Raw genomic sequence first — 1,153,433 nt, forward strand, 5'->3', positions numbered from 1 at the left:
GGTGGTGGGTCCCTCTCTCTCCCTTTCTCCTTCCTGCTGGCTGGAATGTGGATTTAATCTTTGGTGTAAAGCATAGCAGACAGCAGGCTAGCAGGAGCCATGAAATGCCACACAAGGACGTGGACTGACAAGCTCATGCACTAAAATGACTTCAGAAATCTGACAAACTTCTACCTCAGTTAAGCACCTACTGTCTGGAATATAATTGTCACTTGCAGGCAAACACCCTAATGATTCCCCTCTTTGTCCTATTGAACTGCAGGACTTGTGGCTTTGCTGACATATTCTTTCTGTGTTACAGGACCGAATGAGCTGACCCCTCCCAACTCAGCCCACAATACAAAAAAGGGGGAAAGGAACCTGGAAAAGTCCTCTCTTCAGATAAAACCTCAGCTTCCAAGGCTACTGACATGCATAATGCTACTTCGCTCTCAGAAGCTAACTGTCAGCCTTTTCTTTCTGCACCCATTCCAGCTCAAATCCTAACTTCTCACTTCTGCTAACTAGATCAACGCCTCTGCCAACTAGAGCAGAGATTGTATTCTGGGAAAAGCAAAAGGGTAAGTCACAGATGGGTTTTCAAAATGCCACCTCTTTACAATGACCTGAAGGAAAAGAGCTGAGTCATTCCTTTGCAATCTCTTAAACCAGTGGTGGGGAACCTATGGCACATGGCTGCAGCAGGCTGTTTGTTATCATTGAAAACTCTAACAGGTTTGACATCATTGCTTTAAGCTATTTCGAATCCACTCAGCCACCAACTTCATCTTTTAGTAAAGACAAGCTGGATGTCATGGCACACACCTATAATCCCAGCACTCAAGAGGCTGAGGCAAGAGGATCCCATGAGTCTGAGGCCAGCCTGACTATATAACAAGACCTTGCCTCAAAAAAACCTAAATAAATAAAAAATAAAATAAAATATAAATAAATAAATATAAATGACAGACAAGCTGGATGCAATGGCACATACTTGTAATCCCAGCTACTCAAGAGGCTGAGGCAGGAGGATCACAAGTTTGAGGCCAGCCCAGACAACTTATTGAGACTCTGTCTCAAAAAGCAAAAAGAGGCAGGATGTAGTTCAGGAAGAGCACCCTTGAGTTCCATCTTCAGTACCACAAAAAAGTAAATAAGTAAATAAAATTTTAATGATGGACAAAATCCTAAAGACAGATTAGATTAGAGGCCACTGGGGCTTCGAGGAGGTGAGCTACAATAGTGTTTAGTGAGTGCCAGGGTTCTTTTTGTGCTGCTGAAAAAGTTTTGGTGAATGATACACTGAAAAATGTTTAAAGTGGCATATTTAATGTTACATATATTTTGTCACACTGTAAGTTGGGGGGGGGGTGCGGGGAAAATATCTATTAAACAGTCAGGAGAGGAGTGCTTGAGCTTCTATTCCCTGGCACCACCACAGCTGCATCAAGAAGCCCAGGGCAGCTCAGGCAGATGGCTTCCCCTCCAGCAAGTGTCAGGCACGGACCTGTCCCGGGCAACCAAGGTGGCCAGTAGCTGCCAGCTCCTAGCGACAAGGAGGTATGATGGCATTAAAAGAGCTGGCAGCCACTGGCATTCAGAGCCCAGTGCTGTTAACACTGAAAGAGCTACACTTGGGGAATTCGTGATTTCTATGCAAGTTGAGCAAGAACCCCCAGCTGAATGGTGACATCTTGGAAGCCACTGTGGGGCGCCTCCTCTGGAGAGCTGTGAAGAAGAAGGTGGCAGTAGTGACAGTCATCAGCAGGCTCAAGCACGAGCTCACATCTGATTCTCACCTTATATGCAGCTGACATAGCCAGTGACATTAAGAGAACAGAGGAAATGATGCCCACCCTGACGTCTGTTGATCTGTTGATTCCCACAACTCCTTCTTTTGATTCTATTTTCTAATTTTAATGTAAGCACAGCTTTGAAGTAAAAAGGAGCCTGTGCTGGAAAAAGACTCCACGTAACCAAGTGGAGAGGGAAGACCTGAGTTCATTGTAAGCCTGCTAAACCTAGATCCTTGGTTATATTGTCCTCGAAGAGGTGTATATGTTTATATAGTACCTATGGCTAACAGGGCCCCTTCATATTTGGTCTTCAGAAAAGATGAACTAAAAAAAGAAATCCCCAACCTCCTTGTTTAGGAAAACTAAAGTAGCCAGACATGGTGACACATACCTGTAATCCCAGCACGGGGGAGGAAATCCGAAGTATTTTTCAAAAGGGGGGCGTTTCCTGATGGGAGGAAAAATACCATATGCCAGGAAACAATAGCAGAAAGACCAGATCAATGAGAAGAAAGGAAAATATAAAGACATCAAAATCAACAAATAAAGTGAAAGTACTCTAAAGTCTGAGTGGGGAATCTAAATAGAATTAAAAGGGGCGGAGGGCCAGGAATGTAGCTCAGTGATGCCACCACCTGCCTTGCAAATGCAAGGTCCAGAGTTCCATCCACGGTACCAAAAAAAAGGGGGGGGGGGAAGACTGGGAAGCTATTGAAAAGAATGGCTATCTTAAACACCTTTTGCTTTTTTTTTGGTACTGGGGATCAAACTCAGGTCCTTGAGCTTGCGCAGCAGGCAGCGAAACCACTGAGCTAAATCCCCGGCCCCCCTTTTGCTTTTTTTAAGCCATCACAGAGTGTTTCATTTTTGTTTTTTGAGACAGGGTCTTGCTATGTAGTCTAGGCTAGCTTCGAACTCCTGGCCATCTGCCTACCTCAGTCTCCTAAATGCTGAGATCATAAGTGTGTACTACCATGGCTGGCACAGAGTGTTATTTAAAACATCAAATATCCCTACCATTACCGTGCAGTATTCACAGCAATATGAAAGCAGTTGTCCTTGCTTCTTGCTTCAACATGAAAGGAGATTTCAGAACTGCCACCAGGGTAATTCAATCTCTACTTTCTAATCATTCCTAGCCACAGAGCTGAAGGACTGCAGCCGGAGGCAGAGCTCTGTCCAGCAGGTAGAAAGTAGCTCTGATGAGTGACTTGTTGAAAGATCATCTGACCTAAACCAAATTCATCTACTGATTTGCCTCACTGACCCACATTCCCACCATTTGAAAATGTTTGCTCCGAGTTCTCCTTGGGACCACCACAGTCACCCGCAGCCCTGGGATGCCTTTGTCACTGCAAGCTGAGAAGGACAGCTGGGCCCTCGGTGGAGGGCCCTGTGGGTGGGATCCTCCTGTATCTCAGCCCCAAGCCCCACATCATTGCATATACTAACCTGCAGTCTTCATTACTTTTCTCTTTGCTGAGACAAAATACCTGACACCCAAAGTTAAATGGGAAAAGAGTTTATTTAGCTCACAGTTTGTAGAGGTTTCAGTCTGTAATTGGCTGGCTCTGAGGCAGGGTAGCAGGTGACAGAGGGGCAACAGTTCATAGTGGCAGAAGTTAGCAAAACCAACAAGGGAATTTGACGGCATCTTTCTGCCCCTTTAATCTTATCCAGACTACTGGGATTAGGGCGGTGGCAAAGCAATCAGTGTTCTGATTTAGTAATCACACACTCTAGATCCAGCCACCTCTGAAAAAGCCCTATAACTACTGCAAGAGGGACATCTGGATGCAAACCATAACACCTGCTTTCCTCACTTAATATCCCTATTGCTACTGGTCACTATTTCCCTTTAATTCACTCTATTTTGGTCATGTATAGCTTCACTTTTACACCTCTCAGCAGTGGTTCTTAACTTACAAGCAAGTCACACATTCATGATGTAATTTGTTCCCTCGCTGCCAATAAATTTGAAAAACAATGGAGCTTCTGGTGAGTTTGGGACCCAGATGTGAAAGAAGAGTCCCCAGGTCAAGGGAGGCCCAGGCGGGCTGCTTGCCAAGGCCAAGCTCCCCAGCAACCATGGCCTCCCCATAGAAAGGCTACTCTCTCCCTTCCCTCAGCTGTAGAGCTCTTCCATTTACTGCTTAAAATTCTACCATCGAGAGTTTGCTTTGATTAATAAAGTTAATAAAGTTCCAATGCACCTGAAAACCCAAAAGGACATAGAAGCTAAATTTGGGGCAGTTGGGGGGGCAATTTAAATATCAAAAGGAATAATGACTGCAGTTGATTATAAAGTGCTGAATAAATAAAAATCCAGGAGGTCCGGGGATTTAGCTCAGTGGTTCCACCACCTGCCTTGCAAGTGCAAGGACCTGAGTTCGATTCTTGGTACCAAAAAATAAATAAATAAATAAAAATCCAAGAATCCACAGTGGGGAGAGGGGCTGAGGTGAGGAGGCTAATTGGCGCTTTTTTTTTTTTTTGATACAGGGTCTCACCATATAGTCTAGGCTAGTCTTGAACTATGTAGCCCAGGCTAGCCCCGAATTTGAGGAGTTCCTCCTGCCTCAGCCCCCCAAGTGCTGGAATTACAGGCCCAGCCTAATTGGCTATCATCTATTATATTAACTACTTCTTACTCTAAAAATTAATAATTAAAGCATTTACCCAAACTCCGAAGGAGAAATTGCAGTTCATTCCCAGTTGATGAGGGAAAGTTTATTGACTTCCATTTTTTGCTTTTTACTGGTTAATAAATATAGAAGGATAACACAGTTAAGTCACCATTCTGCCACCCTCACCTCATTAATAATTTACTCAAGAATGATCAAGCATGATGACACATAAAGAGAAAGGTTATTTTGAGATTAAATTTTTATTTACTGATTTTTTTGGTACGGGGCTCAAACTCAGGTCCTTGTGCTTGCGAGGCAGGCGGCAGAACCACCAAGCTAAATCCCGGGCCCTGAGATTGTATTTTTAGATGGGACCAAAGTACCACCCACCCCATAAACTGCTTGCTTATTACAAAGCAGAAGTTCATCAAGAGATCTGGTCCTCACATCGTAACTAAGTGATTAAATTTAACATAATACATATCAAAATAATTTGATAAGTGACAATATGAAGTATATATCACCTCTGATGTTTTTTGTTTTTGTTTGTTTTTTGTTTGTTTGTTTTTTGGTAACAAGGTCTAGCTATGTAGTTCAGGCTGGCCTTGAATTCACTGTGTAGTCTAGGCTGGCCTTGAGTGCTGCGATTACAGGTGTGTGCCACCACGCCCAGCCCTTCTGATGTATTTTTGACAAACACGTTTAATCTGAATCTAATGAAGTTTTTGGCTTTATCTTCCAATTTATAACAAATGCAGATTGCAAAGAACCCAGTTAAATGGAGCCAGGAAAAAACAATTTATAAAAAAACAAAAGTTGGGATGTAGGGCCACCAATCTGTGGTCCAGCTACTAGGGAGGCTGAGGCAGGAGGGTCCCTTGAGCTCAGGAGTCCAAGACCAGCCAGGGCAACATAGAAAGACACCCTCTCAAAACCAGATAAAAACAGCAGGGTATGGTACCCCAGGCCTGTGATCCCAGCACTCGGGGGCCTCAGGCAGGAGAATCACTGCAAGTTTGAGGCCAGCTTGGACTACAGTGAGTTCAAGGCCAGCCTGAACTACATAGGGAGACCCTGTCTCAAACAAAACAAAACAACAAAACAAACAAAAAATCCTTAAGATTCTAAACCAATTCAGATTTTAGTTCCCTTTTTCCTCACCATGGCTGCAGTCAACTGTCCTGAAAGCGATCCCTGTTAAGGTTCTCCTCCACGTCCTACACTGTGTGCTTTTTTCGTAGTGTGTTCACAAGGCCCAGGGATTTAGCTCAGTGCTTCCGCTGCCTGCCCTGCAAGCACAAGGACCCGAGTTCAATCCCCGGTACCAAAAAAAAAAAAAAAAAAACCTGTTATACATAGTGTGTTCACTAAGCTGCAGGACAGCACCCCCAATGCAAAAGTAAATCAAAAGAAGGGGGCCGGGGATTTAGCTCAGTGGCACCACACCTGCCTCGTAAGTGCAGGGTCCTGAGTTTGATCCCCAGTATCAAAAGAAAACAAAAATTTTAAAAAATAAATAAATCTGTATATCTCTTGGAAAGTTGGCCATTAAAAAAAAAAAAAAAGGAAGGATGCTGGTTTCTAAGAAAATCTGAGTCCAATTCGTAGAAGAAAACTAGGCCGGGCAGGCAAAACTCACAGAAACCCACTCCAAAAGGTGTGATGAGGGAAATTCAGGGATGTCATTGACGAAACCAAGTGGGGACTTGTGACTGAGACTGAGTCACCAATATCCCGAGCGTGACATCACCTCCGCCCTCTCGGTCACCCCCACGGCCTGTGAGGTGTAGAGGAGGCCGCATCCCACCCAATCTCCCCATCTCTCCAGCCCGGGGGAGGCAGCACATGTTCCTGAGGGCTCCCCGGTGTGCACGCTGCTTTCCTGGGAACAGCAGCCCTTCCAGAGAACAATGGATACACTTGGCAAACCCCTCGCTAGGTTCTGTGCTTCAGTGTTACAAAACCTCAGGGAGCCGGGGATTTAGCTCAGTGTGCCTGCCTCTTGAGCACAAGGTCCTGAGTTCGATCCCGAGTACCAAAAAAACAAAAACAAAAACAAAAAACACCTCAGGGAAACCCAGCAGGGAGGAAATGAAAGACTGGGTGGAAACAAAAGAGAAAAGGATCCCAAAGAGACAGCACTGAGTCCATGTCCTCAATAAAGAAAATGGAGGAAAATACCACAAATGAGACAACCAGTAATATTAATCTCTGGAGCGGGGCCCATGCCTGTAGTCCTAGCACTCTGGGAGGCTGAGGCAGGGGGGACTGAAAGTTCAAGTCTAGCCCCGGGAGCATAGCAACTTGGTGAGACCCCATCTCAAAAGAAGAAAATAAAAGATGAGCAAGAGGCAGGAGGATCACCTCAGGTTCACCATGGGCTATATAGTGAGTTTAAGGCCAGCCTGAACTACATGGTGAGACCCTATCTCAAAAAAACCAAAAAGAAAAAAAATTTTTAGAAAGGGGTGGCTGTGGATGTAGCTCAGGGTATAGGCTCTCCCCATTACTGCAAAGAAAAAAAGAAAAATTTTTAAATCCTAGGATAAGAAGGATTAACATTGAGAGCAGAGAAATCTGACAGATAATCATTTACAACCTTGGGGAAAGAATTTCTGTAGCCTGGGGCAGAAACTGGATTATGAACACTTAAGAAATGAGTGGCTTTAGCTCAGTGGTTCCGCTGCCTGCTGCGCAAGTGCAAGGACCGGAGTTTGATCCCCGGTACCAAAAAAAAAAAAAAAGAAAGAAAGAAAAAGAAATGAGTGGCTGAGGAGGAAGTGGAGGTAAAGCACACAATGGCAGCAAAGGAACAAACTGCTCAAAGAGGGAGGAGAGCCTGCTCTGGACCGGGGACCACACTAGAATGTCCCGAGTGAGGGAACTTTGCAGCCACACGGAGCCCTGAATTCAGAACAGTCCAGGCTGGGCTGAATGTTCTGATGTCACTCTCTTGAAAGTCTCAACTTTTGTTTTTTTTTTTCTTGGTACCGGAGATCGGACTCGGGTCCTTGGGCTTGCGCAGCAGGCGGCGAAACCACTGAGCTAAATCCCCGGCCCTAAAGTCTCAACTTTTGAACATGGGGCCCTGCATTTTCATTTTGCACTAAGCCCACACAATATGCAGCAGATCCTCTAGGACTCTATAGGAGACTAGAAATATTTCATTCATCATTCATTTGTTTATTTATCTAATAATAAGTGAATTGCAGACTATGGAGTCAGACATGGTTGCTGTCTCTGGAAACAAAAAAAAGGAAGTGAAGCTGAATGCTGCAGTACACACCTGTGATCCCAGTGACTCTGGAGGTTGAAGCAGAATAACAAGGTTTTCTTTGTTGTTGTTGTTTTACATTTTAAAGAATTTATTTATTTTACAGAGAATAACAAGTTTAAGGCCAGCCTGGATGATTCAGTGAGGTCCCATCTCATAATAAAATAAAAAGGGCTACGTGTGTAGCTTGTAAAATGCTTGCCCAGCACGTGTGAGATCCTAGGTTCAATTCCCAGCAACCCCCCAACAATGAGTCATGACAAGATAATTGCATGAAAGAAAGCTTTTAAAGGAAAGGTTGTGACCTTCAGGAATATTAAAATGACATGACACTACACTTGAGCACCTTGGTCAATTTACTCACCTTCCCTAAGTCCTAATTTTCTTACCTAAATTAAACTAGGACCCACCTACCTGGTAAAATTGTTAGGAGTGTAAATGAGATCAGGAATACAAGGTGAGCAGCGCAGTACAGAGTACACGGAAAGCATTCAATAATGTGAGACTATAATGAATTTCCAGCACCTAGCATGGCTTGGACATAGTTTGATAAATGACTTGTTACATCAATCTGTATTTTTTACTTTTTTTGAGACAGGGTCTCATTGTGTAGGTTAGACTGGTTTTGAACAGTGTAGCCCAGGCTGGCCTCAAATCACAGCAGTCCTCCTGCCTCAGCCTCCCGAGTGCTGAGATTACAGGCCTGCATCACCATGCCTGGCTTTAGATTTTTATTTTTGTAAAAGTGAAATGTTTCATATATATTCAAAGTACTGATCAGGCCATGAAAATATAAAAGGATATACACTAAGGCAAGTTGTTGACAGTGGTCATGCTGTGTAATAGAATTTATTGGGTTTTTTTGGTACCAGGGATAGAACTCTGGATCTTGCACTTTCGAGGCAGGTGGTGGAGCCACTAGAAGTTGTTATTTTTTCACTCCACAAACTTCTTTCCTCATGATACCTGCCCTGTTTTCTCCAGGGTATGTTTTATCTTACTTTTTCCTTTTATTCGGCTCAAGCTTGCTGTGCAGAGCTAGGTTCTCTCTCACTCTTCACTTTCACTTTTTCAAATAAACTTTACCACTGTTTTTTACTCATTTTGTCCAATTCTTTGTTTGAGACAAGAAGAACTGGAAACTAGCTCCAGAAGGAGACACGAGCAAAAAAAAACACCAAACACCCCTTCCCCATACTTCTCTTCTTTTGGTACTGGGGATCGAACTAGGGTCCTTGTGCTTGCAAGGCAGGTGGCAGAACCACTGAGCTAAATCCCCAGGGCCACCCCCCCCCCCCCGCCATACTTCTTTTCAAGAACCAAGATTTTGTTTTGTTCTGTTTCTGAGACAGGGTTTCACTACTGTAGCCCAGACTGGCCTTGAACTCTCTGTGACCCTCCTGCCTCAGCTTTCCAAATGCTAGGATTTAGGCCTGTGCTACCATGCAGAGCAAGAAGTAAGATTTTTAAAAACAAAACTATTGGTATATTCTGAATATAGATAACTTTCTGATTATAGATAACAGAGCTTATAATTTATTACAATTCTTCCCTTCTAAGAATTACCTTCTTGCTGTCCAAAATATTTTCATTTGGGCTGGGGTTCAATCCCCGATACCAAAAAACAAACAAACAAAATATTTTCATTCTTCCAGGTCTGACTCTGGCATAATTTGCTGTTAGTCTTGGAACAATCAACTCCTTCTTTATCCTGAATAACAGCTTCCTCATTCAGAAAATGAAGCACAAAATCCAGACAGTACTTCCCGACTGGCAGACCTCGGCATGCTAGTGCCCTGCATGGCAGTGAGAAATTAACCCTCCTTGCAATGGAGCTGGTAAGAGAGGTCGGAAGAAGCCAGCAACCTTGAGCCAGGACTTCTGGTCATGAATAGTGTTATCTAGTGCTCCCTGGGGTATCACAGGCAAAGTGGTTCAGGTTGTGCACCAAGCAAGTAGTGAGCACTGTGGCCAACAACCAGTATGTGTAGTTGTGTTAGTCTTCAGGCAGCATCTGCCATATGGGCAATTACATGCAAAGTCCCCCGCTGCCCGGCAGGGACTGGAGAATGGAGCCAATGCACCAGTTTGTAATCTGGGTGCCCAAAATACAGCACATAGCCAGAGCCCCAAGGTCGCCTGTCGAGTGAGAGAGGAGCTCAGCCCCCTTCATGGCTGTCTTCAGCCTACAGTGGCTGTTTCACCCTTCGCAGCTAGTGCCTTTTCTCTTTTTAAAATTTTTTTTATTTTTGAGACAAGGTCTTGCTGGCCTCAAACTCACAGCAAACTTCCTGTCTCAGCCTCCCCAGTGCTGGGATCTTAGGCGTGCGCCACCTCACTGCTACAGTTGGTGATTTTTATAGTTGTATCCAAGCTAGCTGTGTCAATGTATGCATGTTCTGAAAGCTGGAATTTCAATGTGGACTGGGGACTGAGTCCAGGGAGAACTGAGCTACATCTTCAGCCTGTTTTAAATTTCATTTTGAGACAGGATCTTGTTGAATTGCTCAGGCTGGCCTTGAACTTACGACCCTCCTGCCTCCCCGCTTAACAACTAGTCAGGATTATAGGGTTTCAGCAGGACCCTCAGCCTAAAGTAAAAACCTTCATACTAAAATGCACTCTTGGGTTTGAAACCCATTTACATTATCATGTGAAATTACGTTTGTCAATAAAAGAAAAGGAAGAGTTAGATTCGTTAAATACAACTATAATTATAATTATAAATTTTGAATGGATGTTTAAAATGGTTTTAAATATTTTATCACCCACTTATGTGATCAGAGGCCCTCAATGATAATGACTGTTCAGAGTATGAGGAGGTCATCATTAAAAAGTCTGGATCAAAAACTGTGCAAAGCCATTTCACTACTAAAACCTAGTAAACAAACATATTCACAGAAATAAGTTAAAATCGATCATTTAAAAACATGGACATTTTTATTTGAAAGTTTTATTTGAAAGTAAATTCCATGTTTAGTATCATCCCTAATATTCTGTACTTCCTTTTTAAATCAAAATTGTATAGATGGAAGAAAATGTTAGGAATATTTTTGAATTTTTTTTTTTTTTTTTGGTACTAGGGATCAAACTTGGGTCCTTGCCCTTACGCAGCAGGCGGTGAAACCACTGATCTAAATCCCCGGCCTAATATTTTTAACCAACTATCATCCAGATGGCTCCAAATCTCTTCTAGTTTACCCTAGTGTGCTGTACAAAATTATTTTCTGTCCGTCATGATATGAAAGAAGTTGACAGGCATTGAAATAAACAGATTATAAAGACTGTCTGCCACGGTCCCAGCCCATAACCCCCATTCCCTACTATCATATACTCTCTCACTTCTAAGAGAGTTAGGGCTGCAAGGGGGGATAGCAGTCAAGGGTCGAAGTTCAAGCCTATGTCCCACAGGGTCAAGAATTGGAGCAGGAATTCTTTGTTTTGTTTTGTTTTTTTGAGATGGTCTCATTTTGTAGTTCAGGCTGGCCTTAAACTCACTATATAGCCCAGGTTGGCCTCGAATTTGAGGCAATCCTGCCTCAGCCTCCTGAGTGCTGGGATTACAGGTGTGCACCACCACACCCTTTTTAGATAGATATTAATATGCAGTCAGGGAGGGACTGGGTGGGTCCTGGAGGAAGTCCGAACAAAAAGACCTCAGAGCCAGGTGTGGTGGAGCACTTGGAATCCTAGCACTTGGGAGGCTGAGGCAGGACTGCTTTGAGTTCAAAACCAGGTTGGGCTACACAGCAAAACCTACCTCCCCCCCCCAAAAAAAAAAAATATCAGAATTGGGGCTGGTGGCAAATCTGAAGGGCCAGGCCTGAGGATGGAGACACAATGGCCAGACCTGGGAGATAAGCAGCAACTTGAGACTATGCTGTAATGAGCATCACCTGGTTCAGGGGGCCCAAAGAGGCACCAGATAGGTGGGAACCAGAGCACCTGGATCCATACTCCTCTCCCTTCCCCAAAATGCCTTTGTTCATCCCACACACCCTTGCGTTGTGCCTTTCCCTATCGGATCAGTATTATATTAGCTAAGCGTCCATACTTGCTATTCTAGAGGTTGACATAGTTTGACCCACACTGTACCCACGTTGTGATTTTGCTGTACAAATTACCCCTAAGGGCCTCGGCCCCCGCCTGGAAATTCAGGAGATAGTCTTCTCTTTACTCCCAATGAAACTCTGCAAACTTCCTAACGTCACTTTGCAATGTCACTCCTCCTTGTTGTGAGACCACAAACTCCCACGTTTGAGCCAGGAGTTGTATTTTTCCTTTCCAGTTATGATGGAAGCATAGCAACCACAGGAAGCTATTTGGGGGTTTATTCATCCAAGTTACTTTAAAACCTGATGACTGGGTTCTGTGCCACCACACAGTACCTTACATTCACCCTGCACAAATACAAGGATTGTCCTTAGGAAATGCTAAACATCAAATTCTTACCCTTTTCAAACGCCAGGGTGACCACTCCCATTTAAACTCTCAATTTACAACGTAACTGATTAGATTTCTAATCTTTCCACGGGAGGACCAGAGCTACTCCGAAGGAGTTGGTCACATGCACTGCTAAATTAACACAAGGTATTTTCCTTCGGGGAAGGGAGGCATGTCAATTGTCATTTTACTAGTAATTTTGCTTCATAATTAATTTGTGGCTCTCACAGATCTTGTGAAGTCACATAATCCTATACCCATTTTCATTTAAAAAAAAAAAAAAAAAAGCTCAATAGGGTCAAATGCTTTAAAACTCCATGCTGGGCCCTGTGGCCCACGCCTGATCCTAGCACTTGAGAGGCTGAGGCAGGTAGATCGCCTTGAATGAGGTCAGCCTGGGCTCCATAATGAGTTCAAGGCCAGTCTGAACTTCATAGCAAGGCCTTGTCTCAAAAAAAAAAAAAAAATTAAAACTCCTTGACTATGCAGAGAAATGATTAAAGTTCTAGTTTTTTAACTCCTTAATTCACTCTGCTCAATATACCTCACAAGAGTTGGAAAAAAGGCGATCACATCAAGGTAAAGATCATTGGCGAATGGGTACCCTGCCTGGCGACTGTGCCTTTTTAGAAATGTTCTAAATCACTCCTAGTCCCTAAAACTTGTCCTCTAGAACAATGCTTGAGCTTTGCCCACGCTAAGCAGGGCTCTAGGAAACACCCGGACAGGGTCCTGAGCTCCATGCGCACTGAATGAACTGCCTTCCAGCCGCCCCGCCTGGGCGCGAAGGCAGCTCAGGGTCGGTGGCGCCGAGGCCCGGCCCGGCCCGCGATCCCCGCTCTCGGGGTCGCAGGGACTTCCAGGGCGGCCAGCTCCGGTGGGCGTCGCAGACCAGACACTGGTGTCTGGCACTAGGGAACGCGGGGCGGGGGTCCGAGAGGCCGAGAAGGCATTCCACAGCCTTCAGTTACAAGATAAGAAAGCGGGATTTTATTTCGGGCACAGGAGCGGAGTGAAATCGAAATGGAGACCCAGAGGCCTGCGTGGGGGAGGGGAAAGGGAAAGGAGAAGAAAGGGAAAGGCCATTATCCTAGTGACGCGCGGTCACGAGGCGTTCTCCCGACGTGGGCTCTCGCCATTGGTCGAGCCCGAGGTGACATAACGGCAGCCAGCGGGGCGCGAACAGCGGCAAAGGCAGCGCCGCATTGGAAGTTGGCGAGGCGCGCGCGCTCCCCGGCCCGCCGAGCCTCCGCCCTCGGCCTTCGACCAGCCAATCCCCTCGTCCAGTCCCCGTACGCTCCCATTTGGCCCCACCCCTTTCCTCCATCGCTCCGCCCTCAAGCCGGCGGCGCGCGGTAAGCGCGTCACGTGACGGCTGGCCCCGCCTCTTCCTCTCGGTCCCATATTGAACTCGAGTTGGAAGAGGCGAGTCCGGTCTCAAAATGGAGGTAAAACCGCCGCCCGGTCGCCCCCAGCCCGACTCCGGCCGTCGCCGCCGCCGCCGGGGGGAGGAGGTATTAGGGGGAGCGCGGGGGGTTGATGGGCAGTGGCCGGCATGGGGGGCCTGGCTCGACGGGAGCGGGGAGGCCGGGTGGACTTGGTCGACCGTCCCGCGCTCTGCGTTGAGACGGGCGGTGGGAGGGGGAGGGGAGCGGGGCTCGAAGGCCTCTCCAGGGCCCCGCTCCCCGCCGCTGCCGCCTCGCCACCGGCCGCACCGCCGGCCCTGAGAGGCGCGGCGCGGCTGGATGGAAGGCTCGGGCGGGCGAGAGGCCCGCCGGCTGCGCGGCCTCGTCTGCGAGGCGGAGAGCGGCATGGCGGGCCTCGGCGGGAGCGGTTGGAGGCGGTGGGGGAGGGGAAGGGACGGGCAGGCACATCCGGGCGAGCGAGCAGGCGGGCGGCGGCCACATTGACATTGATCGGCAGCCGCGTTACGAAATGGCGCATTGGCCCGCAATGGCCGCCGCCTCGCTGCGCCGCGGGAAGGAGCGCGGGATTGGAGGGAACAGGCAGGAGGCGCCCGGCAGAAAAAATTGCTGCAAATGGCCTCGGAGCTCGGCGCAGCGCGCTCGCTTAAGTTCTGCCCGCACAATTTCTAGGCCTTTACCGCCAAGCCTCTCTCGGAACGAGGATTCATTGATTCTTGGGCCTGTTTTTTGCTCCACCCAATTGGAAATAGGTTTCTGAGAATTTTGGTGTTTTAAAATAATTACCAATCTGCTATTCTTGCTCGAGTGTTCTTACTAGAGTAGATCGATATTACCAAAATTGCCATGTAGCTGAAATAATCTTCCGGAATTTAAGTGTAGAACTTGGAAAAATATTTTTAAAATCTGTTTTCCCATTCTTTGGATAGGCTTTGGTTGTAGTTTTATGGACTTTTTTGTTTCAGAGGACTACAGCCAGTTAAAATGTTCATGTGATGGGGGAATTTCATGTGCTTTTTTTTTTTTTTGATTTTTGTGTTATCAAGTTAATTTATCCAAGACTTGAAAAAAATGAGACTAAATCAATGGCTTTGGGCTATTAACCATTTTTTTAGCATGTGACAATCTCTTCCACATTAAATGCCTTAACATCTACTTGTAGAGGACACATGGTGTGAGCCTGTTTCAGGACTTTAGATGATCAAAATCTTAATGCCTGAATTAAAAGGCAATTCACATAATTTAAAATAAAACAATTTCAAGCTACATCTTTTATTTTTAAAAAAATAAATTTCTGTTTGTGCTCCATTCTGTGCAGACAGTAAATGCCAGACCTAATGTAAGTTCGGCTTGATAATTTGTCGTGATTCCAAACATGTTTTGTATTTTGAAACGTTTATGAAAGCGCAGGTAAGGTAGTTTTTGTGCTACCTAACAGATTAGTTGCAGAAAGCTCATTGGTGGCCTATTTGTCTTAGGTTTGGGGGGAGAAATGCCGGTTTAGCCTAGGAATGTGCATTTTAATTTGTCGTTCAGAATTTAAGTATCGCGAAGTTTTGTGGTTTAAAATGCTTGTTGGAGTATAGATTGAGAGTACTTAAGATGGCATGGGTGGAACACTGCTTTTCTAAAACTTCAGTTTCTCAGAAAATGATTTATCAATAGCAACTTCTAAACTAATTTGCCTGAGGTACTTTTAGTAGGTTAAAAAAAATGGAGGGATTTTGATTCTGGAATTCTTTTGGACTTCATTTTGGATACAGTGTTGGCAGTTGAAAGGCTGGTAGTAGGTTTTCTTGGCACCATGTCAAATTTTTAACAGGACAAAATGTTTATGTTACGTGTATTTGATATTTTTATGGGTTGGTGCAACTTTTTAGATATTTCATCTACTACAGGAATTTAAATGTATTGATTTTTCCCCCCCCTTCTCAGGGCCATGATCCAAAGGAACCAGAGCAGTTGAGGAAGCTGTTTATTGGTGGTCTGAGCTTCGAAACTACAGATGATAGCTTAAGAGAACATTTTGAGAAATGGGGCACACTCACAGATTGTGTGGTAAGTTACTAAGGGGGCAAAAGGGGTCTTAGGAAAAGATGATCTGTGCAGGTGTATTTCAAAGCTTTAAACGTTTCATATTGCAGGTAATGAGAGATCCCCAAACAAAACGCTCCAGGGGCTTTGGTTTTGTGACTTACTCTTGTGTTGAAGAGGTGGATGCAGCAATGTGTGCTCGACCACACAAAGTTGATGGGCGTGTAGTGGAACCAAAGAGAGCTGTTTCTAGAGAGGTATTTTATTAGTATGTTGTATAATATGTGAAACTATGAGTGTCTGGTTTTTTTGACTTAACATTATTTTATCTGTAGGATTCAGTAAAGCCTGGTGCCCATCTAACAGTGAAGAAAATCTTTGTTGGCGGTATTAAAGAAGATACAGAAGAATATAATTTGAGAGACTACTTTGAAAAGTATGGCAAGATTGAAACCATAGAAGTTATGGAAGATAGACAGAGTGGGAAAAAGAGAGGATTTGCTTTTGTAACTTTTGATGATCACGACACAGTTGATAAAATTGTTGGTAAGTAAACAGACAGTTCCTAGGAACTTGAAACAAATGGCTTTTGTTTTGAACAAAATTTGCTCAGTTACTCATGATTTTATTATGTTTGATATTCTATACTGTGTAGTTTCATTTTCAAAGCATCTACACTTGGGTAACCAGTATCTGGATCAAGAAATAGACACTTGTGGCCATTCAGAGTCAGCTACCTTCTTGACAGTGTTTAAATGAGTTTTGTAATGACAGGATATTATTTATGTATGCTTTCCCAAACGTAAAATAACTTTTTTGTTTGTTTGATTAAAAAAATGTAGTTCAGAAATACCACACTATTAATGGGCATAATTGTGAAGTGAAAAAGGCCCTTTCTAAACAAGAGATGCAGTCTGCTGGATCACAAAGAGGTGAGTAGGATTGTATGCACATATATAGTAGATGAGAGTGGTTTTGGTAAGCTTCTTAAAGATTTTCTTGCCCGTATTTAAAGGTCGTGGAGGTGGATCTGGCAACTTTATGGGTCGTGGAGGAAACTTTGGAGGTGGTGGAGGGAATTTTGGCCGTGGTGGAAACTTTGGTGGAAGAGGTAAGATGTACTTACTGATTCTAAGTACATGTGTATCTGATGTTTCATGGCAAGCTGAAAATGTAGTTTTAACTCATCTCTTGGATTTCCTCAGGAGGCTATGGTGGTGGAGGTGGTGGCAGCAGAGGTAGTTACGGAGGAGGTGATGGTGGATATAATGGATTCGGAGGTGATGGTAAGTTTGCTCATTAAGTGATGATTGGTGTTTGACTTTCTATACCTTACTGAAATTTGACTATGTTACACTTTGTAATTTTACTCAACTTGAATGTGTGATGGTAAAAGTACGCTTAAACTAGTACCACAAAAGAAGGAGCCTGCCTTGGAGATGGAACAAAACTAGCACTTTTTGGCCAATAAGATTTGATGTATTAAGTAAAGCTAGAGGTGTTCTAATTTTCCTTGGTGGTATTTTTGAAAATGACAGTGAATTTTACTTTCAAGAAATAGTCATCTTAATTCTTACTAGCCCAGAGTCTCTGCTCTATTAATGATCCGTTACGACGTTTTAAAGTGTTAAATCATTTCATTGGTTTGTTGGGTGGTATCTTAAGTGTAAACCTCCAAACAAAATTCAGTATCTTGATCATCTGTACATTGCTAATTTATTATTTGGTCTTTATCTTTCTAGGTGGAAACTATGGCGGTGGTCCTGGTTACAGTAGTAGAGGAGGCTATGGTGGTGGTGGACCAGGATATGGAAATCAGGGTGGTGGATATGGTGGAGGAGGAGGATATGATGGTTACAATGAAGGAGGAAATTTTGGTGGTGGTAAGCTTGCTTTACTTAAATGTTAAATATTCAGCACTTAATAGATTTATTACAGATGTTTGAAAATGATGAATTAACATTTACGGGTTTTTTTCTGTATTTTTTTTTTTTTGGTACCGGGGATCGAACTCTGGATCTTGTACTTGCGAGGCAGGCACTGGAACCACTGAGCTAAATCCCCGGCCCCTTTTTCTGTAATTTTTTTTTTGGTTCCGGGGATCAAGCACAGGACCTTGCACTTGCGAGGCAGGCAGTGGAACCACTGAGCTAAATCCCCAGCTTTCTGTAATATTAAAAAATGTTCAAATGGAGATAGAACTTTGCTGGCTGTTTAGTAAATTAATAAAATGTAAATTCTTTGGGTGGTAGGGAAAGGGGTATTTACATTTTTTAAATTGTGTTTGTCAGCAGAATTTTACTTAACTGTTAAGTACTTTTAAATGACGAGATTTGCAAATTGAATACTCAAGACTTGTTGAATTTGATGCCATCTGGGGTCTAGATTAACAATCTGTCAGTTGCAGACTATAAATCTGACCCATTACTCTGTGGTATTATGGAATCCGTGAATTGAACACTACCAGTTTTGATGGTGTTAGTGGAATGAAACAACATGCCTTTATGCATCACATAAAGAAACTGGTGTACTTATAATACCCTGATGTCTTAACAGTCATCTAGAAAATGGTTTTGGCAATCTTCCACTTTTGTTCCTTCTCTGCCTATGTCTTAGGGCTGCTAGGCTTCTGTGTTCAGTAGAGGCAGTTTAGTAGCACTAAGGTCTCTCTTCAAAGTCACATGGAAGTATTACAGAATATGATGCCATGATTGTCAACAGATTAGTAGTTACACAAATGAAAAGTGAAAAATAACTGCAGTTAAACCACAAAATCTTTGATTTCAGGTAACTATGGTGGTGGTGGAAACTATAATGACTTTGGAAATTATAGTGGTCAACAGCAATCAAATTACGGACCCATGAAAGGGGGCAGTTTTGGTGGAAGAAGCTCTGGTAGTCCTTATGGTGGTAAGTAATTTCTTGAATCAAAATTTTTCATAGCTATTTTACTTTAAAATTCTATATATATTTGAAAATTCTGCATGTATATTTCCAGGTGGTTATGGATCTGGTGGTGGAAGTGGTGGATATGGTAGCAGAAGGTTTTAAAAAACAACAGAAAAGGGTAGGTATCTTTAAATTTTTATCATGATGATAAAGAATATGTGGAACTGTTCACTGAGTGTAATAATTTTTTTATCCTGTATTATTCAACAGGCTACAGTTCTTAGCAGGAGAGAGAGCGAGGAGTTGTCAGGAAAGCTGCAGGTTACTTTGAGACAGTCGTCCCAAATGCATTAGCGGAACTGTAAAAATCTGCCACAGAAGGAACGATGATCCATAGTCAGAAAAGTTACTGCAGCTTAAACAGGAAACCCTTCTGGTTCAGGACTGTCATAGCCACAGTTTGCAAAAAGTGCAGCTATTGATTAATGCAATGTAGTGTCAATTAGATGTACATTCCTGAGGTCTTTTATCTGTTGTAGCTTTGTCTTTTTCTTTTTCTTTTCATTACATCAGGTATATTGCCCTGTAAATTGTGGTAGTGGTACCAGGAATAAAAAATTAAGGAATTTTTAACTTTTCAATATTTGTGTAGTTCAGTTTTTCTACACTTTAGTACAGAAACTTTAACAAAATGCAGTTTTGAAGGTGTTTCCTTGTGAGTTAACAAGTAAAGAAGATCATTGTTAATTACTATTTTGTATGAATTTTGCTAAAGTTAACTGTAAAGAAACACCTACTCACTTGCAGATAAAGGGGAATAAATCTATTCTCCCCATTTCAAACCATGATACAAATGGGCACTGACATGTGGAGAGAATAGATATTTGTATGTTTGCAATGTGTGTTTTAGATAAAATAGGATTGGGTATTTAAATTAGCATATTTGTGAATTTAATAGCATTAAGATTACTTTCAAATGAAAAATCTCAAAATTCTCACTGGTTTTTGTGCATTTTCTTTCAATATGTAATCATGATTTTAGTGTGTTAGATTTGCTGAGTCCTAGCTTTGTTTAAAACATCTCCATTCTGCATTTACTTTGGTCACATTTAAACTGCTGCCATAATTTTTGGGTGTAAAGAAATGTCTACTGCCCTGTATTTAAATTCTGGAAAAGGGTAGTAGATGTTTTCCCTCTCCCACATTAAAAACCATTAACATTTTTGAGATACAGGACCACTAAGCCTGCTATGTCTGAGCAAATTAGTGGATACTTGGTTTTGTTTATTTTTTAAAAGCACACAAGAGGCCCTGTTTTAAAATCTTGAGTTATTTACCTTTTTTTCTTCCCCCCAATACAAGCTTTCAGAGCAAGAGAATAAAAATCATACATTGTTGAACCCCTAACTGGCTGGCATGCTTTCTCCTGTTTTTACCCTATAGGTTTTGCTAAATGAAACCAAGGATAGTTTTAGATGTAATTTTTCAAGTCAATTTAATGCAGCCGAAATGTAGCACAGTTGCTTAGTTACAAGCATCTCACTTCCCAAAGACCTGAATTCAAATCTGGATAATCTTCAAGTTCTTAAAATTCCCAAAGAACACATTGTGTTATTCCTTGTGTATATTTTAACCTAAATCATGTTGGTGTGAGTTGTCAATTTGTTTGGAAGACCCTGCTTGAGAAGAGTTAGATTTTAAGGTCATATATAAAAATCAATGTCTACTGTTCTGCGCCAGCTAGTGCTTACAATTTCATTCAAGCCCTAAGTATGTGCCCTGCTGTTACTTTTTCTTTGGCAGTTGAACATTGAATTCAAGATTTTTATTTGGTTTTAAAAGTACTAAGCAAAACAAGCAATAAAAAGGGGAATGGGGTGTGCTAGTGTTTGAATATGCTCTCTTGTTGCTCTAATTCTGTGCCTCTGTGCATTATTAATACTTGGATGCATGCAATGCCAGCATGGAAATCGGTCTTCACAGATACTGCAGTTTTCCAGAAAACACTCACAAACCAATAAATGTAACAGACAACATTCCATTTGTCAATGGGCATATGTGAATAAGCAGTATAGAAAATAGGCTAATATTAGAAAATGGTTAAGTCCTTAATAACTAAAAGTGTGGTTATATAAATGGACACTGTCAATGTTCATAATTTAAACCTTGGGTACCTGGTCAAAATACTGCTTGGGAAACATTAAAATTGAGCTAAATTGTCTCAAGTTCTTTTATTCATATAATAAAGGTTGAAGGGGAATGGGGGGGAAATTAACATTTTTTGTTTCTGTTTGTGAAATTGTCTGACACAACCTTGACAGTATCCTTTAATGGCATATGAGGTTAATTGTACTGTTATAACCAACTTTCTATGTTCTGGAACTAATAGTAAAAATATTTTCAGTAAGTTGATGTTTGCAACCTATAAGCAGGTGAAACCTGTGTATGTAACCTGTTTATAAGTTGTATTAGCTTAGTTTGTGTGAACAGTGTGGAAAAGTAAGCCATGAGGAGAGCGATTTAACCAGCTTTAAAGGACCTAAGATGTGCTTTTTAAAGCACAGTGTGGATCAAAGGAAACTCACTAAGACAGGACTTCAGCAGCCTTTTGAGTATGGACAAGTCAGCATAAAAAAGAATGACAAGGCAGCAGCAAGAGCTTCAACTACAGAGAAAAAGCATAAGATACTATGATGATAGTGAGCAACTTGTCAAAAGCTAGTTAAATCTGCTTATTACAACTGAAATATCGAAGAAAGTAGCAGGAAGGAGCTCTTCGCCTTTTGGAACATCAATGAGAGATAGTTGCCACAGTTGCTAGGTCTAGCATTTAGACCTGCAAGGAAGGGCAATAAGCATTAGGTAAGGCTTGAATTTGAATTTTTTCTCTAATTAAAGAGTAATTTTTTGTAAAGCAAGGTAAGAGTAATCTTTTTGATTTGCAGGTTGAATGAGAACCCTACTTGCCTAAATGAGGAATGTCTTTCCTACCATCTTAAATACGAAGGTTTCTGGCTGGGTAAGGTTTGTAGCTCACAGTAAAACTTGACGCCATTTATTTCCATATAAATCTATATTACATACTTTAAAACATGAGTCCCTCTCCAGTAGGTACATTGGGAAAATTACCAAGCTGAAAACCACAGTGGTACCGTGTTTGATGCAATTTTTTTAAATCCCCAAGAATGGCCATCCCTGAGTGTTCTACTTGAGTCACATGTAGTCCATTTTCTTCATGTATAGAATTCAGTGTTTTTAGGGTAGAGTCGATTTTTGGTAAGGGAAAGTAACCTCAACTTTGTGAACAGTTTTTGTCATAAACGTGACTTAGAACATGTTACGCTGCCAGTTGTACTAGGAAAAACATCTTCAGATGAACTTAACATAATAACTACATCTTACAGATACAAACGTGTCTTCATTCACGTGGCCTCATAAGCTTTCACAAATTCAGGGAATTTGGACTGATGGGATGAATTTTGGTTTTGTTCATTTTGGTTAATCTTAACCAGAAGCAGTAGGGGCCTGATTACACTAATGGTCCTTTATAAAAGGGTATCTTTCCCAAAGAATTACTTGGTTACTATTCATATCAGTTGCTGATTGTTAATAAGGGCTATTTTTGCTGCCCCAAAAGGGCATATTAAAATTGAGGTTTAATTCACTTTTTAAATAAAATAACATTTAAGGGGCAAAGTACTAGTTTCTGTAAAACAGGTTGACTAAATCACAGTTTCTACACAGAATTATTAGTAAGGCAACAGCCTTTAAAACATCAAGGTTTTAATGAATTTTCCTAGGACAGGAAACATTTTTTCTTTTAAGGGCGTTCTATTTCATTTCACTTGTGAAATAAAGTTATTTTATTTGAATGTAGTTTTGTTGTCATTTCTGGAAAATGTTCTCTTCAGTGGTAGCACCAATAAGGAAAGTTGGAAATGCTTGAGGAAAATTTAAGCTGGTTTTAAACTTGTAGGTCACACTGCTTCCAGTTAATACATTTAAAAAAGTTGACTTTACACTTGTGTTCTAAAGGAGAGAATATGTGTGGTAAAATAAACTGCATTTGTCAGGGGACTAATAGAAATAGGTATGGTTATTAAGAGTTCAGTATAAGTCAAAATTTGAAATATTTCTCTTGGGAGTTTGAGTAATGTCACAAAGTAGTGAATAAAGCATGCTAATGTGCAGGGGTAATGCAAGGATTGTTAGCCTGTCTGAATAATCAAAATTTTAAAGCTTCAATGTTTTCTGATTTTCAGAGGTGATCTGTAATGGATTCGAATGTTTCATTTGTGGTATAATGAAATGTTTACAGAAAGATGACTTTTTCATTAAAATATTTTTAGAAATGTGTGTGTTGTTTTGTCACTCAACAATGTTATCATTTAAGTCCTATACTTGAATGTTACAACTTTAGTAAGGAAACAGGAAATTTGGAGTGAGCATTTATAGTTACTTTAAAATATGTAGGATCTATTAAGTGGAAAACAAAACTCGGAAGTAGGTATATAAAGTATTTTTCAAAGTTAAATCTATTGCCACTTAGTATTTGAAAGGACACTGGTCCCGAGGACAGAAATACATGAAAATAGTTGGGTGGTACATGTGTGGAGTTAGCTGTTTTCTGGGGGAGAAGGGAAAAACAAAAGAGGGAAGCTTCATATAGTGATTTCTTGAGAGCCAGTGCATTGGTTGAAAATGTTTTACAGTGAGGGTGAATTAAAAGAAGGTTCTGAGATTAGTGTGCCCAAGGATTATGCCAAGTGAGAAGACCTGATAGTCATCTGGTAAGTTACAACTAATTAAGGCATTGCATGTTTGTATTTCTAGCTTTAATAGCTCTTCCACATATAAATGGGGAGGGGGACCCTGTCTAGCTGTGTAATTCAGGCTGGCCTCAAGCTGCAATCCTGTCTTTGCCTCCTGAGTCTTGAGAGTTACAGTGCACCAGCAAGCCTGGTTATTTCTAAGTGATGTGCTTGAGGAGGATTGATAACAGGGTGGTGAGACATTTTGTGTGTTCATAACGGGTTTCTCAGTCCAAAGGTTTCATCCTGAGCAGTTTTAAGTAATTGTGTACCTTATAATTTCAGTTTACTATTGTCCTGAGAAAGGTTCGTTTCCAACAAATGTATTTACCTTTATTTTCTCAGGTTGAAAATAAGTTGTTAAACTGCAAAATTTCAGGAATCAAGATAAAATTTGAATCTTCTGTGTGTGCATCACAGCCATTAAGTTTTCTGGAAAATTTGAACCTTCTATGTACCCATCACAACCATTAAGTTTTCTGAAGATCACTTTTGCAAAAATGAGACCATTATACATTGGGTTGATTTAAGTTGGGATTAAATACACAATGCTGACGTTTGGAGGAAGTAATATTCCATATCTGCTTATCACAGTTTCAGACTTTTAACAGCAGATGGATGGCAAGGGTGCGTGGAGCTGCCCATTAACAAAAAGAAATGGGCACAGGTCTGAAAGCTGCCCAGGAATTAGAAATTTGCCCATGTGATCAAAGTTACAGAATTTAGTGGTAAATAGCAAATCAAGTTATCCAGGGTGTTGACTGCTTTAAAAGGAAATGACTTAAACTACATTAAATGGCCCTTAACATTTACTGTAATAGTTGAAGGACTTGTATTGAGATAAAAGGAATTCCCTATTGTGTTAATTTGCTATATGTGGAAGTTGTAGGAGAGGTAGTTTTCACTTATGGATACACTGTATTCTATGTCCTTTGTCAAAGTGTGAAAGCTTTCATCCTTTAAGACGTCAACATTCTGATGGGTTTACTTGAACATCTAAGCTGTCCGCCATTTCATAAGGCCTGAAAAATGGCTTTGATTGAAAATTTGCCTATCAAATTGAAATTCAGAGTAGTAGTGAGCTTGGTGTGAGTTGGATGGGGGTCTATAATCTTGTGCTCCTTTATGCAGTTTGAGAATTCCAACGAACCCTTTAAAATGTTTATGTGTATAAATACATTGAATACTAAGTGTCACAGTAATACGTGCTACATACAATAAAAGGTCTTTTTGAAGTTTCTCACAAATGCTGTTTTGAACTAATAAAAAGAATACTATTGTGGTTTGTTACCAAGAATACTGAAGGAAGTGCTGTGTTTCATTTAACGGAAGGAAAAACTCCAAAATCCTAGGATCTAAGTTTGTCCAGGCTAAGAACTTTTTGAAAACCGTTTCCTTTTTTTTTTTTTTTTGGTACCGGGGATCAAACTCGGATCCTTGCGCTTGGGAGGCAGGCGGCGGAACCACTGAGCTAAATTCCTGGCCCATCCATTTCCTTTTATATAAAGTGGAGACAATAGCCACTTTAAAATTTGAAGGTTTAGTGTGAAAATGCACTTAAAGAGCTTTTGGTAATTGTCACTGTACCTAAAAGTTTTTTATTGGATGACTAGATTTGGGATTTTTTTCCTTTTTTTTTTTAATACCGGGGATTGAACTTGGGTCCTTGCACTTAGGGGGCCAGGCGGTGGAATCATTGAGCTAAACCTCCCACCTCAATTTGAGATTTTTATAGACTTTTTTTTTAATAGTCATTTTTTTATTCCGTTCTCCAGTAGTAGTAAATCATATGTACTGGAAACGACTGACAGCTTTTCTTTTAATTTTGTGAGACAGGGTCTTGCTGTGTAGTTCAGCCTGGCCTTAAACTCAATATGCAGCCCAGGCTGGCCTCAACTCATGGCAGTCGTGCCTCAGCCTCCCCAGTGCTGAGGTTAGAGGCATGCACCCACACCCGACTGATGTATTTCTTAAATAGGAAGGATAGTTGAATGTGTTCTGAGGCCTGGTCACATGGATAAAGGGGTGGCAGATAGCATTTGAGAACCCCTACTCCAAAAAGGGCTTGAGAAAGCCAGAAAGTAGGCTTTATACTCAGTATTAATGCAATTAAGCTTTCTCATAATGCTTGGCATTGATAGGTCAGGTTATACATTGTTAGACTGCAGAACTAAACTCTGTTCAAGTAAAATTAAAAGTTGAACGGTCAGGTTGGCCTGAGGACACAGTCAGCTATAAAGCTAAATCGAAATGTAGATCAAATTGGTTTTGGGCCATTTGGGCTGGGAATTTAGCTCAGTGGTTCTGCTGCGTGCCTCATGAGTACAAGGACCCGAGTTTGATTCCCAGTACCAAAAAAAAAAAGATTTTTGGCTAAGATCAAGTGTTGAAATGTCGATCAAGGAAGGTGAAACTGCTTTTGTTATGAGTATGCTAGAGGTTTTTGTTTAAAAATTTAAGTGTACACAGTGCTGAAAAGTTGAGCTTCTGCAAGATTCAGATGAATAAAGAATATACTGCACCCCAACGGTGCTCTTCCTCTACCACTTCCAGTTCCTCTGGGTGGGGCAGCACCCTCAATTTTGACTAAGGATTTATACTTAAAACGTGAGATTATGTTTTGAGGTTGCAAAAATGATGTCTCCTCCAGGGACACTTTCATCAGTCATCACTACCACTGTTACTGGAAAATTCCTTGACAGCATGAGATAGTCCAGATACAAAGCATTTTCACATTTGAATCCCAGGCTCTGGTCCTTGAAGTAATTTTCAACCCTGAGCTTTTCAGCCATCTGAGTCAAATTTTCTTACTGACCTAGGTTGATTTTACTTAAAAGCATCAATATAAGACCAAAGAAAATAGGGGGCATTTATAATGAGCTCACTGAACTAGCACTTAACTCCACTTTACAGTCAGGAAATGAGACTGAATGCTGAAGTCAATTGATGAAAGGCATTCTAGGAATTGACAGCAGCAAATTCAGTCTGCTTCCAGGGCTGGTGGACAGACCACTATATACTATATTGCATCTAGTGGATGGACGGAGCCCTTGAAAGTGAATTACTTGTATGTGGTACCTATTTTGGCTTTTTTTTTTTTTCTTTTTTTAATTACCTGGGATTGAACTCAGGACCTTGCACTGGCCAGGCAGGCGTGGTGCCACTGAGCTGCGTCCCCAGCCCTGACCGACCCTGGCCCCGTGGTACCTATTTTAAACATAGTCAAATGAATCTCCACTTTCCAATTCAAAAGGCTAAACACTACAGTTGCTTAGATGAAAGTGAATGCGTGGTTTGTTAGCACATTTTCAAAAGGTTTTTTTGAGGGGCCTTGTTTTGGTTCCCCTCAACATGTCTACATTTTCAACATGTCCAAATATGAACTGATTTTCACACCACTTCTTGTCTTTTCCATTCCTGGCAATTCAATTCTTCTGTGTCCTTTTAGCTACTTTTAAGATGTCGAATCCAGATACTTTCCATCATTGCTGTAGTCCAAACCACTATCATAAACACATCAAACTCCCACTTTCCCTACTCCCCACCCTTGCTCTCTAAACTCAACATTCAAACTATAGGGACCTTTCTAAAACTGGTGGCCCTCCTATTTAACGTGACAAGGAGTGAATTCCTGAAAGCTTACATGGTTTTGTGCTGTGCCTCACCCCACCATTCCCTCCCTGGCTTTGTTCTTCCCCTATTGTCTCCAACCACATTGTCCTTTTCATCAAAAACAGGCTCCTTTGGCCTTCTGTGTCCTGTCTGTGGGGCTCTTAGTTTTCGCAAAGGCTCGCTGTCCCACACCTTCAAATGCAGCAATGCCAATATGGCTTCCTGTTTATAACTCTTACTTTGTTACAGTGCTGCTTAAGGTCTTCCCTGTCTTTTTTTTTTTTTTTAATCATGGGGCATGCACACACTAGGTCAGTACTCTTATCACTAAGCTACCTTCCCAGCCTTAAGGCCATGTTGACCCTGATCCCCTTGCCTCAGCCTTCTGAGCCGCTGGGATTATAGGAATATTTGACTAGGGCCAGCACCCATCCCTTCACTGCAATGCAAGTTCTGGGTGGACAGAGATCTTTTTGGTTTTTATAATTGAAAAAGAAATGCCTGGCATATAGTATATCCCCTTCTGTTGATCTAAATGAACCAATGTTTTCATGTCAATGTGCAAACATTTTCTTTGGTTGAGATGTACTATACTTGCTGAAGAAGTTACTTCTTTTTTTTTTTTTTGGTACCAGGGATTGAACTCGGGACCTTGCGCCCCAAGAAGTTATTTCTTGATAACATTTTTCTAGGACCCTAGGACCTTATATTTAGTATAAAATGCTTTTAAAATTTGAAACTGAAAATACAAAAATGGATGACTGTCTGAAAATACTGTCATGAATAAACTCAATCTGAAGAAATGTGTCATAATATTCCTTTATTAGTACCAGCTCTTACATTTTTTCCCAGAACTAAGCAATTTAATATAAAAAATGCAATTTTTTGTTCATACAGTATTTATAAAAAAAGTACATAGTGGTTAGTTTTCCATCAATTTGTTTCTAGCCAGATGTTGTTATCATCATATAAATCTATGAATGTAACAAATGAGATAAGAACAGTATAAATAAGAAACTTTGTAGTATTTACACTTACACAGAAACAAGCCCAAATACCTTAAACTACTGATTCAACGTACTGATATTTTAATGCTTTTTAATGTTTCTTATTTTCTATACTAGTTTTGGCTATAATTTTTGCATAGAATTACTTATGCATTATTTATGCATACTTTCTTGCATTTCACATCATAGTAGGAGCTTTTAGTATAACAGTACAAAAAACAAAAATAGCTCAGAAAAGGCAAATCTTCCCAAATCTAGTTTTTCTTAACATCTGCCCTCTTACTTTTGGGAACAAGGAATACATTCCCATCTCTCGTTTGCTGCAGGGAGTATTCACTAGGAGAATAAGGTTGTCCATCTTCATCACGTAGCATGCTGAAGACTTCGAGATACAAGGTGCTGAGTTGTTTTTTCAGTTGATGGAGGCTTTTGTCATTTTCTCCTTTTTCTCTGAGTAATTTTTCTTTTTCATCTTTTAAGTGACCTAAATCTTGCTCAAGTTCTACTATATTTTCCAGTTTTCTTTTTCTGCAATTCTGAGCTGCTACTTTATTCTTACCCCTCCTACGTATATCTCGAATTAGTGCAACTTGAGCTTCACTGAATTGCTCCTTGGACATCATTTCATTGAAGTCATCAACAGGGAGGTTAATGATTTTTTCTACAGGGAATGGGATATGGAGAGCTTTTGCCCTAAGCTCATCTCTGGTGAGATGAGCCTCCAGGCGGCTTGAATGTTTGTCTTTTGTGAATGGGGTTTTTCGATGACCAGGACTTACAGGCAATTCTTTCTTTGGTGTGTCTTCACACTGAGCATCATGCACGGGAGCACTGTGCCCTCGAGATGGTGACAGAGGTTGCACGGTATCCCCAGAAGAATATACTGGCTGTGTTTTGGGACCATTAGGTTCAACACTTCCAGGTGCACTATCTAGCTCTTCCATTTCCGAATCACTGAAGCCAGGTGGTGGGTCTCCATAGATGGAAGAAGCTACTGAGTGTTCTGGTGATGCTATGCTGGGACTTGTGTTCAGTGAAATGCCAGAATCAGAGTCATTGAATTCTGCTGTGCTTTCAGAGTGGTTTTTGTTGAAAGCTTTACAAAGTGATAGATCAGAAACATCAATGGGCCCATATAAAAGTTCAGAGAAGGACTGGCTTACAGTAGCAGAGGAGGGCATGCTGTTGCTGATACTAGGTTCTGCTATGAAAGCAGAATAAAATTCATCACCAAAATCTGTGCTTAATGTGGAATTTGAATTTAATGAGTTCACTGTCAATTGGTTGGGATCTTCTGTGGAGAGGATGCTGCTGAAAGAATCCTCAAAAGCATTAAGAAACTCTGGACTGCAGCTTCCTACTACTTTTTCCAGTGAGGGGACTGACGAGTAGAAGTAACTGTTGTCAATTTCTGTCAGTTTGGATTCTGGGCTTGGAACCATGGTAGTCTCCACCAGCTTGTCATTTTCAATATTAAGACACTGTGTGGAAAAGAAGTTTATACTGTATGAATCAAGGTTAAGTATTTTTAATAGCTGATAATCCATTATCTATTGGAAACTTTCCCCACCCCACTCTCTTCGAGGGTATTCTATGGTTCAGAGATAATTTCCATTACTAAGCACCTGTATTATTTTCAGAGGTCCTAGTTCAGACCTGAAGTTTATAATAGGTCTATCCTCAAATATCTAGCCCAGTTTACTCATAAAAGTGCATGTTAGCAAGCCCCGGGTGCTCTCATGACTAATTTAAAAGCACCCTTAAATCCTTCTTATAAGTAGATGGCATATAAATAATAAATAATCAGAATGACTAATTTAAAGCCACTGAATATAAAATGGCACTGGAGTACTGTGTTAGATCTTACCTGTAATTCTGGAATGGAAAACAGCTCCTGCCAAATCTCCTCAATGTCTTGCTGTGTATTGTCTATGTCACCCATGGCTATCTCAAGAGGAGTTTCAGGTGACTGACTCTGATTAGGAGCAGTGAAGACTGGGCTTTCGATGTGGTTGGGAATATCGGGAACAAGAGACTGAAATGTTGGTGAAGAAACCTAAAATTGACACAGCATAAATCAACAGTGGATAAGGATGCTCCAAAACACAATCATTACACTTAAGTAGAATTGGGAGCAAGTTCTGTATTTCTCCACTTATTTGAAGATGGATAAGAGCAATCCTTAGGAGTTAATTTATACCCATAATATCTAGGACAGTACTTCAAATACAACAGATTCATTTAAATTGTTAACAAGTCTTGGCTTCTTACTCAGATTGCTCTTACCAGAAATTTTTACATACCCATAACAAACAAGTTATTTCCAGCTGTGCTAATCCACAGCTATGTAATAGGAAAGGTGTGTGATTTTATATCGTGAAGGTTTAAAAAAAAATTGTAAAGTATTACCTAAGGTGGCCTTGAGAGAATATTTCCTTGATAAAAATTTTCCTTCTAAAATGTTTTATTCTTTGTTTTAAATGGAGACACATTAAAGCGATTTATATAGGATATGTTCAGTGTAGTTAAGAAGTTTGGCTATTAGCCAAATGTTTTATACCTCATCGTCATCTACCAATGGGAATGTCTCTGCCAAAAGCTGCATGCAGTCATCAAAGTACAAGGCATCTGGTTTGGGAATGTGGGCAACCTGGATTAAAGGGGAAAGGCATAAAGGAAGAAAAAATTGTTAAATGTTCCAGTGCCAAGCTAATGATTCATGATTGAGGTAAGATTTATGATTAATGTTCACAGAATAATATATTATTTTTCTTATTTCAGAAATCAAGTTTGAGTTGCTCAGACTCAAACCAGGCTGCCTCCAATGTGTTTTTTTTTCCTTTTCCTTGCAGTGCTAGGAATTAAACTTGGGACCTCATACATTAGGCAGGTGCTGTACCACTGAGCTACACTCCCTGCCCTCCCCAGTTATCTGGGCAAATTAACATTGAGTGATCAGTTGCCCATCTGTGGATAAAAGAGGAATAATGGTGCCTAACTTACACAGCAATGCTGACTAAATCAGTTAATATATATAATTAGAACAGTGCCGAAAACAATATTGTAAGCAGTGCCCACTACTAGTTTTACTACTACCAGTACTTCTGTTTGATCCTAACTGTATGTTTCTGTAATTTACAAGGCCTTTTAAAGTGATTTATGTCCTAATCTTTATAATAATCCTGAAAGGTAAGTAGGTTGGGTATAGAAGTTACCAGGAGGCTGAGGTTGGGAAGCTAACTTGGACACAGTAAAAGGCAGAGCTGGAACTTTAGATATTCTAATTCTTGGTTAGTGTCTCCTTAAACCCTGCCATACACTTTCTAAAGAACTAAGGATTCCATACCTGGGAGTAGTCGGCAGATCCACTGGTTTCTGGCTGGATATGCTGGGCTGGCTGAATTGGGAGGAATTCACCTGTCTCTTCATCTAGTTGCAACTGAGCAAAAAAGGCTTTCTCTTGCTCCTTTTGGAGTTGTTCTTGTCTTTCCTTTTCAAGTTTTTTCTGTTTCTCCAGCTCATACTCCTTCTGTCGCTGACTGAAGTCAAATACTTCTCGACTTGCCCCAAGATCAATATCTTGCCTCCAGAGTATGTCAATCAAATCCATGTCCTGTATTTAAAACAAAAAAGGAAGGTCGTGGTTAAGATAGTCCAGGATAGTTTAATTCACAGTATGCCATTGTTGACGACTGAGGAGATTACAAAGCAAATCTGACAGAGAACACAGGTCCAATGTTACAAAGAGCACCATTAATGCCATTCCGTGAATCTACTCACTAAAGGAAAATCTCTAATGGGATTGATTAAAGTTATCAGTGGCAATTTCAGCAAGAGTTGACTTGTTATTTTCCCCCCTTTCCCTTCCTACCAAATGACATCGGAGAGCTTAAGATGGTTTTAGCTATACATTTTAATGATTCCAGCCTACCCCAGTTTACAGCTGATGATCAAATGAGACATGAAAAAGATCTCACCATACATATAAAATATGCAAATGTTTTATATGTTGACAGAAGTGGGCTACTTACTATGGGTGAGACCAAACTCCAGACCACTGGACAATAAAGCTGTGAATCTAACTAGTAGGAAGCCTAAAATAACACTGGAATTATCTAGACAGAAAGAATGGACTAATCAACTTTTCCCCAAATCACTGTGTCATTGAAGCAGTGAAGCTGCTTGGTCCTTCCTCAGGGTAGATCTGAAATTTTTAAATTTATTAGCCATGGGCAATGTGTTGTTAAAAAAAAAAAAAGACTCAGACACCTTAATAAAAAGCAAATTTACGGACCTAATTTTGGTGAATAATCTTGGTGGCCATGGTGTTGAGAGCAGTGGGTACCCCGTATACATTTACATACACTTTCCACACACAGTACTCATTCGGTAGCCACTCGGCTCCTGCTGTGACTACCTTTCAGTGCACTCTCCAAGCCAGTGTTGTTTTAAACTTCGCATAACAAGACCAGGAAAGGACAGCTTGTGAATCCTTATCAACAAACAGGAAAAAATAAAAGAAAGGACTCTTAGGTCAGCTCTAGAGCACCCTCAATCTGAACCAATGCTAGGCCCTTGGAGATGTGAGTGGCTCCCACAACTCTAGCTTTCCATTTCCACTAGGAAGGCCACCAAAAAGTATTTCAAAAGTGACAACGTCTAATTGTTCTTCATCAGGCTGGAAGCATTCCATGTAATCAAAATGACACCAACATAGGTTTCAAAATGTCTTTGAATTCTTTTTTTTTTTTTTGGTACCGGGGATCGAACTTGGGTCCTTGCGCTTGCACAGCAGGCAGCGAAACCACTGAGCTAAATCCCTGGCCCTTGTTCTTTGAATTCTTAAAAACACCTTTTAATCAAATTTAGAATACAGCAACAATAGTTTTCTTGTCGTGGCCTTAATATATCATACTGTGTCACTTAAGATTTTCTCACATTTCAAAAGGCAAATGCTAGCAGAGATTTGATGTTGTATGAAATATTCAAAGCATCATGTTAAAAAAGAATAGCAGAAGCCTCTAACACCAGATGCTGACTGGGAGGCCACAGGCAAACTGCTGTGTTCTGTGCTGACCAAACAGGCAGTGAGCACTTCCTGTGAGCAGCATGTGACTGAGCGCATGACTTACTCCACACATCATCTCTCTGCAAAGCTGCACACCATCTCAGAGGAAGTAGTAACAGGGGAGAACCCATAACAAACAAGAACATGACACCAGACAGCAGGGAAGAGAAGTGCCTTAGCAAACTGCTCCTCTGCGTAGAAATCTCAGGCTTTGAAGAAAAGCAGCTGTCTGGATGCCTCCAAGTCCCCCAGGAAAACAGCCACAGTGCACAACGTGGCTGAATTTGGGGAATTACAAGAAAGCAGGGGATGGTTTCCAACATGCCAACAGGTATTTCCTGTCAACTAGTGAAACAGTTTCCTAAGGACACACAAGTGTTGGCAGTGAGCCTTCTTGCAGCATATGGAACAAATGTTGTTTGGCACTTAGGGTCTGAATTTTTTGTTTGTTTTCGGCCTTTAATAATTTCAAGTGTGTTCCAAATTATGTTACAAGCTTGGCTTACACAAAAGAAGACAATTTAGTAAGAAACACAAATGTTGGACAATTCATGTTCAATAACCATCTGGTCTAATGGAAATGTTCATGTTTTAAAATGTATAGATCATCATTTGCCATCTGGGTAATCTGTCACAGGTTTTGTGGGAAATCTGAGGTTGGACAATTAACTCATGCTACTTTAAAACAAACATCTTTGTACTGGAATAAACAAGAAAGGCCGTGAACACAGAATCCATAATAAATACGTTTTTTGCAAGCCAATTTTAGTACTTTGAACAAACCAGTATTTATTTTGCTGAGATGATCCTAAACAATCAGAAAAAAATAAAGATCTACAGGTTTTTTGGGGTTTTTTTGGTACCGGGGATCAAACTCGGGTCCTTAAGCTTGCGCAGCAGGTGGCGAAACCACTGAGCTAAATCCCCGGGCCCCCAGAAAAAAATAAAGATAACATGGTTCCTGCTTTAAATTAAAGCTAGTCAATAAATGGAGATTTTATATTGTATTTGAAATGAAAAATAAAATGGTATCTTTTACATATGTGTGTAAATGAGGCTTGCACCTCCCAAACCCCTTTCCTTCTGAGAATGGACAGAAAGGTGGTAGGTTTTCCTCCAAGAATAAATTACCGGGGCTGGGGATTTAGCTCAGTGGTTCCACTGCCTGCCTCGCAAGCACAAGGACCCAAGTTTGATCCCCAGTAACCCCCCCAAAATAAATAAATAAATAAAGCTAATAAACCTCTTTAATAAGTTGTACATATTACTTAGCAAAATCAAAACTGTTGCTTCCAATAGGATGAGACAGCATCTTAAGTTATTCTTTCTTAACTCATACATTTCCATTAAGAAAAAAATGAATCTTCAAGATTATCCCAAGATCGCTCTTTCATCCAACTATTAGTTACTAAAAAATTCAGAATTTAAGTTATATCTCATGTTTTTCTTTCATTTCGTTCTTTATACTATTCCCAGGTTGTTATTCGCCTGAAACTTAAATCTGATTCAGTATTTTATTTCATAAACACTGCCAAATATTTCTGAACAAAACCAGACAGAACATGAATCGTATTCTACTGTCCAGATGATATCAATTAAGAGCTATAGGAAGATATTAATTAAGACAGTGAGGACTATATGCAGCTACAAAAATAACTGAGGGCATGCCTGAATTTTGAAGAATTCATTAGACAGCAAACAAGATTTCCTTGATTTACAATGTTCTACTTTGCAGTCAGAATGTTTACTAAATGAGACCAAGCAGGTGTTTTTAAAATACATTTTGCTGATAACTATTGTACTTTATAAATATTTACCTAATCACTCCTCTACAACACATGCTGACATTGGCAGCATAAGGTACACAATGCAATGTCAACTTTTCTCACAGAGAATTCTTACGAAGGTGTATGACAGATCATTCTTTATAGTCTGCCCACCCTCATATACTTCTGGTGTTAATGGACTGATTTGCTAACTTTTTGGGGGGGGGGGGGTTACCGGGGATCGAGCTCAGGTCCTTGTGCTTGCGCAGCAGGCAGTGAAACCACTGAGCTAAATCCCCGGTCCTGCTAACTCTTAATTGTGAAGTAGCTGATTAAAAATACAGAATGAACCACCAGGGGTGATGGCACCTACCTGTAATCCCTGCCCTCGGGAGGCTGAGGCAGGAGGATCACCATGAGTTCAAGGCCAGCCTGAGCCACATAGTGAGTTCAAGGCCAGCCTGAACTGCATAGCAAGCCCAGAAAACCACCACCAACAACAAAAACTCCCCCAGAATGATTAAAAATACAGAATAACTATTGGAGACAAAAGGGATCTTACAGCCATCTAAGCCAACTGGAATGTTGCTAGATTTTTATCTGTGTTAACTATCAAACTGTTTAAAAATTAAATGGTCTAGCAACCATTTGTATGAATCATCAGAGACTCTTAAGTATTAATAGTTACAGTATCACTAATTCAAGTTTACCTTCTAGAGAAACCCTACTAAGGGTTATGTTCTCCATCTTCAACAACTACAATTTTTTAAACTACATAAAAATTCCCAAATAGACACCAACAGAAAAATGATTCAGCAGCTTAAAAACTGAAATTACCAATGTACCATTCCCAGGGGCAAAGAATCACACACCTCGTTCCCTAGCCTTGACCACTGTCCCATGCTAGCCAGGTACTCTATCACCAAACCACATACACAGCCCCCATCCAGCCCTTTTGTCTTTCAAGTAGAAAGTGGTCCAGTTTCCTCACAGCCTGGCAGGTTACTTGGTACAGGTATTTTCATAAGCTGCTTCCTGTTCACAAACAAGTTTCTCAGTAATGACTCAATCTAAGAAATATGATCCGGCAAGCTTACTGGAAATCTCCCCCGTTGCGCCTGTCTACACACTGCAAAGCATGATGCAAAGATAAAGCAAAACTGGAAAGTGAAGACTGTAAGAACTCGCACTTTCTCAAAAGACAAATATGTAGTTTTGTCTAAAAGAAAGCAGAGAGGAGAGTTAAATTTCCCAAACAGTAGGTAATCCACCTCCTGTGAAATCCAGGAGGCTCTGATTTTCCATAAGTGGCTTCACACCCGGTCCCAACAGTTATTTTTTGGTTGTCTGCAATGGAGCACGGTGCTGCTGCTAGGCTCCACAGGGGTTATGCAAAGTGATTGTTACTTTACCAAGAGAATGGTTCGATCTGACAACCTTTAGAACATGGTTTTCTAATCTCTTCCCCACTTACATGTGAGCCATGTGTACTTGGTTCTGAATGCAGCCCTCCACACGGCAAAGCCAGTTCTCTCCTTTATGACCGTCACGGGGATCCTATAGGAAACACATTTGCACACCCACGTGACCAACAGAACCCTGGAAGACGCTGGGTCCATCTCCCTAGCCTACTGCACCTAACCTACAAGTAAATTACCTGGTTATGGACTAACCAAGTGGCTCAGATAACCACCTTGAGGTCAAATCGCCTGCTGCGGGTCCTTGTGGACTTCCTCCTACCAGGGTAACCCCTTGAAGGAGGACTCAAACCACAAAGGTTCTTTACAGAAACCCTAACGACTTCTAAACTTCCCTGAGTTACCCTCTGCCCTCTTTGTTCAGGTTAGTTCGATATTCAAGCTCCTTTTCAGATTTAACTACTTACACGTACCCCCAGGCTTCGGGGCTGAGTACCAACTGTTATTGCTGCCAGTCAAGAGACCTTGCATGACATGGTGGAGAGTATCTGGTGGTGATGAGTTTTAGATACATATACAATGAATCACATAACATATTATTAAACATAGATTTGCCAGGTGTGGTGGTGCACACCTGTATCCCAGCACTTGGGAGGCTGAAGCAGGAAGATTGCCACAAATTTGAGGCCAGCCTGGGACACACAGTGAGTTGAAGGCCAGCCTAAACTATACAGTGAGACTGCCTGTAAATAAATAGACTACATATCATATAGTGTGTTAGTTACTTTTCTCTTGTTGCGGAGACAAAATACCCATCATCCAAAGTTAGGGGGGAAAGGGTTTTTTTTAGCTCAGTTTGTAGAGGTTTCAGTCCATAATCGGCTGGTTCCAAGGCAGAGTGGCACATGGCAGAGGGGCAACAGTTCAGAGGCACAAGACAGCCCAAGCAAGTAAGCAAGGGGCCTTAACAGCGTCTTTCTGCCCGTTTTATCTTATCCAGACTACTTAGGGCAGGCAGCACTCACAACCTCAATCCTAGTGCCCTTGAGCCTAGCACCACACCCTGAATCAGTTCCAGTGTCACACACTCTAGATCCAGCCACCTCTGAAAACGCCCCACTCATTCACAAGGCTGTGGGGGGACATATAAACAAAAGCCATAACACATAACTTATTTTTAATTGCGGATGCCATTAAAAGACTTTGCTTTTTCTAGCGTGGGCTTTTTGGGATATATTAGCTACTACTGTCTAAAATTTTATGTTGCCAGAATGGTGGCCGTTACAAACTCAGCAGTCCTGATCGAAAAGACCGGTGTACATGCTACTCTAAGGGGATCATCAGTCCATTCACAGCTGAGACACAGCTACTGACTGCTTCCAAGGTGTCGGGAACCATGCCAGGTGCCAGCCTCTGACCTTGGGGGAAATACATCTCTACTCCCATTATATGTCCTTAGTGGTGGCAATGTTTTCCCTCATTTCCCTCCCCCAGAGGTTCAGATTCTTCAGCGTATGGAAAATTCTCATATGCAGACTTCCTCCTTGCATGTGGACTTTCTGTGTGGCATGACTCATCTCAGCCGGCATGGGAATTACTGTTTATGCCACACAGTCACGGAATGCTACTACTGGAAGGGGCCATGGGATCACCTAGACAGCCCCTCTCACTTTGCAAATAGGGAAGCAGGTCTAGAGGGTGAAATAATTTCCACAAGGTCAGAGGTCAAAGGATTCTAAATACCCCCAGGCCTACTTCTCTAATTTTGCAACTCTTACCAATTTATTTATCAGGGAGAAAAAGACACACCTTTGCTTCCCTTTCATTTTTTTTTCTTGGTACCAGGGATCGAACTTAGGACCTTGAACTTGCCAGGCAGGCGAGGCACCACTGAGCTAATCCCTGGCCCTTCACTTTCCCTTTTTCACTTGGCTTCATAATTTACAGGAGTGTTCCCATCTGAGCCTCACTGCAGTAGGGTGAGGGAGGAAGGCCAGCTGTGGTCATCTTCAATTCCAGATGAGCTGTTGGAGGCTTTGGGGATGATGCTCGCTGCTCCAAATCACATATCTGGCAAGCGGCAGAGCAGGACTCTCAGAGCCTGGGAGGTTCTTCCCTATACTCTGGGTGCCTTGGCATTTATACTCTAGCAGGACAAGGTCTAGAAACTGAGGAAATCCCGCACCTCTCCCCAGACAGGAAACCAAAACTTGGAAGTCTGCCCTCTGAACATTCAGACCTGTTCAACCCAGGCAACTTACAGATCTGACCGACTCACCTGTCCAAGAAAGTCCAGCACTGAAATGCACTGTCCATGAAGTCAACAGTTAACCCACAACACTCATGTCTAATGGGGTTTTCTTACAATGGTCTGACTACACTGTGAATTCCTTCTGGGCCTGACAATATCTTCTTTTAAAATAGGTAACACAACAAGAACAAAAAAAGGTAACACATATAAGGTACAAAATTTAGAAATTAATAATATAACTAGTTTATCAGTCCCTGTTCAATTTTTGTTTGTAATCTTTTGTTATTACAAATAATACAAGAATGAATATCCTTGTATATGAATCACTTTATAAATGTGTAAGGATACCTGTGGGATATATACTTATAGCAGACCTGCTGGGTCAAAGAATGTCTGCATTTTTAATTATCAGATACTGTCACGCAAAGGTTATGCCTTTTATACTCCCACCAGCAATGTGTACAGTGACCATTTCCTTATTCCTTCATTTCTCTGACATCCCAAACTTCTGTTTCCTTGCATCATATGGGCTCATGGTACCCACATGCTTAGCATGCATGATGCCTTGGGTTTGATCCCCAATGCAAAACAAAACAAAACACATTAACTGTGCAAAGCCTCCTATATTAATTTCACAGTCATTTCAAAATTGGGAGCATCTCACTATCTTTTTTTTCCCCAGTACTGGGGATTGAACTCAGAACCTTGCACTTGCCAGGCAGGAACATCACTATCTTTTAACAATAAAATTGAGGCCAAAGATGAGCATAAACTCTTTTTCCAGAAGTATGATCCAGCAAATGGCAATTCTTTAATCACCAGTTTGTCCAGCTGTGCTGCAGCCAGCTACCCTTGGTTTGTGCCTTCTGAGTTGGCAATGCATTTGCAGGGCAAGAAACCCAGAAGCCAAGGTGCGCACAGATAAAACAGGTGGGGCGGTCTAACCAAGCAGAGCACTAAGGCTGATAGGCAAAATCAGCAACCTCAGCCTTTCTAATAGACAAGATAAATTTAGGGGAAAGAAAAGGTCTGTCTAAGGCCGACATGGTGGCACACACCTGTGACTGCACTAGATCTTAGCCAAAAGGCCGAGAAGCGATTTTTTTTTTTTTTGGTACCGGGGATCAAACTCGGGTCCTTGTGCTTGCGCAGCAGGCGGCGAAACCACTGAGCTAAATCCCTGGCCCAACACCTGTGACTGTAGCAGTCTCACTCGGGAGGCTGAGGCAGAAGGACTGCCATTAGTTCAAGGCCAACCTGGCCTACACAGTGAGATTGATGCTAACCTGAACTACATAGAGCCTGTCTCAAAAAACCAAAGTAAATACATAAGTAAAATAAAGGACTAGATTAACTGGTTCCAAAGAGAAGGAAAAGGTATTTCTTCTAAGGATGTGTCTCAGGAACATTAAATTAATCTTGAGGCCAAATCACGCCCCACCATCTGTCTGTCCTGCACTCTGTCATAGACCTTTCTTTCCCCACCCGCAGGCTCTGAATTCTGTGTGGTTTTCTAAGACTGCCCTTACTAAACTCAGCAGGAGGAAAATGCCTTCCAGCCCCAGGGCCTAAAGGTAGATCATCTCTGTTGCCTAACCTCCAGGGTTATCCTCCGAAGAGCAAACAGAGTCTGAACCGAGTGTGGACCCCTGAGAACTCCCGGATCATACAGTCAAGACCAGGTACGCACTAAACGCACAATCCACACCTGACTGATCATCCGAGCTCCCCAAGACCTGGGAGCCAAGCAATAGTTCTCTGCCACCTTGAAGACAGCCTCTGACCTGCCAGCCCTGACACCGAGAGTGCTTTTAGGTCACAAAACACTGCCTGCCGCTTGATCTTCACAGGAGTCTCTGCGGAGATAAGGAAAGTGACAAAAAAAGTGCCTCAGGGGGCAGCTCCGCAGCTGCATTTGTGGCAGAAGCAGCCCACTCCAAACCTGAGAAACTATCCACAGAAATTAAGTCACTGTAATAAATCCTAATGCCCTCTTCCTTCCCTGCACCTCAAAAAATAAATAAACTTCCGTTTTGCTCTAATGCTTGTTCACTGTAGTCGTAGATGGCTTCTTTTAAGTCAGTTTTGCCAAAAATACCATAAAAACAGGCTTAAACTTTTAAATAAATTCATACAACCCTAACAAATAGCAAACATATGGAGTCAAATTCTCAGATGTTCCCCCTCAAGGAAAAAAGCTATGGGTCTGGTTAAAAATCACTGGCTTTGGGAAAAGCAGTTATTATGTTAAAATATTAAAACCAGCTGTATGGAAATGTTCACACGAAGTGTGGCAATTTTTACCTTATTACTGTTCCCCATGAAAGTATCATTATATTCTCTCCCCTACCCCTAGATACGTCAGACATCACTGGTCACACTGTCCCTCCATTGGGAGGGCAAGGACACCATCTATAACTATTCCTTGCCACCAACAATTTCTTTTTAAAGGCATTTTCTTCAATTCAGGCTTGACAGAAGTTTTAGTTATTTGCAGCTCTGTTATCTTCTATGGTCCCAATGCCAAGTATATCCAATAAATCCAAAGCAACAGGCTATAATAAACACCAAGTTCCAGTCCCTATCTGGGACTAAACCACATCATTTTAAGTAACTTTTGGACTAGGTTTCACCAGGTTGAGGATGGGCTAGCTGATCCCTAACATCCGTTCCTCTAAGTGCCTCTGATTCTATGGATGCCCAAAATATAAATCTGAAAGTTAGCTTCAGCTACTTCTAAGATGTTCTAAAGCAACTGTCTAATGGAAATATAATGTGAACCACTATGTAATTTTATGCTTTTAGTAGCCTAAACTCACTTTAAAAAAAAAGAAACAGGTAAATGTAATTTTAACCATTTAACACAGTATATTAAAAAATTATTTTAATATGTAACCAAAATTTAAAAACTATTGAGATTTTAGAAATGACACACAACACATACAAGTCTTACCCAAAATGACATGAAATGTAGTTCTACTAAAACAATAAAGGCATATTACAGAAAATGTATTTTATACTTGTTTTTAAATTTACAAAATACAGTTCTGGGGTGCACTAAAATCACGTTAGGTGCTCTAAGGTGACTAATGGCTCATGGTTGAGCAGGACAGCTCAGGAGCAGCCCACAGAGTGAACCTCCCACGCTCCCCAGGAATTACTTCTAGTGAACCAAACTCTTCTGGTTAGCAGATTCCAAGTATACCCAGCATACACTGGGGACATGAGGCCGTCTAAACTACAGTAGGTGGTATTCATATGGTTTGCAATTTGAAAAAAGCTACCTCACTGACCTAAATGAGCTACTGTGAGTCTGAATTATTAAAAGGGATCATAATGATTAAATGGATCATTTTTATGTTATTCAGCAATCCTATGATTTGGATGTCACACAATTATCGTGATTATTACAAAGGTCACCTGAATGGATGGAAATAAGGGGCTTTTGGTACTATTTTATTCCAATTAAGGATGTAAATTAACTGTAAGTTTGGAGTCAACTGCTTCCAAAAAATACATTTGAAAATGAAAAGTATACACTGTTATTCCTCATCTCCAAGCAGCAAACTGGACCTCTGAAAAAGGAGACTCTCAGGCTGGGGATACAGCTCAGTGGTAGAGTGCATGCCTAGCATTTTCAAGGCCTGGATCATGTCTAGCACCCAACAGGGACAAAAAAAGGAAATGACCATTAATGTATATATATATTTAATTCTCTTAAAATTAAGGTAGGAAAAAAATAAGGTAGGAATCTTTTCCTTAATGCAAATCTTTTCAATTAACCCACTAAATAATTACATAGACACAGCGATTACCTGGTAAGCCTTCACATTGAAATCTGAAAATGAAAAATCAGTGTCAAGATTCTAAGTCCAGATAAAGATAGGAAAAAAAAAAAAAGTTTACAGCAACAATAACGGCCACCATTTATCACATACTTTCTATGTGTCCAACATTATTCCAAAAACGTGTATCCAAAAAAGAGAAACTGTACCCACCAACCAACCCAGGTGGGCAGTGCCATCCTCTTTCTCATTCTGGATCAGAGAAAATGGGAGCAGAGATTAAAGACCTCCATCTAAAAAGGGAGCCAGTGAGCTCCAACAAAGGCATGTTTACTTTTCAGAACTGGAGTTCTGACCCACTCACATAACACAGGCTCTTCAGAACTGCCTAGGCTGCTTCAGCGAAGCTGCGTGCGGCAGTGGAGACACAGAGGTGCCACCTGGGATGTCTGCTGCTAACTAGCTGAATCTCATGAGCTGTCACTGTTCAAGATGACACCAGGCCCCATAGGATGATTTCAAACATGAAAAAAGTAGGTTAATGCCCCTTAAAAAATAGAAAGGAGCAGCCCAGGGAGGGGGTGGTAATGCTAATAACAAATCTAGCTCCTACTGCAAATGCCAAATGACTGTGAGAAATAGCTGCTTTTTAGGTTTCTGGTTCTAGATGGTGAGGCCATAACTTGTGTATGAAACGTGTATTTGGAAATGTAAAAAACCTTCAGTGGTGTTATCTCTCTCAAGAATCTTACAAGGTTTTCTTTTACTTCACTGCTCTGCCTTTTTTCTAAAGCCCATATTCATTTAGAGATAGTTATTACAAAAAATATTTTAAAGTCTTTCAAACGGGGTGGGCGCTGGGAGAGGTCAAAGAGATAGGTGGCTCCAATGTGTTTGAGTTTAGCTGTCCACTAATGGCACTGGCACAGCCCAAACTCCTTCTGGCCTTGTAACTTGCCCACTGGACACTGGGCTTGTAGGCCTGGAACCTCAGAGGAAGAAATTCTGCCACAAGGGAAGGAATTCTGAGATGGTTGAACCGTTCTTGCAGGGACAGTTGAGTCTAGGAGGCAGGGAGGGGGGCCCCTGGGCAGTGTGTGGGCTCTGCCAGCCTGGGCGCATGGTGAGGCCTGGCCAGGGGTTAGTCTTTCTGTCTCAGGAGCCTTCAGTCTCTACAACAGCCTGGTGCCCACATACGGCCAGGATGTGCATAGGGAAGACCACAGGAGAATAGGACGTTTATAGCCAATAGCACAACAGGGAATGGGTGTTTATGCTATTACGCAGCTAGAATTTGGGCAGTTTTTTCCAGTGGGCCAAGAAAACCTCATATCTACACACATTTGAACATCCCTGACAAAGAAGCAATATAATGATGATAATTACAGCCACCATTCAGTTGCATGTGCACATATCCTAGATTCCAGGCCCAATTCTTTATCTTGCTGAATTTGAAGAACATTGTAACACAGGTATGATGGAGTCTAAAACTCATGAAACAGAAGCACAGCCCATCATACAGTCTCTCCAGGCTTTTCACTGAGCAAACAGGGAGAAGGCTGTTCACCTCACTGGGTGTAACAGAACAAACGTCCAGCACTGGGGAAGAGCCTGGGACTGTGGCTGCCCCATCACCACTGCTGGAGGCCCACACCTGTTTGCTTGGGGCTCAGGCGAGAGGACAGAGGATGCTGTTCGTTGTTTTTGTTGTTGTTGCTGTTGTTTTTCTTTTTGTGTGTGAATAATGATAATCATTGTGACTGGAAGCCAAGAAAAAGACTGTTACAGTTGATTGAAGACTTCAATCTTAACAGCAAAGAAACAGTCCCTCCATGTCAGTTTGGGGAAGACAAGAATCTATTCTGAAAGAAAATGGCAACGTCTGCCTGGCTTTTCTTCTCCCTCCATCAATGGAATGAATACATCAGTGGAGGAGTTTCTGAAAAAAAACAAAGCAAGAGTGGAGCTGGCACAGTTGAGCAGAAGCAATTTTGTGGTGGGATCAACAAGGGAAAATCCACACCCCTCCTTTAAAAAATTATTTTCAAATGGCCAGCAAAGGAGCCATTTAAAAGAGCTGCACTGGGCTGGGGATTTAGCTCAGTGGTTCCAGTGCCTGCCTTGCAAGCACAATGTCGAGTTCGATCCCCAGAACCAAAACCAAAACAAAATAAAAGAGCCTCACTACCATTGCTGACGCTCCACCAACTCAGCCAAGGTGAGCATGCTCACACATACAGGGCTCAAAGCAGGAGACCCATGCTCTCACTTCCTCCAGCCTTTCGGTCTTCCACATCTAGCTCAGGTGCTTTCCCCTTTCCAAAACTTTCCATGATTCCCATGGGCCTTACACAGACTCCAAACTCACAAGGGCACCAAATAGGCACCTTCAAGTTAATCTTTTCAGCCCTAAGGACATAATACTCTGCCACAGTCAGCCTCCTGCTGCCCCATTCCTGGGACTTCAGTTGGCCTACAAGCTTGAGCCAGATAAAATCTACTAGCTGGAAAAAAATGTCTAGTGAAAAATGCTACCTTTTCCAGGATGTCTTCTCTGAACATCTCAGGCAGAAGTGACATTTTCTCATGTGGCACTGTCATGGCCTTGTCATATAGCACAACCTAGTTGTATAAACCCCTAAGGTCCTAGGGGCCAATTAAACAGACTCAGTCATTTATTGAGCAACTATTAAATAAACACCAGGGATAGTGACAGACATTAGAGTTACCAAAAAGAATAAAATATATTTGGGAACTTAATTCCTAAGGCAGAGGAAACACGTTAATTTATACTCTTTATGATATAAAACACACCCTATAATTCAGGTATACACAGGGCCAAAGAGATGGATTAATTAGGAGGGGCAATCTGAAAAGTAAATGTCCTTGAAAGAGAACAGCTGCTGCATTATCTTGGAAGATTAAAACAACTCAGGCCCTGAAATCTCCCTAGGGTGTGTAGATACTTAATAAATATTTGTGGAATGAATAAGTGTATATTATTTAAGTTCAAAATCCAATATTTTCATTGTAGTTCAGCATTTATTTATTTATTTTTGGTACCGGGGATCGAACTTGGGATCTTGCACTTGCACAGCAGGTGCCAGAACCACTGAGCTAAATCCCTGGCCCAGTATTCAGACTTCTTTAAAGAAAAATTGTGTCCAGAAAGTCAGAAAGACCCAGAGAAATAAGGCATGATTTTTAACTTCATCTCCTTGGAAATGAAGGGGAACACTTAGTTTATCTTTTTAGCACCAACTCCTTGCACATCAGAGTAAAAACTACCAAATCAAATAACATGGCTATGCAGCAATGGATCTGGACAAGTCACTAACTGCACCTAATCCCTCTGGTCTCTGAGCTTTCTTTGCTCTCTCTGCCATTACCTTTCACCTGGGGAGCTAATAGCTGAGATTTCCATCGAGCAGTAACATCCTGGCCTCACATGGTCTCTAGAAGTTTGTGCTACACTGAGGTTCCACTGGAGCTGATAACCACTGCCTAGCTTTTGGAATTGTATGGAGGCAGGGCTGGGTGCTTCCTGCTAGTCACAATGATGTTAAGTATCCTGTGATGTGGAGCAGCCTTCCCCACTGAGAATCCGGCCATGTTCAACAAAGCCCCTTTTGGTAAACACTGACAGACCCTGGAAGAAGGGATATTGCTTTACAAATCTTTTAAAGGAGCCCCTTTCTTCAGTATCAAACAAAATGCCTGTAGTCCTTAGACCAGGAGGGAAGGAGTAAAACAGGAATAAACAGCAAGGAAGAGAAGGGATTGTAGATATTCACAATCCCTGTTCTGCCACCTGCAAGAGGTAGCCCTGGACAACTGACTTAAACCTTTTCGATAGGTTTTGTCATCCATAAAAATGGAGAGATCTCCACAAACTTATTGTCAAGATCCAGTGAGAAAAAATGCCTAAGGGCTGGCAGGTTGTCAATAACATTATTCCCCATGAACTGCCAGTTCTGCTATATGATCGTACCTCCATAACCACGGGTTCCACATCTGCAGATTCAAGCAATCCCACACTGAAAATGTTTTTAATCCAAAAAATTTCCCCCGTACTGAATATATTATACACTTTTGGTTTTCAAATACACATACTCTTTCCCCTAAACAACACTGTACAACAACTATGTACATCACATTCACACTGTATTCGGTATTATATGTAATCTAGAGATTATTTAAAGTATGCAGGAGGATGCACATGGGTTATGTGAAAATATTACGCCCCTTTATATAAAGGACTGGAACACCATGGGTTCGGGTATTTGCAGGGGGATCAGGATCCAAAGCCCCTGGACGCTGAGGGATGACCGTCCAAATGAAACACCAGAGGCAGCCTCTCCAAAACACAGGAAGTGAGTTGGTCACAGGACCCTAAATGAAAGAGTAATTGTTTCCTCGGTTCCAGTTATTATCTCCTGGTCCACACAATCTCTGAGGCTTTAGCGTGTATTGTTATCAGGTGAACTTTGGAAACCTGAAGCACACAAGTGCCTGGAGGCCTAGGCTTTCTCGAGTCTTGCAGTGGTGGAATAGCACATTTCTCCAGGATAGACTTTACTCATCAGGAATCACTGTACTTGTCAGGGGTCACTGAGAAGAGATAGGAGGTTGCCCGGCTCTCTTAAGATCCCTCCCTCCAGGCCGCGGATTTAGCTCAGTGGTTCTGCCACTTGCCTCGAAAGCACAAGGTCCCAAGTTCAATCCCTGGTACCAAAAAAATAAATAAATAAATAAAAAGATGCCTCCCTCCACCCCTCATATAAGGGGGTAGCCACAGTTTGGAAGCCACTGCTCCAAGAGGTCCCCCAAACATGCGCCTTGGTATAGCACTTTCTGGCAAGGCATGAAAGTCTGTCCCTGGAGAAGAACTTGGATTCACAGGCCTGGTCCCTGTCTGTGAACGAGCCAAACACGTGTGGGCTGGTAGAGGCCCAAGCCAGCAGCACAACATAGCCCAGCCCTGTCCCAGCCCTTTGGGGTTGGTTTTACAATGTACATCTCATTATGTTTTGTTGAGAATTACCAAGGACAAAAACTACTTCTTAAAAAATTGGCAATATTTCTTATTTCAAGTAAAACAGAATGGTGAGTTTAAATTTTTGGTGGTTTTCATTTCTGGGATTTTAATGGTTTAAAAAAAATCATTTTTCATAGGTCAAAAAATTCATGGCTCTTCAACATTCTCTAGTCATGGTAACAAGGTTCCCTGGCTCGAGTACTGTAAAACAAACCAACAGAGTCCAGGTCCTTGGTCAACCCTCAGAACCTGATGCAGCAGTGTTATTCCATCACATATCCATGCCGTTCCACTTGCCAGAGACAACAAAGCACCACGATCATTTGCCCTGCTAGCCCAAGCCCTTGGGCTAGGAATATGTAGAGTCCTGCATCCACGTGCAGTATTATAAGTTTTGCTTAAGTAGAGCAGAAAAAGACTGCCAGGTATGAAATAAGGGAGCCAGCCACCGACATATACAATCAATAGCCCCCAAATTCTGGTCACTTCTCTCACACCAACCATGTCAGCTACATTCCTACCAAGAAAGGGAAGGGCACTTAATGCACCAAATGACTGAAGGAAATACAAGTATGCAATGCTTACAGCCTAACTGTTGTTAACACTGAAATCCTTCTGTTTTGTGGTCCTTTACACACATATCATGTATAGTGCTTGGCACAAAATTCATAATAACAAATAAAAGATCTTTATAAAAATTTTTTTAAAAATATTTTTTCAAAATCTTAAAACAACAGGTGGGATATGTTACATGAATTTCAAACTCCTGCCGATTAGAATTTTTAAAATATGCTGCTTTCCAAGAGGTAACTAAATACCAAAGGGGCAAAAGACAAGGCCAAAGACAAATATGTGAATCGGAAAACCATTCAGGGAAGTACATGTGGTAGTCACCTTGTCAAAATATGAAGTTGGTCTTTATACTATCCAAAAATGGTGCTGCTCAAAGTTGCCTGGGAGATGTGGGGGTTTTCTTTGTAATGGAGAAAGATAAGGAGGCCCATGAATGAAAAGCCTCCTAGAATAAGGCAGCATTCCACGCTGGCCTCCTGACTCCCAACACCTAACCCCAGTTTGGGGGCCTTTCATCCTCACTGTCTTTTCTACATGTTGTCCCCAAATCTAGACTGCAGGTTATCTGCACTGCACATTTCCGGAAAAAAAAAAAAAAGGAAAAATTCTACTAAGTCACTTGGGAAAAGTCTACTAAGTCACTTGGGATAAATCTTTTGATAACAGGAAACTCCCTCAAACTTCACAAGGGATTTAAAGACATCTAGTTCTATTTACTGAGTTTTAAACATTCACCAGGCTCCAGGAAACACAGTTCCCAGATTTAGGCATTAATTGTAATTCTGTGCAGTTCAGTGATCAGATACAAAAACATGTCATCATTTAAAGGCAGAGAACCTAACCAGCTTTTCTAAATCACTATATCGGTAACTTCAGAGGGCACCGGCACTGAGATAGGTGTGCTAGGGCACTGGCTCTCAAACCTGACTCACACTGGAATCCCATGGGAAGCTTAAAAACACTGGACCACCTCAACTCACCCTAGAGAGTCTGACTGCATGAGGAATATGGCCTGGACATCATTATTTTAATACTGATGGTAAGTCTAATGCATGACAAACTTTGAGAACCAATGTAGGAAACAAATATAAACATAAAAAGTAGAGATAATTCTAATGCCCATCAACTGATGATGGGTAAATAAAATACAGCTTATCCATATAGTGGAATACTTTTCAGCAATTAATAAGATTTTTAAAAGTCATTAAAGTGAACTGCCCTAGTAATAAGGGAAATAAAAGACATGACAAAATGATCTGATGTCCTTTTCCTACCCAATCATTTTTCTTTTTCAGAGGCTAGATCTGTCAGTGTTGTGCTGATACTATAGGACCCAAAGTCGAGATCTCTACGCTTTTGAAAAGGAATGACTACTCAGTATTGCCAAGGAATTTCTAAGTTTTCAGAACGCAGGCTGTTGATGATGGATTGTAATGACACTTGAGCGTCAACAGGGTCTGATAGATGGACTTGGTGCTCTCAGTCCTACCTAGGTCCTGGCCTTGCCTTCACCACGACCACAGTCCAGGGCAAATAAATGTACAAGCTAACATACATAAAAAGACTTTCAAATAGGAGGCTTTCAATACACAAGCGTTATTTGGGAATATAAATATTATATATTTGATATATATATTTTTGCTTTCATTTCCAGAAAATCAATTGAAGAAGTCTTGGTCTATACCAGTGGTGGTGAACCTATGGCACTCATGTTATTATGTTTCTCTTTAAGACAAGTGCTCAGGTTTAATTGCAATATTGGCACTTTGCAAATAAGTAAGTGGTTCTGGGTTGCAGTTTGGGCACTTGATCTCTTAAAGGTTTACCATCACTGCTCTATATCTGAAAGCCCTTTTAATAAGTATTGGTACTTATTTAAAAGCAAAAGGCAATGAAATTTCAGTCACCTCTAAAAACCAGACTATCGAAATATTAACTGTATTCTCCATTTTACAATGAACTTAAACTTTCTGGCAAACATACCTCCTCTACCCTAGTGTTCAACAGATTTTGGTCAACTTTCAGAAGTGGCTGGGCCAGATATTTAAATGCCAACTTTAGGCAAATCATCCATCAGATCCTAAAAGTTCTGCAGCATGCTGAATTCAGACAAATCATACAGTAATTCTGAAAATAATTTAACAGTAAGAACTAAGAAATAAAGGTTTTTAAAATTATACTATTCTCAAAGCTCCTAGTAAACTTCATAGACTTGAAGACTTACGCTTGCTTCAATTCAGAAGTGCCAAAACAGAGGATTAGTGTTAAATTTGAACCAAGAGATTTCTGCTGTTTTCAACTCAAACCCTTTCCCTTTCTACCCACTTTCCTTTAACCTGGTTTAACCCTGTTCATCATATTCCTTCTTCACTTCTCCTCACTACCAAGCTTATTTTTGATCACTGCTTGAAAAATAAAGAGAGCCAATGGAACAAGAGAATGTACCAGCTGTCAAGGCAAACCAAGGCAGATTCCAGTAGCTAAGAGATTTAATTAAGAAAAAAGCCCAACAGGGAAAATGTGAGGCAAATATCTGGAACACTGCTGAGAAGCAGTCCTAGCTCCCTAACTTGAAACTCACAGCGGCCTTTTTCGGGGGAGGTGGGGAGACAGCAATTCCATGGTCTACACTCAGCCTCCTGTTGTTCAAGGTCCTCCTCCCCTCACACTAACAGGTTAGTCAACACCCCAGTAAGTGAAAAAGGTGCAGACACTCATCTTTTTCATTTCTGGTCTCCTTCTCCCAGTTTTTCTCATTTTATCCACTTGTTAAAAGTGAGCTTTCCCACCTGCTTAAAGATTAACTTGTCCAGATTGGAAGTGGTAATTCTTGAGTCCTCAGGGTCAGGTTACTTAGGTTTGAATCCTACCTCTGCCACTCAACAGCTGGGTCACCTTGGAGGGCTTTCGGTTTCTCTTTGCCTCTTTCCTAACCTGCAAACAGCAGACAATAGCATCTCACAGGTGTTACTGTGAAATTATACATGTGAGGCAATTATCATATTGCCTAGCAGCCCAGAGAAGTACCCAATAATTTATCTTTTGTCACCTTAGGGCTAAATTCTTCCTGCACACTGAAAAGTTAGCCCAAGTTCAAGGAAAAATTAAAGAGGAAATATTATTTATACAAATGTATTCTGTAAGGACAGAGAAAATAAAATGGGCCTATAGTGCACAAGGCTTCTTTTCTCATGCAGCTTTGTCAAGGATAAATTATTCAGGGTAAAAATAAATATTAAGAAAAATGATGCATTTGGCTCCCAGCTCTTCCTGGTAACCCTAAGGACAGAGGTTTTGTTTCCCCAGTATTGTTGTTTTTTTTTTTCCCCAGCATTGTTTTTAAAGACCCAAGTTAACAAGGAGAAATTTCAAAATGGCCCGTTATTTTTAATACAGAGACTGATGTGAGTTGTTCATTTACCCTTCTTTTTTTTTTTTTCTTTTTTTGGTACTGGGGATCGAACTCAGGTCCTTGCGCTTGCAAGGCAGGCGGTGGAACCACTGAGCTAAATCCCTGGCCCTCATTTACCCTTCTACATGCTGCTTCCACAATGCCTCAGGAAATTTTCCATATATCTAAAAAATCTAAAAAGTCAGGTTGTTCTTGCTACACATTCACTCAGGAGATGAGAGCGGTCCTATTTTTTCTTTGGGTTCGGCTTTTAAAATTAAATTTATCAGTCTAGTCCAAGATCAATTTCATCCCTCATCCAATAAAGTACTGCACTTTATCTCTCCAAGACACCCTTGAAAAGAGTAATAACAGATGGTGCCTTCCACTGAAGGGAGACACAGAATCTGAGGCTCTCCTTACTATTCTGCTTCCAACACATCCTTTGCACAGAGTGAAAACCTGTACCCTAACACCACTTCATACCTGGAGAGTTTATTTTGACCTTTTGTTCACATCTTTGACTCTGTTCAAATCTTCCTGGACAACAGATCATGATTTTAACATGAATCACAGCTAAAGACATAAAACTGATTCTAAGTTTTACTCCATTTTTTAGTCTTCAAATATGGAAACTGATGTCTAATTAGAAAGGTGGAAAATCTGTTATATTTATCAAACATAACTGAAAAACGCAACATTTAAGGAGAAAGCAGTTCATACCTTTTAATGCATTTTTGTATAAGGAATGCTGTATTACATAGTAAAGAAAAAAAAAAACCCTAAAAACTAAAGTTCATTTATATCATATATCCTTTGGTTAAACAAGCATTCCTATAGATTACTAATGAACAGCAGACAATCAAAAAATACAATTTATGTTTTCATCCTAATGAAAACCAGAAGACAATTCCAGTTATTTCTGGGGGAATGTTCAAGAAAAAATAACTTTAAGGGGGGAAAGTATAAGTAATATATTATCACTTAAAACCTTACATTAGATCTTTAGGATCAGCCTAAAACATTACATTTAAGAGCAGAAACATATTTACTGTCATATTAAATTACACGTTTCCTTGAACTACATGTTTTTTCCTTAAAACCCAGGTACAAAATAAAATTGGTAATATAAATATCTACTTTAAAAGTTCCTACAAAGTAGTAACAGAAACTTCGGTTTTATAACATTTTACAAAACGTATTAGCAAAGTGTTATGAAACTCAAGCGTCCCACCCCCTGCCCTTACAAGGAGGGGTACATGCTAAGAAACTGAGGCAAATTTTCAAACAGAAAAGGAAAAGTATAAAAAGGACACAAGGGAAAATAGCTAAAAGCAAAAAAATTCAGTAATACCCTAAAAGCAATAAAAATTCTAATCTACTCTCGAAACTCTTACCCTTGACAGCACAGAACAGAATATCCTGCCTTATACATTTTGGACTTGCAATTCTGAAATGCTAAATCCAAACACAAAGCCGCCCAGGGGAAAATAACAATTGCGCAACAGATCAACAGCTCCAACTTGTCCCTTGGCCCCAGCGCGGCGAGGTTTGCACGCTATAAGCAGGAAAGGGCCAACTGAGGGCCGCCGTGACAGCCAACCGGCCGCTGTCACCGAGGCCAAGGCCACGCACGCGGCGTGCGCCACCGAGAGGCACAGTGCCTGGAACCCGAAGCTCCGGGCGCGGCCGACTCGGACCTCGAAGTCCTAAGCCTCTTTCGCATCCCCACCGCGGAGCGAGGGGCCGACGCGGGGAGCGCGCGGGGCTCGGCCGGCCGCCGCACGTCGGGGCTCTGGAGCGCACAGGGCACTCGGTGACTTTCTCTCCTGCCCCCGGAGCGCTGAGTCTCCTCGATCAGTGCCGCCGGAGCGTGATCCGAGGGATTCACCGGTCTCCGCAAAGCGCGCCCCTCGACGGCCGGCGGGGCCAGCGCACCACCCCGCAGCCTGCGCCGGCGGAGGTCGTGGGACCAAGGGCGCAGAGCAGGGGCTCGGAGCGCAGGGGACCTCAACTCCCCCGAGAGCGCCCCCGTGACTAGGCACATTTTTGCCAGCTCCGAGTCTGGGGTGCCGCGCAGCCCCGGAAAGGGCCGGCCCGCGCCGGCTCAGACAGCCGCTCCCCGCCCCACGCGCGGCGCCGCGCCGAGCCCTCCCCGCATCCCCGCTGGGACGCACTCGGGGGCCGCGCACTCGCCGACGGTCGGGCCCGCGCCGTGCCGAGTCCCCGGCGCTCCCCGATCTCAGCCTGGGGCAAGCGCGGCGGCCTCAGGGCCCGCCCGCCCGCCACAGCCCTGCTCCGGCTGTCCCTGGCGGGCCGCGGCCCCTCACAGCTCTGTCCGCGTCCTGGCCCACCGCGGGGCCCTCGGGCCGGCCAGCACCTGCTGGGACGGCAGTCCCGGCGGCGACAGCTCCAAGTCCATCATGCTGAGCTGGTGGCTCCCCGACGGCGACCCTGCCCTGGCTGCCGTGGCGCGGGGCGCGCTGAGCGGGGCTGGGCCGGCGGCTCCTCCCGGTTCCCGGGCTCGAGCACTTCAGCTACCCGGGCCGACTCGCCGGCCAGCCCGGGCTGCCCCGCCCCTTCCCCGAGGGCGTGGTCGGGCCTGGGCCCCGCCTTCCCGGGTGGCCCGCGGCCCAGCTTCCAGAACCCCTTGCCGCCGCCGCCGCCGCCGCGCCGGGCTGCCTGACGCGAGGACCCCGTGGTTTTGGGGTGCGGGCGCCGCGGGCTGGGGTCCTGGGGGCGGGCGGGGCCCCGAGAGCAGACCCTTGGCTCCCGGTCCTCGCGCGCGGTTCGCCGTCCTCCGCCCACAAGGGCGAGATTAGGAGTTGTTTGCCGAAGGTCGCTCGGCCGGGCGCTTTGCAGCAGTCTAAACAGTTGGACCAAACACGCCCGCCGAGCCAGCGGAGGCGCGGGTTCGGGAGCTGCGCCTCCAGATTTGGGGCTGTAGAGCCGTGGCCGCTCTGTCGCGCCCCTCTGGCCCAGAGTGGCGCCAGACCGGGGGGGGGGGGCGGCCGGGCGGAGGCCCGGGACCGAGGCGGCGAGCGCCACCAGCTGCCCTCTGGCCCTCGGTCCCCTCCGGAGTTGGAGCCAGAGGGCGCCGCCGGGGCACCGGGCTATGCCGGGAGCTCGTGCTCGCCGTCACCCGGAACGCGCTCCAGCCCCTGCGCCAGCCGGCGGCGGGCGACCTTCCCGGGCCATAGTCCTCGTGACATGAAGGTTCCCATGTTCACGTACTCGAGATACGGTAGAAAAGAACAGGTTACAAAGTGGTTTGTATAGTATGGGCCCGCTTTGTAAAGACGTCGAGGAAAAAAAAACACCCCAGTGTCATCTGATGTATGAATAGTTATAAAATGGTGAATGATTTTTCTTTTTGTTGCTTTATGTTTTAAACCTACAGTGAATATTTCATCTTTTAGAACATTGTTTACAAATCATTTCTCCCAGTTGCTGGGGCGGGGGTGTGGAGTGGTGAAGAATGGGAGGTGGGAAAACATACAAATAAAAAAATCATTGCCCACAGACAACTTCAAGTATTTGAAAGCAGGAATATTTTGAACTCTTACAAATATTTTTAAAAGAATAGATACATGTTTTTTTAATGGATTAACAATTTCTCTAACTTTAACAAACCTAAGGTGCATTTTCAAACTTCTTCAAATTTATTCAAAACCAGGTGAGGAAGATATCCCCCAGGCAGTGGCTTTACTCTTTCATTCAAAAACCAGAGGGGGAAGGGTGCCTGGCCAGAGCAGATTACCCCTCCCCCCAACACACAAGAGAAAACTGCCAGGAATTTATTTTCTCTTTGTTGCATAATTTGACACTCCTGGGATTTACATGTAAATTTATATGTTCAAGTATTCTTTGAGATAAGTAAAGCCTAAATCACTTGTAATCGAAGCAAGCTTATTCAACTTGCATTAAACCTTTTCATCTGTTCAGGGAGACCTGCAGAATGATTTGCACACTGAAAACAAGACTGGGACAAATTTATAAGGACCCTAACACCAAAGAGGCAGAGAGACCTATGAAATGACATATCCCTGTCAAAGGAAACAGGAATTTAATGTTAGCAATTCAGGTTACGTATTAAAAGTATTAGTTTAGAGTAGGTAGACAATGATCCCAAAGTCCTTCCTGAACAGCACAGTTAATGCCCCGAAGGAGTTTGTAAGCCATTTGGTATTTCCTTGTTAAGCAACAGTTTCTAGAGGGTTTAAATTGAATGAAATAACCATTACTTTTACAAAACTACAATTTTCTAGGAGTAATATTATTTCAGACACCGCGGAGTGCACATTTCCGGAGGGAGGAGAGCAATATGATGAGAGTTTGAACGTGTTAAAAATAAGCACTAAAGAAAAGCTGTTTGGCCATGAATGGTGGTTCTGGACAAGAAAAGAGGACACCTGCCTCAGACCACCCGTGTCAAGGAAACTTTGCACCCCCGGAAGTGGGACTGGCTTTCAGTAAGAGCCCACACCCTCTACACTTGCACATCGTGTTATGGGGGTGCGGGTACTGTATGTTATGAAGTGGCAGAGGAGTGGTAAATAGATGCTGTTTTTCCGTCCTCTTTTAGTGCCAGGGGAGCCCATTTACTGCCAAGCTCTCTTAGCTATTATCCGCTTCCCCCGCCCCCGTCCTGTTGGTTTCACATTCTACTGACCCTTGCGGATTTTCATTGATGTTTGCAGTCTTTGCTCTCTTTAATAAGACAGCATGGCCAGGCGTGGTGGTGCACGCCTGTGATCCCAGCACTTCGGAGGCAGAGGCAGGAGGATTGCCTCGAGTTTGAGCAGTATACTGGGCTACATAGTGAGTTCAGGGCCAGCCTGACTACAAAGTAAGACCCTGTCTAAAAAAACCCACAACAATTAAAAAACTAATAATAAAAAGACAGCATATTATGTGCTTGAGGTGTGTTAAAATTCTGATACTTGTCTCCAGTGTTTCACAAAAACAGGCATCCACCAGGAAGGCCTATGAGTGCACAAAATTTAGGGAAATGCATTGATTCATTGTTCCACCTTTTCTTGCACTAATCTGTCAAGCTGCAAGACCTAAGAAAGTACCGACTATTTCAACATCCTCCATCTCCAAGGCTTCTTCCTCTTACTATCACTTCCTCTCAGTTATACTCCATGCTGGAGCTAGAAAATATTCATACTCTTTTGGAATTTGTCCAGCATATGAGGGAGCAAGTTTCCAAAGATAAACCACCCTTCAGATCCTGAAGCCCATGTGTAGTCCCCTCATGTTGAGCCAAGGCTGGCCCTGAGATTTGTTTAACTCACAGAAGGAGGACAGAAATGCCACTGCGCCAGGTCTCAGCCTAAGCCTGAAAAAGTCCTGGCTTTCAGTCACATAATCTCAGAAGTCAGTTATCATGTTAGAAGTCTGACTACCTTGGTGGAAAGAGAAGCCATATTCGAAGAAATGAGAGAGGGGCTGTGTGAACCCGGGCACCAGACATGTGAATGATGAGACCATCTTGGATGGTCAAGCCCCAGAAGACTTCAGCCCCAGAAGACTTCAGTCCCAGCTGCCATCAGCCTGCCACCATGTAAGAGACAAACAAGACAGTCTAAAACTGCCTAGCAGAGCTCAGCTACCCAAAGAACTGTGAGAGATTATGACTAATAAAAATTATGTTTATAATTTAGGGGTGATTTATTTCACAGCAGTAGATAACCAAAATATCATTGATTGAATAGCAAAAGTGGGGTGTCTCCTGACTGCTTTTTGTTAACCTCCACTGGGAGCACATATAAGGACAGTACTTTGTGATTTAATAGTCTCAGACCCTCTGAGTCAATTCTTTTTTTAGACGAGATCTGGCGTGTTTAGGGTGGTGTGGCCATAGACAATTCTTTTTTCAAAGGGAGGGGAGCAAATATAAGATATGAGGAAGTATTTTTCCCATAATATATATAGTACTTCTTTCTACATAAAATGTAAATGATGTCCTTACACCTTGCATCAGTTTTATACCATTAGATAAATTATGGTGAGATATTTTCCTAATTAAAAGAACCTAAGAGACACAGACATTTCATCAGTTGAGTAGATGGTAGTATAAATGCATACTGAGGTTCTGACCCTGACTTGACCTCATTTGTAACAGTTATATAAGAGGCTTGCTGAATAGCCGCAGAAGGAATTCAAACTTAAACAGCAGCCTGCCCAGTGGATAAACAACTCCAGTACAACAGTGTTCAAAATATTTTGTGTGTTAAGTTCGAAACATACCCATAACCTTGGTTTCCTGATCTGCATACCTTGCTATGCAAACTAGGGGTACAGAGAGCTGGGTAGATGTACAAAGCCAGCTTTAGCTCATAGAAGTTTCCTGTTCATGACCGACACAGTGCCCTGAAGGAACAGTAGTGCAGAGAGTAAAGAAACAGGTTTGGAAGAGTTCTTTTGTATTATATGTATTGATATCAATAAAAATATATATGCATAGGAAAATGCTAAATGTATAGACTCCAAAAGTTAACTATTATTAATTATTTGGAGACTGGTGATTTTGTTTTTCTCACTTTTGCCTGTCTGTATTTTATAAATAAACATACATTACTTTTGGAAGGAGGAGCAGGAAGAGGAGGAAAAGAAAAGGAGGAGGAAAAAGTTGGGGTGAAGTGTGAGATGAGGGGAGCACTTACTTTTTTCCCAAGCCTCTGGGTTGATTTTATTTTCAAACTGAATTTGAACCACAAATTGTTGGGGTTTTTTGGTACCGGGGATCGAACTCAGGTCCTTGCGCTTATGCAGCAGGCAGCAAAACCACTGAGCTAAATCCCCAGCCCTGAACCACAAGTTTTGCAAATCTTCCCATCTGTATTTACTTGAGTGGAGCCTGGAGAATTCTACCACATCTTTAACCGTGGTTGTGGGAAGGGTCTAAAGATCCTTTTCTCTTTCAATTTGTTGCTTTATTTGCAAAGATTCACTCAGCAGAATAGGAGTTTGCAGACAAAGATGGAATTTTATGAACTGAGACTAAGAACTACAGCTTTGGAGGATATGCAAAGTTGCCCATATATGTATAACACTGCTGGGCAGGAAAAATAAACAAAATACAGAAAAACACTTAGGCCTAGAACTATGTCTGCGAGGCTGATTTGTAATATTAATTATAGGGGTAGGATATCAAATACTTTCACTTCATCTTTGTATTTTTCTGTGTTGTTCAAATCCTTATAGAAACTTTAGAATTATGGGGAAAATAAACTTTTTTTTTTTTTTTTTTGGTACCGGGGATGGAACTCGGGACCTTGGGCTTGTGAGGCAGGCGCCGGAACCACTGAGCTAAATCCCCCACCCTAAACTTTTTATTAGACAAGCAGGATGCAATGAATGGAAGAGAAGAACCCTTCTCTTCAAGGCCTTGAAGAGGGCTTTGCAGATGAAGTATGTAACATCCTAGGAGGGTGGAAAGTGAAAAGGGGAAGTCAGGTTTGCTAAGGTATTTGTCTTCTGGAATTTTTAAATTTTTTATTACATGGACTCTCACTTTGCCCTTGGAGTAATATTAGAAGCAAAAGAAACCTTAACCATTGTCTGGCCCAGAGATTCGGGAAGTAATTGTCCCTTTGATTATCAACTCTGATCTATACATAGTGGCTGTCTACATTGCTTTGCTGGGGAGTATACAAAGTCAGCTTCCCAGTTTGATAGAAAAAGTTCAGCGGCGCCTGCCTCCCAAGCTCAAGGTCCCGAGTTCGATCCCTGGTACCAAAAAAAAAAAAAGAAAAAGTTCAGTGGTTGATGAACAATGACTGCCACAGGCACAGAATTACCTAGACTGGGGAAACTCACCAGATAGTTTCCTCCTGATCTAGTTCAATCTTCTATTTTTACATTTGAAGGAACCAAGGGGTCAATTGGTTACCAGTGATCACAGAGCTGGCTATTAATAGGGCCAGAAATAGAGTAACATTTCCTGACTCCTGGTATTATGTTCTTCCCACACAACAACATGAGTTCCACTTTTGAAGTCAAAATCTTGTCCTGACCTCTAAAGGGTCAGGTATAAATTTTATTTACATATTATCACAATATTTTTGGAAGGGGATTAATAAGCCAGTTTATTAATGATAATTATTGTATATTTTATAGATATTTCATACAAATCAAAGATACATGATTGTACTTAATGTTATAAATTAGAAAGTTTAAGACCAGGCATGGTGGCACATGCCTATAGTCCCACCATTCTCGAGGCTGAGGCAGGAGGATTGCCATGAATTTGAGTCTAGCCTGTGTTACATAGTGAGTTTGAGACCAGCCTGAACTACATAGCAAAGCTCTGTCTTAAAAAACCAAAAAAAAAAAAAAAATAGAAAAGAAAGTTCAAGAAAATTACTACTTGAAAATGGCTTGAGCCAGGGATTTAGCTCAGTGGTTCCGCCGCCTGCCTCCCAAGCTCCCAAGCGCAAGGTCCCAAGTTCAATCTCTGCCCCTCCTCCCAAAAAAGGAAAGAAAATGGCTGGTTTTAAAGCCCAGGCTTAGTCCACACCAGGTCAGGTCTCTGTAGAATCTCTTAGTTTGTGGAGTCTCTTGGCTTGTGTTGTATTTACTGAGACTACTTATGACAGAACTCCCTCAAGATGACATTTTTCCACTTTCTATTTAATTAATTCCCTAAGGACAGAAAAGTACTTTTCACTAGAGGGAAAACTTGCAAACAAATATGACCACAGGACTTCTACATTAAGAACTGAAAAGGGAAAGGCAGGGAGAAAGTGATTTTTTTCTTGCAACTTTAGCCTCTTCACTTACTGGCAGAGTTTATATTTTTCTCTTTTAATAAAAGGTCTAGAGCAGGGTAAAAAATATACTGATGAGACTATAAGCTATTGCAACCCTTGTATTGCTTCCAATAAATTAAATTCCTTTAGTTGTAGGCTTCCAAAAAGCCTAAACTGCAGGTAAACTTTAATGGTCTAGATCTAGCCCTCCTTTCTGGTAAGATTCAGGTAACTGTTCATTACATTTTTTTCTCATAATCAAATATGGAATATTTCAGTCTCAGGCTCAAAAACTAAAAAATTTTATGTTGGCAGACTTACTAATTCACTTCCCTTTTTTTTTGCTTGCTAACATTTATTGTGTGTGTACTGTGTATCCTAACCATAATTTTTAGATCCTTTATTTTTCTGTAATACATATGAGGGCTATGAATACCAACAACAACCTGAAACAAAAACAACAAATATTTATTGATTGCTAGGGATCCTGTACTTTATATGAATTGCTTCATTTAATTCCCTCAGAAACCCAAAGGCATATTATTACCCCCACTTTAGAAATGAAACTGAGAGCTGAAGAGGCTAGATAATTTTTTTTTGGTACCAAGGGATCGAACTTGGGAGCTTTCGAGGCAGGCAGTGGAACCACTGAGTTAAATCCCCAGCCCCAGGCTAGATAATTCTATCTATGGTGAAACAGTAAGTCGCTGAGTAAGCCACTAACTTTAAAGTTCTTAACCATAAACATAAGCTATGTCCCATGGTGTTTTAAACAATCACAAAGGTTAGATTTGAGTAGAAATGATTAGCAATGTTTGACCAAAAATCATCCGAGCAATTTATTGTTCATTTAAAAAACAACAGTTGAATACTTGGTGAAGATCACCACGCTTGGGGTTTGAGGGAAGACAAAGTTGAGTTAAATATGGGTTCTGCTTTTAAGTCCTTATAGTGCAGTAATAAAACATCACTGTTGCCTAGAGCGAGCAAGTACTGAAGAAGCAGGACATTGACCAATTCAGTCTAATGGCAGGAGACCAGGCTTTTCTCTTTTCATTTCATGCAAAGTCAACACAATTTTTTATTTTGTGTGGGGGGGGCGGGAGGGGGTTTAGGGATAAAACCCAGGGCCTCATACATTCTAGGCAAACTATTTTCTTTAAGGAAAATCCCCCAGCTTTATTGAGGTATAAGTGACCATAAATGAGACACATTTAAAGTATACAATTTGATAAGCTCATCACCACAAGATAATGAACATATTCACCACTCCCAGAAGTTTATTTCTGTCTCAATTTTAATGCTGCTGCTTCCACCTCACTTTCCATCCTTTGGCAACGACCGATCTACTTGCTGTAACTATGGATTAGTTTGCATATTCTAGAATACGATAAATGGAATCATATAGTACACAGTTTTTAAAAGTCTGGCTTCAGCATAATTGAGATTCATCTACATTGTTGCATGTATCTATAACTAATTCCTTCTCATAGTTAAGTAGTACTCCATTGTGTGACTATATCAGAATTTGTTTATTCATTCACATGTCATTAGACATTGGGTTCTTTCTATTTTTAGCTATTACAAACAAAGCTTTTGGGGGCCGGGGATTTAGCTCAGTGGTTCCGCTGCCTGCTTCGCAAGCACAAGGACCCGAGTTCGATCCCCGGTACCAAAAACCCCCCAAAAAACAAAAAAAAATAAAGCTTTTAAGCATTCATGTACAACTCTTTATTATATTCCCATCAACAATCTTTTGAGTTCAGGTTCCTCCCCAACCTTGTAAAGGGCAGTCATTTCAAATATAGTTAAAATATAAATATATAGATAGAGTTTTAATTTGCCTTTTAATGACTAAAGATACTGACTTTCTTTTCATTGCATGATAGTTTTAATGTATAATGTAACATTTTCTATAGGAGGATATATATTCTATATATATTTTTTTCTTTTTGGTACCAGGGATCGAACTTGGGTCCTTGTGCTTGCGAGGCAGGCGGTAGAACCACTGAACTAAATCCCTGGCCCTATATTCTATATTGAGAGGAGGGCTTATAGCCCTATAATAAGCTTGATTGTTAGCAACTTGCCTTGTAGATAATAAAAGAAGAGTTATGGTAAGAAAATATCATTAACTATTGATAAGAGGACATAAAAATTTCAGAAAGTATGAAATCCACACCTTATTTTTTTAAGAGTTTTTTTGTTTGTTTGTTTGAGACAAGGTCTTGCTGGCCTTGATCTCACTATGTAGCCAAGGCTGGCCTCAAACTCTCAGTGATCCTTCTGCCTCAGCCTTCTGAGTGGTGGGCTTATAGAGCACCCGCCACTAAATATTGCACCTTAATGAAAATTTGAGTTTTTAAAAACCAACACCACAAAATACTAAGCTTATATTTTCAAGTGGTGCCTCAGAATTTCTTCCGCAGCTGAGGGTGTAGATGAGTGGTAGTGGGTATGGTTAACATTAGTGAAGTCTTGGGTTCAATCCTCAGCATTAAAAAAAAAAATTCCCCTTACTACAATGTGTTGCTAGGCCTGCTCTGTTTTCTCAGCTGTACCAACAAGCAACAACTATTACCTGTTTCTTTTTCCTTTTTTTTTTAGTATGGGAGATTGAACTCAGGACCTTGGACTTGCTAGGCAGGTGGGGTGCCACTGAGCTACGTCCCTGGCCCTCTTTTTCCTTTGTGACTATTGTCCCTTTGAAATTATAGTTGTCACAATAAGTCATTTTAGTGTAATTGGATAAGATCATCTACTAACTACCCTGACAAGGTCACTGCAGTTGTTTTTTTATTAAAGGCACTAAATGCAGAAGAGATAGATGTTTTATCACAATACAAAGTCATAAGATAGAAGTAGACTTGTTGTGGTACACTATAGACTTTTTCATTAAGGAACATTACGGAGACATTTCCTGCCGAAGTTTACCCAACCCAGCTTCCTGGGGACTGAAGTACCACATTGTTAGTAGCAGTAAATATGTATTTTCAATTGCCCACTGTAGGTGGAAGGTCAGATAATACTACTAATTGATCTTTTTACAATCAATTCAATTTAATAATAAAATAAGTTGTGTGTAGTGTGTGAAGTTTGAGTCTATTGAACACTTACTACATACAAAACTCTACTTCCAGATACCTTATATACATCATTACTAATCTTCACAATAACCATTTTATAGATGATAACACTACTTCAACCTGATCCAGGAATTTGGCCAAGGCCACATAGCTCCACTATTGGAGCTATGTTAGTGAATCCACCGATTCACTAACATAGTTAAGGTTCCACATAGCAGAGCTCATCTGAAATCCTGGGTTTAGCTTACACCAAAAACCTCTGCTCTTTTCCCTGGGTCAAGGTAAGCCACAAAACACCTCCCAACACTTTGTGAATCATGATCTACACTATAATTTTTGTCACTGACTTCATTTATTTATTTCATTTTCCAGAAAAAAGGTTTCCCCGGGCTGGTCTTGAACTTGAAATCCTCACACTTCTGCCTTCTCAGTCTCAGGGATTACAAGCATGCACCACCACACCCCTCACTGACTTCATTTAAGTGTATGGTATAATTTGAAGAGCAAAGCATAATTTTGTGCTATTGGGATATAATAAAGCTATATAAAGTATGCTATAATTTTCATGTTGAAATTCAATTTTTAAGATTTCCATATTTTTTTTATTTTTTTTCTTTTTGTGGTGTTATCTGTTCTGACCACAGTAAGGGAAGGCCTACCAGAAGACCAGTAGAAATTATATTGGGAGCGTTCAGGGAACATAGTTTTCTCTCCTTGGTTGCTGCTTAGTAACCTTCTAGTATTAATTCAAATGTATAAATACAGAAAAGAAATTATAAGGGGCCCTAGAAACCTGTATCTGTTTGCTAGTGATTCACGGGTGAATTTGAAGAGTATTCTCTAAGGTATTCTCTAAGGGAGATGATTCAGATTTTTTTTTTTTTTTTGTGGTACCGGGGATTGAACTGAGGACCCTGTGCTTGCAAGGCAGGCATGGCACCACTGAACTAAATCCCCGGCCCGATGATTCAGATTTTATGATTCCATGGTCCAAGGTCTTCAAAATTAACTGCCAATCAATGCCAGATTCAATTGTGGGACTTTACTCAAGTTATCTCCTTTACTACAGGTCACATTCATAATTTGAAATGTTTGTACTTTGCTCTCAGTAAGCTATGCATTGATCATTTACTAAAGAGTAGATGTCTTGCTTCTCAAAAGGCTTAAATAGAAGACAATGTGCTACAAGGAGTCGTACCAATGGACTAAAAGAAGAAATATCAGATACCTTTAAAAACAAAATCACAGAGTATAAAACCACATATTATATTTAAAGATATGATAGTCTTGGAATGGATAGTTAAAAGACATAGAACAAAGCTGTTCAAATAAATAAGGTTATAGGAAAGTGGGCCAGGGATGTAGCTCAGTGGTGCTGCGCCTGCCTGACAAATACAAGATCCTGAGTTTGATTCCTGGTACCAGGAAAAAAAAAAAGGTTACAGACAAGTTCAAAGGTAAAAGGCAAAGAAATACAAAGGGGGGAAAAATAACTTCACTTATCACTTTGACACAAGGCATTGTAATGACCAAAACTAACCGTTACCCAGTATTAATTCACAGTCTTCATGGACCTACATTGTTTACAGAAATACATTTACATAGTATGATTATCTCTAACAAATTCTCTGTGAAACAACTGAGGTTTTAACTATTCAATGACAATCACGTATTCTTCCAGTATTAATGCAAATTAAAATTTCTCTATCCTACAATTTGACAGATTCTGCTGGGTACTATGGGGTAGAAAAGGGAAGTGCTAGAGACACAGATCTGGGTTTAGTTGCATACGGACCTGGGAAAGTTGTTTAGTCTCATTGACAGCCCTTCCCAAGTCTGTAAAATGATGGTTGTTGAGAGCCTAAGTGCCGTGATGTATTTTAGTTACTTATGAAGATGCGGAACAGTTAAATCCTCTGAAATGATCATCTGAAAACAAAACCTTACTATGTGAAAAACACTGATGTACCCACAGGCTACTGCCAATCCACAACTACAGAATATTTAGTTTCTTGTAAAAATGCACGATACTTGACATAATGAAAAGAAATACTGGTCTGACCTCAAGATACCCTGGAGATTCTTCAAGTTAGAAAGAAAGAAGAAAAAAGTTGGCTTAGACATCAACTGCTCAAGAGCTAGGGATTGTTATTCATCTTCTTAGCCCTATTATTTTTTTACTTTACCTGCCATGCAGAGACACTCGATAAACAATGCATATTAGTTATTTGAATGACTGATTACATGAGTAAACGAGCTGATTTCTAAGGTTTCCTCTAACATCACACTTGATCTTAACCAAAAGACCGAGAAGCGATGGTTTCTTCTAACATCAACACACTGCTTTTATAAGACAACAGGAGAGTGTACTGTATAAACACTGTTTGGTTGTGTTTTATTAGGGCACATACATTAAAATATCAACTGCTGGTTTGGCAAGAGACCTCGGTATTTATGTTGAAATGGAGAAGCTGTATATTTTATCCTGTTAATAAATATTTATAACATTCATTTTCTACCCTTTAAGGAATTTTCTAACATGAAGGAACATGATCTTGAGTAAGTCTCTGTAATGTGAGGTCTGCTTCGTTGCACTAGTAGAATATCAAGCTCTATTTAGAAAATATAATATTGGCAGTGGAAAATGAAGAATAATTTTTTGCAACTTTTTATGTTTGTAACTTAGGAGCCCTCGTGGCTGAATTTTGTGGTACTGCTTGCCAAGAATTTGTAGAAGGCATAAAAGTTTTAAATTGTTAAAAGGTAATGTCTTAATTTCAAATTTAAAAAATACTTAACTTATTAAAAGCTAATGGCCTCTACTATTCACTTTTTAATTACTACCTAATTCAGGGTTATTTTCCACTTTCAACTTAAATATAACTGAACTCATACAGGACTGGGAGTGCTGGGTAAGCCCAGCGGAGTCACTGTAAGCCCACAGAAGGTCATTTATATTTGGCCTAAGTAGATTTGGCAGCACCAAAACATAATTTCAGGAACCCAAATAACAGTGCTTTCTTTGCCGAATAATTTTAAGTCTCTTACCTGCTTCTCAGTGACAAATTGCTGATGCTGATTTTTCTTGAGCAGTAGTTTAAGGTATAGGAACATTACTTCCTACCTTATATATGTATGTGTTATTTGATTTCCAAATACAACTTTTTATATATTGAATATTTGAGTGAGTAATACATACTCATGACTCAAACACTTTAAAAATATAGCCAGGTATAATCTCAGCACTCTGTAAACCTGATGCAGGAGGATTGCAAGTTCCAGCCCAGCCTGGGCAATTTAGTGAGATCTTGACTCAAATTTTTTAAAAAAATAAGGAGTTGGGGGGGCCGGGGTTTAGCTCAGTGGTTTCGTCGCCTGTTGCGCAAGCTCAAGGACCTGAGTCTGATCCCCGGTACCAAAAAATTTTAAAAATTAAAAAAATAAAGAGTTGGGGATGTAGTTCAGTGTGAAGGCCTTGGATTCAATCCACAGCACCACAAAATTCATTAATTTTTTTAAAAGTTTAAGAAAATGTAAGGGAATGAAAATGCTGACTACCCTGATGTGGTTATTACATATTGTATACCTATATCAAATTATCACCCTGTGCCCTATAAATATATTCAATTAAAACATTAATTAATTTAAATAGTACATTAAAAAGTAATAAAAAATAAATACATTTGAAAGGTTAAACAGTCTCTCCTGCCAGGTGTGGTGGCATACAGCTGGATCCCAGCTCTTGCAAGATTGAGGCAGGAGAATCGCTGCGAGCGTGAGGCCAGCCTGGCCTACATAGTGAGTTCAAGGCCAGACCATCCTATAAAGTGAGACCATGTCTCAAAGAAAACAAACAAACAAAGTCTCTCCTTACCCTATTTTTCACTCAACATCTCTCTTCCCTTTATCCTAATTCACTATTACTAGGTCTTTGCAATCATATCAGAGAAATGTCTTTACAAGCACATACAAATATACTATTTTTTTCTTTTTCACACAGTAACAGTGGATTTTGCTACGCATCTTGTGTTTTTCATTTAAAATATCTGAGATTTTTCAATATCAACACAGTACATAGAACATTCTCATTTTCTTTGCATTTTTCCTTTATGGCTGCATAGTATTTTATTACATGGATAAATCATGATCCATGTAACTAATTTCATATTAATAAACAGTAGATCATTTCCAATCATGGTATTGCAAGTAAAGTTAAAGTGAAAATCCCTTCAATCTAAGTCATTTTAAACTTATTAATTTAATTTTTGATTGATAGATAATAATTGCATGTACTTATGGGTATGGAATGATGTTATGATACATGTATACATTGTGGAATAATTAAAACAAGTGAATTACTGGATCATTTTACATGTCAAATACATTCATAGGATATTTTTCTTTTGGTCTGGGGATCGAACTCAGGACCTTGCTCTTTCGAGGCAGGTGGCAGAACCACTGAGCTAAACCCCTGGCCCTCATAGAATAAATTTATTTAAAAGGAATTGTTGGATCAAGGATATGTGCCTTATTAGATTGAAGATCTTACTAAATTGCCCTCCACGGAATTGTACCAATTTATAATCCCAAAGATAGATTATAAAACTTTTAGATTTTTGAAAATATAAATAAATATGTTCATATTTATTACACATTTTTCTATTGGGTTGTTGGGTTTTTAATCTTATATATTTCTAATAGTGCTTTGTATATAGAGTATTCTGCCAGTATTTAATTCACACTTTGGCGCAAATTAAAAATACTTTTCCTATTTTGTCATTTGTCTTTTAACATTGATCATGGTGTTTTATTTATTTTATTTATTTATTTTTTTACTTAAATTCTTTTATTAGTACATTTTAGGTATACAATACATTTACATTTATTTTTGGTTGCTTGTACCTGTACATGATGTATCTTGGGTCTTATTTTTTCCCCATTACCTGTGTGCCCTTCACCCCTCCACCCTTCCCTATTTACATACTTCATTTCCATTTTTTTTCTTTTCTCATAATTTTTTCTTTCCCCATCCCCTCCCATGATCATGGTGTTTTATTTATTTATTTTGCCACATACAGAAATTGTTTATTTTTACATATTTGAATTATTTTAATGGCTTCTAGATTTTATTTTATTCTTTTCAGTACTAGGGACCAAGCCCAGGACCTTGTCCCTGAGCTTCATTCTTTTTTTTGTCCCCCGTACTGGGGATTGAACTCAGGACCTTGAGCTTGTGAGGCAGGTGCAGTGCCACTGAGCTAAATCCCCAGCCCCCATGAGCTTCATTCTTAGCTACTGTTTAGGTCTCGCCATGTAATTTAGGCTGGCCTCAAACTCACTGTGTAACCCAGGCTGGCCTCCAATTTGTAATCCTCTTGCCTCAGCCCCCTGAGTACTGGGATTACAGGTGTGTGCCTCTATGCCCAGCTCTTTTTTCAGTATTTGAGAGAGGGTTTCATTAAGTCACTAAATTGCCCAGGCTGGGTTCAAATTCATAATCCTGCCTCAGCCTCTCAGAGTGGTGGGATTACAGGGATGTGGCACCACACCTGGCTTGGCTCCTAAATCTTGAGTTATATTTACAAGGGTCTTTCAGATTATGAAAAAATTTTCTCATAGTTTTATTGTAATAATGTTACTTTGAATTTTTGCATTTAAAGATATGTTTTTGGGGCCAGGGATTTAGCTCAGTGGTTCCACTGCCTGCCTCATAAGCACAAGGTCCTGAGTTCAATCTCTAGCACCAAAGAAAAAAAATTTTTTTCGTAGCTTAGTAAACAGAATGAAGTTTGAACCCAGTTTTATTCCTGATAGCTACCCAGTTACACATATACCACTTATTGAATAGTCTCTCTTACACCTGTTGATTTATAATTTCATCTTTGTCACACATTACTTGTAATTCCTGCATGCATATAGTTTTATTAGAATATTTTCATCTGTTCTATTGACTTTTGTGGTCATTTATAGGTCATTCCATATTGTTTTAATTACTGAACTTTATAATGTATATCTGTTAGAGCTAATCATTTCTCCATCTCCCATACAGACATAGGTATTTAACTTCTTTTCAGAATTTTCCTAGCTATTCCACCCCTGACCCTAGTATATATTTGAGAATTAACTTGCCAAGTTCAAAAGGAAAATAAGTTGGTATTTTTACTGGGATCATGTTAAAATATTAAGTTAGCTAAGCAAGGTGTAGCATTTTAATAATTTTTAATTTTCCTACCCAGATATGTTTTCCTATTTATTTAAAGCTTTTTTTGGTGGTGGTGGGGGGTCCTTTGGTTTTTGCTTTAAAGTTTTCTACATATAGGGCTTGTACATTTCTTGTTAAATTTGTTCCTAGGTATTTTCCTCAGTTTTGCTGCTACTTTAAATAAGATCCTTCATCCTTATATCATATATATATACACACCATATATTGTGTGTGTGTATATATATATATATATATATATACACACACACACAGAGAGAGAGATTGGTTTCTGCACATTAATTTTGCATCTTTTTCCTGACTTGTCTTATTGTTCATGACTACTTTTTAGTTGAGTCTCAAGTTTGGAAACATACAGATTTATCATCTGTAAAAAATAAAAACATTTTTCCTTCTTTTCCATTCTTATACTTGAAGGTTTTGTGTGGTTATTGTTACTATTTCAGGTGCTGGGAATTGAACCCAGGGCCTCATGCATACTACACTTGATCTTAGCCAAAAGGCCGAGAAGCGATGCCTCATGCATACTAAACACACAATCAAAGATTGAGCTACACCTCCATCCCTCTTGAAGTCTTTGTCATGTCTAATCAGATTGCCAGTACCTTCGGGAAGATTTTGAACTAATGCTCATAATAGTGAGCACTCCTGTCTTATTCCTAACTTCAGTGGAGCTCCCTGTAGCATTTCCCTGTTAAGTGGAATGATGGCTAGATACATTTTATCATGTTCATATTTTACTGGGTGCTTTTCATCGGGTTGTTGAAATCATGAGCATTTTATTAAATACTGTACACCAACAATATTCTATCCTGACCTTTCTGTTTTCCCATTCTCCAGTCTCTTGCTCCTGCTTCCCATCGGCAGAATCCAGATGGGAAGATAATCCCTAACTCAGCTTCCTAAAGCACTAAGCAGGGGAGGAAAGGACCAATAATAGATTTGAAAGTGCAGACAGGGTGTATCCAGTGCAGATGCCAATAACATAACAAAACAGTCTCTCTTTATTAGTTGAGAACAAAAAGATTGGTATGGGTGGCAAAGTCAATCTTCTTGAAGCTAGTTACCATTACCTTTATTTTTTTTAAAAGCGAAAGAAAAGCATAAGGTCTTGGGTATTTTTGCATGAAAGCCTGCTGCTGTCTTACCCTTTTCCAGACCTGATGTTAGCAGGTCCATAAATTGGGTCTCCTGATCTTGAAGTCACTTTCAGGATTGAGCTTGAATGTAATTTCCCCTGTATCTGTAACCTTATTTTTGAAACCTTGGCACCCCTTCCTCAGACCTAAAAATAATGTTCTAGCATGGAAGATATCAGACAGCCCAATTGTCAGCACTGGAACCAGGCACTGTATCTGCTGGGAGGAATCCAGCAGAACACGCCCGCTTTCTTGGCACCTTAGCCAGTCTGAAGGAGTGTTCTGTTCAGAACTGCCTCGGGTGCCCCTTGCTTCCCTGTGCCTGGGTTTGGGGGCAGTGATTTCACCTGACCGTGCCACATGATTACTCTGCCCCCAGGCCCCTCCACAGACTCCTTGTTCTGCCAGACATTTGGGAACTGCTCCAAACGCCACAACAATCCTGGCTCTCCTGTGTACAGGCTGCACATTCGGGAGACATCATGGGTCACAGACAGGGTTACCAGATATCATACAAGACCCTCAGTTAAATTTGAGTTTCAAATAAACATCAGATGATTTGGTTATAAGTATGTTTCGCGGATATGCTTATATCAAAAATCTTTTGTTATTTAGCTGAAATTCAAATTCAACTGGCTGTTCTATATTTCTCATTGCTAAATCTGGCAATCCCCATCATAGAGCTCTTCCCAAAATAATCCTCTGCTGTGCTTCCTGCCACCACCACCCTTCCCTTCAACTCCAAAATCCCTCCCCCAAAATTAGGTTCATTAAAATGTTAAGATATGTAGTCTAGGAAGGGTAGTAACTTTACAGGTCACAGTTGAGGTTCACTTCTGAGGCCTTTGGCTCTGATTTTTAACTCCCATTAGCAGAGATTAGCTTGTCCCTAAATACATGTCAGTAGTGGTTGACAACAAGGGTAAATTATTGAAAAAATTAGATTTTGGCAGGTGTGTACAGGGGAGGGATGGAGGTGGGGGATTTGGAGTGGCTTAAAGGAATCCATGCAGGAAAGAGAATATTGAAAAGAACTTAATCTGACAGTTTTGCCTGGAGGGGACCTTGGCATTATTTCTTCCTTTCTTGCCTCTTTCCTTCCCTTTATTTAACCTCACAGGTGTAGGGCATGAGTTACAAGCTAGATTTCCTTACTACAGAAAGCAGGAGAGGCCATGGAAACAGGAAACAACAGCCAAACAACCAAGAGCCAGGGGCAAAGTTAATCCGGAGGGGAAGTAAAACCAAGAAAAAAACATTCAATTAGGTGCTTGACATTTTAGGGAAAAAGTCCAAAGTTGGCCAAGGATGATTGCTTATTGCGAGCTTCAAAACCTCTGAATGACAAAACTTCTGAAAAGGGAAGCGACAGGAGCACGGGGCATCCTGCTGATGCACCTCCCTGCCCAATACTTCTCCATTCCCAGTCTCTTGCAGCCACACACACCAGAGACAATCAGCAGCAGCACTCTCTCCAAAGGCTTCATCGCTGTGAAGTGAACACACCAGACCACAGCCTTCTTTTCTTTTCCGTTTCTTTATTAGCACACGTTTGCAGGACCTAATGATTACATTTATCATGGTGGTGTTGGTATATGTACATGTACATCTTAATTTTTTTTCTTTCCATCCCCTGCTCCTCCTCTCCCTCCCTGCTCTTTCCATCAGCCTTATTTTCTAGACCAACTCTCACCCTGAACTCTGCCAAATGCTGTGGCCTGGGAGGCTAAGAATTCCTCAGTTGTAAGTCAGACACAATGTAGCTACTTGTAGGTGCCATCCAAGACTATGCTGGAAGACTGGCCATTCAGGGAAGCCAGCTTGGTTAATCGTGTTTGCGATCACTTCTCATCCAGCATTCTTGAGCTGTACCCAGCAGCTTGGGGTCCTCCAAGAAAGGCCCTCTTCCAGCTCTACCTGCGTGGAGAAGCAGGAGAGTTCTGGGGTCCCGACTGAGTAGGGTGGCCCACTTGTCCTGGTCTGCCTGGGGCTTTCCTGGTTTGAACTCTGAAAGTCCCACACCCCAGGAACCTCCCTAGTACCAGGCAAACTAGGATAGCTGATCATCCTAAATTCAAGATACTTACGTTTTGGCCCCTGAATATCAGTTTCCTAATCTGTAAAATGCGTGATTGGCCACTAAAGCTTCTAGTGTTACTGCCGCATCTCTGAGTTGATGATTCATCCTCAGGCTTCTGACCTTACCCATCTGCAGACCAACTCTCAAAGAAAACTCACCTGATCCTACTCCCGAGCCTATGTAATCTGATAAACTAATCATCAGGGCGCTAACAGGAGAGGCTGACAGAGTTCATGGCTCAACAGTGGCTTTGGGAGGAAGGCATGTGTCTCAGTGGGGGGACTCTCACGGAGGGATGTTCTACTGAGGATGGGTGCATGGCTCTGTGGCATGCTGAGAGGATGATAATTCAGGCAGGCTAGTTTGGGGACCGCCAGCCTGAGAGAGTTGACTTGATGAGATGGATTTAGCTGCAGGGTGGGAAGAAGCCACAAGCAGGGAAGTCTTATCTGACTCGAGCCAACTTTCCCGCTATGACCCAAGTAAAATCAGCAGTTACAATTGCAGAAGAAAGGATGGTACTGATAGAACGTATTCTTGTGGGGGGGGGGGCGCGTACTGGGAATTAAACCTAGGGCCTTTGCTCAGAGCTGCATCTCCGGCCCACTCCTTTTTTTTTTTTTTTAAGACAGGAGCTTGCTAAGTCTCCAAGTTTCCCAGTCTGGGCTCAACCTTTGATTCTGCTGCGTCTAGCACCCAGAGTGCTGGGATTACAGGTGTGTACCACCATGCCCTGCACTTTTCTTTCTTTCTTTCTTTCTTTCTTTTCTTTTTCTGTATGGGGAATCGATCTCAGGACCTTGTGCTTGCCAGGCAGGTGCAGCGCCACTGAACTACATCTCTGGTCTTCTCTTTTCTATTTTTCTAATGCATTTGCTCCAAGCCTGTGACTGTCATCTAAAATACAAACCTATGCAACTATCATTTTGGGGAAGTTGAGAGTTCATACTCTGATGTCAATGCATGGTAACTCTGGGATACAGGGCAAGCTGTAGGTTAAATCAATATTTGCCGCTATTTGACTTTTGTATGTATAAAAGTAGGGATTCCACATGGTTAATAACCTGCCTTCTGTGAGAGGTATGCAGGCACCAGCCTTGTGAGGACAGCAGGGGGACCAGATGAGAGAAGGTGGTCAGAGCTGTCCCTGACTCACGGTCCATGCTTAGGTTTATCAGCTCTATGACCACCACCAGCCTCACTGGTAAGAAGCACCCAGGGCCATAGATACCCAGATAAAACTAGGGCATCCAGTCTCTTCCTAGGACACAGAATATGGACAAAGAAGGCAATCTGGTCACGTTAGCCCAACAGTGGAACTGCGTTCTAATCCCAGGGTGAGGAGAGAATAGCTTCTTACTGCAGATTTTTTAGGTCATTTGGAGAACTGAAGGTATGTTCCTCCTTCCAATGAAAACAATCAGTTGCAGAGCACAGCAAAGGGGTTTTATTATGGGCTTTTACCCTAACATTGGACCTCACATTCAGCTTTGCATCTGTTTGTAGCAACCACACAATACTACCAACTTATTCAATTTAATGATAATCACACATGCAACACACAGACATTGTGAAGCACCCACAAAACAAATGTTATGGCCTCGTTGTCATCAGAGCACAAAAACTAGCGCATTGAATTTCTTCTCTCAATAACTAACAGGAAGCAATAAAACAGGAAATATAAAAGATTGGCTGTAGTTTTATCATCATAATGAAATAGAATGTATTAACTTAAGCAAATTCCCTTAGCCTTTTATAGCCCAAGGATTCTAGGAAATAGCTTCGTTAGCTATAATGAGGAAGTGCATCTTTAGGTCTCTTTATATTTTTTTCTTCCCTATGGTTCTCCTGTGTTTTGTCTTTTCTCTTCAGTTCATTGCCTTGAATATAAAGTAATTTGTCAGGAAAGAATAGGGAATGCTACAATCCTTAAGTCAAATGATGGTCGGGGAACCATCTGACTTCAGTACTTTCTCCTGTGCAAATCCCACAGATAAAATGGCAGAAATCTAAAAGAGAAAATTTTTTTTTTTTGGTACCAGGGATCGAACTCGGGTCTTTGAGCTTGCGCAGCAGGTAGCAAAACCACTGAGCTAAATCCCTGGCATGCAAGAGAAAACAATCTTGAACCTAGTTTGGTTTAAACATTCTCTCAAGCAGGCTTCTTTCAAATGTGAGAAAGTTCAGTTCTTAACATGCATTAACAAAAGGTGTTTACAACAGAATGCCTGTTTGTTCCTAATAACTGGCTTTGCTTTTGAATTAATTCCTCCCTCCTGACAAAGGCAGAGCATTTAACTTTTGAGTAGGGCGAGGCAGGGCATTTTTACTTAGCTTGGCTCTCTTACATGGGTAGAAAAGGCTTGGTTGGGCACCTGGTATTTTTGTGGCCATTAATTATAGTACAATTGTTACTGTGCATTACCGAAACTACATTTTTAAAAAATTAAAGCTAACTGTCCTCTTTAAAACAAACATCTTTTGAAAGCCTAGCATGCTTTGAAATGATCTTAAAATCCATTTCATAAATAGGCTTTAATGCTAGTCAGATTTCTAAAGACAATGATTTGCTTTAACTCAGCACTTCTTTTTTTTTTTTTTTTTTGGTACCTGGGATCAAACTCGGATCCTTCCGCTTGCAAGGCAGGCGGTGGAACCACTGAGCTAAATCCCCGGCCCCAACTCAGCACTTCTTTTGCCTGTCACTTGGTGTGAATTCCTTAGGCTCTTTCCACTGAAGCTGTCTTAATGCTTCCTTTCCCCTTTGTTGGTGTGGATGACTGCACATGCCCACCCTCTACAGACTGACTGTAGGGCATGTGCCATAACTGAGGCAGGGTAGTGGTAAACACTTAAATAGCCAGAGAAACAACCATTTTCTTCACATTTTTAGGAGTCTTAGTCATCCATGGACAGGCTTTCACAGCTTTGGGTCTTCTAAAAAGACCAGTCTCTTAGCTGAAAATTTGATCACCAAGACTGTAGGATCAAGCCATCAAGGATGGAGCCATAGGGTTCAGGTGAGTGTGTAGGGAAGATATATTTAGGCCCATCAGGTTGGGGGTTGGCTATCCTGGTAGTTTTGGGTTTTTTTGGTACCGGGAATCGAACTTGGGTCCTTGTGCTTGCACAGCAGGTAGCAAAACCACTGAGCTAAATCCCCAGCTCTATTCTGGTAGTTTTCAAATGGAAGGACTCCTATCAATGCCCCTTTCCCTCACTGTTAGCTTTCAAACAATGACACAGATACTTCACAAGAACCTGATGAACCTAAATGTGATACACATGTGATCAAGAAGTGGGTTTTCCTCATGGTATTCGCCTCCCTACTTTCCTGTCCATCCAGGCCCTGGTCCTTGTCACATTGTCTCAGGGTAGGGAAATGTGATAGGATAAAAAACGAAACAAGCACAGCATGTTTGTGAGTTTCATTTTGTGTTATAAAAACTCTCTGAGGACTAGAGAAGACTGGAAGTGCAGCCCAAGTATTGGAAAAGAAAGGTGTGAGGACAGTGGGGCTTCCCTTGGAGACTAGAAACACTTCTCTCTGCTCATGGGAGGAAAGATGGCTGACAAGTGACAGGGCAAGGGGCCTTCCCTGCTACCTCAGTCCTCTCCCTTAGAGAGGGAGCAAGCCTTGGGAGAAGAATGGCTTTGTGCTCTGGGCCTGCAGACTTGCCCAGAACGTGCAATTGCCCCACAGTACCAGACCATTGCTGGAAACAATTGGGAAAGTTGAATAGGAAGTAAGCACAGACTAATCCATCGGTGTCAGCAAAGGAGGACTAGAAGAAACCATAGACATCTTGGTTGGTGCCCATCCAAGAGCTAACTTGAGGAACAAATGGATCTCCCAATAACTTGGCACTGCCTAACTACCCTGTCCACTCCTCCTCCTGCCATCCCACCTCAAACTTAGACACCTCCTTAAAGGTGGGAAAGTATTGAAATGATGGACGTCATTGATGACACTTTCTAACATAGAGTGGGAGCTTGCAATATAAAATAAGTTGATTTAGAGAGGAATAAATATATCTTTCTTGCCTGCTTGAGGTTTTATACTGAGGTCAATGTATTTAGTTTGAGCTTCTGGGGAAAAGTGTGGTGTAGTGGAAAGACCGCTAACTTGAGAATGAGAGAAGCAGAGATCCATCACTTAGCGCATGACTTCGGATAAATCATGCAACTGCTCTGGGTCTCGAGATCCTCACCCATGAAATATGGGCAATGAGAAAGCTGTCCTGACAACTCACAGTCCTGATCTGCAGGTGGGATGTCACAGAATTCAGCTTGAGGCAACAAGGCAGCCTACCCAGCACCAAAACCAAAGCGTAATTAGAAGAACAATGTTAGATAATAAATACAGCCTGTACCAAAGACTGAGCATATACCCATCAATTTCATCTCCTCTTGCTGGCACACAGAACAGAACATTTCCCAGACTCCTTTGCAGTGAGGATGGGGCTGTGTGATTGGGTTCTGGTGAACGGGATTATGGCTGGAGTAATGGATGGCACTTGCAAACCAAGTCACAAATACTGTACTCTCTTCTTCCTCACGGGTGATAGTTGAGGCCCAATGCTGAAGATGACAGCATTTAGAGGAACCTGAATCTTCAGATCTCTACTTGGAGGAGTTCCCAGACAGCCCCCTATCTGAAGTAGATTGTGATGCACAAAATATACTTTCATACTGTTAAGTCAGTAATATTTGGAAGCTATGTGTTGATGTAGCCTCCCTAACCCATCCTACACTAATAATAAATGATAATAATGTAATATAACAAAATATATATATACATACTATATATATATATATATACATATATATATATACATGCATGTATATGAGAGGTGTCTTGAAGTATGAAGTAGTGGCTCAGTCAATATCTTTCCTTCTATAATGTGAAGAATGGGGCCCAGGATGTAGCTCAGCAGCAATGCACCTGCCTGGCAAGTGCAAAGTCTTGAGTTCGATCCCTAGTACAAAAAAAAAAAAAAAGAAAAGAAAAAAGAGAAACATAATATAATGTGAAGAACATAAAAGTTCACCTTCGTGTCACAAGCCACAATGCCTGTCTGGCTTGCGGAGTGGAACAGATTCACCTAGGAAGCCAGGGGAAACCTCTCATCTGGAGTTCACAGGCACACAGGCCCTCTGTGCTCCTCCATCTCAGAGGCTGAGGTTTTCCTTGTGCAATTCATTGCAGCAGTCCCTTCTGATCTCAAACTCTCCATGGATGCTCATCATTCTAACAGGGAGGCCTAGGGGATACTCTGAGTTAGGGAGAAGAGAAAAGCCTATTCTGTAGGGAGCACAGCTGATACAAAACATCTTGAAGCACTAGGTTTTGCCTGCTTGGCTATTGCTCTGTGCATTCTCCAAATGGTTCACACATGCACACATTTGCTGCTTGCTTGTCTGCTGAAGCCACCAAAGCAGCTGAACCAGTGGCTGTACTCAGAGCCTGAAACCTCACCACAGCCCTCCCTGGAGGTTGCCCTACTGCAGGCAGCAGGACAGCAGTGCTTTCCCCAGGAACTACACTACCTTTGTCCAGAGCTGGCAACAGAGCACAGTTATCTTTAAGACCTTGGGCTTCAAATTACCTCTACTACAAGGCTGGTCACCACATCTCCCTAGATAAGGCTTTATTCTAATGCCTTTAGACTTGTGGGAAGGATCTCTAGAGAGGGCCACACACTTCATTTCTCTATTAACGAAAAGACTCTTCTTTGGACAGTTAGCTGGCTTTGATCCATGGCAAAGGATCTTGCTCAGTGGGCATGCAGACTTGGGCTATTGGCCATGCAGAGTGAAAGAGAAACTATGAATGCAGCAGGAAATCTGGCAGCACAACTGAATGGAATCTCAAGGCTCTCACCCTACTGAAGGGAGGTAAGTGCAATTGTTACATCATTTTAAATAAAAGGTACTGTCAGAAAAAGAAGGCATTAGTATTCTTTCTATAATCATCATTGGAATGAGAATTGGGAACCTAAAGATAGAGATACTTTAGTTGTTCATAATTGTTGTTTTATAATACTGTATAAAGGCTTTTAAAATCATAAAGCTAGAGTGCTTCTTGTAATAAATTTGCAAAGTAGAGAAAGGTATATAAAATATTTTAATAGTACTTAGATCTGCCTTGTTATACAGTTAGTCATATACATTTCTATCTCCTCTTTATATGTGCTTAGGGGAAGAAATCGTAGCATTTTTTCATCTTTGTGTAACTCCTAACACCAGTGAGTAGCTAGAGTTTGTGCCACTCGGGGCGGTCCTTCAATATGCGCCCAAAAACTGTGCAACCCAGGGCGAATCCCCCCCCACCCCCCAGCTATGCCACTGCCTAACACCCAGGACAAACACTGAATTAAGAAAGTTGTTGTTCTCACTGGCTGTGTGTATCAGTTTCCAAAACTGAAACAAAATCAGAAAGATATTTGTGCCCAAAATAATGTGCAACAAAACAGCCTATAATAAACCCTACTAATTAATTCCCAGGTGGAATGGAACATTAAAAAATGAACTTTAAAGTTGGACAGATGTGGCCTGAAACTGCTTAGTAGCAGTATGTCCACCGGTAATTTAAGAGGTTCCGAGCCTCAGGTTCAACAGGGGCTTTTTTTCCTATTACCCTTACCCTGGACCCAAGTTGATGGAGTGATCGACATCTAAAGTGTTGCTAAAAGAGATGCCCTGATAGGGGTGACTAAATGTCCAGTCTGTCTGAAACTGTCTCAGTTTTAGCCTGAAAACCCCGTGCTGTGATCTGAGGTAAACCTGGGTGGTGTGTCACCTAGCAGAAAAGTTGGACATACCCCACCTGGCTCTTAAAGCTTTTTTTTTTTTTTTTTTTTTCTTTCTTTCTTCCTTTTTTTGGTACTGGGGATTGAACGCAGGACCTTGCACTTGCAAGGCAGGCACAGTGCCGCTGAGCCAAATCCCCAGCTCATCTTAAAGCTTTTTGTGTAGAAGTAAACCACAGTACTTTTCTCATTTTCTCAGTTCAGTGACCTCAGTGAGTCATGTGGTCATAGAGCCCTTCAACAGTAGGGAAATGAGACCCTTTTATAACCTGAGGAGGAATCATGGAAATATTTGGTCACGGAGTCTAATGTCCAGCACAGACACTTTCTCCTTCCTGCATCCATCTGTGTTTATAATTTCTCTTGGGTGACATTCAGCTCTAACACCTGATCCTAGCACATTTATTGTCAAAGGATCAGCATTCTCCATACTCCACTCCAAGAATGTACTTGGAAGTAAGTTGAGTAGTGGATGCTGATAGCAGAATTAACTTCTCCCTCGGTGATATACATTGGCTGATTGATTAGTGGATTCATTTATTAGAAAAATGTTGATTGAGCCTCTTAATGTTGGAGATGTGCTATGTGAGATGACATGACTTTCAGTATAAAATATATAAATCCAGGAAAAAGTGAGTTGGTAATTTAAAGCTTTTACTATGCCGTTTACAGGTCTCATTTCCTCTATTAAATTATTTTGTGGGCGATTTGGTAGTTTTCCTCCTACTTCTTCTCAAAACTCAGTAAAGACTAAATTTATGGGCTTAAAACAAGTAACATTACTAAAATGCTCAAACTAAGGTCCATACCTCCTCAGCCCAAGGGCATTGCCCAGCTATGCCTGCTGGGTCACACGCTGGAGTCAGGAAGGGGATAGGACTTCAGATTGGGAAGTTGTGATGTGCTCACATATTTGCTAGTCTCTGCATCTTGACTTTATGTCGTAAGTGTGCCATTAGCCATTCCCAAACAAAGTGGCTGCTTCAGAAAGTCTAGGCTGCTCGGTTTCCATCACACCGGGCCCATTCCAAACAAATTCAATCAGGATCTTTGGGGTGAGACTCAGGCATTTTTACATGTTTGCTGGGTGAAGCCATTGGCCTGGGACCAACTTTCTCAAAGTTTTTTTTCAGGGCCAACCCACTTTCCAGTCCCCCTTCTGTTTCTCTTAGACAGAAGCTTTCTTTCTCTCAATAAATTTTTCTTATTCTTAACCCCTGTTGTTCCTAGAATTCATTCTTCAATTTTAGGGAACACGGACTCGTGTTTTGGATATCTAGTAGGTTTGGGATTTACATCTCTTCCCCCTGTATCATTTTGGAGGTCCCACTGAGATTACTGGTCAGAAGTAAATTTTCTTTCATAGGTTTTAACTAGGTCTTTTTGCTTCATAGATTGTAACTTTTCCTTCATAGGCTCTCAAAAAAACAACAAAACAACAACCCTTTTTTTTCAGTACTGGAGACTGGGTTCTCCTTTTTCTAGAAAAACAGCAACCAAGCCAAACCAAAACCCCTGTGAATCCACTACTGGCTACCGTTTTTTTTTTCCAGGCCTGAGGATTAAACCCGGGCCTTGAACATGTAACTAGGTAATTGCTCTACCATTGAGCCACATCCCAAGCCCAGCAACCATAAAACAAGTAACTATGTGAGAGGACAGATGGAATCTTCATCACTAGAGGACCATTTTACCCTTTGTGGAGATCTCATAACAGCATGCTGTTAATCTCAAATATACACAATAAATTTATTTTAAAAATAAAAATAAAGTATTTGAAAAGGTAAACATTTATGATTTAAATATGCAATTGTACAAAAGGGTTTGATGTAATTTTGTTTCCCCTGCATGACTCCAGTCCTTCAGTTCTGCTCATCAGAGACAACCACAAGCTCTAGTTTCATGTCTATAACACTAGAGATATTTGTTGTAGATGACAAGTGCAAGTGTGTCTGCCCATCTCTTTTTAAAAAGTACTAATGTGGGCCGGGGATTTAGCTCAGTGGTGCTGCCACCTGCCTCGAAAGCAGAAGGTCCTTAGTTCTATCCCCCTTACTGAAAAAAAAAGTAGTAATGATGGTATGCTACATATACTACTTTAACTATTTTACAAATAGTTTTGGGAATATCACTTTGGGGAGTGATTGGGAACAGAACACGGGCTTCGTGTATGCTAGGCAAGTGCTCTATCACTGAGAGCTACACCCTCAGCAGCTTTTTACAAAAATATATACAGCTTTACTAGTGCATCTGTTATTTTTTTCCAAATGTAAGAACATATCTTGGGCCAGGGTATAGTTTAGTAGTAGAGCACTTACATAGCATGTGTAAGGCTCTGGGTTCAATTCCCAGAACTGGACACACATACACACAAGGATATATTTTGAGGACAGTTTTACATTAATGCTTGTAGATCTGCATTATTCTCTTCCATCATATTGGAACAATGTAGCACAAATTATTTAGATAGATGTATGTTTACATATTTTCTTTTGCCATTAAAGAATAATTCAAGCAGCAAGTCAAAAAAATTTATCAGATACATTCACTAGGTGAAATTATTAGGTCAAAGATTACATCCAATTTTCATTTTGACCCAAATTGCCATAATCCTGAGGCAATGGTATTATGTTTAGACTTAGATGTTCCCCCAATGCCTCGTATGCTCAGAGACGGGACTTTTAAAAGGCGATTGAATCATGGGGTACTGTATCTAAATGTGATGTTAGGAGGTGGGTCCAGGGACATGACTCGGCAGGGGTCTCTCTCTCCCTTTCCCTTTCCTTTCTCTCTGCCTCCTGGCTGCTATAGTGTGAGCAGCTTTCCTTCACTCAAGCCCTTCTGCCCTGCAGTTGGTATGTCTGAGCCTGTGAAAATGGACTGATCCTTCTGAAACCTGAGCCCAAATAAGCCTTTCTTCCTTCCTTCCTTTATTTATTTATTTATTTATTTATTTATTTATTTATTTTTGTAGCAGGGATCAAACTCCAGACCTTGTGCTTGTGAGGCAGGCGGTAGAACCACTGAGCTAAATCCCCAGCCCTCCTCCTTTAACATGTTGGTGTCGGGGATTGAGTTCCAGAGATGAGGAAAATGACTAAGACAGTGAGTGACCCAGACTATCTCATCTTGTTTAGCTGGACCTCTGCTCCCACACAGCCTTGATGGCTCCCAAAGACCCCACACTGGGGCTACACAAACAGGCTGCCCTGATGGGGCAGTACAGGATATGTAATGCCCAGGGGGCCTGGCATTTCACCGGGATCAGGGCAACTTCCCTGAGCCTCCAGCTCCTTGCCCTTGCTTTGGATCCTGCCATAATAACTAATACACAGTAAACATAGGGTCCAACACCACAGCCTCCAAAGGAGTGATGTGCAAGAGTGAGATTCAGTGCTGATGACAGGTCTAGAAGACTTATCTGGGGGAAAATAAAGCTGAAAGAAGTTTAATGGTTGGCCTAAGATCACACCCAAAAAATGATGAAAATGGGATTAGAATAGGAGAAAGCATTGTCTTTCCACTGTACAAAACTATCTCTAGCTGTCTTTCCATGAGTGATTAAAGGGTTAGGGTTAGGGTTAGGGTTAGGGATTGGCCATGTAAACAAGTGATTGTTATGACAATGATAACTATGACAGCAGCCAGCAAACTAACCTCTACTGAACACTGTGGACCAGGCATTGTGTTAAGCATTTCACATGTATTATTTCACTTAGTTCTCACAATGACCCTCTGGCCTAGTATTTACTATGTGCCAGGTGCCCTTCTGGGGATGCCATACAGTTCAGACTCATTGAATTCTCACAACAATCCCATGACGGGGGTACTAACATTACCTCCATTTTACAGGTGATGAGCTGTAGGATAGTGACATTTGCTAATTTATAAAAAGCTAGCAAGTGAATTTAGGATGTGGCTCACTGGTTGAGAAATTTCCTAACATGTGCAAGGCCTTGGGTTTAATCCTCAGCACTGGAAAAAAAAAACAACCTAGTGTATAGTGGATACAGTTTTTTTCCCCCTAGAAAAAAGAACACACAAAATTTATTGGATGCTTAGATTCACTTGATCTTGGCCAAAAGGCCAAGAAGCGATTGCATGCTTAGATTGAAAAAGGGGCAAGATAGCTGACCCTTCAACAGAGCTTGAAGGGATGGGGCTTGGGCTTTTGGGTCAAAGGTTAGAGGCCTGGTGTCCCTAACTTCCATGAGCTCCCCAAAGTCTAGGTAATCCCAAATAGTGACAAACCATGTAAATATAATGAGCTTTGCATAAAATATAAGTCCCTTGGCCTCTCATTTCTGACCAGATTAGCACCCAAAGCCTCTGCAGAGGATGGGGCCTGTCCACACTGACCACTAATAAAGCACCTATCTCACATAGCCGGATCATCTCCTGAAGGTTAAAAAGCATAGTCTTAAGCTAGAGGCACAATTAATCTGCATGAACCAATAGAGTCACCCTGCACCCCCTGACACTGACCAGACCCTATTCCTCTTCCTCTCCCCCTACTTCACTCCACTCTCTTTTCCGCCATCAGGACTATGATAGGTTGAATTGTGCCCCGTGTCTATCAAATCAATACGGTAGGCTCAAGTTCTAACCCCCAGGACCTTAGAATGTGACCTTATTGGGAAATAGTGTCATTGCAGATGCAATTATTTGAGATGAGGTCTTACCAGAGTGGGATGGACCCAACATGACTAGTGTCCATACAAGTAGAAGGCTGTGTGAAGACACAGAGCCTTGGGAGGACATTGTGTGAAGATGGAGGCAGACATTGGAGTGGTTCATCAACAAACCAAGGAACACCAACAATTGCCAGCCATCACCAGATGATAAGATAGAGGGATGGAAGAGATTTTTCCTCAGAGACCTCAGAAGAAGTCAGCCCTGCTAATACTTTGGTAATGGACTTCTAACCTCCAGACTGTGAGACTATAAATTACTTTGTTATGGCAGCCCAGAAAGCTAATATAAGGCTGGACAGACCTGAGGCTGGACTCCAGAGGGAAGCTGCATGACTTCATTTTCTATTTTTACAATAAAATACCTGAGGCTGGACATTTATAAGGGGAAGTTTATGTAGCTCACAGTTTTGGAGGCTAGAAGTCCAAAGGCTATGGTGCCGATTCTGGTCCTGTTAGGGTTTGTATCTAGATGGCCCCCAAAGCCTCACGCGGTCATAGGGGAGGCTTTTTGGAGGTGGCTGGATCTAGAGTGTGATGCTAGGATCAAGCATGTGATGCTGGGATTGATTCATGGTGCAGTGCTAGGATTGAGGGTGCCCCACCCTCACTGTGAGAGCTACCCACCCTAAGGGCAGAGAGCCTGGATAGGATATAAAGGACAGGGGCTGGGGATTTAGCTCAGTGGTTCCAGCCCCTGCCTTGCAAGCACAAGGTCTGAAATATATATATATATATGGCAGAAAGAGGGCTGCCATCCTCACTCGCCTCTTGCCACTTTGCTGCTTTGCTGCCTTCTTGCCTGCCATAATGGTTTCTCCTTTTTGATGCCCCTCTGCCATGCCATCCTGCCTTGGAACCAGCCAACTATGAACTGACACCTCTACAAACTGTGAGCCAAAGTAAACTTGTTCTCCTTGAACTTTGAATGTTGGGTATTTTGTCTCAGCAACAAAAAAAGTAACTAAGACAGGCCCCTTGTTTGCATCACCTCCTGGCAGATGCTGTCACGATGGCACCACTGAAGAAGGGAAAATCACTTGGCCAGAAAAGAAGCTAGAGTGCAGGGAGGGCCAGTAACGACCCATTACTAAGCTCCACTCTTCAAGTCCACCACCTAAACACCTCCACACAGAGACCACACTTCCAATGAAGGAACCCCGGGGAACAAACCATGTCCGCATCACAGCAGAGACTTGAAGAAGGCTTTGAACATGGGTTCCACCACCCGTGACCCCTGCAGACAGTCTTGCCAATCCAGCTCTGGATATGATGCACCATCTAGGGCTTTTTTTTTTTTTTTGGTACCGGGGATTGAACGCGGACCCTTGCACTTCCGCAGCAGGCTGTGAAACCACTGAGCTAAATCCCCGGCCCCAACACCATCTAGTTTTTCTGCCCCTGACCTCAGGCTGTCCAGGTAATAGTGAACTGAGATGAACTGGTTTTGCTGTGATGTCATTGTCGCCAACTGCAATTTACCCTTTGCTGAGCCCGAGGAATATTTCATCACATCGAACTAAGTATTGCAGAGACTCTCAGCTGGTGGGGTGAGAAGGGCTCATGGTTTGAAATCAACACTTTGCCTCATTGCTGTACTTCATTGAAAATGTATTTTGAACCTTTAAAAACAGTAGGGGATCATAGGGAATTTTTATGTTTTATAGAGGAGTGTAAGGACAGGGCTTAGTACACAGAAAAAAGGGGTCGAATCCAGGTTTGCTGGACCCTACTCCTCATTGCGCCTTCCATCTTGTTCTAGGTCAGCTTCTTGTTTCCTTAGTTCATTAGAATTGCTCTTTGAATGATCATCAATGGCCATTTAGTTGCTAAATGTAATAATTTTCTTTGGTACTGGAGCTCGAACTCGGGACCTTGTGCTTGCAAGGCAGGCAGCGGAACCATTGAGCTAAATCCCCCTGCTCTAAATGTAATAATTTTTTGCTCATCCTTTATTCTTCTCTCCTCCATAGTATTTGAAACTGAGTACTTCCTCCTTTGTCTTGATGTTGTCTCTTTCTCCTCCATCTGCTGCTCTTTTGAGTCTTCCCTCTCATGGACTATTTCTCCTCTGGCTCCACTTCCTTCTGCCCTTCCCCAAGGGTGTGCCCCAAGGTCATCGCTGGTCATCTTTTTATCTCTGCTTTCTCAGTCACTTCATCCAAATTCCTACTTTGCCATCTACTGGCATTATCTTGCAGGGCATCTGAATATATTTCTAGCCCTGAGGTGTTCTCTCCAGGTCTTTATTTCTAGCTGCTGAATGGCCTAATTACATTACTGCTGAATGGCCTAACTGCTTTTCAAGTTCATATGTCAACAAATGAATTCAAGTTCTCCCCAGAGACCTGCTAGGTCCTTACTTTTATCTTCCTATCTGCCCAAGCCCGAAATTCCTCCCTTTGTCTTGTCTTCCACCTTCGACCTATGTCAAGTTCAGTCATTTCCAAAGACTCCAATGTCTTATTTCTTTTCTCTATTTCAGTTCTCACCACTACCTTTGCTTTTATTACTCTCACCCCAAAATGAGTCAATGCAGGGCTGGGTACCAGGTGGGAACTCAGCAAAATGGTGGCTATCACCGTGACATTCCTTTCTTCTAAGGCATGTAACACAAGGGTGCCAACACAGTTCCGAAAGCATGGCTGTGCACATGCCACTTCATTGCTCAAAACCTTCAATGGTGTCCTATTACCCAGACTGTGAAGTTCAAACTCCATCACCTGATTCATGCCTTGTACCTAGCCCTACAACCTACCTTCCTCCCTCCCTTTCTTCCTCCTTCCCTCCCCCTCTCTCTCTCCTTTCTTCCTCCCTCCCTCCCTCCCATGCTTCCTCCTCCCTCTCTCTCTCCTTCCTTCCTTCCTTTCTCTCTCTCTCTCTTTCTTTCTTTCTTTCTTTCTTTCTTTCTTTCTTTCTTTCTTTCTTTCTTTCTTTCTTTCTTCTCTCTCTGTACCGGGCAATTGAACCCAGGCCTTATGCAAGCTAGGCAAGTGCTCTACCACTGAGCTACATCCCTAGCCTTTTAAAAATTTTTCTTTTTTTTTTTTTTTTGGTACCGGGGATCAAACTCAGATCCTTGTGCTTGCACAGCAGGCAGCGAAACCACTGAGCTAAATCCCCGGCCCTAAAAATTTTTTCTTTTGAGACAGAGTCTTGCTAAGATGGCCAGGTTAGCCTTGAACTTGTGACCTTACTGTCTCAGCTTCTGAAGTAGCTGGAATTACAGCCATGCAGCACCATACCTGGCTCCTGATCTATCTTCACAGCTAAATTTTTTTGGGGGCGAGGGGACTGAACTCAGGACCTTGTGCTTATGAGGCAGGTAGCAGCCCTGGCCGCCACAGCTAAATCCCTGGCCCTTCACAGCTAAATGTTTCACCATTCATGTCTCTTCCTGTGCCTTCACAGCAGTTGACCTGAACTATTTCTGTAACAAGCACTCCACCCCTTCTCACCTCTTCTCTCACCACTGTTTTTTATAGTCTATCTCCCTGGGGCTCCCCCGGCCCGCCAATCTCTACACTTCTGAATCCTAATTATCCTTCAAAGCTCAGTTCCAAAGCCACTTTCATAGGCGTGAAGGACTAATCTGTTCTGTCCCCCCTAACTAGAATTCACTGCTCTAACCTCCTTTTCCCATAGCTTTTTATCTAAACTCTCTTATGAACCTAAACTGCTCTGTGTAGTAGAGTTATTTGTATTAATAACAATAGGCCCCCTTTATTAACACTGCTGCATTACTACGGACAGGACCCAGGGCCTTGGGCATCCTAGGCAAGTGCTCTACTCTACCCCTAAACTACATCACAAACCTCTTTGTTAAAATCTTAATGTATTATGTTTAATCCTCTCAGTGATTTGTGAGTTATACTACATCTCCATTTTGCAAATTAGCAAACTGAGGTGTGCAGAGGTTAAGTAACTTACCCAAGGGAGCATAAGTACGTTCAAATAACAGAAGCAGTCTGCCTGCAAAGCTCATGCTAATCACCAGTGCACACGACACTGTTGTATGTTCCATCTTTGTCTCTCCCCAAATCCCTAATGTCATTCATTAGGTTTCAGAGAAGGCCTGAAAAGAGGCACACATTTGGTCAGAGGTCCCCTCTTCCTCATCACTAAATGAGTAAGTCAGGGACTATTAGATAGTATTTGATGCAAATACTATAATTCCATTTCCCCATCACTCTCCTTCCCTTTTTCCTCTCCTCTCCTCTCCTCTTTCTTTCTCTCTTTCTCTCTTTCTTCCCTTTTTCTGTCCTCAACCCATGGAAAAGGCAATGTCATGAAGAAAGGCAGAGGGCCCCGTCCTACTCCAAGAGAGCTTGGAGTTGGGCAGTGCAGGCTTTATGAGTGGCACCCACGCGGCTGTCCTCTTCGGCTGCAGATGCAACCTTAGGCCTTCCAGAGAGTGAACCTCTGAAGCAGACACTGAGGAACGGGACCTTTAATTCACTCCAGACGGGACTATGTGGGCTTAGAAGCTGTTGAAATAATTCTATTATGTGGGGATTGCATTTCTGTTATCTTCCCAAAGGAAAGAAATTTCCTTTCAGTGAGAAGTGGTAAATTGTGTTAACTAGAAAGCCAGCTTCAATTAAATTCTGCTGATTGACCCCCAAAATTCAGATTTTTCTTATTTGCATTTTATTTGACTTTGCATTTCTCTTTCTCGTTTGAAATAAAATTTTAGGCTAGGTTGTTACACCTGTATGCATATGGGCACACACAGTTACATAGAAAATTATCTTGAAATTGCTTTTGAATCACAGTCCAAGGTTTAGATGTCATTTTTTAAAATGGGGATTAATCTGAAAGTCTGTCCTTTAGGGTATTACTGGAAAAGGAAGTATGATAAAACATATAAAAAAATTTAAAATTTTTAAATTTTTTTTTTTTTTTGGTACCGGGGATCAAACTTGGGTCCTTGTGCTTGCGCAGCAGGCGGCGAAACCACTGAGCTAAATCCCCGGCCCAGAAAATTTAATTTTACTCTGTTAGAAGTGGCCAGGTGAGCTGGTTCCACATAGAAGAAACCTAATAAACATCTATTGAATGAACACCGTAAATACTTAAAATTTAGGGTTATAACAATATAAGTATAATTTTAAAATTAATGGTGCCTCTATTGGTAATGATTTAAAATGTGAAATGGTCACATACGTAGTAAGTTATGTTTTTTAATCATTTGTTATTTATTCTCACAGAGACTCTTAAGAGTAACTAAGGAGCTAGAAGGAAGATATGGTCTATGCTAGTAATGGCAAACCTTTTAGAGAATGAGTGCCCAAACTGCAACCCAAAACCCACTTATTTACCACAAGGTGCCAAAACCGCAATTAAACCTGAATACTGAGGTTTTCGGTTAGAAAAAACAACTCACACTTTAACATCTTTTGTCTTAAAAGAAAAACACAGTAACAGAGCTTTCAGTGACACAAACAGCTTTTCACTGAAAGGTAAAAGTTTGCATTAGGTGTGCTTTTATGCGCTTTTATCTGAGGCTCGGCTGCTGGGGCAATGCTGGGGTGACTTGGCTTGTGTGCCAACACACGTGCCATAGGTTCGCCACCATTGACACAAGCCACTGACTAGTATTTTCATTTTGATTTCTCTGCCCTGAGTGCCTATTAAGTGCTCAGAGAAGACATAGCTCCTGCCCTCAAGGAGCACCTTATCCAGTTGGGAAGAAGCCTACCTACTAAGATATATCAACCAAAACAACAAAACAATAAATAGCCTGATAAATAGTTGAAATATATGGTGTTTATTGCACAAAGACAGGTACATTTTATATGAAAACCATTCTTTCTGACCCCACAGGGCAGAAGCAAGACTGTTCTGCTTATCACTTACCCCAGTCCATATTATTTAGTAAGCAGTTGAAAATATTACCTGAATAAGTCAGGTGTCAGGGTGGGATACTGTGGCTAATAAGATATTTTACATCAAAACTGGGGAAACAGATCATAAAGTACACGTAAACACAAAAAGTCTCACGGAGAACGTGAGACTTGAGTTGGGTCCTGGAAAATTCTTTTTTTTTTTTTTTTTCCGATACTGGGAATCAAACTCAGGACCCTGCACTTACCAGGCAGCCAGGGCGCCACTGAGTTAACTCCCTGGCCCTGGAAAATTCTTTAAGGGATTAATAATCTAATACAGATCGAAGCCTTCAGGACTAGGAGACCCTGGATTTGGTTTGAGCTTCAGATTATTGTGCTTTGGTGTGCCCACACATGACTTTCCTCAAGCAAGGAGAGGGCTTTTGCTCAAAGTCCAAAAGCAAAGCAAGCAAAGAGGGCCAGGGATTTAGCTCAGTGGTTCTGCCGCCTGCCTCAAAAGTGCAAGGTCCTGAGTTTGATCCCCGGTGCCAAAAACAAAAACAAAAACAATTCTTAAAATCTGTACTCAACATAAAAACAATTGTTTCATTATTTATTTATTTATTTTCTGGTACCGGAGATCGAACTCAGGACCTTGCACTTGCAAGGCAGGCGCAGCGCCACTGAGCTAAATCCCCAACCAATTAAGTTTTATTTAAAAAATTTTAGATAGGTAAGTTTGGTTACAGCTATAAAAATTCTTACATGATATTCAAAAAATGTGGTACAAAATTGTGTTTATATCTGTTGTCCCTGAATAAAACAATTACAGGTTGTTTTTCTTTTATTCTTTTGTAAAAAAAATTATAAAAGTGAAGGTCTGAAGATGTAGCTCTGTAGTAGAGTGATCCCCAGCACCACAAAACAAAAACAAAAACAAAAACATCTGAAATTTAGTGGATACCCTGACTAATATCCATCCTGTTGATTTCCTGTTTTCATTGTCTTTGACTAGAAGTAGTCCGATTAGACTATGTTGCAACTCTGTAGAGAAAAAGATTAATATGTAGAAAATTGATAATAATGCAAATGTTTCATGTCCATATTTATGAAAACTATTCCTGTTCACGTCAGTGCAAATGACTTTTGTATGGTAGATAATATAAATTTCAATAAATCAAATCCCCTTCTGAACCAGCTTTCACGTCCTGTTGTTTACCTTATTTATTAATGTGGTAAATAAAATCTTTCATATGTATTCATTTTATATTTATATGTAGTTATAATCTTGCTTTTTTTTGGTACTGCAGATCGAACTTGGGTCCTTGCACTTATGAGGCAGGCAGTGGAACCGCTGAGCTAAATCCCCGGCCCCAATCTTGCCTTTTTAAAAAAATAATCCTTTAATACTATGTATTTTCTAAATTCTAGGAAATATCTATTGTTATCTGTAATAAATATGTGTCACTAATTTCAGTAAACTTTTAAACTATAATATTCATGCAGAAAAGTATATGTTAAAAGCTCCAAGTTTTTTCAGGAGATCAGCAGGCCCATATAACCAGGAACAGAGCATTATTGCCATCCCAAAGCTGTCTGTGCACCTCCTTCCTACACACTCTCATGCTCCCATCGGCAGATACTGTCCTGACTTTCAGCACCCTGGATTCATTTTGTCTGATTTTGAACTTTATGTCAATGGAATCACATGATGTGTTCTCCTATGGCTTCCTAGATGCGTCATCACGACTGTGAGACTCATTCATGTCATCACATAAAGATTAGTTCCTCCATCCCCCCTAGTATGTGGCATTCCACCATGTGAAGACACCACTCACTTTATCCAGTCTGTTGCTGAGGCATTCAGATTGTTTCTGGCTCAGGCCATTCTGAATAATGCACCTATAAGCATTTTTGTAAATTTTTTTTGTGAAAATATGACACATTTCTATGGACTCTAACAAGCATTCATTTAAAATAGGAAAAAAAATCCTAAAATAAAAAATCATTTTTTTCTTTCTCTCTATACCTCATTCCATCAATATAAAATTCTTTGACTAACTCTTAAAATATAGATATGTTCTAGAAGAAGTGATCATCATCCATGCTTTATTGTGCATTTCTATGTTTGTTTAATGAGATCAAAGCTAATCAAGAAGGCTCCACTGAGGGCATGAGGACACCCAGGTGAGGAAGTACCAGCGGGAGATTTGAGTCTGTTAGAAGGCAGTAAGCTTTGAGCGTGGTGTGGCAGTGCTGGAGGAGAAGGAATCAGGGCTAGGAAGTTACTGACTTTTCCATTTACCCAAGTTTTGGGCTATTGTATCCCTTTGAAAAGAATCACTGCCGTGACTAAGTCATGTTATTAACATGACTTATTTGTTTTAAATACATAGCTTACAATTGGCAAAGTGCTTTTGTACCCATTACCTTGTTTAATCTCACTCTCAGAAGAAAAAGGCTGGTATTTTTATACCTGTCCCTGTTTCAGATGCTTCACATTTAAAGTTGAACATCACAGTTGAACTGGTAGGTTAGGATTCCAGTGCCTCTCCACTGTGTCCATACCTATGCACATCTAATTAAACCTCTCCAGATCAGTTTACTAACTCTCTAGTAAATCCTCTCTTGGAAGGAGAGAAAGAAAGAAGAATTAAGAGGCAGGAGGAGCAGAAAATATACCCATCCTTCCTCTTTATTATGAAATACAGACTCTGACAGACTTATCAAAGTACTATCATATTTGACTAAAGGCCAAAAAGACTGGTACAGACCAGCAGAGTTTATACTGTGACCTTCTGCATGTGGGCAGTGATCTAACGAAGAAGATACTGGGGTGGGATGGGGTGGAGGGTTAGACATTTATTATGTACAGTGGGATGTGCCCTGCTGGGACTTACTCCATGTTGTATAGAACAGTATCTTTCAGGCTGTGCCCTGCCCCCGGTTAATCCATTTTATAAAGTAACAGTTTGCTCCTTTTTGAGTGCAAATGCTGAGGCAAAATGATAACAATCAGTGCAAAGAGATAACCACCACAGTTTTGGCCACTAAACTTTTCAAAAAGGACAACCATTAGCCATACAGCATAATTATAGAGCACAAACTAATAAGTAAAGATGCGAATGAAAAATTACCATATATAAACTTGTCAAATTAAATCCAGGGTACCTAGATACATGACAAATCAAGGCCATATCTGAAAGAACCTGGCCTGCCTGTGAACTTATCAGATCAACAAATGGTGCAGCCCTCTTACCTGGATCATATAAAAAAGAGGGGCATGGGGCCCGGGATTTAGCTCAGTGGTTTCACTGCCTGCTGCGCAAGGACAAGGACCTGAGTTCGATCCCCAGTACCAAAAAATAAATAAATAAATAAAAATAAAAAAGAGGGGCACACAACACCAGGATACATTGGTGACACACACTGTGGAAAGACACACATGTGTCTGCTCTATGTTAATGGTATAGCTTTCTCGGGACTTTTGGGACAGGCCCTAGTCAGCAGGCTTGGTGGGGTGGAGCATGGGGCTAATCAGGAGGAGGGGACACTGGAATTGCTAAGCACAACTCAAGCTGCAAGGAAATTTCAGTGTATCCAAGAGTTTATGTAAAATGGTACAATGGACAGAGTATCCTAGAGAAGTTGTGTTGCATTTGTGGGTGTGACATCAGCGAAGGAGGCTGCTGCAGTAGCTTAGCAGCTAGACTGAGATCTTGGAAGTGGTGAACAAAGAGGCCCAGGTTGGGGTATTGTTAGGCATCTCCGTTGATCTGAGAAGGAAGACTTTTGTCCCCAGAAGGATTTTTTCAGAACTTCTATCTGGACTAGTGCTATTTGATATTGTCTGAATTTGGTTCACCAGGGCACCTCAGGAATCACCATGGAGGTGGCTGCGGTCTTGTGGATGGCCAGGCAGCACCTGCTCTCTTGTGTACTTTGCTGCAGGGCCCTGAGAAAGGATTAAGGCTGATCTGTGCCAGCATTGTCAGTGGGCTCACTCTAACTAGGCAGGGTTATTGTTGTTGATTTCTTCCAAGTGTGTGTTTTCTTAGAGATGGATTTCACACATGAAAAATTCTGTTCCTATTGCCAAGGTATTAACAAATGAATATATTACAAAATGGTAAAGGAGAAAATGAAGATGTTCCCAACTGTCTGCCATTTCCACAATAAAAAGGACCAACCACTATGCTATGGATGTTTTATCCTTTTTTTCTTAATAGATGTTTTAAAGCCTGTTCATACAATAGGATGCTAGCACTGAATGCCCATAGGGAACCTCTCCATTAATTTTCAGGATAAAAAAAAATAAATAAAATTAAAAAAAATTTTTTCAGAATAAACAGCATTATTTCCATTTCTTTTTTTTTTTCCTTTTGGTACCGGGGATCAAACTCGGGACCTTGCGCTTGCGAGGCAGGTGGCGGAACCACTGAACTAAATCCCCGGCCCTTTCCATTTCAAATCTATAAAATTGAAAGAGTCTGTGAGACTAACGGTATTAACACTGGGTACCTTGCTGGTAACTATGCATCTATCCAAGTTTCTATCTTCCATAGAGAACATGTGCAGTGTTAACCTTTCACCTTCTACTGATTGGGACCATTAACACCACAACCAGGTTAAGCTACTATGCTGGACAGATTTCCACAGCGATCAGCCACCCTAAAAGTAGGAAAGCCTCAGCTGCTTCTTACTGCTTCTCTTCAAAAGGATCCAAAAGTCTTGGTTACCTCATAATCCTACAGGATTGCAAAGTTGTTCTTTGAGGGCAGCCCAACCCCGATTGCTCAATTTTGCAAGTAGAAGTACAGATTAATCATCAGTGTGTGGGTTCCTCTTCTACACTGCCTGAAGTTTCTTGGATGACTTCTTAATTTATATAGTAAAGTGGTAACCTGTTCAATATTTTCTACGCATGGCATTATCTCAGTATATTTCAAATTCTGAAAAAAAATTCTTATTGATGACTATAAATTTGAGTTTTGTATAATTTCCAGAAGCACTTTACACAAAGAAAAAGAAAAAACAATCGAGGGGCTAGGTACAGATGGTGTTTGACACAGCTTGGGATGAAGCAAGCTCTGTACCTGGGTGGATGGCTGGTGCAAAATTGTGATGCTGCACTGTCTGACCACTAAAAAGTGCTCCATTGGGGCAGCAGTAGGAAATGAGATGGTTGTAAGACTAGAGCTGTCATGAAATTTGTTGTCTTGGGAAAGAGAATCACTGATACTGTTTGAATATGTTATCTTTTTTTTTTTTTTTTAAGACAATACTGTTTGAACATGCCTAATTCAAAAATCTAAAACCTGAAATGTTCCCAAATCCAAATTTTGCTTTTCAGATTTTGGATTAGGAATGATTAATTGATAAAGTCTAGGTAAATAGTCCAAAGTCTGAAAAACTCTGGTCTCATTTTGAATAAGGCAAACTCAACTTGTCTATAGTTTTCTTATTATAAAAGCAATACTTTTTCACTGCCCAAATAGAAAATGTGATGAAAGGGAATTTTTAAAACACTCCAATTCCACACAGGATTGCTAATTTCTGTACCAGCTTTCCATCTTCTTGGGAGTTGGAAATGAAGACAGGAATAAGAATTACCTTTGAAGCTGGGCCTGAGGGTGCATGGCGGTAATCCCAGCCCTCTGAGAAGCGGAGGAGGAAGATCCAAAGTTTGGGCCCAGCCTGGACAATTCAGCAGCTTTGCAAAGCCTGAGAGTACAGCTCAATGTGAAGGTCCTGGTTTCAAACCCCAGTACTGAAAAAAATAAAATAAAAAAATAAAAACAATTGTCTTTGAAATACATCAGATCATTCAGTGTTAGAATGATGCTCGGTAATCTGAGCAAGTGATGAAGTATTCTACTAAGCCATGTTATTTATTTGTTTTTGTTTTTTTTTTTGGTACCGGGGATTGAACTCGGGTCCTTAGCTTGCGAGGCAGGCGGTGGAACCACTGAGCTAAATCCCCAGCCCTAAGCCATGTTATTTAAATGTTAACAAACAAAAATATAATTTTCTAGTAACATTAAAATCACAAGTATGACTAGATATTGAGAATATGAAAAGCACATCAGATCAGACGTAGATCGAATTTACATCTCTTTCAGATTTACTCTGGGTTAAATTAATGGGAATTGAGAGGAAGGTCAGGTGGAAATCGCCACGTCATTTAAAGTGTGTTCTCTTGCTCTCCCCTCTTCCTCTCTTTCCCTTTTTCTCTCTTTCTTTTATTCTTTCTCATTTGCCCTCCACTCTTCTCAAGTTTAGGTGAATCCTAGTTAAGCTAAATGCAAAATGATGTGATGCTACTGTAATACTATTTTTGTATCTAGCCGTCAATCATTTAAAGTTACAAGAATTCATAATACTAATGGAAAAATTCAGAACAGTAGTCCTCCCTTATCTGGAGTTCCACTGGCTAAGGTTTCAGTTACCCACGGTTACTAGAGGTCCAAAAATATTAAACGGAGAAGTCCAGAAATAAATAACTCAGAAGTGTTAAGTAATTTTTATTATAGTATATTGCTATAATTATTCCATAAAATAATCCTTTAATCTCTTACTGTGTCTAATTTATAAATTAAGCTATCATAAATAGTTAAGATAGAAAAAGCAGGGCCAGGCATTTAGCTCAGCAGTTCTGCCACCTGCCTCACAAGCACAAGGTCCTGAGTTTGACCCCTGGTACTGGAAAAAAAAAAATAGAAAAAGCATTAAATTTGTGAATATATGTATACAAATAAACACTGTATTCTATACAATGTTGGGGGCTAGCTGAGGTCTCAGGGGTCCACTAGGGATCTCAGGACATATCTTCTTTGATAAGAAGGCACTATTATAGTACCCAAAGCATAAAGTAAAGAGTAAAAATCTCCTTTCTCATTCCCTTGTCTTTCCCTTCCACAGATGGAGGCAAAACCCAGAGATAGGCTAGAGACAAAGTTGGGGAATTTCTTCTTGGGCTTTTATAAATTATGCTCTTTTGTGATTGTGTATGTGTTTTAAATCATTTTTTAATGACTTGGAGAGTAAGGGGAGATTAAAAGCATGAATCCAACCTACCTGTCTTGAACCAGAAGCCCTTTAAGAGATTTTTGCAAGCAAGCACACACATTTATACATTTATTTACTTTATCAAAATAGAATCCTTCAGTACATATTGATTTGCACCCATGTTTGCCCTTGACATAGTTTAGACATTTTATCACATTAGTATTTATCTATAAAATTATTTTAAATCCAAAGAGTATATCATTATATGGATTCATTTATTTAATTAAGCTCTTACATTAGATGTTTAGGTTGCTTTTACTGTGTCAATATGATGATTATAGCTTGAATGATCTGCCTAGTAGCTGTTTTTGCATACATGCTTAACTACCTAAGGATGAAGTTATAAAATTGAAACAATATGTGCATTTTTTTTCTCCAGTAGTGGGGATCAGGACCCAGGCCTCATGATGTACAGTAAGCACTGTAACACTGAACCACTGAGCTACTTCCCCAGCCCAATGTGTACTTTTTTTTTTGCTTTGAGCTACTGGGATTGAACCCAGGACTTTGCGTATGGAAGCCAAGTAGTCTACCACTGAGTTCATCCTCGGCTCTTTTCAAAATTTTCAGGTTTTTTCTTTTGTACCAGGGATCAAACTTGGGACCTTGTGCTTGCGAGGCAGGCAGTGGAACCACTGAGCTAAATCCCCAGCCCTCTTTTTAAAATTTTATTTTAAGGCAGACTCTCACTCAGTTGGCCAGGGTGGCCTTGAACTTTAAATCATCCTGCCTCAGCTCCCCAACAGCTGGTTTTATAGCTCTGTGCCGCCATTTCCAGCCTGGTATGTTCATTTGTAAGGACTGTGAGTATACTGGATGCTTGGTGTTCTTACATTTTATTTAATATTTTATTTTATTTCAATTAACATATAAATTGTATATATTATGGAGTTTAATGTGATATATCAACTCATGCATACTGCATGCAGTAATCAAATCCAGCCTCCTTTGTTTTTTAGTACCCGGGATCAAACTCAGGATCTTGCGCTTGTGAGGCAGGTGTAGCACCAGTGAGCTAAATCCCTGGCCCAAATCCAGCCTCCTTTTATCCACTGTCCCCTTCTACTTTTCCCAAACTGTAGTAATGACTATTCTACATTCAGTCCCAGTGATTTTAGCTTTCATAGATGACAGAGAACATGTGGTACTTGTCTGTATCTGGCTCATTTCACTTAACATAATGTCTTCAAGTTCCATTTTGCTATAAACAACAGGATTTCATCCTTCTTTATGGCCAGATAATATTCCATTGGGCATATACACATTTTCTTTATCCAGTCATCCATTGATGGCACATAGGTTGGTTATATATCTTAGGTATTGTTAATAATGCCTCAGGAAACATAACGAGCTCGTTCTTACATTTTTAACTGTGCAATCTAGAAGCTAACAATGAATTTAGCTTCTTTTCTGGGTTGGGACACTCTAAACTGCTTTTATGTCAAGATCTGTTTCAACTTCCAGAGTGGGAGTTCCCAGCAGCAGGCTTGTGGGGGTGGAAGTTTAATCCTTTTAACCATCCCAGTGAGTCACTCTCAGCTTCCTTTCTCCACCCTTCCTGAGCTCATACACATCCCTGCCTTTTTTTTTTTTTTTTTCAAGAGGCAGAATTTAACCTTCTCTTGGAGTGGAACTGGAAAGGGGCATTCATCTCTTCTAGATCAGCATTATTTCCAGATTGGGATTCACTGTGTCATTTAAGATAAAGCTATCTTTAGTTCTTAAGATCTAATTTAAGGCATCTTCACTGATTTCACAAAAGTGAGTAAAATTTCTAAGTCTTTAAAAAATATTAGCAATGAAAAAAATTATTATTTAAGGGACAGGGATGTAGCTCAGTGGCACCGTGCCTGCCTGGCAAGCGCGAGGTCCTGAGTTCAATCCCCGGTACCAAAAAAAAATTTTTTTGAGAGGTTTTTCTTGAGGGGCATTAGGAAGGTCTGGGGGTGTAGTTCAGTGGTAGAAGGCTTCCATAGCACTTACAAGGGCCAGGCTCCTGGTTTGATCCCAAACAAACAAAAAAGATGGTACCAGCATAGCACCCACTCTACAAGTGAGCTGTATATGCCCAGCCCTTGTCTTTTTTAAAATCTTATTTTATTTTATTTCTTTCTTTTTTAATGGTCTTTTGAAACAGGGTCTCTCTATTGTAGTTCAAGCTTGCCTTGAACTCACTACTCACGATGTAGCCCAAGCTGGCCTCAAATTCGAAACAATCCTGCCTCAGTCTCCCGAGTGCAGGGATTATAGGTGTCCACCACCACGCCCAGTTTATGGTCTTTGTTTTTTAAAAAGTTATGACATGAACTTGGGATGGACAGCTATTTGGGCAGTAAAATTACCACGGATTCTCCAACACCTAGGTAGATTTCCCATCTGATCTGTGCTTCTTCCCATTTGACTACTGGATGGCTTTCCCGAGCCTCTTGAGGGGCACAGACATGCACAACCCCCTACACCACATTCAGTTTTTTGTCTTCCTTCCATACCACTACCACTGAGATCTAACCATGGTTTAAAAATGTAATGTGGTCATTATGGCTGGTCGGGCAAAGGAAACATCAAAACAAATTTTGAAAATCTGTAGTGTTAACATAGCTGTAAAGTTGATAAAGGACTTTCACCCATCTTAATCTCATGTGCTCTTACAATGACTCTGTTCAGTAGGTACTATGACCCCATTTTACAGATAACCAAACTGGTGGTTGGAAGTTTAAACATTGCTCAGGCCAAAGTGTAGAGTTATCTTTCATTTCAGTATTCTCCCTTTCCCTATGTGCTCTGCCCAGGGAATGCACCCTGCTGAGACTGCTCTTAGCTGGAAGGGGAAGCAAGAAGATGAAGCAACCACTCTCCAGAGTTAGGGATTTTACAAGTTTTCTTATGAAGCCCTGAAATTCTCCTTTCCATCAGAATCAGACCAGACCTAGCCAACAGAGCAGAGAAAATGGATCTGGTTTTCCCTTCTCTGGGACTAAACTTATAGTCATCAAAATCTAGGATGAAATGTTTCAGTAAAAGAGACTCCACAGTAGGTTATCTTACCTACACCCAATTTGTGGTTCATTTTCAGGATAATTTACACACACAAAAGAAAAGGATAATTAGAACTTAGTAAAACACTGCTAGGGCCGGGGATTTAGCTCAGTGGTTTCACCGCCTGCTGCGCAAGTGCAAGGACCCAAGTTCGATCCCCAGTACCAAAAAAAACACTGCTATAAAGTCTTACACAATCCCTAATGGAGAGCTCTTTCTGCCCTGGTGTGGCTAAAGGCACATACTTGCTCAAGTTCAGAGCCAGTGTCAGGACAGAAATATCTACTTCAGTCCGGAAGAGTAAACAGAGAAAATGTAAGAAGTTCTGCCTCAAAGTGGCCTGGTTTACAATGATTAAGTTACCCAAGAAATGCACAAATGTGGCATTTCTTAATCAAGGTTCTCAATCAAGAAATATATGCAGATTGTGTTCCAAAGCTGAGATGTGAACAATTTTTTCTGTACAAACCTTGTACTTAGTGATTAAGTGCTAGAGTCCTCTCTAAAACATAGTAAAGCTACATTTATGCTGAAATGCAGTTTTCAAGTTCCCTAAGATTCCATCCTCAGTGAGTTTGGTAGCTCTCAACTGAGCATAAGAGGAGACTTAGGCCACTTCTGGCAGATGACCCAGAAGTATTCTGAGTCCCAAGTGTCAAATCAATGGGTTAGTGACTGAAGGACTTAGTTTCTTAGTTAAATTAAATTCCAATAGAATGAGATTTATATTTTGGCCAAAATGTATTTTCACGTTTCCTACGGAAGGGGCTCTTGTAGTTCTTTTGCTCCTTATGCCACTGGAACTTGTGTTGGACACAGAGCCAAGGCCTAGAAATACTTGCATCATGCAGTGAATAAGGAGGTTAACTAAGATGACTGGCATGCCTTGGTGTGATGGTTTTTTGCCAAGATGAATTCATTTCGATGAAATGAGAAGTTTGTCTAAGATCTGAGAGGAAGAGTGAGAGGTGGAACAATGGATTATTAATGAGGTCATACAAAAGGGTAAAGAGTCAACTCACAGCAAAAGATATGCAGGCTTCAGTGTCCTTATGATAAAATGTGGATGATAACAACTATAATACAGTTATTATATGGATTAAATAAGAAAATGCACATAGAGTCATTAGTAAAGTGTCTGGCAAATAATAATTGGCAGGATTCTAGGGTGGTCAGACCTAGGAGGTATAAAAAATGGAAGTTCCTACTTATAAGGGGGCCAAGTGACCTCTACAATCTTTGCCAGTGTAGGCTGTGTCACTGTAAACTAATTAAGGACCAACTATGATACTTGCCCCATCCCAGAAGCCTTATCACTGGGTAAGACCTAAAGCTATGTGATATGACTTAGAAAAACACCTGAAATGGTTTCCTACTAGCCCAGAGGTATGGGATCATGAAATAGAAATTGAATTAAATGATAATAGTCATATTTCACAACCCATTTCAGCTATTATTATTAGGGAATCCAAAGATATATTTAAATATCAAAGGAAAGAGCAGGGATTCAGGCACAAAGTAGTTAAGAGAAATTTTACTCCAGATACATTTTATCATATTAGTAGCCACCTTGTAATATCTACAGCAGTGGTGGCGAACCTATGGCACACGAGCCACAGTGGACTGTTTGTATCATTGAAAGCTCTAAAAGGTTCACCATCACTATCTAGAGGATCCCCTTGGGGAAGATCTGGTGGGAAGAAAGCTAGGGAACTCATTTTAAAACCTCTGTAGTCAGGCATGGTGCCCCACACCTGTGATCCTAGTACTTGGGAGGCTGAGGCAGGAGGATCCCCATGAGTTCAAGGCCAGCCTGGGCTATGTAGTAAGTTCAGAGCCAGCCTGAACTACAAAGGGAGACCCTACCTCAAAACAAAACAAAACGGGCTGGGGATTTAGCTCAGTGGTGCCACTGCCTGCCCTGCAAGCGCAAAGACCTGAGTTTGATCCCCCGTACCAACAAACAAACAAACAAACAAACCTCCTTTGTATAACTCCTTGTATAAGATTGAGAAAACATCCATTGTTTTACATGAAAAAATTAATAAATTGCAGGGGATGGTTATTCTTATAAGTGGGGAGAGGCAGGATGATGAGCTTGTTTAACTCATCTATGCAAATCAACCTTTCCTCAGTCTTTCAAAAACAATACCTTATAAAAAAAATACCTTGTACTTATTTTCTTAGATTAGATCAGAAAACTACCTGCCAACCTTCTCTCCTCCCTTTCTTTCTGTAGCACTGAGTATCAAATCCAGGGCCTCGTACACGTCAGGCAAGGTCTCTAGCACTGAACTACACCCCTCGCCCAAACCTACATTTTCTTAAATGTATTCTAACATTTACATTTTCCCACCAAGTCTAACCTTATTCTTCTTATTTATTTGAAAGCAGATTGATTCTAGCAACTTCTGAAAGAGAACATGGTGGTCTGGGTAAATGATGGTATTCCAAGAGGCAGGGTAGGAAAGAAGAGAAAGAAGAGGCAAAGCAGCTGCTGGAAGTGACTGTTGCCATTAGGGAAGTGTGGAATGTGGAAAATTGCCATCACAGATCATAGGTGAAGATTTCAGGGGCCTGGGAGTGTGGTACAATATTTGCCTGGCACACATTGAGGCTCTGAATTTGATCTGCAGCACTGCAAAAAGACAAAAAAGACAGAGTATGGAGCTATCTGGTGTTTGCTTGTTTGTTATTGCCAGGCGGAGGACTGAGCCCAGGGCCGTGGACATGCTAGGCAAATGCTTTAACACTGAGCTATTTCCCTTCCCTGGAGCTATCTGTTAAGTATGATAAAAACTCACCCAGGTTAACCAGGCTGGATATAGTCATTTGCATTCATTTTTACCACCTTCTATAGTCACCTCATGTTTACTTCACATTACTGCAGGAATTAAAGAGCTCAAAACTATATTTCCTTTTTTTTTTGGTACCAGGGATCAAACTTGGGTCCTTGCACTTGCGCAGCAGGCGGTGAAACCACTGAGCTAAATCCCTGGCCCTATATTTCCTATTTTTCACCATCCATAAAACTCAATACCAGAAGAACTGTAAATCTAAATGTGAACAATAAAGATTTCCCAAGAAAACACAAAATACTCCTATAATCTTGGAATTGGCAAAGATTTTTTTAAAAGACACACAGAAAATAAATGAACCATAATGGAAAACATCTGATAAACTTAACTACCTAAAAGAATGAAAAAACAAGCCACAGAGTGGCAAAAGACATTCTCAACACATACATCCAACAAAGGACTGATATTCAGGGTAAATAACTACAAAGAACAAGAAAAAGTCAGACAAGTCAATAGAAAATAAGGTGGAAGACTTGAACAGGCATTCATGGAAAAGGTTATTCAAATGGCCAAGAAGCATATGAAAAGTGCTTAACTTTTTAGACATCAGGAAAATGAAAACTAAATGTGATTTAGGGAAATCACCATAATGTGATTTCAATACATTGTACTAGCTTTTCAAATGAATGACTAAAATCTAAAAGGTAGAAAATACTAAGGGCTTTGTTTGTTTGTGATACTAGGGATTGAACCAAGGCCTCACACTGAGCTATATCCCAAAAGCCCAGCCTTTTAAAATTTTTATCTTGTGATAGGGTCTTGCTAAGTTGCCCAGGCTAGCCTTGAACTTGCAATCTTCCTGCTTCAGCCTCCTGTGTATTATAGACCTGGAAAAGAGCATGATAGATGAGGGTGGTTTGGTATGCTAACAATTTCTCTTGAGTTGGATGGATGCTGTCTAAATGTGTATGTTCACTTTATTCACCAAGTTCTATCATGATGGTTTGTGCATTCTTCTGTATATGTTATACTTTAACGCAATTGATTTCTACTTAACAACAGCTATAGTTTTTATGTTGCCCTGCTAGTAGGATTCTGCATAGAATTGAGATTTTGCCAGCTGGATGTAATGAGGTAGGATTTGGAAGATAAAAGGAAGATGGAAGCGGGCCAGGGATTTAGCTCAGTGGTGCCTCGCTTGCCTTACAAGTGCAAGGTCCTGGGTTTGATCCCTGATACTGCAAAAAAAAAAAAAAAAAAGATGGAAGCTATCTTCCCTTGTAGATTTCACTGTGGCCTTTGATAGACATGCTACATTAAATGTGATTTGTAGTGACCAGACTTGTGTCCACCAACTCTACTGGTGAGAAATGATGATGGCAGTGGTGTCTACAGCTTCCTGACTTCTAGAGGGTAGCTGTGTGACCCAATCAGAAAGCTGACAGTTTCTGAGTTCTGTTCTTCTAGCCCTTCTAATGGTTGTGTAAGCATAGGATTCCTCTTCCACACCAAGAAGGGGTCTGCATCAAATCCTGACTGATCAGTCAACTAATAGCACAACTGGAAGGCAACCAAGTAGTACAGGACAGTTGTGGATGATCTTAAGAATCTTTGGAAAAGGCCATCACCATTGCAATCCTATCACTTAGGTTGTCATTGTCATGAGAAAGTTCTGCATTGGACCTAACCTAAATCTATTCTGACATGGTGAAACTATTGACTTCAGGATGTGCTGGTTTCTGCTGCCATTCTACAATGATTCTTAAGATATCCTTTGTCTTCTCTTCACAGTAGTGCCAATGCTTTTAACTTTTCTTTACATGTTCTTCAGCTCTTCCAAGTTGTGAACATTTGAATAAAGAATCCATATAAGGACTCCATTCTGGCAGGATTAGCTGTTCTTCTCTTTTGGTTACACTACCAAGTTCACACTTGCTTATCTTACCAAAGCCCTACACTGCTGACTCAAGTTTAGCTGACGATACCAACCCAGTATCATGTTATTATTAGCCAGGATTTCCCATGGATTGAGGTAGATCTGCAGAGGATTGAAAAATAAAACGTCAGCCATGAGAGTTTTTACCTGTTTTGCCAATACAGAATAATACCTAAAATAATAGATTTAAATAATGAAGATCGGAAGCCAGGAGAAAATTTACTTAATAGGCAAAGAGGGATCACTGAATTGTGGAACTGTACAATCAGAAGGAATCTTAGGAATAGCCTAGGTATACCAGGAACCTTAGCTCAGGTTTGTTTCCAGGCTCCCAATACCTTCCAGTGCCCAATACCTTGTGGTCTGTAAACTCTTCCTCCTCAAGAAGGGACTCAGGTAGCAGCATCAGCACTACCTGAGGGCTTGTTAGTATTACATAATCATGGGCTCCAAGACTCATCAAATTAGAATTTGCATTTTAACAGGATCCCTGGTGATTTGTATGCATGTTAAAATTTGAGGACTATGGGTAAAAGTACCACAAGTACTTGTTTCACTACTTAAAAGTCTTGTTATGTTTCATAAAAAACCCAATCTCTTTTAGGTAAGGTCCGTATTATTGTAAGTCTTGTAATAACAGACTATTTCAGTAGCAAGATTAAAGAAAAAGAAAAATTCTTTCTAATGATCTCTGGAAAAAGAGTATCTATTTGAGCTGTGTTAGTTTTTTTTTTGTTTTTTTTTTTGGTACCGGGGATTAAACTGGGGACCTTCCGCTTGTGAGGCAGGCGACGGAACCACTGAGCTAAATTCCCCGCCCTGTGCTAGTTTTTAATGTACCCGTTCAGATTTTAATCCACTAGAAAAATAGTCTATTTGGTAGTAGCATGTCCTGAAAAAATAAGCACAATAGAATTTAACGTATTTAAATGGATATTTAACTATGAAGCCCTCAGTGATTTAGTTTTCAATTACACAAAGGTAATTACACTAGAATCTACCTCATTCGCCCTTCCGTGAGAAAGTGTGGGAGTGTTGTAATAAGCTAATGCTTTCAGGCAATGACTGATCTCCACTCGTGTTTGGCCAGGACCCAGATTCATTTGCTTTGAGCAGTTTAGGTTGTTTGCCAGGAATATAAATGATGGAAATGCCTTTCCTTACCCTTCTCACAAATGAAGTCACATCGCTGTTCAGGGTGCTGGTGAGGCTACAGACCCAGGCTCTCAGACTCAGGAGGACTAACCCACCAGGAGGCTTGGGCCCTAGAGGGAAAGATGGGACCCCAGAGAAGGACAGTGTCACAACTGGATTCTTCCTAGTGTAGAGGTTCCTAAAATTTGCATGCTGAAGAGGTTTCTGGAGAGCCGGCTTTTAGTGTAGGTTGTTTTTAGATGAGAAGTTTGAGAAGTTTGAATAGCACAAAAATGGACTTTGCAAAATTTAAAGAGACAGTATTGTAAAGTTAGCAAGTTTAATAAGGGCACCTTCTCTCCACTCCCACTAACTGGAAGAGATTTATCCTAGATTTAAACTATGCCCTTGAACAACTTAGATGTCCATTTGCCCTGGTGTTCACTAGTGAAAGTACACAGATGATAACATATGGTCAATAACTTTCCTATCTTATCTGTCAAGTAGAATAAATAAGTTGATAAAGTGCTTTTTTAATTGGAGAGTTAATAACTTACTCAAAAGTAGACTTTAATTACTGGACCTTGCTAACAACTCACTTATGAATTAATTACATAAAATCATTGCCAACTTTAATCTCTGTATAAGGTTGAAGGTGAACTTCACAGCACTCAAACCTAAAATTAATGTTAATGACATACAAGATAGAATATTATTAAGTCTGTTATTCATCAGTATAAATAGAAGCAAAATACAGTAGGTAGCAGTGTAAGTCTAGATTTAGAATCCATTTGGGTTTACAAAAGCCATCTCCATCCAAAACATGTTCCTGTCTGGGCTGGATGTGTAGCTCAGCAGTAAAGCACTTCCCTAGCATGCTCAAGGCCCTGGGTTTGAGTCCAGCACCTCAAGGTCAAAAACATGTTCTTATTCTAAGCCTTATCTCATTTGAGGAAACAACCCTTGTACCGGATTTGTGAGAGTAGAGCCCTAAATTTTCTTTCTTTCCACATGTGGAAGGTACAGTAAAGAGATATTTTAGTCAAGAAATACATTCTAGGCTCAAATCCTAGAAAGATGGTGATTTTCATAAATTTTATAAAGTTAAGAGGGGGGCTAGGGGTTTAGCCTGGGGTAGAGTGCAGGCTCAGCATGCTCAAGAGCCTGGTTTCAATCCCTAGTGCTTGCACACACACACAAGGCTATTCTTCCTGACAAAAGGAAAAATGAGCAATAGGGGACAAAAAAGGAGAAATCTGAGTACCTTCAGATATTAGGAGACTCTGTCTTCAGTCCTCAGGTTAAGTTTCTGTTTCCCTTCTAAAGCTTACAAAAGGAAAGAATGCTTCCAGCTGCAAGTAGAAAACAGTAAGCTGCTCTGGGGGAGACAATTGTTTTTGTTTCGTTTTGTTTGTTTTGCTTTGTTTTTTGAGACAGGGTCTCACTAGTAGTTCAGGCTGGCCTCGAACTCACTGTGTAGCCCAGGCTGGCCTCGAACTCACCGTGATCCTCCTGCCTCTGCCTCCCAAGTGCTGGGAGTATAGGTGTGTGTCACTAAGCCCAGATAATTTATTCCTTTTTGTTGTGTTTTTGTTTCAGTGCTGGAAATTAAACTCTGTGCCCTGTGCATGCTACACAAGTGCTCATCACGGAGCTATATACTTCTCCCCAACCCTAAATTGTTCCTTTAGAAAAGAAATTATAGATATCACAGAAGTGTTTTTAAAAATATTCACACACTCTCACATTTAGTTTTTATGGTCAACTGACTATTGACCAGGGCGCTAAAATAATTCAATGAGGAAAGATTAGTTTTTTCAACCAATGGTTCTAAGACAACTGGATAATACATGCAAAAAAATGAGTGTAGACCATTACTTCCCACCAAAAACATAGAAGAAATCATAGGCATAAATCGTTGTCAAAAAAGCACAAGAAACAAAAGCACAGATAAAGTTGACTACATTTCAAGGGATAGCATCAGGAAACCTATAGAATGGGAGAAAATGGTTTCAAATCATATATTTGATATGGGATTTTTATCCAGAATACATAAAGAACTCTTACTACTCGATAAGGAAAAGTCAGCCCATTGGGCAAAGGATCTGAACAGACATTTGTGTAAATAACATATACTGTGAACTTTTTAAAAAGCTCAATCTCCAAAAAAGGTCCCGAGTGGCCAGCAAGGCTTAAATGAGAGGAGCCTGGTGTCCATCCGCCGATGGGGGTGTTAAACATACTCTGTGTTTCTGGAACATCCGCAAACTAAACTTTGAGGCTCTTGCCCGGGCATGTTCCTGTTTCAGCTGCTAAATAAACAGCCTTGGGGAAAGTCCTACTTTGCTCCCCCGTCTGACCCGCGAGCTGATCGGCAGTCAGCTCCTCAGCACTGAGGGCCTCCCTCCCGCAGCCGCCGCTGGCGTCATCACTGCTATTTACATAAGCAGAGCCCCACAGCTTCAGCGGGAGCTTTCTACACGGAAGCCAATCCCTTTCTTTGTTTCTTGGAGCACACTTTTCTTTTGTACCCAAGTCTGAGTCTCCCTGGTTTGTAAACTGCTTTTTTCTTTTTCTAAATAAAACTACCTTTTTTTTTTAGTCTTGAGTTCTTTCCTATTGAAAAAAATGTTTACCATGATTAGCCTTGGGGAAAATGCAAATCAAAACCACAGTGAGATACCACTTCCAGCACCGCTAGGAAGGTTAGATTTTAAAAAGACAGGTAATAACATGTGTTGGTGAGCGTGTGGAGGCATCGAAACCGTCATATATTGTTGGTGGTAATGAAAAATGGTACAGAACTATGGAAAATAGTCCGGTAGTTTCTCAAAAGATTGCACATAACGCTACCCTATGAACCAACCATTCCTCTTAGGTATATAATCCAGAGAAATAAAAACATGTCCATGAAAAAACATATATATAAATGTTCATAGAAATGTTGCTCACAACATCAATGTCTATCAACTGATTAACAGAGAAATAAAATATGTTATTTTCATATAAGGGAATATTATTCAGCAATAAAAAGGAAAAGTGGGCACATGTGACAATGGATGGACCTTGAAAACATTATGTTAAGTGAAGGAAGCACCACATATTGTATGATACCACATATTATATGATTATTCGTAAGGTACAGGATAGGCAAATACATAGAGATAGAAAATAGATTAGTGGTTGCCGGGTGATAGGGTAGGGTGTTGGGTAAAAATCAGGACAGGATGTTAGCAATGGGTACAGAGTTTCTTTTGGGGGTGATGAAAATGCTCTAAAATTGATTCAAGATGATGATCACAGATCTCTGTGAATATTCTAAAAACTACTTAATTTTATACTTTACATGGGCAAATTATATGGTACATGAAGTCTTTTTTTTTTTTTTAAGCAAAAGAGACGTTTGTCATATCCAGGTAGAAGCATTTAAAACCCAGCACATAATTCTCTATGCTTTCTTTTTCTTTGCTAAGGCAATCATAGACATGCATGTTGATAGGAAGCTGCCTTAAAAGTCAAAGCAACTAAACACAGCGCCAACATAAGGAAAAAAACTGGTCTGGAGACACACTCAGACCTAAAGCTGACGCTAAGTGAACAAGAAATAAAACCTTGAGTGTTAAAAAAAAAAAAACATCAAAAAACAAAACACACTTCATTCAAATTTTAGTGTTGAAAGAGGATTTAGAAATAGCTCACCTACTCCAGAGTTTCTCAGCCCCTTAGAACTAGTGACATTTTGGGTTGGTTCATGTTTGCTATGGAGGGCTGTCCTGGGGATTGCAGGATACCTAGCAGCAGGATTCTTAGCGGAATGCATGCGCCGTATGTGTTAGGAACCACTGGTCTAGCCTAACAGTTCCTGTGCTGCGAAAGAATAGGGTTCCACACTTTGGTAAATGTGGAAAACAGTAAGCTAAATAAACTCTCCCTTGCCTGCCCCTCAACCCACATTTTACAGCAACTAAAGCTGGGAATAGAAAGGTGAAATGTCCTTCCCTTGTGTCCCTCAATCGACAATCTGGTCATAGTTCTGGGGCAAGAACCTGGGTCTTCTCAAGCTTAGATAATGCTTTTTCATTCTTTAGAAACTAAGCCTTCTACTTCTTCATTTGCTGTCACCCAACTAAGGTGTTGAGATTTGTCAGCAGATTCTGCTGAAGGGTCCCAGTTTAGTTCTCCCATGAGGTCTTCCCTCATTTTGAGATTTAGATATAGAACTGTGGCCTCTGTGAGGTGATCCAACCTCTCTTAACGAGGTTGGTGACACCAAGTTTGAAGAGCAATGGGATAACGTCACAAAGGCACCTGCAGTTAATTCTACTCCTTAAGATGTAACAAGGAACGGGGCTGGGAATTTAGCTCAGTGGTTCTGCCGCCTGCCTCGAAAGTGCAAGTTCCCGAGTTCTGTCCTGAGTTCAATCCCCGGTACCCGGCCCCCCCTCAAAAGATGTAACAAGGAAGGACTGAAGATCTACTGCGTGGATTTGCAAGACAGGACTCAAATACAGCACAGATTAGACTGAATGCACCAGGAGGCATCAGGAACTATGGACAAATGTGATAAACTATCCTCAAGAGCAAAAGAGATGTAGATATATTCTGAGGTTTATTCAGCTGATAGGGCTTGTACTCAAGGTTCATATTGAACCTTCAATGCCACACAAAATAAAAAACATATTTAAAAAATTATGCCTAAATATTAACATTGATAAAACAGGAAAATATACTCTATCAAGTAATACCAATTGATATCAAAAACTGGGTAAAGATTTTAGACTACCAAATCTTTTTAGAAATCCAAACAGGATTTTTAAAAGATTTCTCTCTCTCTTTCTCTCTGTCTCTCTGTCTGTCTCTCTCTCTCTGAATACATTTTGGACCTATTATGTCAAATACACATTAGGATGATTTTTTTTTTCTTTTTTGAGACAGCATCTCACTATGGAGTTCAGGCTAGACTTGAACTCACTATGTAGCCCAGGCTGGCCTCAAACTCGCAGTGATCCTCCTGCCCCAACTTCCTGAATGCTGGGATTACAAACAGAATGATAATTTTGACGGGCTATTACTCACATCAGCCAAATAATACGTTGCAAGAGCTGGGTTTCTTCCTAACATTTGGGGGCCAAGGGCGATGAATACAAAGGTAGGTCCATACTCCAGATGTCTACCTACAAAATGTTGTGAGTCAAATTGTTAAATAAAACATGTTCTAGGGCCAGGGATTTAGCTCAGTGGTTTCACCGCCTGCTGCGAAAGCTCAAGGACCCGAGTTTGAGCCCCGGTACCAAAAAAAAACCAAAAAAAAAACCCCACACAAAAACCAAAAAAAACCATGTTCTATTATCCTATTCTGATAATTGCCTTTTTAAAAACCTGAAGGCCAGGGTTGATTGAATAATTCTTGGGAACCTTGGAAGACTTGGAGGGGTGGGAGGACTGGACCCCAATTGCAACCTGAAACTCCCGCTTCTCTTCCCGGGCCCCTCGGACGGAGCCGGGCCTGCTGTGGGCGCCCTCATCCCCTTCGCTTGTGCTCCGTGCACCTCGGCACACAGTTCTAGGTGCCCCTAGGCTGACGCCACATCCTGGTAGCCTGGTCTGCCCTGGGCCGGCGGAGGAAGTCCAGGCGGCCCTGGAAGTCGTCTGGGGGCCTTTGAACAAGGAATTCCAGGAGGTCGGAGATATCCCGGGTGTGGGCTAGAAGGGCGCAGAGGAGTTTGCCCCCACTCCCCACCCTGTGGTTAGGGAACGGCAGGGAGGGTCGGAAACCAAGCTGGGAAGGCCTGGGGCAGTCCCAGGAGCCGCGCACTCCGGGAAGTACTAATTAGCGTGGGACACGCGATCCTGGTCCGCTGCGCAGGCCTGCGTCGGCAAGGGGAGGAGGCCGGGCGGGCAGGCGAGTCCGGACAGGGAGGCCGGTGCGCGCCCCGCTCGCCCTGCGCGGGGCACAGAAGCGCATCAAACCTTGGCAAAGCGGAGCCGGCCAGTTTGGGAGAGCCTGGCCAGAATCAAGAGCCTGTTTAGTTAATGATTTAAAGGGGCATTCACCTTTTCACTTTATGGAGAAAGAGCCTAGAAGACTTTTTGTTTTGTTTTGTTTTTTGTTTTTCCCACTACTGGGGGTTGAACGCAGGGCTTTGTGCATGCTAGGCAAGTGAGCTACACCTTTAGCCCCTTAAAAAAACTTAGGTTCCGGTCAGGGATTTAGCTTAGTGGTCCCGCCACCTGCCTTGCAAGCGCAAGGTCCCGGTTCGATTGATGGTACCACAAAACAAAACAAAACAAAAAAACCAACTTAGGTTCTTTTAGATTTTGAGACAAGAGCTCTCTAAGTTGGCCAAGCTGGCCTTGAACTTGTGAACGTCCTACCTTGGCCTCTTGAGTAGGTAGGATTACAGGCATGTGTCACCTTGCCCAAAGATTCTAGTGTTATTTCTATCAGGGCCACTGAACTTTCTATCTTCCTTTTTTTTTTGGTACTGGGGATCAAACTCATGACCTTGAGCTTGTGAGGCAGGAGCAATGCCACTGAGCTAAATCTCTGGCCCCCACTGAACTTTCTGTTTGTCCTGTTCACTGTGATCCCGTCCCCTCTCCCTGCACCATTATCACAGTGCTAATGACACATCTGTCCTTGCCTACCTTTCCCTCAGCCTGTTACCCACGCCGACAGTTTCACTAAGATCCCCACAGGTGCTTCCTCCTGTTGGTCCTTCACTCATTCCTGTGTTCCGGCACTGAGTGAAGTCCAGGACATACTGCTTCTGCTCCCAAGCAGAAGATAATGCTACAGAAAATGTAAAACTCAGGTGCAAGCTGATATCAGCTGGTTGGCACTAGCTGAGCCCTCATTACTACCAGATAATTCGTATTTTTCGAAATTGTCTTCCTACCACATTCTCCCGTCACTGTCCCTTTTCTACATCTTTCTTATTTCCCTCAAGCTCCAATCCCAGTTCTGCATATAACTTTCCCCTCTTGCTTAGGGGAAGAAGCCCACTGAGAAATATTTAAAGGTGATCCCCCCTCTTCTTCTGCCTCACTTCAGAGGAAGAAGAAAGAAGGGAGCCTGCTCCTTCCCAGAATGGTTTTACTCTTGTGTTCTGAATCCTGTGGACTCACATTCCCTGTATACATGGAGTCAGGCGTGGGCTTTGCTCTGTTCTGCACTTCTGCTTCTTATTTTGCTAGTTTCCTTCCTTATTCTTTTTTCCCCCCTTGAGACAGTGTCTCACTGTGTAGCCTAGGCTGGCCTTGAACTCATGATCCTGCCTCAGCCTCCCAAGTGCTGGGATTATACTACCATGTCCCCCTCTCCCTTAATCTTCATTTCATCAAAACATATAGGTCCACCCTTCCCTTCCTCTCCCTCCTTCCCTGCCTCCCTCTCTTCCTTCCTTCTTCCCCTTCCTTTCTCTTCCCTTTCTTTGTGTTCTGGGTATTGAACCCAGGACCTCCCACCTGCTAAGCAAATGCTGTACCACTGAGCTAAATCCCCAACCCAACATCCAGTGTTTTGACCCCTCTTCTACTGCCCCCACCAATCAGCAATACAGTATTCTGGTTCACTTCTATTTCCACTGAACCGAGATATATCTCACATCACTTTGCACATGTTTTTCATTGCCTTGTCAATCTCCTTGCCCTCTGGTCCTTCTGTCCCATCTTCTCAGCAAATTCAAATCTTAGATCAACCCTGCTATGCATTTTCTCAGCTCTTATCATTAGCAGTGTAAATTACTAGAGAAAAACCACCCAATTGCTCGGTCTAGTGCCCATGCCAATTTTGGTGTCTAACTCAGATGCTCAGTAGGTAGTAATCCTCATATTTGGGCTTTCTTCCTCTCTCCTGCCCTTGGTAACAATTCTAACCCTATGGCACTCTCAGTTCCTTCCCTCTCGCCATCTTTCAGCCACCATCCTTTTCGTACTTGCCAGAACTTGGAAGAAATCCTCTTTCCTTTCTCTTCTACCTAATCCACTTGGTAATCATCCTTTCGATCTTCCTTCCTAAGCATCCTCTACACCCACCCTCTTCTCTTCATGTTGTCATTTTCTCAATTCAAGCCACCATTTCTGTCTGGTATTAGCTTCATCTCTCTCCAGCCCATCCTCCATAGTCCTCCCAGAGTGATATTTGTTTAGGGAAGGGAAGTAGATGCTGAGTTGGAGGTGGAGGAGCAGGAGACAGAGTCAAAAGAGAAGATCCAATGTCTAAAAGCAAAGGGTTTCATTGAGTGGAAAATGGATATGTGTGCCATTGAAACCCTCTTCTCTGTCTCTTCGTGAAATCTTCTTTCTTTCTTTCTTTCTTTTTTTTTTTTTTGGTACCAGGATTGAACTTAGGACCTTGTGCCAGGTGTGGTGCCACTGAGCTAAATCCCTGGCCCTCTTTGTGAAATCTTTAGTCAAACAAACCTACATTGCCTATCTAGGACCTTGAATTCATGACCAATTGCCTACATTGCCTATTGGTTTGTGGACTTGATTAGCTTTTAGGGAAACAATAATGTACTGAGTCTTTCTATAAGACAATAAGAGTGACAGTGAAGGTGACTAATATCAGGCTTGCCCATTTTGTGTGCGTATGTATGTGTGTATTTATAACAAATACTTATCACACACCTATCAGGTACCAGGCACATGCTAGTTGCTAGAGAGTGAACACAGACACAGACAGACATGGTCCTGCCTTAAAAAGCATTCTTAGTTTAGTGGGAGAGCAAACAAATTAAAGAATCACATTGTGCCAAGTGCTCTGACACCAGGAGTTTATGGATATGCACATAACCAGGGCACTTTTTGTCAGGGGGCCGAGGAAGACTTCCTGGGGAAATGACATTTAACCTGAGAGCCAAGGAATGTGTGGGAACTAGCGAGGTGTAGAGAAAGCTGGAGAGAATCTTCTAGGAATGTGGAAACGTCCCGAAAGAAGAGCAAGTATAGAAGTGAGAGAGGAAATTGTGGGGAGTGAGATGGATGAAGTAATCTGTGGGCAGATCTGAATTTTTATGTTAAGTTTAAAAATTTAAACTTTATTTTAAAGGCCCTAGGAAGCTACAGATGGTTTTAAGCCAGTGAATAACCTGTTTAGACTTGTGATTTGGAAAGAGCATGTGACAGGACAATTTGTGAAGTATTAGTGGAATATTCACATCTCACACATCTTTCTCCTCAGCTGTGGACAGCTAACCTGCACCCTGCTTCCCACCCTGCCTGCATAGGTGCATGTGCACCTGTGTGTTCAGTGAATAGAACGCACACATCCTCTCTCTCTCTCTGTCTCTGTCTCTCTCCCTCCCTCATCAGTTTCTTTTGCCAGTAGAGTGGAAAGCCAATTAATTTTTGTGGAATTGGTCTGCTATTGAGAAAGACCCAGACTCTATGTTACAAAGGGCTTTGCACTCAGAGATTAAACCAAGGAGATGGCACCAGTGTGTAAGAGCGAACTGGATTTTCTCCTCTGTGCTATGAGGGGAGAAGAGACGGCCTGTTACAGAAGGGAATACACTAAGCAAAAGGAAGGAACATTGCTGCACTGCTTGCTGGGGTTGTGGGGAACATGGCTGCTCCTCTGAGGTGAAGGCTACAGCATTTGTAACCTATTGGGGACACAACCAGCTCATCACCACTCATCAAAGCCAGCAGGCTCTAATATCTAATGTCCTGCAGGACACACTGGACCCTGCTTGTATTGACAGAATAAAAATCCATTGCATTAGGACCACCACATGTGAGACTAGATGGACACACACCCCCAATCACAACATGCAGTCAGTCACAAATGGATCTCTATACTCTTCCTCACTTCCTTTGAGCAGCCATCTCCAAGAGCCCCAAGAATAAGAAGCAAGAACAGGGGAAGGAAGCTCTGCAATTGAATCCTTACCTGGGATCAAACACAGGACCTTGCACTTTCGAGGCAGGCATGGTGCCACTGAGCTATATCCCCAGCACCTTCTGCAATTGAATTCTGAACAGACATATTTATAGGATGTGATGGAAAACTATAGTGAATGCTTAAATTTAAAAACTTATTACAGTAAAAGACACACTGCCATTAACTCCCCTGAAAATATCCCCCCACCCACACACACACACACACACACTTCCAACACACTTATCCAATCATTCTTGCCACTTTCTGATGCTGTTCTGGAAGTCCTCTTTCACTAGTGTCTTTAGCTGTGCTCTTGTGGCTGCCTTAGAATCCTGAATTGATTCAAATGTTCACCTTTCATGGTCATTTTGACATTGGGAAAGAGCCAAAAGGTACATGGTGCCAGATCCAGTGAATAAGGTGAATGAGGACACAGCTTAATGCTTTTATGAGCCTGTCTTCTTGTTGGATGACACTCATCAACATTCTCTATATTTTTATCACACTTTGAGAAGGGACTTCCGCAATGGCTTTAGAAAGTGGCAAGTATGATGGGATAAGTATGTGGGATTAGTAGCAATGCATTTTTTACTGTAATAAGTTTTTTTAAAAATGTAAACATTCGGGGGGAATGTAAACATTCATTGTAAATTGTATATTTTGATCACCCATTGTATGTACTTTCTTTTTTGGGGGGGAGTACTGGGGATCAAGCTCGGATCCTTGCACTTGAGAGGCAGGCAGCAGAACCACTGAGCTAAATCCCTAGCCCTGTATGTACTTTCTTTTAAAAAAATTTTTTTTCCATTAAGTTTATTGGTATATTTTAGGTATAAAATAGTTACATTCACCATTGGGATCTTGTACCATTACATGAGTATCTTGGTTCTTATTTTGTTCCCCTTCCCCTGCCCTCCCTTCACCCCCTCCATCCTTCCCTATTTGCAAAGACTTTGTTTCCATTTTTTTCCTCTTCTCATATTTTTTCTTTTTTCTTCTTTCCTTTCCCCTACCCCTCCCACTTCCCCTGCTCCTTTAGACCCTTACTTCCTATTACACAATATCAATTATACATTTTTCAAATTACAATATCAAGATCTAGGAGACATTACCACAGATTTTATGGAATTTAAAAGGATATAGAAAGCATATTACAAAAACCTTTTTTGAAGTAAATTTGATAATTTCTTTTTTTTTTAAATTTGATAATTTCTAAGAAGTACCTTGGAAGACAAATTAATGAAACTAACTCTGGAGGAAATATAAAATTTGAATAGCACCTATTAAAGAAAGGATATTCCTAGCTTGAAAACCTACCTATATGAATGACAACAGCAGGCTCATAAACATTTTAACTGATAAATTATATCAAACAATTACAGCAGAAAAAAGAAGGAACACTTCTCCACTCATTTTAGGAACTGAACATTGTGCTAATCCTAAAACTGGATAAAGATAATAGAAGAAAAAAGTATGAACACAGATAGAAATTTGTTTAACAAAACAAACTATTAGAAGTCAGATCTGGCAGGATGTAGAAAGTGGTTTTGTTATAGGGATGGCAGTGTTGGTTCAGCATTGGAAGATCCACCCCGCAAAATCATCATTTTAACAGAGGAAAGGAGAAAGCCATATGATCCTGTCACTAGTTGGAGAAAAACTCGTATGTACTTTCTTTTTTTTTTTGGTAAGGGTGATCGAACCCGGGTCCTTGCGCTTGCGCAGCAGGCTGTGAAACCACTGAGCTAAATCCCCAGCCCTGCCTCCCCCCACCCTGTACTTTCAATGGGCAGAAATATCACCAGCTTCACTTGAGAGCGTCTAGATTAAGTCGTCTGGTAGGAAGAAGGTTGGAGGTTTAAATCCAGAAGTCAAATCAACTTCAGGGGGAAAAAAAAACCACTCCATTTTTGCATACTTGAGTGTTGTGGAATCTGTTATCTGGGAGATTCCTTGTGCATTACAATCACATGGCTACTGTGAGGAGGAATGGTTTGAAAGGCAAACTGAAAACAGAGTGATAGGTTGTAGGTGACGTATGATGGAGGCAAAGGAAAGGCACTAAGCAGGTAACAGGAACAAGAATTTGGGGTGATGCAACTCAACAGTGAGGTGATGAAGAGAGAGCAGTCAGAGATGGCGTATGAGTTTCTGGCTGTCGCAATGAGTCCATAGAAGTGCTCATCACTTATGGTAAACTCAGGAAGATGAATGGATTAAAGAGAAATGAGTTTAGTTTAAGGTGCCTGTGGAACCAACTAATACAGTCTTATGTTCAAGAGAAGGGTTGGGCTAGAAAGAGACATGTGGGAGCACGTAGATGGTGTCTCAGATGCTCAGGCACAAGAACGCATCAAGGAGGGATATGTCAAATGGTCACACGAGGACAGAAACAAAAAGTGGCCCTGGACTTTAGCTACAGGAAGATCATGGGTTATCCGGAGATGGCAATTTTGGGGAGTGAGTGGGAGATGAGGAAGTTGAAACAGCAAATGAAGACAACTTTTCCAAGAAGTTTAGCTAGCGAGGGGAGAGAGGACTGTGGGTAGAGGGGGATGTGGCTTTATTTTTTCATGTCAGAAGGAAGGAACCAGTAGAGGGGAAGAGGTTGAAGATACAGATAAGAGTAAGAAAGAATAACTGAGAGAGAATGGATCCAAAAAGTAAGGGCCATGAGCAGGCAGCCCATGGATGACAGCTGGAGGAGAGTGTGGTAGAATGACTCTGTAGCCAGACATTTTAGAAAATGTATTGTATCTTATTGTGAGAAAAGGGAAAATCAATTTGCTTTTTTCCTATATCTCTTACAATTTTTTTCCTCACAGGGCTTGGGATTTAGCTCAGTGGCACCGCGCCTGCCTAGCAAATGCATGGTCCTGAGTTTGATTTCCAGTTCAAAAAAATTCTTTCCTCACAAGCTTTTCCTTCATGGCCCCAGGAATCACATTCTATCAGCAAACTCCCTGTGACCTCTAGCCTCTTCACTGAACATTCTTTACCCTTCTAGCCCTAAGAAACCTACTACCCCTACCTCAGACACATTGCTTTCTCTACAGCCCTCATAAGTGGAGGCTGTAGGCTCAGGTCACACACTGCCATTTCCATGGGTTTCAATTCTCTGCCCACTGAGACCCAGGCTACAGAATGAGTCCTCTCCTGAGGCTACCTAAGGGTCCCCAGCCACCAATCATTTCTTCAGCACAGAAAAGACACTCAGCATTTTGGACGCTCCAAGGTTTTAGGAGTCGTGTGCAAGGAATGAAGGGTAAAAACCGAGTGTCTACTTCTTGTAAGATCGCCACATTACAGAGGGGAGCAGGAAATTTAGTCAAACGAGAGGATATCCGTTGTCCATTTATAAGAAGATAACTCATTGGAAGGGCCTCTCTTCTCCTGAGCACACAGCAAGGATGGCAAGGTCTGAGGGATAGTGGTTTGGGCAGGCTTCGTGGACATAGGAAAATAGCCAGGCCTCTCAGGATTCCCCTTTGTCCTGAGTGTACCATTCCTCCAAGACTCCTGGGCCTCTGGAAGAATGAACTGAACAATGACGCTGGGGTTAGCCTGAGAGCACAGAGCTGGCCTGCAGCTCTGGATAGTGTGGCCCTTGAGATGGGCACAGGCTGGTGGCTGTGTGATACTTAACACACCACCTTCCTTCCCTCCCCATGTACAGTGTCTTTCTGCCTGTTCATTTTAGGCCTCGATTTTATCTCTAAACGCAAGAGTCCAGGGAAAAGCATCCAGGAGTTGACAGATAGGCTGACCCACCATAGCATTAACAAATTTCAACTCACATAATTATTAAAGTTCTCATTCAAGGGAAGATGTGACATTTAAAGTAATTTCCTGGAATGATCACTTTCATTAAAAAGGGGAGAGAAACAGAATTTAAAAATTCTCTAGTATATTGTAAGTTGATTTTCCCCCCCCCTTGAATATGAACCAAGATCTATTTAGTTTCTTATTTTGGACTCAGGTTGGTTTATTTATGGACATATTTATTTTTACTTCCCATAGTGATTTTTTGTTTTACTGCCTAAAAGGCACAGGTCACCTTTTAGCTGCTGTCCAATTCATTACACATGAACAATTTAGTGTTCTTTGGAGCACTCTTGAGGCCTTGAAATGCCATGTGCTTCAGGGCCCAGCTTCCTTATATTTTTCCCTGTCAGCAGATTTTGTTAAGACCATCTTGCCGGTAGACCCCATTTTATTGTTTAATGAAGAGATTCAGCGAACCACTGAAAGGTAAGCTTTTAAAAAAAAATCCTTAATGGGGCTTTGAAGTAAAGTATAAAGGTCTCCTCTCCAAGTCTGTCCCACTCCTTTTCTCTTGCATTATTAATTCAACCATAAATTGTGGACTTTTAATGAAGTTAGCTTATGCTAACTTCCTAAGCCTCAGTATAGCATCTGGTGACACAGGGATCACTTTACAGCAGGTTCAAAGCATCAGTTGACAAGGGGGTCAGGAAAAAGCATTGTTATATGTATATCTTAAATGAATCCAGTATTTATAGCAAACCAGGTGGCTTGGAGTTTGGCTGGATCAGATGCCCAGTATAATGGTCAAATGATCATACTTATATGGTGCTCTGCATGACATGGGGATATTGCCGATATTATTTTTAAAATACAGAAAATACAAGCAGCATGTTAGAGATGCCAGTAAGGGTAAATTCCCTTACTCACTGCTATTAGTTTGTCATTAATTGTTTACATCCCTAGATAACTGATTAAATCTATTTGGGCAAAAATAAGTGTCTGCTATCATGGCTTATGTTCCGTTTCTTTAAAAAATAAAATTAATAAAGGCTGTTGATGGCAGTTGGCTGCAGCTGAAGCCAGCCTGCTCTTCTGGCATTTTTTCATCTGTGCTGCCATCTAGAGAGAAGAATTAGAAATACCTAATATAAACTACAAGTTCCCAGATGGAATTAAGGGAAAATGGATACTTTAGATTTATTTGTAGAAAACTTTAACAAACATCAGTGGCTACAGTGTTATGTTTTGCTCCTCTCCATCGTGCCCGATTATAATACATGATTTGGGTATCTGTTTATTGGTTTTTATGACAATATTCTAGGCATTGCAGGGAAGCTATTTCCTGGATTCAAACTGTCCTCTTCTTATGTATAACATTTGTATTATATTCTTAGTCTTATATATGAAATTCAGTTATGTAAATTTTCTGGATGTTGTAAATTATCAGACCATGGCCTAAATTTTCTATAGCTAAATATTAGAAAAATGCTCACATTCCCAGTTCTCTAGGGCTTGGAGATGGAATGGAGACCTTTGAGTGTGTGTGTGTGTGTGTGTGTGTGTGTGTGTGTGAATTAATAAGAGAAAGAAGCTTTTTCAATACAATGTGACAGTTTCCTGAAGTCTGTTTCACAGAACCTGCTAGTTTTACAAGATGTTTACAGGTAAAATATTGGTCAAATAAATTTGGGATCTGCTAGGAAAATCAGGGTTAGACAGTTTTCTCACTCTCACTAGCCTTTACTACTGTGGACTGTGAACTTGTAAGAGAGAAAATTCCTGAGCAAGCTTCCCCAAACATACTTGACCCTGAAACCCTGGGCTTTTCATAGGACTGGTGTTAGGTGGAGCATACTTTAGGAAACATTAGAACAGGGGACGAAAGTTGGCCTGCTGCATGCACTCCACGTGCAAACATACCAGCACCTTTTCCCTTTGTCTAAACATTTTAAAGCTTGTTTTGGGTTGAATGGGTTAAGGAGTTTAACTGCAGACAGTGGGACTAGGTCCTCATGAGAACATCTTGGGGTGTGCTTGTGCACACCTAGATGGATATGTTAAATGCTCCTGTACAACCAAGAGAGGTGGTAATCATGATGGAGAAGGCTCCTGCTGGCTTAACACGGCACACTGTTTTACAGTACACTTTATTTGCTTATGGTAGGTCTACACTGTAATGATACAATGATAGTCTAGAAATCACATGACAGATAATACAGTCCTTTGCTCTCATCAAGAATTCTGCACTATTTCATGTGCTATACTTTTGTATGTATGGCAGCATGATAGGTTTATTTGCATCAGTGTCCTCACAAACAAGTGAGCAATGTCTTGCACTATGACAGCTACAGTGGTACACATTTTTCAGCTCCATTACAAACTTACAGGACCACTGGTCAAATATGAGGTCTATTGTTGACCTAAGTATTAGTATGCAGCACCTGACTGTACTTTTTTTCTAGCAGGAATGTAATAGAGGTGGGATTTTTTTTTGATAGTTGCTATTTCCAGGTAAAACAAAATGTTTGCCTACAGCATAGGTGAGGTTTTCTCTAAGTTTCAATGTCAAGCAGCAGGCAAAATGGCTTCTTTACTTAGTACACATTTAATGTGCTCTAATTCTGTGTGAGGTACCAATGGGCAGGGAAGACAGACTGAGGAAAATATGGTCCTTGTCTTTGTCTAGCCATTAATTAAGTGGAGTGATAAGCTTACATACACATTACTGAAAGATCCCTTGTATAGATAAATAATGGTCATACCAGATTTTTTCATCATAACCAAAATAATACGGCTTTGTTTCTGTGGAGCAAGCCACATTTGTCCAAGGAGAAAGAAATCTGCCTTACAGAAAGACTGTTGTAGAAGCACCATGGTTACAACATTTCACCCTATTTAAAAAAACTTAAATGTCAATGGTCATGAATATTTTTATGTCTTCATCCTAGAAAATGCCTTTCTTGATGAAACTAAGTGAATAATGTTAATGTTTCTCTTTTGATAAGTTTTTTACATTTTAGAAAAGGGAATATATAATTCATGTTTTTGACCCAAGAAGTTGTCTCTGGTTAGATGTTAATAAAGGTGATGAAAAACACACCTTACAAGGGAAATCTTTTGTTGGTGGAGTTGTTTTTTTTTTCTTCTTCTTCTTCTTTTTTTTTTTTTTTTTTGACAGAGTCTCGCTATGTAATTTAGACTGGCCTTGAACTCACTATGTAGCCTAGGCTGGCCTTGAACTCACAGTGATTGTCCTGGTTCAGCCTTCTGAGTAGTGGAATTACAGGCATGTGCCACCACACCTGGCTCACATAATTTGGGGGAATAAGGAAAGGTTATGCATGAAAACTTTCAATATCTTATTGCCATTTTTTGCAAGATAATTTCACAGGAAAAAAAAAAGGTAATTTCACAGTTCTGAACCTATAAAAGGGAAATAACATAAAGGTTAATGCATGCCATTTCAAAATAAATCTTTTCTTTTCATGAAATGATTTGAATCTGGTCAAGGGAAGTTTCCAGATTTGCAAACATATTTTGTAATTAAATCTAAACAATTAGTCACACTGTGAGTCAATTTGTGAATGACTGAGGACCTTCCCCTACATAGCTGTCTGATCCTTCCCCAACAAATTTTTCCTGACACTGTCTAAGAAACCTGGGATTGAACTAAAAGTCACGTTGAAGAGAAAGACTAAATATTTTTTATATTTGTACTCTTAGCACTTTGCTTCAATAGTAAGTACACAACACATGTTGTAAAAGAAGGCAGAAGAAAGAAACAAAGATGGGGAGGGTAAGAGTTAGGGGTCTTAGATTTTAGCCTTGGGCTGGCTATGTGAATTTGAGCCAGTCACTTCTCCATTTTGTCCCTCACTTTCGTTATTTGGAAGACAGAGATGTTGACCTAGTTATCCACTAAGGCATCTTCAGAGTCCAAAGGCCAGTGGAAGAGCCTGGGGTCATTCTTGGTATAACAAATCTGTGCTTCTTTGTGTCCACTAGGGGGTATTGTAGTACTAGTGCAGTGCCCTCTGTCTTTCGATTTATCAAATTCTTTGGGATAAATTTTTTCCTGAACTTATTCCCCTGGGAAATATTCCTTACCTTGGACATTCAAATTCAAGTCTATATTATAAAGTCTAAAATTTAATTCTGTAATGGAAGTTGAATAAACCTAGGAAGAATTCAGCTCAATGATTTATATAGATTAATAAGGCAGTTAAAATCATAGGGCTACAAACATAGTAATTAGCACCTTGGGATTTTGCTTGAACTAAAAGAAGGGCTTCGAAACTCTTTTAAAGGAAAATAAAGTGAAACAAATTCCAGTTCTCATAATAAAAACAGAAATTTAAGAAGTTTACCAAATCGATGTGAAGACAACTATAAAACTACTTAAGAGTAAAAAAATAAAAGGTTTAAATGGAGATATACCATGTTCTTGGATAGAAGACTCAGAGTTGTAAAGTTTTTAAATTATTTCCTAAATGTATTCCTAAATATAATATGACTAGTCAAAATCTCAATGGGATGTTTTTGGAAACTTGACAAAATTCACTGAGGAAAAATTAAGCTGAAAAAAGTCAAGAAAAGAAAAAAGATTAAATTTTTTGAGGGGGAAGAGGATTTGAACCACCACCAGATTTTAAAGAAATGATAAAACAGCTGAAATTAAACCAGTGTTATAGTAATTATACTAGCAGCAAAACAAACAGGCCAATAAAACAATTGCAAATCCAGGAACAAAACCAAGCATGGCGACTTGGATGTGTGTGTGTGTGTGTGTGTGTGTGTGTGTGTGTGTGTGTGTGTGTTGGCTGCCTAGTCTCTCAATACTGTTCTAAGTATGATAGCTGGAAGAGGACAATTCTTTCTCCTTCCAGACAGCCAGGGCTTGAACACATAACTGAAGTTTGTTCAGTAGGATCCTGACATTGGATCTGGAAGGTGATGCAAAGGTGCTGGGCACAGGAGGTTATTTACAGTACAGACAATGACATTAATAATCCAGGAGAAGAGACTGTCTCCAGGTAGCAGTGTGAGTAGAAGCATTCTACTTAGACTTTTCCTGTAACAATTCTTGGCCAAATTTGGGCAGCATTCTAACCAGACTGTTCTATGTTTTCTCTAGCCAGCCCTGTTTGGCTTCTGTCTATATCCTGAACCTGGTTTTTAACTTCCTCATAGATTTTGTGAGCTACTTGGTGTCCCTCCAATAAATTCCTTTCTTTTAAAACTAGCTAGAATAGGTTACTAATGCTTGCAAGTAGGAATCCCAACTTGTATAGAAACTACTAACGAGGAGTTACAAACCATAGATCCTTAGGACAATGTGGAGATCTGTTTTCCCCAATTCATTATTTGTAAAGATAATAAAAACTAATTATTGGGCTGAGGATTTAGCTTAGTGGTTTCACCACCTGGTGCACAAGTGCAAGGACCCAAGTTCGATCCCTGGTACCAAAAAACCCTAAAAAACAAAACAAAACCAAAAACTAATTATTATTCAGAGATGAGACTCCGGAAGCCCATGCCTATGGCAGTGGAATTTAATGCCTTTCAATATGAAGACAAGACCATTTGGGACCTGACTGCAGTTGTCATAGAATAATATGGAGAGTATGGGGAATTTGGGAGCTGTATTTTGAGGTTGGCTACTTCGGTTCACTGATCAACAAGTGAAAATCTTTAGATTCTCATTTTAAAACACAAACTAAAACCTGAAGTATGAATTTGTTATAAGAAACTATCAAGTCTCTGGAACTGGGATAGCTATAAACCAGTGTTTGTTCTTGTTGATTGCTGACTTGCAAGTTAAATGAATTTTTCCTTAGCACTAGCAATTGAACCCATGGGTACACTACCACTGATTTACGCTCTTATTTTTTATTTTAAGATGGGTTTCTCTAAGTTGTACAGGCTGATCTGAAGCTTGCAACCTATCTGCCTCAGTCTCTAATGTACCACTGCACCCTGACTTACCTGGGGTCTTATTTAAGGTGCTGATAAGGAACATATTTAAGATGAAGATAAGAACAATTACCTCTAAAATTAAAATGCTATACAAGGGAGGTTTTGGACAACTCTGAGAACATTGCCCCTGAATTGTGAGCCTTCTTGGCAGCTAAAGCTTTTGCTTATGAAGTTATTTATCCTTCGTTTAAAGATACTGAAACTCCCTAATGTGAGGAGGTTGCCTGATAACAGTAAGCTGGTTCTCTTATGCCCTACTTTCACTCTGCAGTATCTCTAGATACACAATTAGAATCAAATTCTAGTATGACCTACCAGACAACTACAGGGGCAAGGATTATGGTAGAGCACTGATGCAGAGTACTGCAGGGGCAGGAGACAATTACAAAGTGAAACTGAGAAAGATGTGGCTCCAGAAAGATATGCTCCTACACAAAAGGAATTGGAGAGCTTTGTTAATTGACTTGTGGGCCATGGGTTAAAATAGATTTTAAGAATGTTCAATGAAGATAGGGACACATTTGAGTCTAGGTTGAAATTACTAATAGGGCATACAAGAGATTCTGGATTAATTGTTGTACCTTGAGAACTTGGTAATAATTGTTTGCTCTGCTAAAGGTTGATTTGAATGTGGACTCAATGGTGACTTATGCAAAATTAAACAGAAGAAAATCTCTTAGGCAAAATATAAAGGAACAGGGCCAGGGATTTAGCTTAGTTGTTCTTCCACCTTGCTTGCCTCGCAAGTACAAGGTCCTGAGTTCAATCCCCGGTACCAAAAAAGAAAAAAAATATATATATATATATACACACACACACACACACAAATTTTTAAATTTCAGAAGACAAGAATGCTAGAGTACATTTACTTATTTATTTATTTATTTATTTTGGTACCAGGGATCAAACTCAGGACCTTGCACTTGTGAAGCAGACAGTGGAACCACTGAGCTAAATCTCTGGCTCTAGAGTAGATTTATATCTGACTCAATCATCCCCCTCAAATGTATCTTTCAAAAAAGGTTCAGAAGACACTATTCACAAAGTCCTTGAGCAACAAATCTATTAGAGAATGGTCAGTATATCTGATTTTTGTTTTGAGACAGGGTCTCGCTATGTAGTTCAGGCTGACCTTGAATTCACTGTGTAGCCCAGGCTGGCCTCAAACTTGTGGTCATCTCCCTGCCTCAGCCTCTTGAGTGCTTGGATTACAGTGTGTGCCAACACACCCAGCAGGGTCAATTTATTTGAAAGAACATTTCCTGTAGCCAGTAATGTGGGTGAAAGAGGCCACGGTTGAATTTGGCTTACTAAATTTCATAGAGATAGGAGGATCCCAGAGCAGCATGGTCTAAGTAGCAGCCCTTGACACCTGCATGTGGCTAACTTGCAAAGTTGTAAGGTTGGTATGAAAATTAGAATGATCTGACCTATAGATTCTTGGGAGAAGACTAGCTAGCTAATTACAAATCCTTGGAGCAAAATAGATGGAGAGTCCAGTAAGATTCTACTTGATTTGCATAACAAACAAACTTACTTTAATGTCTTGAAAAGAGATATTATCCAATTCCCAGGCACAGTTTCAGGCAATCTGAGGAAGTTTCTACTTAACATTTCCTTCTGGCATGTGGTCATTTACTAGGATAACTGTGAACAAGGAGGCAAAAATAGTTGCTTTTTTCTGGTTAGCTTTACCTTGTTGCCACAGGATCCTATCACCTTTCAGGCTCTGGGGCACAGGTAGGTCTGCGGAAAGCTCCTTATGTCCTCATCTTACAAGATAGCGCATTGGATGACGAGATTATTAATGCAGAAGGGGACAAAAGTATTGAAAATAGTAAATATCTCTGAAACAGAACACATGAGAACTAGAGAGAAGGAATTTTTTAATGGTCTAGTAGTAGTACACAGAATGTGTTTGGTTATGATTCTAAAGTGAGAGATAAGCTGTTGTACCTGAGGTCTTTACTAAAACGAAGAGGTCCTATTTCAGTGAACTATTTTTTTTTTTTTCCTGGTACGAGGGATCGAACTTGGTCCTTGTGCTTGTGATGGCGAAACCACTGAGCTAAATTCCCAGCCCCTTGAACTTCTAACTTTTTTTTTTTTTGGTACCGGGGATCGAACTCGGGTCCTTGTGTTTTTGAGGCAGGTGGCGGAACCACTGAGCTAAATCCCCAGCCCTGAACTTCTAACTTTAATGGCACATTGATCATATTCTCCTGTTGCCTACTCCTGTCATGCCATTTCTCTCCCAATTACACTGTAACTGCTTTCTGGGTATTTGCTATGGCCAGTTGACTTGGGAGCTAAAAATGAACATCTTGAGAAAAGGACAAGCTTTGGAATGAGCAGAACTTGAAACAATATACATCTCATCATTCAATTTGCCTAATATGAACAATGACTATGGTTTGGTAACTAGACTAGTGATTTGGAAGGAGTACGATTGGTGATAAGGAAGTTTAAGAATGTTTACCGGGTGGGGGTTGGGGATTTAGCTCAGTGGTTCTGCCACCTGCCTCGAAAGCGCAAGGACCCAAGTCCGATCCCTGGTACTAAAAAAAAATCTTTACAGGGCCGGGGATATAGCTCAGTGGCACAGTGCCTGCCTGGCAAGTGTGAGGCCCTGAGTTGGATTCCTGGAACCAAAACAAAACAAAAGAATGTTTACATGTAAGGACCTCTAAGAATGGGCCAGAAAGGGGCCGGAGATATGGTTCAGTGGTAGAGCACTCACATAACATAGCGTGTGAGAAATTCTGGATTCCATCCCCAGCACCCCCCTCCCCACGACCAGAAGATGCAAATATTACCAATTTCATTTTATCATTAAAAGAAAAAGCAGAGATGATCAAATTCCCTGGTTATGTTTGAAATTTTAATTAGCTTTGGAGCCTACAGTGAAGATTAATAACTAAAAGAAACTTAATCTTTCAGTGGTTGAATCTAATTGTGTGTGTGTGTGTGTGTGTGTGTGAGAGAGAGAGAAAAATCCCATCTATTTCTTTCCTCACTCTTCCCTTCTAAAGCCCAAGGCTCCTCAGAGTATGGTTTGAAAGCCACTGATCTGGTCCAATCTCTTTTTAGAGAATGAAATAATGTCCAAAGACTTGACTTACTGTGTCTCAAGCTCTACAGTTAGTGAAAACATCCAGCAGAAAAATTCAAATCTGCCTCTTAAACTAGAGATTTCTCTAAAACAGCACATTACTTCTATAACTGGAATGAATTTGATTTAGCAGCCATTCTACTCTTTCCTATTTTCTAGTCCATAACTCATCATGACAGAAAACTATCACAATTTTCTATTCTTCAAAACATGACAAACTGAAAGTAGACACTTGAATAAAAAAGGTTAAATATGTGAATGCATATTTGTAATTACATCACAAAACCTTACCCCCTCAGAACTGGAGTGGCCTTTCATCTAAGTGGCAAAATACTATGCTAAGCATACTGTTCTCGCTGTCAGTTTAAGGGACAGGTAGCGTACATTTCTGAAAGAGACTGCTCTAGCTGTGAGTCTTCTTGTACGTAGGATCTCTGTGTCTAGAATGGTAGCCAGTAGCCCCAGGCGACTACCCAACACCGAACACATGGCATCTGCTATTCTGAGATATACTGTCAGTGTAAAATGCATGCCAGATTTTGAAGATTTAGAAAAAAGCATGTAACATATTTCATTAGTAACTTTTAAAGTATTAATTACATGTTAAAATGCTAGTATTTTAGAAATTTTTGATTAAATAAACTATAGTACTCAAATAAATTTTAGGAAGAAGCTAGTCCGAGAAGGCTAAACAGTGTGATTCCAATTGTATGACATTCTGGAAAAGGTAAAATTATGGAGACAATAAAAAGATCCATGGTTTTGGGGGTTAGGGTAAAGGAGGGATAAATAGGTAGAGAGCAGAGGATTTTTAGGGTAGTGAAAGTACTCTGTATGCTGCGATAGTAGTGGATGTACTATGTCATTATATATTTCTTCAAACCCATAGAACGCACAACAGCAACAGTGAAGCTTAATGTAAATTATGGGCTTTGGATGATAGGAATGTGTCCTGTGTTTTAGGAAATGTAACCCTCTAGTGGAAGATGCTGATAATTGTGTAGATTATGTGTGTGTGGGGACAAGAGATATGTGGGAAATCTCAGTACCTTCCACTTCATTTTGTTGTGAACTTAAACTGCTGTAAAAAAATAAAGTCTTCAAAAAAGTCTATGAAAAATTAATTTTAAGTTACTTTTTACTTTTAAAAAAATATGACTAGGGCCGGGGATTTAGCTCAGTGGCTCCAGCGCCTGCCTCGAAAGTGCAAGGTCCCGAGTTCAATCCCTGGTACCAAAAAAATATGACTATTAGAAAATTTAAAACTAAACACATGGCTTGCTGTTGCCATTCATTGATCAGTGCTGCTGCAAGGGATTTAGTAAAGGAATGTAAACCACACCAAGCAGAATTTGGCCAGTGTTTCTTATAACTCATCAGTCAGTATTGTCACAATTATAAAGATGTCAATTTCTGGGGCTGTGGATATAGTTCAGTGATAGAGCACACGCTTAGCATGTGTGAGGCCCTGACATTAATCAAACAAAAACAAAAACAAACCACAAACAAGCGAAAAGAGGTCAGGTTTTTTTTTGTTTTGTTTTGTTTTGTTTTGGTTTGGTTTGGTTTTTTTTTGCAAGTGTATGCTTTCATTTTTGGCAAAGTCACCATCCACAAATTTGAATTTCATGCTTCCCAAAAAGCACTGGCATGACAACGAGCTTACAAGTATAAAGACTATGCCTAGTTCTGCCTTTAACACAGAACAAATTATGTTGGTGATGTGGTAATTTCACCTTAGAAATCTGATAGATAAGAGCTCTTTGGTTAGTTCCTCAGGGAAGGTACAAATGGGCCTTCTGGTAAATTGCTTTGAATATAGAAATATTTGCTTTAAAAATGTGAGCTTCACATCACTTTATCAGGTCCTTTCCAATTTCATTTCATCATCAACTTTTAATCCCTCTACGTCTAACTATAACCATAAAAGTAGAACATGGGAGAATAGAAAATAAGTTGAAGGTTTTCTCTGCATGTGATGTATACAACTTCTTGTTGGCTATAATTTCTTTTCACAGCATCCATTTAATCAAAAGCTTCTACTGGACCAATATACACCAGCATGACAAAAATCACAATTAATGCCTTCCTCATTAGAGACCAAGTAGGCATCCTAAGTGTCTAGTCTTCAAAAATTTCCTTGGCATCCTAGGTTGTAGGGGAATTCCAATAAAGTAAAGCCTGCCAAGATGTAATCACATTATGCCTGGCTTTGAAATGCCAGAGAATGCGAGTGACCCATAAGGCACCATACCTGTTAGCACCATACCTGCTAAAATACACCATAAAGGAAATGCTGCTCAGTTGAATCAATGTCTTCTCGAATCTGTTCCTCCATCTCCTGTGTTGATGACAATCCTGTCTGCTCACAATCTTTCTGTATTTTCTCACTTTCCTTCTCTGTGTCCAAGTGGTAATTTAGTAGTCACTTACCATTTTAGAAACATCTCTTGAATCCTTCTGCTTCCCAACCATTTTCAGGATATCTTTCCTAGGTGAGTCCCTCATCCACTCTGCCTCTGACACCTGGAATTGTCCTTAATTTATTAGATTGTCAAGATAAACATCTATTGAGCTGTTTTCAAAATTTCTCCCACTTTAATGTTGCTTCACATTGCTACAAGAATCACCTATGTAAGGGCCGGGGATTTAGCTCAGTGGTTTCGCCACCTGCTGCGCAACTGCAAGGACCCGAGTTTGATCCCCGGTACCAAAAAAAAAAGAATTATCTATTTAAATATCTAAGTGAATCATTCCCCTGTGTGAAGTCTTTCCAAATGAATTCCCATCACCTACAGGATAAAGTACAACATTCTTAACATGACATTTAACACCCTAACTATTCTAACCTTAATTTACCTTCCCAGACTTATCTCATGCCTCTCCTACCACACCCTACATCATAGATAGCCAAGTTAAAAAAAAAATCACCTAAATAAAAATCCATCTACATTCCAATTTTTTTTATTTTATTTTGGTGCAGGGGATCAAACTCTGGACCTTGCTCTTATGAGGCAGGCGACAGAACCACTGAGCTAAATCCCTGGCCCACATTCTAAATTTTTAAAATTGATAATAGTGAGGGAATTGAAAAGATTTGTGTATAATATAATAAAATGTACATTACTCGGAGCCGGTGATTTAGCTCAGTGGTTCTGCTGCCTACCTCGCAAGTGTAAGGTCCAGAGTTTTATCCCTGGTACCAAAAAAAAAAAAAGTACATTACTCAAATACAAATTTATTATTTATGGAAAAGTCATTCTATGTATTTCCTTTTGTGATGAAGTGGAAATTATTTTGGTATAAGTGACAGAAAACTGATTTGAATTAGCTCTGGCAAAAAATTAAAATTATTGCCTCATGGCTACTATGGAAGGGTTAAAAAGCCAAACCAAGAGATGGGGAGGCTATATCTTGACCTCAGGAGAAACTAGAGGAAGCCACTGCCACCAAATTTCCCTTTGTCAATTGGCTTGGCTCCTTCCTATTTGTGACCTCTGTCTTCTGATCCTACTACAGACAGAATTTCCTCACGAGGCAGAAACAGCTCTTTGGGTCAGTGTCCTTTAACAACCATGTGGCTAGCACTTTTTTCATTGTTGTCTGAAAAACTTGGATGAAGGCTTCTGGTGTTACAGGCTTAGGTTAAGTGCCTGTCCCTGGACTATCAGGTGTGACCAGGGAAGGAGGCCCAGGTTAGCAGAGAGCAGCTCTGGCTGCAGCCGTGTGGCTGGTGGCGAGAGAGGCGCCACCAGTTCTTAGAAAAGAGAGCCTTGGGGAAGTCAAGACCAGACAGTTGCTGTAGTAACTAATTCTTTTATTTTGGTACCGGGTGGAACTTGGGTCCTTGCGCTTTCGAGACAGGCAGCGGAAACACTGAGCTAAATCCCCGGCCCTGTAGTAACTAATTCTTAAGAATTTTAGTGGGATTACATTAAAACAGCTGGAATTTATATAGCTAATTATATTTAACTTCATTTATAATTTGTAATTCATCCAAGGGGGCTAGCATTGTAGATGGCTCCATCATAGATTTTTAGGTGTGTTTGGCCTATGAGTTTGTGCTCATAATTTGCTTACTGTATTTAATTTTTGTTTGGTTTGGTTTGAAGTGTCTAATTGTATTGGCTTAAAACACTAATAAGTTTGTTTCCTAATAATCATAGCTTGTATTTATTTTGTTGCTTATTTTATTGGCTAGAACATAGAGAAGTATAAAATAATCATTTGTGGGCCAGGGATTTAGCTCAGTGGTTCCGTTGCCTGCTTCACAAGCACAAGGACCCGAGTTTGATCCCCGGTACCAAAAAAAAAAAAATCATTTGTGGCATTGTAAAGTGTATAGATATAAGTAAAGCCTAGTAGGATAATCAATCAGGAAAACAGTATCTCTCAATAGAGTGACTATATAGGTTCCTGTTGGAGCAAGAAGAAAACTTAGACACCAGGGGTTATAATAAACCAGTATGTAGAGTGTGGCTTTCCAGTTTTTATAATGTTGAGACAATTCCATGTAAGTTGGTGAGCTGCTGCTCCCCTGAGGTTTTTTTTTGGGGGGTGGGGGTGGGACCTTGTGCTTGTGAAGCAGGCAGTGGAACCACTGAGCTAAATCCCCAGCCTTGCTCCCCTGTGGTATTGATAAAGGGGGAAGAGATGTAACTCCCAAACCTACTAGATATCTGAAATGTGAGTTTGTGTTCTCTAAAATCGAAGAATGAATTCTAGGGACAATGGAGGTTAAGAGCAGGAAAAATTTATTCGGAGAAAGAAAGCTTCTGCCTAAGAGAGACAGAAGGGTGACCGGAAAGTGGGTTGCCCTCCCACCCCACTTTTCAAGGATGTTTTATACAGCAAAGCCATAGGGGGAGCAAGCCAGGTAGCAAGCGGACAAGGATTTTCAGTAAGGGTGGGTCAGGGTTATTTCCTGGAGAGGCTGGGTTAAGACCCTGGCCCCCCACCCAGGTGATTGATACCTACTGCTATTCATCCTAATGGGTGTGGTAGTTTCCTTTCCTTTTACAATGTTGGTCTTCAGTGAATGTGTCTTCACTGTCCTCCATGATGGCTCCTTGACTGTCCTGCATGTTGGCTCCTCCTGGGCTGGCCCTGTCTAAGTGCCTACAAGATATCTAATTAACTTACCCATCTGCAATAGTACTACCCTTTACCACCCTCCCCCAGGCCAATGACTAGAGGATTAGATCATGGTTTAGCAGGAGACTGTCCCTTCTGGTTGATCCCAACTGCTTGTCTAATATTTTGTGTATCAGTGATATTTAAACACAACGATGTGAATGTATACTCTTATTGATATATATCTGCAGGACAAAACAACAACAACAAAACACTTCCCCCAAAATTTCAAAGTATCTTTAATAAGCAAATTGTCCATAGAAATTCTGAAAGTGTTAATGATGGAAATAATGGAACTAGGCATTATCATCAAGTACTCCTAACTTCATAAAAACAGACAACCAGACATTACTACCTCCTGACGGAAGTATTTATCATCACTTAGGAGGTGTTCTTGCCAAAAAATTTTTAAAAATTCAACCTAAATAAAATTGAACTTCTAGTCCTAGCTAATAGTTAGCAGTGAGAAAGGGAAGAAACATGTTAACTGACTTCAAGGGAAGGCAATCAGCAACATCTAGAAGAGAGAAACTCTAAAATGAATGATCTGGTTTCGACAACAAATATTTTACAAGGAAATCAAACATGGAGGAGATAAGGAACACACTGATTAAAAGAGGCTTTATAAGATATCAGCCAAACACAAGGTGAGGGTATTGTTTGCATTCTGATTCAAACAAAACAATTGGGGGTGAGGAGAGAGGCAGAGACAGAGACAGAGAGACAGAGACTCTAGCTCCATGAACTCCAGCCAAAGGAGGAGGTAAGTTAGGAAGTCTCAGTACCATTGTTCCAACAGATGAGATTGCCCCAAGATTCACCAGTACTGAAAAACTCAGGGTATAAATAACTGGAGAGAGGTGAAAAAATCTTATGGTTATAGGCCTCTGGCCTGGTATTATGCCATTATGTGAAATTAAATGTTATCAGAAGTCCACTGGATTTATGGTTGCCAAACTTCTAAGGATTGCTCTGAGCTTTAAAACAGATTGTGCACCCAAAGCTCAGCTACTGGGGCTTTGCAGAAGCAAGGGGATTGAACTTGGGACCTTGTGCTTGCAAGGCAGGCACTGAAACCACTGAGCTAAATCCCCAGCCCTTCTTGGCCTTTTTGAAGGCACCCGCCTAAAGGATATTCATGCTAAACGTGTAACAATTGTGTCAAAAGACATCCGGCTAGCACACCACACACTTGGAGAACATTCCTAAGAAATAGGATTTAGTTCAGTGGCACTGCGCAAGGTCCTGAGTTCAATTCCCCCGTATCAAAAAAAAAAGTAGAATTAATCAGAATGGCAAAATTTCATTAAAAAATTATTTTCTTGTTATTAGTTGTTTGAATGTTAGATATTTTCCCCCATGGGATAAAATGTTACCTAAGTGTATGATTATGAGTGGAAAAATAGAGGATAGCATTTTATTCCATTTAATTAAAGTGATTTAACACATTTATTTAAAGTCCAAAAACAGTAAAAATTAATCTCTGATGATAAAGATCAGAGTTGTGTTTACTTTTGTACAGGGGTATGAGTGAAGAAAGGGTATGAAGATTTCTGAACTGCTTCTTTAGAGTAGGGAACTAGAGATGTCACTGTAAAATCTGACACTGCATGCTAGCATCAGTCATGATATACAGATGACCTAGTCTCATACCTGCCTTTCAGAATCCATGGAAGTGGGTAAAACATATATTTAGCCAGAACCCTGGCTGCAAAGGAGTCCAGAATATCTAGAGTTCTTCCTCTTTTAGTTTTTACAGGTGACAGGCAAAAGTCAATGTGGCTCACGGTAATAGATTCTGTACCTCTTGATGGGTGAACTGAAGTTTGAATAATAACCTTCATTCTGGGAGGCAACCCTTTCAGTGGCTCTGGCTTTTTAAATGTTTGATGATCTTTGCTTTTGTGCTCTATTTCCTCCTTCAAACTCAAAAACTGTAGCTGGCACTTGGAACATGGAAAGACTCTCTTCTTGCTCCACTGTCTCCAACAATGATTCATATGTGAATTGGCAGTTTTGAAAATTTTAAAATGAAACAGACAAACCAAATCCTTAGTGTTTTCATGGCACGTTCTAAAATGTATTTCCATATCACCAAAGTCCAACGATCTATAATTGCAAACCTGGTACACCTAGGGCATTTCCCCAGGCTTATGATTGTTCTTCATGTGTTGTAAGAGAACCTGATCTGTTTCAAATGACAACTCACAGATTTTACAGATAGCAGAGGGCTCCTGGGTAGTGTGCACCCTGTCGATGTGACACTGCAGCTGGAAGGGAGTAGGAAACTGCCAATGGCAGTGTTGGCAGGTGGTGTGGTTTTCCTAGCTGTCACTCCTCTGCTTCTCACATTCCAAATGGTGCTTCATGTGATTCATAAACTTAACATTTTTCAGAACTTTCAAGCAGCTGAGGCATTTAAAGGTTGAGTGAGTCTTTGGTTCTGGCTGCCCATCTCCTTTATGTTGTCCATAGTAAAAGCCACTAAGTAACAGGATCAGACTTCCTGTCTTGGGATCAAAGTTCTTGTTTTGGGCTGTTAGACCTGATAAGCCTGTTTTTACCAAACCTTCAGAGCTATTTTCTGGGTCTGAATCCCTGAGATCAAAAGGTGCCTTGTCATTAGCATGAGTCTAAGGAAAGGATGTTCCATTCTGAACATTGCTTGACAAGCAGATGCTTTTTGATGTTGTACATGTGTCCATTATAGGAGAGATACCAGGAGGGGTCATAGTTGAAGAATGTACACTTGGGATTTCATTCCTGAGTTTAGATCTTTTGGGATTTCTACTGATTTTATTAGCAGTGAAAAGTTGCTTTGAATCATGAGGAGGAATGACTTTTGGTGAGCTCATTTTATAAGCAAGTTTGGATGAAGATCCAGTAGTAATGGGACTATCTGTTGATCTCCATTCAGACTGAGAATTTGGCATGGCAGCCATTGCTTTGGCTATTGGGTGTCACATGAATTCCAGGTTGAGAAACATGAGCACGGTCTTGACTAAGGTGGCCTTTCATTCTTTTTGAATATGAACCTGGGTTGACTGTTCAAATGTTTGAAATAACTGTTTTTGAATTTGAAATCACCTTGACAAAGAGAATTTCAGAATCTTCTTTCACATGTTCCATCCCAACAAAGATCAGCTCATCATCTTTATCATGCTTGTCCCTCTGATCGGATTCTCTCATGCTCCTTCAGTAGTTCTGGCTTTTGTTCTTCAGTTAAGGAGAAGTGATCGGCCATTTTAAAATTACTTTTGATTGAAGCAGTGGTCCCTTCAGCTTCCACAGCTATTTTTTCATAAATTGGCACCAGTTCCTTAAATTGAGTCTCCAGATGTTTCAGTGCGGCTCAATATTTCCTACTCTGGGCCACAAGGGATATCACAGCTGTAGCGTCTGTGCTTCTAGCTCCTGGAAAAGTCAGTCCAAAGCTCATCAGCCGGGCTTCCTGTGGTCTTACATCTTGCAGCTTGCTCTTCCACGTTCTTTCTGAGGACAGCATTAATGTAAGTGAAAAAGTTTCAGTGCATAAGTTTCAATAATTCAACTTTAAAACAATTATAAATAAACTTGTTATTTTTTTCTGGACAATGCCAGCATTTAGTTTCTTTCTTTTTGTTTGAGACAGGGTCTCACTATGTAATTCAGGCTGGCTTGGACTCACTAGGTAGCCCAGGATGGCCTTGAACTCACACCTTATCCTCCTGCCTCAGCCTTTTGAGTGCTGGGATTGCTGGTGTGCACCACCATGCCCTGCTTAGATTTTTAAAAACAAGTACATTTAGGGCTGGGGATTTAGCTTGCTGTTTTTGCCGTCTGCTGTGCAAGTGCAAGGACCCGAGTTTGATCCCTGGTACCAAAAACCCAAAAAATAAAAAAACAAGTACATTTCTGGGGCTAGGGATTTAGCTTAGTGGTTCTGGCGCCTGCCTGGTAAATGCAAGGTCCTGAGTTTGATCCCTGGTACTAAAAAAACCCCACAAAAAACTTATTTATCAATAGCAACTAAATGGTGTTAGTGGCATTTTTTCCCATAAAGTAGATAGACTCCATGCATGACCCTTCTCTGAACTGTCTTATGTGCAAGCACATGATTTTTGAAAACATTTTTATTTTTATTGGTACATGTTTGCAGTACATAATGATTATATTCATTATGGGGAGTTGATACATGTATTTACATGTCTTGAATCTTTTTACATCCCAACATCTTTAAGGCAGACATAGTGGCACATGCCTACCATCCCAGCAGTCAGGGAGACTGAGGCAGGAGAATTACAAATTCAAGCCCACTTCAGGCAACTTAGTGGCTCAGTGAGAGGTGATTTCAAATAAAAAACAAACAAACAAAAATAAAGGGCTGGAGATGTAGCTCAGTGCACAGACACTGGACTCAATCCCAGGTGCCACAAAATATCATTTTAAAATTCTACATATAAGTAAAATCAAACAGTATTCCGCTCTCTGAGTCAGTCTTATTTTGCTTAATGTAAATGTCCTCCAGTTCCATCTAGGTTGTTGCTAATGGTGGAATTTCCTTTTTCAAGGCTGAGTAGCATTTTACTGTAGTAAGTACGTGATTTTTATTTTTTTTAATTTAATTTAATTTTTTTGGTACTAGGGATCAAAAGTACATGATTTTTAGTGTTGTCTGTCTTCTACACTTTTCCTGTAAAATTTCTATTAAAAAATATTAAGAGATTTTTAAAAAGAGAATCAGATTTAAATGTTGAATATTTGATGATATTAAGAAATTACTGTTAATTTTTTAGGTATGCTAATGATGCTATGGTTTTGTTTTTTTTTTAAGTCTTTTCCTTTTCATGATAAATAGAATTTCTTTTTTTTTTTCTTTTTTCTGGTAATGGGGATTGAACTCAGGACCTGGTGCTTGCGAGGCAGGCACAGAACCACTGAGCTAAATCCCTGGCCCCTTTCATGATAAATAGTGAAAGACAAGCACCCAGTGTGGGCTGAGAAGCAAAGTGGGTGGATACGGACGGAACAAAGGTGGCCATGGGGTGATGCACATCAGGGCTGGGGATGGCTCAGTGGACTAGTCCCTCTACTCTTTCTATGTTTAAAAAAAAGTCAACAAACAAGTTACACTTAATAATACTTCTTCTCCAGGTCACATAATTAAATTCCCTAATTTTACAGTTGGAGAGAAATGGCAGACTAAAGGATTCAGTCAGTGGAAAACACAAGGAGGTTGGACTCTCACGAGTGGTTGTGTGACTGGGGCAAGTTACTTACCTTCTCTGAGCCTTGCTGTAGTCATCTGTAGACCGGGAATGATAGCACTCCTCATGGCAGGTTTATGAGAAGTAGAGGAAGCACTGTAGTATCTATGAAGTGCCCAGCTTTGTGAGCAGAGAGCTGATCTCAGTAAGCAGCAATTGTCACTATTACTAAGATCACACAGTTTGTAATGGCACAGTCAGATCTACAGCACAGGCTTCTGGTGAACAGTCCTCCCATATTATTTCTTTTCAGTAAAAGTCTTCTAATTAATATCAGTTGAACTGAAAAGCAAAGAAACACCTAAATGGAGATTATTTGGCAACCAGTAAGAAGTGGTTTTATCTGAAAATTGTTTCCTGAGACATGATAGCATGTCTTCAATGATAGCGTCAGTCTAGTTTCCCACGTGGCAGTCATAGCCTGTGTCCTTCCCCGTGTCCACGGGTGTTCCTAAGAGGACTGGTTTAAATAGAAGGAAATTCCTTTAGGAGCCTATTTAAAAGTCTGTAACAAGAGGGCTTATATCAGGGTTGGTGAACCTATAGCACCTGCTTGGCCCCATGCCGTTTGTATCATTGAAAACTTTAAAAGGTTCACCATCACTGTACCATAGCTAACTATTGATAGTGGTCTGACTTGCCCAAGGTCATTCTGCTAGTTAGAAATTTCCAGGTCTATATGTTTGGTTTCAGAGAATATATTACTTTTAGATATTTATGTATCAAGGTAGGTGATTTCCACTACAAAGTACACAATAAACAGGATTGTCCTTCTTTTAGAATCAATGCATGGTTAATTTATCATCACATGAATCATTGCCTTTATTTTATCTTTATTTTTTTTCAGATGTCAGTTTCAGCAGAAGCCCTTTGCTAGATGCTGATATTTTAAGCTTTTTATCTAATTTGAGGAAGCCATGAGTCTTTAAACATACACCATATCCAGTGTTTGTACCTATTGGCATTATTCAGTTTGTTCTCCATTTTTTTTTTTTTTTTTTTTTTTTGGTACCGGGGATCGAACTCGGGTCCTTGTGCTTGCGCAGCAGGCAGCAAAACTTTTCTCCATTTTTATAAGCCTTTTTCTTCTTTCTCAGAAATTTTGGGAACCTTTTATAGGAAGGGCAAAGAAGATAGGTGTGCCTGTTTTCTGTACTTCCTAGTGGAAGTGAGGGAGAGCATAGGATGGATGGAAATGGTAAGACTAAAGAACTTCACGAGAAAATGAAAAATGAAAAATGAAAAAAGTTGATTTTGTTTAATAAATACTTAACATTATGGCAGATGTAGAGGATATAAAGATAATTTAGAGGGCTGGGGATTTAGCTCAGCGGTTTTGCTGCCTCCTGTGTAAGCACAAGGACCTGAGTTCGATCCCTGGTACCAAAAAAAAAAAAAAAGATAATTTAGATAACATATCAGTTCAGCATAGCTGCTCTCAGAGATAGTTTAGTAAGTTCTGCAGATAAGTATCAAATTAATTACAATAAAAAGCCAGAATATAACTGCTTACTGGGTTAAAAACAAAATGCTTTGGGAAAGAGAGCAGCTCGGAGGAGACTAGGCAGGCTTTCAGAAAGTGGCATGTTTCGGGGCCGAGAGGGATCTTACTTCAGCAGACTGAGAGCCAGAATCTGACTTGTCACTGCAAGGCTGTTGGTGGCTGCAGAATATAAAGGAAATGTGAGAGGACAGGGTGTATTCGGAGAATATCAGTGTGGCTTCAACCGCCAGCTGCAATTCCACCTGCGAATTAATTTTCTCACATTTTGGAAATGAAACTTACAAACAGAGGGCAAAAATACACAAACCAAATGAATGTTAAAAGAATAACAATACAGAGGATACAATATAGAACAGGAATTGTTCCGCTTCAGAATCCCTGTCTCAAGGAAGAGGCTACAACATGAATGAGTCTAACCCCTTGTGCTGAGCACTGGAATAGATGCTGAGGATAAAGCAAGACAACTATGATCCAGAGTTTATATCTGACTAGGGAAACTGTCTTTAAACAAAAATTAATTATGTATTATTGTAACTGCAATCAGTGATGTGAGGAGGAGAAGACGCTAGGGGAGCATCTAACAGTCTGGGGTTTATGGAAGTGCTCCTCTAAGAAGTGACATTTGAACTGAACAGTGAAGGGAAAGTAGGGGAGCAGGGGCTGGGGGAGGGCTGGGGGAGGGTGAGTGCTGCCAGCAGGAGGAGATAAGGGGGTGGGGCGCCGGTGTGGGTGGTCCAGGAAGAACAAAAAGCCAAGGAGGTGAGTGAGAGCCTCTTTGTGTGGGGGCTGTAGGCCCATTTGTGATCTGGGTCATTACACTCCCGCACACCAGGAAGCAACACATTTTTGAAAGGTTGTGGGAGGACACAATGGAGACAGGATAAAGTGAGACAAGAACAGGCATAGAAAGGACAGTCAGAAGGCTATTGAGACCTGTCAAGATGCCAGGCAAGCAAATGAGTGTCTTATACTAGGGTGGAGATCCTGGGGGATCGAAAGAAAGTTGGGAGGAGAAGGACAAGATCTGAAGAGAAAGTATGGCTTGACAAAAATAATCAGATCAGTTACAGTGGGGTGTATGTGTGTGTGTGTGTTTCACAGCAGTAAGGGGAATCAGATTTTCTCTAAGTAGAACCAGATTTTACACGAACAATTCTGTACCACTTTTAGTTACACTCTTTTCCTTCACATCAGAATCCTCACTCTCCAAACCAGACCCAAAATCAGACCAGAATTTAAGAATCAGTCATCTTTTCTAATCTGGATAAACTGAAGCTGTGCAAGATTTGGCATGTGAGCAGTCACACCCAGGCATTCTCTGTGCTCTCTCAGAACCTTCTTCTCAATTTTGAGCAGAGCCACAGGAAAGGATTCCAGAAAGACGTAAAAGAAAAATTTTAAAAAGTGTAATCAGCTAGAAAGAAAAGGAAGATGAATAAATATATGTTAATAGTACTGAGTTAGAAAAATACATTGTTCAACTTGCCCCAGCCTGGATATGAGGGCGATCTGGCTGTGACGTCTGTCACCCTACTGATGCCAGGGTTGATTAGGCTGATCTGGCTAGCGAGGCGGTGTTTCCTTCCTCCCTCACCGCTCCCTGTGCTCTCTGTGAAAAGGACGACCAACCCGTTTGAGGACCATTTCCCTGGTCAGGGGTATACGAGGAGCTGCTCTGCCCTGCTAGGACCTCCAAACAAGCTCTCAAGTTCCCCCAGCCTTCCTTTTTGGGTGGAGATGAAATAACCCTTTAGAGAGAAACTTAGCTACAACTATGTTTGAGGTTCTTATCTGTGGGAGCAACACCTATTACATTGGTCATTGAAGTCCCTTAGTAAATATTCATTTAAGTATAAGTTCAACAAAGTATTCCAAAGTCCTAAGGGCTACACAGTCTCAGCACAAATTATTTAGCCTCAAACTTCCATCATTTCATTGCAAAAAAGTAGAAGGAAATAGGCAACAGATAGGGGCTTAGCTTCTGTTGTGGAAGAAAGAACTTTGTGCTATATGAGGTAAGTGCTGGGCCAGGAATTGTAGTGGTAGCTGGTTGATCCCTTGAAAAGTCTGTCTTTGTTTTCCCAGTTTCAAAGTAAGGAGATTATATATGATGGAAGCTAAGTGCAGTTTATGGAAAGCAAGACCCAAAAGCTTACATAGATTTGAGCAAGAAAAGAAAGCAAGCCAATTACTGAAGACAACAGAGAGCTTTATCTGCTACCTTCCAAAGAATCTGAAACTAAGACAGGATCAAAATGTGGATTCCTTTCTCTGGGCTTCCAACTAGGAAGTGATTCCTACCATCTCTGCTTATTCATATCAGCATTTCTTACTGTCTAAAACAAGTATTCTCTCTTCAGTACAGTTCTCAGTTTCCGAACAACTTTCCTAAAAATGCAGGAAACTAAGTACTCTTCCAGGGGCTTGCGTTTATTTGAGTTTCTTTAACCCCAGCCTCCTAGGACCATTCCCTGGGCAGCCAAACCTCAGGCTTCTTTTCTAGGTTCCTCAGTCTTCTGTAACAAATGAAAAATACTTTCTAAACTCTAGAAATAAGTATAATTTAAAAAATGTTTGATGAATGTTACACATTCCCATCACATAGCAGCAGATGTACACATGGGGAGAGAGTTGGGGTCTTCGTGGAAATCTGCTCCTGCAAACAGTGGCCTCCACAAGCTAGTAGAGTTCACTGGGCTTTGGGCTAGAAGAAATAAGCTGAGGTCCTGGCAATTGTAACTATTTCAAAAAGGATGGAAGTGATGGTTGGATCCTCTTGCTGTTTCAATCAGGGCAGAAGTTAAGAGTCAAAGATAACATCTAATCATAATCATCTTATTTGAAACAGATGGGAAAGCTTTACATAATGTTTTCTTTTTTAGAGATAGAAATATATCAAAAGACCCAGAAAGTATAATCTCTAAGAGAGGTTTACACAAAGAGCCTATGATAAAAACATACTACCAAAAGCAATTTTTTAACAAAGAGCCTTTAGACATTGTATCTCTTTCCTTGTAACAGATATACAAGCTACTTCTTGGAAGGGCTCCAAAGGCCTTGTTAAAGAATAATGGGCTGCAGTCACAGTCTCCTAATCCTACTTGTGAGGAAAAAAATGGTTTAGGAAATCTTTGGTCATAGGTGATTTTTTGGAGGTATCCTATAGTAAGGGTTAACTTAGAGACCTGAAAAACTCCCTGTAGGCACCAATTTAGGGAAGCATAACAAACATTAAGTTGAATTTATTTGGATCACTTTGAGGGATAGGCTCAGGCCTATTTGAATCTTGTTAAACAACAAAACATTGGTTTGTCCCATATGTGTCCAATAGAGTTCCCATGGCAATTCTATAGATTTTGTGATTTGCCAATAGCAGTAGCCTTTGTGTTGGTAACTCATATAATTACAGTAGACCTGGGATGAAGACATAGTCGCTCTTGGGTGAGTTTTCCCTGCTAGGGTAGGTATAGTATATTTGGAACTCAACCAGCTTCCACAAAGAATCATCTAGAACTGTGCCGTCTAACATGATATCCATCATCCACATTGGCTATTCAAACTTAAGTAAAATTAATAAAGATATAAAATTCAGCTTCTGAAGTTTCAGTGCCACATTTCTAGGGGTTTTTCCCTACCCTTCCCTTCCCTTCCCCTACCTTCCCTTCCCCTGCCTCCCTTTTCTCTTTCTCTCCCCCTTCCTTCTTTTTCTTTTCTTTTCTTTCTTCCTTTCTTCTCTTCTTTCCTTTCTTCCTTTCCTTCCTCTCTCCTTCCCTCCCTCCCTTCTCTCAAGTGCCATATTTTAGGTCCTCAATATCCACATGGAGCTTGTAGTTATTTATAGGACAGTACAGTTATAGAATATTTCCATCATCATAGATAGCATTGATCTGGAAGAATTATTTGTAAATGTATAAATTACTAATTGAATTTATAATTCATTCAACTTGAGAGACCCTCCCTGAATCTTTTAGCCTCACAAAGAAGAAAAAACAAAAACATAACCCCCTCTCTCAACCCTTACAAAGATTATTTGATATTATATTTTATTCAGAGCTCATGGTTCTTGGGATAGCTTTTCCACAGTTGTTCAAAAGTAAAATCTGGGCTGGGGATTTAGCTCAGTGGTTCTGCTGCCTCCCTTGCAAGCGCAGGGATCCGAATTCAATCCCTGGTACCAAAAAACAAAAGTAAAATCTATGCTCCAGTGTATCCCAAGTAGGTGGAGGAAGAGGTCCTTATGAATGAAATTTGAGGGATGATTAATATTAGAAACATAAGCCTCATTGTTTCTGAACTTGAAAAGAATCTTGGTCAAAGGCTCCCTATATCTGCTATGAATTTAGGAAACCCAAGAAAGTTCTTTTGTCTTGTCCCCAAATAGATCTTCTCTTTGTACTCATTGATACATGAAATTCCTTCAACAGGAAAAAAGAACTTTTAAGCATTTATATATAAAACTTTAGTACATCTAACCTTGGGAGAAACACACTAAGCTATAAATTATTTTATCAACCATTTTCCAATAGGTTTTCATACGAGATGGAAGAAAAAGTTCAAAGGCTCTGAATTTCTGGATTAAAGCAGAATTGCTTGGGAAGAGAAGGATTAGAAGTTTTGGAGTGAGGATAGATCTTTTAACTGGCCAATTTTGCCAAAGATCAACATTAAGTATTTAGGGAATATAAAGTAACTATTGACTTGTCAGAATGTCCAACTCTGGTTTACCTTTGCTCGAAACTGTCGTTCTCTAGATTCCGAATAAATTTACTCTCAGTTGAAGAATGATCAATACTGTTTTAGGATAGTATCCTAAAGAACATGTGATTCTTGGTGACAGTAAATTACAGAATTTCAGAGTCTGAGGAAATTTGGGTAGCATCTTGTCTATTCCACTAACAAGCATTTGAAAATTATCTTCATCTGAACTTTAGGGAACATTTCAGGGATATTACAAAATTTTACCTGAATTTTCATTTCTAAGTTGTAAGACTCACTAGATTAGACTGAAACAATCCTGTCTTCTGTACAGGGCAAACATACCTTATAATGTTTGTGGAGCTATGATTTCCTGTTTTAAAGCTGATGAAAATGAAGTCCAGAGAAGGACAAAGACTTTCCAAAGGTCATGGAGTGAGGTAACTGCGAAAACACAAGGACAGTCCCCTGTTGTGTTCTTCCCACCGCATTCTGCCGACTTCTCACAACTGCTGTCTTTATCTGAGTACTTACTTGTGGAGGCTGATACAGCTTCCCACAGTTCAGCTGGGTACAATTATTCTTTCTCTGTCTTTTACTTTTGTGTGCTTTTATTCATTTTCTGTCTAACAGTGCTAAAAGCATCATATCAAGCAGAGTTTAGTACGGTATTAAAGAAAAATAAAAGGAAAAATGACAACAATTACCAGCATGTCTCTCCTTGTGGTGGAATTATACTAAAATGAGTGAAAGAAGGGTGGTATTTCTGCTATTTGAAAGGAGCTTGCCTTCATTTGCATAGTGGGGCACCCTGCTTCTAGTAAGCAGGATGAAGGATTCATTAGTTATCCTGTAGATATTTGAGACAGTCAAGGAGGACTCTATTTATGCCATTCCATTTCCAGTATTTTCAGCTGAAAGAGAAGACTGTTTTTTGAAATGTTTACTGGTCTTACTCCTGAAGCCAGCTCTGTCCCCTTCTCATTCTTGGGCCAATGTCTTTGGCTCCATGTAAATGTATGAAGTCTTGTTTCATTGTCATCAACCTATTGACTTCCATCTGTGTACATGTATGTGTATGTGTGTGTGTGTGTGTGTGTCTGTGTGTACATATATATCTTTTTTTTTTTTAAAAGCCCTCACATAACATAACACAGGAAAAAAAAAAAGTATAAACTATTAATTGTAATGGTAGGTTTTTATTTCATTTGGCAGGTAAAAATGTCATTAAATTAACATCCCTAACATTACACATAACCTCCTTCCTATCACATAAAAAGGAGTATAGTCCTAAGCTTTTATATATGAGAAAAATAAATTTAAAACAAACCTAAGAAATTATTCAACAGTTTACTTTTTTGGGTGGGGGTTGGTACAGATGATCAAACTCAGGACCTTGTATTTGTGAGGCAGGCATGGCACCACTGAGCTAAATTCCCCGCCCTGCCTAAGAAACTATTAATGATGAGAGAGAGAGAGAGAGAGAGAGAGAGAGAGAGAGAGAGAGAGAGAGAGAGAGAGAGAGAGAAGAAGAAGAAGAAGAAGAAGAAGAAGAAGAAGAAGAAGAAGAAGAAGAAGAAGAAGAAGAAGAAGAAGAAGAAGAAGAAGAAAAGGAGGAGGAGGAGGAAGAAATGGGCTTTCCTCCTTTTGGGTCAGCCTGGATATGTTTAAGATGTTTTTCTGCATTTAACCCCAACCCCCAAATTTCCAATGAAACCACATAAAAGTGAAACTGTATTTCTTCCAGAAGAAGAGAGAAAGAAAATTTGAATTTCTTAATTGCTATTCGATGCACCTATGTCTCCTCCTTGACCCTTTGGCTTCCTTTTTCGTCTCTAAACCCCACTTTTACCATGCCATTAACTGATACTGTTGCTAACAATTAAAATCCCCTCAATTGCAGATGCTTTTTTTTTTTTGGTACTGGGAATGGAACTCAGGACCTTGCACTTTCAAGGCAGGCGGCAGAACCACTGAGCTAAATCCCCAGCCCCACAGCTGCTTTTCTACTTTTCAGCTGTGTCTAGTTATTAACAACTAGGCACATTAGAAGTTGTGCCATTTTGCACATTGACTTTTTTCTTTCTTTTGGTACCGGGGATGGGACTTGGGTCCTTCAGCTTGCGAGGCAGGCGGCGGAACCACTGAACTAAATCACCGGCCCCACATTGACATTTTTATCTTCAACAGCATAGATAATATACAGCGTGAAATATATTTAGTTCCTCCATAGGACTTCATTAAACATGCTGTACAGTATTTCATTGAGAGTTTTACAAATGCAGCCATAAACATTTCCCCCAAAGTTGGCTGTCATGCAAAACAGTGGTTCACCACTGAGCCAGATACTTTCTTTCTCTTTTTCTTTTTTAAATTTTAATCTGTTCACTATCAAAGCTGCTTTCTTTTGTATCTAATCCTCTAGGGGCCATGCATGAAGATCAAAACATATCCAAAACACAATGAAACAGTAGCGTATCCAGTTTAGTTAATGATTTCGGTGATCTCTAGGGAGAAATCCCTTCTGGAACTCCACATTAGTTACTCTAATAAAGCAGGTGTCAGGAGTACAAAGGCAACCAGTAAGAGGCCTTTCCTTTCCCTTTGCTTCTTGCTCTCCATCTGCTCTCTTTCTCCTTTTCCTTCTTCCTCCTCTTCCTTTCCTTCTTCTCTTCCTCCTTAAACAACCCTCTTCCCCTCACACTCCCTTGCCTGCCTGTTGCTGAACATAGCAATGTACTGGACAGATGATTTTTAATGGTCACTAAGATCCTGGAATGCAAACTTCAGGGGATCATGCCATAAGACTGTGAAAATAAACTTCTGAAAATTTCTGCTGTTTTAAATAATATTTCTTATTGCTATACTGAATTATTATAACTTTGTTTTATGGTTAATATTATACTTTTGGTTATTATATTTATGGTTATTATTATTACTTTTGAATCATGACAGTCATCTTATAAAAGAATGTTCCCAAACAATACCCATCTGGTTTGATTCTCAGTGCCTATGTGAAGTTGGGCACAGCTGTTCACTTCTATTTTTCTGAAGAAGAAATAAAGTTCTCAAAATTGATCTAACTAGATAACGACGAGTTCATGAGTGAAAACTAGAAGTTTGGGTAGCTAAGCTCTTTCAGAGTTTAAATCACATCCCCATACTTTATTGCATTATGACACATAATTCCACTAAAAAAGATCTGCCTTCATGAGTAGCCAGTGTCGCTAAAAGAAGTGGTGTCCAACCAGCAGTTCTTGGTACACTTGGCAGATGTGATTACAGTGGCTTCTGCCTAGTCTGAATTCCGGGGCTAGCACCATAGCACTCTTTGGTTGTCTCCTCACATCTGAATTATGACATATAAACCCAGGGTTGAATCAGACACAAATATACACAAGGTTTGGGATTGGACAACAAAATAGCGAAGAAATTTTCTCTTATACGTTTATAACTTTTGGGGTTACATTACATTTAAAATGGATTTTCAGGGCCAGGGATTTAGCTCAGTGGTTCTGCCGCCTGCCTTGCAAGTACAAGGTCCCAAGTTTGATCCCCCATACCAAAAAAAAAAAAAAAAGGGATTTTAATGGCAAAGAGGGATATGTGAGGCAGTGGGGCTTGAAGGGAGTGAGCACGGCGCAGTAAAATACATTGAAGACAGCAGTCAGGTTAGGCAAAAGTGAGAAGTTCATATTGGTTCCTCAGGGCCTTGTCCAGACACCTTCACCTGGCTATTGAATCCAGAATATTTTTGCTACAATTTCCTGCAAGGCTGGATGTAGGCCAGCCTATGAAATGAAATAACAAAGGTGAGCTTTGGTTTTGAAATTCCTCCAAGTGCCACTTGTCTTGCTTAATCTTAAAGTCTTCCTTAATCCCATGTCCTGTCTTCTAATCACTCCTACATCTACACACCTCATTACTCACTCTGTCTCCTAAAAGAACCTCAGGCTTTTCTTTCTCTCTTGCTTTGGTTTCATCACCAGAGAACTCTGCTGTGGCACTTAATGGGTATCACAGCACGATGCTGATCAGGTGTATCAGGTGGCCATATTCTTTCTATATTTATTTGTAATAAACTCTGAGATTGGTTCTGTATATCTTTTACTCTTGGTATGTAGAGCTTGGTGTGTGGAGCTTGAACTATTGCTGTTAGATGGTAACTTCCAAGTCTGAACATTTCTATGATATAGCTGTAATCATCTCAAAGTCAACATATCTAAAAAGTGACACAGTTCCCTCCAAATGTGCCCCTTTTTTGTGTGCTATTAATTTATCTCTCCACAGATTAAGCTTAAAAACTATTCAAATGTTATATTCCAAGGCCTAGTTTAAACTTATATAGTTTAAACCTATACCCTTAGATTTCTCCAATTCTGTTAGAACGAGTCTCTCCCTGTCCTCTAAATCATGACAGGCATTTCTTTATATCTCCCTTGGGAGCAAACAACCATCTTGTAATAATGGCCACCACTTCTGAGGACATATGTCCTTCTTTTCAGAGACTGCAAATCTCAAACTATCTTTTCCCTGTCTTCCTATCCAGATCTTGGCATAGAAGATGGAGATAGCAGGGATAAAGTATCACAAAGTATAAGAATTAAAGTCTCTGCTAAGGACATACGTCAAGTTCAGCCAGGCTACCGGGTGTCTTTAGTTAGCACTCCAGCTCATGTTCCTCTGCAGCTATTTGGCTGTCAGCACTCTAGTCCTCAGACACCCTTCTTTTGGCTACCTCCTTGATTCACTCTCAGGAAATATTCTTTCTTCTTCAGTCACAAAAGAGAGGACACCAAGGAAGAACTCATGAGGTATCAGAGTTTTCATCCTGACTTCATTAAACCTACTGTTTTTTTTTCTTCATCTGCAAAAGTAGGGTAATATTAGCGTCTACCCTAAAAGGTTACCATAAGGTTTAAATAAGATAACATTACGTCTTGGTATATGGTAGCAGTCATCACAACACAACAGAGCAATTCTTTAACAATTCGTTATTTACATCGAGAAGGGATAGAGCAAGATCAGCTTGAAGAGTGTGCCTCAGTCTCCCATAGCTAGTGGTCTCTCCTGGAAGGCCACACAGGGCCACTTGTCTACACGTCACCCCTCACCCCCATCCTCTGCTACAGAGAAAAAACTATTTCCTCTCCTCTGAGGAGTGTGAAATACTGAAGCAGGGGTGTCTGAAGGCCACTGACACAACGTTCATCAGAACCCAGCAACACTCACTGAGGCTGAAGTAGGGAAAGATATTCCTACTTCCTACTGGCGTATGCCTGGCTAGGGCTGTGTGGACTCCTCAGCTCTTGGTAGGAATGTGTTCCAGGCCCAAGGCTCACCTGCAGCTGAGCAGGGGTCTTGAGACTGTACACAGGATTGCCCTTCCCAAAACTATGGAAACTACTTAGCACAGTGTCTGGCATAGAGTAAATCCTTAGGGAATATGAATTAATGTTATTACTAATAACTTTCTTACCACCTACAACTTTCTCTCTTATATTCTTTTTCTTCTCTTTTCATGGCCACCAGAAAAGGTTTTCTTTTTCTTCTCTTTTCCTATCTGGATAATTGCATTTCACCATGATCTATCTCAATTTTCTCCCTGTTGTTGGAGCTATCTAGCCTTATCAAGCACCTTTCTTCTAAATTCCTCTTTGTCTTAACCATTCATATCTACTTGGCTCTTTTCCATCAGCATATAAAGAGCTTTAAACCTCTTTATTGTAAAACAATCCTCTTTCGACACCTCATCTCTCTATCCTTTCCCATTTACTTCATAACTAAATTTCTCTAAACCAGTCTCACTGTTTTTACTGCATCATAATCTACCTACTGTAATCCCCTTCCATCCCAACATTCTCCTGATAACCCTCTTACTCATGTTCCTAATAACTTCTTGAATGCTGAATATGACGGATACACTAATATCCAATCTGATTTCAAGCGTCTCCAATGGGTGCCTATAAGCAAACCTGGGTATCTTTCTTTCCTTTCCTCACCATGCTGTATTTGTCTGACTTTCCTACAAGCTTCCTGAAGGCAAGGCTTACCTCTCTTTGTATCTACTTCCAGACACAGTCTCTGTCATACAAAGGTTGCTTGACAATGTCTGATGAGTGAATGAAAACTGGAATGAATGGTACCTACCTTTTGTTGGCACTCTCCAGACATTCTATGACACATTTAAAGTAGTCCTAACTGGGAATTACTTGAATTTCAGAGTTGATCTTGAACAAGTCTTGTGTTAGGGGCTGTAGCAGCTGCAAAGAACTATCTCTCTTCAAAGAAGACAAAATGTACTTAAGTGAAACTATCTAAGAATACTTAAGTTGTATGGCTGCAACTGTAAGTACTTTGGGTACTCTTTATTTGCATAGATCACCAAGGCCTGGAGTAGTTGCATAGATCACCAAGGTCTGGATTTGCCAGAGGATATTATAAATTATGCTTTAGTAAGTGTTATAGTTTATGTTTGGACGTCCTCCCAAAGCCTCATGTGGTCATAGGTGGGGCTTTTCAGAGTTGGCTGGATCTAGAGTGTGTGATGCTGGGATTAAGGATGTGAAGCTGAGATTGATTCATGGTGCAATGCTAGGATGAAGGGTGTTCCACCCTGAGTGTGAGTGTAACCTGGATAGAATACAAAAAACAGAAAGAGGGCTGCTATTGTTGCTGCTTGTTGCTTGCTGCTTCACTACTTTGAGGCTTGCTGCCTTGCTGCCTTGCTGCCTTCTGCCTGCTATGAACTGTTTCTCCTCTGCCATGCCACCCGGCCTTGGAGCCAGCCAACTATGAACTGAAACCTCTCTAAACTGTGAGCTACAATAAGCCTTTCCTCCTTTAACTTTGGGTGTTGGTTATTTTGTCTCAGCAACAAGAAAAGTAACTAAGACTGATTATTCCAACAGAAACATGTGCAAGAGTAATTTGAAAGAGGGAACCTGGTAAAGGCCAGGAGGGAAGAGATGTGGCCTGGCATAGGCTAGAGAAGTGGGAAAGTTGAGGAAGAGACAATTCCATTTCTAATGACACTTGGTGATGGTTGGAATCAAAATGGAAGGACAGAGGACAAATTAAGGATGGCCTTCAGATTTCTATCTGAGACTAGAAGAACAGTGATAGGATTAATAGATTTGGGGAAAATTAGTTATTGTAGATGCAGCCAATCTGAGCTCATGGAAATCACAATTCTAGAATACATTGAGAGGCATATATAACTAATTACTGAGTAAGTTATAGACTACACAAAAACTCTGACTGTAAAATATATTCTACAAATGAGATAACACCATTGACTTGATAAGGCTAGTAGATAATGACTAATACTGTTACACGCTGCAGGCCAAGCTTTCTAAAAATGTTATGGTTGGCAAGTCATAAAAACAGTAATGAAAAATTTATGACTTCACATGAGTAGTAATCTGTTTTGCAATCCACTGAATCTGCTATTTGTAGCAAGACTTCTTTTTCCCTAACCAAGAGAGAGCAAATAGAGCAAACATGCTCTTAAAAATATTTTGTGTTTTCATAGTAATTCTGGACAATGAAACTTGCAGGCATTGCATGCTAGCATTGCAAGCCAATGCTTAAGAGAATTACTTGATTAAATAATTTCAAGGGAACAGAAAGCAATACATTTAAAAGAACAGATGTGATTTAAAGTGATGTATGTGAGATCTGGCTTTGCTGGAAACTCGGCTGTTAAGAATCCCGAGTTGGAACTTACTGTCTAACTTTGTTCTTTTCATCCAAGCTTCTTTCTCATTTATTCCATCATTTACATGCCCAGTATGCTTACACCCATCCATAACATGCCGAAGATGTGGTCCTAGATGGTCATTTTCTAAAAAGCAATGGACAAATACATAGGATCATTGTTTTCTTTTTCTGGATTAGAAAAGCTATAAAGAGAGAATGAGGGTGCAATTCTCAAATTGGAAATTAATGGAATTTAGGGTAGGAAATAATCTGTCCATTTTATATATACATGACACAACTTTATCTGTCCATTTTAGTACATCTATAATGCTGTTGTCAATTCAAATTAAACGTCAAATATAGCCACTAAGCTTCACATCTTCTACTATCTACAATTTGCCTATCACAGCAAGCATTATCCTCTCAAATTAAAACACAGGAATACATTTGGAAGCATCATGATTCTTTCTCTGGGTTGACAGTGTTAAGCTCTCTCCTTTCCTTTCTACAACATTCTTCTAAATCTGCACATGTCCCTTCCCTTAATCTTAAAACGTGCTAACACCTTGCTTCTGATACTTTTTCACTTGTTGAATGTTTAAGTATCATTTGGAATCTTTATTTTTTGTCCAGCAAGCTCATAAACTTGATTAACTTTTCAACTATGGTTTCCATCTACAGAAACACTAAATTTATATGTGTATTTATATGTGTATTAAAATTGTATTAAAATGTATTGCATTAAAATTATATTAAAATGTGTATTTATATGTGTATATAAATTTATATGTGTATTATTATATGTATTTGTGTGTGTAATTAGCTTTCTAGGTCTTTAAGAAAGGCCCAGTTCTGGCCAATTGGATATACTTATTTTATAGCTAAGACAAAAAGATACAAAGATTTAGCTTAATATCATCTTCAAATATTAAGAACAAGCTTCCACGACCTTTATTTAGGACCTTAAAAAAGACAGTAACTTAGTTTTCAGATTGACCACTTTTGTTCACCATTTACAAAATAACTCATCAATGATTACTAATCACTGTGAGTGCCAGCCTCGGTGATTCATTTTACCCTGCATACTGCTCTGTAGCACCTAATAATTTAAGTCAATGTACCCCAAAGGAACAGAAATAGGGGGAAATCATTCTGTGGGTAAACCTATTATATAAGGTTGTGAGAATTTTCAGAACTTCTAAGAAGCTAATGGGAAATATATGTTTGTTTTTTTTTTGGTACCAGGGATCGAACTCGGGTCCTTCCGCTTGCGAGGCAGGTGGTGGAACCACTGAGCTAAATCCCCAGCCCCTAAATGTATGAGTTTTTTTTTTTTTTTTTTGTACCAGGGATCGAACTCGGGTCCTTGTGCTTGCGCAGCAGGCAGTGAAACCACTGAACTAAATCCCCGGCCCATAAATGTATGAGTTTTTAAGGGGACAGGGTAATGTTGGCAACTGTTTTCCAAAATCATTTGACAGCAAGAACCACAGAAATATGTGCTGTCCCCAGAAAAACTAGTATCCTCCAGAATTTTATTTGGGAAACTGCAACCTAATCAAATTTCCAAAGTGGCAGATTCCTGCAGTACTCATTGTTCTTTTTTCTTCTCCCCATGGGAAAAGTGCAGAAAGTTCAGGGCATTACACAGGCCTATGGGAAATGCCAACTTGTTGTTTGGGATTAGACTTAACTCTCAGTAGGGTACCAGGACCAGATGTACAACTACCAAAAACTAAATTTTCGGGCTGAAGATGTAGTTCAGTGATAAAGCCTGCTGGACAAAAAAATAAAGATTCAGTAAAGATTGCATACACTGTAGGTGCAATCTCCAGCACTTTAATAAATAAATAAAGGACAATTTTACATTTAATTTCCCATTTATCACTCTAGATACCCTAACACTCTATCTTAAGACCAGAATAAAGCCAAAAGCTTTGCTTAAACCAATAAACAATTATTAATTGTATATTGAGAAGGGGAATGTGAAATAGTGTGTAAAGTTTTATTAGCTTTTTCTAATCATATTAAATATTTGTGAGCATTTGAACTTTGGCTGAAGCAAACTTACCTGTTATTTTCCCCTTCGTGAATAACATGCTATCATGTCAATGAGATGAATTTTTTTGGTGTCACTTTTATTCAAACAGCCATTCTTAACTGCTATGAGCTATGAGTTATTACTTTCCTGAAGGATTATTATTTTATTGATTTTAATATTTTATGTATATAAAAATTAAGTTAAATGAGGTTTTTCTTTTCCATTCTTCCTGGTATTACATATTAGATTTGTCTTTTTGCTATTGTTAGGACATTTTGTTCATTTTTCAAAGTCTAAAATAGAATGACAAGTGACAACATATATTTAAGAACACTGACCACCGCCTGCCTCACAAGCACAAGGTCCTGAGTTCAATCCCTGTTATCAAAAAAACAAAAACAAAAACAAAAAAACCACTTATAAGGAAAAGAATATTACCAAGTTGACCGTAGTTTTGAACTCATAAGATGGAGTATCTGAAAACGTTCACTTTATGTTTCTTTGAATGTCATTATGGAAGGTCTGCCTTTAGGGAGAACTTAGCCTTCCTTAATTCCCTTTTAGGATCCTGTGTTCTGATGGTTTCTCCATTTCTAGCCTACCGAAACTTGCTCTTAGGAAAAGATCTGCTATCAGTCATTCACTTTTTGATAAGACAGTGCTCAGAGTGTCTGAGGTTTCTCTTACATGCTTGTATAAGCAAGAGATATTTTCCAGTCTCCCATCAATGCCTCCTACCATACATACACACACAGCATACAGAACAAAATTCTATCCATGGTTAAGGTCAAGCTAGTCTGTGGGAAGATAAACATATGAGAAAAACACTGGAACTACTGCTATGATCAACAACAATGTCTTTCCCTGGGAAAGTGTTTGATGAAGCGAACTTAAAAAGAAAGCCTACATAATATGGTAAGTAAACATAACTCATAAAGAATGAGCCAGAGAGGACATTCTCTTCACCCTCAAGTATTTAATTCTTTCTTTTTTTAAATTTTTTAATTTTTTTTTATTTAATTCTTTCTTAAAGGATAAAGAAACTTAATTTTATTATTTGAGGGGTATTGTATTGGTGCTTTATTCTTTAGAGTGGTATCAAAAAGAAAGTCTCCTTTGAAGAACTACCAATGAATTATCCTGACAGGGAGAAAACACCTGACAACACTAATTCCACTTGTTCTGATAGCATCAATAGAAGACTCAAAAAAAAAAAAAATCTGTGCTTCAGAATTGCAGTATATTAAAAGTGCTGCTCAGCTGGGAGGAAGTAATGATTGATAGTGACTATTAGACTCAGAATGAATGTCATATGCATCAAACTCTCACCACTGAAGAAAGTTAATTTATTATCTCACTGTAAAAAATGAATAAGTTTCTCTTTTACTAATATGTAAAATTATTATAAAGGCTATTTCTTTTCACTACAGCTCTAATGAAAGTAAAGTCAAGGCATTTATTTTTCCCTTTATCAATAATCATTCTTTAGTTTGCACAGTTTTCCGTGTTTTGGGCTACTTTTGGATCTGTTATTAATCTCCATTTTCAATGAGATGATATTTACTTATCAAAAGATTGCACTTTATTAAAGTCTGATAAATATAACTACTGAATAAATATGATGGTTTATCTACATCATTTTTTTTAATTTAAAAAAAATTATTTTTTTGTGTGTTTTGAGACAAGCTCTCACTACGTAATTCAGGCTGTTCCTGAACTCACTATGTAGCCCAGGCTGACCTCAAACTCATAGCACTCCTCCTGCCTCAGCCTCCCCAGTGTTAGGACTACATGCATGTGCCACTACACCCTACATCAATTAAGCTATGGGATCAAGAATGTGAGCAAAGTCAGATTGCATTGATGTCATACATTCTCAAAGCATAATAGGAAACCTAAAAATGTCTTTCAAAATCACCAGTAGTCATACATAAATGTGGTTTTAGAAATGAATATGGAGAAAGATAGTGAGGCATATTGTTAAATTTTTTCTGTATAAATTGAGGCCTAGGAATACCTAGTGTCTGTCAGTGTATTTAATGTTTCTCATGTTTTTTTTTTTCCTCCAGGGCCTCCAGGTGTGGTTATGGGAGATTATTTTTTTCTTGAGTGGAGATTTTAAATTTGCCAAAGACAAAAACCCTAAGCTGTGCTTTATCTTCTACCATGATTCTTTGGTTAATGTGGTCAAAATTATGAATCAAGAAAAAAAGCTAGGCTTTTTGGCAGAGGACATATAACCCCACTTGAAAATGGTGAGGATGACACAAAATTTAGCAGTCATTGCTATTGCTATTCTCTGCAGCTATGAATACAGTATAATAAAGTCCAGTAAGCCCCTGGCTTGAGTGCTTGACCTTGGTGATCTACTTTTGTCCAGAGAGATTAATAGCAAAGTTTTAAGTGACTGGAAGTCATTGGCTCCCTTTTTGAACTTAGTAATAAAGCCATCCCAGAAAGATTGGGTCCAGTTGTATTCCTTGCAAAGACAATTTTTGCAAGTCCAATTTCATGTATTTTATCTCTAGTTCTTAGGAGTTCACTTCTTTTGTAGTTGTCAGCCTCCAAATTGGACTCCAATGATCCATGCCTCTTGGTATTCACATCTTTGTGTCATTTCTTTCTACAATGTATAATCAACAGGATAAGACAGAACTGAAGGTAAATCACATCCAGGACTAGATTTAAAAAATGACTTCAAACTCAATCATGAGCACTCTCATTCACTTGCTGTCTTAATTCTCTCTCTCTTACTTCTCTCTGTCTGATCACTTATGTATGGGGAACCAGTGACTATGTTATGAGAACACTCAGGTAGCCAATGGAGAGGGTGAGAGTAGGGAACTGGTGTTGGCCACAACCTTGTGGCTGAACTTGAAAGTGGGATATCCAGGCCCAGTTAAGCCTTGAGATGACTTGTAGCCTTGGAAGTGGTATAAGATAATGTTTGCTGTTCTAACCTGCTAAGTTTTATGGTGATTTGTTATATAACAATAGTTAAATAATATACTACAACTGTATTGAAATGTAAACTGCTGGTTTTATAGTTAGGTTGAAGAAATGACCTCTCTTGCTTTTTCTGCAAGTGGCAGTTGCTCATCAATGCTTTATCAAGATGTTCTCCAAAACTACTGCAGATAATAATTACCTGATAATGTCTGACAAAGTTCATTCAACTTGTAGTGGGTGAACACGTTACTCCAAGGCATTTATTTACTCACAATGTGACCGGACCTTGTAATTCTCACAAGTGCTGGTGGTTAAATAGTACAATGTGTTTCATAACGGATTTGCTCATCTCAAAAACATGGGGTAGTATGAATATTCATCACTACTGAGGAAGAATGCATGCCATTCAAGTTAACTAGTTGAGTCTACTAGGACTGACCAATATATATTATCCAGTGGTATTATTAGCATATTTGGTATGGGAGTGTTGGGAAAGGTCATGTATGCTACCGTGTGTGTGTGCCCGAGTGCATGCGTGTATGTGTTTCTTTGTGGTGCTGGGGACTGAACCCATGGCCTCACATGTGATAGGCAAATACTCTATCAGTGAACTACACCCTCAGCCTCATCCTTCTTCACACTTTATTTTCTAGACTTTAAAAAAAAATAAGCAGTTTTTGAAATAGTAATAAAAAATACAGATTGAGCTAACATTTTAAATATAATTTTACACTTTTTATTATGAAAAATTTGAATCATATATATAATTAGAGAGTATATAAACCTTTGTACTCATCCTCTAGCTTTTACATGACCAATCTTTTTCATCAATTCTCTAATCCACTTGCTTTATTCCTGCTTACCTCCTGCACAGGATTAATTGGATAAAAATCTAAAATATCATATTCTTCCAAAAGACTAGGTAATTTTATTAATCTTATTTCAAAGTTGGGAAGCAGGGGTATGGCCTTACCTGTTTTTCTCACTGGTTTTAAGAAAAAGGTGATTTAGCTCAAATATGTTTATATTTTAGGCAAGTCACACAATTGCTTATCAGTATATATTTCATCATTTCTTCTAAGGTAAAACTGAATTTTTACACATTTTTATGGGGATGTTATAAATTTCTATTTTGAAATTTGGGTTTTAAGGTAAGTGATTTTGATATTTTGTGATTCTGATATTTTGAGATCCAGGGACTGGTTGTAATAAACAAAACCCCTCAATGAAGGTGTGGTCTTCAGAAGTTGCGTTAAGAACCTGAGATGGTGGTCCCCATGACTACCAATGTGCTTGGAGCTTAGGTACAGAATGGTAGGTCACTGGATAGCCACAGAAGGCCAATTTTCCTGACCCCTAGTGTATAAGTGCCACTCAGAACTAGCATAAAATGTACTTTGTTTATTCAAATATCTCCCTTCCCATTTACAAAAATCCCTGGTTGCAATGCATCCTAGATTTCTTCATGGTTATTGTTGCATCTGGTATGATGTTTTCCCAGCTGGTGCACTGCTTGCCTGTTGGAAGCTTCTTGATGTTCACCTCTCACCAAGCCTCCCTCCTCTTTTCAGAAGGTCCATCTTGTGACTGACTGCTCTCTACACAGGCATCTTCTAACCTGAGCTGTGATTAAATGGATGGGTTTTAAAGCTTTTTTAAAAATGGATCATATGGGTCATCTTGAAAAAAGAGTTAGAAATGATTGTAATTAAAATTTTTTTTTGGTACCAGGGATCAAACTTGGGACCTTGTGCTTTCGAGGCAGGCGGCGGAACCACTGAGCTAAATTCCTGGCCCTGTAATTAAAATTTTACTTATGCACATTTCAATTCTCAACACATATACAAATCAGAACATTACTTTTGATCCAGTAGCTTTAGCAGTTTAAGAAAAAATAAATAAATGTGCTTATAGTCTTTGATATTTGAATGCCTTCAAAACAGAAATGAAAAATGAACACCCAATACTTTCAAACATATATGTGGTATGATCAAATATACACTGAATTTAAAATTTTAAAAATGTGTTACAGTAAAAGACACATTGCCAGTAATTGCCTCAAAATACTTACCTTTGCTTGGAATGGACTTATCCCACTATTCCTGCCACTTTCTGAGGCAGTTCTGGAGGTCTGCTTTGGTGCTGCCTTTAGCTGTGCTGTCACAGCTGTCTCTATGTTCTGAATCAGTTCAAAACATTTACCTTTTATGGTCATTTTGACTTTGGGGAAAAGACAGAATTAGAATGGTGCCAGAAGCCAGTGAGTAAGGTGAATAAGGACACACTGTAATCTTTTTACAGTTCTGCCTTTCCATTGGATGGCATGTGGCAGCAGCATTCACCTAATTCTGATCACATCTCCTAAAGACATGAAAGCAGATTTCAGAACTGCTTCAGAAAGTTTCAAGAACAATGGAATAAATGTGTTTTAGAGGAGGAGTATTTTGAGGGGAATTAATGGTAATGTCTTTTACTATAATACATTTTTAATTTTAAATTTAAACATTCACCATATATTTTCATTACCCCTTGTAATTATTTTAAATACAAACTTGAAACATGCTAGATCTAGGATATATCTGCAGGACTATATTCTGAGAATCAGACAATGTTCTCTTTTTTGTTTTGTTTTAGAGCCTATTCAAAAAAGAACTCCTTTTTGCAGAATTTGTTTGCCTCCTAGTGACTACCTTCATATTCCTGCCTTGCAGTATGGCTATTGGTGGTTATCCACAGGGCTTTATTTTGGGGACATGTTCCCTAGGTTTATCTCTCCTAGGGAGACCTTCTGGCATTAGCTTTGGCTATCTTCTCATGACTTTGGCTCTCAGTTCATGAACTTATTTTATTATTCTTTTTACTGACCCTAAATACTTCCTGTTTTTCTCTAGCCTGCATCACATTGACCCAAATTAAAAAAAAATAAAAAAGAATAAAGACGGGTGTAAAATAAAGGAAAAAAAAACAGGAAAAGGCAGGTGTTTGAAAAAGGAAAGAAATTAAGAAGATTAGGAAGAAACTACCATATACAGTACCACTGCTTAAAAATTTAATGTATTATGTCAACATTTTAAATGATTGATTTGAAAAACAGACATTCCTTGCAGTAGCAGAGTTAGGAGTACAGTGGGAACACTGCATGGGTGACTGATAGGTCATTTTAAACATTTGATTTAAAGTAGCTTTCCTGTCTCTGCAGGCTTCAAGGAGATATGTCTGCTTGTAGTGGGAGGTGGTGCCATGGTTCAGTTACACCAGACTGAAAGGGTAAGGATGGAAGAACTCTTAGACGTGTGTGTACTCCTAATACACTCAACAGTGGCTTTCTCACAGCATAACCTAAGCCACTGGGGGCAAAGTCAGTTTCCTCTCTCAGAAAAGAAAATAATAGGAAATGGGTGGGAAAAGGGCTGAGGGCCATGTGAGGGAATTAATCAGGCAGGTAACTTCTCTGTAAATTTTCCTGAATATAGAATAAAAATTCCTAGAAGAGTCTACAGCCCTGAAGTGGCCAAAAGCAGTTAGCTAGAGCTAATTACAGGAGACCACTGAATTTTGTCACAACAGTCTTAATCCCAGCTCTCTCTCTGGGGCTCTGGAGGAATCTTAGTGCATATAATGATTCACCTCAAATTTTTGCCCAGAAGAATAGTTTTAATCAATGACAAAAAACAATTTGTATCTGAAATAAGACAGAAAAGGTCTATCTTTGAGAATAGCATTTGCTCTTGTGTGTTGAATGGTGTTGGCCATAATTCATAAAGATGACCAGATAAATGGAACTAAGAAACCTGGAGGGGGTCCGGGGATTTAGCTCAGTGGTTCTGCCGCCTGCTGTGCAAGCGCAAGGACCAGAGTTTGATCACCGATACCAAAAAAAAAAAAAAAAAAAAAAGAAACCTGGAGGTATGAAAAGCCCAAATGCTCGGATTTGAAGTAAACAATTTCCAGGCCATGACTTCCATAGCATTAAAAAAAATCATCTTGGGAATAACTGGCACAGAACATCCTTTAACTATTTACCACTGATCTAAATGCAATGACAAAAGTAACTTGATGAGGAGAAAATGGGAATGAGGTTGATCTTACAAAGTCACTTAAGTCATGTTATATCACAAATTCAGTGATCTCATCTATCTGTTTATTCATGGATTCGGTCTGGAAATTTGACTTTTAAGTGTAAGAATGATGTTCAAAATATGATTGTATGAAATTGAAAAACTATTTCACATAGAATGTATCAAAGCATGAAATTATGCCTTAAATATTTCTGACACATTTGTCTTATAAATGATGGCATTGCATATTTTTTTTAAATGGGAAAAGAACACACAAAGCACAGAGGTATGGGGCCCCTACATACTAATTCTTGTGGGAATGTCATTAACCGTGTTTGGCATGCAATTGTCTATAGGGTGTCCTAAGTAAACATTTTAGTGGGCATCTACAGAAATATTTTAGAGCTGCAATTCTAAAGAGGCTGCCTAGAAACCTGTTTGGATCCCTGAGACTCTTTCAGAGGTCAGCAAGGTCAAAACTAATTTCATAAGCCAGATGTTATTTGCCTTTTTCACTCTCATTCACTTCACTCATAAGTATAAAATGAAATCATCCAGAGGTTATATAGCATTTGATATCTCAACAGACAGAATTCAGAAGCAGATACAAAATTCCAACTGTCTTCTATCAAGCCAGGCATTAAAGAGATTTGCAAGAATGTAAAAGAATAGCATTTTTTTATGCATTCTTTTCAAAGAGGAAGTATAGTTATTTTAAATTTAAATATGTTACCTATAATATACTTTGGCTTATCATTATTATTTTAAATAAATTGATAAATGTTTTAAATATTTTTCAATTTTAATTTCTAATATGATAAATAGGGAGATATGAACATAAGTAGAATCTCTTTGGGAGTCTCAGTTTTTAAGATTGCAACAAAACCTTAGAGGCCAAAAAGTTTTAATAATACATGTCCATCAGAGTAGCTAAATAAAATAATAATACACAACCAACATAGTAGCTAAAACTAACCAGACTGACAATGATACAGAGCAATGAGAACTTTCACATACTGCTGGGGTAGTAGAAGTTGGAAAAAATCTACTTTGGAAAAAAAATTGGCACTTCATTATCATTAAAATTAAACATACACATACTTTATGACTTAGCAGTTCTATTCTTTTTTTTTTTTTTTTTTGGTACCAGGGATCGAACTCCGGTCCTTGCGCTTGCAAGGCAAGCGACGGAACCACTGAGCTAAATCCCCGGCCCAGCAGTTCTATTCTTACATGAATATTCAACAGAAATTCATATATTCCACCTAAGGAGCTATACAAGAATTGCCATTTTATTCATAATAGTACCAAACTGGAAACATCTCAATGTTTATTAATTGTAAAATAGATCAACTCTGGAATATGCATTCAGTAGACTACTATATGGCAAAGAAAATGAAATGCTATATCAATATACCAATCCTCGAAAATGATGTAGCGCAAACATATACTAATAAAAAAATAAAAAATATGGATAAGTCTCATAAAGATAACATTGAGAGAAAGAAAAAACACACAGAAGTTTCCCCTTACATAAGTACAAAAACAAAACAAGCAAAACTAGGTAAAAGATGCTTGCCTAGTAAAACCATAAAGAAAAACAACAAAATGTTTATCATAAAACAGTGGTTACCTCAGCAAGTAGGAAGTGTGAAGAGCATAATGGGGACTTTTAGTTGCTGGCAGTGTTTCTTAACCTAGATGGTAGTTGCATGGATGCCTGCTTTGTGACAATTAATGCTTTATCCTTATCTGTGTTAAAGTGTACAATATAAAGGTATAAAGTGCAAAAATTCTTATATTTAGGGATCACTGAGCAGCTGTGAAGTCATGAAAATCAGGGCATAAAGAAATTTGGTATATGTTTCATGTTTTAGGAGTTATCTTTCTGTCTTCTTTTTTTAATGCTGGTGGGGATCAACCCCAGGCTCTTCTGCATGCTCAGCAAGAGCTCTACTGCTGAGCTCCATCTCCAGGCTCAGCTGATCCATCTTATTCAGACTTTTTTTGTGTCTCAAATTAGAAGAGACATCGTAAGTGCAAAAAAAGCCACTCCATTTATTTCACGTCATGTGTTCACCCTTTGTTTCTGAGATGTGCTTTGCTCTCCATTGGGATCCAGGTTATTACCAAGGGCCAGGTGTTCCAGGACTCAGAAGGTTCAGTTTCACTGAGATGGCTCTGCTAACTGTGAGGTTTTGATTTTTTTGTGGGAATCGTAAGTATCTCAACTGACCAGGGTTTGTCTGAGACAAAAGTCATTAGGATAATGTATGAGACATTGGAAGGCAGAGTCAGTTTTAAATTTTTGTGATGAGACAACTTCTTTAATTGATGGTGAAGTACAGAAGAGAGAGAGCTAGGCTCTCTCTTATTATCAAATGTTCTGGTTATCAGAAAATGCCAAGCAGGAGCAGATTTGCTGTTGTGACAGTGTGCACAAAAACAAGACCCATACATGTAAAAGTCAGGAATTAGTGGCTTCCAGCCTTCAATATTTAATTATGCAAACCAATTAAAGATTCTCTTTTTCAGCTATAAAAACCTAGGAAAAGGCTACATGTGCCTCATGTTCTCGTATGCATGAATAAGGTCCTGAAAGCTGTGGTAGCAGTCCCTGAAATTCTTCCCAAAACTCAAACCCTAAGAACTGGGAGTACAGTTCATACCTAGGGCAAAAATTTGTTTTAGGAAGTTCAACTTTAGAATTTGTAAATGAACAAACAAAACCAAATGTATCTTTGTTTGTTTATTGTTTATTTGGTTCTGGGGACTGAACCCAGGTCTTTACACAGTCTGGGCAAGTGACTGAACAACTGAACTACACCTCTAACCCCCCACGTAAGTAAGTTTTAACATACAATGTTAGTGCTCCAGAACTCTACTGGTGGAATAAAACAATAGCATGAAAACTATACCAGTGATAACACAGATTATTTCAAATAAGCCTCTTAACTGTCTCCTTTATCCTTTACTATAAAGAAACCAGTGCCACTGGGTTGCTGCAAAGATTACGAAAAGGTCATACATTCCCTGTGTTCCTTCTTCCCCTCCAAAAACACCTTTTCAGATATAAAAAGCATTATCGTGACAGTTATATAAAAACAGGCTGCAGGCTGGAGTTGGCATTTCAATAGTAATTAGCCTAACCCTAATTGGTAGTTTTAAACCAGTCTGGGGCTCTTTGGAAGTTCACTGTAAAGACATAATCTCAGGGCCAGGGATTTAGCTCAGTGGTTCCAGTAACCCCCTCGAAAGCTCAAGGTCCCAAGTTCTATCCCGGTACCAAAAAAAAAAAAAAAAAAAAAAAAAGAAATAATCTCAGTCTTGGAAGCTGGCAAGACCCTAGAGGTCAGCTGTCAATATCTAGTACTAGGTATGAGGCGTTGTTCAGATTCTTCTGTCCTCTGTTAATATTTTTCTTTTCACTATAATAAAGGCATAACGAAGGCGGTGTCACGACAGAGAATGACACAGGCCAATGCAGTTGAGGATTTTTGTTTGAATTAAGTATTAAGCAAGACACTGGCTGAAAAGAGTTGTAAAGCACTAATTCACCAAGTATTATCTTCTAGAAATGAAGACAATTTGTAAATAATAGAATCAAGAACAGTTCTTGGCTAATTTTATCTTTAATAATAAAAAACTGCCTCCGTTAGGGCGAGGAAAAGCAGAGAACACAGTAATGACCGGAAAGAGGAACTGCAACTCAGTTTTAAGCATTTACTAGCGTTATGCTTTCGCACAACCTAGACATGTCTGGAGCTTCAGTTCTCGCACTTCTCAAACCGAGCTTACTTGAGACCTAGCATTAAGCACAATGCCAGGCACGAAGCAGATGACGAGAAAATGACAGAGCTATGTGGTCTAAGAGCTAGAGGCAATGAGGATCAGTTCTGAGTGTGTGGAAGCAGAGGTGGAAGAGTAACTGGATCACTTCCAGGAAAGGAAGGCGCTGGCTCCATGGTCAGATCCACCAGAACCGCGCACTTCTCCAGGTCCCAGGCGTCTAGCCTCGAAAGCACTTCCCGAGGCCTTGGACACACCCTAGGGCCCCACCCAGGTCACACCCCGCGGTACTGCAAGAGCGCTCGCGGTTTGGCTCCCGGACCTGCCCAGCCCGGGCTGGGCCAATCCCGGTGGGCTGGAACTCACCTGCGGGGCAGGTGCGCGCTGCGGAGGAGGGGCCGCGGCGGGCGGGCGGGCGGACGCGGTGGGCGGGCGCAGAGAAAGTGAAGATTCCGGCGCATGGCACCCACCGCCCAGTTGCCGCGGTGGCTGCCGGGATGCGCCGCAGCGAATGGTCGCGCCGGGCGCCGCTCTGAGTGACCTTTCACCCGCGCCCAGCGGTCCGGGCGGCGGCACAAGACGGAAGCCATGGCGGAGGCGGCGGCTGCAGCGGGAGAGACAGGTGCGAGCTCCGGCTCTGCGGCGGCCCGGGACCCGGACCGGGCCCGCGCTGGGCGGAGGCTGCGCGTTCTCTCGGGCCATCTACTGGGCCGGCCCCAGGAGTCTCTGAGTACCAATGAGTGCAAGGCGCGGAGATCCGCGTCGGTGGCCACGGTGGCGCCCACGGCCGCTCCCGTCGCGCCGGAGTCGGGACTCATCCCCAAGAAGCGGTGAGTAGCGGTCTGTGGAAGGTGCTGGCGGCGAGGTACCGGGCCGGGCCTGTGTTGCGGAAAGGCACGGGGAGGTGGGAAGGGAGTTGACGCGGGCGGGCGGAAGGCATTCGGGTCCCTGAAACTCCGAACTCATCTCTCGAGAGTGAGTGGACGACACTCTGGACTCTGTCAGGAAGGGGACAGGATGGAGCGATGGATTTTGGTCTTCTATTTGCAGGTAACCGAACTGATGCCGGGAATTCATTCTCTCTCATGAATGAGTATTTTGGGGGCCAAGATCTTTGAACTGGTAGTAGGGACTCTATTATGCTTCTCCGAGGAGATTTAAATTTGTGCTAGATAATCACAAGGATTCTAATGCGCAAAAAAATTGGGTGTTGGGGTGGGAGGGGGTAGGAATGGGGCCAGTGATGCTCTGGAAAAAGGTGCTGACTGCTTCTGTAGGGTAGGCTTCAGCTTCCTTAGGGGGATGGTTTTCTACTTTGAGGGAGGAAACTAATGAGTTGGTAAGGAAGCGATAAACTGCAAACACTAGATAATGATTCAGAGCGTGATGTTATCTGCTGAGCTCTGTATAGCCAGAAGCTAAAAGATAGGGTTCTATGAATGAAAAGTGTTTGTAAGAGATCTTAAATTTTCGACATTTTGGGAAAAACTTCTCTGATGAAAGCTGTTGGAAGAAGCTGTTTTCTGAGGTGTAGCGTTGTCAGCATGGGTTAACTGGGAATGAAAAAGGATGCTGCGAATGTTAATTTGTATTTTCAAAGTGTCAGGGATTGTGCTAAATCCATTATTTCTTGTACAGTTTCCCAAGCTATGAGGTAGGTGCAGTTTTCTCCTATTTAACAGATGAAGAAATGTAAAAATAGTAACAAGTCCGCTGCAGGGTTTTCATGTGTGTTGTGTGGCGGGCTTAGAATTAAAAAACACACCAAGTTGACCTCAGTGCCCAGTGACAAATCATTAATTCAACATGTATGAGTCCTATGCCACATACATACAGTACTAGCAGCACTTGAGATTTTGAAATGCAGTATTTACTTTTAAGGAAGTAATAGCTGATTAAGTAAAGTTACAGTACAGTGTGATAAGAATTTTTTTTTTTTTTTTTTGGTACCAGGGATCGAACTCCGGTCCTTGAGCTTGCTAGGCAGGCGGCGAAACCACTGAGCTAAATCCCCAGCCCAAGAATCTTAACTGACAGTTGTAGCACATAGGCATTTACCCAGTTTTGGGTATGGTTTAGGGAAAAGACGTTCCTGAATAAAGATTGTCTAAGTAAATCTTGAAATTTGTATTGGAAATAGTCTGTCAAAGAGGAAAAATGTCCTGAGTAGACAGACATACTGACATACTGTTGTATGTTCATAGTGAGAGACAAGATGAGAAAACTGCTGTGAGTTTAGTGAAGCAGGAGGGCATCAGCGACAAGGGAGGAGGAGTTGAAAGGTGAAGCTTGTTTACAGGTTTTCTATGTAGGGCAAACCATGATTAGATTTATCTTTCAGAATGGTCACAATGGGACTAAATTGAAGAAGGTTGAGTAGTATAGCAATATAATGGCCAGGAATGTAGACCTGGGTTTGAATTCCACTAAGCAATTTTACCTCTATGACTTTGGGCAAGTCACCTTGTCTCAGAGCTTCTGTCCTCTCATTTTAAAAAATGAGTATCATAATTTCTGATTTGCAGTGTTACTGTGAGAATAGAAAAATGCCAAGATAAAAGACCAAATGCTAAGTGCAATGCCTGTTACATAACCCCTCAACAAATAGTAACAGTGATTTTCGTAGTGTCCGAAGACAAGAGAGACCAATTAGGAATCTATTATTCCAGTGAGGAATGTTGGGATTCTGAACTAAGGCATACTATTGGGAATTGGAAAAAAAATTGGGAGGTACATTTTCTAGAATCTGGTCACTTAATGGTAAGAGAGAAAAATCAAGGATCACATTCCACCCTCTATCTACACTAATGTTATATTTGCTGATATATTAGCTGTTATTACATTTACGACTTCTCACTTTTCTTTTCTTTTTTTTGTATATCCTTTTATTGGTACATTTTAGGTGTACAACATAATGACATTCATCACTGGAAATTTGCACCTTTACATAATCTCTCTTGGTTCTTATTTTTCCCCATTCCTCTACCCTCCCTTCAACCCCTCCACCCCTCCCTATTTACAAAGATTTTGTTTCCATTTTTTCATTTTCTCATAATAATTCCATTCCCCTCTTTCCTTTCCCCTACCCCTCCTACTTCCCCCTCCCCTTTACCCCTTTTCTTCCTATTTCACCTTATCTATTATACCTTTTAGTCCTTATTTACACTTTCAGTTTCTCACACTAGAGAAACTATTCGGTATTTACACATGTGTGTCCTGTTTATTTCACTTAAGAGTATCATCTCGATGTGCATCCATTTAGCAATAAATGTCTCTAATTTCTCATTTTTGATGGCTGAGTAGTACTCCATTTTATTTAAAAAAACCACATTTTCTTGATCCAGTCTCCAGTTGATGGGCATTGGGGCTGTTTCCAAGTTTTAGCTATTACAAACTGTGCTGCTATGAACATGAGTGCACATATATCACTGTGGTATGATTCTTTTAATTCTTTGGGGAAGATCCCCAGCAGGGGAATAGCTGGGTCAAATGGGACTTCCAGTCCTAGCTCTTTGACTTCTCACTTTTCTTCATGGCTTCATGTTTGTTTATGTTTATTCATTTGTATACATCTGTGTGTGATTGTACATTTATATGCGGGTTCACACTATTAGAACTAAATAAGAAAGAAACATTTTCCTTATGGTTGGAATTAGTGGCTTTGGCTTGTGGGAGTAAAAATAGTAATGTTTATATTGGGGAAATAGATGAGGTTTCTTATGGCTGAAGGTGACTGGTCTAGGGTTCCCTGTCTGGTTGCTCTAGGGTTCCCTCTGTGGCTACTCCAAGGACTGAAGACATCAGGAGTGCAGGTGGCAACTATAGCCCATCTATGACAATATGTCACAGCTGGTGGGAAGCTCTGGTCTTTGGTTTAAAAGTTAGATGGCTATGGTAAAATCTAATCCTGCACAAATACTTTGAAGTTTAATCAGAATACTAATATTTTCACTAAACATAAATTACAACACTAACTTGTATTGGATGAACATCAAAAATTTCCTCGGAGAGGGAGAGTGATTACTTGATTATTCATGGGAAACCTAGGTCTGTGTTTTACTTCTTTTTTTTGTTTGGTTGATTTTTTTTTTTTTGGTACCGGGGATCGAACTTGGGTCCTTGTGCTTGTGCAGCAAGCGGCGAAAGCACTGAGCTAAATCCCTGGCCCTGTGTTTTACTTCTTACTGCTTAGCTGGGCCTCAGATTGCCAGCAACAGAACTGACCCTATATGGAAGACAAATGAGGAACAAGATAGACCAATAGATGTGATTACAACCGAATGTCTTTGAAATCATTTGGTGATATGTGTATTACTCCTTCTCTTTTGAGCGATGGTTTTGGTTGTAATTGTTTTATCTTATCACTGATTATTCTTAAATTCATCATGGACTTGGATTGGTGACTTTTTGAAACTTGATGCTTTCATTCCTCTTATAAAAATAGTCATGCATATATTAGTGAACATTTACAGAGTGGTTGCATTATAACAGACAATGTGCTGAGCACCAAAGATAAAGAGATGAATAGTCCTTGCCCTCAAAGAATTCACAACCTAGGAAAAACAAAGTAACATGTTCCAGTAGTTTAATTAGAACCACTGTAGATAAAGAACAAAGAAAAGAAAGTGATATAAATATTGTATGTGATATTAAGGGAAACTTTCTGGAGTTCTAAAATACTGGTGATAGAGATGGGTATTTAGCCCCATGGTGGAGTGCTTACCTAGCCTATGTGAAGTCCCAGTGCTGTAAATTTAAAGGTAAATAAATCAATAAAATATTGGTGATAGTTTGGTAGGTTGATCGAATGGATGGTGAGGAGAGTTTATATTCCACACACAGGGAATAGCAAATGGCAAAACAAGAGAATGTGAAAGTGTATGTTGTATTTAGATAATTCAGTATTCAATATAGACAGTATTCAATATTGATCACTATCAAGTCAGTATTGATTACTAGACAATTCAATATTGGAGGTGGGACTAAAGAGAAGAGGCCAGTGGCAGGTTGTAGAGGTCTTTGGCCTGTGGGTCATACATCCATTTATTCATTCGTGCATTCATGCAGGTAACATATTGCAGTGAGTAAAAACTGCCTGTATGGAACTTATTTACTAATTGGAGTGGAGACAGTGAACAGACAGTATAGTATGTCAGATAGTAATGAATGTATCTGAAGAAAAATGAGGGAGGGGCGAGTGGATAGGTGATGGAGAACACTTCAAAGAATTAAGCTGGTCAGAGACACGAACAGATTGAGTTTGAGTTTGAGAGAAGTCACCCAAGCTGCAGTGTTAAGAGTGGATAGAGGAAGGGTTAGGATGGACGTATGGAGATCATTTGGTCAGGGGTGGGGCGGGGGTGCTGTTGTAGCACAATGGGTGATAAATAATGAAGGATTAAACTGAGCATGGCAGTGAGAATGGGAAGGCAAGGATGTATTTCAGAATTTTGGAAGTTAGGGCTTTAGATAATACTTTAATATTATGTCACTAAATGGCTAAGGAGTTTGGAAACCAAATGAAAATAGAAAATAGATGAGAGAATCCTGAGGGGATGTGGACCTTTAATAAGAATGATCAACCAAAACCTGTAGCTTACTTGTCATATGGTCTCCTGTGAGTTGGTCCAGTGACTTCTAGCCAGGAATATATTCTCATTTGAGCTGCTGAGCAGTTTTAGGGCAACAGTTTACTTTTGGACCCCAACACTTTTAAGTGCATGCTCCTCCATGTATAATTTTCTTTTTTTTAAACTTGATTCTAGATGCAATTTTAGATTCTTAAATCATAGTAAATGTCAGCTACATATGTGACATTTTTATGCCTTAATTTTATATTTTTTTCAGCTTTAAAAAAGAGCTACTAAGGGCTGGGAATTTAGCTTGGTGATGCCGTGCCTGCCTGGCAAGCACAAGGTCCTGAGTTTGATCGTTGGTACCCCCTCAAAAAGCTATTAAAATGTTATGATTAAAAAGAAAGAGAAAAAATTAGTTGTTGACTTCTGTCACTCTACATTGTTAACCACTTTCCCAGTTATGACTTTGGTTTCAACTTCACTGTGGTTTGCATTTGTGGGAACTGCTCTTTGGCAAATTTTGCAGAGGCTATAAATTCTTCTGGTTCAGGTTAAAAGACTATTATGTTTAAGTATGCTGCTAATTAATTTACTTGCTTATACTTCATTTACATAAAATACATTGTTTAACGTTAACCACAGCTTTGATAAATGTTTTCCAGATGGAATACAGCTGAGTTAAGCTCTTGTAAATGTTTCCCAGAGTGCGTCCTCAAGCCTTAAGGGTGATGTATTTCTGTGGTAAAGATTATCTGCACAAATGACTTGACTTACGACTTAAAACCAGTTAACAAAATTAGAGCCTATTTTGGTAGTAATGTTGAGTGAAATAGCATACTATGAATTCTTAGCCAGGAATTTTAGTGATGGTAGTAATAGAAGTTTTAATTTGAATAAGTCAACATGGCACCACTCTATAAAGGTTACTGTGTGCATTATCTCATTTAATTCTGGCAGCAACTCTGAAAAGTAGATGATACTTACATGTAGATTTTCTTGTGGAAAACCCTCAGAGGTAAAAAGAAGAGGTCATGGAGAATTGATTTACTGCTTGGCTTTAGGCTGTCTTTGCACTGCAAATGAACAAAAACTCTGAAGACTCTAGGAGTATTTGGTACTGTTCTCCTCTAGAGTGGGTTTTGAGATGAACCAGACCTCTAAATAGACTTCTTTATGTCAAGAAGTTACTGGAGAGCCATCTACTCAGTTGTCAGTTAATAGAAATATCTGGGAATAAATGAAGTCATCTGTTTTTAGTCAGCAAAGAAAGAAAATGCTGTTGCAGTCAGATGAGATACTTTATAGAGGATTTAAGTATTTCTTTTGATTTTATTTTGTATATTAAGATAACTTCAAATATCTGGGAATAAATGAAGTCATCTGTTTTTAGTCAGCAAAGAAAGAAAATGCTGTTGCAGTCAGATGAGATACTTTATAGAGGATTTAAGTATTATTTCTTTTGATTTTATTTTGTATATTAAGATAACTTCTGCTGATCATCAGATTAATATGTTAATTTCAACCCTAAACTAAATCAAAGGATCCTGAGTAGAGTCTACCCTCTTGGCATAAAGTAGTAATTGTCTTGCAATAGTGATGTCTTTATTTGTTGAGTTTTAGGGGTAATATTGCATGGCATCTCTGTCCAAACATCTGAATTCAGAATCAGTTGAGAGGTAGTATACAGGATACAGACAAAAATAACAGCCGTTAAAGCTGTTTTGTTTGGAGAGTATTGCTTAGATCTGGATGGACTACCAGGTACCCTGAATCAGATAGACTCAGTGCTGGACCACAGAAGGCCTCCTCTGCAGGAGCAGAGCCAGCTTCCGTTAGCCTAATACATACCTCTGAGACACTAGATGGTACCCTTCATGGAAGGGATAGATTCTAAAGACAGAAAGGGCTGACCTCATGTGCTTGGTGCCTTCTCTCAGAATTCACTGATTAGCCAGATCACTCCTTCCATGAGAAAGTGAGTGTCTGAGAGTTGGGGAGAGGCCAGGAACATTACTCTTACTGAAGTCTTCTCACATTAGAAACTGGAGCCAGAGAATAGAAGTATTGCTGGAATATTTTTGGAGAAATTAGGGGAATGGGCTGAAACTTGGTGGTGGCTAAACAATATTGTATGTGCTTCATAAGTATGTCTTATCACCATTGGCTACTAAATACTTTACCTACTTTTCTTGGTAGGGCAGTTAATGTCCTCCAGGAGAAACTGTCCTAATTAGCTTTTAAAGTTTATTTCTTATTTCCTTGATAACCTACTACATACTTTAGCTGCACATCAGAATTATTGTTATTCCAGCTATTCATGATCTGCCTTTCTCTTCCCTTCTCTTTTTTGATATGTTAGTTTTTCTCAAAATGTAATGCATATAGTTTGATAGTCCTGAGATAGTTTGGGGAGGGGGATACATGGATTAAAATCTTACTTGAATAGTTCTAAATGTGTATATTATATATATATATATATACACACACACACATTTATTACTTTAGAAACTGTTGAGCTACTTATTATACTACATAATGTATTTAAAAAATAAATGTACACACAGATCTTAAGTTTACAGTTTATTTTTTGCAAATGAACACATATTCTTTGTCAGTATTTAAAGAAACAGCATTACCATTCCCCTTGAAACTTCCTTCCTGCTCCTTCCTATGGTTTCTCCTACCCTAATAACTACTTTGACTTCTAGCACCACAGTTGTTTGGTTTGGTTTTTTTTTTTTGAGACAGGGTCTCACTATGTAGTCCAGGCTGGCCTTAAACTCACTAGGTAGCCCAGGCTGGCCTGGAACCTGTGGCAGTCCTCCAGCCTCAGCCTCCCAAGTGCTAGGATTACAGGTCTGTGCTATTACGCCTGGCTTGGCACCATAATTTAGATTTGCCTATTTGAACTTTATATAAATGAAGTCATGAAATAGAATCATAACGTGTATATACTCTCGACTTTGGCTTCTTTCCCTCAGTATTATTTTTGAATATTTTTGCCTATTGTTGGGTATAGTTGTTAATTTTGTCATTATTGCTGAGTTGAATTCCATTGGTTAAATATGTACCACAATTTATCCATTCTGTTATTGGTTTGAAAATTTGAAAAATTTTTAATATGAAGTGCACATCAATTAGTGTTTTTAAAGATATTGCTGCATAGAAAGAGGCTAATATCATTAAGATAGTATTTAGTGTATTCAATTTCTTGAGTACATCAGTTTTCTGAGGTAATAAAATGTTCCCAAATACTAAATAATTCTTATAAATATATGAGATTGGATATTTAAACACATTGACCATGAAATTCTTGCAGTGTTCAGATATTATTTATGAGCTTGTAAAATTTCAGCTTAAAATCATAAGTCTAAGTCTTTTATCAGGCATACATTTTAATTTTGAATTATAAGTCAGTCATTCTTACTGTTTATATTCTCAGGTTTTACAAGTATATAAAAGATTAGTGTTTGAATAGTTAACGTTTTTTTTTTTTTGGTACCGGGGATCGAACTCAGGACCTTGCGCTTGCCAGGCAGCCGGTCGATGGTTGAATAGTTTTCTTAAAACAAGAACATTAACATGTCTTTGATTCTATTAAGTATCTGTATATTTAATTCTGGATCTTTTAGTAGTGGGAATATGGTTACTTACTCAGGAAGATTATTGCCATTCCAGTAAGTGCAGCAACTTTTATTTATTTAGTACTGTGGAGTGAACCCGTGGAGAGCTGAGCTGTATCTCCAGCTATTTTTCAGACAAGATCGTGCTAAGGCTGGCCTTGAACTTGAAATTCTTCCACTTTGGCCACCTCAGGTAGCTAGAATTGCAGTTGTGCACTGGCTTCTGCAGTTACTTTGTTTTCATGTGTGTGTGGGGAGGCACATTGAACTCAGTGTGCTACCTATATCACCAACCCTCCTGCGATTACTTTTCCCTTCTAGCTGAGATTTGGAGGTGTAGTTAACATCTTGTTACTCAGCTTGGAAAACAGTTGTATGATTGCATGTAATATTTGGTCTGGCCAGCAAGTTTGAAGTTGCTAATCAGAGGTTTCAGCCAATATGCCGATGAGGTTCTTGCCAGCCTCCTCACCAGGAGTCTCCAAATTCTATTTATAGTTACCCTGTCAGAAACTTGATATCCTCAAGTGGGGGAGTGTTCATGTTTCTGAGATCTAGGAATCAAGTAATAGGAATTATTCATCATATTCACAGAAGTTTGCATTTCCCATTCAGATTGATTACCTGGTTGGATTTTGTATTTCTTCTAAAGGTACTTGAACTGTACTGGAAACCAGCTTTAGGGATATTAAAATAATAGTTACTTGAGTTCTGTCATGCTTTTAACATGTCACACATTCTACTAACCAAATATTTTGTTGTCAACACAAATTTTGTAGATCAGCACTGTCCGGTAGAGCTTTCTGTGATGATAGAAATGTTCTGCCCTGTGTGGTATGGTATCCACTAACCACATGTGGCTGTTAAGCACTTGAAATATGGCTAATGTGATGGAGGAGCTGGATTAAAAATTTTAATTTTAATTAAGTGTAAGTAAACACATGTGGCTAGTGATACCATGTGGGACAATACAGCTGTCAATTAGAATATAATTCATTTTCTGTCCTTTCTCTTTCCCAAATGAAGTTAATGCTAGTCACATCTTTCAATCCCTAATCTTGAACTTCTTTTTATTCTTTTAAGATCCCTCATGTTGCTGCTCTTATGTATGATTATTTTATCTGGTCCTCACAACCACCCATTTCATAAGTCAGAATCTGAAATTTGTAGACGTTTGTCAGAAAATGGTCACTTTTGAGCTAGTGAGTGGTAGAGCTTAGATTTGAATCTAGATTTCAAGTCTAGACCTTTTTCTTGATATTATACTGATTATCATCAAGCCCTATTCATCTCCCCTTTACAAGGTATCATATCCATTTTGTGTCTTAAAAAGTATCTATTGATCATTTGAGTTCTCTTCCCTCATTGAGCTTACATTCTAATGAGTGGAATGGATAACTAACTAAACAAAATAAACAAGTAAATTATTGAATTAGAAAGTGATGAATGCTATGGAAAAAGAGTAGAGAGAATAAGGAGGTAGGATGTTACTGTTCAATTTTTAAATAGGATGTTACTGAGAATATGACATTATAACAAATATTTGAAGATGACAAAGTTAAGCTGTATGGATATCTAGGGAGAGGAGTATTCTAGACCAAGGAAGAGTATAAAAATACCCAAAGGGTAAATGAATGTATGGCCTGTTAGGAAAGTAGCAAGGAGGCTAGTTGAGGAGTCATTTCACATCCACTTGCCCGTTTGTTATTATTATTTTTTTTTGGTACTGGGGTCCTTAGCTTGCGAGGCAGGCGGTGGAACCACTGAGCTAAATCCCCGGCCCCCCTGTTTGTTATTTAAAGTCTGTGCCTTTTAAACCTGAGCTTTTAATTTACTTGTCTTGTTTATTTTTGGGGGCAAGGTCTCTTATTTGTGCCATAATGTCCAGCTTTTACACTTTTCCTTGTGCTGTTCTTTGCAAGACCTTTGCTTGGTGGTTATGAGGTTTATTGTTTTGGGGATCTTTTTAATTTTGAGAATTGGGGAGCATTGCCTGTCCATTTTCTGTTACCATTTTCTCGTGATTTCTTAGATTTGAACAGTAACTCTAAAATTATACTGTTAAGTGCTAAGGGTCATGGGAAATAACTTCTAGGTTCATTTAAATCAGATAGGTGCTCTCCTGCCATTTCTTCACTTGTTTGAAACTTCATCTACCCAGGTTTGTTGGCAGTTCATTCAGTGTCTTTGATGTGCTAATCACAGGGGAGGATCAACACATAGTTTTTGCCTTCTAAGGGGCATCTGAGTACTAAGGAAGACTTTGTTTTCTATTACTGCAAGATGCTAAGTTCCATAACAAAGATAGGGGAAGGGAATGGTGATTGATACAGCAACTTTATTTCAAAGAAGTATAGACAGGAAAGTTTGGGAGAGTACTAGTCTATGTCAGAATGTTTTGCAAAATTTTTTAAATGTGAGACTGAAAACATTGATGAGAACATGTAGATGAGAACAGAATTAGAAGAATTATGGTAGGAGAATGTAGACAGTAGAATAACATTTATAAAACCGATATGGCTATAATGATAGGGGCCTTTAACATTTTATAGCCTTATTCTACAACAGAATGTCCAGCACTTACTTTGTAATTATAAAGAAAGTGGAAGGATAATTTTGTTACTCTGAAATGTTATGCATTTTGTGAAAAACAAAATAATCAGTAGTCAAAATGAAGATGGACATCTGCACTAATTAGGGGATAACCACTGTAGCGCCTTGGCAACAATCCTTTCAGACTGAAGCATATATATGTAAAATCATCCTGTAAAAATGTCTTCAAACTATTGTTTCTATCTTGTGTTTACTTTTTTTTTGTTACCAGGGATTGAACTCAGGTCCCTGTGCTTGCGCAGCAGGCAGCGAAATCACTAAGCTAAATCCCCAGGCCTTGTGTTTAAGTTTTGATGCCAAGAAATAGTAATGTGCAACATTATTATTAGAGACTCAAAAAGTATGGTATTATAAAAAGTATTGCGGTTATTATAATTTATTTAACTAGGATAATATTGCATTTAATTGTTTCCAGTTTTTTTTTTCTCAATTACAAAGGATGCTGTAATAAGCTTTTTAGGATTAAATCCTTAACAATTTCCTTTAAAAGAGCCTTATTGGATTAGATAGCATTGGACTACATCATTGGTTTATTTCACTGGATAGAGACAAATTCATGACATCTGGCTGTTTAGACTTAATTCTGAACAAAAATAAAAGACTGAAAATGTTTGGAGAAAGATGGCATCATATTATATCTTACAGTTTAGGAAGGCAGCCTTAAGGATAGAAATTAGATGCCGGATAGAAATGAGACGTTTTGGCATGAGTCTCTAATGGGAAATGACCATGACCACAGGGAGTCTATGGAACAGTGCTTAACTGTGCCTGAGTCTTTGGGGTGATGAGAAGGAGGGAGAGCTGAGGAAACTTAGATGTACTAATTTATATTGCTGTCAGTAAATACACGCCATGCTTATGCAGATGGGTCCTACTGTCTATTCAGGCAAATCTTGTTGTATGAGGTGATGTACTTTAAGGACTATGGTGTCAGTAGTTTTCATCTCGGACCAACATTTTTGAAAATATTTAAACATAGTGCACAGTTGAACTTTGCAATAAACATTTGTATACTAACCACCTAAATTCCACCTTTGTATTTAATTGTGTGTGTGTGTGTCACATGTCTCTCCACCAGTTCATTCTTTTCTCTAATATTAATGTTGTTTCTGGTGCATTTAATGTAAATTGGTAGCTTCATTCTCTTTAATAATAATTGATGTTATTTCTGGTGTATTTTAAAGTAATTTTGTGGCTTTTTTTTTTGTACCAGGGATTGAACTCAGGACCTTGTACTTGCGAGGCAGGCACCACACCACTGAGCTAAATCCCTGGCCCTGGTGGCTCCATTTTTGAAATGTTCTGCCTTTTGTTTTTTTAGATTAGTTGGCCTTGATTTCCGTTTGTCTGCTTCGTTTTCACAAAGTATTTGTAACTTCAAAGCTATTAGACTGCTTGTTTAAATTTGGTTTTATTTCCAAGTAGTTTTAAGATTTTTAATTAAGTTTATTGGTACAGTTTAGATATACATAATGATCACCTTTATCATATGGAATTTGTACCTCTTCATGATCTATCGTAATTTTTATTTTTTTCCCCATTCTCCCCTCTTCCCTTCAACCCTTCTTCCCCTCCTTATTTATAAAAGCTTTGTTTCTAGTCTATCTTTTCTTCTTTTTTCCCTTTTCCCTTTTTTCTTCCCCCTCCCCCCTCCCTAGTGTCCCTTACATTTGAACTTTTTCTTCCTATTTCACATTATCTATTACACATTTTGATCCTTTTTTATCCTTTGTTTCTCACACCAGAGAAAAAATGTGTTATATACACGTGTGTGTCTGATTTATTTCACTGAAGAGTGTGGTCTCTGGGTGCATCCATTTAGCTTTAAATGCCTTAAGTTTGTCCTTTATGGCCGAGTAGTACTCCATTGTAGAAAAAAACCACATCTTCATCCATCAGTTGATGGGTGTTTGGGTTGTTCCAAGATTTAGCTATTGCAGACTGTGCTGGTATGAACATAGATGTGCATATATCACTGGTATGATGCTTTTAATTCTTTTGGGAAAATACCCAGAAGGAGTATAGCTGGGTCAAATGGAACCTTTAGTTCTAGTTTTATGAGGAATCTCCACACTGATTTCCATAGTGGTTGTACCAGTCTACACTCTCACCAACAGTGGAGAATGGTTCCCCACAGCCCCACCAATATTTGTTATTGGTTGATTTCTTGATAATAGCCATTCTTTCTGGAGTGAGATCGAATCTTAGCATTGGTTTTTTGTTTTTTTTTTTCTTTTTGGTACTGGGGACCGAACTCAGGACCTTACACTTGCCAAGGCAGGTGTACGGCACTGCTGAGCTACATCCCCAGGCCTCAGTGTTGTTTTAATTTGCATCTCTCGAATGACCAGTGATGTTGAACATTTTTTTCACGTATTTATTTGCCATTTGTACTTCTTCATCTGAGAAGTGTGCATTCATCTCAGATGCCCATTTTTATATTGGGTCTTTAAATTTGAGGGGTTTAATTTTTTTCAGTTCTTTATATATTCTAGATATCAGTCTTTTGTCTGAGGAACAGTTGGCACAAGTTTTTTCTTACTCTGTAGGTTGTCCATTTCTTCTGTGTTTTCCATCTTATTAGAATAAAGGTCCTTAATAGATACTGATGTTCTTCTGGGTTTTTGCAAAGTATGTTGTAATTTCACCCTTTTCATTCCTAATTGCATGTATTTGAGTCTTCTTTTGATATTCGGGTAAGGGTTTATCAGTTTTAATTAATCTTTCAAAGAACCAGCTCTTTGACTCATTAATTCTTTGTCATATTGTTTTCTTAGTCTCAGTTGCATGAATTTCTGCTCTGATCTTTAATTTCTTCCCTTGTACGGCCTTGACTTGTTCTTCTTTTTCTAGAAGTTTGAGGTTCAACATTAGTTTATTTGAACTTGCTCGGTTTTCCTGATGTGAGAGTTCACTGCTATAAATTTCCCTTGTACGACTGCCTTCATTGCATCCCATATGCTCTGGTGTGTTGTGTCAGTATTATCATTCATTTGTAGAAACTGTCTAATTTCTTCTTTAATTTCATCTGTGACCCATTGGTTGTTCAGAAGGGTGTTATTAAATTTCCATGCGTTTATGTAGTTTTTTGTGGGTTCTTTTGCTATTGATTTCCAATTTCATTGCACTATGGTCTGATAATGTACATGGGATAATTTCAATTCATTTGCATTTACTTAAGCATGTTCTATGAGCTAGTATGTAGTCTTATTTTGGAGAATGTGCTATGTGTACCTCAGAAGTATGTGTATTCTGATGTGGGGTGGAACACTAGACATCTACTAAGTCCATTTGTTCACAGGTTTGGTTCAGATCTGATATTTCTTTGTTGTTTTTTTGTCTCCTTATTCTGTCTTATTTGTAACAATGGAGTATAGAGATCCTCCATTACAATTGTATTAGTGCTTATTTGATTTTTCATGTCCATTAATATTTGTTTTATATAGTTGGGTGCACCAATATTTGGTGCATATATGTTTATGATTGCTATCTCTTCCTCTTAGAGTTTTCCATTTACAAATATGTAGTGACTTTCTTAGTCTCTCTCGATCAGTCTGGGCTTGAAGTTCACTTTGTCTGCAAATAGAATAGCTACCCTTGCTTTTTTTCTGGGACCCTGTCACCTGAAGTATTGTTTTCCATCCTTCCTTTGACTTTCAGTCTATGAATTTCTTTTTGAGTTAAATGTGTTTCCTGTGTGCAGCAAATTGTTGGATCTTGTTTCTTGATCCATTCTGCCAGTCTGTTTCTTTTGATTGATGAATTGTGACCATTTACATTGATGGTTATAACTGATATATGTTGGCTTCTTCTTGTCATATTGCTTTCTGGTTGTTGGTTCTCTGTCTTTTCCCTCTGTTTAATTGCTTGCTTTGCCTGGTGGCTTCTTTCTATTGGTGTTCTTGGAATTGTGGTCTTTGTTATCTCTTTCTAAAATATCCTTCAGAGCATTTTGAAGAGCTGGTTTGGTAGCCATGAATTTCTTCATTTGTTTTTTGTCATGGAAGTATCTTATATCTTCATTGATTTTAAAAGATATTTTTGCAGGATACATCAATCTGGGTTGAATGTTGTTTTCTTTCAAGACTTGAAATACTTCACTCCAAGCTCTCCTTGACTTGAGAGTTTGTGTTAGGAAGTCTGCTGTGATTCTGATGGACTTTCCTTTGTAGGTAATTTGCTTTTTTTCTCTAACAGCTTTTAACACTCTGCTTATGTGCTGAGTTTCTGGAACCTTGAATATTATATGCCTTGGTGTAGATTTATTTTTGTCATGGCTAAGTGGAGTTCTGTATATCTCATTTATTTGTATGTCATATTCTCTTTCCATGTTTGGGAAGTTTTCTGTCATTACTTTTGTGAACACGTTTTTTAATGGCATTTGCATTGTCCCCTGCTTTCTCATTGACTCAAACCATTCTTAATGTTGTTCATCTTTGCATCATCTCTCAGCTGTTGGATTGATTTTTCAAGGACCATTGCTATTTTTAAGAAATCTTTCCTTTTGCGGTCATTATCTGCAATCCCGTCTTCTATTCTGATGTTCTTTCTTCTCCTTGATTCAGACAATTGCATATGCATTCAATGGCATTTTTAATCTCCTGTATATCTGTTTGAATCTGTTTCATGGATTCTATTTCTTTCCTATGTTGGGCGTTCATGGTTTCCATTGTTTTCCTAAGCTCCTCTGTTTTTTTTTAAATCTGTGTCTACTCTCTATTCACTGAGCAAGTCCTTTGTTTTCATCATCATCTTTTTTTTTTTAACCTGAGAAATTATTTCTGATCTCATTTTCTCTATATCCTTATGCATCTGACATTTTACTTCTGCTGCTATCATTTCAGAAAATTCAGGTAGGTGGCTTCAGATTTCCTCTGTCTTGTTCCCTGGACTTATTATAGGTGGACTGGAGATCTGGGGTTATGATTTGTTTCTGTGTCTTGTCATTTTCTATTTTTTGAATTTTAATTTGTTTTCTGTTTCAATGCTTATAGATTTCCTATGGTAGACAGCTTTAGCACTAGTATCAAGGCTTCCCTAGGAAATGTCTATTCCTCAGAGATGTCTTCTAGGTGTAGCTGGCTCTTGGTCTTTGTGTCTGTCCCAAGATTCTACCTTACCTATTTATTAGAGATGAGAAGTTGCTCTTTGGCTCAGCATCCAGTCCTTTGGTACTAGACTACGGTAATGGTTATGACCCCAGACAATCACTGTGTTGTCATATAAGGGAGAATAACTGATTTCAACAGGTATGACATCCTGGTTAAAGTAGTGCAATTAGCAATAACATTACCATCAAGCAAAGCCTAGAAACTGACAAACTGTGGTATCTATTATTTTGGTACCTTTAACTGTAGGAACAAGCTCTATAGTTATATACAAAATCCAACATAAACCAGGAACTTGTATGCATTGTTTCCCCTTAGTAGAGTAATTTTACCCTGTGTGTGTGGGGCGGGGGGATGTAAGAGATACAGAGGAAAAAACAGATAAATGAAGAGGACTATAGTAGAAGCAAGGTTGAACAACAAAGGATGATCACTCAAGCTTTGGGAAACAGGAAAAGAGGACAGGAGAGAAAGAATGAAGGAGAAGGCAAAAGACTATTGAAGCAAAGCAGAAAGACTAGAGACAGTGTTCACTCACATGAAAGTATCAAAAAAATCAAGAAAGAGAAAGCAAATAGAGAAGCAAGACGAACAAAATGAAAAAGCAATAAAAGTAAAAATCTAAACAACCAATCAACAAACAAAAACCCCCACCAAACCACATACATAAATGAAAATGAAACAAACAAGCAGAGAAAGAAAGAAAAAACAAAATTCCCTCCTGCCCATAGTTCTGTGATAGTGTTCTAGTTAGAGCCCAAATCTGTTCCACCAAGTCTGCAACAGGATTAGTGCTGGGTATGGGCCTGGTTTTGGCCTCTGGATGTGGGGCTAGGGGCAGTCTTCTGTCAGTAGCTTTCTGGATGTCCCATGTCCCATGGGTGCACCCATGTCTCCTTTCCCTGTTTGTCTCTGAGTGGCTCTCCCAGTTGCTGTGGTGCCTTCAGCCCGAGGCTGCTCCCCGTCCTGTGTACAGTTGGCCTCTCCTGGACCTTGCACAGTCTCCTCTCTTCCACTTTGTTGGCTTTTTTCGTGTTGCTTACTGCAGTGCTCTCTTTTCACTTGTTGCCCCGAGAGTGACCCAAGGCTACTTGACTCCTGCTTCCATGGTCCACATCCTTCTCTTGGGCTGGTGGTCACAGAGTAGGAGTGGTATACTCTGCCACTTACTATTCACTGTAGTCCCTAACCTTGTTGTAGCTAGAGGTTCCTGTTAGCTGCTATGGCACATGACCCAAACAACAAAACAAAACAAAACAAACAAAAACTGGTAGGTCAGTGAGGGAGTAGCTTCCTGGTCACTCGCCCCTGTGTGCGGGTGGAATTTGTTGCCAGGGTGCAGAGTCTTATTTGCAGGAAGACAAAAGGGGTGAGGGGCCTTATATCCCAGATCTATCCTGTGTGGGTTAAGTTTTCCAGACTTCTGCAGTTTTTTGGAAACATCCCAGAATGGCTAGTTCCATTCCCTGCACTGCGTGGGGGGTGGCAGCACCACTAACAGACTTGGCCCCATGGGCTGCTATGTTGTTTTATGAAGTCCTGCTCCTGTGTCTTGTTTGATCCACAAGTCTCTCATTTCAGGTTGATTTTTGGCACCAAGATGCATGTCCCTCCCTTTCTTCCAATTACCTCTATTTCCAAGTTCTTACTTGGCCATTTTGCCGTTATTTTCAGAAAGCACATATTTTTTAGTTTGCCATGGTGAATCCTAGATTTTATACAACTGGTAACTGTGAAAAAGAAATTATTGTGTTTTGGTATGTGTATTAATAGGAGCTATGTATTAATTTAAGCTAGGTTGAAGCAGAAAGGGGGAATTAATTAATTGTGCTGGGAATTGAACCTAGAGCTTTGTACATGCTAAGCACATACTCTACCACAGAGCTACACTCCTATCCTTAGGAGAATTTGTTTTAAGAGTACAGAGGCACCAAGGAACCCAAGAATGCCGCTTGTCTGTCTCAACCAGAGCTCAGAACCAGAAAGCCATTAGGTTTTTTGGTAGCATTTCTTCTTGTTATCATTTCTGCTACATGGTTATCTAAATAGAATAGCTTTATTTTGCCCCTCTGTCTAAATGGTAACACATGGCCCTCCACTCCGGGCCATTCATGCAACAGCAGAAAGTAATTGACTTTCCTTGTTCTCAATACATGGGTTGCCAAATCAGCTAGGTTCTATTAGCTGTGATTCTCAAGACACTTTTCCTCCATTGCCACACACCTAAATGAAATTTTAATTATCTCACATCTACCTTAGTCTTCCTTTCTTTTCTGTTCGCTTTTTCAAAGTATTTTCTATTCCATTATCAGACCAGTGTTTGTTCAAGGTAAGTGTAAGTACTCGGTACCTGCGGGTGCTATGCTGCATTCTAACATAGCAAAAGTGACTGACAGTCCATGTAGCTATATAGACAGATATGTAGAAGATATGATACAGTAAATACTATGATCAATGTGTACAGAAGGAGGAGTCATAAATTCTTGGAAAATAAGGAAATCTTTGTAGAAGTGACTTGGACTGGTTCTTCAAGGCTAAATGTGAGTTCGGGGGGGGCGGTGTTTCAGACAAATGGAAAGACAGGAAGACATAAAAAGTTAGGGTGTGTATAAGGAATTGTGATAACTTTTCATGTGGCTGGGAATAACTCTTAAGGAAAGTGAAAAAGTAGATTGGTGCTGTGTGAAAGAATTGGGATTTCATCCATGCTAGCGAGTGGACACTGTTAGGTTTTTATTTTTGTTGGCAACATGGAACCTGGAAAATACTGTTTTGATCCTGTTGTCCCATACTGTTTTCCTGTGCTTTCTTGCATATGCTTTATGCTTCATTTAATTTTGGGCTGTTTATTAAGTGGAAAAATGTCCTGTGCTTTTCTGCTTCTACTAGATTTTGAGTTTCTACCATATCACAAACAATTGTAAGTTTAAATGCCACAATGAAGCCTCCTCTCAGCTAGAGATGAACATTACTTTGCCTGAACTCTTATAATGCTTTATACTCTTTGTATAACAGTTAGTGATTATTGTGAAATCATAGCGTGGTAGTTAAGAGTGTTTGAGTCAGCAACCATCCTAGCCATGTTATCCCTTATTTGTTTGACCAAGGACAGATTACTGAGTGTTTTTAGACCTGTTTTCTTGTGTTTTAAATGTGTATAATGACAGCTATATCGCAGGATTATTGTGTGAAGGAAATGGAATAATGATTATAAAACCCTTATAGCTTTGCAATATTGTACCATTGCAGTTGAACTATTGCAGTGAACTGTTTAGAAAGGAGTAGTAGGAATCCAATGCTGAAATAGTTTCTAAATGTAAGGACTACATGTAGGGATGTACTCAGTGGCAGCAATAACATCTTAATAGTGAAAACAAATTGCTAGTAAATATTACTTCCTTCCTTTGGGAGGAGAGGATGAATCCAAGAATGAAGAGCATCAACAGTTTCTCTGCATTGTAGGCTAAGGGTATCACTCACACATGATGGGATGGTCACTGTTGTGTTAGTTCTCATTTGAAATTCGCCTTAGTGACTCTTAGGAGTCTTAGCTCACTGTTGCACTATATTAAATATATTAATATGGCTTTGGTGACCACACATATTTGAATTTGAATAAAAATATTCTTATGTTATAGGCAAATTAATTGATAATTGTTTTAGCTTTATGCTTTACAAGACTAACATATAAACTTGGAAAAGTCCTGTAACAGATGAAACTTTCTAAAAATTACATAAAAATATCATCTCTAGATCGCCCTCATTCCCCCTTCCAGAACAGTGTTTGTAAAATTTGAGTATAGATCTGTACTACCTCCACATCTCCATTTTTTGTTATCTCCTTTCTCCTGCATGTACAGTGCCCCCACTTTGCCCTGTTGCCCATTGTTTTTTTCCTTTCAAACTCTAGACAGCCATCCTCTTCTATAGTGTTGTAAGTTTAAAATTTCTCCTTTTTGTTTCTTTCAATTCCAGCATCTCGATTTTGGGAAGCTTTTGATGAGAGTAACTGGATTTTAAACCACTTGTGAGTCTTAAGGCTTGATACCCCTTTGTGGCTATAGGATGGATGAGTCTTTTGTTCTTCCCTTTTCCTCATGCCTTAAGGTGGTGCTTACATATTGTATTCGTAGATGGCCCTCATCAGAATTTCCAGGGAGTACTTATTCATAATATGGATTCTGAGACTCCCACTGCTAAAGATTCTAATGATAAACTAGGTCTAGGATGGTATTCAGGATTCTGCTTTTTAAAATTTTTTTAAATTAATTAATTAATCGTTTTTTGTTCCCGGGGATCAAATTCAGGACCTTGTGCTTACGAGGCAGAATTTAACCACTGAGCTAAATCCCCAGGCCCAAGATTCTGCTTTTAAAGTAAGTATCCAAGAAGTTTGAGACCTCTGTGGTGATTCGTCCCAATTTTCATAGTTGTTCTCTCCAAACTTTGTGGGGTAACAATCCCAACTCCCTGTCACTTAAAGTAGAAGGGCTACTGCTAATAATAATAATAATTATTATTTTTAAAGTAAAAAAGGATACTTTCTGCAGTAACAATACTGTGTGTATCAAGTAGGTATGAATTTCAGTCATGGTCTTTTTGGGATCACGCTGGTATTGGTCTAATCCTAAAGGACAGATAGGAAAGGGAACTCAGATTTGGTTTCTATAGTAAAATGACATACAGATTTTCGGTAACACTCATTTTCTTTGGGTTCAGTTTTATAGTTTCCACAAGCCTGTACCAGAAATGGCCCTTGGCCACTTACAGAGTGGTCAGTTCAATAAATTTGTGATTCGGTTCTTTTTTTAATTACTAGCAAGTAGGGTGGGAGTAATGAAAGTGAACTGTCATTTTCTACTTGTTAGAGAAAGTCTGAGATAGTGGCCAAAAATCATCTTGTTAATTAGGTCACAAGTAGACCGTGAAGGGAATAAAATCATGATATTTAAAGTGCTGTCCAGGGAACACAAGTGGTAAAGGGAAGGTAAAGAGTTATCTTTTGCTGAACCTGCTCTCTCTCTTATGCTGATTTGGTTTGTGTTCCTTGTTATGCAGAGGAACACATGAGGGTAGAGAATAGGAGAGTAGTACCTTTCCCAGCCTTTTCAGTGGTGAGTGCCTGAGTGTGTGTGCGCACACACATACCGGTCGCAGCCCAAAATATTTGTAACATGTTATTCCAGGTGTGCATGACTGATAGTCTGTATTTCCAAAGACATTTTTCAAGCAGTAAGAAATTCCAATTGGTAGAATTTGGAGTAGTGTGTAAGAGAAGTTTGGGGATAAAGGAAGGTGAACCAAGAGCCTCAAGTGAGTAGTGACTGCCAGATTATTCTGCCGTTGTGTAAGGCTGGCCTTGTTTTGCCTGTCTTCCATTCTTTGACCCTCTTCCTATCCCTCTGTCTACAAGGTTGTTCCCCCCAGGCCTGTATACTCTTTTTATTCATTTAGCCATAACAAATATAATAGGAGTTGGACCTTTGAGACACAATTTTTGACCCTTGAATTCAATTTTGAAAGTTTTTTTAAAGCCCAAGTTTCTTGCAGATTATAAAAATTTAACTGTAGGAAGCTCAGTGTATATTTGATTTGTTGAATGTTTGAAGCTGACTCAGTTATAATGGATTTCTGTCATTAAAAAAAAAAACTTGTAGCAGTTGCTAAGAAGCCCAACAATGGGTTTTATAGCAAACTCTTATTGAATTCTTGCATATAGATGAAAGAAAGAATTGTTTTCGCACAACACAGAAACTGCCAAGGTTGGAGGGCTGAGCAGCACATTTGTGTCAGGTTCAAAGAGTAGTTAATTATATTTTTTAGTTCATGGCTTTGTTTTTGTGGGGTGTCTTATTTTCCTCAGTCTCTGATTCCTAATCTCACCTGCCCCTCCCACAAGCATCTATGAGTGTTTTTGTATATGTGTTTCATAAAATATGTAGTATTATTTAGTGTATATTTTTAATTTGCTTGTTTCTCTTTTTCTTTGTATTCACTGTTATTCCAAAAGTCTCTGTATATATATCTATCTACCTCGGTGGTTCTGATTGCTACATAATATTTTACAGAATGCATTTTTTACTTTATGTATTCATTCCTTTAGTGATGCTTCCAGCTACTCTTAAAAAAAGTGCTAGGGCCTATATCATATATGTTCCCTTATGGAGCAGTGTGTGAAATTTTCTGTAGTTTATATCTAGGAATTATATTGGTGGGCCATAGAATTGGAATTACCTATGAAAGCTTACTTAGTACATGATTTCTCTATGCATGTGAGTTCCTCTTTTCATGTTCTTAGTAACACCTTTCTATATTCTTAAATCTCTTATTTAGGCCACTTTATACTGTCACAGTGGCAAAAATTAGAAAATTAATAATTTTTTTCTTTTTTAAAGGTTTTTTTGAGACAAGATCTCACTGGCCTTGAACTTACGTATAGCTCAGGCTGGAAAATTAATAATTTGCTGTATCAAAGATTAAATTTTTATTGTAACTACAGCTGAAACACAGTGCAAGTATTGAGAGAAATTTGAAATAGCGGTCAAAGTGTGACATTAGGTTCTGGGGATTTAGCTCAGTGGTTCTCCCGGCTGCCTCATAAGTACAAAGTCCTGAGTTCGATCCCCCAGTACCAAAAAAAACAAAAAACAAAGTGTGACATTATACTGTGCAAGTTTTGGAAGGAGAAGGCTCATTGTCCAGAGGGTTGGAATCCCATCTAGAAACTTGACCTTGTCAGAGTTCTTCTAGTCAATTATTCTAGTTATTTTCCCCTTTCTTGGACAAAATATCTGATTCCCATAAGTTAAAGAGGAAAGGTTCATTGTAAATCACAGTTTGTAGAGGTTTCAGTCCATAGGTCTGCTGGTTCCAAGGTAGGGCAGTGTTGCAGAGGGGCATGGCAGAGGGAAACAGTTCATGGCAGGGTAGGCTTCAGAAAGCAGCCAATGCAAACCTTCTTTTCCCTTTATCCCATCTAGGCTACAAGCCTATTGCTGGTGCCACTCACACCCAGAGTGAGGCTTCCCGTTATCCACGCCAAAACCATGCTAAACCAGTGGACAAATTTAGTTGTCACACACCCTTAATCCCATATCCATACACTCTAGATCTAGCCACCTCCCAAAAGTCCACCTACGAGTGCATGAGGCTTTTGAGGGAACATCTAGATACAAGCCATAACACAAATCATATTTAGGTAGTTGGATTTGTGCTATCTACTCTCACCAGTGACCAAAGTTAACTAGCAAGCCAGTAGACTATTCATGATGAAAGATAAAATTGTTTTACCTCATGGTCATTTTAGTTCGCCTGTTTTTCTTTGTAGAAAATAAAAGTATAATCAGATGAAAGTAGCTTGGTAAGTTTTATATTAGGCAAAAGGAAATATTGCAGGTTTTAGGTATTGATGGTTGTTACACTAGCAAAGCCTGACAGCATTCATTAATTTTCTAAGTCAGATGTAGCAATCTTGGAGCCATAAGATATGTAGCAGCATTAATTTTTAAAAATATTTTTTGGTGAGGATTTTTTTCCCTAAAAGAATACATAAATGATTGCCCTTGTAACAAGCTCTTTAAATTAGTTTACCTATTTGGAAAGGAATTATTTGCACCCTCAGATTGAGATAGTGCTATACCTTGTAAATTTAAGTTTTACTGGTTGAGTTAAAAAAATTTGTAGTACCTGTAGGCTAGACATATGATCTTTAGTATTTTTAAAAGCATTTACGTTTTAAATTGAGTTTAGAATAAAAAAGGGGTCACAGATTTAGCTCGGTGCTGTGCCTGCCTCACAAGCGCAAGGTCCTGAGTTCGATCTCTGGTACCAAAAAAAATAATTTTAGAATTAAAAAATTGCAAAGCCCTCCTCTTCCAATCAGGCTTTTATATAATAAGGCTATATCAGGCTTTTATGTAATATCAGGCTTTTATATAATATCAGGCTTTTATATAATAACTCAGCTTAAAATATTTTTTAAAATAAAGAATTTAGTAAGAACAGTATTGTATTTGTACGTTGTTTTGGTAGTACGACTTTTCAAGAATATATGTTTTATTAATCAAGTCTTGATATCTGTCATTTTTTATTTCTTCACTTTCATATTTTCTTTTAGGTTATCCTGGTTTTGAAGTAAAAAAGTGTATGACTGATTTTAATTGGCATGAAAATTCTTTTAAGAATTTTTTAAACTTCTGTATATTGAACTACCTATAGGATTAATTTGGATTTAATTGATACTGAGGTTGGTTAGCTAGAAAACCACCATAGAGGTTTAAGTTTCATATGTTTGTTTTTACTTTTCAAAATCTCTGAGATCATATCATCTTGTAAAAATGTTTTTAAACCGGGAAAGATAGGCAAAAATTTAGTTGTCATCTGAACTAAGTTGCAGTTTCTTTAAAATAGAATTGTGATTATTGAAAATTTATTTTTTAAAAGTTATTAGCTAGTTGAACTTTTAAAAAATTGTTAACAGAATGAAAGTAGGCTGAATCATTTTTATTTTTCCTTTTTATAATGTGACAAATTTCCAAAATGATTGGAAGTAGTGATGGTAAAAACTGCATTTATACCCAGATGCTTGCTAGTAGAGGAGTAGGCTGATAATTAATCTATATGTAAATAGACTTAAAAGTGAAGTCTCCTGTTGTAAGACTAAAACAAGAAATCTTAATGGTCTTAGTAATAATAAGGCTAAATCTAAATATTTGACTTAAAGACTATGCAAATAGCTCTGGGAAATACAAAAAAACTAAATATGCACACCACGTATATCATAGGAGAATACTGCCACCTTGTGTATATGAGATGCTATTTTATAAGTCTCCATTTTGTTACACCAGCTAATACAGTGCTTTAGCACCATTTCGTACCATGATCAGATGTGTAAATGTATGTCTTTATGCATAAAGACAAGTCAACTTTTTTTTGTTTTGCAGTAGGAAGGGCCTTGTATTTTGAAGATATTAAATTTGGTGTAGTTAACTCCAAGAATTAGAATGGCTGAGAGATCATACTTGTTAGTTGACTGCTGGGAATTGGATCCTTTTATTTGAATCTTATCTATAGTTGGAGATTCTTTTCTCATTCTTCATTTCAGTGCTTGCAGTGCTTTCGGATTATTCTGAATGGCAGAATTCATTACACTATAGGGAGGTATAGGGCATCTGGCTTATTGACACAGCCATATTCCTTCTTTTATTTATTTATTTTTTTGGTACCAGGGATCGAACTCGGGACCTTGCGCTTGTGATTCAGGCACCGGAACCACTGAGCTAAATCCCCGGCTCCTTCATTTTTAAATGTTTTTCTTCAGGTCAAGTGCAGGATGACCACAATAATACCATTAATGGTGTTTTGGAAAATATTGATGTGGTGAAAAAAAGTCTCAAAATTATTTTGGTTACCTGAGGGGATGACTTAGTAGGGGTTTCAGATATTACTTCTTAGGAAATGAAGATTCAGCCTTGTATGCTCATAGCTACTTTAGTCATGTGACCAGGATTCTTCCCAGAGTGGTTTCTTTTTTTAATAAAGCAGCAGTTGAACTGGGTGATAAGGATCTTTTCACCTTTTGAATTCTATAATGTATAAAGCATTACTTCACTTTAAAAAATGTTAACACGAGGGGCTGGGGATGAAGTTCAGTAGTAGAGTGCTTGCTAGTGTATGTGAGACCCTGGATTTGATTCCCAACACCACCACCAAAAAAAGATGTTAATGTAATGACTTGCAGTGTACTCATTATACTATTCTATATAGGAAGTTATTTTAAAATTTAGTGTAATGGTTGTGATTAACTATGATAGCATAAGTAATTTGAAAGGATACATGTGTATAAAAGTTTAAAACCAGAAGCCTAGGAAATTTACCCACTTTCATCTAATAATACCTGAGGTACTTGAAGGCACCAGAAAATTGGTTTGGGGGTAATTTACATTTTAATTATATACCTTTAATTATATATATTTTAATTATATACTGTGTTGGGCCCAAATACATTTCAAATACCTTTCATCCTCTAGGATGAGTCTAAAAGTTGGTATAGATATGTTAGGGCCTGTACATGAGTGTGTTAGCTTTCTGTTACTCTAATAAATACCCGAGAGGTAAATCAACTCAATAAGGGGAAAGGTTTATTTTAATCCACAGTTTTGGAAGTTTCAGTGCATGATTGATTGGCCCTGTTGCTTTGGGTCTGTGGTGAGTCTGTATATCATGGCAGAAAGTGTATGGTGGCCTGAACTTTTACCTCATGGCTGGGACAAAGAGAGAAAGGAAGAGACCAGAGTCCCACAGTTCCCATTCCAGGGCATACCCTGGGTGACCTGAGACCTCCCCCTAGGCTCTGTCTCATAAAGGAGCCACAGCCTCCTGATAACAACACAGCTTGGGGGCCCAAGCCTTAACATATGGGCCTATGGGGAATTTCCAGGTCCTGAGTGTGGCAATAAAGAAGAATTTTCTCATTCGGGTAAAAAAGAGGAAAAGGTGCATTAGCCTACACTTGAACGGTTTGGAAATTCTTTCTGATACTACTCAATTTGCAAATTTAAGATCGAAGATTCTTCACTGTGAAATCTCTTCATTTCATAGTGTATAGCAGCAGATATTTCGTGCTCATTTGATTCATTTCCTCATGGTGTGCCAAGAGTGAGCCCTTGTGACTAGGTTTAGCTTTTTACTTTGGAGACATCTAGGAATAATTTTTTGAAATTCTAGGAATAATTTTAAGGCAAACATTCTTCATTGTTAAGCTATTTGCACATGCCAAATTTAATATCTAATGAAATGATTTCCCAGTGCTTGATTGTTGTAATACAAATGCAAAATGGCTACTTTGGTAATTTTGCATTTATTTTGTTGTTGTTGTTATTGTTGTTGTTGTTGTTTTTGGTGCCGGGGATTGAACTCTGGTCTTTGCACTTGAGAGGCAGGTGGCTGAACCACTGAGTTAAATCCCCAGCCCTTTTGCATTTATTTTGTATAATGCCAAACTACTATTTTGTAAAATAAAAAAAATCCCCTCATGATGCATGTTTAAACTCACTAATTAATAAATGCATTCATATGTAAAAATACTTGCACATATTAGAAAACGTTAAGATGTTAATTTATTAAAATGTACGTTATCCTAATGTAAATCATTATGGAAATGTAATAAATTAAATTACATTTCATAAATGTGGAGAGCATTTAGTCATGAAAGAACTCGAAATAAAAGATAACCTAATCTGCTTTTAGAACTGTAATTTTTTTTTATTGGTGTGGTAGCACACTCTGGAAGGTTGAGGCACGAAGATCACACACGTTTTAGCAATTTAAAAATAGGGCTGCGGATTTAGCTCAGTGGTTCTGGCGCCTGCCTTGCAAGCTCAAGTTCCCAAGTTTGATTCCCGGTACCAAAAAAAAAGTTTTAGTAATTTAACAAGACCCTGTCTCAAAAAATGAAACCAAAAAGGGCTAGGAATATAGCTCAGTGTTAAGGCCCTGAGTTCAACTTCCAGTAACACACACACACTGTCTATCTATGAAGATAAATATGTCAGTGGTGACATTAGTCATAAGATTTTTCTGTAGAGATTTTCCCCAAAGTTTTCTTCCAAAACCTCCTTCTGCTGTGAGGTAGGAACGTTTTGAGATTAGAAGAAAATACTGGGCATTAGTTCATAACTAACTCATCTACAGTCTAGTCTCTGGATTGATTTTCTTGAAATATTTTGAACAGTTTGATTTTATATGAGGACTGTATTTATTTATTTATTTATTTTTTTCCCCATAACTTTATTGGTACATTTTAGGTATAAAATACAGTTACATTCATCATTGGGATCTTGTACCATTACATGAGTCTCTTGGTTCTTATTTTTTTTCCCCTTCCCTTGCCCTCCCTTCACCCCCTCCCCCCTCCCCTATTTGCAAAGCCCTTGTTTCCACTTGTTTTCCTCTTCTCATATTTTTTCCTCTCCCTTTTTTCCCTTCCCCAACCCCTCCCAATTCCCCTGCTCTTTTAGACCTTTTCTTCCTGTTACACAATATCAGTTATACATTTTTAAAATTACAGTATTAAGATTTAGGAGACATTACCACAGATTTTACAGAATTTAAAAGGATATAGAAAGCATATTACAAAAATCTTTTTTGAAATAAATGGGACAACTTCTAAGAAGTAACTTAGAAGACAAATTAATAAAACTAACTCTGGAGGAAATACAAAATTTGAATAGCACCTATTAAAGAAAGTATATTCCTAGCTTGAAAACCTACCTATATGACAACAACAGGCTCATAAACATTTTAACTGATAAATTAGATCAAACAATTAAAGCAGAAAAAAGAAGGAACACTTCTCCCCTCATTTTAGGAACTCAACATTGTGCTAATCCTAAAATTGGATAAACATAATAGAAGAAAAAAGTATGAACATAGATAGAAATTTATTTAACAAAAAAAACTATTAGAAGTCAGATCTGGCAGGATGTAGAAAGTGGTTTTGTTGTAGGGATGGCAGTGTTGGTTCAGCATTGGAAGATCCACCCCCAAAAGTCATCATTTTAAGAGAGGAAAGGAAAAAGCCATATGATCCTGTCACTAGTTGGAGAAAGAGTATTGGACTAAATTCTACAGCTCTTCATGGTAAAAGCTATCAGGAGACTAGAAGTAGAACAGAACCTTCTCAACAGATTAAAGACATGTACTCCATACTTCCAGCGAGAATGCCTTATATAAATGGAGAAGATACAATGCTTTCTTCTTAAGGTGGGGAACAAGGGCAGATATGCTTACTCTTCATCTGTCCATTAAACTTTAAAACCTAGTCCCCACCAAAATAGTCTGGCAATAAAAGGACACAACTGGGATAGGATTGGCACAGTGGAAGCAAAATCTTTATATGTAGATGAAATGATCATCTACAGAGAAAATACTAAGAAAGCTCTAGGAGCCCCTAGAACTTGTACTTGAATTTATCAGGATTAGAAAACACAAGGTATATATAAAAATTCAGGTCTGTGTATACTTGCTATAAATGAAGATTTGGATATTGAAATTTAAAAGTTATGTAGGAGTACAAAGGACCAAGAAAAGCCAAAAACAAAAAAAAAACAGTGCTGGAAGACGTTTAGTACCTAATTTTAAGACTTCTTCTAAAGCTACAGTAATCAAGGCCGTGTCGGTGTAAGGAAAGCCATATAGATCATTTGAATAAAACAGAGAATCTAGAATAGAACCACACATATATGGTCCACTGAGTTTTGAAAGATTATTTAACATTAGCATTTTATAGAATATAAACTCGATTTAAGAGCCGAGGAAGAGATAGTGTCTTCAGCAAACGGCACTAGAACACCTGGTATCTGTATATAAAAAATTAACGTCAACCCTTTTTTTCCATACATGAAAATAACTTGAAGGGATCTGTGAACCTAAATAAGAAAGCCTAAAAGTATAAAACTTTAAGAAGAAATTATAAGGGAAAATATTTATGAATTCAGGGTAGGCAAGAACTACCTAGGATACAAAAGCATGATGTATAAAAGAAAAAAATTGATAAATGAGATTCCATCAAAATTTAGAACTTTAAATGACATCATTAAAATGAAAAGTAGTCCTTAAACAGACCATATTTCCAATGCATATAACCTATGAGCAGAATATATAAAGAATTCTTAGAGCTCATTAATAGACAACCCAATTAAAAAGTAGACATAAGAAGATGATAAATAGCCAGTATAGCACAAGGAATGGTGTGCAACTCTAGAATCAGAAAAATACTAATCAGTACAATAACAAGATTAAATTGTACACTCATTAGGGAGATGAAGTCAAAAGTTTTAAAAGCCTTGTCATGACTTTTTCTTTTTGTTGTATTCTCCCCCTTTGCATTTAATTTGTCAGGGCCAATGGATTCATTCTGCTGGGTTTCCTGGGGTTGTGATCCTCATTGTCTTTTCCTAGGGTATTGTCTAAAATTTTTTGGAGTGCCGGTCGATTTGGTGTTCATGAAGTTCCTGAGGTGCTCTTTGTCATGAAAGTATCTTATTTGTCCATCAGTTTTGAAAGATAGTTTTGCAGGGTACATCAATCTGGGTTGGAGGCTGTTTTCCTTTAGGGCTTGAAATACATCACTCCAAGCTCTTCTTGCCTTGAGGGTTTGCATTGAGAAGTCTGCTGTGATTCTGATGGGCTTTCCTTTGTATGTGATTTGTTTCTTTTCTCTCACTGCTTGTAGAATTTTGTTCTTCTGCTGAATTTCTGGAATCCTAACTATTATATGCCTATGTGTAGTTTTTTTTGATTAAGGCTAGCTGGAGTCCTATATGCCTCACTTATCTGTATGTCAAGTTCTTTCCCCCTCCTTGGGAAGTTTTCTGCCATCACTTCTGTGAAGAGTTTTTTTATGTCATCTGCATTCTCTCCTGTTTCTTCATTGATTCCAGTCAGTCTTATGTTATTCTTCTTTGCATCGTCTGGCAGCTGGTGGATTGATTTCTCATGTTCCCTTACAATTTTAAAACAAGTTTTCTTTTCCTCCTCACTAATTGCAATCTTATCTTCTATATGTGAAATTCTATCCTCACATTGGTTCATTCTGCAGTGCAGACTTTCGATGGAGTTTTTAATCTCTTGGAAATCTGTTTGTATCTGTTTTATGGATTCCATTTGTTTCCTATGTTGGGATTCCATCATATTCCTCAGATCCTCTATTTTTTTTCTCTGTGTCCTCTCTAGATTTATTAATCATGTCTTGCACCATGAGCAAAATCTTTGTTGTTACCTGAGTAATTATTTCTGATTTCATTTTTCCCAGATCCTCTTTTGTTGCCAGTTGAGAGAGTCCAAGTGGTTGAGTATCAGAATGTTCCATCTCATTTCCCTTTGGGGTTGCTGTAGGTGATCCAGAAGTCTGTTTTTGAGGCTTGTTTGTGTGTCTTCTCATTTCCACTGCTTTGGGGGGGGGGATGGTGCTCCTGGTGCCCACGCAGCTCACCTTCTCTGCCCTAGGATCTTGGGATGGCAGTGGGGGAGCTTCCTTCCAGGTGCTGGGACTGGCTGAGCTTCACTGCCCTAGGAGCCTGGGATGGAGGTGGGGAGCTTTCTTCTGGGTGCTGGAGGACTGTGTTTATTGTATGGGGATATAGCTTTACAGAACATCCTAGTTTCTTTGTCTTAGTTTTATGTATAGATGAGATTTTAGTACAAATTTAATTACCTATATCCGGTTCAGTTTTATGTTAATGTTCCACTTCTTTGAAAAGCCTTTGAACTAGAACAAGAATTACGATTACAATAAATTTGCTTGTCAGTTACTATTTTCTTCTTCCTTGAGAATTATGAAAATTGGAAGAACACTTTCTTTTTTTTTTGGTATGTGGGATAGAAGCCGGCAGAAGAACACTTTCTAATGAGTGAATCTCTGTTTGTTTTGAATTTTCTTTTAAGAGTTGAAGTGTCTAGCCAGGTTTGATGGCAGTACTGCTGCACCTGCTGTTTTTAAGTGTTAATGCATCAAATGACTTTATGGATAGAGAGCAGTTTTCATCGAGTTATTTTCATCACAAACTGCATAGCTGAATTTGCAGTGAGAAAATTTACCACCAGTTTGTTTCAGTAGCCAGAATCACACTAGAGTATGATGGGAAAACCTGTGATAAAGATGGACACCATAGTTCAGTGTGGTTTCTTGCTGTGTTTTTTTTTTTTTTGGTACAGGGGATCGAACTCAGGACATTGCTCTTGCGAGGCAGGTGGCGGCACCACTGAGCTGAATCCCTGGCCCTTGCTTGCTGTGTTTTGCACAGGCCCAGACCTTTCTGTTCTTATATAATGTGCAAAATTGAATGATTTTTAAAAACTTGAATGATTTTAATCAATGACTGAGTCATTGATTTTGATGAAAATGATTTTTAAAACTATGAAGTATTGGTACTTTAGAAATTAAAAATAGCATGTTGTTTTGGAACGCTGAAAATTGGTATAGTCTTTAACTGTTATATAGGTCAAGGTAGAGATTGGTGCTTACATAGAAGTTGAAGAATTTGGGACGTTTATAAACTCATCACTGAGATTTTTAATCTCCTTTACTAAATGTGTCTACTACTAGCGAACCTACCTTGTAAATTGACTGTCATTATAGCAGATGGTTAACAACTTCTTTTTCTTCTAACATGTGCAAAATTTTGTTTCCTGTTCAAGTGAATTCTTAGTTTTAATTGCAAAATTTTAGGGGGACATCCTGAAATTTAAATTTACTAATGTATACAAAATGAAACATTTGAATTCTAAGGATATCATCTTTATTTTTAATACTTTTCTTTCCTTTCCTTTTGAGTGCATTAAATCTGTTGGTTGTAGCCCTCACTGATGCATGTGTAGCTCATCAGAATGATCCTATATTAAGAAATATTAATATGTTAGATATTTTAGTATGTGTTCATTTTATTCAAGTGGTACTGTATTAGTGGGCATAAGGCCTTTTAAATAATTGGGAAAGTTAATATTCAATAATGTACTATTTAATTTTGAAATTTTCAGCATAGGTCTTATTTATATATTTTCTTCTCATCAGGCAAGAAGTCATGAAATGGAATGGATGGGGATATAATGATTCCAGGTTCTTCTTAAATAAAAAGGGCCAAGTTGAGTTGACTGGGAAAAGGTAACTCTGGTTTGCTTATTCCTTTTATTCTTTCCTCTTTCTATAGAAAAATTTTTAAACATAAAAATAGGATAATAAGAATAATGCCAATATTTTGACATAATTTCTTCTTTTCTGTAATATTTTAAATTCTGGCATTATCATGATCCCTGTAAATATGTTTCTTAAAAAATAAACCCCCAGTGTAACCAATCATATAACACTATTATCATACTTCCTGAACATTTTATAATATCTAACTATTCAAAGCATATTCACATTTTGCTAATTCTCTCACAAATGCCTTTTATAGGTAGGTAGCTTATTTGATTTTTTTTTAATTTTTAAAAAATTAATTTTATTGGTACATTTAAGGTATACAATATAATGACGTTCATCATTGGAAATCTGCACCTTTACATAATCCATCTTGGTTCTTATTTTTTTCCCCATTCCCCTGCTCTCCCTTCAACCACTCCACCCCTCCCTATCTACAAAGACTTTGCTTCCATTTTTTCTTTTTCTCATATTAATTCCATTCCCTTCTTTCTTTGCCCCTACTCCTCCCACTTCCCCTTCCCCTTTGGACCTTTTCTTCTTATTTCACATTATAGGTACTTTATTTGAATCAGTATAGAAGCAAAGTCTATAGCCCCTTCACTGCTCAATCTCTGTGCATCTGATTTATTGAAAGTAGCTTCATATTTAAGTCTGCTAATTTATGTCTCAGTGTGGGTTAAGTTCTTATGAATATAAATAGTATTTTAAAAATTAGTTTCTGAGATATATTAAGGAAGAAATGATGAAGAAAGATGTCATTTGATAGTTTTCACATTTCTGAAATATTTTTGGTAGTATGTTGATAAAATTATAAAGGCTATGTAACTTTTGAGAGGGCAGTGAGTACAAATATGTGATGCTTGAATATTGGCTTTAAAAATAAAGAATTGAGACTTAAGTGAAAAATTAGATCAGATGAATTATGAGTCTATTTTAGTATTACACTTTGATTTAATACCTTTTGGGCATTAATATGCTTAGGTTGTGTGTTAGTATGTTAAAATGTCAGCAGGGAAATTTTTTTTGAGAAATTTATTTCCTTTTATTTGCAATATAACTCTTTCTTTTTTCTGACTTACATGTATTATTTTTGTACCTGAAGTAAAACATCAGGAGTATAATTAGAAGCTAATTTTAATGAAAGTATGAAGATGTATCTTGACATTTATTTTATTTTTTATTTTTTATTTGGTACTGGGGATCGAACTTAGGACCTTGTGCCTGCGAGGCAGGGGCGGTGCCACTGAGCTAAATCCCTGGCCCAACATTTATTTTTAATAGAAAAGATAGATATCTATGTTCTGTTTTTAATCCTTATAAATACCTGGGCAGCATGCAGATAGAGGCTTATTTGAGAAATTTTGTAGAAGAAAGGGATTTTTGGTTAAACTTAAATTTGCCAGTGGTCTAAATCTTAAGTCTTTTATGTTTTAAATAGAATTATGTCCAAAACATTAGACACTTATCTATGTGAAACATGGCTTTTCACAATCTTTTGGAGAAAAAAAAAATTCTGAACTTATAAAATCAGCTGTCTCTTTTTTTAGAAGTTACCCATTTCTCTTTCTTAGGATCTTGAAGGTATAGTATTTCTACTATTTGAAAGGAAACAGTCACTTGAATTTTATTTATCACAGTATCATTGAAAACATAAGATGCCTGTAGTCCTCTGTGGAATACTCTAGGTAATCTACTGGTTTAGAGTAGAAGTATATTGCAGTGAGTGATTAGCCGCAGATAGCTACACCTTAATGAGTTCCACAGTCTCATAATCTAGTTCTTATTTTAGATGTTCTGGCACTTGATTTATCAGTTTTTCTAGAGGAGATCAGGCTGTTGAGAACTGACACATGGGCTAGCTACACTTTTGAAAACTGTCTCATAGGCCACACTTCTGAGAATGATTTTACAAATTAGAGTCCCAGTATATTCATTTATGATTAGATTGTCCCTATTTCAGGACTGTCCTTATTATAAGAGAACAAAATTTGCATTCACATATTGTTTGGAGAGTATAAATTCAGAGCAGAAGGAATTTGATGGTCCCAATAGAGATTTTTATCCAGGCAGTAGTAGAACTGGAGAATTTATCTATTGATTTTAGACATTAGAAGATCACTGCCTCTGCCACTCTTACCAGAATGGGTTCCTTAGAAGGCTTCATTTCTTTTTTTTTTTTTTTTGGTACTGGGGATTGAACTCGGGTCCTTGCGCTTGCGCAGCAGGCAGCGAAACCACTGAGCTAAATCCCCGGCCCTAGGCTTCATTTCTTTGCAACTTGATTCAAGTCGAATCAGTGAGAAAGAAGAATTTGGGTGCTTCTGCAGAGGTTACTTTTCTGTCACTCACTGGGAGAATATTTTTTTCCTTAGGTCTTTTGCCTAGTTATTATAGCTGCTTTAAAGTCCTTGTGTGCTGTTTGCACTATCTTGGGTCATCTTTGGGTCAGTTGTCATTAATTGCCCTTCTTCTGAATTATGGATCCCATTTTCTTGTTTATTCATGTGTAATAATTTTGGAGTGTCCTGGATGTTGTGATTATTATGTTGCAGAAACTGAACTGTTATATTGTTCTGAAGAAGCTTTTCTTTTTTTAAAATCAAATAATTAACTTGGTTGACCTCAGACTTGATACTCCCTTTGTAGTGATGAGCAGCTGAATTGTTGGTTCAGTTCTTTTAGCTGGGCTGTTTGGAAGTCTCCAATACATACAGTATTTCATACATGTGTAATTCAGAATCAGCCGGATATTTGGACAAAATTGATACCTAGGTCCCTCTCTGACTCTCTGATTTCCTTGTATCCTTTCCAGATGCTGTTGTTGATATCAAACACTCTCCTGGTTTTTCAACCCAGGAAAATTTGATTTTCAGTATTTTTATTACCTTTTTTGGCACCAGCTGGGACTTTCCGTCAGGCTAACAGCTGTTTACAAAACAGAACAAAACTGGAAACTCATATAATGCCTTTTCCTTTTTCCAAAAGTAGGACATCCCATTCCTCCTATTTTTGCCTGCTTTTGGTCTGTCTATGCTGTCTTTAGATAGCTGGGTTTTGTTTGTTGTTTTATTTTTGTACAGAGTTTATAGTTATATTTGAGATGGTTGCTTCAACAGGAGCTTTTTGGCCATAATGGGAAGCAGAAGCTAAATTTCAAATTTAAATGAGAATACTTTGCTCTTTTTTGTTCCTTAGGTACCCTCTTAGTGGTATGGTTTTACCAACTCTTAAAGATTGGATCCAGAATACCTTTGGAGCAAGTCTGGACCATAAAACTACCTCTAAAGTAAGCAAATGAGAATAATTACTAACAAGCTTACCTGTGTTTTTTATCCCAAATTAATTAGGTTTATCTTTGTGATTGGTTGTATTTGCTTTAATACGATTGTCATGGGCTTTTGTTATGAAACTAATAATTTATGTGGGCCTTTTTAGGTTTTCTGGGTGTAGTTTTTTAGTGTTGCAGATCTATATTCTAATTTCAGAATTTTTATGAGATTTGGCATAATTTTTTTATCTTCTTTGATCTTTGGCTATAATAATTTCAGAAGTGGGAATAATAACTGTTCTACCTCTCCCAGGGTAGTAGTAAAGTACAAATTAGTTTATTTGTGAGAGAACTTTGTTGCAAAAAGTTACTATTTAAATGATAACATTTTAAAATAATAGATTGACAGTAATCTAGGTTTAAAATAAAAATATGTTACATTTACTGTATTAGAACACGTAGAATATTTGAAGATTTAAAAATGTAAAAAGTTGATTAAGATATGAATGATAAGACAATTTTAGTTTGGTCATATGGCTGCACTTTTCTGAAAGTGGGATTAAAAAACTAAATTGTATACATATCATACCAGTGAAATATTTAGTTTTTTTTTTTTTTTTTTTTTTGGTACTAGGCATCAAACTCGGATCCTTCCGTTTGCAAGGCAGGCGGCGGAACCACTGAGCTTAATTCCTGGCCCCATAGTATTTTTTTTATATTGTTCTTTTTATTGTTTTGTTATCCATGATGTATTTTACCCATCTCTTAAACGGGATACAAGTTTCATGACTGCAGGGGCTGTGTCTTACATGATAGTCTCCACTGTATCCAGCATGGTATTAAGAGGTACTGGTGGTCAAAGAATACTTGTTAGATTTGCTTTTTTTTTTGGTACCCGTGATCGAACTCGGGTCCTTCCGCTTGCACAGCAGGCATTGAAACCACTGAGCTAAATCCCTGGGCCTAGATTTGCTTTTAAATCTACAATTATTATTATTATTTTTTTGAAACTAAATACATTTTAATAGAAAACAAACTACAAAATAACTTCAGAAAACAGAAATATTTAATCCTTTTAAATCTACAATTATTTTAGTCTATTAATGAAATGAAACTGAATGACTAATTCCTATCCCCTCAGAGTAAATTCTTGTAACTTTTCTTTTCTTTTTTCATCTTGTAAATTCTTTTTCTCTTTCATTTATTTGTTACTACTTTTTTGGGGGAGGGGTACTGGGAATCAAACTTGGGACCTTGCACTTGCAAGGCAGGCAGAGGCACCACTGAGCTAAATTCCCAGCCCTGTGATTACTTGTTTTTGACATTGATACAATTGACATAGTGTATTCACACTTTTTACTACTTTTAGCTTTGGAGTCCTTTTCGGTTTTTTTAATAACTTAAGATATTAATTGATATACTTTGTTGGAGTTCTTTTGGTCATTTCTTTCTACTACAGGATAAATTCTATGAGGTCAAGATTTCTTTTTTTCTTTTTTTAGCTAATTTCTGTATCCCTAGGCCCTCAAACAGTACCTAGTTTATAGAAAGTACTCAATAAATATTTATTATATGAATGATTGCAGTAACAGTGAGAATCTAAGATATTATAGAAATATTATATATTTTTTCTTATATATACTTTTTTTGGTACTGGGGATTGAACTCGGTTCCTTGCGCTTGCGAGGCAGGCTGCAGAACCACTGAGCTACATCTCCGGCTCTTATATATACTTTTGCTTTCTTTTTTACAAATATTGTATCATAGCTTTTTTCCGCCATAGATTTGATATGCTAGAGATGCTGTTAGGTGCCTTTCATACACACACACAGACACACACAATGGCATATATTTATTACCTGCTTTCCTTATAGTAACCCTACATATTTGGTGGTGATAATTGTATTTAACAATGAAGATACCAAGGCTCACAGAAGTTGAATGACATGCCCAGTGTCGCATAGTTTTAATTTTTTTTGGTACCGAGGATTGAACTTGGGACCTTGGCGCTTGTGAGGCAGGTTGTGGAACCACTGAGGTTAAATCCTCGGCCCACATGGTTTTAATTTTGAGATTTAGATTTCCAGATACCTATTAGATGAAATTAAGTGTCAAATTTAAAATGATGTCATGAGTTTTAAAGCCTGTAAAAATGGTTTTATGACTTAGTATAAAACTTTCTATTAATCATTTTAAAATGGTTATTGAAAAATAGGAAATGATAAATTTTGTCTATAAGTAAAAAAGTAGATAATGTAAATCACAGGTAGGTTTTCCCCAGTCTCCTTAATCTGAAATTGAAGATTTGAGACTTTGCTGTTTTACCTATTCTTTTTGTTTGTTTGTTTGTTTATTTGTTTTTTGAGACAGGGTGTTGCTATGTAGTTCAGGCTGGCCTTGAGCTCCTGGAGATCCTCCTGGCTCAGGCTTCTGAGTGCTGGAATTACAGGCTGTGCCACTACACCTGGCTTTAACTGACCTGTTCTTGATTGCAGTTTTGATTGCAAAATAATTAAAATGTGGACCATAGAGACAAAGAGAAAACTTAGGGCCTCTTTAACTTATGTTATAGGATATGATTAACCAGGCGTTTTATAATTTGCAACTGTGAGAAAGTTGATTTCTGTATGTATTACTTGATATTTTCTTGTTCTTGTCTTTGAATATAAGAAAGAAATCTACATTTTATATTAATTTTCCTTAAGATATTCAAAATTTATTTTCTAGAAATAAAAGAAACTACCTTTATTTTTTAGGCATCCTTAAATCCTAGTGATACACCTCCTTCTATTGTAAATGAAGATTTTCTTCATGAACTTAAAGAAACTAATATTTCATACTCACAAGAGGCAGATGATCGAGTATTTAGAGCTCATGGTAAGCTGTTTTATATTACATTATATTTACTTTTAATTAAAAAATTTTCTCTAAGATGTTTTTGCATTTTTCTTTTTCAAACCACAAAACAGGTCATTGTCTTCATGAGATATTTTTGCTCAGGGAAGGAATGTTTCAGAGAATTCCCGATATAGTTTTATGGCCAAGTAAGTTGCTTTTCCTTTTTGTATCATTAAATTAGTATTGTTAAATCTTAGGTAAAGGCAGTATTGGAAATACATATTTTGTAACATATACTGTAAAAATATTGGTAGCTATATTTTTCAGAGTTTATCAAAATTCATGAAGCCATTTCTTTTAAAATTCTTATTAGTGCATATTTATTATACAGAATATAGGTTTCCTTGTGATATTGTCACACATTTATATAATAATCTTCGATCATAGCTTTCCCCAGTGGAGCCCTTTCTTAATCTGATAGTCCTGAACTCTTAGTTTTAAGGATTGACTTTGTTGTTGATGATTAAGTCTTCATTTTGTAAGTAATTGTATTTGGAGGTCAGTAGAAAAATATATTTTTGGTTAATTTTGAAGCTTAATGGAATTATCAAATATATGATATATTCAGATATAGAAAATTAACCTAATTGGGTTTCTATAAACAAATAGTAATTTGTTAATATTAGCTTGGGCTTAAAGGCGTGGTTAAAGGGTAAAACAAGTTGTTGAAAATAAATATATATTTATATACTTAATGCCTTTGGAATGAGTAAGTTTTGAGAAATTTGGATTTGGCTTGAGATAGAACATGGATGAGCTTTCTGTTTTTTTTGTTTTCTTTTTTTGAGACAGAGTCTCACTATGCAGTTTAGGCTGACCTTGAACTTACTACGTAGCTGAGGCTGGCCTCGAACTTGCAGTAATCCTTCTGCCTTAGCCTCCCGAGTGCTGGGATTACAGGAATGCACCACATGCCCAGCCTCTGTTATTTTGGTCTTTCTAGGATTAGGCACTACATATTTTTTTAAAAATTCATCTTTTTTGGCAGGTAATTTAAAACAGGACAAGTATACTATTCCTTACTGTCCATGATTGCATTTTTTAAAAGTTTCATTGGTTTTCTGATTTTTTTTCTCTTCACATCTTCTTCAGAGTACATAGAATATTTAATTTTCAAAAATACTGGGTCATTCATGGACTCTCAGATCTTAGATAAGATCCTTCAACTTTGTAGGGACTACTTGAAGGAAAAAATGTATTTTAATATGGTGATTCAGGAGAGGTAAGATAACAGGAGGTAGATCCAAGAGCATATGCAAGAGATGAAATTGAGTTTGCTTATACTTGGGATATATATTCTCCTGTGCACTTGGATAGTTAGAAAATAAATCTTTTGTCTCTGTTTAGTATGGAAATTTAGTTATTCATAAGATAAAATACCATGAAATAGAAGAAATCCAAGTTTTCCTTTGCATGAAGGCAATATATTGAGGCAATATATTGAGGCAATATATTTTGAGGCAGTGTGGTAATTTAAAGCAGTTCCATTGAGTGGAGGTGGCTGTCCCATCTTACATTTGCATACACACATACCACTCACACCCCTAAGGAAATTCTCTGATTTGAGGTCACCATAAAGCAGGATTTTCACCTTTATGACATTTATCCAGCATAGATATCTGTCTTACTTTTCTTTTCACTGAGACACAATACTTGACACCCACAAGTTAAAGGAAGAAAGGTTTATTTTAGCTCACAGTTTATAGAGGTTTCATCCCATAGTCGACTGGCTCCAAGGCAGGGTGGCATACAAAGAGGCATTGCAGAGGAGAACAGTTCATAGCATAGCAGGTAGGAGGGAGCAGAAAGCACAGCAGCAAGCCTTCCTTTCCTTTTTATCCCATCTAGACTACATGCCTATTGGTTGGGGCCACTCACACCCAAGGTGGGCCTTCCTATTATCTATACCTAGAACCATGCTAAATCAGTCAGTGGCCTAATTTAATCCTTAATCCGTTTTCATACACCTAGATCCAGCCACTCCCGAAAAGCCCTACCTATAGGCACATGAGGCTTTAGGAGGACATCTACATATAATTCATAGCAATATCTTTACCTTTAGTTTGGATAGATGGTTAGTCACTCATATAATGCATGTTTTTCATGGTAGTTATGCTTAGCAAGCTTAAAATCTTCTTTAGCAATAGCATGTTTTAGAAATTACTTCATTTATTTAGTATTTATGCATACTTTTCAGTGGCTTAATTTCTATAATTTCAGGCCTGTGAAAATACAGGCTGGGTACTGTTCTATGTGCTGAGGATAACAGTAAGCAAACCAAAAAATCCGCGTTCTCAGCTGCCTTAGGATTTAATGGGAACAAACAAATATATAGCATTTAGATAGTGATAACAAAAATAAATCATGCAAGAAGATACAATGAAAAAGTGCATGATAGGTTGGATATATTATCATATTTCAAATAAAATGATCAGGGATGTCTTTTGGTTAGGTGACATTCATAGAATGTAGTTTTGCCTTTTAAAGATTTTTAACAGATAAATTTTAATGTTTTGTTAATTACTGCATACTTCATAATTTTTTTGCTACAAATAGTAAGCTTTATGAAAATAATCTGAAAGCTTGAAAATGAATTTTTATAAAAAATTAGAATGGGCTGGGGTGTGGCTTAGTGGTAAATGCATGTTTAGCATATGTGAGACCATGGATTTTATCCCTAGCACCAAAAAAAAAAGATAAATGACATAAATTTCTAGCTTTATGTGAACCTGAGAAATAATAAAATAATAATAGCAACATTTATACGGCATTAGTTTTGCCTTCATAAATGTATATTCATATGTCTTGTTTCCTTAGCATCTGTATTTCTTTGCCAGGATCCTAGCAATTAATACTAGACTTTAACAGCTTCCTTGTCTGAAATTTTTCTCTTCTGTATGGTCCCATATTCTATTGGAGATGGCTTTTTCCAAAATAATCTCTTTGGCATATCTTTCTCCTTCTAGACTTCCCTTCTGTTTTGTTTTGTTTTTTTTTCTTCTGGTGCCAGGGATCAAACTCAGGACCTTTCACTTGCAAAGCAGGGATGGTGCCGCTGTGCTAAATCCCCGGGCCATGTTCTCCTCCTTCTAAAGAACCTCTACTAATGTTCTGCTACCGGTCAAGTCTTAGCATGTCGTGGAATTTAAAATCCTCCACAGTTAAGTTTTTGTTATTTAGATAACTTTAACATTAGTAAAGAAAACCCTTCTGTTGAGTACAGTAGAAAGAAATTTCTCTGCAGGTGTATTTTGTGGAAAATTTTAACTTTGTTTAAAAAGCAGAATAAAGGGTAAGCAGTGGTGCTGAAATTAGTGGGTTCATGTAATGAGAAGCATACTATACACAGTAGTCTATAGACATTTGTTAATTTCAACAGAAAATTTAGAATCCTTTATAGTAAACCCTAGCAGACACTACCTAACCAAATAATCAAAGTTAACATTACCAGAAACACGACACATCTGTAGTGTGTGGCTCCAAAAGTAATGTTCTGAGAGGGGAGCAAACACTACTTCTGTGGAATTCCTGATTAAATATGTGAGATATATACTTTTCTATATATAGTTTAATCTTGAGTAAACATACGCAAACCCAAATTTAGAGAGGTAGTCTGTGAAATAACTGACTAGTATTCAAAAGTGTCATGGTCATGAAAGTAAAAGATAGACTCAAGAAATATTTATCTTAATTTTTTTTTACAATGCGAGGATTGAAACCATGGCCTTCTGGCATAGAAAATACCTATTTTTAATGAAAATACATTAGCTAAATCAATGTGTGAGCTTGGATTTGATGTGTTCGTCCAGAAAAGAGGATGTTAGTGGAACAACTGGCAACATTTGAGTAAGGTCTATAGATTAGTTAATTGCTTTGTATTGTGCTAATTGCTTGGTTCTAATAATTGGACTATTATTATGTAAGATACTCCTGTTTGGAAATGTAAGGTGAAGGGAATCTTTATCTTATTTTCATGGCTTTTTTGTAAGTCTGAAATCATTTCAAAATGGAAGGTTGAAAAGAACCCATCTTTTAATACAGTTGTTTCATTTGTTAATCAATGAATAAATGAAGGAAAAATTTACACGTTAAAGAACTTTATAAAGTTCTTGTATTATAAAAGGTTACCCAGATCTTAATCACATCCAAGTAATTAATTTATTTTCCTTTTCTTTCAACAGCTTGTCATGATGATGTAGTTAAGATTGTGAATCTAGCATGCAAATACAACCTTTGTATCATACCAATTGGGGGTAGGTATTGTGCTTTTCAAATTTTAATATGATGTAAATTTGTTTCGTTTAAAATGTTTGTGCCATTCCCGAATACAAACATTTTTGTAATTATGATGTGTTTATTTTCAAAAATTGGTTCATGGTGCTCATTTCTGTTCTGAGGAATTCTGTCAAAACTGAGACATAGTATAACCCTTTAATTCATGGATTTTTCCTATGTAGATCAGAAGCTGTTATGTAATGGCTGATAAAGAAGTCGTTCCTAGCCAGGCATGGTGGTGGATGTAATCCTAGCACTCTGGGAGGCAGAGGGAGGCAGGGCGATCACAAGTTTCACCTTAGCCTGGGCAACTTAGCAACTTAATGAGACTCTGTCTCAACACAGAATAAAGACATGCAGCTCAGTGTTTAAAAAGAAAAAAGGAAAAGTTCTTGCTTTAGTAATTACTTTCTTTTGTTTTCTTTTTCTGGTACTGGTGATCGAACTCAGGACCTTGTGCTTGCCAGGTAGGCACAGTGCCACTGAGCTACATCCCTGGCCCAGTAATTACTTTCTAACCTTTATGTTTATGGAGAGAATTTTATTTTTCAAAGGGAAAATACAAATATATCCAACTTTTTGAGAAACAGAGTAATCAGAAAACATAATTCAGAGTAAGTATCACCAGTATAGTAATAAATCAATGTTTTTAATACGGAAAAATAACACTTTTGGATTTTGAAATGAATTTTATTTCTTTTGATCTTTTATTAACTACATTGTTTTAATAACTTATTTGGTATAATCAAAATATACGATGTGTGTTTAAATTAAAAAATAAATTATTATAGTGAAAGACCCATTGCATTAATCCCTCTCAAAATACTCCTGGCTTCATACTTATCCCATTCTTCTTGCCACTCTCTGAAGCAGGTCTGGAAGTACTCTTTCGTGAGTATCTTTGATTGCACTGTCGTGGATGTCTCAATGTCCCGAATTGATTAAAAAAGCTTATTTCTGTCAAATAAAAACATTATGGTGTGTCCTCGTCCACCTTATTCACTGAATCTGGTACCTTGTAACTTCTGGCTTTTCCCCAAAGCCAAAATAACCATAAAAGGTAAATGTTTTAAATTTAATCAGATCAAGACAGCCATGATAGCAGCAACCAAAGACAGGACAGATGATGCATTTTAGAGCTGCTTCAGAAAGTGGGAAGAAAGAAGGGATAAGTGTGTTTGAAGCCAAGAGGAGTATTTTGAGAGGGATTTATGGTAATATATCTTTTACTGTGATAAATTTTTTAAAAACTCACCATATTTTTCAGTCACATAATATATAGCCAAAGGATGTTACTTTCAGTGATCAACTTGGCATTGATGGAATGGAAGTAGGATCTCAGCAGCTCCCAGAGCTCTAGGTTCCCTCTTCAGCTGATATTATCTGTTGAATTCATGCAAAAGACACTATAGTGCCACTCTATATGCAATATTTTTCTGATTGTAAATGACAGTACAAGCAAATAATAGTTACTAATCAAAAGTATTATGTTTGTAACTGGCAATTCATGGTCTGATCTTGTGAAATTAAGCTGATCCTTACAGAGAAGCGCCCCCTGGGTAACCCCATATAAGTACTTCCCTTCGTAGGGAAGGTGACCTCCACATGTTTTCTTCCACACAAAATGTATAGAAGTACCAATTAAAATTTTATTCTGATATAGAGTGTTGCAGATCTAGTTAAGAGCTGAGGGCTGGGGATGTAGCTCTGTGGCTTTGCACCTGCCTGGCAAGTGCAAGGTCCTGGGTTCGATCCCCTGTACAGGGGAGGAGGGGGGCTGAAAACATTATTCTTTTTTGTTTTGTTTTGTTTGGTACTGGGGATCGAACTCGGGTCCTTGAGCTTGCGAGGCAGGCAGCGCAACCACTGAGCTAAATCCCCGGCCCTGAAAACATTATTATTATTATTATTTTTTTGGTACCAGGGATTGAACTCAGGTCCTTACGCTTGCGCTTGTGCAGCAGGTGGCGAAACCACTGAGCTAAATCTCTGGCCCGAAAACATTATTCTTTATTGGTATCAAAAAACATTTTTCTTTTTATGGCGAATGTTAAGAGAAAACAGCAGCATATTCTTTAAATACATCTATGTACCATTCTATATTAAAAGGACCTTTTCATAAAAAAATATAAAAATTGTTTAAATGTATAATCTAGACACTTTAACTTGTTTCTATTCTAGAAAAGCCCTTTTGTATGAGAATATAAGATATTATTTTAAATGCTAAAAGAATCTCAATTTTTAAGGTAGAAAGGACTTAATGGTATCTCTAGTTGTGTATGATGAGTCTTTTTCTTTTTTTAATTACTTCACAGTAATCATTAGGTTAGAACTTTTCTAATTATGTTCTTGGAGTTCTACAAATTGCTAGGGACTTCACTTGAGTGTATCACGTCCAGGGGATGGAGCCATGTCCCATTGCTTTCAGTTCCATAATACTGCTTCATTTTGGCACAAAGCATAAAATAAAGGTGAGTTTGCTTTTAGTGTGTTAGCTTTTGCAAACTATTTTGCAATAGAAATAGGTGTGACTTTCTTACTGGGTCTCACTGTATATTTTTAGATATTTGCCCTAGAATTATAGCTGAAAGTAAAATATTTAACCATAAAGTTGTTGTTTCCTCTTTTGGCAGGAGGAACAAGTGTTTCATATGGCCTAATGTGTCCTGCGGATGAGACAAGAACAATAATTTCTTTGGATACTTCACAAATGGTAAATGATAATATAAGATGTATTTGCAGATAGTTTCTGTTTAAAACATTGTCCTTATGGTTCTGCCTCAGTTGTCATTTAAAAAAAGATGTGTTTTCCATTTTGTTTTATTTTTATTATTATTATTTTATGGTTGACATATAAATGTTTCATCATAAGTTTTTTTTTTATAATTGAGTTTATTGGTACATTTTAGGTACACATAACAATCACATTCATCATAGGGAATTTATACCTGTACATGATATATCTTTTTTTTTTTCTTAAATTTTTTTATTGGTACATTGTAGGTGTACAACACATTCACATTTCTCATTGGGAATTGTACCTTTACATGATGTATCTTGGTTCTTATTTTTTCCCCATTCCTAGCCCTCCCTTCACCCCCTCCACCCTTCCCTATTTACAAAGACTTTATTTCCATTTTTTCCATTTCTCATCATTTTTCCTTTCCCTTCTTTCCTTTCCCCTGCCCCACCCACTACCCTATCCCTTTGAACCTTTTCTTCCTATTTTGCATTGATATATCTTGATTCTTATTTTTTTCTATTCCCCTATCCTCTCTTCAACCCTTCTTCCCCTCCTTATTTACAAAAACTTTGTTTCCAATTTTTCCTTCTTTTTTCATTTTGTTTTAAATGCATTTCATCATTATATATTAGCCTTATCTTCAGGTATCCAAAAGCTAAGTTCATTTCTCTAAGGTACATATCTGATGTTATTCTACCAAATTAGCATGTGAAATTGATCATTTGAGAATCATAAATTGGAATATTGACACATTAGGTGACCTGGTTTTTATTATTAGAAACAGAATAGATAATATTACTTAAGGTTAATTTGAATAACCAAAACTCAATTTCTCTCCCAAATTTACACTAATACCGTTATATTTTTGTATAGGGATTTGTGAAAGGTGTGATTTTAATGATAAGATTATTTTCTAAAGTTTAGATTCATTGTTGTTTAAGAGTTGAGAATTGAACCTAGGGCCTTCACACTGAATTACATTCCCACCACTTTTTTATTTTTTATTTTGAGACAAGATCTCACTAAGGTGTTCACTTACACAGGATGGGCCCCTGCCTCAGAATACTGGGATTATAGGTGTGTCCCATCAGGCCCAACTAAGAAGTCTATTTTTAGTAGTAGAAAATAATTTATGAATATATATATATATATATGTACACACACACATACATTTGTGTGTGTGTGAAGCCTAGACAGTTATTTGCATAAGCTAAGAGGTGGAATTTAATTCAGATTAATACCTCCATAAAGAAGAGTCTATTTCAAGCCAACTCTACATCATATACTAACTTTGTTACTATGTAATGTAGTAAGGTATAGGAGGGGCATGTTTCCCGTGTGAGTGGGAGTGGGGAACCCTACTTCCTTAATCACTATCTTGTAACTTGTTGCTTAGAATTAAGAAGTGATATCTGGGCTGGGGATTTAGCTCAGTGGTTTTGCCACCTGCTGCACAAGCGCAAGGACCCAAGTTCGATCCCCGGTACCACAAACAAAAAAACAACAACAAAAAAGAAGTGGTATCTTTCTGGAGAAAATCTTCATAGTTCCTAGAGGTGAGATTTCTGTCTTCCTTTACAGAATCGAATTCTTTGGGTTGATGAGAATAATCTGACAGCTCATGTAGAGGCTGGTATAACAGGACAAGAGTTGGAAAGACAGGTATGTTATCCCTTTAATTCAGGTTTTCAAAACTGCTATATCCTCTTTCATGATACATTCATTCACTCAGTGAATTTGCTCAGCTTCTCATGTGAATCAGGCATTGAGCAAGATGCTAAGAGCACAATACTGAGTAAGACATTATCTCCTACCCTCAGGTATCTTATATTTGGACAGAAAATTAGGTAAATGACAATGGTTCAGAGTGAGAATTGTTGTATGAAGAGTAAATTCAGGGTGTATGGTTCATCAAATTGGGCTGCTTGGGAAGGACTTGGACAGTGAAGGTCTCACAGAAGATTCAGCATTTAAAATCAGACTTCAGGATGAGTCAGTAAGCAAAAACAAAAGGTGATGAGTTGAAGAGAACAATTCAGTCAGGAAGGAGCAAGTACAGAGGCTTCAAGGGCAGTTGTTGCTTTGGGGGCACTGTGGATAACTTGAGTGTGGCAGATGTGATCCAAACATATGGTGAAGGTTTAAAATTTAAAAATAATTAAATTGCCATTAATCTCCCTCCAAAATACTTCCCCTTGCTTTGAACACACTTATCCCATCATTCTTGCCACTTTCTGAAGCATTTCTGGAAGTCCTCTTTCACGAGTGTCTTTAGGTTGTGCTGTTGTGATTGCCTTAATGTCCTGAATTGATTCAAAATGTTTTCTTTTCATGGTCGTTTTGATTTTGTGGAAGAGTTAGAAGTCACATGGTGTTAAATCTGCTCACTGAGGTAAATGAGGACACACTGTAATGTTTTTACAAGCTTGCCTTTCTGTTGGATGACATATTTTTGATCATACCTCATAAAAACACTCATGAAAGAGGACTTCCAGAACTGCTTCATAAAGTGACAAGATTGATGGCATAAATGTGTTCGAAGTGAAGGGAAATATTTTGAGAGGGTTTAATGACAATATGTCTTCTACTATAATTAACTTTCCTAACTTAAACACATACCATATATTTTGATCACACCTCATATATTGTATATGAGAGAACACATATTTGTAGTATTTGCATATTGGGTAGGAGTGGAGGTAGTAGTGGTAAAGGATGAAGCCAGGAAAATATGAAGAGGTAAGATGATAAAGGGCCTTATAAAGACCTTTTTTAGAAGTTTGAACTCTGTTTTTACACAGTTTTGGCTACTGTGTATAGAATGCAGGCTATGAAAAGGCTGATTAAGAGATTGCTGTAATAATTTAGACAAGATCTGAAGTGACCTGATATAAAGTAGTAGGAATGGAGCAAAATGCAACAAATTGAAAATAGAATTCTCAGATCTTGGTGATAAATTGCACCAGCTGGGTAGGTAGTGGTATTTACTATTCATTGAACTTTTCAATGCAGAATTTTATTGAAAACTGCTGTCTCACAAGTAGTGAAACTAGTCTTTTTACCTTTCTTGGGGATCCTAATTAAGTTTCAGAAAACTTCAGGTTCTCTTCAAGGATTCTAAGCAGATTATTATTAAAATGAGTTGGTTTCATTTTCTTCAAATGTGGTCAAGATGATTGTAACAGCTTTTGTAAAGAAAAATAAGAAAGTTCAATTTGTTGGTAATTTACTAACCACTGTGTCCATCTTAGGTTATAGAGCCCTGTCTCTCCCTAAACTTTTACTGGAGCATGGAGAAAGATGTGATGTGATTCGTTTTTCTTTTTTTTTCCCATTAAGTTTATTGGTACATTTTCAGTATAAAATACAGTTACATTCATCATTGGGATCTTGTACCATTACATGAGTCTCTTGGTTCTTATTTTTTTCCCCTTCCCCTGCCCTCCCTGCACCCCCTCCACCCTCCCCTATTTGCAAAGACCTTGTTTCCATTTTTTTTCTTCTTATATTTTTTCCTTTCCCTTTTTTCCCTTCCCCTACCCTTCCCAATTCCCCTGCTCTTGTAGACCTTTTCTTCCTGTTACACAATATCAGTTATACATTTTTAAAATTATAATATTAAGATCTAGGAGACATTACCACAGATTTTACAGAATTTAAAAGGATATAGAAAGCATATTACAAAAATCTTTTTTGAAATAAATTTAACAACTTCTAAGAAGTACTTTGGAAGACAAATTAATGAAACTAACTCTGGAGGAAATATGAAATTTGAATAGCACCTATTAAAGAAAGTATATTCCTAGCTTGAAAACCTACCTATATGACAACAGCAGGCTCATACACATTTTAACTGATAAATTATATCAAACGATTAAAGCAGAAAAAAAAAGGAACACTTCTCCCCTCATTTTAGGAACTCAACATTGTGCTAATCCTAAAACTGGATAAACATAATAGAAGAAAAAAGTATGAACATAGATAGAAATTTGTTTAACAAAACAAACTCTTAGAAGTCAGATCTGGCAGTATGTAGAAAGTGGTTTTATTATACAGATGACAGTGTTGGTTCAGCATTGGAAGATCCACCCCCAAAAGTCATCATTTTAAGAGAGGAAAGGAGAAAGCCATATGATCCTGTCACTAGTTGGAGAAAGAGTATTGGACTAAATTCTACAGCTCTTCATGGTAAAAGCTATCAGGAGACTAGAAGTAGAACAGAAACTTCTCAACAGATTAAAGACATGTACTCCATACTTCCAGTGAGAATGCCTTATATGAATGGAGAAGATACAATGCTTTCTCCTTAAGGTGGGGAACAAGGGCAGATATGCTTACTCTTTATCTGTCCATTAAACTTTGAAACCTAGGCCGCACCAAAATAGTCTGGCAATAAAAGGACACAACTAGGATAGGATTGGCACAGTGGAAGCAAAATCTTTATATGTAGATGAAATGATCATCTACAGAGAAAATACTAAGAAAGCTCTAGGAGCCCCTAGAACTTGTACTTGAATTTATCAGGATTAGAAAACACAAGGTATATATAAAAATTCAGGTCTGTGTATACTTGCTATAAATGAAGAACTGGATATTGAAATTTAAAAGTTATGTAGGAGTACAAAGGACCAAGAAAAGCCAAAAACAAAAACAAAAACAGTGCTGGAAGACGTTTAGTACCTAATTTTAAGACTTCTTCTAAAGCTACAGTAATCAAGGCCGTGTTGGTGTAAGGAAAGCCATATAGATCATTTGAATAAAACAGAGAATCTAGAATAGAACCACACATATATGGTCCACTGAGTTTTGAAAGATTATTTAACATTAGCATTTTATAGAATATAAACTCGATTTAAGAGCCGAGGAAGAGATAGTGTCTTCAGCAAACGGCACTAGAACACCTGGTATCTGTATATAAAAAATTAACGTCAACCCTTTTTTTCCATACATGAAAATAACTTGAAGGGATCTGTGAACCTAAATAAGAAAGCCTAAAAGTATAAAACTTTAAGAAGAAATTATAAGGGAAAATATTTATGAATTCAGGGTAGGCAAGAACTACCTAGGATACAAAAGCATGATGTATAAAAGAAAAAAATTGATAAATGAGATTCCATCAAAATTTAGAACTTTAAATGACATCATTAAAATGAAAAGTAGTCCTTAAACAGACCATATTTCCAATGCATATAACCTATGAGCAGAATATATAAAGAATTCTTAGAGCTCATTGATAGACAACTCCATTAAAATGTAGACATAAGATGATAGCCAGTATAGCACAAGGAATGGTGTGCAACTCTGGAATCAGAAAAATACTAATCAGTACAATAATAAGATTGAATTATACACTCATTAGGGAGATGAAGTCAAAAGTTTTAAAAGCCTTGTCATGACTTTTTCTTTTTGTTGGATTCTCCCCCTTTGTGTTTGATTTGTCACACCCAATGGATTCATTCTGCTGGGTTTCCTGGGGTTGTGATCCTCATTGTCTTTTCCTAGGGTATTGTCTAAAATTTTTTGGAGTGCCGGTCGATTTGGTGTTCATGAAGTTCCTGAGGTGCTCTTTGTCATGAAAGTATCTTATTTGTCCATCAGTTTTGAAAGATAGTTTTGCAGGGTACATCAATCTGGGTTGGAGGCTGTTTTCCTTTAGGGCTTGAAATACATCACTCCAAGCTCTTCTTGCCTTGAGGGTTTGCATTGAGAAGTCTGCTGTGATTCTGATGGGCTTTCCTTTGTATGTGATTTGTTTCTTTTCTCTCACTGCTTGTAGAATTTTGTTCTTCTGCTGAATTTCTGGAATCCTAACTATTATATGCCTATGTGTAGTTTTTTTTGATTAAGGCTAGCTGGAGTCCTATATGCCTCACTTATCTGTATGTCAAGTTCTTTCCCCCTCCTTGGGAGGTTTTCTGCCATCACTTCTGTGAAGAGTTTTTTTATGTCATCTGCATTCTCTCCTGTTTCTTCATTGATTCCAATCAGTCTTATGTTATTCTTCTTTGCATCATCTAGCAGCTGGTGGATTGATTTCTCATGTTCCCTTACAATTTTAAAGCAATTTTTCTTTTCCTCCTCACTAATTGCAATCTTATCTTCTATATGTGAAATTCTATCCTCACATTGGTTCATTCTGCAGTGCAGACTTTCGATGGAGTTTTAATCTCTTGGAAATCTGTTTGTATCTGTTTTATGGATTCCATTTGTTTCCTATGTTGGGATTCCATCATATTCCTCAGATCCTCTATTTTTTTATCTGTGTCCTCTTTAGATTTATTAATCATGTCTTGCACCATGAGCAAAATCTTTGTTGTTACCTGAGTAATTATTTCTGATTTCATTTTTCCCAGATCCTCTTTCGTTGCCAGTTGAGAGAGTCCAGGTGGTTGAGTTATCAGATTGTTCCATCTCATTTCCCTTTGGGGTTGCTGTAGGTGATCCAGAAGTCTGTTTTTGAGACTTGTTTACGTGTCTTCTCATTTCCGCGGGAGGGGCTCATCTTCTCTGCCTTAGGAGCTTGGGATGGCAGCAGGGGAGCTTCCTTCTGGGTGCTGGGACAGGCTGAGCTTCACTGCCCTAGGAGCCTGGGATGGAGGCGGGGAGCTTCCTTCCAGGTTCTGGGACAGGTTGAGCTTCTCTGCCCTAGGAGCCTGGGATGGAGGTGGGGAGCTCCCTTCCTGGTCCTGGGACCGGCTGAGCTTCACTGCCCTAGGATCCTGGGATGGAGGCTGGGAGCTTCCTTCCATGTTCTGGTACCAGCTGAGCTTCTCTGCTGTGATGTGATTGTTGATCTCATCTTTATTGTATTTTCCCTTCTTTCTTCAGATGTTTTTTGAAGTTGGTCTACTTGTGACCACCTCTGCTTGAAAGGTTTTAAAAATTATTGAGCTATTTTATTTTTGATTTAATGCAGTAAGATGCAGAGAAATAGAATAAAACTGAACACATTCAAGTTTGGTACCCCCCCTGCCCAAAAGAATAAAAGTGAACATATTTACTGAGGTTTGTTAAATATCTTCAAATAAATTAAGGTTTTACATAAGTCAGGATGAGGAGAGTTGTTAATTATTATAGCTTATAATGAACTTATGTGAGCAAAATATAATATTTAATGAAAAAATTCTCTAAGAAGTCCTCTATTAGTCTTCCATCATGTCTGTCAATACAACACTTTTTTAAATAGTGAAGAATGGCCTTTTATGTATCCAATTATATATCCTTTATTGTAACATTTGATGTAGTATTTTAAACTTCCCAGGTTTTCTTTCTCTTTTTAAAGGTTAGAATTAAAATTCAAGGAAGGTATTTCCTTGAAATTTAAATGACATTTTTCTAGTAAGACTTCTGATATTTTACCTACTGGTTTGTTTCCCTAATTGCCAATGTTGAAGTTTTTTGTTCCTGTAGTAGACTATAATGTAGTTTCTGCAGCTGTTTGATCTTAGTTTAACATCTCCATTAAATTTTTGTGTCTTTCAGTTTCTGCTTCAGATGAGATAACCAGTTTAAAAATGTCCTGCCCATTTCTTCTAAAAATTTTAAAATGACAATAATACTGTTATTGGGTAGCAGATTTTAATCTCTCAGCTTGTAAATTGCTTTGATTTTAATATGTATAAAGCTTGAGGAAAGTCACTAATGGTCAGTTATGATTGGAGAATTTTTTTCAGGTTTATTAAATCTTTGGCTGCTTTATTACTTAATAGTCTGGGGATATGTGACTTTATTTTTTTTTCTTAGGGTCAATATCACTAATAAACTTCACATTATCTTTCTTTGTTTTTTAATAGGTATTACCTCTTACTGAACTTCAGCTGTAATTCCTAGCTGAGTGACCTTTGGCAAGTTACTATCCTTTTTTCCATAGTTTTAAAATGGAGATGATCCTACTTCATAAGGTTGTTGTTAGGATGAAATAATAAAGTACCTAGAACTTTGGTTCATTCCACTAATTTTTATTGAGCATTATCTGCTTTATTAAAGCATAGTTGACTTTAAATATTTCTTGTACATGCTGAAGACTTCCAAATTTGTGTCATTAACCCAGACTATAGAACTACAGACCTGGATGTATAGTTTCCTAGTTGATTCTCCAGTTAGATATCAGATAGACTTTTCAAATTCAGCATTGTATTTATTTTTATTAGTACATATTTGTAGTACATAATGTTTACATTCCTTGTGTGGAGTTGGTATAGTTACATAACACTTCTTAATTCCTTTTTTCATCCCTTTCCCCCGTACCCATCTCTTGATCCTCTTACTGTTTGAGAAATATCTATCTCCCTACTTCTTATTATCTACCTTTTATTTTGTTCTTTATGTAAAGTTTGGGTTTTTCATATAAGAGAAACCATGTGATATTTAAACTTGTGTTTCCTGATTTATTTTTCTTAACTTAGCCTCAAGGTGCATCCATTTTTCTACACATGACCCAAGTTTATATTTCTTCCTGGCAGCGTAGTGCTCCATTGTGTGTAAATACCACATTTTCTTTATCTATTTATCTGTTGATGGACATATAGGCCACTTCCAAGATTTAGCTATTATAAATTATCCTGCTATAAACATGGGTGTGCATGTGTCACTGTAGTATGACGTTTTTAACTCTTCCAGGAAGATACCTAGAAGGGGAATAGCTGTGTTAAATGAAATTTCTATTTTTAGCTTTTTGAGGAATCTTCATACTGATTTTTCTAGTGGTTGTACTAGTTTACATTCCAACCAACAATGTAGAAGGATTCCTTTTTCTCTCCACAGCCTCACCAGCATTTATTAATTTCTTGATGATGGCTATTCTTTCTAGGATAAGATGGAATCTTAGTGTTGTTTGAATTTTTATTTCTCTAATAGCTAGTGATGTTGAACATTTCTTCATGTACATATTAGCCATTTGTACTTCTATGAAGTGTCTGTTTCACTTGCCTATTTTTGGATTGGGTCTTTTATTTATGGGAAGGATCCATTTGTTTTAGTTCTTTATATATTCTCAATATTAGTCTTCTGTCTGAGGAATAGCTGGCGAAAATATTTTCTCATTCTATAAATTGTCTTTTTACTCTGTTGATTCTTTTGCTGTACCGAGCTGCTTTTTAATTTGATATGATGCCATTTGTTGATTCTTGATGCAACTATTTCTTGTGCAACCACATTTCTGTTCAGAAAGTCCTTGCCTATGCCAGTGACCTCAAGAGTTTTACCTATTTTATCTTCCAGCAGGTTCAGTGTTTCTGTTTTAATATTTAATTCTTTGATCCATTTTGATTTTACTTTACTGCATGGTGAGAGATATGGGTCTAGATTCAATGTTCTGCATGGAGCTAGCCAAGTTTTCCTTTTTGGCCCCTTTGTCAAACATCACATAGTTAAATGTGCTTGGGGTTGTTTCTGCATCCTCTGTTCATTCCATTTATCCTAATGTCTTGTGCCAGTGCCGTGCTGTTTTTATTACTGTAGCTTTGTAATATAATTTTAAGTCCAGGATTGTGATGCCTTCTGCGTTGCTGTTATTACCCAGGGTTGCTTTTGCTATTTTGGGTCTCTTCTGCTTCCATAGGCATTTTAGGATTGTTTTCTCCAATTCTATGAAGAAAGCTGTTGGTATTTTGATTAGGGTTGCATTAAATCTATATATGAATTTTGTAAGTATGGCCATCAAGTTAAACATTTTAAAGATAAAATTTTTACTCTTCTCTGTAAAATTTGCTTATTCTGTAGCCTTGTCATGCTCAGTTGATAAAAAAATTTACTTTTTGGAAGCTCAGACCAGAATCTGTATCATATATTTTTGTTTTCTTTTACTTTTTGATTTTTTTCATTAAGATCTAATTGCCATGTAATAAATTGCTCTCATTTACAGTGAATATCTGTTAAGTTTGACATATGAATACAATCACAGAACTATCATTATTTTGAGGATAATGAATATTACTCCAATTCCAAAATGTATTTTTTCTCCTTTTTCTAATCACCCCTTAACCCCTGACAATCACTGACCTGCTTTTGGTGACTATTGACTTATTTAATTCTACAACTTTATTAAGGCAAATAATAGAAAACTCTTTGGGGGGAGTGTTTCATTTCTTTCACTATTCATAATTATTTTGAGATTAATCCATATCAGTGCAATTACAAATAGTTCGCTTCTTTGTATTGTTTAATAGTGTTCCATTGTATAGATAACACCACAGTTTATTTATTCATCTGTTGACAAGCACTTGGATTGTTTCCAGTTTGGGGTTATTACAAAGAAAACAGTGGACCACTCATGTACAAATCCATATACTTTTCATTTCTCTTCAGTAAATATCTAGAAATAAGATGACTATGGTGTGTAGTTTTTGAAAAACTACCAAACTTTTTCCCAGAGTAATTGTATCATTTTATATTCTCACTAGTACAATATGAGTTCTCAGATTTTCCATACCCTTGCTGATACTTTTTGTTAGTCTTTTTAATTTCAGTCATTCAGCAGATGCATGGTAGTATCTCATTGTAGTTTTATTTTGCATTTCTGTAATGATTTGTGTTGTTGTACATCTTTTCATGTGCTTATGTGCCATCCATATATCTACAGTGATAAAATATCTGTTGAAATTGATTTCTCAGTATTTTCTCTTCTGAAAACTTGTACTTTTTAATAGTGTATGCCATTTATGGTGCTTGATGAGCAGGGTTAAAACAACGGAAGGTCATTCCTTGAGTTGGGAAAACTCAGAGAGTGCCATTTTTCCTCGCAAAGAGCCCTGTTGCCAGGCCCAGGCCACAACCTTCTTTCTCTGGGCTCTGCCCTTTATTTGTATTAATTCTTGGCTGTTGAAGTTGGAGGTGGCATTGGGAGAAATCTGGCTGACGGGGCCAGATGTTAGAGGTACCAGAGGGCAGGAGAGGATGGCTGAGTGAGCTCCATGAAAGCATCCTTAGTAACTAGAAGTTGGGATTAAATCACTTGTCATCACAGGAGTGGAAAGAGGAAGAAAAGATAGGAATAAGAGGACAAGGCTAAATGCTTCTGATTTGCACTCTCAGGCTATTCACTGTACAGCTGGATTTCTCAGTTGATACAGGGAGCCAGGGCAGGTAGGTGGGGTTCTGCCTATAGTATTGCCAGACTACTCTTGGAAATGCTCATGTTGCTCCAGAAGGCCTAAAGGATAGTCATTGCAGAAATCCTTTTTGGAGTTATTTCCCCCCGTTCAATAATATAACGAATTCCACAATACCAAGTTTCCATAATTAATGAAATCATAAAACAAAACAGTATGTTCTTTGTCAAATCCTAAAGCTGGATTGCAGATAGTGGCTTCAAAATACAGCTTTTCTTCTCCTTAGCAAATAGGATGACCTAGAACATTCTTTATACTGCCTTTTGTGCTCACTATCCTGACTCCAACTAGTGGAATCATTGGAATTTTATTCCTGCTAATCTTCCATCCCTACCTTGGAAAGAAGGGCATGAGAAAATGTAAACTCTGTTCCAAAACAGGGTGACTGGTTCTCAAGCTTCTTTGTGTTACCAGCACTTAATCTGGTATTTGCCTCACAAGTTTTGCAACTGTATCATTCCTTGGAAATCCACGAGGTTTCTGGTCACTGTGGCAGAATGGAACTAGTTTGCTCCATTCTCTAAAGGGAAAGATTTGAGGTGGAAGGGACACAATTTAATTTGTTGATATTTATAAGTAAGACAAGAGGTATTTAAACTCAAGAAGTGAGGAAAACAACTATGTGGCTCTTTCAAGTAGACTCACTGATACTCAATTCATCAGTAACTTTGAAAGAACTTTTGCTCATACCCATTATATTCAAAGGCTTCTCCCTTGTGTGAATCCTCTGGTGGCAAACAAGAGCTGAGCTTTGAAGACTTTCCTATACTCACTGCATTCATAGGCATTCTCCCCTATGTGGATTCTTTTTTTTTTTTTTTTTGGTACCAGGGATTGAACTCAGGTCCTTGCGCCGAAACCACTGAGCTAAATCCCCGGCCCCCTATTCAGTCTTTCCAGAGGAGTTCCCTGGTTGCCTAGACTAACTTCTTGTTCATAGGCTTCTTCCAATTTAAGACCCTGAGAAGTATTCTTTTGGAATTTTCCCAGTAGCATCCCATGTGATCATTTTTCAGATCTGGATTCACCATCTAGTGAGAACACATTCCAATAGTTCTCCATCGTCACATCCCTGTAGAGATCCCCCTAAGCAGGCTCCAATTACTTATACTACTTTCAGATGAAGTAGACAGCTACATCCTCAAATGTCATCAACTGCTGGGACTTGGCCTTTAAAATAACTGCCAACATCTTATGTCTCAGACTTTCCTTGTTGGAAAAGGCAGGAACTTTTGAAGAAGGAAGAGTACTCGCATGCAGGGTGGGAGATTCCTGAAATACATGATCAGCCTGAGTTTACATGGGTAGGGCAAGATGCTTTGGTCTCTGGTCTCCTATCTGCAGACTCAGCAGGAAGTAGATTTTTTTGAATGAGAATGAGGAAGCACTGCTGGATCCTTTCCTTCCTTTGAAGTGAGTCCCTAGAAGGCTAAAGTAGATTGGGAATTTAGCAGCCTTTGTTCAAGTTCCTGAAAATTCTCACTTTAATTGATGTTACTGCCTGGGGGCAGAGACAGGAAATTTTGGGGACCTGACATGTACCAGGCTTTGTTGATCTAGTCATAGACCCACACACTGATTTTCCAACTGTTAAATTGGGTTGTTTGTTCTCTTATGATTGAATTTTAAGAGTTCTTTATGTATTCTAGGTATAAATCATTTCTCAGACATGTGCTTTGCAAATATTTTTTCCCTGCATGTGACATGTATTACAATGCCCTTTGAAAAGTAGGCATTTTAATTTTCATAAAATCTAGTGTGTTACTCTGTGTTTTTTTGGTACTGGGGATCAAACTTGGGACCTTGCGCTTGCGAGGCAGGCAGGAGAACCACTGAGCTAAATCCCTGGACCCTAATGTTACTCTTAACCCAAGATTGCAGAGATTTTCTCCTATTTGTTTCATACTTTTTGATTTTACATTGATCAGTTTTGAAGGTTTCTGAGCTAATGTTTGTAAGGTACAAGCTACTAATTCAAGTTAATTTTTTCCATATGGATATTCAATTTATCCAACACTATTTGTTGAAAAAGGTATCATTTCTTCACTGTAGTGGCTTTTCACCATCATTAAAACAAAAAAACTTGAACTTTTGTCCACATACATATCTACATATAGAGATACATATATGCAGCTAGTTATGGACTCTATTCTGTTTCATTATTCTATATGTATATCTTTATACCTAGATCATCCTGTTTGGATTACTGTAGCTTTTCAAAGTTATTTTGGATATTCTAGGTTTTTTTAAATTTTCCATATGAATTTTATAATTATCTTGTAAATTTCTCTTTTAAAAAAAAAAACCCTGTAAGGATTTTGATTAGGATTGAATTGACTCTTTGTGTCAATTTGGTGAGAACTGATACCTTAACAATATTGATTCTTCTCACCTGGCCCATGAACTAAAGCTAGTATATGTATCTTTAGTTTTTTTTTTTAGGTCCATAATGTCTTTAAGCAATATTCTGTTGGTTTTCTGTGTATAGGTTTTCCATATTTTTTAAATAATCAGACTTGTCACTAAGTATTACCTATTGTTGGTGCTATTATAAATTGTATTTGTTAAAAGATTTTGATATTGTGAATGGTATTGTAAAAAGATTTTGAGTTTCAGTTAGGCAGCAGAGTTTTGTTTTTTTTTTTGTTTTTTTTTGGTACCAGGGATCGAACTCGGGTCCTTACGCTTGTGCAGCAGGCGGTGAAACCACTGAGCTAAATCCCCAGCTGGCAGCAGAGTTTTTTACGTTTCTCATAGACCTAGCTGCTGTCTTCTGCTCCTGGGACTCCCAAGTTGGGAAATCCTTCACCAGCTTGGTGTGCAAGAAGGACTTTTATCCTGCCTCCAAATCGAGTATCAGAAACGTATGGATGGCAGAACAGAGTGTATCATATGATAAGAATTAATACAGGAATATCTTTTTTTTTTTTTGGTACTGGGGATCGAACTCGGGTCCTTGCGCTTGCGCAGCAGGTGGCAAAACCAGAGCTAAATCCCTGGCCCGGTACAGCAGTATCTTAAACAACAAGAGTCATATGATAGCAGATTGCTATGGGAGATGAACGTGTAAAGAATGGCCTTAGTTTCATGTATGAGGCCCCACCATGAGCTAAAAAAGAAAACAGAGAAAGAAGAAACAGAAGGAAAGATGGAATACAACTTTGAATGGCAGAAGGGAGTGCCACATGAAAAATATGCTAAAGATAACATGAACCTCAGAAATCAGCCATTTAATATTCAGGTTCGAAATGTGAGTTGCATTAAATGTCATAAATGGGGTCATGTCAACACAGATCAAGAGTGTCCTTTGGTCTTTCTGGATTCAGTGCAGATTCAGTTCCCACTGATGGCTCAAGGCCATTGATGCAGCCCTTGGAGGTAATAGCAGAGATGAGAAACTGGGTTTGCACTGCAGCAAAATATACCGGGGAAAAACTTGACCACAAATGATGAGGACCATGCATCACAGGAGTATGTTGCAAGTGAAAGTAAAAAGATCCAGAAGTTGAATTCTTAAAGTCATGAACAACCAAACAAAAATAGAAACTTCTCAGGAAATTAGACAGACTTGAAAAGAAAAAAAAAAAAGAGAAAAAAGAAAAAGTTAACACAAGAGCAGAAGTAAACACAAAAACCATAACACAGATCCTCTTTCCTCTTCTTTTCCTCTTTCTCCTCTTCAGAGACTTCAGAAAGGAGTAGTGAGAGTGCCAACAAAGGAAAGAAAATAGTAATCCCAGCACTTTGGAGGCTGAGGCAGGAGGATCACTGCAAATGTGAGGCCAGCCTGGGCTACAAAGTGAGTTCAAGGCCAGCCTGAACTGCATAGTGAAACCCTATCTCAAAAAGGCAAAAGCCCCCCCAAAAATAAAGTGTTTTAGAAGTCAGAGCAGTGCTTCTGAAGAGAACTAGAATAAGAAGATAAAACTTTCTGAAGAACCCTTGAGTAGTCACATTAACGAGGAAAAAGCCAAGGAAATGCCTAGGTTTCTAAAACAAGAGAGTTCTGGGGAGAATAGCAAATGGAGCCCGTCTGCTTCTGACCAAAAGTGCAGAAGCTGCCGTCTTTGCCCAGAGAAGGGAGGAGCTGAAGGGAATGAGGGAAGCCGCAGCAGGATTGAGAGGAGAAGCCAGAGCCGGAGTCCTGCTAGTTACAAGCAAAGGGAGATAAGGAGACAGTCCCAGTGGAGTCCCAGGGAAGGGCGGAATAGAACAAGTGACACCAGGAGCCATGGCTCAGATAGATACAGAGAGAAAGAGCGCACAGAGGGCACTGAGGAGATAAGCGCTGAAGGGACATGGAGAATGAAGCAGAAGTAGGGAGAGAATAAAGAGACCGTGTGTGACAGTTACCTGCAATAAATATATCTCTACTTTTCTTTTTTTTTTTTGGTACTGGGGAAAAAAACTCAGGACCTTGCGCTTGCGAGGCAGGCATGGCGCCACTGAGCTAAATCCCCAGCCCATTATCTCCACTTTCTTATTGAATACTTTTAGCAAGAGCTAAAGTATGTACTACTGTCTTTCTAATAAAAAAGCACTATTTTAACTTCTTAAAAAAGTGTTTGATTGCTCCTTATGGAAATAGAGTTGATTTTTGTATATCATTCTTGTATCCTGCAACCTTGTTAAATTTACTAATTAGTTCTAAAAGCTTTATTTTTAGATTCCATTGGATTTTCTACATAGATAGTCATGTTGTTTATAAATCAAGAAAAATTTTACTTTTTCTTTTCCACTCTGGGTCTTTAAAATTTCTTTTTCTCTCACCTGATTGTGTTGTCCAGAATCTCTAGTACAGTGTTGAAGAGTGGATATTCTTGTCTTTTTTTCTGTTATATTCAGAACTTCATCACTAAGTATATGTTAAATTTAGTGTTTTTTCTAGATGTTCTTTTTTTAAGTTTGAGGAAGTCTTTTTCTACTTTAATTGTAGAGCATTTTTATTAGGAATGGATGTTAGATTGGCAAATGACTTTTTTTCTGTTTTATGGCAGAAGATAAGGTACTTGAGGTCTGCCTGTCTTCCTAATAAAGATTTTTAGCATTATAAATTTCTTATTTATTTATTTATTTATTTATTTATTTATTTTTGGTACCGGGGATTGAACATGGGTCCTTGTGCTTGCACAGCAGGCAGCGAAACCACTGAGCTAAATCCCCGGCCCTTAGCATTATAAATTTCCACCTACCTACTGCTTTATTGGTATCCCACAAACTTTGACATGTCTTTTTCATTTACTTCACACTTTCCATTCCTTTTTAATTTTTTTCTTTGACTCATTGGTTATTTACAAATGTGTCATTTAGTTTCCAATTACGGATTTTTTTCCATACATCTTTCTATTATTCATTTCTATATTAATTCCATTGTTTTAAAAAACCATACTTTATATAACTTATATTCTTTTGAACTTAGTGATACTTGTTTTATGCCCCACAGTGTGATCTACTTGGTAAATGTTTCTTTTGCACTTACAAAGAATGTGTCATTTGCTATTTGGTGGAGTAGTCTATAAATGTCTGTTAGGTCTAATTGATTTATGATATTGTTCAGGACTTCTTTTTAAAATTTTTCTGTGTACTTGTTCTATTGAGAAAGGAGCATTAAAACGTTCAACTATAATTGTACATCTGTATATTTTTTCTTGCAGTTCTAACAGATTTTGCTTTGTATATTTTAAAACTTATTAGGGAACAAATGTTTAAGATTGGTGTCTTCTCCACTAATGGGCCCTTTTTGTCATTATGAGATGATTTATTTCTAATAGCATTCTTTGCTCTGAAGTTAACTTTGATATTAAAATAGCTACTGCAGTTTTCTTTGTTAGTATGATTTATTTTTCACCTTTTTATATTCTTTTAAGTAGTTTCTGTCTGTATGTTTAAAATGCCTTCTTGTTGGTAGTGTATGATTGGGTCTTTCCTGTTCACCTTACTTGACACTTGTTTCCTTTGCATTGGGAACATTTAAACCCTTCAGTCTCAGTGCGATTTATTGACACTTTCTGCTGCAGTCTGTCATCTTGCTATAGGTTCAGCATCCCTGATCTGAAATTTGAAATGCTCCAGTATCTGAAACTTAAAATGCCAATATGATGCCACAAATGGAAAATTTAACTCGACCTTACTGATGGGTTGTAGTCAAAATGCAGATGCCCTAGAAGTACAGTGTAAAATTACCTTCTGGCTATGTGTTCAAGGTATATATTGAATATAAATGAATTGTATGTTCAGATTTGGTTTTCACCCCCAAGATATTTCATTATGTATATGCAAATATTCTAAAATTTGAAAAAAATCTGAAACCTGAAATGCTTCTGGTTCTAAGAATTTCAAATAAGGGATACTCAGTCTACTTTTGTTTTCTATATTCTCCATCAGGTTTTTGTATTTCTTTTCCTTTCACTGCCTTTTTAAAGATCAGTACTTTAAAAGTTACCTTTCATATACTTTGTTTATTAGCAGTAACTTTTTTTGATTCAGGGTTAGTTTGCACCTTTAACTGTTTTACAGAATAATGGCTTCAAGGGGTAAGAGTAGTGATGCTGGCAATTTGGATATGCCAAATCAGAAGCTGTAAAATGTTGTTTATGTAGAGTTCAGTACTATTCCCAGTTTCAGACATCCACTGGGTCTTGAAAATATCTTTTGTGAATAAGGAGGGCCTACTGTTTAACCTCTGCAGTTTAGGGTTTGTTTTTGTTTAGGTGATGTATCTAAAACTCAGCATGGGGTTATTAAATATTTGTTGTTTTGGTTGAAGGGAGACACAGAAGTAAGATAAAATTTTTTATTCCCATAATGCTTCACACCACATGGTGATTGATGGATATAGTTGTGTTTATGCAATCTAGCTTGGAGCAGAGAGGTTATTTTAAAAAAATATTTTGGGTCTACAGATGTAGAGAAGTAGTAGACCAGTTGCCTAGCATGCACAAAACCATGGGTTCAGTCCCTAATCCTGCTTTAAAAAAAAAAAAAGAATAATTGTTTAAGTGTATGAATTAATCTTGACCGTCAGTACGTTTTTCTTAGTAGCTAATGACATTAACAAAGACTTTTTAAAGGAGAAAGTAGATGAATATATGTGGTAGTAGATATAATTTATTAAGCACTTAACTATATGCCAACAGTTGTTTCTTATTAAATTAGCATGGTGTAGTATGGCTATTTTCTAGCTAGGGTTAATGATAAATCTCAAACCCAGGCTTTTAAACATTTTACTTACACTTACATAGTAGGAAGTTAGTGAGATTTTAAGGAAAGAAAGTAGATTTTAAAATTAGGGTACTAGGTTGCACCCCCTCAGCATAGCAACATAGCATTTAAAAAAAATCTTTATCTTTGTTGGTTTACGTGATTCCTGGCACATAGTAGCTACTTACAATTGAAGAAAATGTTGAAGTAGCCTGCCAGACACAAGAGGCAGTTTTTTTTTTTTTGGTTTTTTTTTTTTTGGTACCAGGGATCGAATTTGGGTCCTTGCACTTGCACAGCAGGTGGCGAAACCACTGAACTAAATCCCCGGCCCAAGAGGCAGTTTAATAGTATATCTGATATTGAATATCCTGATAGAAATAATTTAAGTGTGTATTTAATGACCTCCTTTTGTGGAGGTAACATGCAGATTTGTTTTGTCATAAGAATATATGAGAACTCTGTATTGTGCCTAACACATCTTAGGGCTCTATGAATGTCTTTTCTTCCCCTAATTTCATAAAATTGAACAACAGTAGTCTTTTGAGAGAAAATAATGTCATTTTAGATTGTTTGAGGATGAGGTAGGGAAGAAGTGTAAACCATCTGATAATCTTCATTTTAACCCAGTCAGCCATATATCTGGCTTATTTGTGGGTGGTTATTAAACTCTTAAAATTGAATAAATATATTGAATACTTAAAGAAAACTATCTTAGGTAGCAATTTATGTCTTTTCAAATCTTGTTTTTCTAGCAGCCGAACTAGAAAAGATAAACAATTTGGATTGCTGATGTATAAAACCTAACAAATTATGTTTAACCTAATAGGCTTTCAAATTTTGGATTATAACTTTTATACCATAGCTGACATATTTTACATCTCTGCATGGCTTACTTGAAAAACAGAAGCAGTTGTTTAACTGGGTGACTACCAAAATGGTCAACACAGATTGATGGGCTAGAGTGCAGTAGACAGTGGGTATGCAGATGGTAGTATCAGTACCATTTGACAGGAGATGGCTGAGTCCCTAAAATGATTTCAGTGGAATGGCTTTGGTGTTGTTGCAGTAAAGGGCATCCATTCAACCTCAGGTGCTGTACAGATGGCAGAGCCAAGCTAATGTAGAAAAATGAGAAACAAGTGACTGTTTAATGTACAGGAATGCATGACCCGCATCACAAATAAATGATGGTATTACATGCAGGAAACTGAGCCAGATGGCTGTACATTAAAACACATGACTCCTTGAGAGAATTAAATACAGGCAATTTGCTCAGATTTCCTGCAGGCCTGCTGCATATTATATTAGGGTAGGGAAAAGGAGAGATTATTTTTTGAGAGTGTACATGGTAGATGAAGTTGGCAGTTAAATAAGCATAATCTGATCTCCCTAAGTATTTAAACTGTCTCTGTAGGGAGGAATGGATGGCTTTAAAGTAAAAGGATATAAGAAGTAAGATTGTCTGTTGAATCTGTGGAAAATAGAGCTCTCTTTTGGCCCACACTTCTCAGTTTTACAAAATTTTCCATTAGGCAAAAGCTTTAAAAAGTTATGTTTGTTTTTAAGACTAGTAAAATTAATGTATTTCTTTTTCTATAGAGGTTTTTTATAAATAAATACCAGTGATTTCTGGAAATTTTAAAGTGAGAGAAGTTCGTGTGTTGAATGTTGTATGAAATGGGACCATTTTAACTAGTAAAATGTTATATTTTTGTTTTTTAGCTTAAAGAAAGTGGTTATTGTACAGGTCATGAACCAGATTCCCTGGAATTCAGTACTGTGGGAGGATGGATATCTACTCGGGCATCAGGCATGAAGAAGAACATCTATGGCAATATTGAGGATCTGGTGAATTTTTTTCTGGTTATATAAAAATTGTTAGTGTGTAGAGATTATTATTAAGAGATTAAAGCCTTTAAAAACTAGGTGTTGGAGTTGGGAGTGGTGTTCAGTGGTAGAGACCTGCCTAACACATGTGAGACCCTAGATTCAATCCATAGATCACCAAAAGAGCAAAACATTTTAAGAGTTGGACCCAAAATATATCCTTTTGATTATAGTATTGTTGAATGTGTATAGTAGAAGCAGTTAAAAGACAACCGTGTCATTATAGATGCTCTTTTTCAAGTGACTAATATTTAGCTTTGTAGATATTTCATAGCATCCAAGTTGTGAAATATAAAAATAATATCTTGCCTTATGGAAACTCAGTTTTCCGTTCTCCCAAGATATCTCTCTCTCTCTCTCTCTCTCTCTCTCTCTCTCTCTTTCTTTTGAGCTGCGGTTAGAACACAGGGCCTCACATGCTTGGCAAGCACTCTACTACCGAACTACCCTTCTACCTCTTTATTTTATTTTATTGAGGACATTCAAAAAACTATATTTTTATTTTTGCAATTAAAATAACCTAAATTTATTTGCAGGGAGAAAATTTTATCTTTTTGCTATTGGGTTATGATAACTGTGTTGAAATAAGGCAAATACTTGATAAATAACTACATTTAAGAACTGCTGAAGCATGCTATTTATTTGGGGAGATATTTAAGGAACATAGATTATAAGTGTACATTTTTTTTTTTTTTTGGTACCCGGGATCGAACTTGGGTCCTTGCATTTGCTCAGCAGGCGATGAAACCACTGAGCTAAATCCCTGGCCCTACAAGTCTACATTCTAATGTACTTATTTGTAGTAGTAATTACCAACTTAAATCAATAGGTGGATAATAATTTTAGGCAGGTTTGGTTTTTTTTCCTCTTTTAAAGTTATGTATAACTACCTTGAAGAATTACTAAAAGATACTAGAATTCTGAATGGCATCACAATTTTTAATTTAGCCCAATATTTTAAAAATAGTGTCTTATGTAAATATATGAGTGTTTGTGCACACACACACACACAAACACTGATACCTAGAATTTGTATTTTGTATTGTATTAAACAGGTGGTTCATATGAAAGTGGTAACACCTAGAGGAGTGATAGAAAAAAGTTGTCAAGGACCTCGGATGTCAACAGGCCCTGATATCCATCACTTCATCATGGGATCTGAAGGTAAATATAACTGAAAATTTATTATGAGAAAAAAAATACAGGCTAGTGACACAGTTTTGTGAAGAACTGTTTCTGTGAAAGATCTTTGTAAGAGGACCAATGATTTTCTTTTTTTTGGTACTGGGGATCGAACTTGGGACCTTTTGCTTGCAAGGCAGGTGGCAGAACCACTAAGCTAAATACCCGGCCCACAAATGATTTTTTAAAAAGTTTTATTTTAATTTGTACTTAATAAAGTTTTTAATATAAGAACATCTTTTACAATTTCCTCTTATATGTTACCTTTTTTTATAAAGGCAATGTCTTTTGTTTTTATTTCATTTTTTCTTTGAGCGTTTTTAATGAATTTTAGGAAATGTAGTTAAGGTTTGAAATGGTTTAACATTGCATATTGGAGTATTCTGTAATACTATTGGAATTATCAGAGGGAAGAACTGATAAAGCATTATCTTTTTTATATCTTATGGTATTTATTATTTCATGTTTAGAAGAACTGAAATTTAAATTCTGCTCATTCACATATATATGTTTTAGGCTTCCATTTGTCATCTCATTTTTACTTTGCAAGTAGTAGCCTTTCTTGGTTACTTAATGTTGGGTAGATCAGAATATACTTCTTCATCTCACCCCAAACATGGAATCCCTGACATATTAGAAGAAAATTCACCATTTTCCTGCTGTTTGGTAAACTGTTATATATGCATGGTGAATTTTACGGATAAAGTAAAGATGGGCTCGCCTTTGTTCTTTGAATGCTTTGAGTTCAGAGAAATAAGATAAATTAAAACAAGAAAGTGTTCCTGAGTTAGCAGAGGAACACATTAGTCACTTTAGAAGATTTTCCAAGCCAAAAAAGATTTTGGAAACATTTAGCAGTATTCAGAAATAAAAGAGCAGTTATGATGAACTAAGATGGCATAAAGTGTTAGTGATATGATAGAGATTGTATCACTAAGATATGATAGGCTGATGACCAGTAGCATAGCTTAGATCTTTTGTATGATAATCAGTGATAAGATCTTTATCAAGATATCTCACCAGTTTATTGTTTATTCCTTTTCTGCTCAGCATACTCTTCTAACAGAAGAGAAAACAGAACTACATTTTTAGTAAGAAAAATAAAGTATTCTTTTAAAATAATGTTCTTTAATAAATATTTTTCTGAAACTTATCGTATTAGTGCATCATTTCAAAGTTAAGAATGTAACTTACCATTGGATGTCAAATTGAATAATAAATACGTTATTAAAACTAATGATTTTTGTACTTTGTTTTGTTTTTTTTTTGGTACCGGGGATCAAACTTGGGACCTTGCACTTTCGAGGCAGGCACCAGAACCACTGAGCTAAATCCCCGGCCCCTAAAACTAATGATTTTTAATTACACTATCAACATGTACATAATTGGAGTCAACTCTTAAGATATAAATTATCTTTTCCAGTAACCTTATGAAGCATGTTTTTTTTTTTTCTCAATTGCATTTAAAAAATTCTTGGTTTTAAATACTTTGCTCACACACTTAAGGCTACAGATAATAGACTGCTGCACTGCAGTAGGATAAATTTGTGATTGAAGTAAATGCAGAAGAAATGCAGACAAAGTCAGGTTGCTGGGTGCTTAAGAAGGCTTCTCCTGAGGAGCCTTATCCAAAGTGGTCATTGAAGGTGTAAGGAGAAAATAGTTCCAGGTCAAGTTGAGAGAAGAAAGGAAGGTGCTCTGTAGAAACAGCACGTGAGCAGGCCTAGAAGTGAGCAGTCCACGTCTGTTTCATTATGAAGCTGCCAGATTCTCAGCGTAACTAGACATAAGATTTAGTGGCTGGGTAGAGCAGACACCAGGTCTAGGGGCAGAGAGGTAGGAGTTGTAGGGAGCTGAAGATAAAATTTTTTTTAAATGCTTTTAAAAATAGTTTAGCTGGACTTGGTGGTGCACACCTGTAATGCCAGCATTCTAGGAGGCTGAGGCTGGAGGGTCGCAAGCTTGAGCCCAACCTGGGCAACTTAGTGACTTAGTGAGCCCAGTCTCAAAATTTTTAAAATTAAAAAAAATAGAAGGGCTGGGGATGTAGCTCAATGTAAAGCCCCTGCCTTCAATCTTCAGTACCACACACAAACACAAATTTGAACCTTTATCTAGAAGACTGGGCTACCACCCTCAATAGTCAATTATTTTATGGATTTAAGAAATATGGTTTATGGAAAATGAATAGTCTAGGCTAAATTCTGCAGTTAAGTAAGATATTATGCAAAATAGCATACTGATTTAAGAGCATGAACCATGAAGTCAGATTTGGGTTTAAATACTGGTTCACCTATTTATATTTCTGTGACATCATGTGAGCTAGGTAATTCTCTATGTCCAGTATCTTCAGCTATAAAATGGAAATAATTAAATATCCATCTTTATAAACTTGTGAGGAATAAATGAGATTGTGCTAAGCAATTTATAAATAAGTGATAGCTACTAAAAATGTTAACTTTATTATTTTTAGTTTGGGTGTTTATTATTTTGGCATCAGTGATTATTATAGTTTATGGTTTCTAATCACTATTTCTGCTTGCATGTGACTAGTTATTTTAATATAGGCTTAAGAGCATTATTTTTTTTTTTTGGTACCGGGGATCGAACTTGGGTCCTTGTGCTTGCAAGGCAAGTGATGGAACCACTGAGCTAAATCCCCAGCCCTTAAGAGCATTATTGAAAAGTAAATTTATGTGAAATAGTCTTTTGTAAATTTTTTTTTGGTGTTGTACTAGGGATCGAACTCAGGACCGTGCGCTAGCCAGGCAGGTGCGGTACCACTGAGCTACATCCCCGGCCCAGTAAAATGTATTTTTATGTTTTGAACTATTTAATAACCTCATGCCTTAAATGTAATCATAAACCTTTTCTCAAACTTAAAAAAATTATTTTTTGCAATAGTTAAATTATTTGATAACAACATTGAAACTATTAGATCAAAAAACTTTTTTTCCCCATCCTAAGTTGTACATGTTACTAACTGCATGAAGTTTAATGTGTTTGTTTTGTGTTATGAATTTTTCATGTTTTTTTTCAATAAGCAGCTTTCACCCCTTTTAGATGCTATAATATCAATTTAATGAAAATTGTAACGAATATTGAAATCACTTGAAATGCTTTGCAGCCTTTTCCTATGTGAAGAATTTATTAATAACTTAGGATTTGCTCTTTTATTTGAATACAAGGAACATTTTTATTTTTTAACCTATGATCGACCTTTGTTTCAGGCTTTGTTCTCCAGTTAAAATAGATGAAATAATTTCACAAGTCATATTTTAATTAAATAAAGATTATCCTTTGGTAGATTCTTCAGGAAAGGCACATTTGACTATCCTCTGATTTCTGGAATGTTCTAAATTGTTTTTCTGTGGCTTTGATACTTTAAAGAAAGCTTGAGTGAATATATCTGAGTTTTCTTTAAGTTTCTTGAAAATGCTGCTGCCCTGTTATATTGGTTTTACATATTGTTTTATAGAAATGATACCAGTCTTATTCTCTTGACTTTGTAGATTATTTTCTCTTTTTACCTGGAGGCTGTGAGGATTTTTTTCTTTTATCATTAAAGACTTGGTTTTCATAACTTGGAGTTTATTTTCCTGGGTTGTTTTGGTATCTAGAGGACTATTACTATATGTAGATTCAAATTGTCTTTTATTTCTAAAAAGTTGTTTGTGTTGTAAGGTTAAATATTTTTTTAAAATTTCTATTTAAAAAATAAAATTCATTTTGTGTTGATTTTTCTTCTTTAGAGACATGCACTATACATGTTTGACTTCCTTTGCTTATTTTTCTCTTAACTTGTTTTGTTTACATTGTCTTGCCTTTTTTTTTCAGTGCCCTTTAATAAGTTTTCATTTGAATCTATTCTCTGTTTTGGGGTACCTTAAAATTTTTTTTCCAATACCGGGAATTGAACTCAGAACCTTGCACATGCCAGGCAGGCATGATGCCACTGAGCTACAACCCGGGCAGGGTACCTTATAATTTAACCTTCATTTTTTATATGCTTTTTAAAAATTGTTATTACTCTGTTTCTTTCCTGAGTTGGTCATTTCTTGTTTCATATCTTCTCTCTTCCCTCCTTTCCTCCTTTTCCCTCTTTTCCCTCCTTCCCTCCTCCTCTCCCCTTCTTCCTTTTAACTTCTTCTCCTCCTCTTCCTCCTCGCTTCTTTTTGGTCTTCTGGTCTATTTATGTTTTTAATTTTTGTGTTTCCGATTCAGAGTATGTTTTCATATCCCCAGGTGCTTGTTTGGCAATATTTAATTCATTTCAAATGTTATGTTGCAGTTTTCCTCAAGATCATGGTTGGTTTGGGATGAGTGGCTTCATCAGCAGAAATGCTTTATTTGTATTTTGGGACTCTTTTGCAATAGGTTTGTTTTTTTAATGGTTTTGGTCTGCTTTTTTGCTGTTCTTGTTCTTGGAAAGGGATTCTAGTTTGAGAGTGTTTGTTTCTACCCTTTGTCGTCTTCTGTGCTGTTCTATGAGGGTGGTGTTTAGTTGGGGAAGAGGCGGCATGTCTTCCTCTCTTATTCCATTCTTTCCCTTTACTACCTTGTCTGCACAACTTCTCTTTCTGGCTGGGGCTGGGGACTACACAAGTCTCATACAGCATGTTAGTATTATTGGTGCACGTTTGCTTTCTAGGGATAAATTTGTGTTTCCTCCAAGTCCTCAACTGTTTCTTGCGCCGTCTTTTAAGCCCTCCTTTTTTGACTTTCCAGCCTTGAAGCCTGTGACAGTGGAAGGCTGCAGGAGTTCTGTTGGATGTTAGAGGTAATTTGAAGGTTGTGCTTTTTGTTGGTCTTCCAGCAATACTGAAATTATAGGTCCTGTATGTCTCTGTTTTCTTTCTTGATTTTTTTTTTTGTATAGGTTTTCTGCGGGGGGTAGATGGGGAAGTAGAGGAGAAAGAAAATTCAAAATCGCATGACTGCCATTCTTAATCATGAAGTCATCTGAGAGGTTTTATTAAATTAAGAAAGGTTTTATTTACTCAAAGCAAATATTTGTATTTTATATCATATAGCAATTGAAGCCTTCAGTTTTCCTCAAAAACAAAAATTATATTTGAAAATTATAGAACAGAAAGTGTTAAAATTTATTGCAGCATGCTTTTTAAAAACACTGAAAGAAAAATGTTATATATAAATTTCTTTACTGTCACATTCCCATGGAGTTACTTTAAACATTTATGTAAATTGGGTATAAAATACTGACATAAAATGCATCTAATGAAGTGACAAGTTATCTAAGTAGTCTTATATCACTCTACTGATAAAATATTTTCAGAACAGAAGAATTAATAAATTAATTAAGATCCCACAGAAATGGGCCTTTTGATGAAATGAATTTGGATATATCCATTTGGGATTGCCTTAATTTGAATGTAAGTCTGAATGGAAGCTGTCCACATCAAACTATGTGTGGGACCCAAATGGGTCTTGATCTTCCAATCAAACCATGCAGAACTTCTATGTAGATGGCTAATCGCAGAGATCCACTTTGGTCATCTTATTAACCTTGTGGTAATGCAGAGTCTCATTTTACAATACTTAATTTTTAAAAACTTGATTTATAGTGTTATAGTAGGTGTTACTAATTTAGAGTACCTACACTATATATTTGAAGATGGTGTGGTTTCTTACCAGTACCTTAGCGTTTTGATATAGAGTGAGAATCTGAAAGAAGCGTTGGTAATGTAAAGATATGTACATTTTAAAATAACCTTTTTGAATAATAACACGTACATTTACAAAATTCAGATATGTAGAACATGTACAAAATTCAAAAGGCAGTCCAGGATATATAGGGAAAAATCTGCCTCCTGTCCCTTTCATACCAACATCTTTTCTACCTGGAGTCAGCACTGTTGCTATATATAACCATATATGTATATATTTTGAAGCAAGTGAGAGTTTACTATTTTTTTATTAATTTTAATAGAATTCACTTCATGTCATATTTACAGCCAGTTTATTCCTACATGATACTCCATTCATTAAATGTACCCTGATATATTTAAACAGACCTGTTTTGGTTAAGAGCTTTATACTTCTTTTCTTTGGATTTAGTTAGATTATAGCACTGTGATTCAGACATATTTTCAAATAGCTTTAATTCTCAGAAGGAAGTGTTTCACAAAAAAATTGAGAACTTGGAGTTTGGTTTTGGATAGAAAAAATTTTCTTCTAAAGATAGTGTTTATATTGATCTTCTCTAATGAACTTCATTCTGGTGTCTTTTGAATTTGAGCAAGTACTTATTAAGGTTTTTTTGTAGTCTGCAGACCCACTGTAAATAGAAGAATTGACTCATGTCTTTAGGAATTTATGCCTTGAAAAATTTCAAATTTGTTTGTAGAACTGACTTTGAACATCATGTATTAGTTCTAAGACCACCCAGAACTTCTAAAAATGTTGAAAGAAAGTAGAAAGATTTACAAATAAACATAGTGATCATGTCAATATAGTGAAAGGACATTATCTTTAAAAATTAAAGTGATACTACTTGTCTTGGTAAGAAGAAATATGTATGAGATATAATTCTATGCTGGTGACCAATAGGACAGCAGAGTACTAGTATAATAGTTTACCTATCAGCCTCTTCGCTGAAAAATAATTAGAAAGTAGTTCACCTCAGAAAGAAACTGTACTTTTTAGCTGTCATACCCCCTTCCCATCCTCCACCCCTCCAGGCCCTAACTACTGATCCATTTCCTGTCTGTAGAATGCCCTACTCAGGACACTACTCATGTGGATTCAAATAATATGTAGTGTTTTGTTACTGACCTCTTTAACCTGATAATGTTTTCAGGATTCACTGGTTGTAGCCCTGTATTAGTAGTTCTTCATTCTTTTTGTGGCTGAGTAATATTTTATTACATGGATAATACTACATTTTGTTTATCCATTTATCAGTTGATGGTCATTTTGATTATTTCTTCTGTTTTGCTATTACCAGTTATACTATGGTAAGTGAGTACAAATTGTGTGGACATACTGTTTTCATTTTTCTTGAGTATATACTTAGAGTGGAATTGCTGTTTGTGTAGGTCATCACATTTTTTTTTAAGTATTAATAATTATTGAAATGATTTACTTATCAGTCAACTGGAATGACACTCACTGATTTACAGTGATCAATTTGAAATGTTAATATGACAGATTTTCTTTTCTTTTTTTTTTCTCCATTAACTTTATTGGTACATTTTAGGTATAAAATAGTTACATTCGTCATTGGGATCTTGTACCATTACATGAGTCTCTTGGTTCTTATTTTTTTTCCCCTTCCCTTGCCCTCCCTTCACCCCCTCCACCCTTCCCTATTTGCAGAGCCCTTGTTTCCACTTGTTTTCCTCTTCTCATATTTTTTCCTCTCCCTTTTTTCCCTTCCCCTACCCCTCCCAATTCCCCTGCTCTTGTAGACCTTTTCTTCCTGTTACACAATATCAGTTATACATTTTTTAAATTACAATATTAAGTTCTAGGAGACATTACCACAGATTTTACAGGATTTAAAAGGATGTAGAAAGCATATTACAAAAATCTCTTTTGAAATAAAGTTGATAACTTCTAAGAAGTAACTTAGACAAATTAATGAAACTAACTCTGGAGGAAATATGAAATTTGAATAGCACCTATTAAAGAAAGTATATTCCTAGCTTGAAAACTTACTTATATGACAACAGCAGGCTCATAAACATTTTAACTGATAAATTAGATCAAACAATTAAAGCAGAAAAAAGAAGGAACACTTCTCCCCTCATTTTAGGAACTCAACATTGTGCTAATCCTAAAACTGGATAAACATAATAGAAGAAAAAAGTATGAACATAGATAGAAATTTATTTAACAAAACAAACTCTTAGAAGTCAGATCTGGCAGTATGTAGAAAGTGGTTTTATTATAGGGATGACAGTGTTGGTTCAGCATTGGAAGATCCACCCCCAAAAGTCATCATTTTAAGAGAGGAAAGGAGAAAGCCATATGATCCTGTCACTAGTTGGAGAAAGAGTATTGGACTAAATTCTACAGCTCTTCATGGTAAAAGCTATCAGGAGACTAGAAGTAGAACAGAACCTTCTCAACAGATTAAAGACATGTACTCCATACTTCCAGTGAGAATGCCTTATATGAATGGAGAAGATACAATGCTTTCTCCTTAAGGTGGGGAACAAGGGCAGATATGCTTACTCTTTATCTGTCCATTAAACTTTGAAACCTAGGCTGCACCAAAATAGTCTGGCAATAAAATGACACAATTAGGATAGGATGGGCAAGGTAGAAGCAAAATCTTTATATGTAGATGAAATGATCATCTACAGAGAAAATACTAAGAAATCTCTAGGAGCCCCTAGAACTTGTACTTGAATTTATCAGGATTAGAAAACACAAGGTATATATAAAAATTCAGGTCTGTGTATACTTGCTATAAATGAAGAACTGGATATTGAAATTTAAAAGTTATGTAGGAGTACAAAGGACCAAGAAAAGCCAAAAACAAAAACAAACAGTGCTGGAAGACGTTTAGTACCTAATTTTAAGACTTCTTCTAAAGCTACAGTAATCAAGGCCGTGTCGGTGTAAGGAAAGCCATATAGATCACTTGAATAAAACAGAGAATCTAGAATAGAACCACACATATATGGTCCACTGAGTTTTGAAAGATTATTTAACATTAGCATTTTTTGGAATATAAACTCAATTCAAGAGCCGAGGAAGAGATAGTGTCTTCAGCAAACGGCACTAGAACACCTGGTATTCGTATATAAAAAATTAACTTCAACCCTTTTTTTCCATACATGAAAATAACTTGAAGGGATCTATGAACCTAAATAAGAAAGCCTAAAAGTATAAAACTTTAAGAAATTATAAGGGAAAATATTTATGAATTCAGGTTAGGCAAGAACTACCTAGGATACAAAAGCATGATGTATAAAAGAAAAAAATTGATAAATGAGATTCCATCAAAATTTAGAACTTTAAATGACATCATTAAAATGAAAAGTCCTTAAACAGACCATATTTCCAATGCATATAACCTATGAGCAGAATATATAAAGAATTCTTAGAGCTCATTGATAGACAACTCCATTAAAATGTAGACATAAGATGATAGCCAGTATAGCACAAGGAATGGTGTGCAACTCTAGAATCAGAAAAATACTAATCAGTACAATAATAAGATTGAATTATACACTCATTAGGGAGATGAAGTCAAAAGTTTTAAAAGCCTTGTCATGACTTTTTCTTTTTGTTGGATTCTCCCCCTTTGTGTTTGATTTGTCACACCCAATGGATTCATTCTGCTGGGTTTCCTGGGGTTGTGATCCTCATTGTCTTTTCCTAGGGTATTGTCTGAAATTTTTTGGAGTGCCGGTTTGGTATTCATGAAGTTCCTGAGGTGCTCTTTGTCATCACAGTATCTTATTTGTCCATCAGTTTTGAAAGATAGTTTTGCAGGGTACATCAGTCTGGGTTGGAGGCTGTTTTCCTTTAGGGCTTGAAGTACATCACTCCAAGCTCTTCTTGCCTTGAGGGTTTGCATTGAGAAGTCTGCTGTGATTCTGATGGGCTTTCCTTTGTATGTGATTTGTTTCTTTTCTCTCACTGCTTGTAGAATTTTGTTCTTCTGCTGAATTTCTGGAATCCTAACTATTATATGCCTATGTGTAGTTTTTTTTGATTAAGGCTAGCTGGAGTCCTATATGCCTCACTTATCTGTATGTCAAGTTCTTTCCCCCTCCTTGGGAAGTTTTCTGCCATCACTTCTGTGAAGAGTTTTTTTTTATGTCATCTGCATTCTCTCCTGTTTCTTCATTGATTCCAATCAGTCTTATGTTATTCTTCTTTGCATCATCTAGCAGCTGGTGGATTGATTTCTCATGTTCCCTTACAATTTTAAAACAAGTTTTCTTTTCCTCCTCACTAATTGCTGTCTTATCTTCTATATGTGAAATTCTATCCTCACATTGGTTCATTCTGCTGTGCAAACTTTTGATGGAGTTTTTAATCTCCTGGAAATCTGTTTGTATCTGTTTTATGGTTTCCCTTTGTTTCCTATGTTGGTATTCCATCATGTTCCTCAGATCCTCTATTTTTTTCTCTGTGTCCTCTCTAGGTTTATTAATCATGTCTTGCACCATGAGCAAAATCTTTGCTGTTACCTGAGTAATTATTTCTGATTTCATTTTTCCCAGATCCTCTTTTGTCGCCAATTCAGAGAGTCCAGGTGGTTGAGTATCAGAATGTTCCATCTTGTTTCCCTTTGGGGTTGCTGTAGGTGATCTGGAAGTCTGTTTTTGAGGCTTGTTTATGTGTCTTCTCATTTCCATGGGGGTGGGGGGTGGGGGATGCTTCTGGCACCCACGAGGCTCACCTTCTCTGCCTTAGGAGCTTGGGATGGCAGCAGGGGAGCTTCCTTCCTGGTGTTGGGACCTTCTGAGCTTCACTGCCCTGGGAGCCTGGGATGGAGGAGGGGAACTTCCTTCCGGGTGCTGGGACCGGCTGAGCTTCACTGCCCTAGGAGCCTGGGATGGAGGCGGGGGAGCTTCCTTCCGGGTGCTGGGGAGGTCATCACATTTCGAAGAACTGCCAGCCTGTTTTCCTGCACAGAAGTACCATTTAACATTCCTGCAAAGCAGTGTGTGAGGGTTCCAAATTTCTCCACATCCTTGAATATTTTTAAATATAATATCTATGTGAATGGGATGATGTAGGATCACATTGTTTTGGTTTTTTTTTTAATAACTAATGATGGGTTTAAAAAATTTTTTTTACCTTTTTTTTTTTTTGGCACTTGTATATCATGGAAGATGTCTATTTAGAATACTCACTTGTTTTTTTAATTGGGTTATTTGCCTTTATTATAGAATTGTAAGAGATCTAACTTTATTCTAGGTATAAGTCCCTGTCAAATAAATCATTTGCAAATATTTTCTCTCATTCTGTAGTTTTCTTGCTGGTGACCTTTGAAGCACAAAAGTTTAAATTTTGGTAAAGTCAGATGTATCTATTTTTTTTCTTTAGTTGTTCATGCTTTTGGTATCGTAATTGAGAATCTAATTCCAAACCCAAGGCCATGATGATTTACCCTTTTGGCTTTAGGTCTTTGATACATTTTGAGTTATTTTTTGTATAAAGTGTGAGTTAAGGGTCCACCTTCATTCTTTTGTATGTAGATATCCATTTGTTCTAGCACCATTTTTCAAAAGACTATTCTCTCCGCGCTGGATGGTCCTTGGACCCTTGTCAAAAATCAGCTAACCGGCCGGGGATTTATCTCAGTGGTTCCGCGGCCTGCCTCGCCAGCACAAGGATCTGAGTTTGATCCCTGGTACCAAAAAAACAAAAAAGCAAAACAAAAATCAGCTAACCATCAGCCAGGCGTGGTGACACACACTTCTAATGCCAGCACTTTGAAGGCTGAAGCAGAAGGATTACTGCAAGTTTGAGGCCAGCGGGAGCTATACAGTTGAGTTCAAGGCCAGCCTGAACTACATAGTGAGACCCTGTCTCAAAAAAAAAAAAAAAAAATTAGCTAACCATAGAAACATTTCTGGGTTTATTTCTGGATTCTCAATTCTTTTCCATTGATCTATATGTCTGTCTTTATGCCAGTACCATTCTGACTTGATTACTGTTGTGTTTTTTTTTTTTTTTAGAGGTTTTGTTTGTTTGATTTTGTTTTTTAGGGGTTTTTTGAGACAGGTTCTCACTATATAGTTCAGGCTAGCCTTGAACTCACTACGTAGTCCAGGATGGCCTTGAACTTGCAGCCTCCTGCCTCAGCCTCCCAAGTGCTGGAATTACAGCCGTGCACCACCATGGGCAGCTGTTGTTTTTTAAGCAAGGTTTAAAATCAAGAAGTATGACTCTTTCTTTTTGTTGTTTTTAAATACTTTGGCCTTCCTTGGTCCTTTGCAATTCCCTATGAATTATAGAATTATCTTGTTAAATTTCTGCAGTGAAGCCAGCTTGGATTCTAGTAGGGATTGCATTGAATCTGTAGATCATTTGGGGAAGTATTTCTGTCCTGTTTGTTGAACTTTCCAATTTGTGAACATGAGATCTATTTCCAATTATGTACTCATAGATCTTTAGTTCCTTTCAGCAAAGCTTTGTAGTCTTCAAAATATAATTTTGTGTTTCTCTGTCACATTTATTCTTACTTTATTTTTTATGTGACTGTAAATGAAATTGTTTTTTCAATTTAATTGTAGAGAAATACAATTGATTTTTGTACATTAATCTTATATCCTACAAACTTGTTGAATTCTTTTTTAAGTTCTATTTGGTACTAGATTTCATTAACATTTTCTATGTGCAAGATCATGTCATCTCTAGAGTTTTACTTTTTTTCTAATGTGGTTCCTTTTATTTATTTTTTATCTGGGCTAGAGCCTTCAGTACAGTTTTGAATAGAAGTAGCAAGAGCAGAAATCCATGTCTTGTTCCTGATCTTAGGATGAAAGCATCTAGTCTTTCCCCATTAAGTATGATGTTAGGTATGGATTTTTCTTAGATGGACTTTATCAGGTTGAGGAAGTTCCTTTCAGTTCCTGGTTTAATGTGTTTTTTCTTATTGTTGTCGTTGTTAGTATTTGTTTGCAGTACATAATGATTACATTTATCATGGGAAGTTGGTACATGTACCCTACACATCTTAATTCTACCCCTTCCAATCTTCTCTGGTCCTTCCAACCCTTAGACCCTTTCCCATTTACAAAAGCTCTATTTCCATGTTTTCTTTTGTACTTTTTTTTTCATCCCATTCCCCTCCCCTCCCCCTTTCTCCATCTTGTTTCCTTTCCCATTTGAAATAGATCTCTCTATCATTTATTTTGCTCTTTATTAAAAATATTTTCAAATTTTTTTTAACCATAATTGCAGTCAAATTTTTCAGATAGCTTTTCCTTTAGTGAGATGTTCATGTCATTTTAACAGTTTGACTGGTATGTTGTATTACATTAATTGAGCTTTAGATGTTGTTCAGTTTTAGATGTTGAACCACCTTTTTATTTCTGGGATAAATCCTACTGGGTTATAGTGTGTATTTTTACATGTTACTGGCTTCATAGTATTTTATGTAGGATTTTTGTGTCCATATTCATAAGAGATACTAATTTGTTGTGGGGCTTTTTTTGGACATGCCTTTATTGATGTTATTGGAATAATACTGGCTTTGTAGAATGAGTTCGGAAGAGTTCTCACCTCTTTTACCTTTTGAGAGTGTTTATGAAGAACTGGTATTATATTCTTAATTGCTTGGTAGGATTCAGCAGTAAAATCATCTCTCTGGGCTTTTGTTTGTGACTTGTGTTTGGATTACTAGTTACTAATTTGAATTATGTTTTTCTTGAATTACTTCAATAGTGTTTCTAGGAATTTCTCTTTTACCTATATTATCTATAATTTATTACCAAATGGTTGTTCATAGGTATTCCTTTATAATCCTTTTTACTTTTTCAAGATTAGTAATAATGTCCCCTACTTCGTGCCTGAATCTAGTGATTTTATTTTCTCTATTAGTTTTGTCTGTTTCCTGGTTTGTTCTATTGATCTTTTCAGAGAACCATCTTTGGCTTTCATTAGTTTTTCTCTTTTTTCATTCTCTGTCCCTTCAGTTTCACCTCTAATTCTTATTCCTTCCTTTTGCTTTGCTGGCTTTAGCTTTTTTAGTTTGCTCTTTGTTTTTCAGGGGAAAAGTTATGTCATTAACATGAAATCTTTACTTTAAAAAATATAGACTTTCATAGTCATAAATCTATTCTATATTGCATTGGTTGTATTTGATAAGTTTGGTGTGCTGTGTCTTCTCAAACTGTTTTCTGGTTTCCCTCTTGATTTCTTCTTTGACCCATTGGTTATTTGGGAATGTGTTTAATTTTCACATATTTGTGAGTTTTTTAAATTTCTTTTTTATTGGTTTCTTATTTCCACTGTAATTGGAGAACATACTTCATTTTATTTCAGTCTTTGTAAATTTGTTCAAGTTTGTTTTATTGCCTAGCTAGCGTGTGGCCTCTTCTGGAGAACATTCTGTGTGAACTTGAGTGAATGTATATTCTGCTGCTTTAGAATGGGATATTCTAGTCTTTTAAGCCTACTTGGTTTATGGTAATGTTGTTATAATATTGCTATTCAATCTTCTTTCTTTGTTGTTTTTATGCTTAGTAGTTGTGTCCATTATTGAAAGTGAGGTATTGAAATCTCAATTATTAAGTTGCCAATTATTTCTTCTTTATTTCAGTCAGATTTTTCATCATATATTTCTATGTCTTATTTTTGGGTACTACCTGATTATAATTGTTATATCTTCCTAGTGGCTTTTCATTATACAGTGTCATTCTCTATTGCTAATAGCATTTTTGTTTAAAGTCTTGTTTGACTGGTACAGTATTAGTATTCAGCCACTTCACCTTTCTTGTGGTTGATGATTGCATGATACATTTTTTCCGTATTTGCAGTTAGTTGTATCTCTGAATTTAAAGTGTATTTCTTGTAGCAATATATAGTTTTGAGGTTTTAAAAATCTAGTATCACCAGCTCTGTTTTTTATTTAGTACATTGACATTTGTGCTATTGCTATAGTTGAATCTATCCCTACCATTTTCCTTTTTCTCCATTGTACTTCTTACATTTTTTTGTTCCTTTTTCTTTTCTTTTTCTTTTTTTTGGTACCAGGGATTGAACTCAGGATCTTGTGCTTGCAAGGCAGGCACGGTGCCACAGAGCTAAATCCTCGGCCCAAAACTTTAGTTTTACCACTTTTTTTTTTTGGTGTTGGGAATCGAACTCAGGACCTAACTTGCACTTGCGAGGCAGGTGGCGGAACCACTGAGCTAAATCCCCGGCCCCCCTTTTTCTTTTTTATTATTGCTGTTTGAATTGTTTGTTTTGGCTTTGTTTTTTGGGGGGTACTGGGGATCAGTTCGGGTCCTTGCACTTACACAGCAGGCAGCAAAACCACTGAGCTAAATCCCCGGCCCTTGGCTTTGTTTTTTATGTGGTACTGGGATTGAACCTAGGGTTTCACACATACTAGGTAAACACTCTCCTAGGTAGGAAAAATAAAAATAAAATAAAACAGCTCTTTTTATTATCAAATAATATCAAAATATTGATTTGAGACAGGGTCTCTAAGTTGCCTGGGCTGGCCTCAAACTTGGGATCATTCTGTCTCAGCCTCACAAGTAGCTGTGATTATAGCTATGCACTACCATGCCTAGTTCTATTATTGCTTTCTTTTACATTAAATAAATATTTTCTAATCTAGCATTTTAATTTCCTTCACAATTTTTAATATTTTTTAGTGTATTTTTTGAGTCATTTCTTTGTCTATGCTTTGGCTTAATCTACACATCACATCTAATCACAGTCAGTTTCAGATATATAGTAATTTCAGTCCTGCGAAAAATAGAAATATCACTCCTATAGAGCTCTATTTTTTTATCCCCTTTTGTAATATTATTGTTAAACATATCTCCTCTATAAATGTCACAAACCTAATAATACATTTCTATAATTACTACTTAATATAACCATGACTTTTAGAGAAGACTTTTTGAGAGAAAAAAGTAGTACAGGTATATACTTAGAGCTTTTGATATATTAGCCATCTGATTTATTCTTTCTGAGACACTAATATTATTTTTTCTAGATTCAAGTTACTTTCTGGAATCATATCCAGCCCAAGTAGAGCTTAGCTCCCATTTACCTTCCTTGTGCTGTTATTTGTAAATATATTGCATCTGTATATGTTATAGGTTCAAAAATACATCTTACATTATTTTATACTTTTGCTTTTGAAATTGAGTATGAAAGAAAGAAAAAGATTTTTATATTGTCTTTACATTATTTGTTTTATAGGTGCTCTCTGGTGTGCGTGTGTGTGTGTGTGTGTGTGTGTGTGTGTGTTTGTGTGTTAGTTACTGAGTTTCTGCTCTTCCTGCTCAAAATAAAGTCTCTTGGCTTTTGTTTGTCTGAGGATGTCTTTGTTTTGTCTGTAGTTTTGCAAGATAGCTTTGCTGGATATAGGATTCTTGGTTGCCAGGTTTAATTCCTCGATCATTTTTAATGTTATTCCACCATTTCCTGGCTTCTATTGGTTCTACTGATAAAATTTCTCTTATAATTAGTGAGTCTTCTCTTGCTGCTTTCAGGAGTTTCTTTTATTTTGAGCATTTTACTATGTTGTGTTTCTTCATGGATATTTTTATATGGACCCTACTTAGTGTTAGGAAGTTTTCAGCCATTCTTTGAATATTTTTTCTATTCCATTCTCTCTTCTTTCCTTCTGGAACTTCCATTATACGTATATTTATGTATTCAGTAGTTGTTCAGTTTCTCTTGAGGCTCCATTTATTTTTGTTTTTCTTTTCATTCTTCATATTGCATAATTTCTGTCACTATGTTCAGGTTTGGTCTTTCCTGTGTCCATCATATGTGTTGTTGAGAAACCCCTCTAGTGAATTTTTTATTTCAGTTACTATACTTTTCAACTCCACGATTTCTACTCAGTTCCACTAACCACTTAAAAATTCAGTTGAAATACAGGATGGCCAAAAATTGCATTTTTTCATTAATATATATATTTTTTGATACCGCAGATTGAACTCGGGACTTTGCGCTTGCGAGGCAGGTGGCAGCACCACTGAGCTAAATCCCCAGCCCTTCATTAATTTTTATAAGATAATAAGAAATACAAAAATGAGAATTTTTATCAAATTTATTCAATACGAGAGTCAACTGGTTGAAATGTTACCTGCTCACACAATACTCAGGATAGTCAGTACGTAAACAAATATGCTGCATTCTGACTAAACTGTGCTTGGGGTAAACTGTTAAGTGGTTAATAATTTCAATCTGTTTATTGATAATCTTTATTGACATGACATTACCAGCATACCTTTCGTTACTTTTAAAATCATGTTTTATCCTGGTCTTTTGAGGACATTTAGAGTGAGTACTTTGGAGTCTTTTTAAAATCTGACATGTAGTCACTTCTGATAGGTCTCCCACTACCTCAGCAGCTATTATATATAGTAGCTGCCCTCTTCCTATGGTGCCTTGCCCCCTCCCCTGTGTGATGTCATGCCAAGATGGTTGCTCCCACCAAAGAACAAACCCTTCTTCCCAGCATGCCCCTGTTCCCGCCTAGAGAGTAACCTAATACTTGCTCACCTCCTACCACCTAGTGACGTCACAGGCTCCTCCATTCCCTAGTCACTACCTCACTCAACCCCGCCTCAGCCCCTACAAACCCCACCCCAGTCTCTATAAAAGACTCTCCCTATCCTGGCCATATTGCTTTTGTCTCTCCTTTGTTCAGAGACAGCCCGGCAGATCTAGTCCCCTAATAAGGGCTTATTGTGGCCTGGTCTGGTCTTGGTTTTCGGCCCTTTTACCTGATGACTTCAAGGAGTTTCTGTTTGCTTCCCCTTGTAGCATAGAGATCATACATTATTGTTTTTATGTGTCAGAATTTCTTTTTTGTTAGAAACTGAGTATTTTCAATAACGTATTGAAGCAATTCATTATATTCCCCTTTCCCCAGAGCTTCTTATTTTTGGTTATTTGTTTAGGGACTGGCTACCTTATTTTAGTGAGGTCTGTTGCCTTTTCCCTTTGCAGTGTTAATACTCTTTTTCTTTTAGGGATGGATTCTTAAGATATAGCCACCATCCTTTTTTTTTTTTTCCATTAATTTTATTGGTACATTTTAGGTATATAGTACAGTTACATTCATCGTTGGGATCCTGTACCTTTACATGACATATCTTGTTTCTTATTCTCTCCCTATTCCCCTGCCCTCCCTTCACCTCCTCTGCCCTTCCCTATTTACAAAGACTTTGTTTCCATTTTTTCCTTTTCTCATATTTTTTCTTTTCCCTTCTTTCATTTCCCCTACACCTTTAGACCTTTTCTTCCTATTTCACATTATCAATTATACATTTTGATCCTTATTTACACTTTTAGTTTTTCACACCAGAGAAACTATTTGGTATTTACACGTGGGTCCTATTTATTTCACCTAAGAGTATGGCCTCAGTGTGCATCCATTTAGCCATAAATGTCTCTAGTTTCTCATTCTTTATAGGTGAGTAGTACTCCATTTTATAAAAAAACAAACACATCTTCTTTATCCAGACTCCAGTTGATGGGCATTTGGTCTGTTTCCAAGTTTTAGCTATTACAAATTGTGCTGCTGTAAACATGGGTGCACATATATCGCTGTGGTATGATTCTTTTAATTCTTTTGGGAAGATACCTAGCAGTGGAATAGCTGGGTCAAATGGGACCTCTAATCCTAGATTTTTGAGATATCTCCATATTGATTGCCACAGTGGTCGCACCAGTCTACACTCCCATCAGCAATGGAGAAGGGTTCCTTTCTTCCCACAACCCCACTAGCATTTTTTTTGTTTTTGTTTTTTTGTTTTTTGGTACTGAGGATGGAACTTGGGTCCTTGTGCTTGCAAAGCAGGCCATGGAACCACTGAGCTAAATCCCCAGCCCTGCACTAGCATTTGTTATTGATTGATTTCTTGATAGCAGTCATTCTTTCTGGGGTGAGATAGCCACTATCCTTTGAATGAGTGTGTGACAAGGCTTTCTTATTCTTTCCCTGACCACACCTAGGTAGCTGTTAATCCCACTGATTGTAGGATGATTGTTTTAGTGTTTTCAGTAATGCCCTGGAGCATAAATTGCTGTGTAGATTAATCCAGTCAAATTCAGACTCTAGAAGGGACAGTTTGAGCTATATAGGTGTGTGTATAAAGAAGAAAGGGAGGGAGGGAGACCGGGCAGACAGAGACAGAAACACACACACACACATACCCACGATCGAGAGAGAGGGACTGACTGACTCTCCAGTGTCCCTTTCCCAGGCTAATTAGACAACCCACAGTTTAGCCTCTATCTCCAATAAACCTACCTGTGCTCTCCCAATTACCTTTTTTATACCAACCTTCACTGTTTTTAAGAGTATTGTTAACCTCCATTCTCTGTTGCAAATGAAGTAATTTCTTTTGGAATGCACTTAGGAGCTGTCTTATGGCCTGTTATTCCCTCTATAAAAGTTCTTTGAACCCATGCTCTGGAGATGGGGTGGTGATAGTGGCATGTTTCTTTATGAATGACACCCCTGCTTTAGCAGCTGAAACCAAGTGGAGAAGGCAAGTAAGTCATACAAGTTTGCTTTTCTGTCAAGAAAGCAGCTCATAGCAAGCAATGTCAAGGACAAATGGGACCCTTAAATACCTGATTGCCCTGTTATCAGTGTGCCCCATTGAAGGTAGAACCTTTGTACCACCAGCTGTGGCTGAGACCAAAAAGTGAGTTCTGCCTCTTGGCCATGTCAGCCAGGTTTTGTATGGAATAGAATCAAAGATACTTTCTGAAATTAAGAAAGTCTTGAGGTTATATATCCAAGAGTATGGAAGGCATGTGGACGTAAAAGCTTGTACATATACTCATAGCAGCATACCTATTCATAGTAGGCAAGAAGTGGAATCCCAAATGTCCATCAACTAATGAATAAACAGAATGAGTTATACAAGAGAATAATATTTGGCAGTTAAAAGGAATGAAATACTAATATGTGCTGTAATGTGGGAAAACCTTGAAAACATGGTAATTGGAAAAGCCAGTCACAAGGGCACTTATTTTGAGGTTGCTTTTATATAAAATTTCCAGTGTGTGGAAATCCATATAGACAGAAAATAGATTGATGGTTGCCTATGGCTAGGTTGTGGGTGTGAAGATGGAATGTGACTGTTTAATGGGTAATTTTCTTTTGGGGAGGAGATGAAAATGGTCTGAACATAGAATATAGTGATTGTTTTATATATTTGTGAATATAGTAAGCGCCATTGAATTCTGTGCTTTAGGTGAATTTTATGTCTAAATTATATGTCAGAGATACTAAAACAAAAGAGAACTTTGTATTTTAAATTTTACAAGATATCTTTTCCATTAACTGTACCAAACTTGCAGAGCTTTTATGATATACATGGTATGAGAGGATCATATTGTATAATCTCAGTCTGAAGTCATGTGTATCTGTGGGTAATATATTGTGATCTAATGTAATTAACTTTTCACGAATTCATACAAGTTTTTAATATTGTCTTGTACATTGATAAATTGCTCTAGGTAGGTCATAAATCTATTGGTAGCTTCGACTTTTGTGATATTTTTATTTCTAGGCTTGTAAGTAAGTTCTACAGTTTCTACGATTTCTCTCTACACTTTTTAAATGGTTCTTTGAAAATGCTGATAATATTAACTTCTGCCATTTCTACATCAGAAACCACTAATTTGGAAAGCTTAGCTTTGTTGAATATATTGCTTTTTAATTCTATCTCTTCAAATATTTTGGCATATTTAGGTTATGTGCCTACATTTAACTTATTTTTTATCCTTCTCTCATATCCCTTGCTTCTCCATGTAATAAAAGAATGTTTCATTGGTGATCTTCTTGTGCTAGATATTTACGATAACTTGTCTCTGAATCTCTTTTTATGTTTCTTACAAGGACATCTTATGCTTTTGTCTTTTCCTGTATTCTAAGGAAAAAAGGGATAGTAATATTTCCTCAAATTTCTTTTAACATGTTAAGTTTTCCAGAAGGTTGCATTCTTTTTGCCCCAGTAAATTGTTTTCACAATAAAATTAGGCACACATATCAAGGAATAATCTGTCTTAACACATATGAGAGGTAAAAATCTGTTGTTTTCCCAAATATTTTTGTCTTTTAGTAAGTTGTAATACTTTAAAAACCATTTAAAAGTAACCTTCTTGGAGAAAAGTTACTTTAAAATGTTTTAAATATTTATACATAACTAAGAAAAGCCTATTCTAAAACCTTTTTTAGAAATTATAAAATTTGCTCAATTATCTAGGAAAACATGAATAGCTTTTATTCCCCAAATAGAATAAATAGATTTAAATATGAATACTAGAATGAATTAATAAATAGATTAAATAGATTTAAATATGATATAGAAACTTGTCATGTGATATATTGGATTATTCCCCCTTCTTTTTCAGGAACTCTTGGTGTAATAACAGAAGCTACAATAAAAATCAGACCAACCCCTGAATACCAAAAGTATGGCTCGGTAGCTTTCCCTAATTTTGAACAAGGAGTAGCCTGTTTAAGAGAAATTGCAAAACAGGTAAAAAAAAAAAAAAAAAGGAAAAGAAGATACACATATTTATATTTTAAAAATTCTACTGCATAATTGTGATATGTCATAAGTAATCTTCATATTTAGTTGTGTTATATTTTTATGGTTTTTACCCAGTTCTGTATGAAAAGATAGTATTGTAAAATATCATCCCTTTAAGTGCAGTTACAATTTGTTTCAGTAATTATATTGTTATCATACCTAGTTCTTGGTTTAAAGAGGGCTGTATGATTTTAAGCCAAGGTAAAGTATATACTTGGATTGATGGTCATTTGAATGATTCACTTGAGTATTATGTTTCTTAAAGTATTTTTGAATATTTTGTGATTAATTGACATGATATTTATCATAAGACATTTATTGAAATTAGAAGTAATGGCTGATTATCATATGCCCCAGAATTTAGCAGTTAAATATAGGTAATCAAACTTCATTAATTCATAGAATGTACTGCCTGACTTGTGCCTTGTTTTATAATATTATTTAAGCTATTAAGTAATATAGTACAGTAAAGCATATATCACAATATGTTTAGCTGTAAGCTAGAAAGAATTTCCATTTTTTCTTACCTTATTTAAAGAAGTTAGATTATCAGTGTTTTTAAAGAAACTTAATAATGCCATGTAATCTTATTTCTGTATTCAGTTTTTTGTGTTAGTGTGGAATTCCTGTGTTTCTTTAGGCATTTGTTTATTGTTTGACCTGCAGTAGTTGATACATAATTTTTACTGCAATATTTCTCAGCAGGAAGGAAGTTGAGGGAATAATATACTAAGCTCTTTCTTCTTGCTTTTTTTAAACTCCTAGAATTCTTTAATACTTCTTATCCACTATGCTCAGTTAGAATCTTATGGGCAAGGGAGATTTTTGATGTGATCCCTGTAAATCAGCTTCCTGGTTGACATCTAGAGCAGGGTTGAGGGAAACACCCAAGGAGGCAAAGGAAAACTGTTAAGCAAATAGCCCATATTATCTTGGCAGAGTCTTATTTCTCGCCATCCCAAGACAGCCACTATTAATGTTTAAAGAAATTGAAAAAAAAGATTAGATTTACCTATATGTATACTATTTCAAGTGCTCTTTATTGCATATGCTCAATTTTGCTTTTTGTTGTTGTTGTTTTAGTTTTTGGAGACAGCGTATTGCTATGTAGCCCAGGCAGGCCTTGAACTCACGTAATCCTCCTGCCTCAACCTCCCGAGTGCTGGGATTACAAGCATGTGCCACCGTGCCCGGCTTCAGTTTTCCTGAGACGCTTATTCTGTCTTGCAGTTTCCTATTTTTAAGAAGTCTAGGTATATGATCACCTAATTTAACAATTATATTTTATAATTTTCAAGTAGCTTTAGTTATTTATCAGTTAGATTGCTAGACTTGGCAGAGGCCCCTTAATTGCCTGTCTCCTGGGGTAGGGAGAAGATTCAAAAGGACATATGGTCCTGAAGTGAACTGTTCTAGACTTCGTACTTTGGTTATATTACAGCAGAAGTAAATGTTAACAGTAGAAGTCCTTATGTAAGATCTCCTAACTTACTAGAACTTTAGGAGATACTATATTATGACTGTGGAGTTGGCATAGTGAATACTACATCATATTTGCTAGAGTGATAGAAGGCAATAATATTCAAAACAGAATTATTAAAGAAAATGTGGAGATAAGTTCTAGAAGTAAATAATATTTATTATACTAAAATAATGCTTAAGCAGCAAAGTTCAAGTGTACCGATACTTGTTTGTGAAATTTTCCATCACTTAAAGACCAAGGAGATTATAGTAACATCAAGTTTAAGCTATCCTAAGTATTTGGAAGTAAAAAAACCCACGTTTATAGAACCTTATGGTTTTGCGTGTGAGTTAATATCTGGAAGAATGGAAACTAGAGTGTTTACCTAGCATATTGGAGGCCCTTGTTTCATTCTGCAAGACAGACAGACACACACACACACCCAAACAAATGAACAAAAACAAACCCTATACTGGATCTATATCTCAGAATAAATAAAAGTAACAATTGTTAGAAAGTGCCACCTTTGTATACTATAGTTAAAAACAGTTTGGGGCTGGGGAGTTAGCTCAGTGGTTTCGCCGCCTGCTACGCAAGTGCAAGGACCCAAGTTCAATCCCCGGTACCAAAAAAAAAAAAAACAACAGTTTGGTTTTTTGTACTTGGAATGAACAACTTCTGGGCAAATACGGTGGATAAGAAAGCCTGCCTTACTTGATTAAAAATTCAGATAGATAATAGTTTATTCTCAAATATTTCTCTTATTCGTGAAACAGTTGCTAAGAACAGTTATTGTGATTTGAGGATATTACATTATTTTGGGAACCTACATATTTTATTTATAATGTACATGTAGAAAGGCACTAATGTTAAAATGGATGGATGATTTTATACTGCTTTAGGAATATTTGCCTATCAGTTTACAGAATGTACAAATCTTATATGTAAAAAGTGAGACAATTTTTGCTGCTCTTCTTTGTAACAGTATTCTCAGGCAGAAAAAGTAAGAAAATTATTAGATTTTGGCACTAGTCATTGTTCAATTTGGGATTTGGAATTTCAGATGATAGCAGGAGAATTAAGATCCATTAAAATAGATGGTACACGGTTTACGCTTGTGCCAAATTCTTGATTGAATAATGAGTTGGCAGCTTCTAATTCTTCACTGTCACTTCATAGCACTTCCATTTTTGCAATATTTTCAGACTCAACTTGCTTTTGAAATGAGAAACAATTTTGGATGAGTATCTTTTGGAAAGGAGCATGCATGATTGTTCACAAATAGCAAAGTGGGCTCTCTGTATATTTTCATTACTGTTCTTACTGAAGGAAGTAAATTAAGCAACCTTACACTGGCAGCAGAAGAATTCTACTAAGGTCTCTCATCTGATCTTTGTCCATGTGAGGAATTGTCCTCTTTTCAATACTTCACTGCCTTGTGAGGAACTAGAAAGGAAGATTTAGTGGAAGATTAATGTGATTCTTTCTCATAAGTGGCAATCCAGTTTTGCCTCCAACTTTACTCAGTAGATGGGTAAGTGATTTTTAAGATTTCTCAGAGAACAGATTTCCTGTTGTAGCTTCACAAGCTGGGAAAACATGCTGTTTTTAAAATCAGAATATCAGTATCAGATAAATTATTTTATTCCCTTTTATCATTTATCTGGAAATAGCAGTGATGTCTTTACAAAGTTTAAAGGGAAAACGAAATGTTGAAATAAACTCAAAAGCAGTTTTTCAAAGTTTATGGGGTTTTGTTTTTTGCTTTCAATAAAAATTTAAGAGTTATTCCTTTGTGATATTGGGAGATGAGCATTTGTTCTAGAAGGGCAAGAGTATCTATATTTGGGATAGATTAGTCTTGCAAACTGGATCTGTATTTGGGATGGATTGTCTTGCAAACTGTCTTTCTCAGTATCAGAACTAAGCTTTCAGAACTGTAGGTTAAAAGGTAGCTTTTTCTCTCCTTACCTTTTGACAAGAATGGCCTTTTCTACCTTCCATAACATTTATTGTAATCAGTTTTAGACTGTGAGGTTTTTTTTTTTCTAGTAACTTTAGAATGTAATTTTGAATACATAGTTCATGAATTGTTCTGGAAAATTTAATTTATCTTATCCTTCAGGGATTCAAATAAATTGACAGAAGTATTCTTTAACATATACCTTATAAAATAATTAAAACTTTTATATTCAGGAGTAATTCTTGGAAATATTTGTTGCATATAGGAAATGGAATTGTCATTTTAAATCGTGTGTGTGTGTGTGTGTGTGTGTGTGTGTGTGTGTTAGATATTTTGCTCTTTCTGAAGCAGAAAAAATAACCCTAGTCAAATGCTTGGTTATTTGGATTCTTTACTATGTGATGCAGCAAAATGAGGACAATTTTAAGATATGCTATCTACCAGAAGCTATTCAGAACAAGTTATTTTACCTTTCGTAAGCTGTAAATTATAATTAGGAAGCTGGCCTAACTTTGATCCTTCACTAAATGAAGTGGAAGAAAATAACCACACGTATTATATATTATTTGAATCTTTGAAAACTAAGATGTAATTATCTTTTAAAGAGAAAGTTTTTGTTTACACTATAGACCCCTTAGCTATAAACCAATGTTATTTCCAATATGGCCAGCCAGTGATACCAATAATCTTAAATAGTATGTGATTTTATCTGTTACATCAACTATGATTAATAAGTCAGAGGAAGAATCTGTCTTTAAGATTTAATTTTAAGTTTTAATTTCCAGAAATTTGCATTCAAAAGATTTATCTTTTCGGAACTTCTAAAATTAGTTAATTTTGTCATCATCTCTTGCATGAGTTACTGGGTTCTTAATTTTATAACCCACATAGTGCAATGGATAGTATGCAAGTTAAATAGACATAGTTCCTGTTGTGTAATAATCACTAAGGATACCCACATACTGTGATACATTCTCTTTAAATTTTTATATAGCATTGCACATGAGGTTTAGTTTTGAAGCATTTGCTTCTGATATAATATGAGATAAGTAGACAGTCTACTTTTGGCTCAAGAATTTGGGCTATTTCTAGATTCTACACAGAAAATTTGATTGCCCCTTGAAGAAACAAACTTTTGCAATTCAAAGATGACTCCTTAGCCATGATGCCAGAGATAAAGAACCATTCACTGTTTATACTTTTATATTTTAATCCTTTAGAACTGAGAAATAGTTGAAATCCTGCAGATATTTGTAACATATGTTAATATGGAATTCCTTTTGCCAGTAACTAGCCATTTGAGAGATATCTTCTCAGATAATGTATCGCATTTGAAGTGCTAAGTTCTGATTTTTCTCTGGCAGATAAGAGCCATGATGTGTTCCAGTAAAACAAATTTCACAGAAATCTTTTGATGTATTTCTTATATGGACTGTTTTCTTTAATAAAATAGTTGGATTGAGAAATCTGTTGCTTTTTAAGTTAGTACAGAGAATACTACTAACACTGAGTAAAATAAAACTAATCAAAGTGTTTTTTTATTTTTCAGATTATTATTTAAGTAAATTCCTAACTGTAGCATCCTTAAGGGAATTAAATTGGCAGCAATTTGACTTAGTCATACCCACATTTGAGACCAGTGTGGTTATTCTTTGTTGAATTAAAATAAAGATATTAATATTTATTAATTAGTCTATAAGTCTTTAAAACTTTTCAGACTATTTACTTACTATAAAGTTAACTTATTTACAAGTTAGATGACATGAGAGATTCTAAAGTTTGTAAACAATTTGTGTTAAATTTCTTGAATTTGACATTAATCTACTATTAAAGTACGTTAAAATATTCTCTCCTGTTGTGATCACCTACCAGCAGGGGTCACTTTAACTCAAGGACCTTTTCCCCTTGTCTGGGGAATACAGTAGTCTCAAACCAGTGTACTGGAATAGCATGGAAGTGAATTTAGAGCTCCAGTTATTAGAATTTATGCCCTTTCTAACTTTAAAAAGCAATCTTTTGAGTTTTTAAAGCTACTCAATTAGTTTTAGAGCAATAGAAACAACCTAACCTTAACTCTAGATATAACTCTGAGTGTTTATTGAACAATAGTAACAGTATTTTAATCTTTTGATTATAGGAACTTCTGTTTAATTAGTTGCAATGATGACTAGTTCAAGTTCTAAACAAACTTTTTGTCTATTTAGGATGATATATAATGATCTACAAATTGTCAGTTGCCAGAGGATCACAAACTCACCTAGATGTTATTATTCAATTTTATTGCTTTACTTATAAAACTAATTGAAAAACTGCATTTATTAATGTCTGAAAAACCTGGCACTATTAAAATATGAAACTTTGAAGCTCTTGGCTTGAATTTGATAATTTTAAAAAAAAGGTCAATGTTAAAACCAGTTTAATGTTAAAACCAACTTAGTTTAACCACTTTAAAACAAAACAAAACAAAAATCTTTAGTTTCTTTTTAATATTAGTCTCTTATCATCAACTGTGCCATCTCAATATAAATAGTAATGGTATATCAGATGAACTAGTATATATGACTAGTTTGTGAGATTCAGCTGTAAAGTTAAAAATCACAGTTTAATTGAATAATGGTGTCTGTATGGTTTAGCAGATTCCATGAAACGTTCTTATTTTTCTAGTTTTTTAATTTAGAAAGTTTGAGCAAGCAGAACATTTGAAAGAATAGTACAGTGATCACTTTTATATCACCCTGTATATTGAACAATTTTTTATTCTATTCTTTATGTATGTATATATATTTTTTCTAAGCCATTGGAATTCAAGTTGCAGACATCTTGACATTTAACTTCAAAATATTTTAGCATCTATCCCCTAAAAATTAGAAAAGTGTTCTTCTTTATTTGTTTTTGTTTTTGTTTTTTTTTCTTTTGGTACTGGGGATCTAACTCGGGTCCTTTCGCTTGCACAACAGGCGGCAAAACCACTGAGCTAAATCCCCGGCCCTAGTGTTCTTCTTTTTAACTGCAATAACATTATCATTTCTAAGAAACTGCAGTAACTTCTTAATGCTAACCAGTGCTCATTCTGTAATCAAATTATCCCAGTTATCCTCAAAATATATTTTGAGGATAATGTTTACAAACCAAGCTTTAATTAAGACCTGCATATTATATTTCAATTGTTTTAGAGATGAAGTACCAATAGAAACTTACTATACTAAATGAAGAAACGAAACCTGGTGTAATTAGGCTTTGTGTATTCTATTAGAAATTGATGTGCTCATTTTATTTAAAATATTCCAGATTTGTAGATGTGAAAAAAAATTTTTTCTTTTAGTATTTTGGAAATTGGGAACATTTTTAGAAGCCTTATCCAAACTACAAAGATACCTTTATATCAATATTTGAAATTACTCAGGTTGTAAATTTAAACTATTTTACTTTTAATAAGACTACAGAATAATAAGATGATTTTCCTGTAATTTTTGTTTCTCATGTAAATTTAAAGCTATGTACAGTATGTGTCTTAAATAATTTTTTTGGAGGTTGTGTGAGACAATGGAAATGGTGCTCATCTAACAGATATCTTGGTGTTGCTTTTGTCTTTACTGTTTAACAGGGAACAGACCTTGGGCAAATATTTTAACCTTGCTGATTCTTGTGTTTTCATGTGTAAAAGGGGTAATACCAGTTCTGCTACCCTGACAGGGCCGTTTGCTTATATGAAATAAAGACATAGGACAGGAGCTTGGAAAGCATAGGATTCTTTAAAATGTAAAGTTGTGATTAACATGTAGGATAACCTAATACTGTTTCTTGAGGCTTGGCAGTGGCTTTTTAAAAATGAATTATTCTGTCTTTAGAATCAAAGGAGAGTAAATAGCGTAGCCTTCAAAGTTAGAATCATATTTAGTCTTTTTCTTGAGTGAAATAAAATTTGTATTTTTATAAGAAATATTTGTTCAATTAAAAGCAAATGATAATAAAAATGTTTTAATGTATTTAAGGTGTGTATTTTATTTTGAGTGAGTCTCAAATTTGTATTGACATAAGTTTTATTGATAAATATGACAAGATATAAATGTTTAAAAGTTTATGGAATTTGTCAAACTTTTGTGGTCTAAAAGCAACCTCTTGAACAACTTTAGCCATGTTTAAATTTGCATAGAAAATTAAAATCCTGTTTGAGATTCAGCCCACTTTAATTTTATGAAAAAATTGGAGCTAACTTGAACTTTAGCGTTTGTATTGTAGTATTTTATTACCACAAAATTAATATGAGTGCAGGTTGACTATGCCTTGTCCAAAATACTTGGGATGGGAAATGTTTCAGATTTGGGAGTTTTTCAGACTTGGAAATGTTTGCACAGATTTTATCAACTCAGCATCCCTGGTCTGGAAATCCAAAATGTTCCAAAAGTTGAAACATTTTGTGTGGCAAGTCAGTTAAGATATTTGGGATATTGGAGCATTTTAGACTTCAGATTTTTGGATTAGTAATGCTCAACCTGTGTCTGCTTTCCTCAGTTTTTTTTCCTTGCAACTTTTAGCAAGTGCCTAAATAAATACAACAGTGGTGTAGTTTTTGATTCTTCAGATAATCTTATTCTTCACAGTTTTGTTCTGTTTTCATGCAAGTAACCTTGAAAGGACTTAGAAATCTGGACACTCTCTGAATGCTTTTTCTATTTAAAATAGATTGTAAGAAAGAGTAAAAAGAAGGAAAAATTCCTAGAGTTGTCAATAAAGACATTGCAGATAATTTTTAAAGTGCTTTTGGCACATGGACATTTTCACCACCAGTTCCTCATTTTAAATGTATATAAGACCTTAATATAATACTGTTCGTAAATGGTATAATTCTTGAGATTCTGTTATGTATGGAGGCTTTCTCTATACATTTTATAGATGCCACTGATGTTTTATTTGTCTTCATGAAGTTGTATAGAAGGTTAAGATTCTTCTGTAATATTTAGAACTAAGTTCTTGATCTTTTAAGTACAAAAATGACATTTATGTTCTACATGTCTAGGTTCTTACTGTATTTAATGAGTACTGTTATCTTTTCCTTTTTAAAACAGAGATGTGCTCCCGCATCTATCCGCCTCATGGACAACCAGCAGTTTCAGTTTGGTAAGTGTTAAGTGGTGATTTTAGAATCTTCTCATGTACTGAAACTTGCAAAGCTAGAAAGATGAGCACCAAAGTCCTCGCCCTTTGGGATGACCCCATCCAGCAAGGAGAGACAGTTATATAGGTGATGAGCACAGCAGCGCTGGGTGTCTGTGAGAGGCAGCTACACTGGGTACCATTAGTGAAGAAGGATTCATTCTGTTTGGTTTTATTCAAACTAAGGGGTGAAGAGTCCAAAAAAGGCTTTTGAAGGAGGTTTATGGTTTAACTCAATCTTCAAAAGTGAGTTGGAGGTTTGCCAGAGATTGTCTTTTCTCTGCTACCAAATTTATTTGCTTGTCAGCAAAACTGAGAAGTTGTTAGCCACAGTAGCATATTGTACAGTGCTCTGCGTGGGGGTGGGTGCCTCAAATAGAGGGTAAATAAAGGATGTTATATGAGAGAAAGCTGGATGGGCCATTTAGGGCTTTGCAATTTAAGTTTAGAGTTTATCTTGTCAGCAGTGGGGTTTGTTTGTGGAGGGAATGATATCAGTCACCTCTACATTTTAGAAAGTTCATTCTGGCAGTGTCACTGAGGATAGATTAGAAGGATATAGACATGGAAGAGATGCTGGGAGGTGAGGCAGTGTAAGAGGCAAATTTGGGGTATAAACTTACTTTGAGTAAAGAAGTAGTAATGGAGGTAGAGAGCATAGACTTTTTAAAAATTCACTTGACCAACTGGATATGGAAGGTTAAATAAAGGGAAGAGTTGAGGACAACTCCCAGATTTTGATGTGGTTGATTGGATGGATTAAGTAGTAGTATAGAAGTAGAAATGGTGCTCTGGGGGAAAAGATATTACAGTGAGTTATATCTAAAGTGCATTGGGATATTTGGGTGGGGAATTCATTAGGCAGTTGTGTCTCAAAACATTTTTCTTTTTCTATTTTGGCTAAGTTATTCAACTTCTGACACTTATTAATCATGTTTTCAGTTGTATTTTTATTGCTTTCATAAACTTTTCATATGCTGAAATTTACTTTAGAATTTAATTCTATAGAACTTAAATACCCTCAAAACAGTTCCTGAAATTATGGTAATGATTTCTCAGTAAAAGTACTAAAGGCTAAGACAGGAAGATTTTGATTGTCCTATCTAAGAGCAGTTTAGACTTTAATTTAGGGAAAATGATTATAATTATATATAAACTAAGTAAGTCAGATTCATAACATATCCAGAGTTAGTTTTTAAATTAAATTCTTCTAAGTCACAGTTGTTTAGTTCTTTAAGTAAATTACTTTCAAAATGCTATAGTGTTGATAAACAAAAGTTAGAAGTAAATGTGTCCTGTAAATAATGAGATATTTGAATGCAAATCATGCCTTCTGTGTGTTTGGGCCTGCATTCAGGCGTGTAGGTCTTAAGAGTCATGTTATTATTCACATGTCATTGTTGTAGTAAATTACGTTATACACGGCAACATTTGTAAAACTAGCTATAATTTGACCATATTTTATTTATTATATTTATTTATCATTGGCATCTAGTTATAATTGGCTTTCGTTCCTGTTCCGATTCTCATTAGTATACCTAAAAGCATGCTTTCATACTCCCTTCTAGCTCTGTGGTAGGTCCTAGTCTTGATTGTGTTTCCCCTCCCTCTGCCCTTTACTGAGCCACCATTGTCATACAGATCTGATCATGCTTCTTGGTTGACTGTAACCTTTTTCATTCCTAAGTGTCCTTTGAAGCCTTTCCATCAACAAATTATCATCGTGGCTTTATGATCTAGCAACCAAAAGAATAGCGGTTCACAAGGGGTACCAGCACTCTGTAGGTAGCCATATTGCTGATTCATCACTTTGTAAGGTACAGGCTACATTATTAGTTGTTAATATTTTTAATATCTCCACTTCCTCTAGTACAACTGAGATTGAATTCCATCTGTGTGACTCCGAAGCCCAAGACTTTTTCTGTTGTCTCAGAGCACTTCTTTGAAGCATACATACTCACATATAATTAACATACAGTTTCCCTCTCAAACTGTCCAGCTAGTAAATTTGGAAACTAGCTTGCTGTAAAATATAAAACACACTACCTGGAATGTATTTAGACTGTTATTAATTTGATAGCAACATTAATTTAAGAAACATTAAAGGTAATATCCTCTAGCTAATGCAAATGCTTGACCTACTTAAAAACTAGTATCACTCTCACAATAATTTATTCTTCAAAGCTCATGTTGGCTCAATTTTGCCAATATATGTGACTAATTCCCACTAGTAAAAAGGAAATTATGCACATAAATGTCAAAGGGTTATGGTGAACATTTACATGTAAGGATTATTTCATATTACAATAGTAACATTTGGAGTCTTTATGCATTATACAAAGAGATGTAGGTTAGAAGACCTTTGTATGTAGTATAGATAATTTCCATTTTTGCAAGAACACAACACATACTCCACACATTTATATTATTTATTTCCAGCTGTTTTATGTAGATTAGTTCTATTTGGTACAGGAGGTGAATGCTTAGATGATGTATTATTCCTGACTTTATACATGCTAGAAATGGTATCTTTTAAAGCACTGGTTGGGGGCCAGGGATTTAGCTCAGTGGTTCCGCCACCTGCCTCGCAAGCACAAGGTCCTGAGTTCAATCCCTGGTACCAAATAAATAAATAAACCACTGGTTATGCTGGAGAAGCATCTCTGGTAGATTAGAATAGAAAACAAAACCTACAGATCTTTTGTGTTTGATCCAGGAGCTCAAGAAGATTGCTAGATTGATCTCTCTAATCTGCAGTTTGTTTTGTTTGATTGTTGCTTCATTTTTGTGGCTCAGTTATAGCATAAATATCTAACTCTTAGCCTCTGGTTAAGACTTACATTACTTGGTCTTTTATGTAACAGAGCTTCCTTTTATAATCAGCAAAACTGTGGTAAGTAAATACAGATTCAGATTCTCAATTTTGAAAATAGATTGGGGAAAAAAGACTACCAGGAAGTTATTGTTGTAAAAACAGCTTGTTTACTGTTTGCATTTTTTTAAAGGAAGGTCCTAAACTTTAAAAGAAGCAAAATCCCAAAACTTTAAAGCCTTTTTTAAAAATAAACTTTTTATTTGGAGACATTTTAGGTTTACTAAAGACTTTAAAATTCTTTATAAAAATTCTGTATAAATGATAAGCCAGATTTTTCTGAATCAGGCACATAGCACCACAGCCAGATGTGTGACTCTTCAGTGTAACAATCATGGGGATTGAGAAGTTGCTGCTCTCTGGAAACAGTGAGAAAACAGTAAAAGGTTTTCACTCAATTAAGCTTAATCTGCAGGCAAAGATGTTAATTTAACAGACTCTGAAACACCATTTATGTTATTTTGGCAATTTTAACTCTCTGGGAGTGATTAAGGAAGCAATTGCTAGTTTTATGCCAAGAATTCTGGATGAGTTAAGAATTAATTAAGAAACAACCTTAAACTTTGCAACAACTCCATATTTGGTTATAGTTCTGAATGGCTTCTGTATAGTTAAAAAAGAAAGTAAAACTAGCCACCATTGGATGTTCTTATAAAATAAAAATTAATGAAGTAGCTTTATTATGTACAAACTGTATCATTGAAAGATAAACCTCAACTGCATATAGTATTAATTACATATAGTAATTTGAATTAATGAGCTAAGAATAGGTTTTGTAAATAAAAAGTTGTGACTTTTGAAAGAAAAGTATATATATGCCTTTATAAATATATTTAAAAAGTCATAGAACCTTTCACTTTTAGGTTACTAAGTTGAAATAACCTTTTGTTTTTCCAAAAAACAGAATTTGTTAATAATTTAATATGTAAATATTTTCTCTTATAGGTCATGCTCTTAAACCTCAGGTTTCCTCTATTTTTACATCATTTTTGGATGGATTAAAAAAGTTCTATATTACAAAAGTAAGGATTTTTATATGCTAAGATTTTAAATGTTCAGTATACTGTGTTAGTTTTGTTTCTGCCTTCTCAAACTCACCCATTATAAGGATGTTTTTCTGTGTTGCTGCATACATTTTATAATTACTATTTTTTTATGTTAGAGTAATATTTTATCAAGTCAGTCTTGCATTCCATTTTAGAAGTTTCCTTTTTCTGGTTTTGGAGTTTCTAAAAATAATTCTGCATTGAATGGTCTTATGCTTATAACATTTTCTAAGAGTATGGACTTTTTTAAGCCTTTGATTGCTGAATTGCTTTCCTAAAAGGTTATACTAACTTGTACTACATTAGAAAAACAAGTGTGACATTTTTGTTTGTTGTAGCTTTGTTAGTGCATCTGGGGGTTTTTATTTATTTATTTTATTATTATTTTTTGGTACCAGGGAGCAAACTCAGGACCTTGTGCTTGAGAGGCAGGCGGCAGAAACATGGGTTTTTTGTTGTTGTTGTTGTTGCTGTTGTTGTTGTTGTTATTGTTGTTATTGTTTTGCTGTGTTATGCTTTAAATTTAGCTGAGGGAAAATAGCATTTTAGTTTCATTTATGTTTCTTGGAACTCCAGTAAGACTGAACACATCTATATTTTTTATATGTAATTTTTTATGGTTATTTTGCCAGGATGGCAGATTCTTGTTTCTTCTTGGTACTTTGGGCACCTTGCTTCTATGGGCCCTTTGACTAATAAAATTATTAGATGCTCATCGTCATAAATTTCGTAAGTAAATGTTTCTAGTCTAATAGGAAGTTTTCTATTTTAGTGGTAATGTTTCTAATTTTCATCTCTTTTCTTGTGATTATTTGCTTCTAAACTTAGAAAGGTCTCCTTTTCTCCAGGTATGATGAGGGCCATTTGCCTCTCCATCTCTGTTTTGTGTTATATGAAAATTAAATTTTTTTCTGTATTATTATTTAAATGTATTTCAATTTTATAAGAGATAAATATCTAAGTTAATCTTCCCTCCTGCTACCCAATTGCCATCCAGTTGTGTCACCACCATTAACTCTTTCTTCACTTACATTGATTTGCCATGCCTAAGACATCTATGTAGTACTTATCCAAGAAATGCACTCCATTTTAGTGTATCTAATTCTTTTTAATGACCTTTTTGTTCTTGAAAAATTAAATTGATGTAATTGTTGTAAGTCCATTTCCCCCCTCTTGTTATTCAGTTTCCTTGTCATCACCATCACTAACTACCTTTTTATTATTTTAGAAAGTATAAAAGTCCATTAGAGTTGGAATAAGCTAGTATTAATTTGAGCCAGTATTGACAGGTTTATCATAATACTTAGTTTTTGCATTCAGGAGCATGTATCTTTCTTTTCTTAACATGCTTTCATAATGAATTTGTATGTTTAGATTAAGTGACTTCTTTAATATTATGCACAAGATTTCTTTTGAAAAAATATTATTTAGTAAGTTATCATTGCTACATAGGGATATTGTTGGACTTTCCCTCCCATACTCTACTTTCGCCTATCAATTTTGTATTTTTAATTGATTCTTTATTATAATTAAAATTCTGACAAATTATTCCTTGTGTTTGCTTGCCAGTGTCATTATGATTAACACCATAGCATACTTTGAAAGATGTTTTTCCTGTATTGTATAGGTTTGTTACATTGTAATGTCTTGAATAGATGCAGAAAGCATTCTTGTTGATTGACATGTAAAGTTTCAAAGCGCAGTTTTTAAGAAATTGGTGTACTAGAGCTTTGATCAGAGAGAAAAGGAAAAGGTAATTTGATTTGCTACTTTGCAAAATAAAACTTACCTGTAATAATAATGTTTTACTTTTTTTTTTTTTTGTAGTTTAAGGGATTTGATCCAAATCAGCTAAGTGTAGCCACATTATTGTTTGAGGGGGACCGCGAGAAGGTTCTTCAACATGAAAAACAAGTATATGATATTGCTGCAAAATTTGGGTATGGTTTTAAGTTCATAATATCAAGAGAAAATCTAAAATTATGATATCTTTAAACATATATTAATGTACCAGGCATTAATGTCTCCACGTAGTTTGCTTGTCTCCATGCAGTTATTAATTTGAATTTAGTATTAAATTTGTGGTAGTTTATGATAGTAAATTTAAAATATTATTTTGGTTTATTTCTAAAATTTATAGTAAGTTAGATTGATGTATATTGGTCTTGTCTATATATTAGTATATTAAGTATTTTATTGTTTAGGAGATTTTTTTACTAATACCAGTATTGTGATATATGTTATATGTTGTTAGAATAAAATAGGAAAAAATTCATCGTCATGTTATTCTTTAGTGAGAATAGTGTGTGTATAAAACATGCTATTAGAGTGTTTTTAAAAGCAAATTATGTTTAATCCATGATATTTGATTAATTATCTATACTCCACCCCCTGTCACTTACTGTTTTGTCCTGGTATAAAGAAACAGAAAACATTTCACATATATAACCTGCTGAGTAATGACAGGGTGGTTCTTGTCCATCTGCTTGATGGATTATAAGATTGATAGATGAGAACTATAGTGGAAATGCCATTTATCAGGACTACAGTTTTATTTTTTTAAGGACATAAACTGTTTTCTAGATACTAATCATTAACCATCTTTATTTCAGGGGTTAAAGTATATCATATACATTATTCTTAGTGTGAGTTTTCTATGAATACTTACTTCTGCTCTATTCCCTCCCTTTAAAAAAAATAAATCAATTTGGAGCTATGTATTTTTGAGTGCCCCTCTTTTATGTCTCTTTCTTATATACAACTTCTAGGATTGTTTAAATTTAAATATGGTATTCTTAGAATTAATTTTTAGTTCATTTTTGTACTGTTTTGAGTATTAAAAATTAATCAGTTTTATCCTATTCTGAAATTGGCAAGTGTGTTTTAATTTCTTTAATAAATGATAAAGCTTGTTAGTCTTTCACCCTTTCTTTTCCCATAGTACCTTTTTTTGGGAATTACAGTGTTTTAGCTAAATTAGTTTAAAGTAATTATGTTACACAAATACATTTAATGACCGAGTGGCTTGGAATTCAAGTCATCTTTTTCTGTGCAAATTTTTGAAATGTGCATGTTTTCTTTCCCAGAAGGAGTTTAGCACTACATGTACCTATTTTTTAGTTTCTAAGTTATATGAATATGATTAAAAGGCTTTTTTCCTTTCCAAACATGGTACGACTCAGAAGAAAAGTAATTAAGGAGATTTAAGTTGAAATATTTTGTATCTGCTCTAGCCTTAAATATTAATGACTGAAACTTTAAAAAAATTTTCCTTATATGTTTAAATATTTAGTTGGGATTTCAGAATTTTCCAGAAGGACTTGAGGTAAATTGGAGAGGACATTTTCTGTAGTGTTTGAATCTCTGAATAGAAGATTAAATTTATTTAGTTTCACCCTCATTCTTCCCCTTTTCCCAATACACACACACACACACACACACACACACACACACACACACACAAATAAATAGTTTGGAGCAGCTAGCAAATCATTACTAGTTAGTAATGTGCCATATTTGGTGTTTGACTAGGGTAGGTTGATTATAAAAAATGCCTGTTTGTTCTACCTTATGTGTAATTGTAGAACATGACATATCTCTTCTTGGGGATCACTGGTGATACCTAGAAAAAATACTAGGTGCTAGATTAAATTTTTGTTGAATGAATTAAGCTGAATAATATACTTTTTCCTTATGTCTTTTTTGTATTTCATTTATTCCTATTCTACTACTTGTAAAAAAGGGGATTTAAATCTTTAGATATTTGTCAGTTTTGTTTAATTTGAGCCCCTATGAGTATCAGTAATGCCAGTTTGGTTTTCTTATGTAACTATCCATTCACAACCTAAAAATAAATTTGATTCTTTTCTTTTTTGGTACTGGGGATTGAACTCGGGTCCTTGCGCTTGCACAGCAGCCAACGAAACCACTGAACTAAATCCCCGGCCCCATAAATTTGATTCTTTAAGATATCAGATCCGGCTCTCTTTAGGTACTGACACAAGGCCCCAGAACTGTTGGTTTAATGCTAGCAATTTTGCTTATTTATGTAATTTTATTCATTAAAAATATTTAGTAAATAAGATATCAATTTAGAGCAAAGATAAAGTTAAAAAAAAACTTTGGCCCAGATTGGGGTCCCATTTTGGCTTTTATTTACTCCTTCCTGTTATAATTAATATCTTAACATACTTTAATTTTGTCTTCCTTCATTTAGGTAAGAAAATCTATTTTGAATGACTCAGATTTTCATTAGGAAGATGATTTAGGGCTATTTTGATTTTTTAGCACTTGAAAATACCTTCTTTAGATTTTCTAGCAGAGGTCCTGTTTGCCCCCCAGTTTGCTGTTGACAGTAATAATTTGTGCCAATTATTGAAGACTCAGGGATTTTTCTTTTTTTATATATACTGGGAATCGAACTTAGGACTTTGCGCTTGCCAGGCAGGCGTGGCACCACTGAGCTAAATCCCCGGCCCAGGGATATTTTTCACCTTTTTTGGTACCAGGGATTCAACTCAGGACCTTCCGCTTTCAAGGCAGGTGGCAGAACCACTGAGGTAAATCCCCAGCCCTGTTTTTCTTATATAAAGTGTCACTGCTTGCCCAATCCTGAATCCTCAGTCATTTCTTTTTTTGCTTAACAATTTGGAGGAAGGTACTATAAAGTTTCTTTCTGCTAAAGTTTTCATATGTTAGTTTCTAATGTATTTTATTTTTAGCATTATTAATCTATCTTTTATTTGCTCTTTTTTTTGTTGTTTTACTTCTGTTCCCATTGCTTCAGTAGCTTAAATTGATTGCTTTTAATGAAATACTCTCAAAAGTTCAGTTTTTTTCTGTGTTGCTTTAGCCATTTTTCTCATTGCCTTTCACCCCCCACTCCAACACTCTTCAATACCTTTGAACACATATGACCTAGTAGAACATAGTAGCCAGACACTGAATAATCATACTTGAATCATACATCAGTTGTTTATCTATGTTTGCCAGTAATGCAAGAACTTTGCTAAGAACTGAGCAAACCTGTCAGTGCTCATGACAGGTTTTTTGACATTTACCGTAGAACTGAAGGGAATGTGTTATCATTATTTTTAAAGTATGCTTAAGTTGTTTAACATAATTTAACACCAGAGTGATTAGGTTCACCAGATGGCCCTTTTATATAAAACAATTGTCTCTCATTCCTCTTTCATTAGTCTTCCTAGTTTTTCCTCATAGAATAGCTTTAAATATCAGAACCCTTGTGAATTCATGTTTGCATTAGTGAGGAGAGCAGGAAAAAGGGGATGCATGTTGCCACCTTAAAGCAATTGGAATTTAAATGTTTTTTGGAGTGGCTGCAGAAGTGACAGTTTAGAAGCATTTAATTTCTAAGCCCTGTGATTGTTTACATATTGTAGTTTAAGGTAATTCTAGCTATAAGTCTCACAGCTTAAAAAAGAAAAAAAAAGTTCCAAGAAGCTGAATTTGCAGGAAAACATGATTCCGAAAAGGAAGCCCAGATCCATTCTTTTTCTTTGGGTTTATAAATTTAGAACAGACATCCAGTTGCAGTTTCTTTCTGTGTTAGATTTTTTAAAATGCATATTTCTGTGTTGGTCTCATGGATTTCAGTGCAGCTCCTTCTCTCCCAGATGTTATAACATAACCTAAAAAGCTTGGTCTGGGAGAGGAAAAGGACTGTCTCATCCTGACGTAACAAAGATAGGCTTACTTACTAAATGGTCATACCTGTTAATCCCACTAAATATCATACTGAGCATGCTCCTTTTCAAAGATTCCCAGCATGGGTTTGTTGTTTCCTTTTCTAGGCTTCAGTCACTTTTCCTTTCCTTCTCCTTCTAGGTCCAGGATGAATCATTGCTATTTCCTAATCTGTAGTGGTTTTTTTTCTTATCTCTATTTTATGTATAAGCTGTGGTTTCTGGTGTTTTCCTCCAAGCACTTGCTATAGCAAAATTTTGACTTTTTTTTCAAATGTTGTTACATATTTCCTGCTACCCTTAACCTCACATCCAACCCAGAATTGTTTTTATGTCTCTTCACTCTCAGCAACTTGATCTGAGTTTTTTGCTTGCTTATTAACATTCTATTAATATAGTCTCTTTCATTTTATTTTATTTGTCCTCAAGTAGTTCTAGACTAGGGCTTCTTCTATCAAGTTTTTTCCACTAGTTCTCAATGACAGTATTGTGCACATATCTGTCTGTAGTAGTAAATCAGGAAATTCTGATTCAGTCTTATATGTTCTACCCCGAAATTGCTTTAAAGCATTTGTGTAGAACAAGGGTACATCTATAGTGTATCATTTATTTAATATCAAGTCCAGCAAAACTTCAGAAAAAGAAAGGATTTAATTATGTCAAATGAGGCCATAAGAGAAATTATTCCTTTTTTTTTTTTTTTGTACTGGGGATCAAACTCAGGACCTTGCGCTTGCGAGGCAGGCATGGTGCCACTGGGCTAACTTCCTGGCCCTAATTCCTTGTTTAGTTGACTAAAACAAGTTAAAAAAGAGTAGTTAATAACTATTTACTAAAGATAGTGAAAAGCAGTATTCATTTGTTGTCTTTTAAAATAAAAATAACTTTCGTAAACTAGAGTACATGGACTGAATTATATGTTACATGGGGTTGGTTCTAACTAAATCATTAAGTATGATTTCTTTGGGAAAAAAACTACTTTCACATTGAAACAATTTATATATATGATAAAAACAAAACCTGACCTGTGCTCACTTTGCCAGCACATAAACTGAAACAAAACCTGACCTTTCACTTCTTTATACATTGCTTTTTTAACTTTAATATTTTTGTATATGTTTTGTCTTCTCATTTAAATAATAAATTCCATAAAATAAACACATATAATATGTCAAATATTATATATTTAAGTGTTCAAGAAACTTCCTGGTCTTTGGGACTTTATAGCTAATTATCCCAGTCCTCTACATATGAATAAGACTATAATGATATGAACATATGAATAAAATATAGCCCAGGTTGAGTATCCCTTATCTGAAATATTTGGGACCAGAAGTGTTTCAAATTTTAGTTTTTCAGAATTTGGAATATTGACGTAGACATAATAAGATATCTTAAGAATGGGCTCCAAGTGTAAGTACAATTTATTTATGCATCATAGATACTGTATATGGATAGCCTGAAGATAATTTTATTCAATATTTTTAGTGCACCAGCACTTTAACTTGGACCCATCACATGAGGTCAAGTATAGAATTTTCCACAGTGGCATCCTATGGACACAAAAAGTTTTGGGTTTTGGAGCATTTTGGATTTTCAGATTAGGGTTCCTCAACTTATATGAATAAAATAAGAATATTTTTAAGTATTTTGTTATGTGTTTGAATAGTAAGTTTATTTAAGCTTGTTTTTCATGACTAATTCTCTGCTATTTTGACAATATGAGAAGTAGTTGACATGAATCAGTTTTATTACCGTGGTAATGAAAGTTTGAAATTAATAACTAGACTGAAATATTAAAAATGTTTTCCAAGCTTGTTCTCTTGATAGCTTTTTGATCAAAATGAGAGTAAGGTAAAAATGAAATGCAGTGTTTGTTAATCTGTTAAGCAGTTATTTTGAAGTATATCAGTCTGGTTAGTTTTACATATTTTAAATAGTTCATTTAAAACATATTAACTTCTTTATAAATTACAGTGGATTAGCAGCTGGGGAAGATAATGGACAGAGAGGTTATTTGCTGACCTATGTCATTGCATACATGCGAGTAAGTTAATATTTCTCTCGTCATTTTCTTATGTCATGAATAATACTTCTTCCTACTTTGTGTAAATAAAACTATTTTTTATTTTCTTAAAACATTTAATCTACTATAATTTAGCACATCATTTTACAGGTATTCTGGATTAGCTTCAGAAGCCCATTTAAACTTTCTATGTATACTTTTTTTTTTTTAAGTTTTTTTTGAGATAGGGGATACCCTCTAGTTCAGGACAGCCTAGAACTCACTAGATAGCCCAGGCTGGCTTCATACTCATGACAGTCCTCCTGCCTCAGCCTCCTGAGTGTTGAGATTACAGGTGTCCACCACAACACCCAGCTCTACATAGGCTTTTGAGTAACTTAAATATGATTTAATGTCTTTCTGCTTTTCAAAATAATGGAGGCATTCTCCGAAAGTTGAACTTTCCCTTTTAAACGTTAATTGGTTAGAACCAATTTGGTAACATTTCTTAAGTTATAAATTGTTTATATATATAAACTATGTATATATATACACATATGTATACATATATAAACTGTCTTATATATATAAACTATGTCTTAAAAATTGATATTAACTTGTTACTGTTATTAGTTCATTAGTGATTATTATGTAGAAATAATTTATATTTGAGTGCTAAAATTTTTCTAATTATAGATTTTCTACTTATGAGAAATTTCATTAGTCATATTTATTTCAACTTAGCTATACTTATATTTTTTTGCACTTTTATTCCTTCATTTATTTAGTTTTCGTGCCTTGACTATAACAAATTCAGATTTTTAAAAGTCTTTTTTTGTTGTTACTTGCTTACTTCTTTTCCCCCCATATTGGCTGGTGTGTAATTTAAATTACCTTATTCGAAAAAGTCATTTCTCAGATATCCTACTGAGAATTTGGCTTTCCTTTATTCCCCCTATTTTCTACTTCCTGTTCCTTTCATCTTAATGACCAGTTTTTATATTGGTTTTGTGTTTGTGTTTGTTTTGAGACAGCATCTTGCTACATAGTTGAGGCTGGCCTTGAACTCTGTGTAGCACCAGCTGGCCTTGAACTCGTGGCAATCTTCCTGTCTCAGCCTTCAGAGTGCTGGGATTACAGGTGTGTAACACCATGCCTGAAAATACTTTTTTTTTTTAAAAGCAATACTGGGGATTGAACCCTGGGCCTTTACACTGAGCTTTGTCCTCAGCCCTTTTTTTTTTTCTTTTATTTTTTTGTTACCGGGGATTGAACTCGGGACCTTGCACTTGCAAGGCAGGCGGTGGCACCACTGAGCTAAATCCCTGACCCTGTTTCATTTTGAGGCAGTGTCAGTAAGTGGCTAAATTGCCCAGACTGGGCTCGAACATGTGCTCCTTCAGCCTCAAACCTCCCGGAGTGCTGGGATTATGGAGGCGCCACCACACCTGCAGTTTATTTGTTATTTAAGTTACTAAAAATCTATTCTGCTAGTCTTCTCCATATGTACATAGACATTTCCTAGAGAGAGATGCCATTCCCTGAAGAAATATTTAAGGTCCTATTCTGTGTCAGGCACTCTGTTAGCTACCAAAGATACAGAAAGAAGCAAAAGTTCCTGTTCTCTAAGAGGTTCTACCTCACTCTCAGGGAAAACTTTTAGTACTCTTAGGAGACAGATAGTAGAGAACAGTTGAGATTAAAGTACTAACTTTAACTAATACTGACAATTACCTGAAATACTAATAATATTTTTTATTATTTCATATGTTGTAGTTTTTGTTATTTTTGTGTGTCTTAACAGGACTTGGGTTTGGAGTACTACATAATAGGAGAATCTTTTGAGACTTCTGCTCCTTGGGACAGGTAAAATATAATAAAATGCCTAGTATTCAAATATGCATTATGAATTGCTGAATTAATGTGTCTCTATGTGTGAGTGTGTAAAATTTAAAAAATTTTATGAAGAAACTTTGAAACAAGATACGTACTTTTATTTAACAACCCCGGGCCAGGGATTTAGCTCAGTGGTTCTGGCACCTGCCTCACAAGCGCAAGGTCCCGAGTTCGATCCCCGGTACCAAAAAAAAAAAACCAAAACAATGCCTTCTCCAGATTGCCACGTTTTAAGCCCCACTCCTTTTGGGTGAGAAACAAATTTGTGATCCCAAAGATGAAGATATTACTGAAGTTTACATTTTTGACAAGTCTTACTGAATACTAAACCACTGTGTGGTTCTACCTAGCTTTGATTTAAATTAAGTGATTGATAATACTTCAGTGTTCTGTAGAAATTCCTGTCAAATTATACAATTGATTAGTCTTATTTTGTAATACATACTTAGCTTTTGATATTTCTATGTGTATATATGTTAAGCAAGATCTTAACTTTGAATGTAAGTAATTTTCTGAAAGAAATCTTAATTTAAGAAACGCAGTGTAATTTTTATTTTTGAATTTAAGCAAAACTATAATGCAGTACTGGAGGATTTTATAAGAATTGGCTGGCAGGGGTAAATGGAAATAAATGTCTCGGTTTCTTCACAGGAAACTGACACACTGACACACAGACACACACACACAGACACACATGCAAGTATTAGTTGGGAAATTAATAATAAAACGTGATTAGGAAATGTGAAGTAGTTTTACTAAAAATGTACTTGGAATTACTCATTCAGTTATAAAAAGCTTTTGAAGGAGATTGTCAGTGCGTTTTTATTTTCTTACAGTATGCCTATATTTTTCCTTATAGAATTTACAAAGTATTTTAAATATACAATAAAGTATTTCACCTTTAACAAATCCTCCATGAATTTCACGTTTAGACATTACATATCTTAACATTTTGTTCTCTCCCAATATTTCTGTTTTGGCTTTTGGGGTATTTTTGTTTCCCTAGAAAAGTTTTTAAAAATTGTATTTATCTATGGTAGGTATGTTTTTTGGCACATTGGTACTCATATTCCATGTATTGTTAGATAATTACCCAGTTTATACTATCATTGTTTTCACAATTTTTGGTGCTCATTTTTAACAAGGGGACTAAATCTTACGAATAAAAGAATACCAACTATTGACATCTAATACTTTTGAGCAGCAAAAATTATTTGGCAACTCTTCTTGTGGTGTCAAAGGCAATTTTAGTCTTTAATGCTTGGTATCTTAGTTTGGGCTGTTACATTAAATATCACAGACAGAAAGTCTTACTTCTTTCTCAGAGTTCTGGAGGCTTGAAGTCCAAGATCAGAGTGCCAGCATGCAGGCCGTCTTCCTCATTTGTATATGTCCACCTTCTCATTTTAGCCTCACATTGTGGAAAGCAGAGAGAAAGCAAGCCCTCTCATGTCTTCAAAGGGCACAGATGCCATTCTTGAGAGCTCCAGCCTCGTGCCCTAATTGCCTCCTAAAGGCCCCACCTCCTAATGCTGTCTGTCACATTAGGGGTTAGGGTTTCAATATATGAATTTAGGGGCAGGCAAACATTCAGTCTTTATCACTAGAGAAAGTGGGTTAATACCATGTTTCTTAAACATTATAAATTGCCTTGTCATCAGATAATATTGACTGGTGATTGCTTTCTTACCTTTTTATTCTCCTAATCACAGAAGCTAATCATGTGCTGTCTTTTTATTTTTGTTCATCCATTCCCATACATATTTACATGTTTACTTAACTGATTGATAATTTCTATTTTATACAGAGTTAGATATTTGGGTTGTTTTAATGTAAAGCAATTTCTTTACTTGAAGTTTTAATAAATAGCATTAATGGAACACAGCTACATTTTTTAAAATGAAAAATGTACTGTTCGCAGTTTAGCATCTTGCTTTGGTTTTTGACTTTTAGCTAGCTAGTGACCATCTTCTGCAATAACCTGAAGTACCAGGATCTTCAACTTAACACATTATTGGGTCATTGGCCTCTTCATGCAAAAGCCATGTGAGGAGTTAATCTATGTGACTAATCTTTGTGTATTTCATAGTGGCTCCAGGACAACGATTGCACCTATTAGGTGCTCAGTGAATATTCTGCATAGAGTCCTGTGAATGAACTCTAGAGTAGTGAGAAACTGCAGCCTAGAAAAATAGCTGTGCTACTGAGTTGGAGATTGTAAGTTTTAGAGTTAACAGTAGGAGTCTTGGGATTAAAACTCAGGAAGTGGATACAAATACTTACAGACAGTTGGAATGAAGGGGAAAATAAGAAGGCTTGTGAAAGAAGTCCCCAGAACCTCAACATATATGGGATAGTCATACAAACAAAAGCTGCAAGTAAGATTTGAGGAGTGAGTTTTAGGGGATTTGGGGGAAATCCAGAGAAAACAAAAGCCTAGGAAAGATTTTTTCAAGGAAGAAATGATGAACAGTGCTAAATTCACTAGTATCTTAAGTAAGAATTTAAAAGCGTACACAGTTATGTTTATGTCCTGTAAAATGATTATCCCAATGGGCTATATTGAACTTCATTCAAGTTTTGAGAGAGAACACTTTCAGAACACTGCTCCCTACAAATCTTTATAGAAAGTATCTCATTGGGGATTATAAGCTGTCCTGTTCCTTCTGCCATCTCCCCTTCATTATTCATCTACCAATGAGGGTTTAGATACAATCTGTTCTTAACATGCCTGTGTTTCCTTTTGCATTTGTGATGAATAAATACATTAAAATGCATTTAAACTGAAACCTAGTCCACCCAACATTTTAACTTCCAAAGGACTATACAAGCACATCAGTTGGATTAGTATCTTTAGACTACTTAGTGATAGCACTTAAATTTCATTTTCTAGAGCCAAGATAAAGAACTTGAAAATTTGTGTATTCTTAGTTGTAAGAATTTCAGACTTGAAGGATGCCAAATAAACCAGCACTTGTTAAAATTCGTGTAGTTGTCATTTGAAAACTTAACACTGTATTCAATTATCTTTTTTAGGGTTGTAGATCTCTGTAGAAATGTAAAAGAAAGAATAAGAAGGGAATGCAAAGAGAAAGGTGTTCAGTTTGCTCCTCTTTCTACATGCAGGTGAGTTTTATTGTTTTAATTAATAGTCCTTATTCTGAAAAACTTTTTTGGTCAATGGGGAAATATAATATGCCAGCTGAGGACAAGCTTCAGTCTACTTCACTTGGCAAGCTTTGCTGAGCTCCACACACCACCTTGTTAGGACTGTGCCACTAGGACCCTTAGGAGTGGAGCACCTCTCCGTGAGTGAGCCTTCTGCTGTGTATGGACAGTGTGCAGTGAAGAGCAGAGTGCCTGAGCTCCTGTAAAAGTGAAGGACTCCTTCGTTCACTGAAACGGTAAATGACATGTGTAATCAAGAAACTATAAATTATGTTTAGTCAGCACTGCTCTTTATGAGAGAAAAAACACTTTGCTGATTAAGTGAATAGGAGTGGAATAAAGGAATGAGAGGAGCAGAAGACTCAGGATGATTAACTCAGGGCTTTCCAATAGATCTTTCTTTGATAATGGAAATATTCTGTATTGGTAGTGTCTGGTACGGTAGCCACAAGCCCCCTGTAGCTACTAAGAGGTTGAAATATGATTATGTGACTGAGGAACTGAATTTTAAATTTTACTCAATTTAAAAAATTAATTTAAATTTAAAATTCCAGGTATGCGAGTTCAATCCTCAGTACAAAAAAAAAAAACCAAAAACCCTCTATGTATGGCTAGTATCTTCCTTACTAAACAGTGCCTGGCTAACTGATGGTCTTGTCCTCCTTGTTAAATAGCAGCAGCCCAAAAAGAGGTTTTCTGGAGATGGGATACTTTGTATTCAATCTTTTAATATTAATTTTTTTTAAATACCAGGCTATTAAGTGCATAAAGATTAAGTCTTTATGATGTGATTCTCTAGAAAGTTACAAAATTAATTGGAAAGGAGGATAAATGGAAATCAAAACTGATCATGGGAAGGTGAACCTTAAAATAAATGTAGCAACCTAGAATTTTATGTTGTACAGCAGCCTCACTTTTTCCTCTTCTGTTTGTGTGTAGGGGAAGGTTCAGACACATTATTTACTATATAAAAATGAATAAGAGTTAAGTAGTGTTACAAACAGTATATTTTTCTGTATGCCTGACTACCCTGACTTACAATAGCTTAATTTAGGATTTCTTTTTTAACTTTACCCTGGTACAAAAACATACCCCTGCATCCATTCTGTTTTTCAGTACAGTATTCAATAAGCTACATGAGATTTCAACACTTTATTATAAAACAGATGTTTTGTTGGATCATTTTGCCCAACTGTAGGCTGATGTGTCTGGGCATGTTTAAGGGCGTGGTTTTTTTTTTTTGAAAAATATTTATTTCTCACTTGATGAAAGGAACATTCCTTAGCAATACAGTTTTTATGTCCTCTGACATTACATTTAAAATTCTCATAGTGGACTCTGCAGAACTGACATTATACCAGATCTAATATTAATCCAAAACAACTTGTTACCATTAAAATTTTAAACATTTAAAATAGTAGGATAGAATTAATTCTTGTGTAGTTGATGAATTTTATTCCATGTTTTGTCAAGTAGCAGCTGAACTAATTTTATCTCCCTCCTTTCTCCCCAACTTCCTAGTCGTGATTTCCCAAGAACCTCCCTATCCCTCATTATGAAAGTAGAATAAACAACTACTTATTTAAAATGATTGAGAAGTAAAATATTCTTCCTTGGAGCACACTCTATAATGAAACTTAAATCTTACTTTTTTAGAAGATATTCATGAGGCCTAAGAACCTTCGTTAAATATTGTAGCTATTAGATGGAATTTAGACAGAATTGGGCATATGCTATGTTTATTATTTTCTTATATATTCCATTTCATGATTATCTTATAAAAACCAGTTTAGAATAGCCAAAATCCAATTATTTGAATAACTTTGATAAGAGTTTTGAATGTAGTTCTTACTCTCACACTTAATGATTAACATTTAAGTAGTTTAATTTTAATTTAGTTTGATTTAAACCGCTTAATAGAGGCCAAGAAGAGCATTCTATGTTAAATGAAAAGATGTATTCTGGGGCTGGGAATTTAGCTGAGTGGTGCCGCCACCTGCCTTGCAACCACAAGGTCCTGAGTTCAATCTCTGGTACCAAAAAAAAATGTATTTTTAAGCTAGTTTTTAAAACTATTCCAAAATTATTTTAAAATAATTATAGCTCTAATGAAAGTCAAAGATTCCAAGAAAATAATTCAGATATGGGTTGTATTTATTGAGTTCATTTATTTTATTTATATTTTTTAAAAGGTACTTTGTACATTGGAATAGAAATTTCTACCTTTACTTTTCTAAAAAAAGTTGTATAGAAAGGCGTTCTTAGTAAATCTGACACAGGAAGACACTCCAAAAAATGTAGAGCATAAAAATTTAGTAAAGAATAGTGCAGTGACTGACAATGACATAATTACTTCTCCAGATGATTTTGAGTATCTTAAGTGATAGAATTAATAGAATAAAATTTAAAATAGCATGAGCCTATTTTAAAAGGTGTTAGATCTGAGTAACTTTCTGAAATGGACACAAGTTGAGGTTTTCCAAAGGATCTTTTTAATCATTTCAATTTTATATTTGTTTGAGTTACTGGTCAGCTAGACCCATCATGCTTTGTTGTGACTTTAGTAATATCTATGAAAACTGAATTGTGTAATACACAGTCCTGAATTTGTTGGAAAGTGGCAATGTTCTATTAATAGTTACATTTTCTACGTATTGTTATTAATAATTCTCTTTATGAGTGATATATGTTTTTCTAATTGCTATAAGTTCATTTTATTTATTTATCCTTCAACTTTTATTCAGATTTGATTATTCCTAATGATAATGTCCTTATAGTTAAAATGCTTCTCCAGTTTTTCTTAATCTTTGTAAATCTGGAACTTCAAATGTAAACATTTGAGGGATCTTTTTTACAAGTGTGAATTAGCACAAGAAGAAAAACACAGCTGGCAAATCGACAGTAGCATTGTTAAATTAACAGTTCATTTCTTCTGTTCTGAGGCACCTAACATTTGCCCTAAAAGGCCATTAAAATTTTAGATTAGATTCTATTTCTGTTGTGTAGTAAAGAGAGTATTTCTTCTGTATTTGCTCCTTCTGTTAAATTAAATTCTTTGTGGGAACTCCATCAATTGCATTTGGAGATTTGACCATGATTATCTGAGGTCCTTTTTAAGTGCTTTCTTAATTACAATTTGAAGGCACATTATCTCATACATATAATTAAATAATCTAACATTCTTGATCTCTTTTGTATATATGCACAAAATATGTACATATGAGATAGACACTATTTTAAGGTCATATGACTGTATTTAATATGATCATTTAATTTGTTTTTCACATCCTTATCACTTAGTAATGTAAACTGGATGACGATGCTATTTTTCACTTAGTCTAATCCTATTTAGTATTTGAACACTGCTCCCATTTCTGAGCTTTAAGTTCTCATACTTATCTCCACTGACTTTGAGGAAGGTTGAGAGACTTGTAGCTGATCACCAAGTTCCATCTAATCTGTTTGAGGACTATCTTTAATAGCGGTATACTTAGTTTGTTTTTTAAATCTCTACTGAGGGAAATGGAGTTTTTGTTCATTTCAGATAATTGAGGAAATATTTACATAGCTTTTGCATTTTTAATTTTGAGGAGGATAATCTAGATTTACAAAAAGGTCCCTAAATTACAGATAGTTCCTATATACCCTTCACGTATCTTCCCCAGACGTTAATATCTAACATAATTATAGTGTAATTATTAAAACCAAAAAGTTAGTGTTGTTAGAATACTATTAACTAATCTGCAGACTTCTCTTTACCATTTTTCCTTCTGATGTCTTTTTTTCGGGCTTAGGGTCCCATCTGGGCTTGCATAATGTGTTTAATTCTCATGTCTCTTCAGTCTTCTTTAATCTGGAGTAACTCCTTGCTCATTCCTTACTTTCCATTCCATCACACTTTTGAAGAACACTGGCCAGTAATTTTGTAAAATATCACTCACTTTCAACTTGTCTGATACTTCCTTGTGTTGAAATTCAAGTTACAGATTTTGACAAGAATACCACAGAAGTAATGCACTAGCCCTGGTGCATTATATTAGGAGGAGGAGCATGACATCGAGACACCTCATTATTGGTGAATTGAACTTTGAACACTTGGTAAAGTGGTGCCTGTCTGGCTTCACAATGCTAAGCTTACTATTTTCTACCCATTTTATTTAATAAATATCTTATGGGGAGAAACTTTGAGACTGTGCAAATATTCTATTTCTGATACTGTCTACTAATCATTAAGCTCCATTAATAATTCTTGATCACAGCAGTTATTATTGTGATATTTGGAAATAGTGATTTTTGTTTTTGTTGTTCCTTTTTTCTTTTATCAACTGAAATTCCTGGTAAGGAAGCACTGACCTTCCTCTCACTTTCCATCAGTATGGCCTCACAGATATTTTTCCTCTCTGGGTTATGTCCATTATTGTCATTATTCTCTTTAGTGTTCAAATTCTCCCAGATTTGGCCATCTGTAAATTGGCATCTGAGTCCTCTTGACAAGGGAAAGTAGATTTTGAAGAGGAGTCAAAAAGGGTGCTCAATGGTTTCTCCGCCTGCTGCGCAAGAGCAAGGACCCAAGTTCAATCCCTGGTACCAAAAAAAAAAAAAAAGGGTGCTCAAGCGCAAGGTCCCGAGTTTGATCCCAAGTACCAAAAAAAAAGGGTGCTCGTGCTTGGGAAAGGTCAGTAATTGAGGCACGGCATGTAGCATAAGATATGAGTTCTAGGGCCAGGGATTTAGCTCAGTGGCACTGCGCCTGCCTCGCAAACACAAGGTCCTGAGTTCTATCCCCAGTATCCCCCCAAAAAAGTACGAGTTCCAGGGTGGGAAAAAAGCAAATCTGTGTGCCACTAAAGGTCTGTGAGCTGTAGAATTGCTTCTAAATGAAGATGCATCTCACCTATCTCACATGCTATCCCAGCAATGATAGCCATTGCTCACTATTGCTCCTTTGATACTGGCTTCATCCTCATATTCTTTGGTTTTTCTTATTCCTGGTGTTTGAATTTTGATGACTTTCAACTCACCTTTCCCTATTCTGGTCTCTCTATCTTTCGCCCATTTGCTTCCTATGCTTCTGGATGTCTGGTTTTTTACTCTCCTATGTTATCTCCTGGTTAATTTATCTTGAAATGTGGCATTTTTCTTACCTAGCACAGTATCTTTTATCTTCTGTCAGTCTTCATTCAGGCATATTTTTCTAGGCACCTTTCCCAACCTGACCCACTCAGATTTTCTTATTCTTTGTGTTTTGATAACCTCAGCATTTTCACTGATTTTCAAGCTACATTTGAACTATTGATGCTGCCTGTCTTTAATGCATCATCAGACAGTTTATCATACCTAGCCCAGGATTATCAACATTCTTCTCTCCTATTACTCTATACCCTGAGGTTAGATCATATATTGACTATAGAGCGCTTAGAAGAGTTTCTCCTAGTGCATTTAAATTATCCAGGTTGAAAAAAATGTTACTGATATTTATTTTACTTATTTATTAAATTATAACCAGGAGTAAACAGCCCCTACCCCTGCCCCCACCACCTATACTCTCAACTTCAGTGGTTTACCTTTTTCTGACCAGAATCTTTTAAGTCTTTTGAGCCATGAACTCAAAACAAATGACAAGCTGTTGTCAGAGCCACTTAATGTATTTTCAGGAAGTTGTCACTTGCCTTCATTTTGTCAAAATAGATTTTTAAAATAATGAAAATTGCTTTTGGTCAGTGTTTGTATGCCTGTATATATTACAGCATTTCATGTTTCTGTCTCAGCAAGGATGGGGCCAGTGAACAGAACAAGTTTCCTGTTTCTCATCTAACCTTATCTTTCTCAAGGAGCAAGCATTTTATACCATGTCTGTCTGCTGTGTCAGTACAAAATACAATCAACATTTGCACATGTGGACTCGTCTGATCTTTTGGCAGGAAAATATGCTTTCAAAAAATAACAGCTATACTATTTGTAATATGGATTGTCCTCAAGTACTGTTTTAATATAGTCACAAGAAGGCTAATTGTATATAAAATTAAATACAGGAAAGAGAAAAAAGTTACAGTATTACTTTTTTCAAGCTATATGCACTTTGAAGTGTCATGTTTTTAAGTTATTTTGATTATGTATTTTAAAACAACTGATACCAATACTTACCTGGCTATACTTTAAATATGTTTTCGCACATAGCACCCACTACCTCTCGATAATGAAACAACTTCAATAAGATCACTCAAAATGGCCTCTTATCAGAATACTGATAAACTTTTTGTTATATTTAAGTTTTAGTAATACAACACTGACAAGAGAAAGATTTTAAAGGGATGCTTATAATATTACCACTTTAAGTTGCCATTTAATAGAAATAGAATCCTTTTATTTTCTGCAGCATTCTTAGTTTACCTGTTTTAAGCAACAACTCTAAAGAGAGACACTCTGCATTTCTTCTTTGTAGTAGGCGGGGCTAGAGAATAAGACTGTATCTTAAGTTAATCAATCAGGTGTTCTTGCCTTTCAAGATGTTTCTAGATGTTAAATCAGTTTTCACTTTAATGTAAAGCCCTGGTGGGGATTTTGTCTGTTTGTTTTTCAGGGTGACGCAGACTTATGATGCAGGTGCATGTATCTACTTCTATTTTGCCTTCAACTACAGGGGAATTAGTGACCCACTGGCTGTGTTTGAGCAAACTGAGGTAATTTTGCACACATGCATGTAACTTTCATATTCTTTTATTAATTTAAATAAATTTTAGTATTGTTTTATGAATTTCAGTTTGACCCTTTAGTCACACATGGTTTATCTGGCTGCTAAGTCATAGAAATGAAAAGTATATTTGTTATACTAGATTATGTACTGAATTGTGAGTCTAAAAATTAATGTTCTATATACCTGTAGTGTGTGATTGTTTGGTTGTTCCTTATATAATAGCTGATTTACTTATATAACAATAGGAATTCTAGTGACTATTGGGATCTTTGGTATCACTTTGGCAGCCTACCCATTTCCAGGTGGTGGCTGCTGTTGAGATCAGCAGCCCTCATGCTCTTGGTATATGTTGTTATAATATCACCATTCTAGGTTTGTATGTTCTATAAAAGTATACATAGGCCATTAGCACTCATTTGCTGACAGTTTCTATTATATTTCTTAAGTGCCCTTAAGCTGCTAGGGTTTTTGGGGGGGGGGGGCGGGCACAGAGTTGGTACCAGGGATTGAACCCAAGGCCTTCAGACTGAACTGGATTCCCACAACTTGTATTTTTTTATTTTGAGACAGGGTCTTAATTGCAAAATTGTGCAGGCTGGGCTAGAACTTGGAGTCCTGCCTCAACCTCCAGAGTGCTGGGGGTTGCAGGCATGTGCTAGCATGCTCAGCTAAGTTGCTAATTCTTATAAAGTCTTCTGTTGATTGGCAGTATTTCTCATTGCAAGTGTGTATAGAGCAGAAGTAACAGATGAAACTCTGGAGGAACTTGTAGCAAACAGATTTCTTTTTTTTGGAAACATTTCTTGGGATGTCAGGTGCCCTACTGTTTTAACTCCATTATGTGCCTTCCTAAATAGTACCTATAAGATAATTTCAGTGGACAGCATACTTTTAGGCCCAAACTATAGTTAGAACTTGGTTGGCTCCCCCTTAACCCTGTCCTCTTCTTTGTCTTTTTTTTTTTCTTTTTCAGCTTTTTTCGAAGTATAATTGAAATACAATAAATGTTACATATTTAAAATGTATAACCTGCTGAATTTTGACATATATATACCTGTGAAACCATCACCTGAATCAAAATAATCTATTCTTATTCCCCTAGCTCTTTAGTGCTTTGGTGATGGTATCAAAGGTCCTTTGCCAGCAGCACCACACAGTGAGACTGCTTCCTCTTTCCCAATCTATATTGTCATTTGCTGGGTGCTACTGATATTAAGGAATTACTGCTTTATTTGGAATAATTTGTTAGAATTCATAAGTTTTAGAGCAGAGGTTAACATATTTCAGGTTCTCTTGGAAACCCTTAAGTCCTCGGTAATGAGGGATTTTAGAGACTACTTGCAGTGAGATATGGTCCATCTGTCCCATATGGGCCCTCTTTTTAGGGTTAAAACAAAGGAAATAAAGCAAGGTTTTGTTTTTGATCCCACTTACACACAATTAGATATTCATAGAATTGACAACTGACAAATAATTTGTCCCATGTCATTCATCTAAAAAATTGTCTCCATAAAGGTTTTTATGGTCAATCCCAATAGCTTTGTAAGTAATCTTGACTCTGATGCCTCCTGTATATTAGACAAATAATCTAACTTATTTAAACCTCATTTTTCTTTATTTGTGAAATGGGAATGATTGAACCTTGGTTCACAAATTTGATTCTTTTCATGATTCTGGTCACAAACCAAGTTGGATGAGAACCAAATCAAATTTCACTGGTTAGGTTCAGTGTTGAGCTTATGGGGAAATTTGATTTGGTTCTTGTCTGGTTTGCTTTGCAACCAGGATCGTGGAGATAATTGAATTTGTGAACCCTGTGTTTAATAAGCTATAGTGAAAATAAATTAAATACTATAGGTATGGGCCGGGGATTTAGCTCAGCGGTTTCGCTGCCTGCTGTGCAAACACAAGGACCCGAGTTCGATTCCTGGTACCAAAAAAAAAAGTAACTACTATAGGAAAATTGCTTGGTGCTGTTCCGAACATACAGGAACCAGTTGTTCATTGTATGTTAATAGTGCTTGTTGGTATAAGATGTTTACTGATAGTAGAACCTGACTCTGCATTCACCACTTTTTCCTGATTTAATCATTAATTTAGTGCTTGTGAATTGGTCATTTTGCCTTTTTTCCTCTACCAGAATCTTGAAGTAGACTTTGTAGGTATTATGTCTATTTACTAGAAAAAAAATATCCTATAAAATTAGGTTGCATATTTTAATTGCTTTTTAAACATAGTTAACCCAAGAGGGAGGGAAATTATGCTTCTGGTTCATTATTTAACCCAGGAAGTATGTGCCTCCTTTGAGAGTTGGGTCTCACTAGCTCCAAAGTGAAATCTGAGTAACAATGATATGTTGTATTGTTTCCAAATACAGGCAGCTGCTAGAGACGAAATCCTTGCGAATGGAGGGAGCCTGTCACATCACCATGGAGGTATCTTATTTTGGGGGTAGAATTTTTAGTATTCCACTTCTTAAAATATTTACTTCAGGAAAATGTTGCGGAGAGTCATGATGTGAGTAATTTGAGACCCCTTGAGAGTTCCTAAACAGCTTTAGGTCTTAGAGTAGCTGTGACTGAAGTAAATAGATTGTTGTAGTAATCAACAGAAGCTTATTTGACGAGCCTACCTAAGTATGGAGCCTGGCCTCCCTTCTGAGTTCTAACCTTATGTTACTAGATAAGAGCCCAACTTGCCTGCAGGGTATTTGGCCATTAGACCACAATTTTTTTTTAAAGTTTTTTTTTTTCTGTACTGGGGATCGAATTCAGGACCTTGTGCTTGCCAGGCAGGTGTGGTGTCATTGAGCTAAATCTCCAGCCCACTAGACCACATTTTTTTTTTAAGAGAGGAAAAAACTCCATAAATTATTTTCGGCTATTAATGGAATGCAGCTGGACATAAATTGTACATATATTGAAGAGCTATTTGTTCTATCCATCCAAAACTCAGCAAATTAATCAATACAGGATATGAAAAACTTTTTCTTCAAGATTTTAATTCTATTTTGTTTTACTTAATAGCCATTTGGTAAGTGTCAGGTTTTAAACCTATCAAAAAATTTATCACATCACCAATAAAAATGATTATGATACACATGAGACACATCTACCTCTGTTACTAGTAAGCTTAGGAAAGTAGTATGAGGCTATCTTTTAAAAGTTAAACAGTGACCACTCTATCGTTAAAATTGTAATTTTGAGATTATGCACCAGTTCTCTGTAACAGAAATTTGTACTTAGTATATCCCTGCATATAATTTGATGCTTAGAAAAATAGAAATGTGTAGATTCTTAAATCCTTATAAATAATTTTTAGAAAGGAACATAAAGACAAATGATTACCCAGTTTAAAAACTCAACTCCTATGCCTACCCTTCTTTTCCTATTTTATTTTCATTCATAACACTTTCTAATATGCTATATGTTGATTTTGGTTTTTTTCGGTAGCGGGGATCAAACTTATATGTTGTATTTTTAAAAGCTATCTCCTTCTACTGGAGAGTTAGAGTCCATGAGGATGAGGATTTTTATTCTGTTTATTGCTGTATACCAGAACCTGAGATACTTGGCCCAGTCAGCCTCTGTGCATGCTCGCTGACTGAATGAAAGAGTTCGATGGAAAAAGGAGTGGACAGTAGAAGACCTGTGTCCATCTAATATTCTCAGAGCGAGGCCTGGAGAATGCTAATGTGGATGTGTGTAGTAGATAATTTTCAACAGCATTATATCAGGTTAATATTTTATATCACCTTACTCTTTTGTAACCCCCACAAATAAATGTTTAGCTTTGTTAGCTGATGAACAGTAAAGTGAATGAATGTCTTTTTCCCCTTTCCTTCTTCTTTGTCCTTTCTTAACAAATGTTACAGGACAAAAATGAAGAAATGAAGAAAATGGATATTAAAAATCTCTCAAGTAAAATTAAAAACTCTTGAGTATTCTGAAAGTCTAAACCTAATTTTGGAAATTTAAATAGGTATTTCATTTAAAAACTCAGATTTTAGCTCTATTATGTTCAGAAGGCCATATAAGTTATTTAAAATCTTAATTCTATTTCAGGATGATACTATTAATATGTAAAGAACTTTAAAAAATAGTTAATATCATGAAGAATGTATATGTTCTTCATTTTAAGTTGACCGAGTGTGAGGAGGAGGCAGAATAATTTAGACATAATTACTTATTTGAAGAAAAATCAGAAACCAACTTTGCCTTTTGGTATGTGTGAAGAGTCAGCAGCACTCCTTCTCTGAAATTGGGACATGTAGATTCTGAGTTTATAATGATAAATATGAGAGAGGTCTAACTCTGGGAGATGGTAAAAATAGCTGAATCAAGTGTATAAGGAGGAAATAGACACTTAATTGTCATTTAGGTAATTGGCTATTAGATGAGCTGTTTCCTTAATTGTGGGATGATCTCAATTCACTCAAGCTTTACAGTGTCCGAAATTCTGTAGAGGCAGGAAATGACCAAGTGACCTGAAACATTGCAGAGGAAGGCCAAGCCAACAGTATTTTCTTGGCCAGTGGTTCTGAACCTCTTCAGGATCTGTGAAGATACTGAAACCAGCCTAGTAGTGGCTACAGTGAGATGCTGAAAGTGGAATATAGCTGAAGTGCTGATGTTCCTTCGTCAAGTGTACTGAGAGTTTCTTGCTGATTCTAACAGAGCCTATATAAATATACCTGAAGTAATATATCACTACAGAAAAAAAAAAGAAATACGAATTTAAGATAATAAAATTAAACACCTCTAGTACAAATTTACTTGAAATTTGGATTTTATTTACAAAAGCTATGGTGATAGTCCATTTTTTTAATCAATGCACAGAAATAGAAGTTAAAACAATAATCATTGGTAAAAATGTAAAATTTAGCTTATAATGTCATGATTATTCAGGTTTTGGTCCCAAAGTAAATGATGAAAATATTGCCCTGTGGGGTTTTTTTCTTTATTTTGTGGGTATATGTGTGAGTATTTTGAGGATTTAACACTTTGTTATTTTTGATTCAATGTATGCTAATGCCTTTTAATATTGTATGATATGTTTTCCATATTGCAAATATCCCTGGTCTGCTAAGGCCTTATGGTCCAGTAGAATAAAATATAGCATTTCGAAAGCCACTGATCAAAATGGTGGGATCGTGATAACATCACCACTTTAAGATAAGAGTCCACCCTTTTCTTTGAAAAGCACTCAGACTATGACTAATAAGCATGTAAATGCTGTAGATGCTGAAACAATGAAGAGAAGGCAGGCTGGAAGAAAAGAATTATTTACAAAGCTGTAAATGTTTGTTGGGGCTCTACATAACTTAATCTTCTTTAATCTGCTAAAAATGCAGCAGAGTAGATATTATTCCTGCCTTTCCAATAAGGATTCTGAGATACTCTCAGTGAGTGTATAATAATTGGCCCTAAAATCAGCAGTGATTTTTAGGGTAGAATTTGCATTTGAACATAGGTCCTCCTGCCTCAGTAACCTTGCCCTCTTAGCAACCAAAAATGTCAGAAATGGTTTAAATCTAAAAAGATTTGGGCTAGGGGTTTAGCTCAGTGGCACAGCGTCTGCCTCGCAAGCACGAGGTCCTGAGTTTGATACCCGGTACAAAAAAAGACAAACTAAAAAGATTGAAATTGATAGCCTTTGAAAGATATACATGATTAATTTTAGAAATATAAGAAGAAATACACAATTACTTTTTTTAAAAAATACACAGCTTTCTTTAATTTTGACATTGTCTAAATACCAACTGCACTATAGAGAAAATAGACAAACAGAAATGAACTAAATTTTAAATTGCCTCATCACAGATATTTTCATTGTTTTCTCAGTTCTTGCCCATATATCCATTTTACTTTCTAATTGTTATTATATTTCCTGGCTATAGCATCTAACATGTCGACAATATTATGAAATAAAACAAATATAGATTAGATCATGTTAAAGTCAAACCACTTGTATTGTTTAAGTGCCTTTTCAGGTTTTAGATTTAGAAGTCTTTATTTGTTAAAGATTCCAAGTTTGGTGAAATAATTTATTTTTAGAAACTAATTGGCTTGACAGTGAATGTAGCAAAGTTTGATTACATGTTAACTCTTTAAGAAGCTCTGCCCACATTTAAATATAAATCTTTTATTTCTATCCTGTTTCTTACATTTTTATTTTCCACATTGCCAAACATAGTGCATGGAAACAAATTCCAAGCTACCCGATGCTCTTTAGTACTTAGAGAAGGCAGTCAGGGCTGAATACAGTGCACACGTCAGTTGTGCGGATGCAGTGAAGATGCTTTCCCTTTCTGAGCTATTCAGGATTCATTCTGCTGTGTTCACTTGGGGGTTTTCTCAGTCCCCTGACTTCAAAGACCATCTGTCAGCTCGTATGTTCTGATGACGCCAGCTACCAAAACACATCACTCTTAACCTCCTCCTTTCAAGTCTTGTCTTCTACCTGAGCTGGTGCAGGGGCCTCCTAACTGAGCTGTCTGCTTCCACTCTGTTGCCATGTTCGCGTCTCTTGCTGCTGAAGTAATCTTAAGAAATCTATGGTTTCTTCTCACACTCAGGAATAAAACCCAGACTCCTTATCATGGCCTTCAAATGATGTATCTTTCTACCTCTCTTCCAACATCTCTGATTACTTTTTTCGCTCTAACAGCACTGGTCTTCTTGCTATTCTTCAAACCAGTTGTCTTTGCCTTCAAGGCCTATGCCAGCAGCCCCCACTCCCCAACTGCTCTTTCTCTAGTTCTTCACCCTGTATATCTGCATGGCTTACTTTCCTCCATCATTTAAGTCTCCAGTAAAAATGTCACCATCATAGAAGTGTCTTCCCTTTCTCCTTGTGCAGTTTCTGTGTTCCTCATTTAAATTCAGATCAGTGAGATCACTGTATTCTCCAGTCTCTCAACACTGACTGGCTGCTCTCCATAATTCTGTGTAATGGTTGCTCATGAACCTGTTAAGTGAGTGGTAAGTGCATGCCCAAGTGCCCCTAGAATGTGGGACTGTTTCACAAGTTTTCAGACAGCTCTGAAGTTTTCAAATTAAAATGGCAATAGTCTCATTGCTAATTTAACTTCAAACATTTAATGACTGATCCTATAGGCTCACATTTCATCATAGAAGGACTCAGTTTGTTTCATAATACTTCCGGGCAAGTATATTAGCAGAGTCAGTTATTTACAGAGCAACAAAATGAAAGAGTGTACATTTGTCTGCTGCATTACCACCATTTTATTGTTCTACCCTAGATGCTGTACATATGCAGAGTTCTGTTCAAAATTCTTTAATATAAGCTTGAGGGGCTGACAAATAGAAGAGAATATAGGCTTTGAATCAAATCTGTATTAGAGTTCTGGCTCTGCATTTAACTAGCTGTGTGACCTTAGGGAAATTTCTCTGAGCTGCAGTTGTCCTTACCTACAAAACAAGAATAATGAACAGTGCCTACCTCATAGACTTATTGTGAGACTTAACTGTAACTGTGATAATATATGTAAAACATATAAAATGGCCTGTATATAGTAGGTACTTTAAAAAATTGTGATTTATTTTTTAAATAACAGCAAGGAACTCTGGTTTGTATTCTTAATCTCTTGTCCTAACAATTAATTTTAAAAGATGTATACATCAAAGGATATGATTCAACAATAGTCTTAACACTTTTCATCTCTAACCTACAGTAGGTCTCACTATGTAGGAAGGCCTCTTAAAATCAATATGAGAGAAAAATAAATTTCCTTCACACTGTTGGCTGTGAAATTTATTGTAGAAAAATTTCTGTTTTATGATAGCTTCTCTGTTCAAAGTTAATAGTCTAATTTATAAATTTTAAATGTCCACTGCTATTAAGTATAATCTTACAAAGCAGAAACCTTGTCAATATGAATTTTAATGTGTTTAATTATCTTGCTAAACTTAATACTATAGCTTTCAAAAGATGGCTTTATTTCTATGAGTACAAAAGATTTTTCTAGACTTGCACCCTGAACTGATAACTCAACCTCTGAGCAGCATCTTTATTTACTGACCTTCATTTCAGGAAGTGTCATGACACTGAGTACCATTTTTAAGTTTCAGAATAAGTAGAACTGGAGGTTGGGAGAATATTGATGCAATTTCTCTTAGAGGGTTTGGCCTGTAATTGTGATTGATAACAGTTGCTTTCACTATCTGGAAACAGACAGGCTGGTTTGTCTGCCTACAATCATGCTGTGATAAATGGAGCTATTTTAACTCTGGTTTTGTGTATCAAAGAAAACAGATGTAGTCTGGAACTGGAGGCAATAGGAAATGTAAAGCCTGCTTAACTTAATCTTCATAGTGCTTGTTTTTGTAACTGACGAGCTGGTCAGTTTAAACAGCAGAGTTTATGTCAGCCACATATTTAATTTCAATTTATGACCCAAGTTCTTTTGTTCATTTGCTAAAATTATATGTAAGTCCTTGTCAGGAAGTAAAAAAACTTGATTAAGTATAACCAGTTCTAGTTTAAATATTGGATTTTTTTTAACTTAACCAAAATTATTTCCTATTAAAAGCACAAGGCAGTGCTTGCACAAAAGCACAAACTCTTTTTGCAGTCTTGAAAAATTCTTATATCTTATCAGAAACTTAAAGTAAAAGAAGCTGAGCAAAAGATCAGTTTTGGGATCACTTGAAAAACCTATAGCATGAAATAAATGGCATACCTATTGGAAAGAAAAAATAAAACTGTCTCTTTTTGTATATCACATGATTGTTTATGTAGAAAATCAGAATCTCAAGGAATGTATAAAACAGCATCAGCAAGATTACCAAATACAAAATCTTACACACTAATTAATTACATTTCTGTGTATTAATAAATACGCAGAAGTCAAACTCTTAAAATGCCATTTACCATTGGTCAAAAGAATAAAATAAAGGTAATTGTAATAAAACACATACAAGGCCTAATTATAACAAAATATATAAATATATATGATCCATATTCTAAAAATTATAGAATGTTATTGAAAAATACCAAATAAAACTAAACAAATGAGACATACAGTGCTCATGGGTTGGTGGAAAACCCATTGTATTAAAAATGTTAGTTCTCTCCAGATTGATTAGTTTAACACATTTCCTATTAACTTTTAGCAAGAATTTTTTTGTGGATATAGGAAAGATTATTCTAAAATTTATATAGTAAGACGGACTTGATAGCTAAAACAGTTTTTTGTTCGTTTGTTTGTTTGTTTGTTTTTGGTACTGGGGATAGAGCTTGGGTCCTTGTGCTTGTGCAGCAGGTGGTGAAACCACTGAGCTAAATCCCTGGCCCAACAGTTTTGAGAAAAGAAAATGTCAGAACAATCAGTCTAGGTACAGTAAGCAAGATTGTGTGGTATTGAGGAAAGACACATAGATCAATGGAACAGAATAGAAAACCCAGAAATAGACCCACACAAGTATATCAGCTCATTTTGACAAAAATACAAAAGCAACCTAATGAGGAAGTAAACCTTTTTCAAGAAATAGTGCTGGAGTAGTTGTACATCTCTAAGGAAAACAAAAACAAACCTTGACCTAAATCTCATGTCTGCACAAAAATTAACTGAAAATAACCAAATGACATTAGATGTAAAACATAAAACTTTCTGACTTTTAGAAAAAAATAGGAGAAAATCTTCAAAATCTGGAACTAGACCAAGAATGTTTAGATTGAACACCAAAAGTATAATCCACAGGTGCTGGGGATTTAGCTCAGTGGTGCCGCTGCCTGCCTTGCAACCTCAGGGTCCTGAGTTTGATCACTGGTACCAAAACAAAAAGCATGATCCACAAAGGAAAAATTGACAAAATGAATTTCCTCAAAATTAAGAACTTTTACTGCATGAAAGACTTCACAAGGAGGATAAAAGAGTACAGAGTAGGAGAAAATATGTGCAAATTATACATCCAGCAAAAGATATATCTATGATATATCAAGTATTCTCAAAACTTAATAGCAGAAAGGAAAGGGTCCAATTAGAAAATAGATAAAAAGCAAGAAGAAACATTTCACTGAAGAAGATGCACAGTGGCAGATATCATTCATTATCAGCTTTATTCAAAATAACTGACAGCAGCCCAGATATCCTTTAGTTGGTAAATAAACTCTGGTACAACCATGCCATGGAATACTACTCAGTAATAATAATAAAAAAATGAACTGTCAATGCCTATACACAATTTGGTATATCTCTGAAGAGGTACCTGAAGGTATAAAAGCCAACCCCAAAAGGTTACATACTGTTATTATTCTATAACGGTTTTGAAATGACAAAATTATAGAAATAGAGAACAGACTAGCAGATTCCAGGAGTCAGGGCTAGGGAAGAGGTGACTGTAAACTGGCAACATGGATGCTTTTGGAGGGAGGGTACCGGCGATCGAACTCGGTGCCCTGTGCTTGCGAGGCAGGTGGTAGAACCACTTAGCTAAATCCCTGGCCCTACACAGATGCTTTTGATGGTGGAACTGTTTTGTGTCTTGATTGTATCAATGTCATTATCTTCTTTTGAGAGCCACCAGGTGAGTATAGCCTTTCTAACATTCAGTCTTTATCATTTTACCATAAGAACCACAGAAAATTTGTTTTGCTCTTTATATTATTTTTTTCAGTTTCTTTTTTGTGACTGGCCTTTTTTCACAGAACTTAGAAGATGGTTGTATTTTTCCACTGAAGCAATATTATAGTTAGATTCTAAGAACAGACTCTAAAACCAGTTTAACCCATAGTTTAACAGAACATTATGCTTTTTCAGCTGTTTTACAGGTTAAGCAGATTTGAAAGCTAACGAAGAAAATCTATAGCGAGAATGTACTGATTCTCCCCTGCCCCGCCCTATACAACTACAGATGTTCAGCTCAAGACATCGGGGCAGGAACAGTATTTATCTGTTGTGTCCTACCACATGCATATTTGAAGTAGCTTATAGCCATTAGGAGAGCATAAGTGGCTTGTATAACACCATTTCTCTTTGGACCTCTAAAGGAACATTTTCTTCAAACAATTTTATTTCTAGAACATTATAAGTAAGATGTTTGTCCATCTAATAAAAGTAAACATTTTTTTATTGTCACAGAACATATAACTTTTTTATCATTTCATGTGATTAGTAAACAAGCCTAATAGGCATTTTCAAGTATAACATCTGTTAAAGGTGACAATAGATAAAATTTATTTCTCATGTTCTGTAACCATGCTGTCCAAGTTAAAAGCCAGTATGGTACATGTTAAATTAAAATTAACATTAAAAATTCACTTCCTTAGTTGAACTAGCCACATTTCAAGTGTTCTATATCCACATATAACTAGTGGCTACTGTACTAAACAGTACATATATAAAATTTTTTTTCACAGAACATTCTACCAGTGTTATAAAAATTTATTTTGTACATATTTTCACCTATCGGAAAAATGCCCCCAAAATTATGACTTGAACTTTTTCTAATTAGTAAACATTCAAGACTTTAGGTGTTAACTTTTAAAATAAAGCCACCCTTGTCATTAATTGTTGATGTTCTTACAGTGTAACTTCTGTCTACCCCTTTTCCAAAAAATTCTCTCAGTTTGATCAGCAACTTCAAATTTAGAGCAAGATCTCTTTGCAAATAGGAGCCACTTAAAACTGTTAATTTGGTTAGTTGTAGCAGTCAAACTACACCTTTATGGAAATAGTTTGGGATCTTAGAAGATAAACACTTAAGTCCCCAACTTATGAACATTCGAGATGTGAACTTTCATAAGTGTACTATATAAGACTCACTTTGTCAGACTTATGAATATTCTCCTGGAGCAGAACTCGTTCGTAAGCCAGAAACGTACTATAGATACCAGAATTTCTTGATCTAGGTAGTTTACATTTTAGCCAGATTGGGGGGCGGGGGGCACCTTGTGCATTGTAGGATGTTTAGCAGTACCTATGGCTTCTACCCAGTAGATGCCAATTACATTGTCCCAGTTATGACAACCAGAAATATCTCTAAACATTACTGAATGTACCATGGGGGCTAAAATCACCCCAGTTGAGGACCTCTGAAAAGAGTTTACAATCCTACGGATTTTGAAGGATATGAGAAGTTTAGGTTCCATGACATACTTTCTCCTGTCAAAGGTGTTGCAGAATGACTCTGAATATATCCAAGAAATAATGTCAGAATATAGGGAATGCAAGGCAGATACAATCGAAGGAAATTAAGGAAACCCAGATTGCTTTCCCTAGATATCTGAATCCATTTACCATATCTGAAGTAGCTTAGAAATAACTGTTGATACCTCCTTTTTATTTCAACTAGCACATATTGAATTCTTACTGTGTAGCTTGTATGTACTGTATCTTGTAACAAGACTATGAAAAGGAATAAAAAACGTGGTCCAGATCTTCAAGAAACATGCAGTATTTTCTCATTTTCTACTTGTAATCTCTCCCTCTTTTCTGACTTGCTCACTTGCTTCAGTCTCTTGTATGGGCATTGATTGCTACTCTGATTTAAATTTGAAGACAGGTTGAATCTAGCTCTTGTCATCTGTTAACATCCTAAAATTCAAAACATTTTGTTAGATACCTAATCTCTAAAGATCTACTCAAGGGTTTAGAAGCACTTATTGTATGAACTGCATAGATGAAATCTTAGCATTTAAGAAAAGTGACATTTTAAATATTGACAATAAGAAGAAAATCTTATATCGGATTTTAATTGTTTTAGTGAAGTCCATAGTATTTTTGAACTTCTTCTGATATCAGAAGTTTCCTTAGTAGAAAACAAGCCAGATGATTTGAAGAAACCAAGCATGGCCTTTATCCACAAATCATTAAATTTAGTTTCTGTGGAATTTTTTTCAGTCACAATCCCATCTCATGCTCTCTTAAGGGCTGGGTATTATCATCCCTTAGAGTCTGTTTGCTGACATTCAGTGAAAACCAACCAACAAAATAGAAATGAGCTTTGCATTTCTTTGCATTTCAAGGAAATGAACAGCTAAGTCCTCTTTTCAGGATGAAACCCAGTGCTACTTGAAGATATAGTATCATAGACAGATTCACCATATAACTCAATGAGTAGAAATTGTCCATTGTTTTAAAAATCTGACCTGTAGATTAGTGCTCAGTAGGCACCCAGGATTTTCAAACTGGAACTTTTGAAATACAGTTGTTACTTTTTAAATTTTATTTTGGTGCTGCTGAGGCTCACACCCTGGGCCCTATGCTTGCCATGCAAGCCCTCTACCACTGAGTCACACACCCACAACTCTCGAAATATAGTTGTTATAATAATAGTTAGCTTTTTGCTTTGGCTAAATTCTACTTTTAAGTTTTAGTTTCAGTAAACTTGTAAGTCTATGGTCCCGTTCATAATTTATACTTTTTAGTAAGTCTATAAAAGTCTTTCTCATCTTATAATCAAACTTCTGATTAGAAAAGTGAAAATATATCCAGCTAAAAAGACCTCTGGAGTAGCAAGCCCTAGACTTACCCCTTTTAAGATGGAATTATTTGGTAGTTTCTATTGAATCTTCAGACCCTTAAACCACAAAAAGTAGTTCCAGATAGTGTTTGGGGGCAAGGCTGCTACCATGTCCGTATGACATCTCTTTGCCCTTGGTGACTGCCGTACCTATCTATTCATTGTTTTACACTGTTGATCATATTACAAAATACACTGTTCCTTGGGTCTGTTACCATCCAAAAGGGAGTGTGGAGCTACTGTATATTGCAGAACACACATAAAACTTGTTTATCCAGTCTTATGTACATTATTAGAAATAATTAAGAGCTGGGGATTTAGCTCAGTGGTTCTGCCACCTGCCTCACAAGCGCAAGGTCCCGAGTTTGATCCCTGGTACCAAAAAAAAAAAAAGATTAACTCCATTTTTAATTTACGTAGATAAAGATCCCTCTACCATTTGTTTTCTATAATGTTCAGTATTTGGACCATCTTTTTTGTATCTGGTAAATACATCTACCACTTTAAAATATTTGGCTTAAATACTTAGGGCATTCTTTATTTAGAATAATAGTGAATTGTGGAATACAGGGTCTTTATCTTGTTTTCTTTTTTTCTTCGTACCGGGGATTGAACTCGGGTCCTTGCGCTTTCACAGCAGGCAGTGAACCCACTGAGCTAAATCCCTGGCCCTTTATCTTGTTTTCAAAGATGGTATACTTGACTTTTTGTGTCTCAAGTGTTACGTCTTAGGCTAAGAATCAGAAGTCAAAGAAATGTACTTGAGTCTGTAGCCATGAAGATTCCACCTCAGATTATCTGGGTCTAGAAAGAATAAGAAGCTTCCTGTGGTATGAATGTATATATGCCTTTTCATATAACTGTCACATACTAGGTACTATATGTTGAAATAATCTGAGGCCAAATGTTATTTGCAGTTTTTGTTCATTTATTTCCCCTCTTTCAGAAAATGAGCTGTCCAACTGTTTAAGCAATTACTATATAAATGTATACATGTGCGTTATATATGTATAGATCACTATAGTCAGCTAATTTTTGAACACCTAGCCATGCCAGTTAATGGTTGTACAAAGACATTCTTGTTCTTGTCTAGCTCTAGAATAAGCCTTCTACTTTGAAGTGTCTTCCTTCTCTAGAATTAGGCCTGTGGTGGTTTGTTGTTTTAATTTATTGATGCCTCTGAGCCAACCATAGAAAGTTTTCCAGAATCTCAAGACTGTTTCCACTAATTGCCTTGTTGTTCAGGCACATTGAGTATTTTTACTTAAACTGTATTTTCTTTTTGTTATATTTAATAAGAAAAACGAAAGATTTCTAGTCCCTTTAATTGCATAAGCCATGACTTCTAAGCCCATTTCACTTTCTTTTATCAATAGCAGAAGAAGCTCCCAAACCTCTGTCACTAAGGGGTTAAATTCTTTCATCAAATATGTTTATGAGGGGCCACAGCTATGTTGGCTATACCGTCTTTTTTTTTTTTAACTTTCTAGTTCACTAATCAAATGTATGTTAGATTGATTATTGTAAAAGTATAAAGCATAGAAAATTTGACAAGATAGATGTGTAAATTATCCTTCTGACAGAACTAATGATGCACTCCAAGCACCTTCTGTTTTCCAGCGCTTGGTGAGCGACTTCATTAAATATGCAATGGCTGTTGGGTGGCTTCTCAGATGATGGTTCAGCTCCTCGTGGAATTGCATTATTACTGGAGGTGTAAAACCATGCAGACAAGCTAGCTGTTGGGCATCCTGCTGAGCTCCTAATGTTCTCCATCTTGTTGGAGCAGTTGTTTGCAGTCTTTTCAGGACAATTACATCTATAACCACAGGACACATTCAGTGAAACTATATTACAGATAACAGTGGAGATTGGCATTGACTGCTCTTCACCCTTCTCTCGAGCTGCCTCAGTGTGGGTAGCTTGCCACTTCTACCACTCAGAGTAGTTGCTTTTTTTTTTAAGTTAACTGAACAAATCTGGAAATAACTGATTTTTAGCTTTTTTAAGTGCTTAAACTCACAGACTATTAGAATCGAAGAGACTAGATTCTAATTCATTTGGAGATAAGAAAACTGAGGCTGAAGCATAATCATGGATTGTCCCTTAGGAGAGGTAAAAGGTCCCAGCAGAACATCTTTTAGGTGGTACAGATTGTGTGAGTAGGAATTTATACTGTTTAGCTTCTGATTTTAGAGCTTCTTTAAAATTTTTCATTTTAAATTTAATTATTTTCCTGCTGAACCTCATTTCCCCTCATCTTCACATGAGAAATAACGTATTTCTAAAAGCCAAGCAGAAATATCTGAGGGTACCATGCCATTTATTATTTTGATGACAATTTGATGGTTTCCTGGAGAACTGGACACAAAAGATGGTTTGAGTTGAGCTACAGTGGTAGTTAAGGCTTCTGAAAGGCAGATGCTGTGATGTATCACTGCCGCCTGATAAATGGGAGTGCATTTTAGAATGACAGGTTGAACACTTTAATGAAATAAGGTTTCCCATCTCAGTTAGCCAATTAAATCACTGTTGATGACTTCAGATCATTAATGCACATTTGTGCAAAATGACCATTAGAATTCAATTATTACAATAATACATGTAGTTGAGAAGTACTAACTGCTTATAATCCTAACTGTAAATTAAAAGACATCCGTTTTGCCACAGATAAGTCTGTGTGGCATTGCTTTGCAATGCCAAACCAAGTTGACATATCAGAATTCTTTTACATAGCCTTTCTTATGAAAGTTGTACTTAGAAAAGGTTATTTTTCATTAAATGCTTTTTAAAATATAATTTATGGTGCTAATCATCATGTTATTTCATTCTCAAATTAGAGATAAAGAGGAGGGGACATTACATAGTTTATAAAGCAAAATATTAAGTTTAAGATGGATCAGGTATCTGATTTTTTTTTAGTGCCCCCAAATTTCTGAATATGGAAAAACAATAGGAATAAAGCAACTATTGTTAAATGGGAACATGCAAATGTATTTAAAAGCACTGTGAAATAAAATGTAAATAAAATGCTTTAGGCTTTATAACCAGAGGTTTTTTTCCCATATGCCTATTAAAGGTTAGGATTTTGTTTCCTTTTAAGTTTTTGTGCTCTTTAAAATACTTTAGGTTCTACACGCTGTAATTTTTTGGTAAGTATAGCCAACAAATTCATCTCAAAATAATGTTTTTCTTAAGTTAACTTCATTTTCTTTGAAACTTTGGTATGTTTTGGTAGTTAGGGCAAGAGATAGGTTCTTTTGAAATACATGTTTTTCTCATCTTGTTATTTGTAAAATGGACTGTAATCTCAGTCCAGGCTTCCTTCAATCTCCATTTCATAGTTTACAGAGAAAGGAGACACTATGGAGCACAGGCTTCCCCTGGGAATGCATTGGGCTTAATGAGCTTGATAGTCTGGTGGGCTCAATAAATCAAATAAAGCAAAACATTTCTCATTTTTGAATAAAAGCATTTATCACACAGTGTTTGTTCACTCGTGGTCACAAGATTGATTGGTTCCCAGCATCATAGTGTATATTGAAGCATTTTTTATTTTGTTTTTCCAGTGGGCAAGTTACGGAAGCAGTGGCTGAAAGAAAGCATCTCTGATGTCGGCTTTGGGATGCTGAAGTCCGTCAAGGAATATGTGGATCCCAGTAACATCTTTGGAAACAGAAACCTTTTATAATCTATTAGTATCATTATGAAAAATGTCACTTTTTCTTTTTAAGTTTTCAACAGTGGTTATACCAGTAATCAAATATATCATAGACTATATTTTGACCCTTTTGTTTGTTGGTTTAAAATAAGTTTGTTTTCATTCTGTTTTCTCATCTATGGATCGACAGATGGTATTCCTACATCTCTCTCATTGTAGGTTTATCAGTTTACAGCCAACGATTGTCATTTCAAATCTTAGCACAAGTCTGCCAGTTATTTCTGAGAGAGATGCTACCAGCTGTTTTATATTGATGCTTCCTCTTTGGAAACAGGCAGATTTGGGTATCATCTATTGCTTATCTAGCCTTTTTTTAAAAGACTATTTCTGGGAAGCAGATATCTAGAGAGAGTCCACTTAGGGTGATACATGTATATGTTTTCTAAGAGATACTCTACTGTGAGTAGGCCATTAAGGGAGTATATTCATGAACGAATATAGGCAGGCTGTTATTGGAATGCCTTTAGTTCGTAAGGTGCTTGGCCTACAGTTTTCTTCAAAATTAGTATACAGTTGTAAAACTTTTAATTACCAGTATACAGTTATTCTGTGAGGGGACACATTTTTGTTCTCCATGTTTCTGTTTGTACTGAGGTATGAGTTGTGTTTGTATCACTGAAGAAACCTATTGTTATATCCTAGATCATTCATAATATGTTTTATAAGAAAAGCTGACACCACTCATTGTATGTGAAAGACAGGTTTACCATAAAATGAATGTCTTTATCCAACCCAGAGTCCTGTTTCTGCTGTTGCATGCCTGTGACTGAGCTGCAGAAGAAGCTGCAGCAGGATCAGAAGGAAGACTCCTAACCCTAATGTCTCCCCCTGAAAGAATTGTTTGGCTAAAAAGCAGTCATTGTTCAGCTATTGAATTTCAAACCCTCAACAGTTTCAGTGACAAAATTTTTTTATTAACCCAACAGCATGATAAATTTTCATATAAAAGTAAAGTTTGAATTTAGTTCCTAATGGATTAATACCTTTTTTGAATTACTGGTTTAACCTTGATTTTAAAAGAAATGTATTAATGCATATACCATAATCAAAAGTTTGAAATATCCTGTTTCTTAGTACAAAGAGCATTAATCACACTTAGAAAACATTTTTACATTCAAACCTGGCTATTAAAATAAGTGAAATAATTAGTTTAAATTACTATCTGTCAAGGTTCATGATTCACTTTTTGAGATGGATTCTTTTCTTAATAAAATACCTAACTTTTGATAATTTTTTAAAATTAATGTTTAATCAGATATTATGTCAAAATGCAGACGATCTTTTAAAAGGACACACTGTCTGCCTATGTAGCAACAGCTCCAAGGTATTTTTGGGCAGTTTGATACCTTTTATATTTGAAATAGCCTTAACCAGAAAAGTGAAAATTTAAAATTGACAAAAAGGTATTTTTAAGACTTCAAAATAATAATTTTTAACTATTAAAATTGACCTCAGACTAACAAACTTAAATCTGTAAGCAAATCAAAATTACTAGTTTAACAACAAAAACTAAATATTTATTTTTTAGAAGCTGCCTCTCTTCATTGATGATTTATTTTTAATTATAAAATTTCCAGCGGATCTTTTCTTAAAGCCCTTGAGGATTTGAAATAGTTGGACACTTGATGAGATTACCTCTAGAATTATAAGATTATCAGCTTTATAAAATGCATCTATTCATGAAGTTGATTTCTCTAATTGGTGATCAAAATGTAAAAATTAGTAAGGTACTAATATCTCACTGGAAGTGTATACATGTTTCTGAATAATTTTTTAATAAAACATTCATAAGCAGATTCATTCCTTTTCATGTGATTGTTATAACATTCTTTCCCAGGGAGTTTAGATGACAACCTCAGAAATCTATACTTGATATTAGGAATCTATAAATGTAACACTTGAAATTATTACAATCACTGTTCTACATGAACCTTATGGAAACTAGTGATTTATGCGGTTTTTTTCCATGTATACACAACTCTCCAACCTTGGTTTTATAATGGTGACTACATTTTGTAGTGAGAATCATTTCTGCAGAGATCATTTTGAAACTCAAGAACGTTCATCAGTACTGTTTCATTCTAATTTAGAAAATCAGAAAGCCTTCACCCACTTTAACCCACCCACCTCTGAGAGGAACCTTGGTATAGACTTAGTGTCTGTAGAGGACTGAGTTCATGAATATGCACAAAAGCACTTAAACCATGCCTCTCATGCCTGAAGTATCTAAAAATGGCTTCATAAGAGTCAAAGTTAGGAGAACATTGTTTATATGAGGCTTCTTAATTCATTTTTAATGTTTATTTAAAGATTTAAAAGTCTGTAGCCTATTTAGTTTTCAGTACTGGATAATAGTGTCTTCTCTTTCTTGAGTTGTCATATTTGTGATATTTTACTTAAATTCAATGATATCATTTGGGCTGGGGCTTCATTGGGAATGGGAACTTGCAGCTGGTAGAAGCAGCATTGAATACTAAAGAATATGAACGGGCTTTATTGATCCTTAGAGAAACTGCTGCCTTAATGTTTGGTGCAATTTATTGTAGTGCATAAGTATTTAGTCCTATGCTAGTAACTTGAACTTTTTTTGTTTTGTGAGAACTGGAAGCCACGTGCTTATTATCCCCAGTATTTTGCCAGAGAAGAGAATTAAATTCTTTCCTCCTCTGAAAATTTGGGAGTTTTCTTCCTAAAGTGCTTACATATTACAGCACCATTACTCTGAAGTTATTTACGAAGCTGGAAGCTTTCTAGTGTGCATAGCTGTGTTGAGGTATATTTTGGAAAATAAAAGTGCAATAAAGGATGAGCTGCCATCAGAGTGTGTATTATACCAGGTACAGATGGTTGCAAAGAAACCTTTTTTTCAGAATATTGTGTTAGCAACTCTTAGATTGCATTTTTGAAAATACTTTTTTGCATGTTGGCCCCAGATGTTTTCCCTTGTTAAACTCTTTCATGGCTACAACTTCTTAACTAGCTGATTAAAAGTCCTAAGTTGAAGTGTGTTTCCTCAGGTCTTCAAATGCAGCTGGGTTTGGCTGAACTTCTACTCCATATTAATGTTAGAACTCAGTTGTTTACTGTGGGTTGATTTACACATTGTGTATGGTAGCACTGGAGGCAGCCAAAGGGAATGTTGTGGAAAGCATATCTATATCTTAACAAACACCGAGACAGAAGTTAATGAGAGCTTTAGTAGCTTTTTGTTTACCTCTTACTCTTTAGGAACTTTGATTTTCATTATTACAAGTGCCAGGTTAGGATTGAAGAATTTTGAGTGGTCCTACTTTGGCTTTATGAGTTATAAAAGTTGGATTTTTGCTTGTCTTTATGTTCCTAAATGAGCCATATGTCAACATATTTGTTTAATTCTTACTAATTTTACTTTCCTGTGGGGGGGGGGGCACTGACCCTGAAATCCAGAATGTGTAAAAGGTTTACTTAAACTGTTGAAATAGTATCTTATATGAAGGATGTAAGTTACTCAGCTTTCTGTTCCCTAAGCCAAATAGTGTTTGTCTTCAGTATGAAATTTAACTGTAAAAACTGCTTGTATAAATGTCAAGAGATTATAGAAACATTATTAATAAAATGGACCTGGGTCTAAGAAATTTTTTTCTTCAAAGGGAGTGTGAAGCAGTTTTTTATTCTGTTTGCATATTGGCTTTTCTTTCAACCTTAGTTTTGGCTCTTTATATTGCTACTGATTTGAAAAACAAAATTGATTCTTTATAGCCTTATTGATACAGTATAATCTGTGTCCAAATTCCTTTGGATCCATAGTTGAGCATATTATTACCTAGGTTGTATCAATCTCTAATTACATTTTATATCAATGTTAAATTCCCAGGTGCTTAGTCTTCCATGATTCTGAAGCTTGTCCTTTTTAAACCTTGGAAGTTCCTCAAAGAATAAACAGCCTCATGCTTTTCTAACCACAGCAATTAATTCCTTAACAAAGGAGGGTGGGACCATGATTATATACCGCACTCAAGCCAAAAAACCATGACAAAATTCAGTAACTTTAGTTCTGTGAACATGAAAAGATTTCTCTTTTGGTTCCCAAAGGAAATTATTTTATATTCTTTCACAAAGTGAAAATAATACATTAAGTATTGCCAAGAACATTCTTCAGATACTGTGAATTACCATTCTGAGAGAAGGAAAAAAATGTTTTAGTATAATTTCTAAGTAAGATACATGTTTTTAAGGCACATTGTTAGCAATGTTTTTCATGAGCACCACAAGGGCCCTATGAAACATACTTAAATTAACCTTATTTAAATATCTAAAAGGACATGATATGCTTGTGCTATAAATATTTATTGTTCTACTTAAACAGTATCCCCAAAAGCTCACAGTGCCTTGTTGAGATTCCTCCCACTCCCATAAAACAGACATTTAAAATAAGTGGGACGGAGTAGGTCTTTAAAGACAAGTTGTTTGGGGCCAGGGATTTGGACCTGCCTTGCAGGTGCAAGGTCCTGAGTTCGATCCCCAGTACCAAAAAAAAAACAAAAAAAAAAACCAAAGGTTTTGCAGTTCAAGGCTCTGCCTGTTCAGGAACATGTCAGGAATAAAGTAGTTGTATGTAGACATACTGAGAATCCTTTCCACAGTGTTGGTTTGGATTACATAGCATATTTAGTTGAGTGTATGGTGGACCTGTACTCTCACATACTTGTCATCAGTCAGTGGGATTTGTATCTGCTTTCATTTGTACATTTTCATCCGTACTGTCCAACACTGTGGCCCTATGATGTGGCTTGGCAGATGTGTCATACTCACTGAGCCTTGAGACACTCCCACCATGCGATTGGATATTTGCTTACAGCTCCCTAGGAGCAGGGCCTGGAAAGGGGGTTTCTGTTCCTTATGTTGCAGTCAGCCCTTCTTTTGTGTGATGGTGCCTTAAGAATAAATAATGCATTTCTGTTCCTGGGCAGTGATAAATCTTACAAGAAATATGTGTAAGTTAATATCATTTTTGTTGGTTTTTGTTTTTGTTTTTGTTTTTGCTAAGCCTGTGAAATACTTTGGCTTTGATACGACTTGACTTAAATAGTCTTCTCTTAAGTCTTCCTCCAAGGCAGTGTGTATTCCTGCCAATATTGTAGTAATCTTTTGGGAACTACATGTGGGTGAGCACTTGTATGTAAGCCATTATACTGCTGTAACTAATGCATACAGACAGTCCTCTATACATTTATAGTCTAAAAGTGGATATGTAGTGAGAAGGAAAATTCCTGAGAGATTCCAGCTTAGCTTTGTTAATTCAAACTGAGCCATACTGCTTTCCACAAGGGCTCAAACTCATAGTCTATATACTGTGTTTCCAGTGTATGTTTCCATTCTCCTTTTACTGGTTTTCTTAGACTGTACTATTCTATAAGCAAATGCCCCTGTGTGATTTTTTTTTAAAGATGGGAACAAATAAATAATATCAAAACTGTTTATCGTTTACAACAATTTTTGTTTATTTCATACTGATTTCTTGTAACCTTTAATGACAGCATGATGCTGTATTCAGAAAAATAAAGATACACTGTGTAACCATGAATAGCCTCTCTGGTAGTGAAGGACATGCACAAGGTTCATGATTTGTCCCTGCCTGGCTGTCACATTGGAGAGAAGGTTGTAGCTGTCCGGAAATGACTGATGAGCCCTGTTAAATTCTGCCTTATATAATACATTTCAGTAACTATAGCCACGCTAAGATCTTACCTTTCTAATATTTAGTTGGTTAAAGAAAATAACTTTCTACCTGGCTTATGTAGACTTAGACTGAATGAGCCTTAGAAAGCACTCCCTCTTATACCTCCCCTTTACATAATTGCTCTGTAACCTTCCCCCTTCTCCGGGCCACAAACAGCCACTCTTTCTGAATATTGACTCTAAACAAGTGGGGCTTTACTGCTTTTCCAGGAAGCCATTTTCAAGTTCTGAAATCTTCAAGTATTAAGAGATTTTTTTTCTTACTAAAGTCTGTCTTCCTTTTACTTCTATTCCATCTGTCAATACAACTTCTGCCTTCTGTAGTTGTATATAATTGTCCACGGGTTCTGGCAGCTATTCGGGTGTTTAAAACAGATTTTATGTTCCCCCAAATCTCCAGTCCTTTGCTTATGTCATTTATTAGACCCTCCACTGTCCTAATCCTTGCCACATCTTCAGTTGATGTTTTTTAAGTGACATCTAGACCTGAATACACATCTCCCAGAGAAGTGCCAATGCTTCCCCTAATCTAGTCACTACACTAATAAATGCCATTTGGGGTAGACTTCAAACTGTTAGCTCACACTGAAATTGAATCAAAGTTATCTTTTCTGCATGTAACATTTTGTCCACATCACCCTGGAGAATATTTTTTAAGCCCCTGGTACTAAAATTTGTCTCTTACTGGATTTAGTTCCAGATTTTTAAAATTTTTGGATCTTGATTTACCCAGAATATTTTCTGTCCTATCCAGCTGTGTGTCATTATTAAATTGAGACAAATTTATCTGGATTCTCATCAAAGTAATGGCAGATAACTGTGGTACATAAGGTCCTGACTCATTTTTCATCCATGAAAAAGCATTGAAGTTCCATTTGGCATACTGTTGTCTACCTCAAATTTTTACATTTTGTCCACAAATAGGCTCTTTATTCCATTAGCCAACATCTATTCCAGACAAACATTAAACAATCAATTATGTTGACTTAACATTGTTGGCTGCCAGACTTAAATCCTGATAAAACTTGCTGCCCCGGAAAAATAAATGGAAGTCTTAGAGCCATCATGTTTACTTGTGTTTGTGTTTGGCCTCTGGCACACGTTTCTTTTCAAAAAACTCATAAACCCATTTTCCACTGTGTTTTCTGATGTGATCTGTTCTTTGAGCTTCATACTGGCCGATAGACAAACTGAAATCCATCCTTGCATAGTTCCATTATATCCATCGTACTTAGTTGTGCTAACATTAGAGTTGGAATCTACTCTTTTTATTTGATTCCCCCTCATCCCCCTGTGTTGGGGATCAAACTCAGGACCTTGCGCTTGCCAGGCAGGCACAGCGCCACTGAGCTATATCCTTGGTCCTTAATCTACTCTTTTAAAAAAAAGTGACAGCACATGTCATCATAAGAGAAAGACAGGGTTCTAAAGTCTAAATGCAGTGGAAAGAGTTCTATTCAGGGCATTCAAGGTGTGCTTCATATTTCTCTACCAGCCACTCACTTTCCATTTTGGGGCATAATTTCTTTGTAAAATGAAAATCTCTCAGATCCCTTCTAACTCAGTCTCAGTAATTCTGAGTGTATGCACTTCTGCCAAACACTACCCTTAGGTTTGTGGGGCAGTAGGTTAGAAAGTTACTCCCTTAAAGCATCCCCTTTAAGTCACTTATCTCACCTTTCCTATTTTGTGTATTTGGGCATCTGACTCATAGCCCTCTGTAAACAAATCCTGTAATATTTGGCCAAACCTATCATGATACTTCCTATGGATTCCAAGGTGCTCCTGTAAACCTGACTGATATGTGTGCCTGTGTTACCCACCAGGGAGGCTGTGTTATCGCAGATGACCCACATCCATTCCTATGCAGCTCTCCCGTTTCCCAGGGCGGCTACTTCCTATGACTAAATCAGAGTTAGTCACTGTACACTTGACCTTCACAGGTGGTATTAATGTGAACATCCATGCCACAGCTGAAACCATATTCAAAGTGGAGCTGTCATGAGGAATACAAACCCTTTGGCATGCATGTCATGTTACTGCTGATCAAAGGAATCTTGGTTCTTTACAGAAAGATCAAATTCTTATTCATGTCTGGGAAAATGGATCCAACTACTTGTGTTCAAAAGACATGCTCAGATTTTGTGTGTGTATGTATGGAGATCCAGGGTTAAGACTGAAATATTGATTTCTGATCCTTTTAAAATAGACTGCAAATGTGAAGAAATATTAAAAGCTTTAGAAATATAGGGAAATTTTTGTCAAGAAAAGTGCTTCTAGTTCTAACAGGTATGCTTTAGGAACATTGAACAAAGGTTTTCATTAGAGCTTTAAGGATGAAGGCTTTAGATCAAATAGCAAAATATGGGGGTCACTGTGAAGTCCTTTGCCTCTTAGAATCAAGCAGAACATCAGATTCATTAGAAAGTGAGTTATAAAGCTATTATCCTATAAATAAAGGGCAACAAGTGTAGAGGAGTTAGGAATGCTCTCACTCTCCCCCAGCTCCTCCAAGCCTCAGCTCCACATCCTGGACTTTTAAAGTGTGGTCCAGGAGACCTGGCTGTCCCTGTCAGTCATCTGCATCCAAATGAATTCTTCCCTAGAGGGCCAGGGTAAAGAAGGGGACAAATGCCAAAATTGAGTGGTAGGAGCAGTCAGGATTTCCTAATGCATTGCTAGCCAGAAAATCTCAGCTGCCCAGCATCAAGGGGTTAAAAACTATTCTGAAAAGTGTTTTATGTTCTGAAAGCTAAATTACACATACATGCAAACCATAAACATACAGCACCTGGGTAAATAAATTGTGACAGAATAAGGGCTGGGCTGTTTGCAAAAGGAATCTGGAAAACATTTACTTTTGAATGGTTCACATTACTTACTTTATATCTTTTTAAAAATAGTTTTGTTTAGGGGAAATAGGAAAAAAAGCAGAATTTTAATGTGGTTGTTGAAAGTAAGATTTTAGTTCATTTACTTTCCAAATCTTAAGGAGTTACAGAAATTGAAAGGGTCACAGAGCTACTGCAGCAATACTTTTAATACAAAAGTTGGTAAAGAACAATTCCCAGATGTAAAATGTGGTTTGGGATGCCCTGAAGAGATCATTAAACATTGATTGTTCTCCAAATGTGAGATCAAGCATCACTGGTAAACAATAGCAGCTCAGATAGTTAAGATTAGAAATGCCATGGAGAGGCATTTCTGGAGGACACCAACATGAACAAGTTGAAATCATCACAGAAGGATAAAGTTCGACAGTTTATGATCTTCACACAATCTAGTGAAAAAACTGCAGTAAGTTGTCTCTCAAAATGACTGGAAGTTAGATGTTACAACAGATAATTTTTTCCAAAATCCTGAACTGTATATACGAGAGTATAAAAGGATCATTGGGCAGGAAGAAGTTAGGACAACAATACAATAGATACAAAGATCCTCAAGATGAAAATAAAATTGGAATAGATGGTATACAGCAATTCTGTGATGACCTGGCACTTGATCCAGCCAGCATTAGTGTTTTGATCATTGCATGGAAGTTCTGAGCAGCAGAACAGTGTGAGTTCTCCAAGCAGGAGTTCATGGAAGGCGTGACAGAATTAGGATGTAACAGCATAGAAAATCTAAAGCCTCAAATACCCAAGATGGGACACGAATTGAAAGAACCAAGATCATTTAAGGATTTTTACCAGTTTACTTTTAATTTTGCAAAGAATCCGGGACAAAAAGGATTAGATCTAGAAATGGCCATTGCCTACTGGAACTTAGTGCTTAGTGGAAGATTTAAATTCTTAGACTTAGGAATAAATTTTTGTGGGAACATCATAAATGATCAATACCAAAAGATACTTGGAATCTCCTTTTAGACTTCAGTACAATGATTGCAGATGACATATCTAATCATGATGAAGAAGGAGCATGGCCTGATCTCATTGATGACTTTGTGAAATTTGCATGCCCTCAAATTGCTGGGACAAAAAAGAACTTCCTAGAATGTACATAGTCTGTACAATAAATACACCAGAAAATTGCACAGTCAATTTCTGCTGGCTGGACTGAAGATCAATCCTCACTATTCAGACGAAGGGTTGAGACAAAACTTTAAGGATACATTTTGGACCATATCATATTTCATTCTTCAAATGGTGGTTTGGGCTTGTCTTCTAGACTGGGCTGCTCTAAACATTTATAATTCCAACGTTGTGGAGTTCATCTTAATATCTGTGGTCCATCCTCATTTATTCTCCCATAAGTCTTAGAAGGTTTATGGTGATTATTTTGAGGTTTCCATTCTTGCATAAAGCACAATGCTGTCTTTATCAGAAAACAGTTTGGCATAAGAATTAAACATAATGAACATCACAAACAATTTATAAAAACTTAACTATATGCTTTGGGCTAGTTCCAAAGACTACACTGATAGCACTTCCAATGAGAGTGATATATTTAAGTGTATGGGATCTGGAATGGTGTTTTGGTTTGGAAGGATTTTCTTTTTCCTGGCAAATCACATGTATTGTTGACGTAAGCAGATTATCTGATGAGAGAAATGTCAAAACAACCATTGTGAAAATTTTTTAGGATAACTTGGTGCCTACTTGAAAAATGTATTATGATTTAGACTCTCAGTTTCAAAAAGGTTCCACAGAAATAGTCTGCACTCACCAGTGGTTCTACAGGGAGCTTTTATTCAGCAGATGTCTGCGGAATGTTAGATTCTTCTCTTGTCTATATTATGCACCACATAATTGGATTTCATTGTGCTTTTGAAATGCTCATATGCCTATCAAATAAGTTAAACTATTTAATTTGTTTTGAATGTTTTTAACAACACAATACAATACAATACAATATCCTAAATTTAGGCATGAGGGTTTATTTTGTTTTTATTTGTTTTCTTCCTTTTTGGTCATCGCGCTATGGAACACAAATGAAATTCTCTTAATTTATGAAAGGATAGTATGAATTAAATTTAGGAAATGGTTATGATGAGCCGTAAAGTGCAATCTATATAATATAGGTACTGCTCTTTCAGACAAGTAGGCCATTTTTGATGACTTCTTATTTTGTTGAAATTGCTTTAACTGCTAATCACTGTGGTTGCCAAATATTTTACTTCAGGAGCGGAGATTTTCAAACAAGCATATACTTAGTAAAAAATACCAATCTGGCTTCTATTTTTGTAAATTATTTAGTCTCTACTGTTTTTGTTTTACTCACATTAGCTCCATTTTGACATGAAAGCAGAATGCTGTCTTGTATGGAACTCCTTCCTTTGGGGTTTTTTTGTTTTTGTTTTTGTTTTTTTTTGGTTAGGGGACCCCCGTGAACAGCTTTCTTGCCTAAATTGCTCATTTTTGTTTACTTACTGTCATGTGAACAAGGGTTAATTGCTTTCTTAAACATTTCTGTAAGGCAAGTTTAAAAATGCTGAACTTCAAATTTTGGATGACCATGGTCTTTACTAGGAACAGATTTTGCCTGGTATATCCAGTTACTCGTTAGGGCCTAGTATTGATATCAATAAAGTAATGCACTTCAGAATAGCAGTACATTTTATGCTGATGCAGAAATGATTTCAAGAAACAATGACTTATTAAAATTGCTTTTTATTTGCATAATTTTGAAATTGACGAGATATTTTATTAATATTCCAGTCATAACTTTTAATTCAAGACTTAATTTTACCAAAAGAAAAATTTGAAAATTTCTATTCAGGTTATTGGAATTAATTATTAAAAGAAAAAAGAGAAGACTCCTGCTGTTTTCAGTGTTTCCTGATTTCATTTTTGTACATATAAAGAGGAATTTCAATTATGAAAAATTTTAAAGATATAAAAATATATGTACTTTTATTTCCTGTCTTGAAGATTTTGAGTTGCAATATTATTTTCAGATTATTTCAAGTATGCTGTGTTTTGAAATGAGATCCCATTTTTCCCCATTATAAATTATTTTCTTTTTTTTTTTTTTTTTTACTTAAATTCTTTTATTGGTACATTTTAGGTATACAACGCGTTGAGTAAATTGTTTTCATAAAATTCTGATATTGGTTGTGGCCTAGTGCCTTGGGTTTTACAGATTTTTCTTTTAAATGCGAAACCTTTTCAACAAAATAGTGTTTGTCATCAGTTTGGTACTTAAACATTTATAATTACTGTGTAATTATAAACAAAAATACATAAAGCTTTGAATATAATTACGTAGCATAAAAGTTAAGGTTGTTCTCTATGATGGCATCTTAAAATTAAACAAAGCTATTACTAGGCCTGAAAAAAAAAAGAAATGCATAAATTCAAAATTATTTGACTTCACAATAAGTCAGCACTTCTGATCTAATAGAACTTAGCACTTAGGACTTCAGGCTACTGAGGAATTATGCTGAGCCTACATATGAGTACCTATGTGACGAAGTAGTTTTTCCCTAAAGGAAAAAAAATCATTTCATTATGCCAAGGCTGTCTTTCAGGGGAAAGCAATTAGGTTGACCAAAGAATGAGATTGAGGTTCAGTAGAAAGTAATTAGACTGACCATAAGAAATCACTAATTTTGTAGGTAGGTCAAAAATCAGCAATATCATATGATTCAACCTAATAGTTCTATACTTTTCTAAGCCGAGTTGGGGATCCACTTATGGAGAAAAAGAAGTGAAGGGAGAAGAAACAAATATTAAAACTCTCACAGGATTTAGATAATAAAATACCTGATCAGAATGTGTGAGGTTCCCAATAGGACCCAAGAAAACTATTCTGGCAGTTGTGGATCGAAACTAACATTATGATTCCATGTTTTCAGAATTGATCTTTCATCAGAGATAGGCATGGAAAGGAGTGTGGTGAGGCTGTGGGACCAAGGCGAAAGACTTTTCCTTACCCAAGATACTACAGTATGGAAACAACTACAGCATATCCTAAATTGAAAACACAAAGGTAGTAATTAAGAACTGAGTTATCAGGGTACATCTGCTCTTAGTCATTGTGGGAGATAAACGAAAACAAAGTTGTTATGAAAAGCAGTAACAGTGTGTCTTGTTCATACATTCAAATTAATGGAGAAAAAATAATGGAGATTTGTTTCTTTGATAATTATTTATTGTCTCTATACCACAGCACTGTAATTTAAGGGAAGAAAATTATCCACTGAATCTCCCCATTAAAGTAATGTATAACCGAAGGAATTTTTGTTAAAGCATTAGAAATATCTTGAATATCAAATATCTTAAATACTACATAAAGCTATGCATTATACATTAATACAATTATGAGGATAAGTTATGAAACTAAAACAAACAGTCCCTGAAATGACTATTGAAGGCCTACACATCCTATACATGAATTACTTCTGAGTTTTGGACTTAGTGTCTGGTCCCTATGTAGGACCCCTCAAGAAGCATCAAAGCACAAAATTGAAAAAGAACAAATAGGCATTACAAGTTCTAACAGACATAACATCACTCATCAGTTTTGAACTTTTTACAACTCTTTCTTGGAACAAAGTTATTTAATATTTTGGGTAATTTCAAAACAAAATTTTATCTCATATTTTTGTTATAATGCTAAAATGTACCAAGTTCAATGTGTAACAATTACAAAGATGCCAAAGGCTAAATACAAAAAAATTGCAAAATTTACATAACAAATTTACAAAATTTACATTATGATTAAAGTCATTAACAGAAATTATTATGTATTCCATCCTATAATCTCATAAATCAAAGCTTTCAACTGCCTGGACTCATATGTGACTGTGTTCTTTCCAATATGCATTCTTTCTTCTTCAAGCGGTTGTTCTATAACAGCAGGTATATTTTTGCCGTGAAGTTCACAGTGTTCTAGAAACTGCACACATTCCTGAATAACACTATCACGAAGCACTATCATGTGCTTTGACATGTTTTCTAATAAGGAAAGGAAGCATCTTTTGGCATAGTACCAGGTATCAGTTCCCAGTTTCTTATTGTAAGGCTCCAAGCTTTTGATAACTCGAGAAATGCCAAAGTCATAATTTCCTTTGGCACAATAGAGTGTTCCTATCACCAAATTCACAATGCAGAGATGGTAGATTTTCTTATCTGGGTCAATGTAGGACAGCTGCTCTTCCTCCTTTTCAATCTTCCTCATCAACTCCTCAGCTTCTTCATTTTGGCTGGTCATAATATAGGAAACACAAAGGTTCGCTAATACTATAGCACTGACATTCAGGATGTTATCGTAATGCTTCTTGACTATGGGTTCATAGAAACCAATGGCTTCTCTGTATTTATTTTCCTGCATGAACAGAACATGAGCTACATTCAACCTCCACACATCATGGTCATTACAGAATTCCACAGATTTGCGGAAGATCTTTTCCACCATTGGATAATTTTCAAGATTCCAGTAGATTTTTGCTTGGGCCATCAATACAGGAATGTATTTCTCAACAGTTTCGTCATACTCATTCAATGCCTTTATGATAGAATCATCAGCTCTACTGTGTCTTGCTTCCTGTACTTGTTTCGTGAGTTTCCAGAGCTGCTCAGTCAGCATCCCCGCTAGTTCCTCAAATTTAATGAAGGCCTCTTCTGGAGCTGTCTGGCAAGTGATCATGGCATCCAAGAAGTCATAGAGATAGGGTGTGAGGAACTTATAAGTCAAATGGACATTTTCTGCCAGAACATCTGCTGCCAGGTCAAAATACTCATACTTGCAGTACAGCAGCAAGAGGTTGCCAAAAGTCTCTGGGGGAAAAGGGTTCTGTTGGAGCAAAAACTGTAGCTTTTCAAATCCTTCTGTAGGCCTGGTATCCATGTTCATGAGTGCCTGGTTGTGCAGGGTCACTGGGTCCAACTCTTCCTCCGCCCTCGGTGGCATGTCAGTGAGGGTTTTCTGGGCTACCTGGTAGTTTTTCAGCTGGTACTCTATGGCTGCCTTGAGGTTGAAGGCTTCCACCAGAGCAGTCTGGTGGAGGACTAAGGTATTGCCAACGCTGCGGGCATCTATGCCCTCAGTGGTCGTGCCCACACCGAGCTCAGGGTGCTGACGGATGCCATGCTCAATTATGTCAGAGATATGCTTCTGAGCTGGGCCATAGTGCCTATTGCTGTAATAGGCCAGCGCCAGGTTGTAGGAAAGGTCTGGCTGGTACCCTGAGGCCTGCAGGGCCGCAAAGAACTTAGAACACGCAGCTTCATAGTGTCCCTCCTTGTAGAGCAAACAACCCAGGTTGACCTGGCCATCGCGGTCGTTCTCTCCCCCACTCTCTTCTCCTGCTTCCCCACTCAGCAACTGCTCCACGAGGCTCCGGGCCCCTGGCAGATCGCCCTCGCTGTACTTGATAGCAGCTTGCAGGCGGAGGACCTGGCCGTGATAGGCTGGGTTATCCAGGAGGAGGAAGGCGACCCGAGTGGCCTCTGGATAAAGGCAAGCCTTGTGTAGAGCCTGGGCCTGGTACAGGCGGTACTGCTCGAGTTCTGGGTGCAGCTGGCTCAGCTGCTCATAGCACTCTGCGGCCAGCAGGAACTCCTGCAGGCGGTAGTAGCAGTAGCCCAGCAGCGACAGGCCGGCGCGGCTCTTCGGGCTCCGCTGCAGCTCAGTGGCCAGCAGCTGCACTGCCTCGGAGTAGCGAGAATCGCGGATGAGCCGGTACACCACCGCTGTGAACCCATCGGGGATCTGCGCGCAGCTCATTCCCGCCATAACCACCAAAATTGTTGTCTCCTCGTTTCCAAGGCAACGAGCCAACCGGAAACGGAAGTCTGTCCAGAAGTTTCTTTACACGGAAAGGAAACCGTTAGGAATAGAAATGAACCGAAGATATGAGTCTCTCAATTTCTTAAGCCTAGTGTTGAAATACTCAGGATTGAGGATGGTTAGGAATTGGGAAGACAGGAAACTTCAAGCCTTCCAGACGCTGAAACTCTACTTCCCGTCATGCACCGTTCTGGTCGCGTCGTCGCGCTGCATGCTGGGAGACGTAGTTTCTACCTGTAGGACACACGCTTTAATGGATGTCACTCTCTTTTTTTTCTCTCTGCTAAAAGGATTGCTCACCGTTTTTGTTGTACCACTTCGGTCTCTGGCGAGACCAGGAAAGGTTTAGGATCCGAGATCTCTTCCTATGTTCAGTATTCACTGTACGGTGTCGTTTCGGATTTGGTGACAGGAACGTGACTGAAAAGTCGGGGGAGAGGGGGATATGCCTTTGGATTCCCTTGGAGTAAAAGTAGAGATTGTCCTCAAACTCTCCTGAGGGCGCACTTTCTAAGAACAGAATAGTGCAACGGCCAAGAGTTCTTACTTTCCTCGTTTCCAGAGGATGGAGGGGGGGGGGGAAAGTACTGTGTATTGACCTACTGAGAGGATTGATTTAGATCCAAACATCTCCCTCTCCCTTTTTTCATAAATGACAACTATTACTGAGCATATGTTGGCGTTTAATTTAGCCATTCCCACTGTTTCAACTTCCATACCAGGTAAAATCTTTGGGGAAATGCATGACCTTATCTGTTTGGAGGTTGAAAAAGACACAAGACTAACAAGTGCTCCTTTCCTATGCATTGTTACTTTTCTAACTCTGCCTCCAGGATATTATGTGTGATATGTGGATGAGAGAGAGACAGAGAATACTCAGTTTTTACTTTTCAAGCATGTAATGGTGTTTTTGGGTATTCTTGAGCTGATTTTAAAATGAATTCTTTTTCAATTGAAAACAAATTACCCACATCTCCTCCTCCCCTCTCTGGCCAGTCCCCAAATTCCTCCTTTGAAGATCTCTGGGCAGATGTGCTAGACTGTACAAGAATCAGTCTTGGTTTTCTTTTGTTCCTTTTTTGTACATTTGGAATAGATGCTCTAAATACCGTATTTCTATCTCAGGGCTAATTTTATATAATTTAAAAAATATAATAGTGCCCATGATGAGAGAGGGGGGAAACTTGGAACTTAATTATCCTATAAAATTATTTTGAATCACTAATAAAAAATATAGATTTGACTGAACCAGAGACTGCAGAATTTGTGGCAGCGTAAGTACATATTTTTAAATATTAGAGCAGTGCTGTACATAAGGTAGGAAAATACAAAAACGGTTTATCTTAGTGAGATAATAGTAAATTGTGTGGTTTCTCAAGATAATACAGATATTTCTCTTTTAACAACCTACTGGTTAACGACCATTCACATTTAACACGGAAGTGTCCTTTTTTTTGTACAGTTCGGTACATCTTGTTTATAGAGCCTTAATGTCTTTTTTTGTACAGTGCATTTTGTTTATATAGCACCGTGATTTTTGCTGATTGCACTGTACAATATAGGACTATAGTTTTTTATTGCTACACATTGCAGTACTGCATGTAAGAGTTATGCAAATAAAAGCAAAGTCATCAAGTTAGAGTTTTCTTTGCCCATTTCTTTGTTCTGAATATTATAATGCTATATACATTCCTTATTTAGCGACCAATTCAGCTAACGATCTAGCCGCAGAAACATAACTCATAACTCGGTCATTAAATGAGGAATGCCTGTAATCATACCATACGGTATGAGGCTGCATCATGTGCAGCGCCTCTGCTGGTGACCTGGGGCAGGGCATTGTCTTTCAAAGTCATCCAGGGGCCAGGTATTTAGCTCAGTGCTTCCACTGCCTGCCTTGAAGCCCAAGGTCCCAAGTTCGATCCCCAATACCAAAAAAAAAAAAAAAGTCATCCACCATTTCTTTAGACCTCAGCAGCACACAAGGAAAACATTCAAGTGAAAGCATGTCTTTGCTTTGTAATTAAAGACCCCAATACAAATTTTCCTCTTCAGCAGTATTGCTGCTTATAAACTTTTTGTATATATAAATTTTGGAGCTGACACCAACCATATTTACATAGTACTGTACTAGATTACTTACATACTAATCTTATAACTACCCTGAATGTTGCACATTACAGATAAAGAGCCTGTGGCTCAGAAAGGTTGAGTAGCTTGCCCAAGATCACACAGGACCATAGGAAATGGTTGAACCATGTTATCTAAAAGCTAAGTTCAGAGAGAAATAGTGCCTGATGAATTAACTCAATTCATGCATGGGCCCAACTTTGAAGTAATATTAGTGAGTTACTTTTAGAAAATTGTTGTCATTTTCGTGTTAAAACAACCAACCAATCTGATTTGGGCAGTAGATATTTGAAATTCCTGGACTGAGTTGTAATAGTGAGCAGGTATTAGGAAGTACTTAGGGGGTGGTGTAGTTCCCAATCATCTGTTACAGTTATAACTGCAGCCATATAAATGCTAAAACAACTGATTTCACATACATTCTTCTCTCGATGAGAATTTTGCCACATTTGTATTCTTCTGGATAGGACCAGAAAAGAAACCTCCTACTGCATGAATACTAAAAAAAGGGACAGACTATACACCGGGAGGGTTGAGCGTAGCTCTGGATCACTGCAGAAGATCACTAGAGAAAACAGCCAAAGAAGGGCACTTCCTATACCAGGACACTCTATACCAGGGTGTCTTTCAACTCAACCTCTAGCTGCAACCTTTCTGATCTTCGAACCAGAAACATATATGGACTAAGAGATGCTGGCTAATGCTGCTCAATAACCAGGGAGTAAGGGATATTATCCTTTATGCCAGCCTGGTTGACAACCCTTGGAAACTGCCCAAAAGGCTTGATATTTTCAAATCCTTATATTTTGAGCTGTTTCTTTGATAAGTTACTATAAATTAAGATAACAAGACAGAACACAGAAACAAGAAATTGCCTTTCATAGCTTTAGCCTTTTCCTCTGCATTGCAGAGTAGTTATATTTGCATCATGAAAAAATTCACCTTTAACTGACTTCCTGAAAATTATGAAAGATAAAAGGACTATTTGCTCTCCCTCAAATAACTTTGATCCCTGCAGGAATCAGCTGGGGTTCTTTTCTCTGTGTTGTTACCTGTCTATGAGCATGGGCAATGAAGTGGGCAGGAGGGAGGCTATTCAGTGTCTTCCTCCTTATTTCATGTGATGTTGTTCCAGAAGCCTGGCTTGCAAAAAAGTAGGACATTCGGCTTAGACAGATGGAGGGCAGGGTCATTTTCAAAATGAAATGAGTGCACCAGCCACACTGTGAAATTGGCATGGCCATCACTGCTACTGTGATAGACTGAGTTTTATTAGATCTGTCATAGGCAGTTGGGGAATAGATTGTTTTTTAGGAAGTAGGAGAGGTGGGCAGAGATCCTTTAGTTAACAATTGAAATTCTGAAAAGCAATAAACTATGTGGAATATTGTATCATAAAGGATCATTTTGCTTGCAATAGAATCTTAAAAAATCTGGAGCATATATAAAAAAATAAGTCTGTGATACTATTCCCTGCAATAAGAAGGCATTTGGTGTTTGCAGTAAAATGATTTAATGCCTTATTGAAAGGAATTAGGCTCACAGGAAATGGTTTAGGGTTCATGTTGGATTTTGCTGAGTAAGGGAAGTATATTTGCCAAGTGGAATAATTTCATTTAGGCAAAATGAATAGAGGTGAAAAACATGATGTTTGGTTCTTAACATATTTATGTTTCTGCCTGCCAAGATATGATATGATAAAATCTCATGTGTAATCTATTTGGCAGTCTCTTTTAAAACTAATTGCAAGTGATTGTTTCTTATTTGTTTTGAAAAAAATATAGCCACTTAGCCTTGGTAAACATTGCTTATTTATGAGTATTTAAACCATAGCTATGGTCAGACATCTTCCTTAATAAACGAAAACCTTCTGCAAAACCCTTGTCATTTCAGTCTCGCATTCATTTCAGGCCATTTTTGTCAGGATGTCCAGTTTGGTCATCCTGGTTTCTCTATATTTTCTGGAAACCCGATTGACTTTTTGCCCCTGTGCATCCATTAATGATGATAGGACTCATCCTTCTGCCATAACCTCCTTTATTTTATACCTTACCAGTACTCAAAACAAGAAAGAAAAGAATAAATTAGTGCCAAGTTTGTAATGTAGTTGGCTGACCTTTAGGAGTATCTGTTCGATCTTTTAAGACTCTTAGAAAAGACACTACCAAATCAATCCTTCGGAACATTTATGCTAAAATGGTGAGAACATTAACCTCATTGTGAGATTAATTTTTTCTCGAGGAGTTCCATCTCTTTTAATAATTTTAATAGTATTATATCATTATTGATATACCTTGGTTTTGATCAAGTGGTTTCTGTTTTGGGATTTATAGTGTTATTATCCAAATTAACTTTACAAAATAAGATGGCTTATAAAAAGGAATTAGCAAAGAAGACACAATTGTGGGTACTACCATTGAAAGATTCCAGAGTTGGAGTTTGCTGTGGGATGTACTGGTGGATTTGTTACCCAAATTACCTTGAGTAATTTTTTTTTGCTGCTTTTACATCCAAGAGGCAAGAAAACTTATTGAAGTATCTCTTCTTTTCTCTAGGACTATTACCATTCAAACTCAGATATAGCCTGTATATCTGTCTGCATTTCAAAACAGCTACAAAAATAATAAATTGGATTGAAAGCATCTCTGATGTCCATGGTCAAAAGATTAGATTTCTAAGAGAAAAATACCATCAGCCTCTGAACACCTTTTCTGACTTGTAAAGTTTCCAAGCTGTTTATCTATGGCGTCAGAGAGCCATCTATAATGCCTTTGATAGGTAGCCATTCAGTTGTCACAAGTGACCAGTTTTCATTTGACTATTGCCTAAGATGTTACAGGCCTGGTCTGATTTTAAGCCTTGAGCACAGTATGCACAGTTGCCTTACTGGATTATGCTAAGCTTAATGCAAAGAATACAATTAGCTCTCCTCCAACCACACCAGAATAAAGAGTAATTAAGAACTAGATGGCAACTGTCATGATATTTGATCAGTGATATAATTGCTAAGCTATTTTTTGAGGCTTTCTTTGTGGAGAAAATCTCATGTGTTACGGTACAGATTTGCAGGGCCAATGCTAGTAGACTGAGTCTAATCTAGAAAGCAGGCCATTCTCTGGACCTACCTCTCTGGTTGCCTTGCTGTTTCTGTTTCTGTTTGCTGGCTGCCACAAGGTGGGCAGCTTTCCTGCACTGTGGCCTTGTATCACCATATTCTGTCTCACTTCAGGCCCACAGCAAAGGAAACAGCTGACCATGGACTAAAGACTCTGAGCTGTGAGTCAAAATAATTCTGTCCTCCTGTAAATTGTCTTTCTCAGGTATTTGCTCAGAGCTACAAAAAGCTAACACATCTACAATCACTGTTTTCCAGTTTCTAAGACCGCTACTATCTCTTCCTGGATACTACTACTAGCCTCCTTGTTGGATCCTTCCAAAGCTTGTGAGGCTCTTATCTCCCTTTTTTGTTGAGGGATTTACTTTGAGGAAGTACGCTTTTACCACTTAAACCCACTTTACTGTTTCTTTCAGGAGATAATTTGTTGTGCAAAATAGAACTCCCAGTAGCTTCTTTTCCTATGCCATAGTTTGTGCTCCTGGCGTGTAGAAAGTTGTTGCTCACGCCAGTGACTCTTGCTGCCTTAATGTATGGGTGTGTCTTGGGTCTGTTTGGGAAGAAATATTTTCCATATATGGTATTAGACACTGAGAGTGATGCTGAGAACTTGTATTGAGTTAGTGACTTTCTTCTTGTGAAATATTTGATAACATTGTTTCATTTTATAAGTACTTAACCAATGGATCTCTATGCCATGTAAGGCATCTTTAGAGATAATTTTGTCCTTCTCTGGACTCAGCAAATGGAAACCTGCAGGCTTTGCCTTCTATTAATAAAGAATCTAAGAAATAAACAAAAGGAAATAAAAAACATGGAATGGATCTCAGGTAACATACATATTTGAAAGAGGTAAATTCAGTACAAAACCATCTGATATCTAATCCCTGTTCCACCATCACCAACATTGTAGCCATGGAAAATGTTTTCAACCTTTGAAGAATCATAATTCTTGTATAGCGAAAAAAAGGGTCAAAAATTCTATGAAATTTAATACGAGAGTTTAAGATCACGCAAAAGCATAATAGATACTTAGTGAATTTTAACTGTTATTATTTCATGAACAGAGCTATTGAGGATTTTTTGGAATCTTACTAGGGTATCTTAGGTTTAAACAACTATAGCCACAAATTATTAGCTAAACATCTTCCATCTAAGAGGAGATGTTCTCTTAGTACTTCAGATGTTATGTTCCTAAGAGTTTCTGATGAACTCCAAAATGTAGAAGGGTAATTATCTGGTATAAATAAATTATCTGCCTTCGTTAAACCTGCTTATCTAAGAAATGAAAGTTCTAAGTTATTTTATTTTGTTCATTCAACAAATTAGTGAGTGCTTCCTCTACTTAGGACATTTTGTATTCTGGAAGATCAAGAGCCTTCAAGAAATTTACAGGGCCAGGGATTTAGCTCAGTGGCACTGTGCCTGCCTCGCAAGCTCAAGGTCCTGAGTTCGATCCCTGTTACCAAAAATAAATAAATAAAATCAGAACCCAGGTAATAATGCAGTGCCTTAAAAGTGATACAGTACCATACAGAGGTTCAGAGTTACAGTGAAAACAAACACTTGTTTGGCTAAGCAGTGGTTTGCAACCCTATCAGATAGCCCTTTCATAAAAAATATTTTCTAAGGCCTTCTTTACTACCTTTTTTGAAATGAAATGTACATATTTCTATATAAATATCTGTTTATATTATATAACATGTATATAAATATACATTTATATTATATGAATTATATACATTTTAATAAATATACAATATATGTGAACATACATTTACATAAATATATAATACATACTATCTTACAAACATAATTTATTTTCATTTCTCTTTCTTCTTTTTTAAATATCCCAGATACATAAACTGATTAATCATAATTTTAGTTATTGATCTATGCATGGTCCTCTTCTAACCTTCCACCTATTTGGTTAGGCAGCCTTATTTTATTTTATTTTATTTTATTTTATTTTATTTTATTTGTTTCACATCTTTTTAAATAGTGCCTGTTGGTTATACAGATTGAAGGGCTTCATTCTGGCATATTCATACATGTACATAACATGCTTTGGTCCTTTTCACTCCCCACTGCTTGTCCTGACCTCCTTCCCTGGTTTCATTATTTTAGAGAGGTTCAATATAGAATATAGTTTTGATCATATCCTTCCCCCCATTACCCACCCTTGCACCCCTCCCCCTCATTCTTCTCCTCTTAGCTAGTAATCTTCCTTCTTTGGGGAAGTACGCTTTTACCAAAGATTACTTTTTTGTAATCTCTTTTAGATTCCACATATTAGGGAGAGATAGCTTTAAGAGTGTAAGGAATACCAGTGAAGCCATTACTCACTGTGTTAGTCACCTTTCCATTGCTAGGACAAAATACCTAACATACAGTTTAGAGGAGGAAGGATTTATTTTGGTTCATGATTACAGACGTTTTAGTCCATGGTTAGTTGGCTACAAACAGAAACATTGTGGCAGAAGGGCTTGGTAGAAAAAGCTGCTCAATTCATGATAGCCAGGAAGCAGAAAGGGGCTGGTGGGGACAAGATATACCTTTCCGATCTCCCTCAACTAGGCCACACTTCTAAGAGCACATTCAGCTATGAACTCATCCATGGACCCCCTATGATCCAATCACCTTTCAAAAACCTCACCTCTGAACAGATTTTGGGGGCCATTGTAGATCAAATCATGACACCCATAAACTACTTCTGACTCTGAAGATTCCTTCTTAACCAACCTCTTATCTCCCTTGTCCTATGTAACCATTACCTTGAATCCTGTGTTTTCATTGTTTTGCATCATATATAATGTGTGTGTGTGTATATTTGTACATATAGTTTCCCTGTATCTTTTCTTTCTTTTTTTTTAGTACTGGAGATTGAACCCATGTTAGGCAAGTGCTCTACCACGGAGCTACACTCTCAGCCTTTTCTTTAAAATTTTAATTTAATTTTTAAAATACAACACAGAGTCTCTCTGTGTTGCTTAAGCTGATCTTAAATTAATGATCCTCTTGCTTCAGCCTCCCACGTAGCTGGGACTACAGTGTATCACTGCACAAAGCTGTGTGACTTCTTGAATGTATTTTCATTTTAATTGTTTCAGCTTTATGAAAACAGTTCATATACCATACATGGTTTTCACCTTATGTTTTTCATTCATACAGTTGCATGAGTCATTATGGATTCATTAGCTTTGCATATTGAATATACCACGTTTTACTCACCTATCTCCTATTGAAGAGCTTTTAGGTTGTTTCTGTTTTTGTTGTGTTGTAGATTAGTTAATACTTCTATTAAAGGTTAGTTAAGAAGCTATCTTACAGGGGCTTAGGCATACAAATGTCCACAGCGAAACCTTACAACAGGACACAACATTTGTGTATGCCTTTTGGTGCACATATCCAAGAAATTTGCTGGCATATATTCTTAGAAGTGGAATTATTGTATCATTAAAGTATTTAAATATGTAATTTTAGCACATAAATCTAACTAATTTCTACAGTAATTGCCCTAAATTACATTCCCAGCAATGGATAAGTGATTTTATAAATCTAAATCTTTTCTAACACCTACTATTTTTAGAACTTAGGTTTTTTTGGCCATTTATACTTCCTCTTTTGTGAAGAATCTGTTTTGTCTTTTACTCATTTTTTTCTGTGGGGTTGTCAGTGCTTTTAAAAAAATGATTTGTAGGGGCGGGATTTAGCTCAGTGGTGCTGCCGCCTGCCTCGCAAGCAAAGGGTCCTGAGTTTGATCCATAGTACCAAAAAAAAAAAAAAGATTTGTAGGAGTTCTTTATGTACATATATGCTGGTCCTTTATCAGTGTGTGAGCTGCAAACATTTGCCACTTTGTAATGTTTCACTCTCTTTAAATTGAAGTATTTATTTTCATATAATACAATTTATTACTCTTCTCCTTTATAGTCAGTGTTTTATTTCTTATGTTTAAAATTTTCTTTACTCTGAATTATAGTAATTGTTTGCTGCTTTGTTTTTGCTTTTAAATTTTTAATCTATTTGGAGTTGATTCTTTTATTTGATGTGAGGTAGAGATTCATTTTAATTTTTTTTCAAATAGATAACCATTTTTTTCACGGCTCTACTTATTGAAGGGTCTCTTAGTTGAAGAGGTTGAGTAGCATTCAAGGTAGCAGTCCTGAGAAACAGAGAGAGTTTCAGAGCAAAGATAACAACAACAAAACAAGCATGAGCTATATTTGTAGAATGTTTTCTTGATGAAGTTAGGAAAGTTTTTATTGTTTGTTTTCTTGCTTTTTTGTTTGCTTACAGGGTGCCGGCGCAGGCAAACGTTAGTTAATACCTGTCTCACAACTCTTAGACTGGTGTAGTGCAACACTGCTAACACACTTGCTTTCTTTTTGGACAAATCATCTAGAGACTAAATGAAGTTCTGAGAACATGAACCAATAAACCAAAGTAATAAATCCAGCTTTAATGAAAATGAAACAGGTTCCCTACATTTCACTTTAAACTGCAACTTTATTAAGTACATTGTATGTATTTTATTAAGCACATTTGTAATAACTTTTTTCAATTGACAAATGTTTCCTATTTTACTTTGCCCCTGTTCATGACTTAGATCCTTTTTAAAAATAAAAATTTGACTTTAAAAGCATAGCTATGATTTCTAAGTAGCAGAGAAACGGAGAAAAAGTCCCAACTTGGTTATATGATGACTAGCCTGACCTAGCTGGAAATTGTGTTCTTAGGTAGGGGATCTCTAAACCATGTTTCCATTTGCTGACTCTGTCAGTAGGGAGTGGAGGCATGGGGTTATTTATTTACCCATCTAGAAATTCACTTCTCTGTAAGTGTAATGATCTAACTAGCAATTCCCTGAAAAGTGATATGGCTAGTGTTGTAGCCCATCTGTAAAGGAACGGTGTTAGGAAATCCTTGAAGGTCCATAGCCAGTTTTGATGATGGAGGGGCATGTTCAGATTATGTGTTTCATAGTGTAAGTTTGTAAAGGGCTTTAACCTGATTCTAAACACAGCACCTCTGAAAATTTACAATCTTATTGAACTCAGAGGTCGACTGTGGCCAAGTCATACTCTTACAGTGTTTAGATTAATTTTTTTTACTGTTAACATATTCCAGGATTCTTCCGTCCTAGAGTTGCCAGATTTTGCATATAAAACTACAGGACATCCAGTATATATACAGTAAGTATATTTAAGATGTACTTATATTGAGAAGTCCTTCATTGTTTATCTGAAATTCAAATTTAGCTCGGCATTCTATAGTTTAAATGGCAACCCTCCCCAATTCCAATATTTCATACTCAGTTTCTGAATTTATAAATTCTCTCACATCTCACTTCTCATGATATATGTCCCCTTTAAATCTCATAACTAAAACCGTAGAAGACATTCCTTTTTCTTACTTTCTCTGAACACCATTAGCACCAGAAACTGGATAGGAATGTTGAGGGGGATGTATGTGAGAAGGAGTGTGCAAAGGAAAGCCATAAAACTCCACATCTCTTTCTTATTCCAGGTACAATATGTAACTGTGTGTGAAAAAGATCTTCATTTCATTTCGATGCCTCTATATGGAACACACTTTGATATATTCAGCTAATTAGTCGTGATAATCATTAATTAATAATGATCATTATTTTTACACTTATCCCTTAGGGATTTCTATTAATGAATTTGCTTGCTTCACCAAATGAATTTAATTCAGCTCCTTTTATTTATTTATTTATTTTTGGTTTGTTTGTTTGTTTGTTTTTGGTACCCGGGATCGAACTCGGATCCTTGTGCTTTCAAGGCAGGCAACAGAACCACTGAGCTAAATCCCCGGCCCTCAGCTCCTTTTAATATAAGATTGATATCCATAGCAGAATAAACAACTTTATACTAAAAAAAATAGTATCTCATCTAAAAAATCTGTCATGTCCTACATGGGGGGATCTCCTACTTTCTCCTTTCTTCAGGTCACAGATTCCCCACTCTCCTGTTGGGCCATCTTTTCTTATCGTTTCTTCTCAGCTCTCCTAGTTTATCTCCATAATTAGGCCCAGTCTTCCTCCAGTATTGCTCCTGGAAACTAAAAACTTTTTACTTAGCCATTTAGTCTAATTCAAGCCCTAAGGACCATCATGCTCAGTCAGAGTGGCTTATCAAAATGTTTGGCAACAAAAGACAAGTCTCCACCAGGTCAATACAGTTCCTGGCTCCTAAAACAATTTCCCTCTCCTCTATTGCTACTAAAAGAAACAGAGATGAAGATTGAAAATGCCAGCTTTGGGGTCGGGGGTTTAGCTCAGTGGTTTCCCTGCCTGCTGTGCAAGCGCAAGTACCCAAGTTCGATCCCTGATACCCCCCTAAAAATAAATAAAATAAGAAAATGCCAGCTTAGCCATGGAGCATCCCTCCATGGTCCCTTGGATTTATTTTTAGCCACTGTATAGAGGGGTGAAGATCAGAAGCTGTTGGCAACGCTCGGGAGAAACTTCACTGGGCCTGGATAGAGAAGCCTAAGGCAGGTGATCAGGCAAGGCTCTGATGAGAAAGGAGTCTTCCTCTGCCTTTCTCAGCTTTCTTTTGGTATCTGGAACAGAAGAACCCTTGCTGGCTTCCAGGGGCAGACACCAGATTCTTCCTCCGAGTGGTCCCCTCTTCAGAAGGACTTGTATGCAACTGGAGGGTTGTGGGCACCACTGAAGAAGGGGAAGGGGGCTTACTCTCAGCGGCCTCTTTTGTGGACCTCTGAGGCCATCATGTGGGTCCCCCAGGAATAGCTAGGGACACACTGGTGAGGTCTTTGGAGGAGACTTAATGAGCTGGACTACTCCATAGGCAGCCTCACCTTATAAATTGGCATCTGTTATGTTGAGAGAAATGCATTCCTATATGATTTTCTAGTATTGTTTTTAACTAGATGATGGAATATAAAGACAATGACCTTCTGTCAAGGAAATAGTTGCATTGCTTCTAATAGATTATGACAGGTCTCTCTCCCTGTTTTTACAGATAGGTTAATAATGTTGGTAGCTTACAAATGAGAATCCTTGGGCAATTATGAAGATCAGCTAGCCCACTGAGACAGGGACTGTGAGCTCTATTAGTTTATTCTACCTTCATGAGTCTACAACTACACCCTTTTCATCATTCACTGAGATGTTTTACAAAGCACCTCCCATCTCCTAATTATTTGACATATACAAGAGGATTTTGAATGTATTCACCACAAAGAAGTGTTAAAAGTTTGAGGTGATGTCTATATATTAATTGCCCAATTTTGATCACTATCCAGTGTATGTATGAATCAAGACATCATATTGTACCCCAAAGGTGTGTACAGATATTATGCCATGAGAAAAATGAAATACATGTAAACAACATAGCAAACACCTCCCAGAGAAGAATAACAAGCGAACCAACACACTGAACTATTACTAGCATAGAATAAGAAATCTGGCAACCAAGACCTATGTTTCATGGTCGTAGGAGAATCTGTCTCCTCTTTCCTAGGAGCCACCTTCGTTTTAGATCAACAGGGTGACTCCAGCCATCTAGCTCAGAACTTTGGGGAGGTGTGTGGAGGCAGAAGCTGCCAGCTCTGGGTGGTCTCATGAGAAGCAAATCCATTTGGGGGATGGACATTTTTAAAACCTGCCACATATGTTAGCTATTTTTATGGCAATTAAATTGTTGGGGGATCTGAGAGGTGAATGCTCATAATTAAACCTTTCACAATAAACCATGTGGAAAATCATCTCATCCAACCTCTGGAGGTCAAAAGCTGCAGAAGCACGCTGCCTTATTCCACAAAGAAGAATTAATTCTCTTTTCAACAGCTTGCTTTTTCCTTTTTTTTTTTTATAGACTGGGGCTCAAGATTGGGGGTCAAAGGTGAACTGTGTGACTGGGCAGCAGCAGGGCTGGACCAAATTGAACCTAGTGAGAGCTTTTCCAGGAACTTCTAAAGCAGCATTATTCCTGTAACACCTTCATGCCACCCTCAGAAAGTAGATATTCTTCCTAAGGAATATAAGGGGGGCAAGGAGAGGAAAATAGTTATGCTTTTCTACAGGACAAAGAGATAGATAAGGCACCGAAGTCAGAACAGGATTTCACAGTGAAATGCTTGGGGTTTAAGGAGTATAAAAGACATGTATGGGCCGGGGATTTAGCTCAGTGGTTCCAGTGCCTGCCTCTCAAGCGCAAGGTCCCTAGTTCGATCCCCGGTACCAAACAAAACAAAGCAAAACAAAAACAAAACTAAAAGACATAGTATGATCATTTGAGTCATGTGCATGGAAAAACACAGATTTCAGAATACTGAAGGAATCTCTCCATTTTCTCCTCAGAAAATGTAATGGTTTAACTGAACATAAATACCTGTAAGGTTCTAGGAGATACTCTTATTAATTTGCATGCTAAGGACTTAAGAGTAAGTTATTTAGCTACATGAGAATCTAGAAAGTCATTACAGTTTTTTTTTTTAAGCCTCTGGGCCCCAAAATATTTGAAACTTAAAACTTCTGAAGAATGACTAGTGTTTATCTCTGAAGTTTATTTTGAAAACTGCTATCATTCATTTATTTCTGGAATAGGTTTCTAATGAAGCCAGCATGCTTCATTCAATGGTTTTTCTTTAAAAAAAACTTTTTAATTTAATTGTTTTAAAATTTGAGATTTAGAATACCGCTAAACAGCATGAAATGTGTGCTTGGAACTATTGAAGGAGAAAGAGTAGGGTTGATATCCACAACCAGAACTGCTTGGATCTCAAGTAGCTGTGAAACTGTCACTGTCATTTTTACTGTGTGATGGTCCAAGATCTGTCTGAGGAATGACACAGGTGTTCAAGCTGTGTCCTGGGATCCTGGGTGCAAACCCAGGCCAATTCTGGTGGATGAAGGTGTATGGACAGTACTTCCATTTGCCTGATTCTTTTTTTTTTTTTTTTTGTATATCCTTTTATTGGTACATTTTAGGTGTACAATATAATGACATTCATCACTGGAGATATGCACCTTTACATACTCTCTTGTTTCTTATTTTTTCCCCTTCCCCTGTCTTCCTTTCAACCCCTCCATCCCTCCCTATTTACAAAGACTTTGTTTCCATTTTTCCATTTTCTCATATTAATCCCATTCCCCTCTTTCCTTTCCCCTACCCCTCCCTTCCCCCTCCCCTTTGCCCTTTTCTTCCTATTTCACATTATCTATTATACCTTTTAGTCCTTATTTCCACTTTCAGTTTCTCACATGAGAGAAACTATTCGGTATTTACACATGTGTGTCCTATTTATTTCACTTAAGAGTATTGCCTCATCCATTTGCCTGATTCTAAAATGCCTTCATTATGTGGTTCATTTTGTTGAAGGATGGTTTATGATCAACAGAAGATGTGATTGACAGTGAAACCATTACATTTTCCGAGGATAAAATGAAGAGATTCCTTCAGTATTCTGAAATCTGTGTGTTCCATGCATATGACTCAGATGATCATACTGTGTCTTTTACACTCCCTAGACCACCCTTCAAATTGACAGACCTAAATTTCACATCTCAGCCAATTGTTGAGTTAGATTCAGGAGCCTGAACAAACATTCTCAGAGCAAACCTCCAAGATCTTGGTTGTGACACTTCCAGGCCACCCTGCTGGGCAGGGTCATAGGGAGTATCTAGCACAAGCTTCTCACTTTACAGAGGTCGAAACTGAAGGTTAGAGAGGTAGAAGTGACTTTCACATTCAGAAACTAGGTCAAAAACCAAGATCACCTGAATTCAAATTTCAGGTCTTTCTCCTAATGGTTGTATATTTTGGGACCAGTCTTTTATTCATTCCAGAGCTGCCATTTCTCCCAAAAATAAGGCCTTAAGGTGATTTAATATAGTTTTCCTTTACTCCCAACCTTCCTTTGTTTTTTTCTATGGCACTATATCTTTTATTTCATTCATTCATTTGTTTATTCATTCATTCCATAGTAAGGAATGGTTGCTTGGAAGCAGCTGCCCACCATGGACCCTATTTTGCAGTCTACTCCCCTGGCCTCTCACCCTTTGCCTGTGGTGGGGCCAGTTCTTACCAATGGGATGTGCTGGGAAAAGCAGCATTTCCAGGCAGAAATAATTAGGAAGTAGGTGATTCTCTCTTTCCTGCTGAAAGGACTCCAAGATCCTCAGAGTCAGTGAAGGGATATGACAGAAGGAACCTGAGTCCTGAATCACCCCATAGAAGGCTGCCTGATGAACAACTGCACTGGACCATTATGTGTACAAGAAATAAACTCCTATGTCTTAATTTTTCTTATTGTTAAAATAACTACTGAAGGGCCGGGGATTTAGCTCAGTGGTTCCAGTGCCTGCCTCGCAAGCACAAGGTCTCAAGTTCGATCCCCGGTACCAAAAAAAAAAAAAGAAAAACTACTGAAGTCACACAATAGGCACTTATTGAGTGCTTATTATATGCATATTATGCTGGATAGTAAGGGTCCATCAATGAATAAAACACAGTTCTTTCCTGGTAGTTCAGTGTAGTAGGATGAAACATAGAGGGATGCATAAAACTGTAATAAAGAATAAGTGCCATGATAAACATGGGATATTGTGAGAGAACATAGCCTTGGGATTTCAGGAAAGACTCTCAGTAGATGTAGTATTTAAACTAAGCTTCTGATGTTATGGACTTAATGTGCCCCCCTACCAAGTCACATGGAAGCCCTTATCCTCAATTGGATGATGACAGTATTTGGAGATATAGAATCTATGGGAGGTAATTAGGGTCAGATGAAGTCATGAGGACCAGGCCCTCATGATGAGATTAGGGCTCTTATATAAGAAGAGGAAGATTTCTCTTCCTCTCTCTGTGCCACATGAAGACACAGTGAAAGTCATCCAGGTACAAGCCAGGAAGAGAGCCCTCACCAGAGCCTGGTGCTGGTAACTTAATGCTAGACTTCCAGCCTCTAGACTATAATAAATCCGAACTTACTAAGTCTCTGGTATTTTGTTGTGACTGCCTGAGCTAAGACAGATGTGTATTTCTTTCAAAGGGACAACTCTTTGCAATGACCCAGAAATAGCAGCGAGCAAGACTTACTCAAGGAGCTTGGTGGCTGCAGATGAGCATGGAGAGGTAAGGTGAGTCTGGTGCGCTGGGAGAGTCTCACAGTACAGTGAGGCTTTGGATAGGGTTCTCAGGAAGATGGTTTCTGTCATGTACAAGTCTTATAAAGGACATCCAAGAATTATGGAATGCCCCATGGGGGCTGTGCACGGTCCAAAGGTTAGTGAGGCAGCAGAAGTAAGGGACTGACATGCAAATGGCATTAGTGGCATCATAGTTTCTTTAACAAAGAAGATATCCAAATACTATTGTTTTGTAGATCTGTTGGATGTGACATGGCTTGGCAAGGAGAAAAGGCAAGCAGCTTTGAAAAATATAATTCACTCACCAATCTGTTAAGCAGGCATGGACTTCAACTCCCAAATTCACAGGGATGCAACACTCTGACCCATGAGGTCGGCCAAGACAATAAAACGTGCTTCAGGGCCACAGTAAGACTGTGGGTCTAACACTGGTGAACTCCTCACTCCACAGAGAGAAGACGTTATTTGCATTATAATTTCTGACCTGACAAATAACTACAAAGAATAAATAAATACATTTTCCAGTAAGCATCATTTGGTAAACTTTTTAATTGTTTTTATTCTAGGTTTTCCTCACCCTAGACCTTCACAAAAGAAGGAAGACAAACAACAAAGTGTCCCTTCTCCCAAACCTTGTCTGATCTTTTCATAATTCAAGATCGGAAAGCTGCTGTAAACCCCAGCCTCCGTGGTGTGCTTATTCCCCGTGTGTGCTTGGCAGAACAAACAATTCCATTTACCAGCACGCCAGTGAGCAGGTGGTAATAAATAAAGCTGCCACCCTCTGCTTGCCCACCGTGTTCAAAATGACACATTGGACAAGTAGGTCTCCATTGCCTCCACTTTTTCTACACAAAGGCTAAAAATGCAGTAAATCTTAATTTCTAATATAAACTCCAAATACAAAAAAAGTCATAGGCCAGTTTAGACCATAGTGAATTTGATGCTCAGTTGAATGCTAAAGAGGTAAAGCCATGGGAACGGAATCCAGCAGTCACCCGGGTGTGTAGTTTCTGCTCTTCTCTCCTTGAAGCAAGCTTGCCTTTGTGAGACAGCAACTTTACTGGAAAATAAAGATGCTAGTGCAGGCAGAGCCAAGGCAACATTTCAAAAATGGTAAACTTGGAACTGCAGAACTCCAGAATTTAAAAAAAATGTTTTTTTTTTGTTTATTGATACAGGGTCTCGCTATGTACTTTAGGCTGGCCTTGTACTCACTATATAGCCTAGGCTGGCCTTGAACTCATGGCAATCCTCCTGCCTCAGCCTCCTGAGTACTGGGATTACAGGCGTGCACCACCATGCCTGGCTTAAAATGTTCTTTTGTTCTGATAGTTCATTAGTAGTTAGCTTGGCACAGAGCTACTGTACCAAGTCCATGCCATATTCTTTCTTCTGTTCTCACTGAGCCTGTACATTTTCTTTTCAGCTCTCACACTCTGAAGTCAAGGGCATTCTTTTTCCTTTTTACTAACAGGAGAGTTAAGTTTGAGTTACCCATGGAATGCTGGGGCATGAATGAATGCTGTTCAAGAGTGAGTGAGCATGCATCATCTTGTTGATCTGCAATGATGGAATCCTTTCCCTGGCACCCAAAGCCATTTTAAGACCTGTTCACATCTACTCATGGATCTTATTTTCAGCCCTTTTGCTTTGTTCACTCTGTGCTTCCACCTCCTTGCCCAATGTCCTCTGATCCTACCCCTTCCTGCCTCTGTGCCCTTGCTGTAGGTCAGCTGTGAACTTTGATTGCCATTCTCTCTAACCTCATCTAGTATTCTCTACCAAGTCATGAATCCAGTTCAAATTTCACATGTGCCATGAAGCCTGTCCTGAGCCTTCCTGAAGTGGAAGTCATCTTTCCTCTTCTGACCATCTAATCTTCATTATTAAGTCCAGGAAGTCTTTGTTTCAAAGATGTTCACACCAGGATGGTTATAAAGGCAAAGAATAAGAAGCAACATAAATGCCCATCAGTAGTAGCATGGCAGTTAAGTTATTGTATTCTTATATATTGTGGCCAATAATGCAGGTATTAACCATGTGATAGTGATCTAAACATTAATTATTTTGAAAAGATGGTGTCAATAGATTGGTAAGTACAAAGACAAATTTCTTTGTCTTGAGAAACAAAGATACTTTAAACATTATCTGCTTTAACTATTAGTGGTTTAAGTATCTCTCCATACTCTTTACCTGCCCATTCAGGACCCCATCCTCTGACCCCAGAAGTGGCACCAGGTTGTTTCTGAAAGTCCCCAAAGGGTAAGAGAGGGAGGTTCCCATCTCCCCACAGCTATAGTCACTATGCTGCACCCGAGGTTTCTTTGTTTCACTTTGTGTGGAGCCCATCACGGAAAGGACGTTGACATTCCCCAAGCCATCAGTCTGGGAGCTGCCACTGGGTCCCATTTGGTACAGCAGTCTTTCCGACCCGCCCTTCCTCATTCTCCGTATGTGGTGAGGGTCTTCCACATGCCAGCCCACAGGACATGATCTTTCTCCTGAGAAGGCTCTCACACTATCCAGGCTCCCACTCCCTGATTCTGCATGGAAGCTCCTTTGTAGCTATAGGACCTTGGGACTCTGCCTTAAAGTAGGCATGTGGACAAAGTGCTCAGTGAGAAGGTCTGGCTCAAAACCCAGCCCTGCCACTAACAAGCTTCCCATGTTGGGGATAAGTCATCCTCTCTGAGGCTCAGTTTTTTTTCATGTAAAATGGGAATGATGATATTATCATATGGCTTTGTTGTGAGATATAAATGAGATATAAATATCAAAGTTATCCATACATCATAAAAATCTCCCGCTAAGGCCATTATTGAACACATACCCAATCCCACCTCTCCTACAACCTCTACTGGGATATCTGCCAATCTGTATGGCTTCTGAAAAATTTAAAGCTGTAGTAGTTTTTAAAGGGAAAAAAATTAAAAGGCCCAGGATGGAAACAATACCCACCCCATGTGACTTCACACATCTGACCTTCAGTTGACACCCAGATGGTGAAGGACCTGATGTCAGCCTTGACCCTGACTCAGGATGTTTCTAACCTTATCAGAAGGACCCAGGTGACAGCACCTCAGTGGACCAAATTACCAAGCTCTTGGTAAGAACTCACAGCTCATCTTGAGTTTTTAGTCTGTCCCCGAGAAGGGATCTAAAAATCCACTACCTCACATGTCAAATAAGTGCTCTCTGCCAAAATATAAGAATATGAGCTCCCAGGAAAGTGAGGATTTGAAGCAGCAACTCACACTCGGGAAAATTGAGGCATATTAACAAAATATTCCTTCTTCACTGCAGAGACTTTCTGGGAAGAATGATGTATTCCAAATGCTGTGATCACTTTTGTGTATGTGGATCCCTGTGTGTGTTCCCTGTGGAATGGGTTTTTCTGTGTGTGTGTGTGGGGGGTAATCAGTTATAGCTATGAGGGTTTAACAGGTTCCCAGAAGAGCCACCACATTGGGTAGAAGGTGTTAGGTCTTGATCCCTCATCACACACGGAGAATGAGGAAGGGGGGTCAGGAAGACTGCAGTACCCAGTGGGACCCAGTGGCAGTTCCCAGACTGACAGCTTGGGACATATCAATATCCTTCCCATGATGGGCTCAACCAAGAGATGAAGCAAAGAAACTTCTTAGCGTGTTCAGGAGCAGGTGTAGCATAGTGACTGTAGCTGTAGGCAGATGGGAACCTCCCTCTCTACCCTTTGGGGACTTTCAGGTTTATTTAAACTTTGTCTCCTCCCCCCACCTCAACCTATTAGAATTTCAACCCTTTGGCCTATAACTCCAGTTGTATTATTTGCATCTGTTTGGGGGCTACATCCACTATCATTCCTGGCCTTTCATCTCTCTTATCATTCTCTCTCTTGGAGAGAGCCTTTCCTCTCCATTGATGAAGAGTTTGGGCATGGGTGGAAACACTTGGCATATTCAGGTACTTGTGATCCCCTTCTCCTGGAGTCAACAAACTCCTGGGTCTTTACTGTGATGGCCCAAATAGTTGGCTTTGGAGCAGCACAGATCACTGTCATGTGCACAGCTTGCATTTCAAGCCCAGCTGTATTCCAAGTCTTCTCCAGAAGCTCACTTTGGGTTTTCCTGCTGTTTGCTTTGCATTTTGAATCCTTAATGACAATTTGGTTGACGGAAAATTCTCTCTCATATTTTCTTGACTTTGATTTTAAAATAATACACATTTACTAGAGAAAATATGGAACATAGAGATATGAAAAGCAAAATATAGTAGTCATATGTTTACCTGAGACAACTGTTAATAATGGGCACATCTCTGGGTCTCTCATTTAAGAACTAATGGTCTAGGCCGGGGATTTAGGGCAGTGGTTCTGCCACCTGCCGTGCATGCGCAAGGTCCCAAATTTGATCCCTGGTACCAAAAAAAAGAAAGAAGGAACTAATGGACTATTTAACAGAATTAGACCAACGCATTTATGCTCTTTTCCAAAGGCTTTTTCTTTTTTTCTCTTTTCCACTTACTACATCAGAGTCATGTTACTCTGCCTGCTTAATAAGGCTCCTTCTTCTATACAGTTCCTCACATTCACAGAACACTGTGAGCTCCTGTCTTCAACAGTAGCTCCTATATCCAGTCTTCTTTGCTTACCTTGTCTGGCTTTGGTTTGGAAGCAATGGCACAACTCTTGGGACTATGTACAGACTTACTGGAGTCACCCAGAAATCCCCATATGTGAGCTATCCCAATTCTATGTACTCACAGAAGGAACAATGTCAGCACAAAAATGTAAAATAGTATCATGTCAAAAAGCACCTAAGAAATTCACCCAGGTCCTCAGCTAAGGAACTTGCCCTTTGGATCCATTCATTTCTTTCTCTAATCACTCACAGTTTGAAATATCATTTTTGTCATTCATTCATTCATTCATTCACTTAAATAGACTGTTTTCTTAGAAGTTCTAGGTTTATAGTTGTATTGGTCAGTTTTTCCATTGCTAGAACAAAATAACTGGTGTCTTCCACATATAGGAGAAAGGTTTGATTTGGCTCAAGGTTTCAGTCCATGGTCAGCTAGCTCCAAGGTAGGAGCATCAGGACAGAAGGGCATGGTGGAGCAAAGCTGCTACTTCATGGCAGCTGAGAAGCAGAGCTCAGTGGAAGATCCCTAGAGGAAAGGGGCCAGTCACCAGCCATAGTCCCTAAAGTCATGCTCCCACAACTCATCCAGACACTAAGTGTGTTATGCTAATCTGGGAAGCATTCAAGCCACTCAAGTTGGCAATAAGCTTAACTGCCTCAACAGCAAAACTGAGCACAAAACACAGAGTTTCCATATGCTGCTTCCCCTGTGCTCTCATTCACCTCCCTTTCCCCATCAATATCTGGTGCCACAACGACACATGGGGTACAGTCCCTATAGTGCCTGAACCAACACTGACATCATGATTGACAAAAGCCCATGGTGGTTTATGAGTACATTAGGGTTCATTCTTAGTGTTGATCGATCTATCTATCTATCTATCTATAGAGATATATGATATATATCTTATATGTATCATATATATCATACATATATCTATATATATGTACGATAGTTTGAATATTTTTGTCCCCTCCAAAATTCATGTGCTTGACACTTAATCCCCAAAGCAGCAGTGTTGGAAAGGTGGGGGCAAGTGGGGGTGGTTCTTAATGGATTAATGTTCTTATAAAAAGGGTTTTTGAGAATGGGTTTGCTTGGTTCTGTTCTTCTGCCACTTGAGGGTACAGTGTTCACCCCCTCCTGCCCTTTGGCCTTCTGCTATGGAAGGACACCCCCCCCCACGCACATAAGAAGGTCCTTATCAGATATCAGATGCTGGTGCCTTGATCTTAGATCTCCCACCCTCCTGTACTATTAGAAACAAATTTCTGTTTTTTATAAATTACCCAGCCTCAGGCATTCTGTTTTAGTAGCATGAAATGGATAAAGACAACATGTATCCTATACACTATTACAGTACATGCAATATGAGACATTTTCACTGCTCTAAAAATCCTCTCTGCTCTATTTATTCTTTCCCCTCCCTGAACCTCTGGCAACCACTTCTCTTTTACTGCCTGCATAATTTTGCCTTTCTTAGAGTGTCATATTTTCAGAAACATTTCAGATTGGCTTATTTCACCTACTAATATGGTTTTAAGGTTCCTCCATGTCTTTTCATTGTTTAATAGCTCATTTATTTCTGGCACTGACTAACATCCCATTTGTGGATGTGCCAGTTTATCTAGTTACCTATTAAAGGTCATTTTTGTTGCTTCCAAGTTTGGGTGTTTATGAAGAAAGCTGTTGGGCCGGGGATTTAGCTCAGTGGTTTTGCTACCTGCTGTGCAAGCACAAGGACCCAAGTTCGATCCCCGGTACCAAAAAAAAAGAAAGCTGCTAGTAGACATCCATGTGCAGGGTTTTTTTTGGGGTTTTTTTGGGGGGGGGGGTGGACATACATTTTCAATTTCTTTGAGCAAATACTAAGAACTATTGCTAGATTATAAGGTAAGAATATGTTTAGTTTTCTAGGAAACCACCAAAATGTCTTCCTAAGCGTCTTTACTATTTTGCATTCCCACCAGTAAAAGTGAGAGTTCTTCTTCTCTTACTCCACATCCTTACCAGTATTTAGTGTTGCCAGTGTTTTAGACTGTTGAAGATAAAAAGTCTTGCTGAGTTTGAATTGCCTGATGATGAGTACATGAATATGAATCTAAATATACTGCTCTTTCTCTGTTCTTAAGCAAATGTGCACTAGGCTGGGAACTACTCATTTTCTCCCTTAGCCTGTCAGTTTTAGCATATTAGGCATCCTGTAGGTGGACAGTAAATATTTGCTGGTTGCTTGGCTTTCAGTAACCTGGCTGCCCCTGCTTTGGAGAACCATAAGGGATCTATTTGGGGAAAATTCAGACCACTCATAGACATATGCATGCAAATGCATGTATGTACACACAAATACTCCTTCAGCTCAGGACAATGCTTACTGAGTCCTTGGAGGTGAACTTACCCCCAGCTTCTTGTGCTTCCACTGTACTCTATACTTATTCTACACTATGTGCCTGGTGCCAAGCAGGCAGTAACTAATAGTTGCTGAATGAGTAAAGCTGATGGAGAGGTCCAGAGTTTGTCAGTAAAGAACCACATATAGCATTCCTGGGTTCATTGTTTGGAGTCATTTTTATAGCTGCTTGACCTTAGCAGAAATCATTACAGGTTTTTCCTCATAAGCCCAAAGCCATGAACAAATATGTAGCCAGTACTCCCCAACCCCCACCTCCTGTGTATTGTCAAAAACACATCACACATTGTAGCAATCATATGGCCAAAGCTTTATGGGATCCATAAATTGGAAACTACTGCCTCTGAGAGTTATGGGCCCATGTCAACACCTGATCATGTTGACTCTTCTGGAACGTGTTTGCAAAAGCACCACCCCAGCCTTGGAAGCTGTTGACATCAGAGGCTGTAAGTTAATTAGATGTGGCCCCAAAGCATTGTGGGTCTGGACATCTACGAATTGTTTTTCCCCCTAAAATTCTTCTCTTTGATTCAGACAGGGCAGGGGCTGTCTTGCCTGCCATATTTGGCAGATACAAATGCCAGTTTAGAGGGAAATGTCCAAGTTTCTGGGCAAGTGATGATCTCTGAGGGCCGCTTCCCTTCTTTCCTTTTGGCAGAAGGCAGTAGAAAGGGCTGGTGGCAATGAGAAATGGTGGCTGTGAAGTCTGCTGAGAAGGAAAGACTACTCACAAGCTGAGTGTTTTGAGCAGGCTCTGTCTACTTCATTGCCACCCTCTGGGCATGACATTGCTGAGAACTATACTGTGACTCCATTCCAATGGTAGTGCCAGTGCTGGGCTCCCCGCCCATAAGTGTGTGTATGTGTGTGTGTGTGTCTACATGTCTAATGGCATGCCTAGAGGACACCCTGGCTCTTTGAAGTTTTTCTTACTGACTTCTTTTTCCTCACCATGTCGGTAACTTTCACAGAAAGACAGAATCTGCCCCTGTGCAAATATTCCTCAGGGTACACAAGCAATTTCTATCTGGATAAGTCAAGAAAGGAAGAGGCTCCAGGGGAAATAGCTGTCTTCTGAAAATTTACAACTTGGGTCCTTTTTCCCACTGCCTGTGCCCTGATGCAGGGCATCACCCTAGACTGACAGAAAGCTGTGAGTGCTTTAGCTAACATGAGCCAGAATGACAGAGGGAAATGGGCACCCTGGGAAGTGGAAAATGAGGCCAAGAAGGTCAGGGGAGGCCCACAAGTTTGTTTGCTGCCAACTAACTTCTCTATTTCTAGGCAATGAACTCTGAGGAGGGGACGGTAACTATCTCTGCCTTCAGGTAGTTTACATTCTATCGGTGGGAAGGAAACTCCCACACCACCCAAAGCCAGCTAAATAACAAATAGCAGCAAATGGGCGGTGACTGCGAGCACCACAGGAGTTCTGAGGAAGGCCGGAAAGACTGCTGAGGGCTGAGGTAAGAAAAGTGGAAGGAGACCAGAGAGCCTTGACTGAGATTGGGATGAGAGCCACTTAGGTGGGGAGCGTGTTCCAGGTTAGGGAACAGTGGGAACAAAGGCAAACAAATGGGAAGAAGAAAGTGTGAGAGGAGACAGGGCAGATAAGGTTGGAAAGGTAGCATGAGAAATGCCCCAGGCAGGGAGCTTTGTCCATAACTTTCACTGAGGTGACTTCATAGGGCCCAATTACCAGTTCACATTACTTGACAATTGTGGAAAGGTTACTTAAGATGACAAAAAGTTTTAAAACCGTATTAGTCACTTTCCTGTCAGTGGGACAAAATACACAACACCTACAATTTAAAGGAGAGGTTTATTTGACCCACAGTTTCTAGTGGGTCCAAAGTTGGCTGGCTCCAAGGTAGACATGGCATGATGGAAGGCCTTTGCAGGGGAAAGTTGCTCATCCCAGGACAGTCAGGAAGCAGAGAGAGAAGGGAGGAGCCCAGGACAAGAACACTCTCTTCTAGGTCACACCTCCAGGGACCCAGCTCCAACTGCCCCCCACTCCATCTCCAAAGAGCACATCCAGGCACTTAATTCATCAATGGATCCACTGATGAGTACAGTGCCCCCATGATCCAATCACTTTCCAAAAGCCCCACCTCTGAGTGCAGAAGACTTTGGGGGAACATTTTGAGTGTAAACCATAATAAAATCTTAGACCATGTTCTCCAGATCTGTGCAGGATTCAGGTGCAACTTCACGCAGGTGATATGCAGAGGGGCTGAAGAAGCGGGTGCTTGTAGGCACCTAATTCAGAAATAAATGTGATAGTCCAAGCATGAGGTATCAGGGACTCCACTAAGTTACAGCTCAGAGGGAGTGCTGGCGGGGGTGATGGTGGTTACCATGAGAGGTAGTGAGGTTCTGAGAAACAGGCTCACACAGAAGTCAGAGAACTCTCAGGAGATGCTCTGTCCAGTAGCCCTACCTAAGGCAAGAGAATAGGCGAGCCTTCCAGACATGGACATCTCCCTGTCTTAATGCTGCTGCCTGCAATCATGGAGATCTCAGTCAGTTCATGTGGATATTTCAACATTTTCTCTCCATCCCCAAGTGCATCCCACAAAATAACTCTGCTTTCATTAAAGCTGATTTTTTAACTTACTCATTCATCTACTCATGAGTTCATTCATTCTTTAACAATTACAGTGCATGTAATTTGTGTTCCAGGCTCTGTCAGGCCTTGGGGATTCACAGGTAAATCAGACCTTGTGGTTACCCTCAAGAAGCTTGCAATGCAGTAGGTGTCAAACTTATAAACTTGCACGTGAGTACTAAAGGACTGTACTCTGCAAAAGGCAGTGAGCACACCAAGGAGATGTCAGCCACTTGTTGAGGTGTGAGATCAAGTGCGTCTTAAAAGGGGAAGACAGAGGGCCGGAGGTTTAGCTCAGTGGTTCTGTCGCCTGCCTTGAAAGTTCAAGGTTCTGAGTTCAATCCCCCGTACCAAAAAAAAAAAAAGGGAGAAGATAAGAGTTGAGTTTTTGTGTTAAAGGTTTCAGCAAGTGGACAGAAGGGAGTTGGAAGAGAATGCTCAATCGAGAGCAGTGCATGCAAACACCAGGAGGAGAGAATATTGAGGTGGGCTCTAACACCAGGCTCCACACCCCCGATGTGTGCTGCAGTGCCATGTGGTTCAGGGACAAGTGATACTGGGAGTCAGCAGATCACCATGGTCTGATTTGCTATGTACATACATTAAGGCAAGTGAAGCAGGGTGCAAGAATATTGAGACTTATTCCAAAATGAAAGACTTCAAACAGATGCCAAGTTTTCTTGCAGACTCTTCTAGGGTGTATCTGCTGTTTTAGTCCACTTGGGCTGCTATAACAAAATGCTACAGACTGAATGGACTGAAAGAACAGCAATTTATTTTCTCACAGTTCTAGGAGTTAGAAGTGTCAGGGCAAGGCTTAATAGGGGCAATTGGGAGGACTCTTCTTGATTTGCAGATGACCACCTCTTGCTGTGACTTCACATGAAAGAAAGAGAGAGTTAGTTCTGGTGTCACTTCTTCTTATAGGACAACAGCCATATGAGAGTAGAGTTCCACCCTGATGACCTCCTTAGTACCTCCTCATAGACCTTGATTTCAAACACAGTCACATAGTGGGTTAGAGTGTCAATATATGAATCTGGGAAGAGTCCTTTGCACAGAATCTAGGCACTGGAAGAAGATACTTCTTTTACCCTACCTTTTGGCTGCATTTAGCAGGCACTAATAGTGCTGTCATAAAGCTTCATGTGTATTTCAGTCACTTTTCTCATCACTGAGATCCAATACCCAATACTCAAAGGGGGAGGTTTATTTTAGCTCATAGTTCAGTCCATAGTCAGTTGGTTCCATTGCAGAAACAGCATGGCAGAGGGTCACAGCAGATGAAAAGCTGTTCACATAATGGCAGCAAGGAAGCAGAGAGAGAACGGAAGAGTGAGGAAGGACATACACACTTCCAGGTCAAACCTCCAGTGCCCATTCTGGGAGATGCCAAAGTTTCCAGCATGGATGAATGCTAGTATTCCTTTAGTCAGGATTTTAAGGAAGCAGAGAGCAGCTCTAGGACTCCCCTTTCAAGGTCCATCCTACTTACAAACAGTAGTCAAGTCCCTTACTGTCTTTGACTTCCTGAAATCTTCCACCATTTTTTTACAGTAAAATCCAGTTGTTGGAAAGTTGAAGCAAACATAGGCATGAAGAAAAAGGGATTCTCTGATATGAGATGTGGACACCTGTCATTTCTGACCACCTAGTTGTTTTCCAACTATCCTCTGGGGGAGCTCTGATTTCCTTCCAGGAATGAGCCCTCCCTTGTGTTCTATGAAGTCTTGGTGGGTCTGTCAATCCAATTAAGCCAATCTGATTGGTGGTTTGGGGGGGGTCAGCTGATGCAAATATAGCCAATCAGATTCCCAGGAGTATGGAGCTGCTTGATACTAGGACAGAAAATGTTCTAATGGGATTCATTTGTATTATCTGCCCTGCTATTCTGAACCCAAGACTTTTTTCTCCCTGGTCTTTCTAAGAATAAAATATTCAGCCTTATGATTTTGTGAGCTACCCTGTATTCTTTCAGAAAATGCCATTTTTTCTTAACACACTTACTTTCTATTGCTTGCAACTACGAAACTCTAGCAGGAAAGGCCCATTCTCCAACACTGTCTGTTGGGCCCACGTTGGGCTGCAGAGGAAGCCTCATACTGCTGCTGCCATCCACCTCCATGGCTTCTTTCCCCTGCTCTGTGCAGATCCCTGTGCTCCTGTGTGGCAGGAAGATAGATAGGTTATATCCCCTCCATGTCAAACTGCCTTTCCCTCCATGGCATGCTTAGCTGATAACACTTGTGGGAATTGCTTCAGCTGCCTTGCCCAGCTACCAGACTGTAGGAGGAGGGTGTCATTCATAGGACAGTCCCCAGTGAGGGCATGCAAAGAACAAGCAGAGGCTCTGACTGCTGAAGAGAAACTGAAAATGGAGTGTCATTAAAGGGAGGGAATGACAGATGGAAGTGGCCTGAGGTGAGCTTTGCCAATACGACATTAGCTTTCTCCACATTTTTTTTTTTTAGAGGTACCATTTCCTAGGTTCTGCTGCCAAAACTTTCTGAAATGCCAGGCCCGAGTGCCAGGGCAAGCTGGACAGCCATCCAGCCTGTGTTGCTGGTGCCAGAAGATCACAAATTCAGCTACTAAGAGCAGTTTGCCTAATAGCTCAGTGCATTTTAATTTTTGCAAAATTGATGTGGCCTTCAAAGTAATCTTCTGGTCCTTGTGGTCCAGGTGGCCGGCCCAGAGAGGTAGACCCAGATGGAGCCCCGAGCTGGCCTCTGGCAGTGGTTTGGGGGGCTTTAACAAATGGCCCTTCTTAGCACATTTAGGCTGGTCTGCAGCAATCTAGGGACTTCAGCTCTGTCAGTGTCCCTGTCAGCCAGGAGTGACTGCAGAACAGCTGTCAGTAGTTGGATCAGGTCTCACTATCTCCACAGCCATCGAGTTTCCTTTAAACAAAGAGGTGTCCTACCTCCTTCCCCAAGACTATTCTCCTTCCAAAAATCAGCTGTCAAGGGCATTAATCCACAGATATTTGTGTTTTATGTTTCTACAAAGAAACATGAAAGGCAACAGTATCAACAGCTTAAGAATTTCCTTGAGCAGAAATCTACTATCTCATATGCACACTTGATCTAAAATATCGGACAACTGATAGCCATGGGTGTAAATTTGTTTTATTATCTATTGGGTACATATTATGTTCCAGGTATTGAGCTTGGGGCTATTTGGGAAGCTCTTGTAGAATTTGATCATCTACCTAATAGGGGACAAGGACAAGGCTATAAATAACGGGACCTCAAAGTCTAAATAAGGTTCAACTGAAGTTCAGCTCAGAACACACAAGTTGTGTGCAGGAAGGGCTGATTCTTAAATCAGCAATGGTTCATAGCAAGACATTTTGTGCCACGAGGGAAATGCCAGGCCACTCTTTGGCATAGGTCTTACACCTTGAAGGGTGAACTCTCTGTATAGTTAAGTGTGCATCTCTCCAATTACAGGGGAGGGCAGGGAGAGACTCACCTTTGACCTCGTGTCTCAGAAAATGCTTGCTGATTGATGGCCAGGTAGGCTCAGGCAAATGCAGGATTTTTAGAAGTCACTTTAGAGCTCCTTGTAGGTTTCAAAGTTCAAGCCATGGCTTGACCAACTGTCACCTCATTTAACATGTGAGTTCACCTAGTACCTGCTGTTTTAGTCAGCATTACTTAAGCATATTTTCACAAGACAGGAAACATATAAGACTGTAACAACTAGGGCCTATATTTTATATTCTGCTCTCAATTAGAGCACAGTGCAACTTCTCCTTTCTTAATATATATACAGTATGAGTGATTACTGTCATTAGTGAAAGATTTCATTAACCTAGATTAGAGGTCCCATTCTAAAGAAGAAAGAAAAACATAGAAACTAATATTAGTATTACCAACTGTCATTTGGGAACTCCTATGCTATGTTTAATCCCCAGAGCAATCCCTAAAGTTGGTATTGTCCTTTCTGTTTGTTGGTTGTGAACGTGAGACTCAGAGAAGTCAAAGTCTTGATTGAAGCTATAAGTCTATCAAGTGAGCCAGGATATAAACTCCCATGTGTCCGATTCCATAGTGGAAAGGTGGTAAGTTATATTATCAGCATTTCCACAGATCTCAGCTGGGTAAGGAAAGAATCTTCTAAACACCAATTTTCTTCTCCCCTTGTGGACTTTAGACTGGGTAAAACCTAGCTGTGTTGGTGCTGCACAACTATAATCCTAGCACTGAGGGAGGCTGAAGCAGGATTGCAAATTTGAGCCCAGCATGGGCAACTTAACAAGACCTTATCTCAAAATGAAAAAGAAAAAGGTCTATGTATATTCCTCAGTGGCAGAACATCCCTAGGTTCAACTCCCAGGACCAAAAAAAAAAACATTGGGCAAAAGCCTGCTGTCTGTGTGACAAGGGTCATAGAGATGGGCAGTGTGGGGAAATCTCGGGAACAGTGATGCACAGCCCACTCCCACAGGGAGCAAATCTGCGCACTCTCAGCTGCAGGGCCAGGTAGATGTCGCCTAGAGTCCATGCAGGGAACCAGCGAGGACCAAGGAGCTGATCTGTGGGAAGAGCTGTGGTGAGGGGACGATGAAGTTTGTACAAGTGAGGCTTCCTGCCCACAACACAGGAGGCAGGCTGACACTCAGGAGATTTCCACACTTCCTTGGGTTGAGGAACCAGCTGCGGGTCAGGACTCCCGCTAAATTAGCGACTCCTGCCTTGTGAGCCCAGGAGAGGGATTGGAGTAGGGCCACAGTCTGAGATTTCAAGGTCTGGGAGCTCCTGCCTCAACGGAGAGTATGGTCAGACTTGGTTCTTTGGCACAAACATTGGAATCTGGTATCCTTCAATCAAAATGAGAATGGACACTGCTCTCTGCTCTAGCTGCCCAGATGTTTGCTAAGGTAATTGATAGGTCTAATTTGAGACTTTCGGGAATATTTGTTGTTGATATGCAAGGGACTGAACTAATAGCTTGTTGCTTGTTTTTTGTTTAGTTAATGCAGGACCTATTTGAAGTTTAATTGAAGAAAAATTTTTTAGCCTCTATGAGACTCTATATATTTAGAATTATATTGTCTTCTCAGGATCATTTCAAATGAAATAGTAAGATTTTAGAAGTATGTGATCAGGTTGTCAAAGAATTAATGGAACCTGCTCCTCTTCTTTGCCAGTCTTGTCTGTTCAGGATTTCTGGGTGGGGAAGTGGATGGAGGTCAGTGGTCACAAATGCTCTTACCTGAAGGCTCCATTCAAAAGCCAGAAGGTGAGACTTATTGGGAAAGATCCACAGATAACATCCAGCCCGCTTATCACTTCAGAGGATATTGTACATCTCATCCATTTATTCACATATAATTCACTTATTTTATTCAAAAACATTTACTAATACATGTATAATATGTAGTTAATAGATAACCCAAAGTACAAAAATGTATCTGCCTAGCGAACTCATTATTGCTCTGTATGTGCTCCTAGCCTCCATACATGCTAACAGAGAGAAGGACACTTCTTTGAAAGACAGCGAGAGCACTGCCAGCATCCATTCTCGGAAGGAAGTGGCATGGGTGGCAAAACAGGAAAGACATATTTGCTCATCATTTCTTATTTTTCTATGCTCTTGGAAATTTGTTAAATATTCTAAAATCTGAAGTACCTGGTCTATTTGTCTGAGTAAAAATGTCACAGTTTGCATGGTGACATTCAATGCAGCAATTTTTAATGGTTTTACAAGGACACCATGAATCCTAAGTCCGCTACTAGAGAAACATATGTGACAAATTCACAAGAAGGTCAGGTATGCGTATATGTGAAAAAATAACAAAGGGACACAACAAACATATGCTAACCATTTGATTTTCCTCGTCAATCATGAGCAGCCTTAAAACAACACACCTGGATGCTTTGCAGTGCTAGAAACCTCCTTGCCTCCTAGACATCTGCCAGCTGCCTTGAGCCAGACAGGTGTGGCAGCTTGGACCCATGTATCTCCCCATGCTGTCCTTGTCCTGAAAGAAAAAAGAAAAAGACCTCATACAATAAAGTGGGATATACAAGGTTTCCTGAAATCCAGTGTGCAGTTCCCTTGGCTTTGTTGAGAAGTTTGTATCAGACTTTATTCTTGTTAAATAAAATTCCTAGAGGGTATTGTTTTGGACTAAGCTTCTGCACTGGGCCCCAACAGATCAAGCTAAAAATAAAAATAGAATCACTCTTGGGCTGGGGATTTCGCTCAGTGGCACCATGCTTGCCTCACAAGTGCAAGGTCCTAAGTTTGATCCCTGGTACTGAAAAAAAAAAAATCACTCTTGCTACAGTTCCACATCACCAAACTGAAGGTAAATAGAAGTACTGATTTGACCTTGGGAGAAATCAGGATTAGAGAAATAGCAAGTTTCCCAAACAGGCAAGTTCTAACTGGCATGACAATGAAGTTCGCTCAGACTTAATCCTTATACCACAAAAGTAACTTGAACTAATGTAATTTGTTAATTTTGGGGGGTGGGTAGTGCAGCCCAATCCTGGAAACAAATATGCATGCCCAGCTGGTTGGCCAGTGAATAAACAGTTATTTTTCTATTGTTAATAGAAACAGATATTTTTGAAGTTTTCAAAAGTTATTTTTCTCTTGTTCTACCTCCCTGTCCCCACCTTACAAAAAATGTGGATTTGAAACTACCATCTTTTTACATTTCATTTCTGCTCTCTTCAATTTTTTCTATTTATAAAACCAACCTCTTTTGCTCAGCTTATTGGAACACTTACTCTGTTTTATGAATGAGGCATTGTTTGACTGTAGAATTGAAAATAAAGCCTGTTATGATCTTTAAATTAAGTCACCATAATTTTGTCTCTTCGATATCATCAAGGACAATGGCCCAGGAGAGGGCCACATCATTTTCTTTGGAAGAGGTTGATTATTTTCTGTAGAGGCCTTATGTACTCCAGCCTCCCCCATTCCCTCCTCCCTAAAGTGAAATGTGTGTCCACCCACACACATAGTTGTTTTGGTTTGGATGTAAAACGTCCACCATGTGTTTGGAAGGTGACTGGATCATGGGAATGCTGTGTTCGTCAGTGGATTCACCCATTGATGATTTTAGTAGCTAAATGTGCTATTAGGTGGTAGGCCTGGCTGGAAATAGGTCATTGGAGGTGTGACCTAGAAGGGTGTATTCTTGTCCCTGGCTCCTCCCTTCTTTCTCTGCTTCCTGGATGTCATGGGTTAAACACCTTTTCCTCCTCCGTACCTTTCTGCCATCCTGTTTCTGCCATGGAGCCTGCCAACCATGGACTGAAACTGTGAGCCAAAATAAACCTCTCCTCTAAGTTGCAGGTGTTGGATACTGTGTCCCAGAGACTAGGAAAATGACTCAGACAATAGTACTGCAGTAACGTGAAGATAACTGTAAAACCACAAGGACTCTCCAAACTAGAGTGGGCACTAAGGAAATGGGCCAAGGCCCATTTGAATCAAACTGGCCCAGTTATGGGGCCTATAGTGACTTAATCACTTACCTCTGAGTCTGTTTCTTCATCTGTAAAAAGGGAAGTAAAATACCTGCCTGTTGGGAGCAATGCTACATAATTCTAGGGAAAAATCATTTGAGTAGGCCTAGTTCTCCTGCCTACAGGCCAGCACGACATTCCAGATGTAACTGCATTTTGGCCTCTGGTCACAACTGAGACCTCAGTGATCCCCGGATGCTGTAATGCTCCAGGACAAGACCACACCTGCGGGAGACGCCAGGGAGGAACCAAATCTTCATCTGCATAGCTCCTCATTGTTCTTAGATTTCCACTGCCCCCCAGTCTTTTTATACCTTGTTTACCCCTGTGGGACTGCATAACCTTTGTTCCTTTTCTCCAGCCCCATTGTGATTAAATGTGAGTTAATGGATAAAGATGCTTGTTAGTTTTGGGACGCTAGATAAAAATCTGTAACAGACCTAAAGTCCCAGAGTAAACTACTCAACTCCTTGTTTGCCCGGAACTGACGTTCCGGGCACCACAATTTTTTAGAACAAGCTGCAAATGTCTGCTGACCATCAATACGTGACAGTCGACCACTAACCTTTGTCCCCTTTTCTTTAACTCTATATGTTAACTTCCTCCTCAACCCCCTATAAAAACAGCCTCGGATTCTGAGCCAGTTGCCTCTCTAAGCTATTTTGCTTTGGGAGTGCTGTCTTGCCAGACTAATAAAGGTCTGTTTTCCAACTTGTCTGGTGTGTTCCTTCCCGGGTGTTCTTCGCTGTAGTCAGCTCCTTGGAGCGTTTGGTAAGGCTCCTGGTCTTACATTCTGAAGGCACCGCTGGGATTCCTGGGTGTGCTTCACTAGTCAGCTCCTCGGAGCGTTTGGTAAGGCCCTCGGTCTTACACCCCAATGTAAAGTACTGAACTCTGCATTTTCACTTGTTACATCTGTTTCCCCATGTACTGAATAAAAAGTGCTGCAAGCTAGGGGGCTTTTGTCTTTGCTGCCCAGAGCAGCGCTGATCAGACCCAAAGCTCAGCTTCTTCTCATTTGTCTTTCCTGTAATTCGCCGTGTGCTGCCGTGGCTCGCAGGAGACTAGGACTTACTGCAGAGGTTCTGGTAAAGTCCCCTTCCCGTGTCCCCTACACCCGCCTTGAAAGATTATTGCAAAGATTTCAATAAATAAATCCCTAGTGATCAACCCTTCAGACACTCATCAAACACTGTACGCTGATTATGTGCTAAGTAGTATGCTGACCATCAAGACAGGTTGCAAATACACAACGTGGTCCTTGCCCTGCAAGAATTCAAGTCTAGGGCTGGGGATTTAGCTCAGTAGTGTTGCGCCTGCCTCAAGTGTAAGTTCTTGAGTTCAATCCCCGGTCCCAGGAAAAAAAAAAGAATTCAAGTCTAGAGAAGAGGTGAACATTTTAACAAATATATTAAATCAGGTGAGGAATGCAATAATAAAATATGAACCAAGTTCACTGGTGTTACAAAAATAGGTGTGAAATTCCAAACTCAGAAATTACTATAGGAGGTAGTGTTTTAATAAGTAAGGTTATTTCTTTCTGAAGATTGATTTACTTCATTTATTACCTCATTTATTAAATACTCTAGATGCCTTGTATGGCCCAGAAAACCACTCCTATTGCTACATTCTTATCAGCTCTGGCCTGCTTGAAGCTAGCAGTGCCTGTAGGCTGGTGACCTGCAGCAGTCCCCTGACTGACCTATTACCTCCAGATTTTCCCACCACCATCCATTTGTTTGTCAGCTGCTATTGACACAAGCAATGGTCCCTTGTATTTGTACTATATATCAGCCATTTACAAACTCTTTTCACAAATGTCATCTAAACTGATCTTCAACCAAACCAAAGAAGGGACCTTAGAAGCCAAGTGACTTTTTGTATAGTCAAACTCAAACATAAGCCCATCCTTTCTGGGTCCAAGCCCAACACTTCTTCTTCCATGTCTTTCAAACAAAGGCACCAGACTCTTAAACAATATTATGGCTTCTTGTATCTCAATGTAATTGACAACTTTTTTGGTTGGTAGAGTCCAGGAGAGGCATCTATTTGACTAGAGATTTTTGCCACTCCAGTCACTTCTGTCTAATGTGAGATTAATTACCAAGGACAGTGGAAGCCTCTCCTATTCCAGAGGCCTCTTGAGCCAGGCTCCTCTCATTGGGATGGGGTTGTTTTCACAGGCAGAGGGAGGTTCTTGGTGAAACCCCTGGCCCACAGGAGCTTCCTTGCTCATGCTCCAAGAGGTCCACCTGTCAAGGGGCAGCCTTGGGTCTAGGAACACAAGTGTGCAGGCCCAGCTCTGGTCCAGAAGGTCTGCTGAGCAGCATCCAGAGCCCCTCTTGCTCTGGTGTTAGAATAACTGTCTTTTGAGCAGCACTTGCTTCTTCTTCATTAAATCCATAGATTCCCTTCTGCATTCATTCATTCACTTACCCATTAATTTAACATATTTGAGGCCCTGCAAAACCATGAGGGATGCAGGTAAGAGTAAGACCCAGTCCTTGCCTCTTCTATCCTTGCTGCAGACTTTACTGCAGTCCAGGGCCTGCTTCCCTGACTCCCCTGAGGAAATGCCTGGCTAATTGCTCTCCTGCCAGCAGAGCCACATGTGGCACCATGTGATCCGCCCCAGCAGCCAGCTTCTCTGGGCCCTGGCCGGACACCTCATCCAGGGAAGTCATCCAATTGGCTGACCCACAATGTGGCCTGCTGGGAAAGTATGAGCTGCATCAATCAGGTCTGTGCTTCTGGAAATCTGAGTTGGGAAATGTGGAGAGAAGGGGACAGTCCAGGGGCATAAAGTATATGGCTGCCTGACTTGAGGGCAATTCGGCTACATTGGCTGAAACCATGTGCAAGCTCAAGTGATGGGGAAGGAGAGGCTGTGATTCAAGTGCAAGGGATACAATAGTGAGGAAATAAAATCCCTCTCCACGTGCAGCAAAACTCTTTGAGGTCGTACTTGCCTGGATACAAGGCCCTATATAATGCAGGCCTTGCCCACTTGCGAGCGCATGTTCCAGCGAGCACTGGAGGAGCACTGCCAGTACGCAGTCACTGGGCAGTGAGGGGTCCTTCCCATCACAATGCCTTGGTGGGAAATGTGCCTTTGTCTCTCAACACTTGCTCAGCAATACTCAGCATAGCATTATCTCCAGGTTCCTCTCTTTGCCTGACTAATGCCCCAGCCCCTGAGCAGCCAAAGTAGGGAGCCCTTCTGCATGTAGACCCATAAGCATGTGCCCTCACAGCACTGTCCTTTATTTTAGTTCATTTGTTCAGTTATTCATTCTTCTATTCAACAAATATCCTTAACCCTACCTGAGTTAAGTGCTGTGGAATATGATACAGTTTTTGGCCAAGTTCTCTCTGTTTTCTAAAGGAAGACATATGGGATTGCGAACACATAATTCAGTGTTCTGGATGCTGAGAGCTTTGTAATTTCTGACTTCTCATTGGCCTTCCCACAAGGCTGTCATTTTATTGCAGGCAAGGACTGTGCTTCTTCCTTCTGAGTAAATAGCTGTTGGATGAATAAATATGAGGAGACAAACACTGCTGGATTTTGCTGCAATAATGGAATACTATTGTAAACACACTTTCCAGTTGTTTTCCTGTGGATGAATTTCATTTTTTTCTGCAATCTTTCCAACATCATTTTCCTAGGGAAGAGGAAGGCAAATGCCCCTTAGAGAAGGAGGAGGGATGGTTCCTTTTAAGGAGGAAGGAGAAGTAGGAAACTTTCTGGACAGGAATGAGGAACAAAGGCAAAAGTTGATACCTGAGTGTCCTTAAGTCTTTTTACACTTGGGGTTCAACCTGTGGAGTAATTTTGAGGGAAAAATACTCAGATGGGCTTGGGGATATCTAAAAGCATGGTTATTCTTTGCTTGTTAAGGGAAGTTGAAAGTCTGAATACCTCTCAGAAGACTTGTGGTCAGCATGGCCTTTCTTCCTCCCTGATGCCAGAAGATGGAAATGGCTGAGGTGGGAATGTGTTGGGATAGATGAGCCAGCACTTCCTGTGGCCCTTGACTTCTAAATGATCTATAGTCAGGACCACAGAGTCTTACCAGTTTCTAAGAAGAGCAGTGGATTGCAAGGAACATGGCTCAGGACAAGAAAGCTACAGAATCTGATGTATAACTGGAGAGAGATGTAAGGTTTGTGGCTTTGTGGTCATAGCAGTGGGTTCCAGAACATTACATTGTCCTTCTGTCTCTGTCTGTCTGTCTGTCTGTCTCTCTGTCTCTCTCCTCTCTCTCTCCTCTCTCTCTCTCTGTCACACACACACACACCCCAAAACAAAACACAAAACAAAAAAGTAGATCGATCATGTTTGAGACACACTTGAGTTTAGTGGCTGACCGTGTCACTGAACCGTCTAGTCTAGACAAAACTAGGTGAGCCATCCTGAAGTGGAGACCGGGAAGCAAATTATCACTTGAAAATCTCAGGGAAGGCTTCTGTTTATTTCTTGCTGGATTATCTGGCTCCTTCTAAGAGCCAAGTGTGAGGTGCTATGCAGTAATTGGACCAAACTGTATCACTTACTCCCAGCACTATGGCTAGTGAACTTGAACCCCTTCCAGAAAACCCATGTGTTTTTCTTGTGGGGGTGCTAAACAGATAAAGGATTCAAAAATAAAAATAATGGTCCCCTAGGGACGTCCACTGCATCTGTGAAGCTCTTATGGTTGCATATCCACCTTTGTGTGTCCCCTGGTCCTGAAAGTCCTTCAGTTGTCATTTAAGACATTTTCACTTTGGGAACATGTCCTGGTTTGGTATTTAATCTGGTTATTTCCTACCCATGCATCTCAGCAAGCTCCATCTTTGCTTAGGGAAGCTCAGACCTCCTTCTCAAAACCAGTTCTCTTCATAAGGGATCTGAAGGGCTGGGCATTTAGCTCAGTGGTTTCCCCTCCTGCTGTGCAAGCGCAAGTACCCGAGTTTGATCCCTGACACCAAAACAAAATCATAACGGATCTGAGTACCTGATGTGGGATTCATGCATACAAAGGAAGACTCAAGCTCTGAGAGATGGGGGTTACTAATATAGATATTTGTAATTAATCACACTCATTCTCAGATGGGGCAAGAGCAGATGGCTGGCCGGGGTGTGACCCTGCTTACATGGCTTCCAGTTACAGGTACTGTCACGTGAGCAGGTGGCTGCCTGGACCCCTCCTCATTTGTGAGCACGCCGCTCAGTGGTAAGCGTCCCTAGGTGTGACCCAGAGGCTCAGACTGAGAACTGCTGTGTTCCTCTGCACTTACTGCCCCCACAAGGGCTTGGGATTTAGCTCAGTGGTTCCAGTGCCTGCCTTGCAAGCACAAGGTCCAGAGTTCGATCTCCGGTACCAAAAAAAAAATAAATAAAAAGCCCACAAAATATGCTGGGTAGACTTTGGAAACATTTTACTCCTTTGTAGAACAAAAGTACCAAGGATTTTATGTGCCTTGGGCCAAGATTCAGTAATTTCAAGCTTTGTATATGAAAGTTTCTTTGTTACTGTAGACAATCATCCTAACTCAGATGGAATTAACAAAATCTTTCATCTATGTACAGCCTAAATGCCAGGGAGATCTGAGATTACACAATCCTCATACATCAGCACTAAAAGGTATATAAAATCACTGCAGTTTTTCAGATGAGATAACTAGAATCTCAGGAGGTCAAGTAATTTGCTCAAGGTCATGGAGATGGTAAATGACAAACCAGATCCCAACCCAGGTTTTTCTGGATCTGTCCACCATGACATCTTTTAGGAGAAAGAGAAAATGGCTGTCCTGCTTTTGGGATGAAGAAACAATATGATTTCTTATTTTGGGGAAACAAGATTCCCAATTCTCTTTCTGTGTGTTGCCACATGAAATGGTACTTGTAGAAAAATAAATGATAGAAATGGCTCAAAGACACTCTATTGAATTCTGGTTTAATCATGAAGGTCCACATTAGTTTTGTTGGCCAAAAACACACTGTGAAAGTAAAACTTTAATGAGTCAGTGCCATTTCTACTACTTCCCATAGTCTTTGGATGGAAGCTCTATGATTCTTGGGCATTTTTTTTTTTTTTTGGTACCGGAGATCTAACTCAGGACCTTGTGCTTTCGAGGCAGGCAGCAGAACCACTGAGCTAAATCCCCGGCCCTCTTGGGCATTTAATATAGATGGCTAGCTAGACTTAGAACTTGAAATAACATTGAGTCAGTTTTATATTGTTTAACACATAAAATATTGTAAAGATTCTGTCTCAAATTCCAGATTTTATATTGCTCTTAGAGGCTGGTTCTGTTGGTGATCTTTCTCAGGAAGAAATTGAAGCCCTGGAACATGACAGTTTGGTGGAATAGGCATGAGTGCCTCAGCTGTGAGTTTCTGTATGAAACTCTTGTTGCATTTCCTTTGTTGAATAGCAGATCTCCCATGAGCAGTGGGGAAAATGTTGGGTTGTGCATGGATTTTCTTGCCCATGAGAGACACTGTGACATAGAAGGGTACCATTTTTGGCTCAGGCAGATTGGGCTTAAATCTTAGATTTGGGTGTTAGTAGCCCAGGGACTTTGGATAACATTGTAACTTTTTGGTTTCAGTGGTGGAACTGCTGGTTCCACACCTGTTCCTACTTCAGGAGGTATCCAGAAGAAAAGAAATAATATCTTCCAGGATTTGAGCATACACTTCCAGGCACATGGTGGTACTTGGAATCCAGCATGCCTGCAGAAGAGTCACAGATAGGTTGATGGGCAGGATAGGAGTCGGCAGGCTGACTGTTAACTCTTGAGTTTCTGTTGAACATCAAACTTCTCTTTCTGATTTAGGAACAGGAATGTACCATCGCTGATGCAGAAAACCTAGGCTTTAGGGGATGGAGTGAGTATAGGTATCCCTAAAATTATCACATTCAAGTCATAACACAATGATACCATGAATAATGGGGCATTTATTTTGCATAAATAGCTTCCTAGAAGTTATTTTGTTAAAAACATTCAGGACTCATTAGTAGATTTTAAAAATTCAATGCAAGAAAATATTTAATATACTTTACATATATGAAATGTATTAACCTTCAAAACCTCAAGTAAAAACAAAAATTCATAAAGATATATATGAGAAGTGTACATGATCATTCTGGATAACAAACTATCACCTGCTCCCCCCTGTCTCCCAGTCCCCATGCCACCCCTGCTTTCCTTACAGCAACAGCCTTTGAAGATACTGGCTCACCAGGACCTCAGTCTTCCTGTCTTGTTCAGCCCACTTGAATAGTGCTAACAGCATGACCACATCTTCAACACACCCCGGCCAGTTCCAGTCATGGTAGTGTGATTTCTTCCCCATTGACCCGGAGGGATAGGCTCACCTGATGTTTCCTTTTCTTCAATGGGAAGATCTGGCTATTCCCACAAAGTCCTGTTAAGCCACTGGGTTTTAGGGTAGGGGCAGAGGAGCCAAGGAATTGCAGAAAGCTGAGTGACAAAGAGGTACTGGGAAGTAGCAGTAACAGGATGGGAGCTAGGTAGGGGGACAGGTGGTGCTTTAATTAGAGAGACAACCAAGTTAATCCATGACCAGAATCACATTATTATATCAATGGAAATATCAATATTTCTGTATATAAATAGCAAGTTATACCAAACATTGGAAAACTGAAAACTAGTATTACAGTCACTCAATAGATTCCTTTGTGATCATTATTTTTAAATGGTGTATACAGTATTTTATGCCATGGGATAAGCTCTCAGAAATCTAATTCTACCAGGGCTCCAATGGTTCCTGCTTTTTAAGTACTTAGGTTCCCGATCCGGACTTTAGCCTGGAAAGAGAGAAGCTAATGAAAGGAAGGGGAGGGAGGGAGGGAAAGGTAATGGAGGTGCTGGTGAAGTAGCAGCTTCCAGAACGGAGGGTAGCTGAGCAGGCCATGACAATACGTAGGTTTCCCTACACAGGAGGGAAGTCCGCTTACAGAAGAGCAGGGAACTTGTAGGGTATGCGAAGATTTCCCCAGGGCACATGTTTTTGCTCCTTGGCAGCCCATTCCTGGAGGGGCAAACGGAGAGAGGGACTTGCTGCCATTTGGAGTAGCTCTGTCCCTGAGGGGAGCTTGGCCTAGCTGGGACTGGGGATGCATTGAAGTGGTTACCTCATTTTTTTTAGCTTCCTGGAAATTGAAAGCCTCATTTCTCTGAGCACATTTCCCTTTAATTATTGTGTTTTCCAGAGACCCAAGCTTCAGTTTTAGCCAGTGCAAAGCAATTTGAGTACAGGCCATAAAGAGGACTCCAACAGCGTGTATAAGGACTCTAATTCCCTGAAATTGATAGGTTTTCCTTCTTATTACTGCTATTCCCACACATGCCTGTGACATGAATTTGAAGTGGCTTATTTGTATAAAGACTGCTTACTGTTTCAAGTCATCCCAACAATGGGTAAAAGCATTTAAGTCATCCCTTTTAGCACAAAAGACAGAGCCACACTAAGCCACTATAATTGGCTTTGAATGTTTTTTGTCACAACACAGTCTACCATACGTGAGAGCAAGATGAAATGCCATTCCAGCTGACTCTGTGACTGTGAGCATGTGTGTTGAGGCACCTATTTAAAACATAACCACAGGCCAATGTGCCTTTGTCGAAACACATGGATATCATTACCACACTTGCACTGCGGCTGAGAAGGAAATATAGCAGTTAACCACCTGAAATCTCAGTAGACAAAAGAAGAACACCATAAAGTTTTACACTGGTAGGACAAAAGATTACAAAATGGAAGTTCCATTTTAAAAATTAAGAAATAAGTTATGTGACATACTTGAGTGGTACTGTCATGAAATTGATTAGTACAGCTTAGTTACTACCTATGAATAGATTTCCATTTCCACTGAGAAGTGGAATAAGAATTGGAAAAACATCAGTTGCTGTATCTTTGATGGCAACCCCACCGTATTCAGACGATGCTAACAGAATTTCTCACAAGTTTCCAATATGTAAAAAAAGTGCATTGGGATTATTAATATTTTGAACTTGTGTTGTTAATCCTTTGCTAGCCGCAAAGGTACCATGGTGAAGATGTATGTCCATTAATGTTTCTCTCCATCAGGTATTCCACCAGATCCCTTTTAATGGAGCAAATCCCATTCAGATCTTGGAAAATATTAAAGCATTTTGACTTTAAATTATTCATTTAGTTCTTCTAGGAATCAAGCAGAATTCCAGAAATACTGAGTGAAACCCAATGCCTTGGGTGACTTTTGGGTTGGCTTAGGTTAAAGGCTGCTCCCTTCACGCTACGAACACCACAGACAAAGTTTCTTCCCTGCATTCAGCTACTGTATTCCAGGTCCCGAGTAACTCTTCATGTCTCTAAATGGCCTAGGAACAAAGCTAACAGAAGAGGGCAATGGATTTCACTTAGCTAACTTAATAGTAAATCCAAAATTTTTTCTTTTCCAAGAGTTCACAAAAGGACTTGGTCAGAATTTTGCTCTGGCAATCAAAACACTTGAACACGAATCCATCAGGTGCCCTTTAAGTTTGCAGACCTTGGGAATATTTAGAATGGAACACCACCCTGGTTGCCATAACCTTTACAGGTCTGTATTTCTTCTCTAAAAAGTAAAAAGAACAAAGCCACCCCTCTCCTCTGACAACCAGAGGAAAACTCGGTGGAAACTTGACCCTCTTTTTCGGTGAGAAATGCCTGATGTCATATATTTTGTTTAATAAAGACTGACTTGGTCATACACTAAGCCAATTTAAGAATGCGATCTGTAACTCGCAGTCTTAATTACATGGAGAAAAAGTGAATGGGTTCATTAATGCATTGAAAAGGAACAGTGACCCTACCTGCCAAGTGGTAAGGTGGAAATAATTAATCTGGTCAATTAAAAAGAAACATAATTTAAAATGCAAAAGCATCCAGGAGGCACACCACATTCTGGTCTCTGCAACCACATACTCTTGCTGTCAATTCTGGTCCCCTAATAAATGTTCTTCATTCTTTCCTTTTTAAAAATCCTTGTTTCCATGGTTCAAATCTTTTGAGGTATAAATTATGACCTTTTTCTTTATGTCTCATGCTCTAAAATATTTATTTATTCTAACATACTCTAGAAATGTTCCTGGGGATTAGCAAGTCCCTCTTGTTATAACCAGGATTCTCTTTTCCCTTTGTGAGGATCCATTACATCTTATTTGCCCTTCAAAATTGTTTGCCTTTTTTTTTTTTTCTGTGAGGACGTTAATAATATTTTAAAAGTGCCAGGGTCTGAGCCACACTGTCTGGCTTATCTAATCCCATTTACGATCCTATAACCCTGAGGCTTGCCACAGCCTGGTTGTCAGCACCAGATTCTAAATACATAGAGTGGTGTGTTTGCTCCATGGAACAGGAAATTAGTCAAACAGTTACTTTTCTACAAATGTTCATAATTCCTCTTGACATTTACAAGCCAGTAGTAGTTCCTAGACCCAGAACGATCTTGGAACACCTCAAGGAGCAGCGAGTGGTTATGGACAATGAAGGCCAGTGAGGCATTTGTGCAGCTACGGACCGGCCGGCTGAATCACCGCAGCAAACCTGTGCCTGCAGCTACCCAGTGCTTGCCTACCTATCTGTGCTTCAGTACACGGAAAAGAGAACATGTCACCACCTTAATCCTTTTCAGCTGGTGTAAGCCCAGTCCCAAGAGAAATACTAACATCGTTTTCATTTTAACCACAGCAAAGCTGTACAAAAGCAGCATTGGAGTTTTTTAATCTGCTCAAAGGACGACTTTTTATGGTGAAAGCCTGGCTGTAAATGTCTGGTTGCTAAGGAGGGAAATTCTCATCTAAAAACCACAAATGTTGCCGTGGTGAAGTGTGAGTTGAAAGTCTTTATTTCCTAGGTGTTAGACTTGGCAACTCAGCATTGCCAGGATGGAGGAAAGACGCTTCCGCGGACGTGCTCAAACACAGCAGTGAATATTGTCAGCTCTGCGGGAGGCGCGCTCTGGCCATATGTGCGTCGCTGAGCAAAATGGAATAAACAGCTGCCGCCAGGAATCCAATTCCTGGCAAGGAGGCAAGACTGAGCCCTCCTGTTTCCAAAATAAAAATCACCAGAGGGATTCCCCTTCCTGCAGTTCCAGCCAGTAGTTTTATAAAAGCATAAAACATTGCTGTATTGTGGTTTATAATAATCCCTTACATTTGTAAAGCATTTTACAGTTTACAAAGCGCTTTACGTACATTATCTCGTTTGAGCCTCATAACAGCCCTGGAGAGTACAAAGCACAGATAGTGTGATTTGCTTTTCACAGATGGGGAAAGGGAGGTTCAGAGAATAATGCAGGGAGCCAGCACCCCGGCCCTGGTCCCCTCACGCCAGCCTAGGCCCGTTCACGCAGACACCTCCCGGGACTCCATTGGGGCACTTGCGGACCCATCCCTGAGTTGCTGAAATTCAAGCACAGCTTCGCATGACTTTTTTCCTTTGTGCTAGCACCAGCTTATCCCGCCGTAGTCTCCTGGACCTTTTGAAGCAGCAGGAAGTAAGCTGGAGGGACGCGAGCAGCCAGGGGGAAAGTAGTGAGCAAGTCGGGTGCCGAATCTGGTTTGCCGGTGGCACAAAAAGTCGCCCTTCGTTTTGAGCCCACACTGCAGAGTTGGTCAAGGTCACCTCAGATCCACGGAGAAAAGGACTTAGATATTGTTCCACTGTTCTCAGACATGGCCACCTTCGTTCACTCTTGGCAGGAAAACAAGCTCTTCTCCTGGAACTGCCAGGCTTGCACTGGCGGCAGGCAGATTTACAGAATGGGTCTGCAGAGCCAGTTATATAGAAAGTCCTGCTGACCTCAGGAACTGGTGGGATCCTGAGGCCAACTTGTCCTGTCCTGCGGGGGAGGGCAGCACGGATGGGTGACCAGCCAGGGCTGCTTCAGCACTGATCCGGGGAGGCACTCTCTGGCAGAGACACTGGACTTGTCTAGCACACACCCACTCCCCTGAGCAGGTCTGCCGGGCCTGCCAACGTGCCTCTGGACTTCCTGCTCTGTGGATCTTGCTGCAGAATGTAGTGTCTGGTACTGTAATCTAGTACTGTAGTTCAAAGGCTAGAACCCAAATGCCAGGGCCCTACGCTCCCTAGCTCTGTGCTTTCTCGGCGCTAGGGGTGTGCCTCACTCAAACCATGGGTGATTCATAAAAAAACCTGTTTCCAGGCTTATGGTAACAATCACACATTATTATTTGCAAGGTGCCTAGAGTGGTGCCTGGTTTGAACTGAGTGCTTTACAAGGCTTCATGAAAGTCAGCTCCAGCAGCTTCTTCCTGTGGCCAGAAGGCTCCAGTTCCTGAGAGTGGTGACAGCCCTCCCTGCTGTCAGCTTTGACCCAGCTGCAGAAAAGTGAGCAAAGCAAGCGGCATGCTGCCTCCCGCAATTCACTCACCATCTTTCATGCTACAAAGATTTGCAGGAACACAATACATTTTGATTGATTATATTTACATTGTTGATATCTAAGTAAAACTTGCACCAGCAAAGGTGAACAGGCAATAGGGGAGAGAGGTCAAAATGCAGTCTGAATCCAACAGGGCTGAAACAAAGGCTATAGGAAGGAGCTACACTGTTCTGGGCTAGTCTGGGTTCTCGGTGGGGTGGGGTAGGGCAGTGGAGAGGCTGCCAGTTCTTGTAGTAATCCATGGGCAGAGCTTGTAGAAATGATCCAGAGTCAGAGCTAAATTGTATTTTCTCTTCAAAGGAACCACTTCAAACCTTAAAGCAGAAATTGACCTGCAAAAAGACCAAGCATCTAAGGGTCCACAGAGATCTGAACAAGATGACAAAGAGCACGGAGGCCTCTGTTGCTGGCCACACATAGGCTTTATGAGTGTAAATGTGACACACTCAGAACAGCAGGATTTAACACTAACCTTTGCCCCAGGCAAAATTTCCAGAAGGACTCAATTGCATTTAGTTAATTCTAAAAGGGTAGTGCATTCTTCAAGCACCCTTGGTAGCAGGAACATGAGACTCTGGCCATTTGAGGAAGAGATAGAAGACATGCTGGGCTACACGTGTAAGACAAAGGCTCTCATCTGGAAAGGAGGCCAGTTCCCATCTGAGAGGCCCACTGGCCACACTGTGGAAAATGTGGAGAAGCAGATTCGACTCGTGGTTGGTTGTGGCTAAGCATGTTAAAGGGTTAACCAAGGGGCAGCAATGTAAGAAATCTGTGCAGAAACATGAAATGTCCACAGAATGACCAACCAAAACTAGCTACATAATTTTTGAAGCCCTGTGTAAAATATAAATGCAAAGTCTCTTGTTTATAACTTATTAGGGATCTCGAAACAGTGACCAATGATTAAAGCAAGCACAGTGCCCTCTTGTGTGCACAGCCCTGTATAACTACATTGTTCCTGTGCCAGTGAGGTCCCCGTATCTCTTTTAGAACTAACCCAAACATACAGGAACCTCACTGAAAACTCCTTCACTAACTTTTTTGTCACAATCAGCAAATCCCTTTGCCCTTTCCACAGAGGAGAGGGAAGAATGGACCTAGCTAGGATTCGGTCTAAACACAGCTCTCTTCACCCTGCAGTGGAAACTGGTTCTCTGCCCTCCTTCTTGCTTCTTCTTGGAGGTGGGGGGGGGGGGGAGGTCCTTTCCTTGAAGGGGATCCCCTATTTTAGGCTCTCTGCCAGCACCTGGAGGCCCCTTGGTTCCTTTATGCATGATTTCTTTCCCATCTTCCCCCTTCTTAGCAAACACACAGCTCTTGGGGCCTGGGATTTAGCTCAGTGGTTTTGCCGCCTGCTGTGCAAGCGCAAGGACCCTAGTTCAATCCCTGGTACCAAACAAACAAAAAAACCACACAGCTCTTTAAGTGGTTCTGGAAAAAAAATGTTTTTGGAAAGTTTTGTCAGCTTTTATTAGATATATACTGTAATTCCAAACTGTGATTACATGGTGTCTGACTTTCCCTGAACCCAAATTCAATATCCTGCAAAATGGGAAGCTTTACTGCCAAGCTAAAGCATACACCAGGAGCAGGGCCTGGAGGCCAGCACTGCGGCTGCGGATGGCATAGCTCCCCCCAAAAGCTATGGCTGGGGGGGGGTTGGATACCAAGCTCCCATTTGGCCTTTTAGACAGTCTGTTTTATCTTATTAAATTATGTTTACTGGGCAATAGTTATAAGTGCTTTTTAAAAAGGATAAATCATTTCTAATTCTACAATGACATGCTCCAACTGTGTTCCCTTTACTACATCTTATTCTTCTGAATTGTCTCATTTTAGCATTGATAATTTTTTGTCCTAGTGTGGTTAAAGTTTAGTGTATTCTATACTTATAAAGGTAAAATACATTTATAAAGTTAAAGAAAATGCAAACATAAAGCAAACAAGAAGCCTTTGAATTGCCTATAAAATAGAAGGTAAAGCAATACTCAGAGGCTGCTGATCACAGAACTAAAGCCACCCTTCAAGGTGACCTGGTCATGGGCCTTTATGTTACAGAAAAGAAAACAGAGACTCCGAGGTGAAGTTACCTGCCCCAAGTCGCATAGCTCCTGCTGACAGTCAGGACTGAACAGGCTGCAAAGTACTGTTTCATGTAAACTGCACAATCCAGTTTTCACATTAGTAACTTTCTGGCGACCCGACCCCTTTAAATGTCTAAAGTTCATTTGTGGAAAGAGGGAATTGGAACTCCAGTTCTTTAAGACCCTTTCAACTCTACAAGTTTGAATGGAATTCAAAATGAATTGGATCCCTGCCTCTCGTCAACCCAGAACTGCATAATGAGAAATGTAACCATCAGGACACTCACTATTTTAGCAAAATGTTTTGAGTAGTGGCTAATCAGATGTTTACAAAAGCTTAAAACTGAATTTCAGATTGGATTGTGACAACACATCGCTGCTAGGCTGACCCACAGGCCTGTAGTTTCATTTTAAAATCACTAACGCAGAGAAAGGGGCGGGGTGCCGAGCAAACAAATGGAAAGATAATAGCGTTTGCAGTAGTGATCTATCAGGCCCTGCAGAAGCCTGTTTCGGCAGAGTGAGGCGCCCTCTACTGGTAGGATTGGTTATCCACCAAACAGAATTTAGGTTTGTGGGAAATGGGGTGGGGGTGGGGGGAGAAATCATTGGACAGAATTGTAGGACAATGTAGGAAAAAATGTAGAAAAATCTAAAATCTCAGTTTTTTAGATGAAGAAATAAATATTTGGAAAGTTTTAAGTAGTTTTCTTATAAGTTGTTAAGCGCCATCCTATTAGGCTTCACCCTTGATAGCAAAATGTGAAGTTACTTTTTTTTTTTTTTAAATTTTATGAGACACGGTCTCACTACGCAGTTCAGGCTGACCTTGAACTCAGTATGGAGCCGAGGTTAGCCTCGAACTAGTAGTGATTCTCCCGCCTCAGCCTCCTGAGTGCTGGGATTACAGGCATGCGCCACCACGCTCGGTGTGAAGTTAACTTTTGTGAAAATAGAAGGCCCTTGAGAAATACGTACTGAGTCAATAATGAGTGAGAATTACAGCTTTTCTCAGTGCCATACAAACAAGGGTTTGCACACACTCTCGCATGAAATTCTGTACTCTTATTTGCCTAAACCAAGGTTTCCTCTACTCTAGTCCAGGCGTGGTGAACCTATGGCAGGCATGTTGTTTTTCTTTTGATATTAAAGATATTAATGTGTGAGTTCTTTCTAAACTAAAACCTCAGTTTTCAAATTTAATTGCAATGTTTTCCCTTTGTGATAAACAAGTGGGCTTTGGAGCACTCATCTCTAAAATGTTCGCTATCACTGCTCTAGTCATTCAAATATCACTGCCATTTTTTTGCCATGGCCAAGTACTATGTGTATTATTATTTACAGTTTCTCTTTCAATAGAGCCATTTTTAATCTTAGCCTCATTCTATTCAATAGAATCCATGAATTTTAATTCGATGTACCTATAAAACATCAGACTCAAAACTTCATGTGGGGCCGGGGATTTAGCTCAGTGGTGCCGCTGCCTGCCTCACAAGCACAAGGTCCCGAGTTTGATCCCAGGTACCAAAAAAAAAAACCTTCATGTGTATGCATGTATGTTGGTGAATGTGCACATACACACAGTGTAATAAATACATGGCTATTAAAAAGTTCATCTGTAAGCAATTAAATCCATCCTTGTTAGTTATCTCATGTGTGTAAAATGCTTTAGAAAACACTGAAGGAACACACCTCATGTTTGGGTAGAGCTGACATAAATTTCTGAGTCCTTTAAAGGCTGGTTATTTATCGCCTTCACCTCATTGTCCCCCCATGCCTTATCTTCTTTCTTGGGGTCTTCCCTCATCCCTTTCCATCCTTTTCACTCCTTTGGTTTAGTGTTCATATTTCCTTTTCGCCTGTGTGCTGAGGAAAACCATCCCTCTCTGTTGTCCACTGGGGACCATGCCTCACTTCGTACTGAACTCTGGGAAACCAGATTGAAATCAACTGGGATTTGACAGGATGAACAAAAAAACCTTTGTATTTCTGCTTTGTTCTAGGACTGAGGCTTGAGGAATATTGAAAAGTGTTATCATTTCTATTTCTTCCTTATAGTCAGCCTTCTCTAAGGAAATGGCACAAGGATAATGAAAGTCCTTTTTTTTTTGGTACTGGGGATCAAACTCAGGACCTTGCACTTATGAGGCAGGCGCTGGAACCACTGAGCTAAATCCCTGGCCCAGAAAATCCAATTTATGAAAACACATTTAAGCCATTATTCCTTGAGGAATATAATGGAGATCTGTTCTGGTTCTGGCATTGGGAGAGCTGCCATACCTATAGGGGAGGACAGAGAGCAGTGAGAGGCTGATCTTCATGAAAGCTTTTCCCTTATTAAACATTCCTGTGGAACTAACTGAAGCCTCCTTTCTTCAGTAATAAAGGTGACTGTTGTGCATTTATTGCTGGATGACTATCCTCATTTCCCAGTTATTCAACTTGGTACAAATGGGAACTTCCAACTATTTACAACAGATTATCTGTATTGAAATGGATCTGCAAAGAATTTTGAAATTTCTTGTCACCTGATTTCTTTGCTTCAACATATTGCATCATCTCTGTTGGACCTGAAGAGTAGCCAATAAATACCCCTTTGACACCAGATATTTGTATTTTTAAACAGCTTTGTACCCAGAGTGTTCAGAAAGATTTGCATCAAATGCATGCTGTTTTATAAGAATGACAGTGGTATATAAAGTTTTATAAAAACTTCTCCTGAGGGAAAGACTTTCAGTGATTAAACTTTCATTTTGGTACCTTTCATAGTAGTTTCAGAATCAAATGTAACTTTTTCACAAAATAACCTATGATTAGCCAAACATGGATGAAAACTAAATTACAGCAATGTGATTCCAGATACCTTTTTATTCTGGGGGAAATTAAGCATATTCAATCCTAACAGCAGGTGATCCTAAAAAGACTAATATAAGACTCTGGGACCCATGGGGTGGAATGGGTGCTCTGCATTTTCCCTGGCTCCCCAAAGAGGTTCTTTGTGATGGGAAACAGATGGAAACCCCATAAAGAGGCAGATTCCCACTGTGACTATCGCAGGACTACAATGTGCTTTGAAAATGACATCAGCCAGGAAATCAGTGACTGGAGTTTCAGATTTCATAGTAGGATTTTGCTTTGACTTTTTTTTGTAGGCCCAAAGATGGCAGGAGGAGACAATAAATCCTGCCTTAGAACCTCTCTCCTGGTAGATGTTTAAAGAGATTATACAAATAAATCAACAGTCCCAATCCCCTGACGTGATAGGGACCATTCTGTTTGAATTTAAATGTCTTGTGTCCTTCTGTTAGATAACCACTGTAAGCCAGAAATTCAGACTAAGTTGGGCCTGATAAGTGGAATGTAGTGCTGAGGGAGATTATCAGGAAAAACTAAAGTATTTATTTTTTATGAAGTTTTTCCGATAACCAGGTTTATGACTGGAAAGGGCCAAGGCTGAAATAATGCAGTACATAGATTAGCATTTCTCACTGGAGAAAAGATTAGATTGCTTCACTTTAACACTTAGGTTTACTATATGTGAATAAGTGCTGATGGAGTTTTCATTTTCATTTTTATTCGTCTATTATTGAGATTTTCCAAAATAACTTTACATGAATGTGGAGAAAGTTCAAAAACTGAAGCATATGTTTTGCATACAAATCACTATATGCTTTGGTGCTTATCTTGTATTTTTTCCAAGAGGCAGTGATCAAGCTTTAGACCTAGGGCTACTGTAATTGGGTAGGTCAATTTAATTTCTATTTACTTTTATATGAGTGGATTCTCTAACGAGAAAAAAAAGGCATACCCAGTCTCATGAATTTAAAGATCAGATAATTAGTTAATATTAGTAAAGTCAAGGTTTCAGGTAATGTCTTTACAAAGGTAAATTAATTTTGTTCATCTTACCTGAAACTAAGGAGTGATAGTGGATCTCAGAAAGATATTAGTTGTCCAGAGAGACTGGATTACTAGAGTGTTTGGATGTTTGCATAAAGATTCATCACCTCTGGGACAATATTCAAAATGTATGCCTGATGTATGGAGCTAAAGAAAAAAATTATTCTATGACATTAAGATGGAAGGATATTCTCTATTCAGGATGTGGAGACACTATATCCATAGGTTCAAGGACTACAGCAGTGGAATTTTGTAGTTGGGGAGAGAAATTGGGCTCTGTTCCCAATACAGCGCGGACCAGTGGGAATTTATAGCCATGGAGTAGGATGAGAGTCAGTAGACTGAAAATTATTGAGAGGAAATATCAAGGGTCAGAAGGGATTTGGGCTAAATTGTCCTAACAGGATTCCTGCTGAGGACAGGCCAGGATAATCAGAAATTACCAGGGGCATGGTTAAAGAGGAAAAATTCAAGAATAATCAGATACAGAGGGAGGGGAGTTCTAGCTGAATCAACTTAGCAGGAGTCTTGTTAAAACTGGGCAGTGTGAAAACATATGTGGTAGTTCAAAAGTCAGAGGTCTAGCTGCAAAGTTCAGGGGAGGTGGAGTATAGTTTGGTTAAAGAGAGACTCTGTCAATGGCGAGTACAGACTGTGTGCTTTCAAAAACAGAAAAAACAAAACAATAACAACAACAACAAAACAGAAAAAACATGGCTCAAACAAATTTAGACAATAAGATAATAATTTCTATTTGACAAGAGACTCAAAGGTGGATCCGACTCCAGGGTAGGTAATACAATGGCTCAAAGATGTCATCAAGGGCCTAAATCCGTCTTATGTATTTGGTATCTTCAAACTCACCTTTACCCATAGATTGGTTTTTATGGTCACAAGATGATGGCAACAGACTCAGGTCAATAATGTTCAGAGGAAGAGCAGAGATTCTTATATCCTCTACCTTTCTTTCAGTGAGTAAAGAAACCTTTCCCAGCAGTCTTTCAAGCCTTCTCGGGCCTTGGCAAGGACAGGGTAATATCCCTAGTCCTGTCAATCACAAAAATGGGATCGCAATGATTGGCTTAGACCAGTGGTTCTCAACTTGGGCTGCATTTTGAAAGCTGAAAAAGCCCAGGATACTTGGGTTTCCTCCCCCAGAATTCTGCTTCAAATGTCCTGATAGGCATCCTGAGCCATGAGAGTTTGAAAAGCTTCCCAGCTGGTTCCAATGTGCAGCCAAGCATTCTGAGAGCCACACTGGAACAAATCTGGAGATAGTAGAAGATTAAGGGTGAGGAATGCATATCGGATTATAAATCACTATGACCAGTATTTTTATATTTCAGTACAAATTTGTAAAAGATGTATGCGTGTACATAAATATACACATGAGATTGCAATTTGGTCTGGAGGAGTCCATGTTAATGTGGAGACCAGATGAATACAGTACATATTAGAAGAACAAATTGGTGTGTCTAAAGTCAAGCAAAAACATTTGTAAAAATGGTTATGGCAGGGCTGGGGATTTAGCTCAGTGGTTCCGCCACCTGCCTTGCAAGCGCAAGGTGCAGAGTTCGGTTCCCAGTACAAAAAAATAAATTGGTTATGGCAATGGACATATAGAGTTTCTTTTGGCCTTAGCAAATGTAATAAAGTAGGTAGTATTGACAGTGAAGGATTTCACAACATTGTACTCCAAAACATGCTGCTTTGACATATTGATTATTTTGAGCTAAAGGTACTTGATATGTCAGCAGGTGCAAAACGGGTTTTTGTGTGTGTGTGGTTTTTTTGTTTGTTTGAGTACCGGGGATCAAACTTGGGACCTTGTGCTTGCAAGGCAGGTGCCAGAATCACTAAGCTAAATCCCCGCCCTTGAACTCACAGTGATTCTCCTGCCTCAGCCTCTAGAGTGCTGGAATAATAGTCATGAGCCACCATGCCTGGCCAGCAAGAAGGGAACTCTGACTTCCCCTTTTCTTTAGAATATGAAAGTTTCCCTCCCATACAACGGTAAATGATATTTATGTCTTTGAGGAAAAAAGTATGAAAATACTCTTAAATTCTTTCTGGAAACTCCCTTCAAAGGGTTTCCAGTGTCAAATTCCATGGCTTCTGTCTTCTTCAGGATTTTTCAAACTCCTTCTATGAAAGCCAGAAATTTAAGAATTCTTGAGTATTTTAGAAAAACATTTTAAGAGGTTTCACTGGTTAAAACGATGCATGTAAATAAACAGAATACCCTAGACTGAGTGCATTAAAAATAGTGATTCCCGGCCAGGGATTTAGCTCAGTGGTTCTGTCCCGCAAGCACAAGGACCCAAGTTTGATCCCCGGTACAAAAAAAAAAAAAGTGATTCTGCGATCTGTTCTACTTTTTCATCTTTCATAATTTTTAGATTAGACATCAGGGTCACTTTAAACAGGCTGCATGGGCCCGAGATTTAGCTCCATGGTTCTGCCGCCTGCCTTGCAAGCACAAGGTCCCGAGTTCAATACCCGGTACCAAAAAAAAAGACAAACCCAAAACAGGCTGCATCCCACCTGCCACACCAGCACGTAGCATCCATATGATCACTGCTATTTGTATAGAACAGTGCTTCTTAATCTTGCTACATATTAGAATAATCTGGGGGAGACTTTTAAAAGTGATTTCTCCTTCTATTCCCATTCCTATAAATTGAAACAGAGTGTTTAAGGGTTTGGGCGCAGACATCTTTATTTTTTTTTTTAGTTTACCAGCTGATTCTGACGTTGAGTGAGAATTACTAGTAAAAAGGGGGAAAAAGAGTAGATAACAGGGATTCCATCTGTACTCTTGTTCTTGACTTCCTTTCAATTATTTCTCCCCAAAAAAGAAGTAATCAGTCTTCTGGAAGAAGGTAAATATTTAAGAGACTGGCTGAAATGGATTTTGCAAGTAAGGTAAATGCTTTACGAAGCTTCAGATTCTCTGGTAACACTGTAAATACTTGTGCAAACAGCTGGCTCTTGGCTGTGGTTTTTGAGTTAAGTACCTCCTAGCCCTTTGCACTCGCGGTGTAGTGAAGCCTACTGACAGCTGTTTTCACATGTTTAGTGGATAGAAACTATGATAGAAGAAAATCACTAATTTAAAGAAATCATAAAAAGTGATTTTAAAAAAGAGGTTATGAAACAAGAGGTGGGTCAGGAACCTTTGAGACGAACTCAGATTGCACTGCAGTTGAATTTGTGCCCATCTCAAACACTATGTGGTACCTACACAGGACACTTCAGCACACTTGGGAAACTACAGTGCAATTTAGGCCAGCCCAAGAATGCATTTTGAAAAAAGTTTATTAAATCACCAATTAAGTAATCAGCAGAAATGGAAGTGGTAGAAGTCATAACTCTGGAAGAAGCAATGTTAAGCACTGATAGAATAATTTTGGCAGGGGAGGAATCCTAAGGGGAAGAATGTGGTATAGCTTGAGGAACATGAGAACTGAGCCACTATTTGGCTCTGTGGTGTTGGGCAAGTCAAATTGTCTCTCTGAGCCTCAGTTTTATGGTTCAAGAAATGAGCTCATCTAAGCCCTCATCATTCAGGCTCTATTTGCAGATACATTCCAGATGTTTATCTTAATGCCCAATGTGTAATTTAAAAAATTTATTTAGGTCATATCTATAAATATTTTTACAGGTTATATTTATGATTTTCCATTTTATATTTAACTTGATTATTGACAAAATAATTTTATAATTTTTCCAATCATTTTATTATAAATCTTATGTACACTGTACATAAATCATATGTATCTCCTTTCTGAGATTACGCATTTCTGAGATTCAGCATCTCAGTTAAATTATGCATAACTCTTCTCTGTTCTTTGGCATTTTGTCAAAACAGTTTAAGGGTGATGAATAAGTTTCAGGATAAAAGATTTAGAAATAAAAATGTTAATTACAGAAAAAGTTTTTCCTTTTCTAGTAAACATACAACATGATGGCATAGATGGATATGTACGTGGTTTTCCTTGCAACAAAATCCTTTCAGCTAAGTGCTTCTGTTATTGCCTAATTCCTAGAGATTTCTTTTGTTGTACAATGTTAGGCTGTAACCATCTCTTGCTGTAGTACTTCCTGACTTAAAAATGGAATATACCATTCCCAAATGTACTCTTTTCCATTCTCTTTTCCATTTATTCTTTTTTCCATTTGTGAAGTACATAAACTGTAGGCCATGATTTTGGCAAATTTAGAATAAATGGAGCTGAGAGGTTTTCACAGAATAGATTCTGACCAGCAAGTGAGCTGCTGCTGAGTCATAACACAATCTTAAGAGTTCGTGGGGACTCTATGGGGATACCTTTTATAGCAGTTGCCATGAGTGTTAGTGAGACTTATTTTATTTTTTGGTACCAGAGATTGAACTCAGGACCTTGAGCTTGTGAGGCAGGCAGCAGCACCACTGAGCTAAATTCCTGGCCCTAGTGAGACTTTTAGCTTTTGGTACCAGGGCTTGAACTTGGGACCTTGTGCTTGCGAGGCAGGTGCTGAAACTACTGAGCTAAAACCCCGGCCCTAGTGAGACTTTTATTAATCATGTATCCTTTAATATAAGCATTTTCGTCTCCTAATAACTGTAGACAAAATGATAAAACCAATAAATGCCTCCTCACATACTTTTTAGGATCCTATTTGCACAGTTCAATTTTAGCCATTTATTGCTTTGAACTAAGTTATCCAGCCATTGATAATATGTTTAATCTTACAAATGTGCAAATTTCACTTCTGAACAAGAACCTGGGCTCATTTTACATGTTTACTTGATAATATTTATATTCAAACTATGCCTGGTTTTAACAAATGCTTCTTTCATGCTAGAAAAGTACATAGAACTATTTTCTGATAATTTTCCCCTGTGAAGACAATTCCTTTTCTAACATATACACATTATGGCTTTTTTTTTTTTTTTTTTGGTACCAGGGATCGAACTTGGGACCTTGCGCTTGCGAGGCAGGCACTGGAACCACTGAGCTAAATCCCCGGCCCCATATACACATTATAATATGTGGGAAGGAGGATCAGTCTTGGCCTAAATTCAATGCAGCCAATTTACTTAACCAAAAACACCTCAATTAGTAACAGACTCAAGTATAATCATCTTACAGTGACTTACTTCCCAAGAGACTGTTATGTTTGGGTAATCAATTAATTACCTCCTGGCTAATGGTTGGCTCTATTTTTCAGTGTAAGTATACCAAAAAGCAAGTGTTCTCTAGAGTTGAGTATATTTAATTCCTAATGTCACAGAACATTTTAAATGATACAAATATTTCATATCTTTAAAATTTTAGTCACTTTCTATTAAAGTCAGAGCTTCAAAAGTATGGGGAATTACTGCAAATATAAAGCTCAATCAATGTATTCTACAAATTACACTGCATACAGTTACAGTGCTTCTGGTGAATCCTCTTAAATTTTTCTCTGGTGTTACCAATTTGAGAGTCATTTTTTCTCAAGAAATGTTATCTCAATTTACAGACATCCATGGCTAAAGGGTTTCTAAAGTCACCTTGCTAATCATAGTGCTAGCTCATCTGACACTGCAAAAGGTATGGTATGTATATTTTATAACTGGTTGTGGTCTCAGCTGCCAGCTGTCTGTGAAGTGTCCCTGTAATTGACAAAACAGAAGATAAAAAGGAAAGAAAAGGGGGTTGGTAAGGAAGATGGATTTTTCATTTCTTATCTTATGATACATTCTGCAGCAGTAAACACCACAATCTCTTACATAAATGCTTTGAAGACAGGAAAAGAAAACACTCCAAGAGAAAGCTTTACAAACTGGAGATTGTCTGCCTGTTCTATGTGGCTTTGTCCTTTTGGAAAGACTGCATAGCTTTTCTCCTTGTATTAAAAACAAGGTTGTATGGACTGATTGGATTTGGTAAGTTAGTTAACGAAGTAGCTCTGGCATCTGCTACTTCCACTCTGCCATCCATTACTTCTGTTCTCTTAATAGCAGCACACATTTGATTAACTTCTGAGATATGGACATGAAGGAAACTCCAGGTGGGTTGTGAATTTAAATCATACAGCTAAATCTCCACTACATCTTCAATTGTTCTTCTATTTCCAGGAATCTGCAGACCGGCAGCTGGAGGCCATCACCCCAGGGGCAGGAGGATTATTTCATTATTTCAAGAAAAATTGGAGGGGGGCAGGAATGTACATTTAATAGCCTTTCAAGGCCAGGGTGTTCCTCTTGCATGGTGGCCCAGTCTCATGCTGTAGGATGTACTTATTTTCCTATTTTTACTTGGCCCAAATTCACTCTGCAGATCCTATTTCTTTTCCTTTTTCTTTTTGATACAGGGTCTCGCTATGCAGTTCAGGCCGACCTTGAACTCACTATGTAGCGAGGTTGGCCTCGACCTTGCAATGATCCTCCTGTCTCGGCCCCCCGAGTGCTGGGACTATAGGTGTGCATCACCACACCCAGCCCTTTTCCTATTTTTTAATACAACTTTGCTGTTTGTACTTGTCTGGACCAATTCTTTGCTTGGGACAAAGAACCTCGAAAACATCTCCAGGAGTCTCCAACACCCGAAAACCTGGTTAACATATCTGGCCTATGGGTATATCTTTTTTGTTTCTCTCTAAAATGCCACAAAGATTTTTTTTTTCTTTCCTTGTCTCTGTCTTTTAGGCTGAAAAATGGATCTATATTCTCTCCTGCATGATGGTCCCCTCTCACGCAGCAGGGTGCACTTCTTTTCCTATTTTCACTTAGTCCAAACTTGCTCTGCAGAGCCTGTTGCTTTTCCTACATTTAATAAAACTTCTCTACTGTTAAAAAAATAACAGCTTGCCAATAAAACTCTCAAACTGAAGGGTAATTTATCATTTTGGGGAAGGATTAAAAACAATCTCCCCCTCTCCAAAAGGCATATATTGTTTGATAAACTAAAAGAGGAACAGAAATTTTGTAATTTCCTTTTTTTTTTTTTTTTTTTTTGGTACCAGAGATCGAACTTGGGTCCTTGTGCTTGTGAGGCAGGTGGCGAAACCACTGAGCTAAATCCCCCGCCTGAAATTTTGTAATTTCTAAATATTTACAAAATTAATAATTCAGACACAACCACCACAGGTATTAGAGTCTGTCCTATACACATTCATAGCTAGAGTTATAAGCAAAAACTCCAAGTTAAATGACAAAAATCCAAATTTCTTGGTAACCAATGTTACAATGTTCAATAATAAAATTTTAAAAATCTACTGTGAGGGGCTAACATTTGTGGTAAGCAAAACTATCAGAAAATATTCATTTGAATAGTTATATATTCTATTTCCTGATTGAGTTGTTACTACATCCAGGTCATAGAAGAAGAATGGCAACTTTCCTCTACATGACTTTTACAGAATCAGATGTTATGTCAAAAATAATTGTAAAGAGCATCTAGTAGTTTAAATGATTTAGATGCCACAGAGTAAATGAGTTTCTTGAGACTTACACACTATTGAAGGTTTGGGACTTATACCTTAATCTTTTCTTTCTCAGTTCAGTTCTGATTTTTCCTACACAGATTAGATAGCATCTACATTTAGTATTTGTCAGTATTCACAGGGAAATAAAATCTATCCTGGAAAAGTGAAAAGTAAAACGATGATTACAAAACTCAAGATTTAACCCAATTATAGAAGAAAAGTTAAATTATTCACCGAATCTCATATGATAAAGAGAACCAAGGAAAGATTATCATTATAGATTATTGCACTTTCAAAAAGCTTAGATCCAACCAAGAGTATGTAAAGGTGCAAATTTCCAATGATGAATGTCATTGTATACCTAAAATGTACCAATAAAAGGATATACAGTTAAAAAAAAAAAAGCTTAGATCCAGGTCCAAACTGGACTTGGTTGAGATCTAGAAAGTGAGGGACTATACACAACTGGAGGAAGAGTCAAGAATGAGATTTACTGGACAGGAAGTCTATGTAGGATGATAAAAACTTGTCTTTATTTGCTGACTGAGAAATGGTCTCACTGTGATCTGGCAACTCTACATTCCAGTCACCATGGAAGCAGAGTCACCTATTGCAACAGTCTTTTGACTAATGCCACTATATAGTTCAGTATCAACTGCTATTAAGGATTACTTCCTTATAGAAAGATGTTTCTGCAGCAATTATTACATCAAGGGAAGATCTGGTGATTGTCACTAGCAGAAAGGTGGCAGATGTGCTTCAGCTGAAACTGTACAGTCCTTACATATCTTTTTTTTTTTGTACTGAGGATCAAACTCAGGACCTTGTGCTTGTGAGGCAGGCAGCAGCACCACTGAGCTAAATCCCCAGCCCAGTCCTTACATATCTTAATAGAAAAGTTCCTCAAACACAATATAGGCTATTATAATTTTAAGTATGCAAAATTCAACATAAAAGATATAAAAATGCCAAGGATAAGTGCAAAATAGTGTGAAATACAAGTAACAGATTTTCACAAAAGCCATTACCAGCTGTACCTACACGTTCCATCCTATAATCTCATAAATCAAAGCTTTCAACTGCCTGGACTCATATGTGACTGTATTCTTTCCAATATGCATTCTTTCTTCTTCAAGCGGTTGTTCTATAACAGCAGGTATATTTTTGCCGTGAAGTTCACAGTGTTCTAGAAACTGCACACATTCCTGAATAACACTATCACGAAGCACTATCATGTGCTTTGACATGTTTTCTAATAAGGAAAGGAAGCATCTTTTGGCATAGTACCAGGTATCAGTTCCCAGTTTTTTATTGTAAGGTTCCAAGCTTTTGATAACTCGAGAAATGCCAAAGTCGTAATTTCCTTTGGCACAATAGAGTGTTCCTATCACCAAATTCACAATGCAGAGATGATAGATTTTCTTATCTGGGTCATCATAGGACAGCTGCTCTTCCTCCTTTTCAATCTTCCTCATCAACTCTTCAGCTTCTTCATTTTGGCTGGTCATAATATAGGAAACACAGAGGTTAGCTAATACAATAGCACTGACATTCAGGATGTTATCATAATGCTTCTTGACTATGGGTTCATAGAAACCAATGGCTTCTCTGTATTTATTTTCCTGCATGAACAGAACATGAGCTACATTCAGCCTCCACACATCATGGTCATTACAGAATTCCACAGATTTGCGGAAGATCTTTTCCACCATTGGATAATTTTCAAGATTCCAGTAGATTTTTGCTTGGCCCATCAATACAGGAATGTATTTCTCAAAGGTATCATCATATTCATTCTCTGTCTTCTTAACAGCTTCTTCATCCCTGTTATGTCTTGCTTCCTGTACTTGTTTGTTGAGTTTCCGGAGCTGCTCAGTCAGCATCCCTGCTAGTCCATCAAGCTTAATGAAGGCCTCTTCTGGAGCTGTCTGGCAAGTGATCATGGCATCCAAGAAGTCATAGAGATAGGGTGTGAGGAACTTATAAGTCAAATGGGCATTTTCTGCCAGAACATCTGCTGCCAGGTCAAAATACTCATACTTGCAGTACAGCAGCAAGAGGTTGCCAAAAGTCTCTGGGGGAAAAGGGTTCTGTTGGAGCAAAAACTGTAGCTTTTCAAATCCTTCTGTAGGCCTGGTATCCATGTTCATGAGTGCCTGGTTGTGCAGGGTCACTGGGTCCAACTCTTCCTCCGCTCTCGGTGGCATGTCAGTGAGGGTTTCCTGGGCTACCTGGTAGTTTTTCAGCTGGTACTCTATGGCTGCCTTGAGGTTGAAGGCTTCCACCAAAGCAGTCTGGTGGAGGACTAAGGTATTGCCAACGCTGCGGGCATCTATGCCCTCAGTGGTCGTGCCCACACCGAGCTCAGGGTGCTGGCGGATGCCATGCTCAATTATGTCAGAGATATGTTTCAGAGATGAGGCATATTGCCGGCTGCTGTAATAAGCCAGTGCCAGGTTGTAGGAAAGGTCTGGCTGGTACCCTGTGGCCTGCAGGGCCGCAAAGAACTTAGAACACGCAGCTTCATAGTGTCCCTCCTTGTAGAGCAAACAACCCAGGTTGACCTGGCCATCGCGGTCGTTCTCTCCCCCACTCTCTTCTCCTGCTTCCCCACTCAGCAACTGCTCCACGAGGCTCCGGGCCCCTGGCAGATCGCCCTCGCTGTACTTGATAGCAGCTTGCAGGCGGAGGACCTGGCCGTGATAGGCTGGGTTATCCAGGAGGAGGAAGGCGACCCGAGTGGCCTCTGGATAAAGGCAGGCCTTGTGTAGAGCCTGGGCCTGGTACAGGCGGTACTGCTCGAGTTCTGGGTGCAGCTGGCTCAGCTGCTCATAGCACTCTGCGGCCAGCAGGAACTCCTGCAGGCGGTAGTAGCAGTAGGCCAGCAGCGACAGGCCGGCGCGGCTCTTCGGGCTCCGCTGCAGCTCAGCGACCAGCAGCTGCACCGCTTCGGAGAAGCGAGAATCGCGGATGAGCCGGTACACCACCGCAGTGAACTCACCGTCAGGGATCTGGGTGCTGTTCAGCCCCACCATAACTGCCCGGATTGCTGTTTGTTGGTTTCCAAGGAAACGAGCCAATAGGAAACGGAAATTTGTCAGAAGTTAGTTTTCAGAGGAAAGAACCCCTCAGGAATAAAAGAGAATCCGTTGTACGATTCTCTCAATTTCTTATCCGGTCTTGGAATACTCCAAACTCCGTAGTAACATGATTTGGTGAGAGAGGAAATGCTCCCGGCGATTCAGGGACGTAAACTTCGCGTCCCGGCATGCACCGCGCCAGAGCGTTTTTCCGGTACGTGGCCGCACTGCATCCTGGGAGATGTAGTTTCTAATCCAAATTTAGCGCCATATATTCTCTGCCTTCTTGTTTTATTTTGTTTTTTTTCTAAAGAGGAATAAAAGCACACTAAATGTATTTGACGCCTAATATACGGGAATATCAGACTTTTCTTTTTTAAACTGAGTGTTGGTGGCTATGTGTGTTGTCTCACCTGGGTCTCCCGAACAGTGGAGGTTTAAGGCCTGATGTAGTTGGAGATATTAAGACTTCTAGAAGTCATGTTGTGTCATACCAGCGTCGTTTGTTGTTTTTTTAATGACTGGAACAAAATGTGAAAGTTGGGTTATCTTTTTAGAATTCCCTGGAAATTAAGCCTTGGTTCTTTTTATACTCTCCTAAGGGTACACTTCTTAAAAGCAAAGGACAGGGGCTAGGGATTTAGCTCAGTGGTTTCGCAGCCTGCTGCGCAGGCGCAAGGACTCGAGTTCGCTCCCTGGTACCAAAAAAAAAAAAAAAAAAAAGCAAAGGACAGTGGTTCAGCGGGCGCAAGTCCTTTTTTTGGTCATTTCTAGAGGTTGACAAGTTCACAGTCTTTTCTATGTGTAAATTTCAGAACCTACTCCAGCTCTTATAGGCCTATACATAATTATATCTAATGTTAATAATCATCCTATAATATGCATATTATAGGGCTAGTTTGTTTAAAGATTTGCATAATTTTTGCTCAAGACTACATCTAGGTTCATAGATGGTGAGCCTTGCTATCCAACAGCTAAGTTCCAGAGCAAATAGAGGGTTGTAAATAACCCAAACCATGTATGTCCTATAGAGTTTGTAAAGGCCCAGGAAATATGGTGCCAAGCAAATATGAGGGAAGATTACTGGGCTTTTTTGTTCCTTCTTTAAACTATCAGCTAACTTGGTGTGAGCAGAAGACTTTGAACTTCCTGGCCCCAACTGCAGCTGCAAGCAGATGTTAGGAAATAATTTGTGTGAGTCTATAGCTCCTAATCACCTAATGTCACAAGTAGAGTTGAGTAGGTTGCTCACATCATAGAATAAATGATATTATGTTCTTATTCACTCTTCTCTCTTGCTGAGAATTGATGGAGTTTTTTCTTACTGGGTGGGAACAGGAGCAGCTGAGGAATACTTTTATAACTGTGATCTGAGGCTTTTTTCATCCTGATCTATGGTGTACTCTTTTAGGCTCTTATACCCAGGAAGGTACATAGGTGGAGGAGGCTGGCTATTGCTGCTCAGTAATGAGAGGTTATGTGTCTTCTCCCTTACAGCTGACTACCTGCCTGACTCTTGTCCCTTGGAAACTTAGGCACAGTATTTTAAAATCTGTATGGACTGTTACCTCAGGTAAGTTGTTATTACATGAAGGTAAAAAAGAACACAGAAACAAGGAATTGCCCTTTATTATTTTAGTCATTCTATTTCACAAGTTATTTTATCTCATCAAAACATTCAGCTTCGGGGCCGGGGATTTAGCTCAGTGGTTCCGCCGCCTGCCTTGCAAGCAGAAGGATCCGCGTTCGATCCCCGGTACCAAAAAAAAACCATTCAGCTTCAAATGACTTCTTGAAAATTTATGAGAAATAAAAGGACCGCCTGGTCTCCCTCAAATAACTATGATACCCAGAGGAATCAGTTGGGGTTCCTTTCTCTGTGTTACCTGTTTATGAGCATGCCACAGGAAGTGGGCAGGAGGGAGGCTATTCTGTGTTTTTGTCCTTATTTCATGTGATGTTGCTCCAGAGGCCTGGCTTGAAAAAAGCAGAACATTCGGCTTAGACAGATGGAGGGCAGGGTCGTTTTCAAAATGAAATGAGTGCACCAGCCACACTGTGAAATTGGCATTACCATCACTGCTACTGTGATAGACTGAATTTTATTGAGTCTTTGATAGGCAATTGGGGAATAAGTTAGGTTTTTTTTTTTCTTTTTGGAAAGAGATGTAAAAGGAGGCCCTTTAATTAATGATACAAATCCTGGAAAGCAATAAACAGGGTGGAATATAATATCATGAAATATAAAGGATTTTTTTAAAAGAATCTTGAAAGGCTGGAGCATATACCAAAAAATAAATGTATAATAGAATTTCAAGCAATAGGAAAGCATTTGGTGGGTGAAATAAAATGAGTTATAGACTTGTAGGAGAGAATTAGGGATTGAGAAAATGGAGTGAGACTCAGGGTAGATTTTGCTTCATAAAGAGAGTCCATTTTACCATGGGGAGGTGTTCAATTTAGGCAAACATTATAGGAGCTAAAAAGCATAATATTTGGTTTTTAGAGTGCTTATGTTTGGCCTGCCAAAATAGTCCATTTGTACATATAATATATTTGGCATTCTCTTTTAAAACTAGTTGGAAAGCATATTTTCTTACCCTATAATGTGTCCACTTTTTGTTGGTAAACCCTGTTACCTCATGAGGATTTCAACCACAGCTGGGGGCACACATCTTCTTAAAGGAAGTTCTCTGCAAAACCATTTTCCAGTTACTATTTCTTTTTCTTTTTGATTCCTGGCCATTTTAAAATGGCCAGTTTGAGAGTCCAGTTTCCTTGCATCCAAACCCCCAATCCCATCACTCATTATACTTAGGAAAGAAAAGTGCTAAATTGGTAATGTAGTTGACTGGCTTTTAAGAGCATCAGTTTAATCTTTTAAGACTTTTGGAAAGACTGTGTACTCGGGAATATTTATACTTAGATGATGAGACATTTTGCCTCATTAGGAACTCTCCGTTCACTGAGGTTCCACCTTTATTAATATTTTAATTAAATTCCCTTTCTGAATATATTTTGCTTTTGATCAACTTATTGTAGATAGGTAAATTAATGAGATATCTTGTAGGCAATTAGATAGGGCTGGAGGAGTCCATACGAAAGACATTTGAAACACATTCACTGGTTAGCATTATAAAAAGAGAAAAAAAAATACTGCAACCACTTACTTCCCCTGGGGATAAATAGCAGTGATTGATATTCTAAATAGGCATCAATCTCCCTAGCCCATTTCCCTTCTGGAAATTCCTCGTACGTGACTTATTTTCCCATTTGATCCCTGTTTAATCAATGTTACCTGGGTGACTGTACTTGTAATCTTATTGGTTGATCATGGTTTTGTCCCACCTCATGCCCACCTTGTAATTTTCCATTGGATCTTATAGTTTTGTCTCATTTTGTATTTGCCTCACCTCATGGCTTTGCTCTATAAAATACCTTTGAAGAGTGAGGTGGGCAAGCAACCCACTTTCAGGTCCTCCTCCTGTTTCTCTTAGACAGAAGCTATCCTTTTCTCAATAAATGTTTCCTACTCATCCTTTGTTGTTTTTAGAATTCATTCCTCAATTTTAGAGAACACGAACTTGTGTTTTGGATATCTAGAAGGTTGGGAGTTACAATAATTTTCCTTGTTTGGATTATTTTTGCTTATTTGAACACCATTTTTGGATTACTTGGTGCCCTGTATCAAACCAGCTTGTAGGGGGCCCGGGATGTAGCTCAGTGGTGCTGCACCTGCCTGGCAAGTGCAGAGTCCTGAGTTTGATCCTCAGTACCTGGAAGAAAACAAACCCACAAACAAAAAACCAGCTTGTATTTTGAGGTTTACAGTGTCATTGTCTAAATTGACCTATCAAGGAGAGCATAATAGCATTATGGTTTGTAAAAGGGACTAGCAGAGAAGGCAACACTGTGGATACTGGCATTTTAAAACAACCAGCCATTCATCCAAGCAAAGAGCTAATCTAAGCTCTGTGTTTATGCAGGCAGTTCAGTACCAGGCCTGCTTTGCCTAACTTGCCTCATTAACCCTCACAGCCCTTCTGTGAATTAGGGGGTTCTTATTGTTGACCCCACTTTAAAACTGCAGACTGTAAAGTCAAAAATGACAGCAGTTCCCACTGCCAACACTAGTGATTGCTTACACTGGCCAGTAGTGGGCCACACTGCACCCCTTCCCTCTCTCCCTGGGCACCTCCTCTCCAGTCGTTTGAATTGGCTTTGGATCATTTGCTGCAGTTTGTTCTAATAGAACAGGCACAATGGTGTAAGAATTTTAAAGTTTAAGCACCGAAGCCATTGTGTAATTGTATAGCGTGGTGTGGCTCCCAGCCCTGCATTGATGCAATCCCCCTGTGTAATTGCCCATGCAAATTTGAGCAATGTGTAACGGACACAGGGACCCAGCTTTTAGCTGCAGAGTCTCCTACCTCCAGAAACACTTAAGTAATTCAAAGAACCTTTTGTCATTTTAAAAGTGTTGTCCCAGTGCCCCTCTCGGAGAGGCAAACCTCACAGATCAAGACTAAGTTCATGATCAGAATTTCAATTGTAGGTACTTGGAGGCATACTTCCTTCTTTCAGCTGTCTCAAAAGAAATAAAGATTATTCCAGAGCTTTCATTAAACATTAAGCATTTTATTAAAAACAAAGATATTTAGGTCTCTTAAAGCAGTCTATTTCAAAATCATGGATTAGTTGCTTGTGAAATGGCCAAGCAGCCTAAAATGTAATATTCTTACAATGAAACATCAGCCCGGGAAATACAAAGGGAATGGCTTCAAACAACTCAACTAAAGACATATTTCCCTTGTTTAGTGTAAAACAATAATAATTAGGAAGCAAGTCAGTAGGGGATCCTTTTTAGATGATTGTACATCAAAATAAAATGGTAAAAGCAATATCCCCCACAAGGGAATGAGGCTCAACAAAACCTAGCTTCCTATTTCCACACTATATGCTTGTTTTTAATTCATCTAAATATGATTTAATCTAAATCTAAAGAAAAAGAGAAATTAAGATTTTAACACAAACATATGTACATAGAAAGTGAGCACAAAGAGAAATGATGGTCTTAAAGAACATACTTTTCACAGCAAAAATTTCATTTACTTAATAAATATATTTCTGTACCAGTGTATATATTCAGTGACATTGGTGTAGATATGCTACACAGATGAATGACTTATCTTTAGTACTGCTGAGAGATATAGCAAATCTGCAAGAATATTCAAAGTTAAAGTAAATGCACAACCCAAAATGATTAGCTAAGGGAAAGATAGTGATATGGACAACATTCGGCATTGCTAAATCAAAATGCTCATCACGAAATTCTCTAGATTATACCTCATTTTATTTCCACTATCTGTGTGTTTTATTTTATTATTGTTCACTTAGGAAACTTACGAAGTTTTGGCCTTGCAGCCAGATTTAACCTTTAAATTCCTGGTACATTTGAATTTAGGGAGTTCTTTACAGCACATGGCAGAATAACAATTTCAGAGACTGTTATTCTGAGACAAACAATAAAACTTCACTACAGGGACAATGCCATAGTTTTTAAGGTCCCAAATTAGGTTTGTTTCCATTGCTTTAATGAATCCTTTTTGCCTTTTTTTCCCCAGCCAAAGCATCTTTCTTTATATTTAACTCTTTCTCAAATATGTTTAGATTTTTGTCTCACTTGAAGGAAATTGTTTCACGCTGTTACTGGAGATGATACTGTTTTTGTTTGGTTTTTTTTTTTTTGGTACCGGGGATCGAACTCGGGTCCTTGCGCTTGTGCAGCAGGTGGCGAAACCACTGAGCTAAATCCCCGGCCCGATGATACTGTTTTTTGTCTTTCTGCAATTTATAAAAGTTATCAGGAAAAATGGATTTTATTTTTTTTATTTTATTTTTTGTTTTAGAAATAGATTTAAAAATAATTGTACTGCAGAGTAAATTGAGCAGATTGTTTAATGACTTAAGGAAAATGAATAAAGTATGATAAAATTTAATACACAGAAAAAGCAACCAAATTCCAGGAGAATTGATATATTATCATTCCTCTAATACAAAGCGTGTAAAGATTATTTTCAGTCCAGTATGTCTGCAAATATAAAATACCTGGAAGTGCCTAGGCATCTCAGATTTTAGAAACAGAGAAAATGCACATACAATGTTAACTTTTTTGACTCATCTTATAAATTTACTTCTAAATCAATGACTATCATTAATGGGATACCTACAAATGAGATAATCTAAAATTGTTCTGGGTGAAATTAAAGAATATATATTTTCAAAATGTATCAATGACCATATGATACATTTAAAGAAAAAAAATATATATATATTGTTTTTATATGTACTGCACACCTGTAATTCTTTATCTTTAGTGAGAAGATGAGCTCTTTAGGTTTGGTAGTATTTTATTTGAGGAGAAAAAAATAAAATGCTTTAGAAAAAATTTAAAAAGCAAAACACAACTTTGTCCTTTGTTGTGGAAATGGAATAAATGTCAGTGCTTTTATTTAATAGATGGAAAACCTGAGACCTGGAGAATCCCAGGATTACAGGGCCAGCCAGTGGCCAGGCAAGATGGAGTTGCAGTCTACTGTACGCTGCATGGTGCCCTTTGCAGAATGCCAACCTGTTCTTACCTGCCAGAATAGACTGTATTGTAGGCCGAACGTGTGTTATTTGCAATATAGACTAATATGAATAAATGTCCTGTCTGAAAAAAATACATCTCATAGAAAAAGTAGGATAAGGTCTTTTCAACTCTTTTTTTTTTCTTTTTCTGGTACCGGGGATTGAACTCGGGTCTTTGCACTTGCGTAGCAGGCAGCAAAACCACTGAGCTAAATCCCGGCCCTATCATTTCAACTCTTAATGTCAAGAGCTCCCCAGGAAGCATCCTTAATTTGGTCAGTTTGAGGTTTTACAAGAAGGCTCACATTTCAAATGCCTTCCTTCAATAGGAAATTAACACTAATAATAAGGACTGAGTGATTTTCTCTTTCTTTATTTTGGAAAAGCAAAATATATGGCAAACCACACATAACCTCATGTTCTTGGAAATTATAAATTATTTTATAAAGGGATTAAAAATACCTCAAACCTTCAGAAGTTCAACCTCCAACCTCCAGGGCTGTTGGTAGTAGGAAGGCTGCTACCCTCACTTTCACTGCTTCATGGTGACGGAGGAACAGATCATGGCATTAGTCAGCAGTTTCTGAATCTTGACCCACAATAGGAAGGATATCTCGAGACAGGAGAAATAGATGGAGGCAATTACAAACAGCTACTTGATTGATGGTTGACATTGTCAGGGCTCCACTGTATGGCAGATTGCAATGGTGTTGAACTCCCCTTGCTACCAGTGGATGTTGCTATTGGCAACCGTGCAGTGAAGCCAATAAAAAGGCAAGAAAATGAGAGGAAAACTCAACCTTAGTGGAAGCTGTAGGGTTTGTGCTATAAATTATGTTCCCCTTAGCAATATGCAGCATCCACGTTCAGGGTAGCTACTGTGCTTGTAGCTGCCTGACGTCTCGCGCAGACCCAAGGTCCAGTTTTATCATAAAGCACGGGCTTTAAAATTTTGCAGTAGATGGAGCAGCCTCCATTTGTCTTGGCTATTTATTTATTTATTGTTGGGGAGGTTAACAGATGTAAGCTCATCTCTGCCTCGACATGGACTGATTTTCAATTCCCATTTGTGATATAAACATGATGTGGCACAGTACCAGAAACACCTGCAGTGCCTCACAGCTGCAGACACATGATGAGCTCACAGACCAGTCTGCTCCTAACTCCACCCATCCTTTGTTCCTCACCTGAAGGAAGAGAGACAGCCCTGCAGAAGCTATTTTCCTTTATAGCGGAGTGATTCAGAAAACTGGCTTAGTAAAATCCATAAATCTGAACAACCTCCTTTTACCTGCTCTGCAGGGGCAATTTTTCCTGCGCTCATTTTCTCCTCTAGTTTCTCCAGTCTTCCCTGCAGAGACATCTGCAAAGGGTGGCTAGGAACATTATTTTTTAGGGCTCCCATTCCTTCCTTCTCTTTTTTGTAGAACCCCTTCCTGCTCAGTTGTCTTTGTCTTAAGCAATTGAGGAGAAGATTCTACACCTTCATTCCTTTGGTTGGAAGTGCCATTCTTTGTTTGGATTGACTTTCACCTTCCCTATGGCAGTCCCCTTTAGCACCTGCCTCAGTTCCTATCTTTCCTTATTCCATTATTCTCCTTCTTCCATTATTCCATCTCTTTGTCTGATTTGTAATTTACTTTGTTTCTTGCCATAACAAAACTTACTTCTTCTCTATGATTACTTCCTTCCCTAACTTCCATTTTCATACTTTAAATTTTACTAATTTCTTTTCTTTTTTTTTTTTTTGGACCGGGGATCGAACTCAGGACCTTGCACTTTCAAGGAAGGTGGGGTGCCACTGAGCTAAATCCCCAGCCCCTTTACTAATTTCTTTTTCAAACATTTCCCAAGTGATTCCTAAGTGCCAGGAAAACAATGTCCTTGTGGAACCTGGCCCCTATTTCTTTAAGATTTGATTGGTAACATTAATAACTAATACTGATCAGTGAATATAAGAACTAAAATGTTTTGCAAATTTTAGATTTTTCAGAGCTTGAATAAATCTCAGGTTTCATTTAGTCCAAAGATTTTCAAAGTCCTCAGAGTCCCTTTGTGGACCACCAGATAAGTAACCAGAGATGAAGATGTATAGGGACTCTAGATCTACAAGCTCTGCTTCAAGCAGAGGGCTTCAGCTGTTAGATGTCTAATATCACGGAGATTTACTGAAGGATTTATTTCAACAAAGAGTTCTAAAATTAACACATGTTTGAAAATCATTGAAAACTCATTTGACAAATAAGGAAACAAATGCAGAAAAGTTTAATGATTCATTCCCTGTCATCCAATCAATAGTGACAAAGGTATGGTAAAAGTCTCACTTTTAGCCTAGTATTCTTTGGATAACACATACCGATCCTCTCAGGTAAAGTGAGAGGCACTCTAGTCACTGCATCTATTCAATAGAGTTTATTCTTATTTATTATAAGCCTGACTTCCTATATAGAGCTTTCTGCTCAGACTGTTATTTCTTAATCTTTCAAGCATTCTTTCTTACACAATGTAAAATTGAGGGTTCCTGCATTTGGCTTTAAGTTGGTTAGTGGTAGTAAATTTTATACCAGAACTCATCATTGGTAGAACTCAAGCTAGTCAGTGTTCAGTTTCCAATGCTCCGTTGTGTGTCCTGTGAAATGCCTCTCATTGTTGGAAATAGTTCCTAGATGTTCTTAGATCACTTGGGATAAATCTGGCTATAGCTTTCCTTTCCTCTTTGCTTTAATTAAAGACTATTAATCCATTTCTCCTGGGAGAAGGCTTGGTCTACAGTGAAGGTTGAATTTTAAAACTGAAAAATAGGACCATGATCTCACTGTAGGTTACAAATCTTATGTAAACATTAGTCAGACAAACACATCTGCTGCATTGTACTTCTGGGAGGCATTAGGATTGGTGGTATCTATAAGGATAGTATAGCTTTTATCTTTTAGGTAGGCAATTATGGAGGCTCTGATCTGATATCAAGAAGCTGTGGGTGAGGTACCCGGCTCTGATGCCCCATACCACCACATGGTAGCTATCTATCCTCTTTCTTGTCCATCCTTTCTTTCCTCCCCCAAAAAACATCTTCTTCATCTTTAAAAGAAAAAAAAAAGAAGCTGTAGGACTGAAACTAAAATACCTCTATGGAATACAAAGCTGGATTTCTGGGAGAGTCTGGAGCAAAAGAGCACTCCAGGAAAGGTTACAGAATCAGGCTGTGTTTGGGTTGTAACAAATTGAAGAGCACATACCAAATGAAGCAGCAATAAGGATGGTTTCACTGTTCTATTTTCCCTCAACTCAAACTGGGCAGACCTGACTGTCCTCTACTGAAAGCCTTTGTCTCAGCCCATGTGCAATCATCAGGGTCAGCTGAGGGTCCAAGTGCCCTGCTCCGTCTCCTTTGTGCTTCTGCCCAGCTCTCAGCTGCTGACCACTCCATGCTGGAAGCCCAGGCACACTTCTCAGGGCATCCACATTCTGAGACTTTAGGGCTGTCTGAGCTATGACAGCAAAAGGATGACATGGCTGGGTTGGAGCTGGTCCTTCAGGCCGAAGTCATTCTGCAGCAGCTCTGAGAAGACAGAGGTTTAGTTTCCATCCACTTCAGCCACCATGAGGCTAGCTGAGGATGGAGCGGCGGCTGAGACCAGCAGTCTTTTCTGATGCAACTCTTCCCACTTACTTCGGTTTGCAGCCACTGAATCTAGCATAGGCTTCAGTTTCACATTGACCTTCACCAATGCCTGAAACAAAACAGAAAAACAGGTAGGGGGAGAGGAACCTGAGTCACTGATACATAGGATTTCCACCTTCAGTTTGTAAGAAGAATGAGAATGGCTATAAGAAATGAAAATTATTTTGGTAAACATGAGCTATTCACAAGTAGTAAATGTGCATTTAACACCATTGTGTTGTAGTAATAGAACCTGTGCAATGAAGGCAAAAGTAAGCAGGATGGCTGTGTACAGCTCTGGGGGGAGCCAGCCTCCTAGACGTGCAGCCTATTTTACAATCATATCAAGCAAGACAGAAGAAAAATATTCAGCTCACACTTGTCTACTAATGTTTGTATCTTCACTGTCAGAGAGGGCCCAGGTCTCAATACGCTGTGAATTTAAGTTTTGCAAAGACAAATGTACAATCGCTCTGCCACTGGTGCCCCTGGGTGGTGGTCCCTGAAGAAGAAAGGCTAGGTTAAAATGGCAGGAAGCAAGAGGAGAGGCTCATTCTTAGGCTAAAAGATCCCGGAGCCAGGGTCAATATACAGGTCAATACAGAAACATATACGGAAACAGATGTGACAGAAAGAGAAAGGAATGTGGAGGAGACTGATAGGGCCATGAGTGAGGTGAGGGAAAGGGCCACACTGGGGGGTGGGGGTGTCCGGGGCAGGCAGACCGTTGGGCGCATGCTCAGGCCTCAGAGTCCTCACCTGCACCAGGCCCTTCTAACTATTTTATTTTGTATGTAACTTTGTGTTACTTTTAAAAACAATAATCTGTCTACTCCTGGATGGTTTAAGTTTCTGGCCTCACAAAACCTGAGCGCCTCTTTCAGTAAGACAGGGCGATTGAATTTAATGCGGATTGAATTTAATGCGCATGCTTCCTTGTGGTCTGCAGGGCCCGGTGGTGCGCCTGAGGATGTTGCCTCTGAAGCGTCTGCTAGAATGAATTCGGGAAGCTCAAGTTAAACAAAAAGAGATAAATGTCTTACAAGCCCGAGGGCACAGTGTTTGTCCAACAGGGAAATTTCATAATTCTCTGCTTCACTCTTTTTTTTTAAAGGTAAAAATTGAATTTAAAAGCTTGTAGAATTATTTTTCTTTCTTTTAAATCTTTTACTTTTCATTCTGAGAAGCTTCAAATATATTTGGCCAGTAAAATATGATGAGCACAACTATTAAGCATCTTGTAAGTATGAGTAATAAATATAAGTAAAGCCACCCATGTTAAAATATGTACAAGAAAATTGCTTCTCGGGTCTTTTGGCTAAGATCAAGTGTAAAACACATACAAGAAAGGGCTTAAGCGTCTTTTAATTTTTTGAGTAGTCCAATAAAAGAGGAAACAAGATTTGGATGACATTTAATCTTTTAACATGATCATTATCCTTTGAAAGCATGAGGATTTTTAAAAAGTTACTTTATTTTATTATATTTTTTAATTAAATTTTTTTATTGGTACATTGTAGGTATACAAAACAATTATATTTCTCACTGGGAATTGTACCTTTACATAATGCATCTTGGTTCTTATTTTTTCCCCATTCCTGGCCCTCCCTTCACGCCCTCCACCCTTCCCTATTTACAAAGACTTTATTTCCATTTTTTCCATTTCTCATCATTCTTCCTTTCCCTTCTTTCCTTTCCCCCACCCCTCCCACTACCCCTACCCCTTTGGACCTTTTCTTCCTATTTTGCATTATCGATTGTTCATTCTAATCATTGGTACATTTTAGGTATACAATATAATGACATTCATCATTGGAAATTTGCACCTTTACATAATCTTTCTTGGTTCTTATTTTTCACCCTTGCCCAGCCCTCCCTTCAACCCCTCCATTCCTCCCTATTTACAAAGATTTTGTTCCTATTTCTCCATTTTCTCATGTTAATCCCATTCTCTTCTATCCTTTCCCCTAGCCCTCCCACTTCCTTCCCCTTTGCCCTTTTTCTTCCTATTTCACATTACCTATTATACATTTAGTCCTTATTTACACTTTCAGTTTCTCACACCAGAGAAACTATTCAGTATTTATACATGTGTGTCCTATTTATTTCACTTAAGAATATCACCTCAAAGTGCATCCACTTAGCTATAAATGTCTCTAATTTCTCATTTCTGATGGCTGAGTAGTACTCCATTTTATTAAAAAACCACATTTTCTTTATCCAGTCTCCAGTTGATGGGCATTTGGGCTGTTTCCAAGTTTTAGCTATTACAAACTGTGCTGCTATGAACACGGGCACACATATATCACTGTGGTATGATTCTTTTAATTCTTTGGGGAAGATCCCCAGCAGTGGAATAGTGGGGTCAAATGGGACTTCCAGTCCTAGTTCTTTGAGGTATCTCCATACTGATTTCCACAATGCTTGCACCAGTCTACACTCCCAGCAGCGGTGGAGCAGGGTTCCTCTTTCCCCACAGCCCTGCCAGCATTTGTTATTGGTTGATTTCATGATAGCAGCCATTCTTTCTGGAGTGAAGTGGAATCTCAGCATTGTTTTCATTTGCATCTCTTGAATGATCAGTGATGTTGAACATTTTTTCATGTATTTATTTGCTATTTCTACTTCTTTGAGAAATGTCTGTTCATTTCAGATGCCCATTTTTGGATTGGGTCTTTAAATTTGGGAGGTCTGATCTTTTGAAGTTCTTTATAGATTCGAGATAGTAGACCTTTGTCTGAGGAAGAGCAGGTGAAGGTTTTTTCCCACATTGTGGGTTGTCTCTTCACACTGCTGGTGGTTTCTCTTGCTGTGCAGAAGCCTTTTAATAAGAAGAGATCCCACTTGTTGATTGTTTGTGCTAGTTCACAGGCAACTGAGGTTTTGTTCATAAAATCTTTTCCTACACCGATATCTTCAAGGGTTCTACCTAACCTCTGTTCCAACTGGTTTAGAGTTTCTATTTTAATATTTAGATCTTTAATCCATTTTGATTTTAGTTTAGTGCATGGTGAGAGATATGGGTCTAGTTTTAATCTTTGGCAAGTTGAAGCCCAATTTTTCCAGCACTATTTATTAAAGAGGCTATCTTTCCTCCAGTGAGGGTGTTTCGGTCCATTATTGAAGATGAGATGACTGAGTGTGTCCGGCGTTGTTTCTGCATTTTCTAATCTGTTCCATTGGTCCTCAAGTCTGTTTCTTTGCCAGTACCATGCTGTTTTTATCACAGTAGCTTTGTAGTATAGGTGCAGGTTGGGGATTGTGATACCCCCTGCCATGTCTCTGTTACCTAGAATTGCTTTTGCTATTCTGGGACTCTTCTTGCTCCAAATGAATTTTTGGATTGTTTTCTCAAGGTTCGTGAAGTATGCTCCTGGGATCTCAATTGGAATTGCATTAAATCTATATAGCAGTTTTGGAAGTATGGCCATTTTCACTATATTAATCCTTCCTACCCAGGAGCAGGGGATGTCTGTCCATTTTCTGATATCATCTTCAATCTCTCTTTTCAGAGTGCCATAGTTTTCAGAGAAGAGGTCTTTGATTTCTTTCATTAGGTTGATTCCTAGGTATTTCAGTTTTTTGGCTGCTATTGTGAAAGGAATTATTTTCCCTATTTCTCTCTCAGTGAGTCTGTCATCGGTGTAGAGGAAAGCTATTGATTTTTGTGTGTTGACCTTGTAACCAGCTACTTGACTGAATTTGGTTATTAAGTCTAGAAGACTTTTGGTGGAGTTCTTGGGGTCTTCTATATAGAGTATCATGTCATCTGCAAATAATGACAATTTGACTTCTTCATTTCCTATCTTTATTCCTTTTATTTCTTTCTCTTGTCTAATTGCCATGGCTAATGTTTCCAGAACTATATTGAACAAGGGTGGTGATAGTGGACATCCTTGTCTTGTTCCTGATTTTAGTGTGAGAGATTTCAGTTTTTGACCATTTAGTATGATATTGGCTATTGGTTTTTCATAGATGGCTTCTATCAGTTTGAGGTAGAGACCATCTATTCCAATTGTTTGTAGGGTTTTTATCATAAATGCATGTTGGATTTTTGTCAAGTGCTTTTTCTGCATCTATGGAGAGAATCATACAGTTTTTGTCCTTGGCTCTATGGACATAGTGTATTACATTGATTGATTTTCGTATATTGAACCATCCCTGCATCCCTGGGATGAATCCCACTTGATCAGGGTGTATGATCTTCTTGATGATCTTTTGCATTCTGTTTGCCAGTATCTTATTAAGGATTTTTGCATCTATGTTCATTAGTGAGATTGGCCTATAGTTCTCTTTTTCAGTTGGGTCTTTCTCTGCTTTGGGGATCAAGGTGATGCTTGCTTCCAGGAATGAATTTGGGAGTATTGCTTCCCTTTCAATTTCATGGAAGAGTTTAAACAGTAGTGGCAGCAGTTCCTCTCTAAATGTCTTGTAGAATTCAGCAGTGAAGCCATCAGGGCCCAGGCTTTTCTTAGTTGATAAGTTTTTAATTACATTTTCAATTTCATTGGTTGATATTGGGTTGTTCAGAATTTTTAGGTCTTCTTCATTCAAATTTGGTAATTCATATGTATCTAGGAATCTGTCCATTTCTTCTGTGTTGTCCATCTTATTGGCGTATAGGTTCTGGAAGTAGGTATTGAAGATCCTCTGGATTTCTGCTGGGTCTGTTGTAATTTAACCCTTTTCATTCCTAATTGCTTGGATTTGGGCCTTTTCCTTCCTTTTTCTGACAAGGTTGGCTAAAGTTTTGTCAATTTTGTTGGTTCTTTGGAAGAACCAACTCTTGGCTTCATTGATTTTTTGTATCATTCTCTTAGTCTCCATTGCATTGATTCTCCTCTGATCTTTATAATTTCCTCCCTTGTATGAGCTTTGGGGTTGTCCTGCTCTTCTTTTTCTAGAAGCTTGAGGTTCAGCATCAGGTTGTTTAATTGGGCTCCTTCTGTTTTCCTAATATGAGTATTCACTGCTATGAATTTCTCTTGTAAGACTGCTTTCATTGTTTCCCATAGATTCCGATTTGTTGTATTGTCATTGTCATTTAATTGAAGGAACTGTCTGATTTCTTCTTTAATTTCCTCTGTGACCCATTGGTTATTCAGAAGTGTGTTGTTCAATTTCCATGTGCTTATGAAATTTTTTGAGTTTCTTTTGCTATGGATCTCCAATTTCATTGCACTATGGTCTGATAATATACAGGGGATAACTTCAATTCCTTTGCACTTACTTAAACATGTTCTATGTGTGAGTATGTGGTCTATTTTGGAGAATGACCCATGTGCAGCTGAGAAGAATGTGTATTCTGATTTTGTGGGGTGGAAGACTCTGTAAACATCTGTTAAGTTCATTTGTTCAAGAGTTCGATTGAGTTCTAGTATTTCATTACTTATTTTTAGTCTAGTTGATCTATCTATTTGTGACAGTGGGGTGTTGAGGTCCCCCACTACAATTGTATTAGTGCATATATGACTTTTCATGTCCGTTAGTATTTGTTTTATATAGTTGGGTGCACTAGTGTTTGGTGCATAGATATTTATGATTGTCATCTCTTCCTCTTGGATTGTTCCCTTTACAAGGATGTAGTGTCCTTCTTCGTTTCTCTTAATCAGTGTTGGTTTGAAATCTACTTGATCTGCAAAGAGGATAGCTACTCCTGCTTTTTTTCGGGTTCCTGTCACATGGAGTATTGTTTTCCACTCTTTAACTTTCAGTCTATTAGTTTCCTTTTGAATTAAGTGTGTTTCTTGTATGCAGCATATTGTTGGATTTTGCTTCTTGACCCATTCTGCCAGTCTCTTTCTTTCGATTGGTGAATTGAGACCATTACCATTGATGGTTATAAATGAAACGTACTGACTTGTCATTGCCATGACTTTTTCTTTTTGTTGGGTTCTCCCCCTTTACATTTAATTTCTTGTCATGCCAGATGGGTTCATTCTGCTTTGCTTCCTGGGGTTGTGATTCTCAATGTCTGTTCCTAGGATATTGTGTAAAATTCTTTGGAGTGCTGGTTTGGTATTCACAAAGTTCCTAAGGTGTTCTTTGTCATGAAAGTATCTTATTTCTCCATCAATTCTGAAAGATAGTTTTGCAGGGTCCATCAATCTGGGTTGGAGGCTGTTTTCTTTTAGGGCTTGGAATATGTCACTCCAAGCTCTTCTTGCCTTGATGGTTTGTGTTGGGAAGTCTGCTGTGATTCTGATGGGCTTTCCTTTGTATGTGATTTGTTTCTTTTCTCTGACTGCTTGGAGAACTTTGTTCTTCTGTTGTGTTTCTGGAATCTTAACAATTATATGCCTATGTGTAGATTTTTTTTGATCAAGGCTATTTGGAGTCCTATATGCCTCACTTATCTGTATATCAAGGTCTTTTCCCCTGCTTGGGAAGTTTTCTGCCATTATTTCTGTGAAGAGATTTCTTATGTCATATCCACTCTCTCCTCTTTCTTCATTGAGCCTAATCAGTCTTATGTTATTCTTCTTTGCATCATCTAGCAGCTGCTGGATTGATTTCTCATGTTCCCTTATAATTTTGAAGCAATTTTTCTTTTCCTGGTCACTAATTGCAATCTTATCTTCTATATCTGAAATTCTGTCCTCACATTGGCTCATTCTGCTGTGTAGACTTTCAATGGCATTTTTCATGTCCTGGAAATCTATTTGCATCTGTTTTATGGATTCCATTTGTTTCTTATGTTAGGATTCCATCATGTTCCTCAGCTCCTCTCTAGATTTATTAATCATATCTTGCACTAGGGGCACAATTTCTCCTGTTATCTGAGAAATTATTTCTGATTTCCTTTTTTTCAGATCCCCTTTGGTTGCCAGTTCAGTGTGTCCAGGTGGTTGAATATCAGAGTGTTCCATCTCATTTCCCTTTGGAGTTGCTGTAGGTGATCTGGAAGTCTGGTTTTGAGACTTATTTATGTGTTTTCTCATTTTGACTGGGGCGGCGGGCTGTTAGCGCCTACACAGATTAACTCCTCTGAGCTGGGTGAAGTGGGACAGGGGCCAGGAGCAGCGGTAGGGATGGTGACCCAAAAGCCCTTTCCTGTGGGCTGGGAGCAGCCGGAGGGATGGTGGCTGGGAAACCCCTTCCTCTGGACCAGGAGCAGTGGGACAGAAGGTGGTCCAAAAGCCCTTTCCTCTAGGCTGGGAGCAGCGGGAGGGATGGTGACCAGGAAGCCCCTTCCTCTGGAGCAGGAGCAGTGGGACGGTGGCTCTGAAGCCCCTACCTCTGGGCCAGGAGCAGTGGGACTCAGTACCTTGGTCTGGTGGTCTGGTGTCCTCTGCATCTTTGTAGTGTGGAACCAGGTGGCTGCCTATCTGCAGCGGGGTGATTTGGTGTCTTCCACGTGACTTGGGACCTCGGAGGGCATGCACAGACCTGCCTGTCTGCAGCAGGCTGATTCGGCATGTTTCGTGCGACTCAAAAAAGTTATTTTATATATTTCTTAAATAATGCATTAATTTTAGAAAATACAGAAACTACGTTTAAAAGAAGTAGGAAAGAGCAATAAGTGTAATCTTATAACTCAGGAGATAATCACTACTAGTATTTCGGTTTTGCCTTGAGATTCCTTTTATGTTTTCTAAACACCTAAAGTATATTCACATGGTGGTATTGGTACAATAGCAATTTCCAAATGGGCAGAATCTAATGAGAAACTGTGGATTTTTAAGCATCTGTACTTCTTGTACCTACTGTCCATCTCCAGCATCTCAGAGAAGTACAAAATCCTGGCAATCCCCATGGACAAGATGAAGCTTCTGTTTATGAAGACCTACTGGGTGTTAGGTACATTGCCAGCTGCTTGATGTGGTTCATCTTAGGTATTCCTCACAATGACTGCATTTTATTGATGATGAAACATATCTCTTACCTGTTAAGATCACAAATGATCTGTAGTCTACTGAAGAAGAAAGATAATCCGTACAGGAAGTTAAAGGTTCCTTTTGTAATCTTATCTTTTGTTTTGTTTTGTTTTGTTTTGGGACTGGGGATTGAACTCGGGTCCTTGTGCTTGTGAGGCAGGCAGCAGAACCACTGAGCTAAATCTCCAGCCCTTATCTTTTGTTTTTAAAGCCATGTTTTACATGTTTTTCTCAAGTAAAAATCAAGGAGAGGGCAGGAGCCTGCCATATAGAATGAGTTTATGGAGAAAGCTGTTGAGGATGTAACATAGAAAGATAGTTCTTTACAAGTCAAGAAGAAAAAAATAAGGTACATGTCTTGAAATTGTGTCACTTTGACCTTTGTTAGTAATCAGTTCAAACTGGCTAAAAAACAAAAACGAAAAACTGGCTAATAAGTTTGTTATTCATAAGTTTTTTGTTTTTTGGGGGTTTTTAAAAATATATATATTTATTGGTACATTTTAGGTATAAAATACATTTACATTTATCATTGGGTGTTTGTACCAGAACATGATGCATCTTAGTTTTTATTTTTTCTTCCATTACCTGTGCACCCTTCACCCCCTCCACCCTTCCCTATTTACACAGAGTTTGATTCCATGTTTTTTTTTCTCATAATTTTTTCTTTCCCTTCTTCCCTTTCCCCTTTCCCTTCCACCATCCCCAAACCCTTGGAGCTTTTCTTATTTCAAATTATCAATTATTCATTTTAATTATTTTCATTCTTATTTACACTTTCAATTTCTCACACTAGAGAAACTATTTGGTATTTACACATGTGTGTCCTATTTATTTCACTTAAGAGTATGGCCTCAATATGCATACATTTAGCTATAAATGTCTCTAGTTTCTCATTCTTTATGGCTGAGTAGTACTCCATTTAAAAAAAAACAACACATCTTCTTTATCCAGTTTCCAGTCAATGGGCACTTGGGCTGTTTCCAAGCTTTAGCTATTACAAACTGTGCCGCTATAAACATAGGTGCACATATATTGCTGTGGTATGATTCTTTTAATTCTTTGGGAAGATTCCCAGTAGGGGAATAGCTGGGTCAAATGGGACCTGTAGTCCTAGTTCTTTGAGGTATCTCCATACTGATTTCCACAGTGGTTGCATCAGTTTGCATTCCCACCAACAATGGAGAAGGGTTCCTTTCTCTCCACACCCCCACCAGCATTTGTTATTGTTTGATTTCTTGATAGCAGCCATTCTTTGTGGGGTGAGGTGAAATCTCAGTGTTGTTTTCATCTGCATCTCTCGAATGATCAGTGATGTTGAACATTTTTTCATATATTTATTTGCTGTTTTTACTTCTTTGTCTGAGAAATGTCTGTTCATTTCAGATGCCCATTTTTGAATTGGGTCTTTGAATTTGGGAGGTCTGATTTTTTTCAGTTCTTTATATATTCTTGATAGTAGACCTTTCTCTGAGCTACAGCTGCTAAATATTTCTTCCCATATTGTAGGTTGTCTCTTAGCTCTGTTGGTAGTTTCTCTTGCAGTGCAGGAGCTTTTTAATATGATGAGATCCCAGTTGTTGATTCTTTGTGCTAGCTCCCGTGCTACTGAAGATTTGTTCATAAAGTCTTTTCCTATGCCAATGTCGTCAAGAGTTCTACCTAACTTATCTTCCAGCAAGTTTAATGTTTCTGACTTAATATTTAGATCTTTAATCCACTTCAATCTTAGTTTAGTGTGCAGTGATAGGTATGGGTCTAGTTTTAATCTCTGACAGGTTGAAATCCAGTTTTTCCAACACCATTTATTAAATAGGCTATCTTTCCTCCAATGAGGGTGGTTGGTTCCTTTGTCAAAGATGAGGTGACTGAGTATGTCTGCAGTTGTTTTTGCATCTTCTACTCTATTCCACTGATCTTCGGGTCTGTTTCTTTGCCAGTACCATGCTGTTTTTATCACAGTAGTTTTGTAGTATAGTTTCAAGTTGGGGATTGTGATGTCCCCAGCCATGTCTCTGTTGCTTTTGCTATTCTAGGTTTCTTCTGTTTCCAAATGAATTTTTGGATTGTTTTCTCTAGTTCTGTGAAGTATATTGTTGGACTTTCAATTGGCATTGCATTGAATCTATATAGTAGTTTTGGAAGTATGGCCATTTTCACTATATTGGTTCTTCCTACCCAGGAACAAGAGATATCTTTCCATTTTCTTATATCCTCTTCAATCTCCTTCTTCAGAGTGCTGTAGTTTTCAGTGTAGAGGTCTTTTGCTTCCTTTGTTAGGTTGATTCCTAGATATTTCATTTTTTTAGATGCTATTTTAAAAGGAATTATTTCCTGAATTTCTCTCTTAATGGGTCTGCTATTTGCATATAAGAAGGCTATTGTTTTTTGAGTGTTGACCTTGTATCCAGCTACTCTATTGAATCTGTCAATTAGGTCCAGAAGACTTTTGACTGAGTTTTTTGGTCTTCTATGTAAAGTATCATATCATCAGCAAATAATGACAGTTTCACTTCTTCCTTTCCTATCTTTATTCCTTTTATTTCTTTCTCTTGTCTAATTGCTATGGCTAATGTTTCCAGAACAATATTGAACAGGGGTGGTGATAGTGGGCATCCTTGTCTTGTTCCTGATTTTAGTGTGATATTCATAAGTTTTAAAGTTTGTGATGGTGAGGAAGATGCTGAAGGCATGAACTTCTGAGGACACTTTGAATGTGATTGCTGGTGACATCAGATTTGGGTAGGGCCTGGCACCAGGTAGTTGCTTCCTTCTCACTTCTTCATCCCTCCCTCCCTTTTAGTCATCAATTCTGTCACTCATTATCTTGGATATGTATAGAAGGCTCATGAATTCTGACACTGTTTTTTGAATGGAATCTTTAGGTCTGGAATCCCTTGAGATGTAGATAAAACTTGACCTCAAATCTATTTTATACCCTGGGGACCTTTTAAATTCCTCTTCATGACTTCAAAGTCTTACTTCCTTGGATTCTGAACTCCTTCTTCTTTTTTTTTTTTTGAGGTACTGGGGATTGAGCTCAGGACCTTGCGCTCACTAGGCAGACTCGGTGCCACTGAGCCACATCCCCGACCCCTGACCTCCTTCTTAAGTTCATTTGCCTTCTTGACTCCGATCTTCATCATTCCCAACACAGAGTTCCATTTAATTTTCTCTTTTCTCAGGAAATCCAATTACTCTCATTTTGGATGCATACTGACTCTGCTGAATACTAGAAGTTATCATGGAAGAGACTTAACTCACTCCTACGTGCTTGTTCCTGTCTCAAAGGCCACAGTCTTCTGCCCCATGGGAAAAGTAGTTTTCTTCCCCAGAAACCAGTCTGCTTTGTCCAAGTTCCCTACAATTCTGATAAAGTTTCTCTCTCTTGTTACATTAAGCCCTATAAGGTAGTTTGAAATATTTTCCTATAAAGCGATGAATAAAAGGAGCATGGGGCCTTGGGAGTGTCAACCTTAGGAAAGGTGATGTTCTTGATATACTTTGGTCAGTTAGTTTCTTTTGTTCTGTAGCCATGGATTATACTCCTGATCCCCTGGAGACACCTTGCAGCTGTGTTCCATTCATCTCAAAGGGGAAAAAAAGTGAACACAGAATTAAATCTCGGTGATTTGAGCACAACCCCTAAAAAGCTTGGTCCAGGCGTGTTCTGTGGTTAGAAAGTGGTCAATAGCCAACTCTTCTAGCAGGAAGAATAAATTTTCATGTTGAGAATGACAGAATGCACCCACACCCTGTGCACAACTGCAAACCACCTGCTAGTAAACCCGATTTATCCTCTCGGATATCTTCCACTCTAGGGAGGTACAGGAATACCGGTAAAATTTAACTAGATGTAAATTAAAAGACTAGGGTGGAGTTGACAGTCCAGAAAAAGCTCATTAATGAATAGTGAGCTCTCCACTCCAGCTAAGGTGGCAACTGTCTCTACATCAGTGCTCTGTGAGTGGAGGATATTCTCAGTTTTTCCCACTGTCTCTAACAGTGATGTTTATCACACTGTGCGCAAACATCTAATTTTAAATCAGATGTACCAGTTATTTTATATGATAACAAAAAAAGACAACATAATAACTCAGACAGTGATCAAAAAATCCTGTTTAGGGCTGGGGATTTAGCTCAGTGGTTCCGCCACCTGCCTCACAAGTGCAAGGTCCTGAGTTTGATTCCCCAGTACCCCCCCCCCCATCCTGTTTATTTTCATTAGAAAAATGCAGATGGCAAATTCCTGCTCAAAGCACAGTGTTTTTAATCTAGACAATAGTGTGAAATAGCAACACCTGCCATGGTTTTTATTTAGTGTGGTTTGGCACCAGCTCCTCTTTACTGTGATCAAGCCTTTTAATTAAACTGACTACTGTAATTCCTATGAAAATTAGTGTTTACGTTATTTTCCTGCTACAAAAGCATTTCTCTCAAACTTATTTTTTTTTAATCCCAGGAGCACAAATTGGAATTTTTTTTCTGCTTGAAATGTAATTAAAAACTCATTTGATTACAATATTTCTGGCTCTGTTTTACTTATTAAATTCCTGTAATCAGTTTTCTTTTATGAAGCTGCTGGGAAATGATCTCAAAAGCAACACATTTTTCTCTTCCTTGGCAGGTTCCCGAGCATTTACTAAATTACATTCATAGCACCTGCCCATGATTCGAATTACTCCACCAATTTATTTCTTAAACTATTTAAGTTTATTTGGCTTAGCCCCAAACAGCTTTCTTTCCTTTATCCTTGTTCTTTGTTCGCTCTTTTGTTTCTTTTTGTTGAATGAAATAATGAGGAGGGCGGCAGATCTTTCTCAGAATTCCTTCCTTCTCTGTGTGTCCTATTCTGAAACAGAGTTGCCACACCAGAACATCATTTTCTTCTGGTCACGTCCTGGTTCCAGGCAAAGGTAACAAAAAAACCTGTCTTGAGGAGTTATTCTTAGACTATATATTTGTTACATAAATGCAGTTAGCTGACAGAATATGGAACTCTTACAAAGCAAAGGACTATCCATAAACCTGAAGCCTAGGGTTCATGGTGATTTCATGCAGTGCCATCCGCAAGAGAACTGCTTCTAGTACGTACAAAGACTGGACATTGCTAATAGCTTGTCATCAGCGACTGACACCTGACAGGTTCTGAGAATGCTACTGATGGCTACTTTGACTTGCTCCTCACTTGATACAAGAGAAAGAGGGAACTGTACCCATCTGATCAGTCTCCACATGCATACAGAGGGACTGTAATGGTTAGTACTAGACACTGCTCTGTGAGCCACAGGATGCGCAACTCTCCTCTGTGGCTTCCCTGTGGAGTGACCATTCAGCCCCTAGCTGGACATGTCCAGAGGCACTTACAGTACTACTTCTAGGGGACACTCTTTTTCACCCTTTATTCAGATCTGCGAATATTGCTCCTATGCTGAGCTGAAATCCACATCTGTATCTTCTATCTAATGGTTCTAATGGTTCTAATTCCTGGGATGATCTCCCTTCAAACCAGAAACTTCTCAAGCAGCGCAGGATGATGATGCATGTACTGTGCCAGGTGTAGGTTAGGGAGGATGCAGAAGCAAAGACACAACTTGAGATGTATGGCTTCTCTCATGGGGCAACCTTATTGCTATCACTAGAGCTCCAAACGCTCTCCTGGCCCTTCTTGGCCCATCACAGACAGGATCTGGGACACTTGCCCCACTAAGGGACACAACCTTGGGCATCTAGTCATCTAGATGGCCGAGGGACCCCACTTCCTGGTTCTATTTACACTCCATTGTTGAATTCTTTCATGTGTGGCACATATAGTTTATTCCATATTTCATTTATGTTATGACTAACACATTTACGTAGCTCAATGGATACAAAAGGTACAATGTAAAATCTCCCTTCTTCACTTGCCTAAACCACTAGGTTTTCTCCACAAAAGGCAAGAGATGTTATCCAGTTTTTCTATATCCTTCAAGAACCTTTCCATCCTATGTAAGTAAAAAATGAGATTTTTCTCATTTTTATAGATATCTAGTATTTCAGTGCTGTCATAATTTGTTTAAACAGTTCTTTTAAAAAATATAGAAACTAAGGGTTGTATATAGTTGGCCACTCCAAATAATGCTGTAATGGATGTCCTTGTAGAGAGCCATTTTGTGGATACCAGGTTTATTAAAAGATTAAATTCTAGGGCCGGGGATTTAGCTCAGTGGTTTTGCCGCCTGCTACATAAGCGCAAAGACCCAAGTTTGATCCCCAGGACAAGAAAAAAAAAAGATTAAATTCTAGAATCAGTGTTGCTGATCCAAAGAGCATATGTATTTGCATTTTGATAGATATTACTAAATCAACACATACAAACCCTATGTAAAATATAGAACAGAAAAAAAAAGATATAGAACAGCATCTTTACATTAGTCATTCTTAGAAGAGAAAGACAACAGAGAACCCATACCAACTGTTTAGATTAAGGCCTGTAATGATACTGTAAGGGTGGGTAAAGCTAAGAAGGATACACGAATCTGGCATCTGGCCCTCTCCCCTGTATGCAGTCCAGATGCTAATGTGTACTCTGAGCCTTGCCCAAGCATCGCAATCATGTTGTTCCAGGAGGTTTTTAAAAAATTTTATTATTGTTATCTTCCTCCTCTGAAAGAAACTCCCCAAATAGTGAGTGAATCTATTTAAATTTCTTAATTGTCTTTAACCATTTCCAAATGTTTTCAGTGTGTTCAGACAATTCCTGTTGCTAGCAAATGTTTATTAAATGCTCACTTTGTGTTAAACTCTACTAAGTACTTTACAGACACTGTCATTTCATTTTCTGAAGAACCTTATGAGGTAGGTACCATTATTGTCCTCTTTTTGTTGTTTTATGATTGAAGAGACCAAGGCCTAGATAGTTTAAAGGACTCATGGTCATTCAGTTGGTAAGGAGAAGAACTGCCAAGTTGCTGTAGTTTCTCAGCTGCAGTTCTGTTGATATTTTTGGCCAGATAATTCTTTGTTATGGGCCTGTCTTATGTACTGTATGATACTATAGAAGCCAGTAGCAGCCCCGAACCCTAACTCCCTGCCACGTTATGGTAGCCCAAAATATCCGAAATATTAAATATATTGCAAATGTCACCTGAGGAGCAGGATCATTCCAGCTAAGAATCATTGCTTTATGGACTCTAAGAATTACCAGCCTCTGAAGGTCTTAAATTACTGGCGCTTTCCTCAATTAAAGGGAGGACCAAAAGTAACCAGCTCTATAGTGTGAACCCTAATAGTATTTCTGCTAGTAGAGGAAAAAAATTTCTTCCTTGGGCCAAATAGTTCTCATTCCCCTGGTCCAGTGCTCACTTCAGCAGCACATATACCATTCCCCTGGTCCTTATTTTCTTTTTTTTGAGGACCTTTTGGAAAAAGAAGAGTACCTTCTGTATATTGAGCATTCACTGTGTAGGACTAGGGCCAGGGGTTTGAAGTCACTACCTACTAAAATCTTCATAGTGGTTTCATGCAGTAGGTTTATCACTCCCCCGCTTCATAGATATAAAACCAAGGTTCACAAGGTTAAGTGCTCTAGCAATGGTCATATAGAGAGAGAGAGAGCCAAGAATTTTACGTAAGTCTCTGATTCTCCAAGTATGGTGGGGAAACTCTTCTTCCTAGAGAACTAGTCATTCTTCAACACCTAGCTCATATTCTACCTTCTGTAAAGTCTCTGATTTTCCAGGGTAGAACCTGGACTCTTTTTTTTTTTTTTTTTTTGAGACAAGGTCTCACTATGTAGTCTTGGCTGGCCTTGAACTTGCTATGTAGAACTTTTTGACTCAGCCTCCCAAGTGCTGGGATTACACTGTGTGCCACCACATTAGCTTCTGGCCTCCTTTTTATGTATGCCTGAAATATATTTTCTGTCTCTCCATTCACACTGTTAATATCTAAAATGTTTTTGTATTTTTTACTACTTTAAAGATATTTTAGGAACTTTAAAAATACATGTCTTTTAGAGATTTTTCTCTTATCATTGGACTTAATCCTGATGTGGCTTGATGAACTTTCCTTTATGTATCTGTTGCCTGGGGTTCATTGAGAATCTTGCTTTTCTATGTATATAATTTTCATCAAATTTTTAAAAATTTCTACTACTTTCTTCAACTGTTTCTAATGCCTACCTTTTACCACTGTTGCTCCATTTATACATATATTAAGCCATTTGATATTGTCCTGCATCTGTGTCTGACTATTTCTTTTCAGTTTTTCCTGTATCTGGTTGGTTCCTATGACTATGTTACTCAGGTCTTTTCAGCAGTGCTTCTTCTGTTGGGAATCCCATCTATTGTATTATTCATTTTAAAAATTAGACTTTTTATTTCTACAAGGTTGATTTGGTTTTTTGTTATCTTTCATGACTCTGCTACAAAGTCCTGCTGCAAAAACAAACCTACAATAACCCCCTTGGGAAATGAATATGGTATTCTTACTAACATTATTCCTGAGACTTTGTTTTTATCAGTTCAGCAAGCTTCTGGGAGCAAGATTCTGGCCTTGCTTTCCTTCTGCCAGCATGATCCACATCTGCCATCATCTGGCTCAGGGTGTGCTTATTAGTTGATCACATTCATTTCTTGAAACTCAACAGCAGGATATGGGACAAAAATGTCATCAAACAGCCTGGTTTGCTCTTAGAAAAAGTGAGTACTTTTAGATTCTGTTGTTAGAAGAGGGCATAGAAAATCTCACTAAATTAAAACCAAAGTTTGCTTTTGAACCTGAAAATGTCTACCTGTGCCATTAATACCTTTAAAAAACTTTGAAGAAATTATCTGAGCTGCTTATTCATTTCTTCAAAGACAAAGCAAAGATGGTTTTGTCCTCCTGCTATTGAGTTATATTTACACAGTTGCTAGCAAAGAATTAGTATTTTTTGTCTTCACTCACCTCTTATTTAAGAGAAATAATTAGAAACTAAAAGGTAGAAAGTATGATGGAAGAGAAAGAACTTAGAGTATTTCTTGAAATATTTTTTGGGATAAAATATAAATTAGACTTGGAAGTCACCTCAAATATCTGTTTGAACCATTACCCTTGTTAGGAGAATATGATCATTTTACTACCATAATTACTTCATTTCTGACTTATACTGTTACAAGCCCATTTGGGGACTGGTATTTTGAATGGGGATGTAGCTCAGTGGCTCTGCACCTAACTTACAAGCCCAAGGTCCTGAGTTCAATCCCTGGTACCAAAAAAAAAATCTTCTAGATAATATGACCAGTGGGGCTCACGCTTGCCCATACCTTAAAAAGGAAGAGCAAGGGAGCAAGTGAATGATGGAAGGCCTTGAAATTGTCTTGATTCACAAGGTTTTGACAACATCTCTGAGAAACACAGGAAATTTATATTTAAGGTATTTGACTTCAGAAAAAAGTGGCCAAATGTGGGAGCAAATCTTAACTCTTAAATTAGTGAGTTACTGGATTACTAATCCTTCTTGGTTCCAAAATTTTAGGATTACTCATGATTTAATATGACATCTCCCCAGATGGCACATGTAGTGACACAGTTGGTAAAGCCGCATTTGGCTTGTCAACCTCCTGCTCTTCCACCTGTTGTGAAGGCCAGACACACATGTGAACTGACTGCCTAGAACTGAACTCATGATCTTTCTTCAAATCTCCCTCTGCTCTCAGGTTTACTCTCTCAAGAAGCTGAGCATTCTCATCTAGCCATCTGCCCAGCATAACATCTTCTTTCCCCATATTCCATCAACTAGTAGGTCCTGTCAAGCTTAACTCCAAGGGATCTTTGTACATCAGTCTGAAGCCATTTCTACAACCCTCATTCACGGTATTATCATCTTTTTTTTTTTTTTTTGGTACCAGGGATTGAACTCGGATCCTTGCACTTGTGAGGCAGCTGCTGGAACCACTGAGCTAAATCCCTGGCCCAATGGTATTATCATCTTTCCAACTGTGGGAATTCTGCTACAGCACCCTAACCCATCCCAGCCTTCCTCTTGCTCTTGTCCAATCATCTCTCCATCCTGAAGCCACATGGGGTGAAGCCCACCGAAATCACATACCCAAGCTTGCCCTTCTCTACTCTGAGCCTTTCCATGGCTCCCATTTGATATAAATATGCTCATCAAATAAGTCCAGATCCCTCACCATGACCTATACGACTATCAGAAAAGGAGAACTGTTGTAGTGAGACAGAATGAAAATCAGAAATAACACAAAGCAATACGAAAACAAAATTATAAAACCTGATGGAAAACTTTGATTATGGTAGGAAAACAGAACTCTGAAATGCCAAAATGACCCCCTCCTTTTTCCTAGACAATGTGAAATAAACATCTTTCTATTCACTTTAACATTTTTCTGACTGTAAAAAGAGAAAGCTAAACTGCACATGTTTAGGGTAGGGGAGTAGCTGAAGTGTTAGTCACTACATGTGAGAGCAGATGGAGCTGGCTCAGGGTCCAGATGGAAGGCAGCACAGACTCCTAAACCTCATTTCTTCCTTTCTCAGCTCAATGGCTTTTGAAACCAAGGTTGTGTAAAAATTAATTTGCATCAAATTGGTTAAGATAATGTATCAACTACTGTAAGAAGCTTCCAGCAGTTGTCAAAATTTATTTCAAAAAACCCCAATGAACAAAAATGATGAACACAGAAGCAAGCTAAGACTTCTTTTATATTTATTTTTGTTTGTTTGTTTTTAAAATTTATTTTATTTTTATTTTTATTTTTTGGTACCAGAGATTGAACTCGGGTCCTTGTGTTTGTGTAGCAGGAGGCGAAACCACTGAACTAAATCCCCAGCCCTAAGACTTGTTTTTTAAAAAATTTGATTTTATAGGTATATTTTAGGTGTACAATATAATGACATTCATCATTGGAAATTTGCACCTTTACATAATCTCTCTTGTTTCTTATTTTTTTCCCCATTCCCCTGCCCTCCCTTCAACCCCTCTATCCCTCCCTATTTACAAAGACTTTGTTTCCATTTTTTCATTTTCTCATATTAATTCCATTCCCTTCTTTCCTTTCCTCTACCCCTCCCACTTCCCTTTCCCCTTTGCCCCTTTTCTTCCTATTTCACATTATCTATTATACCTTTTAGTCCTTATTTACACTTTCAGTTTCTCACACTAGAGAAACTATTTGGTATTTACACATGTGTGTCCTATTTATTTCACTTCAGGGCCGGGGATTTAGCTCAGTGGTTCCGGCACCTGCCTTGCAAGCACAAGGTCCTGAGTTTGATTCTCGGTACCAAAAAAAGAGTATTGCCTCAGTGGGCATCCATTTAGTGATAAATGTTTCTAATTTCTCCTTTTTGATGGCTGAGTAGTACTCCATTTTATTAAAAAACCACATTTTCTTGATCCAGTCTCTAATTGATGGGCATTTGGGCTGTTTCCAAGTTTTAGCTATTACAAACTGTGCTGCTATGAACATGGGCGCACATATATCACTGTGGTATGATTCTTTTAATTCTTTGGGGAAGATCCCCAGCAGGGGAATAGCTGGGTCAAATGGGACTTCCAGTCCTAATCCTTTGAGGTATCTCCATTCTGATTTCCACAGTGGTTGCACCAGTCTGCACTCCCACCAGCAGTGGAGCAGGGTTCCTCTTTCCTCACAGCCCCACCAGCATTTGTTAATGGTTGATTTCATGATAGCAGCCATTCTTCCTGGGGTGGAGTGGAATCTCAGTGTTTTCATTTGCATCTCTCGAATGACCAGTGAGGTTAAACATTTTTTCATATGTTTATTTGCTCTTTCTACTTCTTTGTGTGAGAAATGTCTGTTCATTTCAGATGCCTGTTTTTGGACTGGGTCTTTAAATTTTGGAGGTCTGATTTTTTTTAAGTTCTTTATAGATTCTAGATAGTAGACCTTTGTCTGAGGGACAGCTGGTGAAAACTCTTTTTTTTTGGTACTGGGGATTGAACTCGGGTCCTTGTGCTTGAGCAGCAGGTGGCAAAACCACTGAGCTAAATCCCCGGCCCCAGTGAAAATTCTTTCCCACATTGCGGGTTGTCTCTTCACACTGTTGGTGGTTTCTCTTGCCGTGCAGAACTTTTTAGTAAGAAGAGATCCCACTTGTTGATTGTTTGTGCTAGTTCAAGGGCAACTGAGGTTATGTTCATAAAATCTTTTCCTACACCGATGTCTTCAAGAGTTCTTCCTAAACTCTCTTCTAGCCGGTTTAGTGTTTCTGTTTTAATATTTAGATCTTTAATCCATTTAGATTATAGTTTAGTGCATGGTGAGAGATATAGGTCTAGTTTTAGTCTTTGGCAAGTTGAAACTCAATTTTTCCAGCACCATTTATTAAAGAGACTATCTTTCCTTCAGTGACGGTGTTGGCTCCTTTGTTGAAGATGAGGTGGCTGAGTGTGTCTGGAGTTGTTTCTGCATCTTCTAAACTTTTTTAAATAAATGTTTCATACATTCACATTAATGATAGTGGCCTTACCACATTGTTTTTTGCATATTTGTGGAAGTTGGAAAATTAGTAATAAATATTTCCATAGGGTGTACATAAAACTTAGGCACTGTGCTATATCTATACTTCATATATTTTATCTAATTAAATCCTCAAACAACCAGAGGAGGGAGATCTTTCCTCATCAGCCCATTTTAGAGATGAGAAAATTTTGACTCAGAAAGGCAATATAATTTTCCTGGGGCCACAGAGCTTTAGTTTGGACCCAGGACTTCTGACTCCAGGGCTCATGTTGGTAATGTTACCATATTTATAATGTTGGCATGTGGGTTTGCACAAGACAGCCCTACTAGTATTGTTATTATATATATTTTTTTATGTCCGTAAAACACAAAATCTTTGTTTCTTAGGCAAATTACTTAAGAGGCAGAGAAAAACTACATTTTTCAAATCAACAGTTGAAGAGAACTTGGTCATTTTGACAGACAGAAAATCAGCTTCTAGCTTTACACCAATACATTTTAGATTTAGTGTGAAAGGAAATAAGGAACGCCATGCCTATAGTGAGATCGCTATTATATAAAAAAAAATGTATCTGGAATAAAAGGAAAAAGCAAAACATGAATAATATTTATCACTATTGGGAATAAATGTTATTTGTCCACACATTGCTAATGTACTCAAGGTTTCTACAATTAAAAAAACCTCTTTCTACCAAATATTAATTGACATTAGTTTAAGGTTGGTATATTTACAATGTAACCAGTGTTGTCAGGATGCTGTAGCAGAGGTATTTATGAGCTCCATTCCCACAATATGAAGAACTGCTCACCCCAGGGCATGACAATGCAAGCCCAAGAAATGCAGAATCATTTACTGGAGTATTCCAGGAGAAAGCTTTTGCTTTTTCTCCAGTGCCAGCACTCTTACCTGTGAAGCAGCCCCAAATAGATTGCCAGCAATGGGCACTTCACAAAGGTGCAGAAATTCTGTCTAAAGGAGCCCTGATGAACAAACACAGGCATCACCACACGGCATGCAGTCACAGGAACACGGGTCGCATCTGAGTCCCTCCTCACTCACTCATCAGCAACTCTGATGCCAGACGCTGGGCTTATGCTCTGCCTATTACAAGGACCACCGCATTTATATTGTTATTAATAAATGATTTTCCAGGCAAGCACTGTTTCTTTATCCTAAGGAATATCTGATTGTCCAGTAAATGTTTTCCTTAAGAGATCCAAGTGCTGCTATAGCCCCCTGTGTTATTGACTTAGTCTGCAAGATATCAAAATTGGTCAGAAAGAAAATATTGGTCACTTCGAGTGAACAAGGTTCAAACTTGTCCAAAGGTAAAGCTGAATGTTGGGAACAAAGCAAAGGGTAGAATAATAAGAAAAAGCCCAGAGACAAGGCCTTTAAATACCTGGCAGACACATTGGGCTTACAGGAGCTGTGGATCTGAACATTTTATTATTTATTGAGTTCTTCCCAAGATAGAATACAAAAAAGTTGAAAGAGCTCTTATCTTATAATTTCTGCTCTATTTAGGGCATAGTCATTTATTCTGCCATGACTCTGATATTTCTAACAGAGCTTGTTAGATCTTCCAGTCCTCCAGTGCCCAGATGGTCATTATGTATTCTTTCACTTCTAATCCCTCACACATTGTGGGCTCTCCTGCATCTGATCCTATAAGCCCACTAGTAAATACACACACACACACACATATATATATATATTTCCTCTAGGGAATCCTAAATCCTAATTAATATTCTCTCAGGCACTGAGATTTTGGTACTGAAAGTGGTTCTAGAGAATCAGGATTGTAAGGATTTGTAAGGATGAATTTCTCTAATTCGTTTAGGAGGTCCTGGAATTGGCTGTCTAATTTGATGAGACATAAAGTTGCCATGATCTCTTCTTCTGATAATGTAGCGAGTATTGATAGTCCACGGTATGAACTGTGCAAAGTAATATACAATATAGACCCATTTGATTATCCTGACTCACCACTTGTGAGAAGCAGGAATTTAGTGACTGTACATACAATACTTTTGTACATTTTTGGAAGAGTAAGGAATACAGTGATGCTGGATGGTTTTTTGTAGCATCTCTGGACAAACTGTCAAAGGAAAATAATGAGCTCCAGACATGGGCAAACAAATTAAAGGCTTCTAAGTGTGTCATGAGGAGAACCTTCTTTCCTTCAAATATAGGGCTTAAGTTGCTGAAAACCAAATAAAAATCCTTGTAATGTGGGTGGCTGAATTACAGTGCACATTTAAGGACTGGCCTTATAGGGTATCTGCAGTTAAAGTGAGGTCACTGATGGGAAAAGAATGGGATTCTGTAAATTGGGATGGAGATGTTTGCAAGGAACCCAGTGAGGCTTTGAACTCCTAAATTCCAATGAGATTATTTTACCAAAAGAAGAGATTTCCCCACCATCAGTGGCAGAGGCATCCCTACTCCACTCTTGATACCAAAATCATTATTAGTTTTGGTTCTCTAGAGGAACATAATTTAAAAAAAAAAAAAAAATATATATATATATAATTATGCAAGGGGTTTAATTAGGTAACCTTACAGAAACAGAGGTGGGAGAGCCCACAATCACTGTCTGTGGGATAAGAGGGGAAGAATCCGCAATGGCTATCTGTGCAGCGGAAAGCTAGAGGATCCAGTAGCTGCTCAGTCCAAGAAGATGATGGAAGCCTCAGAGCAAGAGGGATCAAGGATGCAGCACCAGTCTAAGGTTGAAGGCCTGGAAGCCCATAGGAGAGTCTGTACTGGAAGGCTGAAGAAACTGGAGACTGATGCCCAATGGTAATGGTGAAGACTGGAGATTTTCCAAAATGGGAACACTTCTTTCTTTCTTTCCCTTTTTATTCTATTCCATCTAAGCTATAAGCCTATTGGTTGGTGCCACCCACATCCAGGGTAGCTCATGTTTCCACAGTTTGCTGGCCTGTTAATCATCCACAGACACACTCGAAACTGTGGCACTACTCAATCTATTCAAGCTGACGTATGGTTTGCAGTCACAGTTAGTTACCTGCCCAATATGAATTTTAGCCTCTCTTGAGCTTAGGAGTGGCCAGGGAGATATAAGTAGAATTCAGACAGTAGAAATTCAGGGAAAACTCAGCTATACCCTCAGTCCTTAAAAAATTGTTTTTTAGGGCTGGGGATTTAGCTCAGTGGTTTCGCCGCCTGCTGTGCAAGCACAAGGACCCGAGTTCGATCACTGGCACCAAAAAAAAAAAAAATTTTTTTAGAAAAAAAATTTTGAGACAGGGTCTCACTAAGTTATTAAGTTCCCCGGGCTGGGGTCAAATTTCTGATTCATCTGCCTCAGCTTCCCAGAATAGTAGGTTCTGTTAACAGAGGAAGGGACAATGTATATATAGCCAAATACAAAGGGACGATATTTTCCTTTTCTTTTTCTTTTTTTTTTTTTGGTACTGGGGATTGAACTCGGGACTTTATGCTTTCGAGGCAGGCGGCAGAACCACTGAGCTAAATCCCTGGCAATTTTCCTTTTCTTTTAAAGGTTACACATTCTTATCCTGTCATGTTATGGGGACTCAGCAAACACTGGTACGGGATGCCCACTTCCTCTGGTGGTGCAGTCATCAGGACTGTGAGTTGTGCCTTGCAGGGAAGGTGTACTCAAAGAGCCAGTGAGGGGCCGGGGATTTAGCTCAGTGGTTCTGCCGCCTGCTCTGCAAGCTCAAGGACCTGAGTTCGATCCCTGGTACCAAAAAAAAAAAAAAAAAAAAAGAAGCCAAACTTAGGGCCAGGGATTTAGCTGAGTGGTTCTGGTGCCTGCCCTGCAAGCACAAGGTCCTCATTTCAATCCCCAGTACCAAAAACAAACAAAACAAAACAACTTCCAATCACCCTGAATTTTCTCTGTGGACCAAATGAACTCAGAAAGGAAAAACAGCAAACAGTTATTTTCTCCTTAGTGAGATTTAAAGTTACACCATGTTTATCATTTTTTTTCAACTGGGAAAACTTTTTCCAACTGGAAAACCTTTTTCTATATGTGTTTTCTCTGTGGAACTAATGCAATTCAATGATGATAAGTTGGCTGTGTGAGGTTTTTGTAAACACCAAAACATACTGTCAGATTTTTTATATTTTGTTAGTGATACTGGAGACCTTAGAATCTAAATATTGTGAGACAGTTATCCAAATAGCAGTAAAGATGATAAAGCCACTGAGCTAATGCTTAGTATGAAAGCAAGCAAGCTCATTAGAATCCAATGCAAGAGTGATTCAGATCTGCAATTGGAATCTTAAGGGCATAGTCTACTGAAGCTATAACTGAAGATGATGTTTGTAGCATCAATGTCTAATATCCTGAAAGCTAATTACAGTACTGGTAATAATTTAGAAAGGCATCATTTTCCTTCTAAGGTTTGAAGAGATTAGTAGTGCATGTAAAAGTGAAAATGCAACAATGCTCTTTTCTTTACCTTTCTGTTTCCTTCCTGACCTCACAGGTTCCTTGCTCTGCTTATTTTATTTATATGCTCAAGGGATTCCTTTGTAGAAAACGATATTTACAAATGACATTAACATTCTGAATTAATGAAGCAAGAATGTTAGTCTCCTTGGATTAATAGCATTGTTATTTCCATAATATAGGGCAAGAGTCTTAAACTCAAATGTCTACTGGGCCAGGCCAGTAAAATTAATGAATGAAGTAGGCTGCATAATACAGTCAGGAGTGGTGGGGATTATGGCAAACTACAAATTTTGCTATTTTATTTATTTATTTATTTATTTATTTATTTATTTATTTATTTATTTTTGGTACCGGGGATCGAACTCGGATCCTTGCGCTTGCACAGCAGGTGGTGAAACCACTGAGCTAAATCCCCAGCCCTACATTTTGCAATTTTAAAGCCCATGCTCAATCAAATGAAACATGTCTGTGGGTCTATTCTGTGGGCCACCTGTTTGCATGCTGTGCTACACAGTAAAACACATCTTGCTGAGATAACTAACCACATTAATGAATGTGCCCCATGTTCTAGGCGCCAGACTAGGAGCTCTCCACATGTGATCTGATTAAATCTCATGACAGTGCTGGGAATAGGTATTATTGGCCCTATTTAGACAGATCAGGCCACTTGAGATTGTGAAAAATAAGTAAAAGGGCCAAGGTTTAGCATGGTTAAATGTAAAGCAAAGCTGGAATGTCAAGCCATGGATCAAGGACCTCAGCTCAAACACTGGTAACAAAAGGTGTCTCACATCTTACTGTAGTGCCAAGGACCATGGAACAACATTTTTTGTTCTCTTGTTTCTGGTATCGATTCAGGACAAAGTCACAGAAGGGAGGGCCCCCACCAAGTAAGGAAGAAACATCACCTCCCAAACATTAGGTGGAGATAGTGAATCTTATCTATGACATCTACTCTAGCTGGCCCTGGGAAAATAAAACAAGGATTTTAAGGAGCAAATGACAGGCAGGCCTAAGACAGCTTGTGTAAATGGGAACAAGGAGAACAGTCTCTTCTGTTCTAATGAGCCCCTCTAGGATCCTGTCCTGGCTTATCCTGGTGGCTGGGTTTTCAGAGTCGACTGGAAGCTAATCAATCATGTTCATTGTGTAGGCCACTTCTGACTTGGCAGGAATGCCTGCTGACCCAGAAGCCACAGCCTTTGATGAATGGGGCTTCACATAAAAGGTAGCTGGACCATGTAAGTAAAACGTAGCCATACAGTAATAATCCTCCTGTCTGCATGCCAGAGTGTTTTCCAATAAAGTTAGGCCACATGAGATTTTATGGAAATATAAAAACATTTATTATTTTTGCAAAGTTCAATGTGTAAAAAGCATCATTTTAAAATTTTAGTTTGTTGAGCTGAAAACATTTTCACTATACACTTCTATATGCTTCTCATGCGCCTTGAGTCCTAGGGTTCCCTCTAATTTGGTGGATGCCTGTGGGGGAGAGCTGCATAAATATGTACTTGCAAATTCTACCTTTTTTGCAAATGGTGTTCTGAGTAAAGTATACAGGATCTCCAAGAGTGGATTCTATAATACTCTCTTAGCATTTGGTCTTCTATTTCTTTGGGTTATATTTGAGAGTCCCAGTAGCCAAAAGACTAATTTTATGTAATCATGAACTACTTAGTGAGCATTATGCAAATCTCATTATTATTAGGCACTTTTTGTGAGGTTAAAATTGGTTCTCATGCTTAGCACCAAGCAGTGCTCAGATTCATGGGGAAGAAGAATCGTCAGGACTGCACATCCCAGTGCTCCAAACCTACAGAGGACAAGACTCAAAGCACCCAGGAGAAATACTTTGTCTTTAGTAAAGACCTTTGGGAACAAAAATCCTCCATTACTTTGGTGATCTCTCTCCATATGGTAAAGGAATCTTTTGTTTCTTAATTCTATAACACAATAAAGAAAATGAGATTTTCAATAGAAAGAATAGGAAGAAAGGAAATATTTATATATGCCACTGGGTGAACATGTGAGGAAGATATGTCATTAGCTGGCCTTCTCTTTGTCCATAGAAAGGGGTCCATCTGTCCAATAACATTTGTTATTATGGCTCTTCTTTAATTATATTGTTAAGTCTCCAAAAAGCTAAGATAAGGGAAAAGTTTATATGTATAGGGACAATGGGACCAGTATCCTCAACAGTTGTATTACACTTCTGAAGTGCAGTTTAAGAAAAGGAACATAAGACTTTCATGAATAAAAAACTTCCTAATGGGCAACATTTTCTAACTTTTACATGATAGGAAAATTTCTTAATTTACCTTTCAATCATTGACTATTTTATATTAAATAAACTTTCTAACAAGAAGACAGACTAGATTTGTTAATGATATAAAGTTTATAAGAAAAAATACACAAGCTTAGAGAATACCAAAAAGTAATGGAGAAGGTGAAACTAGGCTTATCATATATTCATATATACTATAAAGTGATATTAATTACAATAGTATGGCTAGGCACACAAGGCCAACAGAGCATATAGAATAAAAATAGAACCAAATTTAAGGGAGTATAGTAGATGATAATAGTTACTCTCAAATCCTAAGGAAATGTCAGTCAAAAACTGATGTGGGGGGGCCCGGGGATTTAGCTCAGTGGTTCTGCTGCCTGCCTCACAAGCACAAAGAACCAAGTTCGATCCCCGGTACCAAAAAACAAACAAACAGACAAACAATAAAAACTGCTGTGGGGAAAACTGGGTAGCTTCCTAAAAATTAAAGCCAGGGTCCCACCTCACACTTTACATCAAACAAAATCAAACCACAGTAGTCAAAGATATAAGTATAAAAAAAACTCTGAAATACTAAAAGAGGCCCTGACAAAGTTAATTTTGTAATGGGAAAGTCACAAGTATGATACAAAATCCAATCATAAAAGAAGAAATTCATAAATTTGCCTATGTAAAATCAAAACAGCATAAACAAGATGAAAAGATCAATGACAAATTGGGAAAAGTATTTCCCATTTTTGCTACAGATAAAGTTCCTTTTCTTTAATACAGAGTGAGCTCCTACAAATCAGTAAGATAAGACCACTAGACCAACAGAAAATTGGGTACAAATATGAAGAGAGTTTGCAGAAAAAATGACTTCCAAGTAGATAAATCTATACTAAAAATATAGTCATACTCATTTATAATGTGGAAAATACAAATAAAAAATATGAGATAAATTTTGCCCGTATAAGATGATAAATTTGATAGCATACTGCATTGGTAAGTGCACATGGAAAATAGGTACTTCAGACGTTGCTAGTGGGAATATGAATTACTTCAAGGTCCACAGAGAGAAAGTTGGCAGTTATCTATCAAAATTTCAAATGCCCATACTCCAAATACCTAGAAATCTCACTTTGGGTATTTAGCCTGCCAATAAAATGTGGAAATGAGGTATTTACGAGGATACTTATTACACATTGTTTATAATAGCAAACTGGGCCGGGGATTTAGCTCAGTGGTTCTGCCACCTGCCTTGCAAGCCCAAGGTCCTGACTTCGATCCCCAGTAACAACAACAACAAAAAACAAACTAGTAGAAACATCAGTGTAAGGCCAGGGATTTAGCTTGGTGGTTCCACTGCCTGCCTCACAAGCGCAAGGACCCGAGTTCAATCCCTGATACCAAAAAAAAACAAAAAAAAACAAAAAAAGAAGGGGAAACATCAGTGTCCATAAATATTTAAATAATTACTTATTGGTTAATCCATTCTTCATATTTAAAATCTAATACTATGCAGTCATCAACAAAGAATGAGAGAGTTTCTGAAGGAGGCTGAAAAAGAATAATCACAAAAATGTGTTTAGCGTAAAGACACACAACAGGGAGCAGGATGTACATGTACACACATGGACAATGTACAGAGCCATGTGTAATCATTTTGTACTAAAGTCAGTGTAAAAACACTGCACGTGCTGGATATGGTGGCACATGTCTGCGGTCCTAGCTACTCGGGAAGAAAAGGCAGGAGGGTCACAAGTTCGAAGTCAATCCAGGCAACTTAGGAAGAGCCTGCCTCCAATTTGAAAATGTCAAAACGAGTGTGGGAAGTAGTGGCGAACCTACGGCACGCATGTCACGGTGGGCTGCTTGCATCACTAAAAACTCTGAAAGGTTCACCGTCACTGGTTGTGGGGATCTTCTTTAGGGCTCCCTGGGTTCAATCCTCGGTACTGCAAAACCAAATGGAACACAACAACCCTGCAGCATTTATGCCTTTATATAGACTGTCTTCATCAGGCGCAAGGAATTGAGTAATTGTGGATGCCCTAGACCGGTGCCTGGCAGACAGTTTGGGGGAGAATCACTTTTCTCTAATACTTTCATGTCCTTTGTACTTTTTGAATTGTGTTCCCTGGATGTGTATTAACTATTTAACGATAAAATATTTTATTAAAAAGCCTAGCATGAACAGATAGAGGAACTCGCAACCTCTGGCTATGTGTTAGAATTATTAAGTAATAAGTCATCTGCTTGTTAATATTAAAGGATGCTTACCAGTACGAGGAAAGAAAGGAGAAATGCTTATTTCATAAAGATCAAAATAATTTAGTGCCTCACCACCACAATCCAGCGGGACTCTAGTCCCTCGCGGTGCTGGGTACAGACGCCCTCCCCACTGGCAGTCCACCGCACCACATGGCAGTGAGCGCTGACACCTCACTGCTGCCCAACATTGCCTCTGAAAAGCGATCGATGTCCCCTGCCTGGCCATTAAATAGATTTTGAAAAACTCTTCAATCCGTATCAGTCTCATATCCTTATTTAGTTCCTCAAATTTGCCCTCAGTTGGGAATTCTGCAGGCAGCAGTGGTTCTGTTGTGTTCACCACGCGTCGGAAGGGGCCCATCCATCATCGTTTCTGGGCCCTTTCTGATGCCATGTAGCCTGTTCTTTGTCTTTCTTAAGAACTGAATGGCTGTTAAATTATCCATTTATCTTCCTTCAGATTTTCTGTTCAGCTTCTCAGGCCCTCTCAGGGCTGTCTTTTCTACCTTGTTTGCTGACTTTTCATTACATTTTCCTGTTTTTGAAGGCATCTTGGTTCACCATGCTGTCCTTCAAAACAAACTCTGGTTCAGTCTGCTTTCTGCTTGTCTGAAATCTGCATTATTCCTTCTTTTTAATTTTGCCCCTTCAGAGTAGCTTTGAAAACTCTGAGATTGAACACTTCACATTTCATAGCAGACTGGAGGCAATATCGGGGTGAGCCCTAAGCAAATGTCAAATCTTGTGCCGCCTGCCTCAAAAGTGCAAGGTCCCAATTTCAATCCCAGGTACCAAAAAAACAAATGAAACAAAACAAATGTCAAATCTTGGGTCCTAATTCCAGTCCCCCCCACTTTGAAACAAGGTCTTGCTGTGCAGTTTAGGTTGGACTTGAACTCACTATGTAGCCCAGGCTGGCCTGGAACTCACAAAGAGCCCCCTTGCCTCAGCCTCCCGAGTGCTGGGATCTGGCGCCTCAGTTTCTCTTAATAGTCATACACTAGTCAGGGTTCTGCCTTCCTTACGCACAGAGGATCTGCAAGTCTGCTTTGAGATAAACATTCAGGATTATAGCAGCATGCTGCTGCTGTTTAAAGACCCAATAAAGGTCAGGAGATTTGCAGGAGCCCCAGATTTGAAGGCAGAAACAATTTAAGCCCTGTCACTTTCTGTGAACTCTTGGGTGAGTAACAGAAACTCTATAGCCTCAGTTTTCACTTCCGAGAAAGGTGACATCATATTATTTAATTTGATATTGTTAAGATTAAATCAGATAATGTTTGGGCAATGCTGAGCACATAGTAAATACTCAAGACACGTGGTAGACTTGCTACATCTTGTGAGAGAAGCAGCTGGGCCGTTATTCAAATTTGCAGCAGAGGTACCGAGGTTTAGTGATGACAGTAGTGGTAATGACAATAACAGCTCATACACTGGAGGGCTTCCGTGTATAATGTATGCTCTTCCCAAAGCATTTCCACATAGCTCACTTCCCTTGCTTCAGACTTGGGGAAAGGTTGACATTATCTGTCACCAATTCCATTTGCCCCAAGAAGAAAGTCATTTTGCAAGGCCAAACTCCTTTAAGACGCAGCAGAGTGAAGCTACTTTCAGCCAGTCCTGGGAGCCAGTGCTGATCACCACAAGCAGATGGCTGAGATCAGGAGGGTTATGCTCCTGAGCGTGGAGGGAAGGTTTGAAAGAGGACACTTTATAAAAACCCTCGGGGGGCCGGGGATTTAGCTCAGTGGTTCTGCCACCTGCCTCACAAGCACAAGGTCCTGAGTTCGATCCCTGGTATGAAAGAAAGAAAAAACCCTCAGGCCTTACTGCCTCATCTTTGGTCCTGGTCTTAGGTCTTGTTTCTCTATCCTGCTGGCTCTTTCTTTGTATTTCTGTTTCTTCTTTCCCCTTTAGAGTTTTCAGCTGTTCAGATCACAAGTGACACTAAGACCCTAGCAGATGACAGGTTAAATCAAAGATCTGGAGAAGAATTCTTTGTTCTTTGTTATTTTAGGACCATGTAGCTTGTCCTTCTCTTTGCTTGTAGGAGGTATTAGTCCAGATGATGCAGCTCCCCCAATTCACAGGGGGTGTTCTGAGCACCAAGTATAACCTCCCTAGTTTCTCATCCATGAAATGAAGGCAGAAATGCTAACGCCTGCCACAGGGCACCTCAGTAACGGTAGGTCACTATAGGCATCCGAGAGCGTAAAATGCTGAAGGAACTCAAGGTCTTAGCAATGCAGCAACCTAATCTTTCTTGTTTTGTCCCTCTCTGAGGCAGCCCCTGGGGCCTTGGAGCCCAGCTCAGCCTGTAACAACTTACACACAGCAGCTCCAGCAGGGATGAGAGAGGTGGGTGGTAGTATTCATGCGCACTGAGCATTGTGGCTAACAGAGGATGAATGCAAATAATTACAATATGCTAACGAAGGAAACCACGGAGGGTCCTGAGGCTGAGATATTTACTTCTTGGGTGCAAAAAGATTTTTACAAGGAGGCTGAGCCCCAAAGTAAAAGTAGGATTGGCCTAAGGGGAGGGAAAGGCCAGCTGGGTGTGCAAGGGGAGAGGTGTGGGACATTAGTGAGGTAGCAGTTTGGGAAAGGGCAGGTGCCAGTTATGGCAAGAGCAGAGGGCACCCAGGAAGGAGAGGGGGAGATGGGGTGTGAAGGTCATGCCTGGCAACTTGGGTTTTTTCCTCTAGTAATGCCGACAGGGTGGTGAGGGGGGCTGATAGGTTTTTAAACAGGTGAATGGGGCCGAGCTCTGCTGTGGGAAGACAGATTTGGGATAACGTTGGGGGCTGGAGGATGGGACAGTGGGATGAGTCTAGGGAGGGCTGCTGAGCATGGCAAAGTTCTGAGTGCAGCATCAGGAGGTCCCTACTAATATAGGGGCCCGGATGAGGAAAAAGAATCATCACATGGCAATAAAAAAGAATGGAGAAGGGAAAAAACCCAGGCACATTAGTCTTGTTTCATAACTTTCTTCTGTCTTTTTAATTTTTTTTTCTTTGGTACTGGGAATTGAACTCAGGATCTTGCGCTTGTCAGGCAGGTTCAGTGCCACTGAGCTAAATCCCTGGCCCTCTTTTGTCTTTTTGATGGTTTTAAGATCTTTTTGAAGTAGCCTTTTCAGTACTTGCCATATGCCCTGAATTCCCTTTTCTTTCATTTCCTCCCCCCACCCACTCAGTACAGGGGATTGAACCTACACTGATCTATATCTCCATGCCCTTTATTTTATTTTTTAACTTTGAGATAGGGTTTCACTAAATTGCTCAGCCTGGGAGATCCTCCTGCCTCAGCCTTCCAGAATGCTGGGATTACAGAATGCATCACCACACCTGGCTTTGTGTTTTTCATTGTCCATTCCTTCATATTGGTGATTTTCCTCAAACACTCTGTGGCCCTTATCTGTTTGCATATATTTAAAGGGAAGGCTCTGAGAAACTCAAGGCAGGATAGAAGAGGGAGGAGGGCAGGAAGTGGGAGAGCTGAGCTGCCAGCTGGTGAGCATCATTTCAAGGGGAGCTGATTAGAGCCCTGGTGCAAGCACATGCAGATCTCTCTCAGGCTGTTATTCCCCTGGGGCAGAATACTCTGTTGCTGGGGGTATCTGGCTGCCAGCTTCCCAGATGCAGAGTAGAAGGGCATCTGGGGTTTAGCTAGTCATTCCACAGACTTTGACCTTCAGCTCTGAGTTTTCCCTACCTGTGCTGTGATGGAAGAACTCCCTGGTCCCCCAAGTTGGGAGCAGAGAGCACCTGTCTATCTGGCAGTGAGGATCACTGGAGACTTGTGAGACTCCTTTCCAGGATCATGCCTCAACCTCACTACTGCAAATTGAACTGTGTCCTCCAAAAAGATGGTGCCTCAGTCCTATCCGTTAGTGCCTGTGGATGAGGCCATATTTGTTTGTTTTGTTTTGTTTTGTTTTTTGAGATAGGGTCTCACTATGCAATCCAGGGTGGCCTCGAACTCACTATGTAGCCCATACTGGACTGGAACTCGCAGCAGTCCTCCTGTCTCAGCCTCCTGAGTGCTGGGATTACAGGTGTGAGCCACCAGGCCCAGAAAATGTAACCATATTTGGAAATAGAGTCTTTGCTGATGTTTTTTTATTTTTGTACTGGGGATTGAACTTGGACTTTGTGTTTCCAAGGCAGGGAGCAGAACCACTGAGCTAAATCCCTGACCCCTTGGTGATATTCTTAAGATAAAATGAGTCTGTGTGGTTGATGGCTTTATAAGATTAAGTCCAATGGTTGGTGACTCTATAAGAAGGTCAGGTGAAGACAACTGTAGAGACTGGGGTGATTTACAAGCCAAGAAGCATCTGGGATCATGAGCAACTATCAAAACCGGGAGACAGACCTGGAATAGGGTCTCTCTCAGAGACCTTGAAAACCAAGCTTGCTGCCACCTTGATTCTGGTCTCCAGAGTGTGTGAGAATGAAGTGCTGCTGTTTCAAGCTGCCCTGTCTACTGTATTTATTACAGCAGCCCTAGGCCACTGATGTCCCCACTGTGGCTGGACTTGCCCCTCTTGGTCCTGAGCCTCGCAGGACTTCCCTTGGAAAGGGAGATCAGCTGGTTTCCTGTTGCTGTCCCACTCACTCCCTGACTTTCTGGAATGTTACTCCCTTTCTACCTTCCAGCATTTGAGGATATCTTATGTCCATGAACAGAGAATACCTCGAAAATTATATTACACTCAATATTAAATAAGCACATAAAATATTGAACAAAGGTGCTCACTTTGGAGTTTCCTCTATTAGAAGAAAATTAAGGAATGATTGGAAAAAACTATGCCAAATCAACTGACTGGGATACAAGACTTCCATCTCAGAGAATAACATGAAAATTATGGAGAACAGTGGAAGAGTGTTATGAATTTTATGTGAAGTGATTGAAACCAAATATAGCAGTTTGCTGGGGGAAATGTATTTGTGTGTAGACAGTGGCATGATTGAGCGCCATAAGAGTAGGAGAAAGCCAGGTTCTTGTTTCTTTTCACAGTCTGCTCATAACGATTTTGGCGTTCTGGGTGATATGTATTTTCTTTACTCTTCTCAATTTCTCTCGAGACCTAACTAGCAGAATCTTTAACATTCACACTCAGTCTGTTCAGGGCAATCTAGGCTTTTCTATCATGCTCTTCAAAAATCCTTCCAGCCTCTTCTCATTACCCAAGGAAGTATGTATCTTTTTAAAAACTCCCTTTATTGTTATAAAATGAAGACTCTCAGAAAGATGAGGAGGTAAACTTGAAGTCCGTCCACTCTTATTGGAAACAGCAACCCACTTTACAAGTGCAGGTATTACATTGAGGGCCATTTGAGGAAATTTTGAGAACACTGTCTACAGTGAGAAGCTAAACAAAGTCCATTAGCTCATTCAGTCCTCCAGGGACCTTTACACAGGGTCCCTATGCCCTCCTCTCTGGAGGATTCAGAGTTTTATTTTGTAAATGAGAGGTTTGGGAAGGCAGAGTATGCTGGGCAAAGTGAAGCATCTGCTGCATCCTCAGTGCAGGATAGTGGGAAAAAAACATGGCAGCAAGTCCCAAAGGACTTGGCTTGGAAATTCTGCCTCTGCCCCGAAGTAACCACTTCACTCCAAGTCTACAGGTGTCATTAGCGTTCAGGTTCCTCGTCTATAAAAATCACACCACAGGCCAGGGATTTAGCTCAGTGGTTTCACCACCTGCTGTGTAAGCGCTAGGACCTGAGCTCATCCCCGGTACCAAAAAAAAAAAAAAAAAAAAAAAATCATCAGACCACAAAGCACTACAGGACCTGGAGTGAAGTACTTCCTCAGTCTCAGTGTTCGGACTAATGAAACTGTGTATGTGAAAGCAGTTTGTAAACCTTGAAATTTAAGCCCTCATCCAATGGCAAATACAGTTGATATTCAGTAAATGTCTGCCTACTGAGAACTATAGAAAGGATGTTCTCGTACGTGTAGGACTCTAATACTGAGCCTCTTTTCCAAAATCTCAGTCTAATAGAAGTCTTTAACTCTGTTTCAGACTCTGGCTAACAGACTCAACTGCGGGCCTGCCACACTGGCTGGTGTATGAAGTAGACAGCCCCATTCTCTCTGATGACATTGCCACATAGCATCTGATTACTAGGATGAGGCAATGGCCTTTCAGTGATTTACCTAATATATATGACTATATCTCTGATAATTAAATATAAGAGTAGTGATGTCTAAAAACCCAATAATATCTTCTTTTTTTGGTACCAGGGATTGAACTCAGGACCTTGTGCTTGCAAGACAGGCACAGTGCCACTGAACTAAATCCCCAGCCCCTCCCAATAATATCTTAAATTCTCTCAGGAAACATTTAGCATATACACAAGATTCTGTTGGGCAACAGCATAATAAGAATGCTTTGTGTGTATCTCATGGCTCACTTCCTACAAACTCAATGGTGACCCTCCCAATGATCATTAACTTGCAGAAATTTTGAGAGGGTTTTACAATGCCCAAAACCAATCATTAAAAGAGGGCTATATTCATATCCAAGTAAAAAAGTTGCAATTTTTCTTGTCTCTCCCTGCCCCTTCTTCTCTCCCTTCCTCCCATATTCTTTCTTTCCTTTCTTCCCTCCTGGTCATTTACAATAGAATTAAGGACTAATTCAGCCATGATGAGAACGGAACCACTTTCTAAAAAGATATCATAGGCTATATGACATCTTTTAGGCTATATGTGTCCTTTTGCCATATGTTCTGGTCAATTTAGCAAGGCCAAAGTGGAATCTTGTGCTCTGTAGTCCAGACCAGGTGCTCTTAGTCCAGTCACAGCAGGGATTCCTGCCCTCTGCATACTTCAGATTATGGGCAGGAATCTAACGGTTTATACTCCGATGAATGGTTTTTTATATTTATATGTGATAACTTAAAAGACATTATAACCTTACTTCGTACATTCTAGTCCTTATAATTAATCTGTGGTACTGAATCCCATCATTTAGTTTTCTGCATCTTCATTCATTTGTTCAACAAACATTTGCTGAGCAGCTCTAATGCACTAGGCATTATGCTTTGTGCTAGGCTTAGGGTGTCCCAAGAAATCTGTGTTACGGGGAAAAGGCACAGGCAGATAGCTGCAATGAAGGGTTATGTGTTATGTGTGACTGTGAAGAGATGGTGAGAGTGCGGCAGAATGGAACGCTGAGGAGGACTGAATGTTTTGTTGAAGCGACATTCTGGGCTAACGTCTTGCAGCTGGGAGGGGTCACAGGCAAAAGCAAGGGAAGAAGGACAAAAGGTTTAGTGTGTCCTGTGCTTTGGAGCAGAGCATGCTTGGCCAAGGAAGCGGGCAGGTGACAGGAGGTGGGATGCAGAGGAAGGAGAGTTCAGGATGGAATGAGAACCCCATGGTGCTAAACTGAAGAATCTGGAGCGTATCTGACATGCGCTGGCAGTAACCTGAGGTTTTAAAATAGGGGAATGATGGAATCAGACTTTTTCTTTCTTTCTTTCTTTCTTTCTTTCTTTCTTTCTTTCTTTCTTTCTTTCTTTCTTTTTTTCTTTCTTTCTTTCTTTCTTTGAAGAAGGTCTTTCTGGCACAAGTCTGTAAAGAAGGGGCCTATTAAAGTCATCAAACTGATCCTTCTGAATGTTTATATATACTAATAGAATGTTCTTTAGCTAAACAGGTTTTACTATTAGCACTCTGATGGGGCAGCTATGTAAGGAGAGTTCCCCTTGGACGGACAAGCAAAAAGAAATCTAAAAACTCTGCAGTGTGGGTGTTAAGGAAGGGGGCAGGGAGAAAGAAGAAAGGAGAGAGGGGAGAGAAAAACAGAGGAGGTGAAAGGGAGGATGATTAGCAGAGAGCCTCTCAGCTCCTGTTTCTTGGGGGTCAAACCCTGGAGTGGAGAGGGCCTTGTCTCTTCTATCTCAGAGCCCAGGTCAGGAGAACAACACTTTTCCTAAAGCAAGTTGGCACCACTCAAATGATGCATTAGGAAGGACTTAGGAAGTGCGAACTGCAGAGTGGGAGAAAGCAGCTGCCCCAGAGGGCCTGAGCAAATGCCAGGAGAAACAGATGACTAGAACTGACCATGAGGCTGGTAGAGGTGGGGGAAGGAGCTTGCCACAGAGGCTAGGACAAGGAGCAAGGAGCGCAGGCAGGCGAGGAAGACCGAGCGCCAGGCAGGAAGTGCTCATCACACCCACCCGCGCTCCCTCCCCCTTCCTCCTTCGCTGCTTCCTTTCCTCACTCTCTTTCTTCCTTTCCTCCTTCCGGAGTTTTGTGTGATGCCATTTCACATATGCCCCCCACTCTGTAAGAACAGGTGAGAAATTAGCCCCAGTTATCTCCTCTCATCCGCAAGAATACTAAATAAACATCCTAGAGAAAACTCCTAAAGGAAGCTGATTTGAGTGATGTCCTTTCCTTTTTCTTTCTTTAAAAAATATTTGATGAATTGCTATTCTTTCTACCCACATTCAATCCTTGTAGGCTTTTAAAGAGGAGATGATTTTTATGCTCTAACCAGTCACTCGTCCTCTTCCTCCTCTTCTTCTCTCCCTCTTTTCTTTCTTTCTTTTATTTTTTTTTTTTAAGTCGGACACAAGCTATGAACCATCTGGGGAGTGCTGAGCTGTTTTTAAAGCACTTTTATCAGTGTCCAAAGAAATTGCCCTACAGTAGCACTATTCTCTTTTCTAGTTTGTCAATTTCTAACTCTCAGTCTCTACAATTTCAAGTATATTTTAGAGATATTTTTCCTTGCTTTTTCAGAAAGCATATTAATAACGACATAAAGTGGAATGTGTTTTTCAAAATGACCACTCTGACTAGAGGAAGAAAGAGTGAAAAGTTATTGTAATCTTACCATCAGAAGCACTCCCTGTTGCAGAAACCCCATGGCATTTTTATGGAGTCACTCTACTCTTCAGAAATTTTACATCTCTTAATTGAGAGAGAGAGAGAGAGAGAGAGAGAGAGAGAGAGAATTGTTCTGGTAGATGCAGCCCAGTTCAAGGCCCTTTGCATTTTCTCTGAGAAAATCCATCTCAAAATCACAAGCTGATTGGGATGAGCTAAAAATTGGATTATATCCACAATAAAAATTAAATTCCTCAACCCTTAACAAACAGAAGATTTATAATGTGCATCACTGAAATTCTAGGTACACGGAAGTTTAAGTTGAGAATAAAAATTACGAGCAAAAACTCAGCTTGTTTCTGAGAGGAGAAGCTCGGAATGATACTGTGACATCAGGGTTTCTGTTTATCCCTAAGGCTGAGGCAGCGACGACTTCAAAGTTTGATGTTGTTTTTTTTCTTCTTCTTTTTTACTTTTTCCCCCTCCAAAGATGTTGAGCAGCAGGCTAATGGCTCCCCAGCAGGGTGCAGAGGCAGCAGAAAGCACAGGAATCAGATGTCAATGTATTCCTCAGAGACACCCTGCTAGGACAGAGCTAACTAACCAGGGCTTCAGGCTTCTCTTGGGGAACACGCTTTGCTGGTTCCCTGGCCACTCCTGGCTTTCCATGCTTCCCGATTAAAATGCTGTCACAGATAAATCATGACTTCTGCCTATTGGGACTGTTTTCTTTCTTCCTTCCTTTCTTCCACCCTCCCAGTTTTTTGTTTTTTCTTTTTAAAGAAAAGTTTGGAACCATAAGGTTAAAAAAGTTCTGAGACTATTTACTCACAGGCAAGCATATGTATGCAGACATGTCCTATCTCTCCGTCCTGTGACCGTGCACGGGGCCGGGACATTCTCTGCACGAGCCTGCCCCACAAGGCCTGCTGGGAGGGCTAAAGCAATGCCTCAAGTGGTGGCCCTCTTTCTCCACATGGGGTGAAATCCATCAACATGTTTTCAGTACTTTCGTAAACAGGGCCCACACATCATTTATATATTTTCATATACTATATTTTCTGTCAGTCACTGTTAAAGTCAATCACTTGATTACTTCGGTAACTTCTTTTTTTGGGGGGTGGGGTACCGGGATCCTTGTGCTTGCGCAGCAGGTGGTGGAACCACTGAGCTAAATCCCCAGCCCTCCTTTGGTAACTTGTTAATGAATAGACTTTATGGGCGGGAAATTCCTCATCTTCCCCCACAGTATCATAAACTGACTGGGAAATGAGGCTGTGACACAGATAAGAACTGTGATTTTACATGCGGGGGTATCCAAAACACTGGTGTGAGTTTTCTCCCAGGCACACAGATAAGGGGCCCTTCCTGCACCTGAGATTAGTGACAACTTGAACCTTGCTTCGAGGAGAAACGAAACTCAGCAAGCAGGAGCACAAACAGAAAGTGTACGTATGATCTATTAGAACGTTTGACAAGCAGAACCCTTTTAAAACTATGAAGTAAAACGGAATTACTCAGTGAAAGTCTGTAAAGTCAAAACGCTGCACTAAAATCCTATTTGTTGTATCTCTTGCCCGGCTGCATGCTGCCCTTGTCTGCCTGGCTCCCTATTCTGTCCCCCTCCAGCCCAGAGCAGCCTCCAGGCCCGTAGTCTCTGTCCACATCCACATTCCTTGGCCTGCAGGAGGGAGGACCTATTCTCTCTATGACAGTCTGCCTGCTTACGCTCTACCGTGAGGTCTTTTTGCCACCTATCCCTGCTGCCTCTAGGTACAGGGTTTGGTTATTAGAGGGGACAGACTTTGTCTCACTGTGTCCTTTTGCCATATGTTTTGGTCAATTTAGCAAGGCCAAAGTGGGATCTTGTGCTCTGTAGTCCAGACCAGGTGCTCTTAGTCCAGTCACAGCAGGGATTCCTGCCCTCTGCATACTTCCCTGTTTGCCTTCCAGACTCTCAGACCCTTGTTATTGCACTCGTATGTTCAAAACCCCAAACTGGCCTTTTAGCAACGAGCAGAGTTGCCTCAGATGTTCTGCTTTAGTGACCAGTGTTCCATCAGTGACTTTCCTTGCTTGTCATTTCCTCAAGATTTTGTCTTCCCATTATTGGTGATTCTTGCCCAGTGACTGATCCCATTTCAGTTCTGGAGCAATGACAATTGATGGAAGATTATCTGATTATATAGGTGTGGGAAAAACCTGCAGTGTGAGACGGAATAAGGCAGGGAGCCTCAGAGAGATGATTTAAACCCATGCCACAGTTTCAGTTTGAGGGCTCTTTCAAAAGTTGATTTCAAAGCCTTGTAAAGAATTTACAAATGAAATTGTGAAATTAAAAATTCAGTGGTGATAAAAAATTTAAAAAGGGCAAGATTTCATCCTCTGTTAAATGGGAAGAACCCAACAGCAAGTATGAATATGAGCTTGTGCAAACAGCTGTGTGGTCCCCTTTAGGATGACATGCTTCTCCCCAGGAAGAAAAAACGGTGGGAGAAGTTCCCACCAGAAGCGGAGTGGGCCGGCTGAAAGGCCACTACACCCAAACCAAGGCCATGGTGAGCAGGACACAACTCTAATTTGGCAGGAACATCACTTGTCTTAGCCTTTCTTTATGTTAACTTCCTATGAATGAAAATAGCAGGCTATTCAACCTCACAGATGAGCAGTAAAGGAAGATAGGCTGATATGTAATATGGCCTGGTGGTAATATTACTCCCTAAATCCTACACACTTATTTTTCAGTTTAAATTCAAGTAACTTCCTTTTTCTTTTTTCTGGTACTGGAAATCAAACTCAAGTGCACCTTGCACTTGCCAAGTAACTTCCTTTTTAACCTGAAGATTTCAAAGCATTTAGTAGAAAGTATATGATAAACCCAAATAATTGTGAATCAGTAATGAAACAAATCAGTATGGAAAAAGCTCATCAGGCCTCTTTGTGGCATTTACTATAACAAATCACATAAGAAGTGTGTGTATTTCAGTTCACTCCAAAGGAGCTTTGCAAACTAGTATCCCATATTAAACAGCCCCACAAATACATGCCTTCACACTCCCAAACCCTACTCCCAATAAAAGAAGCTATTGCAAGAAGAACTGACTCATCCCATTTATTGCCTAAGTGTGCACAGGAAACTGAATAGCATTAAAAAATAACACAGTGTGGGTAGTCAGGGTCAAATTAGCAAAGCAAGAGATTCCTGACCCAACAGCTGTGGGCTTTATAATTACACAGGGGCCCAGCTTATTTAGCAACATCAAAGGTTGGAGGAGCAAACAAGAAGAGAGAGTTGATGGCCCCCTTAGAATGGAGCACATATCATTCTTGATTTTTTTGCCCATATTTCATTATTAAATGAAAGAACATTATGATCATTTAAAACTAAAATAATTTATTTTAGATTATTTTAAAACTATATTTGGCTGATTTTATGTATTAGGAATTTAATGGGTGTACAAAACAAAAAATGAATTTACTTTTGTTATTTATAGTTACTCAAAATTACACTTCCATCTTCAAGACAATCTTCTGATTTGTTTGTTTTCAGGGTACTGTGACAGGGACCAGCAGTTCCTAAAAGTACTGAAAATGAAGTGGTAGATAAGTTTGAAACTTAATGATTGTGAGGTCCTTAAAAAACAATACTGTGCTCTTAATGGAGTTACACAGAGTGAGAAGCTAAAGAGGCTCTGCTTTCCCCACAGGTTTCTCCCTTTGAAGTTAGAAAAGCACTTCAGTCTGATTGAGCTAGGTTGGGGGTAAGGAACTCGCCAGGTTTTACAAATGAAAGCAAGTGCTTAGAAGTAGAATTAAAAGCCAATGTACACTAAACTATTAGTGTTATGCCAGCCCTAATCCGTACTCAAAAAGTGGTGTGTGAACCATTCAAAGCTGACACTGGTCTCCTTGCCAGCAGCAGGTTCTGCACACCAGGCAGCAGAACTAGAAATCATTAGTATGCCTTGTTCAGAATTCAGTGGTCAAACAGCATTGCATACATTTCAGAGAGGGGCAGATTTTGCACATGGAAGGTGCTTCATATAAGTCCCCTGGCCAAGACCATGGGATCAGAGCAGAAAATCATGCTTTGTAGAGCCCTTGTGTCTCATATGATATTAATAAAAATATAAGAAAATTGTAAACATTTTAAAAAGATTTCTATGGTCAAACATGTTCGAGAAATTCAGAGTTAGGGTCAGGTAAATTTCTTTCCTTCATGACTTCTGTAAGCTTTTGAAATTTTAATATTTTGAATATCTTTGTTATTGGACCTGTGACCTGTTTTTGAAGAGAGAGGCTGTTAGACTACACTTGTGTTCCATGGGATACAGTTTGAGAAATACTGAGATGACATATTATTATCTCTGGTTTACATATGAGGAAGACAAGACCCATGGAGATTATGTCCTATGCAGTAGTAGAGAACTCAGGTCTCTCGTTTCCAACTCGGGTCAGAATTCCAAGGAAAACAAAATGCAGCCAAGGCCTCAGCAACATCCATCCTCTAGATCTAAAATGAATGCTTCTGAAAGTGCCTTACACACACTGTTCCTTTTCTGGCTCAGTCAGGACATGCAGGCCCTCCCAAATCACAAGTACCTGATACAAAGGCATGCAGATGCTATCAATCCACTCCAGTTGCAACCGAGGTAGTTCATCTTTCCGGTTCCGATCAAAAATAGCCTAGAAAACAGAAGGACAACCTTGCTTTATTACCCTGGAGTATTTTACAGGTGCTCTGTCAAACACTGCCACAGTGGTCCAATTTTTACCAAGTGAGCCCTCCACAAATCACAATCAATCTTTACACTTACCTTTTTTCTTTTATCTAAGATGAGAAATAAAGTATTCCCCTTTTTTTATGAGATTTGTAAGTGAATTTATTTGAACTTTATAGTACGCCACATCTAGAGGCCAAAATCTCTCTTTAGATGCAGGTATCTGCTACTAAATCAAGTCATCAGGTCACTGGAAATTGGGTACAAGTCAAGGGGAAGGGGACATATTTTATTGCCACAAAAATAAAACAGGCTTTTATTTCTATACTGAAAGAATGGGGCAGAATGGGTTAGATTGGAAAAAATCCTTATATTTTAAAATTTGAAATAGAAACTATGTTATTAATTTTTAGGCTGAGGAGTTAGTTTAGCTATTGTGTGTATTTTTTGGTAACAGTCTGTTATTACTAAATTCCCAAGTATTTATCACTGGATGGATGATGGTAGGAGGCACCCATTCTTCACTCTCAGCCTTAAACTTTGTCATGTTATAATGTTTGATATAATTTAGGTATATTTTTGAGAAAAAGATGTGACATATTTTCTGTTGGACAGACTCGACAGAGAAAACAATCAGTTGGATTTGGAGGGTCAACACAGATTGCCTGAATAAAGTCAGTCAATTCCACTGCAGTGGGGGTGTCTCTCCCTTGTACTTAGAGAATGAGGTCTGGGCCTGAGAAACTACCCTGTGACCTTACTTATCTGGAAGAAGGCAGTACCTACTTAAGATTTGCCTTATGTTATTATCTTAGAGTGGGCTGTGTCTTTCAACTACATAAAATGTAGTATCCACACCATTTTGGCATCCTAACTGGTCATGAGGGCAGGTCCAAGTATCCCCTTGAGTGACAGATGTTGGAAATGCCTGCATCCTTCAGACTTATCAACTCCAAAAGGAGTGCTTGAGACAGAAATCAGTAGCTACCACATCTGAGGAAAATAGCTCTAAACTTGGGATAAGGTCACTGACTCCCATAGCCTCTGCTCATCCTTATCTTGTACTGTGAAATGCCCACCTTCTTTTTTTTTTTTTTTGATACTGGGGATCAAACTCGGGACCTTGCATTTGCAAGGCAGGTGGTGGAAGCTAAAGCCCCAGCCTATGCCCACCTTCTTAATGCAGCATAGCAGAGATTCAATTTCAATACATGAGACCCTGGAAGACATTTTTTTTTTCTTTTTGGTACCAGGGATCAAACTTGGGTCTTTGCGCTTGTGTAGCAGGCGGCGAAACCACAGAGCTAAATCCCCAGCCCAATGGAAGACATATTTAAACCATATCCAAGCCGTAGCATTTAAAAAAAATCTTTTGTCTATAGCTCTCTTTGCTTTCTGAATTATTTATTTATTTATTTTGTTAGTTTCTGGTAAGTATTATATACAAATTTCTTTTCTTTTTTGGGGGGGGTACTGGGGATTGAACTCAGAACCTTTCGAGGCAGGTGGCAGAACCACTGAGCTAAATCCTTGGCCCTACAAATTTCTTTTTAATTCACCAATTCTTAGTAAATTCACAGAGTTGTACAATTATCACCATAATCAATTTTAGAACATGTTTATTGCTCCCCAAAGAAACCCATACCAATAGCAGTAACTTTTCATTTTCTCCCAAACTCCTAGGCTTAGGCAAGGACTAATCTACTTTCTTTCTATGTAGATTTGCCTATTCCACATATTTCATGTAAATGGAATCACATGATATGCTTGCTTTTGTGACTGGCTTTTTTCACTTAGCAGGTTTTCAAAGTTTATCCATGTAGCATACATCAGCACTCTATTTATTTATTTATTTTTGGAAATGATATTCCATCCAACAGATATGACATGTTTTATTCTTCAATTGATAGGCATTTGAGTTATTTCCACTTTGGGGTTATCATGAAAAAGTATGCTATTAACATTCATGTGAACATTTTTGTGTGTATGCATGTTTTCACTTCTTTTGGGATATACTTAGAAGTGGGATTCTCAAGTCAAATGGCAACTCTATATTTAACTTTTTGAGGAAATGCCAACTATTTTTTTAAAGCTGATACATTATTTTACAATCCCACCAGCAATGTGTGAAGTTCAATTTCTCCACCACCTCACCAACATTTGTTATTGTCTATCTTTTTAATTATAGCCTTCTTAATGGGTTTGAAGTGGTATTGCACTGTGGTTTCAATTTGCAGTTTTGTGATGGCTAATAATTCTAAGAATCTTTTCACGGGCTTATTGGCCATTTATATATTATGTTTGGAAATGTGTCACTTTGCTCATTTTTTAACTTGAGTTGAGTTATAATTATTCATTTTTTTATTTTAAATACTAGGCCATTTCAGATACACAATTTGTAAATAAATTCTCCCCTCTGTAGACTGTTTTTCAATTTCTTTAATTTTCTCTTTTTTTTTGTACCGGGGATCGAACTCAGGACCCTGCACTTGCAGGGCAGGCAGTGGAACCACTGAGCTAAATCCCCTGCCCTAATTTTCTTTTAATTTTGATAAAATCCAATGCCTTCGCACAAACATCTCTGGGCTATTTTATCTTTTGTCTTTTGTGCTTTTGGTATCATATCTAAGACATAATGGAACAAATCAAGCCCAGAGAGCTATACCTGTATTTTCTTTGAAGATTTTTATTGCTTTAGTTGTTACACTTAGGTCTATGATCCAATTTGAGTTTATTTTGGGGTATAGTAAGAGGTAGGGCAGCAACCTCATTCTTTTTGCCTTGAATATCTTTCCTGAACCATTTGTTGAAAAGACTATTTCCCCCCACTATACTGTCTTGACATTCATGTTGAAATCAGTCCACCATAATTTTAAGAGTTTATTTCTGAACTTCTTAACCAATGTTTTGTGAGAGAAAAATAAGCCTAGGACAATTTGCCTCCTAAAAATAAAGGGGAAGTAGATACAGCAGGATTTAGCTCTGGTTGCCTGTCCTTCCAAGCCTTTCTGGAAAAGGACACATGAGGTATATCCTGCCTCCCACAGCAGGTCATCACCTGTCTTAAGTAATCTTTTGTGAGGAAAGAGTGGCATTTAAAGCTACATTTCCACTACAAAATTAATTTAATTTACATCTTCAGAAAATGCCATACCTGAGTCTACAGAGAATGGCTCCTAGCACCGCACCACTGCACCCTCATGCTTGCCAACCCTGGCCAGTTACTAGTATTTTTTCATTTAATTTAATGACCTGTGATATGACTGTACTGTGAGCCTTCCAGGGTATGCATCTGAAGCACTTTTTAAAAGGAAGGAAAAGCGTTTTTAAAAATGTAGGTATGTAGCTGAGAGAAATCTGGATTGTCCTAGATTTTACACATGAACTATATGTAATCTAGTATCTTTATTTTTATAGCCAAATTTGGTGACAACACCAAAAAAGAAAAAGGATGTGTTGAACACTGTGTAAGTGTATATTGCTTTGAAAACTAAAATAATTTGTGTGTGGGTCAATCGTTATAGTCTTTGTACCTTTTATAGGTAAACAACTGTTTAAGAATAGTCAAAGTGAGTAGGATCGAGAGTTCTGACTTCAAACAGGTTAAACTATCAAGCTAGGAGACAGTTTCATTGCTTTCTCTTGCTTTCAATTGTCAACAAGGTTGTCTTAAAACTCAAAGATTTTACAAATGCCTCCAAATGTTCAAGACTTGGTTGATTCCAGTCCTCAAAAACAGGCATTCCTGACAACTGACACATTCCTTGAGCTTCACTGAACCCACTGTGCTGCGCCGGCAGTCTTTAGAATACTTTGAGTCACTCTCAGAGTGGTGTTTTAGCTAATCATTCATTAAGAATAAAGAGGCTGCCCCCTCTCTGAGGGTGGTGACCGAAGCATTGATGTCTTCTGTGTTCCCATGCATAGAAATAGCAGCACCCTAAGCCTACTGCAAGCATTTTCAAATAATAATTGAACGTGTGCTTCCAACATAAATAGCATTCCAATGGCCAGAACCTAGTTCCCCAGGTGAAACTTTCCATTTTGCAAACAAAGATACAGGTTTGAAATGATTCGCTTTTGGGATCTTTCAAATTTGAAACTGGAAAATAAACACTACCTCCTTAGGGCTGGACAGCTTGCCTTTAAAGTTTTGCCATGTTTCTAATCCAAAGTAGGCATGTATGAAACGCTGGCACTGAGCTGTGAACTATTCAGATTTCACTTTGCACGTCCTCCCCTGTGCCTACTTGTCCCACGGTGGGTGCTCAGGAAGTGCTTGTTAAGTAGCTTACTACTCTTAATCGGAAACCTGAGAATAAGGGTACTTAGCGTTTAAGCTTAATTAAAGTTTTAAACTTTTGGGAGTTTTTCCTCAAATCTGTCCTCAGTCTTTTCTGTTTTCAAGTTACGATTTTGAGTTAGTTTTAAAAATGCCGTCCAAAAGATAAATTCATGATAATGAAAGGATGAACTTACTGAAGGAGTCAGTTTGAGTTCTGATCTCTCTCGATCTCCTTGTTCAAAGAACTCACTGGTTACAAGTTCAGCCACCTGAAATGTAGGAATATGTTAATTTACGTGTAGTTTACCACAAGGCCAGAAATTATTTCTAGCTCATGGACATGGTGATTATCTTCAACATAATCATTTAAAAAGCTTATGAGGAAGTACATTAACCTTCTGTGTTTAATGCTATTACAGAATTTAATCAACAAAACTGATTTCCTTTTAATGAGGAGAACTTATGCAATGTATTTTTAGATGTCACTACAAACACTCCGTAACTCCCTTCCTACCGACAGAATTTGCTCTTGGGAAGGGATAAACCCAGGGCACTCTCTGTGCTTCTTACTGTAACCAAGAGTAGGATTAATGCAAGATTCCCTGTTCCTACCAGACTTTTAAAGTATGTCATGAATTATAGTTTGAAGAACCTAGTCTTTGGGCTGTCTCAGTCTATGTATTAAAAGTGTTAATATACAGTAGGCCATTGTTACTCTAAGCACAGTGGAATTGTTGTTCTACCCCAAACCACAGAAGCCTGTAGATTCCTACCTTTCACCCATTAGGGAAATTAGTGATCAGCAGCCAAATCAGAGATTATTTTCTCTTCCCCCAGCCTCAACTTCTCAGGGTAGTTTGTGGAAACAACACTGATACAACAGATGCATGTTGAACAGGTATTTTCCACAACACTATGGTGTGCATCTAGAAAATCTCTGAATGAACGGGCTGGATTTACAAAATACTGGAAGAGTAGAAAAAAAAGTCCTAAACAATTGATAGCAAGAAGACCTGGATACCCAAAGTTGTTCTTCTCCATTCCACACTCTTAGAAATATCAGGCTCTTACATCTGGCAAAGGTGAGGTGGGTTTGTTTGCTCAAGTACACGGAATCAAGATCATTTACCCAGGTGTATCTCAGGAGATAGATCACACAAAAAATTTAAACACAGCATTCAACTCACACACACATACAGAAATCTGAGAGTAGCAAGCATGCAGTCATTTGTAAAGAAATTGCACACCCATTAAGTTCAGATTCCAAACATTTCTAACAAACCTGGGTCCCTATTAAGAATTCAACTCCTTAGAAGTATTTGGAAGTGACTCAAAAAACCACCCTCTTCCCCCACCCTCTGACCACCACAGCTTCACTTGTGCGATGTTGCTCATTCTTCAGGACTCTTTGCTTTTCTCCTCTCAGGCCTCTGCCACTACCTTTCCTTTTAGCACTCTAGGCCTCTTCTTTCGCTGGCCTTGCCTTTAAAGAATAAATGGTCCCCTTAGGGTACGGTCTCATTAATTCAGTTCTCAGAACTGTCTCTCAGCTTGCTCTGAAGCTGAGCCTTTTGCATTAAGGAATGTAAATGTGTGCATCAGGCACCCAAGGTAGGAGTCCTGCATAGGTCTGTAGCCCCTGGAAAGCAGACATTAAAAAAAAAATCTGTCCTTACTCTTTCCAAAGCAGTGCTGGGTACCTCCCCTGTGCTTTTTTCACAGTTTAACTTGTACCACTGTTTTGTTTGTACTTAAAACCTCAATCAGGAACATTAAGTGGCTCCTCATTGAATTTTTTATTAAAGAAGGAAATTGAGATGCTAATCAGGCCTTGGGGGAATCACTGGGGAAACCCACATGCTTAGAGTCATGTTTGTGAGAAAGAATAAGTGGAATAAACCCTAGGAAAAAAAAACATTTTTGAGAAAGAATTTGAAAATCTACATTCAGGAAGTTAGAAATGAATTTATATTTTTAAAAGAAGATTTCTATTGTTTGGTCCAAATGCTTTCTAAAACCAAGAAGTGAGTACAATTCTAAAGATAAACTATTCAATCTGGAGACAAACATGAATGAGATTTCCAGCTTAGACCTGTGACAAGATTTCTGATGGAAGCATTTGCAAAAACATGTCTTCATGTTTTATTTCTTTGAACTTTTAATGTTTTTGCACTTACCAGCACAATTTCAGATCCTAAAAAAAATAATCAGGGGAAGTGGGAGAGGTAGGGGAAAAGAAAGAAGGGAATGGAATTAATATGAGAAAAAGAAAAAATGGAAACAAAGTCTTTGTAGATAGGGAGGGATGGAGGGGGTGAAGGGAGGGCAGGGGAAGGGGGAAAAAATAAGAACCAAGAGAGATTATGTAAAGGTGGAAATTTCCAATGATGAATGTCATTATATTGTATACCTTAAATGTACTGATAAAATTAATTTTAAAAAATAATAATGTTTATACCTGTGACTGAGAAGACCACTTACAACTGGCTATTGGTCCTCCCAAGTTAATCTAAAATATCAATGGGGAAACTGTGTTCTTTCCAAACACTTTGTCACTTTCCCGCCCCAAGTGAGCAACTGTACCTTTAGTTATTGATGTGCTATTTCACTGGGGGTTCTGGAGGCCCTGGCACTTCATCCCTTACGCCACTCCCTTTCCAATTTTTTCATCCCTTACCCCACTCCCTTTCTCTATTTTTTCCCAGTCCTCCTGACTTCCTTTCACTACCCACCCCTGCACCACTTCTATCCCTGTCAGAGCAGCCACCCCAGTACTATATTTTTCCTAATACCTGGGAAGAGCTGCCTACCCCTTCTCTGCAGTGTATTCTCAAACTCTACCTCTGTATATGGTGGGCACAGAGGTTGAAAGATGCTACTGAACCACACAAATTCTTCACAGTTATTCTACTTTATGTATCTTCTGGTGACTTCAAATATGTCATACTGAAAAATGAAATCAGCATTCATGTGGGCGAGAGCTTTATAAGAAAATTGCCTGATTGAATTAGACTGTGAGGTAAGCAAAAAATAAACCTCTGCTTGTGTTAAGCAGCTGAAATTTCAGAATATGTTAGTTAAACAGCAAAGCTGAGCCTAACCTGACTGACTAAAAAATTGATATGGAAGCTAGGTGCTGATAATGTTTTAAAAAAGAAAAGAAAGGAAAAGACCCTAAAATTTGTTGCATCAGTTTGGGGGCCAGTATCAGATTAGAATGACAGACTATGTTATATAACTTTGTAAAATTATCACTGAAATAAAGCTAATAATGCTCTTAATTAATTTATAGCCTTAGGAGAAGAGATTGGAAAACAAATGTTCGTAGCATGCAATGATTCCTGTTGACTGTTTCCATATGTATTACTGGAATTCATCTTTGAAAAGGATCAGCAGACTTATAACTAGGAATGAAAAAGAACAGAAAAATTCAGTCTTGAAGATGTGGAAGATGAAGCTGTGCATCGACTTTAAACCATAAAAATTAAAATTAAGGTATGTTTTAAATGACAAAGATCAATTAAGATTTAGCCTGCAAAAGAATACAATTAGGGGTAGGGTCAGCACACCCACAGTTAAAAAATAAAGAATTAGGTGATGCACAGCATTTTGTTTTGTTTTGTTTTGTTTTGTTTTGCTTTTTAGCACCAGGGATCAAACTCGGGTCCTTGCGCTTGCCTGGCAGGTGGCAGAACCACTGAGATAAATCCCTGGCCCTCACAGCATTTTTTTTTTTTTTTTTTTGCACAGTATATTTTTAAAAAACTGGACAAAAATGGTTCAAAGAAATGATTTCATGGCATGGTTTTCTTACTGAAACTTGTGAGACACATGATACTAGAATTAACTTATGCAAAAAAAAAAAAAGAAAGAAAGAAAAGAAAAGAAATATGCTTGCTATATTTCTTATTCCTGAATGTAAGGAAGCAAAGAAATACAGAAATCTAATACAGGAAATCTATACAAGACAACAGTGGCTCTGGTTATTGGCAAATGGAAATGAGTAGAATCAAAGACAGAGAGAGCTGAATGACATTTAAGAGTATTTTAAGGCTAAAGAAAACACCAGCCTGTGACTATGTAAAGTAAGTCTTGGCCTCTCAGCCTTCTTTGGGTGAGCAGCAGTCTGAGAAATTTGCTTGACTGTCAGATAATGCAAGGAGGATGACAGCAAAGGAGTGATTTCTCAGGGAGGATGTAAAGGCCTCAGAAAACAATGGACTGGGAAGAACCTCCCAGGGCATCATGCACACCACAGTGTGAAGGGCCCTCACAGTGAACACCGGTGGAATTTTGGAATTGCCATGGACCACTATCTACCAAATGACATCATCTCTTCCTTCTGACTGAGAGTGCTGTAATAGGTACTTTGTGTTTTGGGTGGGTGTTAGTCACTATTTTGGGTAGGCATAGGTCTTTAATTTGCATCCACACCTATTGCCCAGATGGGCACATAGCATCTAGACATTCTGGGTTTTGAATTTGATGACTGATGGAAAATTTGAGGCTGTCTTCCTTGGATAGAGGATGAATATATTTTGTCTGCAAGGATCATGGAGAACAGGTTTGGTGATTAGAAGGGCAAACTGTGGTAGTGATGCCTTCACCAACTATCTGTGGCTTTCTACTTGCTGGGTGCATGAAAGGGTTATTCAGTACTTCAGTTGAATGGGGTCATGTGACCAGTTCAGACCAATGTATTGTTGAAGGGGGCATTGAATTGCTAGTGCAGGACCTTTCAATGCCTCTGTCAAAATGATCCAGATAGTGGCTACTCCATCTACCCAGTCCAAAATGAGGACAAAGAAGGGCCTGCTAACCCTAGATGCACAGGTTTGTGAATAACTAATCTGCTGTTTTAAACCACTGAGGTTTTGGGTCCAGTGTTAGCGCAGTATTCGGTGGATGCATTTGCATCATTTGAAAATACTGATTGATGCATCCTATGTAGGAAAGCATAAAAACATTATTAAGAATGGAGGCTTGGCATCTAATCTGTAAGGATATATTCTTAGCTCCATCACCTACTAGCTAGAGGACCTCAGGATACTTATCTGTTTTAAGCCTCATCTTTTGTACTTGTGAGACAAGGATAATAACTCTTTTCATTTCCTAAAACCACCCCAAATTACCACAAACTTGGCTAAGCTAGCAGGAATTTATTCTACCATAACTGGGGGCCGGGGCAGATATGGTGTCGGCGGAGCTGTGCACCCTCTGGAGGCTCTGGGAGAGATTATGTTCCTTGCCTCCTAGTTTCTGATGGCTGCCAGCATTCCTTGCCTTGTAGCCACATCAGTCCCATCTCTGCCTTACCTTTACTTCACCTTCTCCTCTTCTGAACGTGTGATCCCCCTCTGTTCTCTAAGGACACTTGAGATTGGATTTAGGACTCCTGTGGATAATCCAGGAGAATCTATCTCTGTTAGATCCTTGCTTTAATCATACTCATAAAGACACTCTTTACTCCTAGAGTAGTGCTTACAGGATTCAGGGATTAGGACCTGATATTTCTGCATGGCCATTCTTCAGGCTACTATAGCAGCTATACCTACCTTAAAGGGTTTTTTAAAAAAAGGATTAAATGAGATAATATACACAAAGTACAAAGCAGTTATTTATTAATATATGAACATATCTTATTTTTCCTAAAATGTTAAGAATTAAGATACTAACTTGTTGTTTCGGAACCCACAGTGCATATAGTAGGTGCCTCATGAAACTTAAACAGCTAGCCTATAACTAGTCTCAGTACTCAGGAGACTGAGGTAGGAGGATCCCCAGAGGCCAGGAATTCAAGACTGACCTGGACTAGATAGTGAGATTTCTCAAAAATAAAGGAGAGAAAATTTAGCGGTATTAATCCCTAAGAACTACCAGTAATCAAGGATCTTGAGTTAGGTACTTACTTGATTGAAAATTATTGTTGCTATAAAACTAATGTTTGGGAGCAGCAACACACACAGGCATAAAAGGCATAATTTGGGGGGTTTAAACTAAATTGGATGCTGCATACTTTGGCCACAGAGCCCTCTGATATCTGTGTTGTATTTGTAATGAAAAGATAGAATTTCCTTTTTTGTTTTTCAGATATGAAAAGCAGGACCTTGTGCTAAGACATAATTAACTATTCAAAAACACTGTCTTTGAAATACTTGCCTTAGGAAATGGTCAAAATATTATTCAGATTTAGCATATTACAGAAATCTTAGTGTCAGAAATATTACTACTCAGTGGAAGCACAATGAAGAAAAGGCCCTGCAATAAACTATGTTGTGGCTGAGCCTGGCGCTGTTCTTTTACACCATGTTAATACTGATGCAAATTGAGGAGGGTTTCAGTGCCTGGCAGCCCGGGCTCTGGGAATCGCCCCTCCCCCAGTCCTTCCTCTTCGGAGCTCTGCCATTAATCACCACTTGCCTGTCTGGAGATCTCCCACGGTTTGGTCACGGCTCCGAGGTCACAGGCTGTCATTAACATCGATCTGAAAAACAGAACCAAACGAAACAGCCTGAATAATCTTTTGTTGCATTCCTAAACAAACCGTCCTAGATACATAAATAAATAAAATGAAAATGAGGCCAGCTCTGCTCGCTCACATCTTCTTTCCCTTAACAGGGGCAGCACTATTCATAGTCCCTGTGTTGGGCGTCTCCATCATGCGGCCACTCTGCTTCAGAAGACAAAGCTCCCAGACAGCCTCTGGTGGCCCTTTTGTTTTGTCAGGAGCAAATCAAGGAAGGCAAAGCATGATTTCCTCTACACCTGAGCCAAGCAAGCTCTGTTTAAAATAATTTATAATGGACAATGTGATTTAAAAGAAACTATAAGCAGGAAAATCAGTATAGAACATTATATATTTGGCCGATCAATCTATTTACCGACCTATCGCTGATTGATGAGAATGGAAGAAAACCCATATCAAAGAGGCCAGGCACACACCACCTAAGGAGCTCCTTCATTTTCATGGGCTCCACAGAGCTAAGATTTATGGGGGAGAGCCACACTGTTTCCCTCCAGTTTACTACCTGGCTCCCATAATGTTTTATAAGCATTATGAAGAAGAAACATACTCAGCTGCTGCTTTCATTAATTTGAGCACATAAGAAAGCACAGAAATGATCTGAATCAGATTTTTGAGGAACAAATTTAACGAGGATTCACAGTGAACCTTGGAAACACACAAGGGATAATTCAAATTGTAGATAGTTTATAATTCAATGTTATGGGAAGGAGGAAAGTAAGACACTCTTTGTCCCAGGTCAGCTTTCTTTGTATGAAAAGCAGCAATATGTGATGAAAAGTAACACAGGGCTTGAGCTAGGAAGTCACATCTTGGCTGACTGCTTTTGGAAGAAAGGGGTGTGTTGTTAGAGGTCAGAGTGATTATTCCTGCTGTCAGGTGTTAATGTTTTATACCCTGCTGGACCTCCCCTTGGAAACATGTCTGCTGCCCAGATGGTAGAGGGGCCTCTTCTGAGGGGGTCTGTGTAACTTCCTTAGGAAACTTCTCCAGGGAACCAGACAGAGTCACAGATAACACTGGCATTTTAGAAGTGGAGCCCAGAAAAGAGACTAGGCCCAAGAAACAGGCTGAAAGTTGTTTGAGAAGATGATAGCTCAAGTTGTGAAGTTGCTGAAGAAGAAGAAAAAAGACCGAACATAGGTACTTAGGGGGCTGTTACCTATAGAGGGGAGGAAGAATGACTAGGGAAGGACAAAGAGGGAAGGAGGATTGTGAAAGAAAGCAAGAATTCCAGGAGAGCATGGCTTTGCAGACTCTAAGGCTGAAGAGACAGCTAGGGAAGGCCAGGCCAATGCAATTAGGGACTATAGAGTGATTGAAAAAACTGAAGAGAACAAAGACAGTAGGATTTGATACTGGGAGGTGATCAGTGACTTTCAAAAGCAGAAATCCTGTTTCATGGCCTTCATTCCTCAGTAGAAGAATGGATAAATAATCTGTGGTCTCTCCATATTTTGAATTACTATGCAATGAAAAAGATGATGAGGTATGGACATGAGAAAAATTACAAGGCATACAGTTAAGTGGAAAAGCAAGTACAGATTGGTCTTTAAATATATAATCTATGTTAAAATGAACAAAACTATTTTATGCTAAAGAGTATTTTTCCTAAGGGAACACAGGCATGTAAATACTTTGGCAATCATCTGGAAAGACACAACAAACTGATAACAAAAGGATAGCTGTGTAACCCATATAAGAAGGGGTGAAGCTTAAAGAAGATTGGGGGTATATCTGTAGTGATTTATTATATTATTACCCATGGAATCAAAAATTACATAAAAAATTCCCTTGCAAGAAGATGGGAGTGCAAGTGAAGCGAGGGAGGGAAGGGAAGGAGAAAACCAAGATGATATCTTGGGAAGGGAAGCTTTCAGACATGATGTTTTGATTGAGGAGGTAGAAGCATGCTTTTAAGTCTAGAAAGATCATGAGGGACACAACTGGATTTTGAAAATGGAAGCTAAAGTCAACTGATACAGTGGGGTCAGGGTGGGGCATGGGGAGGTAGCGGCTAAGGATTAGGACGTGGTGGAGGTGCTAGTCTCGAAGAGAGGAAGGCTTTTTCTCTGCTTCCCTCTACCCCCAGGGTTGAAGAAAGAGGCCTGTAAGGTAACATGAAGAAATATCAAAGGAGAGAGGGGAGAAGCAGAGGGCCCGTGGGTGGGATGGCCTCGGAGGCAATGAGTGAGGTGAGCAGTGCAGGGAATGAGAGCAAAGCCCTGTGTTTCCAGGTTGGTGCAGATGTTTTACATCTCAGATATGGGGGCTGGGATAGGGATTTGGCTTGGAGAGATGCCAGCGGCTGCCTGGTTTTGCAGCAGACACTGGGTGCACTAACTCTGGCTTTCCTGGTAACCCCAGCAGCGTGAGGGCAAAAAAAATGAGCCAGCAGGTGTGGGCCTGTGAGGGGGAAAAACGAGGTGTGAGATAAAGAGAAATGGTGCCCGATTTCTGGAGGGCTGCAGAATGTGCCACGCAACAATTACGGTTTGCTGCTGACCTTTCTAAACAAGTCCCATGCAAAGTTTAGAACAGACTCATTACTTCCAGCACCGAAATAATTCCAGCTGGTTTTCTATCCACAAAGTCTATTGTCTCTAAAGAAAAGCAAAATTAGCTCCCTCTTTTCTTTGTGCTTGGGTAACAGTGCTGTCTAGGGTTAAAAAATCCTTTCCTCTCAATTTGTGCTCTTCCCCACCCTCAAGAAAAAGAAGAAATCATGGATGCTTGACACTGAGTTCATTTGGACGTCATTCTTCTTATTTTGAAGGAAGATTTATTGAGAGAAGATAAAATATAATAAATTATAAGACAAAAAGATACATTTTTAATCTTGTCTCTAGTTATTCAACTAATCTTGGGGTGTTGTAAGTGTAGACTAAGATTTGTTATTTTAAAAAATCTGTTATTTTAGGACTGCCAGAAAAATGTGGCTGAATGTTCAAATAATGAAAACACACACACACACACACACACACACACACACACACACAGAGCTTTTTCTTACCGAAATATATCACGATGGTTTTTGATGTTCCAATCATATTCTCCTTTACTGACAAGTTCAAAGAATTCAGTTCTCCTCCTGCAGAAAAATCAAAGAAGAAAGAAAAGAAAAAAAACCTGGAAATGAAATTTGTCAGTCTGTGAGGTGACATAAACACATTTATTGGGGAAAATATAAGACTACCTGCACCAAGTAACCTAATACTTGAAATCATGAGGTGAAAGCGCAATCAAAATAAATCACTTTTTAAAAAATGTTGAGGCTTCAAGAAAAAGCCACAGTTATTTCTGAATATATTTACAACAGAAAAGATTATAGAGCCATAAAACAGAAAACAATGTGGTCCTGCATTTAGGATTATGTTCTGCGAAGCCCTGTGACACTCACTGAAAGCCAGAGGATGGAGGCAAGGACAAATAAAATGCAGGAACAGTTTCAGAATGTTCTGTTATCATTCAACATAGAATTAAGCTGGATGATGATCCAAGATAAGACATAAACCTACTTGCTGTGGTAAGAATTTGAGACACATGTGTTATGTGTTTGGCACCAAGCATTGTGGTTAATACAAAAACAAGATTAATAGTATGACTGCGAATAATACACAATGAATTAAAGGGTGTCTAAGGAGACTGAGGTTCTCTCCCTTCACTGAATAGAAATTAGTCTTCTTCTGAATTATTGTGGAGCAGAAAGTCAAGTTGAGTTTCCAATATTTACTGAACATATATGTACTGTGTGCCAAGACTACTCTAGGTTTTATAGGCATAAGACATGTAAACTACCCTTGAATGTCTTTGAGGTTAGCAGGGGGAGACAACAAATAAATAGGTAATTCCCCCTTCCAATGCCATACTAATGATACTACTAATGATACTGGGACTACAGTGAGATAAGGGAGGCTCTCACCATGGGCACAAAATTTAAGTGCGTGCCAAGATAAATAATAGTAGTAAAAATGTAAAACACCCACCATCATGATGAACAAAATAAGAAAATTTTAAATACAGACAAGATCTGACCCTGCACTTATACAAATGCTCTCAACTTGCTTCACCTTAGTTTCGGTCTTGGTGAACCTAACACCTTCTTGTGTTTCTGGCTGACTTTCTGAGTTCTTACCACTCACATAACTAGGACTCTCAGTCTGGTTGGACTTCAATTTTCTTATTCAAAAAAGAATACAACCTTGATAGATTGCTAGAAAAGTTAAATACAATAGTTAACGTAAAACATTTAGCAGAGTGCCTGGCAAATTAGGAGCTCAGGAAGGATAGTTACTGTTTACCTGGTCCAAAGCCTCACAGCTGGTGAGTGGCAGAGCTGGGGTACAAGTGCAACCTGTTGAAATGACAATTGCTCCAAGTAGCTAAGATACGCCAGGTGTCCTGGGAGCCCAGAGGGAGTTACTTAACTCGGAGGCTCATGGAAGACCATGAAAAGCTTTCTGCAAGAGCCTGTCAGTTATCATCCTTGCCACTCTATGAGTTATTCCAAGTAATCATCAGTATGCCAGCTCCCTAAGGACAGACGCTAGCCCATTTTTGTTCATTCCTAAATCCTCAATGCCTGCAATAGTGCCTGACATGTAGTTGAAACTCATAAATACTTGATAAATTGATGAATGAATGAAAATGATTTGTTCTAGGGGCTTCACAGTTGCCATTTGGAGAGATTGAGATTATAAAACAACATTAAGTTCAAGAAAAGCCCTGTCAGATTCTTGCAGACTGGATTCTAACTGGAACCAAGTTATATGAAATGAGAACACAACTGGCCTCTGATGTTTGTCCTCCACTAACTATTGTTATATCTATTGATGTTCAATGTACAGAACATAACATCTTCAATGCAAAGTGGAGGCACATTACCTAAGTGCTAATCACTGCAGAAAACAAATCCCTTCTTTTAAAAGGCAAATCGTTGACATGACAACTGAACAGCATCATAGGAATAAAATCCCAAATGATGGAAATTTTAATAGCTAGAATTTCTGGTATAAAACTCCTAAATAAATTGAACTCAAAGTCAATCATAGGTTTCACATGACATTAACAATGCTAAATTCCATCACATCAGGAAGAAAGGGAATATCCATTATCCTGAGAGAATGGTAGACAGAAGAGAGATGGGAGGAATTTTTTCTTAAGACATAAAAACATGGTATATTAGTTTGATTTTCCCTCCATTGACAAAGTGTGGCTATTTTTCAGTAGGTTTTCTTTGCTGTGCCAATCCAAGGTTTGGCTATGACCTCAGAAGATAAAGGAACACTCCTGCCTATCATGATTTTATCACGTTAAACACAAGCAGTCTAGTTGCTGGTGAAACAATATCCACCATCTATCTGGGAATATATTTGTCACATGAATAGCTGAATAGATGTTTTACAGTTTAAACTGAGGTACATTAAAATTATTTTAAAAGTCCCTGAAAAAAGTTCTTCTCGACAGATCAGGAGATGGGGTTAATCAGTTTCATAAGGCTGCAGAAAGATTTGGAAGTGATGATGTATAAATCTCACATAACATTTTATGCACACTTAATATATTTTATTTTTATTTATTTATGGATTTTTAGGGGTGTGTGTGTGAGACAGGGTCTCGCTATGCAGTTCAGGCTGGCCTTGAACTACTGTGTAGCCCAGGCTGGTCTCAAAGTCACAGTGATTCTCCTGCCTGAGCCTCCTGAGTGCTGGGATCACAGACATGCGCCATCACGCTCGGCAATATTTTAAAAGGTATAAACATTACACAATGGAAACAGAGCTTCCACCCATGACCCAGCGTACAGTAAAGCTCTACCAGTCCTGTCAGGCCTGGGCATCTCTGCACAGTTACTGTCTCCCTCCCACCCACTATAACATGACCATCTCCTAAGGTTTGTATAAATCACCTTCATACATCCTTATAATTTTACAGTGCTATGGAAGTTGTACTTAGTATTGCTCTGCATGTCTTAAAATATTAGGTAATAACATCATAGGGTATATATGCTTTGGCAACTTGCTGTTTTCATTGGATATTTGTGAGATTCATCCATGTTACTATTTATAATTCATGCCATTACTTCTCACTGATGTATAGTAGTGCATGTATTTTAATACTACTGTTTATTTCTTCATTTCCTGATGGTGAAAATTTGGATTCTTTCCAATTTTTTCTGTTATTACATATAATGCTACAATGAACAATCTTGCACATGGGTCTCCTTGTGAATTTGTGAGTTCTGTGTGCATATGTGTGTGTCTGTGTATCCATGTATATGCATAAATTTATGTGTGTATAGATGAATACATGTATATATCAAATTTCCAGGTCAGAGAATGACTTCTGTGTTTGAGTTTTTATTATAGTTAGACTGTGAGAGCTGCGTGGAAATTTTGAGAAAAATCTGCTATAATTCTCTCATTTTAAAGCTAAGGACATTCAAGGTGAAGTGCTTAGTTCTGGGTTCCAGGACACTTACAGGCAGATCCATGTAGGTACTAATTCCCCAGCCTCCCACTTCTAGCTTCTGAGATAATCTCGGTAAACTATGTGCAGCACAAGCCTTTGGGGCCAGGCAGCCTTTTGTGTTGTGAGTTTATGCTCACCCTTGGCTGCCAGCCCTCAGGAGATGTGATGGCTTGGGAGGCTGCTGTGGAGGCAGGGCAACCAAGGCAGATTCCAGACAGAAGTTCATCATTAACAAAGGGACGCTCCAAAGACTAGCTGTAGAAGGCCCAGGCTGGGTTGGTGGTTCATAGCTGCTAGTGGTGTGTTTCTGATTGCCTCCTTCATGACAATCAGTACAAAGCAACAACGGGAAATTCACTGTGCTTTGGGAATAAGTTTGCCCATATAACCGTTCCTTTTAGCATCTATATGTGTATGTGTATAGATTATGCAGTCAAGAGCACAAGCATCTACAGCACTGTTAGAAAGAGGATCATTTTTAGGAACATAGGATGGTTAAAATGAACATTTGAAAAATCCACAAAATTATATAATGCCCCCTGGATCCAGACTCCTTTGTCAAGAGCAGCTATATCGTTAACGTCTCACGTAGATCCTTGGGAACCTGGGTTTTCAAGGACAATAGCAAGTACCTCAGCTAGTGAAAAGCAACTTACTGGAAAATCTCATTTATAATCAAATATGTTTTTATTAGGCTTTTATCCTGCTCTGCTGACATATGTTCCACTCAGAAAAATAGCAGTCTTTAAAAAAGCATCATTTGAACAGAACTGCTAAAATTACCCTCAAAAATAATTTAAAAGATTGGTTACCAGTCAGCCATCACTATATTGAAAATCTTTCTGGTTTGGAATTTATCTGCAAGGTATCTTTTATTTATAAAATGAGAAATCACCATTCCTGTGTGTATTTTAATCAGAAACTTTTTGTAATTATATATATATATATGCATGCATATATACACATATCATTATCTATCTATTCATCTAACTGCTCTGCATCCTAAAAGTGCATGAATGTTGAGAAGGCTTTACTGCTAAGTGGAAAATAACACTGTGACTCCTCTGAAATTTCTGCTCCAGACTGGCCAGGGAGGGGTTGTGGGGAATATAGTGGGCAGGGAAGGCAGGTGGATGAAGGAGGAGCTCTGAGCTCTCAATGTTCTTATAGCTTGTTCCACAGGTGAATTATACAACTGCAATTAAGGGCTAAATGCAGATCCTGGAAAGGTTTCTGGACTTTCTACTTAAAAGCAGAATAGAAAGTTAGCGCAAGGAATAGAAAATTAATATGCAGATGTTAACTTCAGTGATTATGACTAACGAAAAAATATATTTCATAAATATATTTTATTTTAATAATCTATATTTAATTTTGAAGTGAATTTTTCCTTTTTTTACCCTAGTACTGATAAGGGCCAGGTGAGATACTGAATAAAATGTTCTGTTTGATGTGGAGCTGGTGTTGATAGCATGAATATAACTGGCAAAAGGCAGGAAATGGAAAGACTAGAATTACTCTAAGTGTTGTAAATGGTAGAAGAATAGGTAACACAAGACTCCAACCATCAGTTCAGTCAAATCATAATCACCAGGGCAAGAAGCTATTTAAGCCACTGCTAGATGGAACATTCTGCAGCTCCTGCCTGTAGTTACTCTGGCTGTGCCACTCTGTATGGTACACTGTTACTGTTTCCTCTCTTTCTTGTGGGTGCCTGGGGCTCCGAAGGAAAGAACTGCCTCATTTGCCTGTGCCTGCCCAGCAAATAGCACAATGCAGGCCTGAAGAAGGCATCAAAAAGTTGGATAAAGCTAGGCATGGTGCTGCATGTGGGCTGAGGCAGGAGGCTTGCAAATTTGAGCTTAGCCTGGGGAACTTAGTAACTTGGTGAGACCCTGTCTCAAGATAAAAATTTTTTTAAAAGGCCTGGGGATGTAGCTCAGTGAGAAAACCTTGGGTTCAATCTTCTGTCTTACCACCGCCCCCCCCCCCAAATTGGATGAATTTCTCACTTTCTATTCAATTGTGATATCATGTTGATGGGATATGGGATAAGTATTCATCAAAATGCTTTGAAAGGTGTCATGAACTACCAAAATATTTCTTCCATCAAACTACCATGTGTCTTTTTGTTTAATGTTAGAATAGTTTTTAGTGGATTAACTCCTCAGGCTCTGTACAAACACAAGAATGTTCAGGAGAGAGAAATGTGTTAAGCTCTGTCGGTCATTAACACCTTACTGTGCATCAATTTATCCTTTCCAATATTGCTACTAGCTGAGTTCAGGCAACTGTGGAAGTTGAAAACACAGAACATTGCGGGTTCTTAATAAACATCTGTTGAATGATGAATGAATTAATATATTTGTCTGAGGAGCAGTAGAAACATTTGTTGAATTCCTTCTATATTTTAAAATAAATTGTCTTACCATTAATCCAAACAGTTCAAAATAGTTTAGTACATTTTGCTGTTATCATCAAATGCTTTTGAGAAATGCTCCTTACTACATCTTGGAAACACAAAGTCAAAAAAGCAATTAGACTGGGCATTTCCCATAACTGCTGATGAATGTTTGAAGACCAAAAAGGCAAGTGACAAACTTTCAACTTGAAGATTAGTTTGATTAGGTTGGAAAACCAGTCTGAAAAGCACTGGGAAACAAAGTCTTTGTAGGTAGGGAAGGGTGGAGGGGGTGAAGGGAGGGCAGGGGAATGGGGAAACCAAGATACATCATGTAAAGGTACAAGATCCCAATGATGAATGTAACTGTATTGTATACTTAAAATGTACCAATAAACTTAATGGAAAAAAATTCTAAATTGTTGGATAATTCTCTGCTTATATAGTAGACTGAGGCAATGTGGCATAGAGACCTGATCAGAGATGACTTGAAGACTTTGAGTCAACACCTCATCTTTTGTAAGCTCAGGTATCTATCTATCTCTAAGGGGAGGGTAATAATACTGACCTTGCAGGTGGATAAGATAATTCAATATCAAAAAGGTATTATTTTGAGAACTGATTATGGCAGACAGCATGTCAGGTTTTGGAGTTGCAAGAGCAAGCTAAATACCAAGATATCTGTCTGCATGCCTGGAGCCTCCATTCTAGCGATAACATAGGAAGACATGCAATGCTTAGGACAACACTGGGCATAGAGCAGGCCTGATAGGGAACAGATGCAGTGTTACAGAATCACAATCTGTGTGTGTGTAAGGGTGCTAAGTATGTGTTGCTACCCAATAGCAACAACCTCTGTAACTGTAAGAAAGAAAACCAAGTGCCAAATTTTGATGCCCCAGCCTAGCTCAACTGCAAACAAAGAGCCTCTGACAGTGGTCTCAGCCTCACAGGTCCTGAGCAGCTGTGACCTGACACCCCCACACTCCGCTTTATTCCATTTCCCCTTTCGTGCTCTTAAACTAACAGTTAAATAACTGCAGAGAGAATGGCAGAAAGTCTAAAACATCCCAAGTACAACTACTGGCTTAACCTTAGATTTACTATTTAACATTGTGAGCAATTTACTTTCTCCAAGTCTTAGTTTCCTCAGGCAGACTATGTGTTAACAGCATTGCCTTACCTGACAGAACTGCTTTCAGTATTAAGTGGGATAATGTGTATGCAAAGATCCTAAGTAAGCACTTGGGAAATATCAGGTGCTGCTTTCATTACTAATTGTGGAAGTTGCACAGGTCATCTTTGTTGACTTACATGAAGGCAAATGGTATAGGGCATTTGTGACATCTCTTTGAAGTTTTAACACTCATGATTTTAGATCTCTCTCACTCTCTCTGTCTCTCTGCCCACTCCAACTGTCATCTTTTATGGGGCATATTTTATTAAGTTTTCTGGCTGAATGATTTCCTTTTTATAAGGTACTTTAAATTATCAAAGCTCTTTCGTATAGGTAATCTCCTTCGACTGCCACAAGGACCTGAGCAGATTGGCAAGGGTGAAAAGCCTATCCTCGGATTGCTGACAAGGAAACCAAGGCAAAGAGAGATTAAGTGAGTGACTCTCTCAAAGTCACATGGCTGGTTACTGATAGGGTATATCTAATTTCTGCTTGAGCTGTTGAAATTACTATTTAATTATCAAAGTCTTATTCACTGCAGGACTCAGAAATAGGCACAGGAAATTAATTTCAGAAAATCACTCAGCAGTGACTGAGTTTTCAGTGAGTTGGAAAATCAGACTGAATAATTAATCCCTAGACTTTAGTTGTGAAACCTAGCCATTCACACCAAGAGTTTTGTTTATTTATTTTTGTTTTTTAGTTTTGTGAATTCTGCTTTGCATGCCATTTGTGGAATAGTATCCTGATGACACTCAAAAGCCATTAGAAATTACAGTTTTTTTGTGACTGTTCTTAAAGCATTTCCACATCTCCACGCATCTTGCATTTTTCCCTTTTAGCAGATGGTATGGCTTCCTGCCCTTGGAATGAGCCATGCACCATCTAAAAGGTAGGGGCCCATGCCTTGCCCATATTGGCTGTTTCTAGAATGACTTTTTTCCTCTGAGGGGAGCGTCCTTTTAGTTTTTCTTTTAGGGTTTTTTTTTTGGAGTATATATAGCATTTATTATTTTTAATTTTTTAAATTATCATTTTTACTGGTACATGTTTGCAGCATATAATGTTTACATTCCTGGTATGGAGCTGGTAAATGTATATAAATTTTCTTAATTCCTTTTTTTATCCCCTCTCTTTCCCCTCTCTCTTCCCTCTCTTCATCTTTTGATCTCCTTCCCATTTGAGAAAGATCTATCTCCCTATTTCCTATTATCTATCATTTATTTTGTTCTTTGAGACCATAATGTTAAGTGAAATAAATCAGACACACAAGATTCAATATCACATGGTTTCTCTCATGAGAAACCCAAATTATAAATAAAGAGCTTTCTTTTAGTTTCAACTCTGTCATGACTTTTGATTTGAGTAGTCAGGGAAGAATAACCGTTACTAATCTGACTTCTAGAAACAGTTGTAGAAGCTATTTCACATCCTCATGCCTCCTATCTTTCTCCAGCTGTGGCCACTACAACTAAAACCACAGTGCCTGCCACAAGTGCCTTGGGGACCTCAGATTTCCTGCCCTGGCCTGCTCTGACTCTATGTGGAGGCCCGGTATGGCTCTGACTCCCCAGTCTTCGGTCACCTGCAGCCTGAAGTGCGTGGGAGTCAACACCCCTGAGAGAAAAGTTCACCTGACAAGGGTGGGGCTGGGGAACAATTTTGAGATGTGGGATAGGAGACTTCTCAGATGGTCCTTCAGGGTCAAGCCAGCTGACCAAAGCAGTGGTCAACAAGGAAATGCGTCCTTATAACACCTATGCCCCTTCCCTATTCCAATCCAGCAACCCTCCCTTTTATTCTCTAAACTAAATAAACTATAGGCAAGCCTTGTCTCCAGCTGTGCTTGGGAGCAGGGCATGGGAATCCAGGCTGGTTTTTATTTTAATTCATTAAAGCACACCTAGGAAGGTCAATATTGTCATATAATATATCTCTAATCCAAATAAGAAGTATTTCTTGATTCATCCGTTTAATAGGGACTATAGTGATTATGGGGAAAACCCTAAAAAACCCACTTTTGCCAATAATTAGTTATGTAGCCCAAGCTGCACTATTTAACCATCTGGGCCTCAGTGCCTGATATGCGAAATAAAAGAGATGACTTGGATGATGTCATTTCTAAGACCCCTTCCAATAGAACAGTTATGTGTTTGTGAAATAAAAGTATCTGGGTGACAGTGCTTAGTAGCTACTTTTCCCCTTATGAATCCCAGGGATTTGGGTAAAAGTACGACAACACTTTAGCATAGCTTTAGAAGAGGAGTGAATCAATCCCCTGAAGCTCTAGATTAGAGAATGAGCAGTTATTGAGAACCTTAAAGAACAATAACAATGACAAAAAGGGAGCAAGCCAGGTTCTGTGGGAGTCAGCAAACATTAGCTGGGGCTGCAGCATTAAGATAAGAACAGAGTAATGAGAAAAGGACTAGCAACCAACTTCCTTGACTGCATCCCCGCAGTCACTCAGTGATTATGCACATCCGCAGCAGGGCTTGATAGATGGACTCCAAGTGCTGAGACTTTTTTCCCCTTTAAAAGTTACTCGGAACTTAGCGACTTAATGAGACCCTGCCTCAAAATAAAATAAAACAAAATGAAAAGTGTTGGAGCTATAGCTCAGTGCAAAGGCCATGGATTCAATCTTCAGTAATACACACACACACACATATGCACACACACAAATGTGCACGCAAAAATCTCTTGGAAATTGGCTTGGGAAAACATTTCTACTTTGGGAAAAGTAACCTAAAATCCTGCAAATATCAAAAGCAAGAAACAAAAATATAAATATTAAAAGGACACAGGCTTTCCATAAGTTCCAAATCAAGGAATATCAATCCAGAGAAAGATGGAAGGTCATGATAGTTAAGCCAACTTGAGGTCCACAAAATGTGAAAAATACGTGGGCTATGCGGGGGATTTAGCTCAGTGGTTTCGCCGCCTGCTGTGCAAGTGCAAGGACCCGAGTTCGATCCCCAGTACCAAAATAAATAAATAAAAATTAAAAAATACATGGGCTATAAAGCAAACAAGGTCTGCTTTAGGTGTCACCGCTTACAAGACACATAAGATATTATTTCCATTTTATACATGAAGTGGCTCAGAGAGGTAAATTATTTGACTGATGATACACAGCTAGGTAGCAGCAGAGCTGGGATTTTTATTTTTCAAGCATATGTCTGATATTAATTAAAATTTATATTTATCCAAGCAATATATATAAATAACAAATTAGAATCACTGAAAGACATAATGAAATTATAAACAGCATCTTTTCCATCTTGCTGCCTTTTATCCATTGATTGTATTTTCCAATGCTTTTATTTTGCTTTTTATTTTGGCAAGAATGTTTTTAATTTTTAAGAGCTCTTTCTTCTTCATGGTTGCTTCTATTATCATTTTTAAAGCATCCTATTCTTTTTTAATAGAAGCAATATCTTGGTTTTGCAAGGATAGTAGCAGCAGTTTTTTGGCCCCTGTTTGTCATATTGGAGGTTTATAAAATATTCTGTGATATTTGGCTGCCTGTTTGTATGTAATAGTAAGGAGTTAAAAAATTAAAAGGCTAACTAGGAGTGTGTGTGTATGTGTTAAGGAGGTAGATTCTTATATAAACCCAAAATCCAGGAAGCTCAGTTAAATTTGAATTTCACATAAAACATTTTTAATGCACATATGTCTCAAATATTTTGTGGGGTGCATGTGGGGGGCACGTGCATGGGTGTATGTATACCAAAACAAGCATTTCTTATTTATCAAAAGTTTAAAATTAAAAAAAGAAAAGAAATTTAAGATTTACCTGGGGCTTCTGTGTTTCTGTTTGCTAATCTGACAGCCCCAGGGGTGTGCCTTAGAGATCCCAGCTTTCGAGTGACTGCGCTCTGCACTTTGGGGTTTTTTTTTTTTTTTCCTGTACCGGTGATCGAACTCTGGTCCTTGCATTTGCGCAGCAGGTGATGAAACCACTGAGCTAAATCCCCAGCCCTGCACTATGGGTTTTTAATACAGAGATTGGTTCCATCATGCTGAACCCCCCACCACGCTGAGCACTCCTCTGAGCACTACACCTTATTCCCACCCTGTACTCCTCCTTAGTCCAGAGCCCCTCTTTCTGTTTCTCCATAGAATGAACCTCTTGCCTTCATGGGTAGAGGAAAGGGGGGCGACCTGACCATGTTGGTGGAGGCCTTCATCAGCTCAGAGGGTTCAGTAAGCTGATTTGTTGCCAACCTCCTTGCTTGAGCTTTCAGTGTCACATCCACCTTTCATAATACGTTTTTTTTTTTTGTTGTTTGTTTGTTTGTTTGTTTGTCTCTATACCCCAAGCCAGGAAGCGCACAGCAAACTGGCTTACTCTGCTCAGCCCTGTCTTCTGTAGATTGTGCCTTCTATTTCTATTCTGCTAGATCACCTACCACTCACTGGTCTGCCTTTCATTTTCAAAAATGTACTGACAGCTCTTGTGACTTGTGCGCCCTCTCTTTCTCTTTGTACATTTATGCCTTTTTTTTCTTTTAAATCATTTAGTATCACTTTGAGGAGTTTTAGGAGCGAGAAGATACAGACACTTGGGCTCAATACACCAGGTTTAACTCGCATGCCAAAGTGAGACTGAAAGCCAGTCCAGCCTAACTCCTCCCACCACATCAGTAGTAACCCCTTCACCGACTCTAGTAGCAAAGTCTGCAGTACGGGGTGCCAGGTGTAGCCCCACATCCTGCCTTCTTTCTTCTTTAGTAGTAGAATTTCTGGTTTTTATCTGGCACATGGCTACACAAGAATAAGTTTCTCAACTTTCCCTCAAGGTAGGTATGGTCAAGTGACTAAATTCTGACTAGTGGAATGCAAGTGGAAGTGTTAGGTGGCAACTTCCAGAAAACTCTCATAGAAGATAGCTTGCATCATCTTTTTTTCCCTTTTTCTCTTTGTCCTTTCCTTCTTCCTTCTGGCTGGAATGTGGGCATTATGGTTGGAGCTTGAGTAACTATCTTGGACTAAGAGGTGGAAAATATGTATTGAAGGTGGCATCAAAAAGGCAGAAGGAGCCTGGGTCCCTGATGGCTTCATATAACTACTGTACCAATTTCAGATTGCTGAGCTCAAGATGTCTTTTATGCAGCAGAGAAGTGAGTCGCTGTTGCTCAGTGTTTTTGGTCTCTTACAATAGAGACTAATTCTAACTGATGCAACACCAAACTCCAGTAATATTTCAAAGGGATTGATTTGAGATATCCTAGAAAAGGTGGTAGAAGAAGTAAAACTTAAAGGATGGCTCACTCAACTAGTTGTGGAAGTGGAGGGACAGGGTCCCACATAGGAACAGCGATATGACTGGGGTATGAGGGACACTACATACTTCAAAGGGTGGTGTGTAAACTAGTCTCACCGAAGAAAACAAATCCTGTGAGGGAGAAGTGGAAGATAAAAATGAAAAAAGACAGGCAGATTATGGAGGCACATGAAAATCAAGTAAAAGTTACAACTTTCTTAGAAATCAATGAAGACACTGAAGGTTTTTGAGATGGAAACCGAAGATATGGACTAGAATGTGGGTGGGTGGGGGGATAGAGTAAAGAATTTCAATCTTCTCCACACAGTAACAACCCATGTCAAGAGAATACAGAAGTGAGGCGGAGAATCTGAGTAGAGAGAGATGAACCTGGGTTCAAGAACTGGTAGGTAGGAAAAAGGAGAAAAAAGATCTAGAAGAGGAGGAACAAAGAAAACTTGATGTTGGGGAAGCAAAATAGAAACTGACAATGAGAAGTCAGTAAACCTTCAGATACCTCAAACAAAAGAAGAAACTACCAGAAATCTGTGGGGACCACTGGGAGTACAATTTATGTGGAATGTTGAGGTGGATTATGCTCCCTAAAGTGTAAATGGACGGAAAGAAAGCAGAGGAACTAATGGGCTCTGTTTGTTTAAAAATAGTAAAATAAAGCCAAGTTGAGAAGTGATTAAAGATCTCCATGAGGTCTGTGAAATAATTTTTTAAGGGAGAGAAGTTGTTTAGTCTTTAAGATAGGAGATGACTGTGTATGTCAGTGGGAGAAGAGGAAGAAATTTCCATCTGGGATTGGGAGGGGTGGAATTCTCTGCTCAGAGAGGGCTGTCCTGTGGGAAGGTGGAGGACAGATCTTCTAAGAAATAGAAATAGAAGAGAAGCAAGGAATGAATGAAAGCTTAGCTTTCTAGTCAACTTTCCATCAAAAATAAATTTCATCATCATCACCATTATCATCAAAATCATCATCATCATGATCATCATATCAATACCATTATAGATCAGATCAGAAATAATAGTTGAAAATAGCAGTCATAGGCAGTATCTAAAATAAAAATGACCATCACTTAGTTTCAGAACCTAGAGTTTCAAACAGAGTTCATAAAACAGAAGAAAGATGGAAAACTTGCCATTATAGCCCCAAATCTTATCTTTTATACACACAACCTTCATTTAGGTAAGGGAGAAACAACATTAAAAAATTTATCCCTTTTACATATTTATATCAATGCTAGAATAACAGGCAACCCTTGATATGGACCTGAAAATTAATTATAAGATGGAACTTTAGATATTCATTTGTCAAATAGATCAAATGCCAATACCTACTCAAAGTACAGCGTGAGGTCTGTTGCTAATATTGACTGCTTCAAAAGCTGCATAAGGTCACTATATTCCTTGGAGGACAAATTAGCAAAGATGTTGTGACCCTGTAATGAGAAAGTAAAAAGTCACAAAAGACATCATTAAATCTTGGTTGTTGATTACATTTTTTTCCTATATTGAAAATTAAATATCTGGGAACACAATAATCATTTTTTTAAAACTTAATAAAATTTTGTATAAATACAAATAGATTGCCTGGCAAACATAGTGAAGCCAGGAAATGAATTGTTTTTGAGGAGGTCCAATGAGGAACAATTTATTATGTGCATAGCATTGTCAAAAGAAAAGCTCTGAAAATGTTTGAACTGGTCTTATTATGAACGTTTGTGCCAAAGATTCCACCTGATTACCCATTTCCTATGGAAGTACATAGTGGAGAAGTTGGAAAAACATTTTGGAATCTTTTGTGACCCTAAAATAAATACCAATTTTACTACTATAGTTTAACTGAAATTCTGGAACTACTTGTTGTGGTATCAAGCGACTTAAAGGAGAAAAAGTCATTAGACTAGTGGTTCTCAACTGGGGAAGAGTCTCAACAGGGACTTTTGACTATATCTGGAGACATTTTTGATGGTCACAACTAGGTGGGGGCATTACTGGCATCTAATGGAAGATGCCAGGGATGCTGGTAAAAGTCCTACAATGCACAGGAGGGTCCCTCCCAAAGTCCTCTCTGGGGTGGGCATGGTGGTGCATGTCTGTAATCCCAGTGATCTGGAGTCTGAGACCAGCGGATCTCATGAGTTCGAGGCTAGTTTAGGCTAAATAGTGAGTTCAAGGCCAGCCTAAACTACATAGCAATACCCTGCCTCAAAAAACAAAAGAAACAAACAAAAAAACAAAACCAAAACAAAGAAAGAAACAAACAACTAATCAAAAGTCTCCCTGGCTTAACTTGTCAATGCTGCTGAAGTTGAGAGACTGCACATCAAACTGTTAGGATAAGTTTTGATAAAGCATGTGGTAGATTAAATTCAGTATGGTGAATAATTACTGAATAGCAGGGCATATGAAGCATTGTTCTTGGCATAGAAAAATCTAGTTTTCCCTACATAAAGTTCCAGTTATAAGCTTTCTGTCCAAACCTATGAAAAATATGGGTTTTTTTCTTCAAAATTTGTTTGAGCTTCTCTAGGCAGCTTCACTGTTTTTAGTAGAGTGAAAGTCTTTCGGTGACATGATCAACAATTCACTTACTATGCTTGAAAAGTCAGATTTTCTTAGCATAAAGTATGAACTTATAAGCATGTGGCCTAAAAAATGGACCTTTTAAAACTGAGTGTTGAGAGCCAGGAGATGGTGGAGAAGGGGCAAATGACTGTCTGATAATAAACTATTCCCTATCGAGAGGTAAATTAATTCTTTCAAGGAACCAGAAATATCAACTAGTAAATTCTCCTACCAGGCACCACATGATAATCTGCTCCCCTGAGTCAATTTATCTCACTGGGTGAACCCGTCATTCTTTAAAGATGAGAGTATATTGGTTTTACCTGGGACCAAGTCCAATATTAATAATAATTTTCAAATGAACTCTTCCAGACCCTTAATTCAGCCATTAAGAGGAAGACCAACAACTAAAGGAATGCTGCACCGTAATTCTGCCCACATCTTTCTGCCTGAGCATTGCCCCATGGATCAATCACAAGCGGGTATTCTGAGGCCTTTGAAAAAATTATGGAAAAATAATCAGTTTAGACCCAGCACACACTCAACATCGCCCAGTGAAAGAAATACAGGCCTGAGAAGCAAGTTCAGTAAACGTTAATGTTCAAAGAGAAAACTAGTCTGAACTTGCTTATTTTGCGAGGGTGTGCATTTTACTACTTTTTTTTTTTGGTACCGGGGATCGAACTTGGGTCCTTGCGCTTGCGCAGCAGGTGGCGAAACCATGGAGCTAAATCCCTGGCCCCCATTTTACTACTTTTATTTTATTTTATTTATTTTTTTTTGGTACTGGGGATCGAACTTGGGTCCCTGTGCTTTCGAGACAGGCGGCATAACCACTGAGCTAAATCCCTGGCCCTATCTTACTACTTTTAAAGGACGTAAGTAGCTAATTCCATTTCCAGTGAGCAAACTCACAAAGTTAGCCAGGTCTGCTTTAATTTTTAGGGAAAGTTAATACGCATCCGGTATATTGTTTATATGCAACTGGCCTTGCACAATGTTTCCAGATTTGGTCCCCTGAAGTAGAGCTGAGTCTCCATGAAGCCCTGTTTCTAAGGCTATTTAAATAAGCAGGGAATGTGGAAAGAACCAAAAGAACGGCAAATATGGACAGGTTAGGTCTGGGACAACCTTCCTCAAGCCATCTAGCCTTTCTGCCCCTGGGCATCACAGCAGGCACTGAGTGCAAGGTTCCATTACTACTGGCCTCTCTGTCACTCCTAAGAGCCCAGAGCGAAGGCGGCCTACGTATTATGCTCACTCAGACACAAGTCAGAGGGCATGGGGGTTGTTTCCCTGAGGAAACCTGACATCCTGTTTATAATCCTTGTTATGACAAAGGTGGGGCTTTCTGGGGTCAGAGGTGTAAACTCATAGCATTTGCCGGCGAAACAAATGTAGTCTGAACCCAAGTGCTTCCTGTCTTTCCTATCCTCTTCTACAGAGCCCTGCTAAAACACTGCTTTTGTAGGAAAATTCCAGAGCCACAAATGCCATGATGCTGGCTTCTGTCAGTTACTGAGAGCTTAAGCCTGGTGCTTCATTCACCATTGAAACTACCTCACCCCTAGCAGGTTTGCCCTGCCCTGCCTGCATTCATGTTCTGGAGCAGCGACTATCCTTTATGGGGTCGAAGGCTTTCATGATATTGCAAAAGCGTTCTCAACATAGGCTGGAGGAAAAAACCCTCCATATTTAATGATGCCATTCCAGCGAAGCGGGGCCTTAATGATGATAATAATAATAATTAATGGCACAGTTAGAGAACTGACAAATAATGGGGAACAGATGATCCCTTCCTGGCCTCGAAAAAAAATCTCTGTACGGCTGCAGAAAATTAAACAGATCCTTTTCTGGCAATTTAAAACTCAGATGTCTCAGCCAGAGTCAGTCATTTCTGTTTTTCTCTGCAGAAAACTAAAAGTATAAAACCAAACTACTTCCAACTCCTGCATTGCCACAAGAAGCAAAATAAGGCATATGGCCTTAGCCCTGGGTCACAGGTTTAGCTGCAGTTCAAACTTTTAAACTGGGCCCACCAGCAATTTTAAGTTCTTTCATCTTTTATAGGTTTTTCTCTATCGTGCTAATAAAGTGTAACTCTCTCACCAGGTTTTTGCTTCTACCATCTTTTAGAATGGCTTTGGGTCACAAGAATGGGAATGTTGGGCCCTTCAGTACTTGGATCAAGTCACTCCCTTTGTGAGATTCTGTGTTCCTCTAGGAAGACAAGACGGAACTGTGGTAGCAAGCACTCTATACCTGGTCCCCTGTGGACGAAGCCTTCAAATGAACCATGTCATTATTGGATGAAACCCAGCTGAGTCACCTGAGGAAGAATTTGAACAAGGTCCTCAGCCAGGTATTTAAAAGATTCATGAAAGCCACCAAGACCCAGTAGCTTGACCTAGGCATGTTCTTCCCTCTTCTCCATATCTGCCCATGGAACTATAAAGAAGGAAAGGTAGGAACCAGACAGGTGGTCTTCTGGCAAGGCGGGGAATGGAGCAGGCTGTACCTCACTTTGAAGGATCATCACAGCATGGTTAAAATGGTGGTGCTCTAAGGTAGCCGAGGTCCCATAGAGTTGGGCCAGCGCAGAGCCACTCCTGAAAGAGGACAGAAGGTGGAGTGAGCATGACCTTCACCCGAACCTACTATGGATTGAACTGCTTTTCCTATTAGCGACAACTGAAGTGTTTTTTGAGGCACAGTCCTTGCCTGTAAGAAATTTATAGACAATTAAGAAAGATGAGATATAAGCATAAGAAAAAAATAACATGACAATATAAATACTAACACATTGTAAAATGGTGTTTCTGGTCCAATCTAGGTGTTGTGGGGTGAAAGACAATTTCTGGTTCTGGGTATCACTGTAATTGTCATGAACTAATCCTCATGTCTTCTGAATGTCCAGAGCACTCTCATACCAACATTGTATGAATATTCTGCAGAATCCAGTATATCTATTTTACTTAGGCTGACAACTTTCTGTTAGGTTCCCTTGTCCCAGTCACACTATGATAACTCACATAGAACTCTGCAGTGCTCCCTGGATTTGAAGTTGAGTCTCAATACTGCCTCTACTTAGCAGCTTTGGACAGTTCCTCGGCCTCTTCAAGGCTCTGCTTCTTCATCTGTAATATGATGGCTCTATATACCTTGCCTGTTATTAATGAGACTGTAATAAAATATTTTAAATTATCTACCACAGTGCCTGCCTGGAGTAGATTTCAGCCTATATCATATTAATAATCAAGACACATACGGGTATTTCCACTTCAAATAAATAAGACATTAATAGATATGTGATAGGATTTCTTTGAGTTACAGGTATTTACATAGAACAACCCATCCCTCAACAATGTCAGGTCACTAAAGTGTTAATTTAAAGCACACTCATTTCCAACTTCCTGGAAAGAATTAGACCATGTTAAGAGTCAAGAGAGATTCAGAGAATCCCACAGATTAAAGTCCTGAGGGCTCGGGATTTGGTTCAGTGGTGCCACACCTGCCTGGTAAGTGCAAGGTCCTGAGTTCTATTTCTGGTACCAAAAAAAAAAAAAAGTTCTGGGATTCAGGTTGAGGACATCTCAAGGTCCCTGTGTTCTCTAGTTTATTGAGGAGGGTCTGGACATGGAAAGGAGAATTTGGCCTTCAACTGGAAATGCTGGAGCTTCACAGCTCACAGCCTGTCCTACTAGTACAAGTGAGAAGGGAAAAGACTACATATGAATGTAATGTGAGGAATTTCTGTCCTAAGCTACTCTTCACCTCTGGTGTGGGGCAGCCCAAAACCATAGTCAGTTTCTGGGGTAAAGAGGACTGCAATCCTTGGACAGACTCAGAGCTCACCACATAATGAAAGGGTGATTAGGGTTACTAGGAATTACAATGAAGAAGTTTAGTAAGGAAGCACTAGATTTTAATCAGTGTTATTTCTTTAAATCTTGCCTTACCTAATATCAATGAATAAGTAAAAATTTGCCAGGCCAACCTTAATGATGGATTCATATCTAATGCTAGTTACTTTATGTCTTACATTTCTATGAAAATACATGTTTCAAAATGCACATTCTGTCTTGGCTATTGAAATTCTGAGTACCTGGCATGGAGTAAATGCTTTTAAGAATATTAGTGGTTGGGGTTTAGCTCAGTGGTTCTGCCACCTGCCTTGCAAGTGCAAGGTCCTGAGTTCGATCCCCGGTACCAAAAAGAATATTAGTTGTTGGCGAATAAGCTTATAGTGGGATGTCTGGAGATTATAGTTAAAACGGGAAGGTTGACAGTAATAAGTGTGCCTACCATGCACTAAGAAACATATCAACCTCTTAATGTGCTATTTCATGTAGTCCTGATAACAACTACAAAATAGGAAGCATTATTTTCTCATTTTACACACCAGGAAAGGAAGGCTCAGAGAAGTTATACAACTTTTCTAAGGTCACACAGCCAGCTAGCATCAATCTTATTACATTGTAAAAATGATAATTATAGCAAACATCTCTGATATTCGATTCTCCATTTTTATTCAGCTGGTTGTTAGCAGTGAAAGAAGCTTTCAAAATTTAATTCCGAATTCTATTAGTGTAATTGCTAACACAGGCTCAGATTCCTGTGATTCTTCTCTATTAAGCAGCTGTGCTCAAATAGAACTCACTCACTGGTGTGAATCCCGATAACAGTTCTTTTTTTTTTTTTTTTTTTGGTACCAGGGATTGAACTCAGGACCTTGCGCTTGCAAGGTGGGCGGCGCTGATAACAGTTCCTGAGCAGAGTCTGGAGAGTCAAGATGCAGAAATGTTCTCTCTTCCTTTATTTGCACTGGTTTAGCAGAACCCATGAAAGTTAAATCAGTTAGATGATCACGAGTCACTTTAAATTTTCTTTGTTCAAGATGAATAAGGAGATTTTTTTTCTTTTAACCAGGGGACACCTTATAACAAGCACTGTGATGCTTCCCCTGTCACCTTCTCTCTCCCCTTATGTGGCTTCTGAACTATTGTGCTTCCTCAGGACTCTTAGAGTGTTTATGTAAAAGCAGGTGTGTGACTGTCCATGGTTTAAGCAGCTTTCTCATCAGATTCACTCTTGTTCCCTTCAGTAATTCCATTCTACACTGCCTGCCCTCTCACAATACCACTTTAATCACAGAAAATAGGTAAGTTTTGCAACAGAAGCAGACTAATGCTATGAAAGCTCAGGAAGACATTGTGATCCATCCATTCATTCATCTATCATTCATTCAATCCAACCAATAAGCATCAATGACCATTGTGCCAGACCCCTGTGGAAGACAAAGATACCTCAGATGTGGATCTTACTTTCAGGAAGTCCCCTATAATTGTGTTGAGGAAGTTTTCTGACCAGTCTTACATTAAAAATGCTTACACATCTATAAGTTGGGGGTGCCATTGTGGACATCCAGAGAATGGAGTGTGGTGCTTACTCTGAGTTTTCTACAGTACAATCATTTAAGCAGGAGTATCTCCATTTCTATATGGATCCCTTGTATTAGGCTATTAGGTTTTTGTTCCTGTCTGAATTTCTAAGATGTCCAAATCTCTTGGTGCTTCTTTGTCAGGCTAAGGCTCACTGAGAGGGCTGCTTATATCTACCATTATGTACTGTGAACTTCCTAGGACCACCGGGAAGGAGCAAAACCCATAAAACCTGACACAACTAGGAGTAAAACCTATCTGGTAGGATAAGCTTTATTGAAAAGTATTCTACAGAACACTGGTTCCTTGGAATGTCAGAAGGAATAAAGGGCAGAAATTCAAAGGGTTCCATGGTCAAACAAGTTTGGGAAATGCTGGCTTCAAAAATTTAAACTGTTTCTGTATTGTAAGATTTTCCAGAGGCTTTCATATGTGAAAATGTGCATTGAAACTCTGTAGGAGGAGAACAAAACACGAAGCAGTATTCACTTTTAACTGATCACAAAAGTATTTTTTAAAGAAGCTAAGTCTTTCTTGTCATACAGTTTGTGTAAAGGTATACTTCTGCTTTTTCATCTAACATATGAAAAGAAAACCACTCAAACTAAATAATAACAAAGTAATCACATATGGAAAATAGTGATTTTAATACCACACCTCACTTCAATTGTCTATAGTTAATATATGCATCAGATGAGTGGTTCTGAGGCACAGATACTGTGTTTGTGAAAATATGATTATGTATAGGTAGGGTGTGTGTATAGGGAGAGGAAACCTAGTGCATTTATATATGTAGATATTTACGATGAGCATCGTTGTCTCGATCATCCAAAACACTAAAGTTTCTCCTTTTTGAACAGGCAATGTACTGAGGAGAAACTTGTTAAGAAGAAAAGTCAAAGTTAAGATTTTATTTCTGCAGGCATTCAGCACTTTGCCAGGCACAGTTCCTTGTACAACACGCACTGTGCAAATTGAAATGACCTTCATAACTTCCCTAGATATGCATATTCTTTGGGAAAAAAGACTTAATGGCAGTGTTCTGCCATGGCTTAACGGAGACTTTAAAAAGGAAAATGATGAGAGGTAATTAGGAAATGGAGAATTGTTGGGAGGTGGTGAGGAATGGGATTAGGCTGTCATGGCAGATTAATGTGCCCCAGTATTTCACTTCTGGGACCTGGCCGAAAGCGACAAGATGGGTTTTCATTCCCAAGAAATGAGTATAAGAGATTATGCTAGAAATGAATAGAAGAAGTCTCCTCAGAGAATATACTACAGAGCTGCTCGGTGCTGATATTTAATCATCAGGGGCAGCTGTAATAGAGAAGGGGATGAGTGGGGAACACTGTCCCTGGAGAAAATGGGAGAGGTGTGAACGAGCAGTTTTAAAGCACTGTGGTATTGCTGCCCTCTTCTACCTATTGATCACTCACTGCACGTACTCAAATACTCACAAATTAAGAATAAAATATGAAAATGCAAAGGGTCACTCATCAGAAAGGCTAAGAGTATAAATCAAATTGTGCTCTAACTGAAGTCACACTTTTTATTGTAGAGGCATTTTGCATTTTATATAGTAATTTGTCCCTTGCTAAATGTCTCCTGTTTCTTTATAGCCTTATATATGAAAAAAGGTAGCATATGCTTTGGCACATAATAATTGGCGCCTTTAAATTCCATTTCCGAAACTCTTGAAAGGTTGGAAATAGACTGTGAATACTTTAAGAAAAGGGGTTGTTCGCTATACTTCTTGATTTTTCCCACAATGCTTAGCTCAGGGCCTTGAATATAGTAACCACTCACTCAATTATAGGAGTAAAAAAGGAGAAAAGAATATAGTTTCTTCATAGGGACTTTCTGAACAATAGTACACTCACTGAATGAATCTTATTCCAATCATAAAAAGTAAGTTCCTTCACTGTGATATAAAAAATGTCTCAGGATTTATTGTCAAAGAAAAATCTTAGGTTAGGTAGGCCTGCCATGAAGTGTCCTAAGTTCAAAAGTGACTCCATTAGGTAGATGCAGGGCTGCAGACATCCCATGAGCTGGTGAAATGTGTACAAGGTTAGTCATCTTGAGGAAACACATGTTGGAGCAGACCGATTTGATCCTGTGACATGAGGATGCAAAAAGAAAATGAAATCTAGCATCAGTGACTTGATTAATGTCTATCTACTATGTATAGAAGTTGTTTAGTATTCTATAAATGACTTGAGATTTTGGGACCTCAGTTCTCATTTTTTTTTTTCTCAATTCTCATTTTTGTAAAATTAAGACAATGAAGAATATGACTACTTAGGTTTAATTCAATTCTACTATTTTTATGGTTCCACAAGTTGAATTGTCAAAATGTATTTTAGTTTTCCAGAGCTCACATATCTGACAAGACAGCCAATAAACTGGAAGCTCAAAGGTCCAAAATAACTGTCACAAAGTCATGGAAGGAGTATGATACAGCTATTCAAAAAATGGCTTTTGGGATCAGGCAGCACAGGTCCAAACTCTGCTCTACCACATGCTAGGTAGATGAATCTGGGCAAATCACTTACCTCCCTGAGGCTCAGTTTCTTCTGTAAAATGAAGACAAAAATATCTATAGAAATTTGGTGAGGGCTTATGACACAGCAAAGAATAAAAAAATTATAGTTTTCATTGTCTCTGGGATTGTTGCAAAAAACAAAAAACGAAGTAGCACCATCTTCTCTAAGAAGAGGTTTGGTTAAATGGGACTAGGAATGCTGAGGGGGCTCAAGTGTCACAAGTGTGGCCAAGTCTCCTGGAAATAAGAGCAGCTAGGGGAGGACTTGGGACCAAGCCTGATTTTTCTATCTTTATCTTGGGTTACACAGTCCCTCCTTTTGGCTTCTCTCTGATTATCAGCTTCATTCTTTTCTCTTCTCTGTAAACTGGCCGGCCATCTTGGTTTTTTCCATACATCTGGGATATGGTCAGAATAGCTTTCCCAAAATGGCAGCCCCTGCTCCCAAGTCTATGTGGACCTGCAGCTTGGATCCCTGCAGCTAAAAGACTCAATAACATAGTAATCCAACTCTACAGTCCTGGGAGTGAAGATCTGATTGGCTCAATTTTGATTAGCTGTGTACTCTTGGTCCAAACAGCTGAGGGGTCAACTAGCAAGAAGAGCTGCTTCGGGCCGGGGATTTAGCTCAGTGGTTCTGTCGCTTGCCTTGCAAGCGCAAGGACCTGAGTTCAATCCCTGGTACCAAAAACAACAACGACAACAACAAGAAAAGAAGAGCTGCTTCTTCCAGCATGATGCACAAGCACTCTGGAAGAGGAAGTACTATCCAAGTACAACTACTGTGCATTTGACTCTTAGAAAGAATCCACAAACCTCCCCCCCCCCCCCCGCCAAAAACTCTGGCCGGGGATTTAGCTCAGTGCTTCTGCTGCCTGCCTTGCAAGCTCAAGGACCCAAGTTTGATCCCCGGTAACAAAAAAAAAGAAAAAAAAAAGAAAGAACCCACAGAGTGCTCACTCTTGGTTTACAGACACAATCTAGTATTTTTATTTCTTCTTGGCAGAAGTAGTAAAAGAGTGAGGGATGGGAGAGAGAATGATAAAGGGAGATATACTGACAATGGTCTCATTGGAATAGAAGAGACAGGAATCCTAAAAAATAAGTAGACAGATAAGGACTTAAAATAAGGAACTCTCAGATGTTATAATGAAAGCCTGTATGGTTTACAATTCAAGGGGCTCTAGATCTTCAGTATAGCCTCAAAGCTATGTGTTTAAGGGTTTCTTTTATAATAATCTATAAAAAGTCACATCTGCTTAATAAATCAGGAAAATCTATTGAAAAGTAAATATTAAAATAGGATAAAATCTCATTCATTCAGTAGACATTTACTGTGTGTTTATTATGTTTCTGGACCTCTTTAGTTGCAGCTACTAATGGAAAGGGAGACACACCCATAAGCTAACAATTAAAATAGAGTGAGATGTACACTTTTGAAAAAGAATAGCCATGTATTATGAAAGCATAAAAAACTGACAAGGGAAATGACCTGATGAGCTTTGGAATTCCAAAGAGCATTCTGGAGTGCCAAGCAGAATGAAGGAGAGTTGGGCTGTTTGTGGCAGCAATCCAAGAAAGAGGCAAAGAAACAATAGTTATCCTAAGAATGCAGAGGAGGAGCTGACTTGAGGGGAGCCTGAGAGACCTGCAGGTTTTGGTTGGGTCCATTCACTGGGATGGAGTATAAGAGACAGAGAGACATGCATGTAGGGAGAGACAGAATGAGTTGACTGTGGGAATTCCAATAGGAGGAATCCCTTAAGCACCAGGATAAGTGCCTGGAAATAAGATGCAAATTATGGTTCAAAGAAATGGACTTGGGATTTATGAGCAAGTAGGTAGAGGCTCCACAGGAAGGGCCAGAAAAAGCAAGAGACAAATGAGACATTAGCAGTGAAGGATAGGCTACAGGAAAGGCCTTGAAGTAAATGAGCAGGAGGCTACAGAGGTAGACGAAAATCCTCTGTTAGGAAAAAAGGAGAGGTACAAAGGAGGGAATGAGAAAATACATCTCACAATAAGAAGAGTAAAGAAAAAAGGACAATAAAAGGGTCCAACAGCTTTGAGAGAAGGGGCCATTACTGAGCACAGTTTTTCTGGTAAGAAAAAACTGGAAGCCATGTGGAAGGGCAAGAGTTGCGGGTAGTGAAGACAACCAACACAAACAACCCTCCAGGAAGCTTAACAGAGAAAGAATGAAGGAAATACAACAAAAGCTAGAGAGAAGTGGCATAAAGTGGAATTTTTCAAGATGAGGGAGGACTGTTCATATTAATAGGATGCAGAGCACCAGGAGAAAGTGGCCAGTAGACAGAGGGGAGAGAGAGGGAGATTGATGGCACAATGTCCCAAGGGGTAGAGCAAGGAAGGGATGCAAAGCAGGGGTGAGGGGATTAGCCTCTGATGGGGAAGGACAGCACTTTTGCTGAGATAGGAAGGGAGGAGGAGAGGATGGGAATGGATAGATAAGTTTGTAGGTGGCAGGGGAGGAAATTGAGAGAGTTCTCGATTGATGGCCTCAATTTTCTCGTTGAAGTGGGAGGCAAGGTGATCTGCTGACTGTGTGGGGGAGGTGGGTTAGGAAGGGAGAACATTTGGTGCCTGTAACTGGCTAAGAGCCATAGGGGATGGAGCTGGCTGGGGACACAGAAAGATTAGTAAAGAGTACTGAGCGCTCAGCCGAGTTGGAAGAATATATATTTGATATGTCTCAAACTCTCACAACTGTGACATTTTCTCCCAAAGCCCTTACTAGTCTAGGCAGAAGAGCAAGAAATTGAATTGTTAGACTGAGCCAGGGCTGAGTTTTTGCAGAACAGATGTCACAGACATTTAAGAACGTTGAGAAATGATAGGGTATTGGATATTGATAAGAGAAGGGCGAAGGGGTGGACTATAGGATGCAGGACAGATGGAAGAAGACATAAAACCAAAATTCATCTGCTAGACCAGGAGCACATGCAAGGGTCCAGGGCTCCAAGGTCTCAGTTGGTAGATATTTGGGGAACAGAGAGGGATAAGCTGAGAGAAACCTGTTAACACCGAGCAAGCGATTGAAACTTCAGATAATAGAGGTTGACTTGTTCTGGGAACCCTGCTTTCAGTCATTTTAAAGTTGATATCTTGGCCAGGGATTTAGCTCAGTGGTTCCGTCACCTGTCTCGCAAGTGCAAGGTCCGGAGTTCGATCCCCGGCACCCCCCCGCAAAGTTAATATCATCTCTTTACCGAAGCCTTCCCTCACTTCCATCCCCTACAGCTTTTCTTTCCATCTTCAGACCTCAGACCTCCTGTATCATTTTGTTTACAGATACATAGTACAAAGAACAGTAAAATGGGACCCTCAATATAAAGGGTCCAGAGATCTGAGATTTGGTCATATTTCCAGTATCCCTGAGCTCTGTGGCTTTAGCCACCAGGCACTGACTATCTTGACCAGTACAACTTGCTCAGAGACAGATTATTCTATCCATGCACTATGTGCAGGGCAAATAGTTGCCTATTTCATAAATCGCTGTATTTATGAAATTCTTTTTTCTGCTTTCCACCTTTCCGTGAGGGTAGGGATGAGAAGATACTAGGCCCTTATATGGGGCCTTAGTTCACTCCAGCTTATATACTATCCATCATTAAAAGTATCTTGGAAGACATATTTTCCTTCATCAAAAATCTAAGACTGCTTTCATTGGAGTAGTCTCAAAACCAGATTTGAGAGCAGCAGGCCCCAAAAGTTTGTTATGCCATGAAGGCAAATATTCGGGGAGGAAAATATAGGCCCTTTAAAATCTGAGCTTTGTTATCTGACTGAGGTCAAGAGACAGACCAAATCAACAAGCATGACTTGAAGGGCAAATTTGCAATTAAAAGAAGAATGGGGAATTATAAAGATGGATGGGCCCTGTGACATGCACACCCAAGCTTGCGTGGCCTTGGCCTCCAGTGCCAGAAATTAATGCTTTACTCTTTAGCACTCGTCACCTTTGGCTTTGAACAGAAAGGCAAATGCATTAAAATCACAACAATTAGAACACTTACTTAGCTTGGAAGGCATTGTTGGTTCCCCTGTGGTCGAGGTCATGACACAGGCATCCCACAATCACCGCTAAAATTTCCACCTCTGTCAGAATCTCTTGGAACCCAGCAGTCTGGGAAGAAGGGGAAAATGGCAACAGTCACCACAGGGGCAGGGAGGCTGGATAAAGTTAGCCAGCTGAGCAAGAATCAACTCTGTTTTCATACCCACATCATTTAAGGAAATGATTAACTGCCACTGTCTTGGACAACAGTAAGTTCAGTGGTCAGTTGCATGGCCGAAGGTCCCCTGTCACAGTGGTCCACGCTGCCACACCAGGACAAAGTTCAGACTATTTTGTTCTCTTTTTAAGAGAGGAGGCTGTATATCCAGATCCAGGGAGAGTTTGGCAAAGGCCCAGAGCAAAGTGTGTTTTGCTGTTGTACATCTTAGTGATGAGTACCAATGTGTAGTGGTAGGGGCATTAGAAGAGATGGTGAATTTTGAACTGAATGCTATATCCACCAGATGCCTCTCAAGTGAAAGCAGGCAGAAGAAAATAAAGCCTTTATATTAAATGGAATACCTTAGAAGTATTCAAATTGTTACATGATGACCTTCTAGAACTTATCCTTTAACTAACTTAATTCATATTAGGCTGGTGAACAGATGAAATTCATACAGGCATTAAGGTAGTGAGTGTCTTGGAAAGAAGAATTTGGAAGAGGATTAGGCAACCCAGGAGTAAAATCACATGGAATATCCATTACTTGGAGTTCTTTTTTCTGATCCTGGTAGCCTTGCTGTTGAAACACGTGTAAGTGTGATGTGATTTCTTTTGGAAGCAGTTTTATATAATTATGGAAGCAAGAGCAGCAATGGTTCTTTGATTCCTGCTGGTCGTTTCATTAGTTTAGAAGAGGAAGTACACCTCAGGGAGAGAAGGTCTATGCATTTTCTTGAACCAAGGCCTTATTCTCCCCGTTTATTAAGTCTTCCATTTCATTACTTATTAAAATCTTTATCAGAGGGCAAGAGGAGGATTCAAATCACTTCACTTTTCATGTGTGCTTTTTTTCCTGAAATCTATGCTCACTGATGAATACATGGAAGACACTTCTTTCAGTGCAATGAAAACTTTGTTCTTTAGTTGGCTGAGCTTTTATTGCAGAAATAACTGAGTAATAGGATCCTGTGGTGATAGTTTTATTTTTGAAAATTGACTTGGGTCTTCTGCTACATTTAGAATTACATGTAGTTTCATTAGCATAGCAAACGGAAATGTTAACAAATTGTCTGGGAGTATGAAATAGCCCTGTCAAACCTTGTGTGTGCCCTTCCTTTTAAAATTTGAAGTTGGCTGTTGGTTTTTCTATGTTCAATTGATTTCAGTTAAAATACTACCTGGGATCTTTTCTTTTTCAGTCAAATCATACTAAGAGATTTAAAACCAGTAACCAGTAGTCCCTCATGCTTCTCCTTTCCTGATTGTCAAAGGCAATTATTTGCATTTTTAAAGCCTAAATTGGTAGGCACCCATCACATTTATAATATGCACACATTGTTAGCACTTAGTTTTTCATCAAATACTTATATAGTCCTTCTTACGTACCCGGCCATTGTCCCACAAGCTTTCAGCTCTTTAACTCATTAAATTCTCATAATAATGGTACTATAAAGTAGGTGCTAGTATTATTCCCAGTTACAGATGAGGAAACCGAGTCACAGAGTGGTCACCTCCTATGCCCAAGGGCTCACAGCTACTTAGCAGGAGGTGGAGAGGGCCACACTCCTGGGGTACCCCTGCCAGAGTCTGAGGGTGTTGGTGGCAGGTGAGAGTGAGTTCCTGCACTTCCCCTCAGCCTCCCCAGATAATCCATACATAAGCTTTGCTGATGCTCACCTGGTAAATACCACTTACTGCTGAGCCAACTAGCACACAGTGATTGTTTCCCTTCTTAACATACTTACTTTCACTTCCTGGAGTTAGGATTCCTCCCAAACATCTAAGTCTACTCACACCCCACACACCTCTGTAAAATGTCTCTTGAAATACTTTTAAAGAGGGCCACAAAGGTCACACTTTTAATTTGATCCTTTGTGTCCTGAGGAAGCTTGATCAGCTTCCTGACCATCACTCAGGGCTTCCTGTTTCTTCTCCTGGGGGTGACTTCCTATCTCCTGCATCCCATGCCTTTCTCCTTCCTCAGTTTCTCCCTTCTTTTTAAGAAGCACTTTTTTTATTCATTAAGTTTATTGGTATATTTTAGGTATACAATACGATGACATTCATCATTGGGAATTTGCACCTTTACATGATGGATCTTGGTTCTTTTTTTTTTTTTTTTTTTGGTACCAGGGATTGAACTCAGGACCTTGGGCTTGTGAGGCAGGCGATAGAACCACTGCGCTGAGCTAAATTCCCGGCCCTTGGTTCTTATTTTTTCCCCCTTCCCCTGCCCTCCTTTCACCCCCTTCACCCTTCCCTATTTATAAAGACTTTGTTTCCATTTTTTCATATTTTTTCCTTTGCCGTCTTTTCTTTCCCCTACTCCTCCCACTTCCCCTACCACTTTAGACCTTTTCTTCCAATTTCACATTACTATTATATATTTTGATCCTATTTTATATTTTTACTTTCTCACACTGGAGAAACTATTCAGTATTTACACATGTGTGTCCTATTTATTTCACTTAAGAGTATGGCCTCAATGTGCATCCATTTAGCTATAAATGTCTCTAATTTCTCATTCTTTTTGGCTGAGTAGTACTCCATTTTATAAAAAAACCCCACATCTTCTTTATCCAGTCTCCAGTTGATAGGCACTTGGGCTGTTTCCAAGTTTTAGCTTTTACAAACTGAAGAAGCACATCTTTCAGTGGCTTCATGGGAAAGGGTATTAACTTTTTGTGTTTTTTTTTGGCACCTGGGATTGAACTTGGGTCCTTCTGCTTGCAAGGCAGGTGGCGGAACCACTGAGCTAAATTGCCAGCCCAAGTATTAACTTTTTAATAGGAGGTGGGGGTGGGGAAGTTGATTGTTCTGGGGGGGTTGCACAACTGAAAAAGATCCCTTTATTCTTGTACTTGTTAGTTTGCCTAACAATTCTAGGTTCAAATAATTTCACTTAGAATTTTGAGGGACTGGCTCACTGTTGTTTAGCTTCCTGAGTTGCCTCTGAGAAGAATATACAATTACACCATCCTTATTCCTAATACTTTGAATGCTATTTGATTTTCTTTCTTTTAGAACTTCCTCTGGTGATTCATCAATATCACAAAGATACACTTTGTTTTGAATTCTTTCCAATTCAATTTGCACAGTAAACCCAATCTTTACTTCTTCAGTATAATGTTCTTCTAATCTTTTTGTTCTGTTTATTTTCCTTCAGTATCTTTTTTGTGCTATTTGAATGGAACTCCAATTGGAGGAATGTTGCATTTCTTGTATTGATTTTTCTTGTTTTTCTTGATTTTTTCTTTCCCTTTTCTTATATAATTGTTTCCTCTTTCTAGGAGTTTTTAAACTATAAGCATTTTTCTGCTCCTTTTAAAGTGACATGCTATTCTTCTCCCATGAATCCATTATCCTTATCTTTCTGAAGACATTCGTAACAATTTCTGATCTTTGTGCTTCCTCCTTGAATCACCGGTTTCCTCTGACCAACTTCTTTTCTGTGTTTCCCTCAAATGCCTGGCAATCTTTGGCAGATTACGCATATTTAAGACTACTCATATTTGTCTTGAAAATTTATCAAGTAATCAGTAGTTAATATGGTACTATGAAAGTAAGTGTTTTAAACAGTGACACTGCACTGAAATTTAGATACAGTAGATATTACTGGTGCCTGTAGGTTGCTGGGCCTCACTATAGGTGACCAGCTGGCCTTTTACTAGACATCCCCAAATCTCAGTATCTAAACTCCCTTTCTCTGGACTCTCCAATCTGCTGGCTGGAGATGGTATAAACACAAGTGTTGGGATTGAGGAAAGAGAGATATGGCTACCCACCTAGAAGGCTGTAGGCTTTCATTTAATGCTGTTATTTTCAATGTGTACCTCACCCTAACTTTCCTTTTGCTGGTGTCCTGAAGTCTAGGGTTCAGTTTCTCCAGCAAAAACTCTGGTTACTGCACATTGGTAACCTGGCCCCATTTTTGTGGTGTCCGAGAACCCTGCTAGGTTCTCAGGGGCACTGTTTATGTGTGGCCTGTCTTCCACCTTCTCAGACCTGAGGGCACCTGGGGTGTCCTTGCTCATCTCTGCTATGTTATGAACCATCCTCTCTCCATTTTCTTCCTTTTACCATTATGGGTCCATGACAGGGAAAATTTATGTTCATTTCTGTTCTTGATATTATATGGTGGTAATTTTTGAAAGGAGAAGGGGATATAAATAAGTTTTTCTGTTATATCTGTCATCTTAAAACTGTTAAGTTAGCTTTGTTAGGTTTGGCCTTGCTAATGCTAGGTAAATTCTGAAAGTTTATCAAGTAATCAGTAGTTACTATTGTATAATTAAATAAGTATTTTAAACAATGAGACTACAAGATATATATTACATATATAATATATAAAACACATTATATATATATATATATGCCTGTGAAAATACTATTGACTTGAACTGATGAGTCAGAACAGTAAGAGTGGGTACATTACTAAAACACTATAATTTGACTAGAAAATTGGTTAGAAGTTAAAATCAAACACCATCTAATAGATTCAAGATCAACATTCCAAATCACTTTCAAGCCATCAGTACCCATTATATAATATGATGGAGCTAATTTTGTTGTAATTTCCTACACAGCTTTTCCCCTGGAAACCTAGCATTCATCTCTTAAATTATTTATACCATAGACATTTTTGAGAATTCGATAGAAGTTATGCACTCTCTGTCTAAAAACTTTTATATAATTTTATACAGTATTCAAAGACCACAGAACCCATCTCTGTATCCTCAGACTAAAGATTCCCTGAAGCACAACATACACAGTCTCACAAAGCATATTCACCTCTCTTAACTGTGATACCTGAGTTACTGAAGCAGCATCTATCTCTTGACTGTGATTTAAAGCCGCCTGGTAAATGGTTTCTGAGAGTCATCAGGCCTGCAAAGTGTCCACCTGCCACTAAGTGGCCATTCGCCTCTCCCCCACCCATCCATCTTTTTCTGGCCCTATCCATCCAGACCTCATATTGAGCAGAAAAGTCAGCTGCATGCTGAAGAAAACATACCTTCAAAAGAAAACAGAGAGGCAGCAGAAGTATATTTTAATGCATTTATCACATTCTTGACTCTAGTTCATTATTTTATTTTCAAATAAAATTATGGCTTTTCTGCATTTCACTCAGTAATTATGAGTTTTACCGACCTTTATGTTACTATATCTTCTTGCCCCTAGTCCCTCGTGGTTTGTGTCAAAAATGTAAGCAGTGAATATAATATATCTAGGTAGAAGACAGTCAAGGAATAGAGACCTAGCTTCTAGGGCACCCTTTTCAGAAAAGCCTGAGACTTCCTCTGAGCAGACCCCAGAGATGGTCCCTCACTGGGCTGAAATGTCTGCTGATGTAACCGTACCCCCAGCTGTAACCCTACCACCGCATACAGCAACTAGGACTCCAAAGTACCCAGACCAGAAGGACTGACTCTTAGGGTCTTTGAAAGTATCAACTAATTTCTGTCATTAGTCAACACAAAATTTAAGCCATTTAGGATGCACTCCCATTTCCAAGCTGCGCCTGTATAATACTAACGAGTGGAGGAATATCAGCAGAGAAAAGTGACTGTCACTTTGTGGCTTTTAGTCCAAACAGGTACAAAAATAGCAGGCATAATGTCAACACTAGATGGTGCTATGGGGGATCTGTTCACTTAATAAATGTTATTAAGCGCCCATTATGTATCAAGCAATTGGAATATCTGAGAAAACAGGCTTGGGATAACACTAGCAATAGTTGACACTTCTGTAGTGTTTAGTATGTGCCAGGCACTTTTCTAAATATCTCGAATTCATTAATCCATTTAAGAAATCTCTGAGGTAGATGCTATTCTTGTCTTACCATTTTATAGATGAGACTATTGAGGCATCAGGTTACATGGCTAAAAAATTACAGACGTGGGAGTACAGCCCACAAATCTGTTCTTATCTACTGTGCTACACAGCTTCTAACATGAGGGATGTGTAGTTGTGCAGCCTTTAAATACTCTCAGGAGGATAGAATGCTAGGTAGTAGGACTTTAAAGAATCACTTGTATGCTTTGTCCCATGAAGTATATTGTACTTGAATAAGAAGTGTTAGGTTGATATAGCAGAGCCATTGGGCATTTTTAGTCCAAACATTGGTCTGGTGCATCAAGATGTACCTGATAATAAACAGTGTTGTAAGATGAAGTTACAGAGAAAAGAAAAATGTAACTGTTTGTATAATATATCAAAATTTTGTGCTCCCTTTGGCTGCACATATACTGAAATATCACAATTTTATGAAATGTCTAAATATATGCATAGGACAAAGACTGTCAAGATGTACATCACAATGTTATCAGTCGTGGATTCATGGGTGAGTTTTGCTTTATGTCCTACATGTCTATTTTCTTTTTTGGTACGGGGGATCTACTATGTCTATTTTTTATTCATTAAAATTTATGTACTTTGTGTGTATATATTTGTACATTCTTTTGTTTTGTTTTAAAAACAAACCTATACTTAACAAGCTGTCCTAGCTTGGAATAAAATAGTGACATTCTGACAAGCATCCATGCATTTACTCACTGAGCAAATACTGATGAAGCATTCTGTTCCAGACATCAGGAATAAAACAGCAGAGAAGATGGCCACAGTCACATAGTCTGGTCACACACAGAGCCAGCCAGAACAGTGTCAGAGTGCCCTTTTCTAACGGGAGGCCATCACAGCCTGGCTTGCGCCTTGTGGAAGAGAGTAATGGTGGAGGTACCGGCCTCTCTCGCTTGGTGTCTGGAGAAGATGCATCAGAGACTGCAAGCTTTTGTCCTAGAGCAGCCCTGGCACAGGAATCTGAAAGTGATGCCAGAAATTCTGCCCTCACATTTTCTCGAACCCAAATATTGGAGATACTGAATGATGATGGATTTCCTGAGGATTTCTTAACATTGAGTCTGCAATCTGATGGCAGGCCAAGAGGAAGGGAATCTAATTGTGTATCGGAAATTCCTAATGTTTGCAGAAATCCCAAATTGCAGGTTCTTGGCTGTGAATGCTCTTCCTTGGACATTGACGTCCAGACACTGAGAGAGCGTAAGTGGGCTGGATAAGGTTGAGAGGCAGCATGATGGCTTTTTGGAGATCTTCTTTCTCTCATTCTTTTCTTTCTTTTGCATAAGAGGAGCAAAAAGTACTGCATAGCTCCACTGGGGTTTGAAAGAGATGATTCTCTCAAGGAACTGCCTCCTCTAGAAGCAGCTTGAATTTCGAGGTGCTGTGAACGGTGGGGTCAAAGGCAGTATTTATGTAAAAAACCCTTAATTTCTGGTATAATTTAATTTCTGGTATGCAGAAATTAATTATGTAGGGTCACCATCTGGAGGCTTCCTTTTTAGTACATTATTAAAATCAAATTTATTTCAGCCAGAGTGATCTTTGAAGGCTGCATTGTACATACCACATACAAGGCTTTCATATCTTTTAAATAAAAGACTCCAATTTCAACGGTGATGGCTGGTCCAGCTCTGCCTGACCATCTTTAACATGAGGAGTCTATCTGTGAAACTTAGATCTCCTGTTAGAGACTGATGGGTCTACAAGAAGGGTGCCTTCAATTTTGCCCCCACCCCGATCAAGCACATATCCCAGTCACAGGTAGCTCAGGCTGGTGAAAAATTGTTAATGCCCATGGTTGGGCTCCACATGCATTTGTAGCAAGCTGAGCATGCTTCTTTTTGGGACTGTATTCCATGGGCTTTTCAATACATAAGCCCGAGATACAGGTGGATGAATATCAAGCTATTCCATATGCTGCGAGGCAAGGCTTTTAGGCAGAGGATTTTTTTCAAGCTTTAGAATACAAACCAACTTCAGTTGTCTATCAGGAGTGCTTAAGAATAAATGAATACTACTTGATGCCACAATCTATCTTTAAAAAAAACTTTCTTTGCTACTCAGACATAGTATGTGATGAAAGCACAAGGGAAGAAGGGCAGATATAAACCACAATCTTCTATGGAGGGAAAAACTCAAGCAGACAAATGACAAGATCTACATTAGTGGTCATACCTCCTTGATGTTTATGGTGATGTTTGCCTGCCAATATTTGGGTCTGCTGAGCTGAAAAAGAGGTACTTCAGCCCTTTTTTGAGGTTCAGAGACCAGAACTTTTCCAGCTGTTAAGGGACTGCCATCCAGCACCAATAGGTTCATGCATCTCCTACACCAGAGCCTGCAACACAACACTAACCAAGTATAGCTTGTCTAATTATCCCTGGAAGTGGGATAGATTCAATCAAATTTGCTTCTCTTTATTCTCAAGCTGAATGTAGATTTGGCATCAATAAAATATTGATTTCTCTACAGTGATCCTTTCCTTACTAAGCTTACAGGAGTTGGGAAGACTTTAAAGTCAAGTGCCTTTCTTGCATAACTAAATGCTTCTGAAGGTACTTGCCCTCAAATTGTCAAACCTAAGGCACGCTTGGGTCATATAATGACCTTAACCTCAAATAATGTGGCAAATGCTTATCCATGTAAGTGTCAGAAAGGCAAGAGAGCAAAACATAGTGCTCTGTTATAATTATACATGTTGAATAAATATTTGATGCATAAATGAAAAATATTAGATTGATTTTATGCAATTATAGTTACTTTTATCCCCTTCCAAGATTTAATTTTAACCTAATTAATAGCATAATTAAAAAATATATATTTGAAAGTTAAAAGCAAAGAAAAATAGAAGACTATAATGAGTGCCATATATTTATTGCCTAACCAACAGAAGTCCATATTTTGTCAATCGTGTTTCATCTGTTTCTTCACATACTGTGTTTTGTTTGTTTTGTTTGCTGGGCTGTTTCAAAGCAAACCTCTGGCACCTGTCACCACTCTATTTCATTCTCAGGAAGCCATGATGCGGTCAAATAAAAATTGCTCAATATATCTCTGTTCTCACATTTTGATAAGATATGCACAAAGATATAAAAATGGTATGAGGAAAAATTTCAGACTATATACCTTAATCAGACTTGAGAATTACATGTCAATTAAAAATGAAATAAAACTTTAAAAAGTCTTGAGAAAACTGAGGTTTCTAATTTAGATAGTACAATAAACATAGCTGTATGTAGCACAGGTACTCCATTTTAAAAAAGAAAAAGTATCAGATTCTTAAGGACTTAGCTTTCAACACTAAGAATGTGTGTGTGTGTGCGTGTGTGTGCACACACGTGTTTTATGGTTTTTTTTGAGGACAAGGGCAGCATGTTTTGTCCATGTTTAGAAAAAGTTTGTATTTTGTTTATGAAAACTTACTAGTTAACTCAACAGAATATAACACATGATTTGTGAGCACAGAAATGAAGCAGGTCACTTGGTGCACATTAATTGTGCAGAAAGACAGATCTCTCAGTGCCATGAGAAGCCAGGTTGATGAATTTCAAGAACATGAAGGCTCTTTAAAGCTTACCCCAATTTTTATTAGCCATTGTTGCACCAAGATCAAATGAGACCTGTGAAAAGTTAAAACTTTTTAATGCTTCCAACTTAACACCCTTAGATGCTAGATTTCAGTCCCAAGAAAGTGTCACCAGAAGTCATACACCGTGGAGAATAGATGCTGTGAGAAACGACCATCGCTTTGCTGCTGAGTCTGTCTGACCCGCAGGATTCAGCTGGTGTCATAAAACATAAAGCGACAGATTAAGCAGTTTACCAACATAGTAAAAATCTCAAGAATAAATTCATTTTAATAAAAAATCCTATATTGTCAGTAGGTAGCCTAACCTTCAAACCACATACATTTTCTTGCAAACCTGTGTCCATGAACAAAAGGTTATATTTTCCCTGTAACCCTGGACTTGATCATGCTCATACGCTTTTACATGTCCTAAGAAAAATACCCAGCTTGGGCTGGTGGTGCCAGAGAATTTATTTTCACTAGAAAGGGAATGACCCATAACTCATGAATGGCAGCGCTTAAAGTGAGTTATGGAGGTTACTCTCTTGTGAGAGGAAATGGATTGTATTATCCTGCCCAATTGTATGTTTGGTTATTAGCACACCAGGTTCTTAATTATGTGTGTCTTTGCCTTTTTTCTTTAATAAAATAAATGTGGATAAAGGGAATGTCAGCTAGAAACATGGAGTGGCTAATTGGGTTTCTGAGATGTAGGCAGAGAGAATAAAAATAAGAACCTTCTTACTTGATAGGAAAAGATAGGAGTCTTAAGTATAATTTAAACATAGTATTCAAATTGATTAGCCTTATAAGTATAGTGGCCACTGCTGATATTCTGCAAAAACATTAAAAAATCACTCCTTTCCTAAGTTAGAAATTTACCAATTTTTCAGTTATAGCTACAGGAAGATCAAAGAACTAGTTTTTCTAACATGCAGATTTTATTGTATTATTATGATAATGCTTTCATGTATTTTAAAGTAAATATGACTAGTTACTATTTATATTGACAAGGAAATGTAATGCAAAATTATGTTTGATAATTATAAATACCATTGTTTATTATAATGAAACATCTAGATCTTTTTGTACCTCCAATGTCATAATTTGCAAAGAAATTTTATTTCTGTTGAGAATAAAATTTTGGTTTTGATTGAAAATGTTTTATTTAAAAACTCAGTTCTGTCCTTTTGGAGGGGAAAGAAAAGAATTCCAATTGTTCTATAATCTCCTTCCAGAAGAAATTTTCTACCTCAAAAATCAAGGACCTTTCTGACAACTGCAGACAGCACACGGCACATTTCCTCAAGCTGGTGAATAGGTTGGATTTTCTCCCTAACTGTCCCTTCTGCTCCCTCGTTTGAATTATCAATAAAACAGCTTGGCTTATCTCTGAAAATAACCTTGTTGACAACACGAATATGGACTTAAACACGCTACCTCTACATTTAAGATTTAAGCAGACTCCAGTAAATGTCAGGGGGTGTCAATGTGTTTGCTGTGATACTTGGTTATTATTAGTGTTTAACTGCAATTCCCCACCAGCGCCATGCCGCCAGCACCACCATAAATTTTAATGTGATCATGTGCTCTTCGCTTTTCATATCCAGTGAATTCTGCAAGATCATAATATTCTATATGAACCCTTGCTGAACCTTAGTGTGATATGAAGGAAGAACAAGATTTTTAGCAGTGATAGTTGTTCATCATTTTATTGTTTTTGTTTTTTTTTAAATAACTGGACACAGAGCAACATGGTTCCTTGAATAATATTGCCCTAAACTAAATTCGCTCATTCACTTAATCTTTATTGAGCCCCTACAGGATGCAGGGCATGGCCCAAAGGGCTAATGAGTACATTTATGGGATAGTAAAGAACACTGACTCTTAAGGACCGCCCCCCCCACCCCCCCCGCCACTGGAAAATGTGTCAGAGCTCATACATCATTTATAAAACTGAAAAATGTCTTTGCAGCCCTAGCACTATTACACACCTTTTATCTTACAGAATACAAACAAAAGCACAGCGCTTTTTTATATCTGTTCTACATCATGAATATAAGAAGTGTGTCTATCATCTTTCCTTATGGATGTGCTTGAGGGAATATTCATTCTACATTTGCCTAGAAATAGAGAGAATTTGTACAGCTCATTGATCAGGTTTTTATTCATTTTAATTACAAATAATAACTGGCACTATCTACTGTATTTATTGAAGGAATTCAAAGTTTGATAAGTTTTAACTATCTATTTAAAAGTAAAGGAAAACATTGAAGCTCTCATTATATAAATATGAAATTTCACTCCAGATACATGAAACAAATGAATAAGTCGCCAGTGTGATTCTCAGTGAACTAAATGTCCATCATTTTCTCCCAAATTGCCTGTCCTACAATTTTAATTTCTAAAGTGATAAAATTGCTTTGTTACTGAGATATGAGCCAGAATGCTTCTGCAAAATGCAATTCTGAGACAATAAATTTATTTTCCACGTGCAGCAAGATTTTAGAGTTGAAGGTTAGGAAGCTGGTGCATATATTTATAATTTTCTTGTCTTGTTCATGGTGCCAAAATTTTTGCTCAGCAGTGAGTGACACACAACTCTGCATCTTTCTCTTCCCAGAGACAATGGGCATGGGAAAATAGATAATCACATATTTAAGGTCACATGGAGAACGTTGTATAGGCAGCCATCATTAACTAGGCCCATCCTGATAGCCGAGTCTCTTTTCAGACAGACTGGCTTTGTTGGTCAGTTTTGTAAGAAAAATATTTATTTGGCGCTGGTATGTGTGCCTCGGTATCTCCTGTGCTAGGAGAAAAGCACTTTCAAGGAAGGTTGTTGATAAGGTTTTTTCCACCCTTTTCTGGCAACTGGCGGGGAAACTTTGCCTTGGAGCTCCATCTAGCGGAAAATTTAGCGCACATGCGCATGGCCGGCTGGTGTATAACGAATTCGTTTTCCAAATTAATATAAAATTTTGGTTCTAATTCATCACATGCAGATAGAATATGAAATTCCTTGCATAAGATTAAAGCAAAGAAAGACCCTGGTAGTCTTCGGTCTTCAGGGGTGTCTGAAACATTGATACCCATCCGTGGAAATAATTTGGGTATCATTTTGCCATAGACTGAATTCATATTTCAGAAATTAGAATTGATGAGTGAACTAAATTTATTTTTATCTACATAGATCCAGTAATCTTTTTCTCTTCATAATTATTTTCTTGGTTAAAAACTTCTGGTTAACCAGATTGTCCATTGTCAAGTTGAAAGATGTATGAGTTAGAGACAAACAAAATTTAACATTTTCAACCTATTGTAATCTTTAGTCAAGCTCTTAAAAATGTAATGAGCAGAAAATAACTTCCAGATGTGGCTACACAACTCAATGTGAGGATGAAAAAATAATATTTACTACTGCACTTTTTATTTTGCAGTCCTCCCCATCTCCCCTTAGAGAACATTAACGGCAAAGTCTTCTACTTTTGCAGTAGCATGAATACAAAAACAAAACCTAAATTTTTTTCTAACAATGACAGTCTTTAAATTCACTGAGTACATGTAAAAATAGCTTCACTCTTGAAATTTCTGACAGTAAGAGATGCCCATTGTGGTCACATAGTTTGATAATTTACTTTCTTCATTTTCTTGAAAAGTATCAAGGTAGTCCATAACATTAATGAATATTCACTGATAAAAATTTAGTATATGTTTCCTTCTATTCTAAGGGTTCACCCTGAATCTATTGCCCTTGCCAGATTTCCACATCTTGACTACTTTAATGCTTTTCAAAAACGTCTGTTTCCGAATTTAACATCACTAATTCACAATATTACAGACAATTCTATTTCCCTTGCTGAACAAGGTTTCTGCCTACTTATTTTAGCAATTCCATAAATCCACAGGTTCTCCAAACAGTCACTTAGTAAGTTAATGCCCTTTGTGAGCTAGACACATGAACTCTGCACACGAAGGTCATGCATCTTATCTACTGAAATCTGATAAGGAAGACCAAAATGAGGTGTTTGCTTTCAAGCAGTGTTGGCACTTTGCCTCAGGACTCAAGGCATCTTTGTTCCACCAAGGACCGACTGGCCGTTCTGATGGCGTGCACAAGGGATGGGACCACTCCAGGTTTCCAGATGAGGCTATCTGTTCCTTAAGCAGAGGAGGACCCACAGGACAAGTCTCCTGAGTAGAAGCTGAAGACATTTTGGTCTCTCCTCCCCTCCCCCTCCCCTCCCCTCCCCCTCCCCTCCCCTCCCCCTCCCTCTCCTCCTCTCCCTACTCCTCTTCCTTCCCCTCCTTCTCCAGATCCCTCTGCCTCCCCCTCTCCCCTCCTCCTCTGCCTCGTCCTCCTCCTCCTCCTTTTTTCTGTACTGGGGATTGAACCAAAATCCTTCACATTGAGCTATATCTCTGGTCTCTTTTTATTTCATTTATTTATTTTTGGTACTGGGGATCGAATTCAGGAACTTGTGCTAGTGGGCCAGAACCACTGAGCTAAATTTCTGGCCCATCCAGTCCCTTTTTACATTTTGAGACAAGGTTTTGCTATGTTGCTAAATTGCCTGGGCTGGGCTCATACTTGTGATCCTCCTATAGGTCCCAGAGTGCTGAGATTACAGGCATGCGCCATGACTAGCAGCCTTCCCATCTTCATATACTGTATGAACACTTGAGTTCAAGTCAATCCAATGGACATTTGTTGCAAACCTAACAAGTACATGACAGAGTGCAAGGTGCTGGTAGGGCCCTCAATAAACATGTGTTTAGCAAATATGTGACTGTTGTTGAAAGAATAAGAAATCGTCTCTTTCCTTGTGCAGTTTACTTTAGAGGAGAATGAAAGATTGGGTAACTTAAAATGCTCAGTAGACAGTGAGGAGAAAGGTAATTATTGATGCTTTGGGAGAAAGGGAAAAACCTGGCATTAGGTTAATGCCTTAAAAGATGAATAAAATTTGAATAGGCAGAGAATAGGATGGAGATTTTCCTGGAGAAATAGATTTGGATCAAGGAATTCCCTGTTTTGTGTTCAACTTTAAGATGTGAAGATACATGGTTTTTTGTATTTATATTTTGAGAATCTAAAGGTCACATTCTCTTTTTGGTATGGTAAACATATTTATATACGTTTTTCACATATGTGTGCTATACATATGTATGCATATATTACTATGAGACCAAAGATGCTAACACATGTAAACCAGAAACCATTTTTCTTGATAATAGCTTAACAATGTAAGGGGAAGTAAAGGAAAAATAAGCCCTAATTCTTGCCAGTAAGAGGGGCTGAATGGAGGATTGCTACAATCTTTGCTGTAAACATTTGGTGTCAGATTTAATTCAAATGCTTGCCTCTGGCCCAGTGCTCTAGCTGTCTGTCCTATAACACAGCCTCACCACCGTCACTGGGTGGGAGCCCAGGGGCACAGCATTTAAGTCTACTGAGCCTCTCACTTGAGGGCACCCACTCCTACCCACTCTTTATCCTGTGGCCTCTTTGGGTGTTTTCTCAAATAAGCATTTGCTCAAGATTTCTACCACCCCACCGTGGCTCTCCAGAAACCCATAGTATCTTATCTGGGGTTCCTCATCTCCACTTCCTCTGCAAAAAGATTACACTGAACGTTCAAGCACTTTTCTTGTAAAAGAACCAGTTTACCAAGAAAGAACATAGAAAAGAGGCTCAAGTTCTCATTCTAAGGCTACATCTGTGTCAAAATGTCAATGATTTTACAGCTTTAAAGTCCAGAAATTGTTTTCAAATATATTCTCCCATAACAAGGACAGGTAAGGTCTAGTCACATGGTAGAGAAATAGAGACATAAAGGAGAAGACCTGTAGGTCTCCACAAATGAAAGGTGACCTTCCACCATCACTGAACACACTTACAGTTAGCATCGCAAACATCAGTTGGCACACATTGAAAGCGTGTCTCCAGTTGTGGTACAGAACCATTCGGTAATTTTTCCTCACTGTTAAAAGCCAGCGACACAGTGTCTGAAATGGAAAGGGAGAGGTTGTGTCAGGCAGTTGGATGTGTAACCAGCAGACTATCAAATCCTTTCCACCAACATCCAATGAGAATCTCAAGGCAATCTCATGAGTGTGCAGGGCAGGAACAATCATCCCCATTTTGTCTTTAAAAAACCTGCTTTTAAGAGCATCTGACACATTGTCCCAGGTGTGCTTCTTGGATCACCCAAGACCACATCTTACCTCATAGTCGATTTTAAATTTCTGTACCATCCCCAGCTCCATGAACATCCGGAGAGCAGCTGTGATCATGGCATCAACGTCAAGGGAAAAGTCATCAAAATGAATGTCATCAATGGCCAGTTCAGACACCAAAGGGATGTTGGCTGCCTAAAAAAGCAAAAGACTTAAGTCGAGCCAAGTTCACCAGATTTCCCAACCCTGTGTCCTGCTCTCCTCCCCTGCTTATCAGAAGTGCCACATAATTCAGGCTTGACCTGTGCTTACACCCTGATACAGCTAAACTCTGAGCTGTAAATGTCTTTTGTTTCGGAGCTGCAAATGCCCCAAGCAAATGGAGCAAGAGGAGGAGGGAAGGTAATCAGAAGATAAAATATATACATTGGATCCAGTCTGCACAATTTAGAATACAGAACTCTCTAGTTTACTAAAACCATGGTCATACAATATATTCTGATGCATATTACAGAACACTAAATGCAAGAAACATCTGGGAAACCAGCAGCTGTGAATTTTAATTGCTGCTATTCAGGAGAGCAAGATGGGAAGACACCACTTTGCCTTGTTTCTTGTGTCCTTATATGCTGTAGCTTTCATGTGCTCTTTGTTACACACATATTCTGTATATTCAAAAGAACAGAAAGGATCAGACAGCATAGTTCTGGTGCAAAATATGTTGCCTTGATAAAATACTGTAGAGAAATTTGGAGGGTTGGCATAAGCATGTTTCATTGAAGGGATAAATTCTTCTATATTGTTTAACTTCATTCTGTACAAACTTCATAGCGTAATCACAATACTGGTCATACATATTCAGAGTTTCCAAAATGCCTGTATTAGGCAGCTGTCGATTAACTGCCCCACACAAACCTAAAGAGGAGGGGAAAAGTCTTTGGAAATCATTTTCATGTTGATGTCAGCAGGTGTAGCATATCTTTTGGGCCATTCTTGGTGAAGGACTCTCTTCTACGTTTTCATGTTATCAGAGACCATTCTACACTGTATTCATATTCCTACTCTATTCTTTGGCTATAAATTACACTAGGGATAATTTATGCCCTGGAACTGCTTTGGTTGAGCAATTAAATCCGGCCCCAGTCACTCTGAGCATTCCAGAAACCACATAATCAATCCTTTCTTCCCTATTCTTTTCTATAGAATTCACATATCTAAATGACAATCCAAACACTAGTTATTCCCCCACAATATGGAAGAACAATGAACATATATAAATTTATTATATATTATGTATATTTATACAATTTATAAAATTCATCTTATTAAAATTTACACAATTATTTTAATTACACAGATTAAATTAAATATAATTTATAAATATATAATATATAATTTCTACAGTTTTATTAAAATTAGTACTTTTATCCTTAAGTAAATCACTTAAATATGTTGACATGTTCATGCACTGTAGCTTTTTGCAATTAAAAGGTAAGGGTTGTGAAATTCAAACAGGGTGGAAAGTCTCTATGTATATGTGCCTTTTCTTGGAGTTTCTGACCTCCACATGAGCACTTTATTTTTTACTTTATAAATATTTTTAATCAAAATTAAAAATGCACATAGTTTTAAGAGTAAATTAGCTCTACAAGCTAGTTACACAAAGAAAAACACACACTGACACACACTCTTATTCACTCACACACAGTAGTAGTACTCTTCTGGTACAAAAATTTTCTCTTACCCAGGGGCAACTGCTTTCAAATAATCTAGATGATTTTTGTGTATGTGTCTCTGACAAAGTAAGGTGTTAGTGATTTTAGTTTTGATTATGTTCTGTTTTAAATATTTTCAATTAACTTTTCACCATTGAAGCTGTTTTATACTACATCTACCATACTCTGCAGCTTTATATGCTAACTTTTTAAATCCCCTAATACATATACTTTATTTTGATATGATTCAGCATTTATATTACTATGACTCTGTACAAGACAGACATAGATAAGTCATGTGATTACTATAATGACTTTTCCTACAGAGTTAATAATTGTCTTCTTTAATGTGTGCTTAGTTGCCTGTATATCTATGATTATTCAACCCTTAAACTCTCTACTAGTTGCTTAAGTCTCCTCTCAAAATGTTAGATCTTTGGAGACTCCATTGATTCATGGAGAAAACACTCCTAGAATTTTCTGCATGTCTCCAGTGCAGACTGCCTGCCTTCTATGTCTGATGTGTAGTGTTCATTCTCTAGTGGTTCCTTCATCTCTCTTTTGCTTCTGAATCTCACAGTTTTCTTTTTCTTGGCTTATCTTGGCTTTCCTGGGTTTGCTGACTTAATATTCACCCAACTGTTTTCTAGCTTCCAAAAAGTTTTTACTCTTAAACTCTCTCCCAATATCTTTGGCTTTGAGAATTTATGGCTTAAGAAAATTCCTTTACTGTTGTCTTAGCAAGGCTTCGGGAGGGAACAAAAGAAAATGAGACTATTTAACCTACTCTCTTTATCCAAAAAGCACTAAAATTATCTTTATTAAATGATACCTTAAATCGTCATCTTGGAGAAGTCAGAGGTAATCCCTTTCTATGTGCAAACAAGTCTGCCTGCAAACATGGAGACCTCTTTCTCTTGTTGTGTATTTACCCAGCTGTCATAGGTGAAGCAGGTGCCATGTTTCTTTTCACAAAGGAAGCTCCAGAACAACCCAACTCCCCTCATAGGTCTCAGGGATTTGCATATAGAGAATACTAGGTACTCAGAAAGACCTGTACTTGTTGCAATTTGTTCAAATTAAAATTCAAACAGAACGAAGAAACCATTTCCCAAGAGATAGAGGCCCTGTCCCAAAGGAAATAAGTGTTTCAGATCTCAGTTCTATATTGGTATAGAAGGCTGAACCCTCTTACAGTTTGTCACCAAGGAACGGAAATGGCTATGGAGTCAGCATTGCTGCTGTCCAGGTGGCCTCTGTCTTGCAGATTATTAATGTATTCCCTCATGCCATTATAAATCCTCTACCCTACAGAAGCACTAAATTCACTTAATTGTCTTAAAAATTAAAGAATATAGGCATTTTTTCATTATGAAATGTTAATGGAAAGGAAATAAGAACATTAGGTTGAAAAATGTGGGATGATCTCTGGTTCACCAAGCCCCAGCCTTATTGACCTTGTCTTTTCTTCTCCTAATAGGTTGATTGATCCACAGTTAAATCATACCAGTCTATAGATCACCCTGAGCCCTGCCATAAACCCTGGCTGGCACTTGTAGATGCAGAAAAAGGTCCAAGCCATTCAAGAATGACCATTTTCAGGTATTTTGAGAAGTGTAGATAGTTTTCATTCCTACATTGCTGGGTTCAAGACCAGGTTCTAGGAAATGAAGAGTAGACAACAGTGTGCATCCCCAGGAACTGAGTGTAGATGGCTTGTCTGTGAAAGATCTGGGAACAGCCTTCCATTGCCAAATTTCTTGTCCTAGAGATACACGTACCTCATCTCTTCTGAGAAACAGAATGGGACGGCGTCTTCCGAACCTCTAATTACTCTAGCCACATGATATTAACAAAACAAATCAATCAATTTTTCTAAGTGTCAGTCTTCAACTTTTAAATATTTATAAGGTGCCATATCCCTAAATCAAAGAGGAGTGTCACAATCCAAAATAACTACTGAATTAATAGCCAGGAAATAACATTTGGATAAAAGAACCATTTACTTTACTGCAGCAATAAATGAAAACACAGAATTATGAGTCCTGGAGCTAATTTGAATAATGTTCAAGAAGTGGGACTCTAGCTGGTTGGGAGTACCTGATATCTTTTGACCATTCCTCTTCTTTGTTTGGGTCTTAATAGTTAAGTGGTTATCAAAGGGAGTCATAAAACTGCCTCCACTAAAACTGAAAAGGTAGCTTTACAAAGAGGCTGTAAAATGTTAAAATACAATCCTGGATCCCTTGACACATGAATGTAGCATTTTGTGATGCTCAGAAAATGGGAAGAAACAACAAAGAGTGTAGTAGTCCAGCCCTGGTAATTCAAAGGAAAAGGGACCTGTTGCCATTCAAGCGCACTCACTCACTTACTCCTCTGGACAGAAGCAGCAATGGGGCCTTAGTGTTCTGGGACTGATGGAGACAGGAGGCTGAGCTACTATATGGTGGTTGGAAGGGACAGAAAAGTTTGTTCTTTTGCTAACACTTTAATAGCATTTATTATATGCCAAGTACTTACTATTTTAGGACTTTATGAACATTAACTCATTTGATCTTCATAAAGGCCCTAAGAAATTGGGAATTTATAAAATTTCATGTTACAAAGAGGCAACTGAAACAGATGATAAATAGGTATCCAAATTTGCACAGAATGAATGGCAGAGGAAGATTTTAACTGGGTTCCACCACTACACTGTCTCTGAATAGAAGCAAGGCCACGCTAAGAGTCCCTCATTCTTCTATTATGCAAACTAACGTGGGTACACTATGGAAGTACCTGGGATTTAGATGGAGAAACTACCCTGTTGGTCTCTTTCTTTTTTTTTTTTTTTTTGATACCAGGGATTGAACTCGGGTCCTTGCGCTTGCGCAGCAGGAGGCGAAACCACTGAGCTAAATCCCTGGCCCTGGTCTCTTTCTTATGATGAACAGACTGGATGCATTTGGTAGACAATGTTTTGGTTTTTATTTATATGAGCTTTTGGGGGAAGTCTCTAGGCTTGGATGAACTCCAGTTGTTAGATTTGTGTTGACTGGAGCTAATGCAAAATCATCTGTATCCTCCTAAAACCACCCTGAAAAAGTAACTTGTCCTCTGGGGAGCAGGACATGTTTCAGAAAAACAATATTAGCAGTGCAATAATGTTTCTAAAATGTAGGACTAAAATCCTTTTAGTGTTTTTTCTAAAAGCAATTCATTTAATTTAGCTTGCAGTTGTCTAGAACATGCCTCACAACAGACATGGGCTCTAATTTTACCTCTGTCACCTACTTATTGAGTGGAGGTGGCCAAGAGACTAAGTATTTTTTGTGTAACAAAACCATGTTGACTGTCTGCTGGAAGGAATGACTAAAACAATGCACATAAAGAGCCTGCTAAGTGCTTGGAATACCAAATAACTAGGAATACTAGGAATACTAAATAACAATGGCTGTTATGAAGTGTGGTTGTTGATGTGTTGTTATTATGCTCATTATTATTTTTTATCATCACATCAGACCCCAAAAAAGACAGGAGGGACATAAGAGATTTCAGTAACTGGACTCTGAGGATCAAACTTTATCCTCTCCCTGAGGCCTTTTAATTTAATTCATCTTAACTCAGCACACATGCATTTCATGACTAACTCTATCACAGGTGCTGCACTAGGTGCCTAGGTTCCATGGGTGCATTTGTGAAATCAATGTGGTGCCTATGCCCACAGTTGGTTGGCAGATGAAAGAAATAAACAGACAATTTCCATAGAGTGTGGTTTCAGTGCAATGATGGAGGAAATACAGGCCACCAGTGGAACCCCTGGGAGAAATACTTTTTATATTAGTGTCCTTGCCTTAGTTCCAAATTGCCATTAAACTTCAGTTTTATGAGGTATATTTAGAATAATTTAAAATGCTAAAAAAATAGTTACTAAGATCAAAAATTTCTTGGGCCGGGGATTTAGCTCAGTGGTTCTGCTGCCTGCCTTGCAAGTGCAAGGTTCTGAGTTCAATCCCCGGTACCAAAAAAAAAGAAAAAAAGAAAAAAAGAATTTCTCAAGGTCATAAAGCCTGCACTGAAACCTAAGATGTGAACTCCATTCCTATGATGATCATGATCTACTCAAGAAGGATGATTAAACTGAATTACTGGTGAAAAAACAAAAGCATAAAGATCAGAGGCAACAAGAAGAATATTAGGCCAAGAAAGCCACTGGAGGAGGATCATCTGATGTGGGCATTGAAGGATAAATACAAATTCACTAAGGAAATAAAGCCACACTGGCTATTCCAGGTAGAGAACAGTATAGCCAGCATAGGGTTCCAACTTCCCCTGAAGATGGCACAAAACTGTGCGGTACAGGCATAAAAGGCCTAAGCACTAAAAGCAACTCTGCTTGTTCCCAGGGATTCAGGGCTTGTTCTAATTGCCACGGAACCTTTGGCTTCCTCACTAACTGTAAAACTCATCCAGGTAGAAGTTATCTATTGGCTTTGCCAAACTCCTATCAGTGGCCTTAGACCACAGCCCTGGTGCCTGGCTTCCCTGTGACTCTGGGCCTGACTTCTGTTCACTGTCCATACCGCATCTGCTCCCTTGACCCCAGGCAGCAACCAGTCTTAGTCCTCTATGCTCAGAACTCTCAGAACTTCCTTTGAAAGCTCTGGTCACAATTTTAGTTAAGGCAGGTGACAAATGTTTGTAATGTTTTCACATGGAAAAGCAACGGACTTTGTTTCCTTTCCTCATTCTTTGTTTTTATTGTTCATTTCTCATTCTTTTGTTTTCTGTCCTCTCCTGGGAGAATGGAAAATCAAGCAGTCCTCCAAGAAAAAGAAACTTGTTTTTGCTTGAGTGGGTCCCTAAGTTTAATGGGTCATGAAGACCTGTTTTGAAAGAGCTAGAGAAGAGAGTGGTGTAGAGATGAAAGGAAGAACTTGCCCTCTCACATAGACAGGGATGGTTAAGAGAAAGGAGAGAGTCTCTGGGAGACTGGCAGCCAATCCTGATACATTTACCTAGGAAGCAAATGCAGCTAGCAAAGGACTCCCGTGGAGGTATGGGTTGGGATCCCATGAGCCATGTGTTAGCTGAATCAGAATCCAGGGACAGTCCTGCCTTTGTTCAAGTGGACTCCTGTCATCCTTTGTCCTCAAGGACTCACCAACTACTCCTGTCATGGGAGATCCATGAGGACTTTATCTCACCAGCATCCAGCACCTCACCTACCAACTGCTCTGTAGGTGTGATACCTGTCTGGGCAATGCACTCTGCTCAGTTCCCAAACTTGTGATTTCTAAGGTGTCTCTCATTGCTGAGACAAAATACCTGACACCCAAAGTTAAAGGGTTAAAGGTTTATTTAGTTTACAGTTTGTAGAGTTTTCAGTCCATAATCGACTGACTTCAAGGCAGAGCAGCATGGCAGACAGGCATCACAGAGGAGAAACAGCTCATGGTGGGCAGAAGGTAGCAAAGCAAGCAAGAGATCTTAGCAGCTTTTTTCTGACCCTTTTATATTCTGTTTAGGCTACCAGGATTGAGGCTGTCCAAACCATTCAGTGGACCTATTTAGTAATCACCCTTAATCTTAGCACCCTTAATCCTAGCATTGCACCATGAATCAATCACACACTCCAAATTCAGCCATTTCTGAAAAAGCCCCACCTATGACCATATGAGGCTGTGGGGGGACATCTAGAACACAAGACATAACACAAGGACACCAGTAAACCCAAGAAAGAGGAGCAAGGTCCTGAGTACCCAGAGGAATGCTGGTAGGGGAGGCCTGTATACAGGTCTGGGAAGCTAAAACCAGCTAGCTTAAGGACCCTGAAGGCAAGACAATGGTTAATGACATCCTTGCTCCACCAGTACTATATTGTGTAATTATTTGCTAAAAGTTTCATAGAGGGCCGGGTATTTAGCTCAGTGGTTTTGCCGCCGCGGCGCAAGCACCAGGACCCGAGTTCGATCCCCGGTACCAAAAAAAAAAAGTCTGATAGAAAAGGGTAGGGATCATATTTGTTTTGTTTGTTGTTGTGTTCTCAGAACAGTCACCAATATGAGCAGGACTTGGCACATGGAAGAAACTCATTAAATATTCATTGGATGAGTGAATGAAGTCTTGGTGAGTCATCTTACAAGTTCTTCCCAGGTTGTGCCACAATATTCTCTGGTGAATCTGATGTTTGCAAACTTTTTACCACCTACTTTGATGAACACCTTAGACACATGCACATATGTGTGTTCTCTCTCTCTCTCTCTCAGAAGTCTGAGATCAGATAACATAAGTGAATCAAGCAGCCTTCTAACCTTGGATAAATCTAATGATCTCTTTGTTTACATATCACCGGGGTTATTTGTAGTAGGGGACAAATGGAGAGTCCCTAACCCTATGGCCCTGGTCTTAGGATTCCCAGGTGTGTGACTCTTGAGTGGTAGGATGCTTCATCCTTCCAGGAAGGACATAGGTCCTTGCAGGGTGGATGTATGAGTGCAGCATGGTGGCCCCATGAGATTGCCATGAAATTCTTCTAGTGTCCTCTTTCCCATTCCTTACTAGTGGGAAGACAGTAGATATATGGATGTAGTGAAGGCTGTGATCCTTGCACTATACTTTAAGACTTAGAGATTTGAGATATGAATTCCCTAGAGAGGCTACTTCTTGTCCAGCATGATCCCTTTAGTCCAGGAGGTAGATGCCTTTATTCTCAGCCTTGCTAGAACCACCTTGCCCTTTATGTACAGATTCACATGCTCCATCGGACCTAAATGGCTTCCTGCTCACTTCAACTTCAGCCTGCTACACTGTGGGTTTTGTTCAAGTCCTTCTGCCCTTCCCACAACAGCCTCATCAGAGAGATGGAAGGCATAGCCACAGGGGCCTCTTCTATGCTCCATGGTGCTTTGTAGCATGCAGCACTGTAATATGAGAAACAATTCAAAGACTGATTCATGGATTTGTTAGGAAAAGAAAGTGAAAGAACTTGTGCACCAACTAAGAGTGAAGTTGCCTAGGAACAACTGTCCCTAGAGGTAAATCAAGCTTCAGAAACCAATGATAGGAACGAAGTGAGTTGGTTCACCACTTTATTTTTATTTATTTATTTAAAAAAATTTTTTTGGTATGGGCGATTGAACTCAGGACCTTGTACTTGTGAGGCAGGCAGCAGAATCACTGAGCTAAATCCCAGCCCGGTTCACCACTTTATTAACAAACAGCCAGGACTACTGAACATCATACTCCCTTGTTTCTGTCATTTAAAACATGGGGATTATTGAGGAATTGCTACTAACAAGAATTCAAAGGAATACGCAAACAATAATATTGAATTAAGGACACAGAGAGAGAAGGATGGTAGAGAAAGACAATAATGAAGAGCAAATGCATTGGAAGCTCAACTTTTCTTCATGGTCTGGATCAAAGTCAACCTGATCTTGCCCTGCATGTGCTGGGATGATAGGTCCCAATGGGATGATGGGTCTCTTTGGGATGGTGGGTCCCAATGTCACAAAGTTCCACACTCCACCATGGAGCAAAGCCAGGGAGTGGTAATATTTGAAACTTGGGGCTATAATATGTAGCTATTGGCAACAGTGGACCACTCGGATAGTGAAGGAATCAGTGCTGAGCCACTGAGCAGGACATGGGCTTTGTTTAGGTTTCCATTCATATTGCTGACTATTACATACTCTTTCAACCTTGTCACATACTCTGAGCCCCTCCTTTTTGGCTTGCTGATGGGATTAAGAGTACAATCTGTCACCAGGGACACACACAGCTGGTCACCCAAATGTCACTTTGTAGTGAGTTGGACAGAAGAAATATTTCAGTATTTATGCATTATATATAAACAGTTCTCTGTCCTGTGCATGAAAATGCAGAGCAGAGACCCTTTGACAGTTCTGAAACTAAACATCTCTCTACTGTTGCCTCCCCATGCAAAATAGACTCTACTTTCCACGTTTTTCATGGTTCCTCTATGCAACAAGAAAAATAAGAATTTATATACCTTTACTTATAGATCCGGTAAATATTTATATTTTGTGCCATAAAAACACATGAACCATTATAATATTCTACTCTTAGGCTGAATAAAGCAATAACTTGCAGTGAACAAATAATTTATCAAGTGAAGCAAAGATGGGTGTGGGGCCTGGTTCCTGAACCACAATTCCCTGTCTTGAATTGCACCTGGATTTATTTTTGGATGGATGGAGGTGTTGAACACATACGTGGCCATGTGTATCCACGCCCACAATGTCATACACACACTTGATTTTTAATCTGCCTTTTGGCTCTATCAGATATTAGCTCATTTTGTGTTGCCCTTATGTCAGACTATTCTGTCATACTGACGAATACTTTAATTGTGCTAGGTTGTTGGTGATATATGTTAGTGTTGGGTTTCAGCTGAGTATGGCGGATAAGGCAAAAATATCTTAGGAGTGAAATTATATTTAAGTACCCATATAATGATCAGTGAAAATATTCATACATTTAACAACAGTAATAACTTTTTAAAAATTAAGAACTCAACCACGTTCAGAGGGATTGGCCATTTTTGGTAGTGCCGGGAAGAAAACATATTAGAAGGAAATTTTTTCTCATGACAGAAAAAATTTATGGAGACATACGATTTACCAAGCATTGTGCTTAGCACTTCCTAATGTCATTTAATCCTGCAACAACCTGATGGATAAAATCCTATTATTTATTCCAATTTAGACCCTCTAGCATAGATGAATAAACCAAGGCTAGCTATTCCCCTTCTAGGTATCTTTCTGAACGAGTTAACAACATCATATTTCAGTGATACAGTACATGTTTATGACAGCACTATTTATAATAGCTAAATCTTGGAAATGGCCTATATGTCCATCAACAGATAAGTGGATGAAGAAAGTGTGGTATTTAAACCCAATGGAGTACTATTCTTCCATAAAGGATAAACTTGAGTCTTTTGTAGGGAAATGGATACATGTTGAAACCATAATGTTAAGTGAAATAAATCAGACACACAAGCTGAATAAATATTGCATTGTTTCTCTTATATGAGAGACCCACAATATTAACAAAGTAAGAGATAGATAATAGGAAACAGGAAGGTTGGTCTTTTGCAAAAGGGAAGGTGACCAAGCAATGCAGGAAGTGGGGAGGAAGGGGAGGGAAAGGAAACATATAGAAGAATTATGATATGTTATGTTCATGTACCAACTCCCCATAAAGAATGTAATCATTATGTACTGCAAACATGTCCTAATAAAAAATAAAAACTAAAAAGAAGATACATAACTTGCTCAAGATCATATAACTAAAAAATTTCTGGGAGTAGAATTCAGACTCAATCTACCCGACGTGTCTGTGTACACAGTCATCTGAATACCTCTTAGCTTAGATTCCTGGTAGTGTTGCCATGGCATTATTGCTTCCAGAGATTCTTTTCCATGCAGCTTTTTAAGTTTTTTTTTGTCTTTATGAGTGTCTCATCATTTATAAGTTCCATAAGGAAAGGATTAGGATTCTCAAATGTCAGCAATTATTGTAGCCTAATACTTTTTCATGGCTAGTGCTTAATAAATGTGGGCTGGTCGCATGCCAAGTGCATAACCTCTGGAGCCAAGCAGATGTGCATTTGAATCTAAGTTTGCTTCTTACTAAAGTTTAGCCTTGGGCATCTTCTTTCCTAAAAAGGGAACCTGCCAATAGCTTTCTTATACTCATTTAAATAAGACAAAATGCTTGGCACAGTGCCAGGCTTAGGCCCTAAGTGTATGACAGTGTATTAGCTTGCAAGGGCTGCTTTAACAAAATTCCACAGACTGGGTGGTTTAAATAGAAATGTATTTTCTCACAGGTCTGGAGGCTGAAGTCCAAGCCCAGGGTGCTGGCAGGTTTCGTTCTTCTGAGCCAAGGGCTCTCCCCTTGGCTTGAAGTGGCTGGCTCCTCTCTGTGACCTGGTGTGGCCTTCTGTGCAAATGCATCTCTGATGTTTTTTCCTCTTTTCATAAGGACACCAATCAGGTAAAGCCACTGAGATGACCTCATTTACCCTTAGTTACCTCTTTAAACTCCCTAATTCCATATATAGCCACATTCTAAGTTATTAGGCATCAGGGCTTCAACATATAAATTTGCAGAGGGGGAACAATTTAATCCACAACAGATGCTTATCATTACTGCAAGTGAACTGAATACAAAAATTCAGGCATTCAAAATAAATATTTCACATCAAACCTAAGAGTGATCCCCTTAAAAAGTCTGCTAATTACAAATCTGTTTTTTTCTCTCACTAGTGGCTTAGAGAAGGTGATATAGAAGGGCTTTCTCTCTCCAGCCAACTCTGGGCAAAAAATGTGTTCAGTATTAGGGTATCCAAAACACATTGGAGGGAAACATGATTTGTCAAGTTCAAGTATATTACATCAAAAATTAGGATCGGGGGCTGCAGACCTGTAAATATAATGGCAGGCGGCCTGTTCCTCTACAGAAGGAGATCTTCTCTTGGAGGGCGGGTGACCGAATGGTTCTTCAGTCTAATTTTGTAGGACAAGCCCATTACAGTGTCTGCAGCCTCCTCCACTCATCCATTCATTCAGCAAATACTTAGAGAGGGCTGCTGAGGTGTCAGGCACGCTGCCAAGAGCTGGCAGCTTTGTGTCCCTCTAGGCAAGGACACTCCCTGGAGGGCAGGACAGAATGGAAACTGGGCTGCTTATTTTTGTCCTAGCCAAAGGGCTCACTTCCGGCAAGCCTTCCATAAATATTAGCTAAAGTTGATTGATAGATGTGAAATGAATGCCTTCTCTGAGAGCATTCCTCAGAAGGACAAGGGGGCAAAAAAGTAAAAAGCAGCAGGATCTTGAGGTTTGAGGGAAAACTCCATTTCCAATGGGCAGTTGGGGGAATGGAGGCTTGTACTCTTAACCTCCCCCTGAGACAGGAGGCTCCAAGCAAGAGGGCAGGTGGCAGAGCCAGCAAGAGGGGAATGTTATGGACCAATCCCAGAGGCTGGAGAAATTACCAGTTTGCTAAGTATCAGTTGTTATTTTCTACTCTGCTGCTTTTGGAATTTGTGGATAATACATCTGAATTAGCCTCCCACTTCTAAATAAACAGAAAAGTGACTTAGCAATGTGGTGGAGTCTTTGATAAAGCTGTTTACAGTGGGGTTTCTTTAGTTCTTTTTTGGGACAAGGAGATAGGATCAAATCTCAACACAGATGCTGATTGCAGACACCAGAGGTAGAACTTTAGTTTTCAATAATGGTCCTTTGCAGCTTTCCTCATTTTCTGTAAACTCTAGGGTTTCTGATAATTAGGATCATTGATGGTCAGCACCATACAAGTGCTAAATGTGCAAAGGCTGCTTTCTCTTTCAGCTGTGAAGGAATTGAGAAGAGGACAAGGTCATATAAGAGGGCATGGAACTTGTCAAGATGAAGGTTAGGGCAGTGAGGGACAAGGGAAGGAAACAGGGCTATCAAGTGCCCACTGAGCACCTACAGAATGCCTCCAACTGTGCAAGAGGGCACAGTGTAGAAATGCCAGCAAAAGAGTTTCATTTGATCTGGGACGGCCAAGAAATTGTAGCTCCCTCACATCCCTGGAAGGGAGATAAAAAGGAAGCAAATTAGCATTTCCTTGGGTGTTGCCACCTGAGGCTAGTTTCTCACTGAATTCACACTCTTATGAGGCTCAGGGAGATGAATACATTAAGTTTGAATACATTAAGAAACTATGAGAAACCTAGAGGAAAGGGGGTATGTGTTAGGGAAGGGGTAGAATAAGGATTTGGATTGTTTTACAACTCCAACACCCTTAGAATCAGAAAGGGGTAACTGATTAGAGCCATGCAGGGGATTCAAGATGAAAACAAGAAAGTGTGTCAGCAGAAGATGCCAAATCTACATCAGTCTTAGCTGGGCGAGATACCTTTTGTTTTTTAGGTACCTGGATTACCCAGAAAGATAAGCTAGCTGCCACCTAGTGTCCACCTTGGAGCCTTCCTGCCTCCCTTCCTCTGTCCCTGCTCAGCAGGGACGCCAAACAAGAAAGAGAAAAATGGGGCTAGAGACTTAAATCCAAAGGAGATCTGCATTTCAGGAAACAGAGGCAAAGAGGAAAGTTTGAGAGTATAAAAACAGAAAAGGACTGTGGTCTTGGGAGAAAGGAATAAAGGAATGTGAGGAAGAGGAGCAGCTATTTAGTAGGAGGTAGGGGGAGGAGAAATATGCCTGTGACCTTTGTGGGATGTCCCTGAAGTCTGACAGTGATGGTTTGTGCTGAGGGAGAGAGAATGTGCTGATATTTGGACCACCCTGGATGTCCATGCTTTTGTTGACTAAGTAATTTTAGATAGATCAGCATGAACCTAAAAAATATTCAAACCTTCTTCAGATTCCTTTGTGCATGTGTGCACTGTGGAGGGTGGGAGGAGAAAGTGTTTCCCCATCTGCCAGAGTCATGAGTACTGAGACCATCAGCTGGGAGATACAGGGAGCTAGTGTCCAGATCACCTTATTCAACCACCATTGATTTGGTGGCTTTCCTTATTGGGGCTCTTTATGGGCATAATTACAGACAAAGAGGCACTTCCCCACTCAGTAACCATGATGAATGGTACTCTTATTTCCAATTATTCATTCTTCTCCATGTAAGCAGATTCTACATGGCCACACATTGCCACATGACCCAGTACCTCCTATAGGATGACAATACCTCCCTGCCCAATGACTTCAGGCATGGCCATGACTTGCTTTGGCCGAAAGAAAGTGAGTGAAAGTGACCATAGATCCCCTCCCCAGAAGACACTATAAGGCCCACCATGTTCCAGCTTTCTTCTTTTCCTTCTGCTGTAAAAATGGCATGTCTTAGATGGGGCTTCTTCTATACCCTGAAGCCAAGGACAAGGAGCTCTAGAGTCACAGCTGATCTGTTGTTGACATATAATGAAAGCTGGAGACAAACCTACATAGTGTTTATTCCTTCAACATTATCTCATGAAAGTTGTTATAATGATCTTTACTTATATACTCTCCTAATTTTATATTGCCCAGTTTTGTTTTTTTTACGTCTAGTCTCTGTAATAAAGGATATCTGTTCCTATTCATGAATACCTTTCTTCTTAACCCCAAACTATAAAAGATTACATGTCACAAAAAATCATGGATCAGATATGGGAGAGAGCCTGGTGTATTGAGAAAGGAAAAAAGACTGAAGGTCTTTGGGGTAAAAGCCAGGAGTCTCATCAGGATGGATTTAGCCCCCACCACCTCTACAACTGACCCCCAACTCTGTTAGGCAGAGATGTCAGCCTTCACTCTAAATCAGTGGTTCTGATACTGTGCTTTGTTCCAAATTCTCCTGGGAAGCTTTTTAGCCAGATTCTTTGAGATTCTGGTAAAGTAAGACTAGGATAGGGGGCCTGGAATCCTTATTTTCCAAACATTCCCCAGGGGATGCTGGTGAGGGCCAGGTTCAAAAGCCACCACCAAACCACCCGACTGGCAGCCTTCCAGGAGCTGCATCTGAGTCCCAAAGAACAGAGGAAAATAACAATGCACAGGAAGGATCCAGCCCCTAGAGAGAGTCAGAGTTGCTGTGGGGTAAGAGGGGCAGAAGAAAGTTTGCACATCACAATCATCATCACTTATAAGGATTACAGCAGAAAATGGGACTTTGTAAAACAAATTAAGTGGGAAAATTGAAGAAGAGAAGTTCCAGTTGAGGTCTAAAGTAGCAAGTTGGAAGATTAAATGGAAGAAATATATTGAAGTGCAAAATGCATAAATAAAAATTTGGAAACCTGGAGGGAAATAAAACATGCAGACATTAGATTCAGGAGAAATATGAACAAATATCAGTAACTATAGAAGGGAAAAGAAACCTACACAGGAAGAAAAATAATTAAGCAAACAAAACTAGACCATTTCCCTAAGCTGAAGAAAGGCCAGAGTTTAAAGAAACAATGAAAATGTCCTATACTGAAGACATGTTCTGATACCATTCCTGAAACCTAAGGTAAAAGGAAAAAATCTTGCTGCCAAAGACAAGTGACTTAAAAAGGAAAAAAAAGTTGATATTTTATTTCTCAATGGAACCTTGGAAACTAAAAGAACAAATATGCACATGTGAGACATAAGAACTGCAACCCTCAAAAAAAAATTTGTGGCTAAGTAAGAATTTAGAAATTCTAACCAAACAAGTGAGTCTGAACAGAGGCTTCTAGAGAGTGAAAGATAAAGAGAAGAAAAAGAGGGTGAGCAATGAGAATTGTAATATAGAGAGCTAACCCTAAAATGGGACAAGGTAAAAAACAGATGGGATTATCTAATATAAGTGTGAAATCAGGATTTCTTAAAATAAGATATTGACCACCAAGGGAAACCAATAACTCTCTGGAAGGGAAAGTTTTAAACTTGACAGAAAAACTGAGGATAGGGTGGGGTGGGTATGAGGTAGTGGGGTGAAGGAGAGAAGAGAAAAGAAAATGAATGCCATGACTTCAGTTGGATGGAAATGGGAAGCAGAAATGTTCAAAGCTTTAGTGGGATGGCATTAGCAAAAGCAGCAGAGAAGTGGTTGGCTTGCTCCTTTTGTATAAGTCAGGTATTCTGGGGGTGACATCCTCAGCAGTGGAGGAGAAGTAGAGAATAGTGGGAAAAGCACCACAGCTTCTGCAAGAACCTGATTCATTGCTCTTGAAAGAGTATCAGGTGGTCCTCCAACTGTGCCCTGTTTTGATAATTTGCACCCAATCCTAAATTTCTCCCAGCTCTGGGAACCACCTACTCTAACCTCAGTCAGGGATCTACTTTGTACTCATTTGCTTATGTCCTGAACTCCCAGCAGCCTGGGGCCCAACCTTCCCTGCACCTCAACTCATCACACTTCACTGCTAGATGGGATGGATTTTGCTGTGGAGCATCTGGACCATGCCCAAGATGGCTCCCAATCTCCTACTCTTAAAGGAGGTATAGAAGTTGACTCTGGAGGTACCTGCGACAGCATTCCAAATAGCCCTCCTGGACCAGTTTAAATTTGTAGGATTTGGAATCATCCTATTGATTTTTCTTCTTCCCTATTCCAATTCCACCTCATGCTCAGGTTCCTTCTGATTCCTAAGATTCCATTTTGAATCTTTGGCTTCTTGGGCAGCTGGTGGCCTGCCTCTCATCATGCTGCCTGTAGCATCTGGGGACTTTGGGAAAGGATTGGTCTCACCCTCTGCTCAGCTCATTAGAACCAACAAGAGGACAGGGGTGGGCCTCTGGACTTCACTCAGAAAACACAAAATGATAGAAGTTGGCTCCTGCCTGCCTAATGCTGGAGATCCCGAAAGACTTACCCAAGGTGAGAGTGCCTGTTCGTGGCAGATCAGAATCTACTATCCTAATCCAGACCCTACTGTATCCGCCAAGTCCACCTTCTAGCCTGAGGCAGAATTTACGAATGTTCAGGGTGCCTGGTTTAACTGCTCACAGAACTGATTCTAAAGGCAGCATTCTAAATGTCTGGAATATGAGATATTTAAGATGATACATTTAACATAATGATCATATTTATATTTGTATACCAAGAATGATTGGCACATGAGAACAAATTTAATAAATCTGATAAATGATAAATAATACAACTTACCTGAGAGAATTATTTTTTAAATTGGACATCCAATGAGAGGAAATATTTTTCCATCATGATAATAATTTAAGTGGAAATTTTAGATCAAGTCCACTTTTGTGGACAAATACAGAACTGCACACCAATCTGAGAGAGGGAGAACACAGATTCTAAATTTATATTCTGAAAATGAATTAGGTCCTACTTCTCTCCATTCCAGTTATTCTTGTAAAGATACATCAGTTGAGTAAAGCCCTTTTTTCTAGCTTATCTAGTTGCATCTTATTAAATACTGGGATCATGCAGTGCCTCTGCCTCTTGGCAACAGACAGCGCAGGGGAATTCTTGGAAGAGTCATGAACTGCAAGATGAATTAAAAAACTCGTGCTTATCTAGTGTGCTGGATATAAACTATGAGCGTGAGGCAGTGGTTATATTTTTATTCTTTTAAAGGTCACAAAGGATAAATGATTACAATAACATTTCACCCACTGACTCTAGGTTTTTACTAGTAAATCCTGATGTTGATTTTAAAAGCTGCAAATCTTTTATTCACATATTTCTGGTTGGACCACAAATCCTTAAAAATCAAATCTTTCTGAATGAAGGATCTATGAAAATAGAGGATGAATTTCATGGGCTGTCAAAGCAAAAAAATGCTACATTTCAGAGTTATCATTGAATATGATATAAAACACCTGCTGGTAGATTATTTATATTCATAAAATTATGCTTCAGCAGTGGAAACTTTTCTAGAGAATAAAAATAAAATATCAACATGGCTTTTTTTAGAATTAGAAATTTTCTGCTTTAGAATTAGGTAGTGAAAAAATATTGTGGATAAATGCCCCAAACTATTTTTTTGACTCAAATATAATGTATGCTTTTGCATAGACAGACTAAGGTGGACCACTTTTTGCACAATATATTTTATCAATAATTACCATATTTTTGCTGGGGATATAGGAATTCATTTTTTAACTGTCTTTATTTTTCCACTTTTGGTTATTGTTCTTTTTTATACTTCCTTCCTAGATGTCACCAAATATAAGATTCCTCTTTCAGTCAGAAGATATTCTGTACAACATAGAAACTGGTGTACATATGTATCTATATCTATATAAATAGAAGTAAATATGCACACATTCACTAATCTACTACTTTAAGCCCTATAAATCACTTTTGCAAATAAGGATAACAATTATATGAGGCCAAATATTCTTCAAAGAACTGAAAATTTTTGTAAAAATATTTATATTTACAGATGGAAGATCAAAATATTCTGAAATAATTCCCACGTAAAATTTTAAATATATTTCCATGATCGCTCTGTTGCCCCCCCCCAATCTTGATTGTCATTTCCCTTTATTGGTAGAATAAGTTGTACCGTACATTTAACATCATGGCATACTGCAAAAGAGCATCTATAGACAGCAATTCCAATTTGGAGGCTGACTTAGGCAAATCACTTTACTTTTCTGAGCTGTTTGTAGCTCCCCACTGGGCCAAGTTAACCAAGATACTAATCTCAGAGTGTTGTTTTGATGGTTACAGCAATTATGGTTATTATTATTATTATTACTTTCCTTACACCTAACTTGAATAATGTCAGAAGCCCTTTGGCTAGTGGCTATTACGATGACTTAGAAGCCGCTTGAGGATATATATCACCAACTAGGAATGGAAAGATGATGCTGTTGGATAATGGAATAAGACAGATATTCAGGGAACATTTGAGGCAGAAGGAAAGATGCAGGCTCACAGCTCCCTTCTCAGATCCCATGAACTGGAGTTTAGGTTTCATTTACAACAGTACATAATCTCAGAGGCACATAAGAAACCTTGCCACCTCTGCTCAGTAAAATACAAATCACTGACTACCCGATTTTATTTTAGGCAGTTAGATAGTTAGTACATCGTTAATTCCTGCACATACTCAAGCTCAGTATCACTGTCAGTTCAGTTTTATTTCCAGCTTCTTTCAGAGATCCCTGGTTGGAGGTAAAGCCCTGCTCTCTGACTGTCTCTGGGTATTCTAAGGCAATATGAATTTTAGGAGCTCTTCTTTGAGGCAATTTACAACTCAAAACAGCAACACATTTTCTTTTCAGGACAGAAATACTGACAATAAAAATGGAGCAGCTCTGAAATATACATTACTGTAATTAAAGTGGCTTGCTCTTTGGAAACTCCTGAGACAAGACTTTATTGCAACAATTATTTAAGGATGAGCATAATAATTAAAGGCTCTTACTCAAAAGAGTATCAGTGCCAAGCTCTGGATGTCCTGTAGCATTTCTGACTACAGAATGTCGTCACTGGCAAATGGCTGTAGTCAGGACTCTCTGTGTCCTTCCCTTGACAACATGTAGACCCTGTGCCAGGCCAGCATGTGCTCAGGCTAGTGTTCCCTGGCACAGTGGTGGGAGCTGTCAGCAAATGGGCTTGGAAAAAGGCCTGGTCAAAAGTGGTTGGGTAAAAGTGATACTCTGCCATTTGAGGCAGAATGTCTATGAAGTTATACAAACTGTACACCTGTTTAGCTTTTTATGATCTAGTAGTTTTGCATTTTTTATTTGATCCTGTACTAGAATATGTTTTGTGGGTGTGAAGCACTACTATTTAGTCTGTGGAGCAGTGTTCTGTGAGACACCAGTTTAGGAAATGTTAGCTAGACATGTGCTTTTATTCTTAGCTGCTGGCATCTGCTCCACCTCTTTCAATTGTTTTGGAGTGATGCGCAGGCATTAGTATTATTCTTAAAGGCTCTCTTCTCAAGGCAAGTCTAATGTCCAGCCAAGGCTGAGAGGTTAGGTCAGGCCAGGTCCCTGACCTAGACCTACCACTTATGCATCCCAATTATCCCCTTACTAGTGCATGGAGTCAGAGATTGAATTAAAAAAAATCCGTTCAAAGTTCTTATATGTCAGAGAAGTTTTCTCTGAGGTCAGCTCTGGATCATTTTAGCTGATAGGCTGATTTGCTGTTTTCATGAGCCCATTCCTTATTATGCTTCCTTCTCTTTGAATGTGCAAGTTTTAGTGGGAAGGGGCAGGCCATCTGCTCCACCCGGAACTTTTCCTGAAACATGTACCTGCTGATATGTGACTTTATATAAGTGAGGAATACCTCTTCCTCATAAGAGATGGTGAGCATCGTTGTAGATGAATCTTCCGAGGCTTTCTCTGCAGTTGATGATAGTCTCTCTCCCACTGAGATAGTGAATGCTGGAAGCCCCAGAGATGTTCATCATTTGGTTATTTCCCAGGGACATGGAAGCTGGGGTAGAAACCTGGGAGCTGAAGCCTCTGAAAGCCTTGTCTAATGCAGATTTCTGGCTCTGAATTTGCACCTTGTGTCTGAGCTTTTTTAAAGTTTGCAAAAAATAGAAAACATATCTCCTCTTCCTTAAATAAGGAACTAACACTTACTGATAAAGAGAGACCAAAGTGAAAGGGTAGATAATTTTATAGATTCATTTTCATATTCTGTTAAACAAATGAGATTCTTTATCTTTTCCATTTAAGGGTATAGGAGAATTTAAAAAGCATTTGATATTTTTTGAGCATCTACAGTGTGCCAGGATAAATTCAGGTTCTTTCTATACTGTTATCCCATTTAATATGTACACAATCCCTTGGGGCAGTTCATTTTATCCCACTTTGTAACCATGGAGACTTACAAAGGTTAAAACATTGCTCACTGTCATGTGGCAAGTGTGAGGCAGAGCTGGGTTTTGAGCCCATTTTTAGTGTAGGTGATGGCTAACTGGGCAGAGAGTCATTCTCCACCTAAGTGACCTGTTGGAATCCAGAACGTTGCAGAGTTTCATCGTACCAGCATCTCGATTCTCCATTTATTTTGTATCATCTCCAAAATAGTATCTGAATTTCATAAGCAAAATAGTCTCTGAATTTCTCCTCAATGCTTGAAATAAGACACTGGCTTTGAAACAAAAAAAAGTGTTGATGCTGTGAAGAATATAGCATGCTTTCTCCTGAGTTCATGTTTCAGTACTTAAAAAATCCACAGGAGTGAAAGCAGACGTGTGCAATATGAGCTTGGGTTAGACCTGGGCTCAAATCTTACAGTGACTTAGTAACTTTATGAACTCAAGTGACTTATTTGACTTCTTTAGACGTCAGTGTCATCATCCATGAAGTGAGATAATCATACTATTTATCTCATAGAGTTGCAAAGAAGTAAGATTACAACTTAGGTCTCCTGAGTTTAGTTTCCATTAGAAACATAGATGCAAACATGCAAAAGAAGATCTAAATGTTATGAGCTTTTCAAGGCTTGTCATCCTTGAAGCTCAGGCAGAGTCACAGGTTTTGTGTCATTTATTGACTGATTAATTGAATCAAAAATTTATTAGGGGGGCCAGGCATGATGAAGCTCAGGGGTGCTGTGCCTGCCTGGCACTTTGATTCCTGGTACTGGGAAAAAAATTCATTGCTTTATTCATTCAACAAATACTTTACTGAGCACCTACCATGTATTAGGTGTTTTAAGTTCTGCAAATATAGAAGTTTTAAAGTAGCTTAGACTCTACCAAAGGTAAATTTGACTGTATCATTATTTATATGCATTAGAGGCTTACAGAAATAATAGTCACATACTAATTGATTAGTGTCTACAGAATTAATATGCATGTAATAGTACTGGATCTATAGTTAGCATGCTACCCATTATTAATTATAATTACTATTAATTATGGCTAATTTCCAATCTGACTTTCTAGAAAGGCAGACAGCTCCTTCCCTCCATTTTGTTACTCAAAGCAAGCAGTTAGCTGATGTCCAGGTGAATCAGCAATGAAGATTTTATACTAAGTGAGCACTTAACAATCAAACTATTCAGTGTGCCCTAGACTCAAGTCCTCAACCAATGACAGGAGGTGTATGGGTTCCTGGCATTGAAGCACTTAGAGTTTAACTATTTTTCATTATTGAGAGAAGATGCCCATGACAAGAGGCTGGGTCTTCAGCAAGAACTGGTTTCATCTCATTAAGAATTTATATTTTGGGCTGAGGAGGTACCTCAGGGATAGACACTTGGCTACTTTGTGTGAGGTTTTGGGTTCAAGCCCCAGCACTCAAAAATGTGGGGTTTTTTGTCTTTTTCACAGCTTATTCTTTTCAGAGTATTCCCTAACTGCTTTGATTCACATGTGCATCCAGTCAATATTAATTTTCTCTGTTATAATGACAACAAAAGAATAAAAACAGAAAGAAGGAAACTTTACTTTCCTCTGTGGATTGGATGGACCCACATGAGAGAGAAATTACAGTAGGCCGAATAGCCTTGGAGCTTGCAAAGCCCAAGCAAACCTAACTTGATCCTTGGCTCTCTCTTTGTTTTCTCTGGGAGAAAAGTTCAATCTCAAGAGCTAAGTAGAACGAAGAACTTTTTAAAGGCAACGTAATTCACAAGATCAGATATTGATAAAGTAACTTTGGAGATTTACTTTGCATTTAGAAAACCCACTCCACATGGCACTCCAACCTCTAGCAAAGAGAAGCTTCATTGTTTCCACATCAAAAAGCACTAAATCATTTCCTGCAGGACCCACACTCACCAGTGCTTCCTTTCATCTAGCAGATAAGATCCAGGACCAGCATCTATGTTTTATGCACTTTAAAACAAACACAGCAGATTAAAACTACCTGGCTGATGTAGTGCCATTCTTTTACATTTGATTTTTATTTGAGGGGAGGATGAAAATACCATACTTTATACTATATTTATAAAAAACTACATTTGTCACTGAGAGGCTCCTTTGTCTAAACATCTGACCCCTACCCCATGCGGCATCTTGATCTTCACAGCAAGGGCCATCTGCATTTCTACCATCCTCCTTTCCAGCTGACAGTGAGAGAGCCAATGAAATACTTCTTCCTGTTGCTGGGTGACTGCGTATATTTTGAAAACAAGTCCCATAAATGCACAGCTTAAAAGGCCTCCATTGGCTGGTTGGGCTTTCTGTGCAACACTGACGCATTAAGGCTGGCAGAAAAGTGACAGGTGGGAATAGCTACCCAAATATATTACTGGCCTGATGTTCTGCAGAAGAGGAAAACCATTTCAAGGCTGAGTGACAACTATAACATACCCTGTCAGAAGAAAAATAAATCTCCTGGAGTCTACATTCAGGCATTGAAGAACAGTTAAGGGAATACTGCAGGGACCCCCCCCCAAAAAAAACAACTCAAAGTTGTCTCACCCTCACATACCCTGTTTTTCATGGTCTGACGAGCAGCTCTTCCTGTCCAAGAAATATATGGATATTTCTACACATCTTTTGTAGAATATGTATTTATATATTTTAAATTCCAACTTGTACATTCAGGAAATAATTTTCAATAGTATCAAGGAGGACTTCAAAATTTTTCTCTACCTCCTTGTCTCTAGCATCCTCTCCTTCACCTTTGTCCCTTGACCTTCAAGTCCAAAATTCTGGCAGCCACAGGATGTGGTCAGTGTCTGGGGCAGCACTGGATGCAGTTTATCTCATTCTGTTCACTTAAAATATTTGCATCCTGATGGGAGGATAAGCACAGTCCTGTCTAAACAGCTTGGTCTTCATCTTTGCAGCCAGAGAGAATTGTTTGGATACAAGTAACTGCTTTTGCGAACACCAGGTTAACTGTTCACACACAAATCTGCCAAAGAGCCTCTAGGAAAGAATGTCCTTCGACTAATTGAATTCTAATAGGCCAGGAAGTAGATTAGAAATTGAGCTATTTTACTATGAGTTTCAAACACTGGGCGTAGGGATGTTTGGCCTATTTGATCTGCTTAATTATCCTGTAGGCCCTAATTAATTCATAATGACATGACTACTCAGAGGAAACCTGTAGGTTATTGGTTGATCTAGCTGAATGGACCTTATTTCTGGTTATATGTCAGAGACCCCAGTGCTAAAGCACAATATAAAGATGCTGGTGTGATATGACCCAAGGAGTCATTAGTAAGGAGTTCCTGGGTCAATTTAATTGGCATGTCCATGGAAGTTATAGATATTTGCCTTCTAAAATTTGGGTGTTAGCCAAATCAGAGTGATTAGGAGTGTGAAAATAGAAGTGTTTTAAGGACATAATAGAACATTCTATTTAATAATATGATCCAATCAACATTTCTGGGGAAGCCACTTCAGCAGGTAGATTATTTATGTCACCCAGTGTCTACATGCTGTGAAGGGGATTTGTGAGGATTTTGCCTGTGTCTCAGAAGTGCCTCCTTGCCACAAAAGAGGACATGGGAGGTCTTATTGGGACTGAAAGTTATGTGCATGGATATCTCACCTGTGAAGTCAGAAATGATACTCTGTCTGGTACATCTCTCCTCTCTAGAGGAATTGGTACTTCTTCCACGCTAAGCACCTGTTTCTACCTGGAAGCTGACACCTTCTTCTATGAGCAAACCTCTCCTCACAGCCTACAGGTACATAAATCAAACTGAATCAATCAGAAAATGTTCCTCAGATTCTCTAAACTGCAACTCAGGATCATTCTTTTCTAGAGGGTATTGCTGAAAGATGAGAAAGTAAGGCTCAGACAGAAGCCACATTTATCCTTTTGTAAAGAAAGCCCATCTGCAGTGAACAGTCTGGAGCCCTATGCTGCAATGTAAGGATCTGCACTGTTGGGTAAAGGTGCTGCCTGGATGTCTAGTGAGGTCACCATGATCAAATGGTTCCAAATACAACACTTGGCTTTGTGGAAGAATATTCCACGGTGTAGTCTGTCCTTTAGGTATGCACTACCCTCCCATTTGTAACCCTTCAAATGGGTTATGTCTTCAAGCTCATGTATTACACAGAGGAAGGACATTTTCCAACTGACATCCCATTTCACTCTGCCTTCTCATGAGAAAATTCCCACGTGGGAGAGGAAGAGCTCATGTGGGGCCAGAAGTTCTGTCTACCTCAATGCAGATGGTTGTGCAGACCCTTGATTTTTCTAAATGATCAGCCTTTCTCTTAGACACAACTCGTAGAATTAGACTAAAACCGCTGCAAGGAGATCACTGATTGTTTGAAAGATATTTCAAGTAGAAACAAATTTCTCCATGGTTTTAAAGGGAGGGCAATTCCTATGGTGTTTTTTTTTTTCATATTGTAACAAAGTAGTCATAATCACCACCCCCTTCTCCTTCTTTTCTGAATTCTGAATGTTTCCTCTTGGTGGAGAGGGGGAGAGCACAAAGTGTTCCTCCTCAAAAGTCGCTTCAGTGTTTCATAGTTGTTTGATAAGCTTGAGCCCAAGAGTGAGGACAGCCAACTGTTCCTACAGAAAGCATCAAAAGCTGGCTTTCTCCAGAATCCCTTTCTGTCTCTGGAAAGGCCAGAGGTGAATTATAACATATGTTAGGAAATGAACCTAGTAGCAAGAAGAATGAGATCAGTCAGCACAAGAATGTTTTGGGATTTACCCTTTGGAGGGAAAAACTGTTGTCAGATTCCCCCAACCCTGTCCCTCACAGTTGGCACTGCAGAGTGCTGACAGCTGAGGAAGCACACTGCTCAAACATTGAGGCTGTGTTAACTTATAAACTATGGTATCTTAAGAATAAACACACATATTCTAAAGGGATCTGAAGGGACCTGTTGGGATCTGAACTCATCTATCAAGTAACAAAGCTAAGATTACATGAAAGCTCATAATCAGACCATAAGGATAGGGCCTAGTGAAAGACAGGCAGTTAGAAAGCAAAATGAGTCCATCATTTCAAAAAAGAGTATGACAAATTCGTTGCCCTCACTAATACCTCAATTTTTTTTTTGGCACCGGGGATTGAACTCGGGATCTTGTGCTTTCAAGGCAGTCACTGGAACCACTGAGCTAAATCCCTGGCCCCATACCTCAATTTTTAAATTTGTACATTTTGATTAGCTGGACATCTCTCTGCGTGTCTAAGTTTAATCATCTGTAAAATAAGAAAAATAATAGTAGGATTGAGATGACAATCAAATAGGTTAATACAGGTAAGGCACCAAAAAGAGGCCTAGCAAGTGAGGAAATGGTCATTAAATGTTTGTTGTTTTCCAGGTGACTGTCACACTGAGTGGACTGAACATATATTGAGGAGGGGAATTCAATGAAAGGGCCACAGGAACTTGGGCCTCCAAACTGGCAGTGTGGGTTCTCCATCAGCTGCCTGATACATAAGTGGGATACAGTCACTTACAGGTCACTTTCAAACATTCAGCAAAATGAGAGCTAGGAAAGCACTTTCCTAGCAAGAATGCTGCAGCTCTAATAGCGTTACTCTGGGTAGATAGCAATATTTGAAAGTATATAATGATTGCTATTGTGTTAGCCTACATATAAGCCCAGGAAATATATTTTAAAGTCCACCCACCTGCAGGTGCTTAACCACAGAAGAGTATTTAAGCCTCTTATCCCTGGATGGGTTGAGCAATGCCTGACTTTGTAGGGTCTCACCAGCCCTTCACATGCTGTCTCTTTCATGGGTGTGGGTTTGATTATACTGAGCCTTGGGAGTACCTGCATGTGCCACCCTGGGGCAGCTTCTAGGACCAACTCTGAGGCCCTACTTAAGGTTAGAAGGTAAAATCTATTTTGAGCTTAGATCCCTTCTACAATGTGGTCTTGTTGGAAGGCTTTTAGAGTTTTTTCATTGTAGCAGATTTTCAATGTTTATTAAATTTTTAATCCCTTCCACTCTGCCTTAATTCTTCACTAAATTCCTTTTAGTTTCAACCAAACATCTGAGGCCCTGGCCTCAGCCTGGATTACATGACAGTCTTTGAATATTCTCTGTGGCTATGGTTCATTATCCTGAGTTTCATTCCTTGGTTTTATGTATGAGCCTCAAATCCAGAAACAGCAGAATCTAGCACAGGTACTATGTTATTGACTCTGCATGTTCTGATGCCTGGCTAAGGTGGTGCCATTGTCAACTCTATGAATTATTTCTAGGGAAGCAAAGAGCCCCCAGAGTTACCAGTTCACCAACATGCAGCATTTCCAGTAGGAGAGAATGCTTAATAGCTCCACCAGCTCTGGCCATGAAAGCAATGTATTTGAAGGGTTAGAGGACAGCCACACAGACAGCTAAATTCAAGCCCTGTGATGCATGCATGCTGCAATTATACACAATAATAAAGATAATTAATGGAGCATTGACCTGCTGACCTCTGGATACCTACCGCACCACATCATCAATTTCCAGCCCCTGCACGCTGCTTCCCCTGCCGCTGCAGGCTGCCTCACACAGGTATAACAAGCACAAGGGCCTTACCCTGGCTTTGTTCATGAGGCCCAACCAAAGGGCAGATTTCCCCGGGCCTTTCTCCTCATGCCTGGACAAATGAATAAGCTGCCTGTGTCACTAACGTATTCTAGGTCATGCACACACACCAACATTATTATATCTCGAAATTACTTTTAAATTACTGTCTTTTGGGCTTTAACCATTTTGCTAAATACATTGCTCAGGAAATTCTTATGTGGAGCAAGGATGGCACCCAGTGGCCAAAGTGTTTCAACTCAGACTCTGTTTTCCTGCAGATTTTCCATTTCCTTATCTCTTTGAAGACAATGAATTGCCTGGAGAATCTTTCCCAAACCAGAGTTGAAACTCTGACTCACATGGTTATCTCTCTAAACTGAAGAAAGTGTGCATGTGTACACACACACACACACACACACACACACACACACACACACACACACCAATTGAGACCATACTAGGTCAATTCAGAATAACAAGTTTAAATTTTTAAAAACTTACCATATGTTAAAATCATCTGATTTAAGGGCCGGGGATTTAGCTCAGTGGTTCCAGTGCCTGCCTTGCAAGCACAAGGTCCTGAGTTCAATCCCCAGCCTGCCCCACCCCCCAATCATCTGATTTCAGATAAGCAGAATACAATTCATTGTGTCCTTAATATCAAGTATCACTATAGGAAACATTATACAAATATAAATCCAGCCTCACATTCTTCACCTGGTGTCTTCCCTTAAATAGTCTGTAGTTCATAAGTTCTTATGCCTTAAACATAAGACTTTATCTCCTCACAAGTGCTTTATCATTAAACTGATGTCCAGAATCTCATATCCTTATCTTTCTTACAAGGTAACCTGGCATGCCTGGAGAGCTCAGGATAATAAAACAGGACTGTTCTTTTTCCTTTGAGCTTTCCAGATGTCGAGAGATTTCTATGGAGCTAGATAGCCAATCAGACTAAGGAAGACAGTTGAGATGTCAGAATAATGGATCATACACCCTCTTGCTAAGAATGATGCAAAGTCTTCATAATGTTTGCTGTTTTCAATTTCCTTAGGTTTCTAAACAGTCTGAAATCCCAGGGTAAGAAGCTGCATGGCTGGTACAACCACAGTCCCAAGGGAAGTCTCTACAAAACAGCACTATATATTAATTACCCAAAGAGTTCTGTGCCTAGTCTCTTTAAATGAATATGGTATGTTAAGTTCAGCCAAAAATTATTTCTCAGATATCATCATCGTCATTCATGGTTATTTGGCCCCAAAACTATCAAAATGCCACTAAGGGTCCAAAAATAATAGCAGAATCAAAAGAAATAAGAATAAAAATCCATGATATTGTTTCCATTTTCTTACTCAGCCATTGTCTTCCAGGTCAAAACAGAACATTGGGGAGGAAAAATCAAAACAGATGGGTACTCCTTTCTTACTGTTTTTTTGATTCTTAGTAGCTTCATATGTATAATTGGGCTATGCTAACACTGCCCTCACCAAGAGGTTGAGAGGCTTAATAAAATGTGAGGACCTTTTTTATATACACTATAATTTCTTAGTATTTAAGACATTATTGCTATTTAAACATTTATTTATAGGTAGCATCAGTGTATAGTTTCAAAACTGATGAGATTTAAGGCTTGTCTTACCTAAAGTAATCACTTATCTTCCTCATGAGCATTATCGCATTTTATTACCCCTTGTTATAGCTCCTGTCTAGCTGTCCCCTCAAGGCCTCATGCAGTTATTGGTGGTGCTTTTTCAGAGGTGGCTGGATCTAGAGTGTGTGATGCTGGGATTGATGCATGGTCCAATGCTAGGCTCAAGGGCACTAGGAGTAAGGGTGTGAGTGCTACCCGCCCTAAGTAGTAGCCTGAATAAGATATAAAGGATAGAAAATGCTGTGCTCATCCCTTGTGGCTTTGCTACTTTCTGGCTGCCATGAACTGTTTCTCCTCTGCGATGCCTGTGTGCTATGGCACCCTGCCTTGGAGTCAGCCAATTATGGACTGAAACCTCTACCAACTGTGAGCAAAATAAACTTTCCCTCCCTTAACTTGTGGATGTTGGGTATTTTGTCTCAGCAACGAGAAAAGTAACTAAGATACCCCTAAAATATGATACAGTCATGAGGGACTTCGGAAATTACTTGTAAAATGTAATTAAATCAAGCTGAGCCAAGTCTTCTATTAAACACCCAAATTCTTAAACAGAGCTTAAATTCAAACCTTTGAGTATTCAAAATCATAAAAATCCCAAGGTGTTTTGTCAACATTTATGTTGCTTTGTGTTTTATTATCCCCTTACCACCCAGAGATAAATTTTATGACTCATAAAAATTACAGCATTTTATAGCTGAAAATGGCTTTGTTTTGCAGATGAGGAAACTCGAAGCCCTTATAATTTAAATAAAGTAAGAGGGTGATAGCTGCTTTTTCTCTGGACATATTGCTCACTCTTGTCCTCCTGCATCCATGGCCTCACGAAGACTTCATAAAGAGACAGCTTTAATTCCTGAATCTGCAGAAAACCCTGAGGTCAGACATTCTCTGTGCACTTTGCATTTTATGCAGAGCCTGGAGACCAATAGAATCATGATTCAGGAACATTTTTAGGATTCCAGATGTATCCATTTTCAATTAAGTAAAAAATATAAAGAACTACCAAACCAGTACATGATTTGAAAATAGCTAGGAAAGATAGGATCTAGGATGATGCAAAAGAGTAAATGTAAATACAACAAACTATTAGGCATTTTGAGGACTGAGAAGATAAAAGGCTTTTAAAAAGTGTAGTCAGCAGGGTGGTAGTAGCAGGATACACAAGTGAAGAATCTTATTTAATAGTAAAGAAATTGCTGAAACAACCAAAAAACGAATGGCAAGAAGCTTCTGCCTGCAGCAGAGGAGACATGATGTCACTATGGAGCACTCCAGAGAGAACAGGGCTGGCACTTATCCTGCACAAAGAAAAGGGAATCCCTTTATTTTCATATAGTTTATGCTGTGTAGGGAAACCAAGGAACTAACAGCCAAGAACATAAAACAAGTGTTTTCAACAACATAAAGGAAGGGTTGAGGCAAAATTTCCATACATTCGTTTTGTCATAGGCCCTCAATTTAAGTTTACCCATTATAATTTTTTCTGCCATAAAAATGACATTTGAATGAATTGGGTCACAAGGTAGAAATGTTTCAGCACCTATGTACAAAGCATGGCTGTAAGTAATGTAAAGATTACAAAAATGAGTAAGATAAGGATTTTCCCCTAAAAATGATCCTAGTTTAACCATTTGATTGGACTGGTGCACAAAGCTTTGTAGGTTTGATAAAGATGGCAAGTGAGAAAGTCACTTTTGCCTGATGAACAGCTAGAACGACTTCCTGGGGGGGGATGCCTTGAGCAGGATAAGATGGACTATTAGGACTTTTTTTTTTAGGTGGTACTGGGGATTGAACCTAGGGCTTTCACACTGAGTTACGCCCCCAGACTCTTTTATTTTTTTTTCTGAGGCAAGGACTTGCTAAATTGCCTAAACTGGGCTGGAACTCGTAACTTCCTTGCTTCAGCCTCCCAGAGTGTTAGGATTATAGGTATTTTCCACCACACCCGGCTCTGCTCTGATTGTTAGGACTTTGACATTCAGAGGTAGAGATAAGGATGGGATAGAGGTAGGAAAGGGCAGGGAGTGGGCAGAAACATCAAATAGAACTAGTGAAGGGGAGTAAATGGGACCAGAAACAGGTTGGAAAAGTGAACTGGAGGTGAGAGTTCAGAGTGCTTTTAATGTCCAGCTAAAGAACTGAAATGGCGGAATCTAGAGGCTTAGAGAAGAGGCTAAGCTTTGTGAGCAGGAACCTGGCATCAGCAGAACAGTATTGTACTGGCGGCTGGGTTCAGGGTGGATTTGAGGGAGGGTGCAGAACTGAAGCGGGGACCAGGCCAGTACTTCCTCCTTCCTACTGTCCTTCCTGGGAAAGTAGACCTTCACCGTGACCTTCTGAAGACAGTGTCTGCTTTGTTTTCAAACGGAAAGAAGTGACAAGTAGTGTCTGTAGCAGCTGATGACCCCAAGGAGGCCCAGGTCATCCCAGGATGTATTTGGGTCAGGCAGGTCCTGGAAGGTCCCCCTCGGCAGCGCTTACCTCAGCAGAACCAGAGACCAGCCTGGGCTTGCAGACCTGCTCCCGCGCACCAGGCCTCCCTCCCCAGGATCTTCGATACCCAAGAGTGACAAAGTGCAACCATCCTTTTTCTGATGTGGCAGTTGATGAAGACACAATTCATAAAGAGAGGCAGCCTTTTGGGCGCACAGCACGCCGCCGCATATTTATGGGCGCGGCCTGCCTGCGCTGCCTGGCTCAGGGAGTTTGCCCTTTTGTGTGCTGATGCGGCTCTTTCCTCCGCATTCAATTTCCCGGTGAAGGTTCAATAACTTTCCCTGACGGTAAAAGAAACTCGGGTATTAAACTTGGCATAAATACTATTTAAAGTCAAAACAACCTCCTAAATTCAAGAGGCGGGGACAAGGGAGGTGACAGAATAGCTTGGGTGTACGGTGGCACCCAACTCCCACGCGGGTGGCCGCGAGCTCATCTTTTAAATCACCGTGGAAATAAACTGAGGCGCGTGGCAAAGCCGTTCCTGAGATGTCCGAAGGTGGCATTTCAGAAGCTAAGAACCAACAGCGGGATTGTAGAGAAACAAAAGAAAGCTCCGGTTCTCTCGGTGGCACCGAGGTCCTGGGTTATCCTGGGCTGCAGAGGAGCCTCTTCAGGAGCGCTACCCCGAGGGAGAGGGGCTGGAGCTGGAGCTGGAGGTGCCTCCGCCCGTCCCGGAGCCCTCCTCCGTGGCCTGCGCCACGTCCCCGCCTCGGTACACCCTGGGTCTCCTCGGATGGGTAAAGGCTGTGATGTCACTGCTGTCTGCTGAGTGAGAGGCTGCCGCAAGGACTGGGCTTTTGCGTGCTTGGGGAAATGGCCAGGGCAGTGGCTTGCACGCCGGTCTTTGTGCCAATTAGGGAATGGAGCGCCCTCTGGAGGGTCAGGTGCTGAAAGGCATCCTCAGCCCCGGCCAGCGCCCACTGTCTGCGGCAGGCACAGGGTAGACACCTCTGCTGGAATAGACCTAAGAGGACCTGAAGCTGGAAGCTTATAATATGAAGAAGACTGACTGTTTCATGGATCAAAGCGATTTGATTTTTTCAAATCTAAATTACTGAATAATAATAATTACAGTAAGGCCTAGTAAATAATATCCTATGCTCAAACTGCAGAGGAGGTAGGAGGAACCCAGTTCGGACGAGGCCTGTTCTTTCGGCATGTAAATGTCACAAGAGTATCCATTCTTGATACTTTGTTTTGTTTACCTTACCAGGATATTAATTTTTGACCTAGGCATTAACATTAAAAACTTGAAATATCGAAGAGGTAGTCGAAACCCAAACAACCAACTTGAGTTATTGATGTTTAATTATGGAGGCAGTTACAGTGCTGTAAAGGAGCTCATCTCTGATTGCAGCTGTAACCCAGGCAGTTCTAAATGAAAAGAAGGGATGTTGGAAGGTGGCAATATAACACGAGAATGTCCATGAGTTGATTTTAATTGGTAAACAGGCAGTATATAGTGATAACCATTTGATCTGTCCACTGCATTGGAATCCAAGGAAAGTACATAAAATCACAGGAGCATATAATTGGTGTAGTAAACTCATTTTCTTATGTTATCACAGCTGGCATCTTCAGGTTATTAAAAGCCTTTCAAACCAGTCATCTTCAAAGAGATCTAATTGTCAATATGGTCTTTATACATTATTCCTGTTAGCACAGAGATGAAGAGATATAAACAGGCACTAAAATCTGCACAAATCTTCTATATACAGTTTTCTTATTTCAAGTTCATGGAAGATGAGTACATAAATGATGAAGATAAAAACCCATTCTGTAGGTCCTGCTTTCCTCTTTAGATGCACAGGCTAATCAATCCATAGAGAATAATTTCTTAACACTATAACCTGAATTAGACTTTAAAAAATAGTTATAATTCACTAATTACCAGAAGTTTTGTGGTCTTTTTGTGTGGAGGTGGCCCTACAAATAGGACTATTTCTGTCATGTAGAGGCTGTATCAGAATTAGGAAAAATAAGCCTCAGTTCTGACAGTTCTGTTGGATGAGCACAGTTCCACTTATTCTGGCTGGACAGTCCCAGACACTTCTAGAAAGGTTTGCACATTCTAATGCCTCTCACCCATCCAGCACTCAATCCCTCAAGGAGATTTTTTACCAACAGAAAGAATAGGATTATTAGTATAAAACAAATCAGAAACAACCCCTTCCCCATGTCATCCTTGAAAAGGGAAAGGAATCTCCCAAAATGAAGGGGTGTGAAATATGTAGACCAGATATGAGGAGGCAAAGTTGGTATCAGCCCAGTGTTAATTTTTATTAAAGATTTACTAAACATTTAATTTTATATGAAATCTATCCTCTAGGCCACACAATATAAATACAAACGGTAGCAAATTAAGATAGGATCTCTATCCCTCCCCCTATATCTGGGCATCTTCAGGGTCAATATTACATGTCCTTAATATGTGACCACTTAACCTGCAATGATGCCTCCAGCCTCTGCTGGTTATACTGGTAAGGAGGGCTCATGCCTTTGGTCTGTAGTGATCTTTTCTTCCATGGGCTCTGCTCATGTGTGCTGCTGATACTCTGGAAACTTATGCTGTTGGGAGCCCATGACGCACCGACACCATCACAAGGTCCATGCCTTTCCTGTTTCTTCATGTTCTCAGCTAAGAACTTGAATCTACGAGTGAGACAAATCTCATACTGAACTTGGCGTTATCTAGACAATGAGGTCTGTTAGCTCAATTTCCCATTAGGAAGAATTCTTGATTCAGGAGGGCTCTCAATCTCCCCTGTAAGTAACCACATCTAACTGTTTTCTCAGACATTGCTGCATCCCAGATGTGGTGCAGCTTGGACTCCAGCTGAAGTCTGGGATAGGTATGTGGACCTTTGACCTCCCGAGTTTTTCCACCAGTAGATGATGAAATCAATTTCTCCTCCAACATGGGCTTAATCTCTGAATTCTGATAGTTCAACTCGGAAAATTTCATGGATAACTCTGATTCTATGTTTGCAATCAGGTGACTGGATAATTTTTAAAATTTTCAACTATGTCTTTAAAAAGTACTACAGATAGCAAAAGTTATGACATATTTGAATATAAATAGAGCTTGTCTGTATATATTGGTCAAAACAACACTTTTTTTACTGTTATTTACACTGTTAGAAAACTGTCACTGCATATACTCTAGCCTGGAATTTCTGTAAATTCTTTTCACTGTCTGTATATAGGATTATTTTAAGCTCACCACATTTTAATGTTATTGCTGCAGTTACAATAGACATCAGCTATCAATTATGATAATGTTTTATTTACTTTCTATATCAAGAAAAAGCCATTTGGTTAAAATTATCTACTATATCTCAATTACACTGTCATAGGATACTAGCTAATATCTTTCAGGATAAAAATCTGGTAGCAAATTAATTATCAAGTTAATAATCTTGATAATTTGAAGATGAAATAACCCTTTGTTCTCAAATTTAAATACTTCATATTTTTTAGTCTGCTTGTGAGCTGACAAAATAAATGCATAGCAAATTCTAAGACAATAGCATTTTCCCTACTCTAAGCAAAGAATTAAGTCTGGATGTAGACCTACAACCTCTAGAAAGTAGACAGCTATGGATCTTGGCCTGCTGTAGTTCTGGTCTGGGATTTAGCTCAGTGGCTTTGCCGCCTGCTGCGCAAGCGCAAGAGCCCGAGTTCGATCCCTGGTACCAAAAAGAAAAAAAAAAAATAACAAATACAATAATAGGACATTATGCTAACATTTTAGCAAGAACTGGGTATTTCCATAAATAAGATTGCTAGGTAACTAAACTTTTAAATTTCACTTTAACTGATATATAAAATTGTGCATGTTTATAGGATATCATGTGATATTTTGATACATGTTTACCAAACTTTATTAATGCTAAAAAGCTTTTAAATATTTTTGATGGAAATATTGACAGTGTATATTAAATAAAAATAAAATAACTATATAGTATCATATTTAATTGTTTTTGAGTTCTAGAATACTGATGTTCTTTGGATTTAGTCATTCATTCATTTAGCCATTCATTCAATCATTCAACAAGTATTTATTGTGTTACTATTTCCAAGAACCATAAAAGACAGGAGATTTAGAGCAGTGAATAAAATATACAAAACCCCCTCCTCTAATGGAGCTTGGATTCTAGTTCATATGTGAATGTATACCCCAAATTTAATGTGTTGGAAGTTTGGTCCCCAGTGCAAGGTGTTGAAACATGAGACGCCTTGGAGGTGACTGAGTCATGAGGGCTGTGCCTTCCTGAATGGATTAGTCCATCCCTGGACCAATGGTTTATTGCAAGAGTGGCTTTGTTGTAGAGCAGCACTCTCTGGCTCACTTGCTGTATCTTGCCACATTATGATGTAGCAGGAAGGCCCTCCCCAGAGGCTGAGCAGATGCCAGTGCCATGCTCTTGGATTTCTCAGCCTCCAGAACCATGAACTAAATAAACCTCTACTCTTTATAAATTACCCAATTTTGGATATTTTGTTATAGTAACTGAAAGCAGATGAAAAGAGTATGCAGAATGTTTGGCTTTACAGCATACAGGCCTTGACTGGTGTGGTCTGGGTTGCTCTGTCTCCTTCCTCTGATGTCAGCAGTCACCCGCATTGCCTCTCCTGATCTGGGCTTCCATTGCAATTCTTTTACCTAAGCATCTGTCTAACCATATCCCTGGGTGGAGCTGCCGAAGCAGATCATCACATTCCTGTTGTACATGTGCTGCTCCTCACCCTTTTTGAGGAAATCTACCCCTACTTTCATTGTTTGAGTTCTTGTTTGTTCCCTTTTGTTGTTCATATGATTCAATTCCAATGATTCAATTAACAAGTTCAGATTCTATTTTTTTTCTAGGAGGATGAATGTATTTATGTGCAAATGAGATGCTTGGAAGAATAGCTATCATCAAGTGATACTGTATATTAATATTACAATATGAAACATGGTCTAATGCAGACACCAACATTTTGAAGGAGAGAAAAATATATTTCCTTATATTATATTTTGACCACTGCTAAAACCTACCTGGTCAGAGTGCAGGGAGATGAGTGTGAATTCTGAACTGCATTTAAGGAAACAATAGTGACTAAGATGAAAAAGAATGTCTAAGACTCATTCATAGATGCAGCAGACATTGGAGCCAGGAGGTCACCCTGGGCAACACAGCAGCACGGTGGTTATGAACACAGTGGTTCTGGGATTGCTATTCCCCTTATAGTTCACCCTGGCTACGCAGCATTGGCATGCCTCAGTTAGGTAAAGTATCTTATATTGTCCCTGGCACACAGTAAACAGTTGGTAAATGTTAGCTATTATGATCTCAGTCTTTCAATTTTTTCCTGATGTACTGCTTACCTAACAAATAGTAAGAAATGCTGAATCATTTAGATGGTCAAGAAAGGGCTCTCTTTTCCCTTCTGAAATGTAAAAACCCAAACACACTCTGGCCAGTTTTATTCCCCACCCTCCCACAAGAAGGACCATAGAGGCAAGTAAGAACAGGTCAAGCAGCTAGGCCAACTTTAATTTCATGCACTAATAGTACGGCAATTTCCTTCTTACCTTAAACTTGTCAACTTCAGCTTTTGAACATGTCGCATGGTATGACAACACCTGATTCAGAACAAAAGAAAAGAACTTCAATAACTAAACCTGAGGATATTTTCTGAAATTCTCCTGCTTACAAATATACCTTGATCCTGTATAGCACCTTGATATAACAGTGGATTTAAAAAAAATGATTTCCTTCTTTTTATTAGTATATGTTTACAATATATAATAAATACATTAATCATGAGTAATTGATACATATACATATAAGAAGTAAAAAGGATCAAAATGTGATATGTGTAACACTGGATTTTAATGTATGACAAGAGATTTCTATTAATCGTCGAATGAAAGGCTAATTATTTTATATCAGGATTTTCTATAGGTTATTCCATTAAAGGGAGACTGATGTGGTTCAAGACTACAGTTCCCAAATAATGTGGATATCTGGCTTGTGAAATGTTCTGAAAATAAAAAGGTGTGTGTGTGTGTCCTGTGGCAGATACTGTATGTTGCTGACTCCAGTTCTATTCCCTGCCTATTCTCACTTGCCTGCTTTTCTTGTATAGGAAAGATTATATTCTGTATTTGCAAGCTGTTTTGTAAGAGGATTATATTCCCTTGCCCTGTTGCTATCAGCCTTAGCATGTCACTTGCTTTGGCCAAGGGAGCATGGGGGAAAATGACAGGTGCCCCTGTTGAGTAGTATCTTTAAGAACGATCACATGGTTCTTCCATCTGACTTTTCTATCCATTATGATTTCATTTCTTTTTCCTTGGTTTTCTCCCCTTTCACTTTTAGAGAGACATTTAAAGCAACTTACAATCGAACATTGTTTACTTTTCATTATTTGTCATAAGAAAAATATAATGCATTATTATTATATGTGCTTCCAAGCACATATACTGCATTATAAGATCTATAACAACTTCCTAAAACTTACCTAAAACACAGTAACAGTCACAGGTATGTATAAAACAAAAAATGATATGAGGTTACAAGTTGCTTAAATGTTAGGTTTCTTTCAATTAAGTAATAGCTTCTCTCCCGTTGTAAACTTTCCTCACTGACTTTGTTTCTTTTTCCTTGGTTTTCTTCCTTCTCACTTTGGAAAATACTCACAAAAATGTACTGGGAGATATGTTCGCTAAGGTTTGGTTATTAAAAATGAAATGTTTTTCTTAGCCAGGCACAGTGGCGCCTACCTGTAATTCTAGTAGTCTGGGAGGCTGAGGCAGCGAGATCATGTGTTCGAGAGTACATGAGAATTTAGCGATTTAGCAAGATCATGCGGCAAAAAAGGGGGCGGGGCCCTTGTTGCCTTTGCTGCCTTGTGTGCGCCTTGTTGTTTCTCCTCCGTGAGGCCTGTCTGCCTTCCCTGCCTTGGAGCCAGCTGATTATGGACTGAGGCCTCTGCAACTATGTGTTTAAATATATCATAAGTGGGAGACGTGCGGGGAGCAGAGTGCCCAGGACTGACTGAGCCCAGCTCTGTCCGTCCAGCTGGCTATGCCTACTTGTGACCAAGACCTGATAAGGACCCCCGCCCCCCTTGTCTGTACAGCTACCTAGTTCCACACTACAGAGGCACAGGGAGACATAAAGGCCATTGTCCTGAACTGCAGAAGTGAACAAGAGAGAGAGGGCCTCTCTCAGGCTCCCTGATGAAAACTGAAGCCCCCTGGAAAAGTGAAGAGAATCTGCAGTAAAGGCACACCAGACCACCGTGCTTGGTAAGTTGGAGGGATCGTCACCTCCCATCAGAACCTGGACTATCTTCAGGGGAAAGGCAGCTGGATGGAACCTGCAGTAGAACCTCACACAGTTCAACCCTGCAGGAGGTCAGGGAGCTCATCTTGGGACCTGCAGCCAGAAATCTGCCTGAATCTCACAGGTCTGTGACTGGCTTACTGAGACTCATTGACATATAACTGCACACTGCTGCCCACATTGTCTATTGTGACAGAAGAGACATACCCTGAAGGAGGCCCTTCATTTTTATCTTTTATTTGTTGTTTTCAAAATTACCACTATTTTTTTTTGCTCTTATTTTTAATTTTTTCCCTTCGTTTTCTACTCTTTTAAAATTTTTTATCTTTCTCTTTTTCCTTTCTTTTCTTTTCTTTTTTTTTTTGCACTTTATTAAATTCTTTTATTGGTGCATTGTAGGTATACAACACAATTACGTTTCTCATTGGGAAGTGTACCTTTACATAATGCATCTTGGTTCTTATTTTTTCCCCATTCCTAGCCCTCCCTTCACCCCCTCCACCCTTCCCTATTTACAAAGACTTTATTTCCATTTCTCATCATTTTTCCTTTCCCTTCTTTCTTTTCCCCTGTGCCTCCTACTACCCCTACCCATTTGGACCTTTTCTTTCTATTTTACATTATTGATTACTCATTCTAATCATTGGTACATTTTAGGTATACAATATAATAACATTCATCATTGGAAATTTGCACCTTTACATAATCTCTCTTGGTTCTTATTTTTCACCCTTGCCCAGCCCTCCTTTCAACCCCTCCACTCCTCCCTATTTACAAAGATTTTGTTCCTATTTTTCCATTTTCTCATATTAATCCCATTCCCTTCTATCCTTTTCTCTAGCCCTCCCACTTCCTTCCCCTTTGTCCCTTTTCTTCCTATTTCACATTACCTGTTATACATTTTAGTCCTTATTTACACTTTCAGTTTCTCACACCAGAGAAACTATTCAGTATTTATACATGTGTGTCCTATTTATTTCACTTAAGAGTATTGCCTCAAAGTGCATCCATTTAGCTATAAATGTCTCTAATTTCTCATTTTTGATGGCTGAGTAGTACTCCATTTAATAAAAAAACCACATTTTTTTACCCAGTCTCCAGTTGATGGGCATTTGGGCTGTTTCCAAGTTTTAGCTATCACAAACTGTGCTGCTATGAACATGGGCACACATATATCACTGTGGTATGATTCTTTTAATTCTTTGGGGAAGATCCCCAGCAGGGGAATAGCTGGGTCAAATGGGACTTCCAGTCCTAGTTCTTTGAGGTATCTCCATACTGATTTCCACAGTGCTTGTACCAGTCTACACTCCCAGCAGCAGTGGAGCAGGGTTCCTCTTTTCCCACAGCCCCGCCAGCATTTGTTATTGGTTGATTTCATGATAGCAGCCATTCTTGCTGGAGTGAAATGGAATCTCAGTGTTGTTTTCATTTGCATCTCTTGAATGACCAGTGATATTGAACATTTTTTCATGTATTTATTTGCTATTTCGACTTCTTTATCTGAGAAATGCCTGTTCATTTCAGATGCCCATTTTTGGATTGGGTCTTTAAATTTGGGAGGTCTGATCTTTTTAAGCTCTTTATAGATTTGAGATAGTAGACCTTTGTCTGAGGAAGAGCAGGTGAAGATTTTTTTCCCACATTGTGGGTTATCTCTTCACACTGCTGGTGGTTTCTCTTGCTGTGCAGAAGCCTTTTAATAAAAAGAGATCCCACTTCTTGATTGTTTGTGCTAGTTCACGGGCAACTGAGGTTTTGTTCATAAAATCTTTTCCTACACCGATGTCTTCAAGGGTTCTACCTAACCTCTGTTCCAACTGGTTCAGAGTTTCTATTTTAATATTTAGATCTTTAATCCATTTTGATTTTAGTTTAGTGCATGGTGAGAGATACAGGTCTACTTTTAATCTTCGGCAAGTTGAAGCCCAATTTTTCCAGCACCATTTATTAAAGAGGCTATCTTTCCTCCAGTGAAGGTGTTTGGCTCCTTTGTTGAAGATGAGATGGCTGAGTGTGTCTGGCGTTGTTTCTGCATCTTCTAATCTGTTCCACTGGTCCTCAAGTCTGTTTCTTTGCCAGTACCATGCTGTTTTTATCACAGTAGCTTTGTAGTATAGGTGCAGGTTGGGGATTGTGATACCCCCTGCCATGTCTCTGTTATCTAGAATTGCTTTTGCTATTCTGGGACTCTTCTTGTTCCAAATGAATTTTTGGATTGTTTTCTCGAGGTCCATGAAGTATGCTGCTGGGATCTCAACTGGAATTGCATTAAATGTATATAGCAGTTTTGGAAGTATGGCCATTTTCACTATATTAATCCTTCCTACCCAGGAGCAGGGGATGTCTGTCCATTTTCTGATATCATCTTCAATATCTCTTTTCAGAGTGCCATAGTTTTCAGAGAAGAAGTCTTTGATTTCTTTCGTTAGGATGATTCCTAGGTATTTCATTTTTTTGGATGCTATTGTGAAAGGAATTATTTTCCCTATTTCTCTCTCAGTGAGTCTGTCACTGGTGTAGAGGAAAGCTATTGATTTTTGTGTGTTGATCTTGGAACCAGCTACTTTACTGAATTTGGTTATTAAGTCTAGAAGACTTTTGGTGGAGTTCTTGGGGTCTTCTATATAGAGTATCATGTCATCTGCAAATAATGACAATTTGACTTCTTCATTTCCTATCTTTATTCCTTTTATTTCTTTCTCTTGTCTAACTGCCATGGCTAATGTTTCCAGAACTATATTGAACAAGAGTGGTGATAGTGGACATCCTTGTCTTGTTCCTGATTTGAGTGTGAAGGATTTCAGTTTTTGACCATTTAGTATGATATTGGCTGTTGGTTTTTCATAGATGGCTTCTATCAGTTTGAGGTAGAGACCATCTATTCCAATTTTTTGTAGGGTTTTTATCATAAATGCATGTTGGATTTTGTCAAATGCTTTTTCTGCATCTATGGAGATAATCATACAGTTTTTGTCCTTGGCTCTATGGATATAGTGTATTACATTGATTGAGTTGCATATGTTGAACCATCCCTGCATCCCTGGGATGAATCCCACTTGATCAGGGTGTATGATCTTCTTGATGATCTTCTGCATTCTGTTTGCCATTATCTTATGAAGGATTTTTGCATCTATGTTCATTAGTGAGATTGGCCTATAGTTCTCTTTTTCAGTTGGGTCTTTCTCTGCTTTGGGGATCAAGGTGATGCTTGCTTCCGGGAATGAATTTGGGAGTATTGCTTCCCTTTCAATTTCATTGAAGAGTTTAAACAGTAGTGGCAGCAGTTCCTCTCTAAATGTCTTGTAGAATTCAGCAGTGAAGCCATCAGGGCCTGTGCTTTTCTTAGTTGATAAGTTTTTAATTACATTTTCAATTTCATTGGTTGATATTAGGTTGTTCAGAATTTTTAGGTCTTCTTCGTTCAACTTTGGTAATTCATATGTATCTAGGAATCTGTCCATTTCTTCTGTGTTGTCCATCTTATTGGTGTACAGGTTCTGGAAGTAGGTATTGATGATCCTCTGGATTTCTGTTGGGTCTGTTGTAATTTCACCCTTTTCATTCCTAATTGCATGGATTTGGGCCTATTCTTTCCTTTTTCTGACAAGATTGGCTAAAGGTTTGTCAGTTTTGTTGATTCTTTCAAAGAACCAACTCTTGGCTTCATTGATGTTTTGTATCATTCTCTTAGTCTCCATTGCATTGATTTCTCCTCTGATCTTTATAATTTCCTCTCTTGTATGAGCTTTGGGGTTGTCTTGCTCTTCTTTTTCTAGAAGCTTGAGGTTCAGCATCAGGTTGTTTAATTGGGCTCGTCCTGTTTTCCTAATATATGTATTCTATGAATTTCCCTCATAAGACAGCTTTCATTGTTTCCCATAGATTCCAATATGTTGTATTGTCATTGTCATTTAATTGAAGGAACTGTCTGATTTCTTCTTTAATTTCCTCTGTGACTCATTGGTTATTCAGAAGTGTGTTGTTCAATTTCCACATGTTTATGAAATTTTTTGAGTTTCTTTTGCTATGGATCTCCAATTTCATCGCACTATGGTCTGATAATATACAGGGGATAACTTCAATTCCTTTGCACTTACTTAAACATGTTCTATGTGTGAGTATGTGGTCTATTTTGGAGAATGACCCATGTGCAGCTGAGAAGAATGTGTATTCTGATTTTGTGGGGTGGAAGACTCTGTAAACATCTGTTAAGTTCATTTGTTCAAGAGTTCGATTGAGTTCTAGTATTTCATTACTTATTTTTAGTCTAGTTGATCTATCTATTTGTGACAGTGGGGTGTTGAGATCCCCCACTACAATTGTATTAGTGCATACATGACTTTTCATGTCCATTAGTATTTGTTTTATATAGTTGGGTGCACTAGTGTTTGGTGCATAGATATTTATGATTGTCATCTCTTCCTCTTGGATTGTTCCCTTTACAAGGATATAGTGTCCTTCTTCATCTCTCTTCATCAGTGTTGGTTTGAAATCTACTTGATCTGCAAAGCAGATAGCTACTCCTGCTTTTTTTCGGGTTCCTGTCACATGGAGTATTGTTTTCCACCCTTTAACCTTTAGTCTATGAGTTTCCTTTGAATGAAGTGTGTTTCTTGTATGCAGCATATTGTTGGATTTTGCTTCTTGATCCATTCTGCCAATCTCTTTCTTTTGATTGGTGAATTGAGACCATTAACTTTGATAGTTATAACTGAAATGTATTGACTTGTCATTGCCATGACTTTTTCTTTTTGTTGGGCTCTCCCCCTTTACATTTAATTTCTTGTCATGCCAGATGGGTTCATTCTGCTTTGCTTCCTGGGGTTGTGATCCTCAATGTCTGTTCCTAGGATATTGTGTAAAATTCTTTGGAGTGCTGGTTTGGTATTCACAAAGTTCCTAAGGTGCTCTTTGTCATGAAAGTATCTTATTTCTCCATCAATTCTGAAAGATAGTTTTGCAGGGTCCATCAATCTGGGTTGGAGGCTGTTTTCTTTTAGGGCTTGGAATATGTCACTCCAAGCTCTTCTTGCCTTGATGGTTTGTGTTGAGAAGTCTGCTGTGATTCTGATGGGCTTTCCTTTGTATGTGATTTGTTTCTTTAACTGCTTGTAGAACTTTGTTCTTCTGTTGAGTTTCTGGAGTCTTAACAATTATATGCCTATGTGTAGATTTTTTTTGATCAAGGCTATTTGGAGTCCTATATGCCTCACTTATCTGTATGTCAAGCTCTTTTCCCCTGCTTGGGAAGTTTTCTGCCATTATTTCTGTGAAGAGTTTTTTTTATGTCATCTGCACTCTCTCCTGTTTCTTCATTGACTCCAATCAGTCTTATGTTATTGTTCTTTGCATCATCTAGCAGCTGCTGGATTGATTTCTCATGTTCCCTTATAATTTTGAAGCAATTTTTCTTTTCCTGTTCATTAATTGCAATCTTATCTTCTATATTTGAAATTCTGTCCTCACATTGGCTCATTCTGCTGTGTAGACTTTCAATGGAGTTTTTCATGTCCTAGAAATCTATTTGCATCTGTTTTATGGATTCCATTTGTTTCCTATGCTGGGATTCCATCATGTTCCTGAGCTCCTCTCTAGATTTATTAATCATGTCTTGCACTAGGGGCACAATTTCTCCTGTTATCTGAGAAATTATTTCTGATTTCATTTTTTCCAGAACCCCTTTTGTTGCCAGTTCAGTGGGTCCAGGTGTTTGAGTATCAGAGTGTTCCATCTTATTTCCCTTTGGGGTTGGTGTAGGTGATCTGGAAGTCTGGTTTTGAGACTTATTTAGGTGTTTTCTCATTTCGACTGTGGGGTGGGGGGGGCTGTTGGTGCCTGCACAGATTACCTCCTCTGAGCTGTGAGAGGTGGGACAGGGGCCAGGAGCAGCGGTAGGGATGGTGACCCAAAAGCCCTTTCCTCTGGCCTGGGAGCAGTGGGAGGGATGGTGGTTCTGAAGCCCCTTCCTCTGGACCAGGAGCAGTGGGATCGAAGCTCAGAAGCCCCTACCTCTGGGCCGGGAGTGGCAGGAGAGATGGTGGCCTGGAAGCACCTTCCTCTGGGCCAGGAGCAGTGTGTCCCACATTATTATTCATCTCCCTTTGTGCTCCTGTTCTGGCCCTAATTCATATTTCTTCTTTATCTTTCTTTTCTTCTCTTTTTCCTTCTCTTACCTATGTCCTCTGGCCTCACTGCTAACCTTCCCCTCTCCTTCTACCTACCTATCCCTCCCTCCCCAACTCCTTCTAACTCCCCATTCTGAAGGGTAAGGTTGCTATATTGAAGAGTTTATTCACTATAAACATTTGTTGGGTTGGTCCTTGATTTTGATTTAATTCACAGAGTCAAAGGTGATAGATTAATAAGTACCACAAATTGTCATTTTCTAAGAGGTACTCGATGCTATTGTGTTGCTAACTATATCACTTGGGCTAATGTGTTGTGATTGATCTAATCAGTTGTCCTTCTTGGTACAATGAAAATGAGACAGCCTCAGAGCCATTAGAGACTCAAAACCTAAAGACTAGCTATATCTGGAAGACACCTCTGAGAAGCAATCATTCCATAAGGGTTCTAAATACATCAACGAAGGTACTTGCAATAAGCAACTTCAGAATATCAACCCAGGAACTAAACTAAGGACAGTACCAAAAACAAAAATGAGAAGACATTTAAGTAAGGTGACTTCCACCCCACAAAAGGCAAATTCTGGGGGAAATGAGGTAGAAAAGTCTGGTAATTAACCACCTGGACACACTGAACTGATAGCATAGGAAGTAACAAAACAGATGAATGAGGTTCTAGAAAAATTCAAAACAGAAATAATCTCCCAGATAACTACAGAGATGGTGAGCAGAGTGAAAGACATGATTAAGGGCTCTAGAACAGAAATAGATTAAAAAAATAGATGAGCTCAGAAATATGCTGGAAGCCATGAATGCCCAGCATAAGAAAGAAATGGAAGCCATGGTTGCCCAACATATGAAAGAAATGGAATCCATGAAACAGATTCAAACAGATATCCAGGAGATTAAAAACTCCATTGAAAGCATACAGAACAGATTAAGAGAATCTGAAGATAGAATATCAGATACAGAAGACAGGATTGTGGTGAAGGACCGTGAAAACAGATTTCTTAAAAATAGTAAGGGACCATGAGAAATCAATCCAACAGCTGCTAGATGATGCAAAGGAGAACAACATAAGACTGATAGGAGTCCACGAAAAAACAGGAGAAAGTACAATTGACATAAAAAAAACCTGTTTACAGAAGTAATAGTAGAAAACTTCCCAGACAGAGGTGGAGAATTGGACATACAGATAAGTGAGGCATATAGAACTCCAATTAGCCATGATCAAAAAAATTCTACACCTGGACATAAAATAGTCAAGATCCCAGAAACCCAACAGAAGAACAAAATCCTACAGGCAGTTAGAGAAAAGAAACAAATCACCTACAAAGGAAAGCCCATCAGAATCATGGCAGACTTCTCAACACACACCCTCAAATCAAGGAGAGTCTGAAGTGAGCCCTAAAAGAAAATAATTTCCAGCCTAGACTATTGTATACTGCAAAATTATCTTTCAAAATTGATGGGGAAATTAAACACTTCCACAACAAAGAACATCTGAGAAATTTCATGAACACAAAACGAACACTCCATACAATTTTAAGCAATATCCTAGAAAAAGACAATGAAGTTCACAACTCCATGAGGCCCAACAGAGGGAAGCCACCAGGCAAGGTATGACACTAAAGGGAAAGGGGGGAGGATAAGAAATAGAAGAGCCAACAACAGTAAATCATCATGACAAGGATGAGTTAATATCTATCAATTATAACTATCAAAGTTAATGGCCTCAATTCACCAATCAAAAGAAATAGACTGACAATGGATTAAGTAGCAAAATCCAGCAACATGCGGTATACAAGAAACACACCTAACTCAAAAGGAAAGTCATAGAATGAAAGTAAAAGGATGGAAAACGGTTCTCCATCCGACAGGAACCCAGAAAAAAGCAGGCGTAGCAATCTTATTTGCAGGCAAAGTAGATTTCAAACCAAAACTAATTATGAGAGTCAAATATAGTCACTACATCCTTGTGAATGGAACAATCCAAGAAGAAGAGATGACAATCCTAAATATATATGTACCAAATACAAATGTCCCCAACTATACAAAACAAATATTAATGGACATGAAAAACCAAATAAGCACTAATACAATTGTAGTGGGGGACCTCAATATCCCACTATCACAAATAGACAGATCATCTAGACAAAAAATTATCAACAAAATTCTAGAACTGAACCAAGCTACTGAACAAATGGACTTAATAGATGTTTACAGAGTCTTCCACCCCACAAAGTCAGAATACACATTCTTTTCGGCTGCACAGGGGTCATTCTCCAAAATGGATCACATGCTAGCTCATAGAACATGTCTAAGTAAATGTAAAAGAATTAAAGTTATCCCCTGTATATTATCAGACCATAGTGCAATAAAATTGGAGGTCAGTAACAGGAGAAAGCGCAAAACTCCCACAAACACATGGAAACTGAATAACACCCTCCTGAACAACTAATGGGTCACAGAGGCAATTAAAGAAGAAATTAGACAGTCTCTGCAAGTAAATGACAATGCCAGTACAACATACAGGCATCTATGGGACACAATGAAAGCAGTTCTATGCAGGAAATTCATAGCAGTGAATGTCCATATTAGGAAAACAGAGAGAACTCTTTTACATAACCTAATGCAGAACCTCAAGTTCCTAGAAAATGAAGAGCAAGATAAACCCAAAGCTCATACAAGAAAGGAAATTATAATGATCAGAGTAGAAATCAATGCAATGGAGACTAAGAGAACGATACAAAAAAATTAATGAATCAAAGAGTTGGTATTTTGAAAGAATAAATAAAATCAATAAACCTTTAGCTAACCTTATCCAAAAAAGGAAAGAAAAGGCTGAAATCCATGCAACCAAGAATGGAAAAGGTGAAGTCACAATAGACCCAGCAGAAATCCAGAGGATCATCAATATCTACTTTGAGAACCTGTACTCTAATAAAATGGAAAACACAGAAGAAATGGACAGATTCCTAGATACATATGAATTGCCAAAGTTAAATGAAGAAGATATAGAAATTCTAAACACCCCAATTATAATGAGTGAAATTAAAAATGTAATAAAAAATTTACCAACAAAGAAAAGCCCAGGTCCTGATGGCTTCATTGCTGAATTCTAAAAGACATTTAAAGAAGAACTATTGCCATTACTCTTTAAACTCATCAAGGAAATTGAAAGGGAAGCAAGGCTTCCAAATTCATTCCTGGAAGCAAGTGTTACTTTGATTCCAAAACCAGGGAAAGACCCAACCCAAAAAGAGAATTTCAGACCAATCTCCCTAATGAACATAGATGCAAAAATCCTCAACAAGATACTGGCAAACAGAATACAGAGGGTCATCAAGAAGATCATACACCCTGACCAAGTCTGATTTATCCCAGGCATGCAAGGATGGTTCAACATCCGTAAATCAATAAATGTAATACACTATATTAACAGAGTCAAGGACCAAAACCATATGATCATCTCAATAGATGCAGAAAAGGCATTTGACAAAATGCCTTTATCATGACACACCCGTTCATGATAAAAATGCTACAGAAAATTGGACTAGATCATTTTTATCTCAATCTGATTAAGGCTATTTGTGAAAAACCAACAGCCAACATCATACTAAATGGTCAAAAACTGAAAACTTTCACACTAAAATCAGGAACAAGACAAGGATGCCCATTATCACCACTCCTGTTCAATATAGTTCTGGAAACATTAGCCACAGCAATTAAAAAAGAGAAGGAAATAAAAGGAATAAAGATAGTAAAGGAAGAAGTTAAACTGTCATTATTTGACGATGATATGATACTTTACATAGAAGACCCAAAAAATTTGGTCAAAAGTCTTCTAGACTTAATCGACAGATTCAGTAGAGTAGCTGGATATAAGGTCAACACTCAAAAAATAATAGCCTTCTTACACACAGATAGCAGACTCATTGAGAGAGAAATTTGGGAAACAATTTCTTTTACAATAGCATCAAAAAAATGAAATATCTAGGAATCAACCTAACAAAGGAAGCAAAAGACCTCTACACTGAAAACTACAGCATTCTGAAAAAGGAGATCGAGAAGGATATAAGAAAATGGAAAGATATTCCTTGTTCCTGGGTAGGAAGAATCAATATAGTGAAAATGGCCATACTTCCAAAACTACTATATAGATTCAATGCAATGGCAATTGAAATTCCAACAATATACATCACAGAACTAGAGAAAACAATCCAAAAATTCACTTGGAATCAGAAGAGACCTAGAATAGCAAAAGCAATTCTAGGCAACAGAGACATGACTGAGGGTATCATAATCCCCAACTTGAAACTATACTACAAAGCTACTGTGATAAAAACAGCATGGTACTGGCAAAGAAACAGACCTGAAGATCAGGGGAATAGAGTAGAAGATGCAGAAACAACTTCAGAAATACTCAGCCACCTCATCTTTGACAAAGGAGCCAACCACCCTCATTGGAGGAAGGATAGCCTATTTAATAAATGGTGTTGGAAAAACTGGATTTCAACCTGCCAAAGATTAAAACTAGACCCATACCTATCACCATGCACTAAACTAAGATCAAAGTGGATTAAAGATCTAAATATTAAGATGGAAACACTAAAATTTCTGGAAGATAAGTTAGGTAGATTTCTTGAAGACATTAGCATAGGAAAAGACTATGAACAAAACCTCAGTAGCATGGGAGCTAGCAAAAAGAATCAACATCTGGGATCTCATCTTATTAAAAAGCTTCTGCACAGCAAGAGAAACCACCAACAGAACTAAGAGACAACCTACAATGTGGGAAGAACTTTTTAGCAACTGTATCTCAGACAAAGGTCTACTATCTAGAATATATAAAGAATTGAAAAAAATCAGACCTCCCAAATTCAAAGACCCAATGCAAAAATGGGCATGTGAAATGAACAAAGAAGTAAAAGCAGCAAATAAATATATGAAAAAATGTTCAACATCACTGGTTATTTGAGAGATGCAGATGAAAACAACAGTGAGATTCCACGTCACCTCAGAAAGAATGGCTGGTATCAAGAAATCAAACAATAACAAATGCTGTTGGGGGTGTGGAGAGAAAGGAACCCTTCTCTGTTGTTGGTGGGAGTGCAGACTGGTGCAACCACTGTGGAAATCAGTATGGAGATACCTCAAAGAACTAGGGCTAGAGGTCCCACTTGACCCAGCTATTCCCCTGCTAGCTATCTTCCCCAGAGAATTAAAAGAATCATACCACAGCGATATATGTGCACCCATGTTTATAGCGGCACAGTTTTTTATAGCTAAAGCTTGGAAACAGCCCAAGTGCTCATCAACTGGAAACTGGATAAAGAAGATGTGGGGTTTTTTTGTTTTGTTTTGTTTTTAATAAAATGGAGTAGTACTCAGCCATAAAGAATGAGAAACTAGAGACATTTATAGCTAAATGCATGCATATTGAGGCCATATTCTTAAGTGAAATAAATAGGACACACATGTGTAAATACCGAATAGTTTCTCTAGTGTGAGAAACTGAAAGTGTAAATAAGGATTAAAATGATTAAAGTGAATAATTCATAATTTGAAATAGGAAAAGGTCCAAAGGTGTAGGGGAAGTGGGAGGGGAAGGGGAAAGGAAAAATTATGAGAAAAGAAAAAAATGGAAACAAAGTCTAAGTAAATAGGGAAGGGTGGAAGGGGTGAAGGGTGTACAGGAAATGGGGGAAAAATAAGAACTAAGATACATCATGTACAGGTACAAGCACCCAATGATAAATGTAAACATATTGTATACCTAAAATGTACCAATAAAAGAATTTTTTTAAAAAAGGGGTGCAGAGTTTGAGGCCTCACAGTGGAGGCCCTGTGTTCAATTTCTTGCAAAAAAAGGAGTGATTTTTCTATTGGAAAAATATTAACTAGAACAATATCTTCTGAGAAAGGTCTGTACTTCACAGAGTTCTTTGGAAGGTTAAATGCAATTGTACATGTTAAATACCTGGTACTTAAACAATCTACTTCTATTTATTGTATTAATATCCAATTAAAATTATACCATATATGTATACATATATACACACATAAATATATTTGGCATAGTGTCAGTGATCTTCATTGACTCAATTAGTAGTATTTTCAGTACAAAAATAACTAAATAGATTTTGCTCGTTTGGTTCTATTTTATTGTGGTAAACTCTAATATGGCTGTCATCTTATTGTTTACAAGTCTCTTTTTGCTGATTCAATCCAAAACTTATCTACATTCCCCCCCAAAATCAAACCAACCAACCAACCAAACAAACGAAGAAACGCCAACAAATTCTAGCTGCAATTCAAAGTTTCTGCCACCAGGTGGTACTTAGCCTAGCATTTAATATGTAAGCATGCTACCTGCTTTTGTTTAAATCAACTTACCCCACTTCCTTTATTATTTTTTTAAAAGCTATTAACTCCACGAAATTGAAACTATTTTATTCAGTGAAGCAGACAATTATTACAGATTAAGACTTTCTGTTCATTTAAAATTAGTTTCTTTTGTTATTGAAGTACAGGAATGCCTTGTAATTTTGAATTCAAGTTCTCTATCAGACATGTATTTCAAAAATGTTATTTCTTAGTCTGTGGCTTATCTATTCATTTTTGGGGGTCATGTTGCCCAGGCTACTCTCAAACTTCTTGGCTCAAGGTATCCTCCTGCCTCAGCCTTCTGAATAACTAGGACCATAGGTGTACACCACTATGGTTGGCTATTCTCTTAATGAACAGAAGTTTTAAATTTTGACTTAGTGCACTTATCAATATTTTTACAGTTATTAGTTCATGTGTCCTTTCTAAGAAATTTTTGCCCATCCAAACTATATAGTTAGACTGTCATGTTTAGGTCTATAATATACTTGAAATTAAATTTGTTTGTAATATAAGATTAAGATGTAAGGGAATAAACACCTTGGTTATTTTCTCATGATTCTTAAATTTTCCTTATTTATTCTAATTTGACAACAATAATGATGAGGAAGCTTTTGGTTTTATCATTTGAATCTTCTTGTTCTGAAAGTTCCTGTCCCTTTTACAGGCTAAAGAATCTTCCAACTATCTTCCCCTAAAAGGGTATGGTCCCATGTGGATGAGCAGGAAGGGGGAGTCACTAGCTAACAAAGCATATTCTTCTGCAGTGGTGGGGCCTTTTGATAAATCACAGCACGGGAAGGTGGTAGCCCTGTCCTCCCCTAAGAATCTTTAGAAAAACCAAAGAGCAGAAGAGCAGACTCTTCAATATAAAGATAAGCTTTAAGTCTTGCTAAAGAATATTCTGTTTTTCTCCTAAGCAGCTCCTGCTATTTGGCTCTACAGGATTTCCTGGGAGACACTCAGGCAGGTTGTGGTGTTTTATTGCTCCTGTTTACCTTTGGTGTTTGCTTTACACACAGAGTGCAGTGATGAGAACCCACTAACATCTGTACCCCTTTCATGTATCAATTTAGCCTTTACACAATTCGGACTAGACGTGAACACACAATGGTGATCTTGCACAACACCTGGCTTCTTGTTGAAAAGACTGGATCAAATGTGACTGCTTCGGTATTTTTAACAAACATACACAAATATCCAAATGGTGCTGAGGTCACATAGCTCACAGAGGACTTGGTCTCCTCTGGTTACAGATCAGGTCCCCCCACTCCTCCACCTTCATCGGTTTTGGTTCTTCCCTCACCACTCTGTTGAAACAGCTTGCATCAGGCTTCCAAACTTTTGCTTACAAATCTGTAAATCCCACAGTTCACCTGGGCTAATTGCCACCTTTAACCCAAAGGATCACACCCTCCCTTTTTGAAATGTCTCCTCTGAACCATCAAGACTACTTTGCGCTGTCAAGCACAGTACTTTGCTTTTTATCCTATTTCTCTGGCTGTTCTTTCTCTGTTTCTTTGCTGGCTCTCCTCTCCCTTCATTCTAACTGCAGAAGTTTGCTAGGCTCTGTCTCTTCTTCAGTGATGTCTTATACACCAATGTCTCTATAGACCGTCTCCATGTTGAACTGCCAAATTTTGTTCTAACCTTTCCTTGAGCTTCAGACTCACATATGGAATGACCTACATTACAAATTCCTACATGGTTGACACACTGCTACCTCAAACTTAACTTGTCTAGACACATGTGTCAACCTTCCCACACATGGCAAGAGGAATAATGCTCTTCTACTCCATCTGGCAAGATATTCATGTCATAATCCCTGAAATTTGTGAATATGTTATATTAGCAAGGGAAAATTAAAGCTGCAGATGGAATTAACATTGCTAATCATGCACTTTCGCATGGAGAGATTCGTTTGGATTATCTAGGTGGACTTAATGTAGTCACAGGGATCTTTATAAGTAAGAAGGAAGTAGGAGAGTAGAGTCAAATAAGGTGGTGTGAGAAAGACTTGGCCAACCATTGCTAACTCTGCAGACGGAAGACAGCCTGAGCCAAACAGTGCAGGTAAACTCTAGATGCTGAGGAGGCAAGGACGCAGATGGCCCCTTAGCACTTAAGGAAGAACAAAGCTTTGCCCACACCGTGATGTTAGCTTTGTAAGGCCGCTTTTGGATTTCTGACGTCAGAATTGTAAAATATACATGTATGTTAATTTAATTTAAGATTGTGGTGTGTTGCTGCAGCACTAGGAGACTAATGTACCACACAACCCCTTTCTTTCCTAGCCTCCTTGGCACCATAGGTGGCATTCCAACCAATCAGTTGTTTAAACCAGTAACCTAAGGATTATCCTTGATTTTTTCCTTCCCTCTTTTTTTCACATCCATCAAATCCATCATAAAAACATGTCATCTCCATACCTATATTCTGACTTTTTACACCTCCACTGTTTCTACCTGGGCCCAGTCCCCTATTGTCTGCAACTGCCTGTCCCGCAGTAGTCTCTCCATTTCTACTCCCCCACCTCCGATCTCTGGGGCTATGTCAGCCAGGGTGATTTTTAAAAAGTCAAAATCCAATCATGCCATTCCCCAACTCATCACTGAAAACTCATCAGTGGCTTCCCATTGCACTGTTGGTACATTTTTTTTCAATGCCGTCCACAAGCTGGTCACAGATCGTAGGTTAACGAGGGTAAATTGACATCGCCAGCAGGGACCCAGCAGATCCTGTGTCATCCGGCTGTTGGCACCTTCTCAAACTGCACTTAATGCCATTGGTGCTCTCTTCTGCCTACTCCAGCCCCCTTCATCTCCACTTGGCTCTTCTACACCAAGCTTTTTTCTACCTCAGTGCCCCCTCCACCCCCATAACCCAGTTGGTGTAATCTTCTGAAATTAGGCTAAATGTCACATCTTCAGTGAGGTCTTCCCTGACTTCCTGGAGAAACTCTCTCTCCCTATCGTTACTTTTTGAGTTAACAGGTTACTTCTTTCATGCCACTTATCCCAACTGGAGTAGTAAGCTTGGTATTTGCCTGCTTCCCTGACTAGACTGTAAGCAGCATGCAGGCCTTCCCTCTATCCTCACATTGAATCTGTCAGACAAACATGTCCCTTCCACTGTTATATTTTGACTTTTCCTACCTACATTGTTCACTGTTTGGGTTCATTCCACCACTGCTTCCCATACAAGGCCTCCCACTTTTGATCACTGATTTTTAGCCCTATCTTAGGAGTACACCTGAAACTTAGTTGTTACTCAATAGATTTGACAAATCATGGAATAAAAAATAAAATAATCTTAAAAGAATCTCTACTTCCTACATGCTTCTTTTCTTGTTTTATTATGGCCTGAATTGGTGCCTTTTCCTCAATGAAATCATGATATACATTATATATAAGCATAAATCTAGCAGTATAGGTAAGGTTGCCAGATTAGGCAGGTGAAAATACAGGACATCTAAACTTGAATTTTAGATCAGCACTATTTGGGGCATCTTTATACTAAAAAAACCCTATTTGTCATTTATCTGAAATTTAAATTTACATAGGCATTCTGTATTTTATCTGTCAACCTTCCTTCTAGTCACTCCAAGTTAAGAAAGGTAGAAACAAATCTGAAGGACACTAAGCCATATTCCAAGATTCTCGCTCTTGTCCCTGTACATCACCTCACATCTCCCAGTGAGTTTTTCCTCCACAATGTTTAATCTGGCAAGTTTACTAAGTGTCTAGAGTCTGGAATATTTTCTGCAGTGCTACTGTTATGAGCTGAATTGTGTCCCCTACCTTGCCAAATTCACTTACTGAATTCCTACTCCTCAGAATGTGACTATATTTGGAGATGGGGTCTTAATGGGGTAGTTAATGGAGAATGAGGTCATATGGGTGGGCCCTAATCCAATATAACTGGTGTACTTATAAGAAGAGGAGATTAGGACACAGACAACACGGACAAAGGGGTAACCATGTAAGGACACAGCAAGGAGATAGCCATCTACAAGCCAAGGAGAGAGGCCTCAGGAGAAGCCAAACCTGCTGACACCTTGATCTTGGATTTGTAGCTTCTAAAACTGTCAAAAAAATAAATTTCTAGTGTTTAAACCTTCGAGTCTGTAGTATTTTGTTATGTTTTGGCAGCCTAGATAGCTAATACAGCTACATAAACTCACTAACATAAAACATCTGATAAAATTAAAGGAACTGTATCAAAAGTAATTCCTGTTACTTTTATTTTTAGCATAGTCAATTTTCAAAAGAAAATTATTACTATTTTATGTATAAATAATATATGGAATACCTATGGACTAATATCAAGCAAATTTCTATAGTTGAGAAGAAAACTCAATCAAGTAAAGAATCATATATTTTCAGTATTATTTTTAAAGCTTCTTGGGTAAGGTAAAGGCTCCTTTATAATTCTAGACTTCTTTAATTTTATAAGCTATCTGAATCCTGTAAGCTTTATATTTCATAGCAAGGATCTAGGTACACTATACATTCTGAATAATATTTTTGATCAAGTAAAAAAATTTTAAATGAATGTATCATAATAATTTTGAAGAGGGCCAGGATTTAGCTCAGTGGTTTCGCCACCTGCTATGCAAGCGCAGGGACCTGAGTTCGATCCCCGGTACCAAAAAAAAGAAAAAAAAAATTTTGAAGAAAGAAGTATTTGCAAAATGTAATTCTATATATACATATATATAATATATGCATACACATACCTATACCATTTTTATCTATGAGAAACATTGGTAGGCTATGAGAGTTTGGTCATAACATACATACTAGTTAATATTTTTGAAAGCTAAATAAAATTTGTATAAAGCTTACATACAAAAGGAAACAGTTGACCCACAGAATACTTGACAAATAGTAAGCTTTCAGAAGAAAATTTTTATCCCAGATAGATTTTTGTGTTGGTGCTAATTTAGAAAGTACTTTAAAGTTAAAACTAGAGACTGTTTAGTTGGTGAGCTCTGACTTAAGAATTCTTTATAGTTTCTAAAAGAAATCACTATTTGTAAAATCCAACACTTTCAATTAACTTTTAGATTGAATTTGCTTCTAGCCCCCCAAAAAGCAAGATAAAGCAATTATCAGAGCTGTGAAAGACAAGGAAAAAATCATGTTTTTGTGTTAAGTTTGCATAGCTGGAGAAGACAATTAATTATATTGCAAGAAAAAAAATGAATAGAGCATTGAAATAGAACCACTGTATCAAGCTTTGCCCTCTGCCACAAGACTAGAGCCAAATACTTGTCTTGCAGCCCTGGAAGTTCCCCAGAATAGCTGAGGGCAGAGCTCTCACACCAACTGTTTGCATGTTAATTTATTATGGATCTGGGGAGGCATTTGCTCATGAAATGAGAAAGGAACTATTGCACAAACTTGCTGAGAGGAGCACAAACGTAAAGAAACACTTAACAGAGTGGAGAGAGGAGGACCCCCTCAGGACCCAGACTGGCTGTCTCAGACAGAAAAGGCTGTATGAATGTTCACTGATATGTTTACAGCTCTGATAGCAAAGCGGCACTTGGTAACATTTGGAAATGAAACTGACATCAATTTTAAGGTAAGCTGGTCTGAAGTAAAATTTCAAATGATTTATGTTGATGAGCTTTGAAGAAATAAAGATGCTTTGCCATCAGCAGTAGTCCTCCAGACAAGAAAGGTGACAAACCACAAGGGACGAAACGCTAATTTTCTTGGAATGACCTGACAGAAGTATCATGTAGCTCTGTAAAGAATCACACTCCAGGATTTCTGAACAAGTTGACAGGATTTAAACACCTGGCAAATAAACAGTGCACTGAGACTGAGAAATCGCCAGTTGCTATTGTCAAATATTTAACAAACTGCTGTTTAATGGAATGAAATCTTCAGAGGTACTTCAGGTAACTGTGTCTGCTGTGAAATCTGTAATCGTGATCATCAGAATATATGTCATAGAAATAGTTTTAAAACTCTAAGAACTCAAACTTTAAAAACTGAAGTAGAATTTTAAAAATCCACTGAATCTGAGGTAATACTTTTAGTCCCAGTACTGGGCAATGAACCCAGGGCCTTTGCACTGAGCTATATTTCCAGCCTTTTTTATTTTGTCACTAAATTGCCTAGGCTAGGCTTGAAATTGTAATCCTCTTGTCTCAGCCTCCCAGAGTGCTGGGATTATAGGTATATATCATCATATTTAGCAATAAATAAATATTTAATCACTTGTCTGAGTGGCTTTAGGATCAGCTGCTTTTTAATTACTACATGCAGGAAAGAAGGGCCATGTTTGTAGTTCATATCAACATATATGTATGGGCATTTACTATGTGTAAGCCTTGGTGATAGACACTCTGGGCATCTTTTTACCATCCTGACAAAAATAGCTTTGGTGGGGTCTCAATTTGATTGGATTCCTGGTAGTTGTAGGAAGCAGTGTGCTATGAAAGATTATTGAAATTTAAGGAGGAACTCAGCAGGAAGATAAGCTGTGATGATTGGCGATGTCTTCCACAGGCATTGGGAGGGAAGAGTGCAGCATGTGTATTATGTATTTGCAATCACTGGGAACATAAGAGCACAAGACATGACTGCTGGATCAAACTCATGCAGTCAAGGCTCTGCTGATGACAGATATAAAGATATACTTTGAGAAGATTCTAGATGTCTACATTTAAATGATTAAAGGATGCATCTAAAATATAAATGTGATTTTGACTTTCAGTTTCCTTTTGTATTAGGCAAACTTTATATTGGTAATAAACTTATTAGCTCTGTGGCCAGCCTCTAGTCCTCTGTCATATAAGAAACAGTGACACTCTTAGGGAAGAAGATAAAGGCTCTCCATTTATCAAATAGGAGGATACAAGAAACTGCAATTAGAAGGAAGAACCAGATTCTTACTGAATCATCTTATTGGGCACTTAAAAAGAGTATCCTTGTTTTCTTTTCTTGAAAAAATTTTTCCCATGGAAATAGGAAGAAAATTTATACAGAAATAAGAAAGAAAACAAAGGCATTTATCAAATCGTGCTCAGGAGGATATGAGTAAAAGATTTCCAAAGAGCTCTGCGGATAAAAGGTGCTTTGAGAGCAATGTCCCACTCACTCTAAGAGGCTTACAATTCCAGGCCAGTATGAGATCTGCCCATCTAGGTTGGCTTCTCCTTTTTTTTTTTTCCAGTACAGGGGATTGAACTCAGGACCCTGTATTTGTGAGGCAGGCAAGGTGCCACTGAGCTAAATCCCTGGCCTCAGGTTGGCTTCTCCTTTAATTAAATTTTTTGACAAATTCAACATGTCATTTTGCACTTTGTTTCATTCAAAAATAGAACCAAGCCCTCCAATGGATTGATGGAGCCCTCAATTTAGGAAGAGGAATGCATTAATCATTTATTCATCCAAATCAAAGATTAATTTAATCATTCTGTATCACTACTCAGATTAACATTTTGATATTAATTACCACACTCCAAAGCTAAATTTTAAAAGCAAACCCTTAAGATGGCTTCATAATTATAAGTACTATACATTAGCTAGTCTGGCAGCTGCCCAAACTATCCTTCACCTTTGCCCATAAGTTGCTATATTGGTATCTGTGCACTTGCCAGTGGATAAAAACCTGCAACTTCATGCAAATTATATGTGGCAGACAAAGAAAGCCACACATTTTCAGACGTGCCTCCTATGAGAGGTGGAGTCTATGGCCCTTCCTCTAGGTGGTGTTCGGGATGGTCCCAGTGACAGCACAATATATGACAGTGTTGCTGCTCTGCCAGTTGTGCTGGGCTCGGGACTTATGAGACTGGAAGCTTCAATTTTCTGGTTCTTTTTTTTTTGTATATCCTTTTATTGGTACATTTTAGGTGTACAACATAATGACATTCATCATTGGAGATACGCACCTTTACATACTCTCTTGGTTCTTATTTTTCCCTCTTCCCTTACCCTCCCTTCAACCCCTCCATCCCTCCCTATTTACAAAGACTTTTCCCCCCATTTTTTCGTTTTCTCGTATTAATTCCATTCCCCTCTTTCCTTTCCCCTACTCCTCCCACTTCCCCCTCCCATTTTCCTCTTTTCTTCCTATTTCACATTATCTATTATACCTTTTAGTCTTTATTTACACTTGCAGTTTCTCACACTAGAGAAACCATTCAGTATTTACACATGTGTGTCCTATTTATTTCACTTAAGAGTATCGTCTCAATGTACATCCATTTTGCTATAAATGTCTCTAATTTCTCATTTTTTTATGGCTGAGTAGTACTCCATTTTATAAAAAAACCACATTTTCTTGATCTAGTCTCCAGTTGATGGGCATTTGGGCTGTTTCCAAGTTTTAGCTATTACAAACTGTGGTGCTATGAACATGGGTGCACATATATCACTGTGGTATGATTCTTTTAATTCTTTGGGGAAGATACCCAGCAGAGGAATAGCTGAGTCAAATGGGACTTCCAGTCCTAGTTCTTTGAGGTATCTCCATACTGATTTCCACAGTGGCTGCACCAAGGATCAACATAGTGAAAATGGCCATACTTCCAAAATTGCTATATAGATTCAATGCAATCCCAATTGAAATTCCAGCAGCTTACTTCATAGACCTTGAGAAAACAATCCCAAAATTCATTTGGAACAAGAAGAGACCCAGAATAGCAAAAGCAATTCTAGGTAACAGAGACATGGTGGGGGTATTACAACCCCCAACTTGAAACTATACTCCAGTTTTCTGGTTCTTGAAATGTTCTTTCTTGTAGCCTTGATTCACTGTGTTTGAGGTTCATTTACCCTGTGAGACACTCCAGCCACATAAAGGTGCTAGGAGGAGGAAACATCAAGGAGAGAGTGGCCGAGGACCACCATGAAGCTACACTTGTGAGAGAATTAAGAAGCTGTCTTTTTGAAAAAAAATTTATTTTATTGCTACCTTTTAGGTATACAATATATTGACATTCATCACTGGAAATTTGCACCTTTATATACTCCGTCTTGTTTCTTATTTTTTTCCCCTTCCCCTGCCCTCCCTTCAACTCCTCCATCCCTCCCTATTTATAAAGACTTTGTTTCCATTTTTTCATTTTCTCATATTAATTCCATTCCCTTTTTTCCTTTCCCCCTTGCCCCTTTAGGAAGAAGCTGTCTTGAAATGGATCTTCAGGCTCCATCCACCCCTACTGACACCATGAGAATCAGAGATGAGCCATCCATCCCAGCCCTTCCGGAATTCTTGACTCAGAAGACCACTAGCAAAATAAAATGGTGTGTTCTAAGCCACAAAGTTCTTAGATAGTGGTTGAAACACAATAAAAACCCACAAAATATGGCAACCTGCTTCTGGGACATGCTGCCCTTTGCTACGTGCAGACTTCTGTAACAGCTGTCAATTGAATCTGCTGTGTCTTTCAAAATCTAGCGAAGATTGGTCTGGATGTGTAAACCCATGGAATGTATGGAAATGCAAAGCTTTTCCAAAATGTCTGCAAATTCCTGGCAGGTCTATAGTCTCATCTTGGCTTTTAAGTTCCTATGTATTCCCATGCTGAGTGTGTGATATAATCATTGCATGAGATGTGAAATTAACCCATCTTCCCCCCACCTTTCTTCCTCCCTTCTCTTTTCCCTCCCTGATCTTCTAAAGAGAGAAATTGTGGAGTTACATCAAAAGAAACAAACACTTCCAAATGAAATTCTCAAAAGATCTTTTGACTTCCACCAACAGGGCATTTCACTGACCACTGACTTTATACAATCTCAGCCCCTCTTCGTTTTCCTGACTTCTTGCCATGTAAACTTTTCTTTTTCCTTTTCCTTCCCTGTCTCTACATTTCAAGTGAAAAATAATAAATTTATCTCCATTTCTCATACACAATAGTTTTCTACATCCTCTGATTGCTGGAGCCAGTCAATATGTATCCCCCATAATCTATATTAATGGTGGCGAACATACAGTGTTATTTGCTTTTCTTTTTAGACAAAAGACGTTAATGTATGAGTTGTTTTTTTCTGAACTAAAGCCTCAATATTCAGGTTTAATTGCAGTGTTGGCACTTTGCGATAAATAATTGGGTTTTTGGGTTGCAGTTTGGGCTCTCTGTCTAAAAGGTTTGCCACCACTGAATTCAAAGAAAGCCTATCAAGGATTTCCTCAGTGAATTCCTTGTGAGGAAACTCTGAGTCCTATGGTTAGGTAACACTTTGCTCACCTTGTTACACTTCAGAAGTTCTCATCTGCCTCTTACGTCGTTCAATGCTCCATTGATAGACTTGAGGTTTCATTTTGCATTTGATTCATTCGAAAATAAGGAATGCATTCATCATTTATTTATCCAAATAAAGAAATGGCTGTCATGCTTCTAGAGTTCCTGACTCAGCGAGTCTGCTGTGGAGCCTGATAATTTGCATTTTTAACAAGTTCTCCAGTGATAAATGCTGATAATTTGGGGACAATGTCACTGATTAAAACCTATCTATGGATTTCAGTTTAAAAATTCCCGAGTTAGAGAACTGTAGAGAAGGTTACTGACTGGATGCTGGCATAAGAAGAGAGGAAAGAGATAAAGTTTGGGTCTTCTCCCAAATCCCAGCATGATCTGAATAGCTGGGATTTAAGAAGACTGGAAATGGTTCTTTAGCTTTATTTTAAGAATACTTTTAATAACTAGATTTACTTCTTAATTCTATTGAAAATGAGAAAGCAGAATTGCCATGATATTAATCTCAGTGAACATCAGTTCAGAGTGCTTTGACATAAAAATAATACAGTTAAGATCCTGAGATTCTATCTTACTTCAGAAAGAATGGCTATCATCCAGAAAGCAAATAATAACAAATGTTGGAGAGGCTGCAGGGTAAAAGGGACCCATCTACATTGTTGGTGGGAATGTAACTGGCACAACTATTAAGGAAATCAGTATGGAGATCCCTCAAAAACTAAAAATAGAAATTCCCATTTTACCCAGCTAGGTATCTTCCTGATTTAAAGATGTCATATTGCAGTGGTACATTCCTACCCATTTTTTAAAAAAATATGTAACTTTATTATCATTCACTAAACACATATATATACAAAAATTAAAATTATTCAAAGAAAAGCAATGCAAGGGAAAAAAACTATAATAATATTCAAATATAATAGAACTCAACCAAAGCAAAACTGAAAAGTACTTAAACATTTTTCCATATAATTTTAAAAAAACATCTCAAGCATTAACAAGACATCAAAGGATGTGATTTGTTTTAGAAAGATTTTCAAAACTAATATTGAACAAATAGTGGTCTGGGAAAAAATTCTAATTAGCTAGTAGATGCCCCATAGGCCAAATTTTTAAAATTTCAATTTCAATACAGTCATGTGAGATGTGATGGAAATATAATGTGAGAAATATGTTATTAGGCAATTTCATCCATGTGTATCGCAAAGTACCACATAGAGTGCCAACTTCTTTTTTTTTTTTTTTTTTGGTACCGGGGATTGAACTCGGGTCTTTCCGCTTGTGGGGCACGTGGCAGAACCACTGAGCTAAATCCCCAGCCCAAGAGTACCAACTTCTAAGTGCAAACTGAGAAGGTATACGTCAATCATTTGTGATGGCACCTTGATATTATCCAAATACACAGTTAAACACCAGATACATGAGGCTACCACTGGCATAGCAGCACACTGTTTTACAGTAAACTCTTTTATGTAAGTTGGATTATGCTCCAAAGAATGAAAAGCACAGCATATTATGATAAGTACATAAAACATTAACAGTCATTTATCACACTATCAAGTACTGTGTACTGTACATAGTTGTATGTGCTTCTTCTGGAAACACACCCTTCTCTCCTTTGATCTCAGTGACTCTTCCTTCCCAACCCACTGATGAGTTCCAGCCTAGTATCTATCTACATCTCTTCCTATAGTTTTAAACACAATCTATATATGGATTCTTTCCAGATTCCAGCCTGTAACTCTGATCTCTCCCCTTCCCCTCCTGCCAACCCTACACATTTTTATAGCAACACAATTTGTAATAGCTAAATCTTGGAAGTCGACTATTTGCATAGTTTCTCTTATATGAGAAATTCAAAGTATTAATAAGGAGCAAAATAAAAGATAATAGGAAGTAAGGAGATCTTCTGGAAAAGGGAAAAGGACCAAGAGATAGAGGGAGGAGGAGGGAGGGGCAGAGAAGAGGATGAAAAAAAGATTGTTCTGTCTGTGTACCAACTCCCCATGAGAAATATAATCATTATGCAATGCAAACCTGTACTAGTAAAAATAAAAAGTAAAAAAAAAATTTAAATTACATATCCACTGTGGTTAGTGAATACCTGTGGGACAGTACAGAAATAAAGCTTAATCTTGAAGGTTAACAAAAAAAGATCCTGTTTAAAATCACGTAATCATGTGACTCATTCTACAACATTTTCTGAGCACAGAAATCAGAAGGTATCCCCTGTAGTATGACTATGTTGTCATCATCCCTACAGAGGTCAGTAATAGTACTTGATTTTGATTATGTACATTAAGTCCTTTATGTACTATCTGCAGAAATTCTCAAGGCAGGCCATTTCCTTTCATCTTTGTTTTCTTATTTGTCACTAGTTATATGGCAACATATAAGTAAAGCAGTACAGTTTACTGCTTGAAGCAGTATAATTTGGTCTTCAAGCATAGGGACTTAGTGTCAGACAGCTTGAGCTCATAATCTTGGCTCTACCAGCCCTGTAACCTTGGCCTAATTACTTAGCCTAGGGCTCAGTTTCCTCTTTAGTAAAAGGTGAGAAATATCTTTATTTTCCAATACTCACTGGCCAGCAAGTCACAGGTTCCATTTAACTTTAAGAGAGTGAGGAAGTGTAATCCTACCATGAGCTCTGAAGGGAGAGAACTAGAAATATTTGGTGATGAACTCTAATGGTTGCCACATGAATTGAGGAGTCAACTAAGAAATTGTGTTAAATTGTGTTTAAAACCAGAGTAAATGAGTCCGATGTATGAACTCTTGTACAGGAGTTTTGTGGTTTATTCAATGTTTGCTAACTTCCTGATTCTCTTCTGTGTTTCTGAAAGCTGTACTCTATCTGGTAGATAGATCTACAAATAGATGACATTGTACATAGTCTATACTTATTATATATTTTCATATTTAACATGTAGTATATTACCATTAAATATTTTGCTTTAACTAAATATATTCCTATACCAATAGAAGAATATTATAAGACCAATAATGATTTATGCTGTTACATAACTGTCAGGAAATGCTCAGATATTAATTTTAATCATTTCAATGTCATTAAGATGAAAGAAACAGTTTCTTTCTTTTGAAAGTTTCATGTGGTAATGATGCTTCTGATTTTTTAAAGGTTTTAGTAGTCTTTCATAAAGGATCTCAACCATTAACACTTAAATTAAAAAGGGTTCTATGATTAATTCTTAGTATGATTCAATATGATTATGCAGATGCATATTGGACTATAATTTATAACTCTTTTAAAGTAAGTGTTCCATTCCCACAGCTGCATTACTTCCCACATTCTGTTTTAACGTGAGGCTGTTTTTCTTAATCGTGAAGGTTATTAAATGTATTAATGTTTCACAAGTGCTTTTCTAATGAACTCTTTGCTTACTTGCTTTTCTTGTTGTCATTAAGAACAGAGGAGAACGTAGCATTCTTTTAGACTAATGAGCAAACTTGGATTGGTTATTGCTGTTTCTAAAACAACTACAACATGTGCCAGTGGTTTTTCAAAACTAAAATTCATATATCTGGAACTATTGGTAGTCTTACTTTATTTAATGCCACAAACCATTGAATATTTGAATATTCTTATTTTCTATACCCCCTCCCCCATCGTTTTGGCATAATCAAAAGGGTTATTGGGCTAGGGATTTAGCTCAGTGGTTTCGCTGCCTGCTGTGCAAGTGCGAAGACCTGAGTTCGATCCTTGGTACCAAAAAAAAAAAAGGTTACTACATGATCTCTCATGTGTGAGAGAAAATGCATTGCTTACTTTAATTGGTTTCACAGGACAGCATGGAGCACTTCCAGCACACATGGCTTAGCTGTGAGTTCCTTCTGGCATAAAAGGAGTAAAGAGGGACGGGGCCTACTTTGGACCACTATCAAATTGTCTAGGTGACTAGTTACCATGGAGGAAAGGGAAGTCCAAAGGTAAGACTAAAAAGAAAAACCTCCAGGCTGTCTGAGCTAAGGTTTGAGGTCATATCAATCAGATACGACTTAAAGGAAAGTCGGAAAAAAGCATGAGTGCAGTTTGGGTGTCTAGGTTGTAAATAATCCATTCAATCAAGAAATATTTATTGAGAACTTAATTTGGGCCAAGGATGTGTGCATAATCCCTGTCCTTTGTGTGTATGTATTGGGGCCTGAACCTATCTTAGTTACTTTCTTGTTGCTGGGACAAAATTCCAACACCCACAGGTCAAAGGAGGAGAAGTTTAGTTTGGCTCACAGTTTGTAGAGGTTTAAGACTAAGTTGGCTGGTTCCAAGGCAGGGCAGTGTGGCAGAGGGGCATGGCAGCGGAGAAACAGTTCATGGTAAGTCAGGCAGGATACTGAGAGGGGTCAAGGGGGTAAGAGGGATGTATATTTCCAGGCCACATCAACAATGACCCACCTCTCCTCACCAGGCTCCACCTCGCAACATCACACTTAGCGATAAACCCACCAGTGGACTAATCTAGTATCACACTCCTGTGATCCAGTACCACACACCCATGACCCAGTCACCTCCCCAAAGTCCCATCTATGAATGTATGAAGGTTTGCGGAACATTTCAGATATAAACCATAACAGAATCCATGCTAAGTAAGTGCCCTACCCCTGAGTTACACCCGCGGGCCTTCTTATTTTACATTGGACAAGTCTAAATTGCCCAGACAGCCCTTGAACTTGCAATGCTCTTGCCTCAGCCTCTTGAGTAGCTGGGATTACAGGTGCACACCATGGTTTATGGCCATACCCTTAGCTTCTGTTTCAGCAGTAGAGACAGATACTAACCAAACCTATGCATTGAAATACTCACTATAAAGTCAAGAAGTAAAATGCTGAAAGAGACAACGGGGATCATTGGGAAGAGTGTTGGGGAGGCAGCAGGGAAGATAGTTAAGAGGTGACTTCTTTGAGGAGATGTCATTTAAACTGAGACTTGGAAAATAAAAAAGGGGTAAAAAAGCATCTGGGGCAGCAGAAGTGGACTGGAAGTGGCATAAAAAGTGAGAAAGCTCGGAAGGGGCCAGGTTAGCCAGGGCTTTGAAGGCTGATAATGCATGCTATTATAGTTAACGGGACGACATGGAGAGTTTTAGCCAAGAGACTGACATGATCTGGTTCCTTTCCAATCCCTGTGGCCTTGGAAGCTCCTTATGTACCCCTCCTCAATTATACTCTACTCCATGAATAATCAGCACCCTAACTTTTGTGGCATTCATTGCCTTGGTATGTAGTGTTGCCAGTCCCCTGTCAAGAGGTCCCCTTTAAAGGTAGATTATGACTCCGATTGCTGTGTAAGGGTAGACTGAAGTGAGCAAGAGTGGATGTGGGAGACAGAACAGTGGCTGGACCAGGATGGTGGAAGCAGAGATCCAGATCTCTACAGGGACCCACACTCAGAGAGAAAAGGACCAGAGTCCCAGGAGCCCTCAGCCCTGGACCCCAGTCCTTGTGGTCATAGAGGAAGTAAAAACAGGGAAGGGACAGGCATGAGAAGCCCACATACAAGCTCAGTGGGCCCAGATGTAAAAGAGGCTGCTTCTCTGTGTGTGAGTGCTTGGAGCTGCTTCTCACACTGCTATGGCACTGGGAACAGGTGAGCTGACTTTAACTGCAGTGAAGGGAAGGGGCTAGACTGCTTTCTGGTTCATGGTTTCTCAGGACTGAAGCTTCAGAGGGTGAATTTCATCACCTGAATCTGAAGGGTTGGGGAAACACAGTGCCTTTAAAGGTTTCTCAGTCATCAAACACTTAATGAGTATCATATATGTTTTAGGAAGTATTCTAGGAGCTGGAGACATACTAGTGAATAAAAGGGAAAAAAATCCCTGCCAATATGGAGCTTACTGTCTAGAATAGAGAGGAAGGAAAGGAAAGCTAAATAAGTAAAAAAAGATAGCATGTCAAATGATGATTAATGCTATAAAAAATAACAAAGCAGGGAAGGGAGATTAGTGAGTGGTAGTGGAAGGGGGTTTGCAAATTTAAATAGGGCTATCTGTGAAGGTGTTACTGAATAGTTTAAATAAAGATCTGAAGTTCCAGAAGGAACAGGACATGTGGATATCAAGGGGTGAGAGTGTAGAGTACAAATGCAAAGGCCCTGTGGCAGGGACGTATCTAGCTTATTCAAGGATAAACAAAGAAGCCCCTGGGACAGAAGCAGAAAGGACACAAGGTTAAAATCACAGTGGTTTTGGAAATAATTATAATCTGGATTTTGGTTAACATAGTAGATGTAGGTACTTGTTGGAGATAAAGACAATTTCCCATCTAATTGAGCCCAATGCACTTGGTAAATTAAGGAGCGAATCCTCTCCTTTTTGAATAGATGAAAGCAGTTTCTCTTTCATCTCTGCCTAGCTCAGGGGCTGCTCTTAACTGCATAGAGCTGTAGGACATTGATCATTCTGGGGGCCAATCTTGTTGCTTGGCATTTAGGTATGATTCCCACCCCACTGACAAATGCCTGATGCTTTTTTGTCAGTGTTGTCTGGCAAACCAAGTGCCTGGCCTGGGTGTCAAGCTTAGAAGGGCTCCACCCTGGCTTCCAGGGGGCCCATTCTCTAGGGGGAAAAGTCCAGCGACCCCTGTGGACATGTCACCCTGATTTTGTTCTTGGGATCTCCTAGATAAATTCCAGGCACCTCAAATGCCCCCACCCAGGGCCAGGACCAGCATAGGCTTATTCCCCAGAATTGGCCTCTTCTGGATGCATTCCAGCTGGGGCTGTCTATAGGGCTGTGGGAAAGGCTACAAGCCTCACACATATGTACAAACCCCACATATAAGGTGAGGTGGGGGTTGGAAGAAGGGAGGCAGGTACAGTGGACCCTTGACTTATGAACTTCATCAGTTCCTGAGGGCTGGTTGTTACTCAAGTTGGTTGTAAGTCAATACAGCTGAGATCTGGATGTTTACCTAGGTACATGCTATAGATAACAAGAGGCAGATGAATTTTGCATTAACCTAATCAACCCAAGTTGTTGATATGTCAGGCTGGTTGTAACTTGAGGGTCCACTGTAACCCAATCTCTTCTAAATGGTTTATAGGCTTCGTTCCATCTGGTTGGATCCAGGTGTGATTTACTGCCTTTTGAAAGTAGTATCCCCTTAATGCTCTCTGCATTAAAGCACTATCAAGATACTGAGTATTGCACACAAAATAAGTGTCAATTTCTTACTTGGCTGACTGTAAACCTCAGTTTCACAAGCCAGTGATTACAAGAGGAGCTGGCAAGCTAAGGCCAAGCTATTTCACTGTAGAAGGCTATTCTCTTTTTCTCATCCTGGCTTGACTCAACTAACTCAGATTCAGCCTTTGATTTGGACAGGACTATATTAGAGATTGGGCTATCAGAGCTCAACAGAGAGCCTAGCTTACTCCTAGAATGTGCACGATAAACCCAAAGCATTTGGGTTGAAAAGGACAGTTCCTTATGATAAGTTATTAATTTTCAGTGAGGTAAAAGAGGAGGAGAACACATTTCCAAGGATGTTTTATTCACCTTTTGCTTTTAAATTAATGGGTTCTTCTTCATTATTTGTCCCTTCGTTATTGCTACCACAATCTTATAAACCAGAATCATAACTCCCCATGTAGAAAACAGGCCTTTTGCCTTGTCTCTCTTCCAACTCCTATCATGGCTCACCAAGGACTCCAGTGGAAATGCAGTCCTGAAGCTAATAGGATGGTCCTCAAAAGACACTTTGCAGTGTATCTGTATAACATGGCTATTTGAAAATAACAAACAAACAAAGCTGGAATCCAGGTCTGCGACTAGCTGCGCAATGCAAGCCACAAAACCCCTCTCAGCAAGTTTCTAAATCTCTCTATGCCTTCCTTTGCTCATTTGTCAAATAGGAATAATATTAGTTAGCCATAGTGTTTGGTGAAGGTTCAATTTAATATATATGTAAAGCATATAATATATAGTACCTGGACCATGATAACCATTTCATAAATACTGCATTTTTTAAAGCACCAAAAAAATCACATCACAATAACAGAAGAAAAAAGAACATGAACTAATGAAAGAAAAATTTTCAAATGAGCCAGAAGAAGTGCATCCAAGTAACAATTACTTCTTGAGGTTACCATGGGGACTGTGCTAAGTTATTCCAAACATCCTGCTATGTTTGGGAGAACTTTTATCCAGGAATGAAGCACATTCCTTACACCATGGCAGTGATGATAAATCTTATGAAGGTGGATTTGATTTTGGAGGATCACCAAATATTATTTAAAAGGAAATAAAGTGAAAACACGGCCACCTTTATTTTATTTTATATTTTTGTTAAAAAACAAAATATGATTATGAAGTACTGAGACGAATCCCTCTGTAGATGCCAGGATGATTCTTCTGAAATGTCAAAGTAATCACGTTCCTCTCCTGCTGAGATGGTTCAATCATTCCTCACCACTTTTAGAATCAGGCTCAGATTCCCCCATGATGCACAAGCACCCTTTGTGAGCTGGCCCATCTGTCTCATCCTACCTCTCCCCCAGTGTCCCCTTAGCCCTAGTTGTACTGAGAGGCCAAGGCTATCCTAACAGCACACTACCTCCATGCTCCCTACTGTCACCCAGAACTTCCTTCTGCCTGGAGCCCTCTTGCTAATTATCTTTCCAAACTGCAAAGCTCACTGCTACCTGTTACTCAAGAGTTACCATCTCTGCGAAGAACTTATGACCAAACTTTCTCAATTAGACGTCCCTTCTCTACTTCCCCTAGTGCTGTACCTACCTCAGTCCTGGAACTCTCACACTATACAGTAGTGACAGTTTCACTTGTTTCTGTCCTCTTCTAGACTGGAATTATGTGGATTATTTATTGTACTATGTCTTATGAAATTTGCATAGTGTCCACCGTGTTGTTTTGGTTATGGTTGAGTTCTTGGCATATAGTAGGTGATTAATTTACTGCATTAATGATTATTTTTACAAACCTCACAGAGCCCATTAAAGTGTTTCATAAATTTTTACATGTTAACAAGATTATTACAAATGCACAGAATCCTCTATTGACTATTGGCAGAGAAGAATCACTTGCTCATATCTATAAGTTCTTTCTTGTTTAAAATTATATTACTGAATTCTGGTATAAACTAGTATCTGATAAAGTATAAGTGGATCATAACTCAAAGTAGAAAATAAAAATCCATGAGTATATAAATATATGCAAATAAAGGAAAAGAAGAAGGAAAAAAGAAAGATATAAATATAAAGAAGAACTCTAAATAACTTATGTAAATACTTCTCCTCAAGGAAGTGTAGCATAACTGGCCACTCCTTAAGTGCAGAGACATAGCCACTTCCTCTCCAAGAGCACAATATAGAAAAAGGGAAAAAAGAGTAACTTCACAGTGGGGAAACCTGCCAGACACTACTTCAGCCAGGTGATCAAGGTTAACGCCAACAGTGCTAAGTCATTCTGACAGTATGCGACCTTGATATGATGCAATGAAAATGGCACTTCATCTCTAGGGCCTTCCTACAGTATAATCATGAGCAAAACATCAGGCAAATCCCAATAAAGTGATGTTCCACAAAATGCCTGAACAAAATACCCGATCAAAACTGTCAAGGTCATCAAAAAAAGGAAAGCATGACCTGTGTGTGGTGGCACATGTCTGTAATCCCAGCACTCTGGGAGGCTGAGGTAGGAGGGTCATAAGTTGGAGCCCAGCTTAGGCAATTTAGCGACTTACTAAAACCCTATTTAAAAATAAAAAAGTGCTGGGGATATAGTTTAGTGCAAAGGCATTGGGTGCAACTCTCAGTAACACAAAGTGAAGGGGGTGGGGGAGAGAATAAGGAGGAGGAGGAGGAGGAGGAGGAGGAGAAAGAAGAGGGGAGGAGGGAAAAGTATGAAAAACTGTCACTGTCAAGAGGATGCTAAGGATACATGACATTTAAACCTAATAAGGTATCCTGGATTTAGATCCTGGTACAGAAAAATGATACTAGGTAAAGACTAAGGAAATCTGAGTAAAGTATATAGATTTTAGTTAACAATAATGTAATAGCACTGGTTCATTCATTATAACAAATGTACCATACTAATGTAAGACATTGAAAACTAGGGAAAATTGGGGGTGGAATATAGAAGAATTCTGTATTATCTTACTAATTTTATGTAACTCTAAAACTTTTCTGAAAATAAAGATTTTTAAAGATATCTGGCTGAATCTTGATGTAGGGTCTTTCATTTTTTCACAAAATGCCTAGGTTAAAAAAAAAAAAAAGCCAGAACCATCATTAAAACTTATAAGTTAGGTGACTTCTCCAGGAAGGAGCAGAGGTAGAACAGTCTGATTTTAAAGTCCACACTTTAAATACTTTACCATTACTTCATGAAAAACCGGAGATGCAGTGTATGCTGAGGAACGAGATTCTTATTGAACTTTGTAATTGCGATCTTTCCTCGTACTGGATGCACTTGGCAAATACTTCTTATGTGTGTCCTATGTGCCTAGTGCCAGCACTGGGGATACCAGGGTGAACCAGACACATAGACACAACTCTCTCCAAAAGAGATCTAGAATCCACCGGGACCCAACTAGGGAAATACTGCACCACTTCAGCTCAGCAGAATCACACTGAATCTGCACCTCCGTGCTGGATGCCGAGAGCCAGCCTAGGAACTAAATACACTGATTTTCCCCCCTTCTGCACATATAGCCAAGGGACATTTGTGGCCAGTGACAGAGGATCCAGGATGCTCACAAACCCTTGCCAGCTGGAAAACACTGCATTCTGAAAGCTCCAAGAGAATGCACCTCTGATAATTACTTTATGCAAATGACATTCCCTCTCAGAAATCTGCCTAGTATCTTTATGCTCATTGGAACTGGAGTAGAAAACTGTATAGGAAAATAAGTTTGGGTGACATTTATAAAATAAACAAACAGAATAAGATAACAAAGCTCAGCTGTCACTTTCTCAAAGTGGCTTCTTCTAAATGTACTCCCTGTAGCCCCTAATTTCTAGTCATTCTTTATTAAAACATTTTGCTTCATTTTCTTTATGACACTGTCATGATTCTATCCTGTAAATTTATTTTTTTCCTTATTGACTTCCTGTCTCCTACCAGAATAGAGGATCATGAGAGTGTGAATATTATTTGTTCTTTTACTGCTGAACCTTAGCACCTAGAACAGAGTCTACCACAAATTAAGAGAAAGAAGCCAGTCACAAAAGGTCAAATACGGTTTTTTTCCACTTATATGAGACATCTAAAGTAGGTAGATTCATAGAAAAACTAAAATGGTGGTTTCTGTGGGCTGAGGAAAGTAGGGAGTTAGTGTTTAAGGGGTAACAGTCTCAGGCTGGGAAGATGAAAAAATTCTGAAACTAAACAGTGGTGATAGCTGCACAACAATGTGGATGTATTTAATATCACTGGACAAATGGTAAATTTCATGTTGTTTTTACTTTACCACAATTTAAAAGCAAATAAGGACACTGAGCAAGAGCACTTCTTGGAAGAAGAAGCCAACCCCCAACTCCCAGACAGGGAGTGTCCGACGGGCTAATGGAAGCCAGGGGCTGAAAAGGGATTGCAAGTTGTCAGGAAAGGTAAAGAAACATTAGATAATTGCCAAAGGGAAATGGCTGGCTATGGAGCTGTATTTATGAAAGCAGTTCATGATAAAAAGAATGTTGGCGTCTGGTGCAGAAGGCCCTAAGCAAGGTTAGGACAGCACCTGTCATACAAGGCTTTGTCTTTCAACCTCCTTCCCTCTGTCCTTCACCTGGCTTGGGGTGGGGAGTGAAGTGAGGAAGAGTAGAGAAGTCCACTGTGAGCCTCTCTTGACTACAGGGTTCTGATTAGAAGGAAGAGGAGATGCTCAGAGACAATATAACACCTGTGTGTGCAGAAGAGGTATGGCATCTACCAGAGTGTTCATTCCGGAGCAGGAAGACTGAACAGGTTTAAAAGACTGATTGAGAAGGTTTAAAAGGTGAGAAAGAATAAAGTGGCATTCTGTTTGTATCCTGTGAGTCTAGCTCTTTCAATCACCCACTTAGAGAAAATCTGCTCTTGGACCTTAGGAAATTCCTTATGGGAGAATCATCTTTCTTTCCTTACCTTTAGGAAGCCACATGGATTCCTCAATCCACATCTCATCTAAGGAAATATCCCAAAGAGCATGGTATTTGGGAAAAAAGGCTCACTGCTAAACTTCCACTACCTACCTAAAAAAACCCCTCTGTCCTCATGGTCTATTAGGGGAGAAAAGAATACAGAGGTGATGCCACATCAGTCTGTAGCCAGGAAGACTACACTAAGGATGAATGGCAGTTCTTCCAACAGAGCCCAAGCTTTTCTCTTTCAGAATGTTGTCATGGGAGACCAATAGGTCTTTGTGGCAGCATGAATTTATTTATTCAATACACTTTACTGAGGAACTATTACAATGGTATGTCAGTTCACAAACTTGATTCTTTCATGTAAAAAAAAACAGGAGTAAAAGACAGTTATGACATCGTCATATATAATATATAATACTTGAGGACACAACATTCTAGAACAGGAAAAAACAGACGGCATAGGTAGCGATGACCTTGGGATTTGAAGCTTTATAGAGTAGACTATACTTGAATCAACTTTTCCTTTGAGTGGGGAGGGTATAATTGAAACAGAATAACATCAGTGGAGAGGATATTAAAGATCAGATGGCAGAGAAGCAGGAGGCTGATTTGTAGACTATGAAGTATTTGAGTTTATAAGTAGCATAGACCTCTGAGAAGAGAAATAGGAGCCAAGGGGAGGAAAATAGTTTAGTGTGAGATTTCCAAGGGCCCCAAGGCCAGGACATTCATACTTTGATAGGTAATGGGGGAATAATATAAGATCTATGAGTGGGTGAGAGATGCAATCTAAAATATGTTTAGGAAGAACAAGTAGAAGGCTATTACAATTGCCCAGCCTAGAGGTAATGAAGCTCTTAAGTAGGATGGTTGCTGTGGCAATTGGAAAGGAGGAAATAGATGGGAGGCTTTGGGGAGGTAGAATAAATGGAGCTTGGCTCCTGATTGCATAGTCCTTTTTCTCACCCTCTGTTTGACCTCATTCCTTCCCTCTTTTGATCATAAAGCTGCATGAGGTGTCCCTTAACACACAAACTTACATTTTCTGAAAAATTTCTCATCAGTATTAGGTAAGGCTTCATTTGCAATAACTATGAAAGATACCCCAAAGAATAATTCTTGATGTGCAAAATGAGAAAGTAATATTCTATATCTACATTTGTATTGTATTTTCTACATATTCTGACTTTTAGGTAAAGTTTATCCTTTTTTTCTTAGGATCTCACTCTCTGATAATGTGAACATATTATTAAAGCAGCTCTTCTGGTGTCTTGGCTACCCATGCAGAATGGAAATCAGGACCATAAAGTTAAAGTTATTAAAAAGGATAGTAAATTTCTCTCTTTGTTCTATTATTCAGCTTTAAGAGCATCTCTGCTCTCTAAGAGCCTCAGAATAATAATTTTATATATTAAGAAAAAAGGATTTAACAATAGAATTATGTAACTAAATTATGGGAAATTAAAAAAGCAATTGCCAAAATAATTGAGTTGATAATTCAATTGTTAAAATCCAGACAATTTATTATTATTATTATTATTATTATTATTATTCACTGAAATTTTTAAAGGCCAGAAAAGTATTTTGTATATTCATAATTCTATATTCAACTACTTGTGGAGTGTGGCTAAAGTGAGCTGAAGTTGTAGTGAGGGGCCACAGGTAAGAAACACCCTAGGGTGGCAGGTCTTTTGGGGGAAGCTTTGCCTTTGGAGAGGTGTAACTTGAGTTTTTGATGTGGGCACTTTGCATTTCTATATCCTGGAATTTCTGCAAGAAGATATCCAGTAATCCAGGTGACAGAAAACAGGCATCGTTGAAGAAGCAGGAGTGAGCTGAGGCAGCCTTTGTCTACTCATTTACCATAGACATTAATTGAGACTGACAGCACAGAGCTTGCTTGCACAGTCAGTGGTTGTTGGATCAGGATTCAATCCAAACTAGACTAATGAGACCAATGCCAAGACCAGCACGTTTCATCTTCAACCCACACTGCTTCTTGCTTGCATAAAGCCAGCAGCCTCCTTCTGCAGGAGATATTGATACAAAGAAAACCTCATATCAGAAGTGCACTTAAAACAATGAACTTCTGGGGCCCGGGATTTAGCTCAGTGGCCCTGTGCTGGCCTCGCAAGCGCAAGGTCCTAAATTCAGTCCCCCATACTGCAAAAAACAAAACAAAAACAAACACAAACAAACAAACAAAACCAATGAACTTCTGGAGTTTTTTTCCCAGATCAGTTGAACAAACTAATGTGTAAAGAAAAATACTTGTATATATAATGTGTATGTGCATGCATGCATATGAATTTGTATAATTTAAAATGGCACTTCCAAGCAATAGGAAAAGTAGCCAGCATTAATACATGGAAATCAGCGGCTATGTGGGGAGAAAAATAAAGTTAGAGCCATATATTTTGTTTAATAAAGTATAGTTGCAGGGGGGCCTGAGTGTTTCAGAGATTATACTCAACTCCATTTGTGGGGATTAGTCTTTCCAGAGAATTTATCTGAAGAATATTTACTTTCAGAGGATGCATCGTGTTTATTAAAAATGCCTTAGGAAGGATGTTTAAAAGACAGAAGAGAACAGTGTTGTGCTGTCTCTCCAGAGCCTCTTTAACACGTGGGAGAAATGCAGTTCCATGAGCATTCCAGGCCCTGAGCTATGCCTACTCTCTTTCTGGAGGGACAGGCTTCCAGGGAGATTCTTGTTTCTGGGTACCAAGGGATTGGTTGTTTCCCTATACTCTTGTTCATAACTGAAAAATAAAAGACAGTGTAATAAGATTATGGGAATGACAGCTACTTTGTCTTTGGTCTCCCTATGTTGCCCATGCTGGTCCCAAACTCTCGTGGATTCTTCTGCCTTAGCCTCCTGATGGCTAGAATTACATGCGTGCACCACCATGCCTGGTTTAGAGAGCTACATTTTAAATGTTGTTTTTCTTGGGACAAGATAAAGCAGGATAAAGACTGAAGAGAATGTGTAAAACTGAGACAATACAAAGAGAAGAAGAGGAGGAATGGAGAGGATCCAGAATAGCACTGCTATTTGCTTCTATCCCCCTTGGCTTTCTCTGTCTCAGCTGTTATTATTATTATTATTATTATTTTGGTACTGGGAATCGAACTCGGGACCTTGCACTTCTGAGGAAGGCATGGTGCCACTGAGCTAAATCCCCAGCCTCAGCTTTGTTATTACTATTATTTCGCTTTTAAAACCAATTTTTTGACTCATTTATATTCTTATATAGCTCAAATCCTTTATGGGACTAGTTTGGTTATAAATATATACCTATAAGTACATAATTTTAATAGAAATACTTACAAAATATCACACTTATTCATGTACAATATCTGTAAGTACGTAAATTTTATATATTTACCCAGAAGTTAACACATAGTATCTCAGGAAAATCTCATTCCTGAGTTTAGGTTTAGTAGCTCTCAAAAAATCATTTTTTATCTTCATAAAGTCCTGAGGATAAGGAATCCTTGTAGCCACTCTTGCATACAGATTCCAAGGCCATGGAGTGGGGTGGATGTTACCCAATTACTAGAGTCAAGTATTTGGTCTCCAGTGGAAGGGGTTGGGCTCAGGGTGGGAGGGAAAGAACCAAGATGGCAACATTAGAATCTGACAGGGAATGTCACTTTTGACAACTGACACAAAAGAAAGCACACAGAAATACAAGTTAACACATGTAAGTCAATCTCTCCTAAGGATGACAGTCATAAGATTCAGAGTTGAGCCAGAAATTTGGTAGTGTAAGTAATACTCTTTATATCTGGGGATAGAAGGTGGCTGAGTTGCACAAACAAGAGGCTGTCTACTATCCACCTGAATAAGCAGTGCATGGGTGAAGAGACCATGGCTAGGGGTGGTGGGGCCAGTAGCACTTTCTAGGTACCAGTGTTTCCCATGGGCATTAGGAAATGCTGTCAGTGAGACTGGTGCCTTTCACTGACTCTTTTCCAGGGTAAGTGGCCACTCAATTGTGCTAGCTCCTTCTCAGGGGGATGAAGATGCACTAGGAGGCAGGCGAGGAGTGAGAATGTGGGGAAGCATGAGTTGCTTTCTGTATGTGCTAATGATTCCATGACATGTAGACAAGTATTTAATTGTGACTAGTATATGGAATGATCTTTTTATAGTTGCAGGAAGTAAGAAACAAGGGGTGAGGCAACTCTGCTGCAATCAGAATTTGATGACAGCATGACTCACATTTGCTACTCGAAATTCCTGTTCTTTGCTCTTTCTCCTAATTATTTCTCAGCAATACATTGCTACAGATAATAAATATAGTGACTACTGTTGTTGCTATAATTTTATTGACTGCTCAGCTCATTAAAATCTTCACATGCATCATCTGATTTAATTCTCACAATTGAGTGAGATGACAGAGACATTATTTAAAAATAGTTCTGCATACAGATCTTAATACCCTACTAGTGAGACTTGTCCAAGGGCATGTTTGCAGTTCATCCATTTATTGATTCATCAGATATTACTTTTAGTCTTTACTGTAAACATGTTACACGTAAGCATGCAGGGCTATCTCAGGAGAACAACAGCAAAATCCATTCCCTCCCTTCTTTCCTTCTGTCTTCTTTCCCTCCTCCTCTCCATCCAAAAACTATTCAATAAGCCCCTCCTCTCTGCTAAGCATTGCCAATAAAATTGCATAAAGCATAAAGACTCTGCTTCCAGAAGTCACAGGCTAGCCAGGAGGAAGAAAAGTAAATAGATTAGATAACTATAATTTCATGTTTTTAAAATCTTAAACCAGAGTACTGCAAGAACCATTTATCTGCCTACTCGTACTTCCTGTCGCTTTTCTCTTTCTACCAAAGTCTAGCTTGGTGCCCATAATATTTTGAAGACCGCACATGTATTTTACTGTTCTACAGACTGTTATGTTGGCGCTGACATTTTATCTGCCTTACCTAATAAGTATGTCATAGATAGAAACAAGGTCTATCTACAGAGCAAGATACTGGACAAATAATAGGTCCTAGGTCAAAATAAGCACCTGAGAATCATGGGAGAGGAGAACGCTTCTTTTAGAATTTAGTGGGTCTGAGAGGACATGTGGTGTTGGCATGGAAACAACACAGGGTGGGTGAGTGTGTGTGTGTGTGCACATGTGTGTGCATGGGAAAGAGGTAGCTGGATAATGAGTGGAGCAGCTTTTCCCATCTGGGCCAGATATCTTCACAGTGAGATTTTCTTTGATAAGAAAAACTGTGAAGTTGCAGAATATCTATACATATTCAAATCTAAGTTCACACTACATTTTAAATCCTGACAATTTTCTTTTTGACTTACCACTATTTAATAAATCTAACATAAAATCCACATCTAACCATAGGTCATGTGTGGGTGAGCATCAAAGAATCTGCAAGCTCCCTGAAAATACATGAAACATTGTATATATGTGCATTTTTCTAGAAAGGGTCTTTAGTTTTTACCAAATTTGAACCTATAGCCCGAAAATGACTAAGGCCCAAACAAATAGATAAGTAAAAGTTAAGAAATTAAGCCCCACACCAAAGATACTTTTTCTTCCATAAAACTGGGGCTCTTTAGCAGAGGATTTTGATGTACATGAAGTACTTACATCAAGAGCCACAGACTGCTTAGCCCAGGACTTCTTCACTTGATCATACATAATTGTGTTGTTGATACCAAGGCCACAAAAGATGACAAAAGCCTAGGAAAGGAAAAGCCCATTAATTAAAAATTGTGATATCTCATTGGCAAAATGTAATATGAAAGCAGGCAGTAATCAGAGACGGGTCTGAAAATACAATTTTATTGTACACAGAGGCAGGCCTTGGGGTAATATACATATTAAAATTCTTAATTACTACTGTCATGTAACAACTTTATAACTCACATTACACATGAGAAAAATTATTAATTTAATGCCATTGTGAAGAAATTCATACATTTAAAAACACACTATCTTTTAAAATGGGTTTTAAATGTATTTAGGTTGGGAATGATTTTAGTTAATTCTATTTAACCAAAAGCAACCTCTTTCAGTAACTAGGCTGTAAAATATTTTGATAAAGAAATGAAGTGAGAGTAACCCCAAGATAAGTGGTAAGGGGAAGGAGACTGATTGAGAATGAGCTGATGAAGAAGCTGTGCAGTATTCTGGGCTGGAGAAATCAATGCTGGGGTTTTCCTGCTGGCTACTGGGACAGGAAGGAGGGCCACTGAAGCCAGGCCTCTCCAGCTGGAGGAAACTTGAGAACCTAGGGAGAGTGAGGGCGATACACCTGGCCAAGCTGACTGAGGATCTCCGGATTCTGAACATGTACAAACCAGACAAGGATGGGACATATAACAAAATAATAACTTGCAGGGGATCAGGGGAGACTTGATTCTGTAATAAATTAAGATAAAAACAACTGAGGTTTACAAAATAAGCTGCTAAGCGAAAAACAGAATCAAATTTTACCTATGCATTTATATATTCTTCAAATCTTCCTTTACATTTTGGCACCATTTAAATATAATAATAATTAAGGATGGTTTATCCTTACAGATGTGCACAAACTGTGACAGGAGACTAACGGTGACTCAGCGATGACCCTTGGTTTATAAATTTATTTTCTTACCTCAAAAAGTCGTTGATCTGCATCATCAAAAGGTTTCCCATCAAGTCTGTTCAACACTTGAGCCACTCCTATGGAAGAAGTTTGAGGAATATGGTCATTTTCAATGCTGGACATTGTGTACTGTATTAGAGTAGACACAGGTAGCTCTCTGCCTCCACTAAGTATCTGTAGACACCCAGTTTAAAGTCCTATGTATCACAGCTCTGAGATAGCTGGCAAATATGCATGTGTATTCACAAACACACAAATATACAACTACATGTGTGTGTAGGGGGAGAGAATATATCTTTCTCAATGTTTTAGCAAGGCTCTGATTAAGATCACAGGCTCTGGATTTTAGATGGTCTTGGTTCAAATGCAAGCTCCACTGCCAGCTGTATAACCCTAAGTTATTGCTTAACATTTTTAGCCCTGAGATTTTTCATGGTTAAACGGGAATTAAAATGTTAACTACCTCAGATGGTAATGAAGATTCAGTAAGATAATTAAAAAATTTATTGTGTGTATTTAAGGCATACAACATAATGTTGTGGGACACATACAGAGAGTAAAAACTTTACTGTAGTAAAGCAGATAAATATCCATCAACTCACATAGACATCCATTTTGTGCTTTTTTAGGGGTGGCAAGGCAGCTAGAATCTACACAATTAGAATGAATCTCCAAAAAACTATAATTTAATTATCTATAGTCTTCATGCTGTAATTAGAGCTCTACATTTTTTCCTCTTACATATTATGCTGCTTTCTATCTTCTAGCCTACATCTCCCCTTTTCCTCCCCTTATCTTACCCCTGGTAACCACTGTTTTGTTCTCCATGTTGAGATAATGTTTAAATGCTTGTAAAACAGCATATTGCTCCACATGAAGTAGATATTCAAGAAGTGATGGGAATTACTACAAGCAATGGAAATGGATGTACTATTAACCTTCAAAGCAAAGTTAGTTCTGTTGCTTGCTACCAATGGTTTGCATAGTTCTAACAAACTTAATTTATGAATGCTTCCTCCTTTCAAAGTTCACTTACAGCATTATATCAGCTGTTCTAGGGCATGCTTCCAAAGCATAACAGTCTAATAAGAAAAACCCAACAATCTTGAAAACCACTAGTCTGTTTCCATTTAGTACAAACAAAAAATAACTATTTTAAAATATGCTTCTTCTTCTTGTTGTTTAAAAAAATCTAACTCCTAGAAAAAAAATATATAATAAAATGCAAAATTTTAGCATGTAACAAGGAAACTACAGTCCTAATTGAAGTAATACAGATGTTCACTGTTAGGATTGAAATCCAAAACTGTATGTGAGATTGTCATTGAATCAACAAATAACCCATAGTGTTTCTCTTGGACTTTTTCCTTTCTTTAAATATAAATGTATTTAAAACTCTGTACATGGTGCAATTTAATCCCCATTTGTACTAGGGGCACAGATCCTCAGATCCTAGAATATACTTTATGTTCAATAATGTACCAATATTTTTGTGCGAATTAAGCAATCCAATGAAAAAATCTTTCAAAAATCAGGTTTGGGCCACACTTGCAGAATGCTAAATCCTTTGTTGGATAACAGTGTCCTAGAGCTTAGCAAGCAAACTTAGGGAGAAGCAGAGAGGGGAAAAGATGCATTATGTACCATATACCTTAGTTACCTTATGTCTCATAGGGAAAAAAAATCACATTTTGATTATGTTTCAATAATTTTAACTAATTTCTCCATCCTTTATGATTTTTCAAACCATGAACTCTTCTTGCCTGGATTTCTTTATTAACTTTGGTTCTTTTTATTTTTGCGGGAAGGGAAAAGGGCAGTTAGAAAGAAAGAGATGGAGGCTAGTTTTGCTTGAAATTCCCTTACACTGGGAAAAGTATAACCTATTTTAGAACTATCCAGGCAGAAACATGCATGTTCAATATATATCCAATATTGCACATTCTCACTGCCATTACATCTACAGAAGGTATAAAAGCCCAGATAAAAGAATAAAGACATAACAGAAAGTTTGTACCAAGAGTTGGAGGCCTGAATTTTAATGCTGACCTAGCTACTGTCTAACTTTGCAACCTTGTTCAAGTCCCTGTGCACTCTCTCTCCCCTTTTGCTTCAAGGTACAATAAAAGAGTTCTATTAGCTTCTATGATTCCCTCTAACTTTAAAATTTGTTGGTTTTTTGAGCTTAAAAAACATTGTTTATGTTCTAATGTCTATTCATTAGGAGTTTGTACTTATGAGATAGAGCAGGCTTGGTGAGCATGGACATAAAAAGGGGGAACATGTAAAAATGATATGGGTGTATTTTAAAGCATATTTCTGTTCCTTTATAAAAGAAGTTAGAACTGTTTGAGTAATGTCTTACCAATTATTTGGTGGTTGCTATTCCAAATAGGGACGCAGAGAACAGATCTTATATGAAAACCAGATATCTGGTCAGCCTAGGATATAAAAAGGCAGTTAATCAAAGTTAAATATTAACCTTCCATTAAAAATAATTTTTAACATTGTAATTTTTGTGGGGTTTTTTAGACTAATCTTAGACTCATGATCTTCCTGCTTTTACCCCCCAAGTAGCTGAGATTACAGGCATGTGCCACAGCATCCGGCTCCCATTATATATAATTTTTAGACTTTTTTTTTTTTTTTGATACTGGGGATCGAACTCGGATCCTTGCGCTTGTGAGGCAGGCACTGAATTATATATAATTTTTAAACTGACTTGCCTCTTTTTTACTTGAAACAACACAATGAACACCCCAAGGGAATGAAATCCAAACCAAATATCAGTCAACCATAACAGTTCATGTCAACATCACCTTCCTAATCCCCGCAGCACTAGAGAGCTGAATGTACAAGTACCTTGGTTATTGTCACATTTCCAGACAAGAATGCTGGCAACTGATTCTGCTCTGAGTACTTAAAGCATTTTAATTAAACCAAAATTCAGCATTTATCTTTGATTAGGCACACAAATGGGAAGAATATTTGAGCCAACAAGTAAATGCCATATATACATTTACTTTCAGTACTATGTATATTTACTGATACTAAATTATTGTGGATACTGTAAAATCACATGTAAAAAAGTCCAGAAACTGGAAAAGAGAAGGTGAATGCAGAGATTTGGAGTCCTTTCCATACTGTACCAGAGGTCAGGAGATGACAGGTTTAAATTATGAAGTTATAATTATCATCATCAAACATCAGGAGCAAGCTCCACTTACATTAAAACAATGGGCCATATGACTAGCTAGAGGGCAGTGGCTAAGACTGACAGTGTCTTAGTGAGTTAATATGACCTTTATTTCCTGTGAGAAGGGTCAACTTGTCATACTATTACTACAGGGGAGAAAATAATACATCAAGATTTTGCTTATGGTCGTTGAGATAAGAAATATACAGTGTAAAAGCTGTCTATTAAAAAAATTGGAATTGGAAGTTAATTTACATATTTAAATATCTGATATCTTTCTCTTTGGTTTCCTTTTCTGAGAATTAATTTTCCAGATGTCTTCTTATCAGTATGTTAGTTTATCTTTTTAAATAATATTTTTGTGATTAACATGCATATAGAAAGGTGCAAAATTCATAAGTCTATAGTTTGATAGATTTTCAAAGTGAATATACCACTGGAAACAGAACAGTATCACCACTTTAAAAGCCACTGCCATGCCGAATATGCTAACTTCTGACACCACAGATTGTTTATTTTAAACTTTATAGAAAATGAGCCATGTGTGGTGTTACATGCCTGTAATCCTAGTGCTCTGGGAGGCTGAGGCAGCAGAATCACAAGTTCAAGCTCAGCCTGTGCAACACAGTGACTTAGCAAGACCCTGGGTCAGAATAAAAAGTAATAAAAAAGGGTAGGAATGTGGCTAAGTATGAAGACCTTGGGTTCAATCACACACACACACACACACACACACACACACACACAAGCTTTTACATAAAATGAATCACTGAATGTGTATTCTTCTGTATCTGGCTTCTTTTGCATAACATTACACTTAAATATGTATTTATTTTTGTTATTTACATCATAGCATCATATTGTACTGCATAAATATAATATTGGTAATTAATTCTATTCTTTAGGAACATTGAATTGTTTTTAATTTAGAGTAATCACAAATAATGTAACTATGAATATTCTTGTACATAGTTGATGTGTATCTGTATGAACTTCTGTTGAGTATATAAGGTGTAATTGAAAGATATAGTGAATATTTAAATTTTTCAAAATTACTATAATAAAAGGCACATTGCCATTATTCCCCTTCAAAATGTTTCTCCTCACATCAAACACACTTATCCCATCATCCTTGCCACATTCAGAGCAGTTCTAAAAGTCCTCTTTTGTGCCTATAGTTGCACTATCATGGCTGCCTTTATGTCCTCAATCATTTCAAAATGTGTACCTTTCATGGTCATTTTGACTTTGGGGGGGAGCCAGAAGTTGTATGTGCCAGATCTGGTGAATAAAGTGGATGAAGACATTCACAATTTTTTTATGAGCCTGCTGGAAAAGCAGCACTGAGCACTGAGCAGCAGAATTCACTGCATTTTTTATCACACCTCATAAAGACACTCACTCACAAGATAGGACTTCCACAACTGCTTTAGGAAATGGCAAGAAGGATGGAATAAGAGCGTTTGAAGTGAGGAAGAATATTTTGAAGGGGATTAATGTTTATATATCTTTTATGGTAATAATTTTTGAAAAATTAAAACATTCACTGTAATATTTTAAAATTATGTTTATTGGTACAATTTAGATATACATAATGATCACATTCATTGTATGGAATTTGTATCTGTACATAATATATTTTAATTCCTATTTTTTTCCCATTCCCCTCTCCTCCCTTCATCCCTCTTTCCCTTCCTTATTTATAAAATGTTTGTTTCTATTTTATCTTTCTTTTCTCATTTTTTCCTTTTTCCATTTTGTCCGTTACCCTTCCCCACTCCTTTGTGCCCCTTCCCGTTTGAACTTTTTCTTCCCATTTCACATTATCTATTATACACTTTGATCCTTTTTTATACATTCAGTTTCTCACACCAGAGAAAAATGTGATATTTACACATGTGTTCAATTTATTTCACTTAAGAGTATGTCTTTAGGTGCATCCATTTAGCTATAAATGTCTCAAGTTTATTTTTCTTTATGGCTGAGTAATACTCCGTTGTATAAAAAAAACACATCTTTATCTTTATCCACTTATTGGTTGATGGGGCATTTGGGTGGTTTCCAAGATTTTGCTATTACAAACTGTGCTGCTATGAACACGGGTGTGCATATATCATTGTGGCATGATGCTTTTAATTATTTTGGGAAGATACTAAGCAAGGGGATAGCTGTGTCAAACAAAACCTGTAGTCCTAGTTTTTTGAGGAATCCCCAAAACTCCATTAAAAGTATATGCAATTGTCTGAATCAAAATGAGGGCAGGATATCAGACCTAGAAAACAAGATTATGGTTAGGGACCATGAAAAGGAAGATTTCTTAAATATAGCAAAGGACTATGAAAAATCAGTGCAACAGCTGCAAGATGATGCAAAGAACAGCATAAGTTTGAGTGAAGTCAATGAGAGTGCAGGAACAAACACCATAAAAAACCTGTTCACAGAAGTAATGGCAGAAAGCTTCCCTAACATGAAAAGAGAATTTGACATACAAATAAGTGAGGCATGTAAATTCCAACTAGCCATGACCAAAATAAATCTACACCAAGGCATATAATAATCAAGATTCCAGAAACTCAGCACAAGAACTGAATATTAAAAGCTGTTAGAGAAAAGAAACAAATCACCTATGAAGGAAAGGCCATCAGAATCACAACAGACTTCTCACTGTAGTTTTGATACATCTCATATGTATTTTAATTATCTTTCCCATTCCATGACTTGGTTTTGTACCCTCTCATCCTCTCACCTTTGATTTAGAGGTCCCTATATGAGCAGCCAAATGTTTAACTCTTTTTAATTTTAATTTTAATTTAACTCCTAATTTTTTTCTTTTTTGGTCTTATTCAAGAAATCTTTCCCTACTCCTATCTCATTGAGACATTCTCTTGTTCTCTTTCTAGAACATTTATCATTTCAACTTTCACATTTAAATTAATTTTTCATCTGAAAATAAGTTTTATGTACAACGTGAACAGAGCCAAGTATCATTTAAATAAGCCAGTATCATTTTGAAGAGGAAAGAATTCTCTCTCACATCACTCTGCAGTACTGTTTTTCATTAACCAAGTGTCCATGTATGTTGGATTTGTTTCTTGACTCTATTCTCCTCCATTAATCTGGGTATCTATTTCTACACCAGTATCATATTGCCTTAAATAAGACAGTTTTATAATAAGTCCTGGCATCTGGTAGTGTAGACTTTTACTGTTATTCTCCTTCAAGGTTTGGCATTTCCATATTTTAGAATCATCTTGCAGTTTATACATGTACACACACATTGCTAGTATACTTGTGTGGATTGTACTGAAATTATCAATTTGGGGGAGAATTGATATGTTTACAAAGTTGTCTTTCAATCTATAAATATTTTAAAATTTATTTAGAACTTCTTAAATTTCAGATAAATTTTATAGTTTTATATGTAGCAGTCTTACATATAATTTGTTACTCTCATACCTTGTGTTTTATTTTATTTTATTTTATTTTTCACTTAAGCCTGCACATTTGTTTTAATAAATAGTTTTGAAAATATACTTCCATCAAATATAGGATTTCACATTTTTCCTAATCTTTTACTTATGGAAATATCAAATATGGAATATGTCTACCTACGTGTATGTGTTTTACAAGACACTCAGTCTCTGAACATCAGCATCCTGGTATTTATTTTGGTTTTATTGTCTTTCTTCTTGTTTGTATTGGTGCTGTGCCTTCTTTTATTTGCAAAATAAATGTTTGTACACTGAGTAAAAATCTGGATGAGAGCTGATATGTGAATTCCCATTACTTTTCATTTTAAGCACTTAAAAGAATAGGTATATTAATTTTCTGTTACTGGTTTACAAATCACCATAGATGTAGCATCTCAACACAGTGAGGATGTATTGTCATTGTTCCTGGGGGTCCAAAATCCATGTACAAATTCTCTAAGTTCTCTTTTCAGGGTCTCACAGATGGAAATTATGGTGTTGGCTTGGCTATGCTTCCTTCTGGATCAAGTGTGACTCTTCTCAACTCATATATCTTTCATAGAACTTAGTTCATTACAGATGTGGGGCTGTGACCTTCATTCTTTTGGTACCTGAACGCCAAGGGTCACCTTCTGTACTTAGAAGCCATTTACAATTTCTTTTTTTCTTTTCATTCCACTCTTTTTTTTTGGTTATATGGATTAGATTTGTACATGTAGATAATTTACTTTGATCATTTTCACTCTCTCATAATTCCACTTGTTCTTCCCTACCCTCTTGTTTCCATATTTTGTGAGGGTTTCCATGTGTAAATTTTGATCATGTTCATTCTCCCATTACTTGCCTTTATATCTCTTCCCCCTTATACCTTGTTTTTTGCCTAATAATAGTTTCCCTTCTGCATTCTTGTTATCTTTTTAAAGTTTATACATATCAGGGAGAACATCCAATATTTTTCTTTCTGAGTCTGTCTTATTTTGCTCACCATGACGGTCTCCAGATCCACCCATTTTCTTGCAAATGATAGAAAACCATTCCTTTGTTATGGCTGAATTATACTCCATTATGTATATATAACATATTCTTTATCATTTATCTGATGATGGTCATATAGTTTGCTTCCGTATCTTGGCTATTATGAATTGTGCCACAGTAAACATGGATATACAGGTGTTCCTACAGTATGTCAACTTTAATTGTTTCTGATACAACTAAGGAATGGTATAGCTGGATCAAATGGTAACTCTATTTTTAGTTTTTTGAGGAACCTACATGCAATTTCTTTAGTGGCTGTACTAATTTACGTTCCCACCAGCAGTGTAAATGGTCTCCTCCTTCCACCATATTCTCACCAGAAATTATTGTTTTTTGTATTCTTGATGATAGCCATTCTGATTTGCAGTTCCCTAATGGCTAATTAGGGAACATTATCTTCACAAGATGTTGAATATATTTTTTCATTTATTCATTGGCTATTTTTTTTGTACCAAGGATTGAACTCAGGACTTACACTTGCCAGACAGGTGCTGTACCACTGAACTACATCCCCAGCCCTACCACTTGTCCTTTCCTTGAGAAGCATCTGTTCAATTTATTTGCACAATTGTGGATTTGGTTCTTTGGTTTTTATTGTTAAGTTTTTGAGTTCTTTATATATTTAAGACATTGATCCTCTGTCAGAATATAAAGAGACACAATAATAGTGTTTTCAATACTCCATTCTCACCAAGAGATAAGTCATCTCCAACCAGTAATCTCGGTGGGACCTCCAAAATGATGTAGGGGGAAGAGATGTAACTCCCAAACCTACTAGGTATCTGAAATGTGAGTTCATGTTCTCTAAAATCAAAGAATGAATTCTAGGAACAACGGAGGTTAAGAACAGGAAAAATTTATTGAGAGAAAGAAAACTTCTGCCTAAGAGAGACAGAAGTAAGTGGGACCAGAAAGTGGGTTGTCCCATACCTTGTGTTTTAAAAGTATACATTATTGTAAGTGGTATTATTATTTCATTTTCTTAGGCTTTCCTCAGTACCTGTTGGGGATTAGTTTCAGGTCCCTCATAAATGCCAAAATCTGTGGAAGTGCAAGTCCTTTACATAAAATGGCATCATATTTACTTATAATTTAACACATCCTCCCATATATACTATATCATCTCAAGATTACTTATAATACCGAAAAGAATGTAAGTACAATTAAATAGTTGTTATACTGTATTGTTTAGAGAATAATGACAAGAAAAAAAAGTCTGTACATATTTAATACAGAGGGAATGTTTTTGTATTTTTAATCTGCAGTTGGTTTAGATATAGAACCCATGGACATAGAAAGTTAACTATAATTGGTACATGGACATTATATATATAATATATTATATATAATTATATATATATCCTGCTATATTCAATTATTAATTTTAATACATTGTCTGTAAGGTATTTTGGATTTTCTGTATCATTATGTCATATTACTCTTCAAATCTTATGTCTTTTAATCATGTGATTTTAGATCATGTGATTTTTTTCCTTTTTAGTTTAATAAATTATTTAGATTATTAAGAATTCCAGGTACAAACAAATATGAAACCAAAAATAAACTCATGGCATAAATCATTCATCCAGTGCACTATTTCAATAAATATGTGTTACTATCTCCTATTGGTATTGCTGGGTGTTGATAGAAAGATGAATTCAAACAGTCATTACCCTTGAGGAGCCCACAGTCTAGTCAATATAGAAATAAAGATAAAACAAGTGTCCAAGTAGAGAATGTTCAAAACACCTTTAAAAAAAGCCATCAACTGACTCTTTTTAGAGAAATCAGGAATACTTTAGGCCCATTAAAATGGGTCTTCAAAGATGACAACGATGATAAGCTAACACTTATTAGATATTTACTATATGTCAAGCACCTTGTTCAGCACTTTTACATGTATTATTTTATATAGTTTTAAAAATAACCTTATGAGGTAGGTCCTGTTATCATCCTCTTTTATCAGATGAGAATTGGAGAGATTAACTGCCTTGACCAGGACTGGCTCAGAGGAGTTCAGACAATAACAAACATATCCATCAAAGTTATCTTACAAAAGAACACAGTGATTTTCCCCCTCTCCCTAAGGATAAAATCTGAACTAAGGCAATGTCAATAAGTATGAAGAGAAGGAAGCTGGTTTTAGAGAAGTTTCAGAGGTACAATCCAAAGACTTAGCCACAGTTGCACCAGAAGGGCTGAGCCTACTTTTTTTTTTGCTGAGGGAGGGTCATAAACTATTGTACAGACAATAGTGTTCTGAGCCAGCACTGAACAATAGGTACAGATGTCTCTGCCAGCTCTCGAACAACTGTAGCTCCTATCTAAACTCTCTTACAAATCTGAGGCAGCTGAGGAAAGAGGACAAGAAGGAAGGGAACATTTGGTGAGAAATCACCAGAGCCTGGTGAGAAAACAAACCTTAGGCTATTTGCCAGTGAAAGTAAAGAGAGTTTTGCTAACCCATTATTTTTAAAGCATTATAATTCCTCAAAAGAATTTTTTATTCTAAAATTATGAGTTCTCTCATTTCTAAGGAGATATGAAGCGTCCAGTTTGAGTAATGTGGTGAAGGAAACCCAGGAAATCTGAGAAAAACAATATTCTTCAAGTTGACACCCATTACAGTTGAGATGGCAATAGGAGAGAAAGAGGTTTTATGTGGGTACAACCACGGTGGTACTTGTTTTTCTATAAAAAATTTGCAGTTTCCCACATTTCATATATCTCTCTAACTTCATGTGAAGTAAGGGATTCCTCCATCTTTTTCTCCTCTTCCTCTGCTGACAAGATCTCCTCCATAACCTCTTACTGTTGGGAGATGATTAACCACAGTCCCACAGTGAGAGACAGAGAAGAACTATTGGCTCGGTTGTGATCATGTGATGTTTGGCATCATGTACTACTCATATTGCAAGATATTGCTCATTTATCAAGTTAAAATTTATTAGAAGTATTTGCTTGTCTTGTGGAACATCTGTAGAACAAATTACACACAATCCAAGGTTTTATTGTAAAGGTTTTATCTGAACATTTAATTGGAAAGAGTTGGTTAAGTAAATCATAGCACATCCACACAATGGAATATTATCATCTAATTAAAACCACACTATAGAAGAATATTAACTAACATAAAAATATTTAATATATTAAATGATAATAGCATGTGTAGATATGCAAATAAGATTGTTTACATTGAACAATCCTGGAAAGATTATAACTACAACAGTTTCCTTTGAATTAATTTCCTATGGGAGTTTTAAAATTGTATTTTCCAAATTTTAGATAATTAACACAAATTACTTGTGTACAATGAAAAAACTATTTCCAAAACAGCTAAAGGAGAATAACAATATCAAGTGATGTAGAATGGTTAAATAGGAGAAGGACTGAAAATAGGTTACTGAATTTAACAACACAGTAGGGTAATTTAAGACAAAGATGATCAAAACAATCAGGAATGAGATGAAGAATAAAAGTCATCTGATGAGTCCTGCAGCAGAAAAAAGCCACACTGAGAAAGCAGAGCTGCATTGATCCAGAGCTCTAGTCTTATATCTGCTGAGCACAGAAGAGGAGATGAGGCAACAGAGAAGGTTGAGAGTCTTTAAATTATTCTCACTGGCTAAGAGAACAGGGAAGAGGTGGGGGTGGCAATCAGCACATTTGATGAGTTCAACAAAGTAGAGGGAGGGAAAAAGGTAGGAAGGAGAGTGTGATGAGAATGAAGTTTTTGTTTTAAGATAGTTAAGATAATTCCTCAATGGCTTTTGTTTCTGGAAAGCTGCAGAAGTCCAGGTTAGCTAATTTAACCACATAAAACAGCAAGATCTGGGAGCCCATGTCATCTTCTGCAGGGACTAAAGGAAAAGGAGAAGGGGAATGAAGCTTACCATAGTACATGATGTCAAAAGAGTGAATCTTAAACTGGGAGAAAGAGGAATAAGAACTTGTGAAGGAAAGAATCATCTAGCTAATTAGTGCTCTAGTCAGGGTCAGAAAGTCTCCCAAAGGTCCATGTGTTGGAGGCTTGGTCCCTCTGGTTGTACTGGGAGGTGGTGGAACCTTTCAGAGGTGGGACCCATTGGGAGGAGGTTAGGTTATTGAAAGTGTGCCCTTGAAGGGGATATATTCTCATTCACATTCTCTCTCTCTCTCAGAGATAAACAGCCTCCTCCACCACATGTTCTTGCCATGATGTATTGTGCCACCACAAGCCCAATGCAATAAGCCAAGCAAGCATGCACTGAAAGAGCCAAAGTAAAACTTTGCTCCTTTTAAATATCTCAGATATTTTGTCACAGTACTGGAAGGCTGAATAATATAGATAATCCCAAGTCTCCAGATCACATTAGCCAATGGAGCTCATATGTATATATACATGTGTATACGTGTGTATGTGTGCATATATATAAAACATATATATATATAATATATAGATATATGCTGTGTGACCTCAACCAAGTTCCCCAAACTCACAATGCCTCAGTTTTATCGTCTAGATTTGTCTTCTGCACACAAAAATGATTACACTGGTTATCTCCAGATTTTTACATCAGAGCTGATTTAACCTTTTCTTGTTTGTGTTTTTTCTTGTTTTATAAGTTGTTTAATGAGAATACATATATGAGAAGGTTTCAAATTTTGCTAAGTCTTTTACAAATGTAAATATTATTAACATTGAAAGAACTACCTGTCAAAGATATCTGCCCCATGGTTCCATGAAGTCCCTGTTCAATCATTTTTAGTCTAAAATTCACACTGGTAGAATCCCAAAAGTTAGGTTATATGAAATGAAGTGGTCTTTCTAGGGAGCTAGAGTTAAGGTAAGCATATTATCTGGAGTGTTTAGTTCTATCCAATTAGAAATGTATCTACTTAAAAATTTTGCCTATTGTCTGTCCTCATGGGGTCTTTCTAGTTAGTTAATGGATCTAATTAAAGAGGGTTTAACTCTTAGAGCCATCAAAACATCTTGTCATATTTTCCAGCCTCTCACAAGTAGTCAAAGGAAATGTAAAATGAATTAGTGATAATGTAATCCTACTCATTAATATGCATTATGCTTCTTTTCCATACAAATAATTATTGCTTTAACAATAACATACAGCAATACTGTATCCCTGAAGGCTAATGTATTGGTGAGATGTTCTGGTTCTAAAACTAGGACAAGATGAGGAGAAAATGTTCAGAGTTAGTCCCTTGATTTCCCCGAAGTAATCAGAGAGAAAGAGAGAGAGAGAATATTATTTTGCCCATCCTGCACATAGAGTCAGTCCTAATGACTTTTGTACATCATTGCCTGCAAATGATTCTTTAAATTCTTGACCCAAAATAAAATAAAAGTCAAAACAAAACAAAAATCCTGCCTTGCTGCTGAGAGCTGAGGAATTGTCTACACTGCTTGTGCAGCAGTCTGCACCATGGAACCCATATTTGTCTTCACTACCTACAGCTACCCCATTTGATATCTGATCTTGTCTTAGTAATCCTCTTCCTCCCAACCTTCCCATCCTTCCTGGTCATGCAGAGTTCTTATGTCCACACCTAATCTTCAGACTAAGCCCTGCTCTTAGGAAAGTATCTCAAACTGGCTTGCAGGGTCAATGACTGAGAGATTACCAGTAGTAGATGCATTTTAGAAGATTCAGCTTTTAATGGTTTCAATTTTGTACATTTCTTCTTGTAACAAAAGCAGGGCTGATAAGACAGAGATGTTACAGAGAACAGGGAATTAACTGTCCTGCTGGGCCAGGCATTCAGCATCCCAGATTGCAGGAGTGCTCCGCTATAAAGATCTGACAGACACAATGGGCTCTAATGGTCTAAGTCAGAGGATATCAGTGGTTGGGGACCCATTATCCTTAAGTGCGACATGACAGAGTAAGTACTATTGAGTTGTTTATAGCAGGCTTTAAAAAATCAGAGAAAGAACTTCACAAGAAAGAACTGAATGGAGTGGAAGACAGGGTCAGACCAGGGTCACATACTTTGGTGTTAACTGTGTAATTGGGCACGGCCATCATGGCAGAGGAAATCTGGGTGATGACGTTTTTCAGCACTCCTGAATTGCCAACAAACACCTGGACCGTCTAACCCATCCACACACAAAGCCCGTCCTACTTTCTACTTATCTTCTGTCATTCCTGTCTTTATTTAAATTTTGGGTCTAAGTGTTCATTCCTAGTGTAGATAGAAAACAAATCCTGCATATGGTAGCGCTGAAAAATTTCTCCACGACTATAGAATTGGAAGTAGTAAATTAAGCAATAAAATACAGTAGCTTGACTAAATAATTGCTTTTTGTATTAGTGCATTTGTTTTAACATGTTCTTCTCACTCTAATATGAAAAGAGGACAGAAAGCTTCACAGATGATGTGCCAGAGTGCAACTAATTACAAGGAGTTGAATTCAAAAGAACAACATTAACCACAAGTAAGGTCACAATAGTGTTTTCTTTATGGTGAAGGTACTTGTAAGTGGAGCATGTACTCCTGGAAGCCACCTGATGTAATAGCAGATCATTTCTAAATGCTGTTTATGTTTATGCTGTTAGGATTATGTCAAACAAAGCTCTTAGAATAAAACCCAAGAAACACTCCATACCAGCAAAGGCAGCAGAAAATGACCTATCTGAATTCCCCAAAGACACAGCAAGACAAGCTGATTTACTTAGGTGTTTCATTATTTCAATCTAGGTTTTGAGTAATTTTTTATAATTTTCAGAGAACTCATAATAGCCTAGTAAAATATAGCATCGTATCAGTTGTAAAAGACTTAAGATTTTTAGAATATCCATAGAATATCCATTTTTGCATGATAATAAAAATGATGTGAAGGTATAAAAAGGTGCCATAATAATAAAATCAAAAGGAGCTGAGTGGTGAGCAGTGGTCAGATTCTGAATAAATTCCCACAGGCAGAGTGAACTGGTCTTCCTAATGAATTAGCCATGCAACATGAGAGAAAGGAGAAAACATGGTTATACATAAAATTTCTGGTATAAGCATCAGGAAGAACTGAGTTGCGTGAAAGACACAGGGAAATAGGCCTGAGGGAAATAATACCGTAAGCTCTTTTGGACAAGTTGAATATGAAGTATCTATTAGAAAAATATGCACACACATATTTATATATACGTACAGGTATTAATTTATATGTAATTTTTTTTTTTTGATACCGGGGATCGAACTCAGGTCCTTGCGCTTGCGCAGCAGGCGACGAAACCACTGAGCTAAATCCCCGGCCCAATCTCTATATAATTTTAAACACACTTGTTTATGATTTTTTCCTAGTGGACTTTTTTTCATAGTAGGACATATAGATTGTTTTGTAACATAAAAATATTTTGTCTGGACTCAATTTTTGTCTTTATTAAAATGAGAAAAACTGAATTCTAAAATAATCTCTAAGATTCCAAACTCCCATAACACCTGCTCAGCTTTGTATCCACTTTGCATAATCCTCTCTCCTTGAATGTGGACAAGAAATGTAAATCTGATTGGACAGTCACCTTTTGGATTAAGTTAGGTTACAATGACAGAGGTGATGGGATAATCACTCCTGAGATTGTGTAAATTACTCTTGACATTATCTAAGCTTCTCTTACAGTCAACTGGAGTGAGAATCTCCCATTGGCGTTGAGGAAGTGAACTACCTTACATGAGAGGGCCACATGCTAGGACCCAAGCGCAATCTCTAAGAGCAAAGAAGGTCCCTGGTCAATAGCTAGTAAGAAAATGGAGACCTCAGTCTACAACTGCAGGGGACTCAATGCCGTCGACAACCAGAAGGAGTTTCAAAAAGAACATCAAGTTCTAAATGAGAGGTCACCTTGCCAACACTTATTTAAGCCTTGGGAGAGACTGAGCAAATAACCCAGCTATGCCATGCCCAGACTTCCAAACTACAGAAACTGTGCGCTAGTAAGTGGGAGATGTGTTAGCTGCTGAGTTTGTGGTGATTTGCTATGCAGCAGCTGAAAATTAAAATGCATAATATTTAATCAATATTTTCAAAAACAAACATGGATAACCCTTTCCCAAAGAGAATGACTGATAAAATTACAAAATCCTCTAACTTGATAATCCATGAAATGAATTTCTTCTGCTAGTATAATCAGTTGTGTTATTGAGTCCTTTTCATTTTACATGTGTCTCAAAGATCACAGAATCTTGTAATAGAGCAAATGCACAGTGATTTTCATAAGGTGGTAGTATTTAAAGCTCAGAACCTTAGTTTGGCTCCGTGATTATCTTATATAACCACTTTGTCATAATTTTCCACCCATAAACCAAGGAGTTTGGCCTTAAAATCATGTTTGTTTCATACCCAGCAGGTAACACACAGGACACTCAACTCCAAAGGGCACACAGAAGGCAAGTAATCACTATGTCTTGTCCGTTCTCCACGAGGAGGAAAAACCATGAAATATTTAAGGCAATCACAAAGAGAACACTCAGCAGGTGGACAACTATGATTACTCACCCCATAAGCCCCTCAGCAGGTGCCTGACAGCACCTGGGATAAGGCTGACATCACATTAAAGACATCCCTTTGTAGTTTCTATCAAAAGGAAGACCAACAGTTGCAAAACTGAGATTTCAAAATAAGGATTTTTCACTTGCCACATATCTTTGGGCAAAGTTTCTGAGGACTTCCTAGAAGTTATTACAAGAAAAGAATGACACAGAAATTAGAAATCTAGTCTACCTACATACTTTAATTGAACAGCTAAACCAAAGCTTGATAGAATAATTTATCTCTTATTAACAGAAAATAGCCACTGGCATCATAAATCCCCAAATTGACAAGCTTCTCAAATTGGAGAAGAAAATATAAGACACACACACCAGCAACCAGCAATCTGAAGAACCCACAAGATGGTCCATTAGGCAAGTCATCCATAAGTTGCTGTTGAATAATTTCATTCATTAAATAAAGAATACCTCTCACCCCAGTGACACTTATTAGGAATATCTGTTAGGGCTTAGCATGAGCAAAAACTAAACTCCTGTTTATTAAGCCACAGAAATCTTGGCATTTACTCCCTTAACTAATAGGGGGAGTTTGAAATACAGACCATAGGGTTATGTTTGAAATACAGGAATGTAATTAACTGGCTTTTTGCTGTATGCTGTGAGGATTTATGGGTTGCTTGGGCCTTGAAGTACAACCAGCCCCTGGAATTTGATTAGCCCCAGTGTTCCTAGTAGTCTGGTCTCTGGATGTGTGGCGACTCTTGAGAAGACATAGGTCTACATCCTGTTGGCCTCTATAGGGAAAGATTTGGTTGTCACCTCTGCACGGTTTACCAAATATTTATATAGAACTTTACAAGTTACAAAGTAGTATGCCTAAGATTGCTCAGCTAGGGAGTAGAACAGAAATGACAGAAAGGTAGGTATTTTGCCCACAAGTACAAGTGTGAAGGAGTAAAAAGTCTAGTGCCCAGGCTGTCCCTCAGCAGCTCCTGAACAGCTGACGGTCCCCCTGAAAGGCCACTCAAGAGAAGGGCACTGAATTAGAACCTGGAGAATTCAGTCTTCTGGTGTCCTACCTTAAGTCATTTCCTCACCTATAGATGAAATAAATCTGTACTATTTCTATGGTATGAAATCTCAAAATAGGGCCAATCAATTTTAGGGCATTCTATCCCACATAGCTACATTTTCTGAGGAACTGGGGCCCTCCATACTCAGTAAAGTGAGTTCAAGTTGTCAGAATTAGCCACAGAGACATTGAAAAATTTAGAATAAATATTAGTGCTAAGGATAACTGGATTTCTAGCAAGTTTAAATACTTTATGTAGACTTAGGCTGAAAAAATCTGTAGAAGAAAAAGGAAATGCATTGAAAATGATTCCCCATCCTACCTCTCTCAAATTTCTGTTAACCAACCAGAAAGTACAGTATTCTGGAAAGTCAGTGAACAAAACAAAAACATCAAGCGCTTTTCCTAGTAAAGATAACAATCAATAGTCAATCTTGGATTTTTAGCCAGGCATTGTTGCACACCCCTGTAACCCCAGCACTCTGGGAAGCCAAGGCAGGGGGAGCACAATTTAAGTCTTGCCTGGGCAACTTAGTGAGACCCTGACTCAAAAGGGGGGGGGGGAGTTAGGGATATAGTTTAGTGCAAAGCCCCTCGGTTCAATCCCCAGTACAACAGCCATGACAAGAAAATCCTAAATTTTTAAGTTATGTCCTAATTTTCTACCACTGATAAAAAAACTACAGAAGCTCTTCAATTTACAATGGGGTTACATGCCTATACACCCACATAAATTGAAAATATTATAAATTCACATTTTATATATATAATCTACTAAACATAACAGCATAGTATAGCCTAACTTAAATGTACTGTAAACACTTGTTAGCTTACAGTTGAACAAAATCCAACAAAAAACTTGTTTATAATAAAATGTTGAATATCTCATGTAGTTTATTGAATGCTATATTGAAAATGAAAAATAGAATAGTTGTAGAGGTATGCTTTTGGGCCACTGTAAAGTTAAAAAATCTTGAACTGAGTCATCATAAGTCAGGGACCATCTGTATTCAGTTATGATTGCTGGGAAGAAATGTGAACCCATGTATTATCTTAACCCACATCAAGAGATGATTCAAAACTTTCCAGAAGACAAGACAGTTCTAAAAGTTGCTTTCTGTCTCTAAAATGATTTTAGAATCATTTTTATGGGTAGGACAAAAGGTTGAGGTGATTTTATTTTATTATGATTTGTTTTATCTCGATGGAAATATTTAATTCATTAATGAAAAAATATCTGCCATGGTTGTCTTTATCTTATGATCTACATCATCTTACATCAGACATTGTGGCAAGAAAGTTTGAGCCTCCTAGCCTCTTGGGAGAGCCCTGTGGCTTAATCTGGAGTCTGTTTCACTCATTATTAATATATATATACATATAATATATGCACCTGTCACTGCAGCGAAACATATTTGAAAAGGGAGGGAGACTAAGAAGATCAATGTTTGCTTGTATTGGTAAAATACATAATGCATAATGCACACACATTTGCATTATACATCTACTAAATACCTGTATTAAGACAGAATGGTCTCTCTGTCTCTGTCTCTCCCTCATCTTCATCAACTCTGATTCCTTTCCAAAAAATTTTTTTCTCAGCATCAGAAGGTAAAAGTAAGGCAACTCTGCATTTCAGTACCATGCAAAGAGAATGTGTACAGACCATGTTATAATGTGTCTTCAGATTTGCATTTGACTGCAGTATTTGAGTGGAGGGGCAGGAAATAATGAAGGCCTAAGTTTGTGCTTCATTTTATCATAGAAAAGTAAGTGGTTTCATGAAATAGTCACAGCTTAACCTACTACAATTTACTGTCTTCCAACATCATTGCTTCATCTACTGGATCAGGGCATGAAAATTTTATGCCCAACTACACAGAAATAGCTGTTTTCTTTTGCTCAAATTTACATATTGTTCTTTTTAAAGATCAGCTGGGAAGGTTACCTTATTAGTATGCCTACAAGTGTGCAGGGAAGTGTAAAGTGGCTGTATCACTAATCAGAAAGAGATACAGTTAAAAGTCTGCCTGTAGATGTAAGGATATTACATATTCAAGCTCATTATATTGTATTAACAGGAAGTATTTGTGAGATATAAATTGTGTTTGCTTGCTACTTTTCATAGGAAAAGAAAGAATAATGATTGGACAAGAACTTTTCATTCCTTGGTAAAGGTAAAGATGTTTACAGTTTGTGATTCAATATGTCATTCTCCTAGGAATACATTCTAGAAAAACTCTTATACTTGAGCACTCAAAGGCATGAACCAGAATATCCCTGGTAGTTATGCACATAACAGTAAAAAACTGAATCCAAATCTGCATCAACACCCTCATGAATAAACAAACTGAATCTTACTCATACAATGGAATACCCCAAAACAAAAACAAATGAATGGATTACAAATTTATACAATCCAGCCACACAATATTGAGTGGAAAAAAGTAAGCCACAGAAAGAGGCACACAATATTATTCACTTTATGTAAAGTTTATAGATATGCAAAGTATAACAATGTATTGGGGATGAATTAAAATGTGCAATGAAACTGTCTAGAAAAGCAAAGAAATGATAAATTCAAATTCAGGATATAGGTTGCCTCTGTGAGAGAAACAAAGAAAATGAGATTAGAGAAGATAATACAAAGATCAAAAGTAATGATCTTTTTTTTCTTAAACTGAGTGGTGGGTACACAGGTATACACTATATTATATTCTGTTAAATCTTCACATATATTTTATAAACCAATAAAAAGAGAAATAGTGTAATTTAACGTTTTCCCCCCAGAATTGGACTCTTTTTACAGTCCAAAGCTAAGTGCAAAATAATAACAATTCATGCCAAATTTAATGCTATGATTTTGGGGAGGAAAATGACAATTGTTTGCTGACAGCTAACCAAATACACTGACTTTGTAAAAGTGAATTTGCAGTTACTAGTTTTTTTCATAGCAAATCTTTTGGTTTGTTTAATTATTACTGGTGTTAATAATAGAGACTATTTTGTGATAAAATTGTATTATAGAAGTATTGTCTTCAATATTCCAAGATCAAAGCAGAAACATAGCAAAGGCAAAAAAATCATAAAATCAAACCTAACTCAATCACAATGTTAAGGACACAAACACTGACATCTGTAAATCATTTCACTGTTCCAGTCACAGAACCCAGATGGTGTTTTTTTCCCTTACTAGAAGAGAATCAGACACTTAGGACAATGAATTTCCCAAAGAAGGTAACTCCAAATTCAGACTCACTACCTCAGAACTGAAAAGAGCTAGAGGGTGATCAGCATTGAGACAGCTAATAGGCCACCCCAGAAGTACACCCAGCCCACAAGTTCATGAAAGGATTTCCAAAGTGGGAGCATCTACGCCTAATGCCCCAAAAGGAATAGAAAATGTATGGAGAATGTATCCAAGGGAAGAAAGGCAGTACAGAGAGGTGATTAGTTTTGGTAATTTAAGATTTCCCTGTACAGATCTGCAACAATAACCTGACTGAAGTTATAAATTAGACCTAGAACTCAGCCTCCCTGATCTCATTATATTATTGGAATGGACAAAGGAGGCAATGGAGAAGGCAGCTGTCAATTTCTGTAAAATGGAGGTGATGACTCCTACCTTTCGGTTGCAGAGATTACATGTTCCATTGTTATTATCATTAATCTGTTCTGTAGAGAGTATGATCGATCATTCTAAAATATAAGTACCTCTTCCTCAGTTTAGAACTCAATTATTGGTTCTCATGCTTCATGATTAACTCTCACATCTCTTAACACAATTTTCAAAAGCTTTTGGTGATTGGGACCCCTGCTTCCCTCTTCAGCCTCATTTCCTACAGCCCATCAATCACATTAAACTACCCCAGATCCCCTATTTCCATGCCCCTCAGCTTTGTTTGTAACACACGTCTCCTCGCCCTTCTTCTTCAAAAACTCCTGCTACTCTTCAGAGACAGGCATTGCAAACTAGAATGGGAAACTTTTTATTATATGTATTTTATACACATGTATTCTATGAGATCTATACATCTAGATGTATATATGAGTATGTATAATGTATATGTAGATATATGTATTATCTATATATTTGTGTCTATACATAGAGATATTTCATTAGCTCATATGAATTCACTGTATACTTTATACTACCTTAGGATATCAATTTAAAAACTGTTTTAAATATATTCTGCATAGCATAATGTACCTTTATAATTAACATTAAGCAATAACATTAACCAATTTATGTTTTGTGTTTCAAAAACTATGGCAGTTACAACATCAGTTGGGAAATAACTGTTATATATATTTTATAATATTTCATAGTTTAATATAAAGTATACCTCATCATAAAAATGCCAGGATAGGGATAATTTTGCCCCAAATCAGGGTAGAGATGGGAAGTTTTCTAGCTGCCAGTCAATAGTAGGCAATGCTAAAAACCAGATCACAGAGGAAGGATGCAAAAGAACTGCCAGGGGTCTTCATGTTGTCCCTTTTTTGCTTCAGCCAGCAAAACATCAACATTTTGACAATGAATCTATGACTGAAACCTGAGGACACCTCTTACCTCAGCATCAAACCGTGGGTCCTGGTAGGCATCACTGATGTTTACAGGAAGACCCGTCGAAGCAACCAGCTCAGCAATGCTGTTATTTATTAGCCAGTCGGAATATGATGATTTCTCCATGCTTTCTTTGAAACTGCCAGAACACAAAGCAGGCAGTAGGAAAAGAGAAATGTAAGTTTGTTTAAAATCAAATGCTATAAAATTACATTAATAGCAGGATTATCTAGCCTCATTAAGGGAGACATTGGTCCCAGAACAATAGTGAGGTAATTATCAGTAGCTATTCCAAAATGACTTACTTACCATTTTTGTAATGTAAAATACTCAAATCCATGAAGAGAAATAATAGATTCTGACCCAGAGAGTAACTCTAGGTTGTATTTAGGCACCAAAGCAGGCAAATACATAGAAGATAATCAGATAGTGACCAACACTGATGTTAGGACACAAACACAGTGACTTATTAAAATTCCACTGAATTCCACAGCCTGTGTCCTTTAAACAGACTAGATGTTTTGGTACCAAGGAAAATGAAACCCAAGAATGGAAAATATCAGGACATGGATTGAGAACTTACAAAATTTTAAATGTGGAAAAAGAGCACATCTAGACTATAATCTTAGTAATTATTTTAGTAACTGTTTTAGTATCTGAGTGTTTTTGTAGTTTGAATAATAAAAGCACATTTCCTACTTATAAAATCTCACTTAAAAGTCTGTTTTAATTTATTATCCACTAATATTAATAATTTAAATTCTACCCATATTTAATTTTAACAGGAAATTTTATGCCAAATGATTTTTGTGAACTTTCCCTTGTATCACTTTCATGGTAGAAATTAAATTTACATAAATGCTATAAGAATTAGTCATACTGAGCCAACTACTGGGAGACAGCTGTGATGAGATGTGCCTCTGATTTGCTGTTGAAGAAAAGCGGTTACCATGAGGCAGAGGTGAAAGATAAAGTCTCATGTGGAGGGCAAATGAAAAGATAATCCTGTTGGACTAAAATGTGTTTAGAGGGTGGGAAGGGTGAAACTGGTCTGCACCTGAATCATGGTGCTCTACCCCCAACCTTCCACCATAGGCACAGTACATACACCATCTTGGGAAAGGACCAGTCTGAGGGAAGAAGCAAGTTGGCCCTTCAGTGACAGTCTGGAGGACTGAATAAAGCTCAAAGTCATGCTAGTCTCCTCACCAGTCAGGGTGAAGTTAGACAGTTCCCACCAAGGCACTCAAAGATGCTGAAAACAAAATGGGGTAAAATTTAATTGTCATACACCAATGCACCCCCTCAAGGGCTGGCAGGAAGAGAACCAGGCACCAGGAAAAGAAAGTTGCCTTAATATGGACAAAAATAAAAATAAAAATGATGAGCCGACTATTTCTTCCACATACAGGTAAGTAAGGCTTACAGAATACTCCAATAGAAAGAAGCTCCTCATGACATATCACAGTCAAAATCCCAAATGTCCACCAAAATGACAGAATCTATAAAGCTGACAGAGAAAAGCAAAAAATCACATATAAAGTAAATCCTGAGCTGACTTCTCAACACAAAGTTTAAAGGCCAGAAGAACTTAGAGTAAAGTGTTTCAAACCCTAAAAAGTAAACAACTTCCAACCTGGAATAATATATCATGTAAAACTATCTTTCAAAATTGACGGAGAAATAAGGACATTCCATGACAAAGAACACCTTCAGAGATACACAATCAGAAAACTATCACTCTTAAAAAATACAAAAGAATATCGTAGACAGAAACAATGAAGCCATCAAAACAAACAAACAAATCAGATAGAATGAATAATCAAGCAAGGCAAATAGTTAAACAAAAAGGAAAAGTAAAGGAATTCACAACAGAAAAAGAACACAGTGATAGGAAAAAAGCAATACTTTTCAGTAATAATTCTCAATGTAAATGGCCTCAACTCCTCAATTAAAAGACTGAGATAGGCAAAATCCAAAAAATAGAATCCAACAATCTGTTGCATTCAAGAAACTCATCTATTACAAAAAGAAATTTATACACTAAAAATCAAAGGATGGTAAACAATATTCCATGCAGCAAGACCCCAAAAGCAATCGGAGGTAGCAATTTTATTCTCAAAGTAAATGTCAAACTAAAATAGATCAGAAGTGGCAAAGAAGGTCACTACATATTAATTAAGGAATTGGCTCAGCAAGAAGAGCTAACAATTGTAAATATATATACACAGAATATTGGGGCACCTAACTTCATAAAACAAACACTGTTAGATATAAAAGATAAATGAACCTCAACACAATCATAGTGGGTAACCTCAATATCCCACTTTCAGAGAGACAAATCAACTAAACCAAAAATCAACAAAGATATATCAGAGCTCAACCACACCTTCACACAAATGGACTTAATAGATATCCTCAAAGTATTCTACCCTACTACAACACAATACACATTTTTCTCAGCAGCACATGAAATTATCTTCAAAATAGACTACATATTCACCCACAAAGCCTGCTTAAATAAATACAAAAGAACTGCAGTCATTCCATGCATACTGTCAGATCATTGTCTACTAAAACTAGAAATCAACCACAAAAAACCCACAGAAAATTTATAAGCAGCTGGATACTAAACACTCTCCTGAACACTCTGTGGGTCGCAGAAGAAATCAAGGAAGAAATTAAACAATTTCTAGAACCAATCAACAATGTCAGTACAACACACCAGAGCCTATGGTACACAAGGAAAGCTGTCCTAAGAAGGCAGTCTATTGCAATCATTGCTCACATTAGGAAAAGAGCAAGCTCAAATAACCTAATATTGAGCCTAAAGATATTTGAAAAATAACAACAGTCCAAACACAAACCTAGTTTAAGGAGAGAACTCATAAAGATCAAATTGGAAATTAAAGAAATTGAGACAAAAAAATAATACAAAGACTCAATAAATTGAAGAGTTGGTTCTTTAAAAGAATAAACAGAATAGATAAACCCTTAACCATACTTGTCAAAAGGAGAGAAAAGATTTGTATTAATGCAATTAGAAATAAAAAAGGCAAAATCACAACAAACACTACCAAATCCAGAAGATCTTTAGTAACTACTATGAAGTATTGAACTTCAACAAATTGGAGAATGTTGAAGAAATGGATAGCTTCCTAGACATGTATGAATTACCAAAACTGAATCAAGAACGTATAAAAATTCTGAACAAGCCAATAACAAACAATGAAATTTAAGCAGTAAGACCAACTAAGAAAAGTCCAGAATCTGATGGATTCACCACTGAATTCAACAAGAACTTCAAAAGTTATAATAGCAATACTACTCAAACTCTTTAATGAAATGAAAAGAGAAGAAACTTCCACATTCATTTCTGGAAGCCAGCATCACTCTGGTTCCAAACCAGACAAGGACCCAACTACAAAAGAAAACCACAGGCCATCTCTTTAATAAACATAGATGCAAAAATCTTCAGTAAGATACTGGCAAATCAACAAACTATAAAAAGGATCATACAACATGACCAAGTAGGTTTCATCCCAGGGATGTAAGAATAGTTTAACATACACAAGTCAGTAAATGTAATATACCACATAACAGGAAAAAGGACAAAAATCACATGATCATATCAATAGATGCAGAAAAATCTCTTAACAAAATCCAACAACACTCATGATAAAAAATCCTGAAGAAAATAGTTACAGAAGGTATTACCTCAATCTGATAAAAGCCATTCATGACATACCAATGGCCACATCATATTAAATGGGAGAAAGTGAAAGCTTTCCCTCTAAACTCAGGGACAAGACAAGGATATTCATGGTCTTCACTCATGTTCAGTACTCAAAACATTAGCCAGAACAATCAGGCAAGAGAAAGAAATAAAAAGGATATGCATAGGAAACAAAGAAATCATATTATCATTATTTGCAGGCAACATAGTCCTCCTTTACATAGTCCAACAATTCCATGAAAGACTTCTAGAATTAATAACCAAATTCAGCAAGGTAGCAGGATACAAAATCAATACACAAAGATCAATAGCATTCCTATACATAAGTGTATGAGAAAGAAATTAGGAAAATAATAGCATTTTCAATAGCATCAAGAAAAATTAAATACTGTATTTAGGAGTTAATCTAACCAAAGAAATGAAAGACTTCTACAATGGAAACAATAGAACTCAGAAAAAGCACAGTGAAGAGGGCATCAGAAAATGGAAAGTTTTCCCTGTTCTTGGATAGGCAGAACCAATATTGTCAAAATGGCCATATTTCCAAAACTGATATACAGATTTAATGCAATCCCGATCAAAATACCAATGGCATTCCTCAAAGAACTAGAAAAAAACAATCTTAGGGCCAGGGATTTAGCTCAGTGGCACCGACCGTGCCTGCCTTGCAAGCATAAGGTCCTGAGTTCGATCTCTGGTACCAAAAAAAAAAAAATCCTAAAATTCATATGAGACCAGAAGATACCCAGAATAGCAAGACCAATCCTGGGTAACAAGAGCAGAGCAAGAGGCATCTCAACCACAGATTTGAAGTTATATCACAAAGCTACAGTGATAAAAATAGAATGGTACTATTACAAAAACAGACATGTGGATTGATGAAATAGAATAGAGGATGCGGAAACAGCTCCAGGCACAGTCACTCATCTGATCTTGGACAAAGGGACCAAAAACATGTTGGGGGAAAGATAGCCTCTTTAGCAAATGGTGCTAGGAAAACTGGCTGTCCACATGCAGAAGATTAAAGCCAGACCTGTATTGCTCATCATGTTTTAAACTAAAATAAAAATGAATCAAATATCTAAATATTAAAACAGAAATGCTTAACCTGCTTGGAGATACAGTAGGTAAAACACTTGAAGTCACAGGCATAGGTAAGGACATTCTGAACAGAATAGCAATTGAATAAAAAATGTTAAGAGTCAGCGAATAGAATTATATCAAATTGAAAAGCTTCTGCACAGCAAAGAAAACAACCAACAGAGTAAAGAGACAACCTACAAAATGAGAAAAAAACTTTTGCCAGCTACACTCGGACAGAGAACTATTATCTAGAATATATACAGAACTCAAAAAAATTAGACCCTCCCAAAATAAAAAAACCCAATCAAAATATAAGCAACTGAAATGAACACACACTTCTCTGAAGTACAAATGGCCAATAGATACATGAAAAAAGTGTTCAGCATTGCTGGACATTAGAGAAATGCAAATTAAAACAACAATGTAATTTCACCTTACTTCAAAAAGAATGGCTCTCATCAAGAAATCAAATAATACCTCTGCCTGATAAATTCAGTATATATTTGTGATGTCATTCATCCCTTACATATTAAATATTAATATCATGTTGGTAACTCAAGAAGTGCTACTTGGTGACAGTGTCTAGCACTGTTAGCAGAAAGGGTCTGATTGAGGGCTGGGGAGATGGGGATGGATGACAAATATTTTGCAAGCTGAGCATGTTGTTCATGTGGACCAGAACTCAGATCAGTCCTCAGGGATGAAAATAATGATACAAAGGTGGAAATAACAGATAATATTTCTCAGGGAGAAAGTATATGGGGCAATCTAGATATAGTACAGGGGAAGAAAGAAGGAGAAGAGCAGTTAATATAGGGAAAGAGGAAAAAGTAAAAAAGGTAAAACAAATTTATCACCCACTGTGGCAAGGGCCAAGCCAGATGCTTTACCTAATTTGTTGTCTTCACCTAAATCCTATGAGATGGATATATTTCCTACATTTTATAGATCAGAAAACTGAGGCCCAGGGATGCTTAGTAACTTTCTCAAGTGAAAATATGATTTTCACCTAAATCTAACTCGAAAGTGCCAGATTATTCTATTTTTCTTGTTTTCTTTCAGAAAGAGTTAATTGATAAGAGGAAAGCAAGAATCATGGATTATCACCAAAAAAAATAAATAAGTAAAAAAGAAGGGAGGGGCTGTCATCCTCAGAGAGAGTTTCAGGAAGAAGCTGAAGATAACACTTTAGCCTGCGCTTCAGTCAAAGGAAGTAGAAGAAAAACCCCCACTGGATTTGATAATGAAGAACCTCAGGTCCCTACTTAAGAAATTCCCAAAGAAGACAGGCTGACAAAAACACTGAATAGGGATTCCTGAAAGTTTCATTTTAAATCTAAAACATCTTGGAATTTTGTGTAGTTCAAGCTGCATGCTGCATTGAAATCATTCTGAAATCGTCACACAGCATAGAAGAAGTGCTGCCTCTTACAAGGCATTGTATCTTTGCTCTTGAGAGCTCACCACCGAGCTGAGGAGATAAAAAATAAACACGATGACATTAAACAATACACACCTTTAAATGCCCAAGTCAATTTTTAAAAGAAAAACCTATCATATGACTGTTGCTAAGTTGCCAAGTCTACCTCAAAGTTCAGATAGGAGTGAAACCTGAACTGATCTATATAGCTGCAATAGTGTCGACAGGTTTTCTGAAAATGACCCCTGCATTTCTTCAGTTTGATGTTACACAGGTACATAAATTAAGGTCTAGGGAGACATGATGCTCAGTGGGACAGTCAGGGAAGCTGATTTGTCACTCTTGATATTTACATCGTTGTCTTAATCTGTTTGGGTTGCTACAACAAACTGCCATAGACCGAGTGGCTTATAGACAACAACCATTTATTTCTCACAATTCTAGGGCCTGGGAAGACCAAGATCAAGGCATTGGCAGCTGCAGTGGCTGGTGCCTTCTTGCTGTGTCCAAACATGGTGGAAGGAACAAGAAAGTTTTGTGGGCTCTGTCTTATAGGGTACTAATCCTTTTCAGGAGGGCTTACCCCATGCTCTAATCATCTTCCAAAGGCCCTACCTGCAAATAGCCTCAAAGTGGGGCTTCAGTTTCAACATGTGAATCTTTCAAGGACACAAACATTCATGCTATGAATATAATCATATTCTAGCTATTGCACCAGTGAAAACTTTCAAATCCTAATATCCTACTATAGTACAGAATTGTGACATGGAGTGAGAGCTTTTGAAACTTTGCTTCATTTCTTTTAAAAAAGTAATTTTGTGCTATAATTCAGACCACAAAAAGTTTGAGAGTCAGACATACCTCTTCAAATGCCCCTTTGTCACTTTGTAGCAAAGTGATCTCAGGCAAGCTACTTACACTGCATCTGTAAAGTGAGTATAATACTAGTACTTAAATAGCTATTGTGGAGATATTATTATGCTGATGTTTAGTATATTATCTAGGCCATAGTCAATATTTTTTTAAAAGCATCACAACTTTCACAGCAAATTCTGCACATGACAACATCCCTTTATTTTTTTCAGCAATCTGGTGTTGTGAATTTAATTACAAAGGAAAGAGTTCAAATTATTTCTGTGTTTTGAGGTATACCGTTGGCTTAAAGGGTCAGTTCTTTCAGAAAGGTCCTGCAGTCACTCCCCTCTTATTTATGAGGGCCCTTTTATTCACTATGGTTTCCTTACTTTCCATTGATTACTACTGAAACTGGACATGGTCAGATGATAGATACACCCATGGGTGGCTGCACAGGTTCTCCCTGCACAGAAGTCCCCTAAAAATGAATACATAGGGCTGACATTTAGCCTCATTGTGCATGTTTGCTTTCTAATTTTCACATAGGTGTTTGTATGAACTGTCAGTGATCCTGCTTCACTCACTTTCTCTTCAACACATCTGACAAACAGGGATGTAATCTCAACTTGAATAGTTCAATGACAGGAAACTCATTACCTACAAAATATTCCATTCCATTTTGTGGCAGCTTGGTTTATTTGCTAATAATTATCATCTTTTGTTCTCAGTCCCATGGTTTATAGCCAAAGAGCATGGATTTCATTGTCTGACAGCCCTTGAAATATGTGGCAATCATGAGCACATTCCCTAGGATCTTCCATGTGGGATCATTTTTTCCCAATTTATCTCTAATCTCTTCAGCTACTTCTTCTATAGCATGCCTTGCTGTTCATATCCTGCTAGTGCTAGACACAGCCCTGCTGGTTATGTACCTTTTAAATGTGAAAGCCAGTATAGAACAGTCCTCTCCAACATATCTGAGCAGGATGGAGGTAGGATGACCACTTCTTTCATTCTAGACCCTGGTCTCACCAACAAAGTCAGGAGGATATGTATATCCATCCCAAAGTTGAATTAATCACCTTTCTTGAGTCTAGAAAAATCTGAACAGAGGTATCAAAGACCAATATTTAGATTTTCAGTTTGAGCCTAACCAAGATATGGAGTGACCTTCCTCATGTGTTTGAATTAGTAACCAGATGTGTTTGGAAAAACATCTGTAATGTGACTATTCTCAGTCCTTCACAGCTTTAGAGTGCAAATGATTTTGTATCAATTTAGTGGTCCCTAGATATCACGCACCTGATGTATATGCGCTGCCGAAGCGAGCACTACCATGCACATGATGTAAGGACACAGACACCTATGAGTCTTTCCCCCAACACTCAGTCTCTAGGGCAACTTAATCTTTCATTTAAGATTGTCAAAGCCCACTGCTTGGAAGCCACTTGAAAGAGGCTAATAACTGGCTCTCAGGGTGCAATGCTTTCTGAGTAACGGAAGAATACTCTCTGCGAAGCTCTGTGGAGCATTTTGATCCATGAGTCCTGAGACTATATTGCTTGGGTTCACATTGTCACAAGTTTCCTCACTAAATATTTCCTTTGGCCTACGCTCAACCCGCTTTCTGTATAGGTAGAGGCCAGGGCTGGGCTGACCGTCCACATACAGATGCTAACTCCTTTCAACAAAATGAAAAATGCTCTTATCAATCACCTCACACAAGTGAGTATCTGACAGGAGTGTTGGTGGATATGTATGTGTGTTGCCAAGACATTTACTGTATCCCAATGCATAACAGAAAAGAAAAATGGCTTTTATTTCTTAATGACATTCATTTTATTGAAAACCAAAGGGCAATTGAGAAATAATTCAAATATTTCCAAAGTTTATTTTTTTGTCTGTGTGTAATATCTTCTTACTTTCAAATCATAACAATATTTTGACCCCCATAGTGAAAATATTGAAAACATCCTGACTCAAAGAAAAAGACATTGCAGGAAAACAAAATAGGTGTCTGAGAAAATAAAATAAATATAACTGACATCTAAACTTCAATGAAAAATACTTAAAATATAAAAGTCAACTACCTGATAGCTTAATTTAACTAAGAAAATAGATCTCCTTACATTCATGATTCAGCTAAACTAACAAGGTAACTAGAAAATTATCTTGCTATTTTACAAAGATCAAGGGCATAGAAAGATGTAGGTATTTAAGTGAGTTTCATGTAAAGGACTACAGCTCCCTCCTCAAGGCTCCTCAAGGCTCCCTCCTCAGTGGTATCTTGGTTCCAAATGTGAGACTCAAAGTGAATTCAAAGAAATCTTCATGAGCTAAAAAATATTGACTATGTAGGGTGAGGATTAAAGAGAACTGCTCTGTTAGAGAAAACACATATTCCTGCAATGTGTCTGCCCCTGAAGTGAGGGCCAGTGAGGCAGACAGAAACCTCAGGGTTGACCAGTTGCAGGGTAGTGTAGGAGGAAAATCAATACAAGCAAAATAGAACAAGACAAAATAAAATACCCCTGGACAAGTGACTTCAACATCTTCAGTTGCCTGAAAATTCTAGATTAGCTAAATGTTCAAATACAGGAAACTGTAAAAAGAAACTTAATGCTATCTCCAGGGTTAGTTCTTTAAAAAGTCTCTGTATTAGAAGACAAAAGTATCTGAATAAAATACTGTTAATCATTAGACTGTGCCTGTGTTGATATTTTTGTTCTCAATATTAGATTTTACTTCTAGGCTTCACTAGAACTTCTAGAACTCTACTTGTTCAAGAATGACTATTGGTTTGGGCTTTTTAAGTGCTAGACAGTGAAGGAGTGAATCTTGTATGAAGCGAATGAGAAAGAATGAAAAGGGTCTTTTCATTTTTGCTGAAAAATGTTGATACCTGGAAAGAATCTGTACATGAATATTAACCCAAATCTGGCCTCACCTGTTCAGAGGGTGTGGGGAGAAGCTTAAAGGGTCAGACCTTCAGGAAACTCACCAACAATGACAGTGGGCTGTGATAAGCACCCTAATGGAAGGATGTGCAAGACAGTAGGAGATCAGAGAAAAAGAAGTCAGTTCTCTATGAGTTAAGAATGGTATTTGGAAAACCACTTCACAAAGGAAGTTGGTTTAAACTGGTTTTTGAAATATAAGGAAGAATTTACCTGGCAGAGAAACAATTAAAAAAAATCAGACAAAACTACAGCATGAGCAAATCTATAAAGTGTGGGGTTTTCTGTATTGGTATAATAAATAACAGAACTAACGTCTATATAGAAGTGTGGTGGAGACAATGAATGAGGCTACAATGTGAGAAGCCAAACTAATATCTGCATGTTCCTTGTATCTACAACTGCATATCCAAATAGGTGTCTCCCACATCTGTAACAGCACCAGGCTCTTAAGTCTTGAACTCTATATTACACATTTATCCAAGTACCTTCTGGGCACTTTTGGTTTTGCCAAGGCACCTAAAATTTAACTTTTTCAAGACTAAACTAACATACTTTTCTCAACATACTAACCATCATTGATGAAGACTTGTCATTAACTAAAAACTGATCATTAGTTTTGGGACAGAACTTTTAACGTATACATAATCTGGTTTCTCATTGTCATTGAATGATCATCAATTGCTTTGCTGGTAGCTTAAGTATTATCAAGTGGAGGTAGGATCAAGAGAGGTCAAGAGTGAGGAATTCAAAGAACAATTGGGGACAGATATTTCTTTCTTCATGCTTTGCAAACAAAAATTGATTTTTGTGCTTCAGGTTATATGTATTTGATAATTTGTTTCAAGAGGTCACTCAAGTCGTTTGTAGGAAAATGGATGCACCTTGAGACCATAATGTTAAGTGAAATAAATCAGACACACACGCTTAAATATCACATGGCTTCTCTTATATGAGAAATGCAAATTATAAATAAAAAGCAAAATAAAAAATGATAGGAAATAGGAAGGAGGAGGGAAGGAAGGGAAAGGGGATGAAAAGAGAAATTAAGATATGTTATGTACATATACCAACTCCACATGAGGAATGTAAACATTAGGTACTACAAACATGTACAAATAAAATAGATAAATAAATAAATGAAATTTTAAAAAGAGGTTAGTCTGAACTTTGGTTCACACAGATAGACACTCTATTCTTTACTTTTTCTGCTGGGGAAAGCTTTTCTATCCCTGGAGCTTTCCAAAAGCCTCCAGCTGTGAAACATTATTTGAAGTTGTCTTTTAATTAGGGGATTAAGGAACTAAGTCAATATCAATGGGACTCAAAGCTGGAACCCCAGCAGGAGAATCTCCAGCCCCCCAGGACTGGGGGATTAATAATCCCCTAATGGCTTCAGTATATCTTTGAAGATTATCAAACAAATCTTTCAGTCATAAAAGGAAATGAGAGTGTGTAATTAGCAAGCAGAACTGCCTGTCAATTCTTACACTGTAGTGAACAGGGATATATTCTAAATTTCAGGAGTTCCTTAAGTTTATCATGACCTATTAAAGAACTTGCCTTCAAACTCTTGTCTGGGGACACTTCATCATATTCTCCTTTCTCTCAATTAAAACATTCTGTTATCAGAAATTAAGATACAGCAACCAAAGAGCACATTTTCTTTTCTTTCTTTTTTTTTTTTTTGGTATGGGGGATCGAACTCGGGTCCTTGAGCTTGTGCAGCAGGCCGTGAAACCACTGAGCTAAATCCCCAGCCCCAAAGAACACATTTTCTATACTTCATCTCCTCAAGTTGTATAATTAGAGCGATGAGGTATATTACCCCTAGGAATTGGTGACACTTTGAGGGAAGTAGCTTGTGATTCTGAGATGACTGTTGAATGGTATGGTGATGTCTACCATATAGCATCATGTAGTAAAAACTTCATAATTTCATAACCAAGCAAATATGTTTTGGTGGTTGTTGTTACTGGCTTAGTCTTGGTCAACATTTACTAGCTGTGAGACTATAGATAAATGTAATAATGAAAATGGGAGAAATAAACCCCATTTCACAGAGACTTTTGAGGGTACAATACTATAATGTTAAAGAGTATATGGCACATAGAAGGCTCTGGATAAATATCAGTTCTTATAAAGATTTTTCTTTTATTAAAAACACCAAGGTGAGACATGCTTTGTTTAACTGCTTAGCTCCTAGATGCTTACTGTTTTGGACCGTGACAGCATTGAGAGATTTGGAGAGGTGCGGAAGAGAATACATACTAGCTGGCAAACTTGCTGATGATAGTGCACAGGTAAAATTGTATCCTAGAGGTTTCAACTAGGTCCACCACTTCTCTGTAGGATGCCGTAGCCACCTTCATAAATCTCTGGAATAAAGGTACACCTCACAACAGGACCTGGGACTGTATACATACAGCTAGAAAGGGGAAGTCAAGTCAGTTTGCTAAAATATTAACTAAAGCATGCTAAATAAGAGACCTACAATAATAAGGGTTTAACATGAATACCAACCATTAAGACTTCTGAGTTGCTCTAATTCTATTTATTGCATAGCATCAATCCAAGGGACACTTGACCTACAGAGGCTACTTTACTATGTTTGAGCTCCATACTTTCTCATGTGTCTTGTTCATGAACATTTTTATAGCTTTTAGTCTTCTCTGTGACAGTTTTACTACAGTGACAATCCCACTTGTCTGAAATAAACAAAGGTAATGAGTGGGATTGTCTTTCATTTGATTCGTCAAGTACAGAGTCATGAAAATTTACACAAAACCACATATTTTAATTTTATATGTTTTAGAGATGAAACTTAGATGCTTGAGAAATACATTTCCTTGAATTTCTTTAAAATGAATACAAATGATATACAACTGCTTTACAAATCCTTCCTTTCCTTTATTAATACTTTGTTCCTGTAATTATCATCATAGACACATGCAACATTAGTGCTTTGGAGTGTATTTACAAAATTGGGGAATCTGGGACTGCAAACTATCAATTCCAAAAGTGTCAAAGCGATATGCTTCCCTGAAAGGTGTTTTTAGGTCAGGCATAAAACATTTCACTAAACACATCTTAAACTTATAATACTCTAAATATTTTTAGGAAAGGGAGGCAGAGAATATCTAAGTAACTCTGACAGTGGAACTTCCTTGTGGCCTTAATAACAAGAGGAAGCTCATAGTGTAGCCTCTGGTACCAGTCTTGTCTTCCACTAAGCTACCTTAGATCTATTGAGCCTCGTGCTTGCTAGACAACTGAAAGGAGATGGAAAGGAGTCTTCAGGGCCACCTAGATCTTTTACCTTTCTATTAACAATATTAAATTTTGATATAATGAGGTTTGGCATCCTTGAATGTGCTGCTGACAATAGATGGTCAAAAAAGAATTTCGTGAGGCTCTTATTTAAAGAATTTAATGTTTTAAACATTTTCTTCATTTCCTTGAAATTATAACAAATAGCATATTTTTATTTATGCAAAACACTGATTTCATATATAGTGGAGAGGCACAGTAAAAGAAAGATTCATGAGGAAGAAAGTAAAAGAGACAGTGTATCTTCTTGATGTACTTGTGGAAATATTCCGTCTTAACATCCATGTGTGAATTTGGCTAACTTTCCCTGTTACCTTGGATAACAGAGAAATAAAAGAGGGTAAAAAAAAGTGAAGAGAAGGGATCTTCCAAAGTAAGAGAATAAAAACCACTGAAAGTTTATTTCTCCATAAAGACAGTGAGAAAAACATCAAAAGTTGTCAAAATCCAAGTATTTCAGAACTCTGAAAATTAACCAGTCTTGCAACAATACAATGAACATTTATTCAAGAGAAACATTTGAATCTCAGTAAGAACAGTGAGTTTTGTGGCATTTTAATGTACTTTATTTCCATTTCTCTCTCCCCAATCCTGGGGTAGCTATGAAAACCAGCAGCTTAGCAACCATTAGCAGAGAATAGACTTGGTGCTCCCCCAAAGCTCTATCCTCACAGAAGTGTCACTATTGACTACTTAGCCAGTTCCATGGAAACCTTCACTTGCCTTTAGTTGGCTGACTCAGAATTCATTCTATGAGAATAATACTTATCCCTAGGTATATTTGTGGGGAAAAAAAAGCAGCAATTATTTAACATTGAAACTGCCTAAGGTAGTGATAACAGTTGTGGCTAACAAGGAGATGACCAAAAACCTTAAAAGGATAAGCTTAAAAATGAGATGTTCCCAGAGGGCACTGAAAAGCTCTGACACATTACTGCAAATGTAGAAGGACACACACACACATACACACACACACACACACACACACACACACACACTTACTTAGACTTATATGAATGTTCAGGAAAAAGAAGGCCCTAATCCTCACTGTGGCTGTCCTTGAAACTCTGTGAAAACTAAGTAAACTTGCTGGCAGAGCCTTGAAGGTGTCATCCACATATACGCAGAGCAAAGGCCAGAAGACTTATGGTTCAAAGTTTTTAAGGAAGTCTCTGGCCAATTATTAGCTGACAAGCTAATGTAACAAACACTTGAGTTGGCACATTCAACAATGAATACAGACTTCCATAGAATTAATTCAATGACAAACAGAAATAGCAACAAACTCTAGAAAGCTGGGGAAAGGAGACAGGTCTGATTTCCAGTTCCCACATTATACCATTGAAAGTACAGATGTTCCTTGTTTAACAACCCATTTGTTTAATGCCTGTTTGGTCTTATGACTGAAGTGTGTTATTTGAACTTATGACTTGTCTTTTTATTTGTTTTGTTTTGACATTTTGTTTATACAACCTCAATGTCTTTTTTTGTACAGTACACTTTGTTTATATAGTACTGTAAGTTTTGTTGATTGTACTGTATAGTACAGTACTATAGTTTCATTTTGTTACACATTTCAGTACTGTGTGTAAGAGTTATGCAAATAAAAGCAAAGACATCATGTTGGAGTTTCTTTTGATCATTTCTTTGTTCCAAATATTGTAAGGAACATACTATATACAATTCCTCATTTAGTGACCAATTAATTTAACAACCTAGTTGCAATAACAAAACTCTGGTTAAATGAGGAATGTCTGTAATCAGTTTTCAACTAAACATCATGAAACATATGAAAAAACAAAATATGGTCCACATATGGACAAAAGAAGCAGTCAATAGGAACTGTCTCTAAATAAGCCTAGATGGTGGGCCTAGCTGGTGGACTTACTAAACAAAGAATTTAAACAAGCAATTGTAAATATATTCAAAATAGTAAAGAAAATCATATCTAAAGAACCTAAGGAATATATAAAAATAATGTCTCCTAAATAAAGAATATAAACAAATAGAGATTATAAAAAGGAATCAAATAGAAGTTCTGAAATTGAAAAATTCAATAACTGAAATAAAAAATTCACTTGTGGGGAGGATTCAGCAGCATATTTGAGAAGGTAGAAGAAAAAAGAACTAAGAAAAAGGGATGGAATCTCAGAGACATGTGGGACACTATTGAATATACAAACCTGTATAAGGAGGATTTCCAGAAAGAGAGAAGAGGACAAATAATGGCTTCAGAATTACCCTATTTGATAAAAATTAACATTAATTGACATTATTAAGGAAGTTCACTAAATGAAGATAAACTGAAAGGGATCCATAACTAGATATATGGTAACCAAACTGTCCAAAGACCATGACCAAGAGACAATCTTGAAAGCAATAAAAAAGATGAACTCTTTATATATGAATGATGCTCAGTAAGATTAATAGCTCCATGATCGGAGACTATGGACAGCAGAAGGCAGTTGACTGACATATTTAGAGTGAAGTCAGAAAAAGAATGTCAACCAAAAATTCACCAGCAAAACTATGCTTCAAAAGTAAGGAGAAATTAAGACATTTTCAGATAAACAAAGACCCAGAAAATCTGTTGCCAGTAGACTGCCCTATAAGAAATATTAAAGGGAAGCTTACAGACTGAAATGAAAAATAACAGAGGACAAAGTGAATCCATATGAAGAAGTAAATAAGCAGTACTGGTAAAGATAACTCTATAGGTAAATAAAAAATAGTATTAAGATATTTTATAATTTTTTCCCTACTACCTCATTTAAAAACAACTGCATAATGCAAAAATTGTAAAACTGTATTGGTAGGCTTTATCATGTAAAAAGATATAATTTGTAGGCTAATAATAACTCAAATGAAAGATGAGAGAACAGAGTTATATAGAGGCAAAACATTTGGATATCTTGGAAGTTAAGTTGATACTAACCCAAATTAAGTTATTATAAATTAAAATGTTAATTGCAATCCCTAGGGCAACCATTGAAAAATAACTGAAATCATATATATAAGGTATAATTAGAAAATACAGTGAATGTTTAAATTTAAAACAATTTATTACAGTAAGAGACACATTGCCATTAATCTTCCTCAAAGTATCCACCCTCGTTTTGAATATACTTGTCCCATTGCTCTTACCACTCTCTGAAGCAGTTCTGGAAGACCTTTTTCTACATCATGACCAAATGAAATTTATCCCAGTAATGCAAGATTGGTTTAAGATCCAAAATCAATTAATATAATACACCATATTAATCAAAGGAGAATAATCACATGATCATCTTAATAGATAAAGAAAGCATTCAGAAAAAAAATCTAACACTTTCATGACACTCAACAAACACCCAAAAAACTAGGAGTGGAAAGAAAGTCCTTAACCTGATAAAAGACATTTAAAAAAACCCACAGCTAACATCATACTTAATGGTGAGGACTGAAAGCTTTCCCCAAATACCAGGAATGAGACAAGGATATATGTTCTCATCACTTCTATTTTACAATGAACTGAAAGTTTTGACAGAGTAATTAGGCAAGAAAAAAGGAAATGAAAGGCATGCAGACTGGAGAAGAAGTAAAACTGTCTCTATTTGCAGATGATATGATCTTGTATACAGAAAATCATAAGCAATCCACAAAAAATACTATTAGAGATAATATGTAATGTGTTCAACAAGGTGACAGTATACAAGATAAACACACAAAATCAGTTGTATTTTCAAACAATAACACTGAATAAGTAAAAAACAAAATTAAGAAAATTTCCTTTGGAATAGTATTAAAAAGAATAAAATACTTGGGAGTAAATTTAACAAAATAAATGCAAGAATTGTATACTGAAAACTATATGTGGCAAATCAAATGTGAGTCCGGAGCATAGGTTGAATGCTCTGGATGCAGGGGAGGCGATAGCAACCCACCCTTCCTCCCCGCCCTCATGGGCTGCTCGCTAGCTTGCCTGCCTCAACCAGTTTCAAGGAGAGAAACAACTGTAGCTGAAGTCTAATTAAGGAAAATACACATTCAAGTGCAATCTGTAAATTATGAGAACCTGAGAAACTTCCCTGAACCCTGGATCACATGCTTGCTTGCTTCTCCTTTGTGCCAGTCTAATCAAAGTGAGGAGCATTATCAGTTCAGGGTTTATTTTTTTTGGTCCACTAGAGCCAAAGAGTCCCCTGGTCCTCCTCTTCCAAATTATCTTTGTGTCTTTTGTCTTTAATTCTCATTCTTGCCCCCACCCCCACCTGTTAGGGATAAATTCATACACCGATTCCTACAACTAAAAAACACTGTTGAAAAAAATGAAAGATCATCTAAACAAATGGAAAGATACCCTATATACATAGATTGTTGAGCCCACAATACCATCCAAACTGTTCAATAGGTTCAATGCTATCCCTATAAAAATCTCAGGTGCCATTTTTTGCAGAGATTTACAAGTTTATCCTAAAATTAATATTTTAATCCAAAAGACATAGAATAACCAATGTAATCTTGAAGAAGAGCAAAATTGGAGGATTTATATGTTCCAATTTCAAAACTTAATTCAAAGACACAGTAATCAAGAAAATATGGTGCTCACATGAGGATAGACATATAGATCAAAAGAACAGAATTGAGAGAAGCTGAGCCAGTCCTGCCACCAAGAAGGAAGCTCCCCAGCCACCATTCCACGCTCCTAGGGCAGAGAAGGTGAGCCGCGTGGGCACCAGAAGCACCCCCCCCCCAAGGTGGAAATGAGAAGACACATAAACAAGCCTCAAAAATAGACTTCCAGATCACCTACAGCAAAAAGGGAAACGAGATGGAACAATCTGATACTCTACCACCTGGACTGTCTGAACTGGCAACAAAAGAGGACCTGGGAAAAATGAAATCAGAAATAATTATTCAGATAACAGTGAAGATTGTGCTCATAGTGCAAGACATGACTAATAAATCTAGAGAGGACACAGAGAAAAAAACAGAGGATCTGAGGAAAATGATGGAATCTCAACATAGGAAACAAATGGAATCCATAAAACAGATGCAAACAGATTTCCAGGAGATTAAAAACCCCATCGAAAGTCTGTGCAGCAGAATGAACCAATGTGAGGACAGAATTTCACATATAGAAGATAAGATTGCAACTAGGGACCATGAAAAGAAAAATTGCTTTAAAATTGTAAGGGAACACAAGAAATCAATCCAGCAGCTGCTGGATGATGCAAACAAGAATAACATAAGACTGATTGGAATCAATGAAGAAACAGGAGAGAGTGCAGATGACATAAAAAAAACTGTTCACAGAAGTAATGGCAGAAAACTTCCCAAGGAGGGGAAAAGAACTTGACATACAGATAAATGAGGCATATAGGACTTCAGCTAGCCTTGATCAAAAAAAATCTACACATAGGCATATAATAGTTAGGATTCCAGAAATCCAACAGAAGAACAAAATTCTATAAGCAGTGAGAGAAAAGAAACAAATCACATACAAAGGAAAGCCCATCAGAATCACAGCAGACTTCTCAATGCAAACCCTCCAGGCAAGAAGAGCTTGGAGTGATGTATTTCAAGCCCTAAAGGACAACAGCTTCCAACCCAGATTGATGTACCCTGCAAAACTATCTTTCAAAACTGATGGACAAATAAGATACTTTCATGACAAAGAGCACCTCAGGAACTTCATGAATACCAAACCAGCACTCCAAAAAAATTTAGACAATACCCTAGGAAAAGACAATGAGGATCAAAACCCCAGGAAGCCCAGCAGAATGAATTTGTTGGGCGTGACAAATTAAACGCAAAGGGGGAGAATCCAACAAAAAGAAAAAGTCATGACAAGGCTTTTAAAACTTTTAACTTCATCTCCCTAATGAGTGTATAATTCAATCTTGTTATTGTACTGATTAGTATTTTTCTGATTCTAGAGTTGCACACCTTTTCTTGTGCTATACTGGCTATTTATCATCTTCTTATTTCTACATTTTAATTGGGTTGCCTATTAATGAGCTGTAAGAGTTCTTTATATATTCTGGTCATAGGTTATATGCATTGTAAATATGGTCTGTTTAAGGACTACTTTTCATTTTAATGATGTCATTTAAAGTTCTAAATTTTGATGGAATCTCATTTATCAATTTTTTTCTTTTATACATCTTGTTTTTTGTATCCTAGCTAATTCTTGCCTACCCTAAATTCATAAGCATTTTCCCTTATAATTTCTTCTTAAAGTTTTATACTTTTAGGCTTTCATATTTAGGTTCATAGATCCTTTCAAATTATTTTTATGTATGGAAATAAAGGGTTGAGGTTAAGTTTTTATATACGGATACCAGGTGTTCTAGTGCTATTTGCTGAAAACATTATCTTCTCTTTGGCTCTTGAATTGAGTTAATATTCTATAAAATGTTAATGTTAAATAATCTTTCAAAACTCAGTGGACCATATATGTGTGGTTCTATTTCTAGATTCTCTGTTTTATTCAAATGATCTATATGTCTTTCCTTACACCGACACTGCTTTAATTACTGTAGCTTTAGAAGAAGCCTTAAAATTAGGTACTAAACGTCTTTCAACAGTTTTTTTAAACTTTTCTAAGTCCTTTGTACTCCTACATAACTTTTAAATTTCAATATCCAATTCTTCATTTATAGCAAGTGTACAGAGACCTGAATTTTTAATATATACCTTGTGTTTTCTAATCCTGCTAAATTCAAATACAAGTTCTAGGGGTTCCTAGAGATTTCTTAGTATTTTCTCTGTAGATGATCATTTCATCTACATATAAAAATTTTACTTCTACCTTGCCAATCCTATCCTAATTGTGTCATTTTATTGCCAGACTATTTTGGGGGGGCCTAGGTTTCAAAGTTTAATGGACAGATAAAGAATAAGCATATCTGCCCTTGTTCTCCATTTTTTTTGTATTAAATTCTTTTATTGGTACATTTTAGGTATACAACACAATTACATTTCTCATTGGGAATTGTACCTTTACATACTGCATCTTGGTTCTTATTTTTTCCCCATTCCTAGCCCTCCCTTCACCCCCTCCACCCTTCCCTATTTACAAAGACTTTATTTACATTTCTTCCATTTCTCATCATTTTTTCTTTCCCTTCTTTCCTTTCCCCTGCCCCTCCCACTACCCCTACCCCTTTGGACCTTTTCTTCCTATTTTACATTATCAATTATTCATTCTAATCATTGGTACATTTAAGGTATACAATATAATGACATTCATCATTGGAAATTTGCACCTTTACATAGTCTCTCTTGGTTCTTATTTGTCACCCTTGCCCAGCCCTCCCTTCAACCCCTCCACTCCTCCCTATTTACAAAGATTTTGTTCCTATTTTTCCATTTTCTCATATTAATCCCATTCCCTTCTATCCTTTCCCCAGCTCTCCCACTTCCTTCCCCTTTGCCCCTTTTCTTCCTATTTCACATTACCTATTATACATTTAGTCCATATTTACACTTTCAGTTTCTCACACCAGAGAAACTATTTGGTAGTTACACATGTGTGTCCTATTTATTTCACTTAAGAGTATTGCCTCAATGTGCATCCACTTAGCTATAAATGTCTCTAATTTCTCATTTTTTATGGCTGAGTAGTACTCCATTTTATAAAAAAACCCACATTTTCTTTATCCAGACTCCAGTTGGTGGGCATTTGGGTTTCCAAGTTTTAGCTATTACAAACTGTGGTGCTATGAACATGGGTGCACATATATCACTGTGCTATGATTCTTTTAATTCTTTGGGGAAGATCCCCAGCAGTGGAATAGCAGGGTCAAATGGGACTTCTAGTCCTAGTTCTCTGAGGTATCTCCATACTGATTTCCACAGTGCTTGTACCAGTCTACACTCCCAGCAGCAGTGGAGCAGGGTTCCTCTTTCCCCACAGCCCCGCCAGCATTTATTATTGCTTGATTTCATGATAGCAGCCATTCTTTCTGAGGTGAAGTGGAATCTCGGTGTTGTTTTCATTTGAATCTCTCGAATGACCAGTGATGTTGAACATTTTTTCATATGTTTATTTGCTCTTTCTACTTCTTTGTCTGAGAAATGTCTGTTCATTTCAGATGCCCACTTTCAAATTGGGTCTTTATATATTTGGAGGGGTCTGATTTCTTTAGATCTTTATAGATTCTAGATAGTAGACCTTTGTCTGAGGAAGAGCAGGTGAAGATTTTTTCCCACATTGTGGGTTGTCTCTTCACACTCCTGGTGGTTTCTCTTGCTGTGCAGAACCCTTTTAATAAGAAGAGATCCCACTTGTTGATTGTTTGTGCTAGTTCATGGGCAACTGAGGTTTTGTTCTTAAAATCTTTTCCTACACCAATGTCTTCAAGGGTTCTGCCTAACCTCTGTTCCAACTGGTTCAGCGTCTCTATTTTAATATTTAGATCTTTAATCCATTTTGATTTTAGTTTAGTGCATGATGAGAGATACAGGTCTAGTTTTAATCTTTGGCAAGTTGAAGCCCAATTTTTCCAGCACCATTTATTAAAGAGGCTATCTTTCCTCCAGTGAGGATATTTGGCTCCTTTATCGAAGATGAGAGGGCTGAGTGTGTCTGGCATTGTTTCTGCATCTTCTAATCTGTTTCACTGCTCCTCAAGTCTGTTCCTTTGCCAGTATCATGCTGTTTTTATCACAGTAGCTTTGTAGTATAGTTGCAGGTTGGGGATTGTGATACCCCCTGCCATGTCTGTGTTACCTAGAATTGCTTTTGCTATTCTGGGTCTCTTCTTGTTCCAAATGAATTTTTGGATTGGGCCGGGGATTTGGCTCAGTGGTTTCACTGCCTGCTGTGCAAGCACAAGGACCCGAGTTTGATCCCTGGTACCAAAAAAAAAAAACAACAAAAAAACAACAACAATAACTATGGCACTCTGAAAAGAGAGATTGAAGATGATATCAGAAAATAGACAGACATCCCCTGCTCCTGGGTAGGAAGGATTAATATAGTGAAAATGGCCATACTTCCAAAACTCCTATATAGATTTAATGCAATTCCAATTGAGATCCCAGCAGCATATTTCATAGACCTCGAGAAAACAATCCAAAAATTCACTTGTTCCCCACCTTAAGGAGAAAGCATTGTATCTTCTCCATTCATATAAGGCGTTCTCACTGGAATTACGGAGTACATGTCTTTAATCTGTTGAGAAGGTTCTGTTCTACTTCTAGTCTCCTGATAGCTTTTACCATGAACAGCTGTGGAATTTAGTCCAATACTTTTTCTCCAACTACTCACAGGATCATATGGCTTTTTCCTTCCCTCTGTTAAAATGATTAGTTTTGGGGGTGGATCTTCCAATGCTGAACCAACACTGACATCCCTATAATAAAACCACTTTCTACATCCTGCCAGATCTGACTTTTAATAGTTTGTTTTGTTAAACAAATTTCTATGTTCATACTTTTTTCTTCTATTATCTTTATCCAGTTTTAGGATTAGCACAATGTTGAGTTCCTAAAATGAGGGGAGAAGTGTTCCTTCTTTTTTCTGCTTTAAATGTTTGATATAATTTATCAGTTAAAATGTTTATGAGCCTGCTGTTGTCATATAGGTAGGTTTTCAAGCTCGGAATATACTTTCTTTAATAGGTGCTCTTCAAATTTTATATTTCCTCCAGAGTTAGTTTCATTAATTTGTCTTCCAAGGTACTTCTTAGAAGTTGTCAAATTTATTTCAATAAAGATTTTTGAAATATGCTTTCTATATCCTTTGAAATTCTGTAAAATCTGTGGTAATGTCTCCTAGGTCTTGATATTTTAATTTTAAGAATGTGTAATTGATATTGTGTAATAGGAAGTAAAGCTCTAGGGGGGCGGGGGAGGTGGGAGGAGGGGAAAGAGGGGAAAAATATGAGAAAGGGAAAAAATGGAAATGGGATCTTTGCAAGTGGGGAGGGGTGGAGGGGGTGAGGGGAGGGCAGGGGAAGGGGGGAAAAATAAGAACCAATATACTCATGTAATGGTACAAAGTCCCCATGAAGTATGTAAACGTATTTCATACCTAAAATGTCTCAATAAACTTAATGGTGGAAAAAAAAGAACAGAATTGAGAGTCTGGAAATAAACCCATACATCTATTGTCACTTGATTTTCCGTAAGGGTGCTATGACAATCAAAGGGGAAAGAAACATTCTTTTCAATAATTTGTGCTGGGGTAATTGAGTATCCATATGTAAAATACTAATAAAGTTGGACTCCGTACACACACAAAAAAGTTAACTGAAAATGGATCAAGACCTAGCTGCAAGAGCTAAAATCATCAAACTTTTAGAAGAAAAAATGATCACCCATGTTCATAACCTTGTATTAAATAATTGTTTCTTGTTTCTTTTGTCACAAGTTTCACAACTGACAAAAGAAAAAATATTGCAATGCATTAAAATTAAAAATGTTTATATTGAAATGGACACCATCAAGTGAGAAGGGAGAAGAATTCATAGGGTGGGAAAAGGTATATGGAAACTATAAATATCATATGGGATTTGTTTGCAAAATTTACTTGTATTCAGAACTCTTGCAACTCAATAATAAATAGAAAATTAACAATGAAAAAAACACCAAAGATTTGCATAGACAATTCTCAGATAAGATATACAAATGGTCAGTAAGCACATGAAAAGTTGTTTAACATTGTTAGCCATTGTAGAAATGTAAATCAATACCACAAGGAGATGCCACTTCATACCCATTGGTTTTAAAAAGGGGAGAAAGGGGGAAAATAAGTGATGATGAAGATCTAGAGAAATTGGAAGCCACATACTTTGCTGGTGGGAATATAAAATGGTATATTTGCTGTGTAGAAGAGTCTAACAGGTTCTCCAAAAGTTAAACATGTCTTTACCACATGATGTAGCAATTTCACTGTTGAGACTATACTCAAGAAGACTGAAAATACATGTGTACCCAAAAATTTGTGCATGAATATTCATAGCACTATTCTGAACAGCCGAAAAGTAGGAACTGCATCAACAGATGAGGGGATAAACAAGAGGCGGTATAATCATGCAATGGAATTTTATTCAACCACAAAAAGGAATGAAGGAATAAATTGCATACTGTAATACAGATGAATGGTAAGAACATTATGTTAAATAAAAAAGCCGCAAATAAAAGGCCATATATTGTATGATTCTATTTATATGAAATTTTAGGCAAATATAGAGACAGAAACTAAATTAGTAGTTGCCAGTTCCTGGGAAGAGTGGGAAGTGAGGGGGTGACTACTAATGGATACAGGGTTTCTGTTCAGTGTAATAAACATGTTCTGGAAACCAACATTGATATGATTGCAAACCTGGTGAATACACTAAAAACCATGAATTGAACCCTTTCAAAGGGTAATTTTTTGTGGTGTATGAATTTTATATCAAAGAAAAAAATCTTAAACATAAGAATAATTTACAAAGACGATTAGAGGATTGCCAAGTCAGAATAACAAAAGATGTTTTAGATAAAGTGATATTTATTGAGCAGCCTACTAAATGGTGTGGCCATAGAAATACCCCGTTTATAACTAACTCCAACAGACCTTGCAGCTGATTGACATCTCTATTTCTAATCCTCTGATTCCAGTTTCTCCAGGCTTTCCCTGGAAATGACTCGTCATGGCAAAGGTAGGACTTAGGCCATTCATATAGATGTAAGAATCTTCCAATTGGCAATTTTTGTTCAGGACTTCGCATTGCCCAGGCAGAAATTTTTTTCCAAACTACACTGTTATCTAAGACTTTCAATTCTCTCCTTTCTTTTCTCTCCTCTTCACATAACATTATGGTCAAAGTTTCTTCCTGTCTACTCACAATCCTGCTTTTTTCACAACCTTTTCCCCTGAAAAATCTTTTGTTCCTCTAACCTTGGTATATGCTGCCCAGAGGACAGGCACTGACTGTCTGGTATCTCCAGTGTAAGACTTGAAGAAGGTGAATGAAGAGCCCAGGGAAGACTGAATGTTCCTGCTGTATAACAAAAGAAGTATGGAGACATTATTTATTATTCTATGTGTTGCCAGGCTTCCAAAATTGAACTATGTAACACATATCATTCACTTGTACTAAATAAATGTATAAAAAACTTACACAAACAAACCACTCCCCAGGGGTGCCTAATTGGAAGGACAATATATATTTGAGGGAAGAAGTTCTGGAATGCTTGCAAAATGTCAGTTTCACACAATCATTGTATTTAAAACTAATTTACATAGGCACTGATTGAATCACAAACATTGTATGGGTAAACCAAGGCTTAGAAATTTAAAGCAGTGTTTCTCAAACTGAGTTACAACAAAGTATTGAATTATGAAATCAATTTTGTAGGTTCGGGTAGTATGTTTTTTTCAAGAATAAATCAGAATATACATATACAGGAAAAGTAAGTATAATTTCATAAACTATTTTAGATATGTGTGTGTACATTTGTGTGCATATTTATATTCATTGACTAGGTTTGGATTTTTTTTTGCTGTGGATCACATTTTTAAAGTATTGAAAGGGTCTAAAGGATACACAATGAAGGTGGCACAATCAGGATTCACAGGGAAGACATTAAGCAACATTCTCTAAGGTAATTTCAGATTCCCAAAGCTTCTTCAGGGTTGAATGCTTTTGAGTGACAATGTCCAAGTGGGTGAATCACATAAGACTTTCTGGAGATTCAACTCTTCTTCCAGGCCCAGAATCACGTCATAACCTGAGTAAGTACTATAGATTACCTCATCTTGGCCAGCTACACCTCAGAGTTATAAAATGCAACATGATTGCAGGGCATAGTCACAGGGCATTTGGGAATAAACAGAACCCTCACACATCATACTCTGCTTCTCCCAACTAATACAGTCTACTCCAAGTTTATTCCTGAATGCAATATTGGTGCCCCACAAGGAGAAAGAATGGCAACCCGGACATGTCCGGGAATCTTGCTAACAGACTGTGGATCAACTATACAGCTCATCCTGTAGTTTTGCCTCATTAGAGTTATACCTCATAGAAGTCAACTCCCTTTAAAAAAATGGCAGGATTTTTGTTAGGGGGTCTAGAAACCTAAAAAGAGAGAGTTACAGAGAAATCAGGCATTGTAAATCATAGCTAGAAGACGTAATTTTTTTTCCAAACTAGATCACACAAAGAATTGTAAAGGAAAAGAAAAACAACTATTGAAAATATTTTCTCACCTGAGAAATGCGTAGAGACATGTTGAAAAGTATAGCAGAGCTGTCCAATTTTAAAATTGGAAGAAACCCTAAAGCTTCTTAAGAGCTTTTCAAAGTTGAGGAATATATACCCTCCATGGTGGATATGAGTAGAAAAGCCACAAGAAAAACAGGATGTGGTAGGTTCATATTGCTTAATTGAATCTATGATAATATCAGTTGTAAGATGTATTATGTTTCTTTGGTACCTGGGATCAAACTCGGGTCCTTGTGCTTGCGAGACAGGTGGCAGAACCACTGAGCTAAATCCCCCACCCATAAGATATATATATATATTTTTTTGGTACCGGGGATCAAACTCTGGTCCTTGAGCTTGCGCAGCAGGTGGTAAAACCACTGAGCTAAATCCCCGGCCCCTGTAAGATGTGTTTTTAAACCTTAAAAATGCTGCTATGTGACAATGTCATTACTTAAAATATTTTAATCTTATTTTTTAAATATTTTAGAAATAAATTTAAAAATATTTGAGATATAAATTTGGTTTTTTTGGTTCCAGGCATCGAACTTGGGACATTGCGCTTGTAAGGCAGGAGCTGGAACCACTGAGCTAAATCCCCAGCCCACGAGATATAAATTTGGTTAGGACATTTCTAAAATTTTTTCAAGTTCAGAGTGTCATTCTTCTGAGTTACTTTTCTATTCAGAGTTATCAGTGTTCACAGATACAATCCTTTAAGTGATCAGGATACCGAGGATGCAACCTTTCTTACAAGAGTGTTCTACAATCATCAACAGGACTTTCTTCCAAGCTGCTGATAACCTCTACTGAGAGTTGATGGCTTCATTCCACTGAACCATGCAGAAGATGTCACTGGAAGGTTTTAGATAACAGCAAGCTCATATTGCCTTCTTCAAATGTTTCTTTCACGGTTTGTTGGCAGCAGTTGTAAGGCACTGTTGTTGCCCAGTAATGCCACCAGAGATTCTGTAACTCTTCAGAAACATTTCTAAAAAGTGCACCAAAGGCTGTGGATATAGCTCAGTGGTAGAGTGCATGCCTAATGTGCAAGGACCAAGGTTTGATTTCCAGTACCAAGAATGTAAAATAAAATTTAATTTTAAAAAATGCACCTAGGGCCAGGGATTTAGCTGAGTGGTTCTGGCACCTGCCTCGCAAGTGCAAGGACCCAAGTTTGATCCCTGGTACCAAAGGAAAAAAAATGCACCAAGACTCAATATATCTTTGGAGGTTACCTAGGGCTCCTGGTCCTATGTGCTGTACACCAATCATTCATGAGCTCACTTCACACTCCGTGTTTTTGCATGGATGCTCATGTGTACAGTAACATCACTGAATTCAGTCTCATTCTCACATGATAGGAGGAAGGGAAGCGGAAGTAAAAGGATCAAGAGGTGATATGTATGTGTACCAATTCCCCATGATGAATACATTTGTTATGTATCACAGACATACATTAATTAAATAAAAAGGAAAAGAAAAAAGGAATTGGATTCAAGCTCATATGTTAACAGTGCTTTGCATTCTATTTTGATATAACAAATTATTACAAATAGAGCAACTTCAAATAACATCCATTTATTTTCTCAGAGTTCTGGAAGTCAGAAATTTATCATAGTGTGGCTGGCACCACTGCTCAGGATCTCATCAGGCCAAGACCAAGGTGGTGACAGGGCCGCACACCTTTCTGGAAGCTCTGGAGAAGAATCAAGCTCATTCAGCTTGTTGGTAGAATTCAATTTCTCACAGTTATCAGATTGAGGTTCTGACATCTTGGACATGTGGTCTCCTCTCTACTGAAGCCAGTAACATGTATCAAAGCCTACTCATGCTTCAAATCTCTGAATTTTTCCTTCTGCTGTGTCTCTCTGACCCACCCTTTCTGTTCTCAACTGAGAGAAAGCTTTGCGTTTCACCTAAGAATACAAAATAATCTCTTTAATGATTGATTAGTAAACTCAATTATTTCTGCAAAGTCGTTTTAGTCATGAATATATGACAAAGAAAAAAGGGACTGGAGGCCAAAAGTCTACCTACCACACTTACTTTGATTCTGTTTTTTATAATTAACTATATAGTGCCAAGTTTTGACCTTCTGATGTTATTCATGGCATCATAGTGGATTACTATATTTTGTGAGCTATGTTCTTGATCTTAATTGTTTTAGCACCCTTGGCATTGACAAACATGTCAAAGAACACTTAGATTTTCTCAGCATTTTCTCTTCAACTAAATTCATCATTTCCATTTTTCCTCAGCTGGATCACTTATAACTAAATCACTTATAACTAAAAGGTAAGCAGCTTCCAATCATCAGAAAATTTTTGAAAAATCAATATTCCACAGCTTAATAATAGTTCTACAAGATGCATGAATTTGGCTACAATAGCCTCTTATTGTCTTGAAACTTCTTTCATTTATTTTGTGAGCTTTGGCAATTTCTCCTGCCTTTAGTTGCATGACTTCACACATGGTAGGTGATTTTTCTGTTTGTATTTCAGTAACAAAGCATAGTGTCATTTCATCTACTTGTTTCTTCCTTGGTTGCAGCTTTACAAGAACATACAGGATTGTGGCCAATTTTTGAATGCTAAATATTTTCATTACTAACTCAGAATTATACTTGACTTTGTTTTCCTATTTTCAGGCAAAACAAAAACTTTTCATTGTAATGTCAAATCAGAGTGTAGTAATTTTGAAGATGTATTAATCAACATTGTAGTGCCAACAATGTACAGCACCTAATTGAAGTGACAATAATACAAGTAGCTATTACAGAGTTCGCACAGGCAACAGCTGTGTCACAGCTACCACAAAGACAGCAGTGGTATTAAGTCACCATCCTAATATTCAACATATTTAATACAGGGGAAAATGTCTTCAAATCTCTCCTTTGTAAGTACTTACTGAACAACTACTAAGTGTCAGGTGTTTCCTGCAATTCTTGCAAAGTTTCTACTAATCCATCAAAAATAATAAATGGAGTGGTTGTGAGAAATTTCAGGGCCACACTGACAGGTTGACTGTTTCAACCACTGCTGCTGTCACTGTGTGACCCTATACATGTTTATTAATCATATTTGTAACATGGGAATGAAGTAGATAATTTGTGTTCAGTACTTAGCAAAACACTTAGCACATAGCATAGCAAATGCATAAAAATAGTGTTCTGTGTTTTAATATTACTGAGTTTAAAAGCTGACTCCTTTTCTTTCCATCTGCTCGTGAAGCAAATACCCGTAGTTCTCCAACTAGGAAAAGAGTACTAACTTTGGGAGAGGAATCGCTTATTAGTTCCAATTCCTTTCTATTTTAAAATACAACAGATTATCCCATGTGATCGAAAGTGTGCTGGATAAAGGAACCATCAACACTCATGACCTGGGGACTTAAAGTAATATTATGTTTAGCAATAAAAGAAAATCTTCTTTATTTTTATTTCTTTTTTACTTAAATTCTTTGATTGGTATATTTTAGGTATACAACACATTTACATTTCTCATTGGGAACTTGTACCTTTACATGATGCATCTTGGTTCTTATTTTTTCCCCATTCCTAGCCTTCCCTTCACCCCCTCCACCCTTCCCTATTTACAAAGACTTTATTTCCACTTAAGAAAACCTTCTTTAAAAGCTTGAAAATTCAGGCTATTGAGGCACCCTTTGCTCCACTCTTCCTTATGTGTATCTCCATTCCTAGGAGACACTGAATTCCTCCGGGTTAAGACATCCATGTAAACTGACTCACAACATATACTCCGTTCAAAGGTCTGAAGCCCCTGTCCTGGTCTTCTTCATGTAGGGCAGGGACTGGGGTGAGAGGACTAGGGTATTTGCCTCAGGTACAAAATTTAAGAAGCAAAAAACCCTAGGCAATCAAGATAAGTAATATTTTAATGCAATGTTTTAAAAATATCACTTAATGAAAAATCCATGATGAACAAAATGTCAAAAACATTTTAAAAGGCAGAATTTTCTGTTTACCTCAGGATCCAGTATGGCTCATACAAGGTGCTGCCTTAATGTTACCAGGTATTCTAATCATGCTAAAAATCCTTAATACTTAGCTGACTGGTTTTGGATAGATCACTGGCATATTCCTCTTTTACACACGCATGCCTTCATGAGGAGATAATGCTTCTAAAGATTCAGGCCTCTGTCTTAATAGAGTGAGCTGTTGAAGGTAATTTCTTCAGGCATCGCTTGCAGGAAGAGGGTAGATTTGCTAGCAGCATTTACTCTCAGACCAATTTAATAGCTACTAGCCTGAAATTTTGTATAAGTCCTTTTTCTGAGCCTCAATTTCTTCATTTGTAAAATGAAAACAAATGCATCTAAATCAATGGGATTTTGTGAGATTAACTAAAACGCCATAAGTCTGAGATACTAGACTTTCAAAGACAGTTAATGATTTCTAAATTAAAAATCATTACAATGACAATAGTGGATTTACAGAACCATAGCTTCCTAAAACTGTGTTGCTGAGTGATATCTAATGGTCATTATCTATTTTATCTTCATTTAATAACTGAAGGTATTATTCTCTTGGAACTGCCTTAACAAACTACTACACACTTGGTGGCTTAAAATGATAGAAATTGATTCATTTACAATTCTGGAGGCCCCTGGTGGGGGGTTATAGACGCCTCACTCCAATCTCTGCCTCTGCCTTCACATGCCCTTCCCTTCTGAGTCTCCGTGTCTCTCTTATTCTTATAAGGACATCAATCATGGAATTTACTGCCCAGACTGAATCTAGCCCTATTTAATCTCAAGATCCCTAACTAATTACATCCTCAAAAACCTTATTTCCAAATAAGGTCCCATTCTGAGGTTTGGGATGGAGATGAATTTTGGGTGGGAGGAAGTGTACTGTTCTACCCACTACATTTCTCCAAAATAACATTTAAAATAAACAAATTTCTAATCGCAAATGTTTCTTGAGTCTTAAAAGATTTCTTATTTGTTCTATCTCTTCCCTCTCAGAAGTGGTCTGTAAAAACGTAAAGTTTTGGTTGAGTGAGCTTAGAACCATTACAAGTGTCTGCACAGAGAAGACTTAGATTAAACAACAAAACTCCAGTACAACTGAGTGCACCAAGCCAAACATCCCACGGAGGACAAGGCAAGCACAATAATTTAAAACTGAACACAACATAGGGTTTGCACAAATCCTTTACCTGCCTCATCCCTGGGAATTTCTCACTAGCTATGTTTCCCCCACAAGTTTCAGTCTCTATACATGCTTCTCAGCCCCCTTGATCCTTGAAAACTTTGCTTGCTTCGCTTTATTCTCCTCTTGGTCTCCTTTTAAAATCAGTTTCCTATTGCGGTTGTAACAAATTACTACAAATCTAGGGATAATTATCTTGTGATTCTCTAGGGGAAAATCCATTCCCTACCTTTCTGTGCCTTCTTGAAGCATCCACATTTCTTGGCTCCTGGTCCCATTTCTTTATCTTCAAAGCCAGCAATGACAACTTGAGTTTTTCTCAAACTGTATTACACTAACCCCTGCTTCTACCATTATATCATCTTCATTTATAAGGGCCCTATGTATGACACTAGGTTTTCAAAATTCTTGATCTGCAAAGTCCATTTTGCACCTAAAGCAATACACACAAGTTCTGGGGACTGGGATATGGGTATATTTGGGGAGGTCATTTTGTCATTACATCTCCACATATTTTTCAAACAGAACATTATAGCTCTCCATCCTCTTGAGGCTCCAGGATGATCTGCCTGCTCCAGGGCTCATTAAACAAAAGATCTTGCCCTTTAGCTCAGGGATTCCCAACCCCTGGGCCAGGATCCATACCAATCTGTGCCTGTTATGAACTGGGCTGCACAGCAAAAGGTGAGCAGCAAGCAAGCAAGCAAGCAAACAAGCAAAGCTTCACCTACATTTATTGCCACTCCTCATTGCTCCCATTACTGCCTGAGGTCAGCTTCCTATAAGATCAGCAGCTACTCACAGAAGCACAAACCTTACGGTGAATTGCACATGTGAGGGATCTAGGTTGCACACTCTTTATGAGAATCTACTGCCTGATGATCTATACCAGAGGCAGTGATGCTAGCACTGGGGAGTGGCTACAAATACAGATTAATATTAGCAGAGAGGTTTGACTGCACAGAAATGGTAATAAATTAATTGCTTAAAGACTTATATCAAAACCCCATCAGTGAATGGCATATGACATTCTGGTGTCAGGCTTTATAGTGGCAAGTGAGTTGATATACTTCAATTGTTCAGCTGTATCTGGTGGCAGGTTTAAATCAGAATCTGAAACTTATTTAGTCTGTGCATGGCCCACTCATTATTTTATTTACCACTTTCATCTGTGTCTCTTTCCTGCACTTCATACTTGTTGCAGTAATAGTTTTGGTCAGCTCACAGCTAACCCTAGCCAAAATGAGTAAAAAACAAATGTCAATGGAGAGCATTTTTGGAAAGGGAAAGATCCAATGATAAGATAACAGAATAAGATTATCAACAAAAAAGCTGCATATAAAAGAAAATACCAACAGTCATTCTTAAATTATGGGGTTATTGCAATAATTGATTCATAGTCTCCAAGCCCACTTTGTATAAGGTGTAGTGACGGTATCCAGCAAAGCTAAAAGAACTTCCAAGTTGTTTTGCCACATAAGACCATGCATCTTTCATTTAAAGGCAAGCTTCTGAGGTTTTTCAAAAGAAAAAAAAAAATGAACACAAAGAGCAGAAGCAATTATTGAAGTATGTCAAATGTGTATGTATGGAGAGCTTCAAGTGTTAACATGGTTAACAGCACTGCTAAAGCTAAGAAGCCCTTAACTATTTATTTATTTATTTTTGGTACCGGGGATCAAACTCGGGTCCTTGTGCTTGCAAGTCAGGCGGCAGAACCACTGAGCTAAATCCCCAGCCCAGAAGCCCTTAACTATTGGTGAAGAGTTGATCTTGTCTGTTGCTAAAGACATTTGTCATGAACTATTAGGAGAGGCTGCAGTTCAAAGGGTGGCTCATGTTCCCAATTACACCACAAAATATGCCACTTACCATAAGGATTATTTTGTGCTAAAGGCAATTGAGAATGAACAGATACAAAAAAAAAAAACCTCTCTATCCACCATTTGCTTTAAAGTAAAACATGAATTTACAAAGACATACTTCCTCCCCTGCCTACTAAGAAGGATAAAAGTTGATTATCAAAAATAACTTTAGACCTTTATCAGCTTAGTGGTGGCACCATAGGAATCTACATAACAAACATTACTAATTCTTATTTGCCTTCCCGTAATTTGCTGTCAAACATCCAAGATCTTTTTTCTTTGTCTTGTCACTTCTCAAAAATTTATTGGTCTTTTAAAAAGATTCTATGTAAAGAATAGTTATAAGCAACCTCTTTGAGAGTTATGCATATTTCCTCTGTATTTTCCATGCATAAATGAGGTATACATGTTAATAACTTGTCTATTTTTCTCCCATTAATAGGAATTTTATTATAAGGCCCTATCTCAGCTCAGAACTCAGAAGGGTAGACAGAAAATTATTTTTCCTCCCCTACAGAGTTCCTCCTTTTTATTAAAATGCTATGTTGGGGCTGGGGATTTAGCTCAGTGGTTTTGTCGCCTGCTGCGCAAGCGCAAGGACCTGAGTTCGATCCCCGATACCAAAAAAATAAAAAAATAAAATAAATAAATAAAATGCTATGTTGCACAAATCTTTTATAAAAAATATTTAATTGCTTTGCAGTTACTGTTAGCAGGACATACAAACCTAAACTGAGACACATCTGTTTTACGGAGCATTTTTTTCCATGAATTGTCATACATGAAACAAAGGGACTGTGAAGAAGAGATTTTCAGTGTCTGAGCCTGATAGAAAATGAGAAGACATGGAAGAAAAATGAGGAAATCAAGAGAATAACTTAGTGGCTGACCTCCAATCTGTGGTCTGGTTCTCAAGCCCAGCACAATGGACTAGATATGATTCCTATGGAGAAAAAAAGGTCTCAGACGAAAGCATTAGGAATTAAAAGGCTTATACAAATAAGGAACAAGGAGGGCTAAAAGCTTATGGTCCAGGAAACAGACTGTGGCATACATTAGGGAAAGTGAGCCCTCTCTTCATTTCTGCACAAAGTTCCCAGCCACTGCCAAATTTTGGAAGGTCATCAATGCATCTAGAACAATGCAGGGGGAGCTATGGCACAGCACTGGTGAAGAGTCCAGTCATGCCCAAGGATACTCTGGAGTGAGCAAGGAATCCCATAACTGGCAGAGCCTGCTCTATCATGTCCAGAGGGAGAGGATATATGGGTGAGTGCTTGGAATAAACAATGATTTCCAAGTAATAATGATTTAAGGAACATTAGAGACTCCTAGAAATGCTTCAAAGATGTTTTTCACAATGATCTGCAGGCCTATAGTACAAAGGAGAAATAACTAAAATATCAAGTATGGCCTGGGCCTTCGAGGAGCCCAGCTGTGCTGGCCGCCAGCAGCATCCCCAATCCCCAGTCCCGTGACTGTCTCTGGTCACCAGGCTGCGCTGGTACCTGGATCCACACCGCAGAGGTGCAGGGGGTCATAAAGGCCATTGTTGTGAGCTCCATAAGATGGAGCAGAAGTGAACAACAGAGAAGGCTCTCTGAGGCTCCTTGATGAAAACTGAAGCCCACTGAAAAAGTGAAGAGAATCTCTGCAATAAAGGCATACCAGACCACGTAGTTGGTAAGTTGGAGGGATCATCACCTCCCATCGGAACATGGACTATCTTCAGGGGAAAGGCAGCTGGAACCTGCAGTAGAACCTGGCAGAGTTCAACTCTGCAGGAGGACAGAGAGCTCAACTTGGAATTTGCAGCCAGAAATCTGCCTGAATCTCAGTGGACTGCTGCTGGTTTGCTAAGACTAATTGACTTAGATCTGCACACTGCTGCCCGAGTTGTCTATTGTGACAGCAGAGACATATGCTGAAGGAGCGCCTTTATTTTTATTTTTCTTAAAGTTATTTTTCTCTTATTTTGAAATTTTATTTTTTCTTTTTTTCAAATTTATTTTTTCTCTTTTTTCTTCTTTTTCATCACTTTCTCTCTATTGCTTTTTTTAAAAATTAATTTTATTGGTACATTTTAGGTATACAATATAATGCCATTCATCATTGGAAATTTGCACTTTTACATAATCTCTCTTGGTTCTTATTTTTTCCCCATTCCTCTGCCCTTCCTTCAACCCCTCCAACCCTCCCTATTTACAAAGATTTTGTTTCCATTTTTTCATTTTTTCATATTACTTCCATTCCCTTCTTTCTTTGCCCCTACCCTTCCAACTTCCCCTTCCACTTTGCCCTTTTTCTTCCTATTTCACATTCTCTATTATACCATTTAGTCCTTATTTACACTTTCAGTTTCTCACACTAGAGAAACTATTTGGTATTTACACATGTGTGTCCTGTTTATTTCACTTAAGAGTATCGCCTCAATGTGCATCCATTTAGCTATAAATATCTCTAATTTCTCATTTTTTATGGCTGAGTAGTACTCCATTTTATAAGAAAAACCATTTTCTGGGAAGAAAAGGGGCAAAGGGGAACCAAAGTGCAAGGGGCAGGGGAAAGGAAAGAAGGGAATGGAATTAATATGAGAAAATGAAAAAATGGAAACAAAGTCTTGGTAAATAGGGAGGGGTTGAAGAGAGGGCAGGGGAATGGGGAAAAAATAAGAACCAAGAGAGATTATGTAGAGTTGCAGATTTCCAATGATGAGTGTCATTATATTGTATACCTAAAATGTATCAATAAAACCAATTTTTAAAAAACACATTTTCTTTATCCAGTCTTCAGTTGATGGGCAATTGTGCTCTTTCCAAGTTTTAGCTACTACAAACTGTTCTGCTATGAACATGGGTGCACATATATCACTGTGGTATGATTCTTTTAATTCTTTGGGGAAGATCCCCAGCAGGGGAATAGCTGGGTCAAATGGGACTTCCAGTCCTAGTTCTTTGAGGTAACTCAGTACTGACTTCCACAGTGGTTGCATCAGTCTACACTCCCACCAGCAGTGGAGCAGGGTTCCTCTTTCCCCACAGCCCTGCTAGCATTTGTTATTGGTTGATTTTATGATAGCAGCCATTCTTTCTGGAGTGAGGTGGAATCTCAGTGTTGTTTTCATTTGAATCTCTCAAATGACCAGTGATGTTGAACAAATTTTTTCATGTATTTATTTGCTATTTCTACTTCTTTGTGTGAGAAATATCTGTTCTTTTCAGATGCCCATTTTTGGATTGGGTCTTTAAATTTGGGAGGTCTGATCTTTTAAAGTTCTTTATAGATTCGAGATAGTAGACCTTTGTCTGAGGAAGAGCAGGTGAAGATTTTTTCCCACATTGTGGGTTGTCACTTCAAACTGTTGGTGGTTTCTCTTGCTGTGCAGAAGCTTTTCAATAAGAAGAGATCCCACTTGTTGATTGTTTGTGCTAGTTCACGGGCAACTGAGGTTTTGTTCATAAAATCTTTTCCTACACCAAAGTCTTCAACAGTTTTACCTAACCACTGTTCCAGCTGGTTCAGTGTTTCTGTTTTAATATTTAGATCTTTAATCCATTTTGATTTTAGTTTAGTGCATGGTGAGACATATAGATCTAGTTTTAATCTTTGGCAAGTTGAAACCCAATTTTTTCAGCACCATTTATTAAAGAGGCTATCTGTCCTCCAGTAAGGGTGTTTGGCTTCTTTGTCGAAGATGAGGTGGCTGAGTGTGTCTGGAGTTGTTCCTGCACCTTATAATCTGTTCCACTGGTCCTCAGGTTTGTTTCTTTGCCAATACCATGCTGTTTTTTTAAAAATCACAGTAGCTTTGTAGTATAGTTTCAAGTTGGGGGTTGTGATACCCCCTGTCATGTCTCTGTTGCATAGAATTGCTTTTGCTATTCTAGGTCTCTTCTTGTTCCAAATGAATTTTTGGATTGTGTTCTCCAGGTCCATGAAATATGCTGCTGGGATTTCAATTGGGATTGTATTGAATCTATATAGCAGTTTTGGAAGTATGGCCATTTTCACTCTGTTGATTCTTCCTACCCAGGAGCAAGGGATGTCTTTCCATTTTTTGATATAATTTTCAATCTCTCTTTTGAGAGTGCTATAGTTTTCAGAGAAGAGGTCTTTGATTTCTTTCATTAGATTGATTCCTAGATATTTCAGTTTTTTGGATGCTATTGTGAAAGGAATTGTTTGCCCAATTTCATTCTCAGTGAGTCTGTTGCTCGTGTAGAGGAAAGCTATTGATTTTTGTGTGTTGATCTTGTATACAGCTACTTTACTGAATTTAGTTATTAAGCCTAGAAGACTTTTGGTGGAGTTCTTGGGGTCTTCTATATAGAGTATCATGTCATCTGCAAATAATGACAATTTGACTTCTTCATTTCCTATCTTTATTCCTTTTGTTTCTTTCTCTTGTCTAATTGCTGTGGCTAATGTTTCCAAAACTATATTGAATAGGAGTGGTGATAGTGGACATCTTTTTGTTTTGTTCCTGATTTTAGTGTGAAGGATTTCAGTTTTTGACCATTTAGTATGATATTGGCTGTTGGTTTTTCATAGATGGCTTTTATCAGATTGAGGTAGAGACCATCTATTCCAATTTTTTGTAGGGTTTTTATCTTAAATGCATATTAGATTTTGTCAAATGCTTTCTCTGCGTCTATTGAGATGATCATATGTTTTCTGCCTTTGGCTCTATTGAAATAGTGTATTACATTGATTGATTTGCATATGTTGAACCATCCCTGCATCCCTGGGATGAATCCACTTGGTCAGGGTGTTTGATCTTCTTGATGATCTTCTGCATTCTATTTGCCAGTATCTTATTAAGAATTTTTGCATCTATGTTCATTAGTGAGATTGGCCTATAGTTCTCTTTTTGGGTTGGGTCTTTCTCTGCTTTGGGGATCAAGGTGATGGTTGTTTCCCAAAATGAATTTGTTAGTATTGCTTCTCTTTCAATTTCATTGAAGAGTTTAAACAGTAGTGGCAGTAGTTCCTCTCTAAATGTCTTGTAGAATTCAGCAGTGAAGCCATCAGGACCTGGGCTTTTCTTAGTTGGTAAGTTTGTAATTATGTTTACAATTTCATTGAATGATATTGGGTTGTTTAGAATTTTTAGTTCTTCTTCATTCAACTTTGGTAATTCATACTCACCTAGGAATCTGTCCATTTTTTCTGTGTTTTCCATCTTATTGGCATATAGGTTCTTGAAGTAGGTATTGATGTTCCTCTGGATTTCTGTGGGGTCCATTGTAATTTCATCCTGTTCATTCCTAATTCCATGGATTTGGGCCTTTTATTTCTTTTTTCTGATAAGGTTGGCTAATGGATTGTCTATTTTGTTGATTCTTTTGAAGAATCAACTCTTGGCTTAATTGATTTTTGTATCATTCTCTTAGTTTCCATTGCATTGATTTCTGCTCTGATCTTTATAATTTCCTCCCTTGTATGAGCTTTGGGTTTGTCCTGCTCTTCTTTTTCTTGAAGCTTGAGGTTCAGATTCAGGTTGTTTAATTGGACCTGTTCTGTTTTCCTAATATGAGTATTAACTGGTATGAATTTCCCTCATAGAACTGCTTTCATTGTGTCCCATAGATTCCAATATGTTGTATTGGCATTGTCATTTAATTTTAGGAACTGTCTGATTTCTTCTTTAATTTCCTCTGTGACGCATTGGTTATTCAGAAGTGTGTTGTTCAATTTTCATGTCTTCATAAAATTCTTGTGGTTTCTTTTGCTATTGATCTCCAATTTCATTGCTCTATGGTCTGATATTATACAGGGGATAACTTCAATTCCTTTGCATTTACTTAAACATGTTCTCTGAGCTAGCATGTGGTTTAGTTTGGAGAATGTGTGCAGCTGAAAAGAATGTGTATTCTGATTTGGTGGGGTGGGACACTCTGTAAACATCTGTTAAGTTCATTTGTTCAGGAGTTTGATTGAGTTCTAATATTTTGTTGCTTATTTTTTGATTAGGTGATCTATCTATTTTTGACAGTGGTGTATTGAGGTCCCCCACTTCTATTGTATTAGTGTGTATTGGATTTTTTCATGTCCATTAGTATTTGTTTTATATAGTTGGGTGTGCTAATGTTTGGTGCATATATGTTTATGATTGTCATCTCTTCCTCTTGGATTATTCCATTTACAGGGATGTAGTGTCCTTCTTTGTCTCTTAATCAGTGTTGGTTTGAAATCTACTTGATCTGCCAAGAGGATATCTACTCCTGCTCTTTTTTGGGTTCCTGTCTCATTGAGTGTTGTTTTCCACCCTTTAACTTTCAGTCTATGAGTTTCTCTTTGAATTAAGTGTGTTTCTTCTATGCAGCACATTGTTGGATCTTGCTTCTTGACCCATTCTGTCAGTCTATTTCTTTTGATTGGTGAATTGAGACCACTAACATTAATGGTTATAACTGATATGTACTGACTTATCATTGTCATGACTTTTTCTTTTTGTTGGTTTCTCCCGCTTTGCATTTAATTTCTTGTCCTGCCTGGTGGATTTATTCTTCTGGCCTTCCTGGGGTTGTGATCTTCATTGTCTTTTCCTAGGATATTGTCTAAAATTTTTTGAAGTACTGGTTTGGTATTCATGAAGTTCTTAAGGTGTTCTTTGTCATGAAAGTATCTCATTTCTCCATCAATTTTGAAAGATAGTTTTGTAGGGCACATCAATCTGGGTTGAAGGCTGTTTTCCTTTAGGGCTTGAAATGTGTCACTCCAAGCTCTTCTTGCCTTGAGGGTTTCCATTGAGAAGTGTGCGGTGATTCTGATGGGCTTTCTTTTGTATGTGCTTTGTTTCTTTTCTCTAACTGCTTATAGAATTTTGTTCTTCTGTTGGGTTTCTGTAATCTTAACTATTATATGCCTATGTGTAGATTTTTTTTGGATCAAGGCTATTTGGAGTCCTATATGCCTCACTTATCTGTATGTCAAGTTCTTTCCCCCTGCTTGGGAAGTTTTCTGCCATCACTTCTCTGAATACTTTTTATTAATATCATCTGCACTCTGTTCCATTTCTTCATTGACTCTGATCATTCTGATGTTATTCTTCTTTGCATTTTCTAGCAGCTGCTGGATTGATTTTTCATGGTCCCTTACTATTTTAACGAAATTTTTCTTTTCCTGGACACTAATTGCAATCTTATCTTCTATATCTGAAATTTTGTCCTCCCATTGTCTCATTCTGGTGTATAAATTTTCAGTGGAGTTTTTAATCTCCTGGAAATCTGTTTGCATCTGTTTTATGGATTCCATTTGTTTCCTATTTTGGGATTCTATCGTATTCCTCAGCTCCTCTACTTTTTTTGATCTGTGCCCTCTCTAGATTTATTAATGATGTCTTGCACTATGGGCACAATCTCTGCTGTTATGTGAGAAATTATTTCTGATTTCTTTTTTTCCAGATCCTCTTTTGTTGCCAGTTCAGGGAGTTCAGGTAGAGTATCAGATTGTTCTATCTCATTTCCCTTTGAGGTTGCTTTAGGTGATCTGGAAGTCTGGTTTTGAGGCTTGTTTACATGTCTTCTCATTTCAGTGTTGGGGAGAGAGAGGTTTGTCCTTTTGCTGCCTGGGATGCTCACCTCTTTGTGCTGGGGGCAGCTCTGCTCCTCCATGCTGGGGGTAGTGATACAGCAGCCTGGAAGTCTCCTCCTCAGTGCTGCTCTCTCTCTTGCTTTCTTGCTCTCTCTCTCTCCCACCTGTTCTTTATCTCTCTCCCTTTTTTCCTGTTCCTGTCCTAATTTGGATTTCTTTTTTCTTTCTTTTTCTTTTCTTCCTTTTCCTTCTCTCAGTTTGCATTAGTTTTATAGGAAAGTGACTACAGTTTCTAGTTTCCCCATCACTGTTTGTTCTGTTCTCGTCTGTGTTCTTTCATTCTATCTTTTCCTCTTATCTTCAACAGTTTCCCAAAGTTTGCCTGATCTTCCTGTTTCTTCTGGCCTCACTTGTAATTCTTTCCCTATCCTTTCACCTATATATCCCTCCCTCCCTAACTCCTAAGTCCTCATCCCGAAGGGTAAAGTTGCTATATTGAAGAGTTTATTCAGTATAAACATATTTTGGGTTGGTCCTCCATTTTGATTTAATTCACCTGGTTAAACTTGATAGATTAATAGCTACCACAAATTGTCATTTTCTAAGCTGTGCTTGATCCTATTGTTGTTGCTGATTGTATCACTTGGGCTAAGGTGTTGTGATAGATCTAATCAGTTGTCCTTTCTGGTACACTGAAAACAAGATTGCCTAACAGTCATTAGATCCTCAAAACCTAAAGACCAGCTATATCTGGAAGACATCTTTTAGAAGCAATTATTGCATACAGGTTCTAAATACAAGCAACAAAGATACTTATAATTAGCAATATTGAAGTATCAATGCAGGAATTAAACCAAAAACAGCATCAACAACAAAAATAGAAATGAGAAGACACCTAAGGAAGGTGCAAACCCAGACTTCCAGTTCTCCAAAGGCAAATTCTGGGGGAAATGAGGTGGAAAATTCTGATAATCAACCACCTGGACACCCTGAACTGATAGCACAGGAAGTAACAAAACACATGAAGGAGGCTCTAGTAAAATTCAAAACAGAAATAATTTCTCAGATAACTACAGAGATGGTGAGCAGAATGAAAGACATGATTAGAGACTCTAGAACAGAAAAAGATAAAAAAAGAAATAGGGGAGCTCAGAACCATGATGGAAACCATGAATGTCTAGCAAAGGAAAGAAATGGAATCCATGAAACAGATTCAAACAGATATCTGGGAGATTAAAACTCTATTGAAAATATTTGAAGCAGAAGTAGCCAGTGTGAACACAGAATATCAGATATAGAAGATAGGATTGTGGTTAGTGACCATAAAGCAAGAGATCTCTTAAAAATAGTAAGGGACCATGAAAAATTGATCCAGCAGCTCCTAGATGACACAAAGAAGAATAACATAAGACTGATAGGAGTCAATGAAAAAGCAGGACAAAGTACAAATGACATAAAAAACTGTTCACAGAATAAATGACAGAAAACTTCCAAAACAGAGCAAAAGAATTGGACATACAGACAAGTGAAGCATATAGGACTCCAACTAGCCATAATCAAAAAAATCTACATCTTGACATATAATAGTCAAGATCCCAAAAACCCAACTGAAGAACAAAATAGTACAAGCAGTTAGAGAAAAGAAATAAATCACATACAAAGGAAAGTCCATCAGAATCACAGCAGACTTTTCAACACAAACCCTCAAGTCAAGCAGAGCCTGGAGAGAGGTATTTCAAGCCCTAAAAGCAAACAACCTCCAACCTAGATTGATGTATCCTGCAAAACTGTCTTTCAAAATTGATGGGAAGATATTTCTATGACAAAGAACACCTGAGAAACTTCATGAATACTAAACCAGCACTCCAAACAATTCTAAACAATATCCTCAAAAAAAGACAATGAAGGTGCCAACTCTATGAGGCCCAACAGAGCAAAGCCATCAGTCAAGGCATGGAATTAAAGAGAGAGGGGGGAAAAATTAAAAAGTCAACAATAGGAAAAGAACATGTCAAGGGTAAGTCAATACATATTAGTTATAACCATCAATGTCAATGGTTTCAATTCACCAATCAAAAGAAATAGACTTGAAAAATGGATTAAGAAGCAAAATCCAAAAATATGCTGTGTACAAGAAACACACCTAATTCACAAAGAAATTCATAGACTGAAAGTAAAAAGATGGAAAACAGTTTTCCATGCAACAGGAACCCAGAAAAATCAGGGGTAGCTATCTTATTTTCAGACAAAGCAGATTTCAAACCAAAACTAATTAAGAGAGACAAAGAATGTCACTACATCCTTGTAAAGGGAACAATCCAAGAAGAAGAGATGGCAATCATAAATATATATGCAACGAATACTAATGCCCCCAACTATACAAAACAAATATTAATGGAGATGAAAAACCAAAGAGCCACTAATGCAATTGTAGTGGGAGACCTCAATACGCAACTGTCACAAATAGACAGATCATCTAGACAAAAAATCAACAACAAAATCCTAGAACTGAATCAAGCTTTAGAAAAAATGTACTTAATAGATGTCTACAGAGTGTTCCACCCCACAAAAACAGATTATACATTCTTTTTGGCTGCATACAGATCATTCTCCAAAATAGACCACATGCTAGCTCACAGAACATATTTAAGTAAAGGCAAAGGAATTGAAGTTATCCCCTGTATAATATTATCCAACCATTGTGCAATTAAATTGGAGATCAATAGCATAAGCAACTTCAAGAACTCCACAAACATATGGAAATTTAATAACACACTCCTGAACAACCAATGGGCTGCACAGAAAATTAAGGATGAAATTAGAGTTTCTACAGTTAAATGATAATGCCAGTACAACACACAGGAATCTATGGAACACAATGAAAACAGTTGTATGAGGGAAATTCATAGCAATGAATGCCCACACTAGGAAAACAGACTGAACTCAAATAAACAACCTAATGCTGAACCTCAAGCTCCTAGAAAAAGAAGAGCAAGGCAAAACCAAAGCTCATACACGGGAGGAAATTATAAAGATCAGAGCAGAAATTAGTGCAATGGAGACTAAGAGAACGATACAAAAAATCAACAAATCAAAGAGTTGGTTTTTTAAAAGAATAAATAAAATTGACAAACCCTTAGCCAACCTTAACAAAAAAGGAAAGAAAAGGCTCAAATCTATGCTATTATAAATAAAAAAGGTAAAGTCACAATAGGCCCAGCAGAAATCCAGAGGATCATTAATGCCTACTTCGAGAACCTGTACTCTAATAAAATGGAAAACACAGAAGAAATGGACAGATTCCTAGATACATATGAATTGCCAAAGTTAAATGAAGAAGATATAGAAATTCTAAACAGCCCAATTACAATGGGTGAAATTGAAAATATAATAAAAAATTTACCAACAAAGAAAAGCAGGTCTTCATGGCTTCACTGCTGAATTCTTCAAGACATTTAGAAATGAACTATTGCCATTACTCTTTAAAATCATTAAGGAAATTGAAAGGGAAGCAAGGCTTCCAAATTCATTCCTGGAAGCAAGTGTTACTTTGATTCCAAAACCAGAGAAAGACCAAACCCAAAAAGAGAACTACCGACCAATCTCCCTAATGAACATAGATGCAAAAATCCTCAACAAGATACTGGCAAATAGAATACAGAGGGTCATCAAGAAGATCATACACCCTGACCAAGTTGCATTTATGCCAGGGATGCAAGGATGGTTCAACATTTGTAAATCAATAAATGTAATACACTATATTAACAGAGTCAAGGACCAAAACCATATGATCATCTCAATAGATGCAGAAAAAGCATTCGACAAAATCCAACACCTATTCATGATAAAAACCCTACAGAAAATTGGAATAGATGGTCTTTATCTCAACCGGATAAAGGCTATCTATGAAAAACCAACAGCCAACATCATACTAAATCGTCAAAAACTGAAAACCTTTACAATAAAATCAGGAACAAGACATAGATGTTCACTATCACCACTCCTGTTCAATATAGTTCTAGAAACATTAGAGCAATTAGACAAGAGAAAGAAATAAAAGAAATAAAGAAAGGAAAGGAAGAATTTAAACTGTCATTATTTGCTGATGATATGATACTCTACATTGAAGACCCAAAAAACTCTGGCAGAAGACTTCTAGACTTAATTGACAGATTGAGTAGAGTAGCTGGATACGAGGTCAACACTCAAAAATCAATAACTTTCTTGTTAACAAATAATAGACTCACTGAGAGAGAAATTAGGGAAATAATTTATTTTATAATAGCATCCAAAAAAATGAAGTATCTAGGAATCAATCTAACGAGAGAAGCAAAAGACCTCTACGTTGAAAACTAGAGCACTCTGAAAAAAAAGATTGAAGATGATATAAGAATATGGAAAGACATCCCTTGTTCCTGGGTAGGAAGAACCAATATAGTGAAAATGGTCATACTTCCAAAACTGCTATATAGTTTCAGTGCAATCTCAATTAAAATCCCAACAATATATTTCACAGAACTAGAGAAAAAAATCCAAAAATTCATTTGGAACCAGAAGAGACCTAGAATAGCAAAAGCAATTCTAGGCAACAGAGACATGACAGTGGGGTGTCACTACCCCCAACTTGAAACTATACTACAGAGTCACTGTAATAAAAACAGCATGGTACTGGCAAAGAAACAGACCCCAGGATCAGTGGAATAGATTAGAAGATGCAGAAACAACTCCAGACATACTCAGCTACCTCATCTTGGTCAAAGGAGCAAACTATCCTCACTGGGGGAAAGATAGCCTCTTTCATGAATGGTGTTGAAAAAATGGGATTTCAACCTGTCAAAGATTAAAACTAGACCCCTATCTTTTACCATGCACTAAACTAAAATCAAAGTGGATTAAAGATCTAAATATTAAAACAGAAACACTAAACTTGCTGGAAGATAATTTAGGTAGAACTCTTGAAGACATTAGCATAGGAAAAGACTTTATGAATAAAACCTCAGTAGCATGGGAACTAGCACAAAGAATCAACAACTGGGATCTCATCTTACTAAAAAGCTTCTGCACTTTAAGAGAAACCACCAACAGAGCTAAAAGACAACCTACCATGTGGGAAAAAATTTATTAGCTGCTCTTCAGACAAAGGACTACTATCTAGAATATATAAAGAACTTAAAAAAATCAGAACCCCCCCCCACCACAAATTCAAAGGCCCAATTCAAAGAGGGCATCTGAAATGAACAGACATTTCTCAGGCATAGAATTAAAAGCACCAAATAAACACATGAAAAAATGTTCAACATCACTGGTCATTCAGAAGATACAGCTAGAAACAACAGTGAGATTCTACCTCACCCAGAAAAAAATGGCTGCTATCAAGAAATCAACCAATAATAAATGCTGGTGGGGTTGGAGGGAAAAAGGAACCCTTCTCCATTGTTGGTGGGAGTGCAGACTAGTGCAACCACCATGGAAATCAATATGGAGATACCTCAGCGAACTAGGGCTAGAGGTCCCATTTGACCCAATTATTCTCTTACTGGGTATCTTCCCAAAAGAATCATACCACAGTGATATACGCACACCCATATTTATAGCGGCACAGTTTGTAACAGCTAAAGCTTGGAAACAGCCCAATTGCCCATCAACTGGAGACTGGATAAAGAAGATGTGGTCTTTAAAAAAAATAAAATGGAGTAGTACTCAGCCACGAAGAATGAAAAACTAGAGACATTTATAGCTAAATGGATGCACATTAAGGTGATACTCTTAAGTGAAATAAATAGGACAAACATGTGTAAGTACTGAATAGTTTGTCTAGTGTGAGAAACTAGAAGTATAAATAAGGATCAAAATGTATAATTGATAATGTGAAATAGGTCTAAAGGGGTAGGGGAAAGGATAAAATATGAGAAAAGGAAAAAAATGGAAACAAAGTCTTTGTAAATACAGAGGGGTGGAGGGGATGAAGGAAGGGCAGGGGAATGGGGAAAAAATAACCAAGATGTATCATGCAAAGGTACAAGATCCCAATGATGAATGTAACTGCATTGTATACTAAAATGTATGAATAAAATTAATGAAAAAAAATCAAGTATAAATTATCACTGTTAATATGAGTACTTTATAGCCATAGTCTATAGGCCTGGTAAAATCCAGTTATGTTTATAATTTTAATTAGTCCTATCACTATTAATTGGGCTTGAGATCATTGAACAGAGACTAATAACTAAAAATAAAAATCTCTGTGGTTCCATCACCTAACACAGCAATGAGCAGGTTGTCAGTATACAGTTGTAGAATAAAGGACAAACTATCTCCAAGGGGCAAGTTTAGAACAAACAGATGGAAATTACAGGAATATAACTCAACATAAATACCTTTCTCACAGTAAGAATTCTTTATCAATGGAAGTCTGTTATGACATATTGATAATCTTATCACTGGAAAGGTAGTTAAGGATGTCCTGGAGGAGGTACATGTCTCAGGCAGAGGGGTGGTATTAGGGTTTGGATCAAAAATGTCCTTCAAAAGTGTTCAGAGGTGGAGTTTTTAGAAAGTGATTAGATCATGGGGACATTAACCTCATCAATGGATTTATCCATTGATACAGTCATAACTGAATAATAGGCTGTTAGGAGGTGAGGCCTGGTTGGAGGAAGTAGGTTACTGGAAACAAAACCTGGGAAGGTATATGTTTGTCCCTTCCTCTTTCTGGCTCTTTCTTGCTCTTTTTGTTACTGCCATAAAGTGAGTAGCTTTACTCCAATAAGCCCTTCCACCATGAAGTTTCTATATGGGATCTAGCTCACCATGGATTAAAACTCTGAAGTCATGAGGCCAAATAAACCTTTTGTCCTTTAAGTTGCATATGTCAGATTTTTGGCCACAGTGACAGAGTAAATTATTTCCTAATCATAAATTTCTTGGTATTCATTGCATGCAGAATAAGAGGTGTTCAGCTATGACAAAAGTATTATAAGACACTAAGCAGAACTGTGGAGTCAGCAATAAAATTGGTGGTTTTTAAAACGTTTTCAAGGACTGTCTATAAAAATCAGCAAGCTAAAACCAGAGTTCATCACAATTGAAATAGTGCTCTGAAATACTGATAAATGAAGCCACAGAAATCAGATATATAATAGTATCTCTGAACAATGTTCAGAGGACATTGTCTATAGCAAAGATGTTAAGTGATGAAAGGTTAAAGGAAAGATTTACAATGTGTTGAGAACAGGCTGTGATTTGTGGACCCATAGCCCATTTCTATGTCCCTTTGATGGCACTGGAAAAGTAAATCCTAGGGCCACTTGTCTTTGTTCATTTAACTTCCAATAAATGACAGAAGAAATCTATACCTACAAGAGGAAAATTACTGGACAATGAAGGAAAGGCCTTCTGAGATAAATGAACATTTTCCATTAATTCAAAAGCCATAAATAGAATGATAAAGAGGACTGTCTCATAATGTCATAGTTCAAAGGCACTTTTCAAATCTCTTCAAAGATTTCTTATTTTATGATCAGGAAGTTTTCCAAGAGCAGTCTGGGCCTTGAGTCATTTCAATTTGACATGGTAATTCTTTCAGCATTAAAAATAATCAAAGTACCAGAAATACTGAACTCAGAAATCACCATAAGAATAAATTCAGAAGTATAAAAAAAAACAATAATGAAGCATTAGGGTTTCAAGGTTTGTGTTTTAATAACTCCATAAAGCTCCTTCCCCATGTATGAGAAATATAATTTATATAAGTTGTCATTAGCTAAATAAATGAACATAAATAGACATTTTCTCTACTGCATGTCATGTTATTTTACAATATTCTATTTAGGAAAAATTCTGAGTATACCACTAGTAACTCCTTATACCTAAATATCTTTGTTACATACAGATTATCTGACATCAGATATATATGTAAACAGAAATACATTTTCATGACTGTAAAAATCTCTTGCAAGCCTGCTGCAGATAGGCAGGTCTGTGCACACCCTGCTGAGGTGCCGAGTTGTGCGGAAGACGCTGAATCAGCCCGCGCCCTGGCAACAATCCACTGGAACCGCCACTCCTCTGTACAGCCACCTGGTTCCACACTACAAAGACGCAGAGGACACCGGACCACCAGACCAAGGTACTGAGTCCCACTGCTCCTGGCGCAGAGGTAGGGGCTTCTGAGCCACCGTTCCACTGGTCCTGGTCCAGAGGAAGGGGCTTCCTGGCCACCATCCCTCCCACTGCTACCAGCCCAGAGGAAAGGGTTTTTGGGGCACCTTCTGTCCTGCTGCTCCTGGCCCAGAGGAAGGGGCTTCCCGGCCACCATCCTTCCTGCTGCACCCAGCCCAGAGGAAAGGGCTTTTGGGCCACCATTTGTCCCGCCACTCCTGGCCCAGAGGAAGGGGCTTCCAGGCCACCAGCCCTCCCACTGCCCCTGGCCCAGAGGTAGGGGCTTCTGAGCCACCATCCCACTGCTCCTGGTCCAGAGGAAGGGGCTTCGGGGCCACCATCCCTCCTGCTGCTCCCAGCCCAGAGGAAAGGGCTTTTGGGCCACCATCCCTACTGCTGCTCCTGGCCCCTGTCCCACCTCTCCCAGCTCAGAGGAGGTAATCCATGCAGGTGCCAACAGCCCCCCACACAAGTCGAAATGAGAAAACACGTAAATAAGTCCCAAAACCAGACTCCCAGATCACCTACAGCAACCCCAAAAGGAAATGAGATGGAACACTCTGATACTCAACCACCTGGACCCACTGAACTGGCAACAAAAGGGGATCTGGAAAAAATGAAATCAGAAATAATTTCTCAGATAACAGGAGAAATTGTGACCCTAGTGCAAGACATGATTAATAAATCTAGAGAGGAGCTCAGGAACATGATGGAATCCCAACATAGGAAACAAATGGAATCCATAAAACAGATGCGAATAGATTTCCAGGACATGAAAAACTCCATTGAAAGTCTACACAGCAGAATGAGCCAATGTGAGGACAGAATTTCAGATATAGAAAATAACATTGCAATTAATGACCAGGAAAAGGAAAATTGCTTCAAAATTATAAGGGATCATGAGAAATCAATCCAGCAGACTGATTGGGCTCAATGAAGAAACAGGAGAGAGTGCAGATGACATAAAAAAGGCCTTCACAGAAATTATGGCAGAAAACTTCCCAAGCAGGGAAAAAGAGCTTGACATACAGATAAGTGAGGCATATAGGACTCCAAATAGCTTTGATCAAAAAAAATCTACACATAGGCATATAATTGTTAAGATTCCAGAAACTCAACAGAAGAACAAAGTTCTCCAAGCAGTCAGAGAAAAGAAACAAATCACATACAAAGGAAAGCCCATCAGAATCACAGCAGACTTCTCAACACAAACCGTCAAGGCAAGAAGAGCTTGGAGTGACATATTCCAAGCCCTAAAAGAAAACATCCTCCAACCCAGACTGATATACCCTGAAAAACTATCTTTCAAAAGTGATGGAGAAATAAGATACTTTCATGACAAAGAGCACCTCAGGAACTTCGTGAATACCAAACCAGCACTCCGAAGAATTTTACACAATATCCTAGGAACAGATATTGAGGATCACAATCCCAGGAAGCAAAGCAGAATGAACCTATCTGGCATGACAAGAAATTAAATGTAAAGGGGGAGAACCCAACAAAAAGAAAAAGTCATGGCAATGACAAGTCAATAGGTTTCACTTATAACTATCAATGTTAATGGTCTCAATTCACCAATCAAAAGAAAGAGACTGGCAGAATGGGTCAAGAAGCAAAATCCAACAATATGCTGCATACAAGAAACAGACTTCATTCAAAAGGAAACTCATAGAGTGAAAGTTAAAGGGTGGAAAACAATACTCCATGTGACAGGAACCCGAAAAAAAGCAGGAGTAGCTATCCTCCTTGCAGATCAAGGAGATTTCAAACCAACACTGATGAAGAGAAACGAAGAAGGACACTACATCCTTGTAAAGGGAACAATCCAAGAGGAAGAGATGACAATCATAAAAATCTATGCACCAAACACTAGTGCACCCAACTATATAAAACAAATACCAACAGACATGAAAAGTCATATATGAACTAATACAATTGTAGTGGGGGACCTCAACACCCTACTGTCACAAATAGATAGATCAACTAGACTAAAAATAAGTAATGAAATACTAGAACTCAATCGAACCCTTGAACAAATGAACTTAACAGATGTTTACAGAGTCTTCCACCCCACAAAATCAGAATACACATTCTTCTCAGCTGCACATGGGTCATTCTCCAAAATAGACCACATACTCACACATAGAACATGTTTAAGTAAGTGCAAAGGAATTGAAGTTATCCCCTGTATATTATCAGACCACAGTGCAATGAAATTGGAGATCCATAGCAAAAGAAACTCAAAAAATTTCATAAACACATGGAAATGGAACAGCACATTTCTGAATAACCAATGGGTCACAGAGGAAATTAAAGAAGAAATCAGACAGTCCCTTCAATTAAATGACAATGACAATACAACAAATCGGAATCTGTGGGACACAATGAAAGCAGTCTTACAAGGGAAATTCATAGCAGTGAATACTCATATTAGAAAAACAGAACAAAACCAATTAAACAACCTGATGCTGCACCTCAAGCTTCTAGATAAAGAAGAACAGGACAACCTCAGATCTCATACAAGGGAGGAAATTATAAAGATCAGAGCAGAAATCAATGCAATGGAGACTAAGAGAACAATACAAAAAAATCAATGAAGCCAAGAGTTAGTTCTTTGAAAGAAGCAACAAAATTGATAAACCCTTAGCCAACCTTGTCAGAAAAAGGAAAGAATAGGCCAAATCCAGGCAATTAGGAATGAAAAGGGTGAAATTACAACAGACCTAACAGAAATCCAGAGGATCATCAATACCTACTTCAAGAACCTATATGCCAATAAGATGGACAACACAGAAGAAATGGACAGATTCCTAGATACATATGAATTACCAAATTTGAATGAAGAAGACCTAAAAATTCTGAACAACCCAATATCAACCAATGAAATTGAAAATGTAATTAAAAACTTATCAACTAAGAAAAGCCCAGGCCCTGATGGCTTCACTGCTGAATTCTACAAGACATTTAGAGAGGAATTGCTGCCACTACTATTTAAACTCTTCAATGAAATTGAAAGGGAACCAATGTTCCCAAATTCATTCCTGGAAGCAAGCATGACCTTGATCCCCAAAGCAGAGAAAGAACCAACTGAAAAAGAGAACTATAGGCCAATCTCACTAATGAACACAGATGCAAAAATCCTTCATAAGATAATGGCAAACAGAATGCAGAAGATCATCAAGAAGATCATACACCCTGATCAAGTGGGATTCATCCCAGGGATGCAGGGATGGTTCAACATATGCAAATCAATCAATGTAATACACTGTATCCATAGAGCCAAGGACAAAAACCATATGATTATCTCCATAGACACAGAAAAAGCATTTGACAAAATCCAACATGCATTTATGATAAAAACCCTACAAAAAATTGGAATAGATGGTCTCAACCTCAAACTGATAGAAGCCGTCTATGAAAAACCAACAGCCAATATCATACTAAATAGTCAAAAACTGAAATCCTTCACACTAAAATCAGGAACAAGACAAGGATGTCCACTATCACCACTCTTGTTCAATATAGTTTTGGAAACATTAGCCACGGCAATTAGACAAGAGAAAGAAATAAAAGGAATAAAGATAGGAACTGAAGAAGTGAAATTGTCATTATTTGCAGATGACATGATACTCTATATAGAAGACCCCAAGAACTCCACCAAAAGTCTTCTAGGCTTAATAACCAAATTCAGTCAAGTAGCTGGTTACAAGGTCAACACACAAAAATCAATAGCTTTCCTCTACATGAATGACAGACTCACTGAGAGTGAAATAGGGAAAATAATTCCTTTCACAATAGCATCCAAAAACCTGAAATACCTAGGAATCAACCTAATGAAAGAAATCAAAGACCTCTTCTCTGAAAATTATGGCACTCTGAAAAGAGAGATTGAAGATGATATCAGAAAATGGACAGACATCCCCTGCTCCTGGGTAGGAAGGATTAATATAGTGAAAATGGCCATACTTCCAAAACTGCTATACACATTTAATGCAATTCCAGTTGAGATCCCAGCAGCATACTTCATGGACCTTGAGAACACAATCCAGAAATTCATTTGGAACAAGAAGAGACCCAGAATAGCAAAAGCAATTCTAGGTAACACAGACATGGCAGGGGGTATCACAGTCCCCAACCTGCAACTATACTACAAAGCTACTGTGATAAAAACAGCATGATACTGGCAAAGGAACAGACTTGAGGAGCAGTGGAACAGATTAGAAGATGCAGAAACAATGTCAGACACACTCAGCCATCTCATCTTCGATAAAGGAGCCAAATACCCTCACTGGAGGAAAGATAGCCTCTTTAATAAATGGTGCTGGAAAAATTGGGCTTCAACTTGCCAAAGATTAAAACTAGACCTGTATCTCTCATCATGCACTAAACTAAAATCAAAATGGATTAAAGATCTAAATATTAAAATAGAGACGCTGAACCAGTTGGAACAGAGGTTAGGTAGAACCCTTGAAGACATCGGTGTAGGAAAAGATTTTATGAAGAAAACCTCAGTTGCCCGTGAACTAGCACAAACAATCAACAAGTGGGATCTCTTCTTATTAAAAGGCTTCTGCACAGCAAGAGAAACCACCAGCAGTGTGAAGAGACAACCCACAATGTGGTAAAAAATCTTCACCTGCTCTTCCTCAGACAAAGGTCTACTATCTAGAATCTATAAAGATCTAAAGAAATCAGACCCCTCCAAATATATAAAGACCCAATTTGAAAGTGGGCATCTGAAATGAACAGACATTTCTCAGACAAAGAAGTAGAAAGAGCAAATAAATACATGAAAAAATGTTCAACATCACTGGTCATTTGAGAGATGCAAATGAAAACAACAGTGAGATTCCACTTCACTCCAGAAAGAATGGCTGCTATCATGAAATCAACCAATAACAAATGCTGGCAGGGCTGTGGGGAAAGAGGAACCCTGCTCCACTGCTGGTGGGAGTGTAGACTGGTACAAGCACTGTGGAAATCAGTATGGAGATACCTCAAAGAACTAGGACTAGAAGTCCCATTTGACCCTGCTCTTCCACTGCTGGGGATCTTCCCCAAAGGATTAAAAGAATCATACCACAGTGATATATGTGTGCCCATGTTCATAGCAGCACAGTTTGTGATAGCTAAAACTTGGAAACAGCCCAAATGTTTATCAACTGGAGACTGGATAAAGAAAATGTGGTTTTTTTTTTTATAAAATGGAGTACTACTCAGCCATAAAAAATGAGAAGTTAGACACATTTATAGCTAAGTGGATGCACATTGAGGCGATACTCTTAAGTGAAATAAATAGGACACACATGTGTAACTACCAAATAGTTTCTCTGGTGTGAGAAACTGAAAGTGTAAATATGGACTAAATGTATAATAGGTAACGTGAAATAGGAAGAAAAGGGGCAAAGGGGAAGGAAGTGGGAGGACTAGGGGAAAGGATAGAAGGGAATGGGATTAATATGAGAAAATGGAAAAATAGGAACAAAATCTTTGTAAATAGGGAGGAGTGGAGGGGTTGAAGGGAGGGCTGGGCAAGGGTGAAAAATAAGAACCAAGAGAGACTATGTAAAGGTGCAAATTTCCAATGATGAATGTCATTATATTGTATACCTAAAATGTACCAATGATTAAAGGAATAATCGATAACACAAAATAGGAAGAAAAGGTCCAAAGCGGTATGGGTAGTGGGAGGGGCAGGGGAAAGTAAAGAAGGGAAAGGAAAAATACTGAGAAATGGAAAAAATGGAAATAAAGTCTTTGTAAATAAGGAATGGTGGAGGGGGTGAAGGGAAGGGTAGGAATGGGGAAAAAATAAGAACCAAGATGCATTATGTAAAGGTACAATTCCCAATGAGAAATGTAATTGTGTTGTATACCTAAAATGTACCAATAAAAGAATTTAATTAAAAAAGTATCTGGCAAAGGGGCTCTTTTTCTCATTTTAACTTTCATTTAAAGGTATAATTTATAGAGTAAAATCCATTCATTTTAGTGTAGAGTTCTACAAATCTTGACATGCAATTGTAAAACCAGCACTATAAGCATGATGGGCCTCATCACAACCCAAACCCCTCCTGCATTCTTTAGAGTCAACCTCTCCTTCTCCAGCCCCTGGCAACTACTGATCTGCTTTCTGTTTTCTATAAGTTTGACTTTTTAAGAAAACTATATAAATGGAATTAAACTGTATATAACAGATCCTCTATGCACTTGACATAAAGAAAAGTAATATTTTCCGGCGATTTAGCTCAGTGGTTTTGCTGCCTTCTGCACAGGCGCAAGGACCTGAGTTCAATCCCCAGTACAAAAAAAAAAAGAAGAAAAGTAATATTCATTTTTATTTATTAATTTATATTTTCTGAAATTAAGGGAAATAATAGATATAAAAAGCCAAGTTGTATTTGAATATTACATCTTGAAAGAGGTATTACACAGAAAGTCTTTTAAATATATAGATCTGTTGAAGCGTAGGCATATCTGCCCTTGTTCCCCACCTTAAGGAGAACGCATTGTATCTTCTCCATTCATATAAGGCGTTCTCACTGGAATTACGGAGTACATGTCTTTAATCTGTTGAGAAGGTTCTGTTCTACTTCTAGTCTCCTGATAGCTTTTACCATGAACAGCTGTGGAATTTAGTCCAATACTTTTTCTCCAACTACTCACAGGATCATATGGCTTTTTCCTTCCCTCTGTTAAAATGATTAGTTTTGGGGGTGGATCTTCCAATGCTGAACCAACACTGACATCCCTATAATAAAACCACTTTCTACATCCTGCCAGATCTGACTTTTAATAGTTTGTTTTGTTAAACAAATTTCTATGTTCATACTTTTTTCTTCTATTATCTTTATCCAGTTTTAGGATTAGCACAATGTTGAGTTCCTAAAATGAGGGGAGAAGTGTTCCTTCTTTTTTCTGCTTTAAATGTTTGATATAATTTATCAGTTAAAATGTTTATGAGCCTGCTGTTGTCATATAGGTAGGTTTTCAAGCTCGGAATATACTTTCTTTAATAGGTGCTCTTCAAATTTTATATTTCCTCCAGAGTTAGTTTCATTAATTTGTCTTCCAAGGTACTTCTTAGAAGTTGTCAAATTTATTTCAAAAAAGATTTTTGTAATATGCTTTCTGTATCCTTTTAAATTCTGTAAAATCTGTGGTAATGTCTCCTAGATCTTAATATTGTAATTTAAAAAATGTATAACTGATATTGTGTAACAGGAAGAAAAGGTCTAAAAGAGCAGGGTAATTGGGAGGGGTAGGGGAAGGGAAAAAAGGGAAAGGAAAAAATATGAGAAGAGGAAAAAAATGGAAACAAGGTCTTTGCAAATAGGGAAGGGTGGAGGGGGTGAAGGGAGGGCAAGGAAAGGGGAAAAAAAAATAAGAACCAAGAGACTCATGTAATGGTATAAGATCCCAGTGATGAATGTAACTGTATTTTATACCTAAAATGTACCAATAAAGTTAATGGGGGAATAAAAAGAATAAAAAAATATAGATCTGTAGGACTTTACTTTCAACATATTGGATCAATATCTCTCAGTGAGCATCTTGAGAATTTAGCTTATATAAATTCTCCAAGTTTGATTCTGATTGATTAACCAGATTTGGGAAACACTAAGCCAAGAGATTTTTACTACATGGGACCAGCTACCAGATTTGAAATTGTGTAAGGCAAAGGGATCAAAGTCTCGAGGTTAAGAGAGGTGATCTCACCTTTGGATGTGGGGCTACTGTTTACTGACTACAGGGGCTTGAGAAAGTTATTTCAATTTGCTGAGCCTTAGTCCTCTGTCCTGCAGGAGGAACAGTGTCTACTGTAAAGATTGATTTGGGGATGAAGCACATATAAAAGAACATAGTATAGTATCTGGCACATACAGCACTCATCAAACAGAAGTTCTTCATACTGTTGGTATCAGTGTCAGAGTCACCATCATTGCCTTCCTCCTCACACTATCCTGGGCATTTTTCCCTGCCTTTCTTCAGAGCTCTGTATTTTAGCCAATTTCATTATTTTAGCCCTTCCTCCAGAAGTAACCAAAGTAAAGAGAGTCAATTTTTGGAGCAAATCTAGGGCAGAAAAAGGTAAGAGATACTTGCTGGCTGCCCCTAAGCCTCACTTTTACTGTTGTAGTTAAAGAAGACAAGAAAGACAAACAGCGAATTACTGGGAACTTGCACTCTATTTTCCAAGGGGATGTTACTGGCCAAATATAATTAAGCAAAAGGGAGGAAGAGAAATAAAGGGCCAGAATAAAGCAAAAAATTAGGTTTCTACATAATTATGGAATATATAAAAATTGAAGTCGGGGATGGTGACACATATCTGTAATCTCAGTATTCTTGGAGGTTGGGGAACTTGGGCAACTTAGCAACTTAGTGAGATCCTGTTTCAAAATTAAAAATAAAATTAAAGTGGATTGAGGATATATGTGGTATGAAGACCTCAGGTTCAGTCCTCAGCAGCACGAAAACAAACAAATAAATAAAGTTGATTAGCAGTTTCAGTCAAGTTCTTGGTGCTGCAAGAAACTGAAGCTGGGGACTTAAAAAAAATGTTTGTTTCATTGTTATGCCATATTAACCAACATAAAGAACTTGGATTCCAAATTCAGAAGTCAGCAGAATACTTTAAGATCTATTTTAAACCATTTAAAGGTTGAGAAAAAATGGACACTAAAAACTAAAGACAAAATTTTAATCATATTACAAGTACTATGTAAAATTTAGTCTTAAAAATTGTTTGCAAGCTGAATGTATACTCATTCATTTTTCAGCTAGAGTTTTTATTTAAGATTTGAAATATAAAAGAGCAACATTTGACTGCACTTGCTGATATAGAGAAAGGAGAGAATTCTTAGAGAATTATGCAACATTGCTAACACCAATGGCCAAAGAGAATCAAAAGACAAACATAAATCCCACAGGTCCTACCTGTTCTCAGCATCACCGCTGCACTTTGGGGACATCAATTCAAAGGATTTGGTAAATTTCACCACCTGCCACACAGAAAGACAGTAAATCCAGGTCAATTAAAGAGTTCAAAATGTTTTTCATTTGTATACTGATTATTACAATAACTGGGGATTAAAGAGAGATTTTAAGTGAGGAGGTCCAACGGAGAAGAAAAGATTATTCTGTTTTATATTTTGTATTTTACTTCTTACATAGCATACATTGCCAAAATTCTAATACATTTTAGTAAAACTCGTTTAACACTTCAAGTGTTAAGTGGAAAAAGCACAATTTCTGGCTCTCTTTTGACAAAATATAGTATACCATATGATAGAAAACACATTTCTGATGCCTAAAGGAATACAGCTGAATGTCATTGGATTTTTCCAAGGTTGACACCTAGATCTGCCTTAGGCAGATGCAGTCATGGTTCAAAGGCCTTTTAAATTAACCATTAACAATGAATTGATGGACACCTGAGAGAATGACTTGGAAACTAAGAATATACTAAATGTTAAAAGTTTTAATCAGTGGGGTAATGAGCCTACACTAGGAAAATGCAACATTAGGAAAAAGGAATAAAAGAAAGGCCCATCTCAAAGACAACTACGTATGACTAGCTCACAGTAGCACAGTGACAATAGCTCAATTACAAGGAAATAACCTTGACAACCATAGAACATATTTATTTCATATTGTAATGTAAATTAAGCCTCTACAGAATCATCCATTGTTCAAATTTTATTTCCCAGAGATGGCTACAACAATACCTCTTATCCCTCTCTCTTTTCTACAATGCCATCCTGCCTCCTTCCTGCTAAGTGGTAGAGTCTATGTCCCCTCATCTGGAAAAGTCCTGATGGCTTCAACCAAGAGTACACAGGAGATAAGCTATATGCCTCTCAAGGTGATCATAAAAGGCAATGCAGCTTCCACCTTGTCTGATGGGATACCTGTGTCTGAATATTTGAGTCACCATGTAAGAAGTCCAAGTACTCTGAAGCCTCTGTGCTGAAAATGAGCTAAAGCATGTAGAGAGGCCTTAATACTATAGCATGCAGTTCCAGTTGTGTGTGTGCGCGTGTGTGTGTGTGTGTGTGCGTGTGTGTATTACTGGGGATTGAACCTAGGGCCTCATGCATGGTAGGTAATTGCTCAACTACTGAGCTACATTTCTACCCCATTTATTTATTTATTTTTTGGTACAGGGGATCGAACTCAGGACCTTGCACTTACAAGGCAGGCGCGGTGTCACTGAGCTAAATCCCCAGCCCTACCCCTTTTATTTTTTATTTTGAGACTGTATCTCACTAAGTTGCCTATGCTGGCCACAAATTTGCAGTCTCCTGCCTCAGACTCCCAAGTTGCTGAGATTATATCCCTAGTCTCTAGAACAGCCCAGGACAGGCACTACACATATGAGTGAACAAATTTCAGATAATTTCAGCTCCCAGTCATTAAGTCAACCTCAGTCTTCAAGTTTTCCCAATTGTAACCCCAGATATCCTGGAGACAAACCATCCCTGGAATGGCTTCTTTAATTTCATACCCACTGGATGTATGAACAGAATAATTTTGTTGGTTTAAGTCTCTAATTTGTGGACTTGTATACAGCAAAAGTAACCAGAATACCTGAGAACTTAAACAGAAACCAATAGTTTAGAAATATTGATTCAGCTTCAGTATTTTTGGACTTTGAAAGCCAGCGAGCCATAAAGAGATGATTTGCTATCTCCAAATCATAAATTCCCCAAACTATATCCTAAATAATTCTTAGAGTTATAAGAGTAATAGGATAAAAAGGAGAAGGATTTCATTCTATTTGCAGAATAGAAAACTGTCACAGATACTAAACAAGGGAGTTAGTCCTATATCTCCATTTTGACCTCTCATCATTTGTGATTTTTTTCCCAATATTTTTCTTAGACGATGGTTAAATTCTAATTTAACATGTTCTAGGCTGCATCCTGCCATTTTATCACAAAATGCATGTGTATTTTGCATGTTATGATGAACATTTTATATATGTCAATGCTGACAACATACTGTCAAGGTAGATATTATCCCCATTTTATCAAAAAGAAATTAAGGCTTAGAGGAGTTAACTGAATTTCTGGAAGCTATGTAAGCAGTAAACTGCAGAATTCCGATTTGAACCATGTCAGTCTGATTTCACAGCCCCAGTTTTCCCACTATTCCTCAAGGTCCTCTAAGAGCAAGTGGTACTGCAGGAGCAAGTTATGTGGACATGACTCCTTCAAATCCAGAATATGTAGATAAGCTGCCTTTTGAAAATTAATTCTACAAATATTTATTGGCTATCTACTATATATCTGAATTTAAATAAACACAGACCAAAAGTAACTCAAAAGTAACTTGAAGTAAAACACCTGGCTTGATATAAAGTTGACCAATAAACAATTCATTGTCTCTGTATTTGGAAATCCAGTGGGAGATATTGCTTAGTCTTCTGACCTGATGGATGAGATTAAATTCTCTAATATTACTAAGAATACTTCATTTGCATACTTTTTACTATAGACTAGAATATTTTACAATTCTGTAAGGGTAGGTATCAACTTCTGGAAAACTGATATCATTGAAAATGATCTTTGTCTTACAACAAAACAAATGAACTTTTACCCAAGTAGAGAAACATGATTCCTGTGCAATAGGGGAAAAAAAGCACAATGGTTACAAAGTTATTGTCTTGGACTGCAGTAATCATTTAAAAAATCTAATCTAGAAATCTTTTGCTAGTACTTTTTCAGTGCCTATTTTAGAATCAACTTTCCTCCCCTGATGTTTCTGTCATTAATGAGTATAATAAATCCTTGATACATGCTTGCTTTCAATTTGTGCAAAGTAAGGCTTTTAACTCTTTGAAAACTGTCATTTGACACAACAAATGTGTGCTGAGCATATGTATGTGTCAAACAATGTGATGGGCACTGAAACTAAAAGTCTGATAGTAAAAAAGAAATAAAAAGGGGCTTAAGAGATGGGGTGGGGTGGGGTAGGATAAAAAAAGAATTAAAATGTGTTATGTACATGCACCAATTACCCACAAGGAATGTAATCATTATGTACTGCAAACATGAACTCATAAAAATAAAATTTTTTGGGGGGGGGCTGGGGATTTAGCTCAGTGGTGCTGCCACCTGCCTCGCAAGCACAAGGTCCTGAGTTCTATCCCCGGTACCCCCCCCCACCAAATAAATAAAAATTTAAAAAAGGTTTAATGGAGTCACAAAAATGTTGAGCCTGGGAATTATATATCATGACATAGTCCAAGTCTTTCATTTTGCAGATTACAAAATCTATATTAGATGAAATGATTTGCCCAAAGTCATATAACTACTTAGAAGGTATACTATACTGCAATTAATCAAGTTGTGCTAAAGTACTAATGTGTGACACATCAAACCCTGATATTTCTCAAAATCATATATGGAGGATATTTTCTAATGGCAAATAAATTTACAACACTCTAAAACATCTTCTTGCTATGAAAAGAAAAAGGAAAAAAATCCCTGTGTTCATAGAGCTTACTTTACGGTAGGGAGCTTAATTTGCCCTGGATCTTCAAAACTAGGGCTCCATGGAAAAATAAGGGTACTTCTGTTTCATACCACAGGCAAATAAACTGAAGAAATGTCCTAGAATAAAAATCTTAAAAAATTTTTGTTTGTCATAAGCAGCTTATAAGAAATAGAATGGGAAATCTTGAAATTCTAAGCTATAGAACTTATATATCTAGAGTAACAAAGGAAATAAATAAGGTATACAAATATCTCTTGATATAAAGTTAGTATGTTTGAACTTTTAAAATGTAAAAGAGAAGCTTTTAGTACCACTGAAAAGAAAAAAAATTTTTTGAAAAGAAAAACAGGATAAAAAACATCTTGTTTTGTTTTATTTGTTTAGTGTTCTAAATACATGTTTAATGAATAAAGAGAAAACTAAGGAATATGCATCTTTCACTGCCAGACATTCTTATCATGGAGATTGCCAGCTATTCCCTCAGCAAACCAGTTCATGGTGTCATGACTGACGTCAAACACTGGTTTCATGAACCAGTAGGATTGACTGTATGTGCAGCAGAGAATTTAACCTTTCCCAGAGACATCTGGCCTTACTCCTGGGTCTGGGAGGAAATCCCTGAACCTTTGGAATGTCTTGTTTAATTAGGAGCCTGTCATTTTGGAGAGAGAAATGTTCCAGTTTACAGGGAAGTCGTGGTAAGAGACTAGTTTAGTTTAGATCTGTGCTGTATGGTTGTGTATTCCTAGATTAGTTTTCAAAGGCCTCTGGTCACTTCCCTGAAGAGCAAGATATCATTAAATGTTTGTTTCCCAGAACAGTCTCTTATTTGTTCCTTTTCTCATTCCATTTTAATAGTTCTGGCAATAACTACTAGTTTGGGAATTATGAGTTTAATGAATAGGTTTTAACTCTGTCTTCTACATTGTTGGAATTGAATTCTTGGAATTGGGGGCTTTGGGACAGACAGATAGTAACAATGTGACTTAGAATGGGACTTTAAGCCACACCAACAATGCAATTTAGGATAGGGCTTTTGTCTCATTGTGTTACCCTAGTCAAATATTTCTGCTTCCTGAAGCTCAACCAGAAACCCAGGAGAGAGAAGTTAGTGGAGGACATCAGTTGTATTCAGTTTTCTCTGAAGAAGACAGAGGAGACTTTTCATCTCAGATCTACATCTTAGGGAATTTTAGGGAATGAAGAGATTTTAAAAGAGAAAAAGGGGAATAGGGAGTGAATGGGCAGGAAATCCATGCCAGGGATGTGTCTTCTTTTTTTCTTCTTCGGAGAACATTGCAATGGACTTTGACCTCTGGCAGCTGGTTAACTAAAACCTAAGAAAGGAGTTCTCCTCAGCAAAAAGGATTAGGGAGAGGTGGAAGGCAAAAGGGAAGAGAAAGGGAACAAAGGATAGTTTTAAATGAATCTCTCACAATGATATCAGTTGACCTCTGAAGAAAGAGACAGAAAGCAGCCACATAGATGGCCAATTAGGTTTTTGTGATCCCAATAAAGACTAGACACTAAATCTTAGGCCTTGGTTAGCAAAATTTCATGCTTATCATCACAGATTATTACCAGAAGAAGTCTATACTGTCCCCAACTTAAAGAGTAGTGGACAAATTTTAGTCTGTATACCTCCTTTCCTGTGGTAGACTGTAATGGTGAGTACAGTTAACTTTCACTGAGTCCTTCTAGAAAATCATTGAAATTGAGGGCAGTCTTGGGCTTCCTGAAACTCATAATTGGGATTAGAATTGAAGGGGTATTATAAACCATCTTCTCTTAACTTTGGACATATAGTATGTGATAATTCTTAAGATCCTGTGGATAAATAAGGATAATCAAAATGTTGATTATCCAGCATGTATCAAGTACTGAATAGTACAGGGAGATACCAAAGAAATAACAAATGAGGCCTCTAACCTTCAAAGATTTAATATCTGTGATAGTTAATTTAATATGTCAACTGAACTAGGCTAAAAGATGTGCAGGTAGGGCCAAGGATTTAGCTCAGTGGTTTCGCCGGCTGTCTCGCAAGCACAAGGTCCTGAGTTTGATCCCTGGTACCAAAAAAAAAAAAAAAAAAGTGCAGGTAGCTTGCAAAACATTATATTAATGTGTGGCCATAAAGGTGTTCCTGAAAGAGAGTAGCATTTGAATCAACAGACTGAGTAAATAAGATCACCCTCACCAATGTGGGTGGACACCATCCAATCTATTGAGGGCCTGGACAGAACAGAAAAGACAAGGAAAGATAAATTCACATTGTGGCTGAGCTAGGAAGTCCATCTTCTCCTACCTTCAGACACTGGCATTCCTTGTTTTCATGCCTTTGGACTCAGACTGAAGTACACCACCAGCTTTCCTGGTTCTTCAGCTCGCAAACTGTGGGACTTCTCAGCCTCCGTAATCATACAAACCAATTTTTGTAATCTAGTTCAATGTATAATATTCTATTTCTCTGGAGGAGCCTAATACAACATTTTAAAGGCTTAAAAATTGAAGTATAGGGTCAGACAAAAATTTCTTGATTCACTGATGTGATTCCTTTTGTTAAATCAAAAGAATTATAAAAACCTATAATTTTTTCTTTTATCTTGGATGTAGGGAGGCTCAGAGCACAGTTTTAGAGTCAAAGTTTTATCTTTATGTGCAGAATAACTTAGCTTTTAATCTGTTGGTTTTGTTTGGCTTTGCTTTCTGTTTTTCTTTTGAAATTTTGTCTTTCATGCTAGTATGTATCTAGCACATCATCAATACTCTAAATATTTGTTCACTGTAAATTTTTACATTTTTGCTCAATAGTGCTTTAAATCCTTTCAGTAATAAATGAGCAGAGGTACAACGAGAAGATGGAGTACTTATATACTTGAAAAATGTAAAAGAATTTATAAATGAAATAACATAAATTTATTCCTTAAAATTAATTAGAATGGATCAGAGTATTTATGGGCCATTAAATTGTACAGAACATTATTCAGATGTATGGGGAGGGAATCTGAAATAGTGAGTCAGAGAAATACAGCATTTAAGGGCTTTAAGCTGATGGCAAAGCAATATAAGAATAAAAGAGATGCAGGCATGAGTTTCATCAAGAGAGTAGTAAAACATAAGCAGAGCAATAAAACTGTCCAGGACAAAACCACTGCTGAGTCAGAGCCAGCTGAGATCAAGGAAGTATTGAAACATCAGTCTTGGGTCCATAATGAGTGTAAAGTTAGTCTGGATCCAGATCCTCTGACTTTGAAGGCCATTGTAGAGTCAATTTCAGACTGTCAGGTAAACCCAAGTCGAAATCATATGTTTGGGAGCCCAGGACTACTAGACAATCTCCTTATAGATTCTCTCATTTGGGAGCAACCTGAGGTCATATTTACAATACTGACTACCCAATGTTGGCAGATTACTGGGCAACACTACTTACATGTAGGCTTTTGTCCATATTGAGAACAGCAAGATGAATAGTTGAGAAGTATTATAATTCTAGAAAAACAAACTCATTTGCCTGCCTCCCTCTTCTCTAAAGCAGGAGTAGATAAGAAAAGTCCTTTGACCAAATGCCAGCCCATCACCCATTTTTATAAATAATGTTTTATTGAAACAGAGCCACATATATTGATATAATAAGGTCTATGTCTGCTTTCTATTACAACAGAATAGAATAGCTGCAACTGATACCATATGGGCCATAGCACCTAAAATAGCTACTATTCATACTGGGTGAACCTTTGGTAAAAAAAAGTTTGCTAACCTGTAGTCTAGAGTTATCTTTGGGCTAAGCCACCTAGTTATTTTCTGCTAAAATGTTAAATGCTGATCATAGATTAATATATTATTATCCCATGTAATTTATGTATAATTCTGAAAGATGATTCTTGGAATCATAATTTTTTTTTTTTGGTACTGGGGATCGAACTCGAGAACTTGCGCTTGCGAGGCAGGCAGCAGAACCACTGAGCTAGATCTCTGGCCCTGGAATCATAATTTTTTACCCCAAACAACACTGAAATTATAGAAATTTTAGACACCAAGGCAAGTAGTAGAAGGTATAGTTGAGGACATGCAACAGTTGTGATGGGACAGTCCCACTTTCACTAAGTCTTGGGGACAATTGTTAGTAATATTTCTTTTCATTCTCAAAAGTTTCTTTGAATAGCAAATTCTATCCTATCAGGCCTGTGACTGCTCCTCAAAGCACCACACAATTTATGTTTTTAAAAAAGACCTTAATGAAAGCATAATGCATTCAAATAGAAAATTATATTCAGATACCTGGGCTTAAAAACAAAATATCAAAAACACCTTAAATATTTTTATATAATTTAATAGGCTATATAGAGTGACACTGCAGGGATTATACTATAAAGAAATAGGAGCCAGGCATAGGTGGCACTTGCGTATAATTTCAGCCTTCAGGAGGCTGGAGATGGAGGATTGGGAATCTGACGGCAGCCTGGGGTATATAGTGACCCTGTCTGGAAAAGGACAGACTTCATTCCTTATTCCTGATTTGAACTGATTCTATAAGTCCTAGTTTCACCATTAAAAAAAAATTTACTATCTAAATCCAATTCTGATTTCATTATGCATTTACTAGATGAACATGTATTAAATAAATGCATACATACACTAAGTAAAAAAGAGAATCTGATAAGAGAAATACCAGAAGTGGTTTATGGTCAACCAAACTGAATGAGTGGTTCTGAGTTCTTGTTCACTGTTGATCAACCCTGGTGACGGCACCCTGGGGAAAGCAACGCGTACGCCTTGTGAAGTAAACAAAATATCCCCTGCTTGTTCTTTGGAAAAGCTCCACGGACAGAAGTCATTTTCATTTGGCTATTTATCAAGTGCTAGTTAGTCCGGTTTCTCTCTGTTCTGGTAATTTAAAAACAAATTTAAAAAACAAAAACTATGCTCAAGCAGATATTCCTGCCACCAAAAAGAAAATTATTTACTAAGTAAACATCAATTTAAATTTTTTTCTTAATCTTTATTTTTTCCTCAGAAGACCACTCAAAAAGGCAAAAGTAAGTTAAATAATCATTTGCTATCATTTATCTTGATGAATTTCTCTATTATGCAAACCAGTAATTTATCATTTATTCCTTTGGTCAATATTTATCAAGTACTTACTGCACCAGGCATTATTATGGGCTCTAGAAATACCAGTAGAGTACAGTATGTAGGGGAATGTGTACCCAAATGCATACTTTCCCTATGCAGCTGTGTACAGAGCGGTCTTCATGTGGGAGGAGGTCTTCACATGGGCTGCATCCTAGGCTGAGCTGTGGGGAACTTTTTTGGGCTAAGGGACTAAAACAGTCTCTTCTGGCAGAGAACAGAGAGAATGCTCAGGAGTTTAACTAAACATAACTCAGTAAAGGGACAAGATATGGGACTGTGGGTCATGTAAAAATAAGTGATAAGGAATGGTGTGGCACCCAGAGGCTAGCAATCTTGGAAAGTGATGAATACTTCTGAGATGATACAAGAGAGAGGGATGAAAAGGAGAGATGGGGGGGGGGGAGGAATGGTGTCACTGGCGCCCTAGTGGAGCTGGGGCTGTGGAGAAAGAAGTCCCTTGAGAAAATCCAGCCACCACTAGAACTGGCAAAGATGAACAAGGGCAACAGTGAAACCCCCAGGTCTTAAAGCTTTTGCTGACCCCTCATTTGTCAAGTGGAGCTGGATGCCAGAGGACAAGAGAGCCCAAATGGTGTAGTATGCAAAGATCAACCATCAAGAGTGCTGAATTAGAAAGAAAAAGACAAACAATATATTGGGGGGACAGTTCGCAAAGAATAGCCAGAATAGAATTTGCAGTGTTGAACTTTACCCAAGTCCTGTGCTCCCCAAAACTAGTAATGATAAAGAAATCCTGGCCAGGATTTTAGCTCAGTGGCACCTTGTCTGCCTCGCAAGTGCAAGGTCCCGAGTTTGATATCTGGTACAAAAAAGAAAGAAATCCACTTAGCAGTGTTCCAGGCTTGCCTCTGCTCAAAAGAGGCCTCAGAATATTTCAAGATAAGACCTGTGTCCATCTTCATATCCTTTAAGACCCCTGAATGATACACATAACACATTGCCTATGTTTCTAGAACCCCAGGCACCTTTCCTTCTTCTTGAGATGGTCATTATTAATGAACTTTCTCCTTATTGCAATGGCCTGAATACAGTTATCCCCTTCACTGTCCAGTGCATTTCGTCTTTCACAGGGACAATGTGTGCAATGACACAGAGACAAATATATAGGCTGACCATTGAGAAATAAGGTAGAGGTGGAAGACAGGGACAGAACAAACTGAGGAAAAGAGCCCTTGAATGCTGGTCAGTATGAGCTTTATTGTCTAGACAAGAGTTAGCTATAGTTACTGACTATTCTGAAGTATACAGAAGTCAGGTGCATATTTAGAAAAATAACTAGAAGCAGTACTAAGAATTGATTGAAGCCAAGTATGGTGATGCATGCCTGTAATTCCAGCAGTCTGGAAGGCTGAGACAGGAAGATCACAAGTTTGAGCCCAGCCTGGACAACTTAATGACTTAGTGAGACCCTATCTCAAAATAAAAGAATAAAAAAGGGAAGGGCTAGAGATATAGCTCAGTGCAAAGGCCCCAAGTTCAATTCCCAGTACCATCTAAAAGAAAAAAATAGACTAGATTAAAGGGAAGAATTCCCTATCTACAAGCAAAGAAATAAATCAGGAGGAAATGCCGACACGAGAGATTAATAAAGACAGAATGAAGAGAGTGGAGAAGGAGTGGGAAGAAAGGGCCAGAAATGATGTTTAAATATAGAAGTGAGACAATGAAGAGACAAGTGAATGCAGATGGTGAGAAAGATTTAATAACTACTCTGATTTGTAATCTGAGTTACTTACTACATGACAGTGATTCTCTTAACTGCAACAAAAAATATTGGGACAGAATATGATAAAGATGGCCAGTAGGGATTAGAGTTCAGTAGCTGGAGATTTTTATAGAGACATATGCATACATATATAGTATATATGACTCTGATATATATTGATATATATTTATTTTATTAACAAAGTGAGTTAAGGTGGCTCTGTAGGGCAATGGGTAGCACATTAGACTTCTAATAAGGTGAGTTAAAATATTAACAATGTGATGAGTATGTGCATGTCTGCATCAATGCTTGTTTGGGTATCATCAAAGGTTTTTTTAGACAGCTTCTGTTTGCACTCTGATAAAATACTTGGAATAAAAGGCAAATAGAATTTAGGTTGGCTTCATTACAGGGATAAGGAAAATTAAAGAAAAAATGGTAGGGCAATGGAAGGAAAATAATAGGAAGGAAAATGAAGGAAGAGGAAAAAAGTTAGGGTAATGGAAGGAAAGTCTGAAGCAAGATTCACAATCCACCTAGGAGGGCAGGACTGAATTAGGGCCTATTCCAGAACAATGACTGAGCACTTACCCCATTTCCCATCTCATCCCTTCAAAAGGAGGATTCAGGAAGATCATCTAGTCCATGGCTTAACTGTATATATATTTACACAAGAGCCAAGAAATTAAGGGACATATTAGAAAGCAAATGTACATGACTAGCTGTGCATCACAATTTAGAAAAAGAGTTCTAGAAACCAGTCTCATATTTATAAGCTTAATCATAAAGTACTTTATAGCATTCTGGATAAAGAAATAGCTGCCACCCTTTAGGGTGATCCATCAAAAGAGAACACTGGAAAACACCAAAGCTGAGACAGTGCCTTAGGACCTAAAACAAAAATGTCCACATTTGCTTTCCTTCACTAAGCACTAAAAGAAAAAGAGGTAACGGTAAATACATGAGCTAGAAAGGAATGAACGAAAGTGATAGGAATTGCTTAGACATGTTCATGGGATGAAATAATATTAAGCAGGGAATATTCACTTCATAGTACTAAATACTTCTTGATGTTGACAGCAGCAGCCAGCTAAGATTTTTTTTTTGGCCTGACAGAAAATACCATTGGCAAAATCACTTAAGATCAATTGAGTAAAATACTTCAGAGAACCAAAAGAGCATGAAATATTAATTTTGGCAGGAGAAAGGAATAGAAATGCATTACTTATTTCTATTTTTGGCATCCTCCCAGTAAACTGGCCAGTTTACATGTAAATACCTAGTTGAAAGACCATGAAAGTAGGTTCTAAACATAAGATTTGGATGAATCAAGGCTTCTACATTTGGAATTAAGTTTGTTTCTCCCCTTTTCCCTCAAATGTGGACAGGCAATAACTTGTAATAACCACCTTTTAAAGACACATAAGAATCACCAAAAATAAACAAATAAATGAAAAAAAATTTTTTAAGGAATAACTAAATAAAATAGAGAGAGGCAATATTTTTGCAGAAAGGAATATTCTTTTCCTGAAATGATACTGTTTTGTTTTTTGATTATAAAATAGTGCATGGAATGCCAGTAGAGTTGGTGCTATAAGCTCATGCTTTCACACATCTGATTTCTTCCCAAAACAGAGCAAATACTCATAGTAGGAAGAGAAAATCAGAAAGATATCTATATTTTAAAAGAAATAGAGAAGAGAAGGAGACGAGAGGAAGGGATGTCACTGGATGAGGTCAAAGAGATCTCCCTAAAATAGAGGTGGGGACCTTAACTTTCCCCATCAGGTAGGCTCTTGACTCATTGTAGAAAACCATTTCAGAACACATTAGTATGAGGCACAGGCAGATTTATTAAACAGAGTTAGAAAGTAAGAGAAAATAAAGAAAGGACTTCAGCTTGGGGGCACAGCTCTGATGAAGAGGATCAGAATGCCCCATTCACTAAAGAATGACACAAGCTTTTTTCCCATTTTTTCCTTTTCTTTTCCTTTTGTTTGGTACTGGGGATCGAACTTAGAACCTTGAGCTTGCGAGGCAGGCAGCGACACCAATGAGCTAAATCCCTGGCCCAATTTTTTCCTTTTCTCATATTTTTTTTCCCATTCCCTTCTTTCCTTTCCCCTATCCCTCCCACTTCCCCTACCCCTTTAGACCTTTTCTTCCTATTTCACATTATCAATTATTCATTTTGATCCTTATTTACACTTAAGTGTCTCACACCAGAGAAACTATTTGGTATTTACATGTGTCCTATTTATTTCACTTAAGAGTATGGCCTCAGTGTGCATCCATTTAGCTATAAATGTAGTCTTTGTAAATAGGGAGGGGTGGAGGAGTTGAAGGGAGGGCAGGGGAATGGGGAAAAAACCCAATACATAAATAAATTAAATAATTAAAATTTTAAAAAAGAATGACACAAGCTTTTATTAGCTCAGGTGGGCTAGGGTCAGGCTGGTCACTATCCCAGCTCTGGCTTCGAAAGACTGGCTCTGGGAGAAGTCCTTATTGCTGGCAGGGACTTGATCTCCAGGAGATGATTGTTTCTGCTTGAGGTAGTCTCACCTTGTGGAGGCTCTGCTGGAATCCAGGGTGACTGTAGGTTTAGGGCAATGCCTAGTGACTTCTGGGTGCTCATTGGTAGTTGAATGTCTCTGTAAATTTCTTATCTTGGTGGCCTCAGTTTAAAGAGGGATGAGACAGGTTATGTAAATTTAGGACTAATCAATCTTGTACTGCTAGCTTTTAGATAGATAATCCCTAAATGATTAACATAGTTATATGTGAGAAGGAATTTGATCCAAAGTTTTAAGATAATTAAGGAGATGCACATAAAGTGAAAGTCAAGCTCTGCTCTGCTTTTAGTTACCTATTGGGCATGTATAAACCCAAGTGAAGAGTCACTGTTTTTGTTTGTTTGTTTGTTTGTTTGTTGTAGCAAAACTTGCTTTTAAGTCCCTGGCTACCTCAAAAGAAAAATCATGCTTTTAATAAGCAATAGTTTAAGGGCCTATAAGTTAGTTTGTCCTCTTTCTCCTTGGTGATCTCTGACTATGTCAAAGAAAGGGAAGGAAAAGAAAAGATCTATAAAGGCTCAAGTCTGGAAACATGGGCCTGTGTACTGCACAGTGAGAAACAGGCAGGCAGTGATGGTTGGAATTTCAGCTCCTTTGGGGGTCCTGGTGGACTACAAGCTTTCCCTTGAGACAGGTGAACCAGCTTCATTCCCACTGAACCAAGCTACCTCTGGCTCAGTGTAATATTACTACACAGCAGGAGACCAGAGCCACCAATATTAGCCCTGGTTTTGATTAGGGGCCAGGGAACCATGCAAACTATTAGACAAGGAAGAAAGAAAGAGAAAAAGAAAGAAAATAATGGCACAAACATACAAACAAAAATACTTTCCCAATCAAAATAAGTTGTGATCCCAAATTCAAAAACACATAATATCAACTAATGTTATGGTTTATATCTAGATGTCCTCTGAAAGACTTACAGACTCATAGATAGGGCTTTTGGATTATGGGGGGTTTATTGCTGACTTGCTGTTAAGAGGTGGGGTCTGGTGGGAAAAGGATGGTTACTGTGGGCATGGCCTAGGAGGATATTCATATGTCTCTTCCTGGTCCTTCTCTTCTTATGTCTCTACTTCCTGTTCAAGCTGAGGTGAGAAGCAATTCCTCTGCTATTTTCCTGTGTCATGCCATCCTACCTTGGAATAGCCAACTATAGATTGAAACCTCTACAAACTGTGAGCCAAAATAAACCTCTGCTCCTTGAAGGAGGTGTTAGGCATTTTATCCCAGCAAAGAAAAAGTGTCTAAGACAACTAAATCAGAAACATACATAATTGAACAAAGAGCTATTTATAAATCTCAGTTATGCTAAAGATTTGAACACCTCTGTATCATAAAATGATAGGTGAACAACAGAAATAAAAATAAGAATATAAATGATTTGAATAGTATCTTTCCTGACTAATGGACATTGGGAAAGTCAGCTGGACAATTTCCTGTTTTGAAAAACTTTCTTGCTTGAGAAAAAGGAAAAGCATATGAAAAAGAAGTTTCCTTTTTCTCTCCTGAGTCACGAGAATAAAATGTGATGATTTGAAATGTAAACAACATTGAAGACTTGCCCTTTCAGATATCAAACTGTACTATAAAATTACAGAAATTGAGATAGTTTTTGGTGCAAAAGTAAATAAGTAGGTTAAAAGACTAAAATAGTGAGCTTAGAAACAGACCCAAGAATACATGGATACTTGGTATTATAGAGAAGTGGTATCATAAAGAAGTGAAAAATTAGATAATTAGTTATACACACACACATACACACAACTTTATACTACACACAAAAAACAGATTCTAGATGGACACAATATCATTTACATATAGCTATACGGATGCCATTATAACTGGAGGTAAAGATTTTATAACAAAACCCTTAAAGCACAAATCAAAAAGAAAAATTGATAAACTTGACACATTGACATCATAAAATCAAGGATATCTGTGCTGAGAGTTCATCTTACCATGAGTCTGGTGTGCACAGTCTTGTTGTATATATGAAGATTGGGAGGCCCTCATCCCCCTCTTATCCAGTTCATGGCTCAGGATTATATTTATATAATATTATATATTTATATAATATAATCAAGTAATATGTCTCACTGCTTCTAGCTTTAGTTCTGTACTTAATACATTCAATACTGAATGACAGTCTTATTGATTCTGACTTCATTCATCACTCGAGAGGCTAGATTTCACCCTCTTGTGTTTTTCAGGAAAACCCTCTTAGAACTATATTTCCTGAACTGTTCTTTGCATATTGAAAATATCTATCTGTGGTTTGAACAACTGAAAATGAATTTTACAGGATTTTAAATTACAGGGTCATATTTTCTTTATCTGAGGACTCTGTAGATTATCTTCTAGCACCAAAGAGTGCTACTAAGAAGTCTAATATGAAAATGAATTTTCTTCCAATGGTGACTTGATTTTTTTTTTTTTTGCCTAGACACACAGAAAATTTTTTAAGTATCTTTAAAGTCTATTAACACTAAATGTGTTTCAGTGTTAGTCAGTACCAACTTCTCCTGAAAAGCTGTGTTCTTTCTGTCTGTAGATCCAACTTTGCTTCTATTTCAATAAAATGTCCTAGTATTAGAATTCTGAGTGCTCTTTCCTGTTCCATTTGTCATATTCTCTTCAGAGACACCAATTATCCTCATTTTGGAATTCTTTTATTCAGACTCCATTCTCATCATTCTCTCTTTTGTCATTTTATAACATACTATTTTCCATTTCATTTTCAGTTTATTCTTTATGCCCCTGAAAGCACTTAGAAGTTTCTTTTCTTCCTTTCTTTCTTTTAAAAAATGTAATGTCCATTTCTGTATGGTTACACATTTTCTTCTACTTCTTTTCCAGTTCTACAAGTTTGGTTTTCTGGTCTTTTGTACTGTTTATCATTTCTTCCTTCAGGCTATGTATCTCTTTTTAAAATACCTTTATTTTTTTCTGAGATATCATATTATCTTTAATTTAATTTCATGGAAAACATCAATTTTTCTGTGATAATGTAGCTGGTTTTCACACTCTTTTCCCTTTTGTTTCTTATGGTAGCTTTGCAAAAATCCCTTGCTAGTTAGTGGCTCTATGTTATGTGCTAATTTTAAAGAAATAATTGGGGAAGGGATAACTATCTAGAACAGGGCTTTGTAAACACTCTCTGCAAGCCAAATCTGGACTACCACCTATTTTTGTAAATAAAGTTTTATTGGAATCCAGTCATGTTCATTCTTGACCTATCCATTCTTGATCTATTGTCTACTGTGGCTATTTTCATGCCACAGTGGCAGACTTGAGTAGAAGTACCAGAGACTATGTGACTCAGAAAGTTTAAAATATTTATTTCCCCACTGCTCCCAGGACAGAGGAAGCTTCCAGATTGATGTGCTACAGCTCCCAGTGCAGAGGAGGAGGCTTCTGGGCCAACCTACCTCTGCTCCCAGCACAAAGGAGGCTACTGGGTCAATGTGCCACAGATCCCAGTGCAGAGTAGGAGGTTTCCGGGCCAACCTACCACCACTCTCAGCAAAATGGAGGCTTCTGGATCGACATGCTACAGTTCCCAGTGCAGAGGAGGAGGCTTCTGGGTCAATGTGCCACAGCTCTCAGTGTAGAGTAGGAGGCTTCCAGGTCAATCTAACACTATGCCAAGCACAGAGGAGGTTTCTGGGTCGATGTGCTACAGCTCCCAGTGCAGAGTAGGAGGCTTCCAGGCCAACCTACCACTGCTGCCAGCTCAGAGGAGGTGAGCCTCGTGGGTACCACCAGGAACCCCAAGTCCCCCACCACTGTTAAATAAGAAGAAACATAAACAAGCCTCAAAACCAGACTTCCAGATCACCTACAGCAACCCCAAAGGGAAATGAGATGGAACACTGATACTCAAGCACCTGGACTCCCTGAACTAGCAACAAAAGTGGATCTGGGAAAAATGAAATTGGAAATAATTTCTCACATAACAGCAGAGATTGTGCCCATTGGGTAAGACATGATTAATAAATCCAGAGATGATACAGATAAAAAAATAGAGGAGCTGAGGGACATGATGGAATCCCAACATAGGAAACAAATGGAATTCATAGAACAGGTGCAAACAGATTTTCAGGAGATTAAAAACTCCACTGAAAGTCTATGCAGCAGAATGAGCCAATGTGAAGACAGAATTTCAGATATAGAAGATGAGACTGCAATTAGTGACCAGAAAAAGAAAAATTGCTTTAAAATTGTAAGGGACTATGAGAAAGCAATCCAGCAGCTGCTAGACGATGCAAAGAAGACTAACATAAGACTGACTGGAGTCAAAGAAGAAACAGGATAGAGTGCAGATGACATAAAAAAAACTGTTCACAGAAGTGTTGGTAGAAAACTTCCCACAGAGGGGAAAAGAACTTGACATACAGATAAGTGAGGCATATAGGACTCCAAACAGCCTTGATAAAAAAAAATATATATACACACAGGCATATAATTGTTAAGATTCCAGAAACCCAGCAGAAGAACAAAATTCTACAAGCAGTGAGAGAAAAGAAACAAATCACATACAAAGGAAAGCCCATCAGAATCACAGTAGACTTTTCATCTCAAACCCTCAAGGCAAGAAGAGTTTGGATTGAAGTATTGCAAGCCCTAAAGGAAAACAACCTCCAACCCAGATTGATGCGCCCTGCAAAACTATCTTTCAAAATTAATGGAGAAATCAGACACTTTCATGACAAAGAGCACCTTAGGAACTTCATGAATACCAAACCAGAACTCCAAAAACTTTTAGACAAAATCCTAGGAAAAAACAATGAGGATCACAACCCCAGGAAGCCCAGCAGAATGAATCTCAGGGCACAAGAAGAAATTAAAAGCAAAGGGGGAGAATCCAGCAAAAAGAAAAAGTCATTAAAAAAAAGTCATGACAATGATAAGTCAATACATATCAGTGATAACCATCAATGTTAATGATCTCAACTCACCAATCAAAGGATATAGACTGGCAGAATGGGTCAAGAAGCAAGATCCAACAATATGCTGCATACAAGAAACACACTTAATTCAAAATGAAACTCATAGACTGAAAATTAAAGGGTGAAAAACAATATTCCATGTGACAGGAACCAGAAAAAAAGCAGGAGTAGCTATCCTCTTGGCAGATCAAGTGGATTTCAAACCCACACTGATTAAGAGAGACAAAGAAGGACACTATATCCTTGTAAAGGGAACAATCCAAGAGGAAGAGGTGACAATCATAAATATCTATGTACCAAACACTAGTGCACCCAATTTTATAAAACAAACACTAATGGACATGAAAAATCATATAAGCACTAGTCCAATAGTAGTGGGGAACCTCAACACCCACTGTCAAAAACAGATCAACTAGACAAAATAAGCAACGACATACTAGAACTCAATCAAACTCTTGAATAAATGAACTTAACATATGTTTACAGTGTTCCACCCCACAAAATAAGAATACATATTTTTTTCAGCTGTGCACAGGTCACTTTCCAAAATAGACCACATACTCGCTCATAGAACATATTTAGATAAGTGCAAAGGAATTGAAGTTATCCCCTGTATATTATCAGACCATAGTGCGATGAAATTGGAGATCCACAGCAAAAGAAACTGCAAACATTTCATAAACACATGGAAATTGAACAACACACTTCTGGTTAACCAATGGGTCACAGAGGAAATTAAAGAAGAAATCAGACAGTTCCTACAATTAAATGACAATGCCAATACAACATATTGGAATCTATGGGAGACAATGAAAGCAGTCTTACAAGGGAAATTCATAGCAGTGAATACACATATTAGGAAAATAGAGCAAGCCTAATTAAACAACCTGATGTTGAACTTCAAGCTTCTAGAAAAAGAAGTGCAGGACAGACCCAAAGCTCATATAAGGGAGGAAATTATAAAGATCAGAGCAGAAGTCAATGCAATGGAGACTAAGGGAGCAACACAGAAAAAACAATGAAACCAAGAGTTGGTTCTTTGAAAGAATCAACAAAATTGACAAACCCTTAGCCAAACTTATCAGAAAAAGAAAAAAATGGCCCAAATCCATGCAATTAAGGATAAAATTACAATGGACCCAGCAGAAATCCAGAAGATCATCAATACCTACTTCGAGAACCTATATGCCAATAAGATGGACAACACAGAAGAAATGGACAGATTCCTAGATACATATGAATTACAAAAGTTGAATGAAGAAGACCTAAAAATTCTAAACAACCCAATATCATTCAATGAAATTATAAACATAATTAAAAACTTACCAACTAAGAAAAGCCTAGGTCCTGATGGCTTCACTGCTGAATTCTACAATATATTTAGAGAGGACCTATTGCCACTACTGTTTAAACTCTTCAATGAAATTGAAAGGGAAGCAATACTCCCAAATTCAGTCCTGGAAGCAAGCATCACCTTGATCCCCAAAACGAAAAGACCCAACCGAAAAAGTGAACTATAGGCCAATTTCACTAATGAACACAGATGCAAAAATCCTTAATAAGATAATGGCAAACAGAATGCAGAAGATCATCAAAGAGATCACACACCCTGACCGAGTGGGATTCATCCCAGGGATGCAGAGATGGTTCAACATATGCAAATCAATCAATGTAATACACTACATCAATAAAGCCAAGGACAAAAACCATATGATCATCTCAATAGATGCAGAAAAAGCATTTGACAAAATTCAACATGCATTTATGATAAAAACCCTACAAAAAATTGGAATAGATGGTCTCTACCTCAATCTCATAAAAGTCATCTATGAAAATCCAACAGCCAATATCATACTAAATGGTCAAAAACTGAAATCCTTCACACTAAAATCAGGATCCATAAAAGGATGTTCACTATCACCACTCCTGTTCAATATAGTTTTGGAAACATTAGCCATGGCAATTAGACAAGAGAAAGAAATAAAATAAATAAAGATAAGAAATGAAGAAGTCAAATTGTCTTTATTTGCAGATGACATGATACACTATATAGAAGACCCCAAGAATGCCACAAAAAGTCTTCTAGATTTAATAAATTCAGTAGAGTAGCTGGATACAAGGTGAACACACAAAAATCAATAGCTTTCCTCTACACGAACAACGAACTCACTTAGACAGATATAGGACAAACAGTTCCTTTGACAATAGCATCCAAAAATTGAAATACCTAGGAATCAACCTAACAAAAGAAATCAAAGAACTCTTCTCTGAAAACTATGGCACTCTCAAAAGAGAAATTGAAGTTGATATCAGAAGATGGACAGACATTCCTTGCTCCTGAGTAGGAAGGATCAACATAGTGAAAATGGCAATACTTCCAAAACTGCTATATAGATTCAATGCAATCCCAGTTGAAATTCCAGCAGCATATTTCACGGACCTAGAGAAAACAATCCAAAAATTCATTTGGAACAAGAAGACACCCAGAATATCAAAAGCAATTCTAGGCAACAGAGACATGGCCGGGAGTATCACAACCACCAACTTGCAACTATAGTACAAAGCTCCTGTGATAAAAAACAGCATGGTACTGGCAAAGAAACAGACCTGAGGACCAGTGGAACAGATTAGAAGATGCAGAAACAACTCCATACATACTCAGCCATCTTATCTTCAACAAAGGAGCCAAACACCCTCACTGGAAGAAAGATAGTCTCTTTAATAAATGGTGCTGGAAAAATTGGGCTTCAACTTGCCAAAGACTAAAACTAGACCTATATCTCTCACCATGCACTAAACTAAAATCAAAATGGATGAATGATCTAAATATTAAAATAGAAAAGCTGAGCTTACTGGAACAGAGAACTCTTGAAGACATTGGTGTAGGAAAGATTTTATGAACAAAACCTCAGTTGCCCGTGAACTAGCACAATCAACAAGTGGGATCTCTTCTTACTAAAAAGCTTCTGCAAAGCAAGAGAAACCACCAGCAGTGTGAAGAGACAACCCACAATGTGGGAAAAAATCTTCACCTGCTCTTCCTCAGACAAAGGTCTACTATGTAGAATCTATAAGGATCTAAAGAAATCAGACCCCTCCAAATATATAAAGACCCAATTTGAAAGTGGGCATCTGAAATGAACAGACATTTCTCAGACAAAGAAGTAGAAATAGCAAATAAACATATAAAAAAATGTTCAATATCACTGGTCATTTGAGAGATGCAAATGTAAACAACACTGCGATTCCACCTCACCCTAGAAAGAATGGCTGCTATCAAGAAATCAACCAATAACAAATGCTGGTGGGGCTGTGGGGAAAGAGGAACCCTGCTCCACTGCTGGTGGGAGTGTAGACTGGTGCAACCACTGTGGAAATCAGTAAGGAGATACCTCAAAAAACTAGGACTGGAAGTCACATTTGACCCAGCTATTCCCCTGCTGGGTACCTCCCCCAAAGAATTAAAAGAATCATAGCACAGTGATATATGTGCACCCATGTTCATAGCAGCACAATTCGTGGTAGCTAAAAGATGGAAGCAGCCCAAATGTCCATCAACTGGAGACTGGATAAACAAAATGTAGTGTTTTTTTGTTTTGTTTTGTTTTTTTCATAAAATGGAGAACTACTCAGCAATAAAAAACGAGAAATTAGAAATATTTATTGCTAATTTGATGCACATTGAGGTGATACTCCTAAGTGAGAGAAATAGGATACACATGTGTAAATACTGAATAGTTTCTCTAGTGTGAGAAACTGAAAGTGTAAACAAGGACTAAAAGGTATAATAGATAATGTGAAATAGGAAGAAAAGGGGCAAAGGGGAAGGGGAAGTGGGCGGGGTAAGAGAAAGGAAAGAAGGGAATGGAATTAATATGACAAAATGGAAAAATGGAAACAAAGTCTTTGTAAATAGGGAGGGATGGAAGGGTTGAAGGGAGGGCTGGCCAAGGGTGAAAAATAAGAACCAAGAGAGATTATGTAAAGGTGCAAATTTCCAAAGATGAACGTCATTATATTGTATACCTAAAATGTACCAATAAAATAAAATTGAAAAAAAAAGAATTTGTCTTTAGTTTTATAATACTTTCAACAGCTTCACAGGTAAAATTTCACCCGTTGTTCATCTTTGTTAACATGTAACACATTTTTTGACTATTCATAAGTGTTTAGTTTCCCATATAAATTTTTAGGAATTGAAAATCATGTTTTCAAGTTCCACTTTTATTTTTTCACCTTTAAAGGCCAAAAATCTACTTAGGTATGCTTTTTAAAAATTATTATTCATTGAGTTTATTGGTGCATTTTAGGTATACAATATGATGACATTCATCACTGGGAATTTGTACCTGTACATGATATATCTTGGTTCTTTTTTTCCCCATTCCCCTGTCCTCCCTTCAACCCCTCTACCCCTCCTTATTTATAAAAACTTGTTTCCATTTTTCCTTTTCTCATATGTTTTCCTTTCCCCTAACCTCTTCTTTTCTTTCCTTTCCTGTAACCTCCCTCCCCCACCTCCCCTTCTTCTTTCTCTTCCCCCTTGGTCCTTTGTTAATCAAATCAAATTGTGTTCATGGATGTTGATTGGGTCTTCATTTTAATAGTCATTCATAATCCTCATTAAATCCAGAAGGTAATGTCTTTTAATGGCAGTCTATCAATTCAGCTTTCTGAGATGTGATAGGAGGACAACTCAGCCAAAGAACTTTGCCTCTACACCATTTTATGTTTGTTATCACTCTGTCAGCATCAGGTTTGGGTGTCTGGTTTCCTGTTCAGCCTGGCTTCTTCTCCTGTTCATGGTGTGCTCATACATGATCTCCTTCCTACAATTTCTACCTGACAACTGTAGTGGTGCATGGAATAACAGCTCTTAAAAGTCTAGGGTATGAGAAAGCTTTAGTGAGAACTGTGTCATATGAAAACACAGCATTGACAGGCTTCTTCATAGTGATGTCACAAAAATATACCTCTATCCCAACTTCACCACTTTCCCCACCAGCAGCTTTGGGAAAAGAATCTTCAGAGCTTCTAAAGCATGGTTGTCCAACATCTTGACTTGCCTAGGCCTTATTGAATGAAGAGAAATTGTTTTGGGTTATGTATAAAATATGTAATATAGTTCATGTATATAAGTAATAAAATTATTTTAATGTATTAATTTATTTTGTGAACTAACACAATTAGCTCAATTTAATGATTGTTATGGTTTAGAGCTAAAATTTCTCCAAAGTGTCTCATGTGTTTAGGTGATTAGATACTGGGAACATTATACTCATCAGAGGATTCATCAATTGACAAGTCAGAAGCTGAATGTCCTGTGAGAAAATAGTGCCTGGTTGGAGGTGGATCACTGAGGGTCTGACCTGGAAGGGTATGTTCTGTCTCGGGCTCCTCCTCTTTCTGCTTCCTGGCTGTTGTGACATGGGTAGCTTTTCTTCACCAGGCTCTTTTATCATGCAATTTCTACCTTGGAGCTTGCTGACCATGAAATGAACCCACTGAAACTGTGAGCCAAAATAAACCTCTCTGTTATGGCTTGTGTCTAGATGTCCCTCCAAAGCCTTATGTGGTCATAGGTGGGGGTTTTTCCAGAGATGTCTGGATCTACAGTGTGTGATGCTGGGATTGATTCATTGTGCAGTGCTAAGATTAAGGGTGCTAGGATTAAGGGTGTGAGTGCTACCTGCCCTAAGTAGCCTGGATAAGATATAAGGGATAGAAAGAACTGTGATTTTCCCTTGTTGCTTTACTACCCTCTGCCCACCATGAACTGTTTCTCCCCTGTGATGCCTGTCTGTCATACCACCCTGCCTTGGAGCCAGCTGATTATGGAGTATAACTTCTACAAACTGTGAGATAAGTAAACCTTTCCTCCTTTTACTTTGGGTATCAAGTATTTTGTCTCAGCAATGAGAAATGTAACTAGTTCAAAAGTTTTTGGAACTGATTTGCAGGGGAAGACTGGAAAGGTTTGGAGACATGGGCTAGAGAAATCCTAAACTTTTGTGAGCAGTGCTTCATGTGCAATACTGGGCAGAGCTCAAAAGACCAACATATGATTGGAATGCAGACAGTAAAGGCCAGGCTCAAGAGGTTTCAGTTGGGAACAAGGACTCCATTGGCAATTGAACTAGAAGCCATGTATGTTACACTCTGACAGAAAATTTGTCTACATTTTGCCCATGTCCTGAGTCTAATTAGTGGACTAATTAATCTGGTGGAGGAAATTGCAAGGCAGCCCAACATTCAAGCTATAACATGGGTACTGCTTGCTACTTTCAGCCATATCTACATTGAGAATGAAGAGCAAACAGCAGAGCTGAATGATTTAAAAAATTTGCAGTTTCATCAAAAAAGAAAGAACCACCTACAAAGTTGGGGCAAATGTGCATATGGTTGCTGAAAAGATTAGCATTAAAAAGAAGCCAAGCACTTTGTACAGGGACAAAAATAAAGATGCCTTAGGGCCAGGGGCTCATCTCAATGGTTCCACCAGCTGCCTTGCAAGCACAAGGTCCCAAGTTCAATTCCCGGTACAAAACAAAAACAAAAACAAAAGAAAGAGGCCTTGAAGGCACCTAAAAAATTGGCATTCATTTTACCAATACATTCTGCTGATATCATTGTGTACCTGTCTTTGTTATGCTGGCTTTGCTTTTCTTCTCTTTGAAACAGATTCATTAGCAACTTTTCCAGTGAAGATTTGTAAATGATAAACTCTGTGTATATATGGAAACATCTTAGCTACATTCTGCATTCTCCAATGTGAGTTTAATTGCATATTTCTAGACCACAGTGATTTTGCCTCAGCACTTTGATAAGTTGCTTTACTTCAATCCTGATTTCTGGCACCTTTCATTGCTTGTAGGAGTGGACAGCCAGCCTACTTTTTTTCTCCTGGGCAGGCTCTTAGATTTTTCTACCTCTGAAGCACTGCAGTTCTATTATTTTGTATCTAGGGGCGTGATGGGTTCATTTGTATCAATCTTGCTGAGCTCTGGTGTTCACTTCTGACTGGAAGATGTGAGGATTCCTATCTTTCTGCAAGCTAGAAAACTCTTCTAAATAATAACTCTGCTGATTTCTACTTCTCTAACTCCTATTGGGTAACCTAACAATTCTTCTCCATAATGCTGATGCCTTTATATCTATGAGCTGTATTCCAGGTCACTTTCCTGGGAGTATCTTCCAATTATTAAATTTTCTCAACCCAGAAGGAAGCTCCCCTGCCACCATCCCTCGTTCCTAGGGCAGAGAAGGTGAGCCATGCGGGCACCAGAAGCATCCCCCCACCCCGCCCCGTGGAAATGAGAAAACACATGAACAAGCCTCAAAAACAGACTTTCAGGTCACCTACAGCAACCCCAAAGGGAAACGAGATGGAACACTCTGATACTCAACTACCTGGACTCCCTGAACTGGCAACAAAAGAGGATCTGGGAAAAATGAAATCAGAAATAATTACTCAGATAACAGCAAAGATTGTGCTCATGGTGCAAGACATGATTAATAAATCTAGAGAGGACACAGAGCAAAAATAGAGGATCTGAGGAACATGATGGAATCTCAACATAGGAAACAAATGGAATCCATAAAACAGATGCAAACAGATTTCCAGGAGATTAAAAACTCCATTGAAAGTCTGTGCTGCAGAATGAACCAATGTGAGGACAGAATTTCACATATAGAAGATAAGATTGCAACTAGTGACCAGGAAAAGAAAAATTGCTTTAAAATTGTAAGGGAACATGAGAAATTAATCCAGCAGCTGCTGGGTGATGCAAAGAAGAATAACATAAGACTGATTGGAGTCAATGAAGAAACAGGAGAGAGTGCAGATGACATTAAAAAACTCTTCACAGAAGTGATGGCAGAAAACTTCCCACAGAGGGGAAAAGAACTTGACATACAGATAAGTGAGGCATATAGGACTCCAGCTAGCCTTAATCAAAAAAAATCTGCAAAAAGGCATATAATAGTTAGGATTCCAGAAATCCAACAGAAGAACAAAATTCTACAAGCAGTGAGAGAAAAGAAACAAATCACATACAAAGGAAAGCCCATCAGAATCACAGCAGACTTCTCAATGCAAATCCTCAAGGCAAGAAGAGCTTGGAGTGATGTATTTCAAGCCCTAAAGCAAAACAGCCTCCAACCCAGACTGATGTACCCTGAAAAACTATCTTTCAAAATTCATGGAGAAATAAGATACTTTCATGACAAAGAGCACCTCAGGAACTTCATGAATACCAAACCAGCACTCCAAAAAATTTTAGACAATACCCTAGGAAAAGACAATGAGGATCAAAACCCCAGGAAGCCCAGCAGAATGAATCCATTTTACGTGGCAAATTAAACGCAAAGGGGGAGAATCCAACAAAAAGAAAAAGTCATGACAAGGCTTTTAAAATTTTTAACTTCATCTCCCTAATGAGTGTATAATTCAATCTTGTTATTGTACTGATTAGTATTTTTCTGATTCTAGAGTTGCACACCATTCCTTGAGCTATACTGGTATTTATCATCTTCTTATGTCTACTATTTAATTGGGTTGTCTATTAATGAGCTCTAAGAATTCTTTATATATTCTGGTCATAGGTTATATGCATTGTAAATATGGTCTGTTTAAGGACTACTTTTCATTTTAATGATGTCATTTAAAGTTCTAAATTTTGATGGAATCTCATTTATCAGTGTTTTTCTTTTATACATCATGTCTTTTGTATCCTAGGTAGTTCTTGCCTACCCTGAATTCATAAACATTTTCCCTTATAATTTCTTCTTAAAGTTTTATACTTTTAGGCTTTCATATTTAGGTTCATAGATCCCTTCAAGTTATTTTCATGTATGGAAATAAAGGGTTGAGGTTAATTTTTTATACATGGACACCAAGTGTTCTAGTCCCATTTGCTGAAAATACTATCTCTTCCTTGTCTCTTGAATTGAGTTTATATTCTATAAAATGCTAATGTTAAATAATCTTTCAAAACTCAGTGGACCATATATGTGTAGTTCTATTTCTAGATTCTCTGTTTTATTGAAATGATCTATACGTCTTTCCTTACACCAATACTGCCTTGATTACTGTAGCTTTAGAATAAGTCTTAAAATTAGGTACTAAACGTCTTCCAACACTTTTTTTTTAACTTTTCTAGGTCCTTTTTACTCCTACATAACTTTTAAATTTCAATATCCAATCCTTCATTTATAGCAAGTATACACAGACCTGAATTTTTATATATACCTTGTGTTTTCTAATGCTTCTAAATTCAAATACAAGTTCTAGGGGCTCCTAGAGATTTCTTAGTATTTTCTCTGTAGATGATCATTTCATCTATATATAAAGATTTTGCTTCTACCTTGCCAGTCCTATCCTAATTGTGTCATTTCATTGCCAGAGTATTTTGGTGGGGCCTAGGTTTCAAAGTTTAATGGACAGATAAAGAGTAAGCATATCTGCCCTTGTTCCCCACCTTAAGGAGAAAGCATTGTATCTTCTCCATTCATATAAGGCATTCTCACTGGAAGTATGGAGTACATGTCTTTAATCTGTTGAGAAGGTTCTTTTCTACTTCTAGTCTCCTGATAGCTTTTACCATGAACAGCTGTAGAATTTAGTTCAATGCTCTTTCTCCAACTAGTGACAGGATCATATGGCTTTTTCCTTTCCTCTGTTAAAATGATGACTTTTGGGGGTGGATCTTCCAATACTGAACCAATACTGCCATCCCTAAAACAAAACCACTTTCTACATCCTGCCAGATCTGACTTCTAATAGTTTGTTTTGTTAAATAAATTTCTATCTATGTTCATACTTTTTTCTTCTATTATCTTTATCCAGTTTTAGGATTAGCACAATGTTGAGTTCCTTAAATGAGGGGAGACATGTTCCTTCTTTTTTCTGCTTTAATTGTTTGATATAATTTATCAGTTAAAATGTATTATGAGCCTGCTGTTGTCATATAGGTAGGTTTTCAAGCTAGGAATATACTTTCTTTAATAGGTGCTATTTAAATTTTATATTTCCTCCAGAGTTAGTTTCATTAATTTGTCTTCCAAGGTACTTCTTAGAAGTTGTCAAATTTATTTCAAAACAGGTTTTTGTAATATGCTTTCTATATCCTTTTAAGTTCTGTAAAATCTGTGGTAATGTCTTCTAGATATGGATATTGTAATTTAAAAAATGTATAATTGATATTGTGAAATAGGAAGAAAGGTCTAAAGGAGTAGGGGAAGTGGGAGGGGTAGGGGAAAGGAAAAAAGGGAAAAGAAAAAATATGAGAAAAGGAAAAAAATGAAACAAAGTCTTTGCAATTAGGGAAGGGTGGAGGGGGTGAAGGGAGGGCAGGGGAATGGGGAAAAAAGTAAGAACCAAGAGACTCATGTAATGGTACAAGATCCCAATGATGAATGTAACTGTATTTTATACCTAAAATGTACCAATAAACTTAATGGGAACAAAAAATTAAAAATAAATAAATAAATAAATTTTCTCATAAAAAAATTGGTAAGAGTACAAAACTATAAATTTTTCATTTGACAGAGAGTACCTGGGATGCCTCTTATTCAGTGCCATCTAGGGAAGTATATCCCCAAATTCAGCCACCCAGGCACTCAAAGGCTACTGCAGCTATGGTCCAGAGGGCCCTGCCTACTGCTCAAGCTGGTGGCCAAACTTGGTATTATCTACTTGGTGCTAGTTTCTTAGGCATGGAGAATGTAAGAGTTACTGGGTTATGGAGGCTTCCACTCAGCTTTCAGAAGGCCTGAAAGGCCAGGCAAATATGTACAGCAGGGTCACAGTCCCTGTCAGGAGCCCATGAAAGGTCAGTGTACGAAACTGTGAGAGCAAAGCTGAAGGTACAGTGGAGACTCCAGGAAGTTGGAGATGCCAGGAATATGGAACATTTGCTGTGGAAAGCTCCAAGCAGTAAGCACAGCCAGTCCAAGAGAGAGTCCATGTGTGTTTCAACCAACAAGTCCATAGAGGCAGGGCTGCCCAAGCCCTTTGGAGTTCACATCTTATCCTAACTTGTCCTGGATCCTTGACATGGAGCTATAGGAATTAAAGTTTGCCCCACTGTTTTTTGGCCTTTCTTTGTTTTGATCCCTTTCTATTCTACTATTCCTCCCTTTGGCATGGGAATGTTTACCCTGTGCTATTATATATTAGAAATATTTAACTTTAAAAAATGTTTACAAGGGCTCACAGCTGTGAGTTTTCCTTCCATCTCAGGAGACTTTGGATTTGGGCTTTTCAGCAATGCTGCAACAGTTATGAATTTGGCATCTTAGAGATGTTCTGAATGTGTTTTCATAATGATATGGTTATGAGCCTTTTGAGAGCCAGGGGTTGAATGTTGTGGTATGGATCAAATATTTCCCTTAAAAATCTCATGTGTTTGGGAGTTGATTGGTCATGGGGATGCTATATTCATCAGCGGATTCATCAATAGCTGAATGTCCTATTAGGGATCTAGTTGGAGTTCATGCCATTAGGGCATGACTCACAAGTTTGTACTCCTGTTCCGGCTCCTCCTTTCCCTCTCTTCTTTCTGGCTTCATGATGTGACCAGCTTTTCTCTTACAGACACTTTTACTATGCTATTTCTGGAGCTGGCCAATATTGGAATGAACTCACTAAAACTGTGAGTTAAAATAAATCTTTCCTTTAAATTGAAAGTGGCAGGTATTTTGCCCCAGTGACAAGAAACTGACTAATACAATAATAAAATAAGACTTATATGTCTTCATAGGTGTGCGTACACACACACACACATGTGTGCACATGCACATACACACACACGGTAAGCCACTCCCATTATCAGCAATTGCAATGTTTTACTTGCCAAGTCGCACAGCCATGTGTAACATCTGACATAGGTGGATTTCCATTTCCTCCTGTGTGCCAAATGCAGGAGGCAAAATCAGCACTTCACTGTGCCCTCTCCTACACAGTGTTCTGTTGTCACCAATGCAGCCTGTGCTCAAGTACTAAACTGTTAAGTCATGAAAATATCACTAAAAATCAGGTAATAATGTTGCAAATTTAAAATCTTATGGGGCCACTTATGAGTTGTCCAAGGCTGCACATGGCCCATGGGCCACAAGGTGAACACACCTATAAGCAATACCAATCAGAATGATCCCCCCATTTTGTAAACATTGCTCCCTTTTGCCACTACACTTCTATCCCCTGGATTGGAGGAGTTCATTCTCACCATGAAGGGAGGGGTGAGAAGAAAGTACAAATGATTAGTTGATAAGTAGTGGCCTAGCATTTTCTGCTCCAGCCCCACCGCTAGTCTTGAGAGTTAAGCTACGACAACAAAAAGGTTCTTTGAAGTCTCAGTAATATACCAACACTTTTACTGCTAGTTCAAGCTAGTTCTTGCTCTACCTAGATCTAGATGACATTTTTTGACCACCCCACATGTCTTTATACCTTGATGGTATCACTGCCCCTGCTCTTCCTTCCATCTCTGGCCCCACTTTCAATATCAGCTTCATCATCTGTATGTTTTCATGTGATTTTCCAAAGAGCAAGACCACACCATAAACATTACTACAGGTTAGATTAGCAAGAATCACCCCTCTTATTTGGTATAAATTACTTTGGTATAAACTACTTTCCTTTCTGTTTACAACCAAATTAGCACACAATGAGTTTGTCCTTGTCCATATTCTAGTCTAGCTCTTTCAGCCATTTGCTCTTGCTTGGCTTTGGCTCAGGCAATCCTGACCACTGAAATCCTAACACCTGTCTTTTGTTGTTTTGCTTAGAGGAACTCACCTTGAAGCCTGCCAGGTACCAGTGAACATCCCTACTCCTTCTTTTCCTTTCAGGGTCTTTACGGTCATACAGTAGGGGTGACTCTGGCAAGTCCCTGAACTCTCTGAGCTTTATTGCCTCATCTATAAAACAAGAATAATGAAATACCTATCTCATAAAGTGAGGGTTAAAAAATTCAGGTTTTGAGTGTCTGAAGCACTCCTTAAATATCGACATTGTGTGTGTGTGTTCTCCTAAGGGTCAGCCGAGTTTTACTCAATCATAGTATACTAGCAAGGCCTTTGTTTATGTAAACCACATGCACTGAAATAGAAATAACACTAAGCTTTGCTTAAGTCTGGAAAGATACTTCTCAACATTTTAAACATACACATATATATGTGTGATATATATGATAGCTGTATCACTGCTTTTTTACAGTACTTATTAAATATCTAAAATTTATCTTCAAGTTCTTATTCTTTGAGAAAAAACAAACCTAAAGGCAAAGATAATAATCTTTCTAAGTACATACAGAAAATACCATTCTCTGAGGTACTAAAATAGTTCTCAATTGCTAAACAATCGGCCTTTGAAGAGAGTTCTCAGCAAAGACATTAAATTGCCATCAAGGGTTTAGACATTTAACTTTCAAGAACTTTGATGGATGATGATCATTATTTTCAATATTGTGCATTTACCTAGCAGATCTACCCCCTAGAGCCAAAGGGCAGAGCAGAACCTAAAACTGGCCACAAATCATCTGAGTGCGGCCAGCCCTAGGTCCTGAGTACCAGGAGACCCTGTGGTGAGGTGGGACAGGTCCTCCTTCAGCTGAGTAGGCTGCTCAATACCAGGCAGGAGCCATGAGTCCAAAGCAGCAGTGAAAGAGCCTGGAAAAGCCAGCAAGACAACCTGCCACAAAGAACAGCCTGGCTGAGGCTCCAAGAGCAAAAGCCACTGTTTTTCCAGTTGTCTATCTGCTTCCTCCTCCCCTGTCAAGGGCTAAAGGGCTTTGCTGTAGCACTGTAGTGGATTCCCAGCAATGCTGAGGGCCTTCCCCTTCACGGGTATATAAAATGGGAGGTGAGTGCTTGAATTTCTTTCTAATTAAGCTGTGTAAAACAAGGCAAACCAGTTAGTATTCCCTTAGCTTTTTTATCTGTAAATACACAGTGCTAGGGTGGATCTCAGAGGATTGATCCTGCAGCTCAAAAGGACTATGTTTCTAAGGCAAGGACAAAGCAACAATGAAAAAAAGTCTAAGGGAATAAATTCTTGTAGCTGGGTGTGGTGACATACACCTGTAATCCCCGCACTCTGAGAGGCTGAGGCAGAAGGAGCCTGGTTTGAGCCCAGCCCAGGCAATTTAGCAACTTGCTGAGACCCTGTGGCAAAATTGAAAAATAAGTAAATCAAAGAAGCACTGAGGATATATCTCAGTGGAAAGGCCAGAGTTCAATGTCTGATACTGCAACAAATAAATATATCAACTCTCATTTACAAAACAGTCACCTCGTGGTTAGAATAATAGTGAAGAGAGTCCTTCCTGTGACAATTTCACAAGTTTAACCAATAAACTCAGCTTTATTCCACTCACCATCCTTGGCTCTATATGAAAAACAAAAGATAACTTACTGGTGATTCGATGTCCTCTAGGAGTAAAACAGAACAGCGTTCACATTTCAACAGAGTTTGGGCCCGATGCATTATTTTTTTGACAATTTTTTCCAGGTCTGTCTGTTCTTCAAAGAGGTCATTAACCACCTCTAACAAAGCCTGGGAAACAGGAGATGGATGTAGTTAGGTGGATATAAGATTGAAAAAAGTTGGTGTTTTTTGCCCTCAAAACTCCATGTAGTTTGTGCTCTAATACTATAAATACTTTGTGCAGATAATTTTTAAAGCATTCATGATTGTTTTAGCATAGTTCCATCATTTCATTTTATAACACACTCTTAAATTGTAAAATACAACTGCAGAATGGAGACCTTCCATATAGCAGGGACTGTGTGGTCCTTAGTTATAGGCTTTTATCCCTGATACAGTAACCTTCCTGCTATGTGACTAGTTACAGATCTAACATCTTATAAATAACAAATACTTAGTTTTCTTCAAAGAACATTTATTTCAGAAAACTACAAAGCACCCTTTCCTCACTATCAGGAAGAAATAGCTTCATGGTCACACCTGAGACTTTTTTTCACTAATATACGTCTCATGGAATTCTGAATCATGGAGGTGAATGCTAATTAAGGCTCAGAGCTTTCAAGAAATGTATAAGACTTGCATTAATCCCACTTTGCAAGGTGAAGAAATACTGCCTCACCCTCAACTGTCCAGAAAAACATTTATATACTACTGAAGCAACAGGTCAAAAAGCACACAAATTAAAGACAGAAACTTAAATTCTAACTTGAACACTGTGTACTCAGTTAAAAATTAAACTGCAACTATCTTCCACTTTCTCCAGCCAAGTGAGCTTGCAGCTTATGCTTTGATATAATATTTGTTTGGATTTTTTTTTTTTTTGGTATTGGGGATGAAACTCAGGACCTTGCACTTGTGAAACAGGTGCGGTGCCACTGAGCTAAATCCCTGGCCCTGTTTGGAATTTTTAATTCCAAACTTTTAGAGTCTTCAGAATAGTGGGCTATGTATAGGTGGTAGACATTATGGTTCTATTAGAACAATTGAAAGATTACACTATGACTGAATTGACTGCAAGGTGCTTTTTTGATAGAATTTAATAGGATGTGTAATATTGGGTCTGACCTCTCACAAAAAGATTTCATGAATTTTCAAGTTCACATGTATTCGCTATAGTGTTGATCATCATGCTAAGACTGTGACTAATTATCAAGTTTAATAATGAATTTGAAATGTGCCCAAACCATTTGAAATGTAAAAATTTCTTCTCTGAATCTATTCAAATAGAAAAGCATTTGAATGAGTTAATAGGTCCATGAAATTAATCTAGTTTACTGAGCCACTGAAAGAGGAACAAAATCCTTGAGTGGTACTCTCTCTAAAGAAAGATTGTGATTGTGGCTAAGGGCCATATACCCTGTGATTCTAAGGCAAACAAAAACACCAGGAAGTAAAAACAATTTCAAGTGACTCCTTACTCTTTGACATTTGGACAGGAAATCACTGAAAAGGTCAATGCATAATAACTGCATGTTCAAATATGATATTAAAAACCAAACAATTCTCTGAATAATTACAAGCAAAATTCCAATATTGGGGGGGTATTGTTTCCTTAATCATCCAGCTACTTCTTCAGCTGGATCATATTAGCTGGACAATTATTTAACTTTTTAATTTCTTGTCACTGCATGGAGAGAGCCTCTGGGGACCTATATGCAAGAACATTTACCTCAGAGGAAAAACTAATGTGCCTTGGGTCTTGCCACTGACAAATCACAATTTTGTTTCTAATTGAAAATTGATGCTTTATTAACAGATAGGAAAAGTTTCACAGTAACAATGCAGACTGCTCCAAAACAAGAGAAAAAGAAGTAAATATCCAGGAAGATATGCAATCCAACAGGCACTGGAAGAATTTCACACTTTTGAATACTCCTCGATTATTAATGTCACTTGCCTTCTAGGAAACAAATACTGCATTCTGCCCCTCTTTCTACTATTGACCTTCTTGAGTTCCAGGCTCATCACTGGAGCTCTTCCCTTCTCTTATCTATTTATACATTTCCCCCCAGATTAACACAGCTAGTCCTCTGGATTTGAATACCATACATATAATGATGGTTCCCAATCTGAATCCCCAGTCTTGACATCATTCAAAAACTTTAGGCACCCTGTGTCCAACTGTTTACTTGCCAGATGCACAATCCAAATGTCTTTTTGGCTCATTTCCCACATCAGCAAGCTATGTGGATTGCACAATTAATTTGGGGGAAATCTCTTCCTTCTCGCTGCCGTGGTACCAGCCGTACTATCTCTGGATTTCAATATAGTCTTCTTCTAACTTCTCTCCTTGCTCTCAATCTGCTGTCCTCCTCCCAGCCTGTTATTTCCTAGGAAGCCCCAATGACCCCTTTTAAAAGTGCATTAGACTCATGTAATGGCTTTCCATCACAATCAGAATCTAAAACACAGTTCTTCACATATCCGCAAGCCCTTTTACTATTTGGCCCCCAGATCACCTTCCCGTCCTCATTTTCTTTTCTTTTCCTTTTTTTTCTTTCATTCTCCCCCTTTCTCTCCGCTCTTTAAACACAGTGACTCAGAGCCTATGAACCTGGTAATTTCACTTCATGGATGCAGATTTTCCAGTCTTTGCTCCTTCATTTCATTCAGGTCTCTGCTCCTGTATCATTTCCATATAGAGATCTTTTTAATCATCTTCCAAAACAAACACCTCTCAACCTACTCTTCCACATCAGTTTCTATCCCTTTATCTCATGTTATTTTTTTATAGTATTTACCACTAACAACATTCTATTATTTTAATTTATTATCTATTGTGCCTACAAGATTGTAAGTTCCACAGGAACAGAGTTTGGATAGACAGGGTCTGCAGAGAACCACACAATAAATATTTGTTGAGTGAATAAATGAATTGTGCTCTACACAAGGAAACAAAGACTAATAATGTATGAAGTTTCCCTTAAAGAGTTTATAATGGAGTTGAAGAGGTGGGCTACCAATAAATAATATAAAGCAGTGTGACAGGTATACACAACAGAAAAATGGCAGCGTATACAAGGAAAGACAGTAAATGACCATGGAAAGATTAACTAAAGGCTGGATTTCAAGCCTTTTTGAACGTCTTGCTAAACATATTCCTAAGCTGTAACCATAATCTTCCTATATTTAAGTGGTGGAGTGAGTTTAATAGAATTTTTGAGCAATAATTTTTTTTTTTTACTGTTTGTTCTGTAAATCCTGGAGGTTTATGAGATCACTCCCACATGTTTCTTTATAATTCTATGAAGTAATGTTCTCATAATTATCACAAGTAGCTTGTGATGTTCTTCCAGAAAACCTTTCAATTCAAAAACAAAATTTGGGAGGTGGGGTAAAATCATGGCTGTAACATGTTTTTCTTCTTTAAGGAATTACGTTACAAAAATGTCACCAAAGGATGTTATTATTTCAAAGCAACAAGTAAGCAATACCGTCTTATCATATAGATATGAAATTAATTTCCTTTTTAAAATAAGCTGGGATGCTTTACCTCAAACCACAACAGAGGATTTGTGCCCATTTCCATTTGGACTTACTTCAGGGTATCTTCAGCCATAGACTTGCAAAATTATCCTGGACTATTCATAGATCATTTGCTGTTTTTAAGAGATATACTGACTCACAGAAACCAGAACGATAGAGAACTTTGAAGATTATCAGCAAAGTTTCTTTCTACTCACCCTGCTTCTTTCATATTCTTTCCTTGAGGCAGCAAAAAGCTGAGCATTAGATATGGCAATTCCACAAAATGGAAGATACATCTGCATGACCTGAGGCAGAGAGAGCATTGAGAATATTAAAATAAAACATCCATCACTGAATTGAACTCCACATTTCCTGCAAATATCTGATTGATATTTCAACCATAGGAATTGAAGTTGTTGATACTAGTATCTTAACCTCAGAAAGGATATTTTAAAAATTATAAGATGGTATAAATCAAATATTTATTGGGGCATTGGGTTTATATTTATAAAGGCATAAAGCAGCAGATTATGATAGTTATCATATAAGAACTGTGTCTAAAGTATTCCCACTTTGCTAAGAAATAAATGACTAAGTGAATGAATGGGGATATATCTAAAATTTAAGGCATGCACCCATATTCACACTTGGAGGCAGGCAGGATATAAGTCAATTCTTTGTACATGTTCATCTGTAGCAGAGAGCTCACTTCACCTGTTGGCTACCAGCTTGAAGCATGTCTGGAGGAAGGGGCTCAGTGGGGACAATAGGGCCAGAGGGCCCAGTAGCTTCTTCAGAAGAGCTCTAGTTTTGTCCATGCCTGGGTACATATAATTGGACATCAATGCAAGATGGATCTGCAGAAGCTTATTTAAGGAAAGCCTGGGGAGTCTCTAAGAGAGAATTCCTTCTTCCAGAGGAAACAATCAGTTGTGCCAGCATGATCCTAATGAGGACTTTCTCATAGCAGTGGGTCCGGGATTAGGAATTTTCAGGACAACCTGGCACTGTCACTCAAATTCATTTCTAGAATATCTGATTTCGGACATAAAAAATGCTCCAAGTAAAAGTTAAAGGAGGTATTTCTAAACTTCACAATGTAGAAGAAACAATTTCTTTAGGACATTTCTTTAGGAGTTCTTTAAGCAGAAAGCAAAGAGCATAGTTTATATCACAATCTGTCTGTCTCTCTGTTTTTGTCTCTGTCTTTGTCTTTTGTTTCTGTCTCTTGTCATACACACACTCACAAACACATAACACACATCCTGTGAGGAGATACAGAGCAAAGGTGACACTAAGCAGTTCTGCCTGTGCCCAGCAGAGGGTAGGGCACTGCTCCCTGAGGATGAGGATGCTGGCATGAGCCCAGCAGATCCCACACATGAGCATGTGCAAAACATCCCTAAGGAACCAGAACAAAGTTACTTGAAGTGGAAGGTGATTTTGTAGAGGCTTTGAGGTAAATAAAAATGAAGGGCAATTCACACTCCTATCATTTCATTCCTATTAAAATCTTGCTTTGGTTATCTAGGCATGTTCACATCTGACCTGAAGTCCCTGAAGGAATTTCAGAGTCCCAAAGAAGTTAAAGCTATGGCCTCACTCTTGAAGAGGAGAGAGAAATAATGGGATTAGTACTAAGAAGAGGTACACAAATCAATGCGTTGATTTTTACAGATCTTTCCAGGATAAATTCCTTCCACACATTGCCTTCTGGAACCAGATGTCATGTCTTTTACTCCCTTCTCCTTCCTTGATACTCCTCTTTATACCTTAGTTTTTATAAGCCAGCTTGAAGCTAATGACATAAACCTGTGATATATTTCTCTAGAATTTCTCTGCCTTTAGCCAGAATGAGACAATTTTTATATTCCCTACACACAAAGCACTCTCCTTGCAGTTTTCTGTTTTCTGCTGTGAGGACACTGTCTATGATCACGGTAAAGGAGAGGAAGAAACATGGGTTAGTTATTTTAACTCTTCTGAGGCAAGAAATAGACAATGTGGGAAACATCCTGGCCTTAGGCTCACAGAAGACAGGATGCCTTTGGTTTTTCGAGACCACAGGAGCATCCAGCCCTAACCATATTTCCTTGACATCCTGGCATGAGCCTAAAGAGATACGGCCCAGCCCTCACTATACTTCCTCGCTATCCATCATGAGCCTAAGAAATATGCTCCTTCCCTGATCACACTTCCTTGACATCTGACATGAGCCCCAGAGGCATATCTCTAACTGCTTTAGAGTAACCAAGGGTAACCCCACAGTCATTGTAATAGCATTAGCATTACTGTTTTGACACTCCCTGGTGGGCTTTGCAGCCATGCTCGTTCTATGTAGGCCCTTATAAATTCACAACTCCCCCTCCTCCCATGACCACAGTTAAATGGAAAGAAGTCCAGTTAGTCACCACCCTGACCACTCCTCAAATTTAGGAAAACAAAGGAAAAGCCAATTCTGGAACTCACTGAGTTGCCATCGCTGCGCTCTGCCCCTCCCCCATTCATTACTGGCATTGCCATCTCTCTCAGGTGTACTTTCTCCTCAAACTTAAAACAGATGGGCCGTTCTGGTCAAGCTCACTCTTGAGCTTTCTCATCTGCCAGCTCCTGCTCTGTGGAGTGTACTTTCCCTTTTAATAAATCTCTGCCTTTCTTACTACTTTTGGGTGTCTTGCTCAATTCTTTCTTCAGGATACAAACAGCCTGGATAGTGAATGACACTAATAACACCATCACTTACCTACAAAATATTTTTGCCTTCAGGGGGTAAGTCTAAAGTGGTTTATAAGTCAAGCATGTAAGAAAACTGAGACCAAATTAACATATAAAATGTTTTCTAATACATCACAGAGTTTCTTCAGTTATTTGGTGATACAGTATGGATTGAGCTATACCAGGCATTGTGTGTAATCTAAAAGAGTCAGAATTTTAAATCAGTTGGATTTTGTTCTTTTTATGGCTTTTCTGTGTGTAATTCAGTAAGTCAAATAACTTCTTTGAACTTATTTCCTTATCTGTAAATGCTAGGTTTGTGGTCTTTTTTAGTTCTAATACGTTGTGATCCAAATAATTAGAAATATCAGTGAGATGCAATGTTCTACTTGCTAGAAGAAACAAAGGATGTTTATGGCAATCTCTTATAACAGTGATTGACACTAACAATTCCTTTTTATCAGTGACAGGCATGGTTCTAGGCATCAGGCATGATGTAAAGAATTTTATATGTACTATATTCATTTGATTCTCACAGTTATGTACACCACACCACTAATTCCATGTCTAAAATGATAAAACTGATGCTTTGAGAACGTACACAAATTATTGGGAGATAATTCTTTATAAGTCTCATGTTTCTGTATATCTTGCAAACAGAAGCACTAAAAAAATAAGCACCCCTTTCATAGGTGTTTGTACAGTGACTAGCCTTGAAAGGGGGAGATACTATGTATCTCCAGAGCAAAGAGCAAAATTGTTTACTGTCCAATATAATAAAAATAATGTCTCCTTCCAGGGAGATGTCAAGAAGAATCATAGTCCACTCTAAAATTCTTGGGATCCTTGCATTTGAGGTTCAGCTCATGAAATGCAATGCACTGTGTATGCTGTTATCAGGGTCAGGGAATCAGCACAAATATTGATACTTCGGCTATTAGTATTGCTGTGAGTAATAAACTGCCCTATGTCACTGACCCAGGAGTCTCATGTCTTCTGCCAGCATCCATGAAACTGAGTCAAGACTAACTTGCCACTTATTAAGTATAGTAAAATCTTAGACTTTTCATAGTTCTTGACAAGGTTACCTAGATAATAAGAGGTGAATATGAATTTTTGAATCCTTTTAGCCTAACCTAGAATCTACCTTCCTTATTTCTACATTTACTTGCCTCTCAAAGTAATATATTAGTGTGATGGCCCAGTTGACTACATGGTAAGAGACTGCTGGGACTATAAATAGACTCTTTCACTGTATAAGCAACCCTAAGAGACTCAGAACAAAAAGTTCTTATACAGCAGACATAACCTGGTTTCTAGAGATAAGAAGTCCTTAGGGGGTGACCTGCCCAGCAGCTGGTTAAAGCATATTTTAAATAGGGAGGGACCACACCAGCAGGCATCAGAGTGTGATAACGGGCCAAAGAAAAATATTCAGGTAGAAAAGAAGCTGGCTTTAGGACATGCTGTCAGCAGGTAGCAGGGATCCAGGGGATTTAAGAATCAGATTACACATGTGGAAGGGAGAGAAGGAGCAGAAGAAAGGATGGCACCTGACTGAGTATTAATGTGGGTCCTGTGGTGTGGCTCCAGCTGTAGAACAGGAAATTAGTTGGAGGCTGGGACCCACACTGTGTAGTGGCTCAGTCTTAGGGAGCACTTCAGTGTCCCCAAGAGCTCGAGGACAGTTAAGGGCAAATCTTTTCATGCTCATCTAATTTTGTTTCTGGTAAGACTACTTTTTAATCCAAAAATTTGAATTTACAACTAATTTTCCAAACAGTATAAACTTTTTTGTGTGTAGACAGTACAGCGTCCTCTCAAGAGTACCCCAGATTAGTAGGATTTGTTCTTTATAATCTGCCCTACTCTGTCTGCCAAAGTTCCTTTAATTCCATCCTGAGAGATGAGTGGTACTGTCACAACCTTAGGAAAAGCCACTCCACAATCTTCCTCCATTTTAAATGTCTAACAAATGTCACTTTCATGAAATTTTCTCATATAAATGTAACAAACTCCTCATATCTCAATGTAATTCCAATTCTTATTCTTCTGTGGGAAAAAAGGACAACAAAAATTCTGCTAATTAAAGCCAATTATGAAGCATTTTATATGACATTTTGAATGGCAAAAGAGACTCATGCTGTCTTACTTTGTGTACTCTAATTTATCAAGTTAATGCTTCCACAGCAGCATCCTAACAAAAACAAAGTAACATCCTACTCATTGTACTTGGAACATTACAGATCAGTTCAATTTAGCAAAATCTGTCTGGCTGCCTTCTCCTGTCAAACACTGGGAAACAATATAGCATGTACAATAAATTACATGACACCATTTCTAGTCTCACATTTACCACTAGCTTTAATTATATCCATGAGATGATTACTAACTAGCTCAATTTCCTTCAATCGTTGCACAGAAAATAAAGGTTAACACGCAAATCTGGAGTTAAAGACCTTTAAAGATTTGGCCCTGGCTATGTCTCTTAGTCTACCCAGTATGTTTCACAAAAATTAGGGAAGTCTGTCAATTTAGTCCCCCCAAAATAACCTATATTCCACTGTATATTTACTATCTGCATTTCATGGAATTATTTTCCTTTCACCCATCACCTCCAACTGTACCTGTCAAAAGTTTAATGATTATTTAAAAATGTATTATATTATCATTTTCATTACATACACTTTAAATAATATAAAATAAAGCATATTCATTTTAAAATTGATTTTATTTGCACTTACATTTCTGTGAATAATTTACTTAAACATTTCATATGCATCTTTGTGTCAGTGTCTGTGTTATATAAGACCTACTTTGAAAATCAATTTTAAATTGTTTTTACAAAATAATCACCTTTACTTCAGTCAACTGGAGAGATGTTATATAGCGAGAAGCCTTGGAAGACAGAGATATCGCCTTCCAAAGCAAAGGGAAGAACTGTCTACTATACAATATAATAAAGATACTATCTCTCTCTGAGGAGGGGTCAGGCAGGCTTATTCTAAAATATTTGGGTTCTTAAGGTTGAACTTCCTCTTTTGTAACACAATTCCTTGTGTAATCTGTGTATAATGCAACTACTGAACATTTTATCCAAAATCATAAACATCATTCATATATTATTAAGACAATTGTTTTTGTTCATTTGTCCTAAAAGTATATATTATGACTACCACAACATAGCCACTTAGTGTTTGTAATTGTAAGAGTCCCAGGAATAATTACTAAAACTATGTTAAATTTCTTTTATTTCCTTTTTTACTGAGCCAATTGCTCTTCATTTTATTTTCTCATTCCATTTTTCCCCTCTACCACATTCTGTTTCCTTTATTTTCATGATTAACCTAGAAATTTAATGTACAGTTTGATAAAATCTAAACTCAACATTTTGATCTGCCTTCCTTCCTATACTCTCAATACTACTTACCTGTTACTTTTTTTTAGTTCTATCTTGTTTTATAACTGCAAATTGGACATTGTTATTACTACTAGTTAATGTTTGTTTAGATCTACCCACAGGTGGTCCCTGTCTTCATTGTTGCTAGGATCTCTTTCCTTCTGATAAAATTTTCTTCTTCTTTGAAGATATTATTTAGAATATCTGTTAATGTTGTTGTTGGTAAATGCTTTGTTTTTGTTTTGTCTCAATATATGTTTACTTTATGATCAATCTTAAAGTGTAATTTTGTTGGTTATATTGTTCTAGACTTACAGTTATTTTCTCTCAGTGCTTAGAAGATCCTATTTTTCTATTATACACAATTGTTGCTAATGAAAGTTAGCTGTTGGTCTAATTCTTCATAGATTGTCTGTCTTTGTTCTAGTTCTTCATAGACTCTGTCTTTGTTTCTAGTTTCTTTTAGTTTCTTTCTAGTTTCTCTCTATGTATTTAGTAGCCTCTTCTGTACTTCTCCAGCCTCTATCAAAAGCTTAGTTGAATAATACAAAATCTAACATATAAAAACAGTCCTGACTTAAAATGGTTCAACTTACAATTTTTTCAATTTTATGATGATCCAAAAACTATATGCATTCAGTAGAAACTGTACGTAGAATTTGGAATTTGAATCTTTTCTTAGAACAGCAATATTTGGCACAATATTCTCTTGTGATGCTGGGCATCAACAGCAAACAGCAGGTCCTGATGAACCATGTGATGGCAAGGGGTAAACAACCTATGCTCCGCAGTGAACTGTATTGCTCAGCTAGGATGTTTGTAAGTTAATGTATTACAAGCATTCATGATTTAGGACATTTTCAGCTTAGGATGGATTTACTGGAATGCAACCTCATTGTCAGACAAGGAGCATCTGTATGCTCACCAATAGTCACTGTGGATGGAAATGATATTATACTTTCATGACTCACTACACACTGAGCGAGGATCTTCATTAAAGAGAATGTTCTACTGTCTATCATTCATTGGCATCCCAACTCAACACTCTGGGCCACACTCAACTGTACTAGGGATACCATATGAGAATATGATCTATAGAGTTTCTAAATAGAACTGCAGGAGTTAGGTAAATGTATCTTTTTAAAAAAGAGAGCAAGAAATAAAAAGAAACAGTGGTAACAGAAAAACAAAATATTTCTATTTTTTTTCAGTCCAAGAGTAACAGATGTCTTTTATAAAAAATCAATACTAAAACAATATACTGCTCTACTCTGCCCTTTTCAAAGTCCCTCCTTTCCTTAAAAAAAGAAAATCCTAATTTGGCCTTCACCATCTAGTTTCTGAATGCCAAAACATCTAAAACGCCTTAATGGTTGAGAAGCTAATGAGTCTAAACACCCTTGTGCAGCACTTTTCAGCTTGAAAGCACTTTGTGAACACTGGCTAATTAATCTTTACAATATCCCACTCAGAAAGGGAGTTAAACTGAAAATCATTAAACACTGTAAAAAAGTCACTTTAGCCCTGGAAACTCATGAAAGTATTATTAATAAACATAAAATCTGAGCACTGGGCCTTCTGTCAATGTACAGAGAAGGACAGTAGGTAACTAGCCTTTTTAAACTGCAAACCACAGGGAAAGGCTGTTAAAGCCCCATGATCTGGTCTGGTCCAATCATGCATCCTTGAAGACTGTGGGAGGTCGGCACTGGCAATTCCCAGGGGCCTTGCCCTTTAAAGACCTCACTCCTGGAAGGCAAGAGAGCTTAAAGAGCCACATCACTCCCAGCAACATGAATAGGTGAGAGAAGCTTTTCCCACCAATGAACAGCACTTCTTCCCTTTCTGCAGAGGCAGGAAACTGCACTTTTAGAGATCTCTCTGCTCTTAGGCATGAGTGGTGAGGCCAAACTTCCTTGATTCCTGGCCACTGACTTGGAACTGGGGATGTTTTAAGAGAGCTATATCAAATGCTAAATAAACTCTTCAGGTACAGTAATTTGCAAAATAACATACTAGAATATGAAAGCAGTCACATTATTTTATGTAATAAGACACTTTCAGAGAGGAACAGAGTATTTAAAAACAATAAAAAGATGAGTTGGAGCTGAAATTCCTGCTTCCAGAAGTATAGTTTCATCACTTCAATTTTTCATCTATACAAATTCAGAAATAACAATACCTGGGCCTTTTATTTCAAGAATTAGAATCATAAATAAATCTTACTATTTCACATCAAAATATATTCTCTGTGTTAACAGAAGCCTTTTCCCATCAGTGATGTGCTCTCTTCAAAGAAATCAGCTTCCAAAAGATACACAGAAATACAGACTTTGCTTTAAAAATGGTGTGCAATAGATGGTCCAAATACATACTATTTAAAAATGTCCATTAAAAGGACATTCTAAAGAATGAGATGGGAGCTTAATTCACAAAACACAAGGCAAAACAGGATGGCAAATAATGAGGGAGGAAAGCTTTGGTTTTAGAAGACAAAGTAGGGGCAAGACAACAGAGCAGAGATCAACAAGGAGGAGAGATGTGGAGATGAGTCCACAAGGCAAAGGAAGCCCAACATAGGCTCCTCGCTGGTCCAAATTCAGGGCAGCACACACTCCAAAGAGTGAAGCTTTACAGATTCTGTTTGTCCTGCTTAGACACCCTCATCAGTCTTCTTTGGTTTTCCCTGCAGAGGAGGGTGGCAGCTGTTTCTGTTTTTGTCCCTGGCATCAAAGCTGGGACCCGTGGGTGACTGGCATGAGCACCCTTTCAGTATCCTCACCTCTCTCCTACTAGCTAGTGTTGATTAAAGTATCTCCAGGGGGCTGCACTTATTCAAGGGCAGACAGGCTGAGCCCAATTCCTGGCAAGCAGACAAGTAGCATTAACACTTACTCTGTCTGATGTTTTAGAGGTTCTGGTCGGCTGACCACTTGAATCATGTAGTTCCTAGTTGTCATACCCAATAACCTTACTGCTATTTAATCCCACCTCCACAATTTTAGAGAAATAATCTTATATCTGGAGGCAGTCCTAAATTATCACCCTATTTGCAGATAGTCCTTTGACAGAAAAACCCTAATGTATCCATTGCAGGAGCCATGGCCTTTCTAGGATGATTTGTAATTTTTACAGTAATAAAATTTCAAAAGCAAAAACCTACCCATATTTTTAGTATCTAGGCATAAGAATTATTAAAATTTTAAAATATAGCATTCAAAGTTTTTTTTCCCTCTCTTTTTCTTTTCACATAAACCCAAACAGGCTAATCCTTTTTATTTTCTACTTTATTCTCTTAAATTTAAAAACTTTTTATGGTTATTAGTACATGTTTGCAGTATATAATGATTATATTCATCATGGAGAATTAGTGCATTGTACATAGCACATCTTAAATCTTTTCATATCACCTCATTCCTCCCTTCCATCTCTTGTTCAAATAGGTTAATTCTATACATACTATTTTATCATATTTTTTCTACCTTTTATAACCAGTTATCACTTATTAACGATCAATTTCTATGGTTATGAAATATCCTATTGCATGGGTCAGAAAAAGAAAACTCAGAGAAAGAAGGTAGATTAGTAGTTGCTTAGACTAGCAGTGATAGCAGTATTAATTGTAAGTGCGCTTGGGGGGTCTCCTTAGAGGCACGTTCTAAAGCTGATTTATGGTGATCACTACTCATAAAATTACTAAAATCAATTGAATCATCCATTTGAAATAGGTATATTTTATGATATGTAAAATATACCTCAATAAATCTGTTCATGATTACCATAAATATTCCACATATATAAATTAATACAATTTACCTAGTTAATCATATACTGTATATTAACAATCCTGGGGTTAAATATCCTTGCAATTAAATCTGCACATATCTCATGATTATATTCTTAGGATATAGCCCTATTATCGGGACCTGCTTATTTTATTCAACATACATTTAATATCACTTCTCTATGCTAGGTAATATTCTATATCCTTTATGATTTATTTCACTGATGTGTGTGTACTTTTTAAATGACCTATAATGATACATAAATTTTATTTTTTGATAAAACATAACTATAGAGTAACTACATTTCTAAATTCATTTCCTGTCCCACTACCCACATCCCTCCCCAGGAACAACCCTGCTAGCATTTAGAATGTATTTATTAGGACTTTTAAATGAACTACATATATACAATACCTAGTTCTGGGTATTTGTAACCATCAGTAGGATCACACTGTAAGTTATTTTCTACAACTTCCTGTGAACACAGCTTGTCTACAACACTGTGAACACAGCTTGGAAATCTTTATGTGTCAATTTAGAGATCCACTTCTTTTATCTTAATTTCTGCTCCTCTAAGGGGTGGATGTAACCATTAATAGACATATTGTTTTACCAGTTTTACTGTATTACGAATAGTGCTGGTATGAACTTTCTTACATATTTAGCTTACTTGTGTTGGACAGATCCTTAGAAGCAAAATTTGAAGGATGAAGTAATATATGCATAAAAATCTTAATAGCTACTGCCAAATCATCCTTGAAAAAAGTCTCTACTAAATGACACTCCCACTCCTAGTAATCAGAGTATTCATTACCCCTACTCATGCGACATTGAAAATTATAGCTTTTAAAATCTTGTCTGACAGATCAAATCAATACTTATTTTTGCCTTAGATTACATTTATTTGACTACTGTACTAGTGATATTGAATATTTCATAACTTATTGGTTTTCCTCTGGTTTTTGTCTTTATCCCTCTTTATGTCTTCTGCTTATTTTATACTGGCTATTCATCTATTTCTTATTGCTTAGTAAGCACTATTTATGTTTTAAGAATATTAATTTTTGTCCATTTCCACAAAACATGAAATCTTACTTGATAGCAACTGTTGTCTGTTTGATACAGTCCAATATATCAACAAGCTATGATTTTTTTGATGATGAATAAATATTCTTGAATATTAGCTGCTAAGATTATGATTTCCCACCTAGCAAGCACAGGTATAAATGCAGGAAGCTGCACTGTATTGTGATATCAACATTCTGATGCCAGAAAAATCCCATTATATCACAATCAACGCATGAACAAAAAATTCCTCTTAGATTATTTCTGATGAGAAATAGCTAAGCTTTTCTTGAAATTTGAAATGCGTCTACACTATTTCCTCCCATTAGTAACAGAAGGCTTCCTTTCTCCATCTCATTTATTGAGCTCCTCTCTTATTTTTTTGAAAAGAATTCCTGGTTCTTAAAGTAAGGGGACATTTCAGATGCACACAATCATACAATATGTGGCCTTTTGTGATTGGCTGCTTTCATTTACCATACTGTTCTCAAGGTTCATCTATATTGGAGCATATATAGTATTTAATTCCCTTCAGAAATTATTTTTAAATTAATAGACTTTTTTTAGTAATTTTAGATTTAAAAGAAAAGTCAAGTGCTAGAGGTCAGAAATTTTGCATAGATCCCCCTCCCCTGCTCAACATATATAATTTCTCCTATTACTAACAATGTGCTTTAGTGTGATACATTTCTTATAACTGATGAGCCAGTATTAGTACATTATTATTAACTAAAGTCAATAGTACATATTAAATTTCACTCTTTGTGTTTCACCTGCTATCTATTTTAACAAAGGTATGCATCCATAATTATGAGATCACCAGAATAGTTTCCTGCCCTAAAAACTCCTCTATGCTTCATTTAATAATCCCTCCTTATTTCTCCCCGAACTCCTGTCGGTCTCTGGCTAACCCTCTACTGACTCCATAGTTTTGCTTTTTCCAGAATGTCACAGAGTTGAAATCATAGTACATATCCTTCCCAGATTGACTTCTTTCAGTTAGCAACAACTCCTTAAGTTACCGCTATGTCTTTTTATCACTTAATAGCTCAATTCTTTTTATCACTGATTAATATCCCATTCCACTATATGGTTTATTCATTCACCTATTGAAAAGCATCATGGTTGCTTTCAAGTTTGGACAATTATGAATGAAGCCTTGATAATCATTCATGTACAAGATTTTATGCAGATAGGAATTTTTGACTCTCTTGGGTAAATACCCAAGAGTGTGATTGCTGGATTGTATAGTATGAGTATATTTAGCTTTTCAAAGGCGTGCTAAACTGTGTTCCAAAGTGGTTGTTCCATTTTACATCTCCATCAGCAGTGAATGAGAATCCTGGTATTTCCCAACCTTACTAGACTTTGGTGTTGCCAGTGTTTTTGGATTTTAGCCATGCTAATAGGTATGTTGTAATATTTCATTGTTGTTTTAATTTGTAATTCTCTAATGTCATACAATGTTTGTTATATTTTCATATGCTCATTTATCACCTCTGTATATATTCTTTGTGCAATCCTTTGCTCATTTTTGAGAGTTTTATGTATTGTAGGCTTTTAGAATTCTTTACATATTCTAGATACCAATCTTACCAGATATGTGTTTTGAAAAGCTCTTTCTTCCTATTTGTGGTTTGTCTGTTTGTTGCATGTTTTTTTTTGTTGTTGTTGTTTTTGTTTTTGTTTTTGTTTTTTTTTGGTGCCAGGGATCGAACTTGGGTCCTTGCGCTTGTGCAGCAGCCGGCGAAATCACTGAGCTAAATCCCTGGCCCTTGTTGCATGTTATTTTTTAAAAATAAATTTAACCAGATTTTTTTCATTTACTTATTTCTATCTGAATCTATTAATTCTAGAATAAAGAAATCTTAAGTAATTTCCTTGCTTCCCTTCAAACTTACCTACCAAGGGAAATATCCTTTTATCCAGGTCCAAGAGAAGAGACATGTTTTCTCTGAGGAGGTAAACCCTATTATTTCTCAGGGACTTTGGGGTACTTCCACACTACCACCACTGGGCCCACCCTTCTCCCTTCAAAGGAAAACGTGTTCCTCTTTCCTTGATATTGCTATTTCCATACTTCCTGTGTGATCTATATCTTTATGACTTCACGTCCTCCCTCCCTATTACTTGGCTCACATCTGTAGTCTAAAGAAATGGCTGTCCTGTAATGTGTCAATGAGTTTTCATCACAAGATTATGAAATAGATCAACTATTCTAGTCTGCATTATCATTGCAGCCGTTCACACTTGATCACCCACTAGACAGATACTACATTTTGGCTTCCATATATCATGCCTGCCTTCTTTCTTTCTTTCTTTCTTTCTTTCTTTCTTTCTTTCTTTCTTTCTTTCTTTCTTTCTTTCTTTCTTTCTTTTTCTTTCTTTTCTTCCTTCCCTCCCTCCCTTCCTCCTTCCATCCCTCCCTCCATCCCTCCCTTCCTCCCTCTTTCCCTCTCTTTCCTTTCTTCTTTCCTTTTTTTACAATGCTAGGGATTGAACCAAGTGTTTGGGCATGCTAGGCAAGTACTTTACCATTGAGCTACAGCCAGAGCACTTTTTATTTTTTTATTTTACTTTGAGACAAGGCCTTGTTGAGTTGCCCAGACTGTACTCAAACTTGTCATCCTCCTGCATCAGTCTCCCAAGTAGCTAGGATTACAGGCATGCCCAGCTCTTACTGACAGCTCTATTTAAGTTATATTCTCAGGTTTAGTCTTTGGCCTTCTGACTTTCTCTCTATACACAGTATTCTCCCTTTAAGGATATATTTGTTTTCACAATACAAGAATATGACAAAATAAAGCAGGTTGGCCAGGCAAGAATTAAACTGAATAGGAGTCAGCTAGAAAAGACAACAAAATCAGTGTTGTTAGGTAAGCAAGGTAGCCAAGAAAATGTCCTTTTTCTGCTGAATTGCTTCTCCTGCCTCACTTTGAATCTGGTCCATCACAAATTCCCTCTGTCCCTGACTTTATTCTGCCGTGTCCCTTACGCACTTAGGGCTACCTCTGCTACTTTCCAAACACAGGTTTCAGTCTCTGATCTTGACATGATGACTTGAGCTCTGAGAACATTTGCTTCTTTCTTATAGTCTGGTTTTAGCATTCCTAGTCTTACATTGAATGAACTCTGAATTCAATCATATCCACTACATAGGTACCAAATCTCTTCATTTCATCTATGTCTTTAATAGACATCTCCAGGATGATTCTCAAAGTTAGCTATCTGGGGTTGACTTTTTCTCCCTGCACTCTTCATTGCCAGTGGCTTACAGAACATTTCAACTTAAAGGTCTGTGTTAGTTACTTTTCTCATTGCTGAGACAAAATACCTGACACTCAAAGTTAAGGGAGAAAATGTTTATTTGGCTCATGGTTTGTAGAGGTTTCAGTTCATAGTTGGCCAGCTCCAAGGCAGGGTGGCATGGCAGACAAGCATCACAGTGGAGAAATAGTTCATGGTGGGCAGAAAGTAGCAAAGTAAGCAAGGGACAAGACAAGTGTCTTTCTGTCCCTTATATTGCGTCCAGGTTACCAGGATTAGGCAGTGCCAAACCAATCAGTGGACTGCTTTAGTAATCACACACCTTAATCCCAGCATCAAACATTCTAGATTCAGCCACCTCTGGAAATGCTCCACCTATGACTGCATGAGGCTTTGGGGCGACATCTAGACCCAAACCATAACAACATCCTTAAACTACTTTAAACTTGGCTTTCCAAAACCTCATTTATCATCTCAATCCTTCATTCTCCTAAAGAAAAAGGAAGCTGCCCCAGATATGCCAAATGAACCATTAATGTTTAAATCACCCAGTTTTAAACCTGGAACCATCTTTGACTACTCTCCCTATGTAGGCATAAGAAGTCATTGCAATAAAGCGATTTTTCTATCTTTATACTTCCATCTCTATACTTCTTTGGACCAGCACTGCCAACCTTCACTATCTCTAGTAACAATGCCCACATCCCTTGCCATTACGGTAGCCCACTTATTTTTGTTTCTCATCACAAAAAAACATAAATTTAAACACACTGTCTACATGTCCCAGTGGGCCTTATTGTCATAATATTTTAATATAAGAAATAACATAAATGTCTTACACATATTAAAAACTAAGTTTTTAAAAACTACTTTTGTGTGAAAATTTTTATACCACCTGCAGTATTTTTTAAATCTTATTAGGAGCACATGAAAAAGTATCTCCAATATTTAAGACTATGGGTTTGTATTTTATAAATGGTTGCAGAAGATATGCAATAATCTCAGGAAAAATACTGAGGAATTATAAAATTGCTATTCAGAGAAACAAATAAGGCCCAGAGGGCATTCTTCTACTTGTTTATCTTTTTTCTCATATTCCAAAAATAATTTATCATCAAAATGCAAGAGCAATGACATCGATAATAAACCATACTATTTTTTAATTTCTAGCAATATTCTCCAGTGATGTTTTAAACAGAGCAGGCCATGAAAAATATGCTTAGATCTTAATATTTAATTAATGTAATAGTACCCTAAAATTAATATTATAAATGTAAGAGCCTTGATCAAATTCATAAGTTGTATCTATGCAACTAAAACACTAAAGTGCTACCTGGCAAATTCAAGACATTCTTAATGGATAATCTTGAAGACAAAGAGCTACCTAACAACAAACAAAAATTTTGTGGAGGTCTAATCATTTATAATCAGATTGGAGTATCAATCGAAAAATGCAAGTGAGAAAGTTGCTGTGTGATTCATCAGTAATTTAGCAAGATTTCTCATTTTGTAGCTACAACAATCTAACTTATAAACTGTCTTAAAGGTTAAAATGCTTTACTCCCCCACCCACACTTTCCACTTTTCACCCAGTCAGTCTATGTGTAACTGTCTCATTCCTTCCTTACATGCTATTTAAGTTATGGTTCAAATATTTATTGTAGGGACTAATTACACAGAGTAAACAAAAAGAACAAAAATATAAACCTGAAGAAAATAGAAAGAAAGAATTAATAAAAAATAAAAGCAGAAAACAATAAACGAGAAAACAACCAGTAAAACTGATAAAATAAATTCAAAAATGGTTCCTGTAGGGAGTGAGACAAATAAATCACTAGTTAGTTTAATTGGAGGGAAAAGACACACTAAAACACAGAAGGGACAAAAACTATAATCACGGCTACAGAAAAAAAATAAAGAAACATAATAATTTTTTATGCAAAGCCCTAAGCTTATCTGCAAATCTGATGTAACTTTGATTTTTTTTCTTTTTTTTTTTTAAGGTACTGAGGATTAAACTCAGGCTTTCAAACTGAGGTTGTTTTATTTTATATTTTGAACTAGGGTCTTACAAAGTCGTTAAGTTGCCCAGGATGAACTCAAACTTACCATCTCCCTGCCTCAGCTTCATAGAGTTCTGGAATTAAAGCTGTACATAGCCACACCTAGCATAACTTGTGAATTTTATCATTTTTTTCTTTATTAAATTCTTTTACTGGTACATTGTAGGTATACAACACAATTACATTTCTCATTGGGAATTGTACCTTTACATAATGCATCTTGGTTCTTATTTTTTCCCCATTCCTGGCCCTCCCTTCACCCCCTCCACCCTTCCCTATTTACAAAGACTTTATTTCCATTTTTTCCATTTCTCAGCATTTTTCCTTTCCCTTCCTTTCTTTCCCCTGCCCCTCCCACTACACCTACCACTTTGGACCTTTTCTTCCTATTTTACATTATCGATTATTCTTCTAATCATTGGTACATTTTAGGTATACAATATAATGACATTCATCATTGGAAATTTGCACCTTTACATAGTCTCTCTTGGTTCTTATTTTTCACCCTTGCCCAGCCCTCCCTTCAACCTCTCCATTCCTCCCTATTTACAAAGATTTTGTTCCTATTTTTCCATTTTCTCATATTAGTCCCATTCCCTTCTATCCTTTCCTCTAGCCCTCCCACTTCCTTCCCCTTTGCCCCTTTTCTTCCTATTTCACATTACCTATTATACATTTAGTCCTTATTTACACTTTCAGTTTCTCACATCAGAGAAATTATTCAGTATTTATACATGTGTGTCCTATTTATTTCACTTAAGAGTATTGCCTCAATGTGCATCCACTTAGTTATAACTGTCTCTAATTTCTCATTTTTTATGGCTGAGTAGTACTCCATTTTATAAAAAAACACCACATTTTCTTTATCCAGTCTCCAGTTGATGGGCATTTGGGCTGTTTCCAAGTTTTAGCTGTCACAAACTGTGCTGCTATGAACACGGGTGCACATATATCACTGTGGTATGATTCTTTTAATTCTTTGGGGAAGATCCCCAGCAGTGGAATAGCAGGGTCAAATGGGACTTCTAGTCCTAGTTCTTTGAGGTATCTCCTGATTTCCACAGTGGTTGCACCAGTCTACACTCCCACCAGCAGTGCAGCAGGGTTCCTCTTTCCCCACAGCCCCGCCAGCATTTGTTATTGCTTGATTTCATGATAGCAGCCATTCTTTCTGGAGTAAAGTGGAATCTCAGCATTGTTTTCATTTGCACCTCTTAAATGACCAGTGATGTTGAACATTTTTTCATATATTTATTTGCTATTTCTACTTCTTTGTGTGAGAAATGTCTGTTCATTTCAGATGCCCATTTTTGGATTGGGTCTTTAAATTTGGGAGGTCTGATCTTTTTAAGTTCTTTATAAATTCGAGATAGTAGACCTTTGTCTGAGGAAGAGCAGGTGAAGATTTTTTCCCACATTGTGGGTTGTCTCTTCACACTGCTGGTGGTTTCTCTTGCTGTGCAGAAGCCTTTTAATAAGAAGAGATCCCACTTCTTGATTGTTTGTGCTAGTTCACGGGCAACTGAGGTTTTGTTCATAAAATCTTTTCCTACACCAATGTCTTCAAGGGTTCTACCTAACCTCTGTTCCAACTGGTTCAGAGTTTCTATTTTAATATTTAGATCTTTAATCCATTTTGATTTTAGTTTAGTGCATGGTGAGAGATATAGGTCTAGTTTTAATCTTTGGCAAGTTGAAGCCCAGTTTCTCCAGGACCATTTATTAAAGAGGGTATCTTTCCTCCAGCGAGAGTGTTTGGCTCCTTTGTCAAAGATGAGGTGGCTTAGTGTGTCTGGCATTGTTTCTGCATCTTCTAATCTGTTCCACTGGTCTTCAGGTCTATTTCTTTACCAGTACCATGCTGTTTTTATCACAGTAGATTTGTAGTATAGTTTCAAGTTGGAGATTGTGATACCCCCTGACATGTCTGTGTTACCTAGAATTGCTTTTGCTATTCTGGGTCTCTTCTTGTTCCAAATGAATTTTTGGATTGTTTTCTGGAGGTCTATGAAGTGTGCTGCTGAGATCTCAATTGGAACTGCATTAAATCTATATAGCAGTTTTGGAAGTATGGCCATTTTCACTATATTAATCCTTCCTACCCAGGAGCAGGGGATGTCTGTCCATTTTCTGATATCATCTTCAATCTCTCTTTTCAGAGTGCTATAGTTTTCAGAGAAGAGGTCTTTGGTTTCTTTTGTTAGGTTGATTCCTAGGTATTTCAGGTTTTTGGATGCTATTGTGAAAGGAATTATTTTCCCTATTTCACTCTCAGTGAGTCTGTCATTCATGTAGAGGAAAGCTATTGATTTTTGTGTGTTGACCTTGTAACCAGCTACTTGACTGAATTTGGTTATTAAGCCTAGAAGACTTTTGGTGGAGTTCTTGGGGTCTTCTATATAGAGTATCATGTCATCTGCAAATAATGACAATTTCACTTCTTCAGTTCCTATCTTTATTCCTTTTATTTCTTTCTCTTGTCTAATTGCCGTGGCTAATGTTTCCAAAACTATATTGAACAAGAGTGGTGATAGTGGACATCCTTGTCTTGTTCCTGATTTTAGTGTGAAGGATTTCAGTTTTTGACTATTTAGTATGATATTGGCTGTTGGTTTTTCATAGACGGCTTCTATCAGTTTGAGGTTGAGACCATCTATTCCAATTTTTTGTAGGGTTTTTATCATAAATGCATGTTGGATTTTGTCAAATGCTTTTTCTGTGTCTATGGAGATAATCATATGGTTTTTGTCCTTGGCTCTATGGATACAGTGTATTACATTGATTGATTTGCATATGTTGAACCATCCCTGCATCCCTGGGATGAATCCCACTTGATCAGGGTGTATGATCTTCTTGATGATCTTCTGCATTCTATTTGCCAGTATCTTATGAAGGATTTTTGCATCTATGTTCATTAGTGAGATTGGCCTATAGTTCTCTTTTTCGCTTGGGTCTTTCTCTGCTTTGGGGATCAAGGTGATGCTTGCTTCCAGGAATGAATTTGGGAGTATTGCTTCCCTTTCAATTTCACTGAAGAGTTTAAACAGTAGTGGCAGCAGTTCCTCTCTAAATGTCTTATAGAATTCAGCAGTGAATCCATCAGGGCCTGGGCTTTTCTTAGTTGATAAGTTTTTAATTACATTTTCAATTTCATTGGTTGATATTGGGTTGTTCAGAATTTTTAGGTCTTCTTCGTTCAACTTTGGTAATTCATATGTATCTAGGAATCTGTCCATTTCTTCTGTGTTGTCCATCTTATTGGCATATAGGTTCTGGAAGTAGGTATTGATGATCCTCTGGATTTCTGCTGGGTCTCTTGTCATTTCACCCTTTTCATTCCTAATTGCATGGATTTGGGCCTTTTCTTTCCTTTTTCTGACAAGGTTGGCTAAGGATTTGTCAATTTTGTTGATTCTTTTGAAGAACCAACTCGTGGCTTCATTGATTTTTTGTATTGTTCTCTTAGTCCCCATTGCATTGATTTCTCCTCTGATCTGTATAATATCCTCCCTTGTATGAGCTCACTATGGTCTGATAATATACAGGGGATAACTTCAATTCCTTTGCACTTACTTAAACATGTTCTATGTGTGAGTATGTGGTCTATTTTGGAGAATGACCCATGTGCAGCTGGGAAGAATGTGCATTCTGATTTTGTGGGGTGGAAGACTCTGTAAACATCTGTTAAGTTCGTTTGTTCAAGAGTTTGATTGAGTTCTAGTATTTCATTACTTACTTTTAGTCTAGTTGATCTATCTATTTGTGACAGTGGGATGTTGAGGTCCCCCACTACAATTGTATTAGTGCATATATGACTTTTCATGTCTGTTAGTATTTGTTTTATATAATTGGGTGCACTAGCGTTTGGTGCATAGATATTTATGATTGTCATCTCTTCCTCTTGGATTCTTCCCTTTGCAAGGATGTAGTGTCCTTCTTCATCTCTCTTCATCAGTGTTGGTTTGAAATCTACATGATCTGCAAAGAGGATAGCTATTCTTGCTTTTTTTCAGGTTCCCGTTGCATGGAGTATTGTTTTCCACCCTTTAACTTTCAGTCTATGAGTTTCCTTTTGAATGAAGTGTGTTTCTTGTATGCAGCATATTGTTGGATTTTGCTTCTTGACCCATTCTGCCAGTCTATTTCTTTTGATTGGTGAATTGAGACCATTACCATTGATGGTTATAACTGAAATGTATTGACTTGTCATTGCCATGACTTTTTCTTTTTGTTGGGTTCTCCCCCTTTCCATTTAATTTCTTGTCATGCCAGATGTGTTCATTCTGCTTTGCTTCCTGGGGTTGTGATCCTCAATGTCTGTTCCTAGGATATTGTGTAAAATTCTTTGGAGTGCTGGTTTGGTATTCATGAAGTTCCTAAGGTGCTCTTTGTCATGAAAGTATCTTAGTTCTCCATCCCTTTTGAAAGATAGTTTTTCAGGGTACATCAATCTGGGTTGAAGGCTGTTTTCTTTTAGGGCTTGGAATATGTCACTCCAAGTTCTTCTTGCCTTGATGGTTTGTGTTGAGAAGTCTGCTGTGATTCTGATGGGCTTTCCTTTGTATGTGATTTGTTTCTTTTCTCTAACTGCTTGTAGAACTTTGTTCTTCTGTTGAGTTTCTGGAATCTTAACAATTATATGCCTATGTGTAGATTTTTTTGATCAAGGCTATTTGGAGTCCTATATGCCTCACTTATCTGTATGTCAAGCTCTTTTCCCCTGCTTGGGAAGTTTTCTGCCATTATTTCTGTGAAGCGATTTTTTATGTCATCTCCACTCTCTCCTGTTTCTTCATTGAGCCCAATCAGTTTTACGTTATTCTTCTTTGCATCATCTAGCAGCTGCTGGATTGATTTCTCATGTTCCCTTATAATTTTGAAGCAATTTTTCTTTTCCTGGTCATTAATTGCAATCTTATCTTCTATATCTGAAATTCTGTCCTCACATTGGCTCATTCTGCTGTGTAGACTTTCAATGGAGTTTTTTATGTCCTGGAAATCTATTTGCATCTGTTTTATGGATTCCATTTGTTTCCTATGTTGGGATTCTGTCATGTTCCTGAGCTCTTCTCTAGATTTATTAATCATGTCTTGCACTGGGGCACAATTTCTCCTGTTATCTGAGAAATTATTTCTGATTTCCTTTTTTCCAGATCCCCTTTTGTTGCCAGTTCAGTGGGTCCAGGTGGTTGAGTATCAGAGTGTTCCATCTCATTTCCCTGTGGGGTTGCTGTAGGTGATCTGGAAGTCTGGTTTTGAGACTTATGTACATGTTTTCTCATTTCGACTGGGGGAGGCTGTTGGCGCCTACATGGATTACCTCCTCTGAGCTGGGAGAGGTGGGACAGGGGCCGGGAGTGTGGTAGGGATGGTGGCCCCAACGCCTTTCCTGTGAGGTGGGAGCAGTGGGAGGGATTGTGGCCCAGAAGCCCCTTCCTCTGGGCCAGGAGCAGTGGGACAAATGGTGGCCCAAAAGCCCTTTCCTCTGGGCTGGGAGCAGAGGGCTGGATGGTGGCCAAGGTGCCCCTTCCTCTGAACCAGGAGCAGTGGGATGGCAGCTCAGAAGCCCCTACCTCTGGGCTCAGAGCAGGGGGACTCAGTACCATGGTCTGGTGGTCCGCTGTCCTCTATGTCTTTGTAGTGTGGAACCAGGTTGCTGTACAGAGGAGCACGGGGTGGGGGGTGGGGGTCCAGTGGATTGTTGCCGGGGTGCAGGCTGATTAGGTGTGTTCCTTGTGACTCAGGACCTCGGTAGGGTGTCCACAGACCTGTCTGTCAGCAGCTGGCTGATTTGGCATGTTTCACGTGACCATAACTCGTGAATTTTAAAGAAAATATAAATCAACAAAATGCAATCAAGAAGAATGAGAAAAAAATAACAGAAAGAGCTGTAAAAGAATGATTCTCAGAAAAGGTGCCAGGACCAGATGATTTCACAAGAAAATCTTTTCAACCCATGAAAAACAAGGTAATTCCTATGCCATTCAAATTATTCCAGAACCCAACAAACCCTTACATATTTTTTGAAGACAATAATCCTGCTAGTACATCCAGATAAAAATAGTACAAACACTAATCCTAGAAAATAAGTCCCTTGTGAAAACAGGTAAAAAAATTCCTTTAAAAATACTATTTAAAAATTCTATCATGCACATATTTGTATGTTAAGAAATTTAATTTAGCCAAACACAAAAAAAGGACCAAGAATTTTTATTCACATTAAACTAATGATTCAGTGTTTCCAAATCAATTATTATCAACTTTCCTTTTAATGTGTGAAGAAAGAAAATACAATCACCTTACTAGTCTAAATAAGCTATTTGTTAAAATGCACTACCCAAAGTCTATGAAATTTTTAACAAGTTTTAAGTGGTATTAAGTGTTTTGTTTTTTTTTTCCAGTATCAGGGATTGAACCCAGAGCCTTGCACATGCTAGGCAAGCACTGAACTACAAAGCTACAACCCAGCTTTTTTTTTGGGGGGGGGGTCTTGCCACATAGTCCATGCTGGCCTCTAACTCTCAATTCTCCTGTCTCTATCTCCTGAGTGCTAGAATTATATAGGTGTCTACCACCATGCTCACCTCCCAGTCCTTAAATAAGATTTTTAAAAATCTTAAATAAGATCTTTTTAAAAATCAATGTGGGGAAAGTCATTTTCATACAATTTTAAGGGAAATAACTCAGTATTAAAAAACACCAATTATCTCTTCAAATTAACCTGTAAGTTTTTGTTGTGAAAATGGAAATGATACATGTGAAATTTGAAAAAAATTAATTCTAAAAATTAAATGCAATGAAAAATGTGCAACAATAGCCAACATTAAAAGAAATAAGAGAAATGAGAAGATGCTATCATAAGACTATAACAGTCAAAACAGAGTAGTACTGAGGTTATGACAGCAACAAAATTTGCAGGTCAGAAGTCTAGGGCCAGTTACATAAAATAAATTACTATGTGACAAATGTGACATTTCAAATCCAAGAGAAAAGGATGGTTTATTCAAGAAGCACGTTGAGACATACTTCACCATTTGCGAAAAACCCTGAAAATTAAGAAAGTCTTTAAAAAAAAGAAAGATTAAAGATAGAATAAAAATAAAACTATAAAAGTCACAAGGAAAAGTCACAAACATTTATATAAGTCCTTAATTGTCAAAGACCTTTCTAATCATCCTAAATGTGGAAATTAATGAGAGATTTTGAATACATTTAAAGTTGAAAATATTTATTTCTTAAAATATAAAATATCTAAAAGGCAAAATGAACTGGAAAAAATTATCTGCAATCTTGATGATAACCATAAAGACCCTAATTTGGGAAATAATTTTCTGAAATCAATTGGAACAAAAAGACCTCATAAAAATGGCAAAAACATACAAATAGGTAGTTTATAAAAAAAGAAGTATAAATAACTTAAAAATAAACATGTTCTATACACTAATTATCCAAAAATTTAAATTATGGTAAAAATGAATTACCACATTTCTACTATAGTGACAAACATTATCAGTAAAATTAATACCCAGAGCCAATAACAGTGTGGGAAAGTCATTCTCGTGTCTTGGGAGAGATTAACTGGTAGAGCACTCCTGAAAAACAATTTTGCAAATGTGTCGAACATGTTTTAAAGGTATAGAACTTTTGACCTTACAATTACACTCTTAGAAATTTTCCTTAAGAAGATAATCAGATAAGTTTCTTTGTTCTTATAGCTTATCAAGGGGCAAATGTCCAGATTTGTAAAGGTGGTAACCTATGAACTGCGAGATAGATTTTGAGGGCAAAATTACTAAAACAAAGTATTCACAAAGAAGTGGATATTTATTTTAGAATGAAGAAAGAAACAATAATGTTAGAAAAGTTTTTAAAATTGACAAATATTACAACCATAACAACTTCCAGAAAAATAGAAGAATAATTGTATTTATTTCCCTAAATTTTTGACAACATGCCCTTTTGATTACCTCTACATGTGACTACAATTTTTAGTACTACTTAGCTGTAGATAATACGGAAAAATTATCCAGTCCTCTCTAGCATGATCAATCAAAACTTATTTTATACTGTCAATGGCTGGGATACATAATCTATACAACTTCACCCAGAGATATTTCCTATTTGCAGGACTAGTACAAGTTTGTGTCCTACAAATGCAGAGTCAGGTTAAACTTTGCCTAATTCCCATGAAACAGTAACAAAGAAAAGAAAGCACAGCGTGTTTCTCATTGTATATACTGCATTACTGAGTATGCTCCAGACCAGAGAGAACTGCTTTGACTAGGCATCTCATCTTTCACAGTGAATATACTTCCAAGACAGCATTCAGTAGAACATATTCATATCCAAATGTGGCCATTTTTTTTCAGTATCGAGGATCGAACCCATAATCTCCCACATGCTAGGTAAATATACTGTTACTGAGCTACACCTTGGCCCTTTTTATTTTTAATTTTAAGACAGGTCTCACTAAATTGCTCAGGCTGGTCTTGAATTTTTAATCCTCCTGTCTCAGTCTCCTGAGAAGCTGAGATTATAGGTATGTGCCACCACAATGGCTGGCCTTGCATCTTTGAGTAAAGATCCTGAGTAAGCTGGGATAGTGGGTAAAAGAATATTGGGGAAACCATTTCTACAGTATAAAAAAAGACAATAACTTTACATAAAATAAACTGGAAACTATATAAATACACCCTGTTAAACTCAAACTAAAGGCATCTCCAACTTGACACCTTCCTAACTAGATTCTAAAAATGCCCATGGACCATCCATCAGCACCTGACAAATGGGGAAGTACAACAGACAGGAAGGTGATAGAAAAAGGGTTTTCTCATGCAATCACCATTAAAATATCTTACACTGGCTGACTTTACAAAACCTTATTCTTTCTTATGTTCTTCTACAGAACTATTAACTTTTCCTCTGTTAATCGTTAAACTTCCTCAAGGCTTGACTCTGGGACTTTCTACATCACTCTCTTCTCTTTCCAGGAAATCTTAGAGTAGATTACCTAGAAAATCTTAGAAAGAATACCTAGAAAATGTCATATATAAATAATTGCATTGGTCAAGATAAGAAATACATACATCTGCTTTAAAGTATAATTCATTATTTAACAGATGACCAAGTGGGACATAACTTGTGTTTGCCTAAAGAAGCATCTGTAGATTTTCCCCATCTCATTCTCTTTCTTTATTCCTTTAAAAGTTTAGAATGTGATCTATGACTTCAAATTCTTGTCCTCACTTACTAAAATCAACTATAATATGATGATGTTGTTATAATTTAGGTCTAAAATAGCTCATGTGTTCAGAGGTGGGGATTTCAAACAGTGATTGGATCATGGGTGCACTATACTCACAAGTGGATTAACCCATTGATGAATTGATTGAATGTGCCATTAGGAGGTGGGGCCTAGTTGAAGGAGGTAGGGCACTGTGGGTGTGTGTTTGGAGGGTATTGTCTTGTGCTGGTTCTTCTACTCTCTATGCTTCTGGCCACCCTAAGCTGGGCAGCTTGCCTGTGCCATGCTGCTTCTGCCTTGAACCCAGGTGACCATACTTTTATGGCTTGTATCTAGATGACTCCCAAAGCCTCATGCAGTCACAGGTGGAGATTTTCAGGGGTGGCTAGATCTACAGTGTATGCATGTGGATTAAGGGTGTGATCTGGGATTAAGGGTGTCTGGTACTGGATTAGCCTACTGATTGCTTTATAATAGCTCTGGGTATGGGTAATGGGAAGCCCTACCCTGGGAGTGAGTGGCATTACCCAAAAGGATTATAGCCTGGATGAGATAAAAGGGAAAGGGAGGCTTGCTGCTGCAGCTTGCTGCTTCCTGTCTGCCCTGCTATTGACTGTTTCTCCTCAGCCATGGCTCTCTGCTATGCCACCCTGACTTGGAGACAGCTGACTATGGACTGAAATCTCTACAAACTGTGAGCCAAAATAAACCTTTCCTTTAACTCTGAGTGTCAGGTATTTTGTCTCAGCAATAAGAAAGTAACTAAAACAGATATACTGGAACCTCTGAAACTGTGAGCTAAAATAAACCTCTTCTCATTTAAATTGTATATGTCAGGTATTTGGTTGCAGCAATAGCTAAATTGAACTTTGGATGTACATCTATATATTCTAACATCCACACCCACAATCAAGTTAGAGTTTGACACTACAGAAATGCTGACTTCCAAGCAGAGCTTTGACTGACCTGAAAGCAATAATGCTATTTGTGTTAGTCTTAATCTCATCTTGCCTATATATCATATACAGTTATTCTTAGTAAATGCTTCAAGGTATCTTCAGGAGGATTTTTTTCATTTTCTAGGGAAAAATCCTCAGCTTATGATCCATACTTCTACTAAATGTTTTTTTTGAACTTAGAAGGGAACTCAAACATCCTTTCCTTCTTAGCTTCATGATATTTTAAGAAAAATTTTTAGCTATTAGCTTTAGACTTGTCTGTGTGTACTCTTAACTAAGAGAACATTCTATGTCTAAAAGAATCAATTTAAGGTTTCACTAACAGTAAATTCTGAGTCAATATCTCCTCAATGTTTACATTATAATTTAGTGCATACATCTTAAAGAAGCAAGTAGGAAATGAAAGTACTGAGAGCAAACAATGTAGGAAGTAAAATATGGGGCCTACAGATAGGAGATAGAACAAGTTCCAGCTTTTGAGATGTGAAAGATTTGAAGGAAAAGATGGGCTCTTAAAATGCTCCAAAGGGAAGGTGATAATTTCAAAGTATTCCATTATTATTTCTTGGCTTTATTTAAGCCCAAAATATAGTAGGGACAGTATCTTATTTATTATTTACCTTTTTTATTTTTAGAGATTTTTGTCCTCCATACAGTCTACTAATATTCTCATATTTTTTGGACCTATGTACTTTAAAAGCCCTGCCCATTGTGAGGACATGAAGGACTTGACTATCCTTGTGAGTTTTTGATTCCAAGAATGCAAGACTTAATTAACTGTTGGCTACACCACCAGAAATATTTCTTTGCCTGTCCTCCTTCTCCAATATCTTCCCTAACACTTTTCCTTCTTTCTGTCAAGATTTTCCCCTCAGATCAGAACACATAGTCTCCTGCTTAATATCCTCAACAGCTCCCCAGTACCTTCACATCCATACTCCATAGTACCAGGATGTCTGTCACAATATCAAAGGTGAAACTGGTCTTTTAGATGGTTGGTAATAAAAGAGTGAAGAGTCATGTTTGGACAAAAGAGTTCCTAAAGAACACATTTTCCATATTACTTTGCTGATAATGTATCAAATCATTAGTACAATGGGACAGTAAAATTTTTATACCTTAATCATTGCATTGTTTTCTTTATCTACAAAAGAGAAACACTAATATTAATTACTTTATTAAAGCAAAGGTGCATTTTGAAGCTGAATTATGATTTAAAATGCTGCAATGCTAACTTTACCGTATATTATTACAGTGGATTTTTAAAGAACATAGGAGAGAAGAGATATTCTTTAGAAAATCTCATCTAATGAATACTTACAAAGCTACATGACAGTCACTTGACAGAATGTGAAGATTTTATTTCTGTGATTCTAATAATAACCTGTAGAACACTGTAATACAGGTTCACTATATCCAGATGCTGTATAAGATCTGATTCTGCCTTCTGATTGAAACTGAAGAATTAATTTTGTTCAAAATAATAGAATAATCTAGAAATACATCTTGAAGTTATGTTTTCAATTTTTACACTTCCCCAAATGAAGGCATTTGAGAATCGTGAAAACTTCAGCTGTGCTCCGTTAGGTCAGTGTGGAGATGACAATAGTGGGGAAAAGACTGCAACAAAATGAAATCTTTTTGTTCAGGAGACTTGCGGGAGCAACTGAGTTTTGGAGAGGGAAAGAATCAAGACTTAGACTCCCGGCTCCTCTCCACAAATGCCACCTGCCTGGGCTCTCTCACACCACTCTGGTTTCCTGACCCCATCTGAGATGATGGCTACCTCCTCCACACAAGAGCAGTGTGCACCAGCCCACAGGGTCTCAGCTTCATACTCCATTGTTCTTCATGTCCTCCAAGAGTTGTGCACATTCTCTGAGGTTTGGAGAACATATATGGAAAGATCATTTTAAGTTACCTCCATCAGGTAGGCAGAATGTTCAGGGACACTGATTAGATGTCAGTAGATCAGGACTAAAGTTTAATAGCTGCATTAATCTTGAGAAATGAAGACTACCATACAGTACTTGTAGTTTAAAACAGTACTTTAAAGAATGCATCAGTATTTTAAGGCCTGCTAGGGTTAACTCAAAGCTCTAACTATATAAAGACATGGCTTTTATTTCAGTTTATGATTCCCATGAGGAGGTTTTTGTGATTTATCTTCCTTGTCTTTGAACATTTTTATGCTTGACATTTTCTTGGGTTTCTTTTACACTTAATCTCAATTAAGTTACTTTGGAGGGTTGTGTATAGGTAAATGTGGGTGTATGGGGACAGTTGATTTTGTGGTTGAATAAATTCCATTTATAACTTTATAAAGCATTACTCCCAGTCTCACGTGGCACAGAATTCACAATGCACAGTATTGCTTTTTTCTAGTCTGCTCTTATGTGGAAATCTAAAGACGGTAATCAGGTTTGTAAATAAGTAACTTATTTGAACAATAACCCTATCTTTGTACAAGTTATTTACTTAATAAATCAGAATTTTGGATAAATATGATTATAATAAACAAAATCCACTCCTTGACAGGAAACAGGAATGCATCACTATTTACAAGTTTGATAGAGTAAATGTGGGTGTTTCACTTTGTCAGTATCAGTATTGGATTTGGCAGTTAATACTTTAGATTTCCCATTGCTCAATTTAAAGCTTATTTTTTAGATTTAAATTGATATATTAATTATGAGCAATTCAACATCTATCTCACAATATCATTATATTGTGCTGATAGTCATAAAATGACTGTTTCTGAAGCCAATTTTTCTGATAAATTTGAGAAGCTAAATTAGAGATTGATTGATTTTTAAAGCAAGTTCCCCAGTACATGCAGTAGACAGACCATACATGCTTATACAGTGAAAAGACCCGCAGCCAAGCAGGGAAGCATGTGTTAGTCACTGCACAATGTAATTGACAACCTTATGCAATACCTGGATTACTAGGTAACAAACTAACTACAGATAAGGACAGACAAAATATATAGTCTTAGGAAGAAGCATGAGAATTAAAAGTAGAATACCAAATAACTAACAAGTAGTGCAGCCCAACCTTTCTCTCCCTGGAAATAAGACACAAAGAAGAGTAGAAAGCATAAGAAATCTCACTTCACAAGTATTCACAAAGAAGCTACTACATGGATTGTACAAGAGAATCAGAGACTTGGCCATGGGCAGAGAACTAGAGGGAGCCATCAACTAATGAAAGGCTGAGTCATTTTGGAAGTCTTGGACCAAAAACAAACATTGGTCCCTCTAACCGGCATGACCTGAATTCCAAAGAAGATCCAGGAGCCAACTGGCACCTTGTACAGATTGATATAGGATTGTGGAGAACTTAGAGCCTCAATTAGTTTCTAAACTGTAACTGGAAAAGTCCCAGAACTTTCACATCAAGGAGTCTTGCACAGTGACTCCTTAGCCAGAATCATTTCCCCTAGAACTTGTACTTAGTCAAAGGCTATTCCACTGATTGCCACACTTCTCACCATCATGAACACTTTATGTTATTTTTTTACATTATGAGTACTATGTTTAGAAATCTCCATTTATCTCTATTTTTGTACTGTCACTATTCTGTTTTATTTTATATTTGACAAAATTGCAAATATTTATCATGTGCAGTATGTTGATGTGCATATTGTACAATAGCTAAATTGAGCTACTCCACTTATGCATTACTCTTCCTACTTATCATTTCTTTATAGCGATTATACTTAAAATCTACTCTCTGCAATTTTTAAGATTACAATGCATTGTTATTGACTATAGTCATTATGTAGTACAATAAATCTCTTGAATTTATTCCTCCTCACTAACCTCCATCTATCTCCAAATTTTCTATTATTAAATAATGATTTGCTTCTTATATTTTTATTCATCAGAGACACATAACTGCCAATCAGGACTTCTCATAAGAATACTGATAAAATTCCCATCAAAAGGCATTTTAAAAATCGTGTTTTATTTAATCCACATAGAGCATGCTGTCTCTATTAGTGTTTTTGAATTATTTAAATTATTCATGGACCCTACATTTTACCTATCATTTACCAAACACACACTCTTACCCTCACTACCTTCTCACACTGCTGAAGGTCCAGAGTCCCTACGTTGGAGATCACTGAGCTAAACTGCTACAAATTTGCTTAGGTCCTCAGTAGTTCAGCTGCTGTAAATGTCACTGTAGGTAAAAATTTTCTTGTTTTTTTTTAGGTATAAAATTTTCAACTTAGTCCTTTTGCCTTTAATGCAAAGATTAATCACCTTAATTGGCATCTTAGTGTAAACTTGCATTTGTTCAGAGGAAAGATACAGCAAATCACAGGCAGTATCCAAGAGTCCACACGAGCCAATAGCTCCTCCACTCCCTCCATATTCAAGGAATGGTCCCTGCCTCATTCTTACCAGCCTGAGGCCAATGTCCTAGGATCATTGGGGAACAGGCACTCAGAGGCAGATCTGTTGGGGAATTCCTTGGGGAGCATACCAGTGGAATGAGATTTGGAGCCAGAATAACTGTGTTTGAGTCCTGGCCCTGACAGTCACGCCTACCAGATATGTAACATTGACTAAGACAATGAACAGCAGCCAAAGGGAGTAAAATAAGGATCTCAGACTCTCATCCTTATCTCAAAGAAATGCCAGAAAGACCAAAATTCTTAAAGCATTAGCCACTCAACACAACAACTAGATCAGCCACTGCTCCTTTTGGTATATTGGAACATAAAATACTTGTCAACATATTTTGTGTCTTCTTTCCTGGCACTCTTTTTTTTTTTAAATTCTTTTATGGGTACATTTTAGGTATACAATACATTTACATTTCTCATTGGGAATTGTACCTTTACATAATGCATCTTGGTTCTTATTTTTTCCCCATTCCTAGCCCTCCCTTCACGCCCTCCACCCTTCCCTATTTACAAAGACTTTATTTCCATTTCTCCATTTCTCATCATTTTTCCTTTCCCTTTTTTCCTTTCCCCTGCCCCTCCCACTACCCCTACCCCTTTGGACCTTTTCTTCCTATTTTGCATTATCGATTATTCATTCTAATCATTGGTACATTTTAGGTATACAATATAATGACATTCATCATTGGAAATTTGCACGTTTACATAATCTCTCTTGGTTCTTATTTTTCCCCCTTCCCCTGCCCTCCCTTCAATCCCTCCATCCCTCCCTACTTACAAAGACTTTGTTTCCATTTTTCCATTTTCTCATATTAATTCCATTCCCTTCTTTCATTTCCCCTACCCCTCCCACTTCACCTTCCCCTTTGCCCCTTTTCTTCCTATTTCACATTCTCTATTATACCTTTTAGTCCTTATTTACACTTTCAGTTTCTCACACTAGAGAAACTATTTGGTATTTACACATGTGTGTCCTATTTATTTCATTTAAGAGTATTGCCTCAATGTACAACCACTTAGCTATAAATGTCTCTAGCAGCATACTTCATGGACCTTGAGAAAACAATCCAAAAATTCATTTGGAAGAAGAAGAGACCCAGAATAGCAAAAGCAATTCTAGATAATAGAGACATGGCAGGGGATATCACAATCCCCAACCTGAAACTATACTACAAAGCTACTGTGATCAAAACAGCATGGTACTGGCAAAGAAACAGACCTGAGGACCAGTGGAACAGATTAGAAGATGCTGAAACAACTCCAAACACATTCAGCCATCTCATCTTCGATAAAGGAGCCAAACACCCTCACTGGGGGAAAGATAGCCTCTTTAATAAATGGTGCTGGAAAAATTGGGTTTCAACTTGCCAAAGATTAAAACTAGACCTGTATCTCTCACCATGCATTAAACTAAAATCAAAATGGATTAAAGATCTAAATATTAAAACAGAAATGCTGAACCAGCTGGAACAGAGGTTAGGTAGTACTCTTGAAGGCACTGATGTAGGAAAAGATTTTATGAATGAAATCTCAGTTGCCCATGAACTAGCACAAACAATCAACAAGTGGGATCTCTTCTTCTTAAAAAGCTTCTGCACAGCAAGAGAAACCACCAGCAGTGTGAAGAGACAACCCACAATGTGGGAAAAAATTTTCACCCACTGTTCCTCAGACAAAAGCCTACTATTTCAAATCTATAAAGAACTTAAAAAGATCAGACCTCCCAAATTTAAAGACCCAATCCAAAAATGGGCATCTGAAATGAACAGACATTTCTCACACAAAGAAGTAGAAATAGCAAATAAATATATGAAAAAATGTTCAACATCACTGGTCATTTAAGAGATGCAAATGAAAACAATGCTGAGATTCCACCTCACTCCAGAAAGAATGGCTGCCATCATGAAATCAACCAATAGCAAATGCTGGCAGGGCTGTGGGGAAAGAGGAACCCTGCTCCACTGCTGGTGGGAGTTTAGACTGGTGCAAGCACTGTGGAAATCAGTATGGAGATTCCTTTCCTGGCACTCTTTTGGGGAAGCTCAGTTTTTCTGTAGGCACCTATACATTTTTATTAACCCACTGTCACAGGGAACCATAAAAAAGGTGGAAAGTGAGATGGCACTGAAAAGAGTGTGAGGTGCCTACACAGAGAAAAAAGGAAAATACCCATTTAAGAGGTAGATGGAAGTTTGAACATTAGTGAGTCTTGAGCTATAATAAAGAACATTCTTCTACTATTTTTCCCTTGCTTTCCGAGAGCATACTACAATATCTTCCATGCCTAGTCTATTTTGAACTTGGTTGTATTTCAATATTTGTATGACAGTGTTAGAATCACAGCTTGTCATTCTGTGTTCTGCTTGTGACACCAGATCTAATTTTTCATTTGTGTACTAGAAAAAGCTGTTGCTCTACTTCTGCTGTTTGAAGCCATGGACAGAAAGTGACCTTGTGCCCTTGATGAAGTTTACACAGCGCATCCTCTAACTCACTCCTTACTCACTTCTCAGATGCTTGCACATCTTTCCTAACTGAAAGACCACCGAGAAGGGCAGGTTCCTGGGCTTTCCCCTCATAGATGCTCTACTAAAGAGAGGTGGATATTTGAAAGGAATATTGGATTAGACATTTATTCATTCATTTATTCCTAGGGATTTAAGAATTTAGGAATATTTTATTAAAATGTTAATATTTTGAACACCCCTTTGATATTTCTGTGAGCTTCAACTTCCTGAGTTTGGACTATTGGGGATTTGGGAGAATAATTGTTGGATCCTTAAAGTATTTGCCAGACATTTCTTTACACATTTCTACAGAGTAAAGTTGTGATGCTTTCATAGCACTCTAATTAATGTGACCACATATCATAGTTTTCTCAAGAGAGACCTGGTGGTGCTATTGACTCATCTTATTTCACTTGTACTTGGCTAATAAATTATATGATCACCCCATCTCTAATGCACTTAGATATAATTGTCAACCCTGAAGGATACAAGAAAAGCATGAAATTGATTAAACACAAATTTAGTAATTCACTGAAATTTTACTGGCAAAAATGTGGCTCTTGTGAAATCTTCTTACTAAGATAATCTAACTTTCCTTTCTCTCTCTTTTTTCCCCCAGAAAAGATGCAATGGAAGAAGTAAGAATACTTTAACTTTGCTTTGAGCTCCAAGGTACAGAAAATCCTGTATACCCCAGACAGGAAGTAAATTGTTATACCACACAAAGGTCACTTCCAGAAAATGCAGAAATGATACAGATTTTATTTTCTGAAGAGTATACCCAACCAGGCAAAAGATACTGGCATAATGCTAGGTACAATGAAAAAGAAAAAAGTATGTATATGGGGACAGGTGAAATGATCGATTATGACTATATACAGCCTCTTCTGGTTGCAGGCATAGGAAAGAAGGAGTTATGGAGTCTCATATACCTTTGACACAAATATATAATGTCAAGCATTAAAAAGAAAACACACACACAAATACTATATACTCTAGCACTATACAGTAAGCACATAGTAGCACATCTGTGACAATACCTGGCAGACATGTGAGCTACTTCCAGGATTTGTTCACATCTATGAATATTTGTAATACAAAATCCATTCATATCTGTAAAGTTCATAACTCGAATATTTGTAAGTCAGGAACTCACTATAAGTAGCAAAAACCATATTGTGGGTAATTTTATAGGACTAAAATCCTAGCGTTGAGGCACTGTCTAGGACATGGGCAGAAAATTCCCAGGCAAACCACCGAAGTTCTCTCTTCAGACTAGATCGGGTGTGTTCAGGGTGGTATGGATGTATACAAGTTCTCTCTTCAATAAACAAATTACAAAGGGGAAAAAAGGAGAAGGAACCTATACTTCAAAAATATTTAAAGATTTATCCACCAATCATTATCAGTGGACCTTACTTTGAACCAAAAAGCAACTGTCACAGAATTTTAAGAAGTAAATGAGGGCCGGGGATTTAGCTCGGTGGTTTTGGCACCTGCTGTGCAAGTGCAAGGATCCGAGTTCTATCCCTGGTACCAAAAAAAAAAAAAAAAAAAGAAGTAAATGATCTACTTATTGTTAGTTTTTTTTTAGTATGACAATAGTATTGCAAAGTTTTTATAAAAAGTTAGTTCTCTTCATGTATGTATTTGAGATACTTGTAGATAAAGTGGAATGATGTTTCTATTTGCTTTAGAAAAAGATGAGAGGAGCAAGAATAGGTAAGAGTGAAAACGCAAGAGGATTGGCCAGAAGATGGATGTGAAACAGAATAGAGAGTTTGTTCTACTATTCTATCTGATCTGTACAAGCTCAAAACTTTCCCTAAATTTATCTTTCAAAATGTCTCTTTTAAAGATTTTACCATATATTAGGAATATACTTTCCAAATTGGCATTTGCTTCAGAGACCGACTAGGAATCTGAATTAACACCTAGTTGTTGTTGGGTTATGCTTCTTCAAAGGCATCTAAGGCAAAAGGCAACCCAACCCCAACTACATTAGAATTGTATTTGAAATCCTACATGAAATTATAATCAGAACAAAATGAGGTCCAGGGAATTTATGCTATTTTATTTATTCCAGAAAAGCCTAATAAAGAAGGTGAGATTTCGGCAGCTGCTTAAAGGATGCAAGTCCTATTTATAATAGTTTGCCTTCCTATTAGCCTGCTGTGCTCCTAGCTAATGTGATTATCAATTTCATTTAGAAAGCAAGCATTCTGGTACAACATTTAAAAATTAACTTTTAAAATATGAGCAGTTCTCTCTGCAAATAAATCATCAAGAAATTACTCTAAAGTGTGTTCTGCATTTCTGCATGATATTAATAGCTGCCATAGGATAAGAGTTCTGTCAAATAAGTTTAAGAATCACTGAAATAAAATTTTGGGCATTATTTTTTCATACCTTGCACAGGTAACTATGTTCTGTAAATCTTTAAAAGAACATTTATCTCACAAATTCTAAAGGAAACGGCATTTCATGGTGCTCATGCTAGGAAAAACTGACTTATTTCCAAACTTACATAGTTCTTACTTAAATCAAAGTCAAAGTTGGCTTGAAGAGTCCGTATTTCAGACCAGACCAGTCTGGACAAAATATCAAAGAAGGAAAGTATGTAGTAAAAATTAGCACCAGTGAGGTAGAAGGTTGGAGTTCTTAATCTTCTTAGTAACTCCAAAATGAACTACTAGTGAGAATTCCTTTCCCCTTGCTTTCTGGCTAGCACTATCCAGGCTCAAGGCTGTGCTAAGCATTTTGAATAGATGATCTCATTTATCCTCATGGTGCTTTTCTGATTTAGAAATCGCTAACTTATTTTACCAGAGTGGAAACTGTCCCTTGAAGACACAAAGCAACCTTTCCTAAACTATATAGCAAAGCTAGATTCCACCAAGTGCAACCCCACACTTTCTACTGACTTGTTTTAGAGCAGCAGGAGTTTTTTCTGGGATATTTCAGATTTAGAGATTCAGATTTTTCCCAAACAATACTGAGTACTCTGAATCATTAGGATTGTACCACCTGACAATGGGAGTCTGGTAAGTCACCCTAATGCACATTTAATTTTCTTTATAAAGTGTTCTGGACAACACAATGCCTTGCCATGTCAGCCAAAGGGGGTTCTTAAATTATCTCTATTTGACTTGATTATACCAGCAGCCCTCTTCTTCTTCTCTGTTTCCCCTGACTGTGAGTTTTGTTTCTGTTTTGTTTTGTTTTGAAAGATTTGGGAGAAGTGTGAAAGTGACGTTACTGTAAGGAAGAATGTGGCAAAAAAAAAAACTTGCTTCATTTTTCTTTTGAGAATTCTCAGCCTAATGGGTGTAAAGTGATATCTTACTATGGGTTTATTTGTATTTAATGATTAATGATGTTGAGCATCTTTTCATATATGTACTTGTTGCCCATCTGTATACTGGGTTTTTTGTTGTTGTTGTTGTTGTTGTTTTTGGGGGTTTTTTTGGCACCAGGGATCAAACTCAGGTCCTTGTGCTTGTGAGGCAGGCGGCGAAACCATTGAGCTAAATCCCTGGCCCCTGTATACTGTTTTTGAAGAAAAGTCTATTCAAGTTCTTTGCCGATTTTTAAATTAGGTTTTGTTTTTGCTGTTGTTGAGTTGCATGAACTGTTTATATACTCTAGATTTTAATCTTTTCTCAGATGTATGGTCTACAAATATATTCTCCCATTCTGTAGGTTACTTTTTAATTCTATTGATTGTACTTTTTGACTGTTTTAGTTACATATTTTTTATTATACATGTTTGCAGTTTGTAGTGATAACATTAACTGTGGGGAGTTGGTACATATACATAACACATTTTACTTCTTTTTACTTAGTATTCTTTCCCCTCTCCATCTCTAGATCCCTTTCCCATTTGTAAAAGATCTCTCTGATTCCTATTACCCATCTTTTATTTTGTTCTTTAAGTTATTTATACTTTGGGTTTCTCATGTAAGATAAACTGTGCGACACAAGCACCTGTTTATCTGATTTATTTCACATAACATTATGACCTCTAGGTGCATCTATTTTCCTACAAAAGACTCGAATTTATCCTTTTTATGGCAGAGCAGTATGTACATAAATACCATTTTCTTTATCTAGTCATCTGCTGATGGACATATAAGTCTCTCTCAAGATTCACCTATTATTAAGTGTGCTGCTATAAACATGGGCTTGCATGTATCATTGGGATATGATGCCTGTAACTCTTTTCAGAAGGTACCTAGAAAGGGAATAGCTGAGTCAAATAGAATTTCTAGTTTTAGTTTTTTGAGAAATCTCCATGCTTATTTCCACAGTGGTTGTACTAGTCTATATTCCCACCAAAAACGTAGAAGTGTTCCTTTTTCCCTGCAGGCCCATCAGCACTTGTTATTACCATATTTGGTTTCTTGATGATAGCCATTCCTTCTGGAGTAAGATGGAATCCCAGTTGTTGTTGTTGTTGTTGTTGTTTTTATTACTTTGCAGAACACAGTGATTACATTTACTATAGGGAATTGGCACATATACATACCACATTTCAATTCTTTTTTCCCTTCCCTCCATCCCCTTTTATTTTTCTACCATCAGATTTATTTATTTATCTTATAAGACCTTCTGAAGCTAATTATCATATATACATATTGAAAACCAGACTAATATGCCAAAGAACATATAAAACAATTGTACTAAGTCAAGGTACACTTTTAGATACATTTAAAAAAAATTTCCATTTCTCTAATGGCTAGAGAGTTTTTAATATATTTATTGGCCATTTGTAATTTTACTGTGAGAAGTGTCTGCTCAACTCCATTGTTCATTGCTTGAGTCTTTTATTTTATTTTTTTGGTACCAGGGACTGAACTCAGGACCTTGTGCTTGCAAGGCAGGTGGCAGAAACACTGAGCTAAATCCCTGGCCCTTGAGTCTTTTATTTTATGGGGTCTGATTTTTGTTTTTTATAAATTTTAGATATTAATCTTCTGTCCAAGGACTAGGTTGCAAAAAATTTTACCATTCTGCAGCTTTTCACTTCACTCTCTTGGTTGTTTTCTGTGCAGAAGCTTTTAAATTTGATATAGTTCCATTTGTTGATTCCTGATGTTATTTATTATGTAATCAGGATTACCTTTTTTAAAGTCTTTACTATTTCTGACTTCCACAGTTTCATCTTCCAGCAGATTAAGTGTTTCTGTTTCAATGTGCAGGTCTGTGATTCATTTTGACTTCATTTTGGCACATGGTAATAGATATGGGCCTAGATTCAATCTTCTGCATGTGTACAGCCAGCTTTCCCAGTACCATTTGGTAAAGATGCTATCTTTCTCCCAGTATATGTTTTTGGCCCCTTTGTCAAAGATCACATGAATAAATGGGCCTGGGGTTGTTTCCACATCTCTATTCTGTTCCATTGATCCTATGTCTCTTTTTGTGTTGGTACTATGCTATTTTAATCACTGTAGCTTTGCAATATAACTTGAAATTCAGGACTGTGATGCCTTCTACTTTGCTCTTATTGCACAGGATAGCTTTTGCTATGGATTCTTTTCTCTAACTGCTTGTAGAAGTTTGTTCTTCTGTTGGGTTTCTGGAATCTTAACTATTATATGCCTATGTGTAGAATTTTTTTGATCATGGCTAGTTGGAGTCCTATATGTCTCACTTATCTGTATGTCAAGTTCTTTTCCCCTGCTTGGGAAGTTTTCTGCCATCACTTCTGTGAACAGTTTTTTTTATGTCATCTGCACTCTCTCCTGTTTCTTCATTGACTCTGATCAGTCTTAGTTATTCTTCTTTACATCATCTAGCAGCTGCTGGATAGATTTCTTGTGGTCCCTTACAATTTTCAAGAAATTTTTCTTTTCCTGGTCACTAATTGAAATCTTATCTTCTATATCTGAAATTCTGTCCTCACATTGGCTCATTCTGCTGTGTAAGCTTTCAATGGAGTTTTTAATCTCCTGGAAATCTGTTTGAATCTGTTTTATGGATTCTATTTGTTTCTTATGTTGGGCTTCCATCATGTTCCTCAGTTCCTCTATTTTTTTTATCTGTGTCCTCTCTAGATTTATTAATCATGTCTTGCACTATAGGCACAATATCTGTTGTTGTCTGAGAAATCATTTCTGATTTCATTTTTCCCAGATCCTCTTTTGTTGCCAGTTCAGGGAGTCCAGGTGGTTGAGTATCACAGTGTTCCATCTCATTTCCCTTTGGGGTTGCTGTAGGTGATCCAGAAGTCTGTTTTTGAGGCTTGTTTATGTGTCTTCTCATTTCAACAGGTGGGGGGTGCTGCTGGGGCCCACACAACTCACCTCCTCTGTGCTGGCGGGGGTGGTATGGTGGCCTGGAAGCCTCCTCCTGTGCACTGGGAGTGGTTCACCTCCTCTGTCTGCCTTTTTAAATTTCTAGTTGCATTCATATGGGCATTTTATTTCCTTCTTTTGTAAGTTTGGCTAAGGTTTATCTATTTTGTTTATTCTTTTGAAGAACCAGCTTTCATTCTTCATATTATTTTTTTAATATGTGTCATTTATTTTCTCTCTGATGTTTATAATTTCCTTCCTTGTACTTCCTTGTACTAGAAGAATTAGATTCTTCTTGTTTTTCAAGGATCTTTGAGTTGCATCATTAAGTGATTTATTTGGCTTGCTCTGTTTTTCTGATGTAGGCATTCACAGCTATAAGCTTCCCTCTTAGAACTGTTTTCATATATTCTGGTAAACTGTGTCAGTATTCTTGTCTCATCCTAGGAAATGTTTAATTTCTTCCTTGATTTCTTCTGTGACCCACTGATTATTCAAGAGGGTGTTATTTAACCTCCAGTTGTTGGCAAAATTTGCATGATTTATTCTGCCATTGATTTCTAGTTTCAGTGCAATATGATCTGATAATATACCTGAGATAGTTTTGATTCTTTTTTCTGATAATTTTGATTCTTTTATAGGCTAGTATGTGGTCTATTTTGGAGAAAGTTCCATTTGCTCTGGATAAGAATTTGTATTCTGTTGGGGTAGAACACTCTGTAGATTATCAAGTCCATTTGTTCAAAGGTATGGTTCCATTCTGATATTTCTTTGTTGTTTTTTTTTCTTGTTGATCTATTGTGAAAATGGGATATTGAGTCCCCCAATATTAATTGTGTTGATGTTTATCTGATTTTTTATGTTCAGTCATGTTTGTTTTATAAAGTTAGGTGCACTGGTTTTCCGTGCATATATATCTATAATTGTTATCTCTTCTTGTTGAATTGTTTTCTTAACATATATATATATATATATATATATATATATATATATATATATATATATATATGGGCTTCCTTGCCTTTCGTGATCAGTTTTGACTTCAAGTCTACTTTGTCCGAAAATAGGATAGCGACTCCCTCTTGTTTTCAAGATCCCATTGCATAGAATGTTGTTTTCCATCTTTTGATTTTTAGTCTTTGGATTTCTTTTAGATTAGATGTGTCTCTGTATGCAACATACCACTGGGCTTTGTTTTATTATCCAGACTGCCAATAAATATCTTTTGATTAGGTAATTGAGGCCATTTACATTGAGAGTTATTACAGAAAGGTACTGATTTATTCTTGTCATTATACTATTTTTCTTTGGTTGAATCTTTTGTTTTTCTCTTTTGTTGAACTGCTTATCTTGCTTGATGTATTGATTCCATCAGACTTTTTGGCATTATTGGCTTCATTATCTCTAGGATATCGTTCAAAAATTTTTGGAGTGCTGGTTTGATAGTCATGTTTCTTAAAATATTCTTTGTCATGGAATGTCCTTATTTCTCCATCAACTTTCAAAGACAGTTTTGTAGGATATATTAGTCTAGGTGGAAATTTGTTTTCTTTAAGGGTTTGGAACAATTCACTGCAAGCTTTCCTGATCTTTAAGGTTTGTGTTAAGAAATCTGCTGTAATTCTAATGAGTTTGCCTTTAAAAGTGGTTTGTTGTTTTTTCTGTAACAGTTTTTAAGATTCCGTCCTTGTGTTGGACTTCTAGGATTTCAGACTATGATGTGGCATAGAGAAGCTCTCTAGTTGTGGCTATTTGGGGTTCTATATGCCTCACTTACTTCTATGTCGAATTCTTTTCCCATACTTGGAAAGTTTTATGCTATGATTTCTGTACACAGATATTTTTGTTCCATTTGTACTGTCCTCTGACTTTTCTCTAATTCAAGTTAGTCTTAGTAGCTGTTAGACCAATTTTCCTTGCTCTTCGCTTGTTTTTAACATATCTCTGAGTATGTGGTCTTGTACAATGTACCTGTATTCTAGATCTAATATCCTCTCTTTACATTGGTCACTTTTGCTGCTCATGCTTCCTACACAATTCTTTATCTCCAGGATTTCTGTTTGACACCTTTTCATAGACTAATTCTTTGGTAAATTTGTCATTCATGTTTGGAATCATTTTGGTTAGCTTTTCTAAATTTTTATTTGAATCGTTTTTAAGTTCATTGATCAATTTTTTTATTAAGTCCACTATTTGTTTAATTATATAATTTTGAGCTTACCAAGTTTCTTTGCTTCTTCTTGATCATTTCAAGTTGTGCAGTCATCTGGCTTCTGCTTTCTTCCCATCAGTGTCCCTTGTATCTGCTTTGGGGGAGTTGGGAGTATTTGGAGGCATTTTGTTGCCTTGTTTTCTCATGCTTATTTTTTATTTGTGCTAAGGTTTGAGGATCAACTACAATGGAAAAATTCTGTGGTTAGTATGGAGATCCCATTAGCTAATGTTTCCTTTCCAGTGATATGATCTTGGATTTCTTTGCTTATTAGTATTATCTACCTCCTCCATCTACTCAGTTTAATAGGATTGGACCCAGTCACTGTGCTGCAAGGCAGAATTCCTAAAGGTTATACCATCAACAGATTCAATCCTACATCAAGCATGTACATTAAAACTTGTTTTTAACAGTTTCACCATTTTACCAATGTCCCTTACAGATTGAACTATACTGCTATCAATAGACTAGAATATGGAGGGGAGAGGAGAGGAAAATGGAAGAGGAAGAGGAAGAGGAAGGGAGTAAATCAGAGACATAGAGAAAAGAAATATCAACAGGTGAAAAGCAAACAGGAATTCAGACACTGTTGAGATTATTTTTGTAACTGGAAAAAAGTGTAGTGTTAAGAAGCGACTTGAGGGAGTGGAAGGAGAGATGCGGGGCAAGGAAAGTGTGATTAGGTAATGAGAGAAACTAAGGTTGTCAAAACATGTTAATATGTTGGTAGTTAATGTTTGGATCCTCTATGTCAAATTTTGGTAAAGGTTACCTTGGTGTGCCCCTGAAAAGGTACTATTTAAGTTAAAGCACTGGTTAATTTTTTTCTCTTTTGCACATATACAGGAATATATATTTCTACAGGAATATATATACAGGACTATATAATATAATAATTTCTATCTATCTATCTATCTATCTATCTATCTATCTATCTATCTATCTAATTTGACAAGGGGCTGACAAGGTACAGTTTTCCCAGCACCAGGTTCTGCTAGGGACCTCTTACACCTATTCCCTTCACTGCAGGGCAAATTCCATGATCACCTCCATGTTTTCTGCCCGCATGACTTTTGCCTCATGTAACACCAGAAGCCCTTGGACCAGGCATCACTCTCTGTTCCTCAGCTTGTGGTCCTTTATTGATCACTGTCCCAAGAGCTTCATTCTCTTACTCATGAATTTGGCATAGTCCCAGGGCTCCCTGCCACCTGCACTCCTCAGAAAGGGGATTCTAGGGGCTCCCCTGTGGGTACCACCTGCAAGGGTGGACAGTGCACTCAGTGTCCCACAAGTGCTGCACTCTGGTTGTGTGTGTGGGAGGAATGGATGACTATTACAGGTTCTCTCAAGCTTCTCTCCAAAATGTCCCACTGCTTCCAGGCATACAAAGCCCTAGGGCCTTGGCCCTCAATCCTATCAGCACTCACACTGAAGTCCCTAATTTGAATGGGACTATTGTTTTCAAATTCGTGAGTGTGCATCAGTGTTGTCTTATTCCCCGAAGCCCTGGCTTGCATGTATGTCAATTGCAGTGATCGTCTTCCTGGAGAAGTGATTGTGAGCCTATTTCATCAGGAGTTTAAAGTACTCATTCCCTCACTCAGGGATCCCATTCTCTCCCAAGATAGCTTGGACTGGGAGTGAGGGGGGGTGCCATGATCCAAGAGTGTTCTGTCTCCCTCTTACAAACCCCCTTAATACTGAGTTTTGGTCCAGTGAGTTTCTCCTTTATTTTTTGTACCAGGGATCGAACTTGGAACCTTGCGCTTGTAAGGCAGGTGACAGAATCACTGAGCTAAATACCCGGCCCAAGTTTCTCCTTTTATTTACTCTCCCCTATCAGGCTTTCTCTTTAGCCCCCTTCTCAGTGCACCTGCTTTTCACCAGTGCATGATTTGGAGACTCTCTTCCTCGCTATTGCCCTCTAGTTGGTCATGAGGATGTCCCCTGTCAATTTTTGCTTTGTTACCTAAGCTTTTGGTGTTATATCCAAGAAATCAGTGCCAAATCCAATACCATAAAGCTTTTCCTATCTTCTACTAAGAGTTTTATAGTTTGGGTCTTATATTTAGGTCTTTAATCAGCTTTGAGTTAATATTTGTCTATGGTATGAAGATAAGGTTTCAGCTTCATTCTTTTGCACAGGGATACCCAGTTTTCCCAGCACATCCTGTATGTGCTAATATAGACTGAGTTTGTGTGTTTAGGGTATATTATCAAATGTTTTCAAGGATATGTTTAGAGTAGATTTTTTGTCATTTGTGAAGTTATTTGCATGGCATATTCTGGACACCAGGGTGATGGTAAACCTTTTAGAGTGTTCAATGATATCAACAGCCTGCTGCAGCATGTGTGCCATAGGTAGGCACCACTGTTGTAGACTCACTTAATGTAACAGTGAGTATAGAGTCACTGTTGTAGAGTCATTTAATTCTACAGCAACTCCCTTAGCAAATGTGCTTTAGTCCTTCTGCTCCTGGTTGCTCAGAAATCACCAATGTAGGTTCTTTCTGAGGCCTTTTTTTTCAGTTCATCTCACCTTTCTCCCTCTTTAACCTCCTCCTTTCCTTCTCTTTCCCTTCCTCCTCCTTCTTCACCTTCTCCTTCCTTTTATTCTTCTCTTTCCATCAGAAACCTGTATCTTTCTGGAAACTGATCTCTACTTCTCTTTTGACTTCCTAAGTCAAATCTGTTTCATTTGCTTGTAAATGGATAGATAATACTGATAAGTGCAATTCCTCCTCCATGCAGCTCATGGAATTCCTCCTCCACGCAGCTCTTTCTTTCTCCAAGATTTTGGACATCTTCGTATAATACAATCTACTCTGTATACACCACTCTTTGATTATGTTATAGTTATTAACTTTCTATTACCTTCTCATTTGTGATTTCCTGGCAGGCAGTTACTGCTTTCCCTGGCATGCCTAGCATAGAGCCTGGAACATATTAGACACTCATAAATATGGGCTAAGAATGATTCTTAAACTTCACTACTCAGTCATTTGTTTCCCCAAAAGAGAAAATATTTCAAATTTAGTTCCAAAGCTCCTTGATTAATCTTAGTTTGGCTTAAATTAGGAGAAAAGTCTGAATGACTTAAGTAAAATAGGTTATCTGGGAATTCAGATGTAGACCTTTTTGTAAGATAGAAAAAGATAGAAATATCAGACAAGGGCTTCCCTGTCACAAACCTGTAGTTTCCACCAGGAAGAAATAAGAAAAATACATCAGAAAAAAAGAACAACTTTATCACAGAGTCTTACGTTGCAGTTTCTATGATTAAGCAATCCAATGTGAAGATTAGAAGCATAAATATAATCTTCATGCATTTTACATTTCAAATAAAAAACTTGGCATATATATATACACACACATACTAGAAGACAGCTAAGAAATCTCTTTTTTTTTTCAGCCACCAGAAGAAACAGAAGAACAGAGGGAGGACTACGGATGAAGTGGCAGACTTTCACTTTAAACTAGATAGAGGCAGGAGACCCTTCCAGATGCTGTGGCAGCTTACATGCAGTAGGCTAAACAGAAGGAACAGCTTGAGGTATCATCTTCCCTACCTTACATTAAAATCCAGGAACTTAAAAGAAGAGCCAAGAATACAAACATACAGGCAATAATTACATACATTAGTTGGATCCCTGGTAAACTAAAAGCAGTTTTTAAACATATTCCTATCATTCTTTAAAGTCAGTGTTTAGGTTACCCTAGAATAGGAACTAACCACATTCAAACCAGTTAAGGTATGCAAAGTAAAAAGGGCCACATCTTTATTTAAAAAGTACGTAAATGCAGTGTAGAATATATAGGTGGCACATGGTGCCAATTTTATTTGCAGATAAGAGTACTCAAGCTTAGAAGTTACACCTTTGCCACAGACTTGGCCAAATCTTCAACTAATGCACAATTGAGCTGTGCTAGAGTGCTGATCTTAGCATGCTTTGATGTGGCATACTTGTTCTTGATAGTCACGTGCTTTGTAAGTCCATGATTCACCATGACTATATTCTTAGCCAGGTGCTGCATTATGGAAAGTAGGGATTCTTCAGTATATGACAGGTAGTGCTGTGGAATTGGGGTCCATTCACCATTGTCAAGAATTTTCAGTGCTAAGCAAAAAGCTCCTGCTGCAATTTGAAAAGGAGGAAAGTGCACCATATCATAGTCCAACATAGATAGTTCCATCAGGTATTTGGCCAAAGTATGTTGCTCAACATCAACCTCTCCAATCTTAGATGCTCTACGAAGAAAGTGCAGGGGGAGTGGGCGACCCAGGCCAAAGTTTAAAACTCTTAGAATCTTCATTTCTATTTGTCTGATCTGGTGCTTAGTGTAAGTACTGTTAGTCACATAAGCAAAGTCTCCAATTTCTGGAGGGTACATTTCTTCATATTTGCTTGCAGTGAACATGGCAGTGACTCCAACCAGCTGCAGCATCTTCTTGGGCACACAATTATTCTGCATGAACCGATCAATAATGGAAACAGTCACGTACATGGTCTCCTGAAGAAACCTGAATTTTATCTGAACCTGTATTAGCCAGTCAATTAGGATAGCTCTCATGTTTCCAGTGACTTTACGACCCAGTAGGTATTTTGGTCTGACTGACTGCTCTTCCTCAAGTTGTCTAAGATAAGCATAGATATCTTTCACATATTCACTACAAAGGTTTGGATCTGCTCCATCTTCTGCATCCACATCATTCACTGCAAGAATGGCATCAGAGAAGGCCTGACACAGATATTCTTCTGCAGGGGCACATCCAGATGTCTCCATCGGGCTTGGAGAGGGAGTATCAACCAAAATAGGCTCAGGAGAAAGTTTTTTTTCCTTAACAGGCTCAGGTTCTGGCTCTGGCACACATACAGGCACCTTTTCCAGAGGTTTCTGTAGTTTTTTAGCAATAACTTTTCCAGTCGCTGAAGTTTTCACTTCCTTTTTCAGAGGCACTCTGGCTTGCAGCTGCTCTCTGACTTTGTTACCAATGTCTCCGAGATGTCTCTGTTCTTGGCCTCAGACCTGGCTTGGAGGCTGCAGCAGAGGCCACGGGCCCACGCTTTGCGCCTGCCATAGTGATCGTGGCCTTATTTTCAGCGTTAATTTTCGTGTTCCTGGTGACACGGAGCGCCATGGCTTCCTTTTCACCGGGCAGTACCAGAACACCGGAGCCCCAGGAGAGCCTCGTCGCGATCCCCACCAGAGATCAACAGCCGTTCCTCCGCAGCACAACTAAGAAATCTCTTACTAAATAAGGTTAAGAAAAGTTAATATCAAACAAGTTACATTATATGCTTCTGAATATTTTCTCTCTCCAAGCTGAGAAAACGACAGCATAAACATTAGGAACATAATAAGTTTCAATTTTTTCATTAATATTGAGTACAAGCTGCTACTTCAAAAATATCCCCATTAGATTTAAATTATTCTGTAATTCTAGGGCACACTTCCCATCCCCCACTCCAAAGGATGTTAAAAGCTAGTTTATCATTCTCAGGTATGCATTCTCATCACCTTGAACAAAAGAGTAATTAAATGAACACTTTGTCAGTCTATTCCAGAGGTGAATATGAGGTGAGCACAAATCCCTTTAATCTCCATGGAAAAATCCAAACCTGAGAAGAGTGCTCAGATTGCCAGAAATCTCCTTCAGAAAAGGATAATCCATAAATAAACTCTTAGGTTATTTTTCAGAGAACTGGCTGCAAAATCTAATAATGTTAGAAATGCTTGAAGCACAAAACAGAGGAACGTGAGTATGTAATTGGGCATCAATTTTCGAATGTGCCTAAGTCAAAGTTTTATAAGTGGGAACTTTATCGTAGGATTTCATTTGTTTATTTAGTGAAAGGCATGACTAGTGGCTATATTATAGCCACTTCATAATGCTCTTTAGGGTTCTTTTTGAAATCTTGAATCCTATGGATTCTTTCATGTTCTTAGACTTGTAAAATATCTGCGACTGTTTATTTTTATAACCACAGTGTAGCTAAGTACTCCTAATGGGTGAAAAAAGTTACTTACAACTAAATTTTTTAGTTATATAGCACAACTACTCATTTATATCATTCTTATGGTGCATCAACTATTCTCCATATAAAAGCCCCAGAGAGAAGTCCCTTTCAGATTTATTGCATTTGAAAAGTCAATCATACCATAAAAATCAGATGTTTTTAGGAGATAGACCAGAAATTAGAGCAGCCTACAATAAGCTGGAAGATTCAATAGCTCTTGGAGTCAATTCCAGATTTGAATGACTACTTTGTACATCAGCCTCCACTTGACTTAATGAAGGGGGACAGCACAGCACATATATAACAATATTCCAATATAAAAAGAGGCTTCATTGCCCAGAGGGAACAGAATCAACTGTCCCCTAGATCATGAAAGACACACAATTCCCCAAGTAGGACATTATGCAGTTTGTCACACATTACTCTGTAAAAGTGGGTCTTAGCCTGGCTACAGTTTAAGATCCCCCAGAGACAGTGAATACAAAACAACAAAACCCAATAGGTTTAACTCCCCCACAACCAAAAAAAAATTCTTGATCTGGGGTATGATAAGTCTAATATGCAGCCAGGGTTGAGGAGCTGTGCCCTATGGAATCAAAGCAATCAAAAAGACAAAGTTAAGACACAAAACTCTCATTATGGAGACATTTAACTTTTTTAATTATCCTAAAGCATGTGAGATCTATTGGAACTGAGCAGGTAATTTTCTCCTAACCCAAATGCATCAGGTTCAGTAGAGCAGAATTCAATCTGGGGGAACTACAAAGCTGCTTTCCCGAATGTGTCTCTGTGATCTACTCTCTGGTCAATTGATTCTTTTTATTAAAACAACAGAAAAGGCTTATTGGTGTTTTCTCCCAGATCTTTGCCAGGTAAGAATAACAATTCTGTAATTGTAACAGTCATCCTATTCCATGTTTCAAGGTAGAACATGGTATTTATGATTCATGATTTTGTAGTCTGGAATGGCTAATAAAAGCTTATTATGCTTATGCACACACAATTTTATATGGAATTTCACTGGGTTCACAAACTACCTGCAATTCCATAAAGGCTGATAGGCTCTAGGTTAAGAAGCTTTGTTTTATATACTTTACAAGTTATTGGTTGGACATGAGAGAAGAGGAAAAGAAAGAAGGGCAGGAAATGATGGTAGAGATTCAGCAGATAGGACCTGGAAACTGTAGTAGTACTGTGGACTATGCTTGTCACTGAGTGTGCATAAGAATCACCTGCAGGGCCGAGGATTTAGCTCAGTGGTTCCACCGCCTGCCTTGCAGGTGCAAGGTCCTGAGTTTGATTCCCAGTACCAAAAAAAAAAAAAATCACCTGCAATCTTGTTAATCTGCAGATTCTGATTCAGTAGGTCTGCAATGGGCCTGAGATTCTGCATTTCTAACTAGCTGTTCTTCCACAGATCTGACTTTGGATTGCAAGGTATTTGAAGGTATGTTATCAAGTTTCCTGCCTTTTCCTAGAACATTAAGGACACAAATGTATAAGTATTACAACTTTTCTTGAAAATCTAATACTGTATATAGCATTTGCTATTTCTTCTAACAAAAAGGATAAGGAACATGGTAAACTTAATTTTTTATTTCCAACAGTCTCAGAACTCCAATTGCTACAACTGTTAAATTTAATAGTGTTTCTTTTCATGGAACCAAACATTATCAATTCAATGGAAGTAATTTTTTTAATCCTAAAAACAACAACAACAAAGCAAATGAAACAAAAATCTTCCCCTGAGTGATGTTGCTCAGGAAGAAAAGAAATTCCATTATGAAGTACAATGTGATTTTTAAACCATTTTTGTCTGGAAAAGAACCATACTTCAAACCAGGCTGTGAACCTGAAACCAGCTTTTCTGAACCAGAAAATAAGACAGAGCCCATTGAGTTAAGTATCTCTCCAGGTTATTAAAGACAAGAAATGGAAACTGGGCAACACCACACAAAGAGGTACCGGAAGATGATCTGCTCCTAGCTCATCGTGGGATTTTAGTCCCAATAATTCCATCTTCAAAGAGTATTCTTCCTTTTCTGATTTTAAAAGTAAAAAAAAATAAACAAAGGTAATATATGTTATTATTTTAAAACTTATTCTTAAAAGATATAAAGACAAAAAATATCATTTAAAAACTATTTGCTGAGGACCTATATATTTGTTTTCTCCCTCTCTGTTTTCTCTATGCATCTTAAAATATAATTAGAAAACTATACTACATTAAGGATTGTAGCCTGCTTTTATTCCCCTTGGTGTGAACAAGGACATGATAGGGTTTGGTAGCTGGGCACAGTGGAGGATAGAGGTGGGCAGTGCAAATCACCTCAACATCAATGCAAGCCCTTGTAAAACTATTTTCATCCTTTCTCTACTTTAATTTTTTGTCCCATTTTATTTAATTGTCAAAAAAGTATACTTTATTTTGGGTTTGGAAAATTCAGACTAACAAATCTATATCGATAATGGAAATAAAGTTAACAGGGATAAGTTATTGTCTTGCAACTTAAAAGAGGCAATCATGGACTATCATTCTCACATACAGTAGGAATAATCTCTCTTGGTTCCTCCACCATGAAGAAAGTGAAAAGAACAGCTATAGAAAGAGAAATGCTTCCCCATGTGCAAAGCCAGTTTTTGCAGCACCATTTATTAAAGAGGCTATCTTTTTTCCAGTGAAGGTGTCTGGCTCCTTTGTTGAAGATAAGGTGGCTGAGTGTGTCTAGAGTTGATTCTGCATCTTCTATTCTGTTCCACTGGTGCTCACCTCTGTTTTTTGTCGGTACCATGCTGTTTTTATCACAGTACCTCTATAGTATAATTTCAGGTCAGGGATTGTGATACCCCCTGCCTTGCCTTTTTTTGTCCAGAAATGTTTCTGCTATTCTAGGTCTCTTCTGGTTCCAAATGAATTTTAGCAATGTTTTCTCTAGTTCTGTGAGATATGCTATTGGTATTTTGATTAGGATTGCATTAAATCTGCATAACAATTTTGGGAGTATGGCCATTTTTACTATGTTGATTCTTCCTACCCATGAGCAAGGGATGTCTTTCTATTTTCTCCAATATCCTTCTTCATTACTGTAGTTTGGGATGTAAAGATCTTTTACTTCCTTCATTAGATTGATTCCTAAGTTTTTCATATTTTTTGATGCCTTTGTTAAAGGCACGGTTTCTCTAATTTCTCTCTCAGTGAGTTTGTTATTCATGTACAGGAATGCTGTTGATTTCTGATTGTTGACTTTGTATCCAGCTACACAACTGAATTTGGTTATTAAATCTAGAAGTCTTTTGGTAGAATTTTTAGGGTCTTCTATGTAGAGTATCTTGTTATCTGAAAATAATGATAATTTAACTTTTTTCTTTCCTATCCATATTCTTATTGAGGATTTTTATGTCTATATTCATTAGAGAAATTTGCCTGTAGTTTTCTTTTTGGTTGGATCCTTTTCTGATTTTGGTATCAGGGTAATACTTGCTTCTAGGAATGATTTTAGGAGTATTGTTTCCCTTTCAATTTCATTAAAGAGTTTGAGGAGTAGTAGCTTTAGATCTTCTCTAAACTTCTTGTAGAATTCAGCAGTGAATCCATCTGGACCTGAGCTTTTCTTTGTTGGTAGGTTTTTAATTACATGTTCAATTTCATTGACTGTTATTGGGTTATTTAGAATTTTTATATCTTCTTGATTCACCTTTGGTAATTCATATGTACCTAGGAATCTGTCCGTCTGTCTTTTCCATCTTATTAGAATAAAGGTTCTCAAAATAGCTGCTACTGATCTTCTGGATATCTGCAGGATCCATTGTAATTTCACCCTTTTCATTCCTAATTCCATGAATTTGAGTCTTTTCTTTCCTTCTTTTGATGAGGTTGGCCAAGGATTTATCAATATATTTAATCTTTCAAAGAACCAACTCTTTGATTCATTGATTCCTTGTATTGTTTTCTTAGTCTTGATTGTATTAATTTCTGCTCTAATCTTTATGATTTCCTCCCTATTACTAGGCCACGTACTAAACTAAAATCAAAATGGTTCAAAGATCGAAATATTAAAACAGAAACACTAAATCTGCTGGAAGAGAGAATAGGTGGAACTCTTAAAGACATAGGTGTTGGCAAATATTTTATAAACAAAACACCAATCACATGAGAAATATTACAAAGAATCAACAACTGTGATATTTTCTTATTAAAAAGCTTTTTCACAGGAAAAGAAATCACCAATAAAGAGACAACCAACAGAATGGGAAAAATTTTTGCCAGCTGTTCCTCAGACAAAAGAATAATATCTAGAATACATAAAGGACTGAAAAAAATCAAACATCCAAATTTAAAGACCCAATACAAAGTTGGGCATCTGAGATGAATACACTCTTCTCAGATAAAAAAGTACAAACAGCAGATAAATATATGAGAAAATGTTCAACATCACTGGTCATTCAAGAGATGCAAATTGAAATGAGAATGAATGGCATTATCAAGAAATCTGTTGACAAAAAATGCTGGAGAAGCTGTGGGGGAGAAGGAACTCTTCTCCATTGTTGGTGGGAGTATAGACTGGTGCAACCAAAATGGAAATCAGTGTGGAAATTCCTCATAAAACTAGGACTAGAGGTTCTTTATCCATTCACTGGGTGATGGGCATTTGGGTTGTTTCCCAGGTTTAGCTATTACAAACTGTGCTGCTATGAACTTGAGTGTGCATGGTGGCCCATGCCTAAAATCTCAGCACTTGGGAGGCTGAGGCAACAGGATTGCCCCAGTTCAAGGCCAACCTGAGCTACATAGCAAGACTCTACTTCAAAATGAATAAATAAATTCATAAACAAATAAATAAAATAATTAAAGCAGACTTGCTCTAATTGAAATAGAGCTAGGGACCTACAAGGCAATTTGAAAATAGGTCCACTTTGATACCACAGAGTTACTAAGAATCTAAAGATTCCATTTTGGAATGCATCTGGAATGAGGAAATTTTAACACAATAGGAAAATAATGGAGGTTTTCATGAATTTTTTAAAAATTAATTTTATTGGTACATTTTAGTTATACAATATAATGACATCCATCATTGGAAATTTGCACCTTTACATAATTTCCCTTGGTTCTTATTTTATCCCCATTCCCCTGCCCTCCCTTCAACCCCTCCATCCCTCCCTATTTACAAAGATTTTGTTTCCATTTTTTCATTTTCTCATATTAATTCCATTCCCTTCTATCCTTTCCCCTAGCCCTCCCACTTCCCCTTCCCCTTTACCCCTTTTCTTCCTATTTCACATTCTCTATTATACCTTTTAGTCCTTATTTACACTTTCAGTTTCTCACACTAGAGAAACTATTCGTATTTACAGGTGTCCTATTTATTTCACTAAAGAGTATGGCCTCAATGTGCATCCATTTAGCTATAAATGTCTCTAATTTCTCATTTTTTATGGCTGAGTAGTACTCCATTTTATTAAAAAAACACATTTTCTTTATCCAGTCTCCAGCTGATGGGCAATTGAGCTGCTTCCAATTTTAGCTGCCACGAATTGTGCTGCTATGAACATGGGTACACATACATCACCCTGGTATGATTCTTTTAATCCTTTGGGGAAGATACCCAGCAGGGGAATAGCTGATTCAAAGGGAACTTCCAGTCCTAGTTCTTTTTTTTGGTACTAGGGATCGAACTCAGGACCTTGTGCATGCAAGGCAGGTGCCAGAACCACTGAACTAAATCCCAGGCCTTTCCAGTCCTAGTTCTTAGAGGTATGTCCAAACTAATTTCCACAGTGGTTGCACCAGTCTACACTCCCACCAGCAGTAGGGCAGTGTGCCTCTTTCCCCACAGTCCTGCCAGCATTTGTTATTGGTTGATTTCATGACAGCAGCCATTCTTTCTGGAGTGAGGTGGAATCTCAGCCTTGTTTTCATTTGCATCTCTCCAATGACCACTGATGTTGAACATTTTTTCATCTGTTTATTTGCCTATTTCTACTTCTTTGTGTGAGAAATGGCTGTTCATTTCAGGTGCCCATTTTTGGATTGGGTCTTAAATTTGGGAGGTCTGATTTTTTAAATTCTTTATTCTGATAGTAGACCTTTGTCTGAGGAACAGCAGGTGAAAATATTTTCACACACTGTGGGTTGTCTCTTTATACTCTTGATGGTTTCTCTTGCTGTGCAGAAACTTTTAAATAAGAAAAGATCCCACTTGTTGATTGTTTGTGCTAGTTCATGGGCAACTGAGGTTTTGTTCATAAAATCTTTTCCTACCCCAATGTCTTGAAGAGTTCTACCTAACTTCTGTTGCAGCCAGTTCAGCGTTTCTGTTTTAATATTTAGATCTTTAATCCATTTCAGTTTTAGTTTAGTGCATGGTGAGAGATATAGGTCTAGTTTTAATGTTTGGCAAGTTGAAACCCAATTTTTCTAGCACCATTTATTAAAAAGGCTATGTTTCCTCCAGTGAGGGTGTTTGGCTCTGTTGTAAAAGATGAGGAGGCTGAGTGTGTCTGGAGTTCTTTCTGGATCATTTAATCTGTTCCACTGGTCCTCAGGTCTGTTTCTTTGCCAGTACCATGCTGTTTTTATCACAGTAGCTTTGAAGTATAGTTTCAAGTTGGGGGTTGTGATACCCCCTGCCGTATCTCTGTTGCCTAGAATTGTTGCTATTCTGGGTCTCTTCTTGTTCCAAATGAATTTTTGGATTGTTTTCTCCAAGTCTGTGAAGTATGCTGCTGGGATTTCAATTGGGATTGCATTGAATCTATATAGCAGTTTTGGAAGTATGGCCATTTTCACTCTGTTGATTCTTCCTACCCAAGAGCAAGGGATGTCTTTCCATTTTCTGATATCATCCTTAATCTCTCTTTTCAGAGTGCTATAGTTTTCAGAGAAGAGGTCTTTGATTTCTTTTGTTAGGTTGATTCCTAGGTATTTCAGTTTTTTGGATTCTATTGTGAAGGAATTGTTTGCCCTCTTTTTCTCTCAGTGAGTCTGTTATTCATATAGAAGAAAGCTATTGATTTTTGTGTGTTGATCTTGTATCCAGCTACTTTACAGAATTTGGTTATTAAGTCTAGAAGACTTTTGGTGGAGTTCTTGGAGTCATCTATATATAATATCATGTCATCTGCAAATAATGACAATTTGACTTCTTCATTTCCTATCTTTATTCCTTTTATTTCTTTCTCTTGTCTAATTGTCATGGCTAATGTTTCCAAAACTATATTGCCCAGCAGTGGTGATAGTGGACATCCTTGTCATCCTTCTTTTAGTATGAAGGATTTCAGTTTTTGACCGTTTAGTATGATATTGGCTATTGGTTTTTCATGGATGGCTTTTATCAGATTGAGGTAGAGATGGTCTATTCCAATTTTTTGTAGGGTTTTTATCATAAATGCATGTTGGATTTTGTCAAATGCTTTTTCTGCATCTATTGAAATGATCATATAGTTTTTTTTCCTTGGCTCTACTGATACAGTGTATTACATTGACTGATTTGCATATGTTGAACCATCCCTGCATCCCTGGGATGAATCTTACTTGGTCAGGGTGTATGATCTCCTTGATGATGTTCTGCATTCTGTTTCCCAGTATCTTATTAAGAATTTGTGCATATATGTTCATTAGTGAGATTGGCATATAGTTCTCTTTTTGGTTGGGTCTTTCTCTGCTTTTGGGATCAAGGTGATGCTTGCTTCCAGGAATGAATTTGGGAGTATTGCTTCCCTTTCACTTTCATTGAAGAGTTTAAACAGTAGTGGCAGTAGTTCCTCTCTAAATGTCTTGTAGAATTCAGCAGTGAAGCCATCAGGACCCAGGCTTTTCTTAGTTGGTAAGTTTTTAATTACATTTTCAATTTCATTGATTGATACTGGGTTGTTTAGAATTTTTAGGTCTTCATTCAACTTTGGCAATTTATATGTATCTAGGAATTGGGCAATTTCTTTGTGTTTTCCATCTTATTGGCATATAGGTTCTTGAAGTAGACATTGATGATCCTCTGGATTTCTGCTGGGTCCATTGTAATTTCATCTTTTTTCATTCGTAATTGCATGGATGTGGGCCTTTTCTTTCCTTTTTCTAATAAGGTTGGCTAAGGGTTTGTCAATTTTGTTGATTCTTTTGAAGAACCAACTCCTGACTTCATTGATTTTTTGTATCTTTTTCTTAGTCTCCATTGCATTGATTTCTGCTCTGATCTTTATAATTTCCTCTCTTGTATGAGCTTTGGGTTTGTCCTGCTCTTCTTTTTATAGAGGCTTGAGGTTCAGCATCAGGTTGTTTAATTGGGCTTACTCTGTTTTCCTAATATGAGAATTAACTGCTGTGAATTTCTCTCCTAAGATTACTTTCATTATGTCCCATTGATTGAGATATGTTGTATTGGCATTGTCATTTAATTGTAGGAACTGTCTGATTTCTTCTTTAATTTCCTCTGTGACCCATTGGTTATTCAGAAGTGTGTTGTTTAAGTTTCCATGTGTTTATGAAATTCTTGCAGTTTCTTTTGGTATTGATCTCCAATTTCATCACCCTATGGTCTGATAATGTACAGGGGATAACTTCAGTTCCTTTGCACTTACTTAAACATGTTCTGTGAGAAAGTATGTAGTCTATTTTGAAGAGTGACCTGTGAGCAGCTGAGAAGAATGTGTATTCTGATTTTGTGGAGTGGAACACTCTGTAAACATCTGTTAAGTTCATTTGTTCAAGAGTTTGATTGAGTTCTAGTATTTCTTTGCTTATTTTTTGTCTAGTTGATATATCTAATTGTGGCAGTAGGGTACTGAGGTCCCCCACTACTATTGTACTAGTGCTTATATGATTTTTCATGTCAGTTAGTATTTGTTTTATATAGTTGGGTGCACTAGTGTCTGGTTCATATATGTTTATGATTGTCATCTCTTCCTCTTGGATTGTTCCCTTTTCAAGGATGTAGTGTCCTTCTTTGTCTCTCTTAATCTGTGTTGATTTGAAATCCACTTTATCTCCAAAGAGGATAGCTACTCCTGATTTTTTTCTGGTTCCTAATACATGGAGTATTGTTTTCCACCCTTTAACTTTCAGTCTACGAGTTTCTTTTTGAATTAAATGTGGTTCTTGTATGCAGGATATTATTTTATCTTACTTCTTGACCCATTTTGCCAGTCTATGTCTTTTGATTGGTCCGTTGAGACCATTAACCTTGATGGTTATAACTGATACTTATTGACTTATCATTGTCATGATGTTTTGTTTTTGTTGGATTCTCCCCCATTGTGTTTAATTTCTTGTTGTGCCCAGTGGATTCATTCTGATTGGCTTCCTGGGATTGTGATCCTCATTGTCTTTTCCTAGGATATTGTTTAAAAGTTTTTGGAGTTCTGGTTTGGTATTCACGAAGTTTCTAAGGTGGTTGTTGTCATGAAAGTATCTCATTTCTCCATCAATTTTGAAAGATAGTTTTGCAGAGTACATTAATTTGGGTTGGAGGCTGTTTTCCTTTAGGTCTTGCAATATGTTACTCCAACCTCTTCTTGCCTTGAGGGTTTGAGTTGAGAAATCTGCTGTGATTCTGATAGGCTTTCCTTTGTATGTGATTTTTTTCTTTTCTCTAACTGCTTGTAGAATTTTTTTCTTCTGTTGGGTTTCTGGAATCTTAACTATTATATGCTTGTGTGTAGATTTTTTTTTTCTTGATCATGGCTAGTTGGAGTCCTATATGTTTCACTTATCTGTATGTCAAGTTCTTTTCCCCTGCTTGGGAAGTTTTCTGCCATCACTTCTGTGAATAAATTTTTTATGTCTTCTACATTCTCTCCTATTTCGTCATTGACTCCTATCAGTCTTATGTTATTCTTCTTTGCATCATGTAGCAGCTGCTGGATTGAGTTCTTGTGGTCCCTTACTATTTTTAAGAAATTTTTCTTTTCCTGGTCACCAATTGCAATTTTATCTTCTGTATCTGAAATTCTGTCCTCAATTGGCTCATTTTACTGCATAAACTTTCAATCAAGTTTTTTAATCTCCTCGAGAGTCTGTTTGCATCTGTTTTATGGATTCCATTTGTTTCCTATGTTGGGATTCCATCATATTCCTCAGATCCTCTATTTTTTTTATCTGTGTCCTCTCTAGTTTTATTAATCATGTCTTGTACTATGGGCACAATCTCTGCTTTTATCTGAGAAATTATTTCTCATTTCATTTTTTCCAGATCCTGTTTTGTTGTCAGTTCAGGGAGTCCAGGTTGTTGAGTATCAGATTGTTCCATCTCATTGCCCTTTGTGGTTGCTTTAGGTGATGTGGAATTCTGGTTTTCAGACTTGTTTATGTGTCTTCTCATTTCAACGTGGGGCAGTTTGGGGGTGTGTTTTGCCAGCACCTGGGTGGCTCACTTTCTCAGCGCTGGAGGTGGTTCTGGTCCTCTTTGCTGGGGGTGGTGATATGGCAGCCTGGGAGGCCCAGGTTTTCATGAATTTTTTCAAATTTAATTTTATAATAGAACATTAGACACATTTATTGTTTACTTTTTAAAAGCCAAGTTAATACTTAAAGATACTTCCAAATAAACTCAGGAATACTACTCCTAGGGCTTGAAAATGCCCAGGATCCCCCAAAGTAAAACCACATGAGAGAATTTTTAAAAGGAAACTTGAGACTTGCCATGCTCATACATAATTATCTAAAAGAGAAAATCTACCAGGCCAAGAAGGAGAAAAACCCTGCATTCCAACAAATCTTATAACACAGTATCATAACTCTTTCATGTGTACAACATAGGTATTTAGGGAACATTGGTCAGCCCCAAGCAAATCTGCTGAACATTATCTTGAGTACTCAGCATCCTGCATTTTGATATCATTCTAGCCCTTCCTCAGACGTGCCCCCTTTAAAGGGGTCCATGTCCCAGTGCTGCCTCCTGGCTAGCTGGCCTTTCCGGTCATGAGCTGCTATAGAATCACAGTCAGTGAGAAATATGATAACCACTCCACACAGCAAATCCTTTGGGAATGACAATCCTGGGACTCTCTTGCCTGGAGGCAGATATGTCATCCAGAAGGCTTTTCAGAACCTTCCTGATCACCTTTTGAGGAGTCTGGCCAAAGGGAAATAACATGTTTCATCTTCTAAGAAGCAGGAAGGGCCCAGATTTCTCAGTCTAATTCGATGCCCTGTACAGTCTCCCCTTCCAGCCTGCGCTTGCTGCCTCCCCTTCCCTCCTGCCCTACTCACACCCTCCACTGTAAACTCTCCTTTCCCCTCATCTAATGGGAATTCTGGCTCCAGGTTCTTTTACCCCTGTGAGAATCTCACCAGAGACATCCTCCCTGATCTCTGCTCAGACTCAGCTCCTTTCTCCTCAGAGCCTTCCCTGAGCCCCAGCCCACGGGGCTGTTTGCTTCCTCTGGCTGGACCGCAGGAATGCCTTGGTGCCAATCACAGTAGGACAGTCCGCTCATCTGTCTCTCAAATCTCAGTATTAGCAAACTACACCCTTCACTACTTTTTCTGCATCTTCACATGCTGCTATATTTTTGCTTTTAATATTTTCTTAAAATTTATTTTTGCATTTTTAAAAATATACTTCACTTTATAGGGAGTTTTAGATCATAGCCATAATAGAAAGGCAGTAACATTCTCTATAAATTGATGTAAAGGTATATACAATAAAATATATCCATGGACATAAAAAAGTTTATCTGTGTCAGCTACCTAAAATTATCTCACATACCACAATTTGGGAAATACTATTTTATGTTGTTGTCTTGCATTGCAATTTAGGTCTTATGCAACATTTTATGTGTGTATATCTATTTATCCTAATATATTACAAGTTCTGAAAGGAGACTATATATCATACTTTACATACCCAGTGCTTTTAGTTCAGTGCCTGGCACATGGTAGACATTAAATCAATATTCATTCAGTGAATAAATGTCCACAAATATATCAATATCTTCAGTCAGAGTTTACTGATCTACAGTCAGTAAAATAAAGATATTTAATCCTTCATTTAAATTTAATAAAGCCATTGACTATGTATTGAATTTATAGATATAAACATATATAAATGTTGGATATAAAATAATTGTAAATAAAGGAAAACTACATTGATGTTAATATTAACTGAATGCTAACCACATGAGATTCTGGACTTTAAAATTTTAAAGTGATAGCTCTAGATTTTATGGGAGTAATAAAAAGGAACACATCCAATGGCTAATGTGACTTTTACAAAGCCTAATAGATTAAAATCCAAGTATACAAAGATAAATTAGGGTCAAATAAGTTACACTGAAAATAAATTTATAATAGAAGCCATGTCAACAGCAAATTCTAACACCATTTTAAATACAGCTGCATTTCTATTTTAGGGGCATACTTATCAGATAAATTAAGGAGTTCCTTATCATAAAAATAAACAGAATTATGAAGGGGTAGATAAAGCTAAGAGAAAAAAATTCCACAAGTTTTAAGGCTTGACTTGAAACTTTAGTTACTATCCAGGGCCAGGGGTTTAGCTCAGTGGTTCCACCGTCTGCCTCGCACGCTCAAGGTTCCAAGTTCAACCCCTGGTACCAAAAATGAATAAATAAATAAATAAATAAATAAATGTTTAGTTACCATGGAAAGGCTTTTTAAAAAATTCTCAACCACTACTTCCTGAAGATCAAAATTTTAATTTTGAAAAGAAAATGTTGCATATAAGAATTTTAAAGACAAAATAAACAAGGAAACTATTTGAGATGGTGAGAATTGTCCTGATTCCCTATGGCTAGGTAGAAAAAAACAAATAAAATTTAACAGTCAATCTGCTTTTAATATCCATGTTCTTTATTCAAAGATAGGAAAAATAGAAAACTAAATCTAATGCTTGCAAATGAACAAATATCTCCCACTAAGTTTACAAAGTTTCATGCTTTATTTGGATTCTAGAAGAATCATCAACCAGAAACAATCACCAAGAAACATGCAAGAACATGTGCTAGTATAACCTTGCATTCTGAGTTATCTACAAATATTCATTACTGTACCATGACCTACACTCCTTCACAGAGAATCATGAGAATCAGAGCAGGGACAGATTTTTTCAATCCACCTGCTCTATTTTTGAATACCAAAAATGACTCTCCTCCCCAAAAGGACTAATTTTTCTAACTTAAAGAAATGAATTCAAGACCAGTAAAGAGGTCAGTTCTGTGTCTGTCCGCAGCCACAGTTCAGCTATCTAAACACAAGCCTTCTCTCCTGGTCACCTACAAGAGGAGAGAGTAAGACTAGAGAAATACTCAGCTCATAGTCGCACTCTTCTCTGTTTCTCTCTCAAAATTTACTTTTAGAAACATGATACCTGAAAATATCTCTTGTCCTACAACACTTTCAAGGCCATATCTATCAAGCTACTGTTACTTAGGGATGGGGCAGGGCAGCTGGAGCCTGGAGCCATTCTGTAAACCAGGCAGAGATGTTCCCAATGGCCTCCACCATCCAAGCCCAGCCCTGCAGATGAGGTTGGGTGCTGAAGTCTGTGTTCTCCCGTGGGCTGTGCTGTGCTGAACAGTCATTGTGAGGGCAGCCTGTGGAGGAGGGCCTGCATCTAGTCTTTTTTTCTCTGGTACCTAGCACAATGCCTGGGATACAGAAGATCCCCAAGTAAGGTTTTTTGAATGAATGAATGAATGAACTTGTTCCCTCCCAGTACCTGCCCACTGTAAGGTCAAAACATCTAAGAAAAACTCTGACATAGTAAGCACTCAATAAACCTCAGTCTCTACATCATGGCCCCAACCTACTCTTTCCCCAGGCCAGGTCCTTCCACTCTACCCAGCACCCTTTCTCTATGCTTGCCAAACAAAACTAGGCACTTTCACTGGTTTACTACATGTACAAGGTGCTGGGCATTGTGCTAAGCCATTTACCTGCATTATATCACTAATTCCAACAAAATCATGCAAGGTAGGTATTGTTACTATTGCCCCACTAGAAATAAGGGGCTAGTATATTTTTTTCTTTTTGGTACCTGGACTGAACTCAGGACCTTGTGCTTTCGAGGCAGGTGCGCGCACCACTGAGCTAAGTCCCCAGGTGCAAGCAGTAGTATTTTTGTCTTTTTTATTCACTTTTACTTCTCAGTTATCTAGCACAAAACTTGGTACATTGTAGTTACTCAATGAATATTGTGGAATAATTGAATGACTATTTTTTAGGTAACAAAACTGACTCTCAGAAAGACACAATCATTTGTCCAAGGTCACAATAATAGTGATTCAAGGAACAATCTGATCCCAGTGACCATGCTTTCAACTTTCTCAGCCTCTCCAAAATGGGAGAGTGGTAATTGTCAAAGTGTTCGTTTTGATTCAGCTCATAGACTCAGAACCACAGACTAAAAAGAGTGATTATGCTTACTCTGACTCTTAACTAGAAGGTATTGTTTATCTCACAGATATATGAATGCAAAGAATCACATACTTATTAAGGTAAATATTTACTTTTATGTCAACTCCAATGAATTTTTTTGGTGGTTTGCAGAAGTAATAAAATTATTTGTTCAGGCAAACCCAGTTAAAAAGATAAATAGTTCCTTTTTTTAGTAGATTTCTCTTAATTTCTATTTAGTCTATATCACAGAAATTATCTTAAGAAATTATTTCTTCTATAGCAAATTTCAAAACACTTAGAATTTTGGTGCTCTCCTAACCAATAATGACTGGATGAGAAGGAAAAATGGAACTACTGAACTTAGGCATAGGACTGTTTGAAAAAAAACTCATCAGGTGAAAGTACTTTACTCATACATAAGAACCACCTTAGCAGTTGTTAAAGACTCCAGTGTTCACATCAGAGCTAAAATTCACATTATAATTTGTGACACAGATTTTAAGCATCCACCATATTTTATGTGTTATATTATGTAGCTTTGCAACTATGAAGCAAAGAACAGGAATGTACAACACTGAAGCCTGAGGATCCTAGATAGGGAAAAGTTCATGTAAAGTCATAAGTAACTTTAAAACATTCATTATTATCAATAATAAGATATTAGTGAAAAAAAGTGATTTGAAACTAATAACATCAATACTGTTCTTATAAATAACCATATTCCTCAATGGGTAACAATTCATGACTGTGAATAGTAAAGAATGCTGATTATATTTATGTGACTGCTTATTTGACTACTTTGTGGCTTCTGGGGAACAAATGGATAATAAAAATACATATAGTGATATAGACTAGTATTCTTAGTTTTTCATTTCCAAGTAAATGTTTTTTCATTTGTACCTTGCTAATTACTTGGAAGTATAAAGTTGCAAAAGATTCAATCTATGCTTTTATATATATGCTCAGCAAAAAGCTAATAATTATATTTCAATAACTTAAAAAATTATTGAATGGCATGTTTTTCATGATCTTAAAAGAATATTTTTAAATTAATTTTATTGGTACATTTTACATATACAATATAATGACATTATTCATTGGAGATTTGTAACTTTACATAATCTATCTGGGTCCTTTTATTTATTTATTTATTTTTGGTACTGGGGATAGAACTCAGGACCTTGTGCTTATGAGGCAGGCGGCCGAACCACTAAGCTAAATCCTTGGCTCTTGGTTCTTATTTTTTCCCCCATTCCCCTATCCTCCCTTCAACCCCTCCACCCCTCCCTATTTACAAGTACTTTGTTTCCACTTCTCATTTTCTCATATTAATTCCATTCCCTTCTTTCCTTTCCCCAATTCCTCCCACTTCTCCTTCTGCTTTGCACCTTTTCTCCCTATTCCACATTATCTATTATACATTTTGATCCTTATTTACAATTTCAATTTCTCTCAAATTTACAGACCCAATCCAAAAATGGGCATCTGAAATGAACAGACATTTCTCAGACAAAGAAGTAGAAATAGCAAATAAATATATGAAAAAATGTTCAACATCACTGGTCATTCAAGAGATGCAAATGAAAACGATGCTGAGATTCTACCTCACCCCAGAAAGAAGGGCTGCTACCATGAAATCAACTAATAAGAAATGCTGGCGGGGGTGTCTGGAGGAAGGAATCCTTCTCCACTGTTGGTGGGAGTAGAGACTGGTGTAACCACTGTGGAAATCAGTATGGAGATACCTCAAAGAACTAGGATTAGAGGCCCCATTTGACCCAGCTATTCCCCTGCTGAGTATCTTCCCAAAAGAATGAAAAGAATCATACCACAGTGATATATGTGCACCCATGTTCATAGTGGCACTGTTTGTGGAAACAGCTCAATTGCCCATCAACTGGAGACTGGATAAAGAAAATGTGAGTTTAAAAAATAAAATAAAATGGAGTTCTAGTCACCCATAAAGAATGAGAAATTAGAAACATTTATAGCTAAGAGGATGCACATGGAGGCGATATGCTTAAGTGAAAGAAATAGGACACACATGTGTAAATACCAAATACTTTCTCTGGTGTGAGAAACTGAAAGTGCAGAATGGTATTATAGGAGCTCTTTAATGAATATTAACATCTCCAGCTGAATTCTGGGCTGAAGGAATTGAATGAATAAATGGCAAGGATTCCAGTGTGACTCAAGTGTGAAGTATATGGTCAGTGTATCTAGAGGCTCAAGAAGTAGTGAGATTTGATCCTGAAACCATTCCAGTGCCATGCTAAAGAGTTTGGGCTTTATGCTGGAAACAGGGAGAGCTGTCAAAGATTTGATCTGAGTGACACAGTCACATTAGTTATGTAAAAATATAACTCTGGCAATGGTGGTCCAGAGGGTGAGCACAAAAATAAAATATTTGGAAACAAACGTTTGAAGGTTAAAGATTCAAGAATCATCTCTAGGTAAAATAAATTAAAAAAAATTTTTTTTGTATTGGGGATCGATCTCAGGATCTTGTGCTTTCGAGTCAGGTGCAGTGCCACTGAGCTAAATCCCCAGCCCCAAAATTGATAGAATTTGACACATAACTAGTTAGATATGGACCTGAGGTTAAAGAGAGGAGCAGTACGATGCCAAAGCCCCTAGTTAACTAGTCGAAGTGGTGATGTCATTGACACAGAAAGCTCAAGAGGATGACTAAAGTCAGGGCACTAGTGCAGGAGGAAATGAGTCTGATTTAAGATAAGCAGCATTTGAGAAGCAAGCAGAAAACCAGGTAGAAACAACCTGTGGGACTTTGGATTTTCAGAAGTGAAATGAGCCTAGTGACCTAGATTTACAACAGTGAGAGTTGGAATCACATGCAGTATAAGATTTCAAGGAAGAGTGGGTGGAATGAAAGAGAAAGCAAAACACAGTAATTTTGAGTTGGGTGTGGTGGTGCATGTCTGTAATTCCATCACTACTGGAGGCTGAGGCAAGAAGAGGCCAAGTATGAGCCCAGCCTAGGCAACTTTGAGAAACACTGCCTCAAATAAGTAAAAAGAGGCTGTGGAAATATAGCTCAGTATGGGTTTTAATCTCCATCACAAGAAAGAAGAAAGGGGGCACAGAGCTTGCGGTGGGAGACAGGAGGAGGAGGAGGAGGTTGAGGAACAGGAAGAGGAAAAGGGAGAAGAATAGGGCTGGGGATTTAGCTCAGTGGTTCCCCCGCCGCCCTGCCTCGCAAGTGCAAGGACTGGAGTTCGATCCCCGATACCAAAAAAAAAAAAAAAAGAAAAGAAAAGGAAGAAGAATAAGAAGAGGAAGAAGAAGGAGAAAAAGAGTAGCTTCTGAGGCACCACCTCTTGGGGACCAGGCAAAGAAGTAAAGCAGGAAGGTAGGACGGGGGAGCCGGTGGCAGGAGCTGACCCAGAGTCCCACAGCATAGTCTTGGCTGCCACAGCAGGAGTTTCAAGAAGGAGGCAGGATCAGCACTTCCCAGTGCTTCAGAGAGATTAAAAGTATGATGAGACTGATAGTTGAGGATCATTATATATTGAAACAAATGTTTTTACTGTTGTTAATGGAAATGGTCATCTGGGAAATGTCCACTCACATTTCAGTAATAAAGCTGTCACAGTGATGGAAGGCACTGGATATTTCAGGGCTGAGAAGTTCAGCAGCAAGAAACCCCACCTCTTAGCAGGTATTCTGCGCTCCCACAAACATTGCTGTAGACAAACAGCCATTTTCAAGGCCCTTGGTGACTCACAAGACTGCAGCTGTGTGTTCTCAATCCGAGGTGGCCATGCTTCTAGGATACCCGCATAGTTAGCAACCATCTACAGTATATTCCCCTTACTTTTCCTTTCACAAATTGTTTTCTTTCCACCCTAGCAGAGTGTCTATAAAGGAGGAAGGAGAAGTCCGTAATTCCCCAAATGCGGGCACAGTGGCTTGCCCAGAGCCCCACAGCTAGTTACTGGTTGTATGAGTCAGGCTAAAAGAGGTGAAAGTGACTAGCAGTGATCCTGCTCCTATGGATCCTTTCAATTTTAGGTTATTCACAAAACCATGAGCTTCCTCCTGCCACCTTGACTAAACTAAACTAAATATTCAACTGAAATAACTGACCACAGTACAACTCTGTCCTGAGTTGAAGTATGCCAGGTAGCGACGTCCTCTATTGATTGGTTTTCAGCAACCCAGCACACATTTACATCCATAACTAAAATACTTATTCCTCTTAAGTTAAATGCACTCTGATTTGTTTTGCCCTGTTTTATTTCATTTACAAAAAATACTGTTCAAGACTCAATTGACTTCATTTCCCAAATAATCACAACTTCCATGTATAAAAACACTACCTGAGAGCCATCACTGCTCAAACTGTCTTCCCAACATGATCTAGTCCAGGCTTTCCCCACCTCTGCAGTCAGAACTAGTCCAATAGATGAGCCTTTCCTCTTCCCACGGTTGCAGATTCAAAGCTTTCCCCTTCCTTAAGCACCTACTCACTTCTGCTCTCCTTGCATTCAGTTGATAACTGGCCCCTCAGTCATAGAGAAAGGGTAACTGGCAAGAGCAACTGCCTCTCAATTTACCTGTTGACCTGCTGGCCCCAGTGGCTTAGCTTCTGTCCCAGAGATATCTCTCCTTTTGTCCAGGGCCAACTGCTGTCAAGGAACAGAGCCCTATGGCCACCTGTCTTCTTCATCGCTTTGTTTTCTCAGCTCTTCCCTCTACTGGGACTTGTACTCCTTCACTCACCTCTCTTCTGTTGTGATATATTCTTCCACTCAATATTTCTTTTCACTTCTCTCTGCTTCATTAGAAGTGTTTTGAACCTTATGTGCCCACTCTACCCATTTCTTCACTCTCACTTACTTCATCTCCCTTTCATCCTATTTTACTGAAAGCTCGCACTGGGGTAGAATATTGCATGCTTGCAGAATCACAAGGTGCATTTTGACCCATTTCTTTTTGATGTTGGGGTAATGATTAGCACTCTTTTGAGTCTTTCTGGCCTCCTCACTGATGTCTTCCTGTCTCAGAGCATTCCTTCTCAGGCTTCTCTTTTCTGCACACCATTCATTGCCAAAGTTCTTTACAGAATCCTCTTCTAGTCTTGATAAAAAGCATTTTTTTTTGTTTGTTATTGGGGATCGAACTTGGGACCTTGCACTTTCAAGGCACACAGCAGAACCACTGAGCTAAATCCCCGGCCCCTAACATACATTTTTTAAATGGTCTTTTCAACTTTTATGGCCTTATCTACCACTTTTACTTTGAGAGTCCTAAATCTCCTATTTGTATTTGCATCAGCTATTATAGAAATTTGGTTTGAGGGCTTTAGTTTTTACTTCCGTGCAAGAGACTGCAACACTGATTATGCCCCAAAGTAGGCTGTAAAGAGTGAAGTCCACAATTGGCTTTTTTATAGGAGTCTTGGCAAAGCCTATGTGCTGAGGTCAGAGTAACTCACACCCAAATTCTGTTCCACAACTAAAACCTTCTTACTAGAAGGACAATGTTCTAATTACAACCATATATTTTGTCTATTCTGTTCCCAATTTGAGAATGCTTTGTCTTGTCCTTTATGAACCTTGCTTACATTAATTTCCATAGAGATCACATGACTGCCCCGTGCCCCGCCCACAGCGACCAGTTTAGCCGCGCGGGCATCTGCAGCCCCAACCCCCCCCCCCCCCCCCCCGTCCTCATGGCTACACTGCTACCTGGTTCCACACTACAGAGGCACAGGGGGTCATAAAGGCCATGGTCCTGAGCTCTAGAAGATAGAGCAGAAATGAAAAACAGAAAGAGGGCCTCTCTCAGTCTCCTCGATGAAAACTGAAGCCCACTGGAAAAATGAAGAGAATCTCTGCAATAAAGGCACACCAGAACACCATACTTGGTAAGTTGGAGGGATCATCACCTCCCATCAGAACCTGGACTATCTTCAGGGGAAGGGCAGCTGGAACCTGTAGTAGAAACTTTCAGAGTTCAACCCTGCAGGAAGATAGGGAGCTCAACTTGGGACTTGCAGCCAGAAATCTGCCTGAATCTCATGGGTCTGCTACTGGCTTGGTGAGACTAATTGACTTATATCTGCACACTGCTGCCCACATTGTCCGTTGTGACAGCAGAGGTACACCCTGAAGGAGGTCCTTCATTTTTATTTTTTATATGTTATTTGCAAAATTTTTTTCTCTTTTTAATTTTATTTTTTCTACTCTTTTCAAATATTTATATTCCACTTCTTTTTTTCTTTTCTCTTTGTCTTCCCTCTCTCTCTCTGTCTCTCATTCTTTCACTGTCCCACACTGATCTTCATCTCCCTTTTTCTTCCTGTTCTGGACCTAATTCAGATTTCTTCTTTATTTTTCTTTTCTTTTCTTTTTCCTTTTCTCAATTGTCATTAGTTTTACAGGAAAGTAAATACAGAGAAATTTGGGAAAAATTCCTTTTACAATAGCATCAAAAAATGAAATATCTAGGAATCAACCTAACAAAGGAAGCAAAAGACCTCTACTCTGAAAACTACAGCACTCGGCAAAAAGAGATTGAAGAGGATGTAAGAAAATGGAAAGACATCCCTTGTTCCTGGGTAGGAAGAACCAATATAGTGAAAATGGAAATACTTCTAAAACTGCTATATAGATTTAATGCAGTGCCGACTGAAATCCCAACAATATATTTCACAGAGAGAAAACAATCCAAAAATTCATTTGGAACAAGAAGAGACCTAGAATCACAAAAACAAATCTAGGCAAAAGAGATATGGCAGGGGGTATCACAACCCCCAACTTGAAACTATACAACAGAGCCACTGTGATAAAAACAGCATGGTACTGGCAAAGAAACAGACCCCAGGATCAGTGGAATAGATTAGAAGATGCAGAAACAACTCCAGACATACTCAGCCACCTCATCTTTGACAAAGGAAAATGATAGTTTATTTAATAAATGGTGTTGGGAAAACTGGATTTCAACATGCCAAAGATTAACATTAGACCCATAGCTATCACCGTGCAGTAAACTAAGATCGAAGTGATTAAAGATCTAAATATTAAAACAGAAACACTAAACTTGCTGAAAGATTAGCTAGGTAGAACTCTTGAAGACATTGGCATAGGAAAAGACTTTATGAACAAAACCTCCATAGCACAGGAACTAGCACATTTGACCCAGCTATTCCTCTACTGGGTATCTTCCCAAAAGAATTAGAAGAATCATACCACAGTGATATATGTGCACCCATGTGTACGGCATCACAGTTTGTAATAGCTAAGGCTTGGAAACATCCCAAATGCCCATCAACTGGAAACTGGATAAAGAAAATGTGTTTTTTAAAAATAAAATGGAGTACTACTCAGCCATAAACAATGGGAAACTAGAGACATTTATAGCTAAATGGATACATATTGAGGACATACTCTTAAGTGAAATAAATAGGACACACTTGTAAATACTGAAAAGTTTGATAGTGTGAGAAACTCAAAGTGTAGATAAAGCTTAAAATGATTAAAATGAATAATTGATAATTTGAAATAGGAAGAAAAAGTCCAAAATGGTAGGGAAAATGGAAGGGGAAGGGGAAAGGAAAGAAGGGAAAGGAAAAATTGTGAGAAAAGGAAAAAAGGGAAACAAAGTCTTTGTAAATAGGAAAGGGTGGAGGGGTTGAAGGGAGCACAGGGAATGTGGAAAAAATAAGAACTAAGATACATCATGTACAGGTATAAGCACCCAATGATAAATGTAAATGTATTGTATACCTAAAATGTACCAATAAAAGAATTTAATAAAAAAAAGAATAAACAAAATTGACAAACCCTTAGCCAACCTTAGCAGGAAAAGAAAAGGCCCAAATCCATGCAATAAGGAATGAAAAGGGTGACATTACCACAGACCCAGCAGAAATCCAGAGAATCATCAATACCTACTTCCAGAACCTATATGCCAACAAGATGGAAAGCACAGAAGAAATGGACAGATTCCTAGACATGTATGAATTACCAAAGTTGAATGAAGAAGACCTAAAAATTCTAAACAACCCAATATCAATAAACAAAATTGAAAATGTAATTAAAAACTTACCAACCAAGAAAAGCCCGGGTCCTGATGGCTTCACTGCTGAATTCTATAAGACATTTATAAAGGAACTACTGCCACTACTGTTTAAACCCTTCAATGAAATTGAAAGGGAAGCAATACTTCCCAAATCATTCCCGGAAGCAAACATCACCTTGATACCCAAAGCAGAGAAAGACTCAAGTGAAAAAGAGAACTATAGGCCAATCTCACTAATGAACATAGATGCAAAAATCCTTAATAAGATACTGGCAAATAGAATGCAGAAGATCATCAAGAAGATCATACACCCCGACCAAGTGGGATTCATCCCAGGGATGCAGGGATGGTTCAACATACACAAATCAATCAATGTAATACACTATATCAATAGAGCCAGGGACAAAAACCATATGATCATCTCAATAGATGCAGGGAAAGCATTTGACAAAATCCAACATGCATTTATGATAAAAACCCTACAAAAAATCGGAATAGACATTCTCCCCCTCAATCTGATAAAAGCCATCTATGAAAAACCAACAGCCAATATCATATTAAATCATCAAAAATTGAAATCCTTCACACTAAAATCAGGAACAAGACAAGGATGTCCACTATCGCCACTCCTGTTCAATATAGTTTTGGAAACATTAGCCACAGCAATTAGACAAGAAAAAGAAATAAAAGGAATAAAGATAGGAAATGAAGAAGTCAAATTGTCATTATTTGCAGATGACATGATACTCTATATAGAAGACCCCAAGAACTCCACCAAAAGTCTTCTAGACTTAAGAACCAAATTCAGTCAAGTAGCTGGTTACAAGATCAACACTCAAAAATCAATAGCTTTCCTCTACATGAACAACAGAGTCACTGAGACAGAAATAGGGCAAATAATTCCTTTCACAATAGCATCCAAAAAACTGAAATACCTAGGAATCAACCTAACAAAAGAAATCAAAGACCTCTTCTCTGAAAATTATAGCACTTTGAAAAAAGCTATTGAAGGGGATATCAGAAAATGGAAAGACATCCTTTGCTCCTGGGTAGGAAGGATCAACATAGTGAAAATAGCTACACTTCCAAAATTGCTATATAGATTCAACGCAATCCCAATTGAAATCCCAGCAGCATACTTCATAGACCTTGAGAAAACAATCCAAAAATTCATTTGGAAGAAGAAGAGACATAGCAAAAGCAATTCTAGGTAACAGAGACATGGCAGGAGGTATCACAATCCCCAACTTGCAACTATATTACAAAGCTACTGTGATAAAAACAGCATGATACTGGCAAAGAAATAGACCTGAAGACCAGTGGAACAGATTAGAAGATGCAGAAACAACTCCAGACACACTAAGCCACCTCATCTTTGACAAAGGAGCCAAACATCCTCTCTGGAGGAAAGATACCCTCTTTAATAAATGGTGCTGGAAAAATTTGGTTTCAACTTACCAAAGACTAACACTAGACCTATATCTCTCACCATGCACTAATCTAAAATCAAAATGGATTAAAGATCTAAATATTAAATTAGAAACACTGGACCGGCTGGAACAGAGGTTAGGTAGACATTGGGGTAGGAAAAGACTTTATGAACAAAACCTCGGGGCCCGTGAACTAGCACAAACAATCAACAAATGGGATCTCTTTTTACTAAAAAGCTTCTGCACAGCAAGAGAAACCACCAGCAGTGTGAAGAGACAACCCACAATGTAGGAAAAATTTTCAGCAGCAGTCCCTCAGAAAAAGATCTACTATCTCTAATCTATAAAGAACTTAAAAAAATCAGACCTCCCAAATTTAAAGACCCAAACCAAAAATGGGCATCTGAAATGAACAGAAATTTCTCACACAAAGAAGTAGACATGGCAAATAAACATACGAAAAAATTTACAATATCACTAGCCATTCGAGAGATGCAAATGAAAACAACACTGAGATTCCACTTCACTCCAGAAAGAATGGCTGCTATCATGAAATCAACCAACAACAAATGCTGGTGGGCTGTGGGGAAAGAGGAACACTGCTCCACTGCTGGTGGAAGTGTAGATTGGTGCAAGTACTGTGGAAATCAGTATGGAGATACCTCAAAGAACTAGGACTGGAAGTCCCATTTGACCCAGCTATTCCTCTACTAGGTATCTTCCCCAAAGAATTAAAAGAATCATACCACAGTGATATATGTGCACCCATGTTCATAGCAGCACAGTTTGTAATAGCTAAAACTTGGAAACAGCCCAAATGCCCATCAACTGGAGACTGGATCAAGAAAATGTGTTTTTTTTTTATAAAATGGGTACTATTCAGCCATCAAAAATGAGAAATTAGAGACATTTATTGCTAAATTGATGCACATTGAGACGATACTCTTAAGTGAAATAAACGGGACACACGTGTAAATACCGAATAGTTTCTCTAGTGTGAGAAACTGAAAGTGTAAATAAGGACTAAAAGGTACAATAGATAATGTGAAATAGGAAGAAAAGGGTCAAAGGGGAGGGGGAAGTGGGAGGAGTAGGGGAAAGGAAAGAGGGGAATGGAATTAATATGAGAGAACAGAAAAATGGAAACAAAGTCTTCGTAAATAGGGAGGGATGGAGGGGTTGAAGGGAGGGTAGAGGAAGGGGGAAAAATAAGAACCAAGAGAGTATGTAAAGGTGCATATCTCCAATGATGAATGTCATTATGTTGTACACCTAAAATGTACCAATAAAAGGATATACAAAAAAACCCCTGGGATCTCATCTTATTAAAAAGCTTCTGCAGTGCAAGAGAAACCACGGACAGAGCTGAGACATCCTACAATGTGAGAAAAATTTTTAGCAGCTGTACCTCAGACAAAGGACTACTATCAGAGTATATAAAGAATTCAAACAAATCAGACCCCCCAAATTTAAAGACCCAATTCAAAAATGGGCAGGTGAAATGAACTGACATTTCGCAGACAAAGAAGTAAAAGCAGCAAATAAACATATGAAAAAATGTTCCACATCACTGGTCATTGGAGAGATGCAGATGAGAACAATGCTGAGATTCCACCTCACCCCAGAAAGAATGGCTGCTATCAAGAAATCAACCAATAACAAATGCTGATGGGGTTGGCGGGAGAAAGGAACCCTTCTCCATTGTTGGTGGGAGTGCAGACTGGTGCAACCACTGTGGAAATCAGTATAGAGATACCTCAAACAACTAGGACTAGAGGTCCCATTTGATCTAGCTATTCCCCTGCTGGGTATGTTCCCTAAAGAATTAAAAGAATCATACCACAGTGATATATGAGAACCCATATTTATAGTGGCACAGTTTGTAATAGCTAAAGCTTGGAAACAGCCCAAGTGCCCATCAACTGGAAACTGGATAAAGAAAATGTGGTTTTTTTTAATAAAATGGAGTACTACTCAGCCATAAAGAATGAGAAACTAGAGACATTTATAGCTAAATGGATGCATATTGAGGACATACTCTTAAGTGAAATAAATAGGACACACATGTAAATACTGAATAGTTGTCTAGTGTGAGAAACTGAAAGTGTAAATAAAGCTTAAAATGATTAAAATGAATAATTGATAATTTGAAATATGAAGAAAAGGTCCAAAAGGGTAAGGGAAGTGGGAGGGGAAGGGGATAGGTAAGAAGGGAAAGGAAAAATTATGAGAAAAGGAAAAAATGGAAATAAAGTCTTTGTAAATAGGGAAGGGGTGGGGAAAGTGAAGAGAGGACAGGGAATGTGGAAAAAATAAGAACTAAGATACATCATGTACAGGTACAAGATAAATGTAAATGTATTGTACACCTAAAATGTAACAATAAAAGAATTTAAGCAAAAAAAAAAAGAAGAAATCACATGACTGCACAACCTCACATGTAGTTCTGGCCTTGCATATAGCTTGCCTTTACCCCAGTTGATTACCAATAAAAATCAGTGGCCTGGACTGGCCACCACCTTTGTCAGTTGCACAGCATTGGTCATCCTGCATTCTGCTTTCTGTCTCTCTTAGTTCTGTCCTTTAGCTTTTTTTTTGCCTCAGGCCTGTGTCGTATACTGGGCAGCATAGTGCAGCCCATTGCAGAGGTTTCTGGTAATGTTGTAGGGATTCCATTGCAAGTATCACTTTCACCTTAGTTAGGAAAAAGCAAAAAATTGATGTATCTTAGTTACCTTCTTTAGAGAATCTCACTAGTGTCCAGATGGTTCTATTTCCAGTTCTCATTACGCTCAGCAGTCCACAATCTAAAGTCACTACTTCATAGTCACATCACACTGACTCATAATTTCTTCTTTTCCCACCTGCTTAGAGGTTCTTATTTTTTAGAATTTCTTCTCTGAAATGACCAGGTGTTACCCACCACCTCAAAAATAAGTTGACTGGTATCATTGTCTTTTTTTTACCCTTGTAGTAATAGGAAGAGAAACACAGTGGTGACCTTAAACAACAGGAGTTTAAAAGCGTTATCACTCAGGTGTGAGCAGACATTTCCCAGATGACCATTTCCATCAAACAACAGTGTAAACACTGGCCTCAGTCATAATAATCCCCACGTATGGAGCAGCCTCCATCATCCTTTTAATCTCTGAAGCACTGGGCAGTGCTGACCCTGCCTCCTTCCTGAAGCCCCTGCATGACTGCCGTGTCCATGGGTCACAGTCAAAAACCCTGGAAAACCTGTGAAACCTACTGGATTCAGGTAGAACACTGAGGGGAAAGGTGACACCCTAAACCCAAATGAATAGCACATGAGGAGAAAGACAAACAATCAAAATACATCCTTAGGTTCCTAATTCTGTTTCTGATTAGCTAATAGAAATTAATTTGATGGCTTTGGCTTTTATATCCTATGACTAATGTCAGATCAGCTCTGTTTTGTCTACCTAATGATCTGATTGGAATTTCCTTTTCTTTTCATTTTCTTTTTTAACATATTAAACCTCTCCAACATTTTCTCCAATTACATTGCTTTAAAAATACACAAAGTAATTACACATATGTTAAAACATGAAGGCTGAAGTGGCCCATGACTCATACTTTAAATCAAAGTAATTACACAGAGCATGATAACTACATATAGGTATTGGTAAACACACTGCTGCTTGATAATTGGGTTCCACCTGAAGTTCATTTTTTCAAAATTGTATTCTTACATGTTTGCAGTGCATGATTACATTCATTATGGGGAGCTGGTACATATACACAATACATCTTAATTCTTTTTACATTCCCTTTCCTTCCCTTTCTTCCATCCTTCCTCCATCTCTAGGTCCTTTTCCTTTTGCAAAAGTATATATCCCTATTTTCTATTATCTATCTTTTATTTTGCTCTTTTTTATATTTTGGGTTTCTCATAAAACAGAAACCATGCAATGTTTAAGCATGTGTGTCATGTATTTTAGTTACCATTATGGCCTCAAAGTGCATCCATTTTTCTACCAATGACTCAAGTTTTTCCTTCTTTATGATAGAAAAGTACTCCATTGTGTATAAATGCCAGACTTCCATTATCCATTCATCTGTTGATGGTTATATATGCTACTGCCAATATTTAGGTATTATGAATTGTGCTGCTATGGACATGAGATGCATTTATTACTGCAATATGGTGTCTTTAACTCTTTCAAGAAGATACCTAGAATGCGAATAGCTGGGTCAAATGGAAATTCTAGTTTAAGTTTTTTGAGGAATCTTCACACTGATTTCCTCATGGTTATACTAGTCTACGTTCCTACCAACAATGTAGAAAGGTTCCTTTGTCCCCACAGCCTCACCAGCAATTATTATTTGATTTTTTGATAGAATCTCAATGTTGTTTTAATTTATATTTCTCTAATAGCCAGAGTGTTTAACATTTTTTCATGTATTTACTGATGATTTGTACTTCTTCTGAGAAGTGTCTATTCATTTCAGCTGCTCATTTTTTAATTGAGTCTTTTATTTTTGGGGATCTAGTTTTTTGAGTAATTTATATGTTCTAGATATCAGTCCTCTATTTGAGGAATGGCTAGCAATTTTTTCCCCCATTTTGTATGTTGTCTCCTCACTCTGTTAGTTGTTTGAAATTTCTTTTTTTAAATTGCATAAATTTATGGCACTGTTTTAAGTTAAAATTACTTCTTTTTTTAGTATAGTTGCATTTATTTTTAATATTTTGGTTCAAGGTGGGCTGATTCTTAGTATGCAGGCAGTTGGATGTCCTCTTTTTCTTTTCTATATAGGGATCCAATTGATTCAGCACATATTTTTTAAATGCAATGCTTTCTTTGGTGTCCTATAGTACTATCTCCAAAGGAAATCAAGTGTGCATACCTGTTAAGCTTATTTGTTGGCTTTTTGGATTAGAAAACTGTAAAGTAGAAATAAGTATTAATAAGATGAAGCCACTTATTCTGATATTTAGAGAAACAACCCATTCTCAAAATGAGAGGGTTATTCTCACTGATCAAATTTTAAGTTTCAAGTTTTAGCCCAGTTTTCAGTATCTCCAGTATCTACATAGTTCAGTGCAGATTTATTTAGTTTTTTGACAAAGGCATCTGTTGGATTTTTTAAAAAGAATTTCTGGTGAAGCAGAAAATTGACTTCATGTAGACTTGCCACTCTATTACACATATTAAACTACACTGATTTGGGTGATGGAAAAAGGCAGAAAGAAATGGAGAGGTGTAGGAGAAGAGGCCAATAAGGTTATATATTTCAAATTACAAAGAGTCAAAGAACATTATCAACCTTTTATGGACAGAGAAATGGAGAATGCCACTCATGTCTTTGAAAGTGAAAGGTGGGGCTGCCAGTGAACGTCAAATTAATTCTTCTACAGATGGAAGTGACTGGTTCTAATGAGATAGGATGATGGCATGAATGCGGCTATGACCCTGAGTAATCCAGTTAAGTAGAACCAGATTTCTACACACACACACATACACACACACACACACACACACACACACACACACACAAACACACGGACCACAGAGCAGAATCTAGCATTAAATAGACTTTAGCTTACATCTTAGCTCCTTCATTGACAACTTATGTGACCTTGGGCAGATCACTTAACCTCAGTAAGTTTTCACCCTCATCAGTTCATACCTCGAGAAGATAAGAATAGACTTTCCAAGGTTGGTGTGAAGTAAGGCAGTGCTCATGAAGTGCTCATTTTAGGGAATGGCAGCAAGTACAAGCTCAATATTTATTGTATTATTTTTCTAGGTCTGCTCTACAGAGTACCACAAACCACGTGGCTCAGGTGGACTGAAATGTATTATCTCACAGTTCCGGAGGGTGGAGTCTGAAATCAGTGTCAGAAGGGCCATGCTCCCTCCGCAGCCTGTAGGGCCAGCATCCTGCCTTGCCTCTCCAGCTTCTGGTAGCCCCAGACATTTCTTGGCTCGTGGCACCATGTCTCCAATCTTTACATAGCATCCCCTATACTGCTTCACATAGTCTTTCCTCTGCGCTTGTCTGTCTCTGCATCCAAATTCACCCTTTATAAAGGACACCAGTCACACTGGAGTAAGGCCTGACCTAATGACCTCATTTTTGACTTGATTATCTCTTTATAGAACCTAGGTCCAAATAAGGTCACATTTTGAGGTACTGGTAGTTAGGGTCTCAACTAATTCCTTTTCAGGGTATAGTTAGAATACAACTCAATGCATACCAATCTTGTTTACTAAATTATCTTTGTGGAGACATTTTGCAAGAGATAGGTTAATATCGTATATAAAGTATTTTAAAACTGTGGTATCTCCACTAGTGATTCCTTTTGTTTCTTATTCACTTTAAGAGAAAGTACTCAGTCTTTTCCACGTAAGGACCTAGGTATGAACTTAAGTGTTTCCTTTCTGCTCTTAGATGAATCTAGAATAGCTGGATATTGACTTCTCTGTCATCCTGTAGTTTCTTGGTCTTGAGACAAGGAAAGTAGGCCTTTGCAACTAGGCCTGTAAAAGTGTACATCACAGAAAAGAACATATACTCTTACTCGGGACTGTCAATGGCATAATAATCTCAACTGTACTCATCACGAATGGAAGAAAATGGCTCTTCAATGAAACTTAAATGAGTATGTTACACACTTATCATCAAAATGAATTGTTTTCAGGTGTTTTCTTTGTTTTTCCTCCTTAAATGTCTTTAATTAGTAATACAGGATCTTATTCTTCATATTGCCCAGTTTTCTCTTCTGTGACCTTGATTTTAACCCCACTTTTATATTGCAAGATAATACTCAGACACTACCCATTCATTTCTGCTTCTTCCTATGCTTTATAAAAATGACGTATATTAAGGCCCAAGTCAGAACATACTATGATAGTCTGATCTCGCAACACTGCAATCATAGGTACCCCTAAAACAGGCTTCAAATTAGTTAACATAAGAAATAAAAATAGGACTGGATACAGAATGCAGGCTAGCGGGGCACAGAGCACTTTTATTTATTTATTTATTCTTCAGTGATATATTGATCCATATTCATTCAAATGCACTTAATGACCTCCTGTGAGAGAAATCTGTGGCAAGAAGAATCATATACTAATGTGCTCAGAGAAAGAAAAATTAAGAAGAAAAGAGGGATGGGTTAAGTATTTTATAATTCAACAAGATGAAATTTCAAGCACCTAATTTCTTACCATCTAGAAGTGCTGAAAAAATGTAACTTCTTGATAGCCAAAAGAAAACCTTAAGTGCAGTGCTACTTCTTTTTATACTATAGGACTGATCCTAAAAAATGTAGTTTTAAAGCAAGCCTTTGTAAAACACATATTTTCCCTTTGGCAACATTAAATAATTCAGAGATAATTTGTTCCATTTCTCATTTTTAACTATAGTTTGTCTTTACCTCAATTTTCTAACAAATAATTTCTGACACAATTAATTTGAACACAAATAATTACAAATACTAAGGATATACTTTTTGTTTTTAGTTTGTTTGTTTTTGTTTTTTGAGACAGGATCTTGGTGTGTAGTTTAGTCTGGCCTTGAGCTCACTATGCAGTCCAGGATGGCCTCAAACTTACAGCGATCTTCCTATCTCAGCCTCTCCAGTGCTGAGATTACAGGCATGAGCCACCTCACCCACCCTGTTTACACTTTTTACGCTTCAGATTTGACCTCATTGGGCCCCGCAGTCCCTGCTGTATGAGCAGCAGTAATGCATCAAGTCCACAGGGTGGCACCATAAACAATGAGCTACTGGTACTTACGTTAATCAGCATCTCTTTTATCTAATCCACTCCAAGTGGTTTTATAGAAAACTAGAAACATTTTAGACTATCACAAAGAATAGAGATGAGGAAAGATTACATAATGGAAGAAAGCAGCTATAATGATATCAAAATCACACTCCCATCTATTTTCCAAACGTAAGAATGCACATTAAGGATTTTTATTTATTGTGATGAATCAATTTCTTGAAAAATGAACCATGCATTCATAAGTGTTTTGTTATTTGCTGGGTTAAAAGAAACTTTTTCATATGTTATAGATTCCTTAATCTTTTTTTGTTTTGAAATACACGGTACTTATGAATTTATAGTTGAACTCCAAGACAGAAAACAAAAAATTATTCATTCACGAGGTATAGCCATAACATAAACATGTTTAGTCATCAAATCTGTGCACTCTTATTGCTTCAGTTAACTAAGCAAGGCAACTGACATTGACAGTTTAGAAAAGTGACCTAGATCAAGAATTCTGAGGCTGATGAGGTGCTCTTATCAGAAGTGCATGACAAAATCAACTCCCAAAGTAGCACCAATTAATAAAACAAATTAGCAATATATATTCTCTTTAATGCACTGGTGCTCATATTTCCTTCTATGAAATTTTCATCTACTTAGAAGCAATTATAAATATCAAAATAGTCATCTCTTTCTGTGCAATTGTTGGAGGACTTGAGAATAGAAATGGTTTATAAAAATTTTGAAATATGACAATTATTGAAAAGGACCTATCTAATTTGAGAGTGTATGAATACTGTTCTGATTTTAGTTTAATGCTAAGTGGAAGAGCTAAAAATGATACATGGCAAAATGCATGAAATTGCTTGCCCTTCTAAATGGACTGTAACAACAGGACAAATGAAAAGTTAGAAAGTTCATATGTCAAAAATTTAAGATTTATCATTTCTTCCTATTGCTGAAAGTAGGTATGAATGGCATACACACACATACCAGTGCTTTCTCTGAGCATTTTCAAATCACAGGGTTTTGTTCTTTATGCCTTTGTTCTTGATTCTTATTAAGCTGCACTGACATACATAGTTCAGGCCACAATTAAATTGAAAGCTACTTGGGTTCAGTAATATATTTTCTTATTTTTAAGTCCTAATAATAAGATTAATAATAAGTCATAATAATAAGATTAATATAATAAAGGTTAACATTTGTTAAGTTCTTATGAGATGTCAAGCATTGTATTAAATACATATCATTTCACATAAACTTCGCCCCCCCCCAAACCCATGAGAGTAACACTAGTGTTCTCTCTTCTAATAAAGAGGAATCAAAGTTATAAATTAATTTGTCAAGATTACATAGCTCCTGAGTAGTGGAGCCCAGTTTTGAATCCAAGAATACTTTATGCCAAAGCCACTGACTTGCTTTGTGGAAAGGAGGTAGAAGCATGGTAGTGAACATGCATCTTGCCCAGGGTCTACCGGGCTCCAAATCTGACTTGCTTTACATTTCTGAGTTTCTGAGCAAATTATTTAAGCATTCTGTGTCTGAATATAGCTGTTATTATAGCACCCAGCAGCTCATAAAGTAGAAATTAAAAAACTATTACTAAGAACCTTCCAGTTTCAGCTACTCCAATCTGCACAAATAAATCCTTTTGAGAAATATATTCCAGCTTTTCTAATAGTCTACCAAATTAACTGACATCTGATACAACTGAATTAAGGTGCATATTTGATTTTCAGTAATGGTCTTCAATTGCTTCTGATAAGGTTATGCTGTGCTTCGACTATTAGCATTTTGGGGATGGTAGTTAAATTGCTGCCATTTTCTTTGATAAGTTTACTAAAATACCTACTTGTCAAATGGAGCTATAAACTGAAATTAATAGTGCAAATGAACAGTAAAGATTTTTTGAGAAAACGATCATTTAGAGCATGGAAATTTTAAATTACCATACCTATTAAAGGATTACCATGATTTGCCTCCAGCTTCATTTTATTTAATCTGCGTCAGTTCTTGTTGCTTTTGTTGCTTCTGCTACCATGAACTGTTGCCCCTTTGCCACCCTGCCTTGGAGCCAACTGATTATGGACTGAAACCTCTACAAACTGTAAGCCAACTAAACCTTTTCCCCTTCAACTTTGGGTGTTGGATATTTTGTCTCAGCAACATGGGAAAAGTAACTAACACAGAAATTTGGTACAGAGAAGTGGGGTTGTTGCTGTGACATTACCTGACCATGTGGCTCAAGAGCCTTTGGAAATGGCTGGTGGGAAGGGGAAGAGTTAGGAAAAATTCAGAGATGTCAGCTACACAAGTAGCATTAGAATGCCCTAGGCTGTTCTGTATGGGAGATTCTGGTCAGAGCTCAGAAGACCAGAAACCCGGTAAAGACCTGGCTCAGAAGGTTTCTGCTGAGAAGGACTGCATTGGCTGCTGGACTCCAGATGATGTGTGTTATGGCTTGGCAGAATATTTGTCTGCATTTTGTGCCCAGAGACTGCCTGAGACTGAGACTAGGGGTGGTGGACTAATTAATCTTGCAGAAGAAATTTCAAGTCAGTTGAATATTGAGGTGGTGGCATGGTGACTACTGGGGGCTTTTAGCCAGATCTAAGTGGAGAATCAAGAGCAAAGAGCTCAGCAGAATGATTTTAAAATGTTTTAAGTTTGGCTGGAAACGAAGTTCCAGTAAAGTTGTGGACTGCAAAGATAGAGCAGAGATCTTGATTGCTGAGAAGGATCAGGAGAATAGGAAAAAAAAGGCCTGAGGGCATCATGGGAAGCAGCAGGACTCCACCCTTTGCAGTTTCAGAGTTGTAAAGGTGAGAGATTTTGCTTTGAGAAGAAAGCCACAAAGCACCATGTTCCAGAATAATAGTGTCCTAGGAAAGTTGTTCCTTGTGATTTAGTTCATAAGCACTGGGCTTCTATAGCTGAGAGAGGGAAAACTGGCTACTACTGCTACAGCTGGAAGCAAACCTTGGCATCATCCATGTGGCACTAGTTTTAGGTGCATGTAGAATGCAAGAGTTGTAGAGTTAGGAAGGTTTCCACCCAGACTTCAGAAGAAGGTCTGGGAGGCCGGCCAGTGTGCCCCTGAGAGGGCAGTGTGTGAAGCCAAAGGTGCATAGAGACCCCAGAGGTTTGGAGAAGCCAGGAGCCTGGATCATTTGAGTAAAACTGCAAGGAGGGAGCAGAGCTAGCCCAAGAGAGAAGCCATGAGAGCTACAACAACCCTCAGTGCCACAGGAAAATTGCCACCCAACCCATTTAGAATTCACAACTTGCCACAGATTATCTCAGATGCTTGAAGTGGAACTGTGGGACTTAATGTTTGCCCTACTGGATTTTCAACTTGCTTTGGTCCAAGTCCTTTGTATCCCCCCCCTTGTTTGTAACTTTTGGAACAGAAATGTCTATCTTGTGCCATTGAATGCTGAAAGTGTTTAATTTTCTTTTCCTTTGTACAAGGGCTTACAACCAAGAGTTTGCTTTAAATCTGAGAGGAAACTTTGGATTTGGACTTTTCAGTAATGCTGAAACTGTTAGGACTTTGGCAACTCTTTTTATTTATTTATTTATTTTGGTACCTGGAATCAAAGTCCGGTCCTTGCACTTGAGCAGCAGGCGGCGAAACCACTGAGCTAAATCCCAGGACCTCGGACTTTGGTAACTCTTAAAGATTGACTAAATGCCTTTTGTATAAAGGAATATACATGAGTCTTTGGAGGGCCAGGGGAAGAATGTTATGGTTTGGGTCTGGATGTCCCCCCAAAGCCTCATTCAGTCAGAGGTAGATGAAGCTGATATGTGTGATGATGGGATTATGGGCGTTTGATTACTGAACCACTACATGTGAGTGAGTGGTTTAGCACTACCCTAATCCTAGAGGTCTGAATAAGATAAAAGGGGAAGAGAGACACCGTTAAACTCTCTCGTTGCTTTTGCTACCTTGTGCATGCCATGTTGTTTCTTCTCTGCAATGACGGTCTGCCATCCACCCTACCTTGGAGCCAGCCAACTATGGACTGAGACCTCTACAAACTGTAAGTGAAATAAACCCCTTCCCCTTAAAAAAAATCTGTACCTTTTCTTCCATGTACCAAATCGTCTTAACCTGCTAGGAGTACTGGGAGATATGTAATTCAAACTACAATTATACAATGGAGGGAACACAGAAGCATAACAGAGGTTCCTGTCATTTTTGAGTGATTCCTTTAAGCAGAACAACAAAACAAAACTCAGTAAGGAACAATAATCTCTTCTTTCAACGGCATTCTGGGCATTTCAGCCTCCATATTTATAGAAATTCATTAATCCACTGATCAGTTGCATAGAAGGCAATGCAATATAACAGAAAGAGCTTTGAAGTCAATGTTAAGAAATGTTGATTTTAATTCAAACCACTTCCTTTTGCCTCAGTTTGAAAAAAGAGGATTTCTGTTTCTGTACTTTAAAAATTTTAAGAATTGGTGCAGTGCAAAGTCAAAGATACTAATTCTAAGTGAGATCCCAAAAGTTTAATAAGTTGCTACAGGAAGAATCAGAACAATGCCTAATTACTTATATGTGCTTCACTATAGCTTACACATCATGTTGAAGAAGTTACCCTTAAAAAGTGATCTTTGACAAAAACCTTTTGATCTAAAACAAGTTTTCTCTAAAAGGAGGTCATGTCATTTCAAGTAACAAGAAAATTATAAAAGGAAAAGAGACCCTCCCTTCCAGTTCTTTTTTGTCCTGACCTAGGGTAAGATTAAGCATACTCTGTTTCCTGCAAGTACAGAAACAGAATAAGTAGATGTCACTGAATTATCACAGAGTTGTCAAACACGCCTATTACCATCTTCCACATTGACACACTCAAGGAAGTGAGAATTGCAGCTACTACCATGATGTTAGTCCACTTTTTAACTCCTTCTCAGAGACATCCTTGCTTTCTTCACAGCATCATCCTGGAGAGGCCATAAAACTGGACAGAGTAAAGGACAAACAGAAATGTCTCTAGGAGCCAGGTTATTGCCTTTTCACAGCCTCTGTGGGCCTACTCTGTCCCGTATGAGCCATGATTCATGAGGGTTCTGTGTTCTCTTTCTTGGACACAGTAGAGATAGTGATTAAAGAGCCAATTCCAGCCTTTACTTCATCACTTACTATTTGTATGTCTTATTCCCTGGACTTTAGTTTCCCTTCTTAAAAAATGGAATAATAATAGTACATCCTTATATATTATGAGGATTAAATGAAATAATACTTATAGAGTGCTTAGGGATGGTATTCAGCACATATAATAAATAGTACCAACACTGTTACAGCTGCAGCTAATAATGAAGAAGGAACACAGAGGCAAGATATAATATGGAGAGTTGAGAAATGTCTGAGCTTTGGGCCCATGTCTAGGCAATGTCTGGTAGATTGGGGCACTGGACTCATCAGGATTTCCTTCTCATGAAGCACTTAGATGTCTCTTGGGAAAGAATTCCTCCTAAGAGAACAGAGGGCCCGATATGTAAGGTTTACCCTTGTTAATTGCCTCAAATGTCAGAGGGAAAGGAGTGATTAACAGTATATCCTGTTAACACTGAAAATGTGGCTGAGGTGCTGGCTCCTATATGCTTATGTTATGTTTGATTCAAAATATGGAAGAAGTAAAGGAAGGAAGAGACAGAGAGATGAAGGGAGGAACAAAGGGAGGGAAGACCTTAAAGGGCTGGTTACATGTAGGGAATGAAATTTCTTCCCCACAACAACAACAATGGCTCTTACTTGTTGCCATCTAAAGGATGTTGCCTTCATGAGGCTTAGAGCAACTGATGCCCAGGATGTTTAAGGAAAATTAAAGGATTCATTTGTAATCACATTGAACATATCCCTGGAAATTCTCAGAATACAGTGGAAAGGCCAGAAGGAGTTGAGGATGCCATAATATCAAGGCCAATTGAGCATTAGAAAACCATGAGTTTTTACTATACTAAGAGTGCTCTTAATGACCTCCATTTAACCAATTTACAGCCCAAAATGATGACCTCTGTAAAACGTACCAGTGTATTGATAGCATGCTAAAAGTCTGCAGCTTGGAAACCAATACTGCTCAGTATGTTTGCTTAGCAAGTGTTCTTGACATTTGTGAGAAAGCCTGTTTATGTCATTTTTACTCAGTATTTTAAGTTCAGATATTAGTTTCTGTTATATAAACCACTAATTGAAAAAGATAATTTTTTCTAGGAAGATTAAGTTAAAATCCATAGATTAATACAATTATATCATCAAAAAGACAAGCTCTGAAGCTAAGTGGAGTAAGGCAATTGTGAAAAAAATTGGAGAAAATTCATAAAAGCCTAGAAGTATTTTTAATGGCTTTGGAAGTACTTTTTGATTATAGCTTCATTTTTAAGTTGAATAAATTATTAATCATAAAAAGTGTATTATGAATGTTGTTTATATAAGGATAGCAAAGTGGTTTTTTATGTAGTGAACTCAATAAGAAGAGAATTCCATAATAAAAATATTGTCTAATGAATGTACATTAATTTAAAAAATTAAGATATAATGCTTACTATGCATATGTATTATTTTGAAATGATTCAATATGTTAATGAATTCTGGGATTAATTAAGCAATTACCAGTCCTGATCATACTTGAAAAGAAGGCTTGTTCTATATTATTGTGAACCTATTTTCAAATTAACTTAGGATAGTCACCTCTTTCAGTCTCTACATAATATAGAATAACCCTAATATAACACTTATTTTAGTCAAACTTCAGTTGGATAATTGATATCTTGGAAATTAAAATGTTAACTTGAAAGATTAAATGCAACATTCAGTAGCCAGGTTTGTTTAGCAAGCTCTCCTGCAGCTACATCCTTTTGTGTGCTTTTTCAGAGGCAGACTTGACATCTACATACATAGTAAGATTGCAGGGACACCATGAAAACACTCTGTCCCTCAAATATGTACCACACTAACTTGCAGATATCTACAGTGCTATAGCTTTTATCTGCTTTTTGAATGCAGCTTTTCTTATTGTCAGAATTGAGAGCCAGAGGACCCTCTAACTCTTCTGGAGGACAAAAGGGGAGAAGACAAATAAAAAGGCTTCAATTATATGCATCCAGAATTTTTACTATATACTTCTAGTTTCCTAATCTTCTGTGATGCTTGATAAAATCAGGTATTTTTCAAAGCACTGAACTATCATGGAACAACTATTAATACCTTGCAGAATCATTTTACAAACACTGAGGAATATTTTTAGTGAAATGTTTGATTTTGAGCCAAATTTTTCTTATAGCTAAGTGGAATGATATATACCAAGTTTCTTAGGCATACAGAAGGTTATGTAAATGAAGTTGTTTATGAGCCGTTCCTTAAATGCTAAATTTCATAAATACAGAAAGGCTGCTGTCTCTGGAACTACTCTGTTGAGAAACAAACATTCTGGGTGTGCCTGTTGTATGGTGTCTCCTCTGTCCTTATGGAAATTTAAAGACTGAAGAATTTTCTCTGTTGCATTTTAATTTTTATCTATTATATTTTTACTTTTGCTTAACATTTTGTGTTATGATAAAAAGAACCAGGTAACATTCTTTTACTACCTTTTAGAGCTTTCAGTGATAACAAACAACCCGCCATAGGCTTGCCACCACTGCTCTAGAATATTCCTTCAGGGATGTCATTGTTAAATTAATGTTTCTTCCCCATTGTCATAGTCCATTCATTAAAAGCTGACCAGTTATGTGAAACTAGTTAGCCAGAGGTCAAATTAGAAACACAATTTCTAGTAAATAAACCATGAGAAGTCACAGGGCACAACCACTGCCACACACCAAATCTTGTGATGCAGGGTTTTCTCATCTCTTCTAAGTGTTGTGAGTATCTTCACTCCGAAGCTCTAAGGAAAACAACCCAGGTCTGAATCAATACATGCAACATTTACTCCTATCTCAACCTCTTGATATGCTTCTGAAACAAAGAGTTCAATAATTTCATTCATACCCAGACTGAGTCTTTGAGAGTGCATTGTTGATGCTTCCATAGTTCAACCCAGCCCCAAGGCTGGCACAAACAAGAAACTCTTGGATTAACCCAATGTGACTCTTCAAGCAAAGAGCTGTTTCTGCTGTGTCATAAAGGAGTTCATGCTAACCCTACCTACCTTGGAACCTCAGTGGGGGACATATTTGGGAGACAGAATATCTTTGTGGGAACCTGGAAATTTTACTATGTACTTTGACGTCAATGGGTAAATCTAGTTCTGTTGGCAAAAAAACACCCAAAAAGACGTAGTTGCAGGAAAGTTTATAAAATAAACCTGGGCACTAACTTTTGTACTAAGTTTTCAAAGTTAACACTTTAATTTCCAAGATACCAGATATCCAGCTACAGTTCTCTGAATAAAATAAACGTTATTTAACATATAAATATTCTAAGATGCCACAAACAAACTTTGTCCACTCTATTATTGCTTTCCAAACTGTGTAGATTGAAAGCAAATCCCTCTCTGTCTTTATATTTCCAGACCAAAAAGCCAAGCTTTTTAGGGGTTGGGGGAAAATAACCTGTGCAGTCACAATGGACCCATGCCTAGAAGGGTCTTGTGCATGATTCAAAGCTCTAATATCACAAGCTCCAAAGTTTTTAGTAAGTTTTGAACAAAGGGCCCAGCATTTTCATTTTGCACTGAGCTATACAATCCTGTCTAAGAGTCTGAATTGTCTAAGTCTCCTGTGGGGGTCCATCTTCTCTTTGCTATCTGTGGTTCTGGGATTAAGACATGAATTAATGCTGCAAGTCAAAAGGCAAAGCCAACCTGAGAGGCACAGAGAACAACTGTGGAAGCCTCTGTTGCTACAAGTGTTCAGACAGCAAGAGTTGCCTATTGAAATGAAAGGCTCTGGAACTTTCTTAAGGTCTTCTCAAGTCCCATCACTTTTTCCTTGCTCACAACTAACCAGAGTTTCCAGAAGCCCCAAGCTTTGTGTATTACCTGTACATAAAAATGTTTGTGCTTTGGCTTGCAAATTTTCACTTTGATTAACTCAGAGAAGGCAGCAAAATAGGTTTGTCTGCTAACCTCATTCAGAGCCCCACATACACATGTTCAACTTTTGGCTGAAATGAATCTGATACAGATGTTTTGCACAGCATTCTTTAAAGTGGTCTACAATACTCATCAAACAGTCTAAAGTAACCGATAACCTCAGTAGCTCTATTACATCAGAAAATACATAAGAATGACAGTATAAGCAATATACTCTGCTTCAGGAAAGATAAGCAATTCACTAGAGATGTGGAATGCTGTTTCCTAAAGCAATTTCAATTCTTGATGTGGTTATAAGAAAAAGCTATTAGTCATAGCACAGAATGAATCAAGTCCAGAAGAATATTCTGCAAAGGCTAAATCTTCCTGTCATACTCACAGGCAAGCTACAAATAAAAAAGAAAATGAAAGCTTGACTCCTCTTTAAGACAGGGAATATTTTTTTCTGTGAACTCCTTACGGATAAACTATGTACTTATGCCATTTACACAGTGGAGAGATATATCCACTAAGTGATCCACTGATGCCAAAATTCTAATTGTTATGTTAGTAAAGTTCTTCATTATGGTTAATGATTTTCCCCATTTTGAGAGAATCACTTTTTTCTGATTGGCAGGTTACAAACTGTTTTGCCTTTCTGAATACTGCCATTTGTCCTATGTATTTTCAGTGAATCATTCCTCCTCATCCAAAATTCCTTTGACCGGAAAGTTAGGGACATTTATCTCAATATCATGAGTCTACTGGAATCCTCCAGTCCTACCCCATGCCAGAAGGACAGGGTGGATCAATGCCACATTCAGGTCAAGACTGAATGTAGACAGAGATTACCAGCACATCCTAGCTGGTTAAATAAATAATACTTTCTTTGAGAATTGCCAGCTAACCATCTCATCAGGCCTTGAAACTTTATTCATAGCCCAATAGCACCCATCAGCTGATTTCAATCTCTTAAGAAATGAGGAAGGAAATAAGGGGAGAGACAGATTCGACATTTTCATCCAACTTGAAATATACACCACCACAGCTTCAGCTTCCTTTAAAACAACAAACAAACATATAGTATGCAAAATAGACATTCTTTCTCTTTTGGTGATCCTCATCCCAACACAAAAGGGGGTAAAGTATGGGTTAACCCAACATGTTTAGTAATCATGTACCCTTCTCAGAAGTGTTCAACAATTAGTTTGATCAGATTTTGCTTTATCAAAGAAAATCTTTTCTCTATTGAATCTTACTGCATCTGAGATTTTGTGAGTCCCCCGTCAATGATATAATAATGACACTCATTTAGTTTTGCTTTTAGAATAATGTTGTTGATCTGTAGCAGAATTTAGGAATTTTGCTCTAAAAATTTATAGTAGTAGGGTGTAGCTTAGTAGTAGAGCACATGCAGAAGTCCTAGGTTCAATCCCCAACAGAAAGAAAGATGGTGGGGGGAGAAAATGGGAAAAGGAAAGGAAGGAAGGAAATTTATGGCAGTAGTTTTTCAGAGTTACACATTCCTTGGGAGGATAGTTTGGAAGAAATATTTAAAATGTATTTTATACTTGGGAATGAATGTGTGTGTGTGTGTGTGTGTATATATGTGTATATATATATATATATATATATATATATGTGGCTGTAAAGTCTCATCAGACAACATGTTGGCTGGTCAACATGGTGCCTTTACAGATTGATATGATGACCTAAGTTTTAAAATGCTGACAACATCCATATAAAGGAAGCACATCACTTTCCTGTTTTCTAAGTTTCTTTTCTAACTGTGACTGTGTTGTGGAGAAAAGAAGAAGACATTTGGGTCACAATAATATCGCTCTTTTTTTTTTTCTGTTACTGGGGATCCAACTCAGGACTTTGTGCCTGCGAGGCAGGCACGGCACTCTGAGCTACATCCGCAGCCCGTTAACATCTCTCTTTCTCAGCTACAAACTGAACTGGAAAACTTAATTAAACTTCTAACTGTTCTCTAACACATTTACATTTGTTGTAAAACTCATTTAAAGTAAATCTTTGAGAGAATATCTGATAATCCCTTAGAGAATATCTGATAACCCCAGAAATATACCCCCAAAATACACTACTTCCAAGTAGAATTTATAGTGCTTTGAGTGGAGTGTCAGCTTGATTGGCTTTGGGATACATCCAGAGGATTAGGGGAGCATACTTCTGGGCATGTCTTGGAAGATTATGGAGGCATGGCTTTTGCGCCTATATCTGACCTCTTCTCTCCTCCTTGCTGGCACTGTTCCCCTGCTACACTTCCCAGCTGCCATATACTAAGTGCACTACCATGCCTTTCCACCATGATGTTTCTGTTTTGGGTCCAGCCGAGCATGGACTGAATATCCTTAAAACATGACCTAACTTAAACCTCTATTTCTTTAAATTGTGGGTATCATTTATTGTGTCCAGCAATGAGAAAGCTGACTAAAACAGGATTCATCTCCAAAATAAAAGAAATAAAAGCACTAAATTTTAAAGTTTCCAAATAGCATATAAAATAATAAAAAGAGAAGTAAATATTTCATAGAATTGGGATGCTGGTTAAGGGCAGAACAAGATTCCAGGGTGTCTGCTGGCTTTAACTCTGTCAACATGTGTGCATTAAAACATGTATAGAGACATAGGAGAGACTCCCTTCACCTGCCCAATTTCAGACTCCAAGAGGAGAAACAAGCAAATGCTGCCTGTGTCAGGATTATCCATATTGGACCCTATGCATGCACAAGTCACTGCTGAGTGCCTCAAGTTTGTCCCACATCAACCAGGACATTCACTCAGCACACAGTATTATCACTGGTCTGGTTTGAGTCCATACCCAGAGAACCCTGGGCTCATTAGAGCCCACTTCCAGCTTCCATGGCCCAGCGACCACTGTAGACCAGTATGATAGTTAACTGATTGTGTCAACTTGAGTAAGAAACAGCCAACTAAATTGCATCAGCATGGTTCTGGGTGTAGTTGAAGGGCTTTACTGAAGACAGAAGACCCATCCTGGGTAGGATTGTTGCCTGAATGGTATAGAAGGGAACCAAAGAAGGAAGTCTCACTTCTGTTTCTTTGGAGGAGCTCTAGTCTTCACCTTCACCTTGGACATCCTCTCTTATCTTCCAGTGCAGACTTTTCAGCCTTCCATCACAGACCATGTGGCCTCCCGATACTGAGTCACAGAGGACACTACAGTGAGCATCCAGCCTTTGATTGGATCTTTTGGATCTCCAATGCACAGACAGCCCTTTTTCACTTTCCACACCTGACTCTGCAGTTGGCCATTGTAAGCCAATCTTGTAAATTTTTATTTATTTGTATATCTTGCATTAAATCTATATCTCTAGTAAGCACTGACTGATACAACAAGCCAGAAATTGTCTGATGTCTATCTCTAGTCCTGGGCAACCAGGGTTTCCATGGGGACCTCAAATCTCATGTGAGTCTCTGGTCCACCTGGCCTGCAAGAGTACCCATTCAGCATCAGGTGCATTGCCCCCACCCTGGGTGCAGCAGTCTCCACTCTGCACATTGCCAGAGTCTGGGCAGAGTCCCTACCCAGAGCATTAGGCCAGTCCTCTGCCTGGTTAGTAGCAAGGCCTAAAGTTCAATCTTATGATTGCTCTGGATGCCCATGAGACACCACCCAGCACCCTATGCCCTCACTGAGGCTGTCAGAATCTCCCCACATTAGGCCTGGGTGCACCTGGACCTCCCCTGGGCATCCCAGGCCAACACAAGCCTCCACCTAGAGTCTGCAGCTGGTCCCAGACACAGGAATATATATCAGATATCAACTGCTGGTCTCCAACCACCAGGAATCCACACCAGGAGCCTCAGAATACAATGCCCCACACATTTCTTAGGCTGAAGCCCAGCTTAGACAGTTGCTACAAACAGTGATTTACAGAGAAGGGTACCCTTGAATGGAGAAACCTCCACACAAAGAAAAGGGGAAAAGAGAAATGTGATTTCTAAGATTAAAGACTCCAGGCCCTGGAAAAAAAAATACACTTTTCTGGAGACATGTAGGAACTCTTTTTTTCCTCCCTTTCTTTTTTTTTTTTCTTCTTCTCTTTTCTCATCATTTAACCTAATTTTTACTCCTTTTCCCCCCCCCCGATTTTTACTCCTTGCTCCTCTACTGGTACACTTTTAACTTTTACTATTTTTTTCTTTTGGTGAAATTTGGAGCTTTACCACCAATTTTCTCTTTCTTTCTTTCTTTCATTCTTTCTTTCTTTCTTCAGAGACTCACTATGTAGTCAAGCTGGCCTTAAACTCACTGTGTAGTCCAGGCTGGCCCCAAAATCATGGTGATTCTTCTGCTTCAACCTGCTGAGTGCTGGGATTATAGGTGTGTGCCACCAATCCCAGCAACCACCCATTTTCTTGCCCTCCCTTAAAAAAATATTTCTTTGTTGTATTTGTTTGAATAGGTTTTGCTTTTTAAAATCTCTCTTCTTTTCTTGCTAACTCTCTTTCAACTTGTTTCCTTAGTAGTTTTACTTATTTTCTTTTGCTCTATTTTAGTCTCTATTCCCTATTATATTCTTTTCTTGATTTTTCCTGATACTATTATCTAATACTACTAATTTTCCTTTACTCCTTAATAGGACCTTTTATATCAATCTTACCACACTCTTCACATCTTCTATTGCTTTATTTTTCACAATCTATTTTTTTTTCTTCATGCTTCCATACCCATAGCCTTATGAATCTGTAGTTAGTTAACTACATCTTACTATGGCTGAATACTGGTTTATTGTGAAAGGGTGTACAATTACTCTATTGAGTAGATATTTACTGTACATAATTATCAGATTTTTCTTAGAGTTTTTTCTGTAACTATAGATCTTGTTCCCATGGTTAAAGGTAGCAAAGTGTTATAGTTTGTCATTATCCAGTTTGTACTTGCTGTTGTTAATGCTGATTGTACTACTTTAGCCAAGGTGACATAGTAGCTTCAATCAGTTTGTTTTCCTTGTATGACAATACCTGGATCGTCTGGCAATCATAAACAATACTACAGTCCATTAACAAAAAACTGGGCACTAGGCCAAACAGACTACAACCTTTCATCCCTAATAAACAGAGGTGGTAGGATCCTGGAACAGACTCAAAGACCAATAGTTAAGTACACTTAGAAGACATCACAGAAAAGTAGTCATTACCTAAAGAGGTCTCAATACTAGCAATAAAGCTACCCACCATAAGCAATTTGCAAGCCTCAATACAAAAAATCAAAATCAAAATCAAAATCAAAATCAAAACTGAGAAAACATGGAAGCAAAATGTCCCCAACAGCTCCCAACTCCTCCAAAGCAAATCCAGGGTGTGGATCAGGGGGAAGAAATCAAAAGCTACACCGCTGAAATTTCTGAAATGGTAGCAGCAGAAGTAACAAAACAGATGACTAACACTCTTGGTGAACTCAAAGCAGATATACTTGCAGAGATAATTAGAGAGGTGATGACCATAAAAAAAGAAATGATTATTGTATCTAGAGTAGATACAGATAAAAAAAAATAGAGGAGCTAAGGAAAGGCATGGAAATCATGAATGGCTCAAATAGAAAAGACCTGAATTTCATAAAACAGTCTCAAGTAGAAATCCAGGACATTAAAAATTCTATTGACAGTACAGATAGCAGACTCAAGCAATATGAGTACAGAAAAATCAGATCTAGAAGACATGGTTGAGGTTGATGAGCAACAAATGAGAGATTCCTTAAAAACAACAAATGCTGAAAAATTAATTCAGAAGCTGCTAGTTGATGCAAAGAAGACTAATCTAAGATTAATTGGAATCAGTAAAAAATTACAAGATAGCATAAAGGGAAAAAAAGACCGGTTTTTTACATGAGTAATAGAAAATTTTCCAAGCACGGAAAAAGAATTTGATACAGAGATAAGGGAAGCACACAGAACTCTAAATAGCCATGATCAGAAAAAAACTCCATCAAGGCATCTAATACTCAAGATTCCAGAAGTTCAACATAAGAACAGAATCTTAAAAGCTGTTAGAGAAAAAAAACAAACCATCTATAAAGGAAAATCCATCAGAGTTACAGCAGAATTCTATAAACCCTAAAGTCAAAGAGAGCTTGGAGTGAAGTGTTTCAAGCCCAAAAAGAAAAAAACCTCCAACTCAGATTGATGTATCCTGCAAAACTATCTTTCAAAATTGATGTAGAAATAAGATATTTCCATGATGAAGAGCACCTGAAGAAAATCATGACCACCGAACCACCATTCCAAAAAAATTCTCAAGGATATCCTAGAAAAATAAAGTGAAGATAACAATTCCAAAAATCCCAATAGAATGAATCCATTAGGTAAGGTGAGAAATTAAACAGAAGGGAAAGAAATGGAACCAACAATAGGAAAATAATGTAATGACAAGGATAAGTAAGTCAATACCTATCAGTTATAACCATCAATGTGAATGTTCTCAATTCATCAATCAAAAGGAACAGATTGGGAAAATTGATCAAGAAACAAGATCCAACAATATGCTGCATACAAGAAACACATTTAACTCAAAAAGAAATTCATGACTGAAAGTCAAAAAATGAACAATATTCCATGCAACAGGACCCCTCCCCCCAAGAAAAAAGCAAGAGTAGCTATTCTGATTCCAGAAACAGTGTACTTCAAGCCAAGACTGATCAAAAGAGACAAAGAAGGTCACTACACACTGGCTAAGGGAACAATCCAAGAGGAAGAGATAACAATCATAAATATATATGCACCAAATAACAGTGTACTCAACTACATAAAACAAACATTAAATGATATGAAAAATCAGATAAGGACTAATACAATTGTAATGGGGGACCTCAATACTTCACTGTCACAAACAGGCAGATCAACTAGACAAAAAAATCAGCAAAGCAATATCAGAACTGAACCAAACCTTTGAACAGATGGACTTATTAGATATCTACAGATTTTTCGATCCAACAACAGAATACACATTCTTCTCAGCAGCACATGAGACCTCTGAAACAGACCACATACTACCTCATAGAGCATACTTAAGTAAATGAAAAAGAACTGAAATAATCCCAAGCATATTGAATCATAGTGCAATGAAATTGGAAATCAGTGGCAAAAGGAATCACAGAAACTATGTAAACATGTGGAAATTAAACGATATCCTCTTGCATAACAAATGGGTCATGGATAAAATTAAAGAAGAAATTAGCAGTGTCTACAATTAAATGACAATATCAATATGACATAACAGAATCTATGGACTGCAATGAAAGCTGTCCTCTGAAGAAAGTTTATAGTGGTGAATTCCCACATCAGAAAAACAGAGGAGGCTCAAATAAATACCCTAATGATGAACCTCCATGTTCTAGAAAAAGTAGAATAATGTAAACCCACAGCAAGTACAAGGAAGGGCATTATAAAGATCAGAGCAGAAATTAATGCAATTGAGACCAAGAAAATAATACAAAGAATCAATGAATCAAAATGTTGGTTCTTTGAAAGATTAAATAAAATAGACAAACCTTAGCCAAACTTATCAAAACAAAGAAAAAAATAGACCAAATCCATGCAATTAGAAGTGAAAAGGGTGAAATCACAATGGATTCTGCAGAAATCCAGATTATCAGTACCTACTTTCAGAATCTGTACTTCAATAAAATAGTAAATTCACAAGAAATGAATAGATACCTAGATACATATGAATAACCAAAGCTATATCAAGAAGATATAAAAATTCTAATAATCCAATATCAGTCAATAAAATTGAAAAAGTAATTTAAAAAAACTACCAAATAAGAAAATCCCAGGTCCTGATGGATTCACTGCTGAATTCTGCCAGAAATTTAGAGAAGATCTAATGCTACTCCTCCTCAAATTCTTTAATAAAATCAAAAGGTAAGTAATACTGCCAAAGACATTACCAAGAGAAAGCCTGATACCAAAATCAGAAAAGGATCCAACCAAAAAAGAGTTCAAAGGCCAATCACCCTAATGAACATAGAAAAATCCTCAATAAAATACTGGCAAACTGAAGGCAGCAAATCATCAAAAAGATTATACACTATGACCAATTAGAATTCATCCCAGAGGTGTATGGATGGTTCAACACATGCAAATCAATAAATATAATATACCACATAAAGAGAAACAAGGACAAAACCACATGATCATCTCAATAGATGCAGAAAAAACATGTAATAAAGTCCAGTATCTATTTATAATAAAACCCTAAAGAAAATTAGAACAAAACTGTTCTATCTCAATCTGATAAAAGCCATCTATGACAAACCAACAGCCAACATCTCATTAAAGGGTCAAAACTGAAAGCTAAAATCAGGTACAAGACAAGAATGTCCACTATCACCACTCCTGTTCAATATAGATCTGGAAACATTAGCCAGAGCAATTAGACAAGAGAAAAAAAATAAAGGAAATATGGATAGGAAAGGAAAAAGTTAAATTATCATAATTTGCACATGACAATACTCTTCATAGAAGACACCCAAAACTACACCAAAAGACTCCTAGATTTAATAACCAAATTCAATAGCATAGAAGGATACAAAGTCAACATTCAAAAGTGAATAGCATTTCTGTACATGAATAACAAATGCACAGAGAGAGAAATTAGGGAAACCACACCTTTTGCAATAGCAAAAAACATGAAATACTTAGGAATCAATCTATGAAGGAAGAGAAAGACCTTTATATTGAAAACTATAGCACTCTGAAAAAGGAGATCAAAGAAGATATCAGAAAATGGAAAGATATCCCCTGATCTTGGATAGATAGAACAAATATAGTGAAAATGGCAATACTTCCAAAAAGGTTATAAAGAATTCATTCAATCCCAGTCAAAATAACAATAGCATTTCTCACAGAATTAGAGAAAACAATCCTAAAGTTCGCATGGAACCCAAAATAGCAAAAGCAATTCTGGACAGTAAGAGCAAAACAGGGGGCATCACAATCACAGATTTGAAATTATACTACAAGCTACCATTATAAAAACAGAATAGTACTGGCAAAAAAAAAAAATCAGACCCAAGTGTAGGGGCATATTAGACAGGCATAGAAAAAAGAAAACACAGGGCAAGACTCATATGGCTAACAGTGCAAAATCATCACATGCTTATCTTGTACCATGTGCTTAAAAATGTACTCTAATATATCCTTATAAAAAGGTCACTCACGGATCCTGGGGAGCAGCTGTGTGGCCCAGACCAGTGTGGCTGCAGGCAGATCCTAGCTAGGGATCCACCCCAATCCCAGGGGCTCCTGCCCAACCATCCAAGCTGAGGGCCCACCCAGAAAAGAGCTGCACAGGCACACAAGATTCAGCCAGAGGCTTGCCATACCATTGGCCACAGAAGAGGACCCACATGGAAAAGAGCTGCACAGGCACACAAGCAATACCCAGAGGCTAACCCCCATACTACTGATAAGTGTGTGGAGACCCTAGCCAAAGCCTGCCCAGACAACAGGAACTGGGGTGCACAGCCCCCACCCAAAGGCCATCCCAGACAACAGTTACATAGGGGCCCCAGTGAGAGGCACACCTAGATACCAACCCAAGTGTGCACAGGCCCCAGCCAGAAGCCCGCCCAGACAACAGGTCAGCTCAATGATCCAGAAGGCCAACTTTCTGAACCCAGGAATTGGTGTACGGTGAGCAGGAGAGTAAAGGCTGCTCAGGGGCTTGCTGAGAATTCAAGACCACTGAGTGAGCAAAAAGTTGCCTCAGCAAAGCCACAGCAGGCTGCATCTGTTGAAATGATAAGACACATAAATAAGTCCCAACACCACACTTTCAGATCACCTAAGGAAACCCCAAAGGGCAGCCAGAGGGAACAATCTGATACTCAACCACATGGACTCCCTGAATTGGAAACGAAAGGGGAACTGGAAAAAATGAAATCAGAAATAATTTCTCAGATAACAGCAGATATTGTGGCCACAGTGAAAGACATGATTAATAAATCTAGAGTGGACACAAACTAAAAAATAGAGGAGTTGAGGAATATGATGGAATCCCAACATAGGAAAAAAATGGAATCTATAAAACAGATGCAAACAGATTTCCAGAAGATTAAAAACTCCATTGAAAGTTTATGCAGCAGAATAATCCAATGCAAGGATAAAATCTCAGATATAGAAGATAGGATTGCAATTAGTGACCAGGAAAAGAAAAATTTCTTAAAAATAGTAAGGGACTATGAAAAATCAATCCAGCAGCTGCTAGATGTTGCAAAGAAGAATAACATCAGACTGATTGGAGTCAATGAAGAAGCAGGAGAGAGTGGAGACAACATAAACTGTTCACAGAAGTGATAGTAGAAAACTTCCCAAATAGGGGAAAAGAACTTAACATACAGATAAGGGAGGCATATAGGACTCCAACTAGCCTTGATCAAAAACACCCTACACATAGGCATATAATAGTTAAGATTCCAGAAACCCAACAGAAGAACAAAATTCTACAAGGAGTTAGAGAAAAGAAACAAATCACATATAAAAGAAAGCTATTCAGAATCACAGCAGACTTCTCAACACAACCATCAAAGCAAGAAGAGCTTGGAGTGACATATTTCAAAATCTAAAGGAAAACAGCCTCCAACCCAGATTGATGTACCCTGCAAAACTATCTTTCAAAATTGATGGAGAAATAAGATACTTCCATGACAATGACCACCTTAGGGACTTCATGAATACCAAACCAGCACTCCAAAAAATTTTAGACAGTATCCTAGGAAAAGACAATGAGAATTACAGGCCCAAGAAACCCAGCAGAATGAATCCAGTGAGTACAACAAGAAATTAAATGGAAAGGGGGAGAATCCAACAAAAAGAAAAAGTCATGGCAATGATAAGTCAATACACATCAGTTATAACCATCAATGTTAATGGTCTCAATTCACCAATCAAAAGAAATAGACTGGCAAAATGAGTCAAGAAGCAAGATTCAACAATATGCTGCATACAAGAACACACTTAATTAAAAAAGAAACTCATAGTCTGAAAGTTAAAGGGTGGAAAATAAACCTTCATGTGACAGGAACTTGAAAAAAAGCAGGAGTAGCTATCCTCTTTGCAGATCAAGTGGATTTCAAACCAACACTGATTAACAGAGACAAAGAAGGATACTACATCCTTGTAAAGGGAAAAATCCAAGAGGAAGAGATGACAATCATTAATATACATGCACCAAACACTAGTATGCCCAACTACATAAAACAAATACTAATCATCATGAACAATCAAATAAGCACTAATACAATAGTAGTGGGGGACCTCAATACCCCACTGTCACAGATAGACCAACTAGACAAAAAATAAGCAATGAAATACTAGAACTCAATCAAATTCTTGAACAAATGAACTAAACAGATGTTTACAGAGTCTTCTACCCCACAAAATCAGAATACACATTCTTTTCAGCTGAGCATGGGTCATTCTCCAAATTAGACCACATACTTGCTCATAGAATGTGATGAAGTAAGTGCAAAGGAACTGAAGTTATCCTCTGTATATTAACAGACCATAGTGTGATGAAATTGGAGGTCAATAGCAAAAGAAACTGCAAGAATTTCATAAACACATGGAGGCTTCTGGCAGCCATAGCACCACTTCCAGTGCAGAGGAGGTGAGCTGCACAGGTGCCAGCAACACGCCCACACACATTGAAATGAGAAGACGTGTACACAAGCCTCAAAAACAGATGTCCAGATCACCTACAGCAACCTCAAAGGGGAACGAGGTGGAACAATCTGATACTCAAACACCTGGACTCCCTGAACTAGCAACAAAAGAAGATCTGGGAAAAATGAAGTCAGAAATAATTTGTCAAATAGCAACAGAGATTGTGCCCATAGTGCAAGACATGATTAATAAATCTAGAGAGGACACAGATTAAAAAAATAGAGGACTTGAGGAACATGATGGAATCCCAACATAGGAAACAAATGGAATCCATATAACAGATACAAACAGATTTCCAGGAGATTAAAAACTCCATTGAAAGCTTATGCAGAAGAATGAGCCAATGTTAGGATAGAATTTCAGATACAGAAGATAAGATTGCAATTAGTGACCAGGAAAAGAAAAATTGCTTAAAAATTGTAAGGGACCATGAGAAATCAATCCAGCAGCTCCTAGACAATGCAAAGAAAAATAACATACGACTGATTGGAGTCAATGAGGAAACAGGAGGGAGTGCAGATGACATAAAAAAACTGTTCACAGAAGTGATGGCAGAAAACTTCCCAAGCAGGGGAAAAGAACTTGACATACAGATAAGTGAGGTATATAGGACTCCAACTAGCCTTGATCAAAAAAAATCTACACATAGGCATATAATATTTAGGATTCCAGAAACTCAACAGGAGAACAAAGCTCTTCAAGCACTTAGAGAAAAGAAACAAATCACATACAAAGGAAAGCCCATCAGAATCACAGCAAAGTTCTCAATGCAAACCCTCAAGGCAAGAAGAGCTTGGAGTGATGTATTTCAAGCCCTAAAGGAAAACAATTTTGATGGAATCTCATTTATCAATTTCTTTCTTTTATACATCATGTTTTTTGTATCCTAGGAAATTCTTGGCTACCCTAAATTCATAAACATTTTCCCTTATAATTTCTTCTTTAAGTTCTATAGTTTTAGTCTTTCATATTTAGATTCATAGATCCTTTCAAGTTATTTTTACATATGGAAATAAAGGGTTGAGGTTAATTTTTACATACGGACACCAGGTGTTCTAGTACCATTTGCTGAAAACAATATTTTTTCCTCTGCTCTTGGATTGAGTTTATGTTCTATAAAATGTTAATGTTAAATAATCTTTCAAAGCTCAGTGGACCATATATGTGTGGTTCTATTTCTAGATTCTCTGTTTTATTCCATTGATCTATATGTCTTTCCTTATGCCAACACTGCCTTGATTACTGTAGCTTTAGAGGAAGTCTTAAAATTAGGTACTAAATGGCTTCCAACACTGTGTTTTTTCTTTTTACTTTTCTAGGTTCTTTGTACTCCTGTGTAAGTTTTAAATTTCAGTATCTAATTCTTCATTTATAGCAAGTATACATAGACCTGAATTTTTATATATACCTTGTGTTTTTTTAATCCTGCTAAATTCAAATACAAGTTCTTGGGGCTCTTAGAGATTTCTTAGTATTTTCTCTGTAGATGATCATTTCATCTACATATAAAGATTTTATTTCTACCTTGCCAATCATATCCTAATTGTGTATTTTTATTGCCAGACTATTTTGGTTTGGGCCTATGTTTCAAAGTTTAATGGACAGATGAAGAGTAGGCATATCTGCCCTTGCTCCCCACTTTAGGGAGAAAGCATTGTATCTTTTCCATTCATATAAGGCATTTTTGCTGGAAGTATGAAGTACATGGCTTATCTGTTGAGAAGGTTCTGTTCTAGTCTCCTGGTAGCTTTTACCATGAACAGCTGTAGAATTTAGTCCAATACTTTTTCTGCAACTACTGACAGGATCATATGGCTTTTTCCTTTCCTCTGTTAAAATGATAACTTATGGAGGTGGATCTTCCAATGCTGAACCCAACACTCCCATCCCTATAGTAAAACCACTTTCTCCATACTCCAGATCTGACTTCTAATTGTTTGTTTTGTTGAACAAATTTTTATCTATGTTCATACTTTTTTCTTCTGTTATCATTATCCAGTTTTAGTATTAACACAATGTTGATTTCCTACAGTGATGGGAGAAGTGTTCCTTCTTTCTTCTGCTTTAAATGTTTGATATAATTTATCAGTTAAAATATATATGAGCCTATTGTTGTCATATAGGTAGGTTTTCAAGCTCAGAATATACTTTCTTTTATAGGTGCTATTCACATTTTATATTTCCTCCAGAGTCAGTTTCATTAATTTGTCTTCCAAGGTACTTCTTAGAAGTTGTCAAATTTATTTCAAAAAAGATTTTTGTAATACGCTTTCTACCTCCTGTTAAATTCTGTAAAATCTGTGGTAATGTCCTCTAAATTTTGATATTGTTATTTTAAAAATGTATAATTGATATTGTGAAATAGGAAGAAAGGTCTAAAGGAGTAGGGGAAGTGGGAGGGGTAGGGGAAAGGAAAGAAGGGAAAAGAAAAAATATGAGAAAAGGAAAAAAATGGAAACAAAGTCTTTGCAAATTGGGAAGGGTGGAGGGGGTGAAGGGAGGGCAGGGAAAGGGGAAAAAAATAAGAACCGAGATACATTATGTAAAGGCACAAGATCCCAATGATGAATTCTTATTTAAAAGCTTCTGCAAAGCAAGAGAAACCACCATCAGTGTGAAGAGACAACCCACAATGTGGGAAAAAATCTTCACGAGCTGTTCCTCTGACAAAGGTCTACTATCTAGAATCTATAAAGAACTTTAAAAAATCAGACCTCCCAAAATTTAAAGACCCAATCCAAAAATGTGCATCTGAAATTAGCAGACATTTCTCACACAAAGAAGTAGAAATAGTGAATAAATGTAGGAAAAAATGTTCAACATCACTGGTCATTTGAGAGATGTAAATGAAAACAACACTGAGATTCTACCTCACTCCAGAAAGAATGGCTGCTATTATGAAATCAGTCAATAACGAATGCTGGCAGGGATATAGGGAAAGAGGAACCCTGCTACACTGCTGGTGGGAGTGTAGACTGGTGCAACCACTGTGGAAATCAGTATGGAGATACCGCAAAGAACTAGGACTCGAAGTCCCATTTGACCCAGCTATTCCCCTGCTGGGTATCTTTCCCAAAGAATTGAAAGAATCATACCACAGTGATATATTTGCACCCATGTTCATAGCAGCACAATTCATGATAGCTAAAACTTGGAAGCAGCCCAAATGCCCATCAACTGGAGACTGGATAAAAAAAATGTGGGTTTTTAAAAATAAAATGGAGCACTACTCAACCATAAAAAATGAGAAATTAGAGACATTTATAGCTAAATGGATCCACATTGAGGTGATACTCTTAAGTGAAATAAATAGGACACACATGTGTAAATACCAAATAGTTTCTCTGGTGTGAGAAACTGAAAGTGTAAATAAGGACTAAAAGATATAATAGATAATGTGAAATAGGAAGAAAAGGGGCAAAGGGGAAGGGGAAGTAGCAAGGGTAGGGGAAAGGAAAGAAGGGAATGGAATTAATATGAGAAAATGAAAAAATGGAAACACTCTTTGTAAATAGGGAGAGATGGAGTGGTTGAAGGGAGGATAGGGGAAGGGGGAAAAATAAGAACCAAGAGAGATTAGGTAAAGGTGCAAATTTCCAATGATGAATGTTATTATGTTATAGACCTAAAATGTACCCATAAAATAAAAAATTTTTTAAAAAGAAGATCATACACCCTGACCAAGTGGGATTTATTCCAGGGATGCAGGGATGGTTCAACATATGCAAATCAATAAATGTAATACAGTATATCAATAGAGCCAAAGACAAAAACCACAGGATCATCTCAATAGATGCACAAAAAGCATTTAACAAAATCCAACATGCATTTACGGTAAAAACCCTACAAAAATTTGGAATAGACCGTCTCTACCTCAATCTGCTAAAAGCCATCTATGAAAAACCAACAGCCAATATCATACTAAATGGTCAAAAACTGAAATCCTTCATACTAAAAGAAGGATGACAAGGATGTCCACTATCACCACTCCTGTTCAATATAGTTTTGAAAACATTAGCCACAGCAATTAGACAAAAGAAAGAAACAAAAGGAATAAAGACAGGAAATGAAGAAGTGAAATTGTCATTATTTGGAGATTACATGATACTCTATATAGAAGACCCCAAGAAGGCCACAAAATGTCTTCTAGACTTAATAAATCAAATTTAGTAGAGTAGCTGGATACAAGGTCAACACACAAAAATCAATAGCTTTTCTGTTCATAAAAATCAGACTCACTGAGAGAGAAATAGGCAAAAAATTCCTTTCACAATAGCATCCAAAAACTGAAATACCTAGGAATCAACCTAACAAAAGAAATCAAAGACCTCTTCTCTGAAAATTATAGCACTTTGAAAAGAGAGATTGAAAATGATATCAGAAAATTGAAAGACATCCCTTACTCCTGGGTAGGAAAAATCCACAGTAAAAATGGCCACACTTCCAAAACTGCTATATAGAGTCAATGCAATCCCAATTGAAATCCCAGCAGCATACTTCACAGACCTGAAGAAAACAATCCAAAAATTCATTTGGAGCAAGAAGAGACCCAGAATAGCAAAAGCAATTCTAGGCAACAGAGACATGGCAGGGAATATCACAATCACCAACTTGCAACTATACTACAAAGCTACTGTGATAAAAACAGCATGGTACTGGCAAAGAAACAGACCTGAGGACCAGTGGAACAGATTAGAAGATTCCGAAACAACTCTAGACACACTCAGCCACCTCAGCTTTGACAAAGGAGCCAAACACCCTCACTGGAGGAAAGATCGCCTATTTAATAATCAGTGCTGGAAAAACTGGGTTTCAACTTTCCAAAGATTAAAATTAGACCTATATCTCTCACCATACACTAAAGTAAAATCAAAATGGATTAAAGATATAAATATTAACACAAAAAGACTAACCCAGCTGGAAGAGAAGTTAGTTAAAACTCCTGAAGACATTGGTGTAGGAAAAGATAATATAAACAAAACCTCAGTTGCCCATGAACCAGCACACACAATCAATAAGTGGGATCTCTTCTACTAAAAAGCTTCTGCACAGCGAGAGAAACCACCAGCAGTTTGCAGAGAGAACCCACAATGTGTGTAATTATTTTCACCAGCTGCCCCTCAGACTAAGGTCTACTATCTAGAATATATAAAGAACTTAAAAAGTCAGACCTCCGAAACTTAAGGACCAAATCCAAAAATGAGCATCTGAAATGAGCAGACATTTCTCAGATGAAGAAGTAGAAATAGCAAACATATGAAAAAATGTCCAACATCACTGGCCATTTGAGAGATGCAAATAAAAACAAGGCTGAGATTCCATGTCAGCCCAGAAAGAATGGCTGCTATCATGAAATCAACCAATAACAAATGTTGGCAGGGCTGTGGGGAAAGAGGAACCCTGCTCCACTGCTGGTGAGAGTGTAGACTGGTGCAACCACTATGCAAATCAGTATGAAGATACCTCAAAGAACTAAGATTCGAAGTCCCATTTGACCCACCTATTCCCCTGCTGGGTATCTTCCCCAAAGAATTAAAAGAATCATACCACAGTGATATATGTGCACCCATGTTCATAGCAGCACAATTTGTGATAGCTAAAACTTGGAAGCAGCCCAATTGCCCATCAAGTGGAAACTGGATAAAGAAAATGTGGTCTTTCTTATAAAATGGAGTATTACTGACACATAAAGAATGAGAAACTAGAGCCATTTATAGCTGAATTGATGCGCTTTGAGGAGATACTCTTAAGTGAAATAAATAGAACACATATGTGTAAATACGGAATAGTTTCTCTAGTGTGAGAAACTATTACACTGCAAGTGTAAATAAGGACTGAAAGGTACTATAGATAATGTGAAATAGGAACAAAAGTTGCAAAGGAGAAGTGGGAGCTGTAGGGGAAAAGAAAGAAGGGAATGGAATTAACATGAGAAAAATAAAAAATGGAAACAAAGATTTTTTTGATAGGGAGGGGTGGAGCTGTTGAAGGGAGGGGAGGGGAATGGGAAAAAAATAAGAACCAAGATGGATTATGTAAAGGCGCAAATTTCCAATGATGAATGTCATTATATTGTATACCTTAAATGTACCAATAAAATTAATTTTTTTAAAAAAAAGAAAATGTCACTCACATATTCTTGCATGCTTAAGAAATCCCTAACTGACCTTGTTTCCAACCCTGAAAGAAAAGCTAAGACCCTGATTGGCTTAGATGACACCAGTCAGTGAAATAGCTATTTTTAGAAACCTTCTTACCTCTATAACAATGAAGTAGCAAACTCTCCAGGCATCCCAAGTGGGATGCCCCCTATCTGTTAAAACAGTTTTTCTTCTGCTTCCTCTGCATTTGCCACACTTTAAATAAATTTTTGCTTCATACCATATCAATCTGGACTCCCCCATTTTCTGCTAAGAGCTCCACTTCTTCATTCTTTGCTGAAGTGAAGGCAAGGACCCAAAGAGAGGCCAAAGTTCATTACAGGGAACTCTTAGCCACCTCCCTAGAAATCCCCTGCCAACACAACACAAGAATCAGTGGAACAGAATAGAAGATGCAGAAACAACTCCAAGCACATTCAGTTACATTATCTTTGACAAAGGGATCAAACACCTTCACTGCGAGAAAGCCTCTTTAATAAATGGTGCTGGGAAAATTTGCTTTCCACATGCCAAAGATTGAACCTAGATCCATATCCCTCACCATGTACTAAACGAAAATCAAAATACATCAAAGATCTAAATATAAAAATAGAAACACTAAATCTACTGGAAAATATTATAGGTAAAATTCTTGAAGACATAGGTGTAGGCAAAGACTTCATGTACAAAACCCTGATTACACAGGAAATATCACAAAGAATCAACAACTGGGATCTCATTGTATTAAAAAGCTTTTGCACAGCAAAAGAAACCACTAACAGAGTGAAGAGAATCCCACAGAATGGGAAAAATTTTTTACCAGCTACTTCTCAGAAAAAGGACTAATATCTAGAATATGTAAAGAACTCAAAAAAAATAAGACCCCTCAACTTCAAAGACCCAATTCAAAAATGAGCATCTGAAATGAATAGACATTTCTCAGACGAAGAAGTACAAAAAGCAAATAAATACATAAAAAATGTTCAACATCATTGATCATTCAAGAAATGCAAATTTACAAACACAAATTCCACCTCACTCCAAAAAGAATGGCTATCATCAATAAATCAACCAATAACAGATGCTGGCAAGGCTGTGGGGAAAAAGGAACCCTTCTCCACTATTGGTGGGAGTCTAAATTGGTACAATCACTTTGGAAATCAGTGTGGAGATTCCTCAAAAAACTAAAACTAAAAGTTCCATTTGACTCAAGTATTCTTCTTCTAGGCATCTTCCCCAAAGACTTAAAATCATCATACCCTAGTGACACATGCATACCCATATTTATAGCAGCACAATTTATAATAGCTAATCTTGGGAAAAACCCATATGTCCATTAACAGATGAATGGATAAAGGAAATGTGGTATTTATAATGGAGTACTACTCTGTCATAAAAAGGATAAACTAGAGACAGTCTTAGGTAGTCTTAGACATCTTGAGACCATAATCTTAAGTGAAATAAATCAGACACAGAATTTTGAATATTGCACTGTTTCTCTGTGTGAGAAACCCAAAATGTAAATAAGGAGCAAAATGAGGATAGATACTACAAAATAGGAAAAACTTCTTAAAATAAGAAGGTGAACAAAGGAAGGGGAGGAGGATAGGAAGGAAGGAAAAGGAGATTTTTCTTAAAAAAAGAGAATGGAAGGAAAAAAATGGAAACAGAGCTTTTGTTAATGGGGAGGGGAAGAAAAGTTGGAGCAAAGGGAGGGGAAAGGGAAATAAAAAAGAATTAAGATAAATTTTATACAGATATGAATTCTTCATGATGAATTTGATCATTATGTACAGAAAACATGTACTAATACAAAATAAACTTTAAAAATTAAAAACACATAAATCAAAATGTATGTAGAAAAATGATAAAAGATTACTAAAATATTTCTACCATTCATACCATTAACCTCTTCAATGAACATCTGCTACTTACTTATCCTTAACCCATTTTCATCAACATTTTTATTTCTTATAAAATGCTCTCAAAAGAGCATACTCCACATTATTATTATTATTATTATTATTATTATTATTATTATTTTTGATACCGGGGATGGAACTCGGGCCCTTGCACTTGTGCAGCAGGCGGCGAAACAACTGAGCTAAATCCCCGGCCCCGAGCATACTCCACATAAACTTTTGTTTCAATGATTTCCTCTATTCTTAAGTATGCTGTTTTCACTATTTGACTAGAGATCAATGATCTTCAGTAGATCAAGTGGTTGTAGTGCTCTTTAATCTACTTGAGTCAACATGGCTATCAATTTACAAAACAATTTTTGAAGATTCCTCAGTTTGACAGAGTAGAAACTTAAGTGAAGATCAGTCTTAACAAAACTATGACTGCCTGGAAACTTGTCCCTTAGCATTTTCATGTGATTTCAGCATAATTGAGATTCTCATAGAACATGACGATACATACTTTCTTAAATGTTGGATGAAGAACAAAGATTCCTTCTTTAATTCTTATCTCTTTTTTCCCTATCAAGTTGTTTTATTTTATTTTTATTTTATAGGTACAATTTAGGTATACATAATGATCTCAGTCATAGGGAATTTGTACCTGTACATGATATATTTTGGTAGTTCTTAATTCCTATGCTTGGAATATATAGGTAATTCTACATAACTCTTTTTTTATTTTGGAAGAAGACACATTGTAGGCTCCAAATCTATGAGAAGACAGGGGAAGGAGTTCAGGAAATGCTACCCAAAATGATGAAGCTTTAGTGTGCTGATGACTTTGAAATGGGGGTCCTTAGGAAACAGTGGACACAAGCAGGGGCTTTCTCTGAGCTCCCTTATTGGCCCAAGATGGATCCCTCAAAAGGAACTCAGTTTTTATTAATGCACTTACAGGAAATTTCCCCTCCAGGGAGGATTAAATTAGATCACAGGTGAGGAGACTGGAGGCTGACCATGTTCAGGCAGAGTTTGTCACAGTGAGAACCCATGTACTTTTCCCCAAAATCATTTACTCTTCCCTAAGTTGCCTACATCCTGATCCCTTCTCTTGTAGGAAGAATATATATAAACTTCTAGATCTCACTGGGATTTGCAGTATTCATTTTTATTCATGTGATGCCCTTGTGCACATAATAAATGTGTATACATTTTTCCTGTTGACCTATCTACTGTCAGTTTATTTCATGCACTCGATTATCAGCCTTCAGAGGAACAGTTTTCCCTCCCCTACACAGACAAGGAAGCATTTGGAAAATTTACTGTTTCTGGAAACACTCCTCAACCAGGACTTCCATACTCATAAAATAGGGATACACATTTAGTTGAATAGGACCACCACTGTCCTCTAGACCTCTGTCCACAGGCCACCAAACATCTGCATGGTAAAGAATTCATGGGACATCAGAGTTTAAAAATACAGATTTGACTCTCAGCTCTCTGGTTTTCTAATTTTGCAACCTGGAGCACATGACTTTAAATATCTAAAACTTTTTAAAAATTTTAACTGTAAAATGAGAGTTTGAATAAAATAATTTTAGGTCCCCTTGTTTTCTATGATTTTTCATATACTGTATTCAGAGCAGACAGTTCTTAGCGATTTTCTATGAGGATTTATAAAACAAGACTCCTGTGTGGCCCTTCACCAGCGCAATGTGTATTCCACATGAAGAACTGACTTCAGTGTTACTATCTTCCAGTAGAAACACATTTCCTACCTTTGGTTGGTGCACATTTTGGCATGTAGAATATAACTTCTATAGTTAACCCATGGGCTCTGTTTTGAGTGCTCCACTTGTTAAGTAGTGCATAGTCAATGCACTGTTTACAAAAAAAAAAAAAAAAAGACAAGCAAAGAAGGAGGAAAAAACAATGATTTCTCAGTTCCATTATTACTATCCTGCTAAACAAGACAGATTGCAATTACTTCATCTATAAAGAAATAAAGAAAAATTAAGCAATTGTTTTACCTACCTTGTAAGGAACCATGAGTTAATTTATAATTGAATGATAAAGTCTCCACAAATGTACATGTTATTGTGGTGATTGACATTTCCAACATTTTCTGAGAGAATAAATATAACACACTGCACACTTGGATGTATTCTCCCGTATTCCAGTGGACGGTTTCTAAATACAGCGCCTGACCCACAATTCTGCCTGCCGAATGAGGTCTCAGCCCATTTTACATCCTTGAATCATGAAGGGCACAGAGTATTTTTCCAAGGTTTCTTCCTAGGAATAATTGTGAAGGATTGTCTTCCAGGTGAATGGCTGTGACCTTGCACTTGCAGAACAAATAGAGCTGTGTTTTATATACTGGTCCTGGTGAAGATGTAATTTCAAGAAAGAAAATGATTTGTTATCCTGTGTATGGCCTGAGGAGGGGACAAATAACTCTTACTTGATCCAATGATCTGTGCATAATCTGCCCCTTGGCAACAATTTTAAAGCAAGAAAGTAAAAAGCAGTTTGATTTGTTTTCATTTACTTAAGAAATCTATGCTGCAGACCAGAAGTTTGCCATATTTGCACAGTTTTATTATTTTTGACTGGATGGCTTTTTACATTATAAATCAATGGAAACAGCCATGGCAACAAGCTACAAGCATCAGGATCAAATCTTAATACAATGGGCAGTCTAGATCTACAGAAAAATCTGTTTTCAATTTCCAAGAGTCAATAATTGTTACCCTGTTTCAGAGATTAAAAGAATAGGAGCCATCCTGTCCTCTCTTCCTCCTGATGGTGTCACATCAGACTGCTAAGAGGAGGTTTCACATAAGCACAAGTCAAAAACTGAAAAGGACCAATGGACACGGTTTCATCCAGGGACTGTGGCTCTCTGTCTTCGTGACAGGGAGAATAACTGAAGCTTATTGTGAGGCCGCTTTCTGGGGTTGGAAATACAAAGGGAAACAAAATACCTATAACAAATCTCACTTCCACTAAACCATGAGGACCATTGAGAAATAATGACAAAATTGATGTCAGTATTAAAAGCTTGGCAAAATAAAGGAAAAATTTTTTAAGAGAGAGAAAGAAAATAGATACAGATAGGATTCTGCAAACTAAATACACACACACCAAATAATCAAGCAGTGAAGACAGAGCTAAAACTTGCCAGATATTCTGGTGCTACTCAGTGCCATTAAACGCAGGGTGGCATCTTTGAAGAGAAGGCATTGATTTCACAGTCACTTATTAAACGCTATAGGCAGCAATTCTTTGAAAACAGCAAACATGTTTTACAGAAGGATAAAGACACGGTCCTGCCTTCTGATGGTGTCAATTTATTCTCATGAGGAGTAATTTTAAATTCTCCCCAGTGAGAGAGTTTCATTATTACATTTTGTTTTATATAAGCCCCCTTCAAGAACTGTGCCCAGTAGACCTTCAAAGCATCTCTGGGCAGCTCTAACTTACATAACCTCATTTTTCAAAACTGTTCATTACTCCCTGCCCTCTTAGCACACTCTCACTCCAGGTCAGGCCCTCCCCGGGGGACCATGCTGCCTGCTTCAGTAATACAGTAGTGTCTACCTTTGAGACTTCTCATTTCTAAATGGAGTGTGCAGAATATGAGAAGGGGCTGGGGAAGCCTCCTTTGTTGACTGGCAGTGAGATCAGAATCTGCCAGGAAAACAGCCTACAATCGTATCTAGTCAGGATATTATCCAAGGCACATGTGGGAGAGAGAAAAGGAAATAACGGAAAATGACAAAAAGGAATGGTTTCATTTCTACCTCCAATATAGAAAAGAAAAAGCAAATATTAAAATGTGTTTTTAACATCAATATATTGTTAAGAACAAATTACAAAGTACATCACAAAAGCTACCTTACATTCTATTTGAAATTCTCTAAAAAAGAAGACAATCTAGTTTCATTTAAACAGCAACATTTGTAATTTTTCAAAACATAGAGAAAGAACCAAAAGTTGGCTGCAGGGTAATTTACACTGAACACCTCATTTTACTGCTCCATGCAATTGAATACTATTTGTGAATTCTGACTTGAGACACAATTTTTAAAGCAAAAGAAAGTTAAAGTTATATCTTCATCCTCAGAAAGCAGCAAGCCATACATTTTAAATGTTTTATTTCATTAGTGAAAACAAAAAGGGATATAATGAAAATATTAAATTATCCTTCATAGTTATATATTCATGAACCCATCATTATATTTTAACGGTTCCCAACTATATTATATTAGCTTTTATATTTTTCTTACAGGCATGAAGCTCAAGCTTGGTCACAGATATTTATGGAAGGCTGGGATGCCACTAGGCAATGTAATTTAGAAATAATGTTTTACTCAGTCACATCCCTCCGAAACTATTATATATGTATAATCTCTAATATTTTTAACCAATTACACATATGAATCAGGTATAGTGCAATCTGTGTTTCTAGTCCCTAAAGTGAAGATGAAACAGTAGGAAAATAGCATATTGCACCAAGTGGTTCAGCCTGGCAGGGACAATTTCTGGTTCTGTCAATATAGGCCAAGCGATCTTAGACACATTCTTAAAATCTCTCCCATTCAGTTTTCACATCCATAAAGTGAGGATTAAATAATAGTTACCTACAAGGTTGCTATAAGAATTAAATGCGATGATGGATGCAAAGCACCTATTATAGAGTAGAAAATAAATGTCTCCATTACTTTCTCATTATAGAAGAAAACGAAGCACTAAGAGATACTGCACACTGTTGTGAAGTCTATAATATACATTAAATTCTTTGGTAAAGACAATAGGAAATTGTGTATGGGGCCGTCTAGGTACAATATATCAAGGAGCAGAGAAGCAGTCAGTTGCACTATCAAGAATGTATATTCCAGCCAGGCATAGTGATGCACAGCTGTAATACCAGCAATTGAGGAGGCTGAGGTGGGAAGATGGCAAGTTTGAGGCCAGCATGAGTGACTTGGCAAGACAATGTCTCAAAGTAAAACAAGAAAAAGGCCGAGGATGTTGCTCAGTGCAAATGGGTCAAGCCCCAGTATTGCAAAAATAAACAAATCCAAAGGTAATTAGAACGCCATATTCCAAAAACAGCTATTACAAGTATGCCCACATCTTTATTCACTTTCAACAGCAAGAAAATTTGCTACTGTTAGAAATACATTGCACTGGTGAAATTAGTAGCTTGTTAATATGCACAATGGAAATTAAATATCAATTTTGCTGCCACTAGTGATGTTCAAAATATATGCACTGGTTAATTATTCTTAACACCACTCCTGCCCTTGTATTAATAAAGTGTAAAGGCCTAACAAGTTCCAAATTTTGTACGCATAGGGATGGACCCAGAAGCTGTCCAGTCCTGCCATTGTGTTACAGGATTCTGCCTGATGCTCACCACCAGACCACCCACATCCTGCAAGGGATGTTTAGATCACCTAAAACAAAGCTTAGACTTCATGAAGCTTACTGAAAAGAGTATACAAACTATCTGATCTGACTTGCCAAAATTAAAAAAAAAATAAATATCTATGTGTTGCAAGATTTGGTCTGAGATATGCTTTTATTAAAATGTAATAGCAAGCTTATATGGCAGTAGCTCACTCTTTTCTAATTCACACTTTTTGGCAGCTGTTATGCTGTACCTAAGAACTCTTATAAATAACCTAGAAGTTGTGTGCAACCAAATTGACTTTGGTTATTTTACATCATGCTAGTCTTTTTTCCACTTAAAAATATCTGTGAAACCAATGGTTGATTAATTTCCTCCAGAATGCATGCAACAAAGGAATGGAAATAAATAGATTAGAAATTAAGGAAATGCAAACTTTTAAAAGTATATTGGATTTATCTTAACTCATAAAAAACTTAAAAGAGGACCAGGGATTTAGCTCAGTAGCACCGCACCTGCCTTGCAAGCACAAGGTCCTAAGTTCGACCCCAGGTACAAAAATGAAAAAACTTAAAAGAAAATATAACTATAAAAACAGCCATTTCATTTTCCAATCATAAAAATTAACACAAAATTTAAAGAAATTAGTTTCTATGTTATGAAGCCAAAACCTAATGATGATAGTAGAAACATTTTGTAAATTTTTGTTTGTTTACTGTGGACTGCTTTTAGTTAACTGTGTTTTGAAATAATGGGAATTAAATCTACATAGCATTAAATGAAACAGAATATGGCATGAAAAATAATATTAAGCAATTAGGAACCATGTATCAGTAACAGAACAGTGGACAATAAATGTCACCATCTGAAATATGAAAAAAAGTATACTGGAGCTAATAATACTTCAGAGAGTTTTTATACTATAATTGACATTGTAAATGAATACAGTTTTCTGTAGAGAAAATGATTGAAATTTATTAAGAGCCTAAAAATAAATGTTCCATCAAGAAATCCATGAAAAGATATCCAACATCATTAGCCATCAGGGTAAGACAAATCAAACCGACAATGAAATACTGCTTTGTACCCACTAGGATGGCATAATCAAAAAGACAGGTAATAAGTATTGGTGCGGCTGTGGATAACATGGAACCCTCATATGTGGTGGTGAGAATGTGGACTAGCTGCTTTGTAAAACAATCTAGCAGTTTTGCAGAGGGTTGAACCATTACCATAAGACCCAGAAGTTCTACTCCTAAGCATATACCCAAGAGAAATGGAAACATATGCACATACAAAAACTTGTATGTGTATGTTTATAGCAATATTACTCATAACAGTTGAGAAATGGAAACTTATATGTTCATCAATTGATAAATAAAATATGGTACATCCACATAGTGGGAAATTATGCAGTCACAAAAAAAGTACTGATACAAGCTACAATACAGACGAATCTTGAAAATATGTTACGTGAAAGAAGTTATTCACAAAAGATCACATATTATATGATTCTATTTATAGGTACTGTTCAAAACAAGCAAACCATAATGACAGAAAGTAGAATAGTAGTTATCTAGGACTAGGAAGGCTGAGGGGAAATGGGAAGTGACTGTTAATCATTATTGAGTTTCTTTGAGAATGATGAAAAGTTTAAAAATTGAGTATGATGACAGTTATATATCTCTGAAAATATATGAAAAACCATTGAATTGTAGATGAATGGATTAGATATATCTCAATAAAACTGTCTTAAAAATTAATCTTCAAATACCTTCAGAAAGTAATCTTAAGCATTAATTTGAACTATATGAAATTACATATAAAATTCCACTTTAATAATTGAAAATAATAACTATCTGAAGATATGTCCCCAAATTTATGTACAAAGATATTCATTAATTGTAATTTTACAGTAACATGATTTTGGAAACAGTTCTTTGCCATTTTGCACTTTTAGAAGCAGTTTGACTATTTGAAGTCCTGCCAGCTGTTACGAGCCATGGGGTTATCGGTCCCTTACATCAGCATGGACCTTGCTCTCCTCAGGCTCTAGCCTTCTCCTCCCAGATGTTCCAGGGTCCCAGTCGTGTCCAGGGCTGTCATATCTGGAGCCTAGCCATGTCAGGCTATGATTGCCCACTCTCCCAGCTTCCTCAGTGCAAGCAATGGTAAGCTGATGCTGTGATTGCAATTTCAGGCTCATAAGAAGATGTAACACAAAGATACCTGAAGGCAACACAACAATAAAACAACACAGAGGATAACAAGTGTGATCCCAGCCTGGACAGCCTTGTGACTTTTCAAGTCCTCATCCTGAAAGAAAAGAAAAGAGAAGGGAAGGGAAGGGAAGGGAAGCAAGCGAGCTGGAAGGCAGATCAGTGTGTAAATCCTGGGTTGATTAATCAGTACCACAAGAAATAAAAAAGCAAACCTTCTGTACTTTAAGTTTAGTGCATAAGGCAGCCTAGAGTGATATGCACCTTATGAAAATACCTAGAGTAAAGAGAAGAAAGAGATTCAGTTAAGTTGATCACAATTTACCACAGAACTTTAGAACAAATCCTGCTCTCTTGTGAAAGAATCTATTTGACTGTGGGTCTCTTGATATCATCTAGACCTAATGAAGCACACTCATATGAATAAAAGCCACAGGAAAAAAAACTATTGAATTATTGACACTATACAAATTACAGACTTAATCAGCATGGGATATTTTGCTATGTACTTATGTATGTCCTTTGTGAATTGTGTGTTCCACTAGTAATTGTTGTCTGTTCATTGTTTAACCTCAGCACTGTGAGTCTTAGTTTTACTAAGTAGAAACTCAATAACAGTGAGTGAACTGTTGTTCCACACAATGGAACACTATGTAGCCATTGAAGATGTTGTACAGATCCGTGATCACAGAAACTCTGCATTAGCACTGTAAAAGTTATAGCCCTGTAACTCTCTGAGTTCATTTATTTCATGTTCCTGAAAACTGCAAAGTACCTTACTAGAGGCTTCAGAGTATATGGAAAGAGATTTTAAAAAGATGGATGCTGCACTTAACATTTCCTTAGTAACTCTCAGAAACTTGCAAAGAAAAGTTAAGGACTCAAGAAATTACAAACATCACTCTATTACCATCAGAGGACAATAGAATTTTTTTTGAAGGGGCTCTGTAAATGTACGCTGGTGCCACATCTGAAATTTAAAACTATACTATGTAGGCATCATCCTTCATTTTGTGTAATTGTTGTATTATTGTTTAAATCCCTGAATATTTGATCATTATATATTTTTTCAGCTACTATTTAGCCCAAATCCCCCTGCAATCATTTAGGGACTTTTAAAAATGTTAAACTGAAGCCAGGCATCGTGGTACACAGCAGGAATCCCAGAACTGGAGGCTGAAGCAGGAGGATTGTCACAAGTTCGAGGCCAGCCTGGGCTACATAGTGAGTTCAAGGCCACCCTGAACTACATAGTGAAACATTCTTTCAAAAAAACTCAAAAACCATTAAACTGTAAAATATTAGGAATCACTATTAAGGACAAACAATGATCACTTTTCGAATAGCTTTATGAGGTCAGAGAGGGTAGAATTTGACTCAAACCTTGAAAGCAGAGTGAAGAATAGAACTGTTGGCAATTAGATAAGAATATAAGCAAAGGAACAGGCCTGGAAAGCCTACAAAGACAAAATCAAGGCAGCTTTATCCAATGGTAGCCACAAAGCCGGGCCGCAGGAGGCAGACTTGCCTTCTTGGTACAAAGTCAGACTCTGCCTGAGGATGAGGTAGAGAATGCAATGCACCCCGAAAATCCCTGAAGTTCAACTTGAGTGTTGACAGGTATTTTGTTGGTTAACAGTTCTCTCACAAATCATGGTTATTTCTGACCCTATCTAAAAGATACAGTCCAGTGAATGCATGCAACACAAACAAATTTATCTCTGAAGCCCTTGTACTTTTGCAGTGACTATATGGACCCTGGGTAAATAACCATTAGAAAGCAAATAGTGTCATAACTAGATTGTTGTTCAAATACAGATAAAATGTTGAAATTAATGAGTTATAAGATTCTATTAAATTTTATTTGTACCAAAAACTTATTGATCAAATTTAACTTGAAATCATGAGCCAACTGCCGAGACTTTCAAAACGTTTTTTGCTGAACAATGATATTAATTATAATTTTATTGCAACAGATTTCAAAATCAAGTGAGATGAGAACACAAAGGGTATTTCTTACAGTTAGTTAACTCAGCTAACTTTCAGCACTTAGGTATCTTAAGACAATGGAGCATTAATAAAAAACACATAAACTTGCCTGGCAGAGTTGTTGTTCTACATCCATGTGCATAATAAGACTTTGTAAAAAATAAGAAAGTATACTTTTAGAAACTATCTTTTGTGGAAACTATTCATAGGATAACAGAAGAAATCTATCCATCTTTGCTCCCATTAAGTTGATTTTGTTAAACTGACTAGTTGTTTGGGGATTGGCTATTATGGAAGAACTGCAGCTTGCAGCCATGTCTAAAGGTATTCAAATGAAAATTAAACTTTTACCAGTCAAATTCCATGCAAATAACACATGTATGAACTACAGTCAGTCCTCAGAGGCCACCAGTTTGTCAACCCTATAAGTATAATGCATTCAAAATGTCCCTTTCTAATTATAGTGAACTTTAGTACCTTTGCACATTCAATATCTCACGCAGAGGCTGTTTAGCCTCAGAAACTGTTTAGAAATGTAAAACCAAGAGCTTATGAACCCCCACTGTCTGGCTAGGAGTCTCAGGTCTGCTGGTGATAAAAAAACTCCAACCTCTGCGAGGACTCATTAGTATCATCCCTGTTCCATCCTCAACACCATTTGGTGGGGCAGCATCACCAGTAACAAGTTCCTGGAATGCAGCCAGTCCCCTAGCAGCCAAGCTCAGTTGACTTTGTCTTAGCTCTACAGAGTGTCTGAACATGTCAGCATGAAGGAAAGCAGTAAAGTAGCCAAACACTCCCAATTATGAGCTAAAAAGTAGTGACCACAGGCTAAAGGAACCCCATGGAGATTGGCCAAAAATGTCAGACCACAACGGCTATATGACCAGCTGTTAGAAAGTAACTGCAATAGACATACCATGCCTTAGTAACAGGACAAAAAGAAATGGCACATTTGGGACTCAAGTATAGGCAACTGAGAGAGCAGATAAGAGCCTGTGCTCAGTTCCATGTCCCAGCTTTCATGTTGGCGTGCCTATACATTTTAATAGATCACAAATGTTTGCTCCTGTTTAATACCTTGCTTTACCTACCCAGGAATAATAAATAAGTTAATTGGATGCAAGAGCTCTATCCAGAGCACCTAAAACAACTACCTTATATGTACCAATGAAAAAAGAACCATTTGCTTGAAACCCATGAAGTGAACCAGAAAATTCCAGTAATCTCTTCTACATGGTCTGCCTTTATGTGTACTCCAGTGTGAGTTAACAAGCAAGTAATTTTTCAGTATGGAACTTAAATTATTAATATGTGCATATGGGAGTCTATATTTCACACAAAAATCTCACCACTGCTGATAAAATTTTGGCTGATTATCCAAGAACTTTAATGAGTACTTTGATTTTTAAAGTCATAAAAGGAAAAAATTTCAGGAAGAAGCTGAAAGATCCCTGTATCAGATGAGAGCAGCAGTGATGGAGAATGAATTGATGATTTTTCCAGTTTCTTTCAACATCTACTACATGATTCCAAACAGCTACTGAACCACAGGTATAGAACTTTCAAAAAACAAATATATTCTTATGCACAATTATGTTAGATACGTGAATAACCCCAAATGAATGTAACACATGTAACTTTTAATTTATCTCAGGAAAATAATTCACTGATTTGCATATTGCTAAATGTTTTATAAATTATACCATATATAATTTTTAGTCTCTAGAAGTTAAAATTTAAGATTCAAGGACATGCAAATTATTTTAGGCTAGATGTGCAATAAATTCACCATTACCCATATGAATGATGACATGGCAGTTAGGTATACAAAGTGAAATGTCAAATAGGGTTCAAGTGATTTCTCTTTGACTTAAAGATATGACACGATTTCTTGAGGCTTTTTTATTGATAAGCACTATTCTAAGCATTTTGCACCTGTTATCTATTTCACTCCTAACAATAACTCTGTGAGGAAGGTTGTAGGGCTCAAAGTGATTCAGCAACTTGCTCAAGGTCATGCAGCTAAAATATAGCAAAGCAAATTACCACCTGCCCTGGGGACTTTCAGATTCCAGAGCCTTTCACCCAGCGCACATCAAGGCTTCCTTTTGCTTCCTGGTTCCCTTACTTGTAGGCAATACAGAAATTATACCTGTGGCTGGAGATTATACCCTCGATATGAGAGCAGGTTGTCTGAAGCCTGGTTAGAAGACTACGGAAAACTAATGTGAGTTTTCAAATATGAATCAAAGAAACTTGACAAGGTCTGAGAAAATATGTATATGCATGCTGTTAAGATTGTAAATGGATTTAATATTTCTGAAAGCTATCTGATAACAGGGAATGAGAGCTATAAAATTTTTCTTGCCCTTTGACTCAGTAATTTCAAACTTTGGACTATGCCCCAAGGAAATAACAAAAAGAAAAAGGTAATTTGTTCAAGATTTTCATTCAGGGGCTATGTGTAGTAGTGAAAAACTGGAAACAACCAAAATTCCCAGTAATAGAACAATGACAAAGCAAACTAGGCTAGTAGAAAAAGAAAAGAGGAAAACTTTATAATTCTCCCAAATGACAAATGTAGAATACACTCATATGTGAACATAAGTTATGTGGTAACTTTATGTTTGAAACTAGAACACAAGTTAGTATAAACTTGTACAACCAAGTAACACAGTATAAGTATTACTAATAATGTGACAATTGTGAATTTATAAAAAGTATATCCTCCTTTTCAATTTTGAAACCCCAACACCAGAATGGTACCTGACATATAGGTTGTTTTTAGCGAAAACCTTTAAATAGAAGCAACTGAGATCATATACACAAATCTTGCTATAACAAGGACGTCAGACACTGTCACTTGTGGTTGGGAAACTCAAAGTAAAGGGAGAAAGTTTTATGGGAAAACACGGAGAAGAGTTTAGGTGTGCACTGGTTAGAGGTTGCTGGCATGGTGCAGCAGAAGACCAGCTAACAGGAAGTAGGCCATTTTAGGTAATTTTGGTTCAAAAAAAATATTTGGCTTTCTCTCCTTGGTCGTGAGTTGGAAGCGTGCAGCGCTGATGGGAGAGATGGGGCAAAATAAAGAAAGCTGGCAGTCACTGACCAGATCCTGACTGTTCTGGCGTGATTGCTGCTGAGACTGTGGTGTAACTTTTGGCCTGGCTGCTGAAGAAAGTGTGGGTCTGACTTTTATCATCATGTATGTCCACTGTCCATTTCTATATCCAATCTCTCACTATTTGGTTATACATTTATTACAAAAGGATGCAACTCAGGAACAGCTGGATGGAAGAGATAAGAGCAATGAGGGAAGGGTGCAGAGCTTCTGTTCCCTCTCTGAGCCTCTCCAGGTCTTCAGCAACACAGAAGTTCCACTTCATAAAAATGTATGGGCTTAAGTTTTATAAAGGTAATTTTTTTCACTGAGACCTGCCTGTGCCCCACGTGTGTTACTGAGCTATCAGCAAAGGGTTATCTTTTATAAGGACCTACCTTGTGCTAGCTGCTCTTCCGACTTCTCTCTCTGTGTTCTCTCATATAATCTCCCCACACCTCCATAAAGTGTTATTACTACCATCCCTCCTCTGAGAGGAGGAAACTGGGGCACAGAGAAGCAAAGGAATTTGCCCAAGTTGACACAGACCATGGCAGAAATGGGATTTCAACCAGATAGACTCACTGTGCAGCCATTACACCATGTTGTCTTCTCATATTGGGGAGAAGTAGCTAAATTTTATTCTTTCCCATTAACCATTTCTATATTTTATTTTCTGTTTTTCCCCTTCACCATTCCTAATTTACAGTATATAAAGTCCTTGCTGGAAAAAACTCAGTCCAGAAGTTGAGATGAATACAATCTGCCTGCCCTGACTGGTAAGGCTTCTTCCATAATGTGAAAGTAGAAGATTTTAAATCAGGTGTCAGAAGTGTAGAGATTGGAAGAAAAAAATACTTCTGTGGGACATTTGAAACAAACACTCAAATAGAGTTGAATTGAAGAAATAAATTGCCTGGGGAGAAGTGACAAATATGAAAGACAATTTAAAAACTTAGGGAAATGTTAAATATAAAATTTATGTTTTATACTTGCCTAATATCTTGTATTTTAAAAAGTATTTTTTACCTATGACATCATTTAATTCTCACATCATAGAGTGGTAGATAATGTAGCTGACAGATGAGGAAACTGAGGCGAAGTGGGTCTCCAGACGCAGCTGCTCATCACTAGTCAGCTTAAACTCTAGTTCTTAACAGAGCTAAAACTTGATGCTGCACAAAGCCCTACACAAACTTTCCCTTTCAGTCTTTCAGACCTCATGGAGCCCTGTCATATACGTATAAATCCACTGAGAGAAAACAAACCTAGTATGAATGGAATCAAACATAAGAGCTCCATATGTGATGGATTCCCTTAATAAAAGAAGCAGACCAAAGGCAGCATTGTCATCTGGGTATAAACTAAACTGTTTGGGGCCTGTTGTGGTTATGTATTTGTAATGTTCAGAAAAACCAAAAAAATACAAATTTTTCTATCAAAATCCTTACAAGAGGCACACTATCTCAGGATTCTGTCACATAGGACACATAAACAACATAAATTATACTTCATCTGTACTTTCCATGGAAATATTTTTTATCATGAACGAGGTGAGCTACATTTTTATACATTTCTAAATGTCCTCTCTTTCTTAGCTGGTTCTGTATGTTGGAGGCCTATACTTGCTTCAGAGATCAGATCAAATACTACCACTTTCAAGAAAGCCTTCAGAGCCACCAAATAAGAATAATCCTTCCTCACAAGGTCCCAAGTTTGATCCCTGGTACGACTAAAAATAAATAAATAAATAAATAAAAAATAACCCTCCCTTTCCTAAGCATCCACAGCTATGTCTTAGAACATCTCTTTACCTCCTACCTTGTATAGTTCCTGGATGACATAAAACATTTGGGACTTACTTTTTCTCCTCCTATGACCCCAAGCCAAGCGCATCATACTTTGCAATGGTTTACTGAATCTCTAAGAAATCATCTGAGTACAATTATGCTCTATGAGTGTATAAAGTTTACTGGGAATTGGGCTGTTCCAATTCCACCATAGAAATGACTTTAATAAAGAACAATCTTTATTTACAAAACTTATTTCCATATAATCATATTTTATGTTGACCTTTCATACCAGAACATTTGCATTAATTTAAAGCATTAGTAATTCATACTGTCAAAATAGCAAATGCACATCCATAAGGTTAAATTATAAATTTTTTTAATCAAATAAGAATATGGCAGTCATTAATTTTAAGCAAACTAATTTGAGATTTTATTTTACTATAAATTCTATAAATATTCAGCTAGATTCTGTTCTATTCAATATGAAGGTATGAGCTTCAAAGCCAGAACTTCAGTTATTTGAAGAGTCTTTTAATGTAAGCTGGAAATAAACTACTATTGAAAGCACTTAAAATTTCAGAGCAAAAAGTACATCATTTCTACTAAGGCCAACTGCTCTTCAGGGAGAAAAAATAATATGCTTTCTACTAGCAATTTAGAATAACAATGAAATAATATTCATTTTATTGAGGTTTTCATATAAGAACCAAGAAAACAATTCCTCATTTTAGTTATAAAAATACAAGAGAAAACGCTGCGTTTCTGAAACACAGAGATTGTCCTGTATTCCCTGCCTTCCTTGGGGCCATGTGTGGTGGTGCTGTGACCTCCAGGAAAAAGCTTACTTAGGAAGATAAAGAGCAGGAAATAAGAATGCTACTGAGGCTCGCAATGAAAAGCAAGCTAAAAAAGATGAAGGAATTATTTTCAATTATGCCAGTTCTATGAAATATAAAACATCTCCCATTACATTCTGTATAACATGAGAAGAGCTCTTTGATCCATGAATGGGCTAATCTAGCAGCTATTCACATAATTCCTGCCTTTTCAGGGAGAGCAGCAATCAATGATCAAAAAGGAAAGTACAAGTCACACAAGGCATGACATCTTACTTTCTCATCATCTTCAGTAAATGGAGCACCTTCGGGAATCTTATTTATCGCTTGTGCCACACCAATAATCTCACCATCACTGCTTCGGATAGGCATGCATAACAGTGATTTTGTCTTGTATCCTGTCAGCTTGTCAATTTCATCATTGAATCTTCGATCCTAAAAAGAAGACAGAGAAAGCATTAATTGCAGGTTCATTGTTGTCAGGGAAGAGAAAGAAGTAGAATTCTGTATTTGATATTTTGAAATCTTCCCCTATAGATTTTTTTTTTTTTTTTGGTACTGGGGATCGAACTCAGGTCCTTGCACTTGCGGTGCAAGCAGTGGAACCACTGAGCTAAATCTCCAGCCCTACCCTATAGATTTTTTAATACTAGTAATAGATTTGACTTCATGTTTAATTCACCAATTGTTAGCCCTGATAAATGAATAAAGAGATGCCAAACTCAGCTGCAACATATAAAAATTGAGAAGGAGACAAGTATCCCATGGGAACCCCACACTATGCTATTTATTAAAATGTTTTCTCACGAAGACAACTGGATATGAAATATCATCCCAGAAAAATACATAAAGAATATATGCAACACTATGAAAAATATTCAGAAAGCAACTATTTTATTTCTAATTAAAATTATCCTGTGAAAAAAGAATCTATGAGTCCACAGTAATATTTCAAAATACTCCCAAAAAGCGTCAGGTGAGGAAGAGATAAAAGGTTTCTCTATAGAATGCCAGCTTAAAAAAATAGAATGAATGATAAAATTATATAATATCTAATTTTCAATTTCAGATACAATAATGATTACAAGAAAAGATCATCAATGAACTCTGATACCTTTGGGTAAAAGTTGTTGTTAAGCACAATATTCACATAATGTTCAAGTGCAACCTGAAGATTTCTCATTAATAGCAATGGTAACAGGTATCTTACAATGAAGAGATCAAGCAGACACCACCTTAAACAAATAATAAACTTAATATGACCATTAATGAGACAAGGATAACATCAATGTCTCCTGATGTGATGACATGGGAAAGACACAACATCCCCAGAACATGGAGTATTCTTGTTAAATGTGTAACACAAACCTAATTATTCAGGAAAAGAAAATTAAGAAACATGCAGATCGATCCAGACTCTTCAAAAATGACAACATTGTAAGAAATTAAATAAATAAATAAATAAATAAATAAATAAATAAATAAATAAAGTAAAGCTATAGGAGCTGTACTGGATTAAAGAAAACTTAAGAGCTCTGAAATCCAAATATTCCACAAAGGAAATTTCCAATATTCCACAAAAGGTATTTTCAAGAAACAATTGGAGAAAATTGAACATGAACTCAATGTTAAGTCATATGTTTGCCTTAATATGAACTTTTTTATGTTCGATAGCTCTGTTGTAATGTTGGAGGATGCAGGAGGGGAGAGAAGGAGAGAGAAAGGGAAAATATTGGTTCCTAAAACTGCTCCAAGGAAGCCCATCAACTGGATCTGGCTTGCTATTTCAAGCCAGGGGCTGAAGTGAGGCTTCTCCCTAAGCCCTCTCTAGGGAATTCCATAGCCATTTGTTAAAAGAGGCTTAGAATACTAGCCAAAGCAACACTGCTATGGAACTAAGGATTTTATCTGAAGGCCTAAAAAGGTTGCCTGTGAACAAAGTGATAGTCTCAAGATCAAATGAACATTGGAACTGGCCACGTGCTGGCCCTCTGACTAGGTATGTGACATCTCCAATGTCACAAGGACAAGAGTCCTTAAATGCCATAATAGACCTGCGTCTGGTCTGGGGACCTACGGAGACTACCTAAACCCTCAGTCAGGAGGGGAGACCCCAAAAGGAGAGAAAAATCAAAGCCCAAACAAAACTAAATCTCCAGATCAAAATGGGTAGGCAACCAGTGTTTCAGAAAAATGCAATATATTAATTTTTAAAAAATTCAGCCATTATATGTCAGGCTGCAGACTAGGAGACACCAGGAAACAAAAGAAGAATCATCCCTGCTTCATGGAGCTTGCATGTGCTGTGGTAAATGACACTGAAGAAAACAGCAAGGTGAGGGAGAGAGGCAAACGATGGAAAGAACTTTTCTGAAAGGACATATGAAGTCCTAAAGCAGGAAAATACTTAGTTCCAAAGATCTCCAGGTCAACGTAAGAGCCTGTGGAACCAAAGGGAGAATGAAAGAGGGAGGCAGGGACCTAATGTTGCCAAGTCTTGTAGGCCTGGAAAAAATTTATATTTATTCATAAATCCAGTTGAGAACCATGAAAGAATTTAAAGGAGAATAGTAGCATGATTAGAAGTCTCTGAAATTATCCTACTAATTTGCTTGTTCTTCCCCCAAAATAGAATGTAAGATCTCTGCCAGCAGAAATCTTGTCTCTCTATTTACTGCTTCATCTTCACATATTATACGTGCTCAATAATTTTAATAATGTATTTTTAAGATTGTACTGCCATTATGCAAAATATAGATAAGTCTTTAAGGCCCTGAGACCCCACCTTTCACTCCTTAGTGTACATTTAGAAACACTTTTGTACATGTACAGAAGAGAGATACATGAATGTTCACTGCAACATCAATTATGAAAATAAAAATTAGAAAATCACTTGAATGTGGATCAATAAAAAAATAAATAAGTAAATTATGATCTTTTGATTTGCCACCATACTTTACAATTTAATGAATTGTAGAGCAACATGTATCATGATACTCATATGAGTATCAAAACCAAGCTGCAGTCTAGTAGTAATTATATACTACTTCTGTGTTAGTCAGCTTTTGGTCACTGAGACACAATACTTGACACAACTTAAATAGGAAGCACTTAATTTGCCTCACATTTTAAATAGATTTATCCATGGCTGGCTCCAAGCCAAAAACGTCATACTAAAGGGAGTGGTGGAGCAAAACTGCTTAGTTCATGGTGACCAGGAAGCAAGAGCAGAACAGCTTCAGAGAGGAAGGGGGGAGCACCAGACATAGACTGCAGGGGCATGCCCCCCACCCAGACACACCCAGACACACCCAGAAGTGTGCACTACCAATTCCCAGGGCACATTCCAAAGCCAGTGAATTTGAAACTCTGCCCTAACTGCCTAACTAATATACACTAATATTAGTAAATATTTAGAAAGAATACTAAATATTATTCATGGGTTCAAATATGGAGAAAAATTATAAAAATACACATGGGAAATAAATATTAACTTTATACTAGTAGTTACTTGTGGAGAGGAAAGGAGGAAATGGCATCAGAGAGAGGTATAGAGAAGGCTTCAACTCTTAACGATAAACTTTTACTCTTTACAAAAACGACGTGGGAGTGAGGTGGTGGTTCTCTGGGGGTGTCCTCCGGGGTGCCCAAGGAGGCTGACTTCTGCTGACATGGAACCCATTGTCAGTCCTGCCCACAAGGCCTTGGAAGTGGTCAGGGCAGGGCTTTGATATGCTTGGCTTTAACTTTAACTTGGCTTTAACTTTATTTTTCAAATGTGGGCAATTGCAAGGCCACTGCCATGCTGTGGAAGCTATGAACTTTTGACTTAATACCTTAAGAACTGACTGTAATACTTTGCTCTGGTCTGTCATGCCATTCAACTGACTGGTCCACTGTTAAGAAAAACTTTGTTGCCTAATCACATAATTATTTTCTTTTTTTATTTATGTATATATTTATTGGTACATTTTAGGTATAAAATACACTTACATTTATCATTGGGTGTTTGTACCAGAACATGATGTATCTTAGTTCTTATTTTTTCTCCCATTACCTGTGCACCCTTCACCCCCTCCACCCTTCCTTATTTACACAGACTTTGATTACATTTTTTTCTTTCTCATAATTTTTCCTTTCCCTTCTTCCCTTTCCCCTTCTCCTCCCACCATCCCCAAACCCTTGGACCTTTTCATATTTCAAATTACACACAAGAAATTTGACAATGAATTCCATATTCTGCTGAGTTAATAAGATTGTTTCCCAGCTTCTCAAAAGGCTCAAAGTGCAGCTAAATATTAGATATGAGCTTTTGCCTTTTAATTAACCAATCGCTTAAAGAGGATTCACTTTTATGACTATCATACATGATCAAAAATCTTCTATACTTGTCCTGGTAATGAAGGAAAAAGGGAAAGGCTGTTAATTCATAGTAAAGACTTTGCAGAAAATAAGATAGAATTTAATTTGGAAAACTCCTTCTTTATCCAGCTGATACCAGCTATGGATGTGTTACATGTTCTGGGGAAACTTTAAAATTAGAAAAGGTTGATACCATACTCACATTACTAATTTCTAAATGCTAGAAAGAAGAGTTTGAAAAATTTGAATATAGAAAAGTTACATTTAGGGAAGCGGTCCCCCTTGTACATGTATCAAAATATCACAGATTTTAAACTGAGACTTAATCCTCAACATATTTATGTTGCTTATCCTAAAATAATCTATCTACAAATAGAAAATTTTTAAAATTATCATTTTCCACTGTGAGAATCTCTGAAATGAAAATGTATTCTGTAAAGTTTTTGTTGTTGTTTCAGCAGTAGGGCTCAAACCCAGGAGTACTCTGCAACTGAGCTACATGCCTGGCCCTTTTTATTTTTTTATTTTGAGACAGACTTTCTAAAATGGCTAGTCTGGCCTCAAACTTGCAAGCCTCTTGCCTCAGCTTTCCGAATAGCTGGAATTACCGAAGTGTGCCACCATGCCTGGCTAAAAAAACAATTAAAAAATTAAATTCTGTATAATAAAAATGTATTCTACTCATTTATGGGAAAACTATATGAAGTACATATCATTGATGTTAAAATTTCATAAATATAGATAATCTCTTTTATTGAAATGTTTCAAATATTTTATTTTAAAAATTAAGGCCATTCTTAAAAATGAAGTACTTTGTGAAGGATCATTCAGGGTTGGAATATGAGCTGCCAGTTAGGAAATTTCAGTAGTTTATGAAAGGTGCAGAGATGGTCTGGGTTTAAAAAAAAATAACAGCGTTAAAAAGCAGTAGACATATGTCAGAAGTTGAGTCTACATTACTTCCTGATAGATTCATTGAGGAGGGGAGATTAGAGAAGAAAAATGAGCCTTAGGTTTTAATTTGAGAACTGTGTGTCAAACCCAGCCTAGGAAATAGCCATTTAGCAAGATTCTCTTTCAAAATTAGAAAAAAAAAAATTAAAGGGCTGAGGATGTAGCTCAGTGTCAATGTCTTGGTTTCAATCTCCAGTACCTAGGAGGAGGAGGAGGAGGAGGAGGAGGAGAAGGAGGAGGAGGAGGAGAGGGAGAAGAAGAGGGGGAAAGATAGATAGAGAAAGAAACTGTGTGGATGGAAATGCCATTTAATTTCCTGGGAGGGGGAGGAGTGAGATGAGGGTTTAAGTCTATGTATGAAGAGAGTAAAGAAGGTTGATAAATCAATTTATTAAATAAAATGAGGTCCATCCCTTGCCATAATTCAGTGGTTCTCCACCCTGACTATATACGAGAAACTTTCCAAAATGACTAATTTCTGAATTCCAACCAATTCCAAATTGAGTCAATCAATACTAAATATTGGAAAATTTTCAATGCTCCTAATGATTTTCAAATGAGAACCACTGTTAAATGATACAGTTTAGCCCTAGTGGGGTCAATAAAACTCACTGACAGGGAGAGACTTAAAATGAAGAACAAGGGGCGCTCTGGTGGCTGTACATCACTGGACTGGATGATGACCAGCAGTACTTGAAAATCCACCCTGAGATGGGTATGGCCCGCCTTCTTTGACCTTTGATATCTTCATCTCTGGAGAAGGATCTCTCTTGCACCAAAATTTAACTCTGAGTAGAACAACCACAAAGGCTATCAGATATTCATTCCCAAAGCATCCAAAGTCACATAAGAACAGCAGACACAGGGATACTTTAGCAAGACCAGGAGTTACAAAACTGCTATAAACCCTCCCCACCATCCAAACAACTCTCTAGACACCCCTGGTGAACATGTAACCTCAGGGGAAAGAAATAAACCATTTGGATATATGAGGTAAGTCTTCTGATTAACAAGCTAAAAAGTTTAGTGGTTTTTAAAAATATAATGCATCTTAAGACTTGCTTGTCCATGTCTTCACTACACTAGTCATAGAATAACTCTCACAAATTAACTTGAACATTGGTAAAATCAAGTTAGTTTTATCTAGTGGGGGGTCAGAAGAGCTGATGCAATTGCATACTTTCCCCATATATGTCAATCTATACATTAATATTCCAACTTAAATTTGAGAAAGCTAAGCCCCAAATTGAGCCATCAATTAATTTCAGGATATGAAAAAGGTGACTAAAGAAACATATGATTCTGACATTATAGAGGGAAGGAGAGTCTTTTAAACAAGATATTAAAAAGATTTCACCAGTCAAGTAATGAAAAATTAGTGTAATGGGCACAGAAAATGGCACCATGGCACACAGCAGGGGCCCAACTAATCTGTCAGGGAAAATCACCCAAAGAAAGCAAATTGCTCAAGCTGGTACCCAAAAGACCAGTAGAATTATCTAGAAGGAGACAAAAGGTGGGAGAAATAAGGAGAGTGTCCCAGAAGAGAGAAGAGTATATCCAAAGCTCAGAGAAAATAAAAAGCAGATCTGATTGAAAAACAGAAAGAAGCTAAAGACAGCATTTGTGGGAAGAATAAGATATGGGGGAGGAAAATCGGCTGGAAGCTGATGAACAGATCTTAGTGACCAGGATTAGAATTAAAAATTATCTTAAAGGAAGGGCTGTGAGGTCACTAAAGTATTTTAATAATTAAGAATGGGGGTGAAAATGGTATGAGTGACTCTTCATTTTAGAAACTCTGCTTGGGCTACATGTGAAGAATGAGCTGGAAGCAAAAGACCCAAGTAAGACACAAGTCGTCTGTGGACCGGAACAGTAGTGGTAGCATAAGTAAAAGAAGATGGACTGAGTTGAAAGATATTTAGAAGGTAGAAACACTAGGACTTTCTAACTAACGTGAAGAAAGATTGTGAAAGGTGGAGAGGTCCAAAACTATTCCACATTGCTGGGGTGGGACTCTGGGTGCGGGGTGGGGCGAGGCACTGAGTGAGGAGCTGATTCTGAGGTGAGGAGCGTGAGTATCACCAGGGTATTCTGAGGTTTAGTTGACTGTGGGTCTTCCACTTGGTGCTGGTAATGCCTCCAAAAACCTGTGTATGTGTGTCTGTTTCCCTTCCTCCCTCCCTCCCTCTTTCTTTCTTTTTCTTTCTTTCTTTCTTTCTTTCTTTCTTTCTTTCTTTCTTTCTTTCTTTCAAGGACAAAGAATGGAAAGTAAAGACTGCCCATGTAAGGATGAGAACCTTGACCAGCAACTTTTAAGCTGAGCATCTCCAGAAGTTTGCCACATGCCACAGCAAAGCATCACAGAAAGCCAGATACAGAGGAAACAGGACCAATAAAGAAGGCAGAACCACTGGGCTTTTTTTGTTTCTAAAAACACAAACATGAATGGAAAACTAACAAATGCCTCTAGGTCTATGATGAAATATGAGGAGAATGGTGCTCAATTTTTATTCATCTTCCTGAGAGAACATGAAATGAGCTATAAGGAGAGATTTCTAATACATTAAGGTAAGTGCTTCTTTAATAAGATTGTTAAAATCCAGAATGAGTTTCTTACAATCGTGGTAGACTCTTCTTGCTTCGAGTATTTTTATATCATAATATTTTTCCTTCAGATATATTAACTATAGGTGCCTACTCTTGAGACATGAAAAGGTCTTCTCAGTGTGTTTTGTGCAGACCTGTCTTTTGTATGTGGCACTCAGCTCTGAATTTTAACATTTAAAAAGACGGTCAGAAGGCCAAAAGCATTTTATATGTTTTAGTAAAAGAACTGAGCGGTGGCCTGTACCTACAGAACAGTAACTAGGTAAATTTCTGACCCAGGATCTTGCAGCCTCTTTCACAAGTTCCTAAAGTGAATGTGATGTCATAGTTCACAAGGAGAAAATGGGTCTTTGCCTTCAAGGTCCACTCAGCCTGGAGAAATCTAACCTGGGTAGTCAGAGCTTTCATGGTGTTGCGGAAAAAAAAAAAAAATCAAGATTCATTGTGCTTGAGAATTCCTGCAGCCCCAAGGAAAGATATTTTCAAGAAGCCTTATAGGAGCTAGGCACAGTGGTGCTCTGCTACAATCTCAGCACTCTGGGAGCCTGAGGCAAGAGGATCCCAAGTTTGACCCTGGTTTGGGAAACTTAGTGATTTAGTGAGAACCTGTCTCAAAGTTTAAAGAAACCCAAAACATTAAGGAGGGAGGACGTAGCTAGGGATAGAGTTCAGTGTGACAGTCCTACATTCAAACCCCAGGATGAAAAAGAAAAAAGCTTAAAGCACAACTAATCCATCCCATCTCTCCAGTTTCTCAGAGAAACCACTCAAGGCCCCCTACAGCAGGAGCCGAGTCATGGCTCATGGCCCAGATGGATTACCTAAGACCCCTTTTATCGCCCCAGTATTTAAGTATTGAGTCTCCATCCCCAACACTTTATATAAAATTTTCCTATGCTCAGAATTAAGTCAGGAACTAGTCTTTTTCTTATTCGTATATGTGTGTCATACATAATAATTACATTCATGTTGAGGAATTGGTACATATACATATTGCATCTTAATCAGTTTTACTTCCCATTCTTCTCCCCACCCTGGGGTCTCTGTCCATCCCCAAATCCCCTTCCCATCTCCACAAACAAGACCTTATCGTGACCACTATTTAAACCCTAAGGGTGACTTTCTAAATAAAAATCTTAACTCTACTTTGGGTCTTTCATAGATCAGATACTCACATTTTTCAATGCTGAGAACACCCACAGGACAGCACCTATGAGGGACAATGTAATAACAAAAATCCTATTCATTCCCTGCTGCTTTCAAATGAATTTGTATCTCAATTACTGATCCATCAATTATGGAGGAAAAGGTGACAAAAGATCCACATATGTATCTGGTATTTCTTCAGTCTACAGACACTTAGGTGTACACAGCAGTACAGCACTCCGTGACAACCCTCGCTAATGTTGGAATCATCTGTGGAACTTTAGGAAACTACACTGGCTTAGTCCCACCCTAAGCAATTAAACCACAGCTGGTGGAGGGAGGGACCAAAGAGGGGATCTGACTTCTAACTACTGGTCCAGGTTAAGAACCACTGAATTACAGGGTCACTTCATAAACCCAAGGCTCTGGGCCTGAAGGAAATAGAATACACTTTGGAGTCTTCAGGACAAGTTTCCTAGTTTTGTGGTTGTTGTTGGTGGTGTTGTTGTTACATTGTCCTCCCACTTTCTCTGAAGGGTTAATGGGCTGGGCCTATCCACCTTCCTCAGCACCTCACCATCCCACCCCTCCCCCAAAGTGAGGTTTGGGGGCAAAATTCAGTCCCACATCTCATCTACCTTCTTTTTCCACCGCCTCATGGAGTTGCAAAGTGGAGAAGCTAATTTTAATAATCTACTGAAATTCCAACCAGTGGATTGCAAACTCTCTGGAGCTCAAAAAAAATTGCTTTTATTGGTTCATCAATTTGTAATGCTTATGTAATTATAACTCATGAAATCATTTCCTTACAGTTACAGGTTATCATTAAACATCGTTTTCCAGAAAATGCTTGGAAAGTTTCCTAAGATCTGAAAATTCTGCTTAGTCTTTAGGCTTTGAAATGTACCATTCTGCCTTTCTCCATGGAAAGGACAACTAATTGTTCTAAGGTGATGGAAGGCCTGAAATTATAGTGCATAAAAACAGACACAGCATATGGTACCTAGGCAGCTAATGCTTTGGGCCTCCTAATTGGATTCTTGCTGAGAAAAAGTGCAGAATCATCATTGTTGCTCTTGGTATGCATTTGCAGAATGCCATTACTCTAGAGTGAACAAAATTCTTGTCTCTCTGAATTCTTTCACAAGCAACATGTAATGTCCTGGATGGTGTAAAACATTACAAAATATTTATGTTCTTAAAGCTCCCCCTTTTATGGACCTGAAGTGGCAGAGTTGGTGGTGGAGCAATTTGTACCTATGCACGAGTCAGCTCCACCTGGTAAATATTTAAAGGTTCAATCCTCCAAGCTTGATTAGTGATTAACAGACATCAGAAAAAATGTAATATGAGTTTGTGAAGCAGTCATTGTTAACGGCATGTTCTTGAACGATTATCTTTAGTTATGTCGCTAAAGTAAATTTTGGTTTTTGGTACTATTTCTCTGTTCCTCCTTTCTTAATTGGCACTTTTCTTTTGATCTTGCCTTGTTGTCATAATTATTATTTATCTTTCTTACAATAATACAGTACATCTTGGAGCAGAAAACAAAACAAAACACGCAAGTAAATGGAAGCACTACTGTAGAACCCAAAGTAGAGGAGGTGGTAAAAAGGAAAATGATGAAGTCTGCTCTTTTTAAGTACTGAGAATTGAATCCAGTGCCTTCACACCGAGTTACATCTGCAGCTCCTATTTTTTAAATGTTTATTAGTACATGTTTCAAGTACATTATGGTTATAGTCATTGCAGAGAGCTTGTAAATGTACATAATTCATCTTAATTCTTTCTATGTCACCTTTCCTTTTTATTTACTTTTAAATTTCAAGACAGGTTCTCAACAAATTGCTAAACCTCCCAGACTGGGCTTGAACTTAAAATCCTCCTGCCTCAGCCTTCCAGGGTGCCAGGGCTACAGGTGTGGTCCACCATGCTCAGCTATGATGAATTCTTAAACTGCTTTAATAGGTAACACTGATATCTACTGTGGTTATATTGTAAGAGTGTGACTATATTGCAAGTGCAGTTCTGTAAGCTTTCTTGTGTGAAATTAAAGTGTTTGAGAAAAGGCCAGTGCCTGTAAAGACTAGGAGAAAGGTCAGCTGGCCAGAAGAGAAGGCCCTTTGCTTTCTGTCACAGTGGGAGCATCAAGAATGTCAGTGAATTGGGAAAACAAGGCTGTAAGGTGGAACTAGAAAGGCCAAGAAGTCTGCAGATGGCTAAGGGAGGAGTGAGAATGGATACAGTCCACATGCTCGATAAACGGTCAGGAACCAGGGAGTACAGGGAAAGCCAAGGTCAAGACAGTGATTCGTGAAGAGCCAGCTGCAGGTTGGGAGTGGGGATGCAACAGTGCAACCGGAGTCTCCACCATCCATCAAACCTAACAAGGACCAGCTCCAACAGAGTGCTTTCAACCCTTTCCATCACACACAACCTGAGAAATGGCCTCAAAATGACCAAGTTATAAGCAGCTACCTCAGTAAGGGTCTGATCTTTGCCCATTTATGTCGAATTACCATAATTTCTAGTATTAGTGTATGTTATATTTTGATTACATATTTTATTTAGGTTTTACTGTGAATGTGTAGAAGTTACTATTCCTGTTTGACATAAGTTTAACATTAAAAAGTAATTTCTTGAGCCAGGCATAGTGAGCCATACATGTACACCCAGCACTGCAGAGGCCGAGGCAGGAGAATTTCAAGTTCAAAGCCTACCTGGGCAATTTTGTGAGACTCTGTCTCAAAACATAAAATAAAAATAGCTAAGGATATAGGTGAATGGTAGAGCAACCCTAGTTTTGACCCCCAGTATTGTGAAAAGCAAAAGGGTGAAATTTTAAAAATGCATTTTAAAATGAAATGTTTCTAAAATGTTTTAAATCACTTTTTCTTATGAGTATTGTGATTAAAAATACAGTGACCACTTTATATTAAAATGTATTTCAAACAACAATTAAAATATTAAGAGACTGTTCTAAAACAGAAAAGGTGATAAAAAAGAAAGCCACATATGTATGTATATATGTACACATACATATAAATATGGAAATAAATGTAGCTAATCATAAGAGTAGCATTTCAATTCAAAAATATATACTATGTAGTTACTTATATACAGTATATAGAGGAAATAAATGTGATTTTTATAGCACATCATGCATTATAACTAATTTTAAGATGAATAAAAAGTTAAAAATAATCACTTCTTGATAAATGGCAAAGTAGGCTATAAGATTTACCCAAACCTTGCTAGGACATAATTTCTAATTTAACATGAACTACCATGAGAAAAGAATTAAAATATTAATAATTATAGTCAATATTATGAGAATGCATCTATCCCACAAATCAAAAAGTAAATCCTAAAATTTCTTTCAGAAAAGTTAATCATCTAATGTTAAAATGTTGGCCTGCTTTCCCACCAGATTTTTAAATCATACATCCAAAAAGAGTAAGATTAATTCATTTCTTTTGTTTGTCCTATTTCTGTTGATATTCTTATCAGCAGGACAAAAAGTAAAAAAGTTTCCCTAAAATGGAATGATAAACAACAAACTAAATCATCATTTACTTCAATTGAAGATTATATTAAACCACTTTTAGTATTTAAAAATGCAAATATCACAAATAAAATACTATAAGAATGGAAGTAAGTCAAAAGAAGAAAACATAAAGGAAAAACTAATACATATGACTACATAAAACATTTTAAGTTATAATTTCAAAAATAACATAAGCAGAATTGAGAGTAAAATAAACTTTGGAAAGATTTTTAAAAAACAAAGTGTTAAATCTTTAATATGCAGAATTCTTACTAATTGATGCAAAAAATTAGTAATGAATAAGAAGTAAGAACAAGGTTTATGGGCAATAAATATGTGAAAACTGAAAAATAACAACAATGATAGTTTTCTCAACTAACCCTAGCAAAAATGTAAAATGTAAGATATCAATATCTGGCTTTATTAAAGTTTTAGCAAAATATCTACATGTACACTTTGCTGGTGATATATATCAGTGTGATACTAGTGTGATATATATGGATGACAATTTGGCAATCAGTCATAAAAGCCTTTAAAAGTTTTATACTCTTCAATATAGTAATTTCATTTCTAGAAGTTTATAATAAGGAAAAATTGAAAAATATCCAAACATTCAATAGAAGTTTAATATGGTGTATGCACACTACCAATGAAAAGCTTAAGTGATTTTGCATACTATAAGTGATTTTATTATGTCATGAGAAAATGATATGAAGAAAAGTACTTTAGAAAGCAGTAAAATTAGTAAATTAGTAATTACTAGTAATTACAGTAATTAGTAAAATGATGAGATTACCATCCAGGGCAGCACTATGCCTTCAAAAGTGGCCTCCACAAAGAAAAATCTTTGTCTTAGGATTGCCAGTAAAATAGATAAGCAAGCTATACCAGATGCCAGCTGTAAAGATGGAAGTGGGTCACTCTTCATAAATAATATAAATATATTAAAAGACACCATTGCACTCTATAGTTTTGCAGAATATAAGTGGGTCTAACCTAGCCTCAGTCTAAATTGCTCTATTATTTTTAAAGTTGTTACCATCCTGATAATAAAACTATCACAAAAATTAGATCCAAATGAACTGCTATACAGAATGCCAAAGAAGCGTGATGCTATTGTCTGAAAATCAAAGAATAAACAATGAAAACTGAAAGGCCAAAGCTCTTATCATTATGTTTGGCATATATTTTGTCATCCTTAATTTACAGAGTTCTAAGACATCTGTGTTAGCAACACAAGTGAGCAGTTAACCCACTCCCACTATTCTATGGAAACAACGTGACCCAACATCCAAACCAAAAATTTGCTTCATGGAGTTACTGGTACTAAGACTGGATGTAGTCAGAGAATTAAACTTAAGTTTGTTCATGTTACTTCTTCTTTTACTATGTGTTGACATTACTACTTATTACAGAAAAACTGCTAAGTGAGATTACCTTCCTTCTCTACAGTTCTTCTTACACTCAAGTAATTTTTTGTGACTTTGAAATAGTGTCTGATGTATATTATAAATTTAATCAATAAGTAGATGGATAAAAATGAACAGTAATGTACCAATAAATGTTTTTGCTAAAAAAGAAATTAAAATACATGTGTGTATTATTATACTATTTCTCTAAAGAAGACAGATTAACATTTAACTGGGGTAAAACCTACAATAAACTATTTTCATGAAAAAATGTGCTAAAAATGATAGAAGCCGTCGGGCATGGTGGTACACGCCTGTAATCTCAGCACTCAGTAGGCTGAGACAGGACCATCACTGCCAGTACAAGGCCAGCCTGGGCTCCATAGTGAGTTCAAAGCCAGCCTAAACTACACAGTGAGACGCTGGCCTAAATACCAAAAAACCCCACAAAAGACAGAAGCCAATATTTACTTTATGTCTACATGCTTAGTTTTCCAGTTTTTCCATAACACTTTGCATGACAGATGTCATTGCCAATGTATCAGAAGTGCTTAATTCTCCTTTTAAAGCACCATCTGTGCAGTCTCACATCTGCTCTCCTTTTATCCATGAAGGACAACAGTTCATGTATTACTCCCTAGATGTTTCAGGCAGTTAGATGAACATGCCTGTGAATTAAAGAACTGCTTGAGTATAAGCTTCTCATAAAACCCATATGTATTATCTCACAAAATTCACATGATCACACAAAAGTAGTTTTTCTACACAACAGCTTTTTGCTTTCCTCTTCTCAAAACTGTGAAGGATCTATGTAAATATTACTATTCTTTTTCTCTATATCACCAGGGGCCTAAGTGGCAAGCATACTCTCTGGTGTGAGGAAAGGGGACAGTTAGTAAATGTGGTAATTTTTTTATACAGCTTCACCTGGTTTTCATATACTATAAAAGTTTCTATCAATAATTTTAAAGATAAATATTATAAATAAAATCCTTCCAAGTTAAATATTGTATCTATATTATATAAGATCTAACATAAAACTTTGACTATATATATAGTTAAATGGTAAAGGGTTGGTCGCTAATCAAAATTCATAAAATTGTGAGCATAGTTGAAGATATTAAGGTATGGCTAATCAGTTTTATGTTATCTATCTTCTATTCTATCCACAGTGGGCTTTGATTAGGATTTTGCTAAGTAGGATTCAGATTGCTAAGTAAGATTTCAGGATTTTAAAATCCTGAAAGAATATGATATTCTCCCACAAAGCCTCTGAACTTTTATTATGTTGCATAAAAGTTTAACAAAAAGGGCCAGGGATTTAGCTCAGTGGTTCTGCCACTTGCTTCGCAAGCACAAAGTCCTGAGTTCGATCCCGGGTACAAAAAAAAGTTAGAGTCAAGAGGGCTTAGATGTTAACCAAGATGTTGCTAATTACTGCAAAACTAATCTGTATTGATGTCCTAGTAAATCATTATAACAGGCAAACAGGGGTGAAAACTCAAAGGGTTCACAACGCTGAATACTGAGCCCCAGAGCTTCCAAACAATCACAACATCCAGCTGTTCACTGGCTGAGGTAATATTTTAACAATGAATGAGGTACTTTTTGTGACTTTGCTTTGTATTCAGAATGTATTTTATGGATTTAATGACACTCAACTTTGGCATCAGAGGATAAAAAAGGATTTACAAACACTCTGTTTTGTAGTTCAGGGTAATAAGGAAAAATAGCTGTTATGGTTTAGATCTCTATATCTCCCAAAAGTCCCTTGTGTTTAGCAGTGGGACTTTCAGAAAGTGATTGGATGATAAGGCTCTAACTTCATCAGTGGATTAATCCATTGATGAGATCATAATTTGATAGCATTGACAGGTAATGGAAACTTAGGAGGTGGGGCCTAGTTGAAGGGAGTGGGCCACTGGGCAATGACCTAGGGACTATATCTTGCTCCTGGCACCTTCCTTTCTGGTTCTCTCTTTCTCATTCCTGGCTGCTATGAGGTATGCATCTTTCCCCTACCATGCTCTTCCTCCAAGATGTTCTGCCTGACCTCAGGCCCACAGCAGTGAAACCACCCAACCATGGACTGAAACTTCTGAAACCATAATCCAAAATAAGCCTTTCCTCCTTTAAATTGACTTTTCCAAGTACTTTTTCACAGTTACTAAAAGCTAACTAATACTATATCAAACACCAATGACAAAGACTGATGCTTGTAATGGCATTGCTCTTAAGTGAGAACACCTTGGAAACTACATAGTAGGTATTTTACAGAAACTGAAGCAAAAGGCAGTTAAGAAATGTACCCAAGGCCACGAGCAATAAGTGACTGAACCTAGATATTAATAAAAGGGTTCTTGATTTTCCAAATCTACACAAAACATTGTATACTCAGATTTTATATGCCATATGGTCTGAAGCTTAATTATAAGAACTGCAACCAAATTTGGCCAGATCCACAGCAACTTTCAGGACAAAATAGAGGTTGATATAGTCTCCTTGGTCCTGCAAATCAATACATCTTGGCCAAGGATTCTTGATAAATTTCCAAGGAAAGGTAAGTACCTTTCATGGTTCATGACAGGAAGCCTAAACTTTATTTCTGTCTCTTCTACCAGTCAATCAATGGCTTATGGAACTGGGTCTAGGTCTCTGTAAGAAACAGCAAAAGCCTTAGATAGGTGTAGGGTTTGGTATCAAAATCAGAAAGTTGAGATCATGTAAAAAAAGAGTCAAAGTGGCAAACAAGAGAGGGGTGATCTCAAAGAAGACTGAGAAGTGCAGGGAAAGATGTGGAAGGCAGAGAATGCTGGGAGGCAACACTTGGAGCAATACTCAAAATGAGGGTCCACTTACTGCCCTCCTTGGCTTTGAGTGGTGAGGCAACCTTTAAGATGCTAGAGATGAAAGGAATAAGCCTTAGACATTATTTCTAAATAAATACTGTCACAGAGACAATTTCTGGTGATGCTTCATGCAATTTGGCCTTGTACTATTACAATCACACCTGACATTACGTATTCAGTACTCATTTGTGAGATGGCATTAAAGGAACAGTATGTCTTTTTTTTACAAGAATAAATGTTATTTCCATCATAGGAGTATCTTCAGGGGCAGAAAACTGAGGCTGAAGATTTGCAAACAGCATGTACTTCTCTGGAAATTTCTTCACTAGGCTCACTTTTCACAGTAAATTCAAGATATTACCCAAATCCCACAGTGCTAAATATATGTATTACCATTTAGAAAAGACAGGCCAGAATTTTTCTGTTAGCAAAATCTGCACTGAAGAGAGAGCAACAATATAATCCAGATTTGCAGAAGTAATGCATCATGACTTTGGCTCTCAATCTTGGTCTTCTAAGACAATAGACAAGAGGAGACATAAGCATCATATCAATTAATCCAGTCCTCAATATAGGTATCGTTAAAATAGATACTAAATGAGGCTTGTGATCAATGCAACTTGAAAAGGACTTGAAGTAATTACGGAAATTAATGATTCCTCAGATATTGGAAATCATGCTGTCACTTATCTAGAGCCTAACAGGTAAGCAGGTATTTGTGCCAATGTTTTACACAGAATATTCACATCAGCCATGCAAAATTGCTATATTGGCTCCATTACACACAAGGAATCTGAGCCTAAGAAAAGCTATGTACTCATTTAATGGAAGTAATTTGCCAATAACTGAGCCAGGATGCTAATTCAGAATTGTTCAAGTCTAAAACCCTGAACTTTTTTCACTATACCATGTTACTCTGAAGAGCCAGCATCAAGGCCTCTGCCCATTTTGGTGTTAAATACATAAAACCATAAATAAACCTCTCAGAGTGGCAATACACAGTAGTTTATGTTCAACCAAATGTACTAAAACAGAGACAAAAGTTAATACTGTTTGTCATTCTTGTTAGCTAGTTTAATACTAGGTCACTTTTTTCTAGTTTGTGATTAAATATATTAGCAAAAATTGATTTCTACCAAAGGAAAAAAAAAGAAATCAAGAAATACCCTATAATCTTGACTATTAGGCACATCACAAATTTAAATATATTTTCCCAAGTACAGTCTATTTCCTAGAAATGATATAATGATGAAATAAAGTGATACTAGGATCCTAGTTTATTTCATTTTTCCAAAACAGAAAGTACACTGCATTATTTCCTGATATAATCTCTTAAATTGAACCTCCCATGATTATGGTTACATAAGAAATTCTTGAGAGGTACAAAAGACACTGCATGTGATGCCACAAGCTGTTATTTCCCTGTCCCAGCCCTGCTACTCTTCAGCTCCAAAATTCTGGCCCATTCTAGAGCCTCACTTTCTTCAGCCTCTCAATGAAAATAATTTCCACTTTTCACAGCAACAAGGTAAGAACTGGGGTAGTATATGGTGAGGCATTTTAAAAATAATAAAGTGCTACAGAACTATGCCACCACATTCACAATACAGAACAGGAATCATTAGAAGCATCAGAAACTCTCCATTTCCCAAATCCTGTCCCTGCAAGCTCATTGACTTCCTTCCTGTTCTGAGTTTGGTGAGATTTCCCTAGACGTTATCTGTGCCGTCCTCTGCCCCACTTAGTTTTGTTTTTTTTTTAATTGCTTCAGTGGCTATCTACCTCCAGCAATCAAAACGATAAATGACAGCATCTACAGTTTCCAAAAAGTTTCACAGTAAAGAGAAACATGCAATTTATTCCAGAAAAAAGTGGCTTGCATTATAGCAGAGCTTCAGATTTTTTTTCTGTGGCAAATGTCCATCTCTTGCTTTATAGTAGCTATATGCAATTACAAGATTTGCAGAGAGCAAATTCAGCTCTGCCTTGAAAGTTTTCATATATCTAAAACGTTGTGGGGAATCTGGTAACAATTTCTTCCAGTTAATTTCTATGATGCTAATTAACTCCTTCCTGGCACTCACCAGTTGAGATGAAAAATAAAAGTATTTCATACTGAAAGAAGCTTTCTACATTGCACACTCACAACTTGACTTTTAGGAATACCAGTTGTTTAGTTCTTGTCAAAGTGTCTCACAGCTTTGCTAAAGGGTGCTGTGAAAAGATACTGAGTAGATTGTTACTCATTGTTTACACACCACAACAGAGACAGCAGATTGCAGGGCTTACCAGCACAAATTGTGGCGTGAAGAATCTGCGTTCGAACTCTGACTAATTTAATAAATGTGGGGTCTTGAGGAAGTTAGTTATTTAACCTCTCTGAGCCTCAAGTTTCTTCAACTTGAGGATGAATAATGGATTAATAATACACCTTCCCCTCTTAGATTGCTAAGAGAAGTGAGTCAATAAGAGTGCTCAAGACAATACCTGGCACACAGTAAGCTCCTTAGAAGTATTAGCTACTACTATTGCTGCTGCTGTTTTTACCTTCACAGGCATCAATGTGTTATACTGGAAGATGTGAAGTTTTCTGAAGCATGTTGCTCCAAACTCTCCAAACCTGATACAGCTGCTGGGATCTTTCCCTGTAAATAATCAATTACTTGGCTGGGGATTTAGCTCAAGGGCACTGCGCCTGCCTCACAAGCACAAGGTCCTGAGTTCAATCCCTGGTGCAAAAAAAAAAAAAATCAATTACTTGATATCAATGGGGGCAAATTGCTAAAACAGCTTCTGGAAAGCATTCTAGCAGGTTTTTGAAATACATGTTCTGTCAAGGAGACTTCTTTCATGGACAGGAATACAGACTTGAATGTACACGATTGGCAGAGCTCAAATACAATCCTTAATCTCTCCCACAATAGTAAAAGGGTAAACGCTAATCAATCAGGCAACCTAAGTGTGAACAGGGGTTCTGCTAGTTCCTAGCTTTATAAAGTTGGCAAGTTACTAAACCTACCAATGTCCAGCTTCCTCATGTGTAAAATGTGGAAAGTAATGGTATCTAGCTCATAGAGCATTGTGAAGATTAAAGGAAATAACTACATCTTAGCACAATGCCTAGCACATAACATATACTCAATAAATGTTAGCTAAGACTAGTAATTTTTCTTTGGTTTGTTTGGTCCAGTTAATATGTGTGTTAAATAAAAAACAAATTATGTTAATTGCTGATCTGTTAAAGCCTACAAAATGTAAGTATGCCAGGCATAGTGGTGCACACCTATAAACCCAGCTCTTAGGAGGTGAGGCAGAAGGATTGTTGTGAGTTTAAGGCCAACCTGACCTAAACTACATGGTAAAACCCTGTCACAAAGAAAGAAAGAAAGAAAGAAAGAAAGAAAGAAAGAAAGAAAGAAAGGAAGGAAGGAAGAAAGGAAGGAAGGAAGGAAGAGAGAGAGAGAGAAGGAAAGAAAGAAAGAAAGAGAAAGAAAGAAAGAAAGGAAAGAGAAAGAAAGAAAGAAAAAGAAAGAAAGAAGGAAAGAAAATACAAGCAAGCATGAAAGGTCATCAGCAGAAGTTTTTTCGTGTCATTATAATGGTGAATTTTGTTCATTTAAGAGGTATCTTTAGGACATTGTTTTATTAATTATATTGGTACATTTAAGGTATATGATATAATGACATTCATCATTGGAAATTTGCACCTTTACATAATTCATCTTGTTTCTTATTTTTCCCCTTTCCCTTGCCCTCCCTTCAATCCCTTCATCCCTCCCTATCTACAAAGACTTTGTTTCCATTTTTCTTTTTCTCATATTAATTCCATTCCCTTCTTTCCTTTCCCCTATCCCTCCCATTTACCCTTCCCCCTTCCCCCTTTTCTTCCTATTTCACATTATCTATTATACCTTTTAGTCCTTATCTACACTTTCAGTTTCTCACAGTAGAGAAACTATTTGGTATTTACACATGTGTGTCCTAATTATTTCACTTAAGAGTATAACCTCAATGCGCATCCATTTAGCTATAAATGTCTCTAGTATCTTGTTCTTTATGGTTGAGTGATACAACATTTTATTTTTAAAAAACACATTTTCTTTATTCAGTCTCCAGTTGACGGGCAACCGGGCTGCTTCCAAGTTTTAGCTATCATGAATTGTGCTGCTATGAACATGGGTGCACATATATCTGTTGTATAATTCTTTTAATTCTTTGGGGGAAGATACCCAGCAGGGAAATAGCTGGGTCAAATGGGACTTCCAGTCCTAGTTCTTTGAGGTATCTCCATACTAATTTCCACAGTGGTTGCACCAGTCTGCACTCCCACCAGCAGTGGAGCAGGGTTCCTGTTTCCCCACAGCCCAGCCAGCATTTGTTATTGGTTGATTTCATGATGGCAGCTATTCTTTCTGGGGTAACATGGAATCTCAGCCTTGTTTTCATTTGCATCTCTCGAATGACTACTGATGTTGAACATTTTTTTATACGTTTATTTGTTATTTCTACTTCTTTGAGAAATGTCTGTTCATTTCAGATGCCCATTTTTGGATTGGGTCTTTAAGTTTGGGAGGTCTGATTTTTAAAAATTCTTTATATATTCTAGACAGTAGACCTTTGTCAGAGGGATAGCTGGTGAAAATTTTTTCCCATATTATGGGTTGTCTCTTCACACTGTTGGTTGTTTCTCTTCCTTTCCAGAAGTTTTTTAGTAGGAAGAGATCCCACTTGTTGATTGTTTATGCTAGTTCACGGGCAACTGAGGATTTGTTCATAAAATCTTTTCCTATACCAATATCTTCAAGAGTTCTACCTAGCCTCTGTTCCAGGTGATTCAGCATTAAATATTTTAATATTTAGATCTTTAATCCATTTCAATTTAAGTTTAGTGCATGGTGAGAGATATAGGTCTAGTTTTAATCTTTGGCAAGTTGAAGCCCAGTTTTTCCAGCACCATTTATTAAAGAGGCTATCTTTCCTCCAGTGAGGGTGTTTGGCTCCTTTGTTGAGGATGAGATGGCTGAATGTGTCTGGAGTATTTTCTGTATCTTCTAATCTGTTCCACTCATCCTCAGGTCTGTTTCTTTGTCAGTACCATGTTGTTTTTATCACAGTAGCTTCATAGTATAGTTTCAAGTTGGGGATTGTGACACCCCCTACCTTGTCTCTGTTGCAAAAGCAATTCTAGGTCTCTTCTTGTTCCAAATGATTTTTTGGATTGTTTTCTCCAGGTCTGTAAATTATGCTGCTGGGATTTCAATTGGGATTGCGTTGAATCTATATAGCAGTTTCGGAAGTATGGTCAATTTCACTATGTTGATTCTTCCTACCCAGGAGCAGGGGATGTCTTTCCCTTTTTCTGATATCCTCTTCAATCTCTTTTTTCATAGTGCTATATTTTTCAGAGTAGAGGTCTTTGATTTCATTTGTTATGTTGATTCCTAGGTATTTCAATTTTTTGGATGCTATTGTGAAAGGAACTGATTGCCCCATTTCTCTCAGGGAGTCTGTTTTTTATGAACAGGAAAGCTATTGATTTTTGTGTGTTTACCCTGTATCCAGCTACTCTACTGAATTTGGTTATTAAATCTAGAAGAATTTTGGTGGAGTTCTGGAGTCTTCTATATAGAGTATCATGTCATCTGCAAATAATGACAATAGACAGAAGGTCTATTCCAATTTTTTGTAGGGTTTTTATCATAAATGCATCTTGGATTTTGTCAAATGCTTTTTCTGCATCTATTGAAATTATCATATAGTTTTTGTCCTTGGCTCTATTAATATACTGTATTACATTGATTGATTTGTGTATGTTGAACCATCCCTGCATCCCTGGGATGAATCTCACTTGGTCAGGGTATATGATTTTCTTGATGATCTTCTGCATTTTGTTTGCAAGTATCTGATTGAGGATTTTTGCATCTATGTTCATTAGTGAGATTGGCCTATAGTTCTCTTTTTCAGTTGGGTCTTTCTCCGCTTTGGGGTTCAAGGTGATGCTTGCTTCCAGGAATGAATTTGGGAGTATTGCTTCCCTTTCAATTTCATTGAAGAGTTTAAACAGTAGTGGCAGCTGTTCCTCTCTAAATGTCTTGTAGAATTTGGCAGTGAAGCCATCAGGACCTGGGCTTTTCCTAGTTGGTAAGTTTTTAATTACATTTTCAATTTCATTGATTGATATTGGGTTATTTAGAATTTTTAGGTCATCTTCATTCAACTTTGGTAATTCGCACATATCAAGGAATCTGTCCATTTCTTCCATGTTTTCTATCTTATTGGGGTATAGGTTCTTGAAGTAGGTATTGATGATCCTCTGGATTTCTACTGGGTCCATTGTAATTTCATCCTTTTCATTCTTAATTGGAAGGATTTGGGCCTTTTCTTTCCTTTTTCTGATAAGGTTGGCTAAGGGTTTGTCAATTTTGTTGATTCTTTTGAAGAACCAACTCTTGGCTTCATTGATTTTTTGCATTGTTCTCTTAGTGTCTCCATTGCATTGATTTCTGCACTGATCCTTATAATTTCCTCCCTTGTATGAGCTTTGGGTTTGTCCTGCTCTTCTTTTTATAGAGGCTTGAGGTTCAGCATCAGGTTGTTTAATTGGGCTCACTCTGTTTTCCTAATATGAGAATTCACTGCTGTGAATTTCTCTCCTAAGACTGCTTTCGTTGTGTCCCATTGATTGAGATATGTTGTATTGTCATTGTCATTTAATTGTAGGAACTGTCTGATTTCTTCTTCAATTTCCTCTGTGACCTATTGGTTATTCAGAAGTGTGTTGTTCAAATTTCCATGTGTTTATGAAATTCTTGGAGTTTCTTTTGCTATTGATCTCCAATTTCATTGCACTATGGTCAGACAATACACAAGGGATAACTTCAGTTCCTTTGCACTCACTTAAACATGTTCTATGAGTGAGTATGCGATCTAGAAAATGACCCACGTGCAGCTGAAAAAGAATGTGTATTCTGATTTTGTGGGGTGGAACACTCTGCAAGCAACCATTAAGTTCATTTGTTCAAGAATTTGATCGAGTTCTAATATTTCATTGTTTATCGTTTGTCCAGTTGATCTATTTTTGAGAGTGGGGTATTGAGGTCCCCCACTACTATTGTATTAGTGCTTATATGATTTTTCATGTCCATTAGTATTTGTTTTATATAGTTGGTCGCACTAGTGTTTGGTTCATATATATTAATGATTGTCATCTCTTCCTATTGGATTGTTTCCTTTGCAAGGACGTAGTGTCCTTCCTTGTCTCTCTTAATCAGTGTTGGTTTGAAATCCACTTGATCTGCAAAGAGGATAGCTAGTCCTGCTTTTCTTCAAGTTTCTGTCACATGAAGGATTATTTTCCACCCTTTAACTTTCAGTGCATGCGTTTCTTTTTTAATTGTGTTCTTGTATGCAGCATATTGTTGGATCTTACTTCTTGACCCATTTTGCCTGTCTTTTTCTTTTGATTGGTGAATTGAGACCATTAACATTGATGGTTATAACTGATACATATTGACTTATCATTGTCATGACTTTTTCTTTTTGTTGGATTCTCCCCCTTTCTGTTTAATTTCTTGTTTTGCCCACTGGATTCATTCTGCTGGGCTTCCTGGGCCTGTGATCCTCATTGTCTTTTCCTAGGATTTTGTCTAAAATTTTTTGGAGTGGTGGTTTGGTATTCATGAAGTTCCTAAGGTGCTCTTTGTCACAGAAGTATCTTATTTCTCCATCCATTTTGAAAGATAGTTTTGCAGGGTACATCAATCTAGGTTGGAGGCTGTTTTCCTTTAGTGCTTGCAATACTTCACTCCAAGCTCTTCTCTCCTTGAGGGTTTGTGTTGAGAAGTCTGCTGTGAGTCTCATGGGCTTTGCTTTGTATGTGATTTGTTTCTTTTCTCTAACTGCTTGTAGAACTTTGTTCTTTGTTGGGTTTCTGGAATCCTAACAATTATACGCCTGTGTGTTCATTTTTTTTTTTTTATCAAGGCTAGTTGGAGTCCTATATACCTCACTTATCTCAATGTCAAGTTCTTTTCCCCTATTTGGGAAATTTTCTGTCATTACTTCTGAGAACAGTTTTTTATGTCATCTGCACTCTCTCCTGTTTCTTCCTCAACTCCAATCACTCTGATGTTATCCTTCTTTGCACTGTCTAGCAGCGGCTGGATTGATTTTTCATGGTCCCTTACTATCTTTAAGAAGTTTTTCTTTTCCTGGTCACTAATTGCATTCCTATCTTCTATATCTGAGATTCTATCCTCGAATTGGATCATTCTGTTGTGTAAACTTTCAATGGAGTTTTTAATCTCCTGGAAATCTGTTTGTATCTGTTTTATGGATTCCATTTGTTTCCTATGTTGGGATTCCATCATATTCCTCAGCTCCTCTATTTTTTTATTTGTGTCTGCTCTAGATTTATTAATCATGTCTTGCACTATGGCCACAACATCTGCTGTTATCTGAGAAATTATTTCTGATTTCATTTTTTTCCAGGTCCCCTTTCGTTGCCAGTTCAGGGAGTCCAGGTGGTTGAGTATCAGATTATTATATCTCATAGCCCTTTGGTTTTGCCTTAGGTAATATAGAAGTCTCATTTTGGGACTTATTTATGTGTCTTCTCATTTCAACAGATGCAGTCCATAGTGCCTTTGTTTAGGCGACTTTTTGCTCACCCAGTGGTCTTGAATTCTCAGCAAGCCACCAAGCAGCTTTTACTCTGCTGCTCACCAGTATCACCAGTACATAAATTCTGGTGGCCTTCTAGATCCTTGAGCTGACCTGTTGTCTGGGTGGGCTTCTGGCTGGGGCCTGACCACACTGGCATGGTATCTAGGTGTCCCTCTTGCTGGGGCCCCTATGTAGCTATTGTCTGGGAGGACCTTTGGTTTGGGGCTGTGCATCCATTTCTGTTGTCTGCGCAGGCTTTGACTAGGGTCACCACACACTTATCAATGGTATGGGGCAAGCCTCTGAGTATTGCTGGTGTTCCTGTGTAGCTCTTCTCCAGGCAGATCCCTGGCTGTGGCCAATGGTATGGCGAGCCTCTGGTTGAAGCCCTGTGCTCTTGCAGCCCCTTTCTGGGCAGGCCTTTGGCTTGAATGGGTGTGCTGGAGCCTCTGGGGTTGGGGCGGAGCCCTGGCTGGGATCCACTTATAGCTGAGCTGGTCCAGGCCACACAACTGCTCCCAGGGATCTGCCTGCACTCAGGGATGGAGTGGAGGGCCTCCGCCGGCAGCCCTCATCCCTGTCCAGCTCCTCTCTGGGTAGGCTCCTGGCTGGGCATGTGTGTTTGAGCCTCTGGTGTTGGGTAGACCCCTGGCTGGGATCCTCCTGCAGCTGCGCCTGGGATCTGCATGCACTCATAGGTGGAATGGTGAGCCTCTGGCGGGAGCCCATGTGCCCATGCAGTTCCTCTCTTTAGGACATTTTATTATAAACTTTACAATACAGAATAATGCTAAAAAAAGATTATATAATTTATGAAATATAATATTGAGGTGGTTGATCTCTGTAATATCTCATCCATGCATCCTTTTTACTTAGATTTTTAATCATTTGCTTTTATAATTTAAAAACTGGATTCAGAACTTCAAAAGGATAAAACATAGAATTAGGTTAGATGTTATCTAGTCAGGAAGGCATATCTGAATTAGAGAGAAAACCCTGACTTAAGCATAGTTTGCTTCTGGCAAAACAGGTAGTAAATTCATCCTGGGTTCCCTTGAAACTTACTCTTCTCAATGAACCTAACCTGGGTCCCATTACTAGTCTTACCAAATGCTGAATTTATTTCTCTTAGTGTTAACTGCTAATTTTTTCACTGCTAAAGGGCTCTCAGAGATGTCTGGAGATTTTTACACTTGGAAAATCCAAAAATGTTGAGGGGAATTAAGCCATAATAGTACAGTAGAAATATACGTTGTGAAGTTGTTAGTTTAAAGGAGATACTGTTTTCATATTGTCCCTATGTCTAAAGCCTATCTTGTTTTTGTGGACTTACTAATGTTCTTAGATGGGAATAATTATGTAAGAAGGGTTTCTTTGATTTTTGATCTGCAGACAAAGAGACTCAAATCATTTGATATGACATTTATCTGCAAATCATCTATTGCAGTTGGTGTGAAGATGCAAAAATAAATTTGAACCCAAATAATTTCCTTCTTAAAGATATGACCCAATGACAGTGTAAGGAATGGCTTATCACAAGCTATCCTTGAAATATATAAAGACATTATCCTGCTCTTCAGGTAGAGCTTTATTACAAGTCATCCAGGCTCCACTTTTAGTCAGATGTCATCCCCGAACATCTCCTATAGACTTCTAGAGCAGCTGCTCTTAAGATTATGAGTGGCTCCAAGAAGACGTTCATGCAGTACTAAGCATAACCTTTTAAAAAGCGACTAATTTAAACTTGTGGGCTGAATTATAAGGTTTTATTCTACTCATGGAATTTTAGAGCAAGAAAGTTTTAAATTGTTTTCTTAGCCCTCACATGTTACCAAGTCCACAAAGAACAGGAAAATGCCCAAATTCCCACAGGTTATGAGTGCAGGGCAGCCCAGCTGTGTACCACTTCTGCTCAAAGACCTTCTACCTTAAAAATGAAGGCAACAAGATCTTGAATAGTCTGGTTCCACCTTACTACACATTGTTACCCAGGAGAGCAATTCAATAACTCCTTGTTGCCAGATAAATATTTTATGTGGGAATGCTAAAGAGTGGAATTAGAGAATGGTTAGCAGGCAGTTTTAATAATGAGCTGAAAGGTAACAGTGACTTGTCATAGCTGGGGCAGTGGAGGTGGAGAAAAGTAGGGAGATTTGAGACCTGTTTAAAGAGTGAGTGAAAAGAACATTTGCATGGATCCCTTGTTGTGGGTGAATGAAAGGAAGGAATCATAGATGATGCCCATGACTCTAACGCTGGACAACAAAGGATGAGAAAGATAAGGCAGAGGCCGGACACTGTTGGGGGCGGGGTGGTAAAAGAAAGAATTCTCATGTTTTTGTTTCAGAAATAACAATCTACTTTATAGGAGGCATGGCACATGTGAGAGGAGAAACAATGCTTCTACTGTCTTTGGATTCCACAGGGAAAGTTCCCTTAGCCTGCTCAGTCTTTGAATCTACTCCTTGCTCTTCCCCAAGGAGGCAGGAGGAGCTACCTGATTAGGGGGCAAAGGAGAGTGCACAACCCAGGCCCTTCCTTCTCTTCCTCTTTAGGAGTCAGACTCCACACAAACAAAAAACTAAGAAACAAAAAAACAAATCAAAACACCTGCCTTCTCTGTTCTGCAAGGCTGTAAGCTTCAAAGGGTAGACTACTCATATGAAGAGGACTTCAGGCATCCAGCCTTGTCTGTACCTGGGAAGATAGGTCTATTGAACTCTGAAGTAGAATTTTATAATTTCCTTGCAGATATACACCCAATATCTGCTTCAGAAGTTATAAACATGTACTTTGATGTCCCATATGCATTTTGCTATGATGTGAATGGGTTCGTGCAGAAGTTCATGTGTTGGGAATTCACATGTTAATGGTATCTGGAGGAGGAATTGGGGGGAAGAAATTAGGATTAGATGAGGTCATGAGGATGGGGCTCCTCTGATGGCATTGTTGGCTTCATAAGAACAGACCTGAGCTAGCGCACTTGCTCTGTCTCACCATATGACAGGCTCTGCTGTGTTGTAAGGCAGCACCATGCCCTTGGAATTCCCAGCTCCACAGAACTTTGAGCTACATAAATCTCTATTCTTTGTAAATTGTCCCGTCTTTGATATTTTCTGATAGCAACAAAAATCAATTAAGACACATTCTTCTTTTGTCTTATTTCTCAAGTCACTGGGTCAGGGGAGGGGAAAGAGAAGTTATACACTGGCCTTCTCAAAGTTGAAGAGTAGGAGATGTAGCAGGAGGAACACAAAATTCAAACTCTGACACTATGGCTCTGTGGCCTCAGGAAAAGGATTGAACTTCTCCACGCTTGTTTCCTAATCTATAAAAAAGAGAAGATAACACCCACTCCATCTTTATCTCTGAGTTACTAGGAAGATTACATGAGATAATTCTGTACAAGTGTCAGGCACATAGTAATATTCAAATATAGGAACCATCACTTTTATTCCAAATGTACTAAGGAATTTATAGATGGAATTTCTGCAAAGAAAACACTGAAAAAAACTGAACTGTTTTTTTACAGTACTTGTACTGTAACAATAATTATTATGAATATTATTTTACTGTACATGTCATGTCTCCTTAAGTAAATAGTGGATCAGGGGATCATTCTTCAGGGAAAAAGGGGAGGCAGTCATTTCATGCTCATTTACTCAAGTTTTCCTATTTCAACTGTTGAATTACTGATGTATTCTTTAGCTTTCTATATTTTGAGGACTACAAATGCATTAATCATGAATGGATTCCTTTATCAAGGAAAGAAAAATGTCTTTCATAAAGCTGGAGTGATAAAAAATAAATACACTTCCACACAGGTTCAAGGACCAAATTCTGCAAGAAGCAGTGAAGACATATACAGATCTTAAGGATCTGTGTATTTCTTAGTCAAGACAAAATGCCAGCTCTCAGAAACATAGCTACACCACTTGTACAGTTTGGTTGGCTTTCCCTTTGGTGGACTGTCAGAGAAGGGCAGCACCAAGTCCTGTGGCTGCATTTTACAAATGAATAAGCAAGTTTTCGAGTGTTAAAACACTAAGGGAGAAGAAATATAAAAACAGATGTATTAAACCCCACATGATTCTTGGTGGATTCAAGAAGATGAGAAATATTTCTTTTTGTGTACGAAGAAATAAAAAAAGCACCACTGTGGGGGACATTCACCATCATTCACCAGGAACTTAGGTTAACAAACACAGGCCTCAAACAATCCATGGGCCTGAGAATTGCTGACATGGAAAGTTCTGTGTTGCTGTTGCTGAGTTCCTGGTGCGTACCAGGCTAAGAGATATACCAAGGAAAGAATATTTATCATTGTGCTCATTTTAATAAAAGCTTAGTTGTTGTATGCTAAGTGTTTAAATACCAATTTCCTCATCAGTTTCCTACTTAGAATATTTTTGAGGGGCAAGGTCCTTTTTATATTGCAAGGCTTTGACTCACAGGAAATAAAATATAACCAGGATCCACATGGAGTAGCAGTTTAAAATGTAATTACACTCTGTGTATTTAAAAAGAAAAACAAATATTTCACATATCCAATTTTAAAATGAAAAGGATACAATCATAGGCCATATGGCATATGGCATAAAAAAGAGTTGCTTTCTGAGGGGGGCTGTGAGATTTTAAAATTAAAAATGAATAGCTATTTCATGTGATAAGTTTTATTGTAAAGGTTAGAGAGGGCAAGAAAGGATGAGGAAAAGAGGAAAATGAGGGAAAAGATAGGCAAGATGAAGGAGAGGAAGTGGGAGGGAGAACAGGATCGAAGACAAGGAAAGGGAAGTTGGAGGAGGGGTGGGGGAAGCCATTACACAAAAAGAACAACTGGTGTGGCATGTCAGCAAGAAGAGATGGAAAGCACAAGACCAAAAGAGGAGGGAAAAGAAAGAAGACAAAAGGAGGAGCGGTGTTAAGGAGAGCCAGACTTCAGAGGACTTTGGAATATGTTAGGTAAATGCATTTATCAGTATTACTGTTCTGTGCACTTTGGAGAACTGATTCCTATGATCGCCATCTTTGGAAATGTCCCTTAGCTGTGTGAGAAAACTGGTCACTGATGATTTCAGAACTGCTTACTTCTCACAGGATTGAGTTTTTCTCAGGAAGTGATAAACAATCCAAATAAAAATATCTAGAGATCACAAAAGGTCATGACAATTATAGAGATGCTTCCCAGAAATGTGTACAGACTAGAGAAACATAAATACTTCCCTGGAGTGATGCACTTGCTGTCAACAAGAGTTTGATCCTGGGCTCTCCCTACACATTAATCTGGTTTAAGTTACCACCTCTACCTCACAGAGCTCCCAGTCTGACCTTTTACACTCCCCCAAGCAAATCTTTGCCTTGCTTTTTCATCACCTAAATTTAAATAAACAAGAAAAGCAGAATATATCTCCCTTGTTCCAACACTACCATTATTAAATACAACATTACTATATTCCCAAAGCCCCAGTCCAGTCATATTTAGTCATAGCTCATATCTTCCTCTCTTGCTTTCATCCTCCCATCCTGGATAATTCTCCTTCTCGACTGGTAATAGATGATGAAATGCTTGGTTCCCGGCATCTTCATCTCTCTAACATTCACAGCCTGGTCCACTGTGGCCCTGTACTCAGCCTACCCCGATCTATGAGAAATGAGAGGACTCGGCCTCTAAGTGGCCTAGCTCAGCATTACTACCTAAATCCCTGGAACTAACTTGACCTTGGAACCTAGTACAGTACTCATACTTAGGCTACTTCCCCTTGTGACCAAATAGTCAATTACATTCTTTTTCCTCAAGTATTCATAGAACACATCATGTATTTATTAAGCACCATTCACCATATGCTAAGTGCTATGCCACACACAGAGTGCTCCAATGCCAAGAAAGCCAAGTCATATGCCCTCAAGGAGCTCACAGATTAATGGAAAGAAAGACAGATGAGCCAAAATTAAGACAAACTGAAAGAAGTGTCATATAGGCTGTGCTGTGAGAATAAGAAAGAAGAAAGAACTGCCCTTCTCATTATTCATTCTCACAGTTATAGTCATACACAGCCTCTAATCTGGGGTGACTTTATGAGCCTGCACCCAATGCACTCACACAGGGCCCCATGGCAAAAAGAGCACCCCTAACCCTTGAAGTTTAATTTCCTGTAGTGACTGTCTTGAAAATCAAAATAATTTTATTTTCAAGTTCCTGTGTTGAACATGAAATCTGACAGAGATGCCTCAGGAGTTCACATACTGTCGAGCCTCCTGATGGATTCTCAGCCTATAGCCCCCTGCCTCAGCCTCCAACCCCCTGCCTTATTTGACTCAGGGATGTAATAGGGTCACGTGACAGAGAGGCCTGTGTTGCCCACCAGCCCACCAGTGATCCAGGCAAGGACAAACGGAGGTTCGAGGCCCTTAGCGTCTCAGGTGGGATGAGGCCCTGTTTGTCCCCAGCCCAGGCTGGCAGCATCACCGCCTGCTCAGTAAGCCAGTCTGGAGCTCAGCCTGATCCTGCTTAAGGAGCCTGTTCTGGCCGAGGTTGCAGCACTCTGGGGACGGTCCATCTATCTTAGTTGGGAGCGAAGCAGGCCTGAGAAGACTGATCTGGGGGCAGGGGAGATTGTCTTTCCTGTTCTTGATGATTCCCTCATTTTCATCTTCCACTAGGAGCCAGGTCTCATCCTAACACTTGAGAGCATAACCACTTCCCTCACGCTTTTCTGTTGTTGTTGTTGTTGTTGTTGTTACTAAGAAAACCGTGGCTCTGTTGTATTTTAATACATTTTCTTCACTTAATGGTATTTTGTGAATAATTTCCTCTGATTAAATATCCTAATTAATGGAAAACCATAATCTATTTATCCAATCCCTTGGTTGGATATTTGGGTTCAGAATTTTACACTATTATAAATAACAATATAGTGAGCATTCACATAAACAGACCTTTGCACACACCCCTATAAAAATTTCCTCCAGATGACCTGGAATTCTTATATTAAAAGTAATCAATAGTCTGGCACTACATGTTTATTGCCAAATTTTCTTACCTCAATGATTCCTAAAGGCTGGCGGAGCAGTTGTGCACCCAGGAGACATTTGACAATGTCTGGAGGCTTTTAAAGTTTTCACAAGTTTGCCTCTAATAGGTAGAAGCAAGTGGTGCTGTTCAACACTCCATGATGCATAAGCGAGCTCCACAACCACAGCTGAGGATCACTTGGTCAAAATGTCAGTAGTGCCACTGCCAAGAAACCCTGTGATGCTTTGGGTATCGATTTGCCTGAACTAAGGGATATCTAGAAAGCTGGTAAAGCATTGTTTTTGGCTGGGTCTATGTGGGATGTTTCCACAGTTGTTAGCATGCAAGTCTGAGTGGACTGGGTAGAGAGGATCAGTCCTCAGTGTGGTCCAAGTCCAGAGAGAACAAAAACAAAATACGGTGAAAATCCCACCCCATATGTACATATAACTTGTATATACTCTTCCTTTCCTATCCTTGAATACCAAAACTCCAGGCTCTCTGGCCTTTGGACACTGGGACTTATACCAGCGGCACCAGGGGTTCTCAGACCTTTGGCCTCAGACTGATGATACTGCTACCACTGACTTCCCCGGTTCTAGAGCCTTTAGACTTGGACTGAGCCATGCCGTCAGCACCCAAGGGTCTTCGGCTTGCACATAGCCTGTCCTGCAACATCTCAGCCTCCACACCTGCACGAGCCAGTTCTCCTAATAAATCTTTTCTCCTCTACTCACCTAGGGATTGATTGATTGAGCCCTGCTCTTGGGTCTTTCTCTGCAGAGAACTCTGACACACACCCTAACCTACACAGTGGCCGCATCAGTGAGTGTCAGTCTTGAGACAAAATAGAGACTCCTAATAGAGGCTTTTCCACAGGATTTACCAAGTACCCACCAGCTGCCAGAAGTTGTGGTAGTTACTAAGTTAGCACTTGAAGAAGACAGTCAGATCTATAAGGAAGAGTGAAGACAGGAGGTAGCTTGGAAGTAAATTTAGGCTTTACTTGCTAATGAGAATGGATATTTCTATATCCTCATATATTTCTGAATAATTTTGTATTACATTATTTCCATAGAACTACTAATTTTTACACAACCTCACAAGGTTGCTACAAGAAATTACCTTTATTGCTATATCACTACATACATGAATGCTTGATTCTGTTTCTCTTAATTTTTAAAACTTAAAATTAGTTCTTCCTTCAGCAGAAAACCAAGATCTTAAATGTGAAATATTTGAATGATGATAGTTGCTCTTTTTTTCTTAGTTGGCCTTTTCCTTCTTTAATTTAACATAGCAAAATCTCAATTTGGTTAAGTTTGAGGTAAATGTTTTTCTGCCCTTTGTATTTTAACTTAGTAGGCACTCTCTGAGTACCAGTTCCTTTCTGACTGTTCACAGCAGGCATAAGCAAAAGGGAGGGGCCAAAGCAAAAGCTCTTCCTCTGGTTTCTTCATTTTAAACATGGATGGCAAAAGAGAAAAGGGAGATGCTCCAGCTAGCAGCTGTGCCCTCAGCCTCCACTCCAGAGATTCCTGGCTCTGCCCCCTGCAGTATCAGTGCCTGGCACATTCACTGCCTCTGACTGCTCACCTTCTCATATGTCTGCAAAGAAATCTCAGTACTGGATCAAAAGGAGATGCTATGGCTATCCTGGACTTTCAAAGCTCTTGCTCACAAAAGAAAAAATCTGATCTAGTCTCACATTTCTGAAGAAAAAGAAGAAGAAGGGGGGGGAGGGGAGGGGGAGGAAGAGAGGGAGAAGGAGAGGGAGAGGGAGAAGGGGGGTAGGGGAGAAGAAAGAGAAAGAGAAGGAGGACAAGAAGGAGGGGAAGGAGGAAGAGGAGGAAGAAAAAGAGGATGGGGAGGAATCAGAAGGGGAGGAGGAGGAAGAAGTCGTACTAACTGCACAGAGTACACACCCTCTCACTTAGCAGTCTTATGGCAGCAAAAGGATACAACATAAAGTGGCCACTAGAAAGAAGGAACTATAGCTTCACTTTTCTAGAGGACTTTATGCAGAAAAGAATCAAAATCTAGGAAGCTTTCCTTAGTAATTAGGTCATAATCCCAAGCCTACAGGTCTTAATTACATTACAGCTGTTATTAACCTTTAACTATATAATCATGCACATTAACTTACCAAATACCCATAAAAATTGTAAGCTCATTAAACTGTGCACAGCTATTTAAATGAGAAGGGAATACCATCCAATTGTTTTAATTGAAAAAAGTGAGGTTAAAACATTCTGGTAATCTGATAAAGTAGTACAGATGGCATAAATGCATAAAGGATAATGCACAACCTTAAAAATAACATTATTTCCAAATAGAAATCATTAACAAAGCTTGTCTTTTAATTAATAAATGTTCAACACATTTAAAATTAAATTATTTCATGACTTCCATCCAGCCTAATAGATTCTTATTTTTTGCTAGATTATAACTTCCTAGAAGTTTCAATTTTTATAAGACCTTCTGAGAATATATGAAGCATAAGATTATTTCTTGGTTACAAGAACTGAGGTTCACTGTTCATCTACCCTTTAATGTTACCCACCAGAATTTATTTAGTTTACAAGTGCTTGACCCAAATAATGTCATTTTAAAAATCCTTAGGATTCCACCAGGAAAAGTCCAAATGATCAATCTGGAGATTTCATATGGGGATTTGCAGCACAGAAACCCAACATATACTTTTGGTATCACATCTTATACAAGAAATTAGGCATATTGGTCAGTTACAAAAAGAAACTCAACACATTTGTGCTTGTCAAATGAAAAATGTGTATTATGACCAGTAAATCCTCATACTTAATTTTCACTTAAAGTATCTCACTACTTTATGTTTTAAAATAATCATTACCTACATATAAGGTATCCTGTATGTGTGATGTGTCATGTACATGTGCGTGTTAAAATAGAAATTTTGTTCTAATCAGGAATGGCAAGACACACAGATACAGAAATGACTGCCATGAAGGAAGAAGTTTCTCCTCACAGACCCTGATAACAGGGAGCACAGTATGCCACACAAGGCTGCATGGGGAAGGACCAGGGTCAGTCAGTGGGCAGAAGTAGTAAGGTTTGTACCTGGACCTTTGATAATTAAGGGCAAGGGGAATATTGGCTTGGAGTGTGAATATTTGATAGAAGGATGGCTGGGGGTGTGGGCTGTGAATTGATGAGTGTATATATAGAAGGCATCCCCAAAGGGAAGTCCTTTGCTCTCTTTAGGAACTAGCTAGCCTTGGGAGAGGCAGTCTCTCCAGGATGCCCAAATGTCAAAGCATCAAGAATACAGAAAATAAGAGAATAGTCAATACAAGTACTACCATATTTTAGATCAGAGTCCCTTTTCATGTTCCATGGTCAGCCCTGTGAACTATGGAATGTGCATTTAAAAACATTAATAATGACTTCCTTGCATTTACTACTTTATCCTTTTGCAAAAGCTTTTCTACCATCTCAAGAGAATATAATTAGATTTCATGATGTGATCCTTACAAAACACTGTAAGACAGACATATCCTAACATATCATTGCTTTTCTAGCTGAAAAAAATGAAGGCAAAACTAAGAACAAAAACCAAAATTCCAATTCCAAGTTTAAAGTTTGTTCTATTACATTGTGATTTCTTTTACAGCACCATGATTAGTAAAAAATTCAATTCTTGGCCAGGGATTTAGCTCTGTGGTTTCGCCGCCTGCCGAGCAAGTGCAAGGACCCGAGTTTGATCCCCGGCACCCCCCAAAAAAGAATTCAATTCTCAAACAAATTAGTTTAATTAGGCTGTGTAGGGGAAAGTTTTCATAAACTGAACCAAAGTTATCTCTTCCATCTAGGTGTGTTTGGCCCAGGCTACTATCTCTGGAGTTTCTTTGGGGATATAGAGTATGGAGAATAAATAGAATTGCCTTGCTGAGGCAGGAGGATCATCATGAGTTCGAAGGCAACCGGGGCTATACAATATGTTGAAGGTCAGCTTGAACTACAGAGTGACATCCTGTTTCAAAATCAAAACAAAATAGTAAAAAAGAATAAATAGAATTATTTGGAATGAATAAGGCAGTCAAATGTCATTATCACATTTACGAACTCTTTTCAACAGGTTTAGATCACCATAATCCATATATTCATGAAATTTAGTGTGCAATTCAAACAAGGCTATTCCTAGTGGATATGCTATCAGGGGTGTTTTATCTTCAAGAAGTTGTACTGTCTGAATGAGGTAATCATGAAAAAACTAGAAAATTCAGCTAGCCCGAGCAGTCATGTTCCACCCTATGCCCATCTTAGAAGTTTCCAGAAGGAAGGGTATTGGTGCTTATTAGTATTTTGTTAGGGCCAGTTTGTTCTCTCTAAAATGCAATGAGGTAAAAGAAAAAAACAAATACCCCCCTCCAAAAAATTCAAGGAAAGTTTTGGATACAGCAATGTGGTAACTTGATTGATGCAGACAAGCAGTTCAGAAAGTTCACCAGTTTTATGGGCTTCAGAAGCCCTATTTTTAAAAAAATCTTTAAAACAGGGACCAAAGAATTAAAAGATGTGTTTAGAGGATGAATTTTCTGATTGGTCTGTCTATATTGTCTGAGTAGGCTGAACGTTTTGCTTTAGAGGCATGTGAACTGACCAAGGCAGGCATCAGTGATAATTACTCACTCAAATGAAAAATCATGCACAGAGTATGGTCAAAGAACATGGTGAATGTTTAAAGTTTTAAAATGTATTATGGTAAAAAACACATTGACATTAGTCCTCCTGAAGATACTCACCTTTCCTTCAAACTCATTCATTACATCATTCTTGTCACCTTCTGAAGAAGTTCTGGAAGTCCTCCTTTATTAGTCCTTTAGTTATGCTCTTCTGGCTGTTTTGATTTCCTTAATCCATTCAAAAATGTTTACCTTTCATGATAATTTTCACTTTGGGGAATAGGCAGAAGTCACATAATGACAGACCCAGTGACAGGTGAGTGACATCACATTGTAACATTTTTAGAAGAGTGCCTTTCCATTGGATGGCATTTGGTGGAAGCATTCACCACATTTTGATCACACCTCACAAAGACACTCATTAAAGAGGGCTTCCAGAACTGCTTTAAAAAGTGGCAAAAATAAGAGGATAAGTGTGTTTGAACAGAGGAGTAGTTAGGGGATTAGTGAATGTATCTTCTATAGTAATAAATTGTTTTATTTAAACATTTACTGTATATTTTCATCACCCCTGTATAAGGTCCTATATAGGGCCTACTGCAGCATATGTGGAGTGGGGAAGTCATGACTTAGATCTCAAAATTTTAAATTTAAGCAATTATTTAAGACAAGTACTTGAACAGTTATACTTCTAAGAAAGTGGAACAGGCACATTAAAGTACCACAGTTCAAAGGAGAGAAAAATCATGTCCAGTTTGGGTGGGACAAAATAGGAATTAGCAAGGGTTTCTTGCAGATGGACTTTAAAAGGTGAGAGGTTTAGACTGGCAGAGGAAAGGAGAAAGCAAAGGACAGATGAGAGCATGCATACAGTAGTTAGTGGTCAGCAGAGTCCTCTCCGGGAGTGCTGGGCATGAAGCTTCTGCAGGCCACAGATCTCAGCTTGAATCCCAGCTCCCTCCCTTAGCTCCTGAGTTGCTTTAAGCAAATTACTTAATCCCTGCTAACCTTGGTCTCCTCTTCTACAAAAGAAGGATTTTTCAGAGGGTCAAATGACAGAATGCTTGCTAATGAGCTAATTCCTGGCTCATAGGTGGTACTCCAAGAAATGAGGTTATTGTTAATCAAGAGCAGAACTTCCTTCTACTTACTATTAAATGTAATTTATTCATTCTTTCATTCAGGTGATAAAGATTTGTTGTTCTAAATTTGCAACAGCCTAATACTATATTTTATGATAGAAAACACAATTTATCATTAATATGTGGAACCTATTTGGAAGTTTGGTTGAAAACAATCACTTAATAAGAAAGGCCTGGAATTATAGAAAGCACTTTTTTTAATGCCAGGAAACTTTCTATACTATTTTAATTCTAAAAATAAATAAATTTAGCCTTAGTGTCTATAAATGACCAGGAACCAAAGTTTCTCCTAAAATATTAGAAACCTAACCCACTCTTTTATGATTAAATTGCATTTTTTATGATTCAAATTCCACTTAGCAAAAGAATGTGGTTACTCTGCAAATATTACCCTTAAAATATGTGACTGAAGTAACTGTACCTCAAGAATCTTGTTGACTTTCCGACAAAACAACGCAAAGCTGTTTCAGAGCAAAACTTCATATGGCTTCTCCATACTGAATTAAACACGAAATGATAGTGTCCAAACTAACCCCACCCTGTAAATAAACAGGTGGCCCAAACCTCAGGAACCAAAATAAATTGGTCAGATTAGTTAACATTTAGTTTATGGGTTAAGGAAAATTAAATTAACCTTAAATTACCTTTCCAGGATTCTTTAGAAACTGTACTTTTCTGGAATCTATCCTCACATACAAAGTAGCAAATGCAATTTGTCATTGTGTTTATCACCGTCATGTGTCTGTGGAGAAGAGGGGCTGAAATAGCAAAAGTTTCCTGCTACAAACAAAAGATCATTTCTGGCTGTGGATTAGTGAACTTGTTTATGGGCTTCAGAGAATTTTTTTAACACTGTGTGCAAAGCTGAAATAAGATTTCATGAAACTTCTTTATAATACTAGGCTTGAAGTGGTGTCAACATCTACCTAATATACAGATCTCTACAACACAGTCACAAGACTCTGGAACACATCCATCAGCACTACCATATTTGGGATGGAAATACTTTTGTTGTTGAATTTTCTCAATATCGAAAAGTAATTCCTTTGGATGCTAACACTTTTAATGTATCTATTTCAATGGTGATTATTCTAAAATGAGATTAAAACTGAAAATCAATGAAAATGAATGATTAAATATCACTAGAGTATTAATGTATAATAAATACAGACATGTCAGTATAGTACAATGTATCTTTAAAATTTAGTTTATAATTTTTGTTTTGTTTTCCATCTCCTCTCAAAGACAAGTGATGAGCTCTCCCTTCATATATCATGAGAAGGCACAGTAGAACTTGCATGAGCAAAGATCATTCAAAAGATCATCAAAAGTAGTCCGGGGAAAGGGATGCAAAGTATAAAATAGAAAAGAAATAGAAAAGCCTATTCAGCCACTGAAAATGGCATATAATTTAATCAGGATGGAGCTAAAACCAAGTGAAGGGCTGCAGTAGACACAGGCTGGAATAAAATTGGATGAATCCACCCTAGACTCATAATCTGGGCCAGGGCCGGCTTCATGAGCATGTGGCAGTGCAGTTGGTGAGGGAAGGGGTTACTTGAAGATTAATGCAGCCTTGTGTGAAATTCTTAAAAATTCTGTCTTTGAATTTGTGTTTTGAAGGTTAAGTCCAATTGCACAATGGAGTCTGAGCTAGAGCCTAAAAGCTTGGCTCACATTCAATCTCCCCTCCTATTCTCTGGCCAGGACTGGTTCTTGAGCATCTGATCCCTGTCCCCTAGTGGTCTAGCCCCCACACAGCCTCCCCCTATCTCCTCTCCTGTGAGACCAGGAGCAGCAAACAGGTCACATCTGCTGGGGGCAGAGGCCCACACCCCATGTCTGCCATTGCCTTTGCTCCTGCATGGGGTCTGGCTGGGGGCCTCCGGAGTTAGGCATATGCCGGGCACCATCTCTGGCTGGTGCATGGTTGTGATCCTCTCCACTCAGAGCTGGCAGCACCAGGCCACCTCCAACTCAGGAGAGGGCCTCTCACCACTCCAATGAAGATACCAAGAATTTCCCAGTTGTAATCGCTTAGGATTTCCAGCCCAGAGGTTGCTATGGTTTAGAAATCAGATGGTTAGGAAAGGTAGGCTGATTTCTTCAGCCCCAGCTGGAGCCTCCCTTCTCGTTTCCCAATCAGCTCTGCTAATTACATAGCTGGACCTACTTAGAATTCTTTCCCTTAACCCTACTACTTTAGTTCAGTTCTTTATTATGGCATCATAATAGACTCCTAATTATTTTCCCAGCTCTTCCCTGTTCAATTCATTCAGCCATCATGACCAAATTACCCAAAACACCGCTTTGATCATGCTGTTTTCAGGACCCCTGTGGCCTACTGTTAGCAAACTCCAGCCAAGTGTTCAAAGTCCTTCCTTATTTTGCACACTCCTGCTCTAATGTATGCAGTGATTTCACCAAATCAACACACTCATCATCTCCTTCACACACCTTACACTTGTTCATCGCTTTGTCTCTGCTAAGACCAGTTTGCACTATCTGCTTGGCTTCCCCTCACTTCATAACCACACCCAACTGGGAAATCTAACTCTTCTTACAGCTTGAGTGGCACCTCTTCGATGACGTCTTCCATCATAAGCAAAGTCACATAGTGAATCCAGGCTTCTCCAAGAGTGATACCATTTAGTTTTGTCATTTAAGTACAGCTTGTTTGTAGCTGTCCGTGTAGAGTACATTGCCCCCCACTGTAAGCCCTTGGAGGACAAGGAGCATGTCCTTTCACCTTTGTACACCCAAAAGGTTCCCACTCAGGGCCTTGGTTGTAACGGGATCTCAGTGCCTGTCTGCCGGGCCTGATGAACAAATGAATCTGTTGCATAAACAGATCAGGTCTTCTGAAAGCCTAGCACACCTGGAACTCTTCTGCGTCATCCCTCCTTCCTCTCCCTTCACCTAACAAAACGTCCTGCTGCTTTTCACACCCAAGCCCATCAAACACCTGTATCATCATTATCAACACTGACACAAATTCAACTCACACTTTTTATTAATGTTTAAAGTATTATATTCTGATGTTCAGAATATTTTCAAAGGGAACACCTGTTGCTTGAGTGCTCTTATTTTCAACCTCTTGAGGGCAATTTATTCATAACTATATTAAAGTGAACTGTTTAATAACTTATAACTGTCAGGGAGAAAAGGTAATTGTAGCCACTCGCATCATACTGGATACTTAAACTTAATTTGTTTTTCCACTTGCAATTCTTTATTAATCTCCTAATTTCTAGTCTGTTTTAGCACTAATTAAGGAAAATAATGCAAAGTAATGAAATAAATAGAGGGAGATTTTTGCTGCTAAAGTTTTATTCAACTTCAGTATTTCATTAAATAGTCTACGCTTGACTCAGAATGCAAGCGTATTATCACAATTTCTTGTGTCTGCAATGCCTTTCTCTTGCTCATATTATGAGCCGCCAAAGAATAAGATCATTAATCTATCAAATGATAAAAATTAAAAACTGTATGTGATAAAAATTTCATCTCCTGAAGGAAAAACGTACACTAACCAAATTAAAGCAGGTACACCTTCAAGACATATTGTGTTAGTTTACAAAAAGCTATGTAATATTTAGATAGAAACGTCAAGATGTTTACATACATGATATGAATTAAAATCGATTACAATAAAAACATGCATTTGGAAGACTGTCACATTCCATTAAGAGGAATCTGTAAGAGCAGGAAATGGAAAAGACAGGAGGAATGCTAGAACTGGGGAAGGGTAAAACATTAACACAACTCTGCAGAAATTCATGTTGCATGAATTACTAAAAAAAAAAAAGTGTAGAAATTTTGATAAACTAGGTAGGATATGGTTGGGAATCAGTAGCCACATTTAGGAGAATCTTAAGTAGAGAGTAGAAGCATAGCTATTTCTATATTCCTTGAATATAAAGTTGGCCCCAAAATGGCTCAGGGAAAGATGAGGCTGGGCAGAATGTACTGAATTGCCATCACAGACCCAGATGAGGAGAAGAAATTCTGCAAAAGAGATAAGGAGAAAGAACACCAGCAAACTAGGTATCATCATCATCATAAACTGCTACCACTTCTTGAGCAATTGCCCTGGGCCAGGTACTGTTTCAGGGGCTGCCATGCAGTATCTCATTTTATTTTATCAATAAGCCTTGCCAGGTAGGTGTTATTATTTTCACTTTGTGGATGGGAAAATTGAGACTCAGAGATAAAGAATTCTCTCTAGGTCACAGCAATGATGACAGTAGTGTAGTAAAATAAAGAAAAAGGCAGTTTTATGAAAGAACAGCGCCATGAATAAAATTAAGAAAAACACCACCAAATTAAAAATTCCTAACTACAGCATAGAAGCCATGGAAGGAAGAGAAAAGGAATTTTCTAACCAGACAAAATGAAAGCAAAGTGAATCAAGATCTTAAGCCCCAATCCACACAGGCCCTTCCCCTTCTTGCCTTTTTTCAGCCCTCCAACAACCCAGTCTTACTTTTAGCCATCACACTAACCTAGGGGAAGGGGTGGGGGGACTCGCTTTTCCCAAAGTCAGAGTCAAATATTGAACAGCAAGTTTGCTTCACGCTCTGTCTGCACAGAAAGGACAGAGCTCACAGGAAGCAACAGCTGCTGGAAACCTGATTTTCATTGCCTGTGATAACACCCACAGCCACATTCTAGGCAGCAGGAAGAAAAGTTAACTGCCAAGGAGGCCAAGAATTATGCTCTAGAAGAAAGGGCAGTATAGGAACAGCATTAAATAAAAGTTAGGCATTAAGAGAGGACAGTTAGAAAGCTATAGAAATAAGGGGGAAAATCAATTGGGAATGAACTAGAAAAGCAAACGCAATAAAGAAAAGACTGCAGCTCCAAGCTTTTATAAGTATTAACCAACTTGGGAGGGATTTTTTTGTAGTTCAAGCACACAATAAGGATGTGGAAATACTGCAATAGGGAAAACATTAGTAACAGCTTACCAATATTTTACAGATTCTTCAACATATCAATTATTAAATTATTTTTCCATGGTTTTCTTAAGATTGTAAAGAAATACACACTTGTTGCAAATCATTAATTGGTTCCTAGACTTAAACCAAAAAATTCTTCAGGAAAGATATAATAAATAATGCACCTAATCTATAACAAAAGGATAACAAAAATAGCTTTTGGATAGGCATCCCTTAGTACTTAAAGGGTTTTGTTGAGAGACATCTCACAAAAATATGACATTCCTTTTTAGTACAACTTAGTCAATTTTCTATGTAAAATAGTAAACTTTCAGATGAAATAGGGAAAATCTTACATTTACTGTCCTTGCCAACTACTTTTACTATTCCGATTGACAGCAATCAAAATCTTGACAGGCATAAACCTCCATGATACAACTGGCAGAAATAGTCACCAAATGACTACAAAACATTGATAATCAAGGATAAGAACTTTTAATTCTTATGAACTCTGAAGAAGTCTGGTAGAAAGTGACATCCAGCTTCATCAAGTGTAGTAAGTAGATACTGAAGAAATTAAAACTGACTGGCTTTCAGATCCAGCATCTAATAACAAGTTCAAATCACTGCAAAAATGAAAGGTTAGGAAAACTAGACAAATGCATGTTGTTTTTTTTCCCATGTCAAATGAGCATGTTTACCCTGCCGATTGCTTCTGGAGCTGCTACAACTTTATCAATTGTTTTTTGTATATTTTGCAAACTAAAACACTACTTGCTGAGTCCTGTTAAAAGCTGACTACAGATAATGTATACAAACCTAAAGATAACTAGCCCTTCCATTTGTCCAACCTCTCTAAACTCAACAGCAGAAACAATTAAATGGATACTGAAACAGGACAAATGCGTCAGAGGCCTAGTCGTCTGTCTTTGTCTCTCTTTACCTCTTCTTTCCTACCTCAGACCCCATGAAAGATTAAGATAGAGAAGGGTAGGGAAATACTTAGGTATTCTTTTCCCTTTCCAACCTTAAATTGGAGAATGAAGAAGCATTATGGTACCCCCAAACAGCAGAGATAACAAAATACCCATTTTCTTCAGATTTAACACTGGAATTCCAGAGCAGACATGCTTTTCTAGCTGTTCACAACTGCACTCTAAAACCATAAACTAATATTCTTAATGAGAGACTATTTTGGTAGAGAAACACGTGCTATTACTGTATAATATATGCACTTCCCAAAAGCCACTGTGTGTCAGGAAAAGACCATTACATCAAAGATGACGTTACAACACGCTAACAAGTCTAACTCAAGATGAAATTTAAATAGTAAGATTATATTGTGAAGAGTCTAAATTAATGCTATTCCTGGATGCCACAGGGTAATGGAAGGCTCAGCTCCCAAGCCAGAGGGCCTGGGGAAGACAGGACAAGGCAAAGTCCTACCTGGTAGGCATCAGGAATGTTGACGGTTTCTCCATGCTCCCCGACATAGCCAATGATGCCTTTGCCCCAGGGGACCTGCACCTCATTTGAGTTCTCTGTGCTGCTGCAAGGCAGCAGTGGGGTTCCTGCATGCACATCAAAGAACTTGGAGACCAAGCTCTTCTTGCCAGCAGCTGCCCCTTCCACTAGGAAGAGAGAGCATCGGTCAGCATCCACCATGAGACAGACAAAGATGAGGATTTTGTAGCTCAGGCTGGTGAGGTCAAGGTCATTGGAGATATCCTTGACCAGTTCCAGGAAGAACTGACGCTCATTATGCTTTTTGAGGTGGCACTTGTAGTCGATGGCCGGAGGTGGGTACTGAGGCAGATTCACCCTTGACTCCAGCAGGGCACTGAGGATATGAGCTGTGGTGGGGGGCAGAGAGCTGGCCTTCCGGAGAAGGGCCCTCCGCCGCACGCTGCTCAGGGGCTCCTGGGCCCTGGAGGTCACCTGTTCATCGTAGGTCCTGTTCACGTGGATGGCCTTGGAGCGGGCAAAACTCTTCCTGAGCTCTTTCTGAGAAGCTCTCCGCTGCAAGCTCCCATTACCCCGGCAGCCACTGGCCCAGCAGGGACTCAAGGGAACCCCGCCACAGTCCCCACCGCCAGGAGTGGGCTGACTGCTGGGAGAGCCATGTGGTCCGGTGCTGCCCCCAACGATGCTCCCGCCTCTGCCACTGCCGTGGGCCACACGACCCGTGCCAGCCAGAGCAGGCCTGGAGCCCGGAGCCCCCTGACCCTGATTGTGCCTCTGCAGCCACTTCTCCACCATCTCCTGCTTCCCCTTGCGCATCAAGTAATCTTCAAATAACTCTGGGTGCCGGTCCAGGAAAGTTTCCACCTCCCCGAAGTCCAGGCGGAAGCTTGTCATGGTCCCGGGCACCGCTCTCCCGGGCTCTCTACCCTCGGGCCAAAGGTTTACCTGCCCCGAGGAGGAGGCCTCTAGCTGTCCCTGCACATGCTTCCCCGAGACAGCATCCCCAGCTCGGAGCCACCTCCCCTGCCAGCCCGAGGCTGTTCCCCAGCCGTGGAATCCCAGTCGGAGGAGTCCGGTCCTTCTCTGGCTCGCAGTGGCTGGCCCCAACCCTACCCCCTCGTCCTACTCCTGCTCAGCACAGGTGCCAGACCCTGAGCTGCCTCCGCCGCCACCGCTCCAGTCGTGGAAACCTGAGCTCCCGCTCCTCTCGCTCCCGCTGGCTGCTGCCGCCGCTCTGCTGCTGCTGGAACCAGCTGAGTGGACCACAGTGAGAGGGAGGTTGGGCAGGACACGCCCCTGAGAGAGCACCGAGCTGGAGGGAGTTGGGAGGAGGAGGCAGGCGCGGACGAGCCAAAGTCCACCGCCGGGCTGCCAGGCTGTTCCTGGAAGAGGCTCTGGACCGCCAGAGTCTGTGTTGGGAACTCGGCTGACTATGGACTGGAACTGGATGAGAAGGAGAAAACGCGCCTAGTTCCTTCCCCCTCCTTCCTTACCTCCCAGTCCTCCCCTTCCCTGCCCCTTAATTTTTCAGCTGTTCAGAGGCCCGGGGGCCCAGTGGGAGCCCTGGTACGGAGAAGTGTTGATGTTTTGCAAGGATCAGAACCCAGTAGCCAACTCCGCGGAAAAGAGGATGCTCAGAGGCAGGCAGGCTTATTTTTCTGGGATGAGACTGTGGACTGTTGCTTCTCAGGATTCCTGGGACTGCCCAGTGCTTTGTGGGTGTTCAGTAAATATTAATGGAACTGGATTTCCTTGAAATTACAAGTGAAGTTTCCCATGTGAGCAATTTATGACTTTAACCAAATTCTCAGATGGGGGTGGTGGTGCAGAACACACAGGGACTTGGATTAGAGAGTCCCTGCCTAGCAAGGCCTTTTAGCACAGTGGACTTGAGGAAGCAAGGGCTTCCTTCCAGGCAGTCCCACACACTGGACATGAACTCATGAACTACTTGCCTTCTCCTCTTTCTTTCTCCATTTAGTCTCATAGGGCCACTAATGCTTCCTTTGCTCTCAGTGTCTGGGGCCTGTACACAGATTTCTCCTCTGTGAGGGAGGCCATTCTTTCTTCTGCCCTGGGGATGTTTTGGATCTGGTTAGGCTGAAAAAAACATCAGGTTTCCCTTGAGCCTTTTCTAAGGCTAGTGGCTAAGCCAGGTGATTAGCCAGGAAAGAGGAGCAGCTTGATGACACTTTCCTGAGGCCCAGGGGTCCTTCCGTTCCAGGAACACAAAAGCAGATGGAGAAGCTGGGACAGCAGGCCAATCCAGGATGTTGGTGATGAGGGGAACAGCAAAGGAGAATAGCAGAGGAGGCAGGTCCAGACTTCCACGGGGCCTCCACGTGGCAGAGACACACATGACTTCCAAGGTGATAAAGCTTACTCCCAGAGAGTATCTTTAGAGCCAAGCAGACAAGGTGTATCAAGCACTTGCTCTGAGGTGATCACTTTATAGTAACAGAGCAATGCAATTCTTTCAACAGACACATTCTGCAGATGGGAAACCTCTGAGAAGTTGAGTGATTTAACCCAAGCATACAGTCAGTCCATGCCAGAGCTGGGATGCATATCATTTAGCTTGGCTCCAGAATGAGGCTCACTCTTAGCCATGTCACTGGATTGTCTTTCATCCTTGTCAGCTGCATACTGTCTGCACTGTAGGGACTAAGTTAAAATGTCCTCTGCACATCCTCCTGACAGCACCAGGAAAAGCAGAGGGAGAAAGAAAGGCGCTTGTTCAAAAATTTCAAATTCTTAGCTTAATCAGCAAGGCAAAGGGCATGGCCTGGGCACTGGACACAAGTGTGAATACAACAAAGATCTGCCTTCAGGGGGCTTACATTATAGTAGGAAAAGAGCCAGAAAATCAGTGTATAGAGTAAGAGACTATCAAGGAGAAATGCTATGAAGAAAAATAACCCTTGGTGAAGGGTTTGATAAAGAAATGGGGTGGAGGAAAAGCCTTTCTGAGGAGGGGACACCTGAAGAGATGTGATGGAAATGAGCAAATGAGCTTTGTTGATATCTGGAACAAGAATGTGCTAGGTAGAGGAAGGAAGTGCTAAAGTTATGAAATATAAACTGTTTGAACTATTTAAGAAACAGCAGGGAGGCCAGCCAGGAGACAGTGAACTGGGCATAGAATATTGGTAGTTTGAAGCCAATGGCTAAGAAGAAGGTAAGCAGTGATGGAGAATTAAATAGAAAAATGCTTAGCATTGTCCTAGCACAGAGAAAGTATTCAGTAATTGGTAGTTAACCTACTACTTTTTATTTTCATCATCATTATCCTAATGTAATAGTATGTGGAAGCCTCAATGCATGGGGACCATATTTCTGGTCCTATGAGTGATTACCCATAAAGATAGTTAATGGTATGCTGGAACTGGCTCATGGGGACTCACAAGAGCCTATTTTAGCCTCTTTCCAATTCTGTGTCCAGTCACATCATGTATCTTGCAATTAGCCACAATGGAAATGTTTGCACTGTGGAAATCAACAAATGTTCCTACTCCGAATTTATTTTGTACAAACTACTGGTTGTTAAATCATTACCATCATTAAGAGGAAACAATCTAAATGTCCATCAACTAATGAATGGATAAGTAAAATGTGGCATATCTATATAGTGAAATATTATTCAGCCATAAAAAGGAATGAAGTACTGATACATACTACAAGTTGGATAAACCTTAAAAGTATTATGCAAAGTAAAAGAAGACACTCACAAAGGATCACATTTTGTAGGATATCATTTATATGAAATGTCTTGAGATAGAAAATTGATTATTTTCTGGATGAAATAGAAGTAGAATAGTAGGAGTAGAAGTTTTGGTTTTTTGGGCAGAAGGTAATAAAAATGTCCTAAAATTGTGGTAGTGGTTGCAATCTGCAAATATGTTAAAGTTCATTTACATATATGTTATGGCTTGTGCTTAGCTGTCCCCTCAAAGCCTCATACAGTCATAGCTGTGGCTTTTTCAGAGGTGGCCAAATCTAGAGTGTGTGATTGATTCATGGTACAATGCTAGGATTAAAGGTGAGTGAGTACTAAATCAGTTCACTGAATGATTTGGCACCCACCCTAATCTCATTAATTTAGAGTATAAAAGGGGCAGAAAGGAGCTGCTAAGGTCTCTTATTTGCTTGCTTTGCTACCTTCTGCCTGCCATGAACTGCTTCTCCTTTGTGATGCCTGTCTGTCCTGCTCCCCTGCCTTGAAGCCAGCCAATTATGGACTGAAACTTCTACAAACTATGAGCCAAATAAGCCTTTCCTCTTTTAATTTTGGGTGTTGGGTATTTTGTCTCAGCAACAAGAAAAGTAAATAAGACAATATGCATCTTAAATGAGTGAACAGAAGGGTATGTAAATTATATCTCAATAAAGCTGTTGTAAAGCACCAACAAAACTATTCAGCACAATAGTAAATATACAGTAGCACTGTTGTGCATGGTGGCAAGAAAAACATTGAATATCCTCAAGAAAGGGAGAGAAGTGGACTGGCCCTGGGATGCCTGGCAACAGAAGGTGTAAGAAACAGACATTTCCAAGTACTCATTATACAAGCAGTAGTTTAGTATTTACAATGTTCCAGGCTCGAAACACAAAAGAAGACTAAGATAAGACCTCTGCTTTTGATGGAGGCCCTCAGTTGATAGCACAAAGAGAAGTGGGAGTAGAGAAGAATACTAGGAAGGATGGGGAAAGCAGTAACAAAGATCTGAGAAATGAATTTAGCATTTCTGACTTGTTTCTAATCAGCTATAAGCCTTGTTCCCTGCTCGGCACATGAGGTCATTAAGGGAATTAGTGGCTGGGGAAGAGAGTGAGAAGGTGACAGAAGATATTCCAGAGTTTCCATTTCATTCTCATTTTCAATCCATAGAATGGTATGTGTATTAGTCATAGTCTCAACAGGAGACAGAACACATTCAAATTAATTCTAGAGAATTAATTTACAAAGGGACTAATGAAAGGGTAGAGTATAGATAAACCACAGGGATAATGAAGGAACCTGGAATTCTAAGCAGCAAAGTCACCACCCCTACACCCGATAGGAGGAGAGAGAGAAAGGCTTCCAGTACTCAGAAGGAGAGAACTTTATGTAGTGACAACTGCTTGGAGGGGAACAGTGACAACCTGTGAAGAAAATGGACAGCTCAAGCAGATTTCAAAGAGGTCTATCAGGGATAAGGATCGTGAATTCATTCTTCTCCCTCCTTCCTGTCACTGACCAGAGCTAACTAGAAGCTAGATGGTATTGGAGCCTGCTGACAACTCCATATAGGTCAACCTCCCTGGGCAGAAAGTAGAGGAGACAAAGAATCTGGGTAAGATCTGGAGGTAAATGGAAAACACTTGGCCCAACATGGAACCCTGAAGAAATCTCTTTAGGCATAAAATAAAAAACATTTCCCTTAAGGAAATATAACACTAAAGAATTTTCTGTGTAATTCTGCCCTCTTCTGCTCATCAGCTAATTCTATCAAAATAATTACAATAAAGTCTCCAACAACATTTGCAGGTTATAGAACCCCTTCAATGGCACAAACTAACATATCTAAAAAAACATGATACTGTGAAAATAGATACAATATTGTGAAGATATTGTGCAGTACACAGAATCCCTCATTGCACTATTATTCCCCAAAAGGTATAGTATTGTGAATAAAAATAAATCAGCTCCAGCAGAGGTTCTGCAGACTCTTTCCTACCTGTCCTTCAACCTATAAACATTGTCCAAGTAACATCTTACTGGAGAAGATAAAAGGATCTTCCCATTTTGACTTCTGTTTTTAATCTAAGTATTGATGTAACTATCATTGCTATTGCCAATTTCCATTTATTGAGTACTTTTAATGCACAAAACACTGGATGACATGCAGGGTAACTTTTATTATTCCAAAGATGGCCAATTACATTTTAGTACTGGATGGAGTCCTAACAAGCATCTAATACTGCACTTTGTACATTGTTACACGTGTGGAAATTGGGATCTGAAGCAGACGTAATTTCCTGCTCTTGGTGCCATCCCACCTTTCCAACATCGCACAGCTGGGAACTAACCTCATTTAACACAATAAACTTCTGCCTCCCAAGTTTTCCCTAATCAGTCCATCTCCAAAAACACACGTCCTGACCCACTCTGTGTCCAGGGGGCATCATCTGATATGTAAGGGATGCTGATGCAAAATGAACCACCTCAAAACTTGATTAAAACACACTTCTTTCTACTTCCCACTGTTCTGTTGGTTAACCAGTGGTTCTTCCATTCTCCTTGGTATGAGCTGGAATCACTCATGTAGCTGCATTCAGCAGGAAGCTAGGCTGAAAGGCCCAGGAGAGCCACTTGGACACATCTAGGGTCTTAGTGCTGACTGCACCAAGGCGACTTAGTTCTCCTCCAGGGGGTTTAGTTTCACATGGTTATCTCATCCTCCCATCCTTCTTTACATGGCTTATCCCTCCAACAGGATGGCCTGTCCTTCCTTACAATATGGCAGTTGAGTTCCAACAGGGAATGTTGAAGAAGATAAGACCAATGTGCAAAAACCTGTCAAGCTTGCATGATACTCTCTAATGCTAACATCCTATTGGTCAAAACCAATCACAAAGCACAGTGCAGCTGAAGGGAGAACAAGGGTGGGGAAACTCACAGGTATGGTTTCCTTGGAGCCACTCATCGAACAATGGACCATCCAAGCTCCAGATTGAATCCAGACTCATAGTTCCAACTACTTCAAGACATTTGCTCCTAAATATCAGGTACCTCAAATCCATCATTCCCAAGGTCACTATCACTCCTCCCCACCCTAAGTCACTCAATTCTATCTCAAAAATTTCTCTTTGAACCCAGATAGATGTCCAAACCCATTTGCCTTAAGGCAAATCTTCATCGTCTCTTCATTTTTTACCAACCAGGATTGCCTCTCACATAAAAAATGTAATAATGGCACAGCCTTGCTTGTAAACACTTTTATCTATCAAATTAAGCCCTGGTAAGAAAAAATTATATAGTGGGATTCATAGTAGCCCCTATTTATCAGCCCTGAATCTGTGAAAATGATTTCACTTGGAAAAAAGGTCATTATCAATGTAATTCAAGATGAGATCATGCTGGATTTAGGGTGATCCTTAATTCTAATAACTTTTCCTTATAAGACACAGAAATCCATGGAGGTGAAGGTGATGTGAAGATAGATGTAGAGATTGGAGTGATGTTGTACAAGCCAAAGAATGTCAAGGACTGATGGCAGTCACCATAAGCTAGGTGAGAGGTACACAATGGATTATTTTTCTGTCTCCAAGCAGTGGAAAAAACCTTCCCAATACCTTCATTTTGGAATTCTGGCTTCCAGAATTGTCAGGAAATGAATTTCTAGTGATTGGTATCACCCAGTTTCTGATACTTTGTGATAGCAGCCATAGGAAATGAATACAAGACCCCTCATCATTGCGTCTTTATCCTCTATCTCTACTCTAGCTTCTTGTCATACATACGCTGTCCAAGCATGCAGCCTCCTTCTCTTTGGAGCATTCTCCTGAAACGCCCTTCCTCCCTTCCTTGCCTTTCAAATTTCTCTTTTTCATGAAGACCTATTTGAAATGTCACACGCTATGTGAAGTGCTACCTGCCTCCACATTAAAAAGCTGTTTTGTGTCCTCTTGCTTTCGTATTTTTGTTCAGATATCTGATATAAATCATTTGACACTTTTTTTTATTCAACACAACACAATGCATTTAATTCTGTATTTTAAAAGTGTTTACATTAAAGCATATTTTAGCATTCTTGTGTTTCTTTTTTAATTTAGAAATTAAAATTGCCATGTGTAATAAGCCCACTTACATTCATAAATGTAGTACAGATTAAAAAACTTCAATATCATGCCATAAATATTTTAGATACTGTTTTCTTAAAATTGATATTTTGTCTCACCAGAAAAAATCAGTAACATATCTTGCTAAAGAATGATTTGTTGATGAGGTACAATGATTGGCTTTTAATTGTTAAAAATATTTTCTATATATTTGAAAACTCTAGTAGACTATGAACAAATTCATTTTTTAAAAAATTCCTTCAATCTTTATAATGACAACTTTACTAAAACTATCATAACAAACTATGGTGTTGATTTTTGGACATAAAATAGTATAAGATCATCCCTTCCTTCAAAGACTATATACAGTCTAGCTAGGGAGCTAGGACATTGCATTAAAGAACAATTAACAAGATACCATTGATTGAATGTGACAGTCAAGGAGATCTGTAGAAGAAAGGGGAAGTATTCTTAAATGCCATATGACATTGCTTATGTTCAATAGTAATCCATACCTAGTATTAATACTGACAGTGCAAATTTAATAACACAAGAAGAGAAAAATGAGAGACAAATTAAACAACAGGTTTTAATTAAGGGAAGTAATATATAAGAAAGGTGAAAATAAATATTAAGCACTGATAACTTTCTGAATTACCCTGCCTTCTTCCACTATATCAAAAATAATTATTCCAGACATTACTATACACGTCTTACAGGTAAGATTTCATAAGAATAGAATATGAATGCCTTATCATTTAAAAGACACTATTTGTCTCATGTGTTATTTATGGCTAATTCAAAGATGAAATATTACCCTAAGGAGCAACATTCACAGAAACTAATATAAAAAACAAACAAGTCAACTCTATTTTTTTAAGTGATAATGATAAATGAGAAACAAGAACAAGGCCACAAAGCTGTAGTTTCAAGTAAGCACCTTAGAAAAACACCATACAAGTTACTCATAAAACATTTACAATGTTTTAATGTTATAAGTTACCTTTCCTAGCCAGATGTACCAGTGCACACCTATAATCCAAGTTTCCCATGAAGCTGAAGCAGGAAGATTGCAAGTTCAAGGCAAGCCCAGGACCTTGACACAAGCCTGTCTCAGAAGAAAATTTTTTAAAGCTAGGAGTGTAGCTTGGTGACTGAGCACTTGTTTAGCAAGAAGCCTTGAGGTCAGTCCTCAGTACTGCCACGTGTGTGTACCACACACACACACACACACACACACACACAAACTACCTCTCCAAAAGAAAGTACATCAAAATTAAAGACACTTTGAGAATTCATGAATCTCTTGCCAAATTAATCACACCAATAAGGGCTATAGTGTAAAATAGTAGTTCACGTAGTTAGTTATAGTTCTGGAAACTCTAACTATATCACTTCTATGCATTACAAAAACAGCTAAATAATGGAGATTTGCATGGAACCTGTGTATCCAAAAAAGAATCCAATGCTGGCTACTTCTGAAATTTTAGGCCCTTAAAGCCCTTTTCACTTGTATAAATACTTTTCATAATTTATGATCTGCTTTTTAGTGAGACTTATCTACGTATAGAAAAATTTCTTTACCATCTGTTTCACCACCAAGAAACAGATCCATCACCACCCTATGTCTTATCAGATAAGAACACTATAAATATAGATAAATCTAAAAAGAATCACAGCAATTGGGAACATTATGAAATTCGTACTGTAAAATAATAACATGATAAAGAATTTTCTTAGTGTCCATTTCTCAACCAAATATTCTCCAGAGTTTAGGAGAATGTGCCATTCATGAACAATGACCAAAACGGTGTCTTTCTCAGCCTGGCTGCATTTTCCTGCACTTTTTCATCCATACTTTCAGCCACGGCTTCACCAAATTTCCTCCCATTAAATGAGCTTTGCCCTCCAAAGATGTTCTGGCACTGACATTAGTGGGATTTACAAACATGTTTCTTTGTTTGTGGTCGTGACTTCCAGTCTTTTTTGTCTTAAGTTGCAATCAAATCTGAAAATTTTCCTTCAAAAACTGCAGATTTGATTGTTTTAAAATAAATAAAAAGTACTCATGCTTGGTGGTGCATGTCTTTAATCAGAGCACTCTGGGAAGACGAGGCTGGAAGATCACAAGTTTGACGCTACCCTAGGCAACTTAGTGACTTAACAAAATCCTATCTCAAAATGAAAACTAGAAAATGGGGTGGGGATATATCTCATCGTGAAGGCCCTGGGTTCAATTCCCAGTACCAGAAAATAAATAAGTTTAAAAAGTGATTAATTCCACATCTTTTAATATTAAATGGTACTCATTTCTTTTAGTGGCATTTTCTTAGCAAAGGACATCAAGACTGAAACTTATCTGCATTTCCACCATAATAAAAATAATGCTTCACTATGTACCCGAGACTATTCAATGCCTTGCAGGTTGCCTCTTCTCATTCAGCTGACTCCCTAGCAAAGCAGGAGTGGTGCTTTCTATCACATGTAACAGTGGAGTCACTGAGAGACCCTGAGGCACAATGTCGTCTCTGTCACTGTCCTTAATGATTTTAGGTTGGTCTCAACTTCCCCATTTGTCATATTTCCACAACTAATAACCTTGTTTCTTACCTTCTCTATGACTCAGTTTGTGCATCTGTAAAATGGGAATCATTTCTCTAACAGGATTGCTGTATTCAATGAGTTCATATTATACAGTAGTTAGAACAGAATCCGGCAATAGTAAGCTCTCAATAAATGTCAGCCACTCTATTACTGTTCCTGTTATCATTATTTTAACCAGCGATCTATCTGCCTATCAGAAATATTCTTCTAACACATACCATGTTTTAAGGAAGGTAAATGCTGATATAAGTAACTTTTTTAAACCACAATTTCTGTCAGTTGGTTGTAACTGAAAACTCACTCTAGAGAACTAAATATTTTGTTTGGGAGTTTTTTGTGAGAGTGCTTTGTTTTTTGGTTTTGGGTTGTTGTTTTTTTTGTTTCATTGGTTGGCTGGTTGGTTTTTTTGAGACAAGGTCTCCCTATGTAGCTCAGACTGGCCTTTAATTCACTGTGTAGCTGGCCTCAAGCTCTCGGCAGTCCTCCTGCCCAACCCTCAAAAGTGCTGTAATTATGGCCATGTGCCACCACACCCAGGTGAGAACTATATATTTGAAGGACCACAATTGGGCAGGAAATTGAACCAATATGAGGGCAAGACCAAAAAATATAAAACACACAAACAAAAACATTAAATAAAAAGAGACATATATGATTTTAAACATTAATTTTATTGGTGCATTTTTGATATACACAATGATCCATCATAGGGATGACTCATCATAAGAAATTTGTGCCTGTACATAATATATCTTGGTGCGATGCACACCTATAATCCCAGCATTCTGGAGGCTGGGACAGGAGTATCTCCAGGAGTTAAAGGCCAGTCTGGGCTACATAGTGAGTTGAAGACCAGCCTGAACTACATAGCAAGACTGACTCTAATTCCACCCCATCCCCCCAAAATATACATATAGACAGATAGACATATCGATTCTTTTTTCTTCATTACCCTCTCCTCCTTTCTACCCTTTCCCCCTCCTTATTTACAAAAGATTTGTTTTCATTTTTTTCCTTCTATTTTATTTTTCCTTCCTTCTCTTTCCTCTCCCTGTTCCCCTTCTCATTTGAATATTTTCTATTTCCCAATATCTGCTATACATTTTGGTCCTTATTTATCCTTTTGGTTTCTCACACCAAGACACAAAGCAAGATTTAAACATGTGTTTGATTTATTTCACTTAAGAGAATGGTCTCAAGGTGCATTCACTTACCTAGAAATGTCTGAAGTTTATCCTTCTTTATGGCAGAGTAGTACTCTATTATTAAAAAAAAAACACCACATCCTCTTTATCCATTCATCTGTTGATGGACATTTGGGCTATTTCCAACAGTTAGCTATTACAAACTGTACTGTTAGAAACATGGGTTTGCATATATCACTGTGGTATGATGCTTTTAATTCTGTCAGGAAGATACCAAGAAGGGGAATGTCTGGGTCGAATGGAACCTCTAGGTTTATTTTTTGAGGAATCTCAAATACTGCTTTCTATAGTGGTTGCACCAATCTAAACTGCCACCAACAGTGGAAAAGAGTTCCTTTTTCCCCATATCCCCACCAACATCTGTTATTGGTTGATTTCTTGATAACAGCCATTCTTTCTGGAATGAGATGGATTTTCAATGTTATTTTCATTTGCATCTCTTGAATGGCCAGTGATGTTGAACATTTTTTCATATATTTATTTGTTGTTTGTACTTCTTCATCTGAGAAGTGTCCGTTCATTTCAAATGCCTATTTTTGAATTGGGTCTTTGAATTCAGAGGATCTGATTTTTTTTTTAGTTCTTTACATATTCTAGATATTAGTCCTTTGCCCGAGGAATAGCTGGCAAAAGTGTTTACCCATTCTGTGGGTTGTCTCTTTAATCAGTTGTTTCTTTTGCTGTGCAAAAGCTTTTTAATATGACGAGATCTGAGTTGTTGATTCTTTGTAACATGTCCTGTGTGATGGGGGATTGTTCAGAAAGTCTTTGCCTATACCTGTGTCTTCAAGATTTCTACCTATTCTATCTTCCAGCAGATGTAGTCTTTGTTTTAATATTTAGATCTCTGATCCATTTTTATTTTAGTTTGGTGCACTGTGAAAGATATGAATCTATGTTTAATCTTTAGGATGTGGAAAGCTAGTTTTTCCAGCATTATTTATTAAAAAGGCTATCTTTTTCCATGAGGGTGTTTGGCCCCTTTGTCAAATATAAGGTGGCTGAGTGTGCTTGGAGTTGTTTCTGCATCATCTAATCTGTGCCACTGATCCTCGGGTCTGGTTTTTTCTATTTTTTTTTTTTAATCATGGTAACTTTGTAGTGAAACTTGAAATCAGGGATTGTGATGTTCCCTGCCTTGCCTTTGTTGCCTGGAATTTCTTTTGCTATTCTAAGTCTCTTCTGGTTCAAATACATTTTAGGATGGATTTCTCTAATTCTATGAGTTATGCTATTGTTATTTCCATTAGGATTGCATTAAATCTGTATAACAAATTTGGGAGTATGGCCATTTGTACTATGTTGGTTCTTCCTATCCATGAGCAAGGGATATCTTTCCATTTTCTGATATCCTCTTTGATCTCCTTTTTCAGAGTATTGCAGTTTTCAATGTAAAGGTCTTTTACTTCATTCATTAGATTGATTCCTAAGTATTTCTCTCTTTTTTTTTATGTTGTTGTGGAAATGTAATTTTCCTTGTTTCTCTCTTAATGAATTTGTTATTTGTGTACAGGAATGCTATTGATTTTTTTAGTGTTGACTTCATATCTAGCTATGCTACTGAATTTGGTTATTAAATCTAGAAGATTTTTGGTGGAATTTTTAGGGTCTTCTATGTAGAGTATCATAACATCTGCAAATAATTATAATTTAACTTCTTTCCTGTCCTTATTCCTTTTATTTATTTCTCTTGTCTAATTGGTCTGGCTAATGTTTCCAGAACTGTATTGAATATGAGTGGTGACAGTAGACATCTTTGTCTTATTCCTTATTTTAGACTGAAAGCTTTAAAAATGTTTTTGGCCATTTAGTATGATGTTGGCTGTTAGTTTGTCATAGATGGCTTTTATCAGATTGAGATAAATCCTTCTGTTCCAATTTTCTGTAGTGTTGTACCATGAATGGGTATTGTACTTTGTCAAAAGATTTTCCTACATCTGTTGAGATGAGCATGAGGTTTTTGTCCTTGGTTCTGTTACTATGGTGTATTACATTTATTGACTTGCATGTGTTGAATCATCCCCGCATCCCTGGGATGAATCCTATTAGGTCATGGTGTGTTATCTTTTCGATGATTTGCCGCATTCTGTTTGCCAGTATCTTATTGAGAATTTTTGCACCCATGTGCATTAAGGAGATTGGCCTATAGTTCTCTTTTTTCGGTTGGATCTTTCTCTGGTTTTGATATCAGAGTAATTCCTGCTTCTAGGAATGAGTTTGGGAGTACTGCTTCCCTTTCGATTTCATTAAACAATTTGCAGAGTGGTGGCATATGATCTTCTCTAAATTTCTTGTAGAACTCAGCAGTGAATACATTAGGACTGAGGCTTTTCTTTGTTGGTAGTTTTTAATTACATCTTCAATTTCATTGTAATTATTGGGTTATTCAGAATTTTTATATCTTCTTGTTCAGCTTTAGTAATTCATATGTATCCTGGAATCTGTTGAACTGGCTATGCTGGTTTCCAGATTGTTCAAGAAAGCACAGATTCATGGAAGTCATACAATTGACATGAGGATCCTTACCAGAAAGTGTCTGCATTTCTTCCTCCTACTACACTACTTCACCATGTCTTGTGACAGTCTGTACAACTACTAATAGCACATACCAAAACATGCAAAATATGTTTTCCAGTGACTTGCTATGCATGAAAATGTTCCCCCTTCTAGATTTTCATAAAACAATATGACATTTCTATAGAAATTTACTTAGAAAAAGAGTGTCATAGATTTTGATTTGGATCTGACAAAATTTTAGTATGTATGAGCTATCCTTCTAATTTCTATTTTTTAATTAGGATAACATATGCTGCCTGTAAAATTTTTTTTATAGGCAGTGGAACCATTAAGCTAAATTCCCAGCCCTGCCTATAAAATTTTAACTCAACACAATTACATAAAGGAAAAATGAAAATCTTCCTTCTCAACTCCCTATAAACACATACTCATCAGCATGTGTATCAACAGACAAATAGCTATGTAGATACCCTCATATGTATATATGTAGATGTTACTCTGTGTATAGAAAAAACTATATGTGAAACTGAACCATCCTTTAACGTTGACCAGACACTGCTGTCTTTACTCAACAAAGTATCATAGACATCCTTCTATGTCAGAACAAATATAACCTTCAAAAGTATTAACATCCAAAAGTATTAAAATTTTCAAGCAAAATTAATACCCCAAAAAGACAAACAATGTATACCCTATTGAGAATTTTGAGATAAATAATTTTCTTTTCTAAATCAGAATTTAACCCTTAACAGAATCTTCTTGACTAGGTTCTCAGGTGTAACAGTAGAAAAGAATCTTCTACCCCTGGCTATTAAAGAATCTGTTGCCTAATTATTTCATGCTCCCAGTAAAATTATGCAACATTTTCATCATTAGCCTATAATTAATCTAATACTAGATTTTATAGTGGCTTGATTTTTACACAAATATCAGAATTAGAGAAGGTGTAGGACAGCAACGATAGTGAGAGCAAAGAAGATAGGGTCAAAAGCCAGAATGCAGAGATGAACAAGCCTGACCTGGGAGCAGGTAAGCTGCTAATAAGTGTGGAAAACAGACTAACACTAACTAGGTCTTTGACTTTGAGATATTTCTGGGCCTCAGTTTAATCAATTTTAAAATGAGAGTATGGAAACCATCAGTGAGCCAACAGTTTCTAGTCTCTGTATCTTTTGCTCAAAGGTATAGTTTGCACTTCAGAGGTAGGGAAGAAGGATGTGGAGGAGTAGTAAAGTTGTCCCACCCTTCCTTCTCATGGTTCTGTTTTAAATACTGAGTATTTAAAACAGTCCTGTAGGAAGACTGCATTTAAACAAAAGGTCCTGCAAACAAAATATGTTATTAATAAGAGATCTGGGCCAACTCCTCACAATTTATAGATGAGGAATATCACCCCTTTCTGTAACCCTCTCTGCCTTTCTTAGTGCCTGTCATCAGCTCTTGTGCCCCCATGCACCTCCCACCCCTATGGTGATGTCCCACTCTCACCACAACGAATCTCATAGTGTTCTGTGTTTAAAGGAGGCCCCACTTCAGGGGAGTGAGGAATTCAAGCTGAAGAACAGCATGAAATTGTGATCTCAAACTCACAAGTGGGTGATAATGATTACCAAGTGAAAAATACGGAGATGAACACTCAATTCTAAATTCCTACCCATGATAATATTTTATAAAATGATAAGAAAAAATAAGCAAAAACTGCTCTTAAAATTATGCTGTATTATACACAAAATCTTATTGAACACAAGGGTTCAATTCAAAAAATTACTCATCTTGAAAAATAAATGGTATGTTCTCTCTCATAAGATCTACTGACTAGAGGTTTACATATGGAAACTTCTTCACTTGCTAATGTAAAAAATCTGAAGAATGCAGATCTAGCAATGTTCTACTGCTTTCTGAAGAGTTCTCTCTGTTCCTTCTGTAATGCACAAATAATTGCCAAGTTAACTGATCTCATATTGTGATATTAAATAAAATAATACTTTACTCTTGCAGATCCTTATCAAGATACCTATTAGAATTGCCAATGATAAAACCAATAAATGTTTTTATAGTCATCCTTTCTTCGATACCTGTAAACATATTTTTGTTAATATGACATCAGCATAAAATTTCCTGGTCACTAAACCCTCCTGATTCCTCTTATTGGTGCTATAAAAACAATGATAGTTATTTTTTCAGATGTCATCATCATAGAATATTGGTTCTCTGATTAACATACATCTTTTTTCTACTTAATATTTAATTCAAATTTAGGAGACTGGCAGATGTTAATAACTTATTTTTTCTTCTGTCCTATCAAAGCAAGTCTAAACTGAAGAGTATTCAGAGAGTAATCACCTTAGAAGTTCTTGTTACTCAAAGTTAAAGTGTGGGAGCAAACATCATGCCTGAATTAGGGTTTGCCCAGGGAGGCAGGACCACTGTGAGCAACATGAGCAAGGGTTTTACTGCAGAGATTAGATCATACACAACTGGGGAGAAGCTGTGGAGAAAAGGGTCCAGAAGCGGATGGCTAAAGGATCACAGCAAAGTTATTAAGACCACATTGAGGAGCTGGTGAAGAAGACTATGGAAGGTTGTTTGGTGTTAAAGAAAAAATTATTCTGACACTTTTTTAAAGAGAGTAAGGATGATTTTCATTGATGAAAGAGGTTCTTATTGCAGTAAGGAATTTTACATATGGGAGAGATTATCGAGTACAAAAGGACATGTAGGGATTTATAGCCCAGGACCAGCGAGGAAGGTCAGTAGTTGGAAAAAAACTAAGAGAAAACATCCAGGGGAATTCTGAGTAAATCAGCCTGACAGGATTCTTCCTGAAGGAAGGCCAGATGATCAGATACCAAGGATGGGCATTTTTGCTGAACTGATTTGGCAGGATCCTTTATAAAAACTGGAATAAATGGACCAAGGATAGATGCCAAGATCCTGGGCGGAGTAGCAAAGAGGGCTTAAAGGAGCTTGCCTCAAGTTTGGTCAAAGTAGTCTTTGTTATTGGCTCAGCATCCAGGTGGGGTGGCACATGCTTTTAATTTTAATCCTAGCGCTCTGGGAGGCTGAGATAGAAAGATCACAAATTCAAGTCCAGACGGGAAAACTTAGTGACTCAGGGAGAGCCCTTCTCAAAGTAAAGAATAGAAACAGCTGGGAATGTGTCTCCATGTGAAGGCCCCGAGTTCCATACCCAGTATCCAAATGAAAAAAAATGTTTTTGATGGGACAGCTAAACAGATAATCTGGAAGAGAAGATGAAAAAACCAGGAGAGTAAGAGGAAACTGGCACCCTGGATCCAAGCATGTACCTGTACTGTCTCCTTCTCACCTTTTCAAACCTGGATGATATGGACAACCTGAAAGATCTGGGCCCTCCCCACAGAACAACACACATCCTGGCCCAAAACTCAGCACTACTGAAAAAGATCTGTAGGAGCTGGAAGAGCTTCTGCCCCTCCACGCATAGGACAGCCAACATGTTGGTGAGAGGTATGAGCTGGAGCCAGGACACTTGACTAATTAATCTTCCAAATGGAAATGTTTCTATCTCATCCCTCTGCTTCCCAAATCTCAGGCTAATTCATCTTATGACCAGTCCTACCTGGGAACCCTACAGAGAAGTGAATCCTGAGAAGCACAGTTCTAACTTAGCTGAATTGGCATGTAATAAGATCACTACAGTACTCAGAAGTCACTTCATATATACTGATCCTAAAATAAACTTCAGCTTCTCAGAGATAGATATTCAATAGTAAAGGCTACCACCGTACAGAATTTTAATTATCATATTCATTTGCAAATTTTCCTCCAATTTTTCCAATACCTGGAGCATTGCTATGAGCAAAGAGGTACTTAATTTTCCCCTAAGATAAATGTAAATATAAAGCAACATTCAACACATTATCACTAGCTGAACAACTTTTTAAATGGAAATCTACTTAATACTTTCCCATTTCCACCCAACTGCCTTTTATCATCTCCCTTTGTACTAGCTTTTTCCCACCTCCCCAAAGTCAAAGGTATTTAACTCCAAATGTGAGGCCCTTCCTCTCTTCTCTGCAATGTGGCTTTTGCCAGTGCCACAGAGTTTGCCTATTAGGGTCCTCAAAGTCTGAACTGTAATTACAAATGTGAACTGAGTTCAATTTTTTTCCTCAGGCCTTGTGAAAATTACAGTATGAGGTGTGTTACCTAATTCTACATCTTTGCAAATTCAGCTCTGCCTGGTATACTCTTGGAATCCCTGCAGATGTTTCTGCCCTCAGCAGATAATTCCCCCAGGGAGAGAGTAACAAGCTCAGCTTTGCCTGAAGCTTCTCTTGGTCCTCAGAGATGCTTTCCCACATAATGCTGACATTGGGCACCAAGAGGAGTGCATTTCCCTCACATGCCAGAAGCATTAGGGGTAAACCTGGGCACTTAGCAGATTTCATGGAACCTTTTGCAAATTTCTGCTTTTCAACTATGTTCACCTCACTCTAACAGTGTTATGTTAGGATATCTTCACAGGCATGCCATCTGCTATAAGTGAGTCAATTAGCATATTATCCTTATAATGGTAATATAATGGTAATGGATTTGGAGAAGATCTAGGTTTGGGTTCTGGCATCAGAACTCGCTAGGCTTCATTACAGAGGTGTGGTTGTGAAGTGCAAATGAGATAACAGATGTCTTTTTCCTACCTATGATGCTTTCCACCTCCTTGGGGTGGAAGCAGCTTTTCCTTCTTGTGCTGGCCCTATCACATGGGTGACACAGTACTACCTAGCTGCTTCAGGAGCGACCTCAAACTGCACAGAGCCACTTCTGCCTTCCACACAGGCCCTGCTGTGGACCTGTCCACCAAGCCTCATTCTTGCTCACTATGAGGTGGGGACTCATTCCACATTTAGGATAAAGGTTATGCAGTTTTTTCCTCCCTCACAAGGGTCCCCACTTTCCCTCCCTGCGGTCAGCTTCATACTGCACAGGATTCCAGGGTACCACATGAATGTAACTACATGTTACATGATAAGCTTATTAAGAGAGGACATGCTTTTCTCCTTCTCTCCAGGTCTTCTTCTGTTTGCTCAAGGCCAATAATTGCACTTCTTTTTTTTCAAAAATATTTCCAATATTTGACTTTGTTTTTCCTTTCAGTTACTTTATTCCTTATAATAAAAGGCAAATACATAACTAAACATAGCTTAATCAACAATATAGCTAATATTGACTAGATGACCATTTAAATTACAGAAAAATGAATATGTCATCATCATAGTTGCTAGGCATATAAAATATTATGAAGCAGAGACTACTGAAGCACAGTATGTTTCAAGTTCCTCTCCTCTCCTCCTCTCTCCTGACTATTGCCATCCTTAGTGAGCAGACAAAAGCAAGTTCAGGATCATAAATGTCTGATTAGTAGACTCACACAATCAAAAATATCAACCAAACCACAGGCTGGTCAAGAAATATCAAATATCACTTTTTAAACAATATTTGAAATTAGTAACTAATATTTTGAAGTTGCAATAGCATTTCATGAAGATGTTGCCTGTTTCAAATACTGAAAAAGATCTTCTCTCTCACTCTTCTTTTTAAGACCAGCAAAGATCATTTTAGTTCCAGGGATATATTTCTTTGGGTTTTCCAAATATTCCTTCCAAGTTGCTTCTCCTCAGAGAATACTTATAAAGTTGAAAATAAGCTTTAAGTTTATACAGTTACATTTATAGGATTTACTTTCTGGCATGACCCATGTATGTGTAAGATTACCTTCCAATTCAACAGGAAGGCTTTTAACTAGGAAAATATATACACTCTGACCTATAAGACTAACCTCAATTAGATTCCACTCTTTGGCTACTCTGTAGAAATCACAGTCACACAGTTTAGGATTACCCAAGGCAAACCAACCAACTACCACCCAATATACATTGAGCCAAATAGTGCCTCATCCTCCTAGGATCAACAGTTCCTTCTATAAATCTTACAGATCAGTCCTCCATTTTGCATATGAGTAAATGATGGCCCAAAGAGAGGAAAGTAACTTGCTTGAAATCAGGATTTCTGACTACTATTTCCATGTTCTTTGTATCAATCATACCAAATTGCTTCTGTCCACATCTCCCATTAAAGTATGATTCAAAAATCCATTTTTAAGATGACAGAGAGAGAGAGATGCCTTTATTTTTCTTTCCTAAAACTAGTAAAAAAATAGACAAAGGAAAACATTAATGATCACTCTACTTTTGATAAAACTCTTTAGGAAATATCTATAAATCTAAACATGATATAATTAGAATACCAATGACATGAAACATAGACTAAAGTGAGAAGACACCTATCACTAATGATCAGGAGAAGATGAACATTCTCCCAAGTATGTGACGTACATGAAAATGAAGTCATAACCTTTTGTATGACTGAGCAAGAACAGAGTACATCAGCGGGCTAAGAAAGTCTTTTTAAATTCAGTTTGAGATTGTGGAGGTTAGGCGGGCCAGGATTAAAGAACGAAAAATGGTCCTTCAACCTTTGAAAGAAGGACCCTTCTATACTGAAAGATAGAAGAGAAAGAGCACAGGTTGTATAAGCCTATGGTTGCCAGTCTTTGTCAGCTAGAGTAAAATAACACTGTCACCTTCACACACATACATACTCAGACACATATACACATCTCTAGCATGTATCTATGGGGAAAGGAGACCTCATAACTAACCAGTACACTCAGCCTTCACCCTCACTACTATTCTTCAAATAACCAGTCCAAGAACTGCTCTCATCAAAAGGTGAGTAATAATCAAAAAGAAAATGGCATCATAAAAATTGAAAAAACATACATATAACATGTACATATACACACATACCACATACAGACACAAAGCAGAAAGAAATATAAAAATCAAAAGTTAAATGAAAAATAGCCATCAGAATCATATATATATATACATATATAGGTATATATACATATATACCTATATATGTATGTATATATCAGATATATATCAGATGAAACTCATGACCACATTTTCATGGATTCAAAACAAGGTATTTATGAGGTAAGGGCTCAAAGCTAAGCAACAAAGAATCAAGTAGAAAATGATAAAACAAAAAAGACATAAATGACAGCAAAAAGAACAGCTGCTGCCAAAAGCACAAACTTGAAAATACAGATAAAACAAAATGGAAAAAATAAAGATAATAATAAATAAATAAAAATAAAAATAATCACTTTAGCTATGGTATCAGATGAAGAGGGAAATGACAGACACACAACATATTTAGGCACAATAAATCCAAGACCTGCATAATTGGTAGCCTATGTAAGATTTTTTTAAAGCAAATAAAATGCAATAAAATTATTAAAACATATAATTCAAGAAAACTTTCAAAAACAAAATGCCCTAAATCTACCAACTGGAAGAACACAATATGTCTGAGGAAATACTGAAACATATCAACAAGGCCTAGACATAGTCTAGTATATGTAAAGTAGGATCTTTTTTGTTGTTGTTTTGTTTGTTTGTTTGGTACTGGGGATTGAACTCAGGCCATTCCCACTGAGCTATACTTCCATCCCTTTTAAAATTTTTTTCTGAGACAGGGACTCAGTAAGTTTCTAAGTTGGTCATGGTGGGCTAGAACTTGCAATCCTCCTGCCTCAGTCTATCAGAGTGCTGATATCAAAGGCATGTCTCACTAATTTCAGCCAAAGTTATTAAAGCTCAGTTAAGAACTTTACTGAAATTTAGGGGGAAAATATAAAATAAAAATAAAACCAAGTAACACAAATGGAAAACCATCAGACCCATTTCATATTTCTCCAAAAAACAATTCAACATGACACATAAAATCTTGAGGAATTACAGTGTCTCCCAATAATTTTATGCCAGCTAATTTATCATTCAAGTGGAATGGTAACTGTCAAATATTTTCAAACATGCAATAACTAGAATATTATTCTAGTATTACTTTCATCATCTAATAAGTAACAGGTAAACATCCACCAACTAAGATAAAGACGTTGTGGTATATGCTGGGAATACTTACTCATATAATTTAAATGCAAAAAAAATATTAAAATAACTATGGTATTTATCATTACATGAGATGTAAATGATATATAAGAGGTGATTGAAAGAGCTCTTGTTGCTTTCACTGTCTTCTGCTGCCATGAACTGTTGTCCTTCTGCCAGGTGCCACTCTGCCTTGGAGCCAACTGACTATGGACTGAAACCTCTACAAACTGTGAGCTAAATAAATCTTTCCTCGAAAGAAAGAAAGAAAGAAAGAATGAAAAAAAGAAAGAAAGAAAGAAAGAAAGAAAGAAAGAAAGAAAGAAAGATACAGTTAATGTTTAAATTTTTAAATACTTATTTCATTAGGGCTGGGGATTTAGCTCAGTGGTTCCGGTACCTGCCTTGCAAAGCACAAGGTCCTGATTTCGATCCCCAGAGCCAAAACAACAACAACAAAAATACTTATTTCATTAAAAGACAATAGCTAATAACTATGGGATAAGTGTGTTTGAAGTAGGGGGAGTATTTTGAGATGGAGTTAAATGGCAATATGTCTTTTACTGTAATAAATATTTTAATTTAAACGTTCATCATGTTTTACAATCACTCCTTGTTGATCAACCATTTAAGATAATTACTGTCAATAACAACATTACTGTGTGTCTTCATCCATTTTATTTGCCAAATCTGGAAGCATGATACTTCTGGCTCTTCCCCAAAGTCAAAATGATCATAGAAGGTAAATATTTTGAACAGATTCAAGTGGCAAGGCAGCTACAACAGTAGAGCTAAGGACACTTAGGACAGAAGACTTCCAAACTGCTTAAGAAAGTTGCAAGAAAAATGAGATAAATGCATTCAATGTGAGGAGGAATATTTTGAGGGTAATTAATAGCAATGTATTTTTTCCTATAATATAATTTTCCCAAATTTACACATTCACTGTATTTTTTATCATACTTCATTACAATACATCAGAGTAGAAATAACTTAAGAAGCAAGATTCATGGAATAGTGTGAAAAAATATCAGTGGTATAAAAACTGATTTTCTTTTCTTATATAGTAGAGGTCAGCAAATGCTGCTTAAAATAGATGAATTAAAAAATAGAACCATGCTAGGCATGGTGTTACAAGCCTATAATCCCAGCTCTCAGGAGGCAGAGACAGGAGAAACACAAGTTCAAGGCCAGCCTGGGAAACTTGGCAAACCTCATCTCAAAATAAGAAATTAAAAGGGCTGGGGAAGTAGCTCCAAAGCAAAGGGCCTCTGGGTTCAATCTCCAGTACTGAGAGGTTGGGGAGGAAAAGGAGGGAGGAGGAGGAGAAGGAAGCAGGAGCAGCAGAAGCAGAAGCAGCAGCAGTATATGGATATTAAAAGTATAAATATGACCACTAAAATCACAAAGAGTGATATTTTCAAACAAAATTAGTTGGCAGAGGGAGAGGAACAGAGGAAGGCTGGGAAAGGCTATCATACACAATTTCCTTGTCACACTCATATGGGGAAATATTCTTTTGGACTCTGAATTTTCAGTTAGTATATGAGAATTTCAAGGTATTATTAAAGTTATCAACATATTTATGATTTAGCCTACATCATCTATAAGCAAGATTTGATATGTCATCAGGCAAAATCCCTAACAAGTCAGTGTAGCGAATATGCTAACTCCATGATATGATTTCTTTAAGGACACAAGAAAACCTGGATTTGAATCTTAGTTCTGTCACTCACTTGCATAGAACACCAGGAAAATATAATGAATTAAACCAAATAATTTATTTCTAAAACCTGCTTAAGTTATTATTGTCTCCAAATGCAAATATAGATGGTCCACTAGTCATGCAGGAAGTGCAAATCCAACCCATTTAAGATACCATTTCACACTCACTAGTTTTGATATTATAAAAAATAAAATAACAAGTATTGGTGTAGATTCAGAGACATTGGAACCCTTGTGCAATGCAGATCTGAGAATATTAAAATGGTGCAGCCACTGTGGACAATCGTATGGCTGTTCCTCAATAAATTAAACATAGAATTATCATAGGATTCAGCAATTACATTTCCGGGTATATACCCAAAGGAAATGAAAGGAGGGACTCAACAGATACTCATATACCCATGATTATAATAGCATTATTTACAATGCCCAAAAGGTAGAACAATCTGAGTTTCCAATAATGAATAAAGGGGTAAACAAATGTGTTACCTGCAAACAATAAAATATCACTCAGCCTTAACAAAGACAGAAATTCTGAAAGATGGTACAACATGGATGAACTTTTGAGTGTATTATGGTGAAATAAGTATCTAGAGACAATAGTGATGATGGTAGCAAAACAATGTGAATGTGCTTAATGCCACAGAATTGTACAATTAAGATGATAACCTTTATATTATATATATTTTACCACAATTTAAAAATGCATACAATATAAAATTATTACTACAATTATGAATTTTGCAAAATTGTACACAAATCACATGGGACAAAGAATTTTCTTTAAAATATTAGAATTTATATGTTCTTCTGAAAAAAGTATAACTATTTGCTGTGTAAAGACCATACATAGAAAATAAAACATGTTTGACAGTACACCACAATTTGTATCAACACCACTACTGATTTCCCAGCTATTCTTATTCAAATCTTTCTTTGACCAATGTTTGCTAAAGAAAATCTTTAAATCCTTATTGTATTTTACATAACCTTATTTTAAAATCCTACTCCAATTAACATAATAAGCTACTTATATTATTCTTAATTCATCAATAGAATTAAATAATAATCCCCAAATAATTCATAAAACTTAACTAATATGATTTAGAGAAATTTCATTTCTAGTTCTAAAAGTGTTAAAAACAAAGCCTTTTATACAGCCTGCAATCTTTAACAACAACCTATAATGAAAAATACATTTATAGTAAGTTTAAGTATTTCAAATCAATGCTAATAATCAATAAATGTCTCAAAAGACTGGAAGCTACAGAATATTAGTTTACAGTTGGTCTACAAATTAGGACTTCAACAGTTTATTGTTAAGAATAAAATGACACTATAGAGAAATATTAGTTTAAAAATTAAAGAGGCATATAAATGCAAACAATAAATGGGACCTTAAAACTGATTTATTCAGACTCACACCACCCAGCCAGAAGCAGTCAGGTGAGGAGCGGAGCCCACCCCTCTCTGCACCTCCGGTCTCCAGACTGAGCCTGTACCTGGATCCACACCACAGAGGCACAGGGGCTCATAAAGGCCATTGTCCTGAGCTCCAGAAGATACAGCAAAAGTGAACAACAGAAAGAGGGCCTCTCTCAGGCTCCTTGATGAAAACTGAAGCCCACTGGAAAAGTGAAGAGAATTGCTGCAATAAAGGCACACCAAACCACTGTTAGTAAGTTAGAGGGATGACCACCTCCCAGCGGAACCTGGACTATCTTCAGGGGAAGCGCAACTGGAACCTACAGTAGAATATTGCAGAATTCAACCCTGCAGGAGGTCAGGGAGCTCAACTTGGGCCTTGCAGCCAGAAATCAGCCTGAATCTCAAGGGTCTGCTACTGGCTTGCTGAGACTAATTGACTCATAACTGCACACTGCAACCCATATGGTCTATTGTGACAGCAGAGACATACCCTGCAGGAGGCCCTTCATTTTTATTTTTTTATTTTCAAAATTATTTTTTTTCTTATTTTTGATTTTAATTTTTCTTTTTTTTCTCTACTCTTTTCAAATTTTTTTCTCTTTCTTCTTTTTCTTTTTTTTAACTTTTCTTTCTCTCTTCCTCTCACTCTTGCTCTACCACATTGTTCTTCTTCTCTCTTTTTATTACAGTTTCTAGCTTCCTTATTGCTGTTAGGTTGTTCTGTTCTTATCTTTGTTCTATCATGCTGTCTTTTCCTCTTGTCTTCAACAGTTTCGTAGAGTTTGTGTGACCTTCCCATGTCCTCTGGCCTCCCTTCTAATCATGCCCTATTCTTATACCTATCTATCCCTCCCTCCCCAATGCCTTCTAAGTCCCCATCCAAAGGGTAAAGTTGTTATATTGAAGAGTTTATTCACTATAAACACATTTTGGGCTGGTCTTTGATTTTGATTTAATTCACATGGTTAAAGGTGATAGATTAATAACTACGACAAATTGTCATTTTCTAAACTGTGCTTGATACTATTGTTGTTGTATCACTTGGGCTAAGCTCTAGTGATTGATCTAATCAGTTATCCTTCTGGTATGATGAAAATGAGATTGCCCTAGAGTCATTAGAGACTCAAAACCTAAAGACCAGCTACATCTGTAAGACACCTCTGAGAAGCAATCATTCCATAAGGGTTCTAAATACAAACAACAAAGATACCTACAATAACCAATATCGAAGTATCAACCCAGGAATTTAACCAAGGACATACCAACAACAAAAATAGAAATGAGAAGACATTTAAGCAAAGCACAATCCCAGACGTCCAGCTCACCAAAGGCAAACTCTGGGGGGAAACATGTGGAAAAGTATGATAATCAACCACCTGGACATCCTGAACTGATAACATAGGAAGTAGCAAAACAAATAAATGAGGCTCTAGAAAAATTCAAAACAGAAACAATTTCCCAGATAACTACAGAGATGGTGAGCAGAATGAAAGACATGATTAGAGACTTTAGAACAGAAACAGCTAAAAAAAAAATAGATGAGTTCAGGACCATGATGGAAGCCATGAATGCTCAGCATAGGAAAGAAATGGAAACCATGAACACCCAACATAGGAAAGAAATGGAATCCATGAAACAGACTCAAACAGATATCCAGGAGATTAAAAACTCTATATACAGCAGACTGAGCCAATCTGAAGATAAGATATCAGATATAGAAGACAGGATGGTGGTCAGTGACCATGAAAAGAGAGGTCTTTAAAACTAGTAAGGGACCATGAGAAATCAATCCAACAGCTCCTAGATGACACAAAGAAGAATAACATAAGACTGATAGGAGTCCACGAAAAAGCAGGGCAAAGTACAAATGACATAAAAAAAAAAAACCTGTTCACAGAATTAATGACAGAAAACATCCCAAACAGAGAAAAAGAATTTGACATACAGATAAGTGAGGCATACAGGACTCCAACTAGCCATGATCAAAAAAAAATCTACACCTATATATATAATAATCAAGATCCCGGAGACCTAACAGAAGAACAAAATACTACAAGCAGTTAGAGAAAAGAAACAAATCACATACAAAGGAAAGCCCATCAGAATCACAGCAGACTTTTCAACACAAACCCTCAAGTCAAGCAGAGCCTGGAGTGAGGTATTTCAAGCCCTAAAAGAAAACAACCTCCAATCTAGACTGATGTATCCTGCAAAGCTATCTTTCAAAATTGATGGGGAAATAAGATACTTCCATGACAAACAACACCTGAGAAACTTCATGAACACCAAACCAGCACTCCAAACAATTATAAAAAATATCCTAGAAAAAGACAATGAAGGTCACAACTCCATGGGGCCCAACAGAGCAAATCCATCAGGCAAGGCAAGAAATTAAAGAGAGAGAAGGAAAAATAAAAAAGAGTCAACAACAGAAAAATAACATGACAATGATAAGTCAATACATATCATTTATAACCATCAATGTTAATGGCCTCAATTCACCAATCAAAAGAAACAGACAGGTAGAATGGATTAAGAAGCAAAATCCAACAATATGCTGTATACAAGAAATGCACCTAGTTCAAAACGAGACTTATAGACTGAAAGTAAAAGGATGGAAATCAGTTCTCCATGCTACAGGAACCCAGAAAAAAGCAAGGATAGCTATCTTATTTACAGACAAAGTAAATTTCAAACCAAAACTAATTAAGAGAGACAAAGAAGGTCACTACATCCTTGTAAAGGGAACAATCCAAGAGGAAGAGATGACAATCATAAATATTTATGTACCAAATACTAATGCCCCCAACTATACAAAACAAATATTAATGGACATGAAAAATCAATAAGCACTAATACAATTGTAGTGGGGGACCTCAATACTCCACTGTCACAAATAGACAGATCATCTAGACAAAAAAATCAACAACAAAATACTAGAACTGAACCAAGCTTTTGAATAAATGGACTTAATAGATGTCTAGAGAGTGTTCCACCCCACAAAATCAGAATATACATTCTTTTCAGCTGCACACAGGTCATTCTCCAAAATAGACCACATACTAGTACATACACCATGTTTAAGTAAATGCAAAGGAATTGAAGTTATCCCATGTATATTATCAGACCATAGTGCAATTAAACTGGAGATCAATAGCATAAGAAAGTGCAAGAACTTCACAAACACATGGAAATTGAATAACACTCTCCTAAACAACTAATGGGTCACAGAAGAAATTAGACAATTTTTACAATTAAATGATAATGCCAGTACAACATACAGGAATCTATGGGACACAATGAAAGCAGTTCTATGAGGGAAATTCATAGCAGTAAATGCCCACAGTAGGAAAACAGAGCAAGCTCAAATAAACAACCTAATGCTGAACCTTAAGCTCCTAGAAAAAGAAGAGCAAGACAAACCTAAAGCTTGTACAAGGGAGGAAATTATGAAGATCAGAGCAGAAATCAATGCAATGAAGACTAAGAGAACAATACAAAAAATCAATGAATTAAAGAGTTGGTTCTTTGAAAGAATAAATAAAATCAATAAACCTTTAGCCAACCTTATCAGAAAAAAGAAAGAAAAGGCTCAAATCCATGCAGTTAAGAACTAAAATGGTGAAGTCACAAGAGATCTAGCAGAAATTCAGAGGGTCATCAATACCTACTTTGAGAAACTGTACTCTAATAAAATGGAAAACACAGAAGAAATGGACAGATTCCTAGACACATATTAATTGCCAAAGTTAAATTAAGAAGATATAGAAATTCTAAACACCCCAATTACAATGAGAGAAATTGAAAACATAATAAAAAATTTACCAACAAAGAAAAGCCCAGGTCCTAATGCCTTCACTGCTGAATTCTACAAGACATTTAAAGAAGAACTATCACCATTACTCTTTAAACTCATCAGTGAATTTGAAAGGGAAGCAATACATCTAAATTCATTCCTGGAAGCAAGTGCTACTTTGATTCCAGAACCAGGGAAAGACCCAACCAAAAAAAGAGAACTACAGGCCAATCTCCCTAATGAACGTAGATGCAAAAATCCTCAACAAGATACTGGCAAACAGAATACAGAGGGTCATCAAGAAGATCATACAATCTGACCAAGTTGGATGTATCCCAGGGATGGAAGGATGGTTCAACATATGTAAATCAGTAAATGTAATACACTATATTAACAGAGTCAAGGACAAAAACCATATGATCATCTCAATAGATGCAGAAAAAGCATTTGACAAAGTTCAACACCCATTCATGATTAAAAAAAAAACAGCAGAAAATTAGAATAGATGGTCTTTTTATCTCAACTTGAAAATCCTGTGGCAATTCTGACACAACTGCTCAGAGTCAGCACAAACTCAGCAGTCCCCAGTCAGAGTGCTCTCAGTTCAGACACTAGCTGCAACTTCAGGGACCACAAGCCACCCAAACTTCTGACCAACTGGACCAAACCAGGAATTTCCACAACCACACCACATTTAGTAATTCACTAGAACAGCCCCACTGAAGTCAGGAAAGCACTGTACAGTTACAATTTTATTATGAAGGATACAAATCAGGACCAGATAGATGAAGAGACTTATAGGGTCTTAAATGCACACTTTCTGGGTCATATTCCTATGGAATTGATTCATCAGCTTTCCAGCATATAGATGTGTTCACCAGTGAAGAAACTCAGCTCTTCCCAATAAAAGTTTCCAGAATTTTCAATTGAAGTTTCATTACATAAATGTAATTGACTAACTCACTGAGCTCAACCTCCAGCCTCCCTCACCTAACTCAAAGCCCCATTTCTCTAATCACATGCTTGGGTTTTCCAGCATGGTCAGATCCCATTCTGAACCTAGCTAGAAGCATAGTATGAGTCAAGTCATTTTGTTAGCATAACTAGAGTCCAGGTCCCATGGCCAAAGCATGATAAGGCATCAATTAGGAAATTCTGAGGTTTTAGATTCCTGACAAGAACCCAGGACAAAGATCAGACAAATTCTTTATTACACAATACCTATTCACCAGTATTTTTGCACATCCTGAATTCAATGACATGCTGTTAATAACAACTGTTTTTTATTTTAAAAGGGCTGAAATAGTAGCTCAACAAACATTAAATGCTATTCCATTTATTTTTGCATAAATACTGTATCACTTATCAATTTATTTTATTTTATATCTATATATAGTTTGTTATTAAGGTCTATTGAAAATAAAAAAGATATGTTGACATTCTAACCTTCACTATCTCAGATTATGGTTTTATTTGAAAAATAGAGTCACTACAGATGCTATTAGCTAAGTAGAGATGATTTCATGCTAGAATAAGATGGGCTCCTGATCCAATATGATGAGTGTCCTTCCATGAAAGCAGCCATATGTAGACAGAAACATAGAGGAATCATGTGATGATAAAGACAGAGATTGAAGTTTTGCAGCTGTAGGCCATAATTAGAGTTTTAGAAATAAAAAAATATTGAAGTATTGACACATGCTACAACATAGATGAGCCTTGAAAACATTATTCTAAGTTAAAAAAAAAAAGCACAAAAGGTCACATACCATACTATATGATTCCTTTTATACAAAATATCCAAAATAACAGAAAACAATTAGCATTTGCCAAGGAATGAAGGTAAGAGAAAAGGAAGTCTGAGTACTTAATAGATGCAGATTCTGCAGTGATAAAAAAAATTTGAAACCAGGGAATGGTGATGATTGGACAACATTATGAATGCAGAAACTACTAATGAACTATACATACTAAAAGGGCTAATTTACACTTAATAAAAGGATATAAACAAAAAATAAAACCCCTTTCAAAACTCACTGATGTGATATTCTGGCCTATAAGATATTCTAGGCCCCCAGAAAAGTTCAAAATAGAATTGTATCCTATTTTAAAATTATCCAATATAATAATCTAGATATACATAATTATATGTATACACACATATTACACACACAGTGCATATCGAGGAATAACAATTTGCTTTATGAAAACATCATAATCTTTTCTAACCCCTTTTAATCTCAATTCCAAAATGCTTTCTAACTTTACTATATACTCCCTTTCTGCCAACAAAGAATCCGTTTAACAGAGTGTTCAAACTACACCCTGCTAAGAATAACTACTACCATTTAACTCTAGCTCACACTTTTTCAAGACAAGGGTACTAAATAAAATAAAATACCCTTTATAGGAAAAATCCCATGCCATACAAAAAGCTAATTTTTCTGATCAAAAAATAGCCAGTTCTGCAAATGTAGGTCTTCTGATATAAATCAGCATTTCCATAATATATATGCACAAGGTCCATTTTCAATGCTTCAAATTAGGCAATTATTATAATGCCAAATCATATGTATTATTCTTTGTCACAAAATGAGACTGTCCTACTACTGCTAATTTTTTATCTTCACTTTAATTTCAATAAGAATAAGAAAATCCTGGTGCTAGTCCTGTTTTTCTGCCAAAGAAGTCCCAGAGTCTGGGCCTGTCTTGTGTTTCCCACTTTCTTGCACTGTGTGGCATTACGCTGCTCAACAAAGACCTTGCTTGCTTTAGCATCTCCCACATTGTTCTTCAATGAAACCTTAAATCACAGAACAAAGAAAATATCAGATTGCAAAGCTGAAGGAAAACAGTAATTCTATCACTTTGGCTAAAGTGAATGCTAATGATAGGAAACACAAACATATTTAAAGTATGCATGCTTTAACATCTGAGTGCTCAAAAACAATTTTATAAACAATCATCTCATTTATCAATTTTAAATTTTCTAGCCATAGTTGCTTCACAAAATGCTATTGCTATAAACCTGGTTTTACTGTAGCCTTAGAAAAATTACTGTTTATGAATTTATACAAGACAGTGGCATTCTTTTCTTTTTCACTTCCATAAATACATGCATAAAATATGATGTGAAACATACAGGTCTAATTTTGCATCCCCTTACTTAAAAATAACAATATTGAAAAGGTGTTTAAGAATGATATTCATTAAGCATTCTTATATGCCTATAGTAATAGAACTGGAAATTTTTAAGTTATGCAGAACAGGAAGAGACTATAACAAACTATATGTAAAATAATTTCTTATTTACTTTATATTCTCAGCTATAAATCAGTCTACCAGACTAGATCAAGCATTTCCTGAAAGCAATGAGAAATAACATTACTGAGTTCACTTAACATTAATATATATTTAATACTAATGCAGTGGAAAATATATGGTTTTTAGTAGAGATCTTATTTTCTCGTGGTCAATTTATATATGGAAGAGATTTTGTACAAAGATATTTTGGTGAACACTGCCAAAAAATGTTATGTAACTAAATATTAATGTTATATAACTAAATAAATGCCTCCTGCATCTAAAATGAAATAAAACATAAAGTAATTTCAATTTATCAAAAAATATTCTGTGATATGGTAATGAATACTCTACCTGGATTTTACTTTTCTGTTCTTCGTGTTCTGAGAAGAGCAAGTACAGGAGAGGTGGTGGATGGGATAGACTTGAATACAACAAATTACCATTCTAGAAATCATGAAAATACCTTATTCTTTGACAGTACAGTCCTAACCACATATTTATCCATAAAACCCACTGAGAAATAAAAAATGTTGGCATTAATCTACCAATATTGAAATATATACCATTGTTTAGCTAAAATTAGTTATTACTGAGTGAAAAGCTAGGACTTTATACACAATAACCTACAACTATTTATTTATTTATTGTTTTTTTGAGACCATGTCACCCAGTGTAGTTCAGAAATTGACTACGTAGCCTAGTGTGTCCTGGAACTTGCAGCAATCCTGCCTCAGTCTCCTGAGTACTGGGACCATAGGAGTGCACCCCTATGCCTGCCAAAAACTATCTTCTTAATTTCTTTAAATCTACATGTCAGCCTACAAGAGTGTTAATAAGCCACCTAAAGGGAAAATGGTAGTTTTTAGTAGTCAGTATCCAAAAACAAGTAAGGCAGTAATCAATGTTTTAGGTCTAAGGATAAGGAAGCTTAACTTTATTCAAAAGAAGCTTACTTTAAAATTTGAAACATCACTCAAAAACACCGCAGTCAATTTCTACATGTATCAATTCTATTAAATATATGAAGAAGCTCAGAATTCCTTTTAATAGAAACCATAAAGGGGAAAACTTTAGACACAAAAGCAAATGTATAGCCTTTTAGCAAAATGCATTCATTCTAACCAATTTATATCATATGAAGACAAAATATCAGTATAGTCTAAGTAATACTTATTTTTTAGACTATTGAAAGAATACTTACTTTTGATTTTTTATATGAGGTAGAAAGACCAGATTGTTTATACCAATCAAATGTTACTAGTAATTTGGGAAACAATTCATAAGTTCTAGATTTCACATCAAAGTCACTTGTAAAAAAATTATTTTATCATTGTGCAAATTACCAGTATTAGTCACAACTAAAACTTTTATTGCTGCCATCTTTAATCACAGAAGACTAATGCTGGTACAAAAGCTTATCACCTTCTTCCAAGTACATCAAAAGCCAGAGATTCAGCAATGGCAGCAAGGGAAGGGGCAAGATATCAAGGGCAATAATTTTGTCCTATAACTACCTGACATTCTACCAGTATTTAGTATTCAAGAAGAAATATCTCATTAAAAGAGGAAAAGAAGTGACAACTAGTGTGAGAGTGATTGTTCATCCAAAAGTGAGGCAACTGTGAGACTAAACAGATAGTAAGAGAAGTAAACATCTGCAAGTGCTCACTACGTGCCAGATATATTCTAAGCCCTATAAATATTAATTCACAACCTTCACAACAGCCCTGTGACTATAGAGTTACTATTCATATCTCCATTTTTCCATATGAGGAAGATGAGGCAAAGATGAAGTGATTTTAAGGTCACAAATTGCTGAATGGTGAGGAGAGACTGTGAAGGTGAGAGAAGGGGTCAACATAAAATTTATAATCTTAGAAGTTTAACAATTCCCTTTTCAGAGTGATCTGAGCAATCTTTTTTGAATACAATAAGTGGCACATTCCAGATGCATAAAATTTTTTCCCAAGTTAGAGTGCTTAAGAAGGACTAGGTAAAATAGTATTTAATATTGGCACATATCATTGCCCTAAAAATAAGAATTTGGTCAGAAAAATGAAGACATCAAGAAAGCTTTTAAGTTTGACAGTCTGTGTAACTGAGGTGATGCAAGACTGGGAGGAAGCTCACTAGAATATTTTATGAATGAATACCGAACAGACCATAAAGATGAGTGGGATTTGGTCTGTTGTAGTGACAAGAGGACTCCAATGGATACAGCCACAACGATGTGACCCAGGGTAAATTACCAATGCTTGTGAAGCCTAAAAGGGGGCTCTGGCCTTTTCCCTTTCTCAGCAGCTGTATCTTAGCCCCTGAGCTGGAACAAGAATCCAGATTTCCAAACTCCCAGCTTGGGCTCCTCTGGGTTGAGGTGGCCAAGTGAAGGCACAAAGTTCTATTTGGAAATCAGCTTCACCTGGACATCAGAGAGGTTGCAGAGGGGAGCCTCACCAAAATAATGATGATAGTGAAGGACCCTAGTTAGCAAGACAGACTCCATATTGCTGTTTGACCCACCTGCCTGCCCTTTAGATGAACTCAGAAGGAGGACTCTTAAAAACTTCCTCCCCTTAGAAAGTCTCTTTAGAAATAACAATTAATCAAGTATTGTTTTACAAATGTTCTAACAGCAGGACGTTCTGCTTCTGTACCTTTCACTTGCTTTGCTAGTGCTATCCCATAGCGAGGCCTAGAAACTGTTCGCCTCAAAGGTGTATAAAACATGTTTGTCTACCCCAAGTCAAGGCTTGAGTCCGATGCTCAGCTCAGGTCCTGGGTGGTAATAAACTCCTGTGTGGATTTCATATTGGTCTCTCAGTGGTTCTTTCTCGCTGGGTCCAATGATAGTAGTAATAGTACCAATACTACTAATAATAACATCTTCTGGAGAGAAGGTGAGCCAGTCCCAGTGCCTGGGAGGAGGTGGCCCTGCTCCCATTCCATGCTCCTAGGGCAGAGAAGGTGAGCTAGTCCCAGTGCCCCCAGGAGGAGGCTCCCCCACTGCTGTTCCATGCTCCTAGGACAGAGAAGGTGAACCTCATGGGCGCCAGAAGCACCCGCCGTCACTGTGGAAATGAGAAGGCACGTAAACAAGCCTCAAAAACAGACTTCCAGATCACCTACAGCAACCCCAAAGGGAAACGAGATAGAACAATCTGATACTCAACCACCTGGACTCCCTGAACTGGCAACAAAAGAGGATCTGGGGAAAATGAAATCAGAAATAATTTCTCAGAGAACAGCAAAGATTGTGCTCATAGTGCAAGACATGATTAATAAATCTAGAAAGGACTCAGGTAAAAAAAAATAGAGGATCAGAGGAACATGATGGAATTCCAACATAGGAAACAAATGGAATCCATAAAACAGATGCAAACAGATTTCCAGGAGATTACAAACTCTATCAAAAGTCTATGCAGCAGAATGAACCAATATAAGGACAAAATTTCAGATATAGAAGATAAGATTGCAATTAGTGAGGAGGAAAAGAAAAATTGCTTTAAAATTGTAAGGGACCATGAGAAATCAATCTGGCAGCTGCTAAATGATGCAAAGAAGAGTAACACATGACTGATCAGAGTCAATGAAGAAACAGGAGAGAGTGCAGAAGACTTAAAAAAACTGTTCACAGATGTGATGGCAGAAAACTTCCCAAGCAGGGAAATAGAACTTGACATACAGATAAGCGAGGCATATAGGACTCCAGCTAGCCTTGATCAAAAAAAATCTACACATAGGCATATAATAGTTAGGATTCCAGAAATCCAACAGAAGAACAAAATTCTACAAGCAATGAGAGAAAAGAAACAAATCACATAAAAAGGAAAGCCCATGAGATTCACAGCAGACTTCTCAACACAAACCCTCAAGCCAAGAAGAGCTTGGAGTGATGTACTTCAAGCCCTAAAGGAAAACAGCCTCCAACCCAGATTGATGTACCCTGCAAAACTATCTTTCAAAATGGATGGAGAAATAAGATATTTTCATGACAAAGAGCACCTCAGGAACTTCATGAATATCAAACCAGCACTCCGAAAAATTTTAGACAAATCCTAGGAAAAGACAATGAGGATCACAACCCCAGGAAACCCAGCAGAATGATTCCATTGGGTGTGACAAATTAAACACAAAGGGGGAGAATCCAACAAAAAGTCATGACAAGGCTTTTAAAACTTTTAACTTCATCTCCCTAATGAGTGTATAATTCAATCTTATTATTGTACTTATTAGTATTTTTCCGATTCTAGAGTTGCACACCATTCCTTGTGCTGTACTGGCTATTTATCATCTTCTTATGTCTACTTTTTAATTGGGTTGTCTATTAATGAGCTATAAGAGTTCTTTATATATTCTGGTCATAGGTTATATGCATTGTAAATATGGTCTGTTTAAGGACTACTTTTCATTTTAATGATGTCATTTAAAGTTCTAAATTTTGATGGAATGTCATTTATCAATATTTTTCTTTTATGCATCATGTTTTTTGTATCCTAGGTAGTTCTTGCCTAACCTAAATTCATAAACATTTTCCCTTATAATTTCTTCTTAAAGTTTTATAGTTTTAGTCTTTCATATTTAGATTCATAGATCTTTTCCAGTTATTTTTATGTATGGAAATAAAGGGTTGAGGTTAATTTTTTATATACAGATACCAGGTGTTCTAGTGCCATTTGCTGAAAACACTATCTTTTCCTCGCCTCTTGAATTGAGTTTATATTCTATAAAATGTTAATGTTAAATAATATTTCAAAACTCAGTGGACCATATATGTGTGGTTCTATTTCTAGATTCTCTGTTTTATTCCAATGATCTATATGTCTTTCCTTACACTAACACTGCCTTGATTACTGTAGCTTTAGAGGAAGTCTTACAGTTAGGTACTAAACATATTCCAACACTGTTTGTTTGGGGTTTTTTTCTTTTTACTTTTCTAAGTCCTTTGTACTCCTACATAACTTTTAAATTTCAATATCCAATTCTTCATTTATAGCAAGTATATATAGACCTGAATTTTTATATATACCTGGTGTTTTCTAATCCTGCTAAATTCAAATACAAACAAATACAATCTCTAGGGGCTCCTAGAGATTTCTTAGTATTTTCTCTGTAGATGATCATTTCATCTACATATAAAGATTTTCCTTCTACCTTGCCAATCCTATCGTAATTGTGTCATTTTATTGCCAGACTATTGTGGTTTGGGCCTAGGTTTCAAAGTTTAATGGAGAGATGAAGAGTAAGCATATCTGTCCTTGTTCCCCACCTTAAGGAGAAAGCATTGTATCTTCCCATTCATATAAGGCGTTTTCGCTGGAAGTATGGAGTACATGTCTTTAATCTGTTGAGAAGGTTCTGTTCTACTTCTAGTCTCCTGATAGCTTTTACCATGAACAGCTGTGGAATTTAGTCCAATACTTTTTCTCCAACTAGTGACAGGATCATAAGGCTTTCTCCTTTCCTCTGTTAAAATGATGACTTTTGGGGGTGGATCTTCCAACACTGAACCAACACTGCCATCCCTATAATAAAACCACTTTCTACATACTGCCATGTCTGACTTCTAATAGTTTGTTTTGTTAAACAAATTTCTATCTATGTTCATACTTTTTTCTTCTATTATGTTTATCCAGTTTTAGGATTAGCACAATGTTGAGTTCCTAAAATGAGGGGAGAGGTGTTTCTTTTTTATCTGCTTTAAATGTTTGATATAATTTATCAGTTAAAATGTATATGAGCCTGTTGATGTCATTTAGGTAGGTTTTCAAGCTAGGAATATACTTTCTTTAATAGGTCCTATTCAAATTTTATATTTCCTCCACAGTTAGTTTCATTAATTTGTCTTCCAAGATACTTCTTAGAAGTTGTCAAATTTATTTCAAAACAGATTTTTGAAATATGCTTTCCATATCCTTTGAAATTTTGTATAAGCTGTGATAATGTCTCCTACGTCTTGATACTTTAATTTTAAAAATGTATAATTGATATTGTGTAATAGGAAGTAAAGGTCTAAAGGAGCAGGGGAAGTGGGAGGGGTAGGGGAAAGGAAAAAAGGGAAAAGAAAAAATATGAGAAAAGGAAAAAAAATAGAAACAAAATCTTTGCAAATAGGAAAGGGTGGAGGGGGTGAAGGGAGGGCAGGGGAAGGGGAAAAAAAATAAGAACCAAGATATTCATGTAATGGTACAAGATTCCAATGATGTATGTAAATGTATTTTATACCTAAAATGTACCAATAAATTTAATGCAGGGAAAAAATAATATCTTCTGTTGGGAGAGGAGGTGGGGCAGCCTCCTACAGCCCTGACAGCTGGATGCTTCCTTCTGAACAGACCCAGGCCCAAAATGCATGGGGCATAATGAGCAATCAGATCTCACGGCTGTCGGGCTCACCCTCTCCCAGCCAGGCCCACTCCTACCCAGGGCTAGCAGTGCTGTCCTCTGCCTCCCTCGGCCACTGCCAGGTGAGCGCCCTCACCCCAGGTTTGAAGCAGGCAGTCCCAGGGCGGGGGCTCAATGCTGAGTGCCTCAAGCCCTACCAAGCACAATGCCTTAGGGTGGGCAACTGGCACTGGCCAGAGCTCCTGATTGGCCCCCAGATCCTGCGAGATCCCAACTCTCAGGGAGCCTAGACCCTGGCACCTACTGTGCAGCCACAACCCTGAGTCTTCTGTAGCAAAGTGGGTGGCCTTGGAGCACTGGGGTCCCAAGCCTGGACTTTTTGTTTGTTTAGCTTTTACCTAACCAAAGAGTTAAATTATTTATGCATATTCAGTGTGTAAATGGTCTTTCTTGAAGTAGTAATGCCATATTTTAAGATTGGTCCAAGAGCATTTGCTGACAAGAATCAAGCCATATTGATAAAATGAGCACTCACTGCTATGGGCGAGGCACTGTGCCAAGCCAGTTGGGAGTGCAAACTCTGAAACTAGCTACCCCAGTTCTCCATGAGTTACAATCTAGGGGAGCAAGATGCAAAATACTATAAATTTAAATTATTACAAGTGAATTACACAAAATGCTGCAATACAAAAACTGACAGCAAGGTCCCAAAAGTGGAATAGAGCTGGGCATCATGCACCATGTCTTTAATTGAAGCTCTCTGGGGGGCTGAGACAGAAGAAGGATGGCAAGTTCAAGGCCAGCCTGAGCAACCTAGTGACACACTGTTTCAACATAAAATGAAAAGGGCTGGGATGTGGGTTCGTGATACAGCATTTCCCTCCCCTGAGTGAGTGCCCTAGGTTCAAATTCCCCAGTGCTACCAAAAAAAAAAAAAGGGATAGAACAGGAATAGAAACTTGTGGTTACATAATTATTTGAGCGAGAGGTGAGTGATAAAGCTGTGGTAGAGAGATAGAAATATTAAAATTATTTTCTAAACTTGTTCACCAGTCAAGGTATTTGGAAATACAACAGTGAAAAGGTTGTGAGTTAGGTAAGTAGGAGTTTTACCCAATATTCCAGTTCTCCAGAGCAGAGCTGTCCAATACACCTTTCTGCTGTGATGGAAATATTCTATGTGGGCTTCTTTTCAAAAGCTGCAAATAGTTTTTGAGTGCCGGAAATGAGTCCAATTAAATGAAGTAACTGACTGTGTAATTATTTTAACTATAACTAATTTAGAGTAATTTTATTTTAATTTAAATAGCCAGAATCACCAGATGGTTGGATGGAGCTACTCCAAGTGGTTCCTATGAGTTCTGCCCTGTGAGCTACTCATTGAAAAGATTTATGTCATCAGTTTGAATCACGAGGACGCAGTCTACTGTGAAAAACAAACCAGAGGCTAAATATTATTCTCAAACTCAAAGGTATGCAAACTCAAGAGACTATCATTTCTTGAGTGCCAGTAACATGCCAAGCTAAACCCTTACATACATTAAAAGTAGTCAATAGGTTATAGGTGGAACAAATAGAAGCTGTGGACCATATCCATGTAAAGAAATCTAAAAGTTTCTGATTAAACACCAATAAATCAGTGGTCAAATCCACAGAAAATTTGCTAATGGAGCAAAACCACTTTAATTAAATATAATGAATGAAGACTAATATTACTAACCAACGAAGCATTATTTCACTTGCATTATAGTTTGAGAGAATTTAGAAGATACTACAGAAAATTGCTACTTTCTTTTCGCATTCAAAGATCTAAAATATCTCTGTAGGGGGCAGAAGATTGAATTCAGGGTCTCATAAATATTAAGAAAGTATTGTACCACTTAACTACATCTCCAGGCCCTTGGCGTTCATTTTAAAAAAACAAATTCATAAGACTTGAAGGAGGAAAACTTTCAAAGAACATCTAAATTTATATAGAATAAATCAGTTTATCATTGCAATACTTGTATTAGATTGATTGATTGATTGATTTTTCCAGTCCAGGGGTTGAACCTAGGACCTTCTCCCTGAACTATCTCCCCAGCTCTCTCTCCCTCTCTTTTTCTTTTTTCCTTTGAGAGAAGGTCTCACTAAAAAATTTCCTGGGATGCCCAGCCTGAATGGAGCTTGTGATCCTCCTGCCTCAGTCACCCAGAGTGCTGGAATCACAGGAGTGCACCACAAAGCCTGGCTAGGCTACATATTTTACAGCCTTGAAAAAATTTAACCTGCTAATGTCCAACACATCTTTTCTATAATATAAGGCCAATAGTCAAATAGTCATTCTTTGAACCTCAGACCCTCAGACACATCAAATGTTTTAGAACTATTCAATTCGTGTTCAAAGATGTAGATGACTTAAAATAAGACAATTCTGTCATGACTGAGTGATGATGAAAGGCTCTGAAGTTGACTGTAATGACACTTGTAAAATTCTGTGAACATACTAAAAAACATCTGATAGAACAACTTCAAAGGGTGAGATCTATGACTTTGGGATTATATCTCAAATATCTGTTGAAAATAAATAAGTACTATGAAGAATATATACATACTGTATTTTAATAATTTATAGCTAAATTTCTTATTTTTCTTGAATATGTGGTATTTCACAACTGACTTGTGATGAAACTTTGCTTCCCTAGCATTACCCCTTCCTTTTTTTTGAGAAAAAATTAACTGCTCTGAATATCAGCCTAAATCTTTCAGGACACACATCAGTAGTCTTATTTTATAAGAAACAGATTGCTCAGTCAGAGCATATAAGAAAAGCATAAATTTTCCACTAGATGGCACTAGTGTGGAAATAGTATTGCTTAGAAACCACTAACTCACATCAATAAAATTGCCAGTGTTTTTTTGTTCATCTTGATTAGTTTGAGTAAGAGAAGTAGAAAGTTAAGACAAGATACTTCCTATACTTGCTAAGTTCTGCAATAAATGGCACCTTCATGATACAGATATTGCACAGAGAAATAATAACAATACCTCTGGAAAAGCATGAGGTTTTTTGAGGGGGGAAATCTAAACACCATAATTAAATGGGATAATTAAATTAATTTATTTTGTGCCATTGTACACATTATTTCATTTGGTCCTTAAATTATTAGTTCCTAATTATAAAAGACTAAATATTAACTCCATGAGAGGAAGAGAGTAACTGTTTTGTTTAATACTTTCTCCTTTACATACAGCATAGTGCCCAACACATACATAGTTTGACCAGGTCCATGCTTGGACTCTTTGTTCTTGTTATGGCTTGTTTGGATGTCCCCCCAAAGCCTCATGCTTTTCCAGAGGAAGTTAAATCTAGAGTGTGTGATTGACTCATGGTGGGGACACTAGGATTAAGGGTGTGAGTGCTATCCGCCCTAAGTAGTCTGAATAGGGTAAAGGGAACAGAAAGATGCTGTTAAGGTCTCTCCCTTGTTACCTTTGCTACCTTGTGCGTGTCATGTTGTTTCTCCTCTGCGATGCCTATTTGCCATCCCTGCCTTGGAGCCAGTGGATTATAAACTGAAAGCTCTACGAACTGTAAGCCAACTAAATCCCTCCCCCTCTAACTTTGAGGGTCGATATTTTGTCTTAGCAAGGAAAGAAAAGTAACTAACACAAATCCAGTTTGAGCAAGAGTCCTGCTAAATCAGGTTAGTGACAATCCTCACTCTTGGGTTCTGCCCCCTCTGTTTTATATCTCTGCACTACCTTCAGCAAGAATGCTGTTAAGCAGATCTAGCAAGAATCCTTGTTACCCCTGACGTTGAATCGTCCATCCATTAACTCTCCTCCTGATCCTGCTTATAAATTCCCATTTGCCTTATTGAAGTCGAATTAGGGCCAATCTGTCAGTATAGTCCCCATTTCAAGACCCTGTTGCAGTGGTGCCAGTACATCCACAATGCCCCCTCCCACCCCCAAACAACTTGAATGAAGTTGGCCACCTTCAACAAGTGTGTCATTGTAAAGTTTGGGGGAAGAATCCTTGGGCTTGGGACAATAGTGAGGCAAAGCCATCGCTGGGAAAGCCCTGTATTAGGCAATCTGCTCTGGCCTCAGGGAACAAGCATTGTACAAACTGATAACTCTCGAACCTGGCTTCAGCAGGGCGCACTGGCCTTAGCGGGTACCCCGCTACGCCAGGGGGCGCTGCAGGCTGCTCCCGGAAGCCAACACCCCTACGGAGGGAAATCGCCTGACGCCTGACTTCTCCGTCTTCCGGAAGGGGGGAGGCGGACCCGCGACGAGTGGGTTGAGACCAAGGGAGAATCTGCAAGGACCTGGAGGGACCAGGTCCCGCCGCCCGCGCCGAGGTGGAGCACGATGGAGGAGGCCGGCAGCTCGGCGGGCGGCGGTGGCAGCAGCTTCCGCCCGGGCGTGGACAGCCTGGACGAGCCTCCCAACAGCCGCATCTTCCTGGTCATCAGCAAGTACACGCCCGAGGCGGTGCTGCGGGAGCGCTTCTCGCCGTTCGGCGAGATCCAGGACATCTGGGTGGTACGGGACAAGCACACGAAGGAGTCCAAGGGCATCGCCTTCATCAAGTTCGCCCGCAGCTCGCAGGCCTGCAGGGCCATGGAGGAGATGCACGGACAGTGCCTTGAGCCCAACAACACTAAGCCCATCAAGGTGCGGGTGCCCGGGTCACTGTGCCCGCGGGGGCGGAGGCGGCCGGGGATGGGTCTCCCGGGCCTCTCCCTGGTGCTGTGCCAGGCGGAGGAGGCTGACCATGCAGCTGGCAGGGGGTGGAGGTGACCTTGGGAGAGGATCCCCCAGGGCCCTGAGCCTGCGCCAGTCTGCGGGCAGGGGCTGATGCGAGCCCCTTCTCCGTGCCACCCTGTCGTTCCTGGCAGTTCTTGAGTCCACAGCCCATTCACCCGGCCTGCTGTGAAGGTGTCTGTCTGTCTGTCTGTCTGTCTGTGTCTCTGTCTGTGGTCTTTGCCCCCCCCTTCTCATTTACTGAAAATTGGGAAGAGTATTAATAGGGACTTATAAATGAAGGACTCAGATATTTCCGTCTCTGGAGGTCTTGCCTGTACCTCCATCCACAAAAGAGAAGGAGCCTAAGAATATACCACGACTCAGTAGACAGTAAAAAAAGTACATGGCATTCCCATGTCTGGGTGCAGCCAACAGTAGAGCTTCAAAATACATTCAATATTACTGATAGAGCTGAAAGAAGAAAGATAAATTTATAATCAACTCCCCAATCCTCTGAAATGGCTCAGAACAGGGCATCAAAATTAATTGTAGGGCCACAACATATATTAGATCAGAGGTTGACAAACTTTCAATAAAGGATCACAGGATAAATATTGTATACTTTGGGGGTAGCAGTCTCTGTCCTATCCTTGTTTGATTACTTCCAACAGCCCTTTAAAAATGTGAAAACAATTTTTGTAGGTTATACCAAAAACAGAGCTATAGTTTGCTGACTCATGCACTAGATTGATAATTTTCATTTCTTTCCAGGTATGACCTTAATGGAATGGGTTTTATACTTTTGAGTGTAAAAGGACTTCATAGCCCACGTGGGCAATGAAAAAATGCTTCAAATTTGAAACCCACTTCCCTTGATAAATCCCCACAAGAGAAATTAAAGTCCCAACACTGCTTACCTATGAGGGTTTGTTTTCTAGGAAGATAAAAATATGTGAGGAAAAAATCTTCCATTAGGAAGTTATTCTTGTGTTCTACATAGATGTTGCCTTTTATCAGAAATTTTAAAAATTTCAGTCTTCTAAAATTTGGAAATCTGTGACCTGATAGCACCTTTACCTGAGGCTCCTGTTTTTCCTCTGGTAGCTATATATTCTTAGAGCTTCCCTCTTTTGTGTTTTCCTATTGATCATTCATTATACTGTTCCATCTAGTAGAGTAATTTTCTACTGGTCCATTTTTATGTTTCTCAATACACTATTGCTAATATCTCGCACAGTGCTTGGCATATAGTGCAGATTATTGAAGGAGGAATGAGGTAAACTCTAGGGATATGTCTCCAACTATATGACAGGTTGTTTGCTTGCAAAAATAGTGACTTTCTTTTCTTATGGCTTTAATATTCTCTTTTTTCAACACTTATAAAATCTCATATGGCTTTTTTGTTTGATTTTTGTTTTTCTGAGGACAGTGTCTCACTATGTAGTCCAGGCTGGTGATGAAATCAGTATGAAGCCCAGGCTGGCCTGGAATTCACAGTGATCCTCCTGCCTCAGCCTCCGGAATGCTGGAATTATAGGCATGTGCCGTCATACCCGATATCCCACATGGCATTTTAAGTCCAGTGTCCTTTTGGGTTGCTGCCTCCTACACTAGAATTCCATAGTCCACGTTTTAACATATTTGATTGATATACTGCCACCCTTTAAAGGAAACATGCACACATACAAAACCTCATTGGTCCTAGTATGTATAGTGATTCAATTAATTATGTTATATTCAAGTAATAAAAACCAAGCCTGTAAACTTACTACACTTATAGCTGAATGAACAAGTTCACAATCTTAGTCACAGATTTTAACATTCCTCTGCAGTAGTACAAAATCAAGAAAAATTTAGGAATTAAATAAAAGCAATCCTACTAAGCAAATTCAAAGAACACTAGTATAACAATGTTTCAATAAAAGTAAATTGCTAATATTAGAAAAATCCTGTGCCTTTTTCTGCTCACAAATGAAATCATTTGGATAGTCACTGAGATGAATCAGAATATGGTTGTGATACTGTTTTCTAAAAATTAGTAGTAGGGAACCAGCTAGACTTAAACCCAGCTATATCAGTAATTACATTAAATGTAAATGAACTGAACAGTAATTAAAATGAAAAGATTGTAAGACAGGATTAAAATTTAAAAAACAGGACCGAATGAAATGGCAGTTTGCAAGAGACATGCTTTAAATACAAAGGTACTGAGTGGTTGAAGATAAAATTATACAAAAGCTAGCATGCATTCAGATAAAATGGACTTCAGCACATGGGATTTTAACAGACAGAGTGATTTCATAAGAATAAAAGCATCAGTTAAAAGGTATCTAATAATCTCATGTTTATGCAGCCAATGAGAACTTCAAAACATGAGAAATACTTGACATTACTAAACAGAAAAAGATAAGAGTCAGTTACAGTGGTACATACCTGTAATCAGAAGGCTGAGGTTGGAGGATCACAAGATCAGGAACATCCAAGGCAACTTAGCAAAACCCTGCCTCAAAAAATACAAACAGCAAAAAAAAAAGGAAGATGAATTCATAATCAGATTTTTCTGTTCCTCTCATAGTGTCTGATAGAATAAGTAAACAATAAAGATGTGAAATGTTTTAATAGCTATGAAATATATAATGAACATTTTATTGAACTGTATCAACAACTGCAAGGTACACGTGCTTTTTAAGTACATCCACTTGCTCTTGCTAATCAAAAAGGGAAACTGTATTAAAAAAACATGATTGGTATTATATAAAAAAGTCATTGCAGAAAAGTTTACTTTTGAAAAAAGTTACTTTTTGAAAAAAAAGGTTTTCATAAGATCCTTTCACACTGCATTTTAACCTAATATAAATTCCATATGTATAATCATTAAGAATGCTTAAGGAATAGGAAAATGGCTGACATGATTGGGGGATTTTATGTGTTTGTTAGGTTTTTATTGCTCAGTCCCGATCATCTGGAAGTCACCGAGATGTTGAAGATGAAGAACTTACAAGAATCTTTGTTATGATACCGAAGTCCTACACAGAGGAAGATCTGAGGGAAAAATTTAAGGTATGTGTGTCTTCTAATCACCTAGCATCTGTAATGACTCAGTCCTTGAAGGTTGCACAGTTACTAGAATTGGAAGATAGTAATAGGGTGGATCCTACCAAACTTTATCATGAAAATATAGATTCAGAATAATGAAGCACAGAGCTCAGTGAGTTTTAAGTAAGATCACACAATTAATAGCTGGTGGAACTAAGATTTAAACACACTGTCTGGATCCTGCTTTTGATTTTTAAAGCACTTTGTTATCACTCCTGTCTGTTATCTGTTACTCTTATGTAGAGGTGAGTCAGCCAGGCCTGATTATGTGAGCCATTATTATGTAATATTAATTATGGACTTACAGTACGTTGACATTTTACTCACACACAGAAAGGCTTTTTTTTGGGGGGGGGTCTCTTTTAGGAAGGTTTATGATTTGATTTTTTTTATCCTAAAATTGGCCTTCTGAAGGAGTTATATTGAAGGAAACAACTGCAGCTCTGAATATAGATAATGGTAAATGAAATTTGAAGATAATTTTAAATGTTTTTAGCCATTCACTTTTATAGGCCAGTAGTAAACTTCCACAAAAATTAGTTTAAAACAGTGTTTAAATTGTTTTGAGTTATACTTTAAAAATTTTTTTTCTACTTATGCGCCAATACTATGAATCAGGTGGCCGGGAAGCAAGAAAGATAACAAACAAGCAGAAAAAAATGATTTTCAAACTCTTCTGTCCTGTCCCAAGTGAGAGTTGAACAAAATACCTCAAAAATAACATGTCAAAAATATATGTTCCACACTTCCTCTTATAGTAAGAAAAAATGTTTTTCTTCCTATATGTATAACTGTTTATCTTTTTCTGAATAATAAATAAGACTGTTTATCTAATGTACAGTAATTAAGTTACTGGGTACATGGGAATTTATTAAATTAAACAATAAATACCAAGAATTTATATCCAGATTTCTTCCAACATTAAAAATAAACATTAGTGCATATTTCTCAAATAGATTATTAATGTTTTGAGTGATTTAGAAATATACTTTGACTTTCTCTCCTCTAAAAGAATACACAATTGTTTATGCTCCTGTTAAAAGACAGTTAAACAATTATAGCTAATATGTATTGAGTGTTTAGTATGTCCCAAACTCTTTATAAGCACCTAATAAAGATTAGTTCATTTACTCCTTAAAACAACCCAATGAGATAGCTCCATCTAACAGATAATGAGGCAGGCACAGGCAAGATAAATAATCTGCCTAATTAATAAGTGGCTGAGCCAGGTTTCAGTCTAGAAAGCCCAATTCCAGCACCTCTACCCCTAACTACAACCTACAACTGAGTAAGAATTTGAAGCTACTCAGACCATGTGTAAGTCTTTTTCTCTCTATGAATTACCTCCTCTGTGACCTATGCAAATTATTTGATTTCTGAAAGGCTCAGTTCCCTTCACTGTGAAATAAGCAATAAAAAATATCTTTGTATCCTTGAAGGATTTCTTTGTTTGTAAGCAAGAAGCACATATGAGTCAGCTTTCCCATCACGAGGCACAATACATAACACCCACAACTTGAAGAGAGCTTTAATTTGGCTCATGTTTTAAGAGGATTTAGTCTATGGTCAGACTGGCTTGGAGAACATGGTGGAGCAAAGCTACTTAGGTCATGGTGGCCAGGAACCAGAACAAGGAAACAGACCCAGAAAGGAAAGGAGAAGGGACTAGACATAGACCCCTGGGCCATGCCTTCATGACCCACCCAGACACACCCAAAAGTGTGCTCTACTAGTCACCCAAAGGCAATCAAGTTGACATACAGCTCTAACCACCATATCACACCCCTTGTCACCAAACACATCTTAAAAGCATACCTAATCTCCAAATAAAGACAGTAACAAGTTTATAATTTTGTCTAACCTAATACAAGTGTACTGTACACAACCAGAAACACAACAATCCCTCCCCCAAGGTCTCAGCAATTCCAGGGTTTTTCAAAAGTCAAGGTCAAACTCTCTTCTGAGACTCGAGGCAAACTCCTAAGTTGAGAACCTCTATGAAAATAACAAACAAGTTACATAATCCTAACTGTTCAGTGGCACAAGGAAAACATTTCTATTGCAAAAGGAGAGAACAAGGGGACAGACAAAAATTAGACCAAATCAAGGAAATGAAGTTATCCCCTGTATATTATCAGACCACATAGTGTGATGAAATTGGAGATCAATGGCAAAAAACCCACAAGAATTTCATAAACACATGGAAGCTGAAAAACACACTTCTGAATAACCAGTGGGTCACAGAGGAAATTAAAGAAGAAATCAGACAGTTCCTACAATTAAATGACAATGACAATACAACATATCTCAATCAATGGGACACAACGAAAGCAGTCTTAAGAGAGAAATTCACAGCAGTGAATTCTCATATTAGGAAAACAGAGTGAGCCCAATTAAACAACCTGACGCTGAACCTCAAGCCTCTATAAAAAGAAGAGCAGGACAAACCCAAAGCTCATACAAGGGAGGAAATTATAAGGATCAGATCAGAAATCAATGCAATGGAGACTAAGAGAGTGATACAAAAAAATCAATGAAGCCAAGAGTTGGTTCTTCAAAAGAATAAACAAAATTGACAAACTCTTAGCCAACCTTATCAGAAAAAGGAAAGAAAAGGCCCAGATCTATGCAACTAGGAATGAAAAGGGTGAAATTACAATGGACCCAGCAGAAATCCAAATCAAGACTCAAATAATCCCTGTAGTTGCATATCTGGCATTGGGAATGTGGTAGTAAAATGTGAGTTACAGAAGGCTTGGGTAGCCATCCCTGTAGCCTTGCCAGTTGAAGCCACATAGCCTCTCTCTTGGCCTGGTTCCACTCATGCTTTACAGCTTTTCTTGGCAGACATTTCACATTCCTGGCACCTTCAACTTCCTGGGTTCTCCACTGCACCTTCAGCTTTATTTCCACAGATTCATGTACTGCCCTCCCAGGGGCTTCATGCCAATCTCTCAAGCCTACCTTTGAAATCTGGATGGAAGTCTCTTTGACCCCACAACTCTTCATTCTGCATGCCAGTAAAACCAGCATCATGGGGATGCTACCAAGGTCTGCTGTCAGTGGGAGCAGCAGCTACTCCCCTAGACTATGATCCCCCTAGAGCAGTCTTTGAGAATGGCTAAGAATAGTGAAAAGAATCATAGGAAACAAATTTCCTAGGAGGTCCTGATTGAGCAAAGGGGCCCATGGACTCTCTTCTTAAATGAAATGGTGATAGTTTGAACTCTTCAGCCTGTAATGTGTGGGGCCTTCCTGATTCCTGAGATCCCATAAGGCATCTTGTCCCTGCACAAAGTAGTTTCTTTTAATGCTACTAATCTTTTAAGCAGCCACACCTCCTTTGCCCCAACTTTACTTTGGTTTCTTGTACGCCAAAATTTAAGTTTTTCAAATTTTTCTGTTCTGTCTTTTGCCCCTGATTCTTACTGTAAATCTGGCAGCCAGCAGTACCCATGTCACAGCCTGAATGTTGAGCTGTCTTGAAATTTCCTCCACCATTAATTTCAGTCTTCTGCAAAGTCTCATGATATGGATGAAATGTAGACAAACTTTCTACCAGAGTATAACATCATGACCTCTACTGCAACTGTCAATGGAGTATTCCTTCCTATCTGCAAACTCCTTTACTGTCTGCATTCCCATCACTGCTCAAGTCTTCTGAGCACTGACCAGAAGTATACATCAGGCTCTACTTACAGCATTCTATGACTTCTTTAGCCCACATCTCTAAACTTTTCCAAATTCTTCCACAAACCAGGTCCAAAGGCTCCTGAATCCCATTGTCAGCTAGATTTACAGCATTGACCCCAGTCTTTGCACCAATTTCCTATATTAGTTTTTCCATCACTGGACACAACACCCGACACCCACAACTTAAAGGAACAGAGGTTTAAGCACAATACCTGATACCCACAACTTGAAGGATGAGAAGTTTAATTGAACTCTCATTTTATGGAGATTCAGTTAATGATTGGCTGGTTCCAAGGCAGAAACATAATAGTAGGAGGGCATGGTAGACCAAAGCTTTTTAATTGATGACAGCCAGGAACCAAAGCAGAGGAACAGAGCAGGATAGAAGCGGCAAGGGGCTAGACGTAGACCCCAAGGCCATCCCTCCTTGACTACCCAGGCACACCCAGAAGTGTGCTCTCCCAATCCCCCAGGTGGATCCCAAAGCCAATCCAGTTGACACACCACCCTAATGACCACAAGGCATGAATAATCATACATTTAAAGTTAGTTTTGAAATAATATCTTCAATTACTAATTTTGAGTTCCCTAAGATCCTGTCTTTTAACTCTTGTAGGTGTATGGAGATATCGAGTATTGCAGCATTATTAAGAATAAAGTCACTGGAGAAAGTAAAGGTTTGGGCTACGTACGATATTTAAAACCATCACAAGCTGCCCAAGCAATAGAAAACTGTGATCGAAGTAAGAATATGTTTTTGACATTGTTAAAAACTTTCTTTAAAATTCCAGTTATTCTAAATAACTGAATCAAATATTGGTTTTTGCTGACATATCTACTAATTTAATCTTAACAGTAGATGTTTAAATATACATAATTCAAAGATGAAAAATATTTTGGGGTCATGATTAAGCATTCACAGAAGCACTGTGAAGAGAAATATGAGCAACTACATTAAGACAGCAAGTGCAGTGCATACTTTGGTTATTTCAATAGGTTTTTGAAATATATGTATGAGAATTTAAGATATTAGAATTTCATTTACTCTTTCAGTTTTTTAAAATACTTATACCATATTTATTCATTTTTGGCCTAAACTCTAAATAGAATTAAATGTACTAATAAACGTATAGGGTAAGCATAGGGTTTCTAAGGTTTGCTAACATAGGTATTTAATTATAAAATTGATTTCAAGCTAAGAGTTATGGTAATTGAATCTTCTGCTATTGCTAGTATAAATAATAAAGACTGAGCATTTTAATGATGTCAGGATATTCTTTGAAATGATATGAAATTATATGGAATAAATTACTGTTTTTAGGTATTATGAAAATTTGTACTTACAAGAAAGAATTCTTAATAGCATTTTTAGTTACCCAGAAGGTCCACACCAAAATTTTCATCTTAGATACTTCTGAATTTTCCGTTCAGCCAAACTTCATTGAGTACCTATGGTATACTCATTAATATGCTAAATAGAGGAATACATATAAAATATATGGCAATACTGGCATTTAAGGACTTTATATCTACATTGGGTATTAAGACCTAATATGTAAAAAATACTGAATAATAGAATAATTTTTAAAGGCTCTTCAAAAATAAGAAATATGTCCTATTTGTCTTTCCATCATCCCAAATACCTAGTATAGTCATAGGCCTAGGTAAAGATTTATTGAGCTCTCCTCCATAGTAACTTCTGTTTATAGTAGACTCAGTAAGAATTTGCTAAGTGAAAGAAGTATTCAGAAGTGGGTGGGATAGTCTATCAGTGGTGAGCAGCAAGTGCTCCAAGTGAGATGGAAACACATTGAGAGGAAGTAGGACTTGCCTCTGGTATAGAGTGGGCAGGGGAAAAGATGAGAGCAGGGTTGGCAGAGGCACAGAGCTAGGAATGAACATGTCTTGTTCTTCATATCAGGAAGACTGTCGCATAAAGCACAATATTCCGGCTGAGAAATTATGAAAGTCAATTAAGTACATCAGAACCATAATATTATATTACGTGGGAGGTTATGAAGAGTTTCAAGTTAGTCCACATTAGGTTTCTGTAGTATGTTTAAAAATAATAAAGCTTGGCTGGATGTGGTGGTGTATTCCTGTAATCCCTGCACTCTGGGAGGCTGAGGCAGGAGGATCACAAGTTTGAGCCCAGCCTAACTTAGGTAACTTAGCACTTAGCAAGGCCCACTCCCAAAATAAAGAAAAAGGCGGGGGATATTGCTCAGTCCAAAGGCCTTGGGTTCAATCCCCACTACTGCAAATAATAATAATTGATAGTAATAAACCTTATAGAACAGTTGATCTAATCACAGTATTGAGGATAGATTTTCATTGAAGGAATTCATACTGGCCAGTTTTATCCTGTTTGAAACCACAGTATAATATTAGAAAAGCTGGGATCCCTTGAATTACACCCATGTGGAAATATATGCATAAATACTTTGTTTAAATTTTCAGAGAATGCTTAGAACTTTCCCACCTTTTGTAGCTCATGCTTAGACCCCCTAGTTAAGAACTCTTGATCCAGAAACAAGAAGACCACTTAAAGGGCTGTTGTAATTAATTGAAGAAACTCTAAATTAAAACAGGCAGAGAAGGTAAAGTAAAAGATAACATATTCTAAGTATATTTCAAAGGAAGAATCTTGGTGGCAGATTAAATGTGAAGAAGCCAGATAGGGTTTTGATGTTGAGGAGCCTGCGCAAATTAATAATATCACGTGTAGTTGACTTGAATCTTCCATGTCTACACTGACCGGTAAATTGGGATTCTTGCTGTTAGATTTGTTTGCCACACTTTTCAGACAGCAAAGAGGTAGGTCTGCTGTATAGATTTTGCTTTGTACAGTTAGACTATTAAGCTAAGTCAGGCACTAGCAACCATGTACATTTGCAGTTGTGTTAAATTTGCAATGAAACCTGAAATTCCGGGATTCTCTTTTTCAGGTTTTAGAGCAATCTTGGCTGAACCGAAAAATAAACCATCTGAATCCTCAGAACAAGATTATTATAATAATATGAGGCAGGAGGCTTTAGGACATGAACCTAGAATAAATATGTTTCCATTTGGTAAGTGGACTACTTTTACTTCAGTAGTAGATCTAGTATATGCATTCTAATTTGAGTGTGTTTTAACTATTTTTTATCATTAGTCTGTAAATCTCACCTAGTGAATAAAAATCTTTAATGTATTTTTTTCCCTAAAAAGTTGCTCAAAACTTTAAGTGTCCTTAAAACTTAACACTTATTTTGTTTACTTCAATTATATTTTTCTCTGATTAGAGCATTCTTTATATATAAAACTATGTCACCACCACTTTTTTAGAGAACTTCTGCCTTTTTTCAGCTAACCAAAAAGTACAGAAAATATATGCAGATATCCCTTCAGTATGAGTCCTAATATTTTGTCTCAAAACTGTGGCTGCTTTAAAGTTAGGGCTACAGAAAAGAATGACAAAAGTTGAAGCTTCTTAGTAAAAGGAGAAAGTGGGTGATGAATGCAAAGTCTTTAGATATTATTTGCCATAAAATTCTAGGCATATTTTTCAGTTTTACATACTAAACTCCCTCCTATCAAGTCAGAATTTGTATTTCTGTGTTGAAGTTGGGGGTGGGGAGAGTTGTGTGTTTTCTTCCCATTGGTCCCTTCTGGTAGTGCTGATGACCAAAAGCATGCTACCAAATACAGTGCTTTGTCCAGTGCAATGGACTTTCATTTTCTAGTCCATAAAATGTTGCATGAAGTTTTGAATATATCAAAACTTAAGGATTTTGTTTTTGTTTTAAATATTGTTGGAGATCAACAATCTGAATTTCCAAATTTTGACAAGAATGACAACAGAGGCCATGAAGCTATCTCCAAACGCCTGTCAGTTATATCACGAGTTCCTTTCACTGAAGAGCAGCTTTTCAGCATTTTTGATATAGTACCAGGATTGGAGTATTGTGAAGTTCAACGAGATCCTTATTCAAATTATGGTAAAATATTGTTGATGCTGTTTTTAAATAGATTATGTTTTGTTAAGATGGTTTTCCTTAAATGTCTTTTTTTTTATGACATACTGTTTGTGTGATAGGAGTTTTAGTTTTCCTTTGTCTCTATTTTAGACTTTAAAATCTACTGCTACCTTAATAAATAAACCCCTGGGAATGTATCTACTTTATACAAGTTACTCATTTTAAAAAATATTTCTTTAACTCTCACAAAATAAAGCATTCTTTGTCTCAAGTAGCAAAAGAAAATACCTCATGATAGGGTTTCTGTTTGTAATCTTTTAATTAGTGCCAAGCACTTTTGCTTGTTTGCTGAAGAATTAGAAATGAAAGGCCATATAAAGACATCATACTTGGCATTTCCTCCAGGACTCTAGGATTACCTGATGTAGTCCTCTCAGAGTGGCTTGAGTGGTGAGCAGAAGTAGGGGAATGAGTCTGGGTTGGGGCTGGCAGCCCTGACGTACCTCGCCCTTCAGAGGGATGCCCCTGCATACTCACTGTTGCCCTGGCCAGCCCACACCTTCTAGCACAACTCTCCATTGAACCTCCTTTGCGCTGTCTTCATTCTTAACCTAATCTTACCCTGTCATTCTGTTTAAAGCTCCTAGGCACATATATTGTGTTTCCTGGCACATTAATTGTTACATTTATATGTAATACTGCTTTGTCCATCCAACCACCATTTATCTAGTATGTTGAAATGTATTTACTGTACCTTCTATATGGTTAGATATATCTGTAGAGTATGTTATTGGAACAGAGATGTTTCAGGATGTTCAATCTTATTTTCGTTAATATTAAAAGGTCATTTGATTTTAATTTCATTAAAATATCAGATGCTTGGGTTTAGACAGAAACATAAAACTTTAGTTGTTTTACCCAAAGTAGGTCATATTTTAAATATATCTAAAAAAACCTTTTTCTTGTGTCACAAGCTCCTGGGCTCTCTAGTATGAAATTGTTTCTCCCTTCAATATCAACTTTTTGCATTGAAATCTGTCCCCTTAGCTCCCCAAAGTTATGTGAAGTAGGTGACTTTTGATCTGAGACACTCTGTTACTTTTGTTTTTTATACATATTACTTTCTCTCTCTCCACTGATATAACTAGTTGAGTATATATTCTTCTCATATACCATTTCTCATTTCATTTCCTACCCAGTATGATAAGAGAAAATTTTAAAATTTCAAAATAAGTTTCAAAAAACAAAAATTTAGGTTTATAGGTATATTTATATTATGTAAGAACATCCAACATATTAAAGTTATTTTCATTATACAGAACATATGTTAAAACTACTAAAAGAGCATATTTATATTTTTTCTAAATATGACTTCTGCTTTACTTTCTAGGAATACTGCTGACCTACATATGTATGACAGAACTTTATTATCTGATACTTTTGATGCTGTATTACTAGTTGTGTCACAATCAGAGCTTTATATTGTTTTGCCTTCATGTTATAACACTGGCCTTACACATTTAATCTGCTTTCTTTTGCATTTCTGTGTATTCTCTATTTTAGGTCATGGAGTGGTTCAGTATTTTAATGTAGCATCAGCTATTTATGCAAAATACAAGTTACATGGATTTCAGTACCCTCCTGGGAATCGGATAGGTGTTTCCTTCATTGATGATGGAAGTAATGCAACAGAGTAAGTACCATTCCTGGAGTGCCTAAGGACATGATTATGATTTGAGAAATAAAGGTAGAAAACAGTTGACCCACAGGGAAGTCACAGAAAACAAGTAACAGTTAGAACTGAGTATTTCCAGCTTTCTGTAAATTATGAGTTATTGTCTCCAGTCTCCTTAGAAAAATGGCAACACAGATGGTAGCTGCACAGCTTGCCTCAGTGGTGTGGAATAACCCAAGCCAGCAGCAATTTCTGGTAAGTAGGTAAGAATTTAACCCTTATAATGCAGTCAAGAGAATTGAAGATAAATCTGACCTTTGTTTATTACCTATTAAGTAAGAAACTTTTTAGAGTCATATTGGAGGACCACATAGGTGCCACAATATACATGACTGTAGCTATGGCTAAAAATCCCTGAAATACAGTTTTTCTTTATCTTATTTTATATCTACCTCTTCAGCAGCAATTTGGAGGAAGTTCTGGATCACAGTTGCCTCAAATCCAGACAGATGTTATACTTCCATCATGTAAAAAAAAAGCTGATCCAGAAACTCCTGTGAAAGAAAGACTCTTTATTGTGTTTAATCCTCATCCTTTACCTTTAGATGTATTAGAGGATATATTCTGGTAAGATTTCAATTCTATAATGGTATGTTTTTGTAGTATAATTTATTTAAACTAATAATTTTCACTTTCTCACAATCTTGAAACTTGCTGTATGCAGTACTACCAGATAGAGATGATATGTTCTTTGACTTTTAAAATTCCCCATTTGAATCCTCTTTTTCAATTTATGATAATTTCCTTCTCTTCTTTCCCATCCCAGATCTCTACACAAAATTTTCTGTTATTTTGTTTTGAAGAAATAAATAATGTAGGATTGTTTAGAAAAGCTAGACGCATGGAATAGACAAATACTTTGTCTCTTGATAAAAGAGACATCAGCATCAACCTATCTGTGCATTAGAATTCTTTTCTCATACCCTTTCATTCATATTTATAAATAAGCTGACCATTATTCCTTAAGTATCTTATATTTTTTTCAGCACTCAGTTGGATCTTAAGGACTATGTAACCATATTGAATAGTTACTTGATCATAGGGAAGAATATATAATAAGTATAGAAGAGAGGAAGGTTCTTACTTATTTTTGTGTTTGTAATATAACTCCTACCTTAGCTTTTTTTTATTGGTCATTTTTCTATTTCCATTGCAAGAATATTAGTGAAATAAGATAGATAGGAAGCTTCTACACAAAACATCAGGAATGGGGTTCAGGTATTTTGACCTTTATTTAATTGATTCATTTATTTTTCTTCCAAAATTGCTTCATTATGCCAAGCAGGCACTGTAAGTTCTCAAGATGTTATGTAAACAAAACATGATAATTCTGTTAACAAGATATCATAAACCTTGCCCTCTTAGATCCACTCTCACATAGGAAACAGACAAATAGAAAATTACAACTTAGTGAAATCGGTGCTGTGATGAGGAATGTATGAAGGACACAGGAGGGGTTCCTACTGTAGGAACTCTGAGAAGGCTTCTTGAAAGAAGCAAGATATACAAGGAGACCTGCAGGGTGAAGAAAGTCTTTTGGCACAGGAGGAAGCTGCAGGTGTGGATGATTTTTCCTGCCCAAGAGAATGTGAAAGGAAGCCATTAGAACATAGACTGAGAAAGATTATGAAGGAATGTGAAGGGAAAGAGGCCATGGACCAATCCTGAGAGCTGTTTTAGGAGTTTGTCCTCACCTTGGAGGCTGTGGGGAGATGCTAAGGAGTTGTTTAAGGAGGAAGTGATTGTGTTTTGTTTCAGAGAGATCATGAAGAAGACAGGGTAGACAATGGGTGGGAAAGGGACAACCAGGTGATCAGAAGCCTAGTGAAGAACGTGAAGTGATCTAGGGCATGGTGATTCTGATGTGAATGAGGAAAGAGACCTGAGTGAGAATGAAGGAAATCAGCAGAGTGAGGAGATTGTGAAGGAGTAAGACTGGCATGAAATGACTGTTGAGTATAGGGAGAAGGGTGGAAAATGAGTTGAGAATGGATCCCATTTGGATTCACATTTGAGAACTGAGCAGCAGTTTGACTTATGCTTTACTTTCTAGGAATACTACGGACCCACACATGTATGACAGAACTTGATACCTTTGATTCTGTGTTACTAGTTGTGTCATAATCAGAATTTTATATTGTTTCACCTTCACAATGAATCTGCGTTCTTTCTCATTTCTGTGTATTCTCTATTTTAGGTTATGGAGTGGTTCAGTATTTTAATGTAGCATCAGCTATTTATGCAAAATACAAGTTATGTGGATTTCAGTACCCTCCTGGGAATCAGTAGATTTTTTTTTTTTTACTTTGTTTCAGTCGTTTTGGTAACCTGATCGAAGTTTACCTTGTGTCAGGGAAAAATGTGGGGTATGCCAAGTTTGCAGATAGAATGAGCGCCAATGATGCCATTGCAACTTTGCATGGGAAGATTCTGAATGGGGTCAGACTTAAAGTTATGCTCGCAGATTCCCCAAGAGAAGAGTCTAACAAAAGGCAAAGAACTTACTAATTCTCAGGTAAGCATTTCCTAATTTGAATTTTATACATACTGGCTAAATAGTACAAGAGGAATATACTATAAATGATAAATATTTTAATCATGGACTTTTCAGAAACCACTAGTTAAAAACTCCTTGGCTTAAAACTCTCCTGGTAAAGCCAAAATTTTCAAAGTATATGTTTACAATGTAAAGTATTTAAACTTAAAAATTGTTTTTGACATTTAGTGGAAAAATATTTGTGCTTTTCTATAAAATAAAATCAGATCTCAGTTTAGAAAATTGTTTTATTATGAACATCTTAGATTCAAAGAATTGAACATTTTACTGTGTACTTATTAAATAAACTTTAAAACTGAAATGCTTCTAAAGATTTTTAATGTGAAGAACTGGTGTCTTGAGTAATGAATTGAAACAATTTTTCACAGTTTTCATGAAGAATGCTTTTACTTTTAATAAAATGCCTAAAAAGCAGTATCAAATAATGTATCTTCTTTAGTCTTTTTAACCTAAATACTGGTATTTTTCTGGACTTATGTTTATGAGTTTGTGCATTAAAAGTACACATTCAGAAAATGTTTTTGTGTGCATATATGTATTTTTTTAAACATCCTGACCATTTACCAAATACTCTTTGTTTATTATAAATACTGACATATGCAGCCATATTATTACCTTCTTTTTGTTTTCAAAAAATCACACTTAGATTCTTTTTCTGTGATAGGTTATATTTCTGTGGTTTTAGATAACATTCTTTGAAGTTAGATTTTTAAAATTCTGTAAATGGATTTTGAGTTTTAGGGAAAGCTGGATTTCCTAATTTCCAGTCACATCAGCCTAAATCTACTGCAGTTCAACTGAATCCAGTTTGAAATTTCTAGCTTAAAATATTTCTTTTCTCAATTAAGGTTTTCTTTCTTTCTGATTATGTGAGCTAATTAGTATCAGGATGAATCATTTCAGGCCATACTCATAAGGACCCATCTCTCATAGGGCAAACCAGCTGACCAATTCCTCCTTCAGAGAAGGCATTTGGGAATACAAAATGCCCACTGGGTGCCTGTTGTGAATAATCTTATTTTTAAAATGTTTTATTTAATGACAAAATCTGTTCTCATTACATCATACAGTGTTAGTAGTTTAACCCCAGAAATATTAAATTGCCAATGAAAAAGAATTAGCATTTTTCCTGTTTATGAATAAAATGTTAAGAACCAAATTGTTTAGACACACTGTCCTCTAAAATAGCTTGCAAAAATTGTATTTATTCCTATTTTGAATATTTTAATGTTTAAACATTTTGCTTTTGTTCAAAAAGAAATCTTTGTCCTTAAAAAGGACAATAACACCAATTTCCTACTATAAAAAATATATAAATTACTTTTATGGTGGAGCTTTTCCTAGTGATTATTTACATTTTAAAGAGAATACTGGACCTAAAATGAGAAGATCTGCGTTGATATTACTGCTCCAATCGCTCCTAAGATCAGGCAGCTGTCTTTATCTTTCCAAGCTGAGTTGCTTTACAGAGTTATTGAGAGAAAATGAGATAGCAAAATTTATTATAAAACTTAAAAAAGTAAATATTTTAAAGTACTGCGAATATGAGCTAAAACCCTTGCATTTATAATTTAGGTGAAAACTTTTGAGATGTTATCTCATCCAAAATAATGACATTCAAATTATCAGAGAGAATTAAATTTAATGGTATGAAACTGCCTTATGACCAGTGTGGTATTGTGAAAACTAAGCTTTATAATACTGTATCTTTTCCCCTTGAAAGTGATGTACATTGGGTTGGGGATTTAGCTCAGTGGTTCCGCCGCCTGCTGCGAAAGCGCCAGGTCCCGAGTTTGATCCCCAGTACAAAAACAAGAAAGTGACGTACATTCATTCAATTTGCTACATTAAAGGAATCACATATTCATGAGAATGACTAATCCTGAAGATATAAATCTACCATTTTTTCCTTTATTCTTATTCAGGGCAAAGATAAAGTAGGGTCAGATTAGTTGAAAATGGTTATTTTGGTAGGATAAAATTAGTTCTAATTTTAATGTCTTCTAAGTGTAGCATGGCTTATTTATTTTCATTTTCACATATTTTATTTACCAAGGATTCCATAATGAGTGTGTTTTCTTTTTTGGGTGTGTTAAATAAACATATGACATGCCCATAATCCCAACAACTCAGGAGGCTGAAGCAGAAGAATTGCTGGGGCCTAAGTGTTCCAAGCCAGCTTGGGTGATGTAGTGAGACCCTGTCTCTAAATAATAAATAAACTTATTAGAAAGTTTCCCAAAAGAGTATGACAGACTTTCCCAAATTTAACATGATTGTGATAACTGATGGTTTTTAGTGGGGAGGGAATGCACGTTGTTCCTTTAATTTGAAGAGGTCACAAACATAACTTGTTATTCTTGTTTCTAAGGAAAAAGCCTGACATCAAGGTAGCCACATGTAGGAAATAGGAGAAGAAAGTGCTCTAAGAATATAATGCTGACAGTGCTTGAGTTTTGAGATGAGTATTATATGCATAATATATTTCCCTTACTATTTGAGGAAAATAGACATAAATGATTTCAGAGCATCTGGTTTTTTATTAATTCACAGCGTTTCCCCTGTACAGATTCAGTACAGTACCTGCTTGCATCATTCTTCTCAGTAAGTTTGGTTTTGCTTATTTGTGACCAGCTATGAGTAAACAGATCACATTAGTTTTACTGAAATAAAAGAATTCCTAACATTTCAGGAATATTATATACAACAGCTACTTCAGGTGATGATTTTCATACTTGTGTTGTGTTCTTTCTACAGAACAAAGACTAAATAATGACATAATCCTCAGCTGACTGACTGAAAATGTGACTGGACGCACTCCCTGTGGACAGCTGACAGCTTTTTTTTTTATATACCTGATAGTCTGCAAAACATTGTTTTATCTGGGAGTCAGGGGTGGCTGACATGTATTATAAAATCCATATCTTAATGCTAAAACCAATATCGTAGTTGTTTCTCAGAATAATACGTTGTTATGTGTGGGAGAAATGAAGTTTCTTAGAGAAAAAAAGCTATGTTGTTATGTACAGCAGAAATAAAGTTTTCCTTGTTAAATAAATCATGACTTTGGTCAGTCCTCATAATTGATCGAAAACCTGGCTCCCTACAGTTTTACCTACTAGTCCTTAGCTTTTCCACATGCTGCATGGGAGAAGTTAAATCTCACTCGCTCACATTGTAGCTATTACATATGTTCCTGCTCTCCAAGTTTTCTTTGGAATTAGGTGATTCTGGTGGCTGGCTGCATGTAAGGTCAGGCAGCCACTCCCAGCAGAGAGGTGTGGTGTCAGTAGGGCGCCTGGCCTAAGTGTCTTTCTTTGAGTTCTTCATACAAATTTGAAAGAGACCTATTTAATACCTCTCAGTGAAACATTTCTGTGCTATTTCAGTGGAAGCAACCTTCTGCTTTGTTTTCTTTCCCAAGTGGCATATAAGTAAACAGTGTTTATATTGGCTTCTGTGTGCACTTCATTATAATCCTCTAAATAGCTTTAGTCCCACTTCTCTTACAGTTGATCCCTAAAACCTTATTTTTAAAAGCTTTAATGTCATACTTTTCTTAAAATGAGGAAATTATACAACTCAAGGAATAACATTTTGTGAACTAGTGCTTGTGTCTTCACCTAATTTACTTCTCAGATGTACTTTGGGTATAAAAAATACGAACATGTAGATATTCAGCAAATGTCAGGTGTTAAAACTTCAAACATCATAGAGTTTTATTGCATATTTCTTTTTAAAATTTAAAAATGACCCAGGCATGGCAGCACATGGCTATAATCCTAGCACTGTGGGAGGCTGAGGTAGGAAGATCACAAGTTCAAGTACAACCTAGGTTGTCTCAAACCAGAAATATAAATAAAGACAAGATGTAGCTCAGTGTGAATGCCCTGGGTTCAATCCTCAGTGCTGCAAAAAATTAAGAATTTTTTAAAAAACACAAAAAACAGGGCTCAATAAACCTCTTTCAATTCTGTGGTAAAATAATAAGTGACACTTAAAGCCTAATCAAAACTTTCTTGTAAATTCATGAACTCATGTCATGTATGAAAGCATAACTGTATTCTTTCAAATACCAAAAAAAAACATTTTCATGGTCAATTACAAAATGGTATTATAAGATGTGTCCATCTTATCCTAGATAAAAGTTAATAAAAATGCCACAGAAACTATTACTGTAAGATTTTTGCTTTCGCTAAATGTTGCTTTACAGTATGTTAATTGGATCCTACTAGGTATTAATGAATCCATTAAAAAGTAGAAATAAGCAATTTTTACCACTAGATGGTGTAAGTACTGGCATTCGTAAAGAGTGAAGTGCAGCGTTCCACCATTATTTAAGACACTGAGCCTGAAAGATGAGCTTTTATGTTTTAAGCGGTGGTTCTTAACCTTTGGTATCCTTCAAAGCACCTTCAGTGTTTGAAATACAGATACCCTGATTCTGCAGGTTTGTAGTGGAGTTTTCAATAAGCTCTAAGTGATTCTGATAGGATGGTGATTGGCATTCACTTTGCAATATACTGACCTAGCAATTCTGGATGTTGGACTTAAAGTTGGAGTGTTGGGAAAGTAAGATTCTGAGAAATTGTTTCTAAGTCTACAGACATTGAATATCCTTTAGAATTAACTGCTTTTTCCTTCACTTAATATCCATAAATATGAACTGCATTAAGAAATTGAAAAACACAAGCCATCACAAAATAGGCTAGCATTTTGATGTTAATAAATATTTTAAAGAATGATAATTTGCTTTATGTCATTCAAAGTTTCTACCTAATTTTCATTTTTATTTAACATTTTTAAGTAAATTGTGTAAATTATCAAAATTGGAGCTCTAAACAATGTAGATACATGTTCTTTTTAAATGACAAAGGAATATGAGAAAGATACAGTTACCAATAGCCCAAAAACCCAAATAGAATGATCTAAGAGGTACAGAAATATATCTATGTGATTGTTCTTATAAAGTAAATCATCTTATAAAATGAATGCTTTTTTGTGTACCAGAAAACTTAATTTGTAGTACATTTTAATTTTCAATAACTTTAATAAATACATAAAACTAAAAAGTGATAAGGCAAGAACAAATGAGACATTTAAATAGTTTTTTTCTCCTTGATGTATAGCCACATACAGGTATAATTTTTCTTATTAAATGTTAAGCTCTCAACTCATTTATGCCAAAGATTTAAATTTTTTAAGTTTTTGCATTAAATTCATATATAGTGAATATAAAATTCAAAGAACAAGAATTTGAAAAGACAAATAATTTACTTTCTTCCATTGTTATGGGTGTTCCAAAAATGGAACACTAGTCATTTAAGGGTTAAAAATCTTAGCAGTAATTTTTTTGCTTGATTCAAATAAAGAGGGAAAACATAAAGGTTATCCATATTAGATACGAAGTTCCATTTTGATATATGAATTCTAATAAATGGATTGCATTATTTCCTTTTCTAGAAACAGTAACTCAAGAGCATGTGGATCCTGGGAACAAAAGGTATGGTATTGCTAGAAAGCCACGTGAAACATTCAGTTAAAATTACAACCATCATGGTTTGAGCTAAGCAGATGCATTGAGCTACATTTTCTTCTGAGAGCAAGTCCCACTATGAGAAATGTACCAGGCCCTGTTAAAAACTATTTGAATAGCCGGGGATTTAGCTTAGTGGTTTCGCCACCTGCTGTGTAAGCGCAAGGACCCGAGTTCGATCCCTGGTATCAAAAAAAACCTTTGAATAATTATCGTAGAAAAAAACAAAGTTCTTTATGGCTGTATATGGATATCATTGTCCATATGAGCAAGTACTTATAGCAAGGGGAAAAGTATTCTTTCCAGCTTCTTTGTTCTGAGAATTTTGAACTTACTGCAAAGAAGTCCCTACACTCTTCTACCCTAGAGCTAATGGACTTCTTAAGATTTCCTTGGGAAAGTTTTCTTACCACTTTGTGGATATTATATTGCATCAGCACCTCGAGTGGATAGTAAAAGAGCTGAAAGCAATTCCTGGAGTCTGCCTGTTCCCCCTGCAATTGGCCAAGGTAAATCTGAAGTCACTGTGAAATGAATAAATAGAAAAGATATTTGAAGCATCATGTCACTTAAGAAAGCCAACAAGGGATAATGGTTTCTTTCCTTTTTTTTTTTTTGGTATCAGAGATCGAACTCAGGACCTTGCACTTATGAGGCTGGTAGTGGAACCACTGAGCTAAATCCCCGGCCCTGGTTTCTTTTTTTGACAAAGAACAAGAAAAACATTTTTTTACTCTGACAGTACTAGTTTAAAAATCTTTTAAAACGCTATTGAGCCACATTAGTCATTAAGGAAATGCAAATTAAAACTACAATGAGGTCTTTATAGTAGTATAAACAACAAAAATTTAAAAATAGACCATACTAAGTATGAGGGTGTGCAGCAATAGGGGCTATAGGTGGGAGGGTAAATTGCCTTAATAAGTTTGGAAAATGTTTGACAATGTCTTAAAGTTCAACGTATATATAACCCTCAACTTAGCAATTCCACCTCTAACCAAATATCAAACAGTGATGTGTACACATATTTATCAAAAGACATACAGAATATCCTTAGAGTTATTCATAATACTTTCATATTGAAAACAGCTCCAATTTCCATGATCAGAACAGTTACTTGGAAAGGGCTGCTCCCTGTAGCAAGGAAGTGAGCTTTTTCTTCATGTAATAGTTTGAAGGAACCTTACACGCATCCTGAACAAAAGGAACAAGGCAACAAAAAAAGAAAATGTGCTACTTGACTTCCTCTTAAGTAAGAAATCAAAAACACCTCTGGGAAGAATGAAATAGGGAAATACATTCACAAGGAGGGCGATGTTATGATGTGCTAGTAATGTTCTTTCTTGACCAGAATGGTGATGATCTTGTAATATTTTTTGAGCTCTACTTTTGTGGCTTATGCATTTCAAATATTTGTCTTACACCTCCACAGTTAAAGTTTTTGTTTCTTAATGAGTAAAGCTAAATCAGAATGATGCTGGTAGAACAGACAGTTGTGCAATGTGAGAGAATAGCAATCTCCTGAAGCTTTTAGGAGAAAAGGCCTTCATTCTTCCCATGCATAGATGGCAAGGAGGGTTGGAAAATACCAGCTCTACTCTGCACTGTGGTGCAACAGGGCATTATAATGACAAGGAGGCAGGAAAAGAGAAATGCTAAATTAAAATTTGAATGAGAAGCAATAAACAATCTTGGCACTAAAATCTAATCCATTATGAATAGTGAATGTTAAATTGCTTTTTGGAATCCAGTGGGTTCTCATGAGCCCACAAAGGGGAAGTGAAAGGGATTATCCCTCATCACCTAGATCAGAACTGCCTTCATCACTGTACATATTGTGCTATTAATAAGCTTTCCTTGAAGGAATTCTGCAGCTTAACAATAAAAGGCACCAGAGCAAATGATAAGCTTAATAAAGCAACCTGGGTTGAATACAGAGTGTAACCCTCACCCTCCACCACAGGGCTGCTATGTAATGAAGACATGGAAGGGATACTGGTGAGTCAAACACAATGTTTAAAACTGCTTCTTAGTAGCTAAATTTATTGAGCCCTTACTGTTTATTTACCAGGTACTGGCTAGTTGTTTTACATACATCTCAAAGCCCTCTGAGGTAAGTACTTCTTTTTAAATTTAATTTAATTTAATTTTAGCGATGCTGGGGATCAAACCTCACATATGCTAGACAAGTACTATAAAACTGGGCTACAGTCCTATCCTAGAAGTAATGTTTTATAAACAAGTAGAGATAAAGTAGATGAAGTAACGTTTTCCCCAGGGTCACAGTTGCCATTTGCGGAATGATACTAAATATTAGCAGCTATAAGGAAGATTACAGAAACACCACACACTGCAGAGTGGTTTGGTAGTTCTTTGGGAAAGTATTATTTTTGTTTTTGGCAACTACAGCATTTGACTGGGCACCAACATGGTGGCATTGGATAAAAGAAAATGCCCCAGCAGTAAGTACACTGGTGGGAACCCCTATCCCACCCCTACCCCCAGCCCACCCCACCTGCAACCTGCTGGCAACTGAAACTTCCAAGAAAGTGCTCCCTCTATCTGTGAGTTGGAAAAACATCACTACAAGCCCTGTACCATGAGGCTTCCAGAGATTTGTGCTTACCAGAAATCAACCAAGATTCTCATTTGGAAGCTGCCTTTCAGAGGCTGGTGAGAGAGATTACCCAGGATTTCAAAACTGACTTGAGGTTTCAGAGTGCAGCCATTGGGGTCTTCAGGAGCCTAGTGAATAAAGCCTTGTGGCTTTATTTGGAGATACTAATCTGTGTGCCATCCACACCACGAGAGTCACCTTCATGCCCAAAGACATCCAGTTGGCTCACTGGATACGGGGAGAGAAAGCTTAAGTAAAGACAATTTTTATGGAATTTTGTATGTAGTAAATTCTGTAAAATACTTTGGTTTAATTGGTGACTTTTTGTAAGAAATTGTTTATAATATGTTATATTTGTACTGAAGTCATTCTGTCTTTCTCTTGGATGAATGGGGAGAGTGACTGTTCCAGACCTCGGTGATGTGAGCACTGTTGCTCAGGAGTGACAAGGTGCTAATCTGCAGAAGGATGGTTGACAGTTCTTGCTTCTCATGATGCATGTTTCTGTATGTTAATGACTTGTTGGGTAGCTATTAAGGTAGTAGAACTGATAAATGTGTGTACAGGGTTCTTCTGCAATAAAACACGTTATGATTTGATCCAAGTGTTTAACAACTGGGGCTGGTAAGTCTCACCATACATTACTGTGAGGGAATGTGGACTGCTTCAAGGGTGAACATACAAGTCTTAACCATGGTGTAACTTTCCTAGGAAAAGGTAATCTTGGCAGCTGTAAGAATATACCATATGCATTTATAGTAACTATTCTATATATGGTCATGTCAACATTTTTAAATGTTTTACATTCGCTAATGAAAACAAAAAGAAACACACACACACCAATTGAATGTTATGCAACAACAGATCCTTCCAAAACTATGGGATACCATGGGAATAATGCTGACTGTTTAGTGAAAGCAAGCAGTATACCAAATCACATATAGTGGTTGAAAATTTGTTTAAGCCAGAGTGAGTTTGAAAAAGAAGCCATATGTGTATTTGCTTTTTAAACCCATGTCTTTTTATTAGCCTGATTTTTTAAATTGATTTTTATTTTATGATTTTGTTGTTTTCTGCAGTCCTAGTACTGCCTGATTTACAATCCACATACAAATCATTAACATTTAAATGATAGGTAATGTTAATAATAGGTGAAGTATTAAAATTTTTACCCTTTAAAGTATTGCTGGAGAGATGATTTTATTCCATTGCATGACCTCTTGAGAGAGTGAAGTGGGAGGAGAAGATGAGAGAAGGATAACTGAGAGGAAGTGAAAGCAACATAAGATGGCCGGATGAGGATGACTCTGGGGTCAACACACTGCTTCTTTTTTTTAACCTTGTTTTTACAAGTCTATTCAACACAAAATATTGAGCAACTATGTACAGTATGTCAAAGACACAATAATGAGAAGTTAAAAATAGCTTCCGATCTTTATGTAGCTTAATATAGTGTACTTTGGAGAAACAGTGTGTTGGAGAGAGTGGGTCAGCTTCCACTTGAGTGAGGCAGGCTGGCTCCTCCTATACTTGTCAGTTTTAAAGAATTCACCAAAATGAAAGAATACCACTTTTACTATCAACCTTAATTTTCCCGTACCTAATTCTTTTTATGTAAGATTCAGTAATCGACGACTTTTCAGTACTGGGGATTGGCCTCAGAGGTCCATGCATGTTAGGCAAGCAAGCACTCTACCACTGAACTATATCCTCGGCTGTTTTAAAGTTTTATTTTGAGATGATCTCACTAAGTTGCCCAAGTTGGACTCAAACTTGTGATCCTCCTGCCTCAGCCTCCCAAGTAGCCAGGCTTACAGGCATACACCACCATGCCCAGTAAGATTCCGTAAACTGACAAATGCATTCATTCATGAAACCCACTGTTGGAGACTATTTCATAGGTCCCTGTTTCTGACTGTGTTACAAACAAAGTTAAAAATCTCTTCAAAGATGTTTAATAAGGCACAGTCTAGAAAGACAGGATTTCTTAGAGCAAAAGGTATACTGTTCAGTATAATCAAGATAATTTCTCCCTGTAGGGCAAAGAGCATGCAGACCTACTGCCCTTTATAAAAGATTTAGATTCTTGTGCCAGGAATGGTGACACATGCATGTAATCCCAGTGCTCTGGGAGACAGGCAGGGAGAGTGAGAGCTCCATGGCAACTCAGTGAAACTCTGGCTCAAATTTAATAACTAATAAAATTTTGTTATAGTTTAAAACATGAATTAGCCTTGGCACTTTAATTTTAAATGTTATGTCCATGGTTGTATTTAAAAATCAGACACTTGGTCGGGGGGATAATACCAGCATATTGCTGATAGACAGTAGGCATCATTTATGGTCAGAAGTCTTTGAACCTCTGTTTTTCATTTTTGATTAATCAAAGCATTCCTGGCAAAGGAAAAAATTGGACACATACTATTTCATGGGATGAAGTGTTACCTGATTCTAGAATGTAAAATAAAGGCAATTAAGATCATTTTTTAAAAAAAGAATTAGGGTGATTTGAAACTCTCGTGTGAAATCAGAGATTCATGTAATCACTAGTATCAGAAAGATATTTTAGGACAAAACTAAAAGAGCCAACTAAAGACTTATGTAATATAGTCTCTGTTAACGATTTATGTATTTTTCCCATTTATGTATTTTTCCCATTCATTTAAGGAAGGTCAAAAATCCCTGAGTGGATGGAAACTGTTTCACAGGCATATAAAAGAAATAAAAGGAAACAAAGCTTCTAATCAGTAAAACACAGAGACTTTACTAACATTTCTGTTAAGATTTAAATATGATTTTCATGGTCTCTGCTAGTGACTACAGACCATAAAGTCCAACGGCATTTGTTTTCCACCCTATTTCAGTAATCATCCTATTTCCATAATTTTCACCCTATCTCCATACTCATTGACTGTTTTCCTCTTTCTTAGACCTTACTTGAGTCCTAACCCTTTCTGTATGAATATTTATTATGTGCCCAGGGACAGGCATTTTCCAGCCCTGTAATCTTAAAACTGGCTTGTTAGGTGATTCATACAGACACCGAGAACTGAACACTACAGATAATTTTGCACTGTCCATCTAACTAAACTGCCTCTCAGAAAGCTTGTACCAGAATACACTCCCACAGAATGTATTAGATTACTTGTTTTCATACTGTAACACTGAATTTTACAATTTTCACAATCTGATGAATTGCAAAATGAAAAAGCCACAGTATTTCATTTTTCCTAAAATTGCTTATTAGAGGCACTTTTAATGAAAATTGATAACATTCACTATGGAAAAATGTGTAAAATGTTTTTAAGAAGCATCTATAACACAAGGACCAACAGATAATAAAGATTAATATATTGTTTATAGAGACAGACATTTTATGTTACAGCTTTTACTTTAGATGTCACACATCTGATAGATTTTAACCTATATTTTCATCTAAGGATTCTAATTATTTAATTTTGTTTTTATTTTTAATTGTAAAATATACTAACAAATTCAGTATCTTAGCAATTTTTAAGAAATTGTAAAAATATTAACATTGTTGTGAAACCAATTGCCAACTCTTTCTGCCTTTCAACACTGAGACTCAGTATCCACCCAACAATTCTCCATTTCCCTCTTCCCAAACCCCTGACAACCACCACTCTACTTTCTGTTCTTATAAATGTGACTGAGTTACCTTGTGTGTAAATACAGTTATGACTGGCTTATTTACATAACATAATGTCCTCAAAGTTCATCCATGTTGAGGCATGTGTCAGAATTTCCTTCCTTTTTAAGGCCAATCAATATTCCATTATGGTCACCATCTCTGTTGTTATCTGAGAAATTATTTCTGCTTTGAAGTTTTCTAGAGCCTTGTTCACCTGCTTTGTTACTTCCACTGTTACCATTTCAGAGTCTAGGTGGGTGGCTTTCAGACTGTTCCACCTCATTGCCCCCTGGGTTTACCTTTGGTGAGCTGAATGTCTGGGGAAGGGTTGCATCTTCTTTAAATATCACCTCATTTTCTATTTTTTTAATTTAATTTCTAGATTGATGCTTGTAGATTGCTTATGTTGAGTAGCTTTATTGCCAACATTCAGAAGCCTTATCTCACAGGTGTCTTCCAGGTGTAGCTGGCTTTTGGGTTTTGAGTCTGTTGCAAGATCCTACTTCTTCAATTTATTGGGATGAGAAGTTACTGCACACTTGGCCCAGCACTTGGTTCAAGACCTTTAGGCTATCTCAGTCTTAGTATACCAGGAAGAACAACTGATTAGCACAATTATGTCATCTTGGCTAAAGTAGTACAATCAGTAATAATAATAGCATCAAACGTAACCTAGAAAATGACAAACTAGTAACTATTAATTTGCTACCTTTAACTGTCTGAACTAGATTTGTGGTTATATAACAAAATCCAGAACAAAACAGAAAATTGTATGCAATAAATAAGCCCTCAATATGGCAGTTTTACCCTAATGGGAGATTTAGAAGAGGGTGGATAGAGAAACAAGTTTAGAAGTGAGGCTGGAGGACAAAGGAAGATCATACACAATTTGGGGAACTGGTAAAGAAGACAGGAGTGAAAGAAAGAAGAAATAAAAAGACAGAACAAAACCACAGGAAAAAAAAACAACTAGAAACTGTGTTCACACTCATGTAAAAACAAGAACAAACAAGAAAACATAAAACAGAACAAGGCCAGGGATTTAGCCCAGTAGCACAGCATGTGCCTGGCAAGTGCGAGGTCCTGAGTTTGATCCCTGTACCAAGAAAAGAAAAAAAAACAGAACAAGAACAAAAGCCGGAAATGAGGAAAAAAAGGAAAAAAACTCCAAGGTGTGTCTCTGCTGTCACTGGTAGACAATATGAGGAGACAGAGTCCACATCCTAGTTCTTTAATCTTAGCAAGCCAGCTATTAATTTATGGTGGGGAGATAATCCCAGTAAGCCTGGACCTTTAGTTCCACTGACATTCAGACTGGTTTCTGGCTATGAGGCTGGAAGTGGTTGAATCTGCCACAGTCTGTGTGCCTTCTGCCAGCTTGAACTTGGCACCCTCACTATGACACCAGGAGCCACTACATGGAGTCGGCCTGTAGCTGTTCTGAATTCTGAGCTCAGTTGGCCCCTCTTCAGGATGGCTACCAGCCCATCACCCTCTCCTGGGTATGTCTGAACCTGAATAACTCACCACCCACTACAGTATGCTTCCTCTATTGCTCTGTTCCACTGGTGCTCCCATGGAGGCCTCTGGGGTCACCAGTAGTCACCATGTGTCTGTAGGTTCTTTCCTATGCCATGAGTACAGACTCTGGGACAAAGTACTACCTCCCACCTCCCTCTTTTTTGTTGAAGTCTCTCTCTTTTAGCTATCCCCATGGACTTCAATTCTTGCTTCAGATCCTTCCAGATCCTTCCTTCAGATCCTTCACTTCTCTCCATCACCTCTTCACGCCATTATATTCCAATGTCAGGACACCAAATCCCAGAGAGGTTCTTTCTCTGCTGCTCATCACTCCTTTTTGTTTTATTTGGTTTTTTTTGACAGCGTTTTGCTATGTAGTCCAGGCTGGCCTTAAACTCATTGTGTAGGGCAGGCTGGCTTCACACTCACAATGGTCTTCCTGTCTCAGCATCCTGCCTCAGTCTCCTGAGTGTTGAGATTCAATATTCCATTGTATACTACACTCTGTTTACCTATTTATTCATTAGTGGTCACTAAAGTTGTTTCATTTTTTGGCTATTATGAAATAATCCTGCTATGAATGAAGATGTACAAATATATGTTTGAGACTCTAGTTTCAATTTTTGGATATATACCCAGAATTGGAATGACTCAATCACATAGTAATAAATTCATTTTTTTGTGTTTTAAGGAGCCACCATAGCTTTTTCCACAGTGACCACCATTTTACATTCATATCAGCTATACACAAGAGTTCTAATATCTCCACATCTTTGCCAATACTTGCTGTTTTCTCTTGTTTTGTTTTTTTAAATAATAGCCATCCTTAAGTGTTAGGTGGTAATTTAGATTTCTTTACTCTCTCTTCCTCTTCCCCTATCTTGGATCTACTTCTCTATGATTTTCACTTTTTAGATTTGGGTGCTGCTGTCCACAGAAGACTGGAAACATTTCCTCTGATAGCTCCAAAGTCATCCTCACATTAATAAACAGAAAAAGAAAATGCTTCCTCCTAGTGATATTTTGGAAAATTCTTTGGAAGGACACTGATTGGCACAGATTAATCATACCTGTTCCCCTTGGACCAATCAAAATGGCCAAGAAAGTGTGATCATATAATTAACCTTTCTTAAGTCATATGCATACCATGTTTTAGTCACTTCCTCATTGCTGGGACTCAATAAATTTATAGCCACAAATTAAAGGTTTATTTTGGCTCACATATTTAGTCCATAGTTGGCTGGATCTAAGGCAATAAGACATGGCAGACGGGCATGGCAGCCAGGAAACAGTGGAGGATCTAGGAAGGGAGAGATACACCCTTCCATGTCAAGCCCCCAGTGACTCACTTCTTCTAACCAGACCCTGCCTTCTGATACCAAGCTGGGTGTAGAGTCCCCATAGTCCAGTCACCTTTTGAAAGCCCCATGTATGAGCATATATAAAGTTGTGGGGAAAATCTAGATATAAACCATAACAATCCTTTCGGGGATTTGGGCCATCTTGCAAGCAGGGTGGCACCTCCCATTCAGAACAATGGGAGGATGAGCACTTCCCCAAGTGAGGGGTACCATGAGTAGGACAGATAGAGCCATTTGGAGAATCACCAGGTGCTGGGCAGTCAACCCAGGGTCTGTATTCTACACATAGAAGGCTTTATTGTTGTGCCTGCTACACATCTGAACTAACAGCCAGAGCCTGAATTCCTCATTTCCTTAATAAAAATATCTTTGTTTCCTCCTCTTTTCCACAAAAGATTAAAAGACCAACTACTCTGATGAAGGATTTCTTCATCACAAGCTGTCTCATCCTTCAGGTTGTCATCAAGGCTTAATAATGAGAAAATCTGTTTTAAAAGTTTTTAACTGGAAATTGTGTATTCACATGTAGCATTTCAAAATTCGTATGTTTCTACTCTTGCTCATGTCCTTTTCAATTCTCTCTTCTCTGAGAACGTCATATGTTTCATACTACCTGTTTCTGTGAACAGACGATTGCATTTTCTGATGAACAGAGGTTTTCATAACAAAGAAAATAAGAATGGACTTTTAAATACTTTAAACTGCCTTAAAACTCCAATGGTACAAAACAAAATTATGTGATTTATTGTGACACAAAATAGGGATTCATCGATCTCTTTGCCATTTAAATGTTACGTTTCAATGCAAATACACTAATATGTTTTATTTACCTAAAAAAGAAAAACTAGGAGGACCAGAGGCACCCCCACCACCTAGGAAGAAGTGAGCCTTCCAAGACACTATACCACTGCTCCAAGTGCTGAGGAGGTGATCATTTCAGGCTGCCATACCACTGCCCCAAGCACCAAGGAGCACATCCGCCCCCAGCACCAAGGAGGTGAGCCACATAGGTGCCAGCAGCACACACCTGCTGCCCCCATGCTGAAATGAGAAGACACGTAAACAAGTCTCAAAACCAGACTTCCAGATCACCTAAAGCAACCCCAAAGGGAAATAAGATGGAACACTCTGATACTCAACAACATGAACTCCCTAAACTGGCTACAAAAGAGGATCTGCAAAAAATGAAATCAGAAGTAATTCTCAGACAACTGCAGAGATGCTGCCCATAGTGCAAGACATGATTAATAAATCTAGAGAGGACACAGGAAAAAAAAATAGAGGAGCTGAGGAACATGATGGAATTCCAACATAGGAAACAAATGGAATCCATAAAACAGATGCAAGCAGATTTCCAGGACATTAAAAACTCCACTGAAAGTTTACACAGCAAAATGAACCAATGCGAGGGCAGAATTTCACATATAGAAGATAAAATTACAATTAGTGACCAGGAAAAGAAAGAATTCTTAAAAATAGTAAGGGACCACAAGAAATCAATCCAGCAGCTGTTAGATGATGCAAAGAAGAAAAACGTAAGACTGATCAGAGTCAATGAAGAAACAGGAGACAGTGCAGATGGCATAAAAAAACTGTTCACAGAAGTGATGGCAGAAAACTTCCCAAGCAGGGGGAAAGAACTTGACATACAGATAAGTGAGGCATATAGGACTCCAAATAGCCTTGATCAAAAAAAATCTACACATAGGCATATAATTATTAAGATTCCAGAAACTCAACAGAAGAACAAAGTTCTACAAGCAGTTAGAGAAAAGAAACAAATCACATACAAAGGAAAGCCCATCAGAATCACAGCAGACATCGCAACACAAACCATCAAGGCAAGAGGAGCTTGCAGTGACATATTCCAAGCCCTTAAGGAAAACAGCCTCTAACCCAGACTGATATTCCCTGCAAAACTGTCTTTCAAAATTGACGGAGAAGTAAGACATTTTCATGACAAAGAGTACCTTAGAAACTTCATAAACATCAAACCAGTACTCCAAAAATTTTTAGGCAATATCCTAGGAAAAGAAAATAAGGATCACAACCCCAGGAAGCCCAGCAGAATGAATCCATCAAGCATGACAAGAAATTAAAGCAAAGAGGGAGAATCAAACAAAAAGAAAAAGTCATGACAATGATAAATCAATATGTATCAGCTATAACTATCAATGTTAACAGTCTCAATTCACCAATCAAAAGAAACAGACTGGCAGAATATGTCAAGATGTAAGATCCGGCAATATGCTGCATACAAGAAACACAAGTTAAAAAGAAATTCACACTGAAAGTTAAAGGGTGGAAAACAATACTCTATGTGACAGGAACCTGAAAAAAAAGCAAGAGTAGCTATACTTTTTGCAGATCAAGTGGATTTCAAACCAACGTTCATTAAGAGACAGAAAGAAGGACAATACATCCTTGTAAAGGGAACGATCCAAAAGGAAAGGATGACAATCATATATATGTATGCACCCAACTATATAAAACAAACACTAACGGACATGAAAAGTCAAATAAGAATTAATACAATAGAACAGTAGTGGGGGACCTCAATACCCCACTGTCACAAATAGATAGATCAACTAGACAAGAAATAAGCAATGAAAAACTAGACCTTAATCAAACTCTTGAACAAATAAACCTAACAGATGTTTACAGAGTGTTCCACCCCACAAAATCAGAATACACATTTTTTTCAGCTACCCACGGGCCACTCTCCAAAATAGACCACATACTCACTCATAGAACATGTTTAAGTAAGTGCAAAGGAATTGAAGTTATCCCCTGTATATCATGGGACCATAATGCAATGAAATTGGAGATCAATAGCAAAAGAAACTGCAAGAATTTCATAAACACGTGGAAATTGAACCACACGCTTCTGAATAACCAATGAGTCATAGAGGAAATTAAAGAAGATATCAGACAGTTCCTACAATTAAATGACAATGACAATACAACATATCAGAATCTATGGGACACAATGAAAGCAGTCTCATGAGGGAAATTCATGGCAGTGAATACTCATATTAGGAAAACAGAGCAAGCCCAATTAAATAACCTGATGCTGAACCTCAAGCTTCTAGCAAAAGAAGAGCAGGACAAACTCAAAGCTCATACAAGGGAGGAAATTATAAGGATCAGAGCAGAAATCAATGCAATGGAGACCAAGAAAACAATACAAAAAAATCAATGGAGCCAAGAGTTGGTTCTTCAAAAGAATAAATAAAATTGACAAACCCTTAGCCAACCTTATCAAAAAAAGGAAAGAAAAGGCCTAAATCCTTGCCATTAATAATGAAAAGGATGAAATTACAATGGACCCAGCAGAAACTCCAGGATCATCAATTCTGACTTTGAGAACCTATACCCCAATAAAATGGAAAATACAGAAGAAATTGACAGATTCCTACATAAGTATGAATTACCAAAGGTGAACAAAGAAGACTTACAAGTTCTAAACAACCCAGTATCAACCAATGAAATTGAAAACATAATTTACAAACTTACCAACTAAGAAAAGCCCAGGTCCTGATGGCTTCACTGCTGAATTCTACAAAACATTTAGAGAGGAACTACTGCCGGTACTATTTAAACTCTTCAGTGAAATTGAAAGGGAAACAATACTCCTGAATTCATTCCTGGGAGTAAGCATCACCTTGATCCCCAAAGCGGAGAAAGACCCAACCAAAAAACAGAACAATAGGCCAATCTCACTAATGAAAATAGATGCAAAAATCCTTAATAAAATACTGGCAAATAGAATGCAGAACATCATCAAGAAGATCACACAACCTGACCAAGTGAGATTCATCCCAGGGATGCAGTGATGGTTCAACTTATGCAAATCAATAAATGTAATACACTATATCAACAGAGCCAAAGACAAAGACCATATGATCATCTCAATAGATGCAGAAAAAGCATTTGACAAAGTTTAACACACATTTATAATAAAAACTCTACAAAGAAAAAAAAACCCTACACCAAATTGGAATAGACTGTCTCTGCCTCAATCTGATAAAAGCCATCTATGAAAAACCAACAGCCAATATCATACTAAATGGTCAAAAACTGAAATCCTTCACACTAAAATCAAGAATAAGACAAGGATGTCCACTATCACCACTCCTGTTCAATATAGTTTTGGAAACATCAGCCACAGCAATTAGAAAAGAGAAAGAAACAAAAGGAATAAAGATAGGAAATGAAGTCAAATTGTCATCATTTGCAGATGGCATGATATATAGAAGACCCCAAGAACTTCATCAAAAGTCTTCTAGACTTAATAAATTCAGTAAAGTAGCTGTATACAAGGTCAACACACAAAAATCAATAGCTTTCCTTTACACGAACAACAGACTCACTGAGAACAAAATTGGGCAAACAATTCCTTTCACAACAGCATCCAAAAAACTGAAATACCTAGGAATCAACCTAACGAAAGAAATCAAAAGCCTCTTCTCTGAAAACTACAGCACTCTGAAAAGAGATATTGAGGATGATATCAGAAAATGGAAAGATATCCCTTGCTCCTGGATAGGAAGAATCAACATAGTAAAAATGACCACACTTCCAAAACTGCTATATAGATTCAATGCAATCCCACTTGAAATCCCAGCAGCATGCTTCACAGACCTGGAGAACACAATCCAAAAATTCACTTGGAACAAGAGACCTAGAATAGCAAAAGCAATTCTAGGCAACAGAGACATGGCAGAGGGTATCACAACCCCCAACTTGAAACTATACTACAAAGCTACTGTGATAAAAACAGCATGGTACTGGCAAAGAAACAGACCCAAGGATCAGTGGAACAGATTAGAAGATGCAGAAACAACTCCAGACACACTCAGTCACCTCATCTTAGATAAAGAAGTCAAACACCCTCACTGGAGGAAAGATAGCCTCTTTAATAAATGGTGCTGGGAAAACTGGATTTCAACTTGCCAAAGATTAAAACTAGACCTATATTTCTCACCATGCACTAAACTGAAATCAAAATGGATTGAAGATCTAAATATTAAAACAGAAACGCTGTACCAGCTGGAACTGAGGTTAGGTAGAACTCTCGAAGACATTTGTGTAGGAAAAGATTTTATGAACAAAACCTTATTCACCCATGAACTAGCACAAACAATCAACAAGTGGAATCTCTTATTTAAAAAGTTAAGCACAGCAACAGAAACCACCAACAGTATGAGGAGACAACCCACAATGTGGGAAAAATTTTTTACCAGCTGTCCCTCAAAGGTCTGCTATCTCGAATCTATAAAGAACTTAAAAAGATCAGACCTCCCAAATGTAAAGACCCAATTCAAAAATGGGCATCTGAAATGAACAGACATTTCTCACACAAAGAAGTAGAAATAGCAAATAAACATGAAAAAATGTTCAACATCACTTGTCATTTGAGAGATGCAAGTGAAACCAAGGGTGAGATTCCACCTCACCCCAGAAAGAATGGCTGCTATCATGAAATCAACCAATAACAAATCCTGGTGGGGCCGTGGGGAAAGAAGAACCTTGCTCTACTGCTGGTGGGAGTGTAGACTGGTGCAACCACTGTGGAAATCAACATGGAGATTCCTCAAAGAACTAGGACTAGAAGTCCCATTTGACCCAGCTATTCCTCTGCTGGGTATCTTCCCCAAAGAATTAAAAGAATCCTACCACAGTGAGATATGTGCACCCATATTCATAGCAGCACAGTTTGTAATAGCTAAAATTTGTAAGCAGCCCAACTGCCCATCAACTGGAGACTGGATAAAGAAAATGTGCTTTTCTTTTTATAAAATGGAGTACTACTCAGCCATAAAAAATGAGAAATTAGAAACATCTATAGCTAAATGGATGCACACTGAGGTGATTCTCTTAAGTGAAATAAATAGGACACACATGTGTAAATACTGAACAGTTTCTCTATTGTGAGAAACAGTGTAAATTAGGACTAAAAGGTATAATAGATAATGTGAAATAGGAAGAGAAGGGGCAAAGGGCAACAGGAAGTGAGAGGGGTAGGGGTAAGGAAAGTAGGGAATGGAATTAATATGCAAAAAGGGAAAAATAGGAACAAAGTCTTTGTAAATAAGAAGGGATGCAGGGTTCAAAGGGAGGGCAGGGGAATGGGGAAAAAATGAGAACCAAGAGAGATTATGTAAATCTGCAAATTTCCAATGATGAATGGCATTATATTGTATACCTAAAATGTACCAATAAAATTCATTTAAAAAAAAAGGATGAAACAATTTAATTTCATGTGAAGAATATTTATCTTGTTCAGCACTAATATGATTTTTAAAAATTAACTGTATTGGTACACTTTTGATATACATAAAGATGACATTCATTGTAAGGAATTTGTATTCATACGTAATATATCTTGATTCTTTTTTCCCAATTCTCCCCTCCCTTCAACCCTTCTTCCCCTCCATATTTACAAAAGCTTTGCTTCCATGTTTTTCTTCTATTCTTTTTTCCCCCCTTTCCTTCCCTACCCCTTCTCCCTTCCTTGTTCTCTTTCCCTTTTGAACATTTTCTTCCTACTTCCCAATATCTATTTTCCATTGTGGTCCTTATTTTCACTTTCAGTTTCTCACACGAGAAATAATGCAATTCTTAAAAAAAAAAAATAGAAATAATGCAATTCTTAAACAGGTCTGTCTGATTTATTTCATTTACAAGTATAACCTATTTACCTAAAAATGTCTTTATGATAGAGCAGTACTCCTTTGCATATAAAAACCACATTTTTAATCCATTCATCCATTAATGGGCATATAGGCTGTTTCCAAGATTTAGCTATTACAAATCGTGCTGCTGTAAACATGGGTGTGCAAATATCGCTGTGATATCTTGTCTTTAACTCTTTCAGGAAGATAAAAAGAAGGGGACTAGCTGGGTCAAACAGAATCTGTAGTTTTAGTTTTGTGAGGAGTCTCCATACTGATTTCCATATTGGTTGTACCAATTTACATTCCCTCCAACAGTAGAGAAGGGTTCTTCCCCCTCCATACCCTTGTCAGCATTTATTATTGATTGATTTCTTGATGACAGCCAATCTTTCTAGAATGAGATGGAATCTCAGGCAGGGTTGTTTTAATTTGCATTTCTCAAATGACTGGTGATGCTGAACATTTTTTCATATATTTATTTACTGTTTGTTTTTCTTGATCTGAGAAGTTTCTATTCATTTCAGATGTGCATTTTTGGATTGAGTCTTTAGATTTGGCAGGTCTGGTTTTTAAAAATTTTTATATATTCTGGATATTAGTCCTTTGTCTGAGGAATAGCTGGCAAAAATTTTTTCTCACCCTGTAGGTTGACTCTTCACTCTGTTTGTGGTTTCTTTTGCTGTGCAAAGCTTCTTAATATGATGAGATCTCAGTTGTTGATTCTTCGTAATATTTCCTGTGTGATGAGGGTATTTTTAAATAGTCTTTGCATATACCTATGTCTTTAAGAGTTTTACCTAGTCTACCAGAAGATTGCTTCAATTTTAATATTTAGATCTTTGATCCATTTGATTTTAGTTTAGTGCATGGTGAGAGATCTGTGTCTATATTTAACTTTCAGGATGTGGAAAGCCAATTTTCCCAGCACTATTTATTAAAGAGGCTTTCTTCCAGTATAGGTATTTGGTCCCTTTGTCATAGATAAGGTGGCTGAATTGTTTGGAATGTTTGGAATTGTTTTGACACCTTCTGTTCCACTGATCCTCAGTTCTGTTTTTTTCACCAGTACCACCATGCTGTTTTTATCATGGTAGCTTTGTAGTATAATTTCAATTGGGAGATTGTGCTATCTCCTGCCTTTCCTTTGTTGCCTAGAATTTCTTTTGGTTTTTTTAGGTCTCTTCTGGTTTCAAATGAATTTTAGGATTGGTTTCTCCAATTCTTAGAGGAATGCTCTTGGTATTTTGATCAGGATTGCATTAAATATGTATAATAGTTTTGAAAGTATGGCCATTTTCACTATATTGGTTCTGCCTATCCAAGAATAAGGGTTATCTTTGCATTTTCTGATATCCTCTTTGATCTCTTTTTTCACAGTACTGTAGTTTTCAATGTAAAGGTCTTGATTCCTAGGCATTTCATTATTCTTGATGCTACTGTGAAAGCTGTGGTTTCCTTAATTTCTCTCTCAGTGAGTTTATTTGTGTACAAGATGCTATTGAGATTTTGAATGTTGACTTTGTATCCAGGTAGGCTACTGAATTTAATCTAGAAGTCTTTTGGTAGAGTTATTGGGGTCTTCTATATAGAGTATCCTATCATCTTGAAATCATGATTTAACTTCTTCCTTTCCTATCCTTATTCCTTGTATTTCTTTGTCTTATCTAATTGCTCTGGTTAATATTTCCAGAACTATACTGAATAAGTGGTGATAGTGGACATCCTTGTCTTGTTCTTTAGAGTGAAAGCTTTAAAAAAGTTTTTGACAATTTAGTATGATGTTGGCTATTGGTTTGTCATAGATTGCTTTTATCAGATTGAGATAATGACCTTCTACTCCAATTTTCTGTAGGGTTCTTATCGTGAATAGGTGTTACACATTGTCAGATGCTTTTGTGTCTATGGAGATCATCATGTATTTTTTATCATTGGTTCTGTTAATGTAATACATCAGTATTACATTTATTGATTTATGTATGTTGAACCATCCCTGTATCACTGGGATGAATCTTACTTGGTCATGGAATATAATCTATTTGATGATTTGCTACATTCTGTTTGCCAGTATCTTATTGAGGATTTTTGCATCTATGTTCATTAGGGAGACTGGCCTGTGTTCTCTTATTTGGTTAGATCCTTCTCTTATTTTGCTATCAGGGTAATGCTTGCTTGCAGGAATGCGTTTTGGAGTATTGCTTCCCTTTCAATTTCTTTAAAGAGTTTGAGCAGTAGTAGCATTACATCTTCTTTAAAGTTCTTATAGACTTCATCAGTGCACCCATTAGGACCTGAGCTTTTCTTTGTTGGTAGTTTATTACTTCTTCAATTTCATTGATTGATATTGAGTTTAGAATTTTTTATAAGCTTTGATAATTCATACATATCTAGAAAGCTGTCATTTCTCCTGTGTTTCCCATCTTATTAGAGTACAGATTATCCGAGTAGGTACTGATGATATTCTGGACTTCTGTAATGGGTTTCTTCCATTGTGATTTCACCCTTTTCATTCCTAATTGCAGGGATTTGGGTCTTTTCTTTTTTTGATAAGGTTGGCTAAGGGTTTGTCTATTTTATTGACTCTCTTTCAAAGAACCAACTCTTCATTTCATTGATTCTGTTATTTTCTTAGTCTCTGCTATGATCTTTATAATTTCCTCCCTTGTATACATGTTGGGTTTAACTTTTTTTAGAAGCTTGAGGTTCAACATTAGGTTATTCGTTTGAGCATACTCTTTTTCTGATATGGGAATTTACTGTTATAAATTTCCCCTCATATGTCCGCTTTCATTACATCTTATAATTTCCAGTTTGCTGTATTGGCATTATCATTTAATTGTAGAAACTATCTAATTTCTTCATTAATTTCATCTTACCCAGAGGGTGTTAATTTCCATGTGTATGTGCAGTTTTTATGGTTTCTTTTGCCATTGGTTTTCAATTTTATTGCACTGTGACCTGATAACATGTGTGGGATAATTTCAATTCCTTTTCATTTACTTAAGCATGTTCTATGAGCTAATATGTTCTAATAATAAGCATGTTCTATGAACTAATAATTCTATTTTAGAGATTGTTCCACATACAGCTGAGAAGAATGTGTATTGTTGTTGTGGAGTGGAACACTTTGTAGATACCTAAAAAGTCCATTTGTTCAAAGGTTTGGTTCAGATATGCTATTTCTTTGTTTTTTGTCTAGTTGATCTGTCTATTTGTGACAGTGGGGTATTGAGGTCCCTCATTACAACTGTGTTAGTGTTTATATGATTTTTCATATCCGTGTTTGTTTTATATAGTTGTGTGCACTGGTATTTGGTACATATATATTTATGACTGTTATCTCTTCCTCTTGGATTGTTCCCTTTACAAGCATATAATGACCTTCTTTGTCTCTTATTAGTCTTGGCTTGAAATCCACTTTGCCAGCAAACAGAATAGCTACCCCCCCCTTTTTTTCCAGGTGCTTGTCACAGGGAGTATGTTAGTTACTTTTCTCTCATTGCTGAGACAAAATACTCGACACTCAAAGTTAAAAGGGAATGAGTTTATTTGGCTTATAGTTTATACAAATTTCAATCCATGATTGGCTGGCTCTGAGGCTTGGATGGCAATCAGGCATCACAGAGGAGAAACAATATGGTGCACACAAGATAGCAAAGGTTAACAAGAGAGTTTAACAGCATCTTACTTCCCCTTTTATCTTATTCAGACTCCCGGGATTAGGGTGGTGCCAAACTAATCACTCACATGTGGTGGTTTAGTAATCACATGCCCTTAACCCCAGCATTACACATTCCAGGTTCAACTACCTCTGAAAAAGAAAGACCCCACCTCATCCACATGAGGCTCTGGGAGACATCTAAACACAAACCATAACAGGGAGTACTGTTTTCCATCCTTTGACTTTCAGTCTATGAATTTCTTTTGGAGTTAAATGTGTTTCTTGTATGCATCATATTGTTAGATCTTGTTTCTCCAACTATTCTGCCAGTCTGTTTCTTTTGATTGGTGAATTGAGACCATTTACATTGATGGTTGTAACTAATATGTATTGACTTATCCTTGTCATATTATTTTCCTGTTGTTGGTTCTTTTCTTCCCTTCTGTTCAACTGTGGATTCATTCAATTGAGATTCATGGAATTTTTGTCTTCATTGTATTTTTCTAGAATACCCTAGAGAACTTTTTGGATTCTTTGCATCACCTAGTAGCTGTTGCATTGATTTTTCAATCAGGTCCTAGTGGCTATGTTCCAAGGCCTGAGTGGCAGAGTCACTGTGGGCTGCTCCTCCCCAGCCTGGGCAACCCTGTTTGCCTGGATCAAGCACTGGTGCTTCTGAGGTCCAATGTGGGTCTCTACCTTGGTTGATCTCTGGACACAAGGCCTCCCACCACAGTCTGATCAGGGGCTCTGCTCCAGCCCTGACTCAGGGGAGGCAAGTCTCAGTAATAATTTAAAGTTAAATTCTTAACCAAATGTCAAGACCCATGAGATAAGCATAAGCAGTAGTCTCCCTCTAAATAGCAAACATTGGTATATTTGGAATCAGATGAAACTGTAAAAGCAAATATAGTAGGAGCACTAACTCATGCAATGCCTTCTGGTCAACAAAGCCACTCACTGCACTGAACTATAATCAAGAAGAACACATTGGCAATACGGTATTATTTTCTTTTATTTTCTGTTTATTTTTGGTTCTAAGTATTTCCAATTAAATTAACTGCTCAGGAATATTTACAGGGATGCAAAAATATTTAGCACCCAACAAGATTCACATTGTTAGCATCAAATCAAGAATTACTAGGCATACTAAGAAGATGAATGATTCATAATAAAGAGATGTTAAACATAATATAAATATTAAAATAAGCAGAAAAGGAAATATTAAACCACTTATGCTGCCTGTATTCTGTGCATTCAAAAGTTAGGTAGAGACATACAAGATAATTTTTAAAGGAACAAGTGTCAAGTCTTTGAAACAAGAACTAAGGCCAGAGATGAAAAATATTCTTGGATGGAATTAATATTTTATGAATTGCCAAAGAAAAAAATTACTAAACAGTAAGACACAGCAATAGAAACTATGTAAAGCAAAACAGAAAAAATTTTGAAACCTTAGCAAAGTGCCAATGAGCTATTAGACAATTTCTAGCACCCTAAAACACGTTAATGAAGTCATCCAAAGCAAAGAAGAATAAAGAAGTGATAGAAAAAAATATCTGAAGAAATAATGTCTGAAATTTTTAAACTCTTGAAATTTAAAACTTCACAAATCTGATGAATCCCCATGGCACAGGAGATGTTAAGAACACTGTATCAAGCACATCGAATTGCTCAATATCAATGATAAAAGGGAAAATCTTAAAGCAGTCAGAGAAAAAAAGACACAACATAAGATAAAATTAGATTTCTCACTGGGAACAATGCATTAGGAAGCAACGTCTTTAAAATACATCTACCCATAATTTTATACCTAGTGAAAATATCTTTCAAAACTAAAGACAAAATAAAGATATTTTCAGACACACGAAAGCTGAAAGTATCCATTGTCAGGTAAAAGAGCCTAAAACCAAGACCAGACCAGAATCACAACAAGCCTTTGTTGTAGGGACAATCTCCCACGCTGTCTCCAAACGAAGAGCGAGCAATATGGCCAGGACAGGGAACGCTTCTTACAGGAGCTGGGGTGGGGCTTGCAGGTGCTGGGGTGGGGTTGAGTGATGTAGTGGCTAGGGATTGGAGGAGCCTGTGACATCATAGTTGCTAGGCGGTAGCAAGTATCAGGTTATTCTTTTGGCGGGAAGAGGGGCATGATGGGAAGAAGGTTGTCTTTTGGCGGGTGAAGCCATATTTTTAAGTGGGAAGCAGGGTATTATGGGAAGGAGAAGTCGGCCATTTTATGTACCAGCCATCTTAAGGTGAGGGAAATCTAACATCCATCACCACAAGACACAAGAAAAATGATTATGAGTGGAAATATGGACTTGCAAAAAGGAATGATAAACAACATAAACGGCCCAGGATGGCCACCAGGTAACCCCTCCCAGCGGTCACAACAAGAAGAGGCCTGGTGCCTCCCTCCAAGGTGCGTTCCAGTTAGAGAAGAGGACGGGCTCAGAGGCTAGAGCCCCAGCATCCCCTCCTGTCAGCCCCCCAGCCAACCCCCCTCCACCCCAAGACAGACAGGCGACCCCAAAGTGTTTAAACCTCCACGCCTGGGGAGCTGGTACCTGGAGAGGGGGCTGAGGAGCTGAGAGCAGAGGAGCCACGCCAGCCTCCCCACCGATGCCTGAGCCGGAAGCCGGCAGGACCCCAACCAGCGGAGCGGGAGCCAGGAGCGAAGCTGGAACCGGTAAACCTAACCCTCAGGAGGGAGGGAGTGGCGGAGGGGGAAGAGACCAAGCCCATCACCCGCCATGATGCCACAAAATGCCCGCCCCGCCCCGACTGCAGCCTCCTGGCTGCCAGACTTCACAGCTTCACCCCCTCCACGCGCATGCGCTGCCGCTGACGCCTGGGACTGACCCACCAGCCACGCGGGTTGCCTGCCTTCTTGAGGAAAAGACGGGAAGGGCAAACAAACAGCTTTGCTCAGTTTCACAGTATGCAGCCCACTTCTCTCTGCTCATGTTAGTGATCCTTCGGCAGGTTCATCTAGGGAAACCCTGTTAGTGTTTTCACTCCCTCTAGTCAAGTTCCACTGTCTTAGCGATTCACCAGGGCGTGAGTCCAACCCAGCAGGGCCAATCTGAGGGCCTCACTAAAGCATCCTGTGGGCAGTAGCCGCAGGGCAGTGTGTACAAAGGGAAGGGACTTAATGCAAGGTGATGACTTACACTTACTGGAAATTACTCCTTCATGGGGAATAATTGCAATCACTGATCCTCATAATGAACGGGTTTCAAAGCCCTTCTTGGTGTAGAGTAGGCACATGCTGAGCCAGTCAGTATTAGTGTTCAAGCCCTGGACATCTAAGGACAGCACACACCTCTTTTGGCTTAATCTCTCTGGTGGCTAAATGGCACTTGTCCCTCTAAGAAGTCGGAGTACAACTGACCTCTTGGGGTTACATAACTAGTTAGCATGCCAGAGTCTCCTTCATTATCAGAATTAATCAACAAATCGCTCCATCGACTAAGGACAGCCATGCACTACCACCCACCAAATCAAGAAAGAGCTATCAATCTGTCAGTCCTGGCTAGGTCCTGGCTGGGTGAGCTTTCCCCGTGCTGAGTAAAATTAAGGCCCAGTTTCCATTCCTGGTGCCCTTTTGTCAATTTATTTAAGTTTCAGCTTTGCAACCATATTCCCCCTGGAACCCAAAGGCATTTCCCAGAAGCCGCCCCATGGGAATAACAGGGCAGCAATGCCAGTCAACATCACTTACGATCAAAACTATATTGTATCTAGCAGAGGATTTAGCTCAATGGTTCCATTGCCTGCCTCACAAGTGCATGGTCCCAAGTTCGATCGCCGGTACCAAAAAACAAACTATATGGTGTCTGATCATTTTGGAAGCTCCAGATTTTGTTCTTGATTAATGAAAACATTCTTGGCAAGGGTGTGGGGGGTAGATGAAGCTTTTTAAAAATTATCATTTAATATGTTTAAAAGATAAGTGGCCATTCAAACAAAAGTAGCAGCAATGTAATGTGGGATTTATTATATAAGTTAAACATATAACAATGCTAGCACAGAAGTTAGGAGGGGAAAAATTAAAGTTTACTCTTATAAGGTTCCAGTACTCTTAAGTACTCAATACACACATTGGAATAGTTGATTCCAATGATTCCAGGTAGATTCTGGGTAAAGTCAAACTCTGCCTGAGTTCTGCCACTGACAAAAAAATCTAAGAATGCCTATTTTGTGATTTGATTTTAAAGCTGGCATCATATCTGAAAAAGCACTGTACCTGCAGTAACAAGCACAGATAAGAACAGTCATGAGCCCTAATCATAAAGCACACTTCTCAGAATGAAAAAAAAACTATAGTTTTCTGTCATTATTTTTATACATCTGTACATATATTTACAAATCAATCCTAATGTGAACCATAGACCAGCTCAGGATGGGTTAGTAGCCGGGTCATGATGGTCAGCACAAGTGAAGGTCTATCTAGCACTGTCTCAGAAAACTCACTCAACTCTCAGAACCTTAGTTTCCTCATCCAGAACATGAGGAAGGTAGAGCGGATGACTTCCATGATCCTTTCTGCCATTTGGGCACTGCTAATATGGTACTTAAAACTTAGATATTCAGATGCTAAGAAAATATGACAAATATCTTCGCCATATTGTTGTCACAAAATATTCTCAAAGCAGTGTGAAAAGAAACATTATTTCGAAGGATGGCCTCTCTCTCTCACTCTCTCTCTCTCTAGTTGTCATTCTGAGCTAATGATCAGCTGCCTGCCAATTCCCAACACTGTTCACCAATGTTATCTTTAGATAGAATACTATTAACCAGAGTACTTAACAACTATCTTCAAAACAGAAAGATGAATATAATCTTCATTCTCAATAAAATATTAATATACAGGGAGCATACAATTTTACAAATACTTTTCTGGGATTCCTCAAACATTATTTGGAATTCTTCCATCTATTTTGGAAAAAAATTTTAGAGAACTATAGAAGGTAGCACAAAATTATCAAAGAACACCCCTGGACAATACTCCACCACCACCCTCAAAATAAGATTACTAATTACTGTCTGTTGATACAGACATTTTACCTATGCCAGCAGGGGAGAAAGAAAGTTACAACATGCTTTGTGGGTAATTTTAAAAAGTTAATCTGAAAAAACAACCCTTGCTTGCATTTAATTTGTAAGTTTTTTGCAAAGAAATGTCAAATCACCTATTTTAAACCAAAAACAAGCAACTAAAAAGCTGTAACACCCCAACTTAAATGTATCTAACCTTTGTTAACTTTATTGCTGCCTTTGAAAAACATAATTCCTAAACCTTATCATTTTAGATTATTTTGCAAAGATTGGACATTCAAAGAATTTTTAAAAAGATTTCTTACATAGAGAAACGAAAATAACTGTCAGTGTTCATTAACAACAGTTAGTACTGGAATCACTAAAGTACTAGAACAATTTATCCAAATATGCATTTTTCCATTACAATTTAAAGGAAAAAGCCTTGAGTGTTTTCTTCAGTGTCTCCAAAGACTATGGTATAAACACAATCTAAACAAACCTATAATTAGCATTTCTAATGGCAAATAATGCCCAGAGTAAATCTATATGAATTAATTAGCAGAAATTATATATTTAATGCTTATCAAATGCCCAGTATGTACAATGCAATGTGATGTGGAAATTTAAAAAGATGAATAGAGCTTTCTAGTTCTATGAAAATCCCATTAACAGCATTAGTTTGGTGTGGCTGAGGATTTAGCTCAGTGGTTCTGGCACCTGCCTCGCAAGCACAAGGTTCAGAGTTCCATCTCCAGTACCAAAAAAAAAAAAAAAAGAGAGAGAGCATTAGTTTGGGGATTTAAAAATGAAAAAAAATAACCTCTCAATGGCCATGTTCCTCTGAGTTGCCTCATGACATCTGAACAGTCAATAACAGACAGCTAAAGGTTGAAGACTCAGTATCTCAAGAGAGCCAGAGAATGACAGGAGTTAGCAGCAGACAATAAAATAAGTTGCTTTCTTCTAAAAAAAGACCCAGAAAAACATTTAGCAGTACATACCCAAATGTCCCCTCAGGGCAAATCAAGAGAAATATTAAGTGCATGGAAAGTGTAACTGCTGAAGTTTGGGGGAGGGGCAGAAAGATGAAGGGAAAGAACTTTTATTTGTTTAAGGTAGAATTTCAGTAATAAAATTAAAATATCTTTAAACCTCCTTTTGGATACTGACACATGTAGTTCTAATTTGTTTTGAGAAAATTGAGTTTTATATTAGTATTTCTTTTATCACCAATAGAGATTACTGTTTTTGGTCATATTTTACTTCCTACCAGATAGTATTTATATTCAACACAGCAAAGCCTGGATTGAGCATCCAGAGCACCCAATGAACATACGCTGTACCAAATTTTCTCTCAATATGAAAAATGTAGAAACTATCATTGTTATTTAAACACCAACAATGTTCCAAATCCTAAATGAGTTAGACAAAGTTGAACTTGAAGACACTTTTCTATCCATTTACCTAAAAAACTAAGATCCAATTAAATTCTCCTTGGTCATTTGAGCTATTGCATCTTCTAGGACAACAATGACTCCTTAATACTTTGGCAAGATTTGCTGAGCTTTTACTGTGAACTTAAAAACCCCAGAATACTTAACAACTACAGAGTTAATTCTTAATATTATCTGCATATTACATGTAAGGAAACTGCCTTGGGCAAGTTAATCTCTTTGTGCCTTAGTTTTCTCATTTTTAAAATGAAGCTAATAATAGTACTAACCAACAATATTATTTTGAGAATTAAATGAATTAATATTTGCAAGGCATTTAAAACACTGCCTGACTCATAAACTGTACATGCACCAGATATTATTATTATGTCTACATTTTTACAGTTTATAAAATAGTTCATATTAGCCCTCTCACATATTCTTAAGGGGAATAAAAAAAGATTTTTAACAATTTCTGAGGGCCAGTCTACTAGGGGATAATTAACATAGGCCTTTAAATATTCACATCCCTAGATCTAGTGATTCTAGAGAACAATCAGTCATACACAAGTGGTGGTACACCCTTGTATTTCTGGAAATGAGGGAGACTGAGGCAGGAGGATTCTAGGTTTAAATACTGCCTGGATAACTGTGAGACCCTGTCTCAAAATAAAAAATAATATTGGCTTGGGATGTAGCTAACTGATAGAGCCCCTTCCAACCTGTTCTATTCCCATCACTGAAAAAAAATAGTAATAATCTGGCCTACCTACATTGCCTACAGCAAAAGAGACAGAAAAACTATGGCTGCTAGAACAAAAATGAACCCTCTTTAGAAGAATGTAACAGAATCCAGGGTCTCTACAATGATTAATTCCCAATGTCTTACTTGTGATAAAACATTACTAAACCTGTGAATATTTATGGCCCTATTCCTCAAACTAGAAATATTCATTAACAGAAAAATGGAAAGAAACTGAAGATCACTCTTACAATGGACTACTTGCTGAGCCACCAAAAGGAATGAATCACTGATACATAGCATGGATGTATCTCAAAGATGGGATAAGTGAAAATAGATAAACACATGTATAACTCCATGTATGTAATGTTCAGGAAAAGGCACACATGTTGCTGCAGTGGAAAGGGTCCACATCCTAAAGAGGTGTACTTCTCAAGAACTGTGGAAGACCTTAATTTTACCCAACTTGCAAGATAACAAGTTAGTCTGCCACTGAGTCATGGATGCTGGTCATGATAATCAACTGTGGGATCAAGTTGAGTAAGAAATGCCTGGCTGATTGGTTTAGCACAATTCTGAATGTCTAGATGACTGGGTTACTGGGGATAGAAGTGGGTGTGGATGGCACCAACCAGTAGACTTGTAACCTATTTGGAACAGAAAGGGAAAGAAGCAGGAAGTTTCATTTCTGCTTCTTTGGAGGAGCTTCGTCTTTGCTATTACCTTTGGACATCTGTCTCCAGGCTTCCAGTTCAGACTCTTCAGTCTTCCAATACAGACCCTTCAGCTTCATGATATGGGCTCACATGAGACCCTTCCTTCAGTGAACGCCTGGCCTTCAACTTTTGACTAGATCCTTCAGCTCTCCAGTGCACAGATAGTTCTTATTCTTCTACACTTGAGTCTCAGAAGACCATTGTAAGCCTACCTTGTAAATCTGATCCTCTATTGAACCCTAACTGATACATGGGCAAAAGCTACAAAACCCCTGTGTCAGAGACAAAGGACTTTCTTATCTAGAGCAGAACAGGCACCATGAATTTTGTGCATTCATTCTTTTAGTGGTGACAGGGGCAACCCAAGTGAATGCTGTGCATGCAGCAAGTTTGTCAGAACTGAGAAACACCAAGATTAGGAAATCTGGAGGGGAGAGGGTTGTACCAGTGATTGATCCCATGGCCTTTGCTCTGAGCTATACATCCAGGATTTCACTAAGTTGCCATGGCTGGGCTGCAACTGTTGATCCTCCTGCCCCAGTCTCCCACAGTGCTGGGATTACAGACATGTGCCACAATTCCTGATATAGGAACCTAAATCTTTTATAAAGGGCAGTAAATCTGTTTGCCCTTTGCCCTGGAAGGAGAAATTATCTTTATCATAACTGAACAGTAAACAGACCTACCTTTTGCTCTAGAAGGAGACACTGACTTTCTAAACTGTTCATTATTAAAGATCCTTGAAAAGACAGTACCTTTGCTTGTGACATAATCAGACACAGATACCTATGAATAGTCTCCAAAGGTGGGTTGCATTTATGCATCAATTTGTCAGTTTATGGCATCTTATCGGGCGTGGTGGTATTTGCCTATAATGCCTGAGGCAGGAGAATCACACATTTGAGTCCAGCCTGGGCAACTTACTGAGACCTTGTCTCAAAATTTTTAAAGGGCTGAGGATATAGTTCATTGGTAGAGTGATTGTTTGTGTGTAATATGCAGATAGTCCTGAAATCAGTCTCAGTATTGAAAAAAACTACTGAATCTTATATAAAAAAATTAGGTGTGGGAAAATTAAGAATAATAGTAAAAGTGGTATTCTTCCAGTTTGGTAAATCTTTTAAAATTGACAGGTATAGGAGGAACCAGGCTGCCTTACTCAAATCAAATGGAAGCTTATCCCCACACCACATTATTTTTTCAAAGTAATTATATTAAGCCATGTAAAGATTAAGAAGCTATTTCCTTTTCTTCTTCTTCTTCTCAGTATTGTGTCTTTGGGACCCTGTGCACATATGCTCAATATTTAACATCTTAAATAAACTTATAAAAACGATGTTAAAGGGGCCAGGTATTTAGCTCAGAGGTTTAGCTGCCTGCTGCACAAGCGCAAGGACAGGAGTTCAATCCCCGGTACCAAAAAAAAAATGATGTTAAAAAAGAAGTAATGCTTTGACTATAAAGGCACTGTCATCCTCCTTATTCTGCCATCTACAATCCTCTTCTCTTGCTTTCACTTCCACTCAGTTGTCTCTTTCACACCTTTTCCTTCCACTTCACTCTCTCAAGAGGTCATAAAATGGAATAAAATCATATCTCGAGAACATGCTTTATTTAGAGGATAAAAATTTTAGTACTTTGTTCTCTAAAAAAAAAAAATGGTGGCCAGGGATTTAGCTTAGTGGTTTTGCCACCTGCCGCACAAGCTCAGGGACCCGAGTTCGATCCCCAGTACCAAAAAAATAAAAAATAAAAAATAAATGGCTACATTAAAGTGAATTAAGTGAGGTCATTGAGTCATGCTTCCTGAATATAAATCCCAGCTATGACTTACTTGTGTGTCGTGGCATTTCCCTGTGCCTCATAGTATAATTTCATAGACCTACTTCGATGGTTAAATGGGAAAATACAGTAGTTTCTAGGGCTTAGAACAGCAGTGGTATAGTAACAAATGTTACCTATCATATAAAAAGTGATGAGTTGAATATGGACTGATTTGTATATGGACATTGCATAAAGCAACAACGAAAACATAAAATTGAAATAAAAATGAGAATTTTTAAAATGACTCTAATAAGCAAGACCTGGGTTTGAAAAACAAATACATAGATGGAATCTTTTTCAAACTCACTCTAGCTTAAACAAATTTTCAACTACTATATGTGATTCAATATTCTGCTTGCTTTATCTTAGAGGAAAATTAAGTACCTCTTTGGTCATAGCAATGTTCCATGTATTAGAAGAATTGGAGGAAAATTTGCAAATGAATATGATAATTAAAATTCTGTATGGTGGTAGCCTTTACTATTGAATATATATCTCTGAAAAGCTGAAGTTTATTTTAGGATCAATATATATGAAGTGACTTCTGAGTACTGTAGTGATCTTATTCCATCCCAATTCAGCTAAGTTAGAACTGTGTTTCTCAGGATTCACTTCTCTGTAGGGTTCCCAGGTAGGACTGGTCACAAGATGAATTAGCCTGAGATTTGGGGAGTAGAGGAGGGATGAGGTAGAAACCTTTCCATTTGGAAGATTAATTAGTTCAGGGCCCTGGCTCCAACTCATACTTCTCACCAATGTGTTGGCTGCCCTATGTGTGGTGGGGCAGCAGCTCTTCCAACTCCTACAGATCTTTTTAAGCAGTGCTGAGTGTTGGGCCAGAATGTGTGTTTTTTGTGTGGGAAGGACTAAGCTTCTTCAGGTTGTCCATATCATCCAGGTTTGAAATGGTGAGGAGACAGCACAGGTACATCCCAGGATCCAAGATACAAGTTTTCCCTTGCTCTCTCTGTTTTGCTTGCATTTTCTCTCCTCCCAGTTATCTCCTTAGCTGTCCCATAACAATAAGAATTTTGTTTCTTGGTATTGGGTATTGAACTCAAGGCCTTCACATGGAGATACATTGCCGACTGGTTTTCTTTACTTTGAGACAAGCTTTCACTAAATCACTGAGTTTCCCAGCCTGGGGTTGACCATGTGATCTTCCTGCACCAGCCTCCTAGAATGCTAGAATTACAGGTGTGTGCCACTTCACCTGGACTATAACAGTTTTTAAGCCAATCGCTGAATGCAGAACCAATAACAAAGACTACTTTGACCAAACTCAAGTCAAGGTCCTCTAAGGCCTCTTAGCTTCTAGGTCCAGCATCTTGGCCTCTAACCTTGGCCTACTTCATCTACTTTTCTCAAGAATCCTCCAAACCAGTTCATCAAAAACTCCCATCCTTGGTATCTGATTACTTGGCCTCTCTTCAGGAAGAATCTTGTCAGGCTGATTTACTCAGAATCCCCCTGGATGTCTCCTCTTAGTTCTTTTCCACTGTCTGACCTTCCTCCCTGGTCCTTGGCTATAAATCCGTACAAGCCTTTTGTACCCATGGTTGAGCCTGATAATCTCTGCCCTACTTAAAAGTCCTCATTGAGGTAGTACTTTTCTCAGCAAAAATGTTCTTTACCCTCTTTAACAAATGTTAGAATAATTTTTTCTTTAATATCAACAACCTCCCATGGTCGTCTTCACCAGCTCCTCTTTGTGGTCTTAGTGATTTTGCTCTGATACTTTAGCCATCCCTTTATGGACACTTTTCTCCACAGCTTCTCCGCAAATTATGTATGATCTAATCTCTGTAAGAAATCCTGTCTTCATGATGCTCATAGTGGTCCTGTTTCCCTGGCCAAATCCTAACTACCATGTTTTCCTAAAAATAAGACATATCTGGAAAACCACTTCTAGCATGATTTTGGAAGAGACAACCCCTAAAAATGGACCTTCCTGAGGGTTGGGGATTTATCTCATTGGTTCTGCTACCTACCTCAAGCGCCAGGTCCTGAGTTCAATCCCCTGTACAAAAGAAAGAAAGAGAAAGAAAGAAAAGAAAGAAGGAAAGAAGGGAGGGAGGGAAAGAAAATTGCCCCTATTGCATTTTTTTGAGCAAAATTTTCTATAATGGTAGCATCTGAAAAAAGTAAGCATCCTTATTTTATAGCTCCAGTAAGAGGAGCTAGGAGGCTTTAATGACCACGAAATTTTATGCTGATGTCATATCTCCAAATATATATTTAAAAGTATTGAGGACAGTTGGATGACTATAAAAACATTTCTTGCTTTGGTCATAGGCAATGCTAATAGGTATCTTGATAAGGATCTGCAAAAGTAAAGTATTGTTTTATTTAAAATCACAATGCGGGATCAGTTAACTTGGAAATTATTTGTGTGTTACAGAAGGAACAGAGAGAACTCTTCAGAAAGCAGAACATTACTTAGAACTGTGTTCTTCAATTTTTTTTATACTAGCAAGTGAAGTAGTTTCCAGATGTAAATCTATAGGCAGTAGAGCTTGTGGAAAAGAGCATACCATTTATTTTTCAAGAAAAGTAATTTTTTTCCATTAAGTTTTTTGGTACATTTTAGGTATACAGTACAGTTACATTCATCATTGGGATCTTGTAGCATTACATGATGTATCTTGGTGCTTATATTTTCCCCATTCCTCTGCCGTCCCTCTACCCCGCACTGTTCCCTATTTACAAAGACTTTGTTTCCATTTTTTTCCTTTTCTCATATTTTTTCTTTTCCCTTCTTTGCTTTCCCCTACCACTCCCACTTCCCCTAGTCCTTTAGACCTTTTCTTCCTATTTCACAATATCAATTATACATTTTGGTCCTTATTTATACTTTTAGCTTTTCACACCAGCGAAACTATTCAGTATTTACACATGTGTGTCCTATTTATTTCACTTAAGAGTATGGCCTCAATGTGCATCCATATAGCTATAAATGTCTCTAGTTTCTTATCCTTTATGGCTGAGTACTACTCCATTTTATTTTAAAAACCACATCTTTATCCAGTCTCCAGTTGATGGACAATTGGGCTGTTTCCAAGTTTTAGCTATTACAAACTGTGCTGCTATAAACTTGGGTGAGCATATATCACTGTGGTATGATTCTTTTAATTCGTTTGGGAAGACATCCAGTAGAGGGATAGCTGGTCAAATGGGACATCCAATCCTAGTTGATTAAGGTATCACCCTATTGATTTCTATGGTGGTTGCACCAGTCTGCACTCCCACCAACAATGAAGAAGGGTGCCTTTCTCCCCACAACCTCACCAGCATTTTCAACATTTGTTATTGGTTGATTTCTTGATAGCAGCCATTCTTACTGGGGTGAGGTGAAATCTCAGTATTGTTTTCATCTGCGTCTCTCGAATGACCAGTGATTTTGAATATTTTATCATATGTTTATTTGCTGCTTTTACTTTGCCTGAGAAATGTCTGTTCATTTCAGATACCCATTTTTGAATTGGGTCTTTATATTTGGGGGGTCTGATTTTATTAACTTCTTTATATATTCTAGATAGTGCATCTTTGTCTGAGGAACAACTGGTAAAAATTTTTTCCCATGTTGTAGGTTGTCTCTTACCTCTGTTGGTGGTTTCTCTTGCAGTGCAGAAGCTTTTTAATAAGATGAGATCCTAGTTGATTCTTTGTGCTAGTTCCTGTGCTACTGGGGATTTGTTCATAAAGTTTTTTCCTATCCCAATGTCTTCAAGAGTTCTACCTAACTTATCTTCCAGCAAGTTTAGTGTTTCTGTTTTAATATTTAGATCTTTACTCCACTTTGGTTTTAGTTTAGTGCATGGTGAAAGATAGAGGTCTACTTTTAATCTTTGGCAAGTTGAAATCCAGTTTTTCCAACACCATTTATTAAAGAGGCTATCTTTTCTCCAGTGAGGATGGTTGCTTTCTTTGTCAAAGATGAGGTAGCTGAGTATCTGGAGTTGTTTCTGTATCTTCTAGTCTATTCCACTGATCCTCGGATCTGTTTCTTTGCCCGTACCATGCTGATTATATCACAGTGGCTTTGTAATATTCTTTCAAGTTGCCGATTGTGATACCCCACTGTCGTGTCTCTGTTGCCTAGAATTGCTTTTGCTATTCTAGGTCTCTTCTGGTTCCAAATGAATTTTTGGATAATTTTCTCTAGTTCTGTGAAATATACTGTTGGGATATCAATGGGGATTGCCTTGAATCTGTACAGGAGTTATGGAAGTATGGCCATTTTCACTGTATTGATTCTTCCACCCAGGAACAAGGGATTTCTTTCCATTTTCTTATATCCTCTTTGATTTCTTTTTTCAGAGTGCTGTAGTTCTCAATGTAGAGGACTTTTGCTTCCTTCCTTCATTAGATTGATTCCTAGATATTTTAATTTTGGGATGCTATTGTGAACGGGATTGTTTCCCTAATTTCTCTCTCAGTGAGTTTGTTATTGTGTATAAGAAGGCTATTGATTTTTGAGTGTTTACCTTGTATCCAGCTACTCCACTGGATATATCAATTAAGTCTAGAAGTCTTTTGGTGGAGTTTTTTGGGTCTTCAATGTAGAGGATCATATCTTCAACAAATAATGACAGTTTAAATTCTTGCTTTCTTATCTTTATTCCTTTTATTTCTTTCTCTTGTCTAATTGTTCTGGCTAATGCTTCCAAAACTATATTGAACAGGAGTGGTGATAGTAGACATCCTAGTCTTGTTCCTGATTTTAGCATGAAAGTTTTCAGTTTTTGACCAGTTAATATGATGTTGGCTGTTGGTTTTTCATAGATACCCTTTATCAAGTTGAGATAAAGACCATCTATTCCAATTTTCTGCAGGGTGTTTTTTTTTTTTATCATGAATGGGTGTTGAACTTTGTCAAATGCTTTTTCTGCATCTATTGAGATGATCATATGGTTTTTGTCCTTGACTCTGTTAATATAGTGTATTACATTTATTGATTTACCTATGTTGAACCATCCTTGCATCCCTGGGATAAATCCAACTTGGTCAGGTTGTATGATCTTCTTGATGACCCTCTATATTCTGTTTGTCAGTATCTTATTGAGAATTTTTGCATCTATATTCATTAGGGAGATTGGCCTGTAGTTCTCTTTTTTGGTTGGGTCTTTCTCTGGTTTGGGAATCAAAGTTAACACTTGCTTCCAGGAATGAATTTGGGAGTATTGATTCCCTCTCAATTTCATTGAAAAGTTTAAAGAGTAGTGGCAGTAGTTCTTCTCTAAATGTTTTGTAGAATTCAGTGGTGAAGCATCAGGACCTGGGCCTTTCTTTGTTGGTAAATTTTAAATTATGTTTTCAATTTGACTAATTTTAATTGGGGTGCTTAGGATTTTTATATCTTCTTCGTTCAACTTTGGTAATTCATATGTGTCTAGAAATCTGTCCATTTCTTCTGTGTTTTCCATTTTATTAGAGTACAGGTTCTTGAAGTAGGTATTGATGATCCTCTGGATTTCTGCAGGATCTGTTGTGATTTCACCTTTTTCATTCCTAATTGCATGGATTTGAGCCTTTTCTTTCCTTTCTTTTGATAAGGTTGGCTAAGCATTTATCAATTTTATTTATTCTATTAAAAAACCAAATCTTTGATTTGTTGATGGTTTGTTTTGTTCTCTTAGTCTCCATTGCATTGATTTCTGCTCTGAGCTTTATAATTTCCTCCTCTCCCTTGTATGAGCTTTGGGTTTCTTGCTCTTCTTTTTCTAGGAGCTTAAGATTTAGCATTAGGTTGTTTATTTGAGCTCACTCTCTTTTCCTATTGTGGGCATTCACTCCTATGAATTTCCCTCATAGAACTGCTTTCATTGTGTCCCATAGATTTCTGTATGTTGTACTGCCATCATCATTTAATTGCAAAAACTGTCTCATTTCTTCTTTAATTTCCTCACTGACCTATTGGTTGTTCAGGACAGTGTTATTGAATTTCCATGCATTCGTGAAGTTCTTGAGGTTTCTTATGCTATTGACCTCCAGTTTAATTGCACTATGGTCTGATAATATACATGGGATAACTTCAGTTCATTTGCATTTATTTAAACATGTTCTATGGACTAGTATGTGGTCTACTTTGCAGAATGACCCATGTGCAGGTGAAAAGAATGTATATTCTGATTTTGTGAGGTGGAACACTCTGTAGACCTCTATTAAGTCCATTTGTTCAAAAGCTTGGTTCTACTATTTTGTTGTTGATTTTTTGTCTAGATGATCTGTCTATTTGTGACAGTGGGGTATTGAGGTCCTCTACTACAATTGTGTTAGTGCTTATTTGGTTTTTCATGTCCCTTAATATTTGTTTTGCATAGTTGGGGGCATTAGTATTTGGTGCATAAATATTTATTATTGTCATCTGTTCCTCTTTGATTGTTCCCTTCACAAAGATGTAGTGACCTTCTTTGTCTCTCTTAATTAGTTTTGACTTGAAATTTACTTTGTTTGCAAATAAGATAGCTACCCCTGCTTTTTTCTGGGTTCCTGTCATGTGGAAAACTGGTTTCTATCCTTTTCTTTTCAGTGTATTAGTTTCTTTTTGAACTAGGTGCTTTTCTAGTATGCAGCATATTGTTGGATTTTGCTTCTTAATCCATTCTCCCAATCTGTTTCTTTTGATTGGTGAGTTGAGCCCATTAACATTGATGGTTATACCCAATATGTATTGACTTATCATTGTCATGTTATTTTCCTGTTGTTGGCTCTTTTTTATTTTTTCCCCCCTCCTTTAAATTTCTTGCCTTGCCTGATGGATTTGCTCTGTTGGGCCTCATGGAGTTGTGACCTTCATTGTCTTTTTCTAGGATATTTTTTAGAATTGTTTGGAGTGCTGGTTTGGTATTCATGAAGTTTCTCAGGTGTTCTTTGTCATTGAAGTATCTTATTTCCCCATCAATTTTGAAGGATAGTTTTGCAGAATACACCAGTCTAGGTGGGAAGTTGTTTTCTTTTAGGGCTTGAAATACCTCACTCCAGGCTCTGCTTGACTTGAGGGTTTGTGTTGAAAAGTTTGCTATGATTCTGATGGGCTTTCCTTTGCATGTGATTTGTTTCTTTTCTCTAACTGCTTGTAGTATTTTGTTCTTCTGTTGGGTTTCTGGGATCTTTATTATTATGTCTAGGTGTAGATTTTTTTTGATCATGGCTAGTTGGAGTCCTATATGCCTCACTTACATATATGTCAAATACTTTTTCTCTGTTTGGGAAGTTTTCTGTCATTAATTCTGTGAACAATTTTTTTATGTTATTTGTACTTTCTCCTCCTTTTTCGTGGACTCCTGTCAGTCTTATATTATTCTTCTATGTGTCATCTAGGAGCTGTTGGATTGATTTCTTATGGTCCCTTACTAGTTTTAAGAGATCTCTCTTTTCATGGTCACTGACCACCATCCTGTCTTCTATATTTGATATTTTGTCTTCAGATTGGCTCAGTCTGCTGTACTTTCCATAGAGTTTTTTTTCTCCTGGATATCTGTTTGAGTCTGTTTCATGGATTCCATTTCTTTCCTATGTTAGGTGTTCATGATTTCCATTTCTTTCCTATGCTGGGCATTCATGGCTTCCATCATGATCCAAAATGCATCTATTTTTTTTTATCTGTTTCTGTTCTAGAGTCTCTAATCATGTCTTACCCTCTGCTCAGCATCTCTTTAGTTATCTGGGAAATTATATCTGTTTTGAATTTTTCTAGAGCCTCATTCATCTGTTTTGTTACTTCCTGTGCTATCCATTCAGGGTGTCTAGGTGGTTGATTATCAAACTTTTCCACCTGTTTCCCCCCAGAGTTTGCCTTTGGTGAGCTGGACGTCTGGGATTAAGCCTTGCTTAAATGTTTTCTCATTTCTGTTTTTGTTTTTGGTACTGTCCTTGGTTTAGTTTCTCAGTTGACACTTCAATATTGGTTAGTGTAGGTATCTTTGTTGCTTGTATTTAGAACCCTTATGGGAAGATTACTACTCAGAAATACCTTCCAGATATAGCTGGTCTTAAAGTTTTCAGTCTCCAATGACTCTGGGGCAATCTCATTTTCATTATACCAGAAAGATAACTGATTAGATCAATCACAACAACTTAGTCCAAGTGATACAATCAGCAATAACAATAATATAAAGTACATCTTAGAAAAGAACAATTTGTGGTAGTTATTAATCTATCACTTTTAACAGTGTGAATTAAATAAAAATGGAGGACCACCCCAAAATATGTTTATAGTAAATAGACCCTTCACTATAGCAACTTTACCCTTCGGGATGGGGACTTAGAAGGAGTTGGGGAGGGAGGGATAGATAGGTAGAAGGAAAAGTAAAGGTTAGAGTGAGGTCAGAGGACAAAGGAAGATCACGCAAACTCAACAGAACTATTGAAGACAAGAATAAAAGACAGAATGAAAGAACAAAGACAAGAACTGAACAACCTATCAGCAATAGGGAAGGTAGAAACTTTATTCACTTTCCTTTGAAACTAATGAAAATTGAGAGAAGGAAAAAATGAGAAGAAAAGAAAAAGAAAGAAGTAATCCATATTAGGGCAGGAAGAGTAACAAAAAGGGAGATGAAGAACAATGTGGGAGAGCAAGAGTGAGAGGAAGAGAGAAAGAAAAGTTAAAAAGAAAAAGATGAAAGAGAAAAAAATTTGAAAAGAGTAGAGAAAAAAATGAAAAATAAAAATTAAAAATAGAAAAAAATAATTTTGAAAATAAAATAAAAGTGAAGGGCCTCCTGCAGGGTATGTCTCTGCTGTCACAATAGAAAATGTGGGTCACAGTGTGCAGTTATAAGTCAGTTAGTCTCAGCAAGCCAGTAGCAGACCCTTGAGATTCAGGCTGATTTCTGGCTGCAAGGCCCAAGTTGAGCTCCCTGACCTCCTGCAGGGTTGGACTCTGCCAGGTTCTGCTGCAGGTTCCAGTTGCCCTTCCCCTGAAGATAGTCCAGGTTCCGCTGGGAGGTGGTGATCCCTCCAACTTACCAACTATGGTGGTCTGGTGTGCCTTTATTGCAGCAATTCTCTTCACTTTTCCAGTGGGCTTCAATTTTTATCACAGAACCTGAGAGAGGCCCTCTTTCTGTTGTTCACTTCTGCTGTATCTTCTGGAGCTCAGGACAATGGCCTTTATGAGCCCCTGTGCCTTTGGGGTATGGATCCAGGTACAGGCACAACCAGGAGGCTGGGGATGGGTGGGGGCGGCCCTGGGGGGGGCAGTGAGAGTGCTGGGGTGGGGCTGTTGGCTCCAAGTGGCTCCACTCCTCACTTGTCCACCCCTGGCTGGGAGGCAGGCAATGGGGTGGTGGGGTGGTGTAGCTCAGATGGATCCAGGCGGTTCCGCTCCTGACTGGTCAGCCCTGGCTGGGAGGCCAGGCAAGAAAAGTAATTTTTTTAATTGATCCTTTTTCTCCTGAAAATGCTGTAAGTAATTCTGAGAGCATTTTTTCTTTTTTCTTTTTTTTTTTTTTGCTTATTCTCCTTCTTCCTCATCTTCTTATAAAATATTATCATGGGTAGGAATTTAGAATTGAGCACTTAACTCTGTATTTTTCACTTGGTAATCATTATCATCCACTGGAGAGTTTGAGATCACAATTTCATGCTGTTCTTTAGCTTGAATTCCTCACTCCCCTGAAATGGGGCCTCTTTTAAACACAGAACACTATGAGATTCGTTGTGGTGAGAGTGGGACATCACCATAGGGGTGGGAGGTGCATGGGGGCACAAGAGCTGATGACAGGCACTAAGAAAGGCAGAGAGGGTTACAGAAAAGGGTGATATTCCTCATCTATAAATCGTGAGAAGTTGGCCCAGATCTCTTATTTATTAGCATATTTTATTTGCAGGACCATTTGTTTAAATGCAGTCTTCCTACAGGACTGAGAACACTCAGTATTTATCACAGAACCACAAGGTTCCTACTCTTCCACATCCTTCTTCCCTACCTCTAAAATGCAAAATTACCTTTGAGCAAAGGGTACTGAGACTAGAAAATGTTGTCCCACTGATGGTTCCCATACTCTCATTTTGAAATTGTTAAAACCGGGGCCCAGAAATATCTCAAAGTCAAAGACCTAGTTAATGTTAGTCTGTTTTCCACACTTATTAGCAGCTTACCTGCTCCCAGGTCAGGCTTGTTCATCTCTGCATTCTGGCTTTTGACTCTATCTTCTATGCTCTCACTATCCTTGCTGTCCTACACTTTCTCTAATTCTGATATTTGAGTAAAGTCAAGCCATTGTAAAATCTAGTTTTATATTAACTATAGGCCACTGATGAAATTTTTGTGAGATTTAACTTGGAGGGTGAAATAATTAGGCAATACATTCTTTAGTAACCAGAGCTAGAAAATTCTTTTTTATCTTTAGACCTGAGGACTCAGTCAAGAAGATTATTGCTAGAGGTTAAATTCTGATTTACAAAAGAAAGTTATTTATCTTATACATGTAAATAAAATGAACATTGTTTTTCTTCTTGGGTTGTTAATTTTACATGTAGATTTTAATACTTTTGGATTTTAATACTTTTGAAGGTTATATTTGTTCTGAAATAGAAGGATATCTATGATACAATGTTGAGTAATGACAGCAATATCTGCTGAATGTTATAGATGGTTTACTATTATATAAACTGCTTTTTTCTACACACACAGCAACATCTACATATATACACATGAGGCTATCTAAATAGCTCTTTGTCTATTAATACATACCACACTGATGAGTATGTATTCTTAGGGAGTGGAGATGGAAGACTTATTTCTTCTTTATGTAATTGTTATGTTAAAATTTTATAAGGATCTATTACTCTTCTCATAAATAAAAAGTAGAAGGATAGTTCATAAATACTAAAATTTTGTCAGGTACAAAATCAAAATCTGGGAAACTTTTTTCTATGTAAATGGCTTTTTTAAGGGAGAACATTTTCATGCATAGCAAGTCACTGGAAAATGTATTTTGCATATGTTTTGGGAATGTGATGTTATTAGTTGTACTCTCAAAAGGCATGGTGAACTAGTGTAGTAGGAGGAAGAACTGCAGACCCTTTCTTGTAGGGGTCCTCGTGTCAATCCATATGACTTCCTGGAATATGTGCTTTCTTGGACAGTCTGGAAACCAGCATAAACAGTTCTTTTCAAAGGCAAGTATGCCACATTTCTAATTAATTTTTTTGACCTTCAAATTGCTTCAATTTCCTGCCCAGTTGTGCTCCTCCAAATATTTAGTTCTCTAGAATGAGTTTTCACTTACAACCCATTAGCAGAAATTGTGGTTTTAAAAATAATTATTCATATCAGCATTTACCTTCCTTAAAACATGGTATGTGTTCCAAGTATATTTCTGTTAGTCAGATAGATTGGTGGTTAAAATAATAATAGCAACAGTAATAGAGTGACTGACATTTATTGAAAGCTTACTATTTCCAGATACTATTCCAACTGTGTAATGTGAGCTCATTGAATACAGCAATCCTGTCAGAGAAATGATTCCCATTTTACATATGCACAAACTTAGTCATAGAGAAGGTAAGAAACAAGGTTATTAGTTGTGGAAATATGACAAATGGGGAAGTTGAGACCAACCTAAAATCATTAAGGACAGTGACAGAGATGACATTGTGCCTCAGGGTCTCTCAGTGACTCCACTGTTACATGTGATAGAAAGCACCACTCCTGCTTTGCTAGGGAGTCAGCTGAATGAGAAGAGCCAACCCGCAAGGCATTGAATAGTCTCGGGTACATAGTGAAGCATGATTTTTATTATCATGGAAATGCAGATGAGTTTCAATTTTGTATGAAATCCTCATTCTTCCCTATAGAAATGATCACTCTTTAGTATAAAAAGATGTGGAATTGATCACTTTTTAATATTTTTCAAATTTTTTGATACTGAGATTGAACCCAGGGGCTTCAAGCTGACCTGTATCCCTACCTCATTTTCTATTTTTTATTTTGAATTTGTCCTAGTCACTTTTCTCATGGCTGAGACAAAATACCTGACAGACTCTCAAAGTTAAAGGAGGAAAGGTTTATTTCAGCTCACAGTTTGTAGAGGTTTCAGTCCATAATTGGCTGGCTCCAAGGCCAGGTGGCATGGCAGAGGGGCACTGCAGATGAAAAATAGTCCATGTCAAAGCAAGGCAGACAAAAGGCAGCCAGCAGTGAAGTAGCAGAGCAGCAAGCAACAAATGACAAACGATGACACTAACCCTCTTTCTGTCCCTTATATTCTATCTAGGCTATCTGCCCTTAGGGCAGGTGGCTCTCACACCCAGAACTATTAGTCAGTGGACTAATTAGTCCACTGACGAATTTTGTAATCGCACACCCTTGATCCTAGCATCACACGAGTAATCCCAGCATCACACACTCTAGATCCTGCCATCTCTGAAAAGCCCCTCCTGTGACCACATGAGGCTTTGAGGGGACATAAATACAAGCTATATCAGATAGGGTTGTGCTAAATCAATATGTTGCCCAGGCTACTCTCAAACTTGTGATCCTTCTGCCTCATTTTCCCAGAGTACTCTGATTAAAGTCATCCACCACCAAGCCCAGGTACTTTTTAATAATTTAAAAACAATCAGCACTGCATATTTTGAAGGAAAATCGTCAGATTTGATTCCAACTTAAGACAGAAAAGACTGGAAGTCACTACCACAAACAAAGAAACATGTTTATAAATCCCAACAATGTCAGTGTCAGAACATCTTTGGAGGGTGAAGCTCATTTAATAGGAGGAAACTTGGTAAAGCCCTAGCTGAACAGATGTATGCAAAAAATGCAGGAAAAATCAGACATGTTTATGAATGGCATATTCTCCTAAGCTCTAAAGAATATTTGGTTGAGAGATGGAGACCAAGAAAATTCTTTATCATGTTATTGTTCTATAGCATGAATTTCATAATTTTCCCAATTGATGTGATTCTTTTTATATTTCTCTATATACTATCCTTACCTGATAAGACATAGATTGTTGATGGATCTGTTTCTTGGCAGTAAAATACCTGGTGAAGAAATTTTTCTGTACATAGTAAAGTCTCATTAAAAAGCAGGTTATAAACTATAAAAAGTATACAAGTGAAAAAGTCTTTAAGAGCTAAATTTCAGAAGTAATCAGCATCGGATTCTTTCTTTGATTCAAAGATTCCATGCAAACCTACATTATTTAGCTGTTTCTGTAATGCATAGAGGTGATGTAATTAGAGTTTCCAGAATTATAACTAATTATGTTATCTACTGTTTTACATTATATCCCTTATTGGTAAGATTAATTTGGCAAGAGATTGGTGCTTTCTCAAAGTGTCTTTAATTTTGATGTACTCTCTTTTGGAGAGGCACTGTGTGTGTGTGTGTGTGTGTGTGTGTGTGCGCGTGCACGCGCACAGGCGTGTGCATGGCAGAACTGAGGATTGACCTCAGGGCTTCATGCTAATCAGGTGCTCAATCACCAGGCTACACTCTCAAATTTAAAAAATTTCTTCTGAGACAGGGTCTTGCCAAGTTGCTGGGCTGGCCTTGAACTTGCAGTTCTATTGCTTCAGCTTTCTAGGTACCTGGGACTATAGGTGTGCACTACTACATGTGGCTAGAAAAGGTAAGGTCTAACATTAAAACATTATAAATGTTATATTAAATCATCGTAAATGTTTTATTAATAACTTGTATAGTCTTTTCTAAAATGCTTATTTGAAACTAGAGCTCTGTGGCCTTGTTCTAATTTCTCATTTATCATGATCACTTAAAAAGTAAAGTAGAATTTAACATGTTTGTTTTTTATATTAATTGCTATGAATGTTACTCTTGGGAGTAATATTTCATCTTTGAATCAACCAAAAATAACAAACATATGAGGCAAATTGAGAGTTTATTTTAAATGATAAGGCATTTATATTCTGTTCTTATGAATCTGACCTGTAAGACATGTATAGTAGGCCTTAGAATGATTAGTTTTGATTTAGTGAAAGAGGGCATGACAAGAAAGTTATTAGTGCTTAACATTTATTTTCAAACTTCTTATATATTACTTCCCTAAATTAAAACCTGAATTTTCCCCTCCAGTTTTCCTTTTTTATGTTGTTATGTCTACACTGTCAATATTAATACTAGATATGGGTTACTTGAACATAAGCAAGGTCATATGGCGTTTAAGAATACTTCTCTTTTCTTTTATAGATCTCTTTGACTGTCACATTCAGGCAATGATATCTTGTATGGTTAATTGTACTTTAATGTAATGTCCTAGCTCCCTAGCTAGACTGTATGTTGTCTTTGAAGGAAGGGATGATCTTACACTATTTTATGCCCACAATTTTAGGTCCACAACTCAATACTATAGTGAGTTTATGGTATTTTTAGTAAAATTGTCTTTATAAAGACTGAGGGAATTTTTAAAAAATTTGTTCATATTTTACTACGTTTGAGACTCCAAATAAAAATATTTTAACAATTAAAAGCCAACATTGTACCTCATTAAAAAATCATTCTTTAGAAAGATACATTGCTGATTTTTTTTTTCCAGTGAGAAGCAAGAGGACACAGCACAGCTTTTTAATGTGGAGGCAGGTAGCACTTCACATAGCGTGTGACATTCCAAATAGGTCTTCATGGGAAAGAGAAATATGAGAGGCAAGGAAGGGAGGAAGGGCGTTTCAGGAGAATGCTCCAAAGAGAAGGAGGCTGCATGCTTGGACAGTGTATGTATGACAAGAAGCTAGAGTAGAGATAGAGGATAAAGACGCAATGATGAGGGGTCTTGTATTCATTTCCTATGGCTGCTATCACAAAGTATCAGAAACTGGGTGACACCGATCCCTAGAAATTCATTCTCTTACAATTCTGGAGGCCAGAATTCCAAAATGAAGGCATGAGGAAGCCCCCCCTCTCCCCCGGAGGCTCAGAAAAAATCCATAGTGTACCTCTCTCCTAGCTTACAGTGACTGCCATCAGTCCTTGACATTCCTTGGCTTATACAACATCATTCCAATCTCTAAATCTATCTTCACATCACCTTCTCCTCTGTGAATTTCTGTGTCTTATAAGGAAAAGTTATTAGAATTAAGGATCACCCTAAATCCAGCATGATCTCATCTTGAGATATTAATTACATAAACCGAGACCTTTTTTCCAAATGAAATCAATTTCACAAATTCAGAGTTTATATATCTTTTAAGGAGCTACTGAGCATCCCGCTATATATATGTTTTACCTGGGCTGAATTTGGTAAAGAAAAGTATTTATAAGCAAGTCTGTGCCATTATTACATTTATTATGTGAGTGGCAATACTGGTTAGCAAAAAATGAATAGATGATGAAGACTTGCCTTAACGCAAATGGATTTGGATTCAAAGAGAAATTTTTGAGATAGAATTGAGTGATTTAAGGTGGGGAGGAGTGATAGTGACCTTGGAAATGATGGATTTGAGGTATCTGACATTTAGGAGCAAATGTCTTGAAGCAGTTGGAACTATGAGTTTGGATTCAATCTGGAGCTTGCATGGTCCATTATTCGATGAGTGGCTCCAAGGAAACCATACCTGTGAGTTTCCCCACCCTTGTTCTTCCCTCAGCTGCACTAGGCTTTGTGATTGGTTTTGACCAATAGGATGTTACCATTAGAGAGTGTCATGCAAGCTTGACAGGGTTTCCACATTGGTCTTATCTTCTTCAACATTCCCTGTTGGAACTCAACTGCCATATTGTAAGGAAGGACAGGCCATCCTGTTGGAGGGAGAAGCCATGTAAAGAAGGACAGGAGGATGAGATAACCATGTGAAACTAAACCTCCTGGAGGAGAACTAAGTCACCTTGGTGCAGTCAGCACTAAGACCCTAGATATGTCCAAGTGGCTTTCCTGAGGCCTATAGCGTAGCTTCCTGCTGAATGCAGCTACATAAGTGATTCCAGCTAATACCAAGGAGAATGGAAGAACCACTGGTTAACCAACAGAACTGTGGGAAGTAGAAAGAAGTGTGTTTTAATCAAGTTTTGAGGTGGTTCATTTTGCATCAGCATCCCTTACATATCAGATGATGCCCCCTGGACACAGAGTGGGTCAGGACGTGTGTTTTTGGAGATGGACTGATTAGGGAAAACTTGGGAGGCAGAAGTTTATTGTGTTAAATGAGGTTAGTTCCCAGCTGTGTGATGTTGGAAAGGTGGGATGGCACCAAGAGCAGGAAATTACGTCTGCTTCAGATCCCAATTTCCACACGTGTAACAATGTACAAAGTGCAGTATTAGATGCTTGTTAGAATTCCATCCAGTACTAAATATAATTGGCCATCTTTGGAATAATAAAAGATACTCTGCATGTCATCCAGGGTTTTTTACATTAAAAATACTCAATAAATGAAAATTGGGAATATCAATGATAATTACATTAATATTTAGATAAAAACAAGGCAAAATAGGAAGATCCTTTTATCTTCTCCAGTGAGACGTTACTTGGACAATATTTACAGGTTGGAGGACAGGTAGGAAAGAGCCTGGAGAATTTTTGTTGGAGCTGACTGATTTTCCTTCAAATACTATACCTTTTGGGGTATGATAGTGACATAAGGGATTCTGTGTACTGCACAATATCTTCACAATATTGTATCTGTTTTCACAGTTTCATGCTTTTTTAGATATGCTAGTTTGTGCCAATGAAGGGATTTTATGGCCTGCAAATGTTGTTGGAGACTTTATTGTAACTATTTTGATGGAATTAGCAGAAGAGGTCGGAAATAGAAAATTCTTTGGTGTTACATTTCCGACAGGGAAATGGTTTCATTTATTCCTAGAGACTTCTTCAGGGTTCCATGTTGGGTCCTGTTTTCCATTTGCCTTCAGATCATACAAAGATTTTTGTCTTTCCTATTTTCTTCCCAAGAAGTTTGTCATCGATTACCTTCCAAGTCATCAATTACAAGTGCCACCTCAAAAAGCATAATGAGCGTCAGTTCTTCCTGGAACTGGTCAAGGATATCTCCAATGACCTTGACCTCACCAGCCTTAGCTACAAGATCCTCATCTTTGTCTGTCTCATGGTGGATGCTGACCGCTGTTCTCTCTTCCTAGTGGAAGGGGCAGCTGCTGGCAAGAAGAGCTTGGTCTCCAAGTTCTTTGATGTGCGTGCAGGAACCCCACTGCTGCCTTGCAGCAGCACAGAGAACTCAAATGAGGTGCAGGTCCCCTGGGGCAAAGGCATCATTGGCTATGTTGGGGAGCATGGAGAAACCGTCAACATTCCTGATGCCTACCAGGTAGGACTTTGCCTTGTCCTGTCTTCCCCAGGCCCTCTGGCTTGGGAGTTGAGCCTTCCATTACCCTGTGGCATCCAGGAATAGCATTAATTTAGACTCTTCACAATATAATCTTACTATTTAAATTTCATCTTGAGTTAGACTTGTTAGCATGTTGTAACGTCATCTTTGATGTAATGGTCTTTTCCTGACACACAGTGGCTTTTGGGAAGTGCATATATTATACAGTAATAGCACGTGTTTCTCTACCAAAATAGTCTCTCATTAAGAATATTAGTTTATGGTTTTAGAGTGCAGTTGTGAACAGCTAGAAAAGCATGTCTGCTCTGGAATTCCAGTGTTAAATCTGAAGAAAATGGTTATTTTGTTATCTCTGCTGTTTGGGGGGACCATAATGCTTCTTCATTCTCCAATTTAAGGTTGGAAAGGGAAAAGAATACCTAAGTATTTCCCTACCCTTCTCTATCTTAATCTTTCATGGGGTCTGAGGTAGGAAAGAAGAGGTAAAGAGAGAGAAAGACAGACGACTAGGCCTCTGACGCATTTGTCCTGTTTCAGTATCCATTTAATTGTTTCTGCTGTTGAGTTTAGAGAGGTTGGACAAATGGAAGGGCTAGTTATCTTTAGGTTTGTATACATTATCTGTAGTCAGCTTTTAACAGGACTCAGCAAGTAGTGTTTTAGTTTGCAAAATATACAAAAAACAATTGATAAAGTTGTAGCAGCTCCAGAAGCAATCGGCAGGGTAAACATGCTCATTTGACATGGGAAAAAAACCAACATGCATTTGTCTAGTTTTCCTAACCTTTCATTTTTGCAGTGATTTGAACTTGTTATTAGATGCTGGATCTGAAAGCCAGTCAGTTTTAATTTCTTCAGTATCTACTTACTACACTTGATGAAGCTGGATGTCACTTTCTACCAGACTTCTTCAGAGTTCATAAGAATTAAAAGTTCTTATCCTTGATTATCAATGTTTTGTAGTCATTTGGTGACTATTTCTGCCAGTTGTATCATGGAGGTTTATGCCTGTCAAGATTTTGATTGCTGTCAATCGGAATAGTAAAAGTAGTTGGCAAGGACAGTAAATGTAAGATTTTCCCTATTTCATCTGAAAGTTTACTATTTTACATAGAAAATTGACTAAGTTGTACTAAAAAGGAATGTCATATTTTTGTGAGATGTCTCTCAACAAAACCCTTTAAGTACTAAGGGATGCCTATCCAAAAGCTATTTTTGTTATCCTTTTGTTATAGATTAGGTGCATTATTTATTATATCTTTCCTGAAGAATTTTTTGGTTTAAGTCTAGGAACCAATTAATGATTTGCAACAAGTGTGTATTTCTTTACAATCTTAAGAAAACCATGGAAAAATAATTTAATAATTGATATGTTGAAGAATCTGTAAAATATTGGTAAGCTGTTACTAATGTTTTCCCTATTGCAGTATTTCCACATCCTTATTGTGTGCTTGAACGACAAAAAAATCCCTCCCAAGTTGGTTAATACTTATAAAAGCTTGGAGCTGCAGTCTTTCCTTTATTGCGTTTGCTTTTCTAGTTCATTCCCAATTGATTTTCCCCCTTATTTCTATAGCTTTCTAACTGTCCTCTCTTAATGCCTAACTTTTATTTAATGCTGTTCCTATACTGCCCTTTCTTCTAGAGCATAATTCTTGGCCTCCTTGGCAGTTAACTTTTCTTCCTGCTGCCTAGAATGTGGCTGTGGGTGTTATCACAGGCAATGAAAATCAGGTTTCCAGCAGCTGTTGCTTCCTGTGAGCTCTGTCCTTTCTGTGCAGACAGAGCGTGAAACAAACTTGCTGTTCAATATTTGACTCTTGACTTTGGGAAAAGCGAGTCCCCCCACCCCGTCCCCTAGGTTAGTGTGATGGCTAAAAGTAAGACTGGGTTGTTGGAGGGCTGAAAAAAGGCAAGAAGGGGAAGGGCCTGTGTGGATTGGGGCTTAAGATCTTGATTCACTTTGCTTTCATTTTGTCTGGTTAGAAAATTCCTTTTCTCTTCCTTCCATGGCTTCTATGCTGTAGTTAGGAATTTTTAATTTGGTGGTGTTTTTCTTAATTTTATTCATGGCGCTGTTCTTTCATAAAACTGCCTTTTTCTTTATTTTACTACACTACTGTCATCATTGCTGTGACCTAGAGAGAATTCTTTATCTCTGAGTCTCAATTTTCCCATCCACAAAGTGAAAATAATAACACCTACCTGGCAAGGCTTATTGATAAAATAAAATGAGATACTGCATGGCAGCCCCTGAAACAGTACCTGGCCCAGGGCAATTGCTCAAGAAGTGGTAGCAGTTTATGATGATGATGATACCTAGTTTGCTGGTGTTCTTTCTCCTTATCTCTTTTGCAGAATTTCTTCTCCTCATCTGGGTCTGTGATGGCAATTCAGTACATTCTGCCCAGCCTCATCTTTCCCTGAGCCATTTTGGGGCCAACTTTATATTCAAGGAATATAGAAATAGCTATGCTTCTACTCTCTACTTAAGATTCTCCTAAATGTGGCTACTGATTCCCAACCATATCCTACCTAGTTTATCAAAATTTCTACACTTTTTTTTTTTTTAGTAATTCATGCAACATGAATTTCTGCAGAGTTGTGTTAATGTTTTACCCTTCCCCAGTTCTAGCATTCCTCCTGTCTTTTCCATTTCCTGCTCTTACAGATTCCTCTTAATGGAATGTGACAGTCTTCCAAATGCATGTTTTTATTGTAATCGATTTTAATTCATATCATGTATGTAAACATCTTGACGTTTCTATCTAAATATTACATAGCTTTTTGTAAACTAACACAATATGTCTTGAAGGTGTACCTGCTTTAATTTGGTTAGTGTACGTTTTTCCTTCAGGAGATGAAATTTTTATCACATACAGTTTTTAATTTTTATCATTTGATAGATTAATGATCTTATTCTTTGGCGGCTCATAATATGAGCAAGAGAAAGGCATTGCAGACACAAGAAATTGTGATAATACGCTTGCATTCTGAGTCAAGCGTAGACTATTTAATGAAATACTGAAGTTGAATAAAACTTTAGCAGCAAAAATCTCCCTCTATTTATTTCATTGCTTTGCATTATTTTCCTTAATTAGTGCTAAAACAGACTTGAAATTAGGAGATTAATAAAGAATTGCAAGTGGAAAAACAAATTAAGTTTAAGTATCCAGTATGATGCGAGTGGCTACAATTACCTTTTCTCCCTGACAGTTATAAGTTATTAAACAGTTCACTTTAATATAGTTATGAATAAATTGCCCTCAAGAGGTTGAAAATAAGAGCACTCAAGCAACAGGTGTTCCCTTTGAAAATATTCTGAACATCAGAATATAATACTTTAAACATTAATAAAAAGTGTGAGTTGAATTTGTGTCAGTGTTGATAATGATGATACAGGTGTTTGATGGGCTTGGGTGTGAAAAGCAGCAGGACGTTTTGTTAGGTGAAGGGAGAGGAAGGAGGGATGACGCAGAAGAGTTCCAGGTGTGCTAGGCTTTCAGAAGACCTGATCTGTTTACGCAACAGATTCATTTGTTCATCAGGCCCGGCAGACAGGCACTGAGATCCCGTTACAACCAAGGCCCTGAGTGGGAACCTTTTGGGTGTACAAAGGTGAAAGGACATGCTCCTTGTCCTCCAAGGGCTTACAGTGGGGGGCAATGTACTCTACACGGACAGCTACAAACAAGCTGTACTTAAATGACAAAACTAAATGGTATCACTCTTGGAGAAGCCTGGATTCACTATGTGACTTTGCTTATGATGGAAGACGTCATCGAAGAGGTGCCACTCAAGCTGTAAGAAGAGTTAGATTTCCCAGTTGGGTGTGGTTATGAAGTGAGGGGAAGCCAAGCAGATAGTGCAAACTGGTCTTAGCAGAGACAAAGCGATGAACAAGTGTAAGGTGTGTGAAGGAGATGATGAGTGTGTTGATTTGGTGAAATCACTGCATACATTAGAGCAGGAGTGTGCAAAATAAGGAAGGACTTTGAACACTTGGCTGGAGTTTGCTAACAGTAGGCCACAGGGGTCCTGAAAACAGCATGATCAAAGCGGTGTTTTGGGTAATTTGGTCATGATGGCTGAATGAATTGAACAGGGAAGAGCTGGGAAAATAATTAGGAGTCTATTATGATGCCATAATAAAGAACTGAACTAAAGTAGTAGGGTTAAGGGAAAGAATTCTAAGTAGGTCCAGCTATGTAATTAGCAGAGCTGATTGGGAAACGAGAAGGGAGGCTCCAGCTGGGGCTGAAGAAATCAGCCTACCTTTCCTAACCATCTGATTTCTAAACCATAGCAACCTCTGGGCTGGAAATCCTAAGCGATTACAACTGGGAAATTCTTGGTGTCTTCATTGGAGTGGTGAGAGGCCCTCTCCTGAGTTGGAGGTGGCCTGGTGCTGCCAGCTCTGAGTGGAGAGGATCACAACCATGCACCAGCCAGAGATGGTGCCCGGCATATGCCTAACTCCGGAGGCCCCCAGCCAGACCCCATGCAGGAGCAAAGGCAATGGCAGATATGGGGTGTGGGCCTCTGCCCCCAGCAGATGTGACCTGTTTGCTGCTCCTGGTCTCACAGGAGAGGAGATAGGGGGAGGCTGTGTGGGGGCTAGACCACTAGGGGACAGGGATCAGATGCTCAAGAACCAGTCCTGGCCAGAGAATAGGAGGGGAGATTGAATGTGAGCCAAGCTTTTAGGCTCTAGCTCAGACTCCATTGTGCAATTGGACTTAACCTTCAAAACACAAATTCAAAGACAGAATTTTTAAGAATTTCACACAAGGCTGCATTAATCTTCAAGTAACCCCTTCCCTCACCAACTGCACTGCCACATGCTCATGAAGCCGGCCCTGGCCCAGATTATGAGTCTAGGGTGGATTCATCCAATTTTATTCCAGCCTGTGTCTACTGCAGCCCTTCACTTGGTTTTAGCTCCATCCTGATTAAATTATATGCCATTTTCAATGGCTGAATAGGCTTTTCTATTTCTTTTCTATTTTATACTTTGCATCCCTTTCCCCGGACTACTTTTGATGATCTTTTGAATGATCTTTGCTCATGCAAGTTCTACTGTGCCTTCTCATGATATATGAAGGGAGAGCTCATCACTTGTCTTTGAGAGGAGATGGAAAACAAAACAAAAATTATAAACTAAATTTTAAAGATACATTGTACTATACTGGCATGTCTGTATTTATTATACATTAATACTCTAGTGATATTTAATCATTCATTTTCATTGATTTTCAGTTTTAATCTCATTTTAGAATAATCACCATTGAAATAAATACATTAATAGTGTTAGCATCCAAAGGAATTACTTTTCGATATTGAGAAAATTCAACAACAAAAGTATTTCCATCCCAAATATGGTAGTGCTGATGGATGTGTTCCAGAGTCTTGTGACTGTGTTGTAGAGATCTGTATATTAGGTAGATGTTGACACCACTTCAAGCCTAGTATTATAAAGAAGTTTCATGAAATCTTATTTCAGCTTTGCACACAGTGTTAAAAAAATTCTCTGAAGCCCATAAACAAGTTCACTAATCCACAGCCAGAAATGATCTTTTGTTTGTAGCAGGAAACTTTTGCTATTTCAGCCCCTCTTCTCCACAGACACATGACGGTGATAAACACAATGACAAATTGCATTTGCTACTTTGTATGTGAGGATAGATTCCAGAAAAGTACAGTTTCTAAAGAATCCTGGAAAGGTAATTTAAGGTTAATTTAATTTTCCTTAACCCATAAACTAAATGTTAACTAATCTGACCAATTTATTTTGGTTCCTGAGGTTTGGGCCACCTGTTTATTTACAGGGTGGGGTTAGTTTGGACACTATCATTTCGTGTTTAATTCAGTATGGAGAAGCCATATGAAGTTTTGCTCTGAAACAGCTTTGCGTTGTTTTGTCGGAAAGTCAACAAGATTCTTGAGGTACAGTTACTTCAGTCACATATTTTAAGGGTAATATTTGCAGAGTAACCACATTCTTTTGCTAAGTGGAATTTGAATCATAAAAAATGCAATTTAATCATAAAAGAGTGGGTTAGGTTTCTAATATTTTAGGAGAAACTTTGGTTCCTGGTCATTTATAGACACTAAGGCTAAATTTATTTATTTTTAGAATTAAAATAGTATAGAAAGTTTCCTGGCATTAAAAAAAGTGCTTTCTATAATTCCAGGCCTTTCTTATTAAGTGATTGTTTTCAACCAAACTTCCAAATAGGTTCCACATATTAATGATAAATTGTGTTTTCTATCATAAAATATAGTATTAGGCTGTTGCAAATTTAGAACAACAAATCTTTATCACCTGAATGAAAGAATGAATAAATTACATTTAATAGTAAGTAGAAGGAAGTTCTGCTCTTGATTAACAATAACCTCATTTCTTGGAGTACCACCTATGAGCCAGGAATTAGCTCATTAGCAAGCATTCTGTCATTTGACCCTCTGAAAAATCCTTCTTTTGTAGAAGAGGAGACCAAGGTTAGCAGGGATTAAGTAATTTGCTTAAAGCAACTCAGGAGCTAAGGGAGGGAGCTGGGATTCAAGCTGAGATCTGTGGCCTGCAGAAGCTTCATGCCCAGCACTCCCGGAGAGGACTCTGCTGACCACTAACTACTGTATGCATGCTCTCATCTGTCCTTTGCTTTCTCCTTTCCTCTGCCAGTCTAAACCTCTCACCTTTTAAAGTCCATCTGCAAGAAACCCTTGCTAATTCCTATTTTGTCCCACCCAAACTGGACATGATTTTTCTCTCCTTTGAACTGTGGTACTTTAATGTGCCTGTTCCACTTTCTTAGAAGTATAACTGTTCAAGTACTTGTCTTAAATAATTGCTTAAATTTAAAATTTTGAGATCTAAGTCATGACTTCCCCACTCCACATATGCTGCAGTAGGCCCTATATAGGACCTTATACAGGGGTGATGAAAATATACAGTAAATGTTTAAATAAAACAATTTATTACTATAGAAGATACATTCACTAATCCCCTAACTACTCCTCTGTTCAAACACACTTATCCTCTTATTTTTGCCACTTTTTAAAGCAGTTCTGGAAGCCCTCTTTAATGAGTGTCTTTGTGAGGTGTGATCAAAATGTGGTGAATGCTTCCACCAAATGCCATCCAATGGAAAGGCACTCTTCTAAAAATGTTACAATGTGATGTCACTCACCTGTCACTGGGTCTGTCATTATGTGACTTCTGCCTATTCCCCAAAGTGAAAATTATCATGAAAGGTAAACATTTTTGAATGGATTAAGGAAATCAAAACAGCCAGAAGAGCATAACTAAAGGACTAATAAAGGAGGACTTCCAGAACTTCTTCAGAAGGTGACAAGAATGATGTAATGAATGAGTTTGAAGGAAAGGTGAGTATCTTCAGGAGGACTAATGTCAATGTGTTTTTTACCATAATACATTTTAAAACTTTAAACATTCACCATGTTCTTTGACCATACTCTGTGCATGATTTTTCATTTGAGTGAGTAATTATCACTGATGCCTGCCTTGGTCAGTTCACATGCCTCTAAAGCAAAACGTTCAGCCTACTCAGACAATATAGACAGACCAATCAGAAAATTCATCCTCTAAACACATCTTTTAATTCTTTGGTCCCTGTTTTAAAGATTTTTTTAAAAATAGGGCTTCTGAAGCCCATAAAACTGGTGAACTTTCTGAACTGCTTGTCTGCATCAATCAAGTTACCACATTGCTGTATCCAAAACTTTCCTTGAATTTTTTGGAGGGGGGTATTTGTTTTTTTCTTTTACCTCATTGCATTTTAGAGAGAACAAACTGGCCCTAACAAAATACTAATAAGCACCAATACCCTTCCTTCTGGAAACTTCTAAGATGGGCATAGGGTGGAACATGACTGCTCGGGCTAGCTGAATTTTCTAGTTTTTTCATGATTACCTCATTCAGACAGTACAACTTCTTGAAGATAAAACACCCCTGATAGCATATCCACTAGGAATAGCCTTGTTTGAATTGCACACTAAATTTCATGAATATATGGATTATGGTGATCTAAACCTGTTGAAAAGAGTTCGTAAATGTGATAATGACATTTGACTGCCTTATTCATTCCAAATAATTCTATTTATTCTTTTTTACTATTTTGTTTTGATTTTGAAACAGGATGTCACTCTGTAGTTCAAGCTGACCTTCAACATATTGTATAGCCCCGGTTGCCTTCGAACTCATGATGATCCTCCTGCCTCAGCAAGGCAATTCTATTTATTCTCCATACTCTATATCCCCAAAGAAACTCCAGAGATAGTAGCCTGGGCCAAACACACCTAGATGGAAGAGATAACTTTGGTTCAGTTTATGAAAACTTTCCCCTACACAGCCTAATTAAACTAATTTGTTTGAGAATTGAATTCTTTTTTGGGGGGTGCCGGGGATCAAACTCGGGTCCTTGCACTTGCTCGGCAGGCGGCGAAACCACAGAGCTAAATCCCTGGCCAAGAATTGAATTTTTTACTAATCATGGTGCTGTAAAAGAAATCACAATGTAATAGAACAAACTTTAAACTTGGAATTGGAATTTTGGTTTTTGTTCTTAGTTTTGCCTTCATTTTTTTCAGCTAGAAAAGCAATGATATGTTAGGATATGTCTGTCTTACAGTGTTTTGTAAGGATCACATCATGAAATCTAATTATATTCTCTTGAGATGGTAGAAAAGCTTTTGCAAAAGGATAAAGTAGTAAATGCAAGGAAGTCATTATTAATGTTTTTAAATGCACATTCCATAGTTCACAGGGCTGACCATGGAACATGAAAAGGGACTCTGATCTAAAATATGGTAGTACTTGTATTGACTATTCTCTTATTTTCTGTATTCTTGATGCTTTGACATTTGGGCATCCTGGAGAGACTGCCTCTCCCAAGGCTAGCTAGTTCCTAAAGAGAGCAAAGGACTTCCCTTTGGGGATGCCTTCTATATATACACTCATCAATTCACAGCCCACACCCCCAGCCATCCTTCTATCAAATATTCACACTCCAAGCCAATATTCCCCTTGCCCTTAATTATCAAAGGTCCAGGTACAAACCTTACTACTTCTGCCCACTGACTGACCCTGGTCCTTCCCCATGCAGCCTTGTGTGGCATACTGTGCTCCCTGTTATCAGGGTCTGTGAGGAGAAACTTCTTCCTTCATGGCAGTCATTTCTGTATCTGTGTGTCTTGCCATTCCTGATTAGAACAAAATTTCTATTTTAACACGCACATGTACATGACACATCACACATACAGGATACCTTATATGTAGGTAATGATTATTTTAAAACATAAAGTAGTGAGATACTTTAAGTGAAAATTAAGTATGAGGATTTACTGGTCATAATACACATTTTTCATTTGACAAGCACAAATGTGTTGAGTTTCTTTTTGTAACTGACCAATATGCCTAATTTCTTGTATAAGATGTGATACCAAAAGTATATGTTGGGTTTCTGTGCTGCAAATCCCCATATGAAATCTCCAGATTGATCATTTGGACTTTTCCTGGTGGAATCCTAAGGATTTTTAAAATGACATTATTTGGGTCAAGCACTTGTAAACTAAATAAATTCTGGTGGGTAACATTAAAGGGTAGATGAACAGTGAACCTCAGTTCTTGTAACCAAGAAATAATCTTATGCTTCATATATTCTCAGAAGGTCTTATAAAAATTGAAACTTCTAGGAAGTTATAATCTAGCAAAAAATAAGAATCTATTAGGCTGGATGGAAGTCATGAAATAATTTAATTTTAAATGTGTTGAACATTTATTAATTAAAAGACAAGCTTTGTTAATGATTTCTATTTGGAAATAATGTTATTTTTAAGGTTGTGCATTATCCTTTATGCATTTATGCCATCTGTACTACTTTATCAGATTACCAGAATGTTTTAACCTCACTTTTTTCAATTAAAACAATTGGATGGTATTCCCTTCTCATTTAAATAGCTGTGCACAGTTTAATGAGCTTACAATTTTTATGGGTATTTGGTAAGTTAATGTGCATGATTATATAGTTAAAGGTTAATAACAGCTGTAATGTAATTAAGACCTGTAGGCTTGGGATTATGACCTAATTACTAAGGAAAGCTTCCTAGATTTTGATTCTTTTCTGCATAAAGTCCTCTAGAAAAGTGAAGCTATAGTTCCTTCTTTCTAGTGGCCACTTTATGTTGTATCCTTTTGCTGCCATAAGACTGCTAAGTGAGAGGGTGTGTACTCTGTGCAGTTAGTACGACTTCTTCCTCCTCCTCCCCTTCTGATTCCTCCCCATCCTCTTTTTCTTCCTCCTCTTCCTCCTTCCCCTCCTTCTTGTCCTCCTTCTCTTTCTCTTTCTTCTCCCCTACCCCCCTTCTCCCTCTCCCTCTCCTTCTCCCTCTCTTCCTCCCCCTCCCCTCCCCCCCTTCTTCTTCTTTTTCTTCAGAAATGTGAGACTAGATCAGATTTTTTCTTTTGTGAGCAAGAGCTTTGAAAGTCCAGGATAGCCATAGCATCTCCTTTTGATCCAGTACTGAGATTTCTTTGCAGACATATGAGAAGGTGAGCAGTCAGAGGCAGTGAATGTGCCAGGCACTGATACTGCAGGGGGCAGAGCCAGGAATCTCTGGAGTGGAGGCTGAGGGCACAGCTGCTAGCTGGAGCATCTCCCTTTTCTCTTTTGCCATCCATGTTTAAAATGAAGAAACCAGAGGAAGAGCTTTTGCTTTGGCCCCTCCCTTTTGCTTATGCCTGCTGTGAACAGTCAGAAAGGAACTGGTACTCAGAGAGTGCCTACTAAGTTAAAATACAAAGGGCAGAAAAACATTTACCTCAAACTTAACCAAATTGAGATTTTGCTATGTTAAATTAAAGAAGGAAAAGGCCAACTAAGAAAAAAAGAGCAACTATCATCATTCAAATATTTCACATTTAAGATCTTGGTTTTCTGCTGAAGGAAGAACTAATTTTAAGTTTTAAAAATTAAGAGAAACAGAATCAAGCATTCATGTATGTAGTGATATAGCAATAAAGGTAATTTCTTGTAGCAACCTTGTGAGGTTGTGTAAAAATTAGTAGTTCTATGGAAATAATGTAATACAAAATTATTCAGAAATATATGAGGATATAGAAATATCCATTCTCATTAGCAAGTAAAGCCTAAATTTACTTCCAAGCTACCTCCTGTCTTCACTCTTCCTTATAGATCTGACTGTCTTCTTCAAGTGCTAACTTAGTAACTACCACAACTTCTGGCAGCTGGTGGGTACTTGGTAAATCCTGTGGAAAAGCCTCTATTAGGAGTCTCTATTTTGTCTCAAGACTGACACTCACTGATGCGGCCACTGTGTAGGTTAGGGTGTGTGTCAGAGTTCTCTGCAGAGAAAGACCCAAGAGCAGGGCTCAATCAATCAATCCCTAGGTGAGTAGAGGAGAAAAGATTTATTAGGAGAACTGGCTCGTGCAGGTGTGGAGGCTGAGATGTTGCAGGACAGGCTATGTGCAAGCCGAAGACCCTTGGGTGCTGACGGCATGGCTCAGTCCAAGTCTAAAGGCTCTAGAACCGGGGAAGTCAGTGGTAGCAGTATCATCAGTCTGAGGCCAAAGGTCTGAGAACCCCTGGTGCCGCTGGTATAAGTCCCAGTGTCCAAAGGCCAGAGAGCCTGGAGTTTTGGTATTCAAGGATAGGAAAGGAAGAGTATATACAAGTTATATGTACATATGGGGTGGGATTTTCACCGTATTTTGTTTTTGTTCTCTCTGGACTTGGACCACACTGAGGACTGATCCTCTCCACCCAGTCCACTCAGACTTGCATGCTAACAACTGTGGAAACATCCGACATAGACCCAGCCAAAAACAATGCTTTACCAGCTTTCTAGGTATCCCTTAGTTCAGGCAAATCGATACCCAAAGCATCACAGGGTTTCTTGGCAGTGGCACTACTGACATTTTGACCAAGTGATCCTCAGCTGTGGTTGTGGAGCTCGCTTATTCATCATGGAGTGTTGAACAACACCACTTGCTTCTACCTATTAGAGGCAAACTTGTGAAAACTTTAAAAGCCTCCAGACATTGTCAAATGTCTCCTGGGTGCACAACTGCTCCGCCAGCCTTTAGGAATTATTGAGGTAAGAAAATTTGGCAATAAACATGTAGTGCCAGACTATTGATTACTTTTAATATAAGAATTCCAGGTCATCTGGAGGAAATTTTTATAGGGGTGTGTGCAAAGGTCTGTTTATGTGAATGCTCACTATATTGTTATTTATAATAGTGTAAAATTCTGAACCCAAATATCCAACCAAGGGATTGGATAAATAGATTATGGTTTTCCATTAATTAGGATATTTAATCAGAGGAAATTATTCACAAAATACCATTAAGTGAAGAAAGTGTATTAAAATACAACAGAGCCACGGTTTTCTTAATAACAACAACAACAACAACAACAACAACAACAGAAAAGCGTGAGGGAAGTGGTTATGCTCTCAAGTGTTAGGATGAGACCTGGCTCCTAGTGGAAGATGAAAATGAGGGAATCATCAAGAACAGGAAAGACAATCTCCCCTGCCCCCAGATCAGTCTTCTCAGGCCTGCTTCGCTCCCAACTAAGATAGATGGACCGTCCCCAGAGTGCTGCAACCTCGGCCAGAACAGGCTCCTTAAGCAGGATCAGGTTGAGCTCCAGACTGCCTTACTGAGCAGGTGGTGATGCTGCCAGCCTGGGCTGGGGACAAACAGGGCCTCATCCCACCTGAGACGCTAAGGGCCTCGAACCTCCGTTTGTCCTTGCCTGGATCACTGGTGGGCTGGTGGGCAACACAGGCCTCTCTGTCACGTGACCCTATTACATCCCTGAGTCAAATAAGGCAGGGGGTTGGAGGCTGAGGCAGGGGGCTATAGGCTGAGAATCCATCAGGAGGCTCGACAGTATGTGAACTCCTGAGGCATCTCTGTCAGATTTCATGTTCAACACAGGAATTTGAAAATAAAATTATTTTGATTTTCAAGACAGTCACTACAGGAAATTAAACTTCAAGGGTTAGGGGTGCTCTTTTTGCCATGGGGCCCTGTGTGAGTGCATTGGGTGCAGGCTCATAAAGTCACCCCAGATTAGAGGCTGTGTATGACTATAACTGTGAGAATGAATAATGAGAAGGGCAGTTCTTTCTTCTTTCTTATTCTCACAGCACAGCCTATATGACACTTCTTTCAGTTTGTCTTAATTTTGGCTCATCTGTCTTTCTTTCCATTAATCTGTGAGCTCCTTGAGGGCATATGACTTGGCTTTCTTGGCATTGGAGCACTCTGTGTGTGGCATAGCACTTAGCATATGGTGAATGGTGCTTAATAAATACATGATGTGTTCTATGAATACTTGAGGAAAAAGAATGTAATTGACTATTTGGTCACAAGGGGAAGTAGCCTAAGTATGAGTACTGTACTAGGTTCCAAGGTCAAGTTAGTTCCAGGGATTTAGGTAGTAATGCTGAGCTAGGCCACTTAGAGGCCGAGTCCTCTCATTTCTCATAGATCGGGGTAGGCTGAGTACAGGGCCACAGTGGACCAGGCTGTGAATGTTAGAGAGATGAAGATGCCGGGAACCAAGCATTTCATCATCTATTACCAGTCGAGAAGGAGAATTATCCAGGATGGGAGGATGAAAGCAAGAGAGGAAGATATGAGCTATGACTAAATATGACTGGACTGGGGCTTTGGGAATATAGTAATGTTGTATTTAATAATGGTAGTGTTGGAACAAGGGAGATATATTCTGCTTTTCTTGTTTATTTAAATTTAGGTGATGAAAAAGCAAGGCAAAGATTTGCTTGGGGGAGTGTAAAAGGTCAGACTGGGAGCTCTGTGAGGTAGAGGTGGTAACTTAAACCAGATTAATGTGTAGGGAGAGCCCAGGATCAAACTCTTGTTGACAGCAAGTGCATCACTCCAGGGAAGTATTTATGTTTCTCTAGTCTGTACACATTTCTGGGAAGCATCTCTATAATTGTCATGACCTTTTGTGATCTCTAGATATTTTTATTTGGATTGTTTATCACTTCCTGAGAAAAACTCAATCCTGTGAGAAGTAAGCAGTTCTGAAATCATCAGTGACCAGTTTTCTCACACAGCTAAGGGACATTTCCAAAGATGGCGATCATAGGAATCAGTTCTCCAAAGTGCACAGAACAGTAATACTGATAAATGCATTTACCTAACATATTCCAAAGTCCTCTGAAGTCTGGCTCTCCTTAACACCGCTCCTCCTTTTGTCTTCTTTCTTTTCCCTCCTCTTTTGGTCTTGTGCTTTCCATCTCTTCTTGCTGACATGCCACACCAGTTGTTCTTTTTGTGTAATGGCTTCCCCCACCCCTCCTCCAACTTCCCTTTCCTTGTCTTCGATCCTGTTCTCCCTCCCACTTCCTCTCCTTCATCTTGCCTATCTTTTCCCTCATTTTCCTCTTTTCCTCATCCTTTCTTGCCCTCTCTAACCTTTACAATAAAACTTATCACATGAAATAGCTATTCATTTTTAATTTTAAAATCTCACAGCCCCCCTCAGAAAGCAACTCTTTTTTATGCCATATGCCATATGGCCTATGATTGTATCCTTTTCATTTTAAAATTGGATATGTGAAATATTTGTTTTTCTTTTTAAATACACAGAGTGTAATTACATTTTAAACTGCTACTCCATGTGGATCCTGGTTATATTTTATTTCCTGTGAGTCAAAGCCTTGCAATATAAAAAGGACCTTGCCCCTCAAAAATATTCTAAGTAGGAAACTGATGAGGAAATTGGTATTTAAACACTTAGCATACAACAACTAAGCTTTTATTAAAATGAGCACAATGATAAATATTCTTTCCTTGGTATATCTCTTAGCCTGGTACGCACCAGGAACTCAGCAACAGCAACACAGAACTTTCCATGTCAGCAATTCTCAGGCCCATGGATTGTTTGAGGCCTGTGTTTGTTAACCTAAGTTCCTGGTGAATGATGGTGAATGTCCCCCACAGTGGTGCTTTTTTTATTTCTTCGTACACAAAAAGAAATATTTCTCATCTTCTTGAATCCACCAAGAATCATGTGGGGTTTAATACATCTGTTTTTATATTTCTTCTCCCTTAGTGTTTTAACACTCGAAAACTTGCTTATTCATTTGTAAAATGCAGCCACAGGACTTGGTGCTGCCCTTCTCTGACAGTCCACCAAAGGGAAAGCCAACCAAACTGTACAAGTGGTGTAGCTATGTTTCTGAGAGCTGGCATTTTGTCTTGACTAAGAAATACACAGATCCTTAAGATCTGTATATGTCTTCACTGCTTCTTGCAGAATTTGGTCCTTGAACCTGTGTGGAAGTGTATTTATTTTTTATCACTCCAGCTTTATGAAAGACATTTTTCTTTCCTTGATAAAGGAATCCATTCATGATTAATGCATTTGTAGTCCTCAAAATATAGAAAGCTAAAGAATACATCAGTAATTCAACAGTTGAAATAGGAAAACTTGAGTAAATGAGCATGAAATGACTGCCTCCCCTTTTTCCCTGAAGAATGATCCCCTGATCCACTATTTACTTAAGGAGACATGACATGTACAGTAAAATAATATTCATAATAATTATTGTTACAGTACAAGTACTGTAAAAAAACAGTTCAGTTTTTTTCAGTGTTTTCTTTGCAGAAATTCCATCTATAAATTCCTTAGTACATTTGGAATAAAAGTGATGGTTCCTATATTTGAATATTACTATGTGCCTGACACTTGTACAGAATTATCTCATGTAATCTTCCTAGTAACTCAGAGATAAAGATGGAGTGGGTGTTATCTTCTCTTTTTTATAGATTAGGAAACAAGCGTGGAGAAGTTCAATCCTTTTCCTGAGGCCACAGAGCCATAGTGTCAGAGTTTGAATTTTGTGTTCCTCCTGCTACATCTCCTACTCTTCAACTTTGAGAAGGCCAGTGTATAACTTCTCTTTCCCCTCCCCTGACCCAGTGACTTGAGAAATAAGACAAAAGAAGAATGTGTCTTAATTGATTTTTGTTGCTATCAGAAAATATCAAAGACGGGACAATTTACAAAGAATAGAGATTTATGTAGCTCAAAGTTCTGTGGAGCTGGGAATTCCAAGGGCATGGTGCTGCCTTACAACACAGCAGAGCCTGTCATATGGTGAGACAGAGCAAGTGCGCTAGCTCAGGTCTGTTCTTATGAAGCCAACAATGCCATCAGAGGAGCCCCATCCTCATGACCTCATCTAATCCTAATTTCTTCCCCCCAATTCCTCCTCCAGATACCATTAACATGTGAATTCCCAACACATGAACTTCTGCACGAACCCATTCACATCATAGCAAAATGCATATGGGACATCAAAGTACATGTTTATAACTTCTGAAGCAGATATTGGGTGTATATCTGCAAGGAAATTATAAAATTCTACTTCAGAGTTCAATAGACCTATCTTCCCAGGTACAGACAAGGCTGGATGCCTGAAGTCCTCTTCATATGAGTAGTCTACCCTTTGAAGCTTACAGCCTTGCAGAACAGAGAAGGCAGGTGTTTTGATTTGTTTTTTTGTTTCTTAGTTTTTTGTTTGTGTGGAGTCTGACTCCTAAAGAGGAAGAGAAGGAAGGGCCTGGGTTGTGCACTCTCCTTTGCCCCCTAATCAGGTAGCTCCTCCTGCCTCCTTGGGGAAGAGCAAGGAGTAGATTCAAAGACTGAGCAGGCTAAGGGAACTTTCCCTGTGGAATCCAAAGACAGTAGAAGCATTGTTTCTCCTCTCACATGTGCCATGCCTCCTATAAAGTAGATTGTTATTTCTGAAACAAAAACATGAGAATTCTTTCTTTTACCACCCCGCCCCCAACAGTGTCCGGCCTCTGCCTTATCTTTCTCATCCTTTGTTGTCCAGCGTTAGAGTCATGGGCATCATCTATGATTCCTTCCTTTCATTCACCCACAACAAGGGATCCATGCAAATGTTCTTTTCACTCACTCTTTAAACAGGTCTCAAATCTCCCTACTTTTCTCCACCTCCACTGCCCCAGCTATGACAAGTCACTGTTACCTTTCAGCTCATTATTAAAACTGCCTGCTAACCATTCTCTAATTCCACTCTTTAGCATTCCCACATAAAATATTTATCTGGCAACAAGGAGTTATTGAATTGCTCTCCTGGGTAACAATGTGTAGTAAGGTGGAACCAGACTATTCAAGATCTTGTTGCCTTCATTTTTAAGGTAGAAGGTCTTTGAGCAGAAGTGGTACACAGCTGGGCTGCCCTGCACTCATAACCTGTGGGAATTTGGGCATTTTCCTGTTCTTTGTGGACTTGGTAACATGTGAGGGCTAAGAAAACAATTTAAAACTTTCTTGCTCTAAAATTCCATGAGTAGAATAAAACCTTATAATTCAGCCCACAAGTTTAAATTAGTCGCTTTTTAAAAGGTTATGCTTAGTACTGCATGAACGTCTTCTTGGAGCCACTCATAATCTTAAGAGCAGCTGCTCTAGAAGTCTATAGGAGATGTTCGGGGATGACATCTGACTAAAAGTGGAGCCTGGATGACTTGTAATAAAGCTCTACCTGAAGAGCAGGATAATGTCTTTATATATTTCAAGGATAGCTTGTGATAAGCCATTCCTTACACTGTCATTGGGTCATATCTTTAAGAAGGAAATTATTTGGGTTCAAATTTATTTTTGCATCTTCACACCAACTGCAATAGATGATTTGCAGATAAATGTCATATCAAATGATTTGAGTCTCTTTGTCTGCAGATCAAAAATCAAAGAAACCCTTCTTACATAATTATTCCCATCTAAGAACATTAGTAAGTCCACAAAAACAAGATAGGCTTTAGACATAGGGACAATATGAAAACAGTATCTCCTTTAAACTAACAACTTCACAACGTATATTTCTACTGTACTATTATGGCTTAATTCCCCTCAACATTTTTGGATTTTCCAAGTGTAAAAATCTCCAGACATCTCTGAGAGCCCTTTAGCAGTGAAAAAATTAGCAGTTAACACTAAGAGAAATAAATTCAGCATTTGGTAAGACTAGTAATGGGACCCAGGTTAGGTTCATTGAGAAGAGTAAGTTTCAAGGGAACCCAGGATGAATTTACTACCTGTTTTGCCAGAAGCAAACTATGCTTAAGTCAGGGTTTTCTCTCTAATTCAGATATGCCTTCCTGACTAGATAACATCTAACCTAATTCTATGTTTTATCCTTTTGAAGTTCTGAATCCAGTTTTTAAATTATAAAAGCAAATGATTAAAAATCTAAGTAAAAAGGATGCATGGATGAGATATTACAGAGATCAACCACCTCAATATTATATTTCATAAATTATATAATCTTTTTTTAGCATTATTCTGTATTGTAAAGTTTATAATAAAATGTCCTAAAGAGAGGAACTGCATGGGCACATGGGCTCCCGCCAGAGGCTCACCATTCCACCTATGAGTGCATGCAGATCCCAGGCGCAGCTGCAGGAGGATCCCAGCCAGGGGTCTACCCAACACCAGAGGCTCAAACACACATGCCCAGCCAGGAGCCTACCCAGAGAGGAGCTGGACAGGGATGAGGGCTGCCGGCGGAGGCCCTCCACTCCATCCCTGAGTGCAGGCAGATCCCTGGGAGCAGTTGTGTGGCCTGGACCAGCTCAGCTATAAGTGGATCCCAGCCAGGGCTCCGCCCCAACCCCAGAGGCTCCAGCACACCCATTCAAGCCAAAGGCCTGCCCAGAAAGGGGCTGCAAGAGCACAGGGCTTCAACCAGAGGCTCGCCATACCATTGGCCACAGCCAGGGATCTGCCTGGAGAAGAGCTACACAGGAACACCAGCAATACTCAGAGGCTTGCCCCATACCATTGATAAGTGTGTGGTGACCCTAGTCAAAGCCTGCGCAGACAACAGAAATGGATGCACAGCCCCAAACCAAAGGTCCTCCCAGACAATAGCTACATAGGGGCCCCAGCAAGAGGGACACCTAGATACCATGCCAGTGTGGTCAGGCCCCAGCCAGAAGCCCACCCAGACAACAGGTCAGCTCAAGGATCTAGAAGGCCACCAGAATTTATGTACTGGTGATACTGGTGAGCAGCAGAGTAAAAGCTGCTTGGTGGCTTGCTGAGAATTCAAGACCACTGGGTGAGCAAAAAGTCGCCTAAACAAAGGCACTATGGACTGCATCTGTTGAAATGAGAAGACACATAAATAAGTCCCAAAATGAGACTTCTATATTACCTAAGGCAAAACCAAAGGGCTATGAGATATAATAATCTGATACTCAACCACCTGGACTCCCTGAACTGGCAACGAAAGGGGACCTGGAAAAAAATGAAATCAGAAATAATTTCTCAGATAACAGCAGATGTTGTGGCCATAGTGCAAGACATGATTAATAAATCTAGAGCAGACACAAATAAAAAAATAGAGGAGCTGAGGAATATGATGGAATCCCAACATAGGAAACAAATGGAATCCATAAAACAGATACAAACAGATTTCCAGGAGATTAAAAACTCCATTGAAAGTTTACACAACAGAATGATCCAATTCGAGGATAGAATCTCAGATATAGAAGATAGGAATGCAATTAGTGACCAGGAAAAGAAAAACTTCTTAAAGATAGTAAGGGACCATGAAAAATCAATCCAGCCGCTGCTAGACAGTGCAAAGAAGGATAACATCAGAGTGATTGGAGTTGAGGAAGAAACAGGAGAGAGTGCAGATGACATAAAAAACTGTTCTCAGAAGTAATGACAGAAAATTTCCCAAATAGGGGAAAAGAACTTGACATTGAGATAAGTGAGGTATATAGGACTCCAACTAGCCTTGATAAAAAAAAAAAAATGAACACACAGGCGTATAATTGTTAGGATTCCAGAAACCCAACAAAGAACAAAGTTCTACAAGCAGTTAGAGAAAAGAAACAAATCACATACAAAGCAAAGCCCATGAGACTCACAGCAGACTTCTCAACACAAACCCTCAAGGAGAGAAGAGCTTGGAGTGAAGTATTGCAAGCACTAAAGGAAAACAGCCTCCAACCTAGATTGATGTACCCTGCAAAACTATCTTTCAAAATGGATGGAGAAATAAGATACTTCTGTGACAAAGAGCACCTTAGGAACTTCATGAATACCAAACCACCACTCCAAAAAATTTTAGACAAAATCCTAGGAAAAGACAATGAGGATCACAGGCCCAGGAAGCCCAGCAGAATGAATCCAGTGGGCAAAACAAGAAATTAAACAGAAAGGGGGAGAATCCAACAAAAAGAAAAAGTCATGACAATGATAAGTCAATATGTATCAGTTATAACCATCAATGTTAATGGTCTCAATTCACCAATCAAAAGAAAAAGACAGGCAAAATGGGTCAAGAAGTAAGATCCAACAATATGCTGCATACAAGAACACAATTAAAAAAGAAACGCATGCACTGAAAGTTAAAGGGTGGAAAATAATCCTTCATGTGACAGAAACTTGAAGAAAAGCAGGACTAGCTATCCTCTTTGCAGATCAAGTGGATTTCAAACCAACACTGATTAAGAGAGACAAGGAAGGACACTACGTCCTTGCAAAGGAAACAATCCAATAGGAAGAGATGACAATCATTAATATATATGAACCAAACACTAGTGCGACCAACTATATAAAACAAATACTAATGGACATGAAAAATCATATAAGCACTAATACAATAGTAGTGGGGGACCTCAATACCCCACTCTCAAAAATAGATCAACTGGACAAACGATAAACAATGAAATATTAGAACTCGATCAAATTCTTGAACAAATGAACTTAATGGTTGCTTGCAGAGTGTTCCACCCCACAAAATCAGAATACACATTCTTTTTCAGCTGCACGTGGGTCATTTTCTAGATCGCATACTCACTCATAGAACATGTTTAAGTGAGTGCAAAGGAACTGAAGTTATCCCTTGTGTATTGTCTGACCATAGTGCAATGAAATTGGAGATCAATAGCAAAAGAAACTCCAAGAATTTCATAAACACATGGAAATTTGAACAACACACTTCTGAATAACCAATAGGTCACAGAGGAAATTGAAGAAGAAATCAGACAGTTCCTACAATTAAATGACAATGACAATACAACATATCTCAATCAATGGGACACAACGAAAGCAGTCTTAGGAGAGAAATTCACAGCAGTGAATTCTCATATTAGGAAAACAGAGTGAGCCCAATTAAACAACCTGATGCTGAACCTCAAGCCTCTATAAAAAGAAGAGCAGGACAAACCCAAAGCTCATACAAGGGAGGAAATTATAAGGATCAGTGCAGAAATCAATGCAATGGAGACACTAAGAGAACAATGCAAAAAATCAATGAAGCCAAGAGTTGGTTCTTCAAAAGAATCAACAAAATTGACAAACCCTTAGCCAACCTTATCAGAAAAAGGAAAGAAAAGGCCCAAATCCTTCCAATTAAGAATGAAAAGGATGAAATTACAATGGACCCAGTAGAAATCCAGAGGATCATCAATACCTACTTCAAGAACCTATACCCCAATAAGATAGAAAACATGGAAGAAACGGACAGATTCCTTGATATGTGCGAATTACCAAAGTTGAATGAAGATGACCTAAAAATTCTAAATAACCCAATATCAATCAATGAAATTGAAAATGTAATTAAAAACTTACCAACTAGGAAAAGCCCAGGTCCTGATGGCTTCACTGCCAAATTCTACAAGACATTTAGAGAGGAACAGCTGCCACTACTGTTTAAACTCTTCAATGAAATTGAAAGGGAAGCAATACTCCCAAATTCATTCCTGGAAGCAAGCATCACCTTGAACCCCAAAGCGGAGAAAGACCCAACTGAAAAAGAGAACTATAGGCCAATCTCACTAATGAACATAGATGCAAAAATCCTCAATCAGATACTTGCAAACAAAATGCAGAAGATCATCAAGAAAATCATATACCCTGACCAAGTGAGATTCATCCCAGGGATGCAGGGATGGTTCAACATACACAAATCAATCAATGTAATACAGTATATTAATAGAGCCAAGGACAAAAACTATATGATAATTTCAATAGATGCAGAAAAAGCATTTGACAAAATCCAAGATGCATTTATGATAAAAACCCTACAAAAAATTGGAATAGACCTTCTGTCTATTGTCATTATTTGCAGATGACATGATACTCTATATAGAAGACTCCAGAACTCCACCAAAATTCTTCTAGATTTAATAACCAAATTCAGTAGAGTAGCTGGATACAGGGTAAACACACAAAAATCAATAGCTTTCCTGTTCATAAAAAACAGACTCCCTGAGAGAAATGGGGCAATCAGTTCCTTTCACAATAGCATCCAAAAAATTGAAATACCTAGGAATCAACATAACAAATGAAATCAAAGACCTCTACTCTGAAAAATATAGCACTATGAAAAAAGAGATTGAAGAGGATATCAGAAAAAGGGAAAGACATCCCCTGCTCCTGGGTAGGAAGAATCAACATAGTGAAATTGACCATACTTCCGAAACTGCTATATAGATTCAACGCAATCCCAATTGAAATCCCAGCAGCATAATTTACAGACCTGGAGAAAACAATCCAAAAAATCATTTGGAACAAGAAGAGACCTAGAATTGCTTTTGCAACAGAGACAAGGTAGGGGGTGTCACAATCCCCAACTTGAAACTATACTATGAAGCTACTGTGATAAAAACAACATGGTACTGACAAAGAAACAGACCTGAGGATGAGTGGAACAGATTAGAAGATACAGAAAATACTCCAGACACATTCAGCCATCTCATCCTCAACAAAGGAGCCAAACACCCTCACTGGAGGAAAGATAGCCTCTTTAATAAATGGTGCTGGAAAAACTGGGCTTCAACTTGCCAAAGATTAAAACTAGACCTATATCTCTCACCATGCACTAAACTTAAATTGAAATGGATTAAAGATCTAAATATTAAAATATTTAATGCTGAATCACCTGGAACAGAGGCTAGGTAGAACTCTTGAAGATATTGGTATAGGAAAAGATTTTATGAACAAATCCTCAGTTGCCCGTGAACTAGCATAAACAATCAACAAGTGGGATCTCTTCCTACTAAAAAACTTCTGGAAAGGAAGAGAAACAACCAACAGTGTGAAGAGACAACCCATAATATGGGAAAAAATTTTCACCAGCTATCCCTCTGACAAAGGTCTACTGTCTAGAATATATAAAGAATTTTTAAAAATCAGACCTCCCAAACTTAAAGACCCAATCCAAAAATGGGCATCTGAAATGAACAGACATTTCTCAAAGAAGTAGAAATAACAAATAAACGTATAAAAAAATGTTCAACATCAGTAGTCATTCGAGAGATGCAAATGAAAACAAGGCTGAGATTCCATGTTACCCCAGAAAGAATAGCTGCCATCATGAAATCAACCAATAACAAATGCTGGCTGGGCTGTGGGGAAACAGGAACCCTGCTCCACTGCTGGTGGGAGTGCAGACTGGTGCAACCACTGTGGAAATTAGTATGGAGATACCTCAAAGAACTAGGACTGGAAGTCCCATTTGACCCAGCTATTTCCCTGCTGGGTATCTTCCCCCAAAGAATTAAAAGAATTATACAACAGATATATGTGCACCCATGTTCATAGCAGCACAATTCATGATAGCTAAAACTTGGAAGCAGCCCGGTTGCCCGTCAACTGGAGACTGAATAAAGAAAATGTGTTTTTTAAAAATAAAATGTTGTATCACTCAACCATAAAGAACAAGATACTAGAGACATTTATAGCTAAATGGATGCGCATTGAGGTTATACTCTTAAGTGAAATAATTAGGACACACATGTGTAAATACCAAATAGTTTCTCTACTGTGAGAAACTGAAAGTGTAGATAAGGACTAAAAGGTATAATAGATAATGTGAAATAGGAAGAAAAGGGGGAAGGGGGAAGGGTAAATGGGAGGGATAGGGGAAAGGAAAGAAGGGAATGGAATTAATATGAGAAAAAGAAAAATGGAAACAAAGTCTTTGTAGATAGGGAGGGATGAAGGGATTGAAGGGAGGGCAAGGGAAAGGGGAAAAATAAGAAACAAGATGAATTATGTAAAGGTGCAAATTTCCAATGATGAATGTCATTATATCATATACCTTAAATGTACCAATATAATTAATAAAACAATGTCCTAAAGATACCTCTTAAATGAACAAAATTCACCATTATAATGACACGAAAAAACTTCTGCTGATGACCTTTCATGCTTGCTTGTATTTTCTTTCCTTCTTTCTTTCTTTTTCTTTCTTTCTTTCTCTTTCCTTTCTTTCTTTCTTTCTCTTTCTTTCTTTCTTTCCTTCTCTCTCTCTCTCTTCCTTCCTTCCTTCCTTTCTTTCTTCCTTCCTTCCTTCCTTTCTTTCTTTCTTTCTTTCTTTCTTTCTTTCTTTCTTTCTTTCTTTCTTTCTTTCTTTGTGACAGGGTTTTACCATGTAGTTTAGGTCAGGTTGGCCTTAAACTCACAACAATCCTTCTGCCTCACCTCCTAAGAGCTGGGTTTATAGGTGTGCACCACTATGCCTGGCATACTTACATTTTGTAGGCTTTAACAGATCAGCAATTAACATAATTTGTTTTTTATTTAACACACATATTAACTGGACCAAACAAACCAAAGAAAAATTACTAGTCTTAGCTAACATTTATTGAGTATATGTTATGTGCTAGGCATTGTGCTAAGATGTAGTTATTTCCTTTAATCTTCACAATGCTCTATGAGCTAGATACCATTACTTTCCACATTTTACACATGAGGAAGCTGGACATTGGTAGGTTTAGTAACTTGCCAACTTTATAAAGCTAGGAACTAGCAGAACCCCTGTTCACACTTAGGTTGCCTGATTGATTAGCGTTTACCCTTTTACTATTGTGGGAGAGATTAAGGATTGTATTTGAGCTCTGCCAATCGTGTACATTCAAGTCTGTATTCCTGTCCATGAAAGAAGTCTCCTTGACAGAACATGTATTTCAAAAACCTGCTAGAATGCTTTCCAGAAGCTGTTTTAGCAATTTGCCCCCATTGATATCAAGTAATTGATTTTTTTTTTTTTTGCACCAGGGATTGAACTCAGGACCTTGTGCTTGTGAGGCAGGCGCAGTGCCCTTGAGCTAAATCCCCAGCCAAGTAATTGATTATTTACAGGGAAAGATCCCAGCAGCTGTATCAGGTTTGGAGAGTTTGGAGCAACATGCTTCAGAAAACTTCACATCTTCCAGTATAACACATTGATGCCTGTGAAGGTAAAAACAGCAGCAGCAATAGTAGTAGCTAATACTTCTAAGGAGCTTACTGTGTGCCAGGTATTGTCTTGAGCACTCTTATTGACTCACTTCTCTTAGCAATCTAAGAGGGGAAGGTGTATTATTAATCCATTATTCATCCTCAAGTTGAAGAAACTTGAGGCTCAGAGAGGTTAAATAACTAACTTCCTCAAGACCCCACATTTATTAAATTAGTCAGAGTTCGAACGCAGATTCTTCACGCCACAATTTGTGCTGGTAAGCCCTGCAATCTGCTGTCTCTGTTGTGGTGTGTAAACAATGAGTAACAATCTACTCAGTGTCTTTTCACAGCACCCTTTAGCACAGCTGTGAGACACTTTGACAAGAACTAAACAACTGGTATTCCTAAAAGTCAAGTTGTGAGTGTGCAATGTAGAAAGCTTCTTTCAGTATGAAATACTTTTATTTTTCATCTCAACTGGTGAGTGCCAGGAAGGAGTTAATTAGCATCATAGAAATTAACTGGAAGAAATTGTTACCAGATTCCCCACAACGTTTTAGATATATGAAAACTTTCAAGGCAGAGCTGAATTTGCTCTCTGCAAATCTTGTAATTGCATATAGCTACTATAAAGCAAGAGATGGACATTTGCCACAGAAAAAAAATCTGAAGCTCTGCTATAATGCAAGCCACTTTTTTCTGGAATAAATTGCATGTTTCTCTTTACTGTGAAACTTTTTGGAAACTGTAGATGCTGTCATTTATCGTTTTGATTGCTGGAGGTAGATAGCCACTGAAGCAATTAAAAAAAAAACAAAACTAAGTGGGGCAGAGGACGGCACAGATAACGTCTAGGGAAATCTCACCAAACTCAGAACAGGAAGGAAGTCAATGAGCTTGCAGGGACAGGATTTGGGAAATGGAGAGTTTCTGATGCTTCTAATGATTCCTGTTCTGTATTGTGAATGTGGTGGCATAGTTCTGTAGCACTTTATTATTTTTAAAATGCCTCACCATATACTACCCCAGTTCTTACCTTGTTGCTGTGAAAAGTGGAAATTATTTTCATTGAGAGGCTGAAGAAAGTGAGGCTCTAGAATGGGCCAGAATTTTGGAGCTGAAGAGTAGCAGGGCTGGGACAGGGAAATAACAGCTTGTGGCATCACATGCAGTGTCTTTTGTACCTCTCAAGAATTTCTTATGTAACCATAATCATGGGAGGTTCAATTTAAGAGATTATATCAGGAAATAATGCAGTGTACTTTCTGTTTTGGAAAAATGAAATAAACTAGGATCCTAGTATCACTTTATTTCATCATTATATCATTTCTAGGAAATAGACTGTACTTGGGAAAATATATTTAAATTTGTGATGTGCCTAATAGTCAAGATTATAGGGTATTTCTTGATTTCTTTTTTTTTCCTTTGGTAGAAATCAATTTTTGCTAATATATTTAATCACAAACTAGAAAAAAGTGACCTAGTATTAAACTAGCTAACAAGAATGACAAACAGTATTAACTTTTGTCTCTGTTTTAGTACATTTGGTTGAACATAAACTACTGTGTATTGCCACTCTGAGAGGTTTATTTATGGTTTTATGTATTTAACACCAAAATGGGCAGAGGCCTTGATGCTGGCTCTTCAGAGTAACATGGTATAGTGAAAAAAGTTCAGGGTTTTAGACTTGAACAATTCTGAATTAGCATCCTGGCTCAGTTATTGGCAAATTACTTCCATTAAATGAGTACATAGCTTTTCTTAGGCTCAGATTCCTTGTGTGTAATGGAGCCAATATAGCAATTTTGCATGGCTGATGTGAATATTCTGTGTAAAACATTGGCACAAATACCTGCTTACCTGTTAGGCTCTAGATAAGTGACAGCATGATTTCCAATATCTGAGGAATCATTAATTTCCGTAATTACTTCAAGTCCTTTTCAAGTTGCATTGATCACAAGCCTCATTTAGTATCTATTTTAAAGATACCTATATTGAGGACTGGATTAATTGATATGATGCTTATGTCTCCTCTTGTCTATTGTCTTAGAAGACCAAGATTGAGAGCCAAAGTCATGATGCATTACTTCTGCAAATCTGGATTATATTGTTGCTCTCTCTTCAGTGCAGATTTTGCTAACAGAAAAATTCTGGCCTGTCTTTTCTAAATGGTAATACATATATTTAGCACTGTGGGATTTGGGTAATATCTTGAATTTACTGTGAAAAGTGAGCCTAGTGAAGAAATTTCCAGAGAAGTACATGCTGTTTGCAAATCTTCAGCCTCAGTTTTCTGCCCCTGAAGATACTCCTATGATGGAAATAACATTTATTCTTGTAAAAAAAAGACATACTGTTCCTTTAATGCCATCTCACAAATGAGTACTGAATACGTAATGTCAGGTGTGATTGTAATAGTACAAGGCCAAATTGCATGAAGCATCACCAGAAATTGTCTCTGTGACAGTATTTATTTAGAAATAATGTCTAAGGCTTATTCCTTTCATCTCTAGCATCTTAAAGGTTGCCTCACCACTCAAGGCCAAGGAGGGCAGTAAGTGGACCCTCATTTTGAGTATTGCTCCAAGTGTTGCCTCCCAGCATTCTCTGCCTTCCACATCTTTCCCTGCACTTCTCAGTCTTCTTTGAGATCACCCCTCTCTTGTTTGCCACTTTGACTCTTTTTTTACATGATCTCAACTTTCTGATTTTGATACCAAACCCTACACCTATCTAAGGCTTTTGCTGTTTCTTACAGAGACCTAGACCCAGTTCCATAAGCCATTGATTGACTGGTAGAAGAGACAGAAATAAAGTTTAGGCTTCCTGTCATGAACCATGAAAGGTACTTACCTTTCCTTGGAAATTTATCAAGAATCCTTGGCCAAGATGTATTGATTTGCAGGACCAAGGAGACTATATCAACCTCTATTTTGTCCTGAAAGTTGCTGTGGATCTGGCCAAATTTGGTTGCAGTTCTTATAATTAAGCTTCAGACCATATGGCATATAAAATCTGAGTATACAATGTTTTGTGTAGATTTGGAAAATCAAGAACCCTTTTATTAATATCTAGGTTCAGTCACTTATTGCTCGTGGCCTTGGGTACATTTCTTAACTGCCTTTTGCTTCAGTTTCTGTAAAATACCTACTATGTAGTTTCCAAGGTGTTCTCACTTAAGAGCAATGCCATTACAAGCATCAGTCTTTGTCATTGGTGTTTGATATAGTATTAGTTAGCTTTTAGTAACTGTGAAAAAGTACTTGGAAAAGTCAATTTAAAGGAGGAAAGGCTTATTTTGGATTATGGTTTCAGAAGTTTCAGTCCATGGTTGGGTGGTTTCACTGCTGTGGGCCTGAGGTCAGGCAGAACATCTTGGAGGAAGAGCATGGTAGGGGAAAGATGCATACCTCATAGCAGCCAGGAATGAGAAAGAGAGAACCAGAAAGGAAGGTGCCAGGAGCAAGATATAGTCCCTAGGTCATTGCCCAGTGGCCCACTCCCTTCAACTAGGCCCCACCTCCTAAGTTTCCATTACCTGTCAATGCTATCAAATTATGATCTCATCAATGGATTAATCCACTGATGAAGTTAGAGCCTTATCATCCAATCACTTTCTGAAAGTCCCACTGCTAAACACAAGGGACTTTTGGGAGATATAGAGATCTAAACCATAACAGCTATTTTTCCTTATTACCCTGAACTACAAAACAGAGTGTTTGTAAATCCTTTTTTATCCTCTGATGCCAAAGTTGAGTGTCATTAAATCCATAAAATACATTCTGAATACAAAGCAAAGTCACAAAAAGTACCTCATTCATTGTTAAAATATTACCTCAGCCAGTGAACAGCTGGATGTTGTGATTGTTTGGAAGCTCTGGGGCTCAGTATTCAGCGTTGTGAACCCTTTGAGTTTTCACCCCTGTTTGCCTGTTATAATGATTTACTAGGACATCAATACAGATTAGTTTTGCAGTAATTAGCAACATCTTGGTTAACATCTAAGCCCTCTTGACTCTAACTTTTTTTTGTACCCGGGATCGAACTCAGGACTTTGTGCTTGCGAAGCAAGTGGCAGAACCACTGAGCTAAATCCCTGGCCCTTTTTGTTAAACTTTTATGCAACATAATAAAAGTTCAGAGGCTTTGTGGGAGAATATCATATTCTTTCAGGATTTTAAAATCCTGAAATCTTACTTAGCAATCTGAATCCTACTTAGCAAAATCCTAATCAAAGCCCACTGTGGATAGAATAGAAGATAGATAACATAAAACTGATTAGCCATACCTTAATATCTTCAACTATGCTCACAATTTTATGAATTTTGATTAGCGACCAACCCTTTACCATTTAACTATATATATAGTCAAAGTTTTATGTTAGATCTTATATAATATAGATACAATATTTAACTTGGAAGGATTTTATTTATAATATTTATCTTTAAAATTATTGATAGAAACTTTTATAGTATATGAAAACCAGGTGAAGCTGTATAAAAAAATTACCACATTTACTAACTGTCCCCTTTCCTCACACCAGAGAGTATGCTTGCCACTTAGGCCCCTGGTGATATAGAGAAAAAGAATAGTAATATTTACATAGATCCTTCACAGTTTTGAGAAGAGGAAAGCAAAAAGCTGTTGTGTAGAAAAACTACTTTTGTGTGATCATGTGAATTTTGTGAGATAATACATATGGGTTTTATGAGAAGCTTATACTCAAGCAGTTCTTTAATTCACAGGCATGTTCATCTAACTGCCTGAAACATCTAGGGAGTAATACATGAACTGTTGTCCTTCATGGATAAAAGGAGAGCAGATGTGAGACTGCACAGATGGTGCTTTAAAAGGAGAATTAAGCACTTCTGATACATTGGCAATGACATCTGTCATGCAAAGTGTTATGGAAAAACTGGAAAACTAAGCATGTAGACATAAAGTAAATATTGGCTTCTGTCTTTTGTGGGGTTTTTTGGTATTTAGGCCAGCGTCTCACTGTGTAGTTTAGGCTGGCTTTGAACTCACTATGGAGCCCAGGCTGGCCTTGTACTGGCAGTGATGGTCCTGTCTCAGCCTACTGAGTGCTGAGATTACAGGCGTGTACCACCATGCCCGACGGCTTCTATCATTTTTAGCACATTTTTTCATGAAAATAGTTTATTGTAGGTTTTACCCCAGTTAAATGTTAATCTGTCTTCTTTAGAGAAATAGTATAATAATACACACATGTATTTTAATTTCTTTTTTAGCAAAAACATTTATTGGTACATTACTGTTCATTTTTATCCATCTACTTATTGATTAAATTTATAATATACATCAGACACTATTTCAAAGTCACAAAAAATTACTTGAGTGTAAGAAGAACTGTAGAGAAGGAAGGTAATCTCACTTAGCAGTTTTTCTGTAATAAGTAGTAATGTCAACACATAGTAAAAGAAGAAGTAACATGAACAAACTTAAGTTTAATTCTCTGACTACATCCAGTCTTAGTACCAGTAACTCCATGAAGCAAATTTTTGGTTTGGATGTTGGGTCACGTTGTTTCCATAGAATAGTGGGAGTGGGTTAACTGCTCACTTGTGTTGCTAACACAGATGTCTTAGAACTCTGTAAATTAAGGATGACAAAATATATGCCAAACATAATGATAAGAGCTTTGGCCTTTCAGTTTTCATTGTTTATTCTTTGATTTTCAGACAATAGCATCACGCTTCTTTGGCATTCTGTATAGCAGTTCATTTGGATCTAATTTTTGTGATAGTTTTATTATCAGGATGGTAACAACTTTAAAAATAATAGAGCAATTTAGACTGAGGCTAGGTTAGACCCACTTATATTCTGCAAAACTATAGAGTGCAATGGTGTCTTTTAATATATTTATATTATTTATGAAGAGTGACCCACTTCCATCTTTACAGCTGGCATCTGGTATAGCTTGCTTATCTATTTTACTGGCAATCCTAAGACAAAGATTTTTCTTTGTGGAGGCCACTTTTGAAGGCATAGTGCTGCCCTGGATGGTAATCTCATCATTTTACTAATTACTGTAATTACTAGTAATTACTAATTTACTAATTTTACTGCTTTCTAAAGTACTTTTCTTCATATCATTTTCTCATGACATAATAAAATCACTTATAGTATGCAAAATCACTTAAGCTTTTCATTGGTAGTGTGCATACACCATATTAAACTTCTATTGAATGTTTGGATATTTTTCAATTTTTCCTTATTATAAACTTCTAGAAATGAAATTACTATATTGAAGAGTATAAAACTTTTAAAGGCTTTTATGACTGATTGCCAAATTGTCATCCATATATATCACACTAGTATCACACTGATATATATCACCAGCAAAGTGTACATGTAGATATTTTGCTAAAACTTTAATAAAGCCAGATATTGATATCTTACATTTTACATTTTTGCTAGGGTTAGTTGAGAAAACTATCATTGTTGTTATTTTTCAGTTTTCACATATTTATTGCCCATAAACCTTGTTCTTACTTCTTATTCATTACTAATTTTTTGCATCAATTAGTAAGAATTCTGCATATTAAAGATTTAACACTTTGTTTTTTAAAAATCTTTCCAAAGTTTATTTTACTCTCAATTCTGCTTATGTTATTTTTGAAATTATAACTTAAAATGTTTTATGTAGTCATATGTATTAGTTTTTCCTTTATGTTTTCTTCTTTTGACTTACTTCCATTCTTATAGTATTTTATTTGTGATATTTGCATTTTTAAATACTAAAAGTGGTTTAATATAATCTTCAATTGAAGTAAATGATGATTTAGTTTGTTGTTTATCATTCCATTTTAGGGAAACTTTTTTACTTTTTGTCCTGCTGATAAGAATATCAACAGAAATAGGACAAACAAAAGAAATGAATTAATCTTACTCTTTTTGGATGTATGATTTAAAAATCTGGTGGGAAAGCAGGCCAACATTTTAACATTAGATGATTAACTTTTCTGAAAGAAATTTTAGGATTTACTTTTTGATTTGTGGGATAGATGCATTCTCATAATATTGACTATAATTATTAATATTTTAATTCTTTTCTCATGGTAGTTCATGTTAAATTAGAAATTATGTCCTAGCAAGGTTTGGGTAAATCTTATAGCCTACTTTGCCATTTATCAAGAAGTGATTATTTTTAACTTTTTATTCATCTTAAAATTAGTTATAATGCATGATGTGCTATAAAAATCACATTTATTTCCTCTATATACTGTATATAAGTAACTACATAGTATATATTTTTGAATTGAAATGCTACTCTTATGATTAGCTACATTTATTTCCATATTTATATGTATGTGTACATATATACATACATATGTGGCTTTCTTTTTTATCACCTTTTCTGTTTTAGAACAGTCTCTTAATATTTTAATTGTTGTTTGAAATACATTTTAATATAAAGTGGTCACTGTATTTTTAATCACAATACTCATAAGAAAAAGTGATTTAAAACATTTTAGAAACATTTCATTTTAAAATGCATTTTTAAAATTTCACCCTTTTGCTTTTCACAATACTGGGGGTCAAAACTAGGGTTGCTCTACCATTCACCTATATCCTTAGCTATTTTTATTTTATGTTTTGAGACAGAGTCTCACAAAATTGCCCAGGTAGGCTTTGAACTTGAAATTCTCCTGCCTCGGCCTCTGCAGTGCTGGGTGTACATGTATGGCTCACTATGCCTGGCTCAAGAAATTACTTTTTAATGTTAAACTTATGTCAAACAGGAATAGTAACTTCTACACATTCACAGTAAAACCTAAATAAAATATGTAATCAAAATATAACATACACTAATACTAGAAATTATGGTAATTCGACATAAATGGGCAAAGATCAGACCCTTACTGAGGTAGCTGCTTATAACTTGGTCATTTTGAGGCCATTTCTCAGGTTGTGTGTGATGGAAAGGGTTGAAAGCACTCTGTTGGAGCTGGTCCTTGTTAGGTTTGATGGATGGTGGAGACTCCGGTTGCACTGTTGCATCCCCACTCCCAACCTGCAGCTGGCTCTTCACGAATCACTGTCTTGACCTTGGCTTTCCCTGTACTCCCTGGTTCCTGACCGTTTATCGAGCATGTGGACTGTATCCATTCTCACTCCTCCCTTAGCCATCTGCAGACTTCTTGGCCTTTCTAGTTCCACCTTACAGCCTTGTTTTCCCAATTCACTGACATTCTTGATGCTCCCACTGTGACAGAAAGCAAAGGGCCTTCTCTTCTGGCCAGCTGACCTTTCTCCTAGTCTTTACAGGCACTGGCCTTTTCTCAAACACTTTAATTTCACACAAGAAAGCTTACAGAACTGCACTTGCAATATAGTCACACTCTTACAATATAACCACAGTAGATATCAGTGTTACCTATTAAAGCAGTTTAAGAATTCATCATAGCTGAGCATGGTGGACCACACCTGTAGCCCTGGCACCCTGGAAGGCTGAGGCAGGAGGATTTTAAGTTCAAGCCCAGTCTGGGAGGTTTAGCAATTTGTTGAGAACCTGTCTTGAAATTTAAAAGTAAATAAAAAGGAAAGGTGACATAGAAAGAATTAAGATGAATTATGTACATTTACAAGCTCTCTGCAATGACTATAACCATAATGTACTTGAAACATGTACTAATAAACATTTAAAAAATAGGAGCTGCAGATGTAACTCGGTGTGAAGGCACTGGATTCAATTCTCAGTACTTAAAAAGAGCAGACTTCATCATTTTCCTTTTTACCACCTCCTCTACTTTGGGTTCTACAGTAGTGCTTCCATTTACTTGCGTGTTTTGTTTTGTTTTCTGCTCCAAGATGTACTGTATTATTGTAAGAAAGATAAATAATAATTATGACAACAAGGCAAGATCAAAAGAAAAGTGCCAATTAAGAAAGGAGGAACAGAGAAATAGTACCAAAAACCAAAATTTACTTTAGCGACATAACTAAAGATAATCGTTCAAGAACATGCCGTTAACAATGACTGCTTCACAAACTCATATTACATTTTTTCTGATGTCTGTTAATCACTAATCAAGCTTGGAGGATTGAACCTTTAAATATTTACCAGGTGGAGCTGACTCGTGCATAGGTACAAATTGCTCCACCACCAACTCTGCCACTTCAGGTCCATAAAAGGGGGAGCTTTAAGAACATAAATATTTTGTAATGTTTTACACCATCCAGGACATTACATGTTGCTTGTGAAAGAATTCAGAGAGACAAGAATTTTGTTCACTCTAGAGTAATGGCATTCTGCAAATGCATACCAAGAGCAACAATGATGATTCTGCACTTTTTCTCAGCAAGAATCCAATTAGGAGGCCCAAAGCATTAGCTGCCTAGGTACCATATGCTGTGTCTGTTTTTATGCACTATAATTTCAGGCCTTCCATCACCTTAGAACAATTAGTTGTCCTTTCCATGGAGAAAGGCAGAATGGTACATTTCAAAGCCTAAAGACTAAGCAGAATTTTCAGATCTTAGGAAACTTTCCAAGCATTTTCTGGAAAACGATGTTTAATGATAACCTGTAACTGTAAGGAAATGATTTCATGAGTTATAATTACATAAGCATTACAAATTGATGAACCAATAAAAGCAATTTTTTTTGAGCTCCAGAGAGTTTGCAATCCACTGGTTGGAATTTCAGTAGATTATTAAAATTAGCTTCTCCACTTTGCAACTCCATGAGGCGGTGGAAAAAGAAGGTAGATGAGATGTGGGACTGAATTTTGCCCCCAAACCTCACTTTGGGGGAGGGGTGGGATGGTGAGGTGCTGAGGAAGGTGGATAGGCCCAGCCCATTAACCCTTCAGAGAAAGTGGGAGGACAATGTAACAACAACACCACCAACAACAACCACAAAACTAGGAAACTTGTCCTGAAGACTCCAAAGTGTATTCTATTTCCTTCAGGCCCAGAGCCTTGGGTTTATGAAGTGACCCTGTAATTCAGTGGTTCTTAACCTGGACCAGTAGTTAGAAGTCAGATCCCCTCTTTGGTCCCTCCCTCCACCAGCTGTGGTTTAATTGCTTAGGGTGGGACTAAGCCAGTGTAGTTTCCTAAAGTTCCACAGATGATTCCAACATTAGCGAGGGTTGTCACGGAGTGCTGTACTGCTGTGTACACCTAAGTGTCTGTAGACTGAAGAAATACCAGATACATATGTGGATCTTTTGTCACCTTTTCCTCCATAATTGATGGATCAGTAATTGAGATACAAATTCATTTGAAAGCAGCAGGGAATGAATAGGATTTTTGTTATTACATTGTCCCTCATAGGTGCTGTCCTGTGGGTGTTCTCAGCATTGAAAAATGTGAGTATCTGATCTATGAAAGACCCAAAGTAGAGTTAAGATTTTTATTTAGAAAGTCACCCTTAGGGTTTAAATAGTGGTCACGATAAGGTCTTGTTTGTGGAGATGGGAAGGGGATTTGGGGATGGACAGAGACCCCAGGGTGGGGAGAAGAATGGGAAGTAAAACTGATTAAGATGCAATATGTATATGTACCAATTCCTCAACATGAATGTAATTATTATGTATGACACACATATACGAATAAGAAAAAGACTAGTTCCTGACTTAATTCTGAGCATAGGAAAATTTTATATAAAGTGTTGGGGATGGAGACTCAATACTTAAATACTGGGGCGATAAAAGGGGTCTTAGGTAATCCATCTGGGCCATGAGCCATGACTCGGCTCCTGCTGTAGGGGGCCTTGAGTGGTTTCTCTGAGAAACTGGAGAGATGGGATGGATTAGTTGTGCTTTAAGCTTTTTTCTTTTTCATCCTGGGGTTTGAATGTAGGACTGTCACACTGAACTCTATCCCTAGCTACGTCCTCCCTCCTTAATGTTTTGGGTTTTTTTAAACTTTGAGACAGGTTCTCACTAAATCACTAAGTTTCCCAGACCAGGGTCAAACTTGGGATCCTCTTGCCTCAGGCTCCCAGAGTGCTGAGATTGTAGCAGAGCACCACTGCGCCTAGCTCCTATAAGGCTTCTTGAAAAAATCTTTCCTTGGGGCTGCAGGAATTCTCAAGCACAATGAATCTTGATTTTTTTTTTCTGCAACACCATGAAAGCTCTGACTACCCAGGTTAGATTTCTCCAGGCTGAGTGGACCTTGAAGGCAAAGACCCGTTTTCTCCTTGTGAACTATGACATCACATTCACTTTAGGAACTTGTGAACGAGGCTGCAAGATCCTGGGTCAGAAATTTACCTAGTTACTGTTCTGTAGGTACAGGCCACCGCTCAGTTCTTTTACTAAAACATATAAAATGCTTTTGGCCTTCTGACCGTCTTTTTAAATGTTAAAATTCAGAGCTGAGTGCCACATACAAAAGACAGGTCTGCACAAAACACACTGAGAAGACCTTTTCATGTCTCAAGAGTAGGCACCTATAGTTAATATATCTGAAGGAAAAATATTATGATATAAAAATACTCGAAGCAAGAAGAATCTACCACGATTGTAAGAAACTCATTCTGGATTTTAACAATCTTATTAAAGAAGCACTTACCTGAATGTATATAGAAATCTCTCCTTATAGCTCATTTCATGTTCTCTCAGGAAGATGAATAAAAATTGAGCACCATTCTCCTCATATTTCATCATAGACCTAGAGGCATTTGTTAGTTTTCCATTCATGTTTGTGTTTTTAGAAACAAAAAAAGCCCAGTGGTTCTGCCTTCTTTATTGGTCCTGTTTCCTCTGTATCTGGCTTTCTGTGATGCTTTGCTGTGGCATGTGGCAAACTTCTGGAGATGCTCAGCTTAAAAGTTGCTGGTCAAGGTTCTCATCCTTACATGGGCAGTCTTTACTTTCCATTCCTTGTCCAAGAAAGAAAGAAAAGAAAGAAAGAAAGAAAGAAAGAAAGAAAGAAAGAAAGAAAGAAAGAAAGAAAGAAAGAAAGAAAGAAAGAAAGGAAAGGAAAGGAAGGAAAGGAAGGAAGGAAGAAAGGAAGAGAAAGAGAAAGAAAGGGAAAGAAAGACACACATACACAGGTTTTTGGAGGCATTACCAGCACCAAGTGGAAGACCCACAGTCAACTAAACCTCAGAATACCCTGGTGATACTCACGCTCCTCACCTCAGAATCAGCTCCTCACTCAGTGCCTCGCCCCACCCCGCACCCAGAGTCCCACCCCAGCAATGTGGAATAGTTTTGGACCTCTCCACCTTTCACAATCTTTCTTCACGTTAGTTAGAAAGTCCTAGCGATTCTACCGCCTAAATATCGTTCAACGTGGGAAAGTACGGGGGAGTAGGGGGTGAAACCACTGATTTAGGTCAAGGGATGCATCTCATTTTGTTTAACTGATTTATCAACCTTCTTTACTTTCTTCATAAATAGATTTAAACCCTGGTCTCACTCTCCTCCATCCCAGTAAAATAACGGCATTTTAGTCCACATAGTTTCTTTTTCTTTGGCTTTTCCCCTCCTCTGCCCCCTTCTCCTTATTTGAAGTACTGCTCTGAGCTACATTCCTAGCCCTTTTTAAAAACAATTTTTTAAAAAAAATTATAATCTTACTAAATTGCTAAGTTGCCCAGGCTGGGCTTGACATATGGTTCTCAAATTAAAACCTAAGGCTCCTTTTTCTTCACTAATATTCCCTCACCAACAAATCCATCAGAAAGTAGTGTAGACTCAACTTCAGACATAGGTCTACTGCTTTTTAATTCTGTTGTTGCCCTTTTCTTGACACAAACCACCTCTGCACAGTGCAAGAACTACTGAAGTTTCCTATCCGGTAGCTCCTTTTCCAACCCTGAATCATCCTCCACAGAATCGTTCATTTTTAAGAATGGTCTTAATTTTTAAAATAAAATATTTCAAACATTTAAATAAAATAGGTTATTTTTCCTTATAAAACTTTAACCTTATATTTACTTCACATACTTTTTCCATAAATGAATAGAATATATTTTTAATACACAAAATTTTATTTTTTAAAATTTTATTTCTAGCCAGGCATGGTATCACATACCTGTAATCTCAGCTACTTGGGAAGCTGAGGCAAGAGGATTACAAGTTCAAGGCCAGTCTAAGCAACTTAGCAAGACTCTGTCTCAAAATAAAAAAGTAGCTCGGTCATACAATATCCCTGAATTTGATACCCATTACTGAAACAACAATGATAATTTTATATGATACATCTTTATTTTACAGATTCTCACAATGGAAAAATGAAAAATTTAAAATTTTTCTATTAATAGACATGATTTTAAGACAAGTAATATAAACATATTGAGGATTAAGTGTGTCTGGTCGCTCCCCTGTTCTTTCCTGGGTCTGTTCTACTCCTCTGTTTCCTGGTCACAATGAACTAGGCAGCTTTGATCCACTCTACCTCTCGCCATGTTTCTGCCTTGGAAGCAGCCACCCATGGACTGAATCTCCTTAAAATGTGAGGCAAATTAAACCTCCTGTTTAAGTTGTGGGTGTCAGGTATTGTGTCCTAGTGACCAAAAGCTGACTAATACAGTAGTATTATATAAGTAATATTAAACTGCTGCTTGTTTTGATTAACATTAGGTTTCGATATTTGTGTTCATATTGAGACATGTTGCTCTAGTTTATTCATTTAAATTGTAAAGTATGCTAGCAAGTCAAGAGGTCATAATTCATGTATTTATTTTTCTACTTATTTGCATTCAAGTCATTTTCTAACTTTTTTTTTCATAATTGGTGTTTCAGTGAGCATTCACGTATCTCTCTTCTGTACATGTATGAAAGTGTGTATAAATATATGTGTGTATAAATATATGCCAAGGAGTGAAAAGTGGGGTCTCAGGGCCTTAAAAACTTATCCAAATTTTGTATATTGGCAGTACAATCTTAAAAAATACATTATTAAATATTATAGAGTCCCTATAATATGCAAAGATGAAGCAATAAAAAAGAGAGACAAGATTTCTGCTGGCAGAGATCTTATATTCTATTTTGGGGAAGAACAAGCAAATTACTAAGGTAATTTCAAAGACTTCTAAGTGCTAGACAGTGAATCATGCCACTGTTTTCCTTTAAGATCTTCCATGGTTTTCCACTGCATTTATGGTTAAATATAAATTTTTTCCAGGCCTGTAAGACTTGGGAGCATTAGGTCCCTGCCTCATTCCTCCAGCCTTCCTTTGGCTCCACATGCTGTTACATTGACCTGGAAGTCTTTGGAACTAAGTATTTTCCTGCTTTAGGACTTTACATGTCCTTTCAGGGAAGTTCTTTCCATCATTTGCCTCTCTCGTGCACCTTTTTCTTTTCTTCAGTATCATTTACCACAGCATATAATTACACATTTTATGTCGTGGGCCTCACCTACTGGATTGCAAGTTCCATGAGGCAGGGAGGAGTCTTCTTCTGTTTCCTGGTGTGTCTCCTAGCCCTGTCTGACACACAGTGGTTCTTTGATTTTTTAAAAGTTCATACAATTAATCATTTTTCTGAAACACTGTTTGCCTACTCATTTTGATCAGGAGATTTAGTTTTCTTTGGCTTCAATTTTTCTCTCCTTTCAGGGTCTCCCCTCCTGACTGAAGGTTTGGGGTAGCCTTCATAGGTCCCCAGAGCAGACCCAGGACTTATTATGGCATTAAGGACTCTTGTCCTTGTGACATTGGAGATGCCACATACCTACTCAGAGTGTTCCCAGGACAAAATATCAAATAAAGAGTTACTCTTTATAGATTCGAGATAGTAGACCTTTATCTGAGGAAGAGCAGGTGAAGATTTTTTCCCACATTGTGGGTTGTCTCTTCACACTGCTGGTGGTTTCTCTTGCTGTGCAGAAGCCTTTAAATATGAAGAGATCCCTCTTGTTGATTGTTTGTGGTAGTTCATGGGCAACTGAGGTTTTGTTCATAAAATCTTTTCCTACACCAATGTCTTCAAGGGTTCTACCTAACCTCTGTTCCAACTGGTTCAGAGTTTCTATTTTAATATTTAGATCTTTAATCCATTTTGATTTTATTTTAGTACATGGTGAGAGATATAGATCTAGTTTTAATCTTTGGCAAGTTGAAGCCCAGTTTTTCCAGCACCATTTATTAAAGAGGCTATCTTTCCTCCAGTGAGGGTGTTTGGCTCCTTTATCAAAGATGAGATGGCTGAGTGTGTCTGGCGTTGTTTCTGCATCTTCTAATCTGTTCCACTGGTCATCAGTTCTGTTTCTTTGCCAGTACCATGCTGTTTTATCACAGTAGCTTTGTAATATAGTTGCAGGTTCGGGATCACTACAGAAAGAATGGCTGCTATCATGAAATCAACCAATAACATGCTGGTGGGGCTGTGGGGAAAAAGGAACCCTTCTCCACTGCTGGTGGGAGTGTAGACTGGTGCAACCACTGTGGAAATCAGTATGGAAATACCTCAAAGAACTAGGACTGGAAGTCCCATTTGACCCCGCTATTCCACTGCTGGAGATCTTCCCCAAAGAATTAAAAGAATCATACTACAGTGATATATGTGCACCCATGTTCATAGCAGCACAGTTTGTAATAGCTAAAACTTGGAAACAGCCCAAATGCCCATCAACTGGAGACTCCATAAAGAAAATGTGGTTTTTTTTATAAAATGGAATACTACTCAGCCATAAAAAATGAGAAATTAGAGACATTTATAGCTAAGTGGGTGCACATTGAGGCGATACTCTTAAATGAAATTAATAGGACACACATGTGTACCAAATAGTTTCTCTGGTGTGAGAAACTAAAAGTGTAAATAAGGACTAAATGTATAATAGGTAATGTGAAAGAGGAAGAAAAGGGGCAAAGGGGAAGGAAGCGGGAGGGGTAGGGGAAAGGATAGAAGGGAATGGGATTAATATGAGAAAATGGAAAAATAGAAACAAAATCTTTGTAAATAGGGAGGACTGGAGGGGTTGAAGGGAGGGCTGGGCAAGGGTGAAAAATAAGAACCAAGAGAGACTATGTAAAGGTGCTAATTTCCAATGATGAATGTCATTATATTGTATACCTAAAATGTACCAATGATTAGAATGAATAATTGATAATGTAAAATAGGAAGAAAAGGTCCAAAGGGGTAGGGGTAGTGGGAGGGGCAGGGGAAAGGAAAGAAGGGAAAGGAAAAATGCTGAGAAATGGAAAAAATGGAAATAAAGTCTTTGTAAATAGGGAAGGGTGGACGGGGTGAAGGGAGGGCTAGGAATGGGGGAAAAAATAAGAACCAAGATGCATTATGTAAAGGTACAATTCCCAAGGAGAAATGTAATTGCGTTGTATACCTACAATGTACCAATAAAAGAATTTAATAAATACAAAAAAGAACTAAAAGGTATAATAGATAATGTTTAATAGGAAGAAAGGGGGCAAAGGGGAAGGGGAAGTGGGAGGGGTAGCCAAAAGGAAAGAAGGGAATGGAATTAATATGAGAAAATGAAAAAATGGAAACAAAGTCTTTGTAAATAGGGAGGGGTGGAGTGGTTGAAGGGAGGGTAGGGGAATGTGGAAAAAATAAGAACCAAGAGAGATTATGTAAAGGTGCAAATTTCCAATGATGATTGTCATCATATTTTATGCCTAAAATGTACCAATAAAATTCATTTTAAAAAATAAAAAAAAAGAAGAGCCGGACAAACCCAAAACCCATAGAAGGGAAGAAATTATAAAGATCAGAGGAGAAATCAATGCAATGGCAATTAAGAATGATACAAAAAAATCAATGAAGCCAAGAGTTGGTTCTTTGAAAGAATCAACAAAATTGACAAACCCTTAACCAACCTTATCAGAAACAAGAAAGAAAAGGCCGAAATCCATGCAATTAGGAATGAAAAGAGTGAAATGACAATAGAACAAGCAGAAATCCAGAGGATTATCAATACCTACTTCAAGAACCTATACGGCAATAAGATGGCAAAAGAACAGATTCCTAGATATATATGAATTACCAAGGTTGAACAAAGAAGACCTAAAAATTCCAAACAACCCAATATCAACCAATGAAATTGAAAATGTAATTAAAAACTTATCAACTAAGAAAAGCCTGGGCCCTGATGGCTTCACTGCTGAATTCTACAAGACATTTAGAGAGGAACTGCTGCCACTACTGTTTAAACTCTTCATTGAAATTGAAAGGGAAGCAATAATCCCAAATTCATTCCTGGAAGCAAACATCACCTTGATCCCCAAAGCAGAGAAAGACCCAACCCAAAAAGAGAATTATAAGCCAATCTCACTAATGAACACAGATGCAAAAATCCTTAATAAGATACTGGCAAATAGAATGCAGAAGATCATTAAAAAGATCATACACCCTGATCAAGTGGGATTCATCCCAGGGATGGAGGGATGGTTCAACATATGCAAATCAATCAATGTAATACACTATATCAATAGAGCCAAGGACAAAACCATATGATTATCTCCATAGACACAGAAAAAGCATTTGACAAAATCCAACATGCATTTATGATAAAATCCCTATAAATATTGGAATAGATGGTGTCTATCTCAAACTGACAAAAGCCATCTATGAAAAACCAACAGCCAGTATTGTACTAAATGGTCAAAAACTGAAATCCTTCACATTAAAATCAGGAACAAGACAAGGATGTCCACTGTCACCACTGTTGCTCAATATAGTTTTGGAAACATTAACCATGGCAATTAGACAAGAGAAAGAAATAAGTGGAATAAAGATAGGAAAGGAAGAAGTCAAATTGTCATTATTTGCAGATGACATGATACTCTATATAGAAGACCCCAAGAACTCCACCAAGACTTAATAGCCAAATTCAGTAAAGTAGCTGGTTACAAGGTCAACACAAAAATCAATAGCTTTCCTCTACACAAATGACAGACTCACTGAGAGAGAAATAGGGCAAACAGTTCCTTTCACGATAGCACCCGAAAAGTGAAATATCTAGGAATCTACCTAAGGAAAGAAATCAAAGACTTCTTCTCTGAAAACTATAGCACTCTGAAAGAGTGAAAGATTGAAGATGATATCAGAAAATGGACAGACATCCCCTGCTCCTGGGTAGGAACAATCAACATAGTGAAAATGGTCATACTTCCAAAACTGCTGTATAGATTCAGTGCAGTTCCACCTGAGATCCCAGCAGCATACATCACGGACCTTGAGAAAACAATCCAAAAATTCATTTGGAATAAGAAGAGACCTAGAATAGCAAAAGCAATTCTAAGTAACAGAGACATGGCAGGGGGTATCACAATTCCCAACTTGAAAGTATACTACAAAGCTACTGTGATAAAAACAGTATGGTACTGGCAAAGAAACAGACCTGAGGACCAGTGGAACAGATTAGAAGATGCTAACAACTCCTGACACACTCAGCCATCTCATCTTTGATAAAGGAGCCAAACACCCTCACTGGAGGAAAGATAGCCTCTTTAATAAATGGGGCTGGAAAAATTGGGCTTCAACTTGCCAAAGATTAAAACTAGACTTATATCTCTCACCATGCACTAAACTAAAATCAAAATGGATTAAAGATCTAAATATTACAATAGAAATGCTGAATCACCTGGAACAGAGGTTAGGTAGAACTCTTGAAGACATTGTTGTAGGAAAAGATTTTATGAACAAAACTTCAGTTGCCCGTGAACTGGCATAAACAATCAACAAATGGGATCTCTTCTTATTAAAAAGCTTCTGCATAGCAAGAGAAACCACCAGCAGTGTGAAGAGACAACTCACAATGTGGGAAAAAATCTTCACCTGCTTTTCCTCAGACAAAGGTCTACTATCTCATATCTATAATGAACTTAAAAAGATCAGACCTCCCAAATTTAAAGACCCAATCCAAAAGGGGGCATCTGAAATGAACAGACATTTCTCAGTCAAAGAATTAGAAATAGTAAATAAATACATGAAAAAATGTTCAACATCACTGGTCATTCAATAGATGCAAATGAAAACAATGCTGAGATTCCACTTCATTCCAGAAAGAATGGCTGCTATCATGAAATCAACCAATAACAAATGTTGGTGGGGCTGTGGGGAAAGAGGAACCCTGCTCCACTGCTGGTGGGAGTGTAGACTGGTGCAACCACTGTGGAAATCAGTATGGAGACACCTCAATGAACTAGGAGTAGAGGTCCCATTTGACCCAGCTATTCCTTGCTGGTTATCTTCCCCAAAGAATTAAAACAATCATACCACAGTGATATATGTGCACCCATGTTCATAGCAGCACAGTTTGTGATAGCTAAAACTTGGAAACAGCCCAAATGCCTATTAACTGGAGACTGGATACGAAAATGTGGGGGTTTTTTTTAATAAAATGGAGTACTTCTCAGACATAAAAAATGAGAAATTAGAGACATTTATAGCTAAATGGATGCAAATTGAGGAGATACTCTTAAGTGAAATAAATAGGACACACATGTATAAATACCGAATAGTTTCTCTGATGTGAGAAACTGAAAATGTAAATAAGGACTAAAACGTATAATAGATAATGTGAAATAGGAAGACAAGGGGCAAAGGGGAAGGGGAAATGGGAGGGGTAGGGGAAAGGATAGAAGGGAATGGAATTAATATGAGAAAATGGAAAAATGGATACAAAATCTTTGTAAATAGGGAGGGATGGAGGGGTTGAAGGGAGGGCTGGCCAAGGGTGAAAAATAAGAACCAAGAGAGATTATATAAAGGTGCAAATTTCCAATGATGAATGTCATATTATATACCTAAAATGTACCAATGATTAGAATGAATAATCGATAATGCAAAATAGGAAGAAAAGGTCCAAAGGGGTAGGGGTAATGGGAGGGGCAGGGGAAAGTAAATAGGGAAAGGAAAAATGATGAGAAATGGAAATAAAATGTTTGTAAATAGGGAAGGGTGGAGGGGATGAAGGGAGGGCTAGGAATCGGGAAAAAATAGGAACCAGCATGCATCATGTAAAGGTTCCCAGTGAGAAGTGTAAATGTGTTGTATACCTAAAATGTACCAATAAAAGAATTTAAGAAAAAACAAAAAACAAATACATAACCACAATATGCCCCAAACAGTTTAATTTATACCCAGATGATAATGCTGCCTTTGCTCTGATTCTTTTATTAAGGGAATCCATTACATATGGAGCTCTTACGTTTGATTCTATTCATGCTAGGTTTGTTTTGTCAGTGGATTTATACTTATATGACAGGGCTCCATGAGGTCTGAAAGACTGAAAGGGAAAATTTGTATAGGGCTTTGTGCAGCATTAAGGTTTAGCTCTGCTAAGAACTTGAGCTTGAGCTGACTAGTGACTAACATCTGGAGACCCACTTCGCCTCAGTCTCCTCATCTGTCACCTACATTATCTAAATCTCTGTGACCTAAGAATGAAATGAGGTCTTTGTAAAATACAAGATATTAGGCAAGTATAAAACAAATTTTATATTAACATTTCCCTAAGAGTTTGTAAATTGTCTTTTATATTTGTCACTTTTTCCCAGGCAATTTATTTGTTCGATTCAACATTATTTGAGAATTTCTTTGTTCTATGTGTTAAATTTCTTTTCTCTGAAAATGTGACATTTTCCCACAGAAGTATTTTCATATTCCAGTCTCTACACTTCTGTCACTTGTCTTAAAAACCTTTTACTTTTGGAAGAACCCTTATCAGTCAGGGCAGGCAGACTGTATTCATTTCAACAACTTCTAGAATTGGTTTTTTCCAGCAAGCATTCTATATGTTGTAAATTAGGAATGGTGAGGGGGAAAAACAGAAAATAAAATATAGAAATGGTTAATGGGAAAGAATAAAATTTAGCTACTTCCCCCCAATATGAGAAGACAACATGATGTAATGGCTGCACAGTGAGTCTATCTGGTTGAAATCCCATTTCTGCCATGGTCTGTGTCAACTTGGGCAAATTCCTTTGCTTCTCTGTGCCCCAGTTTCCTCCTCTCAGAGGAGGGATGGTAGTAATAACACTTCACAGGGGTGTGGGGAGATTATATGAGAGAACACAGCGAAAGAATTCAGAAGAGCAGCTAGCACAAGGTAGGTCCTTATAAAAGATAACCCTTTGCTGATAGCTCAGTAACACACGTGGGGCACAGGCAGGTCTCAGTGAAAAAAATTACCTTTATAAAACTTAAGCCTATACATTTTTATGAAGTGGAACTTCTGTGTTGCTGAAGACCTGGAGAGGCTCAGAGAGGGAACAGAAGCTCTGCACCCTTCCCTCATTGCTCTTATCTCTTCCATCCGGCTGTTCCTGAGTTGCATCCTTTTGTAATAAATGTATAACCAAATAGTGAGAGATTGGATATAGAAACGGACAGTGGACATACATGATGATAAAAGTCAGACCCACACTTTCTTCAGCAGCCAGGCCAAAAGTTAAATCACAGTCTTGGCAGCAATCAGCCCAGAACAGTCAGGATCTGGTCAGTGACTGCCAGCTTTCTTTATTTTGCCCCATCCCTCCCATCAGCACTGCACACTTCCAACTCACAGCCAAGGAGAGAAAGCCAAATATTTTTTTTGAACCAAAATTACCTAAAATGGCCTACTTCCTGTTAGCTGGTCTTCTGCTGCACCATGCCAGCAACCTCTAACCAGTGCACACCTAAACTCTTCTCCATTTTTTCCCATAAAACTTGCTCCCTTTACTTTGAGTTTCCCAACTGCAAGTGATGATGTCTGACTTCCTTGTTATAGCAAGATCTGAGTTTATGATCTCAGTTGCTTTCTTTTAAAGGTTTTCACTAAAAACAATCTATATGGCAGGTACTATTCTGATATTGGGGTTTCAACACTGAAAAAGAGGATATACTTCTTATAAATTCATAATTGTCACATTATTAGTAATACTTATACTGTGTTACTTGGTTGTACAAGTTTATACTAACTTGTGTTCTAGTTTCAAACATACAGTTACCACATAACTTATGTTCACATATGAGTGTATTCTACATTTGTCATTTGGGAGAATTATAAAGTTTTCCTCTTTTCTTTTTCTACTAGCCTAGTTTGCTTTGTCATTGTTCTATTACTGGGAATGTTGATTGTTTCCAGTTTTTCACTACTACACATAGCCCCTGAATGAAAATCTTGAACAAATTACCTTTTTCTTTTTTGTTATTTCCTTGGGGAAATATTTCTGATGATTGAAATTACTGAGTTAAAGGGCAAGAAAAATTTTATAGCTCTCATTCCCTGTTATCAGATAGCTTTCAGAAATATTAAATCCATTTACAATCTTAACAGCATGCATACACCTATTTTCTCAGACCTTGTCAAGTTTCTTTGATTCATATTTGAAAACTCACATTAGTTTTCCGTAGTCTTCTAACCAGGCTTCAGACAACCTGCTCTCATATCGAGGGTATAATCTCCAGCCACAAATGTAATTTCTGCATTGCCTACAAGTAAGGGAACCAGGAAGCAAAAGGAAGCCTTGATGTGCACTGGGTGAAAGGCTCTGGAGTATGAAAGTCCCCAAGGCAGGTGGTACTTTGCTCTGCTATTTTTTAGCTGCATGACCTTGAGCAAGTTGCTGACTCTCTTTAAGCCCCATAACCTTTATCACAGAGATGTTGTTAGGAGTGAAATAGATAACAGGTGTAAAGTGCTTAGAGTAGTACTTATCAATAAAGAAGCCTTAAGAAATCGTGTCATATCTTTAAGTCAAGGAGAAATCACTTGAAACCTTTTGGCATTTCACTTTGTGTACCTAATTGCCATGTCATCATTCATATAGGTAATGGTGAATTTATTGCATATTTAGCCTAATATCAATTTCACCTTCTGAAGAATATTTATTTATGTGGTATAATTAAAAAAACATTTAGCAATATGGAAATCAGTGAGTTAATTTCCTGAGATAAAAATTAAATATTTGGGGCTATTCATATATCTAACATAATTATGCATAAGATCATATTTGTTTTTTGAAAGTTCTATACCTGTGGTTCAGTAGCTGTTTGGTATCATGTAATAGATGTTGAAAGAGACTGGAAAGATCATCAACTCATTCTCCATCACTCCTGCTCTCATCTGATACAGGGATCTTTCTCTAACAGATGCCTATCTAGCCTGTGCCTGAAATTTTTATTTTATGACTTTAAAATCAACATGCTCTTTTAAGTTCTTGGATAATTAGGAAAAATTTTTGAGCAGTAGTGAGATATTTTGTGAAATATAGACTCTAATATACACATATTAATAATTTAAATTCCATACTGAAAAACTACTTGATTGGTAACTCACACTAGAGTACACACAAAAGCAGACCATGCGGAAGACATTATTTGAATTTCTGGTTCACTTCATGAGTTTCAAGCAAATGCTTCTCTTTTTCAGAGATATGTATGAGCTAATTGTTTTAGGTGCTCTGAGTAAGAGCTCTTGCATCCAATTAACTTATCATATTATTATTCCTTGATGAGTAAAGGAAGTATTATTTTGCAGAATAAAATAATGAGACCTGAATGGGAACAAACATTTATGATCTATTAAAATGTATAGGCACACCAGCATGAAACCTGGGACATGGAACTGAACATGGGCTTTTATCTACCCTCTCAGGTTGCCTATATTTGAGTCCCAAATGTGCCATTTCTTTTTGCCATGTTAATAAAGCATGGTATGTCTATTACAGTTACTTTCTAACAGCTCATGGTATTGCAGTTGTGGTCTGACATTTTTGGCCAATCTCCGTGAGGTTCCTTTAGCCTGTGGTCATTACTTTTAAGCTCATAATTGGGAGTGTTCAGCTACCCTACTGCTTTCCTTCATGCTGACTTGTTAGACACCCTGTAGAGCTAAAACAAAGCCAACTGAGCTTGGCTCCTAGTGTACTGGCTGCATTCCAGAAACTTGTTACCGGTGTTGTGGATGGAACAGGTATGATGCTAATGAGTCCCTGAAGAAGCTGGAGTTTTGTTATCACCAGCAGACCTGATACTCATAGCGAGACAGTGGGGAGGGGTTCATAACCTCTTGGTTTTACATTTGTAAATAGTTTCTGAGGCTAAACAGTGTCTGCATGAGATATTGAATGTGCAAAGGTATTAAAGTTTACTGTAATTGGAAAAGGAGGTGTTGAATGCATTAGTCTTATAAGAGTGACAAACTAGTGGCCTTAGAGGACTGAATGTAGTTCATACACGTGTTATTTGCATGGGATTTGACTGGTAGAAGATTATTTTTCATTTGAATACCTTTAGACATGGCTGCAAGCTATAGTTCTCCCATAATAGCCAATCCCCAAACAACTAGTCACTTTAACAAAATCAACTTAATGGGAGCAAGAATAGACAGGTTTCTTCTGTGATCCTATGAATTATTTCCACAAAAGATACTTTCTATAAGTATATTTCAAGCACTTCTTTTTAACAAGTCATATTATGTACATGGGTATATAATGACAACTCTGCCAGGCAAGTTTATGTGTTTTCTATTAATGCTCCATTGTTCTAAGATACCTAAGTGCTGAAGGAGAGCTCAGTTAACTAACTGTAAGAAATACCTTTTATGTTCTCATCTCATTCGATTATGAAACCTGTTGCAATAAAATTATAATTAATATCACTGTTGAGCAAAAAAAGGTTTTGAAAGTCCTGGCAGTTGGCTCATAATTTCAAGTTATATTTGATCAGTAAGTTTTTGGTACAAACAAAATTTAGCTGGAATCTCCTAACTCATTAATTGCAACATTTTATCTATATTTAAGCAACAATCTCGTTACGACACTATTTGCCTTCTAATGGCTATTTACCCAGGGTTCATATAGTCACTGCGAAACTACAAGGGCTTCAGAGATAAATCTGTTTGTTTCATATGCATTCACTGGACTGTATCTTGCTGAGAGATTTAGAAATTACCAAGATTTGTGAGAAAACTGTTAACTAATAAATTACCTGTCAACACTTAGGTTGAACTTCAGGGATTTGCGGGGTGGACTGGACTCTTTACTTCATCCTCAGGCAGAGTCTGACTTTGGACCAAGAAGGCAAGTCTGTCTCCTGTGCCCCAGCCTTGGGGATAACATTGGATAAAGCTGGGCTCTTCTGCCTCGATTTTGTCTTTATAGGCTTTCCAGTCCTATACCTTTGCTTATATTCTTATTTAATTGCCAAGGGTTCTATTCTTTACTTTTCTTTCAAGGTGTGAGTCAAATTCTTCCCTCTCTTAACTCAATAAGGCTATTCTAAAAGGATCCTTGTTTATCTTTAATAGTCATCCCTATTAAACTATTACACTATAATAGTCATGCCTATTAAACTACTTGACAGTTTAACTTTTTTTGATTTGGGTTTTTTGAACATGGTCCTACTAGGTAGTTGAGCATGGCCTTGAACTTACTATTTAGCCCCAGCTGGCTTAAACTTGTGGTGATCCTCCTGCCACAGCCTCCCAAGTGCTGGGATTCCTGGTGTCCGCCACCATGCTTGGCTTCAGTTTAACATTTTTAAATCTCCCCAAATGATTGCAGGAGGATTTTCACTGGATATTAGTTGAAAAAAATGTACAATGATCAAATATTCAGGAATTTAAACAATCAATATTTCAACTGTTACACAAAATGAAGGATAATACCTACACAGTGTATTTTAAAAATTTCAGATGTTTGGCATCCATGTAGATTTAGGAGCCCTTGCAAAAATATCTATTGTCCTCTGATGTTAATATAGTGGTGTTTGTGATTTCTTGATTCCTTAACTTTTCTTTGTGTGTTTTTTGACAGTTACCAAGGAAATGGTAAGTGCAGCATCTGTCTTTTTAAAAATTTCTTTCCATATACTCTGAAGTATCTAGTAAGGTAATTTGCAGTTTTCAAGAACGTGAAATAAATGAACTCAGAGAGATACAGGGCCATAATGGTTACAGCACTGAATGCAGAGTTTTTATGATCATGGATCTATCTGTACAACATTTTGATGACTACATAATGTTTCATTGTGAGGGAGAACCATTCATTCACTTACTGCTATTGGATTCCTACTTAGTAGAACTAAATCTCATGTTGGGGACAGAGTGGCAAGTGCTGAGGTTAAGCTGATGTGCAGATAAAATTACTAGTAAAAACAAACAAGTAGCAAAGTAAATATAGAAGTGTATAGCAAAATGTTCAGTAGTAATTGTATGCAATTTTTGCAACAGTACCAGAGATGGAACCCAGGACCTTGCATTTGTGAGGCAGGCGTGGTGACACTGAGCCAAATCCCTGACCCCAATATGCAATTTTTATAGCATGGATAATTCAAAGGTTCTTTTCTGTAGCTTTTATTCATGTGAGTGTGCTTCATTAGGTCTAGGTGATAACAAAAGAACCCACAGTCAAATAGAATCTTTCACAAGAAAGCAAGATTTGCTCCAAAGTTCTGTGGTAAATTGTGATCAGCTCAACTGAATCTCTTTCTTTCTTCCCCTTTAATCTAGCTATTTTCGTAAGGTGTGCATCACTCTAGGCTGCTTTATTCACTAAATTTAGAGTATAAGAAAATTTGTTTGTTTGTTTATTGTAGTACTGAGTATTGAACCCCCAAGGTTTCTACACTGAGCTGCCTTCCAGCTTTATTTATTTATTTAGAGACAAAGACTCACAAGTCACTAGGCTGTCCAGGCTGGGATCACACTTGTTATCTTCTGTGTTGTTTTATTGCTGTGTTCACTTCAGTTATCTTTGTGTTACATCTTCTTATGAGCTTGAAATTGCAATCACAGCATCAGCTTACCATTGCTTGGACTGAGGAAGCTGAGAGACTGGGCAATCATAGCCTGACATGGCTAGGCTCCAGATATGACAGCCCTGGACACAACTGGGACCCTGGCACATCTGGGAGGAGAAGGCTAGAGCCTGGGGAGAGCGAGGTCCATGCTGATGTAAGGGACTGATAACCCCATGGTTCCTAACAGCTGGCAGGACTTCAAATACTGCTTCTAAAAGTGCAAAATGGCAAAGAACTGTATTACAAACTCGGGATGTGATTTATACAGGTCTTAGAGAAGAAATAATGATCTGCAGTTGCAGATTAGAAATAAACAAGCACTTGTTGACAGGAAAAATTGTTGTTAAAGACCTAGAACAGGGTATTGTGCTTTCTTATTTGCTGGGGATTTTAAATGAAGACAGATGACTGTCTTTGAATAGTTAGCTTAGTGCTGCTGTCTGAATAAAACCATGTTTGCTTCCTTTCATCTTAGAATACCAAAATACTGAATTGGAGTTTGGAAAACCTCAATTTTTTGTTTATTAAAAGTGAAGTAGAATTCCAAATATGCTATCTTTCAATTCATTATCTCTCTCTTCCTTGGATTTCTTCCTTCTGTTTTTGTTTTGTTTTGTTTTGTTTTTGGTACTGGGGATCGAACTCGGGACCTTGCGCTTACAGGGCAGGCAGCGGAACCACTGAGCTAAATCCCCAGCCCAATTATTTGGTTTTCAGGTGGGTTTTTTTTTGGATTTTTTCCTTTTATGATAATGTTATTTTCTCATTATAAATGTAATACATTTTTATTATAGAAAATTTTCCAAGCATAAAGAAAAATAATTAATATCACCCATAATCCTAACTTTCAGAAAAGTAGTTAATATTTCTGATATATTTCCCTATATTTATTTACTTTATCTATAAATAAGGATGTTTCAAATTTCACATCATGGAGTATATGCAGCATTTTTTAATATTTTAAATAATTCTTGAACAATATGATTTATATATTTACTTTATATTTTATCATGTAATTGTACAATAATGTAAATATTTTATTACTTAGCATTTAGGTTGTCCCCAAAATCATGTTACTATAAAAGTATAATTAATGAACAATTTAAAATTAATAAATAAATAATAATAATAAATAAACTTTGGGCTACATCTTAAGATAGTTATTAGGTTCAATTTTTTTTTTTTTTTTTTTGGTACCAGGGATTGAACTTGGGTCCTTGTGCTTGCGCAGTAGCCGGCGAATAGGTTCAATTATTGAAGTGCAATTTTATAGATCAGAAATGATCCATTGTCTACAATTTCATATGATTCAAACTAATGCTTAATATTATTGCCTCGAGATATATGAACATTAACTTTTAAGGCAATTTTATTGAGGTATGTATAATCCACACATCTAAAATTCAGTGGTTTTTCATATATTTGCAGAGAAGTGTAACCATCACTGCACTCAATTTCAAAACATTTCACCATCTCTAAAGAAACCCAATATCCATTAGCAGTCACTTCCCATTTTCCCTCAGCTTTCTTTGTCCTAGACAACCACTATTTTACTTTCTGTCTTTATGGATTTACCTATTTTGGACATTACCTGTTATGACTTTTGTCTAGATGTCCTCCCAAAGCCTTAGGCCATCATAGGTGGGGCTTTTTCAGAGGTGGCTGGATCTAGAGTGTGTGAAGCTGGAATTGGTTCATGGTGCAGTGCTAGGCACAAGGGCACTAGGATTAAGGGTGTGAGTGCTACCTACTTTAAAGTAGCCTGGATAAGATACAAGAGGCAGAAAGATGTTGCTAAGCTTGTTGCTTTGCTACCTTCTACCTTCCATGAACTGTTTCTCCTCTGTAATATCTATCTGCCATGCCACCCTGCCTTGGAGACAGTTGATTTTGGACTGAAACCTCTACAAACTGTGAACTAAATAAACCTTTCCTCCTTTAACTTTGGGTGTCAGGTATTTTGCGTCAGCAACAAGCAAAGTAACTAAGATAGCACCTATAAATAAAATCATATAATATGTGATTCTTGGTGAATATCTCCTTTCACTTAACATGTTTTCAAGATTCATCTGTATTGTAACGTCTGTCAGTGCTTCTTTTTTATGGCTATATAATGTCCCACTCTATGGATATACCACATTTTCTTCATCAATTGATAATGTTTAAGTTTTCATTTCTCAAGTATTATGAGTAATACTCCTCCAAACATACATGTAAAAGTTTTTGCATGACTATATAATTCCATTTCTCTTGGGTATATACCTAGGAGTGAAACTTCTGGGTCTTATGGTAATAGTTCAACCCTCTGAGAAACTACTAGATTGTTTTGCAAAGCAGCTAGTCCACATTCTCACCACCATGTATGAGGGTTCCAATTTCTCCACACTCTCACTAATACTTATTACTTGTCTTTTTATTACTGTATAGCCATACTATTGGCTGTGAAGTGGTATTTCACTTTGATTTGTCTTAACCTGATGGCTAATGATGTTGAGCATCTTTTCATGTGTTCATTGGTAGAACATTTATTTTTAGGGTTTTAATAAATTTCAACTATTTTCTTTCCATAAAATTGTATTAATTTCTAATGCCAAAAAACAGTATATCAATTCGCTGAATTTTTATCAGTTTCAATATAATTTAAAAAATGTTTTCCTTAAATACTCATTTGTTTATTTCCATTTCTTTGATTTATTTTGTATATGCATGCATTCTAGAAGGAATTAATCAACCATTGGCTTCATACACATTTTTAAGTAGAAAACAAAGGCTAGCATGATACAAACTAACCTGAGTGAATTTGGTTACACACAACTTCTAGGTTATTTATAAGAGCTCCTAGTTACAGCATAATGGCTGCCAAAAAGTGTGAATTATGTGAGAGTGAACTACTTTCCTATAAGGTTCTATTATGTTTTAATAAAAGCATATCTCAGACCAAATCTTGCCACACATAGAGATTTATTCAAACAAAAAATTTTGGCAAGTCAGGTCAGGTAGTTTGTATATGCTCTTCAGTAACTTCATGGAGTCTAAGCTTTGTTTTAGGTGACCTAAACACCCCTTGCCAGATATGGTTGGTTTGGTGATGAGTATCCGGCAAAATCCTTTGACCCAATGACAGGACTGAGCAGCTTCTGGATCTATCACTATGGATAGAAGTGTGGAACTTGCTAGACTTTTACATCTTATTAATGCAAAGGCAGGAGTGTTGTATCTAAAATAGGTAACCAATGTATATATCTTGAATATCACTGCTTGCAACAGAGTTGATATCTAATATCCACTGTATTTCTTAACTAGCTATTAATTTCACCAATGCAGTGTATTTCTAACATTAGCAAAGCTAATTGAAGGCAGATAAAATCTGGGCACAGTTGTAATAGCCACTTTTGGAGTATGGCTTTCAAATTTCACTACCCCTGGAGTGAGTGAGTGCATTACTCATTATTTATGCATACATTCATGTGTGTATGCTTTGCTAGGGTTTGACCCATTTGCACTGATCTATATCCTCGGCCTTTTTATTTCTCATTTTGAGACAGTCTCACTAAGTCTCTCAGGTTGGGCTCAAACTTGCCATCCCCCTGCATCAGCCTCTCAGAGTGCTAGTATTGAAGCTGTCCATCACTATGCCTGGCTGGCATATACATTCTTAATTGAGCAACTGTCTGCTCCTCTGCTCCTTGACATATTGAACTAGCCCCCCTACACACATGGATGGACAGATGCACACACAATTTTATATTGTCTTTGCCAAGTGCAAATTATAGACATCACAAAAACATGCAGTATCTCTCAGTTTTTGGTTTTCTTCTTTAATGAAAAAATAATGGAAATATTTATTTTCTACTCTGTGATAGGTGCCTTGCATACATGATCTCATTTTAATCTTAATAGCAACCTGGTAAGTAATCTTCACTTTATGGATATGAAAACTGACTTTGAGAGATCTTAAGAATGTGTCTAGGATCACTTGGCCTATATTGGCAGAACCAGAAATTCTCCATGCCGGGCTGTCTCACATGCCACATGGGGACACTTGGTGCACATTCATTATTTTCCTATTGTTTCATCTTCAATTTAGAGACTAGGAACACACAGATTCCACTGTGCCTTATTCATGTGTGCAGGTGGTAGAGATTCTACATGGTTAATAATTTGGGAGGGTTATGAATATGTGAATGAGTATACCATTATTTCTAAATTACATTGCCTGGTGGCATCCCAGCCTACCATAAATATTTGTAACCAAACTCAAGCTTCATATCTGTAAGAAAAATATAAAAGCTAATAGAATATAGTTGGGAACTGTTAAAATATAATGATTACTTCATGAATATATAACCGTGAAGTAGATAATTTAATATTTTTATTTTATCCTTTTTTCTATTTCAGTGACAAATAAAATGTTTTAAAATTTATGGCTTTTTTATCTCATGAAGATGAAAGGGAAGTAAGAATCTAACTTTAAATTTATTTTGCTGTAAAAACTGCATTTCATGTCAGAATTTACAAATAGTATTCAGTTCCATTGAATAGTAAAAGGAAGTGTTCTGGTGTAAGTTACTCTGCAGCCAACTTAGAGATATTTTTCCTATGGTTTGCCAAAGTACAGTTTGCTGTTTAAATGAAGCTACATTATCTTCCTTGTGGAAAATTTCAAATAGTATATAAAGTAGCTTTATGACATGTTTAATTTTTGATTTTTCACAATATATTGATCTTAAAAATACATTTGTTTCAATTCCTAGATTCATATGAATTCCCAGAGTTAAATGAAGGATACAGAAATTCTAAACACTCCAATTACAATGAATTACATTGAAAACATAATTAAAAATTTACCAACAGAGAAAAGCCCAGGTCCTGATGGCGTCACTGCTGAATCCTCAAGACATTTAAAGAAGAACTATTGCCATTACTCTTTAAACTCATCAAGGAAATTGAAAGGGAAGCAATACTTCCAAATTCATTCCTGCAAACAAGTGTTACTTTGATTCTAAAACCAGGGAAAAACTCAACCGAAAAAGAGAACTACAGGCCAATCTCCCTAATGAACAGAAATGCAAAAATCCTCAACAAGATACTGGCAAACAGAATACAGAGGGTCATCAAGAAAATCATACATCATGACCAAGGCAGATTTATCTCAGGGATGCAAGGATGATTCAACATAGGTAAATCAATAAATGTACTACACTGTATTAACAGAACCAAGGACAAAAACCATATGATCAATCTCAATAGATGCACAAAAAATATTTGACAAAATCCAACACCCATTCATGATAAAAACCCTACAGAAAGTTGGAATAGAAAGTCTTTATCTCAACCTGATTATGAAAAACCAACAGTCAACATCATACTAAATAGTCAAAAACTGAAAACTTTCATGCTAAAATCAGGAACAAGACAAGGATGTTCACTATCACCACTCCTATTCCATATAATTCTGGAAACATTAGCCACAGCAACTAGAAAAGAGAAAGAAATGAAAGGAATAAAGATAGGAAAGGAAGAAGTCAAACGGTCATTATTTGCTGATGATGTGATACTTTATATAGAAGACCCAAAAAACTCTGCCAAAAGGCTTCTAGACTTAATTGACAGATTCAGTAGAGTAGCTGGATACAAGGTCAACACTGAAAAAACAATAGCCTTCTTGTACACAAATAACAGACTCACTGAGATAGAAATTAGGAAAACAATTCCTTTTATAATAACATCAAAAAAGCTAAATATCTAGGAATCAATGTAACAAAGGAAGCAAAAGATCTCTACACTGAAAACTACAGCACTCTGAAAAAAAAGATCGAAGAGGATATAAGAAAATGGAAAGACATCTCTTGTTCTTGGGTAGGAAGAACCAATATAGTGAAAATAGCTATACATCCAAAACTGTTATATAGATATAATGCAATGCTGATTGAAATTCCAAACAATATATTTCACAGAACTAGAGAAAACAATCCAAAAATTCATTTGGAACAAGAAGAGACCTAGAATAGCAAAAGCAATTCTAGGCAACAAAGACATGGCAGGGGGTATCACAATCCCCAACTTGAAACTATACTACAAAGCCACTGTGGTAAAAACAGCATGGTACTGGCAAAGAAACAGACCCAAGGATCAGTGGAATGGATTAGAAGATGCAGAAACAACTCCAAACACACTCAGCTGCCTCATCTTTGACAAAGGAGCCAACCACCCCCACTGGAGGAAAGATAGCCTATTTAATAAATGGTGCTGGAAAAACGATTTTGACCTGTCAAAGATTAAAGTTAGACCCATATTCACCATGCACTAAACTAAGATCAAAGTGGATTAAAGATCTAAATATTAAAACAGAAATACTAAACTTGCAGGAAGATAAGTTAGGTAAAACTCTTGAAGACATTGGCATATGAAAAGACTTTATGAGCAAAACTTCAATAGGACAGGAACTAGCACAAAGAATCAACATCTGTGACCTCATCTTATTAAAAAGCTTCTGCACTGCAAGAGAAACCACCAACAGAACTAAGAGACATCCTACAGTATGGGAAAAAATTTTTAGCAGCTGTACCTCAGACAAAGGAGTACTATCTAGAATATATGAACAACTGAAAAAAATCAACCCCCCCAAAATTAAAGACCCAATTTAAAAATGGGCATCTGAAATGAACAGACATTTCTCAAAGAAGTAAAAGCATCCAATAAACATATGAAAAAATGTTCAACATCACTGGTCATTAGAGAGATGCAGATGAAAACAACACTTGAGATTTCACTTCAACCCAGAAAGAATGGCTGCTATCAAGAAATCAAGCAATAACAAATGCTGGCGGGGGTGTAGGGAGAAAGGAACCCTTCATTGTTGGTGGGAGTGCAGACTGGTGCAACCACTGTGGAAATCAGTATGGAGATACCTCAAAGAACTAGGACTACAGGTCCCATTTGACCCAGCTATTCACCTGCTGGGTATCTTCCCCAAAGAATTAAAAGAATCATACCACAGTGATATATGTGCACTCATGTTTATAGTGGCACAGTTTGTAATAGATTGGAAACAGCCTAAGTGCCCATCAACTGGAAACTGGATAAAGAAGATGTGAATTTTTTAATGAAATGGAGTACTACTCAGCCATAAAGAATGAGAAACTAGAGACATAGCTAAATGGATGCATACTGAGGCCATACTCTTATGTGAAATAAATAGGACACACATGTAAATACCAAATAGTTTCTCTAGTGTGAGAAACTGAAAGTGTAAATAAGGTTTAAAATGATTAAAATGAATAATTGATAATTTGAAATAGGAAGAAAAGGTTCAAAGGGGTAGGGGTGGTGGGAGGGGAAGGGGCAAGGAAAGAAGGGAAAGGAAAAATTATGAGAAAAGAAAAAAAATGGAAATGAAGTCTATGTAAATAGGAAAGGGTGGAGGGGGTGAAGGGCACACAAGTAATGGGGAAAACATAAGAACCAAGATACATCATGTACAGTTACAAGCACCCAATGATAAATGTAAACGTATTGTATACCTAAAATGTACCAATAAAAGAATTCAAGCAAAACAAAAATACATTTGTTTCATTTATATCCCTAGGTCCTCTTAGTTCATTGCAAAGAAAGTTTTATGCTATTATCTATTTGTTTCTTTTTGCAAGAGTCTTCTTTGTCTATGTCTTGTACTCTAACATTTTGGTCATTCTTTTAAGATTACAGTCCACAGTGTATTAACTTGTTATTCTTTAATTTGTCATGAAATTTTGCTTTATATTTTCATAGAGGTAACAAGAGTGTTTGTAAAAATTACTGTCTTGATGCAGAGCCTCCCCCAGCACTGAGGAGGAGCCTTCCAGGCTATCATATCACCGCACCCTGTACTGAGAAGCAGAGCCGACCCCAGCACCAAGGAGGTGAGCTACACGGGCACCAGCATCACACCCCTCCACCCCCTGTTGAAATGGGAAGAAAGGTAAACAAATCTCAAAACTAGACTTTCAGATCACCTAAAGCAACCCCAAAGGGAAATGAGATGGAGCAATCTGATACTCAACCACCTGGACTCCCTGACCACCTGCACTCCCTGAACTGGGAACAAAAGAGGATCTGGAAAAAATGAAATCAGAAATAATTTCTCAGATAACAGCAGAGATTGTGCCCATAGTGCAAGACATGACTAATAAATCTAGAGAGGACACAGATTAAAAAAAAAAAATAGAGGAGCTGAGGAACATGATGGAATTCCAACATAGGAAAGAAATGGAATCCATATAACATGGAGATTTCGAGGAGATTAAAAACTCCATTGAAAGTTTATGGAGCAGAATGAGCCAATGTGAGGACAGAATTTCAGATATAGAAGATAAGATTGCAATTAATGACCAGGAAAAGAAAAATTTCTTGAAAATACCAAGGGATGATGAGAAATCAATCCAGCATCTGCTAGACAGTGCAAAGAATAACATCATAGTGACTGGAGTCAATGAAGAAACAGGAGAGAGTGCAAAAAACATTAAAAAAAACTGTTCACAGAAGTGATGGCGTGTTGGGAGCAATGCTACATAATTCTAGGGAAAAATCATTTGAGTAGGCCTAGTTCTCCTGCCTACAGGCTGGCAATAACACTCCAAGACATACTTCCATTTTGGCCTCAGGTCACAAGGGAGATCTCAATGATCCCATGGCGCTGTAATGCTCCAGGACAAGACCACACCTGTGGGAGATGCCCTGGGAGGAACCAAATCTTCATCTGCATAGTTCCTCATTGTTTTTAGATTTCCGCTGGCCCCACCCAGTCTTTTGTTACACCTTGTTCATCCCAATATGATACTGAAATCTACATTATTCATTTGTTACATTTGTTTCTTTGGATGGACTAAATAAAAGGTGCTGCAAGCTAGGGCTTCTTGTCTTTGCTGCCCAGAGCAGCACTGATCAGACCCAAAGCTCAGCTTCTTCTCAGTCTCATTTGTCTACCTTTCCTGTAATTCTCCGTGTGCTGCCGTGCCTCACAGGAGACCAGGACTCACTGCAGAGGTTCTGGTAATGTCCCCTTCTGCTCTTCCCTACAATGGCGGAAAACTTCCCAAGCAGGGGGAAAGAACTTGATATACAGATGAGTGAAGCATATAGGACTCCAATTAGCCTTGATCAAAAACAATCTACACTGAGGACAGGGATTCAGCTCAGTGGTTCTGCTGCCTGCCTCACAATCACAAAGTCCCAAGTTCAATCCCTGGTGCCAAAAAAACCCCACTACACATAGGCATACAATAGTTAAGATTCCAGAAACCCAACAGAACAAAATTCTACAAGCAGTTAGAGAAAAGAAACAAATCACATACAAAGGAAAGCCCATCAGAATCACAGCAGACTTCTCAACACAAACCAGCAAGGCAAGAAGAGCTTGGAGTGATGTATTTCAAGCCCTAAAGGAAAACAACCTCCAACCCAGATTGATGTACCCTACAAAACTGTCTTTCAAAATTGATGGAGAAATAAGATACTTTCATGACAAAGAGCACCTTAGGAACTTCGAGAATACCAAACCAGCACTCCAAAATTTTTAGACAATATCCTAGGAAAAGACAATGAGGATCATAACCCCAGGAAGCCCAGCAGAATGAATCTATGAGGCATGACAAGAAATTAATGAAAAGGGGGAGAATCCAACAAAAAGAAAAATTCATGACAATGATAAGTCAATACCTATCAGTTATAACCATCAATTTTAATGGTCTCAATTCACCAGTCACAAGAAATAGACTGGCAGAATGGATCAAGAAGCAAGATCTAATAATGTGCTGCAAACAAGAAACACACTTAACTCAAAAAGAAACTCATAGACTGAACGTTAAAGGGTGAAAAACAATACTCCATAAGAAAAGAATCTGAAAAAAAAAGCAGGAGTAGCTATCCTTTTTGCAGATCAAGTGGATTTTAAACCAACACTGATTAAGAGAGACAAAGAAGGACACTATATCCTTGTAAAGAGAACACTCCAAAAGGAGGAGGTGACAATCATAAATATATATGCACCAAACACTAGTGCACCCAACTATATAAAACAAATACTAACAGAAATGAAAAATCAAGTAAGCACTAATACAGTAGTAATGGGAAACCTCAATACCTCACTGTCACAAATAAATACATCAACTAGACAAAAAATAAACAACAAAATACTAGAACTCAATCAAACTCTTGAACAAATGAGCTTACAGATGTTAACAGAGTGTTCCACCCTACAAAATCAGAATACACATTCTTTTCAGCTGGACACAGGTCATTCTCCAAAATAGACCACATACTTGCTCATAGAACATATTTAAGTAAGTGCAAAGGAATTGAAGTTATCCCCTGTATAATATCAGACTGTAATGTGATGAAATTGGAGATCAATAGCAAAAGAAACTGCAAACATTTCATAAACACATAGAAATTGAACAACACACTTCTGAATAACCAATGGGTCACAGAGGAAATTGAAGAAATCAGACAGTTCCTACAATTAAATGACAATGACAGTACAACATATTGGAATCTATGGGACACAATGAAAGCAGTCTCCCAAGGGAAATTCATAGCAGTGAATACTCAGGAAAACAGAGTGAGCTCAATTACACAACCTGATGCTGAACCTCAAGCTTCTAGAAAAAGAAGAGCAGGACAAACCCAAAGCCTATAGAAGGGAGGAAATTATAAAGGTCAGGGTAGAAATCAATGCAATGGAGACTAAGAGAATAATACCAAAAAAACCCAGTGAAACCAAGAGTTGGTTCTTCAAAAGAATGAACGAAATTACCAATTGACAAACCCTTAGCCAACCTTGAGAAAAAGGAAAGAAAAGGCCCACATCCATGTCATTAGGAATGAAAAGGATGAAATTACAATGGACCCAGCAGAAATCCAGATGATCATCAATACCTACTTCCAGAACCTATACGCCAATAAAATGGAAAACAAAAGAAATGGACAGATTCCTGGATACGTATGAATTACCGAAGTTGAACGAAGAAGACCTAAAAATTCTAAACAACACAATATCAATCACTGAAATTGAAAACATAATTAAAAACTTACCAACTAAGAAAATCCCAGTCCTGATGGCTTCACTGCTGAATTCTACAAGACATTTAGAGAGGAACTACTGCCACTACTGTTTAAACACTTCAGTGAAATTGAAAAGGAAGCAATACTCCCAAATTCATTCCTGGAAGCAAACATCACCTTGATCCCCAAAGCAGAGAAAGACCCAACTGTGAAAGAGAACTATAGGCCAATCTCACTAATGAACATAGATGCAAAAATCCTTAATAAGATACTGGCAAACTGAATGCAAAAGATCATCAAGAAGATCATACTCCCTGATCAAGTGGGATTCATCCCAGGGATGCAGGGATGGTTCAACATATGCAAATCAATCAATGTAATACACTCTATCAATAGAGCCAAGGACAAAACCATATGATTATCTCCATAGACGCAGAAAAAGCATTTGACAAAATCCAACATGCATTTATGATAAAAAACCCTACAAAAAATTGGAATAGATGGTCTCTACCTCAAACCAATAGAAGCCATCTATGAAAAACCAACAGCCAATATCATACTAAATGGTCAAAAACTGAAATCCTTCACACTAAAATCAGGAACAAGACAAGGATGTCCACTATCACCACTCTTGTTCAATATAGCTCTGGAAACATTAGCCATGGCAATTAGACAAGAGAAAGAAATAAAAGGAATAAAGATCAGTAATGAAGATGTCAAATTGTCATTATTTGCAGATGACATGATACTCCATATAGAAGACCCCAAGAACTCCACCAAAAGTCTTCTAGACTTAATAACCAAATTCAGTCAAGTAGCTGGTTACAAGGTCAACACACAAAAATCAATAGCTTTCCTCTGCACAAACAGCAGACTCACTGAGAGAGAAATAGGGCAAACAATTCCTTTCACAATAGCATCCAACAAACTGAAATACCTAGGAATCAACCTAATGAAAGAAACCAAATACCACTACTCTGAAAACTATAGCACTCTGAAAAGAGAGATTGAAGATGATATCAGAAAATGGAAAGACATCCCTTGCTCCTGGGTAGAAAGGACCAATATAGCGAAAATGGCCATACTTTCAAAACTGCTATATAGATTCAATGCAATCCCAATTGAAATCCCAGCAGCATACTTCACAGACCTTGAGAAAACAATCCAAAAATTCATTTGGAACAAGAAGAGACCTAGAATATAGCAAATGCAATTCTAGGCAACAAAGACATGGCAGGGGATATCACAACTCCCATCTTGAAACTATACTACAAAGCTATTATGATAAAAACAGCATGGTACTGACAAAGAAGCAGACCTGAGGACCAGCGGAACAGATTAGAAGATGCAGAAACAACTCCAGACACACCCAGCCCACTCATCTTCCACAAAGATGTCAAACACCCTCACTGGAGGAAAGATAGCCTCTTTAATAAATGGTGCTGGAAAAATTGGGTTTCAACTTGCCAAAGACTAAAACTAGACCTGTATCTCTCACCATGCACTAAAGCCAAAATGGATTAAAGATCTAAATATTAAAACAGAAATGGTATACTGGCTGGAACAGAGGTTAGGAAGAACTGTTAAAGACATTGGTGTAGGAAAAGATTTTATGAACAAAACCTCAGTTGCTTGTGAACTGGCACCAAATCAACAAGTGGAATCTCTTCTTACTAAAAAGCTTCTGCAGAGCAAGAGAAACCACCAACAGTGTGGAGACAACACACAATGTGGGACAATTTTTCACCTGCTGTTCTTCAGCCAAAGGTCTACTATCTAGAATATATAAAGAACTTTAAAAAAATCAGACCTCCCAAATGTAAATACCCAATCCAAAAATGGGCATCTGAAATGAACAGACATTTCTCAGACAAAGAAGTAGAAATAGCAAACATATGAAAACATGTTCAACATCACTAGTCATTCGAGAGATGCAAATGAAAACAACACTGAGATTCTACCTCACTCCAGAAAGAATGGCTGCTATTATGAAATCAATCAATATCAAATGCTGGCAGGGTTGTGGGGAAAGAGGAACCCTGCTACACTGCTGGTGGGAGTGTAGACTGGTGCAAGCACTGTGGAAATCAGCATGGAGATTCCTCAGAGAACTAGGACTGGAAGTCCGATTTGACCCAGCTATTCCCTGCTGGAGATCTTCCCCAAAGAATTAAAAGAATCATACCACAGTGATATATGTGCACACATGTACATAACAACATGATTTGTAGTAAGTAAAAGTTGGAAGCAACCCAATTGCCCATCAACTGGAGACTGGATAAAGAAAATGTGTTTTTTAAAAAAATAAACTGGAGTACTACTCAGCCATAAAAAATGAGAAATTAGAGCTATTTATAGCTAAATGAATCCACATTGAGGTGATACTCTTAAGTGAAATAAGTAGGACACAGTTGTGTAAATAGCAAATAATTTCTCTAGTGTGAGAAACAATGCGTAAATAAGGACTAGAGGGTATAATAGATAATGTGAAATAGGAAGAAAAGGGTCAAAGGGGAAGTGGGAGGGGTAGGGAAAAGGAAAGAAAGGAATGGAATTAATATGAGAAAATGAAAAATTGGAAACAAAATCTTTGTAAGTAGGGAGGAATGGAGAGGTTGAAGGGAGGGCAGGGGAAGGGGGGAAAAATAAGAACCAAGAGAGATTATGTAAAGGTGCAAATTTCCAATGATGAATGTCATTGTATTGTATACCTAAAATGTATCCAAAAAATTAACCAGAAAAAAGACTCCCAAAAAATAAAACAATAAAATAGCCCCAGAAAAAGTGTCATCGAAAACAATAAAAAAATAAAAATAAAAATAAAATTATTGTCTTGGGCTGGGGATTTAGCTCAGTGGTTGTGCCACCTGCCTCAAAACACAAGGTCCTGAGTTCGATCCCCAGTACTAAAAAAAAAATTATTGTGTTTCTTAATATCTATTTGTGTTACATTGAAGTAAAAATTTAATAGTGCGTTTGGATATTTTCCTTTTTGTGTGTTGGAGGTAGAAAGGAAACCATTCCCTTTTGTCATTTTCCATTATTTCCTTTTCTGTCTCCGACATGTGCCTTGAATAATATCCTGACTAGATACGATTGTAGGCTGTTTTCCTGGCAGATTCTGATCTCACTGCCAGTCAACAAAGGAGGCTTCCCCAGCCCCTTCTCATATTCTGCACACTCCATTTAGAAATGAGAAGTCTCAAAGGTAGACACTACTGTATTACTGAAGCAGGCAGCATGGTCCCCCGGGGAGGGCCTGACCTGGAGTGAGAGTGTGCTAAGAGGGCAGGGAGTAATGAACAGTTTTGAAAAATGAGGTTATATAAGTTAGAGCTGCCCAGAGATGCTTTGAAGGTCTACTGGGCACAGTTCTTGAAGGGGGCTTATATAAAACAAAATGTAATAATGAAACTCTCTCACTGGGGAGAATTTAAAATTACTCCTCATGAGAATAAATTGACACCATCAGAAGGCAGGACCGTATCTTTATCCTTCTGTAAAACATGTGTACTGTTTTCAAAGAATTGCTGTCTATAGCGTTTAATAAGTGACTGTGTGAAATCAATGCCTTCTCTTCAAAGATGCCACCCTGCGTTTAATGGCACTGAGTAGCACCAGAACATCTGGCAAGTTTTAGCTCTGTCTTCACTGCTTGATTATTTGGTGTGTGTGTATTTAGTTTGCAGAATCCTATCTGTATCTATTTTCTTTCTCTCTCTTAAAAAAGTTTTTTATTAATTTTTCCAAGCTTTTAATACTGACATCAATTTTGTCATTATTTCTCAATGGTCCTCATGGTTTAGTGGAAGTGAGATTTGTTATAGGTATTTTGTTTCCCTTTGTATTTCCAACCCCAGAAAGCGGCCTCACAATAAGCTTCAGTTATTCTCCCTGTCACGAAGACAGAGAGCCACAGTCCCTGGATGAAACTGTGTCCATTGGTCCTTTTCAGTTTTTGACTTGAGCTTATGTGAAACCTCCTCTTAGCAGTCTGATGTGACACCATCAGGAGGAAGAGAGGACAGGATGGCTCTTATTCTTTTAATCTCTGAAACAGGGTAACAATTATTGACTCTTGGAAATTGAAAACAGATTTTTCTGTAGATCTAGACTGCCCATTGTATTAAAATTTGATCCTGATGCTTGTAGCTTGTTGCCTTGGCTATTTCCATTGATTTATAATGTAACAAGCCATCCAGTCAAAAATAATAAAACTGTGCAAATATGGCAAACTTCTGGTCTGCAGCATAGATTTCTTAAGTAAAACAAATAAGAAGCCAAACTGCTTCTTACTTCCTTGTTTTAATATTGTTGCCAAGGGGCAGATTATGCACAGATCATTGGATCAAGTAAGGGTTATTAGTCTCCCTCCAGTCTTGCACAGAGTCATAAGTCATTTTCTTTCTTGAAATTACATCTTCACCAGGACCAGTGTACAAAACACAGCTCTATTTGTTCTGGAAGTCCAAGGTCACAGCCATTTACCTGGAAGACAATCCTTCACAATTATTCCTAGGAAGAAACCTTGGAAAAATACTCTATGCCCTTCATGGTTCAAGGATGTAAAATGCTTCTACTAAATTCATATGGACACTAACGGCTGAGACCTCATTTGGCGGGCAGAATCGTGGGTCAGGTGCTGTGTTTAGAAACCGTCCACTGGAATAGGGGAGAATACATCCAAGTGTGCAGTGTGTTGTATTTATTCTCTTAGAAAATGTTGGAAATGTCAATCATCACAATTTACATTTGTGAAGACTTTATCATTCAATTATAAGTTAACTCATGGTTTCTTATAAGGTAGGGCAGACAATTGTTTAATTTTTCTCTATTTGTTTATAGATGAAGTAATTGCAATCTGTCTTGTTTTAGTGGGACAGTAATAGTGGAACTGAGAAGTCATTGTTCTTTCCTTCTTCCTTGCTTTGTTTCGTAAACAGTGCATTAACTATGCACTACTTTAAGAGTGCAGCACTCAAAGAAAAACCCACAGATTTAACTGTAGAAATGATATTTTAGGCCCGGGGATTTAGCTCAGTGGTACTGCACCTGCCTCACAAGTGCAATGTCCTGAGTTTGATCCCCAGTACCGGAAAAAAAAAAGAAATTATATTCTATATGGCAGAATGATTGCAGTAACCCATCAGTAGGAAATGTGATTCTATTGGAAGATAGTAACAGTGAAGTCAGTTCTTCATATGTGATACATATTGAGCTGGTTAAAGGCCACCCAGGAGTCTTGTTTTGTAAATCCTCATGGAAAATTGCTATGAAGGGCCGGGGATTTAGCTTAGTGGTTCTGCCGCCTGCCTCGCAAGCGCAAGGACCCAAGTTCGATCCCCTGTACCAAAAAAAAAAAAAAAATTACTATGAATCATCTGCTCGGAATACAGTATATGAAAATTGTAGAAAGCAAGAGGACCTAAAAGTATTTTCTTCAAACTTTCATTTTACAGTTAATTTTTTTTTAAGTTTCGATATTTAAAGTTATTTGCTCCAAGTCACACAATTAGAAGACCAGTGAGCTGAAAGGTGAATCTGTGTCTTTAAACTCTGATGTCCCATGAGTTCTTTACCATGCAGGTGTTGGTGGCCTGTGGACAGAGGTCTAGAGGACAGTGGTGGTCCTATTTAGCTACATGTGTATCTTTCTTTCATTTGTACAGAAATCCTGGTTGAGGAGTGTCACCATGAATAGTAAGTCAGTGGTGTATTGTGAGTTTCCCAAATGCTTCCTTGTCTGTGTAGGGGAGGAAAAACTGTCCCTTCCTCTGAGGGCTGATAATCAATTGCATGAAATAAACTGACAGCAGATAGGTCAACAGGAAAAATGTATACACATTTATTATGTGCACAAGGGCATCACGTGAATAAAAATGAACACTGCAAATCCCAGTGAGATCTAGAAGCTTATATATATTCTTCCTATAGGAGAAGGGATCAGGATGTAGGCAAATATCCTCCTAAGTAATGTGTAGCTCTTTTTTTATCATTTGTCTAAATACTACATTTTGATTCATGTGCTTTGGTGCACACATGTTGACAGAGTTAAAGCCAGCAGACACCCTGGTATCTTTTTCTGCCCTTAACCAGCATCTCAATTTTACAAAATTTTCACCTACCTCCTTATTAATTTATATACTATTTGGAAAATTCAAAATTTGGGGTTTGTAGTCCTTTTATTGCTGAGACGAATCCTTTTTTCATCAGTTTTCCCACTGCAAGATACAACTTGATATAATTTAAAGGAGCAGAGGTTTAATTTAGGTCACATTTTAAGGAGATTCAGTCCATGATCAGCTGGGCTGGAAACAGAAACATCATGGTGGAAGGGTGTGGTAGTACAAAGCTTCTTAGTGTATGGTAGCTGGGAAGCATAGCAGGAGAAGAGAGCCAAGGAAAAGGAGGTGAGGGGTCAGATACAGGCCCAAAAGCCATACCCCCATAACCTCCCAAGACACACCCAGAAGTGTGCTCCCCCAGTCCTTCAGGTGGATCCCAGAGCAAATCAAGTTGACACTCCACCCAAGTTTCACAAATCCTATTTGGAAGTAGTATGATTTTTGATATATTGCTAGGTTCAGTTAGCACTTAAATTGATAATAAGATTGATCTTTAGGTTTTTTTGGTTCTGCTTTTTTCTTCTATGTGTATGATGATTGTGTTAGGTATGTTATTTTAGATATGAAAAAAGCAAAGTTTAGTTTCTTATAATTGGGAACCCACTAAGGGGGTACCACATATTTTCCCAAAGCTTTATTTTAAATGAGTTTTACAGTAAGTATAAATGTGTTATTTGGAGAACAGTTAGAAATTTAATTAGGGTTTCCTGTACAGTCTGGAACTGAGAAAGAGATTCGTTATGGTGACCCAAATGTCTTGTTTCCTCCACCTCAACACCATCACAGTTAGAAAAGAAACCTAAGAAACAGGAAGAAGGTGATGCTCGTCCTTTAATGGATGTTGTGCAGCATTTTCAAACTGGTGTCGTCATATCAATTTGAAAAGGAACCATGCTTATCAGCCCAGATGTCTGATGGGACTTCACAGATTGCATATGAAAACAGTACATGTATATATATAATATATATATATTTTCATTCCCAAATACAAAATATGTATATTTTGAATGTGTTTTCCAAACTATCCTCCCAAGCAGTGTGTAACTCTAAAATATTACCTCCATAAATTTTCTTCCTTCCTTCCCTCCCTGCCCCCAGTCTTTCTTCCTGCTGGGAATTGGACCTAGGGCCTTGCGCATATGCTCTTCCTCCAAGCTACACCTCATCCTTACTGTTATAAATTTTCAAAGTAAAAATCCTAAGTTCTGCTATAGATCAACATCTTTATTCCAAAACTAAGTGTCATTACTGTGACGTTGTAGGATGAATCACAGTCTCAGATGCAGATTCAATATGCAAATACTTTTCTTTGACAAAGCAGTAAACTGATGGAACTAATTTTTATTTCCTTCTGAGAAGGGTACATGATTACTAATCATACTAGGTTAACCTTTAACCCCTTTGATGCTGGAATGGAGATCACTAAAAGAGAAAGAATGTGTGTTTTGCATATTATCTGTTTGTTGTTAAAGCAAATTGAAACTTTTTTGTGTGTATTTTAGGTTGGATGAAAGTGTCAGTTTGTTCTCTCTCCCCTTCTTCTTCCTCTTGCTTCATGAAGGACTGGAATCAGCTGATGGGAAATATTGGAACATGAATAAAGTTTCAAGCCCCAATGAAGTGGTTAGCTGGGAATTCTCAAAGAAAGTTTTGCCTGCTTATTTATTTAACCAACAAGGATGTGCTGGTAATCCCTGGTTACATTTATTCTTGATCAGAAAGTGGGATTGATCCACTTCCTTCTGGCACAGGGTAGGACTGGAGGATTCCTGTAGACTCATAATATTGAGATAAATGCCCTTTTCAGGTCAAAGGAATTTTGGATGAGGAGCAATGACTCAATGAAAATATGCATGACAAATGGCACTATTCAGAGAGACAAAACAGTTTGCAATTTGCCAACCAGAAAAAGTGTTTCTCTCTCAAAATGAGGAAAATGATTAACCACAATGAAGAGCCATCCCAGTGCATAATAAGGATTAGGATTTTGGTGTCAGTGGACCAGTTAGTGGATCCATTTTGTACATTATGTTTATTTGTTGTTTTAAAGGAAGCTGAAGCTGTAGTGGTGTATATTTTAAGTTGGATGAAAATGTCGAATCTGTCTCTTCCCTTCTTTTCTTCCTTATTTCTTAAAAGTTTGGAATCAGCTGATGGGAGCTATTGGGATATGAATTCAAGACCCGATGAGACAGCTGGCAATTCTCAAAGAAAGTATTATTTATTTAACCAACTAGGATGTGCTGGTAATCTCTGTCTGCATTCAGTCTTGACCCGAATGTGGCATTGATCCACCCTGTCCTTCTGGCATGGGGTAGGACTGGAGGATTCCTGTAGACTCATGATATTGAGATAAATGCCCCTAACTTTAAGGTCAAAGGAATTTTGGATGAGGAGGAATGATTCACTGAAAATACATAGGACAAATGGCAGTATTCAGAAAGACAAAATAGTTTGTAACCTGCCAACCAGGAAAAGTGATTCTCTCAAAATGGGGAAAATCATTAACCATAATGAAGAACCTTACTAATACATAACAGGATTTTGGAGTCAGTGAATCGAGTTAGTGGATGTGTTTCCCTGTTGTGTAAATGGTATAAATACATAGTTTGTACATAAGGAGTTCACAGAAAAAATATCCTCTGTCTTAAAGAGAAGACGAGCTTTCATTTTCTTTTTTATTTGTAGCTTGCCTGTGAGTTTGACAGGAAGATTTAGCCTTTGCAGAATATTCTTCTGGACTTGATTCATTCTGTGCTATGACTAATAGCTTTTTCCTATAACTACATCAAGAATTGAAATTGCTTTAGGAAACAGCATTCCACATCTCTAGTGAATTGCTTATCTTTCCTGAAGCAGAGTATATTGCTCATACTGTCATTCTTATGTATTTTCTGATGTAATAGAGCTACTGAGGTTATTGGTTACTTTAGATTGTACGATGAGTATTGTAGACCACTTTAAAGAATGCTGTGCAAAACATCTGAATCAGACTCATTTCAGCCAAAAGTTGAACATGTGTATGTGGGGCTCTGAATGAGGTTAGCAGACAAACCTATTTTGCTGCCTTCTCTGAGTTAATCAAAGTGAAAATTTGCAAGCCAAAGCACAAACACTTTTAAGTACAGGTAATACACAAAGCTTGGGGCTTCTGGAAACTCTGGTTAGTTGTGAGCAAGGAAAAAGTGATGGGACTTGAGAAGACCTTAAGAAAGTTCCAGAGCCTTTCATTTCAATAGGCAACTCTTGCTGTCTGAACACTTGTAGCAACAGAGGCTTCCACAGTTGTTCTCTGTGCCTCTCAGGTTGGCTTTGCCTTTTGACTTGCAGCATTAATTCATGTCTTAATCCCAGAACCACAGATAGCAAAGAGAAGATGGACCCCCACAGGAGACTTAGACAATTCAGACTCTTAGGCAGGATTGTATAGCTCAGTGAAAAATGAAAATGCTGGGCCCTTTGTTCAAAACTTACTAAAAACTTTGGAGCTTGTGATATTAGAGCTTTGAATCATGCACAAGACCCTTCTAGGCATGGGTCCATTGTGACTGCACAGGTTGTTTGCCCCCAACCCCCAAAAAGCCTGGATTTTTGGTCTGGAAATATAAAGACAGAGAGGGATTTGCTTTCAATCTACACTGTTTGGAAAGCAATAATAGAATGAACAAAGTTTATTTGTGGATTCTTAGAATATTTATATGATAAATAGCATTTATTTTACTTGAACTGTAGTTGAATACCTATTATCTTGGAAATTAAAGTGTTAACTTTGAAGACTTAGTACAATATTTAGTGCCCAGGTTTGTTCTACAAACTTTCCTGCAACTACATTCTCTTGGATGTTCTTTTTTTTGACCAAAATCAAATCTTTATTTTTTTAACTGTATAAATGTGATCCAAATATGTCCACCACTAGTTTTTCCAAAAGAAACATGCTGTAAATAAGCAAACTACATCTGCTCACTGTTGTGTATGGACTCCCTAGATGTCTCACTGGGCTTAATTGCAGACCACACACAGCAATAGGTTTTTATATAAAGTGTAGCATGATGTTAAGCCATTTTAGCTTCTGCACATACATGTTGCACTTCTGGCTGATAATGAAGAACAGTTTGCAGCATTACACTGTTAGCTAGGTCACATCCTTCTTTTTAAATGGCATCGATGTCAATGTAGTCATCCTTCTTGTCAGACTTCACAGTTTTAACTTTCGGCACACTGGCAGTCTTCGAATAAACCACCTCAATGTTCTCATTTTCATCATCTTCTTAACCACCAGAAGGTTCTTCCTCTGCCTCCTTCAACCATTTTATAAATGGTTCTGCTTTGAGACAAATGTCTTTGGCAAGTTCTTTTGAAACATGCTCTTAGAGGCCTTTTCCGACCAGCTGATGATGACCTCCTCTTCCAAAAGGTCTGCGTCGTACATCTCCTTCAAGATTTGCGGGATCTTGGACAGGAGCTGAGCTTGATGCATTGCCACCTCACACTCCAGACCATGAAGAAGACACTGCCGAGTGTTTTTGTTGTTGTGACAGAATCGGAGGAAATGGCACCTATATTTCTTAATTTGTTCTCTAATCTCAATAAGAAGAATTTCAGTCAGAACAAGAAGGCCCATGGCTTTTATATCTAGTCTTTCTGCTTCAGCAACAATTTCTTTGTCAGATGAGTCAATAATGCCCTCTTCTTTCTTTTTCTTAAGAAAATCAAAGAGGATATTCACACGCTCTTCTACAGTTCTTTCCAAATCATCCCTGAGTGTCAGGACTTTTCCATGGTCGCTGATTTCATCCATTCTGCTCCTCTGAGCTTCCTCAGTTGTATCCTCCCCACAGTGTTCATCTTCTTCCTCTTCCACAGCATGTGAGGGAGGACTGATTTCATTTGGGGGGGGAGCAATGACTCACTGCTGGATACAGATCCATTTTCCTTTTCTTTGCCCCTTCTATTTTTCTTTTCCTTTTCTTCCTTTCCTGTACCACTGTCACTATTCTCAGGTGGGTTTTTGAGAATGAATATGCAGAGTTTATGATGTGTGTCAAGCATGCCTTGATAGCCACAGGCTTTACAAGAATTACCTGTTGTTTGCTTCTTCAGATTCACATGCAGATCTGTTTCAGGGTTCTCACACTCAGGACAGAGAACAAATTTTTTAATGAATCCATCCAACATCTCTTGCAACTTATTCACCTCATGAGATCCATTGACAATGTAACGGTCATTCTTTACATCAAACTGGGTCTGTGCTCCCAGCTCACAACCAAAGTATTCAGTGGGATACGTTGGAGGCCGATTAAGTGCCTTTGCAATGTCAACCATGTTGACAATAACTGTCTTGATTCTATTTCCTTTGCCCTCAACCTTGGCAATCAGATGGGGCATCTTGTAGTGATCGAACTGGTCTGAAACACTGCAGTTGATGTTGACAGACATTTTGGCTTATTAGTGACTTATCAATAAGATGAAGAGATCTTTGATTGCAACTTTTTGGTATCTTCTGTCTGGAGAAGAAAGGATGACGTAAATGACTGCAAAAGGTCTCGGTCTCTGACATGAAAAAATTTTCACCACTGAGGCTCTAAGCTTCTTGCTTGAATGCTATGTTTCCCCAATACAGGCACCAATGGCTGCACAACAGCTCGTTTTCATCAAGTAAAGACATAAACCCAACACGGCTCGTTCTGGACTGGGAGGAAGAGACACTGGAAACCCGGTCTGCACCGGCAGGGTGGGCGGAGAGCGGAGGGTTGGCTGGGTAGGTGCAGCTGCGGAGCACCGGGAGGGGCTGTCCCAGCGATGTCCGCATCCACACCTGCAGCGCTGGGCCTGGCGACCTCTGGAATCTTGGATGTTCTTTTGCAAATAGAACTAGATTTACCCATTGACATCAAAATGCACAGTAAAATTTCAGAGGTCCCATGAAGATACTGTGTCCTCCAAATATGTCCCCTACTGAAGTTCCAAGGTGGTTAACAAACAATGTACTCCTTTATGACATAGCAGAAACAAACTCTGTTTGAAGAGTCAGGTAGATTGGATCCATGAGTTTCTTGTTTGTGCTGGCCTTGGAGCCAGGTTCAATTATGGAAGCATCAATAATGCATTCTCAAAGGCTCAGTCTGGGTATGAATGAAATTATTGAACTCCTTGTTTTAGAAGCATATCAAGAGGTGAAGGTAGGAGTAAATGTTGTATTTATTGATTTGGACCTGGGTTGCTTCCTTATTAGCACTTCAGAATGAAGTTTCTCACAACACTTAGAAGAGATGAGAAAACTACTGCACAAGAGTTGGTGTGTGGTGGTGGTGGTGGTGCCCTGTGACTTCTCATGCTTCATTTACTGGAAATTAGGTTTCTAATTTGTCCTTTGGCTGACTAGTTTCACATAACTGGTCAGCTTTTAAAGTGCAGACTTTGACAAAGGAGGTGAAAAACATTAACTTAATAATGACTTCTCTGAAGGAATGTTGTTTTTGTGGTAACTCAAAATGTTAGGCAAAAACAATAATATAATACATAAAAATTAAAATGCAATGGAGAAGTTTCTTCAGTCTTTTAAATTCCAGAAGAACAGAGGAGAATCATTGTTTTAATGCAATAGGCACACAGAATGTTTGTTTCTTAACAGAATAATTCTAGAGACAGCAGCCTTTTCCTACCCATCTGGCAGTTTATTTCTTTTTTTTATATTAAATTCTTTTATTGGTACATTGTAGGTATACAAGACAATTACATTTCTCATTGGGAATTGTACCGTTACATAATGCATCTTGGTTCTTATTTTTTCCCCATTCCTAGCCCCCCCTTCACCCCCTCCACCCTTTCCTATTTACAAAGACTTTATTTCCATTTTTTCCATTTCTCATCATTTTTCCTTTCCCTTCCCTTCTTTCCCGTGCCCCTCCCACTACACCTACCACTTTGGACCTTTTCTTCCTATTTTGCATTATCGATTACTATTCTAATTATTGGTACATTTTAGGTATACAATATAATAACATTCATCATTGGAAATTTGCACCTTTACATAGTCTCTCTTGGTTCTGATTTTTCACCCTTGCCCAGGCCTGCCTTCAACCCCTCCATTCCTCCCTATTTACAAAGATTTTGTTCCTATTTTTCCATTTTCTCATATTAATCCCATTCCCTTCTATCCTTTCCCCTACCCCTCCCACTTCCTTCCCCTTTGCCCCTTTTTTTCCTATTTCACATTACTTATTATACATTTAGTCCTTATTTACACTTTCAGTTTCTCACACCAGAGAAAGTATTCAGTACTTATACATGTGTGTCCTATTTATTTCACTTAACAGTATCGCCGGGGATTTAGCTCAGTGGTTTCACCACCTGCTGCGCAAGCGCGAGGACCGGAGTTTGATCCCCGGTACCAAAAAAAAAAAAAAAAAAAAAAGTATCACCTCAGTGTGCATCCACTTAGCTATAAATGTCTCTAATTTCTCATTTTTTATGGCTGAGTAGTACTCCATTTTATTTTAAAAAACCACGTTTTCTTTATCCAGTCTCCAGTTGATGGGCATTTGGGCTGTTTCCAAGTTTTAGCTATCACAAACTGTGCTGCTATGAATATGGGTGCACATATATCACTGTGGTATGATTCTATTAATTCTTTGGGGAAGATCCCCAACAGTGGAATAGCGGGGTCAAATGGGACTTCCAGTCCTAGTTCTTTGAGGTATCTCCATACTGATTTCCACAGTGCTTGCACCAGTCTACACTCCCACCAGCAGTGGAGCAGGGTTCCTCTTTGCCCACAGCCCCGCCACCATTTATTATTGTTTGATTTCATGATAGCAGCCATTCTTTCTGGAGTGAAGTGGAATCTCAGCATTGTTTTCATTTGCATCTCTCAAATGACCAGTGATGTTGAACATTTTTTCATGTATTTATTTGCTATTTCTACTTCTTTGTCTGAGAAATGTCTGTTCATTTCAGATGCCCATTTTTGGATTGGGTCTTTAAATTTGGGAGGTCTGATCTTTTTAAGTTCTTTATAAATTCGAGATAGTAGACCTTTGTCTGAGGAAGAACAGGTGAAGATTTTTTCCCACTTTGTGGGTTGTCTCTCCAAACTGCTTCTCTTGCTGTGCAGAAGTCTTTTAATAAGAAGAGACACCACTTGTTGATTGTTTGTGCTAGTTCACAGGTAACTGAGGTTTTGTTCATAAAATCTTTTCCTACACCGATGTCTTCAAGGGTTCTACCTAACCTCTGTTCCAACTGGTTCTGAGTTTCTATTTTAATATTTAGATCTTTAATCCAATTTGATTTTAGTTTAGTGCATGGTGAGAGCTATAGGTCTAGTTTTAATCTTTGGCAAGTTGAAGCCCAATTTTTCCAGCACCATTTATTAAAGAGGCTATCTTTCCTCCAGTGAGGGTGTTTGGCTCCTTTATCGAAGATGAGATGGCTGAGTGTGTCTGGCATTGTTTCTGCATCTTCTAATCTGTTCCACTGGTCCTCAGGTCTATTTCTTTGCCAGTACCATACTGTTTTTATCACAGTGGCTTTGTAGTAGAGTTGCAGGTTGGGATTGTGATACCCCCTACCAGGTCTCTGTTACCTAGAATTGCTTTTGCTATTCTGGGTCTCTTCTTGTTCCAAATGAATTTTTGGGTTGTTTTCTCAAGGTTCATGACGTATGCTGCTGGGATCTCAATTGGAATTGCATTAAATCTATATAGTAGTTTTGGAAGTATGGCCATTTTCACTATATTAATCCTTCCTACCCAGGAGCAGGGGATGTCTGTCCATTTTCTGATATCATCTTCAATCTCTCTTTTCAGAGTGCCATAGTTTTCAGAGAAGAGGTTTTTGATTTCTTTCATTAGGTTGATTCCTAGATATTTCAGGTTTTTGGATGCTATTGTGAAAGGAATTATTTGCCCTATTTCTCTCTCAGTGAGTCTGTCATTGGTGTAGAGGAAAACCATTGATTTTTGTGTGTTGACCTTGTAACCAGCTACTTGACTGAATTTGGTTATTAAGTCTAGAAGACTTTTGGTGGAGTTCTTGGGATCTTCTATATAGAGTATCATGTCATCTGCAAATAATGACAGTTTGACTTCTTCATTTCGTATCTTTATTCCTTTTATTTCTTTCTCTTGTCTAATTGCCATGGCTAATGTTTCCAGAACTATATTGAACAAGAGTGGTAACAGTGGACATCCTTGTCTTGTTCCTGATTTTAGTGTGAAGGATTTCAGTTTTTGACCATTTAGTATGATATTGGCTGTTGGTTTTTCATAGATGGCTTCTATTGGTTTGAGGTAGAGACCATCTATTCCAATTTTTTGTAGGATTTTTATCATAAATGCATGTTGGATTTTGTCACATCCTTTTTCTGCGTCTATGGAGATAATCATATGGTTTTTGTCCTTGGCTCTATTGATATAGTGTATTACATTGACTGATTTGCATATGTTGAACCATCCCTGCATCCCTGGGATGAATCCCACTTGATCAGGGAGTATGATCTTCTTGATGATCTTCTGCATTCTGTTTGCCATTATCTTATGAAGGATTTTTGCATCTATGTTCATTAGTGAGATTGGCCTATAGTTCTCTTTTTCAGTTGGGTCTTTCTCTGCTTTGGGGATCAAGGTGATGCTTGCTTCCAGGAATGAATTTGGGAGTATTGCTTCCCTTTCAATTTCATGGAAGAGTTGAAACAGTAGTGGCAGCAGTTCCTCTCTAAATGTCTTGTAGAATTCAGCAGTGAAGCCATCAGGGCCCAAGCTTTTCTTAGTTGATAAGTTTTTAATTACATTTTCAATTTCATTGGTTGATATTGAGTTGTTCAGAATTTTTAGGTCTTCTTCATTCAAATTTGGTAATTCATATGTATCTAGGAATCTGTCCATTTCTTCTGTGTTGTCCATCTTATTGGTGTGTAGGTATTGATGATCCTCTGGATTTCTGCTGGGTCTGTTGTAATTTCACTCTTTTCATTCCTAATTGCTTGGATTTGGGCCTTTCCTTTTTCTGACAAGATTGGCTAAAGGTTTGTCAATTTTGTTGATTCTTTCGAAGAACCAACTCTTGGCTTCATTGATTTTTTTTGTATTGTTCTCTTAGTCTCCATTGCATTGATTTCTCCTCTGATCTTTATAATTTCCTCCCTTGTATGAGTTTTGGGGTTATCCTGTTCTTCTTTTTCTAGAAGCTTGAGGTGCAGCATCAGGTTGTTTAATTGGGCTCATTCTGTTTTCCTAATATGCATATTCACTGCTATGAATTTCCCTCATAAGACTGCTTTCATTGTATCCCATAGATTCCGATATGTTGAATTGTCATTGTCATTTAATTGAAAGAACTGTCTGATTTCTTCTTTAATTTTCTCTGTGACCTATTGGTTATTCAGAAGTATGTTGTTCAATTTCCACATGTTTATGAAATTTTTTGAGTTTCTTTTGCTATGGATCTCCAATTTCATCGCACTATGGTCTGATAATATACAAGGGATAACTTCAATTCCTTTGCACTTACTTAAACATGTTCTATGTGTGAGTATGTGGTCTATTTTGGAGAATGACCCATGTGCAGCTGAGAAGAATGTGTATTCTGATTTTGTGGGGTGGAAGACTCTGTAAACATCTGTTAAGTTCATTTGTTCAAGAGTTCGATTGAGTTCTAGTATCTCATTACTTATTTTTAGTCTAGTTGATCTATCTATTTGTGACACTGGGGTGTTGAGGTCCCCCACTACAATTGTATTAGTGCATATATGACTTTTCATGTCCATTAGTATTTGTTTTATATAGTTGGGTGCACTAGTGTTTGGTGCATAGGTATTTATGGTTGTCATCTGTTTCTGTTGGATTGTTCCCTTTACAAGGATGTAGTGTCCTTCTTCATCTCTATTAATCAGTGTTGGTTTGAAATCTACTTGATCTGCAAAGAGGATAGCTACTCCTGCTTTTTCTCAGGTTCCCGTTGCATGGAGTATTGTTTTCCACTCTTTAACTTTCAGTCTGTGAGTTTCCTTTTGAATTAAGTGTGTTTCTTGTATGCAGCATATTGTTGGATTTTGCTTCTTGACCCATTCTGCCAGTCTCTTTCTTTTGATTGGTAAATTGAGACCATTACCTGTGGGGGGCCTTGCCCCCCCCTACAACTCTTGAGTGCCTTTTACGGGCATGTCTAAGCCTGCTGCAAGTCTACCTGGCAACAAGGAAGTAGCCCCAGTACCCTCCCCTTGCTCCCTCCCTCTAGCCCTACGGTATATATGCTGTAGCAGCTTCCACAATAAACGAGACTTGATCAGAAACCTGTCTTGTCTCCATCTCTCGTGTCCCCTGTCCTTTGTCATTCTCGCTCCCCCTCTAGGGTCTCCGTTGACTTACCCGCGGGCCGGGACAAGTGGCGCCCAGCGTGGGGCCAGAGAACGGGGGATTCAGTGAAGAACGCTGCTCGGGGGCCCAATAAAATAAAATAGAAAAAAGAGGTTTGCGTCTGACGTGAACCTGCCATCTTTCCTGCACCTCGGTGAGTTGAGCAGCGATTATGGGACAGGGCATTAGCCAGCATGAGTTATTTGTACAAGGACTTAAAGAAACTTTACAGGCACAAGGGGTAAACGTTACAGTCAAACAGTTGTTAAAATTTTTTGATTATATTAGAGATCTCTGCCCTTGGTTTCCTGCCGAGGGTACCATTGACGAGAAGAGATGAAAAAGAGTAGCGGAGGCCCTTAAGGATTATTATGCTACTTGCGGACCAGGAAAGGTCCCGATCACTGCATTTTCTTATTGGAATCTTATTAATGACATTATCTCTCAAAAAACCAAAGATCCGGTGGTGGCTCAAGCCATCCAGGTCGGTGAGATAGCTCTCCGATCGGAGGAAGGGTCGATCACTCTCCCTCGGAGTGAGGAATTTGTAAATACCCTGCGGGACGCCAAGATGGCGCCGAGGCCCCGAGCCCCTGCCGGACGGGACTTCCTCAAAAAATGAGGAAAAAGACTTGATGTCTTTTGATAGCGACGATGACTCAGATAAGAAAAAACAAAATGTTATTGATGAGGGTTTACAGGCGGGCTCTGCCTCTTCCAAGCCTTTTAAAGAAAAGCTTCGGCGCTCCTCAGCTTCCGCCTCCGCTCTTTCAGCCCCTGCCTCTGACCCCATCCCACCTGTTAAGGAGGAACCAGACTTGTACCCTTCCCTCCGCCGCCTCAGACAGCCCCCCTTGCCACAGAACGAACCGGGGGAGGCTGACTGGGCCAATCTTGAGGAGGAGGCAACCAGATATCATAATCCTGCCTGGCCGCCCATAGACCAAGGTCCTCCTCCTTGTGTTCCAGTATCCAACACTCCCAATGTGCCCGCTTTGGCATGCCCTGCTGTTGATCCCCACAAGGAACTCCGGGACAAGATAAAATTTCTAAAAGAACAAATAAGATTAGAAAAGGCACACCAGGAACTTATTACCCAGCTCGAGGGCTTAAAAACAGACAAAACCCATGAAAATGTCCGTACAGAAGACAAACTTAAGCCACGACCCCCCGTTAGAGGGGCGGCCCCTAGGGTGCCATCCGGGTTGGGAGTATCCCTGAAACTTAAAAATGCGGAAGCCTTTCCCATAACTAAAACTACTGACACACAGGGACAGGCGTGGAGACACCACAGTGGTTTCGATTTTAAGGTCATTAAAAAATTTAAAACGGCCGCAGCTCAATAAGGGGCCACTGCACCTTACACAATGGCCATTTTAGAATCAGTGGCAGAAAATTGGCTCACCCCAATCGATTGGCTTATGCAGACTACCGGCTCCTGGCCAGTTGCTCTCGCTTCTTATACAGGCTTAATAGACAATCACTATCCTCCAAACAAACTTATTGACTTTGCCAATAGACATGAGTTCATTTTCCCAAAAGTCACTTCCTGTTCTCCTCTAACAGAAGCCCTATTAGTCTTTACAGATGGTTCTTCTACCGGGATAGCTGCCTATGTGTGGGACAATGACATTGTCCACTTCCAAACCAGCTGTTCTTCAGCCCAAATAACCGAGCTACATACAGTCATAGCAGTCTTTTCTGCATTCCCTGAACAAGCCTTTAATCTCTTTATTGACAGTGCCTACATTGCCCAATCTGTTCCCCTATTGGAGACATGTGGATTGATAAAACATGCTTCTCAAACTGGTGGTCTTTTTATTCAATTATGAGATCTAATCAGAAAAAGATCCCAGCCTTTTTTATTGGGCACCTTCGTGCCTGCTCTAACCTACCTGGCCCACTTACAGAAGGCAACCGGTTAGCAGATCTGGCCACAAGACCTCAGGCCTTTGCCTACTCACTAAGTATTGATGCCTCCATTCAGATTGATCAGGCACAGAAGGCGCACCAGTTACATCACCTTAGTGCCCACACGCTTCGCCTCATGCATAAACTTACTAGAGAACAAGCTAGACAAATTGTTCAAACCTGCCCTACGTGCACCCTCCATCTTCCCACACCTCATCTGGGAGTTAATCCTCGTGGCTTAATTCCAAATGCCCTATGGCAAATGGACGTCACACATTACCCTGAATTTGGAAATCTTAAATATATACATGTCAACATTGATACATATAGTGGATTTGTATTTGCCACCCTATAATCTGGGGAGGCTACTAAACATGTAATTGCCCACCTTCTAGTTGCCTTCTCAGTACTTGGATGTCCACAGCAAATTAAAACAGACAGTGGTCCAGGCTATACCAGCTCTGGTTTTTCAAAGTTTTGCAAACAATTAGATATAACACACATAACGAGAATCCCATATAATCCACAAGGACAAAGCATTATAAAACGAGCCAACCTCACACTCAAAATTACATTAGATAAAATAAAAAAGGGGGCATGGTACCCTATCAAGGGGTCACCCAGAAACCTAATATCACATGCACTATTTATTCTTAACTTTTAAATTTGGATGCTAAGGGATTATCTGCAGCCAACCATTTCTGGCAACCAGAGATGCAAAAACAATTTGCCTCTGTGATGTGGAGAGATCCCCTGGACCACTCATGGCATGGGCCTGACCCCGTACTCATCTGGGGCCGAGGGTCAGTGTGTGTTTACTCCAAGGAAATGAAGTCAGCCAGGTGGCTTCCAGAACGCTTAGTAAAACAAGTTGATAAGTGTGTTGATGATGCCGATGACCTAACATTGTCCAATTTCAACCAGTTAACAATGGTGCCTACAATTATAATCTAATAATCATAAAGAGAATAGTATAATTCAATTTGGCCAGTTATATTTGTGTGCACCCTAATTTTATACACTGTCTCATATGTTTGTCTATTGTCTGTTGTTTGTGTTCATACAGTTGAGCTCAATATGTTCCTTCCTTTTTAAAGGATATTCGCCTATTGTTAAATTGACTTATAGATAAATATTATTAAATTAAAGACATGCTTTCCTTCCCAGGTTGTTAATTGATCAAAGTACCACTGAAATTTATTTTATGAAACCAATGTGTATTGTCACCTACATGCAATAATCAAATTGCAATTGACAGTTGCAAAATAAAAAAGATATATATTCTTGTTTGTCAAAATGAATATAGATGGGGACTCCCTTTGATGAATATAGAAGTGGCCACCCAGAAAATGATTATTCTGGTCTTAATTCATTAAAGGGACCCCCTAGTAAATTTTATATTATAATCTTATGGGAGACACATCACAACGAATATTATCTAAATATGTTATAAATTGATTACATTGGTTATTCTTGATATTTAAGCACTGATTATGTTGTTACAAAATATTTACATTGGTTAAGTTCTAAATATGTTATTGTAATATGCTCACATTGGTTATCTTCAAAAACTTAATCAGGTTAGCCTAACTCTCTTATCTACAGCCCAGCCTTACTTACATTGCAGGACGAAATTTTGCTTACAGGTTAAAAAGATGACATCCCTGAATCTGTTGCATGGTCTGTTGCTGTTCCTGGCACCGCTAACAAAAAGCGGATTTCAACCAGTTAACAAAGAACAACTGCTCATTGCCCTGTATGGTAACCCCTGTGACTGTGCTGGGGGTTCTGGCAGGGCTGCACCCACAAGTTACACTCGTAGTACTGATTGCAGCAACAAGATTGCCTACTTAGTTTATGAGGCCGCGCTAGCAGAAGGATATAACCAAAAATGGGATTGCGTCCCTAAGCCTAAAGTCATACCAACAGTCAATGGCGAACCAGGGCCATGCCCTGCCAATTGTGCCAAGGCCACAGAGATGCATTCTACCTGTTACACTGAAGCCCAACAATGTACACATTCCGATAGAAAAATATATCTAACTGCTGTTCTACAAAAAACTTACAGGGGCTCCATCAGAGGTGACTGGGACTTTTCCAGCCCCACTGGATATCCTAAATTTGGCCAACCCTCCTGCAACGGCAGTCCCGGCAAAGATGTCTGCTGGCCACCACAGGCCCCAATTCATGTATCTGATGGTGGTGGGCCTTCAGATCAGCTCAGGGAAGAGCGAATACAAAACAACTCGAGACTATCATCCAAGAGATGTACCCCTCCCTAAATTATCATCCACTGGCCCTTCCTAAACCTAGAGGCCCAGACCCTGACGCCCAAACCCTGAGTGTCCTAGAGGCCACTTATCATTTGATCAATACATCTAACCCAGCCTTTGCTGCAGATTGTTGGCTATGTTTGACCCTTGGCACACCCCTGCCCCTTGCCTTGCCAGTTGTCGACCAAATTGACTATGCCAACAGTTCTAGTTACAATTGCAGTTTTTCTCTGCCTTTCAGGGTCCAGCCAGTACAGTTCAATGCCTCAGTTTATTATCTGAATTCGGGCCACAACAATAGCTTCGACATACGTGTTGGAGTCCAAAATTTCTCTCTCTGCTCGGTAGTGCTTAATGGCCCTGCCGCCATTTGCCCTGCCCTGGGTCACGTGCTCATCTGTGGAGGGAGGTTGGCATTTACCTCCCTCCCCACTAATTGGACTGGGCTGTGCGTGGTGGCGACTGTCCTCCCGGACATCTCCCTCATTCCTGGAGATGAGCCAGTGCCCTTGCCCAGCTTTGACTATATCACCGGGTGACATAAAAGGGCCGTCTCACTGGTCCCCTTGCTCGTGGGGCTAGGGGTGTCCGGTGCCCTTGCCACTGGCTCTGCTGGCGTTGGGGTGGCGTTACACTCCTATGCCAAATTATCCAACCAGTTGATTAATGATGTTCAAGCTCTCTCCAACACTCTTACAGATATACAAGATCAGATCGATTCTCTGGCTGAGGTGGTCCTTCAAAATAGAAGGGGCCTGGACCTCCTCACGGTGAAACAAGGAGGGATTTGCATAGCCCTAAATGAACATTGTTGTTTCTATGCCAATAAATCTGAGAACGTCAGGGGAAAAATTCGCGAACTTCAGGAAGATCTAAACAGACGACAACAAGAATTCTCCCCAAATCCCCTCTGGACTGGCCTCAATGGTTTCCTCCCTTATCTCCTCCCTTTGCTGGGACCCTTATTGGGTTTACTTCTGCTCATTTCCTTGGGGCCCATAATATACAACAAAATCATGGCCTTCCTTAGAGCCCGGGTAGAGACAATAAAAACAGCACCCATACAGGTCTACTATCATAGATTGGCAATGGCTGACCAGGACGAATGCCGGACCGTTGATTAGGTCCTTGCCGTGGTGAAGTGTTCTCGCCCCACCTGGTGAGTGGGCTGGCAAGCCAATGACGGGCAACTGAGCAAGCGTGCCATGCAATGAGAGAGCCCTCGTGCGCCGCCTAAGACAGGTGCCAGAGCCTTGATTCTCTGGTTAACCGATGACGGGTAAGGTGCACGGTGCAGACACGTATGTCGCTCTGACCCAAGACAGGCTCAGCCCCCGCAGGCTTGGCTCTCCTGACGCCTTTCTAAAATTATAATTTTAAAGGGAGGAACTGTGGGGGGCCTTGCCCCCCCCCGCTACAACTCTTGAGTGCCTTTTAGGGGCATGTCTAAGCCTGCTGCAAGTCTACCCGGCAACAAGAAAGTAGCCCCAGTACCCTCCCCTTGCTCCCTCCCTCTAGCCCTACGGTATATATGCTGTAGCAGCTTCCGCAATAAACGAGACTTGATCAGAAACCTGTCTTGTCTCCATCTCTCGTGTCCCCTGTCCTTTGTCATTCTCGCTCCCCCTCTAGGGTCTCCATTGACTTACCCATGGGCCGGGACAATTACCATTGATGGTTATAACTGAAATGTATTGACTTGTCATTGCCATGACTTTTTCTTTTTGTTGGGTTCTCCCCCTTTACATTTAATTTCTTGTTGTGCCAGATAGGTTCATTCTGCTTTGCTTCCTGGGGTTGTGATCCTCAATGTCTGTTCCTAGGATATTGTGTAAAATTTTTTGGAGGGCTGGTTTGGTATTCATGAAGTTCCTGAGGTGCTCTTTGTCATGAAAGTATCTTATTTCTCCATCCATTTTGAAAGATAGTTTTGCAGGGTACATCAATCTGGGTTGGAGGCTGTTTTCCTTTAGGGCTTGGAATATGTCACTCCAAGTTCTTCTCGCCTTGATGGTTTGTGTTGAGATATCTGCTATGATTCTGATGGGCTTTCCTTTGTATGTGATTTGTTTCCTTTCTCTAACTGCTTGTAGAACTTTGTTCTTCTGTTGAGTTTCTGGAATCTTTACAATTATATACCTATGTGTAGATTTCTTTTGATCAAGGCTATTTGGAATCCTATATGCCTCGCTTATCTGTATGTCAAGTTCTTTTCCCCTGCTTGGGAAGTTTTCTGCCATTACTTCTGTGAAGAGGTTTTTTATGTCATCTCCACTCTCTCCTGTTTCTTCATTGACTCCAGTCAGTCTTATGTTATTCTTCTTTGCATCATCTAGCAGCTGCTGGATTGATTTCTCATGTTTCCTTATAATTTTGAAGCAATTTTTCTTTTCCTGGTCATTAATTGCAATCTTATCTTCTCTATCTGAAATTCTGTCCTCACATTGGCTCATTCTGCTGTGTAGACTTTCAATGGAGTTTTTCATGTCCTGGAAATCTATTTGCATCTGTTTTATGGATTCCATTTGTTTCCTATGTTGGAATTCCATCATGTTCCTAAGCTCCTCTCTAGATTTGTTAATCGTGTCTTGTACTAGGGGCACAATTTCTCCTGTTATCTGAGTAATTATTTCTGATTTCATTTTTTCCAGAACCCCTTTTGTTGCCAGTGGTTGAGTATCAGAGTGTTCCATCTCATTTCCCTTTGGGGTTACTGCAGGTGATCTGGAAGTCTGGTTTTGAGACTTATTTACATGTTTTCTCATTTCAACTGGGGCGGGGGCTGTTAGCGCCTGCACGGATTACCTCCTCTGAGCTGGGAGAGGTGGGATGGGCCGGGAGCAGCGGTAGGGATGGTGGCTCAAAAGCCCTTTCCTGTGGGCTGGGAGCAGTGGGAGGGATGGTGGCCGGGAAGCCCCTTCCTCTGGTCCAAAAGCAGTGGGATGGCAGCTCAGAAGCCCCTCCCTCTGGGCTGGGAGCAGTGGGAGGGCTGGTGGCCTGGAAACCCCTTCCTCTGGGCCAGGAGCTGAAGGACAGAAGGTGGCCCAAAAGCCCTTTCCTCTGGGCTGGGAGCAGTGTGAGGGATGGTGGCCGGGAAACCCCTTCCTCTGGAGCAGGAGCAGTGGGACGGTGGCTCAGAAGCCCCTACCTCTGGGTCGGGAGCAGCAGGACTCAGTACCTTGGTCTGGTGGTCTGGTGTCCTCTGCGTCTTTGTAGTGTGGAACCAGGTGGCTGTACAGAGGAGCAGGGGCAGGGGTCCAGTGGATTGTTGCCAGGAGGCAGGCTGATTCGGCATGTTCTGAGCAACTCGAGACCTCGGTAGGGCTGTGCCCACCTGCCTATCTGCAGCGGGCTGATTCGGTTTGTTCCCCGCACCTTGGAACCTTGGTAGGGCATGCGCAGACCTTAGCAGTTTATTTCTGATGAGAAAAAACAACTCCTGCAGGAATGTGAAACTTAATATTCATGGAAAGGCTCATAGACAATTGTATTTATATAATCTTCAGTATATGTAACTAAGATGTTTGGTATATATCATTATTCCACTTAGCTATAAGAAAAATTTGACTCAAAATCAGACATTTCACTTTTTAGTGTTCTTCAGTACAGTGATTCTGTAAGGTGCTAATAGTTGGTCCATGGTAGTTCAACATTTGGAAAAATACTTGATTTTATCAAGCATCATAGAAGATTAGGAAGCTTAGGATACATAATAGACATTCTTCAAGTATATAATTAAGACTTTTTTCTTCATCCTCTCCTTTCTTCTCTCCCAAAATGGTCAGGGTGTCCTCTGGCTCTCAGTTCTGATGTGAAAAGCTGCTTTCAGAAAGCTTCAAAGGAAGTATTATCACACTCTGCAGCACTGTAGACATCTGCAGGCTGGTGTGGTATATATTTGGGGACCAAGTGTCTTCATGATGTCCCCGAAATTGTAATCAGTATGTAGATGTCAAGTGTGCCTCTGTTTGCAAAAAAATCCAGAAGGTTGTAGCTGCAGGAGAGAGTTTTGAACAAACCTGGCCACTGAATATTGCACTCAATTTTCAAAGTTAACATTTAAATTTCTGAGATATCAGATATTCAATTATAGTTCTTTGAGTAAAATAAATGTCATTTAAGATTGTTGTATGTTATATAAAAACTGAAAGTTGTAACTATTATAAGTTAAGTTGAAAATAGGGTCACAATATTATAAAACAAGCCTTCTTTTCAGATATGATCAGGACTGGTAATTGGTTAGTTAACCTCAAAATTCATTGTTATGGCTTATGTCTAGATGAAGCCTCATGTGGCCATAGATGGGGCTTTTCAGAGGTGACTGGATTTAGAATATGTGATGCTGGAATTAAGTGTGTGATGCTGGGATCAAGGGTGTGTGAATATTAAATTGGTCCACTGAGTGGTTTGGCATAATTCTGGGTGTGAATAATGGAAAGACCCATCCTGGGTGTGAGGGCTGCCTACTCTAAAGGGCATGTAGCCTGGATAGAATATAAAGGATAAAAAGAGGGCTGCCCTTGTCACTTGCTGCTGCTTGCTGATTTGCTGTCTCCTGCCTGCTTACCATGGACTATTTCTCCTCTGTGATGCCCTTCTGCCATGCCACTCTACCTTGGAGCAAGCCAACTATGAACTGAAACCTCTACAAACTAAGAGTTACAATAAACCTTTCCTCCTTAACTTATGAGAAGAAACATAACTAAGACATTAACATAGTGAATCATTTCAAAATAACACATATTTATACTAAAGATTATATTTTAACTTTAAAAATTAAGGCATATTCATTGAACAATATTTTTCATCATGCAAGTCTCTTCTTATTGGGTCCACTAACTAGAAAACCACTTTGCTTTCCTTGTACAAACAACATCCATAATACAATTTCTACAGCTGATAATTTAGTTCAATGTGAAAATGAAGCTACTGTCAGAAGGCACTTCCAAAAAAATCAAGTATACATCTAGGTTTTTATGAATTTTCTCCATTTTTTTTTTACAATTGCCTTACTCCATTTAACCTCAAAGCTTATCTTTTTGATGACACAATTTTATAAATCTGTAAATTTCAGCTTAATCTTCCCAGAAAAAAATTATGTTTCTCTATTAGTGGTTTATATAACAGAAGCTAATATCTGAACTTAAAATACTAAGTACAACTGACATAAACAGACTTTAGCACAAATTCAGTGAACACTTGGTAAGAAAACATACTCAGCTGCTAAGGGCAGATGTATACAGCAGTATTGGTTTCCCAGCTGCAGACTTTTAGCATACTATTGATATACTGGTATGTTTTACAGAGGTCATCAATTTGGGCTGTAAACTGGTTAAATGGAGGTCATTAAGAGCACTCTTAGTATAGTAACAACTCATGCTCAACTGCCCTCGATATTATGGCATCTTCAACTCCTTCCACCCTTTCCACTTCTTTCTAAGAAGCTCCAGGGAGATGTTCAACGTGCTCACAAATAAGTCCTTTAATTTTCCTTAAACATCCTGGACATCAGTTGATCTAAGCTTCATGAAGGCAACATCCTTTAGATGGCAACAAGTAGACTGCCTTCTGGAGCACACTGCATCATGACTGGGAGCCACTGTTGTCCTTGGGGGGAAGAACTTTCATTCCCTACATGTAACCAGCCCTTTAGGTCTGCCTGCCTGGCTGCCTTCCTTCCGTTCGTCCCTCTGTGCCTCCCTCCCTAACTTCCTTCTTTCCTTCCTTCCTTCCTTCCTTCCTTCTTTCCTTCTTTCCTTCCTTGCTTTCAGTCATCCATGTTTCAAAACAAATGTGACAGTAACATAAATATATAGGAGCCAGGCTAGCCCAGGCACATTTTCAGTGATAACAGGATATACTATTAATCACTCCTTTCCCTCTGACATTTGAGGCAGTTTCACAAGGGTAAAGCTTACATGTCTGGGCCTCTGTTCTCTTAGGAGGAATTCTTTCCCAGGAGACACATCTCATGAAAATCCAGCTCACCAGTCTGCCAGACTTTGCCTAGACATGGGCCCAAAGCTCAGACACTTCTCAACTCTCCATATTATATCTGACTCTGTGTTCTTTCTTCATTATTCCTGCAGCTGTAACAGCAGTGATACTATTTATTGTATGTGCTGAATGCCATCCCTAAGCACTCTACAATTACTATTTCATTTAATCCTTAAAATCTAGTGAGGATATACTATTATTATTCCAATTTTAAGAAGGGAAACTAAAGCCCAGGGAATAAGACATACAAGTAGTAAGGGGTGAAATTAGGAGTGGAATTGGCTCCTTAATCACTATCTATACTGTGTCTAAGAGAGAGAACACAGAACCCTCATGAATCATGGCTCATAGGGAACAGAGTAGGCCCACAGAGGTTGTGAAAGGTAATAGTCCAGTGCCCAGAGACACTTGTGTTTGTCCTCTGCTCTGTCCACTATTATGGCTTCTCAAGGCTGATTCTGTAGGAGGAAGGAAGGATGTAGCTGAGAAGAGAAAAGGAGTTGAAGAATGGATTAACTTGATAGTAGAGACTGGAATTCCCACTTTCTTAAATGTCTCAAAGTGGAAGATGGAAAGAGGTGTGTTTAATGCCTCCATGATAATTCAATGATATCATTATTTATTTTGTTTATGTACTTGCGTGAAATAGAGTAGGCTTCTGTACTTGCATGAAATGGAGTAGGCTTAATTTTATCCCTAATAGGGAGAAAAAAAAGAATGATGAAACAGTATCTCTTTTTTTCCCTCTTATGACCTTCTATTAGAGAAAATTTGTCTTAGATTGAAAGATTTTTGTCAACGATTGTTTTTTAACTTCACATAATGTATAAGCTATAATGAAGCACATACAAGTAATTAGGCATTGTTCTGATTCTTCATGTAGCAGCTTATTAAACTTTAGGGATCTCACTTAGAATTAGTATCTTTGCCTCTTCACTCCACTGATTCTTAAGATTTTAAAGTGCATGAACATAAATCCTCTTTTTTTCCCACAGGCTGAGGTGGGCTGAAGTGGTTTGGATTGAAATCAGTGTTTCTTAACATTGACTTCAGAGTTCTTTCTATATTCCATTGCCCTCCATGCTACTGGTCAATGGATGAAATAATTTCTGTAAATATGGAGGCTGAATTGTCCAGAATGCTTATGGAAGAGAATGTTGTTCTTCACTGATTTCTTTTGTTTAAATGAGTCATCCAAAAATGACAAGAACCTCTTTTCAGTTCAAATTACAGATCTCTTTGTACTCCCTATACTTATGGAGATTTGGTACATGAAATCAATGGCACAGAATAAGTAAAATGAAGCTGGAGGCAAATTGTGGCAATCTTCAATAGGTATAATAATGTTAAATTTCCATATTCTAAATGGTCATTTTCTCAAGAAAACTGTACTATTAATTTCAATTTTCAACTCCATTTGACAAATAGATATTTCAATAAATTTATTGAAGAAAATGGCAGCAATTTAACTACTATCACCTGAAATGCTAATAGTCACAGCATACCATAACCTTAGCAGAAGCAATTGAAGACTATTACTGAAAATCAAATATGCACCTTAATTCAGTTCTATGAAATGTCAGTTAATTTAATAGTATATTAGAAAAGCTATGTATTTCTCAAAAGTATTTATTTGTGCAGATTGGAGGTACCTGAGAGAAACTGGAAGGATCTTAGTAATAGTTTTTGAATTTCTACTTTATGAGTTTCTGGGTGCCGTAGTAACAACTATATTCAGACACAGAATGCCTAAATAATTGGCCCTGAGCACCAGTGGCAAACCTATGGCATATGTGCTGCAGCAGCCTGTTTGTAGCGTTGAAAGCTCTACAAGATTTGCCATCACTGCCTCAGAACCATAAAGCCAGTCACCTTTGGAGCTAAGTAGACCCTGGGCAAGATGCCTGTTCATTACCATGCTCCTACCTCTGTTCCACAAGCCAAGCCAGTGGCATTGACCAAATGTATTCTTGGATTCAAAACTGGGCTCCGCTACTCAGGAGTTATGAAATCTTGGCAAATTAATTTATGCTTTTGTTTCCTCTTTATTAGAGGAGAGAACACTAGTACTAATCGCATTCATGGAGGGAGGTGAGGTCTATGTGAAATGATATGTATCTAACACAATGCCTGGCATCTAATAAGAACTTAAATGTTAACCCTTTATTATGACTGTGAAGGACTTAAAAATAAGAGGTTATGCTACTGAACCCAAGGAGCTTTCAATTTAATTGTGGCCTGAACTGTGTATGTCAGTGCAGCGTAATAAGAATTAAGCACAAAAAAAACCCCATAAAGAACATAAAGAACAAAACCCTACAATTTGAAAATGCTCAGAGAAGGCACTGATATAACCTGTTTTCTTTCTTCCTGGACTTGCTTTGGCTCACTTTAAAGTGTGTGTATTCCATTCATACCTGCCTTCAGCAATAGAAAGAAATGATTAATTTAAAATTTTTGACATATCACAAACTTTTCATTTGTCCTGTTGTTGCAGTCTATTTAGAGGGGCACATAATATAATGCATTATGCCCTGGATCATTTTTTAGCTCTTCCACTTAGCAGTAAACTAAAATCAGGACACTCTCAAATTATAGTAGGCCTTTTTCGGTAATTGACACATTTCACATTTTTATATAAACCGCTTCTCTTCTCAAGCTCTCCAACAAGTACACAGAAAGAGTAATTATTTTGGTATTGGCTGATAACTGCTAAATAGAAGAAAATTTCATAGAAGGAACTATAAACACCAGTGCATTAAAGAGAATATATTGCTAATTTGTTTAATTAATTAGTGCTACTTTGGCAGTGGATTTTGTCATGCAAAGCCGCTCATCAGCCTCAGATTTCTTAATCTGGTCACTTTTCTAAGCTGTCAGCATGAGTTGCCTTGCTTTGCTGACTGAAGCAGTTAGATTACACAGATTTGATGACTGAACATGTTTACATTATGCCCATACCTCGCGAACTCATAGTTTTTAAATTTTCTGTCTTGAGATTCAACTATAAATTCAGTGGTGCCATGTATTTCAAAATAAAAAAGACTAATGAATCCATAGTATATAAAAAGGTTTCCTTTAGCCCATCCAATAAGATGCTTATGAATTTATGTTACATTTTTCAAGTAACTGATTCATCACAGTGAATAATACAGGTCTTTACTGTGGCTTCCTATGTTTGGGAAATGGGCTGTGCTTTTGATATGATTATAGCTGCTTTGTCCCACTTATGTACTCTTTCCTCATCTCTATTCTGCAGGATAGTCCAAAACGTTTCCAGTTTTCTTTAAAACCATTTGAGTTGGATTAGATAGATAGAAAAGATGCTGATTAAAATACCTTTCAATAACCTGTTGTTTATACTGCCGCCTTGTGGCCTTAATTTGTTACTGTTGCCTATTTAACAGGGACTGCAGGACCTAATTAAGTCAAATCTGAAAGAAGTGTATCCCTAGTGTGTGTAATTATTTATTTTCACATCACTAACTTCTTAGAAAATTGAGGTAAGGACAAACTACGCTTAAAAATGAGAAATGGAACAAATTACCTCTGAATTATTTAATTTTCCCAAAGGGAAAAATATGTGTTTTATGAAGGCTTGCTTTAAAATTATACTTTTTATGATCAATTCTATAGTATAAAAAGAAGTAGCTCTGCACTTGGGCTGTTCTTTTGGCAATCAGAAGTTACATTTTCTCAGTACTTTTAGATGGTAAAAATTAAGTGCTTGAAATTTCATCTTGTTGAATTATAAAATACTTAACCCATTCCTCTTTTCTTTTACTTTCTCCTATCACATGAGGACATGACTCTTCTCTGCCACATGTTTCTCTCACAGGAGGTCAGTAAGTGCATTTGAATGAATGTGGATCGATACAGCACTGAAAAATAAAAGTGCTCTGCGCCCTGCTGGCCTGCATTCTGTATCCAGTCCTATTTTTATTTCTTATGTTAACTAATTTAAAGCCTTTTTGAGGGACCCATGATTGCAGTGTTAAGAGATCAACCTATCGTAGTATGTTCTGGCTTGGGCATTAATATACGTCATTTTGTAAAGCATAGGAAGAAGTAGAAATGAATGGGTGGTGTTTGGGTATTATCTTGCAATATAAAAGTAAGGTTAGCATCAAGGTTATGGAAAAGAAAACTGGACAACATAAAGAACAGAATCCCATTTTACCAATTAAAGACATTTAAGAAGGAAAAGAAAAAAAGCAGCTGAAAGGAATTCATTTTGATTAGAAGAGTCTAATTTATACTCATTTACATTTTATTGAACAGCCATTTCTTCCATTTGTGATGAGTGTAATTGAGGTTGTTATATGATTGACAGTTTAGGGTAAGAATATATGTGCTTTTTCAGTGGTATACATTTTCACAGGCCTAGAAGCAAAAGTCTATGGGAATTTTCCATGCTTCAAGACCAGGAAAACACAAGATGACAAAGAAGTCAATATCCAGCCATTCTGGATTCATCTAAGAGCAGAAAGTAAACATTAAGTACCTACATTACATTGAAAACACTGAGTAGTTTCTCTTAAAATGAAAAAAAAAAAAAACAAATCACTAGTGGAGATGCTACAGTTTTAAAATACTTTATATACTGTACTAACCTATCTCTTGTAAAATATCTCGTTATTGGGTGAGTTGTGTCCTCAACGCCCCTTAAAAAGGAATAAGTTGAAGTCCTAACCCCCGATACCTCAAAATGTGACCTTATTTGGACCTAGGTTCTTTAAAGTGATAAGTCAAAAATGAGGTCATTAGGTCAGGCCTTACTCCAATGTGACTGGTGTCCTTTATAAAGGGTGAATTTGGATGTAGAGACAGACAAGCACAGAGGAAAGACTATGTGAAGCAGTGTAGGGGATGCTGTGTAAAGATTGGAGACATGGTGCCATGAGCCAAGAAATGTCTGGGGCTACCAGAAGCTGGAGAGGCAAGGCAGGATGCTGGCCCTACAGGCTGCGGAGGGAGCATGGCCCTTCTGACACTGATTTCAGACTCCACCCTCCAGAACTGTGAGACAATACATTTCAGTCCACCTGAGACAATTGGTTGTGGTACTCTGTAGAGCAGACCTAGAAAAATAATACAATAAATATTGAGCTTGTACTTGCTGCCATCCCCTAAAATGAGCACTTCATGAGCACTGCCTTACTTCACACCAACCTTGGAAAGTCTATTCTTATCTTCCCAAGGAAGATGATGAGGGTGAAAACTTACTGAGGTTAAGTGATCTGCCCAAGGTCACATAAGTTGTCAGTGAAGGAGCTAAGATGTGAGCTAAAGTCTATCTAACTCTAGATTCTGCTCTGTAGTCCGTGTGTGTATGTGTGTGTAGAAATCTGGTTCTACTTAACTGGATTACTCAGGGTCATAGCCGCATTCATGCCATCATCCTATCTCATTAGAACCAGTCACTTCCATCTGTAGAAAAATTAATTTGACGTTCACTGGCAGCCCCACCTTTCACTTTCAAAGACATGAGTGGCATTCTCCATTTCTCTGTCCATAAAAGGTTGATAATGTTCTTTGACTCTTTGTAATTTGAAATATATAACCTTATTGGTCTCTTCTCCTACACCTCTCCATTTCTTTCTGCCTTTTTCCATCACCCAAATCAGTAGAGTTTAATATGTGTAATAGAGTGAAAAATCTACATGAAGTCAATTTTCTGCTCAGGAGAAATTCTTTATAAAAATTCCAACCAAAACCTTTGTCAAAAATCTAAATAAATCTGCACTGAACTGTGTAGATATTGAAGATACTGAAAACTAGGCTAAATTTGAAACTCAAAATTTGATCAGTGAGAATAACCATCTTATTTTGAGAATGGGTTGTTTCTCTAAATATCAGAATGAGTGTCTTCATCTTATAATACTTATTTCTACTTTACAATTAACTATACTCACTGATCCCAAAACCCATGAAATAAGTTTAACAAGTAGGCACACTTGATTTCTTCTGGAGATGGTACTACACAAGTGCAAAGAAAGCACTGCATTTTAAAAATATGTGCTGGATTGATTGGATCCCTATAGAAGAAAGGAAGAAGGAAAGAAAGAAAGAAAGAAAGAAAGAAAGAAAGAAAGAAAGAAAGAAAGAAAGAAAGAAAGAAAAGACAGAAAGACAAGCCAACCCAACCCTCTGAATGCCAGGAATCAGTCAACCTTGGATCACAAATATTAAAAATAAATGCATCTGTACTGAAAAAATGAATGAGTTTAACTTATAACAATGCCACAGGTTGACTCAGATGAAAAAGAAATTCCAAACAACCAACAAAGTGAAACCTACAGAAAGGACAAAAAAATTTTGACAGCTATACTTCAGATAAAAGACTAATAACTAGAATATATAAAGAACTCAAAAAATATTAGACTCTCCCAAAACAAAAGCCCAGATCAAAAAATGGGCATCTGGAATGAATAGATACTTCTCATAAGAAGTAGAAATGGACACTGAATACATGAGAAAATGTTCAACATAGCTGGCCTTTAGAAAAATACAAATTCAGACAACATTAAGATTTCATCTTACTCCAGAAAGAATTACTATCATCAAAAAATCAAATAACAAATGCTGGCAAGTTTACTTAGAAAAGAATGCTCCTACATTCTTGTTGGGAATGTAAACTATTACAATCACTATGGATATCATGTGGAGATTCCTCAAAAGACTAAAACTGGAAATTCCATTAGATCTAGCTATTCCCCTTCTAGATATCCTCCTTAAAATGTTGAAGAAATTATATTACAGTGATACATGCACACTCATATTTATAACTGCACAACTCATAATAGCTAACTCTTGGAAGCAGCATATATGTCCATCAATAGATGAATGGATAAAGAAAATGTGGCATTTATACACAATTAAATATTACTCTGTCATAAAAGAGGATAAACTTGAATTATTTGTAGGAAAATGGATTCACTGTGAGACCACAGTGTTAAGTGAAATATATCAGAACACAAACTGAATAAATATTTCATGGTTACTCTTTTATGAGAAATCCAAAATATAAATAAGAGCAAAAGAAAAGATAATAGGAAATAAGGAGATTGATCTTTTGCAAAAGAGAAAAGGACCAAGAGATGAGGGAAGAGGGAAGAAGGGGAGGGAAAAGGAATCCAAAAAGAATTGAGATGTGTTATGTACATCTACCAACTCATTACAAAGAATGTAATCATTATGTCCTGCAAAAATGTACCAGTAAAAATAAAAAATTTTACAACTCAACTTGAGGTGAAGCACAGTTACTAAGCAGCAGTGTGTTTGCCAATACCCACAGGTAGTTATCATGCTCTGTGTACTTACCTTGATTTGGAATATGAGCCATGTGCTCACATTCGCCTTTATGTTTTAAAATATGTGTGGTTACTTTGTATATTTTTAAGGCAATGCAACTGGGAAAAATATTGGAGAGGCTTATTATGCTAAAAAAAAAACAGAAAAAGAAAGAAATTCCAATCAGATCATTAGGTAGACAAAACAGAGCTGATCTGACATTAGTCATAGGATATAAAAGCCAAAGCCATCAAATTAATTTCTATTAGCTAATCAGAAACAGAATTAGGAACCTAAGGATGTATTTTGATTGTTTGTCTTTCTCCTTATCTGCTATTCATTTGGGTTTAGGGTGTCACCTTCCCCCTCAGTGTTCTATCTGAATCCAGTAGGTTTCACAGGTTTTCCAGAATTTTTGACTGTGACCCATGGACACAGCAGTCATGCAGGGGCTTCAGGAAGGAGGCAGGGTCAGCACTGCCCAGTGCTTCAGAGATTAAAAGGATGACGGAGGCTGCTCCATACGTGGGGATTATTATGACTGAGGCCAGTGTTTACACTGTTGTTTGATGGAAACGGTCATCTGGGAAATGTCCACTCACACCTGAGTGATAACGCTTTTAAACTCATGTTGTTTAAGGTCACCACTGTGTTTCTCTTCCTATTACTACAAGGGCAGAAAAAGGACAGTGATACCAGTCAACTTATTTTTGAGGTGGTGGGTAATACCTGGTCATTTCAGAGAAGAAATTCTGGAAAATAGGAACCTCTAAGCAGGTGGAAAAGGAAGCAATAATGAGTCAGTGTGACTATCAAGTAGTGACTTTAGATTGTGGACTTCTGAGCATAATGAGAACTGGAAATAGAACTATCTAGACACTGTGAGATTCTCTTAGTAGGGTAACTAACATGCATCACTTTTCTGCTTGTCTTCCTAAGATCAAAATGATACTTGGCAACAGGAAATAAAAACTAAAGCCATCACACCATATTTCCGTAATAGCTGATGCAGCTACAAATAGGAGATTTAGGAATCTCAGAGTAGAAGTGGTAGATGCGGCCATAAAAACTGAAAAGACCATTTAAAAATGTGTGTTAATCAAGACTAGAAGAGGATTTTGTAAAGAACTTTGGCATTGAAGGGTGTGAAGAAAAGAGGAGCCTGAGAAGGAATGCTGTGTGACAGGAAGACATCAGTGAGGAGGCCAGAAAGATTCAAAACAGTGCTAATCACTACCCCATGATCACAAAGCAATGAGTCAAAGTGCACGTTGGGATTCTGCAGGCAAGCAATACTCTACCCCAGTGAGAGCTTTCAGTAAAATAGGGTGAAAGGAAGGTGAAGTAAGTGAGTGTGAAGAAATGGATAGAGTGGCCACATCAGGTTCAAAACCTTCTTTTAATGTTTGTCCTTGAAAGGAAGCAGAGAGAAATGAAAAGAAGCACTGAACTGGAAGGGAATAGCACAGCAGGAGAGAGGTGAGTGAAGGGGTCCAGAAGAGGGGAGAGCAGAGAAAACAAAGGAATGAAGAAGACAGGTGGCCATAGCTCCTAGGCAGATGAGAGTAGTTGGCCCTGGACAAAAGGAGGGACTTCTCTGGGACAGAGGCTAAGCCATGGGGCCGGCAGATCAATAGGTAAATTGAGAGGCAGTTCCTCTTGCCAGTTACCCTTTCTCTGTGACTGAGGGGCCAGTTATCAACTGAATGCAAGGAGGGCAGAGGTGAGTAGGTGCTTAAGGAAGGGGAAAGCTTTGAATCTGCAACTGTGGGACGAGGAAAGGCTCATCTATTGGACTAGTTCTGACTGCAGAGGTGGGGAAAGCCTGGACTAGATCATGTTGGGAAGACAGTTTGAGCAGTGATGGCTCTCAGGTAGTGTTTTTATACATGGAAGTTGTTATTATTTGGGAAATGAAGTCAACTGAGTCTTGAACAGTATTTTTTTGGTAAATGAAATAAAACAGGGCAAAATAAATTGGAGTGCATTTAACTTGGGAGGGATACGTATTTCAGTTATGGATGTAAATGTGTGCTAGGTTGCTGATGACCAATCAATAGAGGACGTCCTTACCTGGCATCCTTCAACTCAGGACAGAGTTGTACAGTGGTCAGTTATTTCAGTTGAATATTTAGTTTAGTTTAGTCAAGGTGGCAGGAGGAAGCCCATGGTTTTGTGAATAGCCTAAAACTGAAAGGATCTGTAGGGGCAGGATCACTGCTAGTGACTTTTGCCCCTTTTAGCCTGACTCGTACAGCCAGTAACTAGCTGTGGGGCTCTGGGCAAGGCGCTGTGCCCACATTTGGGGAATTATGGACTTCTTCCTCCTTTATAGACACTCTGCTAGGGTGGAAAGAAAACAATTTGTGAAAGGAAAAGTAAGGGGAATATACTGTAGATGGTTGCTAACTATGCGGGTATCCTAGAAGCATGGCCACCTCGGATTGAGAACACACCGCTGCAGTCTTGTGAGTCACCGAGGGCCTCGAAAATGGCTGTCTACAGCAATGTTTGTGCGAGCGCAGAATACCTGCTAAGAGGTGGGGTTTCTTGCTGCTGAACTTCTCAGCCCTGAAATATCCAGTGCCTTCCATCACTGTGACAGCTTTATTACTGAAATGTGAGTGGACATTTCCGAGATGACCATTTCCATTAACAACAGTAAAAACATTTGCTTCAATATATATTGATCCTCAACTATCAGTCTCATCATACTTTTAATCTCTCTGAAGCACTGGGAAGTGCTGGTCCTGCCTCCTTCTTGAAACTCCTGCCATGGCAACCATGACTGTGCTGTGGGACTCTGGGTCAGCTCCTGCCACCAGCTGCCCCTGTCCTACCTTCCTGCTTTACTTCTTTGCCTGGTCCCCAAGAGGTGGTGCCTCAGAAGCTACTCTTTTTCTCCTTCTTCTTCCTCTTCTTATTCTTCTTCCTGTTCCTCTTCCTCTTCCTCAACCTCCTCCTCCTTCTTCTGTCTCCCCCCACACACACTCTGCCCCCTTTCTTCTTTCTTATGATGGAGATTAAAACCCAAGGCCTTCATACTGAGCTATAGCCCCACAGTCACTTGTTATTTATTTGAGGCAGTGTTTCTCTAAGTTGCCCATACTGGGCTCAAACTTGGGGTCCTCCTATCTAAGCCTCCAGTAGTGCTGGAATTACAGACATGCACCACCACACCCAACTTAGACTTGCTGTGTTTTGCTTTCTATTCCATTCCACCCACTCTTCCTTGAAATCTTATACTGCATGTGATTCCAACTCTCACTGTTGTAAATCTAGGTCACTAGGCTCATTTCATTTCTGAAGCTCCAAAGTCCCACAGGTTGTTTCTACCTGGTTTTCTGCTTGCTTCTCAAATGCTGCTTATCTTAAATCAGACTCATTTCCTCCTGCACTAGTGCCCTGACTTTAGTCATCCTCTTGAGCTTTCTGTGTCAATGACATCACCACTTCGACTAGTTAACTAGGGGCTTTGGCATCGTACTGCTCCTCTCTTTAACCTCAGGTCCATATCTAACTAGTTATGTGTCAAATTCTATCAGTTTTACCTAAAGGTGACTCTTGGATCAAACTTTTAAAAAGTTTATGTTTCCAAATTTTTTATTCTTGTGCTCACCCTCTGGACCACCATTGCCAGAGTTATATTTTTACATAGCTAATGTTACTGTGTCACTCAGATCAAATCTTTGACAGCTCTCCCTGTTTCCAGCATAAAGCTCAAACTCTTTAGCATGGCACTGGAATGGTTTCAGGATCAAGTCTCACTACTTCTTGAGTCTCTAGATACACTGACCATATACTTTACACTTGAGTCGCACTGGAATCCTTGCCATTTATTCATTCAATTCCTTTAGCCCAGAATTCAGTTGGAGACATTAATATTCATTAAAGAGCTCCTATAATACCATTCAACAAATATTTTTTAAATTATTGAAATATAATTATTAGCCTTCTTCCTGACCATATATATGAAAGCAGAGATCAAATCTTTTTTCACCTTTGTATTTTCAAGTAATTAGGAAGGTACCAGATGCATAGTAGATATATGAAGAAACATTTACTTGGAAATGAAAGCTTAAGAATACTAGTCTATATTGTTGTATGTATTTTTATTATTCATTTGTTCCCCAGAAGCCACAAAGTAGTCAAATAAACAGTCACATAAATATAATCAACATTCTTTACTATCCACATTCATGAATTGTTATCAGTTGAGGAATGTGGTTATTTATAAGAATGGTGTTGACATTATTAGTTGCAAACCACTCTTATTCACTAATATCTGATTATTGATAATAATGAATGCTTTAAAGTTACTTATGACTTTATGTGAACTGTTGCATATCTAGGATCCTCCGGCTTCAGTGTTGTACATTCCTGTTCTTTGCTTCATAGTTGCAAAGCTACATAATACAACACATACAATATGCTGGATGCTTAAATATGTGTCACCAAGGATAACATGAATTATAGCTCTGATGTGAACACTGGAGTCTTTAATAACTGCAAATCTGGTTCATCCTATATGAATTTACTTATGTATGAATAAAGTATTTTTACCTGAATATTAAAAAAACTGCTATCCCTCAGCTTCAGTAATTTCTTTTTACCTTCTCATCCAGTCATTCTTGGTTAGGAGAGCACCAAAATTCTAAATGTTTTGAAATTGCTATAGAAGAAAAAATTTCTTTCTCAAGTTAATTTCTGTGATATAGATTAAATAGAAATTAAGAGAAATATACTAAAAAAAGGAACTATTTATCTTCTTAACTGGGTTTGCCTGAACAAATAGCTTTATTACTTTGCAAACCGCCAGAAAAATTCATTGGAGTTGACATAAAAGTAAATAATTACCTTAATAAGTATGTAATTCTTTGCATTCATATATCTGTGAGATAAGCAATACCTTCTAGTTAAGAGTCAGAGTAAGCATAATCACTATTTTCAGTCTGTGGTACTGAGTCTGTGAACTGAATCAAAATGAACACTTTGACAATTACCGCTCTCCCTTTTGGAGAGGCTGAGAAAGTTGAAAGCATGGTCACTGGGATCAGATTGTTCCTTGAATCACTATTATTGTGACCTTGGACATATGATTGTGTCTCTTTGAGAATCAATTTTGTCATTATAAAGCAGATATTCATTTAATTATTCTGCAGTATTCATTGAACAACTGCAATGTACCAAGTTTTCTTCTAGATAGCTAGGAAGTAAGTGAATAAAACAAGCAAAATTCTGACACTTGTGAAACTTATTTCTAGTGGGACGATAGTAATGATAAAAATCTTGTGTGGTTTTGGTTGGAATTAGTGATGTAATGCAGGTAAATGGCTTAGCACAATGCCCAGCACCTTGTACATGTAGTAAACCAGTGAAAGTGCCTAATTTTGTTTGGCAAGCATAGAGAAAGGGTGCTGGGTAGAGTGGAAGGACCTGGCCTGGGGAAAGAGTAGGCTGGGGCCATGATGTAGAGACTGAGGTTTATTGAGTACTTGCTATGTCAGAGTTTTTATTAGGTGCTTTGGCATTACAGTGGGCAGGTATTGGGAGGGAACAAGTTCATTCATTTGTTCATTTATTCATTCAGAAATCCTTTTTTGAGCATCTTCTATATCCCAAGCATTATGCTAGGTACCAGAGATAAAAAGACTAGACACAGGCCCTCCTCCACAGGCTGCCCTCACAATGACTGTTCAGCACAGCACAGCCCACGGGAGGGCACCGACTTCAGCACCCAACCTCATCTGCAGGGCTGGGCTTGGATGGTGGAGGCCATTGGGAACATCTCTGCCTGGTTTACAGAATGGCTCCAGGCTCCAATCAGCTGCCCTGCCCCATCCCTAAGTAACAGTAGCTTGCTAGATATGGCCTTGAAAGTGTTGTAGGACAAGAGATATTTTCAGGTATCATGTTTCTAAAAGTAAATTTTGAGAGAGAAACAGAGAAGAGTGCGAATATGAGCTGAGTATTTCTCTAGACCTATTCTCTCCCCTTGTAGGTGACCAGGAGAGAAGGCTTGTGTTTAGGTAGCTGGACTGTGGCTGGGGACAGGCACAGAGTGGCTTGGTTCACTTTATTGGGCTTGAATTCATCTCTTTCAATTAGAAAAATTAGTTCCTTTTTGGAGGGAGCAATTTTTCATATTCAAGGGAGTTGTAGCAAGGGATTTCAAAGATCTGTCCCTGCTCTGATTCTCATGGTTCTCTGTGTAGGAGGGTAGGTCATGGTATCATAATGAACAGGGTTATTCTAGTACATGTTCATGTATGTTTCTTGTCCATTATTTCTGGTTGGTGGTACCTCTAGAGTGCATATGAAGCAGGAACCCTTGTAAACTTAGTGGGAGATATTTCTTTATTTGGACCCATTCTATTTTAGTTTCCTATTTTTCTTATCTTTGAGATAAAGGACATGGATACTCAAAGCAAATTGACCATTAAATTTTATTTATTTCTACATAGATATAGGGAACTGGAATAATTCTAACCACCCCAAATAGTTTCCCTATTTACTTTGTCTTTAAAATTCTTGTACACAATTTTTTTGTTTGCAAATTAAAACTGTATCCTCTGGGTAATAATAGTTCAGAACATTTTTGTAAGAAAAGCCTTTGGATAGTAGCTAAACTTTCAATTCAAGCCTTAAAACTTGTTGAATTTTTTTTTTTGCTTTATCAGCCCCTACATAATTCTGTGTTCATTTTTATAAGAATCCCTTTAATCTATCTGAGAAGTATGTACCTACAATGGAAATCAAGCCGTATTTAAAATGTGTTTAGGGTTTCTTGTTTAAATGTCCTCCATTATAAATTTATTTTGCAATGTAACTTATTTGACCCTAATTTATCTTTGTACACTTGGATTTCAATCTATTAGGTTTTCTAAAAGTCCCATCAGTTAACCATTGGATGTGTTTCTTTTATTGCTCTCATAAATTCTAGAGCTATCACTTTAAAATTTTTAAGTCTAGAATGTCATGTGGTTAGCACTTAGTTACTATTAACAGCAATGTAGTTTTCCTTTATTTACAATATAATTTATATCCAACATAGTATACTATATATAAATTCAATACATAGTTAATGGCCTCATTAAGTATAAATGAAGGATTGAGCATCTTCATTTACTGATTATAGATCCATAAACTCTGACTGAGGATATTGATATATTTGTGAACATTTATTCACTGAATAAATATTTACTTGAGGCCCACCATGTGCCAGGCACTGAATTAAAAACACTGAGTATGTAAAGTACGATATATAACCTTCTTTCTGAACTTGCACTATATTAAGATAAATAGATATACACACGTAAAAAGTTGAATGATATAAGACCTAAATTGCAATGCAAGACAACATAAAGTAGTATTTCCCAAATTGTGGTATGTGAGATAATTTTAGGTAGCTAACACATAAACTTTTTTATGTCCACAGATATATTTTATTGTATATATGTTTACTTCAATTTATGGAGAATGTTATGGCCTTTCTATTATGGCTACAATCTAAAACTCCCTATAAAATGAAGTATATTTAAATAAAAATGCAAGAATAAATTTTAAGAAAATATTAAAAGCAAAAATATAGCAGCATGCAAAGATGCAGAAAAAGTAGCAAAGGGTGTAGTGTGCTAATACTGAGATTTGAGAGACAGATGAGCGGACTGTCCTACTGTGATTGGCACCAAGGCATTCCTGCGGTGCAGCCAGGGGCTCAGGGAAGGCTCTGAGGAGAAAGGAGCTGAGTCTGAGCAGAGATCAGGGAGGATGTCTCTGGTGAGATTCTCACAGGGGTAAAAGAACCTGGAGCCAGAATTCCCATTAGATGATGGGAAAAGAGAGTTTACAGTGGAGGGTGTGAGTAGGGGAGGAGGGTAGGGGAGGCAGCAAGCGCAGGCTGGAAGGGGAGACTGTACAGGGCATTGAATTAGGCTGAGAAATCTGGGCCCTTCCAGCTTCGTAGAAGATGAAACATGTTATTCCCCTTGGGCCAGGCTCCTCAAAGGGTGATCAGGAAGGTTCAGAAAAGCCTTCTGGATGACATATCTGCCTCCAGGCAAGAGAGTCCCAGGATTGTCATTCCCAAAGGATTTGCTGTGTGGAGTGGTTATCATATTTCTCACTGACTGTGATTCTATAGCAGCTCATGACCGGAAAGGCCAGCTAGCCAGGAGGCAGCACTGGGACATGGACCCCTTTAAAGGGGGCACGTCTGAGGAAGGGCTAGAATGAGGGATTCTTAGTACTCAAGATAATGTTCAGCAGATTTGCTTGGAGCTGACCTATATTCTCTAGATACCTATGTTGTACATATGAAAGATTTATAATACTGTGTTATAAGAGTTGATGGAATCCAAGATTTTTCTCCTTCTTGACTTTGTAGTTTTGTGTTTTAGATAATTATGTATGAGTAAGGCAAGTTTCAAGTTCCCTTTTACAAAATTCTCTCGTGTGGTTTTACTTTGGGGGGCCCTGGGTACTTTCAACCCCTAGGAGTAGTTGTCCTGAGTTTATTCAGAGCTATGTTTAAATATAAACTTGGCTTTTAAAAAGTAAATATCAAATGACTCCAATGTTTTATAATAAAATGCAATTTGAAAAAATTCATAAATAACAAAAATCTCCATTAATTTCCTATTCTGTTGGCATTTTCTTATTCCAGATGAATTCCAAAATGGTATCTTTAGCTTCTTAGTAACACAGTGGTATCAAAGTGGAACTATGTTCAAATTGTCTTCTGGGTCCCTTGATCTACTTCAATTAGAACAAGTCTGCTTTAATTTATTTTTTATATCTGCCCTCTGATAGCACTTTGAACTTCTAAAATAAAGAAAAAAAAGGTAATGAAACTTCTAAAGCAGTGGAGCACTTCCCCAGGTGGCTCAAAGACCAAGGTAATAATGACAGTGATTGGTTATCACCCCTGCTAGCAGGTGCTGGGACAGTGTAATCCTCTGATGCCAATTAGCAAGCAAAGACATCACTGTCTAGGCTAGGGTCAAGGCTTAGCAGCTTAGAAATAAGAGAGCATAAGGTTTACTCAATTACTCCATTGTAAGTACAGTTTAATCATTTATTCTATTCATAAACATTAACTGGTATTTATAATACCCCAAATTTTGATGGTATTACAACTGGAGTGAAATTTAAAGAAATTAAATGTATCTAAAATTTCTGATACTTGATAAACTTGTATCTGTGTTTTTTCCTACCTAAATCCAATGCTCTACTTGATTTGACTTTTCGATATCCAATTGATACATCAAATGTAATGTGATCTCTTTGCAATGTTTTCCCCCAAGTTTTCCCTATTTTAATAAAGGATCCCACCATCCCCCCAGGTTGTTTAATCCCCAAAACCTTTCCTTCATTGGTCAAATTAATCAATCCACTCCAGCAAATTGTATTAACTCAAAATATACAGTAGGCCTTCTGTATCCATGAGTGCTGCTTGATTTAAAGTTTTTTTAAAATCCCTTGTTATCTCCAGGGGCTTGGTCCCCGAACCCCCAAGGATACCAAAATCTTAGGCTTCTGAAGTCTCTTATTCAAAATGTGGTGGTATTTGCAAATAACCTTTCTTTCTCCTCTCTCACCATCATCATAACTGTCACGGTGGTCATGATCCAAGCCACACCATGTCTTGTCTGGACTATTGGAATAATCTCCTCCTGGGCCTCCTGATTCTAGTAACTGCTCTCCACAGGGTAGCCAGAGTGAGATTTTTTTAAAAAATGTAAATCACACAATGGCACCTTTGTGCTTAAACCCTGCCCCAGTCTTCTCACCACGCAAATTCTCAGCCTGGCATCAGAGGCCCTGCACCTCAGGGCTGTCTCCCTTTGGGACTCCTCTCCCACTCCTTTCCATCACTCCAGCCATTGGAGTTTTCTGTTCCTGGCACAGGCCAAGCTCACATCCTCAGCTGTCATGCTTCTCCATCCCTCCTGTTGGAACTCAGTCCCCCAAAAAGCTGCTTCTTGTCACCCTGTGATCCTTCCAAAAGGAAACTTTCCCAACATTAATCCCTTCACTGTTCTCATTACAGCAAAATTATCTCACTCACTTACTGGTTTCCTTGTTTATTTTCTTTCTCTACCTCCCTACTCTGCAATGTGAACTCCCTGCGAACAGCACCTCATCTTCAGGGGAACCTCTCATCCTCCATAATTACCACAGTGCCTGGAATGTAGGAGAGTCAGTAGATTTTGTCCATTTAGTCAGTGTATGAGTTCGGTGCTTTTTCTTTTTATTTCACAAATTGAAGGAGGGAAATCTTTAGTTATTTTTCTCAGGATCTTCTTGTTTGCCCTTACTATTTTATCACTCTCTAACTCTAGAATGAAGTTATAAAGAAAGGCAAGACAAAAAAAGAGCACTTTTCCATAAAACCTCGCTTTGAGAGTTCCTCAGTTTAAGGAATTATGTCCTTTCCTTAAGGCTTGGTACTGATGACATTCATTAGAGGTTTTAGCATTCCCTTTTTGATAGCTGTTTGCTTTCTTCATGGTGCAGAAGCCAAAAAAGAGAGATCATTGCCATTCTATGCAAGAATGATAGTTCATGATTGCCTCTTTGAAACGGCAAGGCAATAACTTCTCTCCTTTCACCGTATTTCCATTATAGATATAGGTTTGTTACTCTGAACCTCATTCTAAATCCAAACTAGAATATAATTTTTCAACAATTAAAAAAATAGGACAGAAATTGGAAGTAGAGAAAGGATGAAAGTAGTTTTACAAGGGCTTGTGTTGATGTTGGGGTGACTTTGCACTGCCCACCTCTATCCTCCGCCGTGCCCAGCTACCAAACCTTGTTATGTCCTTGTACATACCAAGGGGAATAAAAGCAGGCTACAATCCTTTATGTAGCGTAAACTTCTAATTATATCTTAAAATGCGTTAGAAAACATATATAGGTCCTCAGTAAATAGTTTTAAAATAATATTTTTGTTTTCCTTATACCTTTTGCAATTTTCTAGGTTTTAAAATAACATGGTTTTTTTTGCTTTTATAATCAGAAATGTAAAAATACTCTTTAAAAGACAGAATTATTATTTTTTTCATTAAGTTTATTGGTACATTTTAGGTATACGATACTGTTACATTCATCATTGGGATCTTGTACCTTTACATGATGTATCTGGGTTCTTATTGTTTCCCCTTCCCCTCCCCCACTTCACCCCTCCACCCTTCCCTATTTACAAAGACTTTCTTTCCATTTTTTCCTTTTCTCATATTTTTTCTTTTCCCTCTTTCCTTTCCCCTACCCTTCTCACTTCCCGTATGCCTTTAGACCATTTCTTCCTATTTAACATTATCAATTATACATTTTGAACCTTATATACTTCTAGTTTTTCACACCACAGAAACTATTCAGTATTTACACATGTGTGTCCTATTTATTTCACTTAAGAGTATGGCCTCAATGTGCATCCATTTAGCTATAAATGTCTCTAGTTTCTCATTCTTTATGGCTGAGTAGTACACCATTTTATACAAAAACCACATCTTGTTTATCCAGTCTCCAATGGATCGGCAATTGGGATGTTTGCAAGTTTTAGCTATTACAAACTGTGCTGCTATAAACATGGGTGCAGATATATCACTGTGGTATCATTCTTTTCATTCTTTGGGGAAGATACCCAGAGGGGAATAGCTGGGTCAAATGAGACCTCTAGCCCTAGTTTTTTGAAGTATCTCCATATTGATTTCCACAGTGGTCGCACCAGTCTGCACTCCCACCAACAATGGAGAAGGGTCCCTTTCTTCCCACAACTCCGCCAGCATTTGTTGGTGGTGGATTTCTCGATAATTATCCATTCTTTCTGGGGTGAGGTGGAATCTCAATGTTGTTTTCGTGCATCTCTCGAATGACCAGTAATGTTGAACATTTTTCCATATATTGATTTGCTGCTTTTACTTCTTTGTCTGAGAAATGTCTGTTCATTTCAGATGCCCATTTTTGAATTGAGTCTTTACATTTGGTGGGTCTGGTTTTTTTCAGATCTTTATATATTCAAGATAGTAGACCTTTGTCTGAGGAACATCTGGTAAAAAATTTTTCTCACATTGTAGGTAGTCTCTTAGCTCTGTTGGTGATTTCTCTTGCAGTGCAGAAGCTTTTTAATAAGATGAGATCCCGGTTGTTGATTCTTTGTGCTAGTTCCCATGCTACTGAGGATTTGTTCATAAAGTCTTCATACGCCAATGTCTTCGAGAGTTCTACCTAACTTATATTCCAGTAAGTTTAGTGTTTCTGTTTTAATATTTAGATCTTTAATCCATTAGGATTTTATTTTAGTGCATGGTTAAAGATAGAGGTCTAGTTTTAATCTTTGGCAGGTTGAAATTCAGCTTTTCCAAAAAAGACAAAATTATTGGGACTAAAACCCCAATATGGGCTGTGAGCAGATGATCTTCTGGCACTTTTTTGTATGATGTTGCCAAGTTTCCATCTCTTTTCTCTAATAACCTGGAGAGTCACTTAACTCAATGAACTGTTTTGTTTTCTGGTTTAGGAAAATTGGTTTCAGGTTCACAGCCTACTTTGAAGTATAATTCTTTTCCAGACAAAAATGGTTTAAAAATCACATTGTACTACATAATGGAATTTCTTTTCTTCCTGAACATCACCCAGGGGAAATTTTGGTTTCATTTTCTTTGTTGTTGTTCTTTTTTAGGATTAAAAACATTACTTTCATTGAATTGATAATGTTTGGTTCCCTGAAAAGAAACATCATTGTAACAATTGGAGTTCTGAGACCATTGAAAATAAAGAATTAAGTTTGCCATCTTCCTTATCCTTTGTGTTAGAAGAACTAGCAAACGTTATATAGAGTATTAGGTTTTCAAGAAAAGTAGAAATGCTTGTGATATAGGAGATAGGGCATGGCAAAGCTGGCTGGGAAAAGGAGCAGAAACTGTCAATTATAAGATCTCTGGGCAACAGCAGGGCCCCGTATGTAGACCTTCTCAAGAGCTGAAGATGTGTATGGCATAGAAGTCCACATACCACAGGGAGCTGCTATCATGAGTGCCCATGATAGCCTGCACTGCATTTCTCAGACACAGTGTGCACTTTTATTTTTGTTTTTACCCTCTTTTTCTCTTTGTTCGACTTAAATTCTCTCTGCAGAGCTGATTTCCTCCATACTCACTCACCCAGCACTTTTCAAATAAACATTTGACACCGTAGTTGGCCCATCTCATCCAGCTCTTTGTTCAAGGCAAGAAAGACCTGGAATACTTTTGATTGATAAGCCATTTCTAAAGAAGCTATCCAATAATACAACACTTATACATTTGTGTGCTTAATGTACTAGGAAAAGCCAGTAACATTGATAACATACTTTCAAGTACTTTGCAATCCAAAGTCAGATCTGCGGATGAACAGCTACTTAGAAATGCAGAATCTCAGGCCCACTGCAGACCTACTGAATCAGAATCTGCAGGTTAACAAGATTGCAAGCGATTCTTATGTACACTCAGGACAAGGATAGTATACGGTACTATTGGAGTTTCCAGGTCCTAACTGCTGAATGTCTACCATCAATTACTGCCCTTCTTTCGTTTCCTCCTCTCTCACTTTCTACCAATAACTGGTGAAGTCTATAAAACAAATGTTCTTAACCTGGAGCCTGTAAACCTTCATGGAATTGCACTTAGTTTGTGAACCCAGTGAAACTCCATATAAAATTATGTGTAGGTAAGCATAGTAAGCTGTTATTAGCCATTCCAGGCTGCAAAATCATAAATCATAAATAGCATATTCTACCTTGAAACATGGAATAGGATGACTGTTATAATTATAAAATTATTATTCTTACCTGGCAAAGATCTAGGAGAAACACCAATGACCCTTTTCGGTTGTTTTAATAAAAAGAACCAATTGACCAGAGAATAGATCACAGAGACATATTGGGGGAAACAGCTTTGTAGTTCCCCAGACTGAATTCTGCTCCTGATGTGTTTGGGTTAGGAGAAAATCGCCTGCTCAGTTCCAGTACATCTCACATGCTTTAGAATAATTAAAAAAGGCAAATGTCTCCGTAATAGGAGTTTTGTATCTTAACTTTATCTTTTTGATTGCTTTGATTCCCTAGGACACAGCTCCTCAATCCTAGATGCATGTCAGACCTATTATACCCAGGATCAAGAATTTTTTTAGTGGTGGGGGATAAAGTCTATTAGGTTTTGTTGTTTTGTGTTAACTGTCTCTGGGGGATTCTAAACAGTAGTCAGGCCAAGAACCACTTGTACAGAGTAATGTGTGACAAAGTTTATAATGTCCTGCTTGGGAAATTGTGTCTTTCATGATCTAAGGGACAGTTGATTGTTTCTTCTGGGCAATGAAGTCCCTTTTTATATTGGAATATTGTTATATACGTGCTGTGCTGTCCCCCTTTGTTAAGTCAAGTGGAGGCTGATGTACAAAGTAGTCATTCAAATCTGGAACTGATTCCAAGAACTATTGAATCTTCCAGCTTATTGTGTGCCGCTCTAATTACCAATCTATCTCCTATAAGCATCCTGATTTTTATGTCATGAGGACTTTTCAAATACAGATATTCCTCCTTCAGTGACCTACCTGTTTTAACAAATGTTCTGATTTAGGATGGAGGTGCACTTTTCAGACTTACTAAACACTGCTCAGACTTATGACCCATATTTGGACTCACAATGCAGAATGTGAGTGAAAGTTCAGCATTATGGTGGCTTCTTTTACTTCTGTATTTGATTCTATGTTCAAAAACCCCACAGACTGCTCAGTGAGTATACTCTACTGCCCACAGTACTATATGGACAGTACTATATATTTGCAACACTACTGTGCAGTACTATGCTGTACAGTATATGCATGGTGTGCCAGCTATTCCAGCCACCCTAGCCTTTGCTGTTTTTTTCTGATGTCCACTCAGTGGTAATTGTAGTGTGGCAATGTACAGTACTCCTTTTTCTTGAACAGAGGTATTGTGGATTTTACTTTATTATGTAATCCTTAGTATGAGATGTCATCAGAATGGAAAAGCGTGAGTTCACCAGGAGAAAGGAAAGTCATTTATCTTGACATGAAAATAAAGATCATAAACTATGAAGCTAGTAAAAAACATAGTAAAACAATAGCACAGGACTTGAATCTGGCTCATTCAACCATTTCAACAATCCTGAAAGATAAAGACAGAGTGAAAGACTCAGTGAAAAAACATCAACAGGTTTTCATTTGTTTGTTTGCTGTTGTTGTTGTTTTTTGTACCAGTGATCAAACTCGGGACCTTGCGCTTGCGAGGCTGGTGGTGGAACCGTTGAGCTAAATCCCCGGCCCCATCAACAGGTTTTAAAAACATAATAACTAGGCAGTGGAAAGGCTTCATTCATGATATGGAAAAATTACTGTCAATCTGGTTTGATGACCATGTACAAAAAAATGCCAGTGAGTCTTTCAGTAATTCAAGCCAAAGCACTCAGTATCTTCAAGACTTTGAAGCCACATGAAGGTGAAGAATCGATGGAAACTTTTACAAGTCATGGATGGTTTCAGTGGTTTTATCGGAGATTCAACCTGCACAATCAAAATGTCAGCAGTGATGTGGCAAGTACAGATGTAGAAGCAGCAGAAAAATGTCTTGACCAGTTTGATAAAATCACAGAGAAAGGCGACTACTGTCCAGAACAAATCTTCATTGTGGATGAAACCAGACTTTTGTCAAAGAAAATGCCTGAAAAGTCCTCCTCACAAAGAAGCTAAAACAATGCCTGGTAGTCACATTGTTATTGGAAGGAAATGTTGCTGGGTTCAAATTGAAGCCTTTCATCATCTGTCATTCCAAAAACCCATGTTCACTGAAATGGATTAGTAAGCACACGCTGCCTGTTTACTATCGAGCAAATAACAAGGCATTTATTTGACACAAGCTTTATTTGAAGACTGGTTCATCAACTGCTTTACACCCTCAGTGAAGTTTTACTGTCAGGAAAAGGGTATTCCCTTAAAAATTATCCTCCTGCTTGATAATGCTCCAGGCCACCCCAGCATCCTGATTATCTACACCCAGATGTAAAGTTAATGTATCTGCCTAAAAACACAGCTGCTGTCTTAACAGCCCATGGATCAGGGGATTATACCTACCTTCAAAGCATACTATTTGTGCACAGCTTTTTGCAAAGCTATAGCAGCAACAGAAAATAATGAAGTAATCCTTTGGTGATTTTTGGAAATCATGCAACATTTTAGACTGCATTAAGAACATTGAATCTGCTTAGGAAGGAGTGACAGAAAAGTGTATGCAAGACATATGGAAAAATACCTAAAACATTTTGTGCATAATTCAGAAGCATTCAACAAACATGAACATGTCAATCTCATTATTAAAACAACTGTGGAACTTGCTAACATGCTTAGTTTGGAGGTTGAAGAGCAAGATTTTGAAGGATTAGTGGAATATACTGAGGAAGAGCTAAGTATAGAAGATTTAATAGAGTTGGAAGCACAGTAACATTTACAAGAAGAGGAGGAAGAAGAGGAAAGAACTGAAGTACCAAAGAAGTTCATTGTGAAGGGATTAGCAGGTGTCTTCTCAAATGTAAGTGCAGCCATGTTAGAACTAGTGGCTATGGATCCAAATGTGGAATGTTCACAAAAGTAGCACAGCAAATGAGTGAACTTTTATGATGCCATCATGTTTATGAGGCAAAAAAAAGAAAAAGACAAAACAGACCACACTAACAAGATTCTTCTAAAAGATCTACACCAAGGGCTCCTACTACTAGTTCTTCCATTTCTCTCATCATCTTGCTTACCTCAGCCTTCTACATCTCCTGATCATAATCTCAATGATGACACTGATGAGGACTTTGAAGGATTTGATGACTAAAATGCTAGCTTGATTTTTTTTTTTTGGTACAGTTCTGTACATCTTGTTTATAGAACCTCAATGTCTTTTTTTGTACACAATGTTTATACGGTACTGTAATTTTTGCTGATTGCACTGTACAGTAGTACGGTACTATAGTTTTATGTTCGCTATACATCATACCTCTGCATGTAAGAGTTATGCAAATAAAAGCAAAGTCATCAAACTGGAGTTTCCTTTGACCATTTCTTTGTTCTGAATATTGTACATACTATATATAATTCCTCATTTAGCGACCAATTCATTTAACAACCTAGTCGCCGGTTAGTAACTCAGTCATTAAACGAGGAATGTCTATAACAGTGTCATTTTCTGTTGCCTACTGTGGAAGCCTCCAACAGGCCTGACAGCTGGGCGCTTCCTTCTGAGCGGACCCAGGCCCGAATTGCATGGGGCATAATGAGCGATCAGATCTCACGGCTGTCGGGCTCACCCTCTCCCAGCCAGGCCCACTCCTAGCAAGGGCCAGCAGTGCTGTCCTCTGCCTCCCTCGGCCGCTGCCAGGCGAACGCCCTCACCCCAGGTTTGAAGCAGGCAGTCCCAGGGCGGGGGCTCAATGCTGAGTGCCTCAAGCCCCGCCAAGCACAGTGCTTCAGGGTGGAGGACACAGCCTAACCGCCAGAGCTCCTGATTGGGCCCAAGATCCCGCGAGATCTCAATTCTCGCGGGGCCTAGAGCCTGGCACCTACAGGACAGCCACAACCAGCTCCAGTCTTCTGCAACAAAGCTAGTGACCTTCGAGCAGTAAGACTAGATTTTTTCGTTTCAACCTTTTCATAACCAAAAGTTAAATTATGTATGTGTATTCACAGGGCTAAAAGATCTTTCTTGAAATAGTAACGCCATGTTTTAAGAATGATCCAAGAGCATTTGCTGACAGGAATCAAGCCACATCAAGAAAATGAGCATTCACTGCTATGGGCGAGACACTGTGCCAAGAAAGTTGGGAGTAGAAACATCAAAACTCCCTACCCCAGTTCTCCATGAGTTACAATCTAGGGGAGCAAGATGCAAAGTACATTAATTTTACATAATATTGGTTTATCCAATATTCTACATAAATTTAAATTATGGAAATTAAATTAAATTAGTGAGTTACATAAAGTACTACAATATAAAAGCTGACAGCAAGGTCCCAAAAGTGGAATTGAACTGGGCACCGTGGAGCATGTCTCTAATCTCAGCACTCTAGGAGGCTGAGGCAGGAGGATGGCAAGTTCAAGGCCAGCCTGAGCAACCTAGTGATCCCCATCTCAACAGAAAATGTAAAGGGCTGGGATGTAGGTTATCGATACAGTGCTTGCCTCCCCTGTGTAAGTTCCCTGGGTTCAAATTCCCCAGTGCCACCAAAAAGAAAAAAAATGGAATAGAACAGGAATTCCCTATGATAAATGTTGTTATTATGTATATCTAAAATCTACCAATAAATGTTTTTGCTTAAAAAAGAGAGAGAGACACTTGTGGCTACATAGTTACTTGAGTGAGAGGTGAGTGTTAAGGCTGTGTCGGAGAAATAGAGAATGTAATTATTTCTAAACTTGTTCACCAGTCAAGGTATTTGGATATACAACAGTGAAAAGGTTGTGAGTTAGGTAAGTAGGAGTTTTACCCAATATTCTAGTTCTCCAGAGCAGCGCTGTCCAATACACCTTTCTGCTGTGATGGAAATATTCTATGTGGGCTTCTTTTCAAAAGCTGCAAATAGTTTTTTGTTTTGGTTTGGTTTTTGTTTGTTTGGGTTTTTTTGTACGGGGGATTGAACTCAGGTCCTTGCGCTTTCGCAGCAGGCAGCGAAACCACTGAGCTAAATCCCCGGCCCAGCTGCAAATAGTTTTTGAGTGCTGGAAATGAGTCCAATTAAATGAAGTAACTGACTTTGTAATTATTTTAACTATAACTAATTTAGAGTAATTTTATTTTAATTTAAATAGCCAGAATCACCAGATGGTTGGATGGAGCTACTCTAAGTGGTTCCTATGAGTTCTGCCCTGTGAGCTACTCATTGAAAAGATTTATGTCATCAGTTTGAATCACGAGGACAGTCTACTGTGAAAAACAAACCAGAGGCTAAATATTATTCTCAAACTCAAAGGTATGCAAACTCAAGAGACCATCATTTCTTGAGTGCCGGTAACATACCAAGCTAAACCCTTACATACATTAAAAGTAGTCAATAGGTTATAGATGGAACAAATAGAAGCTGTGGACCATATCCATGTAAAGAAATCTAAAAGTTCCTTATCGATCACTAATAAATATCAGTGGTCAAATCCACAGAAAATTTGCTAACAGAGAAAAAACATTTTAATTAAATATAACATATAAAGACTAATGTTACTAAGTAAGCATCATTGTAGTTACATTATAGTTTGAAAGACTTTGGAAGACGGTACAAAAAATGACTATTTTCTCCTTGCATTTCAAAAATCAGTCATGATATATCTGTGAACCCAGGGTCTCATGAATACTAGGTAACTACTCTGTCCCTGAACTACATCTCCGGCCCCTTGGCTTTCATTTTTAAAAACAAATTCATAAGATTTGGAGAAAAAGGTCAAAGGACATCTGAATTTATGTGGAATCAAAGTATTTATCATTCTAATAATTGTGTGTTAAATTAATTGTTTGATTGATTGACTTATTTTTGCAGTCCTGGGAATGACCCCAGAGCCTTCCCCCTGAGCTACATCCTCAGCTCTTTTTTTTTTTGCCAAGACAGGGTCTCACTAAGGAACTAAATTGCCCAGCTGGGATCAAACTTGTGATCCTCCTGCCTCAGTCTTCCAGAGTGCTGGAATCACAGGAGTGTACCACCAAGCCTGGCTAGGCTACATATTTTAAAGCCTTGAAAAAATTTAACCTACAAATGTCCAATATATTTCTTCACTCACATAGAGATAATTGTTATTCTTTTGAATCTCAGATACTTCAGATGTTTTAGATATGGGTAATTCATGTTCAAAGATGTTGGATGATCTAAAATAAGACAGTTCTGTCATTGAGTGTTTAAATGCCCTGAAGTTGATTGTGATGATGTTTGTACAACTCTGTGAGCATAGTAAAAAGCATTTGATAGAACATTTCAAATTATATCTCAAATATGTCTAAAATAAATACTATGAAGAAAATATACTCATTATTAGTAATTTATAATTAAATTTCTTATTTTTCTTGTACAGGTAGTATTTCACATGAATCACCTGTAAAGATATTTTGCTCCCCTAGCATTCTCCAATATTTTGAGAAAAAAATTAACTGCTCTGAATATCACACACATCCATATTCTTATTTTATTAGAAACAGACTGCTCAGAGCAGTTTTTAAAAGTATAAATTTTCCACTAGATGGCAGTGGTGTGCAAATAGTATTGCTGAGAATCTTTAAATCAAATCAATAAAATTATCCCAGTGTTACATTTTTTCATTCATTTTGACTGGTCTGGGTAAGAGAAGTACAAAGTTAAGACAACATACTTCCTAGACTTGCTAAACTCTGGGGTAAACATCACCTTCATGGTACAGATATAGTATACAGAAATGATAACAATCTTTTTTTTTCCTAAATGCAGGCTAACAATGCAGGCTAACAATCCAGAATTCTTAAGTCTCAATTACCATCAAGCTATTATATAATATCAAGAGAGGATGGGAGTGAACACCATTGTCAATGAGATCAAGTAAATTAACTTTTTTGTGCCATTGTACCCATTACTGTATTTGGTCGCTAAACTATTAGCTCTATATGATCCTAATTATACAAGACTAAACTACTAGCTCCATGAGAGAAGGAGAAGGATAGTTATGTTTAATACTTTCTCCCTCAGATACAGCATAGTGCCCAACATGGGGGGCATCACAGAGGAGAAACAGTTCATGGCACCTACACAGTAGCAAAAGCAACAAGGGAAACTTACCAGCGTCTTTCTGTCCCTTTTATCTTAGCCAGACTACCGGGATTAGGGCGGTGCCAAACCAATCAGTGAACTGATTTAGTAATCACACGCCCTAAATCCCAGCATCACACACTCTAGATTCAGCTACCTCTGAAAAAGCCACCTGTGACCCACTCATGCGGCCTGGGTGTATGGGGGCGGGGGGGGGGGGGACGGGCGGGAGGAATCTAGGCCCAAACCATAACTCTTACTGAAGTTGGAACTGACTCCAATCTCATATGGTCCCCATTTCAAAACCCTATTGCAGTGGTTCCTGTACTTACCACTATGCCCCCCAAACAGCTTGAATCAAGTTGGCCATCTTTAGCAAGTGTTATGAATAATTTCTTCATTCACAATGGAAAGTTTTGGGGAAGAATTCTTGGACTTGGGACAATACTAGGAGGCAAAACCAGGGTTGGGAAAGCCTTGTTTCAGGCCAGATGATCTGAGCAAAAGACAAGGATTGTACAAAGTTGTAACTTGAACCTGGCTTCAGCAGAGGGTCCCGGACTCGGTGCGGGTCCCCCAAGACGCCAGAGGGCGCTTCAAACTCCGCCCAAAAGCCAGCATCCCTAAGATGGGACCTCGCCTGACGCCTGACTTCTCCATCTTCCGGAAGGGGGGAGGCGGACCCACGACGAGTTGGTTGAGACCAAGGCAGAATCTGCAAGGACCTGGAGGGACCAGGTCCCGCCGCCCGCGCCGAGGTGGAGCACGATGGAGAAGGCCGGCAGCTCGGCGGGCGGCGGTGGCAGCAGCTTCCGCCCGGGCGTGGACAGCCGGGACGAGCTTCCCAACAGCCGCATCTTCCTGGTCATCAGCAAGTACACGCCCGAGGCGGTGCTGTGGGAGCGCTTCTCGCCGTTCGGCGAGATCCAGGACATCTAGGTGGTGCGGGACAAGCACACGAAGGAGTCCAAGGGCATCGCCTTCATCAAGTTCGCCCGCAGCTCGCAGGCCTGCAGGGCCATGGAGGAGATGCACGGACAGTGCCTTGAGCCCAACAACACTAAGCCCATCAAGGTGCGGGTGCCCAGGTCACTGTGCCCGCGGGGGCGGAGGCGGCCTGGGATGGTTCTCCCGGGCCTCTCCCTGGTGCTGTGCCAGGCCGAGGAGGCTAACCATGCAGCTGGCAGGGGGTGGAGGTGACCTTGGGAGAGGATCCCGCATGGCCCTGAGCCTACACCAGGCTGCGGGCAGGGGCTGATGTGAGCCCCTTCTCCGTGCCACCCTGTCGTTCCTGGCAGTTCTTGAGTCCACAGCCCATTCACTCGGCCTGCCTTGAGGGCTTCATCAACCCTCCTCGCTTTGACACTGCGGTTTACCACGAATAAAAAAAGATAACTCTGCCTCCCTCCTGGTAGATGTGGGACTTCACAATTTGACCAATGTGGTCACATTAAACTGTGGCCCTCTGAGGTTGGGCCTTTTACCAAGACCAGACAAAAGTATGCATGTATGTAATATTGTGTTCAAATGATTAAAATGGCTATTACATATGTATCACACTCTTGTGATTTTTAACATTATTTTAAATTGTGTAAATTTGAATATCATATATTTGATCATCAATCCTCTGTTAACTGTCACTTTTCTTTGAAAGCAAAAGTGCATATATCACTGTGCTATGATTCTTTTAATTCTTTGGGGAAGATACCCAGCAGAGGAATAGCTGGGTCAAATGGAACTTCCAGTCCTAGTTCTTTGAAGTATCTCCATACTGATTTCCACATTGGTTGCACCAGTCTACACTTGCACCAGTAGTGGAACAGTGTTCCTCTTTCCCCACAGCCCCGCCAGCATTTGTTATTGGTTGATTTCATGATAGCAGCCATTCTTTCTGGAGTGAGGTGAAATCTCAGCCTTGGTTTCATTTTCATCTCTCACATGACCAGTGATGTTGAACATTTTTTCATATGTTTGTTTGCTCTTTCTGCTTCTCTGAGAAATGCCCGTTCATGTGAGATGCCCATTTTTGGATTAGGTCTTTAAATGTGGGAGGTCTGATTTTTTTTTTAAGTTCTTTATAGATTTTAGATAGTAAACCTTTTTCGGAGGAACACCAGGTGAAGACTTTTTCCCACCTTGTGGGTTGTCTCTTCACACTGTTGGTGGTCTCTATTGCTGTGCAGAAGCTTTTTAATAGGAAGCAATCCCACTTGTTGATTGTGCCAGTTCATGGGCTACTGAGGTTTTGTTCATAAAATCTTTTCCTACACCGATGTCTTCAAGAGTTCTATCTAACCTCTGTTCCAGCCGATTCAGCATTTCTATTTTAATATTTAGATCTTTAATCCATTGTGGTTTTATTTTACTGCATGGTGAGAGATATAGGTCTAGTTTTAATCTCTGGCAAGTTGAAACCCAATTTTTCCAGCACCATTTATTAAAGAGGCTATCTTTCCTCCAGTGAGGGTGTTTGGCTCCTTTGTTAAAGATGAGGTGGCTGAGTGTGTCTGGAGTTGTTTCTGCATCTTCTAATCTGTTCCACTGGTCCTCAGGTCTGTTTCTTTGCCAGTACTGTGCTGTTTTTATCACAGTAGCTTTGTAGTATAGTTTCAAGTTGGCGACTGTGATACCCCTGCCTTGTCTCTGTTGTCTAAAATTGCTTTTGCTAAGAGAACAATACAAAAAATCAATGAAGCCAAGAGTTTGTTCTTGGAAACAATAAAATTGACAAACCCTTAACCAACCTTATCAGCAAAAGGAAAGAAAAGGCCCAAATCCATGCAATTAGGAAGGAAAAGGTAGAAATTACAACAGACCCAGCAGAAATCCTGAGGATCATCAGTACTTACTTCAAGAACCTATATGGTAATAAGGTGGGAAGCACAGAAGAAATGGACAGATTCCTAGATATGTATGAATTATCAAAATTGAATGAAGAAGACCTAAAAATTCTAAACAACCCAATATCAATCAATGAAATTGAAAACATAATTAAAAACTTACCAACTAAGAAAAGCTGGGGGGGGTCTTGATGGCTTCACAGCTGAATTCTATAAGACATTTAGAGAGGAACTACTCCCACTACTATTTATACTCTTCAATGAAATTGAAAGGGAAGCAATACTCCTGAATTCATTCCTGGAAGCAAGCATCACCTTGATCCCCGAAGCAGAGAAAGACCCAACTGAAAAGGAGAACTATAGGCAAGTCTCACTAATGAACATAAATGCAAAGATCCTTAATAAGATACTGGCAAATAGAATGAAGAAGATCATCAAGAAGATCATACACCCTGACCAAGTGAGATTCATGCCAAGGATGTAGGGATGGTTCAACTTATGCAAATCAATCAGTGTAATACACAATATCAATAGAGCCAAGGACAAAAACCATATGATTATCTCCATAGATGCAGAAAAAGCATTTGACAAAATCCAACATCCATTTATGATAAAAACCCTACAAAAAATTGGAATAGATGGTCTCTACCTCAAACTGATAGAAGCCATCTATGAAAAACCAACAGCCAATATCATACTAAGTGGTCAAAAACTGAAATCCTTCACACTAAAATCAGGAACAAGACAAGGATGTCCACTATCACCACTCTTGTTCAATATAGTTTTGGAAACATTAGCCACAGCAATTAGACAAGAGAAAGAAATAAAAGGAATAAAGATAGGAAATGAAGAAGTCAAATTGTCATTATTTGCAGATAACATGATACTGTATATAGAAGACCCCAAGAATGCCACCAAAAGTCTTCTAGACTTAATAACCAAATTCAGTAGAGTAGCTGAATACAAGGTCAACACAAAAAAATGAATAGCTTTCTTCTACATGAACAACAGACTCATTGAGAGAGAAATAGGGCAAATAATTCCTTTCACAATAGCATCCAAAAAACTGAAATACCTAGGAATCAACCTAATGAAAGAAATCAAAGACTTCTCTGAAAACTATAGCACTCTGAAAAGAGAGATTGAAGATGATGTCAGAAAATGGAAAGACATCCTTGCTCCTGGGTAGGAAGGATCAACATAGTGAAAATGGCCATACTTCCAAAACTGCTATATATATTCAATGCAATCCAAATTGAAATCCCAGCAGCATACCTCATGGACCTTGAGAAAACAATCCAAAAATTCATTTGGAAAAAGAAGAGATTCAGAATAGCAAAAGCAATTCTAGGTGACAGAGACATGGCAGGGGGTATCACAATCCCCAACCTGCAACTATACTACAAAGCTACTGTGATAAAAACAGCATGGTACTGGCAAAGAAACAGACCTGAGGACCAGTGGAACAGACTAGAAGATGCAGAAACAACTCCAGACACACTCAGCCACCTCATCTTCCATAAAGGAGCCAAATACCCTCACTGGAGGAAAGATAGCCTCTTTAATAAATGGTGCTGGAAAAATTGGGTTTCAACTTGCCAGAGATTAAAACTAGACCTATATCTCTCACCATGCAGTAAAATAAAACCACAATGGTTTAAAGACCTAAATATTAAAATAGAAACGCTGAATCAGCTGGAACAGAGGTTAGATAGAACTCTTGAAGACATCGGTGTAGGAAAAGATTTTATGAACAAAACCTCAGTTGCCCGTACACTACCACAAACAATCAACAAGTGGGATCTCTTCTTATTAAAAAGCTTCTGCACATAATTAGTCAGCTTTCCCATCACTAGACACAATATGTGCCACCCACAACTTACAAGAGGAAAGCTTCAAATTTTAGCTCATGTTTTAAGGGATTTAGTCTATGGTCAGCTGGCTGTAAGGCAGAAATATCATGGCAAGAGGGTGTGGTGGAGCAAAGCTGCTTAATTCATAATGGACAGGATCCGGAACAAGGAAACAGAGAAAGGAAAAGGGAAGGGACTAGACATAGATCCCTGCGCAATGTCTTCATGATCCACCCAGACACACCCAGAAGTGTGCTCCTCTAGTCCCCAGGATGGTTCCCAAAGCCAGTCAAGTTGATACACCACTCTCACCACCATCTCACACCCCTTGTCAACAAACATACTTTAAAACCATACTCAATCTCCAAATAAAGACATTAGCAAATTCATAGTTCTGCCTAACCTAATACAACTATACTGCATATAACCAGAGACAGTCCTCAAAGTCTCAACAATTCAGTCTCGGCAATTCCAGCATTTTTTGAAAGTCAAGTTCGAACTCTCTTCTGAGAATCAAGACAAACTTTTAAGTTGTAAAGCTCTGTAAAAGTGAAGAACAAGTTACATAATTCTAAAGTACAATGGCACAGGGAAAATATTTCCATTCCAAAAGGGAGGAGTGGAGGACAGAAAATAATCAGACCAAATCAAGACTGAAACTCAGTGGAACCTTAAGCCCTGTAGCTCCATATCTTGCATTGGGCACATGGTGGTAAAATGTGAGTTACAGAGAGTTTGGGCAGCCCCATTCCTGCAGCTGTGGCAGTTGCAGCTCACACAAACTCTCTCTTTGGCTGGTTCCACTCATGCTTTGTAGCTTGCCCTGGCAGACATTTCATGTTTGTGGCACCTCCAACATCCTGGGTTCTCCACTGCACCTTCAGCTTCATTCTCACAGCTTCATGCACTGCCCTCTCAGGAGCTCATTGCCTGACCTCCCTGGCCTTCCTCTGAAGTCTGGGTAGAAGCCTGTTTAACTGCACAACTCTTCATTCTGCATGCCAGTAAAACTACCATCATGGGAATGTCTCAAAGGACTGCTGCCAGTAGCCAGACCCTCTTGGACCCTGGCTGCAGCAATCTCTGAGAGCCTTGATGGCTGACCAGAGTGGAAAGAATCCTTGGGAACAAATTTCCTACTGGGTCTTCCTTGAGCAGGGGGCCCAGGGATTCTCTTTAAATGAAAGGTTGACATTTGCACCCTTAGGTCTGTGATGAATAGGGTCTTACTGATTCCTGAGATTCCATAAAGCTTGGGATCTTCTTGTCCCTGTACAAAGTAGTTGGTATCTTTTAGTGGTGCTAATCTCTTCAGCAGCCACACCTTCTTTTGGCTCCAACTTTACTTTGGTTCCTTTTGCAGCAAAATTTAAATTTTTCAAATATTTCTGTTCAGCCTTTTGCCACTGATTCTTACTGTAAATCTGGCTAAAAGCATCCAGCAATACCCATGCCACAGCCTGAATGTTGAGCTGTCTTGAAATTTCTTCCCCGTTAAACCTGGTGTTTTACAAAGTCTCAGGACATTGGCAAAATGCAGACAAATTTTCTGCCAGAGTGTAATACACATGGCCTCTACTTCACCTGCCAATGGAGTGTTTCCATCTGAAAACTCCTGAATCTGACCTTTATTGGATGCATTACTATCTCTCTTCTAGTCTTCTGAGCACTGACCAGAAACATCCATTAGGCTCTCCATTGCACCTTCAGCTTCATTCTCACAGCATTCTATGACTTCTCTAGTCCTTATCTCTAAACCTTTCTAAAATCTCCCACAAACCAGATTGAAAGGCTTCTAAATGACATTGTCAGGCAGAGTCACAACAATGACCTTATTCTTAGCATCAATTTTCTATATTAGTCAACTGTCCCATCATTGGACACAACACCTGACACCCAAAATTTAAAGGTGAGGAGGTTTAATTGGGCTCTCATTTTTACCAGGATTCAGACCATGATTTTGACTGGTTCCAAGGCAGAAACATCATGGCAAGGGGTATAGTGGAGCAAAGATTTTTGCTTCATGACAGCCAGGAACCAGAGCAGGGGAACAGAGCAGAATAGAAGCAGCAAGGGGCTAGACATAGACCCCAAGGCCATCCCCCCTTGACTACCCAGATACACCCAGAAGTGTGCTCTCCCAATCCCCCAGGTGGATCCCAAAGCCAATCCAGTTGACACACCACCCTAATGGCCACAAGGCATGAATAATCATACATTTAAAGTTAATTCTGAAATAATTTCTTTAATAATTAAATTTGAGTCCCCTAAGATTCTGTCTTTTAACTCTTGTAGGGATCAAAGTAAGAATATGTTTTTGACATTGTTAGTGACTTTCTTTAAAATTCCAATTATTATAAATAACTGAATCTAACATGGTATCTACTAATTTAATCTTAGGAGTAGATGTTTAAATATACATAATTCAAAGATAAAAACTATTGTGGGGCTGCAATTAAGCATTCACTGAAGCACTATTGTGAAAAGAAATATAAGCAACTACATTAAAATAGCAAGTGCAATGCATACTTTGGTTATTTGAATAGGTTTTTGATATCTATATATACATATATTTCAAAATTTGAAGTATTAAAAATTTGATTTACTCTTTCAAGTTTTTTTAACACTTATACCATATTTATTTATTTATTACCGAACTCAAAATAAAATTCAATATGCTAGTAAGCATATAGGGTAAGGATAGGATTTATGAAGTTTCCTAACATAGGTAATTAATTAGAGTTGATTTCAGGCTAAGAGTAGTTGAACCTTCTGCTGTTGCTGGTATACCTAATAAAGACTAAGCATTTTAAAGATGACAAGAAAAATATTCTTTGTAGTCACACTCTAGTGCATTGACTTTGAGAAATAAGATGTGGAATAAATTACCTGGCTTTTGGATATTATGAAAATTTATACTTACAGTAAAGAATTGTTAACAGGATTCTTAGTTACCCAGAAGGTCCACACCAAAATTTTTATCTTAGATCCTTCTAAATTTCCCATTCAGTCAGCCTTATTGAGTACCTATGGTACACTTATTAATGTGCTAAATAGAGGAACACAAATGAAATATATGGCAATCCTGGCATTTAAGGATTTTATATCTATTGGACATAAAGGTCAAATAGGTAAAAAATACTGAATAACAGAATAATTTTTAAAGGCTCTTCAGAAATAAGAAATATGTTCTGTCTTTCCATCACCCCAAATATATAATATAGTGATAGGCCTCAGAAAAGATTTATTGAGATCTCTTCCATAGTAACTTCTAGTATTTGTATGGACTCAAAAAGAATTTGCTAAATGAAAAAAGTATTCAGAAGCATGTGGTATAGTCTATCAGCAGTGAGCAACAGGTACACCAAGTGAGCAAGGGAGAACATTGAGAGGAGGTAGGACTTACATCTAGAATAGAGGAGTGGACAGGGAAAAGGTGAGAGCAGAGTTTGCAAAGACACATAGCCATGTCTTTTTCTTCATGACAGGGAGACTGTCACATAAAGCACAATATTCCTGCTGACAAATTATGAGACAGTCAGCTGAGTACACCAGAGCCATATGCGGGAGGTTATGAAGAGTTCTGACTTAGTCCACATTAGGATTCTCTTGTAGTTTGATTAAAAATAATAAAGTTAGCTAGATTTGATGACACATTCCTGTGATCCCTGCACTCTAGGAAGCTGGGACAGACAAGGTTGTGCCCAGCTTAATTCAGGTAACTTCAACTTAGCAAGACCCAGTCTAAAAATAAAGAATAAAAAAGGCCAGGGATATTGGTCAGTGCAAAGGCCCTGTGTTCAATCCCCACTACTGCAAATAATAATAATAATAATTAGAGAACAGTTGATCTAATCACAGTAGTGGATAGATTTCCATGGAAGGAATTCAACCTGGCTGATTTTATCCTGTTTGAGGCCAGAGTATAATATTATGGAAGCTGTGGACCCTTGAAATACACCCATGTGCAAACATATGCATAAGTATTTTGTTTAAAATTTCAGAGAGTGCTTAGAACTTCCCCACCTTTTGAAGCTCATGCTTAGACCCCTAGTTAAGAACTCTTGATCTAGAAACAAAGAGAACATTTAAAAGGCTGTTGTAATTAATTGAAGAGATTCTAAATTAAAAACAGAGGCAGAAAAGGAGAGTAAAAAATAACATATTCTAAGTGTATTTCAAAGGAAGAATCTTGGTGGCAGGTTAAATGTGAAGAAGCAGAATACAATTTTCATGTTGAGAAGCATGGACAAGATAATAATATCATGTGCAGTTGAATTGAATCTTCCATGTCTACATTGACCCTTAAGTTGAGATTCTTACTGTTAGATTTTTGTTTGCCACATCATTCAGAAAGCAAAGAAGAAATACATCTGGTGGAGATGGCCATGTATAGATTTTACTTTGTACAATTAGACTATTAAGCTAAGTCAGGCACTAGCAACCATGTACATTTGCAAGTATGTTAAATTTGCAATGAAATTTGAAATTCCTGGATTCTCTTTTTCAGATTTTAGAGCAATCGTGGCTGACCCAAAAAATAAAGCATCCAAATCCTCAGAACAAGATTATTATAGTAATAAGAGGCAGGAGGCTTTGGGACATGAACCTAGAGTAAATATGTTTCCATTTGGTAAGCGGACTACTTTTACTTCAATAGTGGATCCAGTGTATGCATTCTAAGTTGAGTGTTCTTTAACTGTTCTTTTCCTAGTAAGTCATAAATCTCACCTTGTGAATTTTAAATGCAGTTTTTTTCCCAAAAAGTTGTTCATGATGTTGTGTCCTTAATACTTAACACTCATTTTTCTTTAACTTATTTCCAGTTTTTTCTGATTATTTGAGCATTATCTATGTATTAAACTATGTCACGACCACTTTTTGAGTGAACTTCTGCCTTTATGAAGCTAACCAAAAAGTACAGAAAATATATGGAGATATCCTTTCAGTATGAGGACTAAAACTGTGGCTGCTTTAAAATTAGGGCTACAGAAAATAATGACAAAAGTAGAAGCTAGAAAAAGGAGAAAGTGGGTGATGAATGCAAAGTCTTTAGATATTATTTGCCATAAAATTCTAGGCATATTTTTCAGTTTTACATACTAAACTCCCTCCTATCAAGTCAGAATTTGTATTTCTGTGTTGAAGTTGGGGGTGGGGAGAGTTGTGTGTTTTCTTCCCATTGGTCCCTTCTGGTAGTGCTGATGACCAAAAGCATGCTACCAAATACAGTGCTTTGTCCAGTGCAATGGACTTTCATTTTCTAGTCCATAAAATGTTGCATGAAGTTTTGAATATATCAAAACTTAAGGATTTTGTTTTTGTTTTAAATATTGTTGGAGATCAACAATCTGAATTTCTAAATTTTGACAAGAATGACAACAGAGGCCATGAAGCTATTACGCCTGTCAGTTGTATCACAAGTTCCTTTCACTGAAGAGCAGCTTTTCAGCATTTTTGATATAGTACCAGGATTGGAGTATTGTGAAGTTCAACAAGATCCTTACTCAAATTACAGTAATATATTGTTGATGTTGTTTTTAAATAGCTTATGTTTTGTTTAGATGACTGTTCTCCAATGTCATTTTTTATGTCAGATCCTGTTTGTGGGACAGGAGTTTTATGTTTCCTTTCTATTTTAGACTTTAAATTATATTGCTACTTTAATAAACAAACCCCTGGGAATGTATCCTTTGTATAATGTTACTTACTTTTTGAAAAAAAATGCTCTGACTCCAACAGAATAGAGTATTTTTTCTTTCCAGTAGCACAACAAAACTACCTCATGATAGGGTTCCTGTTTGTAACCTTTTAATTAGTGCCAAGCACTTTTGCTTGTTTGCTGAAGAATTAGAAATGAAAGGCCATATAAAGACATCATACTTGGCATTTCCTCCAGGACTCTAGGATTACCTGATGTAGTCCTCTCAGAGTGGCTTGAGTGGGGAGCAGAAGTAGGGGAATGAGTCTGGGTTGGGGCTGGCAGCCCTGACGTACCTCGCCCTTCAGAGGGATGCCCCTGCATACTCACTGTTGCCCTGGCCAGCCCTCACCTTCTAGCACAACTCTCCATCAAACCTCCTTTGCGCTGTCTCCATCCTTAACCTAATCTTACCCTGTCATTCTGTTTAAAGCTCCTAGGCACATATATTGTGTTTCCTGGCACATTTGTTGTTACATTTATATGTAACACTGCTTTGTCCATCCAACCACCATTTATCTAGTATGTTGAAATGTATTTACTGCACTTTCTATATTATTTTTCTGGTGGATGTGTCTGATAAATATGTAGTGGCACACCTTTTTGTTAACCAATGTCATCATACAGTTAGAATCCTATTTCAATTAATTTTAAATGGTCATTGGTTTTCTATGTTTTAATTTCATTAAAATATTGGGTTCTTAAGTTTAACAGAAGCATAAAATTTTAAGCTATTTTTCCCCCAAAGTATTTTATCTTATAAATATATCTTGAAAACCTTTTGGTTGTATCACCAGCTGAGGGCTCTCCATTTGAGGACTCCAGCATAAAATTCTTTCTCATCACCTTTTGAGTTTAAATCTGTCCCCTTAGTTGAAATCTTGCCGCAAAGGAATGTGAAGTGGACAACTTGATCTGAGACCTGCTGTTTCCTACCTTTTGTTTTTTATACATATCACTTTTTCCCTCTCTACTGATGCACCTAGCTGAGTCTATATTCTCTTCATAAACCAATTATTTAATTCTCTACCTGGTATGATAGGGAAAAATTTCAAAGATTAAAAATTTAGGTTTGTGGGTGTATCGATATCATATAAGAAGCCAATATATTAAAATTAAATTCACAGACATATGCTATATTGTTTTCCTTAAATATTATATTTTTTCTAAAATGTGACTTGTGCTTCACTTTTGAGAAATACACCTGACACACACATGTATGACAGAACTTTATTATCTGATACCTTTGATGCTATATTACTAGTTGTGTCATAATCAGAGTTTTATATTGTTTCACCTTCATGTTATAACACTGGCCATACACATTTAATCTGCTTTCTTTTTCATTTCTGTGTGTTCTCAATTTTAGGTCATGAAATGGTTCAGTATTTTAATGTAACATCAGCTATTTATGCAAAATATAAGTTACATGGATTTCAGTACCCTCCTGGGAATGATAAGTGTTTCCTTCATTGATAACGGGAGTAATGCGACAGAGTAAGTACCATTCCTGGAGTGCCTAAGGACATGATTATGATTTGAGAAATACAGGTAGAAAGCGGTTAACCCACAAGGGAAGTCACAGAAAACAAGTAACAATTAGAACTGAGTATTTCCAGCTTTCTGTAAATTATGAGTTATTGTCTCCAGTCTCCTTAGAAAAATGGCAACACAGATGGTAGCTGCACAGCTTGCCCCAATGGTGTGGAATAACCCAAGCCAGCAGCAATTTCTGGTAAGTAGGTAAGAATTTAACCCTTATAATGCAGTCAAGAGAATTGAAGATAAATCTGACCTTTGTTTATTACCTATTAAGTAAGAAAATTTTCAGTCACATTGGAGGACCACATAGGCACCATCATACACAATACACATTATCTTTAGCTATGGCTAAAATCTCTGAAATACAGTTTTTCTTTTTCTCACTTTGTATCTAACTTCAGCAGCAATTTGGAGGAAGTTCTGGATCACAGTTGCCTCAAATGCAGACAGATATTATACTTCCAAAAATATGTTATACATGCAAAAAAAAGCCTCTCCAAAAACTCCTATGAAAGAAAGACTCTTTATTGTGTTTAATCCTCATCCTTTACCTTTAGATGTATTAGAGGATATATTCTGGTAAGATTTCAATTCTACAACGTTATGTTTTTGTAGTATAATTTATTTAAACTAATAATTTTAGCTTTCTCACAATCTTGAAACTTACTTTACCCAATACTTACCAGGTAGGGATGATTTATTCTTGACTTTTAAAATTGCCTTTTTGAATCTTTTTTTTTCAATTTATGATCATTTCCTTCTCTTCTTTGCCATCCCGAGTCTTTACACAAAATTTTCTGTTATTTTGTTTTGAAAAAATAAAGTATATAGGATTGTTTTGAAAAACTAGATACATACCATGGACAAATAACTTTGTTTCTTGATAGAAGATACATCAATATAGACCTTTCTGTCCACTAGAATTCTTTTCCTTCTTATTTCCAATTCAGCTGACCAGTAACCATTAAGTATCTTCTATTTTGTCAACACTCTGTTGGATCCTAAGGTGTATATAACCATATTGAGTAAACAATTACAGTGGACCCTTGACTTATGAACTCTGTTTGTTTCTAGGGCTAGTTGTAACTCACCTTGGTGAATTGAAGGCTCAGGGTCCTCTACACTGCCTTCAAATTCTCTCCCCTGTATAATTTTTGACCACACTTTATCCAGGCAGATCTCAATGTCCTTAGAGAGACAATGGCCTAGGATTTCTCAGTTAACTTCACACAGGAAAGGATATTTGTAATGTTCCTTCCAGAGCTCTTTTAAGGGTTAAATCAGTATCTGAGACCATCTGAAACCACAAGTGGCCGGCATTCAGGTCGAACCTCAAGACTTTGTTTATAAGTTAAAACTAAAATTACAGTCATAGCCCAAGTTGTTCATATGTCAGACTGGTCATAACTCAAAGGTCCACTATACTTGATTGTAGGGAAGAATATCTAATAAGTATTAATACGGGTTGGTGTTTGTAATATAACTCCTACCTTGTTTTTTTTCTTTTTCGTCATTTTTCTGTTTACATTATAAGAATATTAGTGACTTAAGCAAATAGACAGGAAGCTTCTGCACAAACTATCAAACATATGGTTCATAATTTTGACCTTTATTTAATTGATTCATTTATTTTTTTTCCTTGAAATGCCAGTCAGGCATTCTCCTTGTGCCAGTCAGCCACAAGTTCCGAGATGGTATGTAAACAAAGCATGATACTCTGATAACAAGATAGCATAGTCCTTGTCCTCTTAGATCCACTTTCATATAGGAAACAGACAAATAGGAAATTACAACTAGTGTGTGAGATTGGTGCTGTGATGAGGAATGTATGAAGGACACAGGAGGGGTTCCTACTGTAGGAACTCTGAGAAGGCTTCTTGAAAGAAGCAAGATATACAAGGAGACCTGCAGGGTGAAAACTCTTTAGGCACAGGAGGAAGCTGCAGGTGTGGATGGTTTTTCCTGCCAAAGAGAATATGAAAGGAAGCCATTAGAACATAGACTGGGAGAGAGTATGAGGGAATGTGAAGGGAAAGAGGCCATGGACCAATCCTGAGAGCTGTTTTAGGAGTTTGTCCTCACCTTGGAGGCTGTGGGGAGATGCTGAGGAGTTGTTTAAGGAGGAAGTGATTGTGTTTTGTTTCAGAGAGATCATGAAGAAGACAGGGTAGACAATGGGTGGGAAAGGGACAACCAGGTGATCAGAAGCCTAGTGAAGAACGTGAAGTGATCTAGGGCATGGTGATTCTGATGTGAATGAGGAAAGAGACCTGAGTGAGAATGAAGGAAATCAGCAGAGTGAGGAGATTGTGAAGGAGTAAGACTGGCATGAAATGACTGTTGAGTATAGGGAGAAGGGTGGAAAATGAGTTGAGAATGGATCCCATTTGGATTCACATTTGAGAACTGAGCAGCAGTTTGACTTATGCTTTACTTTCTAGGAATACTACGGACCCACACATGTATGACAGAACTTGATACCTTTGATTCTGTGTTACTAGTTGTGTCATAATCAGAGTTTTATATTGTTTCACCTTCACAATGAATCTGGGTTCTTTTTCATTTCTGTGTATTCTCTATTTTATGTTATGGAGTGGTTCAGTATTTTAATGTAGCATCAGCTACTTATGCAAAATACAAGTTATATGGATTTCAGTATCCTCCTGGGAATCAGTAGATTTTTTTTTTTTTTTTTACTTTGTTTCAGTTGTTTTGGTAACCTGATCGAAGTTTACCTTGTGTCAGGAAAAAATGTGGGGTATGCCAAATTTGCAGATAGAATGAGCGCCAACGATGCCATTGCGACTTTGCATGGGAAGATTCTGAATGGGGTCAGACTTAAAGTTATGCTCGCAGATTCCCCAAGAGAAGAGTCTAACAAAAGGCAAAGAACTTACTGATTCCCAGGTAAGCATTTCCTAATTTGAATTTAAACACACTGGTTAAATAGTACAAGAGGAATATACTGTAAATGATAAATATTTTAATTGTGGACATTTCAGAAAACACTAGTTAAAAACTCCTTGGCTTAAAATTCTCCTGGTAAAGCCAAAATTTTCAAAGTATATGTTTACAATGTAAAGCATTTAAACTCAAAAATTGTTTTTGACATTTAGTGGAAAAATATTTGTGCTTTTCTATAAAATAAAATCAGATCTCAGTTTAGAAAATTAATTGCTTTTTATGTATAAACATCTTACATTCAAAGAATTGAACATTTTACTGTGTACTTATTAAATAAACTTTAAAATTGAAATGCTTCTAAAGATTTTTAATGTGAAGAACTGGTGTCTTGAGTAATGAATTGAAATAATTTTTCACAATTTTTATGAAGAATGATTTTGCTTCTAATAAAATGTCTAAAAAGCAATATCAAATACTGTGTCTTAGTTTTTTGAACCTAAATCCTGATGTTTTTCTGTACTTACGTTTATGTTTGTACATTAAAAGTATAAATTCAGAAAATATTGTTGTGTGCATATATGTATTTTTGAAACCCTGTTTTCTAAAAACTCTTGTTTATTGTAAATACTGACATATATAGCCATATTATTTCCCAGTGCCAGCTGTTTTTTTTTTAATTAATTTTACTGGTACATTTTAGGTATACAATATAATGACATTCATTCATCATTGGAAATTTGCACCTTTACATCATCTCTATTGGTTCTTATTTTTCCCCCTTCCCTGCCCTCCCTTCAACCCCTCCATTCCTCCCTATTTACAAAGACTTTGTTTCCATTTTTTCATTTTCTCATATTAATTCCATTCCCTTCTTTCATTTCCCCTACCCCTTCCATTTCCCCTTCCCCTTTGCCCCTTTTCTTCCTATTTCACATTATCTGTTATACCTTTTAATCCTTATTTCCGCTTTCAGTTTCTCACATTAGAGAAACTATTTAGTATTTACACAAGTGTGTCCTATTTATTTCACTTAAGAGTATTGCCTCAATGTGCATCCATTTAGCTATAAATGTCTCTAATTTCTCATTTTTTTATGGTATAGCCATATTATTACCTTTTCCTATTTATTAGTTTTCAAAAATCAGACTGAGTTTCTTTTTCCTGAGACAGGTCATATTTCTGAGACAGGTTTAGAGAGACATTCTTTAAAGTTAGATTTTTTTTTTAATTCTGTAAATGAATTCTGAGTTTCACGGAAAGCTGAATTTCCTAATTTCCACACGCATCAGCCCCCTAAGTCTACTGCAAGTCAAATGAATTCAGTGTGAAGTTACTAGCTTGAAACCGTTTCTTTTTTCAGTTAAGGTTTTCTTTCTTCCTGTTAGGGTATCTGAGCTAGCAAGTATCAGAAGGAAACATCTCAGGACTTTCTTACTCCCAAAAGGCCTTCCTCTCAGAGGAAGCCAGCTGATTAGTTCTTCCTTCAGAGAAGGCATTTGGGAATACAAAATGCCCACTGGATGGTCATTCTGCATAATCCTATTTTTAAAATGTTTTATTTAATGACAATATCTACTCTCATTATACCATGCAGTGTTAGCAGTTTAACCCCAGAAATATTAAATTGCCAATGAAAAAGAATTAGCATTTTTTCCTCTTTATGAATAAAATGTTAAGAACCAAATTCTGTTTAGACACACTGTCCTCTAAGTTAGCTGTCAAAAGTTGTGTTTATTCCTGTCTGTGAATATTGTAATATTTAAACATTCTTGCTTTTGTTCAAGAAAAATCTTTGGCCTTAAAAAGGACAATTGTACCGAGGCAGGTCTGTGCACGCCCTACCCAGGTCCTGAGTCGCCCAGAAGACTCGGAATCCCCCCGCTGCAGACAGGCAGGTCTGCCCACACCCTACCGAGGTCCTGAGTCGCACAGAACATGCCGAATCAGGCCGCTGCAGACAGGCACGTCTGTGCACGCCCTACCAAGGTCCTGAGTCACGTGGAAGACACCGAATCACCCCGCTGCAGACAGACTTGTTCCACACTACAAAGCCACAGAGGACACCAGACCACCAGACCAAGGTACTGAGTCCTGTTGCTCCCGGCACAGAGGTAGGGGCTTCTGAGCCGCCGTCCCACTGCTCCTGCTCCAGAGGAAGGGGCTTCCCGCTCACCATCCCTCCCGCTGCTCCCAGCCCAGAGGAAAGGGCTTTTGGGCCACCTTCTGTCCTGCTGCTCCTGGCCCAGAGGAAGGGGCTTCTGGGCCACAATCCCTCCCACTGCTCCCGGCCCAGAGGGAGGGGCTTCTGAGCCGCCATCCCACTGCTCCTGGTCTAGAGGAAGGGGCTTCCCGGCCACCATCCCTCCCGCTGCTCCCAGCCCACAAGAAAGGGCTTTTGGGTCATCATCCCTACCGCTGCTCCCGGCCCCTGTCCCATCTGACCCAGCTCAGAGGAGGTAATCCTCGCAGGCACTAACAGCCCCCCACCCCAGTCAGAATGAGAAAACACATAAATAATTCTCAAAACCAGACTTCCAGATCACCTACAGTAACCCCAAAGGGAAACGAGATGGAACCCTCTGATACTCAACCACTTGGACCCACTGAACTGGCAACAAAAGGGGATCTGGAAAAAATGAAATCAGAAATAATTACTCAGATAACAGGAGAAATTGTGCCCCTAGTGCAAGACATGATTAATAAATCTAGAGAGGAGCTCAGGAACATGATGGAATTCCAACATAAGAAACAAATGGAATCCATAAAATGGATGCAAATAGATTTCCAGGACATGAAAAACACCATTGAAAGTCTACATAGCAGAATGAGCCAATGTGAGAACAGAATTTCAGATAGAGAAGATAAGATTGCAATTAGTGACCAGGAAAAGAAAAATTGCTTCAAAATTATAAGGGAACATGAGAAATCAATCCAGCAGCTGCTAGATGATGCAAAGAAGAATAACATAAGACTGATTGGGCTCAATGAAGAAACAGGAGGGAGTGCAGATGACATAAAAAATCTCTTCACAGAAATAATGGCAGAAAACTTCCCAAGCAGGGGAAAAGAACTTGACATACAGATAAGTGAGGCATATAGGACTCCAAATAGCCTTGATCAAAAAAAATCTACACATAGGCATATAATTGTTAAGATTCCAGAAACACAACAGAAGAGCAAAGTTCTCCAAGCAGTCAGAGAAAAGAAACAAATCACATACAAAGGAAAACCCATCAGAATCACAGCAGACTTCTCAAAACAAACCATCAAGGTGAGAAGAGCTTGCAGTGACATATTCCAAGCCCTAAAAGAAAACAGCCTCCAACCCAGATTGATGTACCCTGCAAAACTGTCTTTCAAAATGGATGGAGAACTAAGATACTTTCATGACAAAGAGCACCTTAGGAAATTCGTAAATACCAAACCAGCACTCCAAAGAATTTTACACAATATCCTAGGAACAGACATTGAGGATCACAACCCCAGGAAGCAAAGCAGAATGAACCCATCGGGCACAACAAGAAATTAAATGTAAAGGGGGAGAACCCAACAAAAAGAAAAAGTCATGGCAATGACAAGTCAGTATGTTTCAGTTATAACCATCAATGTTAATGGTCTCAATTCACCAATCAAAAGAAAGAGACTGGCAGAATGGGTCAAGAAGCAAAATCCAACAATATGCTGTATACAAGAAACATACTTCATTCAAAAGGAAACTCATAGACTGAAAGTTAAAGGGTGGAAAACAATACTCCATGTGACAGGAAGCCCCCAAAAAGTAGAAGTAGCTATCCTCTTTGCAGATCAAGTAGATTTCAAACCAACACTGATTAAGAGAGATGAAGAAGGACACTACATCCTTGTAAAGGGAAGAATCCAAGTGGAAGAGATGACAATCTTAAATATCTATGCACCAAACACTAGTGCACCCAACTATATAAAACAAATACTAACGGACATGAAAAGTCATATATGCACTAATACAATTGTAGTAGGGGACCTCAACACCCCACTGTCACAAATAAATAGATCAACTAGACTAAAAATAAGTAATGAGATACTAGAACTCAATCGAACTCTTGAACAAATGAACTTAACAGATGTTTACAGAGTCTTCCACCCCACAAAATCAGAATACACATTCTTCTCAGCTGCACATGGGTCATTCTCCAAAATAGACCACATACTCACACATAGAACATGTTTAAGTAAGTGCAAAGGAATTGAAGTTATCCCTTGTATATTATCAGACCATAGTGCCATGAAATTGACGATCCATAGCAAAAGAAACTCAAAAAATTTCATAAACATGTGGAAATTGAACAACACACTTCTGAATAACCAATGGGTCACAGAGGAAATTAAAGAAGAAATCAGACAGTTCCTTCAATTAAATGACAATGACAATTCAACATATCGGAATCTATGGGACACAGTGAAAGCAGTCTTATGAGGGAAATTCATAGCAGTGAATATGCATATTAGGAAAACAGAATGAGCCCAATTAAACAACCTGATGCTGAACCTCAAGCTTCTAGAAAAAGAAGAGCAGGACAATCCCAAAGCTCATACAAGGGAGGAAATTATAAAGATCAGAGGAGAAATCAATGCAATGGGGACTAAGAATGATACAAAAAATCAATGAAGCCAAGAGTTGGTTCTTCGAAAGAATCAACAAAATTGACAAACCTTTAGCCAACCTTGTCAGAAAAAGGAAAGAAAAGGCCCAAATCCATGCAATTAGGAATGAAAAGAGTGAAATTACAACAGACCCAGCAGAAATCCAGAGGATCATCAATACCTACTTCCAGAACCTATACGCCAGTAAGATGGACAACACAGAAGAAATGGACAGATTCCTAGATACATATGAATTACCAAAGTTGAACGAAGAAGACCTAAAATTTCTGAACAACCCAATATCAACCAATGAAATTGAAAATGTAATTAAAAACTTTTCAACTAAGAAAAGCCTGGGCCCTGATGCTTCACTACTGAATTCTACAAGACATTTGGAGAGGAACTGCTGCCACTACTGTTTAAACTCTTCAATGAAATTGAAAGGGAAGCAATACTCCCAAATTCATTCCTGGAAGCAAGCATCACCTTGATCCCCAAAGCAGAGAAAGACCCAACCGAAAAAGAGAACTATAGGCCAATCTCACTAATGAACATAGATGCAAAAATCCTTAATAAGATAATGGCAAACAGAATACAGAAGATCATCAAGAAGATCATACACCCTGGTCAAGTGGGATTCATCCCAGGGATGCAGGGATGGTTCAATATATGCCAATTAATCAATGTAATACACTCTACCAATAGAGCCAAGGACAAAAACCATATGATTATCTCCATAGATGCAGAAAAAGCATTTGACAAAATCCAACATGCGTTTATGATAAAAACCCTACAAAAAATTGGAATAGATGGTCTCTACCTCAAACTGATAGAAGGCATCTATGAAAAACCAACAGCCAATATCATACTAAATGGTCAAAAACTGAAATCCTTCACAATAAAATCAGGAACAAGACAAGGATGTCCACTATCACCACTCTTGTTCAATATAGTTCTGGAAACATTAGCCACAACAATTTGACAAGAGAAAGAAATAAAAGGAATAAAGATCAGTAATGAAGATGTCAAATTGTCATTATTTGCAGATGACATGATACTCCATATAGAAGACCCCAAGAACTCCACCAAAAGTCTTCTAGACTTAATAACCAAATTCAGTCAAGTAACTGGTTACAAGGTCAACACACAAAAATCAATAGCTTTCCTCTACACCAATGACAGACTCACTGAGAGAGAAATAGGGCAAATAATTCCTTTCACAATAGCATCCAAAAAACTGAAATACCTAGGAATCATCCTAACTAAAGAAATCAAAGAACTCTTCTCTGAAAACTATGGCACTCTGAAAAGAGAGATTGAAGATGATATCAGAAAATGGACAGACATCCCCTGCTCCTGGGTAGGAAGGATTAATATAGTGAAAATGGCCATACTTCCAAAACTGCCATATAGATTTAATGCAATTCCAGTTGAGATCCCAGCAGCATACTTCATAGACCTTGAGAAAACAATCCAAAAATTCATTTGGAAGAAGAAGAGACCCAGAATAGCAAAAGCAATTCTAGGTAACAGAGACATGGCAGGGGGTATCACAATCCCCAACCTACAACTATACTACAAAGCTACTGTGATAAAAACAGCATGGTACTGGCAAAGAAACAGACCTGAGGGAGGACCAGTGGAACAGATTAGAAGATGCAGAAACAACTCCAGACATACTCAGCCATCTCATCTTTGATAAAGGAGCCAAATGCCCTCACTGGAGGAAAGATAGCCTCTTTAATAAATGTTACTGGAAAAAATTGGGCTTCAACATGCCAAAGATTAAAACTAGATCTGTATCTCTCACCATGCACTAAACTAAAATCAAAATGGATTAAAGGTCTAAATATTAAAATAGAAACTCTGAACCAGTTGGAACAGAGGTTAGGTAGAACCCTTGAAGACATCGGTGTAGGAAAAGATTTTATGAACAAAACCTCAGTTGCCTGTGAACTAGCATAAACAATCAACAAGTGGGATCTCTTCTTATTAAAAGGCTTCTGAACAGCAAGAGAAACCACCAGCAGTGTGAAGAGACAACCCACAATGTGGGAAAAAATCTTCACCTTCTCTTCCTCAGACAAAGGTCTACTATCTTGAATCTATAAAGAACTTAAAAAGATCAGACCTCCCAGATTTAAAGACCCAATCCAAAAATGGGCATCTGAAATGAACAGACATTTCTCAGACAAAGAAGTAGAAATAGCAAATAAATACACGAAAAAATGTTCCACATCACTAATCATTCGAGAGATGCAAATGAAAACAATGCTGTGCTTCCACTTCACTCCAGAAAGAATGGCTGCTATCATGAAATCAACCAATAACAAATGCTGGTGGGGCTGTGGGGAAAGAGGAACCCTGCTCCACTGCTGGTGGGAGTGTAGACTGGTGCAAGCACTGTGGAAATCAGTATGGAGATACCTCAAAGAACTAGGACTGGAAGTCCCATTTGACCCCGCTATTCCACTGCTGGGGATCTTCCCCAAAGAATTAAAAGAATCATACCACAGTGATATACGTGCACCCATGTTCATAGCAGCACAGTTTGTAATAGCTAAAACTTGGAAACAGCCCAAATGCCCATCAACTGGAGACTGGATAAAGAAAATGTGGTTTTTTTATAAAATGGAGTACTACTCAGCCATAAAAAATGAGAAATTAGAGACATTTATAGCTAAGTGGATGCACATTGAGGCTATACTCTTAAGTGAAATAAATAGGACACACATGAATAAATACCAAATAGTTTCTCTGGTGTGAGAAACTGAAAGTGTAAATAAGGACTAAATGTATAATAGGTAATGTGAAATAGGAAGAAAAGGGGCAAAGGGGAAGGAAGTGGGAGGGCTAGGGGAAAGGATAGAAGGGAATGGGATTAATATGAGAAAATGGAAAAATAGGAACAAAATCTTTGTAAATAGGGAGGACTGGAGGGGTTGAAGGGAGGGCTGGGCAAGGGGGAAAAATAAGAACCAAGAGAGACTATGTAAAGGTGCAAATTTCCAATGATGAATGTCATTATATTGTATACCTAAAATGTACCAATGATTAGAATGAATAATCGATAATGCAAAATAGGAAAAAAAGGTCCAAAGGGGTAGGGGTAGTGGGAGGGGCAGGGGAAAGGAAAGAAGGGAAAGAAAAAATGATGAGAAATGGAAAAAATGGAAATAAAGTCTTTGTAAATAGGGAAGGGTGGAGGGCGTGAAGGGAGGGCTAGGAATAGGAAAAAAATAAGAACCAAGATGCATTATGTAAAGGTACAATTCCCAATGAGAAATGTAATTGTGTTGTATACCTACAATGTACCAATAAAAGAATTTAATAAAAAAAGGACAATTATACCAATTTCCTACTATAAAAAATATGAATTACTTTTATGTTGGAACTTTTCCTAGTGATTATTTACATTTTAAAGAGAATATTGGACTTAAAATAAGATCTGTGTTGAAATTACACTTCTGATAGCTCCTATGATCAGGCAGCTCTCTTTACCTTTCCAGTCAATATGACAGCACTGAGAGACAATAGGACAGCAATATTTCTTGTAAAATTTTAAAAAGAAATTTTAAAAAGCTTTGCAAATGTGAGCTAAAATCCTTGCATTTATGACTTCAGTGAAATCTTTGAGATATTATCTTATCCAAAATAATGACATTCAAATGATCAGAAGGAATTAAGTTTAACGGTACCAAACTACCTTATGGCCAGGTGGTATTGTAAGGACTAAGTTTTATAATACTGTATCTTTCCCCTTAAAAGTGATGTACATTCATCCAGTTCCCTACATTAAAGGAATCACATACTCATCAGAATAGCTAATCATAAAAATATAAATCTATCATTTTTTTCTTTATTCATATTCAGGGCAAAGACAAAGTAGATTCAGTTTAGTTAAAGATAGTTATTTGTATAGGATAAAATTAGCTCTAATTTTAATGTCTTCTAGTTGTAGCATGACTTGTTTATTTCTTTTTGCTATGCATCTTATATTTACCAAGGATTTCATAATGATATTCTTTTTTTTATGTGTTGTGTTAAGTAAACATATGGCCTGCCAGTAGTCTCAGCAACTCAGGAGGCTGAGGCTGAAGGATCACTTGAGCCTGAGTTCCAGTTCAGCCTGAGCAATGTACTCCTCTGTCTCTAAAATAATCAAACTTATGTTCAGGTTTGATAAAATAGTGCGATAGACTTTCCCAAATTTAACATGATTGTGATAACTGACGGTTTTAGTGGGGAGGGGATGCACTTTGTTCCTTTAATTTCAAGAGGACACAAACATAGCTCATTATTATTGTCTCTGAGGAATGAGCCTGGGATCGAGAGAACAACGTGTGCAAAAGAGAAGAAAGTGGTCTAGGGATATAATGCTGAAAGTACTTGAGTTTTGTTTTGAGATGGGTCCTATGTGCATAATATATTTCTCTTACCAATCTAGGAAAATAGACATAAATTACTTCAGAGCATCTGGGTTTTTATTAATTCGCAGCGTTTTCCCTGTAGAAGTTCAGTATAGTACCTGCTTGCATCATTCTTCTCAGTAAGTTTGGTTTTGCTTGTTTGTGACCAGCTATGGTTAAACAGATCACATTAGTTTTACTGAAATAAAAGAATTCCTAACATTTTGGGAATATTATATACAACAGCTACTTCAGGTAGCACTGAGAGATAATATGACAGCAATATTTCTTGTAAAATTTTAAAAACAAATTTTAAAAAGCTCTGCAAATGTGAGCTAAAATCCTTGCATTTATGACTTCAGTGAAACCTTTGAGATATTATCTTATCCAAAATAATGACATTCAAATGATACATTACAAATGTATAGTATGTAAACATCCTCTGCTTCCAGAGTACAGATTCAAATGTGGCCAAAGTTTAGTCCTAGCCTTATGTTCAACAGAATCTGATCTCAGTCCACTGGAGGGAGATGTTTAAGAGGGATGAAGCCATCAGATGAAAAGGTCATCCCGATGACCTCTTAAGATATCTTACAACCCTAGAGACACTCCACAATTATTTGTTTGAGCTCAGTGCATGCCTGTCCAAGATCTGTGTCTCTTGGTGGCGATGTGAGGGTGACAGTCTCTCACTCTAATAAACTTGGCACTTCTCAAAAAAAAAAAAAATTTTTCATACTTGTGTTCTTTCTACAGAACAAAGACTAAATAATGACATAATCCTCAGCTGACTGAAAATGTGACTGGACGCACTCCCTGTGGACAGCTGACAGCTTTTTTTTCGTATACCTGATAGTCTGCACAACATTGTTTTATCTGGGAGTCAGGGGTGGCTGACATGTATTATAAAATCCATATCTTAAAGCTAAAACCAATATCGTAGTTGTTTCTCAGAATAATATGTTGTTATGTGTGGGAGAAATGAAGTTTCTTAGAGGAAAAAAAGCTATGTTGTTATGTACAGCAGAAATAAAATTTTCTTTGCTTAAATAAATCGACTTATTTATGTGAAAGACAACAATGGAAAAATTAATAGTGTTTAGTATTTGACTAAATGACACATTTCTTTGATTTTGAGATGCATATTTTTTCACATTGCAATGCCTCTGAAAGCTGGAAACATCTTGATTTCAATTATGTGCTGTAATATTTTCTTTTTTTGTGTGTGTAGAAAACTGCCTTTATTCTATTAGTTGGAAAAATTAACTGGTACAGAAAAAAAGTTTAGTCAGCTGGAGAGAAGAGAAAAACTGAGTGCCATCCCTGAGAACCGATGGCTTCTTGGGGAGGGCACCTGGGTAGGTGAAGAGAAAGGAGCACTGTGAATAGAGCCAGGCCCTGCAGTTCAGGTGAGAAAGGCTATGCCTTTTTTTTTCTTTTCTTTGTTTTTTTGGCACCAGGGATCAAACTCAGGGATCAAACTTGCACTTGTGAGGCAGGTGGCACACCACTGAGCTAAATCCCTAGCCCCAGGCTATGCCATTTTCAAACCAAATTCCTAGTTACTAACCCAGTTCTGGAGAGGGGTACTGGGATATGTGGGGCTGAAAAGGGGCAACAGCCTTCTTGTATCAGAGAAAGTAACAAAACGGGAATTTTAAAAATGAATTTTCCATCTGTCTTTATTTCCAAATAACTTTCCTTTCTTTTTCTTTTTTTTCTTTTTTTTTTTTTTTAAACCAATACATTCTCTGTGGGAATGACAAATATCAGTATTAAGAAATCCAATTATACAAAAAATACTACATCTAGTCCCGGGTAGATATATTTATTTTTGGTAACATACATTGGCACTAATTACATAGTAACTATAAGGTAACTAACATGAAACCACAGAACTGTAACTGCCACAGCTGCATGGACTTGGGGCTTGTGGCTGAGCATGCTTTTAAAAAAATGGACACCCACCCCAGAGCTAGGCCAATGAACTCCATGAGGAGTAAGACTCTGAAGTGAGGACTCCTTAGAGTTCCCTGCAACTGACAGATTATAGAGGCAGGACATGTTAGTTAAAAAGCAGTTACAGCCTAATTCAAAAAAGTTACCATTTCTCTTTCTAGAAAGAAGTAGGAAGTTAAGAAATTCTTTGAATTAGCGCCTGGTGGGTCAGGTGGAGTGCAGGGAGGGCTGTTAGAGCAGTGTCAGAAGGATCCTGGCAGGTCAGATGGATTGGACATCATTAGTAATCATTGCTGGCTTCTAAATATTGGTAACAAGATGACTTCTGATTTGTAATCTTAGGTAAATTATAGATAAATGAAAAAGGCCAGTAATCATACACTAAGATTAATAAACAGCACTTCAAAATTAACCGCATGAGGGCTGTGCTTGCAGCAAGGTTTCACAAGACAAAGCACCCAGATTTTTCCTTCCCACGCCTGGCTTGCAGAGCAGCTCTTGTTGCCATTTCAAAAACCTCCCTCACTCCATCTTTGGTCTTCACTGAACATTCCATGTACCCAAAGGCGCCAATCCTGTTTGCCATATCTCTGCCTTCTTCAAGTTTTACTGGCTCCTGCTTCATCTTGGATAACTCCCGTCTTGTGTGCTCATAGTTCCGAAGATCCTTCTTGTTTCCAACCAGGATAATGGGTACATTGGGACAGAAATGCTTTACTTCTGGGGTCCATTTTTCTGGGATGTTTTCTAAACTATCAGGGCTGTCAATGGAGAAACATATCAGTATAACATCCGTGTCTGGGTAGGAGAGAGGCCTCAGGCAATCATAATCTTCCTGTCCAGCTGTGTCCCACAAAGCCAACTCTACCTGCTTTCCATCCACTTCAATATCTGCCATATAGTTCTCAAACACTGTGGGCACATATACTTCTGGAAACTGGTCCTTGCTGAAGACTAAGAGCAAGCATGTCTTGCCACAACCTCCATCACCAACAATCACCAGTTCCTTTCGGATGGCAGCCATCACTCAGGCGACGACCCCGAGTCCGGCCTCTTCAGGACGAGGACTCCGGTCCGTCTAGGGCGGATGGCTCCGGAGGCAAAGGCGGACTAACGAGAAAACCTACGGAGGACAGCGGGCTTGGGTGTGCGAGCCAGCGAGGGCGGGCGGTGGCAGGAGGGCGGGGAGCGACATGCACGCTCCTGAGAGCCCAGTGGGCTCGAGCTAGCGCAAGTGGTGCTGTAGTATTTTCGTTTGTAATGAAACATAAGAAAAAGGTGCTTCTTTCCGTCAGCTGCACCTTAGATTTGATAAAATATGGTAATTGTTCTTCAGCCTGCACATGCAGATTCATTGCTTACAGTTACTGTAAGGACAATAGACATATTTTATACATATTTTATACTGTATATTTGTAGCTATATATCAAAATATGTTGATAATTTTCAAAGACCTCTTAAAATGATAAGGAAAAAAACTAATGATGAAAAATAAAGTTATTGTAGATAGTAAGTTTAAATAAATGTCAGTGGCTTGAAGGAAGTGGACATTTTCCCCTTTATAAATACAGAAATATTATGGCCTCCAAAAATATGATATCTTAAGCAGTTTTCAATAGACAGTAATAAACATATAGTCATTTTGAAATTAAAGATTAAAAATTAGAAACCTACTCTGCTTTTTTTTCACTCTAAGAAAAAATTTATCAGCTTTTGAAGTAAATGCTAATGTAACAAATCAAGAACTTGGTACTTTAAGGAAAAGTTATATTATAAACGATAACACAGTTGTTAACTCATCACTTAATTTCCTCATTATGCCCCTCACATCCTGAGTTAAACTAAAAATAATGAAGATTAAATTCAGTGAGCATAATAGAGTATTTCCTATTTCAACATTTCTCCACTAGAAAATTAAAATCCTTTTTTTGACTCAGTAATTTTAGTAAATTTAGATAAGAAAATTTCCAGTTCTGTCTTCCCAGGCAAGACTTAACTGAAGCAAGTATCTTTCCATGAGCCAAAGGGCACATTGTAAAAAGAAAGCAAATGCTGTCCTTAGAAATGAAAACCCAAGTGAGAAGATTTGAGGATTCATTACTAACAGATTTATTTTTCCCAAATTCATTTACTGCACACGTATTTTAACTTTAACAGATTAGACTTAAACTGTGTCTTAAGTTATCTTACTCCATTACCCAAATAATGCTGAATTCCCCCCCAAAATATTCCTATCCAGGTGGTTAAACTGCAAAAATAACACTTAGTTCTGCAAAAGGAACTCCCTACCACTTCCATGAGCCCACTACACCTTGGGTCAGTCCTCATAATTGATCGAAAACCTGGCTCCCTACAGTTTCACCTACTAGTCCTTAGCTTTTCCACACGCCGCATGGGAGAAGTTCAATCTCACTCACTCACATTGTAGCTATTACATATGTTCCTGCTCTCCAAGTTTTCTGTTGGAATTAGGTGATTCTGGTGGCTGCATGTAAGGTCAGGCAGCCACTCCCAGCAGAGAGGTGTGGTGTCAGTAGGGCGCCAGGCCTAAGTTTCTTCCTTTGAGTTCTTAATACAAATTTGAAAGACCTATTTAATAGCTCTCAATGAAACACTTCTGTGCTATTTCAGTGGAAGCAACCTTCTGCTTTGTTTTCTTTCCCAGTGGCATATGGGTGAATGATGTTTAATTTGGCTTCTGTGTGCACTTCATTGTAATCCTCTCATTTAGCCGCAATCCAGCTTTTGTCTCTTACAAAATGTTATTTTAAAAGAGTTGTTGTCGTTTAATGAGGAAATTGAAGATCTCAAGGAATACCATTTTGTCAACTAGTTCTTATGTCTTTACCTAATGTTTACTTCTCACATACCCTATCGGTATGAAAACATACGAATATTTAGACGTTCGGCAAGTGTCAGTTATTAAAACTGCCAACATAATAGAGTTTTATTGTATGTTTCTTTTTAAAAATTAAAATGAGCCAGGCATGGCAGCACATGCCTTAATCCCAGGACTCTGGGAGGCTGAGGCCGACAGATTGCAAGTTCAAGCACAACCTAGGTTGTCTCAAAACAAAAAAAAAGATAAAAATAAAATAAAAAGTACTGAGGATTTAGCTCAGTGTGAATGTGATGAGTTCAATCCTTAGTACTGCAAATAAATAAATAAATAAATAAATAAATAAATAAATAAATAAATAATACAGGTCAATAATCCCCTATCAACTATGTGGTAAAATAATGTGACATTTAAAATAAACTCTAATCACAACTTTCTTGTACATTCATGAACCCAGGTTTTGTATGGTATGAAAGCAGAACTATAGTCTTTAAAATACCAAAAAGAAATTTTCTTTCTTTTATGGTCAAGTACAAAGTGTTTGGCATTATTAGTTCCAGTGCTTTAATCTTACCCTAGATAAAAGTTAATAAAAATCCCAAAGTAATTATTACTGTAAAATTTTGACTTTCCCTAAATTTTGTTTTACAATATATCAATTGGATCCTACTCAGTATTAATGAACTCATAAAAAATAGAAATGAAGAATTTTTACCACTAGGTGGTGATAAATATTGGCACTCCAAAACAGTGAAGTGAAGCTTTTCACTATTATTTAAGAAACTGAGCCTGAAATATGTGCTTTTATGCCTTAAGCAATAGTTCTTAACCTTTGGTGTCCCTAAGACTCACCTTGAGTGTTTGAAATACAGGTATACTGATTCTGCAAGTTTGGAGTAGAGTTTTCAACAAGCTCCCTATGTGATTCTGATAGGATAGTGATGGGCTTTCATTTTGCAATATATGGGTCTGAAGAGATTCCAGATGTTGGACTTTAGGTTGGAATGTTGTAAAAATAAGACTCTGCAAAGTTGTTTCTAAGTTTTTCCACCTTCAGTATTTTTTAGAACTAAGTATATGCTTTTTCTCCATTTAATATCCATAAATATGAATTACATTAAGAAATTGAAAAACACAACCAGTTTCCAAATAACAGACTAGCTTTTTCATGTTAGTAAATATTTTGATGTTTTTAAAGAATGGTAATTATTTGTTTTATGTCATTCAAAGCTTTACCTAATTTTAATTTTTATTTACACTTATTTTTAAGTGAATTATTTAAATAAATTATCACCAAAGATTAGGGGTCTAAAGAAGAATGTAGGTACATTTTTTTAATGACAAAGGAACATGAGAGACTTTTAGTTATCAAGCCAAATAGAATAATCAACAAGGTACAGATATATTTATATCCATGTGTGACTGTTCTTATAATCATAAAGTGAGTTATCTTATATAATGAATGCTCTTTTGTGTACAAAAAACTTAATTTATAGGTGCATTTAAACTTTCATTAACATTATAAATACATTAAACTAAAAATTGATGATGGTAAGAACAAATGAAATATTTAATTAGACTTTTCCCCTAGTTGTATAGGCACACACAGGTGTAATTTCTCTCATACATGAATGCTAAGCTCTATTAAAAGTTTTAGAAGTAATTTTTCTGCTGGATTCAAATAAAGAGGGAAAAACATAAAGATCATCCATATTAGATATGAAGTTTTATTGTAGTATATGAATTCTAATAAGTGGATTGCATTATTTCCTTTTCTAGAAACAGTAACTCAAGACCACATGGATCCTGGGAACAGAAGGTATGGTACTGCTAGGGAATCACATGAAATATTTAGTTAAAATATGAAATTGCAGTTCATGTATTACAATCATCATGCTTTGAGCTGAGCAGATACATTGAACTACACTTTCTCCTGAGGGAAGTCTCATTATACTTTGAGAAATGTACTAGCCCTGTAAAAATCCATTTAAATATTGATCACAGAAAAAAATGGAGTTCTATTACTGTCATGTGTAAATTGAAGCCAGTATTTGAATATTAGAATCCATATGAGCAAGTACTTATAGCAGGGGGAAAGGTGTCCCTTCTAGGTTCTAGGTCCTGAGAACTTTGAACTCGGTGCAAGGAACTCCCAACACTCTTTTACCCTAGAGATAGTAGACCTCCTAGGATTTCCAGGGGGAACATTTCTGACCACCTTGTGGATATCATATTACATCAACACTCTAGTGGACAGTAAAAGAGCCGAAAGTGAGTCCTGGAGTATGCCCATTACCCTACAGGTAAAATCTGAGAAATGAGTAAATAGAAAAGATATTTGAAACAGCATGACACATAAGGCCAAGAAAGGATAGTAATTTCTTTTTTTGGCAAAGAATAAGAGGATTGGGTAAATTCCTTTTATAAAGAAACATTAAAACATCATTTTACTTTGATAATACTAATTTAAAAATTGTTTAAAACTCTATTGAGCCATATTAGTCATTAAGAAATGCAAATTAAAACTACAGTAAGATCTTTATAGTGGTATAAACAACAAAAATTAAAATATTGACTATACTAAGTATGAGGTTATAGAGTAATAGGAACTGCTGGTGGGACGGTAAATTGGCTCAGTCAGTTTGGAAAAGTTTGACAGTGTCTTAAAGTCAAACATACATATAACCCTCAAATCAGCAATGCCAGTTCTAAGTATATATCTAATAGAAATGTGTGTGCACATTTATCAAAAGACATACAGAATACCTTTAGCATTATTCATAATAACTTCATGTAATGGTTTAAAGGAACCTTACAAACATCCTGAACAAAAGGAACGATGCAACAAGAAGAAAACGTACTATTTGATTTCCTCTTATGTAAGAATTCAAAAACACCTTTGGGAAGAATTAAATAGGGAAATACATTCACAAGGCAGGGGGCGTTATGATGTACTAGTGTCTTTCTTAACCAGAATGGTGATGATCCTGTAATAATTTTTGTGCTGTACTTCAAATATTTCTCTTACACCCAGTTAAATTTTTCATTTCTTAATGAGTAAAGCTAAATCAGAATGATGCTGGTAGAACAGACAGTTGTACAATGTGAGAGAATAGCAATGTCCTAAAGCTTTTAGGAGAAAAGGCTACCTTCATTCTTCCCATGCATAATTGGCAAGGAGGGTTGGAAAATACCAGCTCTATTCTGCACTGTGGTGCAACAGGGCATTATAATGACAAGGAGGCAGAAAAAGAGAAATGCTAAATTGAAATTTGTATGAGAAGCAATAAACAGTCTTGGCACTAAAATAATCTAACCCATGATGAATAGTGAATATTAAACTGCTTTTTGGAATCCAGTGGGTTCTCATGAGCCCACAAAGGGGAAATGAAAGGGATTGTCCCTCATCACCTGGTTCAGAGCTGCCTTCATCACTTTATTTACTAGGCTTGATAAGCTTTCCTTGAAGGTATTCTGCAGCTTGAACACATTACAATAAGCCCAAGGCACGAGAGCAAAAGATAAATTTAAAGCACTGTGGTGTAACCTCAGCCCAACTACATGGCTACTGTGTAATGGAAAAGACATGGAAGGGATATTGGTGCGTCCAACTACAATGTTTAAAACTGCTTCTTAGTAGCTAAATTTATTGAGCCCTTAGCATTTCTTTATCAGGCACTTGCTAGTTGCTTTGCATACATCTCAAAATCCTCTGTGGTTGTACTGTTTTTAAATTTTATTTTATTTTATTTTATTTCAGTGATGCTGGGGATCAAACTCAGGGGCTTACACATACTAGGCAAGTGCTCTAACACTGAGCTGCAGCCTAGCTTACAAATCATGTTTTATAAACAAGAAGGTAAAGTAGAGATGAAGTTGTTTTCCCCAGGATCACGCAGTCAGCTGGGCAGGGGAATCTGGGGCCCCCATATAGGAAGCCTTTATGTCCATGCTCTTAACCACAGCGCTGAATATCAGCGGCTGTGAGGAAGATTGCAGAACACCACACAGAACAGAGTGGTTTGGTCCTTCGTTGGGATCATCCTTACCAGAAACTGACAGGGCTTCTCATCCGGAAGCTGCCTTTCAGAGGTTGGTGAGAGAGATTGCCCAGGATTTCAAAACTGACTTGAGGTTTCAGAGTGCAGCCATTGGGGTCTTCAGGAGCCTAGTGAATAAAGCCTTGTGGCTTCATTTGGAGATACTAATCTGTGTGCCATCCACACCACGAGAGTCACCTTCATGCCCAAAGACATCCAGTTGGCTCACTGGATACAGGGAGAGAAAGCTTAAGTAAAGACAATTTTTATGGAATTTTGTATGTAGTAAATTCTGTAAAATACTTTGGTTTAATTGGTGACTTTTTGTAAGAAATTGTTTATAATATGTTATATTTGTACTGAAGTCATTCTGTCTTTCTCTTGGATGAATGGGGAGAGTGACTGTTCCAGACCTCGGTGATGTGAGCACTGTTGCTCAGGAGTGACAAGGTGCTAATCTGCAGAAGGATGGTTGACAGTTCTTGCTTCTCATGATGCATGTTTCTGTATGTTAATGACTTGTTGGGTAGCTATTAAGGTAGTAGAACTGATAAATGTGTGTACAGGGTTCTTCTGCAATAAAACACGTTATGATTTGATCCAAGTGTTTAACAACTGGGGCTGGTAAGTCTCACCATACATTACTGTGAGGGAATGTGGACTGCTTCAAGGGTGAACATACAAGTCTTAACCATGGTGTAACTTTCCTAGGAAAAGGTAATCTTGGCAGCTGTAAGAATATACCATATGCATTTATAGTAACTATTCTATATATGGTCATGTCAACATTTTTAAATGTTTTACATTCGCTAATGAAAACAAAAAGAAACACACACACACCAATTGAATGTTATGCAACAACAGATCCTTCCAAAACTATGGGATACCATGGGAATAATGCTGACTGTTTAGTGAAAGCAAGCAGTATACCAAATCACATATAGTGGTTGAAAATTTGTTTAAGCCAGAGTGAGTTTGAAAAAGAAGCCATATGTGTATTTGCTTTTTAAACCCATGTCTTTTTATTAGCCTGATTTTTTAAATTGATTTTTATTTTATGATTTTGTTGTTTTCTGCAGTCCTAGTACTGCCTGATTTACAATCCACATACAAATCATTAACATTTAAATGATAGGTAATGTTAATAATAGGTGAAGTATTAAAATTTTTACCCTTTAAAGTATTGCTGGAGAGATGATTTTATTCCATTGCATGACCTCTTGAGAGAGTGAAGTGGGAGGAGAAGATGAGAGAAGGATAACTGAGAGGAAGTGAAAGCAACATAAGATGGCCGGATGAGGATGACTCTGGGGTCAACACACTGCTTCTTTTTTTTAACCTTGTTTTTACAAGTCTATTCAACACAAAATATTGAGCAACTATGTACAGTATGTCAAAGACACAATAATGAGAAGTTAAAAATAGCTTCCGATCTTTATGTAGCTTAATATAGTGTACTTTGGAGAAACAGTGTGTTGGAGAGAGTGGGTCAGCTTCCACTTGAGTGAGGCAGGCTGGCTCCTCCTATACTTGTCAGTTTTAAAGAATTCACCAAAATGAAAGAATACCACTTTTACTATCAACCTTAATTTTCCCGTACCTAATTCTTTTTATGTAAGATTCAGTAATCGACGACTTTTCAGTACTGGGGATTGGCCTCAGAGGTCCATGCATGTTAGGCAAGCAAGCACTCTACCACTGAACTATATCCTCGGCTGTTTTAAAGTTTTATTTTGAGATGATCTCACTAAGTTGCCCAAGTTGGACTCAAACTTGTGATCCTCCTGCCTCAGCCTCCCAAGTAGCCAGGCTTACAGGCATACACCACCATGCCCAGTAAGATTCCGTAAACTGACAAATGCATTCATTCATGAAACCCACTGTTGGAGACTATTTCATAGGTCTGTATTTCTGACTGTATTGCAAAAAAAGGTACTATCTTTTCAAGGATTTTGATAATGCACTGTCTAGAAAGACAATTTCTCCCTCTAGAGAAAAAAGATAAGTTTATTTTCTGTTCAGTATAATAAAGATAGTTTCTCCTTCCAGGGTAAAGGGCAAGCAGACTTACTGCCCTGTATAAAAGATTTAGGTTCATGTGCCAGGCACCGTGGTACATGTGTGCAATCCCAGCACTCTGGGGACCTGGAGCTGTCTGAAGAGTTCTGTGTGAGTCTGTATCAAGAAGATTAAGGATTTGTACTGGAAGGCTGAGGAGTTTCGGAAGCCTGCAGAGGGACATCCAAAGGCAATAGCAAAGATTAGAGCTCCTCCAAAGAAGCAGAAATGAAACTTTCTAGAGCCGGGGATTTAGCTCAGTGGCACTGTGCCACCTGCTTGCAAGAGCAAGGTCCTGACTTCGATCCCCAGTACTGAAAAAAAAAAAAGAAATGAAATTTCCTTCTTCTTTCCCTTTTTATTCTATCCAGGCTACAAACCTATTGGTTGGTGCCATCCACACCCAGGTTGGGTCTTCCATCTTCAGTAACTCAGGCATCCAGACACACACAGAACCATGCTAAACCATTCAGCTAGGTGTGCCTTATTCAAATTGGCCCCACACTTAACTATCACACCCAGCATCCTGACTCAGCGACAGACTAAGTTGTTACCTTGCAAGTTGGGTATAATCTGAGCTCTCACACAGTTCTTGACAAGTGCACCTCTTCAGGATGTAGATCCTTTCTAGTGTAGCAGCACATTCTCTCATGCCTATGTGCCTTTTTGTGATCATCACATACATGGAATTATGTACTCTCTTGTATGTATCTGTTTTCACTCATCCCATCTTTGTGGTTCATCCATGCTGTTTTATCAGTGATTCATTCCTTTTATGTACTGGCTGAGTAGGCCATTGTGAGAGTGATCTTCAGTTTATTTCCATTTTTCTGTTGATGGATATTTCTAGTTTCAGAATTAAAGATGCCACAAACATTCACATGTTTAGTAATGTTTTATTTGGGAATTAATCATTGTAGAGACCCTAGATTCTGTTACATTCTACTGAAGAATAGCTTGTCTGGACCCATATTTCTGTCTTGCAATAGGCAGAAGATGAAATTTCTGTCAGTTTTCATTCACTAGGCTGTTGTTTTCCACCACTACCACCCCTTGTAGACTCCCCTGCATGTGTACAGTTAGAGTCAGCCAGAATTTTGAGTGAGGTTTAGCATAGATTTTTAAGACCCCCTGTTTTGTGGCTCCATCCTTTCTGGGGAATCCTTTGCTTTCTGGTTACTTGGGCATCCCACACTCTACCCATTGACACCTCAGGCCAGTAAGAGTTCCCTTTTCTGCTTGAGTTCTAGCATCTCTGCCCTGGGGGAAAAGTTTTTAAAGGACTCTCAACCAGTGGGATTCCCTTCTTTCAGTGCTTATCTCCTCATCTGCTTGCTTTTGGTCATTCTCTAGTGCCTTCAGACAGTTGGAATTTTTTTCATATGTTGCCCAGAGTATGTTGGAGGAAACTTATTCTGGTAAAAAGTTTCTATACCATTTCCAGAAGCAGAACTCTGTGTAATGTATCTTTATCCTTTTATTTCAATTTTTCTGTGTCAATTTATTGTGGATTTATCACTTTATAAAGCAACATGTAGCTCAATTTTTTTCTTTATGTAATCTGATACTGTTTGACATTCAAAATGTCAGCTTAGTTTATTTACATTTAATGTGGTTAATGTCATTTGGATTTTTTTATCATTTTATTTCATCTGTTCTGTTTACCATTATTTGCATTTGCTTCTTTAATTCTGATCTACCAAGTTGATAAGGGATTTTTAACTACTACCCCACTTATATTCTCATTATTTAGAACTTATAAATTATATTTCTCTTCCTTAATGACCACTCTTAAATTTCTACCTGTATGTCTGTAAATTTTTTTTACAAAAATCTGGTTTAGAAAAAAATGGAAACAAAGTCTATGTAAATGGGGAAGGGTGGGGGGTTGCACAGGTAATGGGGAAAAAATAAGAACCAAGATACACCATGTACAGGTACAAGCACCCAAGGATAAATGTAAATGTATTGTATACCTAAAATGTACCAATAAAAGAATTTAAGCAAAAAAAAATCTAGTTTACTATGTTTTTAGTTTAGTATTTTTATCTTCCTTCTAAACAAGAAGAACACATTGCTTCATTTTATTTACCCATCAACAAATTTCTATCTTCCGTTGTATTGTTGTTTAGAAATTTGGTATCAATTTCTTTATTATGAAAAATCTTTTTTAAAAAATCTATATTCGCAGGAGACCAGCTTGAAACCACACTGGACAAGCTATAAAATATTATTGAATTGGCTTATAATTCAGCTATTGATTAAAATTATGAGTCAATCCAAGGCCTATGTGTGACTTGCTAAATGAGCCTTTAGCTGGCACACACAAGCATAATTCCCTATGCCAACAGTCACAGTTGAGTTCTCAATGATTGATGTTATTGTGTTATTGTGATGTCTCTAATAGTAAGATGATACTATAACTGAGGAGTTATGATTCTTGTGCAGCCATTCTCTTAGCTAAAGATAACCCACGTGGCTTGTTAACTGGGACCTTTCCTTCACAAGAATGCATCATTCCTCCCCTTTTACAGGCCTGGCTCATTAGTGCCTTAGTCCCACTGTTCCTCATATCTACTTTTACACCCCCTGCTATGTTGTGTAAACAATAAATTCTGACAAGTCCAGAGCTCAGTGGTCTTAGCCAGGGAGAGCTAAAATCAAGCCCCTCTTTAGTAATAAAAAATCATTTGCTCTTTATTCCTTGTTCTTTATCTATTATTCTTTCATCCTCTGCTGTACCCTCAGACAGGTGGTCAGGCATCCCCCAATAAATATTCAAAATATGCCAGCATTGTTTTATGATCACCATTGTTTCTTTTTTTAAAAAAATCTTTATGAGATATTATTCACATATATAAAATCTCCTTTTTTGCATATAGCTTTTTGCACAATAGCTTTTGGCTAATGTGGAATTCTACATTCAGAGTTATTTTCCCTCAGCAATTTGAAAGTGTTATTTCATTGTGTCCTGCCTGAGCAACTTAGCAATTTAGGAGGTGCTGTTTCACAATTTAAAAATGAGAAAAAGCCTAGGGATATACCTCAGTGTGAAGGCCCCGAGTTCAGTCACCAGCACAGGGAAAATAAAGCTAGTATTGATCTAATTTTTATTCCTTTATAGTTAATTCTTTCTCTTTGGTAACTTTCAGTATCTTCATTTTTTATATTCTGACATTTTACTACAGTGTGTATAGATATGATTAATAGTTTACCCTGCTTGGTACTGAGTGTATTTCACTTGAAGGGATTATTCTTTCTGTTTTGAGAAGTTCACTGCCACTGTCTCTTCAATGTTGCTTTTTTGTAATTTTCTTTACTTCCTTTCAGAAGTTCTGTTAGAGAGTTGGAGCCTTTCATTCTATCTTATTTGTAACTCATTTTCCCACTGCTATTTTTTAATCCTTTTCTGTTGTATTCTGGATTATTTCCACAGTGATGCCTTCCAATATGGTAATTCTATCTTAGATAGCGTGCAGTCTAGAATGGCCATTGAATTTTTCATTTCAACTTGTATGTTCTGTTTTTTAAATTCCTTGTACGTGTCCTTGGAGCATTTATGTCTGATTTTGTTTCATAATTTATTCTTTTTAAAAATTATTCTTCATAATTTATTCTTTTTTGTTTCATAATTTATTCTTTTTCAATATATGTTATTCCTTCGTCTCTCTTTTTTAAAGCATACTAAATATATTTTTTATTCTTTAGATTGTCCTTATTTCAGTTTAATCTAGAGAAAATAATTAGTCTGGTTTTGATTTTTTTAAGATTCCTTAATGATAGATTTTTTTTCATATGCTATGAACTTTGATTTTCATTTTTGAATAGGAAAGATTGTTTTGTTATTCATATCTCCCTAAGGACTTTGTACTTGGTTAACAAGCTTCCAGGATACTCAGTCTCAAACCAAGTCTTAAACTGATGATTTGAGATTTCTCCCCCATCTTAACTATTGCTATTACAACCTCAAAATCTCAGAGATGTACAACAATAAGCATTTATTTTTCTCACAAGTCTGTGGGGCAGCCTCTGATTCGTAGTGTGAGTATATGGTCAGTTCAGGCAGCTCCAGGTTTGTCCATTAATGAGCCCAGGCTGAGGGAGAAGCAGCTACCTGGGGAAAGCTCATCTCATGGCTGCAGAAGCATGATAAAGCAGGCCCCTTTGTGTAAACAGTTCAAGTGCTTGCTTAAATAAGATCTGCAAACATCTCCTTGGCCAAAGTAGGTCCCCTCAGTCCCTCAGCAGGTCCCACAGCCAAGCCCAAGATCAAGAAACAGATAAGTGTACTTTGCCTATTATAGGAAGAATTTCAGTGTTACAAAGCAAAGAGGCAAATGCAAGGAAGTGTGAAGAATTGAGGCGAAGCATAGTCTACCTTCTTTATAGGGTAATTATTTACATTTGTCCCACAGTGAAGCAATGACCCCCACACACACTTGGGGGTCGCACTCATCCCAAGATCTCCAAAAGCCTCATTCAATCATGGCATCAGGATTAAAATTCAGTTATTAAATTGCCATTAAAATGCCATTATCCTTGAACTTGGAATCTATGAACTAATAAGGTGTGTGTGTGTGCGCATGTGTGTCTGTCTGTCTGTCTGTAAAATCTTCCCCACCCTCCTCACCCAATGTGGAATGATAGAACAAAGAGGGTAACTGCAATTAATACTTCAATCAAAAGAGGGGGCATTAGAAGTCATTACCACTTGTTCTTAAATACCATGAAGATGTTGCCAGATCCTTCCACTTTGGGAGGAAGAAATCTCCCTTGATTAGGCCCTGGTTTTGTGCCCTGGGAGGAACTCAACAGTCCATTGCTCTCCACTCCTCTTGATTTCTTCCTCCGGACATTCCTTACATTTTCTCATCCTCTTGATCACTTCTGAAGAGTGCACTAGACAGTATGCTCCATCCAGTGCCCAGAGACTTTCTCAGCTACTTCCTGACCACACTGTATGAAGTTGTTGACCCAGAGGTCTCCACGTAGCTCTGTGTCTGTTCCTTTTAGGCCCAGCTACTGGTGTGTTTTTCATTACACCTTTTTCAATGACTTTTCTGTGCATTTGTTCTCAATGACCTCTATTGAGAAAGCCACACCCACAATTCCTTTTGAGACATGCCTGTTTTATTATGAGAAACTGCCACAGAGGCTTAACCTATTTGGAAACCCCTTTGTCAAGTTGAGACTCTGCCAAGCATTTGTCAGATGTCTTAATAAAGGACATTACAGCCATGCCCATAATTTGGTGTTTTCTTCTAGGCTGAACCTGAGACACTGGCTGGAAATGAAGAGTTTTATTTTCCAACTAAGCAAGTTAAGGTCTTCCTAACCACCTCTAAATTCTGGTTGCAAGTTGCTGGGTTATTTTTTCTTCTTTCTGAATTTCTCTCTTACAGAATCTTATCAGATGGAAGTAAAAGCACCAGCTCATACCTTCAACATATACCAAGAAATCTCCTATTATCTTCCATATTACCACAGGCAATGATTTTACAAATACAGCTGCCATTTTTTGGCTTTTATAATAGTTTCCTCACCATCCTTCACTTGGTGCCTATGCTAAAACCATATATTTTAGATTCTAGTTACAGCAGTATCTCAGCAGTAGATCCTGATTGCTAGATGAACTTGTTATTGATTCATAACAGTCACAAAATCTCAGTGGCTTTCAATTTTGTCAAGCTTTTAACACAACATAATTTTTTGGGTTTTTGTGGAGTTTTTGGTACCAGGGATCGAACTCAGGACCTTGGGCTTTCAAGGCAGGCGGCAGACCCACTGAGCTAAATCCCCTTTCTCAAGCTTTTAATTCTCTCTTGGATCTGCAGGTTAGCTAGGGTAACTTCAGGCCACAATCACTGAAGATTCACCTCACAGGTCTATAGTCAGGCAGGTCGGTTCTACTCCACTGGTTCCTTCTGGGCCTCTGGGAACCTGAGCCTCTCTGTGGAGGTGACAGTTGTTTTGACTTGTGAGTGATGAGGACACAGCTGGGGAGAGAACTGGAAGGTGCCAATGAGAAGGCCTGAGGGGAAAGTTAAAGGGAAATGGTGGGAAAATTCAAGTTCAAAGGAGGCTATATGCTTGGAGCAGTGAGAGAAAGGTCAAGAGGGGAAAGCTCTGGATTATAACATCCAAGATACTAGCAACCCTGGTGAGCCTAGTTGTCAGGTCTCAGTCAGGGAGGGCATTTCTGCTATGAATGTTCAACTTGGGGCCCAGAGCAGCAGCTACCATGAAGAAAACTTTTATCATGGTGACAGAAGTACTAGGGGGCAAAACCCATTAAATAAGCACATTTCAAGACTGCTTTCATCACACCTGTGAGGATCACATCACACAAAGCATGTCCCATAGCTGGACCCAAAGTGAAAGGGTAGAAAAGTATCCACATTTTATGAGAATAACATCAAAGTTACAGTGATGAAGGATATGGGTACAAAGAGAGAAGAATTTGAGCCATTTATCACATCTCCATGGTAATTTTTTGGATGTTGGTTACCAGGTTTTTCTATCCTCCTGCTTCCTGAAGCTTGCAGCTTCTCATAAAGCCAGTGTTCCAAGTAATAGCCATCAGCGGGTTTTTTTGTGAAGGGGATAACAGAAAGCAAGGATCACCAGCCCCCCTTCTAGTTTTAGGCAGTGAGCCTATCTCTGATCTCCAGATCATCTGGGGTACTTTTATTCTCTACTCCCGAAAAGGATACGAACTCTCAATTGCCTCTATCTATTGCTTCAGCCAGAGTCAACCAGGCCAGTTTTTTTCATTGCATTTTCTGTTCCTGCCTCACATGGAAGTTAACCTTATTGAACACAGCTGTATTCTTTTTTTTAAAACTGTGCAGTATTTTTCTTTAATCCATTATGTATAATGGCCATTGGTTGGCAGCAGGAGGATGCCTTGAACCACAAACTTTCAATATTGAGATTGAAAGTCCTAGAATCTTATAAGATCTTATTTCCTATGATAGCTTTTAAAAATAAGGTGTATTAACATATCTTGATGCTTAGGTATTCCTAAATTTAGTACATTATAAAAAACCAATTTCATGAATGATAGACACAAATGTTCTGATTCAGTATTTTTTTATAAGTAATCAGATTATATTAAAGGAAAATAGTTCAGAAATTAGGTCATTAAAGTAAATTACCAAAATGTATTTATTATCAGTGATTTTATAACAGACTATCTTATTCTTTTCTTTATTCCTTATCCAAATTGTATATCTCCTTTGTTATCTGACTTTTCATCATGGAAAATTTCAAATATATAGAAAGTCTACTAAACAATGACTTTGTGTATCAGTCACTGAGCTTTTATAATTATTAATCAGGATAAATCTTGTTTCATTTATACCATGGGTTGGGAAGCTATGATTCACAGACCAAATCCCGCCTATTGCCTGCTTTTATAAATAAACCTTTGTTGGAATACACCCAAGGTCTTTGTTTCCATACCTGCTTTCCTGCTACAGGAGTAGAGTCCAGTAGGTGCAGCAGACATTGTACAACCAACAAAGCCTAAAATACTTATGGAGTACTTTAAAGAAAAATCTTGCTGACCTTCTGACTATACTCTCACCTGCTCAACTGAGAAAAAAACCTCTTTGACATTATATTTTAAAACATTTCAGCATGCCTGCCCCCCAACACTGGGAACCAATTAGGACCCTGTGCTTGCAGGGTAGGCACAGTAACACTAAGCTAAATCCCCAGCCCTGATTTCGTATGTTTTAAAGAGATAATGACTCCAAAAGAAAACCAATATCACTCTTCTCTAAAAATATTAGCATACTTCATTTTTACAAACTCCAACTGAATAAGAACAAGTGAGAATTCCTTAATATTTCTTGTTCTACCTAACTCATTATTTAGGTCCATCCATGATCTCAATTGATTTTCTTACCTTTAAGAAGCTTCACACTTCTTATTTTCATTAGTGATTTATTCTGAATCATATTAACAGCGACAACAACTACTTTGTCTGAAGAGGACCTAATTTAATAGATTATTATGGATTTAACGAAGCACATAAGAAAGTTCATAATCAATATTGGCTCAGCCACTAGATTTCACCGCAAGTGCAGTTTGAGATCTATTAGATTCCATGAAAAAACATATAAAGACAATCTCACATTATTTAAATGCAAAAGTATTAAATTTTTACATATAGAGACATATATAAAGACAATCTCACATTATTTAAATGTAAAAGTATTAAATTTTTGCCACATAGGTTTTTCTTTTTTTTTCCTTAATTCTTTTGTTGGTACATTTTAGGTATACAATACGTTTACATTTATCACTGGGTGCTTGTACCTGTACATGATGTATCTTGGTTCTTATTTTTTTCCCCATTACATGAGCACCCTTCACCCCCTCCACCCTTTCCTATTTACATAATTTCACTTCCATTTTTTTTCTTTTCTCATAAGTTTTTCTTTCCCTTCTTTCCTTTCCCCTTCCCCTCCCATCACCCCTACCCCTTTGAACCTTTTCTTCCTATTTCAAATAATCAATTATTCATTTTAATCATTTTAACCCTTATTTACACTTTCATTTTCTCACACTAGAGAAACTATTTGGTATTTACACATGTGTGTCCCATTTATTTCAGTTAAGAGTATGGCCTCGATATGCATCCATTTAGCTATAAATGTCTCTAGTTTCTCATTCTTTATGGCTGAGTAGTACTCCATTTTATTTTTAAAAAAACCCACATCTTTATTATCCAGTTTCCAGTTGATGGGCACTTGGGCTGTTTCCAAGCTTCAGCTGTTACAAACTGCGTCACTATAAACATGGGTGCACATATATCACTGTGGTATGATTCTTTTAATTCTTTGGGGAAGATACCCAGTAGGGGAATAGCTGGGTGAAATGGGACCTCCAGCCCTAGTTCTTTGAGGTATCTCCATACCGATTTCCACAGTGGTTGCATCAGCCTGCACTCCCACCAACAGTGGAGAAGGGTTCCTTTCTCCCCACACCCCAGTCAGCATTTGTTATTGGTTAATTTCTTGATAGCAGCCATTCTTTCTGGGCTGAGGTGGAATCTCAGTATTGTTTTCATCTGCATCTCTCAAATGACCAGTGATGTTGAATATTTTTTCATATATTTATTTGCTGCTTCTATTTCTTTGCCTGAGAAATGTCTGTTCATTTCGGATGCCCATTTTTGAATTGGGTCTTTGAATTTGGGGGGTCTGATATTTTTCAGTTCTTTATATATTCTAGATAGTAGTTCTTTGTCTGAGGTACAGCTGCTAAAATTTTTTTCCCACATTGTAGGTTGTCTCAGCTCTGTTGGTGGTTTCTCTTGCAGTGCAGAAGCTTTTTAATAAGATGAGATCCCAGTTGTTGATTTTTGTGCTAGATCCCATGCTACTGAGGTTTTGTTCATAAAGTCTTTTCCTATGCCAATGTCTTCAAGAGTTCTACTTAACTTATCTTCCAGCAAGTTTAGAGTTTCTGTCTTAATATTTAGATCTTTAATCCACTTCAATCTTAGTTTAGTATATGGTGATATGTATGGGTCTAGTTTTAATCTTTGGTGGGTTGAAATCCAGTTCTTCCAACACCATTTATTAAATAGGCTATCTTTCCTCCAATGAGGGTGGTTGGCTCCTTTGTCAAAGATGAGATGTCTGAGTATGTCTGGAGTTGTTTCTGCATCTTCTAATCTGTTCCACTGGTCCTCAGGTCTGTTTCTTTGCCAGTACCATGCTGTTTTTATCATAGGAGCTTTGTAGTATAGTTTCAAGTTGGGGGTTGTGATATCCCCTGCCATGTCTCTGTTGCCTAGAATTGCACTTGCTATTCTAGGTCTCTTCTTCTTCAAAATGAATTTTTGGATTGTTGTCTCCAGGTCTGTGAAGTATGTTGCTGGGCTTTCAATTGGGATTACATTGAATCTATATAGCAGTTTTGGAAGTATGGCCATTTTCACTATGTTCATTCTCCCTACTCAGGAACAAGGGATGTCTTTCCATTTTCTGATATCATCTTCAATCTCTCTTTTCAGAGTGCTATAGTTTTCAGAGTAGAGGTCTTTCATTTCTTTTGTTAAGTTGATTCCTATTTCATTTTTTTTAATACTATTGTAAAAGGAACTGTTTCACTAATTTCTCTCTCAATGAGTATGTTATTTGTGTATAAGAAGGCTATTGTTTTTTGAGTGTTGACCTTGTATCCAGCTACTCTACTGAATCTATCAATTAAGTGTAGAAGTCTTTTGGCAGAGTTTTTTGGGTCTTCTATGCAAAGTATCAAATTGTCAGCAAATAATGACAATTTAACTTCTTCCTTTCCTATCTTTATTCTTTTTATTTCTCTTTTCTAGTTACTGTGGCTAATGTTTCCAGAACACTATTGAACAGGAGTGGTGATAGAGGGCATCCTTGTCTTTTCCTAATTTTAGTGTGAAAGTTTTCAGTTTTTGACCATTTAGTATGATGTTGGCTGTTGGTTTTATATAGATAGCCTTAATCAGGTTGAGATAAATACCTTCTATTCCCGTTTTCTGTAGGGTTTTTATCATGAATGGGTGTTGGATTTTGTCCAATGCTTTTTCTGCATCTATTGAGATGCTCATGTGGTTTTTGTCCTTGGTTCTGTTAATATAGTGTATTACATTTATGGATTTACAGATGTCGAACCATCCTTGCATCCCTGGGATAAATCCAACTTGGTCAGGGTGTATGATCTTCTTGACGACCCTCTGTATTCTGTTTGCCAGTATCTTGTTGAGGAGTAATGGCGATAGTTCTTCTTTAAATGTCTTGTAGAATTCAGCAGTGAAGCCATCAGGACCTGGGCTTTTCTTTGTTGGTAAGTTTTTTATTACATTTTCAATTTCTCTCATTGTAATTGGGGTGTTTAGAATTTCTATATCTTCTTCATTTAACTTTGGCAATTTGTATGTATCTAGAAATCTGTCCATTTCTTCTATGTTCTTTTATTAGAGTACAGGTTCTCAAAGTAGGTATTGATGATCCTCTGGATTTCTGCTGGATTTGTTGTGACTTCACCTTTTTTGTTCCCAATTGCATGGATTTGAGCCTTTTCTTTCCTTTTCTGGATAAGGTTGGCTAAAGGTTTATTGGTTTTATTTATTCTTTCGAAAAACCAACCCTTTGATTCATTGATTTTTTTGTATCATTCTCTTAGTCTCCATTGCATTGATTTCTGCTCTGATCTTTATAATTTCCTCTCTTATATGAGCTTTGAGTTTGTTATGCTCTTCTTTTTCTAGCAGCTTGAGGTTCTGCATTTGGTTATTTATTTGCCTTCTCTTTGTTTTCCTAATATGGGCATTCACTGCTATGAATTTCCCTCGTAGAACTGCTTTCACTGTGTCCCATAGATTCCTGTGTGTTGCACTGACATTATCATTTACCTGTAGAAGCTGTCTAATTTCTTCTTTAATTTCCTCTGTGCCCCATTGATTGTTCAGGAGGATGTTATTCAGTTTCCATGTGTTTGTGGAGGTTTTGCGATTTCTTATGTTATTGATCTCCAATTTTATTGCACTATGGTCTGATAATATACAGGGGGTAACTTCAATTCTTTTACATTTACTTAGACATGTTCTATGAGCTAGCATGTGGTCTATTTTGGAGAATGACCCATGTGCAGCCAAAAAGAATGTGTATTCTGATTTTTTGGGTGGAATACTCTGTAAACATCTATTAAGTCCATTTGTTCAATAGGTCGGTTCAGCTCTAGAATTTCGTTGTTAATTTTTTGTCTAGATAATCTGTCTATTTGTGATAGTAGGGTATTGAGGTCCCCCATTAGAATTGTATTAGTGCTTATTTGATTTTTCATGTCCATTAATATTTGTTTTGTATAGTTGGGGGCATTCATATTGGGTGCATATATATTTAGGATTGTCATCTTTTCCTCTTGTATTGTTCCCTTCACAAGGATGTAGTGATCATCTTTGTCTCTCTTAATTAGTTTGGCCTTGAAATCTACTTCGTCTGCAAATAAGATTGCTACCCCTGTTTTTTTCTGGGTTCCTGTGGCATGGAGAACAGTTTTCTATCCTTTTACTTTCAGTCTATGAATTTCTATTTGAGTTAGATATGTTTCTTGTATACAGTATATTGTTGTATTTTGCTTCTTAATCCATTCTGCCAGTCTATTTCTTTTGATTGGTGAATTGAGACCATTAACATTGATGGTTATAATTGATAGATATTGACTCATCCTTGTCATGATGTTTTACTGTTGTTGGCTCTTCTATTTCTTCTATTTCCCACTTTCCCTTTAGTTTCTTACCTTGCCTGGTGGCTTCCCTCTGTTAGGCCTCATGGAGTTGTGACCTTCATTGTTTTTTTCTAGAATATTGTTTAGAATTACTTGGAGTGCTGGTTTGGTGTTCATGAAATTTCTCAGGAGTTCTTTATCGTGGAAGTATCTAATTTCCCCATCCATTTTGAAAGATAGTTTTGCAGGATGCAACAGTCTAGGTTGGAAGTTATTTATTTTTAGAGCTTGAAATATTTCACTCCAGGTCCTCCTTGACTTGAGGGTTTGTGTTGAGAAGTCTGCTGTGATTCTAATGGGATTTCCTTTGCATGTGATTTGTTTCTTTTCTCTAACTGCTTGTAGGATTTTGTTCTTCTGCTGGGTTTCTGGGATCTTGACTATTGTATGTCTAGGTGTAGACATGGCTAGTTGGAGTTCTATATGCCTCACTTATCTGTATGTCCAATTCTCTACCTCTGTCTGGAAAGTTTTCAACTATTCCTTCTGTGAACAGTTTTTTAATGTCAATTGTACTTTCTCCTCTTTTTTCGTGGGCTCCTATCAGTCTTATGTTATTCTTCTTTGCATCATCTAGCAGGTGCTGGATTGATTTCTCATGGTCCCTTACTATTTTTTTAAAATCTCTGTTTTCATGGTCCTTCACCCCAATCCTGTCTTCTGTATCTGATATTCTATCTTCAGATTCCCTTAATCTGCTGTGCATACTTTCAGTGGTGTTTTTAATCTCCTAAATATCTGTTTTAATCTGTTTCATGGATTCCATTTCTTTCTTATGTTGGGTGATCATGGTTTCCATTTCTTCTTATGCTGGGTATTCATGGCTTCTATTGTGTTTCTGAGCTCATCTATTTTTTTATCTGTTTCTGTTCTAGAGCTTCTAATCATGTCTTTCATTCTGCTCACCATCTCTGCGAATATGTGGGAGCTTATTTCTGCTTTGAATTTTTCTAGAGCCTCATTCATCTGTTTTGTTACTTCCTGTGCTATCAGTTCAGGGTGTCCAGGTGGTTGATTATCAGACTATTCCACCTTGTTTCCCCCAGAGCTTACCCTTGATGGGGTGGAAGTCTATGTTTGTGCCTTGCTTAAATGTCTCCTCATTTTTGTTTTTGACACTGTCCTTGGTTTAATTCCTGGGTTGATACTTCGAAATTGCTTATTGTAAGTATCTTTGTTGCTTGTAATCAGAACTTTTATGGAATGATTGCTTCTCAGGGGTGTCTTCCAGATATAGCTGGTCCTTAGGTTTTGAGTCTCTAATGACTCTAAGCCTATCTCACTTTCATTATACCAGGAAGGACCACTAACTAGATCCTTCACAACACCTTAGCCCAAGTGATACAATCAGCAACTCCATAGCATCAAGTACATCTTAGAAAATGACAATTTGTGAAGGTTATTAATCTATCACCTTTAACTGTGTGAATTAAATAAAAATTGAAGACCAACCCAACATATGTTTATAGTGAATAAACTCTTCAATATAGTACTTTTTCCCTTCAAGATGAGGAGTTAGAAGGCGTTGGGGAGGGAGTGATACGTAGGTAGAAGGATAGGGGAAGATTAGCAGTGAGGCCAGAGGACACAGGTGAGAGAAGGAAAAAGAGAATAAAAGGAAAATAAAGAAGAAATATGAATTAGGGCCATAACAGGAACAAAAAGGGAAATGAAGAACAATGTGGGACAGAAGAGAGTGAGTGTAAGAGAGAAAGAAAGGAAAAAGAAAGAAAAAAAGAAGAGAAAAATAAGAATTTGAAAGGATAGGAAAAAAATTAAAAACAAGAGCAAACCCCCCCCCAATAATAGTAATTTTAGAAATAAAAAATAAAAATGAAAATGAAGGGCCTCCTTCAGGGTATGTCTCTGCTGTCACAATAGACAACGTGGGCAGCATTGTGCAGATGTAAGTCAGTGAGTCTCAGCAAGCCAGTCTCAGTCCCGTGGGATTCAGGCAGATTTCTGGTGGCAAGTCCCAAGTTGAGCTCCCTGTCCTCCTGTAAGGTTGAACTCTGCAAGGTTGTACTGCAGGTTCCAGCTGCCCTTCTTCTGAAGATAGTCCAGGTTCGGATGGGAGATTACGATCCCCCTCCAACTTACCAAGCATGGTGGTCTGGTGTCCCCTGCGTCTTTGCAGTGTGGAACCATGCAGTGGTACAGCCAAGAGACTAGAGGTGGAGGGTGGGGGGTCCTGCAGGTGCCCGCGCGGCTAAGTGAATTGCCGCAGTGGGCATGGCCAGTGGCGAGGGGTCCTCACCTTCTGGCTGGTCCCCACCAGTGTGCTTAGTGTGGGCTGGATGGGGCGGGACTCCCTGCGAACCGGTGTCGCTCTCTCCAGCGCCCCGCCGGTGTGCTTTGCACATAGGGGTTTTTTTTTTTTTTAAGAAAATCAAGATATTTATTCTCTTTTGAGGTTTTAACAGTAAGATTGGTAAGCATTTCTAATAATAACATTTTTTTAGTACTGTGATCAAACCCAGGACCTTGTGCATGCTAGACAATTGCTCTACCACTGAGCTGTAATATGAACCCCTAAATAATAACATTTCGTATTAAAATGGCTCCTTACAGTTTACATGTCAATTTTACAGGGGCTAGCTCATTTAATATTTACAACAACCTAAGGAGGTAGAGACATTCTTACTAAATGATTCCACTTAGACATACACTTAGGTCATCTGTTCAAAGTCCATCACCCTGTGCTGCTGAATCACACTCACAAATCTTACCACAGAGCAGTTTTAAGGCAGTTGTACCACTTTTTACAAGCCTTGGTTATATAAATGTACCGTGCTGCACAAAATTTTATTCACTTCCTAGATGTGCTAAAGATACATATCTATGCAATGAAGATATTGGAACAAACTCTTAAAAATTTGTGTCTTGAGAGCTTAGGATTTCAAACGCCGAGTGTTGTATCTTTCAAACTCAAATGGCGAGAAATGAACCGTTGTATAGTTCTCATAAACTTCTTATTTCTTTCACATCCTGTGGTGGGTCAAGTACACTAATAAAGAGGTGGCTTTAAATAGAGTTCAGAGAAATATCTAGCTTTAGGGTTCGGGCCGAGGAAGTACAAGTTAGAGCTGGAATGTCTCATGATAGAAGGTAAAGAAGTGCCCCCTAGCTGGGCATGGTGGTGGTGCAGAGCTCTAATCGTTAGGGTCCAAGGGAGGAGGATCACAAGTTTGAGCCCAGCCTGGGCAACTTAGAGAGTCCCCATCCCAAAGTGAAAATATAAAGGGCGGGGGGTGTGGCTCAGGGTGAAAGGCCCTGGGTTCAATTCCCTATACCGTAACAAAAAGAAGTCCCCCCCGCCAAGAAAATGGTTGGGAGTCATATAAAAAGGACCCAGAAGTCAGTTTAAAGAAATGCCATTAGATAAATCTAGAACAGTTTGAGGATCAAAATAAATAATCAGAATTGAATAAAGCCTGAATTCAGGAGTCCATAGTGATATATGAATTTGTATTACATATAAAATTCATGAATAATGACTAATAAATAATGAATAATGAATTCATATTCCATATAAATATGATGGAAGCCTGGGATATTTACATAGTCTCAAAGCACCTCAGTGCAAAATACTTAAGGATAAAAAGGGAGGTTGGGGTTACTTTACAATAGAGGAGCCTGGAAGACATCATCTTAAACAATCAAAGTGAATGCCCCAGTAATGAAAAAGGTGGAAATGTGGAACCCCTGATGGGATCTAATGAGAACAAAGCATTGCTTCTGTGAAATTTCTGAAGAAAGATACCTTTATGATAATGTAGCACTAGACAAAGCTAAATTGGGGGATGGTCTAAAAATTATAGACTTAACAATCTTCAAAAGTATTAACATAATGATTTGTGTGTGTGTGTGCCGGGGATCGAACTTGGGACCTTCCAATTTCGGGGCAGGTGGTAGAACCACTGAGCTAAATCCCCAGCTAAAGTGCTAACATAATGAAAGTCAAGGAAGGACTGAGGACTGGTCTGCATTGAGGACCACTAAGGGCATATGGTGTTCAATATATAAAACTTGAGCACCAGGGATGATTTAGTTCAGTGGTTCCACCACGCATATATATATATATATATATATATATATATATATATATATATATATATCCTGATTCTGCACTGGATCCTTTTGCTATAAATTACATGTTCTGCAAAACATGTTCTGCAAAACAAGATCTAAGTATTAGACGGTGGTGATGTGTTCATAACTTCTGATCTTGATTGGCTGTATTATGGTCTGATAGGAAAATGTCTTTATAAACAGGAAATACACACTTAAGTATTAGGGAATAATGAAGGATCAAGTCACCAACTTACAGTACTCTCAAATTTTTCAAAAAATGAAAGTTCTTTATACTAGTCTTACAAATTTTTGTAGGTTTGACATTGATTCAAAATGAAAAAAAATTACAAAAATGCAAAACTTATTGGACATCCAGTTATAGCAGACTTGCAGATATTTGTCACATAATGTTGTTTTCTTGGACACAGGTGTAGCTTGATTATACAAAGATTTCTTGCCAGTCTTTCTACATGATAAAAGCTTCATCAAAGGCAATTGTTTACCTGCAAAAGCTTTAATAATATCATATTTGTTTTTCTGCTGGGAAGTAGGGAACAATTTAAGACAAAACAAGTATATTCATCTATTAAACAAATGGTGAGTGACTACACATATCAAGCACTATAAGAGGTATTAATTTTCTCTCCAGTGGCCACTGTGATGCACTACCCAGAATTCTCTCCAGGAAATACCCACCCCCAGTCCCACCCTCACCCCTATAGTCCCCCACCCCACTGGGAGTTCTGTGGACAAGACTTACCTCAGGTGTGAGTCCTTTTCAGAGAGTACTTCAGTTGAACAGAGTTCACCTGCCTAAGGTCACCGTCACCTCCTGGAGTGTTCTGCATCCAGTCCCTAGTCAGTAAGGTTGCCTGAAGGTGTAGCCCCCTTGCCTCAGGCATTTTTGAAGGGCAGTTCCTTCTTCAGAAAGTTCGGAGGCCTGAGGTTTCCTGAGAATCCAACACACCTCCACTTCTCCTTGGCCAGTCCTTCCCCTACCCTTCTTCCCCTCATCCGTGTGAGGATCCCTAGGGTGCTTTTAATGAACCTCCTGCTTGCTAATCTTCATGCAAAGTCTGCATCTCCTGGAAGCCAATCTGTGCCATCTCCTGCACCGAATACTCTCTGGAGCCAAGAAGGACCATTACTTCTCAACTTTTTTACTGTTAAACAAGGCTATAAAATTTATCACAATATAATTTTATGACCTTCCCCTTGCCTGCTCCACTTTGTTTCTTGATCAACTAGCATGAAATAAAATGTGCAAACTGGGAGAACAGGAACAAAAAGAGCAGAAGTGGAAGCCAGCGTCTCTTTGGAGAAGGCAACACGGAGATGTAGGACACATTTGTTTTGGCCTCCACCTCCCTGCTCTTTGATATTTTGTCCCTCTTTCAACCTCTGCCTCCTACTCATGGTTGTCTCCTGTGTATTCCTACATATGGCTCCTTCCTCCTCAAAAGAGTAAGGCATTCTCACTGAGGCCTCAGGACTTGCCTTAGCTCCAGATGCTACAACAAAATACTACGGACTGGGTGGCTTAAACAACAGGAAATTTATTTCTCACAGTTCTGGAGGCTAGGAAGTCTAAAAGTAAAGTGTTAGCAGAGCTAGCATCTAGTCACTTCCTGGTTTGCAGATTGACATCTTTTCTTTGTGTCTTTACAGAAAGAAAGCTTTCTTGTCTCTTCTCATAAAGGCACTAATTCCATTCATGAATGCTCCACCCTCATGATCTAATTACCACCCCAAGAGACCACCTCAAAATACCATCACATTGGGGGTTAGGATTTCAGGCATTTTCTAAGGGGCAAACATGGTCAGTTTTCCATAACTAGGACTAAATACTTGACACGCATAATTTAGAGTAGAAAAGTTGCATTTTGGCTCACAGTTTTATTTTGGGAGAAGTTTCAGTCCATGGTCAGCTGACCCTAATGGACAAACATCATGTCAGAAAAGCATGTTAGTGCAAAGCTGTTCACTTCATGACACCTGGGAAGCAGAGCACAAATGAAAGAGCCCTAGAGAAAGGGGTCAGAACCAGACACAGGTCAGGCCCTATGACCCACTTCCTCTAACCCATTTCCCCACCCCACAATAGCCCATTCAGGTGTGAACTCATTAGTACCCTCGCAATCCAACCACTTCTCCAGGAAGCTCTTAATCCAGTCAAGTTGACAATCAGGATTACCCAGCACAGGACACATTCCCTCCAGGAATGTGTCATTCTCCAAAGAGTTTGCAGTAGGACGAAACAGTTCATTTTTTTTGTTTTGTTTTTTGGAAGCTTTCTTTGCTCAGAATATTCCTAGAGAATGGTGGAAGGGAGATAAAATTGTTGGCATTAATAAGATAGGTATTTTTGATACTATACTGAATCACCTGTGAAGGCAATCACCTTCTCTATTTACACATCAATTGAAGTTCTCTTCAACTGATCCATGGGGAAATATTTTAGGAAAAACCCAAGGAGTGATATCTTTGGTATCACTCCTATTTGGAAAATTGTCTTTGGAACCGTTTCTATTGGGAAAATTGCAATAAATCCTTTATTCCTTTATTTAATTCATTTTAATCATCTTTTGCAAAAGAAGAGTGAGGTGTTTGTTTTTTGTGTGTGGGATTAACCTCAGGGCCATCAATTTGAGCTACATCCACAGCCTTTTAAAAGTTTTTTCATTTTGAGAAATTCTCACTAAATAGCTAAATTGCCCAGGCTGGGCTCAAAATTGCAATCCTCCTCCCTCATCCTCCCAACGTGCTAGGATTATCACTGTGTGCCACCAGTTTTAATTTATAATAGCATAAATGAGCTATATTTTATTTGCAAATGTGTATGTTTAGCAGACCATGGGAAATACAAATCAATATATTAGTTAAGAAAACTATATTCTATATTTAAAGAAGTGAGATTTAAAATTTACCTAAAGTAAGTAGTCCTGGTTATTACTTTTTTTTCCATAGTGCTGGGAATACCAATGGGTGGAAGGAGCTCTACCACTTAGCTACATCACAGGCCTTTTTATTTTTTGAGACAGGATCTCATAAGGTTGTTTAGGAAACATTTGAGCTTGCAATACTCCTGCCTCAGTCTGCCCCAGTGCTGCTATTACAAGCAACTTACCATGTCAACTCACTAATTTAAAAAAAAACCTTCAAGTTATATAGCTGTGATATAGTTATAAATGTGATAGGCTGTTTTTGTTTCAAATTATAAAAATGTAATATTATCAGCATTACAAAGAAAATATTTTAGTTGCATTTTTTCATCTATTGAGATAAAATATTTAAATGTTGCAATTTAACTCTTATCTAAATAGAACATTAAGTTTGCTGGTTAGTGTTCTCTTAATTATCTCTTTTCAATTTTAAACTTGACCCTTTATCTGTAATTTTTCTATTTCCACGAGTTTTTGATTTTTTAACAAGATGTAACAGTGAATGGTTCCACTGTGGTAAATATGGTAATGTTCCATGTATTTTTGATCATCTGGACATAAACGTCATCAAACTGTCTGCTTCAGAAATCTATGCTGTAAAACTTTAGTATAGCTTAAAACATGAATTAGCCTTGGCTCTTTAATTTTAAATGTCATATCCATGGTTCAATTTAAAAACTGGACACTTGGACAGTGAAATAATGCCACCACATTCCCAGTAGGCAGTAGGCATCATTTATGGTCAGAAGTTTAAGGGTACCTGATTATCTTTGAACCCCTCTTTCATTTTTGATTAACCAAAACATTCTTGGCAAAAGAAAAAATTGGACACTCATAGTATTTCATGGAATGAAGTATTACCTCATTCTAGAATGGAAAATAAAGCCAATTAAGATCCTTTTTATAAAAGAATTGGGGTGATTTGAAACTCATTGTGTGAGATCTCAGATTTGCATAATCACTAGTATCAGAAGGATGTTTATATTTTAGGACAAATCTAAAGGAGCCAACTAAAGACTGATGTAATATAGTCTCCTCTGTTAATGATTTATGCTTGTATTTTCCCCATTTGTTTAAAGAAAGCGGCAAAGATCCCTGGTGGATGGAAACTCTTTGACAGGCATATGAAAGAAATAAAAGTAAATGAAACAACGCTTCTAATCTGTAAAACAAAGAGACTTTATTAACATTTCTGCTAAGATTTAAATATGATTTCCATGATCTCTGCCAGTGACTAGAAACAGATTATAAAGATATTCAACAGCATTTGTTTTCCTATTTCAGTAATCATCCTATTTTCATAATTTTCACTCTATTTCTATACTCACTGACTGTTTTCCTAACCTTTTCTTAGTCCTTAATTGAGTTCTGACCCTTTCTGCATGAATGTTTATTATGTGCCCAGAGATAGACATTTTCCTAACCTGTAATCTCCTTGTTAGGTGATTCATTCATACACAGAGAACTGGACACTACAGATAATTTTGCACTGTCCATTTGACTAAATTGCCTCTCAGAAAGCTTGTACCAGAATACACTCCCCAGTGTACTGGATTATTTGTTTCCACACTGTTGCAAAATATTGAATTCAATAATTTTCACAATTTTTGATGATTGCAGAATAAAAAAGAATTAAAAATGAAAAGTATTTCATTTTTCCTAATTAAAATTGCTTATTGGAGATCCTTTTTATTTAAATTGATAACATTCATAATGGGAAAATGTGTAAAATATATTTTAAATAGTAACTATAACACAAGGACCAACAGATAATCAAGATTAATGTGTTATTTATATAGAAAGACATTTTATATTATAGCTTTTACTTTAGATGTCACACTTACATCTGATAGATTTTAACCTATAGTTTCATCTAATGATTCTAAGAATTTGTTTAATTTTATTTATTTTTAATTGTAAAATATACTAACATAAATTCAGTATCTTAACAATTTTTAAGAAATTGTAGAAATATTAACATTGTTGTGAAACCAGTTGCCACAATTTTTGTCTTTCAACACTTAAGACTCTATATCCATTCTACAATTACTAATTTTCCACTGTTCCCAAGCCCCTAACAATCACCATTCCACTTTCTGTTCTTATCAATTTGACTGATAGTTACCTTATGTATAATGGAATTGTACAGTATTTGTCTTTTTATGACTGACTTATTTCACATAGCACAGTGCCTTCAAGGTTCATACATGTTGCAATATGTGTCAGAATTTCCTCCCTTTTTAAGACTAATCAATATTCCATTGTATACCACATTTTGTTTACCCATTTATTCATCAGTGGTCACTTACATTGTTTCCATATTTTGACTATTGTGAAATACTTCTGCTATAATGAACACATACAAATATCCCTTTGAGACTTTACTTTCAATTCTTTTGGATATATGCCCAGAATTGAAATTGGTAGATCGTGTAGTAATTACATTTTTTATTTTTTAAGGAGCTACCATATCTTTATCCACAGTGACCACAATTTTACATTCCCACCAACTGAACACAAGAGTTCCAATTTCTGCACATCCTTGCCAACACTTACTACTTTCTCTTTTTATTGGTTTGTTTAAAAACTGCCATTCTCATGAATGTGAGATGATAATTTAGATTCCTTTACTCTCTCTTCCTCTTCCCCATATCTTGGATCTGCTTCTCTACAGTTTTTTACCTTTATGATTTTGGGGCTGCTTTCCACAGAAGACTAGAAACATGGCTCTGATAGCTCCAAAGTCATTCTCAGATTAAAAAATAGAAAAGTTCAGTTGAAGAAAACTTCAGTTGGCCCCTTTCCAAAATGGCTACTGGCCAATCACCCTCTCCTGGGGGATGTCTGAACCCAAATAACTCACCAGCCACAGCAGTCTGCAGTGGACAGTGCTTTATTCCACTGGTGCATTTCTCTGCCCCTCTGCTCCTCCTACACTGAGTGCCAGGGATCAGGGAGAAAGCTAATATGATTTTTAAAATAACTTGAGGTTAACACTTTACTATGGATCAGAAATAAACTTATTAAAATTTCTTTCTTTTAAAATGCACCTTCCTCTTCTGCATTGTTGTCCCTCTTTTTCCTCTCTCTGTGGACTGTAATTCTCACTTCAGGTCCTTGTTGGGCTCCATGAACCCACTTCCCTCCTCCTTCTCTTGCTCACATTGCTATGTTCCAATCTCTGGACTCCAGATCTCACCATTATACCATTTTCCTGGAAGTCTCCATGTATCCTTGTTTAATCTCTTTTTCATTGCTGAGACTCAATACCTTACACCAACAAATTAAAGGAGAAAAGGTTTAATTTGGCTCATGTTTTTAGTCTATTGTCAGCTGGCTCCAAGTCAAGAAGGCATGGCAAAGAGGTATGGGAGAAGAAAAGCTGTTCACTTCATGGCAGCCAGGAAGTGGAGAGAGAAAGGAGGATCTGGGAAGGGAGAGGCATGCCCTTCTGTAACAAGCTCCCAGTGACCTACCTCATCTGATCAGAACCCACCTTCTAGGCCCAAACTAGCTGTAGAGTCCCCATAATCTACCACCTTTCAAAAGCCTGACTTATGAGCACATGAGGCCTAGGGGGACATCTAGATCTAGACCATAACAATCCTTCTGGGGATTTGAGCCATATCTGAAACAGGATGGCAGCTCCCATTCAGAGCAAGAGGAGGATGAGCATTTCCCCAAGTGAGGAGTAGCACAAATAGGACAGATGTAGCCATTTGGAGAATCTTTGTGGACTGGGCAGAAAACCTAGTGTCTGTATTCTACACATTAAAAACCTTTAAAGTTGTACACTCTTGAGCTAACAACCAGAGTTTGAGTTCTTCATTTCTTCCATAAAAATGTCCTTTTTTCCCTCCCCTTTTCTACAAGAGATATGAATGAAAAGCTGACTACTCTGATGAATGATTTCTTCATCTCAAGCTGTCTCTTCCTTCAGGCCCACTGGCAGACAAGGCCTACTACTCAATGAGAAGTCTACTCTATTTTAAGAGTTTTTAACTGGAAATTGTGTATTCACCTGTACCATTTAAAAATTCATATGTTTATACTTTTGCTCATGTTCATTTCAATCTGTCTTCTCTGAGAAGGTCAAATACTACATAACATCTTTTCTGTGAAGAGAAGAGTGCATTTTCTGATGAACAGAGACTTTCATAACAAAGAAAATAGGACTGAATTTTTAAGTATTATGCCTTAAAACTCTCACAGTAGAAAACAAAATTATGTAATTTATTATGACAAGAAATAGGAATTCATCTATTGCTGTTGCCACTTCAGTGTTATATTTAAATATAATACACTAATATATTTTACTTCCTTTAAAAAGACTGAAACTGAATTTAATTTCATGACAAGGAAATTTCTTTTATTTTATTCACCACTTTAATATGATTTTTAAAATAACTTGAGGCTAACACTTTTCTATAGATCAGAAATAAACTTATTTAAAATTCTTTCTTTTAAAATGCATACAATTTCTTTTTCTTTTTTTGCTTAAGTTCTTTTATTGGTACGTTTTAGGTATACAATACATTTATATTTATCATTGGGTGCCTGTACCTGTACATGATGTATCTTAGTTCTTATTTTTTCCCCATACCCTGTGTGCCCTTCAAAAGAAGATGTGGGGTTTTTTTTTATAAAATGAAGTATTACTAAGCCATAAAGAATGAGAAACTAGAGATATTCATAGTCAAATGGATGTATATTGAGGCCACTCTCTTAAGTGAAATAAATAGGACACACATACGTAAATACTGAATAGCTTCTCTAGTGTGAGAAACTGAAAGTGTAAATAAGGGTTAAAATGAATAATTGATCATTTGAAATAGGAAGAAAAGGTCCAAAGGGGTAGGGAAAGTGGGAGGGGAAGGGGAAAGGAAAGAAGGGAAAGGAAAAATTATGAGAAAAAAAAATGCACACAATTTTTTAATCCCTGGTATGAGACCTTAGATTTTCAGTCACAAAATGGTAATAATAATTAACCTAAATTAACTGGTGGGAAAAGAGGTACAGGAAAGACCTCTTCTAGTATCTCACAGAGTGTTACAGTGGAACAAAAGAATGAGCTCAGATATATTTAATGTTCCTGTTCTGCTCTGAATCCTTTGGGTATCAGTTTCATTAAGTTTTATTAAGAATTGTGTCTTTTCCTAATAATAAACAATATGATCACTTATATTTTTATATTTGAAAACAAATTTTAATACTCATTAGAATAAAATATTTTAGTAGGTACAGCAAAGCAAGCAATAAAAATGAATCATTAACAGTGATTGACTTATATTTTCATTTTTAAAACTGTAAGTTTCCCAGAGAACCGTGACTTTTAGAGTTTATTGGCCTTGGTCTGAGCAGGACCTAACACATTACCTGCCTGATGAAGGCCCTCGATAATTGTGTTGAATGAAAGGCAGAAAGAATAGAACAGAAAAGGAAAGGAAAGTTGGAGAGGGGAGAAAAAAAAAGTGAGGAAGGAGAGAAGGAAAAAAAGAAAGAGGGAGAGAAGACAAGAAGAAGAGTTTACATTTATTATTTTTCACTTTCGTCAGGGTCTCATGTCACAGAGAAGAGCATCAGACGCCAAGGGGAAGGGGAAGTCTAGAGGACCAGAATGCCAGAATCTATCATAATTCTGCTTCTTGGACCTTCTACACTCTGATTATATACTAAGATAACAATGCAAGTAACTCAAGACAGGACCAAATAAGCAATCTTGATCTTTCTTCAGAATGATTCCTTTATACATTCCAAGAGTGTTTACCAATCTTCAAAGCAGAAAGGTAACAGAATGGAAGGAGGGTTGCGTTCTCATGTCCTCCCTCCTTTCCCTACAAGTCTAGTCATTTTGCTTTTATTATTTTACCTTTATGTGTGGTTGTGGTACTGGGGTTTGATCCCAGGGAATGCTGAGCTACATCCTCAGCCTGTTTTATTTTTTGCCCAGGATAACCTCAATCTTGCAATGCTCCTGCCTCAGGCTTCAGAGTAGATGGGATTACAGACATGTGATACCACCCCTGGCTTATTTTACTTTTATTGTAGTGAGAACACTTAGAATGAGATGCAGGAGGTTTTTTGTTTGTTTGCTGTGCTAGGGATTGAACTCAGGGCCTTATGCATACTAGGCAAAAGCTCTACCACTGAACTACATCCTCAGCCTAAGATCTCCATTCTTAAAAAAATTTTAAGCACACTATTGTAAACTCTAGGTACATTGTAATACAGCAGCTATTGATAGGGACACCCTAGAATTTGCTCATCTTATACAATTGAAACTTCATACCTATTAACAGCAACTCCCCATTTTTCCCTTCTCCCAGCCCCCGGCACCTGGCAACCACTATTCTATTTTTTCCTCCCATGATGGGGATTGAACTCAGGGCTTTCATCTTGAGCTACATCCCAAGCCCTTTTTTTATATTTTACTTGTTTTTTTCCTCAATACCTCTCATTGAACTTGGGCTTTTGAGGCAGGCACAGCACCACTGAGCTAAATCTCTGGCCCTATATTTTACTTTTTTAAAAACAGGGTCTCACTAAGTCAACTAGATATCCTTGACTAGGCTTGACTTTACAATCCTCCTGTCTTAACATCACAGAGTTCTGAGATTACAGGTGTGTGCCACCATACCCGGCCCACTCTATTTATTGAGTCTATGAGTTTACCATTTTAGATACCTCATATCAGTGAAATCATGAAATGTTTATTTTGTTGTTTTTTTCTGGCTGGCTTATTTCACTTAGCACAGATTTATCCATGTTGTCATAAAGAAGGATTTTCTTCATTTTTAAGTCTATCTATTATATATGAGATTTTCTTTATCCATTCATCCACCCATAGATACTTGGGTTGTTTCTGTCTAATCATTATTTATTGAATTCGTTTTCCAAATACCTATCTTCTCTTTCAGTGAGAAGGAGATGTTAAAATAGGACCTGTATCCTGAGAACTTTACTGAACTTCAAATTTATAAATACTCCTCAATTACGTAGATTACCCCTAGAAGTATGTCTCAGTCCACGTGGGTTGCTACAATGAAATGCCATTACCTGGTAGTCAGAGCTTACTTTTCACAGTTCTGGAGGCTGAGACTTTCAATTATCAAGGCATATTCAGAACGCTCACTTTCGGGCTTTTAAATGACACCTTCCTTTGTCCTTAAGTGGTGTAATGGACAAGGGATTTCCCTCTGCCCTCTTTTATTTGGGCATTAGTCCCATTCTTGAGTGCTTCACCCTTACGACATAATCGTCTCTCAAGGCCCAACTTCCTAATGTCATCCATCACCTCAGCTCTTACGATTCTAATACATCAGTTTTGAAAGAACAAAAATATTCAGAATATGGCAAAATATAACTGGAAATTTTAAATACCCTTATCAGATTCTTGATGATGAATAAAAGATTGAAGTTCATTTATAACCTGTTAGCATTAATATTAATACAAAAGTAAATTCCATTTATATTCCATTACATAATTACTGTAATAACATTACTGTGTACATTTTGAAACTGTGTACATGATCTGAAACATCATTTCTGTTAAAATGCATAAAATGCTGGGCCTGGGGGTGCATGCTTACAATCCCAGCACTTGGGAAGCTGAGGCAGGAGGATCGCCATAAGTTTGAGGCCAGGCTGGGCTACATAGTGATTTCAAGGCCAGTCTGAACTGCATAGTAAGACCCTGCCTCAAAAAAAATGCATGAAATGCCCTCTTATTAATCATCTGACTTGTATCACACCTCTCCAATTAGCAACTTTTTAAAAAGTTTTATAAAACACTGTGTTAAAAGATTGAGGAAACAAACACTCTCATCCTTGTAAGTGTAAATTGGTACAAGCTCTTTGGAAGACAATTGGCAATATTTATCCAAATTTTAAAACATATACCCATGTACTTTTGGCAATTCCACTTGGAATTTATTCTATAGATATATTCACATATACATAAAATCTCATATATATTAAAGTGTGATATATATTACCAAAATTATAAACAAAGTAGCCATTGACCTGTAATGGCTAATTTTATCTGTCAACTTGGTTGGGTCACTGTGCCCAATATTTGGTTGGATATTATTGTAGGTGTTTCTATGAGGATCGTTTCAGATGCTATTTAACATTTAAATCAGTGAACGCTATGTAAAGCTGATTGCCCAACGTAGCACGAGTAGGCTCCATTCACTTCCACTGAAGACATGACGTCCTCTGAACAAGAAAGAGAATATGTCAGCGGGTGCCCTGCAGACTGGAGCTGCAACATTGTGTCTTCTTTGGTTCTCCAAGCTTCTCAGTCCACCCCCACAGATTTTTTATTTGGCAGCTTCTCTAATTGCATGAGCCAACTCCTTAAAAATCTCTCTCTCCCTCTCTCTCTCTCTCTCTCTCTCTCTCTCTCTCTCTCTCTCTCTCTCTCTCTCTCTCTCTCTTCCCTACAGAACCCTAATACAAGAACTCAGTGAATAAATTATGATGCACCCCTTCCATGGAATACTATGTAAATAGTACAAAGGAGTAAGATAATGTATTTGGCATTGATACGGAATACTTTCCAGAGGCTTTTAAATTTAAAAATCCCTACTTAGAGGCTGGGAGTTTATCTCAGTGTTAGAACAACTTGTGGCTTAGCAGGTGCAAGGCTCTGAATTCAATCCCCAGCACCAAGAAAAAAAAGGTCCTCAGTATAGAATATGTATGGAGATACTATTTACAAAAATGTCTACTCATCTATTAGCTTATTGAATATCTCTGGAAAGTCAAGAAACTGGTAACGGATTTCTCTGTGGAGAGCTTGAAACTTGGCATCAGGAAATAGAATTTTCACACTGTATGTCCCTTTTAAAAACTCTTTTATATATCACAAGGTCTTGGTATCAAGTATTCAAAAACTAATCCATTCTTTTAAAATATATTATTATAGTTTCAGCCAAATATGTTTGATATTGTCTGTTTTTTACTTTGCAGCTTTTGAGAGGGCTGAATGAGATAAAATAGTATTTTAAATAACTTGAGATAGAAAAATTTTACTTAATCTGAATCTGAATGACATTGGTGTGGTATATATTGCAATGATTTTATATTCTATGTTTGAAACAGTATTATTCATTAAGGTGATATATACATTAATTACAATACAACTGTTTTCCCTAAAATCACCCATTTGTAATTTAAAATTTGAATCATTAACCACTCGACAGTTTACCCCTAGCAACACTCAGGCAGTGCTTTTGTTTACGTACTGACTATCCTGAGCATTGCTCAGGCAGATATCATTTCAACCAGTCGATTCTTATATTGAATACATTTGATAAAATTGTCATTTTTTAAATTTCCTGTTATATTATTTTATAAAAATTAATAAAAATATGCAATTTTTGGTTGTCCTGTATTTAAATAATAGGACTGGTAAGTGGTAAAAATTCAAACAAAACTTACATTATGTGCTTTCCTAAACTCTTAGTGTGTTTATTTCATTTTCTTCATTCTTACTAAAATGTAAGGTTTCTTTTAGCCTTTTTATCTTAGAAATGTTTAATAGATAGACATGGTGGTGCATGCTTGTAATCCAGGCACTTGGGAGGTTGAGGCAGGAGGATTACCAAATTCAAGGCCAGCTTGGACTACATCACGAGACTCTCTCAAAACCGACCCCCCTAAAAAAAGTTTAACAGAAGGTTTAAAATTCTCATCCCAAATCCAGTAATATTTACCATTTGACAAAAATCATCATGAAATCCATCAAAGCACAGTAGCATTATCCTCCCACACACAAAACTTGTCATCTCCCATGGCTGTGTTACTACCATTCAGGCAAATTGAGGGGGTCACAAGAGAAAGTTCATCTTTTAATCTAATTTAATCAGATACCCACCTTTAATCTAGTGAAGAGCAATCCATTCTGAAGACATTCCCAGTTGCCTCTTAAACATCCAAAATAACTTGTTTTTCAGTATTCTTCTAAAGGGAATTGTGAAATTTTTATATTTGCAAGTCATGAAAACATAGTCAATACAACATAATGATTGCTGTTGTAAAAGTCATTTGTTTTGGGATAATAAGACAAGTTATTGCTTAGTCTTTTTTAAAGTATTATTTTTAAAAATGTAAGGAGAATGAGAATAATTGAAATATATGAATACCCTGTTAATGAGCAAGGCTTTTATGATCTAAAAATCAAATAAATAAGTGATATGGATATTAAAATTTACCTCATGCATATATTCCAGACTTTCAACATTCTTTATGTAACAGTGGAAAGCTCCTGCTTTTCAGATTTCTAATAGTAGTGCTAGAGACTTTGAGCAATCTGGTTTCACTGCTAACTTCTATTTTTACTACACGGTCATGGCAGTTGTCTACCCTTTTCCTATTTGCAGTCTACTGATATTTGCATTCTGACTTAATACATAGCCAATTTTTAATAATTTCCTATGGATACATGAAGTTATAGTCTCTGTTTTAAGAATAAGAAGTATCTTTTTGGTTGTTTTTGAATAAGGACTATCTTAGCAATGATATATTTAAGTGTGTTATAAATTTTACTTATTTTTTGTCTTCTTGATCTAGTATAGACCAAGATGATTGGCCTTTTATGTCTAATGTTTCTATTTCTTACTGCATCTCCTGCTAATATATTCTTGCTTTAAGAATGAAAGTGCAACTCTTTTTAATTTTTATACTTTGTTGGGCATACAAAATTTATATTTAATTTTCTTATCCAATACTGTTTGACTCTTGAATAAGTATATTCTTTCTTCCTTACTAGTTCTTTGTAATAGTTTTTAGGTTATAGGTTATCTTTTGTTTGGCCTATGTATTATCATCTGATAGAATGACAAAGTAGGATTCAGGAGAATAATATACATGCTCAAAATGAGGTTTTATGCTTTTGTACTTGAGCAACAGTCAGATGACATCTTTGGATCCCATGTATCCTTTTTCCTTGAGGACATTTCATTGTTAAATATTGCTACAAAGATGAAGCTAGTTTTATTTTTTCCTTATAGAAATTAATTTCTTTTTGATGATTCTATTTTTATATTTTATTACAGATTTATTGAGATACTTTTGACAAATAAAAATTATATATATAATTACAATGTACAATTTGATAATTTAATAAATTATCCATTGCAAAATAATCACTACTATCAAGCTAATTAACATATCCATCATTTCATGTAGTCATTTTCATTTTGTTTTTCTGTGTGTGTGTGTTGAGAATATTTAAAATCTACCCTCTTAGCAAATCTCAAGTGTATAATAGAGTTAATTATATTCACATTGTTGTAAACTAGACCTTTAGAGTTTATTCATCCTGGATAGCTGACACTTGATATTCTTTGAGCAAAAGCTTCCCATTTCTACCTCTTCTGATCTTTGGCAACCAACATTCTGCTCTTGGCTTCTATGCATTGGATTATTTTTAGAATTTATTTATTGAGGTACTGGGGAGTGAACAACATCCCTGGGCCTTTATTTATTTAGTTAGTTAGTTAGCTAGTTAGTTAGTTAGTTTTGAGACGGGTTTTTCTGTGTCACTAACTTGCCCAGGCTGGGCACAAACTTGTAGTCTTCCTGCCTCACCAGCTCCCGGAGAAGGTACTGAAATTATAGGCGTGAGCCACCAAACCTGTCAAGTTTGACAGTTATATTCCATACGAAAGTGAGATCATGCAGCATTTGTCTTTTTTCGTATGGCTTATTGCATTATGTTTTCCATGTTTATCCATGTTTTCACAAATGGCAGAATTTCCTTACTTTTTTTTTTTGTTAAATTCTTTTATTGGTACGTTGTAGGTATACAACACAATTACATTTCTCATTGGGAACTTATGCCTTTACATGATGCATCTTGGTTCTTATTTTTTCCCCATTCCTAGCCCTCCCTTCACGCCCTCCACCCTTCCCTATTTACAAAGACTTTATTTCCATTTTTTCCATTACTCGTCATTTTTCCTTTCCCTTCTTTCCTTTCCCCTGCCCCTCCCACTACACCTACCCCTTTGGACCTTTTCTTCCTATTTTACGTTATCGATTATTCATTCTAATCATTGGTACATTTTAGGTATACAATATAATGACATTCATCATTGGAAATTTGTACCTTTACATAATCTCTCTTGGTTTTGATTTTTCATCCTTGCCCAGCCCTCCCTTCAACCCCTCCAGTCCTCCCTATTTACAAAGATTTTGTTCCTATTTTTCCATTTTCTCATATTAATCCCATTCCCTTCTATCCTTTCCTCTAGCCCTCCCACTTCCTTCCCCTTTGCCCCTTTTCTTCCTATTTCACATTACCTATTATACATTTAGTCCTTATTTACACTTTCAGTTTCTCACACCAGAGAAACTATTTGGTATTTATACATGTGTGTCCTATTTATTTCACTTAAGAGTATTGCCTCAATGTGCATCCACTTAGCTATGTCTCTAATTTCTCATTTTTTATGGCTGAGTAGTACTCTATTTTATTAAAAAACCACATTTTATTTATCCAGTCTCCAGTTGATGGGCATTTGGGCTGTTTCCAAGTTTTAGCTATCACAAACTGTGCTACTATGAACATGGGTGCTCATATATCACTGTGGTATGATTCTTTTAATTCTTTGGGAAGATCCCCAGCAGTGGAATAGCGGGGTCAAATGGGACTTCCAGTCCTAGTTCTTTGAGGTATCTCTATACTGATTTCCACAGTGCTTGCACCAGTCTACACTCCCTAGCAGTGGAGCAGGGTTCCTCTTTCCCCACAGCCCCGCCAGCATTTGTTATTGGTTGATTTCATGATAGCAGCCATTCTTTCCGGAGTGAAGTGGAAGCACAGCATTGTTTTCATTTGCATCTCTCGAATTACCAGTGATGCTGAACATTTTTTCATGTATTTATTTGCTATTTCTACTTCTTTGTGTGAGAAATGTCTGTTCATTTCAGATGCCCATTTTTGGATTGGGTCTTTAAATTTGGGAGGTCTGATCTTTTTAAGTTCTTTATAGATTCAAGATAGTAGACCTTTGTCTGAGGAAGAGCAGGTGAAGATTTTTTCCCACATTGTGGGTTGTCTCTTCACACTGCTGGTGGTTTCTCTTGCTGTGCAGAAGCTTTTTAATAAAAACAGATCCCACTAGTTGATTGTTTG

At 38.0% G+C, this 1,153,433-nt stretch overlaps 8 protein-coding genes, 2 long non-coding RNA genes and 9 pseudogenes across 31 annotated transcripts; 8 read left to right on the top strand and 11 right to left on the bottom strand.

The window, feature by feature from the left end:
- Positions 1-13,433: 13,433 nt before the first annotated feature.
- Positions 13,434-22,818, top strand: Hnrnpa3 (heterogeneous nuclear ribonucleoprotein A3). 4 transcript variants are annotated; one of them, XM_087200860.1, is made up of 11 exons: positions 13,434-13,633; positions 15,479-15,601; positions 15,688-15,834; positions 15,913-16,123; positions 16,420-16,509; positions 16,593-16,688; positions 16,783-16,863; positions 17,320-17,460; positions 18,365-18,487; positions 18,576-18,644; positions 18,737-22,818. In XM_087200860.1, exons 1-10 carry the CDS (start codon positions 13,562-13,564, stop codon positions 18,626-18,628), a joined length of 1,137 nt encoding a protein of 378 aa, XP_087056986.1. In that variant the 5' UTR covers positions 13,434-13,561; the 3' UTR covers positions 18,629-18,644; positions 18,737-22,818. The 4 variants fall into 4 exon arrangements, with proteins under 4 accessions (XP_087056986.1, XP_004857790.1, XP_087056997.1 ...); XM_004857733.4 differs by having other exon boundaries at positions 21,412-22,818; XM_087200871.1 differs by having other exon boundaries at positions 13,471-13,567.
- A 4,874-nt stretch (positions 22,819-27,692) lies between these two features.
- Nfe2l2 (NFE2 like bZIP transcription factor 2) lies at positions 27,693-166,118 on the bottom strand. 8 transcript variants are annotated; one of them, XM_087200843.1, is made up of 6 exons: positions 165,998-166,118; positions 95,415-95,571; positions 31,243-31,509; positions 30,457-30,546; positions 29,764-29,952; positions 27,693-29,377 (listed from the first exon to the last, which is right to left on the bottom strand). In XM_087200843.1, the coding sequence occupies exons 3-6, from the start codon at positions 31,504-31,506 to the stop codon at positions 28,151-28,153; spliced, it is 1,770 nt and encodes a 589-aa protein (XP_087056969.1). In that variant the 5' UTR covers positions 31,507-31,509; positions 95,415-95,571; positions 165,998-166,118; the 3' UTR covers positions 27,693-28,150. The 8 variants fall into 8 exon arrangements, with proteins under 8 accessions (XP_087056969.1, XP_087056966.1, XP_021094308.1 ...); XM_087200840.1 differs by lacking the exons at positions 95,415-95,571; positions 165,998-166,118 and adding exons at positions 43,839-44,123; positions 53,567-53,739; XM_021238649.2 differs by lacking the exons at positions 95,415-95,571; positions 165,998-166,118 and adding exons at positions 36,205-36,287; positions 53,567-53,721.
- Positions 69,599-69,766, bottom strand: LOC147829976 (U2 spliceosomal RNA; annotated as a pseudogene).
- On the bottom strand, positions 135,141-137,000 carry LOC101699268 (zinc finger protein 280A-like; annotated as a pseudogene).
- Positions 166,071-307,860, top strand: Agps (alkylglycerone phosphate synthase). Its single transcript, XM_004857740.4, has 20 exons — positions 166,071-166,461; positions 199,122-199,211; positions 202,446-202,536; positions 205,275-205,395; positions 205,488-205,562; positions 209,598-209,669; positions 212,325-212,404; positions 214,016-214,096; positions 232,468-232,593; positions 233,688-233,796; positions 254,878-255,005; positions 263,551-263,602; positions 267,456-267,532; positions 269,384-269,496; positions 275,239-275,308; positions 277,071-277,132; positions 280,199-280,288; positions 286,911-287,010; positions 289,402-289,459; positions 304,081-307,860. The coding sequence occupies exons 1-20, from the start codon at positions 166,220-166,222 to the stop codon at positions 304,200-304,202; spliced, it is 1,959 nt and encodes a 652-aa protein (XP_004857797.4). The 5' UTR covers positions 166,071-166,219; the 3' UTR covers positions 304,203-307,860.
- On the top strand, positions 214,338-227,306 carry LOC110344454 (corepressor of RBPJ and splicing regulator pseudogene; annotated as a pseudogene).
- A 5,187-nt stretch (positions 307,861-313,047) lies between the features above and the next one.
- LOC106010465 (DCN1-like protein 1 pseudogene) lies at positions 313,048-313,831 on the top strand (annotated as a pseudogene).
- Positions 313,832-316,629: 2,798 nt separating this feature from the next.
- On the bottom strand, positions 316,630-320,102 carry LOC101717366 (intraflagellar transport protein 70B-like). Its single transcript, XM_004857761.3, has one exon. The coding sequence runs from the start codon at positions 319,626-319,628 to the stop codon at positions 317,634-317,636; it is 1,995 nt and encodes a 664-aa protein (XP_004857818.2). The 5' UTR covers positions 319,629-320,102; the 3' UTR covers positions 316,630-317,633.
- Positions 320,103-379,606: 59,504 nt separating this feature from the next.
- On the bottom strand, positions 379,607-382,368 carry LOC101699979 (intraflagellar transport protein 70B). Its single transcript, XM_004857741.4, has one exon. The coding sequence runs from the start codon at positions 382,128-382,130 to the stop codon at positions 380,133-380,135; it is 1,998 nt and encodes a 665-aa protein (XP_004857798.2). The 5' UTR covers positions 382,131-382,368; the 3' UTR covers positions 379,607-380,132.
- Positions 382,369-387,899: 5,531 nt separating this feature from the next.
- Pde11a (phosphodiesterase 11A) lies at positions 387,900-902,859 on the bottom strand. 3 transcript variants are annotated; one of them, XM_087200903.1, is made up of 20 exons: positions 902,802-902,859; positions 812,401-812,559; positions 688,659-688,748; positions 684,904-685,044; positions 652,537-652,601; positions 594,304-594,436; positions 574,842-574,917; positions 572,486-572,553; positions 571,477-571,569; positions 529,245-529,295; positions 491,981-492,127; positions 491,654-491,761; positions 476,123-476,232; positions 466,618-466,708; positions 462,870-462,970; positions 449,215-449,292; positions 446,099-446,162; positions 439,873-439,947; positions 435,275-435,358; positions 387,900-392,539 (listed from the first exon to the last, which is right to left on the bottom strand). In XM_087200903.1, exons 2-20 carry the CDS (start codon positions 812,494-812,496, stop codon positions 392,384-392,386), a joined length of 1,827 nt encoding a protein of 608 aa, XP_087057029.1. In that variant the 5' UTR covers positions 812,497-812,559; positions 902,802-902,859; the 3' UTR covers positions 387,900-392,383. The 3 variants fall into 3 exon arrangements, with proteins under 3 accessions (XP_087057029.1, XP_004857799.2, XP_087057026.1); XM_004857742.4 differs by lacking the exon at positions 902,802-902,859 and adding an exon at positions 856,870-858,343; XM_087200900.1 differs by lacking the exons at positions 387,900-392,539; positions 902,802-902,859 and adding exons at positions 433,521-434,257; positions 856,870-858,346.
- LOC101700598 (G2/mitotic-specific cyclin-B1 pseudogene) lies at positions 729,286-735,598 on the bottom strand (annotated as a pseudogene).
- Positions 771,578-824,774, top strand: LOC147829977 (uncharacterized). Of its 6 annotated transcripts, XR_015447289.1 has the most exons (7): positions 771,578-772,031; positions 807,829-807,946; positions 808,530-808,622; positions 809,665-809,810; positions 810,205-810,274; positions 819,700-820,014; positions 822,729-824,774. It is a non-coding gene; the product is annotated as an uncharacterized LOC147829977 (long non-coding RNA). The 6 variants fall into 6 exon arrangements; XR_015447307.1 differs by lacking the exons at positions 807,829-807,946; positions 808,530-808,622 and having other exon boundaries at positions 771,585-772,031; XR_015447288.1 differs by lacking the exons at positions 807,829-807,946; positions 808,530-808,622; positions 809,665-809,810 and adding an exon at positions 780,149-780,308 and having other exon boundaries at positions 771,589-772,031.
- LOC147829978 (cytochrome c, testis-specific-like) lies at positions 876,408-892,016 on the bottom strand (annotated as a pseudogene).
- On the top strand, positions 899,858-915,366 carry LOC101701312 (RNA-binding protein 45). 5 transcript variants are annotated; one of them, XM_004857747.4, is made up of 9 exons: positions 899,858-900,296; positions 903,306-903,428; positions 907,774-907,900; positions 910,106-910,228; positions 910,958-911,137; positions 912,680-912,809; positions 912,962-913,046; positions 913,255-913,418; positions 915,167-915,366. In XM_004857747.4, the coding sequence occupies exons 1-9, from the start codon at positions 899,991-899,993 to the stop codon at positions 915,357-915,359; spliced, it is 1,431 nt and encodes a 476-aa protein (XP_004857804.1). In that variant the 5' UTR covers positions 899,858-899,990; the 3' UTR covers positions 915,360-915,366. The 5 variants fall into 5 exon arrangements, with proteins under 5 accessions (XP_004857804.1, XP_087057033.1, XP_087057039.1 ...); XM_087200907.1 differs by having other exon boundaries at positions 910,106-910,225; positions 910,949-911,137; positions 913,252-913,418; XM_087200913.1 differs by having other exon boundaries at positions 910,106-910,225; positions 910,949-911,137.
- Positions 915,367-999,551: 84,185 nt separating this feature from the next.
- On the bottom strand, positions 999,552-1,004,998 carry LOC110344451 (uncharacterized). Its single transcript, XR_002387042.2, has 2 exons — positions 1,004,308-1,004,998; positions 999,552-1,001,597 (listed from the first exon to the last, which is right to left on the bottom strand). It is a non-coding gene; the product is annotated as an uncharacterized LOC110344451 (long non-coding RNA).
- A 35,194-nt stretch (positions 1,004,999-1,040,192) lies between these two features.
- LOC101701120 (eukaryotic translation initiation factor 5 pseudogene) lies at positions 1,040,193-1,042,545 on the bottom strand (annotated as a pseudogene).
- Positions 1,042,546-1,086,783: 44,238 nt separating this feature from the next.
- On the top strand, positions 1,086,784-1,087,783 carry LOC147829979 (RNA-binding protein 45 pseudogene; annotated as a pseudogene).
- Positions 1,087,784-1,098,002: 10,219 nt separating this feature from the next.
- Positions 1,098,003-1,104,646, top strand: LOC101717533 (LINE-1 retrotransposable element ORF1 protein). The gene is made up of 2 exons (XM_087200942.1): positions 1,098,003-1,101,072; positions 1,102,916-1,104,646. Exon 2 carries the CDS (start codon positions 1,103,567-1,103,569, stop codon positions 1,104,596-1,104,598), a length of 1,032 nt encoding a protein of 343 aa, XP_087057068.1. The 5' UTR covers positions 1,098,003-1,101,072; positions 1,102,916-1,103,566; the 3' UTR covers positions 1,104,599-1,104,646.
- A 7,708-nt stretch (positions 1,104,647-1,112,354) lies between these two features.
- On the bottom strand, positions 1,112,355-1,113,091 carry LOC101701485 (transforming protein RhoA pseudogene; annotated as a pseudogene).
- Between the last annotated feature and the right edge of the window lie 40,342 nt (positions 1,113,092-1,153,433).

The sequence above is a fragment of the Heterocephalus glaber genome, unplaced genomic scaffold, assembly GCF_053883595.1.
Source record: "Heterocephalus glaber isolate CG9 unplaced genomic scaffold, H.glaber_assembly_v1.0 deba00000347, whole genome shotgun sequence".
NCBI classification, from domain to species: domain Eukaryota; kingdom Metazoa; phylum Chordata; class Mammalia; order Rodentia; family Bathyergidae; genus Heterocephalus; species Heterocephalus glaber.

Excerpts from the sequence above, each read along its gene's own strand:
- Hnrnpa3 (XM_087200860.1), top strand. The coding sequence starts at position 13,562 with ATGGAGGTAAAACCGCCGCCCGGTCGCCCCCAGCCCGACTCCGGCCGT. Across the intron at positions 16,124-16,419 it reads CACAGTTGATAAAATTGTTG|TTCAGAAATACCACACTATT; the intron begins GTAAGTAAACAG and ends AAAAAAATGTAG. Across the intron at positions 16,689-16,782 it reads TGGAAACTTTGGTGGAAGAG|GAGGCTATGGTGGTGGAGGT; the intron begins GTAAGATGTACT and ends GGATTTCCTCAG.
- Nfe2l2 (XM_004857736.3), bottom strand. The coding sequence starts at position 53,611 with ATGATGGACTTGGAGCTGTCGCCGCCGGGACTGCCGTCCCAGCAG. Across the intron at positions 31,510-53,566 it reads CGGGACTGCCGTCCCAGCAG|GACATGGATTTGATTGACAT; the intron begins GTGCTGGCCGGC and ends TTTTAAATACAG. Across the intron at positions 30,547-31,242 it reads GATCTGCCGACTACTCCCAG|GTTGCCCACATTCCCAAACC; the intron begins GTATGGAATCCT and ends CCTTTAATCCAG.
- Agps (XM_004857740.4), top strand. The coding sequence starts at position 166,220 with ATGGCGGAGGCGGCGGCTGCAGCGGGAGAGACAGGTGCGAGCTCCGGC. Across the intron at positions 205,563-209,597 it reads CGATATAGTTTTATGGCCAA|CTTGTCATGATGATGTAGTT; the intron begins GTAAGTTGCTTT and ends TTCTTTCAACAG. Across the intron at positions 267,533-269,383 it reads AAAAGTTCTATATTACAAAA|TTTAAGGGATTTGATCCAAA; the intron begins GTAAGGATTTTT and ends TTTTTTTTGTAG.
- LOC101717366 (XM_004857761.3), bottom strand. The coding sequence starts at position 319,628 with ATGGCGGGAATGAGCTGCGCGCAGATCCCCGATGGGTTCACAGCGGTG.
- LOC101699979 (XM_004857741.4), bottom strand. The coding sequence starts at position 382,130 with ATGGTGGGGCTGAACAGCACCCAGATCCCTGACGGTGAGTTCACTGCG.
- Pde11a (XM_004857742.4), bottom strand. The coding sequence starts at position 857,781 with ATGACAAGCTTCCGCCTGGACTTCGGGGAGGTGGAAACTTTCCTGGAC. Across the intron at positions 685,045-688,658 it reads AAGAATATGAAAGAAGCAGG|GCTTTGTTAGAGGTGGTTAA; the intron begins GTGAGTAGAAAG and ends CCTGTTTCCCAG. Across the intron at positions 449,293-462,869 it reads GACCTCACGCTGTACTTTGA|GAGGAGAACTGAATTCTTTG; the intron begins GTAGGTATTGGC and ends ATTTTTCTGCAG.
- LOC101701312 (XM_087200907.1), top strand. The coding sequence starts at position 899,991 with ATGGAGGAGGCCGGCAGCTCGGCGGGCGGCGGTGGCAGCAGCTTCCGC. Across the intron at positions 903,429-907,773 it reads ATCTGAGGGAAAAATTTAAG|GTGTATGGAGATATCGAGTA; the intron begins GTATGTGTGTCT and ends TAACTCTTGTAG. Across the intron at positions 911,138-912,679 it reads AGATCCTTATTCAAATTATG|GTCATGGAGTGGTTCAGTAT; the intron begins GTAAAATATTGT and ends TCTCTATTTTAG.
- LOC101717533 (XM_087200942.1), top strand. The coding sequence starts at position 1,103,567 with ATGAGAAAACACATAAATAATTCTCAAAACCAGACTTCCAGATCACCT.